Source organism: Rhinoderma darwinii, chromosome 5 (genome assembly GCF_050947455.1).
Source record: "Rhinoderma darwinii isolate aRhiDar2 chromosome 5, aRhiDar2.hap1, whole genome shotgun sequence".
In the NCBI taxonomy this organism is placed as follows: domain Eukaryota; kingdom Metazoa; phylum Chordata; class Amphibia; order Anura; family Rhinodermatidae; genus Rhinoderma; species Rhinoderma darwinii.
The window spans coordinates 89,229,804-90,211,159 of NC_134691.1; the positions used below are offsets into that span (position 1 = coordinate 89,229,804).

The window sequence follows — 981,356 nt, forward strand, 5'->3', positions numbered from 1 at the left end:
CAGGACAACGATAATAACTTTAACAAGATCATGCCACAATTAAAAAGTCCTAGCTTACATCTGATATAATTGTTGCATGTTCTGTGTACCATCAGAAGAGTAATTGATGTCAAATATAAACATTGACATTAAAATGGACTTTTACTTGATATGATCTTGGTCAAAAGGTTATTAACGTAGGTATGGTATGTGACATTTTTGCATTCAGTTGTCCCTGGCAAATTATGCATTGCAACAGGATAGAAATAAACACATCTATTCGTTCCAACACTGTGCATCCAAATTAGCAAAATAAAACATTTTCTTATGCTGTGTGTTCTTGGCTCAGCGTTGAAAATCATAGATTAACATGTTCTTATTTAGAATTGAATATTTGGTTAACAAACATGTCTTATTTGAAATGCAGCGTGTTAGAGGCAGAAGTAAATCTCTCGGCACACTAAATTCAAGTGTAAAATAAATACAAACTGTACATTACATGGAACTTTCTCATCTTGTAAATATTCAGAAACAGTTTGATATCAATGATATCTCTCAATTTCCCCTTTACAGCGCTTACAATTGTACTATGTCGAAAAAAAGGAAATTTCAAGAACAGGGATCTTCCACTCCAGTTAACAAAAGAAAATCACTATTAATGAAACCCCAGCACTATAATCCTAGCGAGGAACTTGAAGAAGACGGTGAGGAGAAATCTGAGCTGGTGAACTTTAAGTTCATGAAAAAACAATGTACTACTACAGGTATGTACACAAAAATATCTGTTCAGTGTCATGTTCAATACCTACATACAGTATATTTACCAATGTTTCAAGAATATGTTTATGATTTATGGTGTATGAAGAAGATTATCACCCCCATTTTTTCCATTCTTTATCACACCAGTAAATCCTTAACGTAAATAAGCCACAATAGACAATAAGAAACAATAAAAAAATAATATTGGAAGAACCTATTATGTATACACACCACATACATATCAACAGACACCCTTCGAGATTCCCATTGTTGTACCTCGAAAAAATGGCCAAACAGTCAATTGGAAAATACAATTTAGGAAAAGTACATAATATTATTTATGGCTCACTAACAAAGATTTACTGGTTACCTAAAACCTTTGCGGCTGGACCAGACAAGACAGCCATACAGAGCAAATCTTATCAAATTTCTTGGATCAGTTTCTACTTATGATGGTAACTTGCTTTTCAATTTAGGCATAACCATTGGGAAAGTGGGAGAAGCTGTAGACTTCCAGAAAACTTTTATAAACTTGCGAGCAGAAAATAAAATCTTTGACGGTTTGCAAGATAATATCAAATATACAATCATCTGGGGAGATAATATTTGAGAAACTAAAATTCATACATATGGTCAAATATTGTTCAACATAAAGGGGTCGAAATGGGGGGGGGGCTGACTGGACAACTGACCAAATCACATGCATTCAATGGCCAACAGCCATTCTGGATCAGAAGCAAACATCTCAGTCCGAAATGCCCCTCCTCAGCTGCCTTGCAGGTGTCAAATATATATTATTGGTGAATGAATTTAAACTGGATAAGATTATGTCTATAGTCTATCACAGTGGTTGGATAGTTGTGGCCCAATTCCACTCTATTTGTGCAGAGGATCATCATAGGGCCACAGAGATGGTGGAGAGCATGTATTTTTAAAGCCTGTATTTGCTACAAAAAAACAAATCCTTTACCAATCTAGCTATATATACATTACTAACTCCAGAGAAGATGTCAGCCACACAGCCTCAATAATGTGTGGGTGCAAGCCCACCCGGGTCATGACCCAAAACAAGTAGATCCAAAAATCAGGCAGCACTCCAAAGTCTAAGCAAAATAGTGTTGGTGCTTCATGGGACCAATAAAGCACCAACACTATTTTGCTTACACTTTGGAGTGCTGCCTGATTTTTGGATCTATATGTACATTACTAGCATTTTTTCTACTTCTCTGCATTCCATCTCCTAGTTTAAATACGTATCCTCTTAATTTGACATGACTGGCAGCCATCTTTCTCAACCACTTCTGACTGAATGGGCGAAGCTTTCATGTTCTCCTTTAGGCTCCTACTGTTAGGGATCTGCCAGGTACTACGTCTAGGTATACTCCTGGGATTAATCAATCCACACCTGAGGCCAGACCTGTTCGACTGACACCATCTCCCACCAACCAGGGTGGCAGGCTCAGGAGTGGGAGAGCCTATCGTGGCCTGGTCAGTCGGAGTTAGCTCCGCCCCCTGTCCTTTATTACCTGCCGTGTTCTCTTCCTCAGTGCTTGTAATTCTTCTGGATTCCTGGCCTCACTGCTGCTTGCTCCAGCCTGCTTCTGCCGTGCTTCTGCCTTGCTGCAGTTCCGCTTAACCTGCTTTGCTTTGCCCCTGGCTTGCTTCCTTCTCCGTGCTCACTTTGGTATACTCCACTTCATCCTGGTCCTGACTACTCATTCACCGCTCCGTTTCCTCGCGGCGTTCCGTGGCTACTGCCCCTTCCCTTGCGTGTTCCCTGTTTGTTCTCCCGTGTACTTAGACAGCGTAGGGACCGCCGCCCAGTTGTACCCCGTCGCCTAGGGCGGGTCGTTGCAAGTAGGCAGGGACAAGGCGGTGGGTAGATTAGGGCTCACTTTCCCTTCACCTCCTTCCTGCCATTACACCTACTTAAATTATTGCCTGTGACCATGAAGGTTAAGCCTGTTAGGAGACTAGACTATGTGGTTACCAAGATCGAAAGTGATGTCCTTTAATAGATACGGAAAAAAATACATAATTTGAAACAGAAGGGGGAATCACAAAAGAAAAAGACTTCAATCATGTTACATGGCATGATGTATCTGTTACAAGTCAAAGTTATGTTGTCACTGAAATAAGAACCAAAATCAGGAATGGGGAGAACAAGATGAACATGGTATTTATCTCCAGCCTTAGCCCAAAAAAGCCCGAAGTCATGGCCATTGAAATGCATGAGTCTGAGGCTATTCCAAGTACAAGTAATGGGGGAGGGGGCTTAATAGATGATAGGTGTTACAGAATTTTCTTATCAAAAAGCTGGTTCACTCCTGAGCATAATAATGGGTACACAAGAGACCAGATTCAGGGTCAGTTTATGATCCAAAGTTTATTGATTATATTGAGCATTTTATAAATTTTATAAATTTGAATAAGAAAAATAGGAAAAATATTACAATCCAATCACTCGATGCCAATGTGCATTAATTAAAGCATCACAACTTTTGCTATAACTACACTATTACAAGGGGCAACCTCTTTATATTTATTTTTCATCTTGTCCTTGGCTGTTGCTGACTCACCCCCACAGCCATTCTCCCCCTCATGTCTCTTATCCCATTGCTGCTGGAAGACTATGCATCTCAGCAAGGCTAAATGATATACAATGGAATTTACTATGTAACGATAAACAATCTGCTCCTTGGATTTGTTTTAAACTTTTCAATAATGATGAAATAATTTTATTTTAAAGCATGAATCTTTTCAGACAACCTTCTGCACTAAACTTCAGTATACGACTATATAGCATTACACTATACAAGCACAATTTGTACAAAAATTTGTACTGAAGTTTGAAGAATGAAAAAAAAAATCAAAACATGAATAAAAATTTATAATCAACGAAAACATTGTATAACTTTGAGTTGTTCTATTTCAAATAGTTAGTGTCCCCTTAACCCCTTAAGGACGCAGCCTAGTTTGGGCCTTAAGGCTCAGAGCCCATTTTTCAAATCTGACATATTTCACTTTATGTGGTAATAACGTCGGAATGCTTAAACCTATCCAAGCGATTCTGAGATTGTTTTCTCGTGACACTTTGGGCTTCATGTTCGTGGTAAAATTTGGTCGATATATTCAGTGTTTATTGGTGAAAAATTGCAAAATTTAGAGAAAATTTTGAAAAAATTGCATTTTTCAGAATTTAAATGCATCTGCTTGTAAAACAGACGGTTATACCACCCAAAATAGTTACTAGTTCACATTTCCCATATGTCTACTTTAGATTGGCATCGTTTTTTTAACATTCTTTTATTTTTCTTGGACGTTACAAGGCTTAGAACATAAACAGCAATTTCTCATATTTTTAAGAAAATTTCAAAAGCCTTTTTTTTAAGGTACCTCTTGAGTTCTGAAGTGGCTTTGAGGGGCCTATGTATTAGAAACCCCCATAAAACACCCCATTTTAAAAACTAGACCCCTCAAAGTATTCAAAACAGCATTTAGAAAGTTTTTTAACCCTTCAGGCATTTCACAGGAATTAAAGCAATGTGGAGGTGAAATTTGCAAATTTCATTTTTCTTGCTGAATTTCAATATTATTCCATTTTTTTCTGTAACACAGAAGATTTTACCAGAGAAATACTACTAAATATGTATTGTCCAGATTCTGCAGTTTTTAGAAATGTCCCACATGTGGCTCTAGTGCGCTCGTGGAATAAAACACAAGCCTCAGAAACAAAGGAGCACCTAGTGCATTTTGAGGCCTCTTTTTTATTAGAATATATTTTAGGCAGCATGCCAGGTTTGAAGAGGTGTTGAGGTATGAAAGCAATGGAAACCCACCAGAAGTGACCCCATTTTGGAAACTAGACCCCTCAAGGAATTCATTTATGGTTGTTGTTATCATTTTGACCACACCGTTTTTTCACAGCACCTATTTGAATTGGGCTGTGAAATTAAAAAAATGATATTTTTTCCATTAAGATGTAATTTTTGTTCAAAATTTCTTATTTTCACAAGGAATAAAACACCCCATTTTGTTGCCCAATTTGTCCTTAGTGCGGCAATACCCCATTTGTGGTGATAAACTGCCGTTTGGGCCCATGGGAGGACTCAGAAGGAAAGGAGCGCTATGTGTTTGTTGGAGTCCAGATTTTGCTGGATTGGTTTTCGGGTTCCATGTCGCATTTGCAGAGCCCCAGAGGTATGAAAGCAATGGAAACCCACCAGAAGTGACCCCATTTTGGAAACTAGACCCCTCAAGGAATTCATTTATGGTTGTTGTTATCATTTTGACCACACCGTTTTTTCACAGCACCTATTTGAATTGGGCTGTGAATTAAAAAAATGATATTTTTTTCCATTAAGATGTAATTTTTGTTCAAAATTTCTTATTTTCACAAGGAATAAAACACCCCATTTTGTTGCCCAATTTGTCCTGAGTGCGGCAATACCCCATTTGTGGTGATAAACTGATGTTTGGGCCCATGGCAGGACTCAGAAGGAAAGGACCACCATTTGGCCTACTGGAGCTTTTCTTGTGCTAAGTCATGTATGCAGAAGCCCCTGAGGTACCAGTACAGTTAAAACCCCCGAGAAGTGACCCCATTTTAAAAACTACACCCCTTAAGACATTCATCTAGTGGTGTAGTGAGCATTTTGACCCCACAGTTATTGTGTAAAAGGTAATGCGCAGCAGATGGTGCAAAGTGAGATTTGCAATTTCCTATGCATATATGCCATTTCAGTGTCTGATATATTGTGCCCAGCATGTGCCACTGGAGACATACACCCCATAAATTGTAATGTGGGTTCTCCCGGGTACGGCAATACCCTACATGTGGCTGTTATTAGCTGCCTGGGCACACGACAGGGCTCAGAAGGGAAGGACCACCATTTAGCCTACTGGAGCTTTTCTGGTGCTAAGTCATGTAGGCAGAACCCCTGAGGTACCAGTACAGTTGAAACCCCCGAGAAGTGACCCCATTTTAAAAACTACACCCCTTAAGACATTCATCTAGTGGTGTAGTGAGCATTTTGACCCCACAGTTATTGTGTAAAAGGTAATGCGCAGCAGATGGTGCAAAGTGAGATTTGCAATTTCCTATGCATATATGCCATTTCAGTGTCTGATATATTGTGCCCAGCATGTGCCACTGGAGACATACACCCCATAAATTGTAATGTGGGTTCTCCCGGGTACGGCAATACCCTACATGTGGCTGTTATTAGCTGCCTGGGCACACGACAGGGCTCAGAAGGGAAGGACCACCATTTAGCCTACTGGAGCTTTTCTGGTGCTAAGTCATGTAGGCAGAACCCCTGAGGTACCAGTACAGTTGAAACCCCCGAGAAGTGACCCCATTTTAAAAACTACACCCCTTAAGACATTCATCTAGTGGTGTAGTGAGCATTTTGACCCCACAGTTATTGTGTAAAAGGTAATGCGCAGCAGATGGTGCAAAGTGAGATTTGCAATTTCCTATGCATATATGCCATTTCAGTGTCTGATATATTGTGCCCAGCATGTGCCACTGGAGATATACACCCCATAAATTGTAATGTGGGTTCTCCCGGGTACGGCAATACCCTACATGTGGCTGTTATTAGCTGCCTGGGCACACGACAGGGCTCAGAAGGGAAGGACCACCATTTAGCCTACTGGAGCTTTTCTGGTGCTAAGTCATGTAGGCAGAACCCCTGAGGTACCAGTACAGTTGAAACCCCCGAGAAGTGACCCCATTTTAAAAACTACACCCCTTAAGACATTCATCTAGTGGTGTAGTGAGCATTTTGACCCCACAGTTATTGTGTAAAAGGTAATGCGCAGCAGATGGTGCAAAGTGAGATTTGCAATTTCCTATGCATATATGCCATTTCAGTGTCTGATATATTGTGCCCAGCATGTGCCACTGGAGACATACACCCCATAAATTGTAATGTGGGTTCTCCCGGGTACGGCAATACCCTACATGTGGCTGTTATTAGCTGCCTGGGCACACGACAGGGCTCAGAAGGGAAGGACCACCATTTAGCCTACTGGAGCTTTTCTGGTGCTAAGTCATGTAGGCAGAACCCCTGAGGTACCAGTACAGTTGAAACCCCCGAGAAGTGACCCCATTTTAAAAACTACACCCCTTAAGACATTCATCTAGTGGTGTAGTGAGCATTTTGACCCCACAGTTATTGTGTAAAAGGTAATGCGCAGCAGATGGTGCAAAGTGAGATTTGCAATTTCCTATGCATATATGCCATTTCAGTGTCTGATATATTGTGCCCAGCATGTGCCACTGGAGACATACACCCCATAAATTGTAATGTGGGTTCTCCCGGGTACGGCAATACCCTACATGTGGCTGTTATTAGCTGCCTGGGCACACGACAGGGCTCAGAAGGGAAGGACCACCATTTAGCCTACTGGAGCTTTTCTGGTGCTAAGTCATGTAGGCAGAACCCCTGAGGTACCAGTACAGTTGAAACCCCCGAGAAGTGACCCCATTTTAAAAACTACACCCCTTAAGACATTCATCTAGTGGTGTAGTGAGCATTTTGACCCCACAGTTATTGTGTAAAAGGTAATGCGCAGCAGATGGTGCAAAGTGAGATTTGCAATTTCCTATGCATATATGCCATTTCAGTGTCTGATATATTGTGCCCAGCATGTGCCACTGGAGACATACACCCCATAAATTGTAATGTGGGCTCTCCCGGGTACGGCAATACCCTACATGTGGCTGTTATTAGCTGCCTGGGCACACGACAGGGCTCAGAAGGGAAGGACCACCATTTAGCCTACTGGAGCTTTTCTGGTGCTAAGTCATGTAGGCAGAACCCCTGAGGTACCAGTACAGTTGAAACCCCCGAGAAGTGAACCCATTTTAAAAACTACACCCCTTAAGACATTCATCTAGAGTGTAGTGAGCATTTTGACCCAACAGTTATTGTGTAAAAGGTAATGCGCAGTAGATGGTGCAAAGTGAGATTTGCAATTTCCTATACATATATGCCATTTCAGTGTCCGATATATTGTGCCCAGCATGTGCCACCGGAGACATACACCCCATAAATTGTAATGTGGGTTCTCCCGGGTACGGCAATACCCTACATGTGGCTGTTATTTGCTGCTTGGGCACATGGCAGGGCTCAAAAGGGAAAGATGAGGGGGATAAGCTGTGCGGAGTGCATCAGGGTAAATTAAAAATCAAGGGATGTATGGTAAATTTTAAAACAATCTTTCATACAGAGCCCTGGTTTTTTGGGACACGTGTCGCATTGGTATGTTGTGTCCTTCCTTATCCCCCTCTTATAGCACACTTTGCACCTCTTTTGACTTTTTCCCTTCTTGCCAGTTTGGGGAACTTCTCCTGGAAAGTGTTGCCCTGGTACGATGCGTGTGGCCTCGCTTCCAGAAGTACTGGGTGCCCCTCCTTCCTGGTCGCCAAAAATTAGGTTCTTTATAACCACCTCTTGAAATTCCAGGAAAGTTCCCCTCTGGCCTGCACATCGACGTAGCACGTACGCATTGTACAATGCCATCTGTATGATGTGCACGGCCAGCTTCTTATACCACACCCTCGATTTCCGCGTAGCGCTGTAGGGCTTCAGGACTTGATCTGACAAGTCCACCCCTCCCATGTACCTATTGTAGTCCAGGATGCAATCTGGTTTGGGGGTCTCTGTACTGGTACCTCGTACAGGTACATGGGTACTGGTGTGGCCATGTATTGTTGTCAATACAAGGACATCTCTCTTGTCCTTGTACTTGACACACAATATGTTGCTACTAGAATGTGCCCTGTTCTCACCCCTTCTGAGTGTTTGCCCAAGCAGTGTTTTAGGGAGGCCTCTAAGATTTTTTCTAGCAGTGCCGCATGCCGCAGTCCTTCTGGAAGCGAGGCACTTGAAGAGCGGGACGCTGGTATAAAAATTATCCAGGTAGAGGTGGTAACCCTGGTCCAGCAGTGGGTGCACCAAATCCCACACAATTTTTGCGTTAATTCCCAGTAGGGGGGGGCATTCTGGGGGCTGAATACTGCTGTCCTTCCCTTCATATATCCTGAATTTATATGTATACCCTGATGCACTCTCGCACAGCTTATACAACTTCACGCCATACCTTGCCCTCTTACTTGGCAGGTATTGGCGGAATTGAAGCCTCCCTTTAAAATGTACCAGGGACTCATCAATGGAAATACACTTCTCGGGGGTGTATGCTTGGGCAAACCGGGCACTGAAATGGTCTAATAGGGGTCTCAGTTTATATAAACGGTCAAAACTGGGGTCATCTCGGGGTGGGCACTGCTCATTATCGGCATAATGTAGGAAGCGAAGTATTGCCTCATAACGCATCCTGGACATGGCCATACGGTACATCGGGGTGTGGTATAGGATGTCCGTGCTCCAGTAGGTCCTAATGGATGGCTTTTTTAGAAGCCCCATGTTCAAGAGCAGTCCCCAGAACTTGCCCAACTCTGCTGCGTTTACAGGAGTCCACCTCTGGGATTGGGCATAAAATGAGTTGGGGTTCTTGGTGATATACTGTTGGGCATATAAATTAGTCTGGGTGACCATTAGCTCTATAAAGTTATCAGTGAAGAAGAACTTGAAAAAGTCCATCTCACTGAACCCTGCCGTGTTAAATTTGATGCCTGGGCTGCCCGTGTACTCAGGGATTTGGGGTTCATAATGGTCTGGTGTGGGCGTCCAAATGGGGTCACTTCGCTCAGGGGTATCACTTGTTGTGGGGTCACTTCTCTCAGGGATTTCTACTATGGTGGTGGTCCTGGGGCGTCTCCTAGGGGGTCCCTCCTCTTCATCGCTGGATGAGGAGGTAGACAAATAAAATAGTGTATCGCCATCCGACGAGTCTGTGTCGGAGGCCAGAAATGCATACGCCTCTTCAGCAGTAAATGTCCGTTGGGACATGCTTGTTGTGCGAAGACAAAATTTATATACTGCAAAAAAATAAATCCCTAACTGGGAGCAATAGGATAGCACAACTAGCACAAATGTGTGTTTTGTTTTTAGAGAGCAAGTGGACTTCCCTGACACTAAAGCTAACTAGGGCGAGGGTTCCTAACACTAAACCTAACTAAATTTTATGTGGACTTCCCTAACGCTAAACCTAACTACGGCGACGATTCCCTGACACTAAACCTATCTAGATTATTTCAAGCTTCCCTGACACTAAACCTAACTACGGTGACGGGTGCCTGACACTAAACCTATCTAATTATTCCGAGCTTCCCTGACGCTAAACCTAACTACGGTGATGGATCCCTAACGCTAAGCCTATCTACGGTGACCGATTCCTGACGCTAAATTCCCTGACACTATACCTAACTACGCTTTTTGACGGTTCCCTGACACTAACTAACCCTAATACTAAACTAACCAGTTAAATTTTCAAAATTGGCTAAACTAACTATTTTTTTTTGTTTCTTTTTTTTCTTTTTATATTTTTTTTTTTTTTTATGTTTTATATAGAAAAAAATGAAAAAAAAATCCCCAGGGACCAAGAAATGTGGTCCTGAAGACTGAAAAGTGGTCAGTGATAGGAGATCACTGACCAAAAAACGTGGGTAGAACTCAAAGAGGAAGGGAACAGGAGTGGGTAGTGGATGGGGTGGTGGGAAGCAAAAAAAACGTTGTTTTAGAAACTTTTTTTCACTTTTTTTCACTTCTTTTCTCTCTGACTCTCTGCTCACAACCGATCTCAACGCCTCGCTAACTCCAACAGGGCGTTCAGGGCGGTTGCAGCAGGATGTGAGGTCAGAGAGAGGAAGTGACGAGAATGATCGCTGCTATTGGCTAGTTACTCACTGACTAGCCAATAGCGGCGATCGGCGAGGCGGGACCATAGTAAATGGTCCCGGCCCATTATGCTGTGATAGCATGCTGTCAGAAACAGCAGCTATCACAGCTCAGGAACGCCGGGCTCGAGCACTGCTGTGCTGAATGAGACCGATCGCTGCTATTGGCTAGTTACTCACTGACTAGCCAATAGCGGCGATCGGCGAGGCGGGACCATAGTAAATGGTCCCGTCCCATTATGCCGTGATAGCCTGCTGTCAGAAACAGCAGCTATCACAGCGCATGAACGCGCCGGGCGCGCGCACCGCTGTTCTAACTGCAAGACGTACTATTACGGCATGGAGCGCGAACGATAGAGCTGCCATGATGTAATAGTACGTCAAGGAGCGGGAAGGGGCTAATACTAAACTAACCAGTTAAATTTTCAAAATTGGCTAAACTAACTATTTTTTTTTGTTTCTTTTTTTTCTTTTTATATTTTTTTTTTTGTTTTATGTTTTATATAGAAAAAAATGAAAAAAAAATCCCCAGGGACCAAGAAATGTGGTCCTGAAGACTGAAAAGTGGTCAGTGATAGGAGATCACTGACCAAAAAACGTGGGTAGAACTCAAAGAGGAAGGGAACAGGAGTGGGTAGTGGATGGGGTGGTGGGAAGCAAAAAAAACGTTGTTTTAGAAACTTTTTTTCACTTTTTTTCACTTCTTTTCTCTCTGACTCTCTGCTCACAACCGATCTCAACGCCTCGCTAACTCCAACAGGGCGTTCAGGGCGGTTGCAGCAGGATGTGAGGTCAGAGAGAGGAAGTGACGAGAATGATCGCTGCTATTGGCTAGTTACTCACTGACTAGCCAATAGCGGCGATCGGCGAGGCGGGACCATAGTAAATGGTCCCGGCCCATTATGCTGTGATAGCATGCTGTCAGAAACAGCAGCTATCACAGCTCAGGAACGCCGGGCTCGAGCACTGCTGTGCTGAATGAGACCGATCGCTGCTATTGGCTAGTTACTCACTGACTAGCCAATAGCGGCGATCGGCGAGGCGGGACCATAGTAAATGGTCCCGTCCCATTATGCCGTGATAGCCTGCTGTCAGAAACAGCAGCTATCACAGCGCATGAACGCGCCGGGCGCGCGCACCGCTGTTCTAACTGCAAGACGTACTATTACGGCATGGAGCGCGAACGATAGAGCTGCCATGACGTAATAGTACGTCAAGGAGCGGGAAGGGGTTAAGGACCAAGGCCATTTTCATGTTGGAGACTACAAGAATTTTTATGTTTTTGCCAAGCTGTATTCCACAAGCTATAATTTTAGAACTACGTCACTGTTTCGGTCCTTATTTTTTGCAAGCTAAGTTGAAGATTTTGTAGGCATCGTTTTAGGGTACATATAAATTGGCATTTAATATATATAATATTTTTTAAAAAGTCGGCATGCATAAAAAAGAACAATTCTCCCATAGTTTTATTTATATTTTTATATTTACCTTAAATGATACCATTACTTTAATGCATAGGCTTTTACATGTATAGTGATATGTATATGGTTTGTTTATTTTGTTGACTTTTATTCAATAAAAATTAATTACTAAAAAAATTTATATTGTCTTTTTCGTCATATCTACTATGTATATATATATATATATATATATATATATATATATATATATATATATATATATCCACGCAATCTTAATTTTTTTTTACTTTATTCACATTTATTAATATTAGTCCCATTAGGGGACTTTATCTTCTATACATTTATTTTACCTACAATGTAATGTCATACAGTTGTACTACATAACATTGCTGCCTGTTCATACACAACAAACAGGCAGCCTGTTAGAGTATACCCAGGTATGTTAAAGCAGGCATTAGAACTAGGCAGACATAGAGTCCTTTGTAAGGCCCCTGTCTGTCCACATACGACTGCTGGCCCCCACCGTTTAAAAGCAATGCGATCATCACCATCAGTGATCTGAAGAGGTTAAGCGACAATGAATAGACTTATCTCTGATCCAGGCAGAGTCCGTGGCAGAGAGGCTGTCAATCACAGGCACTCTCCCGCAGCTGGGCTAACGGGCACAGCCCGTGAGCCCGCTTTAACATATTGCTGTGTTCACCCTTACCAACCCTTAAAAATCAAAACATGAATGAAAATTTATAATCAACTAAAACATTGTATAACTTTGAGTTGTTCTATTTCAAATAGTTAGTGTTGAAACAAAGTTATAATTTTTTTGTTTTCTAAAAATACCTGTCTGCCTTTCATTTGTTTTGGTGACACATTGTCACGTAGGGTTCGTGGACCCACAGGGCCATACCGCCTTGGCGGTATGGCAGCTGGCCAACAGGGCGCATGTCAGAGTCTATAGTTTATATAGGGTACCTGTGGCAGCTCGGACAGTAGCAAGGCAGGCTTGGCAGGAACTAGGCAGCAGGTAGACAACAGGCTTGGAGAAGGAGGACAGGTGTGGTATACAGCACAGCATGGCTACAGCTAAGCACGGCACAAGATCAGGATACAGGTTACAGGATACAGGAACAGGAAATAATGGGAGCAGGAAACACTAGGGGACCATTTGCAAGACAGACTAGGAATACAACACCAAAGCTCAGGCGTGGGAGGATGGGGCTGGGACCTTCTTATAGCCCAGGGTGCTCTGGACCAATTAGCTCAATCACCAACATGCTTGCGCTCTGGCTTCTCAAGTCTGGACTGAGCTCGTGAGCGTACCATGGTGGTCACTGTAGAGCAGGACGGCCGTATGTGCAGACATCTCTTGAGAGAAGGGCGTCAACTGGATGGAAGGAGTTTGTGGTCAGTGACCACGGACGTTACAGTATCCCCCCTCTTACGCCCCTCTCCTCTTCGAACCAGAACGAGAGAGAACCTCTTAATGAGGGTAGGAGCGTTGAGATTCTCCTCTGGCTCGCAGGACCTCTCTTCTGGACCAAACCCCTTCCAATCTACTAAATAAAAGGTTCTTCCTCTTATTTTTTTAATGTCCAAGATCTCCTTAACTTTGAAGGTGTCTGAAGGGCCGCTGGAGCCAACCGCAAGGCTTGGAGTCTTGGTAAAGTGGTTCAGAACCACTGGCTTCAGAAGAGAAACATGGAAGGAGTTGGGGATCTTGAGGGTAGGAGGCAGCCGAAGCTTGTAGGCGACAGGGTTGATCTGCTGCAGGATCTCGAAGGGACCGAGGAACCTGGGAGCAAATTTGTACGACGGCACCCTCAGTCGAACATTTCTGGAGGACAGCCAGACCTTCGTGCCAGGAAGAAACTGAGGGGGTTCTCTTCTCCTTGTGTCCGCCCTCCGCTTCATGCGGTCGACCGCCAGCAGGATGGAGGATCGAGTCTGCTGCCAGATCTGCAGAAAGTCCCCAAAGGCCGTGTCAGCAGCTGGCACCTCGGACGTAACAGGGACCGGGAGAGGAATTTGTGAGTCCCGCCATAGACAATAAGGAACGGTGTCTTCTGTGTGGACTCGCTGGTATGATTGTTGTAAGAGAAGTCAGCCCACGGAAGCAACTGTACCCAGTCATCATGCTGTTTGGAGATGAAGTGGCATAGGTAGTTCTCCAAGATCTGATTGATCCTCTCGACCTGACCATTGGACTGAGGATGGTAGGCCGAGGTAAAGTCCAACTTTATACCTAGGAGTCCGCAGAGGGCTCTCCAGAACTTTGAGGTGAACTAAACCCCCCGATCAGACACAATATGCTGCGGCAAGCCGTGCAGGTGGAAGATGTGTTGGATGAACAGCTTGGCCAGCAGAGGAGCAGAAGGAAGACTGGTCAGAGGAGCGAAGTGGGCCATCTTAGAAAATCGATCCCCCACCACCCAGACAGTACTGCATCCAGCAGAGAGATGCAGGTCCGTAGTAAAGTCCATAGCTATATGCTGCCAGGGGGCATTGGGCACAGGCAATTGCTGGAGCAGACCAGCAGGTCTGGAGTGAGCGACCTTGTTGGCTGCACATACTGAACAGGACGAAACAAAGTCCATAATGTCCTTGGGCAGCGTGGGCCACCAGAAATGACGAGCAATCAGATCCCGAGTCTTACGGGTCCTCGCGTGACCTGCCAGTCTAGAGGAGTGTCCCCAGTGGAGGATTCTTTCACGGTCAGCCAGGCGCACAAAAGTCCTCCCTGGAGGAATGTCCCCAACTTGCAGGGTATTGACAGAGACAATGCAAGATGGATCAATGATGTTCTGTGGAATCTCCATGGTGTCTTCTGTCTCGAAAGATCTGGACAAGGCATTGGCCCTCCCATTCTTGTCGGCTGGGCGATAATGGAGCTCAAACTGGAACCTGGTAAAGAACAGTGACCACCTGGCCTGACGAGGATTCAGCCGTTGGGCCGTCTGAAGATAGGTAAGTTTCTTATGGTCCGTAAAAATCAGGATGGGATGAGCTGCGCCCTCTAGTAGATGTCTCCACACCTCCAGAGCCAATTTGATGGCCAGTAACTCCCGATCCCCAATCGAGTATTTGCGTTCTGCGGAAGAGAAGAGCTTAGAAAAATATCCACATACAATTGACTTGCCCTTGGAGCCTCTCTGGAACAGGAGTGCACCAGCACTGACAGAGGATGCGTCCACCTCCAACGAGAACTGTAGAGAGACTTCTGGATGATGGAGGATAGAGGCTGACGCGAAGGCACTCTTCAGGCTATTGAATGCGGACTCTGCCTCAGGGGTCCACACCTTGGTGCTCATGCCCTTCTTAGTGAGGTTAGAGATAGGAGAAGTCAATGAGAAGTTTGGAATAAACTGTCTGTAAAAATTGGCGAATCCCAGAAAACGCTGTATGGCCCTCAAGCATTGAGGGAGTGGCTATTCCAGAACAGACTTTACCTTTTCAGGATCCATCTCGAGACCTCGATTCGAGACGATATAGCCCAGGAAGGGTAGAGCATCTTTTTCAAACACGCACTTTTCCAACTTAGCGTACAGACTATTCTCCCTTAACCGCAGGAAAACTTGACGGACATGTCTCTGATGAATCACAGGATCTGTAGGAAAAATCAAGATATCATCAAGGTAGACTACTACACAGACATAGAGGAGGTCACGGAAAATGTCATTAACAAACTCCTGGAAGACCGCAGGAGCATTACACAGGCCGAAGGGCATTACTAGATATTCATAGTGTCCATCACGGTTGTTTAATGCAGTCTTCCATTCATCACCCTTGCGAATCCGGACTAGATTGTAAGCCCCACGCATGTCTAGTTTTGAAAAAATCTTGGCACCACATATACGCTCAAACAGTTCTGAGATCAGCGGCAACATATATTTGTTTTTCACAGTAATCTGGTTGAGACCTCGGTAGTCAATACAAGGACGAAGAGAACGATCCTTCTTTTTGACAAAGAAGAACCCGGCTCCTGCCGGGGAGGAAGACTTCCGTATGAAGCCCCTCTCCAAGTTCTCTTTCACATAGGCGGACATGGACATAGTCTCTGGCAAGGCGAGAGGATATACCCTACCACGGGGAAGGGATGCGCCAGGAGTCAGCTCGATAGGGCAGTCATACGTCCGGTGTGGAGGCAATGTCTCCACCTCCCTCTTGCTGAAGACGTCCGAAAATGCAGCATAGTGACCAGGCAATCCTGCCAATGACCGAGGCAGCGAAGGCTGAGCCGAACTAATCTGCACCAGGCATCGGCTTTGACACTCAGGGTCCCACTGGAGAACCCCTTCCGAATTCTAGTCCAGGACTGGGGCATGTAGTTGGAGCCAAAGCAGGCCCAGCAACACATGGTTAACGGCTTTGGATAGGACATAGAACGACAGGAGTTTGGAGTGAAGAGCTCCCACTTGGAGCCTCAGCGGCTTGCACAGCTATAACTGGATCTGGTAGAGGTAGTCCATTCACTGATGCAACTGTCAATGGCCTCTCCAGAGGGGTAGTGGGTAATTGAAGAAGATCCACCAGGTCCCTACGGATGAAATTAGCAGCGGAACCAGAGTCCAGATACGCAGAGACCTGATACGTTCTCTCGCCGGACACTATGGTCACTGGTATGGACATTTTAGACAGAAGTCCTTTCTTACCCAAGGTTGCCTCTCCTAGCAACCCTAGGCTTTGGGATTTTTGGGGACACAGGCGCACAAGATGGCCACCGAGGCCGCAATATAGACAGAGTCCCGAAGTGTGTCTGCGTTGTCTCTCCTGGGTGGATAGCTTACACTGCTCCATCATCACAGACCCCTTAGGAGGATCGACATCTGAGGACAGCAGGGGTTGCTGCAAAGTAGGAACCAGACTAGGAAGGCCTCCCTCCTGACGAACCTCTTGGAGGCGTTCTTGGATCTGCATATCAATCCGGGCGGACAGAAGGATGAGGTCAAAAACCTAAGAACGGAGTCAAAACCACGATATTATAGACAAAATAGTAAATTTTTATTATTACATAACAAAACAACAATAAATATAAGTGCTCACATATTAAAATCAAGGATAACTACCACAATGTGGAAAAAATGGGAGCCAGGCACCTGTATATGTTGGGCTAATGTAATAGCATATGCATAAGATAGATAGTACAAAAGTACATGAATAAGAGAGAAAGCAAATCACTAAACCTGGAAGACCATCCAAAAGTATGTGTTTGTGTAACAAGCTATACACGGTCCCAGGTCATGTTTGTGAGGTTGTAACTATTGGTGCCACTTGGCACCTACCTCACATAGATCAGTAATAAAGAAAAACATATGCAGCTTGATGTAAATAGCTTACCCATAATGTATAGCACTATTTGTCTGGCGTCACACCCGACGCGCATTTCGGTGAGGAAAGCCTTCGTCCAGGGGGGATGAGGTCATCCAGGGTAGATGGCAGGTCTCGAGCTGCAAGTTCGTCCTTAATTTTAGGAGACAGTCCATGCCAGAATGCAGCCACCAGGGCCTCATTGTTCCATAACAGTTCTCCCGCCAAGTGGATGGTGTACTCACTCACAGAGGTGTCTCCTTGGTGTAGGTTAATCAAGGAAGCCACTGCAGATGAGACCCGTCCAGGCTCCTCAAACACCTTGCGAAAAATCCGGAGGAAGCCCTGGAAGTCACGGGTCTCTGGTCTTTGTCTCTCCCAGATAGGGTTCGCCCATGCAAGAGCCTTGCCAGTGAGGAGAGAGATGATGAAAGCGACCCTTGCGCCGTCAGATGAAAATGTCCTAGTATACAGGCTGAAATGGATCTGGCACTGGTTCAAAAATCCACGACAGGTACCTGCGTCTCCATCATAGCGGTCCAGAAGTGGCAAAGAAAAACGCGGGTCGACACTGTCAGGAGGTGTAATCTGAGGATCAATACTGCCAGGAGGTGTAGTAGGAGGAATGGCAGCTCGTGGCTCCTGCTGACGTGCGAGAATGTTCAAAGCCTGGAGGAGTTGATCCTGTCGAGACCGGAGGTCTAGCATATCCGCCCGCATCTCTTTTGACGTCGTTATGGTCTTGGATCGACCAGCAGGGTCCATGGCCTGAGCTTACTGTCACGTAGGGTTCGTGGACCCACTGTGCCGTACCGCCTTGGTGGTATGGCAGCTGGCCAATAGGGCGCAGGTCAGAGTCTATAGTTTATATAGGGTACCTCTGGCAGCTTGGACAGTAGCAAGGCAGGCTTGGCAGGAACTAGGCAGCAGGAAGACGTCAGGTGTGGAGAAGCAGGACAAGCGTGGTATACAGCACAGCACGGCTACAGCTAAGCACGGCACTAGATCAGGATACAGGTTACAGGATACAGAAACAGGAAACAATGGGAGCAGGAAACACTAGGGGACCATTTGCAAGACAGACTAGGAATACAACAACAAAGCTCAGGCGTGGGAGGATGGGGCTGGGACCTTCTTCTAGCCAAGGGTGCTCTGGACCAATTAGCTCAATCACCAACATGCTTGCGCTCTGGCTTCTCAAGTCTGAACTGAGCTCATGAGCGCACCCTGGTGGTATGTGCAGACATCTCTTGAGAGAAGGGCGTCGACTGGATAGAAGGAGTTTGTGGTCAGCGACCACGGACGTTACACACATTGTACCATATTCCCATTTTCACTAACCAATAATGAGAGTAGTACTACTGATACATTTAAATTTCACAGGGAATAATAATGTCTACTGACAAGTAATATCACATTCATCTATAAGTGACTAGAGTTTTCTGTTTTCTCTTACAGAATAAAGAGAAAGTTATTTACATTCCATACCCAATTTAGCATTTGGGAAAAAATATAAATTAGCATCCAGGAAATCCATCCATGCTATTCTAACAGCTGTAGACTAAAAATGAACATTAGAACATAAAATGATTTAACATAACACATGCACAATAGACAAGTATATGTATACCAAAGGCATGTTATCTCTAACACAGCAAGCGACCCACTTTGCCCCATTGGTGCTAAAATCTGTCTCCCAAAACCCACAGACCCAGTTCCCAGCACTAATTCAAACTGTTGCCCACTCTTTTGACACCAATGGTCAGTAAGTCTTACCTTGTTGGGGCGTCCACTGTTTGGAACACCTCCACAATGAGATAACAAGCACAGAAGTAATAAAATCAAGTCTCAGGCTTAAACCTCCTCAAACCTTCTCCTGATTACTCAAAGTAAAAGTATTTATTAATTCCAAGAGTGAAAACAGCATAATGGATACAGAAGACGATGACACCATGCCAAGGCTGAGCAGTAGAAAGGTAAAGGATAAGTATTGGTACAAAAGGTTAACTTATACCGTGGCCACTTTGTCCCTGAGTCCTCCTTGCCCTAGTGCTTGCGGTTGGTATTTAGATTTTCTGATCCGAGTTATGGCACTATAAAATGTTAAAGAAATGCATTTATCAAACAGCTGGTTCACTCCTGACCACATAATATTGTGTAAGCATTTAATAGATTTGAATAAGCTAAGTAGGATAAATATTAGTAGCCAATAACTACAATGTTACTAATATCCAGGGCCGGCATCAGCACCCGGCGAACCCGGGCAAGTGTCGGGGCCCACTTCCCTTGTGGGGCCCACTCGGCCGCCGGGTGCTGACGCTGCCGTCGTCACATCATCACTGTCCATATATACAGTGATGTCAGGAGGAGAGAAGGAGTCCCAGGCAGAGCGCTAGAAGCGGCTCTGCTCCAGGACTCCATCTCTGCGGAAGCCCCTGACATCACTGTCCATATATGGACAGTTTTTGTTAGGGATCTGCCAGGTACTACGTCTAGGTATACTCCTGGGATTAATCAATCCACACCTGAGGCCAGACCTGTTCGACTGACACCATCTCCCACCAACCAGGGTGGCAGGCTCAGGAGTGGGAGAGCCTATCGCGGCCTGGTCAGTCGGAGTTAGCTCCGCCCCCTGTCCTTTATTACCTGCCGTGTTCTCTTCCTCAGTGCTTGTAATTCTTCTGGATTCCTGGCCTCACTGCTGCTTGCTCCAGCCTGCTTCTGCCGTGCTTCTGCCTTGCTGCAGTTCCGCTTAACCTGCTTGCTTTGCCCCTGGCTTGCTTCCTTCTCCGTGCTCACTTTGGTATACTCCACTTCATCCTGGTCCTGACTACTCATTCACCGCTCCGTTTCCTCGCGGCGTTCCGTGGCTACTGCCCCTTCCCGTGCGTGTTCCCTGTTTGTTCTCCTGTGCACTTAGACAGCGTAGGGACCGCCGCCCAGTTGTACCCCGTCGCCTAGGGCGGGTCGTTGCAAGTAGGCAGGGACAGGGCGGTGGGTAGATTAGGGCTCACTTTCCCTTCACCTCCTTCCTGCCATTACAGTTTTGTCTGGAGCAGAGCAGTGTCCCAGGCAGAGTGCTAGTAGCGCTCTGCCTGGGACTTTGGCTCTGGGGTTGCCCCTGACATCACTAGCCATATATGGACAGTGATGTCAGGCACTTCCACAGAGCCTGAGTACAGTAGCAGAGCCTTAACTGGTGCTCTGCCCGGGACTTCAGCTCTGCTCTGGACATCACTATCCATATATGGACAGTGATGTCCGGAGCAGAGCAGGAGTCCGAGGCAGAGTGCTAGTTGTGCTCTACCCAGTTGTATGACTCTGGGGTTGTCCCTGCCAACACTGTCCATATATGGACAGTGACTTCAGGGGCTTTTCCTGAAACTGAATCCCCAGCCAGAGCGTCGGCAATGCGCTGGCTAGGGTTTCCACTCCTAGAGGGAACACCAAAGGCGCTAACTACAGGGAGGGGGGCTATGTGGCACTACCAGGGAGGGTGGCTGTGGGGCACTACCAGGGAAGGTGGCTGTGTGGCACTACCAGGGAGGGGGGCTGTGTCGCACTACCAGGGAGGAGGGCTGTGTGGCACTACCAGGGAGGGGGGCTGTGTGGCACTACCAGGGAGGGGGATGTTTGGCACTACCAGGGAGGAGGGCTGTGTGGCACCAGCTGGGAGGGGGCTGTGTGGCACTACCTGGGAGGCGGGGGCTGTGTGGCACTAACTGGGAGGAGGGGGCTGTGTGACACTACCTGGGAGGTTGGGGCTGTGTGGAACTACCTGAGATGAGGGGGCTGTGTGGCACTACCTTGGAAGGGTGGCAGTGTGGCACTACCTGGGAGGGGGCTGTGTGGCACTATCTACAGAGGGCACTAAATTTATGGGGGTACAAACTGGGGGCCTAATGCTTATATGGGGGTATAAACAGGGCCTAACGTCTATATGGGGACACAAAGTAACGTTTTCTGCCATTTTACTGCCGCAGTGAGTTCCCCCGCAAAGGGGCCTACTAAGTCTGTGTCGTCCAAGGGCCCTACTAAGTCTGTGTCGTCCAAGGGCCCACATAAATAATAATATTTCACTAGTATTACAAGTTGTAACTACGTATTTTTAAATGATTCAGCAATATGTATAACAAGTTTTATAATTACAGTGCATTCGGAAAGTCTTCAGACCCTTTCACTTTTTTCACATTTTGTTATGCTGAGGCCTTGAGCTAAAATAAAAAAAAAGTTGCGTTTTTTCCCCATCATTCTGCACTCAAAAACCCCATAATGACAAAGTGAAAACTGAATTTTAGAAATGTTTGCAAATGTATTAAAAATGGAAAACTCAAATTTCGCATGGACATAAATATTCAGACCCTGTGCTATGACACTAGAAATTTAGCTCTGGGGGCCTCCCATTTGTCTAGATAATCTTTGAAATGTTTCTACACCTTGAATGGAGTCCACCTGGGGTAAATTAATTTGATTGGACATGATATGGAAAGACACACCCCTGCCTATATAAGGTCGCACAGCTGGCAATGCATATCAGCGCAAAAACCAAGCCATGAGGAGGAAAGAACTACCTGTAGAGCTCAGAGACAGGATTGTGTAAAGGCACAGATCTGGAGAAGGGTACAAAAAATATTCTGCTGCACTGAAAGTTCCAAAGAACACAATGGCCTCCATAATTCTTAAATTGAGGAAGAGGCTTAGGGACAACTCTGTGAATGTCCTTGAGTGGCCTAGCCAGAGCACTGACTTGAACCCAAACGAACATCTTTGGAGAGACATGGAAATGACTGTCCACCGATGGTCCCCATCCAACCTGACAGAGCTTGAGAGGATCTGCAGAGAAGAATAGCAGAAAATCCCAAAATCCAGGTGTGCAAACCTTGTGGCATTATACCCACGAAGACCTGGAGGCTGTTATCGCTGCCAAAAGTGTTTCAACTAAGTACTGAGTAAAGGGGCTGAATACTTATGTCAATGCAATATTTTAGTTTTAACTTTTCAATAAATTAGCAAAGATGACTAACATTCTGTTTTCACTTTGGCATTAGCGGGTAGTGAATGCCGAATGATGTAAAGGGTCGGAAAACTTTCTAAATATATTGTATTTGTGCAAGCTATATCTAATCATAGCAATCCTTGAAACTGATAATTTCTGGGCCGCTTATTAAAAAGCCATTTCTTCTTCCAATACCACTGTGTCTGTATACACACTAGCAAGCATATGCAACCAAAAAGGGATAATTTTGTAACCGTTTTTTTTATTTTTATTTTTAAATCTGATAGTGCCGTGTGTTTTTAAACAGGCTGTTTGTTACCACTAGCTACCATTCATTTACCCATAGCCATATTTGTTGCTGTCACTTTGACATTACTAATGCTATCTTGGCGCTAAAAAACTTGAAAGGGATTGGATACAGTCCTAAAAGACCTAGTGTCATAGAAGACTTTTTAGGCCAATCCGGGCCAGTAAAGATTCATGATGTATTAATTCGAACCGAATCTACTCTCACGGCTGGTTTGACCATATCGGACCGAAACGAATTTCAGGAAATGTGCTTATCTCTTTTCATAATGAACTGGAATGGAGTCAGTTTGTTTAACAGATTATCAGTTAGTGAAGAATTATAAAAATCCAGTAGAGAAATAACTAGGGCCTGTGCAAGTGTTTTAGCAGTGTCAAGTGATGTATAGATAGTTGTGCAAGATGATCTTTAGGTGAACACGATAGTATTTAGCAAATAACTGAATGTGAGTAAAGGTGCTTTTACGTGGCAAGATTTCCTGGCCGGTAACAAATCTTGATTGACAATACACCCAGTCAATCGGTGCTCGTTTAGCTCCATTTACATGGATCGATGATCGCAATGTATGGAGGACGACTGACTAATAATGTGATCATTCGATCTCATATATTTGCATCTTGTCAGCAGCACATCCAATATTTGCAAAGGGAGATGTGCAGCCGACTAGCGAGCGTTTTTTTGGCCGCCTAAAAGATATGATCTGCTGATTACTGCCCGATAATTGGCAATGTAAAGGGGTCTTAAGAAAGGACAGATCAATGCAAATGTAACTCCAAGATATGTTGGTTGGAATCTAAAAATAATGGTAGTGTTATAAATAGGGATGAGTGTAGGAAAACCAATAGTGGAATGAAAAGGACCTCAGCTTTAGAAGAACTAAGTTTAAGATATAAAGAGGACATAGCATCAGAGACAGCCAAAAGATTGACACTGGTGTTTTCAGGAGAGCGGCAGAAATGTCATGGTACCATGTGCATAGTTAGGTGTCATCCGAATAAATATGGAATTGGTAACCAAACCCGACAGTGTGTCCAACTAGGATTGAGTTATGTGAAATATGAAGGGGCCCAACAATTAACCCTGGGGAATCTAGACAGAAAACAAAAGAATTAAAAGAGAACGGTGACCTTTAAGCCAATGATTGGAGAGTGTGCAGGAGTAGGGAGTGATCAACTGTTAAAGCGTACGTAATTTTTCAGATGACTTTGAGGAATAACAGTATTTCTGTCAATTATATGACTTGTATTCTGCAATTTTTAGCAGTTTTCCCCTCTGCAGGCTCTACTTCTAATTCTAAATTTTCTCTGAGCTAGTGTGCAGAGCCTAACTTCTATAATTGATGCTATACACGGCACATAGAGAAGAGGAGAATCCTGATTTCCTATATCTATGACACACACATATATACATATATATATGTACCCTAGGGGAGACAGTGGAGCAGTGCAGCCGCGTGTGCTGGCGTCTTGGGGAGGGAGAGGCTGGCAAACTCCAAGTGTCCTGCGGTTGCGTCTGCCGGTGAGTACAACATGTTGGAGGTCAGCAACCGTGGGCACAACAGTACGCTTACCTCCCTTACGCTCCATCTTCTTAGGTCCAGGAGAAACTTGTTGATGAGAGTTGGGGCATTAATGTTCTCTTCTGGCTTCCAGGATGTCTCCTCAGGATCAAACCCTTTCCACTCCACCAGATAGAAAGTCTTTGCTCTTACCCTCTTGTAGTCCAGGATCTCCTTTACCTCAAATACGTCAGAAGAACCGCTGGGAACAACTGTAGAGCCAGGAGATTTACTTTAGCGGTTCAGGACCACAGGCTTTAGGAGGGACACATGGAACGAATTGGGATTTCTGAAGTAGGAGGCAGCCGAAACTTATAGGACACTGGGTTTATTTCTTGTAAAACCTCAAAGGGGCCGAGGAACTTGGGAGCGAATTTCTGGGAAGGGATCTTAAGACTAATGTTTTTAGAAGACAGCCAGACCTTGACTCCAGGGGGAAAAACTGAGGAGGAACTTTTCTTTTCCTATCAGCATATTTTTTCATGCAATCAACTGCCTGAAGAATCGAGGACTTGGTTTGCTGCCAAATGTGAAAAAAAAAGTCCCAAAGGAAGAATTGGCTACAGGCACTTGAGACATAGCTGGCACAAGAAGAGCAACTCGTGGATGCTGACTGTATACAATGAAGAATGAAGCAGAAGCAGTAGACAACCTTGCATGGTTATTAGATGAGAATTCTGCCAAAGGATGGAGCGGTACCCAATTGTCATGTTGAACAGAAACAAAATGACGAAGATAATTTTCCTTTATTTGATTGATCCTTTCCACTAGACCATTAGACAATGGGTGATAAGCAGGAGAAAAGTTTAGCTTCACATCTAACAGACTACATAGGGCTCTCCAGAATTTGGACGTGAACTGTACACCCCGATCAGATACAATATGAAAGGGTAGTCCGTGCAGATGAAAAATGTGCTGGATGAACAGATTTGTCAGATGAGGAGCTGAGGGAAGACCAGTTAAAGGAACGAAATGTGCCATTTTGGAGCAGACTTAGAAGCCAATAAATTGCCACTGGGGTCTATTTCTTATGGGTGATTCGCAAGTGACCTATTAGACCTTATTGACACTATGTCTTATGTGTACAATGATAGCAAGCTGATATGCACATATTCTGTAAAGATAGTGGGCCCTCAGAATCATTCCCTCTGATAAGCCCAAGGAACGCCAGTCCGACGCTAATCACAGGACAGGGAAATCTGGAGATACTTACAGTTTTGAAAGTGAAAGTATGTTAGTAAGTGTTTCCATTTTACATTTCCTAACCAATTAGCAACATTTTCTGTCGTTGGACAACCCCTTTAAGTACATGGCTAAGCACAGAAACCAGTTTGAAGGGGTTTCTCAAAGAGTTAGCATGGAGATAGTTGACCAGATAAACATACACTATTTGTTCAAGTAGTTTAGAAAGTAAGGGTTGGAATCAGGAAGTTAACAGGAAAGGAAGGGTGAAAAGTGGATTTCTTGAAAATTAGGTTAACCAAAGTATGCTCAAAAGAGGAAGGGAAAATTCCTGATGAAATAGAAAGGTTGAAAATGAATGGTAGGTTTCCTCCACAGGTGCAATTACCATTGCTACAAAGTTTAGAAATGTCACAATCTGTACTTAGCCAAAATTGTCATTAAATACCTTTTAATCTTGAACCTGAAGGTCCCGAATTTCTCCTTATCTGGTATATAATCATAGTTCAATTGCCATACTGGAAGGAGCATGCCTCATGTTCCACCATTTTCAGGCCCGTAAACATAAGTATGGAAGTGCTCTATTAGCAACAGATACATATTTAAAAGGTGTTTACATGGGCTATAGATGTGTTGGAAATGGCCTGTGATCTATGAAAGTATTTTTGCCTCAAACGTGCAGAAGCCCAAGGGTGTTCTTTTGTAAATATGAAGCTCAGTTTACTTATGATTCTTCACTTTGATTTCAAATATACAGACCCCACTTCTTTTTTTTTTTTTGTTGCATGGACATTGAAGTTAAATACACACAGATGCTCCCTGGGTAACTCAACAGATTCAATTCCTATGGGAATAGACTAGAAGCAAAAAGTCATGTAAATAGTAGATCACACAGTGGACATAAGAATAATAATAAAGCGGATAGACTAGAACTTATTTGTTATATGCCCCTTCCCAGTGTGTAGGAATCCTTAATGCTTTATAATTAAAATTCCTTTATGATACCATATAATACATTATGCATTTTGTATTTTGTATATGTGTAATAATTTCATATGAAAAGAAATTTATTGCTGCAATCATTTTGGAAGCTAAAACTATAAATGCGGAAATATAGAAGAGTCTAATGATAGACCACAATTTTCCAACTGGAGAGAAAATGAAGAATTAAAAAAATGGACTTGTTTGTTATCCCTTATTTCATCAGCATGCCAAATTTTGTATTCAGCTTACAAGGGATGTAGAACAGCATGATTTCTTTAAAAGTGAGAACTACTTGGTTGGACTAAAACCTCTTTTCGCAAAATCCAAATCATCATTCACGGTATGAATCCTATTTTCTTAACTATAATTAATAAATATTTTTCTTTTAACACATAACAAACAGTTGAACCAAACATTAGGTAAGTTGGAAACGTCCCAAAATGCTAACAGTTTGGCATCAGAAAAGTGAAATGCATTGGGCCGCACATGTGCTTTTCTACCCCCCTGTAATCTGCACTTAATAGGAATATTTTAAACTATGTAACTAAGCAACAGAGGTAATTGTTGCTTTCTAGAGCTTTTGTTAGGCACTTTAACACAGCCCAAATATGCATAATTAGGCATAATGTCTATAAATCATTATTGTACACATGTGGGTAGTTAAGTGGATTGAGAGAATAGTTCAATGAATTGAGCATATTCACTGAAAATGCTTTTTATTTGTTTTCTTCAGTTCATAATACTTTAAAATTATCATAACCCTTTACACCATCTCTCAATAGCTAGCAGTGTTATTGAGAAAAACTTAATTTGCATTTTAGACTATGTTTAATTTATTATTTAAAACTAGCGTTTGTTGGATGTGAAATCAGGAGATGATAGGCAATTGTGTGAAATGATATGTGGCTTTTTATGCAGCCTATTTTCTAGTATGTAAAATGTTACATTTTTCAGTTTAGAGTGAATAGATCCAAACAAAAGAACGCCATCTATAATCAAAGTTATTAAAAGGGCTAGTGTTGTGACTTCTTCCAAAAATGCTTTTAGTTACTATGACAATATTTACTTGATCCTGGCAGTCCAGTGTTGATTTTAGGGGGATAATTACAAGAAAGATACATAATGTAGACTTTTTTTTGTGAGTGCCCTTGTCTGTGGCGCTGTTTATAAGGATTGCAGTGGAGCATAAAAGCAGCATTGTCTACTATCATTATACCCTCTCATCCGGCTTCTACAACCTGCTGCTTTTCTCAATTTTTCTAGTTCATATTGTCGTTTTGACAGATACATGATAATTAACACAAATAGAGATATTTTTTAAAGTTTCCTGGCTGTGGAACTTTAACAGAAATGTAATGAAAACAAAGGTTTAGGAATTGAAATTGCAGCATGAAAGACTCTGCAGTAAGCAATGGGATTGTGTGTCATTAATGTAGTGCTGTTTTCCTCCCCAGCCGTGAAAGCCACTTTAAAGACTGGTCTGTTTCACAGAGTTAGATTTACTGGAGTGGGATTCCGGTTAGCGAGTGTATTGTGCATTTTCACATATCACCTAAACAAAATCATTGGTTTTAAATTAAGCCACAGGAGAAGACTCATTATCTAGGGGCTAAATACTGCATTTTTATTGGTAGCGTATTATATGAATAGCGGGGGAAAATATTTTAGGACATATATATAGGTAAATTGGTAATTCAGAATTCAAGAATTGTATCTCCATTACATTTAATATTAATCAAGTACAAACATAGAAGAGTAGTTTCAATAATACTTGACCTCCTATAAAGTGACTGGTTTGGTTCATATGAAATATCAATATGAAAATTTGAGTGAAAAGTAGAAGATTTGAAATGTCTACATAAATTTCAGAATTGTATCTGACCAGTTCCTTTTTGCCTGAGTCAGACACAACAGAAGAAAAAGTTGACCGCCGTCCATAGCCTGAAAAATATACTGTTTCAGGGAGAGAAAACTGGTGCCATCCGTAAAATTTTAGGGACTGGAAAACCCCTTGAACAATATTTCTGGCCATTATCTGTATTGTATTCTGCATTTTTTTGCAGTTTTACCCTCTGTAGGCTCTATCTCTAATTCTTAGTTTGCCCTGAGATAGCCCTAACTGCTATTATGTATCTCATACATAGCACACACACATAGAGAGAACACATCCTGCTGTCCTAGCTCTATCTATTTTATATATATATATATATATATATATATATATATATATATATATATATATATATATATATATAGATATATAAAAGCTGCAGCAGCATGGAGGTCAATGTACAACACTAATGAGCAGTGTAGCTGTGAATCTAGCACTGGGATTAGATATAATACTTACTAAAAGCTGATGCAGCGCCTCTGCCTCTCTCTCAGTCTGATCTTGCCCCCCACCTCTCCATAGATTTCATGGAGCAGCATGTAGCCTGATCCTTCTGTGAGCTGAGAATCGATCTGATCTCTCATAATGGATTTAGTTAGGAGGAGGGGGGCAGTTCAGGACCGGGCTATTTTGAGCCTTCAGGACCAGACACCGTTTAGCCCTTCTTAGCACGTGTTAGTTAAATGGCTATAACTTTTTTATTTGTTGTGCTAACTACGTGATTTTTGTGATGTTTTTTCCCATAGACAATGCAGGTTTCTTTTTTATACACATCCTTTTTGCTATTTCAGAATTTTTATTATTAAAGTTTGAAAATAATAGTAAAAAAAATAAGCTTTTTTACTTTAAAGCTATTTTTTGGGGTAATAACATAGTTTTACCCTAAAATAGACCTTTTATTTGTGATCGTCATTGTCTACCGTAAATTTTAATATATTACATGTCTATATTAGGGTAATTCGGTCAGCGCTATCGTTACGACAATGATTGGCGGGGGGAAACGTTTTTTTTGCAGTTTACTTTACTTTTATTTATTTTTTATTATGGTCTGTCCCTCAAAGGTCAAAAAAGACCTTTGGGGAACTTTATATATATTATTTTCTTTCTTTTATACCATGTTTTTCCACTGTAACTGGAGCTGCACAGCAGCCCCAGTTACAGGGGAAATCAGCCCTCTCATAGTGACAATTGTCACTAATAGGGCTGTGCTGGGTCTAGTTAGACCCAGCAGCAGTCTGTCAGTAACGGCACCCAGCGATCATGTGACCAGTCACATGAACACCGGGAACAATAGAGACAGCGGTGCGGCCGCTGCCTCTATTCCTATACACAGCGTACATTGAGCGCTGTGTAAAAGAGATTGGAGAAGACAGAAGCAGCAAAAGCTGCTTCTATCCTCTCCTCAGGGTCCCCGGCAGTCACTAACAGCCGGAGACCTGACATTCAGCTGCCCGATCGCTCGGGCAGCAAGATAAAACCCGAGCCGTAAAAAATCTATGGCGCGGGTTTTAAGGACCCTGACCGCTGGCCGTAAAAACACAGCCAGCGGTCGGGAACCAGTTAAAATATATTACAAAGTTTATTATATTCGCTTGTACTATTGTTTTATGCAAAGTCGGTTGAAAGGTTAGTGACCTTTTAAACAAGTCACTTATAAGTAGATCATATCCACCAAAGAGTTGTCTGAACATGTGCTCTAGATTCAAGGAAATCTGATCTTTTTGTACCAAGACATATAATGGTAAATTAGCTTACATTTGACCTAGAAATAGTGCAGTATGTTGAGTATTACTTCATTTTACTTTTCAGAACTTTTCTGTTTTAAATGTTTCCAAATTCTTAATCATTACAGGTTGAAATGAAAACATAATCCTAATAGTATTTTCAATGTAGTCTCAAATGTATATATTTATATTTTAGTTAGGTAACATTGTAAATATATTGCATTACCTATTTGTACTGGTCTTGAGGACTGTAAAGCCAATATTATATCCCAGAGCTGCATTGGAAGTTCTGCTGGTTGCCATTTGAAATGGTTGACAAACTTTTAACACATCTAAACCATGATCAACATTCTAATTTCAGGTCAGTGAATTATACTGTATTAATGCATGAATTACAATTCCATTCTTTTAAAAATACATAAAAGGTCAATAATAAACAAATTATTACCTTGCTGTTTATGAACAGGTTCAAACTTAATGTATGAGGTAGAAACTTTTTGGCCTTTGTTTTAATACGATTTCTGTGTTTTCATAGGTACAATAATTGTTCAGTCATCTGGCATGACAACACATACTACAAAGGAAAAGTGCAGCTATGAAGATGATATTACTGATCCACCAGAAATGGGAAGGTCAGGAAAAGACACTATTTTTTATACAGTGACAGCCAGCCCAACCAGAAGTGTAATTCAATCTGCAAAAGCCATTAGAGATCATGGAGAAACATATTGTATTCAGTCCTCCAAACAAAAAGACTTGCCAACATTTTCTTCTGATGACAATGGTAATCCTGCAATACCTGAAAATGGATGGGATAGTTCTTCCAGTTACTCAGATGATATAAATTCAAAGGACCAAATACCTGACAGGTTCAGTAACACAATTACGCAGAAAGGTGAAATGGATATTAGTCAAGGAAAAGTTGTGGAAACCGAAAATAACTCAGTGGTGGGAATATCAGAACATGATGAAAGAAGTCAACAGCAGATTCCTGAAAGTGAGGAAGATGATAAATGCCTCTCAATTATAACAGAGGAATCAGTGGATTTGGATAAAACAAAAGGGAATTTGAGCCTGTTGGAACAAGCGATAACCTTACAGGCAGAGCAAGGTCACATGTTCCATAGCACCTACAAAGAACTTGACATGTTTTTGTTGGAACATCTAGCAAGAGACAGAAGACAAACTAAAGTAATAGATGGAGTTGGGCGGCAAATATACACCAGCAAAAGTAAGATATTGTATTATTTCTAGATTACTTTTTTCATATCTCCCTTGTCACCTGCAAAATTTTAAGTCACAATATTCATTAGACCAGCAAGAAATGGAAATTACTTACTTAGGAATTAAACTTACCTATCCCACTAGTAAAATATACCAAAAAATGTCCCTTCACTGCTATATGAAATTATAAAAGATAAGCACTTGACTACTTTAAGCATCTACTTTGATGGTTCTGATGTATAGCTTTAAGATGCTTCTACTACCAAAATTTCTACACCTATTGATCACTATTTCGGTGTCCTTACCTACGTCTTGCAGCAAGAATACCAAATACCTAACAGGGACTTTTATAATTTCCTACAAATCCGTGACTTTCTGCAAAAGAGAGAGCTAAGAAGCCCTAATATCAACCCTAGTTGTATTTTTTCACTGACTTTAAACCATTAGGGATATTGTTACACCCGGTTACCATATAACCATTTATATTTGGTTCATTGAATGTATCTGCATGAACTAAATGGTGATACAAATGTATCAATATTCATTTGTCTAGTGCTTTTGCACTTCACATTGACACTTTTAATTAAAGTAATTTGGTAGACGAATATTATGTGTACTCCACAGATAACTATTGCCTATCTAATTTGTTTGTTTTTATTTTTAATATTTTTAGTATATTTGATATTTTTATATGTTTCTTCTTTAATAGAAGTTTTTTTAAATAATTATATATGCAATAGTAGATGTTGGTAGTACGAGTAGAGATCTATGACCCCACTCATATGCAATAGTGAATGTTGGTAGTAGGAGTCGAGATCTATGACCCCACTCATGAACGCACAAACACTGGACTGTTTTTGTAGACTCTGCAGTCCTTATCACCTGCACCTGATTCAAAGTAAGCAGTACCAGTGCTGCTGAAGCACAATTGTCAGTGTGGCTACCAAATAACAGCCTTATTGGAGCCCACCTATCAATTCAGCCACCAAGTATCAGCCCTGAAGGTACTGGTTGACCTGTTGAAAAAACTATGGTCAAATAGGATCACTCTTCCACATGCTATGGAAGTGTAGCTTAATTCAACCCCTCTGGCACGCAATGAATAAAAGTCTAAAAAAACCTTACAAAACAACATTTGTCTCTAATGTCAGACTTAGCCCCATTTTTTATTGTGATAGATATCTTCGCTTATAGACACAAGACTGTAATTGCCCATCTCCAAATATTAACTAAACTAGTTTTAAGCATACACTGGAAGAAACCAGATTAACCACATAATAATGAGGTCATATTACTAGCTAATACAACTTGTGCATATGAAAAAGTTATTGCATTCCAACAGCATTAACACTCCTGACACTTCGGTAAAGTTTCTCTGGAACTTACTCACACAGCACAGTGTGATCACGATGTGCTGTGTGAGTAAGTTACACACAAACGTTACCGAAGTGTCGGGAGTGTGAATAGACATCGCATCCTTCAGTAGGTGTATGTGACAGCATAGCGTGATCTCGCGAGATCGCGCTGTACTGTGAATACAGATGGACATGAATGGAGAGAAGTGTATGATTCTGATTAGTCAGCATCATACACTTCTCTTTACAATGCCCACTTGGTCAAAAGTTAAAAAACGCCCAGTTGGGCATTAAGAAACGAATTAGCATAAATCTCAAATTGTTCATAACTTGCACAAAAATGATCGTTTTTCAAAATAAAAAACACTGCTGTTATCTACATTACAGCGCCAATCAGATTATGTAGGCGATAGGGCACTTATAATCTGATGACAGAGCCTCTTTAAACCAAGGATTGCAAACTACAGTCATTTCTCTGCTTGTACTTTAGTCATCCTTACCCTGCTCATCCAGTTTTGTTTTAATCTCTTTCTATACTTTGTACTACAAGAAAAACGTGACAACTTTTACAAATTTGAAAAATAAAAATCAATGATGTAAAATGATTTGTATCTATGTTTACTCAAGTATCTTTTTTGTGATTTATACTGTGAATTTTACTTTGTAAAGCAATACAAATTTATATATATATATATATATATATATATATATATATATATATATATATATATGTATATATATATATATATATATGTATATATATATATATATTTCTTTTCTCAGGTTAGAAAACGAGTCAAACATGTAACAATTGCAGTAAATGATGTGATGTGGTTGGAAATAGATGTGCATCTTCTACTATTCACAATATTTGAACATTTAGAGCCTACTTCCCTCACAAAAACTCCAGGTCTATACAAGTTTTCACCTCTTTTGTCTTATCTGCCTCCCATCCTCTAGTTCATGTACACATCCTCCAAAATTAGCCCAGGATTGGGAGCCATTTCAATAACTGTTGAATTATTGGGTGGCGCCTCACTGCCCTATTCTCTCCCAGATCCTGGTATGATTTATTGTCTGTGATCACAATAATTCTAATAGGAGACTAGACTTTGTGGTCAATGAGACAGGTAGTGATGTCATTTTAATGACAGATGCAGATAGGGGCCAATATGTAGAGATAGACATCAGCATATCCCTGTAGTATTTTATTTAGGCAAAGTGGCAAAATACCAGTAACTATGTTTTGGCTTGCATAGAAGGCTTCTGTTCAAGTCGGAACATTGTTACTGGTGTTTTACCCTTTAATAAAATACTACAAGGATATGCTGATGTCTGTCTTTACATTTTGGCTGCTATGATGTGTTGGATTGGGACGGATTCATCAAGACAGACTTTGCATCAAACAAAAGTGATTGCTGTGCGGTTCTTTTCCCAGATTCAGACAGGGCAACATCATTTAAGGCAATCAACATCAAGTAGGAAAATGACTACAAACATGTTACATGGCAGAAATAAAGTCTGATAAAATACACCTTAAAGAAATTATTTGAGTGTCTATAAAATCCATCATGTGGGATGGGGAAAGCACATGTTTCAACAACTACTCAATTATCACCAAGCCACATCAAAGCCAATAAAAAAAAATTGGCAGGATATGTTGTAGTAAATGTTACCTTGTAAAACTAAAGGACTGTTTTGTTTATAAGCAGGATAAATAGTGAAAGTTTTTTATCTGGAATTTAGTATGGAACTAAGAAGCAATGGGGATCATTCATGAACCAAGAATAATGCGGTGACATTGTACTGTATATATTGTATCATAGATTAATCTGTTGGCAATGTGGACACAAAGTTGAAAACATCTTCTAAGCCTCTGAAATAATTCTATGTAAATTATGTAAAATGCAGAAATGTATGGAAAGAACCTAAATATATTTGGTCATTTTCCTTACAGATTCTCCACGTCTCGAGAAACGTGAGACCAAATGTCCTATACCAGGCTGTGATGGCACAGGTCACGTTACAGGACTATATCCACATCATCGCAGTCTGTCGGGGTGTCCTCATAAAGTTCGAGTGCCTTTAGAAAGTCAGTGACACCAAGTTTACTGCAGACATAACTTCTGATTACTGTCAAGTTTGTACTGAGCTTGAAGATACCATATTCTTTAGCATGCAATGATTGTAACATTGATCTTAATGGACTGTTGAACGGAGAGCAAAATATTGTAGATTCCTATTTCTATTAACTATGTTTTCCTATTTAGTAAAAACAATTAATGTATAAGATAAATCAATACTCAATAAACATAAAAATGAGATATGTAAATACAATGCATGACTGAACACTGTAGTATAGTTTCAAATCATCACAATGTTAAACAATATTCTTATAGAATACAACCACCATCGTATTGTCTAACTTAATTTGATAATCATGGTTATTCATAATGCTTGAAGCAAATAAACTGAATTACTAGGTCACAGTAATAATCTTCCCCACACATATCACACATTTCTGTTACTATTGTATATAGAACACAAAATATAGCAGATTTTGCAATTTTTTCTTGTGCAGTCAGGATTATAATAATCTTGTGCACCATGGTTTCTAGGGCACCTAGGAAATATTCCTAATATCGAAACTGGAACATACAGGGGGTTAAATCACAATCTTCAATATATCTCTTAATTTTGTATAGTGGTAGCCATTAGCTAAGCTACAAATCTAGCGACTACTTGACTGATTAACTATTTCAGTGGCCTATAACTTATGTAAAAAAGTTTGTAAACCAAACTTTTTTTTTTTTATTTCATTAGTTTTGGCCATGCATGAAAATGTGCTCAAGTGTCCAACACCAGGATGTATGGGAAGAGGACATGTTAACAGTAATCGCAACACACACAGAAGGTACCATTGGATTTACAATTGTTGAATGATTGAACTATGATTGACAGGACAAATGACTGTTTGGATAAAGCAATAGGCTGCCGGCTACAAAGAAACCATTTTGTAACAAATCAGGGTTGAGCAGATGGCCTGCTTGCTGGGAAGCATTTTTGAATTTACTGAAGCCACAGATTTATTTAAATTAAAATAGTGATTTAAAACTGTGAAAGGGTTATGTATTTCAAAACCAGATGATACAAAGAGAACAGGTTTTAAATTGTGACTCCATTGAATAATTTATAATCTTGGAGACATTCCAACATGTAGATTATAGAAATAATAAACGTGTAAATTAGGCAATCAAAAAAACCTCACAATCACATACACATATGTACAACTACTGTACAGTAGCTATACCATAGAATACAATAACATGAAAATCTCAGGTCAATGTAATATTGTTCCATCTGCCATAGACACATACATTACTGCTAACTACTACATAGCTCCCATAAGTTCTGTAAATCCCCCTCATCACTAACCTAGACAATAATACAAATCATTAATTGTAAAACTCTATTAGACACTTCTATTTATAAAAGTGCTTGTCTTAAATTATAACGTGGTCCAAAAAGAGGAAATGGCAAATTCCATGCCAACTGTAAAGTTTGTAATTAAGTATATTCTACAATTATATTTTATAGAAAGGGTGACTATATCATTCTAGTAAATATAAAGAGTTGTTAAGTTAATATACACACTTAGGTTTATTCAGACGACCGTATTATATCGACTGTATTATGGTAGCAACACCCAGACCTCTCGCGGTTCTACTGAAACTAACTTAGTTCATCATGGAACTCTACTCATAGAACCCGCACTTACTGAGCACTGAGTAAGTGCAAAAGCTAAAATGCAGCCGCATTATGACTGTCTAAAACTGACCTGAATGGTCTTATCAATCACCTCTTTATCATTTTTATTTTTGACTAAAGTCTTTCAGGTTGTCCAATTGCTGCAGCTGAGAAGCTTTCAAAAACACAAGACAAACAATATTCTTGTAGTAGTGGGTCAAGTCTTGAATCAATTCACAGGTATAGTCATTCTTGGAACTATGAGGTGTGGGTTAGAATCTGGGTACAATTATAATACATAAGGCAGATTATTAATTTAGTCTTAACTGTTGTGCATTTTTTGTCTTCATACACTTTCCAGAGCAACATGTGTCAAGCATCTTGAAGTAACGCAATTTAGTTATGGAAGTGCACCAGTTACCACAACACGAGCAACAATAATTAAAGAGCATGACAGATTTGGGAAAGTTCCATTTGACTATGCCAGTTTTGATGCCCAAGTCTTTGGGAAACATACTATTGCAACAGTTGTTCACAGCCAAGAGACAAGTAATGGAGAAGGTACAAAAAAATTGAAAGAAAAAAAGATGTTCATATGAATACGTAAAATATTGAATTGTGTCCATAGTCATGTATCAATGTTAATATAATGTTAATGTTCAATAATTTATAAGAGAACTTTGGCATTTGGAAGTTTTTCACAAGAGTCTCCTCAACCTAGGTTGTTGACCTAGGACTTTTTTCTTTTTTTATTTAGCTATTAGCTAAATCTTCCCCCTAAAGTTCCCACTGCTTTCTTTCCAACGCAACATTTATACATAGGTTGTTTGCAAAATCTAATCATTTCAAAGTATGCTGAATCAAAGGGTATAGGGTTCCTGTGAATTTTTTTTTTTTTTTACTGAGTGGAGATCTCACCAATCAATTTCAATGGAAAGCTACGGTCCTCGAGAGAAAGCACTGCACTTTGCAGTACTCTCGGTTCTGGATAACAGAGGGGGTACCTATTACTCAAAGTTTGCTAAAAGGGCATATGAAAAAGGAATGCTAGACCTCAGTGTAACAATATACAGGTAGATATATTAGAAATTGTGGAAAATACTGCAATATGTCATCAACACAGATGTATCCTAGGACAAAGATAATATTAAAAAAGCTATTAATGCTTTATTGTACAATTTAGCGCATATGTTTGATGGTTATATAAATCTGCCAATGTAGCTATTTGGACATAAAATGAAAACAAAACAAAAAAAGAATACATTTTATGTTCCGTAAATAAATATATTGCAAAATTCACATTTATGTTCAAATTTTCAATTATTCTACCATGAAGAAAATCATATGTTGCATGCATGTAATCACATCTCTCTTTCACAGCAAAACAGTTTACAAGTCCAGTGAAATCTTCCAATCGACTGCCTAGCGCCCACACACAGAGTCCCTGCCATGCCAGCTCTTACAGCTATGGTCAGTGTAGTGAAGACACCCACATAGCAGCAGCTGCTGCCATCCTCAACCTTTCCACCCGCTGCAGGGAAGCAGCAGCAGAGATCCTGTCCAACAAACCATTGGGTCTGTCTGCCAAGGTAGGAGAATCCAAGATCCTGGAGGTTGTAGTGTCTACTGAGCTGTGAATAAACTGCTTTTCACATTAGAGTTAAATCCCATAAAAACAAGGGATGTTCCGTACAGTATCTACAATAACTTTGTGTGAGGGGATTATACAATAAAGTCTAATGTAAAGAATGTTTTTAGACTTCATTGTTTTTGGGCCTTTTTTGAGATTTAAGGTAGAATTATGAGATCAGTAGGATGTAATTCATGCCCAATCGCCCTCTTTAGCAATTAGGGGAAAAATTGTTACTTTTTTTTTATGGGTAATGGAGCTGAATTTTTGAGCTGCAGATTGTAGATAACTATGATTTTCTGGAAGCATGTGTATTTGGTAACTCTTTCTTGCTGTCATTGTTCTAAGAGATATCATGCGGAGTTTCCTCCGTTTGGATGAGCAGAGTACATGCTGAATTAAGCATGTACTTATCTATTTACCATGAACAGAAAGTGATAGTTTAGCCCTCTTCTATTAAAATCCTACAGTGAGGTCTATTACAATGTTAGATGTATATCCAAAAACTCAGATTAATGATCCCACTTCAATAGACTCAACATTATTACACCACAAAACCTGCTTTTTAAAGATGATACACCTAACTATAATAATGATGTCTAATAAGGTTCAAAATATATACAGTGGATATAAAAAGTCTACACACCCCTGTTAAACTGCCAGTATTTTGACATGTCAAAAAATCAGTCCAAGATAAATCATTTCAGAAGTTTCCAACTTTAATGTCACCTATAATCTGTACAATTGTATTAAAAAACTAACTGAAATCTTTTAGGGTGGACAAATAAAAATAAAGAACAAAAATAATGTGGTTGCATAAATATGCACACCCTTAAACGAATACTTTGTTGATTTACCCTTTGACTTTATGACAGCATTCAGTCTTTTTGGGTAGAAGTCTATCAGCATGGCACATCTTGACTTGACAATTGTTGCCCACTCTTCCTTGCAAAAGCGCCCCAAATCTGTCAGATTGCAAGGGCATCTCCTTTGTACAGCCCTCTTCAGGTCACCCCACAGATTTTCAATGGGATTCAGGTCTGGGCTCTGGCTGGGCCATTCCCAAACTTTGATCTTCTTCTGGTGAAGCCATTATTTTGCTGATTTGGAGGTATGCTTTAGTTTGTTGTCGTGCTGAAAGGTGAACTTCCTCTTCATCTTCAGCTTTTCAGCAGAGGCCTGCAGGTTTTGTGCCAATATTGACTGATATTTTGAACTGTTCATAATTCCCTCCACCTTGACTAAAGCCCCAGTTCCAGCTGCAGAAAAACAGCCCCAAAGCATAATGCTGTCTCCGCCATGCTCCACTGTGGGTATGGTGTTCTTTTGGTGATGTGCAGTGTTGGCTTTGTGCCAAACATACCTCTTGGAATTATGGCCAAAAAGTTCAACCTCATCAGACTATAACACGTTTTTCCACATGATTTCTTTTTCTCTGGCTTCCGTCTTGCCACCCTACCCCACAGCCCAGACATATGAAGAATACGGGAGATTGTTGTCACAAGCACTACACAACCAGTACCTGCCAGAAAGTCCTGCAGCTCCTTTAATGTTGCTGTAGGCCTCTTGATAGCCTCCTAGACCAATTTTCATCTTGTCTTTTCATCAAGTTTTGAGGGACGTCCAGTTCTTGGTAATCAAAATAGACGAGGAGACAGCACTTTCAACATATGTCAGCTTTGTAATCACCCGTGCGACGTTTCAATCCAACAGGACCTTTCTCATGATTGAGAAAGGTCCTGTTGGACTGAAATGCTGCACGGGTGATTAACAGGTTCCCGACCGCTGGCCGTATTTATACGGCCAGCGGTCAGGGTCTCTGAAGTCCGCCGTATAGACTATTTACGGCGGCACTTCAGAGACTGTGCACGCGCGATCGCGTGCACACAGCTCTGTGCCCTGGCTGTTGCTAACAGCCATGGGCACTGGGCAGAATGTCAGGGGTCAATCTTTTGGCCCCTGAACATGTGATCGCTGTGACAACCAATCACAGCGATCACATGCATTTCTGCATAGAAAACAGTGTGCACGCGATCGCGTGCACACAGCCCTGTGCCCACGCTGTTACCAACAGCTCTGGGCACTGGGCAGAGTATCAGGGACCAATCTGATGGTCCCTGAACATGTGGTCGCTGTGAAAACCTATCACAGCGACCACATTTGTTTTATTTTGACTTTTCTGGCAGTAAATCTCCTGCCTCTTTTCTTCTCCTCAAACATTGTTTCAGTTTGAGGAGAAGAAGAGACTCGGGAGAATTGCTGCCAGAAGATTACAGTTACAGTTACACAAAAAATACAGTTACACTCTAAAACATTCTCTGTATAGATAGATTTCTATCTATCTATACAATCTATCTATCCATCTATATTTTTTTCTATATATCTACCTTTCTATCTTTTATTCTATTAGAATAGGCAGGTAGGGAGTATATAATTATATATATATCCACATATATATAATATATATAGCAATAGCGGTTTATTTTTTTGTTAGCGGTAGAGTAGATATATATAGCAGTTAGTTTGTTTGTTTTATATAAAAAAAAACAAAAAAAAAAACTTTTTGTTTAGTTAGTGTTAGTGTTAGTTACGTTATGGCGAGGAAGTTGTTTAGCGCCGAGGAGGCATACGCCATGCTGTGGTCTGAGTCTGAGACCGCATCAGAGATGGCGTCCGAGATGGAACCTGTTTTAGGTAGTGACGATGACAGCGTCACTTCAGGTTCATCTTCAGGGGACGTTGTCCCTGATGCAGTTGAAACTGCAGAACTTGAAAGCGCAGGGCCAAGTAGCGCTGTAGCACGGGACAGCCTGGTCCCTTCAGTCCAGGCTCTTGTATGGGCACCTGCCCCATCTTTTGGGCCTAGAATCCACGGATTTACTGCCACTCCTGGCATAACCGTGGACAATACAAATTTTGTCCAAATGGATTACTTCCATTTATTTATAACGGACGACATCCTAAATCAGATTGTCCACGAAACAAATTTATATGCCACTCAATATATAAGGCAGAAACCTTCATCCACCCATGCCAGAGATTGGACGCCCACCAATTTGCTGGAATTAAAAAAATTTTTGGGGCTCACCCTAAATATGGGTATTGTCAAAAAGCCCTCCATTAGGTCTTACTGGTCAACAAGACCCGCCCAAGCCACCCCAGTATATTCTGCAGTAATGCCCAGGTCTCGTTATGAGACAATAATGAGGTTCCTCCACTTCAATGACAACGCACAGGCCCCCCCAAGTACCGATGCAATCCGGGATCGGTTGTTCAAAATAAGACCGCTAATAAATTCCCTGAATAATTTATTTCTGCAACTCTACACCCCTGAGCAGAATGTAAGTGTGGACGAATCCCTCCTCAACTTTCATGGCAGACTTAGCTTTCGCCAATATCTACCTTCAAAAAGGGCAAGATATGGCGTTAAGCTCTACAAATTGTGTGAAAGCGGGTCAGGATATACCACCGCCTTCAGAATTTATGAAGGGCGGGACCGCACAATAAATGTTCCTGGATGCCCCCCTGATCTTTCCACCAGCAGTAAGATTGTGTGGGAGATAATGCAGCCTCTGCTTCACAAGGGGTACCACCTGTACTGTGATAATTTTTATTCGAGTGTGCCCCTGTTTAGGCATTTGCATGCTGCAAGGACTGGGGCATGTGGTACCATGCGCAAAAACAGAATTGGTTTTCCACAGCAATTAGTGGGGAAGCGCATGGTAAAGGGGGACTCCTGTGCTTATGCATCTGAAGAATTGCTTGCGGTCAAGTTCAGGGATCGCAAAGATGTGTATGTGCTAAGCACGATTCATACCGCAGGAACAGTGGCAGTGAGGGAAAGGGGGGCAACATCGGACAAGCACAAACCAGTGAGCGTGTCCGAATATAACAAGTACATGGGGGGGTGGATTTAAGAGACCAGGTTTTACAGCCCTATTTAGTAAAACGCAAAACTAAAACCTGGTACAAAAAAGTGGCCATTTATTTGTTACAGGTGGCCATCCACAACTCATTTGTGCTCTACAAAAAAAAACAGAGGCAGAGACACATACCTGGATTTCCAGGAAAAAATTATTGAAGGCCTCATTTTTGATGTTCAGGACACCCGAGAATGCCCCCAGTCTGAGGATGTCACGCGACTGACTGAAAGACACTTCATCAGTCGGATTCCCCCAACACCAACCAGAAGCAACCCTCAGAAAAAGTGCCGCGTCTGCAGAAAAGACGGGCACCGCAAAGATTCCCGATATTTCTGTCCCTCATGTCCCTCACAACCAGGCCTGTGCATTGAGCCATGTTTTAAAAAATACCACACTGTTCTGAATTATTAGATTTTAGTTAATTCGTTGAAAATATATTTGCCCTACATTACGTTTTTATTTTTCCCCTGATTTTACTCCAAGGGTGAGGGAGGGAATGGGTGGGTGGGGGGTGGATGTCATGTTTGCATATTTTCTAAAGTTCATCTGCTGAATAGCTCCATTTGCATAAACCTGCAATTTCTTATTTTAGAAAACCCAAAAAAATAAATTCCCATTATACCCCTAGATGAATATTTTGGGATTTCTGCTTCAAGAGCAGATATTTTGGAAGTGTTATAGAAACTCTGTTGAGTTTTGTAAAACCAGCTTTGAAAAAAAGCGATTTGTGAAATAAGCTTCTTCTATCGTCCGCCCTCCTACTTCTCTATGTGATAAATAAGACACACATATTTGGTATCCCCATGCTCAGGAGAAGTGGAAGAATGTGAAAGGAGATGAATTTTGGCCGTGGTCTATGCCGTGTGTGAAAAATGCTGGTATAAACTGACGCATTTGCTAAAAAATTGCTAATTTTATTTTGATCCATCTTATTCAAGAAACTTTCAGAAGAAAACTGGACTGTCTAAAAATATGATAAACCCCTTGAAGAAAACCTTGTGGGGTCTACTTGCGTGAATGAAGTAATTTATGGGGTGATTCTAATCTTTCAGCAGCATTAGGCCCCCCAGAAAACAGTATGCTGCTATAAAATCAAGTGCAGAATTCCTGGACCGAAAAGGCCAAAAAGCCTCCTTTTATGCCAAGCCCTGGCACATGCACGCGAATAAAGCACACATATTTGGTATCCCCATGCACAGGAGAAGTGGAAGAATGTGAAATGCGATGAATTTTGTCCGTGGTCCATTTTGTGTGTGAAAAAGTTAGCATAAACTGACGCATTTGTTAAAAAAAAAAGGTAATTTTATTTTGTTCCATCTTATTCAAGAAACTTTCAGAAGAAAACTGGACTGTCTAAAAATATGATAAACCCCTTGAAGGAAACCTTGTGGGGTCTACTTGTGTGAATGAAGTAATTTATGGGGTAATTCTAATGTTTCAGCAGCATTACGCCCCCCAGAAAACAGTATGCTGCTATAAAATCAAATTCAAAATTCCTGGACCGAAAAGGCCGAAAAGCCTCCTTTTATGCCAAGCCCTGGCACATGCCCGCACAGTGAATAAGGCACACATATTTGGTATCCCCATGCACGGCAGAAGTGGAAGAATGTAAAAGGAGATTAATTTTTTCCGTGGTCTATGCCGTATGTGAAAAATACTAGCCTAAACTGACGCATTTGCTAAAAAATAGCTGATTTTTTTTTGTTCCATCTTATTCAAGAAACTTTCAGAAGAAAACTGGACTTGCTAAAAATATGATAAACACCTTGAAGGAAACCTTGTGGGGTCTACTTGTGTGAATGAAGTCATTTATGGGGTGATTCTAATGTTTCAGCAGCATTACGCCCCCCATAAAATAGTATGCGGCTATAAAATCAAATGCAAAATTCCTGGACCGAAAAGCCTCCTTTTATGCCAAGCCCTGGCACATGCCCGCACAGTGAATAAGGCACACATATTTGGTATCCCCATGCACGGGAGAAGTGGAAGAATGTGAAAGGAGATTAATTTTGTCCGTGGTCCATTTTGTGTGTGAAAAATGCTAGCATAAACTGGCGCAATTGCTAAATTCTTGCATTTTTTTCCAATTTTGCCCACTTTAGAGAAAAAAATTAAAATGATATATACTGACAAATGCCACTAAAACAAAGCCCTATCTGTCCTTTAAAAAGAGTGTAAAATTCAAAGATGAACTTTATTCACCTGCTGAGTTATAGTCATCTAAAGAAGCGCATAGCAAAATTGTGAAATTTGCTCTGGTCATTTAGCTGTAAAACAGCCTAGTCCTTAACCGGTTAAAAAGCTGACATATGTTGGAAGTGCTGTCTCCTCGTCTATTTTGTCTATCTGATATTGGGGACCGCGGATCCGGTCCTATTGAGGCGTGCACCCACTTGTGGTCCAGTGAAGTGGTAATTTTCTGCTTCAGTTCTTGGTAATGTCACTGTTGTGCCAAATTTAATCCACTTCTTGATGACCGTCTTCACTGTGTTGCATGGTATATCTAATGACTTGGAAATTTGTTGGTACCCTTCTCCTGACTGATGCCTTTCAACAATCAGACCCCTTTGATGTATTGTAAGCTCTTTACGGCCATGGCTTTTGCTGTCACATGCAACAAAGAAAATGTCAGGAAAATCCTAATAGAACAGCTAAACTTTATATGGGGTTACTCAGAATCACTATAAATAATGGCAGCTGTGTACTGACAACTATTTAGCATGAGATTAAATGTGATTGGCTAATTCTGAACACAACCACATCCCCAATTATAACGAGGGTGCTCACACTTATGCAACCACATTATTGTAGTTTTGGTATTTTTATTTTTCCCCTCTAAATGATTTCAGTTTGTTTTTCAATGGAATTGTAAAGATTATGGATCACATTAAGGCCTCATTTACACGAGCGTGTGCGTTTTGCGCACGCAAAAAAATGCAGCGTTTGGCGTGCGCAAAAGGCACTTGACAGCTCCGTGTGTCATCAGTGTATGATGCGCGGCTGCGTGATTTTCGCGCAGCCGCCATCATAGAGATGAGGCTAGTCGACGTCAGTCACTGTCCAGGGTGCTGAAAGAGTTAACTGATCGGCAGTAACTCTTTCAGCACCCTCGACAGGGAATTCCGATCACCATATCGAGTAACCTGTTTAAAAAAAAAGAGGTTCGTACTTACCGAGAACTACCCGGCCGTTGCCTTGGTGACGCGTCCTTGGTGACGCGTCCTTGGTGACGCGCCTCTCTTAACATCTGGCCCCACCTCCCTGGATGACGCGGCAGTCCATGTGACCGCTGCAGCCTGTGCTTGGCTTGTGATTGGCTGCAGCTGTCACTTGGACTGAATTGTCATCCCGAGAGGTCAGACTGGAGGAGGAAGCAGGGAGTTATCGGTAAGTCAGAACTTTTTTTTTTTTTACACGTTCACGTATATTGGGATCGGAAGTCACTGTCCAGGGTGCTGAAACAGTTTAACTCTTTCAGCACCCTGGACAGTGACTGTCTCCTGCCAGGTTCGGTCAAAACGAGTTCGGCCGAACCCGGTGAAGTTCGGTTTGGTCATCTCTAAGACACTCCGTTCGGATGTTTGTAAACAGAAAAGCACGTGGGGCTTTTCTGTTTACATTGAGTTTAACAGCTCTTGCGCGAATCACGCAGTTCGCACGGAAGTGCTTCCGTGCGACCTTCGTGGTTTTCACGCACCAATTGACTTCAATGGGTGCGCGATGCGCGAAAAACGCAGATTTTTAGAACATGTCGTGAGTTTTTTTCAGCGCACTCACGCACTGCATGCCCCCATAGACTTGTATAGGTCCGTGCGACCCTCGTGAAAAGCACGCGAGTCGCACGGACGTATATCACGTATATCACGTTCGTGTAAATGAGGCCTAAAGGTGGAAAAAGTTCTGAAATGATTCATCTTGTACTGATTTCTTGACATGACAAAAGCCTGGCATTTTAACAGGGGTGTGTAGGCTTTTTATATGCACTGTATGATTCAACTTGCTCGAAAGAGTTATGGGTCTGCAAGTTAACTCACAATCCAATACAACGGGCACATTACAAGTATTAACAGTAATTAAACAGTTAATCGATGTGTCCTTCCTTAACTTCTCTCTTATCTCAACATATCCTGTAATACGTAGCGTGAGATGAACAGCTTTGAAAAAAAACCATGATTTTGCGATACTCGCGATGTCACGAGATGTCTATGCTATATGTTTCTATGTGTGGCCATCCAGTGGTTGTCATGTGAATTGCAGCCTCTCCATGGTTTTGCTAGATCATCACAATTGTATTGAATTTATTTCATAATAAATTGGAGTCCTTAATCAAATACAAGTAAAGGTAAGGATTGGCACATCTGTACTATATTTAACCAATATTAAAGTAGTGTGTAACCAGACAGACTCCTTTAAAAAAGAACATCTATTGGATCCAGGTGCCATTGGATTTATTTAGCGCACAGTATGCAAATTAAAATTCCTCTTGGTCTGATTGACAGAGAACCATCATGCGGCTGTCTCGCAATTCAGCACTTAAGTGGCACAGATGTGACTGAGAGACAAGTTAATTTGAATACAACATATGATTTACGTTGATCCCTTAGTGGAATGTTGCTCAGTAGGTACAATAGCATCTATTGTGTCTAATGGTAGATTCCCTACAAGCTGATATACACAGGTGCAGAATCTAACTCTAGTTATTTGGACCCTATGAAAAAAATGAGATAACCATCAAATAAGTTTACTTCATGTATATCCAGTGTCTGAAAAACCAGCCACTTCAAGTTGATGTAATAGTATTCAGCATATTGAGGATTATCGCTTTTACGCTCTCATAAGTAAAACAAATCATACAGTGTGGATGGGAGCCTGGATTCTAATTTTCTCTTTTTCCCTGACACAAATAAGAACTGGAATCATGAGATAAAACGCTATAACATCAGATTTTTTAGTTTGTACAGAGTAGAAAAGATAACGTCGGAAAAAGGGACACATTTTTTGCATGAGTAATGCCAATTAGTTAGACAACAAAACAGCATTTTCCTTTTTCACGATCTGGAAGAAGCAGGCAGGTAAAACGTCTGAGATCTCTACCTAAATGAACCCGAAGTATGTAGTGGCTTGTATGTGAAATCTTGATCTCAACTAAGTTTACAGGTTATGTATAGTCAAGGAATTCTATTTTTCCTATGAAGGTCTCTTTTGTTGTTGCACTTCCATCATGTCAGAAGTTATATCCCTGTAAAAACAGGGAGATGTGCTGCCGACATGACGTAAATGCATGCGGACGAGCGCTCATAGCAAGGGCATGACCAGACGTGGCGTATTTCTTCCGCTACTGTCCGCGTCAATGCCGCACATAATCTGCAATGCAGATTCTGTTGCGGCTCTGCCTAAAATGGGCATTAAATTGATGTGGACTAGCCGTTGCGTATTCAGGTGAAGACGGCTTCCCTTCTCTCTATCAGTGCAGGATAGAGAGAAGGGACAGCCCTTTCCCTAGTAAAAGTAAAATAAATTCATACTTACCCGGCCGTTGTCTTGGTGACGCGTCCCTCTTTCAACATCCAGCCCAACCTCCCTGGATGACGCGGCAGTCTATGTGACAGCTGCAGCCTGTGATTGGCTGCAGCCGTCACTTGGACTGAAACGTCATCCCGGGAGGCCGGACTGGAGGAAGAAGCAGGGAGTTCTCGGTAAGTAGGAACTTCTATTTTTTTTACAGGTTGATGTATATTGTGATCGGAAGTCACTGTCCTGGGCGCTGAAACAGTTACTGCCGATCGTTTAATTGTTTCAGCACCCTGGACAGTGACTATCTCCTGACGTCGCCTAGCAACTCTCCCGTAATTACGGGTGCACACACGTAGTCACCCGTAATTACGGGAGCCCCATTGACTTCTATAGGCCTGCCCGTGCCGTAATAACGGCCCGTGATAACGGGCGTTTTTACGTTAGTGTGCATGGGGCCTCAGTCTGGCTGTAGACCTAGAAATACATAGGTCCAGCCAGAATGAAGAAATGTCATGTTCGTAAAACAAATATGCTACGCAACACACATAACATCTGCGACTTCATTGCGGAATTTTGACTCTCCATTGAAGTCAATGGAGAAATTACGCAATGAGTCCGCAACAAGTCCGCTACACGTCCGCAACAGCCAGTGTATGCTGCGGACACCAAATTCCGCACCGCAGCCTATGGTCCGCAGCGGAGTTTTCCACAACGTGTAAACGAACCTCACTAAATAGCTGTGGAAAGCAATGGAGAAACGTGTACACTGCGGATTTCCGCAGCGTACTGTCCGCAGCGGAATTCCAGAGCAATACCGCCACGTCTGGTCAAGCCCTAGCGATCGCTCGTCGCAATACATTAATGATCGTAGCGCCCTTGTGAAAGGAGCAAATGAGCACTAATCAATGAGCTGTCTCACTGATCGACCCTCGTGTTTACGGCCATATTGGCCATAGTGTCTACAGCGTATCATTATGACAGCTTTCACACAATATTATTATGACAACTGGCCCACATTAATCTAAAATCAAAAATCTAAAATCTAAAATCAAGAACACCTCTAGTGTCCCACCGACATATTTTTCTGTGTCCATGGCATCATCAGGGGAATAAGACACAAGTATGAATGGCGGAGAACACCAGACACGTCTCCCATATATACACTTTGCTTGCAACATTAATTAAGGAACTTTAACATGTGTGTGCGCTGGCCCTTTAAGACTGGGACCAAGCACGCGGGCACCTTAGCACACAAACCAGGATCGGACAGCCGCGAGTGCTGGCGTCTCCTAGGAGACAACGGTCTGTGGTCACGGCCGTTGCAAGGTAAGGAACGGCGGTGGTCTGTGACCACGGCCGTGACAATACCCCCCTTACGCCCCCTCTTCTTGGGTCCGGAGCGTAAGAGAAACTTCCTTATGAGGGTAGGAGCATTAAGGTTCTTTTCTGGCTCCCAGGACTTCTCCTCAAGACCAAACCCTCTCCAGTTCTTCCTCCTACTCTCTTATAGTCCAGAATCTCCTTTACCTGGAACACATTAGACGAACCGCTGGGAGCAATTGCAAACCTAAGAGTTTTACTGAAGCGGTTCAGAACCACAGGCTTAAGGAGGGACACGTGGAATGAGTTGGGGATCTTGAGAGTAGGAGGTAACCGAAGTTTATAGGGTACAGGGTTAATCCATTGCAGAACTTCGAAAGGACTGAGGAACCTGGGAGCGAATTTGTGAGAGGGCATCTTGAGACTAATGTTTCTCGAGGATAGCCAGACCTTGACTCCAGGAGAGAACTGAGGAGGAACTTTTCTCTCTTTATCAGCATACTTTTTCATGTGGTCCACTGCTTGGAGGATCGCAGACCTAGTTTGCTGCCAGATGTGAATAAAAGTCCCAAAAGAAGAATTGGCTGCTGGTACATGAGTCATGGCTGGCACAGAAAGAGGAACTCAAAGATGCTGGCTGTTCACAATGTAGAAAGGAGATGAGGCAGTGGACTCACTTGTGTGATTATTGTATGAGAAGTCCACCCAAGGCAGAATTTGCACCAAATTGCTGTGTTGGGTGGAACAAAAATATTGAGATAGTTCCCCAAAATTTGTTTGGGTGATAGTCGGAAGAGAAGTCCAGTTTTACATCTAACAGGTTGCACAGGGATCTCCTGAACTTGGATGTAAACTGTACTCCCCGGTCCGAGACAATATGCAGAGGAAGTCTGTGTAGGATAAATAGATTTGCCAGGCAAGGAGCAGACAGGAGACCAGTCAATGGAAAAAAATGTGCCATTTTAGAGAAACAATCCACTACTATCCAGATTGTAGTACATCCAGCAGAAGAAGGAAGGTCAGTGATTAAGTCCATAGCAATGTGCTGCCAAGGGGCATCAGGAATAGGCAGGGGTAGTAGCATGCCAGCAGGTTTGGAGCGGGTAGATTTGTTCAAGGCACAGTTCGTACATGAGGAGAAATAGTCCACAACATCACCAGGCAGAGTGGGCCACCAATACTGACGAGCTATCAAGTCCTGTGTCTTACGGACACCAGAGTGCCCAGCTAGTTTAGAGTTGTGGCCCCAGCAGAGAATTCTCCTTCTGTCAGCAGGGCGGACAAAGTCTTTCCAGACGGAATGTCTCAAATTTGCAGGAGGTTAGCAGTAATAATCCTATGATGTATTGAGGAATCTCCTCAAAGTCATTGGTTTCGAAAGAGCGAGACAGGGCATCTGCCTTCACATTCTTGTCGCAAGACGGAAGAGAAGCAAAAACTAAAATCTGGCAAAGAACAATGATCATCTAGCGTGTCGTGGATTTAACCGTTGAGCCGACTGTAGGAATGTGAGGTTCTTGTGGTGTGTATAGATGATGATGATAGGATGGATAGCACCCTCCAGCAAGTGTCTCCACTCCAATAAGGCGGCAGACTTGACGGCCAGCAATTCACGATCCCCCATGGAATAGTTGCCTTCTGCTCGAGAGAATAATTTTGAGAAGAGCCACAAGCCACTATCTTGCCTTTGGAATTCTTTTGGCATAGTAGTGCTCCCACACCTACGGAAGAGGCATCCACCTCCAGAAGGAATTGCCGAGAAGCATCAGGGTGATGGAGAACAGATGCTGAGGTAAAAGCGCTCTTAAGATCAGAAAACGATGATTCTGCCTCCGGAAGCCAAACCTTGGCGTTCACCCCCTTTTTGGTGAGGGCCGAGACTGGAGCAGCCAGAGATGAGAAGTTCGGGATGAATTTCCAATAGAAGTTTGCAAATCCCAGAAATCGGTGTATGGAACGAAGGCCCTGAGGTCGTGGCCATTCTAAGACGGATCTCACCTTCTCTGGATCTATCTGGAGACCATGGTCAGAACCGATGTAGCCCAGGAAGGGCAAAGAGGTCTTCTCTAACACACATTTATCGAATTTAGCATATACGCGATTCTCCCTTAGCCGCGAGAGAACTTGGCAAACATACTTCCGATGTGTCAACAAATCAAGTGAGTAAATCAGGATGTTGTCCAAATAGACTACCACACAGACATACAGTAGGTCTCTGAAAATGTTTTTTACAAACTCCTGGAACACAGCTGGGGTGTTACATAGTCCATAGTGTTAAAAGCAGTTTTCCACTCGTCACCCTTGCGGATACGGATCAAGTTATAAGCTCTGCGTAGATCCAGCTTTGTGAACACCTTGGCCCCACGAGTTGAAACTAAAGGTTCATAGAAAAGTGGTAGGGGGTACTTATTCTTGACCGTAATTTGGTTCAGACCCCGGTAGTTGATGCATGGACGAAGAGATCCGTCCTTTTTCTCATGAAGAAGAATCCGTCTCCTGCCGGAGATGATCACTCCCGGATGAGCCCTCTCTCTCTCTCTCGGTTCTCCTTAATGTAGGCAGACATGACTAGGGTCTCTGGCAGGGAGAGAGGATAAACTCGACCTCGAGGTGGCGAGGCATCAGGAAGTAATTCAACAGGGCAATCGTAGATGCGTTGGGGGGGAGCGTCTCTGCCTCCTTCTTACTGAAGACGTCCGCAAAACTGGCATATTGTGACAGTAGATCGGAGAGTGACTGAGGCAGTGGAGGCAAAACAGGACGAACCTGTGGAAGACAGTGGGCAAGGCATTTGGGGCTCTATTGGTGGACCTCTCCAGAACTCCAGCCAAGGCAGACCCAGCTTTAGGCAAACATACTTCCGATGTGTCAACAAATCAAGTGAGTAAATCAGGATGTTGTCCAAATAGACTACCACACAGACATACAGTAGGTCTCTGAAAATGTTTTTTACAAACTCCTGGAACACAGCTGGGGTGTTACATAGTCCAAAAGGCACCACGAGGTATTCATAATGGCCGTCTCTAGTGTTAAAAGCAGTTTTCCACTCGTCACCCTTGCGGATACGGATCAAGTTATAAGCTCTGCGTAGATCCAGCTTTGTGAACACCTTGGCCCCACGAGTTGAAACTAAAGGTTCATAGAAAAGTGGTAGGGGGTACTTATTCTTGACCGTAATTTGGTTCAGACCCCGGTAGTTGATGCATGGACGAAGAGATCCGTTCTTTTTCTCATGAAGAAGAATCCGTCTCCTGCCGGAGATGATCACTCCCGGATGAGCCCTCTCTCTCTCTCTCTCTCTCTCGGTTCTCCTTAATGTAGGCAGACATGACTAGGGTCTCTGGCAGGGAGAGAGGATAAACTCGACCTCGAGGTGGCGAGGCATCAGGAAGTAATTCAACAGGGCAATCGTAGATGTGATGGGGGGGAGCGTCTCTGCCTCCTTCTTACTGAAGACGTCCGCAAAACTGGCATATTGTGACAGTAGATCGGAGAGTGACTGAGGCAGTGGAGGCAAAACAGAACGAACCTGTGGAAGACAGTGGGCAAGGCATTTGGGGCTCTATTGGTGGACCTCTCCAGAACTCCAGCCAAGGCAGACCCAGCTTTAGGCAGGACGAGGAAGGTGATCTGTTCCGAGTGAAGAACTCCGACTTGTAAGGTCAGTGATTTAGTGATAAGAAGAGAGATATACCACAGCACTGGACCACAGTTGGGTGCATGCCTCAACAGGACTTGATCCACGGTCCTCAATACCAGGTAGACAAAAATAGACGAGGAGACAGCACTTCCAATGTGTATCAGCTTTAATCACCCGTGCAATGTTTCAGTCCAACAGGACCTTTCTCAAGCATGTGGTTTAGTGATAGACACAATAGGATCGAGCAATGATAGTCTATTTACAGAGGCAACAGCCAGGGGTCTTTCTATAAGAACTGAGGGTAGATGTAAGCGGTCCACTAAATCCTGCTGGATGAAATTTACAGATGTTCTGGAATCAAGATAGGCAGAGGAGAAGTGTGATGTCTCTCCAGAGATGATGGTAACAGGAATGGATAATTTGGAAGAGGTATTGACGTTTGGCGTCGTCCCAAGTAGAGTTGCCTCTCCAACCAACCCTAGGTGCTGGAGTTTCCCGAGTTTTGTGGACATTGGCGCATGAAATGACCCTAAGGCCGCAATCCAGATTCAAACCTGAAGAGCGTCTGCACTGTTTCTCCTGCTGGAACAACTTGACTCTGTCTACCTGCATCGATTCTTCAGGTAGAGCAACAGGAGTGGGCAATAGTGGTCTCTGGAACGAAGGGTCTGTGTAAACGTCTCTCCTGCCGAACCTCCTGAGTGCGTTCCTGGATCCTCATGTCGACCCCGGTGGCCAACAAGATGAGAGCATCCATGGTAGAAGGAAGGTTGCAGGCTGCTAGCTCGTCCTTGATGTGGGAGGACAGTTCCTGCCAAAAGGTCGCCACCAATGCCTCATTGTTCCATGCCAACTCTGCTGCCAGGGTACGAAAGGAGATGGCATACTCTGCTACTGTGGTGCCCCCTTGCTTGAGTGTTAGCAGAGTGGCCGCGGCAGAAGATGTTCGACCCGGCTCCTCGAACACGGCACGGAAAGACTGTAAGAACAAGGCTAGGTCCGAGAATTCTGGTTCCTGTCGTTCCAAGATGGGGTTCACCCATGCAACGGCCTTGCCAGCGAGAAGGGACATAATGATTGCTTCATGATTGGCCTCATCAGAGGGGAAGAGATGAGCTCGTAGTCTAAAATGAATAGTGCATTGATTGATGAACCCTCTACAGGCTCTAGGGTCACCGTCATAGCGAGGAGGAAGAGGCAGCGAAAACTGTGGATCCGGAACAGACAGGAGGAGTAACAGGCAGTGGAAAGGTGGCAGTTTCTGGAAGAGGAGCAGGGAGTTGATCCAGATGGGCAATGATGGAGTTTACAGCCTCGAGGAGTTGGCACGCACATAGGCAGTGTTCCCTATAAGATACGTGGCTGCGCGGCCGCTCACCTTTCATAGGATGCAGTGGCGATGCCAGAACCGGAGGGGGCTGCGGTGCTAGCGACAGCCACATTCACTTGTATGTGCATCCTCAGGACAGAGATACAAATGAATACTATATGCTGCAGGCCACGTTAGGCCGGAAGCCTATAAGGCGCTGGGAAGACTCCCTGCGCAGGCTGGCGTGATGACGTTACATTATCACGCCGGTATGCCTATGCGTCCCGCCCAAGAGGCAGTGTAGCGCTCCGTCCGTCGCGCGAGCTGGGCAAGGTAAGTACAATCTTTTTTTTTTTGAGGGGGCTGTGTGGTAATAAACAGGGGGTGGGAATTGCTGTGTGACAGTATATACAAGGGGAGAGGGGGGCTCTACAGCACTATATACAAGGGGAGAGGGATTGCTGTGTGGTAATATACAGGGGGAAATTGCTGTGTAGTACTATATACAAGGGGATGGGGGGCTGTGTAGCAGTATATACAAGGGGTGAGGGGGGCTGAGAAGCACTATATACAGGGGGGATTGCTGTGTAGCACCATATACAAGGGGAGGGGGGATTGTGGGGTGGGGGCTGTGTGGCAGTATATACAAAGGGAGGGGGATTGCTGAGTGGCACTGTATACAAGGGGAGAGGGGATTGCTGTGTAGCACTATATACATGGGGGAATTGCTGTGTGACAGTATATACAAGGGGAGGGGGGATTGCTGTGTGACAGTATATACAAGAGGAGAGGGGATTGCTGTGTGGCAGTATATACAAGGGGAGGGGGATTGCTGTTTAGCAGTATATACAAGGGGAAGGGGGATTGCTGTGTGGCAGTATATACAAGGGGAGGAGGGATTGCTGTGAGGCAGTATATACAAGGGGAGGGGGATTGCTGTGTGGCAGTATATGCAAGGGGGCTGTATGGCATTATCTACAGGGGGGCTGTGTGACGCTATCTACAGGAGGCTGCAGCGTGCTCTCTACAGGGGGGCTGTGTGGCGCTATCTACACGGGGCTGTGTGTGGCGCTATCTACAGGGGGAGCTGTGTGGCGCTATCTACAGGGGGCTGTGTGTGGCGCTATCTATAGGGGGGCTGTGTGGCACTATCCAGAGGGGGGGTGTGTGGCACTATCTACGGGGGGCTGTGTGTGGCAGTATCTACAGGGAGAGGGTGTGTTGCTATCTACAGAGGGTCTGTGTGGCACTATCTTCAGGCACTATCTAGAATTGATGTTTATAAGTGCTTGGATGGCATCAGTCTGTGGTCGCAGCCGTCACAGGGTAAGGAACGGCGGGGGTCCGCCACCACGGCCATGACAATAGGTAGTGTTGTCACATAGGGTTTGTTTGAACCATTCCTACATAGAAGTTCCTATCTGTTAGCACAATATTTAAGCCTTTTTCAGCTGGTTTTAGGACCAGTTCAGCGTTCTCTTATAGATATTTGATCTCCAGCATTTCTTCATTTGATAGATCACCCAAATATCTGTATGATGTTTTTGTTTTTCAAGATTTTTTTGTCACAGATTCTACAAATAAGGAGATATTTGGATAAGCTGACAATGAAGGAGTAGTACAGGATTTTGGTTTTATTTTTGTAATCGGACTGGAACAGGTACGTTTTCCAACCTCATTTTCAATGAGTAATTCATTTTGGTTTGCCAGCGCTTTCTGTTCTTTACAGACAACTAGTGTCAGAGTCTCTCAGTTTATGCAATATATATATAAAGTGAGTTTCCTCATAAAGAGATTGATGTCCTTCACCCAATTAACCAGGTTCATTCTAGGGGTTGGTGTGAATGATACACCCTTTTTCTGAATTAATTTTTGTTTCTTTCTTAATGTCACAGAAGAAATGTTGAAATATGCACATTCTCACTCATTGTTCTGGTTGCTCCTAATGGGGCAGGTATAATGTTTGTTTTAATGCGAGCCCGCATCAATTGTTATTGTCTTTCTATTGTGTAAATTTCCTCACTGCTTCTTGTCATGATCTGATTTGTCGTGATCTCATAACTTAATGTGACATGCACCTAAAAAAATAAAGGTAAAAATGTTATAGGGTTTAGACCTCCTAGAGCACTGAATTCCATTGGGACTCAAGGGACAGTCCTACTCATGATTCTGTTGGGATCTTGGGAGTTCCTTAGTGGAACACTGCTTATTGTGACCATAGTGGAAGCTTGCATTAACAATCAATCTGAATCCAAGGAAGAGGCCATGTTGGTACATATTTGCTGACTACTGAATATTTGTTGACCACTAGAAATTATTTTATGTTCATAGGATCTTGCTTTTTTTGAGATCTGTAAATTTCTTTGTGAATTACTGGTGGTAGAGCTGTCGCTAGGTTTATGTGTCTTAAGGGGATGATTTCGATTCCTGTTATTTAGAAAAGAGCATACATTGATTTTTCTCCTTGTAAAATCATTCATATCGTGAAAAACATTGTATAATTGTCACTAAGGAAGATTTTAAGGCAATAACGATAAGGACAATTTCCATTGGTCACAAACAAGTGGTTACAACACGACAATTATCATTAACAATTGTAAAATGGTTAAAAAGGTTGTCTGTTTTGTTTTTCGTTTTTAGAAACCGTGCCACTTGTGTCCTTGGCCCTTGTCTTGTACTGCAGTTCATACCCAAGGGCCTGATGTGCAATACAAGACACAGTCCATGGATTTGAGTGGCACTGTTTCTGGGGAAAAAAATAGACTTTTTAATGTCCTATAACCCCTTCAATTCTAATCTTTATTACTATGACCTCTATGGTTTAGTTGCTATGGCTGAGTTTACACCTTTTGTAGAGGAGTTTTTACTATGTCTGTAATCTGTAGAGAAAGAAAAAAACACTTGGTGAAACCTATAAGCAATATAACAATGAATATATACTTTAAAATATATGGCACCTTTCTATAATAGAAAGAGACTAGGTAAAAGATTGCTGCTATTAAATGACACTCAGACATTCAGTTCGGGGCAAATCATATCTAGTGTTGGAAGTGAACACATAGTAAACTATTATGACTGGTACAAGTAGACATTAGAAGCTGCTGAGACACAAGGGTTGAGTATCTTGTTACAGATTGGGTGTAGAGCATAAAATATCTGCTATTCATAAGGATATGTCCACAAGCGGCAGATTTTTTGCAGAAACTTTGCCATTCATCTGAATCCATGCACATGCTGCAGAAACAACTCTATGCAGATGAACAAACTTCTACAACATATCTGGCTCGCGTGACTGATCTTATTTCCATGCTGAAAATGTTCTGCAGCGTGTGACTGAGATTTGATCAAATCTCGTCCACATGGCTGGTACTGTAACCCACTGAGGATTCTCCATGCTCAAATCCACAAGGAAAACCCGCAGGATTTCCGTCCCGTGTGCAGGGGGCCCTAAGCTTTATACCATTCTTTACTAGTTCTTTGATGTGTTTTTAATCAAGGAATGATTTTGGTACATACGAACCCTTTGCTATTTCCTTGCAGTTAGTAATATATAAATTTATAACTGAATCCTTTAATTCCCTGGTTTGATATTTGTGCAATGGCTTTTATGATTTGTGTAATATAAAAAGTATACTTGTCCTCTTTCAGAGGCAAGTACAATCAGTATGTATTCATTGCACTGGAGTCTTTGAAAGGGTTGTGAGAAGATTATCATGGAATAGCCCTTGAAACGCTGCTGGGTAAATAACAGAAGAGTGAAATCATTATGCTCATCCCTCCTGAGAAAATGAATCATTAAGTGGATTATTTGTTGCCATAGTGTATTGTGCGTCCAGTGTTGTTATTAGGAAAAATGAACAATTGAAATAAGTCTATGGTGACTTTCTGCAAATGCCATAATAAAGACATTTGTGCGGTCTTATATCCCTAGTCACATGAATGTGCATAGAGAGCATATTATTTCTCAAACAGCTTAGCATAGTCACAAAACTGGAAGTCCAGTAGCCCAAGAGTGTAGGAAGAAAATAGCCAGACAAAAGCAGGGAGGGCTAAAAGAAGCTATAGTATTAAAAATAGCAAAAGTGAATAGTAACAAATAAAGCGACCAAAACTAAAACAAACAATCCAATCTACATGCAGTAGAACTTTAATACTTGCCACTATCAATTCTTCTAGTAGTTATCCAATTTAATTAATCTAATTGCTGAAAAAACATGTACACTACGAAGGGCTATTTTGTTTACAAAAGTACAACTTACCGGGGGGCAAAAATGCAGCATGGGATCAAGCATTGGGCAGTAGAACTGGGGTATTAAACCTCTAGACACCTTTATAAGGAATACTTAACCAGTGGATACAAGGAGTTGGGGTGCTAGACTCACCACGGACATTCTAAGCCATTGAACACTAGGAACTGGGGAATTAAACTACTGGGCATCAGGTTCTAAATAATTCAACAATAGGAGAGACCATGGCACTAAACAACTGAATATATAAAACAAAGAAATGTATGCATTTAGGGTGGGAAATTCTTTGGACAAGAAAACATTCTTAAACCTTACTACCCTTCGGCCTGTATATTCCAAATCATTTAAAGTTTACAGATTTTTACTCTGGTTTTTGCCTAGCTGTTCATTTTTAGGTCAGTTTTCAATGCTAAAATGCCTCAAGGTTAGTATATAAAGATTTTCACTTAATTTGACCATACCCATCCAAATCATTAGGTGACAGACTAGAAGAGCTATGTATGGCGGGTTGTTTAACCACCTAATGTATTTACTACACTCATCACAAGTTTCTCAAGCTTCCACATTGCCAGCTGTGTAGACGCAATGTATCCATGGTGGAACACAAAGGTAAAGTAGAACACAAAGGTAAAATAAAAATAGCATTGCTTTCACATTATGAAACTGACTCTCATATAGATAATATGAACATACAAAGATTAAAAAGGAAAGACAGCAAAAAAATAAAAAATTCTAAATGAGGCCAACAAACAAAACTCAGACACAAATTGTTGTTGATTGCAAAATAAATCCATAATATCAACAATAGTAAATCCACTCAATATGGAGGGAGCACAGCGGGAAGACATTTAGTACATATTTTCGGTTGTTAAGTACTCAGTGTGCTTCCTGAGTTAAGCAGATCTGTTATTTAGAGTAAAGAAATATTGTTCATTTGTTGCCTTAAGAGTACTTTTTCAGTGGGAGAGTTTTTGAAACATAAAAGGATTTTAGCCCAGTTGCGTGGCTTTTTATCCAAGCCATCTGTCGTGGAGGTCTGGAGTTTTAGGTGAATTTTATGGTTATTATTGTCTTTTCTGTTTTTAACAATGCAATTATTTACTAAAAGTTAAAATGTATGATAACTAAATACAACGTGTTTAGCACCACATCATAGTTGTTTTAATAAGCCATCACTCAAAAAGAATAAGATAAAAAAAATAGTATTGTACTGTCACCAGAGAATCTTGACATTAAAACTGTCATTTATAATAATGCAAAGAGCGCTGAGCACATTAACATAAAAGGAGCAGCCTTTAAAAATTGTGTGTTTTATCAGTTGAATGCACCCACATCATTTTATCAAAATGTAAAATAAATATACTAACATAAATATACCTAACCATCCTTAAATAACTAACCAAAGTAAATACCAAATTGTATTCTGAAACCTAAAATATTTCTTTGTATAACTGTAAGGTCGGGGCCTAGATGGTGCAGGCGCTCGCAGGGGTGTGGCGGCAAAGGTGGAATAAAACAAGAGGTTTTGCAGCAAACGTAACTTTAATGCAAGCACATGGCCAACATGAAATCTTCAGACTTCTAACTACGAGAAGCACAATATTTAGTTAGGGTTCTAAGTCAGGAGGATGCTGAACGGCCGCTTGTACTGTTGTCGCAGACAGGGCCAAGGGTGCCCTTCCTTGATACAGGGGTTTGGTCTGACAATTTAAAAGCCTAGTAGGCCGCAACTGTGCTGAATGCTTACTCATCCTCATCGCAAGGCTCCTGCCTCGCCCACCACTCATCACACAATTTTCACTATACAAGAGGAGACTCCTGTCTACTGACCACAACTTGCTCCAGTACCTCTGCCACAAGCTCAGCAACGTGCCATAACCTCTCCAGTAACTTCTCAACAACTTCCACCGCCACTTTTCAAAAACGCTCTATTAGTATGTATGCTCCTCAGGTCTCACCTCTGTCTCCCAAACACTTAACAGCGTTAGGTGGGAATATTGTCGTTTTATAGACAATGTGGCGCCCCAGCATGACAACGCGGTGTAGCCATGCCTTGACACCATCACTATGTTATGGCGCAGAAGTACAGTCAAAGATGACATGCAGGCCATACATCCCGATGCCTACAATTTAGTACCGAGCAGCCAGCCACCATTATCTGTACAAATGAACTGCCATTTTGTTACAATATAAACATGTTAACCAACATAACATATACACAGGCCGCATAACATAAACCGCCATTTAAAACAGTGGCCTGACTAACCACTCCTCCTCCTGGAACGCCACCTATAGGGAACAAAAGCACACAACACAGGCACTTGTTATATGTCAAAGTGCACATACTGTATATAGCATCAACAGGGGTACAATGCCACTAAGAGCACAAAATACAATATCATTCCCTTTAAGGGTGGGGATATCTCCCCCTCACCTTTACATTACAACAAAATTAGCTCAATTGGTAAGGAAGATGATTGGACCGACAGAGGAGGCCCCCTCCCTCTGTCAAACACTTTAGGTGCCACAGTCACTATTGACTGCACAGCCTCTAAGTGCTTAAATGGCAGGGATCAAAGTTATCAAAGTTATCTGCAAGTGGCACAGACCCACGAACGGCGACATACTATTCTAGCACAGGACTGGAAGGGTTTAGCGAAAAAAAATAACGTACAGACTAATTTATCAATCTAAGGCTCTGTTCAAACTATACAACACGTTTTCAACAAAACCCAACAAATCCTGATTGATCCCATTGCCTTATAAAGGAGTTTGTCATGTTTACGGTGGCGCCATAAATAACATTGCAGACTACATTATTCTTGCCATCAAAAACCCTGAAACCCTGACAGAACAGGGCCCAGCACTAGTGTCTAATGTGACAAAAAAAAGGAAGCAGTCTGAAAACACGCATTTCATATTGTGCTATTTTTTTTTATCTCAAAAGAAGAGTACATAGCAGTCACAATACTATAGTACGATAATACATCAGTAATACCACTATAGCATTTACACCAAAAGGATAGTAAATGTCGATGATAAACTATGGTCATGTTCACATTAGACATGTTATGAGCTGAAGGGATTTGATAGCTGATCTGTACTCCACTGAACTCAATGTAAAAGAAATGTAGGAAAACACATAAGGCTGGATTCACACGAGCATGTTCGGTCCGTAAAGGATGGAACGTATTTCATGTTTTCAGTACGGGACAGTAGTTCCACGTAGAGGCAGGGACTCCTAGCGTCGTACATAACTATGATGCTAGGAGCCCGGCTCCCTGCACTGTGTTCGGTCCGGGACTTGCGGCCGAAATACGTTCCGTCCTTTACGAACCGAACATGCTCGTGTGAATCCAGCCTTAGTCTTTCCAATTTATTGTTGTTGTTTTTTTTACATTGAAGTCAATGCAGTATGGGTTGGACAACTGATGCAAAGAAAGAAAAAAAAATGTTGTCAAATACCTTTCACCGAGACGCTAGTGCAAACAGGAGTGAACCTATCTTTAGGGCTGTGTACAAGTTCAAGTTGCAATAAATGTCATAGAATATAATAATCATGTTGCATATAGAAATACGGCCTTGTTCACATTTGGGTTAAAGGCTCCATTAGGGGCCTCCGTCGCAGATCCGGCTGAGAATACTGGAAATAATAGCGCAGCATGTTGCTCTTTTATTTCTGGTAAGACCGTGTAAAAGTCAATGGGTTCCGTCGGTGACCGTCGGTGACCGGTGGTGTCCGTCATTCAACGGAAGTGGCGCTTCCGCTTTTTCCGTTGTTCTGCTCCTCTGACGGAGCAAGACAACAGAAAGCTGAACACAGATGTGATCAAGACAGTCTTATAAAAAAATGACACTGTTGATTATTTATCCAATTATGTATTTGCTCCTATTTTTACACCTATACAGTTTATCTCAAATGTTTGAATTTATGTAGCGTGACCTACAAGTTTGTTATCATTGCATTACAAGCTTGCTCTTGTTTTAATGCCGTCTATCAAAGCCTAATCTATAGATACTGTATGTAACTTGTGGTCATTTGGTACGGATATAGTTAATACCTTGCATTTCTGTAACTAAGAGTTATTAATACTAATGTAAAATGCATTTGATATTATACAGATGGCACAAGATGTTGTTACTAAGTTATTATCTAGGATAAGCTGCACTGTTAAATTCAGGATTTAGAACTATCACATCAGATTAAACTATTGTAGTGAAATGGACAGCAAGATAAAGTTAAATCACCTTAATACAAACATGTTAAAATGTTTTATTTATTATAGCAATAATTGTATGTTTCTGCTTATGTCATTGGTATTATTTACAGTACATAGCAAACCATTTATCCTGACCCTGCATTCTCTATTATTCTATTATACTAAAAATATTGATAGTATAGATGCACAGTATTGCATACTACACCTTGTATGTATTTATTTAGCCAAACATTTATGTATTGTTTAGAATTTGTTTTTATGATTAGATTTTTTTTGTCAGATTTATAAGTGAATGCAAATTTTCACTCTATGGCAGGTATAAACCATTCTCTATCCGGACAAAGCAACTGAACAGGCAATCGTTATCATAAACCTTTTGTGGTAAATTATAGGGGAAAAAAACACCTTGTTTTATTGCTACAGTATAAACCTTGTAAACAAGAGTGTTGTCATTCACTGACAGCAAACTAAAATTTTGAAAATGGTGAGAAATAAAAATACGAAAAAGGAGATGTATCAACACTGGTGCAAAGGAAAAGTGGAGTAGTCTCTGTTTTCATTATAAAAAGGGCTTCTGAAAAATGAAAAGTGAAAAGTGAAATCTGATTCTTTGCCATCAACAACTACTCTACTTTTCCTTTGCACCAGAATTGAATCTTCTCCCCGAATGTGTATAATAAAATTGTAGAACTTTTCATTTTTTTTTATCTAGTCCTTTTATTTATTCAAGAATAAGAAGACTTTCCAATTACATGTTTAATTAAAAATGACCTCCCTGTCTCCCTACGGCACCCACTGACCTGAGCGCTGGTGCATGTAAACATTGCAGTGACACTCAGGTCCATACAAGCCCCCTCCCCACACTGTCGATGCAATGTATGGGACACATACAGTGGGGCAGATTCACTATTAAAATTGAGCCAGAAATCTGGTGTACATGCTGTGCGCCGCACTTTTTTCAACATGCTCCATAAGGGATCGTGATCTAGCAGAAAGGGCGTAGCTTCAAATGCGCTACTGTGTGCCAATAATGTGACTTTTTGGGGATCCAAAAATTGGCGTAAACTAAGCCAGCTGATGGTATAAAGAAAAAAAGTGTCTAGCATGTCTAGCTAGATGCACCAAATTGATCTTACCGTGTGCACCACTATGATAAATTTGGCACATTTTCTAACTGCCTTGTCTACGTTTACACTGTCTAAAGCTTACACAGTATTAGTAAAACTGCCCCAATGTATGTATTTTTATTATTTTTTTAAACGTAAACCAGGTGTGGGTCCAAAACACTCAAGACATGCAAATTTTTCCATTATACTTGTTCACTGTGTAGGTTCTACTCCTGGTTTTGTCTTCCAAATACTGATGCAAAATACTGACCAAAAGAATGCCGTGTGAAAGTGACCCAAGACGGGATTCATACCACGTATTTCTTGCAGATTTTGATGCAGAATTTGATGCAGATTTTTGAGCCAAAGCCAGAAGTGGTTTGAAGAGGAGTGAGAAATATAAAGGAATGGTAACTTCTACTTCTCCTTCCTCCTGGATCCACTTCTGGCTTTGGCTATAAGATCTGCATCAAAATCTGCAACAAAAACACAATGGATGAATCCAGCCTAAGGGCAGATTCACACGAACGTTGCGTTTTTGCGCGCGCAAACAACGCAGCGTTTTGCGAGCGCAAAAACCATTTGACAGCTGCGTGTGTCATCCGTGTCTGATGCGCGGCTGCGTGATTTTCGCGCAGCCGGCATCATAGAGATGAGGCTTGTCAACGCCCGTCACTGTCCAAGGTGCTGAAAGAGCTAAATCTTTCAGCACCCTCGACAGTGAATGCCGAACACAACAGCGAAAAACCTGTAAAAAAAAAAGTTCCTACTTACCGAGAACTTCCCGGCCGTTGCCTTGGTGACGCGTCCTTGGTGACGCGTCCTTGGTGACGCGCCTCTCTTGACATCGGGCCCCACCTCCCTGGATGACGCGGCAGTCCAAGTGACCGCTGCAGCCTGTGATTGGCTGCAGCCTGTGCTTGGCCTGTGATTGGCTGGAGCTGTCACTTGAACTGAAGTGTCATCCCGGGAGGTCGGACTGCAGGAAGGAGACAGGAGTAATCGGTAAGTTAGAACTTCGTTTTTTTTTACAGGTTCATGTATTTTGGGATCGCAAGTCACTGTCCATGGTGCTGAAACAGTTTAACTCTTTCAGCACCATGCACAGTGAATGTCTCCCGACGTCGCGGACCGGAAATTTTTTTGCCGGGTTCGGCCAAAACGAGTTTGGCCGAACCCGGTGAAGTTAGCTTCGGTTGTCGGGGTTCACTCCGTTTGGATGCTTGGAAACAGAAAAGCACGTGGTGCTTTTCTGTTTCCATTCATCCTTTTGACAGCTCGTGCGCTGTTCGCACTGAAGTGCTTCCGTGCGACCTGCCTGGTTTTCACGCACCCATTGACTTCAATGGGTGCGTGATGCGTGAAATACGCAGAGTTATTGAACCTGTCGCGTATTTTGCGCAGCGAACAAACGCTGCGCAAAATACACGGACTGTGTGTACTGCCCCATAGACTTCTATAGGGCATTGCGTGCCGCGCGAAAACCACGCGCCCTACACGCTGCCAAATCACGCTCGTGTGAATCCCCCCTAATAGGTATTGTTGACCCATTGTACAAAATTGATCACAAAAAAATGTATGAAAACTTAAAAATATGTCACTTGTACATCTATTTAACACATTTTTCTGAAAATATGTGCCTCAATTCAATAATAAAACATTATCTTTTTCATGTAATTGTATTTGCTATTTTTAACAACCATTACAAGTAAGATCACAACCATTAATATAAATAATCCATTTAGTCCATTGATATATCAATGTCATCATAACTACTCTTAGGGCATGACCACACGTGGCGGATTTCCTCCGCAACTGTCCGCATCAATGCCGCACAGAATCTGCGTTGCAGATTCTGCTGCGGATCTGCACAAAATGTGCAGTAAATTGATGCGGACTAGCTGCTGCGGACTGCGGTAAAAGTGCTTCCCTTCTCCCTATCAGTGCAGGATAGAGAGAAGGGACAGCACTTTCCCTTGCGAAAGTCAAAGAAATTCATACTTACCGCCCGTTGTCTTGGTGACGCGTCCCTCCTTCGGCATCCAGCCCGACCTCCCTGGATGACGCGGCAGTCCATGTGACCGCTGCAGCCTGTTATTAGCCTGTGATTGGCTGCAGCCGTCACTTAGACTGAAACGTCATCCTGGGAGGCCGGACTGGAGACAGAAGCAGGGAGTTCTCGGTAAGTATGAACTTCATTTTTTTTTACAGATACATGTATATTGGGATCGGTAGTCACTGTCCCGGGTGCAGAAACAGTTACTGCCGATCGCTTAACTCTTTCAGCACCCTGGACAGTGACTATTTACTGACGTCTCCTAGCAACGCTCCCGTCATTACGGGAGCCCCATTTACTTCCTCAGTCTGGCTGTAGACCTAGAAATACATAGGTCCAGCCAGAATGAAGAAATGTCAAGTTAAAAAAGCAAGACGGATCCGCAGCACACATAACATGTGCATGACAGCTGCGGACTTCATTGCGGAAATTAGAATCTCCATTGAAGTCAATGGAGAAATTCCGCCATGAGTCCGCCACTGCTCCGCAACAGACAGAGCATGCTGCGGACACCAAATTCCGCTCCGCAGCCTATGCTCCGCAGCGGAATTTTACGCATCGTCTAAACGAACACTGCTAAATTAAAGTGTAAGTCAATGGACAAACGGCTCCGCTGCGGATTAACGCTGCGGAGTGTCCGCAGCGGAATTTAAGTGAAATTCCGCCACGTGTGAACCCAGCCTTAGACTGGAATCATACATTTGAGCCAAACAAAGGAGTATAAAAGTATAAATAATAGATAAAAGCTATAAAGGAAAGACTGATATGTCTCCTCTCTTTTGGATCAACTCCTGTGTTTAGCACAAAAACTGCATGTGTGAATCCAGCCCTAATGAAATATTTGAGAGTTGACATCTATCATTGGAAAAGGGGCCCTTGATCCTCATTGTGCTGCAGTAAAATTGCCTGTGATGGTTATAACAGGCTTGCATGGAGCGCTCTCGTTTTAAAACTGTCAGGCTGGGTTCCCACGTAGCATAAACGCTGCGGAATTTCCGCAACGGAATTCTGTGTGGAAAGTCTGCAGCATTTACAGTAGCAGCACAGTGGATGAGATTTTGAAAACTTCATGCCCACGCTGTGGAAAAAAAGCACACAGAGTAATCGTAAATAAATTGACCTGCAGTCCAGAATTTAAATCTGCAACATGTCAATTTATTCTGCGTTTTTGTTGATTTTCTGTTGCGGGTTTTCCCCGTTGAATTCAATGGGGATGCAAAACCTGCAACAGAATACCATGTGTTGCAACTTTTGCGGTGGATTTGCAGCAATTACACCACAAAAGTGGCAACTCAGGAAAAAAAAAGTCATACTTACCCAGAACTCTCTCTTGCTTCCTGCAGTCCGGCCTCTTGGGATGATGTTTCATCCCATGTGACCGCTGCAGCCAAACACAGGCTGCAGCATCACATGGCCTGCAACGTCATCCAGGAAGGCTGGACTACGCACAAAGAAGAGGGAGGGGGTAAGTATGATCGTTTTTTTTTCTCCTCATTGCTTTTTTTCACAGCGGAAATTCAGTACGAAAAACGGCTCCAACAATGTGGTGTGATTTTTCGGACGGAAGGTGCTGCGGGTTTCAGGTCGGATACGCTGTGCAGTTTTTACGCAGCGTATCCGACCCGTAGGAACCCGACCTTATGCACTTGGATGCTCTGTCTTAGAAATACCCCTTTACCTTTATATCCTAAATTGACTCTACCCCACTTTTATCTGTTGAAAAACTAAAATCTAATTTATGACGTCATTAATTGCTGCAGAAAATAGATAAACCAGTGGAGTGTCCAAAAAAAATAAAAAATAAATGTGGTACATCGACAATTACTGTAGTTATTCATGCAGTTGTTTCCTAAAAACCTACATAACAACTAACAGATTTGAAGGCTTATGTTGTGTTTCAGTGTTTAAATAACCAGTAGTTTAACAGAAACCAGGTCACTATTTTTTTTCAATTGTATAAAAAAAATCAAGCAGATTTTTTCTCCCCTTTATTTAAATTGTCTCAGATTTAGGACTAAATACTTCTGCTTATTTTGTGGTTAAATTCTGGAAGCATCTTATTTCAATTCTACCAGCAATAAGCTGGAAAATGTGGTGAGCATTATGAGGTTACACAGAACTCTGGCAAAGAATTACACATTAACTGATGTGATGTAAATCAAAAGCTGCTTTTTAAATCAGATATTATTTAAATAAAAGCTTGCATTTACTTTTATCCCTTAAAAGCACCACATGGCCACGCTATCAAAGCCGCAAACTGTTCATCAATTGAAAATCTATCTTTACAATTTCCCCAGGCTGCAGAGATTGAAGTTGATGAAAACGGAACTTTGGACTTAAGTATGAAAAAAAATCGACTCCATGACGGCGCTGGAACTTTAGGCTCTTCCAATCCCATCCTATCAACTCCATCGTCTTCTCCTTTTAAAACTAGTAGCCTCCTGGTCAACGCTGCCTTCTATAAAGCCCTTTGTGAAAAGGAGGGCTGGGATGCCCCAATCAACTACAGCAAGGTCCATGGTAAAAATGGAGAGGACACGGAGGTACGGTATCTCATTCTACATGTTTATCTTACAATATAATATAACACAATGTGACTCACAACTCATTATAAAGTAACCTTGTTAGAAGGGAATAAAAATAACCCTTTACTGAGTAAATACCCTTCATGTAGCAACTGTCCTATATTCAGTGCCAGCAATGTGTAGTCCAGGAAAGCCTCCTCCTCAGTATTGAGATGTAACTGTGCCAAGAGATCTGCGCAGAACATACTGAATTCCACATAATATTCCAGAACTAGGTGATGATATTCTCATGCAATGGTCAGCTCAGCTAGACTGGCTCATACATACTTATATGTCATTCCTGTATTAGGGGTTTATACTACTAATACGTTATTAATCATGGAATTATAGTAGTTATGGACAAAGTTACATTTTTATTACCCTTATTACCCACATATTTGTGTATAGTATATTAAACATGACATTGTTAAGTAAAAGGATATTTTATATCCCAATAGATATTACAAACACAAAATAAAGAATCCGTTTAATAGGAAGCTACATCGAATAAAACCATTCAGATCACTTAAAATCAACAAAAAATCAAAATACCCATAAAATGAAGAACTGTAATATCATCCATTTTTGTTACAAATGCTCCATATTGGTTTATTACATGGATTTTGAACTGGTCCTCAAGAAGTGTTCTTCCTCAGTGTTGTAGTAACAAGGTCAAAGAACATTATCACATCAGCAGTGCCCATATAAAAGTAAAGTTAGAGTAGAGATGAGAAAACCAGTAAAAAAATTGCCACATGCACATTTCGTCAACGGGCAAATTTCCAATTATGGAGCCATAGTGGCCACATTTAGAACAATGGAGGCTGAAATGCTGGAATATGGATCCATATTTTAGCCTCCATTGTTTTATATGCAGAAAATAGCTCAATTTTGGAACGTTTGCAGATGAGGCGAATTTTCAATGATTCCCTCATCTGTAATTATGGGTACTACAACCTCATCCATCATCTAACGCTATAGCTTTAGAATCACAGTTATGCAAACTTGTCTTGATGTCTGGGTCTATGATAGTTCCTCTGTAATACGTGCATTAATTATGATGTATTTTCCTTTACAAAAAAAATAAGTGTATATTTAAAAAGCAGTGAGCTCCATACCCTGCATTGCATTATGCTTTACACAGTAAAAATCCTTCAATCTGACACGTAGTAGCACAGATCTCTGATAGTCCGGCACTTAATAATCTGCAATCCTGTGGAGACAGATAAGAAAGTCCTGTGGTCTCCAATTTGTGGATCTCCAGCTCTTACAAAACTACAACTCCCAGCATGCTCTGACAGCTGGGGAGCCACAGGTTGGAGGCCCCTGAGATAACTTAAATAAAGAGACATTTCTGATAACAAAACAAAGCTGCAGGTGTACTTTTTAGTTCAGTTAGGGTCAGCTCATACTGAGTTTTTTTTACACGTTTTTTTATGCGAAAACCGCGCCAAAAAAACAGCCGAAAATGCCTCCCATTGATTTCAATGGGAGATGGTGACGTTTTTTTCCAGCGAGCGGAAAAAACGGCTCGCAGAAAAAAGAAGGGACATGCGCTATCTTCGGGCGTTTACGCCTCTGACCTCCCATTAACATCAATGGGAGGCAGAGAAAGCGTATTTTGCTGCATTTTTTGCCTGCAGCGCTCAATGTCCGAGGGCAGAAAAAGCAGCGAAAATTGGCATGCAGGCAGAGCAAAATCTGCCTCAAGATTCAAAACGGAATTTTGAGGCATTTTTTCTGCCTGCAAAAAACTCTGTGTGAACCCAGCCCAATGTTATTTTTACTTTGGTGACAAGTATTGTTGGGGGATATACATCCTTCTATTATTATTTTTTTATCTCAGTGTTGTATGTTTGTCCTGTAATCTGGACTGACTTTTAAGGGCATGTTCACACGTGGCAGAATTTTTCCGCTGCAAATGTTGCTGCAAATTCATGGCAATTACGCAACGAATCTGCAGCAACATTTGCATACTTGACAGGTAATTTAGACGTTGCGGATATCACAGCGGACTTGCCGCAGATTTCAGCCTTAGGCCAGATTCACACGAACGTTGCCTTTTTGCGCGCGCAAACAACGCAGCGTTTTGCGAGCGCAAAAACCATTTGACAGCTGCGTGTGTCATGCGTGTCTGATGCGCGGCTGCGTGATTTTCGCGCAGCCGGCATCATAGAGATGAGGCTTGTCAACGCCCGTCACTGTCCAAGGTGCTGAAAGAGCTAAATCTTTCAGCACCCTCGACAGTGAATGCCGAACACAACAGCGAAAAACCTGTAAAAAAAAAAGATAAAGTTCCTACTTACCGAGAACTTCCCGGCCGTTGCCTTGGTGACGCGTCCTTGGTGACGCGCCTCTCTTGACATCGGGCCCCACCTCCCTGGATGACGCAGCAGTCCAAGTGACCGCTGCAGCCTGTGATTGGCTGCAGCCTGTGCTTGGCCTGTGATTGGCTGGAGCTGTCACTTGAACTGAAGTGTCATCCCGGGAGGTCGGACTGCAGGAAGGAGACAGGAGTAATCGGTAAGTTAGAACTTCGGTTTTTTTTTACAGGTTAATGTATTTTGGGATCGCAAGTCACTGTCCATGGTGCTGAAACAGTTTAACTCTTTCAGCACCATGGACAGTGACTATCTCCTGACGTCGCGTACCGATAATTTTTTTGCCGGGATCGGCCAAAACGAGTTTGGCCGAACCCGGTGAAGTTCGGTACGCTTGTCCGGCTTCGCTCATCGCAAAGACACTCCGTTTGGATGTTCGGAAACAGAAAAGCACGTGGTGCTTTTCGGTTTTCATTCATCCTTTTCACTGCTGTTGCGCGAATCACGCTCGTCCCACGGAAGTGCTTCCGTGTGGTGCGCGTGATTTTCACGCACCCATTGACTTCAATGGGTGCGTGATGCGCGAAATACGCAGAGTTATTGAACCTGTCGCGCTTTTTGCGCAGCAGACAAACGCTGCGCAAAAAGCACGGACTGTCTGTACTGCCCCATAGACTTGTATTGGTCCATGCGTGCCACGTGAAAACCACGCGGCCCGCACGGACCGAATACACGCTCGTGTGAATCCCCCCTTAGGCTGGGTTTACACGTGGCGGAATTTCACTTGAATTCCGCTGCGGACACTCCGCAGCGTTAATCCGCAGCAGAGCCGTTTCTCCATTGACTTCCACTTTAATTTAGAAGTGTTCGTTTAGACGTTGAGTAAAATTCCGCTGCGGAGCATAGGCTGCGGAGTGGAATTTGGTGTCCGCAGCATGCTCTGTCTGTTGCGGAGCAGTGGCGGACTGGTTGCGGACTCATGGCGGAATTTCTCCATTGACTTCAATGGAGATTCTAAATTCCGCAATGAAGTCCGCAGCTGTCATGCACATGTTATGTGTGCTGCGGATGCGTCTTGCTTTTTTAAACATGACATTTCTTCATTCTGGCTGGACCTATGTATTTCTAGGTCTACAGCCAGACTGAGGAAGTCAATGGGGCTCCCGGAATTACGGGAGCGTTGCTAGGAGACGTCAGTAAATAGTCACTGTCCAGGGTGCTGAAAGAGTTAAGCGATTGGCAGTAACTGTTTCTGCACCCTGGACAATGACTACTGATCCCAATAAACAGCAACCTGTAAAAAAATAGAAGTTCATACTTACCGAGAACTCCCTGCTTCTGTCTCCAGTCCGGCTTCCCAGGATGACGTTTCAGTCTAAGTGACGGCTGCAGCCAATCACAGGCTGCTGCGGTCACATGGACTGCCACGTCATCCAGGGAGGTAGGGCTGGATGCCGAAAGAGGGACGCGTCACCAAGACAACGGCCGGTAAGTATGAAATTCGTTTACTTTCACTAGGGAAAGTGCTGTCCCTTCTCTCTATCCTGCACTGATAGAGAGAAGGGAAGCACTTTTACCGCAGTCCGCAGCAGCTAGTCCGCATCAATTTACTGCACATTTTGGGCAGATCTGCAGCCGTAATCCGCAACCCGGATTAGGTGCGGCATTGATGCGGACAGTTGCGGAGGAAATCCGCCACGTGTGGTCATGCCCTAAAATCTGCAGTGAAAATCCGCTGCTTCTCAACTGGCAGCCATACAAGCTGCACCGCAGCCTAAATTCCACACTGTTATTTTCTGCAATGTCTGAACTAAGTTACATAGAAAGGTGCAGAAACCAATGTAAAAAACGGCTACTGCAGATTTCCACTGTGGACTTTCCGCAGTGAAATTCCACAGCAATTCCGCCACGTGCGAACATGCCCTTATTGAGTAGCACTTGTCAAGTCCCATGAAACCAGATTACAGGAATTTCAATGTAAAATGTTCTCCATGATTATAGAATGTCCTGAACGGAGCAGGGATAACCTTATGTGTCAACTATATGATGTCCTTTGGATAATATACAACGTTCAAGATAGAAAATGAAAAATAAAGGACAGAGGAGTGCTTGTTACTAATGACTCCTACAGCAGATTATTGAGTCTACGTTGGATGAAATATATAAATATTTTTGTCCCTTTCTGATTGTAGACAATGACTTTTAATATGTGGTCTTTTGTTCGTTGCACCAGTTCATAACAGTTGCTTAATTTGGGTGGCAATTTACCGAAAATATTGTCTATATATCTCTGCGAAATAGCCTGTCCAGATGCCCTCTAACAAACAAAAACAAAAAAAGAATGGATTTGGACATGGCTCAAAATCTCTACAAAATCCTTGATAAATAAATAGGGCTGTTAGTTTAGTTCAAACTGTCAGTTCTCCAAAAATTTGAAGGCTTAAAAATTTTTTAAAAGTGCCAGATGCCATTAACTGTTATCCATTTCACCACTATATTCTGCTCTTTGCTGAAATCGCTGTAAACTTCCATCTGCATATTAATGGCATTTAAACTATTCCTCCCTCTCTTTCTCTCTCTGTCCCTTTTTGACTCACCATCAGGCATATTAATACAAACACCTACAAAATGTCACCACCACTAGAGCTATATAAAGAAAGAAAATAGAGGAAAAATTAAAATATTACAATCATATTTTGATAACATTATATACTGATAGTTCACCAACAAAAAAAAAAAATTGGGAACACCTACATAAATTGTTCGCTATATCAGTTTTCAGACAATATTAGAAGACACAACTTATATACTAATGTGTCCTAAACCCCTTTAGGTCAGAGCCATTTTTTTATTTTTAATTTTCGTTTTTCACTCCCTGCCTTCCAAGAGCCATAACTTTTTTATTTTTCCGTCAATAGTGCGGTTTAAGGGCTTATTTTTTGCAGGAGGAGTTGTAGTTTCTATTGGTAGCATTTCAAGTACCATATGACAACTGAACTTTATACGATTACGGTGATTCCAAATGTATATAGGCTTTTTTTATATTTTACTACTTTTAAAGAAAAAAAACTGTTTTGTGTCACCACATTCTGAGAGCCGTAACTTTTTTACTTTTTCATAGATTGCGTGGTGTGAAAGCTTATTTTTTTGTGGGACGAGCTGTAATTTTTATCGGTACCATTTTTTGGTACATACAACTTTTTGATCACTTTTTATTAAAAAAAATTAAGAGCTAAGTTGACCAATAAACAGAGATTTTGGAGTTTTAATTTTTTTATTTTTTACGTCATTCAACTAGCGCAATAAATAATGCTATATTGTATTAGTTCAGACTTTTATGGACGCAAAATACCAATTTTGTTTACTTTTTTATTTTTTACATTACTTTGGAGAAAAATCGTGAAAAGGTTTTTTTTTGGAACTTTCAATATTTTATTCTTTTACACAGTTTATTAGCCACCCTAGGGGAGTTGAACCAGCGATCGTTGGATTGCTGGTACAATACACTGCAATACTGATGTATTGCAGTATATCGTCCTTTTTACAGTCTTCTGTCAAGCCCTGCCACTGTAAAACACAGCTGACATCCGCAGCGTATGGAGCGTGCTCAGCAAATTTTTCTGCTGAAGATTTTGCTGCAAATTTGCATATTTGACAGTTTGTTCAGACTTTGTGGATTTCACAGCGGACTTGCCGCAGATTTCAGCCTTTGCATTGCAAAGACTGAAATCCGTAGTGAAAATCCACTGCTTCTCCGCTGACGGCAATGCATGCTGCGGAATCAAAATTCTGCACCGCAGCCTATTTTCCGCAACGCCTTTTTCCGCAACGTCTGCACTAAGTTACCTAAAAAGCCATAGAAAGTAATGGGGGAAAATGTCTTCTGCGTATTTCCACTGTGGACTGTCCGCAGCAGAATTCCACAGCAATTTTGCCACGTCTAAGACAATCCCTTTCCATATGCCCTATCACCCCTTGGAGATGCAGCTAATTTTTTTTTTTTTTTTTTTTTTCGTTTGTCCATCGTCACATAAAGTTTTTATTTTTCGATCGACATAGCTGTATGAGAATTATTTTTTTTTTAGGACTGGTTGTAGTTTTTAATGGTACCATTAAACCCCATCCTGCTCTGCTCAGTACTATTACGTTGAGCTGAGCGCATCAGTCGCGCTCAGCCTAGTAACAGCTCTTGCACATGACCTAGATGGGGCAGTAAAAAATGGTCCGTATGTTGGCCAGATTTCCTGGCTCGAACACGGTACAGGTGAATGGAACTCCTGGCATCATAGACATTTATGTTGCTAGGAGTCTCTGCCTCCCAACGGAACTGCTGTTCCGTGCTGTATTATTTTGTTCAGTACGGAACAGTAGTTCCGTTGGGAGGCAGAAACTCCAGCACCATAAATGTCTATGATGCCAGGAGTCCCGTTCACCTGTTCCGTGGTCGGAAGGAAATCCGGCCAACACACAGACCGTTTTTCACGGCCCGACCTCGTTCGAGTGCAAGAGCTGTTATAGTAGGTTGGGGATTTAATACAGCGCCATTTTTCCCCGGCGCGCGTTTGAGCTGTAATAACTGGTGTTTCCGACAGCAGGCTATCACAGCTAAATACCCCGAGACCAATTTTGATCTCCCGCCTCGGAGATCGCTGCTATTGGTTAGTCAGTGAATACTGACCAATAGCGGCGATCGCTGTCATCAGATCCTGCCACTGACATCACATCCTGATACACTCACCCTAAACTTCTCTGCTGGAGTTAGTGAGTCTTTTAGAGTGGGTGTTAGGAGCATTTGGGAAGAGAAAGTTTTGCTGTGATTTTGCTAAGAGCATTTTTGTCTTCCACCTACTTCTCACTCCTGTCATCCCGGTCCTTGTATCCAACTTGTGTCTCCCTTGTCACCTCCATGTTTTTGGTCAGTGATCTTCTATCACTGACCACTTTGCAGTCTTCAGGGCCACATTTTTTTTGTTTCTGGGGGCTTTCTTTTCTATATATAAAACTATTAAAAAAAAATAATAAAAAATTTAATGTAAAAATAGTTAGAGAAACGTCAAAAAGCGTAGTTAGGTATAGTGTCAGGGAATTTTGCATCAGGAATCCGTCACCGTAGTTAGTTTTAGCGTTAGGAATCCATCACTGTAGTTAGGTGTAAAGGATCTGGCAGACACAACTTCTGTGTCGACGCCAATAGGTAATCAGTCTGCACCTGCTCCTATGTCTGTGAGACTGACTCCACCTTCCACCACCCAGGATGGCAGGCTTAGGAGTGGGAGAGCCTATCACAGCCTGGCCAGACGGAGCTAGCTCCCGCCCTCTGTCTATTTATACCTGCCTTTCCTGTTCCTCCTTTGCTTGTGATTTTTCTCTGTTTGTTTCCTGGCCCTGCTGCAGCTTCTTGAACTACTGATCCTCTGCTTGTGATTGACCTTGGCTTTTCTGACCACTCTTCTGCTCTGCGTTTTTGTACCTCGCTCATCTCCTGGTTTGACTCGGCTCGTTCACCTCGCTTGTTGCTCACGGTGTTCCCGTGGGCAACTTCCCCATTTCCCTGGCTTCTTTGTACCCTTGTCTGTTTGTCTGTCATGCACCTATTGAGTGTAGGGACCGTCGCCCAGTTGTACCCCGTTGCCAAGGGCGGGTCGTTGCAAGTAGGCAGGGACTGAGTGGCGGGTAGATTAGGGCTCACTTGTCTGTTTTCCTACCCCTACATTACATTAGGTTTAGTGTCAGGGAATGTCGGAATAATCTAGTTAGGTTTAGTGTTAGGCACCCGTCACTGTAGTTAGGCTTAGTGTCAGTGAAGCTCAGAATAATCCTGTTAGGTTTAGTGTCAGGGAAGCTTGGAATCATCTAGTTAGGTTTAGCGTCAGGAAAGTTTAAAAAAAATCTAGTTAGGTTTAGTTTTAGGAACCCTTGCCCTAGTTAGGTTTAGTGTAGGGAAGTCCACTTATTCTATAAAAACCCCCCAAAAAAGTGTCGGGTAGTTTAGGTAGCAGCCTATTGCTTCTAGATAGGAAAGTATATTTTTATTTAGTTTTTTTCAAGATTTCTAAAGGTTTTTTTTGCTGTATACCCAATACACGTACCTAAGCACACAAATTTACACGTGTCTAATCACATAAATAATAAAGATATCCCAAAGGTAATTTTATGCCGAAGAGGCCTATGCATTTCTTGCCTCCGACACAGACTCGTCGGATGGTGAGACTCTTTTTTATTTATCAACCTCCTCATCTAGTGATGAAGAGGAGGGACACAATATACCAATGCAACATGACTCGAAAAACCAGGGTTCTGTATCAAAGAGTGTTTTAAAATGTATCATACATCCTTTGATTTTTAATTTACCCTAGTTTAATTTACCCTGATGCACTCCGCACAGCTTAACCCCTCATCTTTCCCTTCTGAGCCCTGCCATGTGCCCAGGCAGCAAATAACAACCACATGTAGGGTACTGCCGTACCCAGGAGAACCCACATTACAATTTATGGGGTGTATGTCTCTGGTGGCACATGCTGGGCACAATATATCCGACACTGAAATGGCATATATGTATAGAAAATTGCAAATCTCACTCTGCACCATCTGCTGCTCATTACCTTTTACACAATACCTGTGGGGTCAAAATGCTCACTAGACATCTACATGAATGCTTTAAGGGGTATAGCTTTTGAAATGTGGTCAATTTGTGGGGGTTTCAACTGTTCTGATACCTCTGGGGCTTTGCAAATGCAACATGGTACCCGAAAACCAATCCAGCAAAATCTGGACTCCAAAGAACACATAGAGCTCCTTCCCTTCTGAGGCCTCCCATGGGCCAAAACGGCAGTTTAGCCCCACAAATGGGGTACTGCCGCACTCAGGAGAAATTGGGCAACACAATGAAGTATTTTATTCCTTGGGAAAATAAGAAATTTTGAGCAAAAACTACATATTATTGGAAAAAACATTTTTTTAATTCACAGCCTAATTCAAATAAGTGCAGTGAATAAACTGTGGGGTCAAAATGGTCACAACACCCATAAATGAATTTCTTAAGGGGTGTAGTCTACATAATGGGGTCACTTCTAGTGGGTTTCTATTGCTTTAATACCTCTGGGCCTCTGCAAATGCGACATGACACCTGAAAACCAATCCAGCAAAATCTGGACTCCAAAGAACACATAGCGCTCCTTCTCTTCTCAGCCCTTCCATGGGCCCAACAGCAGTTTATCACCACGAAAGGGATATTGGCGCACTTAGGAGAAATTGGGGAACAAAATGTGGTATTTTATTCCTTGTGAAAATAGGAAATTTTAATGTTAAGAAACCTTCTAAATGCTGTTTTGAATGTTTTGAGAGGTCTAGTTTTTAAAATGGGGTGTTTTATGGGGGGTTTCTAATACATAGGCCCCTCAAAGCTACTTCAATCTGAACTAGTATCTAAAAAAAAGGCTTTTGACATTTTCTTGAAAATATGTGAAATTGCTGTTTATGTTCTAAGCCTTGTAACGTCCTAGAAAAATAAAAGAATGTTCAAAATACGATGCCAACATAAAGTAAACATATGGGAAATGTTAATTAATAACTATTTTGTGTGGTATAACCATCTGCCTTCAAGCAAATACATTTAAATTCAGAAAAATGCAAATTTTTCAAATTTTTCTGTATATTTTGCTATTTTTGACAAATAAACACTGAAAGTATCGACCAAATCTTACCACTAACATAAAGCCAAATGTGTCAGGATAAAATAATCTCAGAATCGTTTGGATTAATAAAGGCATTCCAAAATTATTACCACATAAGGTGACACATATGACCTAACCAAAAATACAGCATGGATCTGATGGCCCAAAACATGTAAAGCAACAAATAATATGCATATAAGTTGTATGGGATAGATCCCAGGGTGTATACCCAGAAAGCATAAAAAAAAAATAAAAAAAAAATATATAAATAAATAAATAAATAAATAAAAAAAATAAAAATATATATATATATATATATATACCCTAAAAGAAGAAGATGCTCAAAATACAAGGGAGTATGCAAAAATAGAAAAAAAACTCTTTATTGAATGTACAGTACATAATATGCAACAATAGATAAAAGAATCCATAAACCAACAGATAAAAAAGGACAGTGGGCCGTGTATTTCACAGATAAACAAATAGTACAAAAAATTGTACCAATGATGCACCTCCAAATAAGTTACTATAGACTATAGTAAAGACCATATATGTGTATAACAACGTACTGCATAATCATGATTAATACAAAATGGTAATAAAAGTGAATTTTTAAGTCCATATAAGCATAAGGGAAGGCAATAATGCACAAGAAAGTAATAAAGCAAGTCAGAGGGATGTAACATACCCATGATAGATGCAGGTAGGGAACACAGCGAACGTCCGCCCCAACGCGCCTTTGGAGCCACGACCAAGTATTGAGGGCATATACTGTACATACTTTTCAGTAGGCATACATGTCGGTATTACAAATAATTTTTGCAATTGGGCTCACTTAATATTCAAATTTTCTGAAAGACTAAATTTTGCATTTTCATTAACGGTTGCCCATAATCATCAACATTAAAAGAAGGAAATGCTGGAAATATATCACTCTGTGTGTAATAAATCTATATAATATATGAGTTTCACTTTTTTAATTGAATGACTGAAATAAATGAACTTTTTGATGATATTCTAATTCATTGAGAAGGACTAGTAGATCTTTATACATATAATATAGATAAATATGCATAAAAATTAGAAAAAGTGTTTTTTCCCCATTTTTTATGATTTGTCTGCTCATAAGAAAAATTAAAAATGTGAAATTAATTAATCTAATCTAGAAAATGAAAGCCTGATAAGTCTTGTAAAAAACAAAGTAAGAATAGTTGTGAAATTCAAAGCAGTTGCAAAGATATTATCGATTAAAGAAGTGCATATCAGAAATGGAAAATTTGACCTGGACACAGGGGGATCAATGACCATTGGTCATGAAAGGGCTAAAACCATTTGTTTTGTGTCTCCATATCTTTTTCATATTCCATTGATGTTAAGGCTTATTTTTCGCGAGGTAAAAGCTGTACTTTTATTGATACCATTTCCGGGTACTTACAACTTTTTGCTATCTCCTATCCGGGCTGTTGCAGGCAAGTGTCAGCTGTTTGAAACAGCGGGCACCTACTGTGTATTGTGCGAGCTCAGATCGTGAGCTTGTGCCATATGGTGATGGCGCATATCTGGCATAACTGTATGTCGGATGTTGCCAAGGGGTTAGATCATAAGGACATCATAGAGGGAGATCCGAAGCTCAAGATCCCGCTCTATGAGCCACAGTGGAAAGCCACTTAATAAGAGTGGCTCCCGCTCTGGCAGACCTACATGGAATTACATGGACAGTCACTAATCTGTATGACCACCATGTAATACTACATTTTACCTGCAGCAGCATCTCCAAAGAAAATGTCTGACTGGCCACAGATTTCCCCGGCGGTAGCAGCTGATGGTTCGGGGTTTCTGAAACAGGATTCTTCGATCACAAAAGGGGTTGTATTAACCCCTTCTCGACATTTGACGTACCCATACGCCAAAGTCGGGGTAGGGGAAGTAAGGAGCGGGTTCACCCCGCATCAATACGATGCGGGTGTCGGCTGTTTGTTACAGCCGACACTTCAGAGTAACGAGATCCCGCTCGTTTAACTCGTTAAATGCTGCGGTCAATAGCGACCGCGGTATTTAAATCATTAGAAAGAGGGGGGCAACCCCATCTAACAGCTCATCGTGCCCCCCGCAATGCAATCGCGCGGGGGGGGGGCGATGGTTGCTATGGCTGCCTGGGGGCCTAATGAAGGGCTTAATAGGTATTAGCTTAATAAGCCCTAATACCACTTAATCAACGGAACAATAAAAAAGTTATGGCTCTTGGAATTTGGCGACACAAAATAAATTTTCTTTATTACACTTAGGTTTTTACTTGTAAAAGTAGTAAAATAAAGAAAAAACGATATATATTTGGTATCGCCATAATCATAGTGACCCACAGAATAAAGTTTACATGTTGTTTTAATTGCACAGTGAATTCCGTAAAAACGGCGCGCAAAAAAACATGGAGGAATCGCTGTTTTTTTTCATTTTATGCCCCACAAATAATTTTTTTCCCATTTCCTAGTACATTATATGGCAAAATAAATGGTGCTACGAAAACTCGTCCCGCAAAAATCAAGCCCTCATAGTACTATATCGACGGAAAAATAAAGACGTTATGGCTTTTGGAAGGTGGGGGTTAAAAAAACCTAAAATGAAAATCTGAAAAAGGGCTGCGGCGGGAAGGGGTTAATGAGATTTATCAATTCTCTAACAATTCTATGCTCTGTTACACAGCTTCGGGCACATATGTATCTGGTAGGAACCAGGGGCGTAGCTAAAGGCTCATGGCCCTGGTGCTAAAATTCAGCTTGGGCCCCCCTTCCCCTTCCCAATACCACCAGACCCCTGCACGCACCTATGCCTTGCTCAATAGCCCCCATGGATGCCTCCACAGTATAATGCCCCCACACAGTATAATGCTCCCCATAGCTGCCACCCACACAGTATAATGCTCCCAATAGCTGTCCCTCACACAGTATAATGTCCCCCATAGCTGCCCCCACACAGTATAATGCCACCCATAGCTGCCCCCACAGTATAATGCCCCCATACAGTATCATGCTCCCAATAGCTGCCCCCACACAATATAAGGCCACCCATAGCCGCCCACACAGTATGCCACCCATAGCTGCCCCCACAAAATAATGCCCCCATAACTGCCGCATACAGTATAATGCCCCACATAGCTGCCCCCACAGTATAATGCCCCTCATAGCTGCCCCCACAGTATAATGCCCCGCATAGCTGCTACCATATCAGCCCCCATAAGTATAATGCCCCCATATGTGCCTAATGGAAAAATAATAATAAAGTTACTTACCTATTCCCTTTCTCAGGAGATCCTTCTCCTCCTTTGGCCTGTACTATGAGTGACTCGGGGCAGACAGGCGCGATGATGTCACTACATCACGCCTGTCTGTGCTGTGCCGCTCACAATACAGTGAATGTTGGGGCAAGGACCCATCAGCTCCTTTCTCCAGCATTGAAATCAACTGTATCTGCGTCCTGAGGACGCAGAGACAGTTGGAACCGGGACCTCGGCCCGCCAGGCTTAGGGACCCAGTTGCAGATGCGACCCCTATAGCTACGCCACTGGGTGGAACCTACAGTATAACGTTGTCCATGCCAATCTTTCTGGATCATGACTACCAGACAACCATGAAATTACATTTGCAGTCCATGAGGCTATATGTTGTGCAACGACATAACAACACAACTGCATTATTTATTTTCATTGGTATGAAACGTTATTAAATACTTAATGGTTAGATAAATCATATTTTATGCTAATGTCTCTTGGAGCAGCAATCAATAAATTTAATTAAAATCACATTAGTTTATTGTGAAAGTCAATTTGTTTATGTATTTCCCAGTTTACCAAGAGAAGTATCATGTTTTTTTTAAATGGTTGTGAACTAATTTACTTATTTCTTGCCTGTCACACGGACATCCCATGATTCAGAAAATTGAATGCACAGCCTTAAGAATTGCTAGCGATTGTTGCTCATTATTGCTATGATGATAGAGTTTAACATTGATTTCCAATCTTTTGTTAACACATAATTTTTTATTGGAAAATACATTTTCAGAAATGCTATAAAACATTCTGATAATACTGTACAGTATGTTACATTTTAGTCCCTGCTTGCTTCCCTACAGATGTCTGTAGCAAAGTACTGCTCTTGTATGCTCCAGAATATCCTGTGTCAAGCTTATTGCTTATCTAACTTTAGTGTAAATTAGAGACTTGCTTATCATGTAATTTTCCCCGTGTTAGAAAATACAATTTGAAATACCCTTTTAGGAAAATCTGAGCTATCAGAGGGGTTCCACTTTTTAGGACCTTTACCCTTATAGCCAGAGTGATGAGCAACTAAAAAGAGCGTCCCTCACTCAGAGGGAGCCGGCACGCCTGTTCATTACACAGATACACCATTCATTTTTAATAGGAACTACGTAATTCTTCTTTCCGCTGTGATGGCATTGCAAAGAATTGCAAGGAATGTTGAAAACCAACATCCCCAATCCCCAAGTCGATGTAGCTACTTACCTGCAAACGCTGATGCTGCTGCAGAATCAACTGTAGCCTCTGGTGCCGATGTGTCCTCGCTCGTCTGACACGATGCAGGACCTGTGAGTGACGTCACAGCGTGATCTGGCAGAAGCTGGGCGTTCTGAAGAGAAGTGGATGATACTTCTCATCAGAACGGCCAGCTAGTAAAAGTATTAAAAACGCCCCGATGTACGCACATAATACACGCCCACTTGGACTTTTACTTTTAAACACACCCACTTGGACTTTTGCAAGCCTCATTTGCATAACTACAAAAATGGTCATAACTTGGCCAAAAATGCTCGTTTTTTAAAAATAAAAACGTTACTGTAATCTACATTGCAGCGCCTATCTGCTGCAATAGCAGATAGGGGTTGCAAAATCTGGTGACAGAGCCTCTTTAAATCTGTGGCACTCCAGCTGGTGAGAAACTACATCTTCCAGTATTCCCTAAGGGCCTGTTCACATCAGCGTTGCCCTGCCGTTGAGGGGTTCCTTCTGAGGTTTCCGTTGGGTTAGCCCCTCAATGGAAAGGCAAACGGAAACCTTAGCATCCGTTTGCATCACCATTGATCTTAATAGTGACGGAAACTTTGCTACGACTGCGCTATTGATTCCGTCAAAATAACGGAACCCGTTCACAACGGTGACAAACGGAAACCATTAGCAAAGTCTCCGTCACTATTAAGATCAATGGTGATGCAAACGTAAGCTAAGGTTTCCATTTGCTTTTCTGTTGAGGGGTTCCTGACAGAAACCTCAGACGGAACCCCTCAACGGAAGGGCTTTGCGGATGTGAATAGGGCCTAACAGCGACAGACTAGAGGTTGGAGACCACTGATCTCAAGGGCAGCTTAAAGCGACCCTCCAGTCCCCCCCCAAAAAAATTGATTATACATTGGAAATGTTTAGTCAACTTACCTGCTGCCCCGCTCATGAGGGATTTTCCCACCATTACTGTTCTCTAAGATGGCCACCGCAGTCTCAGACTTCACAATGGAGAGCTTCTTTGCAAGACTGAGACAGGCCCCTACCCCATCACTGCTATTTGTTAGAAAAGCGCTAATGAGGTTAGCGCTGCTAGACATGGCGCCGACACAGGGGACAAAGTCATTAGCGCTGGTCCATCAGAGGGCAGTGGAGAGGGTTGAGACTTGCAAAGAAGATCTCCAAAGTGAAGTCTGAGACTGTGGCGGCCATCTTGTAAAGCGAAAAATGGGGGACCATGGTTATTTGTCCATTCTTTTTTATTCTATTCGCTTTTATTTGATGAAGCTTGTACAATTATTGCTGTGACTTGACAATGTCTTGGTGACTTTAAACATCTACTTAGGGCTAATCTTTATCTGCTTGTGCCATTATGTAATAATCTGAAATCAAAAGTTCATTTGTTCAGTTGAGTACATTCATTTTATAGCAAATGTCATCCACTGTTATGTAGTAAATATGAAATTTGGGCCTGGCTACTCATTAATCATGATAAATGTGCAGAACAATCATTTCCCCTAAGTAACATTTGCGTAGCAAGTATAAAAGTTATTTATGTGCTATAGCTTTGTTTTAATTTTAATCATTAAAAAACAGCTACTCGACACACAAAACAGCAGATGGCAGACTTCACTTTTTATTGATAAATAACCAGAAAGGTCAGCATGGAGATAAAGGCTTGTTTTTAAGCTTATGTAGCAGGGCCATAAAGACCAGAGACCCGACTTTGTTATGATTTGAATACCAAAAAGAATACTGAAAAATAGTCTGTGTCGTTTCTATGGTACTTAAAACATACCATTGCTAATGTATTTTACTAGCTTTATATTAACTCGAATTTTAGAATATGTTGCGGCTTAAATGTCTCTAATAGAAAAGATTAAAAATGAATCTCCACCTTCTATGATCAAGTTGTTTTTTAGGTTCAAAAATCTGTGCTGATAAAAAATTTTTATTTTTTAAATAAATTTCTATACCACTCGGAGCTCTGCTTTACTGGTACAGAATTCCAAATCCCCAGCATATTCTAGGTGTGGATATTCTGGGGACCTGCAGTTACTAAATGGAGTGCACTGCATACTGTCCATACACTTAGGTCCTTAGCGCCATCTAGTGGGGGCTGCAGGCAGACAGCATGTTATGCGGAACTTCAGGACGCAGCGGTTGTTCTCTTTTTTCTATCTTTGCATTCCAAGAGCCTTCAATTTTAGAAATTGTATTGTATTTTTTGTCGACATAGCTGTTTGAGGGCTTGTCTTTTGTGGGACGAGTTATATTTTTTTAACGTCACCATTTTTTGTGTTCCCATACTCTGAGAGCCATAACTTTTTTTATCTCCCATTGACGCGGCTCTGTTAGAGCTTGATTATTGCGGGATGAGTTAATGTTTTCATTAGTATTGTTGTGGCCTACGTGCGACTTTTTGATCGCTTTTTTGTGAGGCGGGATAAATAAAAAACAGCAATTTTGGCATTGGTCTTTTTTTTTATTATGATGTTCACCATGCGGGTTACATAACATGATCAATTTATAGTTCGGGTGATTACGGATGTGGCGATACCAATTAGGTGTACTTATTTTTCCTATAAATTTTTTGACATAATGAAGCATTTTTATTCGGGAAAAAAACCATTTTGGGTTCTATTTTCTTTTTAAACATTTTGAACATTTTCTTTTAGTTCCACTAGGGAACTAGACTATGCAGTCGTTTGATCGCTGATATGATACACTGCAAAACAGAAGTATTACAGTGTAGTATATGCCTGTCAGCGTAATGCCACTTGCAGTTTAATATAGGTGTGCTAAGATAGCAAACCGGGGTCGATTATTGGGCTCCTAGCTACCATAGCAACCTATCGGCACCCTAGAACCCTCTCCCTCTGTAAACCAATAAAATGTCACGGTCAGCATCGGGATCGGAGCTATCTCTGATCCCTGCTATTAGAGCAAGTTGTCGGCTGTGGAATACAGCCGACATCCATGGGTTATGTCGCCATCACTATGACGTACATTTATCTCTTTTCGCTGGAACTGTATAGTTCCCATTACATAACTGTGCATCATAGGACAGAAAGTGGTTAAAAGGACCTGTCAGTGCTCAATGTTTGTTTTAATAAATACTTGTTAATGTAAATATATTCAGGTATATCCAGGAGCAATAACAGAGGAACAACAGAAAGCAGAGTTCTAATAAAAGATGCTCCAGAACTTATATTTCATTAAAGGGGTTGTCCACTACCGGACAACTGATGACCTATCCACCGGATACGTCATCAGTACATGATCTGTGGGGGTCCGACACCGCATCGTTAAGCTGTTCCGGTTGCCTCTGGGCACCGGACATTCATACCAGAAGCAGTTGACTCCGGCCACGAAAATGCGGCCTAGCTGCAGTATTGCAGCTCTGCTTCTATTCAACTGAATAGAAGCAGAGCTGCAGTTTTGCAGCATGGCCGCTATGCTATCTACAGAGCCAACTGCTTCCGGCTCTGTACATAGCATAATGGGCAATAACACCCGATGCCCGCAGGCCACCAGAGCGGTTCATCGTTGCGTGGTCCGGGTGTCGGAACCGCACCGATGATATACTGATGACCTATCCGGTGGAAGTCAGTTGTACAGCAGTGGACAACCCCTTTAAGAATACATATTATTTTACAGTATTTTTAAAACAGGCATGTTAGGAGAGATGACAGGTCCTCTTTAAATCTATGTCTATGTAGCGGATTTGGAGCTCTGTATCAGAAAAACAAAGCTCCAATACCTATATAGAGATATTAAGAAATTAAGCAACGCAGAATGTTCAACCTATTTAGATAAAAAGGCAAGATACAATGATGTTCAAGTGTGGACATTCACTTCAAGGCACCTTTATAATGTATCACATTTCTGTCTTTTATACTGTACTACTCTACTGTTATTTGCAGGGAACTGTTCATTAGAAAAGTATATGTTCATGTATTTAAGATGATGATGTATTTTGATGGTGATTTACATATATTTGGATATTACATTTTTATAAATTATAAAAGATGCCTAAAATCTTACCAATCATATTAGTTTCTTTTTTACAGTTGCCTATAGAATCAATAATGTACAGCTATATAATGAATCAAATGTTGGCCTCACTTGTGGGAGCTAAATACATCTGCAGCAACTTCACAAATCCAACCGATGATTTGCAACAATGTAGCAATCTGGAATCCAGGCTGTTTGGCCAGGGCTACATGATGACTTTGGCCAAAGTCACCGGGTAGCCCTAGCCTTTAGCTCACAGAGCATTGTCTAGACTGAATATAGACTGGATTGTGTCCACAGGACTAGGTGTGTACAGGGGTGAATGTGCATCAAAACTATATCTTGAAAATTGTGAAAAATGTAAACATAAAGTATATTAGATAGTTGTAGAATTTTTCTTTTATACAGTGATTAAACTTTATATACAGAACACCAGAAAACCCCTTTAATTCATTCTCTACTTGAAAAGGTAAAATACAATTATAATATTTCCATGAATATGATTTTTTTTTTCCAGATGGATACTGGGAGTTGCATAGAAAATACAGATGAAACCATATTTTCTGGAGACGTCTCAATGGCGAGTCCTAAAACCAAGTTTCATTCAAGAGACATGAAGAAGGAATTAATTACGTATGTAATTTATGTACAATTTCCATTCTATTAGAGAACTCTAACAGGGAAAGTGATATCGATCAAAACATGATATTTTGCTTTTAATTATTTCAATGTAAGATTCTATTCAGAAAAGGCTTGTTTTCATGGGACAACCCCTTTAACTCCTTGGAAACATGTCACGTAACTGTACATGACAGCCACCAAAGGGAGAACATGGAGTGCACTCACAGGCTGAGCGCGCTCCATACTGAGAGGGTGTCGGCTGTATGTAACAGTCACTTTGATTCTGGCCGTTTAAGCACTTGGATGCCGCGGTCAATAGCAACCGCGGCATATAAACGGTTAAAATAAGGGGGCGGCCCCTTCCTACTGGTCATCACCCCTCCAGCCGCAATGCGATCACAGAGAGCCAAAGGTTTTTGGCAGCCTGGGGGCCTACTGAAGACCCCAGGTCTGCCATCTTTGTTCTCCTATGAAGCCCTGCACAGGAGTCTATCAAAATCATGATATACTGCAATACATTAGTATTGCAGTATATAGTGCAAGCGATCTAACGAACACTGGATCAAGTCCCTTAGGAGGGATTCATAAAAAAAGCAAAATCCAGCTATAATAAAAAAAAAAATTGAAAGTACAAAAATAAAAATGTCAAGTTCAAAAAACCTTTTCCCATTTTCCCCTAAAGTAATATTAAAAAATTAACATAACTGGTATCGCCACATCCGTAAAAGTTCAAACTATTACAATATAACATTTAATCCGCTCTGTGAATGGCGTAAAAACCAAAAATATTAAAAACGACAAAATTGCTGTTTTTAGGCTACCCTAGGTCAACCAAAAATTTTTTTATAAAAAGTGATCAAAAAATCGCATGTACCCCAAAATGGTACCAATAAAAACTTCAACTCACCTTTCAAAAAATAAGTCATCACACCGCTAAATCGTCAGAAATATAAAAAGTTAGGGCTTTCAGAATATGGCGACACAAAACTATTTTATTTTAACACATATTTTTTTCTTTATAAAAGTGGTAAAATATAAAAAAATATATATAAATTTGGTTTCTCTGTAATCGTATCGACCCGTAGAATAAAGTTAACATGCCATTTTTACTGCGCTATATATATCGTAAATACGAAACGCAGAAAACAAAGATAGAATCGCTCATTTTTGCCCATTTTAGCCCACAAAGATATTTTTTTCAGTTTCCCAGTACATTATATGACCCATTAATTAATGCCATGAAAAACTACAACTGGTCCCCAAAAAACAAGCCGTCATACGACTATGTCAATGGAACATGTAAAAGTTATGGCTTTCGGAAGGCAGAAAAGAAAAGATTAAAATCCAAAAATTGCTGTTAATATTTTAATTAGGCAAATAGAGAGCTGCATTTATCTTTGGTCGCTTATATTATTGAGTTATAGGTTAAAGGACATATTCTGGTTAAATAACATAATGATTTACTATAGGAGGGATTTACTATATTACAATATACAGTGAAGGAAATAAGTATTTGATCCCTTGCTGATTTTGTAAATTTGCCCACTGTCAAAGACATGAACAGTCTAGAATTTTTAGGCTAGGTTAATTTTACCAGTGAGAGATAGATTATATTAAAAAAAAAAATGAAAATCACATTGTCAAAATTATATATATTTATTGCATTGTGCACAGAGAAATAAGTATTTGATCCCTTTGGCAAAAAATACTTAATACTTGGTGGCAAAACCCTTGTTGGCAAGCACAGCAGTCAGACGTTTTTTGTAGTTGATGATGAGGTTTGCACACGTTAGATGGAATTTTGGCCCACTCCTCTTTGCAGATCATCTGTAAATCATTACGATTTTGAGGCTGTCGCTTGGCAACTCGGATCTTCAGCTCCCTCCATAAGTTTTCGATGGGATTAAGGTCTGGAGACTGGCTAGGCCACTCCATGACCTTAATGTGCTTCTTTTTGAGCCACTCCTTTGTTGCCTTGGCTGTATGTTTCGGGTCATTGTCGTGCTGGAAGACCCAGCCACGAGCCATTTTTAATGTCCTGGTGGAGGGAAGGAGGTTGTCACTCAGGATTTGACGGTACATGGCTCCATCCATACTCCCATTGATGCGGTGAAGTAGTCCTGTGGCCTTAGCAGAGAAACACCCCCAAAACATAATATTTCCACCTCCATGCTTGACAGTGGGGACGGTATTCTTTGGGTCATAGGCAGCATTTCTCTTCCTCCAAACACGGCGAGTTGAGTTAATGCCAAAGAGCTCAATTTTAGTCTCATCTGACCACAGCACCTTCTCCCAATCACTCTCAGAATCATCCAGATGTTCATTTGCAAACTTCAGACGGGCCTGTACATGTGCCTTCTTGAGCAGGGGGACCTTGCGGGCACTGCAGGGTTTTAATCCATTACGGCGTAATGTGTTACCAATGGTTTTCTTGGTGACTGTGGTCCCAGCTGCCTTGAGATCATTAACAAGTTCCCCCCGTGTAGTTTTCGGCTGAGCTCTCACCTTCCTCAGGATCAAGGATACTCCACGAGGTGAGATTTTGCATGGAGCCCCAGATCGATGTCGATTGATAGTCATTTTGTATGTCTTCCATTTTCTTACTATTGCACCAACAGTTGTCTCCTTCTCACCCAGCGTCTTACTTATGGTTTTGTAGCCCATTCCAGCCTTGTGCAGGTCTATGATCTTGTCCCTGACATCCTTAGAAAGCTCTTTGGTCTTGCCCATGTTGTAGAGGTTAGAGTCAGACTGATTAATTGAGTCTGTGGACAGGAGTCTTTTATACAGGTGACCATGTAAGACAGCTGTCTTTAATGCAGGCACCAAGTTGATTTGGAACGTGTAACTGGTCTGGAGGAGGCTGAACTCTTAATGGTTGGTAGGGGATCAAATACTTATTTCTCTGCGCACAATGCAAATAAATATATATAATTTTGACTATGTGATTTTCTTTTTTTTTTTTTTATATAATCTATCTCTCACTGGTAAAATTAACCTAGCCTAAAAATTCTAGACTGTTCATGTCTTTGACAGTGGGCAAACTTACAAAATCAGCAAGGGATCAAATAGTTATTTCCTTCACTGTAGATGTAATAGGGGTTAGTATCCCACTCAGGTTCCCGCTCTATTAGCCACAGCTGCTGCAAAGTGATGCCCTCCCTGTGGAGGACCTGGTTTGTCTGCGCAGAACATGGTTAGCCCCTTTCACCCACATGTAAATCATGTACTGTATATAGTCCATAGCGCAATTTTTGCAATGAAGTGTTTTAATGTTATACAGTCCTAACATATATTTATACATATTAATTAGATGCTGAGGTACAGTATTTCTATAAAATTTTCCAATCAAGCTGAGATTTCAATTTTCTGCATAATTTTCTATTGTCAGCAAAAACTTCAATTTTATTTAATCTACAATGTCATAAATAATAAAAAAAAAAAAATTAAAAGAACATGGCCCAGTGCAGATCTTTGCGGTACATTTTTACAGTTTTTGCATATTCTGGGATGTTCAGTGACTTTTTTGCAGAGTTTTTGGTGCTTTATGTCTATGACATTTTTTTATTTTTTTTTCAATAAAAAGGTGTATCAATGTAATTAGTTCAACTTTCTAAATAGATTTTTTATTAAAAATTAGTTTTACTTTTTGAGAAACAGCTACTCTGTATTCTCTATACAGAGCAGCTGTATGTTTTGCTATGACCTAAATCCTGTACTGTCAGATCCGTGGGACTGACGGGTTCAGTGTCAGCAGATCCTGCATGTCTCTGACACGCATGATCCACCTGTGATTTATTACATCTAAGTTATGAACTTAGATGTGATAGATTACAGGTGGATCATGCGTGTCAGGGTCACGGAGGACCCACTTTCACTGGAATTGTCAGTTCCGCGGACCTGATGGTACAGGATCAACAAACGATACAGCGGCTCTGTATACAGAATACAGAGCAGCTGTATCTCAAAAAGTAATAAGATTTTTTTTGTTGAAAAAAACTATTGATAAAGTTACACTAATCACACTAACTGACCTTTTTATTTAAAAAAATGCCATTCAAAGATTTACATAGACTTTAAAGAGGCTCTGTCACCACATTATAAGTGTCCTATCTCCTAGATAAGGAGATCGGCGCTGTAATGTAGGTGACAGTAATGCTTTTTATTTTAAAAAAACAATATTTTTTCACAAAGTTAGGAGCGATTTTGGTTTATGCTAATGAGCTTTCTTAATGCCCAAGTGGGCGTACTTTTACTTTTGACCAAGTGGGCGTTGTACAGAGGAGTGCATGACGCTGACCAATCGGCATCATGCACTCCTCTCCATTCATTTACACTGCACTAGCGATATAGATATATCGCTATGTGCAGCCTCATACACAAACCCTAACATTACTACAGTGTCCTGATCATGAATACACATGAAATCCAGCCTGGACGTCATGTGTACTCAGAATCCTGACACTTCTGACTCTTTTCTGTGAGATTCCGGCAAGTGAAACCAAATCTCGCGAGATCACGGAGCTAAACGAGATTTGGTTTCACTTGCCGGAATCTCACAAAAAAAAGAGTCAGAAGTGTCAGGATTCTGAGTACACATGACGTCCAGGCTGGATGGTCATGTGTATTCATTATCAGGACACTTTAGTAATGTTAGGGCTTGTGTATGTAGCTGCACATAGTGATATAACTATATCGCTAGTGCAGTGTAAATGAATGGAGAGGAGTGCATGATGCTGATTGGTCAGCGTCATGCACTCCTCTGTACAACGCCCACTTGGTCTAAAGTAAAAGTACGCCCACTTGGGCATTAAGAAAGCTCATTAGCATAAACTTAAATCGCTCCTAACTTTGTGAAAAAAGATCGTTTTTTTTAAATAAAAAGCATTACTGTCACCTACATTATAGCGCCCATCTCCTTATGTAGGAGATAGTGCACTTATAATGTGGTGACAGAGTCTCTTTAAAGTAATTAGGGAGGGTTGGCCACTAGAGGGACAAATCATTTTGAGTCTTCTCTATTTGGAGATAACAGATATCACTGTGATTCAGTTCCAGAACATGAAAAAAATGTAAATACATAAACAATGGATTTCTTTTTTTAACTTCTTCTGCAAATTCACTTAGGTTGTATTCAGACATTCCAGAAATGTTAATGTGTTTTTCTAAAAGTATCAAAAATTGTGGCAAAAACAGCACAAACAGCTTTGAGGCATTCTGTTCTTTATAGAAACATTGTAATGACTACTTTGTTTTCATGGTATTCATATTTGACATGAGGAATATTCTTCCCATCAAAATGACGACACCATGACAAAACCCCAACACACCCTTTTGTAAGTCAATGGGATACGTTGGGCGTCATTGGTATCCACAGTTTGACAGATCCCGCAGTGCGCCATGGTTTATATTATAATAGTAAGGAAGGAGTAATTATAAAACGTTGCTTTTATTAAGCTGTTAAAACGTGGAACAACGCACATTTATTGGTAAACATACACTGACATATAATACATATAAGGGTATGTTGACACGCTAGCTGTCATTTACGGCTGAAATGACAGCCTGTTTTCAGAAGAAAACAGCTGCGTCGTTTCAGCCGTAAATGCTCCTCCTCGTAATATACGAGGCGTCTGTGACGCTCGTATATCTTGAGATGCTCTTGATTGAGTTCAATGAAGAACGGCTCAAATTACGTGGCAAAGAAGTGTCCTGCACTTCTTTGCCGAGGCAGTCAATTTACGCGTCGTCGTTTGACAGCTGTCAAACGACGACGCGTAAATTACAGGTCGTCTGCACAATACGTCGGCAAACCCATTCAAATGAATGGCCAGATGTTTGCCGACGTATTGTAGCCCTATTTTCAGACGTAAAACGAGGCATAATACGCCTCGTTTACGCCTGAAAATAGGTCGTGTGAACCCAGCCTTAGTGTCAAATAGGCAGCGGGTATTGGTTCCCTTATTCTATAGTTTAATTTGGCTCAGGGTGTAGTCAGAGTCTTCTTAGAGGATCGCATCGCACACCAGCACTCCTGCCATCCCCTATGTATACATTGTCTAGCCCTTTATAATGTATTGTGGTCGGATCTGCATTCAGACTCAAACAACCTTCTGTGAACCTGAAACAAATCCCTATTGCCTTGATAGTTAAATTCCCTACTGTAATCATGTTTTCAGTACGGGACAGTAGTTCCCCGGAGAGGCAGGGACTCCTAGCGTCGCACATAACTATGATGCTAGGAGGCCGGCTCCCTGCAGTGTGTTCGGTCCGGTACTTGCGGCCGAAATATGTTCCGTGTTACGTGCTCGTGTGAATCCAGCCTTACTGTGGGGGTGTTTTCTGCATCTCCCCTATTGGCCTCTGTCTTCACCCATCATTGTGCAGCATACAGATCAACGTGCTCAGTTGCTGTTATTACGTGTTGGAACAGTTGTCAGGGATCTTTGCATTTGCTGTTAACCCCATGATACTCTCATCAAGACTCCTCTTATTATATATCGGAAGTTACCTTAGCTAGCCGTAATCCTCATATAGATTAGTTGAAAGGTCAGGTACAAGTTTGTAGGGGAATTGTCCTCCTTATCAGTGCGCCATGGTTTCCGTCATAAATGGAAGCAGGTGTGAACAGAATTTGATGGACTGACAAATTATATTTTAAAAACCTATTAACATTTCCAAGGAGAATACCTTCTCCAGCATTACATGAACAATCCCTCCTTACTGTGTAGTGCCATCTTGTGGTCATGTGTAAGATCTGCATATTGCAGCTGAAAGTTTATATTTGCAGCGAACGTTGGTAAAAATAAAACATAATAATAAAAAACTTTTAATGGCTCACTAAAATATATAAGAACGTAAGCTTTAGTGCACTAAACCCTTTCCTCACAGAGGCATACAAGTAAGACGGCATACAATATATATGACTCATAATCATATATCCAAACCAAACAATCTGTATAACTCCAGTATATAAATATACTATATACTATATAAACATAAGGACAGCAGTATGCTACGCTGTTGTGTTACTTTTGTCTTCACAAGGCCTGACCTTGGCAATAATCTGCTCAGTTTTAACCTACATAAACTTCTATGACTAATACTGCACAATAAATCTTTATTTCTTCTGATTCTTTACAAATTGTGATTATCCTTCTGAATAAAAATATCATACAAATATATTCTAAGGCTCTAAAAATCTATTATCACTTGATATTACCAGAGGAATTTTTTCATTTTTGTCTCACCAATTCGGGAGGAATTTATTAACTTTTCTACACCAGTTTTCTGGTGTGGAAAAGTCGCAAACGCAACCAAAAGCTGCAATTTGTGCCCCCCGAAAAAATTTCAACTTTTGATGCATTTACGCCACACACAGCACTTTCCGAATAATAAGTGGGGCTTAGCAAAAGGGAGTGTGGCCTGTTGTGGTCCGACAAGTATACGATAATTTATGCCAGCAACTGGCGTAATCCATAGCGGAAATCTACACAGTGCAGATTTTCGGGCTCGTCCACACGGAATTTCGGACGGAAAAAATGCAGTAGAATACAGTAGCAGTAAAGTGGCTGAAATTGAACAAATATCCCCCACACGCTGCGTAACAATTCAGAGCAGAAATTGTATTACAGACCGCAGCAGGTCAATTGCTGCGTTTTTTCAGAGGGGATGTCTCCATTTCCTAACATTGTGAAAAATTCCGCAAAATACGCACCATTTTCTGCCGTAACAAAACGCAGGAAATGATGCTTTTGTTGTGTGTGGACAAGCCTTATGCGCACGGCAGGGTTGCCAACCGTCCGTAAATTCCTGGACAGTCCGTAAAATAAGAAACATGCGTCCGTGATTTTTCTTTTACGTTAAATGAGTTTGTGTGATTTGTTGGGATTGTAAATATCATTGGTTTGGAGGTCACAGTAAATGCTGCTAATGTGTTCATATCACTATTCTAAGCTATAGACATATGTAAAAAACAAGAAAAAAAAAGTATCAAGTTGGCAACCTAGTCGCACGGACGGCCAGAAATCCACTTAATTTAATGAGACCTGCACCATAACACGCCAGTCTTAATAAATCTCCCCCTTTGATTTTTTTAGACATTATTTTGTGGTACATATGAGTTGATGTTTCATTTATATGATTTTTTTTATTTTTTTTATAACGGTGGAATGCATGAAAAAATCCCACCACAGTTGTTTTTTTTTCGTCGTTTACCATTTACCTAATAATTTTATTGTACAGGTCATTACAAGTACCGGAATTCATAATATGTATATGTTTTTTACTGTTTAACAATTTTTATTCAACAAAAATTATTTATTTAGAAAAAAACTATTTTATTTTTAGATATTGATAGTCTTTAATTTAATTGTAAACTTTATTTAATTATTTGTAACCATTCTTTTTAGTCCCATTAGGAGACCTTTAGTTTAAAACTATTTATTTTAGTGCTGGAGGACGGCTGTTAATCACAACCATCCTTCAGCCGGCAATCGTGCGGGCACAGCTTCACCATCACATGCAAGTACATTGCAGGAAGGGGTTAATAACTACTGACCGCAATCATACATTTAAACTGTAATATCTCTATTTAGCTTCTTAGCTATCCAACAATATATTATATATTTATAATTATATATATATATATATATATATATATATATATATATATATATATATATATATATATTTATATATATATAATAATAACCCCCTATACTAGAACTACATTTATCTGTTTACTAACTACCCTATGCTTACTACTAAAGACAGTATTAAGGTTTCATCCTAAGTTTAGCTTTCCCTGATCACCAAGGGTTCGGCTTCTGATGCCTGCACTTGTGGGGTTCAACAAAGCCCATTCAAGTTAACAAGTGATCATTTAATATATAATCGTACAGAGTCCTCAGATTGAGAGCTAAGATGGGGATGACATCCATATCCCCAATAGTGTACATGGTCAGGCTTTGTTCTGGGTGAATACCACTTTAAAGCAGAATATTCTAATAAGGAATCGGTTAACATTTAAAAATGTGATCAAATATAACATAATATAAATTAAATCTACAAGGATCAGACGACCTTTCTCACTATACAACCTAGAATTTGTTTCAGATGCTTTTTCTTACATATAATCTCAAATCTGCTGATTCATTTTGCTTTTAATGTTTTGTTTTACAGGTGTCCAACACCAGGGTGTGACGGCAGCGGTCATGTAACTGGAAACTACGCTTCTCATCGCAGGTATATATATATATATGCAGTACACACAGGACCTTGTATTTTTGCTAAAAGGGGTTGACCCGCACCGAGCAGCTGCTCTGGCTGCCTCCAGGCACCGGACGACCATGCTGGAATTAGATGGCTTCGGTCACGGAATAGTGGCCGAGCTGCAGTGCAGCAGCTCTGCTCCTATTCAAGTGAATAGGAGCAGAGCTGCAGTTCTGCAGCAGGGCCACTGTGCAATGCATGGGACCAACTACTTCCGGCTCCGTACACTGTATACTGTGCAATAACATCCGATGCCCGTAGACAGCCAGGGCAGCTGATCGGTGTCCGAGTGTCGGACCCACACCGATCATATACTGATGACATATCTGGTGTAAAGGTCATCAGTTGTCCGGTAGTGGACAACACCTTTAATTCAAAACTCCCATGATCAGCGGCAGGAGCATGGCTATTATACACAGCCTGGCTCCTGCGCCAAATGCCGGAATCAAAGTGCTGTCAATTCCGCCAGTTTAACCCATTAGATCTGCTGACAATAGCGACAGCGGCATCTAATTGTTTGACAGAGGGAGGGAGCTCCCTCTGTCACCCCATCGGCGCCCCCGCAAAGAAATTGCAGGGCGCCGTTGGGTTTCCATGGCAGCCGGGGGCCTAACAAAGGCTCCCAGGTCTGCCTTCAGCAACTGCCTAATAGGCCATGCCAGAGGTATGCCCTAATAGATCGCCTGTCATCACAAAGTAAAGTCCCCAAGTGGGACAATTTTTTTTTTTTTAAATAGTTAAATAAAGTTTATGAAAAAAATAAATAAATAAAAGATTACAGTAAAAATAAAATAAAACCACTTTTTTTCCCCCAAAAGTGGTTTTATTTTGTAAAAGTGTCAAAACAAATAACACATACACATATATGGTATTGCTGCGATCGTAAAGACTCAAACACTAAAATTTACACATTAATTAAACTGCCGGATGAACAGCGTCCAAAAAAAATGCCAGAAAAAAAGGAAAAATTATTTTCTTTTCTCCCATTCCCCCCATAAAAATAAAATAAAAGTTAATCAATAAGTCTCATGTACCCCAGAATAGTACTAATGAAAACTACACCTTGCCCCGCAAAAATCAAGCCACGGCCGGCATCGACGGGAAAAATAAAAGTTACGGCTCTTGGAATGCGGCGATGCAAAAACAAGTAATTTTTTTCTAAAAGGGTTTTTATTGTGCAAACGTAGGAAAACATATAAAACCTTTATATAACTGGTATTCCTGTAATCGTGCTGACCCATAAAATAAAGGTAACCTGTTATTTACGCTGCATAGTAAACGGCGTAAATTTATAATGTGAAAATCAATGCTGGAATAGCTGCTTATTTTCAATTCTCTCCTAAAATAAAAGTGAATCAATATATTATAAGCATCCAAAAATGGTGCAATTGAAAAATACAACTTGTCCCGCAAAAAACAAGCCCTTATACGGCTATGTCGACGGAATTAAAAAAAAGTTACGACTCTTGGAATGCGACTGTGAGAAAACAAAAAATAATACTTGGTCATTGACGCATAAAATGGCTTGGTTATTACGGGGTTAATAAGATTATTTTTTTTTATCACAATTATTTGAGTTTAATTTTTTTTTTTTTATCGAAAACCCTCTAATATAACGGATTTAGAACAATTCTACAAAGTAGGAGGGTCGAAATTCCTCCACAGCGATGTAAAGAACTCATCACAAACGTTTGATTTCAGTTGTTACTGTTTAAGGGTGGCACAACCAGTTATTAAGTTTAGGGTGAAATTACTTTTCACATGGGTGATATAGGTGTAGAATAAATATTTATCCAAAAATAAATGGAGAGATAATTTAAAAGCTGCATTTTTGTGTTTATAAATGTATGTATATATATATATATATATATATATATATATATATATTATCAATCTGCGGCGGGATTAGAACACATAATAGAACAGGGTCTGCAGTGGATCTGGGGAACGAGATACATTGGATGATAGCTGAGCACACTCCATCCATACATATGAATGATCACCACATACGGCCGTGCAGGTGATGTGGACGGTGATCGTTGCTGCCAACATTGTCATCCTTACCAGTGGATCATCCACCGGGGACGAGTTGTTTTTAATGTACCATATAATGTACTAAAAAACTTTTAAATGTTTTTTGTGGAGTGGAATGGGGAAGAAAAACGTATAACATTGTTTTTGTGTTTTCATTTTATAGCGTTTAACTTAAACTCCATGATAATTTTATTCTGGGAGTCAGTACGATTACGGCGATACCAAATTTACATATTTTTTTCTTATTTTAATACTTTTGCAAAATAAAAACACTTTGTTAAAAAAAGTGTTTTGCCATATTTTGAGAGCCATAACACTTTTATTTTTCGATCAATGGAACTGAGTGTAGAATAAAGTTTGTGGCATGAGCTATATTTGTCATTGGTATAATTTTGGGGTACCTTGGCCTTCTGATCACTTTTATTCTATTTTTTGGAGCAGTAAGGTAGCTCAAAAGCAGCAATTCTGAATTTTTTTTGCTGCTTTCACCTTGCGGGACATTATTTTACGTAAAATAATAGGAGAGATTTGTCTTACTTAAAAAAATTTTAATATATTTATTCTTGAAAATGTTATTAAACTTTTTTTTTTTTTTTTTTTAGTCCCACAGAGTTTAATAGGAGTACTGATATGGCCTTCATTAGGCCCTCAGCTACCATGACAACTTATGTCCCCCCTGTGATCGCGCGGTGGCGTGTGAGGGGGTGACAAAGGGGACCCCCTCTGTCGCTATTGACCGCGGCATCTAAGTTGCTGAATAGCCAGGATCTAAGTATTTTCCAATCCTGGTCGTTAGAGCAGGGTGTTAGCTATTCCATACATTCCCCTGCGACATCCACCGTACATGTAGGTAGACCCCCAGCTTCCATAACAACTTAACAGCCCCCTAGCGATTGCTTGGTGGGGTGCGATAGGGTTACATAGGGGGCTCCCTCTTTTCAACCGATCCGATGCCACGGTCACTATTGACCGCAGCTTTTATGTTGTTAAATGGCTAGGATCTGAGTTATCTCCGATACTGGCCTTTAGAACAGGGGGCCAGCAGTTCCATACATTCTCCTGCGATGTCACCAAGGGGTTATAGGAAATATTTATTATTTAATCCACTGCATTTTAATTTAAAAAAATAGTGATGAATAACATGTATTGACTGTTATACCTTCTGGAGGGAAAATAGGCATCCATTCATGCATTTGTGAGTCAGTGACTTTTTCTGATATGTACGATATATACACAATAAATAGAGGTTAGTCCCCCTCACAAAAAATTATACCAAGAATAGTGTCAATCATAAAGACAAGAATTACTTTTTTTTTTTTTTTTAATCTTTAAATACATTTTAAGAATTGCATGAAAGGGCACAATTAATTAAAAATGCATCAAGAATATGTAGATTAGTGTAGGATGATGGCGATTATAATGGTTACGAATATTATAATAATGATTATTATTTCATTACTTTTTTCTGCAATGTTTTTGTTTTCACTACAGTGTTTCTGGCTGTCCATTGGCTGACAAGACGCTAAAGTCACTTATGGCTGCAAATTCCCAAGAACTTAAGTACGTATTAAAATATAAATGCATATGCTGTTATTCATTGTAAAAATGCAAATATATATATATATATAAGGTATATCAAGAAATTATTTTTGTACTTTAAATTCATTTGATGGAAACACTGTACAACTTTGCTTGAAAGGTGCTATTGATAAGTCATGGAAAATACAGTCGTCAATGTTATGCAAAGTTGTTATAAAAAATATTTAAAAAATTAAACTTTCCATAATTCATTTAAAATAAAGTGAATTATAAAGTTTAAATTCTATGGACACCCTTGCACTATTTTTTTTATTTTTTTAAATTGGTCATTTGCTTCTTTAATGCAAAGTTAGGCAACTTTCTAAATATTCTGTATTAAAAATGTCCTACCATTTTCATGCTGTAAATATAGCTGGCTGTGCTGCCAATTCTAATGTAGGAGCTTTCCTCCCTCTCCACACTCTGCATCTAAGCCTTCAGGGAGGGCGGATCACACATGTTCTACTGTGTCAGAGTGTAGATGGGGAGAACATGGCAGTCTACAGATGGATGGGGTGAATCACACAGGCTGTCAGTGTAGAGAGAGAGGAGAGAGCTCACTGACACTTTGCAGGCAGAGGGGGAAGTCACACACTCCTTAATACATCGGTGTCTGTCTACAAAAAGGACTAGAGATCCCTCATGGGCTGTAGAAGAAGAAATCAGTAGAGGGATGAAGCTGTGTGGATATATGAGAGCTAGTGAAGGTAGCAGTATCCTGGAGTGACAGAACTCACATCCAGCATGTATTAATGAGAAGGACTTGCTCACATGGGAAAAGTTTGAAACTAGGAGCAGGTTGGGTTGTAAATTGAATATCAGGGGGTTTGAAAATGAACGAAGGAATGAAGCTTGAGCCTGAAAGTTAGTGTAACTTTTTTAACGCAAGGTAACCACTAACATATGTAAAAAAAAAAATAATTCATGTCAATGATGTCCTTAGTCTTTAAGGTGGTGAAAACTGCAAATAGGATCAAAAGATAAGACTTAGCAGAGAATTAGTTTTGTAAGTCTCACTTAAAACATGTCACTTTGTAATAAGTCGTGTTAAGTTAAAGGGGTATTAAAAAGAAATAAAATGATTGTTAAAGATTTAGAAAAAAAATTGTTTTTTAAAAGAAATGTATTTTATAATGTTTCTCTGTAAATTGGCTTACCTGTTATTTTTTGCACCTCCCCATGGTGTATGTGTACAGTGGCAGGCCAAGGGTCGACGTTGTAGTTCACAGAAACGGCATACATACATTGCTAGATGAAAGTTCAAGCATGCCTAGTGATTTCTAAACTACAACTATGCTCTCAATATACAATGTATATAGATGAAAAGTAAACAGTGCATGTGCTAGCAACGGGCATTGCCACCAGAAGGAAGAAAGACATGGGCAGTCACGTGTTACGTGACATGTCATCCACTGTATGCAGAGCTAAGGGCTACTAAGGCCTGCTTCCTCACAGCCTTCCTGTATCCATTAGGGACAAGTCAGCGTCATTATTTCCCATGGGGAGGGGCTGGACCAATATCTATCTAAACTCCTCAAAATTATTAAACATTTACATTTGGTAAGTTACATATATTTTTACTTCAGATATATCAACCATATTTTTCCTTCATGAAATACCACTTTAATGTATGGCATGACATAGCGATTCATATACCTAGTCCAGTTCACACATCACCGAAAGAGTTCTCTAAATAATATATAAAATTATATTAAAAGAGTTTCCCCAAAAAAAGACTTTTAGAGCATTTCAACTGGCTATGTCATAAAAGTCAAATTGGTGGGGTCTAACTGCCGGTACCCCACCAAGCCTGAGGATGGTAGTGACTTGTTCCAAGTTTCTTAGTATCAATGGTGCTCTTATCGGTCATGCCTCTCACTGATATGGTCTCTATGGCATATCTGGTTGCTAAGCCAAAATATTTAATGGGGCAATGCCTTTTAAGGACATCTAAACATATTTAAAGGGGAATAGAAATATGAAAATAAAAAATATATCCTTAACGGCAAGGATCTACATGTTTTCAGGTGCCCAACCCCAGGCTGTGATGGATCTGGACATGTCACTGGAAATTATGCTTCTCACAGAAGGTAAACTAAATTTTTGCTTGGGCTTTGGCCTATCACAATTTCCAATAATTATCCTAATTATTTCAATAATGTCCACAGCTTATCAGGCTGTCCTCGGGCCAGAAAATGTGGTGTTAAAGTATTCCCAAGTAAAGAAGACAAAGAGGACCCAGAGCTGAAGTAAGTCACTTTATGTCTGCAACTCCAATACAAACCGCTGTCTTGCCATGGATATAGACCCCAAACAAACTCTGAGTGTAGTCTAATCCTGCAAACATGTGTAAAGTGGCCAATCACCCTCAATAGCTGTCAGCCGAACACTCATTTGGCTGACAGCTATTCCTGCCAACTTCCCCATACAAATGCACACTAGGTTCGGCCGAGCGCGCATGTGTTCTCAATGGTGAAAGGAAATAAGCTGCTGCAGACAACCCCGGCGGCGGCTTATCTCCCTTGAGAACAAAGGGTCAGGCATGTTGAAATTCAACGTGTCCGATCCTTTATTCCCCGACATCTGTCGATTTATCATCAGCTGAACATCTAATACACATAAGATGGCTGACCGGTCTAACTGAAATCGGCAGGTTCATCATATGAAAGTCTAATGAGTATGGCCACCTTTACTCTCTTCAGTCTGCCGCCTATACTGTCTGTAGGTTAGCAAGAAGAGGATGCAGTACAGAAAAGTAACACATGACTGCACGATCAAACTAAACTACACACAGAGTTTGTTTGTAGTTTGCAATCATAGAGACAAATAGGTCTGCATAGGAGCTGTATACACAAAACAGTGAGATATTATTATTGACAAAACAGTGAGATATTATTATTGACGGGTACAGTAGTATATTTTTTCAAATGAATGGCCTTCTATGTAAGGTGTTACATGTGGCATCAATATGGCATGAGACGAGCCTTTTAATGATTAAGTCAAAGAAGTTCAAAAGACCTGTTTAACAGCTGCATTGGATTCCGCAAAATCTTTTGACAACTTTTTGTAAAGTAGTGATTTCCCTGTTTATTCTATATGAGTCAGGGAACAATAGTTGCTATTCTCTTTTATATATATTGTATTTTTGTTCACATCACGTTTAATGGCCTATGTTTGACATATACGCTGGAAAAAGCTTCTGACGTATACGTTAAATGTAGGCTATCACGGATGCTCTAACAGTGGCATCTGCCACCATACAGTGGCATACATCACTTATAGGCTCTCATGTTAGAAAAAACTTATACTGATCGCTATTAGTTTTTTACAGGGTCCCTTTGTATGGAATAGTGTAGTCTACTACACAATTCCATACTTTAAAAATAAAATAAAATGTATGCCAATATATGCAAGATAGATAGGGGCCAAATAGAGCCTAATGGAGCCAGTTGTACACGTTTAGCATGTATGCTGGTAGCTGGTAGCTTTCCCGACATACATGATAAACGTGGTGAATAAATGTCATGCGAAGGGTCTGAAGATATATATATATGTACCTGAATAGGAATTACTACCCAGTAATGAAAGTATTTAAATTATGTACAGTTGCATTGGTGGAGTCTGGCATTAATAATTGTTTTTACAGGATTTTCTCATAAGTGACAGTTTAATTTGTCACCATTCCGGCACGTTTCCCGTTTTCCGACGGAATCAATAGCGCAGTCGACTCCGCTATTGATTCCGTCGTTAAAACGGAAACCTGCCGGAATGGTGACGGACGGAAACCATTAGCGATGTTTCCGTCACCATTCATATCAATGGTGACTGAAATGGAAGCTGTGGTTTCACTTTCACTTTCCGTTGCGGGGTTCACACGACGGAAACCTCCGACGGAACCCCGGAACGGAAAGCGAACGGTGATGTGAACAGGCCCTTAGTTGAACTTCACCTTTACTTAGACCTACATTGTTAATGCATAAATTACACTCTCAAAGAAAATCCATGGCACTCCAGAATATATAGATGCAAATTAAATCTTTGTATTGTGGTATCACAGACATCATTTAGTAATTTACAAACGGTATATAGTGATACTCAAAATAATTACTGAACGTTTTGGCCCTTTGTCACACGTATCGCAGAGGCAGTGGTTATGAAGGAGGAATGGCACTACCCATGAGCGCATGTAATGTCTGCCATTGAATACACAGACATCACATGAGCTCATGGGTAGTGCCATAACGTATTCCGAACAAAGGGAAAAGAATAATGAATAACTCAAATAGTGTCAATATATTAGGAACTGAGTTACAGTCTATAAAACAAGTAGAACCATTAGGAATACAATACAATATCAAAACTGAAATAGTTATCTAAGCTACACCTAAGAGCAAAAGTTCCCGCTACACCATCAGTAAATTTATCGTAGATATAAATAGTAAGACATAATGGGAGCCCTAGATAAGCAATCCTGGAAGGCCACATCCATTCGAGCCGGATGACATTAGGTCTTTCATTTATAAGAATTTTGACCAATGTCATGGAGAGGGAGGGTTGTCTCCAACCAACGAGCTCCAAAGAGCTGTATACAGTATGTAAATACGGGCAGCCATGAAGTCATCCCTTCATAAAAAAAAATAGTAAGGCTAAAAGAAGACATAACCATCCAGTTCAATCTACTCTTCTGCAATGTTGATTCAGAGGAAGACAAAAAACACATTTTCGAAACAAATATTAGGGTGAGAAATTCCTTCACCAACTCCGGATATACCCCACAATGGGCTTTATCTATAATTCTAAACTCTGGGAATGCCAGGCAGAGACTGCATAGTCCAGTCTGACTAGTTGTACTCTGGCCATCAGACATGACTTAGCAATCCGGAAGCATACATTAAGCAATAAAAAAAAGAGAACTTCTATAATGCATGCACAATGGTGGAACAGACAGGGAAACAATCCTAAAATATAGTCATAAAACTGTAAAACAATAGAAAGCAAATAATATTGTCTAATCATGATTATATTTTGCACAGATGTCCTGTTGTAGGTTGCGATGGCCAAGGCCACATATCAGGAAAATACACATCTCATCGAAGTGCTTCTGGCTGTCCTTTAGCTGCTAAAAGGCAAAAGGAGGGTACGTTGAATGGCTCATCGTTGTCATGGAAGCAAAATAAGCAGGAGCTGCCACATTGCCCACTTCCAGGCTGCAATGGACTTGGCCACGTCAATAATGTTTTTGTCACACACAGAAGGTACTTTATACTTGTCTTTCTTTTTACAAATCTACATATAGAATGAAGCCCTGCAAAATCCAACCTGTGGCCTTATAGAGTAATAGATAAACCATTGATTTATTAGAAAAAATGCAATGTTTATCGAACAATACACTCAATGACGATTCCTACAAATGTGTAATAGAAACTTGTAGGTACATTTATTTTTCTGTTAACACTTACTAGACTCAAGGGTTTTGGAAATCTTACAGTCAAAACTATATTCTTTGCTGGTCCAGAACAAGACTATAAGATGGAAACAAGCAAATTAAAATGGGACATCACACCATATAAAGGACTGTACAAGCACAGATAAATGATCATTAAGTAAATTGGTAATATTTTGCACCAGGGCTAAGAGCCCAACACTTATTAAAACTGTATTTTCTCTAAAACGCTGCAGTGCTCTGGACTAAGACACAATTTAGTGTAATCGGCACCTGTCACTATATCAGGCTGCCCGTGGTTATGGCAGCAAGAACGTGCTGACAGGCTCCCTTTAACTAAATTCCTTGTATACTAATTTATTTAATTAGTCCACTAAACTGAACCTGTTGGCATAAATACTACAAAAGAAAAAATGTTTAAACAAAATGTATTATTAATGTGTTAGATAATTTAATGCAGGCGTAACTAACTGAATTTGGCAGTCAATGTAAACAATGTATGCAAGCAAATTACTGAGCTTAGAAAATCCGAGTTTGTGTCAAAACAAGAAACGACTACGTACACCACATGGACTTTATTCTAATTAAGTAGCTGAATTGTTTGTCAGTTCTGCAAGTTTTAAAAATTCAGCCACGTGTTTCACAAAGTAAGCGCAGAACAGATAGTAACCATCTTTGTCGCTGTGAGATTTGGCGGAGGGCTAAGCAAAGTCTAATAGATTTTGCGTCTTCACCTTAAAATATCCCTCAGGGGAGTATGGACTTTAGCGCAGGGAATTCCTAGGTTGTGTCTCTGGAGTAGTTTCTGATAGCAATCGCTGACTTGAAAATTGTATAAATATGAGAGGTAGAGAATCACAAGCAAAAGCGTGGCTGTTCAATCCAAGGTCAGGACTGTCAGAGTTCAACCAGTACGGGTACACAGCTACAGGTCAGGTCAGGCAGCGATCATGAAATGAAGTTGAACTGTCCAGACCAAATGACAAATGTAACAAACAACGAAACACTCCTTCACACTAGCAGGAACCTGGGACATTGTTGCTCAGGCAAGGTGGAGGTTGAATAGCCAGGCACAAATAATAAAGCATGCTCAAGAGAACAGGTATAGCGCACACACCTCCCGATAGTGGCCATGATACAGCCAGATAAATTGCAGGAGACCATATAGATTGGGGGGCTGGGAAGGAGGGCAGTTCTAGTGGGCACAGATTATCAGAGACTATGTGGGGAAGCGAAGGGGGGTGATGGTTGTGGCTAGGTAAGTGGCCCGTGTCCCGTTATATGTTGGAGATGTTGTTGTGCATAGATGTACGCAGCCAATTTCAGGGTATGTGTTGTGGCACATTTTTTAGACTTAGTCATATGTAGGCAGTCCATGGTGGACTTTATAGAAAATGGGGCCCTGGGCATAAAAGCACAATAGGGTCTCCTCAGTTGCCATTATATAGATCAGTGCAGGAGACAGAGAGGACTGTGCAGTTGTAATTTAAGAGCCATACAGTTCTCTGTATTGTCAGGCATAGCACTCAGTGTAAATGAGTGCTTTGCTTTAAAGCTTGACCACTGGAATGGACAGTGAAGCAAAACGTTTTTCTGCTCCACTCTCAGGTTGCTCTAGGGGTCTCCATTCTTGGTGGATTCCTAAGAAGTGGCCAGTTTCCCAACCCCTAAAACCAGCCCTGCATGTACCTTAAATGCACAGTCCACGCTTTCAAAATCCATTGCGTTTTAACATAGTGCCCACAGTAACAGATTTTGGTCCTTATCAAGTACACACCGTTCAGCCATAAATAAACTAATTCAGGAACACTTGAATTGATAGATTTTCAAGAAATTATTTTTATTCCAAAATTAGTGACATAGAATGAATTTGTTTGAAGCAAGCGATATTTTAAAGTTTCAGCCCAACCAAGGCCTTTCTCACAATCGCTGTAGAAAAATAACACAAAATAGGGAAATAATAACATATATATACACATATATCAAAAAAGGAAAAAGTGTAATAAACAATCAAGGATACATAAAAAGCTATATTATGAATCCAGTCTAGATTTATGAAAATAATAGACCAAAACACTTCTTTAACATATCAAGTACAGAATTTATTTTTTTTAGCACAAAACTATTATATACGATATAAACACGTAAACAATGGAGGCAAGTAACATATATAAAATATATTTGGAACAACTCCTATTAATGTAACAGATGATCATCTGTTACATTAATAGGACTTGTTCCAAATATATTTTATATATGTTACTTGCCTCCATTGTTTACGTGTTTATATCGTATATAATAGTTTTGTGTTGATCATCTGTTACATTAATAGGAGTTGTTCCAAATATATTTTATATATGTTACTTGCCAAATTGGGATGGCTAGAAGACTGGGTCAGAGCAAAAAGGCAGATCTTGTGGGATGTTCCCAGTATTCAGTGGTTAGTGCCTACCAAAAGTGTTCCAAGAAAGGATAAACGATGAACCTGCGACATGGTTATGGGCGCACAATACTCATTGACGAACATGGGGAGTGAAGTGTAGCCTGTCTGTTCCGATCCTACAGTCGAGCTATTGTAGCACAAATTGGTAAAAAAGCTAATACTGGCCATGATAAAAAGGTGTTAGAACCCACAGTGCATCACCACTTGCTGCGTTTTGGTTTGCATAGCCAAAGACTGCCGAAAGCACCTAAAATGGGCAAGTCAGCATCAGACCTGGACCATTGAGAATTTGAAGAAGGTGGACTGGTCTGATGAACCACGTTTTCTTTTACGTCATGCAGATGGCCTGGTGCATGTTCATTGGGGAGAAGGTAAGTTGGCAGATACAGTGTGATGCTCTGGGTTATGTTCTGCTAGGAATCCTTGTGTCCTCACATTCATGCGAATGTTACTTTGACACGTACCAACTACCTTAACATAGTTGCAGACCAAATACACCTTTTCATGGCAACAGTATTCCATAATCGCAGTGCCCTCTTGCAGCAGGATAGTGCACCCTTCCACACTGCAAAAATTGTACAGGAATGGTTTAAGGAACATGAAAAAAGAGATCAAAGTGTTGACTTGGCCTCCAAATACCCGAGAGCTTAATCTGATTGAGCATCTGTGGGATGTGCTGGATCCGATCCATGGAGGTTGCATATCGCAAGTTACAGGACTTAAAGGATCTGCTGTTAACGTGTCGGTGACAGACACCACAGGACACCTGCAGAGGTCTTATGGAGTCCATGTCTCGACGGGTCAGAACTGTTTTGGTGGCCGGAGGAGGAGTTATATAATATTAGGCAGGTGGTTTTAATGTTATGGCTGAACGGTGTGTTACAAACCATTTGAAAAAAAAAAATACTGGAATGCCTATAAAATAAAGGAGTCCTTCGATTTCCGTAAAGACCCAGGTTATACTGATGAATTCAATACTATATTGTAATAATGTTCTTAACCCGCAATGGGGCTCGCAATGTAATTTCCCTATCTCAGACACACGCACACTAGGCCTAATTTCATACAAAATCAAATAACCTATGGAGATGTTGCCCATGATAAAATTTTAACTTAGAGCACCAGTGTTGCAAGGCACCAGTGCTTACCACTGAGCCACAATGCTGGATGTGTAAGGTTATGTGTTTACATGGCAAATTTTAGGCTAGGGATACATGGCGACTTGTGGTCATGTGACCAGGGGCGTAAGTAGGATATATTGGGCCCCAGAGCAAACTTTTGACTAGGCCCCCCTCCCCTGGGTGTCACACCCCCCCATCGATAGAGTCCCCCCCATAGGTTCTGCGATGCAACCCTCCTGTACACAGTGCTATGCAGCCACCTGCAGACAATGTAACACCCCCCCTTGTAGATAGTTTCCCCATTGTAGACAGTGCCATGCAGCCCCCTTGTAGATAGTGTACACCCCCTGTAGATAGCGCCATACAGCCCCCATGAAGATAGCGCTCCACACCTCCCCTTTGTAGATAGTGCCATACTGCCTCCCTTGTAGATAGCGCCATACAGCCCCCTGTAGATAGTGCCATACAGCCTCCTTGTAGATAGTGCCATACAGCCCCCTGTAGATAGTGCCATACAGCCCCCTGTATATAGCGCCATATAGCCGCCCTGCAGATAGCGCCATACAGCCCCCCCTGTAGATAGTGCCATACAGCCCCCCTGTAGATAGCACCATACAGCCACCCTGTAGATAGCGCCATACATCCCCCCTGTAGATAGCGACATACAGCCCCCCTGTAGATAGCCCCATACAGCCCCCCTGTAAATAGCACCATACAACCCACCCTGTAGTTACTGCCATACAGCCTCCCTGCAGATAGCGCCATACAGCCCCCTACTGTAGATAGTGCCATACAACCCCCCTGCAGATATTGCCTTACAGCCATTCCTGTGATTACTGCCATACAACCCCCCCACTGTAGATAGTGCCATACAGCCCCCCGCCGGTAGATAGCGCCCCCCCCCCAACAAATAAAATAAAAAACGTATACTCACCTAGGTCAGGTTCATGCGACGAACTGAGCTTCTACACAAGCCTCCTCAACGCCGACGGGATCCTTGCGTAGACCGGCGTGATCCAGTGACTTGTAGCCAATGCCAGAGCAGGGAGATACCCCCCTGCTCTGTCATAGTGTTCAATACTATATGTGAACTAAGGACGCAGATATTATTGACTGTGGCGTTGCTACCACTGTAGCGGCCATAGCGACGCCACTAGGCATGGTGGGGCCGTGCCGCTGGGCAGCTCGGGCCCCCTCATGCCGCATGCCCCGTAGCAGCCGCTATGTTTGCTACACCGGTAGTTACGTCACGGTCTATAGTATCTGCGTCCTTAGTTACTCCGCTGCATGTGACATTAAGATTGTAAATGTGGTGCTACAGTTGCAACTAATGATAGTGAATGTGGTTGCATAGAAATGCTCTGTGTCCCCTAGTTCATACTTTAAACAATACAAAATAGTAGCATTTTAGAACTAAAAGAAACTGAAACAGAACAACTGGTCACAAAGTATTAAAGAAACAAATCGTATGTGTTTTTTGGTTATTTTTACTGTAAAATCCAAATAGATTTACAGCAGGCCCCTTCGGACTCCAGGGCTTGATTGAAGCCACAACCTCTGCATTCTTTTAGTTACATCACTGTATAGTTAAGTGTCCTTACAATATATTCTGCCATGCATGCATAACTAATATAGACACATTAAAGTGTAAAATGTACCTCCATTTTTATCTATATTCTAGCATCCCATTGAGCATTGCAGTTAATAGCCAAATTGCTATGACGCTCACTAAAGACTGAGTCATGGGCCCCTTTGTACTAATGATCTGATGGGGTCACAGCTCATGGGCTGCAATCTTCTGATATATCTTCAATGACATGTCAAAAGATAAATACAAGTTAGGAACAGAATAGGACATGCGGTGAGTTTCACACAACGGACACACGCTACATGAAAAACACGATTGTACATAGCCCTATTGAATTGCATTGGTCAGTGTGGTGTCCGTTATATAAACGCACAGCACACGGACATGAAATACGTTTGTGTGAATAAGGCTTAAGGGTACACTTTTATATGATGTATTGTATTATGTGAACTGTATTGTTTCATCAACATTGTAAAGTATTCGATATGTATTTTACAGTTTATCTGGATGCCCTTTAAATGCACAAGCCATAAAGAAAGGGAAAACATCAGAGGAGCTAATGAGTGTAAAAATAAAGACAAGTGGAGGTAAGGATCGCTGTGTACCGAGCTTCACAAAAGCCTTTTCACTAATCGAAATACTTCCCTTTGATACATGGAAATGTTTCAACGAGCTGAAACAAAAAGCATAATAAATAAATACACTTCTTATTGATGTATTTTTAAAAAAGGTTTCTGACATAAGCATGTGATCTTATACTATATCAGGATTCTTCAAAACATTGCCCAAGGCTTAACACGGAATAAAAGAAAATGATTATAAAACATAACATAACCCATAACCTATATTTAATCATTAAAGTTGTGTATGTGGTACGAGGTTTATTTTTACATTTTTTCCGGCTCTGTGTTCATAACCAGTATCTATCCAGTTGTGTATGCAAATAACTCGTTAGCATCCTAGTTGTAAATCTTTGCTTTCTTCCATATAAGAACATTGTTATAACTGATGTACAGGTAACCATAACGCTCTGTTCGTATCTCGTTTTAGCCTTCCGACTAAAAGCTCCAACATATGCCACTGTCCTAAGCATACATCACATACATTGCTCATAGGCTCCCATGATAAAAAAAATAGCTATACTGCGTGGCATACATTTTTTTGTGTGTGCGGAATACCTCTTTATAGAAAAGCACCACAGACTGTGCTTATCCATATAAAGTGAAAAAAAAAGTATGGCAATGCATACCAGCCCGGTGAATGACAAAGGGACACTCTTTTGGTATCCGTCAGGTAATGGGTCTACTTATCTATTTAGATTTATCAGTATTAGGGTTAGATGAGGTGTCAGAGAATCTAAACATTTCTCAACAACATAATAATTGATCCAGGCACCTGTATGTCTCTTCTCATATGGACAGCGATCTACATAAGTCCCACTCAAAACTCAGCAGGATGGCACTTACTGTGTACACTTTTCTAAGCAATTTTTTTTCTTTTTTGTATTCAATGAATGTATTTTGTGTGTTTAAGCAACTTTCAAAAACACTTTTATATATATATTTTTACTTTTTAAGATGCAGCGTCTTTGTATCCTGTATACATAGAAGCTGTGTCGTTCTAACTCAGCTGATTCCGTCAGCAACTCGTCCCTCAAAAAACAAGCTCCCACATACAACTATATTGATGGACAAATAAAAAAGTTATGGCTTTTGGCAGGTGGAGTGGAGAAAGCAAAAAAATAAAAAATGGCTGCGGAGGAAAGGAGTTAAACTCATGTCTTGTCTGGTTTGCTGCATAAGCTAATGACTCGACACTAAACATGACTGACTCCCTTCACGTCATAGTGGATAGCTCTTCATACCTCACACACATCACCCTTTCATAGCATTAAAATAGAAGATTTGAAGACTGGAATTGTCCTGATAATAACTGTTCATAAAATATAAATATGTTAATGTCCCATCAGGAATAGAGAACGGGGATGATATCAGGAATTTAGATGAAGAGATCAAAGAATTGAATGAATCAAATTTGAAGATAGAAGCTGACATGATGAAACTTCAAACCCAGGTTAGAATACACTTTTAGTAATTCTGTGTAAATAAAGCAGTCGGAAGCTTGCAGTTTAATCAGAAATGATTCATGAATTCATTTCTATTGTTCAAATATTTACTTTTTAATAATGTCCCAAAGATTTACTAGTGATATACGGTATATTGACTGATCCATTATCTGTTTGTAAATAAAAGCATAACATCAAACTTAATATAACATTAAAATTATTTCCAGCCCCCCACTCCTTCCACAGTGATACATTTTTCTTTGTAATGACAGTTGCACACGACCGATGTGCCACTCGGGCCGTTTTTAACCGCATCCGAGTGGCACCCAATAGTCTTCACGTACCCATTCACTTTAGCGGGTGAATCGGGTCCGTGAAAAGTGACCCGATACTCCAATCTGTGGAAAGATAGGACATGTCCCATCTTTCCACGGATCACTGAAGGGACGTGGCCGACACATACTGTCGTATGGATGAGGCATAAGATGGGTGTCATAATTGTTCATAGTCAATCATACTGGAGGGCAAACCCAGTGACTCAATGGAGTGGAATTTTAACAATAGATTAGTAAGTGACTAACAGTAAGTATATGGAGGCAGATTTATTAAGCATTCTATGCCAGAATTGTGGCGCAGAAAATTTGCAATTCTCAAAAACTGTTTTGACCCGACAAAGTTATAATTTACACCAGAAACAGCTCATAGCTGTCGTAGATTTCTTTTTCAGGCGCACCTTACTCCATCGATCCTTATATCAAGATTAGCGTATGAAACCCCAGTCTTAATAAATCTGCCCCAAAGTGTATGAAGTGCACAATTACGAAATATTTATGAAACAAACATTTCCATCCAAATGCAATGCTAGATATTAAAGGAAGACAAACAATGAAGAATGATGGGATGAATAATGGTAGAACAACATCAGTAACGTTCTGTTCACATCACATTCGAGCTTCGAGTTCTACATCTAATGAGTTCATAGACTTCTATTGGCCAATTGTATGCCAAAAAAGAGCTTTTCAATACAAATGGATCCCCTTAAAAAAAACATATTGTGCGGCGTACTTTTTTTTTCACAATGGGAATCAAAGCCAGATGTATGCAACTGTATGGGTATATGGTTGCACAAGCCTGAGGCATATGTTTGGCATCACTCTTTATATGTGCACATCGAATGTGGTGCCTGAACGTAATGTGAACAGAGCCTTATCTCAAGAGAACAGCATCTTCACTTCCATCATTAATTCATCTGTGATGGCAATAGTAGATTGTGATGCATCAAATCAAAGTGATGCATGGGTATGGCCATATAAAGAAATACTACATGGACATAAATGTAGGACTTGTATATCTGGTATGGTTTTCTTAACCTTTTGCTTTTATTATGTTGCTTTGAGGAAATGTGAAAGGAATGTAATAGATTTCCATTAATGCCACAAACTATTGAATGATCTATCTGTTCATTCGGCAAAGTGGACTACCCTTGGAACACAATAAGGGAAAGTTATAAAAACTGGTGCAAAGGAAAATTGGAGTAGTTGTTGATGTTGTCCTTGCTGCTGCTTTCATTACTAAAAATGAAAGGTGGAATCTGATTGGTTGTTATGGGTAACTTCTACAATTTTGTCTTGCACTAGTTTTGATAAATCTCCCCCAATGTGATTAGTTTAATGGTGGTTCTCTAAGGGTCCTTTTATAACGTCCCATTTTGGCCGTATCAACGATCACCGATCAACGCTACAGCTTGTTTGTCGGCGCGCATTTGCACCTTTCACAAGGAGCTATTTTCATCAATATATGGGGACGAGTACTCGTTACTGTGATCGCTTGTTCCCATACATTTATGTCATGACGGCAGAACGTCTACCTGCTCACAGAGGCGACAACGATAATATTTTCTGCTGCAGAAACGATACGATCAACCGATGAATGAGCGTTTGCTCGTTCATCAACTGATCGATGCCCTGTTTACACAGGGCAATGATTGGGACAGTGTGTTCTGCGAACACTTGTTATCCCAATAATTGGCCAGTGTAAAAGGGCCTTAAACATTATCAAATGGATTATCAAATTTTGCAACTAAATACTTAGTAATGCAACCCATAGAATATTGTTTCTACTGGCCAAATAGTACACACTATAGCGATGTTGTGGGGTAGTACGTTATTATTTGTGTCATGATTACATACATTGTCAATATTTGCCCTTCAAGTATTGTTTCCTTTAACTTAATTTATGTAACAAGTTTTGTCTTTATATTATGAATTAGTGACCTGAAATATAGTATCCCTATATCACAGCAACCAGATTCTAAACAGATCAATTAAAATATTTTTTTTTACAACACTATTGAAGCAAATTATTTATTCTCTTATTTTTTTCTCATTGCCGTCCTATAAAAATATCTATCTGCTAACTACATAAAAAAGGGGGAAAAATGGCCCACCCCACTAGTTCCTAAAGCCGTTAAAATAAAACAAAGAATATTACAAGCTAGTAATTGGCCACATGTGTGAATATGCGGTATCAGTGCCTCTATTCAATGTGTGGACACCAAAACCAATGGTCTTCGTCCTTTGTTGCTATGCAGTGGTTAAAATGTATTCAGGCAGCTGCAAAGCAAAAAGTGAGACTGAAAAATTATTATTTAGGCTTCTTTCACATCTGCGCCAGGGTCCCGTTCCAACGTTCCGTTGGAACCGGACCCTGACTGACACAAACGGAAACCAATGGTGACAGATCCGGTGCAAATGGTTTCCGTTTGTCTCAGTTGTGCAAGGGTTCCGTCGTTTTGACGGAATCAATAGCGTAGTTGACCTTGGTTTACGTTTGTGTCAGTCAGGGTCCCGTTCCGACAGAAAGCTCCGACGGAACGGGACCCTGGCGCAGATGTGAATGAAGTCTTAGAGAATCTGAAAGACTCCTTAAAGAGGAGGTTGTGTTAAGTCATTTTGAGCTAATAAAGACAGGTTTACTGTTGAGAACCCTTACCTATTGGCTAGTGCTGGGAGCAGCCACAAAGTGTGTCTCTTGCTCTGAAGGACCCAACAGGTCTGTACATTACATAGACACATTAATTTTAATGGGAAATATGTATTGCTTTATTTTCATTGTGGTGGCAATGCAGAGAAAATGAACACTTGCTTCCAGATTTCCCTACAGATTACAACTGATCGCTAGGGTCTCGGCAGCCGGATAACAAAATGGGATTATCCAAAGGGTACAAACCCCTTTAATGAAAACTTACAACGGAAAACCTGAGTTCCCCTTTAAAAGGTAGTGGCTGTATACTATCGAGATACTTCCTGCAGCTTTTCTTCAAATCACAGTTTTACATCCATTAACCCCTTAGTGACCAGCCTATTTTAGGCCCTAATGAACAAGCTATTTTATTCAATTTTCTATAGTCGCATTCAAAGAGCTATAACTTTTTTATTTTTCCGTCGACATTGCTGTATGAGAACTTGTTTTTTGCAGGATTAGATGTACTTTTTAATGACACCATTTTAGGGTACATATAATTTTTTGATTAACTTTTATTAACTTTTTTTGGGGGGGATTAGAAAAAAAACCTGAAATTCCACCGTTGTTCTATGCATTTTAAATTGACACCGTTCACTGTGTGGTGTAAATAACACATTACCTTTATTCTATGGGTCGGTACGATTACGGCGATACCACATATGTAGAGGTTTTTTATGTTTTACGACTTTTGCACAATAAAAACACTTTTGAACTCAAATAATTTGTTTTTGCATCGTCACTTTCCAAAAGCCGTAATTTTGTTATTTTTCCATCAATGTAGTAATTTGTTGGGCTTATTTTTTGCGGGATGAGACGTAGTTTTGATTGCCACTGTTTTGGGGAACATGGGACTTATTGATTAATTTTTATTATGACCTTTTTTGGGGGGCAATGGAAAAAAATGGCACTTTCGCCATTGTTTTTTACGGTGTTCAACTTGCGGTTTAAATTACATATTAACTTTATTAATTGAGTCCTTACGGTTGTGGTGATACCGTATATGTGTACTTTTATTTAATTCTTACACTTTTACTAAATAAAACCACTTTTCATGGAAAAAAATGGTTTTATTTATTACTTTTACTGTCATTTTTATTAATCATCTTTATTTCACATTAATTGTTTATTTTATTAGTCCCACTAGGGGACTTTACTGTGCGATCTTCAGATCGCTGCTATAATGCATTGGTATACTTCGTATACCAGAGCATTATTGCCTGTCATTGTAAATCTGGCAAGCAATCTATTAGGACGTGCCTCCGGCACGTCCTAATAGGCATATAGCCAGGGCAGACCTGGGGGCCTTTATCAGGCCCCCGGCTGCCATGACACCCCATCGGAGACCCGCAATTTCAGTTTCGGGCCGCCGATGGGTGACAGAGGGAGCTCACTCCCTCTGTAAACCAATTAAATGCCGCGGTCGCTATTGACGGCAGCATTTAACGGGTTAAACGGCCGCGATCTAAGTAAACTTTGATTGTGGGTGTTGGAGCAGGAGTCCGGCTGTCATCAGACAGCAGAGCCCCGGCTCCAGCCTGCACGGGACACCCTTGCAGGACTTAGACTGGGCCGCCGTGAAAAGGCGACGGCCTAGCCTAAGGCCCCTTAGTGACCGCCGTGAAAAGGTGTATTGGTGGTCACTAAGGGGTTAATCTGTACAATCAATCAGTCGATCTGTGTCCAAATAATTTAAACAAAACTGAGCAGGTAAAAAGCTTTGAAAGTGTAAGAGTCCTTTAACATGGGCCAAAAAGACAAGTGCCGATCAACAAGACAGCTCGTTCATCGGCGCTTGTTTGCTCCTTTCACAAGGAGCAATGATTGGTTATGCATGGGGATGAGCGATCGTTACTCCGATCGCTTGTCCCCATACATTTCTATCATGTGTTTACACAGGGAGATGTGCTGCCGGCAATGATAATATTTAGTGCTTCATAAAAGATGTGGTCGGCCGATGAATGAGCATTTGCTCCTTCATCGGCTAATCATTGCCCCGTTTACAGGGAATGTTCGGGAACGAGCGTTCATATGAACGCTCATTTGCCTCACCAATGGCCCGTTTAAACGGGCCATAAGGTACATTATCTGACCAACTCTACATATAGTTCTGCATTTAAAATATCTATATAGTATAGTGCTACTTAATATTAATTTAGAATGTATAGAGTGTTCTTTCCTGATTCCGACTATAATCACAAGCTTCCTTATAACCAATAAAATTTTCTGATTTAGATCTCTTCAATGGAGACAAATCTGAAAACAATAGAGGAGGAGAACAAACTGATAGAGCAGAACAATGAAAGTCTTTTGAAAGAGTTGGCAGGTCTAAGCCAAGCCCTTATTTCAAGTCTTGCCGATATCCAGCTTCCACAAATGGTAAGACCACATAAATTACCATGCTTAGGACTTTAGACCTGACACCAAGAAATGCCCCCTGTTTTTAATAGATGAAGAGCCCCCACCAAAAAAAAAAATTTGAAAAAAAGACTATGTAAAAATTTTTTTTTTTAAGGAGTGTCCCTATAATGTATCTTTTCTGATGGCTCCCATCATTCCAAGCATCACTGATGTCCCATTTCCAAATAGAATGAATTCGAGAGATCTTGCTAGTTATCTTGAGATTTTGGGGCTGTGACTAAAGTAGCGCTGATAAATTTGAATGAGAGCATAATGTGCCATGGGGGTTTGTGGAAATGTGATGTCATCAGGGCTAGACATGATGGGAGCCATCAGAGAGGATTCACGCACCAACTCTGGAGTTAAGAGTAGACTATTTGCATAACAGACACACTTTTTTGTTACATTTTTTTAATAGTTATATTTAGAAAATTATTTTTTGTGGGGGCTCACTCTTTATAAATTAAAAACATGCTTCCTCTCTTGGTTATGGGTCCTCTTTAAATTAAAGTGCCATATACCATAATGTGTACTACCTATGCTAAGAGCCTACCAAGCTTTGCCTTCCCTTCCTTTTAACCTCTGCTCTCTGCCAGGACTTTTCACTGAAGCACACTGACATGTGGACATTCCTATCCCTAAAGGACCATTTACACGGGCTAATAATCGAGAACGAGCGTTTTAACGAATGTTTGTTTGGTCGATTATTGACCCGTGTAAACAGGGCAGTGATCAGCTGACAAACGAGCAAATCGTTGGTCAGCTGATCGCGTAGTTTATGCAGGCTATAATATCACTGCTGTCGGCGGCACATCTTTCCGTGTAAACAGTGGATGTACCGCCAACAATGATTCAAACGGATGGGGAGCGAATGATCGTATATAACAATTGTTCGTCCCCATACGGTGTAGCATGACTGACATGGGTTAATAGGATGGCTAGGCATGAGTATATACTTTCTACATGACTGTAAGGCTGGGTTCACACGACCTATTTTCAGGCGTAAACGAGGCGTATTATGCCTCGTTTTACGCCTGAAAATAGGGCTACAATACGTCGGCAAACATCTGCCCATTCATTTGAATGGGTTTGCCGACGTATTGTGCAGACGACCTGTAATTTACGCGTCGTCATTCGACAGCTGTCAAACGACGACGCGTAAATGGACTGCCTCGGCAAAGAAGTGCAGGGCACTTCTTTGCCACGTAATTTGAGCTGTTCTTCATTGAACTCAATGAAGCACAGCTCAAGATTTACGAGCGTCTCAGAGCGTCTCAGACGCCTCGTAAATTACGAGGAGGAGCATTTACGTGTGAAACGAGGCAGCTGTTAACAGTCTGTCTTTTCACACGTAACTGCCTCTCATCGTGTGAACATACCCTAAGAATTGTTGGTGCAACTCAAAAATTATCAGGGACAGTAATGTCACCATAAATCTGGTAGGCCGTTATGAAAAACACATCAATAATTAGCAATATGTGATTATAGCAAAGGTCTAGTTTTTGGTCAAAAAAACTTATGCTCCATTAAATTGGTGTTAGAATTGTAACTATGCTGCTTTTCGAGTCTGCAATCCAATAGGCAAAGCAATGACACAGCTCCCAATAGTCAGTGGTAATGCAGAGTTTGTAGCACTTCAAGGAGTTGTAATGTAGCAAGCTGGAATGAGAAATAGTCATAATTGGGTTGACGCAGGCTAACCCAGGTTGCTGAGTTTAAGGAATCCACTGGTCTTGACCCTGAGCCCCTGCAAGGGGGTACATACTTTGCTGCAAGGGGATTCCCAGGTCACGGCACCCAGGCTAGTCCCCAAACAACAATACATAGAAGTGGAAAATTAGCCGTAGTTACTGGATAGGTTCTAACTGTTAGATAGTCTTGGGGTCTGACTGCCAGTCGAGCATGCGCCCTGCTGCTCCATTCAAATTCTATGGCAGTGACTGAAACTGCCATGTCTATTCCTTGTCAAAAAGTCTTCATTAGAGGGGTGCTTCACCACAACAACCCCTTTTTTCAAATAAAGCTTACCTTACCTGATAAGCTGATAATCATGGGTTTGACTTCTCAAACCCGAAGTTGCGGATGTCTGCTGCAGGGGAGATGTAGTGTTTCAAGGTGCCCGTTTAATTAAATAAGTGACCACGTAATCCATGAACTGGTTGAATCCACTAGTTGGCTGCTCCCTGTTCTGGCTATTGGAGTCAGGTTTCAAAAAGCATCCATATGCCCTAAAAGGATATAAGGAAAGGAGATGACAACCCCTTTAAAACAATGTTAGCGACTTTCAATACATAGGTTAATGTGCGTGCCTATATATTGTACATAATAATATAATGTAATATTTGACTTTTTTATTACATTATTTTTTTTCGAACAATATATACACTGTTGCTGTACTAAAAAAACAACAATGACGATTTTCCTTCTTTTATCTTAAAATTATTACATCTACACTACTGTTCAAAAGTTTAGGGTCACTTAGAAATTTCCTTATTTTTGCACGAAAAGCACAGTTTTTTTCAATGAAGATAACATAAAATTAATCAGAAATACACTCTATACATTGTTAATGTGCTAAATGACTATTCTAGCTGCAAACGTCTGGTTCTTAATGCAATATCTACATAGGTGTATAGAGGCCCATTTCCAGCAACCATCACTCCAGTGTTCTAATGGTACATTGTGTTTGCTAACTGTGTTAGAAGGCTAATGGATGATTAGAAAACACTTGAAAACCCTTGTGCAATTATGTTAGCACCGCTGTAAACAGTTTTGCTGTTTAGAGGAGCTATAAAACTGACCTTCCTTTGAGCTAGTTGAGAATCTGGAGCATTACATTTGTGGGTTCGATTAAACTCTCAAAATGGCTAGAAAAAGAGAGCTTTCATGTGAAACTCGACAGTCTATTCTTGTTCTTAGAAATGAAGGCTATTCCATGCGAGAAATTGCCAAGAAACTGAAGATTTCCTACAACGGTGTGTACTACTCCCTCCAGAGGACAGCACAACCGGGCTCTAGCCAGAGTAGAAAGAGAAGTGGGAGGCCCCGCTGCACAACTGAGCAACAAGACAAGTACATTAGAGTCTCTAGTTTGAGAAATAGACGCCTCACAGGTCCTCAACTGGCAGCTTCATTAAATTGTACCCGCAAAACGCCAGTGTCAATGTCTACAGTGAAGAGGCGACTCCGGGATGCTGGCCTTCAGGGCAGAGTGGCAAAGAAAAAGCCATATCTCAGACTGGCTAATAAAAGGAAAAGATTAATATGGGCAAAAGCACACAGACATTGGACAGAGGAAGATTGGAAAAAAGTGTTATGGACAGACGAATCGAAGTTTGAGGTGTTTGGATCACACATAAGAACATTTGTGAGACGCAGAACAACTGAAAAGATGCTGGAAGAGTGCCTGACGCCATCTGTCAAGCATGGTGGAGGTAATGTGATGGTCTGGGGTTGCTTTGGTGCTGGTAAAGTGGGAGATTTGTACAAGGTAAAAGGGATTTTGAATAAGGAAGGCTAGCCCTCCATTTTGCAACGCCATGCCATACCCTGTGGACAGCGCTTGATTGGAGCCAATTTCATCCTACAACAGGACAATGACCCAAAGCACACCTCCAAATTATGCAAGAACTATTTAGGGAAGAAGCAGGCAGCTGGTATTCTATCTGTAATGGAGTGGCCAGCGCCTTCACCAGATCTCAACCCCATAGAGCTGTTGTGGGTGCAGCTTGACCGTATGGTACGCAAGTTTTTTCCATCAAGCCAATCCAACTTGTGGGAGGGGCTTCTGGAAGCATGGGGGGAAATTTCTCCCGATTACCTCAGCAAATTAACAGCTAGAATGCCAAAGGTCTGCAATGCTGTAATTGCTGCAAATGGAGCATTCTTTGACGAAAGCAAAGTTTGAAGGAGAAAATTATTATTTCAAATAAAAATCATTATTTCTAACCTTGTCAATGTCTTGACTATATTTTCTAGTCATTTTGCAACTCACTTGATAAATATAAGTGTGAGTTTTCATGGAAAACACAAAATTGTCTGGGTGACCCCAAACTTTTGAACAGTAGTGTATGTTCTGGAGAGATTTTAATTTTTAAAATAATTTATAAATTTATAAAAAAATAGATTTTCTTATCATAATATATAAATATCTCTGTGATCAGTGATACAGTCATGATCAGCTCTATGATAATAGTTACATTATTACATTGGAAAATATATATGTTGAATGTTTTGTAGGCAAAGTGTTATAAGATGAGGTGTGCAATGAAAACTACATAAAAGCCTCATGCACATGGCCATATTACAGCTCTATTTTGCACCGAGCCGTAATGGGGAACCCATAGAGGTACATAGGGCCTTACTGTACATGCACATGCCTCAGTTTTCATATGGTGGCATGCTCTATGGAATTTCATATGTACAAAGCTTTTCTCTACTGGAGACTATCTCTCTCATATGGCACTCGACGGAGCAGCATGGTACTCCGTGTGCCACCTTACAGCCAGCCTCCTGCACACGGCTCGGAGGCCATGTGCATAAGGACTAATGGAACCATGAACAACATATTTGCATAGGAAAGATGTTTAAAACGAGGATGCAAACATATGCTTATTTTTGATGAACTTGTGGGTTGCATATAGGTAGCATTATAAATGATGATTTGTAGTGTAATTGATTCTCCGCATGGTCAAATGCTTTGGTATAAAACAAGCAAACTCACTTGTTTCAACTCTACTGAAACCTTTGTTGTTCTTGTCTCTATTTAGGAACCAATCGGTGAACACAACTTTGAATCATATGTAAATACACTTACAGAAATGTACAGCAATATGGAACAGGAATACTCCCCAGAATGCAAAGCCCTCTTGGAAAGCATAAAACAAGCCGTGACCGGAATCCATGTATAGCGTGCAAAAAAATAGCTGCAGGACGTCCAAAATCACACCAAGGAATATACTCTATCTGTATCTTGCTGGATTGTGTATACTAGCACAAAGAATATTGCCGATTGATGTGCTGCAACATTGCACTTTTTACTTCCCCAGCAGTCATAAAACATTACAAAAAATGGAAAAATAAACAAAAATATATAAGACTGTTTGAACTAACAGCAACGCACTTATCAAGTGTATCTCAATGTACTTATTTCCGCTCATTTTTCTCTATTGCACTCTTTATTTTGTATAGTGAATGTATAAAGGTGTTTGCAACTATTTTTTATAAATTGTATTTATTTCAGATTGAAGGAGGTTTTGTTCATACCTTTTAACAATGTTTCTTTTGTTAGGCATTACCATATTTTTACAAATATCTTTTTATAAGTTATTTTAAATAGATTTAATGAAAGGTGATTCTGTAAAATATTAAGATTAAAAAAAATCTTGGAATGAAAAGAAATGTTACTTTGGCGATTAAAAAAAGGGGTTCTAAGTTGTTCTATTTTTGGTACTATTGCCCATTCCCTTTAATTCTGATTTTCGAAGTACTGTTGCTGCAACATAAGATCAGGGATTAAGCAAATTATAAAATAGCCACCCATATCAAGGTATATGTTTTTTTCAAATAAGTGTTTTTATTTTAGGCCGATGCTAGCAATAATTATTAGTAGCATTTAGGATTGTTTATTGCAATGTATATAATTTATGCCATACACTGGATCTCTTGCTAGCACTTGAATAAATCATAATTTATACCTCACGATCTTTAGTATATAGAAAAGTAACACATTAAATTAGAATTCCTAATCATTAGTAATATTTTTTTTTAGATACAGATATGATTTCCACTCTTCTTCCACACATGGCGGCAATCCGAGAAAGTGTAAAAAGAGTCATGATGTTTTTCTACAAGTTCTCTATGGTAGTTTATTTATTTGTGATAATATAGTTGTGTTTCATTGCACCTCCATAGATTGTGATGATAACTGATATGCCAAGTTCAGGAGTGTGTATCATCTTGGTACTAGATGAACAGTTAATAAGTTCATGTGTAAATACTCAATATTCTAGAAACAAGGACAGTTCAAATGCTTTGAGTGTTTTTTGTGTTTTGTTAATTTTCACAAACTATATTTTTGCAAATGATGTTAAAAACCAGCTAAACTGCCTTGTGTATGCACATATATTGTGCATATGTGCCTCATTGTAAATGATTACGTTCATACTGCGTTTTTCTTTATTGTGTAAAAACATAATACATTCTCAATTGGTGCACATGCTTCCCCTGTAATACTTAACTACAGGTAGAATGGTGACTTTCTTTGGTTATTGATAAATGACTAGACTTGGATATATAAAGAATGTGTAGCAAAGCAATTTTCAATTAGTAAATGTGTAATCTGATGCCTCATAATTATTATAATATTGGAGAGGTTGTCTGAGATTAGGAAAAATAGGTCTGATTTTTTTCTGGAAACAGCGCCACTTTTGTCCATGGGCTGTGTCTGGTATTGCAGCTCAGCCCCATTCAAGTGAATAAGGCTGAGCTGCAATGCCATACACAACCCCTGGACAAAAGTGCTGCTGTTCCTGGGTAAAAAAAAAAAAAAGGATCTATTTTGTGCTAATCCGAGACAACCTCTTTAAAGAGGCTCTGTCACCACATTATAAGTGCCCTATCTCCTACATAGTCTGATCGGCGCTGTAATGTAGATAACAACAGTGGTTTTTATTTTTAAAAACTATCATTTTTTAGCAAGTTATGCACAATTTTAGATTTATACTAATTAGTTTCTTAATAGACAAACGGGCATGTTTTTACTTTTTACCAACTGGGCGTTGTAAAGAGAGGTGTATGACGCTGATCAATCAGTGACCAATCAGCGTCATACACTTCTCTCCATTCATTTTTAGCAGTGCTCGCAACACAGCGTGATCTCGCGAGATCACGCTGTGCTGTCACATAATTCCACATTAACTTTACTGAAGAGTCTTGAGAGTGAATAGGCATCACCTCCAGCCAGGACGCGATGTCTATTCACACTCCCGACACTTCGGTAAAGTTTCTGTGAATGACAGCACAGCGTGATCTCACTGTTGTTATCTACATTACATTGCCGATCAGATTATGTAGGAGATAGGGCATTTATAATCTGGTGACAGAGCCTCTTTAAGCCTTCATTTTTACGAGTTATTCAATTTTATACAAACAAGTAAGACTTACAAGCATGCCGGCATTGACTGGTGAGTTCTTACCTGTGCTATCATCCTTTTTGTTTTACTTTTAGAACTCGCCACTCCGATCTATTTTCCTTTTTTAACAGAATGAATAATAGCGGGAAAGAGAACAAGATACAAAACCCCAACGTTCACTAAGTTGGCATTAACTTTTATGGTAATGATAGAAATTCGTAGTGATATTAACTTATCTTAGTATTAAAACATATAATACAGGTGGTTTAATTCAGCATTGCAGCATTCATTTGCTATTTTTTTCTGATAAGTCGACTAGAAATAATATTACTTCCTCAGTAAATTTAATACAGATTTAATGTAGCATAAATATTCTTTAATACATACAAAAGGTAAATTATTATTTACTAATAGATTAAGAAAAAACACCGGATGACATATAATCACTCATAAAACAAGGTGCCCTGTCGCACTAATTTGGCAGTTTCTGACGATCCCATTCACAGTAAATATGAGCAATGGAAACAGCCGCGTGAGTGCACTCAGGTGTTTTCAATAGTCCCATTTATCTCTATGGAGACAGACAGTCCGCACTTAACTTATGAATAGGGATTTGGGGGGTCATCGTTCTCTGCAATGGTGGCAAAACCAGTTGAAATTAACTTTGTTTTAGATGCTTAGACCTGCTGATTTCCTAGTTTCAGGCATTTATGACTTCTGATAAACCAATTGCCAAACTTCCAGTCTATGCCTATGTATAAGTGTGATAAAAATGGGTAAGATGGCATATTTGTAAGAGATTTTAAGGTGAAATATTTTGTTTTTATTTGTTAGTGTAGCAGGCAGTGCAATATTAATTATTATTCTTATTTATGACTTGAAATGAGAACTGAAACATGCCCAGAAAGGAATGCCTAACAGAAAAAAATGGTTGCGAAATAATATTTCCTATAAAAATCATAGTGTCTTTTCAACATTTAGAATACATGTATGCAGTGTAGGGCTGGAGTCCTTTGGGCTCAGAGGAAATGATTCTATTGGCCCAACCTCCACCTAAAGCGAACATGAGCACGTCCACTTTTAATTGCATAATAATCTTTCTTGCTTTCATTGCACTTTCAGGACATATCATTAATAAGATCTAATAGGTTATTTATGAATCAACCCATAATAAATAGGCTCTAGTGGCAAGTGATTGTCTCCAAGGCCCATTCCAAATAGTGTTGTCTTATGCTGGAACTTCTGGCCCATTATTGTGTCAGAACCTGGGCCTATCGGAGGATCCTCTGGTACACTGGTAGACCAGTCTGACACTGATACACATCATACATATACAAAAAGCCATTCTATTTGCCTCTATATAGATGTGCTGTAGCCCAACCTGCATCAATGCAATACGAATTTGGGCAAGAATAGCTCATCAGCACATGCAGTGCAGACTATTCATAGAATCTACAGGTACAATAGAGTGGCGGCTGCAAATAAGTAAATCCAACCTAAAACCACAACCATGGTTGTCACCTGTCTGAAGGTTTGAAGAAAGGGGCATTCAGGGATGAAGCAGTTATTATTGTGATCACTGCAAATGACGATATTTAATTTAATTCTTGTTTAAATGTGTTCTATATTTAAGTTCAGTATGAGGAAATCTCTCAAACATTTGTATTTATTGCTAAGGCTTAATTCATTTTTGTCTGATGCTCCGGATGTTTGCTAGTGTATGTTTGTATTTATTTGCTTCCTTTGTAATTGATGTGTTCTTTTTGTAATGTGCACTGATTTTTTTGTGTTAAATTGCATCAATGAGCAGCACTGTAAATTAGATCTTTTGTAAGAAGCAATGTATGCAATTTTTATTTGGAGTAGTTTATATATTGTGTCTTCATAAATTAATATTTCTTACATTCAGAGCAACAAATTGTGTTTGTGCTGTAAATTTGGTGGATGTTAGGAAATAAAATTGATTACAAAACACCAAACAACTTCATCTTGCTTTTTTTAAAGTATTGTAGTTAGTTAAGATCTTATTCAAACTTCCGTATTTTTGATCCGTATTAATTCAGTTTTTTTCATTGAGAAAATGGTGCCAATAAAATTTAATTTATTTATTCAAAGGTTGTAATCACTGAAAAAAGCCAAACTTACTTTCACACGCAAATTTCAGCAACATTACAATTACAGCATAAAAATAGTTAATCCTTTAATAAAAAAAATTAAACAAATCCTTTACAAAAACGGATTACAAAATACTGAACAAAAATGGATACAATGCGGAAACTAAAACTAAACAAATTGTAAGAAAAACAATCCATATCGTGCATCCATATATGATCTGTATTTTCATACAGAAGTGTGAATGAGCCCTAAGGGTATGTTCACATGGCCTATTTTCAGACGTAATTCAAGCATTTTAAACCTTCGATTACGCCTGAAAAAAACCCCATAATACGCCTACAAACATCTGCCCATTGCTTTCAATGGGTTTTATGATGTTCTGTTCCCACGAGCCTTTATTTTACGCGTCGCTGTCAAAATACGGCGCGTAAAATGACGACTCGTCAAAAGAAGTCCAGGACACTTCTTGGGACGTTTTTGTAGCCGTTTTAGACTCTATTGAAACCAGCTCCGTATTTTCAGACGTTTTTGGTTAAGTGTGTGAACATACCCTAAGACTGTACATGCATTTTTTTTTAATAATAAAGTATTATAGTGTACTAAAAGAAAAAAGAAAAAAATGCTACAAAAACCAGCATGTGTGAACATACCCTGTAGGCCACATTCACACGGCAGTATTTGGAAGCCAAAACTAGGAGTGGGTCCAAACACGGAAGAGGTGCAAATCTTTCCATTATACTTTTTTATGTTCCACTCCTGGTTTTGGCTCACAAATGCTGATAAAAAATACTGACTAAAATACTGCAGTGTGAAAGTGACCTTAGTGGCTGCTTAATTTTCTCCTGTATACTGTATATTTACATGATCAGGAAGATTTTGGAGTTAGGGAAATACGCATTTTAATTGTAACATTGAGTAAAAAAAAATTTATTTAGTAAATGTACTTTTCATAGTAAACGCTTTAATTTCTTATTATACTGTCCAAGGTATAGGATCTCTATTTTTCTCATGCAGGCCACCAAATCCTCTTCTACTTCACCTGCATAGTGTGAATACTGAGATGTAAAAATACTGGCAACTCTTGGACACTGGCATTGATGTAATTGGGATCTGTATAAATCCAGCCTCAGTATGCTGCCTTATGTGGCAGATAAAGACTATCAAAATGTTTGTACATGCATGCCCTATGTCTTCGTGCATGTGTCTTCACATATTCACCAGAACTGAAGAGAAAAAAAATCTCCACGATGCTGGTAAATGTTTGTCACAGAATCATCAAGTCATGTCCTGATTAGGTGCAAGGGGATTAGATGTATAACTGCGCACGTGCACCTTCTTAGCCGATTAGGGAGTGGAGGAAGACCCCCTAAATTTGACAATGACAAAACATATTTCCTTCTTCATTGGTAATGGGTTGATAACATGAAGAAAAGTTCCCGTATCACCCCGCTGGGGACACTGGAGGCTGTACAGAGGAGATATGACAGTAACAGGCTGTGATTCTTCTTTCTTCTGTCACTTGCAGCTCCCCCCTCTCTTACAAAAAAACAGGACCAGGGAGTAAAAAAACCTTTCATCCTTATCCCCAACTTTAAACAAGTTCTGCACCCCAAATATTGGACCTAGAGCTTTGATGCTGGTTTTTGAAAGCTTTTATATGATACCAAGATCTGAGCTCTAGTCCTTACATACTAGTTGTTTAAAGTTATGATATACAGTATTACATAAGTCCTTGGCAGTAAAAGGGCTAAAGGGGTGGTCTCATGAAGACAATCCCTTTTTAAACAGAAGTCGGCACATCCGACTACTCTTACCCCTGGTGATCAGCCGTTATCACTGGTGGAAGCTGTATCTAGGCTGCCATTTCCCCTAAAGCACTCTATGTGACTTGCATATACCCCAACATACCCATCAAGTGGGCCAGTTGTACAGGGAAAACAGAGGATTACGAGCGCTCTATGAGAGAAACATGTATTATGAAAGGTGCTTTCAGTAGATGAAACAATGCAATCGTTTAAGACGTCACTTTTATAAGACTAACATGAATATACTGTATAAATAATTCAAAAACTATACCCTTAAAAAGGTATTCCCATCTTTTAATCTTATGGCAATTCATAAGGAGATGCCATAACATTATGATGGATTTATATCTGACCTCTGGGATTCCTGTCGATCTCAAGAATGAAGGGCATACTTTTTATTGGGGTGGAGAGAGGAATAATTGCACATACATATGGGGCTGTTCCATATTATGTCCTGAGAGGAAATCTGGTGAAGTCTACCGAGAACGAGACTATTGGCCACTTTCTCGAAAAAAAAAAAGAAAATTGGACTTTGCCAACAACTAATATTTATAGAAAGCTCAAGGTTTTGGCTGGAGAATAACTTTATTCGAGTAGTGCCTGAATATCTGACCACCTTTTTTTTTCATTCCACATCTACTGTATCTTATATAGAGAACATATATAAAAAATAGCAAAGCTTTAGGAGATAACAGTACTGATTTCAGAAAGCCATAGATTTTATTATATTTGTGAAATCAGGATGAGAGAGTCAAGCAAAAACTAAAGAAGAATGTGAAAATCATGTAAGATATATGAAGAGATTGTTATAATATATGCTATTTAGGATAAAATTAAATTTCTGCTTCTACCGTAATAAGAACATTACTCCACCCATGAGGAGTATGAGTTGAATATAATGAGGAAAAATACTACGGAATCTTTTGTAAAAAAAATTGCATTTGATTTGTAAAATCACTGAAACAAAATGCTAGCAGTTTTCTTTTCAATGTTCTCAAGTAAAAATGAAATGTTGACTAGAATAAGTCATGTAAAAATGCATCTGCCACTGCACTAAATAGCTCGTTCCCTGTTGTACTCAAAAGAGGATGATGATTCTCAAAGCGAAATCAGCTATCCCAGCTTGTTCAATAATTCATCTATTTCTGCTCTCTTATGTAGCTAATGATCCTCTTCCTTTCCTATTCAATTCACTTTGTTGTGTGTTTGTGCATCTTGTCCATCTGTCACCAGACTACTGCTCTCAAGCACCTGTTACTGCATATTTCAAAGTTCATTGCAAGTCCTTAAATTTTGCTCACGAGAAAAAAATTATCTGCATGGTGTACAGCATGATTTCAATTAATAAATTGTACTAAACATATAGAAGCACACTAGCGCGCCTCTCATATACTAATATATAAATATATATACACTGTATATATATATATATATATATATATATATACACAGCAAGTCACATTATTATGACTACCAGAAAATATCCAGAGTAACCGCCGTGAGCAGCATGGACAACAGCTAGACGGGTTGGGGGTGACTCAATAAAAAGGTGCTGGTATGTTGTCTCAGGTATCTGAAGCCATGTTGACTGCACATTTGCTGGAGGGTGCGTGGGGAGGATCCATAGAGCGAACAAGACAATCGAGGTGGTCTCACAGATGCTCAATTGGGTTCATGTCTGTCGAATTAGGGGGCCAGGGAAGTACTTGGAAGTCTTGGTCGCGCTCTTCCAACCACTGTCGGACATTTCTAGCCATGTGACATGTCACATTGTCTTGCTGGAAGATTCCATCTGCCCAAGGGAAGACAAACAGCATGTATGGTTGGACGTGATCTGCAACGTTGGATTCATACCCAAATCGGTTCAGAGTGCATTCCGCATGGATGAGTGGGCCCAGAGAATGCCATGGAAAAATTCCCCAGACCATAACGCTGCCACCACCAGCTTGTGTTCTTCCAGCAATGGTTGCAGGGTGTTTTCTCTCTGATATTTCTCGCCTGACACGCCAATGTCCATCCATTCAATGAAGCAGAAAACATGACTCATCGGAGAAGGCAACCCTTTGCCAATCATCGGTGGTCCAATTCTGATACTGCCGTGCAAATTGAAGCCTTTTTTCCAATGCACCTTTGTTAGCATAGGAGCAGTGACGATCCGCCTGCTTCGGAGCCCCATACACAGTAGGGTTCACCAAACTGTTGTTTTAGACAAACGGATGGTAGCCCCCTGGCACGTGGTGCTCCACAGTTTCCATGTTGGTTATTTCCAATGGTACCATTTGTCCTCTTACGATACACATTCATTACAGCAGCACGTGAACAGTTCACAAACGGCGCTGTTTGATAAATATTGCCACCCTTGGCCCGAAAGCCAATAATCATCTCTTTTTGCAACTCTGATAAATCGCCCCTTTTACCAATGGCAACAACGAGTGATGTGTTCAGACAGCCCATCACAGACCTTATATACCCACCAAGGCAGCCTACGACACATCACTTCCTTCATGGGCTACGCGATGCTGACATCGGAAGTAGGAGGTGGTCATAATAATGTCACTCAACTGTATATATATATATATATATATATATATTGTTGGCAGCTGGAATCTAGGAAGTACTTGTACAAATCGCAAATAAAATTAGTAGCAACGGTGCTCCACACATAATAAACTAACTCCACCAATTAGCACCCTGAAAATAATTAGCACTACCCAAATTGACAGCACACAAAGCCAAAACACTTGGGTTTATTGGACACTGATACACACCAAGCGACGCGAATTGGAGATTTTACAGACAAGACAGTGTTCAGTAGCTAGCTGAGAATGATCTGATTGCATCCCAGCTAATGATGATCACAGTCCATTCTCGTAGATTCCTCTCCAGTTAAGATTGGCGCAGGTAAAAACTTTCTTTGGTGCCAAAGTCCAGTGTGGCACTTGAAAGTTCCATACTAAAGGACGGTAGAATGAGTGGAGATGCAGTAGCATACTTCTCATGCAGAACTTCCAAAACTCTCTGTAAGTCACAGCCTTAATAGTATGGCACCCTGTAAGGCCTAAAAAATAGAGGTGCTTCTACTTGTTTTTTAAGGCAATGGTTTACTTCATCGTGTAATCATCTGTTTAAGCACGACATTATATACTCAATGAAGTGTTTCCTTTATCCGGCGGTCATTAGTGGGCTTTATTCCGATGCAGTAGTCTTTTCCTGGAGCTGCATCAGAATAAATAAACAGAGCAGTGAGCCGTTAAATGTCCCTGCTCTCAGCTATCAGAGGTAGCTGAGGGCTGGGGGCATCCCTGTTTGAACGGGTGAGATCGATATTAGTATCGATCTCACCCGTTTAACCCCTCAGATGCGGCTCTCAATAGTGAGCGCCGCATCCGAGTTGTTTGGGAGAGAGGGAGGTAGCTCCCTCTCATACCACTAACACCCGGCGATAAAATCGCCGAGTGTCTGTGTCTCCGATGGCAGCCGGGGCCTAATAAAGGCCCCCAGGTCTGCCTGTAGTGAATGCCTGCAAGGTCATGCCAGAGGCATGTCCTAGCAGATGCCTGTCCGTTATAAAAGGACAGGCAGTAATACACTGCAATACAGAAGTATTGCAGTGTATTATAAAAGTAATCGGATGATCACATATAAAATCCCCTAGTAGGACTAGTAAAAAAGTAAGAAAAAAGATTAACAAAGTTAAGAAAAAAAAAATGAAAAAAAAAAGAAAAACACACTTTTTCCCCTTACCAACTGCTTTACTATTAAAAAAAAACAAAATAAAGCAAAAAAGTTACATATATTTGGTATCGCCACGTCCGTAACGACCCCGACTATAAAGCTATTACATTATTTAACCCACATGGTAAACGCCGTAAAAAAAAATAACCCAATGGAAAAATTGCTATTTCCTGTGAATCCTGACTTAAAAAAAATGTGATAAAAAGTGATCAAAAAGTCGCATGTACTCCAAAATGGTACAATAAAAACTACAAGTCGTCCCGCAAAAAAAAAATGCCCTCATACAACTGCATCGGCAGAACAATAAAAAAGTTATGGCTCTTCAAATATGGAGACACAAAAACAAATAATTTTGAAAAATAAGTGTTTTTACTGTGTAAAAGTAGTAACACATATAAAATCTATACAAATTTGGTATCGTTGCAATCGTAACAACCCGCTGAATAAAGTTATTATGTTATTTATACCACACGGTAAACGGCGTAGATTTAGGATGCAAAAAAGAGTGGCAAAATTTTAATTTTCAGAAAAACAGCTAGCACCCTGAAGGAAAAGACTGAAGTAGGCATGAAGCCTTAGGGTATGTGCACACGTAAACTGCATTTACATCTAAAATTACGGAGCTGTTTTCAGGAGAAAACAGCTCCGTAATTTCAGACATAATTGCTCGTACTCGCATTTTGCGAGGCGTCATTGACGGCTGTAATTTAGAGCTGTTCTTCATTTAATTCAATGAAAAACGGCTCAAATGACGTCCTGCACTTCTTTGACGAGGCAGTTATTTTACGCGTCGTCGTTTGACAGCTGTCAAACGGCGACGCGTAAATTACAGGTCGTCGGAGCAGTACGTCGGCAAACCCATTCAAATGAATGGGCAGATGTTTGCCGACGTATTGGAGACGTATTTTGAGGCGTAAATCGAGGCATAATACGCCTCGTTTACGCCTGAAAATAGGTAGTGTGAACCCAGCCTTAGGCCTCATGCACACGACCGTAAAAACTCCCGTTATTACAGGTCGTAATTACGACCCGTAATAACGGGCTCATAGACTTCTGTTGGAGACTTCTATGGAGCTCCCGTAATGACGGGTGGCTACGTGCGTGCACCCGTAATTACGGCAGCGTTGCTAGGCGACATCAGTAAATAGTCACTGTCCAGGGTGCTGAAAGAGTTAACTGATCGGCAGTAACTCTTTCAGCACCCTGGACAGTGAATTCCGATCACAATATAGAGCAACCTGTAAAAAAAAAAAAAACGTTCATACTTACCGAGAACTTCCTGCTTCTTCCTCCAGTCCGGCCTCCCGGCCGTTGCCTTGGTGACACGTCCCTCTCGACATCCGGCCCGACATCCCTGGATGACGTTTCAGCCCATGTGACCGCTGCAGCCAATCACAGGCCAATCACATGCTGCAGCGGTCACATGAACTGCCGCGTCATCCAGGGATGTCGGGCTGGATGTCAAGAGAGGGACGCGTCACCAAGGCAACGGCCGGGTAAGTATGAATTTCTTTTACTTTTACCTCGGAAAGGGCTGCCCCTTCTCTCTATCCTGCACTGATAGAGAGAAGGGGCTGCCGATTAGTGCAGTGCAATTTTGCATAGAAAACGTGGAATACTGGTGAAACCAGAACCGTATTTACGGGCACAGGTCTGTAAATACTGGTGCAAAACGGGTCGAATACGTGTGACACCGGACCCGTATTTACGCCAGTACTTACGGGAGGGAAAAAATACGGTCGTGTGCATGAGGCCTTAATGTGTTACATCTCAACACCAGGGTTGCCATCCTCTGACAGCTTGTTTAGCCCTGTAGCGCAAATCTTGTTGCAATCTTATAGAGCTATGAATAAATAAATATGTAGCAGAATCCCATAACCGTAATAGACTAATCTTTTTCCATTGGTCCATAATTCCCACGCTGCGCAGTTAAATATTAATCCTTACTACTCCCAAATGATAGGCAAATGATTCTCCTATTAGACTAAATTATCCTATTAGTGAAATTATCTTTCACCGTGGGTGCCACCAGATTTCCACCGTCTCGGCCATTCTAAAAACAAACTTAGGCCTCATTTACACGAGCGTGTGCGTTTTGCGCACGCAAAAAAACGCAGCGTTTTGCGTGCGCAAAATGCACTTGACAGCTCCATGTGTCATCAGTGTATGATGCGCGGCTGCGTGATTTTCGCGCAGCCGCCACCATAGAGATGAGGCTAGTCGACGTCAGTCACTGTCCAGGGTGCTGAAAGAGTTAACTGATCGGCAGTAACTCTTTCAGCACCCTCGACAGTGAATTCCGATCACAATATACATCAACCTGTGAATAAAAAAAGCTGTTCATACTTACCAAGAACTTCCTGCTTCCTCCAGTCCGGTCTCCCGGCCGTTGCCTTGGTGACGCGTCCCTCTCTTGACATCCGGCCCCACCTCCCTGGATGACGCGGCAGTCCATGTGACCGCTGCAGCCTGTGATTGGCTGCAGCCTGTGCTTGGCCTGTGATTGGCTGCAGCTGTCACTTGGACTGAATCGTCATCCCGGGAGGTAAGACTGGAGGAAGAAGCCGGGAGTTATCGGTAAGTCAGAACTTTTTTTTTTTTTACACGTTCATGTATATTGTGATCGGAAGTCACTGTCCAGGGTGCTGAACCAGTTTAACTCTTTTAGCACCCTGGACAGTGACTGTCTCCTGACGTCGCGTACCGGAACATTTTTTGCCGGGTTCGGTCAAAACGAGTTCGGCCGAACCCGGTGAAGTTCGGTTCGGTTCGGACGGTTCGCTCATCTCTAAGACACTCCATTTGGATGTTAGTAAACAGAAAAGCATGTGGTGCTTTTCTGTTTACATTCAGAGTTTGACAGCTCTTGCACGAATCACGCAGTTCGCACGGAAGTGCTTCCGTGCGACCTGCGTGGTTTTCACGCACCCATTGACTTCAATGGGTGCGTGATGCGCGAAAAACGCACAATTATAGAACATGTCGTGAGTTTTACGCCACGCACTCGCTCTGCGCAAAATTCACGCATTGTCTGCACTGCCCCATAGAGTAATATAGGTGCGTACGACACGCGTGAAAAGCATGCGCGTCGCACGCCCGTATATTACGCTCGTCTAAATGAGGCCTTAGGGTATGTGCACACACACTAATTATGTCCGTAATTGACGGACGTATTTCGGCCGCAAGTACCGGACCGAACTCAGTGCAGGGAGCCGGGCTCCTATCATCATACTTATGTACGATGCTAGGAGTCCCTGCCTCGCTGCAGGACAACTGTCCCGTACTGTAATCATGTTTTCAGTACAGGACAGTTGTCCTGCAGCGAGGCAGGGACTCCTAGCATCGTACATAAGTATGATGCTAGGAGCCCGGCTCCCTGCACTGTGTTCGGTCCGGTACTTGCGGCCGAAATACGTCCGTCAATTACGGACGTAATTAGTGTGTGTGCACATACCCTTAGGATATTGAGGTACATATTCCCCAATAACTTTTGACATTTAAAGAAGCAATCCCAAGCTTTTTTTTCTCTGTTATTAGATAGTACAATGCATGCATCATTCACCCTTTATTTTATAATTTTTTACCTTTGCCCTCTTACATTGTGTAATTGCTGATGTATCATTCCATGTCGAGCACCACGTGACCGCAATCAGACTGAACTGTTCTTGAAGCAATTTCCGGACCGGAAGCCAGTTTGAGCGAATGTCAGGCCGATCTGAACTACAATGTGACGATGCTCAGAGCCCGCTCCCCCCCCATGCCCTGCCCCCCAGTGCCCATGTAGATAGCGCCACATCCCCGTGGGAATGCTGCTCCTGGAGGAGCCCCTGACAACACTGTTTATATATGGACAGTGACGTCAGGGGCTCCTCCAGGAGCGGTTTACCCAGCCAGAGCGTGGGCTACGCTCTGGCTGGGGATTTCCCTCCCATAGGAAGCCCTAATGGCGGTAGCTAAAGGAGGGGGGATTATTATCGAAGAAACCAGGGCACTCAGTATAGAAGGGTGCTCAGGTAGGGTTCAACTCCGTAGCATTTTGGAAGAAAACCTGGCACTCCATTGTTTGTTTTTGAAAAATAATTTTATTTGCAATCCACAGACTTAGACAATGTGATGTTTCTGTCAAAATAACAAGACCTTTTTCAAACAGTTTGTAAAATTAATATAGAAGTTTTTTCTATTAACAACCAATAACAATATTCATGTCATCACCATCAAAAATTGACATTTTAGCTAATATGAAAATAATCATATTAATATAAACAAATGTTCTACATACTGCATTATATATGATAAAAAAATTAACCCCTTCTCGCCGCAGCCCTTTTTCAGATTTTCATTTTAGTTTTTTCCTTCCCACTTTCCAAAAGCCATAACTTATTTATTTTTCCGTCGATATAGTCCTATGAGGGCTTGATTTTTGCGGGACGAGTTGTAGTTTTTCGTAGCATCATTTATTTTGCCATATAATGTACTAGGAAATGGTAAAAAAATTATTTGAGGGGTAGAAAATGAAAAAAACAGCGATTCCTCCATTGTTTTTTGCGCGTCGTTTTTACGGAGTTCACTGTGCAATTAAAACAACATGTTAACTTTATTCTGTGGGTCAATACGATTACGGCAATACCAAATATATATAGTTTTTTCTATATTTTAGTACTTTTACAAGTAAAAACCTAAGTGTAAAAAAGAAAATACATTTTGTGGCGCCAAATTCCGAGCCATTTTTTTTTATTTTTCTGTCGATTAAGTGGTGTGAGGGCTTATTTTTTGCGGGATAAGCTGTAGTTTTTAATAATACCATTTTCAGGTACATGCAACGTTTTGATCACTTTTTATTTCATTTTTTGTAGGAGATGAGGTGACCAAAAAATAGAGATTCTGGCGTTTACAATTTTTTTTTACGGCGTTCACTGTGCGGGTTAAATAATGATATCTTGTAATAGTTCAGACTTTTACGGATGCAGCGATACCAATTATGTTTATTTATTTATTTATTTTTTTTACTATGATTTAGGGGGAGAATGGGAAAAGGTTTTTTTTTTTTCATTTTTAATTATTCTTTTTTTTTTTACATAAAAAAAACTTTATTTAACTCATTTTAACTTTTTTTTATTAGTCCCCCTAAGGGACTTCAAAAAGCGATTGTTAGATCGCTTGCACGATATACTGCAATTCTAATGTATTGCAGTATATCGTGATTCTGACAGGCATCTATTAAGCTCTGAGGCTTAATAGGTGCGCAAAGATGGTGGACCTGCGGGCCTTCATTAGGCCCCCAGCGGCCATAACAACCATCGCCGCCCACCCCCCACCATTGAATTGCGGGGGGCGCGATGAGCAGTTAGAGGGGGTCGCCCCCTCTTTCTAACGATTTAAATGCTGCGGTCGCTATTGACCGTGGCATTTAACGAGTTAAACGAGCGGGATCGCGATCGAGCGTGATGCCGTTCGTTACTCTGAAGTGTCGGCTGTAACAAACAGCCGACATCGGCATCGTATGGTGCGGGTTCATTCCGTGAGCCCGTTCCATACTTCCCCTACCCGACTTTGGCGTATGGATACATCAAATATCGGGAAGGGGTTAAAAAAAACTACTCATATGTTATAGATATTGCAAATCATATCTTATTATACATAGGAAATGAATATGAGCAACATTCATTGGACAAAGTTGTACACTGTAACAGAAAATACTTTTTCTGCTGAATGGAAAAAATGTAAAAAAATTAAATAAAAAAATAAACATAGGTATAATAAGTCAGCCTTACTGGATTGCGTTTAGGATGAACAGGAGCTATGCTGTGCTGCGACGTCCGCCGCTAGCAAGGCACTGAGCTGCTCATTCATAACCCTCAAGGTTTTTAAACACTGAGCTGATCACATGATCAGCAGCTGGGTGTAATTATCGTCAGTAGTTGGAGTGCCAGGTTTTCTTCCAAAATACTACAGGAGGTGGGAAAGGTATCTGCAGGGGGGTGGAGTGGTATCTGCAGGGGGGGGTGTGTGTGGCTATCTACAGGGTGGGGGGGGGGGGGTGTTGGCACTATCTACCAGGGTGTGTGGCACTATCTACAGTGGGTGTGTAGTGCTATATCTAGGGTGGGGGGTTTTGGCACTATCTACCAGGGTGTTTGGCGCTATCTACAGTGGGTGTGTAGTGCTATCTACAGGGGGATGGTGGAGCTATCTACAGGGGGGATGTGTGGCGCTACCTTCTGGGGGGGTATGGCACTAACTACATGGGCACTGAGGAATTATATGGGCACAAACTACAGGGGATACTTACTGCTTTTTGGCGAGGGTTAATGGGCTTCCCTGTTATGTAGGACTTGCAATTACAGCCCTGGAAGAATGGGAGGAGGAATTCAGCTAGACACGCCTCTAGCGGTCTCTCCTCTGTACGAGGCATTATGGGAGTTGTTGGAAAGAGGGACTTGCATGGAGATGCATTGTTATGTATTGCTAGCGATTAGAGATGAGCAAACTTATGAAAAGTTCGGTTCGGCTGGTTCGCCGAATTTCATGAAAAAGTTCGATTCGGACCGAACTAGTTCTGACCGAACCTGTAATACAAGAAAGCCCCTAAAAATCGTGTATAACACTGTTTAAAAGCCCTAGAAGCCCTGTATAACACTCTTAGATCACCCATGAGTGTATCCAAGTACTTTTGAGCTGTCTTTAAGGCAAAGTTAGTGTCAAAGTTACGCCAACATGTATGGCTATAGGAAAACGGATGGGACACGGTGATAACTAACAGAAACCACTGCACTTCTGCATGTTGTATGCTTAATGCATTGTTAAAAAAGGTACAAAAATGAACCATTTTTGGCAGCAGATGCCTGCCGGAGTTCATCCATACATGGATGTAAAAGCAACAAGCAATGGCTTTTGACTGCAAGCCCTCCAAAAATGTACCCTTTTTATTGGCAGATGCCTGCCGGGGTTCATCCATACATGGATGTAAAAGCAACAAGCAATGGCTTTTGAGTGCAAGCCCTCCAAAAATTTACCCTTTTTATTGGCAGAAGCCTGCCGGGGTTCATCCATACATGGATGTAAAAGCAACAAGCAATGGCTTTTGAGTGCAAGCCCTCCAAAAATTTACCCTTTTTATTGGCAGAAGCCTGCCCGGGGTTCATCCATACATGGATGTAAAAGCAACAAGCAATGGCTTTTGACAAGCCCTCCAAAAAAATTTACCCTTTTTATTGGCAGATGCCTGCCGGGTTTATTCCATGCATGGATGTAAAAGCAACAAGCAATGGCTTTTCACAAGCCCTCCAGGCCTGCTTGTAGCAGACGGCAGTGGAGGTGTATTGGTGGTAGTAGAGGTAACCAACGGACAGCAAGGGTGGTAGTAGTAGTAGTAGTAGTAGTAGTAGTAGTAGTAGTAGTAGTAGTAGTAGTAGAAGCACATTAAAAGAGACTGGACAGTCACAGGACAAAGCCCTATGGTGGGACAGGCCTCAGGCCTGCTTGTAGCAGACGGCAGTGGAGGTGTACTGGTGGTAGTAGAGGTAGCCAACGGACAGCAAGGGTGGTGGTAGTAGTAGTAGTAGCAGCACATTAAAAGACACTGGACAGCCACACGACAAAGCCCTGTGGTGGGGCAGGCCTGCTTGTAGCAGACGGTACTGGGGGTGGATTGGTGGTAGAAGTAGTAGCAGCACCAACAGCGGCACATTAAAAAAAGAGCGGACAGGACAGAATCCCGTAGTAGCAGGCGGCAGTAGCAGGCGGCAGCAGCAGCAGCAGCAATGTCAGATCTAATCAATGGCATCAGGCACAGGGGTTTTAAAATCCTCACCGATCCACGCTTGATTCATTTTCAGAAACGTGAGATTTTCCAAGCTGTTGGCGGAAAATCTTGTTCGCTTAGGGGTGACGAAGCCCCCTGCCGCGCTGAATACCCTCTCTGACGCTACACTGGAGGGTGGACAAGACAGTACACCCATGGCAAACTGGGCCAGTTCTTGCCAATGATCCAATCTGCTGACCCAGAAGTCCATGGGGTCTGGGATCAGGATTTCAGACGGAGAAAGGGCACAGTCCATGTACGAGTGAACCTGGTTGTTTAGGTGCTGGACCTGGTGATGGTGAACATCCCTTTGGTGACTACGATGTGTGTCAGGTCCGGGTATTGGATGTAAAAATGTTGTCATCATATTTTCCAAACTGAATTGGCTGCTGCTGCTGCCGCTGCTGCCGCCTATTGCAGAGATAGCTCTGCCAGAGGCAGTGGAACGATGAGACAGTGGGGAGCGGAGAGTGGCCCCCCGGTCAGACATGCTTGCAGCAGGTGTTTGCCGTTTGAAAGCTGTGACAAGCTGGCTGCAAAGCTTCTCTCGATAATAAGCCAATTTTGCCTCCCTCTCGGAAGGCGCAAAAAACTCCCCCATTCTGGCTTTATACCGAGGGTCTAAAAGTGTGGCTATCCAGTACTCATCTCTTTGCTTCATGCTAACAATACGACAGTCAGCGCGCAAGTAACAAAGCATACAGCTCGCCATCCTGGCCAGCGTTTCATAGGGCCCGGTTGGTTCCATCTCCGCCCCATACTGCCATGGTTGTCCATCATCAAGGTCGTCGTCAGACTCGTCATCACCATCACTGTCATGTTGTGCGGCTGCCTCGTCCCCTATCCCTTCCTGTGATTCCATCTCCAAATCCAGCTCCTCTTCAGGTCCTGTTTCCTCATCCTCATCCCCCTCCTCAACATCCATAGCCAGATGTGATCCTTCCTCCATCCTTTGCTGAATCATCGCTGTGAGCGTTTGCTCCATAATGAATATCAGCGGCATAACATCGTTCATTCCGCTAGCGTCACGGCTCACAAATCGTGTGGCCTCTTCAAAGGGCCTCAAAACGCGACATGCGTCTCTAACCAGCTGCCAGTGCCTGAGCTCGAAATTACACTGGCTCCAAACGCTGCCCGTCTGCTGCATCAGGAAATCATTCACGGCTTTCCGCTGTTCGTACAGATGGACCAACATGTGCAGGGTGGAATTCCAGCGTGTTGGAATGTCGCAAATCAGGCTGTGTTCTGGGAGATTGTTTTGAAGCTGTAAGTCCAGGAGGGTGTGCTTAAATGCATACGAACGCCTAAAGCGAACGCAAACCCTCCTGGACATGGCCAGCACACCCTTCAAACCAACATATGACTTTAAGAAGCGTGTTATGACCAGATTGATCACATGTGCCATGCAAGGAGCGTTTGTCAGGTGACCTAGACGCAGTGCAGCCACAACGTTCTTCCCGTTATCAGAGACAACATTGCGCAGTGTGAGTTTCAGAGGAGACAGCCAGCGTGCGATTTCCTCCTTGATGCACAGCAGCAGCTCCTGCCCTGTGTGGCTTTTCTCGCCCAGGCTCAGCAGGTGTAAGACAGCGTTTGTAATGGCAGGAAGGAGGTGAAGGGAAAGTGAGCCCTAATCTACCCACCGCCCTGTCCCTGCCTACTTGCAACGACCCGCCCTAGGCGACGGGGTACAACTGGGCGGCGGTCCCTACGCTGTCTAAGTGCACGGGAGAACAAACAGGGAACACGCAAGGGAAGGGGCAGTAGCCCACGGAACGCAACGAGGAAACGGAGCGGTGAATGAGTTGTCAGGACCAGGATGAAGTGGAGTATACCCAAGTGAGCACGGAGGAGGAAGCAAGCAGGAGGCAAAGCAAAGCGGGTTAAGCAGAACTGCAGCAAGGCAGAAGCACGGCAGAAGCAGGCTGGAGCAAGCAGCAGTGGGGCCAGGAATCCAAAAGAATTACAAGCACTGAGGAGGAGAACACAGCAGGTAATAAAGGACAGGGGGCGGAGCTAACTCCGACTGACCAGGCCGCGATAGGCTCTCCCACTCCTGAGCCTGCCACCCTGGTTGGTGGGAGATGGTGTCAGTCGAACAGGTCTGGCCTCAGGTGTGGATTGATTAATCCCAGGAGTATACCTAGATGTAGTACCTGGCAGATCCCTAACAGCGTTGTGGCGCTTCACCTTACACCTATGAAAAGAGGAGGGAGGAGGAGTGGAAGATACGCTGTGTCCTGTCGGGGATGGGAAGACCTCCATTGAGGAGGGCAAGGAGGAGGAGTAGGAGGAGGAAGATGGTAGGCACCTGGTGTCCGGAGTTGAACCAGAAAGATACAAGCGTGGAGGTGGTAATGCCTGGCATTGCTGCGGTGGTGCATCGGACTGCAAAATATTGACCCAGTGGGCCGTGAAAAACATGTACTGTCCATGCCCATAGTTGCTGCTCCACGTGTCGACGGTGGCATGTACCCTGCTGCACATGGATAATTGCAAGGACTGGCACACTGTTTCCTCCACGTGCTTGTGCAAGGCAGGGACAGCTGTTTTGGAGAAGTAATGGCGGATAGGTATTCGCCACCTAGGCTGTGCGCACGCCATCAATTACTTGTAGCCGGCGGAGTCGACCAGGTAATACGGCAGTGACTGCACCACCAACAACTTAGCCAGGTGTGAATTAAGCCGCACGACAAGTGGATGACTGGGTATATATTGTTGCTTATTGGACAACGATTCCGTAATGGATAACTGACGGGACGTAGGAGGAGCACTAGATGACAGTGAAGATGACAACGACATGGTGGATAAGGCCTGGCTAATACTTACATGACAGGGACTCGGAGCAGCAGCAGCGGCAGAGGGGTCTTCATTAGATGTACATAATGGTGGGGCATGTCGATTGTCCCACATGACCTTGTGATGCCGCTCCATGTGTTTACGTGGAGCGGTAGTTCCTACATTGCTGCCGTGCCCACGCCTTACTTTCTGCTTGCAGATACGGCACTGTGCCATGTTTTCGTCCTCCGGGAAGGTACAGAATACAGAAAAATTGCCACACGGCAGAGTACCGTAAAGAGGTAGTACCACGTCCACCACCCAAGCTTGCCCCTTGTCTGGCAGGCTTTTTTCGGGAGCCTACACCAGTAGCATCAGTGTCGCCGTCACCGGCTCCTGAGCTGACCCTACCGCTGCAACGTTTTGCAGATTGACTTCTGCCCCTACCTCGGCTTGGCTGTTTATCACTGCCAGAGCCGCCACTACTACCCTCCTCCTCTGACGCTGTCATCACCTCATCACCTGGTTCCCACGTCCTGTCTAAAACAACATCATCATAGCCCTCCTCATCATCCCCGCCACTTCTGTCACTGTGTTGTGAATGAGATGTAACATCATGGCGGGCTCCATGCCCCCCATCTAAACTGCGTCTGCCACCACGGCTACCACCAACACCCCCACTACCACAGCTATGCATCTCGGACACCGCTTCCACCTCCACCACCGCCACAACACACTCCGTTGGCTGACTCGCGGAAAACAAATCATCATCACTATGTTGTTCAGTATCTTCCTTTGCACCCGAGATGTCTCTTAGGACTTTCATGAATGATGGCTTCGCGCTAGAAAGGGGGAGTGAAGACATAGATGATGGAATGGAAACGCTAGAAATACCCATATTACTACTGTCACTGTGCCAAGGAACTGTAGAGGATCTGGAATCCAACGAAACCTGGCTTGTAGCCAGATCGTCAGAGTCTTCCTGCTGAGATGACCGCGAGCCAGCCAACCAGTCCACAATGGCCATATTGTCTAAAGTAACCCGCCCACCGGAGGAGATGGACAAGTCTGGCTTGCTGATACTGCTACTACTACCAGCAGGCACATGGCTGCTGCTACTAGTGGAACTGGGCACATGTCTTGTGCCACAAATGCTGGTACTGGGTCTGGCACAAACAGATCCAACATTTGGACTGGAAGAGGACATGGCATGGGTGTTTTTTCCTCTACCCCGTCCTTTCACAACCTTTTTTTACCATACATTTCACTGCTGTGCTGGAGTGCAGCAAGTTGAATCAAAACCCCGGGGATGAGCCCCTTCTAAAATCGTATTCACACACTGGCTTGGCAAATGTCAATTAATGAGAATTTCTATCAGCCACTGTGCACTGACTCAGGGAATGCTGGGCGTTGTAGTACTACAAAGGCTGCCTCAGCTGCCTGTATTGCAAGTTGGATGCAACGGGGATGAGCCCCTTCTAAAAGCTTATTCACACACTGGCTTTGCAAATGGCAATGAATGAGAATTTCTATCAGCCACTGTGCACTGACTCAGGGAATGCTGGCCCTGGGCGTTGTAGCACTACAAAGGCTGCCTCAGCTGCCTGTATTGCAAGTTGGCTGCAACGGGGATGAGCCCCTTCTAAAAGCTTATTCACACACTGGCTTGGCAAATGGCAATGAATGAGAATTTCTATCAGCCACGAAGCGGTGCACTCAGGGAATGCTGGGTGTTGTAGTACTACAAAGGCTGCCTGTATTGCAAGTTGGATTGTTATGTTAACGGGGATGAGCCCCTTCTAAAAGGTAATTTACACACTGGCTTGGCAAATGGCAATGAATGAGAATTTCTATCAGGCACGCCGCGGTGCACTCAGGCAATGCTGGGCGTTGTAGTACTACAAAGGCTGCCTGTATTGCAAGTTGGATTGTTATGTTAACGGGGATGAGCCCCTTCTAAAAGCTAATTCACACACTGCCTTGGCAAATGGCAATGAATGAGAATTTCTATCAGACACGCCGCGGTGCACTCAGGGAATGCTGGCCCTGGGCGTTGTAGTACTACAAAGGCTGCCTCAGCTGCCTGTATTGCAAGTTGGATGCAACGGGGATGAGCCCATTCTAAAAGCTTATTCACACACTGGCTTGGCAATTGGCAATGAATGAGAATTTCTATCAGCCAAGCCGCGGTGCACTCAGGGAATGCTGGGTGTTGTAGTACTACAAAGGCTGCCTGTATTGCAAGTTGGATTGTTATGTTAACGGGGATGAGCCCCTTCTAAAAGGTAATTTACACACTGGCTTGGCAAATGGCAATGAATGAGAATTTCTATCAGCCACGCCGCGGTGCACTCGGGGAATTCCGGGCATTGTAGTACTACAAATGCTGCCTGTATTGCAAGTTGGATTGTTATGTTAACGGATAACGGGGATGAGCCCCTTCTAAACGCTTATTCACACACTGGCTTGGCAAATGACAATGAATGAGAATTTCTATCAGCCACGCCGCGGTGCACTCAGGGAATGCTGGGCGTTGTAGTACTACAAAGGCTGCCTGTATTGCAAGTTGGATTGTTATGTTAACGGGGATGAGCCCCTTCTAAAAGCTTATTCACACACTGGCTTGGCAAATGGCAATGAATGATAATTTCTATCAGCAACTGTGCACTGACTCAAGGAATGCTGGCCCTGGGCGTTGTAGTACTACAAAGGCTGCCTCAGCTGCCTGTATTGCAAGTTGGATGCAACGGGGATGAGCCCATTCTAAAAGCTTATTCACACACTGGCTTGGCAATTGGCAATGAATGAGAATTTCTATCAGCCACGCCGCGGTGCACTCAGGGAATGCTGGGTGTTGTAGTACTACAAAGGCTGCCTGTATTGCAAGTTGGATTGTTATGTTAACGGGGATGAGCCCCTTCTAAAAGCTTATTCACACACTGGCTTGGCAAATGGCAATGAATGAGAATTTCTATCAGCCACTGTGCACTGACTCAGGGAATGCTGGCCCTGGGCGTTGTAGTACTACAAAGGCTGCCTCAGCTGCCTGTATTGCAAGTTGTATGCAACGGGGATGAGCCCCTTCTAAAAGCTTATTCACACACTGGCGTGGCAAATGACTATGAATGAGAATTTCTATCAGCCACGCCGCGGTGAACTCAGGGAATGCTGGGCGTTGTAGTACTACAAAGGCTGCCTGTATTGCAAGTTGGATTGTTATGTTAACGGATAACGGGGATGAGCTCCTTCTAAAAGCTTATTCACACACTGGCTTGGCAAATGGCAATGAATGAGAATTTCTATCAGCCACGCCGCGGTGCACTCAGGGAATGCTGGGCGTTGTAGTACTACAAAGGCTGCCTGTATTGCAAGATGGATTGTTATGTTAACGGATAACGGGGATGAGCCCCTTCTAAAAGCTTATTCACACACTGGCTTGGAAAATGGCAATGAATGAGAATTTCTATCAGCCACCGTGCACTGACTCAGGGAATACTTGCCCTGGGCGTTGTAGTACTACAAAGGCTGCCTGTATTGCAAGTTGGATTGTTATGTTAAAGGATAACGGGGATGAGCCCCTTCTAAAAGCTTATTCACACACTGGCTTGGCAAATGGCAATGAATGAGAATTTCTATCAGCCACGCCGCGGTGCACTCAGGAAATGCTGGGCGTTGTAGTACTACAAAGGATGCCTGTATTGCAAGATGGATTGTTATGTTAACGGGGATGAGCCCCTTCTAAAAGCTTATTCACACACTGGCTTGACAAATGGCAATGAATGAGAATTTCTATCAGCCACTGTGCACTGACTCAGGAAATACTGGCCCTGGGCGTTGTAGTACTACAAAGGCTGCCTCAGCTGCCTGTATTGCAAGTTGGATGCAACGGGGATGAGCCCATTCTAAAAGCTTATTCACACACTGGCTTGGCAATTGGCAATGAATGAGAATTTCTATCAGCCACGCCGCGGTGCACTCAGGGAATGCTGGGCATTGTAGTACTACAAAGGCTGCCTGTATTGCAAGTTGGATTGTTATGTTAACGGGGATGAGCCCCTTCTAAAAGCTTATTCACACACTGGCTTGGCAAATGGCAATGAATGAGAATTTCTATCAGCCACGCAGCGGTGCACTCAGGGAATGCTGGGCGTTGTAGTACTACAAAGGCTGCCTGTATTGCAAGTTGGATTGTTATGTTAACGGGGATGAGCCCCTTCTAAAAGCTTATTCACACACTGGCTTGGCAAATGGCAATGAATGAGAATTTCTATCAGCCACTGTGCACTGACTCAGGGAATGCTGGCCCTGGGCGTTGTAGTACTACAAAGGCTGCCTCAGCTGCCTGTATTGCAAGTTGGATGCAACGGGGATGAGCCCCTTCTAAAAGCTTATTCACACACTGGCTTGGCAAATGGCAACGAATGAGAATTTCTATCAGCCACGCCGCGGTGCACTCAGGGTATGCTGGGCGTTGTAGTACTACAAAGGCTGCCTGTATTGCAAGTTTGATTGTTATGTTAACGGGGATGAGCCCCTTCTAAATGCTTATTCACACACTGGCTTGGCAAATGGCAATGAATGAGAATTTCTATCAGCCACGCCGCGGTGCACTCAGGGAATGCTGGGCATTGTAGTACTACAAAGGCTGCCTGTATTGCAAGTTGGATTGCTATGTTAACGGATAACGGGGATGAGCCCCTTCTAAAAGCTTATTCACACACTGGCTTGGCAAACGGCAATGAATAAGAATTTCTATCAGCCACGCCACGGTGCACTCAGGGAATGCCGGGTGTTGTCGTACTACAAAGGCTGCCTGTATTGCAAGATGGATTGTTATGTTAACGGATAACGGGGATGAGCCCCTTCTAAAAGCTTATTCACACACTGGCTTGGCAAATGGCAATGAATGAGAATTTCTATCAGCCACTGTGCACTGACTCAGGGAATACTGGCCCTGGGCGTTGTAGTACTACAAAGGCTGCCTCAGTTGCCTGTATTGCAAGTTCGATGCAACGGGGATGAGCCCATTCTAAAAGCTTATTCACACACTGGCTTGGCAATTGGCAATGAATGAGAATTTCTATCAGCCACGCCGCGGTGCACTCAGGGTATGCTGGGCATTGTAGTACTACAAAGGCTGCCTGTATTGCAAGTTGGATTGTTATGTTAACGGGGATGAGCCCCTTCTAAAATCTTATTCACACACTGGCTTGGCAAATGGCAATGAATGAGAATTTCTATCAGCCACGCCGCGGTGCACTCAGGGAATGCTGGGCGTTGTAGTACTACAAAGGCTGCCTGTATTGCAAGTTGGATTGTTATGTTAACGGGGATGAGCCCCTTCTAAAAGCTTATTCACGCACTGGCTTGGCAAATGGCAATGAATGAGAATTTCTATCAGCCACGCCGCGGTGCACTCAGGGAATGCTGGGCGTTGTAGTACTACAATGGCTGCCTGTATTGCAAGTTGGACTGTTATGTTAACAGGGATGAGCCCCTTCTAAAAGCTTATTCACACACTGGCTTGGCAAATGGCAATGAATGAGAATTTCTATCAGCCACTGTGCACTGACTCAGGGAATGCTGGCCCTGGGCATTGTAGTACTACAAAGGCTGCCTCAGCTGCCTGTATTGCAAGTTGGATGCAATGGGGATGAGCCCCTTCTAAAAGCTTATTCACACACTGGCTTGGCAAATGGCAATGAATGAGAATTTCTATCAGCCACGCCGCGGTGCACTCAGGGAATGCTGGGCATTGTAGTACTACAAAGGCTGCCTGTATTGCAAGTTGGATTGTTATGTTAACGGATAACGGGGATGAGCCCCTTCTAAAAGCTTATTCACACACTGGCTTGGCAAATGGCAATGAATGAGAATTTCTATCAGCCACGCCACGGTGCACTCAGGGAATGCCGGGCGTTGTAGTACTACAAAGGCTGGCTGTATTGCAAGTTGGATTGTTATGTTAACGGATAACGAGGATGAGCCCCTTCTAAAAGCTTATTCACACACTGGCTTGGCAAATGGCAATGAATGAGAATTTCTATCAGCCACGCCACAGTGCACTCAGGGAATGCTGGGCGTTGTAGTACTACAAAGGCTGCCTGTATTGCAAGTTGGATTGTTATGTTAACGGGGATGAGCCCCTTCTAAAAGCTTATTCACACACTGGCTTGGCAAATGGCAATGAATGAGAATTTCTATCAGCCACTGTGCACTGACTCAGGGAATGCTGGCCCTGGGCGTTGTAGTACTACAAAGGCTGCCTCAGCTGCCTGTATTGCAAGTTGGATGCAATGGGGGTGAGCCCCTTCTAAAAGCTTATTCACACACTGGCTTGGCAAATGGCAATGAATGAGAATTTCTATCAGCCACGCCGCGGTGCACTCAGGGAATGCTGGGCGTTGTAGTACTACAAAGGCTGCCTGTATTGCAAGTTGGATTGTTATGTTAACGGGGATGAGCCCCTTCTAAAAGCTTATTCACACACTGGCTTGGCAATTGGCAATGAATGAGAATCAGCCACGCCGCGGTGCACTCAGGGAATGCTGGGCGTTGTAGTTGTTGTGGCATGAATATATATATATATATGCATAATGTATTTGGGACCATAAGGAGTGAAATGTTATAAAGGTGAACATGTGTTACAAATATAATGGGTATTTTAGAAAGGTTAAGAGAAGAAATAGTTTGCAGATGCTCTGCCGTCCCATGAAAATTTCAAACAGATGGTGGTCAATCACTTGACCACCCCCCTAAGCATAAAGGAAACCTATGGGAATACCTGGTGCTCCACCAATGAGCTTTATGGGAAAGGAAGATGTAAGGCTTGAATATACAGATGACTCATATGTTATGGAATGTTCTTTGTTCGTCTGATGCTATAAATACGAGCACTGTAGTTCAATAAATTAGAAGGATTTTTACCTTGAGAAACGTCTCAGTGTATCTGTTGCTTCTCCGAGCTCGCACCCCCCCCCCCCCACCTGATTTGAACCTGCATGGAGATCAAGGCGTAAAGTGACCTCATTGCGATCACAGAAATTGGCGCCCGAACAGGGACTTGACCAGAAGGACGGCACCCCACCCAGGGGATCTCCCGGGACTAGAGTGGCGACCTCCCGGACGAAGGAACGTGCATTCCACAGCTGCAGCAAGGTAAGAAGACTTAATTCTTACAAACTCTGCTCTGCACCTTCCTGTCTGGTAGGTCACCTTCCCGGTAGTACTCCTGAGGAATAGAGGGGCCACATGAGGGTATTTTTTAGTGTAAAAATCTGGTTAAGTCTAAAATAATTCCTACCCTCAGGATAAAGTGCCTGATCTCCATGACAGTATTTGTATGAATGTTGTAGAAACCCAGTTTTGTGTCACAAATGCATTTTAGAATAAGGAAATTGTTTTTGGAAAAAAATTCCGATAATCCGGCAAATTACCAGAAACATGTGTACATGCTTCAGGTGACTACGGGGATTATGATAGGCTAAATTTTAGCCCGGAAATCGAAAATTTTGTGCAATCCGATAATCCGGCAAAATACCGAGAACGTGTGTACACGATTGGAGTACTTGCGGGGATTATCATGCGCTGATTTTCAGCTCAAAATTCCAGAATTTTCTGCAGTCCGATAATCCGGCATGTCAAATGAACAGCTTGATTTTACGTTTGCCTTGTTATTTGGATTAGGAATATTTGTCATATTACTCTTATGGTGCGGAGGGCACGTACTCGAGTGGTGTCTCAGACGAAGAAAGTAAGCTAGTTATAAAAGGACTGTAAAAGGAAGATTCTCTGGCCAGAGTAGAAAGTAAGTACCGAAACTAGAAACTGTCTAAAATAGATGAGAATAGAAGTCATCTGTCAGTAGCTAAAATCTGTAACAAAGTACGGGTGTGCCTAAGGCCACCACTTACAGTCACAAGATGGGGAACTTGGTGTTCCTATTAAGAAGTTTCGAGGGGATAAGTAACTGTCTAAAATAGGTGAGAAAGGAATTCACCTATCAGGAAAATTACCCCCTACATAACTTAGGGTCTGCCCATAGGCGACCACTTATAACTAGGCAACAATGGGGAACTTGGTGTCCCTATTACGAGATGAGCACCCACAAGGACTGACAGCCAAACAGGTAGTAGCAGAAAGAGAAGGTAAAAAGGCAACGCAGGGAACAAAAAAATTAATGAAAGCATATGGTCTAGAATCCCATGGACGGTTAGATGCAGACAAATGGAATGAATGTTGTGACACAAAACGTGGATGGTTGAAAGATAAAGGGTTGTCAGAGGAAATTCATATTTTATAAAGTAAAGTTTAAAGCAAAGGAAGTTATAGAAGTAGTAGTTGTTTTAATGTTGCAAATGACCTTATAGTAAATTCCCATATGGTATAATTTAGAATCAACTAGTGTGATAATAGAAGGGGGAGGTGAAGAACAGCTGCTAGTGAGATAAGAAATGTAATCTTGTTCTTGAAATGAATGGACACAACATTAAATGCTGATATAGATATTTTGTATAATTTTGTGTCATTTTGTAGATTGAATCAGGAAAAGTGATAAATGTAATAATGTATAAGCAGTCCTTCACAGCCAAACCACCAGACACCTCTGTCTTATATTATGAGACCCTTGATCCTGTCATACATTCTGCACAGAGTGCAGAGTTGCTTGCCCTGATCAAGGCATGTAAACTGGCAGAGGGAAAAAGAGGAGGGCGGCTCCAAGCCGCAGATTGGGCAAAAGGTATTCTGGAGAACAAAGGGAAGTTGGAAGGTAGAAAGTTGATGGAAAGTGCTTTAGAGGGATTTGCAGAAGAGGAAGTTAGGAATAAGAAAGGTATTGTATGTATTAGAAAACAGGACCAGCCGACGCCCGGTAATGGCGTCCGTACCTCATGTTGAGTGTGTCCTCATTGTTGGTGGGAAACCCCCTGCGCACTGTGTTTCCAATGGGAGAGGCTGCCCCCCCCCCCCTGCCCCTGATGTGGCCACGCCCGGCCCAACCAAATCAGTATGAAATAATCACCTTGTTAATTTTGTCATTTGTAGTGTTTTTTCTATTTACAGAAGTTCCAGTCTAGTTCACTGATGAAACAACACGTAATCATAATATAGAGATGGTGGCCGACAGATTGTACTGTTAAACATTATATGTGGTTGATGTTTTGAACGTAGATAATTCCTATACAATGGTGTGATGAATGATTGCAGATACGTATGTTGTTTTGCCGGCATTGAAAGTGTTAAGATTGTGAGACTAGACGCTGTGAGAAGCTGTGAGTTTGTGACCCCCCTCCCTCCCCCCTAAAGTGTGCTGTGTTTGGGAGGAGGAGGAGGGGGGCTGACTGGGTGCAGTCTGCAGGGCTGATGAGACAAAGGGATTTCAATATGCACTGCTGAGATATATATATATCAGTAATGTCTACAAACCTAAATAAATTTCTTCTCTTTTGCGCATGCGCTGTTGTTTATAAAAGTTACGATATTTATGTGTTATGATGTGATCAGATTTCATGTGTTTTGATGTTAATTCAGATGTATTAAACTACAGATACTGTGAGACACGGGGTTTTGAAAATGTATGTGCCCCCACCTTTCCCTATTTTTATATACAGTTTATTGGTTTGCAGTAATTAATGTTATCAGATATAATATTTTCTGTTTTATTGAATAACTAACTACAATTGTTTTATTTTTGATTTCACATATAAATTATGTCATTGTAAAGATCAAATGTATTTGTCAGGAAAAAGTCATTTTTGTTTCAGGCTGTTGTACATTACAGGGGGTTAAATTAGTGTTATGTTGAGATGTAGTTTTGAACTCTGCTACATTACTCTCGCAGAGTCCACAAAGGGGGGAAGGGTGAAGGAACTGATCAGGTACAATTTTGGTTTATGTGTAAGAGACCATCCCCCTCCAGCAAAGTTACACAGGAGGCGATGTGACATCACTCACACGAGTCTTTATGGATTTAGATGAGGGAGAAGGCAAAACAAAACTTGTCTGGACATTGTTAATTTGATGTAAAGTTTTTAGGAATGTTTTATTTTTATTTGTTTTTGTATTAATCAAGTATTTGCAGAACCTGATAAAAGTGAGATTCTCAAAGTATTCTGGATTATCAGCTGAATGAGGAGGAGTTGTGTTTGGTAGCGGCTTGTGACACCAATCCATGGAGTACCTCTACGCAAGCATACGTCCAAGCATATACTTTGTACTGTACTGAACAAAATGGACATGCCACTGCAGTTCTCACACAAAGTCATGGACCACAGCAGCGCCCGGTAGCATATTATTCAGCTAGACTAGACCCTGTGGCCCGAGGTTTCCCATCATGTGTGAGAGCTATCATTGCTGTAAATTCAATGTTAAACAAGGCCTCAGATTTGGTTCTGGCATTTCCAGTCCAAATTTTTGCACCACATGATATTACTGCTATTCTTACTCAAGTACAGCCAAAGCACTTGTCAACAGCAAGACATTTGAGATTAACCTGTGCACTTCTTCTTCCTGAGCAGGTTACTTTACACCGCTGTACTACATTGAACCCAGCTACCTTACTGCCTTTGGAGCAAGGGGGAGAAGACGTAGGTAAAGTATGGTCACAATTTTTGCCTGAAACTGATGAACATGATTGTATGGCCCTTATGGCCCAGGAAACAGTGGGGTTTGTACATGTAAAAGATACCCCACTCCAAAACCCAGACCTAATACTCTTTGTGGATGGTTCAAGGTATTTTGTAGAAGGATCTTTTCTTACAGGATATGCAGTAACCACCGAAGATGTAGTCCTAGAAGCAGCCTCCTTACCAGCGTCCCGCTCAGCACAAGAAGCGGAGCTTAAAGGCAATGTGTTGCCAGAAAAACATGTTGTTTTTTTTTTTAATTAAACATTTAGTGTGTAGGTGATTAAACATTGTTCAAATTTTTTTTATTTTTTTCACGAGTCAGGAAATATTATAAATTAATTCTAATTTATAATATTTCCCATTGCTGGTCACTAGATGGAGCTATTCCCAAAATTGCAGCATTGCAAAATTGGGTAAAAAGCCCTCGCTCTAGTGAGCTCTCAGCATCCCCCCCTCCTTTATCCTGGCTAGTGCCGGGATAAACGAGGGGTTTGAACGGTCTAACCTCCTACACTGTGTGTCGCCATTTTTTGAGCTAACACACAGTGTAGTAGGTTTACATACAGTAGTAAACGTACACAAACACGAACATACATAGAAATCTCTTACCTGCTCCTGCCGCCGCGGCTCCCTCCGGCCCGTCCGCTCCGTCTGCTGCCGCTGGTCCAAGTGCACAAGTCCGGAAGCCGCGACCGGAAGTAGTAATCTTACTGTCCGGCCGCGACTTCCGGTCCACAGGAAAATGGCGCCGGACGGCGCGCATTTCAAATTGGACTGTGTGGGAGCGGCGCATGCGCAGTTCCCACACAGACGGCGTACATTGAAGTGGATGGGACGGGAGCCGTTCGCAGTCCCTATGGGACTGTGGCTGCCGTATTCCATGTCTGTATGTGTCGTTAATCGACACATACAGAAATGGAAAAAAAAATGGCAGCCCCCATAGGGAAGAAAAAGTGTAAAAATAAGAAAAAGTAAAACACAAACACACAAATAAATATAAACATTTTTAATAAAGCACTAACATCGTTAACATATTAAAAAAAAAAATTGTGATGACACTGTTCCTTTAAGGCCCTGGCAGCAGCATGCCAACATGCAGAAGGAAAGACAGCAAATATATACACTGACTCTCTATATGCTTTTGGCATTGCACATGACTATGGCCCTATATGGAAGGCTAGACAGTTTTTGACCTCTGCAGGTACACCTGTAAAGAATGCAGACTTTGTAAAATACTTGATGGAGACCCTGATGTTACCCACCAAAGTAGCAGTAGTAAAAATTAAAGCTCACACTAAGGTGAGTTCACCAGAGACAAAAGGAAATGCTTTGGCAGACCAAGCCGCAAAAGCAGCAGCCTTAAAACCAGTAGGTCCAGTAACAGTTATGATGTACCAACATCCTGAAGACTCCGTGGTCAACATCAGCTCCACAATACTACAAAATCTGCAAAACCAAATATCCAAAGAAGAAATAACTAGATGGCAGAATCAGGGAGCTACCCTGAGAGCGGATGGACTATGGCAACAACAAAATAAGCTGTGTCTGCTACAGACAATGTTCCCTATGATGGCACAGGTAACGCATGGACAGACACACCAGTCAAAAACAGCAATGATGGACTTGGTTAACAAAACCTGGTATGCTCCAGGGTTTAGCACTGTAGCGAGTAAGTTTGTACAAGGGTGTATGGTATGTGCCACCAATAACGTGGGGAGAACAGTGAAAGTGCCACAAAAACACACCCCAAAGCCAATTTACCCATTCCAGAGACTACAGATAGACTATATTCAATTACCAAAAGTCGGTACCTATGAGTATGTGCTTGTTTGTATTGATCTCTTTTCAGGATGGCCAGAAGCATTTCCAGTAACCAAAGCTACAGCCGTAGCCACAGCAAAGAAACTGATCAACGAGGTGGTGTGCAGATATGGAGTTCCGGAGGTGATCGAGAGCGACAGAGGAACTCATTTTACGGGTGAAATCATGAACCATGTGTTGTCAGCTCTAGGCATAAGTCAAGCCCTACATACACCATACCATCCACAGAGCAGTGGGAAGGTTGAGAGACTAAATGGGACTCTCAAATTGAAAATCCAAAAAGCAATGGTAGAAACCGGGAAACCATGGACCGAGTGTCTACCATTAGCCTTGTTCTCAGTAAGATACACTCCAACAAAAAGAACAGGTCTCAGCCCATATGAGATCTTATTTGGGTCGGCTCCCAGACTAGGATGTTATTTTCCACAGGTGCTCCAAATGCAGTATGGTAGACTAACAGATTATGTATCAACGCTGAACAAACAATTGACCAAGGTGCATGCACAAGTCTTTGCTTCCATTCCAGATCCTGATTCAGTTGAAGGGACGCATAAGTTAGAACCGGGAGATTGGGTGGTCTTTAAGAGACACGTGAGGAAAAGTCTAGACCCAAGATTTGACGGACCGTTTCAAGTCCTACTCACAACAAGCACCTCAGTGAAGCTCGAAGGAAAGGCAAGCTGGATTCACGCCAGTCATTGTAAAAAGGTTCTTCGGCCAGAAGAATGAAGATCTTTGCGGTTGTTGCGGCGGTTGTTGCGTGTGCTCTTATACAAAAAGGCAGAACTGCTACTCCTGTACACGTAATCAGTACAGAATCACTGGAACAGTTCAGGACAGGGTGGGCGAATGCCACAGTGGATAGAAAGCAGGGTAACTACACCTGTAAGGCCAATGCCCCGTGTTATAATACAAATGTGACTACAACCGAAGGGACTTGGAAAAAAGGACCACATGGAGGGACTGTGTACCTTCACATAGACAAAACAGCCAACATTAGCATACAAGAAGAGACGCCGGGGCTGTTGCTTTGTTGTTATGAACCAGATTTACAGTATCTACAGAAATATACAACCAGTAAAAATAGAAACGAAATGATAAATAAGACTTATGAAAGATGCAACAAGGAGAGGCTCAACTCTACGATTGTAATAAAAGAAACTGATGGGATGATATTATGTATGAATAATAGCGAAATAAGAAATAGAATATTTTTTGTATTCTTGATAACAATTTTAAGAGATAGTTTTAAGCCACATATAACAGTACAAAGTCTGGAAAGAATCCCACACACTTGTAAGAGCGCTGTAACCCAACAGCAGAAAAAGAATGTACACTTCAATATTTCCTTCCCTGAATCCCCCAGCTGTCATAGACAAAAAAGAGAATGGTATGACACGCTATTAGGAGGGGTAGGAACGGGATTAGGAGTATTGAATGGTATACAGTTAGAAACAGTTATGAACAAATTAAACTCAGTGGGAGATGACACATCTACTGCATTAAGGATAGGTGCGTCATGGTTACCTACTACCTTTGACTTACAGCAAAAAGGGTTAGCTATAGATGAACTGTTTCTAAATGTTTTTAATGAAAGTATGCTAACCGAATATAGAACATTACAGAATGTATCAACTTTTGTAAATTGGACAGTATGTACGCTTAAAGAGGCTCTGTCACCAGATTTTGCAGCCCCTATCTGCTATTGCAGCAGATCGGTGCTGCAATGTAGATTACAGTAACGTTTTTATTTTTAAAAAACGAGCATTTTTGGCCAAGTTATGACCATTTTCGTATTTATGCAAATGAGGCTTGCAAAAGTCCAACTGGGCGTGTTGAAAAGTAAAAGTACAACTGGGCGTGTATTATGTGCGTACATCGGGGCGTGTTTACTACTTTTACTAGCTGGGCGTTGTGTATAGAAGTAACATCCACTTCTCTTCAGAACGCCCAGCTTCTGGCAGTGCAGACACAGCCGTGTTCTCCAGAGATCACGCTGTGACGTCACTCACAGGTCCTGCATCGTGTCAGACGAGCGAGGACACATCGGCACCAGAGGCTACAGATGATTCTGCAGCAGCATCGGCGTTTGCAGGTAAGTCGATGTAGCTACTTACCTGCAAATGCTGATGCTGCTGCAGAATCAACTGTAGCCTCTGGTGCCGACACGATGCAGGACCTGTGAGTGACGTCACAGATCTGCACTGCCAGAAGCTGGGCGTTGTGAAGAGAAGTGGATGATACTTCTATACACAACGCCCAGCTAGTAAAAGTAGTAAACACGCCCCGATGTACGCACATAATACACGCCCAGTTGTACTTTTACTTTTCAACACGCCCAGTTGTACTTTTGCAAGCCTCATTTGCATAAATACGAAAATGGTCATAACTTGGCCAAAAATGCTCGTTTTTTAAAAATAAAAACGTTACTGTAATCTACATTGCAGCTCCTATCTGCTGCAATAGCAGATAGGGGTTGCAAAATCTGGTGACAGAGCCTCTTTAAAACGATGTGGCAACAAGAACAGATGAATAATTTTAAGAATAAATTGTTTAGTAGTCATGTTAGGCAATGGACAGACATTCTGCCCATAGGAAAGAGAAATGATACGTGGTTATTGTTACAGCCTGAGTATACTGAGTGTACACCTAAATGGTGTGCAGGAAGACTAATAGCATATAATGTGAAAAATCCTACTCTATTATGCAAATTTATTGTTATGCCAATGGTAATGATTGATCCGGTGACATTATTAGGACAATATTGGATGCCGAAAATGAAAGGAACACACATAGATTCTCAAAATAAGACAAGGAATATAGATTTGTGCCAATTAACAGAGCAAGGATATGTATGTAATCAACAGTCAGGGATATATGAACCCTGTCTAATGCAGCACCAGGATAATGTATGCACACTCACTATAATCCCAGAAGCTAACCTACAGGTTTATATTGAAGTAGGTCCACAGCATGTATGTTTAATAACTAACAACAAGCAGACCCTTAGCCAGTTTAAACTCACAGGACCATTTTCAGGATGTCTATACAATGTGACGCATTTGACTTGGGGGAACCAAACTATAGTGTTCCTGCCTACTTTAGAAGAAATAATGTCCACTATATGGGTACCTGAACCTTTGCCCTATGGAAATTTTAGTTTATCTTTAGACGAATTGAAAAAGGTGTTACAACGATCAGGAGAAGTTGAAAAACTAATCCAAGCCCATAATGTAACTCTAAGTAGGGTGAAAATATTGGCTACAATAGCAGCTAGGGAAGTGATACATTTGTCATCAGCAATTAAAGATGCTAGTGCCCATCACTGGTATGACGTTTTTACAGGATTCTCACCTACAGCTACTAAAATATTACATGTGCTTTTCCAACCATTGATTTGTTTAATGATATTATTTGTATTGCTTACATGTTTTAATTGTTATGCATTTGGTAAAATAAGGGAAGCATTCAATCAGAGGCCTATACATTATGATGAAAGAATGTTGTGAGATTACCCCACCTACATACCTGTGTGAATCAAGTGAAGAAATGGATCGAAGCCTTGCTATCCGGAGATAGAAGTAGCATTGGAATTTAGGTGTTGGTAAAATCACAAAAGGAGGGATTGTTGTGGCATGAATATATATATATATATATATATATATATATATATATATATATATATATATATATATATGCATAATGTATTTGGGACCATAAGGAGTGAAATGTTATAAAGGTGAACATGTGTTACAAATAACAACAACCTATAAATTGGAGTCTGACACACGCATAATAAATAAAACAATGACATTTTATTAAATCAATTAAAATAAACAAGTATGTAACAACAAAGAGATGATTCCCACATGGAAACATGGACAACCATAGCTAACAGTGTAACAAGCGGCACTGTATACTTGGGCTAAAGCACAGCTGTAGCAGAAAACATTAGTGATTTAGAAATAAATGTGCCAGCACCCAGCTATCAAACACTGGACAGCCGCTGGGTAACGCATGCAATGATGATAAGTATGCTGTATACAGTCTCTATATCGAACACCTGGGACAACAGCCCAAGAAAGTAGTATACATGAGGGACTACAGCTATACATATATGTGTGTATCTATATCTCAGGATGCAACTGTTTCTAGCACCATACGAAAAATACATGCATGTCACTTACCCATCATAAAGTAGCTGGTGTCCACCCCGACGCGCGTTTCGGCCCGGAAGCCTTCGTCTGGGGGTGGTGTCATGAAGTGACTGACGGCCTTATAAATTACCCCTCACCAATCCCCATAGCGGAAGGAGGCACAGCTGCCGGATACCTGTGCGCTGCGGCTCGCGGAGCGGCACGACAACATCCGGTTCACAAACCCGGAAGTAGGCAACGTGAGAAATACGTGTCAATTGTCCGAGTCCGGAACAGGACTACGAGGGCCGGGGCGCGAAATCGCGCAAGCGCACTGCAGGACTGGTTGTGTGCCGGAAAATGCCGGCAACAACAAACAGCGCCCTCTAGTGGCGCGCCATGGTCCCAACTTCAGGGCCAAAAAATGAAAAGATGAGGAAACCCACAGATGAATAGATAGCTGATAGTAGCTGTCCCTATCCTTTCCCTACAAAGCATTGTACAGAAGGGAGAAGACAGGAAAGGGATGGAATAAAAGAATCATTGTGTTATTTAGAATAATTGGCTATTGAAAATAATTAAATAATAAATAAATAGAACACGTATGGAATGAGTAGAGCCAATGGCTTTAAGCATTACGTATCAATACTGCATGCATTCCCACAGCAGGAAGCCGCGTTTAATATATTACAAAGCCAGACGCACCCCACCATTTATAGCCAAATGGCATATGTCATTACAGGATGTCTATAAACCCCCAATGCAATATGCTTAAATGGCAGTGTAATCAAAATCTGTACAAATATTATTGGTTAGCAACACAGTCACTACAAGAGGTATTTATCTGTATATGTGGAGGAACAGTCAATTAGATAATATAATTTTATTTTTATTTTTTTATTTTTTTAAAAAGTGTGTGTCAGTTTATACCAATATTGTGTATATGAATCAATTTAATGCTGATGCATGTGCGTGCATTTGGGCGACACATCTGGTCCAGTCGCAACTAATGATTAGTGACATCAATGTGACCGGACTGCAACAAACAACCCATATATTGAGACCAACTAGTGTTTATAGGGAAAGTGAACAAGAAAAGTGAATGGTGACAGGGAATTCGCAAATTAAGGCCGTGATCAGTGGACACTAACATGTGAAATAATTAAGTCGGTGGCTGAAATCATACAACACAAGTGTGAAATATGTAGTATGATGTGAGTGAATAATAGTGAGTGGTGTGAGTGAACTATGAAATACAAGGGTATACCGTGATGAAAATAATATGAAACGGTGATGATACTGTGCAATAACCAGGTTTAATGTGAAGAGGTATATAAAAACACTCATCAATAGAGTGTATAATAAATACATGTCCAGAGCATCATCAGGACTAAAACTGCCATTAATGCAGTAATGTGTAATTAGTACAAATTTATCTATCACAGATTAATACATACATGCAAAAAATAACAATTAATAAGATCAGGTCAATAGCTACGTGAAAAAATATATATAAAATACAAAATAGTAAAATTTACTTGGATTAGTACATCATAAAGTGCCTATCAGACATTAAAAATTGTGAACTAGTACTCCCACAGCATCACCCAGCATCAACGGTGGTATAATAGAGAAAAGTAAAAATGACATAAATGCAGTAAATAACCATGTGCATGAATGTAACGTATTGTTATCTACTCAAATCAGATAAAATGAAGAAATGACACTAATGAAAAGTGGGTATATTCGAATATTAGGCCAGGATGTAGAATCATGCTGCCAGAGGAGATGGTCCACAGAAGATGCTCCGATATATTGGACATCCATTAGGTGGTGGAGGAAAAGAGGTTGTCATAGGCGCAGAAGGCCAATACAATGTTGTGTCACAGCGAGTGAACCATACAAAGATGGCAATCTAGAACAACTAAAAACAATCATATATTAAAAAATGGCTATTACTGTAGACATAACACATTGGTTAAAAACAACAACAACACCGTGGAAGATCCCAACACCCTTATAGGAAAGCTGCAGACCCGAGGGTTTCATTCAACCCCTTTGGTTGTAATGTTTTGAGTTTCCAAATCCACTTGGATTCAACTCGCAACAGTTTTTGCATTAACGAGCCACCTCTCAAATTAAGCTCCACATGGTCAATGCCTTTAATTTTGAGGTCTTTAGATACACAATTATGGTACAGGAAAAAATGTTGTGGCAGCGTTTTCAGGAGATCAATTTTGTCAGGAGACGTGCCCCTGGCTGCCTCAATGCTGTTGACATGTTCCCTCGTTCTCAATTTAAGTTCTCTTGTAGTGAGGCCTATGTAGATTTTTGGGCAAGGGCAGCATGCATAATATATTACTCCCTTTGTGTTACAATTGATGGGCCATGTAATCTTATACGTTTTCTCCCCCATAGAGTCCACAAAGTCATCCCCACTGACAATGTTTGGGCACGCTATGCATCGACCACATGGGCGGCACCCCCATCGTGGTTTTGATGCACCAAAAATCGGTTTGGACAATTGTGGTTGATGGTGACTATGAACTAGTGTGTCCCGAAGGTTTCTTGCTCTCCTTGATGCTACTGCAGGTCTCGGGGGCAAGATTTCCGATAGGATGCCGTCCGTTTGTAAAACAGACCAGTGTTTAGATAAACACTTGCGCATTTCCCCCCATCTATCGTGGTAAGTAGTTACATACCTAATTATACTATCATCTGATTTCCTATTGACAGGGTGGAGTAATTGGATCCGCGTGGATCTACATGCCCTCTCGTATGCCTTGTTAATGCATCTTTTGGTATAACCTCTATCCAGAAACCGTTGTCTGAGGTCGGATGCTTGTTTCTCAAAATCATCCCTAGAGGAACATAATCTCCTGATCCTTAGGAACTGGCCCACCGGAATCGAGTTGATCATGTGTCTAGGATGTGAAGAGGAGGCATGCAGGTATGAGTTGACTGATGTCTCTTTCCGATGTACATCAGTCTGAACAAAGCCAACATCATCACGCTTAATAAGTATGTCCAAGAAATCAATGGCCATACGGTTCACCTTCCACGTTAGGCGTATGTTGGAATCATTGACGTTTAATTCACCCATAAATCCATCAAATTCGTCCTGAGTGCCCTGCCATATGATAAAGATATCATCAATGAATCTGGTCCAAAGAATGACCTGACTCATTGATGACATCCGATCCGATAGGAAAAGGTCCCTCTCCCACAGCCCCAGGAAAAGGTTGGCATATGAGGGTGCGCAAGCCGCCCCCATCGCCGTTCCCTGGAGCTGGAGGTAGAAGGACCCATATACAAATATTACATGTGCTTTTCCAAACATTGATTTGTTTAATGATATTATTTGTATTGCTTACATGTTTTAATTGTTATGCATTTGGTAAAATAAGGGAAGCATTCAATCAGAGGCCTATACATTATGATGAAAGAATGTTGTGAGATTACCCCACCTACATACCTGTGTGAATCAAGTGAAGAAATGGATCGAAGCCTTGCTATCCGGAGATAGAAGTAGCATTGGAATTTAGGTGTTGGTAAAATCACAAAAGGAGGGATTGTTGTGGCATGAATATATATATATATATATATATATATATATATATATATATATATATATATATATATATGCATAATGTATTTGGGACCATAAGGAGTGAAATGTTATAAAGGTGAACATGTGTTACAAATATAATGGGTATTTTAGAAAGGTTAAGAGAAGAAATAGTTTGCAGATGCTCTGCCGTCCCATGAAAATTGCAAACAGATGGTGGTCAATCACTTGACCACCCCCCTAAGCATAAAGTAAACCTAAGGGAATACCTGGTGCTCCACCAATGAGCTTTATGGGAAAGGAAGATGTAAGGCTTGAATATACAGATGACTCATATGTTATGGAATGTTCTTTGTTCGTCTGATGCTATAAATACGAGCACTGTAGTTCAATAAATTAGAAGGATTTTTACCTTGAGAAACGTGTCAGTGTATCTGTTGCTTCTCCGAGCTCGCACCCCCCCACCTGATTTGAACCTGCATGGAGATCAAGGCGTAAAGTGACCTCATTGCGATCACATAGTACTACAAAGGCTGCCTGTATTGCAAGATGGATTGTTATGTTAACGGGAATGAGCCCCTTCTAAAAGCTTATTCACACACTGGCTTGGCAAATGGCAATGAATGAGAATTTCTATCAGCCACTGTGCACTGACTCAGGGAATGCTGGCCCTGGGCGTTGTAGTACTACAAAGGCTGTCTCAGCTGCCTGTATTGCAAGTTGGATGCAACGGGGATGAGCCCATTCTAAAAGCGTATTCACACACTGGCTTGGCAATTGGCAATGAATGAGAATCAGCCACGCCGCGGTGCACTCAGGGAATGCTGGGCGTTGTAGTACTACAAAGGCTGCCTGTATTGCAAGTTGGATTGTTATGTTAACGGGGATGAGCCCCTTCTAAAAGCTTATTCACACACTGGCTTGGCAATTGGCAATGAATGAGAATTTCTATCAGCCACGCCGCGGTGCACTCAGGGAATGCTGGGCGTTGTAGTACTACAAAGGCTGCCTGTATTGCAAGTTGGATTGTTATGTTAACGGATAACGGGGATGAGCCCCTTCTAAAAGCTTATTCACACACTGGCTTGGCAAATAGCAATGAATGAGAATTTCTATCAGCCACGCCGCGGTGCACTCAGGGAATGCTGGGCGTTGTAGTACTACAAAGGCTGCCTGTATTGCAAGTTGGATTGTTATTTTAACGGGGATGAGCCCCTTCTAAAAGCTTATTCACACACTGGCTTGGCAATTGGCAATGAATGAGAATCAGCCACGCCGCGGTGCACTCAGGGAATGCTGGGCGTTGTAGTACTACAAAGGATGCCTGTATTGCAAGATGGATTGTTATGTTAACGGGGATGAGCCCCTTCTAAAAGCTTATTCACACACAGGCTTGGCAAATGGCAATGAATGAGAATTTCTATCAGCCACTGTGCACTGACTCAGGGAATGCTGGCCCTGGGCGCTGTAGTACTACAAAGGCTGCCTCAGCTGCCTGTATTGCAAGTTGGATGCAACGGGGATGAGCCCATTCTAAAAGCTTATTCACACACTGGCTTGGCAATTGGCAATGAATGAGAATCAGCCACGCCGCGGTGCACTCAGGGAATGCTGGGCGTTGTAGTACTACAAAGGCTGCCTGTATTGCAAGTTGGATTGTTATGTTAACGAGGATGAGCCCCTTCTAAAAGCTTATTCACACACTGGCGTGGCAAATGACAATGAATGAGAATTTCTATCAGCCACGCCGCGGTGCACTCAGGGAATGCTGGGCGTTGTAGTACTACAAAGGCTGCCTGTATTGCAAGTTGGATTGTTATGTTAACGGATAACGGGGATGAGCCCCTTCTAAAAGCTTATTCACACACTGGCTTGGCAAATGGCAATGAATGAGAATTTCTTTCAGCCACGCCGCGGTGCACTCAGGGAATGCTGGGTGTTATAGTACTACAAAGGCTGCCTGTATTGCAAGTTGGATTGTTATGTTAACGGGGATGAGCCCCTTCTAAAAGCTTATACACACACTGGCTTGGCAAATGGCAATGAATGAGAATTTCTATCAGCCACTGTGCACTCAGGGAATGCTGAGCGTTGTAGTACTACAAAGGCTGCCTGTATTGCAAGTTGGATTGTTAGGTTAACCCATGCAACAGGGAGGAGCCCCTTATAAAAGCTTATTCACACACTGGCTTGGCAAATGGAGAATTTGTATTGCAATTTGGATGTTGATTGTTGAGAGTAGAGTAGACTCCCGCTGTAGTGGATGAGCCCCTTCGATTGCTGGATTCCTGGCTTTTATATTCCTAAAGCTTTCCCTAACTGCACAGAGATGCTATCCCTACAGCTCCTGTCTCTAAAATGGCCGCTGAGCTCCGTGCATAGACTTTTATTGCAGGCTTGAGCCCGCCCCTATGCTGCCTCCCGATTGGCTGGGAGAGTCGTTTGCAAGGCATTATGGGGTAGCCTGATGTCAGGTGATATTGTGAAATCCTCCATTTTACATCTAACGTGTGGCAGGCGCCAAAATGTAGCCGTGTTCGGTCAAAACGGGTTCGGCCGAACCCGGTGAAGTTCGGATTCGCTGCGAACCCAACTTTTCCCGATGTTCGGACCGAAACCGAGTTCGGTTGTCCCGGTTCGCTCATCTCTACAAGCGATACATAACAATAGGCTGTAACATTACAGGGTAAGATGACAGGCAGCATTAGCAAAAAAAAACAAAAACTGCTTGGGAGTGTTTCTTTCAGGAACGGACAGTATTTTTTTTAACACTTTTTTGAAGGCCCTTACTTGATTACTATACTAAAAATCAAGATCTTTTTCATTGTGCATAGGAAGAAATCTGTCAATCCTCAGCAGGGATCAGGGGGAGCCTGTATATCATGGATATATCTGACTTCTCCTTCGGCAGTGTTGGCCGCAGCTGCAGGGATTTACCTGTCAGTCTGACCAAATGACAGCATAATCATAAATAACCGACACACTGTTCAAATCAGAGTGCCTGTCACTACTCTCAGAGAGGGCAGCATGAAGAAGCTGACAGGTTCCATAAAATAGGAATAATATTTACTGAAGCAGATACGTCAGAAGAGCTGACAGGTCATCTTTAAAGGCTATGTACATCTTTGAATCTAATTTTTTTTTATTAACTCAATGTGTTTTGTGTTTTAAATCATTTTTATAATTTACTTTTATTATTTATTTATTTTTGTTTACTTTTTACGATACAGCTTCTATATATATATCCTGTATACATACACTCTGTACCGTTCTGCATATTTCTGACACAGGATCCATCTAATATTGATCATATCTAAGTTATGAGAGAGAACGAAAGTGAAAGACACAGCTTCTATCTATACAGGATACATAGATGCTGTATCGTAAAAAAAAAAAAACAAACAAAACAAAAGTCAATAACAAAATCCTTTAAAACACAAAACACAGTGATTTCATAAAATAAAAAAAAATCTCATTCAAAGGTGTACATAGCCTTTAAAGGGGTTGTGCGGCACTCTCACTTCTACCGGATCTGACATTGACGCGGAGAGACGCGGAGAGATGCGTCCTCGCGTCTAACAGAACAGTTGCTGAGGCAACCGTCCGATGCCTGGCTGGAATCATGAATTTTATTAATTATTAGAGTAGGACTAGAATAAAACTCCAATAATGCTAGTAAACAATAAAGGTCTAGGACACCACCTAGGGCTGATTTACACAAGTTGGTTAGAAAAATAGGTGCAATCTCAAATATCTTCTACTGTTAGACAGTTCTATAGAGATGAAGAGATATTCGGCCCACATTATTGTGCCTCTAAAGATTACACCTTTCCTAGTGATAAAAGGTGTTATTATGTTGGTAGAACTGCAACCTTGCGCTATCAAGTAACAAAAACTAAATAAACTGCACTGAAGCTCACCTGGAGAGAGCTGTGTATGGATGAAGTTGGGGAGAGATGGGGGCTAGGGGTGTTTGGGGCATTTAGCATTGTTTGTATTGGGCACTATAAAGCCTTATCCAGCTTTTGCTCTCAGTTTTCCAGGTTATTCCAGGTGTCCAGAATTTTTTTTCTGCATTTTTACTATAGTACCCTCTTTTTACAAGGAGCAGTATAAAATGCTTTTGAGATATAGAGATGTGAAATATCCAGATACTTTTCATAAAATCTAAACCATCAAAAAAGATCCATAAGCCTTTGCTGATATTAATCAGGCAGTATTATCCAGGCGAGCACCTCCATGATAGGTATCGCTGTGTATCAGTCTCACGCTGATAGGTCAGCGTCAGAGGCTCAGTGGTAGCTCTGCCCATTAAGAATCACTGGCAGCCAAACCCACTTGGCTAGCCAGCGGCTCATTTCCATATTAGTTGCTAAATAAAGAGGGTTTCATAACTCAGCAACGGGGGACCCCCAAGTACAGGATAAACACTGCTAGACTCTTAGACACAGCGGCTATTAGGTGAGATTACTGACTCATTTTGTAGGACCTAGTGATAGGTCCTCTTTAAAGCAGATATGTCATCACAATGTGCTGCTCTATTGTAACTGGGCTATTATAACCTGGTCTGCCTGGCTTTAAACTGGCAGATACACAAAGGCTGTCAATCATTGGTGGGGGGGGCAGGAGGAGAAGAAGGAGGAGTGTTCTCTTTAAGAATGTAGCAGAGTCTGCTGTATTCTTTCTTAGCAATTGCACATCACTCCAGTGTCAGGTGGTTATATGTAATGGAGAATTCAGCTGTAGTACAGGGAGCATGGTTGCAGAACATATAAACATATAGTAACATAACTTCCTGTTGCATCAATCTTCTACTACCTGTGACCGTGAGGAATACAAGGAAAAGAGAAGACAATGTCCAGTATATGCTACATATATAGAGGGCCCAGTATATATGTGTATGCTACATATATAGAGGGCCCAGTACAAATGTTTCATGAGTGGGCCCCCCTCCTGAACATTGTCTTCCAATGGTTTCACAGTAAATAAACATTATAAAAATTGGTCAATCAATCTAGAATTGTTTTTTTAGACACATTAATGGAAATGTTTTGATACAAGGTAGAACAACTAGTAGTTGGAATTACATTCCGCACAACGGACAGTCCATCAATTAAATTTGTCAACGTTAAATATTGCAGAACTTTTTAAATTCTCAGCTTGGCTGCAAATTAAAGGGTAGGACCTCCAAGGTTGTATTCTCTGGAATACTGCCTGTGCCATGCGCATCACAGGAAAGACAGCGGGAGCTCAGGGAGTTAAATGCATGGCTTAAGTCTTGATGTGGAGGAGAAGGCTTTGGGTTCCTAGAGCACTTGACTTATTGGGGTACAAACTGTATTCTGCACCTTAATGGAAGAAAGTCTGGTGTGCTGGGGGAAAGAATTCTAGCAGGGGTGGCGAAATATTTAAACTAGGGTTAAGAGGTCAATGTAGAAAATAAAGGGGTAGTTAGGTTAGAGAGTGGTCAGACTATATTAATGGGTGAAGAAATGGACAGTGTGCAGAGAATTATGCAACAAGATAAGGAGATCCATGTGTTAAAAAACAACATTGAAGATAAAAATGCCCACAAAATGTCAGATAATCACACTCTTGTTACTGAATGTGAAAAATTGGAAGGCAAGTTAAAGTGTATGTACACAAATGCCAGAAGTCTAGCAATGGAAATGGGGGAAATTAAGACCTGGGTACTGAATAAACATACCAATATAGTTGGTGTTGCTGAAACATCTCTAGACTCTTCTCATGACTGGGCTGTAAATCTACAGGGTTTTATACTATTTCGGAAAGACAGAGCAAATAGGAAAGGCGGTGGTGTATGTCTGTATGTGAGAAGTGATATAAAGGCGAGTGTGAAAGAGACAATAGTGGGTGAAGATTGTGAGGAGGTTGAAACCTTGTGGGTGGAATTACAAAGGGAGGTAAACACTGAATTTGTATTAATGTAATCTATAGACCCCTTAATATAACTGAGGAGATGGAAGGTCAACTATATAAACAGATGGAGTCGGCTGCACTGGCTGGTACTGTAGTGATAATGGGAGATTTTATTTAGCCAGATATTGATTAAGGGCATGGTTCTGCTTAAACTGCAAAGGGGGGGGGGGGACTTCCCCAACTGCTCGTAAAAACCTTACTAACAGTGACCATAATATAATTTCATTTTGCCTATATTGCAAAAAACAAACACAGGCTGGGAGGACAAAGGCACTTAATTTTAAGAAGGCCAATTTCCCCATGTCGAGGGCTGGGAAGAACTAATGTCAAATAATGGTGCATATGCTAAATGGGCATGCTTAAATTCTACTTTGAGCAATTATACTGAAAAATACATTCCTTTAGGTAACAAATATAAACAACTAAAAATAAACCCCACATGGCTTATAAATTCTGTAAAAAGGGCAATATATGACAAAAAAAAAGGGCATTTGAAAAATATAAATCTTAGGGTTCAACTTTAGTCTTTAAAAATTACAAAGAGCTTAATAAAATCTGTAAAAAGGCAATAAAATCCTCAAAAATACAAAATGACAGGCTTGAGGCTAAAGATAGCAAAATAAATCCTAAATTTTTGATAGGTATATAAATGCAAAAAAAGTCAAGGTCTGAACATGTAAATAGTGGTAATAGGGAGTTGGTCACAGGGGATGAAGAGAAGGCAGAGTTACTAAATGGGTTCTTTAGCTCTGTACATACAACAGAAGAAAGAGCAGCTGATGTAGCCGGTGCCAGTGCTGTTAACACATCAATTCATATACTGAATTGGCTGAATGATGATATGGTCCAAGCGAAGTTAAATAAAATAAATGTGCACAAGGCTCCGGGACCAGATGGGTTACTCTCTAGAGTTCTTAAAGAGTTTAGTTCAGTTATTTCTGTCCCCCTCTTCATAATATTCAGAGATTCTCTAGTGACTGGTATAGTGCCAAGGGACTGGCGCAGGGCAAATGTGGTACCTATTTTTAAAAAGTGCTCTTGGTCTTCCCTGGGTAATTATAGACCAGTGAGCTTTACATCCATCTTGGGAAAATTGTTTGAGGGGCTTTTAAGGGACTATATACAGGTATGTGTGACAAAAAAAATAGTATTATAAGTGGCATCCAGGTATGTGTCTGAGTTTTTATCTAGAGTTTGATACAGACAAATGTTTGTTTGACCTTGCGGGGGCTGCAATTGTATGAACAGACTATTCACAGCGAAGAAGAGGAGTGAGATAAGAGTTTGATACTTTTAGTGGGAGAGAACAAGGCAAAGGATAACATTATATTTTGGCCTGGGAATGTGGATAGCAGGTGCAGAGATGTAAAGTTAGCATGTAATGAGAAATGATAATATTATATTTGAAATGTATTGTATGTCTGTGATTGGCTCAATATGAAATATTCTCATTGTATGCTATTGGCTGAATTAGAGTTATTGTCATATTATAAATGATTGGTTAACCTCAAGCCTACACCCTTTTTGAAAGATATGATTGCATTTGTTTGATCAATAAACGTTAGTGGAGTATTTTGAGCATACAAGCATCTGTGCGTCTTTTCTCCGATATAGCGATATAATCTATGATTTGGACCTGGATAAAATTACTGGGCGGATATCGGTTGACATACCCATTACAAATTTCAGTCTAATATATTTTGGGCCATGAATGCGTCAACAGTTTTTGGTGCCGAAAGCCGGGAGATTAATCGTCACTGGAGGTCAGGCATTGCATTTGTAAATTAAAACCGGCCGGTACATTAGAATGGCCACTGCATAGCATTGATTTTAGATCTACATTGCATGCTCTCATTCTTAACAGCGATACTGTGTAAAAAAAAATAATTATAAAATAATTAGAGTTAACTGTGTATGGTCATGTTTTAGAGTTATGAATGTAGTCAGGAGGTTTAATTTCTTCCAGCAAAGTATGGGTTACAGTGTTTAGGAATGTGAGTGACGAGCCAGGAGGCGGCACCTGGCTGGTTACAGTGTTAGAAGAATGTGTCTTATCTTTACACATGCGCTGCTGTCCCTAGTACGCAGTGAGAGTTAAGTATTATAAACAAGTTTAGTTTGTATGCATAAAAGCTAAAACTTGTAAAATATGAAATGCTGGAATGTGTGGCGCTATGTTGCATATTCATGTGTTAGGATATGATATGATTTGACGTTGTAATGTTTTGAAGTTAATTCAAATTAATTTAAATACAGATATTGTGAGGCACGGGGTCTTGAAAATGTATGTACCCCCACTGCTCCCTACTCCCACACACACAGTTTATTGGTTTACAGTAGTTAACTTAAAAATACATATTATTCTCTATTTTACTAGATAAAGAATTACAATTGTTATTTTTGCTTTTACACATGCAGGCAAGTGGTATAATATGCTGTAGTATTTTTGTTTTAAAATTTGTTTATTCAAAATATCACATGCAAAGTATCACAGCAATTGGACAGTGTATAACAGTATAAAAAATGACATGGCATATACAGTGTACGTTTTAACAGTAATTTACAGTCACATATATAACATATACATGGCAGCCAATTGCTGATTACACAGTAAGGTGCAGGATTTATTATATATTTATTTCATTTATATTAAAATGAACAAGTAACCAAATATATAACCAAGCAGAACAAATCGCCTAGGTCGCACTATAAGGTCGTGGATATTAGCATCATACCTCCTGCCCGGACGCTCGGAACCTGAATTACCCTACCATGGGACGAGGGTCAACAGCAGAAACTACCCTTGTATCTAACCACTGGCCCCACACTCTCTGAAATTTGTCTGGGCAGCCTCTGTGGGAATATACCAGCTGTTCGTAATTAATTACATTATCGACCAACAGTTTCCATGAGGCTATCGACGGAGCTGTATCTGCCATCCAGTGCATGGCTATTGTTTTTCTTGCTAGAAATAAAGATTCCTTTATAAAAATACCAGAGTGATGTGTCCAGTGTTCTTCGTCTATAAGTCCCAGTAGGGCTATTTTCGGGGAGAACAACAAAGGATTAGGTAATAATGGAACAATAACATCATAAACCTTTGTCTAAAATGTCAATATGAATGAACATTCCCACATAAGGTGCCAAAAATCTGCCTCTAGTTGACCACATCTATGACATGCTGAAGTGGGTATTCTGCCCATACGGTGTAGTCTGATTGGGGTGAGATAAGCTTGGTGTATAATGTATAGCTGAATAAGCTTATTGTTTATAGCCGGAGATACTGATAAGTGTGAGCTTGAGATGTTAGCCAGATCTTCCGATGAAAGGTCTGGCATTTGTGATTTCAGGACCGGGAGCGGAGTAGAGCTAATTTTAGCCAAGATTAGATGGGTATATAAAGCTGTAATAAGACCCTTGGGTCCTTGAGACTTCAGTATGCCAATAAGAGGGTATGCTGATATGATTGAGGAATGAAGTGGAAACTGAGCCTGTATAGCATGGCGTAATTGCAGATATTTAAACCATTGTAAGTCTGGAATATAACCAAAAAGCACAGCATGGATCTAAGATGGTTCAGATAAAGTAAAGATGCGGCCGTCAGCAAGCATATATTCAAGTGTGAACCAGATCCTGGGGTGTATAACCATAGAGCATCCAAAGTATAATATATGACCAAAAAGAGAAAAGATGCCACAAAACAAGAGAATATGGGAAAATAGAAAAATACTTTAATAAAAATTACACATAAACATACAATAATAAAAAGAATCCATCAACCAACAGGTTTAAAAAAGACATACACGCCATGCGATGTATAAGGTAGGTAACATCTGAGGTAAGCAAAAGGTAAATAGAAACCAGGTGGTATAGTTAGATGATAAGGGTATGTCGGTACATAAGTATGAATAAATACAAATGACTACAAATATGTGCCAAATAGAGTGGTCAAATGAAATGTACTCAAAAGTATGAAGATATAATCATGAATAAATGACATCAATACATAGGCAAATATGGACCACATATAATAATAAAGCACATACCCATTTGACATCAAGATGAATGCACGGCAATGTGTCTGCCCCAACGCGCGTTTCGGCGCAACTGCCTTCGTCTGGGGGTAGCGTTAAATGATGTGTATTCCACTATATATGGGGGATGGCCAACCAATCATAGAGTATACAAAAAGAGGGGGAGGGGGAAACCCAATTATAAAAGTGTAATAATACATGTATCGCCACATGTTTACCGGTCGCTTACCTCGTGGTGAAGGTGGTGGCCGCGCCTACCGGAAGCGCCAATCACGAGGGGCCAGGACCGGATGCACGTCATCGCGTCAATAGACGCGGTCACGTGAATCCCGAACCCGGCGCGTCATGAGGGCGGAACGGAGGCCGGTCACCCGTACACCAATCAGAGGGAGCGACGCAGCGAAAGAATGGGTAACCCTGAAAACGCATTGTATACAGGAACGGCCGTGGAACCAGATAATTCGAACACCAATGAATAAAATTATGTGATTTAAATGTGATGTGAGTGCAAACCAACAGATATAAGTAAGGATATGGTACTGTGTCACAAGAAATAAAACTTAAAGAGACATTAATGATGTAAAACAATGTTACTAGCAGAAGGGTTATACTGAGTAAATTAATAATGGATCATGAAAGAAGATGTAAATAAAAGGATGCATTGTAAGTCTGGAGTCTGGTGTGTCTCTTTAACCTGTAGGAATGTGAGGATCAGACAATTATCATACACATCCCCCAATCGGGTAATACCCAGATCCCGCCACAGCTGTGTATTGGTCAATGACTGGATATGTGGTAATGTAGGGTTATGCCACAGAGGAAGTTCTGGAATCGTATCATTGTATGTAAGTAATTTTTTGGACGCGCGCCAGATCGCCAGTGCCAGGTTATGCATAGGAAGTAGTTCATTATAGGGAGTAAACTTAGGGTATTCCAGGAAGCCAATCAGGTTATTCCCTGCTACCAGGGAGGCCAAGTAATAATCTGTGTCAGATAGGGGCGAGTCCTGCACCCAATCCCGGATATTGCGGAGCTGTCCCGCCAGGTAGTACAAGTAAAAATCTGTCAAGGCCATTCCCCCCTCGATTTTTGGTTGTTAAAATGTAGCCAGATTAAGTTTAGACCTAGAGGAGCCCCATATAAATTGTATTATTAAGGTATTTAAAGAACGATATGGGGACTACAACAGGCATATGTTGCAAAATATAATTACATTGAGGTTGGACCAGCATCTTCATCAAATTAATACGCCCAGCTACAGATAACGGTAGTTTTGACCACGTCTTAAACTTTTCTCCAACCTTAGTCAATAATGGGGTCAAGGACGTATCTCGAGTCTGGCCATGGTCCTGAACTATAGTCACCCCTAAATATTTAAATCTAGAGACGGTTTCCAGGCCGTATTGCGACATTGACGGATCTGGAGTCAGGTGTCTGGCTGTATATAAAATGTCAGATTTCTGCCAATTAACTTTTAGCCCTGAGTACTGTGAAAAGTTATCCAATATCCTTGCGGCCACATGAAACGAGGAGTTTGGGTTATCTAAAAAAAGGACCATGTCATCTGCGCACAGGCCTACCACAGAAGTTCTACCCTTCAAGTTTATACCTGTAAGATCCGGGGAGGCTCTAAGCCTGATCGCCAGTGCTTCTATGGCTATAGCAAACAGGGCAGGCAATAACGGACACCCCTGTCGGGTGCCTCTAAAAAGTGAGAAAGGGAGAGAAGGAACATTATTAACCACCACGTTAGCTTTAGGGGATTTATATATTAACCTGATCCATTGACAGAATTGAGGACCAAAGCCAAAACATTCCAGACAGGCCCACAAAAACGGCCATTCTACCGAGTGGAAAGCCTTCATGGTGTCCAGAGAGGCTATTGCCCACTGCATGTCATGTGCCCTACCTAATTGTGTAATAGCCTGTACCTTCCTGATATTGATACTAGTAGATTTCCCTGGCATAAATCCAGTTTGATTTGCGTGTATGATGGAAAGGATAACAGCATTCAGTCTCTTAGCCAACAAATATGTCAGTATTTTATAGTCTACATTGACCAACGATATGGGCCGATATGAACCACAATCAAGAGGTTCTTTACCAGGTTTCAAAAGAACTATAATGGTAGCGTCATAAAACGTAGGGGGGAGGGCGTGTAAGTGGGACGCCTGGTTAAGAGTTTCTAGGAGAAATGGAGCTATGTTATCCATGTATTTGTGGTAAATTTCAATTGGGAGGCCATCCGGGCCCGGGGATTTATTAAGAGCCATATCACGGATAGCCTCTTGTATTTCTTCAAGTGTAAAGGGGGCATCTAACATAGATTGTTGGTCAGCCGATAATGTTGGGAATGTAAGGTCATTTAAATATTCTAAACTATCAGTCATAGAGTGCGAAGTTGAGGAACTGTATAACTCAGTATAGTATTCCTTAAATCGCAATGTGATACGCCCAGCTTCTGTGATGACTGACCCAGCAGAGTCCCAAATCCCCAATACTGAGTTAGTACCATTAGTTTGTTTTATAAGATGGGCCAGTAATTGACTAGATTGGTTCCCCATTTCGAAATAGTATTGTCTGGTGAAAAATAATTTGCGTTTAGACTTGAGATGAAGCTGCCTCTTGTATAACTGAGTCAGGCTTATCCAAGCCGTCCTGTGGGTATCAGTGGGGTCTGCGATATACTGTGTCTCTGCCGCTGAGACCTGTTCCTCCAACTCCCTCTCCACCCGTGCTGAGGTTTTCTTAACATACGATATGGATGATCTCAAACAGCCCCTAAGGTATGCTTTGAATGAATCCCAGCGTAATGTATGTGATATTGATGAGCCATTAATTTGTAAAAATTGATCAATCTGATCTGGTATGCGATCAGACGATCCAATTAATTTTAACCAAAAGGAATGAAATTTCCAGTTGGTCAATACACATCTGCCTGGAAATGTTAATTGGAGCAATACTGGGCTATGATCAGATATACCCCTAAGATCATGTGTAATCTGAGAGACGTAAATAGATACATTTGGGGACCCAAAACAGTAATCTATCCTGGACAGTGTGTGTCGTCCTGTCGAATGACAAGTGTATTATACCTCTCCTGGGTGGTGAGTTCTCCAGAGGTCGATCCACCCCACACTATCCATCAGCCGACATAAGGGAGTAGGATTAGAGGCGGTCGGGGATGAGGAGGTTCCAAATCTATCTAGAGAGGAGTGCATAACCTGATTGAAATCCCCCATACACACTATAAAGGAGGTCGGGAATTGATGTGCAAAGGAAATAGATGCCTGAATTACATACAGATTAGCCTGCGGGGGGTTATAAAGACAGAGAAGCACAGAGGGCCTTGTATCTATTTCCGCATATACAAAAACAAATCGTCCCTCTGGGTCTCTACGGGTTTGAATGGGGTTCCAACGTATGGATCTATGAATAAGAATAGATACCCCCCTAGAGTAAGAGGAATGGTATGAGTGGCAGGACCATTGAATCCAGGGTTTCCGTAGATATTCTGATTTATCAGAAGTGAGGTAGGTCTCCTGTAAACCAATGATATGGGGATTGGATCGCCTCAGGTGAGAGAACACAGATGCACATTTATGGGGGGTGCCCAAACCACGCACATTCCATGATATACATTTTAAAGTTTGAGCCATGACCAGCGAATAGAACAGTAAGTGCATATATAGTAGGCATGAAACTGATCATAAGAAATATTGAGTTGACTTGCGACATAGGCTATTAACATTAGAACATAATACCATATCAAGGTATCACTGAATAACAAAAACAAAAACAAAATGACCCTAAGAAGATGTAACATTAGGGTTGAATTTGAGATAAATGGGGAATGCCTGACCATGATTTGTCAGGCATGTGACAAAGCATGTTCGGTGAGAGCGACCAGGGACCTTAATATCAATGTTTTGAGTATCTACTCATTTGTTATATATCCGGTATAATATATGTTGTAGAACTAGGAGGGTGTGGGTACGCCACGGTAATGTCGAGAGAGGTAATATCCCTCTATCTATGTGCAGACATTTCCCTTATATCCTCTCACCCCTAACATGGAAGAGGAATCAATACAAAATGGATAACTGAAAATACATCCCCGCTATATCCTCATATATGTAGTACATCACCCAGCGTCCAAATCAAGGTTGAGGTGGATGCATCTGGAGCCATTCAGTCGCCTCTCCCGGAGTATACAGAAAGACCACCTTTCCATCAGCCACGATTCGGAGACGAGCTGGATAGGACATCGAGTAGGGAATGCCGCGGTCTCGAAATTTCTTCTTTACTTCAATAAAGGTGACACGTTGTTTCTGCAATTCAGCGGAAAAATCAGGAAATATGGAGACGATTGAATTGTTGTGCTTTAGCGGTCCTTTCAGGCGAGCAAGGCGGAGAACCGTATCCCGGTCTCTATAATTCAGCAATCTAGCCAAAAATGGTCGAGGACTTGCACCCGGAGGAGGAGGTTTAGCTGGGACTCTGTGTGCTCTTTCAACAATAAAGCATGACGAGAAGGAAGTGTCTCCCAACGTGGTTTTAAGCCATGTTTCGGCGAAGGTTTCAAGGAGCCTGTTCCTCTGCCTTTTCAGGGAGACCAATAATGCGTAGATTATTACTCCGCATGCGATTTTCCAGATCATCCATCTTGGAGTGGTTAGCCTCCAGTTTACGAGAGGTGGAGGAGAGTGTGGATAGCAATGGACAGAGTTTATCTTCTGTCCGGGAGACTCTGTCCTCCATTTCTCCAATGCGTCCCCGCAGGTTTTGCATGTCTTGACGCAATAAGGTGACGTCGATCTTTATTTCATCGATTTTACCTGTTAATGAGGTCTTACAGGTGTTTATGGCCGCCAGCAATTCAGTAGAGACTTGGCGTAAAGTAGGCTCGGGATCTATCTCAGGTTCAGTGTTGTCCCTTTGGGAGTCACCATCTCGTGTCCTGCCTTGTGTGGACCACGTAGCACGAGGAGTAGAGACAGTGTCATCGCTGTCTGTATGAGCATATTCTTTCAGCCTATCCATTGTGGGTTGAAGTTTAGATCTGTGCATGTCGTCTATGTGAGGAAGTAAGCAACTGGCAAGTCACTATAATGAATTATCAAGGCGATCTTGAGAGTAGTAAGGTATAGAATGAAGCTCCAAAGTGCAGGGGAAGCATACAGTTGAGGATAAGAATGAGATGAGACAGGCAGGGCAGGCTCAGTATGTCGTCCTCTGTAATACAAGATGGTCCTGATAATAATGGCGGGAGTTTGGGTTTCTTGGTGCAATCTTCCCTGCACCACCACTGAGGGCCACCACGAGGTGTATGTGGCTGAGGAGGATAAGTGCTGCATCAGATCCCCGTGTTGTTCGGGAGTCAGGGCGCGTCTCTCACCCCCTTGTATCTCACTGCCGTCTGTGTGTCCCACTGCCGTCCCTTCCTCTAACAGTGTCCCCCGCGTTATGTCCGTTCCAGGCACCCGCCGGTGCACTCAGGTACGATGCGTGATGTGCAGCGTGTGCTGCAGGAGTTTCCTGTGGCAGTCGGCGCTCAGGGAAAGCAGCTAGGCCGCAGTCACACACGGCCCGCACTTCACTCTGTGCTTACTTGGTAGTGGTAGGAGGTAGAAGCTGCTGAGTCGGTCCGGGAATAGTCAGGGTTATGAAGGTCCGGTTACAGTCGCTGCAGATCACTCGAACATGCCGTCAGCACAGGATTTCAGTCAGGATGTGTAGCGTTCCCCTGGAGAGCAGCTCAGATGCGTCCGGCCATGTTGCCCGCTAGCCACGCCCCAATGTGCTGTAGTATTGTAAGGTTGGAGCTCAGGTGTTACAGTATGTTGATGACGTACTTCTGGCCTGTGAGTCAGAAAAAGACTGCCTAAATGTCATTTTGAAAATATATGTTGTTTTATAAGTATGCGGCCGCGAGGTATCTACAGATAAAATGCCGTTTTTGTCAGGAGAAAGTCACTTTTGTTCTGGGCTATTGCATATTACAGGGGACCAATTTAGTGCCCCCAGAGAGAGTGCTAAACCTCAATATGTTGAGATATGTTGTTTTGAACCCTGTTACATTACTTCCGCAGAGTCCAAAAAGGGGGGAGTAGTGATGAGACTGATCAGGTGCAATGGAATCACTAGTTGAGCAATTCCCAGAGTGTAAGTTTATGGAATTGCCCTGTAAGAGATTCACCAAATGCAGCTGGAGACTGGATTAAGAGTGCAAATAATCCGCTACCTCAAATCCGTCACTACTCTGAACAGTCTAAGACTACTCTATGGTCTTCACCAGAGCCCACCGCAAGGCAGGTTGGATTTTGCTGCATAGAACCCAAGTTGCATTAACAGAAAGCAGAATGGCCAAATCAGTGAGCAAAAGGGTTAATCCAAAAACAAAGCCGAGGTCCAGTTCCAAGAATCCAAATAGTCAGGTAATACAGGGTATAATCATGAGCTTGATCTGATACTTGCATACATCAAGACATTCACAAGCACAAATGAAGGAACTGACCAGACTTAAATACTCCACTCTAGAATCTGAAAGGATACCAACAGAGAAATGAGATTGGCTCCGCATCTCTTACCAAAACCACCCAGAAGCTAGACGTTTCCTAACATCAGGTACGTCTCAGTGACAACGCACAATTTTGTTTTGTTTTAGGAGGTCTACAAAATGTGTATGAGACCCCAATGAGTAATCCCGATTAAATGTGTATGAGAGTAACCCAGATTTTGAGTTTTCCTGTGTAGATGGATCCAGATCCTTCCAGAATGGCAAATATGGCACCGGGCATGCTGTACTGTAGTCACTCAATATGAGGTATTGTGTAACAGATCACTCCCCTCCAGCAAATCTGCACAGGAGGCAGAGGTGACGTCACTCACAGAACAGTCTTTACAGATTTAGATGAGAAGGAGGTGAAAATTGTCTGAGCATTATTAGTTTTATGCTAGGTTTTAGTAAAATTATTTTTTTTTGTTTGTGGTATTATTCAGGCATCTATAGAACCTGAAGGGGGTGGGATTCTTAAGTGTTCTGGATTATTAGATGAGTTTGGAAAAATAAGACTCCACCCTTTTGAAATAGTTTATCTATATGTAACATGGGTTTCCAAAGTAAAATTGTAATGTATAAGATACTTAATCATATACAGTATGTACAAGACAGGTTACACGATAGTCACGATGCACGAGGTAAATCATCCAGAAACCACTACCACATACTTGTTCATCTAAAGAAGCGTAGCTGGAGGTGCTCGCTGAGTCTTGTAACCTGGCAAAAGTTAAGACGGGCAACATTTACACTGACTCTAGGCACGCTTTGGCCATCACCCTCTATTATGGGCCCATTGGTAGTAGGAACTTTTTTGGATCATCGGGTAAGCCAATTGAGAGCGCAAGAGATGACACACCTGACAAGGAGAGTATGTGCAGCCATGTATCAGTAAATTGGCTTGTCCCTGGATTGAATAGTGCCAACACTAGGTTTGTAGTAGCCTGCATGATATGCGCATGGCATGACATAGGTAATAGAGCAAAGGTACCTTGTTTTCAGGGTGGCCTGAAGCCTGGCCAGTATTTCCCACTGCAGAAGTTTTGTGTAGTGACAGACGAATAGTTTTTCTCCCAAGTATTGAACTGGTGTTTGTACAATAATTAAGATATCAGCAGCTCTCTAGATGCTATCTGTAGCGTCCATGGCCACGGGCCGTCAGGTTTACTCACCTCCCGAAACCCGCAGCCATGGATCCGTGAGCGCTGGTCCCCATCTCCTTCCTGGGAGACGCCAGGGCTCACTTCCGCTCCGGTCTGCTTTGTCCCGTAGGGTGCACGCGCCCGCTCGTGCCCGCTCTTAAAGGGCCAGCGCGCGCACCTCTAAAACAATCATCATTATCAACCACATGATTTCCTGGTCTATAAGAAGGCCCCAGCCCTTCTGATACTTGCTTGAGCATTGTTAGTTTATCCCAAGTCTGTCTTGCAAATGGTCCCTTAGTGTTTACGGTTCCAGGTGTTACCCGTGTCCTGTTACCTGTTCCTGTATCCCGTGCTGTTCATGTTCCTGTGCCTACTAGTGTTGGAGTCGTGTCTACTACACCTGCTGTCGTTTGCCACGTCCAGTGTCTTCTGCCACGTCCAGTGTCTTCTGCCGCGTCCAGTGTCTTCTGCCGCGTCCAGTGTCTTCTGCCGCGTCCAGTGTCTTCTGCCACGTCCAGTGTCTTCTACCACCTCTAGTGTCTTCTGCCACATCGGATACTGCATGCCATGTCTGGCGCTACCTGCTGCACCGACTTCTATCCGTGCTGAAGCCACAGCCACTGTCTGGACTAGTTCAGGTACCCAAGTGTTACGAACTGCTAAAGACTTTTGTATAGACTGTGACCTGGTCAGCTGCCTCTCCGCTACGGCGGAGCGGCCTAGTGGGTCCACATAACCTGTGATCGTGACAGTACGCTCAGGCCATGTAACCCGCTGGCCTGCCCAATACCGCAGTCCAGAAGAAATAGACGGAGATGCATGACCTACGCACACGTTCGGATCAACTCCTTGAGGCTGGGAATTCTATCTTGGTCCGTCTGGATCTACTCACTGTTCCACCTCCAGTTCTTCCTCCTGAGGCTGTTGCTGTACCACTGCCCGCTGCTCCTCCTGTTTGTTCCGGATCCACAGTTCCCTCTGCCTCTACCCCTCCCCGCTATGACCGTGATCCCAGAGCATGTAGAGGATTTATTAATCAATGCACGGTTCATTTTAGTCTACAGGCTCATCTCTTCCCCTCGAGGAGGCCAAGGTAGCATTTATCATCTCCCTTCTTGCTGGCAAGGCCCTCGCATGGGCGAACCCGATCTTGGAGCTACAAGGACCTGTATCCTCGGACCTAGCCTTGTTCCTGCAGTCCTTTCGTGCCGTGTTCTAGGAGCCAGGTCGAACATCCTCTGCCGCAGCTACTCTGTTGACCCTCAAGCAAAAGGGTTCCACAGTAGGGGAGTATGCTATCTCCTTCCATACCCTGGCAGCCGAGCTGGCATGGAACAATGAGGCACTGGTGGTGACCTTCTGGCAGGGACTGTACTCTCACATCAAGGATGAACTGGCAAACCGCGACCTTCCTTCTACCTTGGATGCCCTCATCCTGTTAGCCACCCGGGTTGATATGAGAATCCGGGCGTGCACTCAAGAGGTTCAACAGGAGAGCCGGGTCCACAGACCAGCACCCTCGGTCCAGAGACCACTATTGCCTTCCCCTAGTGCGCTACCTGAAGAACCCATGCAGGTAGACTGAGTCCAGTTGTCTGAACAGGAGAAGCAGCGCAGACGCTCCTCTGGACTATGTATGTATTGTGGCCTTAAGGGTCATTTTGTGCGCCAATGCCCATAGAAACCGGGAAACTCCAGTACCTAGGGTTGGTTGGAGGTCTCCAAACGTTAAAACCTCTCCCAGATTATCGATTCCTGTGGCCATCGTCTCCAGAGAGACGTCACATCCGTCCTCCGCCTATCTTGACTCCGGAGCGGCTGCTAATTTCATCCAGCAGCATCTAGTGGATCGTTTACATCTACTCACAGTTCTTCTGGAGAGACCCCTGGCTGTTGCCTCTGTGAATAGTCTATCATTGCCCGATCTGATAGTGTTCATCGTGGAGCCGTTGATAATACGGCTCGGAGCTCTTTACTCGGAGCAGATTGCCTTCCTTGTATTTCCTAAGGCTATCAATCCTATTCTCCTGGGTCTGCCATGGCTTTGCCTACACGCCCCGGTTCTTGACTGGAGCTCCGGAGAAGTTCTCCAATGGGGTTCCAGATGCCATAGCCATTACCTGTCTCAAGTCCGTCCTGTTATGCCCCTCTGCCTCAGTCACTCTCCGGTCTACCATCTCAGTATGCAAGTTTTTTGGATGTCTTCTGCAAGCGAGAGGCTGAGACATTGCCTCCACATCGGAATTATGACTGTCCCATTGAACTGGTTCCAAATGCTTCTCTTCCGCGTGGACGGGTATATCCTTTCTCCTTGCCAGAGACTTTATCTATGTCAGCCTATATCAAAGAGAATTTGGAGAGGGGTTTTATACGAAAATCTTCCTTCCCGGCTGGGGCTGGCTTCTTCTTCATTAAGAAGAGAGATGGATCTCTTTGAGCCTGCATTGACTACCGTGGTCTCAACCATATCACGGTCAAGAACAAATACCCGTTGCCACTTATATCCGAGCTGTTTGATCGCATACGCGGAGCCCAAATTTTTTGTAAACTAGACCTGCGGGGGGCTTATAACCTAATCCGGATTCGCCGGGGTGACGAATGGAAGACAGCATTTAAAGAGACTCTGTCACCACATTATAAGTGCCCTATCTCCTACATAAGGAGATCGGCGCTGTAATGTAGTTGACAGCAGTGCTTTTTATTTAGAAAAACAATCTATTTTTACCATGTTAGGAGCGATTTTAGCTTTATGCTAATTTGTTTCTTAATGCCCAAGTGGGCGTGTTTTTACTTTAGACCAAGTGGGCGTTGTACAGAGGAGTGTATGACGCTGACCAATCAGCATCATGCACTTCTCCCCATTCATTTAGTCAGCGCATAGTGACACTGTGTTACTATGTGCGGTCTTATACTGACATGTTAACGTTACTGAAGTGCTTAGACAATGAGTAGACATTCCTTCCAGAAAGGACGGGATATCTATTCATAATCCCTGCACTTCGTTAAAGTTTGTTTGTTAGTTACAGCAGAGCAAAGCGTAATCTTGCTGTAACCTGTCATTTACAGCGAGATCTCGCGAGATTACGCTTGCGCTGCTGTAAGTACTAAACAAACGTTAACGAAGTGCAGGGATTGTGAATAGACATCCCGTCCTGTCTGGAAGGAATGTCTACTCATTGTCTAAGCACTTCAGTAGCGTTAATATGTCAGTATAAGACAGCACATAGTAACGCAGTGTCACTATGACCTGACTAAATAAATGGGGAGAAGTTCATGACGCTGATTGGTCACTAATTGGTCAGCGTCATACACTCCTCTGTAGAACGCCCACTTGGTCTTAAGTAAAAACACGCCCACTTGGGCATTAAGAAACTAATTAGCATAAAGCTAAAATCGCTCCTAACGTGGTAAAAATAGATCGTTTTTCTAAATAAAAAGCACTGCTGTCACCTACATTATAGTGCCGATCTCCTTATGTATGAGATAGGGCACTTATAATGTGGTGACAGAGCCTCTTTAACACCCGTGATGGGCACTACGAATACCTAGTGAAGCCATTCAGACTGTGTAACGCTCCCGCAGTATTTTAGGAATTCGTCAATTATATTTTCTGAGATCTCCTCTATATGTGCGTTTAGTTATATGTGTGACTTAGTTTATCTCGATGATATTTTGATTTTCTCCCCAGATCTGATGACCCATCGGAGGCATGTCCGTCAGGTTCTTCTGCGACTAAGGGAGAATCGCTTATACGTCATGTTGGAGAAGTGTGTCTTTGAAAAGAGGTCTTTGCCCTTCCTGGGCTACATCATCTCGGGTCAAGGTCTTAAGATGGATCCTGAGAAACTAAAGTCTGTCCTGGAATGGCCACGTCCTCAGGGCCTAAGGGCCATACAGCGGTTCCTGGGATTCGCCAATTTCTACTGGCAGTTTACTCCAAACTTCTCATCTCTGACGTCTCCCATCTCTATCCTTACCAAGAAGGGTGTGAACACCGAGGTGTGGACTCCAGAGGCGGAGTCCGCATTCATTACCCTCAATAAAGCCTTCACTTCAGCTTCGATCCTCCATCATCCTGACGTATCTCGGCAGTTCTCATTGGAGGTGGATGCTTCCTCTGTTGGTGCAGGTGCACTTCTGTTCCAGAGGAGCTCCAAAGGAAAGGTAGTAGTATGTGGCTACTACTCAAAACTTTTTTCTTCTACTGAGCGCATTTACTCCATTAGAGATCGGGAGCTACTGGCCATCAAATTGGCTCTGGAGGAGTGGAGACATATTCTAGAGGGCACAGCTCACTCCATCTTGGTCTACACCGACCACAAGAACCTTACCTACCTTCAGTCCGCTCAACGACTAAATCCCAGTCAAGCCAGGTGGTCGCTGTTCTTCATCCGTTTCCAATTTGTGCTCCACTACCGTCCCGCTGACAAGAATGTGAGGGCTGATACCGTTTGAGACAGAAGACACGGTGGAGTCCCTTCAGACTATCATAGACCTGTTCCTCATTGTCGCTGCCTATCCCCTGCAGGTTGGAGACATCCCTCCGGGGAGGACTTTTGTTCGGTTGGCAGACAGAAGAAGAATTATCCGCTGGGGACACAGTTCTAAACTGGCTGGGCACACTGGTGTCCGTAAAACCCGAGACCTGATTGCTCTTCACTTCTGGTGGTCCACGCTACCTAATGATGTTCTGGACTTTGTCTCTTCTTGCACGGTGTGTGCCTCTAACAAAGTTACTCACTCCAAGCCTGCCAGCCTGCTTCAACCTCTGCCTGTACCCAATGCCCCCTGGCAGCACATTGCGATGTATTTTGTCACAGACCTTGCCCCCTCAGAAGGATGCAACACTGTCTGGGTGGTGGTGGAACGGTTCTCTAAGATGGCACATTTTATCCCGCTGACCGGCCTACCTTCTGCTCCCCGACTGGCGAGTCTCTTCATTCAACACATCGTTCACTTGCATGGCTTGCCTCTTCACATTGTGTCCAACCGGGGGGTTCAGTTTACCTCAATGTTCTGGAGAGCCCTCTGTAAACTCCTGGATGTGAGTTTGGACTTTTCCTCAGCCTATCACCCCCAGTCCATTGTGCAAGTTGAGAGGATCAACCAGATCATGGAGAATTATCTCCGCCACTTCATCTCTTTACAGCACGATAACTGGATACAACTTCTTCCATGGGCCGAGTTCTCGTACAACAACCACACAAGTGAATCCACCACTTCCACTCCATTTCACATTGTGTACAGTCAACATCCTTGAGTCCCTCTTCCAGTGTCGACTCAGGTACCCGCTGCTGACTCTGCATATGGGGACTTTCTGCAAATCTGGCAACAGACCCGGTCCTCTATTTTGCTGGCAGTCGATCGCATGAAGCGAAATGCAGCTGTGTCCGGTAGGAGAACCTCAGTGCTCCTGCTCTCATTAAAAAATTCCTCTCTCGCTCTGGCCCCAAGAAGAGGGGGCGTAAGAGGGGGGGATACTGTAGCGTCCATGGCCACGGACCTTCGGGTTTACTCACCTCCCAACGCCAGCAGCCTTGGATCCATGAGCGCTGGTCCCCATCTCCTTCCTAGGAGACGCCAGCGCTCACTTCCGTTCTGGTCTGCTGTGTCCCGTAGGGTGCGCGTGCACGCTCATGCCCACTCTTAAAGGGCCAGCGCGCGCACCTGTAAGACAATCATCATTATCAACCACATGATTTCCTGGTCTATAAGAAGGCCCCAGCCCTTCTAATCCTTGCCTGAGCATTGTTAGTTTATCCCAAATCTGTCTTGCAAATGGTCCCTTAGTGTTTCCCGTTCCAGTTGTTACCCGTGCCCTGTTACCTGTTCCTGTATCCCATGCTGTTCATGTTCCTGTGCCTACTAGTGTTGGAGTCGTGTCTACTACACCTGCTGTAATTTGCCACGTCCAGTGTCTTCTGCCACGTCCAGTGTCTTCTGCCACGTCCAGTGTCTTCTGCCTCGTCCAGTGTCTTCTGCCTCGTCCAGTGTCTTCTGCCACCTCCAGTGTCTTCTGCCACATCGGATTCTGCCCGCCACGTCTGGCGCTACCTGCTGCACCGATCTCCATCCGTGCTGAAGCCACAGCCACTGTCTGGACTAGATCAAGTACCCAAGTGTTACGAACTGCTATAGACTTTTGTATAGACTGTGACCTGGTCAGCTGCCTCTCCGCTAAGGCGGAGCGGCCTAGTGGGTCCACATTCCCTGTGATCGTGACACTATCCCAAAGTTAGTTTGTTTGATAATGGTATTACAGAAGTATTGTGGGAATATTAAATACTGAGGTTAAGTTTTATGTAAAGTTCTGGATCAGCATGTCTTAGAATTTGACTATTGGAGGCATGTGTCAGTATTATAATTTGTTAATGATAACTTCTCAGTAGCAGTAAATTCCGATTTGAACATTTTTTTGTTGTGAAAGGAAAATTTTAGAACAGAAAATTCAGATCAGCAACTATACCTGGATCTGGTCTGTGCGTACACAATATTGTTTCGTTTTGCTGAGGATTGAACCAGCTGTTTGATAAGACAATTCTGTGAAGTATATATAAAAAGAAGAAAAATCAGTTTGTATGTATCACTTTTAGTATAATGCTCAATGTGAATGTTTAATGTACAGACGTCATTGTTAACGTTTTTCTTCAATTTAATTGTCTGATTAAGATCAATTAATGATTATGCGGCAAAAAGATTGTTCTCCACAGGAAGTGTCCAACAGGGAGCGGAAGGCGTGAAAACCAGGTTCTAATGGAATGTGTTCGGATGAAGGAAGGTAAATCGGTAGCATCCACGGCACTCTTGATGGCCCTTACGTTGATGGTATGTGGCCTCACAAATGCCTCCAAGACTGCAAGGATCAATTTGGTAAGATCTAATTGGTATGTCCCAGGTTTTACAGCTGTAGCTGCTAAATGCTGTTAGAGCTGTTTGATTTGCCTACAGAACAGTCCTGGCATATCGGTGCCAACCTTATCATCATACCCACCTCCATGAAGACACCTTAAGAGTCCTTCCCGGGTAATACAAGTTGTTTTTAGCTTCCTAAGATAATAGTGTCACGATCTGTGGGAATGTGGACGCACTTGGCCGCACCGCCGTAGCTGGGTAGCAGCTGGCCAAACAACAGTATACCAAGTCAATATAAAGTCCGAGCACAAGGGTACCTGTATTAGTCCAGACAGTAGCAACGGCTTAGGCACAGATGGGACCTTGGCGGCAGGTGATCAAAATGTGGCAGATGACACCAGACGTGGTGTAAGTCAGCAGGCGTAGTAGACGGCACAACACGACTCCAACACTAGAGATGGCACAGGAACAAATACAGCACGGGATATAAGATACAGGTAGCAGAATATGGGAACACAGGGACAGTGCCGAACCTGCCATGAGGCTAGGTGAGCCGACGGCCTCAGGCGGCACCACCTACCCAAACGGGGGGGGGCGGCATTTTCAGCCCGGGACTGGACCGGAGGAGGGGTCATGTAGACGCGCCGAACGTCTGTAATACTCCTCCTCCTCTCTGACGCTGTACACAGTACATGCAGCCAGAGAGGAGCAAGTCTGCAGGAGGAGCGACGAGCAGCACCAGCCCCACGAGGTAAGTGCCTGCCTTGCTGGGACCGGGACGTGAGTATACTGCAAGGGGGGGCATTTTACCGACAGCAGAGGGCTCTATGGGGCTGGAATAATCCACCCCATAGAGCCCTCACATCACTATAATGGAACGATTAGTGTGGGTGGGGGAGGGTCTGAGCGTCTGACTGTCTAACTTACTGCAGAGAGCTCTATAGGGGGGATTCTGCCCCCACTTTAGAGCAGTCAGTCAGATGCTCAGACCCCCCTAACCTTCCAGTATAGCAACTAGTCAGGGCTCTATGGTGGGGGATGATTCCCCCCTATAGAGCCCTCTGCTGTCAGTAAAACGACCCCCCCCCCCCACCACCTGCAGTATACTCCTGGCTTTGTAGCTTTCCTGTGCTTAATTAGCGTGGGAAAGCTACAATCAGGGCAGTGACTGGTGAGTCTCACAGTGACTCACAGTGAACACTGCATGCAGCAGATGCGGCAGCCAGTCTGACTGTGAGTCTCTGACCAGTCATCACCCACACGCAGCAGAGAGACAGGAGAGACTAATAGTGCCTGTCATTCAATAAACCCTCAAGTTCTATAGTGTAGTGGTTAGCTTGTCTGCCTTACACATGAAGGTTGCTGGTTCAAATGCCAGTTGGGTTTTTCTTTTTAAATTTATTATTTATTTATTTATTAATATCTTACTTGTATTGGGCTTTGTTCACACTAGCATTAATATACATTTACCTCTCTTCCGTCAGAGGAAGAGAGGATCAATACGTTAAACGGAAAGCAACGGCTCCATTAGAATTACCATTGCTTTCAATGGTAATTCTTTTGTATCAGTTGCTTTCCGTTTATCTCCATTTGCTAGGTTTCCGTTCTTTTGAACGGAAATAAAAGTTCTGCAGACTTCACTTTTGTTTCCTTTAAAAAAAATGGAAACTTAGCGAACGGAGGCAAACGGAAAGCAACTGATACAAAAGAATTACCATTGAAAGCAATGGTAATTCTAATGGAGCCGTTGCTTTCCGTTTAACGTATTGATCCTCTCTTCCTCTGACGGAAGAGAGTTAAACGTATATTAATGCTAGTGTGAAAGAAGCCTTAGGGCCTGTTCACATCAGCGTTGGCTTTCCGTTCTGGGGTTCCGTCGGAGGTAACCCCGCAATGGAAAGTCAAACTGAAACCACAGCTTCAGTTTCCGTCACCATTAGCGCAGTCGACTGCGCTCTTGATTCCGTCACAAAAACTGAAACCTGCCGGAATGGTGATGAACGGAAACCATTAGCAATGTTTCCTGTCACCATTGATTTCAATGGTGACTGAAACGGAAGCTGTGGTTTCAGTTTGACTTTCCGTTGCAGGGGGTTCACCCGACGGAAACCTCCCACGGAACCCCGGAACGGAAAGCCAACGCTGATGTGAACAGGCCCTAATCCTTCCCCATAAACCTGCCCCCGCTAATTAAAATAAATATATTATATAATGTATATAGCGCTGTATCCCGTATCCGTCAGGTCAGCGGGACTGACTGATTCAGTATCAGCGGGTCCTGCAGGATCGAGCTGTTACCGATCACATCTAAGTTCATAACTTAGATGTGATCGGTAATGGGCGACCTAATGGATTCAGGTCTCAGCACAATATACAGCTGCTCTGTATACAGGATACAAAGCAGCTGTATCTCAAAAAGTGCAAATCATTTTCAATAAAAAGTAATTAAAACTTGCACCAATCGCAGTAATAGATATCTTTATATATCATAGTGACATGTCCGAAGTTTTCATCGGTGGGGGACTGAGCTCTGAGGCCCCCACCGATCGCTAAAATGAAGCAGCAGAAGTGCTCGGGTGAGCGCTGTGCCGCTTCATTTATGATCGATTTTCAGCCGAGTGAGCGGTGTATGGACTCCTAGACTTTCTATTGAGCCCGTACACTGCTCCAAGGAAAGCCAAACAGAATTGAAGCGTCACACCGCTCACCCGAGCACTTCTGCTGCTTCGTTTTAGCGACTAGTGAAGGTGTCTCAGTGCTCGGCCCCCACTGATCAAAACTTCTGACATGTCAACATTTTTTAAAAAACTTGTTACACTTTAAAGAGAATCTTTCACCTGCCCACAGATTTGCATTTGAGTGCAGCATGTAATGGTCAGGGCTGCACAAACTCTGGGGCACTTTAAAAAAAAATTCCTACCCTCTTTCCATACTTAGATATCGGTGCTGTAATATTTGGCGCCCGATATTTAAATAACCCCATGAACTGCCAATGGGGCGGTAATTGGCAAGGGGACGTGTAACATCGCTGTGACACTGCCCAGTCCGCTGCGGACAATGTCAACAGCAAGAGCTGGAGAGAGGAGATCATGTGCACACGCACGCTCTCACTCTTCAGCTCTCGGCAGGCAAGTACAAGACTGTGATCTCAGGTGAGAGATCAGTCTTGTCGTCCTTGTCTGCCGAGAGTTAAAGAGTGAGAGCGTGCGTGCGCGCACAGCTCCGATGCCATGAAACAGAAGAAGAAGAATTCACACTCTTCTTCTCCTCTTGTGTTCCTTAGTGGTGGCGGAGCAGCGCGCACGCGCTCTCTCTCCAGCTCTTGCTGTAACGCTGACCGTAGCTGATTGGACAGTGTCACAGCGATGTTACACACCCCCTTGCCAATTACCTCCCCATTGACAGTTCAGGGGGTTATTTAAATATCGGGCGCCGAATATTACAGCACTGATATCTAAATAACGAAGGAGGCTAGGAAAAAAATGTAAAGTGCCCCAGAGTTTGTGCGGCCCCCCATTACATGCTGCACTCAGCTGTACATGTATGGGGAGGTGAAAGGTTCTCTTTAAAAGAAAGGTGTTATAATTTTTTATTTTTTTATTTGATATGTTTTATTTTATTGGCCTAATTTTTCTAATTATTTTAATATGTTTCCGAAGGTAGCTATTTATTCATATGTTTGTACGTCTGTGGGGGCAGCCAACTTTATGTTTATTTTTCATACTGCTAATTTTTGTTTTGCAGGTTCCGCTGGACCATTTGGACTACGTCGTAGATTCGTTGGACTACTTCGCTGATTTAAGCTTTATTTCTTTTTTTAAATAAAATGGTTAAAGTGGATTGTGTGGAAGAGTTGTCATTTCAATAAAATAAATGTTTTTATGTCTCTGTTTTTTAATACTTCATTACCGCCTTAGTAATGGCAGCTGTCTGATTGAGAGCGTCCATTACTAAGAAGGGGCTTAGTGTTAGCCAGTAATAAGGCTATCTATCACTAACCCCTATTATTACCCTGGTACCCACTGCCACCAGGAGTACCGGGAAGAGCTGGGTACGATCCAGCACCCGACCGTCTGAAGAGAAGGGCGGGTACTGGGGTGGCCGCAGGCTGGTAATATCAGGCTGGGAATGGCCAAAAACCATGGCACTTCCCACCCTGGTAATGCTAGGCTGCTGCTGCTTTATTGTATGTGGCTGGTTATGAAAAATGGAGGGGATTTTTTTCTATTATTTTTTTTTTTAAAAGACCCCACGTTCCCGCTATTTTTCATAACCAGCCAGATACAATGAAGCAGCAGCAGCCTAGCATCACCAGCGTGGGAAAGGCCACGTTTTTTTATCCCTTCCCAGCCTGGTAAAACAAGCCTGTGACCGCCCTGCTGCCTTACCGTCGCTTCAGATGGTCGGGTACTGGATCGTACTCCTCTCGCGGCTGTGAGAACTGGGGTAATAATAGGGGTTAGTGATAGCCATTTTACTGGCTAACACTAAGCCCCTTAGTAATGGACGCTCTCAATCAGACAGCAGCCATTACTAAGGCCATAATAAAGTATTAAAAATAACAGACATAAGAAAAACTTTTTTGTTGAAATCTAAACTCCCCCATGCAACCCTCTTTCACCATTTTATTTTTTTTTAAAAACTAGATCATCAAAGTAGTCCAATGAATCTACGACGTAGTCCAAACGCTCCAGCGGAACCTACCAAAAAAAAGCAGTATAAAAATTTTAAAAATTTACATTTGCCACAATAGAAACTAGAGGTCAAGGAAAAATAATTCCCCTTCATGTAACTCTGCTTCCTGTCAACTGAAAAGTCATCCGCCAGCGGGAAATATGTTTCCCCATGGCGGAGTACAAAAAAGTCTAATTCCCAGGTGAGGCTTTCTTGTACTCCGCTATCAAGAAACATTTTTCCTACTGGCGGATGATTTTTCTGTTGACAGGTAGCAGAGTTCTTCCGCAGCCTTGTTAGGAGGGCAAACTCGCCAATTGCCCAGTGCCCCCAGAATGGGCCGCTACTCTTGGGCCAGTGCTGTGTGCTTGCCCCGCAGACTAAAATTTGCCAGCCAACCCCTGGCCATTGGCTCCCTGCTCCGCCGATTGCTCTTGTAGGCCACAGCCTGGTTTAGACCTGAGGCCTACAAGAGATCGGGAGCATGCTGATGACGTCAACTGCCCGGCACGATGACATCACTGCATCATGCCATCCACGCCGGGCCACGGAACTCAGTTAAAATTCATAAGTCTATTAGGTAATAAAAAGGGGGCATAAAAAAGTGGCATACAAAAGGGGGCATCCTTATTGTGGGGGCATAAAGCAGGCATTTGAGTGTGGCAGAAAAAGTAGCATTAGTACTGAATGGGGGCATAAAAGGCCGCATTACTACTGAGTGGAGACATTATTTCTGTGGGGACATAAAGGGGTATTAGTACTGAGTGGGAATTCTATTACTGGGTGAGGGCCCTAAAAGTGGCTCTATCACTGAGTAAGTTATAAAGGGGACACTAACACTGTGTAGGGGAACAAAAGTAGCACTTACTGTGTGGGGCCTTTGGGGGAACAAAAGGGTGTGTGTACTATTACTGTATGGGGCACCTAGTATAGTATGTATAGGGAGTTTGTGTAGAGGTAGGGAATACTTAGGGAGTGTGCTAGAGAAGCAAGGAGTCAAAGATATCTGTGTCATATTCTGCAGGGCTTAGAAAATCGTGTACGGGAGAAGTTGTCATTGCTGTCTTGGCTGGATAAAGAAGAAAAGGTGAAAGTGAGCGACTTCAATCTGAGAAAAGGTCACCTGTGAGTCACTCGATATAACTATACTGTAAACACTTATATGGTCTGCAGATATCTTGTGTATAACTGGCATCTACCGCTATAAGGTCACTGTATGGTGGTAATATTGGTCTATATATAGTGTTTTATTCACTAACAGTATGGTGGGTTTTTTTCTGACACTATGTTGTAGTAATATGTGATCATGGTTTGGTAGTTTTATTCAGTAACAGTATGGGGGTATTATTCAGTAACAGTATAAATGTATTATTCAGTAACTGTATGGAGGTATTATTCAGTAACCGTATGGGATATTATTCAGTAACAGTATGGAGGTATTATTCAGTAACAGTATGGGGGTATTATTCAGTAACAGTATGGGGTATTATTCAGTAACAGTATGGGGGTATTATTCAGTAACAGTATGAGGTATTATTCAGTAACAGTATGGGGGTATTATTTGTAATGTTGGTTTTACAATCTATGTAAATTACTGTGGTGTGGGCTGTGGGGGAGTGAGTGTGGCAGCAGATGATCAGGCTAAGAGACAGTCTGCAGCGTGGCATGTGATGCACTTTGACATGTAGGTGATACTTACGTGTGGTATGTGGGCCCATAACTTGTGTACAGCCCAGGGCCAAAGATCATATGAATCCACCACTGGCATCAAGTCAGCACAGGCAGACCACTACAATACAGCAGGTAGAGCAAAGAAACCAGCCCAGGACGTGTCGCTTCAAAACAGCGCTAAGCGCGATCCGTCCTGGACTGGCCTGAATGTAATTGCGGAGAGTGATGCCACAAATGAGACTGGCTGCCGAGGAGAGATATGGGGCCGTGCAGGGCAGACTGTACTATTTGCACTGCACTGATTGGCAGTAAGAATAAGGGTATGTTCACACGAGGGCGTCCGTAACGGCTGAAATTACGGGGATGTTTCAGCCTGAAAATATCCCCGTAATTTCAGCCATAACGGCATGTGCAGGCGCTTGAACGCCGCGTCAATTACGGACGTAATTGGCGCTGCTATTCATTGAAGTCAATGAATAACGGCTCCAATTACGGCCAAAGAAGTGACAGGTCACTTCTTTGACGCGGGCGTCTATTTACGCGCCGTCATTTGACAGTGGCGCGTAAATTACGCCTCGTGTGAACAGACAAACGTCTGCCCATTGCTTTCAATGGGCAGATGTTTGTCAGCGCTATTGAGGCGCTATTTTCAGACGTAATTCGGGGCAAAAACGCCCGATTTACGTCCGTAAATAGGCCGTGTGAACATACCCTAATTCTTTAAATATTTTCCATACTTCAAACAGCACTTTAAGGTTGTGTTCACACTGAGTTTTTTGCAGGAGGAAAATTCTGCCTCAAAATTCTGTTTGGGATTTCGAGGCAAATTTTGTCCTTCCTGCACGTCGTTTGCCGCGATTTTCACCGCGTTTTTCGCTTGCGGCCATTGAGTGCTACGGGCAAAAAACTCAGTGAAATACCCTTTCTCTTCCTCCCATTGATGTCAATGGGAGGTCAGAGGCGTAAACGCGCGAAGATAGAGCATGTCCCTTCTTTCTCGGGAGGCATTTTCGGCTGGTATTTGACGAGTTTTGCGGAGCGGTTTCCGCGCCCAAAAACTCGTCAAAATACTCCATGTGAACAGGGCCTAACAAATAAACATCAAATGCTTTCCTATTTAAAAAATGTGTATATTGCGTGTTCGATGTGTAAAGCTAGGAATGAGAAAACTCCGATAGATTTGGGGGGGGGCGCCTTTTTATAGTTCGCCTCAGGCGGCAGACAGGCTAGGTTCACCCCTGCACAGGGAGCAGGATACGACTAAGGGACCATTTGCAAGACTAACAGAGGAATACAAACAACGCTAAGGCAAGGAGTGAAAGGGCAGGGGCCAGGGTGATTAGAGCTAATTTAAACCATATTTTCATGTGCGCGCACACCCTACGGGACACTTCAGAGTGGAGCGGAAGTTAGTGCTGGCCCGCACCACCTCCCCAGGAGATGCCAGCACTCACTTCCGCTCCGCTCTGGTGTCCCGTGGGGTGCACGCGCACATAAAAATGTGGTTTTAATTAGCCCTAATCAGAGCCTTGGCCGCGGCCGTCGAGGAGTGAGTCAGAACGACGGTCCACGATGGATGTTACAGTATGTTACAGTATCCTTCCTCTTACACCCCCTCTTCTTGGGGCAAGAGTGAGAGAGGAATTTCTTAATGAGGGTAGGGGCACTGATGTTCTCTTCTGGCTCCCAGGACCTCTCCTCTGGACCAAATCCCTTCCAATCCACCAAATACAAAGTTCTTCCTCCTACCCTCTTGAAGTCCAAGATCTCCTTTACCTCGAACACATCGGAAGAACCACTGGGAGCAACTACAGGACTAAGAGATTTATTGTAGCGGTTCAGGATCACAGGCTTCAGGAGGGACACATGAAAGGAGTTGGGGATTTTGAGGGTAAGAGGCAGCCGAAGCTTATAGATAAACATTTATTTTAGCAATTGACAGAGGTTGGGTCTCCAGCAAGTGCCAACAAATTTAAATCAAAGACTTTAACCCCTTAAGGACGCAGCCTCGTTTGCGCATTAAGGCTCAAAGCCGATTTTTCAAATCTGACATATTTCACTTTATGTGGTAATAACTTCAGAGTGCTTAAACCTATGCGATTCTGAGATTGTTTTCTCGTGAGACATGGGGCTTTATGTTAGTGTTAAAATTTGGTCGATATATTCAGTGTTTATTTGTGAAAAATTGCTAAATTTTGAGAAAATTTAGAGATTTTCTGAATTTAAATGTATCTGCTTGTAAAACAGATGGTTATACCACCAAAAATAGTTACTATTTCAAATTTCCCATATGTCTACTTTAGATTGGCATTGTTTTTTGAACATTCTTTTATTTTTCTTGGGCGTTACAAGGCTTAGAACATAAACAGCAATTTCTCATATTTTTAAGAAAATTTCAAAAGCCTTTTTTTTAAGGTACCTGTTCAGTTCTGAAGTGGCTTTGAGGGGCCTATATATTAGAAACCCCCATAAAACACCCCATTTGAAGAACTAGACCCCTCAAAGTATTCAAAACAGCATTTAGAAAGTTTTTTTTAACCTTTCAGGCATTTTACAGGAATTAAAGCAAAGTGGAGGTGAAATTTGCAAATTTCATTCTTCTTGCTGAATTTCAATATTATTCAATTTATTTCTGTAACAGAAGGTTTTACCAGAGAAACACTACTAAATATGTATTTTCCAGGTTCTGCAGTTTTTAGAAATGTCCCACATGTGGCTCTAGTGTGCTACTGGACTAAAACACAAGCCCCAGAAGCAAAGAAGCACCTAGTGCATTTTGGGGCCTCCTTTTTATTACAATATATTTTAGGCAGCATGCCAGGTTTGAAGAGGTGTTGAGGTGCCAAAACAGTAGGAACCCCCCAAAAATTACCCCATTTTGGAAACTACAACCCTCAAGGAATTAATTTATGGTTGTTGTTACCTTTTTGACCCCCACAATTCTTAGACAGCACGTATTTGAATTGGGCTGTGAAATTAAAAGAATTTAATTTTTTCAAAGAATATGTAATTTTTCATCAAAATTTCTTATTTTCACAGGGAACAAAATACCCCATTTTGTTGCCCAATTTCTCCTGAGTGCAGCAATACCCAATTTGTGGCAATAAGCTGCCGTTTGGGACCATGGGAGGGCTCAGAAGGAAAGGAGCGCTATGTGTTCTTTGGAGTGCAGATTTTGCTGGATTGGTTTTTGGGTGCCATGTCGCATTTGCAGAGCCCCAGAGGTATCAAAGCAATAGAAACCCACCAGAAGTGGCCTCATTTTGGAAACTACACCCCTCAAGGAATTCATTTATGGGTGTTGTGACCATTTAGATCCCACAGTTTTTTCACAGAACTTATTTGAATTGGGCTGGGAATTTAAAAAAATATATATTTTTTCCAATAAGATGTAGCTTTGGCTCAAAATTTCTTATTTTCACAAGGAATAAAAAAAACATTTTGTTGCCCAATTTGCCCTGAGTGCGGCAATACCCCATTTTTGGTGATAAACTGCCGTTTGGGCCCATGGGAGGGCTCAGAAGGAAAGGACCACCATTTGGGCTACTGGGGATTGTCTGGTGCAAAGTCATGTATGCAGAAGCCCCTGAGGTACCAGTACAGTTGAAACCCCTGAGAAGTGACCCCGTTTTAAAAACTACACCCCTTAAGGCATTCATCTAGAATTGTAGTGAAAATTTTGACCGGAGACATACACCCCAGAAACTGTAATGTGGTTTCTCCCGGGTATGGCAATACCCTCAATGTGGCTATTAACAGCTGCCTGGGCACACAGCAGGGCTCAGAAGGGAAAGATGAGGGAGATAAGCTGTGCGGAGTGCATCAGGGTAAGTAAAACTGGCGTAGATTAAAAATCAAGGGATGTATGATACATTTTAAAACACTCTTACAAACAGAGCCCTGGTTTTTCGGGACACGTGTCACATTGATATATTGTGTCCTTCCTTATCCCCCTCTTATAGCAGACTTTGCTCCTCTTTTGACTTTTTCACTTCTTGCCAGTTTGGGGAAGTTCTCATGGAAAGTGTTGCCCTGGTACGATGCGTGTGGCCTCGGTTCCAGAAGTACTGGGTGCCCCCCCCCTTCTTGGTCCATAAAGATTAGGTTCTTGATAACCACCTCTTGAAATTCCAGGAAAGTTCCTCTCTGGCCTGTACATCGACGTAGCACGTACGCATTGTACAATGCCATCTGTATGATGTGCACGGCCAGCTTCTTATACCACACCGCATGGCGCTGTAGGGCTTCAGGACTTGATCTGACAAGTCAACCCCTCCCATGTACCTATTGTAGTCCAGGATGCAGTCTGGTTTGGGGGTCTCTGTACTGGTACTTCTTACTGGTACATGGGTACTGGTGGGGCCATGTATTGTTGTCAATACAAGGACATCTCTCTTGTCCTTGTACTTGACACACAATATGTTGCTGCTAGAATGTGCCCTACTCTCACCCCTTCTGATTGTTTGCCCAAGCAATGTCTTAGGGAGGCCTCTCAGATTTCTTCTAGCAGTGCCGCATGCCGCAGTAATTCTGGAAGTGAGGCACTTGAAGTGTGGGACACTGGTAAAAAAATTATCCAGCTAGAGGTGGTAACCCTGGTCCTGCAGTGGGTGCACCAAATCCCACACAATTTTTGAATTAACTCCCAGTAATGGGGGGCATTCTGGGGGCTGAATACTGGTGTCCTTCCCTTCATATATCCTAAATTTGTAGGTATATCCTGATGCACTCTCGCACAGCTTATACATCTTCACGCCATACCTTGCCATCTTACTTTGTCAGGACCCACTAGGCTTCCATAGATGGTATAGCCGGACGCCATTGTTAGGTGTCCGGTTGCCATAGCAATCATGTAGTGGGCCGTCAATGGTGGTTTAACCCCTAAGGGCATGACCACACGTGGCGGATTTCCTCCGCAACTGTCCGCATCAATGCCGCACAGAATCTGCGTTGCAGATTCTGCTGCGGATCTGCACAAAATGTGCAGTACATTGATGCGGACTAGCTGCTGCGGACTGCGGGAAAAGTGCTTCCCTTCTCCCTATCAGTGCAGGATAGAGAGAAGGGACAGCACTTTCCCTAGTGAAAGTAAACGATTTTCATACTTACCGGCCGTTGTCTTGGTGACGCGTCCCTCTTTCGGCATCCAGCCCGACCTCCCTGGATGACGCGCCAGTCCATGTGACCGCTGCAGCCTGTGCTTGGCCTGTGATTGGCTGCAGCCGTCACTTAGACTGAAACGTCATCCTGGGAGGCCGGACTGGAGACAGACGCAGGGAGTTCTCGGTAAGTATGAACTTATATGTTTTTTTACAGATACATGTATATTGAGATCGGTAGTCACTGTCCCGGGTGCAGAAACAGTTACTGCCGATCGCTTAACTCTTTCAGCACCCTGGACAGTGACTATTTACAGACGTCTCCTAGCAACGCTTCCGTCATTACGGGAGCCCCATTGACTTCTTCAGTCTGGCTGTAGACCTAGAAATACATAGGTCCAGCCAGAATGAAGAAATGTCATGGTAGTAAAACCAATACGCTCCGCAGCACACATAAGATCTGCGGACTTCATTGCGGAATTTTGACTCTCCATTGAAGTCAATGGAGAAATTCCGCCATGAGTCCGCCACTGCTCCGCAACAGACAGAGCATGCTGCGGACACCAAATTCCGCTCCGCAGCCTATGCTCCGCAGCGGAATTTTACGCCTCGTCTAAACGAACACTGCTAAATTAAAGTGTAAGTCAATGGACAAACGGCACCGCTGCGGATTAACGCTGCGGAGTGTCCGCAGCGGAATTTTAGTGAAATTCCGCCACGTGTGAACCCAGCCTAAGAAGCCGCAATCGCTGTTGAACGCGGCTTTTAAGGGGTTAATCAGCGGGGACACAGCGATCGGTCCCCGCTATAGGAGCTGCGGCAACCGCTGTACAAGACCGTAGCTGTCACAGCTCCTGTATGTGTCGGAAAGATGTCCGAAATGGCCGTTCCTCCCGTGACGTACTATTCCGTCATGGAGCGCGAACAGGATGGTTACCATGACGGAATAGTACGTCACTGAGCGTGAAGGGGTTAAAATGATGAAGTTCATCACAGAGATGCGGCAGGCACAGCCTGAGCCAAAACAACGCGGTTTTCATGAACTAAAGGCCGTGTCACAATTCTAAGCAGTCGTGCAGACAAGTAACTTGCCGGAGGAAGAGGATTTAGATGCGGAGGGTTTCTGGCCGTCATAATAAAACTCCACTAACCCGCCTACGAGGGAACTCACCCCAGGCTCACAGTACGAAGTGCTGTGTACAGCCGTGTGACATATACTAACAAGAGACGGATGAGAAGGACCAAACCATGTCTTCATGGGAGTAACTAGGAAAGACTGGGCCCCATAGCAAACTTTTGACTGGGGCCCCCCCCTCCCCTGGGTGTCACACAACCCCCCCCCCTTGTAGATAGTGCCTTTTTTACAGCCCCCCCTGTAGATAACAACATACAACCCCCCTGTAGATAACGGCATACAGCCCCCCTGTAGATAACGCCATACAGCCCCCCCTGTAGATAACGCCATAAAAGCCCCCCTGTAGATAACGCCATATATCCCCCCCTGTAGAGAACGCCATACAGTCCCCTCTGTAGAGAACACTATACAGTGCCCCCTGTAGATAACGCCATACAGCCCCCCCTGTAGATAACGCCATACAGTCCACCCGTGTAGAGAACGCCATGTAGTCCCCTCTGTAGATAACGCCATACAGTCCCCTCTGTAGATAACGCCATACAGTCCCCCCTGTAGATAACGCCATACAGCCCCTCCTGTAGATAACGCCATACAGTCCCCTGTAGATAACGCCATACAGTCCCCCCTGTAGATAAAGCCATACAGTCCACCCTGTAGATAACGCCATACAGTCTCCCCTGTAGATAACGCCATACAGTCCCCTGTAGATAACACCATACAGACCCCCTTGTAGATAACACCATACAGCACCCTCTGTAGATATCTACAAAGGGGGCTGTATGGCGTTATCTACAGGGGGGACTGTATGGCGTTATCTACAGGGGGGACTGTATGGCGTTATCTACAGGGGGGACTATATGGCGTTGTCTACAGGGGGGACTGTATGGCGTTATCTACAGGGGGGACTGTATGGAGTTATCTACAGGGGGGCTGTATGGCGTTATCTGCAGAGGGGGGTGTATGGGGTTATCTACAGAGGGGACTGTATGGCGTTATCTACAGAGGGGGCTGTATGCCGTTATCTACAGGGGGGACTGTATGGCGTTATCTACAGGGGGGACTGTATGGCGTTATCTACAGGGGGGGACTGTATGGCGTTATGTACAGGGGGGACTGTATGGCGTTATCTACAGGGGGGACTGTATGGCGTTATCTACAGGGGGCTGTATGGCGTTCTCTACAGGGGGGGGCTCTGTATGGCGTTCCCTACAGGGGGGGCTGTATGGCATACAGCCCCCCTGTAGGTAACGCCATACAGCCCCCCCCTGTAGAGAACGCCATACAGAGCCCCCCCCTGTAGGGAACGCCATACAGTGCCCCCCACTGTAGGGAACGCCATACAGCGTGCGTCCCCCCCCTGTAGGGAACCCCATACAGCGTCGTCGTCCCCTGTAGGGAACGCCATACAGCGCCCCCCCCTGTAGGGAACGCCATACAGCGTGCGTCCCCCCCCTGTAGGGAACCCCATACAGCGTCGTCGTCGTCCCCTGTAGGGAACGCCATACAGCGTCCCCCCTCCCAAAAAAATGCGACCTACAGCGTTTTCCGACAAAAGACAGGATAGGGGATACATGTGTGATCGCTGGCAGCGATAGGGAGAACGGGGGACCGAAAGTCCCCCAAGTTCTCCATGACTAACCTCTGACTTCCGGCGTCTGCGCAGCTCACTAAAAATGAAAGGAGCGCTGGTCACGCATGCGCACAAGCGCGACCGGCACTCCATTCATTTCTCCGGAGCTGCCGACACAGACCCCGGAAGTCCGAGGTTTGTGATGGAGAACTTCAGGGGACTTTTAGTCCCTTGTTCTCCCTATCGCTGCCAGCGATCACACATGTATCCCCTATCCTGTGGATAGGGGATACATGTCTTTTGTTTAATGGCAGAGCGGGGAGATACCTCCCTGCTCTGCCATAGTGTTCAGTGGCGTCCCGCTGTAGCAGCCATAGCGGCTGCTAGCGGAGCCTCCGGCAATGGTAGGGGCCCGTGCCGGCGGGCGACACGGGCCCCCCCCATGCCGCGGGCCCCGTAGCAGCCGCTACTGCTGCTACGGCGGTAGATACGCCACTGCATGTCTTGCTGACATCAGCAATCGTCAAAAGTAAAGCAAAGGCCAAAGTCCTGAGTGAACCCATCAGCAACCTCCAAGTGTTCACAGCAGAAGATAAGTAAGTGACCAGGAGGAGGGTAATAATAAATCCCCCACTGGACACCACCGTACAGTCTGACACCATAATTGTGTGGGTTACCCTAAGGCCGGATGCACACAAGCGTGTGCGTTTTGCGGGTGCAAAAAACTCGGCGTTTTGCACGTGCAAAAGGTATTTTACAGCTCCGTGTGTCAGGCCCGTATGATGCGCGGCTGCATGATTTTCGCGCAGCCACCATCATTATGACACTCCGTTTGGATGTTTGTAAACAGAAAAGCACGTGGTGCTTTTCGGTTTACATTCATAGTTTTACAGCTGTTGCGCAAATCACGCGCGTCCCGCGGAAGTGCTTCCGTGTGGTGCGCGTGATTTTCACGCACCCATTGACTTGACTGCGTAAAAATCACGGAAAACTCTGCACGGCCCCATAGACTAATATAGGTCCGTGCGACGCGCGTGAAAATCATGCGCGTTGCACGGACGTATTTAACGTTTGTCTGAATAAGCCCTAAGGGTGACAGTCAGTGAAGTGCAGAAGACAGAAGAAGATGATGATGTACTGACATGTCAATGAACTGATGGGACCCAAACCTGAGGGGGAATACTGAGATTGGTAATAGCATTATTTTATTAGTTGAGGCCCTATTGTTTATATTGCTTGAGGTTTATAATAATACTGTGTGTAAATGTGCTACGGTACTGTGAATAACAACTTAAAGAATCTCTGTCACCACATTATAAATGCCCTATCTGCTATATAAGGAGATCGGCGCTATAATGTAAGTGACAGCAGTGCTTTTTATTTAGAAAAACGATCTATTTTAAACCACTTTATTAGCGATTTTTAGCTTTATGCTAATGAGTTTCTTAACCCCTTAATGACCGGGCCTGAAAAGACCTTAATGACCAAGCCAGATTTGTTAAATCTGGTATGTCTGACTTTATCAGAGAATAACTGTGCGAAAGTTTTGAATATCCAAGTAATTCTGACATTGTTTTTTCGTCATATGTTGTACTTTATTTTAGTGGTAAAAGTAGACTGATACGATTTGCGGAAATTAATAATAGAAAAATTGAAGAAATTTTGTAAAAATTATAATTTTTCCCTATTTTTAACTGCAATATGTCACATATGTACATACATACTGTACCATTTTTTTAATTAAATATATATTTCCATCGCTTTACTCTATTTTGGCAGCACTTTTGAAAAAAAAAAAATTTTTTTGAGAAATTTAGAAGACTTACAAGTTTAGTAATGATTTTATACATTTTGAAGTACATTTTGTTTTCCTGCACCAAGCCAGGTTTTCAGAGGCTCATAGGTGTCAGAATGGTGGAAACCCCCACAAGTGACACCATTTTGAAAACTACACCCCTTAAGGTATTTATTAGGGGGTGTTGTAAGTATTTTGACCCCACAGTTTTTTTGTAAGAATTCATGCAAAGCAGGCGTAAAAACATATAATTTCACTTTTTTCATAAAATTATCTAGGGGTGTAGTGAGTATTTTGACCCCACAGTTTTTTGCTAAATTTAACCGGTTAAGGACTAGGCTGTTTTACAGCTAAATGACCAGAGCAAATTTCACAATTTTGCTATGCGCTTCTTTAGATGACTATAACTCAGCAGGTAAATAAAGTTAATCTTTGAATTTTACACTCTTTTTAAAGGACAGATAGGGCTTTGTTTTAGTGGCATTTGTCAGTATATATCATTTTTATTTTTTTCTCTAAAGTGGGCAAAATTGGAAAAAAATGCAAGAATTTAGCAATTGCGCCAGTTTATGCTAGCATTTTTCACACACGGTATGGACCACGGACAAAATTAATCTCCTTTCACATTCTTCCACTTCTCCCGTGCATGGGGATACCAAATATGTGTGCCTTATTCACTGTGCAGGCATGTGCCAGGGCTTGGCATAAAAGGAGGCTTTTCGGCCTTTTCGGTCCAGGAATTTTGCATTTGATTTTATAGCCGCATACTGTTTTCTGGGGGGCGTAATGCTGCTGAAACATTAGAATCACCCCATAAATGACTTCATTCGCACAAGTAGACCCCACAAGGTTTTCTTCAAGGGGTTTATCATATTTTTAGCAAGTCCAGTTTTCTTCTGAAAGTTTCTTGAATAAGATGGAACAAAAAAAAAACAGCTATTTTTTAGCAAATGCGTCAGTTTAGGCTAGTATTTTTCACACACGGTATAGACCACGGACAAAATTCATCTCCTTTCACATTCTTCCACTTCTCCCGTGCATGGGGGTACCAAATATGTGTGCCTTATTCACTGTGCGGGCATGTGCCAGGGCTTGGCATAAAAGGAGGCTTTTCGGCCTTTTCGGTCCAGGAATTTTGCATTTGATTTTATAGCCGCATACTGTTTTCTGGGGGGCGTAATGCTGCTGAAACATTAGAAACACCCCATAAATGACTTCATTCACACAAGTAGACCCCACAAGGTTTCCTTCAAGGGGTTTATCATATTTTTAGCAAGTCCAGTTTTCTTCTGAAAGTTTCTTGAATAAGATGGAACAAAAAAAAATCGGCTATTTTTTAGCAAATGCGTCAGTTTAGGCTAGTATTTTTCACATACGGCATAGACCACGGACAAAATTCATCTCCTTTCACATTCTTTCACTTCTCCCGTGCATGGGGATACCAAATATGTGTGCCTTATTCACTGTGCGGGCATGTGCCAGGGCTTGGCATAAAAGGAGGCTTTTCGGTCCAGGAATTTTGCATTTGATTTTATAGCAGCATACTGTTTTCTGGGGGGCCTAATGCTGCTGAAACATTAGAATCACCCCATAAATGACTTCATTCACACAAGTAGACCCCACAAGGTTTCCTTCAAGGGGTTTATCATATTTTTAGACAGTCCAGTTTTCTTCTGAAAGTTTCTTGAATAAGATGGAACAAAATAAAATTACCTTTTTTTTTAACAAATGCGTCAATTTATGCTAGCTTTTTCACACACAAAATGGACCACGGACAAAATTCATCGCATTTCACATTCTTCCACTTCTCCTGTGCATGGGGATACCAAATATGTGTGCCTTATTCACTGTGCGGGCATGTGCCAGGGCTTGGCATAAAAGGAGGCTTTTTGGCCTTTTCGGTCCAGGAATTCTGCACTTGATTTTATAGCCGCATACTGTTTTCTGGGGGGCCTAATGCTGCTGAAACATTAGAATCACCCCATAAATTACTTCATTCACACAAGTAGACCCCACAAGGTTTCCTTCAAGGGGTTTATCATATTTTTAGACAGTCCAGTTTTCTTCTGAAAGTTTCTTGAATAAGATGGATCAAAATAAAATTAGCAATTTTTTAGCAAATGCGTCAGTTTATACCAGCATTTTTCACACACGGCATAGACCACGGCCAAAATTCATCTCCTTTCACATTCTTCCACTTCTCCTGTGCACGGGGATACCAAATATGTGTGCCTTATTTATCACATAGAGAAGTAGGAGGGCGGACGATAGAAGAAGATTATTTCACAAATCGCTTTTTTTCAAAGCTGGTTTTACAAAACTCAACAGAGTTTCTATAACACTTCCAAAATATCTGCTCTTGAAGCAGAAATCCCAAAATATTCATCTAGGGGTATAATGGGAATTTATTTTTTGGGGTTTTCTAAAATAAGAAATTGCAGGTTTATGCAAATGGAGCTCTCCAGCAGATGAACTTTAGAGAATATGCAAACATGACATCCACCCCCCACCCATTCCCACCCTCACCCTTGGAGTAAAATCAGGGGAAAAATAAAAACTTAATGTAGGGCAAATATATTTTCAACGAATTAACTAAAATCTAATAATTCAGAACAGTGTGGTATTTTTTAAAACATGGCTCAATGCACAGGCCTGGTTGTGAGGGACATGAAGGACAGAAATATCGGGAATCTTTGCAGTGCCTATCTTTTCTGCAGATGCGGCACTTTTTCTGGGGGTTGCTTCTGGTTGCTGTTGGGGGAATCCGACTGATGAAGTGTCTTTCAGTCAGTCGCGTGACATCCTCAGACTGGGGGCATTCTCGGGTGTCCTGAATAGAGATGAGCGAACCGGGACAACCGAACCCGGTTTCGGTCCGAACTTCCGGTAAAGTTCGGTTCGCAGCGAATCCGAACTTCACCGTGTTCGGCCGAACCCGTTTTGACCGAACCCGGTCAAAAACATTATACAAATCGGCAGCCACTTATCTCTATCAATCACTGATAGAGAAAAGAGGCTGCTGATTTAAAATAAAATAAAAAGCATTTCATACGTACCCGGTCGTTGTCTTGGTGGCGAGTCCCTCTTCTTCCTCCAGTCCGACCTTTTCGGACGCGGCAGCCTGTGATTGGCTGCAGAGACCTCTGCAGCCTGTGATTGGCTGCAGAGGCCGCGGCAGCCTGTGATTGGCTGCAGCGCTCACATGGGCTGCATCGTCATCAAGGAATGTCGGGCCGGATGTCGAGAGGGACGCGTCACCAAGGCAACGGCCAGGAGACCGGACTGGAGGAAGCAGGGAGTTCCCGGTAAGTATGAACGTCTTTTTTTTTACAGGTACTGTGATCGGTAGTCACTGTCCAGGGTACTGAAACAGTTACTGCCGATCAGTTAACTCTTTCAGCACCCTGGACAGTGACTATTTAGGGTATGTGCACACACACTAATTACGTCCGTAATTGACGGACGTATTTCGGCCGCAAGTACCGGACCGAACACAGTGCAGGGAGCCGGGCTCCTAGCATCATAGTTATATACGATGCTAGGAGTCCCTGCCTCGCTGCAGGACAACTGTCCCGTACTGTAATCATGTTTTCAGTACGGGACAGTAGTTCCACGGAGAGGCACGGACTCCTAGCATCGTACATAAATATGATGCTAGGAGCCCGGCTCCCTGCACTGTGTTCGGTCCGGTACTTGCGGCCGAAATACGTCCGTCAATTACGGACGTAATTAGTGTGTGTGCACATACCCTTACTGACGTCGCCTAGCAACGCTGCCGTAATGACTGGTGCACACATGTAGCCACCCGTCATTACGGGGCCTCATGCACACGACCATAAAAACACCCGTTATCACGGGTCGTAAATACGACCCGAAATAGCGGGCCCATAGACTTCTGTTAGCCACGGGTACCTTCCCGTTTTCTCACGGGAAGGTGCCCGTGCCGTTAAAAAGATAGAACATGTTCTATTTTTTTAACGGCACGGGCACCTTCCCGTGAGAATACGGGAAGGTACCCGTGGGTAACAGAAGTCTATGATCCCGTTATTGCGGGTCGTAATTACGACCCGCAATAACGGGTGTTTTTACGGTCGTGTGCATAATGGGAGCACGGCTCGGAAAAACGAACGGCTGCCCGTGCTCATCTCCTGAAATAATCTGTGCTGCCTTAAACTCTGTGGACAGGTCAGGATCCTGTTTCTTTTAAATGCTGCTAGGGAACCCGCTCGATCCACTATATAAGGCTACGCTACAGTGCAGCATTTAAAAGAAACAGGATCCTGACCTGTCCACAGAGTTTAAGGCAGCACAGAGTATTTCAGGAGATGAGCGTGCAGATTCAGTGCTGCTGTGAACTCTGCTCTTACCATTACGTAGCTCAGTCTGTTACCTCTCCTCCACTCCTGTCCTCAATAACACCTTCACATGATTGGCAAGTCACCACCCCGCACAAGATCCGCACGCTCATCTCCTGAAATACTCTGTGCTGCTGTGAACTCTGCTCTTACCATTACGTGGTGACTTGCCAATCATGTGAAGGTGTTCTGGAGGACAGGAGTGGAGGAGAGGTAACAGACTGAGAGCTACGTAATGGTAAGAGCAGAGTTCACAGCAGCACTGAATCTGCACGCTCATCTCCTGAAATACTCTGTGCTGCCTTAAACTCTATGGACAGGTCAGGATCCTGTTTCTTTTAAATGCTGCACTGTAGCGCAGCCTTATATAGTGGATCGAGCGGGTTCCCCAGCAGCATTTAAAAGAAACAGTGTGTGTGTATGTGTGTGTTTGTGTATATATGTGTGTTTGGGTATGTGACTTTGTCTGTTTTTGTTTTTATATGTGTGTTTGTGTATATGTGTGTGTATATATGGGTGTGTTTGTGTATATGTGTTTGTGTATATGTTTGTGTATATATGGGTGTATTTGTGTATATGTTTGTGTGTAGATGTTTGTGTGTTTTTGTATGTGTGTATATGGGTGTGTGTTTGTGTGTATATATGGGTGTGTTTGTGTATATGTGTTTGTGTATATGTGTGTTTGGGTATGTGTGTTTTTGTTTGCATATGTGTTTGTGTATATGTGTTCGTGTATGTGTGTATAACTGTGTGTGTGTGTGGATATGTGTGTTTTTGTTTGTATATGTGTGAGTTCGTGTATATGTGTGTGTTTGTCTGTTTATGTGTGTGTGTGTATATCTTGTTGTGTTTGTGTATATATGTGTGTGTCTGTGTATGGTTGTTTGTTTGTGTGTGCGTGTATATATGTGTGTAGGTGAGTAGAAGTATTGGTATTGTTCACATTGATAACTGTTTTTTTATGTTGTTGCAGATTTTGATGTACCGATTGGACTACATCTTCGATTCGTTGGACTACTGTGTAGATCTACGTTTTTTCAAATTTTAATAAAATGGTTAACGAGGGTTTTGTTGGGGATTTCTTATTTCAATAAAAAAGAATTGTCTTTGTGTTTTTTTTTCAAACTTTATTAGTGCCTAGATAATGGCAGTTGGCTGATTGACAGCGTCCATTATTAAGGCGGTACTTAGTGTTAGCCGGTGCAGAGGCTAGCACTAACCACCCATTATTACCCCGGTACCCACCACCACCAGGGGTGCCGGGAAGAGCTTGGTACGATCCAGTACCCGACCATCTGTTGTGATGGACGGGTACTGGGGCGGCCGCAGGCTGGTATTATGAGGCTGGGAAGGGCCAAAAACAGTGGACCTTCCCACCCTTGTAATGCTAGGCTGCTGCTGCTGTGTTGTATCGGGCTGGTTATAAAAATGGGGGGGACCCCCACGTCGTTTTTTTTTTGAATTTAACAAATTTAGCAATAGACGGGTCCCCCACATTTTTAATAACCAGCCATATACAAGGCTGCAGCAGCCTGGCATTACACTGGTGGGAGGGGCCACTGGTTTAGTACATTCCCAGGCTAATAACACTGTGTTGTTTGTGGCTGGTTATGATCAATTGGGTGGAACCCCATGTCTTTTTAAAAAAAAATAGGTAAATAAATAAATAATTTAAAAAAATGACGTGGGGTCCCCCCCACTTTTATAACCAGCCAGATACAACACAGCAGCAGCAGCCTAGCATTACAAGGGTGGGAAGGTCCACTGTTTTTGGCCCTTCCCAGCCTCATAATACCAGCCTGCGGCCGCCCCAGAGCCCGACCATCACAACAGATGGTCGGGTACTGGATCGTACCTGGCTCTTCCCGGCACCCCTGGTGGTGGTGGGTACCGGGGTAATAATGGTGGTTAGTGTTAGCCTCTGCACCGGCTAACACTAAGCCTCGCCTTAGTAATGGATGTTGTCACTCAGACAGCGGCCATTACTAAAGTTGTAGTAATAAAATTTGAAAAGACAAAGATATAGATAAAATATTTTATTGAAATAAAGCACCCCCAACACAACCCTCATTAACCATTTTATTGTAGAAAAAAAAAAACGTCATCTAAGTAGTCCTCGAAACCGACGTAGTCCAAACACCAAACCTGTAAAAAAAAAAAAAAAATGAAATAAAACATGTCGTAGGCTTAGATTCAGTTTAATGTGTGATACTGACTGTTATACCATGTATAGAAGCCTGCCGCGAAGTTGACTTAGATACAGGGCGCCAGCAGACAGTATCATACATGGCCATACAGACATATATACAAACATACATATATACAAGCATGCACATATATACATGCAAATATACATACATGCAAACATACACACATATATACATGCAAACTATCATACATACATGCATACACAAACACATGAAAACATACATACATACAAACAAACATGCAAAGATACATACATACATACAAGCATGCACAAATATACATGCAAACATAAATACATGCAAACATAATTACATATATGTACATATATATAAACATACATGCAAAAATAAAAACATGCAAACATACATACATGCACATATATACATACATACATGACAACATACATACAAACATACATGACAACATACATACATACATGCAAACATACATACACACATGCAAACATATATACATGCAAATATACATACAAACATGCACATGTATACATACATGCAAACATACATGCACATATATACATACATACATGACAACATACATACATGCAAATATATACATGCAAATATACATACATACACACATGCACATATATACATACATGCCAACATACATGCACATATATACATACATGACAACATACATACATGACAACATACATACATATATATATATATATACACACATGCAAATATACATACAAACATGCATACATACATACATTCATGCAAACACACACACATACATGCAAACATACATACATACATACAAATATACATACACACATGCACATATATACATACATACATGACAACATACATACATACATGACAACATACATGCAAAAATACATACATGCAAACATACACACATGCAAACATACATACATACATGCAAATATATACATGCAAATATACATACAAACATGCACATATATACATACATGCACAGATATACATACATACATGACAACATACATACATGCCAACATACATACATACATACCAACATACCAACATACATGCACATATATACATACATGACAACATACATACATACATGACAACATACATATATATATATATACACACACATGCAAATATACATACAAACATGCATACATACATGCAAACATACATTCATGCAAACACACATACATGCAAACATACATGCAAACATACATACATACATGCATACAAATATACATACACACATGCACATATATACATACATACATGACAACATACATACATACATACATACATGCAAAAATACATACATGCAAACATACACACATGCAAACATACATACATGCAAATATATACATGCAAATATACATACAAACATGCACATATATACATACATGCCAACATACATGCACAGATATACATACATACATACATACATACATACATGACAACATACATACATGCCAACATACATACATGCCAACATACATACATGCCAAAAAATAATAATAATACGTTCATACTTACTTTCCTCCTGTCCGGCCTCCAGCGATGACGTTTCATCCATGTCGCCGCTGCAGCCTGTGATTGGCTGCAGAGGCGGTCACGTGGGATGAAGCGTCATCCTGACGTGCGTGACCGCCACTACAGCCTGTGATTGGCTGCAGCGGCGAAAGGGATGAAACGTCATCGCTGGAGGCCGGACAGGAGGAAAGTAAGTACGAACGTATAATTTTTATTTTTTTATTACATTTAAATAGTATTTTCCGCGCGCCGAGCATGTACTGTGAAGGTTGCTGAAAGAGTTAGTGCAGCCCATTAACTCTATCAGCACCCTGGACAGTAGCATGCTCGGCGCACGTAAGTGACAGGTTCGGTCCGAACTAGTTCGGTCCGAACCGAACTTTTTTGTGAAATTCGGCGAACTAGCCGAACCGAACTTTTGATAAGTTCGCTCATCTCTAGTCCTGAACATCAAAAATGAGGCCTTCAATAATTTTTTCCTGGAAATCCAGGTATGTGTCTCTGCCTCTGTTTTTTTTGTAGAGCACAAATGAGTTGTGGATTGCCACCTGTAACAAATAAATGGCCACTTTTTTGTACCAGGTTTTAGTTTTGCGTTTTACTAAATAAGGCTGTAAAACCTGGTCGCTTAAATCCACCCCCCCCCCCCCATGTACTTGTTATATTCGGACACGCTCACTGGTTTGTGCTTGTCCGATGTTGCCCCCCTTTCCCTCACTGCCACTGTTCCTGCAGTATGAATCGTGCTTAGCACATACACATCTTTGCGATCCCTGAACTTGACCGCCAGCAATTCTTCAGATGCATAAGCACAGGAGTCCCCCTTTACCATGCGCTTCCCCACTAATTGCTGTCGAAAACCAATTCTGTTTTTGCGCATGGTACCACATGCCCCAGTCCTTGCAGCATGCAAATGCCTAAACAGGGGCACACTGGAATAAAAATTATCACAGTACAGGTGGTACCCCTTGTGAAGCAGAGGCTGCATGATCTACCACACGATCTTACTGCTGGTGGAAAGATCAGGGGGGCATCCAGGAACATTTATTGTGCGGTCCCGCCCTTCATAAATTCTGAAGGCGGTGGTATATCCTGACCCGCTTTCACACAATTTGTAGAGCTTAACGCCATATCTTGCCCTTTTTGAAGGTAGATATTGGCGAAAGCTAAGTCTGCCATGAAAGTTGAGGAGGGATTCGTCCACACTTACATTCTGCTCAGGGGTGTAGAGTTGCAGAAATAAATTATTCAGGGAATTTATTAGCGGTCTTATTTTGAACAACCGATCCCGGTTTGCATCGGTACTTGGGGGGGCCTGTGCGTTGTCATTGAAGTGGAGGAACCTCATTATTGTCTCATAACGAGACCTGGGCATTACTGCAGAATATACTGGGGTGGCTTGGGCGGGTCTTGTTGACCAGTAAGACCTAATGGAGGGCTTTTTGACAATACCCATATTTAGGGTGAGCCCCAAAAATTTTTTTAATTCCAGCAAATTGGTGGGCGTCCAATCTCTGGCATGGGTGGATGAAGGTTTCTGCCTTATATATTGAGTGGCATATAAATTTGTTTCGTGGACAATCTGATTTAGGATGTCGTCCGTTATAAATAAATGGAAGTAATCCATTTGGACAAAATTTGTATTGTCCACGGTTATGCCAGGAGTGGCAGTAAATCCGTGGATTCTAGGCCCAAAAGATGGGGCAGGTGCCCATACAAGAGCCTGGACTGAAGGGACCAGGCTGTCCCGTGCTACAGCGCTACTTGGCCCTGCGCTTTCAAGTTCTGCAGTTTCAACTGCATCAGGGACAACGTCCCCTGAAGATGAACCTGAAGTGACGCTGTCATCGTCACTACCTAAAACAGGTTCCATCTCGGACGCCATCTCTGATGCGGTCTCCGACTCAGACCACAGCATGGCGTATGCCTCCTCGGCGCTAAACAACTTCCTCGCCATAACGTAACTAACACTAACACTAACTAAACAAATTGTTGTTTTTTTTTATATAAAACACACAAACTAACTGCTATATATATCTACACTACCGCTAACAAAAAAATAAACCGCTATTGCTATATATATTATATATATGTGGATATATATATAATTATATACTCCCTACCTGCCTATTCTAATAGAATAAAAGATAGAAAGGTAGATATATAGAAAAAAAGATAGATGGACAGATAGATTGTATAGATAGATAGAAATCTATCTATACAGAGAATGTTTTAGAGTGTAACTGTATTTTTTGTGTAAAACTGTAACTGTAATCTTCTGGCAGCAATTCTCCCGAGTCTCTTCTTCTCCTCAAACTGAAACAATGTTTGAGGAGAAGAAAAGAGGCAGGAGATTTACTGCCAGAAAAGTCTAAATAAAACAAATGTGGTCGCTGTGATAGGTTTTCACAGCGACCACATGTTCAGGGACCATCAGATTGGTCCCTGATACTCTGCCCAGTGCCCAGAGCTGTTGGTAACAGCGTGGGCACAGGGCTGTGTGCACGCGATCGCGTGCACACTGTTTTCTATGCAGAAATGCATGTGATCGCTGTGATTGGTTGTCACAGCGATCACATGTTCAGGGGCCAAAAGATTGACCCCTGACATTCTGCCCAGTGCCCATGGCTGTTAGCAACAGCCAGGGCACAGAGCTGTGTGCACGCGATCGCGCGTGCACAGTCTCTGAAGTGCCGCCGTAAATAGTCTATACGGCGGACTTTAGAGACCCTGACCGCTGGCCGTATATTTACGGCCAGCGGTCGGGAACCTGTTAATGTATAGCAGGTGAAATAAAAAATAAAAAAACACTTTTTATATAAAAGTATCACTTTGAAGACCGATTACTTTGTAGAGCGACCATCAGAATGAAGAAACACACCCCAAAATCTATCACCCTGTTTCTCCTGTTTTCTAAAATGCCCACATTGTGACCCTAATGCGTTGCCTGGACACACGGCAGGGCCCGAAAGGAAGGGAGCAACCGGAGGCATTCAGGTCTCATTTTTGCTTGAAAATGTTTTAGGCCCCACTGTACATTTGGAGAGGTTTTGAACTACCAGAACGATAGAAACTCCCCATAAAGGACCCCATTTAGAAAACTAGACTCCTTAAGGTATTTATCTAGGGGTGTAGTGAGTATTTTTGACCCCACAGTTTTTTGCTAAATTTAATGTATAGCAGGTGAAATAAAAAAACAAAACACTTTTTATATAAAAGTATCACTTTGAAGACCGATTTCTTTGTAAAGCGACCATCAGAATGAAGAAACACACCCCAAAATCTATCACCCTGTTTCTCCTGTTTTCAAAAATGCCCACATTGTGACCCTAATGCGTTGCCTGGACACACGGCAGGGCCCGAAAGGAAGGGAGCAACCGGAGGCATTCAGGTCTCATATTTTGCGTGAAAATGTTTTAGGCCCCACTGTACATTTGGAGAGGTTTTGAACTACCAGAACGATAGAAACTCCCCATAAACGACCCCATTTAGAAAACTAGACCCCTTAAGGTATTTATCTAGGGCTGTAGTGAGTATTTTGACCCCACAGTTTTTTGCTAAATTGAATGCATAGCAGGTGAAATAAAAATAAAAAACACTTTTTATATAAAAGTATCACTTTGAAGACCGATTTCTTTGTAAAGCGACCATGAGAATGAAAAAACACCCCCCAAAATCTATCACCCTGTTTTTCCCGTTTTCAAAAATGCCCCCATTGTGACCCTAATGCGTTGCCTGGACACACGGCAGGGCCCGAAAGGGAGGTAGCGCCCGAAGACTTTCAGGACACACATTTTGCTTGAAAATGTTTCAGGTCCCATTACACATTTATAGAGGCACTGAGCTGCCAAAAAGATAGAAACTCTCCATAAATGACCCCATTTTGAAAACTAGACCGCTTAAGGTATTCATCTAGATGTGTACTAAGTATTTTGACCCCACAGTTTTCGCAGGAATTAATGCAAAGCAGGTGGAAAGAAAATTTTATTTCACTTTTTTTCACAAATGTGTCATTTTAAGGACAGATTTCTTGTACAGAGGACACGAGAATAAGGAAATGCACCAGAAAATGTATCACCCTGTTTCTCCTGTGTTCAAAAATATCCCCATTGTGGCCCTAATGTGTTTCCTGGACACACGGCAGGACCTAAAAGGAAGGGAGCACCCGGAGGCTTTCAGGACACACATTTTGCTTTGAAAATGGGAGGATTCTACTTTTCTAGATTGAGAAATAGATGTCCCTAACAGTTTCTACACCCTATGACTATGTCGTGCTAAGAAAGCAGCTGTCCTGAAATCATGTCAGTCCATAGACATTATGTATATCAACCCGCTCTGATATATAGTAAGTTAGAGTGGGAAAATGTATTAAACTGTTGGCGGAAAAAGGCAATATATCCAAAAAAAAAGGAGGAAGAATGTATCCAGCTATGTGGAAAACTAGAGCATGTTCACAGGATGAAAGAAAATTTGTAGGGCTGTAATGACTTTATTATTCAAAGTGACTGGTCATACAATGTCTCTTTAGCTCCATCAATCCCTATATAAGGGACAAATGTGCCAAGTGACGCGATACACCATAACAAGCCCCTGCCCGGCAAGTTAGGAACCGCCATGTGCACAAAACAACCAATCACCTGTAGAATATATAAAGGGGCAGTGTCCCACACCGTATGTATAGATACAGTAAAGGACCACTACTCCCCAAATTAATGTCGCTATTTCTAGAAGTATTGTCGGGTGTAAGAGGTCCACCAAAAACCTGAACAAAACTGTAATAAAGCCCATAGTGTATTGATAAGGACAAAACAGGGACTTATGCATAGACCAGGGTTGGAAGGACAAGCGGAACAATAATATCGTGACTCACTTCGCTGTCCTCGTTTGCTGCAGACCCGACACCGTTTTTTGGGGTATTTTTGGTTAGATGTTGAAGGGATGGGGTGTAAAAATGTTTTTCAACAAGTCGGTGTACATCCTCTGACTCATGGACTACTCTCTGGTCTGCAGATTGAAATAGGAGATCTTCAATCACTTTCTCCTGAAATTCAAAGAATGTCGCCCTGCCCGCTGATTTTTTGTACAGGACAAATGCGTTCTACATCGCAACTTGAATTTGTTATAGCCGATGACACACACAGGCTTTTGTCTATCTGCAGAGGCCCCACGTTCTCTAATAGTTGCTGTTGCACTTGAATGGACAGTGCTGATCATGTAGACGTCCTTGCGGTCACGAAATTTTAAAGCCAGCATCTTCTCAATTTGAAAAGCGCATGACTCCCCCTTTTGTAGTTTTTTATCCACAAGTTGACGTGGGAAACCTTTGCGATTCCTGCGTATTGTGCCACAGGCTCCGGTGTTGGCACAATGAAGGGCGCTAAACAATGGCACACTGGTATAAAAACTGTCCGTCTTTACATGATACCCCTTGTGTAGGAAAGGGCCAATTAAATCCCACACAATCTTACCAGTGGTACCAATATTTGGAGGGCACCCTGGTGGATTAAATTCACTGTCTTTACCCTCGTAGATCTTAAATGCACATGTGTAGCCAGTAGTGCTTTCACATAACTTGTAGATCTTTACCCCGTATTTTGCACTTTTTGAGGTTATGAATTGACGGAATGAGAGACGCCCTTTGAAATTTGTGGGATTCCACAATCTGGCATTAGGTGATGAAGGCTTATTGGCAATGTACTGCCTGGCATACAAATTTGTATGCCAGGAGTAGCAATAAAGTAATTTATGGTGGGAGAAAATAAACTCGTGGGTTCCCACACTAAATCGGTTTGGTGGGGTTGTGCAATTTCAGGGGCTGCACTTTGAACGGACGTTGTGGCAACTGCGCCGTCTCCCATATCACTGGTGCTGGGTCTCATATCCATAGAATCCCTTGAAGCGACACTTTCGCTGTCGCTTTCAAGTAAGGCTGGGTTCACACGACCTATTTTCAGACGTATACGAGGCGTATTATGCCTCGTTTTACATCTGAAAATAGGGCTACAATACGTCGGCAAACATCTGCCCATTCATTTGAATGGGTTTGCCGACGTACTGTGCAGACAACCTGTCATTTACGCGTCGTCGTTTGACAGCTGTCAAACGATGACGCGTAAAAATACAGCCTCGTCAAAAGAAGTGCAGGACACTTCTTTGGACGTTTTTGGAGCCGTTTTCTCATAGACTCCAATGAAAACAGCTCCAAAAACGGACGTAAAAAACGCAGCGAAAACGCAGCGAAAACCGTGAGTTGCTCAAAAACGTCTGAAAATCAGGGTCTGTTTTCCCTTGAAAACAGCTCCGTATTTTCAGACGTTTTTGGTCACTACGTGTGCACATACCCTAAAAGCTCAACTTCAGATGCAGAATCTGAGCATAGCATCTGATAGGCTTCCTCAACGCTGTATCTTCTGGCAGCCATAATGATAATACAGTCTAAACCGCAAATAATAAATGGAACTAGCGGTTTACATTTTTTTTTTATCAACTAAGGCCTCATGCACACAACCGTAAAAACACCCGTTATTGCGGGTCGTAATTACGACCTGCAATAACGGGCTCATAGACTTCTGTTACCCACGGGTACCTTCCCGTTTTCTCACGGGAAGGTGCCCGTGCCGTTAAAAAAATAGAACATGTTCTATTTTTCTATTTTCGGGCCGTGCTGCTATACGAGTCGTAATTACGAGCACGGTCGTGTGCATGAAGCCTATTCAACTAAGAACACAAAAAGAATTAAACTTTTTTTTTTAGTTTTTTTTTTTTCAAACCTAAACGTAAACCCTACGCCTAACACAAACCGTAAACCCAAGCCCAGAACAGCACCCTACGCCGTCTAAGGCCCCATGCACATGAACGTGTTTTTGCGGCCGCAATTCCCCCGAAAATCCACGGGAGAATTGCGGCCCCATTCTTTTCTATGGGGCCATGCACACGACCGTAGTTTTTGCGGTCCTTGCACGGCCCGGGAGCCCGGACCGCAGAAAGAACGGGCATGTCTTATTACGGCCCTGTTCTGCGGTCCGGGCTCATTGAAAACAATGGTGGCGGCCATGTGCATGTCCCGCGATTTGTGGGCGGCCTGCGGCTGACAGTCCGCAGCCGGCCAACCCGAAAATCACGGCCGTGCACACGGCTACGGTCGTGTGCATGAGGCCTAACAGCGTACACGCCGTCTAACAGCGTACCCTAAAAAGAAAGTAGTTTATAGTACGATTCTTAGTATATACAGTAAATATATTTATATATATATGTATATACTATATACTATAAAATACTGAAAAAAATGTTGTTTTTTTTAAATAAACTGTGTAAGGGACAAGTGATTTTGTGTGGGGACACTGACACACTTGTATCTGTTTCTTTCCACAGCTAGAACAGTGAGGAGAAACAGATACATGTTTTTACTTTTATTTTACAGTAGTGATCACTATGATTGGATCTCATAGTGATCACAAAAGATCAGGAACCAATACTATTGGCTCCTGATCACTGCTCTAAGAACAGAGCTGCTAGCAACAGCTCGTTCTTAGAGCGGGAGCTGTCATTTAGACACTCCCGGCGGCTCTGTACGCAGTAACAGCATGTGACCGCTGTGATTGGCTGTCACAGCGGTCACGTGCTGTTACGACGAAATCGGCAGGTCCTGATGGCTGCACTAAGAACCGGACCTGTTACTTACAGCCGGTTTTTAGTGCAGATGTCACCAGGGTGCCGATAAACCCCCTCTACTACAGCGACGCCAAAAGGCGTCGCTGTAGACTGAGTACATGCACCGCCTGACGTCAAAAGACGGTGGGCGGTCGTTAAGGGGTTAATGCCCAAGTGGGAGTGTTTTTACTTTCGACCAAGTGGGCGTTGTACAGAGGAGTGTATGACGCTGAGCAATCAGCGTCATGCACTCCTCTCCATTCATTTACACAGCAGCACACATACACAGACATTAACGTTAATCAAGTGTCCTGATAATGAATATACATGACCTCCAGCCTGGACGTCATGTGTATTCAGAATCCTGACACTTCTGAATCTTTTCTGTGAGATTCCAGCAAGCCACGCGTAATCTCGCGAGATTACGAGGTAAACGAGATTTCGTTTCCCTTGCTGGAAATTTCACAGAAAAGATTCAGAAGTGTCAGGATTCTGAATACACATGACGTCCAGGCTGGAGGTCATGTATATTCATTATCAAGACACTTGATTAACGTTAATGTCTGTCTATGTGGCTGCACATCGCGTTCAAGTAAGAACGCGATGCTGCTGTGTAAACCAAAACCAAAATCGCTAATAAAATGGTAAAAATAGATCGTTTTTCTAAATAAAAAGCACTGCTGTCACCTACATTATAGCGCCGATCTCCTTATGTAGGAGACAGGGCACTTATAATGTGGTGACAGAGCCTCTTTAAGGTGTTTTATTATGTGGAGTTATGAGGTGAAGATCACTGGTTGTTGTCACTCATAAGAAGTACATGGCAGCAATGAGAGCCGCGAGGTTATGTTATGTGACATAAGATGCTGCCTGCGACCGGTTATATCCGCAGTGGTAAAAGTCCCATTAGGACAGTAAGTGAGTGTGTAACACAATTATTATGACCAAATCATGTGCCGTGGCCGAACAAGTTTGGATTATCGCTAACAATAGTAGGTTTAGCAGTAAAGAATGCCCAAAACACAGAGAAATTAGCTGAAATATTTGACAGTGTTACAGATTATGTGTTTGATGCTTTGAATGCAACTTCTGCATTTGCTATATAATTATTATTAATAGTTAATTAATATACAATAGTGTGAGATGTTTTGAATGCTGCCCAAGGGTCATGTGCCAAGTGGTTGGCCCAGCATGTTGCCATTACCTAGACCGTTCTGGCATTATGCAGGTCAAGTATGACATAGAGCAAGTTAAGAAAATAAAGGAAGAATTCAGGAAAGCCAATTCCAAAGATGATTGGGGCCTGGAGTGGCCAGATTGGTTGTCATGGCTAGACCCCTCTAACTGGTTTGAGGGCATTGGGGGATGGATAATGGATTGCTCCAGAGTGTATATGGGCAACTAAATTCACATGAGTTCACGCGGCTGGATTAACATGTCGCAGTCAAAATGCAATTTTTACCAGGAACTGAGGTAAACTCAAATTTTTGCAGAGAATTTTCGCAATACGTTTTGGTTTTACGGAAGAGGATGCATTCTGACAGCGATGTGTAAGCCAAGTGGGTTTGTCCATACAAGGCTTTTATTACTTTCCTCATCTTGGCAGCTCAGGCCAAGTTCACATCAGCGTTTTACATATCTGTTGCTCTATTCCGTCATAGGAGCAGCACAATGAAAATAACACCGGTGATGGATCAGTCGTATGAAGGACGCCAGTGTCCATCATTTTCCCAAACAAAATAGCGACGCATGCTGCCCTATTTTATCCGGGATTTTCAGTGGAATCTGCGATGGAGGTTCCTAACAAAGCCATCGCAGATGTGAGCTTAGTCAGTGTTCACATCCGTCACTGTTGGAGGCTTCGCAGGTCCTGTAAAAAATTCCGGAAAAAATAGTGCAGCGTGCTGTGTTATTTCTTTAGGTAAAATGACGGAACCCATTAAAGTCAGAGGGTTCAATCACATGTTGTCGTGGTCCATTATGAGAAGGGTCGGCACTTCCTTTTTTTTTTCACTTTTCTGTTTTATTCCATCCAAAAGTAAACAATAAAAAAATCATATCGCGCACTACATTCTATACTTTTTATATATGTTTATTTCCCCTTGTCATTGCCCATGTCTGTCTAGGCAAATCAAGAGAACAATAGAACGGTCATCCACCTGCCATTCCGATCGTCCCCCTACTAGTATTATGAGATGACTTCTATAGCAGCGCTAAACTGACGAAAGTCCGCTCTGCCATTTAGGGGGGATTTACATGAGCGTGAGCGTTTTGCGCACGCAAAAAACGCAGCATTTTGCGTGCGCCAAAGGCACTTGACAGCTCCATGTGTCATGTTCATATGGATGCGCGACTGCGTGCTTTTCACGCAGCCGCCATCATTATGACACTCCGTTTGGATGTTTGTAAACAGAAAAGCACATGGTGCTTTTCTGTTTACATGCATTCTTTTACTGCTGTTGCGCGAATAACGCGCGTCCCACGGAAGTGCTTCCGTGTGGTGCGCGTGATTTTCACGCACCCATTGACTTCAATGGGTGCGTGATGCGCGAAAAAGTTTTACGCAGCGGACTCACGCTGTGCAAAAATCACGGACAGTCTGCACTGCCCCATAGTCTTGCATAGGTCCGTGCCACACGCGTGAAAAACACGTTCGTGTAAATCCGCCCTTAGGTTTAACCCTTTATGCTCACTGATTAAAAAAATAAAAAATTCCTTTCCTATTTAAAGGGGTTGTCAGGAACATTTAAGAGACTGGCTGCAAGCAGGGGATGTAATAAAATAACAAAATAAGTAACACTCACCTGGTAAATCTCCCGCAACTCCAGAGCTGCCACTTTGGTGGTCTCGGCCGTTGTTTACTTTTACAGGAAGTGATGACAGCCGCAACAGTCACATGGATGGAACATCAACACTTCCAGTAGAAGTAAACAAACCGGCGGAGACCACCAGAGCGGCGGTAGTGGAGCTTCGAGGGGTTTACCAGGTATTACTTATTTTGTTATTTTATTAGATCCCCTGCCTGTAGCCTATGCTGAAATGTCCCGAACAAGCCCTTTACTTTTTTATTGCATAAAACTGACAAAAATGTTTACAAAATAAATTGTTTTCTATAAATATTGGGGCATAGTTATTAAAACTCCTAAGGGTATGTTCACACGGCGGGGGTCCGTAACGGCTGAAATTACGGGGATGTTTCAGCCTGAAAACATCCCCGTAATTTCAGCCGTACCGGCATGTGCAGGCGCTTGAACGCCGCGTCAATTACGGCCGTAATTAGCGCTGCTATTCATTGGAGTCAATGAATAGCAGCTCCAATTACGGCCAAAGAAGTGACAGGTCACTTCTTCTACGCGGGCGTCTATTTACGCGCCGTCATTTGACAGCGGCGCGTAAATATACGCCTCGTGTGAACAGACAAACGTCTGCCCATTGCTTTCAATGGGCAGATGTTTGTCAGCGCTATTGAGGCGCTATTTTCAGACGTAATTCGGGGCAAAAACGCCCGAATTACGTCCGTAAATAGGCCGTGTGAACATACCCTAAGGGTATGTTCACACGGCGGGGGTCCGTAACGGCTGAAATTACGGGGATGTTTCAGCCTGAAAACATCCCCGTAATTTCAGCCGTACCGGCATGTGCAGGCGCTTGAACGCCGCGTCAATTACGGCCGTAATTAGCGCTGCTATTCATTGGAGTCAATGAATAGCGGCTCCAATTACGGCCAAAGAAGTGACAGGTCACTTCTTCTACGCGGGCGTCTATTTACGCGCCGTCATTTGACAGCGGCGCGTAAATATACGCCTCGTGTGAACAGACAAACGTCTGCCCATTGCTTTCAATGGGCAGATGTTTGTCAGCGCTATTGAGGCGCTATTTTCGGGCGTAATTCGGGGCAAAAACGCCCAATTTACGTCCGTAAATAGGCCGTGTGAACATACCCTAACAGTAAAACCACCCTCGTTGCCCATAGCAACCAGATAATAGCTTTTATGTCACCTGTTCTGGAAAAATGAAAGCTGTGCTGTGATTGGTTGCTATGGGCAACAAGGGCAGCTTTACTGTTGGACCTCTTTCTGACGGAAGTGAGACGCAAAGGATAGCCATGTCACACAAACCTTGAGCATGTTTAGGGCACCTAGCTGGCACTAGGGGTGCTGCCAGCAGACACGCCACGGTACTAAGCGCACAACCCCCGCCCCCGCTGCCCGTACACTTCAATCAAACGAAACGCCGCTGGATAAGACCTTAGTTAATTATATAAACAGTATCCGCCCATGTCTCTGACGTCACCGCATTCGGTGTGGAATAGTCGCGCTCAGATTGGTCAACGCTGTAGCCGGTCACGTTGCTACACTGTTTACATCCTCTCAGCTGTTCACCCCCACAGCTTCCCAGAGTGCATCGCGCACATGAAAACAAATAACGAGTCCGGGCACATAGGCCTGTCTGTACGCAGCAGTCCTGTGCCCGCTGCCCCCTCTCTGCCTCGCTATTTACTACACGACAGGTACCAGGCCGCAGACGGAGACTGCACGCTGTAGTCTATGACCACGCTGGCCCGGCCTCTCATGGTGAGTTGGGATGGCAGCTGCTCTCAGTCCGGAGTTAGTAAGCTAGAGGTGTATACTCCTCCCCCCTCCTCCAGCTTGTGGCGCAGTTAGCGGCTTCTCCTCCGCACATGATATAACGTTATTGTTCATGTATGTAGTTGGCGCACATAAATCGCAGTATTGTCCCCCAGCGTGTCAGGTAAAGTCACGGTCTCCAGATGGCGGCGTTCGCGTCCGCTCGGCTTGAAAACTTTCTTCCTATTGTTATACAGCAGCCTTGTTATGGCTGTGCACGCTGGTGGAATGGCATGAATCTTTGCCCATGATTCTGGTGGTGACGTAATAGTTTTTCTTGTTGCCCGCAGTCACGCCGACCGCTCTGACGTAATGTCTGATCGATGACGTGTCTGCCCCCGTTTAGGTGGTGTGTGTATTTAGCTTGTGCTGTGTACTCTATAGCTGAGGAGGATTGCGAGGACGTCACAGCAGAGAACACCCTGGGGAAGCTTTATCAAAAAGAGGGTGACGGAAAAATGGGTCAGTTGCCTTTGGCAACCAATCAGGTTGCTGCTCTCATTTTCAGAAGAGCGTGCGCTGGGATTTGATTGGCTGTCAGGAGCACTTGATCCCTGTGCACTAGTATGTGTGATTGCTGCATTGCGGTGGGACGATGAGAACAACATATGACAGGACCATGTGCACGTAGAGTGCCCCCTAAACCGTGCCCTAATAGACGGTGCCAGTCGATGTCTCTTTTTTTCTTTTTCTGGATAGAATAGCTCAGCATGCTACTCTGTTCTGGCCATTAGAAAGCAGCAGAAGCCTGGAGCATTATAATCAAAGCAAGTGTGAATGGGGCCTTAGTTAAAGTGGATCCTCGGTTGCCTATAAAAATGATTCCAATCTATACAAAAAAAAAAGTTTGTTGCTCATTACTTACCTGGCAAATCCCCAGCGTGCCCGCTTTGGTTGTCCTTCTAGTCATTGTTAGCTGTCCTGCAGTGATGTGCCGATTACCTGCATGTGACCACTAGCCAATGGCTGGCCTCCGCAGGTAGCTGGCACGTCCTCGCTGTAGGACAGCTGACAAAAACCAGCAGGACCACCGGAGTGACAATGCTGTAGCTTTGGGGGCGTCGATATACCAGGAGAGTAATGTTTCTTTGGTTTTAGCACATCCCTGGCCTTTTTGCCAATTTTGGGTGGACTCGGAAAACCCCTTTAATTTCAAATCTGCTTTGGAAAAGTGAAAGCTGGAACCGAATTGGCTGTTGTAGGCGACACTGACGCTTCCTGTGCTACTTTTTATAGATCATCCAAATGGGAGAATTCCTTCAATTACCCGTACTAACCAATCGGATTCCAGCTCTCGTTTTCTAAAGTAATTTGGAGCATGAAAGCAGCGACCTGGTGGCTATATAAGATTGGCTGGGATCTGAGTGACGTTCGGCGGGCTGCTGACTACATAACATCTGTCTGTCCGCTCCATAGACCAACATTAGACTGCTCTTAGTTGTCTAGAATCTGCTGACAGATGTTTGGGTCGCTGCAGGATCTTTATTTCTGAGGCACATAAGGCTGCCCGTACAGGATGTGGCCGTGCCGCGGTGATTGCTATGTGACCAAGAACCAGGTGGCAACAACCATGCCCTGTTTAGCGATGGTTCTCGGACGCATCTTGTATGGGCACCCTAATGTAATAACGCACTCGTGCTGTTCTATAAGTAAATGATTTGGTTCCAAGTTACTGATGTTGAGAACTGCAGATGTAGTGGGATCAGCGTGTTTAGGGTCTGTTCACACTTCTTTTCTGTCGGGTTTCCATTGAGTTTGCTGCGCTATTTTATTCAGTCGAGGACTGAAGTCTGTCAGAAACTGATAGGAAGGGGTTGGATCATGAAGGATTCATCATGTTTGGTATGCATATATTATTATTATTATTATTATTCTGTGTAAAATGAAGCCATGATGCCAGTGTGAACAGAGCCTTCTGTGTACCATAAGGACAAGACTTATGTGAATAAACAATTCTGTTGCTTTTTTTTTTTATTCAAACCTTTTTATAGGAAGTTCTAGAACCACGACCAAAAAAAACAATCAAACATGGCAGCCCCTTATAGAACCAGATTACAGATGACATTGGATAAATAACTATTCCATGGAATGAGTTTTATAATGTTTTCTGAATTGCTCCCTATTCCTTCAGGAGCGATCAGATAATAAGGCTGGGTTCACACGTTGCAGTCGTGTGCCGCGTGGCAAAACTGCATGATACCACAAATTGATGCAGTTTTTAGTCGTGCTGTTTTTGCATTTGAAACATGTTAAAACGTGTTTTTTTTACCTATAAACACCAGCTGCCGATAACCGCGCCGCAAAACTGTGGTAAGTATGTGGTTTTGTTTTTTGTTTATTTTACTGTGCACCACAATACCGCAATGTGTGAACCCAGCCCAACTAGCAGATCAGAACGTCTAGAGGCCTCATGCACACGACCGTGCTCGTAATTACGACTCGTAATTACGAGCACGGGCGGCCACGGGCAGCCGGCCGCTTTTGCGAGCCGTGCTGCCATTATAAAGTATAGCAGCACAGCCCGTAAAATAGAAAAATAGAACATGTTCTATTTTTTAAACGGCACGGGCACCTTCCCGTGAGAAAACGGGAAGGTACCCGTGGCTAACAGAAGTATATGAGCCCGTTATTGCGGGTCGTAATTACGACCCGCAATAACGGGTGTTTTTACGGTCGTGTGCATGAGGCCTTAGTTGTATGGTCTCCGTGGTTCCCTGGCTGAAAGGTTTTGTGTGTGCCAGTGTCTGTGTAGCATTGAGCACTGTAATCACTGGGGGAGATTTATCAGAAATAGTCAGAGGGAAAAGTGAAGCCGTTGCCAAAATTTTTTTTTAACGTTCCTATGGAAAACCAGATTCTCACCCTGATTGGTCGCCATGGACAGCTACTCCACCTTTCTCTTGCACCAGTTTCTTCTAAAGGATCCCGTAGTGCAATTAGAAAGTACCCGGAGCTCGCAGGCCCCTTTATGTGGAGCAATTCCAATAATAACATATTGGGTAACTTCTTTTTTGCAGTCCAGTAATATAATCCGTAATAATCCTTTTGATTACAATGCAGATTACAATGCCGGATCAAAACCAGGCTGTGCATTTCCCATTACTACGCAGTGACCTGGTCTAAAAAACTCCCCAACGAGTAATTACAATGGGAATTTCCAGTCTTATCTGTGCTCAGATGTTTCTTTATGTCTCATTATAAAGTTTTCACTCATGAGCAGCCACCTCTAGGCTAAGAACGAAGACTCCACCCTATCAGGATAATTGGGGGGCCCATCTATTCCCCCCTGCTATGCCACGTCTAAAAGTTATTTCTTGGAAATAAGGCTTTGTTTACTTAAACTTAAATCTATAGAGTGGTGTTTTCCTCAAAGTTTACATACAAAAACAAAAAATTATACTTTGGTTTATCTGGACAGAAGTTCTGGGGATTCTGCAGAATTAGGGTATGTTCACACACTCTATTTACGGACGTAATTCGGGCGTTTTAGCCCCGAGTTACGTCCGAAAATACGGCTCCAAAGCGGCAGCAAACATCTGCCCATTCATTTGAATGGGCTTTACGATGTGCTGTGCAGACGGTAATTTTTTTTACGCGCCGCTGTCAAAAGACGCCCGCGTCAAAGAAGTGCCTGTCCCTTCTTGAGACGTAATTGGAGCCGTTTTCCATTGACACCATAGAAAAACCGCTCCAATTACGCCTGCACTTGCCTTTACGTCTAAAATTGCGGAGCTGTTTTCTCCTGAAAACAGCTCCATGATTTCAGCCGTTACGGACGTGTACGTGTGAACATACCCTCAGGGTACGAACACAGACTGCGTATTGAGGGCGGATACACTGCGTCAAGCTGCGCTGCGTATCCAATCTGAACACCGCAGGAAATGGCGTCTGAAATTCCGCACCACTGTGGTGCGTTTTTTCGGGAGTAAATTCCGCTGCATAAATTATTGCACATACTTACCCCCTCCCCCGTCTGATGTCCGCTCCGGCCGCCCTGGATGACATTGCAAGCCATGTGACCGCTGCAACCTGTGTTTGGCTGCAGCGGTTACATGGTCTGCTACGTCATCCGGGGAGGCCGGACCGGAGAAGAAGCAGGGAACTCTGGGTAAGTATAACTTTATTTTTATTTTTTTTCTTACTTGCGATTTTTGCGGCGGAATCACTGATTCCGCCGCAGATATTGCAACTTTCACCACTTTGTTGCGGGTTTAAGCACCCCATAGAGTTCAATGTGAAAACCCTGCAACAAAGTGGTGTGTGTTGTAAGAACAAAAAAAAATAATAAAGTTATACTTACCCAGACTTCCCTGCTGACATGGCTGCGGTTGAAGATACCGCAAGTCAATTTATGTGCGTTTTTTTTTCGGCGGCACACTGCTGCTACTGTAAAACACTGCGGATTTTCTGCTATTAATCCATTGCGGAAAGTCCGCAGTGTTTACGCTGTGTTTGTACCTTTAGGGTATGTTCCCACAGACCGAATGCGCTGCAGATTTTCTACCACAGAAAATCTGCAGCAGAATCTCTAGAAAAACTCTGGTAAATCTGTCACAGAAATCTGCACCAAATAGTGCGTTCTTCCTGCTCATATTTCTGCGGAATTGTTGCATTTTTTTCGCAGCGGTTTTACCTGCGTATTTAGTGTTAAACATTGGTTATAGCAAAGTATATGTGCACCTGCTAAATTCCAGCCGTTTTTACTACGTTTCCGCTGCGTAAACGCTGTAAACACCGCAACAACATAAATCTGTTGCAGAATTTCTGCTCCCCATTGAAGTCTATGGTCCAAAACACGCAGCAACTCCGCATAGAACATGCAGCATAAATTGACATGCTGCGGAATTGAAAAACGCACCGCAGAAAACTTTTCACAAGACTTTTGTGGGGTTTTTTCCGCAGCGGGGACACAAGATTTTCTGAATCTCATTCACTTTGCTGCTACTGTAAGGGGGAGTTCACACAGAGTTTTTTGACGCGGAAAATGCGCCAAAAAACGGCCGTAAATGCCTCCCATTAATTTCAATGAGGCCGAGGTGTCTTTTTCCCACGAGTTTAAAAACCAGCTCACGGTAAAAAGAAGGGACATGACCTTTCTTCGGGCGTTTACGCCTCAGATCTCCCATTGACCTCAGTGGGAGGCAGAGAAAGCGTATTTCGTGTTGTTTTATGCTCGCGTCGCTCAATGGCCGCAGGCGAAAAACGCTGCGAAAATCAGCGTGCAGCCACAGGAAAATCTGCCTCAAAATTCCAAACTGAATTTTGAGGGAAATTTTCCTCCTGCAAAAAACTCAGTGTAAACTCAGTCTCAATGGTGCAGAATTTTCACACAGAATACCGTTGAAATTCTGCATCTTTTACGCTACGTGGGAACCCAGCCTTAAGGTGCAAGTCTGGTTTTAGAGGAACTAACATTTTGGGGATAATAAGGCTACATGAAAAATGACTAAGGGTAGGTTCACACGCAAACGTAAAATATGTCTGAAAATACAGAGCTGTTTTCAGGCGAAAACAGCTTCTGATTTTCAGACGTTTTTGTAGCAACTCCGTGTTTTTCGTGGCATATTTTACGGACGTTATTGGAGCTGTTTTTCAATGGAGTCAATTAAAAACGGCTCCAAAAACGTCCCAAGAAGTGTCCTGCACTTCTTTTGACGATCCGTCATTTTACGCGCCGTATTTTGACAGCGACCCGTAAAATAAAAGCTCTTTTTACGAATTACGTCTGAAACCACTGCGTGTCAACATACCCTAAGAATGAAATGGAAAATGTACCTGTGAAATTTTCTGTTTTGAGTCTGTAGGCATCACATCGAGAATCTTTTTCCTCACACGGTCAAATAGGAGATAGTAAAGCCACCCGGAACAAATAAAACTCTTAAAGTGGTTTTCTCAAAATCATAAATGATCAAATATCCACAGGATAGGTGATCATTTTATGATTGCTGGGACTCCCACCGATCATGAGAATGAGGGTCTCAAACACCCAGATCCTCCCCACTGCTCAACCGCAGTGAGGAGTAGATTGAATGGAGCTTCGGTCAAGCATGTGCGCTGCCATTCCATTCAAAGTCTATAGCGGTGACGGAAACAGCTGCCGAGTACAGTGCTTGACTGTTTCTGTCATTCTCTTAAACCGTGAATGAAGTGGCTGGAGCATGCTCGACTGCAGCTGGGCAGTGAGGAGGATCTGGGGGTTCTCACGATCGATGGGGGTCTCAGCAATCATAAAATTATCACTGATCTTGTGGATAGGTGATGATTTATGATTTTGGGAATACATGTTTAATTAGACAACCAACGGTGGCTTATCACTACATATAACTAATCGGCCAGTACAGAAGCACACTGTAATAAAAAAGTGAATTCTATATTTTAAAGGGAGGATATATTATTCTGTCTACAGACTCAAGGAACAGAAAATTCCACAGGTAAATTTTCCATTGCATTTACGTCTTACGTCAGCTCACCATGAGATCTACCAAAGCCTAGGAAGGTTGGGAATTCAATCCGGAACTCAGAGCTCCGTGAAGAACATCAGGCATGTTGGAGGCAAGAATGTTCATCGTACAATGCTTGAAGAACATGGAAGGGTAGCGATACCTCTCGTAGAAGGGGCTTTAAAGGAGTTTAGAGGATCCAGGTCCTCAACGTGATGGGTAAGAAAAATATTTTCTCATCAATCTGGTAAGTGTTGCTTTGCTTGCCTTTTTTTTTCCATTCCTGGGTCCTGACCACTGAAGGAAAAGATTGTCCTCTAGTCTACAATTTGGTTCATTGTAAAAAGATTTTAATTGCTCTAATAACATACAGATGATGCCATCTTTTCTTTTCAGAATTAGGCGATGGATAGAATGCTGGCAGTTCAATAACTTGATTTATATATGCTTGAGATGAAACCCTTGGAATAAAACTAGGCACTGTTCTAAGAAGTATTTTTTCGGGAGATATACCAAGATACTGTTCTTTAGAGTCGAAGGCCTTCAATTCACTGATTCTTTTCAGTCATAACTGCAATTAGCAATAGTTTTTTTCCAGGACAACAACTTGATCTGAATGGACTCCAGAGGTTTGAATGGAGCAGACCTGAAAGTCTGCAGAACTATAGACAAACTCCAGCATGGAAATATTGGTCTAATAGATGGCCTGAAGTTTTCTAGAGCCTTACAGGAAATCTGTCACCTCCGAGACCCCTTTGAACTATAAATCGCTTAAAAGACGCTGATTCCGATGCAGCCATTTTTATTATCTTTCTACTCACATGAATTCCGCCACTGTAAGCCTTCAAACGGGCCATGTGCTTTATGTGAAACTGCAGAGCAACACGTGCCATTGATGTGAGAGGTGTATGTCGGCTACAAAGGTGCGCGAGGGCCAAACGACAATCTACAGTGTAGCAGCTCACCGTAAAAATCAACCCGGGGGCTACCAGACGTGCGTCTAAAACAACAGTTCAGCAAACCCTACTGCGTATGTGGCTGCGAAGCAGACGGATGGCCACTGCTCCTATACTAACAATGGTGCCTCTGAAAAAAAGAAGGCATGAGTTTGCCCGGCAGTATCTGAATTGGACCACCGATGATTGGCAAAGGTTTGCCTTCTCCGATGAGTCACGTTTTCTGCTTCATTGAACAGATGGACGTTGCAGTGTCAGGCGAGAAACATCAGAAAACAAACACCCTGCAACCATTGCAGGAAGAACACAAGCTGGTGGCGGCAGCATTATGGTCTGGGGAATTTTTCCATGGCGTTCTCCCGGCCCACTCATCCATGTGGAAGGCGCTCTGAACCGATTTGGGTATAAATCCATCGTTGCAGATCTCGTCCACCCATACATTCTGTTTGTCTTCCCTGGGGCAAATGGAATCTTCCAGCAAGACAATGCAATGTGTCATACGTCTAGAAACGTCCTATGGTGGCTGGAAGAGCACGACCAAGACTTCTAGGTACTTCCTTGGCCCCCTAATTCGCAAGACATGAACCCAATTGAGCATATGTGGGACCACCTCGATCGTCTTGTTCGCTCTATGGATCCTCCCCACATACCCTCCAGCAAATGTGCAGTCAACATGACTTCAGATACCTGAGACCACCTACCAGCACCTTTTTATTGAGTCCCTCCCAACCCGTCTAGCTGCTGTCCTTGCACACCGCAGTTACTCTGGATATTAGCTGGTGGTGGTCATAATGTGACGTGTGTGTGTGTGCTCTCTATTTTAATCTTGTTCTTGCTCAACAAACTTTAAAAAATACTAAGAGACAATTGTTTAACGTAAGGGAATTGCGTGTGCAGCTATATTCCTTAATCCTATACTATTTATTAGGATTCCCGTTGGTGCTATGTGCCACCCTCACTGGTAAAAGGGACAATTCTGATCAGTATATATTTAGGAATTGCTATGTATGCAGTTCCTTTATGTAAAAGAATGGGGCCCGTGACAACTGCTGATGGGTCCAGGGGCCTAACTAATCCTCGGACCCAACATTGCTCCTGTTCACCATGCAGGCCTATACCATGGCAGGAACAACCTGAGAATTGGCTCCCTTTATCACCTGTGAAACCGTTCTTAATTTTCCTTTCTTATTAAAAATCTTGAAGTTATTACTTTTTATTTTATTTTTTTTCATAGTATTTATTTGCATGTCAACATTCAACACATACAAAACATTTGTGATATACTTACTGTAAAATTTGTTTTACTGCCTCCAGTCTTCCTAGTAATATCACATTGCAACATCATTCAATGGCTGGTGTGAGACATTCCACCCTATGAAGGAAACGTCCACTGCAGCGAATATCAATGTGGCACTTATTGACCACGCAGCCACATGACCCAGTTCCAAAATGGATGCAGCATCCTGAGGTCTAGTCATCGCTCTAAAGTCCAAGGATGAGGGAAGAGTTTTAAAACTTGCAGATTAATAAGGGAGACTGGTTTGGGTTGTGGTTTAAAAAATAAATAAAATGCACCTTATATCTAAATAGGACTGAGCAAACTTTTGTGTACTACTTTTTTTTTTATTTTTACACAGCATGGGTGATAATTGTCTGATGGGGTCCCCACTGCTGGTATCCCCATCGATCGTGAGAACAAGGGTCCCAAACCCCTGTTCCTCCCCAATGCACCCCCGCTCCTATTGAGTCGGAACAGAACGCTTTTTTTCCCCATTGAAATCAATGGGCAGATGTTTGGAGGCGTTCTGCTTCCGATTTTACGGCCCAAAAACGGCCGAAAATAAGCAGTGTGAACATACCTTTAGAGAGGTTACCCTGCAAAACTGCTGGAAGAAAGCCAATTAAAGGCAAGCAGAAGAAAACAAAATGATCTGTTGGGCAAAAGAAGGGGCAAACAATGAGAAAAAGAGCGTAAATTCACCTCCTTTAAATATAGGCCCTGTTATTAGATCAGTCATTCAAAAATCTGCCGCTTCAATGAGGAGGATGTAGATCTGAAAAAGGCGTGCGGTAAAAAGACCATTAACATTTAGGCCGGATTCACACGAGCGTGTGCGTTTTGCGCGCGCAATAGGTCCATAAAAGCTCCGTGTGTCAGCAGCATATGATGCGTGGCTGCGTGATTTTCGCGCAGCCGCCATCATTATGACTCTGTTTTTAAGTTTGTAAACAGAAAAGCACGTGGTGCTTTTCTGTTTTCATTCATAGTTTTGACTACTGTAGCGCTCATCACGCGCGGCACACGGATATGCTTCATTGTCCCGTGCGCGGTTTTCACGCACCCATTGACTTCAATGGGTGCGTGATGCGCGAAAAATGGCCAAATATAGGACATGTCGTGAGTTTTACGCAGCGGACATACGTTGTGTGAAAATCACTCACAGTCTGAACGGCCCCATAGACTAACAAAGGTCCGTGCGACGCGCGTGAAAAATCACGCACATAGCACGGATGTATTATACGTTCGTCCTTAGAGAAAGCTACACTATCAAAGATACCCTGGTACAAAGCATTGTTCGCTATCCCCAAAATTACTTGGTTGGTCAGGATGATTCCTAATGGAAACTTTTGATGTGGCCGGTGCGCGTTTTGTGAATATAATTTAAATGCGAACTTCCTGCAATTTGGAGGGATTTCCCATGTTGTCGGGCAGTTTATAAACTGCAGAACTGAATTTGTGGTCTATAATTTTTTCATAGGAAAAAACATTTGCAGTCTGAATGAGATGTTTAGAGAGTAGGAGACGGTTCTCTTCGCCTCATTAAATATAAGTCGCCCATATGGGCAATCCTAATGTTTTGAAATTCACAGGGATTGACCCTGTTGGCAATAGACCTAAAACCCTGTTGAGAAAGGAAGCAAGGCAGATCATACATTCTGATGCATCACAAATTATTTTTTTATATGTTAAAGATGTTAGTGCTTTATTAAAAACGTTTATATTCATTTGTGTGTTTGTGTTTTACTTTTTCTTATTTTTACACTTTTTCTTCCCTATGGGGGCTGCCATTTTTTGTTCCATTTCTGTGTGTGTCGATTAACGACACACACAGACATGGAATACGGCAGCCACAGTCCCATAGGGACGACGAACGACTCCCGTCCCATTGACTGCCGTGTACGGCGTCTGTGTGGGAACTGCGCATGCGCCGCTCCCACACAGTCCTATTCGAAATTGGCGCCGTCCGGCGCCATTTTCCTGTGGACCGGAAGTCGCGGCCGGACAGTAATATTACTACTTCCGGTCGCGGCTTCCGAACAAGTGCACATGGAACAGTGGCAGCAAAGGGAGCGGACGGGCCGGAGGGAGCCGCGGCGGCAGGAGCAGGTAAGAGATTTCAATGTATGTTAGTGTTTGTGTGTGTTTACTACTGTATGTAAACCTACTACACTGTGGGTTACCTCAAAAAATGGCGACACACAGTGTAGGAGGTTAAACCTTTCAAACCCCTCGTTTATCCCGGCACTAGCCAGGATAAAGGAGGGGGGGATGCTGAGAGCTCACTAGAGCGAGAGCTTTTAACCCAATGTTGCAATGCTGCAATTTTGGGAACTAGCTCCATCTAGTGACCAAAAATGGGTAGTATTATAAATTAGAAAAAATTTATAATATTTCCTGACTCGCGAAAAAAATAAAAAAAATTTGAACAATGTTTAATCACCCACACACTAAATGTTTAATTTTTAAAAAAAAAAACATGTTTTTCTGGCGACACATTCCCTTTTAGGTTTTATTGACAAAAAAATCAAGGTGATCACGCACGGGCCACTCGTATGGAGTGTGCTTACGCCATTATGCATGAGGCCTGAGGAAGCGCGCTGTAGTTGCCGACGCTTAGTCGCATGCAGCATCGTGTTCCCGCTGGTTTTATGCTGTTGAATTGAAATAAACCTACCTGCTTTAACACCGGTGAGTGTCGCATCTTCTATTATACCTGATATCCAGGGCTTTATACTGTGCACAACCTGTTTGGAAATAGCTCTCATCCCGCTCCATGTTGCACTGTGTTTTTTTTTCTCCTTTTATTTAGTAGAATTTGCATTTGGTAACTTTATGTGAACTCTCAATATGCTACTCTCAAGAGAGCAGAAATGTTAAGAGTGGCCAAATCCATAATCTGTTACCTTTGTAAAAAGGACCTATAACCAGTATTACATGATCTGTTTAATTGACAATCGTTACCCCACAGAAAAATAATTATCAAATTAATGACTAAAAACAAATAAAAAAACAAACTTTATAGGTCGAGCGCCCAATATGTAAATGACCCGACTCTCCACAGGAGTCGAGTCCAAACTATTTTGCACGGAGCTCCCTTTATGCCCAGGTTTTCCTATAAACACCCCTGACATAGAGTGTAAAGCCACGAGGTTTTGCTTATCAAAAGTATTTACTGTATATAGCAGTTATTATTCTAGATCGGTAACTGCTATAGACAGCGATATAATATATCAATAACGGCTGTATAAATTCTATAGACCACAGTCTTTTAATCAATGTCGTGACTACTTGCAACTGTACACTATGCCGCGGGCGAGTGGGAGGCGATGGGAAGGCGCTCGGCATTACAGCAGCTCCTTGCCAGGAAGTTTAGACCCGACTTCTACGGAGTCGTGTTATTTACATGACTAGCAACCTAATATAACTATTCGTCTTCTTTTTTAATTAGTTATAACATATTTATGTTTAATTGTGTGGGGGCTAACCATTTCAAGTAAAATAGTAAATGTAGTCCTAGTGATCAGTCCTCCTTTTAAAAGAAGACATGCACTGCTCAGCAACACCAAAAGGCCTGGACTACGGACATCTAAAGTGGATGATCACAGAATTTACCTTGGTAAAGGAAAAACCCTTCATGACATCTAGCTTCCGGAACAACACTATGGAAAGGAAGGGCCAAACTTCAGAAAAATCTTAAATGCAAAGGATTTGCATCCAAGTATTAAAAATAATCCATATATATCAATTGTTTGTCCAATGACTTAAACCTGTGAGAATCGAAGGACTATGTAAAAAATGGCTGTAATTCCTATTTTGTTAAACCTCTTCAATGACCTCTTGAATAGTTTGTTTTAAATCCATTGTGGTTATATCAAATTATCAAAATTGTGTCCCTGTCCAAATATTTCTGTAGAACTGTATAAGAATAAATGACAGAAGTTGCCTGCCCTGCGTCAACGACTTTAAACTAACATGGCACTTCTAATAAAAAATAAACGGTTACCTTCCAACTGTACTACGGATAAATGAGCAGGGTCCCTGGCTGAAAAGATATAGGAAGTACATACATTTTCTTTTATGTTCAACAAACTATTACGCGTTAAATGAAAAATAACGGTTCTACCGGACTCTGGACTGACTGCAGCGTCAACGCTAGCATATGTTAATCCTTAAGGGTCGGGGGGGGGGGGGTCAAGCCCCCACAGATCACACACAGTGTATTCTAAAAATAGGCTTTTAAAGGGTTTTTCCAGGAATACACATTAAGGCCTGGGTGACACGCCAGTATTTAGGTCTGTTTTTTGTTATAGCATTAGTAAGCCATAAACAGAAAAAGTTTAATGGAAAGACTTGCACCTCTTCTTAGTCTTGGCTTAAAGTGTAACTAAACGTTCGACAAACTTCTGACATGTCATAGTGACATGTCAGAAGTTTGTAGTGGTGGGGGTCCGAGCACTGAGACTCCCACCAATCGCTAAAACGAAGCAGCTGAAGCCCTCGTGTGAGCGCTCAGCCACTTCGTATCTGTTCAGCTATTTCCGGAAATAAATGTATCCGTGTACGGACTCAATACAAAGTCTATGAGCCCGTACTCCGATACATCGGCTTTCCGGAAAAAGCCAAACAGACACGAAGCAGCTGAGCGCTCACACGAGTGCTTCAGCTGCTTCGTTTTAGTGATTGGTGGGAATCTCAGTGCTCGGACCCCCACCACTACAAACTTCTGACATGTCACTATGACATGTCAGAAGTTTGTCGAACGTTTAGCTACACTTTAAAAATGCTGATGTAAAATAATAGCTGATATACTGTCATGTGGAAGTTTCAGATGAAACCACCGCTATCTTCTTCCCTTCCTGGGGGCTATCGATTCCTGTTTTTTTTTTTTTTTTTTTTTTTTTTTTTTAACTTTTCAATAAACAAAGGAAAAACTTTGACTAAAATGCAACACGTGGTGTACTTTATGGCTAAAATACTCCCGGCCCATTATTAAATTCGCAGTCACATTTGATAACTTTATTTTGGGTGTATTTATATAATCTGTACTTGTTCTCACTTTGAATTGGCTTTATAATGCACCCAGTGTAATGTATTTTAGTTCTTAAGATACTTATTTAGTTTTCATTTCTGATGTTCTATTTATATCTGTGTAACCCAAACTTGGCGTTTTGTTTCTTGTACAGGAGGGGCGCGCATGACCTGCTAGAAGTCGGATCACACAAGCGGGTGATCTGCTGACACTTTCTTCTGTGCTTGGCGAATGTCTCACCAAATCATTTAAAAACAATTGATAGAACATGGGAGGAGCAGTAAGTGCTGGGGAAGACAATGACGATTTGATTGATAACCTAAAGGAAGCCCAGTATATACGTACTGAAAAAGTAGAGCAAGCCTTCAGAGCCATTGATCGAGGGGAATATTACCTGGAAGGATACAGGGACAATGCTTATAAAGACTTGGCTTGGAAGCATGGCAACATCCACTTGTCCGCACCTTGCATCTATTCAGAAGTCATGGAGGCATTAAAGCTTCAACCAGGATTGTCTTTTCTTAATCTTGGAAGTGGAACTGGATACTTAAGTACAATGGTGGGCTTAATTTTAGGTAAATAATTTTATTTCTGTTTCTATATATCTATGATAACAATAATGTGGTGACAGTTGTTGTTCTGTCCACAGGATACTCTATGCAGCTACTGTATAACATACTATATTGTACGAATCCCTGATCTAACTAGCCAAAAGTCTCCCACTACAAGCAGAAGTCATCCAAACATTAAAGTAATGTATCCTGGGATCGCCTGTGATTGGCTGCAGCGGTCAGATGGGATGATGCGTCATCCCAGGAGGCCGGCCCAGAGGAAAAAAACAGACTTCTGTCTGGTTTTTAAATTACATTTTTAATTTGAAATCCATTTTTTGCATCGGAATCGCTGCGATTTCGCCGAAAAGAACGCAATAACTGCAACAAATAAGCAGTGTTTACGCAAATATAATTGACATGCTACGGAATAAAATTCTGCACCGCACGTCAATTTCTGAGCGTTTTTTCTGCTCAGTATTTATGCAGAGTGTGGATGAGATTTGTTCTATCTTTCACTTTGCTGCTACTGTATTATGCTGTGGATTTTCCACAGCGAATTCCGTTGAGGAAAATCCGCAGTATTTACGCAACGTGTGAACTGACCCTAATAGAGAATAACTCCGTTCCCTAATATTTCAGCCAAAGTTAGCTGTTTGAAAACCTATCCATATATAAAAACTATGCTGTTTAACCCCTTCCCGCCGCAGCCCTTTTTCAGATTTTCATTTTCGTTTTTTCCTCCCCACCTTCCAAAAGCCATAACTTTTTTTATTTTTCTGTCGATTTTAAGTGGTATGAGGGCTTATTTTTTGCGGTATAAGCTGTAGTTTTTAATAATACCATTTTGGTGTACATTTTGGCAATGTTTTGATCACTTTTTATTTAATTTTTTTTGGGAGATTAGGTGATCAAAAAATAGAGATTCTGGCGTTTACAATTTTTTATTTTTATTTACGGCGTTCACCGTGCAGGTTAAAAAATGATATATTGTAATAGTTCAGACTTTTACGGACGCGGCGATACTTTTATTTTACTCCTTTTTTACTTTTTTTTTTTTTTTTTATAAGTCCCCCCTAGGGGACTTCAACCAGTGATCGTTAGATCGCTTGCACAATATACTGCAATACTAATGTATTGCAGTATATCGTGATTCTGACCGGCATCTATTAAGCCCTGCCGGAGGCAGGGCTTAATAGGTGCACAAAGATGGCAGACCTGGGGGGCCTTCATTAGGGCCCCAGGCAGCCATAGCAACCATCGCCCCCCCCCCCGCGATTGCATTGCGGGGGGCACGATGAGCTGTTAGAGGGGGCCGCCCCCCTCTTTCTAACGATTTAAATGCTGCGGTCGCTATTGACCGCAGCATTTAACGAGTTAAACGAGCGGGATCGCGTTCGTTACTCTGAAGTGTCGGCGTTAACATACAGCCGGCATCGTATGGAGCGGGTTCACTCCGTGAGCCCGCTCCATACTTCCCCCTACCCGACTTTGGCGTATGGATACGTCAAATGTCGGGAAGGGGTTAAAGGGCTTGTCCACCTAGGTCGATTTATGTTAAGATGCCCTATTAGTCATATGGTCACCGTAGACGGGGTTCCCATATGGGTTCCCATTCTACTAGCCAAAATAGAGAACTATAGGAAGAAGCTGCTCTCACTGGGGTTACACGGCAAAGCCAAGTATTACATGGTCACCTATTGACTTCTGAAGGCATCATGTAATACAACCTGCTGCAATGTGCCATCAGCCCTGTGTAATAACGGCAGCTAGACCACCTGATACTAAACTGGCTGGGGAACTGCGTCACAAAAGAATGTTTAACGCCATGTCCTTTTTCGGTCCAACGTTTTGTTCTGGTTAATTTCTTAAAGGGGTCTGGTGAGAAAATGAATTGCCTATCCTATCTGATCGGTGGGGGGGGGGGTCTAACTTTCAGTGCCCCGCCAATCAGCTGATCAAAGGGGCTACAGTGCTTCAGAAGGAAGCTGTAAGGCCCCATGCACACAACCGTAAATTCGGCTGTAATTACGGCCCCATTCAGTTCTATTGGTCACGGACACCTTTCCGTATTGCTACGGATGGGTGCCCGTGCCCTGGAATTATGGAGCATATCAGTTTTTTTGTGTTTTACGGGAACATGCTCCCATACTTTTGTATGGGAGCACGACACGAAAATGCGGGCGGCCATACCCGCAATCGTGTGCCGAGATTACGGGCTCGGCCGTGTGCATAGGGCCTAATACTGTGCTTTGCTGCTATAAATGTGTTGGCGTTTTACAGTATGGAGCTGTGTAAGAAATGAAGGGGAAGCAGCTAGAGTGTCGGACCCCCCACCAATTGGATATAGGTGGCCTAGCTAGCCCCAGGATATGCCATCAATTTTATTTCGCCTTTAATATATATTTTCTAGCGGTCGGATCTCAGTCTTTCTGATAAAACTATAGATCCGTTCTGATTGGCGCTCTCCCTTTCCGCTTGAAGACTGGCTCATAGGCGTTCTATTTGAGCCGTCCTCAATCTAACAGGGAGCATCGATCACTGCGGCAGATACAGGGTGCTCAGCTGAGTTCTTCTGCACCCGGACCCCCACTGATCCAAACGTATGATGTGTGTCAATGACGTATTAAGTTTGCTGAAAGTCGTGTGAACCAAGCCTAATGTTGGTGTGAATGCAACACAGGGCCAAATGCATACGTTGCGTATTATGTGCGGTTTTGCCGCGCGTATGCAAAACAACAGCGTAATACAGTACCAGCAAAGTCAATGAGATTTCCAGAAATCTCATGTCCACGCTGCTTTTTGTTTTCAGCATGTAAATTGACCCACGGTGCGTATTTTTGGTACTGCAGCATGTCAATTTATCTTCGAATTCGCAAGCGGAATCGTATCACCCTAGTTCTGAACAAATTCGCAGCAAAACCCGCAGCATGAAAACGCAGCTATTTACGCAGCAAAACGTGAAAATCGCGCTGTGCGGTTTTTTTTCCTGCAAATTTTTTGCGTATAGCTACGGTATTGGTGCGTGTTTTCCGCAGCAAGATACTCAACACATGTAGCCTAGAGGTTCAGATAAAGTGAATCCATCACATTCCCAAATCTAACTGCTAGTGTGATGTCCTTTTTTGTTTTTTTTTCTGTTTTTTTTTCTGTTTTAACACCTTCCCTCTTTGGCCACTTTTGACCTTCCTGACAGAGCCTCATTTTTCAAATCTGACATGTTTCACTTTATGTGGTAATAACTCCGGAATGCTTTTACCTATCCAAGCGATTCTGAGATTGTTTTCTCGTGACACATTGGACTTTATGTTACTGGCAAAATTTGCCCGATACATTCAGTATTTAATTGTGAAAAACACCAAAATTTAGCGAAAAATTGCAAAAATTAGCATTTTTCTCAATTTAAATGTATCTGCTTGTAAGACAGGCAGTTATACTACACAAAAATGTTGCTAACTAACATCCCCCATATGTCTACTTTAGATTGGCATCGTTTTTTGATCATCATTTTATTTTTCTAGAATGTTACAAGGCTTAGAACTTTAGCAGCAATTTCTCACATTTTCAAGAAAATTTCAAAATGCTATTTTTACAGGGGCCAGTTCAGTTGTGAAGTGGCTTTGAGGTCCTTAGATATTAGAAACCCCCAATAAGTCACCCCATTTTAAAAACTGCACCCCTCAAAGTATTCAAAACAGCATTTAGAAAGTTTCTTAACCCTTTAGACATTGTGCAGGAATTAAGGCAAGGTAGAGGTGAAATTTACAAAGTTCATTATTTTTTTCCAGAAATTCATTTTGAATCCATTTTTTTTGTACCACAGAATGTTTTACCCAAGAAATGCAACTCAATATTTATTGCCCAGGTTCTGCAGTTTTAGGAAATATCCCACATATGGCCCTAGTGTGCTACTGGACTGAAGCACCGGCCTCAGAAGCAAAGGAGCACCTAGAGGATTTTGGGCCTCCTTTTTATTAGAATATATTTTAGGCACCATGTCAGCTTTGAACAGGTCTAGTGGAACTAAAACAGTGGAAACCCCCCAAAAGTGACCCCATTTGGGAAACTATACCCCTCGAGGAATTTATCTAGGGGTGTAGCAAGCATTTTGACCGGCCAGTTTTTTTGCAAAAATTTTTGGAACTAGGTTATGAAAATGAAAATCTACATTTTTTTCAAATAAAATGTAGGTTTAGCTAATTTTTTTTTTCATTTCCAAGAGAACTAAAGTAGAAAAAGCACCACAACATTTGTAGAGCAATTTCTCCCGAGTAAAACAATACTCCACATGTGGTAATAAACAGTTGTTTGGACACACGGCAGGGCTTAGAAGGGAAAGAGCGCCATTTGGCTCTTGGAGCTCAAATTTAGCAGGAATGGTTTGCGGAGGCCATGTCACATTTGCAAAGCCCCAGAGGTGACAAAACAGTGGAAACCCCCAACAAGTGACCCCATTTTGGAAACTATACCCTTTGAGGAAATTATCTAGGGGTATAGTGAGCATTTTGACCCCACAGGTTTTTTGCAGAAATTTTTGCAAGTAGGCTGTGAAAATGAAAATCTACATTTTTTCAAATAAAATGTAGGTTTAGCTTATTTTTTTTCATTTCCACAAGGACTAAAGGAGAAAAAGCACCATAACATTTGTAAAGAAATTTCTCCCGAGTAAAACAATACCCCACATGTGGTAATAAACAGTTGTTTGGACACACGGCAGGGCTTAGAAGGGAAAGAGCGCCATTTGGCTCTTGGAGCTCAAATTTAGCAGGAATGGTTTGCGGAGGCCATGTCGCATTTGCAAAGCTCCTCAGGGGACAAAACAGTGGAAACCCCCAACAAGTCACCCCATTTTGGAAACTACACCCCATGAGGAAATTATCTAGGAGTACAGTGAGCAGTTTGACCCCACAGGTTTTTTACAGAACTTATTGTAAGTAGGCCGTAAAAATGAAAATGTACATTTTTTCAAAGAAAATGTAGGTTTAGGTATTTTTTTTTTCATTTCCACAAGGACTGAAGGAGAAAAAGCACCGCAACATTTGTAAAGCAACTTCTCCCGAGTAAAACAATACCCCACATGTGGTCACAAACATCTGTTTGGACACACGGTAGGGCTCAGAATGGAAGGAGCACCATTTGGATTTTGGAATGGTTTCTGGGTGTCATGTCATATTTGCTGAGCCCCTGTAGTACTAGTACAGTGGAAACACCCCAAAAGTGACACCATTTGGGAAACTGCACCCCCTGAGGAATCATCTAGGGGTATAGTGAAAATTTTGATCCCAAAGGTTTTTTGCTGAATTAATTAGAATTAAGCCATGAAAATGAAAAATAATTTTTTTTTCCAACAAGATGTAGTTTTAGATACACATTTTTCATTTTTACAAGGAATAGAGAAGAAAAACCACCCCAACATTTGTAAAGTAATTTCTCCCGAGTACGGTAACACCCCATATGTGGTTATAATCAGCTGTTTACATATATGGGAGCATTCAGAAGAAAAGGAGCGGTATTTATCTTTTGGAGCGTAGATTTTCTGGAATGGTTTGCGGAAGCCATGTTGCATTTGCAAAACCCCTGATGTACCAAACAAAAGTGACCCCATTTTAGAAACTACACCCCTAAAGGCATTTATCAAGGGATGTATTGACAATTTAGACTCCACAGGTGTTTTTCAGAAATGAATACGCTGTGGATTGTGCAAAGTGAAAATTGCAATTTCTCCACTGATCTGCCCATTCACCGCACAAGATGTTGTGCCCCTAGAGAATCTTACCCCATAAATTGTTAAGCGGGTTCTCCCGGGTATGGTAATGCCTTACTTGTGGCCATAAGTTGCTGTTTGGGCACACTGTAGGGCTAAGAAGGGAAAGACCGCCATTTTGAGCATGGATTTTGCTTGGTGATAGTTCTGTTTGTGGTTTTGCTGGTATTTCCGTTTATAATGTGGTGGCATATGTAATCTGTGCGGAGAACATCACGGTATATGTAAGCTGTGCGGAGTACATCAGGGTATATGTAATCTGTGCGGAGTACATCAGGGCATAATAAGAGGGTATAATAATGGGGTAAATAATGCAATTATCCATAGGTGTGTGTTACGCTGTGAAGCAATCCGCTATGAACAGGCCAGTGTCGCACTGATAAACGGTTTTCTTTCTTATCCCCCTTTTGTAACGCTCTGCACCTTTTGGGGACTTTTTCTCCTTCGTAGTTTGGGAAATATTACAGGGAAAGTTTTGCGCTAGTATAATACGGGCGCCCTCGCTTCCAGCGGATGTGCTATGTCCATTCCCTTTTCTAGTTCCTAAATACTAGGGCCCTGAAACTGCAGGAATGTTCCCCTCCGGCCTGCGCATTGAGATGTTTTTTCATCACCGCATTACTAGTGCCGTAACTTTTTTATTTTTCAGTTGATTGATTGAGCGGTGTGCGGGCTTGTTTTTTGCGAGACGGGCTGTAGATTTTATTGGTACCATTTTGGAACACATACGACTTTTTGATCACTTTTTATTTCATTTTTTGGTAAAGGAAATTACCAAAAACAAGCAATTCTGGAATAGTTTTTTATTGTTTTTTTTCTCGGCATCCACAGTGCGCCCTAAATTACATGTTAGCTTTATTCTGCGGGTCGATACGATTACGGCGATACCAAATTTATATAGTTTTTTTATGTATTGCGGCTTTTGCACAATAAAATCACTTTTTTTATAAAATCATTTGTTTTCTGTGTCGCCATATTCTAAAACCCATAACTTTTTTATTTTTGCGTGCACGAAACGGTGTCAGGGATTATTTTTTGCGGGACGGATTGTCGTTTTTTTATTATTACTATTTTGGAGTAAATGTGACTTTTTGATCACTTTTTATAGCATTTTTTGGAAGGAGATGTGACCTAAAAACAAAGATTCTGGCGCTGTTGTTCATGTTTTTTTTTACCGCGTTCACCGTGCGGGATAAATTACATAATAGTTTTGTCGTTTGGGTCGTTACGGACGCGGCGATACCAATTATGTGTAGTTTTTTTGATTTTTACGGTTTTTCCCATAATAAAAGACTTACTATGGGAAAAAGGTCAGTTTAGCTTTATTTTTATTTGAAACTTGTGTGTTTTTATTGTTTTACCACATTTTTATTTACTTTTTTTTACTTTTTTTACTTGTCCCACTAGGGGACATGAGGGCCTGATGCCCCGATCGCTACTCTAATACACTGCACTACATACGTAGTGCAGTGTATTAGCGCTGTCAGTTATTCACTGACAGCAAGCCTATGAGGACACGCCGCAGGCGGGTCCTCATCGGCTCCCGTACAATGCAGACTCGGACGCCATTTTCTGGCGTCCGATTGCCACAGCAACCCAGCGATTGCATCACTGGGTTGCCGATCGGGTGAGCGCAGCATCTGAGTGGTTAATCTGCCGGATCGGAGAATAGCTCCGGTCCTGGCAGTTACAGGAGGGTGCCAGCTGTATAATACAGCTGTCACCCCGCGGTGATGGTGCCGGCTCTGCTTCTGAGCCCGCACCATCACTGCGCCGTACATATACGGCGCTTTGCGGGAAGCACCTCCCGACAGCGCCGTATATATACGGCGGATGTCGGGAAGGGGTTAAAGTGGCATTCGAAATTTGTGATTTTTCTATTGCTCTATGTAACTTTAATTTTATAGTTTTTTTTTCACTCTTTTGGCAAAAAAATGCAAATGGCCCAAGTTGGAGCCAGAGTTTGCATCTTCTGTGGACAAGGAGGCCAAAACCTACGTTTGTGGAAGATGCGTACCTATAATGTGTATATTCTCTAGTCATCATGCGTGTCAAACTTATACATAGTATTCTGATTTTATCTTTCCTTTGCCATCTGTTTTTTTTTTTTTTAAGTTTTCTGTACATTGAATGGTCACCATTGATTTTATATTTGGATCTGTTGGGGTTGCGAAATTTTTGAGGGCAAGAAATGCACGCACTAAACTATTCTTACGGTCATAGCCACTTACCGCTATTGCACCATCCTCCCACTTGCTCTCCAGCGCTACATATTTTCTGAAAGGCAGAAAGTCTCCATCTCATCCTACACATAACTGGTAAGCTTCAGTGGCATGTTGGGTTATGACTCCCAGATCAGCAGGATTTGAGGGGGTGTTTGATAGACACATTTAGCACCCACTTCTGTACTTTCACAGCATTACAATATGCTCCTACTTTTTATATTGACTTTTTTTGATAACAGATTTGCTTTACACTGAATGTATCATCTTATTTTATTAATAATTAAAGATCTATGTCAAAACATATTTTTATTTTTTTTATCTAATCCGTTTTTATTTTCCAGAAGCTTTTGGGTATGTTCACACAGGGCGGATACGCTGCATAAAAGCACACCGCACATCTGCCCTGGTCGCCGCAGGGAATTCCGGCCGAAAATCCGCACCAAACAGTTGTGCAGTTTTTTTGGCCAGAATGTCCGCTGCGGAAAACCACATAAAAATAAATTAAAAAAAAGTTCATACTTACCTGTAGCCATGGTGACGCATCCCTCTGTCGTCTTGCAGCCCAGCCTCCTGGAATGACGTTTCATCCCATGTGACCGCTGCAATGGTCATATGGGATGAAACTTCATCCAAGGTGGCCGGCCTGGACGAAGAAGCATAGAATGCTGGGTAAGTATACATTTTTTTTCCACCGCAAAAATCGCAATGTCTTCTATTTGTTGTGAATTTTACCTCTCCATTGAATTCAATGGGGAAAACCTGCAACAAAAAAACAGTGATTACGCAAATACATTTGATCTGCTGTGGATTAAAAAAAAATGCACCATATGTCAATTTCTGAGCGGATTTTCCGCTGATCATTTACGCAGCGTGTGTATGTGATTTGTTCAAATCTCATCCACTCTGCTGCTACTGTATTATACTGCAGATTTTCCGCAACAAAATCCGTTGTGGCGAATCCGCAGTATATAGGCTGCGTGTGAACCCGGCCTTTAAAGGGGTTTTCCAGGGACACTAAATTTTCTGGTCGGGCAGTTCACGAGCACTGAGGAATAGAATGAACACACAGAAAATGGGGCGGGCATTAAAGAGGCTCTGTCACCACATTATAAGTGGCCTATCTTGTACATAATGTGATCGGCGTTGTAATGTAGATTACAGCAGTGTTTTTTATTTAGAAAAACTATGTATTTTCACCAAGTTATGAGCAATTTTAGCTTTATGCTAATTACTTCCTTAATAGACAACTGGGCGTGTTTTTAATTTTGACCAAGTGGCCATTGTGGAGAGAAGTGTATGACGCTGACCAATCAGCTTCATACACTTCTCCCCATTCATGTACTCAGCACATCGTGATCCTGCGTTGTTCACTATGTGCTGTCACATACTCACACATTAACGTTACTAAAGTGTCCTGACAGTGAATAGACATCACTACCAGCCAGGACGGGATGTCTATTCACAATCCCGACACTTCGGTAACATTTGTGTGTGACTTACAGCAAGCATGATCTCGCGAGATCTCGCTGTAAATGACAGCACAGCATGATCACGATATGCTGTGTGAGTAAGTCGCACACAAACATTATCGAAGTGTCGGGATTGTAAATAGACATCCCGTCCTGGTTGGACGCGATGTCTATTCACTGTCAGGACACTTGAGTAACGTTAATGTGTGTGCATGTGGCTGCACATAGTAATCTTACTAGATCACTATGTGCAGAGTAAATGAATGGAGAGAAGTGTTTGAAGCTGATTGGTCAGCGTCATGCACTCCTCTTTACAACGCCCACTTGGTCAAAAGTAAAAACATGCCCAGTTGTCTATTAACCCCTTCCCTCTTTAGCCACTTTTGACCTTCCTGACCGAGCCTCATTTTTCAAATCTGACATGCGTCACTTTGTGTGGTAATAACTCCGGAATGCTTTCACCTATCCAAGTGATTCTGAGATTGTTTTCTCGTGACACATTGGACTTTAAGTTACTGGCAAAATTTGCTCGATATGTTCAGTATTTAATTGTGAAAAACGCCAAAATTTAGCGAAAAATTAGCATTTTTCACAATTTAAATGTATCTGCTTGTAAGACAGGCAGTTATAACACACAAACTTGTTGCTAATTAACATCCCCCATATGTCTACTTTAGATTGGCATTGTTTTTTGAACATCCTTTTATTTTTCTATGACATCACAAGGCTTAGAACTTTAGCAGCAATTTCTCACATTTTCAAGAAAATTTCAAAAGGCAATTTTTACAGGGGCCAGTTCAGTTGTGAAGTGGCTTTGAGGGCCTTATATATTAGAAACCCCCAAATAGTCACCCCATTTTAAAAACGTCACCCCTCAAAGTATTCAAAACAGCATTTAGAAAATGTCTTAACCCTTTACACATGTCACAGGAATTAAAGCAAAGTAGAGGTGAAATTTACAAATTTCATATTTTTTTGCAGAAATAAATTTTTAGTACAATTTTTTTTTATAACACAGAAGGTTTGACCAGAGAAATGCAACTCAATATTTGTTGCCCAGTTTCTGCAGTTTTAGGAAATATCCCACATGTGGCCGTAGCGTGCTACTGGACTGAAGCACCGGCCTCAGAAGCAAAGGAACACCTAGTGGATTTTGGGGCCTTATTTTTGTTAGAATAAATTTTAGGCACCATGTCAGGTTTGAAGGGCTCTTGCGGTGCCAAAACAGTCAAAATCCCCCAAAAGTGACCCCATCTGGGAAACTACACACCTCAAGGAAATTATCTAGGGGTACAGTAAGCATTTTGACCGCACAGGTTTTTTACAGAAATTATTGGAAGTAGGACGTGAAAATTAAAATCGACATTTTTTCAAAGAAAATGTAGGTTTAGCGATTTTTTTTTAATTTTTTTTTCTCATTTCCACAAGGACTAAAGGAGAAAAAGCACCGTAAAATTTGTAAAGCAATTTCTCCCGAGTAAAACAATACCCCACATGTGGTAATAAACGGTTGTTTGGAGACACGGCAGGGCTGAGCAGGGAAAGAGCGCTATTTGGCTTTTGGAGCTCAAGTTTAGCAGGAATGGTTTGCGGAGGCCATGTCACATTTACAAAGCCCCTGAGGGGACAAAACAGTGGAAACACCCCACAAGTGACCCCATTTTGGAAACTACACCCATTGAGGAAATTATCTAGGGGTATAGTGAGCGTTTTGACCCAACAGGTTTTTTTGCATAAATTATTGGAAGTAGGCCCTGAAAATGACAATCTAAATTTTTTCAAAGAAAATGTAGGTTTAGCTAATTTTTTCTCATTTCCACAAGGACTGAAGGAGAAAAAGCACCACAAAATTTGTAAAGCAATTTCTCCCGAGTAAAACAATGCCCCACATGTGGTAATAAACGGCTGTTTGGAGACACGGCTTGGCTTAGAAGGGAAAGAGCGCTATTTGGCTTTTGGAGATCACATTGAGCAGGAATGGTTTGCGGCGGCCATGTCACATTTGCAAAGCCCCTGAGGGGAAAAAACAATGAAAACTCCCAAAAAGTGACACCATTTAGGAAATTACACCTCTTGAGGAATTCATCTAGGAGTGTAGTAAGCATTTTAACCCCACAGATGTTTCATAGAATTTATTAGAATTGGGCAGTGAAAATAAAAACAATCCTTTTTTCTTCAATAAGACTTAGCTTTAGCGCAATTTTTTTCATTTTCGCAACAAATAAAGGAAAAAAAAGAACCCAACATTTGTAAAGCAATTTCTCCCGAGTACGGCAATACCCCATATGTGGTCATAAACTGCTGTGTGGGCACACGGCAGGGCTCAGAAGGGAAGGACCGCCATTTGGAGTGCAGATGTTGCTGGATTGGTTTCTGGGCGCCTGTGGGCCCAAAACAGTGGAAACCCCCCAGAAGTGACCCAATTTTGGAAACTACACCCCTCAATGCATTTACCTAGGGGTGTAGTGAGCATGTTAACCCTGCAGGTGTTTTGTAGAAATTAGTGTGAACTCGATGTTGCAGAGTGAAAATGGGATTTTTTCCACAGAGATGTGGACAATATGTGGTGCCCGGCTTGTGCCACCATAACAAGACAGCTCTCTAATTATTATGCTGGGTTTCCTGTTTTAGAAACACCCTACATGTGGCCCTAATCTCTTGCCTGGACAGTCGACCAGGCTCAGGAGTGAAAGCGTACCATGTAAAATTGAGGCCTAATTTGGCGATTTACAAAGTATTGGTTCACAACTGCAGAGGCTCAGATGTGAAATAATAAAAATAAACCCCTGGGAAGTGATCCCATTATGGAAACTGCACCCCTCAAGGCATTTATTAAGGGGTGTAGTGAGCATTTTCACCCCACAGGTATTTTCCATAAATGAATGCGCTGTGGATGGTGCAAATTAAAAATTTATATTTTTCCCTAGATATGCCATTCAGTGGCAAATATGTCGTGCCCAGCTTATGCCACTGGAGACACACACCCCAAAAATTGCTAAAAGGGTTCTCCCGGGTATGACGGTGCCATATATGTGGAAGGAAACTGCTGTTTGGGCACGCTGTAGGGTTCAGATGGGAGGAAACGCCATTTGGCTTTTGGAGCGTGGATTTTGCTTGGTAGTAGTTTTGTTTGGAATCTTACTGGTGTTTCCGTTTATAATGTAGGGCATATGTAAGCCGGGCGGAGTATATAAGGGGCATAGTCAGGTGGTATAATAATGGGGTAAAAAAAAACAATAAAATGATCCATAGATGTGTGTTACGCTGTGACACAATCATTTCTGCACAGGCCGGTGTCGCACTGATATATGGTGTCCTTTATTATCCCCCTTTTGATCCACACTCCGCGCCTTTGTAGTTTGGGGAATTTTGCTGGGAAAGTGTTGTCCTGGTATAATACGGGCACCGTCGCTTCCAGCGGATATGTTTGGGCCCTCCCTTTCCTGGTTCCCTAATTTTAGGTCCTTGATAAATCGCCTCTTCAAACAGAAGAAATGTTCCCCTCGGGCACAACTGCATATTTTTTTTATTTCCTGACTTATTGGAGCCATAACTAATTTTATTTTTCATAGACGTAGCGGTATGAGGGCTGGTTTGTTGCGGGACGAGCTGTAGTTATTATTGGTACCCTTTTGGGGTACATGCAACTTTTTGATCACCTTTTATCCTATTTTTTGGGATGCCAGGTAAACAAAAAAACGCAATTCTGGCACAGCTTTTTTCGTTTTTTTTTTATACAGCGTTCACCATTCGTTATAAATTACATGTTAACTTTATTCTGCGGGTCAGTACGATTCCGGCGATACCTATTTTATAGGACTTTTTTATGTTTTACAACTTTTTGCACAATAAAATTACTTTTGTAAAAATAATGTATTTTTTCTGTCGCCAAGTTGTGAGAACCATAACTTTTTAATTTTTTTGTCGACGGAGGTGTATGAGGGCTTGTTTTTTGCGGGACGAGCTATAGTTTTTATAGGTACCATTTTTGGATACGTGCGACTTTTTGATCACTTTTATTCTAACATCTGTAGGGCAAAGTGACTAAAAAACAGAAACTCTGGTAACGTTTTTTACGTTTTTCTTTACGCTGTTCACCGCGTGCAATAAATAATATAATATTTTGATACATCAGGTCGTTACGGTTGCGGCGATACCAAATACATATGGTTTATTATTTTTCAATAATAAAGGACTTGATAAGAGTAAAGGGGGGATTGTGTTTTATTTGATTACTTGAAACTTTTATTTTCAAACTTTTATTATTTGCACTTTTTTTGACACTTTTTTTGGACACTTTTTTTTGGACACTTTTTTTTGGACACTTTTTTTTTGGACACTTTTTTTTTGGACACTTTTTTTTTGGACACTTTTTTTTTTGGACACTTTTTTTTTTTGGACACTTTTTTTTTGGACACTTTTTTTTTGGACACTTTTTTTTTTGGACACTTTTTTTTGGACACTTTTTTTTGGACACTTTTTTTTGGACACTTTTTTTTGGACACTTTTTTTTGGACACTTTTTTTTGGACACTTTTTTTTGGACACTTTTTTTTGGACACTTTTTTTTGGACACTTTTTTTTGGACACTTGTTTTTGGACACTTGTTTTTGGACACTTGTTTTTGGACACTTTTTTTTGGACACTTTTTTTTGGACACTTTTTTTTGGACACTTTTTTTTGGACACTTTTTTTTGGACACTTTTTTTTGGACACTTTTTTTTGGACACTTTTTTTTGGACACTTTTTTTTGGACACTTTTTTTTGGACACTTTTTTTTGGACACTTTTTTTTGGACACTTTTTTTTGGACACTTTTTTTTGGACACTTTTTTTTGGACACTTGTTTTTGACACTTGTTTTTTATACTTTTTCGCAAGTCCTACTAGGGGACTTGAAGGTCCAACGGTCAGATTTTTTTTTTTCTAATACATTGCACTACCTATGTAGTGCAATGTATTAGATCTGTCAGTCATTCACTGACAGCAAGCCGATTAGGCTTCGCCTCCCGGCGGGGCCTAAATCGGCTTCCGTAATGGCAGAGCAGGAGACCATTGTGTCTCCTGTTGCCATAACAGCAGTCGCAAGTCCTGATTGCCTGTCAGGGCTGGCGATCTGCTAGTAACCGCTACGATGAAGCAATCGCTTTCGATTGCTGCATCGAAGGGGTTAATGGCAGGGATCGGAGCTAGCTCCGGTTCCTGCCGTTACAGGTGGATGTCAGCTGTACAGTACAGCTGACTTCCACCGCTGATGACGCCGGATCAGCTCCTGACCCGGCGCCATCTTGCCGGCAGCTACGGAAGCCGATCAGGCTCCGCCGCCGGGCGGATCTTGACCGGATTCAGTGCTAGACAGACCGGGAGGCCAGTATTAGGCCTCCAGTTGCCATTGCAGCCACCGGAACCCCGGCAATTTCATTACTGGGGTTCCGATGAGCTGCAAACACCTTAAGTGCAGCGATCGCGTTTGAGCACTGCACTTAAGGGGTTAATGGCGGGGATCGAAGCTAATTTCGGTCCCCGCCGTTACAGCCGGATGTCAGCTGTAAGATACAGCTGAGATCCGGTGATGATGGCACCGGCTCAGCTTCTGAGCCGGTCCCAAACATTCGGCGTAAATGTACGCCAAGATGCGGGAAGTCAATGCTTTCCATGTCGTACATTTACGGCAAATGTCGGGAAGGGGTTAAGAAAGTCATTCGCATAAAGCTAAAATAGGTCATAACTTGGTAAAAATACATAGTTTTTCTAAATAAAAAACACTGCTGTAATCTACATTAAAGCGTCTATCACATTATGTACAACATAGGGCACTTATAATGTGGTGACAGAGCCTCTTTAAGGTGTAAGCAAAGAATCAAACGGGCGGGTATTGAGGAGGCTGTGGACCAATAGGATGCCTCAAACCTGGGACTTCTGATGTATACCGGGGTTTGAGGCATCCTATTGGTCCACAGCCTCCTCAATGCCCGCGCCATTCATTCTCTGCTTATGCTTCAATGCCAAACCTGTGTCAATACACAGCGAAGTATCGACACAGGTGTGTCTGCTTAGTAACGCTCGTGCACTAGCGTGTGTCGAAGCAAAAAAAACGCTAGGATGAAAAACAGAACTTCCGGCCGGCCAGAGGAAGGGGGAATAAGAACAAATTAGTTACAATTTTTGACAGAATGCATATTGGGAAGTTTATTTAATTTTGACAGAGTACTCGTACAAAAATGTATCCCTGGAAAACTCCTTTAATCCCTTACCGCACCAGGACGCACCGGTACGTCTGTGTTGCAGTGCTTTAAGGTAACGGTGTGTCCTGGCTAAAAACTGCCACCCTGTCAAAGGACAAAACTGTGCCGTCCACTATTTATGACAGTTGATCGGCACAGTAAGACGGCAGGGGACCAATCACAGCGGTCTGCAGGCGATCGCTGTGATTGGTCAATCAAAGCAGACTGACCAATCACAGCTCCATCACGTGGTGTATGTGATTGCGCTGGCTCCGAAGCTGAGCCAGCGCTATCACCGCCAGTTATCAGCTGTCCGACACACCTCTAACGGCCAGGACCGGAGCTAGGCTCCGATCCGGCCGATTAACTCCTTAGATGCATCGATCTCATCAAAGTGTCTTGTAGCCTGTCGGCAACCACGATGGTTGCCACGGGCGCGGGTGTCAGCTGTTTGTCACAGCTGACATCGTGCTCTAACCGCCAGGACTGCATCTAAGTGATTAGATCGCACCATATGGTTGCTAATGACAACCATCGGCACCCACGGGTGTTCCGATGGTTGCTATGGCAACTATAGCCTAACAATCGCTTCCTAGTACGGAAGCCTATAAGGCCCTGCCGGGAGGCGAAGCCCAATATGCTTTCTGTCAGTGAATAGCTGACAGCTCTAATACACTGCACTATGTAGGTAGTGCAGTGTATTAGAATAGCGATCAGGGCTTCATGTCTTCAAGTTCCCTAGTGGGACACAAAAAAAAAGTTAAAACAAGTTAATAAAAATGTTGTAAAAAAGTAAAAAAAAAAATAAGTCCTGTTAAAAAACACTATAACAGCCTTTTTTCCTATATTAAGTCTTTTATTACAGGAAAAACCCCAAAACATTAACAAAAAGTACATATGTGGTATCCCCGCGTCCCTAACGACCCAAACTATAAAAATATCACGCTATTTTATGCGTACGGTGAACACCGTAAAATTTTTTTATAAAAAACTATTCCAGAATTGCTGTTTGTTAGTCACTACCTCTCGCAAAACAGAATAAAAAAAGGGATCTAAAAGTTGCATGTACCCCAAAATTATACCATTAAAAACTGCAGCCAGTCCCGCAAAAAACAAGCCCTCCCACAGCTTTTTTGACGGAAAAATAAAAAAGTAGAATAAAGTAAAATTGTCATTCATAGCGCATGGCGAACGCCGTAAAAAAATAAATAATAAAAAACATCAGAATTGCAGGTTTTTGGTCACCTTGCTTGCCAAAAAAATGAAATACAAAGTGATCAAAAAATCGCATGTACCCCAAAATGGTACCAATGAAATCTATAGATTGTCCCGCAACAAATAAGCCCTCACACAGCTCCGGTGGAGAAAAAAATTAAGAAGTTCTGTCTCTCAGAATATGGCGATGCAAAATGTGCAGAGTGTTCAAAAGCGGATAATTTCCGGCACCATTTATCAGTGCGACACTGGCCACAGATCTATGAAATATAATTTATTTACCCAATTATTATACCCTGATGTACTCCGCACAGATTACATATGCCCCCACATTATAAACTGAAATACCAGCAAAACCCCAAACAAAACTACCACTAAGCAAAATCTGCGCTCCAAAAGCCAAATGGCGCTCCCTCCCTTCTGAGCCCTGCAGCGTGCCCAAGCAGCAGTTTACATCCACATATATGGCATCCCCACTTCCCGGGAGAACACGCTTTTCAGTTTGAGGTATTTGTCTTCAGTGGCACGAACTGGGCGCAAAATATATTGTGCACTAAAATGGCACATACCTGTGGAAATTTGCAATTTTCACTTTGCACCATCCACTGAGCATTCATTTCTAATAGAAAAAAAAAACCTGGGTGGTCAAAATGCTCACTACATCCCTTAATAAAATGCCTTCAGGGGTGCAATTTCCAAAATGGGGGTCACTACTTGAGGGTTTGTTTTACTATTTGACCCCAGAGCCCTGCCATTGTGGGCTAATTCTGCGAAAATCGCCAAAATAGGTCTCGTATGCGCCTTTCACTCCTAAGCCCTGTCATATGTCCAGGCAAATGATAAATGCCTTGAGGGGTGTAGTTTACAAAATAGGGTCACTTCTCATGGTTTTACACTCTACTCTGGTACCTAAGGGAGCTCTGCAAATGCGACATGGCGCCCATACACCAGTCCAGCAAAATCTGTGCTCTAAAAGCCACATGGCACTCCTTCCATTTTGAGCTCTGCCATGTGCCCAAACAGCAGTTTAGGGCCACACATGGGGTATTGCCGTACTCTGGAGAAATTGGGTAACAAATTATGTGTTGTTTTTTCTCCTATTACCCCTTGTGGAAAAAAATATTGGGTGCAAAACTACATATTTTTGGAAAAAAAAATTAATTTTTCATTTTCACTGCCTCATTCTATTACAATCTATGAAACACCTGTGGGATCAAAATGCTCAGTACACCCCTAGATGATTACCCTGAGGGGTATAGTTTCCAAAATGGAGTCACTTCTCAGGGGTTTCTACTGTACGGGTACCTCAGGGGCTCTGCAAATGCGACATGGCGCCCAAAAAACAATCAACCAAAATCTACATGCCAAGTAGCACTCCTTCCATTCTGAGCCCTGCGGTGTATCCAAGCAGCAGTTTATGACCACATATGGGGTATTGCCGTACTCCGGAGAAATTGCTTTACAATTGTTGGGGCGCTTTTTCTCCTTTATTCCTTGTGAAAATGAAAAAAATGTCAACATTTTAGTGGAAGGAATGTAGACTTTTTAATTTTCACTGCATAATTCCAATAATTCAGCAAAAAAACTGGGGTCAAAATGCTCACTATACCGCTAGATAAATTCCACGAGGGGTACAGTTTCCCAAATGGGGTCACTTTTGCCAGGTTTGCACTATTTTGGCCCCTCAGTGGCTTTGCAAATGTGACATGGGGACGCAAACCATTCCAGCAAAACTTGAGCTCCAAAAGTCAAATGGCGCTCCGTCCTTTCTAACTTCCGCCATGTATCCAAACAGCAGTTTATTACCACATATGGGGTATTGCTGTGCTCAGAAGAGTTTGCTTTACAAATATTGGGGTGTTTTTTCTCCTTTATCTATTATAAAAATGAAAAAAATCTGAGCTAAAACTACATTTTATTAGAAAAAAATTTAGATTTTCAATTTCACTGCATAATTCCCATAAATTCAGCAAAAACCGTGTAGGGTCAAAATGCTAACTATACCCCTAGAAAAATTTCTTGAGGGGTGTAATTTCCAAAATGGGGGTCACTTTTGGGGAGTTTCCACTGTTATGGTCCCTCCAGGGCTTTGCAAACGCAACATGGCACCGAAAACCATTCCAGCAAAATCTGCGCTCCAAAATCCAAATGGCCCTCGTTCCCTTCTGAGCCCTGCCGTGGGTCCAAACAGCAGTTTATTACCACATATGCGGTATTGCCGTAATCGGGAGACATTGCTTTACAAATGTTGGGGTGCTTTTACTCCTTTATTCCTTGTAAAAACTAAAACATCGTATGTTTTTTCAGAAAAAAAGTAGATTTTCATTTTCACAGACCAGTTCCAGTAAATTTAGCAAAAAACCTAAAAATGCTAACTATACCTCTTCAAAAATTCCTTGAGGGGTGTAGTTTGCAAAATGGGGTCACTTTTGGGGGGGTTTCCACTGTTTTGGCACCACAAGACCTCTTCAAACCTGACATGGTGCCTAAAATATATTCTAAAAAAATAGAGGCCCCAAAATCCACCAGGTGCTCCGTTGCTTCTGAGGCCGGTGTTTCAGTCCATTTACCGCACTAGGGCCACATGTGAGATATTTCTAAAAACTGCAGAATCTGGGCAATAAGTATTGAGTTGCGTTTCTCTGGTAAAACCTTCTGTGGTACAGAAAAAACTGTATTACAAATGAATTTCGTAAAAAGAAAATTTAAATTTGTAAATTTCACCTCTACCTTGCTTTATTTCCTGTGAAATGCCTAAAGGGTTAAAATAATTTCTGAATACTGTTTTGAATACTTTAAGGGGTGCAGTTTTTAAAATGGGGTGATTTATGGGGACTTTCTAATATATAAGGCCCTCAAAGACACTTCACAACTGAACTGGTCCCTGAAAAAATAGCCTTTTGAAATTTTCTTGAAAATGCGAGCAATTGCTGCTAAAGTTCTGAGCCTTGTAACGTCCTAGAAAAATAAAATAATGTTCAAAAAACGATGCAAACATAAAGTAGACATGTGGGAAATGTTAACTAGTAAATATTTTGTGTGGTATTACAATCTGTTTTACAAGCAGATACATTATAATTTAGAAAAATGCAGATTTTTGCAAATTTTCTTTAAATTTTGGTGTTTTTTACAAATCAATATTGAATTTAACGACCAAATGTTTTCAGTATCATAAAGTACAATGTGTCACGAGAAAACAATCTCTGAATCGCTTGGATAGGCAAAAGCATTCCGGAGTTATTACATAAATTGACACCTGTCAGATTTGCAAAAATCGGCTGTGTCCACAAGGCCAAAACCGGCTTAGACACTAAGGGGTTAAATTACACCTCAGGCTACAACAGCAGTAACAAAAAAGAAAACTGTCTAAACCAAAAATACAAAAGTATTCCGCTATAGTATAACAAAATATTCTTTATTATTTTGGGAAACTTCTTCTTTTTCTTCCTCTTCCTCCTATGGAAAAGTCAAGATAAAGATGGCTACATCTGTACATGGCCTGAGTGGTCAATTGACCTGATAGGGTAGATTGTTGTAGCATGCTTTGTGTCATGTCACCGTGCAGAGAGGGAGAGGACGGGCTGAGCTGTGACCTGTGATGTAATCGTGCGTTATTTGCTTACAGCTTTAGGCCTTATTCACACTAGCGTATTTCACGTCCTTGTTACGCGCGTTAAAACAACAGACATCACACGGACCTATGCAATTCAATGGGGCTATTCAGACATGCATCGTGTGTCCGCTGCGTGAAACTCACTGCATGTCCTATTCTTGTGCCTTTTTTGTGCATCACCCACCCATTGATGTCAATGGGTGCGCGAAAATCACAAACAAAACACGGACGCATATCCGTGTGCTGTCCGTGATTCACACAACAGTTGCTAAAGACAACCACCTCCTTCAGTGTTTTTTTTTTTTGCTGATGTAAACGCGTGAGATACGGATGACATACGCGCGTAAAAAGCACAGACGCGCACCATACACGGATGTCACACGAAACTGCAATGCAGCAAAAACGCTGCATGTTTTATGCGTACAAAACGGACACGTTGGTGTGAATAAGGCCTAATAAGCTTCACAGTGCGTTTGCTACAGTTTAATACATGCCCACAATGCATGTAACTGGGCGCCTATATCCCATTCACTTCCATGTAAGAACATTTTATTTTTTTAATTCTCCAGTTGTATTGATCCGTGTAGTAGATTATGCTTTCCAATACCGTAGAGGCAAAAGTATGCCAGGGAATGCCAAAAGGACATTGTTTTGGCTATTTAAAGTCTATGGGCATTCTGGTGTATAAGGTCAAGAGATTTTCCTGGCATAGAAGCTGAACCTGTACCACAGACGTGGTGTGAACAGAGGCGTTACCGGTCATTGTAATTCTGTCCTCCTATGGTAATGAGATGACTGCTAGCCGTGACAACTACAAGCGTCCGTCTATTGAGAGAGCCCGGTGGCCAGTGTGAGAACTGCTACATTTCACAATGTTTTCTTTTTTCATATGGATGATGACAAAAAGCTACAACGAAAACCACCACCAAAATGATTTAAAAGATATGTTTAACGTAACTTGTTTTAGGCAATAGGCCATTTTCTGATGATCATACGTTGCGATTAACCATATATAAGCGAGCCCTGTATGGTTTACTACCGGACCATTGGAAGAGCATCTCATAAGTATCTCACGTGGGATCCGTGCGCACTACACATTCTCCATATAAAACGTCCAGCTCCTCACGTTTAACCCTCTTATCTGCTGTTGCTGGCTTCTACAACCTCCTATTACTATGTTACTCCTTTATTTGTCATTTTTATCTTCTATTGTAACCTAAAGTTAAAACACAGGATATTCATATTCTAGAAAAATCCTATTACACAATTACCCAAACGTTACACGTACTTCATGGGCAGAAATACCGGTGTCCTTCCATTGCTCCACTAAAAGGGTACCTATCGGCAGATTTTAACCCTATGAACTGTTTCCACCACACTGTAGCACATGTAAACCCCTTTCCAAGCTTATGGCTATGTGTCCACGGCAGCACCGCATACCTTAGAAAACAAAGTTCTAAAAACTCCTGCGCCATATGCTGATGAGGGCTGAAGAGTCTGCAGGGCGCATATAGAGCTCCCAAGTGTCCAGGCTAACCCAGCCCATGTTTGCTTGATTGGCGTGGATGATGCCCCCTATGTCATCCACAGGCCTCCCCAAATCCGGTAAGATGATACCGGCGCATGCACAGAATAAAAAACAAAAAACAAAAAAAGAATCCCCTGCCCTTAGCAGAGAATTCACAATGCACTTGCACCAGTTCACTGAAAAACGTATCGTTCGGTTCCCTTTAAGTCAAGCAGCAGAAAGTAGGGATTTCCAAGGTGTATCATCCTTAAAGGAACGGTCTGTAAAGGACAACTGCCGTCCATGTGTCGACTTCTATTTAAAAAGGGGTTGTCTTTGTGAGTTATCCCTTTAACTAGAGTCCATGTAAAGTTTTAATTTACTCTTTGCACATTTTGGGTACAGGAATTGCAGGTATGTGGAGATAGATTTCATGTTTGTATTGTAAGTAATGAAATAAAATTGGCTACACCTAAAGGTCAATTTTGATCTGGATAAAGCACTTAACCCCTTGGTGCCGCTGCCATTTTTCAGATTTTCGTTTCTTCCTCCTAGCATTCCAAAAGCTAGAACTTCTTATTTTGTATTTTTTTTTCAGTTTTCCGTCGTTCTAGCCGTATGAGGTCTTTTTTTTTTTTTAATGCCATCATTTATTGTACCATACAATGTACACAGTGAGGTGTAAGCTGTAACAATGTTACAGCCAATGCCAGCTGAGTATGAAGCGGCCTCCGCCTCTGATTCCGCTCTATACTCCCTTTTTGGTGGCGGTGACCTACGGTTACGTCACATGTTGCCAAGGGGCTAAAGAAGGCCGATCAGTTACTGGGTAACCTCATAAGTAATAGGAGACCAAAATAGAAAACCTTTCTCAAATACATGTCATTTAGAAAACTTTTAACATTAAAATTTAGTGATTAACCCTTTAAAGACCGGGCCATTTTGAGTTTTCACTTTCACTTCAGCCTCCCCGCCTTCCAAAAGCCGTAACTTTTTTTTTTTTTTATTTCTTTGTCGATATAGCCATATGAGGGCTTGTTTTTTGTGGGACAAGTTGTCGTTTTTCATGGCACCATTTATTGTACCACATACAATGAAGCTGAAAACAAATTATCTGCCAAAAAAAAAAAAATTTTGTCGCCATATTCTGAAAGCCTTAACTTTTTTTTTTTTTTTTTTTCTTCTATCAATTTAGCTGTGTGAGGGCTTAAATTTTGCGGGGAGAGTTGTAGTTTTCACTGATACCATTTTGGGGTACATGCAACTTTTTGATCACTTTATATTCCATTTTTTTGGAGTTTTTTTTAACTTTGCTTTAGTGAAAAAGTTGTGTTTTTTTTTTTAGTTTTTTGGAACATTCTAAAAAAACATTTTTTATTTGATTTTTTTTATTTTTTTAAACTTTATTAGTCCCCCTAGGGGTCTTGAACCAGCAATCGTTGTGTCGCTTGCATGATCTACTGCAATACTAATCACCGTTTCACCTCACCAGGCGAAACGGGGATTGGATGACCTGCATCTATCAAACACTATGGCACAACTTATGGATATGCCATAAATGTGTAAGTTGGGAATATCACTTTAACTCTTTACAAGCATCTTTCTCTTCCTCTAGCTGGGCTGCATAATACACAGGGAAATCTTCTACATGGCTGGTAAATAACACTATTCTGTATGAAGTAAAGTTCAGGTGCAATTTGAGGTTTGCTGATTTACTACCTATCACAACGCATTAGCAAATTAATTTACTAGGTTCGAGATTAGTTTTTGGTGAATTTTTGGGAAAAATCGGGTAATTGATTACTTTATTGTATTATTTGGACAAGCAAATTGACAAAATGGGCAAATTGAATTGCTCGCCCTGAATCCTGGCCAGATCTGAGCACAAGGCTCCATCTTGCCATTCAGATACTGTATAGAACCAGCCCCCCCCCCCCCCACACAGTTGGTTTCTCCAAGAAAAGAAGAAAATCTCAGATTTGGACCTCACTGCTCCAATAATTATATAACCTGCGTCCTGTAAGGTCTCATTCAGATGAGCGGGATTCTCGTCCGTCTGCGGTGCGTTGAAACCACGCACAGCACACGGACCCGTTGGTTTTAGTGGGGCTATTTGCACATGCGGGAGTTTTCACGCAGCGAGTGTCCTTTTGCGTGGAACTCGCTGCATGTCCTATATTGCTGTGTTTTGGCGCGCTTAGTCGCCCATTGAAGCCAATGGGTGCGTGAAAAACACGGATAGCACACGGATCCGTGACATTTGGTAAAAAAGTGCTTGCAAGTTGCATGAAAAACACATGCCACGCGCAGTGCACACTGACGCAAAACGCAACGGACATTGACAGATTTACGCTGGTTTTGTACGCATGTAAATCTCACACTTGTGTGAATATAGTTTAATACTGAGGGAAATCTGCTGTTCTGCTAATGATATGTATAGGAAATAATTCTAATAATTCAATCTGTCACTTTTTGTGGTTTTCTCAGAACCGATAGGCTTTTAGGATTCGCAGTTGTTCTGTGCTTGCGTTGTCTTACTACAGTACATAGAAAAAGGCAGCCCTGTCTAGACAAATTCCCAACCACAGGATGTCACACAGCGTGATCTAAGCCCGCACTTCAGTATCTACAGTATAAGGTAAAGCAATAGCAACCACTCCGAAGAACTGGTATAAAGGCAAATCCCATACTTTTTTTTATTTTTATTAAGCAAACCTGTAACGTGCAGTTTTTTGCCATGCAGAAATTGCTTCAAGCTTGAAAACTGCACTGTTCATGTTGAATATATAGGTATCTTTTTTTTTTTTCTTCCAGGGCGTGCTGTTTCTTTATAAATTGGTCGTCCGCTTTGGACACTCTGTTTTTGAAGGAAAGGAATGTCAACTTTAGGCTGATCACAGCATGTTCTGCTGCTAGCACTTCCACTGATCCGTTCTTTGTGGGGAAACCCAGCAAAAATTTAGAATTCACCTTTATTACCACCACAGGAGAAATTAAATTTAATAGACCCTATGTATAATGCACGGTCATGCCGAGTCCTCCAGAGCGGAAGATTATCTTTGTAGCCACTCTCTAGTAGATCAGAGTCCTGAATGAGGGGGTAAGGGTCCTTTTTACACCGGCTAACATGCGCCTTTCATAAGGATATATGATCAGTAATGTGATCGCTACGAAGATCGCTTGTCCCCATGCATTACCATCATGTTAGCAGCACACCTCCTGGTTTACACGAAGATGTGCTGGAGAAAACGATAATATTTTCTGCTGCATAAACGATACGATAATTTTGCTCGTTCATCGACTGGCACAGGGTAAAGTTCGGGAACGAGCGTTCATATGAATGCTCATTCGCCCGATCATTGACCCGTGTAAAAGGGCCTTAAGTGCTTATATCTAAGCTGGCCTCACAATGACATCATAAAATGCTGGCTAAACCTCAGTACAGTGATTAGATGACCGGTGTATAGCAAGTAAGCAGTGATCATGAAAGTAACCATTCCTTCCAAGTGTCTTCACCAATTGGATTCATCCAGGAGCCTGAATGAATGGTCCATGTGAATGCTGTATATATAAAGCCACAAACCCTATCGGACCACTTTAGAGGTTTGCTGGAAAACCCATTCCAAAGCAAAGGTTTCTCCTCTGATAAGATCCAATGCTGTTTTTGGCGTAATGTATAAAACGTTCAGCGTGAAGCCATTTAATACATCTGAGAACAAGACAAACCTCTGAGTTTTACAAATGTCCTTAAATAAAACTATCACTGAAAAAATAAGGTGCTATGGGAACACCATAAATTGGCAGTGCTCCAACTCACTCATCTGATTCTTCTTGTGCACTACATGTCCCACAATACTGGAATCAGGGTTGGAGTGAATTGGTATTTTTATACTTTCATCTGGCATACTTCCAACCACAATCTCAAGGCCTGGAAAATGTTTGAGTACGCCGGTCCCAATAATTTTAGTTTAACAGAGCTACTATTATCCATACTGACCGTGTCTGAAGAAACGCTGCATGTATAATTGTTTTGTATTTTGCTTTGTTTAAAAATCTAGGGCTATGTTCACACTAGCGTTGTGACTTAGATTCATAACAAAAGCCACAATGCTCTGCCGAATCCGTCATACAACGGATACCCTGGCACCCGATGGACCCCATTAAACTTACAATGGGGACCGCCCCGTTCCAGCATGGAGATGATAAGCAGAGCCTTAGCAGTGTTTATGTTCTTCCTTTCATTACATTGGTGCAGTCTTGAGAGTTTTTTTTTTTTTCCTTTTAAAGGCTATGTACACCTTTTTATAAGCAATTATTTTAATTAAAATAATGTGTTGTGTGTTTAAGCAACTTCCATAACCCTTTTGTTAAAAAAAAAATTCTTTATTTTTTTAAGATACAGCTTCTATGCATCCTGTATACGTAGAAGTTGTGTCGTACTGTCTCCGCTGAACTGAAGACTTGGCTGAGAGCGGGTCCTGAACATCTCCAGCTAATAACGATCACATCGAAGTTTAATGAAAACGTAGTATTGTTTAAGTTTATCTAAGGTGTAAAACAACTTCTTCTTTTGGATAGAAAAGTAAAGAATCTTGTTTTTTGTTTTTGTCTTTCTTTTTTTTTTTTTTTCTGTATTCTGGTTTTTAACTGTTACTTGCATTTATTTATCTCGTAGGTCCATTTGGCATTAATCATGGAGTTGAGCTTCATTCCGATGTGGTGGAATATGCCAAGGAAAAATTGGAGACTTTCATTAAGTATAGTGATAGCTTTGACAAGTGAGTTCTTGGACTAATTTTAATAAATATTTGCTGACCTCTTAAATTGTGATTCAGAAGATTGTTCCGGAGCTCCACGCTTTTAATATATATATATATATATATATATATATATATATATATTAGTCCTTCTCAATGAATTAGAATATAATCAAAAAGCTAATATTTTTCAATAATTCAATTCAAAAAGCGAAACGCCTATATTCTACAGATTCATTGCACACAGCCTGATCTATTTCCAGCATTTTTTTCTTTTAATGGTGAAGATTATGGCTAAAAGTTATTGAACACCCAAAATGTAGTGTCTCAGGAAGTTAGAATATTTGTTAAAAATCCAAGATTGTAGACTCCTGGTGTCACACTCTAATCGGCTATTCAACACAAAACACCTGCAAATGTTTCCTAAGCCTTTAAATGGTCCAATAGTCTGGTTCAGTAGGCTACACAATCATGGGGAAGACTGTTGACTTGACAGTTGTCCAGAAGACAGTCATTGACACCCTCCACAAGGAAGGTAAGCCACAAAAGGACATTGCTAAAGAAGCCGGCTGTTCACACAGTGCTGTATCCAAGCATATTAATAAAAAGTGTGGTAGAAAAAGGTGCACAAGCAACAGGGATAACCACAGCCTTGAAAGGATTGTCAAGAAAATGCCATTCAAGAATCTGGGGGAAATTCACAAGGAGTGGGCTGCGGCTGGAGTCAGCGCTACAAGAGCCTCAACACACAGACGTATCCAGGACATGGGCTACAACTGTCACATTTCTTGAGACCACGTCAGAAGCATTTTACCTGGGCTAAGGAGAAAAAGGACTGGTCTGTTGCTCAGTGGTCCAAAGTCCTGGTTTCAGATGAAAGTAAATTTTACATTTCATTTAGAAATCAAGGTCCCAGAGTCTGGAGGAAGAGTGGAGAGGCATCAACCCAAGTGTCTTGCAGTCCAGTGTGAAGTTTCCACAGTCAGTGATGGTTTGGGGGCCATGTCATCTGCTGGTGTTGGTCCACTATGTTATATCAAGTCCAGAGTCAGCGCTGCCGTCTACCAGGAAATTTTCGAGCACTTCATGCTTCCCTCTGCTGACAAGCTTTATGGAGATGCTGATGTCATTTTCCAGAAGGACTTGGCACCTGCCCACACTGCCAAAAGTACCAATACCTGGTTTAACCCCTTACTGACCACCAATACGCCTTTTCACGTCGGTCACTAAGGGGCCTTAGGCTAGGCTGACTCCTTTTCACGATCGCCTAGCCTAAGTCATGCACGGGTCTCCCGTGCAGGCTGGAGCCGGGGCTCTGCTGTCTGATGACAGCTGAGCTCCTGCTCCAACGCCCGCGATCGAAGTTTACTTAGATCGCGGCCGTTTAACCCGTTAAATGCCGCCGTCAATAGCGACCGCGGCATTTAACTTTGTTTACAGAGGGAGTGAGCTCCCTCTGTCACCCATCGGCGGCCCGCGAATGCAATCGCGGGTCTCCGATGGGGTGTCATGGCAGCCGGGGGCTTGATAAAAGCCCCCAGGTCTGCCCTGGACATATGCCTGTTAGGACGCGCCGGAGGCACGTCCTAACAGATTGCCTGTCAGATTTACACTGACAGGCAATAATGCTCTGGTATACGAAGTTTACCAAAGCATTATAGCAGCGATCGGAACATCGCACAGTAAAGTGCCCTAGTGGGACTAATAAAATAAGTCACCAATGTGAAATAAAGATTATTAATAAAAATTACAGTAAAAAAATAAATCCATTTTTTTCCATAAAAAGTGGTTTTATTTAGTAAAAGTGTAAAAAATAAAAGTACACATATGTGGTATTGCCGCGACCGTAATGACTCCATTAATAAAGTTAATATGTAATTTAAACCGCAAGGTGAACACCGTAAAAAAAAAAACGCAAAAAACAATGGCGAAATTGCAATTTTTTTCCATTGCCCCCCAAAAAAGTCATAATAAAAATGAATCAATAAGTCCCATTCACCCCAAAACAGTACCAATCAAAACGACGTCTCGTCCCGCAAAAAAACAAATCGAAAAAATCACTACATTGATGGAAAAATAAAAAAATTACGGCTCTTGGAAAGCGACGATGCAAAAACAAATAATTTTAGTTCAAAAGTGTTTTTATTGTGCAAAAGTCGTAAAACATAAAAAACCTTTACATATGTGGTATCGCCGTAATCGTACCGACCCATAGAATAAAGGTAACAATTATTTACGCCGCATAGTGAACGGTGTCAATTTAAAAACGCATAGAACAATGGCGGAATTTCAGGTTTTTTTATAATCCCCCCAAAAAAAGTTAATAAAAGTTAATAAAAAAATTATATGTACCCAAAAATGGTGCTATTAAAAAGTACAACTAATCCCGCAAAAAACAAGTCCTTATACAGCTATGTAGACGAAAAAATAAAAAAGTTATAGCTCTTTGAATGCGACTATAGAAAAACGAATAAAATAGCTTGGTCATTAGGGCCTAAAATGGGCTGGTCACTAAGGGGTTAATAACCACAGTATCACAGTGCTTGATTGGCCAGCAAACTCGCCTGCCCTAAACCCCATAGAGAATCCATGGGGTATTGTAAAGAAGAAAAGACACCCGACCCAACAATGCAGACGAGCTGAAGGCCACGATCAAAGCAACCTGGGCTTCCATAACACCTCAGCAGTGCCACAGGCTGATCGCCTCCATGCCACGCTGCATTGATGCAGTAATTCATGCAAAAGGAGCCCCGGCCAAGTATTCAGTGCATATACGGTGCATACTTTTTAGTAGGCCAACATTTCGGTATTAAAAATCATTTTTGAAATTGGACTTATATAATCTTATTTTGAGACACTACATTTGGGGTTTTCATTAACTGTTAGCCATAATCATCAACATTAAAAGAAAAAATGCTGGAAATAGATCACTTTTTTTTTTTTTAAATTGAATTACTGAAATAAATAAACTTTTTGATATTCTATTCATTTAGTAGGACTAGTATATAATCTTCTACCTCACTATTTAGCGATGCTCTTTCTCAGTTTACACGCTCTTGTGTAGCGCAGTCCGAGAGATCACCGTAACAGGCTGTGATCTTTCTTCCTGCTGTCACTTGCAGCTTCCCCATCCCACCCCTTCCTTACAAACACATAAATCCGGGGGAAGTAAAACTGTTCTTGCTACTCCCGGACTTCAAACCAGTTCTGCTCCCCTGGAGCTTTGATCCTGGTATCCTTTAAAAACTAAAATTCTGGACTTTAATATGACACTTGAGATCTGAGGAACAATGTTTTGCACTAACTGTTATCACCCATGTGAAAGAATGTTTGCTCTCTATACATCACTGGTTGCAATAGCTGTACCAAAGGTGGATATCTGTTTTTAACATCACTGTTGAGGATTTTTAGGCCGTTTTTTTTTTTATTTTTTTTCCAAACACTTTTTTTATTCAGACACATTTAAAAGTTTTGTGCATGAACTACTTGTTTCAAGTCCAGAAGAAAAGTTGCTAAAATAGGCTAGACAGGACTAGATTCTGGGATGCCACTAAATCACAATGAAAGCCAATATCTTACTAGGGTTGCACGATGTATCGAAATTTCGATACGGTTTAGATACCGTGCAGCCTCATCAACTGGTTTAATACCGTTAATTCATGTATTTCAATACTAAGCTTCACAACTTCGTATTGTAACACATCCTATTGATAGGATTAGATACAGCGGCTCAGCAGACAGTAACACACATGATGGGATTAGATACACAGCTCAGCAGAGCGTATCACACATGATAGGATTAGATACAGTAGCTCAGCAGACAATATCATACATAATTGGATTAGATACATAGCCCAGCTCGCTGACATTGCGGCTCCAGCGCTGGACCCAGGGAAGGTACAAATAATAATTTTGCTTCTTTGTGTTTCTAATTATTTTTTTGTGTTTGTGTTTTTTTAGAAGTTCGGTTGTTAGACTATTTCGGATACGAGGACTACAATGACAGCGTTTTTTTTTATTCTCAATAAAATGGTTAATGGGGGTTGTGTTTTTTATTTCAATAAAATATTTTTTTCTACGTGCTTGTATTTTTTTAAACTTTATTATTACCGCCTTTAGTAATGGCCGCTGGCTGATTGACAACCTCCTTTACTAAGGCGGGGCTTAATGTTAGCAGGTGCAGAGGCTATCACTAACCCCCATTATTACCCGGTACCCACCGCCACCAGTGGTACTGGGAAGAGCCGGGTACGAACCAGTACCCAACCATCTGTAGTGACGGTCAGGCACCGGGGCGGCCGCAGGTTGGTAGTATTAGGCTGGGATAGGCCAAAAACAGTGGCCCTTCCCACCCTGGTAATGCTGCCTGCTGCTGCTGTGTTGTATCTGGCTGGTTATGAAAATTGGGGGGAGGGACCCCACATCGTTCTTTCCAATTATTTTTTTTAAATGGCGTGGGGTCCCCCCAATTTTTCATAACCAGCCAGATACAATAAAGCAGCAGCAGCCTAGCATCACCAGGGTGGGAAAGGCCACTGTTTCTGGCCTGTCCCTGCCTGATAATGCCAGCCTGCGGCCACCCCGGTGGCTGACCATCACTACAGATGGTCAGGTACTGCATCGTACCCGGCTCTTCCCAGCAACCCTGGTGGCGGTGGGTACCGAGGTAATAATGGGGGTTAGTGCTAGCCTCTGCACCGGCTAACACCAGGTCCCGCCTTAGCAATGGATGCTGTCAATCAACCGGCGGCCATTACTAAGGCGGTAGTAATCTAGTTTAAAAAACAACACAGACATAGAAAAAATATTTTATTGAAATAAAAAAAAAACCCACACAACCCTCATTAAGCATTTTATTGATAATAAAAAAAGCCGTCATCGAAGTAGTCCTGGAATCCGACGTAGTCCAACGACCGAACCTGTAAGAAAACACACAAAAAACTATTAGTAACACATGTGTTAGGCTTGGATACAGGGCCCATGTGTGATACTGTTTGTGGGACCCTGTATGTAAGCCTACCACAAGGTAGGCTTAGATACAGAGTCCAGCCGACAGTAATCTTATACAGTATAAGATTACTGTGTGCTGGGGCCCTGTATCTAAACCTACCGTGTGGTAGGCTTATATACAGGGCCCATCAGACAGGATCAAACATGGGCCATGTATCTAAGCCTACCATGTGATTGGCTTAGATACAGGGCCCAGCAGACAGGATCACACAATCTGTGATCCTGTCTCATGGGCCCCCTAAGCCTGCTACATCGTAGGCTTAAAGGGGTTGTCCAGTCTCTAAATATTGATGGCCTATCCTCAGGATAGACCAAATAGACGAGGAGACAAGTGCTGTCTCGTCGTCTATTTTGTCTATCTGATATTGGGGACCGCGGATCCGGTCCTATTGAGGCGTGCACCCACTTGTGGTCCAGTGCTGTGGTAATTTTCTGCTTTGGATATATCCTCAGGATAGGCCATCAATAGCTGATGTGTCGGGGTCCGTCTCCCAGGAGCCAGCCAATCAGCTGTTTTGAAGGGGTCGCAGCACAGCTGTCGTACGAGTGCTGCGACCCCTTCAAAACAGCTGATTGTCCGGCTCCCGGGAGTCGGACCCCGCCAATCCGCTTCAGCAGACAGGGATATTAAGCTTACCCTCCTCTTCAGCCGCGGCGGAAGTTCTGTCCTGACTCTATCCGGGATCACGATGTTGTGCGCGGCGCATAGCATTGTGACGTCATGCGCTGCGCACAGCGCTGTGACGTCAGGACCTCCGCTGCCCTCCGGAACCAGGAAGGTAAGTACTGTCAGTTACTATAGTAACGGGCCAGAATTACTATAGTAACTTTTTATTGATGTGATGCGGGGGGCCGCGGGCCCCCTCGCTACGGGGCCCGGTCGCAATTGCGATCGCTGCGATCCCTATAGCTAAGCCACTGCTGACGTGTGTGTGTGTGTGTGTGTGTGTGTGTGTGTGTGTGTGTGTGTTTGCGCGCGCGCAGTCAGCATGAAGTGATGCGATCAGCGCTACATTAATGAGTGCCGGCACTGAAACAGAACATGGCGGGCGCACTGCACAACACCCCCATGTTCTGTCTTCAGTGCCTGCACCGCTTCTCATTAGTGCAGCGCCGGCCGCATGACCTCGTGCTGACCACGCGCACTTATTGTCATGAGCGGGGCAATGGCTGTATTACAGCTGCAGCCCGGCTCTGACTGCAGCATTCAAGGGGAAAATGAGGAGGAATGCCCTTTGGATAGCGTCACAGGGAAACCCTGTGATGCGATCGAGGGACATACCATATATGGGCAGACAGCCCGGGGTCCATTGAAGGACATATTTCATATTTCCTGTTGTTAGGGCATACTTAGGTATGTCCTAACACTGCCTGTGTACTACTATCCATACACAGGCTAATGTACTGGCATATAGATACATTAAAGTAAAAAAATAAAATAATGTTAAATAAAAAAAAATACACACACATTTTTTTACAATAAACATAAAAAAAATGTCTATATAACATACTTTATAGTAAGTACTGATAGGGGGATGGCCGGATGTATAGGGGTTTACACTAAAAACGCTATTTAATCACCAATAAAGTGTAAAATGACCACAGATTAAGGTATATAAAACATGACTTTATTGAATCACAAGTTAAAAGCTACACCAATGTCGCACGGAAGGTCCACACATTACCAGTAGCCCACTACTACTGCTTTCTAACACCTGCATCATAACCTAGTATATTGTCTATAATCTGCATAGGAGGGCCCTAGAGGAACGTGTAAGGACAGAACTGTCCAAGAAACATGTCAGCAAAAGTATGAGCACAATGGTAAACGTGTAGAAAAGCAGATTCACATGCAGAAACACAATGAAGTGATAGGTCGGGGTATACCAAGAGCCGACTTACACACCCAACATGGCCCCGGAGCCCGGACTGCAGAAAGAACGGGCAAGCCTTATTACGGCCGTGTTGTGCGGTCCGGGCTCATTGAAAATAATGGCCGCGGTCAATGTGCACAGCCCGCGATATGCGGACGGCTCGCGGCTGACACACTGTGGCCGGCCGACCCGAAAATCACAGCCGTGCACATGGCTACGGTCGTGTGCATGAGGCCTTAGTATTTTTCAGCTAGTTGAAAATTTGGACAGCGACGCGTAAAATAAAGGCTCGTGGGAACAGAACACCGTAATTCCCATTGAAAGCAATGGGCAGATGTTTGTAGGCGTATTAGGGGCGTTTTTTCAGGCGTAATTCGAGAAGTAAAACGACCGAATTACGTTTGAAAACACTGCGTGTGAACATACCCTTATTGTCTCAACGCTGCAACAGCACCTGGTTAGAAACCCATAGGCTGTATGCACTCGTTGCGTAATTTGATGCGGGAAATCCGCATCAAAACCGCAGGTATACGCACGTAACTCTGCAGCTAAAACCGCACTAATGGTGTGTTTTGATGCGTTTTTAGGTGCGATTTTTTTTTGATGCGGAAATAGGTGTGTTTTTATGCTGCGTATTTGGTGCGTTCTTCTTTAAAACTAGACAGATACGATTCGCAAGCAGAAACGCAAGATGAATTTACATGCTTGCGGATTTTAGAATACACACCACAGGACAATTTACGCGCAGAAAATTTGCACCGCGTGGGCTCGTCCACACTCTGCGGAATTGCCGTGTTTTTTCCAGCTGGAATTTCAGACGGAAAAAATGCAGCAGAATACAGTAGCAGCATAGTGGAAAATTCCAAACAGAAATTGACCTGCGGTGCGTATTTTTCGTACAGCAGCATGTCAATTCCTGCTGCGGAAAGTGGCCAGAACTGCTGCGTTTTTCAGAGGAGAGGTCTCTATCTCCTAACATTGGGAAAACAAAGCAAAATATGCACCATTTTCTGCCGTAAAAACCGCAGGAAATGGTGCATTTTTGGCGCAGCGGAATGTCTGCCGTTTTTCAATGGAATTGCCGCAGAAGTTTACTACAGCAATTCCGTTGTGTGTGGAAAAGCCCTTTTAGATGATATTTCTTGAAATCTCATTTACTTTGCTGACATCGTATTACACTGCGGATTTGCCGCATTAAAATCTGCGCGGCAAATGCGCATGTAATACGCAACGTGTGCATTTAGCCATAGTGTGAAGTTTTACTAATCATGTGATCAGAATTTACTAATGATGATGTCCCTAATTACTGCAGTGAATACTGTACTTCATGTGTCACACTTTGTATTTCAGATTTGAGTTTTGTGAGCCTAATTTTGTTGTTGGAAATTGTTTGGAGATCGCATCGGACAGTCCACAATATGATCGGATTTATTGTGGTGCTGGAGTCCAGAAAGACCATGAAAATTACATGAAAATTTTATTGAAAGTTGGAGGAATATTAGTGATGCCTATTGAAGACCAGGTGATACTTTTTACTTTTCACCTTTAATGGAGCACTTCGGTGAATTCTTTTATTGTGGGCCCCGTTAGAAAGTACACTCGGTAAAAGTTAGGGCAGGTTATCCTCTTACTGGGCAGTTGGTTTACAAATTCTCTTATGATCCCACCTGTCGTTATGTGGACAGAAAGTCACTTTCACTATGCAAATGAAGTGCACGCTAGGTCTTCAGACTGTACCGACTTTGCTGAAATTCTGTTCGGGCTAATGTTCTGTTATCTAGACGTGCTTTCCATTAATAACTCTAAGAATGACTTCTACTGTCCTCTACTTGGTGACCTTCCAGGTGTCCATCCCATCAATCTAATGGCAATGTAATGTAATAATTCTTTAGTTTGACCATACTGTAATATATGGTGCAGATAGGTAATGGTCTCCGGCTCTTATGTGCTCAGCATTAAATGTAGAATGTATATTCTATGCACTGGCTGCCAGAAATGAAGGTTCTGACATTTGGAACCAGCAGAAGGCAGATTAGCTTCCAACCGGGTTCTCAGAGTTATTTAAAAAAAATTGCCAATGCAGGAGGGATGCAAAAAAAAAGAAAAAAGAGCCATTACTCACCCCACATCTCACTGTCGTTTCAGCGCCGCCGCTCCGTTCCTCCCTGCCGCTGTGTATTGACATAGCTGCAGCGATGACATGCCCATATTTCCACATGATCACTGCAATCAAGCACTGGCCTCCGCGATCCTGGGCCGTATACCCACTGAGGCCAGTGATTGGCTGCAGCGATCATGTGCGAGCGGCGGCGAATAACCGATGCGGCGGCACTGGAACAACTGGGATCTGTGAATTGAGCAACGGCTCTTTTTTTATTTTTATTAAATTTTTTTGGTATCTCCTACTCCTGGCCAATTTTTTAAATAACTTGTGAAAACCCCTTTAAAACTGTACATGGTATATTAGCTGTATTTCTGTACTACTTTCTCCCTTTCCACAATCTGTACTGATACATGAGAGCTAGGGAAAGCGGCAGCATCCTGGACACACACAACTCACATCCAGCATTTTTTTTTACTGGGAGGGACATGGCCACATGAGAAAAGTCTTAAACTAGAAGCGGGTTGGAAACTGCATACCAGGGTGGTCTGAATGTGAATAAAGGAATGAAGATTGCAGCATGAAATTTAGGGCAACTTTTTTTTATTTAACTTAAAGAGGCTCTGTCACCACATTATAAGTGCCCTATCTCCTACATAATCGGATTGGCGCTGTAATGTAGTAGATAAGTGTTTTTTATTTTTAAAAACGATCAATTTTGAGCAAGTTATGCACAATTTTAGATTTATGCTAATTCGTTTCTTAATAGACAACTGGGCGTGTTTTTACTTTTTTACCAACTGGGCGTTGTGAAGAGAAGTGTATGACGCTGACCAATCTGTGACCAATCTGCATCATACACTTCTCCTTATTAATTTTTAGCAGTATTCGCAACACAGCGTGATCTCGCGAGATCACGTTGTGCTGTCACATACTCCCACATTAATTTTACCGAAGTGTCTTGAGAGTGAATAGACATTGCCTCCATCCAGGACGCGATGTATTTTCACACTTCAGACACTTCGGTAAAGTTTCTTGGGGACTTACTCACACAGCACAGCACTTATAATGTGGTGACAGAACACTCAATGGTTGTATGTTTTCATATGTATGCACAGTATGTTTTATTTCGACCTAAAGATTTCTCTACTTATAAATGGGGTTTTTAAAAGACCCATTCACACAAAAAAATAATTTCAAGCCATAATCGCTTCCGTTTTTAAGGTTTATATTCCCTACTTTACCCCATTCACTTCAGTGGAGGAGTAAAGTGGCTTAAGGCCATGTTCACACACGCAGTTTTTCTTACCCAAAGCCAGAAGTGGATCTAAAGAGAAGAAAAGGTATATAGAAAAGACTGATGCATCTCCTTTCTTTTGTGTCCATTTCTGGCGTGGCTTTAAAAAAACGGAGCCAAATCCTGCATCAAAACTGTGTGTGATCCTTGCCTAAAAATAAAAAAAATTCTGACAATTGCTTCTTTAAAAACATGATCGCTGATGACTGCTTTATTCTGCACCGGTACTAGAAAGTGGTAACGTATTCACGCAGTCAGCAACTAAGCCCTCTATGCAATATTTTTAGTTTTTTAGCGCCGCAATAGATTTGTAAGGATCACACAACGAACTATTGCCACATGTTTGTCTAACTGTATTAACTTGCTTGGTTTCCATTCCTCAGCTTACACAGATCCAGAGAACCGGACAGAATACATGGGAAAGTAAGAACATTTTAGCGGTTTCTTTTGCCCCCTTAATGCAACCAAGTAAGAATGACAATCACAAATCTGAAACTGTGAAACTGCGTAAGTATTTCCTTATATCTTCTCCTATTCTTTTGTTGTCCTAAGACATAGCTCATTTGCACTGTGAGTGTATCTCCGGTTATGACAAAAACAAACAGGACTTAATATAAATGCTAACTGCGTGTTCCAAGCAAAACCTCAGAAACCTCCGTTGAGCAGTTCCCTCGTGACTTTCCTGAGCTCCTCTCCATATTTCTGTCAGTTGCACTTTTTTCACTTTTAATTAGCAGGCTGTTCTACTAATGGGGGTCTAAAGACTTGTGTGTCATGTCATAACTATTCTTCACTGCTTGTGCCCCGACCACTAGACATAAAATGTTTTACTTCATGCTCTTGCCACTTATGTTGCATTATTCAATCGTATTGGATTAATAGGAGGCGGCGGTGCCACCCCCCCCCCCCCCGATCGCTATGATTTGTCAGTCTGCACTGACCGACCAATCGCAGCCATGCTGGTGTTTCTAACACCCTATGCCAGCTCTGCCCGCCACATTCCGGTTTGAAACGGTAATGAGAGCTAATGTGACTGTCTGAGCCATACTTACCAGTTCTGAGGCCTTCTGGTCTTGCGATCCTGCGACTGTGTGTTCACCTCCGCTGTGGTCATCCTCCTCATCATCATCCTCATAATCATCATCTGCGCTGTTGCTGATTTTTTTTTTTTTTTATAGTTTTTTTAGCAGCAGCACTAGTGTTGTCCCTAAATTTTGCCATCCGTGTACCCCTCCCCCACTTCCCCTTTTTACGTCCTGCAGTTGCTGAGTGCCGCTCCCTGTCCGCCATCACTGATCGGTCTGACACAGGACATTTTGATGTCTAAGTGCTGATCCGTGACCGCCGTCCCTGATTAGCATCAGTGGTCATTTTTTATTTTTTTTGATGCAGGGTTTTTTTTTACTTTTACCTGCACCAATTCACTGTGTGCATCCTGCGGCCACTCTTCACTGATCAGTGAGTGCTATTACTGATCGGCATCTGTGCTCAAATTTTTTTTTTTTTACTGCACCATCGTTTTTTGTGCGCCTCGCGGCCGCTGAGTCTGTAATCCGCCTGGTAATTTGATGACGCAGGTTTTTTTCTTTTTGTTTCTTTAAAACGAAAATAAATTAGTTGGGTGTAGTTAGTACCTGCATAGGTAGGGAATTAGAGTAGCGGATGTTTACTGATGTCCGTTTTGTAAAAATAATTATATAGCAGAAGTTTTAGCTATATTTATTTTCGACAGTTTTTTTTTATAAAATGACATTGTTATATTTAGCGCCAGTTAGTGACGGACATTCATGTTTATTTAACTGTACTTCGGGTCACTACATCTTTCATAGCGTAGTGAGAGCTATAGCACAATTTTATATATATTTTTTTTAGTTTTTTTTTTTTTTCCAGCGTTCGCATTAATTTATTAGTGTCAGGTTGTCAAGGAATTTTTTACAGTTTTATTTTTGACGTTTAGTACATTTCTTTCTCCTAAATTTTGGTCTTATTCTTCTTTTCTTTTTCTTTTTTTTTCCACTTTTGAAATTTCATATACCTGTGTAAAGGCACAACACACACAACCACCTCTATAAAAATAAATGACACGTGTTGATGGACTAGATTCCCCCCTAATAAAAATGTTCCAATCATCCCAAAGGGTCTATTCAGCCGAGGAGGCAATCACCATCCTGGCCTTTTGACACTGATTCGGCCAGCGAGGGAGAAGAGGAAATTTCCCCATTCTTCTTGACCACCTCCTAATCATCCTCATCCAGTGATGAGGAAGCCCCGCAAAGACGCCCTAAGACATCAGCTGAGGCAACTCCCCAAATGAGTGATACCATATGGAACCCACCCCCTGAGAATTATGAGCCTCACATTCCAGATTTCATAGGCCGCTCAGGATTTTGGTTTGAGACTGCAGGCTTTGCAGAAATTCGCTTTTTCAAGCTCTTGTTCTCTGAGGATTTTGTTAATTTAATGGTGGCCCAGACAAATTTATACGCCCAGCAATTTTTAGCCCAAAACCCCACGTCATCATTTGCTAGGTGGACCCAAATAGAGACAGCGGAGATGATGACATTTTGGAGCCTTGTGCTACATATGGGCTTAGTAAAAAATTTGGATATTAGGCAATATTGGAGTACGGACATTTTATACAGCACCCCATTTTACTGCATGGCAATGCCCCGAGTACAATATGAAATATTTTAGAAATTTTGGCATTATAATGATAATGCACCGTGCCCACCTGTGATGATCCCACATATGACCGCCTATTTAAAATCAAGATCGCGAACTATGGAATTAAAATATACAAGCTGTGCGAGAGCAGCTAAGGGTACACCTACAAGTTTAGGGTTTATGAAGGGATGGACACCAGGATAGAACCTGCAGAATGCCCCCCTGTCCTGGGAGTTAGTGGGAATTAATGCAAACACTGCTGGACCAGGGTTATCACCTTTACGTGGATAAGTTCTACTCCAGCATCCCACTATTTAAATGTCTCTCCATCAGAAGTACTGGATCATGCGGCACCGTGCGCAAAAAACAGAGGGGCCTCTCTAAAACTCTGATTGGGCAACCCCTAAGAAAGGGGTGAAAGCAGGGCAGCGAGAACGTGTTGCTCGTCAAGTATAAGGACGATAACTTCCTTGAGGGGTGTAGTTTCCCAAATGGGGTAACTTTTGGGGGGTTTCCACTGTTTTGGCCATTCAGGGGCTTTGCAATTGCGACATGACCTCCGCAAACCATCCCTGCCAAACTTGAACTCCAAATGGCGCTCCTTCCCTTCTAAGCCCTGCCGTGTGTCCAAGCAGCCGTTTATTACCACATATGGGGTATTTTGTTACTCTAGAGAAACTGCTCTACAAATGTTGGGGTGCTTTTTCTCCTTTAGTTCTTATGGAAATTAAAAAAAATTAGCTAAACCTACATTTTATTGAAACAAAATTTAGATTTTAATTTCATGACCTTCTTCTAATAATTTCTGCAAAAAACCTGTGGGGTCAAAATTCTCACCATACCCCTAAATTTCCTTGTGGGTGTAGTTTTGAAAATTGGGTCACTTTTGGGGTGAAACCTGACAGTGTCTAAACTATAATCTAAAAAGAAGGCCCCAAAATCCACTAGGTGCTACTTTTGCTTCTGAGGCCGGTGCTTCAGTACATTAGCACAATACTGCCACATGTGGGATATTTCTAAAAACTGCAGAATCTGAGCAATAAATATGGAGTTGCGTTTCTCTGGTAAAAACTTCTGGGTTACAGGAAAGATTGGATTAAAAATTTATTTCTGCAAAAAAAATGAAATGTGTAAATTTTACCTCTACTTTGCTTTAATTCTTGTGAAACGCCTAAAGGGTTAAGAAATGTTGTAAATGCTGTTTTGAATACTTAGAGGGGTGCAGTTGTTAAAATGGTGTGATTCATGGGAGTTTGTATTGTATGGGCACCTCAAAGCCACTTCAGTACTGAACTTGTCCCTGTAAAAATAGCCTTTTGACATTTTCTTGAAAATGTGAGAAATTTCTGCTAAAGTTCTAAGCCCTGTAACGTGCTAGAAAAATAAAAGGATGTTCAAAAAAAACTATGCCAATCTAAAATCGACACATGGGAAATGTTAATTAGCAACTATTTTGTGTGCTATAACTGCCTCTTACAGGCAGATACATTTAAATTGCACATTTTAGCAATTTTTCTCAAAATTTTGGTGTTTTTCACAAATACTGAATTTAACTACCAAATTTTACCAGTAACATAAAGTCCAACGTGTCACGAGAAAACAATCTTGGAATAGCTTGGATAGGTAAAAGCATTCCAAACTTATTACCACATAAAGTGAGACATGTCAGATTTTAATTATGAGGCTCTGTCAGGAAGGTCAAAAGTGGCTGCAGCAGAAAGGGGTTAAAATCATCAAACAAGTCCTGAAACCTTAAACAAATTCAATAATTTATACATTATTGGTAATTACCTAACTGAGCATATTGCCGACTTTCGCCACTTTAATCAGTGTGCCTAAACTTTTTCTAAATTCTGTCAAATATTGCATCAGCTTTAACCCGTTAGTGACCACAAAAATGCCTTTTCTTATGACAGCCAGGCTTCTACTCTCACAATCAAATTTTCTTTTGAGCGCAACCGTTTAACCCCTCAGATGCCACGATCAATAGCGACTGCAGCATCTAAGTGGTTTACAGAGGGAGGGGGCTCCATCTGTCACCCATCGGATGCCCGCAAATACGATTGCAGGCTGCCATGGCAGCCGGGGGCCTAATAAACGCCTCCAGGTCTGCCATGGCTACATGTCTAATAGGCCGTTTTACACGGACAGGCAATAAACCCAAAGCATTATATCAGCGAAAGATTGCATAGTGAAATCCCCTAGTGGGACTGAAAAGATTACGGTTTATTGTCAAATAAAAATTATTTTTAAAAAAATCTGGACAGTAAAAAAAACAACTTTCCATAAAGTGGTTTTATTTTGTAAAAGTGTAAAAACAAAAAATGAAAGTAGCCATATATGGTATCACAGCGTATAGAACTATGGTAGAAATTACTGGGGATTTTTCTATTCCCCCCCCACAAAAAAAAAGTTAATACAAATTAATCAAAAAATATGTACCCAAAAGTAGTGCTATTGAAAAATGCAACTCATCCCGCAAATAAAAAAAAGTTATAGCTCTTTTAATGCAACGATGGAAAAACGGAAATAAACCTCTGTGTAAATTCAAGTTTGTAATATAGTTTAAAAAAAAAAAAATCTGTGCTCTCTGCATTTTTTTTATTGGCTTCATTCAATTGCAGGCTGCACACGCCATTCATTTCAATATAGGTAGAAGAAGACCTGTAAAAACTCCAGCCCTTCTTCCTTGCTGATGTCCATTGCAGGAGCAGATAGATGGAGAGAGATATAGCTAAAATAATTTTAACATCTTAGGCTCTGTTCACACGTCCGTTGTGCTGTTCCGTTGTCCTGCTCCGTCAGAGGAGCAGAACAAGAGAATAAGTGAACCAACGGTTCCGTTGCACAATGGAGATCACCGGTTGCCGACGGAACCCATTGACTTTAATAGGTTTTGTTGGCTTCCGTCGGGGTGTCTGATTTTACCGAACACAATAGGGCAGCATGCTGTGCTACTGTCTTAGGTAAATCCAACCGGATCTGCGACGGAGGCACCTAAAGGAGACTCTTTTTCCGATGTGAACAGAACCTTAACCAAAATAGTGAGTTACAAGCTGTGTGTGTTCATGTAAAGAGAACTTGCTAGTTAATAAAGCATTGTGATTACAGCAGCCTTAGGACAGGTAGTGTGTAGGATTGTACTAAACGGTAAGGGAGGACGAGTTAGTAATATAAGACGAGAAAGCTTGTAGAAACAGGGACTATGACCGGGCTGCACCTCAACTCTTTCAGAGGATAGACTCTTTAGTTATCTTAAATATATTGAAGCACATATTTTAAGCGATCTGAGATAACCACTGAGCAAAAACTACAGATACTTTCTTGTAGGCTCTTTTATTCAGTATGATAGCTTTCATGTCCGTGCTTTAATTTTCCAGGGTAGAAGAAGAATTGGGGAAAAAATTATAAGGAAAAACCTGCCAGCGTTTCCTGCATAATTGGGGGAAGCTTTTAAACATGTACTCAGCCAAAAAGGAAATTTGGCTGTGTTCATCCTTGTGGAGTTTAGAGCTCAAACATCAAAGTTGAGAAGACAGACTTCTACCTCATGGAGCTAATTTCCCTCACCAGGTCACCACTCACATATTATTTTTTTCGTAGTTATCAAGCTGTAAATTTCAACTTGTATTAAAACGAAAGTATAACTTGATTAGCACGATTGTTGAAACTGCTAAAAAAAAAAAAGCATTCACATTAGAAAAAAGAGAAAGTTCTATATTCTGATTCCGTAATCTACTGGGCATCCCCATCAATTAAAAAACAAACAAACACAGCTTCAGTTTCCATTAAAAAAAAGTTTGTTCGTAATTAGAGATGAGCGAACCGGGACAACCGAACCCGGTTTCGGTCCGAACATCGTGAAACGTTCGGTTCGCAGCGAATCCGAACTTCACCGGGTTCGGCCGAACACGTTTTGACCGAACATGGCTTATGAGTCACTGATTTTACGGTACGCGACATCAGGAGATAGTCACTGTCCAGGGTGCTGAAAGAGTTAAGCGATCGGCAGTAACTGTTTCAGCACCCTGGACAGTGACTTCCGATCACAAGATACATCAACGTGTAAAAAAAAAAATAGAAGTTCCTACTTACCGATAACTCCGTGCTTCTTCCTCCAGTCCGACCTCCCGGGATGACGATTCAGTCCAAGTGACCGCTGCAGCCAATCACAGGCTGCAGCCGATCACAGGCCATTCCCAGGCTGCAGCGGTCACATGGACTGCCGCGTCAGCCAGGGAGGTCGGGCTGTATGCCGAAAGAGGGACGCGTCACCAAGGCAACGGTGACACGTCCCTCTCGACATCCAGCCCGACAACCCTGGATGACGCGACAGTCCATGTGACCGCTGCAGCATGTGATTGGCCTGTGATTGGCTGCAGCAGTCACATTGGCTGATACGTCATCCAGGGATGTCGGGCCGGATGTCGATGGGGACGCGTCACCAACGTGTCGGTAAGTACGAACGTCTTTTTTTTTTTTTTTTACAGTTTGCTCTATATTGTGATCGTAATTCACTGTCCAGGGTGCTGAAAGAGTTACTGCCGATCAGTTAACTCTTTCAGCACCCTGGACAGTGACTATTTACTGACGTCGCCTAGCAACGCTGCCGTAATGCCGGGTGCACACATGTAGCCACCCGTCATTACGGGAGCTCCATACATGATTTATTATGGGCTTTCTTGAATTACAGGTTCGGTCCGACTCAAACTTTTTCAAGAAATTCGGCGAACCAGCTGAACCGAACTTATAAGTTCGCTCATCTCTATTCGTAATTATTGCCACTTAATTCTGGGACTTCCTTCCGGGAGAGGGAGCTACTTCATTCAGCCTGAATTCTTATTTGTTGACCAGACCCCACCTTTGAAAAATTTTCATGTGACGAAGAAATTAACAGACATATGATTTTTTTTTTCTTTCTACAGGAGACCGATTTATGTTTTTGTTTACAACTTATGACTGCTATTAAATATTTTTGTATTTTTTTTTTCACAGCTGCCTGTACTGTAAGAAGCCTACAGGACTTAGCTCGGATCTATATTCGCCGTACACTTAGGAACTGCATAAACGATGAGATGCAGGCCAAAGGAATTCCTCCAAAAGCACCTCCAAAGCGGAAAAGGCGGCGTTGCCGTAGACGTCGCATAAACACCTATGTATTTGTAGGAAATCAGCTAATTCCTCAAGCCTTAGATAGCGATGATGATGAAAAGATTGACGAGGACAGCAAAGAAGAAGAAAAGGATCACAGTGAAGCTTTGAAAGCTGAGGAGCCTCCACAGAACCTTCTTCGTGAGAGAATTCTGAGCTTACCTCTCCCAGAATCCTTAAAGGCATACTTGACCTATTATAGAGAGAAATGATGATACACTTGAATATGAAACTTTATTGCCTGCTGATATTTCATTTTTTTTCTTGAAAATGTAGCATTTGTTAATAAACTATTTGGCAGTTATATCTTTCAGCAACCGATCCAGCGAACACCTAAACGGTCTTAACTCAACTCATTGATTTAGTTTCTTTTTTACAAGCTCCATATTTTCTGTACATTTTAAGATAAATTGTACACTGATTTTTAAATGTAACAAAGTTACTGCTTTGTAGTATCACTTGTTTTTTGGGAAAAGCTTTCTTCATCAGCCCATAATCTGTATACGGGGCATAGCACGTTTGAGAAGGGTCTGAATGGCTCGTCTTTTAAAGCCATTTCAATCATTTAAAATTACACAAGTGGCAGTGGAACATTCCATTCTGATTGTTTCATTTTGTTAGTCTTTTGTTTTATATATGCCAGTCGAAAAGAGTGAAAAGTGCAATAGTTTAGCAAAGGTAACTTTTTGTGAACGTCACAAGTTTTGTGATTTTCTAAGAAAAATTGGAAGTGTCAAATATGGAAATTATGTTGCATTTAGAAGAAATGTTGTTTGTTACAATCCTCCTTTTAATATAATCAAACCTAAATGTTTTCTATATTCCTAATGCGTTTAAATGTTTTCAGTGTTGGCTATTTACAAAGAACCATTGATAAATTACCTACTGATTCATTACAGTTGATGGGCTTTTCTGGAATCAAAAGCCAGTGTTCCATGGAAGTTTTTTGTTTTCATCATGTTTAGGTAGAACACCGGTAATTGTACGGCAGCAATTATTTTAACAAACTATTCCATCCAGTTCTTAAATCTGCTCTGTTGTATGACAGATGATCCCCTTCTTGAAGAGAATGCCTACAATTACAGACTACATCAGAACATTCTAACTGTATTCAGTTTATTCTTTGAATATCTGCATGGTTTAAAAGTTTTTCACTGCTTTTTCTGCAGTGTTTCCCTTCCATGTTGCATTGATGGGTAGAAAATGAGTAGTGGATGTTGGTGACCCCCATCTTACAAATAAAGTTTCTGTCCTTGATCTTAAAGGGTATGTTGCACCTTTGCAACCATTTTTCTATTGATCCAATATATCCTAAAAAGAAAAAAAAGGAACTTTACAAATCTTACCATTTTTTAATGTCTAGTTTCTATGTAGACCTGTGTCGTCATGGTTACGAATTACAAACAAAACCGGTGTAGTCGTGTCCTGCAGGCATAATGCCATCCGTCTGTCCCCTGCTTCTTGGTAACCTACCAAATATGTATACTTTAGCTAGAAGTAGGAGATGGGTGGAAAAGGAGTATTATTGCAGGATCAGACTACAAAGTTTGTTTGTAGTCTGTAGCCATGGAAACAGATCTGCATAGGAGCTATGGACACAAAACCTGTAGGCTATTTTTAACCAAGACTATTTGCAAAGTAGCCTAATTTGTTTATTTTAAATACATTGGAGCAATAAAAATAAAAAAATTGGTTGTGAAATTGTATATAAATTCTTTAATAGCCATATATAACCGTAAACGGGTCACCGTATAGGACCGTAAACAGGCCTCATGCCATTCTATATTATTGCTTTATTGGCAAACGTTTATGGTTTCTTGTTGCTTCTCATTATTTTCCAAACTTTGTTGATGAGGCATATGGAAAAAATGACTGTATACATATGCATTAATTTTGATGGCAATTGTACAGAAACAGAAAGTTTGTTTTAAAGTGTATTTTTCCGAGGGGCACAAATATGAAACATTCCTTCTAAAATAATATCACCAGCTATATAAAGATAGTTCATAGTGCAGAAGCAATATAAATCAATATAGAGAATATTTTGACAATGTTATCTGATGATAACTTTCTTAATTTAAAGGAGAAGACCGTAGATTAGTCAGTTCATAGTCTATTTTCAGGTTATTAGAAATGTAAATACCCTTTCTACCAACAACGTTGTTGTAAGCTTTGATTAAAATTGCTTAAGTTCCTTTTACAATGGACATTAAAATGTAGCTTCATTTCAATTCACTTTTATAGTGTGTGGTGTATTCTTACTGAGGTTGGCCTAGCGGCCCAAAACCTACATTGTTTTATTTCCTACTTCCGCATTATACATTTTGTCCCATTGATAGATAATGCCAGACAATTTTTGTTTTTTATTTTCTTAAGCAATTTCCAAACCGTAAAGTTTCTAACATGTGGTTCTCTGGGCCTAACGGACAGCTGAGATAGTTTCTAAATTGTGTAATGTAAAATGCTTTTGTAGAAAGACGAAATGCACTTTCATTTGATTGTATTCTTTGCAAGCGGTTAATATATATATATGTTTTCATGACTATTTTTAAATGTTTGGTTTATATATATATATATATATATATATATTTTCATGAAATGCTTGTCTCATCCCTTTCACCCACTTTAAAAATGCATAAACTGAAAATAGAAAAGTAAAAAAAAAAGTGGTTATTTGAGCATTTTGCGTATGCTGTTCATTGGGACATTATTGCAATAAAAAAAAATAAAAAATGTGCATTTTTAATTTTGTTCATGCAGGCCTACCTATTCATTCAATGTATTCCCCTGACACCGAACGGCTCATGGATATTGCCAGATTACAGCTCATGGGGATTCAGGGAAAACTTTCCTGCTCTTTTAGGATGAGATCCAATCCCGAAGTTGGCTCTAAATCGGGGGATGACATTTTATCCCAGATGACCCCTGCAGCCTGTGATTGGCTGCAGCGGTCACATGGGATGAAGTGTCATTCCAGGAGGCCGGCCTGGAGGAAGAAACCGACTTCTGTTTTTTGTTTTTTTTCTGAGTACGGTTTTTTGCGGCAAAATTGCTGCGATTCCGTCACATTAACCGCAACAACTGCTATTTGTTGCGGATTCTACCTCCAATTGAATTCAATGGGGAAAATCCGCTACACATAAGCTGCGTTTACACAAATACAATTGACATGCTGCGGAATAAAACGATACACTGCATGTCGACCTCTGAGCGGTTTTTCCGCTCAGCATGTAGATGAGTTTTGTTCAATCTCATCCACTTTACCGCTACTGTATTATGCTGCGGATTTTACGCATCTAATTCCGTTGCAGAAAATCCGCAGTATTTACACAGCGCGGTTGTCTAAATGCTGGTTAAAAAAAAAGGTTGGAACATTGCTCTAAGTGTATGTTCACATGCAAAATCAAAAACGTCTGAAAATTCGGAGCTGTTTTCAAGGGAAGACAGCTCTTGCTTTTCAGCCCTTTTTTCAACTACTTACGTTTTTCACGGCCGTTTTTGGAGCTGTTTTTCTATAGAGTCAATGAAAAACTGTTCAAGAAGTGACATGCACTTCTTCTTTTTCGCAACCGTTTTTTTACTCGGCAGTTTTTTAAAACGACCACGTAAAAAAAATGACCCGTCTGAACAGATGTTTGGAGGTGTTCTGCTTCCGATTTTACGGCCTGAAAAACGTCCGAAAATAAGCCGGGTGAATATGCCCTAAATGTATGGCTAATTCACAGATCCAACACAATAGGTAGTGTAACCAGTAGGGGGGATATTGAGGTTTGCACTATATGGTAATGACTAGAAGTGACCAAACAATTCTAGCTATTTGTGTAGTCGCTACCATCATTGCTCCAATACATGTAAACAATTTTAGTATGAGTAGTTGTGTCCAAGGTTTTGACTGGTACTGTATATAGGTGTTTGATCGTGATGAAAACTGTTCACAGTTACACCAGTCTGTGTTTTGGTGGCCAGCGTGAACTTATTTTTTAGGAAATCTCAAAATAAAAATTCAAATAACACCACCATAAAGAACCTCACACAAAATGATGTTGAAAGATGAGAGGTGAATGGAGGTGTCGAGCAATGGATCAAGGGCTACATTTAAATCTCCGCCCACCAAGAGCAAGCCTTCCGCAAAACTATGAGATTTCTCCAGAGTTTGTATTAACCAAGGTGATTGTTCCCTATTAGGTGCATATAAATTTGCAATGGAGAGTGTCATATTAGCGATGTTCCCCTTGATAAACCAAAACTGCCATCTGGATCTGATTGTAATAAAACATGATCAAAGAGAGAATTTTTGCGGAAGGCTATGCTCACACATTTGGAGCAAAAGATTGGATGAGAGCTATGAAAGAATTTAGAGTAGTGGTGTTGACGCATTAAAGGTACATGTGGGGTCTTAAAATGGGTTTCTTGGAGTAAGATTATAGCCGATCTTGACTTTTTAAGGAGGGAGAGTATCTGGCTTCTCTTCTTGGGTTCATTCAGGCCTCTAACATTATAAGAGGTCATTCTTATAGGGTTAACAGTCTTCACAATAATGAGGAAAACCTTTAAAATTTGTCTTACTTCTCTCGGGACATATCGGTGTTCAGACACTGAGTATTGACCTGTCGGTGTGTTGCACTTCTCCATAAAAGCTGGGAACAGGAGCTGAACCTACTGCCATTAGGTTTTCTCCCTGAGCACCAAGAAAAAAATCATTGAAGTGGGAAACAAGGGTTAGAACATACATATAAATCAAGCAAACATAAAGTGACACAGGCTTATTAACAACAAGTCATGGTGTCAACATAGAAGGTAATGACAAGATTCGCCATTCTGAGTAAAGATAGGGGCAGCCGAGCCCATATATGAGTAATTTAAGAAACCGGTAACTGTTATATAAACTTTTACACAACGTAGATCTATTCATTTAAGGTAAACCATTAAGTAGCGTAACCTAGAACCTCAACTAAAGTATCTTATGTAAGGAGGGGGTGACTCCTGTCAATTATATATATCCATTAGAACATATGGCTTGAGACCAGTGGGGTATGTGTAGTAAATAAATAGATTTTAGGGTTCCAAATAAACCACACGGAAACAATGTGTGGAAACCCATATTACTAAACTGAAGATAGCCTCATTTGATGTAAAAACAAACAGTCACTTATGTCATGATGGGATTACTTTTCGATCTAGCAGGTCTGTATATTTAGCAACTTCGGTTCGAAATGGAAAGTAGGTATCTGAGCTCAGATCAATGAGTGCAGTCCATATCTATCCTTTGGGAGTGAGTTTTCCATGTTTCTTGCAAACTTTCGCACCTTTGCTGGAGCCAGCAACTTCCCAGGGAGTGATAGAAGGGAGGGAAGCGACATCTTGCACTTATGCCCAGTCTGGGATATTTAGGTCAGTAAGATCCATAAACGAAAGCGCACCCTGGAGCTCTTCCCGGTTATTGATAGAGAAGCGTTTGCCCTGGGTCTGAAAAGAAATTCCAAAGGGAAATTGCCTTCTGTATGGGATTTTGCGATTACGTAGGGCCTCTGTGAAAGGCCTCAAAGCTCTTCTTTTGTTGAGAATGACCAGGGACAAGTCTTGGAAGAAGTAGAGTTTGGTAATATCAAATAATATTGAGTCTGTTTCCCTGGACAATTGCAGAATATTGTCTCGTATCCTAGAATTAAAGAGTCTACAAATAATGTCCCGGGGAGGATCAGAGGGTTTAGGTTTCGTCTTGAAGGCTCTATGCACTCATTCTATGGAGATCTCTCTGTAATTATCACCTAGAATGGAAGAAAGCAGTGACTCAGGAGGTGTCGATTCTGGAAGACCTTTTATTCTGATGTTATTGCGCCTGCCTCTGTTGTCCTGGTCATCCAGCCAGTCTGCCACTTTATTTAGGTGAGATTCGCATGCATTGAAAGAGGTGGTAGCATCTGCTGAATAGTTAATAACTTGTGCCTGGGTAACTTCCAAATTTTCCACCCTAGCCCCAATCTGTTACATATCTTGTTTGATATCATGTAAGTCTCGTGTAACGGGGTCAACAGCTTTGGTCAGAGCACGTTGAATAAATGATCTCGAAATCTGAAGAACTTTTGAGATTAAAATGTCCTCAGTTTCACTGTCCTCCTCCTGTGTGGGGACTGGGGAGTTCTTAGCGGCCATCTTGCCAGGTATATTTAGTGCGAGGTCTGCCGCTTGCGATTTAGAGTTAGGTTTGCGTATGAAATTGTCTAGGTTTCCAGTTCTAGGATTGCTAGATTTTGCTCGGTCCGATCTTGACAATGTTGTGGGATGAATGTTAAATATAGGAGGCTGCTCAAAATAGTACCAAGGTTTCACATATTCAAACCTTAGTAGTCTAGGTAAGCGTCTTAAACCAAGTAGAACATGCAGAAAACCGTTGGTGATTCCTGGAAAAATTAGGGCTGGGCCCCCTGAGGGGATGAGGTAGAAATGAGTCAGAAACTATTCTAAGTCTGTATGAATAAATAGATTTACAGCAAGGCAAATCCAACAAAAATTTAAGCTATGCCTCAGGCAGGAGCGTTGCTGGTATACGAACCAAGTGGTGTTGGTGTATGAACAGAAAGCAGGGGTGCAAGCTTTTCAGAGACTCCCATAGATACAGGGGACGTTATATAAGTAAGTGCCGACAGTACCAGCTTCCTATAATGAGGTGTGGAGGGATTTATTTTCACTGGCCTTTGCAGTACACCATTGAGAATCGCCCTGGAGCGGAGAATAGAAATGGCCCCACGAGGGCCCATGTAACCCACGCCACCAGAGTGTTCCAGACGCCCGTTATGTAAGTGGTATTTAATACCAAAAAACTCACCGCCTGTACTCTATGGGTCAGCAGGTATGAGACCAGAAGATATAAAAGATGGCGGCCACGTCTCCAGAATTGTTTTTGTGGGCCATGTGTTCACCCGTGTCACTCCTGAGATTCCCTGCCAGCTGGGAGAGGTAGCAGAGGGGACCACAGCACCGTTCAGCCAGGTCCTAGACTCCGAAGCTCTGGAGACCTTGGCGCGCGACTCGTGCGAGCGGCAGCAGTTGCAAATTTAGGCAGCGGCTTCAGGCCGGATGGTAGGCCTCAAATGAAAAGGCCGATTCTGGGCTTAAAATGTGTGGCTTAGAAAGCTGGTGCGGAATATAGCCTCCAAACCCCCAATACATTGGTATAGAGGGGAGGCTGGACCTGGATAGTGCCTGGCAGTATGGAGCTCCCTTGAGGTGCTTCCGTACCGCCGCTAGCCACGGCCCTCCTATATCGATTTTTTAACACTTCTGTCATCATTAAGGAAAAGCGGCACGTCATATGCTATATGGACAAAAGTATTGGAACACCTTCACATTACAACTACAGCAGCTTTTATGACATCCCATCCTAAATCTATTAGCATTAATATAGAGTTGCCCCCCCCCCCCACTTTGCAGCTATAACAGCTTCCACTCTTCTGGGAGGGCTTTCTACAATATATTGGAAGGTGTCAGTGGGAATTTTCGTCCATTCAACAAGAAGATCATTAGTGAGGTCAGACACTAATGTTGGAGGAGAGGGCCTGGCTCGCTGTCTCCATTCTAGTTCACCACAAAGGTGTTTGATGGGGTTGATGTCAGGGCTTTGTGTGGGCCAGTCAAGATCTTCCACACCAAAATCCCCTAACCATGCCTTTATGGACCTTCTTTGGGCACTGGGGCACAGTCATGCCGGACCAGAAAAGGGCCTTCCCCAAACTGTTCCCATAAAGTTGGAAGCATATAATTGTCCAAAATGTCTTGGTATGCTGAAGAATTAAGATTTCTCTTCACTGGAGCTAATGGGCCTAGGCCAAACCTTGACAGACAACCCCATAGCATTATGCCTCCTCCACCAAACTGGCACAATGCAGTCAGGCAGATAACATTCTCCTGCCATTTGCCAAACCTAGACTTGTCCATCAGACTGGCAGATAGAGAAGGGTGATTAGTCACTCCACAGAACACGTTTCCACTGCTCCAGAATCCAGTGGCAGCGTGCTTTACACCACTCCATCCGATGCTCCCGGCGCACAGTTTTTGTGCTGATGTTAATGCCAGAGAAGGTTTGGAGCTCCACAGTTATTCAGAGCGTTGGCGACTTTTATGCACAATGCGCCTCAGCACTCGGCGACCCCGCTCTGTAATTTTACGTGGTCTCCACTTCATGGCTGAGATGCTTTGGTTCCTAAATGCTTCCACTTTACAATAATACCACATACAGATGATGGTGGAATATCTAGGAGGGAAGCAATTTCACAATCTGACTTGTAGCAATGGTAGCATCCTATTAGCTTGTCCACACACAATGGAATTGCTGCAGAAAATTTCTGCAGCAATTCCTTTAAAAGTTGCAGACTTTCCTCTGCGGCAAAAACGCACCATTACCTGCGTTTTTTTACGGCAGAAAATGGTGCATATTTTGCTGCATTTTTCACAATGCAAGGAGATGGTGACATCTCTGAAAAATGCAGCAATTATGTCCACATTCCGCAGCAGGTCCATTTCGGCTAGGAATTTTTAGTATAGTACCACGCTAGAATTCAGTGAGCTCTTTAGAACCACCCATTCTTTCACAAGTGTTTATAAAGGTGACTGCATGGCTAGGTGCTGGATTTTATACACCTGTGGCAATGTGATTGAATGAAACACTTAAATTCACGGATTGAGGCATGTCCCAATACTTTTGTCCATGTACTGTATGTTTTTTTAAGCTTTGCAAACAATAAATTCTAGCATTATGTGGCTGACCAGGTCTAAAATGTGATTATTGATATCTGTCTTTTTCTTCACCACCCTTAAAGAGACTCTGTCACCACATTATAAGGGCCCTATCTCCTACATAATCTGATCGGCGCTGTAATGTAGATAACAACAGTGTTTTTTTTATTTTGAAAAATGATAATTTTTGAGCAAGTTATGAGCAAACTTAGGTTTATGCTAATTAGTTTCTTAATGCCCAACTGGGCGTTTTTCAACTTTTGACCAAGTGGGCGTTGTAAAGAGAAGTGTATGACGCTGTCCAATCAGCGTCATACACTTCTCTCCATTCATGTCCATTTGTACTCAGCACAGCATGATCTTGCGAGATCACGCTGTGCTGTCACATACACCCACATTAACTTTACCGAAGGGTCTTGAGAGTGAATAGACATTGCCTCCAGCTGGGACGCGATGTCTATTCACACTCCCGACATTTCGGTAAAGTTTGTGTGGAGATCACACTGTGCTCTGTGATTAAGTCCCACACAAACTTTACCAAAGTGTCAGGAGTGTGAATAGACATCGCGTCCTGGCTGGAGGCAATGTCTATTCACTCTCAAGATACTTCAGTAAAGTTAATGTGGGTGTATGTGACAGCACAGCGAGATCACGCTGTGCTGAGTACAAATGGACATAAATTGAGAGAAGTGTATTACGCTGATTGGTCAGCGTCATACACTTCTCTTTACAACGCCCACTTGGTCAAAAGTTAAAAAACGCCCAGTTGGGCATTAAGAAACAAATTTTCATAAATCTAAAATTGCTCATAACTTGCTCAAAAATTATCGTTTTTCAAAATAAAAACCACTGTTGTTATATACATTACAGGGCTGATCAGATTATGTAGGAGATAGGGCACTTATAATCTGGTGACAGAGCCTCTTTAAGACTGAATTTATAAGAACCTGTCGGGACATAATGGAAATAGTTAGAGCTAGAGAGACAACAATCTAGATAATATAAACTTAGATATAAGTTGTCTGTTGTGCACGTTCACCATATGTTCCAGGAAAATCTCCCAACATGTGCGCCAAATGCATTCATAGCCTATAGTGGGCTCCTGAGGCGTAGCTAGGTTCTCCAGCATCCGAGGCAAATATTCAGTTTGGCGCCCCCCAACCTCTTTCCCGACATCTCCTTCCCCCTCGCCATGTATGTTTTCTCTACCAATCAACGCGTCATTTCTTTTCCACATTTTTTTTATGTAACTCGACCATAAAAAAATTTGTACATTTTACAAGCAATATAGTTCTATACACAACACCAAGCTCATTACATATATACAGTACCAGAACAAAGCTCATTACATATATACAGCACCAGAACAAAGCTCAGTACATAAATACAGCATCATAACAAAGCTCAGTACATACTGTATATACAGCACCAGTACCAAGCTCTGTACATATATACAGCATCAGAATAAAGCTCACTACATATATACAGAACCCAGCTCATTACATATATACAGTACCAGAACCAAGCTCAGTACATAAATACAGCTCCAGAACAAAGATCATTACATATATACAGCACCAGAACAAAGCTCAGTACATAAATACAGCTCCAGAACCAAGCTCAGTACATAAATACAGCCCCAGAACCAAGCTCAGTACATATATATAGTACCAGAACCAAGCTCAGTACATATATACAACACCAGCACAAATACAGCTCAATTTAGTGCAACCCCTGCCGTATAGGTTTGCACTAAATTGTTTCCAGCTCTCAGCATGGCCTGAACAATGGTAAGGATATGCTGGGAGTTGCTGTTTCACAAGAAAACAAATCATATCATAATCATACCACCCATCATCTTGCTGCAGATCATACATTGACTACAGTACCGATTAGAGCAGGGGTTTCAAGTATGCGGCCCCTGAGGCTGTCATCTGCGGCCCGCGGGACACAGACGCTAGTATCGGCTCTGCTCCAGCACTCTGTGAAATCCCTGACATCGCTGTCCATGAATGGACACGCATTGTCTGGGGCTACCCCAGAGCCTGAGTCCCGGGCAGAGCGCTAGTATAGGTTCTGCTCCGGGACTCTGTTTAATCCCCTGACATCGCTGTCCATGAATGGACACGCGATGTCTGGAGCTTCCCCAGAGCCTGAGTCCCGGGCAGAGCGCTGGTATAGGTTCTGCTCCGGGACTCTGTGGAATTTCCTGACATCGCTATCCACGTATGGACAGTTTTGTCAGGGTCTTCCCCAGAGCGGAGTCTCGGACAGAGCGCTAGCATAGGCTCTGCTGCGGGACTCTGGAATCCCCTGACATCGCAGTCGACATATGGACAGCGATGTCTAGGGCTTCCCCAGAGCTGGACAGTGATGTCAGGAGCACAGCTGGAGTCCCAGTAGGAGCGCTAGTAGCGCTCTGCCCGGGACTCCAGCTCTGGGTTTGCCCCTGACATCTCTGTCCATATATGAACAGTGATGTCAGGAGCAGAGCTGGAATCCCAGGCAGGGTGCTAGAAGCGGTTCTGCTCCGTGATTTCAGCTCTGGCAGTATCTACAGAGAGGCACGATCTAAAAAGGGGCTGCCTAATTTTGACATTTGTGTGTCTGACAAACGCTGCCAACTGACCCGCCGGACTGCATTTAGCGAGACTTAAACTGTAAAACTGGATTGTTGAAATAAGCACGTGGAGAAATCTCGCAAGTTTAAACCTAGCACTATTATTATAGTAATGTAGCATTATAGTAATGTAGTATTATTATTATAGTAATATAGTGTTATAGTAGTTCAAATAACTAATTAATTAACAATAATTTTGTAATTTATCATATTTGAAAGTAATTCGCCCTGTCAAATTCACATTTTTTCTATATGTGGCCCACTTACCCCTGGATTAGAGGCAGAATAAACATTTACATTAGGTGACTCACCGTGACGTCTCAGATTCTAGTTTTTTTTTCTCCATCCGGTCCAGACCTCTATGATGACTTCTCCTGGTCACAGCCCATTTCTGCAGTTTGCCGCTCAGATGTCTTCAGCTTCTAACTTTTCAAACATTTCTACACCTATAAACAAAGATAAAGTTCTTATTATACCACACACTATGCCCCTAAATATAATAGCGCCATACACTGCACCTCTAATTATAATAGCACCATACACTGTGTCCCATACACATACACCGTACCCCCTGTAGATGGTGCCTGCCATAGAGCCCCCTGTAGATAGTGCCCCCTTAGAACCCCCTGTAGATAGTGCCCCCATATAGCCCACCCCTGTATATAGTGTCCCACATATAGCTCCCCCTATAGTGCTCCACAGATAGCCCACCCCTGTATATAACCCCTAAGTAGAGATAGCCCAACCCTGTATATAGTGCTCCACATATAGCCCACCCCTGTATATAGTGCTCCACAGATAGCTCACCCCTGTATATAGCCCCCTGTAGATATAGCCCACCCCTGTATATAGTGCTCCACACATAGCCCACCCCTGTATATAGTGCTCCACATATAGCCCACCCCCATAGATAAAGCCCCCCACTGTAGATAAAGCCCCACCTGTAGATAAAGCCACCCCCCGTAGATAAAGCCACCCCCCGTAGATAATGCCACACTTTTTTATTAGGATAAAAAAACAAACAATGCAAACTCACTTTAATCCTGTTTCCACTCCGTCCTGTGGCAATGGAGACCTGCTCTCTTCTGCGCAGGTCTCCTGGGGTTGAACGACGCAAGCAGCGCGATGACGTGATCGCGCCGCATGCTTCTATGAAAGGTCCTGATTGGCAGGGCAGAATTACTTTCCCTGTCAATCAGCGCCTTTCAACAGTAGAAAGGCGCTGAATGACCGGGCATGAAACGTACCCGGCCATTCATTGCTTCTAATTGTACCTGTGTCCAATAGACGCAGGTACAATTATAGTGCAGGAGGGGGTGGTGGCAGCTGGTTTCAGTGGTGCCGCCGACCCTTCAGAGAGGCAGCAGGCCGCCGTCATGGACGGTGCGCCCCTTGCGCCCCCCTCTAAGTTGCGCCTGGGGCACATGCCCCGCCAGTCCCCCCTCTAGCTACGCCCCTGGTGGGCTCAACATATTCCAAATTCCTCAAGCAGAAGATCAGAGTTACTGATGTAGCAGTGATGGGTTTACCTATTGAGAAAAAGAGCTCAAAATATCCTATCTGCCCACTCTGATGCAAGTTTTCTTTTCCACATCTAAGGCCAAGGCCAGGCGGGATTTACTTGCAGTTGTTCCTAATTATGTACACATGTAGGAAGGCTGATATTAGGACCTCAATGTAAAAACACAACTTGTATTGTAATTCAGCTTCAGCTATAGCCGAAACAGTACATGTATTCACCAGTAGATGGCAATATTACACTATTCACATTTTTCACTAAGAATTGCCTGAATTGCTTAGTTGCTTTTGGATACAGATTTTTTTTTTTCTTAGGGTTTTGGTGACAGAATGGGTTTTCATATCACAAAGGTTTACAAATTGTATACTTTATTTACATTTTTCCTGAATTTTGAGAAATATATATATATTGTGGTTTTCGGATTTGAATCTTTTTTTTTCTCTTATGAATAAAAACACCTAAGTATTTTAATTCCATTTTAAATGTATTACCTTTATTTACGTTTCCAGCTTCAGTAGAATGAGCATGATCAAGGTATTGAATTTAGTTGGCTGTACCTGGTTTTTACATCTCTGTGAGTGACATGGTAGAGAGACACCATATACCGCAGACAGTCTTAGAGATTTTAATAAAAGTATAGCTAGCAATCATTTCAATTGTGTGGGCGATGGCAAGAAATGCTCATGAAATATTTATTCATAAATTTGCACAATAAGTAAGTACATTAAATAGGCACTCGTGTCAGAGAACGTGTATCACAATTTTTTTCATTCAACGTTATTAAATTAAACTGTAATATTTTCATCATGCACACATAAATAGAATTTGGTGCTGCATGTTATTCCTTTTCTTACCACTAGAGTGCAGCAGTCACATCATTAAATACCCTTTTTATATTTGTGAATGCTCCTCCTCCTTTGTTGCTGCGCATTGCTGCATAGGTAACACCTGGGATAAAATTACCTAGAAAATGAAATTTGCTCAAGAATACAAACATTCAAACATATATAATATATTACATCAAAACTCCTGAGAAAAGATAAACTGATAAGAGTAATTGTAGTCAGTTAAGCAAGTTATGGACTATGGCTCATATAATTTGAGGTCCCAATACATCATACCAGCAATACAAGAACAACACACTAACCCAAGGCTCTGCTCTAGTGGAAGAATAAGAGCTTGTCCACACGCTGCGGAATTGCTGCGTTTTTTTTTCGTCCGGAACTGCGAACGGAAAAACGCAGCAGAATAGAGTAACAGCATAGTGGATGATATTTAACAAATCTCCCCCACATGTCAATTCCTGCTGCGGAAACCATCTAATTGCACTGTGAAAAATGCAGCAAAATACGCAACATTTTCTGCCGCAAAAAACGCAGGAAATGGTGCGTTTTTGGCGCAGCAGAAAGTCTGCAACTTTCAACGGAATTGCTGCAGAGATTTTCTGCAACAATTCCGTTGTGTGTGGACAAGCCCTTACGTTCAACAGAGTGAAAGATACATTGGTATCTTTTTTTTATATACTTTTATAATAGTTTTTCTTCCCATAGTAACAGGGTAACAGGAGGGGGGGGGGGGGTCTGATTCCCTAAATGCAACTGACATACAGGTTTATGCAGATAATCAAGTGGCACAGGAGGGATTTGTTCTCATGTCTCTGGATACTTGAAAAAGTTGTGATGTAAAATGAAAAAGACAAGATATACCGGGCACATGGGGAGGTGAGATTCAAGACCTGCAGGGAATGTGGTGACATACATGCAGGTGACACAGGTGGTATGCAATGAAAAGTCAAAAATACCATCACAGAAAGTTATGGAATATCGCTAGGATATGCCATCACCTTCTGATCGGTGGGGTTCGGCTGCTGTAACCCCCCCTGATCCTGAGAATGAAGGGGCTGCACCTTCACTGCTTTTCCCGCACATCGGCACTCCCAGCCACCTGCTATGCAGAGAAATGCAAAACAGCTTTATTTGTTTTTTTACTCCGCCATTTTTAAAAACGGCCGCGTAAAAAAACGGCCGCGAAAAAGAAGTTTAGGTCACTTCTTGGGACGTTTTTGGAGCTGTTATTCATAGACTCCAAAAACGTCCGTAAAAAATGCAGCGAAAAACACAGCGAAAAATGCGAGTGGCTTAAAAGATAGGAGAATTTAAAAAAAGGAATCCCTGAGATCCTACAGCATTTCATATTCAGTATAAGGCTATACCATTATTTAACTCGCACGGTGAGTTTAAAAATGTAAAACAACAAAATAGTTTTTTGGTCACCTTGATGCTTAAAATATGAAATAAAAAAAAAAGTGATCAAAAAAATCGTATGTACCAAAAAATGGTGCCAATAAAACTACAGCTCGTCCCGCAAAAAATAAGCCCTCACACCGCTCAATCGATGAAAAAAATATTAAAAAATGTTCGCTCTCAGAATGTGGTGAAACAGAATAAATGATTTTTTAGCAAATAATTTTTGCCTATTTTCTTTTGTCTAAAACCTGGGTGTGTCTTATGGTCAGGTGCGTCTTATAGTCCGAAAAATACAGTATGTCAATATTAACACATCGCTGACCAGGTCACTCCACAGCATAGAGGTGCGATAAATAGCCGCTGTATTTTACTCATGGTACCGGCAGGACATTGTGAAGGAATCTAATTTCCCTCCAGCTATACAGGGTTACTGGAATCCCTCCTGCTTTTATTGGAAAATATTTTTGTAGTAGCATTTTATTGTAGAATTACTAACAATACATTTTATTGTAGAATTACTAACAATACAATACCTTAAAGGGGTTATATAATAATACATTTTTACTTTCATGCCCATCTTTGACCCCCACCCCCCTTCACTGTTGCAGAACATGGAAGTGTGGGAAACAGCCAAGAGAACAATTTCTGAAGCCAACCTTTACCTCTATAGTAAGCTGCAGCAATGTTCGTCTTGCTTACTGGCCAAAAAGTAGTTGGGGCTCCTTGTTTTTAACATTGGTGGGGGTCACAGAAGTTTGCCTCCTACTTTACTTACCTTCATGACCTGTCTCATATGAACTCGTCTGAATTAATTTTTATACATCGGCAAATCCAAACACGTTTAATCTTTTTTAACATTGTGTTTTGTCGGTTCATTTGTGCCTGTACATGACAGTTTTTCTTTGCTAAAATGTGGCATGTAATACATCAGCTACAGATGGGAGTAGAATGGCTTCATTTGAGTGTATTGAACTATTGGGCCTTTGAGAACCGTATACCACTGAATTGGTGTTCGGTTCATCCAGCTTGGGGTCTGATGAAGGTGACTGTATGGCTGTCATTCAATGTAATCATTGCTAATGAGAGACAAGCAGAGCTGCTGAGTTTTCCTATACAAAGCATCTGCCATTTGGATTTTCCTGTTCATCACTGTAATGGTAATAGCTTTCAAGAGACAACATATACTGATTTAATTCTGCATCCTTCGCTGCAGGGGGTCTCATCAACATTTCTGCTTTTTTTTTGTGCAATAAGAAGGAGATAGACTTTGAATATGCAATACTTTCTAACAAAATATAACAAGTTTAAAAATATCTATGAAAATTCTTATGGACATGGTGGTATCTAGTTATATAAAAATGCACATTATATTTACCATAGTAGTAGTAAAGTTAGGAACAGGGAACATTCTGTTCTGATTTAAGTAGATGAATAAAGGATTGCATTAATATAGATTTTATAGGATATTAGGAAGAAATAACATTTTGGAAATGTAATTACAATATAGACATGTTTAAATTATGATGTACCAACCTATTATGCGGCACGGTATCAAATGCCTTTGGAGAGTCTAGATACACCACATCCACAGCCTTACCCAGGTCCAGTCTAGAACTTACCTCCTCAGCTGATCAGATTAGTTTGACAGGACCGATTCCTTTATAAACCCATGCTGATGCCACGTTAACAGTTTATCTTCATTGATATATTCCAGGACAGCATCTCTTAGAAAACCCCCAAATATTTTACCCACAATAGAGGTTACAGGACTGTTTCTGGGCTCTCTTTTTGACCCCTTTTTAAATATTGGAACTACATTTGCTATTCGCCAGTCCTGTGGCCAGTCATGATAGAAACCTGAAATATCAGAAATAAGGGTCTGTCTATCACGGAAATGAATGGGTCACTCTAGTCAAAAACGATACAATTCAGCTTTTCGGTCAGAGTCATGGAGCTCTACCATTAGTGTATGTTCACACGCTAAACTAAAAACGGCTGTAAAATACTGAGCTGTTTTCAAGGGAAAACAGCTTCTTATTTTCAGCCGTTTTTTAAGCACCAAGCGCTTTTTACGGACATTTTTGGAGCTGTTTTTCTATTGAGACGTCTCAAAAAATGGCTTAAGAAGTGACAGGCACTTCTTTTTACGAGGCATTTATTACGCGCCATTTTTAAAATCGTATGTACCCCAAAATGGTACCAATGAAGACGACAGATTGGCCTGCAACAAATAAGCCCTCACACAGCTCCGGTGGAGAAAAAATAAAAAAGTTCTGGCTCTTAGAATATGGCGACGCAAAATGTGCAGAGTGTACCAAAGATTGGGCACCATTTATCAGTGCGACATCTGCCACACATCTGCAGATTATTATTTATTTACCTCATTATTTTACCCTCTTATTATGCCCTGTACTCCGCACATCGTACATATATCCTGATGTACTCCGCACAGCTTACATATGCCCCCACATTATAAACTAAAATACCAGTAAAACCCTAAACAGAACTTCTACCAAACGAATTCTGCGCTCAAAAAGCCAAATGGCGCTCCCTCTCTTTTGAGCCCTACAGCATGCCCAAACAGCAGTTTATGTCCACAGATATGGCATCACCATACCCTGGAAAACCCAATTAACAATTAAAGTTATTATTAGTGAAAAAACCTTCCAAAAAAAACTTTCTCACATTTTTCCTCTAAAGTAATGTAAAAAATAAACGAAATTGGTATCGCTTGCGTCCGTAATAATTTGAACTATAACAATATACCATTATTTCACGCACGGTGAATGCTGTAAAAAATAAAGAATTTAAAACGCCAAAATTACTGTTTTTTGTCATCTTTGTGCTCAAATTTTTTTTTATGAAAAGTGATCAAAAATTTGTATGTACCAAAAAATACCAACAAAAACTACAGCTCGTCCTGCAAAAAATAAGCCCTAACACCGCACAATGGACCGAAAATAAAAAAAGTTATGGCTCTCGGAATTTAAAAAAAAAACTATAAAAATTTGGTATCACCGTAATCATATTGTGTCACAGAAAAAAATAAATTGTTGTTTTTACTGCACAGTGAAAGCGGTAAAAAAGAAACCCAAAAAAACAATGCAGGAATCGCAGTTTCTTCCAATTTCAGCCTGCATAGAATTATATTTTCAGTTTCTCAGTACATTAAATGGTACTCTTAATGGTGTCAATAGAAACGACACCTTCTCCCGCAAAAAAAGCCCTTAGGCTCTATTCACACGACAGGTTCCGAGTGTCGGCCGATAGAAACGGCCGTTTTGGTCCATTTTCTTGGCCGTTTTGCATCCGTTCCATTTCCGTTTTGGACAATGACGTTATGGACTTCTCCTGGAGCGGTCCCCGGCTCCTGAAGCGGAATCCCCACGCACAGTGGCCCGTCAGCTGGTGATTCAGCTCCAGGAGAAGTCCCAGACTTCACTGTCCATATATGGAACTTCTCCTGGAGCGGAATCATCGGCCACAGCTGTGTCAGGGACGGCTGTGACCGGAGATTACACTTCAGGAAAAGTCCCTGATTTCACTGTCCATATATGGACAGTGACGTCAGTGACTTCTAAGGGAGCGGAATCACCAGCCACAGCGTTGGCCGCTGTGGCCGGGCATTCCGCTTCACGCCCCTGACGTCACTGTCCATATATGGACAGTGAAGTCAGGGACTTCTCCTGGAGCGGAATCACTGACTGTTGTGGCCGGGGATTCCGCTTCAGGCTTAGGGGACTGCTTTAGGAGAAGTCACTGTTCATATATGGACAGTGAAGTCAGGGACTTCTCCTGGAGCAGAATTCCCGGCCACAGCTTCGACCAAAGCTGTGGCCGGGGATTAGGGATTCCGCTCCTGCACAGAGAAAAAAATCTCCTTCTCCTCCTCCTCACATGCACTTCACACTGTGGGGAGGAGAAGAGAGCGAATGAGCGTCAGAAAGCACGTCCGTCACTCGGATCACATCCAAGTGGCAGCCCAAAATAGGGCATGTTCCATTAGGGCATGTTCCATTTTTTGACGGCCCAGTTTACCGGGTCATCAAATATCGTTAGTGTGAATAGCCCCATTTGGGGTCTATCGTTCCTACTGTGGTCGTGTGACAACCGTTTATTGAACGGCTGTCACATGTCCAGAATCCCTGTCGTGTGAATAGGGCCTCACAGCACCCTATTGAGGGAAAAAGAAAATACGTTATGGCACTTGGAAAGCGGGATGGGAAAAACAAAAATGAAGACACAAAAAATGGATCAGTCCTGAAAGGGTTAATTAATTTCTAATGAAAAAATAATTTATGACCACATGTGAGGTATTGCCGTACTTGGGAGAAATTGCTTTACAAATGTGGTGTGTTTTTTCCTCCTTTATCCTTTGTGAAAATGAAAAAATGCAAAATTTTAGTGGAATTTTTTTTAATATTCACGTTCACGGCCTAATTCTATTTAATTCTGCAAAAGACCTGTGGGGTCTAAATGCTCACTATACCCCTAGATAGATTCCTTAAGGGGTGTTGATTCCCAAATGGGGTCACTTTTGGGGTGTTTCCACTGTTTTGGTCTCTCAGGGGCTTTGCAAATTCAACATGGCATCCAAAAACCATTGTTACCACATATGGGGTATTGCCATAATCAGGAGAGATTGTTTTACAAATCTTGGAGTTCTTTTTCTCTGTTATTCCTTGTAAAAATTAAACATTTCTATGTTTTTTCAGAAAAAAAAGTAGATTTTCATTTTCACGGCCTAATTCCACTAAATTCAGCAAAAAAAAACTGTGGCCTCAAAATGCTAATTATACCCCTAGAATAATTAATTGAGGGGTTTCGTTTCCAAAATGTGGTCACTTTTGGGGGGTTTCCACTGTTTTGGTCCCTCCAGGGTGTTGCAAACGCGACATGGGACCCGAAAACCATTACAGCAAAATCTGCGCTCCAAAATCCAAATGGCGCTCCTTCCGTTCTAAGCCCTACTGTGGGTCCAAACAGCAGTTTATTACCACATATGGGCTATTGCTGTAATCGGGAGAAATTGCTTTACAAATTTTGGGGTGATTTTTATTCTTTATTCCTTGTAAAAATTAAACATTTCTATGTTTTTGCAAAAAAAAAAAGTAGATTTTCATTTTCGCAGACTAACTCCAATAAACATAGCAAAAGACCTGTGGGGTCAAGATGCTAATTATACCGCTAGATAAATTCCTTGAGAGGTGTAGTTTCCAAAATGGGGTCACTTTTGGTCCACCAGGTGCTCTTTTGCTTCGGAGCCTGTGCTTCAGACAATTAGTACACTAGTGCCACTAGTGTTTTCTGAAAACGGCAGAATCTGGGCAATAAATATTGAGTTGCGTTTCTCTGGTAAAACCTTATGTGTTACAGAAATGTTTTTATTACAAATGAATTTCTGCAAAAAAAAAATGAAATGTGTAAATTTGACCTCTACATTGCTTTCATTTCTGTGAAACGCCTAAAGAGTTAAGAAACTTTCTGAATGCTGTTTTGAATACTTTGGGGGGTGCAGTTTTTAAAATGGGGTGAATTATAGGGGTCTATCTAATATTTAAGGCCCTCAAAGCCACTTCAGAACTGAATTGGTCCCTAAAAAATAGCCTTTTGAATTTTTTTTGAAGATGTGAGAAATTGCTTCTAAAGTTGAAACGTCCTAGAAAAAAAAAAGAATGTTCAAAAAACGATGCAAACATAAAGTAGACATATAGGAAATGTTAACTAGTAACTATTTTGTGTGGTATTAGGGTATTTTCACACGGCAACGCCAATTACATCTGAAATTACGGAGCTGTTTTTAGGCGAAAATAGATCCTGAATTTCAGACGTTTTGACAAGTGCACACGTTTTTTGCGGCATCTTTTACGGACGTAATTGGAGCAGGTTTTCATTGGAGTCAATGAAAAACGGCGCTAATTACGTCCCAAGAAGTGACATGCGCTTCTTTGAGGCGGTATTCTTTTTACGAGCCGTCTTTTGACAGTGGCGCGTAGAAAAAAAGCCTGTCTGCACAGAACACTGTAAGACCCATTGAATTTAATGAGCAGATGTTTGCAGACGGTTTGGAGCCGTTTTTCCGGCCGTAATTCGAGGCGTAAAACACCTCAATTACGTCCGTAAATAGGGCGTGTGAACATACCCCAACTATCTGTTTTGCAAGCAGATACTTTTAAATTTAGAAAACTTTTAGTGTTTTTTACAAATAAATGCTGAATTTGTCGACCACATTTTTCCACTAACATAAAGTATAATATGTCACGAGAAAACAATCTCAGAATCGCTTGGATAGGTAAAAGCATTCCAAAAGTTATTACCACATAAAGTGACACGTCAGATTTGAAAAATGAGGCTTCGCCCTCAAGGCCAAAGCAGGCTCAGTCCTGAAGGGGTTAATATGCAGCTGCAGCTGCAATATAAAAAATATGTAGTAATAGCAAATAACAAGAAGCACAAAGAAACAATGTAACATTTTTGACTGGAATGTTCCTTTAAACTCTTCCAACTTTACACCAAGGTTACACTTTCAGTTTTTAGTTTCTTATTATTCATGTAGTTAAAAAATATTTTTGGGTTATGTTTACTTTCTTTGGCAACGAGTCTTTGGGTATGTTCACACAGCTTATTTTCAGCCATTTTTTTGTGCCGTAAACGGCGTGAAAAATGGCAGAGAATACGGGGACTGAACGTCTCTAAACACCTGCCCATTGATTTCAATGGGAAAAACTGTGTTTCGTTCGCACAAGGCCTTTTTTTACGCAACCATTTGGAAAAAGTGCATGTCACTTCTTGAGCCGTTTTTGGAGCCGTTGTTCATTATCTCAATAGAAAACGTCCGTAAAAAATGCATCAAATGCGTCATTGCTCCGTTCCGACGTTCCGTCTGAGTTTCCGTCGGAACTGAGGCCTGACTGACACAAACTGAAACCAAAGGTTTACGTTTTCATCACCATTGATTTCAATGGTGACAGATCCGGTGCCAATGGTTTCAGTTTGTCTCCGTTGTGCAAGGGTTCCGTCGTTTGACGGGATGAATACCGTAGTCGACTACGGTATTCATCCCGTCAAAACGACGGAACCCTTGCACAAAAAAAGTGGTTTCGTGAGAAAGGTTTCAGATTTAAGCTTCTGGTCACATGACATTTGAGCCATATAGCAAAAGGATCAAATCATAGTATGGTATGACTAAGAAATGGATGGTTCGAAACATGTAAGCGCGGGAGAGACCACTTTTGCAATTAGTTGCAACATATTTTAATAGATTACAAACAGTGGTGGATTAAGTTGACCATGGGCCCTGGGCTGTTCCCCAAACTTGGGCTCCCCTTCCCCACTGCTGCTCTGCTGCGTCTATAGTGAACACCACATTTCTGTGCGAGCATTGACAAATGGGTGTTACGATTCCCCTTGTCAAAGGGGTATGTTCCTACATACTGACAGTCTCCAACCATCGCTGACAGTATCACACTGTGTAGGGACACATCCTCCTGACAATGGGAATGGTAACATGCATTTGTCTGTTAGTCCTGGATACACAAAAACTTTATGTGGAATACAAGGATTTCCTACAACAGACAAGTCAGGAGAGGTGACAGACCCTCTATAGATCAAGTGATGTCTTCTCTGATGGGAGTCGTTCTCTTTTCTTTTCTTCTCCATCTGACACAGACCGGTATGGCGACTTCTCCTGAAGAGACATCTTTGCTCCTCGCTTCTTCAGCCATTTCCAGCCTCTATAGAAACACAAAAATTCAGACACCAAGCCCCAGGCACATACATTAAAGGGGTTGTCCGGGCACGGACTGGTTTTCCATACTGATGACCTATCCACATACCCAGACAACCCCTTTTACTCAGACTAATAAATTCGGACTCCAGACCAGACTCTAGAATACAGACCCCAAACTAAACTATTGCAATCCCCAGACCTGACCCCCTAAACAAATGCAGACCTCAGAACAAGTACCCTAAATAAATACAGACCCCAGAACAAGCACCCTAAATAAATACAAACCCCAGACCTGACCCCCTAAACTAATAATGACCCCAGACCTGACTCCCTAAATTAATACAGACCCCAGACCCCCTAAATACAGACCCCTAAATAAAGACCCCCTAAACTAATACAGACCCCAAATCAGGCCCCCTAAGTACAGACTTCAGACCTCATAAACTAATACAGACACCAGACCCCCTATATACAGACCCCCATACCAGACCCCCTAAATACAGACCCAAACCCCTTAAACGAATACAGACCCCAGGCCCCTTAAACTAATACAGACCCCAGACCCCTAAATACAAACCCCAGACTCCTGAAACTATTACACACCCAAGACAAGACCCCCTAAAAACAGACCCCAGACCGGACCCCTAAATACAGACTGCAAACCCCTTAAACTAATACAGACCCCCTAAATACAGACTCCAGACCCCTTAAACTAAACAGACCCCAGACCCCTAAATACAAACCCCAGACCCCTTAAACTTTTACACACCCCAGACAAGACCCCCTAAATACAGACCCCAGACCCCTTAAACTAATACAGACCCCAGACCAGATCAGACCCCCTAAATACAGATCCCTTAACCCTTTCCAGATGCAGCCAATTGTAGTTTTCTCCTTTTCGTTTTTTCCTCCCCACCTTCTAAAAGCCACAACTTGTTTTTTTTTGCAGGTCAAGTTGTAGTTTTTCATGTCACCATTTATTGCACCATATAATGTACTGGGAAACTGAAAAAAAATTATTTGTGGGCTCAAATGGGCAAGAAAAAGGCGAGTGTCCCATTTCTTGGGGCATTTCGTTTTTACTGCGTTCATTGTACGATAAAAACTACATGTTCACTTTATTCTATGGGTTGATACGATTACGTCGATACCAAATATTTATGTTTTTGTAAGATTTTACCACTTAGGCCATATTCACACGCACAAGTAAAAACTCGGTAGCAAACTTGGTCATGGCATGGTGGGAACAATTTTACATTTTTTCGATTGAAAACACTTATAGCCACTGTATAGAATGGTACGGTAGATATATTGACGATATATTGATTATCTGGAAAGAAGACACCAATATTATCCCCAAGTTCGCGCAATTTCTTAACAACAATGATTGCAACCTTAAATTTACGTACCATTTTGATGTCACCAACATCATCTTTCTGGATCTGGAGCTTAAAGGTGTCAATGGCCAAAACATCTCGAGCAAAACACACCGAAAACCCACGGCCACTAACAACTTATTACATGCGAATAGCAGTCACACCAAGCACACCATCAAAGCCATACCGGTGGGTGAAATGCACCGTGCCAAAAGGAACTGTACATCTCAAAGTCAATTCGAAATAGAACAAGAATTTATTAGAACAAGACTCCAAGAAAGAGGCTATCCAAAATGGTCACTCAATCGGGCCAGTAACATCATGACCAAGAAAACCAGATCTCAACTTCTAGGTCACCATAGCAAAACAGCAAACTCAACACACAATACCCAATCTATGGACAACCAACCAACGTTGATCCTACAACAGAGCAATCAGTTCATGCAAATCAAAAAAATAGTAACTGATTACTTACCGATTCTCATGGAGGATGATACTCTGCGCACGGTGTTATCCGGAGGATGTAGAATAGTGGCAAGGAAAGCCTCCTCGCTAGGTAGTGCCTTGTCTCCATCTCTATTTACTGCCAATGAAAAAACAAAAACAACATGGTTAGAGACTACGGGCTTCTACAAATGTGGGCAGCACCCATGCAAAGTGTGCTCCCATGTCCAGATAACCAAAACTTTCAGCGACTCTACACAAACTGACAGCTTCAATATTCAAAATTATATCAACTGCAATTCTGAATCTGTTATTTACATCATAGAGTGCATTGAATGTAACTTGAAATACGTAGGCTGTACGAATAGAAAATTTAAAGTAAGAATTCTGGAACATCTTAGCTATATCAGAAACGAGAATATTCTGAACATATCAAATGCTTCCAAGCATTTTATCTCCCAACATCATAGATCCACCAAATTTTTCTGCTGCTATGCCATTGAAAAAATTCATCCCTGCAAACGGGGAGGTGACATTAAACACAAAACCCACCTCAGGGAAGCATACTGGATATACAGACTTAATACAAGGTACCCAAAAGGCTTAAACCTAAGGAAAGAACTAATGTATCTATACTAAATTACTAAATAGTCATTATATATATAAGCATTACCAGTTACCAAACAGTCATTATATATACAAGTATCACCAGCTACACAAGAGCATAACTCAGAACCGAGTTAAGGCTCACAAAACTTAAATCCAATTAATCATATAATGTCATTCAAGGTATATAAACATACCAAGCGATGCATGCATAACATATGCTTTTTGTCATGCACACTTTTTTATTTACACACCACCCAGTCTTGTTGTTTCATTATATGTTCCCGAATCCCCATAAAGATTCAGTTGTGTCCTTCCTGCACTTTCCCCACATGATCCTCATCCTGTATACAGAGCGCGTTGCAATATAGTACCACACTAACAGGTTTTCAAACATACTCCAATATTAATGCAATAATACCAGTCACAATTCAACCTTCATGGCCATTCCCATATGTCATGACAATCCATCACGGCCAGCTCGCAAAGGCCCCCAGTTTTCGTCACAATTGACAAATAAACATAATCATAGTATACATATATTCTCGGGTACTCGAGTAGAATCTATGATCAAACATTACTTACGGTCAATACGAACGTTGATGATGGTTCTTGGGAGACATATCAGGCCCGGGTACACAATTTAAGCCGGACATCGTGAGTGTCACAAACCCACATGTAAATCTGAAACGTTATAATTAAACCAAAACATAATTACTACTAACATACAGTACTTATCACAAACAAGAATAAACACATCACACTAACTAATTTTTCAAGGTTATCAAAATTCTAGAATAACATCATTACTCACGGATGAGATCCGACAGAAAACAACACAGGACCCAACGACCATTTCCGGTTTGCGTTCCAACGCAACATAGAAGATGACACGCATAAATAATCAGCTGACCGAATATAAAACTGATCATTTCCGGTTTGCGTTCCAACGCAACCTAGACGATGACACACATAAACAATCAGCTGACTGAGTATAAAACTGACAGCGCGCTCCATTTAAAAATCACTACAGCCAAGTTTAAGGACGCGGCAGTCGTCCGAAACGCGTAGGCCCCGAGGACACGCACCTCCACTTTTCACACACCCAGAACCATATGCAACTGGACTTCCTTTTAATTCATTCCAATAAACTTGGAACAGAAAATCCATTTTAATTGCACCCAGCGCTGGATCCTACCTTCTTCCTTGCTTGCTAGCCTGCCGTTGTGCCGACACGAGGATCCGAGCGCAACCCACAATCCACACCACACTGGAGTGTGTAAGGTGAGCTGGAGGTTCCCTCCCCAGTTTCTATTTGTTTGCAAGTTCGGTTACTTATGCCTCTCGAGCTCCCTCAACACTAGTTGTTCTAAGAAGAACATTAGTAAGTCCGGACATACGTCCAAACACAAGTCCCAACTCATGCGGGTGTTGTGATAAGTGAAGTGGAAAATAGCAGCTACTTAGACGAAGTGGCCACAACTATTCAACAAGTAAATACCATTACTATCAATATATACAAACATCATTTTATAATAAGCTGGTTGACCTATAAAGTAAAACTTTGATTTTAACTCACTTGCACACTGCACTTTACCTTGATCAGCACAAGCCTTATTTGACTTGCTCTAAAGAAACTATGACTCATGATACTCAAACTTCTCGCATAGAACTGGCGGAAAAAGTCTTCGGTAACCATGACAACCATACAGAAGAAAATCAAGATATGGAAGACTTATTTCATAAGCTGGAAAAAAACTTAGCCCAACAAGCAAAAATCTGGTGGGATCTCACCACGCTAAAAAACTATATCGCAAAGGACATGATACCTAGAGGGTTACGGTTACGCAAAACACCCAGTTTCATCTACACAGAGGACTTTCAAAAGGAATGGAATGAAATTCTATCAACATGCTCGATCAATTTAATGAAACTAATTACGAAACAGGAGGAACTTAAATTAAAAGAATTAGACACCAACATTTCGGATATAAAGAAATCACTGGAAGTTTTTTCAGACTCACCTTCTTTCACTCTCCTCTATACCAGGACGTCATCTGCTACTGACAAACTTGATCACGCTATTGCAGACATAAAGAAAAACAAATTTCAAAGAGACATCAAAGATTATTCATGCAACGAAGTCTACAACTGGAGCCAAAAAACAAGGAACTATAATAGACCGAGACCTATTCTGAAAAGAAGAAACCAGACTTACAAACAATTTAGGGACCTACCGAACAGGGTTAGCTTCAGTTCCACTGAACCAGAGTCTGCTGATGGTATCTCAGAGGACGAAAACATCCGAATACGTCCCCACGCAAATTTCAGATCAGACAACACTTTGTTCCAGTCAAAAAACGGGGAAGGAGGGGCGGCAGAAAACACAAGTCGATCAAACACAGAACAAAACCGCCGCCTCCGTTCAAGGAAATTCCAGCAACATTAACTACAAATGTCACCAATCTTTCCTCCACACCCCTAACTGTTGAACAAAATGAGGTCTTGTCCTTAGGCCTTAATTACGCCCCCAAAAAAAACTTCAACCTCTTTAACACTATACTTGATATCAATAAATTTATTCGAAATTTGACAGTCAAAAAGCATTTCTTTCTTCAAAACGAAGCAAAACCAGAAGATCCTAGGACATTGTCATCATCCTCAACTACAGATATCGAAGGACATGTAAAATCGTCGCCAGAAATGGTGTCTCAGTTGTCTAATTTTTCATTTGAAGAACTCACCACGATAGTAAGCCTTGATCATATGCGAAATGAAACGCCAAATCAAACAGTGACCACAGCTCTCAACTTCAAAACATCGAACCCCAAATTTTACCCTACCAGCTCACGTACAGATTCCATGGATCGGTTTCAAATGGTCATTGAAAAAGAACTCCACCACCTTGCTGACAACCTCAAAGGCCAGCGTCCGATAAACAACATGCCAACTAAACTTAAAGAAGCAGCAAAATCATTGCAAGAAAACAAACAATTAATCATAAAAATGTCAGATAAAGGGGGTAATGTCACAGTATTAAATAAAGAAGACTACCAACATTCCATTTTAAACATGCTGTCGGATGAAACTACCTATAAAAAATTGGATAAAAACCCAGTAGAAATAATCAAATTGTCAATGAAAAAATTACTTAATGATGGCCTTCAGGGAGGTTTCATCAACCAAAAACAAATGGACTTTATTTACATCGACCAACCTATTACCCCAATTATTCATGCACTCCCAAAAATTCACAAACAGATATTCCCTCCACCAATGAGACCGATCGTCTCAGGTATTGGATCGATCCTAGAGAGACTTTCAGAATGGTTAGATACGCTGTTACAACCATTGGCACAAACAACACCTGGCTTTCTCAGAGACACCAAACATGTCCTGAATTTATTATACAACAAACGTTGGGACAAAAAATACAGTTGGCTCACATGTGACGTCGTGTCACTATATACATCAATCCCACACCGAATTGCCCATGCTGCCCTTGAATATCACCTTACCAAACACAGTACATATGATATAAACTTCCAATTGTATATACTGGAGGTACTCAATTTTCTCCTAACTCATAACTACTTCCAATTTGATTCCAAATACTATTTACAACTTAAAGGAGTATCCATGGGGGCAAATTTCTCCCCCTCGGTAGCAAACTTGGTCATGGCATGGTGGGAACAATTTTACATTTTTTCGATTGAAAACACTTATAGCCACTGTATAGAATGGTACGGTAGATATATTGACGATATATTGATTATCTGGAAAGAAGACACCAATATTATCCCCAAGTTCGCGCAATTTCTTAACAACAATGATTGCAACCTTAAATTTACGTACCATTTTGATGTCACCAACATCATCTTTCTGGATCTGGAGCTTAAAGGTGTCAATGGCCAAAACATCTCGAGCAAAACACACCGAAAACCCACGGCCACTAACAACTTATTACATGCGAATAGCAGTCACACCAAGCACACCATCAAAGCCATACCGGTGGGTGAAATGCACCGTGCCAAAAGGAACTGTACATCTCAAAGTCAATTCGAAATAGAACAAGAATTTATTAGAACAAGACTCCAAGAAAGAGGCTATCCAAAAGGGTCACTCAATCGGGCCAGTAACATCATGACCAAGAAAACCAGATCTCAACTTCTAGGTCACCATAGCAAAACAGCAAACTCAACACACAATACCCAATCTATGGACAACCAACCAACGTTGATCCTACAACAGAGCAATCAGTTCATGCAAATCAAAAAAATAGTAACTGATTACTTACCGATTCTCATGGAGGATGATACTCTGCGCACGGTGTTATCCGGAGGATGTAGAATAGTGGCAAGGAAAGCCTCCTCGCTAGGTAGTGCCTTGTCTCCATCTCTATTTACTGCCAATGAAAAAACAAAAACAACATGGTTAGAGACTACGGGCTTCTACAAATGTGGGCAGCACCCATGCAAAGTGTGCTCCCATGTCCAGATAACCAAAACTTTCAGCGACTCTACACAAACTGACAGCTTCAATATTCAAAATTATATCAACTGCAATTCTGAATCTGTTATTTACATCATAGAGTGCATTGAATGTAACTTGAAATACGTAGGCTGTACGAATAGAAAATTTAAAGTAAGAATTCTGGAACATCTTAGCTATATCAGAAACGAGAATATTCTGAACATATCAAATGCTTCCAAGCATTTTATCTCCCAACATCATAGATCCACCAAATTTTTCTGCTGCTATGCCATTGAAAAAATTCATCCCTGCAAACGGGGAGGTGACATTAAACACAAAACCCACCTCAGGGAAGCATACTGGATATACAGACTTAATACAAGGTACCCAAAAGGCTTAAACCTAAGGAAAGAACTAATGTATCTATACTAAATTACTAAATAGTCATTATATATATAAGCATTACCAGTTACCAAACAGTCATTATATATACAAGTATCACCAGCTACACAAGAGCATAACTCAGAACCGAGTTAAGGCTCACAAAACTTAAATCCAATTAATCATATAATGTCATTCAAGGTATATAAACATACCAAGCGATGCATGCATAACATATGCTTTTTGTCATGCACACTTTTTTATTTACACACCACCCAGTCTTGTTGTTTCATTATATGTTCCCGAATCCCCATAAAGATTCAGTTGTGTCCTTCCTGCACTTTCCCCACATGATCCTCATCCTGTATACAGAGCGCGTTGCAATATAGTACCACACTAACAGGTTTTCAAACATACTCCAATATTAATGCAATAATACCAGTCACAATTCAACCTTCATGGCCATTCCCATATGTCATGACAATCCATCACGGCCAGCTCGCAAAGGCCCCCAGTTTTCGTCACAATTGACAAATAAACATAATCATAGTATACATATATTCTCGGGTACTCGAGTAGAATCTATGATCAAACATTACTTACGGTCAATACGAACGTTGATGATGGTTCTTGGGAGACATATCAGGCCCGGGTACACAATTTAAGCCGGACATCGTGAGTGTCACAAACCCACATGGAAATCTGAAACGTTATAATTAAACCAAAACATAATTACTACTAACATACAGTACTTATCACAAACAAGAATAAACACATCACACTAACTAATTTTTCAAGGTTATCAAAATTCTAGAATAACATCATTACTCACGGATGAGATCCGACAGAAAACAACACAGGACCCAACGACCATTTCCGGTTTGCGTTCCAACGCAACATAGAAGATGACACGCATAAATAATCAGCTGACCGAATATAAAACTGATCATTTCCGGTTTGCGTTCCAACGCAACCTAGACGATGACACACATAAACAATCAGCTGACTGAGTATAAAACTGACAGCGCGCTCCATTTAAAAATCACTACAGCCAAGTTTAAGGACGCGGCAGTCGTCCGAAACGCGTAGGCCCCGAGGACACGCACCTCCACTTTTCACACACCCAGGACCATATGCAACTGGACTTCCTTTTAATTCATTCCAATAAACTTGGAACAGAAAATCCATTTTAATTGCACCCAGCGCTGGATCCTACCTTCTTCCTTGCTTGCTAGCCTGCCGTTGTGCCGACACGAGGATCCGAGCGCAACCCACAATCCACACCACACTGGAGTGTGTAAGGTGAGCTGGAGGTTCCCTCCCCAGTTTCTATTTGTTTAAAAACAGCTGAAAATTAGGCCTTATTTACACAAGCGTATTTCACGTCCGTGATATGCGCGTGAAAATCACGCACGTCGCACGGACCTATAAGTCAATGGGGCCATTCAGACATTCCGTGTTTTTCACGCAGCGTGTGTCCACTGCATGAAACTCACTGCATGTCCTATACTTGAGTGTTTTTAGCGCATCACGCACCCATTGAAGTCAATGGGTGCGTGAAAATCACGGGCAGCACACGGATGCACATCCGTGTGCTGTGCGTGATTCGCGCAACAGTTGCTCAAGAAATGATGGGAAAAAGAAAACCACCTCCTTCATTTCATTTTGTAAACGTCAAAACCGCGTGCCATAAGGATGGCATACGCACAAAAATAACGCAGACACGCACCCAACACTGATGACACACGGAACTGCAACGCGCGCAAAACGCTCTGTTTTTTACGCGCACAAAATGCACACGTTCGTGTAAATAAGGCTTAACAGAGCTGTTTTCAAGGGGAAATAACCTCTGATTTTCAGCCATTTTTGAAGCAGAAAACTTATTTTGAGGGGTTTCTTTACAGGCTTTTGAAGCTGTTTTTCAATTGAACCGATGAAAAACAGCTCCAAAAATGGCTCAATAAGTCACATGCTCCTTTTTATGCAGATCATTTAATGTGTCGTTTTTCAAAACAGCGGCATAAAAAAACGCCCCTTTTGAACTAAACGCGATTTTCCCATTGATTACAATGAGATGGTGTTTGTCGGAGTTTCAGTAGCATTTTTCATGGTGTATTTCGAGGTGTTTACGCCCTGAAATACACCTGTAAACACTGTGTGTGAACATACCCTTATAATTAAAAAACGATTTGTTAAAAATAAAATTGCTTTGTGTCGCCACATTCTGATAGCCATAAATTTTATATTTTTTCATTGATTTAACGGTATGAGAGCTTATTTTTTGCGGGGCGAGCTGTAGTTTTTATTGGTAATGTTTTAGTGTACATGTGGCTTTTTGATCACTTTTTGTTCCATTTTTTGGGGAGCTAACGTGACCAAAAAACAGCAATTTGTTTTTTTTTTTTTTTTTACAGCGTTCACTGAGAGGGTTAAATAACTTATATATTGTAATAGTTTGGACTTTTACGGACACGGCAATACCAGTTATGTTTACTTTAATTTTTTTTCTAACATTACTTTAGAGAAAAAATGGGAAATCAAGTTTTTTTTTAACTTTACATTTTTTTTTTCTTTCACTACTGAACTTTTTTTTACACTTTTTATTAGTCCCCCTAGGGGACTTGAACCAGCGATCGTCAGACTAATGTATTGCAGTATATTGCCAGAGGCAGACAGAATACAGTCCTGGGGTGCAATGGCCCCTGGGCTGCAATGATAACCATCAGCACCCCGCGATCGTGTCACGGGGAGGGGGGGAAGCGATGATCTGTATCTACAGTGATGATGGGGATTACATATATACAGTGATGATGGTGATTACATATATACAGTGATGATGGGGACTACATATATACAGTGATGATGGGGATTACATTAGCTAGCTGAGGTGCGGTCACGTGGTTCTGTGCCCACACGCAGAGAAAGCTGGTGGGCGGGATAAAAAAACTAAAGGGGCAGGGAGAACTAGTGGGGAGGGCGAATAGACAAATAGAAGGGGGAGGAAAATTTACTAAAGAACAGCCCTGTGTCGTTACGTATGTGAGGTATCGACACAGGTCTGTGTGCATATAAACACTCGTGCACGAGCTTGTGTCAAAAGAAAAAAGACACAGATGAAAAGCAGAACTTCCGGCCAGGCAGAGAATAGGAAGAAATGCGTTCAGATTAAATACAGAATGCATATTAGGAACTTTATTCAATATTTACATAGAGTATGGCCATGTTCAGACGTGGCGGAATTTTTCTGCTGCAAATGTTGGTGCAGATTCGGGGCAATTACGCAACGTATCTGCACCAACATTTGCATATGTAAACAGGTAATTCAGACGTTGCAGATATTACAGCGGATTTGCCACAGATTTCAGTTTTTGCATTGCAAAGACTGAAATCCGCAGTGAAATTCCGCTGCTTGTCCGCAACATAATGTCCATGCTGCGGAGGGAAAATTCTGTACCGCAGCCTGATTTCCGCACAGTTATTTTCTGCAACGCCTGAACTAAGTTTCCTAAAAATGTATAGAAACAAATGTAAAAAATGGCTGCTGCAGAATTCCACTGCGGACTGTCCGTAGCGGAATTGAATGTGCCCTATTAGTCCAAAAATGTTGTGTCCCTGGAAAACCCCTTTAAGAGGGGCTTGATGATTTGATCCTTTTGCTGCACCTGCACCTTGAAACTAACAAAGGAATACAAAGCACTTTAGCCGGTTCAGAACTAAGCAACCTTTAGCAATTTTTAGCACATTGGCTATAACGTTTTTATTTGTTGGGGTAACGACGTGATTTTTGCAATATTTTTTTCCAAGAACAAAGCAGGTTTCTTTTCTTATCAATTTTATACACATCATTTTTAATCTTTTTAGCATTTTTAGTATGATTTTTTACGTTTTAGTTAATTTTTTCTGGTAGTAACAAAGTGGATACCCTCAAATAGACTATTTATTTGTGATCGTCATTGTCTACTGGAAAGTTTGATACATTACATGTCTATTTTATAATTGGGTCAAGGCTAGCGTTATGAAAATGATTAGCGGGGGAGCATTTTTTTTGAGTGTGTATTTTATGTGTATTCTTTATTTAATTAATTAATTTTTAACTTTTTTTTTTTTTTAATATTATGACCGGCCCCTCAAAAGGTTAGAAAAGAAGGGGACTTTTCAATTAAAATTTTACCCTGTTAGGGTCAGTTCAGATGTTTGGTGCCCATTTTGACGTGGAAAACCCATCGGAATAAATCAATAATTGATTTTAATGGGAGGCAGAGGCGTTTTTTTTTCCCAAGCAGCTTTTGGCTTTTTGTCCTATCTTGTCGTGGTTCCCGCCTCTGACCTCCCATTGAAAACAATGGGTGGCAGAAAAAACCCGCTGCGCTCATTTCAGAGCGTTTTTCGCAGCATTTTTTGCCCACGGTTCTTGCATTAGCTTCAATGGCCATGGGCAAAAAACGATGTGGAAAAAATGCGGAAAAATACATGCAGGCAGTTAAAAATCTGCCTCAAAATTCCTGCAGAAAACTCTGTGTGACCGGGGCCTTATAGTGACTGATGTCACTGATAGGACTGTACTGGCTCTAGTTAGACTCCGCAGCAGCCTCCTACTACTAGTATCTCAATGATCATGTGACCAGTCACATTACCACCGGTACCAATAGAGGCAGGGGCAGCGCAGCTGCCTCTATTTTACATACAGCGCTCATTGAGTGCTGTGTACGTGAGTAAAGGCAAGACAAAAGCAGTGAAAACGCTTCTCCCTGCTCTCCAGGATCTCTGGCAATCTCTGACTGCTGAGCACCCAACATTAAGCTGCCCAATCGCTTGGGTAGCAGGCTGAAAGAGGCTCTGTCACCAGATTATAAGTGCCCTATCTCCTACATAATCTGACCGGCGCTGCAATGTAGATAACAACAGTGTTTTTTATTATGAAAAATTATCATTTTTGAAGAAGTTATGAGCAATTTTAGATTTATGCTAATTAGTTTCTTAACAGCCAACTGGGCGTGTTTTTACTTTTTACCAACTGGGCGTTATACAGAGAAGTGTATGACGCTGACCAATCAGAGACATACACTTCTCTCCATTCATGTCCATTTGTACTCAGCACAGAGTGATCTAGTACAAATATGTAGTTATGGTATACACTAGAGCTACACAGCGATTTTGGCAGCAACAAAGATTTAGCCAAAGATCTCTGTGTAATCGCAGTGTTGTGCTGGCTGCATCACAGTAATGAAAGTGAATGTGGCCATGTTGCAACCCACAGGAACCGCGACTACACTACAGTCGCATGAAATCCAAACTTGAAGGATTTCTCGCAACTGTCATGTCGTGTTCGCGGGAACCTGCAGGTCGCAATGCGGCCGCATTCACTTTCAAAACTGCCATGTAGCAAGCACGACACTGCGATGCAGGCAACGCAAAACAGCAAACTTTGTCCGTGCTATATGTGTCGCAGGAAAAGTTCCTGTGTAGCCTAATAGAAAATCTGTATACTGTATATTGCAAATAATCGGAATGCAAATGTATGATAGCATATTTTTATAGCATATTATTATTTTGCTGCTTACAACCCCTTAAATGTTCATCACAATTAGGCTGTATTCAGACGAACGTGGCGTTTGAGCGCGCGTGAAAAACGCGACGTTTTGTTTGCGTTGTAGTTGCGTGTGGCATCCGTTTGGCCAGCGTGATAGCGTATTTAACGCGCGTATAGCATGCGTTTTTTATGCGCGTCCAAACAACGGAGGGTGGAGTAATGGAGAGGCCAGCCTACAAAAAGACACCTTCTCCAACACCTGCTTGATGTGAGCACATGGTGGCATCAAGATTTCACGTTTCCTCTAACTTTGGCCCGTGTTAGTAGGTTTTTGGGTTGTTTTACACGCCAAAAACAACAATATGCCCTTGACTCAGCTGGGCCGTGTGCTGCTAGCATGGATGGTTTCTAGGAGATTTGGTGAACGGCGACCCATGCATCCGGAGGGAATCGGGAGAAGAGGGAGGATTTGGGTTCACTAGTGGCCCAGCGCACCACCAAAGGCCATTTTCATACTCTATACTCCATCCTCCCTTTGTGCAGGGCCCCCCGGCAGGGCTAAACCCTCAGTATCAGCACCACTATGCTGGTGAGGAACATCCTCAGCAGTCCCAGGGACAGTATAGTGGTGCTGAGATGCAGAGCCACCAGTCTCCCTCACACATGTATCAGGACTTATAGAATTGTGTAGGCCGATGCCGCGTGTTTCTATGTGGGACTGTAAACATGGAAGTCACAGTTTATTTCTGTAGCATCATGTTGGTGCGTTGGATATGTTTTTATGACAGCTGGATGCTGCTCAGTGTTTACGTTTGAAATACCAGATTAAATGGTTATGTTGTTAGCACGTTTCATTATTTGTGTTTGCCTCCATTTATGTGTTGGTACCCAGGTTGCCCCAAACATTATTTTAGGTAATGTTCCCACATTAGGACGGTGGAGCAAGTTTGTAGCATGCCATGATAGAGGTATTAGTTTGTCTTTGGTGGTTTACCTCCATTCCTCATATTGCCCTCGCCTGCATTGCAGTTCTGTGTGAAATGGAAAAAAAATGTTTTTTTGCATGAAATAGTGCTCAGGGGCTAAGCCATCCGGCCTCCAAAGCTAATGTGTCTACAAGAGATGTCATGTAAAAAGGTAATCCAACAAAGACATAAGCTCGCAACCCACGTCAAGGGTCCTCATGTCTTGCGAGTGCAGAATCAAAATATGCCCTCCACAAAGAAGCACAAATTAACATAACTAATGATACAGTGGCACACTTATCGTGACTAGGACAGGCCTCACAGAACATCCTCCTGCCATGGCACAGCTCCTTCGGGGCTGTCAAAATATTGAGCAAATATGTCGCGTATTCTAATTCCAGAGGTTTGCGCCCTTCCAAGTGGAAGTGGCAGCGGAATGGTTGTTGAGGTAACATTTTGGCGAATATATTCTGCATCACAACCTGCATCATGTATACGACCAAAATTATGAAGCACCACACACGCTTGGATGACACGGGTGACATTTTGCGGCGTCAGTTGCATGGTGGTGAGGAAAACACGCCATTTGGAGGGCATTATGCCAAATGCACATTCCACACATCGCCTTGCTCTGCTAAGGCGGTAATTGAATATGCGCCGCCGGTCATCCAAGCCTCTTCTAGCAAATGGGCGCATTACTTGACTTGTGAGTCCAAAACCCTCATCTGCCACGATCACATAAGGGACTGGTGGTCCTTGCGAGCCAGGCAGGTGGTTCGGCACCGGCACGGAGAGCAGATTGCTCATCAGACGTTGGCCCATCCGGGATGTACGGAAGATGCGGGCATCAGCTGAGCTTCCATAGGACCCTATATGTACAATGGTAAAACAATAATTGCTGTCGGACAAGGCCAACAAAACGATAGAAAAAAACTGTTTGTAGTTATAGAATCGGGATCCTGAGTGGGGGGGCTTCTTGACCCTAATATGCTTCCCGTCGAGGGCACCAATACAATTAGGAAATTGGGTGGTGGTGTTAAAGTCAGATGCTATCGAAAGCCAGTGGTCTGTCGTTGGCTGCGGCATCACTGTGGTCTTCAAACGCACCCACAAGACAACACAGGTGGCTGTGACAATTGCCGAAATAGTGCTCACTCCCGGAAGGAATTCGAAATGGATCGAATGATAGCTGTTTCCGGTAGCTAGAAATCTATATGGGCGAGATGCAAAAACACACCACACAAATAAGCGTGCTGTAGGACATGGCAACCACACACCAGCCTGTAAGCTGCTATAGTTTTAAACCCACATACCTCAACGTCACAAGGAGACGCTCCTCGGGGCAAATGCAGCGCCGCATATTTGTGTCCGTGTAGGTTATTCCAGTGCGAATCTGGTCCAGTAGAATATCAAAAGTAGACACAGACATGCGGCAAAACGACCGGAATTTCTCAGGATGGCTGCGAAGTTCCTCATATAGAGTATGAAAATGGCCTTTGGTGGTGCGCTGGGCCACTAGTGGATAAACCCAAATCCTCCCTCTTCTCCCGATTCCCTCCGGAAGCATGGGTCGCCGTTCACCAAATCTCCTAGAAACCATCCATGCTAGCAGCACACGGCCCAGCGGAGTCAAGGGCATATTGTTGTTTTTGGCGTGTAAAACAACCCAAAAACCTACTAACACGGGCCAAAGTTAGAGGAAATGTGAAATCTTGATGCCACCATGTGCTCATATCAAGCAGGTGTTGGAGAAGGTGTCTCTCCATTACTCCACCCTCCGTTGTTTGGACGCATGCCATATGCGCGTTAAATACGCTATCACGTTGGCCAAACGGATGCCACACGCAACTACAACGCAAACAAAACGTCGCGTTTTTCACGCGCGCACAAACGCCACGTTCGTCTGAATACAGCCTTACTGTGATCAGATTTAAAAAAAACATACAATTTTCAATATACATTAAGTACATATTTGGATTAGGTATCATTAGGGTTAGTGCCTTAACTGAAGCTTTAATATCGTGGATGGAAACAGCATCAATAAAGCATCATTTTTTTCCGCAGCTGGTATGAGTAAAGTTTTCTGTAGTTAGGGCAGATAAAGACGAACGTTGCGTTTTTGCGCGCGCAAACAACGCAGCGTTTTGCGCGCGCAAAAAACATTTGACAGCTGCGTGTGTCATCCGTGTATGATGTGCGGCTGCGTGATTTTCGCGCAGCCGCCATCATAGAGATGAGGCTAGTCGACGCCCGTCACTGTCCAAGGTGCTGAAGTTCGTACTTACCGAGAACTTCCCGGCCGTTGCCTTGGTGACGCATCCTTGGTGACGCGTCCTTGGTGACGCGCCTCTCGACATCGGGCCCCACCTCACTGGATAACGCGCCAGTCCATGTGACCGCTGCAGCCTGTGCTTGGCCTGTGATTGGCTGGAGCTGTCACTTGGACTGAATTGTCATCCCGGGAGGTCAGACTGGAGGAAGACGCCGGGAGTTATCGGTAAGTCAGAACTTCGTTTTTTTTTCTACAGGTTCATGTATATTGGGATCGGAAGTCACTGTCCATGGTGCTGAAACAGTTTAACTCTTTCAGCACCATGGACAGCGACTATCTCCTGACGTCGCGTACCGATAATTTTTTTGCCGGGTTCGGCCAAAACGAGTTCGGCCGAACCCGGTGAAGTTCGGTTCGCTTGTCCGGCTTCGCTCATCGCAAAGACACTCCGTTTGGATGTTCGGAAACAGAAAAGCACGTGGTGCTTTTCTGTTTACATTCATCCTTTTGACAGCTGGTGCGCTGTTTCAGTCGGTTCGCACGGAAGTGCTTCCGTGCAACCTGCGTGGTTTTCACGCACCCATTGACTTCAATGGGTGCGTGATGCGCGAAATACGCAGAGTTATTGAACCTGTCGCGCTTTTTGCGCAGCAGACAAACGCTGCGCAAAAAGCACGGACTGTCTGTACTGCCCCATAGACTTGTATTGGTCCATGCGTGCCGCGTGAAAACCACGCGGCCCGCACGGACCGAATACACGCTTGTGTGAATCCCCCCTTACATTGCCCTTCAGTCATCACATTGTGGCCATATTACATCACACCTTATAGAAGAAGAGTGCAACATAACGCTCTCGATATGAGTGAAGACATCCCATCGCATTGCATATCAGATGTTACTGTAGCGCTGTCATTAGGACTCATGCACATACTAGAACCGCCATGTGCTCCCGTACAGGCTCCATCAGGTGTCATATGTATGTAGATATTCACCCCTAGAGGCAGAGTTTCTGTAGGAGAACACCTCCGTATATACATAGACCAAGGGAACATGCCTGTTTTCTGCCAGAATACCTTAGGCTCCATGCACACGACCGTATTTTGCATCAGTAATTACGGACAGTAAATACTGACAGTAGGGGCGTAACTAGGAAAGACTGCGCCCCATAGCAAACTTTTGACTGGGGCCCCCCCTCTGCTGGGTATCACACAAACCCCCCTTGTAGATAGTGCCTCCCTATAGATTCCACCACATAGCGCCCCCTATAGATAGCACCATACACAGCCCCCTGTAGATAACGCCTTACAGCCCCCCTGTAGATAACGTCTTACAGCCCCAAATCCCCCCTGTAGAAAACGCCATACAGCCCCCCAGTAGATAATGCCATACAGCCCCCTGTAGATAACAGCATACAGCCCCCCTGTAGATAACACCATACAGCCCCCCTGTAGATAAAGCCACACAGCCCCCGTGTAGATAATGCCATACAAACCCCCCCTGTAGATAATGCCATACAAACCCCCCCTGTAGATAACGCCATACAGACCCCCCTGTAGATAACGCCATACAGACCCCTCTGTAGATAACGCCATACAAACCCCCCTGTAGATAACGCCAAACAGACCCCCCCTGTAGATATTGCCATATAGCCCCCCCCAAAAAAAAACGGTCTATAGTTTGTCCTACAAAAGACATGCATCCCCTATCCACAGGATAGGGGATGCATGTATGATCGCTGGCAGCGAGAAGGAGAACTGGGGACCGAAAGTCCCCCGAAGTTCTCCATGATGAACCTCGGACTTCCGGCGTCTGCGCAGTTCAATAAAAATGAAAGGAGCGCTGGTCACGCATGCGCACAAGCACAACCGGTATGCAAGTCATTTCTATGGAGCTGCAGACAGACCCCGGAAGTCCGAGGTTTGTCATGGAGAACTTCGGGGGGGACTTTCGGTCCCCCGTTCTCCTTATCGCTGGGCGTCCCAGCGATCACTCATGTATCCCCTATCCTGTGGATAGGGGATGCATGTCTTTTGTAGGAACAACCCCTTCAGTGGCGTCGCGCTGTAGCAGCCATAGCGGCTGCTAGCGGAGCCTGCGGCCATGGGAGGGGGCCGTGCCCTCATGCTGCAGGCCCCGTAGAAGCCGCTACGGCTGCTATAGCGGTAGTTACGCCACTGCGTATAGGTTTGTACGACGTAAAACTACAGCTCCCAGCATGGCCCGAACAATGGTAAGGATATGCTGGGAGATGCGGTTTCACAAAAAAAAAAATCATACCACCCATCATCTCGCTGCAGATCATACAGTGACTACAATACTGATTAGAGGCAGAATAAACATTTACATTAAGTGACTCACCGGTGACGTCTCAGATTCTAGTTCTTTTCTTCTCCCTCCGGTTCAGACATCTATGATGGATTTCTCCCGGCCATGACCCATTTCTGAAGTTTTCCGCTTAGATGTCTTCAGCTTCTCACTTTTAAAACATTTCTGCACCTATAAACAAAGTTAAAATTCTCAACACCTCTAAATATAATAAAGCACCATACACTGCACCACTAACTATAATAGCACTATACACTGTGTCCCTGATTATAATAGTACCATACACTGTCACACACACACACACACACACACACACACACACACACACACACACACACACACACACACACACACACACAGTGCCCCCTGTAGATAGTGCCCCCATAGCCCCCTGTAGATAGTGACCTACATAGAAGCCCCTGTAGATAGTGCCCACATATGGACTCCAGAGCTGCAAGGCAATAGTGCTAACCACTGAGCCACCGTGCTGCCCTACATATAGTTTCCCCTATAGTTAGTGCTCCACGTATAGCCCACCTCTGTAGATAGTGTCTCACATATAGCTCCCCCTGTATATAGTGTCCCACATATAGCCCACCCCTGTAGACTGTGCACTTCATATAGCTACCCTGTTGCTAGTGCCCCACAGGTAACCCACCCCTGTATATAGTGTTCCACACATAGCCCACCCCTTATAGAAAGTACCCTAAAAAAATAGCTCCCCTATAGATAGTGCTCTACATATAGCCCACACCTATATAGTGTCTCACATATACTGCCCCACATATAGACCCCCCTGTAGATAGTTGCCCACATCCCCACATATAGACCCCCCCCTGTAGATTGTGCCCCACATCCTCACATACAGACCTCCCCTGTAGCTAGTGCCCCACATATAGACCCCCTGTATATAGTGCCCCACATATAGACCCCCCTGTATATAGTGCCCCACATATAGACCCCCCTGTATATAATGGCCCACATATAGAGCCCCCTGTATATAGTGGCCCACACCCCCACATATAGACCCCCCTGTATATAATGGCCCACATATAGAGCCCCCTGTATATAGTGGCCCACACCCCCACATATAGACCTCCCCTGTAGGTAGTGCCCCACATATAGACCCCCCTATATATAATAGCCCACATAAAGATGACCCCCCCTGTAGATAGACCCCCCACTATAGATAATGCCATTCACATTTTTATTAGGAAAAAAATATATAAGCTTGACATACTCACATGATCCCGTTCCCACGCTGTTCACTGGCGATGCAGACATGCTCTCTTCTGAGCATGTCTGCAGGAGCCGAACGAGCGTTGTCCAATGACGCTGATTGGCGGGGGCAGAATGACTTGCCCCGCCAATCAGCACCTTCCAAGCATGGAGCTAGCCAATCAGTGTCATTGTAAGGCACTGGATGGTCGGGCACGGAACATGCCAGGCCATTCAGTGCTATTGCATTATTTGGCTGCCGCTAGCACCGGGGCCCCCTCTGGTGCTGGCGACACCTACAGGCATGAGAGGGCCTGTGTGAGGCTCGGCGGAGCGGGCCCCACAGTGGCGGCGCTACCGCTGTAGCAGCCATAACGGCTGCTAGCGGCGCCACCGGGCATTTGAGGGGGCGTGTCGGCTGGTGGCACGAGCACCCTCAAAACCCGGGACCCGTAGCCGCCGCTACGGCTGCTACCGCGGTAGTTACGCCACTGACTGACAGTAATAACGGACCCATTTATTTATATTGGCCACGGACCCCTTTCCGTAGTTTTACTGATAGGTGTCCATCTTGAAAAAATTATATAATCTGTCCTTTTCTTGTCCATAATTACGGCAAGGACTCTCCCATAGAAGTCTATGGGTGCTTCCGTAAATACGGACGGCTACGGATGTGCATCCGTATACCGTCCGTATTTACGGAAGCGTTGCTATACAACATGCTGATGACATCATTTGCATCCTCCCTCTTTTTTTTACGGATCCGTATATATGGATGAAATACGGATGCCTACGGATCCGTATTTACGGACAGTATTTCCGAATAGATGAAAACACGGTCATGTGCATTGGGCCTTAGTATAAAATCGAGGCATACAGAGCTACAGTGAGGGCCCACATTATTTTTGTTTCATGTATTACAAAGTGAAGTATTTACTACTTGACTAAAACACAGAATAATTTTTATTTTTATCAATTTACATCCGAAAAGTTTTTTTTCAGTAAAAAAAAAGATTCAATGCCAAACGTGACGACTGAAGCTTTAACATTAGTTTCAGTAACCATTAGAGAGCAGGTTGATGTTTGTGCTTGTAAAAGAATACTGTACAGCTACATTAGGTCACATTTACTATTCTAATTAAGATAGAAGCCTTATTTCTTAACTGTTTTAGACATGTTTTGCGTCACACTCAACAAGGGTACATGGATTAGTGCCAAATGGGTGAAGAAAGAGGGACTGGGTTAATGGACAATGCCATGTGCCAAAATTTTGCCGCAAAAGACTGGTGTAAAACTAAGCCAACCAAGAGGTGGTATTAAGAAGAGAAAATTATCTAACATACACCAAATTTATCATACAGCATGCACCACTAAATTTGGTGCATCTTCAGTTTAGAAAGTCTAAAACTTAGACAGTATTAGTAAATCTGACCCAGTGGAGATTATTAAATAAGACTAGTGTTTCATATACCAGTCTTAATATAAAAATAATTGGAATAAGGTGCGCCTAATTTATTAAGAGGAGCACAAGGTGGAGCAAGGTTTAACCACAGTTAAGCTGACGCAATAGCATGTGGTCACAAGTCCAAGGACTTTAAAGAAGATCATAACACTGATTAAGGATGCCAGCAGGATCAAATGGTGTTTTACTAGTCACACTCTAATGGCCGCGGTCGCGAACCCCCGGCATAATTTACCTACCGGCGGCCGCTACCGCAAACCGATGAGTTCTAGCTGGCGTCTCCCTCCTCAGAGACACCAGCACACGTGGCCGTACTGCTCCACCGTCCTGTTTAGGGTGCGCTCCTTCCCGGCCCAAAAAAAAGGCCAGCGCGCGCACCTGTAAAAAGATATCCAATCCCTATGCTCCCTGTATTATAAAAAGGACCCTACCCTCTTCCTCCTTGCCTGAACATTGTTGTGTCTGCCCATGTTTGTTATTGCAAATGGTCCACTAGATGTATCCTGTATCCTGTGTTCCTGTATCCTGTATCCAGTATCCCGTATCCAGTAATTGTGTTTGTTCCAGTGCGAAGTCTAGTGTCGGTAGTCGAGTTTGTCATCTGTGCTAAGTGTCATCTCTGCCAAGTGTCATCTGTGCCAAGTGTCATCTGCTACGTCAAGATTAATCTGTGCCAAGTGTCATCTGCTACGCCAAGTGTCTTTCATGCCGAGTGCCTGCCAAACCTTCTACCCAGGTACTCTTGTTCTAAAGACTATCATTGACTGTTGTTTGGCCAGTTGCTGCTCTATTATGGCGGAGCGGCTTAGTGGGTCCACATACCCTATAGCCGTGACATATACTAGCGGTGTGCAACGGTCACCTATCAACATAGTGTGACCACCACAAAGAAGTGAGAGAAGCATGCTGGAGTGTGGAGAGATGAGTATCAGGGCAACCATCATTGTTTGTGACACCGCTGTGTCTCTGTCACGGTCACAGGGTATGTGGACCCACTAGGCCGCTCCGCCGTAGCGGAGAGGCAGCTGACCAGGTCACAGTCTATACGAAAGTCTATCGTAGTTAGTAACACTTGGGTACCTGAACTAGTCCAGACAGTGGCTGTGGCTTCAGCACGGATGGAGGTCGGTTCAGCAGGTAGCGCCAGACGTGGCGGGCAGTATCCAATGTGGCAGAAGACACTGGACGTGGCAGAAGACACTGGACGTGGCAATGACAGCAGATGCTGTAGACACGACTCCGACACAAGTAGGCACAGGAACAAGAACCCCCCGGAGGTCTAGCTTAGAAAAAATGTTGGCTCCTCGTATGTGATCAAACAGCTCGGATATAAGTGGCAACGGGTATTTGTTCTTGACCGTGATCTGGTTGAGACCACGGTAGTCAATGCAGGGTCGAAGAGATCCATCTCTCTTCTTAACGAAGAAGAAGCCGGCCCCAGCCGGGGAGGAAGATTTTCGGATAAAACCCCTCTCCAAATTCTCCTTGATATAAGCTGACATAGATAAAGTCTCTGGCAAGGAGAGAGGATATACCCGTCAACGGGGAAGAGAAGCATTTGGAACCAGTTCAATGGGACAGTCATAATTCCGATGTGGAGGCAACGTCTCAGCCTCTCGCTTACAGAATTACATCCGCAAAACTGGCATACTAAGATGGTAAACCGGAGAGTGACTGAGGCAGACGGGGCATAACAGGACGGACTTGTGACAGGCAATGGCTATGGCATCTGGAACCCCAATGAAAAACCTCTCTGGAACTCCAGTCAAGAACCAGGGCAGATCACTAAAAATTTGCGGTATTGAGCACATACGTTGTGGCATCAGGGGGGGTAATGTGAAGAAAGTCCTGGCACAAAAGTAGTGCCGATGGATCGTACAATTAGGGACAATGGCACCGGCCGGACTTAACGAAAAATTGAGCTTTGCACCCTTTCTGTAGGATTGCTGTAACCATTTCACTACCAGCATATTTCATTTTAGTTTTATATTTTTAATAGTGTGCATTGTTTATATGTCCAGTTTTTAATTATGATCTTTTTAATAGGTACGTGACATATCAGCTCACTTCAAATGAAGCACCCGTGTAATCCTAAACAAACTCTTCTAAGTGTGATGGCCCTTTACATTTTGGATCCAGATGTGAACAGTATATATGTGGGATATTAGTCATGCAATGTATTTGTGATTTTACTTTGTATATGTATTGTTGAGCACTCCATGTCGCCTTGTTGCTCAGGCGACCTTAAATGTTTGTCACCTAGCAGTGACAACCTCTTCTTTTTGTTTTCATTTTTTCACTCTGTTTAATTATTTATGTTGTTAGTTTTGATGCTTCACTTGGAGATCTAAGTACCGGTATCTCCCTTATCTTATGTTTTATGTTTTATCAATAATATATGTCCGTGGCACTATTGTGCCCGTATAATATAATGTCTACTCAGTAAATGACTGTATAAATTGTACACAATTATAACATGTATATTGGATGTTGGCATAACTGCCATCTGTTTTATAGGAAAATATTGTATCACCAGGGTATCGGTAATTATTTCCGATCTTGTATAGAATTGATCACCTAATTATATATGGTATAACTTCTGAGTTATTGTTCATAATGCTGTTAAACTGAAGGTTTACAGTAAACTTCACGATAAGAAGGCTACTTGTATCACATTTTATCCTTTTAAATGACTTACCACTTATACACATCTGGTCTGCGTTGTCCAATGGGGTGCGCGCTTCACGCGTGAGCGCCCGGGACTGTGGGCTGGCTCTGCCCGAACCCCCTACGGTGTGGTGCGCATGCCCGGATCTCTAGGGACGCGTCGAGAGTCCGGATGTGCGCCGTGGCACTGGGGGCGGAAGTGGGGCCTGCCACACTTCCGGCTGCGCCGCTGGATGTGCGCCACGCAACCCTTTGGACGCGGCAGATTTTTCATTCACAACACACTTGGATTACAATGGTAGATACTATATATAGGGAGCTTAGATGAGGGACATAGTATACCCCCTTGAGGAAGCAGACATTGCGAAACGCGCGTCGGGGCGCACACTGAGACCATTGGAAACACCAGAGAATACCTTATTGGTAAGAACTAGTGATTTATCTTATGAAGATTTAGGGCTCGCCTTGTTTCCCTCCATTACACTATTCCATGCTTGGACTTTCTTATGTCCTGATTATGTATTCACAAGTGTATGGTTAGGAAACTAGAATATTCTTCATTTACCTTAATATTCATAGTAGCCCATGTAATGGAGCTTTTCCTGATGTGTCTCTATGGTGATCTTATTTAGAGTTTTTCTCCTGTCATATATGTTTTTTGTTTTGTATATTTAATAAGGACTTTGATACTTCTTTGACATAAATTGGCTTCAGACTCTGTATTTTCTGTAGTAAAAGAACCAGGGCATGCAGGCAAAGCTATGGCAGGCCCAGCAGGATAGGATTGATAGCCTTAGGTAGTACAAGGAAGGCGATCTGCTCCGAGTGAAGAGCTCCGACCTGTAGTGTCAATGGCTCTGTGATGAACACAATCGGATCGGGCAATGGTAGACCATTCACAGAGGCAACAGCCAGGGGTCTCTCCAGAAGAACTGTGGGTAGATGTATACGATCCACTGTATCCTGCTGGATGAAATTAGCAGCTGCTCCGGAGTCAAGACAGACGGAGGAGGGATGTGACGTCTCTCCGAAGATGATGGCCACAGGAATTGACAATTTGGGAGAGGTTTTAACATTTGGAGACGTTCCACATAGAGTTGCCTCTCCAACCAACCCTAGGTACTGGAGTCTTCCGGTTTCTGTGGGCATTGGCGCACAAAATTACCCTTAAGGCCACAATACATATATAGTCCAGAGGAGCGTCTGCGCTGCTTCTCCTGATCAGACAACCGGACTCTGTCTACCTGCATGGGTTCTTCAGGTAGCGCAGTAGGGGAAGGCAATAGTGGTCTATTGACCGAGGGTGCTGGTCTGTGGACCCGGCTCTCCTGTCGAACCTCTTGAGTGCGCTCCCGGATTCTCATATCAACCCGGGTGGCTAACAGGATGAGGGCATCCAAGGTAGAAGGAAGGTCGCGGGCTGCCAATTCGTCCTTGATGTGAGAGGACAGTCCCTGCCAGAAGGTCGTCACCAGTGCCTCATTGTTCCCTGCCAGCTTGGCTGCCAGGGTACGGAAGGAGATAGCATACTCCCCTACTGTGGAACCCTTTTGCTTGACCTGGTTCCTCGAACAGGGCACAAAAGGACTGCAGGAACAAGGCTAGGTCCGAAGATACAGGTCCTTGTTGCTCCAAGATTGGGTTCACCCATGCGAGGGCCTTGCCAGCAAGAAGGGAGATGATAAATGCTACCTTGGCCTCCTCTGAGAGGAAGAGATGAGTCCGTAGCCTAAAATGAACCGTGCATTGATTAATAAATCCTCTACATGCTCTGGGATCACCGTCATAGCGAGGAGGAAGAGGCAGAGGAACTGTGGATCCGGAACAAACAGGAGGAGCAACGGGCAGTGGCACAGCAACAGCCTCAGAAGGAAGAACCGGAGGTGGAACAGTGAGTAGATCCAGACGGACCAAGATAGAATTCACAGCCTCAAGGAGTTGATCCTGACGTGTGCGTAGGTCATGCATCTCCGTCTGTATCTTCTGGACTGCGGTCTTGGGCTGGCCAGCGGGTTCCATGGCCTGAGCGTACTGTCACAGTCACAGGGTATGTGGAGCCACTAGGCTGTAGCGGAGAGGCAGCTGACCAGTGTCACTAAGTGTCTGTGGACCCACTGGGCCGTAACGCCTTGGCGGTAAGGCAGCTGACCAACAGGGCACAGGTGAAAGTCTATAGTTCGTATAGGTACCTGTGGCAGCTCAGACAGCAGCAGGGCAGGCTCGACTGGGACTAGGCAACAGGCAGACGTCAGGCGAGGTGAAGCAGGTCAGACAACACGACTTTGGCACAGCACAGTGCTCGACCAGGAAGGTATGGAATGCTAGGAACAGGAACTGGAACAGGTACAGGAACAGGTACAGGTACAGGAACAGGAAACACACTAGGAGGCCATCACATAGACAGACTAGAAATACACAACAAAGCTCAGGCGTGGGAGGATGGGGCTGGGACCTTCTTATAGCCCAGGGTGTTCTGAAGCAATCAGCTCAACTACCAACATGCGTGCGCTCTGGCTTCTCAAGTCTGGACTGAGCTCATGAGCACACCCTGGTGGTCACTGTGGAGCAGGATGGCCGTATGTGCAGACATCTCTTGAGAGAAGGGCGTCGACTGGATTGAAGGAGTTCGTGGTCAGCGACCACGGACGTTACAACCAGGTCACAGTCTATACGAAAGTCTATAGTAGTTAGTAACACTTGGGTACCTGAAGTAGTCCAGACAGTGGCTGTGGCTTCAGCATGGATGGAGGTCGGTTCAGCAGGTAGCGTCAGACATGGCGGGCAGTATCCGATGTGGCAGAAGACACTGAACGAGGCAGAAGACACTGGACGTGGCAGAAGACACTGGACGTGGCAACGACAGCAGTTGCAGTAGACACGACTCTGACACTAGTAGGCACAGGAACAAGAACAGCACGGGATACAGGAACAGGTAACAGGGCACGGATAACAACTGGAACGGGAAACATTAGGGACCATTTGCAAGACAGACTTGGGATAACTAACAACGCTCAGGCAAGGATCAAAAGGGCTGGGGCCTTCTTATAACCAGGAAATCATGTGGTTGATGATGATGATTGTTTTACAGGTGCGCGCGCTGGCCTTTAAGAGCGGGCACGAGCGTGCGCGCGCACGCTACGGGACACAGCAGACCGGAGTGGAAGTGAGCGCTGGCGTCTACAAGGACCAAATGTTCCTAGGAAGGAGATGGGGACCAGCGCTTACGGATTCATGGCTGCGGGCGTCGGGAGGTGAGTAAACCCGATGGCCCGTGGCCATGGATTCTACAGTATCCCCTCTCTTACGCCCCCTCTTCTTGGGGCCAGAGCGAGAGAGGAATTTTTTAATGAGAGCAGAAGCACTGAGGTTCTCTCTCGGCTCCCAGGATCTCTCCTCAGGACCAAACCCTCTCCAGTCCACCAAATATAAAGTCCTTCCTCCTACCCTTTTGCAGTCCAGGATCTCCCTCACCTCAAACACGTCAGAAGAACCGCTGGAAGCAACTGTGGAACTAGAAGTCTTGCTGTAGCGGTTCAGGAGGGACCCATGAAAGGAGTTGGGGATTCTGAGGGTAGGAGACAGCTGCAACTTATAGGAGACGGGGTTTATTTGTTGCAGAATTTCGAAAGGACCAAGGAACCTGGGAGCAAACTTGTATGAAGGCACCTTCAAACGAATGTTCCTAGGAAGGAGATGGGGACCAGCACTCACGGATCCATGGCTGCGGGCGTCGGGAGGTGAGTAAACCCGACGGCCCGTGGCCATGGACGCAACAGCCTCTTAGACTCCTTGAGGCCACTGTCTGCTTCACTCATTCTAGCAAAACATCATCTATTCCAAATGAAGCCTGAGGGCCCTTCTGCCCCTTAAGACGACACCAGTATTATAAATGGCACATGGTAAACGGTGGGGAGGGGTCTGTTTCAGACTTTGCTTTGGGACCCAGGAGATTTACATTACACCTCTGGTGACAAATATGAAAAAAATAAGAAATCAGGATTTCAAAATATTTTTTCAAAGTACCTTTCCTGTGAATCCCAGAGGTTGTTTTATGACAGTGTGCAGTGTGTCCCATAAACAGCAGCCTGTAGTCTTTTGAAGAGATCTCAGGGTAACCATAAAGAATTTGATATTTCTCTAGCTTTGTGCTCTACTTTCGGATCGCTCCCACTGACAGGAAGGAAAAATAATTCAATTAAAACTTGTGCTGCTGCCTAAACTGTGCAGCGCCCAGCGGGAGTAACAACAATGGTTTTTTATCTTTCATTTCCAGTAAATATTTTGTAAACTTGTTATTTTATGTATGGTCTTTACATTGCAGTGGATGTAATTTCCGATCTACTAGATCACATATCACATCTATCTGCTAAATTGGTTTTCTTCGTTTTAATCTCACTTCATGTCGGTTTGCCACTGTTTGTTGCTGCTGCGTGTTTTATTGTCCTTCTATATCAATGTCCCTCTGCTAGCGGATGTGTCTATGTTCATTTGTACTGACACAAAGCAGCAAACCCTGGAGCATATTGCATATGTCACATACATCTTCCACATAGATTAATCAGCCAGTTCTGAGAATCTGCATCCCATAGTGATCACATAGGTAAACTAGAACCCAGAAGATTGAGATACGTATGCAGCCACAGCTGATGATATATTCCTGTGTTCACTAGAGCAAAGAGAAGTGTCCTGCTGTAAGTATTGTAGCACAGCAGTATTTAGAAACCGCTGAAAACTGTCAACATGAAGAGAACACATGATGTCAAAGTTTAGTTTTAAAACATTTTCTGTATTTGCTTAAAGTTCTAAAAAATGTTTCCTCTTATTAAGTGATTTTCATTTCTTATAAAGTTCATGGGAAATGAATGAACCATATTGCAAATGTGTGTTCAATGTCATGTGACGTTACCCTGTCCTCAAAACTACTGTTACTAGTTATTTTTAGTAGCTATCACCTGTCATTACCCCATTTATTTAACATTTGTGGAGCATTATATCTCCATTTGTGGATATACAGTGATGGGAAATGGGTCATCGACTTCTTGAGACTATAAGCCAGCTGTGTTATTCATAGTTAGAGGTGGTAGATTCTAATATTTAGGTTCATGATTCCTTATAAATTGGAGTGATTCCAACCTTGGAGAATCAATAGAAATGTGAATATCCATTTGGAGAACTAGTGAAGAAAATGTTTTTAAAGATTCACTTAACTTTTTGTTTTTTTTACAAAATTAGAAGACAATTAGTTAAGACAAGAAAGGCATCACACATATCTATCTATCTACCTACCTACCTATCTATCTATCTATCTATCTATCTATCTATCTATCTATCTATCTATCTATCTACCTACCTACCTATCTATCTATCTATCTATCTATCTATCTATCTATCTATCTATCTATCTATCTATCTATCTATCTATCTATCTATCATCTATCTATCTATCTATCTATCTATCTATCTATCTATCTATCTATCTATCTATCTATCTATCTATCTATCTATCTATCTATCTATATCTATCTATCTATCTACAGATATATATCAATATATGGGTCCAATTAAAACAAAAAAACAGACATACCTAACTAAACCAAAAGTAGGTTGTTTTCCATGTCTGTGCTGTGTCAACTGTAAATGAATACACAAGGGCCCCCATTTGGAGCACCCCACTACAGGCAGGTCATTCCAGATCAGACACTATCTCACATGTAATAGTGATTTTGTAATCTATGTCCTTCAATGTCCCTGTAAATTGCTGTATGTGGGTGAAAACACTCTGGATCTCAAAACTTGATCAACATAGGTCAGGAAGAAAAAATTGGATCTTCCAGTATCCAAACAATTTTCCGAAATGGGTCACACTGAGTCACAGTTGAGGTTTTGGATCGTTGATCATATTCCGCCACTCAGGAGGGGAGGTGACAGGACTAAGCTCCTGAAAATAAGGGAGTTGCAATGGATAGGTAGGCTCGATACTCTGAAACCTAAGGGTTTGAATATAGATTTCGCATTGGGATGTTTGGTATAGGTCCCTCTGACAGTGACGCTCAGTGGTGATATGTGTTAGGATCATTTTCCGTGTATAGATTTGATATGATGATTACATTTTACTGGATCTATACTAATTGTCTTCTTTTATTTTAGATGATGATACATCTGTCTGGATATCACCCTTGTGGACATATTGAATTACTGCTTCTAAGCTACTATATGGCTGGCTATCCTGTGATTGTGTTTTATTGTGTTCAATTATAAATTGTTGTGTGCTATTTAGTTTTGAGTGAGTATTTATTTGGCTATAGGCATACAAGGTTTTTCTGCCTGGACCTATGGTAACACAAGTGCTCTCCAATACTGTGGTTTGTACGCTCATGAATATGGCATGGACTTTTGGGAGCGCACCACTGCACATATGTGAGATATTTCTCATACTAGTGTTGGTGCTATCCCTTTTATTGCTGGCTGAAGGCTGCGTTCTGCGGTTTTTGACCTTCATTTGTCCCTTTGCTGTAAGAGCTTGATCTTTCCCCCTTTGGATTGCAGCCGTTTATGTGTATGGGTCCGGGTGATGTATTATCACTTTATTGCCAGCCTCCCTATACTATCCTCAATTGAAATGCATAAAGATGATTGTCATGCATATAATACTAATTATTGTTACTTCGGGCAGCATATTCCTCTTCTCTGCCCAATTCCAAGATGGCGCCCGTAGTACTCATCTATTCAGTGTGCATGCGCGTAATCGCGCTGCACATCCGGGACACCGTAGTACACAGTAATTTTTCCACACATGCGCAGAAGCGCCTCGTGGACGCCGCCATTGCGAAGTAGATGCAGTCTCCTCAGGTGATATCGCTGTTTTAAGCATGTTTTGAATTATTAATGCACATGTGTGGGTATCAATGATTATTGATACTTAACACTCTTTACCCGTTCTTGGTTGATACACCCACATCTTGCACTATCTGGTCACAAGTATATACTAATTACTCCTATGGGAGTACGTACTGTGTATTAATTTCACGTTTATTCTGCATTTTTCAATGTATGTAACTAATTACCAATTGCCAATTTTTTGATTGACATCTTGTTTTATATTGCTGTGTATGCACATGTCTTTTGCTTGAGAAAGGCTCTAGGGTTTGGAGCTGAAACGTCGCACATGGGGCAATAAAGTACCCTCTTTTTAACTTATACTACGGTGTGCTGCCTGTTTTTGGATTTCTGCATTACTGGGAACTTGGTCTGCTCCCACGGGCTTGCACCCACATCTCTAAACCGGTGCTGCTGGATCTTCCGTTTATATATATATATATATATATATATATATATATATATATATATATATATATATATTTATGTATATATATATATATATATATATACATATATATATATTTATGTATATATATATATATATATATATATATTTAGATTTTGGTTTTATTTAATCGGATAAGTAAGAGCTTGCAGTGGGGCAGAATATTCTTTTATTTTATAGGTGATAAAAATCTCAAACTGATCTGTGGAGTGCAAATGATTGATGTGGAATTCTCACCTGTACAATTCGATGACAGCTAATGAAAATCATGTACAGTAAAATTACATTAGTCTAGCACACCGTAATCTGACATATCTAGAGGGCATCTGGACCCTAAAAATTTTAGACCATTGATTGATTCCAGATTAACATTTAATCCAAGACTACTTTTTTGTTCAATTAATAAGTTTTTATTTAAATTTTCCCTACAACAGATAACACAAAACAAGTGCCAATACGAAAAGTCTCACAGTACAGTAAATGTTAAGCACTGATATTAGTAACACATGTCGGCTATCTGTAGCAAAACCATACAGTACAGTTCCTGCATACACATACATACAAAGTATATGATGAATGGGTCTGAGATACAAAATCGTATCAGAATGAGAATCAATCTCGAGATTTACGACAAGGTGTCAACGAGATTTAAAAAAAATAAAAAAATTGTTTACTTTCAGAGAACATAAAAGAAATAAAGAAAACAGAAAAGATCAAAAAGTACATCATAAACCAGTATGGATCATAAATAACATACATAAGGTAGATTGGTTAGGGTTAAGGTAAGACACAGTTTTATTAAAGTACCAACCAGCTACGCCACTCTTTTGCAAATTGATTGTATTGTATAATCTTCTTAGGCAATCCTGTTTTCATAGGATCAAGTGCTATTAATCGTGGAGGTGATTTCCCGCAAAGTAGAGATATCTGAATTTTTCACTACCATGTTATGACCAGTTTAGTTGCAAAACCAATATGTACAGAAACCACTCTTCCAGTGCCAGTTAAACGAGGGGGAAATTTGAACTGGTGTTTAGCAAATTTGAGAAATCAGATAAAATATTGACTTCCATAAAGTGGATAGAAACAGGCAAGACCATAAAATATGGAATAGTGTTCTTCTACCACACAATATCTCCAGCAAAGGTGGGACCTACTTGGGTATATATGGCTCAAACTGTCAGAAGTAAAATACAAAAAAAAAAAGAAGGATTATCAGAGCATCGGAGATCAGTGCAGAATAACGGGTGCAAGCCTCAAAGGAACCTGATCCAAAGTCCCACAAATGGTATCCACAAAGAAGAGAGAGACAAGGCAGCTGTAAAGGATCTGCCTGACACAACTTCTGTGTCGACGCCCGTGATTAATCAGTCTGCATCTGCACCTAGGTCTGATAGAGTGACTCCATCTGCTACCACTCAGGCTGGTAGGCTGAGGAGTGGGAGAACCTATCACAGCCTGGCCAGACGAAGCTAGCTCCCGCCCTCTGTCTATTTATACCTTCATTTCCTGCTCTTCCTTGCCTGTGATTCTGTCTGGTTTACTGGCTCTGCTGTTCCTGCTAGTACTATTGACCTCTGCTTCAAATTGACCCTGGCTTTACTGACTACTCTCCAGCTCTGCGTTTCGTACCTCATACACTCCTGGTTTGACTCGGCTCGTTCACTACTCTTGTTGCTCACGGTGTTGCCGTGGGCAACTGCCCCATTTCCCATAGCTTCTGTGTCCCCTTGTCTGTTTGTCTCTCGTGCACGTATTGAGCGTAGGGACAGTCGCCCAGTTGTACGCCATCACCTAGGACAGGTCGTGCGAGTAGGCAGGGACTGAGTGGCGGGTAGATTAGGGCTCACCTGTCTGTCTCCTTACCCTGTCATTACAGCAGCACTTCCAAAATAAATGTGAATTTCGTCTCCCTCTTGGTACTGGTTGGTGAACAAAATTCCCATTTATTTTGGAAGTGCTGCCTCGTCTCCCTCTTCTCTGAGAAGTAAAATACTATCTCAAAATAGTTTTGACAATTAATTTGTACCAGGATTCACAGCGGGAAAATTTTAGTCACGAATTTCAGGGACTGAATCCAATGTGAGTTTGGCAATTCTCATCCCAATTCCATTTCCCACACAAAGTAGGGGGAGGATTAAATGATTTAAGTTTAGTAATATATAGAGTGGCTTAAGGCCTTTACCTGTAGTGGTGGTAGATAGTGACCAAATGGCAATTTATAAGGCATTAACCAGAGATGGGTCATTCGAGTTGAGAAGGTGTCTAATTCTAAGATATTTGTAGAACTCTATAATGTATGAGGAATCTGATAAATTTCCAAGACTATAGTTCCAATCTAAGACTACTTTGACAAGTCCTAGACCAGTGGGATTTCTGGATCGTTAGGTGAACACTTAGGCCCTAAACTGTATATCTTATTGATTCTCAGAACATAGAAATTCTGATGTGTATTTCCAACTCAGAACTTCGATAAATTTTTATGGTGTGTTTTAAAGTCCACCACCTAGACTGAGATTTTATGCAATTCTCCATAGTATATATTAAAGAAAAAAAGAGATAGATCCGGAGTATGTATATAAAATATAACTTTTACTATATTTTCATTTTAAAATAGAATTAGAAAAAACAAAACCATATACACATGGTGATTTCATATGCCATATACTCATGCACTGTTCCTATATTTCTTATGGCGTGTATCCAAAAACTTTAGACAGAAAAATATCGACCTCAGTAAGGGTTATTAATCTGTGTTGTTTTTCTTTATGAGAAGGTTTAACCAACATTTGATATTATACCTTCCTTGCATAAAAGACAGTGAAAATATATGAAAATTAGGGGCCGATACCCCCTCTACCCATTTAGATGCTGGAAGTCATCCATTTGTTCTGTCAGTGCAAAGGGACCGGGTAACCTCTATTCAAAAATAAAAATCCTCCCAATTCGTTTCCTCTTGTCCAAACGATTCCTCAGGGGAGATGGGCCAGAATCAGCTTTACCCAGATTCCATGGGTGTTGGAAAAGTTTATTGTGGCTGTTAAACAGTTGGGAGGATTTTTTATTTTTTTTAAATATGTTGTTTTATATACATGCTCCGGATCTATCTCTTTTTTGTTCAACTCAGAACTTCAAAATTATCTGAAATCTCACTTAAAAATAGAAATAGAAAACTCACCAGATTAAAAAAAACAAAGTAATCTACATGAATCCATGGATCTATAATGCCTTGTGTCAATTGTTCAATCTGGTGGTGATGATGTGATGGTGTGGGGAATGTTTTCTTTGTGCACATTAGACCTTTTAACACCAACTAAAGATTCTGGGAATGCCACAGCCTAACCTGAGTATTTTTGTTACATCTCTTCATAGCCACAGTATTTCCATCGGCCAATGGCTACTTCTAGTGGGATAACCCACGATGGCACAAATCAAACATCTTGAAAAGGTACCATGAACATGACATTCCCCAGATCTCAACACAATACAATGTACAATGCCTTTGGGATGTGGTGGAACTGGAGATTTGCACAATGACAAATGTGTAGCAACTGGGTGATCCTATCATGTTAATGTGAACCAGATTCTTTGCTTTGGCCACCTCATTAGCACTGAACAATTAGGACTACTGCTTCCTTCGTAGTCAGTTTGTTTTGGAGGACAGACAGAGTAATAGAGCTCTGTGTAATTGTTCTTCCTGTTGATAGCTTTATATAGTTGTACAGTACATGCTGTATATACAATATAATGTTGTGAAAAATTACTTCATTTTTGCTAGGCCTTTCTTGGTCCTTACATTTCCCCTAGACAATAAGACAGGTAGATTATCTTCTTGAAGATTTGTACTCTAATTGTCAATGAACCTTGCCAGTAAATCCAGTATCCGTATTCTACAGGCACAGTTTGGCTTTAATAACAAAACTCTAGCAATACTCAAGAGTATTCTACATGTTATCTGCCAAAAAATGATCACGTCTTCTTATAATGCTGCTCTTCTTTTACATGCTGTGATATGAATCATTTGTTTGGGCCATAGATAATGTAATTTTATTTTAGTTTGACTTAAATGAAGACTTGTTCAGCTTGACCTTTCTTATCACTAATAAGGCTACATGCTAAAAAGTGCATAGTCGCTCTGGGGATTAAATAACCAACTATCGATATAAGGTCTTCACATACTGTATATATTAAAAGCAGAAGCTGAGAAAATGTCGTTCAGATGCTTCTAGGGAAGAATATCTAAGTACTATGGCATCCGACGGAACATGCCACAATTTTTTGGGTTGGATCCATATGAAATTGGAAGCATACAGAGGTACAGTATGACCCATAGAAGTCTCTAGGTGGAATATGAAAAATATCCTGCATTAATACAGGGGAACTTGTGGAATATTAAAGGGGTTATATCACCAAGACAACCCCTTTCCACATGCCAAATTAGGGTATTTGAACGTAATAGAGGGGAGTTCTCTGCTCAGGACCCCGCTCTATAATTTGTCCTGGAGGTTCCATTTATCCTTATACTACATGGATGGCCATTCACTTGAATCTCCATAATTTAATACTATATTTTCCCTGTATCGGCCAATGTAGAAGAAAATAGCAAAACAGTGACAGATAAGGGGAATATTCTAACTATATCCATGTATTTCTGCCTCTAATGATTTTACTATAAGATTCTATTTCCAATAGGCTCTACTCACATCTTTAATAGTACAAGATCCCATATGTGCAGCCATACTTCTTGAGGTCATGCTTGGGTGTAGACAGGTTACATAGAGTATACTGTAAATGACGGTTCTCTGATCATTTCTGTCATTTATTGTAATTTACTCTTGTATCATGATACAACGTTGCACTGAACTGATGAATTACAACTGTGTGGTGGATCAGCTATTCTGTCTTGTTTTCAACACAAAAATCGACACAGTTTTGATACACTGTGCAGTCTTTATTGTATTCAGACCATTATACCATTATTTGCTGTGTCTGTTTGTTCCAATGTGGAGTTTCCTCCAGTTTTTAATAATGTTTTAGATTTGTATTTTAATAAAGTTTACAATTTATATATATACACGGCTTTGTAGCATCTGTTGTTTTTGTACTTTTATATGTGTATGATTCAGATGCAGTCTTTGATGATTTATCAATAAATTAGCAGGTCATTTATGATCGTATACTCCTTTGCACTTGTACATTGGAATATTGGTTAAGAAAAAGCAACAATACTTCCTTATGAGGAAATTCCACATGTCTTACATGCAGATTTTGTAGCAGATTGGAATGCGGATTTTCCACGGAAATTGCTGCAAATTTCATGCTTTGCATTGCAAAGGTTGACATCGGCAGCACTTCCTTAATCCATAATAAAATCTACATGTAAAACATGCAGATTTTGCGGCGGATTGGCTGTGGCCAAATCTGTGGCGTAAAAATACGCCGCTTGTGAATTTACCCTAATAGTATGAGCTGCATCAGTGGCTTGTGGTATAGAATTAAACGTTGTGGAAACACCAATGAGACCTGTTGTGAACAGGTCCGGAGAAAATCTGTATTAGCTGGAAATATAAGATACTAGGCAGCCTGAAGAGTAATATGTATTAGTTTTAATGCACAGCTCGATGACAGCCGATACAAGACCTTCCTAGCTCCAGGATACTAAACATGGACACCCAACACGCCTCTTTGGCAGGCTGGAAATGGCTTTATCTAGGAGGGGAACATGCCTCTATACCTACTTCAAAGGGAATAAAAGGCTGATTTATTCATATGTAAATCTACTGGATTGAATTGAGTATTTAAAACGATACAAGGAAAATAGTCCCATACTGTGTATTTATTTTATTGATAAAGTCTACTTATAATTTCTGAGAAGATAAATCTTACACATTGCGACCTAGAGGTTTTCCCTTAAGAACGGCTGACTCTAAAAGGTAAGTCAGATATTGTTAATAGGTGCAAGATGGAATTGGACACACTTGAAAGTTTTCATCTAGCAGAAGATCATAGCAACAACATTGATAAAGGTAAAGTTTGAGTCCTACTGTGTATCAGAAAAGATAATGAAAAATTTATTTTCAGTACTAGAGTCCAGAAAACCCTAGGATATATTGATTGGTTTTGCTACAAATCCCAAACTGAAAATTTAATCTTGCCATACTGGATTCTTCAAGAAAATATATAGCAAAAATAGAAGTCATTGTTACATCAAACGGTACTTAGAATCATTGAAACAAATATTACAGTTTGCATAAGATTATTTTTTTTTTTTTCAAACAGGAGGCACTGTAGAGCGGTAGCAATGTTGTAATGTCATAATTGTGCCATTTTCCCTATTTAAAGTCACATATGTACAGTCAGCATGCCTTAAAACCACATCAAACAGACATTCATAAGCAGAAACCAACGTATTCATTTTTATTTCAACGCAGAGCAGAAGAATAGAATGCAGGGATAACTCCAAACTGTAAAGTTAAAGGTGTGATGTGGGGACCAAAAATTATTAGCAGTGTACTCTGCCGGTGGCCTGGAAGTCTAGTTGTACAGCCTTCTTTGTTGACGATACGACTCTTCGTCATGTGACCTGCCCCGCTGTACTCTATGTACAAGCAGTAGCAGTGGGTACAGCGAGTACATAGTGTACAGCAGGGTCGATCACAGGATGAAGAGTCAGATCGTCATCAAAGAAGGCTGTACAACTAGACTTCCCGTCCCCCGGCAGTGCTATAAAAACCGTTGAAAATCTCAGAATCAGTGCGACGGGGGACCAGAATGTATATTAGAGAATGTACTCCCATACTGCAGTGAGTACACTGCTAATAATTTTTGGTCCGCACATAACCCCTTTAATGAAAGTATTTCAAACATGTTTATTTTATAGGGTTTCTAGCTATTCAATAAAAGTTGTTTTGACGTGAAGCTTCGTTTTAAGGCTTTGCTCATATCTGTGCTATGGTTTTTGTTCATAACGGAGCCATAATTCTGTGCTGGATCCATCATATGACAGATACGAATGGCATCAATGTACCTTTTTGACTTATTGTTGGGGTTCCATCAAGTTTCAATTGTTTTGATGGCAAGAATAGCACTTAAAGAGGATTTGTCACTAGTTTAGTAATGCCCTATCTCCTAGCTAATCTAATAGGCGCTGTCACACTGATAATTCCAGTGAAAATTGTGTCCCAAAATGTGTATTATTTTAATAGTTTTGAGCTTTTTTAAAAAAAAATGCAAATGAGGTAAAAGGGGTGAAATGCTGCTCTTTCTCTGTGGGCGTTGTTCGTGTCTGTTCAAACAGCGCAGCGTGATCTCAGCTTCAATCGCGAGAACACGCTGTCTTTACACTTCTGGCCACAGCCCCTACAAAACATCACCTCAGTGCTCATCTGGGAAAACCGTCTTCTGGGAAGCTCAGGATTTCATAGTGAGGAAAACCTTAATAGTGGGTACGGTGCTTTATATTTCTGTGATTTTGCCCACTGTTAATACCTACAGTTCATCATATGTCATTACTTATATATTATGGAATTGCAATAAAAGTAGTGACGTAAGGGGCTGTTCACATCACGTTTATTTCTTAGGTTTAGCATCTACGTAGGAAAATGTGTCCATAGGTTTCTTGTCAGACTGAGGCCAAAAGATTGGCCGGTACATCATCATAGCGCAAAAATAAAGGTATGGAACACGCGTACCTGAGAACGTAGATATGTATAGTATGTATGAACTCCTCACTTACAGTCTTTTGCAGAGTATGTTTTGTTTCCATAAGTAGTCTGCTTGAGTTTGCATTTCAGTAGTAAAGTCGAATTTTCATGCAACTTGTGCTTTAATGCAAAGTTGCGTTAAGGTGATTTTGTGTATAAATAAATTATTAGGTTGGATTTTCATACACGGTCTGCTCTTATACAAATTAAGATTTTGTACAATGTTTATGATGTGCAATATATATTTTCAACACATTTGTGGATGACTGTCAAATATTACATGGCTGTTTTAGCGTTTTTACGACCACAAGCTATTGGTTATATAGATGATTGTGGTATTTTTGAACTTTGCAAATCTATAGTTATAATTTTTACATTGTTTTAGTGTGTAAACCTTCTGTATAACTGAACATGGCTGTCAAAAGCATGTAAAAACAACTGCAATTGTCAGGTAGTCTGCTTTCAGGAAATATATAGGGTTTTGGGGGTGCATTTACTGTTCACAGTGTGTAATCCCTGTATTCTGTGGGTTGTTTTTTTTTCCAAATTTCCATCTTAAAACTATATTTTTGGTCTCCCCAATTATGATGATTTTATACAGATAGGTGCATGTAGATATAGACCAAAGTGGTATGTATGGACTCTCTTTTTAGTATATGTGGTATGTCTAATTTTCATCTTGGGTCACACATTTACCCACAAATACAAATTTTTATGAATTTTTTAATGAAAAATTACAATTTAACACAAAATTCCACAAAGATACCAGTGTATGTATAAATTGCTGAATGTCATTTTGACAAAGTCCTACGTGTCTACTTTTAAAATATATTGGTATGGGGGTTTAGTGTGATATTTTTATTTTGTAATTTACTGTAGGTTTTGTTTCTACACCTTAAAGGTCAAAGATTGTCCTAGCCACCAAAGGTGGAAAATGTTTAAAATCCCATGGCATCGAATAGGTTAAAGGCTATGGACATCTATGCCCTTAGATTTATTTTTTATTATTATTATTATTATTATTATTATTATTCATTTGCTTTTTAAATGCAAAATTAGGAAACTTTCTAAATAGTAATTTAAAATGTTCTACCATGTTCTACCATATTCTACCATGTTCTACCATGTTGCTGATGTTTAGTCTGTGCAAATATGGACATAGCTGGCTCTGATGCTGTTTCTGACTTAGATCTGACAGCACACTGCTTCTGTTGAGGCTGATGTAATTTGTTTTCTCTGCTCTCCCCCTCCCATCTCTCAGTTCTAGGAATAGTAGCAGGGAGGGTGAGGAAGTGTAGATCAGAGTGTGGAGAGGGAGAAGAAGTGTTTAGGGCGGACAGGTCACACAAGCTGTACTGAATCAAAATGTAGATAAGGAGAAAAGCACACATGGCAGTCTTCAGGGGAAGGGGTTGAATCACACAGTCTATCAGTATAGAAAGAAAAGAGAGACCCAACAGCATATTGCAGGGAGAGGGGAACTCACACACTCCTCAGAAACAATGTCTGCCTCCTTTTCTAGCCTATGGACTGTATACATATCCTTTTGTAAATAGTTGTCTTTTATTTTAAATAGGACTGCAAAGCTACTAAGAGACTGTTCAAGAATCTGATGATGATGTTATATGTGTTGTTCTGTATGTGTATGTTTTTTTGTCATATGTATTCTTTAGGGGCAGACCGTGGTTCCTTGCAGTGTTGTTGGAGATGTGATGCTGTCACTGAACAAAGGAATGAGAAACGACTTGGCGACAGTAACAGAGAAAGTATGGAAGACTGGCTAGGCCCAGGAAGAGCCTCGTGCTGGCAGAAGACAGAGCGTGGTGATGGTCAGAGGCTGCACCACCACGCTGAAAGGAGGGGACAGATGGAAGCACATATCAGAGAGAGGATTGGCCCCTTTTGGGAGAGAGCAGGTGAACCACATGAGATGCTAGATGTAGCTTCTGTGGTCGGTGAGGTAGCGGCGGAAAGTGGTTGCCATTAGGAATAGCTTGTCTTCCTGCGGAGAAGCAGAGGGGGACTGGAGGCTACAGTTGCAGGAGTGCTGGACCAGAGAAGTGAGAGCTTGAAAGCAGATCACTGGATAGAAGAAAGTGAGTCCATGGAGGTGTACAGCTGCTTTCCGAGTGGTCAGTAGTAGGTGTCACGGAGTAGATGGGAAGCTAGTAAGAGCCTTTTAGAGTCTGGGAGCTGGTAGAGGAGTGCCGTGGGTGAGGGTGGCTTGTCGGAGTTCCGTGTGGGCCATCACTGAAGCTATGACATCTACAGGGTACTTGTCGTCCATTGTAGTTAGCTTATGAGAGTTCGCTGGGGCTGTGCAGAAAGTAAACCCAGGAGTAGGAACCAGGGAATGGATTAGCAGTGCTTTTATCAAACCTGGGGGAGGTTGGAGTGAAGCCTACTAGGGGACTAGAGGGATCCCTGGATTTATGGGCCTGTGAAGAATCCACAGATAGGACGGATTGCCGGTAGACCTGAGATGTGGCCTAGGGTTTGCAGTAATGGGAAAGGCTGGATTGGAGAAATAGTTAGTGGGAGAGGTAGAAATTGGTAACCCTTGAGGGTCAGGACCACAGAAAGGCTACCTTGATCCTGTAGTTACAAGGAGTATAAAAGAAAACCTGAGATACCACTAATATGCTTAACCCTTAAAATTCAGGAATCGCTGGTAGGGTCACACTGCGAAGTTGCAAAATGCGGAACCCCTGAGAATCAGGGAACTATAGGTGAGAGTCCTATCCCTTGTAAACTGCAAACTTTGAGACACTAGGACAGTGATAATGGGCACAGAAGGTGTGAGGAAACGCCCTAAGTGCTGGGACTGAGAGAAACAGGCGTCTGGCAAAGGTGGAAAAACTGTGGATCAGGTGTGAGGCTATGTGAAGTAACACAGTCTGAGTGTGTTCTCTGGGAGACAAGTAGAGACCTGTACAAGGAGATAATACTGTTTGAGCATTTTGTAAAGTTTAAGAGACTGAGCTACTTTATGTGTTGTAACCATTTACGCTTATGTGAATCATAAAGAGGTAGTAACCATATGCTTGTATGCCATTGTAATAACAGTTATGTTCCATAAAACAGTATGTTCAACATACATTTGGTCTGCTTTTTTTTTTCTTAATGGCGAACAACTCTAAAATGGAAAAATTAGTATAGGAATGAAGCTGTGCTGATACATAAGAGATAGCGAAGGCAGCAGCATCCTGGATACACAGACCTCATATCCAGCATGTAATACAGGCAGGGACACATCCACATGAGAAAAGTTTGAAACTAGGAACAGGTTTAACAACACTGGCTGCCCACAAGACGGCAGAACATTTTAACCTGGTCTGAGAGACCCAAACATTAATGACTTTGGAGGGTAGAATAATGCAAATCACTATCAGTGACCCACCATCTAAACTCTGCGGAGTATTCCTCTTCAGTTCTGCATCCTTGTTTCAAGGAGAATAAATTGGCAGCAGCAGAAGAAGCGGCATCTGGGTCATCATCTAGGGCCCCTATAGCAGAGAGGAAGGCATCCACACTTACTGAGGGAAGATCCCAAGACTTGAGACTGAATGCCATAGTCTAGGAGTTCCCTTGCAGGAGAGTTTTAATAATCCTTAGGCCCCATGCACACGACCGTAAAAAACCTCAGTTTTTGCAGACCGCAATTGTGGTCCGCAAAAACGGAGCCATTCACTTTCATTGAACACTGACACCTTTCCGTAGCACTACGGAAGGGTGTCAATGCCGTGGAAATGTTCCGGGAATTATGGAACATGTCCGTTCTTTCGCATTTCTTAGAAAGGACCCCAGGGCTGTCTGTTCAGTATTCCTGCTGTTAGGGAACACTATGTGCTGCACTAACAGCAGCCTGTGTCATAGTGACACATTATAATTTATTAGCATCCAAGAGTATGCTAATACAATATAAATAAAAAAAATATAAAGTTGTTAAAAAGTTATGCCTGCATGGGATTAAAAAAATAATAATAATAAAAAAATCACTACAAAAAATAGTCATTATTTAGCACAAAATATACAGTATATTATTGCCGATACATTACATAAAGACAAAACCTGCACATATTAGGTATCTTCACGACCGTAATAACCTGAAGAATTAATTTAACAGGTTATTTAGCATGAAAGATGAATGGTGTATGTGTTTATACATTTTATTTTATTTATTTGTACCCCAAACACTGCACAGGGGAAAAAAAAATCACATAAAACTAGCCTTTGTATAACCACTTCAATGAGAAAAATAAAAATGTTATGGCTGCTAAGAGGCAAAGAGGGAATAATTTAGCTGGTAATTAAAGGCTATGTACACCTTTTTTTAAATTTATCAATGTTTGAGCTGACTTTTATTAAAAAATTGTTTTACTTTTTAAGATACAGCTTCTATATATCCTCTATACATAGAAGCTGTATCCAGGTGCGTAACTACCGCTGTAGCAGTCAAAGCGGCTGCTACGGGCCCGCGGCATGAGGGGGCACGTGCCGCCAGCCAGAACGGCCCCCCCATGCCCGCTATGGCTGCTACAGCGGTAGCGACACCACATTCAATAGTGTTTGCGTCCTTCGGATGCAAATACTATTGAACACTATGACAGAGCATAGGCTACTGTATACATAGGCTACTGTATATTAGCTCTAGGGGTCGCAACGGTCGCAATTACACAGGGCCCCCATAGCCACATATGGCTGACCGCGCTGGTCCCACTTCCTGAATGCTGGAGCAAGGAGCTCCAGGCAATAATGCTTTGGTATACTAAGTATACCAAAGCATTATATATATATGCGATCAGCAGATCGCATAGTGAAGTCCTCTGGTGGGACTAATAAAAATTGTTTAAAGCAGTTAAATAAAGTTTGTGAAAAAAAAAAAACATTTACAGTCAAAATCAAATAAAACTACTTTTTTTGCCCAAAAAGTGGTTTTATTTAGAAGAAGTGGCAAAACAAATAACACATACACATATATGGTACCACCGCGATCGTAACAACTTGAACAATAAGGCCTCATGCACACGACCGTAGCCGTGTGCACGGCCGTCATTTTCGGGTCGGACAGCTGCGGACTGTCAGCCGCGGGCCGCCCGCAAATCGTAGGACATGCACATGGCCGCCGTCATTGTTTTCAATGAGCCCGGACCGCAGAAGATGTCCGTAATAGGACATGCCCGTTCTTTCTGCGGTGTGGATTCCCGGGCCATGCACGGACCGTAAAAACTACGGTAATGTGCATGGCCCCATAGAAAAGAATGGGGCCGCAATTCTCCCGTGGATTTTTGGGGGAATTGCGGCCACAAAAACACGTTCGTGTGCATGGTGCCTAAAATGAACACATTAATTAAACCACCGGATGAACAGCGTCCGAAAAAAACGCAAAAAAACAATGACAAAATTCTCTTTTCTCCCATTCCCCCCATAAACAATTTAATAAAAGTTAAGCTATAAGTCCTATGTACCCCAAAATAGTACTAATGAAAACGACACATTGGCCCGCAAAAATCAAGCCCACATTTTGCCACATTGACGGAAAAATAAAAAAATTACGTCTCTTGGAATGCGGCGATGCAAAAACAAGTAATTTTTTTCTAAAAGGGTTTTTATTGTGCAAACGTAGGAAAACATATAAAACCTTTTATATAATTGGTATCCCCGTAATCGTGCCGACCCATAGAATAAAGTTAACATGTTATTTACGCTGCATAGTAAACGGCGTAAATTTATAACGTAAAAATCAATGCTGGAATAGCTGCTTATTTTCAATTCCCTCCTAAAATAAAGTTAATAAAAGTTAATCGATATATTATATGCATCCAAAAATGGTGCCGCAAAAAACAAGCCCTTATACGGCTATGTCGACGGAATTAAAAAAAAGTTACGACTCTTGGAATGCGACCGTGGAAAAAACAAAAAATAATCCTTGGTCATTAAAGCGCAAAATGGCCTGGTCATTAAGGGGTTAAACATATTTTTGTTTATTTTGTTCCCCTATGGAACTTGACCATGCGTTCTATGGATCACTCAAGCAATACCCTGCAATACTTATGTACTTATGTATTCCAGTGTATCGCCTTTGTCTGTGCTCTACTAGTATGCCTTACCTCTAGCAATGATTATAAATAGATCATAGAAGGCAGATCTGGAGGCCTTTAATAAGCCTCCAGCTGCCATGGAAACCAATTGTCATCCCGCAATTTTGTACGGGCGGGGAAAATTGGGGGACAGAGGGAACCCCCTCCATCTGTCTAACCACTCAAATGCCCTGGACACTAATGACCATGACGTCTGAGGGATTCAACTGCCGAAATCAGAGTTATCTCTAATACTGGCTGTTGCAGGTGGGGAAAAAAAATGTCTATTACAAGGTGCCATATGGAGATATCATACAGTAACACGTGGAGTGCCTGAGTTTTCGTGGTAGTTGTGCCACCTTACAAGGTCTGTGCCACCTGACTCTTTAGTTTGTACGAAGCCTAAATTAAGCATGTTATCTATAATAGCTGTGCATTTCTACCCAACCTACTGTTCCCTGAAAGCTGCCTTATCTGGTGAGGTGTGGCTGACTGTAGTGTTCAAAGGGAGTATCACTGAAGGATCAGACTACACCGCTTTTTTGTTGTCTGTAGGAACAAAACGGTAAGAAGTTTTTAATCAGCTTTCATTTTAGATGCATTGGAGCTTTAAAAAAAAAATAAAAAATTGATGGAGAAGGTGGACAAAGTAATAGCTTGACTGTTACATATTTTAATGGGGCAAATATTCACATATTTAAGGTCTATTTCCATTATCTTACTGGTTTTTGCCATTGTAAGGATTTTTGGGCTTATGTTTAAAATATGATTTAGTTTACATTAAGTGAATATATTTGAATCCCCAATGCGCTGGGAGCATGGGACTGTTTACATGAAATGACTGTTGGTCCAATGTATGGGTTGGGTAGTGTGTACACAAAGCCTAAACTTTACAGTAGCTTGTTTCAAGATTTGGTGCTAAATATAGAGCACTTTCATGAAAACCACAAAAACAAAAATGGTATTAAAAAAGTTGATTCCAGTAAAATTGTATAATACATAGTGAGATTGTGATGTAGAAGGCAGAGCCATGTGCACAGAGCCTCTATGGTGGCACACAGTCTCTAGAGTGCCATACTACGGAGAAGCATAAACTCCATAGGAGACCATATTGTGCCTCCATATGGCACCGTATAAAAGCAATGCTTTTCCCTTAGATTACTATTGAATCCGAGGGAAATTAACAGGAGTTTCAGATTTTTTCAATAATTTAACAGATTTTATATATAATACTGCACATTATTGCAGAAACCCTACTACAATAATATATTTAATTCCAGTTTTACATGTGTAGATTTGTGAAATACTCAGATCATAGGATAAAGGAATCATCCTGTTGCCTGAAGGCCTAAACACAATTCATTATTGGTCCTGGTCCTGGCAGATGAAGGCTGAATTTTTAAGTTTTAAATTGCAACCAAATATGAGTAACCTTAAAATATTTTTACTTGTAGAAAAAGCAAAATATACATCAGAAGCAAAATTTCACAAGAAAGACTTATTAGTAATGAATTCATGTATGGATGAATTCTGATTAAATTTAATAACTTTGTTTCTAATGCCAGTCAAATTATTTATTTCCAGCAGATTTTTTTGCAAGACATAATTCCATTTTGGCTTTTCATGTAATGTGAAAATGCATTTCCGACAATTTTGAGCTTGTTAAGCACATAATGCGGATACCTTTTTTCCACTCCCTAATTCACTATTTGGCACATATCCACCTATTCCAGTATTTACAATCCACAATCTAGTGTTTGCAAAGTAGGATAATGAAGTACTGCACATGTTTTTGGCTGCCAAAATAAATTACTTACATTTGCCATCTGCTCAACAGAAGAGATAGATTTCTTAAAATGTTCACCCGATCTATCTATCTATCTATCTATCTATCTATCTATCTATCTATCTATCTATCTATCTATCTATCTATCTATCTATCTATCTATCTATCTATCTATCTATCTATCTATCATCTATCTCATATCTATCTATCTATCTATCTATCTATCTATCTATCTATCTATCTATCTATCTATCTATCTATCTATCTATCTATCTATCTATCTATCTATCTATCTATCTATCTATCTATCTATCTATCTATCTATCCTAAGCAGCAGTAGATGAACATTATATCTCTATCTATAAAAAAAAATCAGTAAGGCTAGGTTTGCACGCACCACATTTTTGCATCATTAAAAGATCGTGTTTTCTTTTTTTGTCAAATTTTTAAACAGGATGCAAAAACATGGTGTGAACCTAGCCTTAGTTTATAATAGTCTCGTTCATTATGAGATTCAGTCTACCAATGCTGACACATCAGGAGAAAGCTGCAAATATCCTCTGTTGTTCTTGCTGGTTCCTTTTGTGAAGGTCTTTTTCTAGTAGTACATTAAATCAGACACATTTACAATTTTCATTTGCATGTTGGAAAATTGCCATATCTCTAGGCAGCGTTTAAGCAATGCAGATTCACACATGCAAAATGTCAAGAGAAAAAAACAACTCATTTTTGGTATGTTTGATCCTGGACAGATGCTTTCCTGCATGATTCTGAAGCATAAAGCTGGGAGCGAGATCCTTTTCCACGGGTAAACATTCTATGGAGCAAAAGGTACTATTTCAGTACTAGTCTGGTTCACTCTAATGCTAATGTTCAGTGTATCTCGGCAGCTCAGCAATTACCATTTATCCTAGATTTCCAGATATCCACATACCATTGCTTGTTTGCCTATAGCCATCCCAAAATAGTATATACTGATATAGGTGTGCAGTTTTCTATGTCAAGGACTTACAAGGAGAAATGATTGATCTTAGCTGAACACTAGGCTTTACAAACACACAGCACATACAGGGATAATAAAATAATAATGCAGAAAAGGTGACATTCAATGACCCATAAAACAGTTCTCCAGTACATAGACCCAAGGAAAGTATGTGAATAAAATGTATCTTGTCTATCTATTTGTGCTTATACAGATCTGGTCCATCTGTATAAGAGATTTGCATTATCACTTGATTTGTAAGCTTGGACTCACCAAATATTCCAAATCTCTTAATTAACGAAATAACTAAGACTTTGTTCGCATTGCCGTTAAGAGCCTCTATCGGGGGCTCCGTCACTTTCGATGGCAAGAATAAGGCGGCATGCAATGCCATTATTTCCAGCAAAAGAAGTCAGTGGGGACCCTAAGTCGCCATTTGGATCTGTCGTAATGAAAGATCCGGCACTGCGTCATGGCTTCTAATAGCAATGGAAGTCATGTTGTAAGTGGTAACATAGCCTTAGGGGTTTCCAGCATTCTTTTATAAAGTTTCCCTTTGTCTTTAAATTAGTAAATTGTTAGAATTGTAACGTTTTGACAATTTCTGGCTGTCTGAGGCCACCACTAAGGAACAAACAGATTTATTATTGAGTTAAATGGGAACTATATAAATCCATATAAAGTAATCTCCCCCTAGTGGTGGCTATAGGCAGACAGAATTTTATCATTCAACTCTGTGGCTGTGTGAAGAAAACCAGAGCTCCGAAAAAGTGAGCTCCAACTTCTACAAACATATATGATATAAAGCTGCATATTCACAAAGGTCATAATAGGACCTAAATAGACATATAATAAGTAAAGATAAGTGGTTTGGATTCACATTAATCCAATGGAATCTGACAGTCCCAATTAGAGGTTATATATGGATTATATCAGATTTTTGGAGAAAAACAACATTTGCCAATCATTCTTTATTGCCTACTCGCATACCACAACCCTTTCAATTCTTCTCTTTCTGCAAAATTTTATGGCAATATTTTCCAATCTCAACCCCATAGACATCTGATAGTTGACCAGTCTGTTATTTGTGCATTGTGTGGCATACACATTGTATAGCTCAGTTATTTAAGTGCTATATAGCATTTACTATTTATCATTATATGCATGCTGTATGGCACTGTTATGTGCACGAATATGTAGAACTACATGACTAATTCCAAATATACGAAATGCTTCTTCTGGGGTTTTCGGTCTGGAACCTGACACTGTGTGCACCTACCATTATGGACTAGAGTAATCTTAGAGTATGTGCACACGCTTAGCCAAAAACGTCTGAAAATACGGAGCTATTTTCAAAGGAAAACAGCTCCTGATTTTCAGCCGTTTTTTAAGCAAACTCGCCATTTTTGGAGATGTTTTTCTATAGATTCAATGAAAAATGTCTCCAAAAACAGCTCAAGAAGTGACATGCACTTCTTTTTCGAAAGGCGTTTTTTTTAGGCGGCCGTTTTCAAAAGCGTAAAAAAAAAACGACCTGTTGGAACAGAATGCCGTTTTTCCCATTGAAATCAATGGGCAGATGTTTGGAGGCATTCTGCTTCTGATTTTTCGTCCGTTTGAACATACCCTTATGGTAATAGTGTTGGGATTGTGCTGCGGATCTATGAATTTACTGTTATTTGCATATCATCTGACACTGTTATTTGGGTTCTTAATGAGAGTATATATTTTTTTGCACCGGAGTGCACTATTATGTTGTGTTGTAGTTTCTGAACTGGTGTTTCTACAATTTGCTCACTATAGGGCAGGGGTCTCAAACACGCGGCCCGCATGTAATAGGAAGTTTACAGAACAAGATAAGAAACGGATTCTGAAAACTTCCCATGGGTTCTCTAGATGTATTCAAATGCAAAAAAAACCACTACAAACTACTTATGAGATGTACAGGACACCGGAAAGGAGTGTTGGAGATGTCATAGCTCCACGGGAACATTATCTCATATATGGTGGCACAGTCAGCTGGTCAAAGAATTTTGGACAAAAAAAATCTTGAGATTAACAAGATTTGTAACACTAATATCTTGCTCTCTATGGACCTCATAGCAGTAGCTTTACCGTCTTTAGATTTCAAGCATTCAAAGTCAGATCTAGCAACTCATCTGATAGCGGCAGCCAAGTATTTAATCCCACTTGGTTGGCTAATGACTTCAGAACCATCTAAAATGCAGTGGATAAATAAGATCCATCAAATATTTAAAATGGAAGAATTGACCAGCTGGCAGAATCACAAATATGCAGGATTTCTTCATATTTCGAAGCCCTGGATAGACTACAAATCGCAAATGTTATAATGTATCATTTGTTGTTTGAGATATCACAATGTGAAACCCATTGACATCATTTGACATCTAAACTCTGATTTCTCTGTGGTTACATATATTTAAGACATTAATGTATATAACTGTATCACTACCCTCCCTAATCCCTCTCCCTACTCATTCCCCACTTACCTACTGTTTATATGTCATTGTATATTGTCCACTGGACTCTGTTATGTTGTATAGCAGAAAAGTCTCTTCCGTTATAGTTCTTCTTCTCAACGCCGGGCAACTTACTTGGACAAGTAGAGACTTAGAAGGACTTTTTATTCAATCTCATTTAATGCGGTTATTATCAACCATTGCAATGACAATTGTTGACATTGTAATGGTCCATGTTGGACATTATTTTTTTTTGTTTCCTTTCTTTATTGTATAGAAAAAGATTTGACAAAACAAAACATGTGGCCCCTGAGACTGTCATCAATGAGGAAAGCGCCATCGCTCCTTCATGACATCATGAAGGAGCGCAGTCTGTTGGTGGTAGGTGAGCAATGGCCACACAGTCCTCTGTAGATAGTGCAGCTCCCCTTTAGATATTGCCCCCCCTGTAGATAGTGCTACATTCCTTCCGGGCCATACCTCCCAACCATCCCGGATTCAGGATGCAGATACAGTTGAACCCAATGCTGAAGCAAGGAACCGTCATCTCCCTGCTTTAGCATTGGTTCAGTGCAGAGGAGCAGAGGGTTCTCCTCCACTCACCAAGGACTCCTAGGGCACTGTACTACATTGAGCGCTGTGCCCGGGGAAGCCCTTGACGTCACAGTCTAAATATGGTCAGTGACGTGAGTGGCTACTGCTGGAGCGGAACCCCTGTTGCCGACACTCTGGCAGGAGATTCTGCTCTAGGAGTAGCCCCTGACATCACTGTCCATATATGTGACATCCGGGGTTCCATCTAGGAGCGGAATCCTCGGCCTGTGATCAGGAATTGCTAAGGAATTAATTCCTAGAGGGAGTCCCAATGGCGCTATCTACATGGGGGGGGGGGTAGTGTTATCTACAGGGGGTGTGGCACTATCTACAGAGGGCACTGTGGCAGTATCTGCAGAGGGCACTGTGGCATTATCTACAGATGGCAGTGTGGCATTATCTACAGAGGGCACTATGTCATTATCTACAGAGGGCAGTGTAGCATTATCTACAGAGGGCATCATGGCAATATATACAGAGGGTAGTGTGGCAATATCTACAGTGGTTACTGTGGTAATATCTACACAGGGCAGTGTTGCATTATCTATAGAGGGCAGTGTGGCATTATCTACGGAGTATGTGGCAGTATCTACAGAGGGCACTGTGTCAGTATCTACAGAGGGCACTGTGGCAGCATCTACAGAGGGCATTGTGGCAATATCTACAGAGGGCATTGTGGCACTATCTAAAAAGGGGCTGCCCAATCTTGACATTCTGGTGTTTGCCAAACGCTGCCAACTGAGCTGCCAGATTGCATTTAGCGACACTTAACACCTTCCCGCCGCAGCCCTTTTTCAGATAAAAATTTTCCTTTTTTCCTCCCCACCTTCCAAAAGCCATAACGTCTTTATTTTTCCGTCTATATAGTACTATGAGGGCTTGATTTTTGCGGGACAAGTTTTAGTTTTTGCAGCACCATTTATTTTGCCATATAATGTACTAGGAAACAGAAAAAAGATTATTTGTGGGGTAGAAAATGAAAAAAAAACTGCGATTCCTCCATTGTTTTTTGCACGCCGTTTTTACGGAATTTACTGTGCAATTAAAACAACATGTTTCTGTGGGTCAATACAATTACACCGATATCAAATATATATATTTTTTGGGTATATTTTACTACTTTTACAAGTAAAAACCTAAGTGTAAAAAAGAAAATATATTTTGTGTCGCCAAATTCCGAGAGCCATAACTTTTTTATTTCTCCGTCGATTAAGTGGTATGAGGGCTTATTTTTTGCAGGATAAGCTGTAGTTTTTAATAATACCATTTTGGTTTACATGCGACGCTTTGATCACTTTTTATTTCATTTTTTGTGGGAGATTGGGTGACCAAAGAATAGAGATTCTGGTGTTTAAATATTTTTTCTTTACGCCGTTCACAGTGCGGGTTAAATAATGATATATTGTAATAGTTCAGACTTTTACGGACGCTGTGATACCAATTATGTTACTTTATTTATTTTTTTACTATGCTCTAGGGGGAAAATGGGGAAAGGGTTTTTTTTTAACTTTAATATTTTTTTTTTACACAAAAAAACAACTTTATTTAACTCATTTTTACTTTTTTTATTAGTCCCCCTAGGGGACGTCAACCAGCTTGCACGATATACTGAAATACTAATTATTGCAGTATATCGTGATTCTGACAGGCATCTATTAAGCCCTGCCGGAGGCAGGGGCTTAATAGGTGTACAAAGATGGCGGACCTGGAGGCCTTCATTAGGCCCCCAGGCAGCCATAGCAACCATCGCCCCCACACGATTGCGTTGCGGGGGGCGCGTTGAGCTGTTAGGGTGGGTCACCCCCCTCTATCTAACAATTTAAATTCTGCGGTCGTTAATGACCGCAGTATTTAACAAGTTAAACTAGTGGGATCGCGCTCGAGCGCGATGCTGGTCGTTACTCTGAAGTGTCGGCTGTAACAAACTTCCCCTACCCGACTTTGGCGTATGGATACGTCAAATGTCGGAAAGGGGTTAAGTTGGAAAACTGGATTGTTTAAATAAGTGTGTGGAGTAAACTCGGAAATTTCTGGTAACTTTAAAACGAACGGTATTATAGTAATGTAGAATTGTTATAGTAATGTAGTATGGTTATAGTAGTTCAAATAACTAATTGATTAACAATAATTTTGTATTGTAAATTTGAAAGTAATGCGGCCCGTCAACTTCACATTATTTCTATGTGTGGCCCATTTATCTGGCCAAGTTTGAGACCCCTGCTGTAGGGCATAGTTATTTGGATCTTAGAATGTGTTTTGGGGTCTTGTTACAAACATGGGAGTTTGTTGGTCTTACTGTCTCTTACCAGCCACACAGTTACAAATATTTTTGTGCAAATGCAAGTAAAGGAAAAATCTATTGAAATATTTATTTAGGGTTTTTTGTCATCTAAATCCACTTTATGCCAAGCCAAAACCAAATTAGAACCCCAGGTAAAAAATGTTATAAGAGAAAACCATAACAAAACACAGGGGGTTAAGGGGGTGGGATTGGAGAGGTGATTTAACAACTTTTCTATGCCAATTTTACCGCCACACCGCGACTTTTGAGACGATTAATTTTCTGTCCTTCGGATCCACTCCTGGCTTTGGCTGAAAAAAATGCAACAAAAATTGCATACAAACCTACATGTGTGAAGGCAGCCTCATTGGTTAATGCAGGATCCTGTCACACTGACATAACCGTATAACCTTGTGACAGGTTCATACAAGTATTAACCAATGAGCGTTTTCCTCTGTAGTAAGGGAAAGTGCTCATTGGTTACTCAGCAGCTACTGTCACACCGTTTCAGCCTATGTCTCTATGACAGGGAGCTGCATTAACCAATGAGCGCTTCCTTTACCAGGAATAAAAGCTCCCATAGCCCTGCAGAGGCAGGCCCCAGCGATCATCAGACATAGCTGATCGTCTGCCTGTGGGGTCAGCTTTGCTCAGCAAGACAGGGCTGAAAGTAAAGGCATGTAGTGCGTCCCTGCTTTAGAGGAATTGATTCAGCTTTTGTAAAATAAAGTCACCTAGGTTTATATTGCGTGATTATCCTTTATGTAATCGTTTTTTTGCACTAATCATAAAATTCTATAAATCTGTTCAAATTCATTTAAAAAAAACTAAAAACGATTGAGAGCCCAGCAATGAATTATTATAACTAAGTGCACTCAGTCCATTTGCCTAATGGATTAAAAGGAGCACATGATACCATTATTTTATGAATTATTGTAAAATCTTAATGCACAAGTCATCAAATTAATTTCTAAATTTAGCACATTCTTGAATTAATAATTGAATGACTTATAATTATTATTAAATGTAATTATTGATATAAATTCATAATTACTTTAAGTAATTCCAACAATATTATATATTAATATAACTTGTATATACCCACTGCCTACTAAATCGTGTTCAACTATTGCAGTCTCCCACGTTGTTATTATTGCTCCTGCTTTCAAACAGAAATTTTCTGAACAACTGTCATTTGTTCTCTGATGATTGAATTGTGATAGAACGGTGAAAAACAACATTAAAGCATTAGAAAAGCAAGTAGCTTGTGGAGATAACGGCCTAATACATTCTGGTATAATTCTTCACAACTAAGGAACTCTTCACTGTTTAAAATTGTATAATACAATATTTCCACTTAAATATTCAAAGAAAAGGTTTTTGTTTTAAATAAAAACGTCATATTTTCACTGGTGCAATTTTTTTCAGTCAACAATTTTTTTCCCAAATGAAATCTATTACTTTTCATAGACTATTTTTGCCCCAGGCAAGCCTCTGGCTTGTTTATTTGCCCTGGAGGGGAGAATGGAAGGAGAATGCTGATGAAGATTATTGTTTAACAAATCATATATATTTCTCTTCAGTGATGACTTATGTAAGGTTAACCATTGTTTATGTTAACTCTAATCTTTGGTTAATATTCTTTGAGACTTATCAGAATATAGGTTCTGTTCACATCTGCCCCAGAGACTCCGTTAAAGTTTGCATTCAGCGCTATCTTTCCCGTTAAAAAGATGGAAATCTTGTCAGAACCCAATGGATCCCATTATAAGTCAATGAGGTCCGTCAAGTGCCCTGTTGTCCATTGTACGACGGATTCTTTACAGCATTGTAGCTGCAACTATGAATGCAGATTTGAACAGAGCCTAATAAACAGATGTCACATCCTTGTATTAGATATTAAAGAGGACCTGTCAGCTTTCTTGACAAGTCTGTTTTAGTAAATGCTTGTACTCATGAAATAAAAATTTTGGAGAAACTTTTCTTAGAACTCTGCGTTGTGCAGTTCCTCTGTAATTCCTCTTGGATATGTATGAATAAATTGACAACTGGGTGTTACCAATCCCTATTCAAATGGGTGTGTCCCTACACAGTTTCACTCTGTCATTACTGATTGGACAGTGTCAGTCTGTGTAGGGACACACCTCCAACTGGTAAGACCCAGTTGCCAGTTTAAATTTCTAGGAGAAATAATAGAGGAACAGGACAACACAGAGTTCTGAGAAAAAATGCTCCAGAATTGTTATATTATGGGGAATGCAAGTATTTAACCCCTTTCTGACATCCTACCTATATATATATACGGCCTGGTTGGGCAGGGGTTCCCGCAAACCGCAGTACAGTTACTTCCCAGTGATAGTGTGGGCTCAGGAGCCCAGCTGAGCCCACTCCATCACCACCGGGTGCCAGCTGTATGTTACAGCTGACACACTGCTGTAACGGCTAGGACCGGAGCTAGCCTCCGATTCGGCTGATTAACTCCTCAGCTGATGCGCTCAGTAGAGATCGCAGCATCTGAGGGGTTTTTAACCACTGGCACCCCAGCAATGTGATCACTGGGTTGCCAGTGGCTTCAATGGCAACCGGAGGCCTAATACTGGTCTCCCGGTCTGCCAGCTACGGCAAGATGGCGCCGGCTCAGCTTCCGGCTCAGATGCTGAGCTGGCGTCATCAGCAGTGGGTGTATGTTACAGCGGACACCCTGCCGTAATGGCAGGAACCGGAGCTATCTCCGATCCCTGCCATTAACCCCTTAGATGCAGCAATAAAAAGCGATCGCTGCATCTTAGTGCTTTGTAGCAAATTGGCAGCCCTGCCATGCGATGGCAGGGCTGCTGTCTGCTACTATGGCAACAGGGGGCCTAACAATGGCCTCCTGTTCTGCCAGTATGGAAGCTGATTAGGCCCCGCCCAGAGGCGCAGCCTAATCGGCTTGCTGTCAGTGAACTACTGACAATTCTAATACATTAAAAAATAAAAAACTGTACCAGAATTGGTGTTTTTATTGTCACCTTGCCTCCCAAAAAAGAAGGATGAAAAGTGCTCAAAAAGTCGCATGTGCCCCAAAATGGTATCAATAATAACTACAGCTCGTCCCACATAAAACAGCCCCCATACCGCTACATCTATGAAAAAATAAAATAAGTTATGGCTCCCATTCAGGAAAGAAAAATATGCAGTTGTGCAGGCCTGAGGGGAACATTTCTTCTGTTTCAAGCGACAATTTATCAAGGCCCTAAAATTAGGGAACCAGGAAGGGTAGGGCCCAAACATATCTGCTGGTAGTGAGGGTGCCCGTATTATACCAGGACAACACTTTCCAGCAAAATTCCCCAAATTGCAAAGGTGCAGAGTGCGTACAAAAAGGGGGACAAGAAATGACATAATTTATCAGTGCGACATTTACCTGTGCAGAAAGGATTTCTTCACAGCATAACACACATCTATGGATTATTTTATTGTTTTTTTTACCCCATTATTATACCACCTGGCTATGCCCCTGATGTACTCTGCCCAGCTTACATGTGCCCCTACATTATAAACGAAAATACCAGTAAAACTCCAAACAAAACCACTACCAAGCAAAATCCATAATCCAAAAGCCAAATGGTGCTCCCTCCGTTCTGAACCCTACAGTGTGTCCAAACAGCAGTTTACTTCTACATATATTTTGCATCGCCAAACCAGGGAGAACTCTTTTAAAATTTTTTGTTGTGTGTCTCTAGTGGCACAAGCTGGGCACAACATATTTGACACTGAAATGGCATATCTGGGGAAAAATTGCAGTTTTTACTTTGCACCATCCGCAGCGCAACCATGTATCGAAAAGACCTGTGGGGTGAAAATGCTCACTACACCCTACATGCCTTGAGGGGTGTAGTTTCCAAAATGGGGTCACTTCTCAGGGGTTTCTTTTATTATTTCACATCAGAGCCTCTGCAATTGTGAACAAATTTGTAAGTCGCCAAATTAGGCCTCAATTTTGCATGGTACTCTTTCAATCCTGAGCCTGGTCGATCTTCCAGGCAAAAGATTAGGGCCATATGTTTGGTGTTTCTAAAACCGTGAAACAGAGCATAATAATTATAGAGTTGTCCCTTCATGGTGGCACAAGCTGGGCACCACATATTGGCATATCTATGAATAAATTGCCATTTTCATTCTGCAACATCGAGTGTATATTAATTTCTGTAAAACACATGTGGGGTTAATATTCTCACCACACCCCTAGGTGAATACCTTGAGGGGTGTAGTTTCCAAAATGGGGTCACTTCTGGAAGGTTTCTATTGTTTTAGTCCCACAGGGGCTTTGCAAATGCGACATAGCGACCAGAAACCAATCCAGCAAAATCTGCACTCCAAAAGCCAAGTGGCGCATATTCCGTTCTGATTCCTACAGTGTGCCCAAACATCAGTTTATGACCACATATTGGGTATTGCCGTACTCTGTAGAAATTGTTTCAAAAATGTTGGGGTTCTTTTTCTCCTTTTATTTGTTAAGAAAATGAAAATTTGTTAGCTAAAGCCACGTCTTATTGGAAAAAAAATATTTTTTATTCCCACTGCCCAATTCTAATAAAATCTGGGGTCAAAATGGTCACTACACCCCTAGATAAATTCCTCAAGGGGTGTAGTTTCCTAAATGGTGTCACTTTTTGGGAGTTTCCACTATACTGGACTCTCGGGGACTTTGCAAATGCAACATTTGCAGAGAAACCAATCCAGCAAAATCTGAGCTCCAAAAGCCAAATGGCGCGTCTTCCCTTCTAAGCTCTGCCGTGCGCCCAAACAGCAGTTTATGACCACATATGGGGCATTTACATACTCTGGAGAAGTTGCTTTACAAATGTTGGGGGGGGGGGCTTTTTCTTCTTTATTCCTTGTGGAAATTAAATTTTTATCTAAAACGACATCTTATTGGAAAAATGTAAAAAAATTTATTTTCACGTCTAAATTCTAATAAAATTTATGAAACGCCTGTGGGGTCAAAAAGCTCACTACACCCCCAGATGAATTCCTTGTGGGTGTAGTTTCCAAAATGGGGTATTTTTGGGTAGTTTCCTTTGTTTTGGCATCACAAGACCTCTTCAAACCTGACATGGTGCCTAAAATATAATCTAATAAAAAAGGCCCCAAAATCCACTAGGTGCTCCTTTGCTTCTGAGGCCGTTGTTTCAGTTCATTAGGACACTAGGGCCACATGTGGGATATTTCTAAAAATTGCAGAATCTGGGCAATAAATATTGAGTTGCATTTCTCTCGTGAAAAATGAATTAAAAATGAATTTCTGCAAAAAAAATAATGAAATTTGTTAATTTCAGCTCCACTTTGCTTTAATTCTTTTGAAACGCCTAAAGGGTTAAGACACTTTCTAAATGCTGATTTGAGCACCTTGAGGGGTACAGATTTTAAAATGGGGTAATTTATGGGGGTTTGTATTGTATGGGCCTCTCAAAGCCACTTCTGATCTGAACTGGTCCCTCAAAAAATAGCCTTTGGAAATTTTCTCGAAAATGTGAGAAACTTCTGCTAAAGTTCTAAGCCTTGTGACGTCTGAGAAAAATGAAAGGCTGTTCAAAAAACGATGCCAATCTGAAGTAGACATATAGGAAATGTTAACTAGCAGCTATTTTGTTTGGTATAACTATTTGTCTTACAAGCAGATACATTTAAATTGATAAAAATGCTAATTGGAATTGTAAATGCATTCCAAAGTTATTACCGCATAAGGTGACACATGTCAGATTTGAAAAATAAGGCTCTGTCAGGAAGGTCAAAAGTGGCCACAGCGGGAAGGGGTTAATAAAACAGACATGCCAGGAAAGGTGGCAGATCCTCTTTAAACATCTCTCTTATGAGACAGAGGCACTTTAAATTGTCTCGTTTAGAAAACCCATTTTCAATTACCTTAGTAGAACATTCTGAGTTAACAGTGGGGAGCTCATCAAACAGAACCTCCATCTATTAGCTGGAGGACTAAACACATCTCATAAGACAAACAGCCCCCTGATTTCATAGGCACCCTGTAATGGTTCATGGTACTTGCCTTGGCTTTGCAGGGAAATTAGACAATTGCTTCTAAAACCACCCTCAGATTGCTTGACACCATTTAATTTGCTTATCATCGAGGGTCATTCTAAGATAAGGGATGTTTATAAGTGAATGAAACCTTTAAACAAAGGTAAGTATAAAAAAAAAGGGCTATAAGGAGCAATAAGTACATTCAGTAAGTTCTGAAAGCTGACACTATACAGCTGGCATGTAAATAGGTAATAAGGTGTAACGTACAGTGTGCAGTATTTCACTCCCCAAGTGCAAGTCTTTGACATTTCAACTCTTTGAACTGTTCTAGTTGTTAAGCAATACATACACAAGTTTATTTGCCTATGTGTTTGGCCATTTTTATGTCTATGCTATTAATATTAGATATGCTCACACTGAATTGTACACTGCTCACTAATTTAGTATTCAAAGAATAAGGGCTAACGTATTTGCTGCATATTTTCTGTCTGGAATTGAGGACAGAAAATACCCAGCGGAATACAGTAGAAGCAAAGTGGGTGTGAATGAACAAATGTCATCCACAGTATTGTGAGAAACTAGCCATGGACAGCACATCCACAATATATACGCTGATCTGAGCCGCTAGGCATAATTTATAAACATGAACACGAGTATAAGCCCACTTGTCACTTCACGGCGACCTCTTTCAAAGTGGGTCCCTACTCTATCAGTTGCAGCAAGAGGTCGCCGTGAAGTGGCAAGTGGGCTTATACACTTTGATCAATATGTTAACAAAGAACCTCATGTTCATGTTTATAAATTATGCCTAGCGGCTCAGATCAGCGTATATATTGTGGATGTGCGGTCCATGTCTAGTTTCTCACAATGCTGATATTATATAATCAATCCTCCTCAATTTTTTTGTATTACTTTGCACCAGCACTCCACACATTTGACCCAGCTGATTTTAATTCAGGAATGACCTCATAAGTGTTCCTGCTCTTGCTTGTGCTCTCAGTTGGCCACTGGGAGCGCATGGTAAGGTGAGCTCATTCCATCTGTTCACATGTTGTGTTGCTGTGGGGTGGCGTCTGTTGCTGTAGTGCTGCCCTTGGGGGGATGTGGGCCAGAGCCAAGGAAATGTGGCACAGCCAGATAGCATGGGTGCTTTTGGGCCCCTGGGTTGCTCCTTCTGCAGGAGTGGTGCTGCGGTGGCAGTGGCCACCATCCGGTGCTACAACCAATAGAGTAGGGACCCACTTTGAAAGAGGTCACCGTGAAGTGGCAAGTGGGCTTATACAGTTTGATCAATATGTTCACAAAGAACCTCATGTTCATGTTTATAAATTATGCCTAGCGGCTCAGATCAACATATATATTACAGATGTGTGGTCCATGTCTAGTTTCTCACAATGCTGAAATGTCATCCACAGCCTGCGGATATAAATTAGTCCAGAAATTCACCTGCGGTGCGTAAATTTAGTTCCGCAGCATGTCAATTATTACTGCGGAAAGTGGATATATTTCCTGCGGTTATCAGAAGACATATAACCATCACACAGCCCTTGGAAAAATGCAGCAAAAATTGGCACTATTTCCGCAGTAAAGAACGCATGAACCGGTGCGGATTTTCCGCAGTGGATTGTCTGCTAGTGTATGTGGAAATGCTGCGGAAATTTTCTGCAGCAAATCCATTACGTGTAGAAAAGCCCTAACTCTTTGGGACTGTGGCACATGGAGCATATTTCAAAAAGCTTTATTGACAATAACCCAGAGAAGCTCTTTAAAGACTACAAAAGTTTTGGTGTTTCAATTTTATGATATTTATTTGAGGAATTGATCAGCACTGGAAGCCAGTACAATGAAGAGTTTTAATTCCAAAGAGCCACTAATTCTCATCTATTTATTTCACTTATTTTATCTATTATTATTATTATTATTATTATTATTATTACTATTTAACCCTTTCGGTGCCAGGGGTTTTGGGAAAAATATTCACACTTTTGACATACACAAATAAAACCTGAATAACACACACACACGCATATGTATATATATATATATATATATATATATATATATATATATATATATATATATATAAATATATATATATATATATATATAATCCAAAAAAATGAAGAGGCAGCACTCCAAGGAAATTGGTGGAAAAAAGTGGTGTGTTTATTCACCCCAGGCAGGCAACGTTTCGATCCGTCTCTATGGGATCTTTGTCAAGCCTTTTTTTCACCAATTTCCTTGGAGTGCTGCCTCTTCATTTTTTTGGATTTCATTAACAAGGGTTAACCTAGGAGGCCTGCACCCACTGCTGTTGCTGTGCTGCTTTACTCTTTTTCTCATTATATATATATATATATATATATATATATATATATATATATATATATATATATATATATATATACCCATAATGATATTGTAACGTCTATGGCCACGGCCTGTCGTTCTGACTTTCCTCTCGACAGCCGTGGCCATGGACATGTGTGTTCTCTGCTGCGTCGTCCCCCTGTGAGGTGCTGGCACTCACTTCCTGGTATCGAGACTGTCTCCCAGGGGGCGCGCGCGCCCGCGTGTGCACAGTCCTAAAGGGCCAGTGCGCGCATAATTGCAGGAAGTCTGCAATCAAGCCCAGAATGCTACTGGACTATACAAGGGGCTCTATCCTCTTGTTCTTTGCCTGAGCGTTGTTTGTTACCCAAAGTTTGTCTTGCTAATGGTCTCCTAGTGTCTTCCAGTTTCCAAGTGTTCCCTGTTTCCCGTGCTATCCAGATCTAGTACCATCTTGAGCTGTTGCCGTATTGTGCTGTATTCCACGCCTGTTCCGCTACTCCATGCCTGACGTCTACCTGCCGCCTGGTCCCAGCCTTGCCTGCCTTGCTACTGTCCGAGTTGCCACAGGTACCCTTTCTGGACTATAGACTCTGTACTATACCTGTTTGGTCAGCTGCTGTCCCGCTACGCGGTATGACCCAGTGGGTTCACACCCTGCATCGTGACAGATATATTTTCTGAAATGTAACACCTGTCACATTGTGAAAATGACACCCAGCACCTTACACCCGTTCTCACCTGCATCAAAATGTAAAGTTTTCTTAAAAAAAAGAGAAGTCCACATAACACACCACTGGGGACACTGATCGGCTTACAGGGGCATGCCGGGTCCTCCATAGTGAGAGATGCTCTTTTTGGACTCTCTCTACCCTGGCTAAGAGGTGGATTATTAAAGACTGACCTAATGATGTGTGTTAATCTCTTCCTGCAGCGGGCTGTAGTTCCTGCACATCGTCATAAATGTATAGCCTGGGCTCAGGATCTGAGCCTGCGCCTTCAGCAGTAGGTGACAGCTGTAACATATAGTTGACACCCTCATGCAACAGTCAGGATCGTAGCTAACTCCATAGATGCCGCAGTCAAGAGGGGTCTCCCCCTACAAACCCACTGGTGGCTCTGCGATGGCGTGGAGGCAATAGGTTGCCATGCATGGTAGCCTAATAGGCCCTGCCTTAGATTTCCTGTCAGTATAACACAGAACAAGAAATATTGTAGTGTATTACTGAAGCGATCACATGTACAAGCCCCATAGTGGAATTAAATAAAATTGTAAAAAAAAAAAAAAAAAAAAGATTATAGAAAAAAAAAATCATTTCAAATCACCCCCCAAAGAAATCAAATGAAACTTTTTTTCCTTATAATATGCTTTATTATGGAAACAATTAAAAAACAAACCAACCAACTACACAGAATTGTTTTTTCTGCATCCATAACCCCTCATTATCATGTTATTTATACCGCTCGTTGTAAAAAAACAATGTTAAAAGAACTAAAAACAATGCCAGAACTGCTATTTCATGAAATCGCATGTACCCCCAGATGGTGCCAATAAAATCAATTTGTCTGCCAAAAACAGGCCCTTATACAGAAAAATAAAAATGTTGTGGCTGTTAGTGTGCGGTGAGACAAAAACAAACATTTTTTTAAAAAAACCTGTTTTTATTGTGCAAAATTATATACATTTAGTATGTAGATTTAGTAGTGCCATAATCACAGCCGTCAGAGAATAAAGTTATCATGTTATTTATAACGCAAGGAACGCAAAAAAAAAGAAGACCCCAAAAATTGTCAGAATTGAAGTAAATAATATTTTAAAAGTTATACAAGTGAGGGAACGAATGAAATTATACTTACCCCGTTCACCGTAGTCATGTCTACGTGTCCCTTTTGTCTGTGCAGCCCGGTCTCCTGGGATAACATTTCATCCCATGTGACCACTGAAGCTTTGATTGGCTGCAGCAGTCACATGGGACGAAACGTTATCACAGGAGGGCAGCCTGGAACAGAGAAGTATAGAGAACGGGGTAAGTATAAGCTGCTTTTTTTTCTGAGTTGCGATATTTGCGGCAGAATCGCAGCTTTCCCGCCGAAAAAAATCGCAACATTTGCTATTTGTTGCGGTTTTACCTCCCTATTGAAATTAATAGGGAATACTCGCAACAGAAAAGCAGCGATTTTGAGGCATACATTGACAAGCAGTGTAAAAAACTGCACCGAGGGTCAATATATGAGTGTTTTTTTGGAAGATTTTTTATGCTGCGCGTGGGTGAGATTTGTTCAAATATCATCCATTCTGTTGCTACTTATCATGCTGCGGATTTTACGCAATTAAATTTGTTGCGCAAAATCCACAGTGTTTACGCTACGTGCGGACATGCCCATAGAGTGTTAAGTGTAATTCCACCAAAAACATGTTTATAACTGTTGCGAGTTTTTCAAGGTCCCTTGACAAGTATGGTTTATTAGGAGGATGTGTAAGGGTAAAATATTATTATTATTTTACAGTGTTCATTTTGAATACAGAAGGCACGATAGTAGTTATACAATTAAATGTGATGATAGTAAAAGCACATAAGACTAAAAAAAACTATTTACGTCTTCCATCTAAACAGCCTTACAAAATACACCTCACATAATATAATGTAAATTCGAGAGATGACACTCCTTGACAAGAGTTAACTAGCTCTACCATAAGCCACATTGGGAAGAAAATTGTAAACAAGCGTATAAACAGAATAAAAGTATCTCCAAACCACAGATATCGTTGATCTAAAACCTTTTAATAATTTATAGCAGCATGTAACCACAGAAGCTTACAAATAAAACATTTTCATTGCAAAAACGTTCTGATTTTTACTTGGTATCAGATAAAGAAAGAATCAAGACAAAGTCAATTAAATGATATTGTGTGCGGTGTATTTACAGAGCTGTTTATTACCGTTTCTCAGAATAGTGACAGATTTTACGTGCATCATCTACCAACACATTTAACAGTATGACATGCTGCACATTCCGGGTAATGGCGACCCTGAGGCAAGTAAGTTGAGTAATTTGCCTAAAGCGGCACTTTGATAGAGGTGGCGGATGTATTTATATGAAGTGTAACACTATCACTCACCCTGGATCTGCTAACTGCTTGTAATAATGATTTTGATGAAGCTGAGATATTTTCCTGTCACTGACCCTACAGTCGGGGAAGCCTGGAAGGGAAGCTCCAACACAGTTACTAATGAGTAATAAATGATCCATTAGTAATTAAAGAAAGAAGATGATAGTATAACCCACCATTGTGTTCCAATAATTTCCCAGTTGGATACAGGCACATTTCAGTCAGAAATATTTTAATTTAAAAGATGTTTAAAAAAATATAAAATAAATTTGTGGTCAGTTACAGATTTATGTAAGATTAACATTAAGCCTGGCTTCTTTACATGTTATTTGGCAAAGTCTAATCTGGCCGTTCTATTTTTGAGGCTGATTAATGGTTTGCACCTTGCTGTGAACGCTCGGTATTTGCTCTCATGAAGTCTTCTCTTTATGGTAGACTTAGATACTGATACACCTACTTCCAGGAGAGTGTTCTTCACTTGGGTAGATGTTGTGAAGGGGTTTTTCTTCACCATGGAAAGGATTCTGCGATCATCCACCAATGTTGTCTTCCCTGTCCAGGCCTTTTGGAGTTCACAAGATCACCAGTGCGCTCTTTTTCTTCAAGAATGTACCAAACTGTTGATTTGTCCACTCCTAACATTTGTGCTATCTCTCTGATGGATTTCCTCATTTTTTTCAGCCTAACAATGATCTGTTTCACTTGCATTGAGAGCTCCTTTGACCTCATGTTGTGGGTTCACAGCAACAGCTTCCAAATGCAAATACCACACCTGGAATTAACTCCAGACCTTTTACCTGCTTAATTGATGATGGATTAATGTGGGAATAGCCCAATGCAGCACATTAAATAGCTTTTGAGATAATTGTCCAATTACTTTTGGTCCCTTGAAAAAGAGGCAGCTACATATTAAAGAGCTGTAATTCCTAAACCCTTCCTTAAATTAGGATGTGAATACCCTCAAATTTAAGCTGAGTGTTTGCACTTTAAGACATATTGATTACATAACTGTATATTCAATATGTTTTGGTAAACAGCTAAAATTCCAAAACTTGTGTCACTGTCCAAATAATTCTGGACCTAACTGTATATGTATAAGGAGTCATGCACCTGTGTGATTGTCACATTACAAGGACAGATTTTTGTCCCCTGGAAGTCAACAATGAAGGTTTAAATTAAATGACTGAAAGTAGAGATCTGGAAAAATTGTTAGGAAATTATATAGAAAGTATATAGGAATATAGTACAACATTCATTCATCAAGGATTAACATTTATTTGTTGAAACAGGAATAACCCTTTAAGGATGACAGTAATCCTTAATTTATTCAATTATTGGACATCCTGATAATTTGATGTCATTCCGGTCACACTGATGCTGGACTAGGAGAATATTTCAATGCAATGAAATAATTATACATATATATTATTGTTATATGATCTCTAAAAATGTATATTGCAGCTTTCTAACAGGGTTTTCACTTTTTTGTTTTATGTAGCTGTAAATATTTGGAAATTATTCAGGAAGTTCTCTCCATTTGCAAAAAAAAAAAACTTCACTGTTCGACTGCAAGAGACATCATAGTACTATAAAATTTGGAAGGATTTTACGAAGTAAAGCGTCTTGTTTATTTCACCATTTACAATAAAGTTTTCTTACTTATAGGACATTAAAATCAGTAAGTGTCTGATAACACTTAGGACAGCAGCTTGTGTTCATGCTAATCCCCTCAATAAAATTTAAATGATAGTTACCAATTTGCTGCAGTCTCACAAATGTAATAAAAGTGTGTCATAAAAAGGAAATAGTCATCTGTTGTTGATAGGATTAGCTTCTCACCAATATGCTCAGAAAATGTGTGTGAATATTGATATTTTCGGAGGAGAGGTCGTTGGGAACATTTGAGCTTCCTATTAGGAGAATATTTAATGGGCCTGGGACATTGTGACTGGAGACGATTTCAACAAATTAGTCAATGTTCTTGCAACAAATGTAATCACTTGTTGAATTATGGTGTTTCATTACTCATCATTACAAAAGGTAATAAGCGACTAGAATAGACAGTCAATTTTTTGACAATGGTGTTTTTATCACTATTCCTTGCTCCTCAGATTGTACTTAAAAGATGTGTATAGCAAAATTGAAAGTATATTTTTTTTTAAAAATTGGCAATGTTTTTTAAGCAAAGGCTGACACAAATGAAAATTCTGTACAGCCAGAATAAATTTTCAATATATTGTCTCACTGTAAAATCTTAGACTTACTACTACTACTACTACTACTACTACTACTACTACTGCTACTACTACTACTACTACTACTACTACTACTACTACTACTACTACTACTACTACTACTACTACTGCTACTACTACTGCTACTACTACTGCTACTACTGCTACTACTACTACTACTACTACTGCTACTACTACTGCTACTACTACTGCTACTACTGCTACTACTACTACTACTACTACTACTACTACTACTACTACTGCTACTACTACTAGTGACTATAATCATAAGAATAAATATTGCAAGCATCACTCGTTTGAAAATATTTTTATTATTTCAATTACCTGGCTGTCCCTGTGCGCCCCATATGAATGTAGCGGTACTGTGCATTTTCGGCCACCACTTTGTTCATTTTCTATAGGGGTGAGAGAGACTGTATCTCTGGCAGCCGCACAGAAAGTTAATATGGAAATGAAAAGAAAATGCACGGCGCCACATAGTGCAGGTCAATCCAAGTAAGCAAAGGCTGGTAAGTACAATGATATGCTCACCTAAGTGCTTTACTTAATCAGTGGTCAAACAAAGTTCAAGGTAAATAATCCAATATGTGCTGCTGCCAAGATCCAAACCGGTTAACCATACAGTCACCGCAATGTAATGAAGGATTCAAAAAATAGGAAAAAAACTCATCATAAAAGGCGCTGCTACATTACAAGTGGACAGAAGGACACAGAGATTGGAAGTAACGTGAAATTGAAACATATATCTATTTAATAATAACAATAGTGGCTACGCGTTTCGACGCCGAACTAGCGTCTTCCTCAGGCCCAGTGAGATGTGGTGATTGTTAAAACAGTGGATGCTGCTGCGTTTTATAAGTAGATTGATTGATTAAACTTTATGTTTAATGTCACTGCTTGAAGTAAAGAGTTGACTTTAGTCCAGTGTTTTTCAACTTTAGTCCTCTGATACCTAGTTACTGAACCTGTAGTATGTTACCCTAGGGGGTATGCACCATATTTCTAGGGGGTATTTGCACTGTCTTCATACTGTACTTTTAATGGGAAACACAGTGTTTGATCATATAATTGGTTATATGTTTATGTAATTTATTTAAATAGGGGGCACTTGGCCTAGAAACAATGTGAGAAATTTCTCAACCTTTCTACACCAGTTTTTTTTTTTTTGCAAGACGCAAGAAAGCCCAGAAAACTGGCATAAATTATAGCGAAAATCTACACCCGCTACTAGCTGGAGTAGATTTCATGCTGTGAGGCGTAGAAAGAGCCCATACCTTGATCACCCCTACCAGATCCCCCCTTATTGAACAAAGTATAAAAATATGTATGCTCACTGCTCCTCTTCACTTCTCCCCTCTGAGTCCTCTCAGGTTCTCACTGCAGGCTGCGGCTTATACAACATCCTGACGCCAGGAATTTAAGTGCTGCATTGCATATAAGGCCCTGACGTTGCTCGGCATCAGGGCCTTATATGAGGAGCAGGAGGCTGTGGGTATCCGGAGGGGAAAAGCAAAGCGGAGGTCTCAGTAACCTCTGTTATAGTACACCTAACAGGTTATGTTTTTAGGATTTACTTACTATTGCACAGATTATATCATTTTTGTCAGTGCATCAGGAATTGCCACAGGTGTTCTCTCTATGGGATATCCCAAAATCATCACCTGTTTGTAGGACTGGAGGAATGGTGTTGGGAAACAATAATTTGGTCCTCACAGATTCTCAACAGGTCATGTCTTTAGGACCTCCCATAGAGGGAACACCTGTGCTAATTATTGATTTAGTGAAACGAATGGACTCACCTGTGCAATCTTAAGAAAATCCTTAATACATGACCCGTTCTGCCCTTTATTGGGAACCACTGCTTTAAAGGAACATATTTAATTATAGTTTTATCAGTTTACCATGTTTCTTGTTGTGTTATGTTTGTAGTTTTAATGAGGATTTGTCACTAGTTTAGTAATGCTTCTAACTAATCTAATAAGCGCTATCACGCTGATAATTCCAGTGAAAATTGTTTCCCTATATGTTTATTTTTTTAAAAGTTATGAGTTTTTTTCTAAATATGCAATCAAGGCTAAACTAGCCAAAGTAGTGGTAACGCTGCTCTTTCTCCCTGGGCGGTGTTATTTTTTGTCTGTATGACGCTGTCCAATCAGCGTCGTACAGCTTCTCCCCTTCGTTGCGCAGCGTGATCTAAGCTTCAATCGCGAGATCACGCTGTGTTTACACATCCGGACCACAGCTCCTTCACCACATCACCTCAGTGCTCATCCAAGAAGCTGGTCCCTGCATTGACTGTCTCATCCAGGGACACAGTTAAAGAGGCTCTGTCACCACATTATAAGTGGCCTATATTGTACATGATGTGATCGTCGCTGTAATGTAGATTACAGCTGTGTTTTTTATTTCGAAAAACGATAATTTTTGACTGAGTTATGACCTATATTAACTAAATGCTAATGAGTTTCTTACCCCCTTCCCGTCGTAAACAACTTTCAGATTTTCATTTTTGTTTTTTCCTCCCCACATTCCAGAAGCCATAACGTCTTTATTTTTCAGTCAATGTAGTCCTATGAGGGCTTGATTTTTGCGGGACGAGTTGTAGTTTTTCATAGCACCATTTATTTTGCTGTATAATGTACTAGGAAACAGGAAAAAAAAAACGATTTGTGTGGTAGAAAATGAAAAAAACAGCAATTCCTCCATTGTTTTTTGTGCACCGTTTTTACGGAATTGCCTGTGCAATTAAAACAACATGTTAACTTTATTCTGTGGGTCAATACAATTATGGCGATACTAAATATATATAATTTTTTCTATATTTTACTACTTTTACATGTAAAAACCTAAGTGTAAAAAAGAAAATTTATTTTGCGTCCCCAAATTCAGAGAGCCATAAGTTTTTCATTTTCCGTCGATTAAGTGGTATGAGGGCTTATTTTTTGCAGGATAAGCTGTAGTTTTTAATAATACCATTTTGGTGTTTTTCCAGCGACGGTTTGATCACTTTTTATTTCATTTTTTTGTGGTAGATTAGGTGACCAAAAAATAGACATTCTGGCGTTTACATTTCTTTTTTTTTTACGGCATTCACCGTGCAGGTTAAATAATGATATATTGTAATAGTTCAGACTTTTACGGACGCGACAATATCAATTGTGTTTATTTATTGATTTTTTTTACTATGCTCTAGGGGGGGAATGGGAAAAGGAGGATTTTTTGAACTTTTAATTATTTTATTTTTTTTTACACAAAAAAACCTTTATTTAACTCATTTTTACTTTTTTTATTAGTCCCCCTAGGGGATTTCATTAGATCGCTTGCACGATATACTGCAATACTAATGTATTGCAGTATATCGTGATTCTGACAGGCACCTATTAAGCCCTGCCAGAGGCAAGGCTTAATAGGTGTATAAAGATGGCGGACCTGGGGGCGTTCATTAAGCCCCCAGGCAACCATTATGATGAGCTGTTAGAGGGGGTAGCCCCCCTCTTTCTGACGATTTAAATGCTGAGGTCACTAGTGCGCGATGACGCTAGTTACTCTGAAGTGTCGGTTGTAACATACAGTCGACACTGGTATCGTATGGAGCAAGCTCACTGCGTGAACCCGCTCCATACTTCCCCTACCCGACTTTGGCGTATGGATACGTAAAATGTCGGGAAGGGGTTAATGAACTACTGGCCTTTATTTAATTTATGGCCAAGTGGGCGTTGTGGAGAGAAGTGTATGACGCTGACCGATCAGTGACCAATCAGCGTCATACACTTCTCCCCATTAATTTACACAGCACATAGCAATATAGCTATATCGCTATGTGCAGCCACATAAACACACTATAACGTTACTGCAGTGTCCTGACTATGAATATTCATTTCCTTAAGCCAGGACGTGATGTTTATTCAGAATCCCCACATTACAGCACAGTAAGCGTAATCTCGCGAGTTTACGCTGTAAACTGTCATTTCAAACGAGATTACGCTTGCTGTGCTGTAGTGTCGGGATTGTATTAGCGAAGTGTCAGGATTCTGAATACACATCACGTCCTGGCTGGAGGTAATGTATATTCATTGTCAGGACACTGCAGTATTGTTAGGGTATGTTCACACGGCAGCGTCCGTTACGGCTGAAATTACGGTGCTGTTTTCAGGAGAAAACAGCACCGTAATTTCAGCCGTAATGGCATGTGCAGGCGTCTTTCACTGCGTCCGTTACGGACGTAATTGGAGCTGTTTTTCGATGGAGTTCCTGTGAGCCCGCTCCATACTTCCCCTACCCGGCTATGATGTAAGTATATGTCATGCGTCGGGAAGAGGTTAAAATAATAAATGTATTGGGACACAATTTTCACTAGCATTAACAGTGTGACGTCTATTAAATTCGTTAGGAGATTGGGCATTACTAAAGTAGTGACAGAGCCTCTTTAAGTAATACCTCACATCTGTATGCAATGTTCGCTTATATGGTTAAGAGAAATATTTTAAGGGTGTTAGTTTTATGACAAACAATGTGCTTATTATCCTGTAAATGTATTAGTTTCTTCCTTCGTCTGAAACACCGAAGTATTGAAAAGTTTTGAGTATGACAAATTCTCTGATGTGGAAAAACTGCAGAACTGTTAATCACCGAATCACACTGAGAGCCATATATAGGATGATTGAGTCACCCAGCCTAATAAAAATATTGACTGCAGAGAAACATTTTAAACCTTGCAGTTTATACATCATTTAGCAGCACAGTTCACTGAATTTTAATTTGCATGTGTAGAATTTATTGCAAATTCCCAATAGATAAAGTCTCTGCTGAATTTATAAAATGCATAGCTTTGGATGGGAAAGTTTAAAATATATGTTTCTAACTACATGAGACAAGTGTAAATTTTCACTATAGGGAGTTATCTGAAGTTGTTTTGCAAAGATTTTATTTATTGGATACACCAAGACATATTAGTGCTGATTTATGATGATGTATGAAAAGATGACGTTAGAAACCTAAAGAATCTCCAGTCTACTGTATATACATCAGTATGTTTTGCACATGCTATTTCACCCATATATACTGTATATAAAAATGCTTCATGGGATTTATTTACTTCAGGTAGACTCAGTCCATTAGTACAAAAGTATCAGGTATTAGAGGAATTTGAGACACATCCTGAATATATTTGCATAAAATGTTGTGTATATTGTACTGTAATTATTGTGTGCAATATGTTAACCTTCTCTTGAAAACAAAAAAAAAAAGATGAGGGGTAGCCAGGGACAGGTAAAATTATACTAGTGTAGAAGTTAGGGATTTCAGAAAGTGCCAGACTACACTCAATCCCAAAAAATTAGCATTATAGCAGCTGCATAGATATTTATTTTATTGCCCCATGTCGCCCCAAAACCCCACCAATCGCTAGCTCCCTTGTTTATTAAACACACTCTCCATTTCTCTCAACCCCCATCTCCTGCAATTCTTTGTTGTGACCCTCCATCCTAACCAAGTCTTTAATTTCTTATAGTGTGTTCATTCCCCCCCCGAGACAATTCTTAAATTCTGTACATCTGGGTCACTTTTATCAAATAACCAATTGTGGAAAATGTAAAGGCTATGTAAACCTATGTAGCCTTTTTTCTACTATTTAATGTATGTGTTTAGTGTTTTAAAACATTTTTGTAATAGACATTTATTAAAATTGTTGTTCGGTTTTTGCGCTGCAGCTTCTATGTATCCACAATACATAGAAGCTGCATAACACGGTTGTAAGCCAAATCTGTCAGTCAACTTAAATTTAATCGGTATTAGTTATATTGTGTATTAGAGGCACACAGTAGCCGCTGAAAGCTTATCCATCAGTCCAGCTGACTGACAGATATGGCTTACAGCATGTTTATGAAGCTTCTATGTATAGTGAATACATAGAAGCTGCAGCACAAAAACAAAATATTTTTTTTTATAAATGTCTATTAGAAAAATGTTTACAATCACAAGACACATACATTAAATTACCAAAAAAAGGCTACAAAGATTTACATAGCCTTTAATTTCACAGTATGTGGCATGTCAGCTGCCAGAAGGTATATGACAGGTTAAGTTTACAGGGTCTCTAAAGGGCCTTTTAAGTATGAAAACTTGTTCTAGATCATTGCCCTGTGTAAACAGAGCAACGATCAGCCGTTCATCGAGTGATCATATCGTTTATGCAGCAGAAAATATTTTCATTGTCGGCAGCACATCTCCCTGTGTAAACAGGGAGATGTGCTGCTGACATGATGGTAATGCATGGGGATGAGTGATCATAGTAACAATCGCTCATCCCCATGCATAACCAAGCATTGTTCCTTGTGAAAGGAGCATACGAGCGTCGATCAACGAGCTGTTTCATTGATCGGTGCTCATTGTTACGGCCAAAATTGGCAGGTGTAAAAGGACCCTAACGTCGTCGGTTTATTAAGCGGCGACTCTGCTGCTTAGAGGGAAATGCTATCTTGGGATGAAGGGTCTTATTTAGTTGTCAAAGGTTTTTAAGTTTTTACATACTTGTTCAAATTTTGCATATAGTTCATTTGTATAATTTGTCTAGGCATTTTAAGGACATGAGGGTCATGTAGGTCTATTATTTCTGATTTAGGGGCTCAGACAATTAAAACTTTTAATTTACTGCAGATTATCTACTATCCTGACATATAGCTGAATTGTCCAAATAAGTAGACTATTTGCGGAAGGGCTTGCTGTAGATTTGTGGTTAGTTCAATAGATCATCCATAAATATGGTTGTTGTTTTTTTTTTTGTATTTTTGAACCTACTGTCAACCATTGCATCTTCTATTATGGACTAATTTTTTTGTAATAAGGTTTCCATAATGAAGATAAAGAGGCTCAGTGTTGGGTGTTGAAAACGATGAATTACTTGGTGCAGAAAAATGTGTATAGTGTTTTATCCTGATATGCCCTGATATATCCATATGTGTATATGTGCATAATAAACTGAATGAATCAGCTTCGTTGAATACTTCTTCCCTTTTCTATCTTGGATGAAGCATATGTGTGTTCTTTGAGAGTAAGGCTAGATTCAGACGGGCATTGCGCATCTCGGACGTGAAAAACAGGCGTTTTTCACGTCCGAGGTGCTTCCGTGCTCTGAGTCTATGGACTAGACTAGAGTCTATGGAGGGATCCCTGAAGCGTTAAAAAATTTGACATGTCCTATTTTCTCACGGACCCTTCACACGGTCCGGTGAAACAACGGCCGTGTGAACGGCCACATTGAATTATATAGGTTCGTGTGACGGCTATTGTTTCAATGGCCATCACACTAACGTATTACACATTCGTCTGAATAAGGCCTAAGAGGAATTTGCTGAACAAGCCACAAATTTTAGTCTTGATCTGAAAAATTAATGAGATAGGCCTAAAGCTGTTATAGAGTTCTGGGTCTTTTGAAACCAAACACTATGGGTGATTGATTCCTTGCCACTGCAAGTATGCTCTCTTTGAAAAGACAGCCATAATAACCTTTTCCAGCACCTATGGAATCCAGGTAAAGCTAGTTCTGGCCCATCTCCCCTGAGGAATCATTTGGCCGAGAGGAAACACATCGGGGGGATTTTTAAATAGAGAGAGGTTCCCCGATCCCCTTGTACTGATCAAACAGTGAATAATATCCAGCATCTGAACGGGTAGGGGTGCATTGATCCCTATACCCCTATATTACTAGAATATAGTCTGTGAAACTCTCTTCTAAAAAGCAACAATATGTGGGAATAACCCTTTATTGGGTGAATATGAATATCTTGCTGTCTAATTTGACTAAAAAATCTCGAAAAATAATGTTCTGAATACATGTTACATGAGATGCAATGTGGCCTATGATGTATGAATACACAACATATGAATCCTCTATATATGTATGTTAGTAATTTTCTATTTTAAAAAAAAGAAAGCAAAGTAAAAGTTATATTTTATATATATATATATATATATATATATATATATATATATATATATATGTATATATGTATGTATATATATATAAATATATATATATATATATATATATATATATATAAAAACTTCTATCTTTTTTTGACTCTTAGATTCTTACCTGAGGTCCTGATATTGCTCGCCTCCAACAGAAGTGCCCAAATGATTGCATATGGCATAAACTCATAGTTAGATTCATTATTCATTTAATTCCATATGTTTAGACTACATTTCCCATGCATTATCTTAATGGGTATTAATCATTTTATAATTACAATAACCACTGAAACATCCATACTTCTCAATTACAATGATATACTCAAGGGTATGTGAACTTACTAAAATGTTATTTAATTTCCCCCAATTAAAAGATATATAAATCAAGTCTAGCAGGTTATAAAACAGGCTTATACTGTGCAGTGTATTATTAAAAAGTTGACATTTTGAAGTGTGAGTTATACATAAAACTACCAAAGCGCTGAAAATGTGAATGGTAATGAAATAGCTGTAACATGTTTAATTGTTCTAAATGTCTGCCCCCGATGAAATGTTTTAGACTACAAATAAAATGTAGGTTTATATTGGCATATAAAAGTTCCTAATTGAATTTTAATTTTACTTTTAGTAAAAAGGACTGGTGCATGGATTTATAAACTGATGCAATCTATTATTATTTAGTATAATGTAATAATTATATTTATCAATATTATATAAATCAAATTAATACAATTATGAAACAATTAAGGCCTCATGCACACGACCATAGCCATGTGCATGGCCGTGATTTTCCTTTATTTTCAATGAGCCCGAACCGCAGAAGACGGCCGTAACAAGACAGGTCCGTTCTTTCTGCGGTGCGGGCTCCCGGGCTATGCATGGACTGTAAAAGCTACGGTGGTGTGCATGGCCCCATAGAAATGAATGGGGCCGCAATTCTCCCGTGGATTTTCGGGGGAATTGCGGCAGCAAAAGCACGTTTGTGTGCATGAGGCCTAAGGATTTTTCAATGGTGACGTTAGCATATTTTCCAAAAATATGCTATAGGAGTATTTTGGTGCAGAAGGGCTTTTACTTTTAGGCTATGTTTACACGCTTTAGATTTGCTGCAGACATTTCTGTCCCAGACAGTACATCTTAATTGGGTTGTTTCTGTAACAAGTGCCTAGATTTCTGCAAACTCCATTTAGATGAATGGGACAGTCGCCAACATTTCTGCAACAAATCTGCCAATGTGTGAACACACCTTTACTCCTTAAGGGATTGTATGATTAATTTAATTTGTATCATTTATTTAATTTAATTTTATTTATTTTATTTAAGAGTGTAAAAGAGAAATACTGTATTAATTATTTTGTTAAATCCTGAATCTTTTTCTATTTTACTTTTAAAAACGTACCTAGGGCGACCATATTGAAGACAATTTTGTACAGACAGTGCGGCAGGGTGTGTGCGCTGTATGACAACTGCAATGAATAAAAGTTAGTAGACAGTGTCAATAGAATAATACAATTTCTAGTAATATATTGAAACCAGGAAGGGAAGGGAGATGCATTCCGAATCCTGACCATTTGTATAGTGTAAAGAGTTGCTATTCTGCCTTATGCAGGGCTGCAGTAGTATAAAAGAACCGTCATTAAAGTCCTTGCCGTCTTAGGAAATTAACCCCTTAACCCCTTCAAGACACAAATCTGACATGTTTCACTTTATGTGGTAATAACTTCGGAATGCTTTTACCTATCCAAGCGATTCTGAGATTGTTTTCTCGTGACACATTGGACTTTATGTTACTGGCAAAATTTGCTCGATACATTAAGTATTTAATTGTGAAAAACACCAAAATTTAGCGAAAAATTGCAAAAATTAGCATTTTTCTAAATTTATATGTATCTGCTTGTAAGACAGATAGTAATACCACACAAAATTGTTGCTAATTAACATCACCCGTATGTCTACTTTAGATTGGCATCGTTTTTTTGAACATCCTTTTATTTTTCTATGACATCACAAGGCTTAGAACTTTAGCAGCAATTTCTCACATTTTCAAGAAAATTTCAAAAGGCTATTTTTACAGGGGCCAGTTCAGTTGTGAAGTGGATTTTAGGGCCTTATATATTAGAAACCCTCGATAAGTCACCCAATTTTAAAAACTTCACCCCTCAAAGTATTTAAAACAGCATTTAGAAAGTTTTTTAACCCTTTAGATGTTTCACAGGAATTAAGGCAATTAAGGCAATTAATTTTTTTTGCAGAAATTCATTTTTCATCTATTTTTTTTGTAACACAGAAAGTTTTACCAGAGAAACGCAACTCAATATCTATTGCCCAGATTCTGCAGTTTTTAGAAATACCCCACATGTGGCCCTAGTGCACTTATTGACTGAAGCACCGGCCTCAGAAACAAAGGAACACCTAGAGGATTTTGGGGCCTCCTTTTTATTAGAAAATATTTTAGGCTCCATGTCGGGTTTGAAAGGCTCTTGTGGCACCAAAACAGTGGAAATCCCCCAAAAGTGACCCCATTTTGGAAACTATACCCCTTGAGGAAATTATCTAGGGGTATAGTGAGCATTTTAACCACGCAGGTTTTTTGCAGAAATTATTGGAAGTAGGCAGTGAAAATGAAAATCGACATTCTTTCAAAAAAAATGTAGGTTTAGCTAATTTTTTCTAATTTCCACAAGGACTGAAAGAAGAAAATGCACCACTACTTTTGTGATGCAATTTCTCCCGAATAAAAAAATACCCCGCATGTGGTCATAAACGCCTTTTAGTACACACGGCGGAGCTTAGAAGGGAAAGAGCGCCATTTAGCTTTTGGAGCTCAAATTTAGCAGGAATGGTTTGCGGAGACCACATCGCATTTGCAAAGCCTCTAAGGGACCAAAACAGTGAAAACACCAAAAAAGTGACTCCATTTAGGAAACTACACCCCTTGAAGAATCCATCTAGGGGTGTAGTGAGCATTTTGAACCCACAGGGGTTTCATAGATTTTATTAGAATTGGGCAGTGAAGATAAAAAAAATCCTTTTTTTTCCAATAAGACGTAGCTTTAGCTCAACATTTTTCATTTTCTCAACAAATAAAGGAATAAAAGAACCACAACATTTGCAAAGCAACTTCTCTGGAGTACGGCAATACCCCATTTGTGGTCATAAACTGCTGTTTCGGCATACGGCAAGGATCAGAAGAGAAGGAGTGCCGTTTGGCTTTTGGATCACAGATTTTGCTGGATTGGTTTCTTGACACCATGTCACATTTGCAAAGCTCCTAAGGTACCAGTACAGTGGAAACTCCCCAAAAGTGACTCGATTCACGAAACTACACCCCTTGAGGAATTCATCTAGGGGTGTAGTGAGCATTTTGACCCCACAGGTGTTTCATAGATTTTATTAGAATTGGGCAGTGAAAATAAAAAAAATCCTTTTTCTTCAATAAGACGTAGTATTAGCTGAAAATGTTTCATATTCTCAACAAATAAATGAAAAAAAGCACCCCAACACTTGTAAAGCAACTTCTCCTGTGTACGGCAATACCACATATGTGGTCATAAACTGCTGTTTAGGCACAGAGTAGGGCTCAGAAGTGAAGGAGCGCCATTTGGCTTTTGGAGTACAGAATTTGCTGGATTGGTTTCTGGTCGCTATGTCGCATTTGCAAAGTCCCTGTGGGACCAAAACAGTGGATCCCCCCCAGAAGTGACCCCATTTTGGAAACTACACCCCTCAAGGTATTCATCTAGGTGTGTAGTGAGCATATTAACCCCACAGGTGATTGGCAGAAATTGGTGTGCACGCGATGTTGCAGAGTGAAAATGGTTTTTCAATAGATATGCCAATATGTGGCGCCCAGCTTGTGCCACTGGAGACACACACCCCAAAAAATTGTTAAAAGGGTTCTCCCGGGTATGGCGATGCCATATATGTGGAAGTAAACTGCTGTTTGGGCACACTGTAGGGTTCAGAAGGGAGGTAGCGCCATTTGGCTTTTGGAGCGTGGATTTTGCTTGTAGTAGTTTTGTTTGGAGTCTTACTGGTGTTTCCGTTTATAATGTGGGGGTACATGTAAGGCGGGCGGAGTATATAAGGGGCATAGTCAGGTGGTATAGTGGGGTAAAAAAAAACAATAAAATAATCCATAGATGTGTGTTATGCTGTGACACAATCCTTTTTGCACAGGCCGGTGTCGCACTAATAAATGGTCTTTACTTATTCCCCTTTTGGTCCGCACTCCGCACCTTTGAAGTTTGGGGAATTTTGCTGGGAAAGTGTTGTCCTGGTATAATACGGGCGCCCTCACTTCCAGCAGATATGTTTGAGCCCTCCCCTTGCTTGTTCCCTAATTTTAGGGGCCTTGATAATTCGCCACTTGAAACAGAAGAAACGTTCCCTTCGGGCCGGCACAACTGCATATTTTTATTTCCTGGCTTATTGGTGCCTTGACTAATTTTAATTTTTCTTAGATGTAGTGGTATGAGGGCTGTTTTTTTTTGTGTGACGAGCTGTAGTTTTTATTGGTACCATTTTGGGGTACATGCGACTTTTTGATCACTTGTTATCCTTTTTTTGGGAGGCAAGGTGACCAAAAAACAGCAATTCTGGCATATTTTTTTAGTTCTTTTTATACAACGTTCACCACGCATTATAAATTACATGTTACCTTTATTCTGCGCGTCAGTACGATTCCGGTGATACCTAATTTATAGCACTTTTTATGTTTTACAACTTTTTGCACAATAAAATAACTTTTGTAAAGAGAATGGATTTTTTTCTGTCGCCAAGTTGTGAGAGCCATAACGGTTTTACATTTTTCATTGATGGAGCTGCATGAGGGCTTGTTTTTTGCGAGATGAGTTATAGTTTTTATAGGTACCATTTTTAGGTACATGCGACTTTTTGATCACTTTTTATTTCAATTTTTGGAAGACAAAGTGACTAAAAAATAGCAATTATGTCAGTATTTTTTAGTTATTTTTTTTACGGCGTTCACTGTGCGGAATAAACAACATAATATTTTTATAGTTATGGTCGTTACGGTCGCAGCGATACCAAATATGTATGGCTTTATTATTTTTTTCAATAATAAATAACTTGATAAGGGAAAAAGGGCGATTGTGTTTTGTGTTATTATTTGAAACTTTTATTGTATTTTTTACAACTTTTATTTTTACTTTTTTTACACTTTTTTTTACACTTTTCTTTAGTCCCACTAGGGGACTTGAAGGTCCAACAGTTTTTTTGATGTTCTAATACATTGCACTACCTATGTAGTGCAATGTATTAGAACTGTCAGTTGTTCACTGACAGCAAGCCGATCAGGCTCCGCCTCCGGGCGGGGCCTAATCGGCAAACGTAATGGCAGATAGGAAGGCATTGTTAGGCATCCTGTTGCCATAGTAGCAGTCGCCAGCCTTGCCATCGCATGGCAAGGCTGCCGATTGCATACAAACCACTTTGATGCAGCGATTGCATTGAATCGCTGCATTGAAGGGGTTAATGGCAGGAATCGGAGCTAGCTCCGGTTCCTGCCGATAGATCGGGCACCCACTGCTGATGACGCCGGCTCAGCTTCTGAGCCGGAAGCTGAGCCGGCCCATCTTGCCGATGGTACCGGAAGCCTCCTGGGCCCCGCCGACGACGGGGCATAGGAGGATTCCGTTACTGGTGGACCGGGAGGTAAGTATCAGCCCTCCAATCGCCTTTGCAGCCACCGGCAACCCAGCGATCATGTTGCTGGGGCGCCGGTGGCTATAAACTCCTCACATGCTGCGATCTCTATTTGAACGCAGCATGTGAGGGGTTAATCGGTCGGATCGGAGGCTAGCTCCGGTCCTGGCCGATACCTCAGGGTGCCAGCTGTAACATACAGCTGTCACCCGGCGGTGATGTCGCTGGCTCAGCTCCTGAGCCAGCTTCCTCTCCTTCACGTACAGTTACGTGGAGATGCGGGAAAAGGCCATCTCCCATGACGTAACTGTACGTGAAATGGCGCGAAGGGGTTAAAGGGCGTGGACAATTTTGGCCTTGAGGACAGAACAATTTTTTTATATTTCTCTCTTTACATCCATTTTTTGTATGACGTAGCTGTATGATACTTTGTTTTTTGCGGGACAAGTTGTAGTTTATGTAGGTTCCTTTTTTGGTACATTTACATTATAGTTTAATTTATGTACATTTTTATTTTGTAAAAAATGCAGAAAAAAAGCAGTTGTGCTGCAGTTTTAATTATAATTTTTTTACACCACACACCGATCATCAGAAATAATGTTATACATTTGTTGTACAGAGAGTTACGGTCGTAGTAAAATATGTGTATATTATTTCATGTTTTGGGACCTATATTTTGTAAAGTTTATAAATTGTAAAACATTTGCATTCCTGTGTATTTCTTTACAATTTTTTTTTATTTAACTTTATTTTTTATTTTTTTTTATCCCATAGGGGGATTTCCCATTTTGCTTTTTATTTTTACATTTTAATGTACTGGCATATATCTATATGCCAGTAGATTAGCCTGTGTACTGATTGTACACAGACAGATGTTAGGAAATACCTCAGAATGCCCTAACAACAGGGAATATGATCAGACAGCCCTGGGGTCCTTCAATGGACCCTGGGCTGTTTGGCCATACAAGGTGTGAGCCTCCATCGCATCACAGGGATTTCCTGTGACGTGATCAAAGGGGTATTGAATGCCGTGATCAGCTTTGATTGTGGCATTCAAGGGGCTAACGACGGAGGGAAGAGGTTTCTTTTCTTTGCGTTTAGAGCGGGGCTGACTGTCTCACAGGACAAGAATGCTTGTCCTAATGCGGCAAGCACCCGTCGCTTAGGACTAGTATCCTCGCCCTGTGTCTTCAACCAGCTTCAACACATTACATCATTGTGTAAGCAAGGTAAACAGAGATGACTGGGGGCAGGCGGGTACCTGCGGTGTGGGAATGACACAGAATTACTAAGATAAGTACATTACAATTTGATCTATTTTCAACCTAAAGTCCTATTAAACAAATTTTAATATCTCAGAAAACCCCTTTGACAACCTTCCCCAGTGGTCGCTGCTTACTTTGCTTCCTGCTGAACATTCTGCTCATTTCCCTCCCATTAAAGGCTCAAATGGTAAACCCCCAGGGGCCCTGACCAATCTCACTGTATGGGGCCCTGAAATTTCTGATGGCAGCCCTGACTTTTTTGAGGGCAAAAAAACAATACATTCTATTAATAAATTCTGATAGGCATGTGGGTGTCTTATAAAGTGCTGTGCAGTCAGTTTCTGCCCATATTTTTCCCTGGCCAGTTTGGCATGCAAAATAAGATACGCAGAGTTAATGAAGTCCAGTACCTCCTTCCAGTACCTGATAATGCGAAATAGGTCTGTCTGATCAGTTTTACATATATTGCACAGTCGTAAAACCCAAGCCCCAATATTAAACAGCGACAGGTGGGTCCTTTATATTCTATTTTCTATTAACCTTTCTTCACATTTCCTAAAAATAAAAAATGAAGGGACATTTGCATCAATGAAAGCCCTGCTCTGTTATAATAACCCCATTTCCCAATAAATAATCCCCCACATCTACCCATAGTGGCCTATCCCTGTAGCCCACGCTTTCAATTACTGTGCTATTCTACATACCTGCTTCATATTACAAAATTAATTTAGGAACTGAAAATCCAACTTTCCTTTCACGCAAAGAAGTATAACCTTCTTTTTCACATTTGATCTCTTATTAATCCACATGAACCTCATTATTTCATTCTGTAAATACTTAATATCCTTTCTTTTCATTTTCCAATGTAACATTGGAAATACATCACTCTTGAAAGAAGTGTCATCGTAATTACATTTATCCTTCCTACTGTTTAAATATTTTTCCTTTTCCAATTTTTACGATTTCCTCCTAATTATTTCTCCATAATTTAGCTAACTCGATCAAATATTACATTTGCAGGGGGCGTGGCCTAATGCAGAGGAGAGCGGTTGCATAAACTCGAGCTCCGCTTCTAGCCTTAGCTACAACGGCTCACACACAACCTTAACTGCCAACAAATCGGTACACTCTAACCTGGAAACCACAGTCGAGGTCCTAGGAATGTACAAATGGGTAAGGGAAAACCTAAGATGACCGGACCGATCAAACTTACCTCATATTACCCGCTGGCGGGAGGCTCACAAAATGGCGCCGACCATCCTCTGCATGCAGAGACAACGGAGCTGACTGCTCCCAACCTTTCCCTCTCATCTCACCGCACAGCAGGCACATCCTCTGGCTCAGATGGATTCACGGGTACCCCAGCTATGCTATTTGAAATGGACTACAAGTCAGTTTCTTCCCAACCCATACTATCTAAGATGTGTGGCTCAATAGAGTGCAGCCCTCCAGAGGAGACAGCCATTGATATGACTAACATGAGGAGCTTAATGTCTGAGCTGAGATCCTTTCTGCAAAAGGATTTTCAAACAGCTTTTACCTCATTGTCTAAAGACATTAAAGATATAGGTGAATGTACAGCGCATCTTGAGGAAAGTTCACTTCTGCTTATAAAACATTAGTGGATGCACAAAACGAGACAGATGGAGATATGATGGCGGCAAAATTAAAATTGGCAGATTTAGAAGACCGCCCCCACAGAAAGAATATTTGTTTTCCTGGTATTCCTGAATCCATCCTGCCTGCACAACTCAGAGAATTCTTGATTGATTATTTTTCTGCGCTTCTTCCAGAAGCAGATCAAATAGATTTGATTATTGATAGAGTGCATAGATTATCCAAACCCAAGCAACTTCCACAAGCCACACCGAGAGCTGTACTGGCAAGAATTCATTTCTATCAAACAAAGGAGACCATTTTAAGATCGGCGACAACGTCCACTAATATTCCTGAACGTTTTGCATGTATCTCAATATATGCTGACTTATCGTCAACAACTCTTAACCGCAGAAGAGAATTTGCGCCATTCACCAAACAACTGCCTGACCAAGACATACCCTACAAATGGGGTTACCCTAGTTAAGCTTATATTCTCCAGGAATGGCACAACACATGTTCTCAACACTCTGAAAGAAGCTGCGATTTTTCTAAAAATAAATGGTTTCATGCCACAAGACCAACATTCACTGAAAAAAAGGAAAGCTCCTTCGTTATCTCAGGAATGCACACAGGTTGAATGGTTTGTAGTTTAACTCTTGTACTTATTCTGCTCTTTACCTCAATACTATGCTCTTGATCGTTACTTCATGACTTAAATAATAATGTCATAATTGTTCCCTTCCGTTTATTCAGCCTTTAGTTTACAAAGTAGGCTAGGTAGGCACTATTGTAAAGATTTTGACTTGCAATGTTCCACCACCCTCCTATACTGTCAATTACCCTTACAAGGTCTTAGCATGTTCACTTTGAACATGTTTTTGTATTTGTTCTCAGGTTTACTTGCTATATGGTATCACTAATGTACTGCAAGAAGAATAATCTATATTGCTTTTTGTTATGTGGGATTTACACAGCTATCGGATCATTGTCATATAGGAATGTAATATGGGAAGATACTTTGGTTACCCTTGTTTCTTCGGATGTAAAATCCTGTTTGTTGTTTTACCATGGTATTTACAATTTCATCTTTGAATGTAAATGGCCTCAAAAGCCCTTTCAAACGATCACTTATGTGGAAAGAATGTAAAATGCTCAACTGTGATATTTTATGCGCACAGGAGACACACCTTTGGAAAAAGACTCCCACTGGATTAAAAATGCACAATTTCCCCATATTTTTTGCACTCCAAACACACAAAAAGAATGGCGTCTTGATCGCTATTAAGCGATCACTGGCCTTTCAACTAATTCAAGTTATTTATGACAAATGGGATAGATTTATAATCTTACAATGCATTATTAATAATGAAAAATGTACCCTAGTTTCATTATTTGCCCAAAATAAACATCGAGCTAGATTTTTCAAACAGTTAATTAAGCGTCTTGGTAAGTGCTAGTATGGTGCTCTTGTCATTTGTGGAGATTTCAACTGTTAAACTCTCAGTTGGATAAAAGTGACCACAAACCAAAAGAAAAGAACATGGATATTTATAACATCATTTATAGGGAAAAATTTTATGACACATGGAGAATGTGTAGTGCCTCCAAAAGGGACTAAACGTTCTTTTCCCACCCTCATAGAAGCTATTCCAGGATTGATTTTATTATTGTTGATCAATGGTTGCTTCAACGAGTAATTAATCCGTCCATAGGAACCATAACTTGATCAGACCACGCTCCGGTTTCTGTGTCTATTAATGAGCAATTTAATAATGTCCCTACTTCTCCATGGCGGATAAACAATTCCCTATTTAATTATGAGAAATATAATGCCCAGATAGGCAAGGTGTTGAATTATTTTTTTAACCCGTTAGTGACCGGTCCATAGTCTTTTTACGTCGGTCACTAACGGGCCTTTTTCCGATGCCATAGACTTTTTACGTTGTGGCATCGGAATAAGTAAACAGAGCAGGGAGCTGTCAAATCTCCCTGCTCTCAGCTGCCAGAGGCAGCTGAGGGCTGGGAGCGTCCCTGCTCTGCCGGGTGAGATCGATATTAGTATCGATCTCACCCGTTTAACCCCTCAGATAGCACAATAGCGAGCACCGCATCTGAGTGGTTTTGGAGAGAGGGAGGGAGCTCCCTCTCTCCCCCACCGACACCCGGCAATAAGATCGCCGAGTGTCTGTGTCTCCCATGGCAGCCGGGTGCCTAACAAAGGCCCCCAGGTCTGCCTGTAATGAATGTCTGCTAGATCATGCCGCAGGCATGACCTAGCAGATTCCTGTCCGTTTTAAACGGACAGGCAGTAATACACTGCAATACAAAAGTATTGCAGTGTATTATAATAGCGATCGGAGGATCGCATAGTGAAGTCCCCTAGTGGGACTAGTAAAAACGTTTAAAAAAAAGTTTAATAAAGTTAATAAAAAAAATGTGAAAAAAAAATGAAAAACCCACTTTTTCCCCTTACAAACTGCTTTACTATTAAAAAAACTAAATAAAGTTAAAAAGTTACACATATTTGGTATCGCCGCATCTGTAACGACCCCAACTATAAAGCTGTTACATTATTTAACCCACACGGTGAACGCCGTAAAAAAATAAATAAAAAACGATGGAAAAATTGCTGTTTTCTGTGAATCCTGACTTAAAAAAAATTTGATTAAAAAGTGATCAAAAAGTCGCATCTACTCCAAAATGGTACCAATAAAAACTACAAGTCTTCCCGCAAAAAAAAAGCCCTCATACAAATGCATTGGCGAAAAAATACAAACGTTACGGCTCTTCAAATATGGAGACACAAAAACAAATAATTTTGAAAATTGTGTAAAAGTAGTAAAACATACAAAAACTATACAAATTTGGTATCGTTGCAATTGTAACAACCCGCTGAATAAAGTTATTGTGTTATTTATACCACACGGTAAACTACGTAGATTTAGGAAGCAAAAAAAAGTGGCGAAATGTCAGATTTTTTTCTATCCCCCCCAAAAAAAGTTAATAAAAGTTAATCAATAAATAATATGTACCTCAAAATGGTGCTATTAAAAATACAACTTGTCCCGCAAAAAACAAGACCTTATACAGCTATGTTGACGCAAAAATTAAAAAGTTATAGCTCTTGGAATGCGACGATGGAAAAACGTAAAAAATAGCCTGGTCATTAAGGTCTAAAATAGGCAGGTCATTAAGGGGTTAATCTCAATATCCCTGAAGATACCTCAATTTTTTATAATTTGTGTGCACATAAAGCTGTTATTAGGGGTCACCTTCTTAAAATATCGGCAACAGCAAAGAAATTTAGACTAGCCAAAACACAAGAATTGTTATCCAAAATTAAGAAATTAGAGGACCTTAATAAGACCAAAGTATTCAGAGATCTAACTCTAGAATTAAAAAATTGAGAACCCAGCTTCATCAATTGTTATGTTAAAAATGTGAATATGCTTTGATAAGAAACAAAATGCTTTACTATTGGCAATGTAACAAAGCTGGGAAAATGTTAGCTAACAAATTTAAAAACAAAACTCTGAAAGCTAAAATTCCCTATATTTTTAACCCTTATGGGAAAAAAATTTGAACCCCCAAGAAATAGCTAACTCTTTTGCTGACTATTATGGTAATTTATATAACCTAAATAAAGATCCTAACACTAGTCAAACTTCTCAACAGATTACTGATGGTTGCCTAGATACCATCAATTTACCCTCAATATTGAACGACCAGCTGTCAATTCTTAACTCGCCCTTTACATTATTAGAAATCCAAACAGTTATTAAACAACTTAAAATGAATAAGTCGCCTGGACCGGACGGTCTTACGAATGAATATTTTCACAATTTTTCCCATATAATATCTCCTCATCTAGTCTCGGTGTTCAACCAAGCAACTGAATCTCGTTGTTTTCCCAAAGAAATGCTACAAGTATTAATAATAACTTTACCTAAACCTGGAAAATCCCCAGATAGGCCTGAGAATTTTAGAACAATCTCATTATTGAATAGTTATCTGAAAATATATTCTAAGGTCATCGCTAATAGGCTTGTTGACATTTTGCCCTCTTTAATTAAAAATGACCAAATCGGCTTTATTAAAAATAGGCAAACAATTGATGGAACCAGGAGACTCATTAATCTTCTCCACTTCGCTGATATACATAAAATTCCTTCTCTGCTCCTATCACTCGATGCATAGAAGGCCTTTGACAGGATCCACAGGGGTTACTGAAAATTGATTCTTGAGAAAATAGGTATGGTAAAGCCGCTTGGTAGGGCTATTTTAGCTCTCTACTCTGGTCCATCTGCGTCAGTATATACGGCTAGTTTCTTATCTTCACGTTTCGACATCACAAATGGAACCAGGCAGGGCTGTCCTCTTTCCCCTTTAATTTTCGCTCTTCTAATGGAAACTTTAGCTGAGAAAATTAGAACTTCTCATTTGATTACTGCCATTTCAATAGGTAACTACGAACACCGCATAGGTCTGTTCGTGGACGATGTAATAATAATATGCTCTTCTCCTTTAATATCTCTTCCTGAAATAAACAATATCATTTCAGATTTCAGTAATGTATCCTATTATAAAATTAAGAAAGCAAAATCTCAAATTCTTAATATGGGTCTATCATTGAAGACTATCCTAGTCTTAAAAAGCTGTTTTCTTTTAAATAGGTCAAGGATGCCCTCCCTTACCTAGGTATTAATTTAACATTCCCAGTATCGAATATTTTTACCCAAAAGTACCTACCTTTACACAAAAAAGTTGAGGAAGACTTACATAATTATCAACACCACGGTGTATCTTGGCTAGGTAGAATTTCAGCAATTAAAATGCTAACTCTCCCCAAAATACTTTAAATTTTTAGGAATGTTCCCATATTTGTACCCATTGCATTTCTCACAAAATTACAATCTGTGTTAATGAAATTCATATGGGGGAAAACCAAACCAAGAGTCAAAGCAGAAATTCGTTTTAGACCTCTGCGGGAAGGAGGTTTGGGATGCCCCTCAATTTTACAGTATGATAATAAGCTTCTATTATTGACCAACTTAAATCTTTATGGTCAACTGATGACTCTAAATTATGGGTATCCATTGAATGTTATTTTTTGGGAAAAACGTCCTTATTAAACTCTCTTGCTGCTTCCTCTTTGTTTGGTATCTCTATGAGGTACACTCATAACACTATACGAGCGGTCATGGACTTATGGAACAATTTAGTTTCTAAGAATAGTCTGTTTTCTACAGATTATAAAAAATCTAGTGTTGCAATATTTATGGCTCTTATACCTGACCTTGATATATCCTACTGGATGTCTAATGGACTCGATACGCTGTCTTATTTATGGAAAGACTAATTATTCTTATCTTTTGAAAATTTAGCTCAATTGTACACAATACACAAGCACGACTTTTAAAAATACTTGCAAATCAGGCATGCAGTCTTATCTTTATCCCTTCCTCTTTCCTCTTCAGACTCACCCCTTTGTAAATGGTTATCATCCAATTCCACCTCTACAGGTAACATCTTCCATTGTTATAAACTTATATCAAGCTCCTATCGAAATAATATGCATACCTATAAACAAAAATGGGAACGAGATCTTGATACCACCTTTTCCGAAATTCAATGGAGTGTAGCTTTTTTTGCTATTTCCTTGATTTCTAGATGTACTAATCACATTGAAACCGCCAGAAAACTTTTATACAGATGGAACCTTGCACCTTCCAAACTCTTTAGGTATTATAAAGTTTCTAATAAATGCTGGAGATGTAATGATACAGGCACAATGAAGCACATATGGTGGGATTGCCCCTCCGTTATGGAGGAAAATATGCAGATTTTTATCATCTATATTTGGTTACCCGATTATCTTGGGTGCCCCATTAACTCTTTTAGCTATCGATGCCGATAAATTTGAGCGTTCACATAGAACCGTTATTTTGCATACTATAATAGTAGTGAGGTCTAAAATGGCTAAATATTGGAAATCTGATAAAATCCCTTTCTTGTCAGAAATTATACAAGGAATAAATAATAATTGCTGGTTTGAGTCCATGATTGCTTCCTCTTTAAAAAAGAAAAGAGTGTTCGATAGTACCTGGGATGTGTGGACTGCTGGTCAATATTGCACCATAATTCATTGAGACCACTTTTTTACATGTATACTCCCTTTCAGCTGGAGGACTGATGATTTCTCTGACACTAAGGCCATATTCACATGACAGTTAAAAACGGCCGTGTAATCGCTATTCTTTTAACGGCCATCGCCCGGCCGCTTTCAAAACAATAATGTTCTATGGGTGTATTCACACAGCTGTTTTTTTTACGGCCCGTGAATAATGGGCATCAAAAAATAGGACATGTCCTACTTTTGGCCATTTTAACGGCCTGACAGCCCCCATAGAAGTCAATGGATCCGTTTTTAATGGCTGTCAATACATGTAACAACCGTTAAAAACGGATCTGTGACATGGGGATTGGCAAGGGAACTCGATGACACACACTCACTAATGCAGCGCTGACCTCTTCACGTGTAGTCTCTCGTCTTTACGTGTTCTGCGAAGGCGACGCGATGACGTAATCGGGCCGCCTTCGCAGATCCCGTGCAGACAAGAGACCACAAGTGAAGATGAGCTGCAATGGTGAGTGTCATCGCGTTATCATAGATACAGTGAAGACGAGAGACCACACGTGAAGACGACATCGCTGCATCGGTGAGTATGTAGGGCATTCATGTCGGGCTGTGTGGCTTTATATACATCGGGACTGTGTGTCATCTACAGGAAGGCTGTGTGTTATATACAGGGAGGCTGTGTGGCATATGGTTGTGTGGCATCATATACAGGGGGTCTGCGTGGCATCATATACAGGAAGGTGTGTGGCATAATGTACAGGGAGGTGTGTGGCATCATATACAGGTTGGTGTGTGGCATCATATACAGGAGGTGTGTGGCATCATATACAGAGAGGCTGTAAATCGTGTCTAGGTGAACATGTGACCTTCCTTTCAGTGTTTTCAGGGGGTTGGGACAAAAAAAGCCTGACCAAAGAAATTAATCCGTTTTTTTTAACGGCCATGAAAAACTGATGCAAAACGGCCATTAAAAACGGACAGACGGACTGGAAATGAATGAAAATTTGGAGACACTGATGCAAAACGGCCGTGGAAAAACTGACAGTTGATCAGTTTTTAATGGACATTTTTTTTCACTGTCGTGTGAATATAGCCTGACTTCTAGATTTCTTTATATCATATCACTTTATAATACTGATGATACCATTAAAATATTTATATTTTATATTGTTTTGTTTTATTGTATCTAAGCTCTTACATGAGCTATGTTTATTGCTTAATTTGTACTATTTATAAACTTTAATAAAAACTAATGTGACAAAAAAATATTACATTTGCTGTACTTCTATTAACTTTTTTGTCTATATTCATATTACAATATAAATCCTCAGGTTTCTAATTTAGTGTAAAAAATTAGATAATGTCAACTTTTTTCCAATATTTTAAGAGACTGGACAAAGTTGCAGTGGCCAAGTTAACATAGTAAAATTTAATCTCCAAACAGATTGACTTTATAGTCATTTTCCAAAACCTTTAACCCATCAAATGAATATCATACGCAATTCTCTCAGCTAAAGGCTCCATTGTGTATGCAAATATTGCTGGAAAAGATGGATTGTCCCTGCCTTGTTCCTCTTCCAACTTAACTCTTCACTCGTTTTATTATTTTTGGTCATCAACGAGTGTATTTTGTTATTTTGCAGCATCTGGGACACAGAACTGTATAATTCACACTGCAGCTGCTAAAGAAACTCTTTTTCTTCAAGTGCGAGGGAACACTTCACGTTAATCAGTTAGTGGTTTTCACAGGAGAAGAAACTTTCTAAAAAAGCGATCATTAATAGACTGCTTCTGCAGGAAGAGATAAGTAGCGCCTATGTAAAGGTCACTCATCTCTGTATAATCTCAACTTTCTGACATCACACATCTAAGGATTATACAAATTTATTGTAATGATGGGGTAGGGAGACAGACAGGTGAGCCCTAATCTACCCGCCACTCAGTCCCTGCCTAATTGCACGACCCGTCCTAGGCGACGGCGTACAACTGGGCGACGGTCCCTATGCTCAATATGTGCACGACAGACAAACAGACAAGGGTACACAGAAGCTAAGGGAAATGGGGCAGTTGAACACGGCAACACCGTGAGCAACAAGAGTAGTGAACGAGCCGAGTCAAACCAGGAGTGTACGAGGTACCAAGCGCAGAGCAGGAGCATAGTCGGTAAATCCAGGTTCAATATGAAGCAGAGGTCAATAGTAATAGCTGAAACAGCAGAGCCAGGAAACAAGAGAGAATCACAGGCAAAGACAAGAAGCAAATGAAGGTATACATAGACCGAGGGTGGGAGCTAGAACAATCTGGCAGGCTGTGATAGGTTCTCCCACTCCTCAGCCTACCAGATTGAGTGGTAGCAGATCGAGTCACTCTATCATACCTAGGAGCAGATGCAGACTGATTAACCACAGGCGTCGACACAGAAGCTGTGTCTGGCAGATCCTTTACATTGATATTTATAATAATAAAATAATCATTTGAAGGACATTAACCCGTTAGTGACCGCCCATAAGTGTCACTAACTGGCTTTATTCTGATGCAGTAGCCTTTTTACTGCGTTGCATCAGAATAAACAGCGCCGCCTAGGGGAGTAAAATCTCCATGCTCTCAGCTAACAGAAGTAGGTAAGGGCCTTGCAGCAAACCTACTCTAGCGGGCATGATCAAATAAGCATCGATCCCACCCGTTTAACCTCTTAGATGCGGCGGTCAATAGCGACCGCCGCATCTAAGTAGTTTTAGAGGGAGGGTCTCCCTCACTCACCCCATCGGCACACCCACGATGCAATCATAGGTGTGTCAATAGTTTTTATGGCAGCCGGGGACCTAACAAAGGCCACCAGGTCTGGCTTTAGTGAATGCCTGCTAGGCCATGCCAGAGTAATGGCCTAATAGATGCCTGTCAGTTTTACACTGACAGGCAGTAATACACTTCAATACAGAAGCATTGCAGTGTATTATAAAAGCGATAAAATTATCACACAGAGAAGTCCCCCTAGTGGGACTAAAAAAAAAGTTTATTATTATTTTAATAAAGTTAATAATATATAAATACATATACTAAGTAAAAAACAAAAAACAAAACACTTATTATGAAAAAAATGTTAAAAAGTTACACATATTTGGTATTGCTGTGTCCGTAAGAACGCCAACTATAAAACTATTAGGGCACGGCCAGACGTTGCAGACGTTTTCCGCTACAAATGTTGGTGCAGATTTGGGGCAATTACGCAACGAATCTGCACCAGCATTTGCATATTTGACAGGTAATTCAGACATTGCAGAAAAGACAGCGGACTTGCCACAGATTTCAGTTTTTGTATTGCAAAGGCTGAAATCTGCAGTGAAATTCCGCTTCTTCATCGAAACAGTCAGTGCATGCTTCGGAGGGAAAATTCCGCACCACAGCCTATGGTCCGCAGCGGAGTTTTCCGCAACGTCTGAACTAACTTGCCAGAAAATGTATTGAAACAACTGTAAAAAACGGCCGCTGGAGAATTCCACTGCGGACTGTCCGCAACGGATTTCCACAGCAATTCTGCCACTTCTGGCCATGCCCTTACATTATTTAACCTACAGGGTGAACTCTGTAAAAAAATACAATAAAAAAACTATGCCGGAATTGCTGTTTTCTGTTCATTCTGCCTTCAAACACTTTTGATAAAAAGTCAAATGTACTCCAAAATGGTACTAATAAAAGTTAAAAGTCATGCCACAAAAAAAAGCCTTTATATAGCGATACCGCAATCATAACAACCCGCTGAATAAAATGATTGTTACTTATACCACACAGTAAACGGTGTAAATTTAAGACAAAATGGCGAAATTCTTGTATTATACATTACCCACGTAAAAAAGTTCATAAAAGTTAATCAATAAATTATATGTACCCAAAAATGGAGTTATTAAAAAAATACTACTCGTCCCGCGAAAAACAAGCCCTTATACAACTAAGTCAACGCAAAACTAAAAAAGTTAGAGCTCTTTGAATGCGACAATGGAAAATCTTCAAAAATTGCTTGGTCATTAAGGTTTAAAATACGTTCGGTATTAAGGGAATAATCCCCAAAATATAAAATTAATTAGGAGTTGATTATTTTGGCATGCAAGACAATGATTAATGACATTGAAAGAAACATCTCATTCTGATCATTTGTATCCCATTGGCAAACTACAAACTACAAAGATGCCTGGATACAACAGCATTGTAATATATTGCTAACTTTATTATCCATATTAATTACTAGTTAGGTTTTTGACAATTTTATTTTAAGATAAGGGTAAACCAATTTAAGAAAATGACAGACTATCACCCATATGGAGATATGCTGTGGAAATTCTTTTTTGTTTAATGCTTATAGCTCCCACTATAGTTATGATGTTTCTGATATTGAGTTTTTATATTAGTTTTCACTCCTAGGTATTATAAATCAGAAAACATTTGAGAATAGATTATTCTTTTAGAACTGTGCTTTTTACTGTCATTTGCTATTGACCTTCACTGCATGATAAATCATTGTTTTGTATTTTCTGTAATTATTTTTAATGTTTGCATAACGCTTATCTTCTGAACATTCAGTTTTTTTATGTCCTTATACTTGATTTTGTCCTTTTATCAGTTTAGAGGCTTTGTTCCACTTTATCTTTGTCAGTTTTTAATCATCTTGGCTTACTTTAATATTTTTGTTTTCATCTCCTTTATAACTACTAGGGTTTAGTTAATATAATATATCTGCAAATGACTTTAAATTTATGAATATTTTTATGAAATCTATATATTTCCTAAAATTTGGTATAGAATATAATTTTACTATGACAGCAATGTATATTTACCATTACATTTTCTTATTGTTTTTATTTTATTATTGTTTCTTAATTATTTTTTGCTTATTTGTCAACCAGTGACTTGGTTTGTTTTCTTATGTATCTTAATATTCAATTGAATAGATTATTGAGAAAATAATGAGTAACCTGTATTCCAATGACAGGCTAAAAATAAATTGCCATTGAGTTGTGCAAATATCACTATGGTAATCAAAAACAGCAGGTTACTAAGATTACTGCTCTAAAAATACTGTTTTCCTAAAATTCCTAAATAAATTTACTGGAATTGTAGCATATTTCAGTTCATGTCTTTATTTTATATGGAGCATTGTTGCATTGTCATTTATGTTTTAATCTTAAACTATTAACTTTTTAATTAAAATACAGCCATATAGGCAATCTTGGAATGTACCTGAGGCAATTTAGAACCAATTCCGAAATATGGCCCTTATTTCCTCATACATTCAGTATATCTTTGCTACTTAAATTAACTAATCCCATCATTTTTGGTGGAGAGGCAATGGTAACTACAGGCTGTGCTGCTCTGATACTATATTATAGAAACACATTGTTTTTTTTTAATGCAGCATTGTGTGTATTTTAGGGCACGTTCAGACGTAGCAGAATTGCTGTTGAATTCCGCTGCGGACAGTCCGCGGTGGAATTCTGCAGCAGCCGTTTTTTACATTTGTTTCTATACATTTTTAGGAAACTTAGTTCAGACGTTGTGGAAAATAACTGTGCGGAAATTAGGCTGCGGTGCAGATTTTTCCCTCCGCAGCATGCTCATTACATTGCGGAGAAGAAGCGGAATTTCACTGCGGATTTCAGCCTTTGCAATGAAATCTGTGGCAAGTCCGCTGTGATATCCGCAACGTCTGAATTACCTGTCACATATGCAAATGTTGGTGCAGATTCGTTGCGTAATTGCCCCAAATCTGCACCAACATTTTCAGCGGGAAAATTCTGCCACGTCTGAACATGGCCTTATATAACCAATATATCCTCCCGGTTTGCAAGACTGCAGAATGCCAGAAATGTCTAGTTATTCACTGATAAATCACCAACTCACAATCACAATCACCACTCACAATCTCTGCACTTCGTTACTCTGTCTGTGGTAGTTACAGCAGAGGAAGCGTGATCTCACGAGATCTCGCTGTAAATGACAGGTTACAACCATTTTCTGTTTTTCACCATGCTTCCTGCACAAACTGTCATCTGTCCAGTGATAGCAATCATCCAGCTATGTCTCGGGTATCCCCAACATGTCATACTTTTCCTCCAACATTATTATTTTCAGTTCAATTTTATTTGCAAGGCTTCTAAAATTGGTTAGCATGCAATTTAGAGGTTTTTGTTTATATTTCCATTTTAAACGTATTCTTATTAACTAATGTTACCCCTCCACCCCAGTTTAATTAATAAGTCCCAGTTCCCTAGCTATACTGTCTTGCCCTCTATTTGTATAGTTGCCCTCTCCCGAATCCCTTGTTTGAACGCTTCTCCAACCTCCTAGTCAGGGCCGGTCTTAGGATAGATGGTGCTCTGTGGGAAATTATCTTTAGGCGCTCCACCCCATCATAAAAAAACGCCCATAAAAGAGTATAATGTCCCCCACAGTATAATGCCCTATATAGTGCCCCAACACAGTATAATGACCCTTTAGTGACCCCCAAACAGTATAATAATAATATTTAATAATATAATATATTATAACCCCTTCAAGGACACAGTGTTTTGTCCTCTAAGGCTGGATTCACACAGAGTTTTTTGCAGGAGGAAAATCTGCCTCAAAATTCCAGTTGGAATTTTGAGGCAGATTTTCCTTTTCCTGCACGTCGATTTTCGCAGCATTTTTCGCCCACGGCCATTGAGAGCCGTTGGCATAAAACGCTGCAAAATACTCTCTCTCTGCCTTCTTTGAAGTCAATGGGAAGTCAGAGGCGTAAACGCCCGAAGGTAGGACGTGTCCCTTCTTTTTCCCACGAGCCGGTTTTTCCGCTCGCGGCATTTCCGCTCGCGCCCCTGGCATTTTTGTCCATTTTTTGGCGCGTTTTGCGGCGCGGTTTCCGCGTCAAAAAACGCATCAAGAAACTCTGTGTGAACTGGCCCTAATTGTGAACACAGAGTATTATGCCCCCTAAGTGCCACACACAGTATATTGCCCCCTGTAGTACCCCTACACGCTGGAAAAATAAAATTTCCTAAGGGCACCCCTACCAAAAATTGTTTCGAGAAAGACAGAAAATACCTAAAAACAAGCACTACACTCGTATGGTATGTTCTCACAGCGTTTTTTGTAAGGCATCAAAAATCTGCCTCTAAATTCCTTCAGGAATTTTGAAGCAGATTTTGAATTAACAGCGTTGTTTGACCTTTTTTTTAGCGTTTTTTTTCAGCCGTTGAAGCTAATGCAAAAGTCGCAGGCAAAAAAGCACCAAACGAGCGCCGCAGGTATTTTCTGTCTCCTATTAATTTCAATGGGAGCTCAGAGGTGGAAACCACTTGAAGACTATCAGCCCCCCACTCACAGTAAAATAACCATCAGCCCGCCACTCACTGTAAAATGAACATCAGCCCGCCACTCACAGTAAAATGACCATCAGCCCCCCCCACTCACAGTAAAATGACGATCAGCCCAGCACTCACAGTAAAATGACCATAAGCCCCCCACTCACAGTAAAATGACCATCAGCTCACCACTCTCACTAAAATGACCATCAGTCCGCCACTCACAGATTCCCCCTGTAGATAGTGCCACACAGCACCCTTGTAGGTAGTGCCACACAGCCCTCTGTAGGTAGTGCCGCACAGCATCCTTGTAGGTAGCGCCACACAGCCCTCTGTAGATAGTGCCACACAGCCCCTTGTAGGTAGTGCCACACAGACCCCTTGTAGGTTATGCAACACAGCACCCTGTAGGTAGTGCCACACAGCCCCTTGTAGGTGGTGCCACACAGTCCCCTGGTAGTTAGTGCCACACCGCACCCTTGTAGGTAGGGCCACAGAGCCCACTTGTAGGTAGTGCCACACAGCCCCCTTGTAGGTAGTGCCACACAGCCCCCTGTAGGTAGTGCCACACAGCCTCCTTGTATGTAGTGCCACTCAGCTCCCTTGTAGGTAGTGCCACACAGCCTCCTTGTAGGTAGTGCAACACAACACCCTGTAGGTAGTGCCACACAGCCCCCTGTAGGTAGTGCCACACAGTCCCTTTATAGGTAGTGCCACACAGTTCCCTGGTAGGTAGTGCCACACAGCTCCCTTGTAGGTAGGGCCATAGAGCCCCCTTGCAGGAAGTGCCACACAGCCCCCTGTAGATAGTGCCACACAGCCCCTTGTAGGTAGTGCCACACAGCCCCCTTGTAGGTAGTGCCACACAGCCCCCTTGTAGGTATTGCCACACAGCCCACTTGTAGGTAGTTCCACACAGCCCACAGCCCCCTTGTAGATAGCACTCCCCTTCCTGTAGAATGTGCCACTGTAGCCCCTTAAGGAGCGCAATCCCCCTGTGGCTGGGGATTCTGCTCCTGGAGCGCTCCGCTTGATGTCTCTGTCCACATATGGACAGTGACCTCAGGGGAAACTCCTGAGGCAGAATCTCTGTCCACAGCACTGCCAACGCTGTGACTGGGGATTTCACTCCAGGAGAAGCCCCTGTCATCTTTGTCCATTTATGGACAGAGACATCAAGCACTTCGTCCAGGAGTGGAATTCCCGGCCAAACGGGGATTCCGCTCCTTCAAGGAGCTACAGTGGCGCTAGTAGATAGCAGAGCAGGGAAATACCTCCCTGCTCTGCTATAGTGGCGTCGCTACTGCTGTACTCATGCCCGGTGTCGCCGCTAGCAACCGCTATGGCTGCTACAGTGGTAGTGACGCCACTGAGTGAAGACACACCCGGGCAGAAAGGCGGCTGCTGAGTCGCCATGGCCGGGCGCTTCTGAAACAAGCAGGGGAAGGGAGCCAGCCCAGCGCCCACTTCAAACCTGCTGAAGTGTTGCGCCCTGTGCCATGGCACAGGTTGCACACCCCTAAGGCTGGCCTTGCTCCTAGTTATCTTCTCTTCAAGCAGAGCTGCATCCTTCCCATTCAGGTGAAATCCTTCCCTACTTTAGAGTCTGTAGCCAGCAGAGAATTTGGTCCAGTTCTCCAAGGACCTAATCCCCTACACCAGTTCTTAGGCCACTTGTTTGCCTCCCAAATTTCCTGCTTCCTCTCTGGTGTAGCACGTGGTACAGATAGCATTTCAGAAAATGGTCCCAAGTTTATGACCTCAATTCCTAAAATAATTTTTAAGAACCTTTCACCTACCTCTAACTTTTTTTTATGCCAATGTGCACTTTAACCATGAGGTACTTAACAACCTCTCCCGGTAACCTATCAACCAGAAGGCTCTCAACCTGTGGTACATGGACCCCAGGTGGCATATGCCATGCTTCTAGGGGGCACTCGTACTGTGCTCCTGTTGAGCTTTTAATTGGTGCAGCATAATATATGATGATATCTTTGGGGTACTTTGATGCACTTTATTTGAGTAGAAGGTTCTTGTTTTAGGAACATTGAGAATCAGTGCTCTATTTCATCATAGTACTGGGATTTCTGCACTGTCTCATATAAATACATTATGTTTAATAGCAAACAAAACAGTACATTACTTTTCATCCATTTTCATTGGCTTTTCAGGTCTAACACTAATTCCCTTCATTTCATCCATTCTGTCAGTAATACCATTTGCAAATCATTTTGTATATGTCAGGTGTTAAAAAAAGCATCTAAATATATGAGTACATGTAGATCCAGTTGTTATCTTTCCATATGCCTCACTTATGTAATATTTTGTGTCTGGTTCACCAACTACACATCTTGTTGTTCCTCACAAAGGGTATCATAACACATAATGTAAAGATTACTTTCAGAACTGTACTGATGTGTTCCTCTAGAAATGTCTTTACTAACATTAAACATCTCATTGTTCTTCACAACAGATGGTACAGAATATCTACAAAAACATAACTGTTGTTCTGTTTGCATTTGGTGCAAGACAATATCTATAGCGAAATAAAATGTTTCCATACTCATAGCTGGTCAATCTGTCCAACCAGCTGCTGTCATTAAGGCCTATTGTCATTGCAGAGCTACACTATCCAGTATGTACTGTCATTATCTGTATATAGAGCTGTGATTTGAATGAAATGACATTTGAAGAAAAAACTTCTGTGGATATCAAGCCTAAGATACAGTAGTAGCGCAAGAATGGTGCTTGTTCTCACATGATTAGTTGCCTAATTTTTGCAATTCGACTGCACTCTTTAGTTCATGCTCACAGTAAGTAGAGCACAGTTCTGAATGCAAGCACAGGTAGAGTAGAATTCCATTCATAGAGTCATTGATCATGGACAATCTTAGTGGCATGATCTGAGAAATTAGAGTAGACTTTACAATATGTCTTCACTTTCACCAGTGACGCATCGTTCTACATTAAAGGGGGGTGGGGGTCCCAACTGAAAAATGACTGTTCATATGTTCTATTAGGGCATATGGACATCGGGGAGCCATTGGAGCAAACTGAAATCACAGGAGGGAAGCAACGGAAAAAACTGTTTAAAGAGGCTCTGTCACCAGATTTTGCAACCTCTATCTGCTATTGCAGCAGATCGGCGCTGCAATGGAGATTACAGTAACGTTTTTATTTTTTAAAAACGAGCATTTTGGCCAAGTTATGACCATTTTTGTATTTATGCAAATGAGGCTTGCAAAAGTCCAAGTGGGCGTGTATCAGCAGACAGTATTATACATGATAGGCTTAGATACATGGCCCCAGCAGACAGTATCACACATGATAGGCTTAGATATAGGGCTCAGCTAGCTGACATTGCGGCTCCTGCGCTGGACTCAGGAAAGGTAAGTATAAGAATTGTTTTGCTTTTTTTATGCGTTACTATTTTTTTTTGTGTTTGTTTTTTTTTACAGGTTCAGACGTTGGACTACTTCGGATTCGGGGACTACTTCGATCACAGCGTTTTTTTATTCTCCTTATAATGGTTACCGAGGGTTGGGTGGAGGTTTTTATTTCAATAAAATATATCTTCCATGTCTTTGTATTTTTTAAAACTTTTATTACTACCGCCTTAGTAATGACCGCTGGCTGATTGACAGTGTCCATTACTAAGGCGGGCTTAGCGTTAGCCTATGCAGAGGCTAACACTAACCCCAATTATTACCTCGGTACCCACCTCCACCAGGGTTGCCCGGAAGAGCCGCGTACGATCCAGTACCCGACCAGCTGTAGCGATGGTTGGAACTGGGGCAGCCACAGGCTGGTGTTATTAGACTGGGAAAAGCGGTGGGCGCAGATGACGTAATCAAAGACATAGAAAAAATATTTTATTGAAATAAAACCCCCCCACACAACCCTCATTAACTATTTTATTGAAAATATTAAAAGCCGTCATCGAAGTAGTCCTTAAATCCGACATAGTCCAATGACCGAACCTGTAAAAAAACACAAACACAAAAAAAATTAGTAGCACATGTGGTAGGCTTAGATGCAGGGCCCATCAGACAGTATCATACATGGCCATACATACACACATACATACATACATACATACATACATACATACATACATACATACATACATGCCCCAATATAGAAGTTAGTCCGTTGCCTGTGCTCCCATACAAAAGCTAATCCCCCTGTTTGGTGCCTTTGCTCCAATAAAAATAATTTAAAAAAAACTCACCTAACACGTTCCCACAATGAGCTGAACGGTCTCGTCACTGCCGTCTTACTGGTACTTGGCGCCGCTCGCATCCACAATAACAAAGCGGTGGGCGCAGATGACGTAATCACGTCAGGGTGACATGATTACGTCATCTGCACCGCAATGCATTGTTATTGTGGATTTGAGCGGCGCCAAGTACCAGTAAGAAGGCAGTGATGGGACCGTTCAGCTCGTTGTGGGAACGTGTTAGGTGAGTTTTTTTTAAAAAAAATTTATCTGCTCCTCTCTGCAATATGCCGCCGCACACTACGGACGGCTGAAGTTAATTTAAGCAGGTGGGCGGCATAAAGCACCTCGTGACCGAGTGGGCCCCTACAAGAGCAGTGAGCCCTGCCACTTGCCCGGCTGCTGACACTGGCCCTGCATACGCCACACACAGGGCTTTTTTATATTCCTATGGGAGCCTCGTTCTGGCTCCCATAGTGATGCAATGAGAGCCTGACCGGTTTTCTGAAAAGCACAGTGATTGCGGACAGGTCAGAGTGAAGATCACGTGGGTGGCGTTGGACCCGAAAACGACACAATGTGGGGATATGTAAGTATTTCCGCACACAGCACCCCAATGATACACCAATGCAGGGCCGCCATCAGGGGGGTATTAGAGGTAGTGGTGTGAGGGGCCCGGCCAAACCTAATTGAAAGGGGGGCCCGGCAACTGCCGCAACATTCTTTTGGTAGGAAAAAACAGGCCCCTGCAATGGGGCCCGTTTTTTTCACCAAAAGAATGTCGTGAGCTGCTGCTGCGGGCCCCCTCCCCTCGTCATGGGGGGCTGTCAAACCGTCCGCCCGCGCGCGCGCACCCGATCGCGCGCACAAGGAAACTCCCGCGCGTGCGCACTCGCGAGCGCGCACCCACGAACGCCCGCACTGGAGACCGCCCGCGCGCGCACCCGCGATCGGCCGCGCGCGCACCCGCGAACAAAGCGCGCGCAGCCGCGGACACACATGGACAAAACTTACCTGGACGTCTGGACCGAAGACCTCGCCTGGAAGACATCGCCGGAAGAGGACTGGAGTGGGAGCATCTCTTCTGACACAGTGAGTAAATTATCTCAAAGTGCTGATCATGTATGGCCCTGTTCACACAGTATTTTGCAGGCAAAAAAAAATCTGCCTCAAAATTCCTTAAAGAATTTTGAGGCAGATTTTGACCGGCCCACACTACCTTGCCGCGTTTTTTTGCTGCGTTTTTTGCCCGCGGCGATTGAGGACAGCTGACAAAAAACGCAGCGAAAAATGTATTTTCTGCCTCCCATTGATTTCGATGGGAGGTCAGAGGCGGAACCGCGGCAAGAAAGGACGTGCTGCTTTTTCTTTTTTCCGGGACTGGCTCCCATTGATTTCAGATTAAATCAATGGGAGGCGGTTTTGGAAGTTGTTTGGTGCTGATTCTGACGCAGTGTCCGAGTCAATATCAAGGCCCAAAAACTCTGAACTGGGCCTTATTGTTAGGGCTTATTCAGACAAACGTGTAATACGTCCGTGCAACGTGCGAGATTTTTACACGCCTCGAACGGACCTATGTTACTCTATGGGGCCGTGCGGACTGTCAGTGATTTTCACGCGCCTCGCACGAACCTATGTTACTCTATGGGGCCGTGCGGACTGTCAGTGATTTTCACGCGCCTCGCACGGACCTATGTTACTCTATGGGGCCGTTCAGACTGTCAGTGATTTTCACGCAGCGTGTGTCCGTGTGTCCGCTGCGTAAAACTCACGACATGTCCTATATTTGTGCATTGTTCGCGCATCACGCACCCATTGAAGTCAATGGGTGCGTGAAAATCCCGCCCAGCACTTCCGCAGCAGTATAAACTATGAATGAAAACAGAAAAGCACCACGTGCTACAAACATACAAACAGAGTGTCATAATGATGGCGGCTGCGCGAAAATCACGCAGCCGCGCATCATACGCTGCTGACACACGGAGCTGTTATGGACCTTTTGCATGCGCAAAACGCCACGTTTTTTGCGCGTGCAAAAAGCACACGCTTGTGTAAATCCGGCCTTAGGGTAGTAACACACTAGGCATGAACGCTGCAGATTTTATGCAACACATTTTATTGTGGAAAATCCGCAGCGTATCACAGTCGCAGCCGAGTGGATGAGATATGAACAAATCTCATCCACACGCTGCAAAAATAATGGACCTGCAGTGTGGCTTTTTGGCTTTTTAAGCCGCAGCGTGTCAATGTATTCTGTGGAATCGCCGCTCCTCTGTTGCGGAAATGCTGCGGTTCTGCCGCAAAAATCACACATGAGAAAAAAAAAAGGTACTTTTTAAATTTATAAAAAAGTCTAGACTTACCCCGGCCGTAGTCCTGGTGACGCGATCCTCTATTCTTAGCGCAGCCCCGCCTCCTGTCAGGACGTTTCATCGCATGTGACCGCTGCAGCAGTCACATGGTCTACAGCGTCATCCCAGGAGGCGGGGCTACGTTCAGAAGAGAGAGATGCGTCACCAGGACTACGGCCGGGGCAAGTCTAAACTTTTTTTTCCCTACAGGATTCCCGCAGCGGACACGCCTCACGAAACCTGCGCCACTATTTGGTGCGGTTTTGCTGGCAGAATTCCCTGCGGCTACCGGGGCGGATAAGCTGTGTAGTCTTACTCAGCATATCCGCCTAGTGTGTCCCTTATGATGTCACTCCTGGAGCTGCTGCTGGTCTCTAAATAGGCAGTTGGTTCAGTAGAATTTGGAATTCTTTTTTTTTGTGAACCAGCTTAAAAAAAGACAAAACTTTTGTGTTAGGGCCTGTTCACATCACCGTTCGCTTCCGCTCCGGGGTTCCGTCTGAGGTTTCTGTCGGGTGAACCCCGCAACGGAAAGTGAAAGTGACAGCACAGCTTCCGTTTCAGTCACCATTGATCTCAATGGTGACGGAAACATCGCTAATGGTTTCCGTTCGTCACCATTCCGGCTGGTTTTCGGACGGAATCAATAGCGCAGTCGACTGCGCTAATGGTGATGGAAACGGAGTATTACATTTGTGGGTTCGATTAAACTCTCAAAATGGCTAGAAAAAGAGAGCTTTCATGTCAAACTTGACAGTCTATTCTTGTTCTTAGAAATTAAGGCTATTCCATGCGAGAAATTGCCAAGAAACTGAAGATTTCCTACAACGGTGTGTACTACTCCCTTCAGAGGACAGCACAAACAGGCTCTAATCAGAGTAGAAAGAGAAGTGGAAGGCCCCGCTGCACAACTGAGCAACAAGACAAGTACATTAGAGTCTCTAGTTTGAGAAATAGACGCCTCACAGGTCCTCAACTAGCAGCTTTATTAAATAGTAGCCGCAAAACGCCAGTGTCAACGTCTACAGTGAAGAGGCGACTCCGGGATGCTGGCCTTCAGGGCAGAGTGGCAAAGAAAAAGCCATATCTGAGACTGGCTAATAAAAGGAAAAGATTAATATGGGCAAAAGCACACAGACATTGGACAGAGGAAGATTGGAAAAAAGTGTTATGGACAGACGAATCGAAGTTTGAGGTGTTTGGATCACATAGAAGAACATTTGTGAGACGCAGAACAACTGAAAAGATGCTGGAAGAGTGCCTGACGCCATCTGTCAAGCATGGTGGAGGTAATGTGATGGTCTGGGGTTGCTTTGGTGCTGGTAAAGTGGGAGATTTGTACAAGGTAAAAGGGATTTTGAATAAGGAAGGCTATCACTCCATTTTGCAACGCCATGCCATACCCTGTGGACAGCGCTTGATTGGAGCCAATTTCATCCTACAACAGGACAATGACCCGAAGCACACCTCCAAATTATGCAAGAACTATTTAGGGAAGAAGCAGGCAGCTGGTATTCTATCTGTAATGGTGTGGCCAGCGCAGTCACTTGATCTCAACCCCATTGAGCTGTTGTGGGAGCAGCTTGACCGTATGGTACGCAAGAAGTGCCCATCAAGCCAATCCAACTTGTGGGAGGGGCTTCTGGAAGCATGGGGTGAAATTTTTTCCAATTACCTCAGCAAATTAACAGCTAGAATGCCAAATGTCTGCAATGCTGTAATTGCTGCAAATGGAGCATTCTTTGACGTTATTTCTAACCTTGTCAATGTCTTGACTATATTTTCTAGTCATTTTGCAAATCATTTGATAAATATTAGTGTGAGTTTTCATGGAAAACACAAAATTGTCTGGGTGACCCCAAAAATTTAAGATCAATACAAATATAATGTGATATCTAGTACATGGACTAAAATGATATGTTAAAGTGTCTGTCTCATCTAGACAACCGCTCTCCATATGCTAAATTAGTGCACATGGAGATCATACACAGGAGTCCCCAGCTCGGACCCCCTCTCTATGAACCAGAGCAGAGAGCCACTAACATCCTTTGATTCTCATTCCTTTAATCTATATATAGAGGCTTGAGCAGTTTCAATTATCATCTATGTGCTAGGTGCACATGATGTCTGTATTTAACCACCTTATACTAACTTTTAAACTTCCTGGGAAAGTGGCAAACCTATGCTGATCCAGTAAGTTTTTGGACATCTCCTTATCAGACCAAAGAAAGTAAAAACAGCACCCTTGTGAAAGCTCTTCTAGTACAACATGCAACGTTTCAGCTAACCCTCAACTTTTACAAGCTTAGAAAAAAGTGTCAGCCGAAGCGTCGCATGTTGGACTATGTTGGATTAAACACCTCTATTTCTACTATTACCAGTATGGACTGAGTGCTGTCATCAACTTTGCATAACTTATCCCTTTATCAGATGCTCTTTTACAGCATGAGTAGCTTATTGAAGGAAGTTTTTTTTTGGTGTAGCTCTCAGCTATGATAACAGTAAAGAAACTCTTTGAAACAGTGGATAGACTGTTTATTTAAATGATCACCCTACAAATCTAGATGTCCTATCTCAAACATCTGATTGTGGAGACACCTACAATCAGCATTTGTCAAGGAAACTTGCTATATCTTATAACATTTTGAAAGAGAACTTTCTAACTAAAAAAATTTAATGTTCTTTTCCATAATAGTGATATTTCTTTGTTTATTTGTCTTATATATGTTCATTTTGCCATTTTCTCTTATACCTGTCACTTTTTTTCCCCAATTTGATGCTTATTTATAAAGCAGTCATTAAAATATATACCTCCAGTTTGTAGATGTCCCTGTCCCCTAGACTTATGGACTATTTGCATTGTTTCAAATTATGACATTTCTTATTTAGGTATCACAAATCTATTCAAAGATTTCCCTGAAACATTTAAGAAACTGTATGCATTCCATACGTATAATTTGATCAAATGTTTACATCTATTATTACATCATAGATAACATTAATCATCATTGGATTATTTAAATTATAGATGTATTGAAATGATGGCCTCTTATTTATATTTTATAGGAAGCTGTCCCGGCGATTAGCTGATTGATGCAGGTCCTATTTCTGAAACTCCCAGCAAACATTTGATATCACTGGGGTAAGTTGAGGCCACCACTTGTATTCCTTACAGTGGCCTCTACAGGCTAAATGTAATATTAAATGTTTACCATTTTAATTATACAGGCGACCATGTAATACATGTCCGGGCCAGGTCCACCACTGCGGGAGACACCATTTATTAGTAGCTCTTCACTTTGGGTAAGAGAGCGGGGTCCCAAGTGGAGGATGCCCTCACAAGTGATTCTCTTGTGCCCTAATAGGGCATATAGAAAGGGGTTGTCTTCATGAAACATCCCCTTTAAAGTACTAAGCTAAATAAAGCAAGAATTCAGATTTGGCTATGTCTTCTAACTCTTTCCCTTTTCTCCCTCTTCTGACATGTCTACCCTTATTCTTCTTATAAGAAATATTATTACAATTTATGTATTAGACTGCCTGACATGGGTTGTTTATCAAGCAAATTATTCTGATTAACATATTGTAGCAAGGATGGAATTTATTTTACCCTAATATGTGGCTATTGGCAATGGCCTCTTGCATTGGCATTAATCTGAATCAGTACTCTAGGATAATAGGTTGAATTTGATGGACTTCTGTTTTTTTTCATCCTAACAAACGAGGTTGATTTGGCAAAAAAATAATAATCTAAATTTAAAACATACATATACATATAAAAGAACAGTTTACTGTGTAAATGATAAATGTAAAAATCTGAAATAAATTTCTCAGCATTTTCCACTGAAGTGTATATAATCTAAAGCAATAGTAACTTAAATATGGAAAAGTAAGTTCCTTGATAACTATTATAAGACTCAAATAAAATGTTCAGTACAGGAACACTAATCTTACACTATGAATTTAATTAAATCCTACCAATAAACAAGTCTGTATTGATCGGTAATCATTAAACATATAACTCACAAGACTAATGGAATTCAGAAAGGCAATTAAGGTTAGAAGGTGGTTGAGGAATCAAACATGATCTGGTTCAAAGGAGCATACACGACTTTAAAACCTGTAATGCACTATTCATTTTCCGCTAACAAGATTACACACAGGATTGCCATTGCTCTACTCTATTATTCTTCATTCCTTTTTGAGTTATTCAATAGTAAACATTAGATTGTTGCCAATACTATCAACATGTGATTGATGAAGTCTATACCTAGACAACGGAACATGGACACACCAGATTGCCTTTACCACAAAATACTTAGAAAATGGTTCCACTCCAGATGTTCCATCCCTAAGACCCAAGATAAGTTACTTAAAAGTAGTGGTATTATACACTATAAACTTTTCCTAAAATTTCAAACTTACTTTATATTTCTAATGGAAATGAAATGCCGAATACGCTGTACGCATTAGAGATGTGAATATGTACTTAGTATAATGAGGACAATTATGGTACAGGCATGACAAATGCTCTTGTCCTGATAAAAGAATTGATTTGTTTAATGTGCGCATTAGTAACATCAGGACAGCCTACTACGCAACTCATTGATATATGAATATCTAATGATAGCACTTAGTGTGGTAGTGAATACAAATATAAAAATTTGTTTTAGAAAAAATATAAAGAAATAAAGAATGTTATTGGACAAATCAGAACATTTATTACTTAAAGTACAATTTATGATAATTTATGCACGACTGGGATGATGCAGTTTTGTCCCAAGTGACCGCTGCTGCAATTCGTCCCTGGTGGTGAGGGTAGGTGAATATGGTAGTTTGATTTTAGGGGTGGAATCACAAGTGTGTTGATTGCCCTGCTTGACTCTCTGATGTCTTCTAGGACTGTGTCTAACTTGGATGCAGTAATAGAAGACATCAGAAAGTCAGACAGGGCAATCAGGGCACTTGGGGATTGCAACAAATTTATTTGGACCAAATCAAATTGGACAGCCTCCAAGTTGCACAGACCCATGATATGGCACCCACAGACTTCTATGATGCCCTACTGTACTTTCATGTGCCTTTGATTTCATCCCAAAAAATTCTCAATTTTCCATCAGATACCATTAGAGATGAGCGAACTTATGAAAAGTTCGGTTCAGCTAGTTCGCCGAATTTCACGAAAAAGTTCGATTCGGACCGAACTAGTTCTGACCGAACCTGTAATTTCCGTGCGCCGAGCATGGTACTGTCCAGGGTGCTGAAAGAGTTAATGGGCTGCACTATCTCTTTCAGCAACCTTGACAGTACCATGCTCGGCGCACGGAAAATACAATTTTAATGTAATAAAAAAAAATAAAAAATACGTTCATACTTACATTCCTCCTGTCCGGCCTCCAACGATGACGTTTCATCCATGCTGCAGCCAATCACAGGCTGTAGTGGCGGTCACACACGTCACGTGACCGCCTCTGCAGCCAATCACAGGCTGTGGTGGCGGTCACGCAGGTCAGGATGACGTCAGAAGGCCGGCCTCCAGGGATGACGCCAATCACAGGCTGCAGCGGCCTCTGCAGCCAATCACAGGCTGCAGCGGCCTCTGCAGCCAATCACACGCTCCTCTCCTAAAATACTCTGTGCTGCCTTAAACTCTGTGGACAGGTCAGGATCCTGTTTCTTTTAAATGCTGCTGGGGAACCCGCTCGATCCACTATATAAGGCTGCGCTACAGTGCAGAATTTAAAAGAAACAGGATCCTGACCTGTCCACAGAGTTTAAGGCAGCACAGAGTATTTCAGGAGATGAGCGTGCAGATTCAGCGCTGCTGTGAACTCTGCTCTTACCATTACGTAGCTCTCAATCTGTTACCTCTCCTCCACTCCTGTCCTCAATAACACCTTCACATGATTGGCAAGTCACCACGTAATGGTAAGAGCAGAGTTCACAGCAGCACAGAGTATTTCAGGAGATGAGCGTGTGGATCTTGTGCGGGGTGGTGACTTGCCAATCATGTGAAGGTGTTATTGAGGACAGGAGTGGAGGAGAGGTAACAGACTGAGAGCTACGTAATGGTAAGAGCAGAGTTCACAGCAGCACAGAATCTGCACGCTCATCTCCTGAAATACTCTGTGCTGCTGTGAACTCTGCTCTTACCATTACGTAGCTCAGTCTGTTACCTCTCCTCTACTCCTGTCCTCAATAACACCTTCACATGATTGGCAAGTCACCACCCCGCACAAGATCTGCACGCTCATCTCCAGAAATACTCTGTGCTGCTGTGAACTCTGCTCTTACCATTACGTGGTGACTTGCCAATCGTGTGAAGGTGTTATTGAGGACAGGAGTGGAGGAGAGGTAACAGACTGAGAGCTACGTAATGGTAAGAGCAGAGTTCACAGCAGCACAGAATCTGCACGCTCCTCTCTTGAAATACTCTGTGCTGCTGTGAACTCTGCTCTTACCATTACGTAGCTCAGTCTGTTACCTCTCCTCCACTCCTGTCCTCAATAACACCTTCACATGATTGGCAAGTCACCACCCTGCACAAGATCAGCACGCTCATCTGCTGAAATACTCTGTGCTGCTGTGAACTCTGCTCTTACCATTACGTGGTGACTTGCCAATCATGTGAAGGTGTTATTGAGGACAGGAGTGGAGGAGAGGTAACAGACTGAGAGCTACATAATGGTAAGAGCAGAGTTCACAGCAGCACTGAATCTGCACGCTCATCTCCTGAAATACTCTGTGCTGCCTTAAACTCTGTGGACAGGTCAGGATCCTGTTTCTTTTAAATGCTGCACTGTAGCGCAGCCTTATATAGTGGATCGAGCGGGTTCCCCAGCAGCATTTAAAAGAAACAGGATCCTGACCTGTCCACAGAGTTTAAGGCAGCACAGAGTATTTCAGGAGATGAGCACGGCCGGCCACGGGCAGCCGGTCATTTTTCCGAGCCGTGCTCCCATTATAAAGTATAGGAGCACGGCCCGTTAAATAAAAAAATAGAACATGTTCTATCTTTTTAACGCCACGGGCACCTTCCCGTAAGAAAACGGGAAGGTACCCGTGGCTAACAGAAGTCTATGGGCCCGCTATTTCGGGTCGTAATTACGACCAGTAATAACGGGTGTTTTTACGGTCGTGTGCATGAGGCTCCGTAATGACGGGTGACTACGTGTGTGCACCCGTCATTACGGCAGCGTTGCTAGGCGACGTCAGTAAATAGTCACTGTCCAGGGTGCTGAAAGAGTTAACTGATCATCAGTAACTGTTTCAGCACCCTGGACAGTGAATTCCGATCAGAATATAGAGTAACCTGTCAAAAAAAAAGACGTTCATACTTACCGAGAACTTTCTGCTTCCTCCTGTCCGGTCTCCTGGCTGTTGCCTTGGTGACGCGTCCCTCTCGACATCCGGCCCGACATTCCTGGGTGACGTTACAGCCCATGTGACCGCTGCAGCCAATCACAGGCTGCAGAGGCCTCTGCAGCCAATCACAGGCTGCAGAGGCCTCTGCAGCCAATCACAGGCTGCCGCGTCAGAAAAGAAGGTCGGACTGGAGGAAGAAGAGGGACTCGTCACCAAGACAACTACCGGGTACGTATGAAATGCTTTTTAAATTATTTTTAATCAGGAGCCTCTTTTCTCTATCAGTTATTGATAGAGATAAGTGGCTGCCGATTTGTATAATATTTTTGACCGGGTTCGGTCAAAACGGGTTTGGCCGAACCCGGTGAAGTTCGGATTCGCTTCGAACTTTTCCTGATGTTCGGACCGAAACCGGGTTCGGTTGTCCCAGTTCGCTCATCTCTAGATACCATATTACGGACTTATATGGCACCATTTGGGATATCGTGGCACACATAGTCTTTATGCTCCAAAGTAAACATACGCAGGGCCTCTGTGGGCTCCGTGAAGCATTTCTTCTAGGGGAGAATACCTCTATAATACAGAACGTGTTGATAGTGTATTAAAAAATATTATGACGTACCTCATTATGGAACTCCGGGAGCAATCCACAATGTATCTTTAATTGTCACTATTCTGCCATTATTTCATGTTCTGCCATTATTTAATTTCATATTAATGGGCAATTCTTAGAACCTGAGTTTTATCTGCTATGTTCATATTTGTCATTACTAATGATTATATACAGATTCTTCTGTTTATGCAGTATATGTTTTGCTGTCCTCATAATCCTATCCTAAAGATATACTACAATGAATAACGCTGTCTTTAATTTACATATTTACAATTTACAAATGTTTTTTCAACTTAGATTTGTATGTGACTAGCAGAAAGAAATCCTGAAATGTCTTATTTCAGCAGCAAAAAAAGTTGAGAAAGAAGTTTAAAAAATAAATAAGTATATATATATATATATATATATATATATATATATATATATATATATATATATATATATGCATATATGTATATATATACAGTGAAGGAAATAAGTATTTGATCCCTTGCTGATTTTGTAACTTTGCCCACTGTCAAAGACATGAACAGTCTAGAATTTTTAGGCTAGATTACCAGTGAGAGATAGATTATATAAAAAAAAAAACAGACACTCACATAGTCAAAATTATATATATTTATTTGCATTGTGCACAGAGAAATAAGTGTTTGATCCCCTACCAACCATTAAGAGTTCAGCCTCCTCCAGACCAGTTACACGCTCCAAATCATCTTGGTGCCTGCATTAAAGACAGCTGTCTTACATGGTCACCTGTATAAAAGACTCCTGTCCACAGACTCAATTAATCAGTCTGACTCTAACCTCTACAACATGGGCAAGACCAAAGAGCTTTCTAAGGATGTCAGGGACAAGATCATAGACCTGCACAAGGCTGGAATGGGCTACAAAACCATAAGTAAGACGCTGGGTGAGAAGGAGACAACTGTTGGTGCAATAGTAAGAAAATGGAAGACATACAAAATGACTGTCAATCGACCTCGATCTGGGGCTCCATGCAAAATCTCACCTCGTGGGGTATCCTTGATCCTGAGGAAGGTGAGAGCTCAGCCGAAAACTACACGGGGGGAACTTGTTAATGATCTCAAGGCAGCTGGGACCACAGTCACCAAGAAAACCATTGGTAACACATTACGCCGTAATGGATTAAAATCCTGCAGTGCCCGCAAGGTCCCCCTGCTGAAGAAGGCACATGTACAGGCCCGTCTGAAGTTTGCAAATGAACATCTGGATGATTCTGAGAGTGATTGGGAGAAGGTGCTGTGGTCAGATGAGACTAAAATTGAGCTCTTTGGCATTAACAAAACTCGCTGTGTTTGGAGGAAGAGAAATGCTGCCTATGACCCAAAGAACACCGTCCCCACTGTCAAGCATGGAGGTGGAAACATTATGTTTTGGGGGTGTTTCTCTGCTAAGGGCACAGGACTACTTCACCGCATCAATGGGAGAATGGATGGAACCATGTACCGTCAAATCCTGAGTGACAACCTCCTTCCCTCCACCAGGACATTAAAAATGGCTCGTGGCTGGGTCTTCCAGCACGACAATGACCCGAAACATACAGAAAAGGCAAGAAAGGAGTGGCTCAAAAAGAAGCACATTAAGGTCATGGAGTGGCCTCGTCAGTCTCCAGACCTTAATCCCATCGAAAACTTATGGAGGGAGCTGAAGATCCGAGTTGCCAAGCGACAGCCTCGAAATCTTAATGATTTACAGATGATCTGCAAAGAGGAGTGGGCCAAAATTCCATCTAACATGTGTGCAAACCTCATCATCAACTACAAAAAAACGTCTGACTGCTTTGCTTGCCAACAAGGGTTTTGCCAACAAGTATTAAGTCTTGTTTGCCAAAGGGATCAAATACTTATTTCTCTGTGCACAATGCAAATAAATATATATAATTTTGACAATGTGATTTTCTGTTTTTTTTTTTTTTTTTATATATATATAATCTATCTCTCACTGGTAAAATTAACCTAGCCTAAAAATTCTAGACTGTTTATGTCTTTGACAGTGGGCAAACTTACAAAATCAGCAAGGGATCAAATACTTATTTCCTTCACTGTATATATATATATATATATATATATATATATATATATAAATGTGTGTGTGTGTGTGTGTGTGTGTGTGTGTGTGTGTGTGTGTGTGTGTTTGTGTGTGCAGTTAAGCATTAGAGTTTATTACCAAGTATCTAGAAATTACAACTGTTAGATTGGGTAAGAAGGCATGAATTGTCTTATTCTGAATTATATACCTGCAAAAGAAAAATTTGTTTTTGAAAAAGAACAACCTAAGGGCCATTTTCAAAAAGGCTTAAATTCTGTATCAGCTTCCACCATTGTGGTATCCCATGGCGGCTTAGTCTTGCTTCATTTAAATATTTTATTTACATAAGAGAAAGGAGCTTGATGCATCTAAGGATGGACCGGGAGAAAATCAGAGAACAGAATGCTCCTTCCAGAAGCTATGTGGGTGAAAACCAGAATTTTCCCATTACAGAAAATGATTCCATATCACTAGTGCACATTATAACCAACTGCTAGGACTCCCCACAATTCACTAAAACAAAGTGACAGCATCACAAGTAAGGCAAAATGGCCCCTTCAAATGTAATTATTTTCCCGATCCGGCATTGTGCTGCTTACTTTAATGGGGCCGTGATGCAGTTCTCTACATAATGGTTGGGGTATTGTTGTGTGGAGAAAAATACAAAAGGCACTTTCCCCGTTTCATTGTATGGAACAGTGGGGGGACCCAAGAGTTGCACCTCCACTGATCAGTCATTTATCACATATCCTAGCAATATTCTTTCACTACCTGCCATCAGAATACCCCTTTAGGCGCTCTTCTCTTTTATCTGGCGATCCAGTGTAGTTTCCCTTCAACGTGGTACAGAAATGTTAGAGGAAATCTAATGCCAGGACTTTCCTATGGGATCATTCCTGTCATCATTTGCATCCTTTTTATGCCCGATGTCTACCTTATCCGGACAAAAGAATCTTGCATGCAGTGTTTTTCTGTCCAGGTATAGTCTGGCTATGGACATCGCACTGGTGCACAATGTGCAGAAAATGTCATCAGTTGTGTCCAGCTCATGCTGAAAACAACTGGCCAGACACAACTGATTTATGTTAACCCAGCCTTAAAGTTTTTTTTCCCACATGTATAATGTCTTAATATATTTGGCCTGATTAACCAATTACCTGAAATTAACAAGTGCCTTAATGAGGAAAAAGGTGTAACATCCAAATGTGCAAACCTAAAAAAATAGTTTTACTGAGCGACTAGTATGTTAACATTGCCAGTTATAGTTACCTCTTTTAATCAAATAAATTTTCTCATTTATCTTTAGATATATTGTAAAATTTATGAAAGTTATAGCATGTGATACTATTTTTATTCTTTTTGCACACCTGACTTTTTGCTATTGGGTAAATATATTCCTAGAAATTTGTCTTGTTAAAAGCAATTGGAATAAATCTCAAATTCAAGCAGTCTATTGACCGTACAACAACTAAGGAAATGCAGACTGGTTAGACAAACCTCAAAGTTTAAAAGGAACTATTATTTTGCAAAACTACACAATTTGAGCAGGATGAGCCTACCCTAGTCCATAGTGTGGAAAGGAGTCTGTTTATTTTACCTCTGATGTAGACTTCAAGAAATAACACTTTCTGCTCTATTAAACTATTCTTCTCAGTGCTAATTAAGACAATTTGTGCAAAGTATTATCCAATTAATAATAATAATAATAATAATAATAATAATAATAATAATGGTGATACAATTATATGTGATGGACTAACATTTCTGTTATAAAATGGAAATCTCATACTTTCAGCTACTTACTTAATTTCATATAATTATGTCTTGGAGTTTTTGTTTTTTTACATGAGTATTCTTCCTTCTCATCCAATCTATGTAATTGTGGCTATCCAGAACATGAAAAACATCCAATTTAAATAATTTAAAAAGAGAGAATAAGAAGAGAAAATTGAACAATCTTCATTTAATGCACCTGTATTGGCTTCTTCAATATCTGGATATATAGAGCTGCTTTGGAAGTGTAAAGCGTGATTAGATGGAAAGGGAACATCATAAAGCGTGTACCTCAGAAGATGTGGGGATTATTCATTCTTTTGTCACCCCAGGTAAGTATCAAATATATATTTAGCAGTTTGGGTGGTTCTTAGTAAGAGACAGTTATTACCATACAGGACATGACAGCTGTTGCGTAGATCCAGCATGGCCACCTGTAATACAGTATTGTATAAGTCCAGTAAGCAGGTAGCAATACCAGCAATTCTGCCTAATTCTGACCCTTTATTGTGACGGAGGTGACTGCAGGTCTTCTGTTACATTAGATAAGTAAACTGTGTGATGTGAGCGCTATAGAGGAGGATATTAGCACACTTATCAGCATCTGCTCATTTTTGGGGTGCAGGTGTTTGTTTTTTATATCCCCCAGTACTACCCACAAGTCCCTGTTCCCCACACATCTCCTTGCTTCCCCAGTGCTGATTAGTGGCACACATCACTCATCAGTATCTGTATATTTGTGGGGGGGGGGGGGGTTCAGTGAGAGCTCTGAACGCTGATCAGTGACCGCCATCAGTGTTCAGCATTTGTGGTTGTTTTTTGCCGCAGGTTTTTTTTGGTTGCCTTTTTTTTATACCACACCACCTACCTTTGTGCATCCTCCTGCCGCTGAGCATTGATCAGTGACGCACATCACTGATCAGTATATGTGCTCATTTTAGGTAGCTTTCAGTAGGTATATATATATATATATGTATAATATATTTAGGTGTAGCTAGAACCTAGGGCGTTATGTTAGCGGATGTTCAGGTTAGCTGACGTCCGTTTTGTAAAAAAAAAATGTATAGCATTTTAGGAAGTTTTATTTATAATTTTTTTTCTACAGATTATTAGTGTAACTTTACTTTAGTCAATGTTTTTATACTACAGGTCTTTTTCGTTTTCTTTTACTAATATATAGCGTTAAAGTTAGTTTCCGTTAATGGAGGACAATAAGTTGTTTTTATTGAAAATTGTTTAGTAAGTTATAGATACACTCGTTTTACGCAATCGTAACATTTTTGCGTTATAATGATAATGCACAGTTCCTACCCCGTGATCACCCTACATAGGACCGCCTATTCAAAATCAGCCTAAACATGCACCCCCGAAATGAAAACATTGGAGCTAAAACTTAATTTTATTTTTAATGTAAAGCTACAATTCTAAAAACCTGCGGGGTGAAAATGCTCACTATACCCCTAAATGAATTCCTTAACCTCTTCCTGACTAGAAGCTTTACCCCCCTTCCTGACAAGGCCTTTTTAAGTTTTAGACATGTGCCGATTTAAAAGCAAATTCTTGTTATATTATTTTTACAACTTACGTGTATTTGGTCTTGTTTTTCTCAGAACATATTGTGCTTCCATATTGTGTAGAAAAATAATAGATATACTGTATTTAACTTTTTTTAAATATGGAAGGAAAAACTGAATTTAAAAAAAAAATAAAAAATGTGAATATGTGAGATTAGGTGATTTTTTTTTTTTACATCTGCTGCATGCCACTAGGTAAACACACCTGACTACATATGTGGCAACCTTAACGATACCAAATATGTGTGCATTTCTTACACGCTGGGCGCAACAGCGGAGCTTACAATGAATGGTGCAAACTGGCTTTTAGAGAGCAATTTTCCAAATCTGGTTCGCTGACACGATACGACCATTGTTGTGACGTTTCCAGTTAAAAAAACGTTATGGCCCATCCTCCCATTCAAGTGTATACTGTAATACTGTGAACCGCCGCTACAAGTGTGTCCGCGATTCAGTGTGAGCAGTAAAACAGCTTCAAAACAGCTGATCGGCAGGGCTGTGGGGAGACGGGCCACCACTGATCAGATATTGATGGCAATATAAAGGAAGGGAGGAAACCTCCAGCTCACCGGTTCTGCGTCTCCAGTTGTATCGCTCGGATCCCCGCGACGGCCCGCGGTGTGTAATGCAGAAGGAAAAGAAAGGATGATCCAGCGCTGATAGTAGTGTCGAAGAAACCCCTTCCAGGTAGCACCTTTTGGGATGGGTGCTCTAATGGGCTCCCTCTGCTTTGTCAGGTGGTATTCAAATATGGTAATTGAAGTATCAACAGTGCACCGGGAGATCAATAAAGACAATAGCAATCTGTCGTCTCAATCAATATTCTCATTTATTATCAAGATACATAGGTTAATATACCCTCAGGGCGTCCCCTCTGACCAGGGTGTTACCTCTCATGGAACAACCAATCATAACATTTTACACGTAGACTGAAAATACGTCATAGGGTACCTTCCCACTGAGGTCACGTGATCTTTCTAACATCTGCAAATCCTGGCCTACAAACAATAAAAAATGTAGGAGGTCTCCACAAGGCCATACGATGATTTCACATATGTGTATGAAATACTGAGATAAAGAATTAATTGGAAATATAATGATTATTTTAGGTCTAGGCGTTTTGCCAGACTCCTATCTACCAGTATTGAAGGCCATGAAGAAGAACACAAAGTAATAACTTATTCCCTTGTGATTCAAGCAGTAACAGAAAGAGATCATAACTGAATGGAGAATACATATCTTCATAATCCGGCATCCTGCTTGATAATTCATAGTGTAATTTAATACAGAGAACATAAGCAATTTGACCATCCATCACAAACCCCCCTTTTTCTCATATTAAAATACAGAGATTAAGAATTATCTGATTATAAACTTCAAACAAAATAGTGAATAGGGCCACTACCAATAATATAATGCGATCACCGAGTTCAGGTTTGGGTAAAGGGTCCCGTCAGTGCGTTGACAAGTCCCGTAGTTGCTTGTCTGCACGGCTGCTTGGATTTGTTGGACTCTACCTTTGTCAATATTTTTTATGGTGATAACAATAACAACATGCCCTGTATAAAAGTCCTAACATGTATATAAGATATAAATGGCAAAGCTTTAATAAATGAACACACTTAGTGTTACATGGTGGGGTGTTCACCCATTCACCAGGTTCTGGCCTTGTGCATAAAATCCCTGTGACATAGGGTATTGTTGATTTAAAGGTTTCGGCTTATGATAGACAATTTTCTTAGCCTTCTTACATAGCATAGGTATCAGACATGCTACTAATTTAACAAAAACGTATATAATCAATATTATGAGTAATATATGTAAAGCGCCTTGCATGAGTCCTGCAGCCCATCCTCCAATGCCTTTGAACCATGAGGCCGGGTTCAGCCATGACAACCAGTCTGGCCAATCTAGGTTCCAATCCTCTTCAGAATTGGCTTTCCTAAATTCCTCCTTTAATTGCTTTGCTTGTTCAATATCATGTTTAATCTGTACTGTCCCTTGGGGATCTATATAATGACAGCATGCAGGACCCACTATCTGGCACATACCCCCTTGACTTGCAGTTAAGTAATCTAGTACAAGTGTATGTTGGTTAGTAACAGTAATAAGCTGTCGGGTAAGTACTGAAGATACATTTAAAGCATCAAATATTAATTCGGTAATATTGTCAAACAACTCTGCTAGTTTTTCTATGTTATGTGCATTTCTAATTGGTCCTCCAAAGATGGATAGAGCATATCCTAACTTGGTGTGCCAAGGTAAGTGTACCAATGGGTGGGCTTTTTGCTTTCCCTCCCTTTTGTACAGCATATGTTTTGGTACTTTATCATAAGGAAGTGCATCCTTGTCCCATGTCCAGGTAGCAGACTGTAACCTAGCTAGGGTACAGGTACCTGTGGTAGTCTGCGGGATCCATTTATATGCATTGTGTCCGCACACTATATATATATCATGGGGAAGGTCAAACCATTGCATACTTCCTAGGGTTAACATGTGAGCAAAATGAACTAGGGGAAAAGACTGTTGTAATACACACCAAGGACAATTTGTTCCCAAAGACCCATGGTATACTCCTGTGCATCCACAATACATGGTTTCATTCCCTTGTAAGTCTGTTTCTTCCATATACCCTGGATAACGTTTACAATCAGTCTTACTTCCTGAAGGGAAGAAATGGCCGTATTCCCAACTACCATTATGTATGTACCGTTCTACCAGACTTGGTCTAAATACATCTGAGGTCTGTTGGGTTTTATTGAAGCTTATCTTTATACCTTTTATGGGGATCTCACCTAGTGTCAGTGTTTTAGTGACATTTTTAGAGACCCATTTTCCTTTTGTGTGAGAATCAGTGCCTTACCAGGTATCAGGGTTAGATTTACCTGCCACCAGGGATCCTCCATCCATCCTGCTATGGGTAAGGGCACACTGGTATTAGACCATGTATACCTTTTTGTGTTATCCTTTACCTTTGAGGGATCCCAACATGTAGTGTTAAGAAGTTCTTTCTCACTAAGGGGCACAGCCATGTATGGCATGGATTTTGAGCTTATGGGACTGTGTGTACATATCCAACAATCAGATAAGTTTGTTAATGCTGTTATAATTTGATGATGTTTTATGAATTTATTGTCCACTTCCTCCTTGAGAACTTGAGTCATCGTCCCCACGAGGGGCAACATCAACACCAACCCTGCCAAGGGCAACATCATCGATCGAGGCGACGTCATCTGGGCTGATAACCTTTTTGCAATGGCTTGCATGTATCCAATTGGCTCGTCCTTGGAGCTTCACTGATGTGGCGGTGACCAGCTGTACTTCTACTGGTTGGCTGTACCTTGGCTCCAGACTGCTCCTATTGTGTATCTTTGTTACCACCCAGTCTCCAGGTTGTAGTGAGTGGGTACCTGAAAGAAAGTTTGGATCTGGAATAGAAGAAAGGATTAGTTTGTGTGTCCTCTCCAGTTGTTTGTGTAGGGCAGCCAAGTACGTGGTCATATTGTCATAATGCTTTTGTAACTGCTGAGGAAAATACAGTCCAGTCTTTGGCATATTTCCAAACAATATTTCATAGGGAGAAAGTTTATCCTTCCCTCTTGGTGTGGTTCTTACAGAGTATAAAGCCAGGGGTAGACATTGTGTCCACGGTAAAGAAGTTTCATTCATGGCCTTCTGGATTTTTAATTTCAAAGTTCCATTTAGTCTTTCTACCTTACCACTGCTTTGTGGGTGATAGGGAGTGTGAAATGCTTGTTCTATCCCAAGGCTTTTTAATATGTTCCTCAATAGTTCTTGGGTAAAGTGAGTACCTCTGTCACTTTCAATTGTCTCTGGTACTCCATAGCGGCACACTACCTCCGCTATCAGTTTCTTTGCTGTGGTATCTGCATTTGCTTTAGCCACTGGAAAAGCTTCTGGCCATCCTGAAAATAAATCAGTGCAAACAAGTACATATTGATAAATTCCCACCTTAGGTAGTTGTATGTAGTCCACCTGTAATCGCTGAAAGGGGTAGTAGGACTTAGGAGTGTGTTTAGCTGGTGTTTTGGTGGTTTTACCAGGGTTGTGTTGTGCACATGTCATGCAGCCCTCTGTATATTTGGCTGCTGCATTTTGAAAACCAGGAGCATGCCATGTCTGTAACACTAGCTGGCTCATAGCTCCCTTTGAACAGTGTGTTTTCCCATGGGCTAGGGCACACATCATTGGATACAGTGCTCTTGGTAGGCAAACCTTAGAATTAAGATGCCTCAACAGTCCTAGACCTATTGCTGCACCTCTCTCCTCCCATTCTGCTTGCTCTTGAGGGGGTGCTTGGTCCTGGAAAGCACGCAACAGGGTCTCTGTGATGGGTTGTAAAACAGGCTTCACAATCATCAGAGGGAGAGCAGCAGCGTCCTTTGCCGCTGCATCCGCAGCCTCATTCCCTTTTGATAGGAGATCACTGTTATTAGTGTGTGCCTGTACTTTGACTATAGCTGCTTGGTCTGGCATGTGCAGTGATTCTAAAAGTTCTTCTACTGCTTTTGCATTCTTTATAGGTTTACCTGCCGAGGTCAAGAACCCTCTGGCTCTCCATATTGTCCCAAAGTCATGTGCAACTCCAAAGGCATATCTGGAGTCAGTGTATATGTTGACACGCTGTCCCTTACCCAATTTACACGCCTCAGCGAGTGCTTTTAGTTCTGCCTCCTGAGCTGAGCTGCTGGAGGGTAGGGACTGTTGTATGACGGCCTTACCATTGTGGACCACTGCATACCCGGTGAGGAAATGTCCTTTGTCTTCGCTCCAATATCGAGATCCATCTACAAAATACTCAGCATCAGGGTTAATCAGAGCAACATCAAATATACTGTTTATGCCGTTTGATTCCATATCCACTAGGCTTTGACAGTCATGTTCATGTTCAAAATTAAATAGTTCATCATCAGTGGATAGTTGAAAAATAAGGGGGTGTCCATGTCCCTGTCCCCCCACTCCTCCCTCCTTTTGTTCAGAATCTAGGGGCAGGAGTGTAGCTGGATTCAGAACAACACAACGTTTGATAGTCACATTAGGGGACAGAAGGGTAAGTTCAATTTTAGTAAGTCTTGCAACTGATAAGTGTTTTGTCTTGACTGTGTTCATCATTTCTTGCACTGCGTGTGGGACTTGCACAATAATGTCATGTTGAAGTACAATGTCTGTTGCTTTATCAACTAAAGCTGCTGCTGCTGAGACAGCGCGTATGCATGTCGGGGATCCTAGTACAATGGGATCCAGAGCAAGGGAGTAATAGGCAAGTGGTCGCATCTTGCCTCCATGATCTTGGGCTAATACTCCAGAGGCATGGCCTGCCTGTTCATGGCAGAACAGAGTAAATGGCTTATTGTAGTCAGGAAGTCCCAGTGCTGGCCTTGTAGTCAGTGACAGTTTCAGGGAGTGAAAATTGTCAATTGCCTCAGGTGACAGTACAAATGGGTCAGAGGTGAGACAGTCATATAATGGTTGCATCATAGCAGAGGCATCCCTGATCCAGGCTCTGCAGTACCCTATTAAACCCAGGAAAGTCCTCAATTGTTTAGGGTTTCTAGGGACTGGGTGTTTCTGTATGATTTCCAGCCTGTCAGGGGTTAAGTGTTTCATACCTTGGGAAATACAGTGGCCAAGGAAAACAACTGTTTTGGCACATAATTGCAGCTTGTGCTTGCTCGCTTTACAGCCAACTTCTTCTAGGAACATTAATAGTGATTTAGAATCTGTTTCACTGTTCTCCAGACTCTCACTACAAAGTAACAAATCATCTACATATTGTAGTAGAACTGAGGACTGATTGGGGGGCTGCCAGGTGTCCAGAATATCTTTCATGGTACGTGAGAAGATATCAGGGGAGTTTGCGGCACCCTGTGGCAGCACTACCCAAGCATACTGTCTTCCCCTATGTGTAAATGCAAAATACTGCTGGCACTCTTTATCCAGCGGGATGGAGAAGAAAGCATTGGCTAAGTCTATAACGGTGAAATAGACTGCAGTGCCGGGGACCTGGTTGAGCAATGTATGTGGGTTAGGCACTTGTGGTGTATTAATTATTGTCACAGCATTCACAGCCCGTAGGTCATGTACCATCCGGTACTGTACAGGTTGACCGGGCAGTGTCTTTTTCTTTACTGGGTAAAGAGGAGTGTTGAAAGGCGAGATTATGGGCACTATGAGATTGTTTTCCAGTAAGGAGTTAATATCCTTTTCTATAGCAGCGTCTTGCTGTGGACTCAGAGGATATTGCTTTATACATACAGGACGGTTCTGCATGTCTGGTTTTAAATTTACTTGTACAGGCGGCACATTTAAAACTCCTACATCCATCTTATCTTGTGCCCATAGTTTTTCTGGGATGTCTGCCAACCAAAGGGGAGGGGTACTGGGGGCTTTTTCAGTGTCCGGCATACTTGCCATACTAAGGAGTTTGCATAGCAGGGACTCTGGAATGGCAGAGGTTAATGTAGGTGTGCCAGAAGAAAAGTCCAATGCTGCTCCCAGGGCACTGAGTACATCTGTCCCCAATAAATTGTAGGGAGTGTGTGGTGACACTAACACACGGGAGACAATTGATTGTGTGTCATGTATATTCAGTCGCATTGGTTTTGTTAACTGTAACTGAAATGATGTTCCCTCCACCCCTTCACAATCTATATAGTCTGGTGATAACAACTCTGCCGGTACATATTTGGTTTGTAATACAGTTCTGGCTGCCCCTGTGTCTACTAGAAAAGAGGTATTTTCCCCTGTGGGTAAAGTAACAGGCACCATCAATGATGGACCTGTCGGGGGGAGCACTGGGCAGAGGGAGACATCAGGGTTGCCAGTTTCCTATGCAGCAATCAAAGAATTGGGAGGCTCAACTGGACGGGAGGGACATCGGGCTGAATAATGACCCTTCTTATCACAGTTCCAGCATGTAATCTGGCTAAGATCCCTTCTCTGGGTTCTCAAAGTGTCTTTTTGTTCCCTGCCTCTTCCTCCATAGCCCCCCTTTTGTTGCATCGGGGCGAGACGAGTTCTTTTAGGAGCTAAATCTAACTCTGCACCTTTTGCAATGCTCACTAAATCATTAAACTGGCATGTACGCCAGTCGGGGCGGGATCTTTTAACAGCTTCTTGTACTGCCGGCTTAAGACCGGACATAAAAGTTATTTTTAGTAGGCGCAAGTCTTTTGCATCACCTTCTTCATACCCGTGATCTAACCACTGCTGCTGTAAAGTTGTGGCATAATCAGGGACTGACTGTTTAACATCTTGGGAAAATGACATAAAACTATCAGTTCGATCCTGTTGAGTAGCATCTACCCAGGGCTGCATAGCGTTCAGGTATTCTAGTCCTGATTGCTCATTGGTTTTATTTGCTGGTACGGGATTTGTAATAGCAGCTTGAATTTGATTTTTGAGCACTTCCCCTCCCTTTGTTTCTACCAGGCTCTCCATATCTGACCATGTAGCACGGTAAGCTAGATGTACTGCTCGCAGCTTTCTATGGAAAGCGCTTGGTGTTTTACGTGGGTCTGGGAGTGTGTTACATACAGCTAGTAAATCAGCCGGGCTCCAGGGGCGATACACAGTGGCTTCATGTGACTGGATTTCCCCTACTGCCCCAGGTACTGGTTGCCCGTCTACATCTACTGGTTTTGGTCCCCTGTGTGTATGGATACTTGATACTAACGGAAACAATCTAGTGGGGCGCTGCGTACCACAACTGACACAATATCCTGCAGTGAGGGGGTTCTGCTGCCCACAGTGTGGACATGTCCAGCAGCTGCCTTTCTTGCTATTTTCAGGATAAGGAGATGGCGCAGTTGCTGCTGCGGGGCTGTTTGGCAGTTGTAAAGGGGTTAACACATTAGTGAGGAGCTTTTCACTTAAAGGGTCATATAAATCATACATTATTCCATGATTTGCTTCCATACTCTTATGTTCTGTGTTACTCACTCTCTGTGCTACCTCATACCACATTTGGGCTTTTTCCACCATGTTATTGTCTTTCAACCATCCAACACAATTTGTCATAAATCTTTTCCAATCACATTCTGCTAATGTGCCATAGGACCCAACTCCCATCATTTTAAACATTCTTTTACAATCCTTCACAGCCTCAGATCCTTTTGCTCTTTCTACTATTTTGATGGCAGAGACCCACGTCTCAGGGCTGTCCCGCATTTTTGTCTTACTATTTTCTGACCCCATGGTCAGAGGGCGTAGGGTAGTCTCCGGAAAACTCCCCAGCTCCAAACAGACAGGCCTTAGTCTGTTGACAGATATCTCAGACAATCTATCTTACAGTTTCAGAAAGACTATCAATATCAAAAGTCGTTCCTTCAGACTATTCTAGCAGTGGGATATCCTTTTCTCTGATCCCTCACTGTTTTGAACATCAAGAACAGACAAAATGCTGCCAATCCACAAATTGCAAGAGCAAATCCTTCAACACAATCTACATTCATGAACTTCCATTGATTCAAGCAGGAGTTGGTCACATTCATTTCAAACTTCTACAAACCCTTCGTCTCTTTCACTTATGCAGAACACTTGCTGCCGGGGTGTGTCTTTCAGTTCATACAGCCTGTGATGTAGCATATATCCCAAACGCTTTCCTCTAGCACTTTGCAATGGTTTCACATGCAAATTATATTTGGTAACATATATGTAATCCTCCCCCCTTAGCCGTTCTCTCTGTGGGTTGTAGTTTAGGGGCCTGTTATCTATGTTGGTGATGATTTCTTTAGGGGCTCTGTGTCTGAGCCAATACCGATGTTCTTCACTGTAATTAGTTTGGGTAGTTATATTACTACGACACAGGTGGCACCTGGGATAAGTGTCAGGGTCATTCAATGAATACAGGATGTTATATTACAACGGTATTCAATCCAGCGGTCTGATGTTATACTACTACAGACTTAATTACTTGGATGTTATTTTACATCAAAGTGTATATGCCGGATTATCATGTGCTAGAAATCAGTCTGTACTGATTCCCACCTTATACCAGTCTGGCAATGCATACAACTGGTTTATGGACCCTTACACACAATATCACTGTCTGGCAATGAATTTAGGAAAATATAAATGATTTTCTAATACAGTATTCAAAGTTTTCCCTATTGCACTGGGTAATGGTATTGAGTGCAAATTCAATATAGACACAATTGCTCCTCCTTGCACTGAGTGTATATCGTCTTCTATGAAGTGGATATTACTTCTGGGCTGGGAGCCATACAGTTTCAACAATTTGATATGTATGTCTTCTCACAGATGTATTCAACATCACACTACACACACATTTATCACACTTGTCACATACACCCCCATGTAAATCCATTTAACCACACTACCATCCTGACAAAGGACCTGATTATTACGGGACCCCTTTGTAGAGACTTACATATACAAAGTACGTTTCCAGGGACTTAACAGAGTGGCTGAAACAAATGGTGTAACATAAAGTCTGTTACTTACCGCGCGGTTTTGGTTTCAGTGACTCCCCAGGTCCTTCCAGATTAGTGGACTTTGCACAAAATTCTCATTAGGAGGTCCCGGGTTTCGGCACCATAACTGTCGAAGAAACCCCTTCCAGGTAGCACCTTTTGGGATGGGTGCTCTAATGGGCTCCCTCTGCTTTGTCAGGTGGTATTCAAATATGGTAATTGAAGTATCAACAGTGCACCGGGAGATCAATAAAGACAATAGCAATCTGTCGTCTCAATCAATATTCTCATTTATTATCAAGATACATAGGTTAATATACCCTCAGGGCGTCCCCTCTGACCAGGGTGTTACCTCTCATGGAACAACCAATCATAACATTTTACACGTAGACTGAAAATACGTCATAGGGTACCTTCCCACTGAGGTCACGTGATCTTTCTAACATCTGCAAATCCTGGCCTACAAACAATAAAAAATGTAGGAGGTCTCCACAAGGCCATACGATGATTTCACATATGTGTATGAAATACTGAGATAAAGAATTAATTGGAAATATAATGATTATTTTAGGTCTAGGCGTTTTGCCAGACTCCTATCTACCAGTATTGAAGGCCATGAAGAAGAACACAAAGTAATAACTTATTCCCTTGTGATTCAAGCAGTAACAGAAAGAGATCATAACTGAATGGAGAATACATATCTTCATAATCCGGCATCCTGCTTGATAATTCATAGTGTAATTTAATACAGAGAACATAAGCAATTTGACCATCCATCACAGTAGTTAAAAGGGAAGGATGGTTCCCACTTTTATTAGCAAAATCATTAAAATTGGAAAGGAGACGCAGTCTCAAGGCAGGAGTAATAAGGGTATATACCCAAGCCTGAGGATAGGCCATCAATATTTGTGGACTGGAAAACCCCTTTGACACCCCCAAAATTACACTTTTATGGAAATTAGACCCCCTAAGGTATTAATTTAACGACATATCAAAGATTTAAAAATCTGCCGTGTACAATGTCTGCAGCATGCGTATGAGATTTGTAAAATCTCATCTACTTGCCTTATACTGTAATCCGCTGTAGACTTTGCCTGCGTAAATCCTCAGGTAAAATCTGCAGTAAATCCGCCACATCTATCGTCACCCTAAGGCCCAGTTCACACAGAGTTTTTTGGCGCTGATCTTGAGGTGGAAACTGCATCGGAATCAGCGCCAAAAAACTTCCTAAATAGTTTTTTTTTCCCCCCAGGAGGCTGGGAGACAAAATTTATTTTTTTTTTCGCTGCATTTTTTGACCGTGGGCAGAAAACGCAGCGAAAAACACGGCAAAAAAGTGCAGGAAGGTCAAAATTTGCCTCAAAATTCCTTCAAGAATTTTGAGGCAGATTTTTTCTGCCTGCAAAATACTCCCTGTGTACAGGGCCTAAGGCTGGGGTTATATGGTGACTTTGGACACGACACAGGTCGCCCGGCCAAAGATCGCTATGTTCCATAGCCTACATCGCAAGCAATGAAAGTCAATGTGGTCGCATTGCGACCTGCAAGTAACTGAAACATGACAGCTTGTATTTCTTGCAACTGTCATGTCGAGGTAACGTTCCACATTGAATTTTGCCACAACCACATTGACGTTTATTACATGCAATGTAGGCTACGGGACATACCAATCTTTGGCCGGGCGACCTGTGTCGCGCGTGGCAAAAGTCGCCGTGTAGCAGATAGACAGATATATAGATAGACAGACAAATTTATTTAATGAAAAATATCTTTATTGAAGAAAAAAGAAAAAAAAGTGTGTGTGTTTGTTTTTTTTACATTACATTGTTCTTCTCCCAGCCTGCCAGAGAGGGAGAAGATGCAACTGGTGTTCCCTGTGACAGTGATCACCTGACCAGAGACCATACTGAGTGGTCTCTGGATGAAGCTTCGTGATACAGTGGTCTATAGACAGCTGTATCATTGAGCTCCTTACCGTCCGCTCGCAAGCGCTGCTGGGAGGAGCAATGTGATCGCTGTGACAGCCTGTCACAGCGATCACATGAACGGAGACCACACTGAGTGGTCTCCGGGTGAAAGCTCTGTGATACAGCTGTCTCTAGACATCTGTATCACAGAGCTCCTCACAGTCGGCGCATAAGCGCTGCTGTTAGGAGCAATGTGATCGCTGTGACAGGTTGTTAAAAAAAAAATCACATGATGTTTAACCACGCTGAGACCACTTGTGGTGTAGGCTATGGAACATAGCAATCTTTGGCTGGGTGACCTGTGTCGTGGCCAAAGTCACCATGTAATCCAAGCCTGAAGAAATTTTGAGACAGCTGTATCACGCCGCCTCAAAAAAATCTGCCTCAAAATTCTGGAAGGAATTTTGAGACAGCTGTATCACACAGCTAAATGCCGCCCGGGAGCGGCAAACCTGCTAACTCTGCAGGACGTTCTGGAACGTCCTTGCAGAGGTAATTATGGACCGCCCGGACGTTTATAGTCTATGGGTGGTCCACAAGTGGTTAAGGAGTGTAGTTTGCAAAATGAGGTAACTTCTGGGGGTTTATTTTATTATTTTCTAAATGGGATCACTTCTTGTGGGTTTCTTTTATTATTCCACATGACAGCCTCTGTAATTGTGGACAAATGCTGTGTAAATCATCAAATTAAGCCCCAAATATGCATGGTACTCTTCTGGGACTTGAGTTGTATTTCCAGGGATTCATGTGCGGTGTTACTAAAACCAAGAAACACAACATAATAATAATAATAATAAGCCTCTACATAAATTTCTTGACGGGTAGAGTTTCCAATATGAAGTCACTTTTGGGTGATTTCCACTGTTTTGGTACATCAGGGCTTTCACAAATGTGACATGCAGGGCTGTATTTGCCACTAGGCACTGGAGGTGCCTAGTTCGAATTCTTGTAACCTGACCGACTAGCGGTGAAGTCACTCACAGGGCAGGGGGAGGGTGTTTGCTTCACCAGCGTTCCTCAGTCTCTAACACATGCCCTTTGTTATTGGATTGGCCAGAACAGCTGTGGCCAATCCAAGAACAGTGGGCATGTTGTAGGCTTATAGTCTGTGGGGAACAGACGGCAGAGCAGGAGGGCGCCGAACACGGTCCAGGGCAGGTGTGTATATATCATGTATTGTCTAATGCAGTGGCTCCCAACCGGGGTGCCGCGGCACCCTGGGGTGCCATGAGAACCCTGCAGGGGTGCCACAACACTCCCCTGAACCACTGCTATGGCTGTGTTTTTTCTCCTCATCACATAGCGAAGTGCATGTGTGGAAGAGATTTTTTGCAGCCCCCTTGTAGATAGCACCACCCCTTCCTCTACATAGCGCCACCCCTTCCTCTACATAGCACCACTCCCTGAAGGAGCGGAATCCCCCTGTGGCCAGGGATTCCGCTCCTGGACGGAGCGCTTGATGTCTCTGACCATATATGGACAGTGACATCAGGGGCAACTCCTGAAGTGGAATCCCTGTCCACAATGTTGCCGGCATGGTGGCCGGTGATTCGGCTCCAGGAGAAGCCCCTGACGTCTCGGTCCATAAATGGACCGAGATGCCAGGGGCTTCTCCTGGAGTGGAATCCCCGTTAACAGCGTCGGCAATGGGGGATTCCACTACTTCAGGGAGCTACAGTGGCGCTATGTACAGGAAGGGGGGAGTTACTATGTACAGGAACGGGGGTGCTATCTACAAGGGGGCTGTGTGGCACTACCTACAATGGGGCAGTGTGGCAGTACCTACAAGGGGGCTGTGTGGCAGTACCTACAAGGGGGCTGTGTGGCAGTACATACAAGGAGGCTGTGTGGCACTACCTACAAGGGTCTGTGTGGCACTACATAGAGGGGGCTGTGTGGCACTACCTACAGGGGGCTGTGCGGCACTATCTACAGGGGGCTGTCTAGGGTAGCCCATCGGAATTACTAATGGGAAGAACCTCTTGTTTATTTGATCATCCCCAAAACTTTATTAGTGTTTGGGTGGGAGGATCTGATACTATCTTGATTGTCTGTATACCAGCGATTTAGTGGTTTTCCATCCCCCCTTCCTTATACGTATCTGACTAATGATATATATCCCTTCTGGGTTTAGATAATTAGAATGAGACATGAATTGCTCTTCCTTGGTCTCGGTGCCGCTTGGAGCCTCCTTCTACCCCCATCTAGATGTTCTGTGCGGGTTTGGGGTCTTTCTGTGGGGGGTGGGGACCCGGCCAATGACCTTATTAGGTTCTTTGCTGGCTCCCTGTCCCCCTCTGACTGACCTTAGTAACCATGTACAGATACACACAATTATGGTGTCTTAGCATAATTCCATTTTTCTATTCCTTATCATTTATTTATTTATTTATTTTTTATTTTATTTTTTGTTATTATTATTATTTTCCCCCTTTTTATTTTATTTAATTATTTTTTATATTTATTTAATTATTAATTTTATTATTTATTATTAATTTTTTTTTATTTATTCTTTTTATATTTATAATTATTTTTATATTTATTTTTATTTATAATTTTTGTATTTATTTTGTTCTTGATTTTTTTCCTTTAATTATGTTTATTTCTATTATTTTCATTTATTTACTTTCCTTTTGGGAGAGGGATGCCTCCCTCTATGGATTACAATCTTTGTATTGTTAGCTGAATTTATGTGCAATGAAATGAGGACTATATTATGCCTTATTTGTTATATAATAATCTTGGTCATATTTTGATTACCAAAAAAGTAAATAACAATTCTTTTCGGATAATGATTGTTACTTTCCTTAATAATGTCTGTGTATTATATACATATTTCAACTTAATGGACCGAGACGCCAGGGGCTTCTCCTGGAGTGGAATCCCCGTTAACAGCGTCGGCAATGGGGGGATTCCACTACTTCAGGGAGCTACAGTGGCGCTATGTACAGGAAGGGGGGAGTTGCTATGTACAGGAACTGGGGTGCTATCTACAAGGGGGCTGTGTGGCACTACCTACAATGGGGCAGTGTGGCAGTACCTACAAGGGGGCTGTGTGGCAGTACCTACAAGGGGGCTGTATGGCAGTACATACAAGGAGGCTGTGTGGCACTACCTACAAGGGTCTGTGTGGCACTACCTAGAGGGGGCTGTGTGGCACTACCTACAGGGGGCTGTGCGGCACTATCTACAGGGGGCTGTCTAGGGTAGCCCATCGGAATTACTAATGGGAAGAACCTCTTGTTTATTTGATCATCCCCAAAACTTTATTAGTGTTTGGGTGGGAGGATCTGATACTATCTTGATTGTCTGTATACCAGCGATTTAGTGGTTTTCCATCCCCCCTTCCTTATACGTATCTGACTCATGATATATATCCCTTCTGGGTTTAGATAATTAGAATTAGACTTGAATTGCAATTCCTTGGTCTCGGTGCCGCTTGGAGCCTCCTTCTACCCCCATCTAGATGTTCTGTGCGGGTTTGGGGTCTTTCTGTGGGGGGTGGGGACCCGGCCAATGACCTTATTAGGTTCTTTGCTGGCTCCCTGTCCCCATCTGACTGACCTTAGTAACCATGTACAGATACACACAATTATGGTGTCTTAGCATAATTCCATTTTTCTATTCCTTATAATTTCTTTATTTATTTATTTTTTATTTTATTTTTTGTTATTATTATTTCCCCCCTTTTTATTTTATTTAATTATTTTTTATATTTATTTAATTCTTAATTTTATTATTTATTATTTTTTTATTTTATTTATTATTTTTATATTTATAATTATTTTTATATTTATTTTTATTTATAATTTTTGTATTTATTTTGTTCTTGATTTTTTTCCTTTAATTATGTTTATTTCTATTATTTTCATTTATTTACTTTCCTTTAGTGAGAGGGATGCCTCCCTCTATGGATTACAATCTTTGTATTGTTAGCTGAATTTATGTGCAAAGAAATGAGGACTATATTATGCCTTATTTGTTACATAATAATCTTGGTCATATTTTGATTACCAAAAAAGTAAATAACAATTCTTTTCGGATAATGATTGTTACTTTCCTTAATAATGTCTGTGTATTATATACATATTTCAACTTAATGGACCGAGACGCCAGGGGCTTCTCCTGGAGTGGAATCCCCGTTAACAGCGTCGGCAATGGGGGGATTCCACTACTTCAGGGAGCTACAGTGGCGCTATGTACAGGAAGGGGGGAGTTGCTATGTACAGGAACGGGGGTGCTATCTACAAGGGGGCTGTGTGGCACTACCTACAATGGGGCAGTGTGGCAGTACCTACAAGGGGGCTGTGTGGCAGTACCTACAAGGGGGCTGTGTGGCAGTACATACAAGGAGGCTGTGTGGCACTACCTACAAGGGTCTGTGTGGCACTACATAGAGGGGGCTGTGTGGCACTACCTACAGGGGGCTGTGCGGCACTATCTACAGGGGGCTGTCTAGGGTAGCCCATTGGAATTACTAATGGGAAGAACCTCTTGTTTATTTGATCATCCCCAAAACTTTATTAGTGTTTGGGTGGGAGGATCTGATACTATCTTGATTGTCTGTATACCAGCGATTTAGTGGTTTTCCATCCCCCCTTCCTTATACGTATCTGACTAATGATATATATCCCTTCTGGGTTTAGATAATTAAAATGAGACTTGAATTGCTCTTCCTTGGTCTCTGTGCCGCTTGGAGCCTCCTTCTACCCCCATCTATATGTTCTGTGCGGGTTTGGGGTCTTTCTGTGGGGGGTGGGGACCCGGCCAATGACCTTATTAGGTTCTTTGCTGGCTCCCTGTCCCCCTCTGACTGACCTTAGTAACCATGTACAGATACACACAATTATGGTGTCTTAGCATAATTCCATTTTTCTATTCCTTATAATTTATTTATTTATTTATTTTTTATTTTATTTTTTGTTATTATTATTATTTCCCCCCTTTTTATTTTATTTAATTATTTTTTATATTTATTTAATTATTAATTTTATTATTTATTATTATTTTTTTTTATTTATTATTTTTATATTTATAATTATTTTTATATTTATTTTTATTTATAATTTTTGTATTTATTTTGTTCTTGATTTTTTTCCTTTAATTATGTTTATTTCTATTATTTTCATTTATTTACTTTCCTTTTGGGAGAGGGATGCCTCCCTCTATGGATTACAATCTTTGTATTGTTAGCTGAATTTATGTGCAAAGAAATGAGGACTATATTTTGCCTTATTTGTTACATAATAATCTTGGTCATATTTTGATTACCAAAAAAGTAAATAACAATTCTTTTCGAATAATGATTGTTACTTTCCTTAATAATGTCTGTGTATTATATACATATTTCAACTTAGCTTAAATGCTTATATAATTCTAAATACTTTTCAGTATGTAACTGATTAAAATATTTAACACAGGTAACGTACCCCTTAAATGCCTATAATATAAATATAGGTACTTTTGAGAACATGTCTGATTGTCTCTGATGAAGTCCCAGCTGGGATGAAACGCGTTAGACAGACTGTTGCACGGTGGTGAGAGACGTCATCACACCGTTTACATCTGATGTGGCTGCTTGCAGTGCCATATCACAAACCATGTTGGTTTGTTAGAGTCAAGCTACCTCTGCATGCTGACTTTTTCTATCATTGAACCTGAGGGAAAAAAAGCCTTGATACTATATAAAACAAATAAATGAGACATCATAACAAGAAGGGTATTAACTTGTGATCCCTATCTGAGAGAACGGCCTTGCCTGCATGTGGTAACTACAACCTTGCCCAGCTGTCTCCTGAGCTCTGGAGCTGATTCACTTTGTTACAAAGTTGATGTGAGGAGGGAGACTTACTCCCAAACAACTGGGAGCCCTGCCATGGGTCAGGAAACCCTATTGAAGATACTTGTCTTCACGTAGTCACAGCAAGTTTTTGTGAGTGATAAACAGATGCAGGGGCGTAGCTAAAGGCTCATGGGCCCCGATGCAAAAATTCTTACTGGGCCCCCCCCCCGCAAACTTCTCATGGCCGACGGTCCGCAGCTTTCAGCTGCATCGCTGGGTCTCCTAAGTGACCCAACAATGCAGCACTAGCGGCCGGGGCGTCACTAAGGCTGGATTCACACACACTATTTACGGACGTAATTCGGGCGTTTTAGCATTGAATTACGTCCGAAAATGCGGCTCAAAAGCGTTGGCAAACATCTGCCCATTCATTTGAATGGGTCTTACGATGTTCTGTGCCGACGGTAATTTTTTTTTACGCGCCGCTGTCAAAAGGCGGCACGTAAAAGAGATGCCCACGTCAAAGAAGTGCCTTTCACTTCTTCAGACGTAAATGGAGCCGTTTTCCATGGACTCCATAGAAAAACAGCTCCAATTACGTCCGTAATGGACGCAGCGAAAGACGCCTGCACATGCCATTACGGCTGAAATTACGGAGCACCGTAATTTCAGCCGTAACAGACGCTGCCGTGTGAACATACCCTCAGGGCTTAAAATGTCAGGGAAATAGCCCCAATACACATGTGTCCGCCCAAAAAAAGTGTGTATATGAGACAGCATAGCATATCTATAGCACTACGACCCTATAAACTATGGATAGGATTAGATACAGTGGCTCAGAAGGCAGTATCACACATGATAGGATTAGCTACAGTGGCCCAGCAGACAGTATCACACATGATAGGATTAGATACAGTGGCTCAGCAGACAGTACCACACATGATAGGATTAGATACAGTAGCTCAGCAGACAGTACCACACATGATAGGATTAGATACAGTGGCTCAGAAGGCAGTATCACAAATGATAGGATTAGATACAATGGCTCAGCAGACAGTATCACACATGATCGGATTAGATATAGGGCCCAGCAGACAGTATCACACAAGATACGATTAGATACAGGGCCCAGCAGACAGTATCACACATGATTGGATTAGATACACAGCTCAGCAGACAGTATCACACATGATTGGATTAGATACACAGCTCAGCAGACAGTATCACACATGATTGGATTAGATACACAGCTCAGCAGACAGTATCACACATGATTGGATTAGATACAGGGCCCAGCTCGCTGACATTGCGTCTCCAGCGCTGGACCCAGGATAGGTAAGAATAATAATTTTGCTTCTTTATGTGTTACTGATTATTTTTGTGTGTTTGTGTTTTTTTTACAGGTTCGGTTGTTGGACTTCGGATTTGAGGACTTCAATGACGGCGTTTTTTTTATTCTCAATAAAATGGTTAATGAGGGTTGTGTTTTTTTATTCCAATAAAATATTTTTTCTATGTGCTTGTATCTTTTTAAACTTTATTATCACCGCCTTAGTAATGGCCGCTGGCTGATTGACAACCTCCATTACTAAGGCGAGGCTTAATGTTAGCCGGTGCAGAGGCTACACTAACCCCCTTTATTACCCCGATACCCACCGCCACCAGGGGTGCTGAGAAGAGCCGGGTACGAACCAGTACCCGACCATCTGTAGTGACGGGCAGGCACCGGGGTGGCCGCAAGCTGGTAGTATTAGGCTGGGGAAGGCCAAAAACAGTGGCCCTTCCCACCCTTATAATTCTGCCTGCTGCTGCTGTGTTGTATCTGGCTGGTTATGAAAATTGGGGGGGACCCCACATCGTTCTTTCCAATTATTTTTTATTTGATTTTTTTTTAAATGACGTGGGGTCCCCCCATTTTTCATAACCAGCCAGATACAATAAAGCAGCAGCAGCCTAGCATTACCAGGGTAGGAAGGGCCACTGTTTTTGGCCTTTCCCCTCCTGATAATACCAGCCTGCGGCCACCCCAGTGGCCGACCATCACTACAGATGGTCGGGTACTGGATGGTACCCGGCTCTTCCCAGCACCCCTGGTGGCGGTGGGTATCGGGGTAATAAAGGGGGTTAGTGTTAGCCTCTGCATCGGCTAACACTAAGCCCCGCCTTAGCAATGGATGCTGTCAATCAGCCGGCGGCCATTACTAAGGCGTTAGTAATATAGTTTAAAAAAAAACACAAAGACATAGAAAAAAATATTTTATTGAAATAAAAAAAAAACCCACACAGCCCTCATTAACCATTTTATTGATAATAAAAAAAAAAGCTGTCATCGAAGTAGTCCTGGAATCCGCTGTAGTCCAGCGACCGAACCTGTAAGAAAACACACAAAAAATGATTAGTAACACGTGTGTTAGGCTTAGATACAGGGCCCATGTGTGATACTGTCTGTGGGACCCTGTATCTAAGCGTACCACAACATAGGCTTAGATACAGGGTCCAGCAGACAGTAATTTTATACAGTATAAGATTACTGTGTGCTGGGGCCCTGTATCTAAACCTACAATGTGGTAGGCTTATATACAGGGCCCATCAGACAGGATCACACATGGGCCATGTATCTAAGCCTGCCATGTGATTGGCTTAGATACAGGGCCAAGCAGACAGGATCACGCATGGACCATGTATCTAAGCCTACCATGTGATTGGCTTAGATACAGGGCTCAGCAGACAGGATCACGCATGGGTCATGTATCTAAGCCTACCATGTGATTGGCTTAGATACAGGGCCCAGCAGACAGGATCACACAATCTATGATCCTGTCTCATGGGCCCCCTAAGCCTGCTACATCGTAGGCTTAGGGGTTGTACAGTCCCTAAACATTGATGGCCTATCCTCAGGATAGGCCATCAATAGCTGATGTGTCTCTCGGGACCCGCAAATCAGCTGTTTTGAAGGGGCCGCAGCACTCGTACGAGAGCTGCTTCCCCTTCATTTCACTACTCGCCCACACTGTGGATCGCCGACACGGATTCACAGTGTGACCGGAATGAAGTGACAGGAATGAAGGGGAGCAGCTCTCGTACGAGTGCTGCGGCCCCTTCAAAACAGCTGATTGGCGGGTCCCAGGAGTCGGACTAACCTTACCTTCCTCTTTGGCCGCGGCGGGAGTTCTGTCGTCTCGATGCTGTGCGCGGCGCATAGCGCTGTGACGTCATGCGCTGCGCACAGCGCTTGACGTCAGGACCTCCGCTGCGATCCGGAACCAGGAAGGTAAGTAAAGTATGTTACTATAGTAACAGGGGCCCGCGGCCCGAGTTACTATAGTAACTTTTTATTGATGTGGTGCGGGGGGCCGTGGGCCCCCCTGGCTTCGGGGCCCGGTCGCAATTGCGACCGCTGCGACCCCTATAGCTACGCCAGTGAACAGATGGACTCTGGACTGACGATCTCCTAACCAGATGAGTATATTATACGCTTATCTTCAACTCCTGCCTGCTGGCTATAACCTGGCTCCTCTACTTCATTAACCCTCCACATGTCAGACAGGCTTAGTGTGCTTACGTCCTCCTTGTTCTAAAAGGGTGATATTTACTCTTCAATTGTGCACTGCATATATGTTGTCATTGGATATGTTTATATTAATTATGTGACCTTGTTTCCATGTATTTTTGGGTGATTACATTTACTGGTCACATTTGCATGAATTGTTATAATTTGTAATATCAATGTACTCTTGTGCTTTATAGAATATTTTTCCTGGTCAGGTAGCTTGCTTATTGTGTCTTCTTAATCTAACTTTTTGGTATTTCCTCATGGGTATTGGTCAGTGACATGACTTTACTTCCCTTTTTTAACTACTTAATTAATAAAATTATTTATTTTTACTATATACCCATGTGAGTGCTGATATATCCTGGACGGTTTTTTTGTTTTTTCTTTTCGGCTGTTTGGCACTATATACAGGGGCTGTGTGGCACTATCTACAGGGGGCATCTGTGAGTGGGGTGCTGATGGTCATTTTACTGTGAGTGGTGGCTGATGGTTATTTTACTGTGAGTGGGGGGCTGATGGTCATTTTACTGTGAGTGGTGGCTGATGGTTATTTTACTGTGAGTGGGGGGCTGATGGTCATTTTACTGGGAGTGGCGGGCTCATGGTTATTTTACTGTGAGGGGGGGGCTGATGGTCTTCATGTGGTTTCCACCTCTAAGCTCCAATTGAAATTAATAGGCAGAAAATACCTGCGGTGCTAGTTTGGAGTGTTTTTCAATATTCCTGAAATCAATGGGAGGCGGAGGCTTTCTTTTCTGCGAGCGGAAAAAATTCTAGTGGGAAGAAGAAGCGTCATGCCCTTTCTTCAGGCGTTTCAGTCTCTAACCACTTTTGGCAGAGAAAGTGGTTTTCGCAGCATTTTTTGCCTTCAATGGCCATGGCCGAAAAAAACGCGGCAAAGAGAGTGCAGGCAGGTCAAAATATGCCTCAAAATTCCTTCAGGAATTTTGAGGCAGATTTTTCTGCCTGCATAAAACTCTGTGTGAACATAACCTTTATAATGGTTTTGCTTCTTTAGATATTAGTGTTACAAAATATTTTTTTTTGTGTGTTTTTTTTACAGGTTCGGTCATTGAACTACGTCGGATTTGAGGACTACTTCGATGACAGAATTTTTCAATAAATTTGTTAACGAGGATTTTTTTGTGTGTGTCTGTGGGTTTTTTAACTTTTTTACTACTGCCTTAGTGATGGCGGCTATCTGATAGACAGCGTCCATTACTAAGATGGGGCTTAGTGTTAACTGGTGAAGAGGCTAACACTAACCCCCTATTATTACCTCGGTACCCACCACCACCAGGGCTGCCGGGAAGAGCCGGGTATAATCCAGTACCCGACCATCTGAAGTGATGGACTTTTCATATCCAGCCAAATACAATAAAGCAGCCGCAGCCTAGCTTTACCTGGGTTGGAAGGCCCATTGTTTTTGGGCTTTCCCAGACTAATAATACCAGCCTGCGGCCACCCCAGTTCCCGACCATCACTTCGGATGGTCCGGTACTGGATTGTACCTGGCTCTTCCTGGCACGCCTGATGGTGGTGGGTACCTGGGTAATAATGGAGGGGGTTAGTGTTAGCCTCTTCACCGGCTAACACTAATGCCCGCCATAGTAATGGACACTGTTTATCAGACAGCCGCCATTACTTGGGCAGTAGGAATGAAGTTAAACAAGACACAAACACAGAAAAAACTAATTAGTGACAGCTCTAAGCTGTCCATTGGTTAGTTTACATCACGCGATCCAAGGTTACCTCAGTTCATTGGCCTACTTTTCAAAGTAGGACAATGTACTGATGTAACCTGCGGGGCGTAATTTGCTCCAGTTGGGAAGGGAGTGTTTTTAAAAAAAATAAAAACAAAATAAACTGTGACCTAATCAATAATAGGGGAAATGGGCCCCAGTTTTAATGTGGGGAGCAGGGGAGGGAATGTTAACAGGGTAGCACTGAGCATTTTTTTTAGTCAGTTCACACGTTGTGTAAATACTGCAGATTTTCCGCAACGGATTTAATTGCAAAAAATATACAGCATAATACAGTAGCAGCAGAGTGGATGAGATTTGAACAAATCTCATCCACACGCAGCATGAAAAACCCAACGAAAAGGCGTTCATAAATTGACCTTCGGTGCGTTTTTTTAAATCCGCAAGCATGTCAATTTATGCTGTGAGATCGCTGGTTTTCTGTTGCATTGAATTCATTGGGGAGGTAAAACCTGCAACAATTAGCACATTTTGCGATTTTTGCGGCGGAAAAGCTGTGTTATCAGGAGCGCCAGCACTAAAAGTGCCTAGGGCAGCACCAACTCCAAATACGGCCCTGGAGACATGGCCTCCTCAAATCATTTCAGCAAAATCTGCCCTCCAAAAGCCAAATGGCGCTCCCTGCCATGTGCCCAAAACAGTAGTATATGACTACTTATGGAGTATTTCAGTACTCGGGAAAAACTGCTTTGCAAATGTTGGGGTGCTTTTTCTCCTTTATTCATTGTCAAAAGGAGACATTTTGTGCTAAAACGACATCTTATTGGAAAAAAATAATAATTTTGTTTTCAAGGCCCACTTCAACACCCCAACAACCTGTGGTATCAAAATGCTCACTATACACTATATGAATTCTGTGTTGTTTCCCAAATGGAGTCACTTGTCAGGGTGGTTATGGTCTTCTAATTACCCCCACTGTCGCTCTTACTCCCTCTTATTTAACTGGGAAAGGGATCTGGGCATGTCTTTAACTTCCAAACAGAAGGACCGCTTATACACACTAGTAGTACTTACTAGCAGGATACAGGAAGCAGGTTTTCAGAATTTTTCACGCTGGTTCATAGTGCCTTCTAGATTGCATACTCTCATACCCGCTGTTTCTCCTTTATAAAGGAGATGCAGAGATCATGTATGCTTTTTATTACATGTTTTTTGAAATATCCAACATTGTCTGACTTTTGGTCGGACATTTGGCCTAAAATTTCCAAATTCACGGATTTTGTATTGTCCTAATCTCTGACCATTTTCTTGCTATATCTCTGCAACATTCATCTATCAACCTATAAACGCTTTGTGCTGCTTTAACGTGACTAGGGTTTCTATAGGTGCACACGCCAAATTCCGTAAATCCGGGCATTGCTGTATGTTTATAAAGCCTTGCTGAATTCAGATCCCTTTCCTACTCGTAGTCTCAATTATTCGTTATTTGTTTCCCTCTCCACCTTTTATTTCTAACTTCTTCCCTCTTCTCTGTGTTCTTTCTCTTCCTCTTTCTTTCTCTTTGTTCAATGGGAGATTTACTTTCTCTTTCTTTCTTTTGTGCATGTTTGCTTTCTACAATTGTTTTTTATAAATATTGCATAGCCTATTATGTTGGCTTTTACCATGTTTGATTTTTATTTTCTTTGTTGCGGCCTATGAGTGAAAAATTGTGTTGTTTCTTTCCATGTTAAACATTTTCAAAAATAAAAGTATTAAAAAACAAAAACATAAAGTACAATGTGTCATAAGAAAACAATTTCATAATCTCTTGGATTAGTAAAAGCACTCCAAACCTATTACCACTCAAAGTGACACAAGTCAGATTTGAGAAACGGGGCTGTTTGCACAAGGCCAAACTGTCTGCGGTGCCAAGGGGTTAAAAGCTTAAGCCTTACATGGACTGTTCCCCAGTCGTTCTCGCCTCCTAAAAGCTCATCATAGTTACTGATGATAATTAGGCAGAAGAAGATTTCAGCTCAGCCTCCACGGGACAGATTTACTACTGAGTCTGGGTCTAGAAAGTGTACAATAATGTGCCAAACAGGCGCAAATTGGCAACATTTAGTGCAGTTTGGCTTAATTTTGATGTTGGCACCTCACTAGACACTTTATAAAGTGTTCTAAAAAGCATGTGTCTTAGAGGGAAAGAGGTGAAAATCAAAAGTGGTATAAAGAAGAGAAAAGTGTCTAACAGGTCATATAAGATGTGCCAAAATTATCATCCAGCATGCACCACTGTCATAAATTTGGTGCATTTTGTGAATGTCTAGTCTAAGTTTACACTGTCTAACTATTAGACAGTATTAGTAAATGTGGGCCCCTGTCTCTATACTTTTCATCTCATATCTTTATTTATGAGAATGTTGAGGGATTGATAACCACACTGTCCTCCCCAGCAGGCAGAGATAACACTGGCTCCACCTGCTCACATGATGCTGTGCTGAGCATAGCATAGAGGAACAAAAAACTGTCGGAAATCTAGAAATCAAGATGGTGTCGGTTTTGAATAAGCCAGAATGCTGAATTGCAGGATAGCAAGTAAAATATTCATGTACAATGCAGAATTTGATACACAATTAGGTGGGGGAATTGCGATAAAAATAAAATTATGTTTCTGCAGGAGATCTTCCTTATAGAGGCTCTGTCACCACATTATAAGTGCCCTATCTTCTACATTATGTGATCGGTGCTGTAATGTAGATTACAGCACTGTTTTTTATTTAGAAAAAAACGTTCAATTTTGACAATTTTGAGTTCTGACCTATTTTAGATTTATGCTAATGACTTTCTTAATAGACAACTGGGCGTGTTTTTACTTTTGACCAAGTAGGCGTTGTGGAGAGAAGTGTATGACGCTGACCAATAAGCGTCATACACTTCTCTCCATTCATTTATTCAGCACATAGTGATCTTGCTAGATCATGATGTGCAGTCACATACACACACACTAACGTTACTGAAGTGTCTTGAGAGTTAATGGACATCGCTTCCAGCCAGGACGCGATGTCTATTCACAATCCCGACACTTCGGTAACGTTTGTGTGGGACTTACAGCACAGCAAGCGTAATCTCGCAAGATCACGCTTTCTGTCATTAAGTCCCACACAAACGTTACCGAAGTGTCGTGATTGTGAATAGACATTGCGTCCTGGCTGGAGGTGATGTCTATTAACTCTCAAGACACTTCAGTAACGTCAATGTGTGAGTAAGTGACAGCACATAGTGAACAACACAGGATCACTATGTGATGAATAAATGAATGGGGACAAGTGTATGACGCTGATTGGTCAGTGTCATACACTTTTCTCCACAACGCGCACTTGATCAAAAAGTAAAAACATGCCCAGTTGTCTATTAAGAAAGTCATTAGCATAAATCTAAAATAGGTCATAACTTGGTCAAAATTGATCATTTTTAAAAAAAACAAAAAAACACTGCTGTAATCTACATTACGGCGCCGATCACATTATGTAGGAGATTGGGCACTTATAATGTGGTGACAGAGCCTCTTTAAGTCAAGTTCCTTCTTCTACCTGATTTTGGTTTATCAGAGCAATGAAAAGGCAGCCTTGTGATAGATCAAAGGTAAATGTGGAAGTGCTTCATCTTGTCTCTCTCAAGATATACTATACCATTGTAAATGATAATAAAAGCTGTGCTCTTCTTTTGGGTAATCTAAAGACTTCTAAATCACTGTTGTGTTGATTTTAAGGAAAATATGTTTTGCATATTTTGTAGTTAAGAAACAAAAATTTTGGACATAGTAAACAAGAGACACATCAGCGAAAATATTTTATTCTCTCTTATACTTTACACAGCAATGAATAACCCTTTTCTCAGGGTAAGTACATCATTTTGATTTGTATATATCCTAATTAGGTGGAAATTCGATGATCTCTACATTTCTGAAACCATCTACCGTATTTTTCGGACTATAAGACACAGTTTTTAGCAAGAATAAATTCTGCTAAAAAGTCCCTGCATCTTATAGTCGGCAGCCAAGGGACCCGGCTGCGCCGGGCCCCCTCACCGCTTCCTACTAAACCCCTTCCCGACCCATGACATGCCGGCACATCATGGAGCGAGGAAGTTGATGTTTCGAGCAGGCTCACACGCTGAGCCCGCTCGATACACTGCAGGTGTCAGCTGTGTTTTACAGCGGACACACTGCTCTAACAGCCAGGAACAGCGATCACGCGGTTTCTGGCCGTTTAATTAATTAAATGCCACTGTCAATAGCAACCGCGGCATTTATAGAGGTTTTTCCATGAAGTAATTTATGACAGATCCACAGGATGTGGATCTGTCATAAATGTCATATAGATGCGGGTTCCACCTCTGGGACCCGCAACTATCTCTAGAACGAGGCCCCCTAAACCCAGTTCTAGTGTGCTCTCCCGGCCACTTAATCATTATATGTCGCGTTACAAAATCAGCATAACTCGCTGAGCTACGCTGTTTCCGTTACTCCCATAGAACTGAATAGTAGTTACGGAAACAGAGTAGCTTGCATGCTACGCTGCTTCCGTAACTACCATTCACTACTATAGGAGTTACGGAAACAGCTTAGCTCAGCGAATTACGCTGTTTCCGTAGCTCATCCATGTACTGCAGTGTACCAGCAATCTAATGATCTCTGGTTCAAGTCCCTTAGAGAAACTAATAAAATATGTAAAAAAAAAAAGTTAGATACATTTTCAAGAGTGTAAAAAAAATTCAAAAATATTAAAAGTTAAAAAAAACACTTTTCCCATTTTTCCCAAGCACAATGTAAAAATAGCAAAAAAAAAAACAATTGGTATCGGTGCATTCGTAAAAGTCCGAACTATTACAATATACCATTATTTAACTCACACGGTGAACGGCGTAAAAAAATACATTTAAAACACCAGAATCGTTGTTTTTTTGGTCACCTTAGCACTAACAAAAATGAAATAAAAAGTGATCAAAAAATCGTATATACCAAAAAATGGTGCCCATAAAAACTACAGCTCGTCCCGCAAAAAATAAGCCCTCACACCGCTCAATCGATGAAAAAATATAAAAGTTATGGCTCTCAGAATGTGGTGAAACAGAACAAATTTTTTTTTAACAAATAATTTTTTCCTATTTGTGTTGTCTAAATTCTGGGTGCATCTTATAGTCAGGTGCGTCTTATAGTTCGAAAAATACGGTATATATTTCTAATCACATAATCATTTAAAAAAATAAAAATGGATTCCCATTTCTTTACATTGGGTCTATTCACTTATTCAACATTTCTTTAATCTCGCAAAAATAACAGTGTAATATACTGATATTTAAGTTTATAATGATAGTCGCTCTCAATATTGCTTTATTCTGCAGTATGGGTTACTGCTTCAGACTGTATCACTAAAACTGGGTTCACACGAGCATGTTACGTGCGTAATGGACAGAACGTATTTCGGCCGCAAGTCCCGGACCGAACACACTGCAGGGAGCCGGGCTCCTAGCATCATAGTTATGTACGATGCTGGGAGTCCCTGCCTCTCCGTGGAACTACTGTCCCGTACTAAAAACATGATTACAGTACGGGACAGTTGTCCGGCAGCGAGGCAGGGACTCTTAGCATCGTAAATAACTATGATGCTAGGAGCCCGGCTCCCTGCAGTGTGTTCGGTCCGGGACTTGCGGCCGAAATACGTTCCGTCCATTACGGACGTAACATGCTCGTGTGAACCCAGCCTAAAAGTTTGTATTAGTTCTATTAATGTCAAGATGTTAAAAATAGTATTTACATTTTTTTCTTTGGAAATACATCAATTCATTACTTTACACCAATCATTTGTATTATTTATAAAGCGCATATTCTATAGGTCTGTACAGTTGGGAGACAATAAATATACAGTTGGTATTTATAGAAACACATATGGTGGAAAGGATCTTGTTCCTGAGAACATACAATCTATAATAGGGAAAAGAAGAGGAAAATATATTGTAGAGAAATTGTTGAGTTAACAATAATTTTCAGTGATGCCACAGGATGAGAGATTAACACGTTGTTAGGGTATGGTCTCACATAGTGGCCACTGCGTGGCCGTGATGTGGCTGAAAACCACGCGGTCAAGCTGTTTTGCATGGTTTTCAAATAGATTATTGATGACTGTGCGGTGGATAACGGTCTATCTATTAATGGCAGCATGATTTTGCGGGTAAACAGCAATATTACTTGCAAAATTGTGCCGCTATTTTGCTAAACAGCAGGTCTCTGTGGTTTTCAGTGGCATCGTGACCATGCCATGAATATATAATTGTGAATTGAAATGAATGGAATAAATAGATGTCAATGAGGATGTAGTATAGAAGAATAAAAGTAAGACATTTGTAGAGTTGCAAAAGTTTTTGATGGTTAATAAACGGCTTGGTGATCTTTTTATTTTGAAACGTCCCTTTTTACCTCAATTAGAGAAGGAACCAAAACTTCATGGATCAAATCAATCTTATGTATTTAATACATATATTTTTAATCTGTATCAACCGCTTGTCTTGTATGCTTTCCTTGTCAATAATAAAGCAGAATATCATTTACAGGGACTTATAGTTATTATAGTGGGAGTTATACAGGGACTCCAGATGCTAGCCAAGGTTGTAGGATTTATATACTGGAAGGAACTGTGCATTCAAATTGTAACTGACATAAACAGGATTTGGTTTACCAGGGCCATAGTCACACAACAGTGATTCCCTGTCGTGTGACGGCCATTCAAAAAACAGCAGTCACACGGCTGCAGTAGGAACAATAAACCCCAAATGGGGCTATTCACACGACCGATTTTTTGACTGTTTTGGGCTGTTCTCCCGGCCGCACAGCTCCCATAGAAGTCTATGGGGCCGAGTAAAGCACGGCTGCCACTTGGATGTGATCCGAGTGATGGCCGTGCTTTCTGCCGCTCGTTCACTCTCTTCTCCTCCTCACAGTGCGAAGTGCATGTGAGGAGGAGGAGGAGACTTTTTTTCTCCCTGCAGAAGCGGAATCCAAATCCACGGCCACAGCGTTGGACATATATATGGACAGTGACGTCAGGGACTTCTCCTGGAATGGTCCCCTAATTCTGAAGAGGAATCCCCGGCCAGTGATTCCGCTCCAGGAGAAGTTCCTGACATCACTGTCCTTATATAGACAGTGACGTCAGGGACGTGAAGCGAAATCCCCTGCCACAGCAGCGGACGCTGTGGCCGGTGATTCCGCTCCCTTAGAAGTCCCTGACTTCACTGTCCATATATGGACAGTCACGTTAGGGATTTCTCCTGAATTGCAATCCCCAGTCACAGCCGTCACTGACACAGCTGTGGCCGGTAATTCAACTCCAGGAGAAGTCACTGTCCATATATAGACAGTGAAGTCTGGGACTTCTAAGGGAGCGGAATCACCGGCCGATGGGCCACTGTGGGTGGGGATTCCGCTTCAGGAGCAGGGGACCACTTCAGGAGAAGTCCATGATGTCACTGTCCATATATGGACTTCTCCTGGAGCAGTCTCCTATAGTGGCGTTATATGCAGGAAAGGTGGTGCCATCTACGGGATGTGGGCATCTACTGGGGTTCTATGTACAAGGGGGCTATGTGCTACATACAGAGGGGCTGTGTGGCACTACCCAGGGGAGGGCTGTGTGGCTCTACCTACAGTGAGGCTGTGGCAGTATCTACAGGGGGCTGTGTGGCATTATCTGCAGAGGGCAGTCTGTGGCATTATCTGCAGGGGGGCAGTGGCAGTATCTACAGGGGCTGTGTGGCATCATCTACAGGGGGCTGTGGCATTATCTACAAGGGCTGTGTGGCATTATCTACAGTGGGCTGTGTATGGCATTATCTACAGGGACTGTGTGGCATTATCTACAGAGGGAAGTGTGTGGCAAGAAAAATTGACAAATTAAATTCATCTGTTTTTAAAACGGACAGGGGAAAAAACAGATGCAAAACTAGTCAAAATCGGCCATTAAAAACAGGAACACGGCCTGGAATAGAAAAGGAACAAACGCAAAACGGCCATTTTTATCGGGTGACACTCGGACCCTGTCATGTGAATAGGGCCATAACGGGTTGTACAAGATTAGAAAAAAGGGTTTGTTTTTTTTACAAAAATATTACCACTCCTGTCCATGGGCTGTGTCTGATATTGCTGCTCAGCCCCACCCACTTTAAAGAAAATATTAGCAATAGTCAAGGTACACCAGGAAATAAAGATGCACGATTATGATAATATACATTATAAATGTAAAAAATGAAAAAGGTATCTGTGTTACATATATACTATTCAGACGCTTGTGTTTATGCTATTGACTTGATCAGGATTTCCAGTCTTGAACAGAACAAGATGGATTTCTTGTGCAAACAGATAAGTACACTATCACATATGGTCAATACAAAGACCTAGCACATGAATTATTAATTCCCAGAACTTTACAAAGAACCGGGGACATTTATTACGTGCGGAGGAAAGGTGATTCAGACATCAATATAGGAAAGGGTTCTTTACAGTTAGAGTAGTTAAAGTATGGAATGCCCTACCCCAAGAGATATTAATGGCAGATACTATGTCAGCTTTCAAAAAAGGGCTAATGACAGATGACATTGAGTGTTATAAATAATTTAGTATTGAATGGTGCATAATTGATATGAACTAGATGGACATATCTTTTTTTGACCTATGTAACTATATAATATGTGAAATATTTAAGTTGATGATACATATTGAGAAATTACCTTTTTAAAAATCTTTATGTGCACGAATTCTACACATAAAGTACTTGATATACGTACTTAGAGGCATAAAATACAGCAGTGGAATAAAAAACATAAAAGTGGGATAAATACGTCAAAGATTTTATTATGGAAATTGAACTGATGCTAATTGGGGCAGAAATATCTTTGCCATATTTTAAAACAATAGGTACCACACATTTGCAATAAAGAAGGTCACATTGATTTGTTAGGTTCCAGTCTTGCAACTAATCGGGCTAGTTTGTATCTTGGAGAACTGACAGAGAAGAAAATTTGCTTACATGCTATTATCTATAGAGAATGGAAGAATATATTTGTCAGATTTTAAATTCTTTGTGAATTTGGCATAACTGCATCATGCTCTTTAAGGAAAAGGTTAATATGTCACTTATCTGTGACTACAACACATATTATTTTTTATAAAGTCTATGAAACATTTTGATGGCCTTCAGTAATAATGAGCTACAGAACCAGTCCAAGCAGTCCACCATACTTGGTTTCCTTTGTTGCTAAAGAAGTACAGTTCAGCGCGTCTGTCCAGGGGTTGGGCAGTTAGGACAACACCTTTAATTCAACTCATAATTTATGGCTAGACAAAAGCTGCTCCTTCATGAGAGAACACAAACAATTGTGCAAAGTGCAACGCTACAACCTTAACTTTAAATGTATTTATGTAGGATTATGGTGGCTTAAAACATTAAAGTTGATTTGCAACAGCATATTATTTCTTGTTCACCATAATGTAGACACTGTATAAAAATAGGGAAGAATTACAGTGCCTACAAAAAAGTAATCTGTTCCCTGTTCGACATTTTTTATTTTATGTGGTAGCAACATTAAATCCTCAATATTTTTTTATTCATCAGGCTTTGTTTATTTATATATATATATATATATATATATATATATATATATATATATATATATATATATATATATATATATATAATAAAGAAATATATATATATACACTACCGTTCAAAAGTTTAGGGTCACTTAGAAAATTCTTTATTTTTTAAAGAAAAGCACAGTGTTTTTCAATGAAGATAACATTAAATTAATCAGAAATACAGTCTATACATTGTTAATGTGCTAAATGACTATTCTAGCTGCAAATGTCTGGTTTTTAATGCAATATCTACAAAAGTGTATAGAGGCCCATTTCCAGCAACCAACACTCTAATGGTACATAGTGTTTGCTAACTGTGTTAGAAGGCTAATGGATGATTAGAAAACACTTGAAAACCCTTGTGCAATTATGTTAGCACTGCTGTAAACAGTTTTGCTGTTTAGAGGAGCTATAAAACTGACCTTCCTTTGAGCTAGTTGAGAATCTGGAGAATTACATTTGTGAGTTCGATAAAACTCTCAAAATGGCTAGAAAAAGAGAGCTTTCAGGTGAAACTCGACAGTCTATTCTTGTTCTTAGAAATGAAGGCTATTCCATGCGAGAAATTGCCAAGAAACTGAAGATTTCCTACAACGGTGTGTACTACTCCCTTCAGAAGACAGCACAAACAGGCTCTAACCAGAGTAGAAAGAGAAGTGGGAGGCCCCGCTGCACAACTGAGCAACAAGACAAGTACATTAGAGTCTCTAGTTTGAGAAATAGACGCCTCACAGGTCCTCAACTGGCAGCTTCATTAAATAGTACGCGCAAAACGCCAGTGTCAACGTCTACAGTGAAGAGGCGACTCCGGGATGCTGGCCTTCAGGGCAGAGTGGCAAAGAAAAAGCCATATCTGAGACTGGCTAATAAAAGGAAAAGATTAATATGGGCAAAAGCACACAGACATTGGACAGAGGAAGATTGGAAAAAAGTGTTATGGACAAACGAATCGAAGTTTGAGGTGTTTGGATCACACAGAAGAACATTTGTGAGACGCAGAACAACTGAAAAGATGCTGGAAGAGTGCCTGACACCATCTGTCAAGCATGGTGGAGGTAATGTGATGGTCTGGGGTTTCTTTGGTGCTGGTAAAGTGGGAGATTTGTACAAGGTAAAAGGGATTTTAAATAAGGAAGGCTATCACTCCATATTGCAACGCCATGCCATACCCTGTGGACAGCGCTTGATTGGAGCCAATTTCATCCTACAACAGGACAATAACCCAAAGCACACCTCCAAATTATGCAAGAACTATTTAGGGATGAAGCAGGCAGCTGGTATTCTATCTGTAATGGAGTGGCCAGCGCAGTCACCGGATCTCAACCCCATAGAGCTGTTGTGGGAGCAGCTTGACCGTATGGTACGCAAGAATTGCCCATCAAGCCAATCCAACTTGTGGGAGGGGCTTCTGGAAGCATGGGGTGAAATTTCTCCCGATTACCTCAGCAAATTAACAGCTAGAATGCCAAAGGTCTGCAATGCTGTAATTGATGCAAATGGAGCATTCTTTGACGAAAGCAAAGTTTGAAGGAGAAAATTATTATTTGAAATAAAAATCATTATTTCTAACCTTGTCAATGTCTTGACTATATTTTCTAGTCATTTTGCAACTCATTTGATAAATATAAGTGTGAGTTTTCATGGAAAACACAAAATTGTCTGGGTGACCCCAAACTTTTGAACGGTAGTGTATGTATATATATATATATATATATATATATATATATATTCACACCAACTATCAGGAACATTGCCGTTGGTTTCTATAGTCAAGCAGCCTGAAGTGAGTTTAGTTAAAATAAACCAGTATATGGCAGGGCCAACTGCTAAATAGTTTCCTAATACAATCAACACTATGAAGACAAAATATCCTACAAGTAACTCAGGAGATGGATACAAGAAAAGTCATTGAATATATCTTTGTGCTGAGCTATGTCAGCTGTAAATCTGTGAGATCATTATGATCTGACCCTGTTTGTTCAAACCGGTATACACATCATGTGTTCGGCAAGATTTGTAGTGAACCAAAGCCACAGCGGGATGGTGCCTTTGCTATTAGGCCTGGTGAATCAAACATAGAAAAATAAAGGTATATATAACTAGAAAATAAAGCTTACGGTTCATCTTTGCCCTAAAGAAAAAGGGGCACTATATGGAGAAATATCCTGGTACAATGTAGATCATAAGAAAATGATGGGGAAAAAAATGAGCAAGAATATAATACTCTTCCACATGTCTCTTATATTGAATTGTGTCCTATATAGATAGCCACTCTGATAACAAGAGACACTAACATGTCTTATCTTTAATGTGCCTAATGTCATCTTGTATGAAAGACAATTATAACAAGATGAAAAAGACATATATGCATTGTCTATTACTATAGATGTTGACTACAGTTACTTTTTATTTTTTTGAGCAGATGTTGGGAATTGTGATTTACTGAATGTTCTGCATCTGATATCTGACTGTTTGTAGATAGCTGTATTTGAACTGGGTTTCACATCTGGATAGTTCATATTTACTGCTGTGGGTGATTGAGGTCAAATTAATATCAAATATCTGTTTTCCGAATTAAATTAGGACTTTATATACAATAGTACAGTGTTTCAACTGGTATATCAGTGCTGATAACTAGGAAATTGGTTTATTGTGAGGATTAATAAAATAGATTATTTTCTTTTTGCCAATAATATTCTTCTGATTTACATTGTACCAGGATTTATCATACATACTGACCTTGAGGGCAGCGTTGTGAACAGCTATGCAATAAGGTATGTTAAATTAATAAATTGCAATAAATTGTTTTGACATTGAAGAGTCTTTTCTTTGATCCCTATCAAACAATCTAAATAAAACCCACTGTGATAAAATGTTGCTATGCAACAAAACATGAAAAATCCCAAGAGAGATAAGTACTTTTTGTAGGCACTGTAAACACTGGAAACTACACAATGGTGAATACATAGAGTATTAAAGTGTAACTAAACGTTTGACAAACTTCTGTCTGTTTGGCTATTTCCGGAAATAAATGTATCGTGACAGAATCAATAGAAAGTCTGATACTTTCCGGAAAAAGCCGAACAGAAATGAAGCGGCTGAGCACTCACACGAGCGCTTCAGCTTCTTCATTTTAGCGATTGGTGGGGGTCTTAGTGCTCGGACCCCCACCAATCCAAACTTCTGACATGTCACTATGACATGTCAGAAGTTTGTCAATCGTTTGGCTACACTTTAAATGTGACAATTTATTGTAATAATGGTCAAGGTATATAGTATTAAGAGTGATCCTTAAAAATAATTTCCATACACAAAAAATAAAATAGCCATACTATATATTAGTAATTCTATAAAGTTACAGCAGTAGCTAGATATTTTTGTTTTACGTACCTAGATTTTGCCATTTTCTGTCTGGTTTTGCAACTGTATTTTTCTGTCTACTCTGTTATATAACTCAATAATTATAGACCTTGAAGGGATTTTCTTATTTTATGTAAAATAAGCATAATCACTGTATAAATGAAGTGCTACATCTTTCATATATACTTTGTGTTTCAATTCCTTATCATTTTCAAGATTTTTTTTTGCTGTAAGTGAGTGAGATTCACATATGTACATTCAGAGTCTGCAAACCCCTACATACCTAGTCCTGCTCTCAGCTAGGAAGAGGATCCAGTTGGATCCACTCCAGGTAATATTCTGTGAACTGAACAGCCTGGACTTTAGACTGATATATTGTAGCCAACTACAAGAGAGATTTGTGTGGCAGCTGCAATTTATCTCATGTATTTAACTTAAAAGGTAACAAAACTTTAAAAAAAACTTTGATATGTCATAGCGACATGTCAGAAGTTTTGATTGGTGGGTGTTCGAGCACTGAGACCCAAACCGATCGCTAAAACAAAGTGGCAGAAGCGCTCGGGGGAGTGCTGTGCCACTTTGTTTCATATCGGCTTTCCTTTGAGAGCCGAGCAATTAGTGTGTGGGCTCATAGTCTATTCAGCCTGTACATGGCTCTTCGAGGAAAGACGATCAGAAAGGAAGCAGCACGGCGCTCACCCAAGTGCTTCTGCTGTTTGGTTTTAAAAATCAGTGACATCTAAATCAAAATCAAAACATCTGACATCTCACTATGACATGTCAAAAGTTTTTTAAAAGTTTAGTTACCTTTTAAGAAAAGTGACTACAGGGAGGACAGTCATATTGTTTGTGATCTTTTTTTTTGGCCAGTTGATAAATTTGTTATACCTTAAACATGCTGGCAAAATAAAAGTTTGCTGTCAGCTTATGAGAAGTTAATTCTAAAGTCACAATATGTCTGCACTTCCTGTTGTCACTTTTGTAAAAATGGTTGCCACAACAAAACATTATTATCATAATTACAATAATTTTAGATATAAATATATATTTTTGGATGAAGACAGTCTAAGGATGGTGGAATAATGTCTAAATATGTGAAAACAATTATTAAGCTAGTATTGTATTTACTATGTACATGGACTTCAGGTGACAAAAGCTATTACAAGACTTTATCTTTGTGATGAAATCTTATGTTAGGGGTAATGCTATATATTATATTTTTGCTAACATGTACCTGAGTAATCAGATCAATGATCAAATGAACAAAGAATAGACTATGAATGTGTTTCAAAAAGGAACACAGAAAGGCCAAATAAAACTTCATTGTATGACAAAAAGATGAATATTGAAATCAACGTTTTACAAAATGTACAATAATTGTGATAATAAACACACAGAAGTTGGGACTATAAACAAGATCTCAAATAATAACTTAAAACCAACACAAACTGCCCAACATTAGAACATCTTCCTTTAGTTACAATTATAAACTAGAACAGCAACAACTGTATTAGATCACATATGATCAGACAAGTCTGATGTGGTTATTGTAGTGCAATTTAGGTTTTTTGCACCAAGATATAAGAGGAGGACCACGTTGTAAGCAATCTTACACATTAACTTTTTGTAACATTTCAAATAATATTGAAGGTGAACTCAATATTTGATACTGAATCACTCTTCCAGAAGATAAGACTCTCGGTGAAGATGGAAAACTCAGTTTTTGCTTTAGGTAAGGATTATCTTTTACCCATGTGCTGTTGAGATAGCTTGGCCTGCTATCTCCAGATCCTGACACTTAGATCGGATTCCCATGATCTGCTCGATCCTCTGATTATATATTTATACTGCTACATATCACTAAATCAAGCAGAGGTATGTCTTTATACACATGACCGAGTAGATTATAACATCACTTGGTGTAGATGTATCAATGGACCTCAAGTTACACTTTACATAACGAATGCCAGCATGTACATACCCATCTTGTTGGTGACTTCAGTGGATGCTTCTTCATAGAAGAAAATGTAAAACCTATATACAGAAGTGTTGAGTGGGGCTACTCAAAGTTGTGGAGAACTACGAGAAGATTTATATTAAGCCTCTTTAGTATGTCTTAAATCACTGTTCAGACTACATATAGAATATTAAACACAGTTTTTAGCATCTTTGTTTGCGAGACATATAGCTTCATATGAGCTGGTTCAGGGGAGAATGGTTAAAGTAATAAAGGGAATACATGGCTGACAGTACCAAGAATGATTGTCAAACCTGGGGTTATTTAATTTGGAAAAAGAAAAGGTTGGGAGTGACCAAATCACTATATAAAAATATATTAATGGTGGAGACAGAGATCTATGTAATGATATTTTTATATACAGACTTTTAGAAGTTTTCATCTACTATATCTACAGGAAAGAAGGTTTCACCATCATAGGGGGTTTATTTTCTGTAAGAGAAGTGAGACTACGCAACTCTCCGCCTTAGGAAGTAGGGATGTTACATTTATTGAATATGTTTACACCGGATCTGGAAAACGTCCCCGAAAGACATAATATTACAAGCTGTAGTAGACTTCTTGAGATGTGTCGTTGATTCATTGATGTAATATGATTGCCCTCTTGGAGTTGGGAAGGATTTTGCCCCTAATAAAGGGCAATTGGCAATTGCCTCACATGGGGTTTACTGTCTCCAGGATCAAAACCATAGGATGACACATTTAAAGAGGCTCTGTCACCAGATTTTGCAGCCCCTATCTGCTATTGCAGCAGATAGGCGCTGCAATGTAGATTACAGTAACGTTTTTATTTTTAAAAAACGAGCATTTTTGGCCAAGTTATGACCATTTTCGTATTTATGCAAATGAGGCTCGCAAAAGTACAACTGGGCGTGTTGAAAAGTAAAAGTACAACTGGGCGTGTATTATGTGCGTACATCGGGGCGTGTTTACTACTATTACTAGCTGGGCGTTGTGTATAGAAGTGTCATCCACTTCTCTTCACAACGCCCAGCTTCTGGCAGTGCAGCACTGTGACGTCACTCACAGGTCCTGCATCGTGTCGGCACCAGAGGCTACACTTGATTCTGCAGCAGCATCAGCATTTGCAGGTAAGTAGCTACATCGACTTACCTGCAAACGCCGATGCTGCTGCAGAATCATCTGTAGCCTCTGGTGCCGACACGATGCAGGACCTGTGAGTGACGTCACAGTGCTGCACTGCCAGAAGCTGGGCGTTGTGAAGAGAAGTGGATGACACTTCTATACACAACGCCCAGCTAGTAATAGTAGTAAACACGCCCCGATGTACGCACATAATACACGCCCAGTTGTACTTTTACTTTTCAACACGCCCAGTTGTACTTTTGCGAGCCTCATTTGCATAAATACGAAAATGGTCATAACTTGGCCAAAAATGCTCGTTTTTAAAAAATAAAAACGTTACTGTAATCTACATTGCAGCGCCGATCTGCTGCAATAGCAGATAGGGGCTGCAAAATCTGGTGACAGAGCCTCTTTAATGGATTTATGTATTTTTCAACCTTATTACTGTATGTTACCTTGTTACTATGAAGTGAGCCTGATAAAAAATCATAGATTGGGATAGATTTTTATGTTATAGTTCAGACAAAATAGCTCTGAGCTGTTATACAGAACCAAAGAGCGTTATCATAAAAAAATGACAAGTGAAACTTTTCTAAGAGGACATCAATAACCCTAATAATTAACAATATAATTTAAATGTTCACATTTTGGAAATCACGCTAAAGGGGCTTTATGCTTTATACTTCCTCTGGTAGTTCTCCTATAAGAGGACTGTCAGTGACAAGATAGAAGGGCCACATGTAAAATTCATCCATTTCTATGTAGTAGTACAGAAAGATGAGTTTTGCAAAATCTACATCTCAGCACCCCAAATGGGTTTATTTCATTCCTAATATTTAGCTGCTAATATACTGTAATAGTATAAAACATTTTTGTCACTCACACTATGTCTCTCCACAAGAAGTTATGTGCATTTTATAAGGAGTTAAGCTACATAAAGGTTAGGCTTCAACGTTAGAACAAATAATAAAAACAATACAAGTAATAAATTGAGAATTTGTACAAAAAAAATTTGTTTGCAGGATTTCAAAAGAGCACACATGGATCAATCAGTATTACTCATCCTTTAGTTAAACCATGCAAGTTGATTATGAAGGGCTTTGTAAGCAGCTTACCAAGTAAATAAGTACTTCAATTGAGAATCACTGAACATATGTTACATTTTTGTGTAAACCAGTTGATCATTGTACACTTTATCTAGAGTTTGTATGGCTTTTATGTCTCAAGTACAGTTGAAATGAAACATAACAGTGAGAAATATTAACTGCTGAAACATTATGCAGGACCTCAATGGTAATACGGCCAGATTTAGTATTCCCCGCCCTTATTCTATGATCATGACATGAAATGATAGCTATACAAAATGCTCTAGTGTCAGAATAACGATGCAGCAATGATATAGGCATTGTTTGTTTCCTATAATTAAGTTTTACCAATTAGTCTTTTAGATAGTTGCCTTTACAGTTGGTTGAATATTTTTTGTTAACAACATAAATCCCATCCACAAAAAACATGAGGAAATATTTCAATTTTGGCACTTTTTGAAACTTTAGAAAATAAGTGCTTACTTCATGTTGTCATATTTTTATTATTTTTATATATATTTTTTTAATTTTATTTTTGAAGACAAATGTTAAAATACATAAAATAAAAAAGCGTCCTTGTTGCCAGAGCTATTGTAGTGAATGTCCTCTCTTTTCCAGCAAATGCTTTGATATGATATGTTAGGGACTGTACAGTAGGTCATAATCTTAAACCATAAAACTTTTTTCTGCTTAAAAAAATAAATCAGTAACCATTTAATTTTTCTCTGATTCCCAGTTCCAAAATGTCAGGCTTTCCTGCATTCAATAAATATTCATTCACAGTTTGCGTAGTCTCAGAAGATGAGTACATTTCTTTAGGACATATCAAGTTGAATACTTCATTTTACAAACACCTGCTGTGGTAGAAGTGGCTGATGCAGAGGCAGAAGCAGCTCCCAGGCTGTCTACAAAAAGAGGGTCCAAACAAGCCACTTTAGCCGCAAAAAATGAATGGATACAGTGAAGAACTGCAAATAGATTGGAGAACTCAAGTTCCTGAGAATAAAACATATAAAAATACAATATTATTGTATGCTAAATCTTAAAGTCCAGTTATAACTTCTAGAATAAAAACAGTGCAATGTAAATCTTGGACTTAGGATAGATCTACATATACTGTATCTCAGACATTTTTAAATAGCAAATGGTCCCAATTTCGGACATGATTCAATTCAGCAAATCACAAATGTAAACATCTTTAAGCCTGGGTGGGCCTTCTGTCCGTGCTTGGACCCAATACACCTTCACTGCTGTGTGGATGAAACAAAGGGACAACCACTGAAGCTAAGTCACAATGTATGTTTTCATCATCATTAAGTCATACTACTCTATTCCACGTTTTGAAACTAAAGAATTAGATGCACTTCCATATTAAATCCATATATGTACATAATGGCCATAACAAGGCCATGATGAAAAATGTATATTCCAAATTCAGTGTATTTAACTGTTTGCAAAAAAAATAATCTTTTGAAGGTTCTACACCTGCAGAAATCGAAGGTGCTGCCAGTCAACAACATACTTCTAATAGGCCAGCTCTCTAGGGCTATAGGTTAGATGACACGTAGAGGGATGACTGCTATAGGTCATTGGTTTCCATAATTAACAGAGCTTGAATGGAGGTGCTTAGGCTCAAATTAGCTTTAGTGGTACGTGTGGAACGCAAAATAGTCCCCTTGGCTTTTCATTTGCTATAAGGGCCATAAAGAAGGCCACAGTACATTAAAATGTCATGCCATTGAAGGCCAAGATTGGAAGTTGAATTGTCAGTGAGTTTAAGCAGTGAAGTCTGCCGGGTGTAAGGCTCATGTTCATATACACTTTATTTTATATTTCCACAGTATTATTGACTAAATTCCAATATTCGACTTATAATGTCCACACAACCAAAACCAAAAATGAGTGAAATTGTTTACCTTTGCTTCAATTTGTTTTGTATCTTGATTCTGGAACAAAAACTTTATTTTACTTTTTCCATCATCTGAAGATCCTTTTAGCTGAGAAAACTTATACCTCCATAGTATAGCCTTGGAAATAAAACAAGAAAGATAAAACTCAGAAGCTAATATCGGTACAATGTTCTCCCAAGTATATGCACATTTACACAAAAGCTCATCAAATGTGAAATGAAACATTACAATGAAATTGTTTTATAATCCATGTAGCATCCGGCTGTCATGGTCTATTATTGCATTGTGGATTCTAGTTAAAAGTTAGCTATTTAGACAGTTAGCTATTTGTACAAAATGTATTGAAAATCAGGAAACTATCTTTTAGTTATTGTGTCTTAGAATCTCAAAGTTATTGTGTATTTTGTGTGGCCTTACAAGTACTGTCAGTCTCTACAAAAACTCTTTGTTAAAAAATTGCTTTAAAATCTTTTTCATTTTCTTATCTAAAGAATCACTGGAATAATGATAGAGCTTTATAAAATATAACTTTTACTTCATATTGTTTAAAATAATGTGCAAAACATACAAGTAAAAGTTATATTTTATAAAGCTCTATCATTATTCCAGTGATTCTTTACTAATTCTAAATAGAGTATTTATGCTATAAAAAACCTTTGGTGGAAGGAATAAAAATACCACCTGACATCTATTCATTTTCTTATCTAACCATGTTGTATTGTATACTTTAACATATAATAGGAAAAACTAGAAGTACTTTACCACTTGAGATTTTACATATTATTTTATACATACAAACTGTACAGATTGATAGCTTTTTCTTCCAAATCAATAGTGAAGGATATTTTAAAGATAATTTATATTTCTCTTTGAGTACACCTTTAAAGAGGCTCTGTCACCAGATTCTCAAATTTCTATCTCCTATTGCATGTGATCGTCACTGCAATGTAGATAACAGTAAAAAAAAAATATTTTTTTAAAACGTTCATTTTTGGCCAAGTTATGAGCTATTTTATATATATATATATATATATATATATATATATATATATATATGCAAATGAGCTTTGAAATGGACAACTGGGCATGTTTGTATTCATATGTCCAACTGGGCGTGTATTGTGTTTTTAACTGGGCGTGTTTACTTGTTTTACTAACTGGGCGTTGTGGAGAGAAGTGTATGATGCTGACGAATCAGTGACCAATCAGCATCATGCACTCCTCTCCATTCATTTACACAGCAGCATCGTTCTTACTAGAACGATGTGCAGCCACATACACAAGTGTCCTGATAATGAATACACATGACCTCCAGCCTGGACGTCATGTGTACTCAGAATTCTGACACTTCTGAAACCTTTCTGTGAGATTTCCAGCAAGGGAAACTAAATCTCGTTTACCTCGTAATCTCGCGAGATTACGCGCGGCTTGCTGAAATCTCACAGAAAGGATTCAGAAGTGTCAGAATTCTGAGTACACATGACGTCCAGGCTGGATGTCATGTGTATTCATTATCAGGACACTTGTGTATGTGGCTGCACATCGTTCTAGTAAGAACACTATGTGCTGTGTAAATGAATGGAGAGGAGTGCATGATGCTGATTGGTCACTGATTCGTCAGCATCATACACTTCTCTCCACAACGCCCAGTTAGTAAAACAAGTAAACACGCCCAGTTAAAAACACAATACACGCCCAGTTGGACATACGAATAAAAACACGCCCAGTTGTCCATTTCAAAGCTCATTTGCATATATATATAAAATAGCTCATAACTAAAAATGAACGTTTTTTAAAAAAAAAAAAGGTTACTGTTATCTACATTGCAGCGCCGATCAGATGCAATAGGAGATAGGGATTTGAGAATCTGGTGACAGAGCCTCTTTAAGTGAATGTCCACTTTTTAACAATATGTCATTTTTAGACCGGAGCTCCATATTTTTTTTTCCAGGGCTTCAAATTCTGTGCATAGAGATAGAGCTAAATAATACATAGTTCAATGTATAACCAGTAGGCAGTAAGCGTCTTGGTTTCCTCTAGTCGTGGGTGCAGGCAGTCACATAGTAAAATATAACTATCTCTATGCTTCGGATTTAAAGCGCTATATAAAAAATGGAGTTCCAAACACTTTAAATATACATTAAGAAATAAATATGCACAACAATTTGGAACTATTTACATAAGAAATGGTTCAAATACACTCACTTACCTTTAAAAGCATTGATTTAATAAAAAAAAAAATTCAAAGTATGGCTAGGTTAGCATTTAATTGTGAGCTATGATGATGTTGATAGAAGATGGCTATGCAATTTTGGGTATTTGGTGCTTGGGTACTTTGGGGTAATGTCACTGTTTGTGTTTAATAGACTTGATATCTATGTACTGTAAGTATTATTTCTAGCATAGTATGTGTACATGTAGCTATTACATGATAAATTTTCTCACGATAGAAGGTGAGATCACGCTGTGCAGGGAAGGGGAGAATCTGTGTGACGTTCATAGGAGAGCGTCATACAGAAAACACAGACACCGCTCCCAGTGAAACCTCAGCGTTACCGCCTATTTGGTTAGTATAGCCTAATTAGCATAATAAGATAATGGCTCATAACTCAGAAAGTAAAAAACAAATTGGGATACAAATGACACTGACATCATTAGCGTGGCAGCGCCTATGGCATGAGGTAAATGAGGAAATTGGGCTTTCCTGAACTGGTGACAAGTCCTCTTTAAAAGACCATTTGTGTAAATTCTTCATTGTATGCAATATAGATTGACCTACGTGGTCAGAGAAATTAACCTTCCTAATTGCAGAGAAATGGGAAAAACATAGAATAATTAACTTTTTCTTATTATTGGTATTATTATTAATTTCAGTTCTATTCATTGCCTGATATACAACATCACTCCTAATTGTACAGATGGTTTACCTTTGTTGCAGCATCAAAGCAGATGAATCCCATGCCAAAGTCAATGGTAAGACCCATTAGATGACTTTCAATTACACAAGCATAAGTCTTACACTGAAAGGGGATAATATACCATCAGTTATTAATATTATCATTATAAGACAATGAAGTAATAATAACACTTAGGTACTATGACCTTCTTAAAATAATACATGATATATGGTAGATACCAAACAATCAAATATACTATTGTACAGTGTATTTCGTCCTATAAGTTTATATCCGCTAATGTATCAAGGGTTTCACAAATTTATGTTCGCGGAATGTATTTTAATTGTAATATCAGGACAAGCCAGCAACTTTGAAAGTCGTAGAAAATAGTCACAGATTTACGCCAACATGACTGCCAGCTGATCGCAACAAGCACTGTGTAGACCTACTAAGAACTAAGAATGTATCTACATGCTGATGATAAGGAAATCTTAAACAAACTCAATTGTCTCAGGGTGAAAGTAAATGAAAGCTTTATTAAGAAAGAAAAGTTACAATAATGAGAGAGAGATACAGAAGTAAGAAATAAGAATGGCCATGGAGATCCTCTCAAGAGAGATAGGCAGAAAACCTTAAGGTTGAATTTTAGATTAAACGTTTAAAGGTCTTTTCTGGCTAACTGCCATCAAGGAACCGCCTTACAAGTTATTGACCACAGAAGAAATACGTTCTAATAACACGTCATTCTATGTACAAACTTGATGTTGTCCGAATATCATGTCTGTCTCCAGTAAACTTGGCAGTCTTATATTAGAACAGCCTTGAATGCCTGGCTACGATGCCAACAGTCTGATGACATTCAGAGAATACTGTTTTGGAACAAACCTGAGCTGGCAAGATTATATAAAATAAATTTCAGACGCCAAGTATTCATAGCCAGAGTATACATATATGTAGCATAAGCATATAATATTGGCTATTGATTATTAGCAAAAGCTATACTGATTATATTTCTTTATCACTGAAGAGGTATACAACCTGCTGAGCCAACCACCACTTCCCCCGGGTTAATCTACCGCTATTCACAAACCCTATTTTTTTTCCATCCAATCCCTACTCATCAGCCTCAGTTTTGATAATCCATCTTAAAGGGGTTTTCCCATGAAGGACATTTATGACATATTCACAAGATATGTCATAAATGTCAGATAGATGCAGTCCCACCTCTGGGACCCGCAGCTATCTCTAGAACGGGGTCCACTAAACCCTGTTTTAGCTTTGTCTGATCTCGCTGCCTCCTGGCCACTTCCTGGTTAGGTAGTCGGGAGTTACGAAAGCAGCGTAGCCCACTGAGCTACGCTGTTTCCGTAACTCCCATAGTAGTGAATGGCAGTTATGGAAGCAGCGTAGCATGCAAGCTACGCCATTTCCGTAACTACAATTCAGCTCTATCGAATTTACGGAAACATTATAGCTCAGCGAGCTACGCTGCTTTCGTAACTCGTGACCATATAACCTCTCTCTGGTCGGAATTCACATCATTCAGCAGCAAAACAGAGAGCGGTTGAACAGAGTTTAGGGGGCCCCTTTCTGGAGATAGGTGCGGGTCTCAGAGGTGGGACCCACATTTATCTGAGATTTATTACATATCCTGTGGATATCACATAAACACAGCAAAAATTTGAACAGCATATTCCAACTAAATGATACAAAACGTGTATACAAGTTCCTACCTTCCCCAGATAGATATATATATATATATATATATATATATATATATATATATATATATATATATATATATATATATATATATATATATATATATATATGTAGGCTTAGTCCCAGATCTGGGTGTATGTGCAGAGTAGGTTCCCACCTTACAGAGGTTGCCTTGTCATGGCATGTGGGCAAACACTTTTTGATCAAAATGTGCACTAAGAACCTCCCTATTTGTAAGTAGATTTAGCAGTAATGCATATTTATTTATATTAAGTGGTTTAGGTGGCATTAGTGTTTGCAGTGTGCTGTTGCCATTTCTTTTTCTGCTATATCTTGTGGATATGTCATAAATGTCTCTCATGGGAAAACCCCATTAATTCATCCAATATCTGCAATTTGTTATTAACAAAACCTAGGTTCTTCAGGATTATAAAATGTTCTGGTTTATTAGACTCATAAAAAGTATATGAACTTTACTTGACAGAGTAGAGAACAACTATGAAGAAAGAGGTTCTGTTTTTCACACTGAGTAATGTCACGTATCTCTGATCAGTGATCTTGTAAAATTCCTGATTATCTTGCGATTTTGTGTTGAAACTATGGGCTGGATTATTTTGGATTATTGGTATTATTGGGATATCAAATGGTAGATTAATGGAATATCATTGTATTGATAAACTAATAGGGCACATGTAGTGCCTTAACATCTGATAAAGTTTCATAAAAAAGCCTCAGAAAACGAAACACCACAGATGGACTGGCGCAATATTGTATCTGTGTTCTGAATTCTAAATTGACATAAAAATGATTAAGTCTTTTTAATTTCTGGTCTACTTTGATATCACTTATGTGTCAATTTAAGTTAGGTTTTCCGAATGCATAATACATTATATGGAGAAAATAATTGGGACACCTACAGGAGCTTTTAGGACATCCCATTCTAAATCCTTAGGCATTTATATCGAGTTGGTCCCACTTTGCAGCTAAAATAGCTTCCACTCTTCTGGGAAGGCTTTCTACAAGAATCTGGAGTGTGTCTGTGGGAATTTTTGCTCATTCATCTAGAACATATTAATTTGTGAGGTCAGACACTGATGTTGGAGGAGAGGTCCTGATTCACAGGAAAAGAAGAGAGGATCGCCAGCAGGCGACAAGCCCAATTTCCCAACTACCAAATAAATTAGAATATACTTTATTAGGCTACGTATAGCAAGACAGACCACATAAACACATTTTAAAATTCTCACTACCCAGGACCAGACAAATAGTAGTGTACCTGTAAAGGTACAGGCATACAGTAGGTATTGGTAAGGAACGTATTCCTAAGTTTGGCAAGTTAGATTGTTAAATTGGCTAGTAGAATAGTGAGTCCGGTCAATGGTAGGTATTAAAATATAATTAGAAGCCCCCCCCCCCCCGACATGTTTCGCTACCAAGTAGCGTCCTCAGGGGTACACGGGGCTAATTATTACACTACTATTTGTCCGGTCCTGGGTAGTGAGAATTTTAAAATGTGTTTATGTGGTCTGTCTTGCTATACGTAGCCTAATAAAGTATATTCTAATTTATTTGGTAGTTGGGAAATTGGGCTTGTCGCCTGCTGGTGATCCTCTCTTCTTTTCCTGTGAATCATATATTGTGCCTGCCAATTACCTGGGGTCTCCCCTATCTGCTTTGTGTCTGGAGGAGAGGTCCTGGCTCGCAATTTCCATTCTAGTTCATCCCAAAAGGGCTTAATGAGGTTGAGGTCAGGGCTCTGTGCAGGCCAGTCAAGATCTTACAGACTAAACCTTGCTTTGTGCATTGGGGCACAGTCATTCTGGAACAGAAAAAGGCCTTCCCGAAACCGTTCCTACAAAGCTGGAAACATACAATTCTCCAAAATGTCTTGAACAAGGTATGCTGAAGTATTAAGATTTCCCTTCATTGGCACTAGGAGGTCTAGGCCAACCACTAAAAAAACATCCTCATACCATCCTCCACCAAACTTTACAGTTGGCACAATGCAGTCAGGCAGGTAACATTCTCCTGGCATACAACAAACCCAGACTCGTCCATCAGACTGACAGATGGGGAAGGGTAATTCATCTCTCCACAGAACACATTTCTACTGCTCCAGAGTCCAGTGGTGGCGAGCTTTACACCACTCCATACGATGCTTGGCATTGTGCTTGGTGATATAAGACTTGCATGCAGATGCTTGGCCATGGAAACCCACAACATAAAGCTACCGATGCAGTTTTTAAGCGGATGATAATGCCAGAGGCGGCTTGGAGCTCTGTAGTTATTGAGCCAGCAGAGCGTTGGTGACTTTTATGCACTATGTGCCTTAGTACTCGGTGACCCCATTCTGTAACTTCATGTGGTCTGCCACTTCATACCATGCTGGAATTCAGTGAGTTCTTTAGAATGACCCATTCTTTCGTAAATGTTAGTAAAAGCAGACTACATGGCTAGTGCTGGATTTTAAATACTTGTGGTAATGGAACTAAATGAAACACCTGAGTTTAATGATTAAGAGGTGTGTCCCAATACTTTTGTCCATATAGTGGTTGTAATACAATAAATAGAAAAAATGATAAAACTAAATGATAAACCTATTATAAATGTGTTATGTAACGTTTTATTGATCTTCTCAGGAACTCAAGTGCCAGGAAGGTAAGCATTGGAACCATGTACAGGACCTGTCATGAATACAAAGGCAGATCATGCTGGCAGCTAGAATTAAATAATGACTGAAGAGACACAGGATGCCCACCACTCAAGTAATGCACAAGGATGAGTGGCAAATTGCTCTTTTGAGCACAAAAATTGGCTTAATTTTTTATTTTTGTAAAATAACAGGCCATATTAAACAATACAAAGATATTATTCTTTTCCTTGTATTTTCTTTTTGTTATAGTCAGCTGAATCTCAGCTTGAAAATATAATTTTGGAATATTTATTTTTAGTTGAATGGACACGGTCATATTTATTGTATTTGTACTTTTGAACTCTCTTAGGGTGCCATTCTCCATCGAAAAAACAGCGTGTGATATAATTATCTAGACTAAAATTTTAATTTTTAGTATTCTGACATACTGTGAAACTATTTTTCCATAGGCATACCAGCTGTTCCTTTCATTAAAACATATCCTATAACAGGAAGGCTGACAGTGATAAATACATATTAATTATTTTATTCTATGATCAGAATTAAGCAAAAGGCTTTACAATCTAATTTAGCTGCTTGTGGGTGTTCTCGAATGATGCTAAAAATAAAAATAAGAATCATTTTCATACATATTGCTAGACATAACCTGACAAGAACTTTACATGACTGATTTGGTTTCTTAAAGCGTTCCACTCTTGTAGGACAAGAGCTTATACGCTATTAACTTATAGGGCCGCAATCAGAAATATCTGCCATACAGACAAATGGTCCAGGCACCTGAACTCCCTATGATGTCCATCAACCTCCAACTTGTACCCTATTACATACATTTGCAGGCCATCTAAGGGAAACTGTTATACTCAAGTACAGTGACCCAATGATTTTTAAATTAAGGGGAATAATATTACCTTTATGCAGTCTCTCAGACATGAACCATATATTTAGTGGGCCCATGAGGATGAGAGAACAGAAAAAAATTGGACCTGTGCATTTACACTTATATAAAATGAAGGGTACCCTGTTAAAACCATGTTTGCCCACCATTGTATATTAAATAGGGTCATTTAATTGTATTAGGGAAACTTTATAGCTCCCATTCAGAGATGGGGCTAGGGAGCGGGTGCTTGGCAGCCTACAGATGATTTTGGGCACTTTTTGTGTTTAAGCCCCTGACAGCAGTACCGCCTGCAATGCCCTGACTCATGCACAAGTAATATAGACTGGAGGCATATGGAGGCCTACTGTACCTCCATATGCCTTCAATTTCTTATGGAGTCATACAAAAGTTTTTTTGTCAGATTCAAATGGAATATGCTTTACTGGATGCCATGTTACAGATATATTCCCACCTAGAAGCATTGCTAGAGTCACTTGCGCAAGGAATAGGTACTAAATTGTATCATTGAAAACTTGTCCAGAATTCTCAATCTATGACTAGTATTTTACAGATAAAGTGTAATATATAAACTGATGGACGACTTCTGGTAAGTACTAACCACTACATATTGGTAGCAACCCACAAGATCTGCTATCTTGGAGATGCTGAGACTGGGTCATCTAGCCATCACAATTTGGCCTTTGTCAGAGTTGCTCAGATCCTTACACTTGCACATTTTTCCTGCTTCCAACACATAGACATCATCAAGAACTGACTGTTCACTTGCTGCCTGATATATCTCACCCTGTGACCGGTGTCATTGTAACAAAATAATCAATGTTATTCACTTCACCTGTCAGTGGGTTTAATGTTATGGATGAACGGTGTATGTTCTGCACAAATAAAAGCATTAGAAACAAGTGTTGTCTGATACTCTGTAAAGAAGACTAATTCAATTATTCATTTGCATTATACTGTACAATACATTCACAATTTAGATCTTGAAAAAGTGCTCAGAAACAAATGATTTTAAAAATAATTTCTTGCCTGGATCCTTTCAACTTCTAAAAAAGTTGCTGTCTGGAATGCTTTTTCCCAATGCACGAGCTCAGTCTCCAACTCCACAGAAAAGTACAAGTCCTCCCCAGATTCCGACTGAACACCATAGCAGTGTTTTCGGCGGTCCAGAAGATCACTGTCCTGATGAAAACCTGAAGTTATACAATCTGGCATACATCAAGTAATATTTCTTACATTACACTGCTTAAATAGATACACAAGCCATGATAGTACAAGTCAAATACAACCGCAACATAAACACTTTAAGCCCTTCCCACTGCAGCCACTTTTGTTTTGGACTTCCTGACAGAGCCTCATTTTTTAAATCTGACATGTGTCACCTTATGTGGTAATAACTTTGGAATGCTTTTACCTATCCAAGCGATTCTGAGATTGTTTTCTCATGACACATTGGACTTTTTGTTACTGGTAAAATTTTATTGATACATTCAGTATTTAATTGTGAAAAACACCAAAATGTAGCGAAAAAATTGCAAAAATTATAATTTTTAAGAATTTAAATGTATCTGCTTGTAAGACGGATAGTTATACGACACAAAATAGTTGGTATTTAACATTTCCGATATCTCTACTTCAGATTGGCATTATTTTTTTAACATCTTTTTATTTTTCTAAGACGTTACAAGGCTTAGAACTTTAGCAGAAATGTCTCACATTTTCAAGAAAATGTCAAAATGCTATTTTTACAGGGACTAGTTCAGCTGTAAAGTGGCTTTGAGGGCCTTATATATTAGAAATCCCCCATAAATCACCCCATTTTAAAAACTGCACCCCTCAAAGTATTTAAAACAGCATTTACAAAGTTTTTTTTAACCTTTTAGGCGTTTCACAAGAATTAAAGCAAAGTAGAGGTGAAATTGACACATTTCAATTTTTGTTGCAGAAATTCATTTTTAATCCATTTTCCCGAGAAATGCAAATCAATATTTATTGCCGTTTTTAGAAATATCCCACATGTGGCTCTAGTGTGCTAATGGACTGTAGCACAGGCCTCAGAAGCAAATGAGCACCTAGTGGGTTTTGGGGCCTTCTTTTTATTAGATTATATTTTAGGCACCATGTCAGGATTGAAGAGGGCTTATGATAGGTGGTTGCCATGGCTGCCTAGGGGCCTAATGAAGGCCCCCGGGACTGCCTTCACTCTGCCTCTGCTGCATTAACGGAAGCCTGTAAAAATGACAATATACTGCAATACATTAGTATTGCAGTGTATTGTACCAGCGATCTAACTATCGCTGGTTCAAGTCCTCTAGGGGAACTAATAAAATGTGTAAAAAAAAAAGTTTAATAAAGTTTTTAGTAGTGAAAAAAAATATAAAAAAATTAAAAGTAAAAAAAAAACCTTTTCCTCTAAAGTAATGTAAAAAATAGAAAAGGTAAACAAAATTGGTATTGCTGCGTCGTAAAAGTCTGAACTATTACAACATATAGCGTTATTTAACGCACAAGGTGAACGCCGTAAAAAAATAAAAAATGTAAACTGCCCAAATCGCTGTTTTTTGGTCAACTAAGCTTCCAAAACAAATGTAATAAAAAGTGATCAAAAAGTCGTATGTACAAATAAATAGTACCAATAAAAACTACAGCTCGTCCTTCAAAAAATAAGCCATCACACCGCTCAATTCACGGAAAAATAAAAAATTATGGCTCTTAAAATATGGTGAAACAAAACTATTTATTTTTTTAACAAAAACATTTTTTTTTTAAAAGTAGTAAAATATAAAAAATATATAAATTTGATATCACCGTAATTGTATTGAGCCACAGAATAAAGTTAAGTTGTTGTTTTTACCACACGGTGAAAGCCATAAAACAAAACCCAAAAAACAATAGAGGAATCACAGGTTTTTTCATTTCAGCCCGCAAATAATTTTTTTGCAGCTTCCCAGTACATTTTATAGTAAATGGTGCCATTACAAACTGCAACTCACGCCACTCTATTGACGGAAAAATAAAGGAGTTATGACGCTTGGAAGGTGGGGAGTGAAAAACTAAAATGAAAAATAAAAAAATGGCTCAGAACTTAAGGGGTTAAGTGCTGTAGTGAGCATTTTCACCCCACAGGTCTTTTCCATAAATGATTGCACTGCGGATGGTGCAAAGTAAAAATTTAATTTTTTCCCTAGATATGCCATTTCAGTGGTAATTATGTTGTGCCCAGCTTGTGCCACTGGAGACACACACCCAAAAAATCATTCAAAGGCTTCTCCTGGGTATGGTGATGCCATATATGTGGAAGTAAACTGCTGTTTTGGCACAGTTTAGGGCTCAGAAGTGGGCAGTGCCATTTGGATTTTGAAGCGTGACTTTTGTTTGGTAGTAGTTTTACTGGATTTTAACTTTATAATGTGGTGGCATATGTAATCTGGGCAGAGTACATCAGGGCATAATAAGAGGGTACAATAATGGGGTAAAAAAAAACATAAAATAATCCATATATGTGTGGTACACTGTAAAGCAATCCTTTATGCACAGGCCAGTGTCGCACTGATAAATTATGTCCTTTTATCCCCCTCTTGGTACACACTCTGCAACTTTGCAGTTTGGAGAATTTTGTTTGGAAAGTGTTGTCCTGGTATAATACAGGCACCCTCGCTTCCACCAGATACATTTCTAGTTCCCTAATTTTAGGGCCTTGATAAATCGCCTCTTGAAACAGAAGAAATGTTCCCCTCGGGCCTGCACAACTGCATATTTTTTGTTTCCTGACCTATGGAAGCCTTAACTTACTTTATTTTTTCTTGGATGTTGTATGAGGGCTGTTTATTTGTGGGATGAGCGGTCATTTTTATTGGTACCATTTTGGGGTACATGCAAATTTTTGACCACTTTTTATCCTATTGTTTGAGAGGCAAGGTGACCAAAAAACAGCAATTCTGGCATACTTTTATAGGTTTTTTTATACAGCGTTCACCGTGCATTATAAATTACATGTTAACTTTATTTTGCGGGTCAGTACGATTCCGGCGATACCTAATTTATAGCAATTTTTTATGTTTTACAACTTTTTGCACAGTAAAATTACTTTCGTAAAAAGAATGTATTTTTTCTGTCTCCATGTTGTGAGAACCATAACATTTAAATTATTTTGTCGACGGAGGTGTATGAGGGCTTGTTTTTTGCAAGACGAGCTATAGTTTTTATAGATACCATTTTTGGATACATGGGACTTTTTGATCACTTTTTATTCCAATTTTTGGAAGGCAAAGTGTCCAAAAAACAGCAATTCTGGCATAGTTTTTTCTTCCGTCTGGAATTTTGAGGCAGATTTTGACTCGCTGGCACGCCGTTTGCCGCATTTTTCGCTGCATTTTTTGCGTCGTTTTTCGGCCGCGGCCATTGAGTTCCGCAGGCAAGAAACACCACGAAAAACGCTTTCTCTGCCTCCCATTGATGTCAAGGGAAGGTCAGAGATGTAAACGCCCGAAGATAGGGCATGTCGCTTCCGTCTCCCATTTAAATCAATGGGAGACGTTTTCGGACATTTTTTGGCTTGTTTTCAGACGCAATTTTCGCGTAAAAAAACTTGCCAAAAAACTCAGAGTGAACTCCCCGCAAAGCTACCAAGAATAATAATAATAATAATAATAATAATAATATAAAATAAGTGCCATGGTGACTCATGATAACACTGTTTCATACTAGCTGCACTAGCCCATGGGGTTGCCTTCCAAACCTTGGAAACATACTTTTGCAGCTCACTTCTTATGTAACTAGCTCTAGAATTAGGATATGCCTAATATAATGATAATATAATATACTAGTATGTGACCAACCTGCATGGTTATATTCTCTGAATAAAGCTGCAGAACAGGTTGAAACTATATAAATATTATATGGATAAATATGGATGATAAATACATTAATAAATAAAGGCTTATATGGGTAAAACTGCCACTGAAAGGGACTTTGGGATCTTGGTGGACAGTAAACTTAAAGGCTATGTGCCGTACACCTGGAAGGATATTTTTTAAAATTATTATTGTTAAATCAATTTATTATGTGTTTATAAGCAATTTTCAAATTGACTTTTATTAAAAAAAAGTGTTAAACTTTTTGAGATACAGCTTATATATATATACTGTATACACAGAAGCTGTATCGTTCGCTCTCAGTCTAATCCGTCAGTTCAGCTAAATTGATGGCTTGGCTGAAAGCGGGTCCTGCGTGTCTCTGACAAACAGGCTATAGCTAATATTGATCACATCTAAGTTATTCCAGCTAATATCGATCAAATTCTTCTTTGTCCCCACTGATCAGACATAAAATTATAAAAATTAACCACCTCACTGCTCAGTCCCCCCCCCCCCCCGGTCCCCTCAAGCTCTCACAGCAGGCAGCGGCGCATTCAAGGTTCTGACGGCGTGCAGCTTCAAGGCCTTATATGCTACTCAGTACTCAATATCCTGAGTGCTGCGTCACATGCAATGTCCTGATGCTGCCCGTTGTCAGTACCCTGTATGCACTGTAGTCTGCTGTAAGAACCTGAGGGAATGTTGGGGCGAGAAGCGAGGTAAGTACATATTTTTTTAGAATTCCTTATATTATTTGACCCCCTAGTCTGATCAAGGGGGTGGGGTATGGTGCCTGACTCGGGCCTTTACCTTGTTACGCCCCACTACGCCAGCTATAGTAAATTTGTCGTTGGCCCTGCCCTTTCCGCTAAGCCTTGCCCACTTCTTTTCAAAAGTCCCGTGAGCTGTGTTAGCTGCACTAAGTTAAATGTCTTTCTCGCAAATTTTTAATTTTGAACCTTTTGCAGATTTTCTATGTAGAAAGGTTAATAAATTCCGCCTAGATTTTTTTTATTATTTTCCTGCAATAAAGTACTGATTTGTCTTATTTTTGACTTGGATTTGAGGAATTAATTTGTTAATTAGGATCATTAAGAGCCCTCAGTGTTACAGCGACCAAGGTAATTAGGCGACCAAGGGAATGGGTGGATTGCAGTACCAAGAAAGATAACAGAAAATGAGCAAATATACTATATACTACAAGCCATGGAAAAGCAATTCCAAAACATTTCCATTCTACATTCACATCCTCCTTACCTTAAAAATTTTAAACATAATTTCATATACTGTAAACTTTTTTTCTGCTCGCATCCAGTCCCATGTTGTTACCTTAGTTACAAACAGAAACATAATGAAAGGAATAATACAACCACGTTTATAATATTAATATATTTATTACTATAATCTTTAAAAACTATGCATGCTGTATGTCCAGATTTATGGTACTTACAGGAGGTGAATTGAATTTATAAAGTGATGGTCCTCTAAGGGCCAGAAACTTTGGTGTGTACATATGGTCTTGAAGATTATCTTGCTCCCGTTCCTCAACCCAGCCCATGTATATTATCTGTCAGTAATAAAAAATAAACTGGTCCTTTAATTGGTTCTTACTGTATCATGGATATGAAAAACTTTAGTTAATTACCTAAAAATATGACACTGAATAAGCCCCAAATTTTGTAACAATGATCTTTAAAGCGACCCTCCAGTCTCAGGACAAAATTATGTGATGGTGTATATGGAGTAATGTTATCTGGTGCTCTCCAGTTGTCCCCCTCTGCTGTGGAATCCGTCCATCCTCTCTGTGTTGTCACCAAATGACCGCAGCGCTTCTCAGACTGAGTCTAAGACACTCCCTCTGTTCATGGATTGGAAGGAACTGTTCACGTGAGCATCTCTGGCCAATCCGAGGACAGTGGAAGTTTCTCAGACTCGTAGTCTAAGAAGTGATGCGGCCATTTTGGGACAGCCCAGAGGAGACCCTAAAATTGCAGATCCACGGCAGAGAGGCAAAAGTGGAGGGCATCAGATATTCTTACTCCATATACACCATCATATTTAAAATGTTGTCCCGGGACCAGAGGGTCGCTTTAAGGTGATTATTCAAGAAAAGTCATCGGTATCTTTACTAAGTATATAAACATGAAGACAATAACAGTAGTGTTGCCCAAATGCTTTCTTTGACCACATGATACCCATTGTATATATATACTCTGTAAGTTTATATACATTTCTCATTGGAATATATTTTTTAGTGTTAGTCAATTTTAGTCATGTCAACAGAACATTGTATTTTATATTTTTATAGTCTAATATAGAAATAAATGGGTGTTTACTGAGAGACTGAGAGTTATACTGATTTTTATACCACCTCCTTGACCTGCTATTGCAAAAACATATAGGAAAATTGGCAGTTCATGCGAATGACCTTCTCCTTTAAGGTCTATGGTAGCCAGCAGCTCCTTGAGACTTCAAGGTAGAGACATACACACATGCCTGGCCATCTCTCCATCACCGAATGGCCATCAGGAGACCCTGAGAGGTGAAGGTCCCAGAGATTAAGAATGTATAAAATACCCATTTAAATAGTGATTACGAGACCTAGGTGGAAAGGGGACACATGGTAGGCTGCATGCTAGAATTAGCCTGTAAGGTGTATGTCGGGGCAGGGATCTAAAGGCACCCCTGCAATCACTGAACAACCAGTTATGATCTGGATTTGATTTTTACAACGGGTTAGGAAGAATTAACCTAAGCCGGGAGGCTGGGTGGAGTAGTTTGACAATGAGCTTACTACAACTTCAAAATTGCTAACATCCTTGAGATCAGGATGTGAAAAAAAGGTTGAAAAAGAGCAAAAGGGCAGAATAGAGCTAGGAACAATTGAGTAAATATAACACTTTCTTTATTTTGCTTGTATAACGTATTACACTATGAATCTTATTAAAATGCCTGTTTAAAACAAAATAAATTATTTTATCAGTATCATCAAAAACAGTTAAGGAAAAAATCTTGGTGGTCTGTAACACCCCTGTGCTGAAACGTATTTTACAACTACTGTCTCAGGAGGACTATTATGCAATAATTTGCTATTGATTTTACAGCTCTAGAATAATAAGCGCATACTCCCGTCATATTCGGCTACAGATCTGACTTTGTGGTTGACCAAAGAGACAACATACGTGTTGGATTAAAGTCATCATTGTCATTTTTGTCTCATTTGTGACAAGTGCCCTAGCTGTATAGATGTGTATTGACAGGATTTGACTTACATATCGTGCAGAGTGATGGGTCATGAGAAGGATAGAAGACATCTCACTGCTAACATTACACTTTATATATAGATATTTAAAAGAACATCTGTATAATTTTACCTTGGTTAATCTTTTACGATGATTTCATTTAATTTAAAAATGCTATTCTGCACTTAACCTAGGTAAAACGACACAGATTATATTGCTTAGCAACCTGTTTTTACTTTGTAATGCCTTCAGTATAAAGCAACAATAGCTTGAGCCAAGTGAAAATAGATAATTGCAGAGGAAGACATCTATTTCTTCACAAAACAAGAAACATCTTTAGAAATCACAGCACACAACATACTATAGATTGACTTAGAAAAGAATGGGCTTTTCAGTGTTGAGTGTTATGACAGCTGGCCCTCCGTCCACCTACTAACCATTATGCAAAGGGCTATACTTTGAACATTGAAAGCAAAATGCAAAGTGTCTGTTATGATTCATGTTTGCCACAATACTGTTTAAAATGTTATGTAAGTTACATTACCAGCACTAGACCTCTATTTACTGAACTTTACTGCCAAAAGCAATTCAGTACTGGATTTCCAAGTAAAGCTTTACTCCACCAACATCATTTTCCAGACAAAATAAAATCTACTCGTAACTTTGCAAACACTTTGCTTTATATATATTTCTCTGGATTGAGTTATGTCATGTCTTAGTCTTCATCCACAGCTGAAGCTTTATATATATATATATATATATATATATATATATATACATATATATATATATATATATATATATATATATATAAAATATATCTTCACAGTAGTTCTATTCTGTTGCAAGGTGCCTAAAGGAGTTGTCTCATGAAGACCACCCCTGTCTGCATGCCCTGCTAGCGCATATGGACATCATAAGGAGGAGTCCCCCACTTTGAATCCCTTCTAGAAGCTCAAGTAGGCCCCACCTATCAATGCATTACATAGCTGGATCTTTATAATACTACATTTCCTCTGCAGTGGACACAAATATAGTCACGTTACAAAATCAGTAGAAGATGAATAATTTCAGAAGTTTTTCCACCTTTTAATGTCACCTATAATCTGTACAATTGTATTGAAAAAAAACCTAAAAGCTTTTAGGATTGAAAAATAGAAATAAAGAACAAAAATAATGTGGTTGCATAAATATGCACACCAGGGGCATAACTAGGAAAGACTGGGCCCCATAGCAAACTTTTGACTGGGGCCCCCCCTCCCCTGGGTGTCACACAACCCCCTCTTGTAGATAGTGCCTTTTTTACAGCCCCCCCTGTAGATAACGCCATACAGCCCCCCTGTAGATAACGCCATACAGCCCCCCTATAGATAACTCCATATAGCCCCCCTGTAGATAACGGCATACAGCCCCCCTGTAGATAACGCCATACAGCCCCTGTAGATAACGCCATACAGCCCCCTGTAGATAACGCAGTACAGCCCCCCTGTAGATAACGCCATACAGCCCCCCTGTAGATAAAGACATACAGCCCCCCTGTAGATAACGCCATACAGCCCCCCTGTAGATAACGGCATACAGCCCCCCTGTAGATAACGCCATACAGCCTCCCCTGTAGATAACGCCATACAGCCCCTGTAGATAACGCCATACAGCCCCCTGTAGATAACGGCATACAGCCCCCCTGTAGATAACGCCATACAGCCCCCCCTGTAGATAATGCCATACAGCCCCTGTAGATAACGCCATACAGCCCCCTGTAAATAACGCAGTACAGCCCCCCTGTAGATAACGCCATACAGCCCCCCTGTAGATAAAGACATACAGCCCCCCTGTAGATAACGCCATACAGCCCCCCCTGTAGGTAACGCCATACAGCCTCCCTGTAGATAACGCCATACAGCCCCCCTGTAGATAACGCCATACAGCCCCCCTGTAGGTAACGCCATACAGCCCCCTGTAGATAACGCCATACAGCCCCCACTGTAGAGAACGCCATACAGCCCCCCTTGTAGAGAACGCCATACAGACCCCCTGTAGATAACGCCATACTGCCCCCCTTGTAGAGAATGCCATACAGACCCCCTGTAGATAACGCCATACAGCCCCCCCTGTAGATATCTACAGAGGGAGCTGTATGGCGTTATCTACAAAGGGGGCTGTATGGCGTTATCTACAGAAGGGGCTGTATGGAGTTCTCTACAGGGGGGCAGTATGGCGTTATCTACAGGGGGGCTGTATGGTGTTATCTACAGGGGGGGTGTATGGCGTTATCTACAGGGGGCTGTTTGGCGTTATCTACAGGGGGGCTGTATGGCTTTATCTACAGGGGGGCTGTATGGCGTTACCTACAGGGGGGCTGTATGGCGTTATCTACAGGGGGGCTATATGTCTTTATCTACAGGGGGCTGTATGGCGTTCTCTACAGGGGGGGCTGTATGGCGTTATCTACGGGGGGTCTGTATGGCGTTATCTACAAAGGGGGCTGTATGTCTTTATCTACAGGGGGCTGTATGGCGTTATCTACAGGGGGGCTTATAGCATTACCTACAGGGGCGGCTGTATAGCGTTACCTACAGGGGGGATGTATAGCGTTACCTACAGTGGGGACTCTGTATGGCGTTCTCTACAGTGGGGGCTGTATGGCGTTATCTACAGAGGGGGCTGTATGGTGCTAACGCCATACAGCCCCCTGTAGGTAACGCTATACAGCCCCCCGTAGGTAACGCTATATAGCCCCCCTGTAGGTAACGCTATACAGCCCCCCTGTAGGTAATGCCATGCAGCCCCAGCCCCCAAAAACATCCAACCTACAGTGTGTCCTACAAAAGACATGTATCCCCTATCCACAGGACAGGGGATACATGTGTGATCGCTGGCAGCGATAGGGAGAACGGGGGACCGAAAGTCCCCCGAAGTTCTCCATGACTAACCTCTGACTTCCGGCGTCTGCGCAGCTCAATAAAAATGAAAGGAGCGCTGGTCATACATGCGCACAAGCGCGACCGGCGCTCCATTCATTTCTACGGAGCTGCCGACACAGATCCCTGAAGTCTGAGGTGTGTGATGGAGAACTTCAGGGGACTTTCGGTCCCCCGTTCTCCTTATCACTGCCAGCGATCACACATGTATCCCCTATCCTGTGGATAGGGGATACATGTCTTTTGTTTAATGGCAGAGCGGGGAGATACCTCCCTGCTCTGTCGTAGTGTTCAGTGGCGTCGCGCTGTAGCAGCCATAGCGGCAACTAGCGGAGCCTCCGGCCATGGTGGGGGCCCGTGCCTGCGGGCGACACGGGCCCCTTCATGCCGCGGGCCCCATAGCAGCCGCTACGACTGCTACGGCGTTAGTTACGCCACTGATGCCCACCCTTACACTAATACTTTGTTGAATTATCCTTTGACTTTATGACAGAATTCAGTCTTTTTAGGTAGAAGTCTATCAGCATGGCACATCTTGACTTGGCAATTGTTGCCCACTCTTACTTGCAAAAGCGCTCCAAATCTGTCAGACTGCGAGGGCATCTCCTGTGTACAGCCCTCTTCAGGTTACCCCTCAGATTTTCAATGGGATTCAGATCTGAACTCCGGCTGGGCCATTCCAAAACTTAGATCTTTTTCTGGTCAAGCCATTCTTTTGTTTAATTTGGAGGTATGCTTTGGGTCGTTGTTGTGCTGAAAGGAGAAATTCCTCTTCATCTTTTTAGCAGAGGCCTGCAGGTTTTGTGCCAATATGGACTGATATTTGGAACTGTTCATAATTACCCCACCTTGACTTAAGCCCCAGTTCCAGCTGTAGAAAAATAGCCCCAAAGCAAAATGCTACCTCCACCATGCTTCACTGTGTGGATGGTGTCCTTTTGGTGATGTGCAGTTTTGGCATTGCACCAAACATACCTTTTGGAATTATGGCCAAAAAGTTCAACCTTGGTCTCATATGACCATAACACATTTTTCCCACATGCTTTTGGTAGACTTGATGTAGGTCTTTGCAAAACATAGCCAGGCGTGGGTGTTTTTCTTTGTTAGATAAGGCTTCCGTCTTGCGACCCTACCCCACAGCCCAGACATGTGAAGAATACGGGAGCTTGTTGTCACATGCACTACACAACCAGTACCTGCCAGAAAGTCCTGCATCTGTAGACGTCTTTTTAGCCTCCCGGACAAATTCTCGTCTTGTCTTTTCATCAAGTTTTGAGGAATGTCCAGTTCTTGGTAATGTCACTGTTGTGCCAAATGTAATCCACTTCTTGATCACCGTCTTCATTGTATTCCATGGTATATTTAATGCCTTGGAATTTCTTTGGTACCTTTCTCCTGACTGATGCCTTTCAACAATCAGATCCCTTTGATGTGTTGTGAGCTCTTTACGGACCATGGCTTTTGCGGTCACATGCAACAAAGAAAACGTCAGGAAAATCCAAATAGAACAGCTGAATTTTATATGGGGTTACTCAGAATCATTTTAAATAATGGCAGTGTACTGACTACTATTTAACATGAGTTTAAATGTGATTGGCTAATTCTGAACACAACCAAATCCTCAATTATAACGAGGGTGTTCACACTTATGTAACCACATTATTGTAGTTTTGTTATTTTTATTTTTCCCCTGTAAATGACTTCAGTTTGTTTTTCAATGGAATTGTACAGATTATGGGACACGTTAAGGGTGGAAAAAGTTCTGAAATTATTCATGTTGTACTGATTTATTTACATGACAAAAACCTGGTATTTTGACAGGGTTGTGTAGACTTTTTATGTCCACTGTATATGTATATGTATATATATATATATATATATATATATATATATATATATATATATATATACACTCCTCAATATTGAAATTGCAACACCAAGAGGGGCAATGTGTAAGGTTATGCAGATCGTGGAAGTAGCAGGTGTTGCTAAGATCTGCTAAATGATAACATTTTCAAGCACCTAGCTCCAATCTGTGGCATGTGGGAGGGGCATAAAAGCCAGATTGAAAGCAAAGTTTTTTTAGCCACATGAAACGTCAAAAATCATATCAAATAGTGCGGGATAATTGTGCATTGCCTCCTGTTCGTTGACGTTCCAGTTATCGCCACTTGTCACAATCTGGGAGGGACAGAATCCTTGAACTAGGAAACCTTGGTTTATTAAAGCAGCACTCCACAAGTCTGGGCTTTATGGCAGAGTGGTCAGAAATAAGCCTCTCCTCAGTATGAGTCACATGAAAGCCCACCTGGAGAACTCTCAGACTGTGAGAAACAAGATTCTGTGTTCTGATGAAACCACACATTTTTACCTCAATTCTAAGCATCATGCCTGGAGGAAACCAGGCACTGTTTATCACCTGCCCAATACCATTCTTACAGTGAAGCATGCTGGTGGCAGCATCATGCTGTGGGGGTGTTTTTCAGTGGCTGGGACAGGGAGACTGGTCAGGGTTGAGGGAAAGGTGAATGGAGCAAAGTACAGAGATTTTCTTAATGAGTGCTGGACCTAGACTGGGCCGAAGCTTCACCTTAAAACAAGACGTTGACCAATGGAACACGTCCAAGACAACACAGGAGTGGTTTAGGGACAACTCTGTGAATGTCCTTGAGTGGCCCAGCCAGAGCTCTGACTTGAACCCAATCGAATATATCTGGAGAGACATGAAAATGTCTGTTCACCGACGGTGCCCATCCAATCTGACAGGCCTTGATATATATACACACACTACCGGTCAAAGGTTTTAGAAAACCTAAATTTTTCCAGTTTTTATTGATATTTACACAGTTTAATGTCTCAAATGTACTTTGAAATGAAAGAATAGAAGAAATAAACAAGTTAAGATGAATAAAAAGAATGTATTAACTTTGCTTCAATAAATTAAATCTAGATTTTTGACTCTTCAAAGTAGCCACCTATAGCTGATATAACAGTTTTCCACAATCGAGGCGTTCTTTCTACCATTGCAATCAGATATTGTTCGGGAATTTATTCCCAACATTGTTGCAGAATTCCCCACAAATGTGCTGCACCTGTAGGTTGCTTTGCTTTCACCCTTCTGTCCAGTTCATCCCAAACAAGCTCATAGGGTTTTGAGTCTGGAGACTGTGCAGGCCTTTCCCTTCTTTGAAGCCTACTGGCTTCTTCTTTTTTTCTTCGGTAGTTCTGACATAACCTAAGCATGTTTTGGATCATTGTCTTGCTGTAATATGAACCCCTGACCAAGTAGGCGTACACCAGAGGATATTGCATGGCGCATCATCAAAATGCTGTGGTAGCCCTTTTTGTCCAGTGTGCCCGTAAGTTGCCAATGTAACGTCCGTGGTCGCTGACCACAAACTCCTTACATCCAGTCGACGCAGTTCTCTCCAGAGATGACTGAACATATGCCCGTCCTGTTCAACAGTGACCACCAGGGTGTGCTCGCGAGCTCAGACCAGACTTAAGAGGCCAAAGCGCACACAGGTGGGAGATTGAGCTGATTGCTCCCAGAGCACCCTGGGCTATAAGAAGGGCCCAGACCCTTCCTCCCATGCCTGAGCGTCGTTGTCGTACCCAAAGTTTGTCTATGCAAATGGTCTCCTAGTGTCTTCCAGTTCCCAGTGTTTCCCGTACCTGTATCCTGTATCCCGTGCTATCCTGGTCAAGTGCCATGCTGAGCTGTAGTCGTGCTGTGCTGCATACCATGCCTGTCCTGCTACACCACGCCTGACGTCTGCCTGCTGCCTAGTCCCAGCCGAGCCTGCCTTGCTACTGTTCGAGCTGCCACAAGTACCCTATACGAACTATAGACTGTTACCTGCGCCCTGTTGGCCAGCTGCCATACTTGCCAAGGCGGTACGGCCCAGTGGGTTCACGAACCCAACGTGACGCCAACTTTAGATCCAGTAAAAGAGCCCCAGACCATCACGCTTCCTCCTTTGTGTTTAACAGTTGGTGTCACTCACTGAGGAAGCATCAATTCACGTACTCAACGAGGTACAAAAACCCTGCATGATGTACCAAAGATGTAAGATGAATCGTCCATAAGACCTTCTTCCACTCTTCAGTAGACCACTGGAGGTGATGCTTGGCTTAGGTAAGTCTTTTTTTTTTATTTTGCAATCTTATCAGTGGCTTTCTTACTGATACTTGACCTGTCAAACCTGCAGATAGAAGTCTTCTCTTCACAGTTGAGATGGAAACTTGTTTCTTTCTTGCTGCATTCAGCTGGGATTGAAGATTTTTTTCTGTGATACGCAAGCTGTTGACTCTCAAAAACTTGTCATGTGATTTTGTAAAGGCCGTTGGTCTGCCAGACCGGTTCCTGTCAGAATTTCCACTAGTTTCCAGGTGCCTTTTGATGGTATGTACTGTCTACCACATTGGCTTTCTTTGAAATCTCTCTGTAGGACAGACCTACACTTCTAAGGGTTATAATTGTCTGTCTTTCTTCTTTTGTTAATTGCCTTTTCCTTCCATTGTGATAGCAATGTGCTCTGTCCTGAAGAGGAAAACTGTCCAAATCCTGCCCTACATGGTGTTGTAATGCAGTCTGTTCCAACACTAGTTACATAGAATCAAAGAGTTTTAAAGTAATCTCCAAAAGTTCAGACATCTGTAGGGATATAATGATATATATATATATATATATATTTATACATATATATATATATATATATATATATATATATATATATATATATATATATATATATATATATGTATGTATAGATATGTATAGAAAAACTATAGAACAAAGTAACGGCACTGGACTTCAGAGTAGATGAAACAGGGTGGATTTATTCACCTCAAGTGAGCGACGTTTCAGTTTGTTAAAGAAACTTTCTCAAGCTACTAAATGCTACACAAGTATGGTTAGGCAGTACATACAATAATTGTTCAAAGCCTAATTAATATACAATATGTAAAAAACAGTTGTATAAACACAAATTCCACAAATTCCATCACATATCAAAGGACCAATATTTAAAGTGCACTGTTTGTATAATAGATACATATACCCATCTCATAATAAAAGTGAACATATCTCTTAAAAGTGGTACATAATGAATTAATAAGCAACTAGGGCTAAATCAGAGCAGGGCAGAGGCCAATCAAATTCAATACATAAATATAATTCCTATAAAAAGAAAAATGTGTACAATACCAGAACCACATGCATCCTGGGTTCAGCGTCTGCGCGTCTCTACTGCGCATGTTCAAAATGGCACCCAACTTCGGTCAAATGGAACACAGATGTCAAGGACATCGCTGTTGCGCATGCGCACACACGGAACTTGCGTCCCAGCAGTTGTGTGCATGCGTGGACTACGGAACTGATGTAAGTATAATATTTTAAATAGACAAAGAGATTTTTTAGAAAAAAATGGGAATGGAACTCAGATGGACCACGTCCACTAATGCAACATATAGATGCTATAGGAGGACATGGAATATAAGAGCTAGCACATAGATGACCTTAGTCATAATTTAAACCACATGAATGCCTAATAATCTCATCGATTTAATCAATGATACAGATAAATTCACTGGCAAATCGAAATTTAAATGCAAAGAGACTTACACATTAGCTGGGTGAACTCTCATCACCACTTGTGATGTCATGATACACCCATACTCATACCCTCAATAAGCAGATGTACTGCGAGTACTATCAGTAGGTATAATAGATTTTGATTGGAAAAAGGAAGAATTTACATTCAGCATGCATGTGGGGAATGATTTATATTAAAACGAAAATTCTGTTGTGCAATCCATGACCATTTTATAACATATTTCAGTATTATAGAAAAAAGTTAAAGAATCAATAAATATCCATTATTAAAATAAATCTTTACGACCTAGAAAAGACGTGCCTTTGCTACCCTCCAACAGCCATCAAAATTGCTTCACAGAAAAAATGTGTATCTAAAAGAATACAAAAAAGACAAGGTTAATATACAGTATTCAAAAGCGAAAAATACCATAAAAATGAAGTAATAGATAAGAAAAAGTGTATAAAGACCAAGGTCCAAATCAGACTCAAAGTCACATATATACATGTACTAACTATACCATCAAGGAAGTCTAACCACAGCACCCCCATTGACCACGGCAAGTTGCCCCCCACTGCTCTAAATATGTGGACCATAAGGATATTCCACATTCAACTCCTTGGGAGACATAGTCTCCAACCTGTATATCCATTCTAACTCCTTCCTTTTAAGGGCCAGCTCTCTATCGCCGCCACGTCTCATTGGGGGTACTGAATCAATGATTCTAAACTTTAGTTGTGACACCCCATGTCTATTCTCCAGAAAATGTCTTGATACTGGTAGATCCTGTCTTTTTGTATTTATATTAGAGCTGTGATTTCTCATCCTGAGTTGATCAGAGTCAAGAGGGTAGTGAGCCAAGAGGACAAGCTATCCTCACGGCTTGATGAAATGTGCTCAAAATTTTTTGATAGGTGTTATCCCAAAAATATCCTTGAGATAAATAAAGGAAAAGTACCGATGTTGGATATAAATGTCCTATTACGTGGGAATGTAACCAAGAAAGGGAAGACACGTGTACCCTTCGTCTCTAACTTCTCCGTGATTAGTTCACAAATTAGTAACATTTTGAGGAGGGATTGGAGTGTATTGTGCAGGGTTTTCCCTAAAATTGTTGAATTCCAAGACAAACCTATGATGGCCCATAGAAGGGGTAAAACAATCAAAGATTATATAGTCAAGGCTGATATTGGGTCTAAACGCAATGGACAGACCTTTCTGGCTCCTCCTAAACAGGGTTGCTATCCATGCCTTGGGTGTAATATTTGTAGTAACATGATCAAAGGTAGCACCTTTAACCATCCACAAACTGTCAGATCAATGAATATTAAAGGTTTTTTCACATGTCAAACATCTTTTGCCATTTACCTGTTGAGCTGCCCTTGTGGTCTTTACTATGTTGGTGAGACCACAACGGAAGTGACTTTCAGGATGAGAAATCACAGATCTAATATAAATACAAAAAGACGGGGTCTACCAGTATCAAGACATTTTCTGGAGAATAGACATGGGGTGTCACAACTAAAGTTTAGAGTCATTGATTCAGTACCCCCAATGAGACGTGGCGGCGATAGAGAGCTGGCCCTTAAAAGGAAGGAGTTAGAATGGATATACAGTTTGGAGACTATGTCTCCCACGGGGTTGAATGTGGAATATCCTTATGGTCCACATATTTAAAGCAGGGGGGGGGGGAACTAGCCATGGTCAATGGGGGTGCTGTGGTTAGACTTCCTTGATGGTATAGTTAGTACATGTATATATGTGACTTTGAGTCTGATTTGGACCTTGGTCTTTATACACTTTTTCTTATCTATTACTTCATTTTTATGGTATTTTTCGCTTTTAAATACTGTATATTAACTTTGTCTTTTTTGTATTCTTTTAGATACACATTTTTTCTGTGAAGCAATTTTGATGGCTGTTGGAGGGTAGCAAAGGCCCAACTTTTCTAGGTCGTAAAGATTTATTTTAATAATGCATATTTATTGATTCTTTAACTTTTTTCTATAATACTGAAATATGATATAAAATGGTTATGAATTGCACAACATAATTTTTGTTTTCATCTAAATCATTCCCCACATGCATGCTGAATGTAAATTCTTCTTTTTTTTCCTATCAAAATCTATTATGCCTACTGATAGTACTCGCAGTACGTCTGCTTCTTGAGGGTTTGAGTATGGGTGTATCATGACATCACAAGTGGAGATGAGAGTACACCCAGCTAATGTGTAAGTCCCTGCATTTAAATTTAGATTTGCTTGTGAATTTATCTGTATCATTGATTGAATCGATGAGATTATTAGGCATGCATGTGGTTTAAATTATGGTTAAGGTCATCTATGTGCTAGCTCTTTATTCCATGTCTTCCTATAGCATCTATCTGATGCATTAGTGGACATGGTCCATCTGAGCTCCATTTCCATTTTTTTCTAAAAAATCTCTTTGTCTATTTAAAATATTATACTTACATCAGTTCCGTAGTCCACGCATGCGCACAACTGATGGAACGCAAGTTCTGTGTGTGCGCATGCGTAACAATGATTTCCTTGACATCTGCGTTCCATTTGACCGAACTTCCGGTTTGGGCGCCATTTTTGAACATGCGCAGTAGAGACGCGCGGATGCTGAACCCAGGATCAATGTGGGACTGGTATTGTACAAATTTCTCTTTTTGTAGGAATTATATTTATGCATTGAATTTGATTGGCCTCTGCCCTGCTCCGATTTAGCCCTAATTGCTTATTAATTGACTATGTACCACTTTTAAGAGATATGTTAACTTTTATTATGAGATGGGTATATGTATCTAATATACAAACAGTTAAATTCAAAAGCGGTTGCCTGCCGGCAAAAAGAAGCCCTGTTATCCAACTATTATGTAAAAATAAAAATAAAAAAGTCTTTATTAGATTTGCAAAAGGACAGACTACATAAAGTTTAAAAGTTAACGTCCATTTCTGACAACTGTCAGCATAGTGCCAGACGTAGAAGCTCTGTCTTAGAAAGCGTTAAGTGCCACAACCACAGAGCGCCACATTCAGTAGGTTTATAGTTAAATTCTAGAGTGTCAATAGGACAATGATTAAAATGAAGGTAGAAGCCCCCCCCCCCCCGACATGTTTCGCTACGATGTAGCGTCTTCAGGGGTATCGGGGCCAATGACAGCGAGCGGCGGAGTCGGCCTAATTATATATTCACTGCAAATCTCTACACATGTGTTTACAATCAGTCTATGACCTATCAGGAGAGGAGTGGAGGACCAAGCCACCAATGAGTATCACTCAGGCGCACACGCGCAGTGTAGCAATTAAAGGTAATACAGAAATCCCTATATACAGCACTATAGCATTGCCGTGATACAAAAAAGTTTCTAGATCGGTGCACAGGCGCACTAAGGAGAAACAGGGTGATAGAAAAATAATAACCAAGGTGATCACGGCAATATCACAGCGCTATCTATAGCAATTATTTACATCATGTCCAACTATCCCACTGCACCTGAGTGTAAAAACTCGGTTGTCTATCTATTACCTTGGTTATTATTTTTCTATCACCCTGTTTCTCCTTAGTGTGCCTGTGCACCGATCTAGAAACTTTTTTGTATCACGGCAACGCTATAGTTCTGTATATAGGGATTTCTATATTACCTTTATTTGCTACACTGCGCGTGTGCGCCTGAGTGATACTCATTGGTGGCTTTGCTGAGCCAGTGATTTGTGGTGCCGTCCGTCTATCAACGGAGGAGGAGGCTTGGTCCTCCACTCCTCTCCTGATAGGTTATAGACTGATTGTAAACACATGTGTAGAGATTTGCAGTGAATATATAATTAGGCCGACTCCGCCGCTCGCTGTCATTGGCCCCGATACCCCTGAAGACGCTACATCGTAGCAAAACATGTCGGGGGGGCTTCTACCTTCATTTTAATCATTGTCCTATTGACACTCTAGAATTTAACTATCAACCTACTGAATGTGGCGCTCTGTGGTTGTGGCACTTAACCCTTTCTAAGACAGAGCTTCTACGTCTGGCACTATGCTGGCAGTTGTCAGAAATGGACGTTAACTTTTAAACTTTATGTAGTCTGTCCTTTTGCAAATCTAATAAAGACTTTTTTATTTTTACATAATAGTTGGAAAACAGGGCTTCTTTTTGCCGGCAGGCAACCGCTTTTGAATTTAACTGTTTAACGCCCACCAACTATTGAGGTCTTTTTCTTTGTATCTATTAATATACAAACAGTGCACTTTAAATATTGGTCCTTTGATATGTGATGGAATTTATGTTTATACTACTGTTTTTTACATATTGTAGATAAATTAGGCTTTTAACAATTATTGTATGTACTGCCTATTTATACTTGACACTGTGTGCAGCATTTAGTAGCTTGAGAAAGGTTCTGTGACGAACTGAAACATCGCTCACTTGAGGTGAATAAATCCACCCTGTTTCATCTACTCTGAAGTCCTGGTGCCGTTACTCTGTTCTATGGTTTTTCTACATTCAAGTTGGGGAACTGATTCATCCTCTAGTAACGAGCACATGGCCTAATATATAAGAGTAGGTAAAAATTGTCGGGAGAAATCCGTTAACACCCCAATAATATACATAAGATTTTACAGATCAAACGGCAGTGAATAAGCAGTCCAACGTGTAGTCAGGACGAACACACTCTCCCAGTCTATATGCATTGGACAATCCACGATCCAGTGTGGGTGCAGATGGTTCTTCTTACACCTGTAGTTCCACATAAGCGCTACCGGTCTTCCGGCGTCCATTCTCCTGGCAAGATAAGAGCCTATATCTCTAGCATATAAAAAGAGAAATATAGTGCAACACCCTTCAACACTGTTCACTCCACGCTAGTTTTAGTCCATGCTCACAAAACAAAACAAGATGCTTAAAGGGAATGTGTCGCTAGAAAATAATATTTTTTTTTTAGTTAAACAATTAGTGTATGGGTGATTAAACATTGTTCTCATTTTTTTAATTTTTTCACGAGTCAGGAAATATTATAAATTAGAATCTAATTTATAATATTTCCTGACTTGTGAAAAAATGTAAAAAATTAGAACAATGTCTAATCAGCGCTGGTCACTAGATGGAGCAATTCCCAAAATTGCAGCATTGCATGTGGTAAAGCAACCACATTGCTTTATGCTGCAAAATTTGAGAAAACTCACTCGCTCTAGTGTGCTCTCAGAATCCCCCCTCCTTTATCCTAGCTAGTGCCGGGAGAAACGAGGGGATTGAACGGTCAAACCTCCTACACTGTGTGTCGCCATTTTTTGAGCTAACACACAGTGTAGTAGGTTAACATACAGTAGTAAACACACAGTAAAACATGTACATACACAGACCTAACTTACCTGCTCCTGCCACCGCCACTCCCTCCGGTCCGTCCGCTCCGTCTGCTTCCTCCACTCCAAGTGCACAAGTCCGGAAGCCACGACGGAAGTAGTAATCTTACTGTCCGGCCGCGACTTCCGGTCCACAAGAAAATGGCGCCGGACGTCGCACAGTTCAATTTGGACTGTGTGGGAGCGGCGCATGCGCCGTTCCCACACAGACGGCGTACAGCATAGTGGATGGAACGGGCCCCGTTCGCATTCACTATGGGACTGTAGCTGCCGTATTCCATGTCTGTATGTGTCGTTAATCGACGCATACAGAGATGGAAAAAAAAATGGCAGCCCCCATGGACAAGAAAAAGTGAAAAAATAAAAAAAAGTAAAACACAAACACACAAATAAATATATTTTTTTTTTAATAAAACACTAAAAGCAAATTGATCTAAAAAAATTTTTTTTCGTGACACTGGTCCTTTAAAGGACAGGCGTCGCGAAAAAATTTTTTTTATATCAATTTGCTTTTAGTGTGTGTTTAAAATAAATTTTATTTATTTGTGTGTTTGTGTTTTACTTTTTTATTTTTTCTAACTTTTACTTCACTATGGGGTCTGCCATTTTTTTTAAATCTCTGTATGTGTCGATTAATGACACATACAGAGATGGAATACAGCACATACATCCCCATACAGAATGCGAATGGGAGCCGTTCCATTCACTATGGTGTACGCCGTCTGTGTGAGAACGGCATATGCACCACTCCCACACAGTCCAAAAGGAAGGTCTTCGGCCGAGCGACATCCGGTGCCATTTTCTTGTGGACCGGAAGCCATGGCCGGACAGTAAGATGACTACTTCCGGTCGCGGCTTCCGGACATGTGTTCAGAAGCAAGGACTAGGAACGGACGGAGTGGAGGGAGAGGCGGCAGCGGCGGCAGGAACAGGTAAGTTATGTTTGTGTATCTTCGTGTTTTACTGTGTGATTACCACTGTATGTAAGCCTACTACACTGTGCATTCGCTCAAAAAATGGCGGCACACAGTGTAGGAGGTTTGAACATTCAACCCCCTCCTTTCTCCTGGCACTAGCCAGGATAAAGAAGGGGGATTAATTGAGCACACTAGAGCGAGTGTGTCTTCTCCAATTTTGCAGCATAAAGCAATGAGGTTGCTTTACCACATGCCAATGCTGCAATTTTGGAAATTGCTCCCTCTAGTGACCAGCACATGGAAATATTATAAATTAGAATCTAATTTATAATATTTCCTGACTTGTGAAAAAATGTAAAAAATTAGAACAATGTCTAATCATGTATATACTAACTGTTTAACTGAAAAAAAATTAAAAAAAATTCTAGCGGCACATTCCCTTTAAACACATCACAAAATTGATAAAAGGCATAAACGGCATGCCAAACACTCTCGCCAAGAGTGTTTGGCGTGCCGTTTATGCCTTTTATTTTATGCACTATATTTCTCTTTTTCCATTCTAGAGATATAGGTTCTTATCCTGCCAGGAGAATCGACGTCGGAAGACTGGTAGCGGTTCTGTGGAACTACAGGAGTAAGAACAACCATATGCACCCACACTGGACCGTGGCTTGTCCATTGCATACAGACTGGCAGAAAGTATTCTTACTGACTACACGTTGGACTGCTCATTCAGTGCCGTTTGAGTGGTAAAATGTTATGTGTATTTATACCTGTAGGAATAGCTTGCATCCAATCCAAACCATAACTTGCTTTCTGTGCTGATTATTGTTGCATTTGAGGTTAAAAATTCTTATTATTTTTATGCTTTTAACTTACCTTTGAACCTTTGAACCATTTCATTCTATTTGCTGTACCAGAACTGTGTTAATGTAAAAATAACTGGAAAAATTGAGGTGTTATAAAACGTTTGACCGGTAGTGTATATATATATATATATATATATATATATATATATATATATATATATATATATACTGCTACACTTATTATTGGAGTAATAAGGGAATGTTTGGAATTTGTTTTGTTGTGTCATTCATTCACATAAATTTCAGTAGTTACCTTAATAAGCTAGTGGCGTTAAAATTTACCTACTACGTTTGGAAGAGGGTTTAGTGCCTCTCTTAAAAGTGTGCTACCCTGAAACGCATATGAATATAACTGCACTGAAGTAAACACATGAGCAGTTAGTTGTGAACACATTACGTACCTGCTGATTTACTGGAAAGTTCCTGTTAATTTTTTTTATCTGTAAAAACAAAAAATATTAATTGAGTAATGTGCAATAAACATCCAATATATATATATATATATATACACGAAGAAGGATGTACATATCATCGATGTATCTAAAGGGCCAATCCCCTTTCCACATAAACAAGTACCAGAATGGGGCTCCATTTAGAGTTTTGATATTAAAGCCACACTACCCTGTGATTGCATATACCGCAATACTTGGATACTGAGCAAAAAAATATACACAAGAAACAAAACATTTTCCAAACCTGTTAACTAAAACGGCACAATTCTCCTTAGAATTTTACCCATTGGCACCAAACTCTTTACATTTAGGGTGCTGGAAGTGTGCTGTTAAGGATGAGTGCTATAAATGTACGGTATAGTGTTGACGCGGGCAAAGCTTCTGTGCCTGCACCATTACCCATGGGAAGACAGCTCCAGCCACAACTGTCAAAATGGGAAATATCTTAAATCTCATCCGTTTAACCCCTTAGATGAATCTGAGAGATCATAACAAAGGGCAGTCTCATTGCTTACACCAGTCACGTGAATTCGGGGGCAAACGGTTAAATATGGCAGACAAAAGCCTAAGAAGAAGCAACATAACTGTCATATGCAGTTGCCATTTAAGCTGCGCTATAGGCATGGCCTAATAGGTGCCTGTCAGATTTTTACTGACAGGCAATAATGCATTGGAATAAAAAGGTATGCCAATGCATTATTTGTTAGAATATAAATTCATAAGTAAATGTCCCCTAGTGGAACAAAAAAAAGTTTAAAGAAGTTGTTGAATATAACACAAATTAAGTAAAGGATAAACATGTTTTTTCTATAAAAATAGCATTTATTGAATAAGCATGATCAAACATATAAAAAGGTATACATATTTGGTATTTCCGTAACCATAACGACCCTCAGAATAAAGTTAACACATTATTTATACTGCAGCACAATAAATTTGAAAGAATTGCTTCTATTTTGCGTTATCCCCAATTTTTTTTTTTAAAGTTAAATACTAAGATATATGTACCCTAAAACGGTACGACTGGTCCTGCTAAAAACAAGCCCTCATGTATGTATGTGTAATGTCCGTGGCTGCCAGCTCCAATCCCCTCCTGACAGCCGCAGCCACGAGTCGGCAAGCGCTAGCCCCAGCCTCCTCAGATGGATCCCGCAGGGCGTGCGCGCGTTCATGCCCGCTCTTAAAGGGGCAGTGCGCGTACCGGACTTTTGTTGAACTTTGACCCGTGAGTACCCTGGACTATAAGAGGGGTCCAGCCCCCTGCTTCTATGCCTGAGCATTGTTGATGTTTCCTAGTTTGTCTATGTGATGGCCTCCTAGTGTGTTCCTGTTTCCTGTTTCCTGTTCCTGTACCTGTTCCAGTTCCTTTCATTCCACACCATCCTGGTCGAGCACTGTGCTGTGCCAAAGTCGTGTTGTATTCCACGTCTGACCTGCTTCACCTCGCCTGACGTCTACCTGCTGCCTAGTCCAAGCCGAGCCTGCCCTGCTGCTGTCTGAGCTGCCACAGGTACCTATATGAACTATAGACATTCACCTGTGCCCTGTTGGCCAGCTGCCTTACCGCCAAGGCGGTACGGCCCAGTGGGTCCACAGACCCTTCGTGACAGTGTGTAATGTCAGATTGCAGTGAGGCAAAAGTAAAAAAAACTCCCTGCATGCTCAAGGCCAAAATTAACTGTGTCCTTAAGGGATTACCTAAGCTTACTATTCAAACTGATTAATGCGGGGAAAAAAAACAACTATAAACAACATAATGAAAATTTATTTTTTCTCATTAGCATTTGAAACATGATTATACTTGAAGTACTGTTGTTATAGATACTTTTACTGGACATGAGCAGGTGGAGTTTGCTGCTGATTTTGCTTACTATCCTTTGCTACGCATAGCTAAGTATCAGTAGAGGGCCCATTAGTTTCCACGCCAGTTAAAGAGGACCTGTTTGGTCTCCTGACATGCATGTCTTAGTATAAAGTACATCTGAATGTCCATAATATAACAATTCTGCAACATTTTTTTCTTAAAACTCTGCATTAGGCCCTTCTTCTGTTATTCCTTCTGGAAATTTATAAATAAACTAACAACTGGGTTTTCCCATTCCCGTTGTAAATATGGTGTGCCCTTACACACTTTGCCAGCGCTGATTAGACAGTGTCAGAGTGTGTAGAAACATGTCCCAGGAATGGCACCACAAAGACTTCTAAGAAAAGATGCTCCAAAATTGTAATTTAATGGAGAATGCAATTACTTACTAAAACAGAAATGTTAGCTGAACACAGCCATGCAAAACATTTCCAAACCCACTGGTGAATTGCTGAGATACAGCCTAAAATTATAAGCCTTTTATTCTATCGGGCAGACCTATTTCCGACTTGTTAGCCCTGTGTATGAGCCATGTAAACCATTGGTGTTTAAAGTAGGGCTTGAAGAGAAACAAGGCATTATAACCAGTGAATTTATGGTGTGGTGGAATGGATCAAACTAAAATATCCACCAGTGAAAGACTAAAATGAAACATTGCCTTCTTGCAACATGAGGTCGTTTCAAATTCTCAAAATCAGTATGTTCCTCGTTTTAAGATGTGTGCATAGTCATGTAAACTATTGCTATGTGTCCCCTCAGCTATCTCTTCATTCAGAACTAATGGTGTATAACCGGGATACAGTTTATAATCACAGAGCCACCTCTCTGTGTTACATCTTATGTAGCTACATCCACAACTCCATTGGGAACATAACAGTGATGCAGAAGTGCTCCTCATGGATCTAGTTATCTAGCATGTAACCCAAATGTGCCTTATCTTTAATTGAGGCCGCCCTTTAAGAACCCACAACAGTAAAAACCTCTTCAAGGATTATTCCAGACCAAAGTGCACACATTCGGTTATGCTAAGAGAAAGATAATAAAAAAACACAACACTAAGTAAATGCTGTTCTTACAAAGCCTAAACATGTCATGGGGTGTGTGTGTGTGTGTGTGTGTGTGTGTGTGTGTGTGTGTGTGTGTGTGTGTGTGTGTGTGTGTGTGTGTGTGTGTGTGTGTATGTGTGTATGTATGTGTGTGTGGTGGGGGGTATTTCCTAGTACCTGGAATCCACCCTCTAAGCCATTTATGGGAAAACATGATCATCAAATTTCATGGAGGTGTTTAAATCCCTATGCTTGAACTCTCTCCAGTGACCGCTGTAAGCAGGAAGAGTTTCATCATTTATCTGGGTGACTGTGTGAAGGGAAGGGAACTAGGGGATTTATAGTAACGTTATTTAGATGAAATAATAGATAAACTTTCCTGCCCCAGACCCCCTTCACCATAATAAACCCAAAAAATGTTAGGTGTTAGCAGCTAAACCACCTAACACCACCAAAGATATAAGATATTTACCCTTAGCCACCTTAGACCACCAGAGATATTAGGTATTAAACACTAAAACACTCTAGACAACCAAGATGGGTACATAAATACTATCACTGACTTACCCCTATATAAACATGTGAGATGTAGTGTTTATTAGAAGTTGGCAATTAATAATGTATAAATAGTGGGCATTGTGCCATGTTGGTTGAGACCGTCAACAACCCTGCTTTAAAAATCCAGCTTTTGCCCCTGTCTCTGGTTGCCATTTATACCCATTTGTATAAGTGTCATGTTAGATAAGGTACAGTGGCCCACATTTGCCAAGACTGACATATCTGATGCCAGTCTGCGTAGAGGAGATACTGAAAATTGGAGTGATTTGCTACAAATTTACTAAAAGGCGCATGACTCTTAGTAACTTTGGCCCATTTTGCACGGCCTGAGAGGCAGAAAAACAAATCTACGCCTAAAATGAACAGGTATAGATTTGCGAAAATTTACCAAAATCTTTTAGGCTTTCTACGTAATAAATTTTACTTTAATTATGTCTCCTTGGAGACGATGCTCACTGTACTTGTCACTTTCCAAATTTTACCATAAACTCAACGCACATTGCAATTTTTAGATTTTTTTTATTGCCTTTTATGCCTAAATCTGGCCTAAGCTGCATGATACATGTGGGACTGTGCATATTATTTTTGTATTTTTATAAAGCAGTTCCACAAATTAGAAATGGAAAATATTTGCTTTGCTTAGTAGGTTTTTTGACATTTTAAAATGTGAAATGTATTCAAATGTTTATTTAAATGTGTGAACAGCTATAACATTGTACTAGGCTGTGTTACTTTATATTGGTTTATACTCCCTTTCTTCCTTTTAAAATATTCCCAGTCATATTGCAGATCAATATCTAAGTTTGCTATAAAGCATTAGAATTTGTATGCCTAGAACTGTGGTGAAGAGATGATCTTGATAAAGTGTGTCTTAAAATATGAATTGTTGAAATAAAAGGTTATCAGTAAAACCTATGATACTCATATTTCTAGAGAGTTGTTTTCAGCAAATCATTTCTCTAATATATTCTCTTTAACCGGGCTTACTTTGTATTTTACAAAATCCTTGCACATTATATAAGTGTACCTTAAAAATCACCTACAGTGTTCGGAGCTGCTTAAAAATATACTGTCATGTATATATTAATATAAAAAGAGATTGATATTTTTGAAGAGAAGGGGGAAGCTTGCCCTCCACCTATGATTGATTGATATGAAACACCCTCATCTCAGACTGAAGTAGCAGAGTTGTGTATTATGCTCTTCTGCAGCAGGGACATAAAGCTGTATAATATACTCTGCAGCTGCTGAATAACCTCTTTTTAAATGGGTTCTCTAAAAAAAGACAATCCCTTCTCTGAAGACAGCCACTCCATTGAGCTTCTGATTGCCGCACATGCAGTTCTCAAAAGCCCAGATGATCAGCGGTTATTACTGGGGAATGCGGCAGTAGGCCATGCGTGTTACCTGTAACAGTTGATGTAGGGGAAATATAGTTTTAGCTGTCAGACATTCAAATGAGCCCCCATCTGTCACATCTATAAGTCCTAATACAGCATATGGTAAGGGGCTGTTTTGAGAAGTGAATCCATTTAGAAAATGGAGGGAGTATTACATATCAGTCAATCAGTGATTACAGAGGCGTAGCTAGGCATTCCTTCACACAGAGGAAAATATACAGTTTGGTGCCCCCCAGCTCAAATTTAACTTTCCCAGATGCCCCCCAGAGTCAAATTGAAATAAAATTTCCCTGCACAGCAGGACTCAATGCCACCTCCTGTGCAGGGAACTGCAGAACAGTCCCATTCACTTGCACTGAGAGTGGCCTGGAGTGCCGCTATGGAGGGGAAAAACTGAAAACCTGAAGGTGCCGCAACAAAAAATGAAAAAAAAAAGTCAAATGTCCTGAAGGCTAAGATAAGCCACGTCATTAAGGGATTTAAAAAAAAGTAGAAAAGAAACAAATCATATACATATATATATATATATATATATATATATATATATATATATATATATATATACAGTATATGTGTGTATATATATATATATATATATATATATATATATATATGTATATTGTAAACAGTCAGTAGGAAGACTGGTAGAGGGTAGGTATGTGCCACTGAGATCTCTTATCTCAGTGGTGTAAATCTCTGGGAAGTTCGATGCTCAGCAAGGTTAGTTGATGAGCAGGAGTTTTTTAGGCTGGATTTCAGGGTCCGGGATTTAGGAATGGCTGTAGAGATTCTGGGTGGGATGGCCATTCCCATACCTCCACTCCAGGTTTTGGTTTCTAGAGGTTCTGAGTCTCAGCTGGTCCTGATTAAAAGGGAAGCTGACAGTGTGAAGAGAGAGAGAGAGTGAGGAGGAAGGAGGTTGTTATTCCTCCAGGGAGACTGCTATGACCGAAGCACCTAACAAAGGGGATTTGCACACTCAGGTGGTGGCTGCTACAGGGTGAGAACTTTAAAGATTGTTTTTCAACAAAGTTATATTGTTTTGTTTGTTGCTTTACCCAGTGGATGCAAACTCTGTACAAAAAGGATCTTTTTGTTTGGTGCAAATAAAAAGTACCCGCTGTGTCTGTTTTACCCTGTTTCCGTGTGCGTGACTGCCCAATACAGCAACCCAAGGGGGCCGCCAGCTCACAAATGATGGAGAATGCGGACATCGCGCTAAGGGTAAACGCACAGTTCCTTAATTTGATTGGACTTCCCGTATGTCCTGGGTAAAAGCAGCAACAGGATTGAAAAAAGAGACTGTTATGGAAGAGCTCGTAAAACAGATGGTGCAGGCAAACCTGCAACAGCAGCAAGCGATCGCACAGCAGCAGAGGGCTCATGCGGAGGCTATATAGGTTCAACAGGAGACCAACCGCCTGCTGTGTGAGCAAGTTTCCGCCCTAAGAGAGACGGCCGTGGCTCAATCACAGTTACCACGGGAAACAGCCACCACTCTGTTGGAGGTGCCAGCAGCCGGGTCACATTGCGGCCCCTGTCCCCAAAACACGGAACAGATGGATTGCAGTGCCACTCGACGATGCTCCCTGTTTTCCCATTTGGCATGCAGTGCTGGTACCCAACAGGATGAGGGACTACAGGAGCGACAAGTCCTTGTGAATGGGGCCGTTGTCACAGCCCTCCTGGACTCAGGGAGTCTGGTCACACTCTTGCGGGCCACCCTACCACATGTACTCGTTAACCCGGAAAGGCGGGTGGGGGTGATATGTGTACATGGGGACACCAAGGACTACCCGGTGGCCAACGTCACTATAGAGTCTGACTGTGGGTCTCAGGCCCATGAGGTCGCGGTTGTAAATAATTTGATTCATGCCTTTATCATTGGCCGTGACTTTCCCTTGTTCTGGGAGCTGTGGGACCACAGGTCGGCTAGGGGGGGCAGGAATAAGGTTGATATTTTGTCTTTGCACCCTGTTCCTTTAAATGAGGATGGGCCCACTGAGGCAGTAGCGGTAACAGAAAAGGGGGCAAAAAATTTTCCTCTGGCGGTTTTAGCAGGGGAAGAGGGTGAGCCTGCAGGTCCCGAGGCAAGTCCCCCTGATCTTGATGTATCCCGGGACAACTTTGGAACAGCTCAACTGAGAGACCCCATCCTAAAAAATGCCTTCGGAAATGTGACCGTCATTAATGGTGTTCCGCAGGGTCGTAATACGGATAAATGTTTTCCCCATTTTGCTCTTAATGGGGATCTACTGTATCTGGTCACGCAAATAAGGGAGACCCTAGTTGAACAGTTGCTGGTACCCGCCCCATATAGACGTATGGTACTGGACATGGCTCACACCCATGTGCTAGGTGGTCATTTAGGTACAGATAAGACCCAGGAAAGGAACCTACAAAGATTCTACTGGCCAGGCTATTATAAAGAGGTTGCAAACTATTGTAAATCATGCCCAACCTGTCAGTTAACTACTCCAGTAGCCCACTTTAGGAGCCCGTTAGTTCCCCTGCCTATAGTTGAGGTCCCGTTCGAACGAATCGCGATGGACCTAGTGGGATCGTTGGTTAAGTCTGCCCAGGGCCACCAGTATATTCTGGTGGTGTTGGACTATACCACCAGATACCCTGAGGCTATCCCCCTGCGAAACACCTCCTCTAAATGTATTGCTCGGGAGTTGGTGCACATATTTTCAAGAACTGGCCTGCCAAAGGAAATATTGACAGATCAGGGAACCCCTTTTATGTCTAAAATCATGAAAGAGTTATGTAGGATCTTGAATTTCAAACAAATAAGAACCTCTGTCTATCATCCTCAGACCGATGGACTGGTAGAGAGGTTCAACAAGACCCTGAAGGGAATGTTAAAAAGGGTTGTGGAGAAGGATGGTCGGGACTGGGATTGCTTATTGCCCTATTTGTTATTTTCTATCAGAGAGGTCCCTCAGGCCTCCACTGGGTTCTCTCCATTTGAGTTACTGTACGGCAGGCACCCCCGTGGTCTCCTCGATATTACCAAAGAAATATGGGAGAGTGAGGCGACACCTTATAGGAGCATAATAGAACATGTTGCACAAATGCAAGATCGGATAGCCAGGTTTATGCCCATAGTAAAGGACCACCTACATCGAGCTCAGGAGGCACAGAGCCAAATATATAACAGGGAGCCAAAGTGAGGCAGTTTAACCCGGGTGATCGCGTGTTGGTGTTAGTGCCCACAGTTGAAAGCAAATTTTTGGCCAGGTGGCAAGGCCCCTATGAAATTGTGGAAAAGGTTAGTGAGGTAACTTACAAGGTACATCAGCCGGGGAAAAGGAAGCCGATCCAGCTCTATCACATAAATTTAATTAAACCCTGGCAGGATAGGGACTCCTTGCTAACTTTCTCAAAAATATCTGAAGATCTTGATGTGCAGATTAGAAAGGTTAAGATTGCTGAAACTTTGTCACCGCCACAAAAACAAGAGACAAGTGAATTTTTACAGCATAATAGGGACCTGTTTTCAAATCTCCCAGGGGTTACTGATGTGATCGAACATGATATTATTACTGACCCGAAAGTCAAAGTAAGCATTAAGCTCTATAGAATCCCAGAAGCCAGGAGACAGGCCATCTCAGAGGAAGTGAAACGCATGTTAGAACTGGGGGTGATTGAGGAGTCTAATAGTGGGTGGTCCAGCCCCATAGTATTAGTTCCAAAACCCGACGGAACATGGAGGTTCTGCAATGACTTTCGTAAGCTGAACGAGGTTTCCAAATTTTAGGCCTACCCTATGCCTAGGGTAGATGAGTTAATTGAGCAATTGGGGCCAGCCAAATATATTACAACCCTAGATCTCACAAAAGGGTACTGGCAAATTCCGTTGTCAAAGGAAGCCAAGGAGAAAACTGCCTTCTCCACCCCAGAGGGGCTGTTTCAGTATGTAACCATGCCCTTTGGGTTACAGGGTGCACCGGCCACCTTTCAAAGGGCGATGGATCAGGTTTTGAGTCCACACAAAAGATATGCGGCAGCCTACCTAGATGATATAGTCATCTTCAGCAGTAACTGGGAGACCCATTTGAATAAAGTTCAGTCTGTGTTAGATTCCCTCAGAAAATCAGGGTTTACTGCTAACCCAGAAAAGTGTGCCATTGGGTTAGAGGAGGCCAGGTATTTGGGCTATTTGGTAGGAAGAGGTGTGATAAAACCTCAAGTGAACAAAATTGAGGCAATACAAAATTGGCCACAGCCCCTTACAAAAAACAGGTGAGGGCATTCTTAGGTATTGTGGGATACTATCGAAGGTTCGTCCCAAACTTTGCTTCCATTGTAGCACCCTTAGCAGATCTAACGAAAGGGAAGAAGTACGTTATGGTTCAGTGGTCCCCAGAAGCAGAAAGGGCATTTCAGGGGCTTAAGAAAACCTTGTGCAGTCAGCCGAGCCGGTGTTGATAGCACCAGACTTTTCGAAAGAATTTGTTGTTCAAACCGATGCCTCCAATGTTGGTTTAGGGACAGTCCTATCGCAAGAAGTGAATGGGGAGGAGCATCCCATAGTGTACCTAAGTAGGAAACTCACTTCTTGTGAGAGGAATTATTCAATAGTGGAAAAGGAATGTTTGACCATAAAGTGGGCACTAGAGACGCTGAGATACTATCTACTAGGCAGAAAGTTCCGGTTAGTTTCGGACCATGCCCCCTTGAAGTGGATGTGTCACAACAAAGGAAATAATGCAAGGGTAACTAGGTTTCTGGAAATATTAGGAAAGGGGAAAAGAGGAAAAGGAGCGTGGAGGGTTAAATGTCGCCTTCAATTGTATTGATACCGACTGCAATAGGGACAGAAAGATTATATTATGTAATGTCCCCTTTTAATATTGCCACATTGTAAAATTATCAGTGTTACAATGTATAATTGCGACTTATGTCAGTTTTATCAAAGTAGAAATTCTATTGGTTACTTTCACCACTTTGATAAAAATAGAAGAGGTAGTGCTGCAAGGTTGAATAGTATATGTGAAATTCCTTGTAAATGCACTCCGCAAGAGGTTGTATTCAAATTCTGTGAGCAACTGCGTATTGCCTAATTGCGTTTTTTGTTATTTTTTTATATTATTATATTGTTTTTCAATTGTTTAATTCTTTCCAATTCGTTATTAGGTCATATTATAGTGCAATATAGACTGCAGAATATGCCATTGGGCAATACGTTCGTTGGTGCGTTTTATGTACAACGCTGTTAATTTATCACTGTTAAATATGTACTTAAGTCAGCAGTGTGAACATTATCCTAATGAACTGCCGGCTCTTAATCCACCACGTGTTGTATTTGGGCCGCAGTGCACACAGATAAACAGGCTCTGTTTGAATTGTAAGTGTAACTTAATAAATTCAATCGTATAATCTGCTGGTTAATTTGGCCAGCAAATATTCAAGATGCACGCTGTCAAAGCCACGGCAACTCCGTAGCCTGTGACGGTATTACCACCACGTTCGTCCGTTCCCCTTCGTTTATAAGTGCGGAACGAACTGACAGCTCAACACCTTGTAGTGCTGTTGCCACTACCTCCGTTCGTTCTGAATTGGCAGTGAACGAACTAAATTGCGGTAAGATTAGATTTTAAATTTCTAGATTATCTCTCACTAATCTTGCCCTCTATAGTCGATAATCTTTCCCTATTGCCAGGGTCGGTATAGTCCCGACGCGCGTTTCACTGACCGAGGTCAGCTTCTTCCGGGGGCGGGAGCATTTTGTTTCTGAGGCTATTTAAAGCCCAGAATTTGATTGACATTACGTATTGCCAATCAGTTACATGGTGATTCGTTAAACTATTACTCATCTAAAGGGAACTATAATTCTGTTCCCGTCCGTGATTGCAAAACAAAATAAAATCATCCCGTGCAGGATTCTCCTCAGCAATATTTAATAGGTTAACAAAACCTTTGATATTTATTTATATGTCCAAACCATTAGGACATATTATATTAAAAGATGTCACTTCTCATGCTCTATGTTGTTCATTAAATTTAAAAGTAATATGCTACTAGACTGTCGTTAACTTTAATTATTCTATTATTGGACCTACAAAATCTTTATTATTTATTATTGTTTTATTGTATTTTATTTTTATTTTGTCGGTATAGTCCCGACGCGCGTTTCACTGACCGAGGTCAGCTTCTTCCGGGGGCGGGAGCATTTTGTTTCTGAGGCTATTTAAAGCCCAGAATTTGATTGACATTACGTATTGCCAATCAGTTACATGGTGATTCGTTAAACTATTACTCATCTAAAGGGAACTATAATTCTGTTCCCGTCCGTGATTGCAAAACAAAATAAAATCATGATTTTATTTTGTTTTGCAATCACGGACGGGAACAGAATTATAGTTCCCTTTAGATGAGTAATAGTTTAACGAATCACCATGTAACTGATTGGCAATACGTAATGTCAATCAAATTCTGGGCTTTAAATAGCCTCAGAAACAAAATGCTCCCGCCCCCGGAAGAAGCTGACCTCGGTCAGTGAAACGCGCGTCGGGACTATACCGACAAAATAAAAATAAAATACAATAAAACAATAATAAATAATAAAGATTTTGTAGGTCCAATAATAGAATAATTAAAGTTAACGACAGTCTAGTAGCATATTACTTTTAAATTTAATGAACAACATAGAGCATGAGAAGTGACATCTTTTAATATAATATGTCCTAATGGTTTGGACATATAAATAAATATCAAAGGTTTTGTTAACCTATTAAATATTGCTGAGGAGAATCCTGCACGGGATGATTTTATTTTGTTTTGCAATCACGGACGGGAACAGAATTATAGTTCCCTTTAGATGAGTAATAGTTTAACGAATCACCATGTAACTGATTGGCAATACGTAATGTCAATCAAATTCTGGGCTTTAAATAGCCTCAGAAACAAAATGCTCCCGCCCCCGGAAGAAGCTGACCTCGGTCAGTGAAACGCGCGTCGGGACTATACCGACCCTGGCAATAGGGAAAGATTATCGACTATAGAGGGCAAGATTAGTGAGAGATAATCTAGAAATTTAAAATCTAATCTTACCGCAATTTAGTTCGTTCACTGCCAATTCAGAACGAACGGAGGTAGTGGCAACAGCACTACAAGGTGTTGAGCTGTCAGTTCGTTCCGCACTTATAAACGAAGGGGAACGGACGAACGTGGTGGTAATACCGTCACAGGCTACGGAGTTGCCGTGGCTTTGACAGCGTGCATCTTGAATATTTGCTGGCCAAATTAACCAGCAGATTATACGATTGAATTTATTAAGTTACACTTACAATTCAAACAGAGCCTGTTTATCTGTGTGCACTGCGGCCCAAATACAACACGTGGTGGATTAAGAGCCGGCAGTTCATTAGGATAATGTTCACACTGCTGACTTAAGTACATATTTAACAGTGATAAATTAACAGCGTTGTACATAAAACGCACCAACGAACGTATTGCCCAATGGCATATTCTGCAGTCTATATTGCACTATAATATGACCTAATAACGAATTGGAAAGAATTAAACAATTGAAAAACAATATAATAATATAAAAAAATAACAAAAAACGCAATTAGGCAATACGCAGTTGCTCACAGAATTTGAATACAACCTCTTGCGGAGTGCATTTACAAGGAATTTCACATATACTATTCAACCTTGCAGCACTACCTCTTCTATTTTTATCAAAGTGGTGAAAGTAACCAATAGAATTTCTACTTTGATAAAACTGACATAAGTCGCAATTATACATTGTAACACTGATAATTTTACAATGTGGCAATATTAAAAGGGGACATTACATAATATAATCTTTCTGTCCCTATTGCAGTCGGTATCAATACAATTGAAGGCGACATTTAACCCTCCACGCTCCTTTTCCTCTTTTCCCCTTTCCTAATATTTCTACAATCCAATAGGTGGTGTACACCTGAGCGTGGAGAGATTACTTATTTCATTTAATTTAAGAATACAAGTGGAGTTCTCCTCTACGAATCTCTTAACTAGGTTTCTGGCATTGCAAAATTTTAATTATAGCGTGGAACACAGACAGGGGAAACTACATGTCAATGCCGATGCCCTTTCACGTCTCCATTGCTTATCGGCTACAAGTGCCCAGTCCCCTGGCCTTGGGCAGAGGGGGGGGGGGGATATGTAAACAGTCAGTAGGAAGACTGCTAGAGGGTAGGTATGTGCCACTGAGATTTCTTATCTCAGTGGTGTAAATCTCTGGGAAGTTCGTTGCTCAGCAAGATTAGTTGGTGAGCAGGAGTTTTTTAGGCTGGATTTCAGGGTCCAGGATTTAGGAATGGCTGTAGAGATTCTGGGTGGGATGGCCATTCCCATACCTCCACTCCAGGTTTTGGTTTCTAGAGGTTCTGAGTCTCAGCTAGCCCTGATTAAAAGGGAAGCTGACAGTGTGAAGAGAGAGAGAGAGTGAGGAGGAAGGAGGTTGTTATTCCTCCAGAGAGACTGCTATGACCGAAGCACCTAACAAAGGGGATTTGCACACTCAGGTGGTGGCTGCTACAGGGTGAGAACTTTAAAGATTGTTTTTCAACAAAGTTATATTGTTTTGTTTGTTGCTTTACCCAGTGGACACAAACTCTGTACAAAAAGGATCTGTTTGTTTGGTGCAAATAAAAAGTACCCGCTGTGTCTGTTTTACCCTGTTTCTGTGTGCGTGACTGCCCAACATATATATATATATATATATATATATATATATATATATATATATATAAATATATACACATATATATATGATTTTCACTTTTGCACAGTGCAATATATATACACTACCGTTCAAAAGTTTGGTTGTCACCCAGACAATTGTGTTTTTTCCATGAAAACTCACACTTATATTTATCAAATGAGTTGCAAAATAACTAGAAAATATAGTCAAGACATTGACAAGGTTAGAAAAAAATATTTCTATTTGAAATAATAATTTTCTCCTTCAAACTTTGCTTTCGTCAAAGAATGCTCCATTTACAGCATTGCAGACCTTTGGCATTCTAGCTGTTCATTTGCTGAGGTAATCGGGAGAAATTTCATCCAATGCTTCCAGAAGCCCCTCCCACAAGTTGGATTGGCTTGATGGGCACTTCTTGCGTACCATACGGTCAAGCTGCTCCCACAACAGCTCTATGGGGTTGAGATCTGGTGACTGCGCTGGCCACTCCATTACAGATAGAATACCAGCTGCCTGCTTCTTCTCTAAATAGTTCTTGCATAATTTGGAGGTGTGCTTTGGGTCATTGTCCTGTTGTAGGATGAAATTGTCTCCAATCAAGCGCTGTCCACAGGGTATGGCATGGCGTTGCAAAATGGAGTGATAGTCTTTCTTATTCAAAATCCCTTTTACAAATCTCCCACTTTACCAGCACCAAAGCAAACCCAGACCATCACATTACCTTCACCATGCTTGACAGATGGCGTCAGGCACTCTTCCAGCATCTTTTCAGTTGTTCTGCGTCTCACAAATGTTCTTCTGTGTGATCCAAACACCTCAAACTTCGATTTTCTGTCCATAACACTTTTTTCCAATCTTCCTCTGTCCAATGTCTGTGTGCTTTTGCCCATATTAATCTTTTCTTTTTATTAGCCAGTCTCAGATATGGCTTTTTCTTTGCCACTCTGCCCTGAAGGCCAGCATCCCGGAGTCGCCTCTTCACTGTAGACGTTGACACTGACGTTTTGCGGGTACTATTTAATGAAGCTGCCAGCTGCCAGTTGAGGACCTGTGAGGCGTCTATTTCTCAAACTAGAGACTCTAATGTACTTGTCTTGTTGCTCAGTTGTGCAGCGGGGCCTCCCACTTCTCTTTCTACTCTAGTTAGAGCCTGTGTGTGCTGTCCTCTGAAGGGAGTAGTACACACCGTTGTAGGAAATCTTCAGTTTCTTTGCAATTTCTCGCATGGAATAGCCTTCTAAAAAAAAAATAGAAGTTCATACTTACCCAGAACTCCCTGCTTCTTCCTCCAGTCCGGCCTCCCGGGATGACGTTTCAGCCCATTTGACCGCTGCAGCCAATCACAGGCTGCAGCGGTCACATGGACTGCCGTGTCATCCCGGGATGCCGGACTGGAGGAAGAAGCAGAGAGTTCTGGGTAAGTATGAACTTCTATTTTTTTTACACATTGATCTATATTGTGATCGGTAGTCACTGTCCCAGGTGCTGAAAGAGTTAATGCCGATCGTTTAACTCTTTCAGCACCCTGGAAAGTGACTATCCCCCGATTTCGCCTAGCAATTATGTTTACTGATTTGTTTGTTGATAATTTTTCAGAACCCTATGTCATCCAACAATTATTTTTCGAGCCTTGAGTGGACCTCTGAATAGAACTTAACAATTTAGTGACATAGGGACACTTTAAGTGGAAGGACGGGGCTCACCATCCAAATTATCTTCCTTATAAATTGATAGTTTTCTAGACAAAAATATGTTAAATGTAATTATGATGATTAAAGTTTATTAGATTATCTAGGGATCAAATATTAACCTCCTACAAGATTCTTTGTAGTTTTTGTTGGTCTTTCCCTTCTTTTATTTCAACACTGTCAGGCTTCACAAATGTAAATGACAAATGTGATGTGGTGATCAATTTCCAAACTCAAGTTTGTTAGATTTGAGCTTGCTGTACTGAAATATAGTACTTTACTTATCATTTCTTTACAGCAGTTGGGAATAGCCAGATGGATTAAGAGGTAATCATACCTGTTTTTGTTATTTACTGATTTTTAATGACCATTTGTGGGCCCTGTTTTTCCTGATAATGTGTGACATCTTTGTGCTGAATCTTTGATCTGAGGTTTGTTAAATAAAGAAACCTAAAAAGAATTGATTTATTGCAATATCTGTCACCATGTCAGTTCAGTCGCCAGGCTTTCTACAGTGATTGAAGGATAAAAGAAACAATTTGTTACAGTTCTGTGTTTAGTGATAATTGCTAAGTTTGAAAATCCATAAGCGACTGAGAAATACCATTGTTTTCCTAAATCAGTCAAACTGTCTGATATGTCATTTCGGCTTTCTGCCGAGAACAAGTGAAAAATTATTTCTGCTAAACCAGGCATACTTCAACAATAATTGCAGTATTAATAGCTCTATTATATTTTAGTACAGTTTTAGTTGAGTTTTAATGTAAACTACAATTATGAATTGACAATACGGAAAACAAATTAACAAAAGAAAGGTCACTTTTACCATTATAGTTGGTCTTTATACATTTCTATTGTTTCTGAAAATTGAAACCATTTACATTTTTTTTTTTTAAAAAGTGGGTTATACAATCCAAATTAAAATGCAATACATTTTCATAATTTTTAATTCATGAATTTATGTAATAACCAAAAAATTATTCTGACTGTGATCAAGGTGATATTAAGGATACTTATGATGACGACTACCTGTAGAGCTCTTTTGTGCAGACATGACATCCACTTTCCATTCATCCACATCAATTTACTATATTAACTAGTTCTGGGGCCCAATTGAAAACAGTTAATTGACCCCAAAGACCCAGAAATGTTAGCATAGAATGATTGAAAAATTAATCAAACAAACTGGTATTAAAATACCATAATATATACAATGTGACAGTCACATTAAAATGTAATTTCATACACTATATAGTGTATGCCAGTCATTAAAAATAATATAAAAAAAATTATCGACTGTACACCCTGTGTAAAATGCCCCTAGCAGTTCCCCCTGTGCATCATCATCAAACAATTAAACTCTTCTTCTAATGTATAAGTGAATTGACACATGACTCTATGAAGCTTAGTATCTCGGATAGACTGTTTGTTCAATTCTATTTAATTTATTTTTAATTCCCCAAGGGTGGCCACTCCCAGTCTACACAGTAAATCTAAGTGAGCTGAAAACAGGAATTGTCAGCCTATTGTAATTGCTCTAGTGGCCAGTGTGAAAACTGCAACATATATATATATATGTCACATAAAAATGAAGAAACGGAAGTATAAGTTGTAATACAATATTTAAAAACCTGATATAAATAATGTCATTCTCTGATGATACATTCCCTTTACGCCAAATTCATTTGCAATAGGTATTGAGTGTTCTGGCATTATAGCGTCATTGCAAAGTGAGTACACCCTCACTTTATGATTGTCAAAAAGGACCATTGTAAAGTCAAAAAAGTCAAAATCAAGAGGAAAATAAAGGGATTACTTTATTGCTGGGACTAGCCACATGCAACAAAATGTATAAAAACGCAGATGCAGTTCCTCAGGCACTTCAATGTTCTCTAATACATTCTGGCAAGTGGTATTTTTTTATGCATGTGTTTAAAAAGTTAACTAAAATAAACCGTAACCAGTTAAATGTCACATATGTTGCCACTGTAGATCTTATATACACATAGACTATATACAGTATATTCTCTGTACATACAGGTCCCAAGGCATTCATTATTTGATTTGAGAGATATATACATATATATATAAAATGTTTTTTTTTGTTTTTTTTTTAATTAAAATACACAAATAATTTGTCTAAGGCTGTCAATAAACACAGTTAAATTTGTCAAAATGATGGCTAATGTAGGTACTTATGCCAATGTCCGTTATCTACTAAAGAAACATTTGCTCCATGAGTTAGGAAATCTCTTGGCCATGATAATCGTTTTTATTGCGTATTGCTGATGTTTACAGAAAGGGTATGTGCACACACACTAATTACGTCCGTAATATACGGACGTATTTCGGCCGCAAGTCCCGGACCGAACACAGTGCAGGGAGCCGGGCTCATAGCATCATACTTATGTACGATGCTAGGAGTCCCTGCCTCGCTGCAGGACAACTGTCACGTACTGAAAACATGATTACAGTACGGGACAGTTGTCCGGCAGCGAGGCAGGGACTCCTAGCGTCGTACATAACTATGATGCTAGGAGCCCGGCTCCCTGCACTGAGTTCGGTCCGGAACTTGCGGCCGAAATACGTCCGTAAATTACGGACGTAATTAGTGTGTGTGCACATACCCAAATAGTTTGTTATGTGATAAATACATAAAAATTGCCTATATATGTATATATACACATACTCAACATTGAAATTGCAACACCAAGAAGGAAAAGTTTTGGAATTATGGAAATCATATTCCAAACAGCGCCACAAGCAGAAATACACACACTAAGGCCTCATGCACACGACCGTATTTTTTCCCACCCGTAAATACTCGCGTAAATACGGGTCCGGTGTCACACGTATTCGACCCGTTTTTCACCAGTATTTACGAACCCGTGCCCGTAAATATGGGTCCGGTGTCACCCATATTCCACCCGTATTTACGGGCACGTTTTTGGCGGCAAAATAGCACTGCACTAATCGGCAGCCCCTTCTCTCTATCAGTGCAGGATAGAGAGAAGGGACAGCCCTTTCTGTAATAAAAGTTAAAGAAATTCATACTTACCCGGCCGTTGTCTTGGTGACGCGTTCCTCTCTTCACATCCAGCCCGACATCCCTGGATGACGTGGCAGTCCATGTGACCGCTGCAGCCTGTGATTGACCTGTGATTGGCTGCAGTGGTCACATGGGCTGAAACGTCATCCAGGGACGGCCAGGACGTCGGGCCGGATGTCGAGAGGGACGCGTCACCAAGGCAACGGCCGGGAGACCGGACTGGAGGAAGCAAGAAGTTCTCGGTAAGTATGAACGTCTTTTGTTTTTATTTTTTACAGGTTGCTCTTTATTCTGATCGGTAGTCCCTGTCCAGGGTGCTGAAAGAGTTACTGCCGATCAGTTAACTCTTTCAGCTCCCTGGACAGTGACTATTTACTGACGTCGCTTAGCAACGCTGCCGTAATGACGGGTGCACACATGTAGCCACCCGTCATTACGGGAGCTCCATAGACTTCTATGGACTGTCCGTGCCGTTATTACGGCCTGAAATAGGACATGTTCTATCTTTTTCAACGGCACGGGCACCTTCCCATAAGAAAACGGGAAGGTACCCGTGGCCAATAGAAGTCTATGAGCCCGTTATTACGGGTCGTAATTACGACCCGTAATAACAGGAGTTTTTACGGTCGTGTGCATGAGGCCTTACACGTCTTGGCATGCTACCATTATTAATGGTTATCTGAGGAATGTTATGCCACACTGAATGCACTTGAGCACGCAAATCATCAAGATTGGCTGCTGGCAGCTCCCTTTGCAATTGCGACCAATGACGTCCCAGATGTTCTCGATGGGAGACAAGTCCAGAAACACTGCAGGCTATGGTAGCACATTTAGGCCATGCAGGCTGCTCACAGTAGCATGAGCAACATGCTGCCTGGCGTTGTCTTGTTGGAAAACGGATTCTGGGACACTTTGGAGAAATGGCTGTAACACTGGCTCCACGGCCATATCAATGTAACACCGAGATACTAGTGTACCTGAAATGAAGACTAGAGGGGTCCGGCTACCGCACATTATGCCACCCCACACCATAATCCCAGGAGTAGGATCGGTGTAATGTTCCCTTGTGAAGGCCTCTTTATGGCTTTGCCCATGTGGTCCCTAGACCAATCTCCGGCTATCATTGTGACTCATCGCTGAAGAGGATAGACCTCCATTCCAGCCTCCATTGATGTGCACCATGATAGCCTTTGGGAGCAGTGGCGGGTGATCAATGGAACACCTGTAGCGGGACATCTGACTCATAGCTCAATGTCATACAAACGCCTTCTGATGGTTTGTGTCGACATTGGTTTCCGTCCCAGACTTGGGATGTGACGTTCAATTTTACTTGCAGTGCAGAATGGATCAGACGATCTTTCCAAGCAGAGGTTCGCCTCCACACAACTTTTGCTGTCATTCCCGTTCGTTGTTGTTCTCCCAACTTCCAAAACACTCAACGTAGAACAGTGCTGACATCTCGGCCTTGGCGCGTATCAATCTGCCGGAGTGATAAACCAAGGTCTCTCTGTTCAAGAATTCTGTCTCAGTTTGCGACACGTGGCGATAACTAGCATGTCAATGAACAGGAGGCATCGCTCAATCATCCCACACTACTTGATCTGATTTTTAACCGCTTCCCGACCGCCCACTGTATATTCACGTCGGTAATTGCTGGGCTCTGTGCAGTGCCGACGTGAATTCACGGTGGGTGTTAAAAGCACGATCCAGGTGTCTCAGAGTAGCGCTGACACCCGGATCGCGCTGTTATCACCTGCCTCTGGTCCCGGAGATATGATCGGGACCTGATTAGTTCAGGTCCGGGTCATGTGATCGCAGGGAAAGTGTGTTGTAGCAACGTACTGGAAAGTTTGTTGCTATAACAAACTGGAAAGTTTGTTGCTACAACAAACTTTCCCGGGGACCGATTGCTGGTGCTGCAGTCGGTTATAAGGCAGAACCGGGGGCCATATAACAGCCCCCGGGTCTGCCATGCACAGCAGCCTATGAGAACCAGCAGGATGCTGGTTCTCATAAACTTCCTGTCAGTGTGACTCTCAGCGTCACACTGACAGTTTATAATATGTTACACTACCTAGGTAGTGTAATGTATTATAGCAGCGATCAGTGCTGCAGGTCTTCAAGTAAAACAAGTAAAAAATAAAGTAATAAAAAAGTTTTATAAAAGTGTAAAAACAAGTTATAAAAGTTACAAAAAAAAAGAATGCTTTTTTTCCTATAATAAGTCTTTTATTATAGGGAAAAAATGAAAATGTTAAAAAAAGTACACATATTTGGTATCACCGCGTTCGTAACGACCCAAACTATAAAACTATAATATTATTTTTCCCACACGGTGAACAGCGCAAAAAAAATAATTAAAAAACAATGTCAGAATCACTTTTTTTTTGGTCATCAACCCTCCAAAAATATAGAATAAAAAGTGATCAAAAAGTCGCATGTACCCCAAAATAGTACCAATAAAAACTACAACCCGTCCCGCAAAAAACAAGCCCTTACACCGCTTTTTTGACGGAAAAATATAAAATTATGGCTCTCAGAATATGGTGACACAAAAAATCAATAATTTTATCAAAGTGATTTTATTGCGCAATCGCCACAAAACATAAAAAACCTATATACAAATGGTATCGCCGTAATCGTACCGACCCGCAGAATAAAGTAAAATGTCATTTATACCGCACGGTGAACACTGTAAAAAAAAAATACAAAAAACATTGTCAGAATTTATGTTTCTTTGTCACTTTGCTTCCCAAAAAATCTAATAAAAAGTGATTAAAAAAAATTGCATGTGCCCTAAAATGGTACTAATGAAAAGTACAGATTGTCCCGCAACAAATAAGCCCTCACACAGCTCCGATGGTGAAAAAATAAAAAAGTTCTGGCTCTCAGAATATGGCGATGCAAAATGTGCAGAGTGTCCAAAAGCGGATAAGATCGGGCGCCATTTATCAGTGCGACATCGGCCACATATCTGCGAATTATTATTTATGTACCCCATTATTATACCCTCTTATTATGTCCTGATGTACTCCGCACAGATTACATATACCCCCACATCATAAACTGAAATACCAGCAAAACCCCAAACAGAACAGTTACCAAGCAAAATCTGCGCTCCAAAAGCCAAATGGTGTTCCCTCCATTCTGAGCCCCACAGCGTGCCCAAACACCGGCTTACGTCCACATATATGACATTTTATATCCGGGAGAACCCACTCAACATTGTATGAGGTATTTGTCTTCAGTGGCACAAACTGGGCACAATATATTGTGCATTAAAATGGCATATCAGTGGAAAATTTTAATTTTCACTTTGCACCATCCGCTGCGCATTAACGCCTTGTCGCACCACGACTTAATAGCATGTCGTGGTGCGAGGGTTTATTTATGGAGCGGGCTCATGCGCTGTGCACGCTCCATATTCTGCAGGTGTCCGCTGTGTATTACAGCTGACACCCGGGACTAACGGACAGGAACAGCGATCGCACTGTTACAGGAGCCTGTAAAATGACATTATACTGCAATACATTAGTATTGCAGTGTATTGTACCAGCAACCTAATGATCGCTCGTTCCAGTCCCCTAAAGGGACTTTTGGGAGGTTTCCACTGTTTTGGTACCTCAGGGGCTTTGCATATGCGACATGACACCCGAAAACCATTCCAGCTAAATTTGAGCTCCAAAAGCCAAATATTGTTCCTTCCCTCCTGAGTCCTGCCGTGGGTCCAAACAGCAGTTTATTACCACATATGGCATATCGCTGTAATCAGGACAAGTTGCTTTACAAATTTTGGGGTAATTTTTCTCCTTTATTCATTGTAAAAATTAAACATTTCTATGTTTTTTCATTTTCACCTAATTCCACTAAATTCAGCAAAAAAACTGTGGGGTCAAAATGCTAACTATCCCCTAGAACAATTCCTTGAGGGGTGTAGTCTTCAAAATGGGGTCAGTTTTGGGGGGTTTCCACTGTTTTGCTTACTCCAGGGCGTTGCAAACGCGACATGGAACTGAAAACCAATCCAGCAAAATCTGCGCTTCAAAATCCAAATGGCGCTCCTTCCCTTCTGAGCTCTGCCATGGGTCCAAACAGCAGTTTAGTACCACATATGGGGTATAGGCATAATCGGGAGAAGTAGCTTTACAAGTTCTGGGGTGCTTTTTAATCTTTATTCCTTGCAAATATTATTTTTTTTAATATTTTTTCAGAAAAAAAGTAGATTTTCACTTTCACAGACAAACTCCAATAAATATAGCAAAATACCTGTGGGGTCAAGATGCTAACTATACCCCTAGATACATTCCTTGAGGTGTGTAGTTTCCAAAACCGTCTCACTTTTGGGGGATTTCCACTGTTTTGGCACCACAAGACCTCTTCAAACCTGACATGGTGCCTAAAATATATTCTAAAAAAAAGGAGGCCCCAAAATCCACTAGGTGCTACTTTGCTTCTGAGGCCGGTATTTCAGTCCATTATCACACTAGAGCCGCATGTGGGATATTTCTAAAAACTGCAGAATCTGGGCAATAAATATTGAGTTGCATTTCTCGGGTAAAACCTTCTGTGTTACAGAAAAAAATGTATTACAAATGAATTTCAGCAAAAAAAAAATAAATTTGTAAATTTCACCTCTACTTTGCTTTAATTCCTGTGAAGCGCCTAATGGGTTAAGAAACTTTTTGAATGCTGTTTTGAATACTTTGAGGGGTGCAGTTTTTAATATGGGGTTATTTATGGGGTCTATCTAGTACATAAGGCCCTCAAAACCACTTCAGAACTGAACTGGTCCCTGTAAAAATAGCCTTTTGAAATTTTCTTGAAAATGTGAGAAATTGCTGCTAAAGTTCTAAACGTTGTAACGTCCTAGAAAAATAAAATAATGTTCAAAAAACTATGCAAATATAAAGTAGACATATGGAATATATAAAATAGTAACTATTTTGTGTGGTATTACTATCTGTTTTACAAGCAGATACATTTAAAATGAGAAAAATCATAATTTTTGCAAATTTTCTCTAAATTTTGGTGTTTTTCACAAATAAGCAATGAATTTATTGACCAAATTTTTGACTAACATAAAGTACAATATGTCACGAGAAAACAATCTCAGAATCGCTTGGATAGCATTCCGGAGTTATTACCACATAAAGAGACACATGTCAGATTTGAGAAAATGGGGCTGGTCATGAAGGTCAAAATGAGCTCGGTCTTGAAAGGGTTAAGGTTTCATGTGGCTAAAAAAACAGATTGGAGCTGAGTGCTTGAAAATTTGATCGTATTGGGTGATACACCGGGATCCATCTTGAAGCTGTAGCAATCAGAGGCATGGTGGCAAATGGTATGGAAGTCAGAACCCTCTTCTGGGGTAGACCAGGGAACTTTTGCTGTTTGGGACTCTCAATGCTTTGAAGAAGTGATGCTGCTCGAGGGTTGCTTCCTCCCGTCTGTAAGTGGACAGTGGGCCTTCAGAACTTTCCTTGTGCCTCCTGTCTATGTCCCTTAATATGGGACTGCCTGTTTTTTCTATTGGACACACAACCTCACATCTTCCTGAACGACCACTTCCCTATACGAGGCATTCCCCTCTTCCCCAGGCCTCTGCTCAGCCAATTAGTCTTTTCCTCTGTGAAACCTCCTCCTTCAGGTTGCAGAGGCACACACAAGAAAAAGGAGCTAGAAGATGTAGTCCAGTGCACTCCAGGAAAATAAGTGCTAATGCTTTTTGTTGTGATCAGCATCCACAGAACATAACATGTCCCCATCAAGGTGTTAAGGTATTTTCACAAACACCACAAACAAAAATCACTCCCAAGCCACATGGGAACAGTGGAAAAATATGGCTAAGCGTCATTGAAATCTGGGTGTATTACTCTGGGGACCTTAGTTATATGTCTCATCCAGTCATAGGCCAGCATCATGGGTAAACTTTTGTCCCATTTGAGACAAGTTCGTTCTGTTAGAGCCCCTTATCAACCCCTGGCTCTTGACTTTCAGGCTTAAGATTCATGGCAGTTACTTCTCTCCCTGGTAACTCCATTTCTCCAACTTTTCCCAGACCGGGAAAAAAGTGTGCTTGCTTCCGGACTAGATTCTTCCTGGGTGGCTACTACAAGTGGTCGATCTGTACTGTCTTTGACAATATGACATGGGCTGCCTCATCATCCATAGTATGGCCATCATGACTCACTTGATTCACTCTCACTCCCTTTCAGGAGTAACCACAGGGCTGACCGATAGTCAATACCCCTCCTCCCCCAAGTTCCTGCCCAGTCAATCAGTCTTTTACTCTGCAACACCATTTCCTCCAGGTTGCAGAGGCAACCAGAAGCAAGAGGTTATGGGAGATGTAGTCTTGTACACTCTAGGAAATGAAGTGCTGGTGCCTGCTATTGTGAGTCCCTGCTTGACATCAACCGCATAACCCAGTGCACGCAACGCTCCCCCTTTAGGATTTGCAAAAATTATAAATAAGAATGCTAGGGATTGGTGCGGAAAGGTGGTGGGAGACAGGAGGTAATTAACTTGTCTATGCCACTTTCCTGGCGTAGAAAAGTCGCTAACTCCCAAAAATTTGCAAATGACAGGCGCAACAAATTTTAAATAATTTACGCCAGAAACTTGTGGAAATTATGGGGGAAATCAACACCCGCTCCTTGCTGGCGTAGATTTTTCCTTCTGGTGTAGAGGCATCCACAGATGCGCCTAATTTATTAAGAGGCAGGAAGATTAAGAGGCAACTTATGTCTAACTATATCTTTTATCTAATATGTTTGGAATCTGTTTAAGAAAAAGCATGACAATTATTCCTATATTATTAACTCACCAATATGGTGTAATAATCAAATTACAGAATGCCAAAACATCACTGGTTTTAATGAATGGCAGTCCAAAGGCATCAAATTATTATTTCTATTGTATATTGGAAATTCTTTCAACTCTTTTGAACTACTTAACGTAGAATTTAATCTTAAACATAGTATTTTTATATAAATATTTGCAATTGAGGTTGTCAATAGTTGAACAAAATTTACTAATTTGAACATATTCTTTAACTATCAAACTCAGGGGGGTCGTTTCAAAATGCTATAATTAATGATGAAAATCTTCTAGAACTGAAAAGAAAATGAGAAGGTGATTGTGGTTCCATTTTGGATGACAAATGGTTAAGGATATTGAGGATATCCTACTTTTACTTTCTTATAGATTATTATAGATTCTTAAATCCAGTTCTGCTACATTGAGCTATACTTTAACCAATGGTACTGGATAAATTTGGACCTAGAGATTCATCTCTGTGTCCTAAATGTTGGTATTCATCAAGCATGCTACTTCATCTAACCAGAGAAATACTGCAATGTATCTGAATCCTGATTGTGGAAATACAAATGAAAACCCCGGGCAGAATCTTACTTTTCATGAATGTTTTATAGTTGATTTAGTTATAGTATTATGTTCATTTCTCATGAGATGCCCTGAGCTTATTCCTTATTTGAAGATAAGACTAGGTGGTGTCTCTCCAGCATCACCAACAAAAGGATTAGAAGTAAAACCTTTTAAATGAGTCAAAAGAACATTTTTACTTACGTTGTGCTTTGTGAGATTGGAAATATTAGTAGATATAGATTGTAACCACTCTATGCAGTCATCAGCCGATAAGCACTGTATTATTCCACTGCAAACCCCATCTACCGCAGTGATTTGAAATGCATTCTGCCTGCAAATACAGAAATGATTTAAAAAATAGCCACTGTTTATTAGATAACACAAATGTGATAGAAAAAATAGAAAAAAACTCCAAAAATGTGCAGAAAAAAAACCCAATAAAATTTCAGTTATTTAAAAAATTAGATTTAAAGAGGGGCTGTATCATAGGACATATTCAGACAGTATTATTAGATGACTCACATTACTGTAAATCTTAAAGAGGCTCTGTCACCAGATTTTGCAACCCCTATCTGCTATTGCAGCAGATAGGCGCTGCAATGTAGATTACAGAAACGTTTTTATTTTTTAAAAACGAGCATTTTTGGCCAAGTTATGACCATTTTTGTATTTATGCAAATGAGGCTTGCAAAAGTACAACTGGGCGTGTTTAAAAGTAAAAGTACAACTGGGCGTGTATTATGTGCGTACATCGGGGCGTTTTTACTTCTTTTACTAGCTGGGCGTTCTGACGAGAAGTATCATCCACTTCTCTTCAGAACGCCCAGCTTCTGGCAGTGCAGACACAGCCGTGTTCGAGAGATCACGCTGCGTCGTCACTCACAGGTCCTGCATCGTGTCGGACGAGCGAGGACACATCGGCACCAGAGGCTACAGTTGATTCTGCAGCAGCATCGGCGTTTGCAGGTAAGTTGATGTAGCTACTTACCTGCAAACGCTGATGCTGCTGCAGAATCAACTGTAGCCTCTGGTGCCGATGTGTCCTCGCTCGTCTGACACGATGCAGGACCTGGGGAAGTGACGTCACAGCGTGATCTGCCAGAAGCTGGGCGTTCTGAAGAGAAGTGGATGATACTTCTCGTCAGAACGCCCAGCTAGTAAAAGAAGTAAAAACGCCCCGATGTACGCACATAATACACGCCCAGTTGTACTTTTACTTTTAAACACGCCCAGTTGTACTTTTGCAAGCCTCATTTGCATAAATACAAAAATGGTCATAACTTGGCCAAAAATGCTCGTTTTTAAAAAATAAAAACGTTACTGTAATCTACATTGCAGCGCCTATCTGCTGCAATAGCAGATAGGGGTTGCAAAATCAGGTGACAGAGCCTCTTTAAAGTGGATATTAAACATTCTAAGTAAGTTACCAACCATGGGCATTGGTTACAGTTTATTCTTTCTATCTCTGCATCGTATCCATGTGACTCGAGCATAAATAGGTTTTCCATTTTTTTTTTTTTATCTAGCTCTCTTATTAATGAAGAATAAGAGGGCTTTCCCATTGTATGTTTTAAAAATGATTTCTTCTCTCCTCCTAATGCATGTACACATTGCAGCGACGCTTAGGTCCATACATACAATGGATAAATACATAGGACAAAAATGTGTATATGAATATTAAACAGCTAACTCTATTATACAAATACAAAAAAAAACAACAACATACAATTACGATTAGAAATGAAGAAGGAATTAGCCCTAAGAAAAGGTGGTAGGACTGTGATGATTTATAAATAATACAAAAATTAGGGAACATAAAATTTTCCCCTTAGGGTATGTTCAAACGCTTAACAAAAAACGTCTGAAAATACGGAGATGTTTTCAGAGAAACAGCCTCTAATTTTCATGCGTTTTTGAAGCTGAAAATTAAGCTTCTTTTAGTTTGGAGATTCTTTTCAGGCGTTTTTTGAGGAGTTTTTCAGGGTATGTTCACACGGCCTATTTTCGGCCATTTATCGGTCCGTAAACGCCCAAAAAATGGCCGATAAAATGGAGGCAGAACGCCTCCAAACATCTGCCCATTAATTTCAATGGGAAAAACAGCGTACTGTTCCGACGAGCCGTTTTTTTTACACGGCCGTTTTGAAAAATGCAGGTCACTTTTTGGGACGTTTTTGGAGCCGTTTTTCATTGACTCTAGAAAACCGCTCCAAAATTGCCGTAAAAAAGCTGCAAAAATCGCGAGTAGCTTAAAAAACTTCTGAAAATCAGGAGCTGTTTGCCCTTGAAAACAGCTCTGTATTTTCCAACATTTTTGGTTAAGCGTGTGAACATACCCTTATACTGTTCAATGGAAAATCTGCTCCAAAAAACGCCTCAAGAATTGACATGCATTTATTTTTACGGAGCTTCTTTTTACACTCCGTTTTTTAACCCCTTCGCGACATTTGACATATCCATATGCCAAAGTCGGGTAGGGGAAGTATGGAACGGGCTCACAGAGTGAACCCACTCCATACGATGCAGGTGTCAACTTTTTGTTACAGGCGACACTTCAGAGTAATCCCGCTCGTTTAACTCATTAAATGCTGCGGTCAATAGCGACTCGTTAGAAAGAGGGGGGCAAAACCCTCTAACAGCTCATTGTGCAATGGTTGCTATGGCTGCCTGGGGGCCTAATGAAGGCCCCCAGGTCCGCCATCTTTGTGCACCTATTAAGCCCTGCCTCCGGCAGAATCACGATATACTGTAATACACTAATATCGCAGTATATCGTGCAAGCGATCTAACGATCGCTGGTTGAGGTCCCCTAGGGAGACAAATAAAAAAAGTAAAAATGAGTTAAATAAAGGTTTTTTGTGTGTAAAAAAAAATTAAAAAAATTAAAAGTAAAAAAAAAAAACCTTTTTCCATTTTCCCCCTAGAGCATAGTAAAAAATAAATAAATAAACATAATTGGTATCGCCGCGTCCATAAAAGTCTGAACTATTACAATATATCATTATTTAACCCACACGGTGAACGCCATGAAAAAAAATAGGTGAACACCAGAATCTCTATTTTTTGGTCACCTAATCTCCCACAAAAAATTTAATAAAAAGTGATCAAACCATCGCATGTACACCAAAATGATATTATTAAAAACTACAGATTATCCCGCAAAAAATAAGCCCTCATACCACTTAATCGCCGGAAAAGTAAAAAAGTTATGGCTCTCGGAATTTGGCGACACAAAATAAAATTTATTTTTTACACTTAGGTTTTTACTTGTAAAAGTAGTAAAATCTAGAATAAAACTATATATATTTGGTATCGCCGTAATCGTATTGACCCACAGAATAAAGTTAACATGTTGTTTTAAATGCACAGTCAATTACGTAAAAACGGCGCGCAAAAAACCATGGAGGAATCGCTGTTTTTTTCCTTTTCTACCCCACAAATAATTTTTTTCCCGTTTCCTAGTAAACTATACGGCAAAATAAATGGTGCTACGAAAACCTAAAATTCGTCCCGCAAAAATCAAGCCCTCCTAGTACTATATCAACGAAAAAATAAAGACGTTATGGCTTTTGGAAGGTGGTGAGAAAAAAACTAAAATGAAAATCTGAAAAAGGGCTTAAAACAGCAGCGTAAAAAGACGCCCCGTATGAACTAAATGCTGTTTTTCCCATTGTTTTCAATGGGAATATGTTTGTAGGCGTTCAGCTTCTGCTTTTTCAGGCGTTTTCGAGGCGTAAACACCCTGAAATACGCCTGAAAGCACTGCGTGTGAACATACCCTTATGTACAGCTGCTAACCACCACTACTGATAGCAGGCAAACAGCTGCATATTACATGCTTAGCTTAGATACAGTGGAGGAAATAAGTATTTGATCCCTTGCTGATTTTGTAAGTTTGCCCACTGTCAAAGTCATGAACAGTCTAGAATTTTTAGGCTAGGTTAATTTTACCAGTGAGAGATAGATTATATATATTAAAAAAAAAAAGAAAATCACATTGTCAAAATTATATATATTTATTTGCATTGTGCACAGAGAAATAAGTATTTGATCCCTTTGGCAAACAAGACTTAATACTTGGTGGCAAAACCCTTGTTGGCACGCACAGCAGTCAGACATTTTTAGATGAGGTTTGCACACATGTTAGATGGAATTTTGGCCCACTCCTCTTTGCAGATCATCTGTAAATCATTAAGATTTCGAGGCTGTCGCTTGGCAACTCGGATATTCAGCTCCCTCCATAAGTTTTCGATGGGATTAAGGTCTGGAGACTGGCTAGGCCACTCCATGACCTTAATGTGCTTCTTTTTGAGCCACTCCTTTGTTGCCTTGGCTGTATGTTTTGGGTCATTGTCGTGCTGGAAGACCCAGCCACGAGCCATTTTTAATGTCCTGGTGGAGGGAAGGAGGTTGTCACTCAGGATTTGACAGCACATGGCTCCATCCATTCTCCCATTGATTTGGTGAAGTAGTCCTGTGCCCTTAGCAGAGAAACACCCCCAAAACATAATGTTTCCACCTCCATCCTTTACAGTGGGGACGGTGTTCTTTGGGTCATAGGCAGCATTTCTCTTCCTCCAAAAACGGCGAGTTGAGTTAATGCCAAAGAGCTCAATTTTAGTCTCATCTGACCACAGCACCTTCTCCCAATCACTCTCAGAATCATCCAGATGTTCATTTGCAAACTTCAGACGGGCCTGTACATGTGCCTTCTTGAGCAGGGGGACCTTGCGGGCACTGCAGGATTTTAATCCATTACGGCATAATGTGTTACCAATGGTTTTCTTGGTGACTGTGGTCCCAGCTGCCTTGAGATCATTAACAAGTTCCCCCCGTGTAGTTTTCGGCTGAGCTCTCACCTTCCTCAGGATCAAGGATACCCCACAAGGTGAGATTTTGCATGGAGCCCCAGATCGATGTCGATTGAAAGTCATTTTGTATGTCTTCCATTTTCTTACTATTGCACCAACAGTTGTCTCCTTCTCACCCAGCGTCTTACTTATGGTTTTGTAACCCATTCCAGCCTTGTGCAGGTCTATGATTTTGTCCCTGACATCCTTAGAAAGCTCTTTGGTCTTGCCCATGTTGTAGAGGTTAGAGTCGGACTGATTAATTGAGTCTGTGGACAGGAGTCTTTTATACAGGTGACCATGTAAGACAGCTGTCTTTAATGCAGGCACCAAGTTGATTTGGAGCGTGTAACTGGTCTGGAGGAGGCTGAACTCTTAATGGTTGGTATGGGATCAAATACTTATTTCTCTGTGCACAATGCAAATAAATATATATAATTTTGACAATGTGATTTTCTTTTTTTTTTTTTATATATATAATCTATCTCTCACTGGTAAAATTAACCTAGCCTAAAAATTCTAGACTGTTCATGTCTTTGACAGTGGGCAAACTTACAAAATCAGCAAGGGATCAAATACTTATTTCCTCCACTGTACATATCAGAATAGGGATAGTACAGCAATATAGTGTCAAAAGAGAGATATCAAACACAGCCAACCACCAGGCCCCAACGTACGTTTTGCCAAAGTTTCCTCTGGGGTATGCATGATGGAGGATCACATGTTATTTATATAGACAGTGACCTATCAAAAGAGAACCACTTGGTGTACCACACCTGACTATACACATTTACCTGATGATGCACTGCACATTCAATTAGAAGGACGTCACTGGATAATGTTTAACTCCCCGTGATATGATATGGGTGGTTGCTGAGAGTGTGTGACGTGTGTATCGGAGCATCATGATGAAATGACGCGAACGTCATGACAACATGACGGAAGGAACGCATTGCTAAATGAAGGAGGCGTCGCTGCACAGGCGTCATTGCGTCATGATGCGCATGTTACAACGCCATGACGCGACGAGTGAGTCAAAGGGTCGGAGGGAGATCTAGTATTGAAAATACTAGTAGATTTAAACCAATGACTATGTGGGGTGTCTTTATAAACTGGCGCTGAATATCATAGGGGACACAAGGGGACTCCTATTGTTCATCAAAATACAAAACCCACATAGAGAATATACTGTATATATAAACATATATAGAAAATAACATTTGAATAAATAGATAGCAATGCAAACTTATATTGTGTATAATAAAGTGCCGCAAATAAAAAGTGAAGTGCCGAAAACCCATACAAATGATAAGTGACAGTGATGGCAAGGAAAAATATATGTATAACATGTACATATAAGAATATCTATATATATATATATATATCAGGGGTCTCAAACACACGGCCCACGGCCCGCATGCGTCCCCTGAGACTGTCATCTGTTGCCCGCTGTACACCGAAGCTCCCGAAACATCCTCAGGACAGCAGAGTGCACGCCAAAGGAGGAGTGTTGCACACACCCCCCTGGACATAGTGTCAATCCTCCTCCTGTACATAGCGCGGGCTCCTTCAGGAGTGGAATCCCCAGCCATAGCGTGGAGTCCCTGTCAAGGAGCGCAATCCCCTGCGCCCTGGTAGTGCTACCCAGCCTCTCTCCATGTAGGTAGTGCCTTTTGGGCTCCCTCTAGGAGTGGAATTACCAGCCTGAGCATTGCCAACGCTTTGGCCTGGGAATCTTCTCCTGGAGAAGTTTCTGACATCACTGTCAATATATGGGTAGTGACGTCAGGCGCTACTCCTGAAGCAGATTCCCCGGCCTGAGCATTGCCGACGCTCTGGTCGGTGAGTCAGCTCCTGGAGAAGCCCCTGATGTCACTGTCCATATATGGACAGTGACGTCAGGGACTCCTCCCGGAGCGGAATCCCCAGCCACAGCGTTGCCGACGCTCTAGCTGGAGATTCCATTCCTGGAGAGAGCAGCTGACATGACTCCCCATATATGGAAAGTGACGTCAGGGGCTCTTCCTGGAGTGGAATCTCCGGCCAGAGCAGGGCTGTGTGGCACTACCAGGGAGGGGTTCTGTGTGGTACTATCTGAGAGGGGGGCTGTGAGGCACTACCTGGAAGGGGGGTTGTGTGTCAGTACCTACGAGGGGAGCTTTGTTGCACTACCTACGAGGGGGGGTTGTGTGTCAGTACCTCCGAGGGGGGCTTTGTTGCACTACCTACGAGGGGGGCTGTGTGGCAGTATATAAAGAGGGCACTGTGGCTTTATCTACCACGGGCACTGCAGAACTATCTATAAAAGGGCTGCCCAATCTTGACATTCTTGTGTCTGCAAAATGCTGCAAACTGTGCAGCCAGACTGCATTTAGCGACACTTAAACTAAAAAACTGGATTGTTAAAATAAGCACGTGGAGTAAACTCGCGAATTTCCAGTAAGTTTAAACCTAGCGCTATTATTATAGTAATGTAGTATTGTTAAAGTAATGCAGTATTGTTTTAGTAGTTCATATAACTAATTGGTTAACCATAATTTGTTTTGTATTTGAAAGTAATGCGGCCCGTCAACTTCACATTTTTTCTATATGTGCCCAATTTACTCGGTCGAGTTTGAGACCCCTGATATATATTTAAAAAAAAAAATATATATATATATATATATATACATATATGTGTGTATATATATATATAGATAGATAGATAGATAGATAGATAGATAGATAGATAGATAGATAGATAGATAGATAGATAGATAGATAGATAGATAGATAGATAGATAGATAGATATACAAATAATTGTTACAGGATGTATGCAACATATAAGGTATGTATGATCAAATATGAGAAAAAGAGAAAGGGCCAATGATAGCCCACCATAAGTATAATATAAAGGCATGATCAAAAAAGGGATGATTAAAAAAGATAGAGGAGAGTGATCTACATAATTGTGATCCCAGTAAAATGTTACGTTAGTAGATCTACTAACATAACATTCTAACTCTGAGCAATATTATACACATATTATATTCCTTCAGTAAGGGGTGATTCTAGAGGTCCACTTTAACAATAGGCTTGCTACAGATGTGTTTACTCAGTGACCCGTTTTGCATGGTTCACCAAGCCACTTGGTACAAGAAACAGCCACAATGGTTTAGCCTAGGTTAACAATACAGTTTATTAAGGACGTGTATTTTTCGTTCTTTCACAACCAATCTAAAAAACACATTGCAATGGATCAAGACTCATAACAAAAGGAGAATTGTTAAATTCCAATTGAAATCAAAAGAATTAAAGGGGTATTCCAATCATATTATATCATTTCGCTATAAAGTACAAGGCCTTGTTCATGCCTTTATCTGGTTTGGCATAGCTGGTCCCACGTTGTGAAATATGTACGATTTACATTTCGTCAGTGCTCCAGCCATTCTAGTAAACGTACTTCTTCCCATGTTATTATGTTCTTCATTAATGTTCTTTGTGCATCCTGCACAATTATAGTAACAATCACTAAATGAAAACTCATTACTCCGCTAACTGATATAAGTCAACTCTCAATGCGCCAATGATTTTGTTCTGCCAGCCATTTGTATGAATAAAAAAAAGACAATTAAGAGGGAACACCTTTTATGTTCTGAGATTTTTGTTGTGTGTTCATATGGAAATGATGTGATCATAAGAATGCTTTATTATGCAAACCATGCAGACACGGGACCATTTACAGCCTGGTGGGGCCTAAGGTCTATGTAAATGATTTTGCTTAATGTACTGTAAACTTCAAAGTGACTAGAGTAGCAGTAGTTTGTATTCCGATGTGGATTCAGAATGAAAATTATTTATTGTATTTATAGTGTTACCCTTCTTTTTCCTACTGCCTTTTTATTCATTATACTCATAGAGTGGTAAACTCATCAGTCTACAGAACTGATTTTGCTTCATATAAAGCTTAACTTGCACAAACCTAAAAAATAAAATATAACTGTAGCTACCCCAACATTACACGTTTCATACAGTATTTAAACTAATAGGGATCCAGGAAGCGGAGAAATATGGAGTTGTTTGGTGGAGCACGTGTCCCTGTGGCATGACAAGTCAAGGTGGTCTCTCTAGATTTTTTTTTCCCTCAATAAAATCTCTTCTGGATCAATGAAATATTTCTGTATTTTTTTTTTCGAACAGAGATGCTATTTTGTTAGTCAATGAAAAAAACTACTGGTGGTGACAGTATTCCATCTATGGCATTCATAGTGTACTACTGCCATTACCAGCACTTGTATCCTGCTCACAGTGCCTGCAGTTCAGTCATCCCAAAGACTGGTGAACACCCTGAACCATTCTCAAATATCCTACTTTATGTTGCCAATTCCTCTCTTTAGAAAATTCTATGAGCCCATACCGTACTTCCATTTGCCTCTGATTTTATAAAGAGGCACACTAGGTTTTTTTCTCATGGATTAATATTAATAAGAGGGAGAAAAATTGTGGTCACATGCCATATTTTGGAGGTATTTTTCTCTACAAATATTGGGGGCAGATTTACTAATGCTGTGTACGATTTAGAGAACGGACCAAGCAGTCAGAAAATGTGCCACATTTATCACAGTGGTACATGATAAATTTTGCGCATCTAGCTAGATATGTTAGACTCTTTTCTCCTTTTCCTCCTTGGTTGGCTTAGGGTCAGTTCACACAGAGTTTTTTTTACGCGTAAACGCGCCAAAAAACGGCCGAAAATGCCTCCCATTGATTTTAATGGGTGGCGGAGGCGTTTTTTTCCCGCGAGTGGAAAAACCGGCTCGCGGGAAGAAGGGACATGCCCTTACTTCGGGCGTTTACGCTTCTGACCTCCCATTGACATCAATGGGAGGCAGAGAAAGCATATTTTGCGGCGTTCTATGCCCGCAGCGCTCAATTTTCGCAGCGTCGGGGCAGAGCAATATCTGCCTGAAAATTCCAAACAGAATTTTGAGGCACATTTTCCTCCTGCAAAAAACTCTGTGTGAACTCACCCTGAGGGTATGTTCACACGGCCTATTTTCTGCAGTTTTTCACGCCGTAAACGCCTGAAAATCGGATGAAAAATCGGAAGCAGAACGCCTCCAAACATCTGCCTGTTGAAATCAATGGGAAAAACGGCATTCTGTTCCGATGGGCCGTTTTTTAACGCGGCCATTTAAAAAACGGCCGTGAAAAAGGAGTGCAGGACACTTCTTGGGACGTTTTTGGAGCTGTTTTTCATAGACTCTATTGAAGAAAGCTCCAAAAACGGCTGTAAAAAATGCTGCGAAAAACGCAGCGAAAATCGCGAGTGGTTTCAAAAACGTCTGAAAATCAGGAGCTGTTTTCCCTTGAAAACAGCTCCGTATTTTCAGACGTTTTTGACTCAGTGTTTGAACATACCCTTAGGCCCCATGCACACCACTGCGCAATTCCCCCGAAAATCCACGTGAGAATTGCGGCCCCATTCATTCCTAAGGGGCTATGCACACGACCGTGGTTTCCACGGTCGGTGCATGGCCCCGGAGCCCGGAGGAACCCCCAAATGGGGAAGCCTTATTACGGCTGTGTTCTGCGGTCCGGGCTCATTGAAAATAATGGCCGCGGCCATGTGCACAGCCCACGATTTGCGGGCGGCTCGCGGCTGTCACTCCGTGGCCGACCGACCCGGAAATCATGGCCGTGCACATGGCTACGGTCGTGTGCATGAGGCCTAAGGGTATGTTCACACGTTTAACAAAAAACTTTTGAAAATACGGAGCTGATTTCAGAGAAAACAGCCTCTGATTTTCAGGCATTTTTTAAGCTGAAAATGAAACTTCTTTTCATTTGGAGCTTCTTTTGTGGCTTCTTTTGAGGCGTCGTTTGAGGCGTTTTTTTGAGGCGTTTTTCATTGTGTTCAATGGAAAATCAGCTCCAAAAAACGCCTCAAGAAATGACATGCACTTCTTTTGATGGAGCGTCTTTTACGCTTCATTTTTAAAAACAGCGGCGTAAAATGACGCCCCGTATGAACTAAATGCTGTTTTTCCCATTGATTTCAATGAGCAGATCTTTATAGGAGTTCAGCTTCCATTTTTTCAGCCATTTTTGAGGCGTAAACGCCCTAAAATACGCTTGAAAACACTGCGTGTGAACATACCCTCAGTCTATGCCAGTTTTTTGTGCCAAAATATTGGTGCAATCTTGGTGCCCATTGGTGCATTTAAGACATGCCCCATTTTGCTAGACCACACCCATTTAAGCCGCATTCCTTGTCGGATGAGGTGCAAAATTGTCTAAAACAGTTAATGAATGTGCCGCATTCTGGTACATTTTAAATAGTAAATATTCTCTATAGTTTTTAGGGAAGTATATGGAGTGCTTATGGGTACATAATATGCACCCATAGGGGTTTTATGCACTGCAAACAAGATTAGTACACACAGAATTGCCTTATGCATGAATCCTTAGGCTAGGGCTAAACAGCAACTGAAATTTGCACATAAATCACAATAAAATCATGGTTGTCTTGCAAATTGTTTTACCAAATAGATTCGAAGCTGTTGCAAAATAAAAATGTCACATGTTAGCTAAGGCCTTATTCACACGACAGTAAAAAACGTCCGTCACACAATGATGTTCTATGGGTGTATTCACATGGCCGTTTTTTTAACGGCCCGTGGATAATGGCCATCAAAAAATAGGACATGTCCTATATTTGGCCATTTTCACGCCCAGATGGCCCCCATAGAAGTCAATGGATCCATTTTTAACGGCTGTCAATACATGTAACAACCGTTAAAAATGGATCTGTGACATGGGGATTGGCAAGGGAACTACTAGTTCCCTTGCTGGCTATCGGCGGCATACTCACCGATGCAGCGCTGTCTTCTACAGGTGTGGCCTCTCGTCTTAATGAGTTCTGTTAAGGCGGCGGGATGACGTCATCGCGCCGCCTTGGCACATCCCGTGCAGACGAGAGACCACACGTGAAGAAGACAAGAGACTGCGCTGCATCAGTGAGTATGTAGGGCATTGTTGCGCTCATTACAAGGGTAGTGTGGCGCTAGTACAGGAGGCATTGTCAACTGTAGAGAATTTTTCGGGACTGTCCTGAATTTACAGAGACAGTCCCGGAAGATTACTACAGGGAGGTGAGGGGAGTGGGGTGATGCTTTCTCCAGAGAGGTGTGTGTGCCATCATCTACAGGGGGGCTGTGTGCCATCATCTACAGGGGGCCTGTATGCCATCATCTACAGGGGGCTGTGTGCCATCATCTACAGGGGGGCTGTGTGCCATCATCTACAGGGGGCCTGTGTGCCATCATCTGCAGGGGGGTTTTGTACCATCATCTACAGAGGGGCTGTGTGCCATCATCTACAGGGGGCCTGTGTGCCATCATCTACAGGGGGCTGTGTGCCATCATCTACGGGGGGGGCTGTGTGCCATCATCTACAGGGGGCCTGTGTGCCATCATCTACAGCGGGCTGTGTGCCATCATCTACGGGGGGCGGCTGTGTGCCATCATCTACAGGGGGCCTGTGTGCCATCATCTGCAGGGGGGTTTTGTACCAACATCTACAGAGGGGCTGTGTGCCATCATCTACAGGGGGGCTGTGTGCCATCATCTACAGGGGGCTGTGTGCTATCATCTATGGGGGCTGGGGCTGTGTGCCATCCTCTACAGGGGGCTGTGTGCCATCATCTACAGGGGGCTGTGTGCCATCATCTACAGGGGGTCTGTGTGGCATCATCTACAGGGCGGGTCTGTGTGGCATCATATATAGGGGGTCTGTATGGCATCATATACAGGGGGTCTGTGTGGCATCATATACAGGGGTCTCTGTGGCATCATATACAGGGGGTCTGTGTGGCATTATCTACGGGGGTCTGTGTGCCATCATCTACAGCGGAGCTGTGAAACAATCATGACAATGACCTTCCTTTGGGTGTTTTCAAGGGGTTGGGACAAAAAAAGCCTGACAAATGAAATTCATCAATTTTTATAACGGCCATGAAAAACTGATGTAAAACGGATGTCAAAAGGCCATTAAGAACGTACAGACGGAATGGAAATTGATGAAAATTTGGAGACACGCTGATGCAAAACGGCCATGAAAAACTGACAGTTGATCAGTTTTTAATGCCCATTTTTATTCACTGTCATAATGTAGCCTTAGTAAATAACAATGTAACTTTACTTAATATTATACCAAACAAAGCAATACATAAACAGTGTGCTTAGTAGTTACGACCCGAAATAGCGGGCCCATAGACTTCTGTTAGCCACGGGTACCTTCCCGTTTTCTCACGGGAAGGTGCCCGTGCCGTTAAAAAGATAGAACATGTTCTATTTTTTTTATTTTACGGGCCGTGCTCCTATACTTTATAATGGTGGCACGGCTCGGAAAAACGACCGGCTGCCCGTGGCCGGCCGTGCTCATCTCCTGAAATACTCTGTGCTGCCTTAAACTCTGTGCACAGGTCAGGATCCTGTTTCTTTTAAATTCTGCTGGGGAACCCGCTCGATCCACTATATAAGGCTGCGCTACAGTGCAGCATTTAAAAGAAACAGGATCCTGACCTGTCCACAGAGTTTAAGACAGCACAGTGTATTTCAGGAGATGAGTGTGCAGATTCAGTGCTGCTGTGAACTCTGCTCTTACCATTACGTAGCTCTCAGTCTGTTACCTCTCCTCCACTCCTGTCCTCAATAACACCTTCACATGATTGGCAAGTCACCACGTAATGGTAAGAGCAGAGTTCACAGCAGCACAGAGTATTTCAGGAGATGAGCGTGCGGATCTTGTGCAGGGTGGTGACTTGCCAATCATGTGAAGGTGTTATTGAGGACAGGAGTGGAGGAGAGGTAACAGACTGAGCTACGTAATGGTAAGAGCAGAGTTCACAGCAGCACAGAATCTGCACGCTCCTCTCCTGAAATACTCTGTGCTGCTGTGAACTCTGCTCTTACCATTACGTAGCTCATTCTGTTACCTCTCCTCCACTCCTGTCCTCAATAACACCTTCACATGATTGGCAAGTCACCACCCCGCACAAGATCCACACGCTCATCTCCTGAAATACTCTGTGCTGCTGTGAACTCTGCTCTTACCATTACGTGGTGACTTGCCAATCATGTGAAGATGTTATTGAGGACAGGAGTGGAGGAGAGGTAACAGACTGAGAGCTACGTAATGGTAAGAGCAGAGTTCACAGCAGTACTGAATCTGCACGCTCATCTCCTGAAATACTCTGTGCTGCCTTAAACTCTGTGGACAGGTCAGGATCCTGTTTCTTTTAAATGCTGCACTGTAGCGCAGCCTTATATAGTGGATCGAGCGGGTTCCCCAGCAGCATTTAAAAGAAACAGGATCCTGACCTGTCCACAGAGTTTAAGGCAGCGCAGCACAGAGTATTTCAGGAGAGGAGCGTGTGATTGGCTGCAGAGGCCGCTGCAGCCTGTGATTGGCTGCAGAGGCCGCTGCAGCCTGTGATTGGCTGCAGAGGCGGTCAAGTGGGATGAAGCGTCATCCCTGGAGGCCGGCCTTCTGATGTCATCCTGACGTGCGTGACCGCCACTACAGCCTGTGATTGGCTGCAGCGGCGACATGGATGAAACGTCATTGCTGGAGGCCGGACAGGAGGAATGTAAGTATGAACGTATTATTTTTTTTTTATTACATTAAAATTGTATTTTCCGTGCGCCGAGCATGTACTGTCAAGGTTGCTGAAAGTGTTAGTGCAGCCCATTAACTCTTTCAGCACCCTGGACAGTACCATGCTCGGCGCACAGAAATTACAGGTTCGGTCAGAACTAGTTCGGTCCGACTCAAAATTTTCGTGAAATTCGGCGAACTAGCCGAACCAAACTTTTCATAAGTTCGCTCATCTCTACACACTACCGTTCAATAAGTTTAGGGTCACTTAGAAATTTCCTTATTTTTGAAAGAAAAGAACAGTTTTTTTCAATGAAGATAACATTAAATTAATCAGAAATACACTCTATACATTGTTAATGTGCTAAATGACTATTCTAGCTGCAAACTTCTGGTTTTAATGCAATATCTACATAGGTGTATAGAGGCCCATTTCCAGCAACCATCACTCCAGTGTTCTAATGGTACATTGTGTTTGCTAACTGTGTTAGAAGGCTAATGGATGATTAGAAAACAATTGAAAACCCTTCTGCAATTATGTTAGCACCGCTGTAAACAGTTTTGCTGTTTAGAGGAGCTATAAAACTGACCTTCCTTTGAGCTAGTTGAGAATCTGGAGCATTACATTTGTGGGTTCGATTAAACTCTCAAAATGGCTAGAAAAAGAGAGCTTTCATGTGAAATTCGACAGTCTATTCTTGTTCTTAGAAATGAAGGCTATTCCATGCGAGAAATTGCCAAGAAACTGAAGATTTCCTACAACGGTGTGTACTACTCCCTTCAGAGGACAGCACAAACAGGCTCTAACCAGAGTAGAAAGAGAAGTGGGAGGCCCCGCTGCACAACTGAGCAACAAGACAAGTACATTAGAGTCTCTAGTTTGAGAAATAGACGCCTCACAGGTCCTCAACTGGCAGCTTCATTAAATAGTACCCGCAAAACGCCAGTGTCAACGTCTACAGTGAAGAGGCGACTCCGGGATGCTGGCCTTCAGGGCAGAGCGGCAAAGAAAAAGCCATATCTGAGACTGGCTAATAAAAGGAAAAGATTAATATGGGCAAAAGCACACAGACATTGGACAGAGGAAGATTGGAAAAAAGTGTTATGGACAGACAAATCGAAGTTTGAGGTGTTTTGATCACACAAAAGAACATTTGTGAGATGCAGAACAACTGAAAAGATGCTGGAAGAGTGCCTGATGCCATCTGTCAAGCATGGTGGAGGTAATGTGATGGTCTGGGGTTGCTTTGGTGATGGTAAAGTGGGAGATTTGTACAAGGTAAAAGGGATTTTGAATAAGGAAAGCTATCACTCCATTTTGCAACGCCATGCCACACCCTGTGGACAGCGCTTGATTGGAGCCAATTTCATCCTACAACAGGACATTGACCCAAAGCACACCTCCAAATTATGCAAGAACTATTTAGGGAAGAAGCAGGCAGCTGGTATTCTATCTGTAATGGAGTGTTCAGCGCAGTCAACAGATCTCAACCCCATAGAGCTGTTGTGGGAGCAGCTTGACCGTATGGTACGCAAGAAGTGCCCATCAAGCCAATCCAATTTGTGGGAGGGGCTTCTGGAAGCATGGGGTGAAATTTCTCCCGATTACCTCAGCAAATTAACAGCTAGAATGCCAAAGGTCTGCAATGCTGTAATTGCTGCAAATGGAGCATTCTTTGACGAAAGCAAAATTTGAAGGAGAAAATTATTATTTGAAATAAAAATCATTATTTCTAACCTTGTCAATGTCTTGACTATATTTTCTAGTCATTTTGCAACTCATTTGATAAATATAAGTGTGAGTTTTCATGGAAAACACAAAATTGTCTGGGTGACCCCAAACTTCTGAATGGTAGTGTGTGTATATATATATATATATATATATATATATATATATATATATACATAACAGGAACAGCAGACAAGTAACAGCACCAGGACTTCAATGTTGGGGAGATGTTGGTTTTTTCACTACCAGGTGGAAAGAATGAGCAACGTTTCGGTTCACACCTGAAGAAAGCTTGAGAAAGGTTCAGGTGTGAACCGAAACGTTGCTCATTCTTTCCACCTGGTGGTGAATAAACCAACATCTCCCCAACATTGAAGACCTGGTGCTGTTACTTGTCTGCTGTTCCTGTTATTCCATTCCAAGGAGTTGATTCATCCTTTTACTGGTAACGTGCACATGGCCTGATGTTCAGTTTGCCTTGAGTGCTGTGTTTTTCCTATCTATTTGAAATATATATATATATATATGTATACATATTTATTTAAATATACAGTATATAAAAGCCTAATAGATTAATAGGTAACAAAATACATAGAATAGTATAATATTAGCAGGCATACAAAAATTAACGGAAAGCTCTGTTGCGTGCACTAACACAAGAGGATATCTCAAGGAGTGTAGCATAGTCTCTAGACGTCTGTTGCAAAAGAGCTTGCCACTCCTTGAGGGGTACCACCTATTATACTTATTATGCCCTATTTACCACGATTTGTACAATATTCTTCAAAAGACCCCTGTGCTCACCAAATCTTCCAAGGCTTCCTGATCAGCAAAATGTGTCTACGTTTATGCATGATGTGAACTTTTACTCTTAGAAATGCATAACATCTTTGTGCTATGGTTCAGCAACAGCAAAAGAGTAACTCGGTACTTGCTCCTCCACATAGACCCCAACGCGCTTTTCGCTTCCAGTGCTCCCTCAGTGCTGTTGCTATGGGTAAGGCTAGGGTTACCTATTATGGATTGATGCACTGACACTTTATTCTAGCTTCCCCTCCCTCTTCTCTGTACCATAGAATCCAATATGTATGGGGATTATGTACTAGGAATAGGGAACCCATCCTTCATCTAAATACAAAACCCATTAAATTATTAATTTTAGCCCACAGCATTTATATATATATATAACTCAGTCTTTTTGACCATTTGCTCCATCTATCTTACTGGAGTCTTGTCCTTATGTATGTGTTTAATACATTGTTTGTTATATGTGTTCAATAGAATATTTACATTTTTAGAAATTTGGCTATAAGCTCTGCTTTTTCTCTTGTGTATGGTTCATGATATGGAGCTGCCTTTGTGGTAAATGATGGGGGGATGTTTTTGTTGCAAACAGTGCCCAGCCCGCATTATAACTGTTTTTTGAGTTTTTATAGTGTTTGCAATAACATTAGCTTTAAGTGGTAGAACCAACAAAAATTAACTCCATGCTTATAGAACTTCAATTATTCCTTATGGCAAAAAAGTCCCAAAATCTCCAACTGCACATGCAACTTTTAACCCATAGGAAGTAGTAGGAGGTACATTGTGGTCGGAATTGTACAGTTTATTGGCCTCATCTTTAAATAATCACTATGTTGATAGACTAAATCAGTATCTTAGCTACTGTATATCAAATATGACAACAGCCCAAAAAACATAGGCACTGCTAATCTGCATGCTCGCTGTGACAGCCGTGGTCGCAGACCACCACCGTTCCTTACCTGGCGACGCCCGCAAACACAGTCCGTTTACTTCCTGCCGGCGTCTCCCTCCTAGGAGACATCAGCACTCGAGGCGAACCAGCCCTGCTGTTTCTGTTAAAGTGCGGGCGCGCGCTCGGCTCCAGCCTTAAAGGGCCCTAATTAACCCCTGTTCATCCTGGACTATAAGAAAGGCTCCACCCCTCCACTCCCTGCCTAAGCGTTGTAGTTTTCCCTTGTCTGTCTTGCAAATGGTCCCTTAGTGTTTTCCTGTTCCCAGTGTTCCCGTGTTTATTTTTATTAAAATCAAAACCCGAATGGACCCAAATAGAATCAAGATACGTACTGTAGATCAGACTTAATTTGAGATGTGGAACTTTATTTTATCCTATACCTGAATAAATGCTGAGTTTTATATCACTTCACTATATTACTTCACTAGTCGTTTACATTGCTACTACAGTGACATGGAAAACTGCACTAAGTAAAAATGGAACCAGTAAAGGGGACACTTACTAGCACTTAAAAAAGGGAGCACACTGCTTTGTATATCCAAAATTATTAATGTGTTGTCATCATGCACCCAGAAAAAGTACTAAAGGAGTAGTATGTAAAAACGCAGACTGCTAAAGAATCCATAGACTATTTCAATACCTCAGGAATACGTTTTGTTTATTGTACCATTTACTTTTAACGCATTAAATACACAGTGGAAAGATCTTTTTTCTTGATTTTTTCAATGGCTTTTCAATGGCTTTTGTTTTGTAATATCACGCGGCAGCAAGTTATCAGAGTCAAGATAAAGATGGCTACATCTGTATAATATCTTTTACATAACTGCTAAATGAACGTCACTGTTGTTTATCATAAGATGTTTCTGCTGAGGCCAACATAATATTTTTGCTGGTTTATTGCCTAACAATATGCTAATTTGAATTTAATGACTTTTTTATATTTAGGCTAGATGGTCGTGTGTGGTCTCTTTTGTTATTAATGTCTGTAGAATTCTAAGTAATGTATCCAGGTGTTCCTGTTTTAAGCATTTTATCAAGGGACTATATGCTAATTAATACACAACATATGGTCGTTTTGCAAGCTTCCTTCACTGTGAGGTATTTTCTACTTTCTATAGTGAAAATTATTGTTTAGGTTCAGAAACATTGTAAAATCCATATACTTGGAAGACTAAATGGATTAAATAAGCCAAATAAATCTCAGTTATGTCAATGAAAACGAAATATTATTAATATTTATATCACAAATTGTGCATAAAAACCTACAATGACAATTAAATAACACAAATTATACATGGTGAATGCTAAAATAAAATTTGAATTTAGAAAGACTTAAAGGGAACCTGTCACCAGCTTTTCACCTATTAAACCGGCAATACCTGGTGGAAGTGGGTGAAAAATAATTTTTATGTAACCTATAATTATCTTCTAAGTCGGCTCTGTACCTTTAGTATTCAGTTTGTTTAGTCCTGTGCACCATATTCTAATGAACATAATAGAGTCATATCTTCGTATGAAAACAGTCATATATTCATTCCTCTAGCCTTTCCCAGTTTACCCGGCCTCCTTAATTCTGATTGACAGCTCATCGCCTCCCCCCAGCACACACGAAATCCCACATCGATGTCCTGTTCTGGTGCATGCACACAATAGGACACCATAGCGGTGAATGCGCAGTAACTAGATTTGAGGCCCGGATGAAGCAGGGAAGGGTGTCGGACCATACATGACTGGCGCATGCGCGCAATCTCAGATGAGATTTTGGCATTCAGGGCGGGCTAGTCTTTGGCGGTGGGCGGGCATAAGAAGAGGAACGAATGAGACTTCCGGATTATTACCATAAAAGGTACAAAATATTTGCAGACCGTTATTTACGATCGGAGAAGGAGTTTAGGAGAGGGGATAATGGCAATGAACTTTTGAGAGCAGCAGCCAAAGAAGGGTAAGTAGAGTTCAATAGATAAAATGCTGGTGACAGGTTCCCTTTAAGGGAAAACCAGCTCCTTTTTAGACTTTGAAGTATTTCTTTAAAATTCACACATTTTTGCCATATTTTCACCTAGATTTGTTCACAGTATTCATATGGAAATTTCTATAAAATGCAGTTCATTGCCTAATATAATTGCTGTTCTTTCTCCAATTTTGCTTTTTTTTTTTATCATTCTTATTAGTTTAAAATGTCTTTCTTCTTTGGACACTCTTGATATAGCACATTATGGAGCTGTAGGAAAGAAAAACATTAGTATAGGCCTTTTGTTCTTTGTATTAGGGCCAAACTGCACGCAGGAAAGCATGTAGTCTGAGCCTATGCTGCCAGAAATGCATCTCCCACAAAAATTCTATAGATTACTTGCATCCGTTTCTATGTTATATTTCAACCCTACTTTGTTCTTTTTTCTATCACACTTTTGTTTGTGAAATGTTTGGTCAAATATATTTTAACATGTATAATTTGTGAGAAAAATGTATGAATACCCCCCTCCATTATGACGCTTTATGAAAAATATAAAGATACAATTTGTTTTAGTCCCTATTATCACTGGTCTGCCAGGAAAACCATATGAGGATTTCCATCAAAAATAAAAACAGCCATAGCGTTTACAGTTATAGTAAACCAAACATGTTATCAATAGCCAAAGTTCATTAACCCCCTCCCTCTTTGGCCACTTTTTTCAAATGTGACATGCTTCACTTTATATGGTAATAACTTCAGAATGCTTTTACCTATCTAAGCGATTCTGAGATTGTTTTCTCGTGACACATTGGACTTTATGTTACTGGCAAAATTTGCTTGACACATTCAGTATTTAATTGTGAAAAACAATTTAGCAAAAAATTGCAAACATTATAATTTTTCTACATTTAAATGTATCTGCTTGTAAGTTAGGCAGTTACACCACACAAAATTGTTGCTAATTAACATCCCCCATATGTCTACTTTAGATTGGCATCGTTTTTTGAACATCCTTTTATTTTCTAGGACATTACAAGGCTTAGAATTTTAGCAGCAATTTCTCACATTTTCAAGAAAATGTCAAAAGGCTATTTTTACAGGGGCAAGTTCAGTTGTGAAGCAGGCTTTTAGCGCCTTATATATTAGAAACCCCCGATAAGTCACCCCAGCTTAAAAACTTCACCCATCAAAGTATTCAAAACAGCATTTAGAAAGTTTTTTAACCCTAAAGGGTATGTGCACACGACCACTTTTCAGGCGTAATGGAGGCGTTTTACGCCTCGAATTACGCCTGAAAAGACGGCTCCAATACATCGGCAAACATCTGCCCATTGCTTGCAATGGGTCTTATGATGTTCTGTGCAGAAGAGCTGTTATTTTACGCGTCGCTGTCTAAATACGGCGCGGAAAATGACGGCTCATCAAAAGAAGTGCAGGACACTACATGGGACGTTTTTGGAGCCGTTTTCTCATAGACTAATAAAAACAGCTCCAAAAACGGACGTAAAAAACGCCTGTGCTAATGGACTGAAGCACAGTCCTCAGAAGCAAAGGAGCACCTAGTGGATTTTGGGGCCTTCTTTTTATTCGAAAATATTTTGGGCACCATGTCAGGTTTGAAGGGCTCTTGCGGTGCCAAAACAGTGGAAATCCCCCAAAAGGGACCCCATTTTGGAAACTAAACCCCTTGAGGAAATTATCTAGGGGTATAGTGGGCATTTTGACCCCGCAGGTCTTTTGCAGAAATTATTGGAAGTAGGTCGTGAAAATGAAAATCTACATTATTTCAAAGAAAATGTAGGTTTAGCTAATTTTTTCTCATTTCCACAAGGACTAAAGGAGAAAAAGCACCACAACATTTGTAAATCAATCAATTTCTCCCGAGTAAAACAATGCCCCACATGTGGTCATAAATGGCTGTTTGGACAGACGGCAGGGCTTAGAAGGGAAATACCCCATATGTGGTCAAAAAACTGCTGTTTGGGCACATGGCAAGGATCAGAATTTTTGCTGGATTGGTTTCTCTGCACCATTTCACTTTCACAAAGCCCCTAAGGTACCAGTACAGGGGAAACTCCCCAATAGTGACTCCATTCACAAAACTACACCCCTTGAGGAATTCATCTAGGGGTGTAGTGAGCATTTTGACACCACAGGTGTTTCATAGATTTTATTAGAATTGGGCAGTGAAAATAAAAAAAAAAACTTTTTCTTCAATAAGACATAGTTTTAGCTAAAATTTTATCATTTTCTCAACAAATAAAGGGAAAAAAAAACCCCAACACTTGTAAAGCAATTTCTACCGAGTACGACAATTCCCCATATGTGGTCATAAACTGCTGTTTGGGAACAAAGTGGGGCTCAGAAGGGAAGGAGCGCCATTTGCTTTTGGAGTACAGATTTTGCTGGATTGGTTTCTGGGTGCTATGTCACATTTGCAAAGCCCCTGTGGGACCAAAACAGTGGATCCCCCCAGAAGTGACCCCATTTTGAAAACAACACCCCTCAAGGTATTCACCTAGGGGAGAAGCGAGCATATTAACCCCACAGGTGTTTGTCAGAAATTAGTGTGCACTCGATGTTGCAGAGTGAAAAAGGGATTTTTTCCATAGATATGCCAACATGTGGTGCCCAGCTTGTGCCACCATAACAAGACAGCTCTCTAATTATTATGCTGTGTTTCCCGGTTTTAGAAACACCCTACATGTGGCCCTAGTCTTTTGCCTGGACATTCGACCAGGCTCAGGAGTGAAAGAGTACCATGTAAAATTGAGGCCTAATTTGGCTATTTAGAAAGTATTGGTTCACAATTGCAGAGGCTCTAATGTGAAATAATAAAATAAACCCCTGAGAAGTGACCCCATTTTGAAAACTGCACCCTTCAAGGCATTTATTAAGGGGTGTAGTAAGCATTTTCACCAGAAGGTGAAAAGTAAAAATTAACATTTTTCCCTAGATATGCCATTTCAGTGGCAAATATGTTGTGCCCAGCTTGTGGCATATTTTTTTAGTTCAATTCCGGCGATACCTAATTTATAGCACTTTTTATGTTTTACAACTTTTTGCACAATAAAATTACTTTTGTAAAGAGTGTATTTTTTCTGTCGCCATGTTGTGAGAGCCATAACTTTTTTATTTTTTTGTCGACGGAGCTGTATGAGGGCTTGTTTTTTGCGGGACGAGTTATGGCTTTTATAGGTACCATTTTTGGATACATGCAACTTTTTGATCACTTTTTATTTCAATTTTTGGAAGACAAAGTGACCAAAAAAAAAGCAATTATGGCAATATTTTTAAGTTTTTTTTTACTGTGCGGGATAAATAATAATAATATTTTTATAGTTCAGGTCGTTACGGTTGCAGCAATACCAAATATGTATGGCTTTATTATTTTTTTTCAATAATAAATGACTTAATAAGGGAAAAAGGGCGATTGCGTTTTATTTTATTACTTGAAACTTTTATTGTATTTTGTACAACTTTTATTTTTACTTTTTTTACACTTTTTTTTACACTTTTCTTTCGTCCCACTAGGGTACTTGAGGCTCCAACTGTTTGTTTGATGTTCTAATACATTGCACTACCTATGTAGTGCAATTTATTAGAACTGTCAGTTGTTCACTGACAGCAAGCCGATCAGGCTCCACCTCCGGATGGGGCCTAATCAGCTTCCGTAATGGCAGACAAGAGGCCATTGTTAGGCCTCCTGTTGCAATAGTAGCGGTCGCATGGCTGGCTGCCGATTTGCTACAAACCGCTAAGATGCAGCATTTGCATTGGATCGCGGCATCGAAGGGGTTAATAGCTTGAATCAGAGCTAGCTCCGGTTCCTGCCGTTACAGTGGGGTGCCGTTACACTGCTGATGACGCCGGCTCAGCTTCTGAGCTGGAAGCTGAGCTGGCGCCATCTTGCCGATAGTACCAGAAACCTTTTAGGCCCCGCCGCCGAGCAGGGCATAGGAGGCTTCCGTTGCTGGCAGACCGGGAGGCCAGTATTAGGCCTCCAGTTGCCATTGCAGTCACTGGCAACCCAGCGATCACGTTGCTGGGGTGCCGGTGGCTAAAAACTCCTCACATGCTGCGATCTCTATCGATCGCAGCATCTGAGGGGTTAATCGGCCGGATCAGAGGCTGACTCCGGTCCTGGCCATTACATCAGAGTGCCAGCTGTAACATACAGCTGGCACCTGGCGGTGATGGTGCTGGCTGAGCTCCTGAGCTAGCTCCATCTCCTTCACGTACAGTTACATGGGAATGCGTTAAAACACCAGTTCCCATCACGTAACTGTAAGTGATTTTGTGGGAAGGGGTTAAATGAAATTGCCAGATGAGATTGTGCATGGTAATCTTAGAGATTCGTATGGTTGTTCGATCATGTAAATCTAATCCATAAAACTCCTGTTGAACACTTCTTTTGCAAATGCTGCTTCCAAAGACAAATTGTTTCTTGGTGCTGAGTATTGCTACCATTTTTAGATGACTCAGATCAACATGTGTCGGCACTTGGCACTTGGCAGTCCTGTCACGTGAATTTGTGTGACCTGCCACTTATTAGATTCATTTTTGTTGATCCTAGATGTTTCCACTTCACAATGCAAGGACTTAAAGTTGACTGGGCTAGTTTTAACAAGACTGAAATTTGACATGTTGGCTTGTTGGAAAGTTGGCATGCTATGACAGGTTTATGTTCAAAGTCAGTGAGCTCTTTAGTTACAAACCTCTATCAATAGCCAACTAGTAAAAAGTAGTGCCAACATGTTTTTAGCCATGAAGTGTGCATAGTGTACCTACACGATCAACACAGCCAACTTATCTAATTATTTTCTGTTCCACATTTTGTTCCTTTCCTTAGTCTGTCATTTCAGTGTGCATTGAAAAGAACTATGAGAAGAAAGACAAAGCATGATAGAGTCAGAGAGGCATAGAATGAAGATCAGCCTTGTGTAGCCAGCTGGAAATGTATATTTCTCTTCTCTAGATTGAACAGTCCCATTAATGAATGAGCTGTTCAGTATTATTTTGCTCATAGTGGCAGGCACTGAAGATAAGTGAATTATTAAGAATTATCTTCTCCATAGGTTCTCTAAGATAAGAATTGGGCTTATTTACTCACACCAACAAATTGGTTCCACCAGGTTGTGTAGATGTGTAACTATTTCATAAAGTTTCTTCACTGATTCCCAAAGATTTTCTTTAACCTGACAAATTGATTCCACCATTTCTCGTAAGTACTTACGGCAGGCCATGTGTAAATGTCAAAATTATTGTATTTGTTCTTTAGAAGTGCTAACAGTTTGGCCCATCTTGCCCTACACAAATCTTTATAAAATACCTTATCTCAAAAAGTTGTTAGGAAATGTATGGAAAACAATTCTAAGGTTAAGTAAACATGTTTGTTCCCAATATTTTTGAGTATCTTGTCAATCAATAGCACTGAGCAAATAATTGCCTTACAGTTATGTGTCTGTAGAGAATTAGACTGGAATCATGCTGGCTTATCTTTTACCTTCTCTAGCATTACCGAATGCACATTGTGATGCTCCTGCAAACTCTTTCTGCAATCACCAATCCCAACTGAGAAAAAACAGTAATGTCACAGTGAAAAGAGAAGAAAATCCCTATTTCAAACAAACACTCAAACTGGTCTTGCATGAAAATCATTTCCGGACAGTCAAATGTCTAATGTATATACTTTCCCATCATAAGCAGTTTAAGGCATTGTAAATGATTACAAAGCAATGTTTGCTTTTGTAAACATGGTTGTCAAGGGGGACTAAATCCCTAATTTATTAAAGTTTTGCCTTATTTTTATGCCTCATCCGGAACTTTTACATAAAAAGGAGAGACTTTAAAAAAGAAGCGGATTAACTTTTACGTCAGAAAGTAAATTGCGTCAAAAATCTATCATTTCAAAGTCAAGTTCACAGACACCACAAGTTTCAACTAATTTATTAAGAGGCGTGCACCTCTTAATAATTTACTCACATCGCAGCTACGGCTTTTGATTAAGACTGGCATATGAAAGGCCAGTCTTAGGACATCTGGCTCTAAGTATTTTGTTTCAGATTTAGTTAGAGAAGGATTATCCTGAGATTAAACTGTACTAAATTACTCATGCATTGGAGCAATAAATATCTCCTATGATAATCAATCTTTCCTCATTATTTCAGAAAAATTCATGAAGACCGCATATTCCTTTCTCAAATATAATCAAACAACAACAACTGAAACAGTTACTCAACCCAATTTTAAGTCTCAAAAACAAAAATATATTGGGGCAGCCTCCAAATTGTTTAAAGCTGTGAAATATTTCCCATAGTGGTCTATGGGACTGTACAGTACCTCCACATGCCTCTTATTTCATACGGGGCATGCTCCTTTGTAAGCTGTATTGTGGAGGTAGTCTCTACTAGAAGCATTGCTGCCCCAAGCTGTGTTCACAAACTTCCAAAAAGTACACAAAGAACGGCGCATGTGAATACAGCCCAGGCCCGAAATTTTCACTTAGTCATCAGGGCAATCCATCTTATCATACCATTATCAAGCAATATACACTAACCAGTAAAATACCTAACAGTTTTCAACACGCTTCCCTCTAGAGATGATGAAACTGTACAAAGTACAATATACTGTGTGCTGTAATTTCTAACTATAACTTGGGAGCATGTATCAGTCAGCACATTTTAATATAAAACATAATTATTTTAATGAATTCACACACCCTCTGGGCTTAGATTGAAACCTAACCATGTATGACATATTTTCTTTTATGGCTTCCATTGTACTACAGCTCAATAATAACAATCCAAATCCAAATGATCCCTTGACAGTTCTGAAATTAGCTTTGCTATTGTAAACTACAAACACTTGTACACATACTATATTATATTCTCAAGGCAATATCACAATCTCATTTTCCAGGATACTGAATTCATACGTTTAAACAAAGTTGAAGAACTACGTTGTTTTACCTGCATAAATCTGTTCCTGTTATATGCTGTGATAGTCTTGAATGCAGCAGTGGGATTAGTCGCAGATCACCCCACCGTTTTTCCCATCGGAGGCCAGGTGATGCTGGCCATGAAGAACATGATAAAGTATCCTGTAACGTAAATACAAAACTTCAATAAATCTCTTTGAAGAGACTCTTTCTTTTCACTCTGGGCGGTGTAATGTTTTCTGTATGACGCTGTCCAATAGGCATACAGCTTCTCCCCCTTCCCTGCCCAGTAACACAGTGTGATTATATAGTATACAGCTTCCATTCCCAACTGTGTTTCAACTGGTGATATCTCCGGTTGTTTCACACCTAGAACTGCGATCCTAGTGTCATATGAAAGATTATGACACCACTGTTCTAGGTGGTCCACAGCCCAAGATATGGCTGTTTTAAGTGATCCCCCTTCCCTCCAGCCTCACTCTCTCATACTGTGTGAAGCAGCTTCATGTGGATAGGACAGCGTCAGAGGCTGTGAGGAGGCTCCACCTCAGGAGAATCGCTGGTGTTGATGTCCATTTGTCAAGTATAGCCTAATTTACATATTTAGAAAAAAGCTCATAACTTTTAAAATAATAAACATTTTGGGACACAATTTTCGCTGGCATTATCAGTGTGACAGATAGGGCATTACTAAACTAGTGACAGATCCCCTTTAACTTGTTTAGAACATCTTTCTGTGTATTCATTATAGAAAATTGACACTATTTCCATGATCATTGTTACTAGAAGGGTTTATGCGCATGGCATTGTTGTGTGCACAGACCCTGTAGGTCCATATTATGAACCAGCAGGAACTTAATTTGCCACTCTATAGTTCCTTAATGAGGCACTGTATTCTCTTCTAAGGGAGATTACTTCCTTAATACAACAAGTAATGCTACATGCCATGATTTTTTTCTCTCACTTGTTCATATAGAATAGAGCCATAAGTCATAGGGTGCCTCCATGAACCATTACTTTTAAGGGAAAATACCTATGCAATATGGAGTCCATATAAATCTGTGAGGAAATAAACGCAGTGTATAAAATCAGAAGCACATTGAGGTAGTTATGGGCCCATATTACAGATCTATAAAACTTTTATCCGTAACATAGCCATGTCTATGAGGTCTAAAAATAATGTACTTGGTTTCTAGGAATAAAAATCTTTAGTTGACATACAGTACTGTAATTTTATCTTTATAAAATCCCAGAAATTCCATTTAGATTCCATTGTATTTATATTCTTTATACTAGCAAGCTAGCCATAAATTTCTGATCCTTTTTATCGGTTTCATCAGTAGGTGCTTCTCTAAAGAGGTCCAATAAACATCATGCATTGCGGCTTAACCAAAAGAAACAGTGAACCTAGACTTTTAATGAATGGTTAAATATCTGTGACTGCCTTCTCAGTCCTTTGGCATGTTTTAAAATGGGAAACTAAGCTTATATCGAAATTGTAACCAGGTTTTAGGTTTACAGGGTCTCAGAGGGATTCATATTTAAGAAAGTCAATGGAGAAGAACATTTTTAAAGATTTGCTTATCTGTACTCCTGTGTTTAGGAAGAAGTTTTGGTAGATTTTCTGCATGTTAAACCACAGTAGCAGGTTGATATTTGAAAAGGGTGAAGGGCTACTGAAGGGTGAAAAGCAAGCCGGTGCCTATTTTCATTGGTAGAAAATGGCTTAAATTCAGTGCTGTGAATATAAGCTTTAGCCCCTTTTGCAACCTCTTTTATTTTTGCATATTTGTCACACTTGAATGTTTTAGATCATTAAACTACTATTAATATTAGACAAAATAACCTAAGTAAAAACAAAATTCTGTTGTTAAATTATTATTTTATTTATTGAAGACAAAATGATGTTCAGGCCTACCTGGCCCAATGTGAAAAAGTAATTGCCCCCTTAGCTACTAAATCAACAAGTTAACCAAATTCAATTGAAAATTGGGTTAAATTTCAGTAGCCACACCCAGACATGATTACTGCCAGAGATGTTGAATCTAAAATTCACTTAAATAGAAGCTTTCTGTCAATGTGAAGCAGACTAGAAGGTCTCAAAAAGCAGCACCTGATGTCACTTTCTAAAGAGATTCAAATACAGATGCCAAACAAAGTTATTGAAAGATACCAGGTTGTAAAGTTTTACATAGGCATTGCTTAGGCTCTGGGACTTCAGCGAACCACAGTGAGAGCCATTATCCACAAATGGAGAAAAGTTGGACGAGTAGTGAAACTTCCTAGTAATGGTCGGCCTACCAAAATTTAGCTGAGAGTGAATCAACGACTCATCCAAGAGGTCACAAAAGAATCCAGAGGAACATCTAAGTACTGCAGGCCTCATTTGTCTCAGTTAAGGTAAATGTACACGTTTCCACAATAAGAAAGACACTGAACAAAAATTGAATCCATGGGAGAGTTGCAAAGGCGCAAACCACTGCTGACCAAAAAGAACACACAGGCTCATCTCACATTTTAAAAAAAAAAAGAAAAGAAAAACAACATCCAGATGACCCCGAAGACTTTTGGGATAATATTCTGTAGACTAATGAGTGAAAGATGGAACTTTTTTGTAAGAAATGGGTCTCGTTACATCTGGTGTAAAGCTAACACAATCCTGAAGAGTCAGTTTGTGACCTAAAGCTCAAGCATAGTTGGGTTATCTAGTACAGCAATGACTCGAAGCACACAAGCAAGCCCGCGTCTGAATGGTTCAAAAGAAGAAAAATGAAAGTTTTGGAGTGGCCGAGTCAAAGTCTTGACTTGAATTCCATTGAGATGCTTCAGCAAGACATTAAACAGGCAATTCATGATTGAAAACCCCCCAATGTAGTCAAATTAAAAATAAATTCTGAAAAGAAGAGAGGGACAAAATTCCTCCACAGCGAAGTAAAAGACTTACCGCAAATTATTGCAAACGTTTGATTGCAGTTGTTACTGCCAAGGATGGCACAACCAGTTATTAGGTTTAGGATGGCAATTACTTTTTACATGGGTGAAATAAGTTTTAAATAAATCTTTATTCTCAATAAGTGAAATTATAATTTAAAAGCTGATTTTTTTTTTATTTGCGTTGTCTTTATCTTATATTAACCCGTTAGTGACCGGCCCATCGTGTTTCTACGTCGGTCACTAACGGGCCTTATTCCGATGCCATAGACTTTTTACGTCGCGGCATCGGAATAAGTAAACAGAGCAGGGAACTGTCAGATCTCCCTGCTCTCAGCTGCTAGAGGCAGCTGAGGGCTGGGAGCGTCCCTGCTCTGCCGTGTGAGATCGATATTAGTATCGATCTCACACGTTTAACCCCTCAGATGCGGTGCTCAATAGCAAGCACCGCATCTGAGTGGTTTTGGAGAGAGGGAGGGAGCTCCCTCTCTCTCCCACCGACACCCGGCGATACGATCGCCGAGTGTCTGTGTCTCTAATGGCAGCCGGGTGTCTAATAAAGGCCCCCAGGTTGCCTAGAGTGAATGCCTGCTAGATCATGCCGCAGGCATGACCTAGCAGATGCCTGTCCGTGTTAAACGGCCAGGCAGTAATACACTGCAATACAAAAGTATTGCAGTGTATTATAAATGCGATCGCAGAATCGCATATTAAAGTCCCCTAGTGGGACTAGTAAAAAAGTGAAAAAAAAGTTTCATAAAGTTAATTTAAAAAAAAAATGTGAAAAAAAATGAAAAACCCAGCTTTTCCCTTTACAAAATGCTTTACTATTAAAAAAAAAAAATAAAGTTAAAAAGTTACACATATTTGGTATTGCCGCGTCCGTAACGACCCCGACTATAAATCTATTACATTATTTAACCCGCACGGTGAACGCCGTAAAAAAAATAATAAAAAACTATGGAAAAATTGCTGTTTTCTGTGAATACTGACTTTAAAAAAATGTAATAAAAAGTGATCAAAAAGTCGCATTTACTCCAAAATGGTACCAATAAAAACTACAAGTCGCCCCGCAAAAAAAAGCCCTCATACAACCGTATCGGCGAAAAAATAAAAACGTTACGGCTCTTCAAATATGGAGACACAAAACCAAATAATTTTGAGAAAAAAGCGTTTTTACTGTGTAAAAGTAGTAAAACATACAAAAACTATACAAATTTGCTATCGTTGCAATCGTAACAACTCGCTGAATAAAGTTATTGTATTATTTATACCACACGGTAAACGGCGTAGATTTAGGACGCAAAAAAGAGTGGCGAAATTTCAGATTTTTTTCTATTCCCCCCCCAAAAAAAGTTAATAAAAGTTAATCAATAAATAATATGTACCTAAAAATGGTGCTATTAAAAAATACAACTTGTCCCGCAAAAAACAAGACCTTATACAGCTATGTCGACGCAAAAATAAGAAGGTTATAGCTCTTGGAATGCTACGATTGAAAAACGTAAAAAATAGCCTGGTCATTAAGGTCCAAAATAGGCTGGTCATTAAGGGGTTAAAGTTAGTTGGATGATATGAAACATTTAAATGTGATAAATTAGCAAAAATAGAAGAAATCAGGGGAGGGGCAAATACTTTTTCACAGCACTGTGTATTGTGGCATGATGACATTTTATTATAAGACTAACAGGCAATATGGTGGCATTGCACCGAAGTATAGTAATAACCTAAAATAAACTTGTGTTCTTAGCAAATAGTTGGATATATGGAGAAGACATGGTCATGGCAGGATTCAAAAAACCACAAAGGAAGGTTTAGCAACAATGCACAACACCTTACTCTCTATCATATGATGTAGTAGGGGTTGGAGCGCCATTATTATACTAAAAGGCTCTAATTAACCAGCTCCCTCTGTATACCATAATTTATTTAATATATAGATGCTGGCAGAACATGGTCACCACTAGAGGGAGCAATTAAAATAATTGTATGGCTTATTATACTTCTAAAGCCTGCATAAATCTGTATTTAGCTTTTTCCCAGGTAGTGGTAACTAATTTTGTCACACTGGATGCTTAGAAATCCAAAATTTGGTTCAACATTTGGATACTAGACATCACTGTTTTGTGCACCCAAGTGAGGTTGTTCCTCTCTTAGGCTTTGTTCACATCTGCGTCAGGACTCCATTCATGGGTTCCGTTGGACCTTTCCGTCAGGGGAACAGATGAACGGAATCCAAACTGAAACAAACGGAAACCATAGTTTTCCGATTACATCAACATTGATTTAAATAGTGAGTTGTGTAAGGTTTCCGTTGTTTTGACGGAATCAATACCATAGTCGACTGCGCTATTGATTCCGTCAAAACAACGGAACCCTTACTCAACAAGTAAACTAGTGAAGATGTCTTAGAAAGTCTTTGCACAAATCTAAGTAGATAAACTCATGAAATTTTGACAAAGTCTTACTAAAATATTCATGCTCTCTTGGCAGATTTTTTGTGCTTCACTAATTAGTTAAAAATAAAAAATTATCCCAAAGCGAAAAAAATCCTTAATCTTTAAACTGAATTGTAGTTTAAGAACAGCTGGTGTTTTACAACTTGTCTACCTTCAACAATAATCAGAGGTCCTACAGGGGCAACATATTTACTAAAACATTTTACTAAACTGAAATATTCAAATGCATAGATTTGAATAATTTAAGGTTTAATTTCAATAAAACAACGTGTGACGTAACCGCCAAGGGGGAGTATGGAAAAGGCTCACGGTCTAAACCCGCTCCATACTTAGCGGGTGTCGGAGATTACTTCTATCCTGGCCATTTAACCACTAAGATGTCGCTGTCGATAGCGACCATGGCATTTAAGCTGTTGGAAAATGGGGGAACCCTCTTACAGCCTGTGATCGCGGGGTGCCGATTGTTGCTATGGCAGCCTGGGGACCTAATGAAAGCCCCCAGGTCTGCCATCTTTGTGCTACTATTAAGCCCTGCCAGAAGCCTAATAAACACAATATACTGCAATAGATAAATATTGCAGTATATTGTGCAAGCGATCCAACGATCACTTATTCAAGTCCACAAGGGGGGGGGGCTTAAAAAACAAAGTAAAAAAAACAGCTAAACAAAGTTTTTTTTAAACTAAAAATGTTTTCAATTAGAATATATGGTATCGCCGTGTTTGTAAAAGTCCAAACTATTATATTATCTAACCCACATGGCGAAAGCTGTAAAAAAATAAAAATTCACAGAATTGCTGGTCTTTGGTCTTTTTAGCTCCTTCAAAAAATGGAACAAAAAGTGATCCAAAAGTCGCATTTACCACAAAATGGTACCAATAAGAACTACAGCTCGCCTAGCTAGCTTAGCCCTCACACAGCTCAATCTAAGGAAAAAAAGAAAACACTATGACTATGAATATTTTTTACAAATAGCTTTTTCTCTATAAAAAAGGTAAAACATAAAAAAAACAATGAATTTGGTATCTCCGTCACGTATTCACACACAGAAAAAGGTTCATGTGTTGTTTTTACTGCGCGGTGAACGCCGTGAAAACAAAACACAAGAAAACGATGGAGGAATCCGGCAGCCGGCACAGCAAATAGGTGCACGGTCTGGGTGTCGAATCCCCACGATCATTTACTGATGATCTAGCCTGTGGATAGGTCATCAGTATGAAAACCGCCCCCTGCCTGGACAAAACCTTTAATGTTTCTATTGTATAGAAGGGGAAAAATAGCTCTGCATGCAGCACTATTTTCCCCATCAAAAGCTACGGAATCTGCAATGGAAGTTCTGAACGGAGCTTCTGACGCAGATGTGAACATAGCCTAAAAAAAATAAAATTCTTAGACAATTGTAGTAGTATATTAAATCTAGAGAAGCCAGAAATTATGTGCCTAACCTTTTTTTTGGGGGGGGACTGCATGTCTACTGGACTGGACCTTCCTGGGGTGGTGCTAGTGATCTGAGCCAATTAGATATCTCCCAACTTCTTTTCCCTTCACTTTCACAGTATGCGATCTCACAGACAAAGAAAGAAAAACTGCAGCTGCACCGCCTTTACGCCCCCTCCTCGTCCTTGTCGTCTATTTTGTGTATTTTTGGGACTTAGGAGATTTCTGAACATTTGAAAGAGAAATGCAGAGGCAGGACTGTGTACCAAAGTAGCTTGTTGATGGAACGAGGTGCATAAAAATGTGTAAAATCATGAAGACTGCCTGACCATACTCCCCAAAATAACAGCTGAATACAACAGGGGCATGCTGGATAGTATCTCAGTATGTATTATTCATTTATTCTTGGCATAAATGAGCTATAGAAGAAAAAAAACATATTCATTACAGTGGGTACTTTAACACCACAGCTGGAGCATTGCCGTCTTGATAAAAAGTTGTCTTATCTAAAGAATTTCATCTCCTTCTGCATCATAATGATGAAAAGAAGCAGCAGTGGCATAACTACCGCCGTAGCAGCCATAGCGGCTGCTCCGGGGCCCGCGGCATGAGGGGGCCCATGTCGCCCACCGGCACGGGCCCCCACCATGACCGGAGGCTCCACTAGCTGCCGCTATGGCTGCTACAGCGGGACGCCACTGAACACTACGGCAGAGCAGGGAGGTATCTCCCCGCTCTGCCATTAAACAAAAGACATGTATCCCCTATCCACAGGATAGGGTATACATGTGTGATCGCTGACATTGATAGGGAGAACAGGGGACTGAAAGTCCCCTGAAGTTCTCCATCACAAACCTCGGACTTCCGGGGTCTGTGTCGGCAGCTCCGTAGAAATGAATGGAGCGCCGGTCGCGCTTGTGCGCATGCGTGACCAGCGCTCCTTTCATTTTTATTGAGCTGCGCAGACGCCAGAAGTCAGAGGTTAGTCATGGAGAAGTTCAGGGGACTTTAAGTCCCCCGTTCTCCCTATCGCTGCCAGCGATCACACATGTATCCCCTATCCTGTGGATAGGGGATACATGTCTTTTGTAGGACACACTGTAGGTCAGATTTTTTGGGGGTTTGGGGACGCTGTATGGCGTTCCCTACAGGGGGTGGCTGTATGGTGTTCCCTACAGGGGGGGCTGTATGGCGTTCCCTACAGGGGGGGCTGTATGGCGTTCCCTACAGGGGGGGCTGTATGGTGTTCCCTACAGGGGGGCTGTATGGCGTTCCCTACAGGGGGGGCTGTATGACGTTCCCTACAGGGGGGCTGTATAGCGTTCCCTACAGGGGGGGCTGTATGGCGTTATCTACAGGGGGCTGTATGGCGTTCCCTACAGGGGGGCTGTATGGCGTTCCCTCCAGGGGGCTGGGCTGTATGGCGTTCCCTACAGGGGGGGTCTGTATGGTGTTCTCTACAGTGGGGGCTGAATGGCGTTAGCACCATACAGCCCCCTCTGTAGATAACGCCATACAGTTACCCCTGTAGATAACGCCATACAGCCCCCCCTGTAGATAGCGCCATACAGCCCCCCCTGTAGGGAATGCCATACAGCCCCCTCTGTAGATAGCGCCATACAGCCCCCCCTGTAGGGAACGTCATACAGTTCCCCCTGTAGATAACGCCATACAGCCCCCCCCCTGTAGATAGCGCCATACAGCCCCCCTGTAGGGAATGCCATACAGCCCCCTCTGTAGATAGCGCCATACAGCCCCCCCTGTAGGGAACGCCATACAGCCCCCCTGTAGATAACGCCATACAGTTCCCCCTGTAGATAACGCCATACAGCCCCCCCCCCTGTAGATAGCGCCATACAGCCCCCCTGTAGGGAATGCCATACAGCCCCCTCTGTAGATAGCGCCATACAGCCCCCTCTGTAGATAGCGCCATACAGCCCCCTCTGTAGATAGCGCCATACAGCCCCCCCTGTAGATAGCGCCATACAGCCCCCCCTGTAGATAACGCCATACAGCCCCCCTGTAGATAGCGCCATACAGCCCCCACTGTAGAGAACGCCATACAGCCCCCTCTGTAGATAGCGCCATACAGCCCCCTCTGTAGATAGCGCTATACAGCCCTCCCATAGATAACGCCATACATCCCTCCCGTAGATAAAGCCATACAGTCCCCCCTGTAGATAACGCCATACAGCCCTCCCCCTGTAGATAGCGCCATACAGCCCCCTCTGTAGATAACGCCATACATCCCCCCCCGTAGATAACGCCATACATTCCCCCCTTTAGATAACGCCATACAGCCCCCACTGTAGTTAACGCCATACAGCCCCCTCTGTAGATAGCGCCATACACCCCCTTCTGTAGATATCTGCAGAGGGGGCTGTATGGCGTTATCTACAGGTGGGACTGTATGTCGTTATCTACAGGGGGGATGTATGGCGCTATCTACAGAGGGGGCTGTATGGCATTATCTACAGGAGGGGACTGTATGGCGCTATCTACAGAGGGGGCTGTATGGCGTTATCTACAGGGGGGACTGTATGGCGTTATCTACAGGGGGGCTGTATGGCATTATCTACAGAGGAGACTGTATGGCGCTATCTACAGGGGGGCTGTATGGTGTTATCTACAGGGGGCTGTATGGCGCTATCTACAGGGGGGGGCTGTATGGCGCTATCTACAGAGGGGGCTGTATGGCTCTATCTACAGGGGGGCTGTATGTCGCTATCTACAGGGGGCTGTATGTTGTTATCTACAGGGGGATGTATGGCGCTACCTACAGAGGGGGCTGTATGGCGCTATCTACAGGGGGGGCTGTATGGCGCTATCTACACGGGGGGCTGTAAAAAAGGCACTATCTACAAGGGGGGGTTGTGTGACACCCAGGGGAGGGGGGCCCCAGTCAAAAGTTTGCTATGGGGCCCAGTCTTTCCTAGTTATGCCCCTGAGCAGCAGAGTACATGGACTATCCTGTGTGCTGTGGGCAATGTTGTCCTGGTATTCAGTAGGTCTGGGGGAACATTTATTACTCAGTAATAAACCATAAAATATTCTTTTGAAAGAAGCTGACATCAAGTTTTATTTTGTTGACAGTCCATTCCTAAATGCCATTAAGCAGATTTTGCATATAGTGTAGAAGGAAGTGTGAGTATACAATTCATGACTTGATACACAAGGAACATTCCAAATGCAAAATTTATCAATTTTGGCTAATACTCAAGTGTACATAAGGTACTGTTCAATGTATGCATAAAAAATACCAGCAGACGCTATTCAAAGGGGTATTTCTATCTCGGACATTTATGGTATATCCACAGGGTATGCGATAAATGTCCGATAGATGTGGGTCCCGCCTCTGAGACTAACACCTACTGTATTTCTAGAATGGGGTGCACTGACCTCCGTCCTACCTGATGTCGCTGGGTGCCGGTCACTGAGTTACGAGGTGGCCGGGTTTACAGCTGAGCGCATTTTGCTATGCTGTTTCTGGAACACCCATTATAGTGATAGGGAGTTACAGAAACAGCGCTGCACAGCGAGCTATACTGTTTCCATAGCTTCCAAGTTTTGGAAACAGCGTAGCAAAATGCGCTCATCTGTTTCCAGAAAACCACTAAAACATCCACTATAGTTATGACACACTTGAGCTAAGTTATTGCATTGCATTTAGTCAGAATTGAACTTTGCCCTGCATTCTGTCATAAGTACTACATGTTCTGGCCATTAGTTCTTGGACACTGCTTGGATACCTAAATAGTCAGTCTGCCCCTGCCGGTGCATTATAGTGTGCTCAATCATCTGTCAGAGCACCCCTAAGGTATTACGTAGCAGGCAATAGCACAGGAAAGTCATAGGGGCCTTACTCAGGCCGAGGCATCCTGTATTACCGAAAAGTGACACACAATTTTATTTCAGTCTTTGACATGGCAGGCTGGATGCCCATTAATTCTACTGCTCCTGGTAAATCAATGGATAATCCTTCTGTACCTTGACTAAAGCAGCACATATCATTAATGCTTGTATTAGTATTAGTAGTAACTGCTCATAAATAATGTATAAATAAACAATTGCCGCTGTATCTATGTATTAGGCAGAAAACTAGCTTATTAGTATCATATTTTAAGAGGAGAGAAAGCAGTCGTTTTCAAAATATTTTTTCATGTCTCTATGATAGCACTATTGCGGCAAGGCTATGCTGCTCACGAGTCAAGGATGTTCATTATACACTGACAAAACAAATAAGAAATATTTGAGCCGTAAGTGTTGACATTTAAAAAAATAAAAAATGGAGCATTGAGTTTCTCCACAAAACATAGATGTCTAAACTTTATTATGCACTAAAAACAAATACAAATATAATAAAGCAATAATATCATTCTAAGACTGTGACCGTTACCTTTTTATTTTTAGCAGATTATATTATTAAAACTTGTATTATTACTATTGCTGCTGTTGCCTGTACTGCACTACCAATGCTATTACCAAATAACTAAACTTAAATATAGGAACTAAAGTTGGCTTGAAAATCACATAATAACAGAATTACAAAATCTTAACCCCTAATACCAAAGGCATTTTAAACCTTAGTGACCAAGCAATTTTTTACGTTTTTCAAACGTCGCATTCAAAGAGCTATAACTTTTATTTTTGCATCCACACAGCTGTATAAGGACTTGTTTTTTTGCGGGACAAGTTGCATTTTGTAATAACACCATTTTGGGGTACTTATAATTTATTGATTAACTTTTATTAACTTTTTTGCTGGGGTAATAGGAAAAAATACAGAAATGTCGCCTCTATTTTGTGTCTTAAATTTCCGCTGTTTACCGTGTGGTATAAATAACATAATAACTTTATTCAGCGGGTTGTTACGATTGCAGCAATACCAAATTTATATATTTTTTTATGTTTTACTACTTTTGCCCAGTAAAAACACTTTTTTTTCAAAATTATTCGTTTTTGTGTCGCCATATTTTAAGAGCCATAACTTTTTTATTTTTCCAACGATGTAGCTGTATGAGGACTTTCTTTTGCGGGACGACTTTTCCATTTTGGAGAACATGCAACTTTTTGAACACTTTTTATCCATTTTTTTAAGGCAGGATGAACAGAAAACAGCAATTCTGAAATTGTTTTTTTTACAGCGTTCACCGTGCGGGTTAAATAATGCAATCGTTTTATAGTTGGGGTCATAATGGACGCCAAATATGAGAAACTTTTCACTTTTTTTCATAATAAAGCATTTTGTAAGGGGAAAAGTGGGTTTTTATTTTTTTTGTTACTTGGGACTTCTATTTATATATTACAAACTTTATTAAACTTTTTAAAACTTTTTTTAGTCTCAATAGGAGACTTCACTGTGCGATCTTTTGATCGCTTTTATAATACACTGCAATACTTCTGTATTGCAGTGTATTATGCCTGTCAGTGTAGAACAGGTAGGCATCTGTTAGGCCATGCCTCTGGCATGGCCTAACATGCATTTACTGAAGGCAGACCTGGGGGCCTTTGTTAAGCCCCCAGGCGGCCATAGAAACCATCTGCACCCCGCAATGATGCCGGTGGGTTGAGAGAGGGAGCCCTCTCCCTCTAAAACCACTCAGATGCAGCGCTCGCTATTGAGCGTCGCATCTGAGGGGTTAAACATGATCGGAGACCACTACTAGTGGTCTCCTATCGTTGCCCTGAAGCTCGATGCTGTTAGCAACATGTTAAAAAAATGCAAAAAAAGCACATAGTTTGGGCTCCAAAGCAGTTCTTCCTACTCTAAGTTTGAACCCAGAGGTGTAATTTGAAGTTACATGGTCCCAATGCAAATTCTTTAACTGGGCCCCTCACCTATTATTGGTCATGTATATAACTGGTATCCACCTATGGTGCAGAGAGACCATTGGGCCCCCAATTGCACCAAGGCCTGGGTGAGAATGATGTCTCTGCACCACCTGTATTTATAGACCTGCTTGGACCTACTCCCCAGACCTGTATGAAACAATGTGCTCTCTTCTCATCTACTCTTCCCTCTCAATGCCTGTAAATCTTTGGTATGCTACTCTCATAGTCACAGTGACCTTTGTGCTTGTTTTGATTAGTATCACCACATACAGTGCATTCGGAAAGTCTTCTGACCCTTTCACTTTTTTCACATTTTGTTATGTTGAGGCCTTGTGCTAAAATAAAATAAAAATCACATTTCCCCCATCATTCTTCACTCCATACCCCATAATGACAACGTAAAAACAGAATCTTAGACATTTTTTGCTAATTTATTAAAAATTGAAAAACTCAAATTTCGCATGGACATAAGTATTTAGACCCTTTGCTTTGACACTTGAAATTTAGCTCTGGGGCCTCCAATTTCTCTAGATCATCTTTGAAATGTTTCTACATCTTGTTTGAAGTCCACCTGTGGTCAATTCATTTGATTGTACATGCTTTGGAAAGACACACCCCTGTCCATATAAGGTCTCACAGCTGACAATGCATATCAGAGCAAAAACCAAGCCATGAGCAGGAAATAACTGCCTGTAGAGTTTAAAGACAGGATTGTGTGGGGGCCATAATTCTTAAAAGGAAGACGTTTGGTACAACCAGGACTCCTCCTAGAGCTAGTCGTCCCACCAAACTAAGTAATTAGGGGAGAAGGGCCTTTGTAAGAGAGGTGACCAAGAACCCAATGGTCACTCTGGCTGAGCTCCAAAGATCCTGTGTGCAGATGGGTGAAACTTCCATAAGGTCAACCATCACTGCAGTACTACAATTTTGGCTTTATAGCAGAGTGTCCCGAAAGAAGAATCTCCTCAGTAAAAGACACATGAAAACTTGTCTGGAATTTGCAAAAAATCACCCAAAGGACTCTCAGACTGTGAGAAACAAGATTCTGTGGTCTGTTGAAACCAAGAATGAACTTTTTGGCCTCAATTCTAAGCATCATGTCTGGAGGAAACCAGTCAATTCTTATAACCTGCCCAATACAATCCCTACAGTGAAGCATTGTGGTGGCAGCATCATGCTGTGGGAGTGTTTTTCCGAATCTGGGACTGGGAAACTGATCAGGGTAGAGAGAAAGATGAATAGAGCAAAGTACAGAGATATTCTTAATTAAAACCTGATCCAGAGTGCTCTGGACCTCAGACTAGGCTGAAGGTTAACCTCCCAATGAGACAATGACTCTAAGCACACAGCCAAGACAACACAGGAGCGGCTTAGGGACAACTCTGTGGCTAAGCGAGAGCCCTGACTTAAACCCAATCAAACATCTCTGGAGAGACCTGAAAATGGCTCTTTACTGACGGTCCCCATCCAAGCTGACAGAGCTTGAGAGGTTCTGCAGCGAAGAATTGCATAAAATCCCAAATACAGGTGTGCAAACCTTGTGGCATCATACCCAAGAAGACTGGAGGCGGTTATCGATGTCAAAGATGCTTCAACTAAGTACTGAGTAAAGGGGCTGAATACTTATGTCAATGCAATATTTTAGTTTTTCCTTTTAAATAAATTATCAAAGATCACTAACATTCTATTTTCACTCTGTGATTATGGGGTATTGAGTGAAGAATGATGGGGAAAAACGTGAATTTTTTTATTTTAGCACAACTCCTTAATATCACAAAATGTGAAAAAATTGAAAGAGTCTGAAGACTTTCCGAATGCATTGTAAAATACTCACATGCACCTTTGAAGCTGGCAAAACAAACTGCTTCTCTACAGTCTTTTAATAATTTCAATTTAGGGAGCGTGAGAGAGAAACATAGCTATAAAAGGTGTTGTCCGATGACAGAAAATGTTCCTAAACGGTTAGGAAATGTAAAATAGAAACACTTACTAATATACTTTTACTTTCGAAACTGCAAGAAAATTCAGATTTCCCTGTCCTGTGATGTGGTCCTGGAAGTGGGGCTTCTCCCCTTAGCTGTGACTTACTGACACAGGCTCAGGATACAGGGAGCCCTCCCCCTCTGTGTGTCAGTGACACGATGAAGGGGCTGGCTGCCTGGATCAGTTCATTAGATAAGCTATTTCCTTCTCTGTCACAGCTAATACACTGGACATAAACCTACTGTGTTTTAGCCATGAAAGAGAAGGGGCTTGCTTATCTAATGAACTGAGCCGGGCAGCCAGCCCCTGCATCATGTCACTGACACACAGAGAGGGAAGGGGGAGCTATTTGAATCCTGAGGCTGTGTCGACATGTCACAGCTAAGGGCAGAAGCTGCACTTCCAGGAACATATTGCAGGACAGGGAAATCTGGACATTCTTGCATATTCGAAAGTGAAAGCATATTAGTAAGTGTTACCATTTTACATTTCCTAACCAATTAGGAACATTTTCTGTCATCTGACAACCCCCTTAATATGGCCATTTGTTATGTTTAACTAAATAATACTGATAATAATCTTATAATCCTAAGGTTTTTTTTCTCTTTGTGAAATTGAACTTAAAGTATTTATGTGATGAAATAAAAATTTATGTGATGTAAACGGAGATAGTATATACTGATATTATTCAGTGATGTTCACCCATTGAGGTGTCAGTATGCCCATGGGCCATTTGGTCATAGATTCTTATCTACTGCTTTATTAGCATTTCAATGGTCCTTAATACAAGAAGGAGCCAGTATAAACTAGATGTGAAGGCAGCTGGGCATACGGGGGAATAGATTTACCTATACTGTACAGATTCACATTGGAAGGTATATGGGTGGCCTTATGGCGGAGTGAATTGAATTGGCGGAGTCAACTTAGAGATAGGAAAATTTAGGCCTGATTCACACAAATGTGTTAAACGTCCGTGGGACGGCCGTTGAAACAGCGGCAGTCCCACGGACCTATGTAATTCATTGTGGCCGTTCACACAGCCGTTGTTTCAATGGACCGCGTGAAGGGTCCGTGGGAAAATAGGACATGTCCTATTTTTTCACGCTTCACGCATCCCTCCATAGACTCTCAACTATGGGGGATGCGTGACATCGCGTCCCACAGCGCTGAGCACGGATGCACCTCGGACGTGAAAAACTGCTCTCGTGTGAATCAGGCCTTAGGCCATGTGAAGCTCTGGGTCTCTTTCTCTTTTCCTGCCACGCCTGGACGAACAGCACTTACATCAGGAACAGGCTAAGTTATATTATATGTGTGCTTTCTGTGTATGTATATAAATATAAGTATAATACCATTACAGTAGACTTTATATGTGTACATATAGATATTCTAGGAATATATTCTGTGGATGAGGTTTTGGTTATAAGTGTAGTTCACGGAGACCGTATAGTGTTGGGATATGGATATATATTATATATACATATACATTACTGGCCACATGTGCAAAGTACCCAGGGAAGGTATGAAAAGCAGGTGGCTGTGTGTCATTGTGTTCTCTATGTAATGTATTGTATCTTGATGTAATGTATATTATTTTGTCACTTCTACGTTATGAGTAAAGTATTTCTATATATTTAAGTATCTGCGAGGGTTGTATGTTACTCCTGTGGTGTGCGAAGGACTGGAGTGTGTGTACATTGTAAACAATGTAAAGTAAGCAGGCTGTATAGGAAACAGAGGTAACAGACTAGGAACGGAATAAAGGGAGAAAATACAGATAGACCAAAGTCTCTTTTTTCAGTAGATCTAGCTGGGGATAGAGAGTGTGGTAAGCGATTGCTATCTGAATCTAGTACTGTGGATCATAAATAACAACTTATGACTGGCCAACCAGAGGACAGCAGGATCCTCCAGTGAGGCCACGCCATTTATGGTGATGGGCCCCAGCCACAAATAAAACCCATGATGTCCAGCAGTCTACAATGCAATGTCATGTAGACACATGTTAGCGCATTCTAGAATTACATATATTACAGTTAAAAAAACAACATAATTAAATAATGCTATGATAACAGTAAAGACAAAAAATAAATAGTATACAAAAGCATTATAAGCTATAGAATAGATCTAAAAAATAATTCAATAGAAGAACTAAGGGTCAGTTCACACAGAGTTTTTTTACATGGAAACCGCGTCGGAAAACTTGTCAAAAAACGGCCGAAAATGCCTCCCATTGATTTCAATGGGAGGCAGAGGCATTTTTTTCCCGTGAGTGGAAAAAACGTCTCGCGGGAAAAAGAAGGGACAAGCCCTATCTTCTGGTGTTTACCTCTCTCACCTCCCATTGATATCAATGGGAGGCAGATAAAGCGTATTTCGCTGCGTTTTTTTTCCCGCGGCGGTCAATGGCGGTGGGTAAAAAATGGTGCAAAAAACGCCGCAAAAATCGGTGTGCAGGCAGAGCAAAATCTGCCTCAAAATTCCAAATGGAAAGAACTCAGTGTGAACCTAGCCTTTTAGTCATAACATCTGTTAAAACCAACACATACAAATAAGTAGTATGACACACATCATACCGTGTTGTTGGGATGATAGTTTAGATGCAAACCACTGTCACACAAGGGAGATGATGTGCCACTGCTTTGGTCACTAGGTGCACCTATTAAAAGAATATGGACTGTGGTAAAATTTAGCAAAATAATTTATACATTTAAAATTTGGAGTAAGAAGCGTGGTGATTAGATACTTGCACCCCAAAAATTATTCTCACACAGGATATGAATGCAAACTAGTGCAAATGAAAAATAAAGCTGTGATCATGGTAACCATATTATTTAACAGCTTTAGTAAAATAAAAAACTTTAATATCTGAATAGTTGCTTTTTTATTCTGAAAGAATCATCTATCTATCTATCTATCTATCTATCTATCTATCTATCTATCTATCTATCTATCTATCTATCTATCTATCTATCTATCTATCTAGAAAAACAAATGGATCCAGCCGCACCGGTATGCTGTGGGTGCAAGCCAACGGGATAAGACCACAATCCCAATGGTATATAAGACAAAAAATAGGCAGCACTCCGTTCAGGTAGAGGTGAAAAATGAGGGTACTTTTATTGTCCCATAAACAGTAGCCACTGTTTATGGGACAATAAAAGTACCCTCTTTTTTCACCTCTATCTATCTATCTATCTATCTATCTATCTATCTATCTATCTATCTATCTATCTATCTATCTATCTATCTATCTATCTATCTATCTATCTATCTATCTATCTATATATCAATAAAAACAATTATCAGAAATTAATCTCAATACATTGACTATGTAAGGAACTCAGAACCTGTGAAACATTTGTATTTATCCTGTTGTGCACCTGGGCCTTTTGCTTCTTTTTTTCTATCCTGTTTCCATTAACTTAACACTTCTTTCTCAAAACAGTAGTGGATACCTTTGGATGAAATCTTCAGTTTCTTAGCAATCTGAATAGCCTTTATTTTGCAAAACACCAATAGACTGATATGTTTCTTGAAAAAAAAAATGTTTGTTTTGACCATTTTAGAGTACACTACATACCAATCAATAATAATGATCATGTGTCATATTTTTCTTATAGCTGAGATATTTTGGAAACGCTTACAACACGTAATAAACATTTGTATTTCTTTTTTTTTTTTAAACAGAAGGGGCATGGGGCATGGTTTGGGTAACATATATAGGAATATCTGAAGTTGAGGTGGAAGAGAGGTTTCACCATTTTATAACGGTCTGTAGTATAAGACTCATCTGCCACAATGATCAGGTCCAGTTTTTAAGCAGCGTTCCATTTCCCCTGTAACAGACGCATCAGCGGAAATGTATTAAATGGAGCTTATTTAAATTAAATGCATGGGCGGTCATGCAATGCATGGTTCTAGCAAGCCTGCTCTTCGCAAAAGCTCTCCACTCTAGCTAGCTTTTAGTGGGGATTAGGTATCTATTGGCTTACAAACAGGGATATCTATTTGGAGCAACCATTTAAATTATGAGCGATGCAGTCACACTTCGCGGATCTGCCTTTTATTTCTGCAGCGTAAAAATACGCTGCAGAACATTGTACAATGTCCACTGGGAGAAATAATCCGCACATTTCTCAATTTCTTGTGCGGAAATTTTTCTCATAGGTTCACATTGTAACGTTTCCCGCGGCATATTATTCCGCTGCAGAAATACAAGGCAAATCCGCCACGAGTGACTGCACCTTTATAAAGAATAAGTGACAGGCACACTCAAATAAAAGGCAGCTCCTAGTGACATGGCTGAGCTCCTTCACTAGGTCATTTCTCACAATGTTATCTCTTTCTATCATATTGAACACGTTTTTTACATTTAGTATTCTCATTGTAAAACCTCTGTGCTCTGTCTTCTCTTGCTTTTATTATTTATTTTCCTCCTTCATGTCTTTCTCGTGTAATTTTCTGACTCACCTCATATCATCCTTTCACTGCACATGTCAACCGCTCACTATCTCTGACAAATGTGCTGCGATTTTTCACATAATTTAGCAAGATGGGAGCTACATTTACACCTGGAGAAAGGTTACAAAGTATTTATATACTGTCCTAATAGATGAGAATGTTAGAAGTACTTACAAGTACAATCTTCGTTCAGTGGTAATTTGAGGAAAGCAGGTGCCCTTTTTAAAAATGAAACAGTTAATGTAACCTCCTCTCCCGCATTCCGTAACACTTGCACCTAGAATGAAAGAATAGATAGATATGAGATACATTGGTAGATGATAGATAGATAGATAGATAGATAGATAGATAGATAGATAGATAGATAGATAGATAGATAGATAGATAGATAGATAGATAATGCTATATTTAAATATCAAGTTCAATGTAGACTCAATAAAATTCTCATATATCCACCAGAAGGCAGAATAATTTGTAGAAAAGTTATTTCTCAAATAATCATATTAGAAATTGGGTATTATCAATTTTCATTTAAATACATGTGTAGAATTCTCTGTGTCTAAATGCTAAAATTGTCATTGAACAGAATAATTTTAAGTATTGTTTTCATGTGGGCTGATATATATACAACATGATAAGAATCATGCGTTTAAGCTGTATAACACAATATAACACAAAACATTTGTAGTATATTTGCCATGGATGTCTATTGTAAAACTTTAAAGCGAATATGAACCTTCATCAATGTAATTATCCCGTGAGTTCTAAGAAAGACTGTGTGCAATGATAAAGGGTTGTTATGTCTATACCTTGCCTATTACAGTACAACAATAGGTTTCATTGCATACAGTGTTATTATTGAGTTCAATCTATAACAGTATGAGCTTCTAAGCTCCCTCTAGTGGTGACTGCAGACATCCAGCATGTTATCTTTTAAATCTATGTCTATGCTGGGGATTTGAACCATTATTTCAGAAAAACAAAGCTCTGAGGCCCCATGCACACGACCGTAGAATCTGTCCATAAACTCACTTTTATTCACTGCTTTTATTCATGACTTATTCCTTTTTAACTCTCTCAACCTCCTGGCTATTACAGAAACATAGCTACAATAGCTGCACCTGTCTGACACGGCTTCCCCTGCTGCTCTATCTTATGGTGGTCTCCATTTCTCTTATGCCCCTATAACAGAGAACAGACACAGTGGAGGAGTAGATATACTTCTTTCCCCACACTGTACTTTCCAGGTCATTCCCACTGTCCCCTCACTCACATTTCCCTCTTTTGATGTCTACACACTCAAACTGTTTTGCGCATTCTCCCTCCGAGTGGCAGTTCAGTTGTCTACCCCCCCCCCCCTGGACCCACCACTTCAATTTCTGGATCATTTTGCTGCCTGGCCTCCACAATTCCTATCATCTGAAACCCCAACTTCCATCATTGGTGACTTTAACATCCCCAATGATAACCCAATCTCCTCATCTGCCTCCCAGTTTCTATCTTTAACCTCCTCCCTAGGTCTGTCACAACTTACTAACTCTCCTACTCATGAAGACGGCCATTCACTTGACCTGGTCTTTTTCAGTCTCTGCTCAGTTTCTGACTTTAATAATTCTCCTCTCCCACTCTCTGATCACAACCTTCTCTCCTTTACTATCACAAATGCTCTGCCACCTAAGAATATGCCTACCCATCAGACATACACAAATCTACATGCCATTAACACTCAGCAACTCATAGACAGTCTGCAGTCCACACATTGTCACCTATCTCTTCCCTCTCCGGTCCCAATATGGCCGCTAAACATTACAATAACACTCCAAACCACCCGTCAAAAACGGATTTATGCTGAGAATTTACAACTCTGCCCTTCACAGAGCCAAGCAAGTCTATTTCACCAGTCTTATCTTCACACTATCTTATAATCCAAAACACCTCTATGATACTTTTCATTCCCTCCTTAGTCCCAAAGTGCAGACGCCAATCACAAATCTCAGTGCTGCAGACTTGGCCACTTTTTTTAAAGTTAAAATTGGCAACATCCGGCATGATATTGTCTCCCAGTCCCCTAGTAACATCGATCCCCTTCCCTCCCGCAATCCCTCTTCTTCACTTTCAGCATTTAACCCAATAACAGAAGAAGAAGTCTCTAGGCTCTTCTCTTCTTCTCGTCCGACTACCTGTCCCAGTGATCCTATATCCCCACACACCTCGTCTAGTTCCTCTCCCCAGCTGTCACTAGTCACCTGACTAAAATATTTAACCTCTCTTTTTCTTCTGTAATCTTTCCCTCCTCTTTTAAACATGCCGTAATAACCCCATTACTGAAAAAAACAACTCTTGACCCATCCAGCGCTGCTAACTACCGACTTGTCTCTAATCTCCCCTTCATCTTCAAACTCCTGGAATGCTTGGTCTACTGTCGCCTTATCCGCTATCTCTCTGCTAACTCGATTCTTGACCCCTTACAATCTGGTTTCCGCACTCTAAACTCCACAGAAAATGGCATTACTAAGGTCCCAAACGATCTCTTGGTGGCTAAATCTAAAGGCAAATATTCTCTACTGATTCTTCTGGATCTCTCTGCAGCCTTTGACACTGTAGACCACAAACTCCTACTTAACATGCTCCACTCTATTGACCTTAAAGGCACTGCTTTCTCTTGGTTTTCTTCCTATCTCTCTGACTGCTCGTTCAGTGTGTCATTTGCTGGTTCCACTTCTTCTCTGCTACCAATTGCTATCGGGGTTCCTCAGGGATCAGTCCTAGGTCCGCTCCTCTTTTCTCTCTACACAGCACCTATTGGACAAACCATCAGCAGATTTGGCTTCCAGTACTATCTCTGCGCTGATGACTTTTGATGACTGATGACAATTATATGCCTCTTCCTATGACATCACCCCTGCTCTAATACAAAACACCAGTGATTGTCTGTCTCTCTAACATCATGTCCTCTCTCTATCTGAAACTGAATCATTCTAAACTGAGCTCCTTGTATTCCCACCATCTACTAACCTACCTAAACCTGATGTCTCCATCTCAGTGTGTGTTATTATCATAACTCCCAGGCAGCACGCCCGCTGTCTTAGGGTTATTTTTGACTCAGATCTTTCCTTTACTCCTCACATTCAATCACTTTCACGCTCCTGTCACTTTCACCTGAAAAACATCTCCAGAATCCGCCCTTTTCTTACTGTGGAAACAGCCAAAATTTACTCGCATCTTGACGACTGTAACTCATTACTAGTCGGTCTTCCCCTCTGTTAGGGATCTGCCAGGTACTACGTCTAGGTATACTCCTGGGATTAATCAATCCACACCTGAGGCCAGACCTGTTCGACTGACACCATCTCCCACCAACCAGGGTGGCAGGCTCAGGAGTGGGAGAGCCTATCGCGGCCTGGTCAGTCGGAGTTAGCTCCGACACCTGTCCTTTATTACCTGCTGTGTTCTCCTCCTCAGTGCTTGTAATTCTCCTGATTCCTGGCCCCACTGCTGCTTGCTCCAGCCTGCTTCTGCCGTGCTTCTGCCTTGCTGCTGTTCTGCTTAACCCGCTTTGCTTTGCCTCCGGCTTGCTTCCTCCTCCGTGCTCACTTGGGTATACATCCTGGTCCTGACAACTCATTCACCGCTCCGTTTCCTTGCAGCGTTCCGTGGGCTACTGCCCCTTCCCTTGCGTGTTCCCTGTTTGTTCTCCCGTGCACTTAGACAGCGTAGGGACCGCCGCCCAGTTGTACCCCGTCGCCTAGGGCGGGTCGTTGCAAGTAGGCAGGGACAGGGCGGTGGGTAGATTAGGGCTCACTTTCCCTTCACCTCCTTCCTGCCATTACATAATTACAAGCCCCTTACCTAGTCTACCATTTCCCCTACGCTGACGCTATCATGGACCCCCTTGAGACCCTGACCCAGCAGATGCAGGGCCTCTCCCTACAGGTCCAGGCCCTGGCCCAGAGGGTCAACCAGGGTGACGCTGCCGTAGTAGTTCCCCTCACCTCACCTCTAGAACCCGACCTCAAGTTACCTGACCGGTTCTCAGGGGACCGTAAGACGTTTCTCTCCTTCCGGGAGAGTTGCAGACTGTATTTCGGCCTTAAACCCCACTCCTCAGGTTCCGAGAACCAGCGGGTGGGTATCATCATATCCCGACTCCAGGAAGGGCCCCAAGAGTGGGCCTTCTCCTTGGTTCCTGACGCCCCTGAACTTTCCTCTGTTGATCACTTTTTCTCTGCCCTCGGACTCATTTACGACGAGACTGACAGGACTGCTTTAGCCGAGAGTCAGCTGGTGACCTTACGTCAGGGTAGGAGACCGGTTGAGGAGTACTGTTCTGATTTTAGAAAGTGGTGCGTAGATTCTCGGTGGAACGATCCGGCCCTAAGGTGCCAGTTTAGGTTAGGATTATCTGACGCCCTGAAGGATCTGCTGGTTAGTTACCCCTCTTCTGACTCCCTTGACCAGGTTATGGCCCTAGCAGTACGACTTGACCGACGTCTCAGGGAACGTCAGCTTGAACGCTTCAATGTGCTCCACTCTGACCTTTCTGCGATTCCCCCCGAGGTCCCGTCTCCTCGCCCCTCCACGGAGGACTCGGAGGTACCTATGCAACTCGGGGCCTCCATGTCCCCTCGACAACGTAGGGAGTTTCGCAGAATGAATGGTCTCTGCTTCTACTGTGCGGACGACAAGCATCTTCTGAACACCTGTCCCAGGCGCAAGAATAAAAAGCCGGAAAACTTCCGCGCCTAAGTGATCATCGGGGAGGTCACTTGGGCGCACAGGTATTTCCCGTTAATGTGAAACGCAATAAGATTTTGCTTCCCTTTCAGGTTTCGTTTGCTGGCCGGTCTGCCACTGGCAGTGCCTTCGTGGATTCTGGCTCATCTTCTAATATCATGTCTGTGGAATTTGCTATGTCTCTAAAAATGCCTTTTATTGATTTACCTTATCCTATCCCTGTAGTAGGTATCGACTCAACTCCCCTTGCTAATGGTTATTTTACTCAGCATACTCCTGTTTTTGAACTCCTGGTTGGCTCCATGCATTTGGAGCAGTGCTCTGTACTGGTGATGCAGGGATTATCGTCTGATCTGGTATTAGGTCTTCCCTGGTTGCAGTTGCATAATCCCACGTTTGATTGGAATACTGCGGATCTCACCAAATGGGGTAGTGAATGTCTGATGTCATGTCTTTCTGTTAACTCTATTTCTCCCCGGGAGGAGGTAAACACGCTTCCTGAGTTTGTTCAGGACTTCGCCGATGTGTTTTCTAAGGAGGCCTCCGAGGTGTTGCCCCCCCATAGAGATTACGATTGCGCCATCGATTTGGTGCCTGGTGCCAAGCTTCCTAAGGGTAGGATATTTAATCTTTCATGTCCTGAACGTGAAGCTATGAGGGTGTATATCCAAGAATGCCTGGCCAAGGGTTTCATTCGCCCCTCGACTTCTCCTGTAGGTGCTGGCTTCTTCTTTGTGGGGAAGAAGGATGGTGGTCTTAGGCCGTGCATTGATTATCGTAACCTGAATAAGGTCACCGTAAGGAACCAGTACCCACTTCCTTTGATTCCGGATCTTTTTAATCAGGTTCAGGGAGCCCAATGGTTTTCTAAGTTTGATCTACGGGGGGCATATAACCTTATCCGCATCAAAGAGGGGGATGAGTGGAAAACTGCGTTCAACACACCCGAGGGTCATTTCGAATACCTGGTCATGCCCTTTGGGTTGTGTAATGCCCCTGCTGTCTTCCAGAATTTTATTAATGAAATCCTGAGAGATTACCTGGGTAATTTTCTTGTTGTGTACCTTGATGACATACTGGTGTTTTCCAAGGACTGGTCCTCCCACGTGGAGCATGTCAGGAAGGTGCTCCAGGTCCTTCGGGAGAATAATCTGTTTGATAAGACTGAAAAATGTGTCTTTGGGGTACAGGAGATACCATTTTTAGGGCAAATCCTCACTCCTCGTGAATTCCGCATGGACCCTGCCAAGGTTCAGGCTGTGGCGGAATGGGTCCAACCTGCCTCCCTTAAGGCGTTACAGTGTTTTTTAGGGTTCGCCAACTATTACAGGAGATTTATTGCCAACTTCACGGTCGTCGCTAAGCCTCTTACGGACCTTACTCGCAAGGGTGCTGACGTCCTCCATTGGCCCCCTGAGGCCGTCCAGGCCTTTGAGACCCTCAAGAAGTGCTTTATCTCGGCCCCCGTGCTGATTCAGCCCAACCAAGAGGAGCCATTTATTGTGGAGGTTGACGCATCCGAGGTGGGAGTGGGGGCCGTCTTGTCCCAGGGTACCAGCTCCCTCACCCATCTCCGCCCCTGTGCTTACTTCTCTAGGAAGTTTTCGCCCACGGAGAGTAACTATGATATTGGCAACCGCAAACTTCTAGCCATTAAATGGGCTTTTGAAGAGTGGCGGCACTTCCTGGAGGGGGCCAGGCACCAGGTAACGGTCCTTACGGATCACAAGAATCTGGTTTTCCTAGAATCGGCCCGGAGGCTTAATCCTAGACAAGCTCGGTGGGCACTATTCTTTACCAGATTTAATTTCTTGGTTACCTATAGGGCTGGGTCCAAGAATATTAAGGCTGATGCCCTGTCACGTAGTTTCATGGCCAATCCTCCTTCCGAGAAGGATCCTGCTTGTATTTTACCCCCTGGTATAATCGTTTCTGCCACGGATTCTGATTTAGCTTCTGATATCGCGGCTCATCAGGGTGCAGCTCCCGGGAACGTCCCTGGGGACAAACTGTTTGTTCCCCTGCAATACCGGCTAAGGGTACTCAGGGAAAACCATGACTCCGCTCTATCTGGTCATCCTGGCATCTTGGGCACCAAACACCTCATTACCAGAAACTATTGGTGGCCTGGGTTGCCTAAAGACGTTAGGGCTTACGTCGCCGCTTGTGAGGTTTGCGCTAGGTCCAAAACCCCTAGGTCCCGACCTGCGGGCCTACTACGTTCCTTGCCCATTCCCCAGAGACCTTGGACCCATATCTCCATGGATTTTATCACCGATTTGCCTCCATCTCAGGGCAAGTCGGTGGTGTGGGTGGTAGTAGACCGCTTCAGCAAGATGTGCCACTTTGTGCCCCTTAAGAAGCTACCTAACGCCAAGACGTTAGCTTCTTTGTTTGTGAAACACATCCTGCGTCTCCATGGGGCCCCAGTCAATATCGTTTCTGACAGAGGGGTACAATTTGTTTCCTTATTTTGGAGAGCCTTTTGTAAAAAGTTGGAGATTGATCTGTCCTTCTCCTCCGCCTTCCATCCCGAAACTAATGGCCAAACGGAGAGGACTAACCAGTCCCTGGAACAATATTTAAGGTGTTTCATCTCTGACTGTCAATTCGATTGGGTCTCATTCCTTCCCCTTGCTGAATTTTCCCTGAATAACCGGGTCAGTAACTCGTCAGGGGTCTCCCCGTTTTTCTGTAATTTCGGGTTTAACCCAAGGTTCTCCTCCGTTTCCCCTGGTTGTTCCAATAATCCTGAGGTAGAGGATGTTCATCGGGAACTGTGCACTGTCTGGGCCCAGGTTCAGAAGAACCTAGAGGCGTCCCAGAGCGCACAAAAGATTCAGGCGGATAGTAGACGTTCTGCTAACCCCCGGTTTGTCGTCTGGGATTTGGTCTGGTTGTCGTCCAGGAACTTGCGCCTTAAGGTCCCGTCCAGGAAGTTTGCTCCCCGATTTATTGGGCCTTATAAGATCATTGAAGTCCTCAACCCTGTATCCTTCCGTCTGGAGCTGCCCCCATCCTTTCGCATACATGACGTCTTCCATGCCTCCCTCCTTAAACGCTGCTCCCCGTCCTGGTCCCCCTCGAGGAAACCTCCTGTTCCCGTTCTCACCCCTGAGGGGGTGGAAGTCGAGGTGGCCAAGATTATGGACAGTAGGATGGTCCAGGGCTCCCTCCAGTACCTGGTCCATTGGAGAGGGTACGGGCCGGAGGAGAGGACTTGGGTACCTGCCCGTGATGTTCACGCTGGGGTATTGATCAGGAGGTTCCACCTTCTCTTCCCTACTAAACCGGGTCCTCTTAGTAAGGGTCCGGTGGCCCCTCATAAAAGGGGGAGTACTGTTAGGGATCTGCCAGGTACTACGTCTAGGTATACTCCTGGGATTAATCAATCCACACCTGAGGCCAGACCTGTTCGACTGACACCATCTCCCACCAACCAGGGTGGCAGGCTCAGGAGTGGGAGAGCCTATCGCGGCCTGCTCAGTCGGAGTTAGCTCCGCCCCCTGTCCTTTATTACCTGCTGTGTTTTCCTCCTCAGTGCTTGTAATTCTCCTGATTCCTGGCCCCACTGCTGCTTGCTCCAGCCTGCTTCTGCCGTGCTTCTGCCTTGCTGCTGTTCTGCTTAACCCGCTTTGCTTTGCCTCCAGCTTGCTTCCTCCTCCGTGCTCACTTGGGTATACTCCACTTCATCCTGGTCCTGACAACTCATTCACCGCTCCGTTTCCTTGCGGCGTTCCGTGGGCTACTGCCCCTTCCCTTGCGTGTTCCCTGTTTGTTCTCCCGTGCACTTAGACAGCGTAGGGACCGCCGCCCAGTTGTACCCCGTCGCCTAGGGCGGGTCGTTGCAAGTAGGCTGGGACAGGGCGGTGGGTAGATTAGGGCTCACTTTCCCTTCACCTCCTTCCTGCCATTACACCCTCACTAAACTCTCCCCTCTCCAATCTGTCCTTAATTCAGCAGCCAGGCCCATCTTTCTGACAAACCGCTACACCAATCCCTCTATCCTGTGCCAGTCACTACACTGGTTGCCCATACTCTTCAGAATTAAAATGAAAAGGTATTACTCTCACCCACAAAGCTCTCCGCAGTTCTGCACCTCCTTACATCTCCTCCCTCATCTCTGTCTACAACCCTACTCGTGCTCTATGTTCTGCTAACGACCTTAGATTAACATCCACCATAATCCGAACCTTCCACTCCCGTCTCCAAGACTTTTCTCGTGCTGCGCCAGTCCTCTGGAATACGCAACCCCAGACAATCAGATTAATTCCCAATATCCACAGTTTTAAATGTGCCCTGAAAACACATATTTTTAGACAGGCCTTTAACATTCCCTAATCTGACTATTTTCTTGTCCCCCCTTTTACATTAGTCATCAGAACTTGACCCCCCTCTTTCAGCAGTATCCCCCACTCTCCTTGCACCCTAATGCACTTCATGTCCATCATACACGGATACTGGCTGGTGACCAGCTCATGTAGCTTTATGTGTACCACCCCATATGTATAAAAGATGTCTGGACCATTGTACTTAACAAGCACTTTTTACATTTTGTGTCTCCTTTATTTCCTCATAGATTGTAAGCTCTTGCGAGCAGGGTCCTCACTCCTCTTGTTTGAATTGAAAATTTGTTTTGTCAATATGTAATGTCTGATATTGTCTGTACAATGTACGTCCTGAATTGTAAAGTGCTGCGGAACATGTTGGCGCTATATAAAGATTATTATTATTATTATTATTGAAGCTAATGCAAAGACTGCGGGCAAAAAATGCTCAGAAATCAGCACTGCAGGTTTTTATGCCTCCCATTGTTATCAATGGGAAGTTAGAGGCAGGAACCACGGCAACAAAGGACTTGCTGCTTTTTTTTCCGCGAGCGGCCCAGGGCCACCCTGGAAAAAAAAACGCCTCTGCCTCCTATTGAAATCAATAGGGGGCAATTTAAACAACTGTTGGGTGCTGATTCTGAAGTGTCAAAATCAGTGCAAAAAAACTCAGTGTGAACTGACCCTTACCTATGCTGCCACAATATCAAGGATAAACAACCACTACACCTATAAAAAAAAAACACTTCTATATTTTTTCTAAAACTAATACCTCTACCACTAATTATAATTGCAGTCATATAATATATAATATTTTAGATGATTGTCTACACAGTCATTCATTCAGATGAATGATGCATAACTTTAGCTGTCACTGTAAGGTTAAACAACATGTATTCAAACTAGTGTAACTGTAATGCCATCATACAGCAGCATGTGTATTTCATAACTGTCCAGCTTTAAATGACAGATCTGACAATGCTAGAAAGTGGTGTTTTATTCTAAGTTAGAAATAACGTTGTCATATTCTAGTAATTGGAGCTCTGCTGCCCAAAGGTTACTCTTTTATACAGTCTATAACTAAAACTATCACATAATCCAATAAAACCCAATTATTACTTAGACTGTACATCTTATTAGATCTCTACATTTTATATTAAATTTACAGACTGTGTCTGCCATACTATTAACCCACGTTCTACTATATCTAGTCATGTCAATTGCTTTCTAATTTTACAGAAAAAGCATATATTATTTAACATATGTCCTTAAGAAATCTATGGGTCCTCTACTGTAACTTCCTTATTTCCAATGTCCCACAGAGGCATACAATGTTTTTTTCTGTCGGAGTCATATAAAATCAGACAGAAAACTATTTGTGGCATGCCCATTGCCATATGATGGCAGTATTCTCCACTAGAGGAATGGTTTCTAAGTAATACTACTTCTATAATACGGTGCCATATGGAGCCACCATAAAACAGCACATGGTATCCCTTTGGCTCTGTAGCATGGTGCCCTATGGATTTCATTAGTCACCATACAGGTTACCTACATCTATAAACTCATGTGCAAATCTAGTGGTATCACTTCCTATAATGTGGAAGGGGCCTAATAATAAATACCATCACTGCTTTTGGCCCATGCATTTCAAATAAGAAGATGGCAACAGTGAATGACAATGGATGTATTCTAAAAATAAATCAGGTTCAAGCATAGAGAGATGAGTGAATGTCTAAAACTTAGCTTCACCATATTTCAAGCATATAAAACAATTCAAGCTGAAATGATGAAATACAATCAGTAATTCTTCCTCCATTATATAAAATGTGGGCACTAGGGATTTATAATAGGAAATTCATTTGTCGGGGAATTGAGGTTTTACATCTTTGCTCATCTAATAATAAATCTAAAAAATAGAATAGGCGAGATCAGGTTCAAAGTTATAATCATTGGCTACAGTATTGTAGCTTAATATGAATTTTCATTGATTGAACTATGGTGCACTCATGTGGCCAATTATTGAATGGATAAACCATGCAATTTTGGGAATGGCTGCGTTTTTGTGTGCACAGTGTCTACAGGTGAAACAATTTGAAAGCACTAGCTTCACCTGTTCAAGCGGCATGGAAAAAAAAACTACATAAAATTGGGGAAATTTGCGGTTGAATGCTCAGTAACTGCACAATACTGGTGCCATTTGCACGTGAGAATGATGACTTTTCAGCTCTCTAGACCTGTTTGTTTCAGTAAACGTTTGTACACTGTCCAATCAGTCTTGTCAGTGTGTAAGGACATGCCCCATTTACAAGTAGAATACAACACCTAGTTTTTAATTCATTCAGTCATTTCCAGGAGGAATAACAGAGGAACAATGCAACGCAGAGTTCTAAAAAAGATGCTTCAGAACTGTTATTTTATGGGGAATGCAAATATTTACTACAACAGCCATGTCAGGTGAGGTGACAGGCCCTCTTTAGACAATATACAGGTTATTTTGCAATGAATGCTTTTACACATTAATTGGTTATTCATACAAAAAAAATCTGAATAGAAAAAAATATAAATGATAAATGCGGCTCAGGGAATATATATTATTTTTAAAATGCAAACATTTGTCAGAGCGAATACACAGATGGATAGCAGCTCCCGCTATAATCTGGGAGAACAGTTTGTGAGACACCTAAAATCACAGCTGAATCAACTGTCAGTGCCATTTTAATTACTAAAAGCCAAGCAGAAGACAATAAAAAGTGATTTGCAGATCTGTCCTCTAAGCAAATCCAGACAATAGTAATAGTACTGCAACTCATTAAACAAAGCATTTGCCAACTATATTCATAAAGGAAATGTGCAATAAACTTGCTACTGCCTCAGCATTTGCTGAAATCTTAAGCAGAATTAATTTGTTAAAAAAATATCAATAAACTATGAAATTTATGTTACTTAGTAGTACATGGCCGGGCTAGGTGGAAGTCATCAATACATTGTTTATGTTATCTTTTTTTTTTTACTGGATAGCCGAAGGTTGTTTAAGGCTCTGTTCACATGTATTGTGGTTTTCAGAATCTGAAAAAAGAGGCTCTGAATACAGATGTGAACTTAGCCTAAAAGAGTTTTCCATATATTTTCTTTCAGTCAAACTGATTGCTAGGGATCTGCTCCCTGACAACCATATGTAAACATCTGTGTCTGTTCGGCTGCGTATCCCAAGAAACCATGTATGAATCTGTAGTACAACTATCCATAGAAATCTATGTCTATGCAACATGTTCCATCACATGCCACCACATGCCGTATTACAGACTTATTTTCCTCAAGTAGCATTGCTTCTGGGGAAGAATACATGTGCCACTTGGAAGCACTTACAGCTACAAAATGTAAAATATGTGCATGAGGTCTTAGGAAGGTCCTTTGATTATAAATTTCCTGTCTTTAGGATCCACCCCTGGCTTTGTAGAGCATTTTTCAAAAAATACATTTAAAACTGCACCAAACTGCCCTGTGTGAAGCCTTTGCTTTGGATGCTTTCACACGGAGGCTTTCATATGGGAGAATTTTAGCACCATTTATAATGGTAGCCACGACTCAGTACCGAATCCGCCGTACAACTACCACCGCTGCCAAATGGACCCAATTGGATTTATAATGTGATCCGCCTGGGTTCCGCTGTGGTGTCCTTCATTTTGACGAGAAGACTAGCGTTGCATGTTGCGTTATTCCTGTCATCAAATCTGATGGAATTTGCAAAGGAGGCTTTGAGCATCCACCACAAATGTGAACATTCCTTATGTTTGGTTCAGTTGAAACGTGGGTCATATGGGAATTGCGGCCTTAACACAGTTGCCAAAATGTGCAGATATTGTGACGGAATAAAAGCAGCATTAAACAAGTTTTGAATTTAATACATAACCTTTAATACCAAAAGCATACACAACCAAGCTGTGGTGCAAAAACTATTTTCTCAATTTATGGCTGAAATAACCTTTAAAAAAAATCATATATACACATCTGAAACCTTTTAAAAACAAGAAAGTGGAGGAAAAGACCAGGCAAATATTGGCTGGAGTTTACATGTTAGCCATGTAAGTCATAAGTACTAAGCATGTTTGGCAATGCTAGAAGGTTTGAAAAATCAGCACATGATACCATCGTTCTAAAGAGATTCAAACACAGATGCCAAACAAAGTCATTGAAAGCTACCAGTCTGGAAAGGTTTACAAAGCCATTGCTAAGGCTCTGGGACTCCAGCGAACCACAGTGAGAGCCATTATCCACACATGGAGAAAACTTGGAATAGTGGTAACTCTTCCTAGGAGTGGTCGGCCTACCATAACTTCTCCAAGAGCGCATCAACGACTCATTCAAGAGGTCACAAAAGAACCCAGACGAACATCTAAAAACTGCAAGCCTAAGTTGCCTTAGTTAAGGTCAATGTACACAATTCCACAATAAGAAAGACACTGTGCAAAAATTTAATTCATGGGAAAGTTGGAAGGCGCAAACCACTGCTGACCAGGAAGAACTAAAAGGTTTGTCTCACATTTGCCAAAAAACATCTAGATAACCCCCAAGACTTTTGGAATAATAGTCTGTGGACTGATGAGTCGAAGGTGAAACTTTATGGAAGACATGAGTCATGTTACATCTGGTGTAAAGATAACATTTCATTCCACCATAAGAACATTATGCCAACATTTATATATGGTGGTGGTAGTGTGATGGTCTGGGGCTAGATAACTTGTCATGATTGATGGGACCATGAATTCTGCTCTCATCATAAAATCCTGAAGGTGAATGTCTGCTGGCCTTTGGTGACCTAAAGCTCTAGCGCAGTTGGGATATGAAGCAGGACAACGATCCGAAGCACACAAGCAAGTCCACCTCTGAATGGCTCAAAAGAAACACAATGAAGGTTTCGGAGTGGCCGAGTCAATGTCCTGACTTGGATCCCATTGAGATGCTGTAACAAAACATTAAACAGGCAGTTCATGCTCAAAAACCCTCCAATGTAGCCGAATTAAAACAATGCTGCAAAGAAGAGCGGGCCAAAATTCCTCCACAGTGATGTAAAAGACTCATCACAAGTCATCACAAATGTTTTATTGAAGTGGTTACTGTCTAGGGTGGCCCAAACAGTTAGGAGGGAAGTTACATTTTCACACGGATGATAGAGGTTTTGGATAAATCTTTATCCTCAATAAATGGGTGATCATTGTGTGTTTACTTGTGTTCTCTTCATCTTATATATAAATGAGTTGGATAATCTGAAACATTTAAATGTGACGAATTAGTAAAAATAGAATATATCGGGTGAGGGGCAAATCCTTTTTACCACACTGTATGTATTGCATAAATCAGCAAACCAGAAAAGATCAGCCAACTTTATTTATGTGTAATTATACAAAGTGAATAGTGCATAGAAGTGATGATGATGTGAAAAATAATAATTTAATATATGCATAAAGTGCACGACTACTCTTGACAATTGACATATAAATAAGACAATACATATAAGTGTTGTAAGGAAAATAAATAAATAAATTATTAAAATAAATGTATATGAATCATGTGATAAAAAAAAGTTATTTTTTTTGTGTGTTTTTATGTCCTAAAATAATCTCAGCCAGATGTTACTTTAACCCCTTACTGACATTTGACGTACACGTACATCATAGTAAGGAGGGGAGTATAAAGCGGCCTTACGGGCTAAGCCTGCTCCATACTCTGCATCTGTCAGCTGTATATTACAGCTGACACCTCACTCTAATGGCCCGGGATCGGATAGAACTCCGATTCCAGGTCTTTAACTGCTTAAATGGTGCAGCCAATAGCAAACACAGCATCTAAGCCATTAAAAAGAGGGGCAACATCCACGGTCACCCCACTGCCCCCTGTCTGATGTGATCGCGAGGTTCCGATGGGTTGACATGACAGTCTGGGGGCCTAATGAAAGCCTCCAGGTTTGACATCTTAATCTTCCTATTAAGCCCTGCTAGAGGAAGGGCTTAAAAGGAGACAGAAAAAAGCACAATAAACTGTAGAGTATTGTAGTATTGCAGTGTAAAGTGCAAGCGATGTAATGATCGAATGTTCTAGTCCCCTAGGCGGGATGCGGTTAAAGTCTATGGTAAAATATGAGAAAACCTGTTACTATGAAGCATTTTGAATTGCCACTTTGTGGAGGGAACTTTGGTTGTTTTGTTCTATGTGGTACAAAAGGTTTTAAAAGCAATCTGTTTAAAAGTTATGACACCATTTCTGTGATTTCATGCTGACAAGTCTGGCGCTTTGACATTGTTCTGTTATTGGCCGAATGCTGTGATTTCATATTTAGTGATGGAAAGAATAAGGTCATAAGTCAGAAGTTAAACTAAATCTAAACAGTCTGAAATAACATGCAATGTTTCGGGAAGACATTTTTAAAAATGAAAAAAAAAATCTGAAAAGTGATAATCTAAAGTTTTGACAGCTCCAAAGATTATACATATATGCATACATGTACATTTAATACTTTATGTATTAACCTGACCATAAGGTTATGTTCACATGCAGTGAGCAATAACATCTGAAAATACGGAGCTGTTTTCCCACAAAAACAGCTCCTGATTTTCAGACGTTTTTGTAGCAACTCGCATATTTCGCTGCGTTATTTACGGCCGTTTTTGGAGCTGTTTTTCAATTAACTCAATGAAAAACGCCTCCAAAAACGTCCCAAGAAGTGTCCTGCACTTCTTTTGACGAGCCCTCATATTACATGCCGTATTTTGACAGTGACGCATAAAATAAAGGCTCGTGGGAACAGAACATTGTAATTCCCATTGAAAACAATGGGAAGATGTTTGTAGGCGTATTAGGCAAGTTTTTTCAGGCGTAATTTGAGGCGTAAAACGCCCAAATTACGCCTGCAAACACTGCCTGTGAATATACCCTAAAAGGTCACAACCAGACAAACAAACACACTAATAGAAAAGAGAGGGGGACAAAAAGAAGAAAAAAAAAAGTTGGGAAGTCAAACCATCCCTTCTAATAGCATTAGCCCTTACAGCCTTGTCAGGAACATCACAAGAGTTTTCAATACTCGGACGATTTTTGGAATTCCATCCAAGGACATCATAATCTGTCAAATCTATTGTATGTGTTGTTTAAGCAAGAGATTAAGTTCTCCATTTGCATAATGTCATTGACTTTTGATACCCAAAAGGGAAAGAATAGGAGCTGTTGGTTTCTTCCACATTAATGGAGTACACATTCTCGCAGCCATAATTAGGAAGCATAATAGTGATTGCTTAAGAGTGATAGGTGGAGTCTCGCTATGACAAAGGAGGAACAACGCGGGGTTCATAGCCAATCTCACTCCGAGGATACTACTCATATTCTCTCTTATTCCTTCCCAAAAGGGAAGTAACAAATGACATGACCAAAAAGTATGGAGAAGTGTACCGATTTCATTTCTACATCTCCAACATTTTGGGTCCGAAGATGGACAAAAGTTCTTTAAACGTGATGGTACTCTATACCATCTGGAAAGTAATTTATAGTTAGCTTCCTGAAAGCGAGAACTAATAGAGGATTTAAGTGAGATTTTAAGGTCCGCTTCCCATTGAAGAACGAAGGGTGGAGGTAGTTGTCTGGAGGAGCGCATAGGTCAGGGACAATGAATGCCTAATCAAACCCAAGCCTAGACACAGTGTCCCAAATGCGGTTTTATCTTGTGTGAAAGATTCTCGTGTGGGAGAGATACAAAAAATGTGTTAATTGCATAGATCTCCAGGGCCCCAATAAATTAGGTCCCAACATGCTCAACAATGCATGTCGAGAGAGCCAGTGATTATCCTTTTGTAAGTCATAAACTCTAAATTTACCAGAAGACACCCAGCTGCGGAAAATCAGGTAGTCTACTCCTGGAGGGAAACGAGGGTTACTCAAAATAGGATATTGCATGGTAATAAAATAGACCATAATTTTGGATTCGTGCAACATTGCAGTGTTGGGCCTATAGTGGGATGGAGACGTAAAGAATGTAGATACAATGGCTCCAGCTATGGGCATGCCGCTAAAGAAATGCTACAAAAACACTGTTCAATTTGGAACCAGGGTTTGAGGGATCCGTGTCGACACGCGTTGCCAGGTAATAGGTATTAATATCTGGCAAAGCAAGGCCCCCTCCATTTTTGGGTCAACACAGCAATGTAATTTTAATTCTTGCAGAATTCACACCCCATATAAAAAATTTTGGATAGAGTCAATTATTTTACAGAAGAAAGAGGGAACTCTGCAGTGCTTGCATGAGGTATAAAAGACAGGGTAGTAGATTAAATTTAAATATAATACAATGACCTAGCCAACTAAAGTTACCCTTGGTCCTTTTCCTACAGTCTTCACATATGATACATATGAGAGGACGAAAGTTAGACTGATAAAGATCAGATGGGTCCGGGGTAAGGCTGGGTTCACACAACCTATTTTCAGACGTAAACGAGGCGTATTATGCCTCGTTTTACATAGGGCTACAATACGTCGGCAAACATCTGCCCATTCATTTGAATGGGTTTGCCGACATACTGTGCAGACAACCTGTCATATACGCGTCGTCGTTTGACAGCTGTCAAACGACGACGCGTAAAAATACAGCCTCGTCAAAAGAAGTGCAGGACACTTCTTTCAGACGTAATTTGAGCCGTTCTTCATTGAACTCAATGAAGCACAGCTCAAAATTTACGGCTGTCAGAGAAGCCTTGCAAAATGCAAGGAGGGGCATTTACGTCTGAAACGAGGCAGCTGTTTTCTCCTGAAAACAGTGTCTTTTCAGACGTAAATGCCTGCTACCGTGTGCACATACCCTAAGGGTATGTGCACACACGCTATCTTCCTTTTACGTCTGAAAAGACAGACTGTTTTATCGCCATAATCGTATCGACCCTCAGAATAAAGTAAAATGCCATTTATAGCACACGGTGAAAACTGCAAAAAATAAAAGACAAAAAACATTGTCAGAATTTATGTTTTGTTGTCACTTTGCTTGCCAAAATAATCTAATAAAAAGTGATAAAAAAAATCACATGTACCCTAAAATGGTATCAATGAAAACAACAGATTGTCCCGCAACAAATAAGCCCTCACACGGCTTCCGATGAAGAAAAAATAAAAAAGTTTTGGCTCTCAGAATATAGCGACAGAAATTGTGCAGTGTCCAAAAGCGGATAAGATCGGGCGCCATTTATCAGTGTGACACCGGCCACATATCTATGAATTATTATTTATTATTTATTATGATTATACCCTCTTATTATGCCCTGTTGTACTCTTAGATAAACGCCCACATTATAAACTGAAATACCACATTATAAACTGAAATACCAGAAAAACTCCAAACAGAACTGTTACGAAGCAAAATCTGCACTCCAAAAGCCAAATGGCGCTCCCTCCCTTCTGAGCCCTACAGCGTGCCCAAACACCAGCTTACGTCCACATATATGATATTTTATATCCGGGAGAACTCGCTCAACATTGTATGAGGTATTTGTCTTCAGTGGCACAAATTGGGCACAACATATTGTGCATTAAAATGACATATTAGTGAAAAAAAAATATTTGCACTTTGCACCATCCGCTACGCATTAACGCCTGCGTGCACCACGATTTAATAGCATGTCGTGGTGTGGGGGGTTTATATATGGAGCGGGCTCATGCGCTGCGCCCACTCCATATTCTGCAGGTGTCAGCGGTGTATTATAGCTGACACCCAGGATTAACGGACAGGAACAGCGATTGCGCTGTTACAGGAGCCTGTAAAAATGACATTATGCTGCAATACATTAGTATTGCAGTGTATTGTACCAGCGACCTAATGATCGCTCGTTCCAGTCCACTAAAGGGACTAATAAAATGTGTAAGAAAAAAAAAAAAAAAAGTAAAAGAAGTTATTATTAGTGAAAAAAAGATATATATATTTAAAGTCCAAACAATCCCCCTTTCCCATGTTTCCTCTAAAGTAATGTAAAAAATAAAAAAATAAACAGAATTGGTATCGCTGCATCCGTAAAAGTCCAAACTATTACAATATACCATTATTTAATTTGCACTGGAAAGGCCGTAAAAAATAAAGAATTTAAAACGCCAAAATCACAGTTTTTTGGTCACCTTAGCATTTAAAAAAAAATCATAAAAAGTGATAAAAAAGTTGTATGTAAAAAAAAATTGTACCGATAAAAACTGCAGCTCATCCCGCAAAAAAATCAGCCCTCAAGCGACCAAAAAAATAAAAAAACTGATGCCTCCCGGAATATGGTGAAACAAAACGTTTTGTTTTTTTAACAAACAGTTTTTACTTTGTAAAAGTATTAAATTATAAAAAAACTGTATAATTTGGTATCACCGTAATCGTCTCAGAAAACATTTAAGTTGTTGTTTTTACCGCACGGTGAAAGCCGTAAAAACGAAACCCAAAAAACAATGGAGGAATCACAGCTTTTTCCAATTTCAGCCTGCAAAGGAATTTATTTTCAGTTTCCCAGTACATTAAATGGTATCATATGGTGTCACTAGAAACTACAACTCCTCCCGCAAAAAAATAAGCCCCCACACCGCTCTATTGACAGAAAAATAAAAAAAGTTATGGCTCTTGGAAAGCGGGGTGGGAAAACTAAAATGTAAAAGCAAAACATGGATCACGCCTGAAAGGGGGTTGATTAATTTCTACTGAAAAAGCATTTATGACCAAGTGGGGTATTTCCGTACTTGGGAGAAATTGTTTTACAAAGATTGGGCAGCTTTTTCTACTTTATACATGCTCACTATACCCCTAGATAGATTTAAGGGGTGTAGTTTCCCAAATGGGGTAAGTTTTTGGGTGTTTCCACTGTTTTGGTACCTCAGGGGCTTTGCAAATGCAACATGACACCAGAAAACCATTCCAGCTAAATTTGAGCTCCAAAAGCCAAATATTGTTTCTTCCCTTCTGAGCTCTGCCGTGTGTCCAAACAGCAGTTTATTACTACATATGGGGTATTGTTTTAATCAGGAGAAATAGCTTTACAAATTTTGGGGTGATTTTTCTCCTTTATTCATTGTAAAAATTAAACATTTCTATGTTTTTTTAAAGAAAAAAGTAGATTTTAATTTTCACGGTCTAATTCCACTAAATTCAGCAAAAAAAACTGTGGGGTCAAAATGCTAACTATACCCCTAGAAAATTCCATCAGGGCTGTAGTCTCCAAAATGGGGTCAGTTTTGGGGGGTTTCCACTGTTTTGGTCCCTCCAAGGTGTTGCAAACGCGACGTGGCACTGAAAACCAATCCAGAAAAATCTGCGCTCCAAAATCCAAATGGCGCTCCTTCCCTTCTGATCTCTGCCGTGGGTCCAAACAGTAGTTTAGTACCACATATGGGGTATTGCCGTAATCGGGAGAAGTATCTTTACAAGTTTTGGGTGCTTTTTATTCTTTATCCCTTGCAAATATTATTTTTTTTAATATTTTTTCAGAAAAAAAGTAGATTTTCACTTTCACAGACAAACTCCAATAAATATAACAAAAGACCTGTTGGGTCAAGATGCTAACTATACCCCGAGATAAATTCCTTGAGGTGTGTAGTCTCTAAAACCGTGTCACTTTTGGGGGGTTTCCACTGTTTTGGCCCACACGACCTCCTCAAACCTGACATGGTGCCTAAAATATATTCTAAAAAAAGGAGGCCCCAAAATCCTCTAGGTGCTCTTTTGCTTCTGAGGCCTGTACTTCAGTCCATTACCACACTAGAGCCACATGTTGGATATTTCTAAAAACTGCAGAACCTGGGCAATAAATATTGAGTTGCATTTCTCTGGTAAAACCTTCTGTGTTACAGAAGAAAATGTAATCCAAATGAATGTCAGCAAAAAAAAATTACGTTTGTAAATTTCCCCTCTACTTTGCTTTAATTCCTGTGAAGCGCCTAAAGGGTTAAGAAACTTTATGAATGCTGTTTTGAATACTCTGAGGGGTGCAGTTTTTAATATGGGGTGATTTATGGGGGTCATAAAGCCCTCAAAGCCACTTCAGAACTGAACTGCTCCTTGAAAAATAGCCTTTTGAAATTTTCTTGAAAATGTGAGATATTGCTGCTAAAGTTCTAAGCTTTGTAACGTCCTAGAAAAATAAAATAATGTTCAAAAACAATGCAAATATAAAGTAGACATATGGAATATGTGAAATAGTAACTATTTTGTGTGGTATTACTATCTGTTTTACAAGCAAATACATTTAAAATTAGAAAAATCATAATTTTTGCACATTTTCTCTAAATTTTGGTGTTTTTCACAAAAAAGCAATGAATTTAGTGACCACATTTTTCAACTAACATAAAGTACAACATGTCACAAGAAAACAATCTCAGAATCGCTTGGATAGGCAAAAGCATTGCAGTTATTACCACATATATTGACACGTCAGATTTAAAAAATGGGGCAGGTCCTAAAGGCCAAAATGAGCTCGGTCCTGAAAGGGTTAAAGTAATATTTATCACCTCGGATTTAGCTAAGTTAATTTTAAAGCTAGAAAGTTCTGAGTATAATATAAATTTACACATTAAATTTGGAAGCTAGATGGTTGGTTTGGTAATAAAGAACAAAAGGTCATCTGCGTAAGCTATTTTATATTCTGAGCCCTGGAGTGACATACCCGAAATAAATGGTTGAGGTCTCAATATCCGAAGGAACGGTTCTAAAGTAAGAATAAAAATAAAAGGTGATAATGGACATCCCTGTCGCGTACTATTTGAAATTCTTTAGAAAGTAAGCCATTTACTTGAATCCTCTCTGAGGGGACAGAATATAAAGCCATAGTCCCAGAGATCATATTAGCCCCTAGCCCGATTTTACGCAGAGTCTCCTCCATAAAAATCCAATTTGCTCGATTGAAAGCCTTCTCTGCGTTCGTAGAGAGTAATATAATTTGCTTATTCGCGCACTTGATTTTGTATATAAGATTTATTGATTTTATAGTGTTGTCTCTGGGTCCCCTCCCTGTTACAAAACATGCCTGGTCTAAGTGAATAATCAGGTCCATCAATGATAATAATCTGGTAGCAAAGATTTTTGCAAGGAATTTAATGTCCAAATTGAAATTTGTCTATAATTGGAGCATTTTAAAGAGTCTTTTCCGGGTTTGGGAATCACCAGAATTCTAGCCCGCAAGGAGGCCCTTACTGGGAGTTTAGATGAAGAAAAAATATTAAGGATCTGCAGGAATTATGGGTCTTAATGTGATAAAGGGGATAATCTTAAAGTGTAAATCAAGGCTAGCTAATGTATTTTTAGACTAGACGTCATTGGATTAAAATTCCTATTATGTTTATGTTTCATGAATATATGTTAAAATGCCTCAGTTAATTAATTAAATTCATTTATTAAACATGATCATTTAATTAGATACTGTCAATTAACCTGAAATAAGAACATAAATTATTATTGTCTACGCAAGAGTAATTGAAAGTCTCCAAATTAATTATATCTTTAGTAAATATAACACTACAAGTATTTTTAATAATAATACAAAAAGCAGCTGATCGGAGATTATTAATTGGGGGCATAAGAGCGTCCCTGTGGCATTTTATTTACAGATAAACATCTGGATAGTTTCTTTACTTTTCTATATGAATTATGCAGCCAGCTATTTAACTTAATATAGTAAAATGCATACATGTTACAGAAAACTTTTTGCTCAATTAACACCTTAATGACATGTTATGTATTAGTACTAGGGGAAGTATGGAGCGGGCTCAAGGGCTGAGCTCACTCCATACTCAGCGAGTGACGGCTGTGTTATACAGCCGACACCTCACTGCAACGGGCGGAATCAAAGATCACTTTGATTCCGCCCGTTTAACACCTTAAATGTTGTTTAACACCTTTAACACTCCGAATCGCGATCTCATCATTTAAATCGTTAGAATCAGGGGGGCGCCCCCTCAAATAGGCCATCCCACCCCCCCCACCCCCCGTGTGATGCGATCGGCCGGTGAAAATGGTTGTCATGGCAGCCTGGGGGCCTAATAAAGGCTCCCAGGTTTGCCATCTTTGTACTCCTTTGAAGCTCTGCATCCGGCAGGGCTTCAAAGCAGACTATCAGAATCACAATATACTGCAGTACATTAGTATTGCAGTATATCATGCAAGCGATCCAACGATCGCTGGTTCAAGTCCCCTAGGGGGACTAATAAAAAAAGTAAAAAACAGGTAAATAAAGTTTTTTTTATGTTCCAAAAAAAAAAAAGTATTAAAAGTAAGAAAAAAAAATATTTTCCCATTTTTCCCCTAATGCAATGTTAAAAAAATAAAAGTTGACATAACTGGTATTGCCACGTCCGTAAAAGTACGCACCATCACAATATAGCATTGTTTTACCCGCTCGGTAAACGCCGTAAAAATAAATAAATAAAAACATTCTAAATTGCTGTTTTTTGGTCACCTTAGCTCTCAAAAAAAAATGGAATAAAAAGTGATCAAAAAGTCACATGTAGCCCAAAATGGTAATGGTGAAAACTACAGCTCGCCCCGCAAAATTTAAAAAATAAAGTTATGAATCTCAGATTATGGCGACACGAAGTAATTTTTTTTAGCAAATAGTTTTATTTTTTTAAAAGTGGTAAAACATATAAATTTGGTATTGCCATAATTGTATCAACCTGTAGAATAAGGTGAATATGTAGTTTTTACCGCTTGATGGACGCCGTAAAATCAAAACCCCCCAAAAAAATTGTGTAGTCGTTGTTTTTTGCCCATATCAGCCCACAAATAATTTTTTTCAGCTTCCCAGTACATTATGCAGTACAATAAATGGTGCCATGAAAAACTGCAACTTGTCCCACAAAAAACAAGCACTCATATGGCTATGTTGACAAAGAAATAAATAAATTATGGCTTTTGGAAGGCGGAAATGAAAATGAAAAAACTCAAATTGGCCGTTAAGGTCAATGGCAGACTAGGCAACTGTATGTCATACAGTTTCATACAGTTTTTGTGTTCAGTTAAAGGGATTGCACAGCTGTTAAAAAAAACGGCTGCACAATATGTGTTAAACAAAACAAATAATCACCAGTTAAATCCCTCGCCGCTCCAGCGCTGAGGCTCCTGCAGCAGTCACATTTTATTAAAAACAGTTGGATAACTTCTTAAAAGGTGTTGCCTATGGTTAGAAAAGCATGGCTGCTTTCTTCCAAAACAGTAGCAAACAATGATGCAAAAACAGGTATGTTTCAAGGCGCCACTCCCGTATTGATACGTGCAGGTGAGGTCTCTCCTCCCTCAATACTGATCATGGAACAAACAAAATGCACAATCTTTTTGCAAGTGAAAAAACTTCTTTATTCAATTCAGTACAAAATTCGACAGTTCAGAAATAGCACGACATGTAATTTTCACCATTTAGTGTGATAGTCCCAGCAGTGGTTTATATTGCCTGTTTTGAAGTATAGTCCATAAATCATATGGGGAAACATTTTCTGGAAGGGAACTAGTGTTAGACACGCTAAAAGAGATGTTTCGGGGGACCGCCCCCTTTCTCAAGCATGCGTGGAATTTACACCCTTTTGAAAAGATGGTTGAATCCATTGGAACAATATTTTTCTGCTCATGAACACATATTGCAATATGTTATAGTAAATACTAAACATTATATCACTTCCTTTCCAAATACATCTGGACCCAGAAATCGCATGTTGCAATGAGGTTCTTAGGACAGGAACCTATAAGTATACATTGCAACTGCAGTTTTTATTTAACTCTTTAGGACTCAACAAGTCCAATCTAAAAATCCAGTAAGCAACCTCATTCTTATCTGTGCATCATCGCTTCCTTCAACTTCTAATATAAGCCATCTCAGGTCAAAGACTTTGAGGCCCATTTGAAAAAAAATGTCTGGCTACCGTTGCCTCGCCAAGCTTTTTTTGCTGTCTGTCATCATCCTTCGATACCTCTTTCTAATAGACGTGATTAGTTGTTTTTAATTTACATTATTGTAAGTTCTCTTGTATTGATGGGTATATTATTGGGTAATACAATGCATCATGCATGCTTGAGAATGGGGGCGGTGTGCCGAAGCCTTGCTTCTAGAATGTCTAACACTTGTTCCCCTCCAACAAACTTCTCTCCATGTGAATTATGGACTATACTTGAAAACAGGCGGTATAAACCACTGCTGGGACTATCACATTAAAAGGTGAATATTATATGTCTTGCTATTTCCGTACAGTTTGTGTGTGGTATTTCAGCTCAGACTCATTCACTTCCGTCGAGCCAAGCTGCAATACCAGACATAACCCATGGACTGGTGTGGCGCTGTTTCTGAATGAAAGCAGCTATGATTTCTTAACCCTGGACAACCCCATCAACTATATGAATGGCTCAACTTTACACAGATGGTCAAACCAGACCAATCAGCAAGTGACAGCATATCCTAACAACACAACGTCTTTTGCCAAGACTGGGGAAAATAATTACCGTAAGGGTGTATTTACAGATGCCGCTGGTTTGCTGTGGGCTTAAAAGCACGTGGCAAAACCGAGTGTATTTCACTGCAAATTACCATAGTTTTGCAAAGTGATTTTTGGTCGCAATGCTTCTAGGGGAGAAATACTCCCTACATTTGGTATATGATGGAACATGCCATGAATTTGGAATCCAACAGAATAAAACTCTGTATGCCTGTACAGTAGAGGCCCCATGCACTTAAATGGGAGCACTATTATGGCTTAATAGAAAATAGAGCCACAATACAGCCGTGTGCATGAGGCCGGTGTTCTTTGTTTCGTTTGTATGTTTTACTTTACTACGTAGTATATTATAAGATTACTACGATTGAACATTGAATATCATCATCATCATCATCATTATTATCATCATCATCATTATTATCATCATCATCATCATTATTATCATCATCATCATTATTATTATATGTCTGTTACTTTTAATTCAAGCACTTACCACTTCTTCATGTTTGCACTTCCTCACATTTATGCCATTAATCTGAAATCAAGACATATTTGCTGTTATTGATGGCTGTCATTATGTACAAACAATGGAAATAAAGAACAAGCTATGTCTTACTTGCAGAATAGCATCTCCGATGAACAGAAGACCAGAAAGCTCAGCTGTAATCATGAGGGGAAAAAAAGAATAAAAACTGATGAATAAACAACATAGATATGAACCCTATGATCTTCAATAATTGATAGGTGAAAATAATAAGAAAAGCTGTTTCTTCCCTCTAGAATCATACTTGAAAGCATTTTCCATGCTGTTAATTCCAAATATAAGATACAAAAACTCATTTTCTAGGCTGCCAAAAGTAGAAGGCCTGGGAAGAAAACATTAATCCTCTTACGTCTCCTATGGGCAGTCGTTGGAGTCACAGACTTGGTAATTTTGGCATTTCAGAGATTGCATTTTCTTGATTAGCAATGAGAAGGTTTCATCTATCTGCCACAGTGGTATAATTCAATTTGCCTCTAATTCTTCCCCAAGTAATAATTTATTTTTTCATTATCCAGTCATCGCACAGAGATTAGAAAGCTTTGTAATGACTCCCAGACTTTTAGAAGAACTGTGTGTACTTTGTGCATCAAGGCAAAAACCCACATGGAAATAGTTTCTTAGATAAATGAAAAGGATGTGTGCATGGGGTCTATTAAAATATTTGCCGAATCGCTGCTCCCCAGGCATGCTAATTGTAATCCACTGCAATAGGTTCTCTTTGCTTTTTCCTTATTTGCATCATACACATACGTTTTAATAGCATTATCGTTGTGGGAACTGTTGCATGTGGGAAACGCTAGCCAGATACCATGCAGCTAGAGTGACACTTTATATTAATGCTATGGTGTTACAGGAATAAGCATATTGCTTCATGGATTTAATCCTGGGAATTACAGTTTGATTATGTCCATGTTTGATTTTTAGTAGGTTAAAGGTATGTATTTTACTGACTCTTCCTAGATATATATATCTAATATATCCAACATCTGTGGACAACCTGCAGAGGCATAGCATGAATGTCCTGACAAAAACTATATATCAGCTGTTGTCTTATTTGGCTTGGTGTCCTATGGGCCCCCATAGAGTTGAGTCCTAGTAGGGATTGCTATTACTACACCCCTTATTGCCTTAAGAGTGAAAGTCAGGTCAAAATATACAATGCATAGGTTACATAATACACTTATAAAATATAACAATACTCAAATTTACAGGTGTCTGGATTGTGCAACTTCTTTTTAGTTTGCAAATACCCTGAATAATTGTGGGGTTTCCAGCAGCTGAACCTAAGCTTGCGTTCCCTGCTATCAATTCACATCGCCCAGGAAATCACTTTCTTATCACTCCTTTACCTTGCAACAGCCCCTTAAAACAATGGGCATCCATTTGTCTGCAGGGGTGCTGGAAGTCATCCAGAGTCAGAGTCATCCATCCAGAATTGATGAGACTCTGACCAATAAAGAGTTGTCGATACTAGTGAACCTACGCTATTGGCTTAATATGCCTTTGAAGAGCATAGAGAAAGACGTATTCTGAACCAAACAACCCATTTAATAGTGTCACCAGGGTTCACCTACCTAATTGTTTCTTTTTCAGAACAATTTATAAAAAAAATCACAGTCAACATTTTTTATGGACAAATTGGAAAACCATAATAAATCCTAAAGATTATAAGTAATAATGTATATACCTTAGAATACTGATTATAAACTCATTAGCAGCATTTACTGTGACCTCTTAAATTATTACAACCCCAAAACTGTGTACAAGACTCAACTACTTCCCAAAAAAACACAGATTCATTTTTATTACAGACACTGGAAAAAAATCCCTTGTTTTGGCTGTCTGTCCAGAAATGTACAGACTGTTGGAAACCCTGAGTGTCACTTATAAAACATTTTTTTAAAAACTAGTGGACCCTTTAACATATTTGTGACAACTTAAACTGAAAATAAATAAAAGATGAACCTGATATACAGGCATGCCATTTTTAGACAGATACAACCTAGCCTTTTCTGAAACATTTCTAGAATAATATTGCTAGACATCTCTATAACTATTCCTTATTTATAGACAAGATACTTACCTTTTTAAGATTTTATAAACTCCCCCAAAAAAATCGCTATTTTAAAGTAATAGTTATAAATTATAGATCATGTGATCATTCAGCCTAGTTCATGAAGTTCTTCATTTTATTACCACTGGTTTCTTTTAGGGGTTTTAACAATGTAAAATGAAGTAATGACTTAATTATAAAAATGACGGCAGCGTATGATTGATGTTCTTAGAAAGAACAAGTAACATTGTGTTTCTACACAAGAAGAACTGAAAGTAGTAAAAGTCAAGTGCTGCCTAATGTGTCACTTAGAACAGAAGGTAAGCGAGTCTTCTGAGAAAGGCAATTTGTAATTCAGAAGGATAAAGCTTTAGAATAATTAACATCACACTGGTTAAGGAAGTTGTAACTCCAACTGTGTGAATGCACTAGAGTATAAAAATCTAAAACAGAGTAATCCTATGTATTTATAGCTCTTATTAGTACTTAGGGAAATTCAAATGCACGGGCAGACCGTGGTTCTAGCAGCTTGTTAAATGTAAATACCAGAGAAGAAGCCACAAGCCAGGAAAAACTGTATTAAAAAACCCCCACTAGTTTAAATAAAAAATAGATTCCTTAAAGCGTACCTAACTTTTCAGGTGACTTTTCCAGTATAAATGGTCATATGTGTGTATATGAAGAATAACACTACTTCTGGCCATTATGTGACTTGTATTCTGCATTATTTGGCCATGTTCACACAGGATGGAAACTACACAGCGTGAAAGTACACAGCGTATCCATCCTGGAACCCGCAGGGAATTTCGCCTGAAAAAACGCACCAAATTGTGGTGCAGTTTTTTGGACGGAATGTCCAATATCTGTATATATATATATATATATATATATATATATATATATATATATATATAAAATCCAAAAAACAGGCAGCACTCCAAGGTATAAGCAAGGTAGAAAAAGGTGCTTTATTGGTCCATATACACACGACATTTCAGCTCAACACAGGAGCCTTTCTCACTTGAGAAAGGCTCCTGTGTTGAGCTGAAACGTCGTGGGTATATGGACCAATAAAGCACCTTTTTCTACCTTGCTTATACCTTGGAGTGCTGCCTGATTTTTGGATTCTACTACAGCAGGTCTGTTAGCCCTGACCTGGGCAGGTCGGCACCCACCTACGATTTACAAGGCTGTGCGGCTGACATTGTATTTGGACTTATATATATATATATATATATATATAGAGGTAGCTGCATCATGAAGGAGATTATATAGTAATACTGAGTAGTGCAGCTGAGAATCCAGCACTGGGGTGACATAGAAATGTTACCCGTAGGCTGTGTCTTTCTCACTGTGCTTCTGCTGCCTTCTCCTGCTCTCCCTCCCTTCTCTATAGATTTGCATTCAGCAAGACTGTTGCTGACTCACTCTCTCTCTGCTACCTGCCCCTGTTCCCCCTCTTCTCCACAGACTTGTATAGGCAGGCAGAGAAGAGACACCCCACATTTTCTGCAGGCCGTCTGTAACCAGGGACAGACTTTGCTTGACAACACGGGGGGGGGGGGGGCAGCAGATTACAGGAAGGGAGACACCTAGTAGCAGTAAATTCACACAGAATTTTCATGGATAAAACAACTACATTTTTACAGTAACTATATTACAAAGATGATCTATATCAGGTATACTATTAGATTAGCATAAGTTGTTTAAAAAGTTAGTGTCCATTTAACTGTTTGTGCAACAAGAGCTTTTTAAAAAGAACAACTTAGATCAGATTATGGGGATTTTTCAAATTTTCCACTTAGTGGTGAAGGGGACAATGCCAACCCACTAGGGGTCCCTATTAATTACAAAGTAACCACTATGAAATGCCATAAATAATGGCTTAATGATAATCATAAGCAGTTCCCTATGAAATTCCCTAGGTGACAGTGGCTCACCCAGTCATAAAGTGGGACATAAACATTCCCATGTCCTGATTAGCTGGGAGTTGTGAAAACGGCAGAGGTCCCCCTCAATCATTCTCATACCTTTGATGGAAAGTGTGGAAATATAGGGGACCATAATTACAGCTTGGAAATAAACTATGAAGAATTTTCTAACTCCTTAGGACATTGGTGGAGATCAAAGCTAGGCTTGGATTTCCATTCGGAGCTTCCTTATTCAGTTCTGTCACTTTTTATGGCAAGGCTAACACAGCATTAAGCACTATTCTTTCAGGTCAATAAGGTATGTTGGGCGCCAGTTGGATCTGTAGTATGGCAGGTCCAACACAGCATCGTGGCTTCAATTATAAACAGAGGTATGATGTAAACAGAGTCTAAGACCTGATATAAGTTATGGCTAAATTCCCCAACATACATTCAACAGTGTTGGGGAAAACAGTACACATTATTCTGTTACCTAGACTAGCAGTCTTTATACATGACATTTCATGTGACCTTCATCATCTATATATGAAACTGTGGATTTGAACCAGTTCTTAGGTCCTGTCCTGTTTACATCGACCCCCTAGTCCCTTGCCTACACCCGAACATATAGATTATACCCTCTTCACAACACTCCAGAAATAAACAACCTGCAAATCCTGTAAAAATAACGTGTTTATAGATTTTAATACCTTTCATGTCTAATGTTTCTTTTTGGGCAAACAAAAAAAATAACATAAATTGCATTTAATGCTGTCTTCAAGCATTTTAAAGAACATCTGTCATCAAGGTAAAGTTGTATGTTTTTACACCTTCCGCTTTAGAATTATATAGCGAGTATATTTTCCTCTATGTTAAAATGTTAAGGTTATTTTATTTGACACTCTGATCTCTCCCTGAAATTCATCTGTATCTTAACTTAAATTGCTGCTCATGAATATTTATTAGGGGTTCTACCCTCATCCAGTCCTCATTACTTCCCATCTAACTCTACATGCTGGCACAAGATTAGCTGGTCATGTGACCTGATTTTTAAGCTATAGTGAACGTGACTGGTTAACGCCCATACGTAATAAGTCTACATGCTTCAGAGTCATTCAGAGATAGTTGCTTAGTTAGAAACATAAAAAGAGAATCATCCATCAAGTTTAACCTTTCTATGGGCCGGGCTATTTTATTCAGACTTTTTTTTTAATTAAAACTTCTTGCCCAATTTAGCCTCACAGAGTAATAAACACCTCCCTAACCCCACAAGAGTATCAGGATAATTTCCCTCGATTTAGTCAATTTCATACTAAACTTTTGTGAAGTATATCTCTTGACGCCATAAAACAAAATACCTGTGTAATTCTCTTTTAGATTTAGTCATAACTTTTGCCATTAGTGTCTCTTGTAGTAGGGCAATCCAATGTTTGACCTTATTGAGAAGAACCTCTTTCTATACCGATGATAGAAACTCTATTTTACCGCGTGCAAATTATGTCCCCTAGAACCTTCCACAGTTCTTAGCAAACCTTTTAGAATTTGACAGATGCTCTTTTATTTTGCCAACATGCCCGAGCATTGAGTGACATTTTTACCAAAGAGATATTAACTCACTGTACCTCTTTGTTCTTTGGATATCTTGGATAATACAACTGGAATATTATGTTCAGATCCTCCCTGAAACACATAGAAATTGTATCTACTTATTGAAGAAGCAAATGTGAAATAAAAAGTAGACAAGGGAAAAATACTGACTGGATAATTCTTGACATGCATGCAATATACGATACCCAGTTTACAAAATATCAAACTTTTAACTTATAAAATATAAAATATAAAAAACTAGAATCATGTTAACACATTAATATACAAGTAGTAATTTGTTGTTTTTATCCCTCCCCCCCCCCCCAAAAAAAAAGTAAAGACCAGCATAAACATATTATTTGAACAACATTTAAATATTTGCAAGACTAAACTACCCAAATAGGCCTCTTGCAGTTGGCCATATTTTGGCTCTGGAATCGTAAAACATCACCCATAGAGGTATATGGGGCCTACTGCACCTCAGTAAGCCTACGATGTTACACGGAGGGATATAGAGTTTTATAAAGCTATTATTGATAATACATTTTACAAGTGTTTCCCTAAAAATTAGAATATTATTTTACCTTTATAAGATAAAAAATAAAAAATAATTAAAACCAATATGTACTGTACCCTCAAATTTTCTACAAATAGCAGTGAATGCATCATTGCTTTCTAAGCAGTCAGATCTAAGATTTAAATCCTCAAGAACATGATTTAAAGAAATACAATAATGGAAAAGTAATGATGTACAAGTACAAAGGGATAAAGTGATAATAAAATTGACGATGCAGAATCAGTCTGGATAACAAAATAAATAAGGGGACTGAGAGTGTATTATGTGCCAATTAATAAGTGAATTTTTACTGAGTGCCTGTGGAATGGCAGGCACCAATGTTTAGCACTTAAGCAATAGATCTAAGTGACTATTAAAAGGGAATGTACATTCTCGCAATCAATTTTTTTCTATTTATTGTCCCAATGCATGTAAATCGAAACAACTTTGCAAATAGTCTTCATTAAGAATATCCTACCGTTTTGTGTCTACAGATCTTATACAAACCTACAGTATGTGTCTCCATGGTAACTGACTACGAACCAACCCTGTATCGTCCGATCCTGCAGTCATACTTTCTTCTATTTGTCCCCTACTTCTCACTAACCTACAATTGGTAGGTTAGCAAAAATAGGGGCAGTTGGATGGCAATATGATTGCAGGATCAGACTGTACAGGTTGGACCTATGTATTTCATCATACTTCTAGGTTGAAAAGTGATTTAAAAAAAATATTTAAATATGAGTACTGCTCAGCACTTAAGCCCTGTCCACTATTTTGGTATAAATCTTCCCCAATATCTTAAAATGGTAACTCTATACCTAATGTAACGAAGCTGTGTTGTGAAGCTATCTGTCGAGCAATACTTCCACAGTCAGTCTTGACATTGACTACTCTGGTACTCACTCTCTAACCCCTGTGCAGATATCTGGTCTTCGCTACAGCGAGTTCCCAGGTTGCGTCTGAAAAGTAGCCTCTGACAGGTAGAGCAAACAGGCAAGAGTAACCAAACAAGTCAAGTGTAAATACCAGATAATCAATAGAGAGTTTGTCAAAGCCAGAGTAGATCCAAAATCCAGAAACAGGAACAGTGCCAGATCAATTACGAGAGGTACCATTAGTAACAGAGTGGCAGGTAAAAATGAATGGTCCGGCAATCCAAAGTCAAACAAAAATAGGCAATAGAGGCTTAACCAGAAAAGTAGTCAATGGAAGTCGGGTAGAAAATACAGCATACAACATCATGTAGTTTCTCACTGATTTACATCTATAGGGATATAGAACCATTCCAGATAACCATGTTACTGTGTTTGGTTCATAAATTGTATCTGCATATTATAATTGATGATGCAGATGTGACAATATTTGTTACTAGTGCTTACGCACTTACATTGACACTATCAACTCAATAGATAGATGGTAGACTAACGCGATATATATGCTCAATATATATGCCTCTTACTACTCTAGTCTTAATTAGATTTTTAGATATACAGGGTGGGCCATTTATATGGATACACCTAAATAAAATGGGAATGGTTGGTGATATTAATTTCCTGTTTGTGGCACATTAGTATATGGGAGGGGGGAAACTTTTCAAGCTGGGTGTTGATCATGGTGGCCATTTTGAAGTCAGCCATTTTGTATCCAACTTTAGTTTTTTCAATGGGAAGAGGGTCATGTGACACATCAAACTTATCGAGAATTTCACAAGAAAAACAATGGTGTGCTTGGTTTTAACGTTACTTTATTCTTTCATGAGTTATTTACAAACTTCTCTTTGTTTACAGCCATTGAAATGTCGCAGAGGTTAACACGTGAGGAGCGGATAGAAATTGTGTTGATGTCTGGTGAACGCAGTACCAGGGTCATTGCAGCAGATTTCAATGCAAGACACCCTACGAGACCACCCATCTCCCATGCTACAGTTTGCAAACTGCTTGCCAAGTTTCATGAAACTGGTTCAGTGTTGGATTTGCCCAAATGTGGACGCATGAAAACTGTCACTAATGAAGAAACATCAGTGGCTGTCCTAGCTTCATTCAGCAAGAGCCCACAGCGTAGCACTCGCCGCATGTCACTGGAAAGTGGCATCAGTCGAACATCCCTTTGGCGGATATTAGCTACTCACAAATGGCACCCTTACAAACTCCAGCTGCTGCAGCATCTCAACGAGGATGACCCAGATCGGCGCACTGAATTTGCAGAATGGGCAAAACAAAAATTGGAACAGGACCCTCAGTTTACACAGAACATTTTGTTCAGTGATGAGGCAAACTTTTATGTGAATGGTGAAGTTAACAAACAAAACCACCTCTATTGGTCTGACACTAACCCACATTGGATAGATCCCTCCAAGACTGTTGGAACACAAAAATTGATGGTATGGTGTGGTATACTGGGGTACAAAGATAGTGGGGCCATTCTTCATCAATGGAAACCTCAAGGCCACGGGATATCTGAAATTGCTACATGATGTGTTTCCCTCTTTATGCACTGAAGCTGGCACGTTCCCTGAGTTTTTCCAACAAGATGGTGCACCACCACATTATGGGTGTCAGGTCCGAGCATTCCTAGATAAACAGTTTCCTGGAAAGTGGATTGGTCGTCGTGGGCCAGTTGAATGGCCCCCTAGGTCTCCCGATCTGACCCCTTAGACTTTTATCTTTGGGGTCATCTGAAGGCAATTGTCTATGCTGTGAAGATACGAGATGTGCAGCAACTGAAACTACGGATACTGGAAGCCTGTGCTAGCATTTCTTCTGCGGTGTTGCTATCAGTGTGTGAAGAGTGGGAGAAGAGGGTTGCATTGACAATCCAACACAATGGGCAGCACTTTGAACACATTTTATAAGTGGTCAGAAACTTGTAAATAACTCATGAAAGAATAAAGTAACGTTAAAACCAAGCACACCATTGTTTTTCTTGTGAAATTCTCGATAAGTTTGATGTGTCACATGACCCTCTTCCTTTGAAAAAACTAAATTTGGATACAAAATGGCCGAATTCAAAATGGCCGCCATGGTCAACACCCAGCTTGAAAAGTTCCCCCCTCCCATATACTAATGTGCCACAAACAGGAAGTTAATATCACCAACCATTCCCATTTTATTTAGGTGTATCCATATAAATGACCCACCCTGTAGATGTGGTGTTATTTTTGTTTATATTTTTATATATTGTTTTTTAATTTATTATCTTCATTGTTATTTTTACTCCAGACTAGAGTTTTATCTATATAGGCAATTATGCAAGCGGGGATAGTGGCCCCATTCCTATGCTCTTATTACGTTGTTAGTACAGTCAGGGATGTTGCTCCCTGTTTACCACCGTTCAACTTGAACACTGAGCTGCTGTGCAGTTCAACAATCCAGGATCGCTGCACTATGTTAAGGTCAGCCAGATCAGTGTTTTCCAGAGCATGGTTGATAATGTAGCTACCAAATGATAGCCCTGATTAGAGCTGACATATCATTCCAGCCACCAAGTGTAAGCCCCACGTGTTTCTTTACTTAATTCTTCAGGGGCCTGCAGATTTAAACTTTCTGATAGTCAAGCGTACAATGTATAAGAGGCATCAATTCATGCCTAACGTGGGTCCAGATTGCTAGCCGCAGTTGGCGGCATAACACCCCGACTTAAAAAGTGAAGTGTCCACCCCTCTTGACATATCCCAGCCTATCATAAGGCTCAGCGTATTAGGCATGTCTCTCCCCCTTGAAGGGGGCTCGTCAATATTGTCCAATCATCAGCCGGCTAGACCGGCCTCCCCAGTGTGATGTATGAGGAGACGATTGGATTGACGATTTGCACTGCGAACAGTGCAATGATCCCTCCCCCTCCCTCCACGTAAGGGCTGGGGGCGGGGCCATCTCGAGACATGCAACACCGTGCTATGTACAAATAAACCGTGCCTGTATTCAAGGCATTTCTGTACATGTAAAGAGGGATGCAATTGATTATTAGTGTGAACAGGTTCATTCATTAAAAAGGAAAGCTGGTCTATGCATATTAACTCACTATATTAATTCTTTTTGGCATATTAAATAAAGTACCTACTCAAGTATAGTGGAAAGTTTGCAGTTGTATTGAAAAACCCCCTTAGATGAGGTTACATTAGTCAGACGAATAGACTGAACAACCTCATGGACTAGTTTAGTCCTATACAATCTCATTATGAGACTGTTAGTAACCATGGCTTCTACACATGGTACTGGTGATAACTATGGACCTCATGTATATATAGCATACGTACTGGTCTATCCCTAAGACCTCCATCTGTCTGGATGTGTCATATATGTCAAAGCCCATCTACCTTTGTTAAAATTATAGGTAGGTGATTTTAAGTCTATTCGTCTGACTAATGTAACCTCATCTAAGGGGGTTTTTCAATACAACTGCAAACTCTCCACTATACTTGAGTTGGGTGCTTTTTTTAAATATGCCACAAATAATTAATATAGTGAGTTAATAAACATACATCGGCTTTCCTTTTTAATGAAAGAACCTGTTTTCACTAATAATCAATTGCATCCCTCTTTACATGTACAGAAATGCCTTGAATACAGGCACGGTTTATTTGTACATAGCACGGTGTTGCATGTCTCGAGATGGCCCCGCCCCCAGCCCTTACATGGAGGGAGGAGGAGGGATCATTGCACTGTTCGCAGTGCAACTCGTCAATCCAATCATCTCCTCATATGTCACACTGGGGAAGCCGGTCTAGCGGGCTGATGATTGGACAGTATTGACGAGCCTCCTTCAAGGGGGAGAGACATGCCTAATACGCTGAGCCTTATGATAGGCTGGGATATGTCAAGAGGAGTGGACACTTCACTTTTTAAGTCGGGGTGTTATGCCGCCAACTGCGGCTAGCAATCTGGACCCACGTTAGGCATGAATTGATGCCTCTTATACATTGTACGCTTCACTATCAGAAAGTTTAAATTTGCAGGCCCCTGAAGATTTACGGCAGATATTAATATAAGTAAAGAAACGCGATAACATCACATCTATATATAAAAATTTAATTAAGACTAGAGTAGTAAGAGGCATATATTGAGCATATATCGTGTTAGTCTACTATCTATTGAATTTATAGTGTCAATGTAAGTGCGTAAGCACTAGTAACAAATATTGTCACATCTGCATCATCAATTATAATATGCAGATACAATTTATGAACCAAACACAGTAACATGGTTATCTGGAATGATTCTATATCCCTATAGATTTAAGTCAGTGAGAAATTAAGTATACATTTCAGGGAAAACTAACAGGAATACCTATAATATTAACAGTGATTTCTAATACAACATCATGTAGCTAACAAAGGAAACAGTTTGTATATGATAATAGCTGGCAGAGGAGATAAGTATAGCCAGAATTAAAATAGAGCACTGATTTCATTACTTTGCCTGCCATGTGATTGGGTAAGAAACCCAGGTCTTCTATTGGCTGGGCAGGCTAGCACATGCCACATGCGCTGCCCAGCATCCTTGCCAACGCCGTCGCTAGGATCAGAGCGATATCGCTGGAGAGGGTCTAGGTACGTCTGTGATACAATAGTACTTAGAAGGAAATCTGTCAAAGAAACTTTGAATGAATTTGAAGTTTCCTATATCATGTGTTAACATTTTTTCCTGCCCATTCCACTCTCCCCCTCAGCAATTTCTATGCCTGGGTGGACAGTAAAGACACTAGGGGGGTCCCTTCCCTATGTGGCTGCCTCAATCACTATTGATCAATATCTAAAAGGGTTAAACGCCATGGATCGGTGCTTTTCCCAAAGCTGTCCATTGCATCAAGGCGGCAGTCAATTAATCACTGTTGCCCCCGATGGATGACCGCCCAGGCACAAGTGTTGTGCCCACCATAAATGTGCAGGAAGGAGTCAATACACACATACTGTATATGCACTACTGTAACATTATAATAATACAAAGGCTATAAATACAAACACACTATTGTGACATCAGCACAATACAGCACAACTTAGAAAAAACACGCATACTATTTTGACATCATCATCAAATGATGGGGACAGGGGCATCGTTCGCTAATAAGGTATATTACAAAGTTTCTTATCTTTGCTTGTAATATTGATGTATGGAAAGTTATTTATAACTGGAGATACGCTTTAAATACTCACAAACACTATTATAACAACGCAGAATAACAACAAACCTTTACAGACAATATTATGATTTTACTGTAAATATATAATACCACACAGTACATAAATACACCCACATTTTGACATCATAAAAAGAAAGCACACTATTGTGACATTTTCTATATAGATCAGACTATAAATACACATACACATTACTGTGACATCATTACAACAGAACAAAGAGTATAAATACAGTATATATACACAAACACACACACACACACACACACACACACACACACACACGCCTTATTGTGATGTAATCATAATAGAACTTGTTCCGCTGTCCCGGGCGGCTGGTGGTATGTCCCACTAACTCAATTCTGAAGCAGGGAACCATCAGCTCCCTGTTCAGAATTAGTCGAGAGCGGAGGATCAGAGGGAGCTCCTCCGCTCGCCGAGGACTCCCTTTGCACAGCTCTACGTTAAGCGCTGTGCTCGGGGAAACCCTGATGCCACTGTCCATATATGAACAGTGACATCAGTTCATACTCCTAGAGCGGAATCCCCGTTGCCGATGATCTGGCCGGGGGTTCTGCTCCTAGAGGAAACCACTGAGGTCACTGTCCATATATGGACATTGACGTCAGGGGCTCCTCCTGGAGCGGAATCCCCGGCCAGAGTCTGCAACGGGGATTCCACTCAAGGGGTAGCCACTGACGTCACTGTCCATATATGAACAGCGACATCAGGGCTTCCCTCTAGGAGCGGAATCCCCGGCCTATGCTCTGGCTGGGGATTCCATTCCTAGAGGGAGTCCCAATGGTGGTATCTAGGGTGGGTGACGCTATCTTCAAGGGGGGTGTGGCACTATCTACATAGCCACTGTGGCACTATATAGGGGCACTATCTACATGGGCACTGTGTCACTATCTACAGGGGCACTGTCACTAGGGGCAGCTAAAGGGGGATTATACTGCATAAGGGCAGCTAGGGGGCATTATACCCTATGGAGGCATTATGTTGTATGGAGCAGATTTGTAGGGCATTAAGCTGTATGGTGCATTATACTGTATTGGGCAGCTATGGGGGCATTATGCTGTATGGGGGGAATTTCGGCTTTATACTGTATGGGGGCATCTGTGTGGGCATTATATTGTATAGGGGCATCTGTGTAGGCATTATACTGTATGGGGGCATCTATGGGTCAGTATACTGTATAGTGGCACTATGGGGGCATTCTATTGTATGATGACAGATTGAGGGCATTATTATGGGGGCAGCTATTTGGTATTATACTGTGTGGTAGGCACTATAGGAGCATGATACTGTGTGGGCTGAACCGGGTGTGTAATGGCGGGGATTGGGTGGGATTAGAGGTGTGGCTTAAAATAAAACCATTTGATGCGCTGTGCGCCGCATCGGTTGTCCCTCTTTGTGATACTTGAAAGTATAGCACTGTCTACAGGGAGGGCTGCAAAGCACTGTATGTGGAGACTGTATAGTCCTGTCTACTGGGGGGTGCTGTACAGCACTGCCTACAGGGGGGGCTGTATAGCACTGTCTACAGGTGGGGCTGTATAGCACTGTCTACAGATGGGCTGTATAGCACTGTCTAAAGGGGGGGCTGTATGGTACTTTGTACAGGGGTGGCCGTATAGCACCGTGTATAGGGGTGGCTGTATAGCACTGTATGGGGAGACTCTATAGCCCTGTCTACAGGGGGCGCTGTATAGCACTGTCTACCGGATGGGTTGTATAGTACTGTCTACAGGGTGGGCTGTATAACACTGTCTACAGGGTGGGCTGTATAGCTCTGTCTACAGGGGGGCTGTATAGCACGGTCTACAGGGGGGCTGTATAGCACTGTATACAGGGGTGGCTATATAGCACTGTATGGTGAGATTGTATAGCCCTGTCTACAGGCTGGCTGTACAGCACCGTCTACCGGGTGGGTTGTATAGTACTGTCTACAGAGTGGCCTGTATAGTACTGTCTACAGAGTGGCCTGTATAGTACTGTCTACAGAGTGGCCTGTATAGTACTGTCTACAGAGTGGCCTGTATAGTACTGTCTACAGGGGGGCACTTTATAGCACTGTCTACAGGAGGGGGCTGTATAGCACTGTCTACAGGGGGGCTGTATAGCGCTGCCTACAGGGGGGGCTGTATGGCACAATCTTCAGGGGGGCAATATCTAAAATGGTGCGCTGCGTGTGGCACGCAGGGGAGGGGGGCCCAGTCAAAAGTTTGCTATGGGCCCAGTGTTTCTTAGTTATGCCCCTGTGTATATATATATATATATATATATATATATATATATATATATATATATATATATATATATATATATATATATGCAGAAGCAGCAGCATGGAGGAGATTATACATTAGTAAGGAGCAGTGTAGCTAAAAATCCAGCACTGGGTAACATGTAACTTTTTGCAGCTGCCTGCCTCTCCTTTCTCATTAAACAAATTCAGTACACGTAGACACCTCCAGCATAGACACCTCGTGACAGATTAGGGCAAAATAATGTTTTTTTCCGAAGATGGTCATCTTGCGCCACACATCTTATGATATGATAAAAGATGATAAAAATAAGTGCTAATCTTTTTTAAAATACTTCATCGCTCTATGTCACTATCACATACAGTGCCACTCCTCCTGTTTTTCCATGTCATATAAGGACGTGTCATCCGTAGGGATGATGCATTACAAGCGTAGCAGCTAGTTACGGCAACTGCAGTGATGTCGCTAGGCATAGCGGTATTGTTATGTATCATCCCTATGAATGACTCGTCATTACATCATAAGGGTAAACAGAAAGAGCGTCCATGGTGGTGGGTGGATGGAGCATACTTTGAAAGGTAAGTGTATGGCAAAGAACTATTGTGGAATTATAATACCCAGCATGCTCTGATCATTTGTCAGGTAACTCTGGGAGTTGTAGTTTCACAAGAGTTGTGATACCTGTTCTGTGAAAATACATTTTCAATTATAGTCTGATGATGATAAACTGTGAGATCATGCTGAAAGTTGCACTTTCACAAAGTTGTCTTTTATACCGTGATTTGTCCGGCAAGTGTGCACTCACCCTAACTTTCACATACACCGCGTTCAAAATTATTATGCAAATGTTATTTTTCGCTGATTTTCCTAAATAGTCGATGCAAATGACAGTCTATCAGTAATGACAGTATACTCTTCAAGCCATCAACCGTTGGAGTATAATGCAAATTTTATTGAACAAATCTCCTAATGATAACAGATTTTTTTTTAGAAGTAAAAAACTCAAAATTCACTGTTTCAAATTATTATGCACAACAGAGATCAAAAGTTGTAAAGAGAACTAAAATGGTAATTTGTTGAATTTGCAGAATCAGGAGGTCATATTTACAGAAATCAAAAGCTCTTTCAATCAAAAAAAACTTAACAGGCCAAGTTACATGTTAACAAAGGACCCCTTCTTTGATATCACCTTCACAATTCTTGCATCCATTGAATTTGTGAGTATTTGGACAGTTTCTGCTTGAATATCTTTGCAGGATGTCAGAATAGCCTCCCAGAGCTTCTGTTTTGATGTGAACTACCTCCCACCCTCATAGATATTTTGAATGAGGATGCTCCAAAGGTTCTCAATAGGGTTTAGGTCAGGGGAACATGGGGGCCACACCATGAGTTTCTCTCCTTTTATGCCCATAGCAGCCAATGACACAGAGGTATTCTTTGCAGCATGAGATGGGGCATTGTCATGCATGAAGATAATTTTGCTACGGAAGGCACGGTCCTTCTTTTTGTACCACGGAAGAAAGTGGTCAGTCATAAACTCTACGTACTTTGCAGAGGTAATTTTCACACCATCAGGGACCCTAAAGGGGCCTATCAGCTCTCTCCCCATGATGCCAGCCCAAAACATGACTCCGCCACCTCCTTGCTGACGTCGCAGCCTTGTTGGGACATGGTGGCCATTCACCAACCATCCACTACTCCATCCATCTGGACCGTCCAGGGTTGCACGGCACTCATCAGTAAACAACACGATTTGAAAATTAGTCTTCATGTATTTCTAAGCCCACTGCAACCGTTTCTGCTTGTGAGCATTGTTTAGGGGTGGCCGAATAATAGCTTTATGCACACTTGCAAACTACTGGAGGATTCTACACCTTGAGGTTCGCGGGACTCCAGAGGCACCAGCGGCTTTGCAATGGCATTTTAGCAGCTGCTCTCCTAATCCTATTAATTTGTCTGGCAGAAACCTTCCTCATTATGCCTTTATCTGAACGAACCCATCTGTGCTCTGAATCAGCACAAATCTTTTCACAGTACGATGATCACGCCTAAGTTTTCCTGAAATATCCAATGTTTTCATACCTTGTCCAAGGTATTGCACTATTTCACGCTTTTCAGCAGCAGAGAGATCCTTTTTCTTTCCCATATTGCTTGAAACCTGTGGCCTGCTTAATAATGTGGAACGTCCTTCTTAAGTAGTTTTCCTTTGATTGGGCACACCTGGCAAACTAATTATCACAGGTGTCTGAGATTGATTACAATGATCCAAAGAGCCCTAAGACACAATACCATCCATGAGTTTAATTGAAAAACTAATAATTACATGTTTATGACACTTAAATCCAATGTGCATAATAATTTGGAACACAGTGTAAAGCTGATAAACACTCTGGGGAGGGGATGCATTCAAATGTTAACTTGGGTGCGTACATAAATAGGGCAACTGAGACAGCAGCAGTGCATTATATGGTACAGTAACTGGTGCTGTGAAAAAATACAGCTTGTCCAGCAAAAAACAAGCCCTGATATGGCTAAGTTGACGGAACTATCAAAAATTTATGGATTTTGGAATGTGGGGAGGGAAAAATGAAAATGAAAAAATGAAAAATGGCTGTGGGGCCAAGGGGTTAAATACAAACATTGGTACACTACAAAAAGGAAATAACGCTTCCTACTTTTTAATTATTTCAACAGCTCATAGGCTTCGTTCACATCTGCATCAAGGCTCCATTCCGACGTTCTGTCTGAGCTTTCCGCCGGAATCAAGCCCTGACTGACACTACCAGAAACCATAGGTTTCCGTTTCCATCACTATTGATTTCAATGGTGACGGATCCGGTGCCAATGGTTTCCGTTTGTCTCAGTTGTGCGAGGGTTCTGTCATTTTGATGGAATCAATGCTGTAGTAGACTGCGCTATTCATTCTGTCAAAACAACGGAACCTTTGCACAATGGAGACAAGCGGAAACCATTGGCACCGGATCCATCACCATTGAATTCAATGGTGATGGAAATGGAAACCTATGGTTTCCGTTTGTGTCAGTCAGGGTTCTGTTCCAACTGAAAGCTCTGACGGAACTTCGGAACGGAGCCCTGAAGCAGATGTGAACAAAGCCTAAGTAGTGTTTTGCCACCAGAAAAAAATTGGCTCACCAGTAAAAAATGTGTTAGGGAACCAAAATAAAAGAAACTCTACAATAAGTCAAAGCCTACATGCTTTCTGTTCTCTATCTCCACTATATGGGTTCTCCTTTGTGTAGATGGTCTGATATATAACACTATCCATCCTTGGTAGCTACTCAAGTAAAATCTGTATTCCTGCGGCACACTTTGTTGACAGTCCATCCCTGACTTCCTCCCACGAATTCTAGTTATGTCTCTGGTGTATGCGCAGCTATGCAATATATTGTGATTAGAGATGAGTAAATTGATTTGCCACTTTCAAGTCATATGGAAAAACTTTCCTGTTTATAAGGTTTCGCAAATATGGAATTATTTAGAGATTTGATGTCACAAACTTGAACTGCAAAGTTAGCAGTATGCTTTCAATCATGTGACACATTACAAAAACACAGTTCAGAGACATAAATGGGCGGGCACGGTTGGTACCCGCCATATCCCCACCACATGACAATAAACTAGTGGTGCTCTGTACCGTAATAGGCAGAAGATGTGCTTCAATATCATCGAATAAGGAAAAGAACACGGCACTCACCAGTTAAAAGCAATGTTGCTTTAATCCAATAGCAACATAAAACACAAATTTATTTTTTTTGCACTTTGCTTGTTTTACTTGTAACTTGCAATTTGGCCTGAATTTTAACCCTGCTGTTGGAATGCACAAGATCTAAGCAACATAAACGTTTCCATTACAACTAGCAGACATTCTGCTGCGGAAAAACCGCACCGTTTCCTGCAGTTTTTAGTGCAGAAAATGGTGCGGATTTTGCTGTGTTTTTTCAATGCTGGGAGATGGTGAAATCTCCTCTGAAAAAATGCAGCAATTCAGTCCACTTTCCACAGCAGGAATTGACTGAGGTACGAAAAATACGCACTGCAGGTGAATTTCTGTTCGGAAATTTTACGCAGAGTTTGGATGAGATTTATTAAACTCTCACCCACTTTGCTGCTACTGTATTCTGCTGCGTATTTTCCGTCCGCAATTCCGGACAGAAAATACGCAGCAATTCCGCTATATGTGGACAAGCCCTAACAAGTACTATCAATCCCAGACTGCTAGTCAGCCATAAAGTATTCCATGTACCCCCTTGTTATTTGGATTGTGTAGCATTGCGGCATTCCTGTTTTCTTTGACTTCTTGCACACCTACACAGTACAGTGCACTAGTTTACAAATCTGTGTGAAAGCAGCATTCCTTATTTTGACATCTTTATGTGCATAAATTAATAAATGAGTGCAATTTTGCTGCAGTGTAAAAGCAGCATTCCTGTTTTTCCTCTTTCATAAACTTACAACATAGTCTGTAAATTTCTAAATAAAACTATTTTGTTGCATTGTTAGAGTAACATTATTTTTTTTTTCTTTCACATGGTAACAGTGTTTTATGCTAATTTAAAAAAATTGTGGTTGAAAAAATAAAATTACTGTGCTATTAGTGTGCAAAATTACTGTTAATCTGATGCTGTGCGAAAACAGCATTCCTGTTTTTTATTTCTCTCTCACATGGTAAAAGTGACTGCTTGCTTGTGAGTATAACAAATTTGCTTTATTTGAAGTCTTTTTTTGTTGCAGCATACATCAAGTCCTTAAAAAAATACCGGCAGGGGACCACAGAACCACCGTCGCAGCTTACTTTTTGAAACTGAAAATTACTTACTTGAAGATCACTTCATCTTATGTGAATAAGTCTAGCGTAAAAAAAACAACAACAAATTATACCACTTTAGGCTCATTCCTGAACAAAAACAGCTCAAACAGGTAGTGTCAATGTTGCTCAATCTGACCGCTATACCCACAAATGAATTCCCGTGTTCTGCTGTTAAGCGGCTGTGGCACTACTGAATATTTTCAGGTCGTGAGATGCACAGCAAATTTATATATTAATACATATTATATTGTGTGTGTGAAACTACATTTCATTATACTGATGTTTTGTTTAGTTTTTTTATTTTAAATATATTGGGAGCACATTTATTAAGGACTTTGGCAGAACAGTAACCTTTGGTGTTTGAGTTAATGCTTAGTTTATTGTTCTTAACACATATTTCACACATGTATTGCATTACTGTTTCTAAAAGGAAAACGGAATGTATCTTTGAATAGGGTAACTGCAGCCTTGGGACCAATGTTGTGCCGGTTTTTCAACATATATTTTGATAATGATTCTGCTTTCTTTTTTTTCCCCACTGCTTTGCTATTTGTAGTAACATTAAAACTGGAGCCTACACAGTTATGTGTTTTATTTCTTCCCTTTATTATTATAGGTACAATTTTATTTCAGTCAAAGGCAAACAAATATTTATCTACTTGTCAATTCTAGGCCTGTTCATGGTATTTCACGTGTTGCTATTTACATTTTTTTAAATTTATATTTGGTTCCTAGAAATGTGCTTCTAAGAAAGGTTCTAAACAAAAATGGAAAATAAACCAAACCTACATCTTAGCCCTTCTACATAACAATCTAAACATTAATATAGATTGACAAGACCAAGAGAACCTAAATCAATATGTAGAATTAAAACTTGAGATTTTGTTTGTTAAAAATTCAATAGAGGGATCTGTCTAATATTTTCCCAAGACAATAGAGAACTTGGGAGCCACACTTAGCTCGTGGGACTACCCAATTTAATTCTAAATAAGTGTCCATTATTTATTGATATAGTCCTGGAGCTGTCCCGGAATGGAACACATCTGTGATTTGTATCTATCTGACTTTGTGTTTTTCAGTGGAGATCTCAGACTGCAGAGATTGACTATTGTGTAAGTTCCTGTACAGAGTAGTCCGAGACAATGGAGGCGGTCAGTATGTTGTAGTGTAGGGGAACTGTTGGTAGCACATCTGTAAGACCAGTGCTGTGGTTGAAACATTTGTATGGGCACCGCTGGCTGTATCAGTAACTACTCTGTGGTACTGCTATAAGACTGGAACTATTTTTTGGAGGTTTTCTTAAGGTTAGGATTGGTTTTGAGTGGAGTGGCCAGGATAAAAGGGGTGCGTGTATACAGGAGACAAAAGAAAAAAAATGCTTTGGCGCATACTTCTTACCTTTCTTAAAAATATCAATATATCACTATACTCTTCCCAACAACAAAACTAGAATAGGATGGAGATCTCATTATTGTTATGGTTAACAGGTAGAAATTGATTGTTGACTTTAGTCGAATAAAAAAATCTATGGTGATAAATTCAGCCGTTTTGTAGCTGATTGGCCAAGATACACTAAGTGGTCAGTGCCACGGCACTTGTGTGCTGAAAGTAACCCCATGTGGTGACTTTTGGCAAATCCGCCCGGAGAGCGCCTTAGTTAACATTCGGTGCATGCTTTTAATGGCACACTGAACTACCATTTGAAGTGCCGATTGCACCCGCTGAATTACTTTATTAAGAAAACCAATAACATCCCTTAGAGACTTGAGAGAAACTCTGATTAAGGGCTGTTTTACGGAGTTGAAAAAGACAACATAATTGGTTGAGTGATTTTGTGCTGACAGGCAATTATAAATGTGGTCAGTGCAGATTTTGGGGCCCCTTGAATCGCTCAAGGTACCTTAATTTGTGGTGCTTTATTACTACAGTGTTTGTAGTCACCTGTCATGTGGATTCTTTTACATTGGAAAAACAAAGAGATTTGGTGAGAAGGTTTGATCACTTGATAAAGGAGAAGGTTCTCCTCCCTTGATGCAACATACACTACAGATGTAGCCATCTTTAACTTGATTCTGATAACTTGCTGCAGCGTGATATCACACAACAAAAGCCATTGAAAAGTCATTGAAAAAGCCAAAATAAGAGATCTAGCCATTGTTGTGCCTGTTTGTAATGGGCATCTTGTGCATGTAAATTATATTTATTTTTCACCGAGCACCTGTCTTTCAATCCATGGGCTCCGTTCAGCTCCCCCGTTCAGTCATGTGTCAGGTAAACTGACTTTTCAATTCACACAACATCTTATGTGTGGATCGGAAGCCAGTTTCCCTATGTAAGTCTATGAGACTTACATTCTGAGTCTCATAGACTTACATAGAGAAACTGTCTCCAACCCACTTCACTAAAAGCTCTGCAGAGGTTCTTGGGTTTTGCTAATTATTATCGAAAATGTATTCATAATTTTTTCTCCATTGCCAAACCTTTGACAGATCTTACTAAGGCCTTATTTACATGAGCGTATTTCACGTCCGTTATACGCGTGTGAAAATCACGCACGTCACACGGTCCTAAGTCAATGGGTCCATTCAGACATTACGTGTCTTTCACGTAGCGTGTGTCTGCTGCGTGAAACTCACTGCATGTCCCATACTTGAGCATTTTTTGCGCATCTCGCACCCATTGAAGTCAATGGGTGCGTGAAAATCACGGACATCACACGGACGCACATCCGTGTGCTGTGTGTGATTCGCACAACAGTTGCTAAAAAAAATTATGACAAAAAGAAAACCACCTCCTTCATTTCATTTTGCATACGTCAAAACCACTTGACATAAGGATGCCATATGCACAAAAATAACACAGACACGCACCAAACACTGATGACACACGGAACTGAAACGCACGCAAAACGCAGCATTTTTTACGCGCGCAAAACGCACACGTTCGTGTAAATAAGGCCTAAAGTGATGATCGTGTAAATTGGAGACCAAATGCGGTCTTCGCCTTTGAAATCTTAAAACAGTGTTTTATGGAAGCGCCTGTACTTGTTCAACCTGACCCGTCTACCCCCTTTATTGTTGAGGTTGATGCCTCAGAAATAGGTGTGGGGGCTGTGTTGTCTCAAGGATCTTCTGTATTGACTAATTTGCGTCCCTGTGATTTTTTTTCTCGCAAATTTTCTGCCACTGAAATAAATTATGACATAGGTAATTGTGAACTTCTTGCTATTAAGTGGGTGTTTGAAGAGTAGCGCCACTTTATAGAGGGGGCTAGACATCAAATTACTGTACAGACTGACCATAAAAACCTGACTTTTTTAGAATCAGCCAAAAGACTCAATCCCAGACAGGCTAGGTGGGCTTTGTCCTTTACCGGGTTTGACTTTAATGTAACCTACAGACTCAGGTCTAAAAATCTCAGGGCCGAAGCATTATCTCAAGTTTCTGTTTTTCTCAGGTCCCCGACATAAATCCTGAACCTATTTTATCCAAGGGGATAGTGGTTTCTGCAATATCACCTGATCTTGCAATTGAGATTAAAGAATGTCAGCAACTCGCTCCGCAAACCATTCCTGCTGGGAAGTTGTTTGTACCTCCTCAGTTTAGATTTCATTTGCTCAATGAGTTACATGATTCTGTTTTGTGTCGCCATCCATGGATAACTGGTATTAAAAAATTAGTCTCGCGGCTCTAGTGGTGGCCGTCTTTGTCTCGTAATGTATATTCCTATATCTCTGCTTGTGATATCTGCACTCGCACTAACACTTCTTGAACTCATCCTTTGGGTGAACTACTACCATTGTCTGTTCAACAGAAACCTTGGTCTCATCTGTCTATGGATTTTATCACCGATTTGCCTCCCTCTGAAGGAAAAACAGTCATTTGGGTGGTGGTGGACCATTTCAGCAAACTGTGTCATTTCTTTCCATTGCCTTAACTCCCTGATTCCAAAGATTTGTCTAAATTATTTATTAATCAAGTGGTTTGTCTGCATGGTATTCCGGAAAATATTGTCTCTGATAGAGGTCTACAATTTTCGGCTAGCTTCTGAAGAGCTTTCTGTAAGAAACTTGGTGTACAATTATCTTTCTCTTCTGCATTTCCCCCTGAGACTAATGGTCAAACTGAACGCTTTAATCGAACCTTGGAATATTTTTTTGGGTGTTATATTGCTGATAACCAGGTTGAATGGATCTCATATCTTCCATTAGCAGAATTTGCTATAAATAATCGCCAGCATGTTTCTCTTAATACCTCAGCGTTTTTCTGTAATTATGGTTTTCATCCTCGTTTTGGTTCATTTTCTGCCTCTTCTAGTGATAACCCTGAGGTAGAAGTTGAATCAAATAAACTGTGCACAGTGTGGGCTCAGATTCAATTTAACCTGAAGAAGTCCCAAGTTCTAAAAAAGAAATGCTAACAAAAAACATACGGTGGGTCCTGTGTTTAGTATGGGTCAAAAGGTGTGGCTTCCTACAAAAAAATCTGTGACTGAAAATGTGTTCTCGTAGGTTTGCCCCTAGGTTTGATGGTCCATATGAAATTGTTGAAGTTATTAACCCTCTATCTTTCCGTCTGGTGCTTCCTCCGTCTTTTAAAATTCATGATGTTTTTCACAAATCTCTCCTTAAATTATTTTTCCACTATCTAATTTACTCAAGAAACTTCCTCCTCCAGTTCAGGTAAAAGGAGATATGAAGTTTGAGGTTCAGAGGATTGTGAATTCTAGAATGGTCAGGGGTACTCTCCAGTACTTGGTGCACTGGACAGGGTATGGGCCAGAAGAACGAACCTGGGCTCCTGACCATTCACTACATGATAATCGTTTAGTTAAGATCTTTCATTTAAAGTTTCCTTTGAACCCTATGCTGAGGTTTAAGGGTCTGGTGGCCCCTCGTAGAAAGGGGGGTACTGTTAGGAAACATCTGTTCCTTTAAGATCGCCTTGACTTCTTGTCTAGCTTCTGGGCAGTTATGGTTTTAGTTTGAACCTATCTCTCCTTTCTGTTTTTCTCCCTATTAGAGGTAAGGGTGGAGTATTTATCCCTGGCTTCCTCCACTTGTTCTTTTCTTGTGATTTTCTTGTCTTCAGGTGTTTTTGATCAAGCTTCTGACAATACCCTATACCTCTGACTTCTGGACTTCTTGGAAACTGACCTTGGCTTGTCTTTGGATAACCCTTTGTTTACTGATTTGGAATATCTGCTCCCGGCTGGTTTTGACCTCTGCTATACCTGATATCCACTTTCTTTCTGATTTGGATTTTCTGTTTACCCTCTGGCTGTCTGGTTATCCTGTTCAGGTTTGCCTGCATTACACCTCTTATCCAACACTGAACTCTGCTAAAACAACCTGGGTTCTATGCAGCAAAAACCATCCTGGCTTGCTGTTGGCTCTGGTGAAAACCATAGAGTAGCCTTAGACTCTGTTGATCAAAGTTGTGACGGATTTGAGGTTGCAGATTAATGCATGCTCCTTTCCAGCAGTCTACTGCATCCTTTGGGGAATCGCTCACATAGCAATTCCATAACAGCTCTTCTGGGTGAAAAACTCCCACAGACACTCCAAAATCTTGTAGAAAGCCTTCCGAGAAGTGTGGAAGCTGTCTTAGCTGCAAAGGGGAGACCAACTCCATAATAATGCTTATGGATTTAAAATGGGATGTCATAAAAGCTCCTGTAGGTGTAATGCGTAGGTGTCCCAATACATTTGTACACATAGTGTATGTATGAGTGTCATAATAACAATGTGGAATTTGCATGCAAAATGTGTGTAAAGCAGCCCAGTTCAGGGGGAGACAGACATAATTAACTACTTCAGAAAAAAGCAAAGCTGATTTGTAGTATCATTAGGTCTTAATAACTGGAATTAACAAAGTCCTTTTTAGTATAAAGTATAATCTAGTATGGCATTCCGCATATTTTTTTTACTTTATTATGAGGTCTCTCTTCCCCTAAAGGATGTTTTGAGTATTGTATCGACTTTCTTAAGAGTTTGTATTAGTAAAGTTTGTATATAAGGGGGTGACGTTTAGTAAAACGCTGAGGTCTTGACAAATCGTGGGAGCACGCAAGAAATCCATAGGCTATCTCGTTCCACATAATGTGATTGTGTACTAAATAAAGAAGAAAGTTTGCTAAATGGTGAGTGAGGTTTGGTCCTTCTTTGGATCTTCTTATTGTGTATTACTTTATGATAATTTGTAGTCACTTTAAAAGCGATTAATTTGATTGCCAAAGAAAAGTATTTATTGCGCTTAGTGAATGGGAAAAAAATAACATAAATTTTAGGGATTACATTAAGAATAAGATAACTAATACACTTCAATAATGAATACTAGCAGAGCATGTAATGTTCATCATATATAATCTGCTGCTATCTGGTGTACCCAGCTAAGATCTTGGCTGTGTGAGATGGTGATTATTTGTCTATATTCATTGAATATGTCCATAGGGATCTATGTACATAGTAATTAATATACACTAAATCTGTGTTTAGGACCAATAAGTAGAAATTAGGAAGTGTTAGCAGTACATGTTTATTGCTAGTGTGGCCGTATATTAACCATAGCAGAAATAAAACACACGTAAATTGATTCTCTTTCAACCTACAGGAAGAGTATGCAAATTTATTTTTAAACAAACTAAATTGCTACGTAGGCATGTATAAATATTCTTCTTTTTAGGTAAAATTTATGTAAAATATATGTTTTCATTGTAGCTACACTGCATAGATATGAACTGCGTGGGCTTGATGATAAAATTGCTAATTAGCACGCATGTAATTTTCCTTCTTTGATCAAAGATGTTTAATAAAAATCCATTGTCTGCATATGTTAGTGAAGGCAAAGGTGTATGCTAGTAAAGAAGCCTAATAACATGGGAAAATATGTGTGCTGTTTAAAATTATAGAGAAATTAAGAATCAAGGATCATTTCTCCTGTTCAAAGCAAATTAGCTCAAGTTGCAAATTAGCTGTGATTTTTGCTTTGATTGCAGGTAACAAAAAATAATTAAGTGAAGCAACCATTATATCTGGATCTTAAAAAAAATATATACACACACGCACACACACACACACACACACACACACACATGCACGCACGCACACACACACACGCACACACACACACACACACACACACACACACACACACACACACACTTAAAGAATTTAAAACCTGTTTATATTTGAAATATAAAATATCGGTTTGTCTTGAATAGCAGAAAGATAGAAAAACAGAAAGAGGCGGGGCCAAATTGTGTAGTATTTTTAAAATTTGCATAAAGGCAAATGCACTTACAAAATTTCAATTGAGAAAAGTCTCATCCCAGTTAGAAATATCTAGGGTTCCTCATCAACTCTCTGTTTGGGGAAGGCAGTCTACGGTCTGGTTTTGTTGGTAACCTCTTATTATTAAAAATGCTAAGAAAAATTAGCTTAATGTTTTAAGAATAGCGTATTGCATCTTCAGGAGTTTAAAATCTACTATCAGAACTGCTGTTTTATAGCTAAGTTAAGGTGAGGTGCAAAGGATCACATAATCATTGTATTGTTCCAAAGAACACATTTGCATAATAAAACTACATATATCACAAAATACAAAACACAGAAATAATAAAACATCAATGATATACAATAATAAAATAACAAAAAGTAATGCACAATTATCTAATCAGATCAGCATTTAATTTCTCCAAGAGCATTTGTCAGTTTTTTTGCCTATAACTCTCTAAAAATCTAAGTGAAATATGTTGTTACTTTGTTCTAATGAGCATATACTTGTTTTCAAATAGGTTATAGATCATTTTCCTTCTGAATGCCGCGATCAGCTTTGATTAAGGAATTCAAGAGGTTAAGGGCGGAGATAAGAGGTTTCTCTGATCTCCGCCATTGGAGCGGAGTATTAGGGTATGTGCACACACACTAATTACATCCGTAATTGACGGACGTATTTCGGCCGCAAGTCCCGGACCGAACACAGTGCAGGGAGCCGGGCTCCTAGCATCATACTTATGTACGATGCTAGGAGTCCCTGCCTCGCTGCAGGACAACTGTCCCGTACTGTAATCATGTAGGCAGGGACTCCTAGCATCGTACATAAGTATGATGCTAGGAGCCCGGCTCCCTGCACTGTGTTCGGTCCACTACTTGCGGCCGAAATACGTCCGTCAATTACGGACGTAATTAGTGTGTGTGCACATACCCTCAGGGCAAAGCCACACGTGGCGGAATTGCTCTTAAGTTCCGCTGCGGACACTCCGCAGCGTTAATCCGCAGCGGAGCCGTTTCTCCATTGACTTCCACTTCTATTTAGTAGGGTTAATTTAGACGAAGCGGAAAATTCCGCTGCGGAGCATAGGCTGCGGTGCAGAATTTGGTGTCCGCAGCATGCACTGGATGTTGCGGAGTTGTGGCGGACTGGTTGCGGACTCATGGCGGAATTTCTAGGTCTACAGCCAGACTGAGGAAGTCAATGGGGCTCCCGTAATTACGGGAGCGTTGCTAGGCGACGTCAGTAAATAGTCACTGTCCAGGGTGCTGAAAGAGTTAAGCGATCGGCAGTAACTGTTTCTGCACCCTGGACAGTGACTACCGATCCCAATATACAGCAACCTGTAAAAAAAATAGAAGTTCATACTTACCGAGAACTCCCTGCTTCTGTCTCCAGTCCGGCTTCCCAGGATGACGTTTCAGTCTAAGTGACGGCTGCAGCCAATCACAGGCTGCAGCGGTCACATGGACTGCCGCGTCATCCAGGGAGGTCGGGCTGGATGCCGAAAGAGGGACGCGTCACCAAGACAACGGCCGGTAAGTATGAAATTCGTTTACTTTCACTAGGGAAAATGCTGTCCCTTCTCTCTATCCTGCACTGATAGAGAGAAGGGAAGCACTTTTCCCGCAGTCCGCAGCAGCTAGTCCGCATCAATTTACTGCACATTTTGGGCAGATCCGCCGCAGAATCTGCAACGCAGATTCTGTGCGGCATTGATGCGGACAGTTGCGGAGGAAATCCGCCACGTGTGGGCATGCCCTTACAGTCATTGTCCCGCTCCTGATCAGCATTATGTCTATGCTCGTCATGATGCGGCAATGCCCAGCCGCTCATAATGAACATAGACGTCATGTGTCGGCAACAATATTGGTACATCATGCATCCTTTTTTGTGATTTTTACCTCCTCAAATTCTAGTGGCCTTTTTTATTTTTTGGGGGGAATATTTTATATCGTCCTTGGGAAAACTGGTAAACATAATATTCTCTTTTGTAGCCGGTAAAAAAATACCCACTTTCATCATAAGCTTTGTGATCTGAAAATGGCCACTTTCACATGCCAATATTATGGTCAATATCTTACATTAGTATTTGTAAGCCAAAATCAGGAGTTAAACCTACAGAGATAAAACGTATAATGAAAACATTTGTACGGTATTTTTTTTATTTTTTGGACCAACTCCTAACTTTGGCTTACAAATACTGAACCAAAATACTTCTGTGTGAAGTGGATTACAGCTGTGAGTTTCCTTACCATTCCCCATATCTCAACATATCTATATAGCTGTGCGACACCAGATGACCAGCTTTTAAAAAAAAAAACATTATTTGCGATACTCTGTCACAAGATGTCTATGCTATATGTATGGCCACCCAGTGGTTGTGATGTGCATTCCAGCCTGTCAAGGCTTTTGCTAGCATTTCGTGATATTGGATTACATTTTTTTCATGAAAAATCAGAGTCCTTAACCAAATTCAAGCAAAGGTAAAGGTGAATACATCTGTATCTGTTTTTTGTAATTATTATTATTATTATTATCTGTCTTCCATTATACTATCTTAATAAGCTTCTCAATAGCAGACAGACATCATTTTTTAGCTGTATGAAGGGAAGCAGCATGTTCAACATGACAGTTCTGCATTAAGAAGGTCACTCAAATTTTTAATAGGCAGAATCTTGAAGTAGTATCTACATTCATAAGATAGTGCTTAAAATATACGCACTGTACCTTTATGCTGAGTCCAAATCCCCCTACAGTTTGTCTTCGTATTGCTACAGTTCTTTCCTGAAATCAAAAGTAAGAGGTCAGATACTGATTTTGGATGAAAGAAAAGTTCCAATTCACCCCATCATGTGATAGATAAGCTTCAAATATGTGCATGTCAGTCACCAAACTACTTCAATCCTTTTTTTATTTATATTTGCTTTGTGTGCAGGGAAATTGTTTAAGCAAGAATGAGCTTTCCCCAAACTAGCCCAAAAATTGATGATGCAAAAAATTTTTTTTAGGCCCAATTCACACTTACGCTGCTTTTGACACGGAAACTGCATCAGAATCAGCAGCAAAAAAGGGCCGAAACCACCTCCCATCGGGAGGCAGAGACTTTTTGTTCTGCGGCAGTTTTTCGCCGCTCGCGGTAAAAAAAAGTGGCATGCTCCTCCTTGCCGCGGTTACGCTTCTGACTTCCCATTGAATTCAATGGGAGGCAGAGAAAGCGGTTTTCGTTGCGTTTTTTGCCCGCAACGCTCAATGGCTGTGGGTGAAAAACGCTGCATAAATTGTGGCACAAGATTGCAGGCAGGCAAAAATCTGAAGTTCCTGAAATTCCTGAAGGAATTTTGAGGCAGATTTTTCTTCCTGCAAAAAAAACCTAGACCTTAGACCGTTTTTACGTGTAACAAGATTGATTCAACAGTGAATTGAGAGTGATTGAACAGTGAATTTAATTATACATTTTTGTAAAATAAAACAAATGTCAAAGTGTCATAGTGATCAACATTTATTACAAATAAACTGTGTTTACACATGCCGGTTTTGCGGCATTTTTTTTGTAAAAAAATGACATGGAAAAAGAGGAAGTTAAACCATGTTGTGTAGAAATCCTTAATAGGCTCCCCCATAGAGGTGGTTAAGACCTTACTGTACCTCTAAATGCCTTTGATTTCATATGAAGGCATAGATACAGAGTTTCTTTTCTGTTGTATTCTGTATGAATACAACAGAAAATAAATTGTGCCATGCACCATCACATGTCGTATTAAGGAGGTATTCATCCCTAAAAGCAATGCTACTCTGGGAGAAAAGGGAGAAAATCTCCCACAAATGGCACCTGATGGGGCATTGTAAGGCGGCGCACATAGTTCCTGCAACTCAGTTGTTCACAGCTGCAGGGGACTCCATGTGCCACCCTATAGACTTCTGCACACGGCTCTGCCATGTACATGAGACCTAAGTAAATACAATACGTTGAACACATATCATTGAATACATTCATCCCATCAGCATGAGATACCTAAAATTAGATCAGAGGATTGGTTTTAGAGGTCAATCAAATGTAGAGCAGATGTGGGCAGTCAAGGTCCTGCAAGTGATAGTACAATAAAAACACTTTATTGTACTGTAGGTATTTATGAAGGTCTAGCAGCGGATGAGTCACAAACAACAGCATGAAGACAATTTCCACATCACTGAATATGCATGAGAATTGTTAAGTCAATATTTAATAAATGGAAAGACGATGGCACAGCAGTTCATCTGCCATGGACAACTCATCCTTAAAGCCATTGCCTTTTCGTGCACTGATAAATCCGACGTTGAACCGCATCAAGCCAGGGTAATAGGGGCTTCTCTTAGGGCTTACATTTCAGGTAACCGATTCCTCGAGGGGTGGTCCTTTTTGAGGCGGTTACCGTGTGTGTTGTTAGGCAGTTTAGGGATTCAAGTATAAATCAGCGTTTTATAGGGATTATTGATGTTCCTTTTCCCACTGCAACACCAGTACGGTTTCACCAATTTGCAGGATCTAGTAAGACTGTTCCATCTCTTGCTGGGCAAATAAGGTTGTAACAATTGCTGTTATTGTCTATTTTTAAGTGGGTGATCTCCTTTTTTATCTGGATATACTTGCGAACACTTTTGTGGTCACTTGCTTTGGTTTATTATATGCATTACAAATTAAAAGTTATGTTTTAACAAGTCTTTACCCTATTTGATAAAATGTTTGATACCCGGTGAAACCCGGTGAAACAAGGGAGGCCAACATGAGAGTGATTATGACGCCTAAGGAGTTGCAAGCTTCAATGACAGAAAAGGGAGACGCTGTGCATATCGCCACTATTATCTAGAAATGTCACCAGTTGCGGTTTTCTGAGAGTGTTAAAGACAAAGCTACTGCTGATAAATAATCATTTGACATCTCAGCTACAGTTTGCTAAGTTACATATGGCAGGCTTTGAAATATTAAAATCCCATCTAACTCAGCACGTGAACAAAACACACACTAACCCCACCATACAGAATGGCCAAGGTAAAATCATGCTGTGTCAAAGCTTATATGCAACAAGCCCTCGAAGGCTAGTAATGATAGATGGTAAAATAAATGCAGGAAAACGTTGGAGGGAAAACCTGCTGCTGTCTGCAAGAGCAGTGATTAAGGGAAAAAAAATAAAGATCAATGCTTATTTTTCCAGAAATATGGAAGACAATCATACAGCCAAAGCTATAGAGCTATAAAACCTAAAATTGGAATTCCACTTTAGGTCTAAATAATATATTAAAGCCATCACCCCAGGGGTCATACGTTCCTACTATTTATTGTCCTCAATTGTGGCAGCCTGGCTATTCTTCATCCATGCTCTATTAGGGCAGAATCTGCAACTAAGCTACATGGTAATCTAAGTTATAAATTAATCTTAGGTCTCCTGTCTCATCAGTGGCTCATGATATTGCTCTATTCCTTCCTCATGCTTTTACATTGCAGCTCTGTGTGCTTAGAATGATTGTTGTGGTGCACAAGCCAGGACAAGCTAAACAGTAAAGGGGGTTTAAAACAGGACGATTATCGTGCAGACGAGTGTTCATAGAATGCTCGTTGCCGATAATTGCCATGTGTAAAAAGGACAGCGATCAGCAGATGCACGAGCAAACGCTCGATCATCTGCTGATGGTATCGTTTTAAAAAAGTAAAATATTATCATTGTCGGCAGAACATCTCCCTGTCTATTCACAATCCCTAAACTTCGGTAACGTTTCTGTGGTACTTACAGCAGAGCAAGCGTAATCTCGCGAGATCTCGCTGTAAATTATAGGTTACAGCGAGATTACGCTTGCTCTGCTGTAAGTAGAAAACAAACGTTACCGAAGTGTCGGGATTGTGAACAGACATCCTGTCCTGGCTGGAAGGAACGTCTAGTCACTGTCTAAACACTTCAGTAACGTTAATATGTTAGTATAAGACAGCACATAATGAACAACGCAGTGTCACTATGCGTGGAGTAAATGAATGGAGAGAAGTGCATGACGCTGATTGGTCACTGAAGTGCAACGGCCACTTGGTCTAAAGAAGAAAACACGCCCACTTGGGCATTAAGAAAGTAATTAGCATAAAGCTAAAATCGCTCCTAACGTGGTGAAAATAGATTGTTTTTCTAAATAAAAACCACTGCTATCACCTACACTACAGCGCCAATTTCATTATGTAGGAGATAGGGCACCTATAATGTGGTGACAGAGCCTCTTTAAGAGGAAAATACAGGACTAATATCAAAAAAAGTTCCTCATTGGTTTCCGGGTGGTAATACTACGTACAACAGCCCCGAGCTGTGTCATCTGCAGCTGTCGGTCATCACAGAGAAGGGATGAGGACATACCACCTAAACAGATTTTATAATGAAATTTTGCAAAGTCTAGGGAGAGATAAAACACATATCCTCCCAACCAAGTAACTTACAGAGCTACTGTACACCTTGTTTGAAGCAGACATATAACTGCTCTATACGGTCTAATATTTGTTTTATAAGCATATGCCCTGATCTTCTCTTTAACTTTAGAAACCAATATTATATCATTTAGAACTTGGTCAAAGGTACATACTGAGTATAAAAGGTTTACTATGCTTCGAAAGTTGTACCTTTCCCTGTTGGTTATCACTTTAAGGGGTCTCTTTTGTTGCCAACATCTGCTAAACAAAGCAGGTCGAGGTCTGGAATATTGTATGTCTTCCTTGAAAAAGAGAAGCACTATGATCGAATTCTTTGTGTAACTCCACTTTTTCCAGCGCTCTAGGGACACTATGGTCCTGACAATACAATAGATGTATGTAAAAAAAAAAAAAAAAATGGAGAATTTAAGTTAGTTAAATAGTCCCTGTCAAATTTGAAAAAAGAATCACAGACAAGAGCTGCCTATCCAAGGCACTCACAAAATATAAAACATAACATTTATTATTACTCCATTTATAATGACTTCTCAAGCCACATAATTACCAAAAATATATATATATTTTATTATACACAGGCAATTGCTCAAATTAAAACTTTGAGATATGTCAAGTGCCAAAAGAGCAACTTCTCAAAATGTTTCAGGTGTGGTGATCTCATTAAAAAGTTTTAACTAGAAGAAAATGGATGAATAATACTACTTGAAGATGTAGTTTCTGCTTTTCAAAGACCAAGGGAATGATATCCACCCCTAGTAGTTTCTAAGTCCTCCCTGGTGCCTTCTTCCTATTGTGGTAGTCAGAGATACTGCCCTAAAAAGGGCAACGCTAGAGCTAACTTCACCCTCTGTTTCCCTAGTAGATTTTAAATTGTCCCTATATGTTTCATCTCGCTATTAGGGACTCATCAGGGGACATTGCATTCATAATATAGGTGAAGCTCCCATTCATCCGTAGTTGCAGGATATGTAGTGGAGCTGTCGCTACTCGCGTCTGGCGCTGTTAAAAATTATTATTAAAAGAATCTGGAACACGAGGTGAAGTCACAGTGAGATTAAAGAAAACACATTTAATAACACAACTGTTCAAATGGTGGTATGTGAATGTCGCTCTGATTCACTCTCGTCTTGACTACTGTAACTCATTACTTATCGGTCTTCTCCACACTAAACTCGCTCCTCTTCAATCTATCGTTAATGCTGCAGCCGGACTCATCTTTCTGACCAACCTCTACACCAATGCCTCTACCCTGTGCCAGTCACTGCACTGGTTAATGATTTCCTTTAGGATAAAATTACCGGCTCATGCAGCTTTATATGTACTACCCTTTGTTTATAAAAGATGTCTGGACCATTGTACTTATAAAGCACTTTGTGTGACCCCTATTTCCTCATAGATTGTAAGCTCTTGCGAGCAGGGTCCTCGCTCCTCGTATTTGAATTGTTAATTAGTTTTGTCACTATGTAATGGCTGATATTTTCTGTGGATGTTCCCTCTGAATTGTAAAGTGCTGAGGAATATGTTGGCGCTATATAAAGATTATTATTTTTTATTATTATTACTATTATATTTATTATTTTTATTATTAATAATATTATTATTATTATTATTATTATACCTTACATTAACTAACTAACTAACTAACTAACTAACTAACTAACTAACTAACTATGTTTTTTGCATCAACATATCAGCCTTCTATATAAAGGCCTCTAAACCTTTTTCTGATGGGGCCCCACTGGCCAAAAGATTGTGATGCCTGATTCTCCCCTGTGGTCAAAATCCATGGTAATATTAAAAAATATATTGCTTTCACATTTTTGAACCCCAATGTAACATTAAAATAAAGCCTACCCAACCGTGTCTCACCCAAACTGGGTGGTGATTTAAGAATGAGGCAGGTCCCATTGTTTGAGAAGCACTGCTCAAATGAATATCAACAAAACAGAAGCGTACAAAAATAGTTATCAATTTAAAATTAGACATGACTCGGAAACTATCACATCAAAAGGCATTTTAGCAATTTTAGAGTGAAAAACACAATTGAGGTATCCATGAAAATCAAAGCAAAAATTTGAAGAAAATAGCTTTTCAAAATATTCATTGGTCCCATGCTTAGCTTGTTGCACAAAATCTTCCATTCTCTGGTGAACCCATAGAATAGTTGATACAAACTAGTGACCAAATTGGATTAAACTCCTTCCTAGTGACCTATTGGGATCTAGACAACTCATCAGGTGTTCAAGGGGGTAAACGTATGCTCTTTGATGGTTCAGTGCATGTTCTATATATTCCATAAATTTTTATGCAAAGGCAATCTACTGGTCCCTAATTCTTGTTTCCCATTTATTTCGTTCCTAATGCCAATAACGCCTGGTGAAATAATGGACCAGTTCCTTATGTTCAGTAATCTCCCGATCTTCCCATTCTCACTTTTAAACACATGGAGTCATCTTCTCCAAACCTTTTTTGTGACTGTTAGGCCATATTCAGACGTGGCGGAATTGCTGTTGAATTCCGCTGCGGAAAGTCCGCAGTGGAATTCTGCAGCAGACGTTTTTTACATTTGTTTCTATACATTTTTAGGAAACTTTGTTCAGACATTGCGGAAAATAACTGTGCGTAAATCAGGCTGCGATGCAGAATTTTCCCTCCGCTGCATGCACATTATGTTGCGGACAGTAAGGTGGATTTTCAGTGCGGATTTCAGCCTTTACAATGCAAAAACTGAAATCTGCAGCAAGTCTGCTGTGATATCTGCAACGTCTGGATTACCTGTCAAATATGCAAATGTTGGTGCAGATTCATTGCGTAATTGCCCCGAATCAGCACCAACATTTGCAGCAGAAAAATTAACATATATAGGTACAATTCTTCAGTCTTGTGATTTTGGAGCTGATGTTTCTGTGGGCATTAGAGGTTATTAATCACATTCTAAATTAAAAGTAAGTTCAAAATTCCAAAAAAGGTCAATGTAACAGTTTGTAATGCAAAAAAGACACAAGTCCATCTAGTTCAGCCTATGATCCTGCAATGTTAATCCAGGGGAAATATGGCAATCAGAATAAATCCCTGGATCAAGAAACATCTTGAGAATTCTAGTAACCATAAGGGCATATTCAGACGTGGCGGAATTCTACTGCGGACAGGCCGTAGTGGAAATCCACAGCAGCTTTTTTTTAATTTGGTTTCTAAAGCTTTTTAGGTAAATTAGTACAGTGAAGGAAATAAGTATTTGATCCCTTGCTTATTTTGTAAGTTTGCCCACTGTCAAAGACATGAACAGTCTACAATTTTTAGGCTAGGTTAATTTTACCAGTGAGAGATAGATTATATAAAAAAAAGAAAAAGAAAATCACATAGTCAAAATTATATATATTTATTTGCATTGTGCACAGAGAAATAAGTATTTGATCCCCTACCAACCATTAAGAGTTCAGCCTCCTCCAGACCAGTTACACGCTCCAAATCAACTTGGTGCCTGCATTAAAGATAGCTGTCTTAAATGGTCACCTGTATAAAAGACTCCTGTCCACAGACTCAATTAATCAGTCTGACTCTAACCTCTACAACATGGGCAAGACCAAAGAGCTTTCTAAGGATGTCAGGGACAAGATCATAGATCTGCACAAGGCTGGAATGGGCTACAAAACCATAAGTAAGACGCTGGTTGAGAAGGAGACAACTGTTGGTGCATTAGAAAGAAAATGGAAGACATACAAAATGACTGTCAATCGACATCGATCTAAGGCTCCATGCAAAATCTCACCTCGTGGGGTATCCTTGATCCTGAGGAAGGTGGAAGCTCAGCCGAAAACTACACGGGGGGAACTTGTTAATGATCTCAAGGCAGATGGGACCACAGTCACCAAGAAAACCATTGGTAACACATTACGCCGTAATGGATTAAAATCCTGCAGTGCCCGCAAGGTCCCCCTGCTCAAGAAGGCACATGTACAGGCCCGTCTGAAGTTTGCACATGAACATCTGCATGATTCTGAGTGATTGGGAGAAGGTGCTGTGGTCAGATGAGACTAAAATTGAGCTCTTTGGCATTAACTCTACTCGCCGTGTTTGGAAGAAGAGAAATGCTGCCTATGACCCAAAGAACACCGTCCCCACTGTCAAGCATGGAGGTGGAAACATTATGTTTTGGGGGTGTTTCTCTGCTAAGGGCACAGGACTACTTCACCGCATCAATGGGAGAATGGATGGAGCCATGTACCGTCAAATCCTGAGTGACAACCTCCTTCCCTCCACCAGGACATTAAAAATGGCTCGTGGCTGGGTCTTCCAGCACGACAATGACCCGAAACATACAGCCAAGGCAACAAAGGTGTAGCTAAAAAAGAAGTACATTAAGGTCCTTGAGTGGCCTAGCCAGTCTCCAGACCTTAATCCCATCGAAAACTTATGGAGGGAGCTGAAGATCCGAGTTGCCAAGCGACAGCCTCGAAATCTTAATGATTTACAGATGATCTGCAAAGAGGAGTGGGACAAAATTCCATCTAACATGTGTGCAAACCTCATCATCAACTACAAGAAAACGTCTGACTGCTGTGCTTGCCAACAAGGGTTTTGCCACCAAGTATTAAGTCTTGTTTTCCAAAGGGATCAAATACTTATTTCTCTGTGCACAATGCAAATAAATATATAAAATTTTGACAATGTGATTTTCAGTTTTTTTGAAAATATATAATCTATCTCTCACTGGTAAAATTAACCTAGCCTAAAAATTCTAGACTGTTCATGTCTTTGACAGTGGGCAAACTTACAAGATCAGCAAGGGATCAAATACTTATTTCCTTCACTGTATATACGTTGCGGAAAATAACAGTGCGGAATTAAGGCTAAGGTGCAGTATTTACACTCCGCAGCATGCACAGTGTTTGGCACTGCATGCAGGGCAGCCCGCTCTCTTACAGTATGGGCGCTATAAATAGGCTGCTATTCTGCGATATATGCTGTGCCTCACTATCCAAACACTATGCCTCCATGTTTTACACTCTACACTGACTTTTTTTGTTTCACTCACAGCCCTGATTTCTACACACTACACTTAGTCATGTCCCCTATACCTCACATGTGCACTATACACAGTACTTTATTATTTATTTATTATTATTATTACACATTTACTTCCATGCCCAACACACCACTCCCCTCAAGGTTAGTGGGAGTGGCTATCATTATTTAAACCCACCTGGGCACTTCCCATCAGCAGCATTCTCTGACCTGGTTGCGTCCTGTTTGGAACGGGTATTTTACCCACCACCTAATCTGTGAGTATGGCCTTTTCTGTGGTTTTAAAAGCATGCACAGTCTGTTGCGGAGAAGCAGGGGATTTTCACTGCAGATTTCAGCCTTTGCTATGCAAAGGCTGAAATCTGTGGCAAGTCCACTATGATATCTGCCACATCCGAATTAACTGTCAAATAAGCAAATTTTGCTGCACATTCGTTGCGTAATTGCTGCGACTTTGTGGCAAAACCTGCAGTGGAAAATTTCTGCCACATCTGAACATGACCTTGACATAAAGTTATTACACTAGTGAATTTACCATGACAACTTCCACTGGCAGAGAGTACCATAGTCTTACTGCTTTTACAGTAAAGAATCCCCTTCTATGTTGGTGTAGAAACCTTCTTTCCTCTAGATAGAGTGGATGCCCCCTTGTTATAAGTACAGTTCTGGGTATAAATAGATCATGAGACAGATCTTTGTATTGACCATTGAAATACACTGAATTGCCACTTTATTAAAGAAATCTGCTTTTTCACCATTGGAACTTCCCTGTATGGAAATTAGAGACCTGACCCCGGAGTGCAGCATAAAATCAAGAGAGCACATTTTCCATGGATTCGTTTTAGAGTCAATCCCTGTTAGAATGAGAAAATCAAGTAATTTGAGTGACTTCGAATGAGGCATGGTCATCAGTGCAAGACTAGCCAGAAATAGTATTTCAAAAACTGCTAACTTTGTGGGGTTTTCTTGTGTAACGGTGTTGCGAGTATACCAAGAATGGTGTATTAGAGAAAAAACATCTAGCGAAATGGTATCCTATGGACCTAAACAACTAGTCGACAAAAGGAGTCAGAGGAGAATGCCAAGAATTGCTCTAAAGATTAGGAGGTGCAGTCAAACAAATTGCCACCGAATGCAACACTGATGCCCCAACTAACGTGTCTGAATGCACAACTCATTCCTTACTACAGATGGGCTATAACAGCAGGTAACCAGTTTGCCTGCTACTGCTGTCTAAGGAAAATTGGGTCACTGAGCAACAGAAAAACATCGCCTGCTGAGATGAATCCAGATTTCTGTGGCACCATGCTGATGGGAGGGTCAGAGTTTATGTCTTTCTTCTGTAGTGGCGCCCAAAACTCTCTTTTTGGGTACTGTAGTCCTCCCATTCAATTTACTAGCTTGGTTGCCTGCCTATGAACCCCACTCAAAATATGGTGAAATAAACCAATTATTATTTTTTTTTAACAAATAGTTTTCTTTATAAAAGTAGTGAAATATAAAAACATCTATATTAATTTCCTCTCACCATAATTGTATTGAGCTGCAGAATAAAGTTAAGTTGTCGTTATTACCGCACGTTAAAAGCCGTAAAAACGAAACCCAAAAAACAATGGAGGAATTACAGGTTCTTTTTTCAATTTCAGCCCACAAAGAATTTCCCAGTACATTATATGTTACTTTAAATGGTGCCAATAGAAACTACAACACATCCTTCACACACCACTCCATTGACGGAAAAATACAAAGATTATGGCTCTTGGAAGGCAGGGAGTGAAAAACGAAAATTAAAAAGCAAAAAATGTCTCAGTACTGAAAAGGTTAATATAAAAAAGCACCCCTTACTTACCTCTCTCTCCTCCCAGACGTTCCTGCGCTGTGGGCTACCGTCACCTCTGTTCTCTGTGTGTACACAGAGCTGCTGCAGCGGTGACATGACGCCGACAGTACATCACCACTGCAGCCTATTACTGGTCTGACCTAAACACAGCTGAGGCCCTACATAGGCTGCAGCCAATGCCACCACTGTAGCCGCTCTGTATACAGTCTGAGAAGAGAGGTGATGGGAGCCGCCAGCGCAGGAACGTCTGGGAGGAGAGAGGTAAGCATAAGTTCTTTTTTATTTGAAGTTCTCTAGAGCTTCAACAGTTTTTACTGTTTTTAACGTTAGGTGTACAGTGTCTAAAAAGGCAACAACATGGTAAATGTGCACTATGGAGGCACTGAATTATGTGCCCATTTGCCATTTATTAACACTTCAGTGTCGTTCAGTGCCACCTTTGTGCCCATTTGCCTCTTATTGCCCCTTTAGTGTCCTTCTTTTCAGTGCCCCCTTGATGCCTATTTGCTATTTACTGTCTCTTTTCTCTTTGTGACAGAAGAACAATAAAGGGGCAATAAGTGGCATATGGGCATTGAAGGGGCAATGAACAGAAGGACACAAAAGGGGCAATAAGTGGCAAATGGGCATCAAAGGGGCAATGAACAGAAGGACACAAAAGGGGCAATAATTGGCAAATGGGCACCAAGGTGGCACTGAATCCTCTGCCCATTTGCCATTATTGCCCTTTTTGTGTCCTTCGGTTTCACAAACAGTCAGAACGGTCATCCCCAGACGAAGGCATCTGGATGTACCATTGTATTCCCCCGCATCATACTATTGCAGTTGCAACATCCAATGCAGGGAAAACATCCCTTTCTTTGAGATTTGGTTTTAGTTAAAGAACCAATATCCGCACGTACAAGGCGATCCCTCAAATCGCCTTGTACGGAATACAATGGGAATACAATGGTACATCCGAGGACAGGGAAAATCTATGGGATCAAACAATCTTACACATGTCTTTCCAAATTTGTTATATATGTCATACAATGTCTGTGTGGACTTTTGTATGTGGGAGAAACCACGCAGGAGAGCAAAACACGCATTAACAAGCATAAGTATACAATTAGGAGCAAAAAGGTTGATTTCCCAATCCCTGAACATTTTATCAAATTTGGACACAATATTTCACAATTGTTTTTTAGAATCATTGATGGGGTTACCCCTATGAGGAGAGGAGGAGATAGGGAGAAGATACGTAAAAAATTAGAACTCAAATGGATCTATGAATTGGATACCCCTGAGCCTAAGGGGCTAAATAGGGAGTTCAGGACTACGGGTATTTGTTAGGAGTGTGTCCGTGAACATGATCCTAGACATATCGTTATCAGCAGTGGGGTTGTGATAGAGTGCTTGGCTATCAGCCATGTGACTATTTACATCTTTGCAGATTTTTTAATGTTATTTTGCTTTTTCTGTTTTTTAGGTTTTTCTATGATATTTACACCATATGGGGATCTGTTTTTAGAATTGTCTTTCAACATTTCTGGTGAAGAACGCTATTGAAGAATCCTGATCAGTCTTTGGGATTAGTGCTTGAGTCTATATTCTCTGCCTATCTTATCATAAAACCTTAATCTGATACCTATTATCATATATTATTGTGTACAAATTTGGTATTGCTTTTCCTAAATATTGCAGAATTGCATTTAATATATCGTACGTTCCATGTCTGATTGAACTATGTAGATAAGACACGCAGAGTATTCCCCTATTTTGGGATCTATACGTACATTATTAGCGCCCTTTTGCTATAAGGATTGATAGTTCTCTTCTAATTGGGCTACGATTACGTAGCCCACTCTTGAGCGCAAGCGCATGCGCGGTCTGGAGTCAGACCGCGTTGCGTATCTATGGTAACAGCTGATGCCGGATATTGAAGGAAATGAAACTTCCTGTTATGCGCCATGAGGACTTTGGACACGCACGAGACAGGATTAGTCCCAATAGACTGTCTTTCAGGTACTACATTAGCGATCTAGAACTATATTTACACTGTATTGGATACTGATGATGTGGGGATACTTTAAACTTTGTGAAAACATATTTATGAGGGAATTTTATTGCTGTTGATGTTGTACACATACAGGAAGTGATGTCACATCACATGTGTTATATAAAGCGTGCACTATTGTATTATCACTATGCTTGACAAAGACCCAATAGGGGTTGAAACGTTGCAGTTTTTTGCTTGGTGAATAAACGTTCACTTTTTTGGATATCGGAGTGCTGCAGTCTTTCTTTATACTACTGTGTAATGGATTTGTCTAATTACTTCGATGTAACACACTGTATCACTACTTCCTGAAGTTAATCTCTTTCAGCCCTCCTTGGGTACAATTAGTTATATATTTTCACAAATAGTGCACAGTGGCTGCTGATACATACTGCTGGAGCCGCCCTGGAGAATTTGTGGTTAATTGCAGGCCAGGAACGCATTGGAAGATAGTCTCCTCCCTGTCTTGCATCCTGAATGATGCCATCACGCGGCTCACACCTGATTATCATTCAGGATGCAAGACAAGGAGGCAGCGATGCGGGGCAGCCAGTATTGAGGTCAGTGAGTGGCACCTGACCTGCTTGTGCCCCGAGCAGTAGCCGCAGCGCGGGGCAGGATCACCGCTTGCGCCCCCCTTACAGTATGACAGCTGATGCCCTGTGCAACCGCACTGGTCGCACATAGCTAAGGCCGGCCATGGCTGTACACAATATGCCATGTATGCTCTCACTAGTGATTTATAAAGTGTTAAAACTATATTCTTGTCATGCACATCTATGTCCCTTTTGATACACCACATGATCTTATTTGCCATGGTAGCAGTTGCCTGACACTGGTTGCTACAGTTACAATTACTGTTAACTGAAATTCCTAAGTCCTTTTCTATATCAGTGTTACCCAGTGTTATTACCATTTAGCATGTAATTTTGACATGTATTTTCTTTTCCCAAATGCATAACCTTACATTTATCAGTGTTAAACCTCATTTGCCACCTCTCTGCCCAAGCCTCCAACTTCTCATATCCGTTTGTAACATAATACTATCCCCCTTTGTGTTAATTACTTTACATAGTTTAGAATCATCTGCAAAAATGTTTATTGACTTTGCCCTCTACAATGACCCTCTATAAGGTAATGTCTTCCACTGAGCCAGTTATTTACCCACTTACACACGTTTTCCCCCAGTCCCTGCATTCCTATTTTATGTGGCGCATTTCCCACCCCAGTCCAGTCTAATACCTCCTCATAAAAACTGATCAAATTAGTTTGACAGGACCGATCCCTCATAAAGTCATACTTATATGGAGTTTTAATTAAACATTTTTATTGAGATACTCCAGGATAACATCTCTTAGAAACCTTCAACTATTTTACTATAGACTATATACAGAAATTCAGCGATAAGTAAAGATGAAAAGTTGTTACTGTGATTTTTTTAAGTTGTGGTCTTATTAACCCCTTCCCGACATTTGACGTAGCCATACGCCAAAGTCAGGTAGGGGAAGTATGGAACGGGCTCACGGAGTGAACCTGCTGCATGCGATGCAAGTGTTTGCTGTTTGTTACAGCCGACACTTTAGAGTAACAATGTGAGTAGCTTACTGTACGAATTTGGGCAAAGAGCTTAAAGGGACTCTGTCACCAGATTATAAGTGTCCTATCTCCTACATAATCTGATCAGCGCTGTAATGTAGATAACAGCAGTGTTTTTTATTTTGAAAAACAATAATTTTTTACCAAGTTATGAACGGTTTTAGATTTATGCTAATTAGTTTCTTAATAGAAAAGTGGGCGTGTTTTTACTTTTTACCAACTGGGCGTTATAAAGAGAAGTGTATGACGCTGACCAATCAGTGACCAATCAGCGTGATACACTTCTCATTGTTCCAGCCCAGCTTCTTCCACTGCACAGTGTGATTGTGCAGTGAAAGAAGCTGGGCTGGAACAATGAGGAGTGTATGACGCTGATTGGTTACTGATTGGTTAGCGTCATACACTTTTTTCACAATGCCCAGTTGGTAAAAAGTAAAAACACGCCCAGTTGTCTATTAAGAAAAAAATTTGCATAAATCTAAAATTGTTTATAACTTGGTCAAAAATTATAGTTTTTCAAAATAAAAACCACTGTTGTTACCTACATTACAGCGCTAATCAGATTATGTAGGATATAGGACACTTATAATCTGGTGACAGAGCCTCTTTAACAGCCATTGCTGTGTACATACATGAAGGAGAGAAAGGCCCCATAACAAAAATCTTTTTTCCTACCTCAAAACAAGAGGGTATGCTTGACACCATACCACTTCAGCCAGTGTCCATCTCCTTTACTTGCCAGTTCCACTGCTCCCCCTAGTGGCAGCTGCAGGCTGCCAGAATTTTATCATTTAACTTTATAGCTGTGTGAAGGGAAGAGGCGATTTGGAGCTCTGTAAATGAAAAGCAGAGCTTTGACCTCTTTAACTAAATATTATGAAATTAATGAGCACGTCATTTTGGAAGTATTTAAATAAATAGAATTATAGATACACTTTTAGAGAGGGAATATGTAGAATATGTAAGTAGAAGATTGTATGACAATTTTCTTATGTCATGAACTGGGTAGTATTATATATAATAATTAAGAAATCAATACCAAATCCCTATGCTGGAATCAGATACAAATTTAAATTGTCAGGTTGTTGATCAGTGTTAAAAGCATCAGAGATGAAGGATTATAATGGAAAAGTGACCTTTGCATTTAGCAGCAAACCATCTAAAATGCTTTGAGAGGTGGAAGGTGTCAAGCTGATGGAAATAAGAAATCAAAAAGGGTTGAAAGCAAATGGAAAGTTCAGAGGGATGTCACATCTAAATGCCACTTAGTGTAGCTCAGAAACAGTCCATACACACGTCAAATATTGCAATTGTGACTGGAAGCTTACAATAGCTCTAAAGTACATGGCAGGCAAGGCATTCATTTAAAATGTAGTTAACAAAAAAAGTAATAGGACCTAGTAAAAGGATAACTCCACCTAAAGCAGTTTTATTGTTTTGTTTTCATAATAGAAGATCATTTTCGAGGACAAACCATAATATTTGGGAAAAGTATTACACTTATAAGGTAAAAATCGTCATTAATCAACTCTGTAGGGATAAAATCTTGTAAAAAATAAGCAATTGTAAATTCAGTAATTTATTAATGGAACTCGACAGTAGATGTTAAGAGCGTAAGTTCAGCCAAATAGAATCCGGGAGGGTTAAAATTGTATTTAAAATTTTTAGGCTAGGTTAATTTTACCAGTGAGAGATAAATTATATAAAAAAAAAAACTGAAAATCACATTGTCAAAATTATATATATATTTATTTGCATTGTGCACAGAGAAATAAGTATTTGATCCCTTTGGCAAACAAGACTTAATACTTGGTGACAAAACCCTTGTTGGCAAGCACAGCAGTCAGACGTTTTCTGTAGTTAATGATGAGGTTTACACACGTTATATGGAATTTTGGCCCACTCCTCTTTGCAGATCGTCTGTAAATCATTAAGATTTCGAGGCTGTCGCTTGGCAACTCGGATCTTCAGCTCCCTCCATAAGTTTTCAATGGGTTTAAGGTCTGGAGACTGGCTAGGCCACTCCATGACCTTAATGTGCTTCTTTTTGAGACACTCCTTTGTTGCCTTGGCTGTATGTTTCGGGTCATTGTCGTGCTGGAAGACCCAGCCACGAGCCATTTTTAATGTCCTGGTGGAGGGAAGGAGATTGTCACTCAGGATTTGACGGTACATGGCTCCGTCCATTCACCCATTGATGCGGTGAAGTAGTCCTGTGCCCTTAGCAGAGAAACACCCCCAAAACATAATGTTTCCACCTCCATGCTTGACAGTGGGGACGGTTTTCTTTGGGTCATAGGCAGCATTTCTCTTCCTCCAAACACGGCGAGTTGAGTTAATGCCAAAGAGCTCAATTTTAGTCTCATCTGACCACAGCATCTCACAATCACTCTCAGAATCATCCAGATGTTCATTTGCAAACATCAGACGGGCCTGTACATGTGCCTTCTTGAGCAGGGGGACCTTGCGGGCACTGCAGGATTTTAATCCATTACGGCGTAATGTGTTACCAATGGTTTTCTTGGTGACTGTGGTCCCAGCTGCCTTGAGATCATTAACAAGTTCCCCCTGTGTAGTTTTCGGCTGATCTCTCACCTTCCTCAGGATCAAGGATACCCCACGAGGTGAGATTTTGCATGGAGCCCCAGATCGATGTCGATTGACAGTCATTTTGTATGTCTTCCATTTTCTTACTATTGCACCAACAGTTGTCTCCTTCTCACCCAGCGTCTTACTTATGGTTTTGTAGCCCATTCCAGCCTTGTGCAGGTCTATGATCTTGTCCCTGACATCCTTAGAAAGCTCTTTGGTCTTGCCCATGTTGTAGAGGTTAGAGTCAGACTGATTAATTGAGTCTGTGGACAGGAGTCTTTTATACAGGTGACCATGTAAGACAGCTGTCTTTAATGCAGGCACCAAGTTGATTTGGAGTGTGTAACTGGTCTGGAGGAGGCTGAACTCTTAATGGTTGGTAGGGGATCAAATACTTATTTCTCTGTGCACAATGCAAATAAATATATATAATTTTGACTATGTGATTTTCTTTTTTTTTTTTTTATATATAATCTATCTCTCACTGGTAAAATTAACCTAGGCTAAAAATTCTAGACTGTTCATGTCTTTGACAGTGGGCAAACTTACAAAATCAGCAAGGGATCAAATACTTATTTCCTTCACTGTATGTCATAAATGTCAGATAGATGCGGGTCCCACCTCTGGGACCCGCAACTGTCTCTAAAACGGCACCCCCTAAACCCCGTTCTAGCTTTTTCTGCTTTCGCTGCTCCCCTGGCCACTTCATGACTTTATGGTTTGGAGTAACACAAACAGCTTAACTCGCTGAGATACGCTGTTTCCTTAAGTCCCATAGAACTGAATGGTAATTTGGGAACAGCGTAGCTTGCATGCTAAGCTGCTTCCGTAACTGTCATTCACAGTTTCTGTAACTCCGGACCATGACCTGACCATAAAGTCAAGAAGAGGCTGGGACACAGCGTTAGCACCAATAGCTAGAAAGGACTTTAGGGGATCCCGTTCTATAGATAGGTGAGGGTCCTAGAGGTGGGACACGCATCTATCTGACATTTATGACATATCCTGTGGATATGTCATAAATGTCCTTAATTGGAAAACCCCTTTAATATGGAACCCAATGTCGGAGCACCAAGCCTTTTGTCAAATAATTAACACTTTAGGGGATACTTTAGATTTTATATATATATATATATATATATATATATATATAAAACTGTACATGAATGTATACGCTAGACTTCCCTTCACTGGAACTAAGGGGCCTAGGCCAATTCCTGAAAAGGAGTCCCATAGCATTATCCCTCCTCCACCAAAGTTTTCAGTTGGCACAATGCAGGTAACGTTCTCCAAACCCAGACTCGTCCATCAGACTGGCAGATAGGGAAGCGTGATTCATCACTCCACAGAACATGTTTCCACTGCTCCATAGTACAGTGTTGGCGTGATTTACATCACTCCATCCGACACTTGGCATTGTGCTTGGTGATGTAAGGCTTGCATGCAGGTGCCAGGCTTTGGAAACCAATGGTATAATGCTTGTGGCGCACAGAATCTTTGCTGATGTTAATGTTAAAGGAGACTGTTGCCAAATTTTATGCACTATGTGCCTCAGCACTCGACGACCCCACTCTGTAACTTTACGTGGTCTGCGTGGCTAAGTTGCTGTGGTTGTTAAAAGCTTTAACTTTGCAATAATACTACTCAAAGTTGATCGTGGAATATCTAGGAGGGAAGAAATTTAATGAACTGACTTGCGGCAACGGTGGCGTCCTATTACAGTACCATGCTGGAATTTAGTAAGTTCTTTAGAATGACCCATTCTTTCACAAATGTTTATAAAATCAGACTGCATGGCTAGGTACTGGATTCTATACACCTGTGACAAAATCCAGCACCTAGCCATGCAGTCTGCTTTTATAAACATTTGTGAAAGAATGGGTCAGTCTAAAGAATGGGTCAATCTAAACACTGAATTTCAGAGTGGTACTGAATGAAATCAATGATTAAGAGGTGTTTCCCAATATTTTTGTCCATGCAGACTGAGCTGTAAAATAAAAATATTATGACACTCCAAAATAGCCTTTGGGCAAAGCCCCACGTGGCGGAATTGCTCTGGAATTCCGCTGCGGACACTCCGCAGCGTTAATCCGCAGCGGACGCGTTTCTCCATTGCCTTCCACTTCTTTTTAGTAGGCTTCGTTTAGGCGAGGCGGAAAATTCCGCTGCGGAGCATAGGCTGCGGTGCGGAATTTGGTGTCCGCAGCATACAATGGATTTTGCGGACCTGTGGCGGACTGGTTGCGGACTCATTGCGGAAGTTCTCCATTGACTTCAATGGAGATTCTAAATTCCGCAATGAAGTCCGCAGATGTCATGTACATGTTATGTGTGCTGCGGATGCGTATTGGTTTTTTAACATGACATTTCTTCAGTCTGGCTGGACCTATGTATTTCTAGGTCTACAGCCAGACTGAGGAAGTTAATGGGGCTCCCGTAATTACGGGTGACTACGTGTGTGAACCCATAATTACGGGTGACTACGTGTGTGCACCCGTAATTATGGGAGCGTTGCTAGGCGACGTCAGTAAATAGTCAATGTCCATGGTGCTGCAAGAGTTAAGCGATCGGCAGTAACTGTTTCAGCACCCTGGACAGTGACTACCAATCACAATATACATCAACCTGTAAAAAAAATAGAAGTTCATACTTACCGAGAACTCCCTGCTTCTTTCTCCAGTCCGGCTTCCCAGGATGACGTTTCAGTCTAAGTGACGGCTGCAGCCAATCACAGGCTGCAGCGGTCACATGGACTGCCGCATCATCCAGGGAGGTCGGGCTGGATGCCGAAAGAGGGACGCGTCACCAAGACAACGGCCGGTAAGTATAAATTTCTTTTACTTTTACTAGGGAAAGTGCTGTCCCTTCTCTCTATCCTGCACTGATAGAGAGAAGGGAAGTACTTTCACCTCAATACGCAACGGCCAGTCTGCATCAATTTACTGCACATTTTGCAACGCAGATTCTGTGCGGCATTGATGCGGACAGTTGCGGAAGAAATATGCCACGTGGGGCCATGCCCTTTAAATGGCTGCTGTAGAGTCACTTGTTTATCCTAAAGAAGGGACTAAAACATAGGGATCAGAATGCAGTATCAATTGCCCAAAGCAAAAATAATGCATTAAAGGACAGGTGTCGCGAAAAAAAAAATTTCATATCAATTTGCTTTTAGTGTGTTATTAAAATACATTTTATTTATTTGTGTTTTTGTGTTTTACTTTTTTCTTTTTTCTAACTTTTACTTCACTATGGGGGCTGCCACTTTTTTTTCATCTCTGTATGTGTCGATTAACGACACATACAGAAATGGAATACAGCACATACATCCCCACAGAGAATGCGAACGGGAGCCGTTCCATTCACTATGGTGTACGCCGTCTGTGTGGGAACGGCGCATGCGCCGCTCCCACACAGTCCAAAAGGAAGGTCTTTTCATGTGGACCGGAAGCCGCGGCCGGACAGTAAGATGACTACTTCCGGTCGCGGCTTCCGGACATGTGTTCAGAAGCAAGGACTAAGAGTGGAAGGAGCGGAGGGAGCGGACGGAGCAGAGGGAGCGGCGGCAGTGGCGGCGGCAGGAGCAGGTAAGTTATGTTTCTGTATGTTTGTGTTTTACTGTGTGATTACCACTGTATGTAAGCCTACTACACTGTGCATTCGCTCAAAAAATGGCGGCACACAGTGTTGGAGGTTTGAACATTCAACCCCCTCCATTCTCCTGGAACTAGCCAGGATAAAGGAGGGGGTATTCTGTGAGCACACTAGAGCGAGTGTGTCTTCTCCAATTTTGCAGCATAAAGCAATGAGGATGCTTTACCACATGCCAATGCTGCAATTTTGGGAATTGCTCCCTCTAGTGACCGGCACATGGAAATGTTATAAATTAGAATCTAATTTATAATATTTCCTGCCTTGTGAAAAAATGTAAAAAATTAGAACAATATCTAATCATGAACACTACCGTTCAAAAGTTTGGGGTCACCCAGACAATTTTGTGTTTTCCATGAAAATTCACACTTATATTTATCAAATGAGTTGCAAAATGACTAGAAAATATAGTCAAGACATTGACAAGGTTAGAAATAATGATTTCTCTTTGAAATAATAATTTTCTCCTTCAAACTTTGCTTTCGTCAAAGAATGCTCCATTTGCAGCAATTACAGCATTGCAGACCTTTGGCATGCTAGCTGTTAATTTGCTGAGGTAATCGGGAGAAATATCACCCCATGCTTCCAGAAGCCCCTCCCACAAGTTGCATTGGCTTGATGGGCACTTCTTGCGTACCATACGGTCAAGCTGCTCCCACAACAGCTCTATGGGTTTGAGATCTAGTGACTGCGCTGGCCAATCCATTACAGATAAAATACCAGCTGCCTGCTTCTTCCCTAAATAGTTCTTGCATAATTTGGAGGTGTGCTTTGGGTCATTGTCCTGTTGTAGGATGAAATTGGCTCCAATCAAGCGCTGTCCACAGGGTATGGCATGGCGTTGCAAAATGGAGTGATAGCCTTCCTTATTCAAAATCCCTTTTACCTTGTACAAATCTCCCACTTTACCAGCACCAAAGCAACCCCAGACCATCACATTACCTCCACCATGCTTGACAGATAACGTCAGGCACTCTTCCAGCATCTTTTCAGTTGTTCTGCGTCTCACAAATGTTCATCTGTGTGATCCAAACACCTCAAACTTCGATTCGTCTGTCCATAACACTTTTTTCCAATCTTCCTCTGTCCAATGTCTGTGTGCTTTTGCCCATATTAATCTTTTCCTTTTATTAGCCAGTCTCAGATATGGCTTTTTCTTTGCCACTCTGCCTTGAAGGACAGCATCCCGGAGTCGCCTCTTCACTGTAGACGTTGACACTGGCGGTTTGCGGGTACTATTTAATGAAGCTGCCAGTTGAGGACCTGTGAGGCCTCTATTTCTCAAACTAGAGACTCTAATGTACTTGTCTTGTTGCTCAGTTGTGCAGCGGGGCCTCCCACTTCTCTTTCTACTCTGGTTAGAGCCTGTGTGTGCTGTCCACTGAAGGGAGTAGTACACACCGTTGTAGGAAATCTTCAGTTTCTTGGCAATTTCTCGCATGGAATAGCCTTCATTTCTAAGAACAAGAATAGACTGTCGAGTTTCACATGAAAGCTCTCTTTTTCTAGCCATTTTGAGAGTTTAATCGAACCCAGAAATGTAATGCTCCAGATTCTCAACTAGCTCAAAGGAAGGTCAGTTTTATAGCTCCTCTAAACAGCAAAACTGTTTACAGCGGTGCTAACAGAATTGCACAAGTGTTTTCAAGTGTTTTCTAATCATCCATTAGCCTTCTAACACAGTTAGCAAACACAATGTACCATTAGAACACTGGAGTGATGGTTGCTGGAAATGGGCCTCTATACACCTATGTAGATATTGCATTAAAAACCAGACGTTTGCAGCTAGAATAGTCATTTAGCACATTATCAATGTATAGAGTGTATTTCTGATTAATTTAATGTTATCTTCATTGAAAAAAACTGTGCTTTTCTTTCAAAAATAAGGAAATTTCTAAGTGACCCTAAACTTTTGAACGGTAGTTTATATACTAACTGTTTAACTAAAAAAATAATAATAATTTTTCTAGCGACACATTCCCTTTAACAGGTGGAAGTGGAGGAGAAATGTCACAGCTAAATGCCACGTAGTATAGCTTAGAAACAGTGCATATAAGGCTAGGGTACACTAAGATTTTGACCACAACACAGGTCGCCAAAGAACGCGGTGTTATCACAATGTCACGCTGGTGACTTTACAGTAATGAAATCCAAACTTGATAGATTTCTTTTGACTGTAGTGTTGCAGTCGCAGCAACCTGCGGATTGCAACTCCAACACATTCACTTTTATTACTGCGATGCAGCCAGCGCGACACTTCGATAACACATCGATCTTTGGGCATGCAAACTGTGTCTCAGCCAAAGTTGCTATGTAGCCCTAGATATTGCAATGTGACGCACATGCAGAGAGTTATTTCGGGGCACTTATGACAACTACTGCTGAGGACCTAAACAGGCAGCCGTGGTGGAGAATCTCCAGAAAGGCAAAGACCAGGTAGGACTAAATTTGGGGGTAGGGAGAGGTCAGTGCCTTCTCTCCAGGCAAATGTGCCATTTCAGTTTTTTTTTAGCATAGATTCAATTACAATCAATGGGTGGTCTATGAAAGGTATCAAAGTGTTGGGTCCTCTAGAGTGAAAGACATGCCTTGTAGCCGCTGCTATGACTAAGAGATGAGAGTCCGAAACATAATCCTAATAGGTTATGTGTTATCCAAACCAGACACTTCCTTTAATCCAGAAATTACAACAAAAAAATAGCATTAATTTAAAATGCACTGGAGTGAGTTTAAAGGGAACCTGTCACCAGCATTTCACCTATTGAACTTTACTTATCCCTCACTGGTCGCTGCTATAAAAAGTTAATTGCCGTTATCCCCTCTCCTAAACTCCTCCTCCGACCGTAAATAAAGGTCTGCAAACATTTTGCGCCTTTTATCGTAATAATCCAGAGTCCCGTTGTGCGCACACACCAGAAGAGGACATCAATGCACAAGCGCGGGATTATGTGTGCTGGGGGAAGGCGAGGAGCTGTCAATCAAAAGTAAGGAGGCGGGGTAAACTCGGAAAGACTTGAGGAATGAAGATCTGAGTCTTTCAAACGAAGATTTGACTTTTCAAACAAAGATTTGACTCTTTTATGCTCATTAGCATACGGTGTGGGAACACTAAAAAACTGAATACTAAAGCTACAGAGCCGACTAAGAAGACAATTCTAGGTTATATAGAAATGATTTTTCACCGACTACCACCAGGTATTGCTGGTTTAATAGGTGAAATGCTGGTGACAGGTTCCCTTTAAATACAATCTCCCTGCCTAATATATGGAGTAGATAATATTACAGTGCATACATAAGTTATATCACTTTTTTGTAGGTTCACTGATAAGATTATAGGACAGGCTTGTGAGCTGTAAATCATTGATATTTTTTTTTCTTGTCTATAACATATAGTAATAACTAGCAGCAAATACTAAATACTGTATCACTTCTTGGTGAACAATTCATTGACCTTATTTTTGTAACACACACTGACAGCACATCAGATATGTATCAGGAAAACAATGTGATGCTCGGAAAAGCTGAGTTTGCTGTGCACTTTGATCATATGCATTTTATATTTGATTTAAAATTTAGTATGGAATTTGTGGTTAGTTATTACTTTTATAATTTGATTCCCTGTAAGTACTATGTAGACTGAGCCTAAGGCTACACAGCCCATACTTCCTATTGATTAATCTTGAAAGTAAATGTCAACAAATGATACAATCTTTCAAGATTTATCTATTGCAAGAAATAAAATATGTATCATATAAATCACAGTTTGTTTTTTATTGGCATGTGAAAATGCAACCTTGTGCAATGAAAGACAATTTTTTATAACATTTTCTGCCATTGAATACGGGGTTTTCTGAGTTTAGAAAAATGTCTGCTTTTTGTTTTCCAGAAGCAGTGCCACTCGTGTTTGGTATTGCAGATCATCCCTGTTCAAGTGAAGGGGCTGAGCTGCAATACCCGTTATATCAATAGTGCCCCTATGGACAAAAGGGGCACTATTTCTGGGGGGGGGAGCAAAAATAACGACAGTTAAATAAACATTATTTATTTTTCCAACAAAATTTTTATTTATTTTTGTTTTGCTGTTTTTATAATAATTTTCCTTGTAATTTTTCATATTAAAATAAATATGTCCAAGTTTTAGGCTTCCTATTTTGTCCACCTCTCTTTCCAGGTGTGCTATGTGAAATGGGTAAATCTGTTATCACTAGACAAGGGTGATCATAACTGAAAAATAGGTCTATTGTACACATGGAAACTCTGACAAAAGCAGAAATTAGGCTTCATTCACATCTGCGCCAGGGCTCCATTCCAACGTTCTCACTGAGCTTTCCGTCGGAACAGCGCCCTGACTGACACAAACGGAAACCATAGGTTTCCGTTTCCATCACCATTGATTTTAATGGTGACGGATCCGGTGCTAATGGTTTCCGTTTGTCTCAAGTGTTCTGTCGTTTTGACGGAATCAATAGCGTAGTTGACACCGGATCTGTCACCATTGAAATCAATGGTGATGGAAACCAGTCAGTCAGGGCTCTGTTCCGATGAAAAGCTCAGACAGAATGTCGGAATGGAGCCCTCACGCAGATGTGAACGAAGCCTAAAAGTAAAATCACCACACTCAAATAGGGTTCTATAGCAGTGGTGGGAAACCCACTACATTGTGTAGGCCTCTGATGTGTCCCTTAACTACATTCGAGGGATGCACATTACATACATTACATTCAAAGCTGCAGCTGTCCCCAGAAATGCCATAGCCACAATGCAACTTCTCTAAAAATGTACATTTCCATTTACAATAATATACTTCAATTGGCTGAAATGTGGATGTATCTAGTCATTAAAGATTAGTGATTACTCTTTACTATGTCAGTTAATCTTTAAGGCACAGGTATTACAGTTGAACTGAACACAGATGGTGCAGTCACTGTAGATTTGTTCTGCTGTTGAACAAAAAGTTATCTAAAAACTAAACCCAAGTCAGTATGATGGGTAGAGGCAATGATAAAAATAAAATTACATTTGCTGATGAGCAAATGTCATTACATAATGATTTTCAGTTGTTTACTTACTCCAGAGTAGAAAGGTTCACCAGACACACAAATAACATCCTGCTCTTGAATCATCAATATGTCTTTGGCTAAGTGGAGTCGAACTTTGAAAGGCTCTTGACTACCATCTTGCAGCAAACAAATTCCTGTCTTTGCCTTCAAATAGGTAAAAAAAAATAATTATTTTCAGGCTATAAAGATTTGAATCGTCATGACTAATTTGCACATAATTCCATTAACAACATGCATGTGTTATGAGAAAAAAAACAAAAAACATTTCAAATTGTATATGCTCAACACATAGTTAACATACAATGACGCCACAAAACCGATAAATGATAATTATTAGAATGTTTATTTTCTATAGCATCTGAATAATCCGCATTGCTTCACATGAAATGTATTCATTTACACTAAGTGCCGTACATAGAAGAGAGGGGTCCGTTAACAAAGATTGAAAAGAGCCCCCTATTATGGTGCCAGATTTTGCCACCCAGGACAGAAGGGTCTGGTGTTTGTTTCTTTCCTGACTTTTTCCTTAAAACTTATGCAAATTCCCCTACCCCTTGTTTTCTAACAATGCAATTCCTCTGGAGAGGGGAGTCCTGCACAGGTTCTTACAATTCAACAGCAAAAGAGATAGAACAAACGGGGCTGGGCACCTTAGCAGTCGCATGGTCTGCCTCTATGGTTTGTGTGCCCTTCACCGCAGCTGCATAAATTCCCTATAAATTCAGTACAGACATTTTCTATTGACAAATTTTCACCAGGCACAGAATCATAGTAACCGGACACTTGGTGTCATAGTAAGAGATTATGCTTTTGAATTCTGGTATATATAGATTTCATTTCTATAATCTACACAACATTATAGATATAATATTAATAACTTAGCCTCTTTTGACATAGCTGTATGCCATGGTCGGTGGGGGAGAGTATGAAAATAAAGTTATGGTTTTGAAAGAAGGGTAGGAAAAAACTATTATAAAAAAAAGTCTGCGGCAAGGGGTTAATCTTTTAGCCTGCACGTAGTATACATTGTATATGCAACCAATTAATGAGCAGATAATATTATTAGTCATTGCAAACACAGACTCTGGGCATTGATTGCCTGTGTTATCCATTACCTGCTGTCCATATTGGTTTCCATATTCACAGTGGAAAGTTTGTACATGTAGAAGGCTTAAGGCACATGGTCATTTTCTGTCCCTACTCAGTTCTGTTTTGACAGGGGAATAAACAGAAGATGGATATTTTCATAAAGCTAATTTATCTTTCTGAACATAGTGCCTGTGCAATGAGGATCTAACAGAGACAGATGTCAGTGTCGGATGGAAGAAAGCTTGACAATGGTCTATTTTCTCTCCATCAAACATTTGTCTTTCCTGGTACCAGTGTGTGCAAGCAGTAATTCCATTGAGAGCAATGTATTTTTATGTATTTCATTCCTGCCCCTTGTCAAGAAAAATATCAGAACAGAACAGAATCTTATTTTAAAATATTTTCCTCAACCAAATACTAGCTCTTCTTAGATTTATATCTAGTAACCTGTCATTACATTGTCTTATCCCATTCCTGCTATCAAATAATACTTTTACATGGTTTCACTATAGTTGAATAGAACAATGGCGCACAATTACTAATCATGCATCTTCCTTATATCATCTTTTATTTAGCTTATTTTGCACCAGAATATTGTATTCATTTTTGGCACATTTTAAGTCGCACTCCTAAGCCACACCACTTTTTTGAGACACTTTTAAAAATTGAGATGCAAACAATTTTCAACAATTTCTAGACCCAGACTCATTAGTAAATCTGACACAATGTCTACAGAAAAGAGCCACAGTGCAGAGTAATTACACTACCGTTCAAAAGTTTGGGGTCACCCAGACAATTTTGTGTTTTCCATGAAGACTCACACTTATATTTTTCAAATGAGTTGCAAAATGACTAGAAAATATAGTCAAGACATTGACAAGGTTAGAAATAATGATTTTTATTTGGAATAATAATTTTCTCCTTCAAACTTTGCTTTCGTCAAAGAATGCTCTATTTGCAACAATTACAGCATTGCAGACCTTTGGCCTTCTAGCTGTTAATTTGCTGAGGTAATCGGGAGAAATTTCACCCCATGCTTCCAGAAGCCCCTCCCACAAGTTGGATTGGCTTGATGGGCACTTCTTGCGTACCATACGGTCAAGCTGCTCCCACAACAGCTCTATGGGGTTGAGATCTGGTGACTGCGCTGGCCACTCCATTACAGATAGAATACCAGCTGCCTGCTTCTTCCCTAAATAGTTCTTGCATAATTTGGAGGTGTGCTTTGGGTCATTGTCCTGTTGTAGGATGAAATTGGCTCCAATCAAGCGCTGTCCACAGGGTATGGCATGGCGTTGCAAAATGGAGTGATAGCCTTCTTTATTCAAAGTCCCTTTTACCTTGTACAAATCTCCCACTTTACCAGCACCAAAGCAACCCCAGACCATCACATTACCTCCACCATGCTTGACAGATGGCATCAGGCACTCTTCCAGCATCTTTTCAGTTGTTCTGCGTCTCACAAATGTTCTTCTGTGTGATCCAAACACCTCAAACTTCGATTCGTCTGTCCATAACACTTTTTCCAATCTTCCTCTGTCCAATGTCTGTGTGCTTTTGCCCATATTAATCTTTTTCTTTTATTAGCCAGTCTCAGATATGGCTTTTTCTTTGCCACTCTGCCCTGAAGGCCAGCATCCCGGAGTCGTCTCTTCACTGTAGACATTGACACTGGCGTTTTGAGGGTACTATTTAATGAAGCTGCGAGTTGAGGACCTGTGAGGCATCTATTTCTAAAACTAGAGACTCTAATGTACTTGTCTTGTTGCTCTGTTGTGCAGCGGGGCCTCCCACTTCTCTTTCTACTCTGGTTAGAGCCTGTGTGTGTTGTCCTCTGAAGGGAGTAGTACACACCGTTGTAGGAAATCTTCAGTTTCTTGGCAATTTCTCGCATGGAATAGCCTTCATTTCTAAGAACAAGAATAGTCTGTCGAGATTCACATGAAAGCTCTCTTTTTCTAGCCATTTGGAGAGTTTAATCGACCCCACAAATGTAATGCTCCAGATTCTCAACTAACTCAAAGGAAGGTCAGTTTTATAGCTCCTCTAAACAGCAAAACTGTTTACAGCGGTGCTAACATAATTGCACAAGGGTTTTCAAGTGTTTTCTAATCATCCATTAGCCTTCTAACACAGTTAGCAAACACAATGTACCATTAGAACACAGGAGTGATGGTTGCTGGAAATGGGCCTCTATACACCTATGTAGATATTGCATTAAAAACCAGACATTTGCAGCTAGAATAGTTATTTAGCACATTAACAATGTATAGAGTGTATTTCTGATTGATTTAATGTTATCTTCATTGAAAAAAACTGTGCTTTTCTTTCAAAAATAACTAAATTTCTAAGTGACCTTAAACTTTTGAACGGTAGTGTACATTTATAAAGTACTCATATAGAATAGTAGTATCATTAAAGCAAATAGTGTCATAGAATGCCAAAGTTAATCCGTTAGAAGCAAAATAAAAAACAAAAACAAAAACAAACAGTGCCATTCAGTGCCAATATAGTGAAGCCACACATTACCTACGTTTTGTTGATAAGGAGATACTGTACATGTATCAACTGATACACTATTATACTTTTACAACACTGGTGGATGTGTCGTTTATCCTGTCCATCTGTACGAGGTAGCTGGGAAAACGTAGGTGTGGGCTGTAGTGTTCACGAGACATGTCAGACCAGGAGTTCATTCTGCATATACCCACGTACTGTGGTAAAGCGCACATAGCCGAATAATGAAGAGAGAAGACAATTGTACCTGTGCCAGTAAAAAGCCAACATGGAAACACTTCTCAGAAATCAAGACCCATTACGTTTGGGACAGTGGGCAACTATGCATTACTGTTTAGTCCCCTCTTGGAGAATAAATAAAATAGCTTGCCTAGAAGCACATATTTTCCACGAAGTAACAAAAATGTAAATCTAAAGAAAAAGGCTATTTTTGAGAATCACAGTTTTACAAATCTAAAGTTCAGAGCCTTAAGGTTCCTAGGTCCTAATGCAAAGTCTCTAACATGGCCCCTCAACTATCATGTAGTTTTTATATAATTAGTCTGGGAGAGAGGCTATAGGGCGCCCATCCAGGGTCAAGGTGCGATTGCAACCTCTGTGCCCGCCGTAGTTATACATCTGCTTAGCTTAGTAAATATTAGTTGAAGTTCAATTACAGTAACATTAATTGTACAATTATTATTGCTTCCAAGGTTCAATATCTAAGCAAAACAATATACTGAACAAAACTAAAAGGCGCCTACAGCAAAGTTTCTTCAGCTATTACATTTATCACCATTATACAACATATTTAGAGCTATCTATTTTTTTTAAAAAAAACCTATAGAATCCAACCATATATACTACAGTACAACATGAATTTTGTTGCCTTTGGCAGTTGGTAAAAAGTGACTTGTTTAAGACCAGAAGGAAATGACATGGACATTTAACCAAGCTTTGTAGCTTCAGATTGACACAATTAGCAGCTTGTGACCTGCAGCTATTTAATTCTATGTTACTTGGAATTTATATATGCTAGAAGCACTGTGGTGAATTGTAAACGTTTTATAGCAAAGGAGCCTCCATTAGAGTTCTTGTTGAAAAATTACTTATGCTATAATGCTATTCTACTACATGGAAGAACTGATCTTCCTTAGTTCTACGTGTATAATAAAATTTAAATATACAGTACAATGTAGTAAAATTTCCCTTAAGGCTCTTATATAGTTTATAAAGAATTTGTCATTGTATGGAAGGAAAAATCACACTTCATACAGACCACTTATGGAGCTTCATATCAGGCTTTCGATTAATATTTTGTCTCAGCAAATCCTACCTAAATTCAATAAGAGAATGTGATGCCAACATTCTGGGGCTGATAACACTAATAAGAAATATATTTTTTATTACTAAAAACAAATTAGTAATGCAAAAAAGGATGGTGGTTTATAAAGGAGGTACAGGTGAAAGGAGGAACTCTAAAGAGAATTAAGAGGACTATCTTCAAGAGTGATCACATACATGAGCCGTAAAAAAGGAAACAAATGATCTCCAGGGAAGATCTACTGACGCAGTACAATAGGTACAGTGCCACCCCTCACAATATATAAACTTTGCTAGGAAAACCCAGAACAGAGAAATAAAGGTAAAATAGCAGGCAGGCACTTGGTCAGAGATGTGATAAGAGGTTATTCATATTTTATTTCATCACATAGAAAAATATAAACTTATTTTATCTGGTGATTCTGCGAATAATTACATATATACAAAAATAGAACATGATAATAAGTCATCCCATAAATTTCAAAACTATCAGGCCAAGTGAATAGAGATTCATAGTTATATGCATAGTTTAAATTCAATAAATATATATAAAAAAACAATTCATTCTACTTGGAATTCATGGAAGGCCATAATAGTACTAAAGTCCAAGGACAGAAAGGCCACAGGGGAACTAGTTGCTGCTAATGGTTTATGAAGGTGGTGGATGTGAGCAGAGATAATACTTTATATTCATTATATGGCATAAAGTCAATATTGCATAGTTCTGAATAGTTGAAAGTGCTGCTCAAGGATATGTTCAAATGACAAATAAATACAAATTAATGTAAAGTACCGGCTTTGCTTAAAAAAAGGAGGTACAATATCCATATAGTAAGTGGACACTTATGCACCAGCAGCGGTCCACTGGAATATGTGGCAAGGCTCCAGTCTCAATCAAGCAATCAAGGCCATGATGTTCGTACCAGGGTCAACAGAAGTATGGAATTAAAATATCCCACCTGACTATGCCGGTCTTACCATGTAGATCTACTTGCTCTCTTTTTGTAGAAGTAAACAATCTCGTTTACCACCTCTATTATATTTGGGCAACTGATAGATGGCCATAAACGATAGACCAGATGGAGATTGTTCTTGCATTTGCTTAAAGGGAAGGTGTCATGAAATAAAAATTTTTTTATCTAATTGCTTTTACTATGATATTAAAATAAACTTTATTTATTTGTGTTCTTGTGTTCTACTTTTTACTTTGTTCTTACTTTTACTTCTCTATGGGGGCTGCCATTTATTTTTCATCTCTGTATGTGTCGATTAACAACACATACAGAGATGGAATATGGCACATACATCCCCATAGAGAATGCGAACGGGAGCCGGTTGGGGTTTAACTTAAATTTTAAAAATAATGCATTACTATCAGCACACAGTGCCTTTTTACATCCATGTTTGATCTTTTTCCCAGAGTATTCCCTCTGTTTAAACCGTACTGACAAATCTGTCGCCTCACGTTTAAATTGTGATAACTGAGAACGATTTCTCTGAGATCGGAGGAATTGTCCGATAGGGATACCACAAATTTGGGAGCTAGGATGATAACTTTGCGCCAAAGGGTATTGACCAACGTAGGTTTTATATAGGTTAGAATATTGATTATTTTACCACATCTTTTAATCAAAAAATTAAAAAGCTAATCTAAAAGTTACTATAAGTGTAGGTGAGGTAGATATTGAGATCATTGAGTATTGAGAGTATCCACAAATGTTTGTAATAATTCAGGAGGGCCAGTCCCTAAAATTAACGCATCATCAATGTAACGTAGCCAACATGAGATGTATGATTGAAGTAGTTCACAAGGATAGACAGTCACCCTTTCCCAATACCCCAGGTGTAGGCAGACATATGATGGGGCACAAAATAAGACTTGGAAAACTATGCTAATCAGAAACTAAAAAAGTTATCCAGACAAGAAGAGATGTAACTTTAAGCTACGGGGCCCCAATTTAAAATCTGTAACAAGACCCCCCACTTATCATGAACTATTCATAATACTGGTATCTTCTCATGTGGCAGAGGGGCCTTTGGGCCCCCTCAGGTACCTGGCTCCATGTGCAACTTTTACCCCTGCCTCCCTCCCTTTAGCTAAGCCCCTGGTGACAAGTGTACAAAAGCTGAAACCCTTTAAAAAAAATAGTAGTGGTAAAGCTTTGTATCTTCCAATATCTATGCCATGAAGAAAGTAGAAGGAACAGAAATTCCACTTTCAATCTCACTAAGAGGCTTGTGAAGTAGCAGATACCAAAAGCAACAATATTTTTTTTACAAATAGTTTACCATCACAACCAGTGGAAGGAGGAGATTTAAAAAACTTTAATTCATTACTTTTTCCAGGCTTCTTTTTTACAAGTTTTCTGGGATTTATTACAAAGATTCCACATACTGCAAAAAAAATTATTAAGAAAGTCTCTAATATTTTTACTCACAAATTTCTTACTCGCCTTATCACCTGTCCTCTGCGCTCCTCTGTGATGACTACACCACAGTGACATTAAATCCATAGAAAAGTCAGAACGCCACATCATCCTAAAGCTACCTTTCGATATTAAATGCCTATGAAACGTCATCACATTCTACATCCATTGGATGACGAGGCAATAACACATAATGCATTATCACTGTGTGAGTGAGGGGGACTGGTTAGATTGTTCGACCAGTTGGCAGGGTCTTTTTTGGTTCCAGAAAGGACACTATATACCTTTATAAGGGTTAAAGCTTTTCCTTTCTTAGACAGAGCTCCTAATACTCTGCTTCCTTTCACACAGCTATTAAGTTAAATGATAATACTCTGGTTTCCTGCGGCCATCACAATAGGGTCAGTTATTGTCGTTTTTTACAGTTTCTATCGGACTGAAATTGAAGCATGAATCTGTATGCAGTGAGTTCTACCTAGTGGTGACCACAGGATACCAGAGTTGTATTTTTTAACACTATGATGGGAAGCAGGGACTCCATATAAGAAAAATATTGCAGGATAAATACGTAGCATCAAAGTACAAAATGAGATCAACTGAAAATGTACGCATTGTTCTACAGCAAAAAGTATTTCACACAAAGATTTATCAAACGATGTTGGTTTGCTCAGTAGCACACTGTGAAACCAAAAAGTGTGCTTGTCTTCAAAATGACCCAGGACCAGAGTCTAAATGTTGTGCTTGCCTAGATGGATGGAAGCTTGACACTCAGGCTGCAGTATTTGTAAATGATCTTCTTCTAGCAGAGATAGTAATAAGTGCAAAAATTTTCAAGCACTGGTTCTTTACATTTTTATGCCACTGGTGAAAGAAAACTCAAACAATCTCAACAACAGCACAAATACATCGAAGACAGCTGGCATGTACTCCTGCTAGACAACTGCAGAACAAATCCGCCTGCTTCAGAAGCTTCACACCTTTGCATTATTTTTATAAGAAAATAAAATTTTTATTGTAGTATATAGACAAAGGTGCACAGTTTTGTCAGAAATCTTTTACATTTGAGTAGTAAACTCATAACTATAAAGTCTCTTTAAATTGCAAAATTTCTGTCTATGTTTTTGACTTTATTTCTAACTAAGAATATAAGGTAGACTATTACAAATTCAGTTGTCAGACTTTTACCCGTACGCATGTTTTATGAATCCTGAAGTGTAATTAGTTTTTAATTTATTTTCCCATAAATCAATAGTACAAGCAGTAAGAAATTTTGTAATATATCTTATTACAGAAAAAATGCCTCTTTCTCCACTTATTAGACTCCTCTCCTCTCCCTGTCTCCTGCATTGATAATTTACTATCAATTCACTGGTAAAATCCATATTCAGTGAGGCAGAGATGAAGACAAATTATGAGCTTACAGAGGAAGCTGGCTACAGCTGCTGCCCATAGAGGTCTATGGAGAGGAGAGAGGGAGCAGGAGAAGAAGGGAGCTGCTGAAGATAGACAAAGAAGAGAGAAACACAGAGATGCTGCTGCTTCGATAATGTCCTTCATACTGCTGCAGCTTATATATATATATATATATATATATACACACAGTATGTATATATATATATATATATGTATATATATATATATATATATATATATATACACACATATATATATGTATGTATATATATATATATATATATTTATAAATGTGTGTGTGTGTGTGTGTGTGTGTGTGTGTGTGTGTGTGTGTGTGTGTGAGAGAGAGAGAAAGATAAGAGTGCAGGATTCTCCTCTTCTGTGAGAACAGTGTATAGGGGGCATGATAGCAGTTAGGCTTGGCCCACTACAACTGAGAATTTGAGAGTCTGCCGAGGGGAAAAATGACAAAAATGCAGAATACAAGTCATATAATGGCCAGAAATATTGTTATTCCTCATGTACACACATATGACAGCTTGTTCTGAAAAGTCACCTGAAGCGACACTTACACTTTAAATACCACATTTGGCAAATCTGTTATGCCCCGACAAAAACACTGACCTGCAAGCTCTCTGTGGAGGATATGCAGAGAAATGAATGAATGAATGAATGAATGAATGCTAACAAAGAATGATGTGGTGGAGGAGTTCACTGACAAACAACCTATTCAGAGTGTCAATCCATCAATCCTGCAATGCGACAAGCAGCAAAAAACAAACAAACAAACAAACTGAGGATGTGGAACAAAACTAGTGAAGCAAAAAGGGTTCATTACCAAGTTTGTGGAGTTTGCAGAAACAAACAGCCATTACACTACAATGCAAGTCAGGATTTCTTGAATTCTTCCTCCGTGATTAAATGTACAGCATAATTTACAAGGACATTCCTTTTCTGGATTAGTATGCTTAAAAATTATTCCCACTCAGAACACAACATAACAAATGCATTTTAAAGTGTAGCTATCGTTATAATTGTAGCTATCGTTATAATTGTAATGAGCGGGGAGGGGGGGGGTTGGTCATGTGTCTCTGAGTCAGTTTGTATTTAACACTTATGCTGTGAGAAGAAAGGCAGCTGATTGGTTACAGCACACAGCACAGCTATGACATCACATCAGGAAGAGCCCGCACACTCAGTTATAGAGATGGAGAGGGAGAAAAATACACAGTTTATACACAACATTTTAGGTGCTCTTTAAATGGTACCAAATATGCAACTTTTATGCAGAAAATTAGTGGTCTACAACCTGTGACTCTCCAAATGTTGTGAATGTAAAGCTCCCAACATTCTGGGAGTTGCAATTTTACAACATCTGAAGAGACATAGAGACCCCTTCTTCACAGCATTTTGTAGGACAATGGCAACTGCTCTTATCATACCCATCTAGGCAGTTCAAAATCACTAGAAACAATTAGTATGTACTGAAAGTTATTATGACGTACTCTCATTCTGTGGACTGTGGAACTAGAGCACTTAGTACTAAGTACGTATTGCTTTTAATACCCTTGAAAATGTACATTTGACAAGGGTGAAATAAAATGTATAGTGCTACAAATATAAACCTATTTAAAGACAGTTCTTTAAAACTTGGAACTGTCCCCAAAAAATTAAGGGCAGATGGCCCTTTTGCTTCTTGTACAGTATGCTGGCAGCAGGTAGAGTTTAATGATAGAACACAACACAATCTGTCATAAAAGGATTGGTAACCGTAAGCTACAATACTAACGCCAAGTACCATAATCGGCTTCTTGAATACTGTAACAGTCCCTAAAAACCATTACATTATTTTAATAAGAAAATGTGGACATAATGGACTGTTTACTTTTATAGGGTGAATTCTTGCTTTTTAGATATTATATTTGTCAGAATTTAAAATTCAAATGTTTTCTTATCTTCTAAAACAGGCTGATTTTAATTTTTTATTTAATAGAAATATCCTATTGTTTTGTAAAAATACAGTCTTTAATAGATTCCTTTCTTATGTCTGCCCTTTATAATTGCAGACAATGACATTTTAAAAGAGCACTTAACCTATAAATCACAAACTCTACGTCCTCCTTGATAATTCAATTGAAAGAATCCAAACTAATAAGGTAATTAAATGTTCACGTGGATTTTTATTGTAAAGATAGAAAAAAGTTGAAATGGAGGCTATTTATTTTTAAAATACCTTTTTTTTTTGTATTTTAATCATGTGAGCCTTCGCAGTTGTTATGTAATAGAGCAATAAATTGGCAAATTACTGTCACATTTTGCTTTGTGAATTTCAACAAACCCCAAAGACGACAGAATTAGAGCTGCTACGATATATTATTTATGTTCAGTTCTATTTGCAATAAGTATTTCACATAAATATCAGGTACAGCAGAAAAACTGAAAATTCTTTTAAGCCAGGCAATACATTAGGTAATTAAAAATAGAGCATATTCAGGCTTTTGATTGACTTTTTCCATAAAGTTAATTCTCAATCTCGATTTAGTACCTACCACACATACAATAAAGCATGCATAGATTTCAGAGGCTTTATATTTATATTTCATAAAATAATCCCAAGAAAATGCCAATCTGCAACATAACGATTTTTGTAATTAACTGAAACATACCTCACGATGCAGCACCTTGGCCCCTTTTATAAAGGAGAGTGTTAGAAATTAGAAATCCTGGATCTAGGGGCTTGGTAGGCCTTTGAAACCAATTATCAACTTTAGGACAGAGATATTTTCTTATAGGCAAATGGATGAATATTTCAGATGAAAATTTGCACTGATGTCAGAGGCCGAGCCCACGCAGGGTTAGACATCTATAGGGTACTGTGAAATACCCACTGTAACGGCCACGGTCGTGGACCGCCGCCTTCTCTCATCTCCCAGCGGGCGTTACTGCAGACCTCTGTCTTCCTGCTGGCATCTCCTTCCCAGCACATGCAGCCGTAATGCTCTGCAGTGTCTGCTAGGGTGTGTGTGCATGCTCATTCCCATCCTTAAAGGGCCAGCGCGCACACATGTAAAAAGTTCCCTAGCTAAACCCCAGATCACCCTGGACTATAAAAAGGGCTCTGCCCTCCCACTCCTTGCCTGAGCCTTGTTGTAGTCTTCCCATGTTCATTAACCAAATGGTCCCTTAGTTGTATCATGTTCCCAGTGTTCCTGTTTCCTGCCTCTCGTTTCCTGTATCCAGTAACTGTGTTTGTTCCTGATCTAAACTCCAGTGTTGAAGTCATGTTGGAGTTCTTCCACTACCAGTCTTATCTGCCACGTCCTGTGTCATCTGACACATCCGGTGTCATCTGCCACGTCCTGTGTCATCTGTCACGCCAAGCATCATTGGTGCCACAAATCATCTGTGCCAAGGCATCTCCTACATCTCGTGTCTGTTTGGACTTTCATACAGGTACTCTTGTGCTTAGACTTTCCATTGACTGTTTAGTCAGCAGCCATTCCGCTACGGCGGAGCGGCGTAGTGGGTTCGCATACCCCGGAGCCGTGACAGTATGCTCAGGCCATGGATTCCGCTGGCCAACCTAAGAGTACGGTCCAAAAGCAGACAAGCATGACTTCCGGCCATGACAGGATCAACTACTACAGGCAGTAAACTCCGTAATTGATTGTTTGGATCGTCCTTCTGTTCCTCCGATGGTTGTTACTGCTCCTCCACTACCTGCTATCCCTCCGGCCTGTCCTGGGTCTGCATTCTCATTGCCTCTACCTCCTCGCTACGACAGGGATCCTAGGACCTGTAGAGGTTTTGTTAACCAGTGTACTATTCACTTTAAGTTATGTGCTCTTCTCTTCCCCTCTGATGAGACAAAGGTTGCGTTTACTATTTATTTCCACACTGGCAAAGCCCTTTCATGGGTGAACCCCATCTTGGAACGAGAGGGCCCAGAATTCTCTGACCTACCAGTGTTTCTAGAGACTTTCCGTACAGTGTTCTAGTAACCGGGTCGAACATTCTCTGCAGCTGCCTCTCTGCTGACCCTCAAACAAGGGGAGTCAACTTTAGGGGAGTACACCATCTCCTTCCATAGGCTGGCGGCGGAGCTGGCTTGGAATAATGAAGCCTTGGTGGCTATTTTCTGGCAAGGACTGTCTCCACACATCAAGGATGAGCATGCTGCTCATGACCTCCCATCCACCCTGGATGCCCTTATCCTGTTGGCAACCCGGATCGACATGAGGGTCCAGGCCGTGCTCAGGAGGCCAACCGGGAGAGACGATCCTATAGAATGGCACACAAGTTCTAGAGACCCATACTGCTTTCTTCAGTTGTTCCACCTGCGGAGCCCATGCAGGTGGACAGACTCAAATTGTCCGATCAGGAGAAACAGTGCAGATGCTGTTCAGGTCTGTGTCTGTATTGTGGCCACAAAGGCCATTTTGCGTGTCATTGTCCTCAGAAACCGGGAAATCTCCAGCACCTAGTGTTGATTGGAGAGACAATCCTAGGTGAATCTACCGCTGCTACGAAGTTCTTTAACACACTGTCTGCGCCAGTGGGGACCTCGATGTCTGCACCGTTGCCTGCCTCAGGTTTATCCTGTTCTTTCTCCACTACCTCAGTCACTCTCTGGATTGCCTCCACATTATGCCAGCTATGCTGATGTCTTCAGTAAGAAGGAGGCAGAGGTCCTTCCTCCTCATCGTCCATATGACTGTCCTATAGAGTTGCTTCCTGAAGCTTTACTCCCCCGTGGATGGGTTTACCCGCTTTCCTTGCCTGAAACCCAGGCCATGTCGCAGTATGTCAAGGAGAACCTGCTGAGGGGAGTCATCAGGAAGACTACTTCACCAGCTGGAGTTGGATTCTTCTTCGCGGAGAAAAAGGATGGGTCACTCTGACCATGCATTGATTACCATAGATTGAACCAAGTCACGCTAAAAAATAAGTACCCCTTGCCGTTTATCTCTGAGCTCTTCGACAGGATTAAAGGAGCTAAAGTGTTCACTATGCTGGATCTACGCGGGGCCTATAACTTGATTCGCATATGCAAGGGTGACGAATGGATAACCGCATTTAACACCCGGAACGGTCACTGCGAGTATCTTCGAAAATGAGACAATGCAGATTTTTCTAGGGATCAGCGCTGTTGTAATGGGTCCAAAATTGTGATGTACGCAGATGAAGGGTGGAAGTAGATGGTATTGAGGAAACTCAGGAACAAATCTTATGAGCCAGAGTATTAAAAGATGACATGCATTTATTTCCGACACAGGCATTACAGAGACACGTTTCGAAATCATACGATTTTTTTCTTCAGGCTGGTGTCACCAATGGAAAAATTAAATTTCCTCAGGGCACCCCTACCAAAAATTGTTTAGTGAAAGACAGAAAATGGCTAAAACCAAGCACTACACTCGTAGGGTATGTTCACACAGCGTTTTTTGTAATGCAAAAAAAATCTGCCTCAAAACTCCTTCAGCATTGTTTGACCTTTTGTTGCGTTCTTTTTTAAGCCGTTGAAGCTAATGCAAAAGACCCAGGCAAAAAAGCACTCCAAACAGGCGCCGCAGGTATTTTCTGCTTCCTATTAATTTCAAATGTAGCTCAGAGGTGGAACTTGAAGACTATCAGCCCCCCACTCACAGTAAAATGACCAGCGCACACACATGTTAAAAGTTACCTAGCCAATCCCCAGATCATTCTGGACTATAGAAAGGGCTGTACCCTTCCACTCCTTGCCTGAGCATTTTTGTAGTCTTCCCATGTTCCTTAAGCAAATGGTCCCTTAGTTATATCCTGTTCCCAGTGTTCCCGTATCCTGCTTCCCGTATCTTGTATCCAGTAAATGTGCTTGTTCCTGAACTAAAGTCTAGTGCTGGAGTCGTGTTGGAGTTCTGCCACGTCCAGTGTCATCTGCCACGTCCTGTGTCATCTGCCATGTCCGGTGTCATCTGCCACGCCAAGCATCAGCTGCCACGCCATGCATCATCGGTGTCACAAATCATCTGTGCCTAGGCATCTTCTACGTCTCGTGTCTGTCTGGACTTTCATACAGGTACTCTTGTGCTTAGACTTTCCATTGGCAGTTGTTTGGTCAGCTCCCACTACGCTACGGTGGAGTGGCCTAGTGGGTCCACATATCCCAGAACCGTGACACCCACAGCACTTACTTGCCCCTACACGAGATGTACTTTCAATGCAGAAGCTTTGTTTCACCAAGTAAACATCTCAGGACCCATGTTGTATATTACCCAGTCTCTAGTCAGCCATTTTCCTCTGAAGAATTCTCAAAAAAGAAACACGTAGGAAGGACAGGGCTTAATAGCGGTATATTAGGGACAACTTCCCGCCCTAATCAGGACTATTAGCCTATTTGCCAAGAAGGGTCAAACTAGCAGGAATAATAGGGATGTTTTATCTCTTGGTGATGTATCCCATGTGAGAGAAACCGTTTGAATCACAGTAGGAGGGTACTTTATCCATAATTGGTTTAACACCCAATATTTGAACTTACTTTAAATATGGTTGCTGTGAAAGAGTAAATTTTATTGTGATATTTCTCTCTTTTTGGGTCTATTTTAACTAAATAATTATTACCAATTATGTTTTAGTACTCTTCGTTTTGTTCATATACAACCGAGCCCTTTAACTATTTATTTGGAGAGGTAAATCCACATTGTTCTCTATTATCTAAAATATTCATTTACTTAGTTTTTACCTATGATCGGTTTAATTTGAACTATTAATTAATTTGTGATTATTCAAATGTTACAAATAATTTTATCATCACTACAGTATAGAATTGCTGGACCAGAATGTTGCTATGATATGAAAGGTTGGGGGTCACCATAGTTTTAATGCATAAAATGTGCTTTACTTGGTGAGGAGGGTGAGGGGCAAAAGTTAAGCATGCTATGCTAATAAAGGGGCAAGAAAAGAGCCTTAGCACTTTTGACCAATCAGAAGCACAGAGAGGAATCCATGTGTGCACCCACTATACCCAATACATCTATGCAGACATGTATGCTCATATGCTTCCCTTATTCAAATCAGAAAGGGAAAAAGTGCTCATATGTTGGCTCTATCTCTCTGCCCAGACTCTCCCAGTTACATGGGTTTATACAGGCACTAAGTGCCAACATGTGAGCCTTGTCCATGCTTCTGATTAGGAAAGGGCTTATTCTCTCAAATATCCACATTAGCATAACACAGGTGTAAACTTTCCAGGGAGCGGTTTGGTGGATGCGGTTGTACCCACTAATGTAGGATATCTATATTTTTAATGCTCTAAAAAGAAAGTATCTGCACAGTGGCGTAACTACCGATATAGCAGCCGTAGCGTCTGCTACGGGGCCCGCGGCATGAAAGGGCCCATGTCGCCCGCCGGCACGGGCCCCCACCATGGCCGGAGGCTCCACTAGCTGCCGCTATGGCTACAACAGCGCGACGCCACTTAACAGTACGGCAGAGCAGGGAGGTATCTCCCCGCTCTGCCATTAAAGGGGTTGTTCCTACATAAGACATGTATCCCCTGGGGGATACATGTCTGATCGCTAGCAGCGATAAGGAGAACAGGGGACTAAAAAAGTCCCCTGAAGTTCTCCATGAGAAACCTCGGACTTCCGGGGTCTGTGTCGGCAGCTCCGTAGAAATAAATGGAGCGCCGGTCGCGCTTGTGCACATGCGTGACCAGCGCTCCTTTCATTTTTATTGAGCTGCGCAGACTCCGGAAGTCAGAGGTTAGTCATGAGAACTTCGCGGGACTTTCGGTCCCCCGTTCTCCTTATCGCTGCCAGCGATCACACATGTATCCCCTATCCCGTGGATAAGGGATACATGTCTTTTGTAGGACAAACTATAGGTCTGATATTTTTTGGGGGGTTTTGGCTGTACGGCGTTACCTACAGGGGGGGCTGTATAACCTTATCTACAGGGGGGCTGTATAGCCTTATCTACAGGGGGGCTGTATAGCCTTATCTACAGGGGGTCTGTATAGCCTTATCTACAGGGGGGGCTGTATAGCATTACCTACAGAGGGGCTATATAGCGTTACCTACAGGGGGGGCTGTATGGCGTTACCTACAGGGGGGACTGTATGGTGTTATCTACAGGGGGGCTGTGTAGCCTTATCTACAGGGGGGGCTGTATGGCGTTCTCTAAAGGGAGGGCTGTATGGCGTTTCCTACAGGGGGGGCTGTATGGCGTTATCTACAGGGGGCTGTGTAGCCTTATCTACAGGGGGGGCTGTATGGCGTTCTCTAAAGGGGGGGCTGTATGGCATTATCTACAGAGGGCTGTATGGCGTTCTCCACAGGGGGGGCTGTATGGCGTTATCTACAGGGGGGCTGTGTAGCCTTATCTACAGGGGGGGCTGTATGACGTTCTCTAAAGGGGGGGCTGTATGGCGTTATTTACAGAGGGCTGTATGGCGTTCTCCACAGGGGGGGCTGTAGGCGTTCTCTACAGTGGGGGTCTGTATGACGTTATCTACAGAGGAGGAAGTAAAAAAGGCACTATCTACAAGGGGGGTTGTGTGACACCCAGGGGAGGGGGGGTGAAGTCAAAAGTTTGCTATGGGGCCCAGTCTTTCCTAGTTACGCCCCTGGATATGCCTAATTAGAAATACTCTTTAAAGGAACAGTGTCACCACAAAATTTTTTTTAATATGTTAAAGATGTTAGTGCTTTATTAAAAACGTTTGGATTAATTTGTGTGTTTGTGTGTTACTTTTTCTTATTTTTACACTTTTTCTTCCCTATGGGGGCTGCCATTTTTTTTTCCATTTCTGTATGTGTCGATTAACGACACATACAGACATGGAATACGGCAGCTCCAGTCCCATAGGGACTGCGAACGGGGCCCGTTCCATCCACTAACATGTACGCCGCTGTGTGGGAACGGCGCATGCGCCGCTCCCACACAGTTCAATTTGAAATGCGCGCCGTCCGGCGCCATTTTCCTGTGGACCGGAAGTCGCGGCTGGACAGTAAGATTACTACTTCCGGTCGCGGCTTCCGGACTTGTGCACATGGAACAGCGGCAGCAGACGGATCGGATGGACCGGAGGGAGCGGCGGCGACTGGAGCAGGTAAGGGATTTCTATGTATGTTTGTGTTTCAGTGTGTTTTACTAGTGTATGTAAACCTTCTACACTGTGTGTTAGCTCAAAAAATGGCGACACACAGTGTAGGAGGTTAGACCGTTCAAACCCCTCGTTTCTCCCGGCACTAGCCAGGATAAAGGAGGGGGGGATGCTGAGAGCTCACTAGAGCGAGGGCTTTTTACCCAATTTTGCAGCATAAAGCAATGTGGTTGCTTTACCACATGCAATGCTGCAATTTTGGGAATGGCTCCATCTAGGGACCAGCAATGGGAAATATTATAAATTAGAATTCAATTGAATCCAATTTATAATATTTCCTGACTCGTGAAAAAAAAAAAAAATTAGAACAATGTTTAATCACCTATACACTAATTGTTTAACTAAAAAAAAAAAAACATGTTTTGCTGGCAACACATTCCCTTTAAGGCAAAAACAAAACACAGGAATGTAACTAATAACTTAGGCCCTGTTCACATCTGCATTCGGTATTGCCATTGCTCTGCTCCGTCATAGGAGCAGAGCAACAAAAATACCTGACCCACCAGTTTTACAGCACCACGGACACCACCGGCGGCCAACGGAACCCATTGACTTTAATGGGTTCCATTAGAATTCCGTTGAGGTGTCCGTGGTTTTACTAGAAAGAATAGCACAGCGTGCTGCGCTATTGTTTCTGGTAATTTTATCCGGATCTGCGACGGAGGCCCCTAACAGACTCTGCAACGCAGATGTGAATGAGGCTTTAATTACCTTTTTATTTTGCTTTATACTATATTTTCAAATAAGCATGTGAAGCATGTTTTGGCAAGTAATGCAAAAGATATAAAGAAAACTCTGAGACTATTGGACAGAAAGGCAAAACGTGCTTGAAGCATCTTCAGTGCACTTTTCATGTTACTTTATAATAAATTGAATGTGATAAATGTCTAAAGGCATGGCACCAAGCAACTTATAGTATTAAATGAGGCTACCAGACTACCACCAAGTATGACCCCTTTTGCAGGAACAATAGATCAGAGGTCCTATTATCTTCGTAGTTTAATAGAGGAGAAGCATAATACACAGATGAATGCAAAGTAGACATCTGTTGAAAGGTCATCTGAATTTCTATTTTCAGTAATTTCCTGCTTGTGTGACAAATCTTGATTACATCTAAATAATTCTGAATGCAGAAGCTGGAGGTTTAATCAGATGTACAGCACTTTCCCTGAATCCCATTATCAAATTATCCAACTAGTCTTTAAGTATGATATTTAACAATTACTGCACAAACCCACTTAAGAAATGGATACATACTTGTCAGAAGTTTCACTGCAGTACGAATCATCTCTTCAAGGTGCAGTAAGTCAAAAATGTTCTTTAATGTTTTCGTCTTGGTGAAGCTCATGCATGACACCAAATGTAGTTAGTTCAACCTACTGTTTGTGATATTACCAATTTTAATATGTTATTAGCTCAATATCACAATGTGTGTTCGGGAGGTTTGATATCTGAAAACAATATTACAGAAAGTACTTGGGTCATTAACTTTCAATCAGACTCCCATGTGATTCAGGCACTTAGCTTGGGAGCTGTAACCTCAGCTCTAATAAATCTATTTCTGTTACCTTTTCAGCTAAACCAAACAGTAATCCTTTTAAGTAAAGATCCGGCAGAGCAATAGTTTTCGCCTAAACGTCTAGTTTTGGTAGTATACAATTTAAGGGGGGATTCACACGAACGTTTATTGGGTCCGTGCGGGCCACGTGGTTTTCACGCGCCACGCACAGACCAATACAAGTCTATGGGGCAGTACAGACAGTCTGTGCTTTTTTGCGCAGCGTTTGTCCGCTGCGCAAAAAGCGCTACATGTTCAATATCTCCGCGTATTTCGAGCATCACGCACCCATTGAAGTCAATGGGTGCGTGAAAACCATGCAGGACGCACGGAAGCACTTCCGTGCGAACTGCCTGTTTCGCGCACCAGCTGTCAAAAGGATGAATGTAAACAGAAAAGCACCACGTGCTTTTCTGTTTACAAACATCCAAACGGAGTGTCTTTGAGATGAGCGAACCCGGACAACCGAACCGAACTTCACCGGTTTCGGCCGAACTCGTTTTGGCCGAACCCGGCCAAAAAATTTCCGGTACGCGACGTCAGGAGATAGTCACTGTCCAGAGTGCTGAAAGAGTTAAACTGTTTCAGCACCCTGGACAGTGACTTCCGATCCCAATATACATGAACGTGTAAAAAAAAAGAAGTTCTGACTTACCGATAACTCCCGGCTTCTTCCTCCAGTCTGACCTCCCGGGATGACAATTCAGTCCAAGTGACAGCTCCAGCCAATCAAAGGCCAAGCACAGGCTGCAGCGGTCACATGGACTGCGGCGTCATCCAGGGAGGTGGGGCCCGATGTCAAGAGAGGCGCGTCACCAAGGACACGTCACCAAGGCAACGGGCGGGAGGGAAGTTCTCGGTAAGTACGAACTTTTTCTTTTTTTTTAACAGGTTTCTCGATATTGTGATCGGCAGTTAACTCTTTCAGCACCCTGGACAGTGACTGACGTCGACTAGACTCATCTCTATGATGGCGGCTGCGCGAAAATCACGCAGCCGCGCATCATATACGGATGACACACGGAGCTGTCAAGTGGTTTTTGTGCGCACAAAACAACGCGTTTTTTGCGCGCGCAAAAACGCAACGTTCGTCTGAATCAGCCCTAAGGTATATTTATTTGCTGCTAACCGAAGCATACACCAGGCAAGATTGCCTCTCCCCAAGCTTGGTTTACAGAATCTGAAATAGGTGATTAACCCCTTAATGACGCAGCCTAGTTTGGGCCTTAAGACTCAGAGCTCGTTTTTCAAGTCTGATGTGTGTCACTTTATGTGGTAATAACTTTGGAATGTCTTTATTAATCCAAGCAATTCTGAGACTTTATGTTAGTGGAAAAATTTGGTCGATACATTCAGTGTTTATTTGTGAAAAATAGCAACATTTTTAGAGAATTTTAAAAAATGTGCATTTTTTTGGTTATGATTTTTTAATTTTTAATTTTTTTTTATAGGACATTACAAGGCTTAGAACATAAACAGCCATTTCTCATATTTTCAAGAAAATTTCAAAAGCCTTTTTTTTCTGGTACCACTTCAGTTATGAAGTGGCTTTAAAGGGGCCTATATATTAGAAACCCCCATAAAACATCCCATTTTAAAAACTAGATCCCTCAAATTATTCAAAACAGCATTTAGAAAGTTTCCCAACTCTTTCACAGGGGTTAAAGCAATGTGGAGGTGAAATCTCGAAAATGTAATTTTTTTTTGCAAAAAAATCCCTTTTATACAATTTGTTATGTAACACAGACGGTTTTACCAGAGAATTGTAACTCAATGTTTATTGCCCAGATATTGCAGTTTTATAAATATCCCACATGTGGCGCTAGTGTACTAATGGACTGAAGCACAGGATACAGAACAAAGTAGCACCTAGTGGATTTTGGGGCCTCTATTTTATTAGATTATATTTTAGGTACAATGTCAGGTTTGAAGAGGTCTTGTGGAAATCCTCCAAAAGTGACAACATTTGGCAAACTACACCCCTCAAGGAACTTATCGAGGGGTATAGTGAGCATTTAGACCCCACAGTTTTTTTGGTGCATTTAGTGGAATTAGGGTATGTTCACACTGGCTATTTTGAGCCGTTTCTTGGGCCGTAAACGCCCCGAAAATGGCTGAAAATGCGGGGGCTGAATGCCTCCAAACATTTGCCCATTGATTTGCCTGTTGATTTGCCTATTGATTTCAATGAGAAAAATGGCGTTCCGTTCCCACGGGGTGTTTTTCCATGGCCGTTTTTAAAAACGGCGCATAAAAAAACGACTCGTAAAACAGAAGTGCATGTCACTTCTTGAACCGTTTTTGGAGCCGTTTTTCATTGACTCAATAGAAAAACCGCTCCAAAAACATTCTTGAAAACAGCTCCGTATTTACAGCCATTTTTTCTTAAGCGCGTGAACATACCTTTAGGCTGTGAAATTAATAATCACATATTTTTCTGATAAAACATGCCATTTTTTTTATTTTTACAAGGAATGAAGGAGAAAAAGCAAACCATGATTTGAAAAGCAATTTCTCCTGATTACGGCAATACCCCATATGTGATCATAAACTGCTATTTGGACACACGGGAGGGCTCAAAAGGGAAGGAGCGCCATTTGGCTTTTTGAAATTTCTAAATTTAGCTGGAATGTTTTTTTGGTGCCATGTCACATTTGCAAAGCCCCTGAGGGACCAAAAACAGTGGAAACCCCCTAAAAATTACCCCATTTGGGAAACAACACCCTTTAAGGAATCTAGGGGTACAGTGAACATTAGACCCCACAGGTCTTTTGCAGAATTTATTGTAATTAGGCCGTGAAAATAAATATCAACATTTTTTCCACTAAAATGTTGATTGTTTTAATTTTCAGAAGAGATGAAGGAGAAAAAGCACCCCAAAATGTATAATTTAATTTCTCCCGAGTATGGCAATACATATGTGGTATGATGGCTTATTTTTTGCAGCACAATCTGTAGTTTTGGGTTACATGCGTCTTTTTGATCCGTGACTAAAAAACAGCAATTCTACTATTGTTCCTTATTCATTTTTTTTACAGTGTTCACCGTGCACTATAAACGACATATTCACTTTATTGTGCGGGTCGATATGATTACGGTGACACCAAATGTATATAGTTTTTTTCTGTTTTACTGCGTTTGAACAATACAATCACTTTAAAAAAAAAAAAACATTTACTTTTTGGGTTCCATATTCTGAGCCATAGTTATTTATTTGTTTCTAAAAAATAGCGATTCTGGTATGGTTTATTATTTTATTTCTTATGGCGTTCACAAAATACTTTTGTAGTTCAGGCCATTATGTATGTGGCAATACCAATTATGTATAGTTTATTTATTTTTTATTTAATAATAAAGGAAGTTTTTTTTATTTTGATACATTTATATTTTAACTTTTTTTTTATTGTCCCAATTGGGGACTTGCAGGCATGAAGCCCTGATTGCTATTCTAATATACTGCACTACATGCGTAGTGCAGTGTATTACAGCTGTCAGTTACTCAGTGACGGCAAGCATAGTAAGTCCTGCCTTTGGAAGGACCGACTAGGCTTCCGTAGATGGCAGAACCGGAGGCTATTGTTAGGCTTCCGGTTGCCATTGCAAACATCGATAGTCCGCGATCACGTAGCGGGGCCGACGATGGTGTTCTAGCCCCTTAGAAGCCGCAATCGCTATTGAACGCGGCTTCTAAGGTTTTAATCAGCAGGGATCACCGCCATTATTCCCTGGGGAAGGAGCTGTGACAACTGCTGTACGTGACAGCAGTTGTCACATCTCATAGATGTGATGGGAGAGGGGGCGGAATGGCGGGTATTCCCATGACGTACTATTACCTCACTGAGCGCGATCCACGGAATAGTACATCAAGGAGCAGGAACGGAAGAGAGGTATGATTTGGGGTTGTACAATACTTACACTCCTACAAATAGAATATGTTTTGTACAAGCCAATTGTGTAATTGACAGTAAATACAACATGGGCCAATGTCAAATGAGTAGACATTACTTGACCTCCCCTGTTTTAAACTAAAACCCAATAGAACTTATCTTTGAAATGAACAGTCCTTTTTGCTACAAGTCCTATTTTCTCTCTCTCTCTCTCTCTCTCTCTCTCTCTCTCTCTCTCTCTCGCTCTCTCTCTCTCTTTTCTACATGCTTGTCCCTATGTTAAGTATAATTAAAAGTTTTGCATCAGTATGTTTCCAGGTCTTCCTACAAAAAGAAAGGGGAATTTGAAATATATTTCACCGACATGTCTAGACTGTTAGCCTACAGATATGGTTTATAGACTATAGACTATTACTTCTACGATTTATGACAGGACAGCAGGCATATCCATCACCAGTATAGGGGCAAGGGTTCTTAACAGTAACAGTAGTCAAACTTTGGAATGTATTACCATAAATTAGAGTAATGGCAAAAACGAAATTAGAGTTTAAAGGGAACCTGTCAGTACCTTTGAAGCCAGTAAACCACTAGCATGCTGTTATGCAGCTGGGGTTTATGTTCCAAACATACCTACCTCTAAAACATGCTTAGGTAATAATTTGTAAAATTACTATTTACCAAAAAGGAGTTCACATAAGTTGTCTAGCAGCACCGTGCGCATGCACTTTGTGCACATAAAGCCGTGACTGTACACTTCACTTCACTGCACATGCGTAGCATACTGTCCTCGGCTTCATGTGCGAAATGCCGATGCATCCGATGCCGCTCTCGGTCTTGTCACGGTAATTTCTAAATTACTTTCCTAATTATTCCCTTTAAGTTTTTTGAGCATTTTAGAGTTAGGCACATTTGGAATACTAAACCCCAGCTGTATAACAGTATGCTGGTGCTTCAGTGGCTCCAAACAAACTGAGAGATTTGCTTTAAAAAGGAGCTAGAGATTTATGTTATGACTAATGATATGAGAGCAAATCATCTGACTTTCATTGTTAAATCAGGATGGAATATTTTCCTACGAGAGGCAAATTTGGATACAATTAGAGATGAGCGAATAAATTCTACACAAATTAAATTCATTACATTTCTCAAAAGAGAAATGTAATGGGGTTTGCGGTGCAGGAATCATTACAAAATGGCAGCTGCCGGCGATCAGATTAGTAAAAGGGTTATTTGACCTCAGACGGGCTTCCCCATAATGCCTTATAGAGCCTTACCCTTAATGTACTCCGGTTATCCCTCCCTCTAATTAATTTTCGGAATTAATCTAATTAGACGGCCAATTCGACTGTATCGAACTCAAAACTCATTTGAGAAATTCTATCATCTTTAGTTACAATCATCTTTTGCTTTTCCTTCTGGGTGAAACAACTAGGTATTGGATTGCGAACTGGATTTTTTTCCGATGCAATTAACTATGTAAGTATGAATCAGAAATTTATTAAAACAGAATATCCACACATAAGCAGATGCACAAATTTCAGTAGATGTTGACATTATAAAGTGAAATGTGTGATTATCAGGGCATCTAGGCTGCTATTTTAACCCCTTAAGGACGCAGCCTAGTTTGGGCCTTAAGGCTCAGAGCCCATTTTTCAAATCTGACATATTTCACTTTATGTGGTAATAACGTCGGAATGCTTAAACCTATGCAAGCGATTCCGAGATTGTTTTCTCGTGACACTTTGGGCTTCATGTTCGTGGTAAAATTTGGTCGATATATTCAGTCTTTATTTGAGAAAAATTGCAAAATTTAGAGAAAATTTAGAAAAAATAGCATTTTTCAGAATTTAAATGCATCTGCTTGAAAAACAGACGGTTATACCACCCAAAATAGTTACTAGTTCACATTTCCCATATGTCTACTTTAGATTAGCATCGTTTTTAGAACATTATTTTATTTTTCTTGGACGTTACAAGGCTTAGAACATAAACAGCAATTTCTCATATTTTTACGAAAATTTCAAAAGCCTTTTTTTTAAGGTACCTGTTCAGTTCTGAAGTGGCTTTGAGGGGCCTATGTATTAGAAACCCCCATAAAGCACCCCATTTTAAAAACTAGACCCCTCAAAGTATTCAAAACAGCATTTAGAAAGTTTTTTAACCCTTCAGGCATTTCACAGGAATTGAAGCAAAGTGGAGGTGAAATTTGCAAATTTCGTTTTTATTTCTGAATTTCAATTTTATTCTATTTTTTTTCTGTAACAAAGAAGGTTTTACCAGAGAAACACAACTAAATATGTATTGTCCAGATTCTGCAGTTTTTAGAAATGTCCCACATGTGGCTCTAGTGCGCTCGTGGAATAAAACACAAGCCCCAGAAGCAAAGAAGCACCTAGTGCATTTTGGTGGTGCTTTTTTATTAGCATATATTTTAGGCAGCATGCCAGGTTTGGAGAGGTGTTGAGGTGCCAAAACAGTAGGAATCCCCCAAAACTGACCCCATTTTGGAAACTGCACCCCTCAAGGAATTAATTTATGGTTATTGTTACCATTTTGACCCCGTAGTTTTTTCACAGCGCGTATTTGAATTGGGCTGTGAAATTAAAAGAATGAAAATTTTTCCAATAAGATGTCATTTTTGATCAGAATTTCTTATTTTCACAGGGAACAAAATGCCCCATTTTGTTGCCCAATTTGTCCTGAGTGCGGCAATACCCCATTTGTGGTGATAAACTGCCGTTTGGGCCCATGGGAGGGCTCAGAAGGAAAGGAGCGCTATGTGTTTGTTGGAGTCCAGATTTTGCTGTATTGGTTTTCGGGTGCCATGTCGCATTTGCAGAGCCTCAGAGGTATCAAAGCAATGGAAACCCACCAAAAGTGACCCCATTTTGGAAACAAAACCCCTCAAGGAATTTATTTATGGGTGTTGTGACCATTTAGACCCCACAGTTTTTTCACAGAACTTATTTGAATTGGGCTGTGAATTTAAAAAGAAAAACTTTTTTCCAATAAGATGTAGTTTTGGCTCAAAATGTCTTATTTTCACAACGAATAAAATACCCCATTTTGTTGCCAAATTTGTCCTGAGTGCGGCAATACCCTATTTGTGGCCATAAACTGCCGTTTGGGCCCATGGGAGGTATTAGAAGGAAAGGAGCGCTATGTGTTCTTTGGAGCAGAGATTTTGCTGGATTGGTTTTCGGGTGCCATGTCGCATTTGCAGAGCCCCAAAGGTATCAAATCAATTGAAACCCACCAGAAGTGACCCCATTTTGGAAACTACACCCCTCAAGGAATTCATTTATGGGTGTTGTGACCATTTAGACTCCACAGTTTTTTCACAGAATTTATTTGAATTGGGCTGTGAATTCAAAAAAATGAAATTTTTTCCAATAAGAGGTAGTTTTGGCTCAAAATTTCTTATTTTCACAAGGAATAAAATACCCCAATTTGTTGCCCAATTTGTCCTGAGTGCGGCAATACCCCATTTGTGGTGATAAACTGCCGTTTGGGCCCATGGGAGGCCTCAGAAGGAAAGGAGCGCTATGTGTTCTTTGGAGCCCAGATTTTGCTGGATTGGTTTTCGGGTGCCATGTCGCATTTGCAGAGCCCCAAAGGTATCAAAGCAATGGAAACCCACCAGAAGTCACCCCATTTTGGAAACTACACCCCTCAAAGAATTTATTTATGGGTGTTGTGACCATTTAGACCCCACAGTTTTTTCACAGAATTTATTTGAATTGGGCTGTGAATTAAAAAAAAAATTATTTTTTCCAATAAGAGGTAGTTTTGGCTCAAAATTTCTTATTTTCACAAGGAATAAAATACCGCATTTTGTTGCCCAATTTGTCCTGAGTGTGGCAATACCCTATTTGTGGTGATAAACTGCCGTTTGGGCCCATGGGAGGGCTCAGAAGGAAAGGACCACCATGTGGCCTACTGGGAATTTTCTGGTGCTAAGTCGTGTGTGCAGAAGCCCCTGAGGTATCAGTACAGTTGAAACCCCCGAGAAGTGACCCCGTTTTAAAAACGACACCCCTTAAGGAATTCATCTAGAGGTGTAGTGAGCATTTTGACCCCACAGGTATTGTGTAAAAGATAATGCGCAGCAGATGGTGCAGAGTGAGATTTGCAATTTTCTATATATATGCCATGTCAGTGTCCGATATATTGTGCCCAGCATGTGCCACCGGAGACCTACACCCCATAAACTGTAATGTTGGCTCTCCCGGGTACGGCAATACCCTACATGTGGCTGTTATCAGCTGCCTGGGCACACAGCAGGGCTCAGAGGGGAAAGATGAGGAGGGGTAAGCTGTGCGAAGTGGATCAGAGCGAGTAAAACTGGGGTAAATTAAAAATAAAGGGATGGATGATAAATTTGAAAACACTCTTTCATACAGAGCTCTGGTTTTTCGGGACACAAGTCACATTGATATATTGTGTCCTTCCTTATCCCCCTCTTATAGCAGACTCTGCACCTCTTTTGACTTTTTCCCTTCTTGCCAGTTTGGGGAACTTCTCCTAAAAAGTGTTGCCCTGGTACGATGCCTGTGGCCCCGCTTCCAGAAGTACTGTAAGGCTTCAGGACTTGATCTGACAAGTCCACCCCTCCCATGTACCTATTGTAGTCCAGGATGCAGTCTAGTTTGGGGGTCCCTGTACTGGTTCCTCGTGCAGGTACATGGGTACTGGTGTGGCATCTCCCTGGTCTTGTACTTGACACACAATATGTTGCTGCTAGATTGTGCCCTGCTCTCACCCCTTCTGAGTGTTTGCCCAAGCAGAGTCGTAGGGAGGCCTCTCAGGTTTCTTCTAGCAGTGCCGCATGCCGCAGGACTTCTGGAAGCGAGGCAGTTGAAGAGTGGGACGCTGGTATAAAAATTATCCAGGTAGAGGTGGTAACCCTGGTCCAGCAGTGGGTGCACCAAATCCCACACAATTTTTGTATTAACTCCCAGTAAGGGGGGGCATTCTGGGGGCTGAGAACTGGTGTCCTTCCCTTCATATATCCTAAATTTGTAGGTATACCCTGATGCACTCTCGCACAGCTAATACATCTTCACGCCATACCTTGCCCTCTTACCCGGCAGGTACTCGCGGAATTGAAGCCTCCCTTTCAAATGTACCAGGGATTCATCTATAGAAATACACTTCTCGGGGGTGAATGCTGGGAAAACCGGGCACTGAAACGGTCTAATAGGGGTCTCCATTTATACAAACGGTCAAAAGTGGGGCCATCTCGGGGTGGGCACGGCTCATTATCAGTATAATGTAAGAAGCGAAGTATTGCCTCATTTTTATTTTATTTTTTAGTTTCCAGCTCAGTTCTGAAGTTGCTTTGAGGGGCCCATATATTAGACACCCTTATCAAACACCCCATTTCAGAAACTAGACCCCTCAAAGTATTCACAACAGCATTTAAAAAGTTTATTAACCCTTTAGGTGTTTCACAGGAATTTAGAGCAAAGTAGAGGTGACATTTAATTAATTTAATTTAATTTATTAGGCACCATGTCCGGTTTGAAGAGGTCTTGTGGTGCTAAAACAGTGGAAACCCCCCAAAAGTGACCCCTTTTTGGAAACTAGACCCCTTGAGGAATCCATTGTAGTTTTCTTGGGGTGCATGCGGCTTTTTGATCAGTTTTTATTCTATTTTTAGGTGGCGCGGTGACTAAAAAAACAGCAATTTTACTATTGTTTTTTATTCAATTTTTTTACAGCGTTCACCGTGCGCTATAAATGACATATTCGCTTTATTCTGCGGGGCGATACGATTACGGCGATACCAGATGTTTATAGTTTTTTTTTATGTCTTATGGCGTTTGCACAATAAAATACATTTTGTAAAATATAATTTATTTTTTGTGTTACCTTATTCTAAGAGCCATAACTGTTTTATTTTTCCATCAGGAAAGCCGTGCGAGGACTTATTTTTTGCGTAACGAACTGTAGTTTCGATCAGGACCATTTTTCGGTACATGCGACTTTTTGATCTCTTTTTATTCCATTTTTTGCGAGGTGAAGTGACCAAACAATTGTGATTGTGGTACGGTTTATTATTATTTTCTCTTACGGCGTTCACCGCGCGGGATAAATAACGACATCGTTTTGTAGTTCAGGACGTTACGGACGCGGCGATACCAATTATGTATAGTTTATTTGTTTATTTATATATTTTTATTAATAATAAAGAACTGATAAGGGAAAAAGGGGGACTTTTACTTTTATTACTTTTAAATCTTTTATTTTCTTATTTTTACACAACTTTTTTTTACTTTTTCACACTTTTTTTACTTTGTCCCACTAGGGGACATGAGAGCAGGAGGCCCTGATCGCTATTCTAATACACTGCACTACATGCGTAGTGCAGTGTATTAGAGCTGTCAGCTGTTCGCTGACAGCAAGCATAGTGGGTCCTGATTTTGTCGGGACCCACTAGGCTTCCGTCGATGGCGTAGCCAGAGTCCATTGTTAGGATTCTGGTTGCCATAGTAGCCATCACGGCCCGCTATCGTGTAGCAGGCCGGCGATGGCAGCTTAACCCCTAAGAAGCCGCGATCGCTATTGAACGCGGCTTCTAAGGGGTTAATCGGCGGGGACCACCGCGATCGGTCCCTGCACACTAAGCTGTGATAGCCTGCTGTCGGAAACAGCAGGTATCACAGCTCAGACACGCGCCGGGGAAAGATGGCGCCGTGTTTACTCAGGTCAGTAATAGTACTGACCTGAGCGCGAACGTTCTACTTAGCAGGACGTACTATTACTGACCTGAGCGCGAAGGGGTTAAATGAAGTCTCTTGCTTATGGAAATCCTGTTCGCTTATACCTTGTAAATACATCATGAGTAAACTTTGTGATGCAATGAGGACAAGCCGCATTGAATGTGGTATGGTAACACCCAATTGTCCATTTATTCATACTCATATTTCCAGGATGAATGGCACGATGCAGAGTAAGAAAAGATGTTTCAGAATTGCTATTTATGGGGAGCGAAAGTATTTACTAAAATAATAAAAAATCAATGATTTTCTAGTGATTTCTTAATAAGTTACAAATATTCTGTGTGCTCCAACTTTTATTTTGCTCTTTAGCTCCAGGCTATCTGATAGGTAAGGGTCCTAATAAACGGCCCGATATGGGCTGTAAAAATTAGCGCCATTCGATGAGACAGCTCCTTCACAAGAAGCAATGATCGGTTATGTATGACCGTAGAAATGATTTGCAAAATATAGAACATGTCCTATTCTTGTCGGCAATTCCGTCACAGACTCGCTCATAGAAGTTTATGGGCGCTTCAGCAATTGCGGACAGCATTGGATGTGCATCCGTATTTGTGGATCCGTTTTCACCAACAGTAATAATCCTTAGGGTTTTGTGCATGAGGCCTAAGGGTATGTTCACACGGCAGCGTCCGTTACGGCTGAAATTACGGTGCTGTTTTCAGGAGAATTGCAAATGGCTCCATTTACGTCTGAAGAAGTGACAGGCACTTCTTTGACGCGGGCGTCTTTTTTACGCGCCGCCTTTTGACAGATGCGCGTAAAAAAAATGACCGTCGGCACAGAACATCGTAAAGCCCATTCAAATGAATGGGCAGATGTTTGCCGACGCTTTTGAGCCGTATATTCGGACGTAATTCGGGGCTAAAATGCCCGAATTACGTCCGTAAATAGTGTGTGTGAACCCAGCCTAAGGGTCCTTTTATACGGCCCGATATTAGGCCATGAAAATGAGTGCTGATCAATAAGACAGCTTCTTGATCAGCGCTAGTTTTCTCCTTTCACAAGGAGCACTGATCGACTATGTATGGGGACGAGTGATCGTTACTACGATCGTTCAACCCTATATATTTCCATCATGTTTACACAGGGAGATGTTCTACCGACTAGCGACAATTTTAGCAGCCGCATGAATGAGCAGATCAGCTGATAAACAAGCGCTTGATATTCATCAGCTAATCATTACCCTGTTTATACAGGGCAATTATCGACAATGAGCGTTCATATGAACGCTCGTTTTCCCATAAATTGGCCCATGCAAAAGGGTTTTTAGAGTGGTTTCTCACACGTCAGATTTTGTTGCAGAAATTCTTGCGACTGAAAATCAGTACCTTTCATCTGTTTGGAATTTGTAGAAATTCATGAACCTGCGACAAAAACATCCCCATTCATATGAATTTAACCGATTTTTAGTCGCAGAAATTTCTACAAAATCTGCAGCGAGTGACTGCACCCTAAGGGCACATTCACACGTGGCAGAATTGCTGTTGAATTCTGCTGGGGACAGTCCGCAGTGGAATTCTGCAGCAGACGTTTTTTACATTTGTTTCTATACATTTTTAGGAAAGTTAGTTCAGACATTGCGGAAAATAACTATGCGGAATTTAGGCTGCGGTGCAGAATTTTCCCTCCGCAGCATGGTCATGACGTTGCGGAGAAGAAGCGGAATTTCACTGCGGATTTCAGCCTTTGCAAAGCAAAAGCTGAAATCTGTGGCAAGTCGGCTGTGATATCTGCAACGTCTGAATTACCTGTCAAATATGCAAATGTTGGTGCAGATTCGTTGCGTAATTGCCCCAAATCTGCACCAACATTTGCAGCGGAAAAATTCCGCCACGTGTGAACATGCCCTAAGTGTACAAACCGTCTTTTAGCAAGTGAAAATATTTAATGATGATATACCATTTAAACAGCAGGAAGAAAAAGAAGAGCTAACTGGCAGCACGGGGACACAGTAACTACGACTGTTGTCTCGCAGCAATTGGGTCTTGAGTTTAGATCTGGCAATTGTGACATCTGCAGCAACTTTGTGGTTCTCCCAACAACTGAGTTTCTTCTGGGTAATCTAGTTTTCTCCGACACATTAAGACTGTACAATAGGACAGCTAGTTTCTATGACATTGCCTTACTGTATGTGTGTTTAGTAAGTAGATACATTCTTTGCAAAGCACTGCGCAATATGTTGGCACTAAAGAAGTAAAAGAAAAACTAATAAAATACAAAAAAATATACTAGGGTCAATTATATGAACGATATGCAAAAAAAATAATTAACATATGTCCCGCATTATATGGTTCATTCACATTAACAAGTGAGGGACAAGTCAACCAGTTGAAGTATCTGATGACTGACTGATACTACATACATCAGCAATTATGCACTATCACAGCACAGATAGCCATAACTGACTGTTTCCCACTTGAACTATTAAATGTGTAATGGCTTATTGCTCACCTCATCACATGTCGTCCGGAAATCCATATGCCGTAGCACAGATAGGGATATTTGTCTTAAAAGAATGAAAAAAACAATTACCATTACATATTTATGCTAGAAAACACCAGCAAGTCAATAACAATGGACATGTAGGTCAGATAAGTCATTTGTGAGAGTTGATTTTATTTTCTATGCTAGAGTCTACATACTACCTATACTGATGAAGGAGCAAAGATAGCTCTGAAACGCGTCTAGCAATATATCACCAATATTAAGTCATCTGTTGCACCAGCAAGATTGCTATATACTTTGCAAACTCACATTGCATTTATGGCCTAAATTATCTGAGGATTAAAACCAATAATTGGGACCTGCCATAGACTGGGACTCAGACAACAGGTGTACACCGACGGATAAACCGCGGCACTGCAAGAATTAGCGCGTCTGCCATATAACTCTAGTATAACTTACCAGCCAGTAAGGATTACATGCTCTAAACGGGTGACTTATCAGCCTGCCGCTTCATTACATAAAGTGTACATCAACAAACGATTAAGAGGCCATGCTGAAATCGGTGAGTGCATTTGATCAGTTTTTGCATTCAACACCATAGTGTGCCGAGTAAATCTTGAGAGAACACAGTTGCACATAGTTGCATACTGACTTTCGTCTATCATACTTTGATCAGAATTGAGTTACTATCTGCAGAAAGTCAAGTATCTTGCAGTTTATTGGGTCGATAGTATATTGTGACATTATCACTATTTGACTATTCCATTTCCATAGTTGGCGTTCCCACCTATTGAAATAACTCTGTTTTCTTGCAATCTATGGTGTTTTATACTACTGGTAGTGGTTTCAACCGACTATAATAAAAGCCTATTTTAACCATGAGGGTCCCATGGTTAGGCTGCTATCTTAATTATATTTCCCTGCTATTTCAATATATTCCCCAAAGCAAGATGTCATTATGATAACTATTTGCTACTACATTTGCATTGGCTTGTAACAGAAATTATTATTATTTTTATTTTATGCACTTTTTTCTTTTGTCTTTTTCTTTTTGCTTGTGTTTTTATATCGATATATGTATAGGGTTTAATACTTTAGAATATTGGTCTTGTCTGCACTCATTGCTGGTTTTATAAAAATAAACAAGAATAATATACATATTTGAGTAAGATGCCTATAGAGCCGTTTACTTCTATATAAGTTCTGAATATAGACAACAATATTTTGGCCGACAGGCCTCTCATAGCTCTTGAAGTGTTCTGTGTTTGCAGTTGATAACTTATTATGGCTTGGTCTTACCATATTTCTTGTTTAGGTTAATTTTTTTAAATGCATTTTAGTCTATAGAGTTTATAGAGGGGAGAATTATGTATGCAGTAATGTATGCTTCTCCTCTTTTTTGGATCTGTTCCCAGCTTTGGCTAAAAACTGCCAAGTGTTAACTGGGCCTAGGGCGTTACAAATGGCTTTTATCTTTTCCCACGCTGTTAGATTCAATCTTCATTAATTTCTTCTGAGCCCCTAGCATTCTTCCTAAAATTAAACCTTTGTACTTGATGCTGATGGTAAGGATAGTTTTATCCCACATTGCAGTATATTGCAGATTTTGCATTATTCAACAGCTGCATTTTTTTTTTCTTACATAAGTGCAGATTTAGGAACTGTCACAACAACTGCTTCTATGAAAAACCACATTGGGCATTATTGCTATTTTAACATGTCTTTATTATCATGAGGTTGTCATCAGGGGGAACGATAAGGCTTGCTAGGGTTTGAAAAAACATAGCAGTGTAAAGTTTTCAGATGTAATGTATGATAAAATATTTATAAAATCTTTTTCCCTAGAATGTAACATCTGACCACTGGGGTTTTCCATAAATGCATGTATTTACAGGTTGGCAAAAATAGTGCAAATTGCACCAATTTTATTTTTAAAAAAAATGCAAAAGTAACCTTACAACTTTGGCACGAATCATTAGGCATGTTTGTTTGGCAAACTTCTTTCCATTTGCCTTTGCCACCAGCTGGCTAAGGTATATGTACCCCATTATTTTGCACAAAAATAGTGGTGCATGTATTTTGGACAGTTAGTGTATGTTTTCTGGACAGTTTTTAAAACTGTTGATGTAGGTGCAATAAGTTTTTAAAACACAAAACGAATCTGTCGCATTTCATATACTCAATTTTTTTGTGCATGTTGTAACAGGAAATTGGTGCAATTTGTATAGTAAATCTCCCCCTTATGTAAACCCAGCCTAAGGCCTCATGCACACAACCGTTATAATACGGTTCGCAATTACGGACCCATTCAGGTCAATTGGCCGCAGACACCTTTCTGTATCTCTACGGATAGGTGTCCGAGCCATTGAACTGTACCGCAAAAGATAGAACATGTCCTATCTTTTGTGTTTTACGGGCCGTGCTCCCATACTTTGTATGTGTGATGTTGTATTTATACCTGTCTATTCCCACCTGTTTTTGCTTGTGAATTTTCCTATCTCCTGGTTTCTGATCAAGCTCCTGACTGCTCCTGCTCTGGACCTAGTGTATACTGACCTCAACTTGTCTCTCGTTAACCCTATGCTTACCAATTCTGTTTATCCGCTCCCGGCTGGTTTTGACCGTGGCTTGTCTGATTACCTCTACTCCCTTTCTGGACTTTCAGTTAACCTATTGGCTGTCTGGTTTCCAGCTCAGGTTTGCCTGCATTGTACCTCTTATCCAAAACTACATTCTGTTACGACAACCTGGGTTCTAACAGCAAAATCCATCCCACCATGCGGTCGGCTTTGGCGAACACCTTAGAGTCGCCTTAGATACTGTCGATCAGAGTGGATACGGATTTGTGGTTGCGGGTTTACGTGCACGCTCTCTCCTGGCAGACTCCAGCAGCCTTTCCATAACATACCAGAAGATTAGTTTTATAAAATGTTTCAAACTCCCCAACTATAATATGGTGCAGGCTTATTTTTGCAGACTGGTTTAACCAAGTAGTACTCCAGTCTTAGCATATCTCCCCGACTATGTCTATAAGCAGCAGCTTAAGAAAACCACAGATAATGTAATGTTATTGTGATGAGTTGTTCAACTTAGCTGCACTGACAAACTCAGCTATGCTACACCTCTACTCTTTAAACAACGCATTGCAAGATTTAGAAGGAAAAGTTATTACCATCAAAAATAAATTTTAACTCATGAAACTGCAAATGAACATGAACACTGACTTGAGGTAATGTCGGTGAAAGCAAATATTTACTGCATAGTAGGTTAATATTATGGGTAATGGACATGCATGTCATCATGGTGACAACTGTCAGCGGAGAGTACACGAAAATGAAAATCTGACAAATATGTTTACACAAAATCACAAGGTGACATGTCATCCAAGCAGATGTTCTATAAACTGAATGTCAAAGATGTAATCTTCAATGTTCTTATCTGATATTAAAATGGTGTAAAATCTTGTTTTGAAATTGATTTGGGAAAATGCGACGTTTAATTTTTAGACATTAAAAGCCGAGCAAAACGAGTAATTTAATTGTCTTCTCTTTCAGAAGACGAAACCTGTTTATTTTAATAAAGCAAACTATACTCTAAAACGCAGCAGCTGACATTTACTATTTCTTGTGTGCACTTGTAAAGGATCTGCCAGGCACAGCGGGGTTAACTCCCAGAACTAATCAGTCAGCACCTGAGAATACATCCCTGAGACTGACTCCTGCTTCCACCATTCAGGCTGGCAGGCTTAGGAGTGGGAGAGCCTATCGTAACCTGGCCAGACTCAGCTAGCTCCCGCCCTCGGTCTATTTAAGCCTGCACTTCCTGTCCCTCGGTGCTTGTTATTGCTTTTGTTTCTTTCCTTGTGGTTCCTGGCCCAGCTACAGCTCCTGCTATTTTTGATCCTGCTCCATACCGACCCTGGCTTACCGACTACTCTTCTGCTTTTCGTTTTGTACCTCGCACACTCCTGGCTTGACTCGGCTCGTTCACCACTCTGGTTGCTCACGGTGTTGCCGTGGGCAACGGCCCCTTTTCCTTGCTTGTGTTCCTTGTATGTTTGTCGTGTTTGTCGTGCACTTACTGAGCGCAGGGACCGCCGCCCAGTTGTACCCCGTCGCCTAGGGCGGGTCGTTGCAAGTAGGCAGGGACAGAGTGGCGGGTAGATTAGGGCTCACTTGTCCGTCTCCCTACCCCCTGCCATTACATAATAACAAGCCCATACCTAGTCTACCCCTGGTCCCTGACACCACTATGGATCCCCGTGAGACCCTGGCTCAGCAAATGCAGGGTCTCTCCCTACAGGTCCAGGCCCTGGCTCAGAGGGTCAACCAGCCTGATGCTACCCTGGTAGTTCCCCTCACCGCACCTCTTGAACCCCACCTCAAGTTGCCCGACCGGTTCTCAGGGGACCGGAGGACTTTTCTCTCCTTTCGGGAGAGTTGTAGGCTTTACTTTCGTTTAAAGCCTCATTCCTCAGGTTCTGAGAGCCAGCGGGTGGGTATAATTATGTCCCGGCTCCAGGAAGGGCCCCAAGAGTGGGCCTTCTCCTTGGCTCCTGACGCCCCTGAACTTTCCTCCGTTGATTGTTTCTTTTCTGCTCTCGGACTTATTTATGACGAGACTGACAGGACTGCCTTTGCCGAGAGTCAGCTGGTGACCTTAAGTCAGGGTAAGAGACCTGTTGAGGAGTATTGCTCTGACTTTCGGAAGTGGTGCGTAGCTTCTCGGTGGAATGACCCTGCCTTAAGGTGCCAGTTTAGGTTGGGTCTGTCGAATGCCCTGAAAGACCTGCTAGTTAGCTATCCCTCTTCTGACTCCCTAGACCAGGCTATGGCTTTAGCGGTACGACTTGACCGACGTCTCAGGGAACGACAACGTGAACGTTTATGTGTTTTCTCCTCCGACTCCCCCATGATGCCTCCCGAAGCTCCGTTGCTTCGTTCCTCCCCGAAAGATTCAGAGATACCTATGCAACTCGGGGCCTCCGTGTCCCCCCAACAACGTAGAGAATTCCGCAGGAAGAATGGTCTCTGCTTCTACTGTGGGGACGACAAGCATCAAGTGAACAACTGTCCTAAGCGTAAGGTTGCAGCCAGAGAACTTCAGCGTCTAAGTGATCATCGGGGAGGTCACTTGGGCGCACAGGTATTTCCCGTAAATATGAAACGTACTAAGATCTTGCTTCCCTTTCAGGTCTCTTTTGGTGGTAGGTCTGCTACCGGCAGTGCTTTCGTGGATTCAGGGTCCTCTACTAATATCATGTCTGTGGAATTTGCTATGTCCCTTGCTATGCCTCTTATTGATTTGCCTAAACCTGTCCCGGTAGTGGGTATCGACGCCACTCCTCTTGCTAATGGTTATTTTGCACAGCATACCCCTGTTTTTGAACTCCTTGTTGGCTCCATGCATTTGGAGCAATGCTCTGTACTGTTGATGCAGGGATTATCGTACGATTTGGTTCTAGGTCTTCCCTGGTTGCAGTTGCATAATCCTACGTTTGACTGGAATACTGGGGAGCTAACCAAATGGGGTAATGAATGCTTGACGTCATGTTTTTCTGTTAATTCTATTTCTCCCCCTAAGGAGGCGAATACGCTACCCGAGTTTGTTCAGGACTTCGCTGATGTTTTCTCTAGGGAGGCCTCCGAAGTGTTACCTCCTCATAGAGAATACGATTGCGCTATCGAATTGGTACCAGGAGCTAAGCTTCCTAAGGGTAGGATATTTAATCTTTCTTGTCCCGAACGTGAAGCTATGAGAGTGTATATCCAGGAATCCCTGGCCAAGGGTTACATTCGTCCCTCTTCTTCTCCGGTAGGTGCTGGCTTCTTCTTCGTGGGGAAGAAGGATGGTGGTCTTAGGCCATGCATTGACTACCGTAGCCTGAATAAGGTCACGGTAAGGAACCAGTATCCCCTTCCTTTGATTCCTGATCTCTTTAATCAGGTTCAGGGGGCCCAATGGTTTTCTAAATTGGATCTACGGGGGGCGTATAACCTTATTCGCATCAAAGAGGGGGATGAGTGGAAGACTGTGTTTAACACGCCCGAAGGCCATTTCGAATACCTCGTCATGCCCTTTGGGTTGTGTAATGCCCCTGCGGTCTTCCAGAATTTCATAAATGAGATTTTGAGAAATTACCTGGGGATTTTTCTGGTAGTGTACCTTGATGACATACTGGTGTTTTCCAAGGACTGGTCCTCCCACGTGGAGCATGTCAGGAAGGTGCTCCAGGTCCTTCGGGAAAATAAACTGTTTGCCAAAACCGAAAAATGTGTGTTTGGGGTACAGGAGATTCCATTTTTGGGTCAAATCCTCACTCCTCATGAATTCCGCATGGACCCCGCCAAGGTTCAGGCTGTGGCGGAATGGGTCCAACCTGCCTCCCTGAAGGCGTTACAGTGTTTTTTGGGGTTTGCTAATTATTACAGGAGATTTATTGCTAACTTCTCGGTCATCGCTAAGCCCCTTACGGACCTCACTCGCAAAGGTGCTGATCTCCTCCACTGGCCTCTTGAGGCTGTCCAGGCTTTTGAGGTCCTTAAGAAGTGCTTTGTCTCGGCCCCGGTGCTGGTTCAGCCCAACCAAATGGAGCCATTTATCGTGGAAGTTGACGCATCTGAGGTGGGAGTGGGGGCTGTCTTGTCCCAGGGTACCAGGTCCCTCACCCATCTCCGCCCCTGTGCCTACTTCTCCAGGAAGTTTTCGCCAACTGAAAGTAACTATGATATTGGCAACCGCGAACTCTTAGCCATTAAATGGGCATTTGAAGAGTGGCGCCACTTCCTGGAGGGGGCTAGGCACCAGGTAACGGTCCTTACCGACCACAAGAATCTGGTTTTCCTAGAATCTGCCCGGAGGCTAAACCCGAGACAAGCTCGATGGGCGTTATTTTTTACCAGATTCAATTTTTTGGTTACCTATAGGGCTGGGTCTAAAAATATTAAGGCTGATGCACTGTCGCGTAGCTTCATGGCCAGCCCTCCTTCGGAGGAAGATCCTGCTTGTATTTTGCCTCCAGGTATAATCATTTCCTCGATCGATTCTGATTTAGTCTCTGAAATTGCTGCTGATCAAGGTGCAGCTCCCGGGAACCTTCCTGAGAACAAGCTGTTTGTTCCCCTGCAATTCCGGCTAAGGGTACTTAGGGAAAATCATGACTCCGCACTATCTGGCCATCCAGGCATCCTGGGTACCAAACACCTCATTACTAGAAATTATTGGTGGCCTGGGTTGCCTAAAGACGTTAAGGCCTACGTCGCCGCTTGTGAGGTTTGTGCTAGGTCCAAGACTCCCAGGTCCCGACCAGCGGGCTTACTGCGTTTGTTGCCCATTCCCCAGAGACCTTGGACACATCTCCATGGATTTTATCACCGATTTGCCTCCATCCCAAGGCAAGTCGGTGGTGTGGGTGGTGGTGGACCGCTTCAGTAAGATGTGCCACTTTGTGCCCCTCAAGAAACTACCCAACGCCAAAACGTTGGCTACCTTGTTTGTCAAACACATCCTGCGTCTCCATGGGGTCCCTGTCAATATTGTTTCGGACAGAGGGGTACAATTTGTTTTATTGTTTTGGAGAGCCTTCTGTATGAAGTTGGGGATTGATCTGTCCTTCTCCTCTGCCTTCCATCCTGAAACCAATGGCCAAACGGAGAGGACTAATCAGTCTCTAGAACAATACTTAAGGTGTTTTGTCTCTGACTGTCAATTTGATTGGGTCTCTTTCATTCCCCTCGCCGAATTTTCCCTTAATAACCGGGTCAGTAACTCGTCAGGGGTCTCTCCTTTTTTTTGTAATTTTGGGTTTAATCCACGGTTCTCCTCCGTTTCACCTGGTAGTTCCAACAATCCTGAGGTAGAGGTCGTTCATCGGGAACTGTGCACAGTCTGGGCCCAGGTTCAGAAAAACCTAGAGGTGTCCCAGAGCGTACAAAAAACTCAGGCTGATAAAAAACGTTCTGCTAACCCCCTGTTTATGGTCGGGGATCTGGTGTGGTTGTCGTCTAGGAACTTGCGTCTCAAGGTTCTGTCCAAGAAGTTTGCTCCCCGGTTTATTGGGCCGTATAAGATCAATGAGGTCCTCAATCCTGTCGCCTTCCGGCTGGAGTTACCCCCGTCTTTTCGGATACACGACGTGTTTCATGCCTCCCTCCTCAAACGCTGCTCCCCGTCCTTGGCTCCCTCGAGGAGACCTCCTGTTCCCATCCTCACCCCGGAGGGGGTGGAATTCAAGGTGGCCAGTATTGTGGACAGCAAGATGGTCCAAGGCTCCCTCCAGTACCTGGTCCATTGGAGAGGATACGGGCCCGAGGAGAGGACTTGGGTACCCGCCCGGGATGTTCACGCTGGGGTATTGGTCAGGAGGTTCCACCTGCGTTTCCCCAGTAAGCCAGGTCCACTTAGAAAGGGTCCGGTGGCCCCTCATAAAAGGGGGGGTACTGTAAAGGATCTGCCAGGCACAGCGGGGTTAACTCCCAGAACTAATCAGTCAGCACCTGAGAATACATCCCTGAGACTGACTCCTGCTTCCACCATTCAGGCTGGCAGGCTTAGGAGTGGGAGAGCCTATCGTAACCTGGCCAGACTCAGCTAGCTCCCGCCCTCGGTCTATTTAAGCCTGCACTTCCTGTCCCTCGGTGCTTGTTATTGCTTTTGTTTCTTTCCTTGTGGTTCCTGGCCCAGCTACAGCTCCTGCTATTTTTGATCCTGCTCCATACCGACCCTGGCTTACCGACTACTCTTCTGCTTTTCGTTTTGTACCTCGCACACTCCTGGCTTGACTCGGCTCGTTCATCACTCTGGTTGCTCACGGTGTTGCCGTGGGCAACGGCCCCTTTTCCTTGCTTGTGTTCCTTGTATGTTTGTCGTGTTTGTCGTGCACTTACTGAGCGCAGGGACCGCCGCCCAGTTGTACCCCGTCGCCTAGGGCGGGTCGTTGCAAGTAGGCAGGGACAGAGTGGCGGGTAGATTAGGGCTCACTTGTCCGTCTCCCTACCCCCTGCCATTACAGCACTATTGCATTTCCTATGATGTTCAGTCTACCACGTTTTCTGGCTAAGAAATGTACATACACAGAATTGGGTAGCAACTGTCTGCATCCATATAAAGAACATATTGAAATGGTATATTTACTGTATGTCTTTGTTCTCCTCAGTGACATCCCAGGTTAAATATAAACATGAAAATCAAATGTTCAATAACTGGCTGTATCATTCATAATTAAAGAGTACGTCCCCTTTATATAGACATTACACATTATAACAGCTTTGACTATAAGAAGTAAAGCTGCATGCACCATCACTGCTCTTAAAACAGTGCAATAGGGATGGTAGGGCCAGGTCTTGGCAGGAGAGCGAACTAGCTGGCTACAGAGTAAAGTCCTCCAACTTTTCAACCAGTGAAATTTTATCAACGCGAAATGTTGGTAAATAAGGTTAATAAGAGACTAGTAAATAAATTGTGACAATGATCAGGGATAATGTGTTATTTATATAGGATCTCCCCAGTTACACTCACAAGTGTCCAGTAGCCCTCCAAAAACTACCAGAAGTGCCAAAAAATGAGTGGCACACTGAAAGATAAAGGGTTGATCAGAGCAAAATCTAAAGCAGAGGCAGACAATATGTCAGACACAGTAAATCAGTAGGTAGAAGGGTCATCCAGGGAAATCCAGCTCAGCAACAAGACACAGGAGACACAGTGTGGTATTGGAATAGCGAACATTGGGCTGATCTTAGGGTAGGAACAAATCAGCAGCATCAAAGACTAAAGACACTAAATAAAGAGTCATCATGGGCCAAATCAGTTCAGTAACACAAAGGCAGAAGGTCAAAGGTCAGGATGTAAATCCAATTAGAGGAAAAGCAATATTTAGTACTTTTATGGCTCCCTATGGTATATCTAAATAATACACTTGTGCATACTAACCAGGCCCAGTGTCTGTGTATAGAACAAAAAGCAGTTGCCGCTGGACCACAGCAGGGTAAATTTGTCACAACATCCTCCGTGGGAGGACATGGGACTTTCTTTTAAAAGCATTAGCATGGACTGCATAGGGTAGTACAACTAACCACTGGATCTTTTCCAGTTGATGAAATATGATATATTTATATATATATATATATATATATATATATATATATATATATATATATATATATATATATATATATATATATATATTTATTTATTTATATTCAAAATGAATTTGTATATACTGGTAAATCAGAAGTTAAAGCAGTTGCCACAGTTTGATATAATGATTTATATAATAATAATTATTTGAATTTCACAGAGAAATTACAATTTTACTGTTTAATAATCGTAGCCATTTTGTAAAAGTGACAACAGGTAATGCAGCTATATGGTTGCAGGCTTGGCTATTTCTGTAACTCACATAGGAATGAATGGAGAGAGCCCTGCACTTGGGCCACCACCTCCAGATTTATTCTTCACCTGGATGCAGCGGCTGGTAGACACCTCACCAGGTGGGACAGGGGTTCGGTGACCCCCGTTCTGGACATAGGTGGTTCTGGAGATAGGTGGTATACCATAAATGTCTGATAGATGTGGGTCCAAGCCACGGGATCCACGTCTATCATACAGTTATGGTATATCTTGGGGATATGCAAAGTTGGGAGTTTCCCTTTAAGTTTGGTTGAAAATTGGTACTAGTGATAATGAATATTCATTCTTCATAGATATTTAATTTACTCCTCCACAATCAATTAAAAAACACCATTATTTGTTTTTCAATAAATCCAAATCTAGAAGGAGTAGTATAATATGAGAGAGAGAAAGGGGTTGTTTTTTTTTTTTTTTTTGAGAATTCATCAGCAAAACTGAAATATGTATATATAGGGATTTATATCCTCCAGTGTAGGAGAATCGACACAAGATGAAGGAGCACATCAGTATCCTGTGTAGTTTCCCCTACTGCCCTGTGTAATAGAATATGTACAGGATGTAATGAATAGCAGAAAGCAGCAGTAGTCACTCCAGTTGGCCCTAGCACTTGCTAGTGCGGGCGCCAGCCCTGTCACCCATGCTTGTGGAGCTGTTGAAGTCCCACCCCAATAGAAGCAGAAAGCTGCCAAATGGTCAAATACTGTAGACTTTTGCAAACTTCCAAACGATAATGACAACTAAGGAGCAACAGATCACAAATATGAGAGTGAGTGAAAATTATCAGCAGTACCATAGGCTACAAAAATATATTCAGAAACTGTGATTTCAGAACAGCTTCCGAACATTCGTTATAGCTGCAGGTAGTTCATTTTTGCTTAGGTGAGTTTTCTAAGCCCAACTTGGCAACGGTTTTATTGGCTACATTGAGTAGGACTCTGCTGAATGACCTTTTTCAGCACAGAAAACATGACTTAGTAAATCCAATCTGCATTAGATCCTCTGAGAGGACTGTTTAACATTATAAAGTCCAGAAAGCAATGGAGGACTAGGTTCTGGTCAAAGTTCAAGAAGTATATGGTCCACTTGATGGATGGACTTGACTACATAGGGAAACTACATTCCACTGTAAGTTGGTTGCCCCCTCTTAGAAAAAAAGCCAAAAGACAATGCTGGTGCAAGGCACTCGGACTCCGTAATAGACATACTATATGTGCAACCTGTGTAGCTGCACAGGGGCCCAGAAGGTAAGGGGGCATAATGCCACCCTAAAAGCAGCTTTCTGATGTCTTTTAGATAAAATGTAAGGGCATGAGCTAATGAGTTTGATAGCTCACAATTAGTGGTGGATGGTTAGAGAGACATAAGTGGGGTGCGTTATGATGAGTTATTAGGGAGCAAGAAGCCCAAATACTGTGATGTGAGCATCTGCCCCTTCTCAGACTAGATGTGGCATGAAAAAGGAGCCAACCAATGCTACAGCAGGACTTTGAGGGCAAGCTTGTGGGTGGCTTTGAAAGAAGGCTAACAAATTTATCCTTTATACCCATTGACTGTGGTCATAATCTGAACAGAAACTAGATGTCTGTGATGTGATTAAATAGGGCACCTCAGCATTTTATTGGCCTGGGGGTATAATGTTATTCTACTTTACATTCGCAACTTGGAAACCTACAGTTCTGGGGCTTTAGTGTAGATATCTAAGCAGCAACTGCACTAAAGATGATTCTGGACTGCTGCCATAGTTAGCCATAGTTGGCATATAAAGTGCAACACTACAACCTTTTATAATAGTAATATAAAACATTTTGTGGATAGATAAAGGGGACTTTTATTTCAGTCTTAGTATGAAGTGAGTATGAGGTGAGACTAATTTATTAAGAGGAGCACGACTCTTAACCCCTTCACGCACTTGGACGTAATTGCACGTCCTGGTACGAGGGGTGATGTATGGAGCGGGCTCCATACGCTGCAGGTGTCAGCTGTGTATTACAGCTGACACCCGGGACTAATGGCCATTGCACTGTTCCTGGCCGTATAACCCATTACGTGCTGTGATCATTCGCAACCATGGCATCTGAGACGTTAAAAGGGTGGGCCCCTCCAACCCGTGACACGATCACGGGGTGCCGATGGTTGTCAAGACATCGCAGAGGCCTAATGAAGACCCCCAAGTCTGCCTTCACTGCCTGTGTTAAATCGTGCCTCTGGCAGGGCTTAACAGAAGTATGTAAAAATGACAATATACTGCAATACATTAGTATTACAGTGTATTGTACCAGTGATTCAAGTCCTCTGGAGGACTAATAAAATGTGTAAAAAAAGTGAAATAAAGCTCTTAGTAGTGAAAAAAAATATATACATTAAAAGTTAAAAAAAAGTGTCCAATTTTCCTCTAAAGTAATATAAAAAAATAAACAAAAATGGTATCACTGCGTCTGCAAAAGTCCAAACTATTACAATATACCAATATTTAACTCGAATGGTGAACGCCGTAAAAACCGACAAATTGCTGTCTTTTGGTCACCTTAGCATTCAAAAAATTGTTAATAAAAGTGATCAAAAAGTTAAATGTACCAAAAAATTGTACCAATAAAAACGTCAGCTTTTTCTGCAAAAAATAAGCCCTTACATCGCTTAAACGACGAAACAGTAAAAAAAAGTTATGGCTCTCAGAATGTGGTAAAACAAAACATTTTTTTTAACAAAGATTTTTCTTTGTAAAAGTAGTAAAATATAAAAAAAAACTATATAAATCTGGTATATTCGAAATCGTATTGAGCTATAAAATAAATTTAAGGTGTTGTTTTTACGGCACGGTGAAAACCGTAAAATCGGAAACACAAAAAACAATGGAGGAATCCCAGTTTTTTCCAAATTCAGCACACAAAGAAATGTTTTCGTTTCCCAGTACATTATATGGTACTTTAAATGGTGCCAATATAGTCCTCACACCTCTCTAATGATGGAAAAATAAAAAAGTTATGGTTCTTGGAAGGCAGGTAGTGAAAAAACAAAATGAAAAAGCAAAAAAATAGCTGAGTTCTGAAAGGGTTAATAAATTTGTCACATCTTCTGCTGTCCATTCACCAGAAAGGGAAATCTTGCTGGTGTAAATTATAGTGACTTTATAAATTCCCTCCAAATCTGGAATACACAACATTTATAAGTAGAACATCAGTAATATTTCCCTAAAAATAGAAATCTTATGAACTTACTACTTGCTCATGTAGCACAGCTGATTTTTCAGAAAAGGCAATCAAAAATTCATCCAAACATGAATCCAGATTTTGATTTTCCTTAATACTAGGTTGCGAAGAAAACAGCAGACATCTGTTGATGAGAGGAAAAATTTACATCGCAAATATTCTCTAAATAATAAGAAAAAAAACAATGCGGAAACAATGATTCAAGTAACGTGTTCTGTAGAATGGCCTGAGCATAGCTCACCCCAAAAACAATAGTACTAAGTTGGAAACAATGGAGAATATTTGGAAAAGAGGGAATAAATTGTGTCTGGGATTGTAATTATTGAGAAAGAAACGGCTTGCTGAATAGCTACTCAACATGCAAAGTGTTTTGTGAATTCTCAAATAGAAGTAATCAGTAACAATAATTAAACTTGATGTTAAGCTTTCATTTGATGATTCTATCATCCATAGTGTGCTATGCCCCCCTCAGATTTAAGACAGGTTCCATTTACTTGTCTAGTTCCAATGTTGTGAGACTTTAATGAGCCGCTGCACTAACGTGTATTTTTTTTGTGCTGGCAAATTGCCTGGATAGTGCTTATAACCTGTATCTTTATCTGCAGCAGTTACAGGATATAAAGGGAACATCCAACCTATTATGCTACCATTTTAGCAGGAAATTGTTAGTAATTAAGTGAACATAAAATTATTATTGGCAGCATGAAAAAAGAAGTGGTTACACTGTTTAATATCAATATTCTCTAAATTCTCTAAAATCACAACAGAATCACAATTAGATTTCAATAAAACATGAAAATTGGAGTAAAATATTAGGGCTTTAAAGTACATCTCCCTTTTTTTCCAAAATAAACTCCTATAAATAGACTGGACATTATGTTTCTTTCCTTAAAAGGGTTAACCGGTCTTTTATAAAATTAGCAGCAGGGCAGGCAATGGAATTACATAATAAGCTACCAGATACTCACCCCCTGAAGTGCCCCTCGCTCCAGCACTGAGGTCCTGATCTCCACCTAGCCGGTACCGGAAGATTCTGCAGTAGTCACATACTGTTCATCGATCACGTGCCGATGCAGCCAATCACTGGCCTCAGCGGTCAAGTGTCAATCATGGCAGCATCATGCCACTAACTAGCTTCAACCACTGGGTGTGAGTATCCATTAGTATACTATGTAATTCCATTCCCTGCCCTGTTGTCAATTTAGAAAAAAATCCCGGAAAACCCTGTAACTCCTTAAGAACCAAGCCTTTTTTATTGTTAAGGACTTTTTTTTAAGTTTTTGTGTCCGTGCATTCAAATATAATTTACTCCCAATGATTATCTACCCAACCAAACCTTAGAAGAAAGGGGAACCCAGTTTTTGACAAACACATCCGAAAACATATTAGGGGTATAACAACTTTCAAGAACATGTTTTCCTTGCACACAATGCTACACCAACTCTCCCATTTTTCAAAGAACTTTTCCATTTTTATTATTTTCAATTTCATAATACCCTTTTCCTTGAGCATGTCCCAGTTTAACCAATGTTTCTGTTTCCGTTTAAAGTTAATAATTAATCTGGCGATAAAAATAATTTTTAGAACCAGTACTTGATATGAGCATATCCTAATACATCTTTGAAAAAAAGAGATAGTGACTTCAATATTCATTATTTTAGAATGTACCCTGGTGATACCCCCCCCCCCCCCATACCGCTCCAATGCTGAGGTCTCAATCTCTGTCACTCTACCCCCCCCCCCACAATATCTAAGAAGTTTAGGATATCTCCACATGAGGCAAACACTTTCCTATCTAAGCATCACAAGCAATTATTATGTCTTTTCCCATAATCCTCAGCAGTTTTGGTGCAAAATATAATCTATGATTCTACTTAAAACATATAAGCCAATGTTCATGATTCAAATAAATTCTTTCCACAGATATAGTATATTATCCCATCTTATAGTTATACCCAAATCTCTTTTCCATTTCTCCTGTGCCCTAATTTTACTGTTTAGTGACAAAACACAACATAATTGTATACAATGCTGAAATAACACCTTTTTTTTAATTGTGTTTTCAAAAAAATAAAAAGTGAAGATATATGAAAGTTCTTATTTTTCACACTACCAAATGCATATTCCAATTGCATATGTTGGAAAATTCCAACATTTGGAACACTACATATATACATTTTATAATTCCTCAAATGTTATCTGTGCATTAGTAAATAAAAGTGCAATATTAATATTTATTTTTTTTCCAAAATTGAGTATCAGGTAGTTTTCTAAATGAAGTTATAGTAACATTATTCAAAGATGGCATTATATCAAGGAAAGTTCTAACTTCCTCCAATAATTTAACAGTGTCCCATATTTCTGGTGCTCCTTATAAACCACTTTTGCGAGATCTTTAAAATGTAAAAAAAAAAACAACCGTTTCCAGTCCTTCAAATACATTATTCAATCCCCTTTCATAGTTTTCTAAGAAGTACATATTTACTAAAATATCATTCCACCCTATAAACAGCTGAAGTTGTGAGGCATAAGACTGGAACAACATTCGACAAAGAATTATAACCATTTACATAAGCTTTAATGTTATTTTGTTCTAAGAAATCATCTAAGCCTTTCTTAAAGCCATCAACAGTTTCTGCTAAAACCAGCTCCTGAGATAGGCTATTATACAGCTTCACAACTCTTACAGAAAGTAAGGTTTGACGCCCTTGTCTTTTTAATTGGAGTTTAACCAGTTCAGGACCGGGCTATTTTGCGCCTTCAGGACCAGACACCGTTTAGCCATTTTTAGCACGTGTTAGTTAAATGGCTATAAAGTTTTTATTTGTTGGGTTAGCGACGTGATTTTTGCGATGTTTTTTCCGTAGACAATGCAGGTTTCGTTTTTTATCGTTTTCATACACACCTTTTTTGCTATTTTTGAATTTTTATTCATAAAGTTTGAAAATAATAGTAAAAAAATAAGCTTTTTTACGTTTCAGCTATTTTTTTGGGGTAATAACATAGTTTTACCCTAAAATAGACCTTTTATTTGTGATCGTCATTGTCTACCGTAAATTTTAATATATTACATGTCTATATTAGGGTAATTGGGTCAGCGCTAGCGTTACAACAATGATTGGCGGGGGGAAAGTTTTTTTTGGGGGTGGGTATTTTATGTGTATTTATTATTATTATTTTTTTTGCACTTTGCTTTATTATTTTTTTATTACTATGGTCTGTCCCTCAAAGGTTAAAAAAGACCTTTGGGGAACTTTATATATTTTTCTTTCTTTTACACCATGTTTTTCCACTGTAACTGGAGCTGCACAGCAGCCCCAGTTACAGGGGAAATCAGCCCTCTCATAGCGACGATTGTCACTAATAGGGCTGTGCTGGGTCTTGTAAGACCCAGCAGCAGTCTGTCAGTAACGGCACCCGGCGATCATGTGACCAGTCACATGATCACCGGGAGGAATAGAGACAGCGCCGCTGCTGCTGTCTCTATTCCTATACACAGCGTTCATTGAGCGCTGTGTAAAAAGACATCGGAGGAGACATAAGCAGTGAAAGCTGCTTCTATCCTCTCCTCAGGGTCCCCGGCAGTCACTGATAGCCGGAGACCCGACATTCAGCTGCCCGATCGCGCGGGCAGCAAGTTAAAACCCGAGCCGTAAAAAGTCTATGGCTCGGGTTTTAAGGACCCTGACCGCTGGCCGTAAATATACAGCCAGTGGTCGGGAACCAGTTAAATAAATCAAGAATTTCACCATAATTTCTGTACGAGCCATTTACAGTTAAGGTCCAGAATTATTTGGACAGTGACACAAGTTTTGGCATTTAAGCTGTTTACCAAAACATATTGAATATACAGTTATATAATCAATATGGGCTTAAAGTACAGACTCTCAGCTTTAATTTTAGGGTATTCACATCCTAACTTGATAAAGGGTTTAGGAATTACAGCTCTTTAATATGTAGCTGCCTCTTTTTCAAGGGACCAAAGGTAATTGGACAATTATCTGAAAAGCTATTTAATGGCCTGCATGTTCTATTCCCTCATTAATCCATCATCACTTAAGCAGGTAAAAAGTCTGGAGTTGATTCCAGGTGTGGCATTTGCATTTGGAAGCTGTTGCTGTGAACCCACAACATGAGGTCAAAGGAGCTCTCAATACAAGTGAAACAGACCATCGTTAGGCTGAAAAAAAATGAAGAAATCCATCAGAGGGATAGCACAAATGTTAGGAGTGGCCAAATCAACAGTTTGGTACATTTATGAAAAAAAAGCGCAGTGGTGATCTCGAGAACTCCAAAAGGCCTGGACGTCCATGGAAGACAACAGTGCTTGATGATCGCAAAATCCTTTCCATGGTGAAGAAAAAACCCTTCGCGACATCTACACAAGTGAAGAAGACTCTCCTGAAAGTAGGTGTATCAGTATCTAAGTCTGCCATAAAGAGAAGACTTCATGAGAGCAAATACAGAGCGTTCACCACAAGGTGCAAACCATTAATCAGCCTCAAAAATAGAAAGGCCAGATTAGACTTTGCCAAACAACATCTAAAGAAGCCAGCCCAGTTCTGGAACAGCATTCTTTGGACAGATGAAACTTGCGGCTGCAACCCCTTCAAAACAGCTGATTGGTGGGGGTCTCGGGTGTCAGACCCCAACCCATCAGCTTCAGCAAGACACTAGAATTAAACTTACCTCCTCTTCGGCCGCAGGTCCTCACTCCATCAAGTGTCGTGACATTATGCGCTGCGCACAGCGCTCAGCGCTATGACGTCAGAACCTCTGATGCGCTCCAGGAAGAGGAGAGGTAAGTACTGTCAGTTACTATAGTAACAGGGGCCCGTGTAGTTTATTACATAGGCCCCAGTTACTATAGTAACTTTTCATTGATGTGTGAATGTGGCTGCCGTTAACACTGGGGCCCCCTCCGGTGCTAGCGACGCCCCACCTGGCATGAGGGGGGCCGTGCGATCATGTGTGGCCTTGGGCCCCGAGCGGCCGCCCGAACCGCCCTAACGATAATCCGCCACTGCAACCCCTTGAATTACACCTAGAAGTCTACCCTTCAATTGCATCTCAGTTGTTTCATTTCAAATCCAATGTGGTGGCATGCAGAGCCCAAATCATGAAGATTGTGTCATTGTCCAAATAATTATGGACCTAACTGTATATACTAATTTATCATCTCCCCCTTAGAAGTCTTTTCTAAAGTCTTTAAATCCTTGTTTGTAACTAAGATTTTCCATGCCCCTTATTTGTTTCGTTGCTCATCTTTAGGAAATATATGGAAATGTCAGCTCACCCTCCTAGGTGCACGAAGAAGACAGCGATCTCCACGCTGTAGAAACAAAAATCCAGAAGGAAAAGTTTCAGCACTCCTTGTGGAATATGAAAAAATCTTCTTTATTGATTAAAATAGATAGCCAGCGGAAGACTGAACAGCAAACAGTGGACAAGAAACATAAAACATACGTTCCCTCTGACGTGTTTCTAGCTCTCAAGAGCCATTACTCATAGATAGGGGAAGGAATGAGAATGTCTGGCTAAAATAGCAGCCAAGACAAAAACACATCTATTTGATCAGGTGTATGCAATTATCACAGAAGTGGATGACATGTGAAACATACAAAATTGTATAAAATGCAACTATAAAATCTCAAGCCAAACACAAAAATGCAAAATATATAAAATAATAGTAGTTCAGAATAAGATAATTTCTCACATTTAGACCATTGGGGACTATAGTGTTCAAAATGAGAATCCAGTAACACTCACGATTTAAAAGTGATCTCCTATGATCACCACCTCAAACTGGTCTATTAACTCTTTCAATTCCTGAAAACTCAAAACTACTGGTATCGACTTGGTGCATAAGACTAAAATGTTTGGATGCATTGGAAGGATTTCTAACTCCAGGATTAGTAGCTCCATTGAGATGTTCTCTAATTCTAACCTTAAGGGAGTGACTAGTGCACCCAACATAAGATAAATTACAAAGAGTACAATTTATTTGGTAAACTACATGCCGTGTGTTGCAATTAATGAATTGTTTAATTTTATGTATAGATCCATCAATGGCTGAGATAACTTCTTAATTTGGTGTGCATAATTGCAACACATACATATATTTGCTCCATAAGGATAAAAACCCTTTGACGACAGCCACAAATTCTGTTTGGATGAAAATTGTGTTAAACTAGGTGAAATCATAGAACCCAAAGTAGGTGCTCTCCGAGAGGAAAATTTACAACCTGGCTCTTATATCTGGCGTAAGCCCTCATCTTGAAAGAGGACTGGTAAATATTTGGACACTATAGATCGTATCGTATGATATTCTTTACTGTACGATGTAACAAACGCAAGATATGAATATTTGTTCTTTTTATATGTATGCTTTCTTTGTAGTAAATCACAACGTTTTCTGTCCTCACCCAAATTAATAGCCCTCTCTAGAGTCCATTGAGGATAACCTCGATTTTTTTAAACGATTACAAATTTTATTAGTTTCTTCCTTATACACCTGTTCAGACGAGCAGTTTCTTTTAGCTCGGAAAATTTATTCAACCGGAACGCCCTTGATGGTGCATTACCAGCAGTAGGCTTGCGATAGGTGCAAGTCTGAACAGTCTCTAGGCTGGAAATACAACTTAGAGTGAGATCCAGGAACGTAATTTTTTGACAATCATAAGCCGAGGTGAATGTCAAACCAAATGGATTATTATTTATGTAGTTGATGAAGTCTGGTATGGTCGCCACATCTGAGGACCAGATAATGATCATGTCATCAATGTAACGACCATACCAGACCAGATCAAAAGGATTGCTTTCAGTGAATAGAAAGCACTCCTCCCACCATGCTACATATAAATTGGAGGGAACGTATGTTTTATGTTTCTTGTCTACTGTTTTCTGTTCAGTTCTGCAGCATAATTAGCATAATTGAGTGTTCGTCCAGATATATCTCCAGTGGAAGTGCGCAGCAAACCTGCCACCATTGTGGTTATCCCAGTTGGAAAAAGTATAGACTTTCTATTTAGCTGATCATTAAAATTCCTAATAAATATGATTTATTGTTACCTCTCTATTCTGTTTGCACAACACTCAGTATATTAGATGAAAAGTGTGGTAGAATCTGCAGAATGAGTCGAGGAACCTTAACTATACATCAAGTTGCAGTCACTATATATTTTTAAATTGTTGTTTTGTGCTCAACAGCCATGTGATTAAATGGATCTGAAAAGAAATAGGAGTTTGCAGCTTTCAGCACCAGTCCTGAACAATCGTACTCAAAGATAGAATGTAATGGTTGTGATTTTGTCATCAGGAGACACAATAATTAGAAACCCAAACTTAGGAAACTGTTATTCCCTTCTCTTCTATTGGAAAAAGATTAACTGCTGCTATTGAGGAGCTGGACTGCAAGTAATGCTCACCACTAACCGAGCTGTAATTGGGAACAATACCCTTTATAAGCCCAGTTGAGACATCAATAAAAATGTGTGTTTAAACTGAAGACCGGAAGACCACATGGATCTCTAATTGCGTCAAAGTGCCTATAACCAGGTGTCAGTAGTGCTTGACCTTCCATAACATCTTATGAAGTTACTTGAGCAACAGATCAGTAGATAAAAGCACAATAATTACCGTCTCTCAGTCACATAATTGTTCTGTCAACATACAATATGGCTTGCTAGAAAAGCTATCCGAGTAGAGAAAAGATTTTTGTATAAAAAATTATAGCAATACCTTGCAGCTAAAAATAATTGCAGTATCTTATCAATAATTATTTTTGAGTATCAGCTTTACTACTCAGTCCAGATGGACAAGAGTGCAAATGTCATTAATAAATATCAGTTTCTTAACGTCGATAGGTTTCAATAAAGAAAGTCGAATAATTTACATTAATGTAGTCAATTATAGAGTAACATTAGTTCTTGGCGGTAAACAATCACAACAGAAAAGTAAAGGACACATAAACTTTGATAAAACGTTCCGTATGTAATATGTATTTGAATTGCCTATCCAAACTTAGAGAGCCCTGCTGCTGCTAATATTTTTTCTATGGAGATTCCATGTCAATATCATATTTTGCGCACCAATAATGTATGTCTATAATAGCCAATCCGATGGTCTGTAATTCTCTTCAGTTCTTCTCTTCTTTCCAGTCAGAAATGAAAACATGACTGTGTGTCTGAATCCTTACGTGCATTAACTGTGCGCAGCCCTTCCCTTGTAAACCCAGACTTTTTCTGCCTTCACTTTATGGAACAATAAGTAGCTGTCCGACAATTCCTATTATCAGCCATATTAGCTCTCATAGGGCTAAATTCTTTCTAACACCGTCCGCTTTAGGCACCTAAGCCTCCCTCTCCCAATTCTGCTGGGCAGTGAACCTCAGTAAGAGAAGCCTGTCACTAGGTCATATATACATTGAACTGATCGATGGTATGTTCACACGGCTTATTTTCGGCCGTCTTTCAGCCGAAAAATCGGAAGCAGAACGCCTACAAACATCTGCCCATTGATTTCAATGGGACAAATGGCGTTCTATTCCGACGGGGCACCCGCGAAAAAGAAGTGCATGTCACTTCTTGAGCTTTTTTCCCTATTTTCAGAGGTTTCTTAGTAAGCGTGTGAACATACCCTCACTGATCTGAGTAGCACTGTCTCCGTGATTCCAGCGGTTTTATTTTTTGTCTGGACCCCCCTGTTCCAGAGATATGGCCCACTGTTGTGCAGGAACGTACTTGATTGATTCTATGCTTATAGAGCAGTGTTTTCCAACCTGTGCAGCTCCAGCTGTTGCAGAACTACAACTCCCAGAATGCCATGACAGACTACATCTGTCAGGGCATGTTCACTATTATACTTATAGGGATTTGGCATTCATTACCAAATGTTTATTTTCCAAACTATTGCCCAGTTGGAGAGCCATTGGTTTGACACTACTGCTAGACATCACTCAATGGCACTGTCCTAGTTGTAAGCGTGGTTTGTCAGCTGTGATATTGATAAACCGCCCAGCAAAACAACATACAATAGGGCGGTGAGGTGTCATTGAAGTAGTCAAAAACACCTTGAGAGTCAACTAGATAAAGAGCAAGGCCGCGTTTCCCTGGAATATACTATCCAGAGCTTAAAAGTGACTTCATCAATTACAGCCAAGTGGGCTGAGTATTTATTTCATAATCTTTTTTAATTTAAAATGTTATTGCTTTTAGCAAAAGGTGATCTATGGCTAATACGACATTTTATAGAATTTAAGAAATGAAGAACTGTGTCGATATTCATTGAAAGGTTTTTGTTAGTGGTTTATAGTCTTTCTTTGTTTTCCTTGTTATTTTTTCGCCTTTTTTCTTTCGTGGTTTAAGCATTGGGTGAAGGTTTATCTGTTATACATTTTGAACCGCTGCTATAAATTGACAAAACATTTAAGATTTTTAATTTTTCTTTTGTTAATTCAGTTTTTTATAAAGAGATGCATATCTAATCATTTAGCATAACAAAATGGGTGAATGACTGTGAACACCAATATAATCCATCTCATTACCGGAAGTCTAAAGAAACAAAAAGGTACTCCATGTCACAATAAGGGTATGGGCACACACAAAATTAAAAACGTCTGAAAACACGGAGCTGTTTTCAAGGGAAAACAGCTCCTGATTTTCAGAATTTTTTTATTCAAAGTCACGTTTTTCGCTGCGTTTTTTACAGCCGTTTTTGGAGCTGTTTTTCTAAAGAGTCAAAGAAAAACGGCACTTCTTTTTCGGGGGCGTTTTTTTACGCGGCTGTTTTTCAAAAAGGCCATGTAAAAATACGGCCCGTCGGAACAGAACACCATTTTTCCCATTGATATCAATGGGCAGATGTTTGGAGGCGTTCTGCTTCCGATTTTCTGGCCGTTTTTTCAGCTGTTTACGGCCTGAAAAACGGCCGAAAATAAGCCGTGTGAACATACCCTCATGATTAATATGGTTAAGGTCCGGTCAGATACAAGATGTGTAATAAATACTTAAAAAAATAAACAAACAAATATGGTACGACAAAGATCAAGAGTTCAATGGTTAACAGGACCAAACTTATAGGCACAGAAGGCCTGTTTCTATAGGCAACCCTCGGGGAAGGACATCTGCAGAAGGGAAAATGTACATATAATTAACCCCTTAATGACCAAGCCTATTTCGCAGTACATTTTTGTTTTTTGCCTCTGCATTTTGGCAGCTCTAATGTTTACATGTTGTTATTGATGTGGCTGTATAAGGCCTTATTATAGTCACATATTTTTTAAGCCATAATTTAGGGTAGGCATATATCACGGTATTATTTGTATAATTTTCTTGTACGGGGCAGATACAGAAAAACTTGATTTTATCATTATTTTCTTTTTATTTATACCGTCCTTTCTCGGTCCCGAGGGCTAACTGTACAGGGGTTGCACACAATTTTCTTTATTTTGTAAGAGTAAACTAACATTTTTAATCCATACATGATTTACGATTTGGGCTATTTGATGAACATGGTCTCAGACTCTGCACAAGGATACTATTATCAGGGTATATTTCGGGAAGTGATCCTGATGTATCTGTAAACGTCACCATAGACTATAAAAGCCAAATGTATGTCAAAAGAATGTCCATTTGATAAATGGTTGGCTAATATACGTCAGAATAAATTTTTTGTTATATTAAGATATGCAGAAAAAAAAATAATGTGGTACAGTACCAGTAAAGTAAAAACACAAAAGTATTATATTGCTTTATTTGTTTGTAAACTTGCCAGATGAAAGGGCTTCTGCGCTTGCAATTATAATTTTTCTGGTTATCCAATAATGTTATCACTCATTATAATACATTTGTCTTTTTTTTACATAAAAGTATTCAACATTAAATAGATTTAACTATATTAAAAAGCGTAGTCACGCAATCTTTATACAACTGCAGAATGTATTGGGCGGAATGTCAGACATAATAAATAAACTAAGAGAATATTCACGAACACATTATTAAATTGAAAAACATAAAAATGAAAATGATGTTTTTGTATTTATGCCCTGCTGAGTTTATGCAAGGTAACAGATTACATTATTGTAATGTTTGGAAGAAATTAGAGAATTATCAGATTATTTTTTTTTCTCTTTTATGTTTTTTAGCTACATTTTCAGAAAACAAGTTATGAAAGAAGTCTAGACTATTTGTTTACAGGGATGCCTTAACCCCTTAGTGACCACTAATACGCCTTTTTACGTCGGTCACTAATGGGCTTTAGGCTAGGTTGACGCCTTTTCACGTCAGCCTAGTCTAAGTCCTGCACGGGTCTCCCTGGTTACATGACCCTCTTCCCATTGAAAAAACTAAAGTTGGATACAAAATGTCCGACTTCAAAATGGCCGCCATGGTCAACACCCAGCTTGAAAAGTTTCCCCCCTCCCAAAATAGGGAATGCTGTATGTTTTTTGCAACAGACACAAGCTCTTTGCAAAAAAAAAAAAAAATGTGTGAATAGCCGCATTGACTTGTATAGATCAGCGTGCTGTTTATTGTTAAAATGGACAGCACACTGACGAGAAATATGTTCATGTGAATAAGGCCTCAGACACATAGCCTGAATTATTCCTGTTCAATTACACTTTAACCCCTTAGTGACCAGCATAGACAATCAATGGAAACCTCAAGGCCACGGGATATCTGAAATTGCTACATGATGATGTGTTTCCCTCTTTATGCACTGAAGCTGGCACCTTCCCTGAGTTTTTCCAGGAAGATGGTGCACCACCACATTATGGGTGTCAGGTCCGAGCATTCCTAGATGAACAGTTTCCTGGAAAGTGGATTGGTCGTCGTGGGCCAGTTGAATGGCCCCCTAGGTCTCCCGATCTGACCCCCTTAGACTTTTATCTTTAGGGTCATCTGAAGGCAATTGTCTATGCTGTGAAGATACGAGATGTGCAGCAACTGTAACTACGGATACTGGAAGCCTGTGCTAGCATTTCTTCTGCGGTGTTGCTATCAGCGTGTGAAGAGTGGGAGAATCCAACACAATGGGCCGCACTTTGAACACATTTTATAAGTGGTCAGAAACTTGTAAATAACTCATGAAAGAATAAAGTAACGTTAAAACCAAGCACACCATTGTTTTTCTTGTGAAATTCTCGATAAGTTTGATGTGTCACATGACCCTCTTCCCATTGAAAAAACTAAAGTTGGATACAAAATGTCCGACTTCAAAATGGCCGCCATGGTCAACACCCAGCTTGAAAAGTTTCCCCCCTCCCATATACTAATGTGCCACAAACAGGAAGTTAATATCACCAACCATTCCCATTTTATTTAGGTGTATCCATATAAATGGCCCACCCTGTACTATCTTTCTAAGGCACTACAAGATCAGTGACACCAGACACATAACATACAAATAGCCTGAAATATTTCGATGATTAATAGCAATACTATTTTTCGCAATGTTTAAACACAAATCCTCTGCAACATTTCTTGTAACAGCTTATAGGATTCTCCAGTTTTATGTAAATAAGCTTGTATAAATCTGTGCTTGCCGTCAGTAATTGAAAACATTATTGTTTGCATCCAGCAGGCAAAACTAATTAAAGTCCAATTTCAGTGACAAAACTGCACCAGAGACAACCCCCTTCTGCTTCAAATAATGTCCTCCTTCATCTGTCAATCAAACGATATCACTTCCTGTCCCATTGACCACAGAGTCTAGTCTCCTAGCAGTCCTAACTGGCGTGGTCCCAGACAATAATCCAAATCGAGGACTGGTCAGAACATGGCAGGCAGGCAGGCTACATAATAAAGCTGGAAGACGTTAAGAAAGATGATTCCAAGTCCTTTGCTAAATTGGGAGGACATCTATGAACTAGGGGATGGAATAGCAATAATATGCATAGAGATAGTGGTTTGTTATATTGGTAAGGAATCCAGCACCTAAATCCCGACAGAAATCGCTCACATTCCGCATTCACAGGCTCAGGAAATATCCGCGCATAATAATAAGCGCACTTCATATTTTAAAATCCGCAGCATGTTTATTAGTGCAGCTGATCAGCTCCAGCGAGTGAACCCGCCGGCGATCCGCAGCAGAAATCCGCGTGTCAGCTGCGAATCACTGCCACGGATTCTCTGAAAAATCCATGCCCATTTTCCAACATGCAAATCCGTGACGTGTGAACATAGCCTTAGGCTTTTGTTGTACCGGAGCTCTGATCCTTGATACATAGATTATAAACTCTTTTTTTTCGATTATTGTTTGCATTTGCTTACACGATATGTCTTTTTCTATGATATTGTAAAATGTCTGACCGGATGAGCATTTTTCTTGCTTAAGTCTATTTTTAAAGTGCATGAAAGCATAAAATGAGGCAGTAGACCCCGTTTCATTAAAATACCCCACTTGTTTCCTTTGCAAATATGAAAAGCACAACGCATTTTCTTTATGTCTGATATGATTTACTAGGACAGAATTTAAATGCAATGTGGTACATGAAATTTTTTTATTTTTTTTTTACAATAATGGCTTATACTGTATCTTGCACGCCAGAAAAGCTGAATCTTTGCTTTCATGATTTAATATATTTTTAAGGTAGATAAAACAGCACTGGCCTTATCTCCTAATACTGTATACAGCAATATATTTCATGTTTGTGATACTTTTGTTGAATGTACTGTCTTCAGATCCTTTGTAGCTCAGCCAGGATATATTTTATAAAAAGTGCGTTATCTTTTTTTTACCCACAAACAAACAATATGTCGTTTACATTGAAGAATAAGTTTAAAAGCATTTTCTCATGGTGACATACTTTTTCCATATGCCTATATGGAAGACATAGAGAGGGTCCACCACCCGCATACCCCCTCCATGAACCACAACAGAGAACAGTAGGTAAATACGTCTCCCATTATTGTGGACCCAAACGTTCCATGAATTACATGATCGGTTATTCACTTGAATCTCAATGGATTTAATTGTACATTACCCTTTCAGAAGCCACTGCAGGGCAAAAGTATGTCTAGACGCAGCGTCCCCCAGCAATAACATCTGCCCCCTGATCTGCATCAATTCACTGAAGGACAGGTCAAATTCTATGCAAAAATGGGGTTATCTTTATGAAATAGTCTGAAATAACTTGATGTGAAGTGTGCCTTAAAGTGTAGCTAAACTTTTGACAAACTTCTGACATGTCATAGAGATATGTCAGAAGTTTGGATTGGTGGGGGTCCGAGCACTGAGACCCCCACCAATCTCTAGAACGCAGCAGCTGAAGTGCTTGTGTGAGCGCTCAGCTGCTTCTTGTCTGTTCGGCTTTTTCCGGAAAGCCGATGTATCGGAGTATGGGCTCATAGACTTTCTATTGAGTCCGTACACAGATACATTTATTTCCGGTAATAGCCGAACAGACACGAAGCGGCTGAGCGCTCACACGAGTACTTCAGCTGCTTCGTTCTAGCAAATGGTAGGGGTCTCAGTGCTCGGACCCCCACCAATCCAAACTTCTGACATGTCAGAAGTTTGTCAAACGTTTAGCTACACTTTAACCCCTTAAGGACACGGCCAATTTTGGCCTTGAGGACAGAACCATTTTTTTGTACGACGTAGTTGTATGAGACTTTGTTTTTTGCGGGACGAGTTGTACTTTATGTAGGTACCATTTTTTGGTACAAACACATTATCGTTTAATTTCTATAAATTTTTATTTTATCGAAAATGCAGAAAAAAGTTCAGCTGCCGTTTTAATATTTATTTTTTTACACCATACACCGATCATCATAAATAATGTTATACATTTGTTGTACAGGTTGTCACGGTCGTGGCGATACCAAATATGTCTATATTATTTCATGTTTTGGGACTTATATTTTAAAAAGTTTATTTATTATAACAAAAATTTTTATTTCTGTGTATTTTTTTTTACTTTTTATTTATTTATTATTACATTTGTTTACATTCATTTAACATTTTTTTTAATCCCATAAAGGGATTTTTCATTTCGATTTTGATTTTTTAACTGTAATGTATTGGCATAGATCTATATGCTAGTACATTAGCCTCTGTACTGATTGTACATAGGCCGTTGTTAGGGCATACCTCAGTATGCCCTAACAACACGAAAAATGTTCAGACAGCCCTGGGGTCCTTCAATGGACCCTGGGCTGTCTGGCCATACAAATTATGGGCTTTGATCACATCACAGTTATTTTCTGTGACACAATCAAAGTGCAGTCCCCCCCTCCTTGAAAGCCACGATCAGCTTTTATCACGGCATTCAAGGGGTTAACGGCGGGGATAAGAGGTTTCTCTTCTCTCTGCTGTTAGAGTGGGGCCGTGGCTGTGTATTACAGCCGTTTCCTCGCTCTCGATCGCACGCAGAGACGGCTGTCACACAGGACAAGAATGCTCGTCCTAATGCGCGAAGTACCCGCCGCTCAGGATGAGAATTCTCGTCCTGTGTCGGCAACCAGTTAAATCTGTAAAAACAATTTAAAGGACTTTATATTCTCTTTGGTTTGTTTACTGAAGCTTGTTTAGCAGAAGTGAATTAATTAACCCCTTTAGGACACAGCCTGTTTTGGCCTTGTGGACACAGCCTATTTTTTCAAATCTGACATGTGTCACTTTATGTGGTAATAACTCCGGAATGCTTTTACCTATCCAAGCGATTCTGAGATTGTTTTCTCGTGACATATTGTACTTTATGTTAGTGAAAAAATTTGGTCGATAAATTCAATATTTATTTGTGAAAAACTTCAAATTTTAGCAAAAATTTGCAAAAATTTGCATTTTTCTAAATTTAAATGTATTTGCTTGTGAAACAGATAGTAATACCACACAAAATAGTTACTAGTTAACATCCCCTATATGTCTACTTTATGTTTGCATCATTTTTTTTCACGTACTTTTATTTTTCTAGGACGTTACAAGGCTTAGAACTTTAGCAGCAATTTCTCATATTTTCAATAAAATTTCAAAAGGCTATTTTTTCAGGGACCAGTTCAGTTCTGAAGTGGCTTTGAGGGCCTTATATATTAGAAAGTCCCCATAAATCACCCCATTTTGAAAACTGCACCCCTCAAGGTATTCAAAACCACATTCAGAAAATATTTTAACCCTTTAGGCGTTTCACAGGAATTAAGGCAAAATAGAGGTGAAATTTACAAATTTCATTTTTTTTGCCGAAATTCATTTGTAATAAAAAAAAATCTGTAACACAGAAGGTTTTACCAGGGAAACGCAACTCAATATTTATTGCCCAGATTCTGCAGATTTTAGAAATATCCAACATGTGGCCCTAGTGTGCTAATGGACTGAAACACAGGCCTCAGAAGCAAAGGAGCAGCTAGTGGATTTCGGGGCCTCCTTTTTTTAGGAATATATTTTAGGCACCATGTCAGGTTTGAGGCGGTCTTGTGGTACCTAAACAGCCGAAACCCCTCCAAAGTGACCCCATTTTGGAAACTACACCCCTCAAGGCATTTTTCTAGGGGTATAGATAGCATATTGACCCCACAGTTTTTTTGCAGAATTTAGTGGAATTAGTCTGTGAAGATGAAAATCACCTATTTTTCTGTGGAAACATAGAATTTTTTCATTTTTACAAGGAATAAAGGAGAAAAAGCACCCCAAAATTTGTAAAGCAATTTCTCCCGATTACGGCAATACCCCATATGTGGTCGTAAACTGATGTTTGGACCCACAGCAGGGCTCAGGAGGGAAGGAGCGCCTTTTGGATTTTGGAGCGCAGATTTTGCTGGATTGGTTTTCAGTGCCATGTCGGGTTTGCAACGCCCCGGAGGGACCAAAACAGTGTAAACCCCCCAAAAGTGACCCCATTTTGGAATCTACACCCCTCAAGGAATTTTTCTAGGGGTATAGTGAGATTTTGGCCCCTCAGGATCTTTTTTAGAGCTAAGGTGACCAAAAAACAGCGATTTTGGCGCTTTAAATTCTTTATTTATTACAGCGTTCACCGTGCGCAATAAATTACGTTTTAATTTATTCTGCCGGACGGTACGATTATGGCGATACCATATGTGTATAGATTTTTTTACGTTTTGCAGCGTTTGCACAATAAAATTAAGTTTCTATAAAATAATTTATTTTCTGGGACACGCTATTTTGAGCCGTAACGTTTTTATTTTTTCGTCAAAAAAGCTGTGGGAGGTCTTGTTTTTTGCGGGACGGGTTGTAGTTTTTATTGGTACCATTTTGGGGTAAATGCGACTTTTTGATCACTTTTTATTCTATATCTTGGGAGGGGTGGTGACCAAAAAATAGCGATGCTGACAGTTTTCCGTTTATTTTGTTTGCGGCGTTCACCGTGCGGAAAAATTAACATATAGTTTCATAGATTGGGTCGTTACGAACGCGGCGATACCAAATATGTGTACTTTTTTTTTAACGTTTTCATTTTTTCCCTATAATAAATGACTTATTATAGGAAAACAAAACCTTTTATTTTTACACTTTTATAAAACATTTTTATTAACTTTTTTTTACTTTTTACACTTTATATTTTTGTTTATTAACTTTTCTTTTACTTTTTACACTTTCTTTTTTGACCTGCAGCTCTGATCGCTGCTAGAATACATTACACTACCTAGGTAGTGTAACGTATTCCAACTGTCAGTGTGACGTCACAGTCACTCTGACAGTTGGTCTACGAGGATCAGCAGAGGCTGATCCTCATAGGCTGACATACATGGCAGACCTGGGGGCCGTTGTCTGGCCCCCGGGTGCCATCACAAGCATCAGAAGCCCCCACGATTGCATGGGGGCTGCTGATGCGCTACAAACCCGCTACATGCGGAGATCGCAATCGAGCCCCGCATGTAACGGGTTAATTGCCGAAATCAGCGGCGATGAGCCGCTGATCGGCAACACTGGAGAGTGTCAGCTGTCGGGGACAGCTGATCTCCAAGTTCCCGATGCACACTGTCGCCGACAGTGTGCATCGGGAACGGCACAGTGACTTTCTGTCACTCTGACAGGAAGCCTATCAGGACCAGCCGAAGGTTGGTCCTGATGGGCTTCTGTCCATGGCAGACCCGGAAGCCATTGTTTGGCTTCCGTTTGCCATACTAACTATCGGCAGACCCCGCGATTTCGGACGGGGGTCTGCCGATATGTTAGAAACCCCTAAAATTCGGCGATTGCACCCGATCGCCGAATTTAAGGGGTTAATGCGCCGAAATCAGCGGCAAAGGACCGCTGGCCGGCAAGAGGGGAGTGTCAGCTGTCGGCGACAGCTGACCTCCTGGTTCCCGGTGCACACTGTCGCCGACAGTGTGCACCGGGATTAACTCAGTAACTGTACGTCCTCGTGCGGGAAGTAACTTCCCGCAACGACGTACAGTTACGTCCTGGTGCGGGTAGGGGTTAAAGATGTTAGTTTCTTACCAGTAACTAATTTATATAAATAAAGAGGATACTTTTGAGATTACTCAAAAAAAGGAGGGAATATGTGCTGGGCAGCCCGCCTGTTGGAATACAATGGGTGTAACGAATATGCTGGAAGCCATGGCGCATTATACACAACCGTGCGACTATTCATACGACAGGGTCTGAGTGTCGGATGATAAAAACTGCCGTTTTTGGCCGTTTTTCCCGGCCGTTTTGCATCCATTCCGTTTCCGTTCCGGGCCCTGTTTCCGTTTTTAACGGCCGATTTTGACCCATTTTGCATCCATTTGTTTCCCTGTCCGTTTTAAAATCGGATGAATTTCATTTGTAATTTTTTTGCCATACTCTTCCCTCTGTAGATACTGCCACAGCGCTCCTGTAGGTAAAGCCGCACAGCCCCCCTTGTAGTTAATGCCACACAGCCCACTGTAGGTAATGCCACAAAGCCCCCTGTAGGTAATGCCACACAGCCCCCTGTAGGTAATGCCACACAGCCCCTGTACGTAATGTCACACAGCCCCCCGTAGGTAATGCCACACAGCCCCCTGTTGATAATTCCACACACTACCTTCTATAGATACTGCCACAGACCCCCTGTAGGTAATGCCACACAGCCCCCCTTGTAGGTAGTGTCACATAGCCCCCCTTGTAGACAGATCCACACAGACCCCCTTGTAGGTAGTGCCACACAGACACCCTTGTAGGTAGTGCCACACAGCCCCCCTGTAGGTAGTGCCACACAGCCCCCCTGTAGGTAATGCCACACAGCCCCCTGTAGGTAATGCCACACAGCCCCCCTGTAGGTAGTGCTACACAGCCCCCTTGTACATAGTCACCCCCCATAGATGGCACCGCCCCCCTACCTTCACGTAGGGGTCGGCTCCAGGAGAATTCCCACATATATATGGACAGTGAAGTGAGGGACTTCTCCTGGATCGGAATCCCCGGCCACAGCCGTAGTTATTCAGCTTCAGAAGTCCCTGACGTCACTGTGTCCATATATGAACAGTGAAGGCAGGGACTTCTCCTGGACCGGAATCCCCGGTCACATCGCCGGGGATTCCGCTTCAGAAGTCACTGTGTCCATATATGGACAGTGAAGTCAGGGATTCTCCTGGAGCGGAAACACCGGCCATATCTCCGGGGATTCCGCTTCAGAAGTCCCTGATGTCACTGCTTTGTGTGTGTCTTTGAATTTATGTCCCTTTTTTGTTGTGCCAATTTTTTATGTGAAAGTGAAGTGGTTTAGTGTGGGGACTCGCAAGATGGTGAGGACCCTTGACGTGGGTTGCAAGCTTGCGTATTTTGTCCAAAACATCAACTGATACCTCATGTTTATCATGGGCATGTTTTCAGGATGCAGATGGGGCTTAATAATGCTGGGGGAGAATAGTGTGTCAGTGCTTGATATAGTGCGCCTGATGTGTGCTGGGCAGCTCACCTGATGGAATACGATGGGCGTAACTAATAGACTGTAAGCCAGCATGGCGCATTATACACAACCGTGCGACTGGCACACTTATAGAAGTCTTATCTGTGTGCATGTCTATAATAAGCAGCTACCCACCCCATAAATATGAGATGAACAAGTGGTTGTTTTATCAGTATCTGCACCTGTGCAATTTCCCTCTATATAACAATTGTGGTCTGTCTGCATCCTGCTGGGAAGTGGTGTTTCAACCTGCTCCTGTATTAGTAAGTGGCTTTGCTTTGTGTGTATTCATTTTAAGGGCCATTAAAAGGGCAGAAAACATAAAGCTTAAATTAGCTACATTTTATCTACATATCTATGTTCATTTTCTAGAATGGGATTACTGGCAGGATGCCCATGATCACTATGTTATCAAACAAAATTCAATTTTGGACAACTTCCAGGAAAATAAATATACTTATATCTGTGAACCCTATAGCAGCTCATTTTACATACACTTACAATTAACCGCTTAACACGATCTGCTGTACATTTAAAGCACTGGTGCAATGTACTTTGTACCAAGCACCGTAAATGTACAGTACAGTGTGGGGTTGATGTGGGCAAAGGTACCTACCCCATCCACAGCGGGTTTCAGCTGTATATTACGGCTTACACTATGCTGCGACAGCAGGGATCAGAGATAACTAGCAACCCCATTATGTAAGCGGTTAGACAGAGGGAGGATGCTCCCTCGGTCACTCCATCATCTTTCCCACTACAGGCATAATACACTGCACTATATAAGTAGTGCAGTGTATTATTGAAGTAATCAAGCGATCACACGTCCAAGTCCCATAGTGAGACTAAAAATACTTCAATTAATTCAATAAATATTAAGAAAAAAAATTAAAAGCAAAAAAATAACAAAAACATTTCCTCTTACAAAATGTTTTATTATGGACAAAAAGTTAAAAAAACAAACAAAAAAACAACATTCTCAGAGTAGCAGGTTTTTTTTATTATCCTTCTCCCAAAAAAAGAATCAAAGTTAAAGGGGTATTCTCATTTAAGACATTCATGACATATTCACAGGATTTGCCATAAATGTCTGATAGATGGGGGTCCCAGCTTTGTTACACTCAACTATATCGAGAACCTGGGTCATCCGACCCCTGCCTTGCCGGCTGCGGCAGCCGCTGGCAGCAGAATACAGGCACGAGACTAGTGGAGAGAGGCTCTCTCCATTCTGTTCAATGCGAGTTACTGAAATAGCGGTGCAAGTGCTGCTCGGCTGTTTCCGTAACAACATGCAAAAGAATGGAGAGAGCCATGAGCATGCGCGGCCCTCTCGACACTAGTCTCCGCCTAAATTCTGCGACCAGCGGCTGCCACATTAGGTGAAACAGGAGTTGGGTGACCCCTATTTTTAACATAGGTGCAAGTCTCAGAGCTGGGACCCTCATCTATCAGACATTTATGGCATATCCTGAGGATATGCCATAAATGTCTAAGATTGGAAAACTTCTTCAATAAATTATTTGTATGTGCCCCAAATTGGTACCAATAAAAACTACATAAAAAATGTATAGCTCTCAGAATGTGGTGACATGAAAACAAATATTTAAAAAGAAAATAAAAATGTTTTTTTTATTGTGCAAAATTAAATGTAAAAATAAACTATATAAATGTAGTATATCATATTGAAACATAGAATAAAGTAAAGATGTCATTTATACTGCAAGGAGTGTGCCTTTTTATTTTACTTATTACATTTTCCAAACTTTAAATGTGGTCTCCACCTATATGACCGTTAGACTAGAGATACTGGTTATTATGGGAGACACTACATTCATAGATTATAAGGTTTTATTACTCTGAAAAGTCCATAATCACTGTGTGTACATGCAATAAAGTAGGGTACACTCATGTGTAGAAGAAGCAAGCTATCTCAAGCAAACATATCATTTGCTAATCTTGGTTGTAAACCCTGGCAGCAAGCAATACACCACTACAAATGGAAAATAGGCATAATGATAACTCTCAAATTTTAGCAAAGTTTTAATTACAGCACATTGTGGAAATACTACAAGCCCCTAAATCGATGAAATTTGGAATAGCTGGCGGATATCCACTTAAAAATGTTCTAGCATTTCCTTTGGACTTATCATAAAAAACAGTAGAGGGGTTCCTTGGCAATACCATAAGGTGCCAAAAACCCTTTGATGTTGGTTGGACATATCGGTAATATCTGACACAGTGCTAGTTCAGAAGGGAAAATGGAAACTGATGGCAATGCCTCTTTGTCGCATTCTTAGCTTTGGTGGAAATCCCTGGGTATACACCCTCTAATCTATGTTATCTTCTGATGTCCCAGAAATTTGTCAGAAATTTTTGAAAAGTTGAAAACCCCATTAAATACAGATAGGCTAATCTATACTTTAGATATCTGTAAAATATAGCTTTGGAAACTGTAAATAGGTTTATAGTCAATTAAGTCCCGTTCCCCTGCGGTTCCTCTTTCGGAATGAAGGCTCAGAAGGGAGTGTCCACACTGCGTCAGCGGCTGTGGAAAACCCCTCCATTTACATAGACTGTGCCGATGTCTATTACAGGCTTTAGCTTGGTCTTCGAATACTGCTTCCCATGATATTGCCCCCTGGAGAGATGGAGTAGTCTGATAAACACAAGCAACATAGGTTGTCATGACTAACACCGGGATCCTAGAAAAAAAAAAGACGTCAGGGCTGAAAATAGCTGTTCAGCCCTGACATATATAAAGTGACACTCCGGGCAGTCGCTTTAAAAGTCCCCAAAATTATGTTTTCAGGCAATGTATAATGGGAACTTTATGTGATTCTGGCCTGAATTATCTTAATTTGATTATAAAAAAACCAAGAAGTGTAGGGAGTTAGCACACTAGAGCTTTCCAGCACTCAGTAATGATTTACATTTTGAAATTATACCGTATTGTAGACAGTATAACTATATTGTTTTTCATTTTACTTTTCCATTTTGCTGAGATTGTGATTCCAGCAGAGAATGATGGTCATGCATATTCATACATTCTAAATTTCATTCGTAGAGATCGAAATGTTTAACATTTTTCATATTACACCTGAGTGAATACTTTATCCTCATAAGTTCTCTGGGTAGATTTTGTTTTTACACATTTAGTTGCATTACAGATTATCAACAAAAATGTGTCAAATGTTTGTGTTGCATTTAAAATATTTAAATTCATGTTAAAACTGATTGTTATAACTTAGTATAACTTAAAGAGGCTCTGTCACCAGATTTTGCAACCCCTATCTGCTATTGCAGCAGATAGGCGCTGCAATGTAGATTACAGTAACGTTTTTATTTTTAAAAAACGAGCATTTTTGGCCAAATTATGACCATTTTCGTATTTATGCAAATGAGGCTTGCAAAAGTACAACTGGGCGTGTTGAAAAGTAAAAGTCCAAGTGGGCGTGTATTATGTGCGTACATCGGGGCGTGTTTACTACTTTTACTAGCTGGGCATTCTGATGAGAAGTATCATCCACTTCTCTTCAGAACTCCCAGCTTCTGGCAGTGCAGATCTGTGACGTCACTCACAGGTCCTGCATCGTGTCGCGAGGACACATCGGCACCAGAGGCTACAGTTGATTCTGCAGCAGCATCGGCGTTTGCAGGTAAGTCCATGTAGCTACTTACCTGCAAACGCCGATGCTGCTGCAGAATCATCTGTAGCCTCTGGTGCCGACACGATGCAGGACAGGTGAGTGACGTCACAGATCTGCACTGCCAGAAGCTGGGCGTTGTGAAGAGAAGTGGATGATACTTCTCTTCAGAACGCCCAGCTATTAAAAGTAGTAAACACGCCCCGATGTACGCACATAATACACGCCCAGTTGTACTTTTACTTTTCAACACGCCCAGTTGTACTTTTGCAAGCCTCATTTGCATAAATACAAAAATGGTCATAACTTGGCCAAAAATGCTCGTTTTTTAAAAATAAAAACGTTACTGTAATCTACATTGCAGCGCCTATCTGCTGCAATAGCAGATAGGGGTTGCAAAATCTGGTGACAGAGCCTCTTTAAAGATGAAGTCTTGCCATCTAGCACTCCATCCCCTCCCTCTGCAGTTCATTGGCGGCTCTGCTTGTATGACAATAAAGACCAGCAGAGCCATTCATCAACTGCATAGTGGAGCAGTTGGAGCGCTTGTATGCCGGACACTTCGTTGTTTGGCGGACACTGCCCGCGGCACAAAAAAAAACATTTTTACACTGATTCAAGCAGTAACACCTTTAACAATGGCATGTTACTAATCTGTTACCCGATAGCTACCTAGTGGTGTCAGCCGTTTGGTAACATAAAATCTCCTGATAGACTCCCTTTAATAATTAAAACAAGGTGAGAGTTATTATTAAATACAACGTACAGTAAAATAGCATATTAAAAATTTCTCACAATAATTTCACATATTTGTTTGGACAAGTGCAGATGCATTTTCCTATCATGCACTAATTTTGGCCTTCCGGACGCAGCATATTTTTCAGTTTTTTGATTCCTGAATTTTGAGAGTCATAACTTCTATATTTCTTCTTTTAAGTTGCTGTGTGAGGTCTTGTTTTTTTGCGTTTAGGGGTATATTAATTTTGTATAATTTTTCGATTCGTTTTTTTAATATAACTGTTGCATCACATTAAATTGCTGGGTGTTGGCTGCCATGTGTGATTGTGCTGGCACAACCTCTCTGACTGTGCAATAATTGCTGGGGGTAAAGTACCGACTACCAGCACTGGACATTTACATCATAGGGTGAGGATAAATTAAAAGGTTTTTCTGAAAATAGATTTTTGTCAAAATTTGTGCTGAAAAATTACGCCACTTAGAAATACAGAATAATTAAGAATTTCTGCACTAATTTCCCACCAGTATAATCCAGCAGCTAAATGGCAGATTTTGAGCAGCTCCAGCCTTACTATGAAAAGCTGTGTAAACTAATTATTTATCACTGGTCTTAACCCCTCAGTGACCAGCCTATTTTAGGCCCTAATGACCAAGCTATTTTTTTCTTTTTTCTATAGTCGCATTCAAAGAGCTATAACTTTCTTATTTTTCTGTCGACATAACTGTATGAGGATTTATTTTTGCGGGATTAGTTTTACTTTTTAAAGGCACCATTTTGGGGTACATATTTGTTTTTACTTACGCAATTTTTTCTAGTCAAAGATTAATGAAAAAACTTTCCCAATCAGTGATTGCCTGCTGTACTAGCTGCAACTGGCTAGATTAGATTATTAACCAAATTCTCTCTGCAAACTGCAGACTAATATAAATCTATTCTCAGCGCGTTTCGCCCATGGTATAATCTATGGGCACAGGAGTTAACAATAAGGGTTAGGTCACCGCAATCAGCTATGCATACAACATGATAAGTGCCACACACAATGGCCAGAATGCCAAGTATTTAAAGATAAAGCACGGACGTCCATCAATTGGATAGGCTGAGCCCAGTCCGTCAGATGACCTTAACAGAATGTATTGGTTCATGTCCTAGAGTCTTGTCTGCTAACTTAGCGATTTATGTAAACAAATCTCAGGCTGTATTGGAGGCAATATTGTGAAGGCTAACAGAGAGTGTATGACAATTCTAACTTATGATCGATTTTGAACACAAAAAAAACACATAACTATGCCTAATACATTCAATATGCATGAGGGCCATGCATAGCATAGATAAACTGAGCCTCTCAAAGTGAAACAAATTACCATCATGTTTTGAGGTCTGTTGACATAATTTTGGACTGCATGTGACCTGTGGCCAGTTTCAATTTAGTCTCAGAATGGGGGTAGATTTTTGTTTATCATTGATATTCTCCTTCATTAACACTGGCCAATTATGGCTACAATAACCTAGAAATGAACACATAGTGACAATAATGGGTCAGTGTAAATGGTCCTTTAAAGCACCTCCGCCGATCAGCTGCGCTTTTCCTTCATTGCGCACACAGCTCTGCACTGCACAACGCCGTCACAGACATAGCTGCTGAGCACAGTATTATGATTACTCCCTATTCAAGTGAATGGATGAAGTTATTCTACTGTGCACAGCTGCCAAGACTGTGACAACATTGTGCGATATGGAGCTGTGTATGCAATGAAGGGAAAGCAGCACTCGTCGAAGCTCTGAGGAACCTTTAAAAATAGGCCATCAATTTTACGTCACCGGATAAAGACTTTAATTGGGCATATTTAGTCTTAGGGTCTAGGGCTGTGTAAGTTGTAAATGAAGGTTTGCATGTGGTCACTGAAATATAACTATGGGTTAACAGAAGGTAAAGTCTTAAATATTGTATGGCTCAATTTTCATATAACTGCACATTTCTGCTCAAAATAAAAAGCTTTAACTATTATAAAGCTATAATCATTTTTATCTTACGTTTTTCCTCTGTTGTGGGTCAACTTTTTTGCTGTTCAAACAATTGTTTTTTGACTGCCATGTTGTACTTTAGGATATACTTGTGTTATTTCATAGTTAATAAAGCGGAATTTGTGTTACTAGGTAGATACAGTAGAAGTGTTACAAGTGTTGTTTGCTTACGAAAAATGTCTTTATGAGGGTTTTGTTACAGGTTCTGAGTTTCACTAATGTTTGTAGGCACTGCAACAAAAAATATCTACTGTAGATACTTCCTTGATAGCCCTTCCTCCTCAATGTCATCATCACCTAAGAACTACAATTCCATTCACTGCTTGGTGTAGGGACATAGCACAGGGACAGCTATGCTTGTCTCACTCTGTACATTCAGAAACAATATCGAATAAAAAGCAAGAGGTATTTTAAAAAATCAGGCCACTAGCACTGACTGATAGGAATATTAGGGAGGAAGGGTGGAGAGCCAATGAATTATGATGTCATCACACAGATTTCAATAGAAAGGAGAAAAAAACAAGTGCAGCATTCGAGACACGGCGCCTGGCAGGTAATTATTCCAGAAGAAGTATGTTTTTCTTAGGTATACGTTTTATTGTCATACTCAGGCTAATACCCAGGAAGGGATATATTTTTTAAAACCGTATTACCTTAGAAGAGCGCCGTTTTCCTGTTCCCTCCTTTTTCTTTTCCTTCCACATCACACATGTTTGTAGTTTAAGAAAGAAGATTGGAGCGATGTGGTAGTAAATATTTTTAATGATACATTTCTAGTAGTCTTGTAAAATTCAATAATCTGGCATCTATGTTAATCAAGGCATGTTGATAAGTGTAAGTTTATTGGGGGTTAATCTATTATCATTCATTCATAACACGGACATTATGTAATGCAAAAAAAATATCTTAATCAGGCTTCGTTCACATCTGCGCTAGGGTCCCGTTCCGACGTTCCATCTGCGCTTTCCGTCGGAACGGGAACCTGACTGACACAAACGTTTCCATCACCATTGATTTTAATGGTGACGGATGCGGTGCCAATAGTTTCCGTTTGTCTCCGTTGTGCAAGGGTTCCGTCGTATTGACTAAATCAAAAGCATAGTCGACTACTCTCTGTCAATCAGGGTCCTGTTCCTACGGAAAGCTACGTCAGGATGGGATCCTAGTGCAAATGTGAAAGAAACCTCACAGTGGCAAAATGTCTGAAGGAATTACTTTAGGTAAAAAGTTATTTATGTTGGTAGTTTATGCTGGTAAATAACTTGCATACAACCTAACTTTTCGTGTCTTAGATCCCTATGGTGCTGTGAATTCGGTTTAGTAGAGCCATACAGGGCTAGGATGTTACATCTGGTATACATACAGTTAAACACGGGTACAATACGCCCATCTGAATAGGGCCTTATTTACATAGAACTAGATTATGACTGAACTTGCATTAAACAAACTGATGTCTTACATCTGCCAGCATTTAGACACCTTACGAGCCCCAGTGAGAATTACAAAAATGCCACATCTAGAGCATGATGCCTTTTAGCCACTGGGTCAAAAACACCAATGAAATACCACAAATAAAAACGCATTGTGTAGAGTACTCCATATTTCATACTGACTAACAGCAAAGATCTGGCACCTGTGTTTTCACTTACAAAAAACAAAGTAAGGAAAAATGCCACTGAACCTGAAGCATCTAAACGCTGTGTGAATCGGGTTCAAAGGTCACTTAAAAATTAGAATCATACGACACATATCACACATTAATAACGCTAATGCAGTCAATGTGTTTATGGTGTCACAACATTTTAGAGACCAACTCGGAGGGGATAAAAAAGTTATGTAACAACAGTAGCCATATAAAGGGTAGTTGCATATTGTAGATACAGTTACATTATATTGTATTCTATAGACCTGGTATAAGAATTTATTAATATTAGCAGAAAAACCTTTGTCTTAGGTGTAAACTAAGATCACTCTCAGAAATGAGCTGTTAGCTAAACCTCAATTTCTTAATAGAAAAGATACTGTAGATTAATAAAAAAACAATTGCCTTTGCAATGAATGCTTCAAGTAACAGTAGAACTCATTAGATTAATTACTTCCTGCGTTAAATACTATTACCATCACAATGGAGGAAACAAAATACTACTAGAACTACAGAACTACAGAACATAAATGAAGGCTAAAATATAAAGAAACATCATTTGTTAATTATTCATGAATGTTAAGCATAAGCTATCACATATTTGATATACATTTTATAGCAAACTGTCATCTTAACTAATAGGAACAAACAGATATGCCAAGACCCATCAAGACATCTTGCTTCTAAGTGCAGTGAACCTAATGCGTTGTGAAAATAATTGTTCTTTAGGGAAATCAATTGATTAAGTGAAAGCTGAGCTTCATCTTACCACCGAATTAAACTTAATGAAAGAACAAATGAGGATATCACCCTTTAAAATATCTGCGGGAATTCACCACCCTTCTTCGACGCGATAGGTTAGTACAAGCCATTTAAAGGCATAGTCGCAGAATCCTATACAATTACAAACATTAATACATACATGTCCACTAACATACAATATATAGGAGACTGCAATTAATACATTGACAGCAAAAAAACATAGAAAATAGTACAAATAAAAAACTGTCCAGGAAAGTTGTCTGACACCTATGTGTAATTAAAATCTTCAACTTATGTGCGACTTTTGTAACTGTATTATGAAATTGCATTCCAAGCTCTTATCTTACTAAACAGGTTCTTCTATCCTGAGGAGAGGCCATCAATGATTGATTTTGGGTAGTCTGACTCCTAGGACTTTGATAAGCACAATGTGAACGGTGCATCAACTTCATTGTTTACATAAGCACAATGGCTCGTACTGTGCCTTGAAGAGGCTCTGTCACCAGATTATAAGTGCCCTATCTCCTACATAATCTGATTGGCTCTGTAATGTAGATAACAACAGTGGTTTTTATTTTGAAAAACAAACATTTTTGACCAAGTTATAAACAATTTTAGATTTATGCTAATTAGTTTTAGCATAAATTTCAATCTGCACAGTTCACTGTGTTATATCAAGTCCAGAGTCAACGCGGCCATCTAGCAGGACATTTTAGAGCACTTCATGCTTCCCTCTGCTGACAAGCTTTATGGAGATTCTGATTTCATTTTCCAGCAGGACTTGGCACCTGCCCACACTGCCAAAAGTACCAACACCTGGCTTAATAACCGCAGTATCACTGTGCTTGATTGGCCAGCAAACTCGCCTGACCTAAACCTCAGAGAATCTATGGGGTATTGTCAAGAGGAAGATGAGAGACATCAGACCCATCAATGCAGACGAGCTGAAGGCCGCTATCAAAGCAACCTGGGCTTCCATAACACCTCAGCAGTGCCACAGGCTGATCGCCTCCATGCCACACCGCATTGATGCAGTAATTCATGCAAAAGGAGCCCCGACCAAGTATTGAGGGCATATACTGTACATACTTTTCAGTAGGCCAACATTTCGGTATTAAACATAATTTTTTAAATTGGGCTTATATAATTGAATTTTCTGAGACACAAAATTTTGGGTTTTCATTAACTGTTGGCCATAATCTTCAACATTAAAAGAAAAAAATGCTGGAAATAGATCAATCTGTGTGTAATGAATCTATATCATATATGAGTTTCACTTTTTGAATTGAATTACTGAAATAAATTGACTTTTTGATTATTTTCCAATTCATTGAGAAAGGCTAGTATGTACAGTATATGTACACGTACACGTATACGTGTGTGTGTGTGTGTATGTATGTGTGTGTGTGTGTGTGTGTACGTACGTACGTACGTACGTACGTACGTGTGTGTGTGTGTGTGTACGTGCGTACGTATGTACGTACTTACGTGTGTGTGTATGTGTGTGTGTGTGTGTGTGTGCGTGCGTGCGTGTGTGTGTGAGTGTGTGCGTTAGTGCGTGTTTAAAAAAAATGGTTGGTTTAATGTATTTTCTACTAAACACCTACCATAAAGAAAGTTGCTTTCTGCATCTATTTTCAAGTGTAACAATTCCTTTATTCTAAGACTAGACAAAAAGGATCGATTTGATCCATTAACCTTAATTGCACCTACCTTAGAAACATTACTGATTCTAAGTCGCAGTTGAAAAATAAAGACTTACATAATTAAGTGTATCATTCTCAGCATGTATGGTAGAAAATACCTTGAGAAGTTCATAATACTATAGACATATTGAACTCTATCAACTGAGAGGCAATTTCATTTTTAAAAAGTATTTTTTTTTAAAGAGTCAGTATTGCATATGGCCGCAGAACATAAAATATTGGCTGATTTAAGAACCATAATATATTGACTGATTTAAGAACAACTCCCCAATAAGACAATTATTAAGAACATTTTTGTCCCAAATTGTATACATGTAGAATTATCCGACTCAACAGGTTTCTTCCAGAAAAGAAAGAGGATGCAAAAAAAAACTAAGCTCTTGTTAAATTAAAAGCACAACTTGTAAAGCGTATGCAGCCTCCGCGTTCTAGTTTGATACTTCAGAACTAATCATTTATGCTGGCTACAACTGACCAACACGTTTCCTCATCCCTATGTACCTACGCTCAAGTTTTTGTTTCCCTTGTGCTGTCTCAATCAGCTTTTTGCTTCCTTTTTTTTTTTGTGTCTTTTTTATTTCTATATTACTTCACTTCACACCAATTTAACTTTGTGGTTAAATTTGTCCACCATACTGTCATATACACTTCGCAGTACTGCTTGGTTGTTTAAAGGAGTTATCCGGGACGCGATTTCTTTTTAGAGGGTCTGGAAATTAAATAAATAAATAAACAAAAAAAGCAATACTTACCTATCCTTGCCCCCGGCGATCCCGGAAGTTGTTTACATGCACGGAGCACGTGACTGCTTTAGCCAATCAGAGGACTCAGTGGGGCTCAGAGGTCATGTGTTGTATTTCTTGCATTTTGCCAGAAACCCGAATTGACAACGTCGAACCCCGCTGAGCACTCTCACTGGATGCAGAGGGCTGCCGTAGCGTTAGCACTGGATCACCGGTGGGGGGGAGGTGGGAGTATTGCTTTTTTGTTCATTTATTTAATTTACAGCCCCTACTAAAAAAAAATCACATCCCAGACAGCCCCTATGATAGACATTTAGAAGGAATAAATGAGCTGACAATAGATTCCCTTTAAGTTTGTATTAATTCTCTTGAATTAATAATTTATCAGTTTAGAATTAAATGGGTAATGTGCGAGAGATACTTTTTGTATCAGCACTCATCTGTGGCTAATAAATTAAACAGATTACTAGGAAATGGGTTGACGACCCTTTTAGGCTGGATTCACACATGCAATTTCTGTGTAATTTTTTTATGCAGTTTTTTTTTAAGCTAAACACAGGAGTAGACACTAAAAGATGGAAAAGTGTAAAGGAACGACTGACTCCTCTGTTTTCTATACACTTCAGTGTTTGGTTGAAAAAAACTGCCACAAAAAATACATGAGTAGGTAATATAATACTTCTTAATGACTAAGTTCAGGTATGGACTTTCCCACTTGTTATTTGACTTTGTTAATAAATTTTTTCAAGTGTAAGTAGACTGTCGCTCATGTTCCGAATATACCTATTTGTATGATTTATCTCCCAATAAAAACGTTTTGAAGTGAAAAAAACGAAGAAAAAAATACCTTTTTCTGTATATATTGTTTTTAAAAGTGACATACATTGATTGTACTGTGCCAGGCATATGCCATATAAAGTGGAGTAACGTTTTCATTACTAGAGCTTCTAACCTTGTGTATAAGAGCTGAGAGACCCATACTGATGATATCTTCACGTGTCTCAATGACATGCCAAAGCTTTTTTTTATTATTGGAAAATTTCCTAAAATGCCAATAATTCATAAATTTAAATAAATTAATTTAGGAATTACTTTCAGCATTGGATGAAAATAAGCATCTGTATAATGTGTTATGTGAAAACACAGACGCGTTTCCCATACTGTAACGATTTCTTTTCATTATGGCACAGCAGAAACCAAAATGAACAGCTTCTCTAAGGATTATTGAAGTCTGTTTATCAACACTGGGGTTTAGCTGTAATTACAGAGTACATTAAAAATACCTCATGCCCAAGAGGCCAAAATGCCATTTAAGGCTCAATAAACTGCAGCTAATTTATTTTTCTGTTTTGACAGGGACTGCAGCTATTGTCACACAAAAGCTGTCATTTAATAGGCATAAGCTTTATAAATTTGATTGAAATTCTGAAAAGATTCAATAATAAAGTTCATTACTATAAACCTTCAAAAGGAAATTTGTTCAGTAAATTGAATCTAACCCGTTTTCACGTATATTATTGATGAAACTTATCACAATACATTTTGCATTTTAAAACATCACGTTCCAATTTATTAATATATTAATGACATCAGACTAATTGAATTTCAGATTATTTTATGAACACTTTAGAAACTAATTACCGTTTTATTTACAAACATACTGTACAATCAGATTATGCCACAAATTTGCATATAGTTACTAGACAATGTATACAACATTTCTGTATAATCAAAATCACTGGATTTAAAGCATTCCTAACTTTTCAGATTAAGTATAATGTGTGTGTACATGAGGGATAACACTACTTATGGCCATTAAATGGCTTGTATTCTGCATTTTTTAGCAGTTTTCCCCTCTGCAAACTCCAGCTCTAATTCTCAGTTGTCTATGGGCTTTGGGTCTTATACATCAAACACAAAGAAGAGAAGAATTCTGCTCTCCTGTCTCTATTTATCACATATGTGATGGTGCATTATGTGTGGTTTATTGTGAGCCCTCAGCAGAGAGGAATGACTCGGTAATCAGGTACAACAGGTCGTGTCTCCAGCCTATGAAAAATCAGACGAGTCAGAGGTACAGTCCACAAGACATAATGTGTTCTCATTATCCAGTCTACACAGGGGGTCTTCAGGAGGCACCACAGTTATATTCAGCTCAGGTGCAGACCAGCAAACAAAGCAGATCCAATTATCTCCCCCCGTGTGTCCTCATCCTGGCTGTGGCAATACACATAATAGCACAAAGGACCACAACTCACATACAGACAGTAGAGAAACAAACTAAAGTCATTATAATGATGGTGACTAGAAACTGCCAAAATGTCCCCCCCCCTGAGGGGTATATAAGGGCTTGTCCTGGGGAGGATGGAGATCTTCTGGATTTAGACCTTCAGGAGAGCTAAAGCTGAGGCCAGTGCTCTGAAGATGTTCCTGTGAGTACCTGATTTTTTGGACTGCGTGTTGTTCCTGCAGTGAAGGCGACTTGTTCTGTCAGCATTGGATGCAATAAATCGTGTTGGAGTTGCCCTGTCGTCACTGGCTCTGTTGATCGTGTATTAACCTAACGAACCCCATGACAACATATATATATAGAAGCTGTAGCAGCATAGAGGAGATTATACAGCAGTAATGAGCAGTGTAGCTGAGAATATAAATCTGGCCAGAATCTAGAGCATGTCTGTTTGTATCTCTCCCTCACTTTGTTTCCACCGCCCCACTCCATAGAATTCTATGGGCAGCATGTATGTGTCTTTCTCCCTGCTCCCTCCTCCTGCTCTCCCTCCCCTCTGTATAGGCAGCGTGTCTGTGTCTCTCTCTGCACCCTTCTCCTGCTCCCCTTACGTAGACTTCTATCGGCAGCGTTTCTTTGTCTTTCTCTTCTCCTGTTCCCTCTTTGTGCTCCAACTCCCCTCTCCATGTACTTCTATGAGCAGCCGGTTAGTGTCTCTCTCTGCTCCTGCTCCCTCCTCCAGCTTCCCCCTCCCCTCTCCCTAGACTTCTATATTTAATGCAAAGAAGAGACACCCGCCTACTTCCTGCAGTTTGTTTCTTCTGCTCGGTAACCAGGGACAGATTTTGCTTGACAACAGGTAGTGGACAGCAGATTACAGGAAGGGAACCACCTAGTGTCAGTAACTTCACACATAATTTGCATGGATAAAACAACTACATTTAAACATTAGGTATATTACAAAGTTGATCAATATCAAGTATACTATTAGATTAGAATAAGTTGTTCAAAAAGTTAGTGTCCATTTAATTTTTAACCATTAAATTTGATTCCTCCTGTCAATGACATCCTTCTTATTTTCTACTGCATTTACAGTATAGCAACAATATATTCTACAGCTCTATAAAGTCCCTGTCCCCAAAGGGGCTCACATTTTAGTTTCTGTAATACACACACACACACACACACACACACACACACACACACACACACACACACACACACACACACACACACACACAGGCCAATTTCATTGAAAACGAATTCAACTATCACTATGTTTTTGGATCTCTTCAGTAGTCATGCCTTCTTGGAACCATTCTCAACTCAGCATGTTTCTAAAGTGTGGTTACTTGTGAGGATCAGCTTTGCCTTAGGCCTAATGCACATGGTGAAGCTGTGTACATGGAGCCTGAACATCTGCATGTAGTGTCCATACAGTTCTGTATTAAAGACCCGTAGGCACCATGTGTGCCTCAAAGTGAATGGGAATACAACTGCAATACCAGACACAGTCTATGGTCAGACGTGGTGCTGTTTCTGGAAAAAATGCCTCCCCTAATCCTGGACAACCCGTTAAAATGCATTTAGAGAATATCCTAAATATGTGTAGTGATTATGTCTGAAGACGTTCTTTAATATATATTCTTCATGACCCAGTAATTCCCTGCTCTGTTAAACTATCTAATACCTACACCAGGGCTTCTCAATCCTTTTTCTACTGAGGCTTTGCAAGCCAGACCATTGTGATACCTTGGCCTTAATTTACATTAAAATGTGTCTCCTGACCCAGTAGAACTTCAAAATACAACAATAGTTTGCAAATAGGGCATTAGCCCGACTAGTGACCCAGCTCTGCTCTAACGGGCCATTGAAATGTAACTGTTATTTTATCATAATTAGAAATTATACCTAGTGATTTGCAAAGTGAGTGTTAAAACTGGCTGAGTGCTACAGCTTTATTATTATACAATAGATACACACGTGACCCAATCACTAGATACAGTTTCTAATTATTATTAAATAAAAGTTAAATTTGAATGACCTGTTAAAGAAGGCCTGGATTACTAGTGGGGCTAATGCCCTTTTAGTAAACAATCGTTGCAGTTTGAATCAATTCCCTTCCTAAGCTTTTTTTGTTTTCTCATGAAATTTTTGTTGCATATGAACTTAAAAATGAGCACCAGAGTCAGTTATGTTGTTGAACCAGAGGCTGATGCAACTATGGAAAGGCCTGTGCCACATCCAAACCCTTCTGTCATAACTGCCTCCCTAGCTGCACCTCACCAACTCGGGGAGGAGGGGGGCTCACAGTTTGAAAAGCACTAACCCACACCATTGCGGCATTTTTTCTATACCAACAACCTTAATTATCGATATTCTTAATCCTATGCTGGTCATCCCTATTACTTATCTTTGTAGATCATTATAGCTCACTGCCTAAGTTTTTCCAGCTTTGAGATCTTAGTACACTATGGGCTTTTAAACATACTGTGATACAGCCTATAAAAATACAGCCTTCTTTTTCATGTATTTTCGCTCTTCTACAGTTTTGTTATTTTATTATAAAAATATCTCTTTAGAAATGTTGGAAACCTGTTATTTTAAATTATCATATCTCAGCATAGAAGAAACATATATAATAATTTTTGTCTTTGTTATGTACATTAAATAACCTTTTTTTAATTTTTCTATGGTCAGTCGCATCTAAAAGTAACCTCAGCTTAATGCACAAAAAGATAATATCATGTTGCCTAGCAACTTTGCCTAACAAAGTAAAACATCATTATGTAGCAATATACCCTGGAAAATAATAACACAATATAATAATGTAGTGCTTGTTGTTGAATGCCAGGAATTCTTTATTTTCTTATTTATTTGGAGTTGTCTCCACTCCGTGTGCACCACCCACATTGTATATGAGGTGCCGATGCAGATACAGTTCAAAATGTCATCATTTTATTCTTCTTAATATTATGGCAATAGAATCCTGAGCATTCACAGAATTTCTCAGTCTAGTCCTAATGCTTCACTGTACACATTTTAACATACATATTTAAGTCAGGTTATTTTGACCTTTAAAGTAGTCAAAAAAATAAAAATAAATACAGAGTAAAAATGAAACTGTAGTCAATAATTTGTATCCTAGCATTTCAATCCATAAATTGATCCATATTGGCTTGCCATCTACTATGATTGTATCTTCTTTAAATAGACATATAAGCAATGTGCCAATATGGTAAGTTTTACAACAGTTCAACTACAGGAGTTTAACTTTGCCATGTTAACAATAGATATTGCTGTCTGATTAAATGGTATAAAACATTGTTTCCCAATCCAGTCCTCAAGATACCTGAACCTGTCACATTTCTAAGATCTTCTTAATGTTGTACAAATTATTTAATTTGTTTTACTAAATCAATAGTTACTGTGTATTTTCTATATATTAAACCCTCAAGACATGACCTATGGTGGTTTCTTGAGGACAGGATTAAAATACACTAGTATAAAACAAACAAAAGTTTCTGGTGTATGTGTTATTGTCACGTGGCCTGTAGATATTAGAGACTGTCACAGGGTCAACAGAGGATGGTGTGGACCCACTGTGTTGCCAACAAACTTGGCGTAGGGCTGAACTGGGGAGCAGAGTCTAAATGACACTAGGTGTTCACCCTGTAACCTCTGTACGGAGATATGGAATTGGTTGCTAGTATCCCCAGGTTGCTACCACCAAAGTAGTATTCGTTAGCAACGGTCAATGTGGACAGACAAGGTAGAATGACAGCAGACAGATGCAAGGTACGAAATAGGGTGTAGGTCAGGGGCAGATGTACAATCACAGTTAGCAGGGTCAAAGGTCAGGGCAGGCAGCAGAGTCGTTCACTTTCCCTTTTTTTCTCTATCCAGCCCAGACCACTGTGATGACGTACTCCAGTCACGTCTCATCTCTGTAGAATTTGACACACAGACATGTTGGTTTCTTGCTTTTCCAGCTCCCTTGACACCTATACTCTGTACTCTAAACAAACTCGTAATCCGCATTGCCCCAGAGGGTAATAATGATCCCTCAGTGCTCCACACAATAAAAGTACCCCATCAGTAACCGTGCCCCCTTTGTGCCCCCACAGCAGTAATGCCCTCTTTGTGCCCACTGTAGATAGAGCCAGATATAGCCCCCTATAGATAGTGCCACACAGCCCACTTTAGATAGTACCATACACAGCCCACCTGTAGATAGCCCCACAATCCTCCCCCATTGTATATAGTGCCACACAGCCTCCTAGTAGAAATTGCCACACAGCCCCCTTAGTGCCACAATGCCCTCCCCTTGTATATAGTGCCACAAAGCCCCCTCCCTGGTATACAGTGCTACACAGCCCCCCTTGTATAAAGTGCCACACAGCCCCGCCTTGTATATAGTGCTACACAGCCCCCTCTCCTGTATATACTGCCACACAGCGCCTCCCTGTGTATATAGTGCCACACATACCCCCTCCTTGTATATAGTGCCACACATCGCCCCTCCATTTCATATAGTGCTACACAGCGCCCCTCCCTTGTATGTAGTGCCACACCGACCCCTTGTATATAGTGCCACACAGCCCCCCACTGTATAATGCCACACAGCCCCCCCAAAAAAAATTACTGGACTTATCTTGACCCATTCCCGCGACAGACGGAGCGCTACACAGCCTTCGGGCGAGACGCTTGCGCAGACCAGCATGATACAGTGATGTCATTATGCCAGCCTACGCAGGGAGTCTTCCCAGCGCCTTATTGGTTGTCGCTAGTACCGGGGCCCCCTCAGGTGCTAGCAATGCCACCGGGCATGGGGGGGCCTGTGCCACCCAGCCCATAAATGTTATGGGCCGGGTGGTGTCCTCATGCCTCGGGTCCTGTAGCAGCCATGGGCAGGGGGACCTAAAAGGATGGGGGCCCTGGGCAACTGCCCAGTTTGACCCCCCTAACCCCGGCCCTGTAAGAAGGAAAACGATAGCGAGAGCAGGGTAACTTTTAACAGAATGGAAAAGGCTCATAATTAGAAATATAAATGTAGAGTATGGCTATTATAGAAATAAAAATCAGTTTATTAGATTTTGGCAAATATGGAAGCCATAGATATGATCCATGTCAACTCAAGAATGTTATTGGATAGCAATCTTGGATGAGAGAAGAGGAAAGAGAATACATTTGTGGGTTTTTTTCTTTTGTTTTTTTCTTCTCTGCATGATAGGGGAGTCAAGGGATAAAACAGGCATTATTTTGCTGTGACATATCTTTGTACCTAGGTACTTTTTGTCTTATACTGTTAAAATAAAGAAAAATAAACAAAAGTAAAATACTATTAGTACAAACACTACATAAATGAAATGAATATGGACGTCTGAAGATCACTATTCAACTTCTCATTCCAAATACAGGACAATTAATAAGTAGTTTGTCCCGCTACCCCTCCCGCAGGAGGAGTCTCTACTATGAAAGTAAATTTTGCCATCAAGCTTGTTAAGCTATAAGAGCATTAATAAGGTTAGGCCCTGATGTATGAGCACACAAACTGTTTACAGTTGGCATTATAATTCTTCCCTAAGGTGTTCAATAGACTCCATCTCAGGGCTCTCTACAGACCAGTTATCTTCTCCCACATTACACTGTGAAAACCATTGTGGTTTTTTTTCTATGGGCCTTTTTTGTCTGTGACGGGGCCTTGTCGTGTTCAAAAAGAAAGGGGCCTTCCCCAAGTTGTTGCCTCAAAGATGGAAGAACACAACTTTTTAGAATGTCACTCCATGCTGAATAATTACATAAACAGTAAAGGCAAAACTGATACACTATGATATAAATAGTATAGGGCCTGAGGGGTGGTGCATGACAAATGGATTCAAAGAACAGTAAAGAGTGAATCCTAGTATCATGCAGTGTATGAGTTTTGCCCATTGTGTTCCTTTAAGATTTACTTTCACTAGAGCTAAGGTTTTCTTCTGCCAAACATTGGCAATAAAAATAAGCCACTCCGGAAGCATTCTCATCTTACTGTATCTGCCAAACTCAAAAAATCCATTAAACTGACAGATGGTAAAGTGTTTATCATCTACCTGGGAATGAGTTTTTACTACTTCAGAGTCTTGTGATAATGTGCTTTACACCAGTGTTTTTCAGTGTTTCTATGCAAAGTATCCCATAGTCAAGCAAATGACATAAGTTACCTCCAAGGCTATGATCATACGCTGTGCTGCCTCAAAAGCACTGGAAATACCCCTATAGAGATGGCAAGTCACATTTGGGGTACACATACAGTACCACTGGTTGACTTCAGCTTGTGTGTGCTGCTTGGTATTCTTTCTTGCCATGGTAACTGAATCCATTTAAGTTTAGGTATTTTGTAGATTTTTTTTTAACAAAAGCAATTTGGAACTATGTAGTGATTTTTGCTAATGAAGACAAGAATTTTCTTTTCCATGTGCTTTAGCACCTGATTGCCCTTTCAGTGACTTTGTATGGTTAAAAGTTTGTTGCACCAAAACATTTCACAGTATAAAGCGGAAAGGGGTCAACCACATGATAAACAGTTTTTTTTTATTTTTCTAAAGGCTGGCATCCTATGACAGTGTAAAGATTAAAGTTGCTGAGAGGCTAATTCTGCTGCATCTGTTTCTGTGTGGAGCTTGCATGACTATACTTGCTTTTATGCACCTTTAAAATGAATGTGGCTGAAATGGATAAACCCAATATATAAAACAGTGTCCCCCTTCATCTGGCCAGATATGGCACATAGCTGATTGTTTTTGTATTTTGTTTTTTCCTACTTGTTGAATTTTGTAGGCTTTCTCTCTATTAGTACTTATACAAAGTATTGGATAGGTTATGGGGCTCTCGCTCTCTGTCTGATAATATTCGTTTTTCATTCTGCTGATCGGCTGCTTATTTGTTTTCGTGTTCTTTCTTTCAGTCCAACCTACAGGGACTTGACAATGATTTGCACACCCGTGCATAATGTCAAGTTATTTTCTTCTTTCTTGTCCCTTTGTGAAATCAAAACAAGTCACCTTTGGAAATTGTAGAGAGAAAATCTGATTGACCTGTGATTCAGTATTTACCATAAATTAACACACAAGCCCTTTATGCTTCAATTAAATTCATTTAGTGTTTACTCTGCAAATAGTAAATGTTCAAATATAATACATATATTCTAAAAAAAAAATGGAAGTTACAGAAATTGAGGCGATTTTTACGCACCATACACTTTAGCACTCAGCGGCCCCACTCTGTAAGTTTGCGTGGTCTATTGCTTCATGTCTAAGCTGTTGTTACTGCATGATTCTTCTATTCCACATAGTGACAGAAGTTTTGATCAGTGGGGTCTGAGCACTAAGACCCCCACCAATCACTAATACGAAGTGGCAGAAGCACTCATGTGAGCGCTGAGCCGCTTTGTTTTTGCTCGGCTTTTCTTGGAAAGTCGATGTAGCAGTGTATGGGCCCATAGACTTTCCATTGAGCCCGTACACGGCTACATAGGCTTTCCGAGAAAAGCGTTCACACAAGCACTTCTGCAGCTTCGTTTTAGCGATTGGTGGGGGTCTCAGTACTCGGACCCCTACCGATCAAAACTTCTGACATGTAACTATGACATGTCAGAAGTTTGTTGACCGTTTAGTTACCCTTTAAGCACTATAAAGCCAAGTTCACAACAAACAAAGAGTGGATTAAAAAGAAAGGACAAATAGAAGTCTTTATTTGATACTTTTCCTTCCTTGAGGATGCACTCCTGGGCTAAAAAAAAAAATCGCACCAAACTATCCTGGGCAAACCTGGCATTAGAATTGCTTTTTCTTTTTAAGAATATTGGTATAAATTAATCCTATGTGTATTTTTCCATATTCTTTCTTGCTTACATAGGAAGAATAATTCCACATGTGAACTGGGTTTTCTTTATTTCACATTTAATTTTATTTTAATTGCATTTTTTATGTCTTTGGCAAAATTAATTTGCGCAACCGGAATGATAAGCATGGGGTTTAATTATTTATCAACCAACAGGAGGAGCAGCTTAATTGAATGTCTTAGTAAAAGTAACATATGCATTTATTGCACACCATTTACTTCAAGATGAACATGTTTTATTCACAAATGTACTGTAATAATGGCACCACAGGGGAAGCTGCACGATCACAATCCATTCCAAAATTTGATACTAATCCTGGACGGCAGAAAATTGCTTTTTAAGATCAGAGACTCCAGACGACTTCAAGTCTTTTAGCGTAGAGTACCACGTGCCATATTTCTTAAGAGGTATTTACAATAGATACTGATAGCAGACTACTTTTAAGATGAAGGTAGAAGTATCCAGCAAGATACAACAACAGTTTTGTCATAACTTATTTTTGATCATAGGACAGCCATGGGATGCTAGGAAGGCTTAAAATTAACATTAAAGTATATAACTCTTAAAGGGAGTCTCCTAGCGAAACTAAAATTTGCCATGCATTCAATTAAGGAATTCCTTGTCAGTCTCTTACCTTTTCTTTCTAGCAACTTCTTTCTAAATATTACACTGAGGTCATTACATCTGAATCAGGCTTCCGTGACACGCTTTTTCTACTTCAGTCAGTGGGGTAAGTCTGTGTCACCCATACTGGTACCAGAACTTCATGTATGATGGAATTGCATGGACTGTTTCACAAAGGTTCTCCATGGGGAAGAGGGGGGGGGGGGGATGATAATTAGACACAGTTGTAATGAAGAAGATCACAACTCAGCCTTCCTATCTCTATACTTATAATTTCTTGTCCTATATAGGAGCATAAAATCAGAATTGGACGGTTAGTCTAGTCCACACACCAAGTGTGGCCAATTATGTATATACGAAACATACAAAACAGGCTCACACGCTGCACAAATTGTATCAAAAAAGAATATTGAATACTTTATTAGTTCACTACATAATAAAACACACAATAGTTAAAAGGACATCACACACAATAAAGGTGGATATAAACATGCAGGATAATTATGTTACCTAGTATGCAGATTATCAATGGAGACTATGCAGAACAATCTTGATAAAGTGTACTGAGCGAGCAATAAAGTAAGTATCACTACACGTTATGCAGAGTAACCACACTAATGTGCTGGGTGATATCAATAGTATAACTCCTGCATAGACCTGAAAGTAAAGTACACAGTGCAATCATTAGTATATCACATACATACAACTGAGCAAAAAGGTGTCTATGCTGCTATTACATGTATCATTGGACACAATCAAGGGCATAATGAGTACAAGAGTGCTGAGGCATACAGACGACCACCTACCCACATAAACGTATTACAGAGTATTGTGATTCTCAATAACAAAACGATACTTGAGGACAGAATAATTTTTAGATTTTTTTTTTTTCTTCTTTGCATCCTGGCGTTCATAACTTTTTTATTATTTCCTCGATGCAGATGTATGAGACTTTTTTTGCGGGACGAGCTGTATTTTGTAATGGTGCCATTTTTTGGTACATTTAGATAATCATTTAAATTATATAAAGTTTTCTTTTTTTTACAGCATGCTGCTATTAATTTGTTGTGGAGGTAATATACACCAAGTATTTGTATCTTATTTTATGTATTGGGACTTTTATTCTAATAAGGGCCTGTTCACATCACCATTGGCTTCCCGTTCCGGGGTTCCGTCTGAGGTTTCCGTCGGGTGAACCCCGCAACGGAAAGTGAAACTGAAAGCACAGCTTCCGTTTCAGTCACTATTGATCTCAATGGTGACGGAAACATCGCTAATGCTTTCCGTTCGTCACCATTCCGGCTGGTTTCCGGTTTTCCGATGGAATCAATAGCGTAGTCGACTACACTATTGATTCCGTCGGAAAACTGGAACCCAGCCGGAATGGTGACGAACGGAAACCATTAGCGATGTTTCCGTCACCATTGAGATCAACGGTGACTGAAATGGAAGCTGTGCTGTCACTTTCATTTTCCGTTGCGGGGTTCACCCGACGGAAACCTCCGACGGAACCCCGGAACGGAAAGCGAACAGGGATGTGAACAGGCCCTAATGTTTATTGTAAGAAATGAGCATTTGTGTATGTTTTCCGCAGATTTTTTATTTAACATGACTTTTTAAAATTTATTTTACTTTAATGTACTGGCATATATTTATATACTGATAGTACACAGGCAGTTGTTAGGACATACCTAAGTATGCCATAACAGGAAATATGGTCAGACAGCCCTGTGGTTCTTCAATGGACCCTGGGCTATCTGTTCATAGAAGGTTTGTCCCCCAATCCTGTCACAAGGATTTCTTATAACACGATCAAAGGGGGGGTCCCCCCTTCTTATTTACCCTTTGAATGCCGCAGTCAGCTGTGATTGCAGCATTCAAGAGGATAACGGGGGAGATCAGAGGTTTCTCTGATATCCTGCATTAGAGCGGGGCTGTGTATTTCAGTCTTGCCCCGCTCCTGATCGACCGGGCACAGTATTTGTGCCTGCGTGATTAGCATGTTATGCGGCTGATGCTGCACTAAAGAGCGGCAGGCACTGAAGACCATGGGGGCGCTTTGTAGTTTGTGAACCATGTTCTCCATTTTCAGGCCCGGCGCTGCTGCTCATTTCAGGGCTGGCTGCATCACATCATGCTAGTCACTAAATTCATGTATTACAATACTAAGCTGTGTGACCGCACAGTTTAGTATCGAAATATATGAATTCATGGTATTGAACTGTTTGTGGGTGCACAGCATTGAAATAATATCAATATTTCAATTCATCGTGCAAACCTATTACAGAATATGCGCAAACACCTTTTCATCCAGGTCCATGCATGAGATATACTCTGCATAACCTATAGACATACTTACTCTATTGCTTGCACAGTGCACTTTATCAAGGTTGTTCTGCATTGCCTGTATTAATAATAAACATAATCTCTAACATGTTTATTCTGCATACTGGGTGAGTTAACATAGTAGACTATGCTATTCCGAGTAATCTGTAAAAAAATAAATCAATGGATATCGCATGGTATACTTTTTTTTAAACATGGGAGCCTATGCATAGGCCTTTTCTCACAAACATAGCGGCAACAGTGAGAACTAACTTATACACAAAAAAAAAAATATTCCCAAAGGCCAATCTCTGGGCTACACATGGTACAGGATGTCAAAATACTAAGGCCTGGATCACACACACCCGTTGTGATGCTTTTATTGAGTCCGTTTTTGGTGCAGTTTTTTTTAGCCCAAAATAGAAGTGGATCCAAAAGGAACAAAAGACAAAGAAAAGACTTATGCCTTTCTTTTGTATCCACTCCCTGTGTTTTAGTAGAAAATCTGAGCCAAAAACTGCCACACAAACTGCATCAAAAGTGTGTGTGTGTGTGTGTGTGTGTTTGTGATCCTGGTCTTATGAAACAACAGAAAATGGATAGACAACAAAAACAGCACTCGGAATGAACATACTGTATTAAAAAAACAAAAAAAAAAACAAAACAAAACTGTGACCTTTTGGTTAAAAGTAAATGAAAAAAATATATCTATCACATCTAGAACCTTGACTGGGGTATTACCTAAGACTGGCATTTCATACGACAGTCTAAATAGAAAACAAGCTGGGGTAGGATGCACACACCTTTTAATTTGTCGGATCTTTGACTGTGTGTGTGCGCCTCTAAGTGAAATCTACGCTAGTCAATAGATGGCGTAGATATCCACTTTATTTACGCCAGTTTCAAATTACATTATTTAAATCAGGCTTTTACTATAGTTTTTTTATTTTTTTGATCTTTCAAGTAACTATCTATAGAATTATTTTTTTTTAAATATTCTAATTTCCACACAAGTCACAAGAGCTTTCAATAGGCTATTTAATGTGAGTATAACAATACCATACACTATACACAAGGTTTATTACTTCCTGGAGACTGTATTAGTCTATGAACAATTATCTGACAATCTACTCCCTCTCATTGCAGCAGCCATAAAGCACATACACTGCGTTGCACTGTCTATGAAGACAATGCAGTCATGAATTGTGTGTCGTCAATATAACTGCCTATGGCATAGATTAATAAAAAAAAAAATCAACACCAGTTACATGAAAAAAAACAAAAAAAAAAACAAGTCAAAGAGAAATTCAAGAACATTGTAACCTTCGGGCATAAGTGAGATAGGTTTGTAAATAAATTAAAAAAAAAAAGAAGTTAAGGGGAAAACGGTAAAGTCACCCATGACAGCATGGGATATTTTTCATGTTCGGAAGTGTAGAGATTAGCAGAGAAATGAGGAAAAAACAGCACGGGACAGGTAAATGGAAAATTTTGGCAACTTGTGAACTGAGGAGAAGTCATAGTCTAAGAGGATAGGGTTCAAAAGATGGGAATGCAACAGAATGTACTGGTGGCTCTTAAAATGTGTGGAAATGTACATAATCTGTCTGCCTGTTTTCAGGTATGGGAGTACAGTCCACCATAAGAAAAAGCAGCAGGAGAGACAGTATAACGCCTCTTTCATATAGTAATGTATCCGTAAAGTATCCAATTATTTTTTAGGGGGTTAACATATGCCAAAGTGTGCCATTTCCATAAACATTTTTGTGCAATATATGAAGGATACATTTTTTTTTATTGTAGGGCTTTACATTATATAAAAAAAATTAGATGTATGTTTGTTTTTATAATGGAAGTCAGTGGGGTGACGTTTGCAGAATTTGACTTACATATACTTTTTGCCATGCACCTTTTTTTTTTTTAATTTACAAAAAAAAAAATCCCATCTGGCAGCAAGTAACCATTAATAATTAATAAATGATGACAGAAATCATTTTTTTTTTTAAAAACTCTTAGAAGCAATGCTTCTATATACTTTGCCAAAAAAAATATTTAAAAATAAATGTATGAAAAAGGCCATTGAGTCTAGAATTCATATATTAACTCGAGTGAGAGACAGCAATTGACTGGAACCTTTAATGATAGCATACAATGATAAAAAATCATTATTTATTTTATTACTATTATTATTATTAATATTCTAAATCTTCATTGGGTATGATACTGTTGCATTCCCCATTAATTGATTATCACAAAGAGTTATTTATTGAACTTAAGAATTTGTGGTATTGCTTAAAGCAGAGCTTGGCAAATGAACTGGCACATTTACAAAGTGTGGTAAGCATCATATGTAATTTAATTGTGCATTTTGTTACTTGACACCATTAGTGCTTAATTAAATGTGGTAGGATGCTGCGTGCGATGATATAATTACCTTTCTGCTTTGTTACAAATCTAAGCTTACAGCTTTGGTCTACAGATTGCAAAGACTATTATTTGAATCAAGACAAAGCAAATTTGCTATCTGACATTCTGATAGAAATTATTCATAAACATGCGAACCATGTAGGATGCAAACTAAGTAACCGTCAATTTCAAGGTCATTCTTAAAGTTTGTCCACTCATCTCTGATTAATCAGTAGTAGAAGTAAATCTTATAGTGAAATATGAAAAAGCAAAGACCTTGTAGTGTTAGTTATTTCAGTTTTAACCTGGTTGACGCCAGGCAGTAAAAGCTGGATCAAGTATCCGACATTCACATAAAATAAAATCGGTTTCTGTCGGCCTTTTCCATGTTTATATATTTTTATCCACCCACTCTATATCCCATTTCTTGCTTCCATTAATTTTATCAAACAGTTTTTTGTATTTTTAACCAATTTTACTTCCCACACAAATTTTTGGGCTAAATTCAAAAAAGTCCTCGTGCACATGGCAAAGCTGTGAACACAGAGGCAGTGGAGTCCCTATGTTCCATACTATGGCAGCATATTATACAAATCTTCTACAGTATTATGTAGAACACCTACATAATACTGCATTAATTGGAGAATTCCAGTTTTTTTGAATGAATCCTAAAGATAGAAACACTGTATGCCTCTGTATGAAATCAGAACAATACAGAGGTACAGTAGAGGGTTCATAGAAGTCTATGGGTGTCGTATTATGCTTTGTACAACTCAATGGTTATACAGAGGCATTATGCACTTGTGTGTATGAGCTCTAAGTGATATGATCTTCAGTATAAAGCCACAACCACTTCTTACTAGGGAAAGGTGAAATAAATAGGAAGGTGGGGGTATGAGTAAACCAGAACCTTTAAAATGTTGAAAAATATCCAGGATCATAAGTAGGTTGTCAGAAAGGCTAAATAATAATAAAATTAAAATTAAAATATTTTTTTTATGCCATTTGCAGGTAAAAATACATTTTGAATAAAGCCTGGATAACCCCTTTTCCTACTCTGCGAGGAGCTAACCTGGAGCTTTAGGCTGTATTCAGATTTTACCATAGATTTGCCATGGATTTAACCTCTCACCAGGAGCGTAGCTTTAGGCCCATGGGCCCTGGTGCAAAACTTCTACTTGGGTCCCCCAACATGGCCCACAACTTTCAGCTACATCGTTATCGTTGGGTCTCTTAAGTAAACCATTAATGCAGGACTGGCAGCCAGAGGAGTTGCTAAGGTTTTAATATGTTTTACCCACCCCCCAAAGAGATATATATATGTATTGGAGACTGCATCTATAAGACTATGACCCCTATAGCTACACCACATAGGATTAGATACAGGGGTACAGCAGCCGGTAAAAGTTTTTTAAAAATTTGAAGTAACTGAAGTCAATATTATAAATTGAAAAAACGATCACTCACGTTTTAAATTCCCCTGCCTGACAGCGTCAACATTCTGCTGGTCCTCGTTGGTCCTGCAACAATAACGCCATGTACATCATTAACGTGACCTCTGCAGCCAATCGAGGCCCGTAATGCAGGACCAGCGGCAATCGCCGAAACATTGGTTCTAGAGCCGCAGAAGGATATAAAAGGTGAAACATATATTTTTATTTTATTTTTTATTTTTTTGTCTGGTCTGATTTCTGATCAGGGGTCTGGATTAACAGGGGATACTGTGTGGCATTATATACAGATGGCACTGTGTGGAACTATCTACAGGGGGCACTGTGTGATAGATTACACAGGGGTCACCTTGTGGCACTTCTACAGGGGGCACAGTGTGGCACTGTCTACAGTGGGCACTATGTGTGTCACTTTCTACAGAGGCATTGTGAGTGTCAATATCTAAAGGGGGCACAGATGGGTACTATCTACAGGGAGCACTGTGGCACTGTCTGCAAGCAGAACTGTATGGACATGTCTAGAAGGGGCACTGTGTGGCCCTGTCTACAGGAGGCACTTTGTGGCACTGTCTACAGGGGGCACTGTGTGGCACTGTCTACAGGGGGCACAGTGTGGCACTGACAAAAAAACAAAACAAAACAAATATTGGACATAAACCAGCACACTCCAAGTGGAATTTCGATATAAAGGTACAAATTTATTCATTAAAAATTAAGTCAAATCAATTGGCCATATCAATGCATGGTATAGTCGATAGACAATAATAAACATATAAATAGATCACTAAAACGTATTTTTCGGAAACCTGATCACATCATGGGTTTGCTAGCAATTAGAAGACCAAGATAAAATACACAGTATAGTATAAATACATTGGGTAAAGAGTATGAAATTTATCTACCAATCCAGTTGTACTTATCTATTTTGTTACAATCGAGGGGCCCCTTCGATATATCAATTGTGTATTTTATCTTGGTCTTCTAATTGCTAGCAAACCCATGATGTGATCAGGTTTCCGAAAAATACATTTTAGTGATCTATTTATATGTTTATTATTGTCTATCGACTATACCATGCATTGATATGGCCAATTGATTTGACTTAATTTTTAATGAATAAATTTGTACCTTTATATCGAAATTCCACCTGGAGTGTGCTGGTTTATGTCCAATATTTGTTTTGTTTTGTTTTTTGTCTATACTATTTATTTGGACGGCACTGTGCAGAATATAGTCTGCATTTTCCAGGAGATTTATTGGGATAAACCTTTCAGTCTTTTCATATACACTGTGTGGCACTATCTACAAGCAGCACTATATGGCCATGTCTACAGGGGCACTCTGTGGCACTATGTACAGGGGGCACTCTGTCTCATTGTCTACAGGGGGTACAGCTTGTGCATGTGGTGCTTTATTTGCATGGGGCACAGCGTGTGTGTGTGTCGTCTTATTTGTATGGGACAGAGCCTATGGCACTATTTTCAGGGTGCACATCGTGTATTACTATTTTTATGGGGCACTGAATGAGTGGCAAAATTATATTCAGGGGTACCTCGGTAAGTGGCCAGGGAGTAGCGAGAGCAAGAGAAGGTAGGACGGATGTCAGGGGTCCTAGAGGTGGGACCCACATCTTTTGGATATTTATGGCATATCCTGTGGATATGCCAAACATGTCCAAGATGGGAAAATCCTTTTAAGGGGAAATCTCAAGAAGTCTGCATGGGAACAGGCTTTCACTGAGTGGAGAGAGATTTTAACCTGTGCGGCTTAAAGGACAAATTGCCCTCTTTAGTCCTAAGGTCTTGATTTAGCAAAAAGCTGTCCAGTTCAAAGTTTCTGGCTGACAGTCATGCCAACATTTTGACAGTGTGTGGAAATCAGAAACATTTGACAAGAAGAATGATCAAACACACAGTATATAATATCTTTTCACAATTACAATGCTTTCTTTTATCATTATTTATTTTCAAATATTTTCCTGTCATCTCTTAGAAAAAAAGGGTTAAAAATGGCATGTTTGAGCACTGCCTTACTGCAGCAAGGTTTGTTTTATTACTCTTTTTATAACTGCAAATAATAACAGCACTAACAGTTATAAAATTAAGCAGTCATCATATACTTACATATGTATGTATAGATTTATCTACCTACATTCATGAAGGCTAGAGCTATCTTAGTTCACGTCTGCGTTGTGGCATCTGTTTAAGCGGATCCGTTGGAATAAAACAAAAATTACAGACTAAGGCTTCGTTCACATTTGCGCTATGGTCCCGTGCCTATGTTCCGTCGGAGCTGTCCGTCGGAATGGGACCCTGACTGACACAAATGGAAACCAAAGGTTTGGTTTCAATGGTGACGGATCCGGTGTCAATGTTTCCGTTTGTCTCCATTGTGCAAGGGTTCCGTAGTTTTAATGGAATCAATAACGTAGTCGACTACGCTATTGATTCTGTCAAAACGATGAAACTCTTGTTTCATTTCAGTTTGTGTCAATTTGTCATCAGTAATAACAGATCCGTTTTTATCTTTGCATCTATTTTGCTTTCATTTTTAGTCTGCGCATGTGCAGAAAAAAAACGGATCCGTTAAACGTAATGCATAAGGCTTTGTTCACATCTGCATCAGGGCTCTGTTCTGGCGTTCCCTCTGAGCTTTCCGTCAGAAAGGAACCCTGACTGAAACAATGACTGAAAGCTCCGATGGAACGCCAAAACGGAACCCTGACGCAGATGTGAACGTAGCCTAACTGATACAAACGGATGGCATATCAGTTTGTATCCGTCATCTATTGAATTGACTTCAATGTTAAAAATACCGGAAAGCTCCATTCCATCAGGTTTCCGGTATTTTTGACGGAAACAATAGTGCAGAAGACTGCGGTATTTCTTCTGTCAAAAAACGGAAACCTGATGGTACGGAGCCTAACTGAGCACAACTGATGCAAAAATAAAACCGATTGAAATCAATGGGTTTTTTGACGGAAACGTTAACTTCCGTTCTTGTGGTCCTCTGATGGATACGCTAGAACGGAAGCCACAACGCAGATGTGAACCCAGCCTTACAGACATTTCTCCAGTTTTAATTTCACATTTTCATCAATTTGTTGAAGGTTCATGTACATCTGAATTACAACAAGTATATTATACAAACCACATGAACCCTGCACGATCCCCTGCAGAAGCACAACTGTCATTGGCTGCTGTAATGCAATACTACTAATTGCGGAATATAATATGTGTAAACTAAGGGAGAGGGCTCACTTAGTTTCACCCCAGAAGTTATAGGGCTTGTCCACACACAACGGAATTGCTGCAGAAAATTTAGGCAGCAATTCCATTGAAAAACGCAGACATTCCGCTGCAGCAAAACCGCACCATTTCCTGCGTTTTTTACGACATTTTTCTGCGCTTTTCAACATGTTAGGAGATGGAAACATCTTCTTGGAAAAACGCAGCAATTATGGCCACTTTCCGCAGCGGGAATTTACAGTTCGAAAATTACGCACCACAGGTCAATTTCTGCTCTGAATTTTTACGCAGTATGTGGATGAGATTTGTTAAATCTCATCCACTATGCTGCTACTGTATTCTGCTGCATTTTTTCCATCCGAAATTCTGGCCGGAAAAAACGCTGCAATTCCACAGCGTGTGGACGAGCCTATATAGTGACAACCATATGCCAGGATCAGAGAAAATTCAGATCTAGACCAATCAACCCCTAAGTAAGGACCCCAAGGGTTATACTGTGAGGATGCCTGTCAGGACATGTTTTATGTATTTCCAAAAGATGCCTATGCATTTTAAATGAACAGGCAACCATGTATTGAAATAGAAAATTATTCTAATATGTTATAGCTCGAAGTTAATGATAGAAGTTGCTCTTATTCTAATATGTTATAGCTAGAAGATAATGATAGAAGTTGCTCTTATTCTAATATGTTATAGCTAGAAAATAATGATAGAAGTTGCTCTATTGGGGCAAAAAATATGTTATATGAAGTTAAAGGCTATAGACACCATTGAGGTCTTTCTTATTTTATTTTTTTTGTAATGAAATGTATTTACTTCTTGTTGAAAATAACTTTTGTAATTTACTTTTATTAAAAAAAATTACACAATTTTACTTCTGCAGCTTTTATGTTTCACAGAATACTGTTCGCAACCAAAATACATCAGTTAGTTTCTCTGACGGCTCGGTCTGCAGTGGCTCCTGTGTGCTTCTGAGCAATCTTTTAAGCTCAGTTCTGATCAAGTAAAAGTTATTTATAACACAAAATTAATGCTTCTCATAAAATAAAATAAAATACCACAAAGGTCTATAGCCTTTAATGTTAAAATAAAATCCTTAAAATAAAAAAATACTAAACATGATTTTATTTAATAAACTATACTTACTAAATAAATTTAACTAATGTCATATATGCATTTTTGGCATCCTTGTAACATGTTATTTATGGCGAACAGCATAACAAAAATTACAAAGTGATGTCAGATTTTTTGCATTCTCCTCCCCAAAAATACTAACATACAGGGGCGCTCACGAGCTCAGTCCAGACTTAAGAAGCCAGAGCGCACGCATGTTGGAGATTGAGCTAATTGCTCCCAGGGCACCCTGGGCTATAAGAAGGTCCCAGCCCCATCCTCCCATGCATGAGCATTGTTGTCGTATTCCAAGTCTGTCTTGCAAATGGTCCCCTACTGTTTCCTACCCCAGGTGTGCTCTGTTCCTGTATCCTGTAACCTGTATCCTGATCTAGTGCCGTGCTGAGCTGTAGCTGTGCTGTATACCACGCCTGTCCTGCTTCTCCACGCCTGATGATTACCTGCTGCATAGTTCCTGCCAATCCTGCCTTGCTACTGTCCGAGCTGCCACAGGTACCCTATATGAACTATAGACTCTGACCTGTGCCCTGTTGGCCAGCTGCCATACCGCCAAGGCGGTACGACCCAGTGGGTCCACGAACCCTAGGTGACACCTACATGTACCCCAAAATGATGGCAAAGAATACATAGCTCATACATCTACTGTTTAACAACACATAAATAAGGCCAAAATTGACTTAGTCTTGAATAGGTTAAGTAGGTATAGTGCTTTTTTCTTCTCATAATCTCCTAATCGTAATGTGAATAAGACAGCGTCTACGGTTAAATTCATTACACTGTTAAATCGAGCAATGAAGGTTATTTTTCCTGTGTTATTGCCTTATTTACTGAAGTAATTATTTGCTAAAAGAGCCACTCATGTTCCAATAATGTATGTTTGTTGAAGCCTTGATCTTGTAGCATACAAGCATAAAATAGATTTTATAGGAGAATATTACAAATATGGCTCAAATGTTGAATCACTGTTTAATGAAAGGAAGGTCACCCAGCATTGACATAGCAAATGTTATATGTTTTAATTAAGACCACATGATTTAAGAAGAAAAAGACAGTGCTTTCTATCAACACCCTGGCTCCATTTAGTTTGGGGAATAAAAAATGTGTGGATCCAGTACACGTTATCTAACTAATCTATCATGGTATTATACTATGAGCAATTCTCTAATCAGGGCCGGCCTTAGGGGTGTGCGACCTGTGCATTCACACAGGGCGCATCACTCTAGCAGGTGGAAGGGGGTGCAGCGCAGGCTCCCTTCCCCTGCGTGTTTCAGAAGCGCCCGGGCCCGGCGACTCAGCAGTCGCCTTTCCGCCCGGGCGCTTCTTCACTTAGTGACCATTGCTAATGCTATAGCAGCCATAGCGGCTGCTAGCGGCGACACCGGGCATGAGAGCGGTGGCTGCTACAGCGATAGTGTCGGCACTATAGTAGAGCAGGGAGGTATCTCTCTGCTCTGCTATCTACTAGCGCCACTGTAGCTCCCTGAAGGAGCGGAATCCCTGTGTGGCCGGGGATTCCGCTCCTGGAGAGCTCCTTGATATATGGACAGTTACATCAGGGGAATCTCCTGCAACGGAATCCCTGTCCACAGCGTTGCAGATGCTGTGACCGGGGATTCCACTTCAGGAGAAGCCAATGACATCATTGTCCATAAATGGACACATATATGGACAGAGACATCAAGGAGCGCTCCAGGTGCGGAATCCCCGGCCAAATGGGTATTTCGCTCCTTCAGGGAGCTACAGTGGCGCTATCTACAGTAAGGGGAGGTGGGGTTGCTATCTAAAAGGGCCCTGTGGGTTGTGTGGCAATACCTACAAGGGAGCTGTGGGCTGTGTGGCACTACCAACCAGGGGGCTGTGTGGCACTACCAACCAGGGGGCTGTGGGCTGTGTGCCCCTACCAACCAGGGGGCTGTGTGGTGCTCCCTACCAGGGGGCTGTGTGGCGCTCCCTACAGGGGGCTGTGTGGCGCTACCTACAAGGGCGCTGTGTGTAGCACTATCTACAAGGGGGCTGTGTGGAGCTACCTACAAGGGGGCTGTGTGGCGCTAACTACAAGGGGGATGTGTGGCGCTACCTACAAGGGGCTGTGTGGCCTTCAGGGGAAATCTGTGAGTGGTGGGCTGATGTTCAAATTACTGAGAGTGGGGGGCTGATGGTCATGTTACTGTGAGTGGGGGGCTGAAGGTAATTTTACTGTGAGTGGTGGGCTGATGGTCATTTTACTGTGAGTGGGGGGCTGATGGTCTTCAAGTGGTTTCTGCCTCTGACCTCCAATTGAAATTAATAGGAGGCAGAAAATACCTGCGGCACCCATTTGGTGCTTTTTTTCCTGCGTCTTTTGCATTAGCTTCTACGTCTTAAGAAAAAAACACAAAAAATAGGTCAAACAACGCTGTCAATTCCTGAAGGAATTTTGAGGCAGATATTTTGTTGCCTTACAAAAAACGTATGTGAACATACCCTACGATTGTAGTGCTTGATTTAGCCATTTTCTGTCTTTCTCGAAACAATTTTTGGTAGGGGTGCCCTGAGGAAATTTTATTTTTCCAGTGCTGCCTCAAGTCCAAAAAGGTTGGGAAACTCTACTAGGCTACAGGATCATGCTGGCCTACGCAAGGATCCCGTCATGGAGCAGCTCAGTTTGTCGTGGGAACAGGGCCTAGGTGAGTACACTTTTTTTTTTGTTTTGGGGTACTGTCTACAAGGGGAAGGTGGGGGACTGTATAGGGTGGGGCCACTAAGCGGACATTATACTGTGTTGGGGTACTACAGGTGGCATAATACTGTGGGCACAATTAGAGGACAAAATACTGTGTCCTTGAAGGGGTTGTAATATTTTATATTATTAAATATTATTATTATACTATATGGGGGCACTGAAGGGGAATTATAATTTTTTTATGGGGCATTTTTTTTAATGATGGGGTGGAGCGCTGAAAGATAATTTTGCACGTGGCGCCATCTATCCTAAGGCCGGCCCTGTCTCTAATATACTTTCCTTTCCAAGGTCTGTCAGCAGAGGTGTACATAGAGGTAAAGTGTCCCAATAGCAAATATTAAAATGTGGCCCCTTTCAGGTGCTGCTTAACTCCACGCTCGTGTAAATCCGCCCTTAAAACAATATTTTTATTTAATACATAAAAATCGACAAATACCAAGCACAGAGATCGAGTATGTTATCATTCATTCTTACATACTACCTCTGGAATTGTCGCCCTGTGAAATTCTGAAATATTAATGAACTGCTCAAACCAACAACATTTCACAAAACAAAATCACCTTCAAGAAAAGATGCTAAGTGGATCTGCTGAGAGAAAATTTTCAAAGTAATGAAATATATATTGCAGGGGATATATTAACAATGTACATGCAGTGCATCATGGGACTGGGAGTGTGTGCTATAAACATGTCTTTCAGCTAATACTATATTTATTTTCAATTCCGTTTAAGACCTCATTCTCAATGAACACTAAATTGAAATGTACGATCATCCTATAGATTAGCTGATCTAAGCAACAAACGAAATTGTTACATGATACTAATGGTATTTACGTGATAGCAGCGCAGTCAATTCGAGCGCTGCGGTATAGCTTCATTGGATGAGGAGATATCGGTGCTGTTAGTAAGAATTACCTGGTAATGGAAATGTTGTCTGGTTTATGCTTTTTGCTCACTTTCCAGTTAATGCTGCATTTATTATTCCGGTTTTAGCTGTGCTCTCATTAACCTAAATAATATTTTTACTTTAATCCATCACTTTTTGCCACAGGTTCAATATGTTGGCGAAATGAAATTAAAATGATGGAGTGTAATGATATATCTTCTGCAGCGCAATAAGAGAGGTGGCCCGGCCTAGTGCTATTTGCTATACTGGAACTCAATATTGAATCAGCAATGTTCTGGAAAATATGCCGTGATGGTTCATTTTAAAGAATAAAAGTTTCTTCTTAGGGAGGAAGTTAATGAAAGGGATTAGTAGAAAACAGTCTGGTAGTTGGGACATAAACCCAGTGCACACAAAAATAAAAATGAAGCTATAATAGCTACGGTTAGTGAAACAAATTTTCTATGCTGTACTTTTGTACACATTCAACTGAACATAGAAAATTAGAAGAGAAAGATTAAAGATAAACAGAATATGTTTAACCAGGATTTACCCGTCTTAACCCCTAATAACAGACAATATGCCTAAATTAGGGTGGTCAATTAGGGGCCCTATTCTATAGCGCCGCCTTTAAGTTGCTGTAGAATCAGCCCTGCATGGGTGTACCATGCCTCCATGGAGTGGGTGCACAACTGCGCTTTTGAATACAGTTGAGACAAAGGTATATAGGTTAAATGTATGCCACCTTATTACTTATTTGAAAACAGTGTTCATTAGACCATATATTTAAAAAGCACCTGTCACTAGGTCATATAAGTTAAACTAGCTTACTGACCTAAATAATACTGTCTTCCTGATTTTAGTGTGGTTTTTTTTCTTTTCATGGACGCTCCGTTCCAGAGATATGACCCACTGTTATGTTGGCTTCCTATATGCTAATTTGTTGTAGTTAGCCAATGGCGTAGACCTATCTTCCCTGCCTCTGATGCTGACCAATCAGCACGAGGTAGCTTGAGGGTAGTTCACGCCCTGTTGGCTAACTCCAGCAAATAAGCATATAGGGAGCCAACACAACAGTGGGACATATCTCTGGAACGGGGGTCTAGGAAAAAAACAACTACAATGGAATCAGGGAGACAGCACTATTCAGGTCAGTAAACCAGTTCAACTTATATGACCTAGTGACTGGTCCTCTTTAATTTTATACAACACTGAAAGTTTTGCACATTATATAAAGATATATATTTGTACAATATCTGTAATAAATATACATACTGGTACAAGTATAGGAAACAGCAACTCAAAAGTAGGTTTCTAAGTTCTTCTGTAGGCATATTTCCTATTGCTTCTCTGCTATCTACAGTGGAGGAAATAAGTATTTGATCCCTTGCTGATTTTGTAAGTTTGCCCACTGTCAAAGTCATGAACAGTCTAGAATTTTTAGGCTAGGTTAATTTTACCAGTGAGAGATAGATTATATAAAAAAAACTGAAAATCACATTGTCAAAATTATATATATTTATTTGCATTGTGCACAGAGAAATAAGTATTTGATCCCCTACCAACCATTAAGAGTTCAGCCTCCTCCAGACCAGTTACACGCTCCAAATCAACTTGGTGCCTGCATTAAAGACAGCTGTCTTACATGGTCACCTGTATAAAAGACTCCTGTCCACAGACTCAATTAATCAGTCTGACTCTAACCTCTACAACATGGGCAAGACCAAAGAGCTTTCTAAGGATGTCAGGGACAAGATCATAGACCTGCACAAGGCTGGAATGGGCTACAAAACCATAAGTAAGACGCTGGATGAGAAGGAGACAACTGTTGGTGCAATAGTAAGAAAATGGAAGACTTACAAAATGACTGTCAATCGACATCGATCTGGGGCTCCATGCAAAATCTCACCTCGTGGGGTATCCTTGATCCTGAGGAAGGTGAGAGCTCAGCCGAAAACTACACGGGGGAACTTGTTAATGATCTCAAGGCAGCTGGGACCACAGTCACCAAGAAAACCATTGGTAACACATTACGCCGTAATGGATTAAAGTCCTGCAGTGCCCGCAAGGTCCCCCTGCTCAAGAAGGCACATGTACAGGCCCATCTGAAGTTTGCAAATGAACATCTGGATGATTCTGAGAGTGATTGGGAGAAGGTGCTGTGGTCAGATGAGACTAAAATTGAGCTCTTTGGCATTAACTCAACTCGCCGTGTTTGGAGGAAGAGAAATGCTGCCTATGACCCAAAGAACACCGTCCCCACAGTCAAGCATGGAGGTGGAAACATTATGTTTTTGGGGTGTTTCTCTGCTAAGGGCACAAGACTACTTCACTGCATCAATGGGAGAATGGATGGAGCCATGTACCGTCAAATCCTGAGTGACAACCTCCTTCCCTCCACCAGGACATTAAAAATGGCTCGTGGCTGGGTCTTCCAGCACGACAATGACCCGAAACACGCAGCCAATGCAACAAAGGAGTGGCTCAAAAAGAAGCACATTGAGGTCATGGAGTGGCCTAGCCAGTCTCCAGACCTTAATCCCATCGAAAACTTATGGAGGGAGCTGAAGATCCGAGTTGCCAAGCGACAGCCTCGAAATCTTAATGATTTACAGATGATCTGCAAAGAGGAGTGGGCCAAAATTCCATCTAACATGTGTGCAAACCTCATCATCAACTACTAAAAATGTCTTACAATAGAAAGGATTGGATCCAGCGCTGCAGTAGTGTGGTTAAAAAGGAACGTATTCCCAATTTTATTTATATCAAAAAGACTTGTTTAAAATTCGGTAACAGGCTTGGCATCAAGGCAGTAGTCATTGAATGCCATGACTAAGAGCACTTGACGTGCTTGAAACGCGTAGGCCCATCATACCTACTGACTACTGCCTTGATGCCAAGCCTGTTACCGAATTTTAAACAAGTCTTTTTGATATAAATAAAATTGGGAATACGTTCCTTTTTAACCACACTACTGCAGCGCTGGATCCAATCCTTTCTATTGTACTACTGCCTACCGTGGACCGTTGCGGAGATCCGAGCGAAGCAGGACCATCAGGCGTTGGGCTGGTGAGCTGGAGGTTTCCTCCCCCCTTGTTCTACTAAAAATGTCTGACTGCTGTGCTTGCCAACAAGGGTTTTGCCACCAAGTATTAAGTCTTGTTTGCCAAAGGGATCAAATACTTATTTCTCTGTGCACAATGCAAATAAATATATATAATTTTGACAATGTGTTTTTTTTTTTTTTTTTCTTTTACATAATCTATCTCTCACTGGTAAAATTAACCTAGCTTAAAAATTCTAGACTGTTCATGTCTTTGACAGTGGGCAAACTTACAAAATCAGCAAGGGATCAAATACTTATTTCCTTCACTGTATATAGTTGAGTCTATGACTTGTTAAAATATTAATTTACATTTTGCATTTGTTAAAGTAAATTCATTAAATGTTATTCTTTGTATAATAAAACATTAAGCAATTTTCCACTCTACTTTCTGTATAAATTTGTATTTCATTTTAATTAACGGTTTTAAGATCTCTGCTTGCAGTCATTTAAAAGAAACCTTCATTATTTATTTCCATTGAACAAAAAAATATTTCCTGGTCATGAGATGGACAAACAGGTGCATGACTGGTTGGATGACAACAAGCGGAGATCTTGAAAACCTTGAGGAATTAATAAAGAAAGTATATCTGAAAATTGTAGAACTTTTCATTATACAAAGAATAACATTTATTTTCTGAATTATAGATTAATTTAAAGACAGAAGATAATTCTGTACATCCTTAATTTAGGCCTTGTTCACTAGTGTGTCTGTCTTTTAGGCATTTTAAATTTTTATTTACATACTGAAAAAATTTGCAGAAAAGTATATGTAGTTTGACACAGAAAAAAAAAAAGGCCATACAGCAATTTTCTGTACAGTCTCTGATTTTACACGGTTGATTTTATACCAAGGAACGCTGTGAATTTTCTTGCAGATTCATCTCGAATTCTTATTTTAAAAAAAAATGTGGCATCCTCGATTGCATGTCATAATACAGAATATTACAATGTTGTCCCCTAAAAGCATGGTGCACCATACGGCAGCACACAATATACCGACTCCATAATATGGACTGTCCCCATACACATTAAGATTTCAGCAGATCTTTGTCGGCTTCTGCTGACAATTATGTAATGTATCCAGTATGGCTCAGCCGCACATTATATAATGCTATTACTGGGGAGGGGACCACCAGCAAACGTTTTGCTCAGGGGCTTTCACCAACCTTGACCCTGCCCTGCTTATGCATAGGGCAAAGCTGTGTACACGGGGCCTGGAACTTCAGAGCCGTAGACATGCAATGTGCTGCTATAGGGTGCCCCAGTGCAGCACCATATTCTCTGCGAGAAGCAATAGCGAGAAACAAGAAAACCAAACCAGGAATACATATTTTATACGTTTATTTCTAGGGAAGAATACCTCCATAATATTGCATGCGATGGATCATGCCACAATTTTTTCCATATACTCCGTATAAATCCATGAAGAAAAAAAAACCCTCACGATGGTACAGTATGGACCCTCAATTTCCAATGGGCACCATATAACAAATCCGTACAATGCAGATTCATAATATAGTTGTGCACATAAGGCCTACTCTGTATGTCATTCATAAAAGTTATGCGATTACTGCTTCATACCAATGCAAAAGTTATTAATCCAATGCAGTGATAAAAAAAAATATGTCTTCCCGGTCTGATTTCCTTGTTTCATTCCTTTTTAACAGGGGTATTTTGGTTGCTACAAGTTATCACCTATCCACTGGAAAAGTGATAACTAACAGTTCGGTGGGGCTCCGACCTCTGGACTCAGCAGTTTCTGTCAGTGCCATAGTATTTGAATGGTGCGGCATTCAACTCCTCCTGGCTGTAGGCTTGAGGGAGCAAGAAACACGGGACTTCTGTTCTGGCGATTGGTGGGGGACTCTGTTCTGGCGACTCGATCCATTAGTTATCACCTATCCAGTGGATAGGTGATAACTTGTAGTAACCGAAATACCCCTGTTAAAAAGGAATGAAACAAGGAAATCAGACCGGGAAGACATATTTTTTTTATCACTGCATTGGATTAAAAACATGATTTGAAGTCTTGCAGGAAATTGGTGCTTGGTTTATGACCATTTTAGCACAGGTTGTGTAACAGCAATGATAAACTATACCGATGAAAGAAAATGACTAAATGACAGTTATTTTACTGTGGCTTAAAGTGTAGCTAAACGTTTAACAAACTTCTGACATGTCATAGTGACATGTCATAAGTTTTGATTGGTGGGGGTCCGAGCACTGAGACCCCCACCAATCGCTAAAATGAAGAAGCTGAAGCACTTGTGTGAGCTCTCAGCAGCTTCGTGTCTGTTTGGTTGTTTCTGGAAAGCCGATGTAAGCTTTCTATTGAGTCCGTACTCCCATACATTCATTTCCGGAAAAAGCCGAACAGACACGAAGCGGCCGAACGCCCACACGAGCACTTCAGCTGCTTCATTTTAGCGATTGGTGGGGGTCTCAGTGCTCAGACCCCCACCAGTCAAAAGTTCTGACATGTCACTATGATATGTTAGAAGTTTGTTAAACGCTTAGCTACACTTTAAAAACCTGAAACTTCTATTCTTGTTTAAAAATATTGTGAATGTGAATATGGGCAATTCTCTGCATAATGCAAAAGAAATCATGTTTCTATGTTCTGAATATTAATATTTATATAACAATACTTCAGACTGAGACTAGTATATTTATCCAGTGCCAGAAAAATAAAAATATGTATAACTGCAAAGAACTCTATAAAGAAAAAGAGAGCTGGAGAGTATCTTTCCACATGCAGAAAGCCATGTATTATTATAATCAGAACGAAACCTGCCAACAACAAAACTTGTACAAGAAAATATCACATTTAGTTTTAAGCACATTGATTACTAGATTTGGTTTGGTCAGATAATTGCTGATCATTGAATTCATTAAAAAGAAAACCAGGAATTATTCATGGAGACTAAATTGATCCTTTATTCATAATGTTCTATAACATAAAAAAAAAAAAAAATTGGAAATGTTTTATTTCCAGCTGAAATGCAGATCATTATTTTACTATTTTATATTGGGATATTGTTTACAATAGAAAATAGGGTATGTGCACATGTAGTGTTTTCTGACGTTTTTTGGGCTGTAAACATCCCGAAAAGTCAGAAGCAGAACACCTACAAACATTTGCCCAAATATGGCATTCCGTTCCGACGGGGCGTTTTTTTTCCAAAAACGGGACGTAAAAAGACGCCCGCGAAAAAGAAGCGCAGGTCACTTCTTGGGACGTTTTTGGAGCCGTTTTTCATTGATTCCTTAGAAAAACAGCTCCAAAAACGTCCGTAAAAATGCAGCGGAAATAGCGAGTGGCTTAAAAAACTTCTGAAAATCAGCAGCTATTTTCCCTTGAAAACCGCTCCGTATTTTCAGACGTTTTTGTTTAAACGTGTGAACATACCTGTAGCGTCCATGGCCGCAAGCCGTCGGGTTTACTCACCTCCCGACGCCCGCAGCCATGGATCCGTGAGTACTGTCATGAAGCGGGTTAGTGGACCCACTAGGCCGTACCGCCGTAGCGAGGAGGCAGCTGGCCAAACAAAAAGACACCCCAGAAATACAATGTCCCGCACAAGGGTACCTGGATAGTCCAGACGGTGGCCGCAGCTCTGGCACAGATGGAGATGGGTGCAGCAGATAGCGCCAAACGTGGCGGATGACACAGGAGCCGCAAGTTGCGTCAGATGTGGCGGATTCCTCCGAACGTGGCAGATGACACCGAACGTGGCAGATGACTCCGGACGTGGCGGATTCCTCCAGACGTGGCTGATTCCTCCGGATGTGGCAGGTGACACAGGACGTGGCACGACTTGATACTAAGGCACAGCACGGGAAACAGGAACAGGGAACAAGGAACGGGTCAAAGTTCTGGAGAGCCCTCTGTAAACTCCTGGATGTGAGTTTGGACTTTTCCTCAGCCTATCACCCCCAGTCCAATGGGCAAGTTGAAAGGATCAACCAGATCATGGAGAATTATCTCCGCCACTTCATCTATTCACAGCACGATAACTGGGTACAGCTTCTTCCATGGGCCGAGTTTTCATACAACAACCACACAAGTGAGTCCACCACTTCCACTCCATTTCACATCGTGTACAGTCAACATCCCAGAGTCCCTCTTCCTGTGTGGACTTCATCTCAGGTACCCGCTGCTGACTCTGCATATGGGGGCTTCCTGCAAATCTGGCAACAGACCCGGTCCTCTATTTTGCTGGCGGTAGATCGCATGAAGCGAAAGGCGGATACTAGGAGAAGAGAGCCGCCTCAGTATATCCCGGGGACTAAAGTCTGGCTGTCCTCTCGGAACATTCGCTTGAGGGTGCCTTCATACAAGTTTGCTCCCAGGTTCCTTGGTCCTTTCGAGATCCTGCAACAAATCCACCCTGTCTCCTATAAGCTGCGGCTGCCTCCTACCCTCGGAATCCCTAACTCCTTCCATGTGTCCCTCCTGAAACCAGTGGTCCTGAACCGCTACATCAAGACTTCTAGTTCCACAGTTGCTCCCAGCGGTCCTTCTGATGTATGCGAGGTAAAAGAGATCCTGGACTGCAAAAGGGTAGGAGGAAGGACTTTCTATTTGGTGGACTGGAGAGGGTTTGGTACTGAGGAGAGGTCCTGGGAGCCAGAAGAGAACCTCAGCGCTCCTGCTCTTATTAAAAAATTCCTCTCTCGCTCTGGCCCCAAGAAGAGGGGGCGTAAGAGGCGGGATACTGTAGCGTCCATGGCCGCGGGCCGTCGGGTTTACTCACCTCCCGACGCCCGCAGCCATGGATCCGTGGATGGTCCCCAGCTCCTTACTAGGAGACGCCAGCGCTCACTTCCGCTCCGTTCGGCTGTGTCCCTTAAAGGGCCAGCGCGCACAAATAGGAGGAAGTCATCATCATCAACTGCCACGATTTCCTAGTCTATAAGAAGGCCCCTGGCCTTCTAATCCTTGCCTGAGCATTGTTAGTTTTCCCAGTCTGTCTTGCAAATGGTCCCTTAGTGTTTCGCGTTCCAGTTGTGACCCGTTCCTTGTTCCCCGTTCCTGTTTCCTGTGCTGTGCCTTAGTATCAAGTCATGCCACGTCATGTGTCATCTGCCACGTCCGGAGGAATCCACCACGCCCTGTGTCACCTGCCACGTCCGGTGTCATCTGCCACATCCTGTGTCATCTGCCATGTCCAGAGGAATCCGCCACGTCCTGTGTCATCTGCCACGTCCGGAGGAATCCGCCACATTCTGTGTCACCTGCCACGTCCAGAGGAATCCACCACGTCTGGCGCAACTTGCGGCTCCTGTGTCATGCGCCACGTTTGGCGCTATCTGCTACACTCATCTCCATCTGTGCCAGAGCTGCGGCCACCGTCTGGACTATCCAGGTACCCTTGTGCAGGACATTGTATTTCTGGGGTGTCCTGTTGTTTGGCCAGCTGCCTCCCCGCTACGGCGGTACGGCCTAGTGGGTCCACTAAACCGCTTTGTGACAATACGCTTATAAAACCCTAATGCATAAAAGGGTTGTCTCAGATTATAAAAAGGGTCTAAATTTTTTTACCGAAACAGCGCCACTTCTGTTCAGGAACTGTCCGTAGTATTGCAGCTCAGCCTTATTCAAATTAAGTCTAGTTTCTGTCAAGTTAAAAGAAAACATGCCTAATTATGCAGTAATAAGATTAAACAGATTTAAAGGGATTTTTTACAACTTACTCACCTTTTAAATTTCCCTCTGCTCCAGAAGTGATGGTCCAGTGGTCCCTGACTAAATTCTGCTTACATTGCTGCACTGATGATGTGCCTCATGGAAACGTGACCACTGCAGCCAAGAACTGGTTGTGGTGGTGATGTCAGCGTGTAGAGATAAGCGAACTTATGAAAAGTTTGGTTCGGCTAGTTCGCCGAATTTCACGAAAAAGTTCGATTCGGACCAAACCTGTAATTTCTGTGCGCCGAGCATGGTACTGTCCAGGGTGCTGAAAGAGTTAATGGGCTGCACTAACTCTTTCAGCAACCTTGACAGTACCATGCTCGGCACGCGGAAAATAAAATTTTAATGTAATAAAAAAAAATAAAAAAAAAATTTCGTACTTACTTTTCTCCTGTCCGGCCTCCAGCGATGACGTGAACGGAATTCACGGTCCAGGGTGCTGAAACAGTTACTGCCGATCAGTTAACTCTTTCAGCACCCTGGACAGTGACTATTTACTGACGTCGCCTAGCAATGCTGCTGTAATGACGGGTGCACACATGTAGCCACCAGTCATTACGGGGCCTCATGCACACGACCGTAAAAACACCCGTTACTACGGGTCGTAATAACGACCCGAAATTGCGGGCCCATAGACTTCTGTTAGCCACGTGTACCTTCCCGTTTTCTCACGAGAAGGTGCCCGTGCCGTTAAAAAGATAGAACATGTTCTATTTTTTTATTTTACGGGCCGTGCTCCTATACTTTATAATGGGAGCACGGCTCGGAAAAACGACCGGCTGCCCGTGGCCGGCCGGGCCCGGCCGTGCTCATCTCCTGAAATACTCTGTGCTGCCTTAAACTCTGTGGACAGGTCAGGATCCTGTTTCTTTTAAATGCTGCTGGGGAACCCGCTCAATCCACTATATAAGGCTGTGCTACAGTGCAGCATTTAAAAGAAACAGGATCCTGACCTGTCCACAGAGTTTAAGGCAGCACAGAGTATTTCAAGAGATGAGCGTGCGGATCTTGTGCGGGGTGGTGACTTGCCAATCATGTGAAGGTGTTATTGAGGACAGGAGTGGAGGAGAGGTAACAGACTGAGCTACGTAATGGTAAGAGCAGAGTTCACAGCAGCACAGAGTATTTCAGGAGAGGAGCGTGCAGATTCAATGCTGCTGTGAACTCTGCTCTTACCATTACGTAGCTCTCAGTCTGTTACCTCTCCTCCACTCCTGTCCTTGATAACACCTTCACATGATTGGCAAGTCACCACGTAATGGTAAGAGCAGAGTTCACAGCAGGACAGAGTATTTCAGGAGATGAGCGTGCAGATCTTGTGCGGGGTGGTGACTTGCCAATTATGTGAAGGTGTTATTGAGGACAGGAGTAGAGGAGAGGTAACAGACTGAGAGTTACGTAATGGTAAGAGCAGAGTTCACAGCAGTACTGAATCTGCACGCTCCTCTCCTTAAATACTCTGTGCTGCTGTGAACTCTGCTCTTACCATTACGTAGCTCAGTCTGTTACCTCTCCTCCACTCCTGTCCTCAATAACACCTTCACATGATTGGCAAGTCACCACCCCGCACAAGATCCGCACGCTCATCTCTTGAAATACTCTGTGCTGCCTTAAACTCTGTGGACAGGTCAGGATCCTGTTTCTTTTAAATGCTGCACTGTAGCGCTGCCTTATATAGTGGATCGAGCGGGTTCCCCAGCAGCATTTAAAGGAAACAGGATCCTGACCTGTCCACAGAGTTTAAGGCAGCACAGAGTATTTCAGGAAAGGAGCGTGTGATTGGCTGCAGAGACCGCTGCAGCCTGTGATTGGCTGCAGAGGCGGTCACGTGGGATGAAGCGTCATCCCTGGAGGCCGGCCTTCTGACATCATCCTGACGTGCGTGACCGCCACTACAGCCTGTGATTGGCTGCAGCGGCGACATGGATGAAACGTCATCGCTGGAGGCCGGACAGGAGAAAAGTAAGTACGAAATTTTTTTTTAATTTTTTTTTATTACATTCAAATTTTATTTTCCGCGTGCCGAGCATGGTACTGTCAAGGTTGCTGAAAGAGTTAGTGCAGCCCATTAACTCTTTCAGCACCCTGGACAGTACCATGCTCGGCGCACGGAAATTACAGGTTTGGTCCGAACTAGTTCGGTCCGAATCGAACTTTTTCGTGAAATTCGGCGAACTAGCCGAACCAAACTTTTCATAAGTTCGCTTATCTCTACACGCTGACATCACCACCACAACCAGTTCTTGGCTGCAGTGGTCACGTTTCCATGAGGCACATCATCAGTGCAGCAATGTAAGCAGAATTTAGTCAGGGACCACTGGACCATCACTTCTGGAGCAGAGGGAAATTTAAAAGGTGAGTAAGTTGTAAAAAATCCCTTTAAATCTGTTTAATCTTATTACTGCATAATTAGGCATGTTTTCTTTTAACTTGACAGAAACTAGACTTAATTTGAATAAGGCTGAGCTGCAATACTACGGACAGTTCCTGAACAGAAGTGGCGCTGTTTCGGTAAAAAAATTTAGACCCTTTTTATAATCTGAGACAACCCTTTTATGCATTAGGGTTTTATAAGCGTATTGTCACAAAGCGGTTTAGTGGACCCACTAGGCCGTACCGCCGTAGCGGGGAGGCAGCTGGCCAAACAACAGGACACCCCAGAAATACAATGTCCTGCACAAGGGTACCTGGATAGTCCAGACGGTGGCCGCAGCTCTGGCACAGATGGAGATGAGTGTAGCAGATAGCGCCAAACGTGGCGCATGACACAGGAGCCGCAAGTTGCGCCAGACGTGGTGGATTCCTCTGGACGTGGCAGGTGACACAGAATGTGGCGGATTCCTCCGGACGTGGCAGATGACACAGGACGTGGCGGATTCCTCTGGACATGGCAGATGACACAGGACGTGGCAGATGACACCGGACGTGGCAGATGACACAGGGCGTGGTGGATTCCTCCGGACGTGGCAGATGACACATGACGTGGCATGACTTGATACTAAGGCACAGCACAGGAAACAGGAACGGGGAACAAGGAACGGGTCAAAGTTCTGGAGAGCCCTCTGTAAACTCCTGGATGTGAGTTTGGACTTTTCCTCAGCCTATCACCCCCAGTCCAATGGGCAAGTTGAAAGGATCAACCAGATCATGGAGAATTATCTCCGCCACTTCATCTATTCACAGCACAGAGGCCTCTGCAGCCAATCACAGGCTGCCGCGTCAGAAAAGAAGGTCGGACTGGAGGAAGAAGAGGGACTCGTCACCAAGACAACGACCGGGTACGTATAAAATGCTTTTTATTTTATTTTTAATCAGCAGCCTCTTTTCTCTATCAGTGATTGATAGAGACAAGTGGCTGCCGATTTGTATAATATTTTTGACCGGGTTCGGTCAAAACGTGTTCGGCCGAACCCGGTGAAGTTCGGATTCGCTGCGAACCGAACTTTTCCAGATGTTCGGACCGAAACCGGGTTCGGTTGTCCCGGTTCGCTCATCTCTATCAATGTGTACAGCATGTGACCTTTGCAGTCAGTGATTGGCTGCAGCAGTCACATGTTAGTACAGCAAATGACAGGGATTTTAATAGGTGATTAGGTGTTTATTCGTTATTTTATAGCATAATCAGCTCGGGTTTTTTGTTTTTTTTTGGGGGTTTTTTTTAAAACTAGAAAACCACTCTATCTATTAAGAAGAACGTGGTCATCAGAGTGATCATTTTTATATTTGGGAAAATGCTATGCAGTGGTTGGAGCCATCTGCTTCCGGCTCCAAATACAGCATACTGTTCCAAACATCTGGTGCCCGGAGGCAGCTGGAGTGGCGGATCAGTGCAGGGTCCGAGTGTCTGACTCGCACCAATCATATACTGATGACGTATCCAGTGGATAGGTCATCAGTTGTCAGAAAGTAGAAAACCCCTTTAATGACCAGCTATTTTTTTTTAGTTTTTGTCTCTCTTCCTTTCAGCAGCCATAACATTTTCATCTTTTTAATTGACGTGGCTATATGATGCCTTGTTTTATGCGGGAGTAGTTGTATTATTTTTCTGCGTAGTTTGAGGGTTTTATCCCATTTACGTTTCACGCTTAATAACCTGTTAAATTAATTCTTCAGGTTATTGGGGTCATGGAGACTCCTAATTTGTGTAGGTTTTTTGTTTTTATGTAATGTATGGGCAACATTTATTTTATGCTAAACAATTTTTTTTGGACCTTTTCAAATTATTATTTTTTTGTTACATTTTGTTTTTAATCCCATGAAGGGATAACTTTATTCACAACTTTATCTTAAACTTTTAATATATTAGCATACTCCTGTATACTAATACATTATACTGTGTCACTATGACGCAGCCTGCTGTTAGGGCTAGTGATGGTGTACCCTAACAGCAAGCATACTGAACAGACAGACCTGGGGTCCTTTCTAGGTCCCCAGGGCTGACCGCAGAGGGTTTACCCAAGTCTCTAATTGCATCACCGGGCTTCCGATGACGCAATCAAAGAGGGAAGTCCCATTTGACCATGCCACAATCACGGACCATGGCGATCAAGGGGTTAAAAAGCAGGGTCTGAGTTTTTCCCAATCCCAGCTGTGTTCAGAAGCTGTTCGTTACAGCTCCTGCTTATAGGATGAGCGCTCACTAGCGCGTTTATAAGCCTCTTCTACAGGGAAGCTAAAAGACATTGCTGTAGACTGGGGACCTGCACCAAAAGACAGCGGGAAGTCGCTAAGGTGTTAATAAAAAAGTAATTCACTTTACTGGCCCATCAACTATTTAAATTCAGTAAATAACACATTGGCAAATATAGAAAATAGAAAAAATAGCCACACACTCACCAAAAATGGATGGGAGCAAGCCTACCAGGATCAAAGCCAAAGGATCCAGATGAATATATTCCAAAATCAGGCAGCACTCCAGGGTTTTAAATGAAACAAAGTGTGGTACTTTATTTATCCATATGCCCAATGCAAGATTTCAGCTCTACCATAAAGCCTTTTTCAAGCTATGATGTCTGTGCAACGGATCCTGTACTTCAAGTATTTTCATTATTCTGCTCCTCTGATGGAGCAGAATAACAGAAACACTGATGCAGATGTGAACAGGCCCCAAGGCATACTAAATAAGAATACAATTAAAACTAATATGAAATTCCACAGCTCAAAAGCCATGTTTAGAAACGACAGATTAGTTGTGAATTTTATAAAAATACAAAACTCTATACACATACAGCAGGAAAAAAATCTTCGACTGGATCTTTGTCATGGATATCACCCTTTGGAATACAAAGTGATAAATCTGCAGTAAATCTGCAGCAAAATCTATGACAAAATCCGCATGCATTACATGCAGACCTTGATGTGGATTTTCCTTGAATTTAAGGCAAAAACACAAGAAGGACAAATTCTGCCCTGTCTGAACATACCCAAAAAATAAATAATTATTGCAGTTTAGTGGTAAATGTAATGTCAATTTACATAAAGAGGAGACATAAAATAATTTATATTACCTTATGATTGAACTATAAAAAACAAGCAAATCAAATACTATTAAGATTTTGAACACTTACGTATATCAACATATTTAAGATATTATTTAATTTGCTTCTGTTGAATTAGGCTTCGTTCACATCTGCGTTGGGACTCTGTTCTTGGGTTCTGCCGGACCTTTCTGTCAGGGGAACCCATGAACGTAATCCAAACTGAAACAAACGGAAACCATGGGTTTCTGTTTGCATCACCATTGATTTCAATGGTGATGGATCCGGTGCAAATGGTTTCCCTTTGTCACCGTTGTGTAAGGTGTCAAGGAATGACTACTTGAGCAATTCCCAAAGTGAAAGTTTATGGAATTGCTATACAAGCCAGTCCCCAAAGACAGCTGGAGACTCTGGATCAAGCGTACAAGTAAATCAGTGTAGCGTCCCACGGGCCGTCGGGTTTACTCACCTGTTGTTCTGCTGTGTCCCGTAGGGTGCGCGCACGCTCGAGGGCCAGTGCGCGCACATCAGGAAATCATCATCATCATCATCAACAGCCCATGATTTCCTGGTCTATAAGAAGGCCCCAGCCCTTCTGATCCTTGCCTGAGCGTTGTTAGTTTATCCCAGTCTGTCTTGCAAATGGTCCCTTAGTGTTTCCCGTTCCAGTTGTTACCCGTACCCTGTTACCTGTTCCTGTATCCAGTACTGTTCTTGTTCCTGTTCTAGTGTTGGAGTCGTGTCTACTGCACCTGCTGTCGTTTGCCACGTCCAGTGTCTTCTGCCATGTCCAATGTCTTCTGCCATGTCCAGTGTCTTCTGCCACATCGGATACTGCCCGCCACGTCTGGCGCTACCTGCTGCACCGGCCTCCATCCGTGCTGAAGCCACAGCTACCGTCGTGAATAGTTCAGGTACCCTATGGTTTCCGTTTGTTTTTGTTTTGATTCCGTTCATGGGATTCCCCTGACGGAAAGGTCAGATGGAACCCATGAATGGAGTCCCGATGTAGAAGTGAACGAAGCCTTAACAGGTTTTAAAAAAAAAAAAAAAAGAAAGAACATCAGCTATTTTACAAGGTACGCCTACGCTTTCTCCTATTCACCTTAGTACTGGGAGATCAGCTAAGGATTATACTGACTGTTGTGCTATAGTATCTTAAGTTCCACCCTAAAGGTAGTAATACTAATCTACTTGGATTAATATAATCGCTAAACTCATCAATCCACAATCCACAAAGGAAAAATATAAATATACCACTCTTCCCTGAGTGTTAAATTCCCATCTGCTGGAGTTTTCAAATTATGGTATATCTTTAAAAATATAAATTCTAAATTGCTAAGTTTAAAATTAACAATGATCCTGATTTACTTTTCTTTTCGAAGTTTTCTTTCCTCCAGTTGCAGAGCCGAGTGAATACTTCCCTGAGGCACCGCTGTGAACCTCAACCATGTCAGATCTTAGTTTTACCACCTGCTGAATGAGTCAGTTTGTTACAAATTCATATTTTGACTACCGTCTGTGTGAGTCAACCTCTGGGAACTAATTAGTGAATCAACTGTATGTATTTTCTATATTTCTCCACTATAAAGAAATCTCTAGATCTTGTATTACTTCGTGTAGAAAATAACCATTCATAAGTTTTTAAATTGTTTATGTCATCCGATATTATCATCACCGGATTTAAAGGTAAAAAAGGCGAAGTTAATACTTAAAGGGAATGTCCTTTTTTAATTTTTAGGTCCAAAATTCTGTGCTAATTAATTTTTTTAAACATATCTTTATAGTGGTCGGAGCACACTGATTGGACACAGATTTAAAAGATAGTGGCCCACATTTACTAGTGCTGTCTAATAGTTAGACAGTGTAAACTTAGATCAAACAGTTACAAAATGCACCAAATTGATCAAAGTCATGCATGCTGTATTTTGGCACAACTTGCATGACTTGTTAGACACTTCTCTTCCTCATACTACCTTTTTGGGTTACTAAGCACCAGTATTTTGTGCCAATTTTTTGCTACAGTATCGTGAATTTTAAACCATGCCCATTTCTGGAAACCACGCCCCTCTTTTACTAAACCATGCCCCTTTGGAAAACTGGCTAGTGAGGTGCAAATATAAAAATTGCACCAAATTGCGCAAAAAAATTCGCCTATTTACACCAAAATTTGGCAATTTTTTCAACACATTTGTGACCGAAACATGTTGACTGTCTGCAGAAACCACTAGGGGAAGTGTTACAAATTGAAGCTTGCTACATATTGGTTTATCAAATTCAAAATATAATAGTATGCACTAAGCTCCTTCTAGAGTAGTGAATCTATGTCTATGTGTCACAATCCGTGGGTATGTGGACCCACTAGGCCGCACCGCCTTAGCAGAATAGCAGCTGGCCAAACAACAGTCCTAGTACAAGAGTACCTTAGATAGTGCAGAAAGTAATGGAGGCTTAGGCACAGATGGACTTGCAGACAGATGACACCCGATGGGGTGTCAGGCGTGACAGGTGGCACAACACGACTCCAATAAGACTCCAAGGCACAGGAACAACTATAGCATGGGATACAGGATACAGGTAGCAGGGTACGGGAACAGGATAACACTAAGGGACCATTTGCTAAGACTAACATGGGTAAACACAACAATGCTCAGGGAAGGAGTAAAGGGGCAGGGCCCTTCTTATAGTCCAGGGTGATCATGGGCTAATTATTCATTATTTTCATGCGCGCACTGGCCATTTAAGTCCAGGCACAAGCAGAATGGAGCGGAAGTGAGTGCTGACGTCTCCTAGGGAGGAGATGCGGGCCAGCGCTCACAGATCCATGGCTGCAGTCATCGGGAGGTGTGTAATCCCGACAGTCCGCGGCGGTGGACCCTTCACTATGCAGGAGATTTGGAGTTCTGTATCAGAAAAACAAAGCTCCATCCGCTATAAAGATATATAAAAAAATTAATTTGTACAGAATTTTGAACCTACAGTGAAGGAAATAAGTATTTGATCCCTTGCTGATTTTGAAAGTTTGCCCACTGTCAAAGACATGAACAGTCTACAATTTTTAGGCTAGGTTAATTTTACCAGTGAGAGATAGATTATATATATATATATAAAAAAAAAAAAATCACAGTCAAAATTATATATATTTATTTGCATTGTGCACAGAGAAATAAGTATTTGATCCCCTACCAACCATTAAGAGTTCAGCCTCCTCCAGACCACTTACACGCTCCAAATCAACTTGGTGCCTGCATTAAAGACAGCTGTCTTAAATGGTCACCTGTATAAAAGACTCCTGTCCACAGACTCAATTAATCAGTCTGACTCTAACCTCTACAACATGGGCAAGACCAAAGAGCTTACTAAGGATGTCAGGGACAAGATCATAGACCTGCACAAGGCTGGAATGGGCTACAAAACCATAAGTAAGATGCTGGGTGAGAAGGAGACAACTGTTGGTGCAATAGTAAGAAAATGGAAGACATACAAAATGACTGTCAATCGACATCGATCTGGGGCTCCATGCAAAATCTCACCTCGTGGGGTATCCTTCATCCTGAGGAAGGTGAGAGCTCAGCCGAAAACTACACGGGGGGAACTTGTTAATGATCTCAAGGCAGCTGGGACCACAGTCACCAAGAAAACCATTGGTAACACATTACGCCGTAATGGATTAAAATCCTGCAGTGCCCGCAATGTCCCCCTGCTCAAGAAGGCACATTTACAGGCCCATCTGAAGTTTGCAAATGAACATCTGGATGATTCTGAGAGTGATTGGGAGAAGGTGCTGTGGTCAGATGAGACTAAAATTTAGCTCTTTGGCATTAACTCAACTCGCCGTGTTTGGAGGAAGAGAAATGCTGCCTAAAGACTACCGTCCCCACTGTCAAGCATGGAGGTGGAAACATTATGTTTTGGGGTGTTTCTCTGCTAAGGGCACAGGACTACTTCACCGCATCAATGGGAGAATGGATGGAGCCATGTACCGTCAAATCCTGAGTGACAACCTCCTTCCCTCCACCAGGACATTAAAAATGGCTCGTGGCTGGGTCTTCCAGCACGACAATGACCCGAAACATACAGCCAAGGCAACAAAGGAGTGTCTCAAAAAGAAACACATTGAGGTCATGGAGTGGCCTAGCCAGTCTCCAGACCTTAATCCCATCGAAAACTTATGGATGGAGATGAAGATCCGAGTTGCCAAGCGACAGCCTCAAAATCTTAATGATTTACAGATGATCTGCAAAGAGGAGTGGGCCAAAATTCCATCTAACATGTGTGCAAACCTCATCATCAACTACAAAAAACGTCTGACTGCTGTGCTTGCCAACAAGGGTTTTGCCACCAAGTATTAAATCTTGTTTGCCAAAGGGATTAAATACTTATTTCTCTGTGCACAATGCAAATAAATATATATAATTTTGACAATGCGATTTTCTTTTCTTTTTTTTATATAATCTATCTCTCACTGGTAAAATTAACCTAGCCTAAAAATTCTAGACTGTTCATGTCTTTGACAATGGGCAAACGTACAAAATCAGCAAGGGATCAAATACTTATTGCCTTCACTGTATATTAAAAAAATAATACAAATTGGTATTTCCATCCAATATGGAAAATCCTTTAGTTTTTTTGTCTAAGTCTTTTAATATCCTCTCCAGCTTCTCCAGAGATTGTTATCTAACAGATGCTGGATTTCCAAAGGTGAAACTGCTAATGGCAACCATTACAGAACCCATGGGGATTGTCCACAACTTTCTTAATAGCTAATAAATCTGGATTGTTATTCAGAGTTACATCCTCCCTGCTTGTTCTCTACTATTGCTCTGTCTATCTCAGTAGTAATTACAGTTTTGTATCTTTGGTGTTCTGTTTTTGAACCAGAAATGTTCCTGTCAGACAGAATAGCGCTATAGCAAAGGGAATAGTGGGTGAACGGAGGAAAAAAGTTAATAAAATAAGATTATCATCAGTAAGAAGTGTCATGTAGGGTTCGTGGACCCACTGGGCCGTACCGCCTTGGCGGTATGGCAGCTGGCCAACAGGGTGCAGGTTAAAGTCTATAGCTCGTATAGGGTACCTCTGGCAGCTCGGACAGTAGCAAGGCAGGCTCGGCTGGGACTAGGCAGCGGGTAGACGTCAGGCGTGGAGTAGCAGGACAGGCGTGGAATACAGCACAGCACGACTACAGCACAGCACGGCACTTGACCAGGATAGCACGGGATACAGGATACAGGATAAAGAAAACACTGGGAACTGGAAAACACTGGGAGGCCATTTGCTTAGACAAACTAGGATACGACAAACAACGCTCAGGCACTGCAGGAAGGGGCTGGGCCCTTCTTATAGTCCAGGGTGCTCATGGACTAATTAGATTAAAGACCGGTGCGCACGCTACCCCTTTAAGAGCGGACACGAGCGTGCGCGCACACCGAGGTGAGTGGAAGTGAGCGCTGGCGTCCCCTGAGGAGACGACTGGGGCCAATGCTCGCCGAACCATGGCTGTGGCCGTCAGGAGGTTAGTGAACCTGACGGCCCGCAGCCATGGACATGACAGTATCCCCCCTCTTACTCTTCCTCTTCTTGGGGCCAGAGCGAGAGAGAAACTTCTTCAGAAGGGTAGGAGCATTGAGGTTCTCCTCTGGCTCCCAGGACTTCTCTTCAGAACCAAACCCCCTCCAATCCACCAAATAAAAAGTCTTTCCTCTCACTGTCTTGGTGTCCAAGATCTCCTTAACCTCGAAGGTATCTGAAGGGCCGCTGGAGGCAACCGCAGGGCTAGGAGTCTTGGTAAAGTGGTACATAACCACCGGTTTCAGGAGAGAGACATGGAAGGAGTTGGGCATCCTGAGTGTAGGAGGCAGCCGAAGCTTGTAAGCGACAGGGTTGATCTGCTGCAGGATCTCGAAGGGTCCGAGGAACCTGGTAGCAAATTTGTATGATGCCACCCTCAGTCAAATATTCCTGGAGGACAGCCAGCCCTTTGTGCCAGGAAGAAACTGAGGGGGTTCTCTTCTCCTTGTATCCGCCTTCCGTTTCATGCGGTCGACCGTCAGCAGGATGGGGGATCGAGTCTGCTACCCGATCGGCAGAAAGTCCCTAAAAGTAGTATCAGCAGCTGGTACCTCAGACGTATCAGGCACCGGGAGAGGAATTTGTGGGTGTTGGCCATACACTATAAAAAACGGTGTAATCCTTGTGGACTCGCTGGTGTGATTATTGTAGGAGAAGTCATCATGCTGCTTGGAGAAGAAGTGGCGTAAGTAGTTCTCCGAAATCTGATTGATGCTCTCGACTTGACCAATTGACTGAGGATGGTAGGCCGAGGAAAAGTCCAACTTTACACCTAGGAGTCCGCAGAGGGCTTGTAATGACTGGGAAGGGAGACAGACAGGTGAGCCCTAATCTACCCGCCACTCAGTTCCTGCCTACTTGCAACGGCCCGTCCTAGGCGACGGCGTACAATTGGGCGATGGTCCCTACACTCAATAAGTGCACGACAGACAAACAGACATGGGTACACAGAAGCTAAGGGAAATGAGGCAGTTGCCCACGGCAACACCGTGAGCAACAAGAGTAGTGAACGAGCCGAGTCAAACCAGGAGAGTACGAGGTACCAAACGCAGAGCAGGAGAGTAGTGAACGAGCCGAGTAAAACCAGGAGTGTACGAGGTACCAAACGCAGAGCAGGAGAGTAGTCAGTAAGCCAGGGTCAATATAAAGCAGGGACAAATAGTTCAAGCAGCAGCAGAGCCAGGAAACAGGAGAATCACAGGCAAAGGAGGAGCAGGAAGTGAAAGTATAAATAGACAGAGGGTGAGAGCTAGCTCCGACTGGCCAGGCTGTGATAGGCTCTCCCACTCCTCAGCCTCCCAGCCTGATTGGTAGAGGGAGGGGTCACTCGATCAGACTTAGGAGCAGGTGCAAACTGACTAACCACGGGCGTCGACACAGAAGATGTGTCTGGCAGATCCTTTAAAGGGCTCTCCAGAACTTCGAGGTGAACTGAACCCCCCGATCAGACACAATATTCCGTGGCAAGACATGCAGGCAGAAGATGTGTTGGATAAAAAGCTTGGCCAGTTGAGGAGCAGAAGGAAGACCATCTTCTAAAAATCGATCCACCACCACCCAGACAGTACTGCATCCAGCAGATAGAGGCAGGTCAGTGATAAAGTACATAGCTATATGCTGCCAGGGAGCATCGGGCACAGGCAATGGCTGGAGCAGGCCAGCAGATCTGGAGTGAGCGACCTTGTTAGCTGCACACACTGAGCAAAAAGAAACAAAGTCCATAATGTCCTTGGGCAGCGTGGGCCACCAGAAATGATGGACAATCAGATCCCGGGTCTTACGGGTTCCCGCGTGACCTGCCAGTCTAGAGGAGCGTCCCCAGCGGAGGACTCTCCCTCTGTCAGACATGTGCACAAATGTCCTCCCTGGAGGAATGTCCCCAACTTGCAGAGGATTGACAGAGACAATGCAAGACCGATCAATAATGTTCTGTGGAATTTCCATGGTATCTTCTGTCTCGAAAGACTTGGATAAGGCATTGGCCCTCACATTCTTGTCGGCCGGGCGATAATGGAGCTAAAACTGGAACCTGGTAAAGAACAGTGACCACCTGGCCTGACGCGGGTTCAGCCGTTGGGCCGTCTGAAGTTAGGTGAGGTTCTTGTGGTCCGTAAAAATCAGGATGGGATAAGCTGCGCCCTCTAGTAGATGTCTCCACTCCTCCAGAGCCAATTTGATGTCCAGTAACGCCCGATCCCCAATCGAGTAGTTGCGTTCTGCGGAAGAGAAGAGCTTCGACAAATATCCACATACCATTGACTTGCCCTTGGAGCCTCTATGGAACAGGAGTGCGCCAGCACCGACAGAGGATTTGTCCCCTTCCAACGAGAACTGTAGAGAAACATCTGGATGATGGAGGATAGAGGCTGACGTGAAGGCACTCTTCAGGCTATTGAATGTGGACTCTGCCTCAGGAGTCCACACCTTCGCATTCATGCCCTTCTTAGTGAGGTTAGAGATAGGAGAAGTCAGTGAGGAGAAGTTTGGAATAAACTGTCTGTAAAAATTGTCGAATCCCAGAAAACGCTGTATGGCCCTCAAGCCTTGAGGGCGTGGCCAATCCAGAACAGACTTTACCTTCTCAGGATCCATCTCGAGACCTCAATTTAAGACGATATAGCCCAGGAAGGGTAGAGCATCTTTTTCAAACACGCACTTCTCCAACTTGGCGTAAAGACAATTTTCCCTTAACCGCTCCAAAACTTGACGGACATGTCTCTGATGAGTCACAGGATCTGGAGAAAAAAATCAAGATATCATCAAGGTAGACCACAACACAAACATAGAGGAGGTCACGGAAAATGTCATTAACAAACTCCTGGAAGACCGCGGGAGCATTATACAGGCCGAAGGGCATTACTAGATATTCATAGTGTCCCTTACGGGTGTTAAATGCAGTCTTCCATTCATCACCCTGGCGAATCCGGACTAGGTTGTAAGCCCCACGCAGGTCTAGTTTGGAAAAAATCTTGGCACCACGTATACGATCGAACAGTTCAGAGATCAGTGGCAACGGATACTTATTTTTCACCGTGATTTGGTTGAGACCCCAGTAGTCAATACAAGGACGATGGGAGCCATCCTTCTTTTTGACGAAGAAGAACCCGGCTCCTGCCGGGGAGGAAGACTTCCGTATGAAGCCCCTCTCCAAGTTCTCTTTCACATAGGCAGACATGGACAGAGTCTCTGGCAAGGAGAGAGGATACACCCTACCACGGGGAAGGGATGCACCAGGAGTCAGCTCGATAGGGCAGTCATACGCCCGGTGTGGTGGCAATGTCTCCGTCTCCCTCTTGCTGAAGACGTCCGAAAATGCAGCATAATGATCCGGCAATGCTGCCAATGACCGAGGCAGTGAAGGCTGAGCTGAACTAATCTGCACCAGGCATTGGCTTTGACACTCAGGGCCCCACTAGAGAACCTCTTCAGAATTCCAGTCCAGGATTTGGGCATGTAGCCGGAGCCAACGCAGGCCCAGCAACACAGGCTTAACAGCTTTGGATAGGACATAGAACGACAGGAGTTCGGAGTGAAGATCTCCCACTTGGAGCCTCAGCGGCTCGGTCACAGCTAAAACTGGGTCTGGTAGAGGTAGTCCATTAACTGATGCAACTGTCAATGGCCTCTCCAGAGGGGTAGTGGGTAATTGAAGAAGATCCACCAGGTCTCTACGGATGAAATTAGCAGCGGATCCAGAGTCCAGATACGCAGAGACCTGATGCGTTCTCTCGCAGGACACTATGGTCACTGGTATGGACAATTTAGACAGAAGTCCTTTCTTACCCAAGGTTGCCTCTCCTAGCAACCCTAGGCTTTGGAATTTTTGGGGACACAGTCACACAAGATGGCCACCGAGGCCACAATATAGACAGAGTCCCTAAGTGCGTCTGCGTTGTCTCTCCTGGGTGGATAGCTTACACTGGTCCATCATCACAGACTCCTTAGGGGGATCGACATCTGAGGACAGCAGGGGATGCTGCAAAGTAGGGACCAGACTAGGAAGGCCTCCCTCCCGACGAACCTCTTGGAGGCATTCTCGGATCCGCATATCAATCCGGGCAGACAGAAGGATGAGATTATCCAGGGTAGATGGCAGGTCTCGAGCGGCAAGTTCATCCTTCATTTTAGGAGACAGTCCATTCCAGAATGCAGCCACCAGAGCCTAATTATTCCATAACAGCTCTCCCGCCAGGGTGCGGAAGTGGATGGCGTACTCACTCACGGAGGTGTCTCCTTGGCGAAGGTTAATCAAGGAAGCCGCTGCAGATGAGACCCGTCCAGGCTCCTCAAACACCATACGAAAAGTCCGGAGGAAGCCCTGGAAGTCCCGGATTTCTGGTCCTTGTCTCTCCCAGATGGGGTACGCCCATGCAAGAGCCTTGCCAGTGAGGAGAAAGATGATGAAAGTGACCCTTGTGCCATCAGATGAAAATGCACTAGTATACAGGCTGAAGTGGATCTGGCACTGGTTCAAAAATCCACGACAGGTACCTGCGTCTCCATCATAGCAGTCCGGAAGTGGCAAAGAAAAACGCGTGTCGACACTGCCAGGAGGTGTTGTCTGAGGATCAACACTGCCAGGAGGTGTAGTAGGAGGAACGGCAGCTCGTGTCTCTTGCCGATGTGCGAGAATGTTCAAAGCCTGGAGGAGTTGGCCCTGTCGAGACCGGAGGTCTAGCTTATCCACCCGCATCTCTTGTGACGTCGTCATGGTCTTGGTTCAACCAGCGGAGTCCATGGCCTGAGCTTACTGTCACGTAGGGTTCGTGGACCCACTGGGCTGTACCGTCTTGGCGGTAAGGCAGCTGGCCAACAGGACGCAGGTAAAAGTCTATAGTTCGTATAGGGTACCTGTGGCAGCTCAGACAGTAGCAAGGCAGGCTTGACAGGAACTTGGCAGCAGGTGGACGTCAGGCGTGGAGAAGCAGGACAGGCGTGGTATACATCACAGCACGACTACAGCTCAGCATGGCACTAGATCAGGATACAAGTATAGGATACAGGAACAGGAAGACTGGGAGCAGGAAACACTAGGAGGCCATATGCAAGACAGACTAGGAATACACAACAAAGCTCAGGCGTGGGAGGATGGGCTGGAACCTTCTTATAGCCCAGGGTACTCTGGACCAATTAGCTCAATCACAAACATGCTTGCGCTCTGGCTTCTCAAGTCTAGACTGAGCTCGTGACCGCACCCTGGTGGTCACTGTGATGCAGGACGGCCGTATGTGCAAACATCTCTTGAGAGAAGGGCGTCGACTGGATGGAAGGAGTTTGTGGTCAGCGACCACAGACATTACAGTATGTTTTTTTTCCAGATCTTGAAACAGCGCACACTATATGCGAATAACTCAGGGTCATGGGGCGGTGCGGCTATCCTGAAGAGTCTCAAAGTCCTGCCTCCAAACCCAACTTTCCATGTTTCATTGACATTCCCCTAGCTGTTACAACTTTCTCGGATGCGCTATTGCCTTGAACTACTTGGGCACGCACCGTGCAGTGAGGTGTACTCTGCCCGACTTTATTGCTGCACCCCGCATGCCAGGGGAGTACAAGGCAACGGCGCATCCCCAAGAGTTTGAGGAGGCTGGTTCTGATGTAGAACAGCCAGGGGGATTTCAATCAAAATCTGGGTGGCGCCATTGCAATTTTCGCCTCAGACAGCAGAAAAGCTAAAATCGGCCCTGAAGCTGCAGGCCACTCTAGGCCTGCAGCCTATAATGTGCTGGGAAGACTCCCTGCGCAGGCCGGCATGATGACGTCACTGCATCACGCTGGTCTGCAAATGTTATTTTTCTCTGATTTTCCTAAATAGTTGATGCAAATGACAGTCAGTATAATCTTAAAGCCATCAACTGTTGGAGTATAATGCAAATTTTATTGAACAAATCTCCTAATGATAACAGATTTTTTTTTAGAAGTAAAAAACTCAAAATGCACTGTTTCAAATTATTATGCACAACAGAGATTAAAACATTTTAAAAGTTGTAAAGAGAACTAAAATGGTAATTTGTTGAATTTGCAGCATCTGGAGGTCATATTTACAGAAATCAAAAGTTCTTTCAATAAAAAAAAACTTAGCAGGCCAAGTTACATGTTAACATAGGACCCCTTTATTGATATCACCTTCACAATTCTTGCATCCATTGAATTTGTGAGTATTTGGACAGTTTCTGCTTGAATATCTTTGCAGGATGTCAGAATAGCCTCCCAGAGCTTCTGTTTTGATGTGAATTGCCTCCCACCCTCATAGATATTTTGCTTGAGGATGCTCCAAAGGTTCTTAATAGGGTTAAGGTCAGGGGAACATGGGGGCCACACAATGAGTTTCTCTCATTTTATGCCCATAGCAGCCAATGACACAGAGGTATTCTTTGCAGCATGAGATGGTGCATTGTCATGCATGAAGATAATTTTGCTATGGAAGGTACGGTTCTTCTTTTTGTACCACGGAAGAAAGTGGTCAGTCATAAACTCTACGTACTTTGCAGAGGTAATTTTCACACCATCAGGGACCCTAAAGGGGCCTACCAGCTCTCTCCTCATGATGCCAGCCCAAAACATGACTCCGCCACCTCCTTGCTGACGTCGCAGCCTTGTTGGAACATGGTGGCCATTCACCAACCATCCACTACTCCATCCATATGGACCATCCAGGGTTGCACAGCACTCATCAGTAAACAACACGGTTTGAAAATTAGTCTTCATGTATTTCTGAGCCCACTGCAACCGTTTCTCCTTGTGAGAATTGTTATGGGGTGGCCAAATAATAGCTTTATGCACACTTGCAAACCTCTGGAGGATCCTACACCTTGAGGTTCGCGGGACTCCAGAGGCACCAGCGGCTTCAAATACCTGTTTGCTGCTTTGCAATGGCATTTTAGCAGCTGCTCTCCTAATCCTATTAATTTGTCTGGCAGAAACCTTCCTCATTAAGCCTTTATCTGAACGAACCCGTCTGTGCTCCGAATCAGCCACAAATCTTTTCACTCTTAAGTTTTCTTGAAATATCCAATCTTTTCATACCTTGTCCAAGGTATTGCACTATTTCACGCTTTTCGGCAGCAGAGAGATCCTTTTTCTTTCCCATATTTCTTGAAACCTGTGGCCTGCTTAATAATGTGGAACATTCTTCTTAAGTCGTTTTCCTTTGATTGGGCACACCTGGCAAACTAATTATCACAGGTGTCTGAGATTGATTACAATGATCCAAAGAGCCCTAAGACACAATACCATACATGAGTTTAATTGAAAAACTAATAATTAAATGTTTATGACACTTAAATCCAATGTGCATAATAATTTGGAACACGGTGTAGTAAAAACGACATGTCGTCCTGCAAAAAAAAGCCCTCATACAGCTGCATTGACTGAAAAATAAAAAAGATATGGCTCTTCAAATATGGAGACACAAAAACACATAACTTGTATACCTGTGTAAAAGTATTAAAACGTACAAAATCTATATAGCTTTGGTATCTTTGCATTTATAACAACTCACTGAATAAAGTTAATGTTATTTATGCCCCACGGTAAACAGCGCAAATTTAGGACGCAAAAAAGATTGGCAAAATTGCTGATTTTTTTTTCGCCACGCAAAAAAAGGTTTAGAAAAGTTAATCAATAAATCATATGTACCCCAAAATGGTACTATTAAAAATCCAACTTGTCCCACAAAAAATAAGACCTTATACAGCTATGTCGACGCAAAAATAAAAAAGTTATAGAACTTTGAATGAGACGATGGAAAAACATAAAAACTAGATTTATCATTAAGGTCCAAAATAGGCTGGTCATTAAGGGGTGAAGGTCTGTTTCGAATACCTATAGAAGAAGGTGAGTTGACAGGATGTCAGAAAAAACAACGTCCGTTAGAGCTTATATGGCTGACAGTGATACCTGTCAGACAGCTGCTTCCTGTCCTAGACACGTAGGTCAGAAGAAGTGTGGAGAACAGATATCAGAGCTTACAAGAGACAAAGGGATTCGGTAATACAGGTAATTATTTGGTTTTGGCTTGAGGTAGGCTTTAATGTAAAGTCACTACTTTGTATTAAGCACAGTTTCTTTTTAGTAATTTCTTAGAATACCAATAACATTTCTGCTTTAATTTAAGTTAGGATTTGATATGTCACGTCAATGTCAATATGTCACGTATTACTGCCAAATTCAGAATTATTATATTTTTAAAAAAATACAATTTTATTATTTTTATAGAGAAAAAAAATATATAACATACATCTTTTCAATTCCAACAAAATATAAGCAGACCCAATCCCACCCCCAGTAGGCTGCAAGAGGAAAAAAAAGAAAACAAAAAGAGAGAGAAAGATAAAAATGAAAATAAAAACCATCAATCTGCTTAACTTGGGCAGTTTATACCTTCTATCCCCATTGAGGGACCCATGCCCACCTCTTTCACTTATATTGCCAGATACCCGATTCTCCCAACAAGGAATGGGAGGGATTTGCAGAGACATCCAATATTGCATTTACACCACTCTGGCTATCATAAGCAACTTAAGAGCAGCTATTTTGTCATTGCCACAAAACTTGATACCACTTGTATCACCAAGAATAAACAATTTGAAATCGATATAGATCTTTGACCCATACATACGGTTAATCTCATTCATGATCTTTACCCAGTAGCGCCACAGCTTTGGATACCTCCAACACAAGTGTATAAGCCTGCTTCCAGTAATGTGGCAGCAGCCTGTATCCTGCTACCTACAAGGTACCATTTGCCCGTGTCTGCCTAGCTTCTGTTTGGCCAGCAGCTACTCCTCCGGGACCACCTCAAGAGGTAGCGAGCTGGCAGTCTCTCAGCAGCAAAGACCAGATACCTGTAAAGGGGTTAAAGGGCGAAGACCGGGGAGACTGCTTAGACAACGCTCTTAGAGGTGGCCCTACGTCAATCCGGCAGAGTAGCCCAGTGGGGCCACAAACCTGCTGGTTGTTACAACTTGTATCTTCATATGTGGTAGAGGAGCCTTAAGGCCCCTTCAGACACTAGGGCCCATGGGCAAATGCTATTTCTAATGCTATTTTTAATAAGTATTTTCGGGAATACAGGTAAACAGTGATATCTGAAGGACAACTACTTCCCTTCAGCATTGTGCTCTAGTTTGAAATAAACCAATATTATAGAAAAAATGCTTCAATATAAAAAGCAGTTTGTTACTTATTCCTATAAAAACAGCACATTGTATAATACATTACTAAGGTTATATATTGCCAGGATAATACATTGATCCCTCTGGCCTCATTTGGGTAGGACTCAGCAAGTCTTTCTCACATTCTACTGTACATTTCATTTGCTACTAATTTATCTTTTTATTCAACATTCTAGCAGCTTAGCTGAATATGGAGTCTTCCTGGGAATCTTTGCTAAAATGTTTCAAATACCGAAAATCAAGGACATTTATTTATTTATCCTACTGAATTTTCATGACTGAGGTATCAGCATGAAGATAATGTAATATTTATGCTGTTTCATTTATCGCAAGTACGGTTTACATTGTTGGATCTTCTCATACCTTCAGATTTTTCACTGTGCTCAGTTGGCGTTGTGCGTAGTTGTTGGGGGAGGGGCTTATTTTTTTTCTACTGATAATTATATTTCGGTTTAACACTGCCTGTAAATGCTTCAAAACCTGCCACCTACTGTATATTTACCGAAGCAACAATGGATTACAGGTGTTGTCTCATTATAGCAATCCATGTCCATATGTCTTATTAGGGCATATGGAACCCCCTCTATGAGCCAGAGCAGAGAGTTGCTGAAAACAGTGGCTCTAGCTCTGGTGAAAATGGCCCATCCATGTATTAGGGTTTAGGAAACAAATTAAGAATTTGCTTCAATCACTGAGAGTGACCAGGCATCACCATGTTCTGGATGTGAGGCCCCAGAAGAAAAAGCGTGAGAATTCCCGGAATTTTCACACCTTCAGGCTTTTTGAGGCAGATTTCGAAATGCAAATACACTTTTTTTTAAGCATTTTCTTAAATTAAGCAAATGAAAAAACCTCGGCAAATAAACGCTCCAAATGAACGGCACAGTTTTTTTCTGCGTCCAATTGATTTTAATGGAGGTTTTAGAGGCAGAAACCGCTCCAAGATGCGGACAAGCGGACAAAATATGTCTGGGAACAAAACCACCTCCACCTGCTATTGAAATCAAAGGAAAAAGATTTGGGGTGTATTTTAGCATTGAGCCGCATCAAAATCAGCGCTAAAAAAAACTCTGTGTGAACTGGGCCTTAAACCATACTTTTCCCAATGAGCTCAACTGAACATTTTTCGTTATTGCATTTATTTTGTATGCTGTATCGTTTTTTTTAATATGGACCATATAATTAATTTCATTATTCACATTAACAGAAAGGAACAGCTCCCATATATATTACCATGTTGTAGTATTGCATACCTTTAGTGTTGGATAAATACTTAATTTCTGAATCTGGATCATCTGTAAAAAATGTAAAAATAAACATAATTCAGCACCATTCATGAATAAATCTTAAAATGACCCTAATAATGTGATAATGTTCATTCCGAACTCCTGATGTAGGAAATAATGCTACTGAAGAATTTATTTTAAGAAATAATATATCCTTTAATTTAAAAAAATAACAACCTGCCATAAATCATTCTAAAATTCTCAGTGTGCAGACATATGGTGCCTCCATACAACACCGTATTAAGGCTTATTCACACAAACGTTGATTATGTCCTGTCCGTTTGATGCCGTTAAAACAACGGCCGTCACACGGACGCATGTATTTCAATGGGGCCGTTCACACGGTTATTGTTGTGTGAAGGGTTCGTTGAAAAATAGAACATGTCCTATTTTCTTCCGCTTTCACGGATGCCTCGATAGACTCAAGTTTATGAGGGATCAGTGAGAATGGGTCCCACATGGCTTCAACTCGGATGTGAAAAATGGCCATTTTTCATGTCCGAGTTTGCACTCATTCATGTGAATCTGAACTTACGTAGATATTCTCTCCTAGAAACAATGTTTCTAAAAGAGATTATCTCAGTAATATGACATCCCATAGAATATGCCACAGATTTTGTTCTGTGTGATTCCATATGAATTCAACAGGAAAAAAACCTCCGTATGAATCAGTATCAAATTGGAGGCATACAGAGGTACAGTAGGGCCCAATAGATATCTTTGGGTGCTAAACCCATGTACAGCCGCAAGCTCTGCAGCCCTATAGTTACACCCCGACCTTTAAAACACTTTTAGCCATGTTTGGAATATACAGAAAAATACGGATGTGCACCGACTGAAGTCTTATACCAATTCTTCCCTGTACAAGATAGCAACATTGGAAAATTTGATGCAGTATAATAATAAAAAAAATTCAACTTAAATGGAAAATAAAATCCGGAAAAAAAAATAGAGCCCCTTTTAAAATCTTATTATCCATAATGTAGGAAAGAATTGTTCATGGCATCCTTGATTTACTTGCAGCGGTCATACTTTCCTTTTGCTTTATGTTTTTCTTGTGATTTACGTGACCAGCAAACCCATTCAAAAAGCGCAGTGCATATTTAATGCTGTCATCTTTTCAAAAGGAGGGCAGAAAATATAGAGAGCAGCTCAAATGCTACTCTGAGGAATCCTTTATTCTGAAGAGGCACAGTTAAGAATAGAAAGATGCAAAATTTGCTTTGATGAATGGTACAGTGTTCCAGATTGAGGATATACGTTAAGAAAAATATGTACAGTGTATACACTTGTTTCTAAAGTCATTACTGTCACAGTAATAAGACCTAAAATCAAAGGCAAAAAATAAAGTTATTATCACTAATTATTTAGACTAAAACATGTATATGTAATCAGATGCAAAATTTACAAATGATTTTTTGCTATTTTAAAAGTCAATATATCTACAAAATCGTATTTATTATATAGTCTCTTGTATACGTAGGTCAAGTTAGGAAATAAAATTTCCATCCAGATTTTCATCATATATGACACACATTTTAGGTATAAGGATATGTGCACACGATAACTGCAATTACGTCTGAAAATAAGGAGCTGTTTTCAAGGGAAAACAGTCCCTGATTTTCAGACGTTTTTTGAGCAACTCGCATTTTTCGCAGCGTTTTTCGCAGCGTTTTCGCTGCGTTTTTTACGTCCGTTTTTGGAGCTGTTTTCATTGGAGTCTATGAGAAAACGGCTCCAAAAACGTCCAAAGAAGTGTCCTGCACTTCTTTGACGAGGCAGTCATTTTACGCGTCATTTACAGGTCGTCGGCACAGTACGTCGGCAAACCCATTCAAATGAATGGCCAGATGTTTGCCGATGTATTGTAGCCGTATTTTCAGGTGTAAATTGAGGCATAATACGCCTTGTTTACGCCTGAAAATAGGTTGTGTGAACCCAGCCTAACAGAAAATACAATCAGAAATTGATCAATGTCTCTAAGGCTGGGTTCACACGACCTATTTTCAGACGTAAACGAGGCGTATTATGCCTCGTTTTACGTCTGAAAATAGGGCTACAATACGTCGGCAAACATCTGCCCATTCATTTGAATGGGTTTGCCGACGTACTGTGCAGACAACCTGTAATTTACGCGTCGTCGTTTGACAGCTGTCAAACGACGACGCGTATATTGTCTGCCTCGGCAAAGAAGGGCAGGGCACTTCTTTGCAACGTAATTTGAGCTGTTCTTCATTGAACTCAATGAAGCACAGCTCAAGATTTACGAGCGTCACAGACGGCTCGCAAAATGCGAGGAGGAGCATTTACGTGGTGAAACGAGGCAGCTGTTTTCTCTTGAAAACAGTCTGTCTTTTCACACGTAAATGACAGCTAGCGTGTGAACATACCCTAAGGCCTCATGCACAAAGCAAAGCCATCATCACAGGGGATGCATGGCTGAAGACAGAGTCCCTTTCATGCTACCTTATGGTGCCTCTTTTTGGCTCGCTTTTCTCCACTACAAATAACTAATTCTAGATGAGAATATCTCCGTAATATGCCATCTAATGGTACATGCCACCTTTTTTTTTCTCAGGGGTTTCATGTGAATCCATGAGACACCTTTGTGTTCATTTATATGAGATTGCAGGAGGTACACGGTGGTCCCATAGACACATTTCTGTAATATGGTTGTGTGCATTACGTCTCATTGTGTGTTCACCTCGGGCTCAGGATTGCTAACCGTCTATAAATTCATAGACATTCCATAAAAATAGATAATTTTTGGCCAGCGACAGTAAAAAAAGGTAGATACATCCCTAATGTTTTTGAAGCTTGAAGAGCTTGTACAAGTTATTGTGATTGTAATGATCATTTTTTTAGTTCATAGGAAATGCTGCTAATGTGTTCATACTAATATGTACAGCTTTCATAGACATATTCTACATTGTCCATGTTAAAATTTGCAACAGGACTGCTGCTAATCAATGATTTATTTTATTTCTGTTTTGGGGAATTGCTAGGCAATACCTTTGGGCTGAGTCTGGATTTGGTAATCATTTAGCTTTGCCTGGTTAATTAGGGCAGAGTCCTTTTCTTAGGCTTTTATATGCTTTAGGCCTGGATTACCAGGTACTGGATATACTGTTTCTAGCATGTGCTAAAGTCTTTCCAGATTCTAGTTGGTGACTATGTTCTTGTCTATGTGTTTGCTTGTACTGTGGAACCTGTTGGTCCTCTGTGAGATCTAGTTTTTGTCTAGTGGTTTTATTTTTTCCTGGGATCAGTAGTTCCACTTGGTTGTTTGCCTTTCCTGTGCATTTCGTCTGCTGCCAAGCTGTTGTCTTACCCTGCTGTTGGATAGCATTCTAATAGGGTCAGCGAGTGCTATACATTTTTGTCCACTGTCTATTTATCTGTTAACTGCTTGCATGCTATTCATCTATTATCCACTCTATTTATGCATTGTTTCCATTTTCTACTACCTTAAGTATTCAGTTCCACTCATCCACTGGTAAATAACTTGTGCCTTTCATTTTCAGTCAGTATTGATGCGTGCTTAACCCATGTGATAGCGAATGTCTGGCGTAACAGTCCATAAAAATGTTGCCTTTCTGGGATATTTGACTAAGCTATTCATAAAAAGAACAAATAAAGGTGGTTGACAACCCTGTTAGAGCTACAAGCGATATATATATTAATGAGTTTAGCAACTTGTCTGACTAAGGGTCCTCTTAGACTGGCATATATTCTTTCATGAACGAGTGACAAGTGAGGATTTACCGAGTCTTTAATGTTCAAAAGACGGTCTATCACACTTGACAATAGTTGCTAAAGATTTATGCTGTTTAGTCATTACTGCGATCGTTGCTCGTTCGCCCAGACCTCATCTCTGAACTGCTAATGATCAGAAGATTTCTGATTAGACGAAGGTATGTGGCAGTGACGAATGATAAGTTTTCACCCAGGCAGATGTTTCCCATCCACGGAAACCCAACGATTTATGGTTCGTCTTTCGATCGTTGTATAGTATTACACATGGCAATTATCTCCTATAGTCAAACGATTATACAAAAATGTTTACAATAATCGCTCTGTCTAATAGAGCCTTAAATGTAGATTCAGACGGAGACGCTGTTTCCATAACTCTCATATTAGTGAATGGCAGTAACAGAAGCAGCGTAGTATGCTACGCTGTTTCCGTAACTACTATTCAGTTCTATGGGAGTTACAGAAACAGCGTAGCTAAGCAACGGCATGGCCTAACAGGCATTTGCTGAAGACAGACCTGGGGATCTTTGTTAGGCCCACGGCTGCCATGGAAACCCAACGGCGACCCACGATTTCTTTGCGGGGGCGACGATGGGGTGACAGAGGGAGCTCCTCCCTCTGTCAAACACATTAGATGTCGCTGTTGCTATTGACAGCGGCATTTAATGGGTTAAACTGATGGAATCAGAGCACGCTTCGATTCCGGCAGTTGCAGCAGGAGCCAGGCTGTGTATAACAGCCGTGCTTCTGCCGCTGATCGCGTGTGTACACTGTCAGTACCCGCGCGATCACAGGACGGATATATTCGTCCTCCTGCACGAACTAGCAGCTGCGGGGACGGATATATCAAAACAAAAGAGACAAAACTAATAACAAAAATGTGCAGAAATAAAAAGACTACCCATATCTTCCACAAGCAGCGAAGAAAGTAAGTATAATAAGTTTAAAGAAAGATATAGTAAATGTATGGTTCATCTTCACTCTTATACCATAATATCTAGTGGATCAGCAGAGGAATTGACTGTCAAAGTAATCCAAATATCCCAAACCTTAGAAAACTTGGTGTTACAACCACGATTCTGTTAAACAATCTTGTCAAAGGGTATCACAGAATTTACCAAGCCTTTCCAATGACTACTGGATGGAAGCCGATCATTCATCCAATGTTGTACTATAGTTTTTCTTGCTAAAAATAAAGTTTCTCTCAAAAAGATTCTAGTGTCATGTCTCATCATCCAATATATCAAATAAACAAATCTTAGGACATAAAGGGACACTTTCATGTAACAAGGAAGATAACAGGGATATTATGTCAAGCCAAAAGTCCCTAATGAAGTGGCACGCCCATATCATGTGCCAAAAATCTGCTTCTGGAGCATGACATCGTAAACAATCTGTAGAAGGCAATCTTCCCATTTTAAATATCCTAACGGGTTAAATATGCCTGGTGTATTATACATAACTATCATTTTATTGTTTGCGAAAGGAGAAACATGAATGTGGGTCTCTAAAATTTTACCTCCATTCATCACGTTGAATGTCAGGGATCCATTGTTGCCATCTACTCTCCACAGAAAGCGGTAATGAATTTACCGTTATAGATAATAAGTGAGTATACAGAGTAGATATCAGTCACTGTGGACCCTGTGATTTAAGAATTCCTATAAGTGTGAAAGAAGAGTTTGTTAATTAGTTCCCAAAGCGTTGGAATTGGGTTTGTAGGGTATGACGTATCCGTAGATACCGATGAAAATTTTCCTTTAGTCTTTCTTTTTTTCTTATTATTTATTTTTACCATTTTTACCATTTTTTTCTAATGATGTACAGTATTGTAACTATAATAATGGGGAATCCAGTATACCTAGAAGAAAATAAGGTTTCTACATCATTATAGATTGGATTCTTTACTATGGTGGCAGTAAGACTATGGAACTCTCTACCAAAAGATGTTCTGATAGTCACTAAAGGGGTTATATAAGTTGTTAAAAAAAAATGTACAAGCATCTGCAAATGTCCTAAAATATAAAAACAATCAGTGCTCAGTTGTTCTTTCCATGGCGATTCAGCGCTGATGCTCCCTCGGTCCACCCGGAGTTTGTTTAGATGCGGGCAGCATGTGACCCTTGCAGTTAATCAGAGACCTCAGTGGTCATGTGCTGTATTCCAGGTATCAAAAATAGGGAGTTTTGCAAATACCCTCACTTTTTATGTTATATTGAGTGAGTGTTGGAACCAAAATGGTGTATACCACCAGTGTTATACAAATTTATATTGGAGGAAAGGAAAAGAGGGACAAGAATGATGGCTCCTTTAAAAAAATGTAAATAGTAAAAAATAAAAAAACTTTATTATGGGATTTTAAATTTTTTTATTTAAAAAAGTTATCCAATGTGGGTCTATTGTATTGCGGTGTAGATGACCCCTGTCATACACCATTGGGCAAAATTAGCCTTAGGAATAATTATCTATCATTTATTTCTGTTATACACTAATATAATCAGACTTGCTTGTTTATGAGTATCTTACTCTATGATGAGCTGTATTGTATGCTCTAATGTAAGCTAAGTCTATTATATCAGAGTTTAGTAGCCATAGGGCAGTAGTCCTTGTTCCCAGTGTGCTGTATTCACATGTTCTCAATGTATCAATACTGTGCTGTATTTATATGCACTGAGTGTATCAATGTTGTGCTGTATTTACATGCACTGAATGTATCAATGCTAGCTGTGAATTGATAGACACTGAGTAGGTGTCTTGACGTCCTCACCATGTGAGAGATGTCAGGCAAAAGCACAGTAGATACAATGCTGAGAAGTTTGAGTTCACCGCTAGTTATACTCAAAGTGGGGTGCCAGTTAGTCAATCTGGCAGTCCAGATCGAGACGGTATATGTCAATCACCAACACTGTGCTGTGGATTAAGCTGGACATGAATGAAGAGAAGTGTATGACGCTGATTGGTCAGCATCATACACTTCTCTTTACTACGCCCCCTTGTTTAAGAGTAAAAAAAACGCCCAGTTGGGCATCAATAACAAATTTGCATAACACTTAGTTGCTCATAACTTTGTCAAAAATAAACGTTTAAAAAAAAAAAACAAAACATGTTACTTATCTACATTACAGCGCCTATTAGATTAGGTAGAAGGCAGAGCAGTTCTAAACTGGTGACACAGCCTCTTTAAACATTCTAATAGCTCTAAAAGCTTTTTAATGTCAAAAAAAGCTTTCTAAAACTAGTGTTAAAAAGTCTTAAACCAAGCATTTACACCCTTCCAAATGTCCCTTTTTAATGCAAAATTTTTACACATAGTGTTCTCACTTTTTTCAACAGTAAATACATAACACTGTTCTTGAGTTGAGAATACTTACATTAAAGGAACAAAGTTATCCAACAATCATATCGGCCATGAGCATTGGCATAACTAACAGCATAGAGGACATAGCAGTTGCTATAGGGCATAGTAGCGGAGGACCAGCCACAAAAATGGAGCGGCAGTAATTACTGGAATGAGAGGCCAAAACACAGGGTATAGAACTTGAACACTACTGATGTTTGGCATTGAGAAGTGGGGCCTCATTTTTAGTTTTGCTGCTGGGCCCCATGGTGACTTGCTGCACCCCTGCCCATGGCGACAATGAACTGTCCTGATAATGCACATCTTTGATCAAAGATCATAACCCTGTGTGAAACTCTGGTGCAAGCATAAGCAAAACTGCTGCACTTGAACATTGTTACAGAGCAGGAGTTGTTATGTTAAGTTTTCAGGGAGGGACTAGAAACAATAGGGCAGATTTACTAAAACCGGCGTTTTATATGCCAGTCTTAGCTTAAAACCCGCATATGTAAGATGCAACTAATTTATTAAGCGGCACACGACTCTAAATAAATTTGTTGCATCTTCAGCAGTCTGTGCGCCACAAACTGAAATCTATGCCAGCTACCAACAGGTGTAGATTTGAGCTATAATTTATGCCAGCTTCTGGCGTAAATTATAGTACATGTGTCAGGGCCGCACTGGGCCCTCCCATAGCTCAAAGTGCCGTGAGCAGCAGAAAAATAAAAAAACTCGCAATTTATAGCCCATTTATAAATTCCCCCTAATACGACACAAATTATTGGTGTCTTAATGAGTTCCTCTTAACTAACTCTCTCACACGCGGTGAACTTCACCACTCTCTCGTATGCTATTTTGTGGAAAATGCTCCCACTGCAACTTCTGTCTGTACTTCTGTACTTTGGGAAGGCCACAAAACAATTTTTTGGGGTGACTTCATTTCAGTCATATCTCGACTAAAGAGTAACTATAAGACAACTTACCTATAGTGCGAGAATTGCGCAAGTTGGAATCAGCCCTATCCAACAGTCCTTCCATGTCCCTTCTTAAAGGAATGATTGATTTCATATGTCAGCTAAAAACCCTCTCTTTGATTGAAATGGAAAAGTTAGTCTGCTACATTAGACAGAGATTTTATCAACATTGCAATAAGGCCCATATGCTTCTAGCAAGACAATTGCGAGATTACGCTGTTTTAAAGATCCCACGAGAACCCCACAATATAACCCTCCTAGCATCGCTGAACTATTACTCCTCCCTATAGTCCTTTGTTTCTGCATTCCCCTCCTGGCATGGCTACCAGAAAACAACCTTTCTTTACCTCTCTATAGTCAGAGGCCTTGAGCAACCTGAATCAGACGATTACTTTGGAGGAGCTGGTAAGGTTATTGGTGCATTCCCGAGAGGAAATCTCGGGAATCCACCAATCTCTTATTTATAATATAAAACTTAAGGTGACAAATTGTATATACAAATGAGTACATTATTTAATGATTTTATAGCTGGAGATGCCAATCTGGATACCATGCTCCATTCTTAAATTACATTTTTCCCTTGACTCCCTGGAGTGCTCTAAATACCATTTGATAGCTTTATTAACCCCTTAGTGACCACCAATACGCCTTTTTACGTTGGTCACTAAGGGGCCTTAGGCTAGGCTGACGCCTTTTCACGTTCGCCTAGTCTAAGTCCTGCACGCAGGAGCCGGGGCTCTGCTGTCTGATGACAGCTGAGCTCCTGCTCCAACGCCCGCGATCGACGTTTACTTCGATCGCGGCCGTTTAACCCGTTAAATGCCACCGTCAATAGCGACCGCAGCATTTAACTTTGTTTACAGAGGGAGTGCGCTCCCTCTGTCACCCATCGGCGGCCCGCGAATGCAATCGCGGGTCTCCGATGGGGTGTCATGGCAGCCGGGGGCTTGATAAAAGCCCCCAGGTCTGCCCTGGACATATGCCTGTTAGGACGCGCCGGAGGCACGTCCTAACAGATTGCCTGTCAGATTTATACTGACAGGCAATAATGCTCTGGTATACGAAGTATTATATCAGCGATCTGAAGATCGCACAGTAAAGTCCCCTAGTGGGACTAGTGAAATAAATAATAAATGTGAAATATAGATTAATAATAAAAGTTACAGTAAAAAATAAAATAAAACCATATTTTTCCATAATAGTGTAAAAAATAAATAAAAGTACACATATATGGTATCGCCGAGACCGTAATGACTCCATTAATAAAGTTAATATGTAATTTAAACCACAAGGTGAACATCGTAAAAAAAAAAACAATGGCGAAATTGCAATTTTTTTACATTGCCCCCCCAAAAAGTCATAATAAAAATGAATCAATAAGTCCCATCCACCCCAAAACAGTACCAATCAAAACTACGTCTCGCAGAAAACAAGCCCAAAAAATCACTACATTGATGGAAAAATAAAAAAGTTACGGCTCTTGGAAAGCAACGATGCAAAAACAAATAATTTTAGTTCAAAAGTGTTTTTTATTGTGCAAAAGTCGTAAAACATAAAAAACCTCTACATATGTGGTATCGCCGTAATCGTACGACCCATAGAATAAAGCTAACGTGTTATTTACGCCGTACAGTGAACGGCGTCAATTTAAAAACGCATAGAACAATGGCGGAATTTCAGTTTTTTTTATAATCCCCCCCAAAAAAGTTAATAAAAGTTAATAAAAAAATTATATGTACCCAAAAATGGTGCTATTAAAAAGTACAACTAATCCCGCAAAAAACAAGTCCTCATACAGCTATGTAGACGAAAAAATAAAAAAGTTATAGCTCTTTGAATGCGACTATAGAAAAACGAATAAAACAGCTTGGTCATTATGGCCTAAAATGGGCTGGTCACTAAGGGGTTAAACTTCGATTTAAAGATTTTCTCTAAATTGCTTGCTAATCATCTGAGCTGTTGACTCTCTCAGCTGGTCCAGAAGGATTAGGTGGGTTTTGTATGCTTCCGACAGGCTGGTGACATCACTTGAAAGGTGATTGATCTCAATGATGCAAATTATAAGGGAGGCTTGGATGCTGATCTACTTAATTTGGAGGCCGAAAAGACTTCTCACTGCCTTGACTGTCAATTTATGTTTAGCGCCTTGCACCATCATGGTTTTAAGGGACCTTTTCTCAAGGCCCTCAGGGGTCTTAACTCTTCCATATTCAAGAAATCCCCATTTATGATAAATCCTTCAAGATTTCTTTGTGGATGATTTTTTTGTTGACTTTAACTAATCCCTTAATTTTTCTTCCTAATCTCCATAGTGCTATTACTCATTACAGCCAGCTGTCGAGACATAAAATAAATTCCAGTAAAGCAGAAGCACTTCCCATCAATATTCCCCCTTCTTTGTTGTCCAATTTAAAATGATATTTTAGCCATGACTGGAGAGAGAAAATGCTGAAATATTTGGGACTCAATATAACCTCCTCCTATACATCACTGTTCCAGGTGAATTACCCCACTCCTAATTAAGTAGGCTCACACACTGTTAAATAGGATCTGTCACTAGTTTAGTAATGCCCAATTGTGTCCCAAACAGTTTATTTTAAAAGTTTATTATTTGAAAAGTTATGAGCTTTTTTCTAAATATGCAAATGAGGCTATACTAGAAAAGTGGGTGTCAACACCAGCGATTCTCCTGAGGTGGAGCTGCGTCACAGCCTCAGACGCTGTCCTATCAGCATGAAGCTGCTTCACACAGTGTGAGAGACTGAGGCTGGAGTGAAGGAGGTTCACTGCAAATAGCCATATCTCCGGCTGTGGATGACCAAGAACAGTGGTTCTGGTGGCATATAAAAGTTGAAATTCTAATCTTTTATATAGCACCAGGATCGCAATGAAACAACAGGAGATATCACCAGTTGAAAACATAGTCAGGAATGGAAGCTGTATACTGTACAATCACACTGTTGCTGGGCTGGGAAGAGGAGAACTATATGACGCTGATTGGACAGCGTCATACAGAAAACATTACACCGCCCAGAGAGAAAAGAAAGAGGAACCGCTTTCAGCTGACCACACTCCACTTGATTCTTACACCCTTTTGTTCACGCCACATCTTCCTAATAGCATGACGTCAGAAATGTCTTGACCCTGTTTCACTGTCGGCTTCTATCGCTTTGTAGACCAAGTAGGCTCTTGTACGAGGAATCTTATTCCGTTTGCTGAGCTTAAGACTAAATATTCGCTACTTTCTACTGCAGTCTATAGTTATGAAAAGATAGCCCATTAGTTCCTCTGCCTCACTAGGCATGACAGTGGTCACTCGACTCACCCCTTTTTATAGGATAGGCTTACAGGGCCCCCTCTGCCTGGGGTCCAATCTCCAATATATATCTTATTGAATGGTATTAAATATCTGAACAAACATGCTTACTTGCTTTGATGGGAGTATTGGTTGAGTAAGGAATTTCCTCAGTCATGACCTTTGCAGAATATTTTGATCCAGGGCAATTAAGAGCTCAATATGTGGTTTACACAAGGAAAATCAACTTAAACTATTGATGACCTAGTATCCCACTCCAGAACTCCTCCATAAATTTATCACCGCTACCCGGAATGTATGTTAGAGATGCTGACTAAAGAGACCCTGGTAGTTGGCAGGTAATGATTATATCAAACAAAAAACAAATGTGCCAAAGCACAATAAACCCTTTTCCCAACTACCAATAGAATGATTGAATTGAAGATAAGATATAACCTTTAATAGTCAAGTTAAAAAAGCCAAAATGGGAACATACAACATATAAGGGGTTAAAAGTTGCACAAAGTCGGCTAGCACACCATTTAAATGGGGTATACGTGACTGTAACATAGGTGTATATCTCATAGACACAATGTGACTGTCAAGATCAGCAGCTGCAGACTGCTGTATCATTCACTGTGTCGCATTTGAATTAGAGTGTAGTTGCTAGCCAGACAATGATCATTAAAATTACGATAGACCCCTCCCCCCGACATGTTTCGCTGCAGAAGCAGCGTCCTCAGGGGATAAATTGGGGCTAATGATCGCACGTTCAGTTTTCACTTCCTTTATGATCTCGGACGTGCAGCCAGAAAACGGGTCCCCTGATGTGTCAGCCTATCAGAACTCATACTGGAGAACGAGCCTCCATCCAGCGAGATTGACATAGTAAGTGACCAATAGGAAAGATCAGTAGACGTTCCACTCAGTACGTCTGCTGTGCGCATGCGCATTGTATCAAAACCTGGTGATAGCCATTCTCGTGGCCATCTCCAGGAAAATAAGTAAAGATGTGTTTGTAGATAGACAATACATGTATGGGGAAAGAAATGCATGCTATGCGCATGCGCATATGACAGAACCTGGTGATAGCCGATCGTAAAGCTGTCTCCAAGATAGTAAGTACATAAATGTTTGTTACTGCACGGTTTATGTATAAAGAAAGGGATTAGTTCCCAACTGAAAGAAATATACTAGGGCCTTTTGGCACAGCATATAGAACATTAGGAAAAATCCCAAAAATTATTCTAGTGACAATGATTGGACTCATGCAAAAGCAGCTGAGCAATACATTGCAAGTATGACACTATTGAGAAAAAGGAGGAAGAAAACTTTAATTTATGTTGTACATAGAACACGAGGTTATACTCGAGTAGAATAATATAAATATATATATATATATATATATATATATATATATATATATATATATATATATATATATATATATATTATATATATATATACACTACCGTTCAAAAGTTTGGGGTCACCCAGACAATTTTGTGTTTTCCATGAAAACTCACACTTATATTTATCAAATGAGTTGCAAAATGACTAGAAAATATAGTCAAGACATTGACAAGGTTAGAAATAATGATTTTTATTTGAAATAATAATTTTCTCCTTCAAACTTTGCTTTCGTCAAAGAATGCTCCATTTGCAGCAATTACAGCATTGCAGACCTTTGGCATTCTAGCTGTTAATTTACTGAGGTAATCGGGAGAAATTTCACCCCATGCTTCCAGAAGGCCCTCCCACAAGTTGGATTGGCTTGATGGGCACTTCTTGCGTACCATACGGTCAAGCTGCTCCCACAACAGCTCTATGGGGTTGAGATTTGGTGACTGCGCTGGCCACTCCATTACAGATAGAATACCAGCTGCCTGCTTCTTCCCTAAATAGTTCTTGCATAATTTGGAGGTGTGATTTGGGTCATTGTCCTGTTGTAGGATGAAATTGGCTCCAATCAAGTGCTGTCCACAGGGTATGGCATGGCGTTGCAAAATGGAGTGATAGCCTTCCTTATTCAAAATCCCTTTTACCTTGTACAAATCTCCCACTTTACCAGCACCAAAGCAACCCCAGACCATCACATTACCTCCACCATGCTTGACAGATGGTGTCAGGAACTCTTCAAGCATCTTTTCAGTTGTTCTGCGTCTCACAAATGTACTTCTGTGTGATCCAAACACCTCAAACTTCGATTCGTCTGTCCATAACACTTTTTTCCAATCTTCCTCTGTCCAATGTCTGTGTGCTTTTGCCCATATTAATCTTTTCCTTTTATTAGCCAGTCTCAGATATGGCTTTTTCTTTGCCACTCTGCCCTGAAGGCCAGCATCCCGGAGTCGCCTCTTCACTGTAGACGTTGACACTGGCGTTTTGTGGGTACTATTTAATGAAGCTGCCAGTTGAGGACCTGTGAGGCGTCTATTTCTCAAACTAGAGACTCTAATGTACTTGTCTTGTTGCTCAGTTGTGCAGCGGGGCCTCCCACTTCTCTTTCTGCTCTGGTTAGAGCCTGTGTGTGCTGTCCTCTGAAGGGAGTAGTACACACCGTTGTAGGAAATCTTCAGTTTCTTGGCAATTTCTCGCATGGAATAGCCTTCATTTCTAAGAACAAGAATAGACTGTCGAGTTTCACATGAAAGCTCTCTTTTTCTAGCCATTTTGAGAGTTTAATCGAACCCACAAATGTAATGCTCCAGATTCTCAACTAGCTCAAAGGAAGGTCAGTTTTATAGCTCCTCTAAACAGCAAAACTGTTTACAGCGGTGCTAACATAATTGCACAAGGGTTTTCAAGTGTTTTCTAATCATCCATTAGCCTTCTAACACAGTTAGCAAACACAATGTACCATTAGAACACTGGAGTGATGGTTGCTGGAAATGGGCCTCTATACACCTATGTAGATATTGCATTAAAAACCAGACGTTTGCAGCTAGAATATTCATTTAGCACATTAACAATGTATAGAGTGTATTTCTGATTAATTTAATGTTATCTTCATTGAAAAAAACTGCGCTTTTCTTGCAAAAATAAGAAATTTCTAAGTGACCCTAAACTTTTGAACGGTAGTGTATATATATACAGTGAAGGAAATAAGTATTTGATCCCTTGCTGATTTTGTAAGTTTGCCCACTGTCAAAGACATGAACAGTCTAGAATTTTTAGGCTAGGTTAATTTTACCAGTGAGAGATAGATTATATTTAAAAAAAATTAAAAAAAAATCACATTGTCAAAATTATATATATTTATTTGCATTGTGCACAGAGAAATAAGTATTTGATCCCTTTGGCAAACAAGACTTAATACTTGGTGGCAAAACCCTTGTTGGCAAGCACAGCAGTCAGACATTTTTAGTAGTTTATGATGAGGTTTGCACACATGTTAGATGGAATTTTGGCCCACTCCTCTTTGCAGATCATCTGTAAATCATTAAGATTTTGAGGCTGTCGCTTGGCAACTCGGATCTTCAGCTCCCTCCATAAGTTTTCGATGGGATTAAGGTCTGGAGACTGGCTAGGCCACTCCATGACCTTAATGTGCTTCTTTTTGAGCCACTCCTTTGTTGCCTTGGCTGTATGTTTCGGGTCATTGTCGTGCTGGAAGACCCAGCCACGAGCCATTTTTAATGTCCTGGTGGAGGGAAGGAGGTTGTCACTCAGGATTTGACAGTACATGGCTCCATCCATTCTCCCATTGATGCGGTGAAGTAGTCCTGTGCCCTTAGCAGAGAAACACCCCCAAAACATAATGTTTCCACCTCCATGCTTGACAGTGGGGACGGTTTTCTTTGGGTCATAGGCAGCATTTCTCTTCCTCCAAAAACGGCGAGTTGAGTTAATGCCAAAGAGCTCAATTTTAGTCTCATCTGACCACAGCACCTTCTCCCAATCACTCAGAATCATCCAGATGTTCATTTGCAAACTTCAGACGGGCCTGTACATGTGCCTTCTTGAGCAGGGGGACCTTGCGGGCACTGCAGGATTTTAATCCATTACGGCGTAATGTGTTACCAATGGTTTTCTTGGTGACTGTGGTCCCAGCTGCCTTGAGATCATTAACAAGTTCCCCCCGTGTAGTTTTCGGCTGAGCTCTCACCTTCCTCAGGATCAAGGATACCCCACGAGGTGAGATTTTGCATGGAGCCCCAGATCGATGTCGATTGACAGTCATTTTGTATGTCTTCCATTTTCTTACTATTGCACCAACAGTTGTCTGCTTCTCACCCAGCGTCTTACTTATGGTTTTGTAGCCCATTCCAGCCTTGTGCAGGTCTATGATCTTGTCCCTGACATCCTTAGAAAGCTCTTTGGTCTTGCCCATGTTGTAGAGGTTAGAGTCAGACTGATTAATTGAGTCTGTGGACAGGAGTCTTTTATACAGGTGACCATGTAAGACAGCTGTCTTTAATGCAGGCACCAAGTTGATTTGGAGCGTGTAACTGGTCTAGAGGAGGCTGAACTCTTAATGGTTGGTAGGGGATCAAATACTTATTTCTCAGTGCACAATGCAAATAAATATATATAATTTTGACAATGTGATTTTCTTATTTTTTTTTAATATAATCTATCTCTCACTGGTAAAATTAACCTAGCCTAAAAATTCTAGACTGTTCATGACTTTGACAGTGGGCAAACTTACAAAATCAGCAAGGGATCAAATACTTATTTCCTCCACTGTATATATATATATATATATATATATATATATATATATATATATATATGTAACAAATACCATTTATATGCTTGAAAGGATAGTTGTGTAATTCGAAATAATGTTATAGAGGTAGTTGACAGGTGTGTCAACACTTATGTAGTATAGAATATAAAACTAATAAAAAGTTTTAGCTAAATACACATACAGGGAATCTATAAGAAGGCTATAAAAGTAAAGCCCGTTGGGACTAAGAGAACTCAGTCTATGAATCCAGCGGCCTTCCTCTTGTAGCAGCTTTTTGTCTAGGTTGCCAGCCCTAGGGCCTAGTTTAACTTGGGTAATGCCCCAGAATTGGAGAGTACTGGCATTTCCCTGATGGAAGGATCTCACATGTCTCGAGAGCGGTGTGTCCTCTTTTGTATTAATGGTGCTGATATGTTTGGAGATCCTTCTCCTAAGTTGTTGGATGGTCTTACCGACATATAATTTGGGGCAGGGGCATTTTGCGGCACATATAATACCACTACTCTGACAGTTGATGAATTGTCTGATGGTGTAGTTTTTCCCATCAAATGGATTGCAGAAGATCTTAGTCGTGGGCATGTAGGGGCAGAATGAACATCTGCCGCATGGATAGGATCCACAAGTAGGTGGTGGAAGCCAGGTGTCCCGAGTAGAGATGAGCGAACTTATGAAAAGTTCTGTTCGGCTGGTTCGCCGAATTTCATGAAAAAGTTCGATTCGGACCGAACTAGTTCTGACCGAACCTGTAATACAAGAAAGCCCCTAAAAATCGTGTATAACACTGTTTAAAAGCCCTAGAAGCCCTGTATAACACTCTTAGGTCACCCATGAGTGTATCCAAGTACTTTTGAGCTGTCTTTAAGGCAAAGTTAGTGTCAAAGTTACGCCAACATGTATGGATATAGGAAAACGGATGGGACACGGTGATAACTAACAGAAACCACTGCACTTGTGCATGTTGTATGCTTAATGCATTGTTAAAAAAGGTACAAAAATTAACAATTTTAGGCGGCTAATGCCTGCCAGGGTTCATACATATAAGGTGGTAAAAGAAGAAGCAATGGCTTTTGACAAGCCCTCAAAAAATTGACCCTTTATAGTGGCAGATGCCTGCCGGGGTTCATCCATACATGGATGTAAAAGCAACAAGCAATGGCTTTTCACAAGCCCTCCAAAAATGTACCCTTTTTATTGGCAGATGCCTGCCGGGGTTCATCCATACATGGATGTAATGTAAAAGCAACAAGCAATGGCTTTTGACAAGCCCTCCAAAAATTTACCCTTTTTATTGGCAGATGCCTGCCGGGGTTCATCCATACATGGATGTAAAAGAAACAAGCAATGGCTTTTCACAAGCCCTCCAAAAATGTACCCTTTTTATTGGCAGATGCCTGCCGGGGTTCATCCATACATGGATGTAATGTAAAAGCAACAAGCAATGGCTTTTGACAAGCCCTCCAAAAATTTACCCTTTTTATTGGCAGATGCCTGCCGGGGTTCATCCATACATGGATGTAAAAGAAACAAGCAATGGCTTTTCACAAGCCCTCCAAAAATGTACCCTTTTTATTGGCAGATGCCTGCCGGGGTTCATCCATACATGGATGTAATGTAAAAGCAACAAGCAATGGCTTTTGACAAGCCCTCCAAAAATGTACCCTTTTTATTGGCAAATGCCTGCCGGGGTTCATCCATACATGGATGTAAAAGCAACAAGCAATGGCTTTTGACAAGCCCTCAAAAAATGTACCCTTTATGGTGGCAGATGCCTGCCGGGGTTCATTCATACATGGATATAAAAGCAACAAGCAATGGCTTTTGACAAGCCCTCCAAAAGTTTACCCTTTTTATTGCAGATGCCTGCCGCGGTTCATCCATACATGGATGTAAAAGCAACAAGTAATGGCTTTTTACAAGCCCTCCAGGCCTGCTTGTAGCAGACGGCAGTGGAGGTGTATTGGTGGTAGTAGAGGTAGCCAACGGACAGCAAGGTTGGTGGTAGTAGTAGTAGTAGCAGCACACCAAAAGACACTGGACAGTCACAAGACAAAGCCCTGTGGTGGGGCAGGCCTGCTTGTAGCAGACGGCACTGGGGGTGGATTGGTGGTAGTAGAGGTAGCCAACGGACAGCAAGGGTGGTGGTAGTAGTAGTAGCAGTACATTAAAAGACACAGGACAGTCACAGGACAAAGCCCTGTGGTGGGGCAGGCCTGCTTGTAGCAGACGGCAGTGGAGGTGTATTGGTGGTAGTAGAGGTAGCCAACGGACAGCAAGGGTGTTGGTAGTAGTAGTAGCAACACATTAAAACAGACTGGACAGTCACAGACAAAGCCCTGTGGTGGGGCTGGCCTCAGGCCTGCTTGTAGCAGACGGCAGTGGAGGTGTAATGGTGGTAGTAGAGGTAGCCAACGGACAGCAAGGGTGGTAGTAGTAGTAGTAGTAGTAGCAGCACATTAAAACAGACTGGACAGTCACAGGACAAAGCCCTGTGGCGGGGCAGGCCTTAGGCCAGCTTGTAGCAGACCGCAGTGGAGGTGTATTGGTGGTAGTAGAGGTAGCCAACGGCTCAGCAAGCGTGGTAGTAGTAGTAGCAGCACATTAAAAGACACTGGACAGTCCCAGGACAAAGCCCTGTGGTGGGGCAGGCCTTAGGCCTGCTTGTAGCAGACGGCAGTGGAGGTGTATTGGTGGTAGTAGAGGTAGCCAATGGACAGCAAGGGTGGTAGTAGTAGTAGCAGCACATTAAAAGACACTGGACAGTCACAGGACAAAGCCCTGTGGTGGGGCAGGCCTGCTTGTAGCAGACGGCACTGGGGGTGGATTGGTGGTAGAAGTAGTAGCAGAACGAACAGCGGCACATTAAAAAAAGAGTGGACAGGGCAGAATCCCGTAGTAGCAGGCGGCAGTAGCAGGCGGCAGCGGCAGCAGCAGCAGCAGCATGTCAGATCTAATCAGTGGCATCAGGCACAGGGGTTTTAAAATCCTCATCGATCCACGCTTGATTCTTTTTCAGAAACGTGAGTTTTTCCAAGCTGTTGGCGGACAATCTTGTTCGCTTAGGGGTGACGAAGCCCCCTGCCGCGCTGAATACCCTCTCTGACGCTACACTGGAGGGTGGACAAGACAGTACACCCATGGCAAACTGGGCCAGTTCTTGCCAATGATCCAATCTGCTGACCCAGAAGTCCATGGGGTCTGGGATCAGGATTTCTGACGGAGAAAGGGCACAGTCCAGGTACGAGTGAACCTGGTTGTTTAGGTGCTGGACCTGGTGATGGTGAACATCCCTTTGGTGACTACGATGTGTGTCAGGTCGGGGTATTGGATGTAAAAATGTTGTCATCATATTTTCCAAACTGAATTGGCTGCTGCTGCTGCTGCTGCTGCTGCCGCTGCCGCTGCTGCCGCCTATTGCAGAGGTAGCTCTGCCAGAGGCGGTGGAACGATGAGACAGTGGGGAGCGGAGAGTGGCCCCCCGGTCAGACATGCTTGCAGCAGGTGTTTGCCATTTGAAAGCCGTGACAAGCTGGCTGCATAGCTTCTCTCAATAATAAGCCAATTTTGCCTCCCTCTCGGAAGGCGCAAAAAACTCCCCCATTCTGGCTTTATACCGAGGGTCTAAAAGTGTGGCTATCCAGTACTCATCTCTTTGCTTCATGCTAACAATACGACAGTCAGCGCGCAAGTATGGAAGCATACAGCTCGCCATCCTGGCCAGCGTTTCAGAAGGCCCGCTTGGTTCCATCTCCGCCCCATACTGCCATGGTTGTTCATCATCAAGGTCGTCGTCAGACTCGTCATCCCCATCACTGTCATGTTGTGCGGCTGCCTCGTCCCCTATCCCTTCCTGTGATTCCATCTCCAAATCCAGCTCCTCTTCAGGTCCTGTTTCCTCATCCTCCTCCTCCTCCTCAACATCCATAGCCAGATGTGATCCTTCCTCCAACCTTTGCTGAATCATCGATGTGAGCGTTTGCTCCATAATGAATATCAGCGGCATAACATCGTTCATTCCGCTAGCGTCACGGCTCACAAATCGTGTGGCCTCTTCAAAGGGCCTCAAAACGCGACATGCGTCTCTAACCAGCTGCCAGTGCTTGAGCTCAAAATAACACTGGCTCCAAACGCTGCCTGTCTGCTGCATCAGGAAATCATTCACGGCTTTCCGCTGTTCGTACAGACGGTCCAACATGTGCAGGGTGGAATTCCAGCGTGTTGGAATGTCGCAAATCAGGCTGTGTTCTGGGAGATTGTTTTGACGCTGCAAGTACAGGAGGGCGTGCTTAAATGCATACGAACGTCTAAAGCGAAAGAAAACCCTCCTGGACATGGCCAGCACACCCTTCAAACCAACATATGACTTTAAGAAGCGTGTTATGACCAGATAGATCACATGTGCCATGCAAGGAGCGTGTGTCAGGTGACCTAGACGCAGTGCAGCCACAACGTTCTTCCCGTTATCAGAGACAATATTTCCCAGTGTGAGTTTAAGAGGAGACAGCCAGCGTGCGATTTCCTCCTTGATGTACAGCAGCAGCTCCTGCCCTGTTTGGCTTTTCTCGCCCAGGCTCAGCAGGTGTAAGACAGCGTTGTGGCGCTTCACCTTGCACCTATGAAAAGAGGAGGAAGGAGGAGTGGAAGATACGCTGTGTCCTGTCAGGGACGGGAAGACCTCCATTGAGGAGGACAAGTAGGAGGAGGAGGAGTAGGAGGAGGAGGATGGTAGGCGCCTGGTGTCCGGAGTTGAACCAGAAAGATACAAGCGTGGAGGTGGTAATGCCTGGCATTGCTGCGGTGGTGCATCGGACTGCAAAATATTGACCCAGTGGGCCGTGAAAGACATGTACTGTCCCTGCCCATAGTTGCTGCTCCACGTGTCGACGGTGGCATGTACCCTGCTGCACACGGATAATTGCAAGGACTGGCCCACCTTTTCCTCAACGTGCTTGTGCATGGCAGGGACAGTTGTTTTGGAGAAGTAATGGCGGCTAGGTATTCGCCACCTAGGCTGAGCGCACGCCATCAATTGCTTGAAGCCGGCGGAGTCGACCAGGTGGTACGGCAGCGACTGCAGCACCAACAACTTAGCCAGGTGTGAATTAAGCCGCATGACAAGTGGATGACTGGGTATATATTGTTGCTTATTGGACAACGATTCCGTAATGGATAACTGACGGAACGTAGGAGGAGCACTAGAAGACCGTGATGATGATGATGACAATGACATGGTGGATAAGGCCTGGCTACTACTTAGATGACAGGGACTCAGAGCAGCAGCAGCAGCGGCAGAGGTGTCTTCATTAGATGTACATGATGGTGGGGCATGTCAATTGTCCCACATGGCCTTGTGATGCCGCTCCATGTGTTTACGTAGAGCGGTAGTTCCTACATTGCTGCTCTGCCCACGCCTTACTTTCTGCTTGCAGATAAAGCACTGTGACATGTTTTCGTCCTCCGGGAAGGTACAGAAAAATTGCCACATGGCAGAGTACCGTAAAGAGGTAGTACCACGTCCACCACCACCACCCGAGCTTGCCCCTTGTCTGGCAGGCTTTTTTCGGGAGCCTACACCAGTAGCATCAGTGTCGCTGTCGGCGTTTTGCAGATTGACTTCTGCCCCTACCTCGGCTTGCCAGTGCCGCCACTACTACCCTCCTCCTCTGACGCCGTCATCACCTCGTCCCCTGGTTCCCACGTCCTGTCTAAAACAACATCATAGCCCTCCTCATCATCCCCGCCACTTCTGTCACTGTGTTTCAAATGTAATGTGACATCATGGCGGGCTCCATGCCCCCCCTCATTACTGCGTCTGCCACCACGGCTACCACCAACACCCCCACTACCACAGCTATGCGTCTCGGACACCGCTTCCACCTCCACCACCGCCGCAACACACTCCGTTGGCTGACTCGCGGAAAACAAATCATCATCACTATGTTGTTCAGTATCTTCCTTCCCACCCGAGGAGATGTCTCTTAGGACTCTCAGGAAAGATGGCTTCCCGCTAGGAAGGGGGAGTGAAGACATAGATGATGGAATGGAAACGCTAGAAATACCCATATTACTACTGTCACTGTGCCAAGGAACTGTAGAGGATCTGGAATCCAACGAAACCTGGCTTGAATCCAGATCGTCAGAGTCTTCCTGCTGAGATGACCGCGAGCCAGCCAACCAGTCCACAATGGCCGTATTGTCTAAAGTAACCTGCCCACCGGAGGAGATGGACAAGTCTGACTTGCTGATACTGCTACTACTACCAGCAGGCACATGGCTGCTGCTACTAGTGGAACTGGGCACATGTCTTGTGCCACAAATGCTGGTACTGGGTCTGGCACCAACATTTGGACTGGAAGAGGACATGGCATGGGTTTTTTTTCCTCTACCCCGTCCTTTCACAAACTTTTTTTTACCAGACATTTTACTGCTGTGCTGGAGTGCAGCAAGTTGAATCAAAACCCCGGGGATGAGCCCCTTCTAAAAGCGTATTCACACACTGGCTTGGCAAATGGCAATGAGAATTTCTATCAGCCACTGTGCACTGACTCAGGGAATGCTGGCCCTGGGCGTAGTAGTACTACAAAGGCTGCCTCAGCTGCCTGTATTGCAATTTGGATGCAACGGGGATGAGCCCCTTCTAAAAGCGTATTCACACACTGGCTTGGCAAATGGCAATGAATGAGAATTTCTATCAGCCACTGTGCACTGACTCAGGGAATGTTGGCCCTGGGCGTTGTAGTACTACAAAGGCTGCCTCAGCTGCCTGTATTGCAAGTTGGATGCAACGGGGATGAGCCCCTTCTAAAAGCTTATTCACACACTGGCTTGGCAAATGGCAATGAATGAGAATTTCTATCAGCCACTGTGTACTGACTCAGGGAATGCTGGGCGTTGTAGTACTACAAAGGCTGCCTGTATTGAAGTTGGATTGTTATTTTAACGGGGATGAGCCCCTTCTAAAAGCTTATTCACACACTGGCTTGGCAAATGGCAATGAATGAGAATTTCTATTAGCCACTGTTCACTGACTCAGGGAATGCTGGCCCTGGGCGTTGTAGTACTACAAAGGCTGCCTCAGCTGCCTGTATTGCAAGTTGGATGCAACGGGGATGAGCCCCTTCTAAAAGCATATTCACACACTGGCTTGGTAAATGGCAATTAATGAGAATTTCTATCAGCCACGCCGCGGTGCACTCAGGGAATGCTGGGCGTTGTAGTACTACAAAGGCTGCCTGTATTGCAAGTTGGATTGTTATGTTAACGGGGATGAGCCCCTTCTAAAAGCGTATTCACACACTGGCTTGGCAAATGGCAATGAATGAGAATTTCTATCAGCCACGCCGCGGTGCACTCAGGGAATGCTGGGCGTTGTAGTACTACAAAGGCTGCCTGTATTGCAAGTTGGATTGTTATGTTAACTGGGATGAGCCCCTTCTAAAAGCGTATTCACACACTGGCTTGGCAAATGGCAATGAATGAGAATTTCTATCAGCCACACCGCGGTGCACTCAGGGAATGCTGGGAGTTGTAGTACTACAAAGGCTGCCTGTATTGCAAGTTGGATTGTTATGTTAACGGGGATGAGCCCCTTCTAAAAGCTTATTCACACACTGGCTTGGCAAATGGCAATGAATGAGAATTTCTATCAGCCACTGTGCACTGACTCAGGGAATGCTGGGCGTTGTAGTACTACAAAGGCTGCCTGTATTGCAAGTTGGATTGTTATGTTAACGGATAACGGGGATGAGCCCCTTCTAAAAGCTTATTCACACACTGGCTTTGACAAATGGCAATGAATGAGAATTTCTATCAGCCACAGTGCACTGACTCAGGGAATGCAGGCCCTGGGCGTTGTAGTACTACAAAGACTGCCTCAGCTGCCTGTATTGCAAGTTGGATGCAACGGGGATGGGCCCCTTCTAAAAGCGTATTCACACACTGGCTTGGCAAATGGCAGTGAATGAGAATTTCTATCAGCCACGCCGCGGTGTTCTCAGGGAATGCTGGGCGTTGTAGTACTACAAAGGCTGCCTGTATTGCAAGCTGGATTGTTATGCTAACGGGGATGAGCCCCTACTAAAAGCGTATTCACACACTGGCTTGGCAAATGGCAATGAATGAGAATTTCTATCAGCCACGCCGCGGTGCACTCAGGGAATGCTGGGCGTTGTAGTACTACAAAGGCTGCCTGTATTGCAAGTTGGATTGTTATGTTAACGGGGATGAGCCCCTTCTAAAAGCTTATTCACACACTGGCTTGGCAAATGGCAATGAATGAGAATTTCTATCAGCCACGCCGCGGTGCACTCAGGGAATGCTGGGCGTTGTAGTACTACAAAGGCTGCCTGTATTGCAAGTTGGATTGTTATGAAACTAACGGGGAAGAGCCCCTTCTAAAAGCGTATTCACACATTGGCTTGGCAAATGGCAATGAATGAGAATTTCTATCAGCCACGCCGCGGTGCACTCAGGGAATGCTGGGCGTTGTAGTACTACAAAGGCTGCCTGTATTGCAAGTTGGATTGTTATGTTAACTAACGGGGATGAGCCCCTTCTAAAAGCTTATTCACACACTGGCTTGGCAAATAGCAATTAATGAGAATTTCTATCAGCCACTGTGCACTCAGGGAATGCTGGGCGTTGTAGTACTACAAAGGCTGCCTGTACTGCAAGTTGGATTGTTAGGGTATGTTCACACGACAGCGTCCGTAACGGCTGAAAACATCCCCGTAATTTCAGCCGTAACGGCATGTGCAGGCGCTTGAACGCCGCGTCCATTACGGACGTAATTGGCGCTGCTTTTCATTGGAGTCAATGAATAACGGCTCCAATTACGCCCCAAGAAGTGATAGGTCACTTCTTTGACGCGGGCGTCTATTTATCCGCCGTCTTTTGACGCATTTTTCGGACGTAATTCGGGGCAAAAACGCCCGATTTACGTCCGTAATTAGTGTGTGTGAACATACCCTTAGGTTAACCCATGCAACGGGGATGAGCCCCTTCTAAAAGCTTATTCACACACTGGCTTGGCAAATGGAGAATTTGTATTGCAATTTGGATGTTGAGAGTAGACTCCCGCTGTAGTGGATGAGCCCCTTCGATTGCTGGATTCCTGGCTTTTAGATTCCTAAAGCTTTCCATAACTGCACAGATATGCTATCCCTACAGCTCCTGTCTGTAAAATGGCTGCTGAGCTCCGTGCATAGACTTTTATTGCAGGCTTGAGCCCACCCCTATGCTGCCTCCCGATTGGCTGGGAGAGCCGTTTGCAAGGCATTATGGGGTAGCCTGATGTCAGGTGATATTGTGAAATCCTCTATTTTACATCTAACATGTGGCAGGCGCCAAAATGTAGCCGGGTTCGGTCAAAACGGGTTCGGCCGAACCCGGTGAAGTTCGGATTCGCTGCGAACCGAACTTTTCCCGATGTTCGGACCGAAACCGGTTCGCTCATCTCTAGTCCCGAGGAATAGGGGGTTTGGAATAGTGACTACGTGTAAGGAATCCCGAAGATTCTTACCTCGTCGATAGGTGATGTTAGGGGTGCTGGAAATCACACCACATAAATCTGGGTCTGCCTGTAATATGGACCAGTGTTTCTGTAAAATATTCGAGATCTGAGAGGAACAGGTATCAAAGTTCCCTATACATCTAATAGTGGAAGATTGTTTTTCATTGTTTATTGTCGAATTCTTACCATATAGTAATTCTTGTCTTTTAGTGGCCCTAGCTCTAGCATATGCTCTATGTAGAGTATTTCTTGGGTATCCACTTGCCAAAATTTTTTGAAATAGCGTATCACATTCTAGTTGAAAGGTATGTTCATCAGAGCAGTTTCTCCTAGCTCTGAGGTATTGCCCTATGGGTATTCCCTTCTTGAGTGCCGGTGGGTGAAAGCTCTACCAATGTAGAAAGCTATTCGTGGTGGTTGCCTTTCGAAAATGTTGGTATGGACAATGTTGTGCAACTTTTAACACCTTATATGTTGTATGTTCCCATTTTGGCTTTTTTAACTTGACTATTAAAGGTTATATGTTAGAGATGCAACTCTCCTGATGGTTACCTTTACCATATATTCTGGGACTGACCATTGATTATTCCCTTCAGGACCACAGTCAAAGTTTTAATCAGGGACTTATTAAATCCGGATATTATCCTAGACCCACTAACCCATCTTCTAAATTTACCTCCTAAAACACAAGAAATGCAGCGCAGGTTGCTACTCCACAATTTCACCACTGAAAAGTGGATAATTGCATTGTTTTGGAGATGTACTGTTCCATCTTCTTGAACTGATTCATACGAGGGGCTCAAGGACCTCCATACAATGGAATACTTGACGGCCCTCATATGCAATACATCAGATAAATTCCTTGAAACCTGAGCCTAATGGAAATCATTTTCTTCCAGATCTCACTTCTGATTTATTTTATACAGTATATGCCTTTGTTTGTGTCTACTTTGCAAGCAGTTTTTTTCTTTCCCATCTTTCCTCACTCATCCTCTCCCAATCCAGTGCTGTGAGTGTATTAATACATTGAATGTACACACTGTATGCTTTGCAAATCCTTTTTCTCCATTCTGTACCCCTCAAATTGTTTGAAATCTAGTAAAAACTTAGTTGGTAAAAAAAAATCCAATGTCGTTGGTAGTAAATGGCTATTAAATGCTGAAGCTGAGTGGAGGGTTGTCAGACTTACATATACAGCCAAACAAACTGCAACAGTGTGTCATATTAATCCAATTGAAAGATGTGACCAGGATCCTAGATAAAAACTGGAATATTCTATTGTGTGAACCCAAACTGACCCTGCACATTACCTAAAGACCCCTTTTGACAGCTAGAAGGGCTCGTAATTTGAGAGACCGTGTCACACGGAGTCATTTTTCTAGACCATAGGTGCAGTTGGGGAGGGGAGTCAAGTTCAAAGGTTCATACGCCTGTGATGATTGCAATGTCTGTCAATTTGTAGACCCCGCTGATGTATTTGTAGACCTGATCGACCAAAGACAATATCAACTAAAGTCATACATTAATTGTCGAACTAAGAATGTTATCTATGCTCTTACCTGTTCTTGTCCAAAAGTTTATATAGGTCAAACAAGTCAAGAGCTACGTAAGGGAATACAACAACATATATCAACTGTCACTCTGGCAGACAGAGATTTCAAACAAGACAAGACTTTGACCTCAGTGGCTTCACATTTCTTACAGAAACATAGAGGTAAGACCACAAGTCTACAAGTAACAGGTCTAGATCATATACAGACCAATATTTGGGGGGGGGGGCAATATTATCCCTAAACTCCTACAACATGAATCTAGATGGACTTACAATGTTAGATGTATGGCTCCTAGGGGTATGAATGGAGAATTACTGTATACGGGGTTTTATAAATTATAAAATATAACTTTTTTTTTTCCACATACATGTCACATCTTTATTTCACATCCTTATTAAGCGCGTTAAAGGCCTTTTGTTCTTTTTATGCACTTATAGAATAATTTTTACATAGCATGGTAAAATTTTGTACTATTACTAATCATAAGGCTATAACAGCCCTTTACCTTCTGGCATAATATTTAGCACCTTATACACGTTTCTTGGTCATCGATTTGGGTTATATTAGTATTCTTTTTACTTTCATTATTTAAATTTTTTTTTCTGCATCCATAAAAATCCCTAGGATCTAATCTTTATTCAAATAAATAATTTTTACAAATAACTAAAAGTCATCTATTTTTTCAGGTGATATCAATATATCTAACTACATTAGCTCTCTTCCCTTTTGAGAATGTGAGATTCGCAAATTAAGATGAAGAAGAAACCATCCAAGAAAATAGTGTTGAAAGACAAAAATGTGTTTAGCTTCATGTAAATAATTTAATGTAATTGTTTTAATAAAAAGTCTCCCTTGCTTGTCACTGTTCCATGTGCGCTCTCTCTTTCCCCGTGTGCCTCATGTGCTTGGGGGGCAGTAGTGAGCAGCATATGTCATAGAATATATATTACATATATGTTAAACTTATATTTTGTCCATGTCCGATATCTAATTATGAATTGGAGTCTTCATGTGAATCATGCTGGGGATCACAACACAGCATTTTTTCAGATCCTATGAATTGTGAGGAACCATATTTATTTATATTTTATTCTATTTTTCCCTCATATGAATTGTGATGAGTAATATAATTCATATTATATTATAATTCATTATTCTTCTAGTTGGTGCCAACGGTCTATTATTGGGCATATAGGTTTTATTGATTTGTGCTAACAGCTTTACATATCCTCAGTATACACATGGACACACACCATACATAAATATAACAAATGTCATGGTATTGCGCAGGATTCCTTTGAATATAAGTGGTTATATCGCTTATCTAAACACAGGACCTTTTGCAACTTCATGCACGTAACAATGTACCTGTGCATTATCATGGATTTGAACCTGTGCATTATCATGGATTTGAATTCTTTCTGTGACATCCGCTGCCCGTTCCGTTCAGTCTGCCGTTCTGCGCACGTGCCATGTTCTCCGGCGCGTGCGCACGGCGTCCAGACGGGAGCTGCCTTCCCAGTCTGGCTTGTTCTACGGCGCATGTGCGGGGAGCCGCATCACGTGAGTGTGGTGTCGACCCCGGCACATGCACACTACATACAGGCAGACGCCGCCTTGAGTGGCAAAATGGCGCCCCCCAGAGGGAGAGAGAGGGGTAAGTGCGCCTGATTGTGCACACACTTTGGAATAATTATAATCAACATCATGTCTTTATTTAGTAAGAATACACTTCATTATAAAAATAACCCCTGAGGAAGCCACATTAAGGCGATACGCGTGGGGCAGTCAGTCCCCTTTTTCCCTCTCTGGCTATCACGTAACTATGCTGTTTTCATGCAGATGGTTTGATGCAACATTTTTTCTTATTCATGCTTAAGTTTTAGGAATGCATGCTGAGGGGATTAGGTGAGAGTGTGGAGGCTTTGGCTGTTGGCCACTTATCACGGTGGCAACCTCCTAGAGACTATGTCTAGCATGTTTATGCTATCTTAAATGTTTTTAATAATTCATGTGGTGTATTTACTCTGAATAAAATATATTTCTGTGGTATACATAGTGATTCTATGGTATTTTTTGCCCTACATACATACCCGCTTGTGTTTTGTGTTGCATATTGTGGTTTACAGGGTATATGGCAATATTTATGCAGTGCCCGCCGGGGATAAAACCAGGGTGTCATATTAATCAGTGCTTCTTAAAGTGTGATGCGCGACTCATTCTTTGGCGAGGCGAGGATCCCTGCCATTGCTAAGCATGGACGCAAAGCAGAAGCTCCAGCAGTCTGCAAAGATTCTGCATTATCAGTGCAATTTCCTGGGGTGTAGTTCCAGCTGTGACATCATGGTCACATGACCAGGAGTACACCGGTCCTGCACCCAGGGAGAAGTTCAGCGGGTCTGGTCTGGAGACTACAAATAAACTGCAGAGGCGGTTAGAAATGAGTCTGGAGAGCTTTTCTGACACTTTCCCTCCCACCTCCAGCAGAAGCTTGTTGCTGCTGCCAGTAATGGAGTGGTGGGAGGGGTAATGCTGCTGCCAGTGGGGGTGGAGTGGAAAGGGGGGCAATGCTACTGCTAGTGGCAGAGGTGTGGGAAAAGGGACATTGCTGCTGCCCGTGGTGCTGCATTGTGGTATTTGTTTAGTGCTTTTTGGGAGGTATTTTTTGTTGCATGGTGGTATTTGGTTGGCACTGCTGGGGGAATATGGTCACTGCACAGTGGTATTTGTTTGGCGTTGCGGGAATGTATTTGTTTGCTAGTGAAGCCTGAGAAGAAAAAGTCCCGATATAGATAACAGATAATCTGAATGATAGACCATATAACCCACTGTACAGTACAATGTTGGACACTATGGCGTATGGGAAAGAGCAGTTGGTAGCCCAACAATGAGTTACCATAAGTAGGTGTTCAGATTAATCTAAAGAGTATCATATTTTGAATGACTCAACATGATAATCATTGTGAAGAATCAATGGAAAATTAATTTTTACAGATTTGTTCATCTTTACCTAAAAAAAAATCTTCGTTGGGGCTTGTTTTGTGGGTGCAAGCTGTCAAAATATTGCAGTATAGCATGTAATTGAAAGAATAATGTATATTATTAGGAAGACGTACAATATGTGGGTGATGAAGGTTTGAAGAAATATTACAGATCTCATATGGTGATAGGTATAATAATAGGTAAAAAGAACAATAACAAGGAAAAGTCTGGAAGTTTTTAACATTCATTACTAATATTTTTGCGTGTAAATTTAGTGCCTTGCTACATTTTCATTACTTCAAATTAATGTACTGTAGTTTACTTGTGAGATTCACATAATCCATTCTATTTGCGGTCATTGGATTCTACATATCCAAAAGAGAATCAATAAAAGAATTGGTTACATTAAGTCCAAATTTGTTACATTTGTGTCATTCTTCTGTGCAGCGTTTTAGAGCACCACATGTCTCTTTCCAACTGGGTGGTTTTAACAAACTCATGGCATTATGCCAACACTATGCAAGTTACTCCCTTGCCCTGCAGACAGGTATTCTTTAATTAAAGCACAGCCTGTCAGCCATGTACTCTTGAACTTCTTGATAAAATTGCTTAATGAAGCATACTAAACAATGTTAGGGTTTAAAATGACTGACATAAAATTAAATGTTAGTGAAATGGGATACAGATTTGAAAATGTTATAATATGGCAAAACTATATATTATACAGATATAAGCTTATGGCTCATATGGTAAAGAAATGAAAATTGCAATTTTAACAGAGAATTCTGGAATTATTTTGGTATAGAATTATATGTTTCTATGTTTATATTACAGTGGACTCCACCATCTGTATCTATCTATCTATCTATCTATCTATCTATCTATCTATCTATCTATCTATCTATCTATCTATCTATCTATCTATCTATCTATCTATCTATCTATCTATCTATCTATCTATCTATCTGTCATAGATGTGAGATAGATAGTGTAGCGCTGGCGGCCACCTCTATCCGGCTTCTCCTAGCAGTCGCCAGCATTTGTTACCTGTGTGCCAGCATCCTCCTCCCTGAGGATGCCAACATGTACTGCACCCGTCCACTGCTCAATCCCATAGGGTGCGTGCACCACCTGGTGACCTCTTAAAGGGTCAGCCTGCGAACCATTATAATATTCCCCTGCCAATCCCTGTGCACCATGTCATGTATAAGTCTGTCCTGCCCTCTTTACTGTGCCTGAGCGGTGTTGTTTTCTTCCCATGTTTGTTTAAGCTAATGGTCCTTTAGTTGTATCCTGTTCGCAGTGTTTCCGTATTCTGCTTCCTGTAGCCTGTAACTGTGTTTGTTCCTGAGCTTAAGTCTAGTGTTGGAGTCGAGTTTATTCCATCTGTCACGCCAAGTGTCATCTGCAACACCAAGCATCATCTGCCACGCCAAATGTCATCTGCCACGCCAAGCGTCATCTGCCACGCCAATTGTCATCTGTGCCATGAATCATCTGTGCCAAAGCGTCTGCTACATCTCCTGTCTGTCAGAACTCTCATACAGGTACTCTTGTGCTCAAAACTTTTCATTGACTGTTGTTTGGCCAGCTGCCACTCCGCTACGTCGGAGTGGCCTAATGGGTCCACATACCCCAGAATCGTGACAGATAGATAGATAGATACAGATTTTAGATAGCAATAACTTTCTATAAAAGTACATAAGTTAAAAAACAGCATGGCATTATTTTCCAGTTTGGAATGTTGTGATGTATGTTAGATGTATTGCAATATTTTCTTCCGCCATATTTATTCTTGTAGGAGTTATAATAATAAATTACCATGAAGTAAATTTTTATACCCGTTGCTCTGGCCTTGTAGCTATATACCCATGCCAGCGCAGGGTGGCTTCCTAGCCCCCTAGAAACAGCAAACATGATCCCAAGCCCAACCACACTGCATATCACCCTGTCCTTCCACCACACTCTCACTTCAAGTCTGCTTTGTTAGGGTAGCCTCTTCTATCTTACATTCTACTGTGGTGCAAAATAGGAAGATATTTCTGATGGTTAGACCGATATAGTTTGAAATTAGTGCGCAAAATAAATTCTGATCAGGTTGCACAACATGCTGGCCACCTAACGTCCACCGTTGAGACAAGCTATGGGCATAACTCACTAATCGTAAAGCAAGCAGATAATACCAGTTAAACAAGTTAAGCAATTATTCATATGGAGTCAGTATAGACATAGGGTACAGCTGCTTTGAATATGGATACTCTGTGAGTTGTACATATATATCATAATAAATCACAAACAAGTGTACAACTAAGATAAGAATTCTTCATTTATTTTTCTGGATTTCCAGTCAAGATTTAAAGAATAACGTCCGTGTTTCAGAAGAATCTAATGAACACAGATAATAATTATGAAAGATTTAGCCAGCTAATATGAATTCATGTGAAAAAACACAAGTCAACAAAAGTTTTCCACCCACAAATCCCAGAAACGTCTGTCATTTTATTCAGTTTTATGAAATTATTTATCGCACTAGCCTTTGTGCATTGAAGTATATTCATTGCATATTGGCGGAAACCTTTTTAGTCTCTGCTTTGCAATCAGCATTACATTATAAGGACGTTTCTCCCATCAGGTCTCTTCAGCCTTTTATGTGCTCTGTATATTAATGTCAACCTACAAGAGCAATGATTACATAATAACATATTCTGTAGCTCCAATTATAGAGCATTTAGCTGTCAAGTATTATATGGCCCTGATTTATTCCCTTATGACGCAAGGAAGGTATGGAATAACATTCCTCCGAAAAAAAAAATTTTTTCAATTATAGCATGTTTAGTGCATAACACTCAATCTATAAATCCATTAGGAAACAGTTTATTGTACAGTAAGTGAAATTATTTCTCATGTTAAAGGGAAAAATAGTTAAATATGGGATCTCTTAAATGGAAAGCCAACATAAATCCTTTTTCCTAATTAATAACGCCAAAACATTTTATATATTTTCCCTTACCCAGAGGTATACAATAATTTTACTAATATATCCCTATCTTTATAGCAGCAATATTAATTAAAAAAACTTTATATTGCGTTCTGTAAATGGTTATTTAAGTCCATATATAGTGTTGTTTTTTTTAAGTTAATGGGGAAATGAATTATTCATAGAATGGTTTAAGTAAAATGTACTGCTAGCTCTCCCTGCTATGTTATAAATTTGCTGTACGGAAATGCACAATTGTAGATGTTTATTTGACAGTATTATCAGGCAGCCTCAATGATAGAAACACTGTTTTCCCTTCGCGATGAACTCTAACATATAATTGAATTTCAGTGTAGTGCCGAGATAAGATCAGCAGCTGAAATGCCATTTATAACCATATATTGTATTTCAAGAAGTTGGTAATAACCCTGAAGGAGGAAGCATCTAAAAAAACGGAAAAGAATAATAAAATCCTGATAAGATGGTACTGTTGACCAGTAGAAATCCACTTCATATTCGCAACAATATCTGAGAACTCTTGGCGGTGAGGCAAAAAGTGGGTCATCATGGTGCACATTTGGAGGAGCCTCGTCCTAATAACGATTTTCTGGGACAGTAACAGCAAAATCATGGCGACACCTGTAGGCCAGCGCAGCATTTGTAAATGGTTGTTTTCGGTGCAGCCTATCAAATGTTCCGGTAGAGTTTCATTCAGGTATTGGGCAACCAGACTTTTCCCATGATATAAACACCCAGTGGTTTTGAATTGTTTTACCCAATGTGAAATCCAGTTTCTATGCGAAGCACATTTTCCAAATTTATTCTGAAAGTTTCGCAGTACTGTCACAACAGACCTCGTTCTTACAAATTCCAACGCGCAAAAAGCTTTTTCTTGTGTCAATGTCGCCATCTATGTCACACTATGTAAGCACATTTCAAATTTGGCTCTTGAAAATGAAAGCTGTGCTGTGATTGGTTGCTATGGGCACTAAGCCAGTTTTGCTTTGCTCTATTTTCAGTCACTAGCCATTTACCACTGATGTTACTTTAACTACAGGCCTTTACTTTTGCACCATCCTTTTTGAATCACCCTGTACAGTATCTATAAACAGAATAGCATTTCCAAAAAAAATCATACAAACTAAACTGCAAATGTTTTACATTCTTCCAGCTACTTGACGTCCCTTGAATGGAAGAAATTTTGAAAGCCAGAAGCAATTAAATTTTTGACAAGTTAAGATGCACAGTGCACACTGTATACATCTTAGCACATAAGTGTGAGAAATAAAAGCTTGATGGCTGCTTTACATGACTGAAGTAGACAGAATGTGACACCTCTCATAACACATATGTCAGTAAGATCACTGCGATTCACAACAGTTTTTAGAATTATTTCCACTGAGTCATATCCTTGCAGCATCTGGTGTCCATTTTGCAAATTACATAATAAAACCAATACGATTAAAACTTTAAAATATATATGAATGTATCTGTCTTTCTATGTCTCTACTTTATAACTATAAAATGTGTGCACACAAAAACGTCCATATTGGATTTGTTTTAGTTAATTTTTTTTTCAATCATTGTTTAAATAACATAAAAGTATCGATTTTTATGTTTAATTTGATATTTTGTAGTAAAATTGTCCATACATGTTAAAGCCTTAGGGTATATTCAAACAGGCAAATGACAGGCATATTTTGGAGGGTAAAACACCTTGTAATACGCCTCGAAATACACTTACAATATGCACAGAAACAGCTTCCATTGAATTCAATTGTAAATATACTGTGTTGTTCAGATGAGGCATATTTTTACGCCACTGAATTCTAATATGCCGCGTAAAAATAAGTGGCATGTCACTCGTTGAGCCATTTTTTAAACAAATTTGAATTCCTTTAAAAAAAAAAATGCTTCTAAAATATGCTTCAAAAAACACCTCAAATAATAACACAAATGCTTATTTACAAATTGCAACCCGCCATGAACGTATGGCGGGGGCATTATACAGCATTGGTAGCATATATGGGGGGCATTATACTCTATTGGGGGCACTATACTATATGGTGCAGCTATGGGGGGAATTATACTGTATGGGGGTAGTTATTGGGGCATTATGCTGTATGGGGCAGCTATGGGGGCATTATACTGTGTAGGGGCAGCTATGGGGGGCATTATATTGTATGGGGGCATTATACTGTGTGAGGGCAGCTATGGGGGCATTATACTGTATGGGAGCAGCTATGGGGAGAATTATACTGTGTCAGGGAAGCTATGGGGGTATTATACTGTGGGGACTGATATGGGGAGCATTATACTGTGTGGGGGCAGCTACGGGAGCATTATACTGTATGGGGCAGCTACGGGGAGCATTATACTGTGTGGGGGCAGCTAAGGAAGCATTATACTGTATGGGGCAGCTACGGGGGGCATTATACTGTGTGGGGGCAGCTATGGGAGCATTATACTGTGGGGGGCAGCTATGGGGAGCATTATACTGTGTGGGGGCATCCATTGGGGCTGTTTGGCAAGGCGGCTTGACATAGGCATGCGCAGGGGTCTGTTGGTGTTTTGGAGGGGTAGGGGGGCCCAAGTTGAATTCTTGCACAAGGGCCCATGAGCCTTTAGCTACGCCTCTGCATACGCCAGTTTGAAATTCCACTTGAAACCTCGAGTGAGAAGAGACCACTTCCCCAGAATCATATTTAAGTGGCTGAGGTGATCTGTCCAAACATTCAGAATGCTCCTGATTAGAGATGAGCGTACAGGGCCGCCATCAGGGGGGTATTACTGGTACTCCAGTCAGGGGCCCGGCCACATGGATGAAGAAAAGGGTCCGCCGGGCTGCCGTCGCCCCCCCCTCGGACTGTTGCCCCCCCTCGCAATGCTCACGGGCCCCCCCTCGCAATGCTCACGGGCCCCCCCTCGCAATGCTCACGGGCCCCCCCTCGCAACGCCCGCGGCACCCCCCTAGCGACCCCCCTCTAGCGACGCTCCCCTAGCAACACTCGTGGCAGCCCCTGCATACCAGTTGTAGCTTCACTGGAGGGGAAGATGCAGCATGTGCTGAAGCTGCGTGTGGAGATCCCGCCCCCCAGCTCCTCTACACTGCCGACCGGACCTGCAGGCTGGTGAGTATGTTCCCCTATCCATCCTGCTTCCCATCCCCCTGACCCCATTTGTAGATTGTATAAAGTTGGTTAAAAAGTTTTTTGGTATTTTTTCGTTTTCCTAGCGTTTTTTTGCCGCGATTTTCGTAATCGCGGCAAAAATGGCGCAGTTTTTCCGCGATTATTTAAAAATCGCTGCAAAACCGCGTGATTTGTGCCGCAATTACGAAAATTGCATTAAAAAAAAGATACAAAACATGAAAAGTGCTATCAGGCTATATTCTCACAGTGCGGTCAAGTCACGTTTTTGCAAAAATTGTGGCAAAAAAATGGGATTTCACCGCACTGTGTAACTAGACTAAGGCCTTATTCAGACGGCCGCATTCGGTCCGTGACATACGGAGCGTGTATCGGCTGTATCTCACAGGCTGACCACAATTCATGGAGCCGGACTCCTAGCATCATAGTTATCAGTGTTGCTGGGAGTCCCTGCCTCTCTGCGGGAATACTGTCCCACACTGTAATGATGCTTTCAGTACGGGACCGGGGACAGTATTCCCACGGGAATGGAGGGACTATGATCATAGATAACTGTGATGCTAGAAACCCGGCTCCCTGAACTGTGGTCGGTCCGGGAAATATGGCCGATACACGGTCCTTATATCACAGACCGAACATGGACGTCTGAATAAGCCACTTACTTGCCTCCTATTTTTGGTGCGGATTGCGCACTGAAAATTCACTACAAATTACAATATAAGGCCTTATTCACACGAACGTGTTATACGTCCGTGATACTTATTACGTCGCACGGACTTATGTTAGTGAATGGGGCCGTTCAGACTGTCAGTGAATTTAACGCAGCGTGTGTGCGCTGTGTAAAACTCACGACATGTCCTATACTTGCCCGTGTTTTGCGCAGCACACACCCATTGAAGTCATTGGGTGCGTGCAAATCGTGCACGGCACACGGAAGCACTTCCGGGTGACGCGCGTGATTCGCGCTACAGTAGGTAAAGAAGTGAAGGGAAACAAAAGCCCCCCCCTTCTTTACTGTGTTGTAACATCAAAACAGAGTGTCATAATGATGCCGGCTGCGCGAAAAAAATCACACAGCCGCGCACCATATGCTGACTCCACACTGAACTTTTGCTCGGGCAAAATGCAGCGTTTTGTGCGCGTGCAAAACGGACTCGTTCGTGTGAATAAAGCCTAAGGCGATATTCAGACCAACGTGTGTGAAATCAGACGTGAAGAACGGCCGTTTTTTGTGGCCGATTTGCAGCCGTGCGGGACCCGTTTTCACACATCCCTCATAGACTTGAGTCTATTGAGGGATCCGTGAAAACGCACAAAAATAGGACATGTCCTATTTTTTTACAGGCCCTTCACACGATCCGTTAGAACAACAACCGTGTGAATAGCCCCATAGAAATACATGCAGCCGTGTGACGGCCATTAAAAAAACGTCCTTCACACGGACGATTAACACGTTAGTCTGAATAAGCCCCGACTCATGTGAATGGGGTTTGTCAGAACGTCATGCACGTGCAGCATTTCACCCCACAAATAATTTTTTTTCATCTTCCCAGTACATTATGCGGTACAATAAATGGTGCCATGAAAAACTACAACTTGTACCGCAAAAAACAAGCCCTCAAGTAAAAAAAATTATAGCTTTTGGAAGGTGGAGAGGAAAAAACAAAAGTTAAAATCCAAAAAATGGCTGAGGAGGGAAGGGGTTAAATAAGCTGCATGCCTATTAGCCCTTATTCACACGACAGGGTTTCCCGGCCGGGTGACGGCTGTTCATAAATCATCCGTCACACGGCTGCAGTAGGAACAATAGACCCCTAAAGGGCTATTCACACGACCGATTTTTTGACGGGCTGGGAAAACCGGCCGTCAAAAAATGGGACATGCCCTATTTTCGGCCGTTTACCCGGTCGCCCGGCTCCCATAGAAGTCTATGGGGCCGGGTAATACACGGCCATCACCGGAATGTTTCCCGAGTGATGGCCGTGTCTACCGTCGCTCGCTCTCTCCTCCTCACAGCGCAGAGTGCATGTGAGGAGGAGGAGTGTATCTCATTCAGAAGAAGCGCTCTCTGCTGGAGGTAACACTGTGGGGGTACTGCTGTAGCGACGTCCCTGCTCTGCTATGTGCAGGGGTACTGTGTGGCAGGGCTGGGGTGTACAGCAGGTGGAAGGGGGCGCTGCGCTGGCTCCCTTCCCAAATCGCCCTGGCCCGGCGAATAAGCCTCCTTTCCGCCCTGGCGCTTCTTCAGGCATCGCTACAGCTATAGCAGCCATAGCAGCTGCTAGCGGCGACACCTACCATGGCCGATGGCGCCGCTAGCAGCTGCTGTGGCTGCTACTGCTGTAGCTTCGTCCCCGCTCTGCTATGTGCTAGCCCCACTTTAGCTCCCTGAAGGAGCGGAATCCCTGTGTGTTCGAGGATTCCGCTCCTGGACAGAGCGCTTGATGTCTCTGTCCATATCTGGGCAGTGATATCAGGGGAAACTCCTGAAGCGGAATCCCCGAACACTCTGTGACCGGGGATTCCACACCAGGAGAAGCCAGTAACGTTCAGTGTCCATAAATGGACACAGACGACAGGGGCTTTTCCTGAAGTGGAATCACCGGCCACATGGGGATTCCCCTTCAGGAGTTGCCCCTGATGTCACTGTCCAGACCTGCCCGGCCCGGAACGGATGCAAAACTAATGCAAACCGCCCGGGAAAAACGGCGGGACACTGTCGTGTGAATAAGGCCTTAGGATATGTTCACACAATTAGCAAAAACAGTCTGAAAATACAGAGATATTCAAGGGAAAACAGTTCCTGATTTTCAGAAGTTTTTTAAGAAAACTCGTGTTTGCTCATCCACTTCTCTTCGTTACCACCCAGCTTCTGGCAGTGCACAGACACAAATCGTGTCTTCGCGAGATCACGCTGTGACGTCACTCACTTCCTCCCACAGGAACTTCATCGCGTCGGATGAGCGAGGACACGCTGTGTGTCTGTGAACTGCCAGAAGCTGGGTGTTAACGAAGAGAAGTGGATGATGCTGATTCGTCAGCATCATACACTCCCATTCACAACGCCCAGCTAGTAAAAGAAGCCCAGATGTACACACACAATACACGCCCACTTGGACATAACTTTAAACACGCCCAGTTGTACTTAAGAAAGGCTCATTTGCATAAATATAAAAATGGTCATAACTTGGCCAAAAATGCTCGTTTACGTTACTGTTCTCTACATTGCAGCGCCGATCTGCTGCAATAGGAGATAGGGGTTTGAAAATCTGGTGACAGAGCCTCTTTAAGGCCCCTTCACATCGTATTGTTGCCCTAAGTTTATCGTGTAGTCAGGAAATCTCCTACCTTACAGTATAAACAACGTAGACGATAATTCACAGGGCTCCATTATGTCCTTTTAGCCTCCGTGCTGGTGGACGTCGGTTTACCTTCTTTTTGAAGGATGAAATGGCGTAGTAAACTTTGTTATTCCGGAGTCCCCAGGCAGCATCACAAGTGCTCTACCTGTGGACTTTGTCCCTGGGAGCTCCTGACATCACTGTCCATATATGTAAAGTCAAAAGCAGAAAATTACCACAGCACTGGACCACAAGTGGGTGCACGCCTCAATAGGACCGGATCCGTGGTCCCCAATATCAGATAGACAAAATAGACGAGGAGACAGCACTTCCAAAATATGTCAGCTTTTTAATCACCCGTGCGACGTTTCAGTCCAGCAGGACTTTTCTCAAGCTTGAGAAAAGTCCTGCTGGACTGAAACGTCGCACGGGTGATTAAAAAGCTGACATATTTTGGAAGTGCTGTCTCCTCGTCCATATATGTAAAGTGACATCAGGGGATTCTCCAGGGCCGGAATCCCTGGCCAGAATGTTGCCGACGCTCCGGCCGTGTACTCAGGCTTTGTGCAGCTTCGGACGTCACTTTATGTATATGGACATCAGGAGCGGCGCCATAGTCCCTGGGCAGAGCGCTAGTAGAAGGCTCCAGCCCTGTTCATGGACAGTGACTTCAGTAGTTTCCCCTGGGCCATTCCCCAGGCGACGTATCCCACTATATGCCATACAGTCGGATACGTTTTAGCTAAATAGATCAAAATCCGGAGCATGAACCAGTCACTGCCGGCTCCATGGTTTCCTTCACTGTAATTGACATCAGCACCAAAATCATATGAAGGAGGGGGGCCCAGTCATCATGGCTGTATGGGGCCCAGAAATTCCTGATGGCGGCCCTGTGAGCGTACCGGGACAACCGAACCCGGTTTCGGTCCGAACATCAGGAAAAGTTCGGTTCGAAGCGAATCCGAACTTCACCGGGTTCGGCCGAACCCATTTTGACTGAACCCGGTCAAAAATATTATAAAAATCGGCAGCCACTTGTCTCTATCAATCACTGATAGAGAAAAGAGGCTGCTGATTAAAAATAAAATAAAAAGCATTTCATACATACCCGGTCATTGTCTTGGTGACGAGTCCCTCTTCTTCCTCCAGTCCGACCTTCTTTCCTGACGCGGCAGCCTGTGATTGGCTGCAGAGGCCTCTGCAGCCTGTGATTGGCTGCAGAGGCCTCTGCAGCCTGTGATTGGCTGCAGCGGTCACATGGGCTGTAACGTCACCCAGGAATGTTGGGCCGGATGTCGAGAGGGACGCGTCACCAAGGCAATGGCCAGGAGACCGGACTGGAGAAGCAGAAAGTTCTCGGTAAGTATGAAAGTCTTTTTTTTTTACAGGTTGATGTATATTGTGATCGGAATTCACTGTGCAGGGTGTTGAAACAGTTACTGCCGATCAGTTAACTCTTTCAGCACCCTGGACAGTGACTATTTACTGACGTCGCCTAGCAACGCTGCCGTAATGACGGGTGCACACATGTAGTCACCCGTCATTACGGGGCCTCCTGCACACGACCGTAAAAACACCCGTTATTACGGGTCGTAATTACGACCCGAAATAGCGGGCCCATAGACTTCTGTTAGCCACGGGTACTTTCCCGTTTTCTCACGGGAAGGTGCCCGTGCCGTTAAAAAGATAGAACATGTTCTATTTTTTTATTTTACGGGCCGTGCTCCTATACTTTATAATGGGAGCACGGCTCGGAAAAACGACCGGCTGCCCGTGGCCGGCCGTGCTCATCTCCTGAAATACTCTGTGCTGCCTTAAACTCTGTGGACAGGTCAGGATCCTGTTTCTTTTAAATGCTGCTGGGGAACCCGTTCGATCCACTATATAAGGCTGCGCTACAGTGTAGCATTTAAAAGAAACAGGATCCTGACCTGTCCACAGAGTTTAAGGCAGCACAGAGTATTTCAGGAGATGAGCGTGCAGATTCAGTGCTGCTGTGAACTCTGCTCTTACCATTACGTAGCTCTCAGTCTGTTACCTCTCCTCCACTCCTGTCCTCAATAACACCTTCACATGATTGGCAAGTCACCACGTAATGGTAAGAGCAGAGTTCACAGCAGCACAGAGTATTTCAGGAGATGAGCGTGCGGATCTTGTGCGGGGTGGTGACTTGCCAATCATGTAATGGGTGTTATTGAGGACAGGAATGGAGGAGAGGTAACAGACTGAGCTACGTAATGGTAAGAGCAGAGTTCACAGCAGCACAGAGTGTTTCAGGAGAGGAGCGTGCAGATTCTGTGCTGCTGTGAACTCTGCTCTTACCATTACGTAGCTCTCAGTCTGTTACCTCTCCTCCACTCCTGTCCTCAATAACACCCTCACATGATTGGCAAGTCACCACGTAATGGTAAGAGCAGAGTTTACAGCAGCACAGAGTATTTCAGGAGATGAGCGTGCGGATCTTGTGCGGGGTGGTGACTTGCCAATCATGTGAAGGTGTTATTGAGGACAGGAGTGGAGGAGAGGTCCGTAATTACAGAAGTGCCCATAGACTTCTATAGGGAGTCTGTGCCAAAATTACGGACAAGAATAGGACATGTTCTACATTTTACGGATCATTTTTACGGAATGGACACCCATCCGTAAGAGATACGGAAAGGTGTCCGTAGCCTGTAGAAATTAATCCGTAATTACGGATGAAAAATACGGTCGTGTGCATGGAGCCTAACTAAGTACAACATTATTTTTAAATAAAAAAGGCAAATGCCAGATTTGAAAGTACTATTTTTCAAATAAACGTATATATTCTATAACTAGCTTACTATTTTGAATGATAGATATTAAACTGTTACCGGGATCATTGCACATGACGGAAGTTATGTGACCTGAAAGTTGATGCTAATAGATGATAATACAAGTAGACTGAAAAAGCAAATATTGAAAAACAGCTCAAAAGTTCATTTTTGTTGGATTATCCCAGTTGTTGGCAATCCTCTGGCTTCAGCTCACTGACCTTATTTTGAGGACAGTCCTAAAATATTTGGCAATTTCAAGCACTTGTTTAGGTCTATGAACTGAAAAAGCTGAAATGACCTTCAATGTCGCCGAAAACAACTGTATAATAACCAATTCATTTAATTCCTGCATACTTTCCTGATTTGTCTCAACATGGCATTAAAAGTTAGGAAAAGATTGCAGAAGAAAATATAAAAAATATACACTCAGTGCTCTCTATATAGCCTTCTTTACTCCAAAAATCAACAAACTGAGTACAATTATAGAAATTTGTTCTAAAAAAAAAAAAGCTTATTTATACAGTAAACAGAATAATATAGAGAATGTATTTTATATATGAAGCAATGTTTGAAATTAAGCACAAAAAAGCTAAGTTCTGAATATATTATTAGGCATAACCTAGTAACATGATGAATGAGGCATACAGTAAATACAGTACACAGCATAAGTTAGTACACCCCCTCTGAACACAAAATATACATTTATATTTCTAAATGATCATTGTTGCAATTCATGGAAGGATGACAAAATCATAATTTTTTAAACATAGGCTCAAAGGCTATTGCCCCGTTAACATGACAAAAAAAAGGGATGTTTTTGGGTGATGGGCCACTGTCAGTAATCCATCACAGCCTACATTTAACGTATACATCGGTGTATACGTTAAACGTTGACCAAGAATGTGATGGGAAAGGCGCAGTGGGAGGAGGGAGAGCGGAGAGAGCAGATTAATTCAGCCCTGACAGGAGAAGTGCGCTGTCGGAATTAGCAGGATACCAGCTAGGCCAACGAGTTTGGACATATCAAAATGGTTGGACATTTTTAATGAACACTATTTAGAAAGTTGCTTAATTCTTCATTTAGCACATAAACAATAAAAAAATATTCAGTGCTAAGTTGTAGAGTCCATACTGTAGCCTTTAACTTGCACCAGAAAACAGTCAACAGAGTTGTATTTCGAAATTTCAATAAAAGATAGCCAAAATGATCTCATGCAGTGTTGGACTGGAGTTCCTTGGGGACACCAGAGGAAATTCTGAGGGTCCTCCCCTCCAACTTATAATAAATAGACCCTAGTAGCAAGTGATTGGCTCTAAATGCAGCTATCTACTGCTAAACCTATCTGATCCTGTTTTATTAGGGGTCAATTATTGCGTCAGAGCCTGGGCCACTGGAAAACCCTCTGCAACTCAGTTCCACGTGCCTAAAATAAATATGGGAAGATCTAAGTCACGGACTCAGACCACCATTCATTTCCATAATAATAGCTTTCTATAGTGAGCTTAAACCCCTATTGTGACACTAAGATGTTTCTGCCCTTGTGCACTACTATTGTGGCACTATGTCGAGAAGCAACTTTATCTAAAATATAAATTTCACCAATTGTTTGACTTTCATTTTACTAATGGAGCATTTTTTATTTTTAGTACCCTTTTATAAGGCTCATATATTGACTATGTCAATTTCCTAAATTTGTATCCATTATTATTAGCAATACCCAACAGCAACATGGCCTTCTTCTTGATATTGTTCTTGCTTTCCACCACAACTAAAAATAAATCAAAGGACTGGCGTGTAGAAGAACACTCTGGTTGGCATTTAAGGTTGGTGTTCTCCTTTGTTTTCAAGATTACCCCAACACACATACAATACTAATACATCAATATATCCAGGTAAAGCTCATTATAGGAGCAGATGTTTTTATAGGGTAAAGGCAAAGGAGACATTTAGTATTGGAAATTGAAGTCTTTAAGATCTCCTGCTGCCCTTTATGTCATAACCCTTCCTTTGTCCTTTATCCGTTCTCTTCTTTATTTTCTATTTTATCCAACCTCATTTATACCTTTTAAAATTGTACATTTCTCATTTCTATTTTCTTTTGATTGTTAAATGAGAACAGCAGTACAATTGCATTCTCTTTACAGTAATTTTAGGTAATAATAAAATAAAATCCAATATATGTTCTTCACATAGCAGACTTTGACTTTGCAAAATATAAACTTAATTTTAACAATGTTGCTACAAATAAAGTCTGAAAACAACAGCGTTATTTCGGGACAGATACAGTAATTTCCATGCAAATGGAATTTCTTAGAAGTTACTGCTAATGAAAATAGAAGTTAATGCTTAGGTGCATTTTTTTACTAGTAAAGAGTGTAAAAATATCCCTAGGGCCTCCTTCACACACAGTAAATTTCTGGTGTTTTAAACTGCATCCAAAAATGCTTCTAAAAAAGCTAGCGTTATTAAAATGTAACATGCATTTTTTATTGCTTTTTAAGAAGCGTTTCTAGTGACGTTTTTCATTTGGCATCATTTTGTACATGCTTTTTTGCTGCTATTTTGATGTCCTATAGAGAAGCCTATGGGAAAAATGCCGGAAAAAAACGCCATACCCAGAGCATGCTACGTTTAGAAAAAAAACGCCACTGACCACAAAATTGCTTCGAAAACACCATAAACCAAAACGTAATTGTGTGTAGTGCATTTGATATTTTACTATATAATTTAATGTAACGTTTGGCTGCACTAAAACGCATTAAAAAAACACCACTAAAAACGCCACCAAAAACGCAGCAAAAATGCAGCAAAGTGCTATTTGTGAATCCAGATAATTCCAAATAATAAAAGGAAGACCTCCTTTCTTGAATTTTTGCTTTACTTGCCCTGGTGTACACCACAAATAGAGATACTGAATAATATATTGGGAAAGGGGAGGCGGGAAAGAGTGAGGGCACATAAATTAATATTTTGTGTAGAATAAAATTCTGGCAAGAGCTGGCATATGTTGCCTATTGGGAAAGGAACTTATTTGTAAAATGTCCCAATTCTATATTCACCTGAGAAGATTTAACTTTTGTTTTTTTATGTCTATTTTATTAAGTCTATTTTATTAAGATGTTTTCCGATCCCATTCATTACAAACTTGATTTTGCTGCCTTGTTTTCATCAAGTGCGGTCAAAGTGAAGAAATGGGAATAGAAAGGAGAGTGGATTGTATTGCAACCACCTATAAATAGGCTATCTAGTACACAAAGAACTGTAAAGCCCTATAAAGCCCTTCAGTATCCTAAGTAGTTACAAGAACCAGCAACTTGTATCCAATGTTGTGGGCATTCACAGCACAGGAGACAAAATATTTGTTTCCTGTACAGGTACACTATCAGCTGATCTACAGTCTGAACGGCCCCAGGTCAGATTTAGACCGTGCTGCAGCTCTTGCCGGTATTTTATTTTACACAAAATATTAATTTATTTGCCTAACTTTTTTTCCTCCCCCCTTTCCTAATACAGTATATTATTCAGTAACCCGTTTTCCATAAGGTGAACTATAAAAAAACATCACTTAACTAGGTGATCTTGCGCTCGTTATCCCTAAAGAAATGTGCTTGAGCTATAGACTAAGTCTGAGCATGTACATACCATAAAAGGCAGCCCAATGTGACTGCTATGGGACCCTTGAAGAAAGGGGACCCATTCCAGATTGGTTTTATCACGATTTTAATGGGTGACGAGAAACTGTGCATGGGTGTTATCTCCACAGGTGTTGCAATATAGGCATACAGTGGTATACGTCAAATGAAGGCTCCCAATTTAAAAATATATATACTGCGCACTATACTTTTTTTGCAGGATGCCTCTGCATAGAAAACCATAGTCAACTATGCTTTTCTATACAAAAAGAATCAAAATGGTATAACAACATATACTAGCCCGACGGAGGAAAAAACAGTTTTGGCCTCTATCAGGGAAATAGAGCCCTATGAATATGTTTGGTGTATACGCTGGAAGCTTTTAACGGTGCATACACCAAATGTAGGGCTCAAACACCCGGATGACAAAGCCTTAAACTAGACTAGTAAAGTAAAGTATACAAACAGTTAAAGGAACTCTTTCAGCAGTTTTGTGCCCTCAAAACTGCTGACAGTGCTAAATACAGGATGGGGAGAGAAGTGTACCGATACCAGTACTGTCAGTCATGCAAATTGGTGCTGCGATCTCAAGTGCCTCTTCATGTCCGGGCTCTCTGCATTGAACGCTCTAGCATCCAATCAGGAGACTGCTAGAGCCGTCACTCAGAGCAGAGAATGGCACATGCGATCACCATGCCAAGGATATCAAAACGTAGATTTCTCAATCATGCAGCTTGCATCACCGACACCACCAGTACTCTCGCAATCCTGTATATAGAACTATCACCATTTTTTAAGGGCTCAAAACTGCTGACAGAGTCCGTTTAACGGTTTGTCTACTTTACTGGTCTGGTTAAGGCACTATCCACAGTGTGTTTGAGTCTTACATTTGACATACAAAGCTCCCGGCATATACGCCAAACAAATTTGTAGGGCTCCATTCCCTGATGGATGTGAGAAGAGTATACTTTTGTCTTCCGTTGGGCTGATATATGTCATCAGTGGCGTAACTACCACCGTAGCAGCCATAGCGGCTGATACGGGGCCCGCGGCATGAGGGGGCCCGTGTCGCCCGCCGGCACGGGCCCCCACCATGGCCGGAGGCTCCGCTAGCTGCCGCTGTGGCTACTACAGAGCGACGCCACTAAACACTATGGCAGAGCAGGGAGGTATCTCCCCGCTCTGCCATTAAAGGGGTTGTTCCTACAAAAGACATGTATCCCCTATCCACAGGATAGGGGATACGTGTGATCGTTGGCAGCGATAGGGAGAACAGGGGACCGAAAGTCCCCTGAAGTTCTCCATCACAAACCTCGGACTTCCGGGGTCTGTGTCGGCAGCTCCGTAGAAATGAATGGAGCGCTGGTCGCGCTTATGCGCATGCGTGACCAGCGCTCCTTTCATTTTTATTGAGCTGCGCAGACTCCGGAAGTAAGAGGTTAGTCATGGAGAACTTTGGGGGACTTTCGGTCCCCCGTTCTCCCTATCGCTGCCAGCGATCACACATGCATCCCCTATCCTGTGGATAGGGGATACATGCATTTTGTAGGACACACTATAGGTCGGATTTTTTTGGGGGGTTGGGGCTGTATGGCGTTACCTACAGGGGGGACTGTATAGCGTTACCTACAGGGGGGCTGTATGGCGTTACCTACAGGGGGGCTGTATGGCGTTACCTACAGGGGGAGCTGTATGGCGTTACCTACAGGGGGGGCTGTATGGCGTTACCTACAGGGGGGGCTGTATGGCATTATCTACAAGGGGGTCTGTATGGCGTTATCTACAGGGGGTCTGTATGGCGTTATCTACAGGGGGGTCTGTATGGCGTTATCTACAGGGGGGGCTGTATGGCGTTATCTACAGGGGGTCTGTATGGCGTTATCTACAGGGGGCTGTATGGTGTTATCTACAGGGGGGCTGTATGGCGTTATCTACAGGGGGGCTGTATGGCGTTATCTACAGTGGGGCTGTATGGCGTTAGCTACAGGGGGGCTGTATGGCGTTATCTACAGGGGGGCTGTAAAAAAGGCACTATCTACAAGGGGGGGGGGGGTTGTGTGACACTCAGGGGAGGGGGCCCAGTCAAAAGTTTGCTATGGTGCCCAGTCTTTCCTAGTTATGCCCCTGTATGTCATAATACCTTTTTTTTCTGTATAGACTATAATAGTTGACTACGCATGTCTACGCAGGGGCAACCTGCAAAAAAAAAAAAAAAAACTACTGACAGATTCAGATTTAGGGAAATATTATCAGTAGAGATGAGTAAAACTTCCTGGCTTGTTGATTTTCTTACTTTATGAATAAGCAAAAAAAAATTCTCTACATTTATTTTCTAAAATGCAGATCGGCCTGATTTCTTGGAAATTTTGAACCATGGGGATATGTAATTATCAAGGAATCAAACTAGTTTTTCTGTACGGAAGGTTCTTAGAGAATCCCCAGAGAGAGACCCAACCAACACTTTTAGGAATTAATAAAAAAAGATGTACTTGTTCCGAAATTAGACATCATAAAATAAATATCTTCATTGCTTTTTAGAAGAAAAAAATCCTGTAGTTTGCATTTATTACTGTTTGAGTAAATGTGCAAAATTTTTGACAGTAATATAACCATCTGACAAAAAACATTTAGGAGATGTAAAAATCTGGGGAATGTATTATTCAGAACTATTCACATCTTTCTCGTATTTGTTCACACCATTGATTTACTTTTACACATCGTGGGAGTTTACTATGCAAAATGGGGAAAAATTCTGTATATGGCATGCACCACATCTCTTACGCATTTGAGACAATTTGTATGCATACTTCGACAGTTTTCAAAACTGTCTAGAAAAAGTGCTGTGCCAATAAAAAAGTTGTGAAAACAGTACATTTATTAAAGCTGTGTGCCACATTTGGCACAAAATATTGGATTATAGGGCAACCATGAGGTTAAAGAAGATAAGAAGTGAAGTGTGTCTAACATGCCTAGTGAGATATACCAATTTTATCATGCTTTGTAAATTACTTGGATTGGAGTGGTTGTCTGAAATTAGAAAAAAAAATATGTTTTTGTTCCCAAGAAATTGCACCAATGCTGTCCTAGGCAGTCTATTCTTGCATGTCAGTGCTATTCAAGGGGGACGGGAATAATGCTGCTATAATTGAAAATAATTTATCCTATTGCTAAATCTCCCCCATTGTGTCCAAGGGAAAATATTGTTAAACATATATGGAAGACTTTTTAGGATATTTAGGTAGGGAGCCAAATGACAATTACCATTGTGCTAAGCTTCCAAACTCAGCAAATTGTTAAAATTACTAACTTTTTTTGAAGTTATTTCTTTTTTCAAGTTCCGACTAACAACATTGCTTTAGCTAGACAGTTTCTTTATTTTTATGTTGTAGCCAGCAAACACACCTACAATAAATTTGTTTGTTTGTTTGTTTGTATGTGAATTTTTCAGCCTCAATAAAAAGTCAAATAGGTTAACTGTTTTAAAACGGCATGTAAAAGAAAAACCAGAAATGTTAACTCAGACTAATTACTTGCAAAATAATGATGATGTTATGACAGAATATACTTCAAGAAAGTTCACCATAAAGATACAGTTTATTAATGAGGAGTTTCTGAGTCATGCTGAGATTACTTAGAGGGAAGAAAATAGGTCATTGTTTTTGTAATTAGAATTTTTTAAGAAAAGAAAGGTGACAAATGTATCTTAGGGCCTGTTCACATAAGCATTCAGTTTCCGTTGATGGGTTTCGTCAGAGTTTTCCGTCAGAGGACCATTTTTCATTTGCATTACCATTGATTTCAATGGTAATGCTTCCTTTGTAAATGGCTTACATTCTTCTCAGTTTCGTAAAGTTTCCGTCTTTTTGGCAGAAACAATAGCGCAGTCGAGTGCACTATTGATTCCGCCCAAAAAAACTGAAACCTTACGGAACAGAGACGGAACAGAGACAAACGGAAACCATTTGCAATAGAAGCTTTACCATTGAAATCAATGGTAATGCAAACGGAAGCTATGGTTTTCGTTTGCCTTTCCATTGATGTGTTCCTCTGACGGAAAGTTCTGACGGAACCCATCAACAGAAAGCGAACAATGATGTGAACACACCGCCAAGTTCATGAAAAATATAGGTACCAGATAATAATACAGTGAAGGAAATAAGTATTTGATCCCTTGCTGATTTTGTAAGTTTGCCCACTGTCAAAAGACATGAACAGTCTAGAATTTTTAGGCTAGGTTAATTTTACCAGTGAGAGATAGATTATATAAAAAAAAGAAAAAGAAAATCACATAGTCAAAATTATATATATTTATTTGCATTGTGCACAGAGAAATAAGTATTTGATCCCCTACCAACCATTAAGAGTTCAGACTCCTCCAGACCAGTTACACGCTCCAAATCAACTTGGTGCCTGCATTAAAGATAGCTGTCTTAAATGATCACCTGTATAAAAGACTCCTGTCCACAGACTCAATTAATCAGTCTGACTCTAACCTCTACAACATGGGCAAGACCAAAGAGCTTTCTAAGGATGTCAGGGACAAGATCATAGACCTGCACAAGGCTGGAATGGGCTACAAAACCATAAGTAAGACGCTGGGTGAGAAGGAGACAACTGTTGGTGCAATAGTAAGAAAATGGAAGACATACAAAATGACTGTCAATCGACATCGATCTAAGGCTCCATGCAAAATCTCACCTCGTGGGGTATCCTTGATCCTGAGGAAGGTGAGAGCTCAGCCGAAAACTACACGGGGGGAACTTGTTAATGATCTCAAGGTAGCTGGGACCACAGTCACCAAGAAAACCATTGGTAACACATTACGCCGTAATGGATTAAAATCCTGCAGTGCCCGCAAGGTCCCCCTGCTCAAGAAGGCACATGTACAGGCCCGTCTGAAGTTTGCAAATGAACATCTGGAGTGATTGGGAGAAGGTGCTGTGGTCAGATGAGACTAAAATTGAGCTCTTTGGCATTAATTCTACTCGCCGTGTTTGGAAGAAGAGAAATGCTGCCTATGACCCAAAGAACACCGTCCCCACTGTCAAGCATGGAGGTGGAAACATTATGTTTTGGGGGTGTTTCTCTGCTAAGGGCACAGGACTACTTCACCGCATCAATGGGAGAATGGATGGAGCCATGTACCGTCAAATCCTGAGTGACAACCTCCTTCCCTCCACCAGGACATTAAAAATGGCTCGTGGCTGGGTCTTCCAGCACGACAATGACCCGAAACATACAGCCAAGGCAACAAAGGTGTGGCTCAAAAAGAAGCACATTAAGGTCCTTGAGTGGCCTAGCCAGTCTCCAGTCCTTAATCCCATCGAAAACTTATGGAGGGAGCTGAAGATCCGAGTTGACTAGCGACAGCCTCGAAATCTTAATGATTTACAGATGATCTGCAAAGAGGAGTGGGCCAAAATTCCATCTAACATGTGTGCAAACCTCATCATCAACTACAAAAAAACGTCTGACTGCTGTGCTTGCCAACAAGGGTTTTGCCACCAAGTATTAAGTCTTGTTTGCCAAAGGGATCAAATACTTATTTCTCTGCGCACAATGCAAATAAATATATAAAATTTTGACAATGTGATTTTCTGTTTTTTTTTAAATATAATCTATCTCTCACTGGTAAAATTAACCTAGCCTAAAAATTCTAGACTGTTCATGTCTTTGACAGTGGGCAAACTTACAAAATCAGCAAGGGATCAAATACTTATTTCCTTCACTGTACATAAATGCATTCTGTTTAGACAAACATAACAGATTTCTCATAAACATTAATGGTAAGATTATATTATTTGTAATAATGAAGCTAAACAACAGTACAAAGTATTTTTCTTTCATCCTTTTTTCATATTGAACTTTTAACTGTATTGGATGTATCATTCGAAGGTTAAAGCCCCCTTGCTTGTTCCACATGTTATAGGACATTACTTACAGCATACCTATCTTTTCAAGTAACTTTTCAGAATAAGCTGCCATATGTGTGTACATGAGGAATAACACTAATTCTGCCCATCATATGACTCTTGTCCTGCATTATTTAGCAGTTTTCCTCTCTGCAGGCTCTAATTCTAAGTTGTCTCAAAGCTAGTGGGTGGAGACTAACGGCTATCATGTCTTCTATACACAGCAGACACAGAAGGAGATTGCTGCTCTCCTATCTCTAACTATCACATATATAGAAGCTGTAGCAGCATGGAGGAGATTGTACACCAGTAATGAGCAGTGTAGCTGAGAATCCAGCAGCTGCAACACATCTGTGTCTCTCATTCCCTGGACTTTTTCCTGCTCCCCTCTTCTCTCCATAGACTTTTAGAGGCAGCCTATCTGTGTCTTTCTCTTTGCTCCCTCTTCCTTCTCCCCCTCCTCTCTGCATAGACTTCTATGGGCAGGCACTGAACAGGCACCCCCACTTCTTGCAAGTTGTCTCCTCTGCTATGTAACTAAAGACAGCCTTTGATTGACAGATTACAAGAAGAGAGACACCTAGTGGCAGTATCTTCACACATAATTTGCATAGATAAAATGACTACATTTTAACAGTAAGTAAATGATTAAATTAGTGGTCAGCAACCTTAGGCACGCCAGCTGTTGTGCAACTACAACTCCCAGCATGCGCTGACAGCCAAAGGCTTTATTGTTCTAGCTAAAGGCTGCAAGGGCATGCTGGGAATTGTAGCTTCCCAACAGATGGAGTGCCGAAGATTGCTAACCACCTGACTAAGTTGATCTATATCAGGAGTACTATTAGATTAGCATAAGTTGTTTGAAATGTTAGTGTCCCTTTTAGTAAATATACTTTTTTCGAATTATATACAATTCCTTTCTGTTATTAAAGAGTTGTTCAGTTGGGCATCCTTTAAAACTACTGAAATAAATAAGTAGTTGACACCTGCTAATGCTGGTACAAGTAATTTTTTAAGACTTTATCAGATGTATGTACATTATTTTAATTCATTATTGACTCATAATAGATTATTTGATTTAGGCCTAGTTCACATGGAGGTTTTTGTGAGGCAGAAAAAATCTGCCTCAAAATTTGTTCCGGATTTTTGAGGCAGATTGTATGGAATGTTAAATACTTTTGTGTCAAAAAAGACAAAAGTATAATAGGTATGATACCTTTATTGGCTAACCATAAAAGTTCTATATGCGGCTTTCAGAGCACACAGGCTCCTTCTTCAAACAGGTTAACAAATGAATCACTTAGAAAAAAGCACAACATTTAGATGTTACACAAAGACAACAGGTACATGAAGTGATATATCATTAAGATAAGCCGGGGCAATAAAACTGAGGTTATAGGGGTGATGACTTAGGAGTTAAGGCATCTGGAGTCAGTCTGATGGGGGATGTGAAGTGTGTCCATGTAGTGGCTCACAAATCCAGGCGTTAGATTGAGGCCTTGTGTCAATGACTGTAATTTTATCATCAGCTTGAATTCCCAAATTTTTCTTTCTCTGTTGTTTTTAAAATGACCCTTTAGTATTAGTACCTTTAAATCTTCCAAACTGTGATCAGGTCCAGAGAAGTGTTTTCCCACGGGTGTATCCACCTCCTGTTTTATTGTATGTCTGTGAAGATTCATCCCGGTTTGTAGTTTTTGTATTGTTTCTCCAATGTAGATTCCTTTATTGATGCACCTTATACACAGAATCATGTACAGGAGAACGTGCCAGTGATTTTATAGTCCTGCTGCGTGTTTGGTATGTGTATGGTGTTTGATGACAAGACGTTGGTACAGGTCTTGCATTTTCTATTGTTGCAAGGAAAAGTGCCAGTCTCTGATGGTGATGAGAGGAACTTCTGACCAGGAGATTCCTTAGGTTTGGTGGCTGTTTGTATGCAAGGAGAGATAAATCCGGGAATATTTCCTTCGGTTTATGGTCTTTGTTAAATATAGGTTGGAGATCAGCAGCAATTTTCCTCAAGATGTTCATTTGTGGGTTGTATATGGCCACTAGGGGCACCCTGCTGTTAGATCTGATCATCTATAATCCTTGGATGGTATCCCTGTTGTAAGAATGTATACCTCAGTGATAGCAGGTGTTGTTTTCTGTCTTCACTGTCTGAACAGCGCAGAGCCTGGCTGTAGATGATGGATTTTTTTATGTGTCTCGGATGAAAGCTGTTCCATCTCAGATATGCTGGACGGCCTGTAGGTTTATGGTAGATTGTTGTTGTATGGTATTGTTTCTCATGTATATGGTCATGTCCAGAAAATGTATTTGACATGTTGAGTAGTTGAGAGTGAGTTTGATAGTAGGATGGAACGTGTTGAAGTTTTTATGGAAAGAAAGCAGTTCATGTTCAGAGACTGTCCAGATTATCAGCAGGTCATCAATGTACCGGAAATATGCTAGAGGTTTAGTTGCGCAGGTTGATAAAAACTCTTCCTCTAGTTTGGCCATGAACAGGTTAGCATATTGTGGAGACATATTGCTACCCATAGCGCTTCCCATACATTGCAGATATATGTCTTTGCCAAATAAAAAATAATTGTGATGAAGTACGAACCTGATGCGTTGTAGGGCTGGCTCTGTCGCTAGATTGTTCTTTTGAAGAAAGTGTTGGCATGCGGCTATGCCATCCTCATGGGGGGATGTTAGAATACAGAGACTCCATGTCCATAGTTGCCAATATTGTTCCCTCTGGTAGTGGACCTAGGGCTGAGAGTTTGCAGAGGACGTCTGTGGTGTCCTGCACATAACTGGGTGTGCACCTCACCAAGGGCTTTAGAAGATTTTCCAACCAGCCAGAACTATTCTCAGTTAAAGTCCCAACACCTGAAATGATTGGTCTCCCTGGATTGCCTTCTTTATGTATTTTAGGTGACATGTAGAATGTTCCCATTCTGGGATTGTCCGGTATAAGGTCCAGTAAACTGTCTGACACAGCGTTGAAACTATTGATGATACGGACAAGTTCCTCTGTGTATTGTTTAGTTGGGTCTTCATTAGCAGGGTGTAGTATTTTCTGTCTGAGAGTTGTCTGTGTGCCTCCTGGATGTAGTCAGATGTAGTCAGATGTATTCAGAATTACTACAGCTCCTCCTTTATCAGCGAGTTTGATGATGATGTCTTTGTTGGATTTTAGTGATTTGGTCGCATTCCTTTCTTCCATGCTGAGATTGTGTGTTACTTTTTGCTGTTGGTCCAAGGTCTCAGATTTCACTTTTTTTCTGAAGCAGTCTATGTCGTAATCCAGAGTTTGATTGTATCCAGGTTGTGGGGTCCAGTTTGTCGTCTTCTTCTTTCTTGATGTTTATTTTCCCATCCCAGCTTGTGATGTCATATCTGTTTTGTCAGAAAATAATTCTTTCAGCCGCAATCTGCGGAAGTATTCCTCCACGTCACTGCAAAACTGGGCTCTGTCAAGTGGTTTATTGGGACAAAATGTAAGTCCTTTAGATAGAACATTCATTTCCATTTTGCTTAGTTCATACTGAGAGAGGTTTACAACAGAGGATGGTATATCCAAATAGTTATGTGGATTTTGCTTTCCTTCTTGTATTTTGAGACCCGATTTCTTCCTTAGTCTATGGAGTTTCTTTTGTTTGCAGATGATAAGTTGATGTTGTAATTTATTGTACAATTCTTTTAATACTTGCTTGGTTAGACTTGATCCAGGTCCTTTTATTGTATCACTTAGGGAATTAATCTCATTTTGGATGGTTCTCTTCTTGTTGTAAAAAAATCCAATAAAGTGATTCCGCAGTCTTTCAGATGATCTGTAGCAAAGTTTCTGTGAAAAGTGAGTGTTGTAGGTATATTCAGTGGATTCTTGATCATGAGGCCTTTGGGGATAAGATTCTCCTTTTTGCATCTGGTTAGGAAGAATATGTCGCTATTCAGTTGTGCCAGTTTCTTCAGTAGGTTTTTAAGATCCATCTGTGTTCGGTACATTGGGGTATCCTCCATTTTCACGAAGTACAGTAAAAAATTGTGTAGTACCGTGTTAGCCAGAGACAATATGAAATGTTAAATACTTTTGTGTCAAAAAAGACAAAAGTATAATAGGTATGATACCTTTATTGGCTAACCATAAAAGTTCTATATGCAGCTTTCAGAGCACACAGGCTCCTTCTTCAGGCAGATTGTGAAATGCAAGCATTTCTTGACACAGTTTTTGACACTTTTTTTAGGCGTTTTTTTAAATGAATCAAGTGCAAAACCCATATCACAAAACGCACCCAATGAATGGAGCTGTTTTTATTATTTGCATCTCAACGCCAAAAGGTAGAAACTATTCCAAGACAGGGCATGATGCTTTTTCTTTCTGCAAGCGGTCAAACTCTGCCCAGAAAGAAAATCTCTTCTTTTCCAATTCAACCAAAATGGTGTTTCTTTGTTTACTTACCGTGGGAAAATGTCTTTGTAAACAACATTATATTTGGTGCTTCTTTCCAGACCCCTCCCCCCCCCTTCCCTCTTCTCTTCCTCGCCTTCCGACTCTCCCCAACAAGTTCTGAAATGTAGAGAATTTTACAGTTCTCATGTTCAATTTTATTGTATTGGTTAATTGATGTCCAATAATCCGAAAAGGTTTGCTTGTATTTGCATATACTGTTTCCACAAAATTTATTGTTATAAAAAAATAGCCTGCCAAAAACAAAAAAGAAAATAAATTGAGGGAAATTTGGGGAGTTTTTTCGAACTGTGCCTTATATTTCATGTTTCCTTATTCAGTTTTTGAAAATATATTCCATTAACTCTTTGCCACACTGGGCACTGTCAGGACACAGTTCATGTTTATTCTAACATCTTTCTTAACAGGGTTTCAGCTGTTTTCTTTTTCTTGCTTACAACTTACAGGCACATAGGGGGCACGTAATTCGGCGTCTTGATTGCTACATTAGGCTGTCTTGTATTTGTTTTTCAGGCCATTTACTCTGTGAGTTTTAGAGGTATATTATTTATGCTTAACCATGCACTCTGTTTGTTGTTTGGAGAATGTTCCAAGAAAAAAATGAGAATGTTAAGCCCAGTAATTACATATAATGGTGTAAATTCCCAAGTGTTTTCACTTTAACCTTCTGTTTCTTCATCTTATTTGACTCTGAATACAGTACAATTTTTGTGGCTACATGAGCAGCTTAGTATATCCAATCCAAATATACATGACTAGAAACACATAGGGATTTAGCTTGTCGTCTGAGTCATCTATTTAGTGTGGGCAGATCTACTAAATAATATCAGCAGGGGTCATAATAGAGTAAGAATTTTGCGGCTTTACTGTAAAGATAAATACAATTTAATACAGACTATTTATATATATTTGTGCTAGTAACAACAGCGTTTAACATTTTATATTAGCTCAGGCATAAGGATACATTAGATATTTTTACTGTTCAGCTATTTTTTCCCAAATGGTACTCCAAGGACAAACATAACAATCTTAAGGATCCATTATTGGTTATTAGGGGAAAAAAAGCCCAGGATCTTGGTGGAAGGTTACATTAGATGAATCATCTCAACTGTGTTATTTAACTGAGGTATCTTACCTGCAATATAGTTGTACCGAAACCTATGATTAATGCATACCTCCAGTGATCCTTTTAAAATAGATTATAGATAGAGAAAGAGACAGACAGAAAAATAAGTATAATAACTCGAATATTGTACTAAAAATTGAAATTACCAGCTGCCGGTGTGTCTGTAGAGGGAATTTTCTAACTGATAAAGTCCTGTGATTGCAGCAGCCTGGGCATTACTTCCAACAGACCGTCTGAGAAGGTGACCACAGGCGTGGTGAGAAACAGCAAGTGTAATGTCAACTGACAAGTTTGAATAAAAAGCTGCAGCTTCGCTGTTTCTGTAATATGGCATACAATGATAATAACATTATCTAGCAGTCTCATTGACATATCTGGGTTTGGCGGTCGTGAGAAGAATGCTCCCTAATGGAATGTATAGTGCTTGGTGCCTTGTGTAAATTTGAAGGAATGGTAATGGTCTAGGCTGTTTATCAGGGTTTGATTTATGCCACTCTATACAAAGACATTTTAGACAATTGTATCCTTCCAACTTTGTGGTAACAGTTTGGGGAAGACTCTTTGCTGTTCCAGCATAACTATGCCTCTGTGCACAAAGCAAGGTCCATAAAGACATGGTGTGACGACTTTTGTGTCGAGGAACTCGAGTAGCTTGCACAGAGCTCCAACCTCAACCCCATTGAATACTTTTGGGGTGGACTAGAATGGAGATTGCAAGCTAGACCTTCTTGTACAACATCAGCTTCTGACCTCAGAAATAATCTTCTGGATGAATGGGAACAAATTACCCCAGATACACCAAAATCTTGTGAAAGTCTTCCCAGAAGATTGGAGGCTGTTATAGCTGCAAAAGGGTGCCCAACTCCATATTATTGCCCTTGGCTTTTAAAATGTGATAGCCAACAGGATCATATAGATGTGATGGTCAGGTGATAACATAATTTTGGCCAGATAGTGTACAGTACAAGTTTCATTCCATCACTGCTGATTACAGATCATTGATGTTCATTGACTCTTTAAAGAGAACCTTTCACCTCCCCATACATGTGCAGCTGAGTGCAGCATGTAATGGGGAGGGCTGCACGAACCCTGGGGCACTTTACATTTTTTTTCTACCTTCCTCTGTTATTTAGATATCGGTTATATATGGCGCCCGATATTTAAATAACCCCCTGAACAGTCAATGGGGCGTGTACTGGCAAAGGGGCATGCTACTATGGCTGTGACACTGTCCAATCAGATATGGACAGTGTTAAAGCAGGAGCGAGGAGAGAGAGTGTGTGTGCGCACGCTTTCACTCTCACTCTTCAGCTTTCAAGATCAGTCTTCTGCCGAACTGGCAAGGGGACGTGTCACTGCTACGGACAGTGTAAGAGCTGTGGAGAGGAGAGCGCGCATGCGCGCTCTCATCTCTTCAGCTCTTGTGAGAGATCAGTCTTGTACTTTGTCTGCCGAACTGGCAAGGGGGCGTGTCACTGCTACGGACAGTGTATGAAGTGGGGAGCGCTTGCACTGTCCGTAGCAGAGACATGGCCCCTTGCCAGTTCAGCAGAAGACTGATCTTGAAAGCTGAAGAGAGTGTGCGCGCGCGCTCGCGCACCCTCTCTCCTCTATCCTCGCTCTTGCTGTAACAATGTCCATATCTGATTGGACAGTATCACAGCCATAGTAACACGTCCCCTTGCCAGTACACACCACTTTGACAGTTCAGGGGGTTATTTAAATATTGGGCGCCAAATATAACGGCACCGATATCTAAATAATGGAGGGAGGTAGAATTTTTTTTTTAAGTGCCCCAGGGTTTGTACAGCCCTCCCCATTACATGCTGCACTCAGCTGCACATGTATGGGGAGGTGAAAGGTTCTCTTTAACTAATTTACTAAATGAACAAAGTTCAGACTGAAGCACTTCATATCATTTTTGTGCAAACCTTCCTATAAAAAAAATCCAAATCTTTCTATAATAACGCTCCTCTACCTCGTGTACCTGAACATCATTGAAATTTTTTTGCATTATTATTATCTTTTATAAAAATACTACATAGCAAAAGCCAATGTGACAACAGGTTGACCACAATCTCTGTACTTGGGTTTTGGTCTAAAGTATCACTATCCTGGGGAATGGGAATAGGCATCATGCTTTTTTTTTTTTTTTTTTTTTTAAAGGGAATGGAGCTGGGCTGCAATACTAGACACCATCAATGGGAATGAGTAATACTATTTCTGGGGGGAAAAAAACAACCTTTTTCCAATCCTGGACAACTTTAACTTTGGAATACATTATTCATCAAACTGCCTTTTTTTATAATTATGCAGTAGATACGTATAGCTGTAGCAGAGGTAAATTCATTATGTAGCTGTTTAGATCACCATGATAACTTACTAAGTTATGATACATCAGCAGGTTAATTGCATTTCTTACGAAAACCTCATTTCTCACTGACCTGTCAGGAGGGTCATATCAGCGAAGGTCTGAGAGTTGAGACCCCACTGATGTCCATAAAGAACAGGCCTTTGCAGTGAGTTTAAAGGTGAGATGTTTATCTGCAGCCACTTTTCCATTAAAATCAATGGGAGTTACACAAACAACTTAAACTGATTTATGTACCAGAAGATGCTATAATTGGAAAATGACTATAAGGCCTCATGCACACAGAAGTGCATTCCATAACTTCTTTTGGATTCATACGGAATACTACAGAAAATCTTTTTATGCTTCTATATGAAGTTAGAGGCATACGAAGGTACAGTAGAGCCCCGTTTGACTCTGTATAACTCAGATCTTGGTTGCAACCGTAAAACACTTGAATGAATAAACTCTTATTCTGGAATACATTCTTCAACAAATGTGCGCTATGGACAGGTATAGATGTAACAGTTTAACTGTTTAGTATTTCACTGAGTTAAGTCACCAGCTTTACGCTTTTTCCTCCTGAAAACCACACATAACAAATCATGATATTATGATATTTTAGGTCAGATTAAAAATTTAGACCTGCTACATTGACATACAGTACACAGTTGTGCTGCATTTGTAAGCAGGTAGACAGAAAAACAGGCAGATTGGCATCTTTTCTAGCGTTGAGTCTGTTTAATATTCATGACGCCTTCTTGTCTTTGCCTATGAAATTTGATGCAACCCTGAATGTATTGTATAAAGACCTTACACGGCTGTATCTATTTCACAGAGGTCATTCTATGCTGGAATCTGTCGCTTCGATACAACCCATCTGCACAATTGTGGAGAGTTATTGCTATTTGTACGTCATTCAGTAAGATAAAAGCAGAGGTATTGATGTAGACTATTTTTGTGTGTCCTAACTTAAAAAATACAGGCAGCTGTTTCTGAAGGAAATTTTTTATAGAGGTATTTAGACATATATCACGTGAAACCAAGTAAAAGAGCAAGTGAGAGGCTTCCGAAGATTGACTGGTATTAGTTCAGACAGGAAAATTCGGCCTGTATAATTTGCATTTAAATTTCCTATACATAGCCTCACGTCATATCTCTCTTAACGGCTGGTGATTTTATTCTCTAAGAAATGTCATTCAGCATGGGATGTATAATCCAGAATATGACAGGTCAATGGAATACATTCAGAACACATTAAGTAGGCATAAATCATTACACCAAAAGGAAACTTTGGGATGCCATTTTAAATGAAATATGTAATTTAAAAAAAAATTCAGTTAAAGGGCAGCAGTGATATATATATATATATATATATATATATATATATATATATATATATATATATATCAGAGGCGTAGCTAGGTTCTCCAGCACCCGGGGCAAAGATTCAGTTTGGCGCCCCCCCCCCAACCTCTTTCCCGACATCTCCTTCCCCCTCGCCGTGTTTGTTTTCTCTACCAATCGACCAATGTAGATATAGCCCCCCTGTATATAGCCCAGCCCTGTAGATATATTCCCCCTGTATATAGCCCAGCCCTGTAGATATAGTCCCCCTGTATATAGCCCCTCTGTATATAGCCCAGCAGATATAGTCCCCCTGTATATAGCCCAGCCCTGTAGATATAGTCCCCCTGTATATAGCCCAGCCCTGTAGATATAGTCCCCCTGTAGATAGACACCCCCCGTAGATAAAGTCCCCCGTGTAGACAAAGTCCCCCTGCAGATACAGCCACACACTTCTATTACAATTTAAAAAATAAAAAATAAAAATAAAAAAATGTCAAACTCACCTTATTCCCGCTCCCACGCCGTCCGGCAGCCATGGAGACCGGCTCTCTTCTGCGCAGGTCTCCAGGGGGTTGAACACAGCGTCTATGAAAGGCGCTGATTGGCTGGGCAGGATGACTTTCCCTGTCAGTCAGTCAGCGCCTTTCATCGGCGGAAGCGTCACTGGTACAAAAGGTACCAGTCGCTTCATTCGTGGAAAGGCGCTGAATCGCCGGGCACGGAACGTGCCCGGTCATTCATTGCTTCTAATAGTACCTGTTTTTCTTTGCAACACAGGTACAATTATAGTGCAGGAGGAGGTGGCGCTGGCGCCCCCCTCTGAACTGCGCCCAGGGCACATGCCCTGCTTGCCCCCCCCTAGCTACGCCTCTGTATATATATATATATATATATACACACACGCACACACAATAACACACACATATACATACATATATACATATGTATGTATATATAAATATATATATGCACATATATATATATATATATATATATATATATATTTATTTTTTTTACAGCGAAGCCATGGATATTATCAGTATAGAGTGGTGAATATTTATGAATATTCAAAGAAAAATCAAAATGCCTGATCACGGCAGGTTAAAAGACCCATAGGAGAAGTGGAGTGTGCAGTTTGTGATGTGCTGGCATCTGTGTGCGGAATAAACATGGCTACTACATCATTTTCTCTCCTAGTGGAGTAATTTGCTATCTGAATATTTGTATGGGCCAGAGAGCTCTAATAAATAGTTGTATAACCACATATGATTTGCTAAGTGTATAGAGACAAAGCACTGATGAGTGAACCAAATCCAGCAATGAATGGAGCCCTGTCAATAATTTAGTACTGATCCTAATACGCAACATAGCAAGAAGAGAAGAATCAATGCTGTGTTTGTTTCGCTGTTTCTACGCCTCCCGACTGGTGTTGTTTTTTTTCTTTAACTTATTTTACAAAATGTTCAGTGTTAGATTATGAAAAAAACAACAGAATAGAATTGAATACATATATACATGCAGTATCTCACAAATAGACAGGTGTACAATGCCTCTTTCACTCCATGAAAACTGTGCCAAAAACAGCAATACAGACCACACAGGGAGCTTTTTGGTGCAGCTTTGGTTAAAATTGAAGTCCATGGGTGGAAAACGTCCTTAGGGCAGGATCACAAAGACAATTCTGGTGCCAGGGTTTTGGCTCAGTTTTTGGAGCCAAACACAGAAGTGGACACACGTTTCTTCCTTTTGGATCCACTTCTTGCTTTGGCTCAAAAAACTGCATCAAGATAGTGTGTGTGATCATGACCTAAACTTCCTTCACACAGTGAAATGCCAAAAACACAAATGCAGCAGTATATGAAGTGCATTTTATATGTGACTATAGACTTTAACCCTTTAACGACCCAGACATTTTTCATTTTGACGGTTTCATTTTTCACTCCCTGCCTTCCAAGAGCCATAATTTTTTTATTTTTCCGTCAATAGAGCGGTGTGAGGAGTTGTAGTTTCTATCGGCACCATTTAAAGAACCATATAAAATACTGGGCAATGGAAAAAAATAATTTTGTTGGGTGGAATTGGAAAAATCCTCAATTGTTTTTTTGGGTTTTGTTTTTACGGCTTTCACGGTGTAGAATACATATAACAGGGCTGCTCAGTTGATAGCACAGTAGCCTTACAGCACTGGATTCCTGAGTTTGACTCAAACCAAGGGTAAAATCTGAATGGAGCAAGTCCACCTCTGAAACTCGAAAGTAACAAGATTATGTTTTTGCAGTGGACTAGTGAAAGCCTTAACTTGAACCCCATTGAGATGCTGTGGCAGGACCTTTGGGTAATTCATGCCCGAGGACCTATAAATTCTGAGAAAAACACAGAAATTGGCTCACATATAGGCAGGAGCCTGGACTTTAATTCATACAGAATATTGTTATTTTTTTATTATTTTGTGTTATTTTTTTTTTTTCACAAAATGTTGTTTTAGTGCATTTTTTGTTTTTTTAAACGAAATAAACAATGGATCCTGAACAGAAAAAATATAAAAAATAAATATTTTTTTTAAATCTTGGTTTTGGCTTAAAGAGGACTAGTCACCTCTCCCAATATGTCAATTTTAGTAAATAATTGTATTCCCCATGAAATAAGAATTCTGAAATATCTTTTCTTTTAACTCTAAATTGTGCCGCTCCTCTGTTATTCCTCCTAGAAATGTATTAATAATTTGACAGCTGGGTGTTACTCATTAGGGGTGTGTTCCTACACAGTCTGATACTGTCCAATAATTGCTAACAGAGTGAGACTAGGGAAATAGTAACACCCAGTTGTGAATTTATTAATAATAAGTGTTACTATGACATGTTATTTCATGGGGAATACAAGTATTTACTAAAACAGAAATATCAGGAGAGCTGACAGATCTTCTTTGAAAAAAAACCATAATTGCACCAAATGTTCACTGCCTAGCAAGTTTTTTTTGAATGAAGAAGCCAACACATTCAAGAACAAAGGATAGAACTTAAAAAAATCAGATTTTCTTGACCTGAATAATGAACGAAGTTATATATTCATTATATTTTACTGAACAGATGGATACATCCAAATGCTGACCATGTCACATGAAATGACCCTAGGCGCTGCACACCAGATGGGAAGCTAAATAAATGATACAAGTTCTGTTAGTATATAGCTGTGCCAGTCCTTCAAGCTGAAAATCAACAATTGGCAGTGGTTAAAAAGGACAATGATATCAAGTCATTACATCAAGAGCTGCAATAGGCAATAAAGACCCTAAATATTTAAAAACATATATTATAATAGGTATGTATTTACAACTAATACTCCTTATCACTATCACTTTCATTTATAACAACTGTATATTCAATACAAATTTGTAATACTTATCATATAGAATATATTATGAGAACGTGAACATGCTGTATTTGTTGACAGGTGCCACTAACCCGTTAAGGACACAGCCAATTTTAGAATTAAAGGGATTAGACAAGATTAAAAAATGTGGCTGCTTTCTTCTAAAATCAGTGCCAAACCTGTCTATGGGTTGTTTCTTGTATTGCAGCTCAGCTCCATCTGTTGCTGTAGTGCTGCACTTGTAAGGGGGGGGGGGGACGTGGCCCAGAGCCAAGGTGGCTTGGCCTGGCAGCAGGGGTGCTTCTGGGCCTCTGGGTTGCTCCATCTGCGGGTGCGGTATTGTGATTGCGGGCACCGCCATGCGGTGCTGCAACCAATAGAGTATTTATCAGAGGTCGCCATGAAGTGGCAAGTGGGCTTATACAATTTGATCAAAATGTTAACTAAGAAACTCCTGTTCATGTTCATTGATTAATATTGTGGAAGTGCGGTTCTTGTTTCTCCTCTTCAACCAGTATAGAATGATTATAAAATACAAGAAATTAAGCGCCAATTAAGGCAAATGCGTTAGTTTACATGAGCATTTTTCACACACAGTATGGACCACGGGCAAAATTAATCTCCTTTCACATTCTTCCACTTCTCCTGTGCATGGGGACCAATGGCGGATTATCATATGAGCGGTTCGGGTGGCCGCCCGGGGCCCAAGGCTACCAGGGGGCCCATGGCCGCCCGAACCGCACATCAACTTAAAAATAGACTCAGTGCTAGCGCTGCTAATGGCCGCTGCTGAGAGAGAGGGAGGGGGAGGGAGAGAGGGGGAGAAGGGAGGGGCGGACTGGAATGGAATCGAGCCACCAGCGCAGTGCTGATGGGGAGGAGGGGGAGGGATAGGAATAGCAGGGGATGGATAGGACTAGCAGACGTGCGTCTGCTAGGCGGTAGAACACGCCCCTCTTTGACGCTGAACATAACCCCAGTGAGGAATAGAAGAGAAGGGCAGTGGTCGAGCAGTGAGGAAAAAGATTAGTTTGCAACAATCGGCAGACTCTAAGGGGGGATTAATTATACAGCAAGGGGGGGTGATTAACATCTAACTCACTGCAGAGGACTCTATGAAGAGGGGAATAACCCCCCCCCATCCCCCATAGATCCCTCAGTATTTCAGTATTTATTATACAGCAGGGAGGGGGGGATTCCATCTAACTCACTGCAGAGGACTCTATGGGGGGATAATAATTCCCCCCCATAGACACTCAGCAGTCAGTTACACGCTCAACCCCCCCTGCTGTATAATAAATACTGAAATACTGAGGGTTCTATGGGGGATGGGGGGGTTATTCCCCCCTTCATAGAGTCATCTGGAGTCACTTAGATGGTTAGACCCCCCATTCAGTATAATCCCCCTCTTCCCATAGGGCCCTCACTAGTTACTAATATATTGCTAGGGGAATTCAAATTGTCTGACTGCTGGGGCTCTATAGGGGGGGGGGGTCTGAGCGACTAACTTCTGGGGGCACTATGGGGGGGTTATCCCCCCCCCACAGAGATGTCAGAATCAGACACTCAGACCTCCGTATAGAGCCCCAAGCAGTCAGTGAGACAACCTCACCTGCCCTTGCAATATAACCCCCCATACAGCCCTCAGTTTTCCAGTAAGGGAAATGTATGACATATCCACCTGTTTTGGTTCTCGCTGCCTCCTGGTCACATTCTGATTACATGGGCGGGAGTTACAAAAACAGCGTAGCTTGCTGAGTTACGCTGTTTCTGTGAGTCCCATAAAACTGAATTAAAGTTATGGAAGCAGCGTTGCTCGCCGACTCCCACCGATCACTAAAACTAGGCGGCAGAAGTACTGAGCCGCTTGGTTTCTGTTTGCGGAAAGCCGAGCAGTTAGTGTACGGGCTCACAGAAAGTCAATGAGCCGTACACTCTTACTTTGGCTTTCCGGAAAAAGCCGAACAGAAACATAGTGGCTCAGCGTTCGCATTAGCGCTTCTGCCTCTTAGTTTTAGCGAACGGTGGGGGTCTCAGCACCCGGACCCCAACCATGAAAAGTTCTGACATGTCAACATGTCAACAACATTTACTTACCCTTTAAAAAGAGGTGTTACAATTTGTTTTTATTTGATGTGTTAACCCCTTAGTGACCAGCCCATTTTAAGCCCTAATGACCAAGAAAATTTTATTCGTTTTCTATAGTCGCATTCAAAGAGCTATAACTTTTTAATTTTTTCGTCTACATAGCTGTATGAGGACTTGTTTTTTGCAGGATTAGTAGTACTTTTTAATAGCACCATTTTTGGGTACATATAATTTTTTTATTAACTTTTATTAACTTTTTTTGGGGGGATTATAAAAAAAAACTGAAATTCAACCATTGTTCTATGCGTTTTTAAATTGACGCCGTTCAGTGTGCGGCGTAAATAACATGTTACCTTTATTCTATGGGTCGGTACGATTACGGCGATACCACATATGTAGAGGTTTTTTTATGTTTTACGACTTTTGCACAATAAAAACACTTTTGAACTAAAATGATTTGTTTTTGCATCGTTGCTTTCCAAGAGCCGTAACTTTTTTATTTTTCCATCAATGTAGTGATTTTTTGGGCTTGTTTTTTACGGGACGAGACGTAGTTTTGATTGGTACTGTTTTGGCGTGCATGGGACTTATTGATTCATTTTTATTATGACTTTGTTTTTTGTGTTTTTTTGTACGGTGTTCACCTTGCGGTTTAAATTACATATTAACTTTATTAATTGAGTCATTACGGTCGCAGTGATACCATATATGTGTACTTTTATTTATTTTTTACACTTTTACTAAATAAAATCACTTTTTATGGAAAAAAAATGGTTTTAATTTTTTTACTGTAATTTTTATTAATAATCTTTATTTCACATTTATTATTTATTTCATTAGTCCCACTAGGGGACTTTACTGTGCGATCTTCAGATCGCTGTTATAATGCTTTGGTATACTTCGTATACCAGAGCATTATTGCCTGTCAGTGTAAATCTGACAGGCAATCTATTAGGACGTGCCTCCGGCGCGTCCTAATAGGCATATGTCCAGGGCAGATCTGGGGGCTTTCATCAAGCCCCCGGCTGCCATGACACCCCATCGAGACCCACGATTGCATTTGCGAGCCGCCGATGGGTGACAGAGGGAGCTCACTCCCTCTGTAAACAAGTTAAATGCCGCGGTCGTTATTGACGGCAGCATTTAACAGGTTAAACAGGCGCGATCGAAGTAAACTTCGATCGCGGGTGTTGGAGCAGGAGCCCAGCTGTCATCAGACAGCAGAGCCCCGGCTCCAGCCTGCATGGGAGACCCGTGCAGGACTTAGACTCGCCTCACGTGAAAAGGCGTCAGCCTAGACTAAGGCCCCTTAGTGACCAACGTGAAAAGGCGTATTGGTGGTCACTAAGGGGTTGTGTAAACCAAGTTTTTTGTTTTTTTTATAAAATAGTGTATGGTGTTTGGTGCAACCTTTCTAAATACTTATTAAAAAAAATGTTAACTTTTTGAGATAAAACTGCTTTATATCCTGAATACCGAGCAGCTGTATCTAGTGCTAAAATCTGTATCCGTCAGGTCAGTGGCACGGACGGGTACAGTGTCAGCGAGTTGGGGGGGGTTGAATTGCGTGTGAGCGGGAAGGAGGGGGCCCAAGTTGTGTCAACAGGCCAGGGCCCATGGTACACTTAATCCGCCACTGATGGGGACACCAAATGTGTGTGCCTTATTTTTCACATATAGATGTAGGAGGGCTTACGATAGAAGAAGCTTATTTCACAAATCACCTTTTCTCAAAGCTGGTTTTAAAAAACTCAACAGAGTTTCTATAACACTTTCAAAATATCAGCTCTTAAGGCAGAGATCCCAAAAGTATTCATCTAGGGGTATAATGGGAATACATGTTTTTGGGTTTCCTAAAATAAGAAATTGCAGGTTTATGCAAATGGGGCTCTCCAGCAGATGAACTTTAGAAAATATGCAAACATGACATCCACCCCCCACCCATTCCCTCCCTCACCCTTGGAGTAAAATCAGGGGGGAAATAAAAATGTAATGTAGGGCAAATATACTTTCAACTAATTAACTAAAATCAAATAATTCAGAACAGTGTGGTATTTTTTTAAAACATGGGTCAATGCACAGGCCTGGTTGCGAGGGACATGAGGGACAGAAATATCGGGAATCTTTGCGGTGCCCGTCTATTCTGCAGACGCGGCACTTTTTATGGGGGGTGCTTCTAGTGACTTTTTATGGGGAATGCGAGTGATAAAATGTCTTTCGGTCAGTCGTTTGCATCTTTGCGGTGCCCGTCTATTCTGCAGACGCGGCACTTTTTATGGGGGGTGCTTCTAGTGACTTTTTATGGGGAATGCGAGTGATAAAATGTCTTTCGGTCAGTCGTTTGACATCCTCAGACTGGGGGCATTCTCTGGTGTCCTGAATAGAGATGAGCGAACTTATGATAAGTTCGGTTCGGCTGGTTCGCCGAATTTCTTGAAAATTGAAAAAGTTCGATTCGGACCGAACTAGTTGGGACCGAACCTGTAATTCAAGAAAACCCATAAAAATCGTGTATGGAGCTCCCGTAATGACGGGTGGCTACATGTGTGCACCCGGCATTACGGCAGCGTTGCTAGGCGACGTCAATAAATAGTCACTGTGCAGGGTGCTGAAAGAGTTAACTGATCGGCAGTAACTATTTCAGCACCCTGGACAGTGAATTCCGATCACAATATAGAGCAACCTGTATAAAAAAAAAAAAAAAAGACGTTCGTACTTATCGAGAACTTCCTGCTTTTTCCTCCAGTCCGGCCTCCTGGCCGTTGCCTTGGTGACGCGTCCCTCTTTCGGCATCCAGCCCGACCTCCCTGGATGATGCGGCAGTCCATGTGACCTCTGCAGCCTGGGATTGGCCTGTGATTGGCTGCAGCGGTCACTTGGACTGAATCGTCATCCCGGGAGGTCGGACTGGAGAAAGAAGCAGGGAGTTATCGGTAAGTAGGAACTTCTATTTTTTTTTACACGTTAATGTATATTGTGATCGGAAGTCACTGTCCAGGGTGCTGAAACAGTTACTGCCGATCGCTTAACTCTTTCAGCACCCTGGACAGTGACTATCTCCTGACGTCGCGTACTGGAAAATCAGTGACTCATAAGCCGGGTTCGGTCAAAACGTGTTCGGTTGTCCCGGTTCGGTCATCTCTAGTCCTGAACATCATATATGAGGCCTTCGTTAATTTTCTCCTCGAAATCGAGGAATGTGTCTCTGCGTCTGTTTTTTTTATAGAGCACAAATGAATTGTGGATTGCAATCTGTAACAGATAAATGACCACTTTTTTGTACCAGGTTTTTGTTTTGCGTTTCACTAAATAGGGGTGCAAAACCTGGCTGCTTAAATCCATCCCCTATGTATTTATTATATTCGGACACTGGTTTGTGCTTGACCAATGTTGCCCATCTTTCCCTCACTACCACTGTTGCTGTGGTATGAATTGTGCTTGGCACATATACGTCTATTTGATCGCCAGCAATTCATCAGATTGATAAGCAAAGGAGTCCCCCTTTACCATGCGCTTCCCCACTAATTGCTGCGGAAAACCAATTCGGTTTTTGCACATGGTACCACATGCCCCGGTCCTCGCAGCATGCAAATGCCTAAACAGGGGCACACTGGAATAAAAATTGTTGCAGCACAGGTGGTAGCCATTCTGAAGCAGAGGCTGCATTATCTCCCACACAATTTTGATGCTGGTGGAAAGATCAGGGGAACATCCAGGAACATTTATTAAGCGGTCCCACCCTTCATAAATTCTGAAGGCTTTAGTATATCCTGACCCACTTTCACACAATTTATAAAGCTTAACGCCATATCTTGTCCTTTTGGAAGGTGATATTGGTGAAGGAGATATTGGCGAAAGCTAAGTCTTCCACGGAACTTGAGGAGGGATTCGTCCACGCTTACGTTCTGCTCAGGGGTGTAAAGTTGCAGAAATAAATTATTGAGGGAATTTATGAGTCAGTTTTGAACAACCCATCACAGCTTGCATCGGTACTTGGGGGGGCCTGTGTGTTTTAATTGAAGTGGAGGAACCTCATTATTGGGATAAAACAATAATCCCGGGACCACGCTTACGCGTTTCAGACCACTGGGGTCCTTAATCATAGCTATGATTAAGGACCCCAGTGGTCTGAAACGCGTAAGCGTGGTCCCGGGATTATTGTTTTATCCCAATTTTTTTTAAATAACCTAATAAAAATCGAATTTTTTATATTTGAGTGCTGGATCTGCCTTTTCTACACACTATTTTTGTTTCTACAACCTGCTGTCGACACAGGATCAAGTTCAGGAGGATTTTCGAGCACCCACAGCTTTCTGGATTTTTTATGTCTACATTGCTTCACAAAACGCATTGGAAAAACGCAATTTAAAATGAAGGATATGAGGTGAGCAAAACTTTTGGTAAACTTTTTTCTCTTTGAACCTCATTATTGTTTCAAAACAAGACCTGGGCATTACTGCATAATACACGTTGGTAGCTTGGGCGGGTCTTGTTGATCAGTAAGACCTAATGGAGGGCTTTTTTTACAATACCCATATTTAGGGTGAGCCCCAAATTTTTTTTAATTCCTGCAAATTGGTGGGCGTCCAATCTCTGGCATGGGTGGATGAAGGATTCTGCCTTATATACTGAGCGGCATATAAATTGGTTTAGTGGACAATCATATTTAGGAGGTCGTCTGTAATAAATTAATGGAATCCATTTGGACAAAATTTGTATTGTCCACAGTTATGCCAGGAGTGGCAGTAAATCCGTGGATTCTAGGCCCAAAAGATGTAGCAGGTGCCCATTCGACAGCCTGAACTGGAGGGACCAGGCTGTCCCGTGCTACAGCGCTACTAGGCTCTGTGCTTCCATGTTCTGCTGTTTCTACTGCGTCAGGGACAACGTCCCCTGAAGATGAACCTGAAGTGATGCTATCATCGTCACTGCCCAAAACAGGTTCCATCTCTGACGCCATCTCTGATGCGGTCTCGAACTCAGACCAGCATGGCGTATGCCTCCTCGGCGCAAAACAACTTCCTCACCATAATGTCACTAACACTAACTAAACAAACAATTTTTTTTTTTTTATATATATGCTTTTTATTATAACAGATTTTATATATATATATATATATATATATATATATATATATATATATATATAAATATACATATATATATATATATATATATATATATATATATATATATATATATATATATACAAACTAACTGATATATATATATGTATATATCTACACCACTGCTAACAAAAAATAAACCACTGTTGATATATATAATATATATATATATATATATATATATATATATATATATATAATATACCCCACCTGCCTATTCTGATATTCTAGTAAAGATAGAAAGGTAGATAGATAGAACAAAAGATAGAAGGATAGATTGTATAGATAGATAGAAGGAATGTATTATAGTGTAACACTGTATTTATTTTTTTTGACACAGTATTATTCTGACAGCAATTCTCTTTAAGTCTCTTCTTCTCCTCACACTGAAACAATGTGTGAGGAGAAGAAAAGAGGCGGGAGATTTGCTGCCAGAAATGTCAAAATAAAAACAAATGTGATCGCTGTGATTCACAGCGATCACATGTTCAGGGACCATCAGATTGGTCCCTGATACTCTGCCTAGTGCCCAGAGCTGTTGATAACAGCCTGGGCATAGGGCTGCGTGCACACTATATTTTATATGGAAATGCATGTGATCACTGTGATTGGTTGTCACAGCTTTCACATGTTCAGGGACCAAAAGATTGGCCCCTGACACTCTGCCCAGTGCCCAGGGCTGTTAGCAACAGCCAGGGCACAGGGCTGTGTGCACGCGATCGCGAGTGCACACTCTCTGAAGTGCCGATGTAATTAGTCTATACGGCGAATTTCAGAGACCCTTACCGCTGGCCGTAAAAACACAGCCAGCGGTCGGGAACCTGTTAAGGTACTTTCAGCAGCTGCAATGAAGGGGTATAGCTATAGAGGGTGCAAAGTTAGCGGTCATACCCAAGCTCTAGTATATTGAAGACGGGTGGGGGTCTTGTTACATAGTTTGCATTGAGGCCCAGGAACTTTAAGTTATGCCTCTGTGTGAATAGGATATTTAAAGGCATGTGTACAGCATACTTGTGGTGTACTGTCAGCATAAGGGAACATTTTCAGAGGTATACACCAATATGCCCATAGACTAAAGTGGGCACATATATTTCAAAATGGTGTCTTTTTGACATATTATTGTACAGGATATGTTAGGATCCCACAGCACAAACTGTATTGAAAGGTGTTAAAAAAAGTATGTTGAGCAATATATATATTTTTTAATGGAAGTCAATGGCAGATTTATGCAACTATATAGACATACAGTTGAATAAGTCTGTCTATATGTTCGGTGGGACTGTTTGAAACATTCTGGCTGAACAGATACATTGAATGTGGTGTGATTTTTTTTTCTAAATTTACTAACCTCAATTCATACATTCTCATAAACACATACTGTACATTTATCAACATTGTTCTTCGCATATAGATTGTGAATAATAATTAAAAAAAGAAAATGTTGCTGATTTTATTCTAGCTGTAGGTCAATCATACAAGCTCAATTACTCCTTCAGTTAATTAATAGTATTCCCTGCATAGTTATATTATGCAATTATTTTCAACACTGTAAAAAGGTTAGATCTGATGCAATGCAATTTATTAGATAACTGCTCTGTTTGCCTTATATAGACTATGCATTGTAAAGGGTAATGTGAATGCCTGGATCTTCAAAATTAATATTTGCAAATGACATGTGTTAATTTTCTAATTAATAGCAGGATTTGTTCTTTAAATATAAAATATGTTTGTTGGATGTGCTCATTTTAATTTCATTTGTTTGGTAGCGCAAAGCCAATAACATATAAATCCACTTTAACAAGAATCTAATCATTGAAATGTCCAATTAATTTTTCCTAAGTCTCACTAACAAGGAGAACAGATTGGAATATAATTATTCAACATGACTGTCCTTTTTTCTGAAATGATAAAATTAAATGAGATGCACTAGATGATAAAACAAATTCTTATGAATTTGGCTTGAAATATAGGCAGTACCGATAAAAATAATGAGTGCAGGTACCACATCTACAGTATATTTATGTCTTGTAACCAGTCACTGTTTTACAGTAGACAAGTGGTAATTGATAAGATTTTACTTTTTTGCCTTGGTTACAAATCTTCTATTTTTCCAGATACATTAGATTTGGACTTTAGCCATCACAAAACTCTGTTACCAAAAAGCATTAAAGTGGTACTAGATATGTACAAATATGCATAATTATGTAGCCAGACCTGATCCTGCTCTCTGGAATTGTAGAAGACACAAAGTGCAGACACAGAAGTGTCAGATAATTTTGGCATCCACACCAACAGATCACACAGATACAGGAGCATCCTAACTAGCAGACTGCACAGAATAAGGAGCCTTTGACAATCTTAGAATCATAGCCAACCTGATATGCAGGTGCAAGAGTGTCAAAAAGAAATATCAATATTCCCGATAGGCGATTGCCTTGGTACAGGCACATCAAACGCCATACTTGCTCTGTACCTCAACGCTATCATAGTCACAGATGAGATAGATTAATAAAATGCGCAAGTAGCACAAAAATATAGTGTATGATAATCAGTAAACATCACTGTTGGTTTTTAGTTGGTTAGCTGGATCAGATCTATGGCTACAGCTTTTGAATTAAAGGGGTTATCCGGTTAGATAACGTTTTTAAACTCCCCTACTGATTTGTCGCATGACTGGCCTTAGACCTCTTCAGACTCCAAATCTGATAGTTATCCGCTGCGCTGCACCGTGTATGTGCGCGATCACAATAAACCAGAGGTGTAGCTAGGTTCTCCTGCACCTGGGCAAAGATTCAATTTGGCACCCGCCCCCAACTTCTTTCCCGACATCTCCTTCCCCCTCGCCATGTTTGCATTCTCTACCAATCAATGAGGTGTCATTTTTTTTTTCACATTTTTTTTATGTAACTCGAACATAAAACCATTTCTACATTTTACAACCAATATTAGACAAAAAAAGTCTCACAGGACACATGAATGTCAGGGTGGGATGCAGAAATCACAACCACCCACTACATTTATTGAAGATAAGGACTTCAAATCATATATATAAACAAGAGAAAAATAAGTCCATAGATATCAAAAGGTTTGAAAAAGTAGAAAATCTTTATTTTAAATCAACACATGAGAATCGAAAACAAGTCTTTATGACTGGATCAGAGTATAATACACTTTATCAGAAATATATATAAACAGTAAAGAGTATACAAAAGATCACATATATATTATATCCCAAACCAAGGGGATATTCAAAAATGAAGAGTATATGTCAGGTAGAGTAGAAAATAGAGTAAGAGCTTACACCCAATAAGCATGATCAATGAAATGGGTATATAAAAAACCTGACAGAACCTCCATGGTATGCTTACCCATATTTCCGTAGTATAGTGGTGTAACCCAGAAGATAAGGTAGCGCCCCGACGCACGTTTCGCGTATAGCTTTTTCAAGGGGTGCAGACTTGCATATTATGCCGCTCATCTGCTAGCTAAAATAAGGCAGCCTCTAAAGATGTAGGTATCGTGGCCGCGGCGCCTACCCCCTGTTCCATGTCCCAGCCCACCCCTGCAATTATGGCTCCCCCTGCACTCCCCCCAGCCCCATCTCTTCTTATCAGCAGTGTGGACTGACTGCCGGCGGCAGCCCTGCATCGTTATTTAAAATTATGTGCGGTTCGGGCGGCCATGGATCCCAGGCGGCCGCCCAAACCGTAGACAGTGTTCCCTGTAGATGGGGCCCTATCTACAGGGAGTGCCACATGGGGCCCTATCTACAGGGAACACCACATGGGTCCCTATCTACAGGGAACACCACATGGGGCCCTATCTACAGGGACCGCCACAGGGGCACAGGGGTCTCTATCTACAGGAAACACCACAGGGGGCCCTATTTACAGGGAACGCCACATGGGGCCCTATGTGGCATTGCCGTGTAGATAGGGCCCTCCTGTGGCGTTCCCTGTAGATAAGGGCCCCCTGAGGCGTTCCCTGTAGATAAGGGCCCCTATATAGGGGACATACTAAAAAGAATGAAAAACAATGATGAAAAAGAATGAACAATATTAGTAATGGGGGAAAATATAAAAAAAGATATGAGTTTTTTATGTTTCGAAAACATGGAATGAACAGATTTTCTTTGTAGTTAATGAGAAAATAAAAACAAATTCCATAGAAACAGATGTGTAAAAATGTGTACTGTGCTTGATAGACCTGGAATGAACAGGATCTATGTGCAGTTTATAGTGGAATTAACACATATTCCATAGAAACAGATGCATAATTATTTTCCTGTGCTTGATAGACCTGGAATGAACAGCATATATGTGTAGTTTATAAGGAAATGAACACATTTCCTTATAAACTACACATACATCGTGTTCATTCCAGGTTTATAAAGCACAGGAAAATAATTACTCATCTGTTTCTATGAAATATGTGTTCATTCCCTTATAAACTGAACATTTATCCTGGCATAAAGAAGAAACGGAGTACAAAGCCATATATATATATATATATATATATATATATATATATATATATATCCAAGAAAAAGAGACTGGAAGCAGCACTCAGCAAAAAAATGTGAATTTATTCACCCAACACAGCAACGTTTCACTTCCTCCATGGAAGCATTTTCAAGCTTGAAAATGCTTCCATGGAGGAAGTAAAACGTTGCTGTGTTGGGTGAATAAATTCAAATTTTTTTGCTGAGTGCTGCTTTCAGTCTCTTTTTCTTGGATATATGCATGAGGAGCCCGTCACTCCTTGATATTTTGAAGCTAGCACCAACCGTTTCTGGCTATTGACACAGTGCTGCTCCTATGTTTGGATCTTCTATATATATATATATATATATATATATATATATATATATATATACACCACCGTTCAAAAGTTTGGGGTCACCCAGACAATTTTGTGTTTTCCATGAAAACTCACACTTATATTTATCAAATGAGTTGCAAAATGACTAGAAAATATAGTCAAGACATTGACAAGGTTAAAAATAATGATTTCTCTTTGAAATAATAATTTTTTCCTTCAAACTTTGCTTTCGTCTTGGAATGCTCCATTTGCAGCAATTACAGCATTGCAGACCTTTGGCATTCCAGCTGTTAATTTGCTGAGGTAATCGTGAGAAATTTCACCCCATGCTTCCAGAAGTCCCTCCCACAAGTTGGATTGGCTTGATGGGCACTTCTTGCGTACCATACGGTCAAGCTGATCCCACAACAGCTCTATGGGGTGGAGATCTGGTGACTGCGCTGGCCACTCCATTACAGATAGAATACCAGCTGCCGGCTTCTTCCCTAAATAGTTCTTGCATCATTTGGAGGTGTGCTTTGGGTCATTGTCCTGTTGTAGGATGAAATTGGCTCCAATCAAGCGCTGTCCACAGGGTATGGCATGGCGTTGCAAAATGGACTGATAGCCTTCCTTATTCAAAATCCCTTTTACCTTGTACAAATCTCCCACTTTACCAGCACCAAAGCAACCCCAGACCATCACATTACCTCCACCATGCTTGACAGATGGTGTCAGGCACTCTTCCAGCATCTTTTCAGTTGTTCTGCGTCTCACAAATGTTCTTCTGTGTGATCCAAACACCTCAAACTTAGATTCGTCTGTCCATAACACTTTTTTCCAATCTTCCTCTGTCCAATGTCTGTGTGCTTTTGCCCATATTAATCTTTTCCTTTTATTAGCCAGTCTCAGATATGGCTTTTTCTTTGCCACTCTGCCCTGAAGGCCAGCATCCCGGAGTCGCCTCTTCACTGTAGACGTTGACACTGGCGTTTTGCGGGTACTATTTAATGAAGCTGCCAGTTGAGGACCTGTGAGGCGTCTATTTCTCAAACTAGAGACTCTAATGTACTTGTCTTGTTGCTCAGTTGTGCAGCGGGGCCTCCCACTTCTCTTTCTACTCTGGTTAGAGCCTGTTTGTGCTGTCCTCTGAAGGGAGTAGTACACACCGTTGTAGGAAATCTTCAGTTTCTTGGCAATTTCTCGCATAGAATAGCCTTCGTTTCTAAGAACAAGAATAGACTGTCGAGTTTCACATGAAAGCTCTCTTTTTCTAGCCATTTTTGGAGTTTAATCGAACCCACAAATGTAATACTCCAGATTCTCAACTAGCTCAAAGGAAAGTCAGTTTTATAGCTGCTCTAAACAGCAAAACTGTTTACAGCGGTGCTAACATAATTGCACAAGGGTTTTCAAGTGTTTTCTAATCATCCATTAGCCTTCTAACACAGTTAGCAAACACAATGTACCATTAGAACACTGGAGTGATGGTTGCTGGAAATGGGCCTCTATACACCTATGTAGATATTGCATTAAAAACCAGACGTTTGCAGCTAGAATAGTCATTTAGCACATTAACAATGTATAAAGTGTATTTCTGATTAATTTAATGTAATCTTCATTGAAAAAAACTGTGCTTTTCTTTCAAAAATAAGGAAATTTCTAAGTGACCCTAAACTTTTGAACAGTAGTGTATATATATAAAATATAACACTTTTATTAACATAGACATTAGACAAACAACTAAAAATTGGTATCAAACAGAGAAGACTCTATAAATGTTCACATGTTACAATACAGGGTAGCAGAACATATGCTCAGACACGGTATGTTGTATTCTCCATATAAGTACTATAGGTAGTGCAGTAGCCTGAAAGTGGCGATATCCTATCCAAAAAAAGGGCAAGTGCATATACTTTGCACAAAACCGTCCATATAAAGGAAGGAAAAGCCAATAATATCAGGAATAAAACAGCACCTTACCCATCTCAGTGGTCCTACAAGCTTGCATGTCATGTGTGAGACCCCAACCAGCGTTTTGCAATCAGTTCTTCCTCAGGGGGTGTATAGTGTCCTGTTGCAGTGATTGCAGTTTAAATAAAGAATGTCACAAGTGTTTGAATTAGCAAAGCGCCAATGAATATCCGGCGCATATCCATTGGTGAAACCGGAAGCGAGGCATGCCCCACTTCCGGCCTCCAGTGCTTTAGCGTGCATCCGGGTTCCTGATGCGTACCTGGAATTACGGACATGCGCAGTGCACTATAGGAGGCAGGAACGGGGCAGACATCACTGCCGGTGTGGTAGTGTTAGTGATCTGTAAAAAGATGCTTGTTTGCATAGAATTCGTGGTGAACTCTACTGCAATACAGGGGAAAGTATATGAAGCTGTCTCCCCCACAATACTATAAATGTGATCATATTACAAAATTCAGAGCTGAATATCTCATCAGAATAAATTCAGTGATAATGCATAGGAATATACAGTAGCATGTTATTTTGCAAAATTGCATTCAAAGCTACTTTCAAATACGACAAAAACAAGTGAAAAGAACAAAATAAAAAACAAATATACTGTATAAAAATAAAAATGTACAGAAACAAGCATATTGTTTTGGGAAGGGTAAAAACAGGAGGCGATAATAAACCGATATCATCAGATATAATGACAAAGTTATTATCAAAGAACATATATATCCATATATACCAGTAATCTGGATCTTGATACGGGGGGAAGAAAGTTTTTAACTCGAGCGTTCCAAATCTATATCATATACATCATCTATATTTCAAATGTTTGTGTATTTCTTATTTAGAAGCAATCAAGCTGGAAATGGTTAGTACATCAGATACCTAATAGAACATATAATACAAGACACATAAAAATAATTAAAAAGCATGCTTGGTGATAAGGATATATTACTATAAAATGGGGCAAAGCTGAGTTTCTCGTTGAGTCCAAAAGGAGTCATTCAACCCAATTTAACGATCCATCTGCACTCTCTCTGTGCCAAGACCTTTTTCAGGTCACCCCCTCTGATGCCACAATGTGTACAGTCTATACCTCTAGCTTTTAGGGACTTGGGATTACAGCCATGGTATAGTTTAAAGTGCCTTGGTAGTGTTTTTAATTGAGTAGGGTCATCTTTAGCACTGGCTCCTCTAATATCCCGCACATGTCCTCTCATACGTAATATGAGTTCTCTGGAGGTCAAGCCTATATAGACCTTAGGGCAACCACACACCGCGTAATAGATTACGTGGGTCGTACTGCAAGAGATGTAATCTCTTATTTTAAAAGATTTCTTGCCATCGACTGACGTAAAGTCTGTTGCTCTACTGATGTTGGGACACGAGATACAGTCACCGCAAGAGTCGCAGCCTACTTCCCGTCCTCAGGATCCAAATGGATTCGAGGCTTAAGGTAGGTAACAGCTCTTAACCAAGAGGTCTTTGAGATTCTTACTTCTCTTGGCCGTCATCATAGGTCTCTCAGGCAGGTTCAAAGCCCAAGTGGGCTCAGATCTTAAAATTGGCCAATGACGCTCCTAAATTGTCCTCATTCTCTCTCATTGGCCATTATATGTGGTTATAAAACGTACACCGGGAACTCCATTTTTGCGGGGCTTACATCTCAGTAAATCACTACATGGTGTTGTTTTGGCTCTAATATATCCTGCCTTTATTGTCTTTTTACTGTAGCCTCTATCCTCAAATCTAGACCGCAGATTCTCTGTGCTTTTCTTTCAAAAATAAGGAAATTTCTAAGTGACCCTAAACTTTTGAACAGTAGTGTATATATATAAAATATAACACTTTTATTAACATAGACATTAGACAAACAACTAAAAATTGGTATCAAACAGAGAAGACTCTATAAATGTTCACATGTTACAATACAGGGTAGCAGAACATATGCTCAGACACGGTATGTTGTATTCTCCATATAAGTACTATAGGTAGTGCAGTAGCCTGAAAGTGGCGATATCCTATCCAAAAAAAGGGCAAGTGCATATACTTTGCACAAAACCGTCCATATAAAGGAAGGAAGAGCCAATAATATCAGGAATAAAACAGCACCTTACCCATCTCAGTGGTCCTACAAGCTTGCATGTCATGTGTGAGACCCCAACCAGCGTTTCGCAATCAGTTCTTCCTCAGGGGGTGTATAGTGTCCTGTTGCAGTGATTGCAGTTTAAATAAAGAATGTCACAAGTGTTTGAATTAGCAAAGCGCCAATGAATATCCGGCGCATATCCATTGGTGAAACCGGAAGCGAGGCATGCCCCACTTCCGGCCTCCAGTGCTTTAGCGTGCATCCGGGTTCCTGATGCGTACCTGGAATTACGGACATGCGCAGTGCACTATAGGAGGCAGGAACGGGGCAGACATCACTGCCGGTGTGGTAGTGTTAGTGATCTGTAAAAAGATGCTTGTTTGCATAGAATTCGTGGTGAACTCTACTGCAATACAGGGGAAAGTATATGAAGCTGTCTCCCCCACAATACTATAAATGTGATCATATTACAAAATTCAGAGCTGAATATCTCATCAGAATAAATTCAGTGATAATGCATAGGAATATACAGTAGCATGTTATTTTGCAAAATTGCATTCAAAGCTACTTTCAAATACGACAAAAACAAGTGAAAAGAACAAAATAAAAAACAAATATACTGTATAAAAATAAAAATGTACAGAAACAAGCATATTGTTTTGGGAAGGGTAAAAACAGGAGGCGATAATAAACCGATATCATCAGATATAATGACAAAGTTATTATCAAAGAACATATATATCCATATATACCAGTAATCTGGATCTTGATACGGGGGGAAGAAAGTTTTTAACTCGAGCGTTCCAAATCTATATCATATACATCATCTATATTTCAAATGTTTGTGTATTTCTTATTTAGAAGCAATCAAGCTGGAAATGGTTAGTACATCAGATACCTAATAGAACATATAATACAAGACACATAAAAATAATTAAAAAGCATGCTTGGTGATAAGGATATATTACTATAAAATGGGGCAAAGCTGAGTTTCTCGTTGAGTCCAAAAGGAGTCATTCAACCCAATTTAACGATCCATCTGCACTCTCTCTGTGCCAAGACCTTTTTCAGGTCACCCCCTCTGATGCCACAATGTGTACAGTCTATACCTCTAGCTTTTAGGGACTTGGGATTACAGCCATGGTATAGTTTAAAGTGCCTTGGTAGTGTTTTTAATTGAGTAGGGTCATCTTTAGCACTGGCTCCTCTAATATCCCGCACATGTCCTCTCATACGTAATATGAGTTCTCTGGAGGTCAAGCCTATATAGACCTTAGGGCAACCACACACCGCGTAATAGATTACGTGGGTCGTACTGCAAGAGATGTAATCTCTTATTTTAAAAGATTTCTTGCCATCGACTGACGTAAAGTCTGTTGCTCTACTGATGTTGGGACACGAGATACAGTCACCGCAAGGGTCGCAGCCTACTTCCCGTCCTCAGGATCCAAATGGATTCGAGGCTTTAGGTAGGTAACAGCTCTTAACCAAGAGGTCTTTGAGATTCTTACTTCTCTTGGCCGTCATCATAGGTCTCTCAGGCAGGTTCAAAGCCCAAGTGGGCTCAGATCTTAAAATTGGCCAATGACGCTCCTAAATTGTCCTCATTCTCTCTCATTGGCCATTATATGTGGTTATAAAACGTACACCGGGAACTCCATTTTTGCGGGGCTTACATCTCAGTAAATCACTACATGGTGTTGTTTTGGCTCTAATATATCCTGCCTTTATTGTCTTTTTACTGTAGCCTCTATCCTCAAATCTAGACCGCAGATTCTCTGTGCTTTTCTTTCAAAAATAAGGAAATTTCTAAGTGACCCTAAACTTTTGAACAGTAGTGTATATATATAAAATATAACACTTTTATTAACATAGACATTAGACAAACAACTAAAAATTGGTATCAAACAGAGAAGACTCTATAAATGTTCACATGTTACAATACAGGGTAGCAGAACATATGCTCAGACACGGTATGTTGTATTCTCCATATAAGTACTATAGGTAGTGCAGTAGCCTGAAAGTGGCGATATCCTATCCAAAAAAAGGGCAAGTGCATATACTTTGCACAAAACCGTCCATATAAAGGAAGGAAGAGCCAATAATATCAGGAATAAAACAGCACCTTACCCATCTCAGTGGTCCTACAAGCTTGCATGTCATGTGTGAGACCCCAACCAGCGTTTCGCAATCAGTTCTTCCTCAGGGGGTGTATAGTGTCCTGTTGCAGTGATTGCAGTTTAAATAAAGAATGTCACAAGTGTTTGAATTAGCAAAGCGCCAATGAATATCCGGCGCATATCCATTGGTGAAACCGGAAGCGAGGCATGCCCCACTTCCGGCCTCCAGTGCTTTAGCGTGCATCCGGGTTCCTGATGCGTACCTGGAATTACGGACATGCGCAGTGCACTATAGGAGGCAGGAACGGGGCAGACATCACTGCCGGTGTGGTAGTGTTAGTGATCTGTAAAAAGATGCTTGTTTGCATAGAATTCGTGGTGAACTCTACTGCAATACAGGGGAAAGTATATGAAGCTGTCTCCCCCACAATACTATAAATGTGATCATATTACAAAATTCAGAGCTGAATATCTCATCAGAATAAATTCAGTGATAATGCATAGGAATATACAGTAGCATGTTATTTTGCAAAATTGCATTCAAAGCTACTTTCAAATACGACAAAAACAAGTGAAAAGAACAAAATAAAAAACAAATATACTGTATAAAAATAAAAATGTACAGAAACAAGCATATTGTTTTGGGAAGGGTAAAAACAGGAGGCGATAATAAACCGATATCATCAGATATAATGACAAAGTTATTATCAAAGAACATATATATCCATATATACCAGTAATCTGGATCTTGATACGGGGGGAAGAAAGTTTTTAACTCGAGCGTTCCAAATCTATATCATATACATCATCTATATTTCAAATGTTTGTGTATTTCTTATTTAGAAGCAATCAAGCTGGAAATGGTTAGTACATCAGATACCTAATAGAACATATAATACAAGACACATAAAAATAATTAAAAAGCATGCTTGGTGATAAGGATATATTACTATAAAATGGGGCAAAGCTGAGTTTCTCGTTGAGTCCAAAAGGAGTCATTCAACCCAATTTAACGATCCATCTGCACTCTCTCTGTGCCAAGACCTTTTTCAGGTCACCCCCTCTGATGCCACAATGTGTACAGTCTATACCTCTAGCTTTTAGGGACTTGGGATTACAGCCATGGTATAGTTTAAAGTGCCTTGGTAGTGTTTTTAATTGAGTAGGGTCATCTTTAGCACTGGCTCCTCTAATATCCCGCACATGTCCTCTCATACGTAATATGAGTTCTCTGGAGGTCAAGCCTATATAGACCTTAGGGCAACCACACACCGCGTAATAGATTACGTGGGTCGTACTGCAAGAGATGTAATCTCTTATTTTAAAAGATTTCTTGCCATCGACTGACGTAAAGTCTGTTGCTCTACTGATGTTGGGACACGAGATACAGTCACCGCAAGGGTCGCAGCCTACTTCCCGTCCTCAGGATCCAAATGGATTCGAGGCTTTAGGTAGGTAACAGCTCTTAACCAAGAGGTCTTTGAGATTCTTACTTCTCTTGGCCGTCATCATAGGTCTCTCAGGCAGGTTCAAAGCCCAAGTGGGCTCAGATCTTAAAATTGGCCAATGACGCTCCTAAATTGTCCTCATTCTCTCTCATTGGCCATTATATGTGGTTATAAAACGTACACCGGGAACTCCATTTTTGCGGGGCTTACATCTCAGTAAATCACTACATGGTGTTGTTTTGGCTCTAATATATCCTGCCTTTATTGTCTTTTTACTGTAGCCTCTATCCTCAAATCTAGACCGCAGATTCTCGGACTGTTGTTCAAAAAGAAAATTCGTGGAACAGATCCGCCTCATCCTGAGAAATTGGCCAACCGGAATGGCTTTAATAGTGGATCGTGCATGAGATGACGACGCATGCAGTAATGAATTCACAGATGTAGACTTTTGAAAAACGTCTGTTTGGAGATATCCACATTGATCAGTAAAGATCCGTATATCCAGAAACTCGATTCTATGTCTGTGGAAAGTGTATGTCAATCTGACATTAAATTGGTTTGAATTCAAATACTGCATAAAGCTCGCCAAATCAGACTCAGAGCCTTGTCACACAAAGAGGATGTCATCTATTAGCGTAGCCAGCACTGAACATGGTCCTCGGCAGAGCTGGCTACACTACATAGATTACATCCTCTTTGTGTGGCAAGGATCTGAGTCTGATTTGGCGATCTTTATGCAGTATTTGAATTCAAACCAATTTAATTGACATACACTTTCCACAGACATAGAATCAAATTTCTGGATATACGGATCTTTACTGATCAATGTGGATATCTCCAAACAGATGTTTTTCAAAAGTCTACATCTGTGAATTCATTACTTCATGCCTCGTCATCTCATGCACGATCCACTATTAAAGCCATCCTGGTTGGCCAATTTCTCTGTTCCACGAATGTTCTTTTTGAACAACAGTCCGAGGATCTGCGGTCTAGATTTGAGGATAGAGGCTACAGTAAAAGGACAATAAAGGCAGGATATATTAGAGCCAAAACAACACCACGTAGTGATTTACTGAGATGTAAGCCCCGCAAAAACGGAGTTCCCAGTGTACGTGTTATAACCACATATAATGGCCAATGGGAGAGAATGAGGACAATTTTGGAGCGTCATTGGCCAATTTTAAGATCTGAGCCCACTTTGGCTTTGAACCTGTCTGAGAGACCTATGAGGACGGCCAAGAGAAGTAAGAATCTCAGAGACCTCTTGGTTAAGAGCCATTACATACCTAAAGCCTCAAATCCATTTGGATTACGAGGACCGAGAGTAGGCTGTTACCCTTGCGGTGACTGTATCTCGTGTCCCAACATTAGTAGAGCTACAGACTTTACGTCAGTCAATGGCAAGAAATCTTTTAAAATAAGAGACTTTACGTCAGTCAATGGCAAGAAATCTTTTAAAATAAGAGACTTTACGTCAGTCGATGGCAAGAAATCTTTTAATATAAGAGATTACATCTCTTGCAGTACGACCCACGTAATCTATTACGCGGTGTGTGGTTGCCCTAAGGTCTATATACGCTTGACCTCCAGAGAACTCAGATTATGTACGAGAGAACCTGTGCGGGATATTACAGGAGCCAGTGCTACAGATGACCCTACTCAATTAAAAAACGCTACCAAGGCAAACTATACCATGGCTGTAATCCCAAGTCCCTAAAAATTAGAGGAATAGACCGTATACATTGTGGCATCAGAGGGGGTGACCTGAAAAGGGTCTTGGCACAGAGAGAGTTCAGATGGATCGTTAAATTGGGTTCAATGGCACCTTTTGGACACAACGAGAAACTCAGCTTTGCCCCATTTTTATAGTAATATATCCTTACTGATATATATGTATATATATCTTCTTTGATAATAACTTTGTCATTATATCTGATTATATCGGTTTATTATCTCCTCCTGTTTTTACCCTTCCCAAAACAATATGCTTGTTTCTGTACATTTTTATTTTTATACAGTAGATTTATTTTTTATTTTGTTCTTTTCACTTGTTTTTGTGTTTGTTTATTGAAATAATATTTATCACAATGATATGCCTATTTATAGCAATAGCTCTTATGGATATTGTTCTTTTCACTTGTTTTTGTCGTATTTGAAAGTAGCTTTGAATGCAATTTTGCAAAATAACTAGCTACTGTATATTCCTATGCATTATCACTGAATTTATTCTGATGAGATATTCAGCTCTGAATTTTGTAATATGATCACATTTATAGTATTGTGGGGGAGACAGCTTCATATATTTTTTGCCCTTTCCCCTCTATTGCAGTAGAGTTCACCATGAATTCTATGCAAACAAGAATCTTTTCACAAATCACTAACACTACTACACAGTATTTTGCGGTTGCACTGAGATACGAACAATAGGTTTTTGGGAGGAGCTAGGAGAGGGGCTGGTTGCTAGTATTTTACTTTTTACTTACCTTTTTTAGCTGACCAATGAGGTGCGCATTCTGTTGGTGCGTGACCGGCGGTGATGTCTGCCCCGTTCCTGCCTCCTATAGTGCACTGCGCATGTCCGGATTCCTGGTACGCGTCAGGAACCCGGATGCACGCTACAGCACTGGAGGCCGGAATTGGGGCATGCCTCACTTCCGGTTTCGCCAATGGATATGCGCCGGATATTCATTGGCGCTTTGCTAATTCAAACACTTGTGACATTCCTTATTTAAACTGCAATCACTGCAACAGGATACTATACACCCCCTGAGGAAGCACCAATCGTAAAACGCTGGTTGGGGTCTCACACATGACATGCAGGCTTGTAGGACCACTGAGATGGGTAAGGTGCTGTTTTATTCCTGATATTATTGGCTTCTCCTTCCTTTATATGGACTATTTTGTCCAAAGTATATGCACTTGCACTTTTTATGGATAGGATATCGCCACTTTCAGGCTACTGCACTACCTATAAGGCCGGGTTTACACGAGCGTGTGCGTTTTGCGCACGCAAAAAACGCAGCGTTTTGCATGCGCAAAAGGCACTTAACAGCTCCATGTGTCATCACCATATGATGCGCGGCTGCGTGATTTTCATGCAGCCGCCATCATTATGACACTCCGTTTGGATGTTTGTAAACAGAAAAGCACGTGGTGCTTTTCTGTTTTCATTCATCCTTTTCAGTGCTGTTGCGTGAAACACGCGCGTCCCACGGAAGTGCTTCCGTGTGACATGCGTGGTTTTCACACACCCATTGACTTCAATGGGTGCGTGATGCGCGAACAATGCACAAATATAGGACATGTCGTGAGTTTTTCGCAGCGGACTCACGCTGCGCAAAACTCACGGACTGTCTGCACGGCCCCATAGACTAAAATAGGTCCGTACAACACGCGTGAAAACAAGCCCCAATACTTATAATGAGAATACATACTGTGTCTGAGCATAGTTTCTGCTAGCCTGTTATGTACATGTGAAAATTTATAGAGTCTTCTCTGTTTGATACCAATTTTTAGTTGTTTGTCTAATCTCTATGTTAATAAAATTGGTATATATTTTATATATATATGGCTTTGTACTCCATTTCTTCTGTATGGCATTCATTTTGGAGTGGCCCAGCTGTTATGAAAGGGAAGGTATTCCTTGTGGACACAACTTAGCCCGTTATCACATTGTTCTGGGTGTTTATATATTTGCACATTTATCCTGTTCATTCAACGTCTATCAAGCACAGGAAAATAATTACCCTTCTGTTTCTATGGAATATTCATTCCACTATAAACTACACTTATATCCTGTTCATTCCAGGTCTATCAAGCACAGTTATTTCCTAAGGCATCTGTTTATATGGAATTTGTGTTTATTTCCTCATTAACTACAAAGAAAATCTGTTCATGCCATGTCTACCAAACATAAAAAATTAATTATGCCCTTTTTTATATCTTCTTCCCATTAGTAATGTTCATTCCCTTTCTTCATTCTTTTTAGTATGTCCCCCTATATAGTTCCCTGTATAGTCCTCTACGTAGTGCCCACAGTAGAAGGAGAAAAACCACATTTTCTTACCTGTCCCGTTGCCGCGCCATCCTCCAGCGACGTCAGTCCTCCTCCATCGGAACGATGCAGCGGTGCGATGACGTCATCGCCATTGCGCCGACTGATTCATCACTAAAGCGCCGAATGGCGAGGCATCATGCGCTATTCAACTCAATTGTATCTGCGTCCTAAGGACGTGGATACAATTGGCTGCAGGGGACCGAACCGGTTCCGGCTTCCCGCTTCACCCGGTTCTGCGAACCGGCTGTCATTTTAACAAACGGTTCGGGGGAAACGGGGCGGACGGACGGATCCCACCCCAACTGAAATTTGTGTTTACTTTCAAATTTTTGGTCTAAAGAGTTGAATTGTTCAAACTCGTTTTCCCTAGAAAACACCTCTTTTTATTTTAATTCGGCTATTGTGAAATTTTAGGAATTTCAGTTTTTTTCTAATACCCAGGTATTAATTTTGCTGAATCTATAGACCATTTTGAAGAACATATATATGTTAGCCTTTAATTTGTATTAAATACATTTTTAGGGAACGTGCAAAAAAAAACAAACAGCTCAACGAAATGGTGGGAGGGGGGAGTACTTATTTCCGGCACTATAGCTATGCCTAAAAATATTGTTCTAATTATGAGAAAGCTGAATGCTAATGTTATTTCAACTTCATTTAGCCATCTGACTTTAATATAAAGTAGATCAGCATATTTTAATGCCTTCATTTAAGCAATTTCAATTTCAAGTAATATAGGAAAATTGCCACTGTATTGCAGATTATAGATTAAGAATATGGTTGAATTACAGCATATATTCCCACTATGTTGCATTTTAACAATATTTGGTTTAGTTATAATATGGTCTATCCCATATTCAAAGGATTCAGCTAAACGTTATAATGATTTTTTTCTCACTCCAGCAAATATAGGCAATTAAAGGGGTATTCCCAATTTAGATATTGATAGCATATCCATACGATATGCCATAAACGTCTGATTGATGCGGGTTCCAGCTCTGGGCCCTCACCTATATTGACAACTAGGGTCACCCACCAGGCAAGTGTGCGGCTCTCTCCATTCTGTTGTAGGGGAGTTACAGAAAGAGCCGAGTATCGCTTGCTCTGCTGTTTCTGTAACTCCCATTGAACAGAATGGAGAGAGCTGAGCATATGCGCCACCTCCTCTCCACTAATCCCCACCTGGAATTGGCAGCTTGTGACCACCTTACCACAAAGTCTTTCTCTGCTTGGACTCTAGCAATCAACTGTTTTCTTTGGGAAACCTAACAGAAAACGTTCAATGTCCCTATAGCTCCACCACAAGGAGAATTAGGCATTACACAATTCCTATTCAAATCAATGGGATGCCTGTGTAATGCAGGTCAGAACAGGTTCTCCAGAGCAAGAGACACTTTTTGTAACTGCTTTTCCATTTAGGTTAAGAGATAAGGATCCTGAATTAGGGACCCTCCCCATTAACGAGTACTTTTCAGCTTTCATGACTATTCTGTTTTAGTAAATACTTCCCCAGCTGTTAACATCTACCTGTCAATTTATTTATAAATTTGTAGGAGAAACAGAGGAAGGCCGGATTCACACAAGCGTGTGCGTTTTGCAAAAGGCACTTAACAGCTCCGTGTGTCAGCCCCGTATGATGTGCGGCTGCATGATTTTCGCGCAGCCGCCATCATTATGACACTCCGTTTGGATGTTTGTAAACAGAAAAGCTTTTCTGTTTTCATTCATAGTTTGACAGCTGTTGCGTGAATCACGCTCTTCCCGCGGAAGTGCTTCCGTGTGGTGCGCGTGATTTTCATGCACCCATTGACTTCAATGGGTGCGTGATGCGCGAAATACGCCCAAAGAACGGACGGACATGTCGTGACTTTTTCGCAGCGTATTCACTCTGCGTAAAAATCACGCAACTGTCTGCACTGCCCCATAGACTAATATAGGTCACGCGCGTTGCACGGACGTATATATTGCGTTCGTCTGAATAAGCCTGAAAGGTACAACGCAGTTTTAAGTAAAAACAATCCGTTTTTTTTATTGGTAAGGGCCTGTTCACATCACCGTTCGCTTTCCATTCTGGGATTCCGTCGGAGGTTTCCGTCGTGTGAACCCCACAACGGAAAGTGAAAGTGACAGCACAGCTTCCGTTTCAGTCACCATTGATCTCAATGGTGACGGAAACATCGCTAATGGTTTCCGTTCGTCACCATTCCGGCTGGTTTCCGGTTTTCCGACGGAATCAATAGCGGAGTCGACTACGCTATTGATTCCGTTGGAAAACCGGAAACCAGCCGGAATGGTGACAAACGGAAACCATTATCGATGTTTCCGTCACCATTGAGATCAATGGTGACTGAAACGGAAGCTGTGCTGTAACTTTCACTTTCCATTGCGGGGTTCACCCGACGGAAACCTCCGACGGAACCCCGGAACGGAAAGCGAACGATGATATGAACAGCCCCTAATACTAGTATTTATTATAACCGAAATGTCAGGAGAGTTGACAGATCCTCTTTGGGCATGACCACACGTGGCGGATTTCCTCCGCAACTGTCCGCATCAATGCCACACAGAATCTGCGTTGCAGATTCTGCTGCGGATCTGCACAAAATGTGCAGTAAATTGATGCGGACTAGCTGCTGCGGACTGCGGGAAAAGTGCTTCCCTTCTCCCTATCAGTGCAGGATAGAGAGAAGGGACAGCACTTTCCCTAGTGAAAGTAAAATAATTTCATACTTACCGGCCGTTGTCTTGGTGACGCGTCCCTCTTTCGGCATCCAGCCCGACCTCCCTGGATGACGCGCCAGTCCATGTGACCGCTGCAGCCTGTGCTTGGCCTGTGATTGGCTGCAGCCGTCACTTAGACTGAAACGTCATCCTGGGAGGCCGGACTGGAGACAGAAGCAGGGAGTTCTCGGTAAGTATGAACTTATATTTTTTTACAGGTTGCTGTATATTGTGATCGGTAGTCACTGTCCAGGGTGCAGAAACAGTTACTGCCGATCGCTTAACTCTTTCAGTACCCTGGACAGTGACTATTTACAGACGTCTCCTAGCAACGCTCCCGTCATTACGGGAGCCCCATTGACTTCCTCAGTCTGGCTGTAGACCTAGAAATACATAGGTCCAGCCAGAATGAAGAAATGTCATGGCAAAAAAGCAAGACGCATCCGCAGCACACATGACATGTGCATGACAGCTGCGGACTTCATTGCGGAACTTAGAATCTCCATTGAAGTCAATGGAGAAATTCCGCCATGAGTCCGCCACTGCTCCGCAACAGACAGAGCATGCTGCGGACACCAAATTCCGCTCCGCAGCCTATGCTCCGCAGCGGAATGTTACGCATCGCCTAAACGAACACTTCTAAATAGAAGTGGAAGTCAATGCAGAAACGGCTCCGCTGCGGATTAACGCTGCGGAGTGTCCGCAGCGGAATTTAAGTGAAATTCCGCCACGTGTGAACCCAGCCTTCAACTCAGAATTTCCTAACAGGGTATATAAAAATGGGTTTACTAAACTGAACAACCCCTTTAAGATATTTATAAGGATGGATATGATTTTTACATCTTGAAAAGCACCATTTTAAACAACAACTTCTTGATTTGGATTTATACATGTAATTTAGCAATTGAGGCATTTTAAAAAAAAACAAAACTGAATTGGATACAAAAGAATGGAAAAGTATACCGGAAAGTCGTGGTTTTGTTGAAATGTCACCTGTACATAAACCCTTTGCGTGCCCTTAATTAATGATATTTAAATGATAATTTGATAAACTTTTGTAAATATAGTAGTTCACCTAAAACCAATTATTTTATTAAATAAAACAACCAAATTAACTAGATAAATTACCCATTCCTGCATGGTATACAGTGCTCTAGAATTTCTAATGTTCAAGTCTCGGTTCAATTCTGGCAAAAACCAAAAATACTTTCACAAGTAAGACATCAGTCTATTGAGACTTTGCAAAAATTATAGTTATTTCGTGTTTCAGATTGCTTGGAAGCTGAAGAACTTGAAAAAGTGATATATTCAGGAAAGTAAAGGAAGCAGAAGGATCAGATGTGCTGCTGCACAAGAGAAGAAGTAGATCAGAGTTTACAGTTTAAGACACATACTGTACACCCTACAGGTCCTAAGTTGGTGGCTTCCTTAAATAGTTCACAATAAATACTAGTGTCTTCTGCAACAGTAAAAAGAAAACTCCGGGATGCTGACCTTACAGGCTGTGATGAAAAGAACAAGCCGTCTCTGAAAACGGCAAACAAAAAGAAAAAGTTAATATAGGTAAAAGAACACACACATAAAACAGTGGATGACTTGAAAATAGTATTATGAGTCTACGTTTAAGATCTTTGGATCAAAGATGAGAAAATATATGAGACGTAGAGGAAATTTAAGAATGCTGGAGGAGAGCTTCATGCCTTTTATCAAGAGTGGAGGAAGAAATATGACATGGGCTGCTTTCGTACTGCCAGTGTGGGAGTTTTCTACACAGTGCAAGAATTTATAATCCAGAATTGGTACTGGTCTATCATACAACTAATGCCTTTCACTATGGTCAACACTTGATGCAAATTTCATCATGCAGAAGGACAGTGAATGAACTGAAGCATATTTCTAAGCTATGCAAAAATTATTTAGTGTGGTAGAAAGGAACTATAAAACCATGTTTTATAGGATTGCTAACAGATCTCAAACCCTATTGAGCTCTTATGGTATTAGCTTCATTGTATGGTCACAGAAAAAATTTCCTACTTGCCTCTCAGAAGAGCTACCAGAATCTTCGGCTGAAATCTCCTCTGAATATCTTCAAAAACAGATAGCAACTCCTTCCAAAACAAGGATAGCAATTTCTTAGTGGTTCTAAACTTTGGCAGGCTCTTGTATTTTTAATACAAGTTACAATTCAGTGCCCAACTACTAATATATGATATTGAATATATATTGAATATATAATATGATATTGATTTAAATGGTGACGGATCCGGTGCAAATGATTTCCGTTTGTCACCGTTGTTAAGTGTTCCGTAGTTTTGACAGAATAAATACCGTAGTCGATTGCGCTATTCATCCTGTCAAAACAACGGAACCCTTAAACAACGGTGACCAACCATTTGCACCGGATCCGTCATCATTGAAATCAATGGTGATGCAAACGGAAACCTAATGGAAGCCAGCGCTTACAGATCCATGCCTGCGGCCGTCAAGGGGTGAGTAATCCAGATGGTCCGCGGCCATGGACTCTACATATATATAGGAATTCCCAGTTATGCCCCCCTGCCCTGGACTAACAATAAAATTGTATATTGATTTCCCATTGCTTTTTGACCTCTCATGGATAAGCGCTATGACGCCTTCACAGGGTAATACCCCCGCTAAGGGCAAGAACAGGTAAAAAAACAGAAACAACAGTTTTATCTACTGTAGATACTGGAGAATGATTGTTAACCTCCAGCTCTAATCCTTTTGGACATAAGGCCATCCAGTTACCCTGCTATGCGTTAGTGAGAATATTGTTTCTCCTATTACTTCACTGGTATTTTACACATTTCTGTACTGATCGTTAATAATGTTTTTGGATTATGTGGATTAATTTTTTGCGTTGATGTTTTAGTAAGCTTTTAGGAATTTAATTTGATTGTCTTTATTTATATATTTACACAGCATTATATTATTAGAATATTTTGGATATCAGTGTTTACAATGTTGTATTTTCTTGTTTTTGTAGTTCGTTCCGAGCATAAGCCCTTAACAATAAACTACGAACTAGTACGTGGTAGCCGTTAAGAGGAAGTATGGAGCGGACTCACGGGCTGAGCTTGCTCCATAATCAGCGGGTGATGGCTGTGTTATACAGCCGACACCTCACTGCAACTGTCGGAATCAAAGATTAGTTTGATTCTGCCCGTTTAACACCTTAAATGTCGCGATCAATTGCGACCGTGGCATTTAAATTGTTAGAATCAGGGGGGCGTCCCCTCAAACACGCCATCCGCGACGGGATCGGCCGGTGACTATGGTTGTTATGGCAGCCTGTTATGGCAGCCTGGGGGCCTACTGAAGACCCCAGGTCTGCCATGTTTGTACTCCTTTGAAGCCCTGCCTCCGGCAGGGCTACAAAGGAGACTGTCAGTATCAGGATTTACTGCAATACATTAGTATTGCAGTATATCATGCAAGAGATCCAACAATCGCTGGCTCAAGTCTAATAAAAAAAAAGTTAAAAACAGTTAAAGTTTTTTATAATGTTCCAAAAAAAATATTAAAAGTTCAAAAAACCCCCCTTTACCCATTTTTTCACTGAACCAATGTTAAAAAATAAAAGTTAACATAACTGGTATCGCGGCATATGTAAAAGTTCAAACTATCACAATATAGTGTTGTTTAACCTGCTCGGTGAACACCGTAAAAAAATATATGTATAAAAAAAGTTTTGTGGTGACCTTAGCTCTCCAAAAAAAGGAATAAAAAGCGATCAAAAAGTCACATGTGCCCATAAATGGTATCGGTGAAAACTACATATCGCCCCGCAAAATTTAAGCCCTCACACAACTAAATTAATGGAAAAATAAAAAAGTTATGGCTCTCAGAATACGGCGACACAAAAGATTTTAATTTTTTTTAGCAAATATTTTTTTTTTTTAAAGTAGTAAAACATAAAACAAAACATATACATTTGGTATCGCCGTAATCTTATCAACCTGTAGAATAAGGTGAATATGTAGTTTTTACCGCCTGATTGACGCCGTAAAAACAAAACCCCCCAAAAAATGACGTAATCTCTGTTGTTTGCCCATTTAACCCCACAAATAGTTTTTTTTCTGCTTCCCAGTACATTATGCAGTACAATAAATGCAAAAAACAAGCCCTGACATGGCCATGTTGACGAAGAAATAAAAAAGTTATGGCTTTTGGAAGGCAGGGAGGAAAAAACGAAAATGAAAAAATCGCAAATTGGCCTGGTCTTTGAGGCGTTAAATACTTAACGCTAATTACTATACTAAAAAATAACATCTTACAGTTGTAAATTATGAATCCATATAATAACTTGAAATTATTTATACAACAGTAGTTTTATTTTTATGTTTTTTTTCACAATTATTTATACAGTACAACTTAAAGGGCACGTTCAGACGTGGCAGAGTTTTTCCGCTGAAAATGTTGGTGCAGATTTGGGGCAATTACGCAACGAATCTGCACCAACATTTGCATATTTGACAGGTAAATCAGACGTTGCAGATATCACAGCGGACTTGCCACAGATTTCAGTTTTTGCATTGCAAAGGATGAAATACGCAGTGAAATTCCGCTTCTTCTCTGCAACACACAGTGCATGCTGCGGACAGAAAATTCCGCACCGCAGCTTATGGTCCGCAGTGGATTTTTCCGCAATGTCTGAACTAACTTTCCTAAAAATTTATAGAAACAAATGTAAAAAACGTCCGCTGGAGAATTCCACAGCAATTCCGCCACGTCTGAACGTGCCAAAAGGGTACCACACACATGTGTTACTTCTGGAGTTTGATGCTAATTTTCGCACGCATTCAAGGCGATTTTACTCCTTCTACATTGAAAAGGGAGAAATCTGTAAACATATGTAACAGAATGAGTATGCGGCTGATTTTAAAATACTCTAATTTCCGTGTGAAAAATGTTCCGGAGCATGTGGATCAGACTTGTTCATATCTTATCCCCTTTGCTGGTACTGTAATCAACTGTGGATTTTCTGTGCGGAAATCCACACCCAGTTTTCTTAAAACTATTTTACATAAAGGATGCAAATTTTACCGGGAAATTTTTTATCATTATCATAACTGTATTATGCGAGAATTCCTTTACTTAGGCCTAATAACCTCCAAGTTGCATGAGGCCCAAATAGGACACCTATTGGCTTCTATGAAGCACTACTATACCTCCATGGACCTCTGGTTTCATACAGAGGGTTACAAAAAGTTTTAATTCTGTGAAATTTCATCAAATCCAACTGAACAAAATTGCAACATGTTCCATCGTAGGACATATTAGGGAGGTATTTTCTCCTAGAAACTTAAGGTCATGAGGCCTATATCTGACTTCCCTTGAAGGGGGTACATTTGTGTAGATGTGCCCTAATTATCAGTTAGTCCTTTAAATTTTGCTTGCTACTCAGCACCTGAATAATTTTCAGGCCATTGACCAGCAATAGCTGCAACAGAAACAATGCGGAGTGCCGTAATCCTGTATAACTGGTGTTATAACCTGCAGAAATGCTGGATGTGCATGTAGATACAGCTCTACCAGTATTTTTGTTATCTTTAGCAGTAATTTCCTTTTGTATAAATGTTTCAGAATTGTTCCGCAAGACAGTAAATCTTCACAAATTTAAAATCTGTGCTCCATAGTGCACATTTCACCTGATGTAGGATACTTGGGTTCTCCTTAGGTCTTGCATTCTCCAAAAGTAAAGAATATAAACTATTTTTTTGTATATATGCATCAATAATACATTCTGCCAGATATCTATTCAAAATGCTTCATGGTGATGTATGAGCCAACACAGTACTAAGAAAATGGTTAAAAGATAACAGCTGCAAGCTACAGGGACATTATTATAATGCACAGACTAGACGGTATGTAATAAATGCATTGTCCAAGGATTTCTAGGCTATATAAATCAAATTCACAATGTTCTGCAAAAATAGAAGACATTATTTAAAAAAACTAATATGTCATTGGTAGATGGTACCGTATTTAAGTGTGCAAGAGAAAAGTATGTTGAAAATTATTTTGCAGAGCCCAATTTTGTGTAGCCTTAATATAAAAAAAATCTAAGAATAAAAAATATTCAATTCTTAGGGCACATTCAGACGTAGCAGAATTGCTGTTGAATTCCGCTGCGGACAGTTTTTTACATTTGTTTCTATACATTTTTAGGAAACTTAGTTCAGACGTTGCAGAAAATAACTGTGCGGAAATCAGGCTGTGGTGCAGATTTTTCCCTTCACAGCATGCTCATTACATTGCGGAGAAGAAGCGGAATTTCACTGCGGATTTCAGCCTTTGCAATGCAAAAACTGAAATCTGTGGCAAGTCCGCTGTCTTTTTGGCAACGTCTGAATTACCTGTCAAATATGCAGGTGTTGGTGCAGATTCGTTGCGTAATTACCCCGAATCTGCACCAACATTTGAAACTGCAAAATTCTACCATGTCTGAACATGGCCTTAGTTGTGGTTGTAGATGCTAGAGGTTTAATTCTGATTCCATCCCAGTGTTTTGATTTTGTTTCTTATGTGTCCATTATTTAGAGGTGCAAAGGTCAACATGTTTAATGGGAGTGTAAGGCTGGATTCACACGAGCACATTACGTCCGAATGGACCGAACACACTGCAGGGAGCCGGGGGCCTAACATCATAGTTATGTATGACGCTAGGAGTCTCTGCCTCGCTGCCGAACAACTGTCCAGTACTGTAATCATGTTTTCAGTACGGGACAGTAGTTCCACGGAGAGGCAGGGACTCCTAGCATCGTACATAACTATGATGTTAGGAGCCCGGCTCCCTGCAGTGAGTTCGGTCCGGGACTTGCGGCCGAAATACGTTCCGTCCATTACGGACGTAATGTGCTCGTGTGAATCCAGCCTTACAGATCTGACATTTTTCTACAATCTGTATCCTTCAGAGGGAAATGGCACTATCATTGAACCCTTTCATATATTATTATGACCAAGCAGAATAAATCCCCATGTGGTAAATAAGTGTGGCTAATCTGTTCTTGACATAAACATGTCAAGAATTGAAATAATCATTAAGTCGAAATATTACCATCATACAGTGTTCAAACAGTGATACAGTCTTAACGTCATACAGTGTTAACATAATATCTTTATACTTTTCTGAAATCATAAATTTTACAATGCAAAAAATAGTACTACCAAGCATGGCCAAAATAAATTATGCATCTAGGACACTTAAATTATGCCTGCAGTACCCTAACTGTCCTACAGTAGTCAGCTAACTAGTACAAACAGTGGCCATATAAATAGAATCATTCAGATCCCATATAAATATGCCCAGATAAATAGTGTCAGACAGTATATATAGTACCCATATAAAGGAAATTAAATGCCATTGAACAATATATACAGTGCCCAGATAACGCTGTTCAGTACTAAAACATATTTCAGATACATAGTAGCTACAGTGGCTCAAAGTGTTAAATTAATGTCATACATGGTCTCCAAATATTATAAATAGAGATGATTGAATCTATTCTACACAAATTAAATCAGTCCGAATTTCCAAAAAGTTTTGGATTCGGCAAATTCAAAAACTGTTGTGACTTGTGGTGGGTGAACCATGCCAAAATGATGACCGTCGCTGGCTGCCTGCCAACATTTTACAGATTAGAAAAAGGATCACATGACCTCGGGCAGGCTTCCCTATAATGCCTTGCAGATAGTCTTCCCAAATTGCATATATGTTGCTGTCATTTTGACATTTATAATGTTGGCTTAGCATTAAAGAGTTTGAAAGGGGTTGGATACAGTCCTAGAAAAGATCAGAGTCAGAAATAAATTTTCAGGGCAATCAAGGCATTTGCGATTTGTGTCTAATTTATTCGGATCAAATTATATGACCTATCAGAAAAAAATGTCGGGAAAATTGCTCATCTCTAAGGTTCAGAAGAAATAGTGCTAAATAGTGAGAGGACATGTAGTGCCAATACAGTGTAATCCAGTCCCTGGAAAAATTCTGCCACTGAGAGTAGCACTTGAAAAGTGCAACTGTGGAGGGAAAAAACACAACATTTTTTGAAAATTAAACTTATTTTCTAGTAAACATATAAATAGTCCCTGCTCCACCTCAAGGAGTTTCCATATTAAAATTATAATTACTCTCATCAAACTCATGGTTCTTTCATGAAGAAGACCTTTTAATGAGAGATATTCAACATAGATGGTGTTAAGAGGATTGTATCAGAATTGCGAATAGTTTTCTGATCACTGGGGCCCCACCACTGGGACCCCCACTAATTATGAGAATGGGGTCCCGAACACCCTGTTCCTCCTTACCGCTCTACCGCAGTGTGGAGGACAATGAAGGAAGCGTAGGTCGATCATGTGCACTTCCACTCCATTTAAAGTCTATGGGAATTAGGGAAACAGCGGAGTACAGCACTCTGCAATTTGTCAGTCCTATAGACATTGAATAGAGCAGCGGGCACATGCTTGACCCCCAGTTCTCGCGATCAGTATGAGTCCCGGCGGTGGGGCCCGCAGCTATCAGACAATTATCACCTATCCTGGGAATAAGATGATAATTGTCGATTCTGTTACAACCCCTTTAAAGAAACGTTGTCACCTCTGAATATGTAATTTTGATCTTTCCACTTGTATCCCCCGCTGTAAGCCAACAAATGGGCAATGTGCTGCATGCTGAAACATACAGAGGACTCCTAAGCTCAGCGATATAATGAAGAGGATTCCTAGTCCTCATTATCAGCATGCAGCGCATGGCGTTTTTGCAGGTTTAGGGTTCAATTACACAAGGCAGATTATTTTGCAGAAATTTCTGCGACTGATAATCGGTTCTATTCAACTAAGTGGAGTTGTTTCTGTAGCAGGTGCATGGATTTCTGCAAGTTCAGTTCAGATTAATGGAACTGATTTTCAGTTGCAAAATAATGTCGGCAACAAAATCTGCCACGTGTGACTGCACCCTTACAGCGGGGGAATGCGAATGAGTAGAAAGATCAAGATTACAGATTCTGAATCCGCATCTTTTAAGCTATTTACTGGTGGTCACAGTGAATCAGGAAGAGAGAGGTGTTTACACAGTCAGGGCTAATATTCCAACACTACAGGACAATAAGGGCAAATCTGATTGGCTGCTGCACACATACAGTACAATTTTCATATACTGATTGGATAGCGTAAGATTTAACACTGTCCATGCAGGATACGTTGACGACATTACACTCAGCTCCTTATCCTACTCACACATCTGTGATGAGGGTGGTGTGCTATTAACCCTGAATAGTCAAAATGCACTGTCTTATGTGAGTACATATGGTTGCTGTATTATGTATTACCAATGATGTACCATAATACAATACATCCATGTGCTTGAGCCCTTATGTCTTTGTCCGTGACTCTGAGGATAAGGTCCTAATTTTCCTTCTTTATCTCCGCCATCATTAACACAGTACCCATGAGACTAAAAACTCTATTCCTCCATAGAGAATATATAATTGCAGTGCAAAAAGACATCTCCCTCAATTCTCCTGTCAAAAAAAAACAAAAAGTATGGAAGGATGAATACAAAAACAATTACAGGCATTACGTCCTTGCCCACATATAAGGAAGTAATAACCCATTTCTGACAGTAGACTCCTAATAATCTGTAGAACAGACTCAACTCTATAGAAACTGTACACTTAGACATCCCATTATTGATAGTCAACATGAATGTGTTAGCTCGTAATTGCAGCTCAGAGTAATGTCAACATGTCAACGACACCTCAGACTCGCTAAAATCTATGAACATGCAAAGCACTTAACTCATCAATCTATCTCTTTGCTCTTCTGACAACTCAATCTTTCTAAATGCCTGCCCTTTAAAACTCATCAAAATCAATACTTCAGATGGGTTACATAATGCACAATTAATCCAAAATGTATGTATCCTTTAGATAGATACAGCAAATTGACAAATTATTACATTACAATAATCCACATTATCTATCCGTTTGCATCATTGACACTGGCTCTAAATGAAAATATATTGTTATTTACACTAAATAAATATTAATTAAATGCTATTTTAATCTTGTGCCCAATTGTGCCAAAAATCAGTAAACCTTCAAAACGAATTAGTAGTAAACAATTCAGTTGTCTGCCATGTACTACAACATTTGCTAATTTTATTGCAAACATTAATTTGCACGACAGATGAAGTTCCATTTTTGCAGCTTTCCAGAGCAGGAAATATTTCCAGTGATAATGATGCTGTAAGTAGTCTGACGGGAAGCTACGCACCTGATATATAGCCATCAGAGGAACAGCTTACATCTGCATTACTCTTTTTCAACACTTACTAAACAGACAGCAAGATCAGTATAATTATTAGAAAAGGAGGATAAATACTAAAAATGGCTAATGCCAAAGGCTTAGGCTATGCAAAGACTTGTGCATCACAACAGTTTCAATGACATCTGAACAGTAGTCATGCTCCTACTCCCATGTGACTTGCATGCAACTTTTCCCCCACGCCAATGTGATACAAGTCACTTGTATATTGAACTCTTGTTAAACCAAATGTTTGTTTTTTTAATGAACTGCCGCTGTCATGCTACAAATAGAAACTCATAGGGCTCATTTAGACGAGCGTAATACTCGTCCGTGTGCTGTGCGTTGAAATAACGGACAGCACACAGACTCATTCATTTCAATGGGGCTTTTCAGACATGTGTTTTATCACGTGTCCGTTGCGTGAAACTCACTGCATGCCCTATATTGGTGTGTTTTTGAGCACCTTGTCGTCTATTGAGGTCAATGGCTGGGTGAAAACCACAGACAGCACATGGATGACATCAGTGTGCTGTCCGTGTTTCACGCATCAGTTGGTAAGGAAATGTAGAGAATAAAAAATAAAAAAAGTGCTGCACGCACGGACGTGAAAAACGCAAAGAACACTCATGCCATACGCAACGCACACTGATGGCACACGGACATGAAATACGCTGTATTTTTTTACACACGTAAATCGGACACGCTCGTGGGAATGCAGCCTTAGACTGATACTAGTCAACAATGTTAAAAATAGACCTTGCAGTAAGCATCCTGCAGTTCTGAAAAATAAGAAAACAAGTACCCTTAGGGCTTGTCCACACGCTGTGGAATTGCTGCGTTTTTTTTCTGGACGGAATTTTGGATGCAAAAAACGCAGCAGAATACAGTAGCAGCATAGTGGCTGAGATTTAACACACGCTGCATAAAATTTCTGAGACGAAATTGACCTGCGGTACGTATTTTTTAAGACTGCAGCATGTCAATTCCTGCTACGGAAAGTGTCCAGAATTGCTGCGTTTTTCAGAGATGTCTCCATCGCCTAACATTGGGAAAAGCGCAGCAATTTACGCACCATTGTCTGCCGTAAAAAACGCAGGAAATGGTGCGTTTTTGCCGCAGTGGAAAGCCTTTGACTTTCAACAGAATTGCTGCAGAAATTTTCTTCAACAATTCTGTTGTGTGTGGACAAGCCCTTACAATAGAAGACAATTTAACCCCTTAGTGACAAATCTATTTTGGGCCTTAATGACCAAGCTATTTTTTACGTTTTTCCTTCGTCTCATTCAAAGACCTATAACTTTTTTATTTTTGCGTCGACATAGCTGTGTAAGATCTTATTAATTGCAGGACAAGTTGTATTTTTTAATAGCAACATTTTGGGGTACATATGATTTATTGATGAACTTTTTTGACTTTTTTTGCGGGGAATAGAAAAAAAACAGCAATTTTGCCACACTTTTTTGCATCCTTAATTTACGCCGTTTACCATGTGGTATAAATAATGCAATAACTTTATTCAGGGGGTTGTTACGATTACAACGATACCAAATTTATATAGATTTTGTATGTTTTACTACTTTTACAGTAAAAACACTTTTTTTTTTTAATTATTTGTTTTTGAGTCTCCATATTTCAAGAGCCATAAAGTTTTTATATTTTTGCCGATGCAGTTTTTTGAGGGCTTGTTTTGCGGGACGACTTGTTTTTATTGATACCATTTTGGAATAGATGCGACTTTTTTATCAGTTTTTCTTAAAAAAAATTTAAGGCAGGATTCACAGAAAACAGCAATTTTTGAATAGTCTTTTATTATATTTTTTACGACGTTCACAGTGCCGGTTAAACAATGTAATAAGTTTATAGTTGGTGTCATTACGGATGCGGCAATACCAAATATGTGTAACTTTTTTTACTCTTTTTTGTTCTTTTAATAATAAAGCATTATGTAAGGGGCAAAAGTGTTTTTTTCTTTTTTTTCACTTATTTTTTTTGAATTAACTTTATTCAACTTTTTGTAACTTTTTTACTAGTCCCACTTTTTACTAGTCGACTTCAATATGCGATCGCTCGATCGCTTTTATATATTACTGCCTGTCCGTGTAAAACGGACAGGAATCTGACTCTGGCATTGCCTAGCAGGCATAACTAGTGGCAGACCTGGGGCCCTTTATTAGACCCTCCGGCTGCCATAGAAGACACCGGCACTCTGTGATCACACGCAGGATGCCGGTGGGGTGAGAGAGGGAGCTCCGTCCCTCTCTCCAAAACCACTCAGATGCGGCGCTTGCTATTGAGTGTGGTATCTGAGGGGTTAAACGGGTGAGATCGATACTGATATCGATCTCACCCGTTAGAGCAGGAATGCCCCCAGCCCTCAGCTACCTCTGGTAGCCGAGAGCAGGGAGATTTAACGTCTCCCTGCTCTGTTTATTTATTCTGATGCAGCGCCGTGAAAAGGCTACTGCATCGGAATAAAGCCCGTCAGTGGCCGCCGTAAAAACACTAACAGGTTAACAGGCAGTGAACACTCAAATAATTATTTATTAACTACATTTTATCTCATATAAAAAACGTTTTCTGATTGGTTTATCTGACAACAGAAATGTTAAGATTTTATGAATTGAATTCAAAATTCTCTTTTTACATTCGGACCGCAAGCAGCTTAAAGTGATCCTCAGAGTGTAAAGTGGTTGTCCGGTTTCAGCAAACTAATGTTAAGGTATAACATTTTACAATATACTTTCTACATTAATTCCTCAAGGTTTTCAATATCTCTGCTTGTTGTTATTCAGTTTGAACACTCATTGTTTACTTCCAGTGGATAAATTACTGTCCATGGTCATGTGATGGACACACAGGTGCACGGCTCGTTACAGTTATAGTATGTGTGTCAGAGTTGTGGGTTCTAATTATCCCAGCACCTGTGTGTCCATCACATGACCATGGACAGAATTGTATCCCCCGGAAGTAAACAATGAATGTTCTTACTGAATAGCAACAAGCAGAGATCTTGAAAACCGTGAGGAATTAATACACAAACTATATTGGAAAATGGTATAACTTTTAATTATACAATAAATAACTTTAATTTGCTGAAACTGGGCAACCCCTTAGGCTAAGTTCACACTTTCAGTGTATAATCCGTTACTCTGATCCATTTTTAGATCAGAATAACGGTTAAAAATTGATTAAAATCAATGGGATTTTTAAATCCATCGTTAGTGTCCGTTTGCATCCATTACCTTAGTCATCTGCTTTTTTTTACGGATGGGTAATTTTTATCCTTGGTGTCAATGCAAAGCAGATACAATGTAATGCATTTGTATCCATTTTTTCATCAACATCTTTATCTTTAGGCTATGTTCACACTAGCATTAGTAGACGTTTACCTCTCTTCCATCAGAGGAAGAGAGGATCGAAACATTAAACGGAAAGCAACTGTTCTGTTAGAATTACCATTGAATTCAATATTAATTATATTGTTTCAATTGCTTTCCTTTTGTCTCCGTTCGCTAAGTTTCCGTTTTTTTTTTTTTATGGAAGCAAAAGACCAGTCTGCGGAACTTTTGTTTCTGTGAACAAAAATGGAAACCTAGTGAACGGAGACAAAAGGAAAGCAACTGAAACAAAATAATGACCATTGAAATCAATGGTAATTCTAATGGAACTATTGCTTTTTGTTTAATGTTTCAATCCTCTCTTCTCTGATGGAAGAGAGGTATATGTATACTAACAGTAGTGTGAAAGAAGCCTTATTCTGATTTAAAAACGGATCAGTGTAATGGATTATACAACGCAAGTGTGAACTTAGCCTTAAACAAACTCTTCACATGTCATAGAGACATGTTATAACGTGCGACTAAAGACCAATTAATAGAGTAAAAGGGCCAAAAAAAGTCAAGGAGCTCTTTAGCGTTAACATTTGTTAAAACTGGAGGGCTACTTTAATTCGGGCAATAAAAAGATCATCTTTCATTGGAGAAATTGTCTTCTTCCATGACGTTGGAGTGCCAAATACCAATAGAAATTGCCAATCCCTATTGCCAATTAGCAATATCTATGCCAGAGCAAAATTAGAATCTCTGGACCATTTGGTACCTTACAAGAAAAACTGTACTAGCCTTTCCCATGATATGTACAATTTGTCAGTCTTTAAGTAAACCGCTTCCGAGTCACACGAGAATACATTTCCACAAAAGGACAAATTCAGCACCATTTAAAAATATGCCCCACAACTGCTGGATGGCATCTTAGACCCCTAATTTTGTCTCCTGTATTATCAAGCTACCTTGCAGTATATGACAGGCATCAACAAGATAGTCCTTAAGACTTCCCACTGACTCATCATCCATTTCCTTAAAAATCCCAAGTTCTTTTCAGTACTCTTATTAAGACCCCTTAGTTGTGGGCCGATTAGGGTATGATTTAGATAACAGCTCTGGGAAGGTTCTCCACTTTATGTGATTCTGAACATTTGTCATATAATTTATTATTGGGCATTGGACTCTATGTATTATCCCCTAGGTAATATAATACCATGTGCTCTTTATGTTTACATATTTTCAATAAATTATGGTGGATAGGACTTTAGTACCAGGACTTTAGTACCAGGACTTTAGTACCAGGACTTTTTAAAACAAAAATCCTGTATTTCTAAAGCCCAATTCTGTCGTGAATGCAAAAAGCAAATAAATCACAATGTACAATAGTTCAATTCTCATTTAGGTTCAGTGGAGACCAATCCACCTTAAGAATTCAGATTTAGCAATGCAGTTGATAAAATATCATAATTGTTTGGGTTATGACATTTTCACATGCAGTATTTTGCTTGGAATGAATCAGAAGGCATTACATGAGCCCTCCTGAGGCTTTTTTATATCCTGAAAAAGCTCATTGAAAGGCAGGTGGTGATATTTCTTTATTATGTGCCCCTATTTCAGCCACCCATCTGCACTTTCTCCAGCCTAGCTTTAAGATGAGTAATCCATGAAGGAGAGAAATAAAAGTATAAATGAGGACTGTCCCCTTTAAGGTGAATATTTACACATCTTACAGACTATTTGACATAACGTAGACATAGTTCTTTGTAGGAAGTTGACTTCTACTATCTTTAAAAGCACACTAGCTTATACATTAGCATGGGCAATTTATGTATAATATAAAATGTGCATGTAAAATAGATTCACAGAGGCACAAAATAAAATTTTACCATATGCAGAGATAGATTCTTCCTACGCAGCCACTTTAAAAGCAATTGAAGCAACATTTTTTTGAAGTAAACAAGTTGAAAAAAACACATCAGCTTATTCAATCCTTATACATAACTCTCCCCAACAATTTCCAAAAGTAAACCTCTACTTTAATATGGGACATTACAGATCAATAGCAACTATAAACATAACCTACTTCTCAATTACCTTATATTTTATTATTACAGCCCTGTGTGTGAACATAGTCCTGCAATAAGAGGAGAATGGATGATGTGATCATGTGATTGTCATGGTTTATGACACTGGTTAATTCTTAAAGGGTAACTAAACGTTCGACAAACATCTGACGTCATAGTGACATGTCGGAAGTTTTGATTGGTGGGAGTCCGAGCGTTGAGACCCCCATCAATCGCTAAAATGAAGCAGCAGAAGCGCTCGTGTTTCTGTTTGTCTTTTTCCGGAAAGTCGATGTATCGGAGTACGGGCTCACAGACTTTCTATTGGGCAGTACTCCGATACATTGATTTCCGGAAAAGGCCGAACAGAAACTAAAAGCGGCTGAGCGCTCACCTGAGGACTTCTTCCACTTCGTTTTAGCGATTGGTGGGGGTCTCAATGCTCAATCAAAACTTCTGACATGTCACTATGGCACGTCAGAAGTTTGTCAAACATTTAGTTACCCTTTAAAGACACAAGGGTGGAGATGTATTCATACTCCCACAATGTTTGAATGGTGACAGGTTCAAAAAGTTCTAAAGCCCCGAAGCATAAAAAACTGCACAATAGGGGCTTCATAAGTATGGAATTTGGCCCAAATGCCATATTTTTTAACGTATTTAAAACTGTTTAAACTCTAGAAAACCTCTTTAATTTATTAATGGCAATAAAGAACTCCCATATTGACCACATAAAGTCCCTGGAGCCCCTTTTCACTCTTGCACGTTACCAAGTTATAACAAAAATAAAGCACCTTAAAAACAAGGTAGAACAGCAAGCCAACTATATTAATAAAAATTTTTTTTAAATCATACACAACAATTTTTTTTATGTACAGTGTATAGAGAGGCTGGTGCACATTAAAACAGCAGGAAAGCTTATGTGAACCCACTCTTATATATTCCCACTCCTAGCCCACCAGTCTTGAAAGGGTTATCCAGGATTTTAAAATTGATGACCTATGCTTAGGATAGACCATCAATATAAGATCAATGGGGCTCTGACTCTCGGCACCACTGTCGATCAGCTGTTTGAGCGGCTTGCAGCCCTCGTGTGAGCGCTGCAGCCTCTTCATTGATTACATCGATTTTATTTGCGTTCGTACTTGAAGACGCCGTTAGTTTTGTAGCGTCTGTGCAAGGTATTGCAGCGTTGTCCCATTCAAGTGAATTGGAGAGTGCTGTAATACCTTGCATAGCTGCTATGAATATAACCATGTGTGCAAGTTCAAACAACCTGCTGCCCTTCAAACAGCTCATTGGTGGGGGTGCTAAGAGTCAGATCGCACTGATCTAACATCGATCTGTCCTAAGAATAGGCAATCAATTTTAAAATCCCAGATAAACCTTTTATTATAACGTATACTGGAGTAAAATGTACATAATTTATTAATAGATGCAAACCTCTTAATAAATTAGGCACATCACTAACCAGAGATGCGCCAGAAAGGGAAATCTATGCCAGCTACGAGCTGCTGGCGTAAATAAGAGTAAATGAGTTGGGCCACTTTTGGCCCATGCCCCTTCTGCTAAATCCTGCCCACTTTTTAAAAAAGTATTGGAGGCAGCGTAAATGCATCAAAAGATGTGACTTTTGATGCATTTGTAACTTTTCTACACCATAAAACTGGCGGAGAAAATATGGTAAATTCCCCAATTATGTTCTTTACAAAGCTTTATCAAAGGGAATGTGTTGCCAGAAAAACATGTTTTTTTTTTTTAAATTAAACATTTAGTGTGTAGGTGATTAAACATTGTTCAAATTTTTTTTATTTTTTTCACGAGTCAGGAAATATTATAAATTAGATTCTAATTTATAATATTTCCCATTGCTGGTCACTAGATGGAGCTATTCCCAAAATTGCAGCATTGCAAAATTGGGTAAAAAGCCCTCGCTCTAGTGAGCTCTCAACATCCCCCCCTCCTTTATCCTGGCTAGTGCCGGGATAAACGAGGGGTTTGAACGGTCTAACCTCCTACACTGTGTGTCGCCATTTTTTGAGCTAACACACAGTGTAGTAGGTTTACATACAGTAGTAAACGTACACAAACACGAACATACATTGAAATCTCTTACCTGCTCCTGCCGCCGCGGCTCCCTCCGGCCCGTCCGCTCCGTCTGCTGCCGCTGGTCCAAGTGCACAAGTCCAGAAGCCGCGACCGGAAGTAGTAATCTTACTGTCCGGCCGCGACTTCCGGTCCACAGGACTGTGTGGGAGCGGCGCATGCGCAGTTCCCACACAGACAGCGTACACAGAAGTGGATGGGACGGGAGCCGTTCGCAGTCCTTATGGGACTGTGGCTGCCGTATTCCATGTCTGTATGTGTCGTTAATCGACACATACAGAAATGGAACAAAAAATGGCAGCCCCCATAGGGAAGAAAAAGTGTAAAAATAAGAAAAAGTAAAACACAAACACACAAATAAATATAAACGTTTTTAATAAAGCACTAACATCTTTAACATATGAAAAAACAATTTGTGATGACACTGTTCCTTTAAATACTCCCATTAAACAAACATAGAAAAACGTCTATAAGATAGTTTAAATGTGTTCAACATTTATATACAGTAGTAAATGTTTAAAATTCTAAACATGATCTCAAAGCAGATTAGTCAGATACTTATGCTGCCCAGTCTGATGGCAGCATAAAGAAGTGACAGGCACGCTGTGTATATTCACTATTCCCCCACCCTCCATCCACTGATTGATGCTTTTCTCCCTACGCACAGTAATAGAGAGAAAGTGTCAATCTGTGGCTGGAAGGCGGGAGGGGGAACGCGGGGGGAGCATAAATATATGAATATACTTGGACTCATACTTGCGGCACTGGCCACGTGCTGCATGTAAAAGTTCTAAATACTCTAAACTACTTAACATTAAATAATTAGTGAAAACACGCTGAAATCAGCGTGTCTTTCATTTCATTATGCTGCCCACAGACAGGGCAGCATTTCTTGTGTTACACATATGAGACTTGAAAAACAGCAGAAATTAGGTCATGGATAAAACATTATGGATCCTTATTAAACCAAATTTCAGGAGATTGATTGATCTGCATGGCATGTGCCAGCCAATTAAAACATAATAAATATGAATAAAATTCAGAACATTCTACACCCCTCTCCTAACTGGGGGCAGGACCAATATTGGTCTTTAAACTACTAACGAGTTAAATTCACCTATTCATCACTAGTGGTAAGTGCTGTAGTAAATTGGTTAACCACCCACTTGTTTAACCGGTTCCCGACCGGCTGTGTATTTATGGTCAGCGGTCGGGGTCCTTAATACCCGCGCCATAGACTATTTACGTCGCGGGTTTCAGCTTGCTGCCCGGGCGATCGGGCAGCTGGATGTCGGCTCTCCGGCAGTCAGTGACTGCCGGTAACCCTAAGGAGAAGATAAAAGCAGCTTCCGCTGCTTCTATCTATCTTCTCTGATCTCTTCTACACAGCGCTCAATGAACGCTGTGTATATGAATAGAGGCAGTGGCAGCGCCGCTGTTTCTGTTGGTATCGGTGATCATGTAACTGGTCAGATGATCGCCGGGATGCCGTTAGTTAGTGGCAGACTGCTGCTGGGTCTTACTAGACCCAGCACAGCCCTATTAGTGACAATCGTCACTATGAGAGGGCTGATTTCCCCTGTAACTGGGGCTGCTGTGCAGCCCCAGTTACAGTGGAAAAAGATGGTGTAAAAGAAGAAAGTTAAAAAAAAAATAAAGTCCCCCAAAGGTCTTTTCTGTCCTTTGAGGGACAGACCATAGTAATAAAAAAAATAAAAGTAAAATAAAGTGCAAAAAAAACTAATAATAAATACACATAAAATACCCACCCAAAAAAACCGTTCCCCTGCCAATCATTGTCGTAACGCTAGCCCTGAGCCAATTACCCTAATATAGACATGTAATATATAAATTTACGGTAGACAATGATGATCACAAATAAAAGGTCTATTTTAGGGTAAAACTATGTAATTACCAGAAAAAAATAGCTAAAAAGTAAAAAAAGCTTATTTTATTACTATTATTTTCAAACTTTAAGCCTAAAAATTCTAAAATAGCAAAAAAGATGTGTATAAATAGGAAAAAAAAAAACTTGCATTGTCTACGGAAAAAAACATTGGAAAAACATGTTGCTAGGCCAACAAATAAAAAAGTTATAGCCGTTTAACTAATTTGTGCTAAAAATGGCTAAGCGGTGTCTGGACCCAAAGGATCAAAATGGCCCGGTCCTGAACCAGTTAAACATCTCATAGAAGAAATCACCTTATACGCTGTTGTCCTGGTAAAAAAAATTTACAGGCCAGTCAATGGCAAAAAAAAAATCTGACAAATACTGAACACACCGCTATTATGAAGTTTATTAGATTGTGTGTACAAATAATATTCTATGGAGGGAATATACTAAGACTGGCTTTCATACGGCAGTCCTAATCTAAAAAGCGCTGGAGTAAGATGCACCCAATTTATTTGAAGGCACACGACTCTTAATAAATTAAGCAGATCTCTGGCTATCCGTGGGTTAGAAAGAAAAAATTACGCTGGGTACAAGCCAGCATAGATTTCCACTATAATTTACATCAGTTCCTAGCGTAAATTATGGTAAATTTGACCATAACGCTAAGCTCCGCCCACTTGTTAGGCAAGTACAGTGAGCAACGTAAAAGGGAATACATTTCGCAAAACAAGCGTGCACCAAATTTTAAACTTTTTTATGCCAGAATACTGAAGTAATGTCGATCATAAATTCCCCCTTCTATATTTTCAGCACAAAATTCCACATTCCTAGAAGAACTAGTTAGCAAGAACTAGAACCATTGCACAGGCTGAAGTGCTCACTTGGCAAGGCAACAGACTGGGCAATTCTGATGATGTAAAACAAATCGTCAGTTGCAGCTCCTATCACTGGGTGGATGATGACGCTCACACCACCAATGGACTAATGCTTGTAGGGAAAAAGGCGCTACTGACATAGATGTCCAAACATCTACATTTCCTATAATGTATACCTTTTATAATGGACTAATGCTTGTAGGGAACAAGGCGCTGCTGACATAGATGTCCAAACATCTAGATTTCCTATAATGTATACCTTTTATTAATATCAAGTGGCTATGCATTTCAATACCAAACTGGTATCTTCTTCAGGCCAAAGCTAGAAAAAAAAATCAAGAAGAATCAAGAAGAAAAATGTGTTACTATTCTTGCGAATAAGCATTACATGTGACCTGCTATGAATTCCAGTTTCTTTCCCATGTAATGTTTGGAATATACAGTATTACGCTGATATCCCCGGAGAAAATGTAATATTACAAGGTGTCGATTCAAGTGAATAGGCAGATTACAGAATTACAGAATGCTCTGCCTGCCGCTACACAAAGCCTCTTAGAGGTAGGAATGGGTATAGAGAAACTTTACATTTCCATTAATAGCACATTTGTTTGTAAACTCTTTTACTATTGGATATAGTTTCTAATTACTTACATAAGTAGAGCAGGTTACAGATGCAGAATGCTTCAGTGTAACACCTGGTATGTGTTAACATCTCCCGGAGCACCATGTGCGATACGCACTATGCTCACAATAATTAGGCATCTTAATTGACATTTTCCTCAGACGGTATTATTTCTGATCCACCTATTGTATTTATATGTTATGTTTATACAGTACTAGAACACTGGCTTACACCTTGCTGCTATGTTTGATCCCCTTCCCACTGCAAGAGTACAAAGCACTTGTTCCAAAGCCCAGGAAAGTATTATATAAAAAAAAAAAACTTTGTCTAATGTTTGCATTACATAAATAGTCTCAACCTCTTAAATTAGCAGGAAGACCTTTCACATATCTAGAATTTTGTATTGACGTATACCAAGACCTTCAGTCCTTTGCCATACCTTGAAGGGAATGTTAATCGGTTAAATGTTTTAACCTTAGGATACCAGAGAAGAGATATTTTCTGTCGTAATAAGGAGGTATTTTAACTTGAAGATTTGTGCCACCATACAGGCTCGGTGCCATTGACTCTCAGGTGTGAATAGAGTCTTAATCATATGCATCCACTGGAATAACAATAATCATAGCCCAGCAACTATGCCTTAAGGGTCAAAAACTTTGCTGCCACAGAGCAATATAAGTGGTTGCTTCAGAGACCCAATGATATGCCATGGTAATGACAAAATGATGTGCTCCATCTAGATGATTTCTCTTCATGCATCAGTGTTTATACTTTATATAGATCCTAAAGCTCAAGAGCCTTTGTATACTTTGCCGCATACCGGATACTAAATATCCAGTGATAAAACATATTAATGGATCTATCTGTAAACAGGGGTGTGGTTGCCATGTGGGGGCATTATGGCTGTGACTGGTGAACCCATTGTGTTATTGTGACCACTAATGGGGGCATTGTAACTGACAGTCTGGCTTGACTAGCTTTAGGCTAGGATTAAACGCGCACTTTAGATCCAGTTCTTGTGGCAGTTTTTTGAGCCAAAGCCAAAAGAGGATCCAAAAGGAAGGAACGTTATAAAGAAGAGACTGATGCATCTCCTTTCTTTTGTGTCCACGTGTCAAAAACTGCCACAAAAACTGCATCAAAACTGTATGTGTGATCCTGGCCTGAATGACCCCGATGCAGTCACAGCATGGGGTGCACATATGGAAGGCATGTTATGGGTGCGCACTGAGGCTGCCACTGTTTGGAGAGATACTGTGATCGGCACTGTATAGTGGGTAACACTCTAGCTGGCATTGTATTATACACCTCCCCCGCTGTTCATGTTATTCAACCATGAGGCTCCTATTTTCTCTTTAAGAGATTCTGCAACAGTTGGGGTTTGTTTTCTAAACTTTAAATTATTGAAATTATTTATAGTCACTTTCGCGATGTATGGTTTAGCTTTGTCCTCTTGTTTCTATATGGTCACAGAACTCCTCAGTGACTTCTAACATTGTTATATTTCTTAGAATGGGGTGAATCCCAAATAATAACTGTAGCATGGCGACAGCCTAAAAGATATATTTTTTTTTTCATTGAAAGCAATGACCCATTTGATTAGAAGGGAGATGCAGTATGTACTATGACAGTACCCAGTGCACTGCTTTATCTTATTATAACACAAAAGCCTTATTATCATATTTCAAGGGGCTGCTTTTTACTCAATGGGTTAAACTTGAATTTGAAAACATTTCCAGTTACACAGGAGTTACCTATTTGTGTAGGAAATTGACAAATGGGAATTCATACAGGCATTCCAGTACTCCAGTCATATCCTATGAGGACTCTGAGCAGCCTTGATGATGTCTTTCATAGTGGGTGGTATTGCTTTGTACAGACTGAGAAAACAGAAAATACCAGACATCAGACAATGATTTTATTTTAGAAATAGTGACTCATACTAAATCATACATTTGTGTACTTTCCTGCAAGCAGGTTCTTGCTGTCACCAGTGCATTTCATGTATTCTTGTATTTAAGAAAGATTGTTACAGAAATCAAGTAGCTATGGACATAGTATTAGTAAAATGATGATAGCCCTTATTATAACAGGACTCCATCATTTATATAACTGGGATTATCCTTGGAAGCCTTTTTTAATTGCTTAGTGCCTTTGTCGGTAATCCATCCTTAACCTGCAGCATAACTGGCATATAACCGTCTGTGAGTGCCGATAAATGGAAGTGGCGGTGCATCTATTACTCCGTGCTCTGCAATGTGATTAGAGTTAGCAGTAACTGGCAAATAGGAAGCTTACATAAATCCAGTTCATGCCTTCCAAAACAGCAATGTCTGCATTACCAGAATAAACAGGAATAACATTATTATTATTCCAAACTGGGTAAAAAGCTTAGGAGTGAAATTACTGGGATAGAATTCAAATCCGTCTCTATATTTAGAATAGAAATAGCATCAACAACATACCGACTTTGGCAAAAAAACAAAAGTTTTCTTGCAGCTTTTTGGCCTCAATTGTACAGTCGTTCCTTTTTTTTTCTACTATTGTATTTTCCAAAAACAAAATGTGAAGTTAAAGAAACGGGAGACGGCCTGTCAATCTATGAATTCTCTGAGTAGCAGTCTGGCAACTTTTACATCCTATTACCTTTTGTTAAACTCTTATAATAATAATAATAGAGAGAATCAGATTTGTTTAGTTTCATTTACAGTTTACACAAGGAATATACATTGTTTAGCAGTAGTCAAAATCCAGAACCATTTTATTAAAGGGGTTGCTCTAACTGGACAACCCCTTGTAGGTTAAATGTAGTACAGTATTACATGGCACCCATTAAAATAAATGGACAACCTTATAATACTGTAATGGTCGCATCTATTTTGCCTAAACAGGAACCACTTATTTATTCATGAAGTGATCTCATGTATAATGGGACAAAAAGTCCAACCTCTAGGACAACTCTGACAGGTACTTTGCACATTTATATTAAAAATAAAGATGGAGTTCAATATTTCATGACTATCCAGAACAGGAGCACATTCACTTCAATCACATCATAACACACATGACATATGAGGTATGACCAATAAGGTAAAATAGGTTATTTCTGAATCAACCCATAATAAATAGACCTTAGTGGCAAGTGATTGGCTCCAAGTCATTTCCAAGTGGGGTTGTCTTCTGCTGAACCTTTGGGGCTCATTTTTCTGCAAAAGTCAGGCCCACCGGAGGCTTATCTGGTACTCTAGTGAGACAGTCCTGCCATGCTGGCTGACCTGTTCCCTAGTTCTGATTCATTTTTGAGATTCTTGCTTATGGTTTTTAATGCCAAAGCTGATATAGTAAAAAAAGAAATAATAACTTATTGGTTCAAAAAAGGACGAATGCCTCAAAAATTTAGCATAGATCACATAATATAACTGTAAACCTGAACTATACATTTGTGGTACAAAAGAGAATAGAAAAACAAAAAAATAAAATAAATATTCTCTTGATAATTGATGACCATATACTGTAGTATATTTGTAAATGCTGTTTATTAATTAGCATTTTGTTTTTTCCATTGAAGTAAAAAAATAAAGAAAAACACCTAAAGCAAACATGTGCACCTAGAGCAGCAGGCTCTAAAATCACCCTAAATCACCCCAAAAAAAATAAATGACGTTTATGAAAAGAATTTCATAAGTCTTCCTACACTAACATTGCACATGCCCTACCAGCGCCCCCTAGCTACGCCACTGACTTGACCACCAGGGATATTATAAACTGTTTTACTGCCACAAACCACCAGGGATGTTATTGCTAACCCCTTCACAACCCCAGACCACCATGAATGTAAATATAAACCCCTTCACTGCCGTAGATCAGAAGTGATGTTTCTAATAACCCCATCACTACCCTACACTACGAATGGGATGTTTTTAAAAATGAGAAGATGTAAGTTGCAGGTATGCTGGCAGAAGAGGGCCCATACAATGTTTTTGCACAGGGCCCCTCAGTTGTTTTAGTCTGCCCCTGACCACAGCTATGCTTTAAAAAAGTGTGACTTGTCTCCCAGGAGCTTATATACTAAGCCTCTAGCCGTGTATGCTATTCAATCTTGTGGTCTGCAATAATATAATTGTCTTAGCCATGAACAATTAACAACTTTACTGCTAGTCGGCATGCATCACCAAGAGAATGGGGGCAAGAGAAAAACTTACTCCTACCTCTCCTCCACTTTACCGCAAGGTTCTATCTATTTTTGACACACCATAGGAGACACAGGACACGCTGTTCTTCAGTTCCATAAATCATGAAACTTTTCACGATTATATACAGCAGTGGTTCCCAACCGGGGTGTCGCGAGAGGTTGCCGTCCAAGGTTGCCGCGGCACTCCACTCATCCACTACAAGAACAAATGTAAAAAAAAATACATTTTTTTTGCTACAAGCTCCGCCCCCGACGTGACGCATGGACGTCTGTTACGAGTACCGCCCACCGCTTCCCACTAGAAGTCTGATGGAGGGAGAGGAGCCATTAACGCTGTTCAGGGTAAGCATACCTCCAAAGCCTCCCGATTTCTCACCGCTGTCCCGCCGTCCCGGCCGGTCTTAAAAATGTCCCGCTGGGCGCTGCATTAAAACAGCTGATCGCTGCTGACTGCAGCAGCGATCAGAAGAAGGCAGGAGTCTTGCGGCGGTGTTCTCACTGGGATCGATGCTGGCCCGTAAGTGGACCAGTCCAGTCACCTGACCTGTCACCTGACCTGTCACCTGACCTCACCAGTCAGGTGACTGGACTGGTCCACTTCCGCTCCGGCATCGACACTAGTGAGAACACCGCTGCAAGACTCCTGCCTTCTTCTGACGGTGAGTGAAAGCAGAGCGGAGAGTGGCAGCAGTAGGGCCGGCTACCTCTACCGCTCTCCGCACAAAGTATAAGGGGCTGTGTGTTGCACTACCTACAGGGGGGCTGTATCTGGCGCTATGTACAGGGGGTTGTATCTGGAGCTATCTACAGGGGGACTGTATCTGGAGCTATCTACAGGGTGCTGTATCTGGCGCTATCTACAGGGGGGCTGTATCTGGCGCTATCTACAGGGGGCTGTGTCAGGGGCTATGTACAGGGGGGCTGTGTCTGGCGCTATCTACAGGGGGCTGTGTCAGGGGCTATATACAGGGGGGCTGTGTCTGGCGCTATCTATAGGGGGTTGTATCTGGAGCTATCTACAGGGGGACTGTATCTGGAGCTATCTACAGGGTGCTGTATCTGGCGCTATCTACAGGGGGGCTGTATCTGGCGCTATCTACAGGGGGCTGTGTCAGGGGCTATGTACAGGGGGGCTGTGTCTGGCGCTATCTACAGGGGGCTGTGTCTGGTGCTATGTACAGGGGATTGTGTCTGGCGCTATGTACAGGGGTAATGTCTGGCGCTATCTACAGGGGGGCTGTATCTGGCGCTATCTACAGGGGGGCTGTATCTGGTGCTATCTACAGGGGGGCTGTATCTGGAGCTATCTACAGGGGGCTGTATATGGCGCTATCTACAGGGGGCTGTGTCTGGGGCTATGCACAGGGGGGCTGTGTCTGGCGCTATCTACAGGGGGGCTGTGTCTGGCACTATCTACAGGGGGCTGTGTCTGGTGCTATGTACAGGGGGTTGTGTCTGGCGCTATGTACAGGGGTAGTGTCTGGCGCTATCTACAGGGGGGCTGTATCTGGCGCTATCTACAGGGGGGCTGTATCTGGAGTTATCTACAGGGGGCTGTGTGTGGAGCTATCTACAGGGGGGCTGTGTGTGGAGCTATCAACAGGGGGACTGTGTGTGGAGCAATCTACAGGGGGGCTGTGTCTAGCGCTATCTACAGGGGGGCTGTGTCTGGAGCTATCTACAGGGGGCTGTATCTGGAGCTATCTACAGGGGGGCTGTATCTGGAGCTATCTACGGGGGGGGGCTGTATCCATAGCTATCTACATGGGAGCTGTTTCTGGTGCTATATGCAGGGGGGCTGTGTGTGGAGCTATCTACAGGGGGCTGTGTATGGAGATATCTACAGGGGGACTGTGTGTGGAGCAATCTACAGGGGGCTGTATCTGGCACTATGTACAGGGGGGCTGTGTGTGGTGCTATCTACAGGGGGGCTGTATCTGGTGCTATCTACAGGGGGCTGTATCTGGAGTTATCTACAGGGGGCTGTGTGTGGAGCTATCTACAGGGGGCTGTGTGTGGAGCTATCTACAGGGGGACTGTGTGTGGAGCAATCTACAGGGAGGCTGTGTCTAGCGCTATCTACAGGGAGGCTGTGTCTGGAGCTATCTACAGGGGGCTGTATCTGGAGCTATCTACAAGGGGGCTGTATCTGGAGCTATCTACGGGTGGGCTGTATCTGTAGCTATCTACACAGGGGCTGTGTCTGGTGCTATCTGCAGGGGGGCTGTGTGTGGAGCTATCTACAGGGGGGCTGTGTGTGGAGCTATCTACAGGGGGCGGTGTGTGGCGCTATGTACAGAATGGCTGTGTGTGGAGCTATCTACAGGTGGGCTCTGGTGGATGATTTTTCCATTGACCGGCAGCAGAGTTACACAACTGGAAAAAAAAAATCCTCATCATCTAACTCTGCTACCTGTCAATTGAAAAGTCATCCAGCACAGGGTCTCCCTCTTGACTTTCATTGTTCTCAGCCTTTTGGTTTGTCCTGCAGCTGCTGCCGCCGTGATGAGCAAATGTTATACCCAAAATAGGAAAAGTAATATAAAGACGACATAACCGGATCCATAATATCTGTGATATCCAGACAGTCTACAGATCCGCAGTGACGATATAACCGGATCCATAATATCTGTGATATTCAGACAGTCCAGAGATCCGCAGTGAGAATGTGCGCGTGTTATTTGAAGAAGGATCTGGTGATTGGGTGTTTATGCTGGATATTAAGCGTGGTTAGGGGGCGTGGCTTAAAATGTCCCTCTTTTCCGAATTCAAAAGTTTGGGGGTATGCGGGTAAGGCTGGATTCACACGAGCACATTATGTCCATAATGGACGGACTGAACACACTGCAGGGAGCCGGGCTCCTAGCATCATAGTTATGTACGATGCTAGGGGTCCCTGCCTCTCCGTGGAACTACTGTCCCGTACTGAAAACATGATTACAGTACGGGACAGTTGTCCGGCAACGACGCAGGGACTCCTAGAATCGTATATAACTATGATGCTAGGAGCCCGGCTCCCTGCAGTGTGTTCGGTCTGGGACTTGCGGCCAAAATATGTTCCGTCCATTACGGACGTAATGTGCTCGTGTGAATTCAGCCTATGTTAGCAGTTTGTGTGAGAAATGGAGCCAAGGGAATGCCGGAAGTTGTAGTCCTCTCCTCTTATACCTCTTCTCTGTAATGTCCTCTGATATCCCATAATAATGTCCTGGACATGCTGGTAGTTGTAGTCCTCTCCTCTTATACCTCCTCTCTGTGATGTCCTCTGATATCCCATAATAACGTCCTGGACATGCTGGTAGTTGTAGTTCGCTCCTCTTATACCTCCTCCCTCTAATGTCCTCTGATATACCATAATAACAGTCTGGACATGCTGGTAGTTGTAATCCTCTCCTCTTATACCTCCTCCTGTAATGTCCTCTGATATCCCATAATAACAGCCTGGACATGCTGGTAGTTGTAGTCCTCTCCTCTCATACCTCCTCCCTGTAATGTCCTCTGATATCACATAACAGTCTGGACATGCTGGGAGTTGTAGTCCTCTCCTCTTATACCTCCTCCTGTAATGTCCTCTGATATCCCATAATAACATCCTGGACATGCTGGTAGTTGTAGTCCTCTCCTCTTATACCTCCTATCTGTAATGTCCTCTGATATCCCATAATAACAGCCCGGATATGCTGGTAGTTGTAGTTGTCTCCTCTTATACCTCCTCCTGTAATGTCCTCTGATATCCCATAATAACAGCCTGGACATGCTGGTAGTTGTAGTCCTCTCCTCTTATACCTCCTCCCTGTAATGTCCTCTGATATCCCATAACAGTCTGGACATGCTGGGAGTTGTAGTTCTCTGCTCTTATACCTCTTCCCTGTAATGTCCTCTGATATCACATAATAACAGCCTGGACATGCTGGTAGTTGTAGTTCTCTCCTCTTATACCTCCTCTCTGTAATATCCTCTGATATCACATAATAAGTCTGGACATGCTGGTAGTTGTAGTCCTCTCCTCTTATACCTCCTCTCTGTAATGTCCTCTGATATCCCATAATACAGCCTGGACATGCTGGTAGTTGTAGTTCTCTTCTCTTATACCTCCTCTCTGTAATGTCCTCTGATATCCCATAATAACAGCCTGGACATTCTGGTAGTTGTAGTTCTCTCCTCTTATACCTCCTCCCTGTAATGTCCTCTGATATCTCATAACAGCCTGGACATGCTGGTAGTTGTAGTCCTTTCCTCTTATACCTCCTTCCTGTAATGTCCTCTGATATCCCATAATAACATTCTGGACATGCTGGTAGTTGTAGTCCTCTCCTCTTATACCTCCTCTCTGTAATGTCCTCTGATATCCCATAATACAGCCTGGACATGCTGGTAGTTGTAGTTCTCTTCTCTTATACCTCCTCTCTGTAATGTCCTCTGATATCCCATAATAACAGCCTGGACATTCTGGTAGTTGTAGTTCTCTCCTCTTATACCTCCTCCCTGTAATGTCCTCTGATATCTCATAACAGCCTGGACATGCTGGTAGTTGTAGTCCTTTCCTCTTATACCTCCTCCCTGTAATGTCCTCTGATATCCCATAATAACATTCTGGACATGCTGGTAGTTGTAGTCCTCTCCTCTTATACCTCCTCTCTGTAATGTTCTCTGATATCCCATAATAACAGTCTGGACATGCTGGTAGTTGTAGTCCTCTCCTCTTATACCTCCTCCTTGTAATGTCCTCTGATATCACATAATAACAGTCTGGGCATGCTGGGAGTTGTAGTTCTCTCCTCTTATACCTCCTCCCTGTACTGTCATCTGATATCTCACAACAGCCTGGACATGCTGGAAGTTGTAGTTCTCTACTCTTCTACCTCCTCCTCCTGTAAACTTTCTCTGATATCACATAACATCCTGGACATGCTGGGAGTTGTAGTTACTTTACCTCCTTATTTATTCCCTCCCCAGGAGTAAGCACACTTTCTCTCTGTGATGGTTACTTTATTAAAGGGGCAGATAGTCATTTTATCGGGGGGGCGGGGGGACGGAGGCTGAGGATGTTGGTGGCTTTACTGGAGGGGGCTGATGGTCATTTTACTGGGGGGGACAGAGGCTGATGGTGACTTTACTGGGGGGCTGAGGCTGATGGTCACTTTACTGGAGGGGGCTTATGGTCTCTTTACTGAGGGGTCATTATACTGTGAGTGGGGGGCTGATGGTCATTTTACTGTGAGTGGGGGGCTGATGGTCATTACTGTGAGTGGGGGCTGATGGTAATTTTACTGTGAGTGGGGGGCTGATGGTCATTTTACTGTGAGTTGGGGGCTGATGGTCATTTTACTGTGAGTGGGGGGCTGATGGTCATTACTGTGAGTGGGGGCTGATGGTCATTACTGTGAGTGGGGGGGGGGCTGATGGTCATTTTACTGTAAGTGGGGGGCTGATGGTCATTTTACTGTGAGTGGGGGGCTGATGGTCTTCGAGTGGTTTCCGCCTCTGACCTTCCATTGAAATTAATAGGAGGCAGAAAAAACCTGCGGCGCTCGTTTGGTGCTTTTTTGACTGCGGTTTTTGCATTCGCTTCAACGGCTTAAAAAAAATGTGGGCAAAAAAAAGAGTCAAGCAACACTGTCAATTCAATATCTGCCTCAAAATTCCTAAATGAATTTGGAGGCAGGTTTTTAGTTTCTGCCTTACAAAAAAAAATGTTGTGTGAACATACCCTAAAGTGTAGTTCTTGTTTTTAGCCATTTTTTGTCGTTTTGTAAACTATTTTTGGTAGGGGTGCCCGGAGAATTTTTTTTTTTTTCCTGGGGTGCCTCGAGCCTGAAAAGGTTGGGAAACTCTGATATACAGTGTATGACACTGTTATTTGGACGCTGAATTTCAGTATTATTTGAGTATTAAATTGCAGTGTTGTGTGGGAAATATATTACAGTTTTATGTGGGATTTATAAGGTAGTGTTATTTTGATACAGTATGGAGGTACTATTATTTTAGCATTGTATGGCGGTATTTTGGCACTGAACAATGTGTTGTTTATTGTATGGTAGGATTATTTGTACCACAGAAATCGGGTATAAATATTTGGGTAAAAAGTTCATATGTAACTGTGGGTTATAAGTGTATTTTGAAAATACAAGAACAACTATCTAGAAATAGAGAGTGGGGACCCTATTATGCTTGTTGCTCAGGACACCATTTATAAAAAAAAACAGTCTTGAAAAAAACTTATATGTGAAACTAATCCAAGTAAAAATGGAGAACACAATTCTAAAGAAACGGCGTCCTGAACAATTAAAAAGACAAATTACAAAACTCTTGTCATTCTTTACTAACGCACCAAACCTACAAGGAGGACAAACAAAGCCCCTCTTCCACTTGTTCATAATATAAATCACAGTGATGATCAGAAGGAAGCAAGGAGGAAAGGCATATATAGGCCCAATATGTGGTCATTGGTAATGACTCATCATTGATAATAATAACCTAAAAAGGAGTCAATATATCACTAGTTGCTATAAAACGTATACATTTTATTGTGTACAAATACATAAAAACTATTACATAAAAAAAGTTACAGAGATGATAGCGGCCATAGTGTGTGAAGATGGAAGCCAGACAGCATAAGTCTGAAATGATAATATGCATGTAATACATATATGGCAAGAAACGAGGATATGGATGTATATATACAAAATGTATATCAGAGTTTTAGTTGAAATACTGATAGGGGAATCACTTATGTGGTAGCCCAGGTAGAGCTCACAAACATATGATGACATGTGTTGGTAGCACATGTCAGGCCATCACCCACCAAACACACGGTATGGTAGGTGAAGTGGCTGGACAATGCCAGTCAAATGGACACAAAGGTACAAAATACAAGTCTTGAATACCAAATAATAGTCTTACCCATAGCACAGTGTCCCAGGGGTGTGACGCCAGACAGCCGGACACTGTGCTATGGGTAAGACTGTTATGTGTGTGAGCTTTACCTGAACTATCACATAAGTAACTCCCGTATCAGTATTTCAAGTAAAACTCTTATATACATTTTGTATATATACATCCATATCCTCGTTTCATGCCATATATGTATTACATGCATATTATCATTTCAGACTTATGCTGTCTGGCTTCCATCTTCACACACTGTGGTCGCTATCCTCTCTGTAACTTTTTTATGTAATAGTTTTTATGTATTTGTACACAATAAAATGTATACGTTTTATAGCAACTAGTGGTATATTGACTCCTTTTTAGGTTATTATCAATCTTTACTAATGGCCTGGTTTTAATGAAGTCTTCTGCTGCTACGACAAGACTATTGTTAAAGTTTTACAGACACTGAAAGTATGACATTGCTATGAACGGCATTTACTGCATGGGAACCTTAAATGTTACTGACAGGTTAATCTCATTATAATGTCATTTTAATAATTAAGACTAAGAAACCCTTCATTATTTTAGGTAGGCGTCTTTAAAGAATGGAGTAAGTGGGAAATATAAAAGGTTTCTGCCTTACTACCTACAAAAGAACATAAAAGTGTCATTACCATATGAATGAGGCCAGCTGTTGCAGCTGCACCACGCTCCGAAAATTTGTGCCATGAACAGTTTTTCGCCTCCAGTGTATCTTTCCCCACAGTTTTTCCATATGACCTCCTTATCCGTCAGCAAAATGTTTTCTCTTCTCCTCATGTTCAATACAATTACAAACGTAGTTGATGTACCGACAATGAAATGAATATAATGTATTGCCCATTAGTTCCTCACAATAGGGAAACAAGCAGGTCTACGTAGAATCTTCCCCCGTGCTTCCACGCAGCTCTTTGATGTCAAATTAATCCCTTTAAGTAAGGACACTGGAAGGGTTGAGGGCATCATTGGTTTGCATTACACACTGGAATTATGCACATAGACCATGTCTGCATTGCGTCTATATTCCTGTGACGGAATCTGCATTATTCATTTAAATTAGCAGGAATTAATTTTATATAGAAGGGCAAAATGTAAAACTATCATCAGTAAAATAAGTATTGTATTGTAGATCTGCCGACAAGACATTTTCTCTATGCTTATGTTTTTTTTTTTTGGTGTAAATTATAACCCTGGGCTTCTTTAATAAGCAACTGTGGGATTGTTCTCAAAGTCGTCCAAAATGGAAATGTAAGTATTTAGTATTCATATTTATTTATACTTTTAATGTGCGGTCAAAAATATGCGGACGACCATATATCACACCTACTGTATAAGTGTATTTCAATGTGCCTATATGTGCTGAACAGTCCATTCGATACTATGGAGTTGGCCCACTACCCCCTCCTTTGCTGCTTTAACAGAACCCACTTTCCGGGAATGGCATATCTCTACAGTTTGGAACATGGCTGCAGGTGTAGCATCCACGGCCGCAGACCAACGGAATTACTCACCCCCCGACGACCGCAGCCATTGATCTGTGAGAGCTAGCCCGCCTCTCCTCCCGAGGGGCCCCAAGCGCTCACTACCGCTTCATTCTGCTGTGTCCCGTAGGGCCAGCGCGTGCACATGAAAATAATCATCTATTAGCCCACTGTAGTGCCCATGGCCGCGGGACGTCGGGTTCACTCACCTCCCGACGCCCACAGCCATGGATCTGTGAGCGCTGGCCTCCGTCTCCCTCCTAGGAGATGCCAGCGCTCACTTCCGCTCCGTCCGGCCGGGTCCCGTAGGGTGCGCGCGCACGCTTGCGCCCGCTCTTAAAGGGCCAGCGCGCGCACATGAAAACAATGTTCATTAACCCACATGATTTCCTGCCCTATAAGAATGCCCCAGCCCTTCTGATCCTTGCCTGAGCGCTGTTAGTCTTTCCCTGTCTGTCTCGCAAATGGTCCCTTAGTGTCTCCCGTTCCAGCTGTTACCCGTGCCCTGTTACCGTTCCTGTATTCCGCATTGTTCCTGTGCCTACCCGTGTTCAAGTGCCATCTGCCACGTCAAGTGCCATCTGCCACGTCAAGTGCCATCTGCCACGTCAAGTGCCATCTGCTCATCGGATACTGCCCGCCAAGTCTGGCGCCACTTTCCGCACCTGCCTCCATCCGTGCTGAAGCCACAGTCACCGTCCGGACTATTTCAGGTACCTAAGCATTACTGTCTGCTATCTTGCTTTCACATAGACTGTGACCTGGTCAGCTGCCTCCCCGCTACGGCGGAGCGGCCTAGTGGGTCCACAAACCCAGCATCCGTGACAGTATGCTCAGGCCATGGAACCCGCTGGCCAGCCCAAGACCCCAGTACAGAAGATTCAGACAGAGATGCATGACCTACGCACTCGTCAGGATCAACTCCTTGAGGCGGTGAATTCTATTCTGGTCCGCCTGGATCTACTCGCTGTTCCACCCCCGGTTCTTCCTCCAGAAGCTGTTGCCGTGCCACTGCCTGTTGCTCCCCCTGTTTGTTCCGGATCCTCAGTTCCTCTGCCTCTTCCTCCTCGCTATGACGGTGACCCCAGAGCATGCACAGGATTTCTCAATCAATGCACGGTGCATTTTAGGCTACGGCCTCATCTCTTCCCCTCCGAGGAGGCTAAAGTAGCGTTCATTATCTCCCTCCTCGCTGGCAAGGCCCTCGTATGGGCAAACCCAATCTTGGAGCAACAAGGACCTGTATCCGCGGACCTAGCCTTGTTTCTGCAGTCCTTTCGTGCCGTGTTCGAGGAGCCGGGTCGAACATCCTCTGCCGCAGCCACTCTGTTGACCCTCAAGCAAGAAGGCTCCACAGTAGGGGAGTATTCGATCTCCTTCTGTACCCTAGCAGCCGAGCTGGCATGGAACAATGAAGCACTTGTGGCGACCTTCTGGCAGGGACTGTCCTCTCACATCAAGGACGAACTGGCAGCCCGCGACCTTCCTTCTACCTTGGATGCCCTCATCCTGTTAGCCACCCGGGTTGATGTGAGAATCCGGGAGCGCTCTCAAGAGGTTCGTCAGGAGAGCCGGGCCCACAGACCAGCACCCCCTGCCCAGAGACCACAATTGTCCACCCCTAGTGCGCTACCTGAGGAACCCATGCAGGTAGACAGAGTCCGGTTATCTGAACAGGAGAAGCAGCGCAGACGCTCCTCTGGACTTTGCATGTATTGCGGCCTCAAGGGTCATTTTGTGCGTCAATGCCCACAGAAACCGGGAAACTCCAGTACCTAGGGTTGGTTGGAGAGGCAACTCTAGGTGGAACGTCTCCAAATGTTAAAACCTCTTCCAAATTATCGATACCTGTGGCCATCGTCACCGGACAGGCATCACATCCTTCCTCCGCCTATCTTGACTCTGGAGCGGCTGCTAATTTTATCCACCAAGATCTAGTGGATCGGTTTCAACTACCCACAGTCCGTCTGGAGAGACCCCTGGCTGTTGCCTCTGTGAATGGTCTACCTCTGCCTGATCCAATCATGCTCATCACTGAGCCGGTGACATTACAGGTCGGAGCTCTTCACTCAGAACAGATCTCCTTCCTGGTACTACCCAAGGCTATCAATCCTATCCTGCTGGGTCTGCCATGGCTCCGTCTACACGCCCCGACACTCGACTGGAGTTCTGGAGAAGTTCTTCAATGGGGTTCCAGATGCCATAGCCATTGCCTGTCACAAGTCCGTCCTGTTGTGCCCCATCTGCCGCAGTAACTCTCCAATCTACCTTCTCAGTATGCCAGTTTTGCGGATGTCTTCTGCAAACGAGAGGCTGAGACGTTGCCTCCACATCGGAATTATGACTGTCCCATTGAACTGGTTCCCAATGCTTCTCTTCCCCGTGGACGAGTATATCCTCTCTCCTTGCCAGAGACTTTATCGATGTCAGCCTATATCAAGGAGAACTTGGAGAGGGGTTTTATTTGAAAATCTTCCTCCCCGGCCGGGGCAGGATTCTTCTTCGTTAAAAAGAAAGATGGATCTCTCCGACCCTGCATTGATTACCGTGGTCTCAATCAGATCACGGTCAAGAACAAGTACCCGTTGCCACTCATTTCCGAGCTGTTTGATCGCATACGAGGAGCCAAAATTTTTTACAAGCTAGATCTGCGAGGGGCCTATAATCTAATCCGGATTCGCCGGGGTTACGAATGGAAGACGGCATTTAACACCCGCGATGGGCACTACGAATACCGAGTGATGCCCTTCGGACTGTGTAACGCTCCCGCAGTATTTCAGGAGTTCGTTAATGACATCTTCCGAGATCTCCTCTATACATGTGTTGTAGTTTATCTCGATGATATTCTAATCTTCTCCCCAGATCTGATGACCCATCGGAGACACGTTCGTCAAGTTCTTCTGCGACTAGAGAGAATCGCTTGTATGCCAAGTTAGAGAAATGCACCTTTGAAAAGAGGTCTCTGCCCTTCCTGGGCTATGTCATCTCGGATCAAGGCCTTAAGATGGACCCTGAGAAGTTAAAGTCTGTCCTGGAATGGCCACGTCCTCAAGGCCTAAGGGCCATACAGCGGTTCCTTGGTTTCGCCAATTTCTACCGGCAGTTCATTCCGAACTTTTCTTCTCTGACGGCCCCCATCTCTACCCTTACCAAGAAGGGTGTGAACGCCAAGGTGTGGACTCCGGAGGCAGAGTCCGCATTCATTAGCCTCAAGAAAGCCTTCACTTCAGCTTCGATCCTCCATCACCCTGACATATCTCGGCAGTTCTCACTGGAAGTGGACGCTTCCTCTGTTGGTGCAGGCGCACTTCTGTTCCAGAGGAGCTCCAAAGGAAAGGCAGTAGTGTGTGGCTACTACTCAAGACTGTTTTCCTCTGCTAAGCGCAATTATTCCATTGGAGATCGGGAGCTACTGGCTATCAAATTGGCCCTGGAGGAGTGGAGACATGTTCTGGAGGGCGCTGCTCACCCCATTCTGATCTTCACCGACCACAAGAATCTCACTTACCTTCAGTCCGCTCAAAGACTGAATCCTCGTCAAGCCAGGTGGTCACTGTTCTTCACCCGTTTCCAATTTCTGCTCCACTACCGTCCCGCTGACACAAACGTGAGGGCCGATGCCCTGTCCAGATCATTCAAAACGGAAGACACGGTGGAGTCCCTTCAGATGATCATGGACCCATCCTGCGTTGTCACCGCCAATCCTCTGCAGCTTAGAAATATCTCTCCAGGGAGAACTTTTGTTCGGTTGGCAGACAGAAAAAGAATTCTCCGCTGGGGACACAGTTCTAAACTAGCTGGGCACGCCGGTGTCCGTAAGACCCAAGACCTGATCGCTCGTCACTTCTGGTGGCCCACGCTACCTAAGGATGTTCTGGACTTTGTCTCTGCTTGCACCGTGTGTGCCTCTAACAAGGTGGCTCACAGCAAGCCTGCCGGCCTGCTTCAACCCCTGCCTGTACCCAGTGCCCCCTGGCAGCACATCGCTATGGACTTCGTGGTGGACCGGTTCTCTAAGACGGCACATTTTATCCCGCTGACCGGCCTACCCTCTGCTCCTCGACTGGCAAGCTTCTTCATTCAGCACATCTTCCGCTTGCATGGCTTGCCTCTTCACATTGTGTCCGACCGGGGGGTTCAGTTTACCTCCAAGTTCTGGAGAGCCCTGGTAAACACAACAATGCTTAGGCAAAGAGTAAAGGGGAAGGGCCCTTCTTATAGTCTAGGATGATCATGACTGTCACGGATGCTGGGTTTGTGGACCCACTACGCCACTCCGCCGTAGCGGGGAGGCAGCTGACCAGGTCACAGTCTATGTGAAAGCAAGATAGCAGACAGTAATGCTTAGGTACCTGAAATAGTCCGGACGTTGACTGTGGCTTCAGCACGGATGGAGGCAGGTGCGGAAAGTGGCGCCAGACGTGGCGGGCAGTATCCGATGAGCAGATGGCACTTGACGTGGCAGGTGGCACTTGACGTGGCAGATGGCACTTGATGTGGCAGATGGCACTTGAACACGGGTAGGCACAGGAACAATGCGGAATACAGGAACGGTAACAGGGCACGGGTAACAGCTGGAACGGGAGACACTAAGGGACCATTTGCGAGACAGACAGGGAAAGACTAACAACGCTCAGGCAAGGATCAGAAGGGCTGGGGCATTCTTATAGGGCAGGAAATCATGTGGGTTAATGAACATTGTTTTCATGTGCGCGTGCTGGCCCTTTAAGAGCGGGCGCGAGCGTGCGCGCGCACCCTACGGGACCCGGACGGAGCGGAAGTGAGCGCTGGCATCTCCTAGGAGGGAGACGGAGGCCAGCGCTCACAGATCCATGGCTGCGGGCGTCGGGAGGTGAGTGAACCCGACGTCCCGCGGCCATGGGCGCTACAGTATCCCCCCTCTTACGCCCCCTCTTCTTGGGACCAGAGTGAGAGAGGAACTTTTTAATAAGAGTAGGGGCCGGCTACATCCTAGGTACCCGCAGCTGACTCTGCATTTGGAGACTTTCTACAGGTTTGGCAGCAAACCCAGTCCTCTATTCTGCAGGCAGTTGATCGCATGAGGCGAAAGGCAGATACTAGGAGAAGAGAGCCACCTGAGTATCTGCCGGGTACCAAAGTCTGGCTGTCCTCTAGGAATATCCGTCTAAAGGTATTTCCTACAAGTTTGCTCCCTCGGACCCTTTGAGATACTACAACAAATAAACCCTGTCTCCTATAATATACAATAGTGGCAGGACGAGACCCGTAATCTAAAACGTAACCTTTATTGGATTTGTTTAAAAAGGTACAAAAAAATAAATAAATAAACACCCTGGTGTGAAAGTGTTTCAAATACAATTCTGACCAGAGTTAGAGTCTCAGGACTGTATCCACTAGTGGCACTTTCTGTTTGTGTGCACTAGGGACCGACTAACATCTATACGATTCCCACACTAGCCTGGACCCTGATCATAAGTCTTCTTGTTTGTGTGGGAGTTGTAGTCCTTTCCTCTGTATATGTTGGAGGCTGCTGGTTTGCTCTGACAAGAGCGGCCTCCAGACTCACAGAACTTCTATACTATTGTGGTAGATAGTCCCTATATTAATTTCACTGCTCCAACATGTTTCACCAGCCTCTCTCACTTCCTCTTCAGGGAGCAAACTGGCAGCATAACAGGACAGTTTTGATAATGGCAGTGGCCAACTGTCACCTATAAACTTTGGCTGCCTCCTACCATCAGAATCCCCAATTCCTTTCATGTGTCCCTCCTGAAGCCTGTGGTCCTGAACAGCTATAGTAAAAATCGTGATCCCGCAGTGTCTCCCAGCGGTTCATCTGACGTGTTCGAGGTTAAGGAGATCCTGGACTTCAAAAAAGCAGGAGGAAAAACTTTTTATTTGGTGAATTGGAAGGGGTTTGGTTCAGAGGAGAGGACCTGGGAGCCAGAAGACAACCTCAATACTCCTACCCTCATTAAGAAGTTCCTCTCTCGCTCTGGTCCCAAGAAGAGGGGCCATAAGAGAGGGGATTCTGTAGTGTCCACGGCCGCGGACCGTCGGGATTGCTCACCCCCCGATGGCCGCAGCCATGGATCTGTGAGCGCTGGCCCGCATGTCTTCCCGTAGGGTACGCACACACGCTCGTTTCTGCTCTTAAAGGGCCAGCGTGCGCACATCAAAATTATCATCTATTAGCCCATGATCACCCTGGACTATAAGAAGGGCCCTGCCCCTTTACTCCTTGCCTGAGCGTTGTTGTGTTTACCCATGTTAGTCATGCAAATGGTCCCTTAGTGTTCCCAGTGTTCCCGTACCTGCTACCTGTATCCCGTGCTACTTTTGTTCCTTTGCCTTAGAAAGTTGGAGTCATGTTGTGCCACCGGTCATGCCTGCTGTATTACACCACACCTGGTGTCTCTTGCCAAGGTCCCATCTGAGCCTAGCCATTGCTACTGTCTGAACTACTACATGTACCCTTGTGCTTGGACTATATATACATAGACTTTGTACATTGTTTTGTCAGCTGCTATCCCGCTTCGGCAGTACGGCCCAGTGGGTCCACATACCCACACATCATGACAGTAGGTATACATGTCCATTTAATCACAAGAACATTAATAAATCCAGACACTGATGTTGTGCACTACAGCCCAGCTCACATTTAGGATGTTCAATGGGGTTGTCATCAGGGCTTTCTAAAGACCATGTATGTTCTTACATACTAAACTGAAAGAAACAACAAAAAAAAAACATTTTCGGAGAAGTCTATAGAAACTACAGAATAAAGTGTGTACTCCCATGAAACCCCTACTCCCATTCTCATCTTAAAGAAACTGAGCATAGGGGCAGGTAAAGCCTTCAATATACTGGCAAAGATTTGTTGACTGTTTTACATCCTACCATACCAATCATCTATGAGCAAGCTGAAATCAATTTGCCATGCCTACTACAAAAGTCACAGTTCTTGATGCGTCTGTCTTCTGGGAACCCCTAGTTGGGAAACACTGCTTTTTCAGTCAATACTTGGATTTGTGCATGGTGATTTCAGGCTTATGTATGCCAGCTCCGTTATGAAAATCCAATACATGAAGTTCATGATGGACAGTTATTGTGCTGTTGTTGCTTTCAGAGGTTGTTTGTATTTTTGTAGTGAGTTTTCAAAATTTAAAACAAAGCAAGTGGCCTACTACTTTACGGCTGAGCTGTAGTTGCTCTAAGAGACTTCACCATAGCAGACCTTACAGTTGACTGAGACAGCTCTAGCAGGACAATACCGTCTAAATTGTAAATCAATTTAGACAATGGAAAAAAAAATCAGAATAGAGTTCAAGGGTAGCCTGGAGATTATTCTGAATATAGTTAGTACTTTGCTTTAGTGTTTTAAAGTCCAAATACAAAATGGTGCTCTCACTGGCTTCCTATGAAATATGTTGTTGCACTTGGGCAGAGATATTTGTGTATAGTACTACAAAACTTGTTGTATAGGACAATATGTAAAAAGGTATTACCCACTCAAAGCTCCATTATGAGCATTGCCTATGCTTTTTACATTTCTTCTCTGAATTTAATCTGTCCAGCTTTCATGAGATGATGGACACTGGTCCTTCTCCTACACATTCAATCAGAGTTATTCAAAGTCCATCTTAAAAAATCAATATATCGTATATTTTCACTATGAACATTTTAAGGTAGTCCTAAAACTAACAAATGTAAATGTGATTTATAAAGATTGAAAATATATGTCCACCTTAAAGCGAACCTCCTGTTTACAAGTAAAAATATTACTATACCTGCAGAATGTATAGTTAACATACCTGGCGCACACCTTTTCAATGTTGCTGACACAGTTTGTCCCGTTTCCAGTCCCTTCTTTATGTATGTGAAATGACCAGCAGCTTTTCAGACTACCCTATGCACAATGTACTTCAGTAGTCTGAGACACGCACACCTGCTCTTGAATGGACCAGCGCGTATGATCATTAGCGCTCTGAGAACAGGGGGGCGTGTCTCAGACTCCTGAAGCACACTGTATATGGGGTGGTCTGAGAAGTTGGTGTTAATTTTACATATATGCAGAGGGGACTGGGAAAGAGATTAACCGTGGAAGCAACATTGAAAGGAGGTATGTTAACTATACATACTGTATGTATAGAGACATTTTTACTGTGAACCAGAGGGTCGTTTCAAAGTGTAACTGAGAGAAAATTGGTTTTTTTGTGTTCATAGATTAGATCTGGTTTTATGTACAACGTTGTGCCCAGCCAGTTTAACAAATAGTGCTAATCATATGTGTAGATAGATAGATAGATAGATAGATAGATAGATAGATAGATAGATAGATAGATAGATAGATAGATAGATAGATAGATAGATAGATAGATAGATAGATAGATAGATAGATAGATAGGTAGATAGATAGATAGATAGATAGATAGATAGATAGATAGATAGATAGATAGATAGATAGATAGATAGATAGATAGATAGGAAGCACAGCTGATTATATTATTTCATTAGTTATTTTTAAATAATTTGAAAAAACATTACTGGAAAATGAAAAATAACACTTTGTGATATAATATATAACCCCAATGAAACAAATATCTTAATGCATGTAACCACCCGGAGACAACTTTGTTAATCCTTTGAAATCCCTTCTAACTACCTAAATTTCACAGATAGGGGTAAACCATACTTTTGTATAAATATCTTAAGCTCTTTAAAGATAATATTACGTTTCAAGAGACTGCCCGCCATAAACAAATCCATCTCTAAAAACACAGTTGGCTAGAGGCCTTCAGCAAGTAGTGAGAAACTTATTACCATTTTCTCTGCAGTTCAGCACTGTCAGAAAATAAGTGATTCACATGACAATTTCCAAATGGAAAAAAAGAAAATACTGCAAACAGAACCAGAATATTCAATAAAAGTTACAGCATATTATCATTTCAGATAATTATAAGGAATCAAGCACAGTTTATTATTTCCTTTTTATTTACCTACGCCTTCTCTATTCTTATTATAAAAAACAGTATGTATAAGATACTATAGCTCATATTTGTATTCTAGCAAATTTAAAGTTCCACCTAAGAAGTAGCATTGCATTCATGTATTACCGATAACCTGTCATTATCTTCATAGACAACATTTATGGTAGATTATAAGCTTTCTGAAGAATGTAGACACAGGCTTCCATAAATAACCTGCAATTTCCTCCAATTCTGCAGGTTATGATTGGTAAACTATCTTAGCTAAAAAGGTGCAAGTCTGGTAATAATACTATATTAGGGAATTGTGATTAAATTATTAAAAGTAGCTTAAAAGTTTGAAACAATAGATGAGATAGATGATAGACAGATAGATAGATAGATAGATAGATAGATAGATAGATAGATAGATAGATAGATAGATAGATAGATAGATAGATAGATAGATAGATAGATAGATAGATAGATAGATGATAGATGATGGATAGATAGATTAGATAGATAGATAGATAGATAGATAGATAGATAGATAGATAGATAGATAGATAGATAGATAGATAGATAGATAGATAGATAGATAGATAGATAGATAGATAGATAGATAGATAGATAGATAGATAGATAGATAGATAGATAGATAGATAGATAGATAGATAGATGAGATAGATGATAGACAGATAGATAGATAGATAGATAGATAGATAGATAGATAGATAGATAGATAGATAGATAGATAGATAGATAGATAGATAGATAGATAGATAGATAGATTGATAGATAGATAAACAGGCAGATCCAGCAGCACCGGTATAGTGTGGGTGCAAGCCCAAGGGAACAGACCAGGATCCCAATGATATACAATGCAAAAAACAGGAAGCACTCCGTTGGTTTTAGGTGAAAAAAAGTGGGTACTTTATTGCCCCATATACAACGTTTCAGCTCCTTCCCCTGGAGCCTTTCTCAAGCAACTAACATGTGAATATTACAACATATAAATAGTGATGTCAATCAACAATCCAATTACATTCAAATATGATAAAAAGATGCAAAAGTGCATTTATAATACAACAATTTTAAGATCATAACAAACATGACAATTGAGTGCAAGTAAATCCAATTTAAATAAGATAAATACTGTAGAGCATATAGCTTATAGATAGCTTTTACCCTAAAGTATCTAATATAGTAAAGTGTCAACATCAGTGCAGTTCATGTGTGCATATTAAAAGAATTAAAAGTGAAAATCCCCTCCTGGAGTCTTGTCAACACGGCGCCGCCATTGTAGTAATTACAGAGCGCTACTGCACCTGCGCAGTGAATTGCGTTTCATTATGGGCATCAAGGATATCCGGTCTGCACTCGCGCATGCGCCAAAGGCGAAGACGCGGCCGCAGCCATTTTGGATGTGGGAGCAAGTAAGTAGGTAACATAGAATAAATCAAGGATGTGTGACTTACTATCGCGCATGCGCCAAAAGGGCGCAAGACGCGATGATGGCCATCTTTACTGTGGGAACAGATAAGTGGCAAAAGAACATGTTTAGGAAGGGACTATAATAACATAAGTCCCTCAAACTTTAGGAAAAATATACAAATACCGAAATTGGTAATGTAGAGTCTGGGTATATTTTATACTGAGCGTCTGTGTGTATCCACATATATATGACAACCCATCTATTTATCAAAAAACGGGCAACTTCATCCTCCTCTATATATATCAGATGTAGAGAAAATGGTTGGAGTGGAAAACTATCCATTAATCCCCAACCAAATGCGGAGATATAAGCACCAAAGATATATGTTATCAGTGTGCCTCATTATCATCTCAAAATTATATAGTAATCACAATAGTGAATTGCAAGCGTATATAAATATCAGAACTATATAGAAATAGTAAGGCAACCTGTTTACTCAGACCTAATACACCAAAATACGGTATTGAAAAGTAGCTAATATAAAACTATTTAAAATGTGTTCACATGATGCCCAAAAGAATACAGCAAAATTTAAGGTCATAGAGAAAATTTTTATTTAGACATTAAAAAGATCCGTGATGACTTGTATATCCAGAGGTGATCTTCAGCATGTTATGAGAATCATCTGGAAAAAAATAGATTGGTATCATTTGATGTTATCAACCTCTACACTGTTATTGAACATACTAGGGGTCTACAGGCTGTGAAGAAATTTCTTGATACCTCTGACTTCACACCTGAATGTTGCAAATTTCTCTTACAACTACTTACTGTCATTTTAAGAAGAAATGATTTTATGTTTGGGGACAACTTTTATCTCCAATTACAGGGCACCGCAATAAGGTCTAACATTGCCCCCACTTACGCTAATATATACATGCGCTCGCTGGAAGAATCTTTCATCTATATGTCCCACCATTTTGATCATGTTGTCAAATGGTGGCAATGTATTGATGATATTTTTGTGATCTGGTCAGGTGACTGTGAGACACTCCATGAATTTTTTGACAGCCTCAATTCTTTTGACGATAAGGTTAAATTCACGATGGTGCATTCTGATACAGACATTCAATTTCTGGATGTTCTTGTGAAACGTAAAGATAACTGTTTCACTACAGAATTATATACAAAACCTACGGACTGTAATAATCTGCTCCTATACAGTAGCAATCATCCTCGCAAGATGATTGAAAGTTTACCCACAAATCAACTAATGAGAGTTAAAAGAATCGTTAGTTACCCAGAGACCGCAGACAGAATGCTATTGTTAGACGTTTTCGTACCCGTGGTTATCCAAGGAGACAACTAAATAAACATAGATCAAAACTTGGACAGGTGTGTAGGAATGATCTTCTTGTCTCTAGGGATAATGAAACCCAAAGTGATTGTATTCCCTTTGTTTCTACGTATACAGATCAGAGTAATGCCATCTCTGAAGTGATCAGGCGACATTGGCCTATGTTAGGAAATTGCCTGACACAGATACCAGAATTTAATAACTCCCCCCTGTTCTCTTACCGTAGGTCTAAAAGTCTTAGAGACAAACTGCTGAGGGCCGATTTCGGTTCACAAAAAGTGGATAGACAGATGTACCTGACAAAACCTAAGTTAGGTTGTTTTCCTTGTTTAAGCTGCATTAATTGCGGCCTTATGGTTAAAGGTTCTACTTTTACACATCCTAACACCCAAAAAATGTTCCACATTCGCCATTATCTCACATGTAATACCAATTTTGTGGTGTATGCCTTACAATGCCCATGCCATCTTTTATATGTTGGTGAAACCACATTGGATCTAAAAACCAGGTTGAACCAGCATAGATATACTATCAGAAAGAAACGCCAGGACTTACCCCTATCCAAACATTTTTTGGATATGGGTCACAATGAACACCACTTGAGGTTTTGGATTCTTGATCACATTCCTCCCCTTAGACGTGGTGGAAATAGAACCAGGTTGCTTAAAATAAGAGAACTTCAATGGATAGAGAGGTTAAACACTCAAACCCAGTGGCCTTAACGTAGATTTCTCACTTAGTGGACTATTGTAGCAGAAACCTTCCTTTCTTTCCCCTTCCTCTCATCCCCCCTACCCCTCTTCCCCCCTCCCCTCCCCCCCCTTTTTTTTCCTTACGACCCGCTCAGTTCCATCTATGTTGACGTTTGACATTTTCATTGACACAAATACATGGTATATTACTTGAAATATTAATATATATTTTATTTTTTCCAGATGATTCTCATAACATGCTGAAGATCACCTCTGGATATACAAGTCATTACGGATCTTTTTAACGTCTAAATAAAAATTTTCTCTATGACCTTAAATTTTGCTGTATTCTTTTGGGCATCATGTGAACACATTTTAAATAGTTTTATATTAGCTACTTTTCAATACCGTATTTTGGTGTATTAGGTCTGAGTAAACAGGTTGCCTTACTATTTCTATATAGTTCTGATATTTATATACGGTTGCAATTCACTATTGTGATTACTATATAATTTTGAGATGATAATGAGGCACACTGATAACATATATCTTTGGTGCTTATATCTCCGCATTTGGTTGGGGATTAATGGATAGTTTTCCACTCCAACCATTTTCTCTACATCTGATATATATAGAGGAGGATGAAGTTGCCCATTTTTTGATAAATAGATGGGTTGTCATATATATGTGGATACACACAGACGCTCAGTATAAAATATACCCAGACTCTACATTACCAATTTCGGTATTTGTATATTTTTCCTCACACATTGAGGGACTTATGTTATTATAGTCCCTTCCTAAACATGTTCTTTGCCACTTATCTGTTCCCACAGTAAAGATGGCCATATTCGCATCTTGCGCCCTTTTGGCGCATGCGCGATAGTAAGTCACACATCCTTGATTTATTCTATGTTACCTACTTACTTGCTCCCACATCCAAAATGGCTGCGGCCGCGTCTTCGCCTTCGGCGAATGCGCGGGTGTAGACCGGATATCCCTGATGCCCATAATGAAACGCAATTCACTGCACAGGTGCAGTAGCGCTCTGTAATTACTACAATGGCGGCGCCGTGTTGACAAGACTCCAGGAGGTGATTTTCACTTTTAATTATTTTAATATGCACACATGAACTGCACTGATGTTGACACTTTACTATATTAGATACTTTAGGGTAAAAGCTATCTATAAGCTATATGCTCTACAGTATTTATTTGATTTAAATTGGATTTACTTGCACTCAATTGTCATGTTTGTTATGATCTTAAAATTGTTGTATTATAAATGCACTTTTGCATCTTTTTAAGATATTTGAATTTAATTGAATTGTTGATTGACATCACTATTTATATGTTGTAATATTCACATGTTAGTTGCTTGAGAAAGGCTCCAGGAGAAGGAGCTGAAACGTTGCATATGGGGCAATAAAGTACCCACTTTTTTTCACCTAAAACAAACGGGGTGCTGCCTGTTTTTTGCATTGTAGATAGATAGATAGATAGATAGATAGATAGATAGATAGATAGATAGATAGATAGATAGAGTGAAGGAAATAAGTATTTGATCCCTTGCTGATTTTGTAAGTTTGCCCACTGTCAAAGACATGAACAGTCTAGAATTTTTAGGCTAGGTTAATTTTACCAGTGAGAGATAGATTATGTGAAAAAAACAAACAGAAAATCACATAGTCAAAATTATATATATTTATTTGCATTGTGCACAGAGAAATAAGTATTTGATCCCTTTGGCAAACAAGACTTAATACTTGGTGGCAAAACCCTTGTTGGCAAGCACAGCAGTCAGACGTTTTTTTGTAGTTGATGATGAGGTTTGCACACATGTTAGATGGAATTTTGGCCCACTCCTCTTTGCAGATCATCTGTAAATCATTAAGATTTCGAGGCTGTCGTTTGGCAACTCGGATCTTCAGCTCCCTCCATAAGTTTTTGATGGGATTAAGGTCTGGAGACTGGCTAGGCCACTCCATGACCTTAATGTGCTCCTTTTTGAGCCACTCCTTTGTTGCCTTGGCTGTATGTTTCGGGTCATTGTCGTGCTGGAAGACCCAGCCATGAGCCATTTTTAATGTCCTGGTGGAGGGAAGGAGGTTGTCACTCAGGATTTGACGGTACATGGCTCCAGCCATTCTCCCATTGATGCGGTGAAGTAGTCATGTGCCCTTAGCAGAGAAACACCCCCCAAAACATAATGTTTCCACCTCCATGCTTGACAGTGGGGACGGTGTTCTTTGGGTCATAGGCAGCATTTCTCTTCCTCCAAACACGGCGAGTTGAGTTAATGGCAAAGAGCTCAATTTTAGTCTCATCTGACCACAGCACCTTCTCCCAATCACTCTCAGAATCATCCAGATGTTCAATTGCAAACTACAGACGGGCCTGTACATGTGCCTTCTTGAGCAGGGGGACCTTGCAGGCACTGCAGGATTTTAATCCATTACGGCGTAATGTGTTACCAATGGTTTTCTTGGTGACTGTGGTCCCAGCTGCCTTGAGATCATTAACAAGTTGTCCCCGTGTAGTTTTCGGCTGAGCTCTCACCTTCCTCAGGATCAAGGATACCCCACGAGGTGAGATTTTGCATGGAGCCCCAGATCGATGTCGATTGACAGTCATTTTGTATGTCTTCCATTTTCTTACTATTGCACCAACAGTTGTCTCCTTCTCACCCAGCGTCTTACTTATGGTTTTGTAGCCCATTCCAGCCTTGTGCAGGTCTATGATCTTGTCCCTGACATCCTTAGAAAGCTCTTTGGTCTTGCCCATGTTGTAGAGGTTAGAGTCAGACTGATTAATTGAGTCTGAGGACAGGAGTCTTTTATACAGGTGACTATGTAAGACAGCTGTTTTCAATGCAGGCACCAAGTTCATTTGGAGCGTGTAACTGGTCTGGAGGAGGCTGAACTCTTAATGGTTGGTAGGGGATCAAATACTTATTTCTCTGTGTACAATGCAAATAAATATATATAATTTTGACTATGTGATTTTCTTTATTTTTTTTAATATAATCTATCTCTCACTGGTAAAATTAACCTAGTGTAATGGCAGGAAGGAGGTGAAGGGAAAGTGAGCCCTAATCTACCCACCGCCCTGTCCCTGCCTACTTGCAACGACCCGCCCTAGGCGACGGGGTACAACTGGGCGGCGGTCCCTACGCTGTCTAAGTGCACGGGAGAACAAACAGGGAACACGCAAGGGAAGGGGCAGTTGCCCACGGAACGCCGCGAGGAAACGGAGCGGTGAATGAATAGTCAGGACAAGGATGAAGTGGAGTATACCAACGTGAGCACAGAGAAGGAAGCAAGCCAGGGGCAAAGCGAAGCAGGTTAAGCGGAACTGCAGCAAGGCAGAAGCACGGCAGAAGCAGGCTGGAGCAAGCAGCAGTGGGGCCAGGAATCCAGAAGAATTAAAAGCACTGAGGAAGAGAACACGGCAGGCAATAAAGGACAGGGGGCGGAGCTAACTCCGACTGACCAGGCCGCGATAGGCTCTCCCACTCCTGAGCCTGCCACCCTGGTTGGTGGGAGACGGTGTCAGTCTAACAGGTCTGGCCTCAGGTGTGGATTGATTAATCCCAGGAGTAAACCTAGACGTAGTACCTGGTAGATCCCTAACACCTAGCCTAAAAATTCTAGACTGTTCATGACTTTGACAGTGGGCAAACTTACAAAATCAGCAAGGGATCAAATACTTATTTCCTCCACTGTAGATAGATAGATAGATAGATAGATAGATAGATAGATAGATAGATAGATAGATAGATAGATAGATAGATAGATAGATAGATAGATAGATAGATAGATAGATAGACAGACAGACAGACAGAAACAGACAGACAGACAGACAGACAGACAGACAGACAGACAGACAGATAGATAGATAGATAGATAGATAGATAGATAGATAGATAGATAGATAGATAGATAGATAGATAGATAGATAGAGCACACTGTGCAGTGAAAGAAGCTGGGCTGGAACAATGAGAAGTGTATGACGCTGATTGGTCACTGATTGGTCAGCCTCATACACTCCTCTGTACAACGCCCAGTTGGTCAAAAGTAAAAACATGCCCAGTTGTCTATTAAGAAAGTAATTAGCATAAATCTAAAATTGCTCATAACTTGCTAAAAAATGATCGTTTTTCTAAATAAAAACCACTGCTGTTATCTACATTACAGCGCCGATCAGATTATGTAGGAGATAGGGCACTTATAATCTGGTGACAGAACCTCTTTTAGCTGATATGGTGAAAATTGGTGTCGTCAAACAGGCAATATCATTCAGTCTTTTTAGGACCTATAAATAAAAGGTCTCCCATTGACCATTTTCATCAAAAACACATATTAGAATGCATCTAACCTATTTTTTTTTTTTTCATACACTAATATATATATATATTTCTCTGTGGTAACTGCATTATCAAAGTTGCCAGTATTCCTGAAAGATTTCCTAGAGTTCTAAGGCTAGTGTTTCCCAAACTGCGATTTATTGGAACCTGGTCAGGACACAACAGCAGCAGCAAGACTTGTCACTTATACTGAAGAAATGGCAAACTGATGTCAACCTGCTCAAAAATGCTTGGTAAATTAGCTTGGGAGAATAACACAAGATCCTGACACCTGTCCACTTGGAATAGCTGGCCTTCTCATTAGTAAGTCCACCACGTACGTGATTGAATTCTTACCGTTTTAAGATTACGACAGAAGATAAAACACCTACCTTCCTGGATTTTTTTCCTCTCTATTCTCAATCTTTTCTACAAATATGATGCACCTTACCCATTGAAGTTCCCTTACCTTATTATCAGGTGATGTTGTGCTAGTTGTTTTTACTGTTTGTATTAATGGACATGCTTGTTCCTATTATAGTGTCTTTAGCAATATACAATATATTGTAGGAACCTATGTCCCCTATAATGTTTATATCTCTGTATGCAGACATAATTGCATACAATATTTGCTCTAGGATTTCTAAAAAAAAAAGATTAAAAAAAAAGATGCATGGCAAAACAGTCAACACATCCCTGTCTGAATATAGTTCTAAGCAACAATTGAAGAATGATTGACCCTCCTTTACACCAAGCTTTTTTAAGGCAGGAATGGGAGTAGAGGTTCCAAGGTAAAGAAAAAAATGTTTAGTCGCTTTCCCATGATAAGAAATAAAATATAGAACAATGTGTGGCTCGCTACACAAAATATTTTCATTCATGTTGCTTTACGAAAAATACATTAATTGATTGGTTTTGAGTTGACACAAGTGTATATGAGTCCATAGTGTTCTCTTGCAAGCGAATGGACCCTCTCGTCCCTTCCTCGCTGGCATCTTTTCATATTTAATTTAGTATACAACCCAGTTTTTATAAGAAAATAAATAAAATTGGAAAGGTCTTCCTTCTTTAAATGTAAATACATTACAGTATAAACACAGTAAAACAAGTAATCATTAATATTGTAATTTAAAAAAATAGCACACAACGATAGAACCGCTAATAATCCTAATTTATGGCAAGTCGTATGCCATTCTGTCCAGGGAAATGATAGCACAAATATGTTGTGTGCTATTTGTAAAAAGCGGATGCAACACATAATTAAGCCAAATGCTGAATGTCCTACAGTATTATATCATTATTTTGATTAATCCATGATGAGCATGTCAAGAAAATAAACATAGTCGTCATCTGCATAAAGTATTAATTTTATCAGAGTGCAGCGGAGAAACTGCTATGGCTCTAGAGAAAATCATCATGAATGACACATTCCAAAATCACAATTAAAGTTGCTCCAAAGCCAGAAGAGATACGTGATCCATAACGTGGAGGACATATTGCTACTGTCAAGGTGAAAACACAGATAGCCAGAGATGGAGTACATTACAAATCATATAGGGGCCAGTAGATGCAGCTTTATATAAAATATCATTATCCAGTGGCAACAAAAAGCACCTTGAATAATATCGGGTAAAAGTAGACATAGCTTTGAGTGATAAATTGACAATTTTTTTAGAGAAATTATTTATACAGCACCAAATATTTGCAAATGTGTGAAATATAATTCTGACCGTTTATCAAATTATACATTTTATTTGGTCCATAATTCTCAAAAAAACTATTTCTATTAAAATGCTGATTTCCTTAAAGAGGCTCTGTCACCAGATTATCAAATCCCTATCTCCTATTGCATGTGATCGGCGCTGCAATGTAGAGAACAGTAACGTTTTTGTTTTTTTCAAACGATCATTTTTGGCCAAGTTATGAGCAATTTTATATTATTGCAAATGAGCCTTTCTAATGGACAACTGGGCGTGTATTGTGTTTGTAACATCTAGGCGTGTTTACTTGTTTCACTAGCTGGGCGTTGTGAATAGAAGTGGATGATGCTGACATATGATGCTGACATATGATGCTGACAAACACTTCTATTCACAACGCCCAGCTAGTAAAACAAGTAAACACGCCCAGATGTTACAAACACAAGACACGCCCAGTTGGAAATAAGAGAAAACACGCCCAGTTGTCCATTAGAAAGGCTCATTTGCATAAATGTAAAATTGCTCATAACTTGGCCAAAAATTATCGTTTAAAAAAACAAAAAAACGTTACTGTTATCTACATTGCAGCGCCGATCACATGCAATAGGAGATAGGGATTTGATAATCTGGTGACAGAGCCTCTTTAAAGGGGGTTTTACACTAAACACATTGATGGCATATTGCTAGGACATGCCCTTAATGTATGATCGGTGGGGGCAGGCAAACAACTGAGAGTTATCATGACACAGAACATTCAGGACCAAAGAGTAAAATGTGGATTCATCTCTGTTGCATCTTTGATTTATCATTAATGATTAGTATCCCCATATACAGAGGTCTTCTACTCTGTTCTCATTCTTTGGCTAGAACTAGAGACATCTTTGTTCTATGCTGAGCCCCCATCTATGTATATGATAATCTGCTGGGGTGAGATTTTGGTCCCATTGATTTGGTCTAGATAACCTTCATGAGTCATACGTTTTCCTATTAGGATTGATATAAGAAGGGATTGTATGTTTCCAGATACTGTTTGCAGCATTAATAAGTGTTGTGTGTTCATAGGATTACCTGTTGATGTGTACAAAAGAAATAATACCTTGCACTTAACTTTAGAAAAGCCAGTTTATCTTTCAAAGAAACAGAACTATGTACGGTACCCTTATTTTTTAATCTCATGATACATAGAAAAAGAAAAAAATCAATAGCATAGGCCTCAAGCCTTGTAACAATGACATTGAGAGATTAGTTTAAAACCTCAGCTGGAATCACAAGGTCAGATCTCTGTGCCCTTGAACAAGTCCTTTTCTCTTTCTGTGTCATAGGCACCAAATGTTGTCTGGAAGCTTGACAGGTCATAGAAATTCTTTGCACGGACTAAAGTAAGTAGAAGCAATGAGAAGGAACTATTCTCATTGATTACTATAGTTCTAGAAAATAAATATAATGCTTAACAATTTTATTATTATATATTAATCAATATTTAATAGAGTAAACACAAGCAAAATGTTCAAAGTCAGTATTATTCTATCAAGGTGACTAATTCATGAGTAGATCCATTATATTGTAGGTCTGCTTGTAAGTAAAGGTCCTCTGAAGATATTCACAATCCATGTATTATAAAGTGTATCTTGTCATCCATCTAACCCCTTCAGGACCCAGCCTGTTTTGGCCTTAAAGACAAAGCCGATTTTTTCAAATCTGACATGTGTCACTTTATCTGGTAATAGCTTTGGAACGCTTTCACCTATCCAAACGATTCTGAGATTGTTTTCTCGTGACATATTGTACTTTATGTTAGTGAAAAAATGTGGTCGATAAATTCAATATTTATTTGTGAAAAGCACCAAAATTTAGAGAAAATTTGCAAAAATTAGCGCTTTTCTAAATTTAAATGTATCTGCTTGTAAAACAGATAGTAATACTACACAAAATAGTTACTGTGGATAGGGGATACATGTGTTTTGTAGGAACAACCCCTTTAATGGCAGAGCGAGGAGATACCTCCCTGCTCTGCCGTATTGTTCAATGGCATCACGCTGTAGCAGCCATAGCGGCTGCTAGGGGAGCCTCTGGCCATGGGGGAGCCCGTGGGTCCGTGCCGGCGGGTCCATGGCTCATGCCATGGGCCCTGTAGTTACGCCACTGCATCAGGGTATATGTAAGCTGTGAGGAGTACATCAGGGTATATGTAAGCTGTAAGGAGTGAATCAGGATATATGTAATCTGTGCGGAGTACATCAGGGTATATGTAAGCTTTAAGGAGTACATCAGGGTATATGTGAGCTGTAAGGAGTAAATCAGGATATATGTAATCTGTGCGGAGTACATCAGGGTATATGTAAGCTTTAAGGAGTACATCAGGGTATATGTAAACTGTGCAGAGTAGATCAGGGTATATGTAAGCTGTGCAGAGTACATCAGGGCATTTGTAAGCTGTGCGGAGTACATCAGGGTATATGTAAGCTGTGCAGAGTAGATCAGGGTATATGTAAGCTGGGCGGAGTACATCAGGGTATATGTAAGCTGTGCGGAGTACATCAGGGTATATGTAAACTGTGCGGAGTACATCAGGGTATATGTAAGCTGTGCGGAGTACATCAGGGTATATGTAAACTGTGCGGAGTACATCAGGGTATATGTAATCTGTGCAGAGTACATCATGGTATATGTAAACTGTGCGGAGTACATCAGGGTATATGTAAGCTGTGCGGAGTACATCAGGGTATATGTAATCTGTGCAGAGTACATCATGGTATATGTAAACTGTGCGGAGTACATCAGGGTATATGTAAGCTGTGCGGAGTACATCAGGGTATATGTAAGCTGGGCGGAGTACATCAGGGCATAATAGGATGATGTAATAATTGGGTGAATGAATAATAAAATGAATAATCCATGGATTGGTGTGGTACGCTTTGAACCAATACTTTATGCACAGGCCGGGTTTTTTGGGTATTATACAAAATACTGTGCTCCAGTATTGCCTAATCTTTGACTTCTTTATTAGCCCTATAAGGTCCTAAAGTTTCCTAATCTCTGCTGCATTTACTGCAACCCGCGTTTTCTCATGGGGGGCCGGTGGGGTACAGAGTGAGCTCCCTCCCTCTGTCAACCACTTAAATGCGGCAGACGCCACTGACCGCTGCATTGAAGGAGTTAAACAGCGGCGATCAGCGGTAACTGCCATCGTCGCTGTTGCAGCGGGATGTCAGCTGTATATTGCAGCTGACACCCGCTGACGAAGCACACACAGCTACTGTGCCCGCTTCATCTTCATGCCGGGTCTGGTACGTCGGATTGCGGGAATCTGCTTGTTATGCCGACATACCAGACCCGAAATTTACGGAAGGGGATTAAGCAAAAACCTGTTAACAAAAAATTACTATTCAATGATAAAATCTACACGTCAATCCCTTACGTAATAAGTTGACATCTTTAGACTTATGATTTTGGGTTGCACCACAGTTCTCTGGGAATAAATTTCTGATATTCAAGAATATATATGGCATAAAGGGAGAAAAAAAATCATATAATTTTGTGTAGGGAAATGTGGTATTAAAATCATGATCATAAGGCAATGAAACATATGAAAATACAAGCAATATTATATTAATTCTATGACAGTGGGTTTTGGTAAATTCCAGGGACTGCACTAAAACCTTTAGAACATAAATAAACATGTCTCATCAAACACAACCACTTTTAAGAGAAACTCTAGCAAATCTTTCCCACCACCCTAACCTAGCTCACATTATAACAGTGTGCTTCTATTTCTCCCCATGCAAAATCTAATTTAATAATAATTCAGCTTCTGTCCACCATATTGATTGTGGAAATCACTATATAAAGGCAATAGCTTTAGTAACTACACGTCTTGTGATGACTTGCTTGGGCATCACATAGGGAGATGTGGCCGGATTACATTCAGCAGAAGAAGCTAAAGCTACTGAAAATAGATCACTAAAAATTGCCACCAATATGCTGAATTTCCCTGTAATATACTTATTTACCATTGCTCTACCATGCCTGGATAATGTTAACTTTCATAATTGGAATTCATTGAGGAAAGGGGCTCCAGAGCAAAAATCGAAATGGGATCTTTCTCTCTTACCGATGCTTGTTTACACCTCCTAACATCTCAATCCTAGGGCTGTGTTCTAGGTGTTTGTTTGGCCCGCTTTTCTCATTTCTTTCGATTCATTCATTGATAGAAGATTTAAAGGTGATGCCCTGTTTAGAAAACTCATTTTCACGTAACCTATTAAGGAATTCTGCATTAATAGACGGTGGTCCTCTGTTCAGGATCCTTATCTCTTGGCCAGAGTGAAGAGAGGTTACAAAGAGCATCTCTCTTGCTGGAGAACCTGTCCTGTTCTGTGTTATACAGACAACCAATTGATTTAAATGGACACTGTGTAATGCTGCATTTCTCCTGTAGTGACGTTGCAGGGAAATTGAACACATATTGCCAGTTTTACATACAGTGGAGGAAATAAGTATTTGATCCCTTGCTGATTTTGTAAGTTTGCCCACTGTCAAAGACATGAACAGTTCAGAATTTTTAGGCTAGGTTAATTTTACCAGTGAGAGATAGATTATATAAAAAGAAAAACAGAAAATCACATTGTCAAAATTATATATATTTATTTGCATTGTGCACAGATAAATAAGTATTTGATCCCTTTGGCAAACAAGACTTAATACTTGGTGGCAAAACCCTTGTTGGCAAGCACAGCAGTCAGACGTTTTTTGTAGTTGATGATGAGGTTTGCACACGTTAGATGGAATTTTGGCCCACTCCTCTTTGCAGATCATCTGTAAATCATTACGATTTCGAGGCTGTCACTTGGCAACTCGGATCTTCAGCTCCCTCCATAAGTTTTTGATGGGATTAAGGTCTGGAGATTGGCTAGGCGACTCCATGACCTTAATGTGCTTCTTTTTGAGCCACTCCTTTGTTGCCTTGGCTGTATGTTTCGGGTCATTGTCGTGCTGGAAGACCCAGCCACGAGCCACTTTTAATGTCCTGGTGGAGGGAAGGAGGTTGTCACTCAGGATTTGACGGTACATGGTTCCATCCATTCTCCCATTGATGCGGTGAAGTAGTCCTGTGCCCTTAGCAGAGAAACACCCCCAAAACATAATGTTTCCACCTCCATGTTGACAGTGGGGATGGTGTTCTTTGGGTCATAGGCAGCATTTCTCTTCCTCCAAACACGGCGAGTTGAGTTAATGCCAAAGAGCTCAATTTTAGTCTCATCTGACCACAGCACCTTCTCCCAATAACTCTCAGAATCATTCAGATGTTCATTTGCAAACTTCAGACGGGCCTGTACATGTGCGTTCTTGAGCAGGGGGACCTTGCGTGCACTGCAGGATTTTAATCCATTACGGCGTAATGTGTTACCAATGGTTTTCTTGGTGACTGTGGTCCCAGCTGCCTTGAGATCATTAACAAGTTCCCCCCGTGTAGTTTTCGGCTGAGCTCTCACCTTCCTCAGGATCAAGGATACCCCACGAGGTGAGATTTTGCATGGAGCCCCAGATCAATGTCGATTGACAGTCATTTTGTATGTCTTCCATTTTCTTACTATTGCACCAACAGTTGTCTCCTTCTCTCCCAGCGTCTTACTTATGGTTTTGTAGCCCATTCCAGCCTTGTGCAGGTCTATGATCTTGTCCCTGACATTCTTAGAAAGCTCTTTGGTCTTGCCCATGTTGTAGAGGTTAGAGTCAGACTGATTAATTGAGTCTGTGGACAGGAGTCTTTTATACAGGTGACCATGTAAGACAGCTGTCTTTAATGCAGGCACCAAGTTGATTTGGAGCGTGTAACTGGTCTGGGGGAGGCTGAACTCTTAATGGTTGGTAGGGGATCAAATACTTATTTCTCTGTGCACAATGCAAATAAATATATATAATTTTGACTATGTGATTTTCTTTTTTTTTTTTTATATATATAATCTATCTCTCACTGGTAAAATTAACCTAGCCTAAAAATTCTAGACTGTTCATGTCTTTGACAGTGGGCAAACGTACAAAATCAGCAAGGGATCAAATACTTATTGCCTTCACTGTATTACAGCTGATCGCTTAGGGTCCCAGTACGGATTGTAAAAAGCGGAGATTCCCTTTAATTCTCTGGTTGGTTCCATTCTTCTTGTATGGTTACATTGCAGTATTTGTAAAGAGTAGAAATCCTGTGCAGTGTCACACCACCCATGGGAAAGGGAGATGTCTTTACGGTGCATATACAGTATGCCTTGTATATGCCTTGGATATGTCATGTACGCACTTGACAGTGGTATATGAAATTAAATGTGGTCAGGCTTGGGGAATATACTTTTCTTTAACTTACGTTTTCTTAATAGATCTACCTCTTTAGAACATTGTTATTCAAAGTATGTGTAAGATTATATTTTATATATGTAGTTACATGGTATTGTACTGTATATTACAGTTTTACAAGTTTCACAATATGAATGGTATTAGGATGAATTTAGTAGTATTTATTGATGATGTAAGATTGGCTCCAATGACAACTCACTGACAGAACCAGAATGAAAACATTTAGGGATATTGCTTGCAATGTAAGTTTGAAATCACAATCCTGATACAATCTACTCTGGAACTCTGGAAACATAAGTGGTCAATATAATTGGTGTTGTAACCCCCACTAAACCTTGACAGAGTAATAGAAAATGGATTTGCAATATGAAAAGTCCCTTCCCCAAAGCACCAGATGTTGCTTTTTATATCAATATCTTTTCAAGAGTCTTCTTATACATCATGACCATGAAAATATTTTCCAGCTATTTAATGGTTAAAATGCTGGGGGTTTTTTTACATTTCTTTTTTATACTGTTTATATTCATGGTCAAACGTTTATATTAATGCTTATTATTTTGATATTCTTAGTAAAAGACAAAGGACTAAACTCCCCAAATAGAACCATGAGAACTAATGGGTAACTTCTGGAACACTGTGGGCCAAACCGGTACACTGTGGTAGGCCAAGTGCGGGGCTGAGCGGACGGTACATGGCACAAGGTTTCGCTCTTTGCTGTTTTATAAATCCCTGTGTTGTGTTCCCCCCTCAGGCCCTGAACTAAGTATAACATAGAGTATGAGTTTTCTCCAGAGTCTTTCTTTTTTGTAGATGTCCTTATGTGGAGGCTCCACATTGAAATTTGGCAATGTGTGACTTATTTAGAATCTCAGCCTTATCAATAGCCCCTATTTAGGTCTGATATTGGTTAAATGTACCTAAAGTATTCAGTGGAGCTAATGACTTTAGAGAGATATTGAACATTGTGGTATATGTACATTGTGGTGCTGTGTGCTCCTACAGACATGTTGATACCAATTTATGTGAGATTCTTTTGAGTATCAAAAGTTATCACTGATGTGAAAAGTAATCGTTCCCACTGGCAGCGTCTGCATTGGACAGAAGGGAAGCCTCTGGGCACCCACGCATGCGAGGCCCTCAGGCAATGCCAACTGCCTGATTGCTCGGCCCAATAAACATGTTAACAATATACTTATGAGTAAGTACACAATACTGTTCAGTGACTCTGTTAGGTCTAAATTTCACAAAGAATAGACAGTGACTATAGTTTTCCTGTTTTCATTCTAACATAAAGTTTTGGCAAAGCTTAGATACATGTCACATAATTCTTTTTATATACCTCGTGCCTGATATTGACATTTCTGGCTATTAATTAAGTCTTCTCTAGGGAATGATAATTATATGGCAACACTGGAGAAACAATTCTAAAAGCAGATTTATGTATCTAATGCACATGACCATGAATACATTAGGGTGAGCATTGCTTTGTTAGCAAATTCTTTATGCGTTGCCTTATAATTTCCAGGTATCTTTTGAAGAAAAAGTATATAGTGATGATATGACTCATAAAAAGATTATTTTTAAACTTATTAAATGAGATTGTATTGACAGAGTGCAGTGGGGAAAGTGAGGACATTATTCATGGCTCACCATTAAGTCATTCTCTTGAATTAAGAAGTCATGTTATTATTCTGCCATAGAAGCCTTGTGTGGCCATTAAAAACTATGTCACGTCGGTACACAACCTAAGATAATACATGCAAATGACATCCACTATTACAAATACTCTAAAGAGATGGTGGCGTTGTCCAAAAATCCAGCAATTCTGGTCAACAATATTCTCTTTGGTGATGAAAATATACAACATTACTGAACCTATTATCTCAGGAACAATTTTCCTGTTACACACCAACCAGCTAATCTGTCAAAGTTGTTTCAAATAGTTCATGAAACGAATTTTGGAATCCAATGATATTAGGAATGGACATTAGAACTAAAAAAAAGGCCAAAAATCTATGGATAAAAAACATTTGCAAATGTAAATTGGAATTTTAGGGGGAAATAGGCTATAGTAAAACACAGTGAGGGCATAACATAGGCTCTGTCTAGAATTCAAACCAGACTCCCAGGGTCAAAAGACAGCAATGTAAATGTGGTACCATAAATACAATGGGGCAAATGTGTTGATGTGTCTGCAGCTCAAATGTGTCATAAATTGCACCACAATCTGGTGCATCTTGGCGCATTTATTGTTAAACCAATGTTCTGGAAAAAGGAACATGGCTTAAAATGCGCCATGGCCTGGCAAAATGCACCAAAAAAAACTGGCCCAAAAATCTATTGCAAACCAAATCAAGGTGGTATTAGAAGAAGATAAGTGTCTAGCAGGTCAAATTTCTGAAGCACTGCAATGAATTTGGTGCATCTTCTGACTACCTTGTCTAAGTTTACACTGTTTAAATCTGAGACTGCATTAGTACATCTGCCCAGAAATGTTTGACTATGGACCCAAAAATATAGTTGTCAGTGAAACATGCCTGTTCATATTGACTTGTAAGGTGTACCAATGATCTTTGGAGCAACTAATGCTATCACTAACGTATGAGGTATTAATTACTAACAAATCAGAAATATTTTTTATTTTCTGGGCTTCTTTCTTTTTTTTTTCCTGTAAACTATCTACAGACTTTAAACACTGTGATAATTTATAATTCATTTAGAAAAACTGTAAGATCTAACAAAAAAGAATGATTGTGCCAGAGAAAGTGAATAGACAGCAGCTGCAGTAAAAGCTGTTAATCTAAATATGTTCTTTTACGTAAAGTGGAAAAATTACATTGCATTATCTACAACAGCTTTTGTTAATATGTTTAAGTGTAAGGCCTCATGCACACGACCGTAGTGTTTTTCTGGTCCGCAAATTCCAGGACCGTGTTCCGTGAAATGTCATCCGCAGTTCATCCGTATGTAATCCGCAAAATGCGGATGAAAAAAAAAAAGCCTAGGTAAAACAGGATGACGACAGAACTCATTCCCGGTCGTCGCCTAGCAACACTTCCGCAAATCCGCAAAACTGCGGATGACACACGGAGGTGTATCCGCAATTTCCACGGGCCCATTGACTTCTATTGGCATGTCCGCATCGAATTTGCGGCCCGTAATAAGACATGTCCTGAGTTTCTGCGGCACGGATGTGCGGACATGCGGAGACCCGTGAAAACACGGATAGTGTGTATGGGCCCATAGAAATGAATGGGTCCGCAATTCTCCCGTGGATTTGCGGGGGAATTGCGGACGCAAAAACACGGTCGTGTGCATGGGGCCTAAGGCCTCATGCACACGACCGTGTTTTTGCGGCTGCAATTCCTCCGAAAATCCATGGGAGAATTGCGGACCCATTCTTTTTATGGGGCCGTGCACACGACCGTAGTTTTTGCGGTCCGTGCATGGCCCGGGAGCCCGGACCGCAGAAAGAATGGGCATGTCTTATTACGGCCCGGTTCTGCGGTCCGGGCTCATTGAAAACAATGGCCGCGGCCATGTGCATATCCCACGATTTGCGGGCGGCCTGCTGCTGACAGTCCGCTGACAGTCCGCTGCCGGCCGACCCGAAAAACACGGCCGTGCACACGGCTACGGTCGTGTGCATGAGGCCTAAAAATATGTGAGAAAAAGCAAAAGTAGCATTTTTCTATTTAAATTAGTATCTCATAGAATGATAGTCGGTTTAACTATAGAAACACACCTGATCGACCACCGCTCTATTAATTTCTATCGGGCTTGCGTAGATACCGCTCAGCAGTTCAAAGACATGAATGTAATTCTCTATTGCATTACTCACTACAGAGTTCCAAACTGTCCCTGGACGTGACATCACTACAAGAACTGTGTGTCGGTAGCTTCATAAAATGGGTTTCCATGGCTGCACATAAGTCTAAGATTACTATGTGTACTGCCATTGGCTGGAGTGGTGTAAAGAGCGCCGCCACTGGACTCTTGAAGCTTGTTCTCTGGGATGATGAAGTTCTCGACCGGCAAAATGATGACCTATCCACTGGATAGGTCATCAGTAAATAATCAGTGGGGGTTTGACACCCGGACCCCGCACCGTTCAGCTGCTCTGGTTGCCTCTGCCACTGGATGTCTGTGCCTGGAGCAGATGGCTCCGGTCACAGAATACCGACCGAGCTGCAGTACTGCAGCTCTGCTCCTATTCAAGGGAATATGAGCAGAGCTGCAGTTCTGCAGAACGGCCGCTATGCAGTGGTCGGAGCCATCTGCTTCCAGCTCCAACTAGTGCATACCGTTCAAAACATTGGTGCCCGGAGGCAGCCGGGGCAGCTGATTGGTTCAGGGCCATGTGTCGGACCCGCACCGATCATATACTGATGACCTATCCTGTGGAAAGGTCATCAGTTGTCTGGTCGTGGACAACCCCTTCAACTACAAGACATTCTGATGGAGAAATCTGGGTTTAGCGAATGCCAAGGAAATTCTACCTACCAGAATGTATTGTGCCTATTGTAAAATTTGTCTTGGGCTGTTTTTTTTTTTTCAGATTTTGGGCTAGAGCCCTTATTTCCGCTTTGTGGCAACAGTTGCCTGTTCCAGCATAATTGTGTGCCTGTGCACAAAGCGAGGTTCATAAAGCCATAGTTTGACTAGTATAGTGTGGAATAACTCAAGTGGCTACACAGAGCGCTGTTCTTAACCTCATCATACACCTTTGGGATGAAATGGAGTGTCTATTCTGGTCAAAAATCAGTGCCTGACCTTACAAATGTTTTTTTGGCTAAATGGACTCAAATTCCCACAGACACTCCAAAATCTTGTGGACAGTCTTCCCAGAAGAATGTAGGCTATTATAGCCGCAAAAGGGCTCACAGATCCATATTACCTTAGTTTTGGTCAGATAGTATGGCCATGGGCCTTTAGTCTGGATTGACACACAACATTAAAGAGGCTCTGTCACCAGATTTTCAAACCCCTATCTCGTATTGCAGCAGATCGGCGCTGCAATGTAGATAACAGTAACGTTTTTTTTTTCAAAAATGAGCATTTTTGGCCAAGTTATGAGCATTTTTATATTTATGCAAATGAGCCTTTCTTAAGTACAACTGGGCGTGTTTAAAGTTATGTACAAGTGGGCGTGTATTGTGTGTGTACATCTGGGCGTTTTTACTTGTTTTACTAGCTGGGCATTGTGAATGGAAGTGTATGATGCTGACGAATCAGCATCATCCACTTCTCTTCGTTAACACCCAGCTTCTGGCAGTGCACAGACACACAGCGTGTTCTCCAGAGATCACGCTGTGACGTCACTTCCTGCCCCAGGTCCTGCATCGTGTCGGACGAGCGAGGACACATCGGCACACACGCCCACTTGTACATAACTTTAAACACGCCCAGTTGTACTTAAGAAAGGCTCATTTGCATAAATATAAAAATGCTCATAACTTGGCCAAAAATGCTCGTTTTTAAAAAAAAACGAAACGTTACTGTAATCTACATTGCAGCGCCGATCTGCTGCAATACGAGATAGGGGTTTGAAAATCTGGTGACAGAGCCTCTTTAAGGTCCGGATTTAATTGCATTTTAGTGGTGTATTTCAGACCTTTTTTTTAAATTACCTCGAAAACCACGTGAAGAAGCTTAACAATACAAAGCACAACAGGTTAGTTTTGTTGCTATCAGAAAGTCAACACAGCATCAAAAGAAAATGTTAGCACATGATAAGTGATCACAAAATGTAGACAATAGTCCTGAAAAAAGACAATCTGTAAAAATATAGAGCGAATGTCTGACTCCCCTACATGTCTGATTTTACTATTACATTTTTGCATTTCTATTCCTGTCTGTGAAATGATCACTGTGTTGTGCGCTTATGTTTGCAAATGTATAATGAGATTCTGCATAATACATATATGTACTTTGAAAAAGAACAAAAGGTCTTGACCCATGATGTGCAATCATTATAGAATGTACAGCTTCTTGCTATCCTCCTTAAAATTCTTGCTTTAATCTTGCTGTCTATGCTTGCAGTTTCCTTCACATCGGGGCAGTGTGACCTTTCCTCTGAACCAAGGTTAGTTAAACAAGATGACCTCACAAATTAAACATATTGCTCTATATTACAATTGTTTATATGTTCCCCATATAAACTGTAAACTCTACTGGCAGTAAATAGGGTTATATATTGGTGAAAGGAATTTCAGTGGTATCACGTTGTATACTACACTGTGAAATTAGTTTTTCTAGTTGAGTGAACCACAAACAGGTCTTGCATGACTGTGACAAATTCAAACTGAATGCGGTAAAATAGACCCATTGGATTTAACCTAGCGAGCAGAACTTTTTTATCGCTAAACAAAGTCTTTGTTTTTTCAAGAATTGAAGATACTATTAAATTAGAGTCAGTATTTTGGCAGTCATAACTTATTATTTTTATTTTACATAAAACTTTACATAAGTCAAAGAAATTTCCTATCTTCTGCAGTACTTGCTAAAGGTTTAAATTACCTATTGAGCATTTTTTTTCTTGACCTTACCGTAAATCTCATCCTACTAAAGGTCATTCAGGTTGATCTGGTGATTGTGACACCTAGCCAATAAAATACTTAATACTCCAATCTCCTGTGACTTCACCAAACAGTTTTCAGAAAGCTTAGAAATATGTACAGCATAGACCCAGGGGTGGGATCAGGCAGGTTCGCCCCAGTTCTCTAGAACCGGTTGTTAAAATTACAGCCGGTTCAGAGAACCAGGGTGAAGCAGCACCCAGTCCCGGTCCCCTGCACTCAATTGTATCCGCATCCTTAGGACACGGATGCAACTGATTAGTGTAGCGCTGCCTGGCGAGGTAGGGAATTATCAGTGCCTTGTCTCGCTATTCAATGCTTTAGCAATGATGCAGGTGGCATGATGACATCATTGCGCCGGCTGTGTCGTTCCGCTGAATGAGGCCTCGTCTCTGACCAGAACTGTGTTTCTGGAGGACTGCACGAGAATGGGGACAGGTGAGCATGTAATGTGTTGTTTTTTTTTTAGTGGACGGTGTTGAGAGCACTATCTACAGGAGGCACTATCTACAGGGTACTCTCTGGGGGGCACTTTTTACAGGGGACTCTCTGGTGGGGACTATCTACAGGGTAATCTCTCGGGGGATGCTTTCTACAGAGGGCCCTATCTACAGAGGAGTCTATGGCGGCACTATCTACAAGAGGCTCTATGAGGGGCACTATCTACAGTGGGATTTATGGGGGCACTATCTACAGGAGGCTCTATGAGGGGCACTATCTACAGGGGGTGCTATAAAGGGCATTATCTACAGTAGGCTCTATGAGGGGCACTATCTACAGGGGGCTCTATGAGGGGAACGATCTACAGGGGGCTCTATGAGGGGCACAATCTACAGGCGCCCTGAAAAACTGAATTTGCTAATTAACTCTCCACTGAGCTGTACTTGTGCTGGTGCTGTATATATGTAAATGAGCTTGGTTCTGGTACTGTGTTTATGTACTGAGCTTAGTTCTGGTGTTGTATTTATGTACTGAACTTGGCTCTGGTGTTGTATTTATGTACTGAGCCTGGGTCTGGTGCTTTATTTACTTACTGAGCTTGGTTCTACTGCTGTATACTGTATTTATGTACTGAGCTTGGTTCTAGTAGTATATTTATGCACTGAGCTTTGTTCTGGTACTGTATTTATATATTCAGCCCTGTTCTGGTGTTGTATATATGTACTGAGCTTGGTTCTGGTGTTGTATATATGTACTGAGCTTGGTTCTGGGGCTGTATATATGTACTGAGCTTTGTTCTTGTGCTGTATATATGTACTAAGCTTGGTTCTGGTGCTGTGTATATGTACTGGGCTTTGCTCTGGTGATGTATTTATTTACTTGGCTTGGATCTGGTGCTGTATATACGTACTGAGATTGGTTCTGGCACTGTAACTGTGAATTAGCCGGGAGATTTGTCGCGACTTACTGCGCACGCCGCACTGTCCTCCACCCTTCTCATAGTGCACCACGGAACTAAATGGGCTGAACATACTTAGGATATTGAATGCGCACATATGGATCTATACGTAATAGGTGAGTTTACTATAACGAGTGTGGTTAGGTAGGTATGTACGCTTATGTAATTATATACATAGTGTGGCAGTCCAGGTAAACATTCTGGACAGGGAGTTTCTTTGTTTAAAGTCCACTTTAATATAGGGTGTACTTGGAATATTCTGATATTGTAATTGTTTTATTTGATTATTAGAATCATTTTCCATGGCACCATACAAAGCGAACACCCCCCCCCCCCCCCTGCGTATGTCTATGTCAGCAAAACACAGAACCTGTTGTTAAAAATTTGAATCCCAGCCCTGTATAAACCACAGAAGAATAAACTACAACTTGTTATTAATGAGTTAATACATAAAGGTTTACACATAGGTTGACCTTTAAAGGCCCAAAGCTGAAATTATGCTTTTAATGTAGAAATGCATGGCCTTCTGTAGTTGTTAGCACATCTACAGCAATGCACTAATATAGTTCCATTTCAGAATTATTTTTATAATGGAAAGAGTCCTCACCATTGACCAGAAATAACTTTAGCAACTTGCAGGCTGAAAAGTGGATGCAAGGATTTGATTTTACTTACTATGGGATTGCTTTCACTCTTGAAAGGAGCCCTTATGAAAATAAAAGTTTGTTAAGAAATGCACAACCATACAAGAGAAAATTCACATTTTGGTCACCAAATTAAACTGAAGGTGCCCATACACATTAGATAAATGCTGTCTAAACCTGCTGATTGGCGGACTATCTAATGCATCTGTCAGACATTTATGGCATAAATGTCTTAGATGGGAATACCGCTTTAAATCTACTTTGGGTAATTCCACTTTAAAATACAGTATATACCTATAGATACCAAGTATAAAAGACTGGACAGGCTTACTTCTAATGTTAACACGGCAATAAAGTTAAATCATCATCGTCCGACTGTTGCCTCTGTAGGTTTAGGGACTGTGGAAGGGTAGATGTGCATGAATACCTAATATTATTCTAGAATTTAATAAACACCTATAATTCATGTGGCTTAAATACTTAAGAGATTTACTTGGTCTGACTATTCTCTGTATTCATTGTCGGACTGGGGTTCCTGCGGCCCTAATTTGTGTCTACTGCTAGACCTTTGACGCTGCATACGTTTCCTCTCTCAAAATAAAATTAATTCCCTTTCTCTGGGTTTTCTTTTTTCATGGTTTATAGCACATGTTAACATATGCAGATTGCATTTAACAAATGAGGCTGCTTTAGATGAGGTAAATATATTTAGAGAATCCTTATAGACATATATATATATCATGGTCCCCTCTACCCAAACCCCCATCCCCCGAAACCACAGTCCAAAGAGTTGCAATTGAGGACAGAATTATAAATGAGCATTTTTTTAGCTTTATTTATTGATTCCCTGAGACCTTTGTTAAATATTATAGCTTGTAGTGAATAACGCCTTTTACGCCTTTCCCATGACATTTTTAGTACTTATATTTAAATGTCCCATAACTTTAAATACATAGATGTGTGAGACATTTTTATGTTTTCTGTAAAACCTGTTACTGCTGCACCTTAAGACATTTAGCAGTATTTGTAATTCAGCGACACAGTATCAGTAAATCGACCTATTTATTTATATCCTCTCATCACATATTCCTGCTGGTTCTCGAGAACTAATATACCATGAACCACAGTGAGCTTTCTAGTGAGTTGCCCATATTTTCTCCTATATCTAAAATACAGAATTCTTCATTCTGTATACATTTTATTAAACTAATGCCTTTGTCATTGCAGATTTTACTTTGTCCGTTAACTTCGGACATTATCTGCATTTGTCTATGAGTTCCAAATTAATTAATGCTCTCTCATTGGTGGATTTGAGAGAGGACGGCCGAAGAGAGAAAGACCATGACACGGCAGCGTCGGTGCTCAAAAACAGTCTCTGCCCTGGGGGGGGGGGGGGGGGGGCAATGCATCTTTATTTATAATGAAATGATAGTAGGAGTTACCTTCCTTCCTGAAAACATACACATTCTACATATAATAACATACGGAATCCCAAGCTCATCTGAGTATGTATTTTTGGCCAAAAGAAGTACAATGTCATCAAGTCTTGTCACGTCAGCCTTTGTAACAGTGAATGCAAAGTCATAAACCAGAAGCCTTAGAATAGAATATCCGCCCCCCCCCCCACCCGCCTCCGTAGGCTGTTTTACAGCTTCAACTGTCCGTCCATGATGAGCAATTTAGGTTCACACATAAAGATATTAAAATATTTTTGACACCTTTAATTTACTTCATTAAACGTAATGTGACACAACTTTTAATTTTAATTTATTCCAAATTCAATATTATATTGATATACAAAAATAATACATTATGATTATTTTAAAAGAAAACAAATCACTGATAACATTAAAGTGGCTGCGTAAAGAAGCTTGAAACATTTTTTATTTTCTGAAGAAGCAAATTTGTAATTGATGTGGATTGATCAAAATGCCTCCATATCTTGTCCTATTACACTTTTTCTGCTTCCAGTTCATTTCGAGCAATGTTCTGAGCCTGGACAGACCTGGAAGCCGAGACAGTATCTTCTCTGCTAATACTGCGTGAAGTCATCTGTACTGTGAGCAGTGTCCTTAGTCTTAACTGTTTTCATTTACAAGCTATTCAGAAGTCCGTCATACTATGGGTCACTATCTTACAAATCCCTGTGTTTTAAATGTTTGAACTGGGGAGAGATTCCCTTTCAAGGGATTTTCCCACTAGATAAATTTAGGGAAGATTCATAGGATACGCCATAAATGTAAAAAACTAGACATTGCAAATACTGGTGAAACTAAATTAATACATGACCTCCATTGACTTAGGGACATGATTAACCATGGTACCTAGGACAGCATGAGCTGTAAATATGGCCCTGGCCCCATTCACAAGCTCTGGAAACGGAAATCCAAGTTTCAGCTGCGGATCTCTGCCACAGATTATTTTCAAAATCCACAGCAGGTTTGTGTAGTGCAAATCCTGACCGTGTGAACCTAAATATAACGCCTCATTTTTTAGTGCATACACTACATTGTGTTTTTTATTGCTGCACCATTAATGGACTGTGTATACTAGCACAAGCAAAACTGCAACAAAATCATACCGTAAAGACATATAGTCTTTGATAGTAAATTAAAAAAAACACAGCACGCCATATAAACCACTCAGTTTTATATACATTGTATTATTTTAATTTATAATCCCAGTAACATACCGAATTTTACCACAATGGCCAAAATTCTACAAAAGTGCTAAGTGTGAGTGTATGTCCCCTAATGCAATACTCTCTACCTATACTACAATACTTACAGGGTAATTTAAAGAAATGTGAACATTCTGGCAGTGAATTGTGCAGAAAATCATCAATAATTCAGAACCAAGTAAAATAAGTAGAAAACAAATCAATAATCAGAACATTTCACATGAAATGCTGTAATTAAAAACATACATGAATGGTATTAGATATGTAAAAAACGATCTGTAAAGCAGCTAAGCATTATGTCTCCTAGGCAACAGACTACAAACTGACACTGTTTACATACATGGCAAGTAAAATTTAAAAAAACATATAAAGTATATGGATAATTAGCTCATTGTCTTAAAGTATACAGGAACAGTCCAATAGGTGTCTCAGTGCACAGAGAAAAATGCTGAGCCGGTTGTCAGGTAAATATAAAAAGCAAAACGATCTGTGTTGATTCTCCAGCATCCAAGGTTTGAAAACGTTTTTTTTCAAACATGATATGCATATCCAAAGAAATAACTCAGTTTAAGCATTTCAAACCAAGAAACGATTCTTACTCATAGCTAATTACAATTACAGAAAGTACGCTCAGCTTTATTGCGCATGCTCCAGAAGTCGGCAAGTGCCAAAAGAGGATGTCAGGGATCTCAACTAGGCCAGAATGGGCGTTATTAGGGAACAGCCACCCTGTTTACTCGAGTAGCTCCACCTCCATGACACCAAGAACCTCATTTGTATACTGCACGTGTTTCATTAAAAAATTGCAGGTACTGATTATACATATAGGGAGGGATATGTATAGACAGCTATTTATACACACTATAAGGAAATGGTCACGGTTTGGGGGCCTACATCCTCCTGACACATTCCCTTTAAATACCTCTTTAAATACCTCTATTGAAGTATCCTATTATACTACACATTTGCACATTTCAAAACAAAATTGGAAAACCATTGTAATCCAGACAAGAACAGAATAGAATTACACTATTTGTACAATACACCAATTAGTTTTCAATTTTTTCTTTATAATAAACAAATAAGAATGGATTTCGGAATGATACAGATATAGTGGATATAAATGGGTTCCAAATAAAATGTGTTCTATTTACATTGACTTTATTCAGAAATTTACTCTAAGGAAGCATCACAATGAATAAGCACAGCAAAGTGTACAATTCCATAAACCAGAAGATAAAAGGATAACTTACAATAATTACCAAGTCAAATATAGCACTAGCTTATTCCTTAGTGCTGTACAAATATTGTCTCATATCACTGCCTCACAATGATTTTTCTATCTTACAAACACAGTAACAACAATTTCAAAACAGAATGTATCAATACACTTTCGGAGTGTAGCAGGAAACCAAATTCCCCAGATATGCATGGGAAGAACATGTGGAACTCACATGATCAACAGACATGTTAGTGATATGCAAATGATAAAAAAAATGGAAACAAAATATTCCAAACATCTTGATTTATTCAGTATCGAGAGTTAGCGCCACACGCAGAAATACACACACTTACACACTTCGGCATGCTATCATTGAGGTTACTAATGGTTGTCTCAGGGAATGTTATGCCTCGCTAAATGCACTTGAGCACACAAATCATCAAAATTGGCTGCTGGTAGCTCCCTTTGCAATTGCCGACCAATGACATCACAGATTTGCTCGATCGGAGAAAACTCTGGAGGCGCTGCAGGCCATGGTAGCACATTTAGGCCACACAGGCCCGGCATTGTCCTGTTGAAAAATGACTCCTGGGACACTTTGGAGAAATGGCCATACCACTGGTTCCACAACCAAATCGATGTAACGCCGAGCTGTTAGTGTACCTGAAATAAGAAGTAGAGGGATCCGGATACCCTACATTATGCCACCCCACACCATAATCCAGGGAGTAGAACCAATGTCAGGTTCTCTTGTGAAGGCCTCTTCATGGCGTTGCCCACGTGCTATCGTTCCATCCGAAACAAAAGCGGGACTCATCGCTGAAGTGGATAGACCTCCATTCCAGCCTCCATTGCCGACTTGCTGCGCACCATGATAACCTTTGAGGGTAGTGGCATGTGGTCAATGGAACACCTGTAGCTGGACGTCTGGCCATATCCCAATATTGTGCAAACGCCTTCTGATGGTTTGTGTCCACACTGGTTGCCACCCTAGGCTTGGGATGTAACATCCAATTTCACTTGCCGCACAGAATGGATCATTACGCGTCATTCTTACAATCAGATGATCCGTCCATGCAGAGGTTCGCCTCCACGCACCTCTTGCTGTCATTCTCGTTCGTTCTTGTTCTTCCAACCTCTGGGACATGCAACGTCGAACAGTGCTGACATCTCGGCTTAGGCATGTAGTGATCTGCCGGAGTGATAAACCAAGGTCTCTCAGTTCAAGGATTCTGTCCCTCTCAGTTTGCGACAAGTGGCGATAACTGCCACATCGACGAACAGGAGGCAACGCACAATCATGCCACACCACTTGATCCGATTTTTGAGGTTTCATGTGGCTAAAAAACTTTGCTTTTAATTTAGCTTTTATGCCTCTCCCACATGCCACAGATTGGAGCTAAGTGCTTGAAAATGTGATCATTTGCATATCTTAGCGAAACCACTTCTACCTTGATTTGCATAACCTTACGGCTTGTCCTTCTTGGTGTTGCAATTTCAATGTTGAGGAGTGTGTGTATATATATATATTGCCCTTGGTTCATTTTGAACCAATGACGACAATGATAGTGCTAACCACTGAGCCACCCCTCTGCCTATTAAATCATTGAGTCAGATGCAAATCAATGAAAGCATCTGTAACTTACAGTTAATGTTGCTTGCAGAAAACCAAAGAAGGGTTTTATAATTAGAATGGACTGGTTTCATTTATAAAGCCTCTGAAAAAGCATACCAGAAAGCAGGTCAATAAGTCATGATTAATACCATGGACTTGTAATACAGAAGTATATAAGTACTACAGAAAGAGCAAGATTATGACTACCACTGGTTCCCATGGAAATAAGGCTTGGTATTCTCAATAGCTCAGACATTTATTGAAGAGACTCAGCTGGTATGTAGTCTTACAGGCAATGCTCCATGGCAAAACTATACAAATTATCTATCCTATCTATTGCAGGTAGCCTTAGGAGAGCCTTAAAACATATCTAGATGGATTTATTTTTTCTCGCTTAGCTAAAATCCCTAGTCGTGTTTCAAGGCTCTTCTATTGGTTGAACATGGACTTATATGGAAGCTACCTTCAATAGGAGGCATTAGAGAGGTTTTCCTTCTTCTGGAAGAGAGACAATTTTTATACAATAGATGAATCACGTATTACTAAAATAGCCCTCCAGATGATGAGATGACAACAAAGAATCTGGCTGCGGAAACCTCTGATGATGAGCTGCTATCGTCATGGGATGTTGCCTCCACCTAAAGATTTTAGCAGCAGTAGAATTCCACTTATGTAGTATTACATGGGGTTGTGCCGTGTCTCCTCTAGAGTCCTTTAGAAGAGGGTACAAAGCGGGGATCTCCCCTATAATGTTCCTCTTTATAGGCTATTCAAACAAAGTTTGTCCAGCAGGGAAAATGCCTATACATGTATTTGAAATGTCAACTTGGTTGACTGGTCAAAATCTGGATAAAAAAAAACAGACACACCAAGGATAAAATAACAAATTAATAGCCTCGGGGCTTCAATAATTCTTGTAACTGAGAACAAGTCCTTATGAAGATATACTGATATTGCTTCCTTTCAAAGTGACGTAAAACGTAGAAAGTAGAATATCATCCAAAGTTTGGCAAGTGTTACGTTAAGTTAACCTGGCTGACAAATAATTCATCACAATATTTAATTAATATGAAACTTGAATGAAGTATGAATAGTATAAATATGTTGGTGGAGTGCCATCGACCATATATCTGTAATATCAGAAAATATGAATGAGAAATGCATTCTAAATAACTGACCGGCAAGGGCTTCGGCACCTTCAAATTAGCCACACATAAATCTAAAAATGAATATATATTCTTGCTATGAAGGACAAGGTTTAATCATTTTTATCAGAACTATGCCCTACACCTAAAAGTATACTAACAAAACAGCTATGAAAGGCATTTTTGGCTAAGACAGACCCCTTTAAATAAATCTATTAGTCCTTATATTTGTACCCAATAAAATAGCCCCATTGGGTATAAATTGGCTACAGTGAAATCTTCTACCATCCATTAAGCTCTGACAGCCAGACAAAAGCACCCAGATCGCTTCCATGACATCCCACAGACTCATCTGAGCACTTCAAACAACAGGGGAGGACAATGTCTGTAGGACACTTTTGTTTTAATGGAAAATTCCTGTAAATTCTTATCTGAAATAATGTTTGAAGCCTAAACTGTTTCTCTTGGCTTCCTACATAAGATATCCGCAAGAATTTGCTTAGATGCTTGCATATCAATTGTCTATATATGCAGCGGATGGCAACGACAGATCTTCATCATCCTGTGTGATCTGTCGCTGTCCCGGAGAGATTTTCATTTCTATTTCCCTCCCCTAGAGGAGCTCTACCCTTCAGCTTAGTCTAGTATAAAGATAGCTATAAAATGGGTTAGGGGACTCAAATAAAGAGGTAACATTTGTCCAGTGGAAAACAAAAGAAGAGCAGAATTATAACAGGGGCAAAAAAGGGGGGTGGGAATACATAATTAATACTTATGCCACAGCAGCCGAACCTGGGCCCTGGCGCCTGAAATGGTCCCAAAGGTCCCTTTGCCGCATATAAGACACCGGTATTTTAAATGACACGTGGTAGGTTGGGGCCCCTGTTATATATTTTTCATTGGGGCCCAGGAGCTTTACATTACGCCTCTGCACATGTTCACACATATGTTGACATATAGGGGCTGCTGAGCCACACTCCTGCTTTGAAAGTGTTGGTATCTTAGGTAAAAAACAATAAAGAAATAAGTTAGTAAGTATGATATACTTGTCAGTATACATAGCTACTCAATATTTGTGTCAAGAAATAACTCCAGCTTTGTTATAGAACACCTGCAATCATACATATTAGATTTACACATTGCGACTGTTAATAAAATGCATTAAAATTTTCTTATTGTATATTCTAGAAAAAATGCTGCAAAGCAGGGGGTTAATACGGAATGAAAGATTCTTAGTGACATTCGAAAAGAATGCAATAGATAATAGAAGACGATTTAGTGCTGGAGCTGAAACAGCTCACCAAGGTCAGAGCAAATACTTTCTCTCCTTCTTCTAACACTGTCAGATATTTTCTGACAAGCCGCTTACATGACATCATACACGCTGATGGGTGACCCCTTGATCACATGACATGCCGGTGGTCTGAGACAAACTGGACAAAATAATGTACAGGCGTCAACAATGAGCTGTGGTTACTGCTGACAAACACAAGTAGATGGGCTTAGCAAGTGACAAATGGGTCTACCTGAACTCATATAATCCCTGCCTTCTCAATTTAATTTCTGGTTCATAGCCTTCACACAAAAAATTCAACATCTTTCTTTGTTGTCAAGCGAAACCATCAACAGTGTATGCATACAGAATGACTGTTCCATGATCTGCGAAACACACACAATATAAAAACACTGGAAGAATAACACGGGTGAAGGACAGAATCGCTTGATATGTCGACATCATTGTTTCAACAGTAACTACAGAAGTAATGATATCTTTTACTTTATTATTATAAAATTTTACTGTAGACCCCAAAGGATGGCACAAAAATATAACAAAAAAATAAAAATACAATAAACTAACTGCCAACCATTATGGATTGGTCTTATATACTGGGTCAAGATTGGCGCTGTGCATGGTGAAAACGAAAAGGTGCCAATGTTTCCCCATAGCACTGTGGCTCTTTGGTGCGCCTTTGTGGCTATTGGTTTTTAAATGATGGGTTTCCGGTGGTTGCTATTAAGGTAATAGCCAGATGTTTGATATTTTTCAATAGCAGAATAGGAAAGTTGATACACATGTGTGTTTTGTTTGTGCCTTTTCTAGTGTTTTTGGCCATAGTGGTTTTTTTCCAAAACACTGCGTGGTGTTTTCGACCCCTAAACCTAAATATTAATGAAAAATGCACCGAAAACTGCAACTGCCTGTTTGACCTGCCTTGTTCTTTTTTCAGAAGTTTTTTTCTGGTGTTTAAGTGAAAATCACACATGCAATTTTGATGCAATTTTTAGTGCAGCTTTTGTTTGTATTTTTTAGTCACACACAGTAGTGGACACAAAAGAAAGGAGATGCATCAGTCTTTTCTTACTTTTGGATCCACTTCTGGCTTTGGCTAAAAAAACTGAGCCAAAAACTGCATCAAAACGGCATGTGTGATCCTTGCCTAAAAGCCACACAACACAATTAAAAATGATTATTCTGCTATTGACTACCAGCAAACCTGGCTCCTGCATTAATAGAAACCAAAAAACACCAAAATCCCATCATTAAAAAAACAAGAAAAACTGACATAAACATTATGTGAATCCAGCCTTAGGCCATGTTCAGACGTGGTGGAATTTTTCCACTGAAAATGTTGCTGCAGATACTTTGCGAATTTGCAGTAACATTTTCATATTTGACAGGTAATTCAGATGTTGTGGATATCACAGGGGACTTGCTGCAGATTTCAGCCTTTGCATTGCAAACACTGAGATCTGCAGTGAAATTCCGCTTCTTCTTTGCAATGTAATGCGCATGCTGGGGTGGGAAAATTCTGCACCGCAGCCTAATTTCCACACAGTTATTTTCTGCAACGTCTGAACTAAGTTTCCTAAGAATGTATAGAAACAAATGTAAAAAACGGCTGCTACAGAATTCTGCAGCGGAATTCAACAGCAATTCCGCCACGTCTGAATGTGCCCTTAGTCCACTTTCACACATGGTTTTTGTCTGGTATTTTGTACTGCATAAAAAAACGAACGTAAAAATACCAGCGTTTTTTTAAATGTAAAATGCATTGTATATGGTGTTTTTACATGCGTTTTTGGTGCCATTTTTTTAATGTTATTTTGTACAGGCGTCTCTCCTGCCATTTTTAATGTCCTTTAAAAAAAATTGCCATGCCGAGAGCATGCTGCCTTTTGAAAAAATCCCCATTGACCCCCAAAACACTGCGCGAAAAGCACCACAAACCAAAATGCTATGTATATTTTACCAAAGAATTTAATGTAACATCTGGCCAACGCATATTTTTAAGGCGAAAGAACGTGCTACAAACGCTGTGAAATACGCCACTGAAAAAATGCGTAAATGCTGTGTGTGAATCCAAACATAATTAGATGTCAAACAATATAAGGAATGAATGGGTTTAGCAGCTATGTTAAGGATAAGCGAGGAGATTTAATGAAATGTAGAATACCTATGATACTACCCACGAAGCAGGATGTAAAGGATCAAAAAATAGCTTAGTGGAATTCTGTGAAGAAGACATTAATATGCTTGTATGAAAAAGTTTGCACGCCATTTTGAATTCTATGTCATCTAAACTGTACTCTAATCTTCACCGTGACTGTCATCTGTTCCCACTGCGTGGCCATGCTTCGGACACTGGATAGCGTCCTCAGATTCTAGTCTCTAATTGCTGCCGCATGCTGCTCTACTTAGTTAGAACCTGAATCTAGGAATGAGGAGACAACTCAGGGGAGCGGAGTTTTGACACCACTGGTGGCATGTTCTAGCTCCTGCAATGAATATATAGCTCCTACATGCATTACAGATCGCTGATAAAACAGAGGAGAAGTGACTTGTGCTGAATCAAGACTGCTGGCCATAACTCCCGTTGGGTGGAAGGTCGGAAGAGTTGTGGATCTGACCAGGTGGTGCTTTTCCCTGTGGGTTGGTGGCAAGAGACACATTTTTTCTAAATGAGTTTCTTTGTGGACATCCTTTTTCTACTGTAATCAGGTATTTAAGGAGCCCTAGTTGAAAACATTGTCAGTCTCTCCATCTTCCCAAATGGGGCAAGCTGTGATAATGCACGGGAAACAGAATATGAATTCTCCCGTTAAATATAGGGAATCATTGGGACTTTGCAAACCCGAAAAATTCAGCGAGCATTAAAAGGAATAAATACTTCATATCTGCTAGTAAAAAAGGGATACACACTCTACAGCATGGAAAGTTGGGTGATAATATATCTTCCAGATCAACCAGCATAGTGCAAGAAGTAAATACTGGAAATTTTATATCACCCAGTTCAATAGCATCCTCCCGAATGGGCACAGTAAACATTATAGCACTCACATAGCCAGATACTTCCATTAAGAAGAATCCCAGTTGGAGGGATATCCTCAGAAATAATAGTATGCAATACACAACTAACTGATCTGACACAGCAGACAGGTAGTATCAAAATGGAAATTTCTCTCACATGGGCTGATATGGGCAAAATTAGACAGAAATTGTTTTATATGACAACTGGAATATTGTCCTGGAAAGTGAGACGGTTGGTGGACAGGTTAAAACGCTGAACAGTGTTTCATTTAATTTCAACTTATTTTCCTGCCATTATTTGCATACAAAAATTACATTTTGATATGTACATTACATAAAAAGTGGGTGGGGTATAAGGTAGAGGATACTAAAACGTAAAAAATAATAATAATTTCATGCTATACAAAAACCTGTTATACATTCTTACATATAGATACAGCCCCGTCAGATCAATGCTGTATTTGTTTGGCTAAATGCTGGTACTACACAACAAGCGGTATTTTTGACCATTCTCCATTGCTGGTGAAGCTTATTAATAGTAGGAAAGATTAAGAGAGAAGATACAAAATTAACCCTGCGTAGATGGATTTTGTTGATAGGAGAGACTTTCTAATGGCCCAACTTAAAATGTTTTTAAACTAATAGTGGGACTGCTAAAAATACAATTGACTGAGATGCTGCCAAAGCTTTTTTTGAGGGGGATAGTCCTTGGAAAGATGGACAGGGTCAAGTGGAAATAAAAAGAGCCGGAAATCGGGGGAGTGGCTTGGCTGCTAGACTGAATGGCTGCTTGAGAGCTCAGCTCCGCTCTGTGCTAACGGCAAACAGCGACAGACACCACATTTAGGACCTTACTTGCCCTCTCTCGGAGATCTGAATGCCCAGGATGCCCAGGAGAAGAAAGTCTGCTGCCAGGCCAGCTAAACTGCTTGATTTTTACTTCCCGAACAGCCACCTGGCAGACCAAGGTGGCGCCGACGACTGCTGCTACACAGGATCATTAGTTTCGGCTCCCCACCCATCTCCACACTGCGCCTCCTTGTAGAAGCAACTCTGTTCCCACGATTTCTCCGCTTATGCCGGCGGAAACACCACAAGATCATCGCTTACCTAAGAACCCTGAGCTGGTGGAATCCCGGAACCGCCATCGTGCAGAGCACGCACGTGTTACTTCCTCCTCTCCATCTCCTGAATCAAGGAGCTCAGAAAAAAAAAAGCAACGTCTGCAATTTACACAGACCTTTCTGGAAGAGGTAGGAAATAGCAATACTGATCCCTCACCGTCTCTGCAAAGAGGTGTCTTTGATTCTATCCCTTCCTCTTCTAATCATGGTACCAAACTCACACTCAAGACCATGTTGCAGGCCCTGCAACAATCCTTGCACTACGGTTTTGTGAAATTTCTCAAACCCATGTCTGAGGCACTCCATGCCATTGAAGACAGAGTACATCATGTCGAATCCAAAATGAGTGCTTTCGCAAATTCCCACAATGAGCTTATTGACGCTCACTACGACCTTGAATCTGATCTATCTCAGATGAAGGCAAAAATTTCTGATATGGAGGAGAGATCACGTCGAAATAATGTGAAATTCCGGGGCATACCTGAGGATGTTGTGACCAAAGATCTAACTCCCTTCATCCAAGGTTTCATTAAAGCTTTACTCCCCAAATATACCCCCAGAGATCTCATTATTGATGGAGTCACAGAATCCCGAGGCTGAGTCACCTTGCCCATGATGTCCCAACAGACATCCTAGCTCACCTCCACTTTTTCCACATTAAAGATCTTTTTATGTCTGCGAGCAGACAAAAGGACGCTCTCTCTCTACACGATACAAAATGGTTGCTGTTTATGCTGAGCTCAGCCAAGTCTAAGGACGCAGCGTCGTCCGAAACGCGTAGGCCCAAGAGGATACCTTCCCTCCACTTCATGTACGCCCAGGACCTGATAACACTGGACTTCTTTTTAAATCTACAACATTAAACTTGGAAAATCGAATTCCATTTTAACGCCTTCAGCGCTGGATCCTACCTTTGTCCCCTGTCTATATCTGAACATACTTGTTGTTCAGGCACCTTTCTACGACTGTAACTGAAAGTTATGTTTTGTTATTCTGTGTTTTACACCTGTTCTGTGCAGATCTTTCTTTGTACTATTATCTCACACCATGCTTGCTACACTCTAGGATTACCTAATTTGACTATGTATACTATAATTGTACAACATGTAATGCTAATAAATTTACTTCCATAGATGTCAACGCTCTTAATAGTCCCCATAAACGCTCATACATGTAGGAAGAGGCCCAACAATTAGCATGCAATATACTCTGTGTACAAGAAACACATCTATTGCAAAAAGACGAACATCGTATGAAACACCCCTTATTCCCTCATATTTTCCAATCTCACTATTCTACTAAATCCAGGGGAGTGCTGATGGCTGTAAAAAATACTCTCGCTTTTCCACTGATTGAATCTATTGCTGATCCCAATGGAAGATATATCCTTATCGTTTGCGCTGTTAATAATGTTAAATACACCATCTTAACGCTATACTCTCCCAACAATCGGCAGCTGAGATTTTTACACAAGACTTTACGTTTACTTTCCAAATATAAACAGGGCAAGTTAATTTTGTGTGGAGATTTTAATTTTGTAATGTCCACGTCTCACTCTCGCCATTCATACACTACTAAAGAGGAGTTGCATGATGTCTGGCATATATACCATAGCTCTGAAAGAGACTTCAATCATCATTCCCAGGTACATAAAAGTTACTCCAGAATCGACATGTTATTTGTAGACAGAGAAACACTTTTCACTTTGGTTAGTTTTGCAGATTTCGTATTTAAATATTCCCTACCCAACTCGGAGTTGTACCGATATCTGCAGTTAAGGCACTGCTTTACGGCAAACAACAACTTAAATGCCCTATGCAACTTTAAACTGTTTAGAATTTTTTCAAGCTGTACCAAAGGGATAAAACATATATAAAACATGCTAAACTCGCATTCTTGCTTCTCTAATTCCCATCCTATCCGGACTTGGGAAAGAGAAATAGGTTGCTTTTTCGACAATACAGCATGGATGGCTACTTTTAAGCTTATCCACAAAGCTCTTCCGTGTACCCAACATGTGGAAGCTGCCATGAAAACAATTTTGAGATGGTACCACACCCCAGACAGATTACATAAAATGTTCTCTAGTTCTTCCCCCATGTGCTGGAGGGGTTGTGGCTGTATTGGTTCTCTCTTCCATACTTTATGGCAATGTCCCAAGTTAGACACTTATTGGTCACTGGTTTTTGACCTTTTGACAGATGTCACTCACTGTCAAATTACTCAGACGCCGCAGCTGGCATTACTCTTCCTCGAAATGGAAAACTTACCTGTCCATATGCGCTGCCTGGTGTGCAAAATCCTCGTGATGGCAAAACTGGTCATAACGCGACACTGGAAGGAAGTTAATGCTCCTTCATTAGATGAATTGTTTACTTTAATAAACACCACATTCATGTATAAAAAAAAACCTTATCCTTGGGTAATTCATCGTTCCATAAATTCACCTCTCTGTGGAATCCCTGGTCTCAGAGCATTTAATACAAATCCAGATATCTTCCTCTTATGCTGCCAGGCATTTTGTGATCTTACATTTATGTTCACAAGTGATATCTGAATCTGCGAGTAGTTTCTCCGAAGTCTGCACTACTGTTAATCCTAATTATTCCTTTGTTACCTTATTATTATCTGTAACTTCTGTTATATTCACTGTTCAATCGCAATTATTCATGCCTTTCTATTCTCGACTGAGATGTATTATGCTTGGAGATTGAAACTTGTTTATGTTTATTGTTCCTTTTATATACAAAAACAATGTCAATAAAAATCATGGAAACGAAAAGAGGCAGAAATCACTTTACAGACAAAGCTTAAAAAGCCCAAGAAAATTCAAATAAACTGACTACAAAAAAAGTACAAAATATGGATAGGGTACAGTGTCATAAAAATTTTATAGAGGAGGGCATTTCAGGTAATTGCCTAATTTACTGAAGATTTAACAAAAGTCCTCCCTTATTTCTAGTATTCTGACATTATATGGAAGGTAATTGCAGAACTATGCAAATATTCTTCAGGAGTTTGCTGCATATTATGAATTCCTGTACACCTCCAGGGCTACTTATACAAACTCTGAAGTAGAGGCATATCTGGATTAGATATATTTCCGATTCATATCAAGGGAACTTCTCCTTTCCTTGTAGGAGCAGAATTCTTCTAATCCCCAGTCACAGTGTTGCCAAAGCTGTGGCCAGGGTTCTGCTTCAGGAGACGTCCCTGACGTCACTATCCATATATGGACAGTGACATCAGGGGCAACTCCTGAAGCGGAATCTCCGGCCACAGCGTTGCTGAAGCTGTGGCCGGGGATTTCACTCCAGAAGTCCCTGACGTCTCGGTTCATTTATGGACAGTAATGTCAGAGGCTTCTCCAGGAGCCGAATCACCGGCCATCGCGCTGGCAACGTTGTGGACAGGGATTCCGCTTCAGGAGTTGCCCCTGATGTCACTGTCTATATATGGATAGTGACATCAGGGACTTCTCCTGAAGCAGAATCCCCGGGCACAGCTTTGGAAACACTGTGGCTGGGGATTAGAAGAATTCTGCTCCTACAAGGATCTACAGTGGCGCGATCTACAAGGGGGGGGTTGCTATCTACAAGGGGGCTGTAGCACTACCTACAGCAAAAAAATCTCCTCACATGCACTTCGCATGTCCATATATGGACAGTGAAGTCAGGGACTTCTCCTGGAGTGGTCCCCTAGAGTGGCGCTATCTACAGGAAGGGGGGTGCCATCTACAGGGGATGATGACATCTACGGGGCTGTGTGGCACTACCTACAGGGGGCTGTGTGGCACTACATACAGGTGGCTGTGTGGAACTACTTACAGGGGGGCTGTGTGGCACTATCTACAGGGGGCTGTGTGACACTACCTACAGGGGGCCGTGTGTCACTATCTACAGGGAGTACTGTGGCAGTATCTACAGGGGATTGTGTGGCATTATTTACAGAGAGCAGTGTGGTATTATCTACAGAGGGCAATGTGTGGCATTATCTACAGAGGGCAGTGTGTGGCATTATCTACAGAGGGAAGTGTGGGCCATTATCTACAGAGGGAAGTGTGTGGCATTATCTACAGAGGTCAGTGTGTGGCATTATATAAAGAGGGCAGTGTGTGGCATTATCTACAGAGGGATGTGTGTGGCAAAAAATTGACAAATGAAATTCATCCATTTTTAAAATGGACAGGGAAAAAAACTGATCCAAAATGGGTCAAAATCGGCCGTTAAAAACGGAAACAAGGCCCAGAACGGATTTAAAACAAAATGGACCAATACGGCCGTTTTTATCGGCCGACACTCGGATCCTGTCATGTGAATAGAGCCCATTCCCATGACAGGGAAACTCGGCCGTGTAGTGGCCGTTTAGTTAACGGCCATCACATGGCCACAGTAAGAACGATAGACCCCAAATGGGGCTATTCACACAGCCGATTTTTTGACGGCCCAGTCTACTGGGCCGTCAAAATAATGTATCATGCCCTATTTTGGGCGGTTCTCCCAGCCGCCCAGCTCCCACAGAAGTCTATGGGGCCGTGTAAAGCACGGCCGTCAATTGAATGTGCTCCAAGTGACGGCCGTGTCTGCCGCCGTTCGCTCTCTCCTCCTCCCCACAGTGCGAATTGCATGTGAGGAGGAGATTTTTTGCTGCCCCGGCTCCCTTGTAGACGGCACCCCTCCCCCCATAGATGGCACCTCCCATTGTCCATAGATAGCGGCACTGTAGCTCCCTGTAGGAATGGAATTCCTCTAATCCCCAGCCACAGCATTGCCGAAGCTGTGGCCGGGGATTTCGCTCCAGGAAAAGTTCCTGACTTCACTGTCCATATATGGATAGTGACGTCAGGGACTCCTCCTGGAGCGTTCCCCTACCCCTGAAGCTAAATACCCAGTGTAGCATTATCTACCCAGGGCAGTGTGTGGCATTATCTACAAAGGGCAGTGTGTGGCATTATCTACAGAGGCCAGTGTGTGGTATTATTTACAGAGAGCAGTGTGTGGCATTGGCTACAGAGAGCAGTGTGTGGCATTAGCTACAGAGGGCAGTGTGTGGCATTATCTACAGAGAGCAGTGTGTGGCATTATCTACAGAGGGCAGGGTGTGGCATTAGCTACAGAGTGCAGTGTGTGGCATTATCTACAGTGGGAAATGTGTCGCAAAAAATTGACAAATGAAATTCACCCCTTTTTAAAACGGATAGGGAAAAAAATGGATGCAAAACGGGTCAAAATTTGCCGTTAAAACCGGAAACATGGCCTGCAACGGAAACGGAACGGATGCAAAACGAATGCAAGTCGGCCGAGAAAAACTGACTAAAACGGCCGTTTTTATCGTCCGAAACTCGACTGTGCTATTGCTTCCGTCTAAACAACTGAACCCTGTCACAACGGTGACAAACGGAATCCTTTAGCAACGTTTCCGTCACCATTGAGATCAATGGTGAGGGAAACGGAAGCTAAGGTTTCAGTTTGCCTTTCCGTTGAGGGGTTAACCTGACAGAAACCACCGACGGAACCTCTTGACGGAAGGGCAATGCTAATGTACACTGATCCCAAGGCCCGAGTGATAGAGAGTAAATAGAGAAATATCTGCTTCATTTGAACTATCTAGAGGGACTAGATAAGGATGTCCTGTGTTTCAACTGTTCTTTGCTCTGGCTATTGAGCCATTGGCCAATACAATAAGGGTATGTTCACACGCAGTGACCAAAAATGTCTGAAAATACGGAGCTGTTTTCAGACGAAAACAACTCCTGATTTTCAGACATTTTTGTAGCAACTCGCGTTTTTTGCGGCGTATTTTACGGCCGTTATTGGAGCTGTTTTTCAATGGAGTCAATGAAAAACTGCTCCAAAAACATCCCAAGAAGTGACATGCACTTCTTTTTCACAGGCGTCTTTTTACGCACCGTATTTTGACAGCGTCGCGTAAAATTACACCTCGTGGGAACAGAACACCGTAAAACCCATTGAAAGCAATGGGCAGATGTTTGTAGGCGTAATGGAGCCGTTTTTTCAGGCGTATTTCGAGGCGTGAATTACGTCTGAAAACACTGCGTGTGAACATACTCTAAGAGGGGAGAAGGAAAGAGAGGGTTCTAGGTATGGACAAGTGTAAAGGAATTTTTTTTTATATACAGGAGGAATATATCAATCTTAACCCCTTCACGACATTTGAAATAACTGTATGTCATAACTGAAAAGTGAGAGTATGGAGCGAGCTCACAGGCAGAGCCCACTCTATAGCCAGCAGAAGTTAGCTGTATGCTAGAGGCGACACTTCACTGTAACGGCTGGGATCGGAGATAACTACAATCCCGGCCGTTTAACCACTTAGATGATGCGTCATCCCATCACCCATCCTCCGCAATGCGATCACAAGATGTTGATGTTTGTCATGGCATTTTGGGGGCCTAATTAAGGGGCTTAATAGGAGCCAGTAAATATTACAACACACTGCAATACATAAGTATTGCAGTGTATTGCACAAGCAATCAAATGATCCCTTGTTTAAATCCCCTAGAGTACTAAAAAAAGTAAACAAAAAACTGTTAAAGTCTTTAGTAATGTGCCAAAAAATAAAAAACATTACAAATAAAAAAAAATATTTCCATTTTTCTCCTAAAGTAATGTAAAAAATAAAAAAGTAAACAATTGGAATCGCCGCGTCTGTAAAAGTCTGAACTATTACAATATACCATTATTTATCCCGCATGATGAATACCGTAAAAAAAAAAAAAACTGACAGAATTGCTGTTTTTTGGTCTCCAAAAAACATGTCATAAAAAGTGACCAAAAAAACATATGTACCCAATGGTATCAATACAAAATGCAGTATGCCCCCCAAAAAACAAGCCCCCACACCACTCCATCAACGAAAAAATGTTTGGCTCTTAGAGCATGGTGACACAAAACTATTATTTTTATATTTAAACAAATTGTTTTTTCTTTATAAAAGAAGAACATCATGAAAAAAAAATATTGTCCCGCAGAATGAAGTAAACAATGTTTTAATCGTATGGTAACCGCCATTATAGCGAAACTCAAAACAAATTTGAGGAATTGCTCTCTGAAAGGGTTAAAAACTACAACTCCTCCTGCAAAAAACAAGCCCTCATACGGCTATGTCGTTGGAAAAATAATATTGTCTTGGCTTTTAGAAGGCAGGGAGGAAAAAACGAAAAATAAATGCATCGACAAGAGGTAAATGTAATACCCTTGGTTTAAATACTGCGGGCTAAGGTGAAAACCTGGAAAGGCCTGCCAGTGTCTATGGCATCTAGGTTAGCTTTAGTAAGAATGGTGATGTTGCCATAGGCGATTTTTATAATGGGAAACGGTCCAATATAGATTTCATCAAAACATTTAAGAAAACTAGATGCACTCATTAATCGAGTTAATATGGAAGGGGACACAGACTAGCATCAGCCTTTCCTATCTTCAACATCCATAACAAAAAATGGGACGAGGTGTCCCTAATATGTTATTTTTACTTTTGGCCGCCCAGGGGAAGTATTTTGTATAATGGGAGAGGAATATGGTAAAACTGTATGTTAGAGGGTTGTTTAGTATAGGGGTGAGGTTAAACCTGTTTGAATTATACACCAAAGGTATAGACAATGTGTAGTATCAGAGTATTCTTCTTTCATTCCTTCTCCCTTTTTCGGAGCTTTCGTAGTTTTTATTTTTTTCTCTCCTTAAATCCCTGGGGATGCATGGGGGGGGGGGAGAGAGTAAACGGGCAGGGGTAGATAATTCTATAATGTTTTGTAGTTGCTTTAAATTATTATATTTGATTTGTTTCTGCCATTTATATGGTGTGAAATGAAATTGTTGGATTGTACAAATATTTAAAAAAATTAAATTAAATTTAGCAAGAGCATTTCTAGTATAAAGGGCTGCTTCTGTAATCTGACAAAATGTCTGTACTTTATTTCTGGAGTCCATTGAAAATAGGGGGGGGGGGGATTGTTTCTGATGAGCACAATAAAATAATAAATTTTCCTTATGCAAGAAATATCCCAAAGGAGCAAAGTACTGGATATTAGATGATCAAATCGAAGGAATAAAAGAAGGAATCAATAAAAAGGTGATTAGAAGGTAGTAAGGAAACAAACATTCATTGTACAGTAGTTTAGAAATTCTTAGAGGAAAGGAGGATAAGTAAGGTGAACATGAAGAAAGTTTTAAAACACAAGAAAAAGGAAGAAAGGGAATTAATTTAAGATGAGACCAAGAAAAATGTATCTTCAGAAGCAGTGCAATAAAAGGCACGACTGACAGAAATGAGGGCTGTGGCAGGATTCAAAAATTGCGTCTGATTTATCAGATTTAGGAAATATTTTGTCTGACAGTATCAATGCATGCAATGATCATGGTTATTGCTGTTTTTGTTTAATGCAAACAAGGCCAGGTATTGTTTTCCTATCTTAGAACATTTCTTCTAGATGTCAGACACCAAACTCAAGAATGCAACGGCACCCTGCAAGTGTCAAGCTAGAAACTGCTATGGTGGTGCCATTTACTGCCTCTACTGTGCTATAATAAAAGTGAGGTTTGTGTTCTGAACCGTATTGACACTAGGATTCTAGTCACCATTCAGACCCCTCTCTTGTAACCATCAATGCGCAAAATAACATTTTTGGAAAGGGAATATGGGAAAAAAAGAACATCATGGATCAAACAGCTCAGCTCGGTAAAGTTTTTCATTTTTCATTTTGATTTGCAGCCAGTAGTGGAATGCTATAAAGACTGAGGTTCTGTTTACACTCGCAATGGTGCCATGACCAGTATAACGGATCCATGTTCAAACAGATCCCAACTAATCCTGTCCGGTCCCCCTGACTTATAATGTGGTCCTTCAGCATTAAACTGGCCATACGCATGGAATACGCCACTGACAGACACCTCTGGCAACGGTTTATCTCCTGCAGGAACAAAAGGTTGGACATGTTAGGCCATGTTCAGACATGGCAGAATTTTTCCACTGCAAATGTTGGTGCAGATTTGGGGCAATTACGCAACGAATCTGCACCAACATTTACATATGTGACAGGTAATTCATACGTTGCGGATATCACAGCGGACTTGCCACAGATTTCAGTTTTTGCATTACAAAGGCTGAAATCCGCAGTGAAATTCCACTTCTTCTCCGCAATGTAATGAGCATGCTGTGGAGGGAAAAATCTGCACCGCAGTCTAATTTACACACAGTTATTTTCCGCAACGTCTGAACTAACTTTCCTAAAAATGTATAGAAACAAATGTAAAAAACGGCTGCTGCAGAATTTCACTGCGGACTGTCCGCAGCGGAATTCAACAGCAATTCCGCCACGTCTGAATGTGCCCTTAAAATACAATATGCCCGATCCTCCTTTCCCACTACATCTCTGTGTTGGGAGACCCCCATACACATTAGATAGTAGACGATCCCACCGAATTATCTAATGTGTAAGGACAGTTTTAGCCTCCGTTCAGCTTTCTCTATTTGTTGGGGGTTTCTGTTTTTTTTACAGCGAGATTAAAGTAGTCTGTAGTAGTGTTCTTCCTTTTAAAAACAGCGGAACCCCAATGGAAAACAGAGGGACCCGATTCTAGGTCCATGGGATCTATCAGTATTTGAAAATGGATCTGTCATGCCGATCATGGCTCCAATAAGATCCAATCCTGGCTTCGGCTTAGAATAAAAGGACATCAAAAACTGTATTGAAAATTGGCTCTTTTTAACGGAATGTCTGTAGCGTTTAAAAATTCTTAGAGAGATTAAAAGTTTTATGGTCAGTTAGAAGGAGAAAGCCTAAGGCCCTGTTCACACAGAGTTTTTGGGTGCTAATTTTGACGTGAAAACCACGCTGGAATCAGCTCCAAAAAACACCCGAAACCGGAGGCAAAGGCGTTTTTTTTACGCGGTTTTAGCCGCTCGGGGTAAAAAGATCGGCATGCTCTTTCTACCCACGGCTCCGTCTCTGACCGCCCATTGAAAACAGTGGTGAGCTGAAAAAGCGTTTTTTGTGGCGTTTTATTCCAGTTGCGCTCAATGGCCGTGGCCGAAAAATGCAGCAAAGACCATGGCAAGAAAGTGCAGGCAGGTCAAGATCTGCCTCACAATTCCTGAAGGAATTTTGAGGCAGATTTTTGTGCCTGCAAAATAATCTGTGTGAACAAGGCCTAACAGTTGGAATAGCATAATGCATATTTTACTCTAAAAATGTAGATAAATCTTAAAATATCAAATGGGACACACAGAATAATCATAACTGTCAGAGGAGACGATAAGCTTTCACATTCAAACACCCACTCCAAATCTGGACTTTAACAGCAAAGAAATAGCTGTGATTACAACAAATATGACCATGCACATACATGTTGCCCGGCTTTTAAACTGGAGCAATGATGAAATATTTTTTTAAAGTAGGTTTAAACTTGTACCTTTGAACCAGTTTATGCTTCTCTCTTGAAACACCCACATGAAATGTTGACATTTAATCTGTACGAATATAAATCTAAGACATGAATAATAAGTTTGTATTAACACTCCTGCCCAATAAAATATTATTGAAAAGAGGACAAAGTGTAAAAACTGAGACAATAAACTACGAAAATAAGAATCTATGCTCAAAACACCATAAAAAACCCAAACCCTTGTGTTGCTATGCAAAGTTACATCCACTCTTACTTACTGCACTGCCCAGCAATATATCCATAAACCAGGAATCTCAGGGTGAACAGAGATAAACCGTAAATATGCCCAGAAATGAGAGTGCTCCCATCCGTAGGATTGTGTAGGGACAGGGTGACCATATATACATATATATATATATATATATATATATATATATATATATATATATATATATATATAAATATTCCCAGAAATAGGAGTGCTCTAGTTTATGCAGTCTTTGGGGGATCGCTTGAAATAGATCTTTAACTAATGTAGGGCGTAAAGTGGACGTCTTAATGTGATGTGCACAGGGCCTTAAACTGAAGGGCGGTAACCGTACTGATGACTAGGTACTCAAGCCTTAGCATCTCATCCCACCTCCTCCTAATACTAGTTATTATTACACTTTGTTTTTATAGCTGTTGTAGACATTATACATAGAGATGATAATATCTTTTTACTACAATTTCTATACAGCAGATTTTTTCCTTGTTTTTTTTGGCCTGTAGTGTGTTGAGAAGACCACTGTCGTCTTGGTGAAGGCCTTCTGCCTACGATCAGGTCCTACTATCAGGTGTACATAAATGCTCTTGGGCATAGCATAAATCTTCAATTATCGCCCACATCATAACAGTCACATGTTTTTGAACGAAATTACATCACACAGTGTAAGATGTCTAGACAGTGTAAAATATTGCCGCTCCTTTATGTTACTCACTATGGATATGACTTTGCTTCACTCTTGCCTTATGTGCCTAATGATACGTAGGGCTCTATCAATTGTTATTATTCTGAGAACCAAAATCATTAATAAAACCACTTTGATGCATTGTTTGAAAAGCACTGGCCAATATGATGCTATGTTAGATCATACATTTAATGGTGTGTCATAAATCATCTTCTATGCAGTGACAGCTTTTTCTAACTTAATATGGTTCTACCTTGTAACCCTACAAAAAAAGTTCCAGTTAGAGTTGAAATAGAACTTCTCCAACTGCAGAGGGCGTTCCAGAATACTTACCCAGACTTACTTGCCAGGACCCTACACATTTGTTCTATTTCTGTTTTGACCGGAAGATGAGGGTACATTTGGTTAATGTTAGGTTTACCAGATGTGTATTAAATATTATTCTAATTAACTATTTTTGCCATTTTCATTTTTTTTCCAACCCGTGGATCTTAGTTATGTGAACCTGCCAACTGACACGTGTGTAATTAGCATATGACTTAGGGTAGGGACACACATGTATCGGTCACAGGGCAGCCGAAGTGCAGCTATGATACGGCCAAACATCGGGCAGCCATGCGGTTTTACCTGCAAAAATGGGTGAAAATTAACAATTCATTTAAAAACCATGCAGATATTTGGTAAATCTGCATGGCGGTCCATTGTTTGGCCACATCACGGCCGTATCTCAGCCACCTGTGTGTCCCTACGCTAACACATTTCCTCGCCTGGAAAGTCACGGAAATAACAGCCACTTGGTGCTACAATAAAGAAATGATGCAATAACATAAGTCATTACAATGTAGGAAGGGAACATATAGGAACGCATATTTTTGGACTTTTCCTTCTATACTGTATTTCTGACAACCGCACATGAATTAATTGCCAGGAAGTGAAGAAAACGTTGTATGGGATTAATTTGATGAAGATTTACTAAATCATCAATAAAACCTTTTCACTTCTTACAGCTGTAGACACTTTAAGAAGGGCTGGCCAGTGGATTTTTAGTTTTGCTGATAAGTATAGTCATCAGAATTGTTTCATTTCATCTGTGTCTTTACACAATTTTTTTTCATCTGTGACACCAAAATTGCTAACAGAAATGTATTCTTTTTGTTAGGCTTGTCAGACCTATTATGAGTTTTGGAGATGTAATAAAGTGGCTATGCTTTGTAGTTTTGTTACTTGTTAATCTCACTGTTATTATTATTTCTCCATTTCCACTGAAGACAGTGTTTGAAAAATCATCCCTCGGTTACCAATCAATCTATTTCTTTACCTGAGGGAACGTGATGTCATTACAATCTGAGTCGTCCACATGCAGGAATGTTTTTCAATACCATAATTTGTGGAGTACATAGAGCACGAGCTCTGTGGAGGTGAGATTGATGTAGGAGACACTGCGTGCATGCCCGGGCACACTAATTAACAACTAAACTACAGAGTGATTCCTATGACACATGGAAAAATGACTTCCACACTTTTGTCAGTGTATGTTCAAACAAACACATTCATATTATACACATTTTACACCGACTTGCTATAGACAACGGTCGCTGTGTCAAAAACACACAATGATATTTATTCACCCTATACGGTAGCTCATTAGCACTGTTAGTCCCCGTAATGTGCCAGGACAGAGAAATTCAATATAATTCATTAAAATGATTAATAGCACAGCCTGGATTCTGTTTTCCTATGACTTTACATGTGTAAAATGAGATTAAATAGAACAATATTTTCCATTAGAAAGACCTAAAAATCTATTTATTTTAAATAACACCAGATGTGGTGACTGCATAGAAGACATGAAAATTACTTATACAAGCAGAACTTCTTCTCAATGCATTTAGGGCACAATTAACACAGCCATTGTTTTTATATGTGAAATAGGCCACATGGCATACCAATAGTCCCTATGGATTATTGTATGCAGGAAAATTAAATGTCTATGGCTGTCTATTAAATTATTCTGTAATTGCATAGAAATGACTTTAATATAAGAATAATATGGCTAAGAGAACAAAATGTGTCAAGATAGATGGCTCAAAGATATGACTAACCATATTAAATATTTCACTAGACACAGCATTATGCAGACAGTGTTGGATTCTGATCTCCTCTTTTTTATGTGACTAGTTCCAGACCCCAATTCCGTTTGTAACAGATTTACTTCCTCTTATTTCACCTTCTGACCCTCAGTAGAATAGGAGCAGGTTCCACAGTGCAAACATTTTCATTAGGGTCTATGCGCCTCAAGGAAATTCTCAGCTAACAGACCAACCATTCATATATTCTCATGATTTGTTTCAGAGCCTTCTCTTGTGTCACTGGTTCAACTGAAATTCCAAATGTAACATTTAATTATCTATTTTCTATTAGCTTATCAAGAAAATAGTTTTACAGTCTAGAAAGTACTGATATTGAAACTGACCATAACCCATGAAAAAGCGAAAAGCAGATTTTGTTCAAATACTTCTCCAAAGACCAGGGTTTTACACCCCAGCAATTGATATCCTGGCATACATATCTCTGCTGTATTTGAATAACTTCCAAGAAAGATATAGATAGATAGAGAGAGAGAGAGAGAGAGAGAGAGAGAGAGAGAGAGAGATAGATATGAGATAGATAAATATGAGATAGATAGATATGAGATAGATAGATAGATAGATAGATAGATAGATAGATAGATAGATAGATAGATAGATAGATAGATAGATAGATAGATAGATAGATAGATAGATAGATGTGTTACAAATAAACAGATAGTGAGACGATAGACAGATTGAGAATATATATACATAGACATCTATATATATATATATATATATATATATATATATATATATATATATATATATATATATGTATATATATATATATTTATATATACTCCTTCATTTATTGTGTGCTGTAATACAGTCACATACTGTAAGAGAAATCACATTCCAAGTTTATAAAACCCATAGGAGCCACCAGCCCTTCTCACACCTCCTACACAGAAATGATTGGAATTGATCAAGCTCTTAGTATAATGTCACTGGTGCACTATAAATCTGGATAACTGCTTTACATGCTATAGCTCCATTTTTTTCAACTGAACATTTATCAAGGACCAGGAATTATTATATGGAGTATTATTAGCAGCGAGAACATGCTGAACACTGCATAAACACATAGCACATATATAGTATATGAAACTGTTCTTAGCTTTCTTTTGCAGGTGCTTTTTAGAAATGATATTTAGAAGAAAGAACTTTATATGAAGCTTTAGTCCAGCGTTATAGGAGCTTACATGCAATGCACAGGTGTACAAAAGTGTTTAGTGCATGTTATCCATACCTGAACGTACTCAATGTATATTCCATATTATCCTGTGTAATACGTTGGATGAATGTTGATGAGTGTATAGAGAACACAGTAACTATTTTTGGAGGAGTCTATGACACACATTGTTCAGTGCTGCCTACATCCTATATCATGTTTTCTAAATATCACATTGTAAAACAAAGCTATATTTACTGTCATAAACCTGCAGGATTTCCTATTTGCATGTAGGAAAATACAATCTAATGAACCCCCAACAACCCAGCTGAAAATGACTATAATCACTTGCACTTACCAGCCAGTTGCATGCAGAGATAATGTAGCAATCCTGGAGAACAGGTGAAAGCATCCACTCCTATAGATGGATCTAATTCCAAAACGTGTTCAGCCTCATCCCGGTTATGCTGTGGGATTCTTCCTGCTGACTGGGTTACCCTGGAAATCCATTCTCAGTCACACTGCCCTGCTCCTTGTGATGAGAGATTGTTTCTTGGAAGTTGCTGCTCAATTCAGCAGAGAATAGACACTGGTCATTGAAAGCCCCAGCGAGGAGATAGGAACTGCAGCCCTCCTATTGCCATCTGCCTGTACTGTATTGTGGAGCAGCATCACAGCAGCAGCAGCAGCAGCATCAGCACCAGCTCAGCTCCTCTCCACACAGCTGCAGTTCTCCTCTCTGCCTCTGCTCTCCATCTACAGACAGACACTCCCCTTGTGACAAATCGTGACATGGTGTGACAAGAAATCCTGCATCTGCACACAGCAAGTTTAAGGACTATTACAAGGAACTGAGGGTTGTGTTCTATGATATGATCTGTATAATGTTCTCTAATGCAAGTAATGTTCTACTTAGTGAGCAGTGGACCCATAAACATGCAGTGGGATCATGTTCTGAAAGGCTATGCAAACCTTTGAAAGGCAAACATTTTTTTTTTTAATGAAAAGGTGTATCTGTATGTTTTGTGTAACTTTGTAAATACTTTTTATTAAAAATTTGTTTTGCTTTTTTAGATACAGCTGCTCTGAATTCTCTACACAGAGCAGCTGTGTCTTTCGTTTTGTCCTGAATCCGTCAGTCCCACGGACCTGACGGGTTCAGTGTCGGCGGGTCCTGTGTGTCTCGACGCTATTGAGTCCGCCAAAAACGGAAACCTTGCGGAACGGAGACAAACGGAAGCCATTAGAAATGGAAGCGTTACCATTAAAGTCAATGGTAATGCAAACGGAAAGCTATGGTTTCCGTTCGGTTTCCGTTCATGGGTCTCAATGACGGAAAGGTCTGACGGAACTCCGACGCAGAAGTGAACGAAGCCTAAGTTATAAACTATGAAAGTACAAACAAGGATGTTCTCATTCACTGACAACAAACAGACATCTTGATAAGGGCGGATTTACACGAACGTGTGCGTTTTCGGCGCTCAAAAAATGCTGCGTTTTGCGCACGTGGCAGGTGCGTGACAGCTCTGTATGTCATGTTCATATGGATGCGCGGCTGCGTGCTTTTTGCGCAGCCGCCATCATTATGACACTCCGTTTGGATGTCTGTAAACAGAAAAGCACGTGGTGCTTTTCTGTTTACATTCATTCTTTTACTGCTGTTGCACGAATAACGCGTGACCCACGGAAGTGCTTCCGTGTGGCGCGCGTGATTTTCACGCACCCATTGACATCAATGGGTGCGTGATATGTGAAAAACGCCGAAATATAGAACATGTCGCGAGTTTTACGCAGCAGACTCACGCTGCGCAAAACTCATGGACAGTCTGCACTGCCCCATAGACTTGCATAGGTCCGTGCGACCCGTGTGAAAACCACGCAGGCTGCACAGACGTATAGCACGTTCGTGTAAATCCGCCCTCATAGTGAGGAGTTGAAACAAAGTATATCAGAAAGTGTTATTTAAATAAAACCATGGTGTACGTTTAGCATGTCATAAGTAAGCACTTTTTGACATAAATAAATGGCATATTAACTCCTTAACGCCGAAGGACGGATATATCCGTCCTCAGCAGCTGCTAGTTCGCGCAGGACCCACGTGATCAGCGGCAGGAGCACGGCTGTTATACACAGCCTGGCTCCTGCTGCAACTGCTGGAATCGAAGCGCGCTCCGATTCCGGCAGTTTAACCCATTAAATGCCGCTGTCAATAGTGACAGCGGCATCTAATGTGTTTGACAGAGGGAAGGAGCTCCCTCTGTCACCCCATCGGCGCCCCCGCAAACAAATCGCGGGTCGCCGTCGGGTTTCCATGACAGCCGGGGGTCTAACAAAGACCTTCAGGTCTGTCTTCAGCAACTGCCTGTTAGGCAATGCCGGAGGCATGACCTAACAGGTTGCCTGTCAGTTTTACACTGACAGGCAATAATGCTTTGGTATACTAAGTATACCAAAGCATTATATATGCGATCGGCATATCGCATAGTGAAGTCCCCTGGTGGGACTTAAAAAAAAATGTCAATCAGTTAAATAAAGTTTGTGGAAAAAAATAAAATAAAATTACAGTGTCAAAACAAAGAACACATACACATATATGGTATCCCCGCGATCGTAACAACTTGACCAATAAAATGAACACATTAATTAAACCGCCGGATGAACGGCGTCCAAAAAAAACCGCAAAAAACAACGGCTAAATTCTCTCTTTTCTCCCATTCCCCCCATAAAAAATAAAATAAAAGTTAATCTATAAGTCCTATGTACCCCAACATAGTACTAATGAAAACTACACATTGGCCCGCAAAAAATCAAGCCCACATACGGCCACATCGACTGAAAAATAAAAAAATGACGGCTCTTGGAATGTGGCGATGCAAAATAAAGTAATTTTTTTCTAAAAGGGTTTTTATTGTGCAAACATAGGAAAACATATAAAACCTACACATATTTGATATCCCCGTAATCGTGCCGACCCATAGAATAAAGTTAACATGTTATTTACGCTGCATAGTAAACGCCGTAAATTTATAATGTGAAAATTAATGCTGGAATAGCTGCTTATTTTCAATTCTCTCCTAAAATAAAGTTAATAAAAGTTAATCAATATATTGTAAGCATCTAAAAATGGTACAATTACAAAATACAACTCGTCCCGAAAAAAACAAGCCCTTATACGGCTATGTCGACGGAATAAAAAAAAAAGTTACGACTCTTGGAATGCGACCGTGAAAGAACAAAAAATAATCCTTGGTCATTAACGTGCAAAATGGCCCGGTCATTAAGGGGTTAAGGAAAATATGTTATATTATTATATTCAGGGGTGCAGTATGTGGCACTATGAGGGTTTTGTGTTAGTATATAGGTAGGTGCGGATGTGTTAAAAAAAAAAAAATAGTCCAAGACATCTGAGCAGCAAGCCCCACATAGATGGGTAGTGGCCGGGAATTGTAGTCATGAAGGTCTGGACCAAATTAAAAAGAAAAGAGAATGACTCCAATCAGAGAAGACATCATCTGTGAGTCACAGGTGTTGTATTTATGTTATGAGTTTGGTTCTGATACTGCATTCATGTCCTGAGCTTGTTTCTGGTGTATATATGTACTTAGCTTTGTTCTGGTGCTGTATTTATGTACTGACATTTGTTCTGGTGCTGTATATATGAACTGAGCTTTGTTCTGGTGTTGTATTTATGTACTGAGCTTGGTTCTGTTGCTGTATTTATGTACTAAGCTTGGTTCTGGTGTTGTATATATGTACTGAGCTTGGTTCTGTTGCTGTATTTATGTACTGAACTTGGTTCTGGTGCTGCATTTATGTAGGATATAGTAGGATATACTGTGATACCAGACCTGACAATGTTTCCAATTATGCCCCTGTATGTTTTTTCAGAGGCAGCGATACGCAATACTCTTCCCGGCTTCATCGCAGCACCGCACATGCCTGGAGAGCATAAGGCAATGGGACATCCATGAGAGTTGTAGGAGACTGGGAGTGACGTAGAATGTCGAGTGGGATGGCAGGAAGAAGAAAATCTAGAATCAGTCTACAGATCAACATATTGTCCACATACAAATGAAGCGACCTTATAATAGTTCTTATGGAGTTTTATACATACTTAAAGAGGCTCTGTCACCAGATTTTGCAACCCCTATCTGCTATTGCAGCAGATAGGCGCTGCAATGTAGATTACAGTAACGTTTTTATTTTAAAAAAACGAGCATTTTTGGCCAAGTTATGACCATTTTTGTAGTTATGCAAATGAGGCTTGCAAAAGTCCAAGTGGGTGTGTTTAAAAGTAAAAGTCCAAGTGGGCGTGTATTATGTGCGTACATCGGGGCGTTTTTAATACTTTTACTAGCTGGGCGCTCTGAAGAGAAGTATCATCCTCTTCTCTTCAGAACGCCCAGCTTCTGACAGTGCAGATCTGTGACGTCACTCACAGGTCCTGCATCGTGACGGCCACATCGGCACCAGAGGCTACAGTTGATTCTGCAGCAGCATCAGCGTTTGCAGGTAAGTCGATCTTACCTGCAAACGCTGATGCTGCTGCAGAATCAACTGTAGCCTCTGGTGCCGATGTGGCCGTCACGATGCAGGACCTGTGAGTGACGTCACAGATCTGCACTGTCAGAAGCTGGGCGTTCTGAAGAGAAGAGGATGATACTTCTCTTCAGAGCGCCCAGCTAGTAAAAGTATTAAAAACGCCCGATGTACGCACATAATACACGCCCACTTGGACTTTTACTTTTAAACACACCCACTTGGACTTTTGCAAGCCTCATTTGCATAACTACAAAAATGGTCATAACTTGGCCAAAAATGCTCGTTTTTTAAAAATAAAAACGTTACTGTAATCTACATTGCAGTGCCTATCTGCTGCAATAGCAGATAGGGGTTGCAAAATCTGGTGACAGAGCCTCTTTAAATATTATATGAACCCACAAGAAACTTTGCATTTCCTCTTCCTAACTACACTTCTGATAGTGGTAGCAGTCGTACATCAACAGAGATGAGCCTGAGTAATTTGATTAAGAAAAACAAAAGAATTAAATATTCAGTGAGCATATTAGCGAGCTAATTGGCTATCATATTAATATTACAGTAAGCCATTTGGCTAGTAAACAGGATGTCCATTGGCAAGAACCATTTGACGTTTCAATATAAAATTATATTTAGACTGTTTTGCCATGACTACTGTCCCATCCAATCATTCTCGTTAATATGTCTTTTATAACTCTACTTCAATTATGTAACAGGCCCTTCTTAATATATTCATTAACGACCCCATGCACCTTCATATGAGCTTTCACTACTAATATCCTTTTTCTGGGTATGGAAAATAAAAATAATGCCAGGGGTATAATGCCAAAATAATTTCAAATGACCAGATGCCTATCTCTCATATCTATGTTGTTGTCGTATCCATTGAGATGTTTTTGCCAAAACAATCTCATCATGTTTGGGAATTTATTTTGCCAGTGACAGCAGATATTTGACAGACTGACTGCAAGCTTGTGTTCAAGCAGTCACAAATAAGACATGCAATAAATGCATGCAACAATGAATTTTGCTGTCATCTTTTTTTTTAATAGATCTGTCACATTTAAGGTGGACTTATTGGATTGATTTCTATGTTTATCACAAACTACTTATTGTTATTATTTTAATTCCCACAAGTTCTTAGGTGATACTCCAAACTCATATTTTTAGGTAAGGGTTTAATGGCAAGCTTATAGTCGTACAATGATCGCAATAAGATCGTGGGTTACTGGGAACATTGCATGGCCTAATGTTAAATTGCAAAAATCACAAGAATTCTGACCAAGATGTTACGCATCTAAAAGTTGTCGTGGAGCCCTGAAAATACACTCGAAGGTCACTGCACAGGAATAATTCTTACAGGTGTGTCACAGAACATGGATAATACACACAATGATTTCCCACCACAACCATAATAAAAACAGTAAAGTCACAGCACAAGCATTATAAACACAGTGATGTACCAGTATAGGGATTATACACACAGAGAAGTCACAGCACATTCTTAATAAAAACACTGATGTCACAGTACAGGGATAATAAGCATAGTCATGTCACAATAAAGAGATAATAGACAGTGATATTACAATACAGAGATAATAAACTGTTATATCTCTGCACAGGGATAATAAATTATAGTGATGTCACAGTGATGTCATAGTACATTGGTATTGACCAAAGTGAAATAACAGTAAATAAATAATAGTCACTGCGATGTCACAGTGCAGGGATAGTAAACACTTTAAAATGATAGGAAAGATATATTGCATGCACACAGTAATGTCACATTATGAAGATTATGCACACAAGTATAATACAAAACAGAGATATAGTGATGTGACGTTTAAATGTTATGGGCCATGGTAATGTGACAGCACATAGATAATAAACAGAACATCATACAAGGTTAATGCACAAATTGATGCCACAGTACAGAGATAAAAGAATACTGATAATCCCTTATGTGGTATTGGGCACCCTCAGGCCCTGGGTCCTAATGCCTCCTCTGCACCTACTATAGTTACGCCCCTGATCTCCCACCACATTACTGTCCACAGAGGCCGTAACAATCTGAAGGTAATTGTGTAATTGTGTTCATATAAAGCTGAAAGGGCTTTGGAGCTCATAATTCAGAAGGGGTATTCAAACGTATCTTTGTGATCTTGCCAGCCAGTAGTTGATACCTGCCTCCTGATGTCTACAGTATAGTACTCCTGTTATTGAGGTAATCCTCAGCACTTTGATGGTAATTATAAAGCCCTTATCCACCACAATGTCAAATCAACCGGGTAATCCTGTTTTCTGAGTAGTGGTTGTGAATTAGGAGGTCACAAGATGATCTGGCGGCACTAAAGATACTAGCATCTGCAGTGCTCCCAAATTACCCAATATTGATTGGTATATGCGATATTGTTTATAAATGTAATGGATATTTAGGTCCAGTTGAAGCACTAACAGCAAATCAAAGGTGTATTGATATTTGAAAATATGTGGGGAACTTGTCCAGGGGGCATCACCTTCATAGAGGGTGTGAAAGTGCTTCTTGGTGGCCTCCTGGCATACCATCAGATACAACGATCTTTGCTGCTCCTCAATGGCACCCTATCAGTAGGAAGTGGAGAGAGAGACACTTGCAAGTGCAAACATATTATAGTATCAGATCATGCAGCCGCAATGGGGCCCTTGGAGAGAAAGGCGATGCCCTGGTTAGACCCATCCCATTTGCTACTGGGCTGGTGAGAACATGTGCAGGAGGACTACCCTCCACATGGGAACTGCAGTGTTACCATTATCAAGCCAGAGAATGGGGTATTGGCCCACGGGTCATGAAAAGGGTGTGAAGGGGGAAACAAACACGAGGCCGTTCTGTCTTGGGAGGCAAAACCTGGCACCATAATGGGGAGTCCATTTAGATTTTTTCTATGTTCCCCCTCTCTTTCATGTATGCCACTGGACAGACAATGTGTTGTATAGGCCATAACACAAAAGAAAAGCCAATTACTCAAAAACATCTCTCCACAGCGGCTGCAAATAGCAAAAAATGCTTATATCAAGATGTGAACAGACATAGAAGACTATGAGAAGGATAGAAAACTATCCCGATCACGTGCTGCAGCACGGAACATGCATATTCTAGAAATGTCAATGTTTTTACTTTGTTATTGTGTGTTATTGAACCTTAAAATCCCTGGCATTTATTAGCCTTTTTTTTTTTTTTTTTTTTTTTTTACATTTAATGCATCTTGGAAGTGCCCATAGCCTTTTTTGTGCAAATGAATGCTACAATTTGGTAAACATAAGGTGCAACGGGTGGTGCTGTAATTCCCCGCCCAGCTGGTGGACAGAAGCACCGATGTGTAGGCAGAAACTGTGAAGGGACTGCAGCGCCACCAATCAGAAAGTGATGGCATATCCTAGCAATATGCCATCACCTTTCTGTGATCGGAAAACCCCTTTAAATGTCGCTTCATCCTGACCTGAATCAGCATTCTCCTTTGGTGGAGTAGCAATCCTTCTGTGTGTGCTACATTGTGTGGCGTAGCACATCACACCTTATTCTATATGAAAAATAAGGAACTAGTAACAAATGGGTAATTTTGTACAGTACACATGAACAGTTACATATACATAAGCGCAAACACTCATGCACATACTGTATGTATCAAATTATCTCCAAGATTAAAATCGAAACAATCATAAGTAACGAATGCACAGTATTGATTTTGAAACTCCATTCTTATCCAAAGCAGGAAAATGTGGGCATTGTATCCAGATAATATTCAGTAGCTTACAAAAAAAATGCTGATTCACTGCCAGTCAAATAATCTATATGTAAAATAAATGTATGCCTCGAATGTGCAATTTCCAATTCTAGTTTCATATCAAATATTCCAATTCGGCATTTAATTAAAAAACGAAAAGTCTGTTTATTAGATAGGCGTGACCACAAAATGTTTTCGTGTCCCTATAATTGCATATTTATAAAATGTGTTGTCCACTGTACGCTGATGAAGCAGTCGTACGGTTAATAGTTATTAAGACACCAATAAATCTTGTGTGGAAAAAGCGCCGTCTGATTGCCAGCAGTTGATTATTATAGGGAAAACAATGCTCTGTGTAATTATTGTTCTTGTTTAAAGGCTTGGCGAGATGCGACTTTACTTGTATTAAAATAATCACTGGAGCTGAAATGTAAATTCTCTGCCCTATATAATAGCGTCATTCGTAAACGACTGTACAGACAGGTTGGGGCTTTGTTATTTAGCTGACACACAAGCTGGGAATATAATGTAAGATTTATCCTCTGCTATGGACATTATGGAGAGGCAGCACAAGTTTTCATGCTCACAAATAGAAAGGGAATTATACAGGCTTCACACATCAGAAGAATTTTCATTCTTTCCTTTTGATCTGTAAATTTTTTCTGTACTGTTATTAATACATTGAATGCTCCACAGACTTCAAATCTTTGGCTTCATTTGCATTTATCGGGTATAAATAGCTAAATAAAAAGAAAATAATCTCTATCTTACCTATTTAATGTGGCATCAGGAACTCCGCAGAGACCGTTGCCAGGGCTTAGAAACACTTGAAATCCATATATAGAAAGTAATAGGCTTCAATGATTCACATGTACAGACAAAACAAAAATGCTCCAATGACATTAACCCTTCAGGACGCAGCCTGTTTTCGCCTTGTGGCACAGCCGATTTTTTCAAATCTGACATGTGTCACTTTATGTGGTAATAACTTGGGAATGCTTTTACCTATCCAAGCGATTCTGAGACTGTTTTCTCGTGACATATTGTACTTTATGATAGTGGAAAAATTTGGTCGATAAATTCAATATTTATTAGTGAAAAACACCAAAATTTAGAGAAAATGTGCAAAAATTAGCATTTTTCTAAATTTAAATGTATCTGCTTGTAAGACAGATCGTAATACCACACAAAATAGTCACTAGTTACCATTTCCCATATGTCTACTTTATGTTTGCATCGTTTTTTGAGCATTCTTTTATTTTTCTAGGACGTTAGAGGCTTAGAAGCAATTTCTAATTTTCAAGAAAATTTCAAAAGGCTATTTTTACAGGTACCAGTTTAGTTCTGAAGTGGTTTTTAGGGCCTTATATATTAGAATCCCCCCATAAATCACCCCATTTTAAAAACTGCACCCCTCAAAGTATTCAAAACAGCATTCAGAAAGTTTCTTAACCCTTTAGGCGTTTCACAGGAATTAAAGCAAAGTAGAGGGGAAATTTACAAATTTCATTTTTTTTTTCTGAAATTCATTTGTAATAAAAAAAATTCTGTAACACAGAAGGTTTTACCAGAGAAACGCAATCAATATTTATTGCCCATGTACTGCAGTTTTTAGAAATATCCCACATGTGACCCTAGTGCCCTAATGGACCGAAACACTGGCCTCAGAAGCAAAGGAGCACCTAGTGGATTTTGGGGCTTGCTTTTTTTTAGATTATATTTTAGGCTCCATGTCAGGTTTGAAGAGGTCTTGTGGTGCCAAAACAGTGGAAGCTCCCCAATAGTGACCCCATTTTGGAAACTACACCCTCAAGGAATTTATCTAGGGGTATAGTTAGCATTGTGACCTCACAGATATTTTGCTCTATTTATTGAAGTTAGTCTGTGAAAATGAAAATCTACTTTTTTTCTGAAAAAAACATAGAAATTTGTAATATTTACAAGGAATAAAGAAGAAAATGCACCCCAACATTTGTAAAGTATCTTCTCCCGATTACGGAAATACCTCATATGTAGTAATAAACTGCTGTTTGGACCTACAGCAGAGCTCAGAATGGAAGGAGTGCCATTTGCGTTTTGGAGCGCAGATTTTGCTGGATTGCTTTTCAGTGCCATGTCGCGTTTGCAACGCTCTTAAGAAACCAAAACAGTGGAAACCCCCCAAAAGTGACCCCATTTGGGAAACTACACCCCTCAAGGAATTTTTCTAGGGGTATAGTGAGAATTTGGACCACACTGGGTTTTTGCAGAATTTAGTAGAATTAGGCCGTGAAAATGAATATCAACATTTTTGTTCACTAAAATGTTGAATTTTTTCATTTTCACAAGGGATAAAGGAGAAAAAGACATCCTAAATTTATAACACAATCTCTCCCGAGTATGACAATACCCCATATGTGGTAATAATTGTTTTTTTTTTAATAGAAATTAATTAACCTTTGCAGGACTGATCGTTTTTTGCTTTTCCATTTCAGTTTTTCACTGCCCGCCTTCCAAACGCCATAACTTTTATATTTTTCCATCAATAGAGTGGTGGGAGGGCTTATTTTTTGCGGGAAGAGTTGTAGTTTCTATTGACACCATTTAAAGTACCATATAATGTACTTAGAAACCGAAAATAAAATTCTTTGCGGGGTGAAATTGGAAAAAACTGTGATTCCTCCATAGTATTTTGGGTTTCGTTTTTACCGCTTTTACCGTGCAGTAAAAACGACAACTTGTCTTCATTTTGCGGGTCAATATGATTACGGTGATACCAAATGTATATAGTTTTTTTTATATTTTACTACTTTTACAAAGAAAAAACTATTTGTTAAAAAAAAAATAGTTTTGTATCAACACATTCTGAGAGCCATAAAATGTTTTATTTTTTTTCGATTGAGCGCTGTGAGGGCTTATTTTTGGCAGGATGAGGTGTAGTTTACCATTTTTTAGTACATACAACTTTTTGATCACTTGTTATTACATTTTATTACGTTTTATTTAGAGCTTTGGTGACCAAAAAACTGTGATTTTGTCATTTTAAATTTTTTATTTCTTACAGCGTTCATTATGCGCTAAAAATTACAGTTTTACTTTATTCTGCGGGTCAGCACGATCACGGCAATACCATATGTATATAGTTATTTTAAGTTTTGCAGTGTTTGCACAATAAAATCACTTCTTTATAAAAGAATTAATTTTTTGTCATATTCTGAGAGCCATAACTTTTTTATTTTTCAGTCAAAAAAGCGGAGTAAGGGCTTGTTTTTTTTGATTCTGGCATTGATTTTGGTTGTTTTTTTGTGGCGTTCACCGTGTGGGAGTCGGACCCCAACCTATCAGCTCGAGCAGACAGTGGTATTAAAATTACCCTCCTCTTCAGCCGCAGCGGATGTACTGACTCCATCCAGGGTCAGGATGTTGTGCGCAGCGCGTAACGTAACATTGTGACGTCATGCGCTGCGCACAGCGTTGTGACGTCAGGACCGCCGCTGCGCTACGGAAGGATGAATGTAAGTACTGTCAGTTACTATAGTAACGGGGGCACATGTAGTTTATTACATAGGCCACAGTTACTATAGCAACTTTCCATTGATGTGGTGCGGGGGGCCGCAAGCCCCCTGGCTTCAGGGGACAGTCGCAATTGCGATCGCTGTGACCCCTATAGTTATGCCACTGGTAGAAGCTGTTTATCTGGTACAATACAGGTTTACACCACAATGGATTAAAACAGTGAAACAAGTTGAAAACCAATCTTTACATACATTACAAATATTAAACACAGATTAGTTGAACATCTATTCCTCCTCAATACTATGACATCCCTAAAACAGCCAACTGGTTCAAGAAATCACATGAATGGACTTTCTTTGCAGTCAAGGTGTTGCATGTGACTATGCCTGTATCTGGAAGGTCCAACTGTGTGTTACCATGACATCAGGACATGGACGTAAGAACATATTCTATATCATCAGTATTGTAATTCAAGATTCTAGTTCTTGTCATGTGACCACTATGACTACGAAATTGCTAATATTGGTGGATGGGGTCATGGGACGAGGCCACGGGGCTGCAGTAAATCTGCTTATAGAGGGCATTATAAGGTGGTCACTATCGAGATGGACCTCTAAGAGACCTATAACAAGTCTGAAGGACTTATAAGCTTCTGTGTGATATGTGAGACTGTACATAAAACAAGTGTTGTTAGGGTCCTTCAACAATCTAAGCTTTATAGAAGAGTGGCGAAAAGAAAGTCATTGTTGAAAGGAAACTCATAAAATCTCAGCCAAAATTTATATGCAATCAAGTGGAAAAAGATTCTTGCATCTGAATAAACCAAAATTTAGCTTTTAGGCAGAAATAGTGCTGTAGAAAAACGTATAGACTGTACGAAAAGCACACCATAGTGCAGACTTCAGTGTCAAAATGTCTAAATAAATCCAATCATTGTAGGGCTGTGCACTTTTTGTAGACACTTTACAATACTCTGTTCGATTCAATGTGGATTACTGGGTCCTAATTCTGAGAAAGAAACTTTAAAATATTACTGTGTTATGTGTTTGCTTTAAATGGGCTAAACCTGTCCATGGATTGTGTCTGATATTGAAGCTCAGATGTATTGAAGTGAATGGGGCTGACCTGCAATATCGCACATAGCCTCTGGACAGGTGTGGTGCTGTTTCTGCTAGAAGTCAGCTATGTTTTTATAATCCTATACAAGCCGTTTAAAAATGGGCTATGGCATTTGGTTCCTCTTAAGATATATTAAGATATATTAAACGTTTTTTTCTAAGTGAGAAAACTTGGGAAACTATTTAATAGTAAATTGTGGACCAAGATAAAGAGGAAAACAGCTTATTTTAACAGTCACAATTTGATATGCCTTAAATGTCTGATTGGTGGGTCCTCTAGGACTGTAATGATCAAGAAAACTGGAATGCCCAAGTCCCCGGTTACTGCAGAGAGTTGATCGCGCATGCATGGTAAGCACCCTGGGCTGTTTCCGTAACTCCCATTGAAGTCTTCAGAAGATTTGGACACAACTTGGTGGCTACCATGTTGGCATTTCACTAACAAAAACCCATGAAACCAGCTATTCATCTGCTTTTAGTGTTTCAAGTTTATTTCAGATGTAGTAGTGCCGATTTTTCAGTTAAAATATTGAACTTTATAACTAAAGATAACAAGCTTACTTTAAGTCCTATTAAAAGCCACTGATAAACATATCGTGATATCATGATGAGTTGAGTGATAATGCAGAAAATACATGATTTTACGGAGTTGATTGACAAACTCAGCTTTCCTACCTCTGTAGATAAATGATTTGTTGCTGTTATTGGAAATGTATATAACATTAAGTGGCCAGCACTGAAGGACACTAGCCTGTCATAGTATTAATATATTGGTCATTAATATAAAACCAGTTACTGTTGCTGGATAGTTTTATACCTAACATGATAACTCTACCCTGTCAGTCAAGAATAATAAAAAATAAAAGCCATTGACTATGATACATAATCTTTGTGTGAGTTTGCAGTGATCTACATGTGCCATTAAACCTTTCGGTGAGATATAAATATTAATTTTCACAGTACATTTGTATTTATGACTGATATTTATGACTGCTAAGTTAAATACTATGGTGTGCTCAGTGTATGTAGCACAATGTGAATTATGCATTGCTCTTCTCTGGCAGTGTGAAGCTATTGATGTATTAAATGGGCAACTGTTACTATCTATCCCTTAGAAAGGCAGATTGTGATACCAAAACAGCCAAAGGATATCATATTATCTAATTCTTTGAGATAGGGTCCCATAATCTTGTTATGTAAAAACTGTTACTAATTTTGTATAGACTTTGTCATGCACATATGCTAAATACATTATCTTACATTTTTAGCGTGCTTTGGATAAATGTATTCATTTACTGCTCTCAGGAGGTATGCACAAAAGCGTAATAGATACGGGTACATTGTGTTTCTTCTCTGCGCGGCACACAGATCTGAGACAGAAATGGAGCAATGGAAAAGATAAGGGGTCATTGATTCCTGTGGGAAGCGCGTGGCTCTTTTAAAAGACAGATGTGAAAATGGACTATGGAGCAAAAAATAATATGACAAATTAAGTTAAAACACAAGCATATTACTAAAACCGTGATTGAGGGGATTCTTCATAACAATGTTTTGGGTATTGTCATTATAGCTTTCTTCTACTCCCATGTATGTAGATTTCTATTTACATTGTGACATATTGGTTGGACAATATTCCCTAGGGTCAATC

At 41.1% G+C, this 981,356-nt stretch overlaps 3 protein-coding genes across 8 annotated transcripts in view; 2 read left to right on the forward strand and 1 right to left on the reverse strand.

Moving 5' to 3' along the window:
* ST18 (ST18 C2H2C-type zinc finger transcription factor) overlaps positions 1 to 124,305 on the forward strand; it is a 277,907-nt gene extending 153,602 nt beyond the window's left edge. For 2 of the 4 annotated variants that reach the window (XM_075826253.1, XM_075826254.1), the window contains exons 4-21: positions 553 to 743; positions 30,446 to 31,141; positions 34,447 to 34,581; positions 35,313 to 35,403; positions 36,378 to 36,476; positions 36,598 to 36,797; positions 37,617 to 37,825; positions 67,499 to 67,744; positions 86,801 to 86,916; positions 96,088 to 96,150; positions 99,703 to 99,771; positions 101,817 to 101,879; positions 101,958 to 102,038; positions 104,823 to 105,044; positions 110,883 to 110,971; positions 112,354 to 112,457; positions 117,706 to 117,849; positions 122,640 to 124,305. In XM_075826253.1, coding sequence (XP_075682368.1) covers positions 553 to 743; positions 30,446 to 31,141; positions 34,447 to 34,581; positions 35,313 to 35,403; positions 36,378 to 36,476; positions 36,598 to 36,797; positions 37,617 to 37,825; positions 67,499 to 67,744; positions 86,801 to 86,916; positions 96,088 to 96,150; positions 99,703 to 99,771; positions 101,817 to 101,879; positions 101,958 to 102,038; positions 104,823 to 105,044; positions 110,883 to 110,971; positions 112,354 to 112,457; positions 117,706 to 117,849; positions 122,640 to 122,780 — 2,959 coding nt within the window. In that variant the 3' untranslated portion in view covers positions 122,781 to 124,305. The remainder of the gene's footprint in view (positions 1 to 552; positions 744 to 30,445; positions 31,142 to 34,446; positions 34,582 to 35,312; positions 35,404 to 36,377; positions 36,477 to 36,597; positions 36,798 to 37,616; positions 37,826 to 67,498; positions 67,745 to 86,800; positions 86,917 to 96,087; positions 96,151 to 99,702; positions 99,772 to 101,816; positions 101,880 to 101,957; positions 102,039 to 104,822; positions 105,045 to 110,882; positions 110,972 to 112,353; positions 112,458 to 117,705; positions 117,850 to 122,639) is intronic. The other 2 variants (XM_075826255.1, XM_075826256.1) reach the window with 2 other exon arrangements.
* A 99,353-nt stretch (positions 124,306 to 223,658) lies between these two features.
* On the forward strand, positions 223,659 to 286,017 carry PCMTD1 (protein-L-isoaspartate (D-aspartate) O-methyltransferase domain containing 1). Its single transcript, XM_075826257.1, has 6 exons — positions 223,659 to 224,159; positions 238,075 to 238,495; positions 265,161 to 265,263; positions 273,477 to 273,648; positions 275,908 to 276,031; positions 283,184 to 286,017. The coding sequence occupies exons 2-6, from the start codon at positions 238,189 to 238,191 to the stop codon at positions 283,549 to 283,551; spliced, it is 1,074 nt and encodes a 357-aa protein (XP_075682372.1). The 5' UTR covers positions 223,659 to 224,159; positions 238,075 to 238,188; the 3' UTR covers positions 283,552 to 286,017.
* A 175,774-nt stretch (positions 286,018 to 461,791) lies between these two features.
* SNTG1 (syntrophin gamma 1) lies at positions 461,792 to 967,637 on the reverse strand. Of its 3 annotated transcripts, XM_075826259.1 has the most exons (21): positions 967,154 to 967,636; positions 895,771 to 895,896; positions 781,796 to 781,837; positions 695,525 to 695,639; positions 681,909 to 681,963; positions 649,345 to 649,479; positions 623,828 to 623,884; positions 600,072 to 600,129; positions 594,559 to 594,602; positions 594,436 to 594,477; positions 568,585 to 568,687; positions 566,523 to 566,605; positions 549,336 to 549,466; positions 522,637 to 522,766; positions 496,693 to 496,731; positions 478,835 to 478,951; positions 478,642 to 478,713; positions 473,558 to 473,710; positions 467,289 to 467,381; positions 464,368 to 464,478; positions 461,792 to 463,447 (listed from the first exon to the last, which is right to left on the reverse strand). In XM_075826259.1, exons 5-21 carry the CDS (start codon positions 681,933 to 681,935, stop codon positions 463,277 to 463,279), a joined length of 1,566 nt encoding a protein of 521 aa, XP_075682374.1. In that variant the 5' UTR covers positions 681,936 to 681,963; positions 695,525 to 695,639; positions 781,796 to 781,837; positions 895,771 to 895,896; positions 967,154 to 967,636; the 3' UTR covers positions 461,792 to 463,276. The 3 variants fall into 3 exon arrangements, with proteins under 3 accessions (XP_075682374.1, XP_075682373.1, XP_075682375.1); XM_075826258.1 differs by lacking the exon at positions 895,771 to 895,896; XM_075826260.1 differs by lacking the exons at positions 695,525 to 695,639; positions 895,771 to 895,896 and having other exon boundaries at positions 967,154 to 967,637.
* Between the last annotated feature and the right edge of the window lie 13,719 nt (positions 967,638 to 981,356).

Bases quoted from the DNA above. Each gene is read 5' to 3' on its own strand.
- SNTG1 (XM_075826260.1), bottom strand. From the start codon at position 681,935: ATGGATTTCCGGACGACATGTGATGAG. The intron at 549,467-566,522 runs GTATGATGTGTG...TTTACGTTACAG, and splicing joins ACTATCATCCCAACAACACG to GATACTTTATCATGTTCTTC. The intron at 464,479-467,288 runs GTAAACCATCTG...TTTATTTCCAAG, and splicing joins GCTTTGATGCTGCAACAAAG to GCTATACTATGGAGGTATAA.
- PCMTD1 (XM_075826257.1), top strand. From the start codon at position 238,189: ATGGGAGGAGCAGTAAGTGCTGGGGAAGACAATGACGATTTGATTGAT. The intron at 265,264-273,476 runs GTGAGTTCTTGG...TTTGTATTTCAG, and splicing joins TATAGTGATAGCTTTGACAA to ATTTGAGTTTTGTGAGCCTA. The intron at 273,649-275,907 runs GTGATACTTTTT...TCCATTCCTCAG, and splicing joins TGATGCCTATTGAAGACCAG to CTTACACAGATCCAGAGAAC.